This window comes from Schistocerca piceifrons, chromosome 3, assembly GCF_021461385.2.
Source record: "Schistocerca piceifrons isolate TAMUIC-IGC-003096 chromosome 3, iqSchPice1.1, whole genome shotgun sequence".
NCBI lineage: Eukaryota > Metazoa > Arthropoda > Insecta > Orthoptera > Acrididae > Schistocerca > Schistocerca piceifrons.
In genome coordinates this window covers 748,899,342-750,052,774 of record NC_060140.1, presented here as the reverse complement: position 1 = coordinate 750,052,774, position 1,153,433 = coordinate 748,899,342, and the positions used below count along the sequence as shown (strand labels likewise).

Below are 1,153,433 nucleotides of genomic sequence, written 5' to 3'. Positions count from 1 at the left end.
TTTCAAGACACTGTCCATTCCGTTCAACTGCTCTTCCAGGTCCTTTGCTGTCTCTGACAGAATTACAATGTCATCGACGAACCTCAAAGTTTTTATTTCTTCCCCATGGATTTTAATTCCTACTCCGAATTTTTCTTTTGTTTCCTTTACTGGTTGCTCAATATACAGATCGAATAACATCGGGGATAGGCTACAACCCTGTCTCACTCCCTTCCCAGCCACTGCTTCCCTTTCATGTCCCACGACTCTTATAACTGCCATCTGGTTTCTGTACAAATTGTAAATAGCCTTTCGTTCCCCGTATTTTACCCCTGCCACCTTCAGAATTTGAAAGAGAGTATTGTTAAAATGTTCAAATGTGTGTGAAATCTTATGGGACTTAACTGCTAAGGTCATCAGTCCCTAAGCTTACACACTAGTTAACCTAAATTATCCTAAGGACAAACACACACACCCATGCCCGAGGGAGGACTCGAACCTCCGCCGGGACCAGCCGCACAGTTCATGACTGCAGCGCCCTAGACCGCTCGGCTAATCCCGCGCGGCAAAGAGAGTATTCCAGTCAACATTGTCAAAAGCTTTCTCTAAGTCTACAAATGCTACAAACGTAGGTTTGCCTTTCCTTAATATATTTTCTAAGATAAGTCGTAGCATCAGTGTTGATTCACATGTTCCAAACGTTGTCAACTTGGCAGAGATCCGGCGACCCTGCTGGCCAATGTGGGGTTTGAGAAGCACGAAGGCAAACTGTAGGAACTTCTCGCCGTGTACGGGCGTGTGTTATCTTGCTGAGACTTGTGCCCAGGGTGGCTTACCATAAGGGCAACAAAATGAGGCGTAGAATATCGTCGACGTGCCGCTGTGCTGTAACGGTAACGTGGATGACAACCGACCGAAGGGCTCCTGCTGTGAAGTGAAGTGGCACCCCAGACCATCACTCCTCGTTGTCAGGCCGTACAGCGGGCGACAGTCAGACACGTCTTCACTGGTTACCACGGCTCAGTTCAATGCGGGACTCACCACTGAAGACAATTCTGCTACAGTCAGTGAGATTCCAGGACAAGGCCCTCCAGCCAGCTCCGGATTTTGACGATCTAACGCACCAATTTGATGGAATTTGGCACGATATCTCTCAGGAAGACATCCAATAACTCTGTCCATCAGTGTCAAACCGAATAACTGCTTCCATATGGGCCAGATGTGAACCAACGCTTTACTGGCTGCTCAATTTGTGAGATTCTTTAGTTTGAAAAAATCAACCAGTTTTTTTGGAAATTGTAATGATTTGTTTGTCTGTACAGATGCATCACATTTCAGATTTCCGTCTCATTCGGATAATTTCTCCCCCACCCCCTTTCCCCCTTAAAGTGTGACCAGCGTCCGGCCATCCTGATTTAGGTTTCCCGTGATTTCCCCAAATCGCTTCAGGCAAATGCCGGGATGGTTCCTTTGAAAGGGCACGGCCGACTTCCTTCCCTAGCCCTCCCTAATCCGATGGAACAGATGACCTTGCTGTTTGATCCCCTCCCCCAAATTGACCAACCCCCTTAGAGTGCGTATACGAGAAAGCAGGAAATATTTTAACGAAATTCACACTTAAGTGCCCGTCAGAGGGTTCATCGAACCATTTTCATACTGCTTTTCTACCATTCCACTCTCGAATGGCGCGTGGGAAAAAGGAACACCTAAATCTTTCCGTACGAGCTCCGATATCTCTTATTTAATATGATGAACGTTTCTTCCTACGTAGATGGGTGTCAAGAAAATATTTTCGCATTCGGAAGAGAAAGTTGGTGATTGAAATTTCGTAAATAGATCTCGCCGCCAAGAAAACCGCCTTTGTTTCAGTTAAACTGCCACTCCAATTCGTGTATCATATCAGTGACATTCTCGCCCCAATTGCGCTATAACACGAAACTAGCTGCCCTTCTTTGCACTTTTTCCATGTCCTCCGTCAATCCTACGTGGTAAGGATCCCATACCACGCAGCAATATTCCAGCAGAGGAGGGGCAAGTGTAATTTAGGCCGTCTCTTTAGTGGGTTTTTCGCATCATTTAAGCGTTCTGCTAACAAAGCGCAGTCTTTGTTTCCCCTTCCCTACAATATTATCTATGTGGTCTTTCCAATTTAAGTTGCTCGTAATTGTAATTCCTAGGCATTTAGTCGAACTGACAGCCCTTAGATTTCTGCGATTTATCGTATACCCAAAATTTATCGGATTTCTTTTAGTAGTAATGTGTATACCGTTGCACTTTTCTTTGTTTGGTGCCAATTGCCACTTTTCGCACCATATAGAAATTCTCACTAGATCATTTTGTAATTGGAATTGATTGTCTGATGATTTTATTAGACGGTAAATTACAGCGTCATCTGCAAACAATCTAAGGGGGCTGTTGTTGAAATCACAAGGATAATAGTAAATTGACGAGTTTATTCCAATAAAGTGAAAAAAATAACTTTCTCTCGCAGGTCTAAAATTTTACAAACCTTTTATATGTGCATAAACGCCGTGAACATTCGGTGTAGCATATCCCAAGCCATTTACGTAAGAAGCATGTCATTTGATGAGAGCGTTGATGTAACATTGCAGGCCGTGGCTGAAGAATGGATTATTACCGAGAGATGGCTGCATTGAAGAGGTGCTCCCGCGAAAGATATAAGCACGCGATTTGATGAGGGTGTTGTTATTATTACCGAGAGATGGATGCATTGAAGAGATGCTCCCGCGAAAGATATAAGCACGCGATTTGATGAGGGTGTTGTTATACTGCAAGTATTGCTTAAAAAGGAACTTTTAGTGAAAGCTAGAAGCATGATATTTGTAGAGGGTGTTGAGCTTATACTGCAGGCGTCGTTTAAGAAGAAATTTTTCGAAATAGGGAATGAAAAGTTTTTTGTACCTCTATGAAGGCAATTTTGAACTTCTACAAAAACTGGTATTTAGTTCCTCGGTTCAGAAATAGCATTTCTGGAAATTTAACCCCTATGGGGATACAATAGTGCATCAAGGTTTTTACGGAAATTTTTTAATATGCAAGCATTTTTGAAACCAAACCTAAGAAAATTTTATTCGGCTTCTCTGACAGAAATAAAATATAGGCGTTCCACGTTTTTGCATGTTTAACCCCTAAGGGGGTGAAACGGGGACTCCACATTTATGAGAACTGAAATGAGGGCTTCAACATTCATGAAATTATTTCATTGTGAGTTTTGAAAACTGGTATTTGGCTTCTTGGTTAGAAACGAAAAATAAGTGTTTCACTGCTTTTGGAAATTCAATCTATAAGGGTTTGAAATATGGCCACACTGATTCATTGACTCATTATCGCCCAGCGCAAAGCGTTAAGAATAGAAACTTGAAATTTTGCAGGCGTTGTTTAAGTAGGGATTGTTTGAAATTCCACTCTTAAGGGGTGAAACAGGAGAGGAAAGGCTTATTTGAAAAGATGTCGCTAATAATGTAATACTGGAGTTAGAACTATGAAATTGGTTTCTGGTTTCTCTGTCGCCGGCCGCAGTGGCCAAGCGATTCTAGGCGCTACAGTCTGGAACTGCGCGATCGCTACGGTCGCAGGTTCGAATCCTGCCTCGGGCATGGATGTTCGTGATGTCCTTAGGTTAGTTAGGTTTAAGTAGTTCTAAGTTCTAGGGGACTGATGACCTCAGATGTTAAGTCCATAGTGCTCAAAGCCATTTTTGAACCATTTTTTTTTTTTTGTTTCTCTGTCTGAAAAAATATGTTTCATCGTTTTTGGAAATTCAACCACTAAAGAGGTAAAATAGTGGGTGATTTCTTTTTAAATATATCATGATTAAAGAATTACTAAAGGATTTTTAAAGCTACATCTATGAAAACTGGTATTTGATTTCTCGGTTAGAAATAAAAAAAAAATACGTGTTTCCATGTTTTAAGAAATTCACACTCATAAGGGAGTGAAATAGGGAATGAAAAGTTTTATAAAATTATTGCATTATGAAAGCATTTTCAAAACTAAATCTGTAAAAGTTTGTATTTGGCTTCTCGGGTGGAAATAAAAAAATATGTTAATCAAAATATCCACGGGTGTACTGTCAGTCTACAGTGTCCAACGGGCACAATATTTCGGCGATCGTACACGTCGCCATCATCAGGTGAACTGACGGACTGAGCTCCTGTGAACGCGCCGATACGGAGATCCGTACGCTATGACTGCTCAGAGGGAACTGGCTTCGGTCGCGGCAGCGGCCGATTTAAACACCCTCCGCCCGCGGCGCACTCCCTCCACCGTCCGCGCCCCGCGCCACAGTCACGCGGTGGAACAGATTGCGACGGCGTCTGAGGTGACGTCGGTGTGATGGCTCTGTCCGCCGTGGTCGTCACAACTATACGTTTGCTCGATTTACTCTTGATTAACCCAATCGCTGGTTCTCAAGCCTTGCTAAGATTATAGCCACAGTCACGGTTTATGAGGTCGTCATTGGTGCGAATTTCGATGGCCTCTCTAACAACGCTGTCCCAGTATCTCGACGTCTGTACCAGATTCCTCGTGCGTTCATACTCCATAGCGTGATTTTCCGGCAAACAATGTTCAGCGACCGCCGACTTGCTCGGCTACATCAGTCGAGTGTGCCTCTGGTGTTCACGGCATCGATCCTCGACGTTACGCATCGTCTGACCAATATACGACTTGCCACATTGACACGGAATCTGCTACACGCCGGCCTTTCTCAGACCGAGGTCACTTTTGGCGCTCCCCACCAGTGCACGAGTTTTATTCGGAGGACAAAACACAGTTCCGACCCGGTGCTTCTTCAAAATGCGGGCAATTTTCCCCGAGAGTGCGCCTGTATGTGAAATAAACGCAGTGCCTACCTTCTCCCTCGTGATTTCATCCATCTCCACAGGTTGTGCTGTAGTGGTTTTCCGATACAACCCATGAAAACAACGCACACTGACCTGTATTTGCACGCAGACAGCTGCCACCACCCTTCACAGAGGAATGCGGTACTTAAAACTCTAGTACATAGGGCGCGCACTATCTCTGACGCGGAGAGTCTACCCCAGGAATTGGAACATCTGAGAACTGTATTTCGAAAAAATGGGTACTCAGAGTGGCAGATTCAACGTGCTCTCCGCCCAACCACTACAGCACAACCTGTGGAGATGGATGAAATCACGAGGGAGGAGGTAGGCACTGCGTTTATTCCATATACAGGTGCACTCTCGGGGAAAATCGCCCGCATTTTGAAGAAACACCGGGTCGGAACTGTGTTTTGTCCTCCGAATAAAACTCGTGCACTGGTGGGGAGCGCCAAAGATGACCTCGGTCTGAGAAAGGCCGGCGTGTAGCAGATTCCGTGTCAATGTGGCAAGTCGTATATTGGTCAGACGATGCGTACCGTTGCATGGGGGCTTAATTAAATATGATTGAAAATATTTTTTATTTTTCGTAGCTGTAAGTCCGATTACGCTGTTTCGTAAACGGTTGGCCCTGACTAGTATTATTACGCTATCTGACTGCAAAGAACAACAACAAAGAATGAAATGAAAATTTTCATAAACACAGTTAATTAATTAAGTCCTCAGCAACTATAAAACCTACTAAACCAAGCACAAGTATCACTGTTCTGTATGTGGAAGTATGACTCAACGCACATCTGGCACGGTTCTTCTTCAACAAGACAAGAATTTTTAAATACCAATTTTACTGACGTGATAAAAGAAAATTACAAATACTATAATCGCGTAATGAAAGCAGAATTACACTCTAATACAAGAACACAAGCCAGATGCGTTGTTGACTGAACCTGTAATGACGCATTATTTAGGATACTGAAATAAAAAGAAACGGAGTTAATTACCTCATTTATATTGATGAAAATCACTCTAATCCTTACATTATATCTCACACTAACTCTCTACTATCACATCTCAGCAAGCACTGACTAATAACACATCTCAACGAACACTCTCTGCTACAACATCTCACCACAGACTACCACGAGACCTCGACAGGCACTGACTGCTACGAGTTCTTAACAGGCACTGACTACTACGAGCTCTGGACAAGCACTCACTACTACGAGTTCTCTCCAAGCACTGTGGAGGCGGCTTAATAATATACTCTTTGGCGCAATCTCTGGCGCAGTGGCTCAGTGTAGCCACCTTTCATATGCCCCTCCTCCACAGGCCAGAATTTGATGGTATTTTTGCCAGCATTGGTGGTGAAAATACCATCAAATTCGTCCAGAAAATACAGACAAAAATAAAAGATAATATTAATACCTAAATATCACATAATTAGTTAAAATTTTGGCTTTGCACTGACCTTTCAATAACCTAATATATGAAATACAGTAAGCAATACAACTTCTTTTCATACATGTGACTTTACATAAGAGTTCACACAATACACAAAAAATCAGTTTATACAAATGTTCACATAAAATGCTTTCAATGATTAGTTTATACAAAAAAAAAAGACACCAACAGGTGACATCTTTTCAGTAGAAGCAGTCCATCAGTGGCACCCAGTAAAGTTTAGCAGGTACACCCAGCAACAAGTCACATTAGTTCAGTATAAGCAATCCATCAGAGGCACCCAGCAATGTTGAGTAGGTGCAGACAGCAACAAGTGACTTCATTTCAGTAGAAACAGTTCATCAGTTGCACCCAGCAATGTTGAGCAGGTGCAGACACCAACAAGTGACATCATTTCAGTAGAAGCAGTCCATCAGTTGCACCCAGCAATGTTGAGCAGGTGCAGACACCAACAAGTGACATCATTTCAGTAGAAGCAGTTCCATCTGTGGCACCCAGTAAAGTTGAAGAGGTACACACAGCAACAAGTCACATTAGTTCAGTAGAAGCAGTCCATCAGTGGCACCCAGCAATGTTGAGTAGGTGCAGACACCGGCAAGTGACATCATTTCCATAGAAGTAGCTTCATCTGTGCACCCAGTAATGTTGAGCAGGTGCAGACACCAACAAGTGACTTCATTTCAGTAGAAGCAGTTCCATTAGTGGCACCCAGCAATGCTGAGTAGGTGCAGACAGCAACAAGTGACATTATTTCAGTAGAAGCAGTTCCATCTGTGGCACCCAGTAAAGTTGAGCAGGTGCACACAGCAACAAGTCACATTAGTTCAGCAGAATCAGTTCATCAGTGGCACCCAGCAATGTTGAGTAGGTGCAGACAGCAAGAAGTGACTTCATTTCCATACAAGTAGTCCATCAGTTGCACCTAGCAATGATGAGCAGGTCCAGAGAGCAGTCCATGATATTCACTATCACCGATCACACTGTTCATCAGAGTATATAAGCACAAATTAAACATGTCCTAGTGGCACCAATCATGTAGAAAAAGTACAAGTAACAGTCCATAATATTCACTATCACTGATCACACAGTTCAAGCATGAACAATAGTTTGAATACACATACTAATCACACTGTTCATCAGCAGAAATTAAACATGTCCTAGTGGCACCAGTCATGTAGGAAAAGTACAAGTAACAGTCCATAATATTCACTATCACTGATCACACAGTTCATCAGCAGAAATTAATCATTCCTAAGTGTCACACATTACGTTGAAAAAGTGCAGGTAACAGTTCATAATATTTACCATCACTAATCAGACAGTTCAGGCATGAACAATAGTTTGAATACACATACAAATGCTTTTACAATGCTCTTACACTAAACATACGAATTCTAATACACACACAAATGATGTCAGATAATTGTCATATTAACTATTACAAATACTCAAATATCAGTAAACCTATAATATTCATGGGTGTCAGTGCAAGCCACAACAAACAAATAAAATAATATTTAGGAGATAGGTGGGTAGGATTAGGAAAGGAAAACACACAAAACACACTCATTCATCTTTCATTCACATTAAGTACTACTGTGTAATTGAATAGTGTTAACTGTGTAAATGCAATTCTGTCAAAATCTGATGTTCATCATGTGTATCAAGTAATAGTGGCAGCAATGTATAACAGTCAATAATAGTTAGGTCAACGTCATAGTCATCATGTCAAGACCAATGTTTGCCAAGCCAGATCAAATGAACTGTTGTTGAACAACTGTCAGTGAGCCAAGATGTGCAAATACTTCCTCTCTTCAAAAAAAAGTATATACTGCTTAGTGATTTAACAAAGTGTGTATAGACTATCTTCCTTCTACTTTAGTGTTCTAGTCTGCTATCTTCATCCTCCTTGTTCCATAAGACCAACAAAAAAAATATGCTCCTCACTTACTTTACCTCTTATCCACCAAAACTCCAATAATCATCAGCATCACATAATCTCTATACCTCAATAATACCTCTTACGTCGATACATATAAATCTTATCATCAATATCATTTACCTTACCTCTTGTCCACAAAAACTCCAATAATCATCAACTTCATATAATCTCTATACCTCAATAATACCTCTTCAATACGTCGATACATATGAACCTTATTGCCAATATCATCTCAGTTCCATAACAACTCTTTCCTCTAGTCAGTCTCCTCGAACAAGTCCAGATAAAATCCTAGTGCAAACTTCAGTTCATCATCCCATACAATCCGAAGACACATTGTCAACACACAACCTCTGTGTAATCCATCTGACCCAAATCTTCTACTCATTATGAATTATAAACAAAAGAAATGCATACATGACCTCTAACAGACTTAGTTCGAATAACTCTCAATAATTAAGTACGATTACGGAGTGTGAATGATCATAATATTTCACAGTGTGTACACCACTTCAAGAATTATGGCAGAAGCAAACATGTGGAGTATTTTTTGGGTCAAGTGTCACTTCCTATTTCAATTGCTCACGAAAAATGCAGTGTAATAATTGTCAATGGTCTAAACCTAGTTTCGGTATGTCATGTCGTTAGCTTCCTTCCTATTAGCATAAATTTATACAGCTTCCATAAAACCTCAGCTCATGTGACTTCTATGAAGTTTCTTGTACCAATGTCGTTCGTCGAATTATAGCAGTTCATTTTCTTATCTTAAAAATATAAGGCACTGAGCGTAAGCGAAACAAGCAATAGCGAGTAAATATACCAGTAAAGAACAGAATGTCAACAAGTGGATGCAGCACGATTCTTACAACGAGGCTCTGCCAAGCGAACAATCTGTAACCTATACCATAGTGTAGCCTAAACTCTATGTTCGTACACTGTACATCAGCATTGCTATATACCAAATTAAAGAGTAGTTATGACAACAAAACAGAAATGTGTAAATATGCAATCCATACGCATAGTAGTAAACATATATCTTACGTAATAAACAGGTCATTAGTATCATATCAGCATAAGCAATTAAATGTTCATATGTAATCTTAATAAGTAAACATGAAGGCGCAAGCAGATAAATCACAAAGTATAACTTACATACATATCAGCACAACTAATCAGGTGACAATTATAATTTAAATAAATAAGCACAGCAGGCACATAATTAAAAAATATGACATCAGTGAAAAAGCAGTGCAGCCAAGCGATGCATAATATACACAAGTTACAACCCAGTTCATTAATAATCATTGTCAAAATCAGTTAACGTACGCAAGCACGTCGCTTCACAAGTAATTTCATAGAACATGAAATTTAGCACAAAGTATGAATCACGTAATCGCGAGCAGCAAATTACGTCTAAAGTACGTACCTAAGTGGAAATATGTTACCTGAAAAATGAACTCAATTAATAGTTACCTTTTTAGTTTATTAGTTTCTTCTTGGAAATTACATTCTTTCTGAAAATTTCTCGACAGCAAGTCCTCTTAACGTCGGAGACACACAGAATTTACCTGAAGTTCTTAAATATATTATAGAACCGTATCCTGAAAAATACTGAATGTTAATAACATAATTCATCAAGTCACTATAGCTGAATTTAATCGGAGAAATTAAACTGTGTATTTGTTTACAGCTGTCAGTGCATTCGCACTGAGCGCTCGATCAACTGTAGGCGCGTGACGTAGGAAGCAATTGTTCGCGGTCAACGACTGCCTTGTGCGGCACGCAGACTTGACTGTTGCTTTGAGTATATGCCGCCGCCAAAACACAGCGCGGTATCCTTGTACTCTCTGCATGTTTACATGTAGCTGTGAGTTTCTCTAAAGTATGTCATTCCACAAAAATTTTTACGTTAGATATATGATGTATTCCTTTAGAGCGTCGAGATTTAAGAGTTTCTACTTCGACAGTGTTATCATGTATAATTTTGCGAATTCTATATGGACCGTTACAAAGCAGAAAAAATTTGCGACACAAGCCTTTTCCTTTGTGCGACAAACGATGAGACATAATTAACACTTTTTGACCAACTGACAAGATTTTTGAACGACCAGGACGCTTAGCTGATTTCTCTCTTCTAGCAGCCGCAGATGCAATATTTTGCAGAGCCAGGTTGACAACTTCAGAATGCCGCAGTTTCCGTGAAGGCGGAAAAGGAACGATTTCAGATATGCGATTTGTCGGTGCTTTATTTTTTAATACCAGTATAGGCGGTAAAGAAGTTGAATCATTAGAGAGTTCATTCAGAATGTTTTGAAAAATATGAAGATACTGATCCCACGTTCTGTGATTCTGATGACAATAAAGACGACACAATTTATTGATTTCCTTCATCCATCTCTCTGAGGCGTTAGATTGAGGGTGAAAAAGTGAAATGAAAATTGTTTTAATTTTACGACGCTGTAGAGTACGAAGCCAAATTTTAGAACGAAACTGTGATCCATTATCTGATATAACCTTATCAACATGACCAACTTCTTTAAGAAAATGTTTGATGAAAGCATTCGATACTGAACGAGCTGTTGCTTTGCGTAACGGTGTAAAACACACATATTTTGACGTCAGTTCCACTGCTACGAAAATGTACGCAAAACCATTAGTAGATCGAACCACTGGACCGAACAAATCGACTGCAGCCATCTCCTTTAATTTCGCTGGAATGATAGGAAACAACGGTGCTCTGTGAGAAACTGTTGGCGGCTTAGCCTTTTGACATAATTTGCATTTGGCAAGAACAGATCGAATACGTTTTTCCATATTATTGAAGTAGCAATTTTCCCGTAATTTATGAAAGCATTTTCTGGGACCTGTGCATAACTGAAATGCGTATACCAAATCAGCTTATTAACCCACTCATCAGGAATACAAACTAACCAAACAGAGTTGTCGACCGATTTTCGTTTAAAAAGAACTTTCCAGATAGTTCGCAAAAACGAGTTGTGGCCAAATTGTCCAATCTAACAAAGCGTCTAAGAAAATTACGGACACCAAGGAAACTACGAACATCACGTTTTGTGGTAGGAACAGCATAATTACGAATAGCGTCTAATTTTTCTGGATCAGGAAGAATACCTTCTGTAGAAATAATGTGGCCGAGAAATTTCACCTGTGAACGACCAAATTCAGATTTTTCCAAGTTCACAGTAATGCCAACTCTTGCAAAAATACGTAACAATGAATCCAAAATTTTGTTGTGCTCACCCCAAGAATGTTTAGCAATAAGAATATCGTCAACATATGAAGTAATGTTGTCACGAAGATAAACAGGTAAAATTTCATTTAAACTACGAATGAATGCTGCTGAAGATACAGTAAGTCCAAACGGTAATTTCCGAAACTGGTAACAGTTACCAAAGGCTAAAAAGGCAGTATATTTTCTACAATCAGGGTGGAGTTCTATTTGCCAAAAACTTGCGCGCATATCAATCGTGGATAAAACTTTAATTCCATGGAAATGTTGAAGAAGTTCATCTAAATTTTGTGGGCGGTCAGTTTCAGGAATGATGATATTATTTATCTGCCTGGAATCCAGAACCAAACGAATTGGCCCATCCTTTTTAAGAACAACGTGTAATGGACTGGTATAAGGACTGACTGCAGGCTCAATAATGCCCTGATCTAACATGTACTGAAGTTCATTCTTAACCTTGTCTCTGTAAGCCAAAGGAATAGCGTACGTTTTCCCCCGAAATGGTGTGTGTTCTTTTACTTTAAATAAATATTGTAGGCCTTGTATAGTTCCTGTATGATGACTAAATACTGTAGCATGTGAAGTCAAAATGTGGTGCAGCTCTTCTCTTGCAACGTCATCTGGCACTTCAGCTTTCTTAACCTTTTCATTAATTAATTCTTCGCTATTAATTATATCATCCATCGCGTCTCTGTATCTATTGTCATTGTCATGAATAAACACACTGTCGTCATAATGCTCAACGAAAACATCAGAAGTAAGAAACCTTAAACATTTTGTATCTGATTCAGATCTTGTTAAACACTCGAAAAATTTCAAACTTTTCGGCATTCCGGCAACAGTCAAATTCACACTTCCTTCTTTAAAGTTCAAAATTGCCTTGTGTGTGTTAAGAAACTCCATACCTAATATGATTTGGGTACTGAGTAATGGAACAATAATAAAATTAGCAGAAAATTCGTATCCTTGACAAATGAAATTTAAATTGGTCTGTTGTTTGACTTCCACACTTTTTCCAGAAATCGCTCCTCGAATTGTAGTTTTAGAAATAGGTAACACAGGACAGGCAATAGTTCTTTCACATATACGAAAAACTGATTCACTAATGACATTCAGTGGGCTCCCGGAATCTAAAACTGCAGTGAACTTATTCTTACCGACACATACTTCAATAACAGGATGTAAAAACGCGTCTACATTATTTTCCTTTTCGTCTAGCAAAATGTCTCTCATGTCTTCCAGGCGTACGTAGTGTAAAGTCGTAGTGTCATTACTTTCTGAACCGTCTATATTGCTGCCAGAAGCCGAAGCTACAAGTCATTGTCGATTGTTTGCGTCACGTCTTTGATTATTCGCGTCATTTCGCGGATCAATTTCTACGATTTGCACTTGTCTCTCTGAAGTTCTGTCACGTGGCGGATGCCAATTAGGTCCTTCCTGTCTGTTAGATGCAAATTCTTGGCTGTGTCTGTTATTAAAATTTCTGTTTTCCTGTCTGTCTGCATAACTACTTCTTGTGTAATTTCGACTGTCACTTCTGAAATTATTGTTGTATCTACTACCCTGATTATTTCTGTAGTAAGAATTTCTATTACTGTTTGAATAATTTCTGTCTTGATGATACCGATTACTGTTTCCGTATGATTGATCATTCCGGTACGAATTACCGTTATTATAATTGTCTGTGTAATTTCTGTTAGAACGTCTGTTATTGTCATAAGGCTGGTATCTATTGTCCTGTCTGTTACGTCTGTCATTCTCAAAATTACCCATATAACGCCCGTTCCGATCACTATCTCTTTTCTCTGAAAATCTATTGTAATTACTGTTACTGAAAAAGTTACAAGAAGTCCCGTCGTCGTTGTCATACTCAAGTTCTTGCAACAAAGTCTTAAAAATCTCAATGTCGTCTTTACATCTTCCGGCTAAAGCAATTTGTCTTATGGATTGTGGCAGCTTAGTTAAACAAATGCGAATTAATTCAGTCGGGCTGTAAGGGTTGGACAGGAACTGATTCTTTCGAATCATGTCTTCAAAATATTCTGCTGGCGTGCGGAACTCAGACTGTTTGAAATTACGCTGCATAATAAGACTGTGTTTGACTCTGTCTTGCGTGTTTTCGGACCAATATGCCGATAGAAATGCATGATAAAAATCATTTAGATTATTACAATCTCTAATGAGTGCGCGCATCCGCGTCGCCGGTTCGTTTTCTAAATATCCACACATAAATTCCAGTTTGTGACTTAGTGGCCAATTTGGTGGAAGTGCGTACATAAATTGATCTAACCATGCACATGGATGTATGTCATTCTTAGAATTGCGGAAGATCTTAAATTTCCGAACAGTCAAAAAGTGTTTATAGTCAAAGTTTTCGCCTCGTGGCGACAAAGACCTACCGCGTCTGTCCCAGTCCGAATGTCGATTATTGTCAAGTTCGCGCGCCTGGCGCTCTCTTGTTGCTTCTCGTAAATGAAATAAATTACTTTCTTCATACCCCTCTGCTATCTGTGATTCTAAGTTCCTTCTACTGTCCTTTCCTACTATTTCGCCTTCAATTTGTTTGACTTGCTTTCGTAATGCCTCAAATTCCCTTTTCACGCGTTCATTAAATTTTCCCTGATTTTCAACATGTTTATTTATGTTCTGGTACTCTTCGGTTTCTGCGAATGGTAATGGAGCTGTATCATCCGAATCTCTGTCCCCATGTAAACTAAGATTTGTCAATTTAGCTGATATCTCCTCAACTCTTTCCGCTAAATCACCTATTTTTTCCTTCTGTTTATTTACGTCTTCCGTAAGTGTCGCGACCCGGGTTTCAGTATTGACACATTTGGTAGTTAACTGTTCATATTGTTGTGTTAGATTATTTATTCTGTCATTTGGTACGGATTCCTCGATTCTTTCAAATATTTCTTTCTTATCGTGTGCACGTTGTAAATTTAACTCTGAAAATTTTTGTACTATCACGCGATCTCTTTCTTCCTGTTCTCTATCCTGTTCCCTTCGTCTAATCTCTACTGCAATTAATCTGTTATTGTGAGAATTCAAAATCGGTTGTACTTCTTCTCTGATTTCTTTCTTTAACTCATCTTTCATATTTTTGAAACATGTCCCTATTCGTGAGTCTAACCGTGTTTCCATTGTTTCCATCTGTGTTTTTAATTCAGATCGAAACTGGGTTTCCATTGTTCCCATATCAGTTTTTAATTCAGATCCCAAAGTTCCCATCTCGGTTTTAATTGTTCCTATTTGTGATCCCATTGAGTCTAACCGTGTTTCCATCGTTCCCATACCAGTTGTAATTGTTCCTATTTGTGTTTTAAATTCAGATCGAAAATTTAATATTGCACTCATCAACTGCTCCATATTAACTTGTTCGAAATTCCTTTCGCCCCTAACATTTCCCACAAAACCAGCTTCCATCGTCATAGCTGTAAAGCTATCTGTGTTCGATACTATTCCAGAATCTTCTATCGTTAATCTCGTATTCTGTGAATTTTCTGATTGAGAAAAATTTTGAAATGGTTCCGGACTGTCTTCCCGACTTATTAAATTGTTTTCCACTTCATTATTCATCACACTGTTCTCCTGTGTTGGCGAGTTCGCCATGTTAACAATTTCGTCATTCTCACTATTCATCATTTTTGCCTTTTTCATTGATCGCGTAATCATTTACAAAATATACAAAACTCGTCACTATATGAAAATTGCACACAATGACACTTTATCTCCAACAATACCTTTCACACGAAATGTTTCCTTCAAACACGATTAACGAACAATTGAAATAATTGCACTAAATTGTCAAACGCGTATACAAGACAACAAATCAAATTCTGAGAAAAAAAATACCATTAGAAGAATGACAATTACCAAATCTACACATGCAAAATAGACTACAATTACTAACTACAAATTACTACAACAATACTACTGTTTACTACTTTTACAATCAGAAGAATTCCAAGGGACGATCCGAAGCAGCGGTCGCCACGTGCATGGGGGCTTAATTAAATATGATTGAAAATATTTTTTATTTTTCGTAGCTGTAAGTCCGATTACGCTGTTTCGTAAACGGTTGGCCCTGACTAGTATTATTACGCTATCTGACTGCAAAGACCAACAACAAAGAATGAAATGAAAATTTTCATAAACACAGTTAATTAATTAAGTCCCCAGCAACTATAAAACCTACTAAACCAAGCACAAGGATCACTGTTCTGTATGTGGAAGTATGACTCAACGCACATCTGGCACGGTTCTTCTTCAACAAGACAAGAATTTTTAAATACCAATTTTACTGACGTGATAAAAGAAAATTACAAATACTATAATCGCGTAATGAAAGCAGAATTACACTCTAATACAAGAACACAAGCCAGATGCGTTGTTGACTGAACCTGTAATGACGCATTATTTAGGATACTGAAATAAAAAGAAACGGAGTTAATTACCTCATTTATATTGATGAAAATCACTCTAATCCTTACATTATATCTCACACTAACTCTCTACTATCACATCTCAGCAAGCACTGACTAATAACACATCTCAACAAACACTCTCTGCTACAACATCTCACCACAGACTACCACGAGACCTCGACAGGTACTGACTGCTACGAGTTCTTAACAGGCACTGACTACTACGAGCTCTGGACAAGCACTCACTACTACGAGTTCTCTCCAAGCACTGTGGAGGCGGCTTAATAATACTCTTTGGCGCAATCTCTGGCGCAGTGGCTCAGTGTAGCCACCTTTCACCGTCGAGGATCGATGCCGTGAACACCAGAGGCACACTCGACTGATGTAGCCGAGCAAGTCGGCGGTCGCTGAACATTGTTTGTCGGAAAATCACGCTATGGAGTATGAACGCACGAGGAATCTGGTACAGACGTCGAGATACTGGGACAGCGTTGTTAGAGAGGCCATCGAAATTCGCACCAATGACGACCTCATAAAACCGTGACTGTGGCTATAATCTTAGCAAGGCTTGGGAACCAGCGATTGGGTTAATCAAGAGTAAATCGAGCAAACGTATAGTTGTGACGACCACGGCGGACAGAGCCATCACACCGACGTCACCTCAGACGCCGTCGCAATCTGTTCCACCGCGTGACTGTGGCGCGGGGCGCGGACGGCGGAGGGAGTGCGCCGCGGGCGGAGGGTATTTAAATCGGCCGCCGCCGCGACCGAAGCCAGTTCCCTCTGAGCAGCCATAGCGTACGGATCTCCGAACCGGCACGTTCACAGGAGCTCAGTCCGTCAGTTCACCTGATGATGGCGACATGTATGATCGCCGAAATATTGTGCCCGTTGGACACTGTAGACCGGCAGTACACCCGTGGATATTTTGATTATCAACTACGCAGGGAGAAACTCAAGAATCACAACAAAAAAATATGTGTTTCACTGTTTTTGGAAATGCAACCCCTAAGGAGGTGAAATAGTGGATGAAAGTTTTAAGAAAATATTTCTATTAAAAATTTTTAAAGCTAAATATCCAAAAATTCGAGTTACACTTCTCGGCCAGATATAAGGAAATATGTGTTAGTGGATGAAAGTTTCCATGAAAATATCACCACAAGAGCGCAAAAGACATGATTAACAACCTTGAACTTCGGCTACCAGAATCGCTATTTGGTCAGAAGTACGTTCGGAAAAGACCATGTTTCTATGGTCTTAATTAGCGCGAAATGTTAAGAAGGTGTTGCAGATTCTGGATAACATAAAAATTCAATTAACAAATATAAAAGGAACTATGCAGACAATATAGTTTATGCCAGCGAAGCAGTACTGTACAAGTGAATTCCGTGTTTCTATTTTATAATGTTTCTTCAGTATCTAGTTGCACAAGAAAAAGACATAACTTATTGCTTTTTTCCTTAAGTTTCTTTTTAAGAGTGTATTAAACTCAATCAAAACTTAGAATGAGATTTTCACTCTGCAGCGGAGTGTGCTGATATGAAGAAGTAAAGCTGTGAGTACCGAGCGTGAGTCGTGCTTCGGTAGCTCAGATGGTGGAGCACTTGCCCGCGAAAAGCAAAGGTCCCGAGTTCGAGCCTCGGTCGGGCACACAGTTTTAATCTGCCAGGAAGTTTCAATCAAAACTTGTTTACACTCTCATCTGATAAACGAGCATCATGAGCCATTTCAAGAACTTACAGTTAACATTAAAACACACTTTTAAATTCTGATTTCTGCATAAGTCCGCAGCTCATGACATACTTATATCAATTGTTGATTTTTCGAAATAGATTTGTCTAATGTTCTTACGGTGATGAAATGTATGTGTGCATGTATGTGTTCAAATGGTTCAAATGGCTCTGAGCACTATGGGACTTAACATCTGAGGTCATCAGTCCCCTAGAACTTAGAACTACTTAAACCTAAATAACCTAAGGACATCACACACATCCATCCCGAGGCAGGATTTGAACCTGCGACCGTAGCAGTCGCGCTGTTCCAGACTATAGCGCCTAGAACCGCTCGGCCACCTCGGCCGGCCATGTATTTGTGTTCACAGCCTCTTTACTGAAAAGAAGAACCAATCGCTGATAGGACAGCTAATGCATGTTGGTTTTAGCTAGCACTCTTTGTGTTGAGGGGTGGCTGAATTTTGTCATCAGCAGACTGAATTCTGAGCAGACACTCAAGAAGCGGCATAAGCGAGTAACCATACACCAGTTTAATAAAGTCAATGGTAACTGATCAGCAAAAAAACTGTAAATGTTAATTGTTATTATCATTTATTCGTTTTATCCGCTGACATTTCATTTGGCGGTGTCATGTGGTACTGCAGAAGATGACCAGTTAACACTGTAACGGCATCAGAGGACAGTACACAATTAAACAAATACAGGAAGCTATCTAGACAACAATATTATTAAAGCGTAAACACTCATCGCTATATTTAGCACGCTAGAGTTAGCAGTTGGCACAGCCCATTACATGCGAATCGTTCCTGCCACCTAGAGTATGTGTTCATGAGGTGGGAGGTTTGTGCTCAAGCATTGTCATCTTGAAAGAAGACATCGTCTTCAAGCATTGACTCTGAGGCTGGGCTTTAGATTGGCGGATCCTATCTCCATGTTTTATAGAACTCAGATTACCTTCGACTGCAATGAGAGGCAACAGACATCTGTTCATCACACTGTCTCAAAGCATAACTGAATTTTCCCCTTGCTGAGCATTTGGAACGACCTCCACACTGCTCTACGATGATCGTTAGATAAATCCTGTACTCTTTGATAAAAAAACCTAACACCATTGATTCATATTCCATTCTGTGCATTCCCTCACCAGCACTCGAGTACCACCACAATGCTAGGGGTTTGCACTTTTGCTCGTTAAAGCCACCAGAAGGCAAATTAATGGTGTGGAGAAGCAGCCCTCAGATGTCTCCAAAAGGCAGTGTGCTGTTCTGTTGCGTTCTGATCAGGAAACTCATGAGCCATAATTTGTAATAAATCGTCATCAGCTGGTGTTGTTGACTGAAGGCCATTACAAGGCTGATCTTCAATGTTTTTATTTCTCATGATAATGCATGAATGTTCCAATGATGCCTCTGTGGAGTACTCCAATTTAACAACAAGGAAATCTGTCAATGAGACCTAAGATAATCATGGATGTAGCTGTCTGCAAGATTGTAACCAGCAGTTTGTTTAAAAATGCGTTTAGGTTTAAGTTTGAAATTGGACATAGCATTATTCTGTATATATGTATCAAATGTCTATTACTGTGTATATGTATCAAATGTCTTTGTTAGTTCGTAATAAATTTTGTGAATGTTAACTCACGTTAGCTTGTTTTACATTTTGTTTTATATTCTGCTTCAGAAGCCAAGTCCCTTGTCACATGTATGCAGTAGCAGCTTATCACCAGATGATAAATAGCAATGACAAGACACAAACCTTAATTTGTTAAATTTTCACTCTCAAAATAAACGGTGTTATATCTTCTTCCTTCTTTCAGTAAAACCTGTCTGCAAACAAAAACCCATGGATATGACCACTTTTAAATTTAAGTAATTATACACATCTTGTAAACAAACTGCTTGTGAGAAACTTCTTCAGTTTTATTACCACTTACATGAGCTGTTACTTTGCACTTTAAAATCGAGGACCCAGTCGAAGACTCCTCTTCTAAGCTCGAAATGTCATTACAGGACGCCTTCATAGATTTATCAGTGTACACAAACTGCATTATTAGTTGACCACAGCTGATCTGGGACCAGTGGATCCATTGTCCTCCTTATGTAAACAAACTGGCTACGTTGCCTAGCATTCTTATGGAAATAAACTACTCAGTTGCACTGTTAACTTATGTTTATGCAAGCGTAATTTATGATCTAATAAAAAAACAGACATATATGTTCTAAAGATATGGTTACATAAGTCCAAATTATGACCAGGTTCTTTTAGCTTAATCTTAATGGCTACAATTTCGACCCCAAATGGCGGCCTCCTCCATCCTCACCCCCCTCCCACATCCCCCAGTGCTCTTGTCGAAACCGACAAGCTGAATTACTATGCTTTATGACCCCAATAACGACATCAGACATTCGGACACCACACAGTACATAGTAAATTGAAAAATATCCTTCCACCACTGCTCCAGGCCAACTGGGTGACGGTAGCATTATCCTATACGCTAAAGTACTGAAATTTATGACATCATGATGCCAAGTGTCATGTTCTGCAAGCACTTCAACGAAACACCATCTTCCTTTGCTATTTAAGTTTTAGGGTAATTTTTTACAATTTTAGGGTAGTGTGTTACAATTTTTGTGACAACGTCGCCGATTTTCTCCTAGTACTCCAAATACCATCCTTCAATTATTCTTCAAGGCGTTTATCCAACGACACACATGGATTATCGTAAATATGAAACTTTTAATATTGAACAATTTCCACTGTGCGTTCTTCAAACAAGTACACTCCTGCTATCTAAAAGTTACGTTGATGTCCTCCAATTTCATATTCAACAATTACTGCAGTGCATTATTTAAACTAATACACTGCTGCTACATCCAAGCTTCTTTGAAATCCCGTAGTTTAACATTTAACAGTTGCCAACAGTGCATTATTGACACAATTGCTCCCTGTTACTGCACGCTTCCTATTACAAATTACGCTGACATCCCATATTTAACAGTTTCCCATACTTGTGCTGCTACCACCACTACAGGCATAGGAGAGGATTACATTTTTATTTAAAAGAAGTATAACATTCAGGATGGCCTCTCCAGCTATCTGGATTGCATCACGTTGAAGAGTTAGTCGGTGGGCAAGCAGGTTACGGGAGGCACGGTAATATGGAGGATTGTCCTCGCAGCGGCAGGCCTCGTACTGCGCACACTCCAGACAGTGTGCAGAGAGTTAACGAATTGGTGACTGCTGACAGACGCATCACAGTGAACGAATTGTCACTCTCCATTTGGGATCACTGCCACTGACACAGCCAGTAGCTGCCGTAATCACTGACCGACTACTGCTGCGTCAGAGTCAGCATCATAGCTGCACCTGGTCACTACCACTGTTGCTTCGCAACTGAGGGGTGAAGCCAGCATCCACCACCTTGGAGATGAAGTGTGGAATAATTTTACTGGCGTGGTAAGGATTGGGGGGGGGGGGGGATGCTCGCGTTGGTCGAGATCCAATGACTGTTAGCAGAATATGGAATCGGTGGGTTCACGAGGGTAATACGGAACGCCGTGCTAGATCCCAACGGCCTCGTATCACTTAGCAGTCGAGATGACAGGCATTTTATCCGCCTGGCTGTAACGGATTGTGCAGCGACGTCTCGATCCCTGAGTCACAAGATGGGGACGTTTGCAACACAACAATCATCTGCACGAAAAGTTCGACGACGTTTGCAGCAGCATGGACTAGCAGCTCGGAGGCCACGGCTGCGGTTACCCTTGACGCTGCATCAGTGACAGGAGCGCCTGCGATGGTGTACTCGACGACGAATCTGGATGCACGAATGGCAAAACGTCATTTTTCCGGATGAATCCAGGTTCTGTTTACAGCATCATGATGGTCGCATCCGTGTTTGGCAACATCGCGGTGAACGCACATTGGAAGCGTGTATTCGTCATCGGCATACTGGCGTATCACTCGGCGTGATGGTATGGGGTTCCATTGGCTACACGTCTCGATCACATCTTGTCCACATTGACGACACTTTGAACAGTGGACCCGTGGCTCTACCCTTCATTCGATCCCTGCGAAGCCCTACATTTCAGCAAGATAATGCACGACCGCATGTTGCAAGTCCTGTACGGGCCTTTCTGGATACAGAAAATGTTCGACTGCTACCCTGGCCAGCACACTCTCCAGATCTCTCACCAATTGAAGACGTCTGTTCAATGGTGGCCGAGCAACTGGCTCGTCACAATACGCCAGTCACTACTCTTGATGAACTGCAGTATCGTGTTGAAGCTGCATGGGCAGCTGTACCTGTACACGCCATCCAAGCTCTGTTTGACTCAATGCCCAGGCGTATCAAGGCCGTAATTACGGTCAGAGGTGGTTGTTCTGGGTACTGATTTCTCAGGATCTATTCACCAAAATTGCGTGAAAATGTAATCACATGTCAGTTCTAGTATAATACATGTGTCCAATGAATACCAGTTTATCATCTGCATTTATTCCTGGTGTAGCAATTGTAATGGCCAGTAGTGTAAATCAATGCTCACTAGACGCTAAATGTCTTTAATTCCTTTGTGTCTTGATTCATGATGGCTGCGGGATCAAATTGGCATCTGTTGTGTCGGGCATATACTCATTTTCAGATTGGCCATTTCCACTTCATATTTTATAGCTTGAAATATTCATGTTTCCTTGAAATGGTTTCCAGTGTCTCCTTTCCAATTTTTTTCCAATTTGCCTCTTGCTCCTGCAGTATTACTTTCACGTTTTGACACTATGTGTCTACAGTGCATCATCTTTCATCCACTAAAGTGTAGATATACGGTGTCATCCCTCTTACATCTAGTGCTCACAGTTTCTTCTACGAATTCCTATTACTTCCGCTATATAACAGTTTTTCTAAGTGTATCTATAAAATTAATGTAATCTTGTATATGCATATGGTGGAATTTTCGATGTGTGTCTTGTATTCCACAGATCTTATAAAAAAAGCATCATAAACTACTACTATTCCCACAAATACTGTTATTACACAGATCTTAAGAAAATAAGGCAATGTAGCAAACAGAGGAAGGTTGATTCCTATTAACGAAATTTGTGCATTACGAGCAGGTAGTGAGGGAAATTTTACTATTAAGTAAAACTAGAAACTGACATTCAAAAAAAGAACACGTCATTGCCGATGTGTAAGCAAGTCGTACATGTTACCTTAAACAGATTATGTGGAAAAAATGTGGATTTGAAGGCGATATAACATATTTATATTTACCGTAAATACTAACGGAAAAGTGATGAAATATTGGAGTACTTCCGAAATAATGGGTTTGCACAATAGTTTACATCATACTTTGGGTGTGAGAGACCGAGCAGATAAGGAGACATTTTGGAAATTCTGTATAGTTTACATTGCGCTAGAGATACACAATCACAGATTCTACGGTGGGATTTGCATAAAATGGTGTACAATAATTTATATCCAAAGGATGTTGCTATTTTTCTTAAAGTGTGACACCACACATCATCATTCTACATACAGACAGATAATGTTTAGATATGTCAATTCTTCGTATGGTAGCTAAGGTTACATCCTGATCTCAAACATTTTCTTCGAGAAATCTGGAAACGTTGAGGTACAATGATGTTAGTATTAGAACGTATAACTCACGGACAGTATCAGAGGCATAATGTCAAGATGTAACTGCCATTTCTCCTGCATGAGAGCATCACTGCAGCAGCTGGAGGCCAACTGGAAAAAATTGGCAAGGATGCAATGGAAACCATTTTGGGGAACTACAAAAATCTTGTGCCTGCAATATATAAAGTAGCATTGGCCAACGTTAAAGACGATGTGCTAATGAACTAGCTGCCTGGACTACTGCACCATCTTCATGAGGACTATCAGTTTATGGATCTGGATATAACGCAAGATTTTCCTAGGATTATTAACTAAATAGAAGTGTGTGACTACCTAACATCGAACCATGACTTCTATGTGCAAGAAGAAGACTACCAGAGGGTTGGTATTGTTATTGTAAACTGTGATAAGACTTTTTAATGTGGCCGAGCTCCAATAGTAGAGTAAAGATATATAACAAATTTGTACCTCAAAGCACAAGCCCACGAGTGAATTTTATTAATTTTATAAAGTGCTCTGGTATGCATCTACTATTATTTACGTCTTCCCTGGCTAAAGAACATTGTAATTTCAGATTACAAGCTGTGATTTATAATCGTGGAATGGTTTGTGCGTGTTCGATCCTCGCTTATATAACAGCTGCTGTACTGTATTTAACATTTTGTGCACTGGAGCCATAAAAATACTGACGTGCAAGTGAAACGTCCAGAAAATCAAGACTGAGGAAAAGATTATGAACTGTGTTCTATCTGTTTATAGTTTTAATTAACCATCCCTGCCCCCCCTTCTCCTTCTCTCTCTCTCTCTCTCTCTCTCTCTCTATTTGTTTTGTTTAGCCGATTTCGACTCTCTGCAACCCTGTTAACTTAAGCCCACTAAATTCTTCTGTCTTCCACTTTCGCTCGCAGGCTTTCCGGGTTGTTATCCATTACTTCGGCGATGCAATGGATCTTTTGCTACACTCATCTGCTTGGGCCTTCGACTTTTTCCAGCGAATCATTTCTTCTCATTATCTGCCCAAAGTAGGTCAGTTTTTGTTACATCACACCTTCCAAGGAGCTATCTGATTTTATTTGCTGTAATACTGACACGGTTTTTTTTTCTTTGCGGGTCCCTGAAATTGTAAGGATTTTCCGCCAACACCACCATTCAAGTGCATCTATTCTACGCCGTTTAGCCTTTCTTATGATCCAGGTTTCACACCTGCACATCACAACTGGAAACACCATAGCTCTTACTATAAGGACCTTTGACGTTAAAGTTGTGTCTCCACTCCTTAAAACATTGTCAAGGTTGGGCATTGTCTTTCTCAAGTAAGAAGCGTCTCTTGATTTCGTGGCTGCAGTCACCATTTACCTACAAACTACGTGGAGATTCTTAATAAAGCCTCCAGCACAGGTGACGTAAGTATAATATGGAAGTGTTGTGTTAGAGCAGGAGCAATAGATCATTATTCACCACAAAGCCGTCAAATATAGATACTACCAAATTAGGACTGGCTCCTACAAATGATGTTATTCTGCATGTCTTAAGAAAATGAACTAATGTGTCGAACTGATTTAAATCATAGGTAGCGCTACTGTTGTAACTTAACTATTCTACAGCAGTAGGAAAAAATGGCTCATTTAATGGTACCACGAAGGTAACAAAACACAATACAATGGCAAGCGTAGTGTATGCTGTCTCTCTTTAGCAGATTTGTCACATCTTCTAAGTGTTCTGGTAATAAAACCAAATGGATTAGTTAGGTACATTATACGCAAACCATGGGATAGAATACACCACAGCCGACCAAATCCAAGAGACCAGAGCCGAAAACGACAGAGCAAGGATGTTGCAGAGAAGTGCAATGCAAACGAGAAACTTTGGGGTAAGAAAAGACTCATGAATTGTTTCCACCAATGCATCAGTCCATGAACGGGACGTGACGAAATCAGCTTGCCTAGTCCCGTAGCAACAAGCTCTAATCGTATAAGACTGTTTCAGAAGCAGTGTGCGTAGTAACAGACACAGGCTGTTTAAGACTGTTGTGGAAGGAAAGAAGAACACAGGAACGGTACCCAATAATCAACAGAAAATTGCGTTACAGACCGAAGTCACCCTTCATGGATGATGTTGGTAAAATTTGTGATATTGGTAGCAACAGGATTCAAATAAAACTGAAATCAGCGTATGGCAAATTAATAAATAAATAACGTTTATATTCAGGTGATTCACGGTCACAAAACGTCATAAAAATCGATTTTTAGTATAACTGTAGAGGAAATCTGTTGTACAATTGGTTGGGCCTTGTGTTAGCGTCAAATAATTTACGAAGAAGTATATAAACTCACGTTACTGAACTGAAAAAACACTTACAACCAATCAAAAATAATCGCCAACTTACCTAAACGTTATCTGTGTTGCCTGAAAAAAAAAATGGAGGACACTTTCGCGTTTGTAATGGAATATTTGGCAATTAACACAAGTTTTAAAGTGGGGAAATTATGAAAATCAGTGAATCAGTCAGAGAATAATAAAATGTGCTACTACATTGCGTATCTTAAGTTTACTATGCGGCCTATAGGGCCAAGACGCGCATGTTCACGGGAAAAAAAAAAGATCCATGTTGAAGGGGAAGCACTACGTTAATTCACAGCCCTCTTATAAATACTTTTAAGTAGGGATATTAAACCACACTAGCATAGCCATTTTTTGGATATGTCTGCTATAATCACTCCTTCCGTTTAAAGGGTTAATATTGGTTCTATTGAATATGAAAGGCAAAAGAGATAAAGGGCGATTACAATGCTGAGATGAACGACGAAAATCGGCGAAGCCTGTGTTGTAGGCCCGTCTTTAACACGATGGTGCGTGACCGTGGTAAGATGATAATCAATTTTGTGCATCAGAATTGGCTTTGCCATAAAATGACGCTCATACATCGGCATCGGACTTCAGTATCATGCAGTTGAATGAAGACGTGTTCGTTTTCTGGAACGTACTGCGAGCACTTCAAACTGCGACAATATTTGCTGAAGAATATTAAAAATTATCAGATGACGACAAGGAGTAAATTAAAATAATACAGATGAATAACATAAATATTCACACTAGTGTAATTCAGCTTATTGAAAATAACACCATAAGACACCACATTTTATTCCATCCGTTTACTAAGACGGCTACGGCGGAAGAGTGTAAGATAGTATTGAGACAGTAGCATTTGTCCTAAAAGCAAATTCGGAACGAAAAAAAGGTCATAGGAAATATCTGCGAGATTCTGAAGGGTGATTCCACGTTTGTGTGAAAGGAGCTAAAACAAAGTAGCAGAAGTACAACAATCTAAGTCAACCAAAACTGTATTGTGGATGGTGTCATAAGCGAAACACATTCAGAAAGAATAGTGAGTAGATTCTGAAAGAATAGTGAGTAGTATCTCCTGCCTTGAAGGCGAGGACTCAGAGGAGTACAGGGTGTTCGGAAATTCCCGTTACAAACTTCTAGGACTTGCACAGGGGAGTGAGTACATAATATTATGAATAGGAACCCATGTCAGGAAACGTATCGTTTCCGTTCTGCGATGGTTTCAATTTCTACGATGGTTTCAATTCAGATGTTTTAGTCATCAATCTCTGCTTGAGGAATTGAATTAGGCGTGACAATCATCAGGTAAAACTTCGAAAGGATACATATCAAAATATCTATTTATCACTTATTCACATTTGTTTGCCTTAACACTTGAACACTGGGTGTTTACATTATTCCTAAATAACAAAGGACCCAGCATACTGTACATGCAGAACAGTACTGATGCATTACAACTGCGGCTCGAAGTGGCGACCACCAACGTTGTTACAGACGTTGAACCTACGATGCAAGTTCTGGTACACACTTTCTATCCCATCTGCTGGCTCTTCAACTGCTATTGGAGCGGCCAGAACTCGTGCCAGCAGGTTTCCTCTGTCTCTACATGTCTCGTAAATTAGACTTTACACACGATCTCACAAGAAGTACCCCATAGGAGCTAAATTAGGCGATCACGGCGGCCACACGGTTGGACCACATCGGCCCATATCGTCACCATATCGTCAGTTGAGGTGTCTCCAAACGGTACGTGTGAAGTGGGATGTTGCACCGACATGCTGAAACCACATTTCCTGATGGACGTTCAGTACACGTCATCCTGTCTGCCCTACTGAATGCCAAGACAAGCAGCTCTGGGACTTTTCTCTTTCCCTCAGCAGGCGTGGACGCATTACACATCTGAACTGAAACCGTCGTCAGGACATGGGCTCCTGTTCGGAATATTTTGTAATCACTCATCTCTAGAAGTCGTCGAATTTTGTAGCGGGATTTTCGAAACACCTTGTATATCAACACATTTGTATTTTGCTCTGTAATATGTTTGTTTTTATTGATGATGATGAGGTCCCATACTCCGAGGAGCGCAGGGGACGATGCGGGAGACCCGCACCGCTGTACTAGGCAGTGGAGCTGATTTCCCATTGCCTTCCTCCGACCGTAATGGGGATGAATGACGATGATGAAGACGACACAACAACACCCAGTCATCTCGAGGCAGGAAAAATCCCTGACCCCGCCGGGAATCGAACCCGGGACCCCGTGCGCGGGAAGCGAGAACGCTACCACAAGACCACGAGCTGCGGACTTGTTTTTATTGACTCAGCCTAATATTTATAACTATTAATATCATTTATAAGTTACTGCCTTAGTTACAATAATGAACCTTTTTCGAAAGTTGTAATTTTTTACCAGTAGACTATTTTAATACCTGTGGGTTCACCGAATCCTCCCTTCCGCATCCATGATACAATAAAAAAGGCTTACATATTCTAGGGTTATGACTGTGGGCTTGCACTTGTTCGCTGCAGCAGTTGCCGTGGAGGACTGGGCTTTCTGTTGCTGCTGACATTGTGTGGGGAAATTTACTTATGCACGCGGCCGGTGGTAGCCACATCCGGACCCCACCCTTGCCACACTACTAGAATCAGTCCATATTTCATTTCCAAGGCGGTGTCTGCTGGCTGCATCCCTCAGATGCAAATCAGCAGTAATAGTGACCAGATGTTCTTGCCAGGCGCTACGATGATAAATTGTGGGGTTACACTGTTGCTTCTGAAGAGCTCACGAAAATGTAAGTACAGTTTAGTATACTGTCGTAAAAGACATCAGAAGCGTAAAAACAGGAACACTCTCATGTTTTTCATTTGATTCTTTCTCTACAAAGGGAAAAATTCGCAAAAACTCGCGTCGACGTTTTTCAAACGAATTTAAACAAACTTTCGGTGTGTGAACATCGTTTTAGATCTATAAACATGCTGCACAGAGTGTAATTACTTCACCAGCAAAGAAACTGGGTTAACAGGACTAAATGAAGTTGTAGTCCAGACTGATTTGTTCAACACAATCATTTCGCCAAGAATTCCGATTTCAGTTCTACGAGCACTTCAAGCAAGAAACACTGCTTTGTGGTTAACAAATAATTACAATGGATTAGAAGGGGACCAACCGGGCCTGGGCTTTCGAATAATGTCAAGCATTGTGATAAGGTTGTACAATGACTGATATTGTAATGTTTTTGTCGAAGGGCACCAGAAAGAGAGCTAGACTATTTCATTAAGCTACTGCCTACAATATTAAGGGAGAGAAGGAAACATAGTAGGTGAATATGGATTGGGTGTAAGAAACGAAAGAGGAAGCCGCCTAGTGGAATTTTGCACAGAGCTAACACTTGGTTCAAGAATCATAAAAGAAGATTGTATACATGGAGGAATCCTGGAGATACTAGAGGGTGTCAGATAGATTATATTATGGTAAGACAGAGATTTAAGAACCAGGTTTTAGATTGTAAGACATTTCCAGGAGCAGACGTGGACTCTGACCACAAGTTATTGGTTATGAACTGTAGATTAAAACTGAAGAAACTGCAAAAAGGTGGGAATTTAAGGAGATGGGACCTGGATAAACTGACTAAACCAGAGGTTGTACAGAGTTTCAGGGAGAGCATAAGGGAACAATTGGCAAGAATGGGGGAAAGAAATACAGTAGAAGAAGAATGGGTAGTTTTGAGGGATGAAGTGGTGAAGGCAGCAGAGGATCAAGTAGGTAAAAAGACGAGGGCTAGTAGAAATCCTTGGGTAACGGAAGAAATATTGAATTTAATTGATGAAAGGAGAAAATTTAAAAATGCAGTAAATGAAGCAGGCAAAAAGGAATACAAACGTCTCAAAAATGAGATCGACAGGAAGTACAAAATGGCTAAGCAGGGATGGCTAGAGGACAAATGTAAGGATGTAGAGGCTTATCTCAGTAGGGGTAAGATAGATACTGCCTACAGGAAAATTAAAGAGACCTTTGGAGAAAAGAGAACAACTTGTATGAATATCAAGAGCTCAGATGGAAACCCAGTTCTAAGCAAAGAAGGGAAAGCAGAAAGGTGGAAGGAGTATATAGAGGGTTTATACAAGGGCGATGTACTTGAGGACAATATTATGGAAATGGAAGAGGATGTAGATGAAGACGAAATGGGAGATAAGATACTGCGTGAAGAGTTTGACAGAGCACTGAAAGACCTGAGTCGAAACAAGGCCCCGGGAGTAGACAACATTCCATTAGAACTACTGACAGCCCTGGGAGAGCCAGTCCTGACAAAACTCTACCATCTGGTGAGCAAGATGTATGAGACAGGCGAAATACCCTCAGACTTCAAGAAGAATATAATAATTCCAATCCCAAAGAAAGCAGGTGTTGACAGATGTGAAAATTACCGAACTATCAGTTTAATAAGTCACGGCTGCAAAATACTAACACGAATTCCTTACAGACGAATGGAAAAACTGGTAGAAGCCGACATCGGGGAAGATCAATTTGGATTCCGTAGAAGTATCGGAACACGTCAGGCAATACTGACCCTACGACTTATCTTAGAAGCCAGATTAAGGAAAGGCAAACCTACGTTCCTAGCATTTGTAGACTTAGAGAAAGCTTTTGACAATGTTGACTGGAATACGCTCTTTCAAATTCTGAAAGTGGCAGGGGTAAAATACAGGGAGCGAAAGGCTATTTACAATTTGTACAGAAACCAGATGGCAGTTATAAGAGTCGAGAGACATGAAAGGGAAACAGTGGTTGGGAAGGGAGTGAGACAGTTGTAGCCTCTATCCGATGTTATTCAATCTTTGTATTGAGCAAGAAGTAAAGGAAACAAAAGAAAAATTCGGAGTAGGTATTAAAATCCATGGAGGAGAAATAAAAACTTTGAGGTTCGCCGATGACATTGTAATTCTGTCAGAGACAGCAAAGGACTTGGAAGAGCAGTTGAACGGAATGGATAGTGTCTTGAAAGGAGGATATAAAATGAACAGCAACAAAAGCAAAACAAGGATAATGGAATGTAGTCGAATTAAGTCGGGTGATGCTGAGGGAATTAGATTAAGAAACGAGACACTTAAAGTAGTAAAGGAGTTTTGCTATTTGGGGAGCAAAATAACTGATGATGGTCGAAGTAGAGAGATATAAAATGTAGACTGCCAATGGCAAGGAAAGCGTTTCTGAAGAAGAGAAATTTGTTAACATCGAGTAAAGATTTAAGTGTCAGGAAGTCATTTCTGAAAGTATTTGTATGGAGTGTAGCCATTTATGGAAGTGAAACATGGACGATAATTAGTTTGGACAAGAAGAGAATAGAAGCTTTCGAAATGTGGTGCTACTGAAGAATGCTAAAGATTAGATGGGTAGATCACATAACTAATGAGGAAGTATTGAATAGAATTGGGGAGGAGTTTGTGGCACAAATTAACTAGAAGAAGGGATCGGTTGGTAGGACATGTTCTGAGGCATCAAGGGATCACCAGTTTAGTATTGGGGGGGCAGCGTGGATGGTAAAAATCGTAGAGGGAGACCAAGAGATGAATGCACTAAACAGATTCAGAAGGATGTAGGTTGCAGTAGGTACTGGGAAATGAAGAAGCTTGCACAGGATAGAGTAGCATAGAGAGCTGCATCAAACCAGTCTCAGGACTGAAGACCACAACAACAACAACAATATTAAGGAGTATGATCGTCCATTAGTAGATAAATCATGATCAGACAATGTAAAAAAAAAATAGCTTCTGCAACGCACACGAAACAAAGATATGTTCCGTTGAAAATGTAATTTTAATTGTGATTTGCTTAAATAAACAGATACTGTTTGAAACTTAAAAGAATGTGCACAATTTTGTGACCATGTCTTCCCATATCCTTACAAACTCGTTTTGATAGGAGTATGAAGTTTATGAAAACATGTGGTCGTTATCGCTCAGTCAGTAAGTAATTATTTTTAAGCAAATATATTGGTACAGGTTTACTAAAAACAAGCTATCCCCATTACTATCCCGCAAACTGACTAAGGCGTAATAACCGCACATTTTGTTTTATCTAACAATAAAGTGAAGTTTGAAGCAAAATATGAGACAGTTCTTGAATTAATAGCGTGGGATTCTGCCTATTGTGCCACACATATTGGTCCTTGGGTGCAGATGGCGTCTGATTGTAGTCGCTTCCATAGACATATTGAAAATATATGCAAAATTTTGTCTCCTGGACTGGATGCGCATCACAGAAGTCATACGTGCGAGAAATTTCATTAAAAATAATTAAATGTTAAAAAGTTGTTAGTTGTGTCTTTTTTCTCTTTGTGTATTGAGAGCCTATATCATAGGTATTATCTTAGTTTTTTGGTTAGTTTTCCTTACTCCTGTTCAGATAAACTATTTATCGATTTTTATTATTATTTCACACATATTTCTGCTAATATTTTTTAACCTGATTTAATATGCTTAAATACTGTTGTTTCGTTATTACATTGTGACACTATTGAAGAGAAAAAGAAAATAAAAATGAGTACATTTATTTGATTTCATACAAATGCTTGATCAACATCGTGTTAGTACAAGTATTTTGTGCATATTATAACATTTAAAAAGAGTATGACAAGCGTACCACTACACTGTGCTATTTACGGTCTGTATTTAATATTCCTTGTATGTACATATAATCAGATGTAATTGGCAGTGGCAAAGACACAGTGTGTAGACCTTGCATTTGGTTCATTTAGGTAATAAATCGCTGTATATCAAGTGTACTTAAAGTATCGAAATTGTATTTAAAGTTGAGAGCATAACAACATCTATCTCCGTTTGCAAGCTATTCATATATGTGTGTTGCATAAGGGTGGTAAGCAATGACCCAATTCCTTCCGTGCACTTCATGAACTACTCGCTACAACACTTGTGTTTCATAAGTGATTGAAGATATGAAAACAAGATTGTTTTAAAACGATGGCACGCAAAGAGGTACATATTTAGTCAAATGAGTAAAATTTACAACCTTTTTATCTGTTAAGATATGAAAGTAATTTAGTTTTCTTATGTACTTTTTAAGAGCATTTAATAGGTCATGAAAGAAGAATTACTATGATGTGGAACTCATCAATAATTTTACGATAATCTGTATACACGTTCTCAGCTTAAACTGAAACCAGTTTCTGATATTTCACCCGATGTAACTGCTAAGTAACTACAAGTTTTATTTAATTCAGTATGTATTGAGACCTTTTGTTTATTTTGTGGCTACATACAATAACACCAGCTTCCTAATTAATATTTCCAGCATTACCATTGAAATAGTCTTTATAGGCAGGACGTACAGCCTCTCATAGGTTCAGTTTCTTTTACTGAAAGATTGTGCATCCGCGATCGCATTCACGTATGAAATAAGCCACCAAGTACCACATATCTTCTACGTCGTCTTCAATATTCATAATCTTTGGACGACATTACAGCACATTCAATGAGTGTATTCACTGATTGCAGCCTTTCAAGTAGTTATGTACGGCCACAGGTGACGTAATAATTAGCTTCATCGTTTGCAATTCAACTCTAATCATACAACGGTAGATTCCCCAAAATACCGAATTTATCTATCGATTAACCTACGATACGCAAAGCAGTATTACTTATATATGTTGAAGTGTTCTGGTTCCAAGTGTAAGTGCGAATAATCCTATATTATCATTTTACTTTACAGTCACTGCATATTTCTGTGGTTGTTGTCTGGTTTTTGTTTCGGCATACGGCGTGTCATCTGCAAAGAAATGAGCAATCTCTTTTTACCCTCTACAAGTACCTCTAGTAACATGAAGGTTATTCCCTGATGTCTTAACAGATGTCGTGCGGTTTTCCCACATTCCATGTCTCACTACCAAACAATGCTGTGCTCCAAACGTACATTCTCAGAAATTTCTTCCTCTAGTTAAGAGCTATATTTGACACTAGCAGACCTCTCTTAGCCAGCGATGCCTTCTTGGCCTGTGACAGTCAGCTTTTTATGTCCTCTTTGCTCCGTCCACCATTAGTTATTTAGCTGCCTAGGCAGCAGGATTTGTTAACTTCGTCCACTTCGTGATCGCAATTCTGAAATCAAGTTTTTCGTTTTCCTTATTTCTGATACTTCTCATTACTTTCGTCTTTCTTCGATTTAGTCTCAAACTATGTTCTGTGCTCATTAGACTCTTCATTCAACAAGTCGTGTAATTCTTCTTCACTTTCACCTTGAATTTTAATCCCACTCTTGAACCATTCTTTTATTTCCGTTTTTTGCTTCTTCGACATACAAATTGGGCAACAGGAATGGAAGACTACATCCCCATCTTACGCCCTTTTAATCCGTGCTCTTCGTTCTTAGACATCCAGTCTTATTGTTCTCCGTTCATTCTTGTTCATATTGTATATTACCCGTCCCATGACTTACCCCAAATTTCCTCAGAATTTCGAATATCTTACACCATTTTACTTAACGCTTTTTCTAGGTCGACAGTTCCTTTGAAATTGTCTCGATTTTTCTTCAGTCTTTCATCCATTATCACCGCAACGTCACAGCTGCCCCTCTGCTGCCTTTGCCTCTCCTAAAGCCAAATTGATCGTCGTCTGAAAGATACTCAGTTTTTTTCAGTCTTCTGTATGTTGCTCCTGTCAGCAACTTTGATGGATGAGCTATTAAGCAAAATTGTCCGTCAGTTCATGCACTTATCAGTACTTTCAGTCTTAGGAATTGTGTGAATGATATTTTTCTGGAAGTCTGAAATGTACACCGAGAACCTCAAACATTCTAGACACCAACGTAAATAATCGTTACGTTGTCATTTCCTTCAATGATTTTGGAAATTCCGTTGGAATGTTATCTGTTCCATCTGGCTTATTTGATGTTAAGTTTAGCTCATCTAAATTCTGATAGTGGATCCCTTATGTCTTCCCTATCAGCTCCTGTTCCTTCTTCTATCAGACAAGTCCTCTCCCTCAAAGAGGTCCTCAACGTACTCTTTCCACCTACCCTTGTATCCTCTGCATTTAAAAATGGAATTCCCATTACACTCTTAATGTTAATGCCTTGCCCTTATCTCCACCCAAGGTTACTTTGACTTTTCTATATGCTGAGTCAATCCTTACGGCGATGATTTCTTTCTTGGTTTGTTCACATTTTTCATTTAGCCATTTCGCCTTAGCGTCCCTGCACTTCCTATTTCTTTAATTCCTAAGTGACTTGTATTCCTATACTTCCAACTTTCATCGATCGGGCTGACGTATTTCATCTGTTAGCCATGGTAAAAATCATGAAAACATGAACTTAAAAACATCTGTGATATGTAAATGAAGTTTTTGGCTATATTGTGAGACAGTTTTTGTACGCAATAGGTTTTGACGGGGACTCGCGTCAGCTGGTCAACTTACATCGCACTGAAAGTCACGGAATAAAGCACAACTCTCACTTTGACAATAGTTCAAATATTATGCCATCTTGCTTTTGACATGTTTCGCAAGACGTAATGCATATTGCGAGAATTTCGAAAGCTGCAGCAAGAATTCTGACGAGCCTTGCTCATTAGATAATGGTCACTGGACGAGTGGGTGAGAGGGGGGAAGGGGGAGGGGGAGACAGGACCGATGGTACATCTGTTTGTGGGGTGGCGAATAATTTATTGAAAAATATGGTTGCTGTATAAATGCTTGCATGTTGAATCTGTTTCTGGCTTTTAGAATGTTGTTAACGCTGTCTTTCGCCGTTCTCAACACTGGCTCTCTATTTACTTTTTAGCACCCAGAAAGTGATTTAACAAAACGTGAAGCCTGTAATTAGAGTTCCTAGTGCCCACTTCATCTGAGAATACAATTATAGCTACAGCTTATAGCTCTGGGGAATTAGGAGATTGTCCGGGATTTCTAATCAAAAACGATTTTCCAAAATAGTTGAATATATTCTGAAGTTCACTGATAAAAAACACAAGTATCCTTTCAACCTAACTAACATAGCAGTTCAGAGTCTAATGCGCTGATGCAACTATAAATGTCCGAATTAAATGTTGAAATGAATGCTCGCCATAATTTGATGAGAGCGTTTCATCAAACGCCACGCTAAATAATTGGTAGAATGTCTCTCCCGCGACGGCACGTGAAAATACGACAATACGCAAACTGAAGCTGGATAATGAAAACATCCCAGAATTAACCCTTCACTTGAAATGATTTCATGGTTCCGCGTATCTCTAGTAACTTAATACGGCACCCGAGGCTGTTTGTAGCAGTGATACCGATGCGACGCGACTCCCGACACAGATGGCGTGTTATTCAGCGTCTGGAGAGAACTGGGGCCTTGCTTCCTCGCGCAGCGTTCTTATATATATAGCCGCGGTGCGGACGGCTAAGGGAACGCCTGATCAAATCGGCTCTCCCGACTAGCCGTTGGGCTAGTAACGCACCACTTCAAGTTACATAATAATTTATAGCTTCTTTTGCTGATGGCCGATGAAGCTCTTAATTTAAACGTACATTCAGCACGCAGGTAAGTATTGATAATAAAATTTTGACGTGGCTAAGTTAAATATTTTGGGCGAGAGAATTAATTTAATTACACTGCACGCAGTAGATGAGCTCTGAACTGGCCCTTTTGAGATCCGCTATCGATATAATTTTATAGGTATTCAAAAGAAACTTTTCACATCTTCATAGTCATAGCGGACCTCCAACCTATTTAAATCTAAACATCCTAGCCTTATTTATTAGCCTACTTAATCTATCTTGCTTCCTTCAGTTTTGAGACGAAAACCAGAAAATCATGAATTTCCACTAAAGTCTTAATTTGTGAAATCCAAAGTACTGTTTTTATTAAATCATTATGAAAGATGAATCTAAATATAAATTTTGAAGTCTCTAGCTCTTTTCTGTTACGCCAATGATTTTTTTAGAAAAACGTCCAAATTTCGAAAATGGCTGAAGTTATCGAACTGATATTTAACACACATTAATTTAGTATTATTCCTGACATGCTAGAAAAGTTTTAGGTTATTTGCTTGATTTTTAAGGTATTGCGCAACATTTATGACGTCAGAGCTAGTTACAGCAGACTGGCTGGCACACAATGGAAACTGATGTGAATTTACTACAGCGTGAGTAGGCTGCTTCCCTACATGTTCCATGTCATATGTCAATTCATTTAGAGAGTGTTATTCCAAAATGTAGTTTGTTTATTTATTACGGCTTTTATTTTTGTCATTCCACTTGTGGTGCAGGGGACTTTGGAAACGGAAAGTCACTGGGTGTCAGCTTCGATATTATTCAAGACTGGAAGTGGGAAACATTCTAAATGCCAGATATCACATTTGTCAGGAGGATGAAGAAACAACGTAGGTGTCTTGTGTTGTACATAGCCTATTTGTATCCAAAATATTGGAAAGGCATTCTGATACCACAAAATTACAGTGCCCACTTATTCAAGGCAAAAAATGACGTAAGCCAGAAAATAAATAATTTATTAACAATGTTCTAGGTACCCTACCAGGAAACCAAGTGGTTTTAAGTGCCAATAAGACAGTTTTTTAATCCAAATACTGTAACTACAGAGGTATTACTTTTTATTTGTGATAATACAAGTATAGAAATATAGCAGAATTATTTTAACTAGTGAAATTGCAGCTAACGAAAATCATTTTACATTTCTTTCACTTTTTTTTTTGACAACAACAAAATTATGTTTATGCAACAAATCTGTCAATATTGACATCTGTGTCTTAAGGAAGTCCATTCTTAGCAGCAGAGTTGCGAAGTTGACGGTAAAACTCTCTGTGCAGTTGAGGATGAATGGCAACATCGTCAACAGGTCTTAACGTTTTGCAACTTATAGTCATAGTTGGCTTTCATCTGTCATGATCTTTCCTCTCTTGAATACATTGACATGTGTCCATAGTTTTTTTCCAGAGTAAAAATTTTTAATAGTTATTTGGGCTAGACGAGTGTGAGACACTTTCAGTATACTGCGTTAGCAACAATGTTTCAACAGCATCGTTAAAATCAAAAAACTCAGTTGTGTGTATCGGAATTGCACTTCGAACTCCATTGGGAAGGTTTACTTGGCACAAAGATCAGGCACGTTCTAGTAATGGATGTTTGCACCAGTTTCTGCGTGATTTAACACTTGGATCAAGTCTTGGAACCTGCAACAGACTACTGGGAACACAAGAGCACTGAAAACATCTTTTTGAACAAAATAGCACTTATAATGTTTCCATTTGCACTCAATTTATTTATAACATTAACGACGTCACGTACTTGGGATGTCTCTGGACAATCTGTAGAGAGGTAACTATGGAGGTGGATGGCATGACGATAGGCCATTACCCATGCTACTCTGGTCGCTGAGTGGAAGGCAATTGTAGTAGGTATTGGTAGGAAATAACTTTTTTTTTTGTGTCATCAGTCTTCTAACTGGTTTGATGCGGCCCGTCACAAATTCCTCTTCTGTGCCTACCTCTCCATCTCAGAGTAGCACTTCCAACCTTCGTCCTCAATTATTTGCATGATGTATTCCAATCTCTGTCTTCCTCTACAATTTTGCCCTCTACAACTTCCTCTAATACTATGGAAGTCATTCCCTCGTGTCTTAACAGATATCCTATCACCCTGTCCCTTCTCCTTGTCAGTGCTTTCCACATATTCCTTTCCTCTCTGATTCTGCACAGAACATCCTCATTCCCTACCTTATCAATCCACCTAATTTTCAACATTCGTCTGTAGCACCACATCTCAAATTCTTCGATTCTCTTCTGTTGCGGTATTTCAACAGTTCATGTTTCACCACCATTCAATCCTGTGCTCCAAACGTACTTTCTCAGAAATTTCTTCCTCAAATTAAGGCCTATGTTTGATACTATCTGACTTATCTTGGCTAATAATGCTCTTTTTGCCAGTGCTAGTCTGCTTTTGATGTCCTCCTTGCTCCGTCCGTCATCTTTTATTTTCCTGCCTAGTTAGCAGAATTTCTTTACTTCGTCTACTTCGTGACCATCAATCTAGATGCTACGTTTCTTGCTATTCTCATTTATACTACTTCTCATTACTTTCGTGTTTCTTCTATTTACTCTCAAACGATATTCTGTACTCATTACACTATTCATTCCATTCAGCAGATCACGTAATTTTTCTTCACTTTCACTCAGGAGAGCTATGTCATCAGTGAATCGTATCATTGATATCCTTTTACCTTGAATTTTAATTCCACTCCTGAACCTTTCTTTTATTTCCATCCTTGCTTCTTCGATGTACAGATTGAACAGTAGGGCGAACGGCTACATCCCTGTCTTACACCCTTTTCTATCCGTTCTTGGTCGTCTTCTCTTATAATTACCTCTTGGCTCTTGTACGTACTGTGTATTACCCGTCTCTCTCCCTAAGATTACCCCTATTTTTCTCAGAATTTCGAACATCTTGCACCATTTTTCTTTATCGAACGCTTTTTCAAGGTCGATAATTCCTATGAAAGGGTCTTGATTTTTCTTTAGTCTTGCTTCCGTTATCAACCGCAACGTCTGTACTGCTTCTCTGGTGCCTTTACCTTACCCAAAGCCAGATTGATCATCATCTAACACATCCTCAGTATTCTTTTCTATTCTTCTGTATGTTATTCTTGTCAGCATCTTGGATGCAAGTGTTTTTAAGCTCTTGCAGTTTTCGGAATTGTGTGGATGATATTTTTCCGAAAGTCTGACGGTATGTCGCCAGACTCACACACTCTACACACCAAAGTGAATAGTTGTTTTGTTGCCACTTCCCGCAATGATTTTAGAAATTCTGATGGAATGTTATCAATCCCTCCTGCTTTATTTGATCTTAAGTCCTTCAAAGCTCTCTTAAATTCTGATTGTAATACTGGATCCCCTATCTCTTCTAAATCGACTCCTGTTTCTTCTTCTTCACATCAGACAAATCTTCTGCTTCTTAGAGGCCTTCAGTGTACTTTTTCCATCCATCCGATCTCTCCTCTGCATTAAACAGTGGAATTCCCGTTGCACTCTTAATGTTACGAACCTTGCTTTTAATTTGACCGAAGGTTGTTTTGATTTTCCTATGTGGTGAGTCAGTCCTTCCGACAATCATTTCTTTTTCGATTTCTTCAGATCTTTCATGCAGTCATTTCGTCTTAGCTTCCCTGCGCTTCCTGTTTATTTCATTCCTCAGCGACTTGTATTTCTGTATTCCTGAATTTCCCTGAACATTTTTGTACTTCCTTCTCTCATCGATCAACTGAAGTATTTCTTCTGTGACCCATGGCTCCTTCTCAGTTACCTTCTTTGTACTTATGTTTTTGTTTACAACTTCCGTGATTGCCCTTTATAGAGATTTCCATTCCTCTTCAACCGAACTGCCTACTGAGCTATTCCTTACTGCTCCATCTATAGCCTTAGAGAACTTTAAGCGTATCTCGTCATTCCTTAACACTTCCGAACCCCCTTCTTTGCGTACTGATTCTTCCTGGCTAATTTCTTAAACATCAGCCTGTTCTTCATCGCTACTTCATTGTGATGTGAGTCTATATCTGTTCCTGGGTACGCCTTATTATCCAATATCTGATTTCGGAATCTCTATCTGACCATGATGTATTCTAACGCCGGCCGGAGTGGCCGTGCGGTTCTAGGCGCTACAGTCTGGAAACGAGCGACATCAACGGTCGCAGGTTCGAATCCTGCCTCGAGCATGGATGTGTGTAATGTCCTTAGGTTAGTTAGGTTTAAGTAGTTCTAAGTTCTAGGCGACTGATGACCTCAGAAGTTAAGTCGCATAGTGTTCAGAGCCATTTTTGTAATCTAACTAAAATCTTCCCGTATTACTCGGCCTTTTCCAAGTGTACCGCCTCTTCTTGTGATTCTTGAAGAGAGTATTCGCTATTATTAGCTGAAATTTATTAAAGAACTCAATTAGTCTTTCTCCTGTCACATTCCTTAAAGCTTATAGAATTAGCTTATTGATGGTCTATTGCTTGTGCCACTCCAATAAGTGACTGGTCGGCAAGTGTCGTTGGTGATTAGTAGGCAACAGCAAGTCGGCAGCTTGTACCCAGGGGTAGTGTTTCGCTGCAGCGAAGGGTTAAGGGCGCACAGCAGTCTGTCGTATACATGAATATTTGGGGTGAAAGGAATGGATGGGAACCGGGATGGGAAAGAGATAGAAAGGAAATAATGATTTGCAGGGCACTGCGGCAATGCCAAAGCAAGAGTTGAACATTTGTGTCGGACGGAGGCTCGAACTCGGATACGCCGCTCCTCTAGGACGATTACCCTTACCGCTTCGGCCATCCGGACACGCTTTCTGTCAGCTCCAAATTCCTAAATTCCCGATCACCGCAATGCAACGACCCCCGTCTAATAACCTCCTAATCGAAGATTTCTGATTCCTGCAGAAGTTGTTACGTTGGTTGTGCATACGCACTGAAACTTTTTCATAGAATAGCTCTCGCGCGCATTGAATTCTAGACAAAGACGAGCGGTGTCTATCGGACATGACCCATATCTATATTCCTCTCGTGGCCGCTGTTTATGTTGTTAAACACGGATCAAGTGGGATTCTGCATAGAGCACACACGTGGTCTACCAGGCAGGAATTGCTGGCAGTCAGGCCGTAGGTAATTTGCAGCCATCCTCGCTGTTCGTGCTGTTAGGGTGTTTGATTATTTCAATGGCCTGTGTTATTTTTCGCTGCTGCACCCACGGCTGCCGAGCAAGCGAGCGAAGTTCCAGAAAACTGATGGAACGGCCACATTCCTGGTGGTGTTCAGCTTTAGTTTTCCTGTTCGGTTCCAGTGTTTTATAATGACGAGGCCTATTACCCAAAATACTTTTATTCATTCTGGAGAATGTCTTGAACTCTTGATTTAGAACTGCTACTACAGTACGAGCCGGCCGGTGTGGCCGAGCGGTTCTAGGCGCTTCAGTCTGGAACCGCGCGACCGCTACGATCGCAGGTTCGAATCCTGCCTCGGGCATGGATGTGTGTGATGTCCTTAGGTTAGTTAGTTTTAAGTAGTTCTAAGTTCTAGGGGACTGCTGAGCTCAGATGTCAAGTCCCATAGTGCTCAGAGCCATTTGAACCTTTTGTTTGTTACAGTACGGTTTGTGACACAACAGCGTTGCCACTCTTATGTTCGCACGTCCACTGTATAACACTATCTGCTCACAGCGGACTGGTGGATTGCACGTGTGTTGTTTACATTTGTTAGTTCAAGCTACCACCGCAGTTACTGCGCTGACGTCGCTTCTATGCCAGGAATAAAGTCAGTCCTAGCATTGTTTGCATGATCGGCGTTCCAAAGTGACCAGTGAGTTCTTTTAAAAGGATAACCGACAATTACATAGTTGAGGTTACTTAGCTGCGATGGATAGTGATTACCGCCATTGATAACAAGGAAAATATGTCCAATCGACTTAAGAATTCATTGTTTGTCAAGATATTTCGACGACAGAAGCAGCTAAGGTTATCGTCCGCAGGACGTAATGAGAACTATGAGATCAGTCACCGAAAGTTTTTTTTTATTTCAATTTATTGTCTTACAGTTCGTTGTCGTTGATTCACCTCGGTAATGGAAAGACGATACGACAGTGTATTGGAGATGATTTTCTTGTAAGTCACGACGATACAACACCGAGGCACCGATACCTAATGATTTAGCGACGCTTACGGTACTTTTTTGTGTTACTGCAATGATGGTGATTTGAAACTTATAACGGTGAAACGCATATCATTAGCTCAGACTGAAAGGAGGAAAACATTTGCTTCCTCTCTTTGACTCAGTGCGAATCATATCTTCGGGGAGATGCGCCAGCCCCGGATAGAATCCGGACTGCGTATTAACGGCGACGGCCGATGTTGTGGCCAGCCTCGCTGTGGTTTTTAGGCGGTTTCCCACAACCGACTAGGAGAGTAGCGGGATGGTATCCACGTCCCACCCAGTACATGTTTCGCAAACATTTCGAAAACGTTCACAAGGTTTCACACGGGATACCACTGCATGCGAACTAACACTGACAAATTCTGATGAACTGATTCAGTGCGAATAAAAGCACCCCAAGTCTCGTGTGGTGCAGAAAGGTGCTGGCATAACACGTTACCTTTGCGACGGACGACCTGTGTAAGTCCCGATGTGCATAGTGCAATGAACTTAACAATGGACAGCTCCCGTAGCGTTTCTCGGACAATAGCGCAGCAGTGCAATACCGTTGATCAGCATAAAGAACTATCACTGGGAATATTTGGAATGCGGTCGCGAAGTCTCTTAGCGGGTCCGGTGAACACCGAGGCTTTGCCAGACGGAGATGAAACAAAGTAGCCCGAGGCGTTTTTCGGCGCCGTTTGCGGGCCAGCCGTCTGGTAATTTGTCGTATCGGGACAATGGCCTTTCCCTAGCCGTGGCAAATCAGCCGCTCTCAACTTTTACTTCCTCCTCGCCAGGCAATCTCGGTAGTGGCATGACTCTCTGAAGGAAAAAAAAAACGCCCGAGGCGCTCATGTTCAATAGAGCATTTCGCCCGTTTCTTCCACTGCTTTCGGTTTGCTTTATTTTGTGATTTCTTCGAACGCCCAGCTTAGATTCCAAAGGTCCGTTCGAGGCCACTGTTCGATGCAGCAGCTTTCCCGTCGACTCATCGACTCGGAGTCGGCCGCCTAGCTGACTATATCGCTCGCGACAGAACGGCCGAGCTCGCTGCGATAGCCGCTTCCTGTCTCAGGGGTGAGCGAACTGCCGTTTCCAAACTTAACGTATCTAAGTCACGTCACCCATACATTTTCACGGCAGAAACTTGCAAAGTATTGTGAAAGGAGGCGTTCTGCCCAAAGGCACTTGCATTCTCCTACAGTTGCTGTAGCGCTCGTACTGACCGGGGTAGCCTCTACAAGGAAGTGCTGCTAGCCTCTCAAGTAGCTGATGCCACAGAGGCAGAGCTAGGAGGACTCAATCTAAAACCTGCCGACGTCACGGCGCCTGCCTACACGGAGTTGCCGCCCACGTATCAAGCATTACTCAACAATTCCCTGCGTTCAGATCGCGCCACGAGTGTCGCTGTTAAAGGACAGTGTTACGCAACTACTAAGAATGTAACCAAGGTACAGCTTTTCAAGACCGAGTTTTTTAAATTCCCTCGTAACAGACCAATCTTTAAACATGGAAACGGAAAAGATTGTAACAACTACAGAGGTATCTCTTTAATCAGCGTTGTGGGTAAAATCTTCTCAGGTATTGTTGAAAGGAAAGTGCGAGTATTAGTTGAGGACAAACTGGATGAAAATCAGTGTGGGTTTAGGCCTCTTAGGGGTTGTCAGGACCAGATCTTCAGCTTAAGGCAAATAATGGAGAAGTTTTACGAGTGGAACAGGGAATTGTATCTATGCTTTATAGATCTAGAAAAGGCATATGACCGTGTTCGTAGGAGGAAGTTATTGTCTGTTCTACGAGATTATGGAAAAGGAGGCAAACTTTTGCAAGCAATTAAAGGTCTTTATATGGATAGTCAGGCAGCAATTAGAGTTGACGGTAAGTTGAGTTCATGGTTCAGAGCAGTTTCAGAGCTAAGACAAGGCTGCAACATGACTCCACTGTTGTTCATATTATTTGTGGATCATATGTTGAAAACAATAGACTGGCTGGGTGAGATATGTGAACACAAAATAAGCAGTCTTGCATAAGCGGATGAATTAGTTGTGATGGCAGATTCGATTGAAAGTTTGCAAAGTAATATTTCAGAGCTAGATCAGAAATGTAAGGACTATGGTATGAAGATTAGCATCTCCAAAACGGAAGTAATGTCAGTGGGAAAGAAATATAAATGGATTGAGTGCCAAATAGGAGGAACAAAGTTAGAACAGGTGGACGGTTTTAAGTACTTAGGATGCATATTCTCACAGGATGGCAACATAGTGAAAGAACTGGAAGCGAGGTGTAGCAAAGCTAATGCAGTGAGCGCTCACCTACCATCTACTCTCTTCTGCAAGAAGGAAGTCAGTACCAGGACTAAGTTATCTGTGCACCGTTCAATCTTTCGACCAACTTTGTTGTATGGGAGCGAAAGCTGGGTGGATTCAGGTTACCTTAACAACAAGGTTGAGGTTACGGATATGAAAGTAGCTAGGATGATTGCAGGTACTAGTAGATGGAAACAATGGCAGGAGGGTGTCCACAATGAGGAAATCAAAGAAAAACTGGGAATGAACTCTATAGATGCAGCAGTCAGGGCGAACAGGCTTAGATGGTGGGGTCATGTTACACGCATGGGAGAAGCAAGGTTACCCAAGAGACTCATGGGTTCAGCAGCAGAGGGTAGGAGGAGTCGGGGCAGACCAAGGAGAAGGTACCTGGATTCGGTTAAGAATGATTTTGAAGTAATAGGTTTAACATCAGAAGAGACACCAATGTTAGCACTGAATAGGGGATCATGGAGGAATTTTATAAGGGGGCTATGCTCCAGACTGAACGCTGAAAGGCATAATCAGTCTTAAATGATGATGATGATGATGTAACAGACAAAGAAATTCCCCAAGATGATACCATTTCGGCACCTTTTCCCCAAATATCTTGAACCTACCCATTCCTTTAAATTATTATTTGTTATCAGAGTTTGCAGCTTGAAGAGGAGAAATTACGTGTTCAGGGCCGGAAACTAACGTATATATATATATATAAAAAAATCTTGTACATGGCTGTACACGGTTCAGAGACCGTGAATAGTTACAATTGAAAGAAAATCACCCTCGGTCACTATTTTTAACAAATTAATCTGGTTTCGACACTGCTAGGAGTGTCTTCTTCAGAATTTAAAACAAAGATATTTAAGATAAGGAAAACTGTGATGGTGAGCCACTTAGTGGCTTTGTGACTAATGCCCTTTTGGCATATTTATTATTTTATAAGTGACATATAAGTACTGCCAGTCTTTCACGACGATTCCGTACTTATACTCTATCATACGTTTTTAGTCGTAATTCTGTGACCATGTTATAGAATATAGACCATTCTTTGTTTTAAATTCTGAGGAAGACACTCCTAGCAGTGTCGAAACCAGGTTATTTTGTTAAAAATAGTGACCGAGGGCTGATTTTCTTTCAATTGTAACGTATATATGAAAAATTGTAGCACATAAACTAAATTTTTTAACTTGTAAATAAAAACAACAGTCTAAAGGAGCAGCACTTGCTTTCTTCACGCGCTTCTCATTGTTCTATTGATTTATTATTAGGGCACCAACTACATCTCACTTCGCGACTCGACACATTTACCCACTACGCTACGGGGAACACTTAAAATCGATGCCTGTGGTTTTTACTTACACCTCATGGTGGCTCTTAACCGCCGATCTGTCATTACTTTACAGTGAGTTGTAACCAATAATACCAAAACAGCCGTCGGTGTGGCCGAGCGGTTATAGGCGCTTCAATCTGGAACGGCGCGACTGCGACGGTCGCTAGTTCAAATCCTGCCTCGGGCATGGATGTGTGTGATGGCCATAAGTTGGTTACGTTTAAGTAGTTCGAAGTTCTAGGGGACTGATAACCTCAGATGTTAAGTCCTGTAGTGCTCAGAGCCATTTGAACCAATACCAAAACGGAGACGTTTCCGAGAGATCCTGAACAATAGAGACAATATAATTATCTTTATAGGACATATGTTATAGCATAAAACCCTTCAAATAAAGCTTCAACTAAAACGATGAAATCCAATATGGCGTCTCCTCAGAACTCGATGTGATCACGAAAGTGGATAGACATCCCAAATGGTCGAAACTGGGCACGTACACGTCACAGTGACGTCACAGAGAGGTACCACCCTGGTGAGCCTAGCGTGTCCTACGAAAGGAAAGGTGTATCAAAAGATGGCTCTGAGCACTATGGGGCTCAACATCTGAGGTCATCGATCCCCGAGAACTTAGAACTACTTAAACCTGACTAACCTAAGGACATCACACACATCCATGCCCGAGGCAGGATTAGAACCTGCGACCGTAGCGGCCGCGCGGTTCCAGACTGTAGCGCCTAGAATTGCCTAGGTAGAGGACGACGTAGTAAACAATCGTCGCAACACTGTTCAAACTTTAGTCAGATCACATTTTATGATGAAAGTTTTTCGTGTACTTGGTATTCAGCACAATGTGATACTCCTTGAGACTAGTTTTTCTCCAGTTCAAGTATTCCATTTTTGCTTCTTTTTTATATGTTACGCAACTAAAAATATGAGAACAGGAAGGAAAGACTGAATGAATGGAGCCGAAACACTAAGCAACAAAAGAGGGGAAAATAAACTTAATCTTACACTGAGCACCTGCCTAATAGCTGTATGTCCACCTTTGGCACGGATAACAACGGCATGGAAGCAAAGAGGCCTTGGTGGGTCGCTGGAGGGAGCTAGCATACCTGCAGACACAAGTCACCTAATTCCCGTAAATTACAAGGAGGAGGACGATGAGCTCTGACTCCAATCACATCGCAGGTGACTTCTATTGGGTTCATATCTGGAGAGTTGGGGCGCCAGCACATCAACTGGAACTCGCCACTGTGTTCCTCAAACCACTCCATAACATTCCTGACCTTGTGACATGGCGCATTATCTTGTTGAAAAATGCCACTGCCATCGGGAAACATGATCATCATGAAGGGGTGTACGCGGCCTGTAAAAAGTGTACGATACTCCTTGGCCATCATGGCCCTTGCACGAGCTCAGCTGGAGCCACGGGCGCACAGGTGAGTGTTCCCCAGAGCGTAATGGAGCCGTTGCCAGCTTGTGTCCGTCCCGCAGTTCATATGTCAAAGAGCTGTTCCCCCGGAAAACGACGGATTAGCGCCCTTCCATTGGCATGATGAAGAAGGTATCGAGATTCATCAGACCACGCCACGCTCTGCCACAGCGCCAACGTTCGGTGCCGATGATCACCTGCCCATTTCAGTCATAGTTGTCGATGTCGGGCGTTTACATTGGCACATGCAATGGTCGTCGACTGTGGAGGCTCATCATTAGGAGTGTTCGGTGCACTGTGGGTTCAGACATACTTAAACTCTGCCCAGCATTTAAGTCTGATGTCAGTTCCGCCACAGTTCGCAGCCTGTCCAACCTTACCAGTCTGCCCAGCCTACAACGTCCGCCATTTGAAACGAGGGGTGGCCGGCCAAATCCACTAATCTGGATCTGGCTTCACCTTGGCTTAGCTATGTGCTGAAGACACCACAGCAGTCCTCGGACACCCGGCCTACCGTGCAGTTTCCGAAATGCCTCAGGACCATCACAATCTGCCCTCGGTCAAACTCAGACAGACCGGGCGTCTTCCCCATTCTACACACGGACAGCGCGCCCACTGATACTACATGCACCGTACGTGTGTCTGACTAGCAGTCATTCCTTGCTAGCGACGCTGCTATCGCGTGGACGGGTTTACATCGGCAGTAGTTTTTTGGGAGGTCAGTGGATACTGAACTGGACGTTTATAGGGACTCATTACGATTCAGATGACGCACTATGCTTCATATTTCATAAATGCAAAGAATAGATGACCCTAAATGTACTGCAGTTAAAGTCCCACTCTACATCTTTTTTAAAAATATAATTACGTAATTTTTCCCACGACCTTCAAAACAGCCCAGCTATTTAATCAAACTACAGTTTTATTTAATATGGTTACAAATTACATAATTATGTGATATGTTTACTGTGAGTTTCCCTTACGTAGATTCTTTGCTCTTAATTACGTATTGTCATTCCAAATAACACAAACACATAAACTTTCGTATTTTTTTTTTTCTTTAACAGGGGCTATGACAATCTTTCTGAGAATGTTGACTGTCCATTGTATAGCAATCGTAGTGAGTTTTATAGGGCTCATTACTAGATACAAGTAAATAACAGAGACCAGGGATTAACACTGTGAACCAACAAGAAACTGATTAATAACGGATAGAGACTGTTCTTTCTCCTGGCACCAGCTGACCGGTCTGCAACTGCAGAGGCAATCAAGTAACGCCGTTACTATGGGTCGGTGTCTTCCTATCTTACAATAAAGATGAATGTCCATTTCTTCAATATATAATGTTATGTGGACACTGGTTTTCGGCTATATTGTTCACATGACAGTGGCGTAATTACAGTGATTCCTCGGCGCGTCCGTGGGATTCGGTAAATACAACTGACACTAGAAGCGATATGAATATGACAATTACACGTTACATGTAACATTGTATATCTGCCGTTGCATACAACTACAAAAATTAAAAGAAGTAAGACAATGAAATCCGAAGCCTGAACATGCAGAACAAGGGAGCCACAGACCTGAAAGACTCGACATCAATATCATCCTTTGAGAGAGATTTTGAATGTAATGCACTACATCGCCATCGTACCTACATGAGTTCAGTATATAATGGCGAAATTTTTTTATGAATAATTCCATGATCTAGTTTCTCATGGTGCAGCTTGCAGTTGTTTCTTGAATGTTATTTCTTTGTTTACTTAATGCTCTCATTTTCCCGGGTTTTCCTGAACAGTATTCCAGCCTAAGTTGTTTTATAGTGTTGTAATTTTTCACAAGTTATCAAATGACGCATGTCCATAATAGTGTCTTTTTTTATGACATGTTACACGTTTCGATAACGAGTACAGACTACTTCGATGCAAGGATTCAGCTGTCGCTCTTTCCTACTGAAAGTATACTGCAATGACTTACCAAGTCCTTCCACTTCTTATTTTCCTTCTGCAGCGTTAATACATTCGCTACAATCTTTCCGAAAATTTTCATTATAGAGCAGTATGACACTGCTGATGGCTTTTTGTACTATACTGAAGTATCTTTGAGACTAGTTTGTCTGTCGCCTAAATGCGAGGAATTTCAACATCGGACAATAGTCATTAAAAATTACTTCTTTTCCGTCTTTCGTTAATAGTTATGAAGTAGATATAATTTTGGCGACGCCCAGGGTATTTAGGTGATAGCAAGAAGACATAGCTTGAGAAGCTGACAGTAAATCACTCAGTATCATTAATTTCCGAAACGCGTTTCTCCAAACACGAAGTTGGTGTAGGGGAACATTTATGACCAAAGCGTCATCAAAGTTGCTGTAATAACTTTCAAATTATAGTAAGGGTGAAAGAGTTGGCTGTCTACTCCTGTACCTGCAGTTCCGCCTGCCGTTACAGATCCTTTTGTGCGTAGAAAGTCTGTCATCTGACGGGTATCAGGTTGTAATTGTGTATATGGAGAAGGCTGTTAACATATTCATATTGACATCGTCTTTCCTTGTGGGTGTTTCCGTTCAGTTTAAAGTGGTGGTATCAAGTTTTCCTTTGCTTCGGTTGCATAACTTATTTTTCGTACAAACTGAGAACAGCCAATACAGTTTAACTCATTAACTTCGGAGAAACATCAGTACTTTTACACCAGTACTCGTTAATACCACGTGATGTGGTGCCCATTCAAAGGGGTATAGTCCTCTTGGAGAGTGACACCGTTCAAGTCCAGGTTCGGTCACCCAAATACAGAAGTCACTCACTAAAATCAGTCATTGCAGAGATTGCTAATTTGATTTCTTTAGTAAGGGCACGTTCACTTAGTCACGTTCTCCACCTGTAACGTCCACGATTTCGAAAGCACGTTTTTAATGCACTTGGCCCGCATTGGTGGGGGAGTGGGTTTCTAATGACCATCCGACCATCTGTACTGAAGTTTTTGTAATTTTCGCAAATTATTTTGAACTGATTACGAATAGTTTTTTAAAAAAGGCGACTGTCGACTTCTACCATACCTTGTCCAATCAACAATCCTTTTCCGTCTCTAATGATGTACGGAACGTGAAACCCTAATGTTACTTCTGCTTACTTTCTGAAATTACGCGTATGCCTTGCAACATTAAAAAATCCTTCGCAACAATTTTATTTTATTTTTTAACTCTTATTCGAGGTGCAATTGTCAGCTTCGAAATATTGTCCTTATATGACGACAGTCTTGTGCCGAGACTACCACTTTGGTAACATAACAGACCTACGTTAATCAACCATTCTCATGATTATAAGTGGATATTGTCTAAATTCCTTTTTAATTTTGATATCAACACTCAAATGACATTTCGTCTGTATTTCCTGTCAACGTGTGTCCTCACATCCACAGCTGCGACGCCAGAGGCGAAGCAGTACCTCAGGTTATCCAGTACGGTCTGAAAGAACCATCCCAATATTCGAATTACTAATTTCTCGAAATCACGGGAAACTGTGGCGTAAATTGCGAAACTACTTAATAATTTATTTGGTACCACGTACAGACCACCGCTCTTCTATTTGGCACTCCATGGTAGCAAATCTTTCGTATCATATGTCACCATCGTCCTCTTGTGTACATCACCACTTCATACTGAATCTCCCTAACTTACCACAGATTTCCGGTCTCCGTATACTTCTTGTATTTAGTAGACCTACTCACAATGCACTTACACCTCTAAAATTGGGTGGTTGACCTAAGATATGGAGTACTTCAGTTACGCATCAAGAAAAAACTTGTAGTTTCTACGCAACCAATTAGTTCATGTCAGCGAAAAAAACGTTGTTTTACCTGGGCGTTCTTTTCTATGGAAGAATGACACTGATCTACGTTAGATTAATAACGTGCCACGAACAACATCTTTGCAATCCGTGAACAATGACATAATGGCTTTTAGAGACAAACCTCAATCGGTGTTTAAGTTTTCTAAAACGGTTCAAATGGATCTAAGCACTATAGGACTTCACATCTGACGTCATAGGTCCCCTAGACTTAGAACTACTTAAACCTAACTAACCTAAGGACATCACACACATCCATGCCCGAGGCAGAATTCTAACCTGCGACTACAGTAGCAGCACGGTTCCGGACTCAAGCGCCTAGAACCGCTCGGCCACAGCGGCCGACTTTTAAGTTTTGGCGCTACCATTATTCGCTGCGTTGATCGCTAACCAGTACCATATGATTGTCGGTTTTGGCTAGATATAGCCGTATTCAGATCTGTATTTCCGTAAGTTACAAAAGTAACGTGTCACTGACTACGAAAACTAGACACAAACTTAGGTGGCACATTTTTATAAACTTGAATAGGTGTGTAGTTCTTGAGGCAGTCTTCGAAGTTGTAACCCGGGAATACGATGGCACTAATTTTCCTTTTAAATATTCCTAATAGATGGCAGCAATTTGTGATTTGAGCGTTCAGCTTGTGTTTGAGGAGGTAGAGACCTATCCAGTAGAAGGTACAAGAGATTGTGTTTTACAATATCAGCATTGTTGCGACACCACCTGCGACAGTATAATGTTACTAGATTTCTTTCCACATTTCCGTTTTTATGAAGTTTTATAGAAATATAAAACCGTGCTCGAGTTCCAATAATAATAATAATAACAATAATATCAGTATACTAAATTTAGAGGGCTTAGAAGCAGAAAAAATAAGAAATGGAGAACAACATGGGCAGAAGAAAATAAAAAATAACTTGGGGAGAAAAGGGGGACCACTGGTAAAGCAGAAAACAACAACAAAGAAAACAGAAGAACTGAAGTTATTACGTGATCCCAGTTGCTCACTACGAAAATAAAAAAATGTCACGAATAATAGGTCTAATAATTATAAATTATACAGGTCTAAAAGGTGAGTAATAGGTTCTCTGTATTTTATCGAACTAATTTGTTGACATGGAACCATTTATTTCAATAATTAAACAAGTTGTGGGTCTATTTTCCACCTGGAGTGTGCTACGAGATCGTAAATTTGTTGAAAATCATAAGGAAAAATTATGAGACAAGGAGAACCTCAGACTACGTTACTTTGAAGATGAAAGTGATAATTAAGGAGGAGAGGAATATGGACACAATAAAGAAAATGAAGACGAGTGCCTTGATGATAATCATGTTGAAAAGGATGTAATAGTTGATAAAAACAACCTCAAGTTACAACCCAGACAAGTCATCCAAAATGAAAGTACTGTTAGTGCAGGACGCTTTTTTGTTAGTCTGAGGAAGAACTACAAAAACGTAACAGATTCAAGTACAGTGCATGTGAAGTGTCTTTATGCCCTAATTGTACGTGAATCATGTGAAAACTTATTTCACTATTCTTTGGATTGTCAACAATAATTTCATAGCAATAAAACATGAATTTCGACCATTGGAGTAATGATTTTAATTATTTTGACAATTGGAGTATACAGCTCCCCAGTATAGTTTTCACAGGTAGTGTGCGTAGGCGTAGTATTTCAGGGTTAATATATAGAACTTACTGTATTGTAGGTCTGAAGAGGCTTGTATCTAGTTGAAACATGTTATGTAACTACGTACTGCCATCTGCACGTGTAACAAAATAACGAGGAAAGAAAAGTTTATGGTGAGAATGAGGTTTTCGACATCTTGATGTCTGCCTTCACACTGTGATTCTAAGGTGTGTGGGTATCGACTGTTTTTACAGGAGCACATTGTCGCCGTAGTGCACGGCGACAATTCCTTCCGCCGGCCCGGGTCGGCGATGTGGGTCTGCGGCAGATGCGTGACCGCGATGCGCGGCCCCGGCCCCGGCCGCGAGGCGCGGCGCTGGCGCTGCGGCGCGGCCTGCGCCTGCAGAGGCGAGCGCCGCTGCTCGCCTCGGCTCGCCGGGGTCGACGGCCGCCCGGTTCAATGGCAAATCTTGACCCACATCGGCTGCGGCCGCGGGGTCAACGTCCGCTGACGTCAGCGGGCCGCAGCTGCGGTGACCCAGTTCCAAAGGACGCGAGCGCGCCGGGGTCGACGACCCCGACTGGCTTCTCCCCTCCGCCCCCGCCGAGAGCGCGCCGTATCCCCACCAGCGGGCGGCGTGCGACGTCACGCGCATGCGCAGAGCGCCGCGGATGCCGGTCCCGAGCCGCCGGCAGCTGGCGCGCGCTTCGACTGTTGTCGGGCAGCCGGCGCAGTAGGCGGCGGGTCGCTTCCGACTGCTGCGCGTAACCTCCCGTAACACGACGCTATGCATACCAGAGCGCATCCACGGGATTAGTAATCACCGCTCACCGACGAAAGCAAATTGAGCTTCACCATAATTTACTGATGACAATTTTCCTGAGTTGTAGCTGTCAAGAGTCCATGTTCCCTCTGTAAAAATGTGGAAATGCTCCTTCAACGACGTATTTTTTCAGAATGCAGGATCTTACTGGCTAACATTTGTGAATTCAAGAGGCAAAGGTGAACTTAACTCATTTACAAAGTTGAAATCTAGAACCCATTCAAAGTGTTCAGAGCGTAATATTTTTTGTTTGTTATGGAAAAAAAGAACAGTTTTTACAGGTATCGCCAGAAGCAATAATCCTAGCCATATAATTTGTTTGAGACTTCTCAGTCCGTTAATGTACTTCGCCTGTAATGATCCTGTCGCCGCTGAACAAGTCCTCTGAGCATTTTATGCATTTTAATGACTTTGTATCGTTTTTAAATGGAAAAATTTGCTATTCATTCAATAATAGTTAATCAAGTTTTAAAGTAAAAATTTTGAACCCTGATTTTATACTTTTTACAATTACAGTAAATAAGGGATCAATTTAAGGAAAGAGACGTCCAGACGTCCTTTACGGAACCTTTCAGCCACGTCTCATTCTGCGCCTGTGCTTTTTTCTGCGTTTAAATGTGTGTGTGTGTGTGTGTGTGTGTGTGTGTGTGTGTGTGTGTGTGTGTTTCCAGCTGAGCTGATAAACAATTCGGCCCTCAGCGAGGTATCCGGGCGATGATTGTTAATCCGGCGTCTGGATGTCTACACGTTCGGGCACTATGGGCAGGTTTCTAAGCCCTCTAGTTTTATTATTAGTGGATAATGTCGAGCGTGGCCTCGAGCACGGCGCGAAGTGAGAAGGTCGCGCTGTAACTAGGAGACGCATTCTCTCTAATTCTTAAAATTATTATCGTGGTTGGACGTACCGAGGATACGATTATTATTCGAACTGTTAGTGTTATCATTACTCAAGGGCACACTCATTTTTACCCGGTACTGGTGTAACGATAACGGCCTAAGCAGCAAGTTTTCGCTAAGTTAACTACGTTCCCAGAGAACCCGACCAACTGATTTGCAGGCGTTCAACACACCTGCATTCTGCAGTTGTCAACGGGGAGAAGGCTATCTTAGGTCCTGAAGCCTCGTCATAGTACGTTTTGGTAAAATACTGGTAAACGATACTGTCACTGGAACGATTTGTGCAGACTTGTGTTTCCCTGTGACTTTTACCTCATCTTCCAGATCCCTGCATATGGCCATCTTCTTATGCAAAGTTGTGTTGGTTACAGTGATGGCTTTCAGATAGATGACTTGCTCAGATTACTGATCCACGTTATGCCAGGTCCATTATAGCGGATTGTTTTATCGGTATTACGCAACGATTACAGTAAATTTTGTTTTCTTTTCCTACAACAGTTAGGGAATCGAATTATTTTGACGGGCGCATCGTATCTTTTCAAACTAATCTGTGGTTTTCAGAGTTTTGCATCCACTTGTAAAGATTGCTGCCATATATTTTTCGATCAGCACGCTTCCTGGATCCTCGTCGCAGTGACTTGATCTTGTAACACTGTCAGCAATCCCCCATTTTCTGCATTCATACTTGCGTGCGTCGATCTGTTCTTCGATGCTTGCGAGTCGTCATAATCCAGGTTGAAATCGTTCGCTTATTTCGATTTCAGTTCTTTTATGATCCGCCCTATTATCGTACTGTCAATTATTTTGTCTGAGACTTGTGGACCCTTGCAGATCTGCCTGCCAGCGAGAGTGGTATGTAATTAATGTCTGCGGCTACTATCCCTTCAGAGAGTAATCTGTTGCTGTTGGGAAAATTCCACTTCAGATTAAATAGTTGATTTTCGTGCCGGTGCTCAATATCTGTTGGCCCATTGACTCAATTTTCAAGTTGCAATCTATGTTTCAACAACTAACTTAGGATGAGGAATACCATATCGGTTCAGTTCTTCCCGTTGTATTTCTTCCAGGTCTGTTCTTGTCGGCATTGCACTCGGATATGTGTTAATGGCGCTGAAGTCCTTTTTTAGCCATTCGGTTTCGATTTCAAAACTGAGGAAATTGTGTTGTACGCGCTCGTGGTGCGTTGTTTTATGGCTTTAAGTCAGTCGTCTTCTTAGGATGAGCCCTAAATACGTGTAGAAGAAAAAGATAGACTGGTGAATACCGGGAAGATCTAAAAGGAATTCGTACGGGAGTTAAATGGCGGCAAAATTTTGGGTGGGGAAAGGTATACGAAGAGTAGATAACCTTGCAGAGGACATCGGTTGTAGTACATTTCTTACTTATATATTTATTTAATATTCTCCATTTCACTGCATTACGTGTGCGAATGCTAACTCAAAATGCAATCCGTAGAATTTTAGATTAACAAAGATAATAGGACTGATACGTTTACATCAGATATAAAATGGTTCAAATGGCTCTGAGCACTATGGGACTTAACTGCTGAGGTCATCAGTCCCCTAGAACTTAGAACTACTTAAACCTAACTAGCCTAAGGACACCACACACATCCATGCCCGAGGCAGGATTCGACCCTGCAACCGTAGCGGTCGCGCGGTTCCAGACTGTAGCGCCTAGAACCGCTCGGCCACACTGGCCGGCTTACATCAGATATAATTCTTTGCCAACATTAAATAAGAATGTACCAAGACTTAAGAATTTACCGAAATGTCACGTTCATATTTACATGTACATACCTTTGTCTTGAATTATGATTACAAATATATTGGCCTTCTAGCATGCACCTAGGTTTTTCGAGGTGTGTGATACCAAAAATTTGTAATAAAACATTTAAACTTATTGAGTTATGAAAGTTGTAAAAATCTGTTGTGAATTTATGAACTAAGATTTATTGATGAGCTATCGTCCTTTTTCAATCATTTCCTTTCTGAGAAAACCCTCTTCCTTAACTTACTGCAGGCTCAAAGCAAGTGGTCAGTTATTTAATCTCCTATATTACATGTCCACAGGGCGTTTTCAGTAGTTTTGAACCTTTTATATTGGGCTTTCGGTTTTCCATGGCCTGTTAAGGTGGCTGTAAAGTTGGATGATAGTGATAGCTTCAACGTTAAGTGCTGGCGGATCGCAGGAAAATTCGGTTTAGTATTTCCCTCGTTTTTATTTCGTTACCATTCAATCTCCTGCCTTACTGTTTTCCGTAAGGTGATCTCTTAGCTAAGTTATCAGCAAGTTCACTGCTGTACACCCTTGTGTGAGCTTTTAGCCATCCAAAATCTACCTGCCAGTTTTGCTTCGTCTTTCTTCAATCAGTAGTTTATGATTCTTCGGATTTTTTGCTCTTGTCACTGCCGATTGCTGCAACTCTGTCACCATTCGTTAGATTGTTCATTGAATCAAGCGCATTTAGAATGGCAAATGGTTCTATTTAGTTATTTGAGCATTTTTATGCAATCTGAGCTGTAATTGATGAGCAAGCTTCTTTTTGATTGTTAATGCTAATCCAGTACCCATCCTGCAGCCTGATTTGTTTCCGTGTGTGTGTACTTCAATACAGTGGTTCTCATTTTCATCCTTCTCAGTTGTTCTTGAAAAGTCTGCTGCGTGTGACTCCAGGGCGGTATCTATCGTCTGTCTGAAGTTTTTAAATTTGACTGTAGCCACTTCATGTGCCTTAGTAGTAGTGGATGTGAGGCTCATTAAAACACATAGCCCTTCATTTGATGTCCTACTGTAAGCTTTTATAGTCTTTAAATTGCTTAACGTTGTACACTGTTAATTTTAGTGCGGTTGTATCGTCGTTCCAGTGGTTCTTCCAAACCGGTGAGGCTTATGATAATAAAGAAGATACTACTCACTTATAAATAGTTTGTAGTGCGTCAGTGCGCACACCGCAGACGAGTCTAGCTGATCTCGAGAGAGCTTCAATTAAAGCCGTACATCTATCTGTCGTGTGTTGATGCGTTTGTTGAATGTTAACTTACTGTCGATTATGACACCCAGAGACATTTTAGATTATCTGTCTGTACAGGTTATTTGTTCCTAAGGTAAATGCTAATTCTTCATGAGTAGTATCGCCTGTTCCTTGTCATGGGCGTAACTTTTTTATTTCTGTTGAATTTGAGTTTGTTCTTAGCGTCCCTAGTCGCGATGCATTTCTTTCTATTTTGCAGATGTTCTCAGTTTCAAGAGTGTTTTTTCCCTTTAGTTAGAAGAATTAAATCGTCCGCAAAAGCAGTTACGAGAGAATTCCCCGAGTAAGGTAAGTAAAGTAATGACTTATATAACATATTCCACAAACCGGGACCGCAACAAGATCGCTGTGAACATTCTTTGGTTGCTATTCTCCATTTTAGAAGGTGGTTGACGTTTAACGTTGTGGTTCTGTAGCTAAAATAGCTGCGTACTAAGTCGTATAGATTTCCAGGTTTGCAATTTTTTTTACATACTGAACCACGAAGTTGCGTCGAGGTTCCTTGTACATCGAAACTCACCGTGCTTACATATATTTTGGTTGTGAGACTGCTATCTGCAAATTTTTTAACTGGCAGTAACGTATCAGTCGTTCAGGTTTGTGTGGCGAAATGGCATTGATTTTTATGTACTAAATCTCTGGAGTAGATGAAATGCATTATTCGATTTATTAAACTTTTTTGCAGTACCTTCGCTTGTATGTATAAAAGACTTGCTGGGCGGAACTTGGTGATTTCTGTGCTGTACAGTATTCTTTTCCAGGCTCAACTGTGGATACGTAAAATTTAGGATATGGGATTGGGAGGATGACAGAAACAAAAGAAAGAAATTGTGCCGTACTTTAGGTGAATTAGAAAATGTAGTGAGCTTTCTTGTCTTATTGTCAAAAACACAATCAAAAGAATGTTTCCGCCTCAATGACTGTAACTCCCAAATAACAAACAAATAAATATCTCAAAATGTGTAGTAAATAACAGACTAACAGCGAATAATCAACAATCTATCCGAATTTATAGTCAACAGGTAAGTCAGTTTCACAACACTACTTTTCTCACCTCCTCTTAGAGAGATAATTCTCTCTTTGTTGGCGATCACTATAAAAACCTATGCAACGACCACCAGTCACTCTTCTTTACCCAGTGGTATCTACAGTTAGCTAAAAATAATCGTGTTAATTACGACCTAACTGCTCTCTTACTGCACAAGGGACAGATCTTCATCAGTGGTTTAGCCGTTGAGCTTCCGAATTGACCGCGCAGTGTTCTGGTACATCCCTGTAACTGCTTATTGTGGTCTGCAGGTGCGCTCAAAGGCAGCCATTAAAGGTAGGACCACGTAACAAGCTAGGCCTGATGGCGCGAGGCGGCCGGGCTAAAAGCCAACCCAAATCATAAACTATACTCAGGCCCTCTGTACGCGACCGTATGGTTTTTGTCCAACGCGTAATTATAGGTCTACTGTACTGCTCCTGTTCCCGAATTTTCAGGACCTGCGGTTGCGGGAAGGTGTCCTATCGCAACGCGACTTTACAGTGGCAGTTATGTGACGAGGCCCATTCAGTGGGAACGAAAGAAAATAAATTAGCGAAAACAGAAGCAGTGCATTAATAAATAAAACTAAAAATGTAAGCTGCATGCTACTGGTTTGCGCGTGGATAACCTCCACTAACAACAAAAAAAGGTATAAAATGCAGGGTATTTTTGCCGACACATATCTGTATAAATAATCTACAAAGCCATTATGAAGTGCACAACAGACGGTACTTAACAGTGTTTGTGGGAGTGTAAATTATTTATTATTTCCGTTGTTTTTTTAAATGTTTATAACTCTCTCTCAGTTACTTTACATCTACCCCATAAACGCGCGAGGTATTCTGCCTAACTAACAACAAGGCCACAGGAAGAATCGGCAAAACACGTGCATTAAAACTTGTTCAAGCTGCGGATAGTATCGCAATGCTGTAATTGCACATGAAGTTTATGATCAATAGCTGATATATTCTTATAGTAAAACAACCCAATAGAAATCTACGAAAATCCTAACATCCCACCTGCTGAAGAAAGAAAACTAGTAAAATTTTATAAAATATTTGTTCGACTTAAAACACCAGCGACAATGAACTGCCCGGAATGCGTTAGTGCTGCCATGCGGTTTTTATAGCACGGATCAGAATGCGTACGAAAATTGAATACAGTGCTTAAGTTCTAGGTGCCGAAACGCACCTCCCCAAATATACAACCCCCCTCCGCCCCCCCCCTTTCCCCAGCCATAAATATCACAAGATGAATTTTTGACAACTTGGGATAAGACTTGCAAGGATAAGTCTTCTTTTTTACAAAATATTGCTCTGAAATTCAATTTTTTTATATATAATTTCTTACAATAAAAACAATAAAACCACAAGAGCTAATACAAAAAATAGGAGCTAATGTCTGTCCCGGGGTGTACGTGTTACTTTTGCTCCGTGATTCTGCTCGATACATACACAAGTCGGTAGCTTTCGTGACGTCATGTCTTCAGCTGTTATCAACCGCAACGTTGAAACAGTTGCACTGTAGCTGCACGGTGAAGCAAACGTTTCGGGTTGTATACTTGTATTCCTAGGCTTTTGGAAAGCTCACCATGAATTTTCTGGAAATTTAAATTTTCTGACTGAAATTTTATTCTACTTAAAAAGAACGTCGCTCCATACCCCTGCCCATTGCGTCACGCTGTTCGCACATTGGCACGTTCACAGATGCCGGCGCAGCGGCAAATTAGTGTAGTCATGTCACGATTGAATAAAAGTGTACTATTTTAAATCTCCGACGCCGACTTGTTTCCCTAAGTATCGAAGTCCAGCACACTCGTGAAAGTATAGTTTGCCAGTAAAGTACACACAAAAATGTTACTGAATGCCTACACCAATCGACCGCTCACCACCAGTGGTCCGTAGGAGTTAAAATATGGTCCGCGGAAGATTTGAAATTTCAACGTTTTATCCGATTTAAATTCGTAATCCATTGTTAACGAGAACAGTGCTCCACTGCTCACCCGGTAAATTACCAACGAGCTGTGGTGCAGTTACAGTACCTTATCCTCTATTCCTGTTTATCCCCCCCCCTCCTTCCTTCGTGCCCCACGTGTCCTACTCCTCACACATTTTTTACCCCCTATTCAGTACTCCCCCCCCCCCCCTCCCTCCTCTAATACCTGCCTGCCGGTGTGGCCATGCGGTTCTAGGCGCTAAAGTCTGGAACCGCGTGACCACTACGGTCGCAGGTTCGAATCCTGCCTCAGGCATGGATGTGTGTGATGTCCTTAGGTTAGTTAGGTTTAAGTAGTTCTAAGTTCTAGGGGACTGATGACCTCAGAAGTTAAGTCCCATAGTGCTCAGAGCCATTTGAACCTCTAATACCTGCTTCTAATATTACGTTTCCTAGCCCTCTAATTCACTATAATTCTTACATCCACAACCCAAACATGCAACAGGTTTTACATAAATAGTCTCTAAGTCAAATCAAGCTTTACTGAACATGTTGGAAACCCTGTCTCCTCTGGTGCTTAGTTAACATCCTTGTAATAAATAAGATCTGTATCTATTGTGATAAGCTGAGTTCTACACATACACTAATCTATTTATGATGTGTAACACCAAAGCGACTTTCACTAGTGCTTTTTCCTACTGAGGGGCAACTACTATATTTTATACAAGTATACCACATTTTCACATTTCCAGAAGCATATTATGATTACTATATATCTTCCTACTTTTACTATATTTCATAAATGTTTGATTGTGACTGCAGTCTCATTTTTTCTATCCACCTTGGACCCCCGCTCATCCCACACCCTTATCCCTCCATAATTCCCCTCCCCCCACTCCGGGTTTCTGGTCTTTTTCCCATTCTCTCATTCCCTGTTCTCCTCCCTGCCAGCATTACTATACCAACCTAATCTAATGGATCACTATCCTTCCCCATCTAGCAGCCCCCCCCCTCCCCCATGTTCCTCAATTCTTTGTTTGTCCTTATATATCACAGTCTCTTGTCACCCTCCCCCCATCCCTCCCCTCACCACCCAACTATGAGCCTTCAGCCACTCGTCTATGGGTAGGTCTGTTGAAGTTTTCTGCTCCCCTACCCCCCCCTACCCCTATCGAGCATCCCAACTTTCTTCTAATGCTGCTTTTCCCACTTCTCCATTTCGCTGTTGTCCTTTGAAATTGCCGCCTCCCCCCTCCCTCTATTTGAGTCCAAGCCTATCTCTCTCTCTCTATTACACCGTTAACCGTCTTAATTATCTTAATTTCATAAGTCTTGGCTTAACAATGTATATTCCTGTATCTCTCCCTTCCCTCTTCAGCCAGCATGCATTTATCCCTCCACCCAGATGTTTTCAACTCCTATTGTCAACTTTCGTATTTTGTATTATCAATGGCACTTACTATATTCTTATATGTGATTCTCTGTCTTTGAATTTAATTTGGTTTTGTTCCTTTTAGACTTTAGTTCCTCATGCAACTTAATGTAGGTTCACTTGTAGTTGTTGACGATCTGACGTATACATGTTTCTTGCAGAGATGATGGTGCACAGTGCCGCCCCAAAGATAATTATATATAGTCCGATGATATTTAACATTAACAGTCATATATCTATGACACTTCGTCATTTTAATATTCAGCTGTTCTATTACTCATACTCTTTGATTTCATTATCATTACGTTTTAAGAGCATATGTTCATCTTTCGTTTACCAACACAAGCCTGTTTTTACTAAAAAAGTGTTCCCACGATTGTTTACTGATTGTGATCTACGTCTGGCATTTCGTGGGCAGCCAACTTTCAGCTTGACAACATGTTAAGTGTTCTGCAATATACGTTAAAGACAAAAAATGTAAGTACATATTTCGTAATTATATAACAATTTTCATTTATTATTTGAGACATTTTACATCTTTTAAAATTTTACCTGGTCTTACTGTACGGAACTTTTGCTTTTACCAAATGCTTGAAAAAGGCATAAAAGGCCGAAATCTATGTTACAAACAATAGAATAGTCAAATGGCGGTGTGTTTCTTAAAAATAAATTAGAAGACGTTACAAATATACACTAGAGAGCCAAAGAAACTGATACACCTGCCTAATATCGTTAGGGGCCCCGCGAGCACGTAGAAGTGCCGCAGGACGACGTGGCATGGACTTGACTGTTGTCCGAAGTAATACTGGAGGGAATTGACACCACGAGTCCTGTAGTGCTGTCCATAAATCCGTAAGAGTAAGAGGTGGTGGAGATCTCTTCTAAACAGCACGTTGCAAGGCATGTCAGATATGCTCAATAATGTTCATGTCCGGGGAGTTTAGTGACCAGTGGAAGTGTTTAAACTTAGAAGAGCGTTCCTGGAGCCACTCTGTGGCAATTCTGGACGTGTGGGGTGTTGCATTGTCCTGCTTGATTTGTCCTAGTCCGACGGAATGCACAATGGACATGAATTGATGCACGTTATCAGACACGATGCGTACGTACGTGTCACCCGTCAGAGTCGTATCTCAGCGACTCAGGGGTCCCATATCACTCCAACTGCACACGCCCCATACCATTACAGAACATCCACCAGCTTGAACAGTCCCCTGCTGGCACTTCCAACCGCTCGATACAATTCGAAACGAGACTAGTCCGACCAGGCAACATGTTTCCAGTCATCAACAGACCAATGTCGGTGTCGATGGGCCCAGGCGAGGTGTAAAACTTTGTGTCGTGCAGTCTTCAAGGATCACGAGTGGGTCTTTGGTTCCGAAAGCCCTTATCGATGATGTTTCGTTGAATGGTTCGCACGCTAACACTTGTTGATGGCCCAGCATTGAAATCTGCGGAAATTTGTGGAAGGGTTGCACTTTTGCCACGTTTGAACGATTCTCTTCAGTCGTCGTTGGTCCCGTCCTTGCGGTATCTTTTTCCGGCCGCAGCGATGTCGCAGTATTGATGTTTTACCGGATTCCTGATAGTCACGGTATACTCGTGAAATGGTCGTACCTTGGAGATGCTGTGTGGCATCGGTCGTGCGCCAAGTATAACACCACGTTCAAATTCACTTAAATCTTGATAACCTGCCATTGTAGCAGCATTAACCAATCTAACAACTGCGTCAGACAATTGTTGTCTTATATAGGCGTTGCCGACGGCAGCGCCGTATTCTGCCTGTTTACTTTGTATTTGAGTACGCATGCTTATATAAGTTTCTTTGGCGCTTCAGTGTATTCGCCTTGCTAACTTCAACAATAGTTAGGGAAAATTGGCGAAAACAATTATTCCGCTTTGGGAACGTTAAACGCAAAAAAATTGCTCTGAGCACTATGGGACTTAACTTCTGAGGTCATCAGTTCCCTAGAACTTAGAAATACTTAAACCTAACTAACCAAAGGACATCACACACATCCATGCCCGATGCAGGATTCGAACCTGCGACCGTAGCGGTCGCGCGGTACCAGACTATAGCGCCTAGAACCGCTCGTCCACCCCGGCCGGCCGTTAAAAGCACTCACTGATGATACAAATATGACACTATTAGGGCAAACATACATGAAAATAGCAACAGTCATCTGCGAACGTTCACTGCATGAATTTAATCATCCTTCCAGGATAAAGCAAAACAGAATCTGAAATTTGCCAGACACTGATTCACAACCCATTTAGCACTACTGCTGGAGAAGTTGTACAAGAAATCCAGGAAGAGGTCATTGAATTCCTATAGGACATGAACCGTAAGGACGCATTTGAATTTGATTCCCTTGACCTGTTTTGGTATAAAAAAACCAATTTCATATATTAAATTCGAGCAACCGCCTTGCGCTTTCTTATGTTCTTCTCCATGACTTATTTAAGTGAGCAAGGGTGTTCTGCTTTTCTGATAATTTAAAGCAAATCTAGGAATCGATTGATAGTGAATGGTGATATGTGTGCAGCTTTGAGCAATAATATTGGCCTCAGGACGATATATGAACGTATTGATGCAACCAGAATTTATTTTTATAATAATATTTTTATGTTTTATATTACAATAGTACTGTTAATGCACGTTACTTTTGTCATCAAGAGTTTTGATTAAAGTTTGTTTTCAGATTGACAGTTTATTTTTCTTGAACATTGCGGTCCACGCTAACAACAAAGAAACCAATGTGTCCCTGGTAAAAAAAAAAAGAAAAGGACTTTAGGAACCACTGCACTATACGCTGGGGTTATGAGGATGACAGAAAGGGAGATATTGAAGCTCGGTACCGATCCATAGTATACGCTAGTCTTGCAGGGGCCGTGGTACTTTAAAAGTCGCCATCCGAAGTACAAGTCACGATCAACAGTGTCACGTGCTCTCACACTACGATATACTGCGGAGAATTTTGTAATTAGGACAGAAACTTGGCACAAGGCGGGATGACAGGAAAGTTTACGGCCTCACTTCCGCTGGGTTAATAAGTAGGGATACAGTTACTTCCTTCTCCAAGAATCAAACCGGCCAACCACGTGCCATATCTTTAGATTGCAATATCGTCATTAGACATCGTGAGAGAGCAGAATGGGGCGCTCCGCGGAAATCACGGACTTCGAACGTGGTCAGGTGATGGGTGTCACTTGCGTCATACGTCTGTACGCGAGATTTCCACACTCCTAAACATCGCTAAGTCAACTGTTTCCGATGGGATAGTGAAGTGAAAACGTGAAGGGACACGTACAGCACAAAGGCGTACAGGCCGACCTCGTTTGATGGCTGAGAGAAAATGCTGACAGTTGAAGAGGGTCGTAATGTGTACTACGCAGTCATCTATCCAGACCATCACACAGGAATTCCAAACTGCACCAGGATCCACTGCAAGTACTATGACAATTAGGCGGGAGGTGAGAAAACTTAGATTTCATGGTCGAGCGGCTGCTCATAAGCCACACATCACGCCGGTAAATGCCAAACGACGCCTCGCTTGGTGTAAGGAGCGTAAACATTGGACGATTGAAAAATGGAAAAATGTTGTATGGAGTGACAAATCACGATACACAATGTGGCGATCCGACGGCAGGATGTGGGTATGGCGAATACCCGGTGAACGTCATCTGCCACCCTGTGTAGTGCCAACAGTAAAATTCGGAGCCGGTGGTCGTGTTTTTCGTGGAGGGGGCTTGTACCCATTGTTATTTTGCGTGGCACTATCACAGAACAGGCCTAAATTGATGTTTTAAGCACCTTCGTGCTTCCCAGTGTTGATGGCGATTTCATCTCTCAACATGATCGAGTACCTGTTCATAATGCACGATATGTGGTGGAGTGGTTACACGACAGTAACATCCCTGTAATGGACAGCCCTGCACGGAGTCGTGACCTGAATCCTATGGAACACCTTTGGGATGTTTTGGAACGCCAACTTCACGCCAGGCCTCACCGACCGACGTCGATACCTCTCCTCAGTGCAGCACTCCGTGAAGAATGGGTTGCCATTCCTCAAGAAACCTTCCAGAACCTAACTGAACGTATGCCTGCTCGAGTGGAAGCTGTCATCAAGGCTAAGGGTGGGCCAACACCATATTGGATTCCAGCATTACAGATGGAGGGCGCCACGAACTTGTAAGTCATTTTCAGCCAGGTGTCCGGATACTTTTGATCACATAGTGTAGGTAGTCGTTAAAATGTCAGTAAAAATCGGCTTTTTCTTCTATTTGCATATAACACTGAGAGACGTCAGACCGTCTTCGGCATGACACACCTCAGTTTTATTATGCTTCGACCGATCCATTTAATTTTGATACTAAATACAGTAATGATATCAGGGATTGTAAGAGTGAAGCCATAGTTTCCTATTTATAAATCTTACCTGTTCTGAATGGGACACTGTGCAATTTTTGTGAGCTGCGGTCTAGAAAGCCAACAGTTACACTCCCTAGGCACACAGGGCAGAGTCGTGAGACCGCTGCGACAAGGTGATTGGGGAGGGGGGCAATGGTTTGAGCCGTCCATTCTAGCTAAGCTGCATATGCTAATTATTTTGTTCGATGCCCGTCTGAAGGCCACACTGCAAACGTTTCCCATGAGATGTAGGAATTATGAAGATACTCTTCCATTGAAAATAAATGGCCTCTTTTACGCTAGCGTTTGGAACGCATATTGTGTTCGAACATTATACCTCGAAGAAAACGATTTACTGAAAAATAGCCAGCATGGATTCAGAAAGTATCATTCTTGTGAAACACAACTAGCTCTTTATTCTCACGAAACAATGAGTGCTATCCACAGGGGATTCATATTTTTAGATTTCCAGAAGTCTTTCGGCATCGTTCCTCACAAGCGTCTTCTAATCAAAATGCGTGCCTATGGAGTATCGCTTGATTTGTGCGACAAGATTCGCGATTTCTTGTCGGAAAGGTAATAGCTTGCAGCAACTGGCGGATAGTCATCTAGCAAAACACAAGCAATATCTGGTTCTCCGCAAGGAAGTGTTGTAGATACTCTGCCGTTCCTCATCTAGATAAATTATTTAAGAGACAATCTGAGGTGTCGTCTTAGATTGTTTGCCAATTATGCTCTCATTTACTGTCGTATCAAGTCATTGAGTGTTGGATGATTTAGACAACATATCTGTGAAAAGTAGAAATTGACTATAAATAATCAAAAGTGTGAAGTCATCCACATTAATACCGAAAGGAATGCGCTAAATTTCGGTTACAAAATAAATCACACGAATCTACTTACTTCCGATTTACAGTTATGAAAAACTTAAATTGCATCGACCCTGTAGTTAATCTTGTGAGGAAAGCAATTCGAAGACTGCGATTAATTTGCAGAACACTCAGAAATGCAAGACTGCTCGCACCATGCTTCTCCGCCCGCTTGAATGTGTGGGACCTGCATCAGATAGGACTGACGGAGGAGTTCAAAGAACAGCAGCTTGTTTCGTAATATCGCGAAACAGGGGAGAGAGTACCACGGATATGACAAGCGAACTAAGGTGGCAATCATTAAAACAAAGGTGTTTCTCGTTTCATCTGATGGAATTTCAGTCACCTACTTTCTCCTCAGAGCGTGAAAATATTTTGTTGGCACCCATCTACATAAGGATAAATGGTCATCATAATGAAATAAGAGAAATCAGAGCTGGCACGGAAAGATTTAAGTGATATTTTCTTTTATGCACATTGATTGTAATTGCGCTGGTTACTTTTACCGCAGTGAATTTATTTCTGTAATTTGACTTTGGATTTCTTATCAGTACAACTCGAAAAGCACTCCTGTTGGAACCCGCGAGAAGGAAATATTGCAAACCGTTCATACGTAGTAAAATATGTTCACGGTATTTTCGGGAAGAGGACATACACACATAAAAAAAAAGTTTTGTATCACCCCGGTTCCTGAAGAAAGACGTTGACTGTGGATATTGCATCACAGACACAGTCCCTTCGACTGTTCAGGGATGTCACTAAACACTCCCAAAGATGTAAACAACCATGCATGAGCAGCGCCTATTAGACGGCCCTAGTCCGACAGCCGATCAGTTCCAGTCATTCGACCAGGAAGGAGGTACAGGGATCGTGTTGTCTGCAGTTCAACCATGCCTAGACGGTCAATGCCGGGATCGATCGCGTCCGAATTGTTACTTTGTGCCAGGAAGGGCTCTCGACAAGGGAAGTGTCCAGGCGTCGCGGAGTGAAGCAAAGCAATGTTGTTCGGACGTGGAAGGGATACAGATAGTCAGGAACAGAACATGCCTCGCCGAGGCCGCCCAAGGGCTACTAGTGCAGTGGATGACCGCTACCTAAAGATTATAGGTCGAAGGAATCCCGACAGCATCGCCACCCTGTTGAATAATGCTTTTCGTGCAGCCACAGGACGTCGTCTTACGTTTCAAACTGTGCGCAGTGGATTGCGTGATGCGCAACTTCACTCCGACGTCCACGGCGAGGTCCATTTTTGCAACCACGACACCATGCAGCGCGGTACAGATGAGCCCAACAACATGCCAGGCGCTCAGGATTGGCACCAAGTTCTCTTCCCGACGTCGCACATCAACCAGAGAATTGTCGGAGACGTGTTTGGAGGCAACCCGGCGAGGCTGAACGCCTTAGACACACTGTCCAGCGAGTGCAACAAGGTGGATGTTCCCTGATGTTTTGGGGTTTCAGTATGTGAGGCCGACGCACACCGCTGGTGGTCATGGAAGGCGCCGTAACGGCTGTACGATACGTGAATGCCATCCTCCGACCGATAGTGCAACCACATCGGCAGCATATTGGCAAGGCATTCGTCTTCATGGACGACAATTCGCGCCCCCGTCGTGCACATCTTGTGAATGTCTTCCCTCAGGATAACGACATCGCTCGACTAGTGTGGCCAGCATGCTCTCCCGACATGAACCCTATCGAACATGCCTGGGATAGACTGAAAAAGGGCTGTTTAGTGACGACGTGACCCACCAACCACTCTGAGGGATCTACGCCGAGTCGCCGTTGAGGAGTGGGACACTGGACTGACAGTGCCTTGATGAACTTGTGGATAGTATGCCACAACGAACACAGGCAAGCATCAATGCAAGAGGACGTTCTACTGGCTATTAGAGGTACCGATGTGTACAGCTGTCTGGACAACCACCTCTGAAGGTGTCGGTGTATGGTGGTACAACATGCAATGTGTGGTTTCCATTAGCAGTAGAAAGGGCGGTAATGATGTTTATGTTTATCTCTATTCCAATTTTCTGTACAGGTTCCGGAACTCTCGAAACCGATGTGAAGCAAAACTTTTTTGGATGTGTGTTGATGGAACATCAATTTAGTCATTCTGTAGTGAGGAAAATGCTGGATTACGGAAGCAGCCTTTTCACATAACATTTTTCGCTTCTTGACTGCCCGAATCGTGTAAGAAAAAGGAAGTTACATTAGCGAAGCCAGATGCGTCTTATTACTGAATCAAATAAGCCTGTAAGACCAGAAAGTCCGAAAATGCCTTCCTGACACTGTGTTATTCAGGAAGACGCTGTAATATTTGCTATTTTAAAGAACTAGTGCTTGGACACGACAGAAGTTAAGAACAAGAAGCAATTGTAAACAGTAGTCCGCTAATGCTTATGGGCTATTAACAGGCCTCGCCGGCTCAAAGCCACGTACGGTCCGAAGTCCGTAGCGCCACCTTCCCTTATAGTACCTTTCCATGACCAAAGCGGTTAGAAAAAGATGATGGCTCTGACGACAGCTTCAGATAACCACCATATAACTCTTCCAACAGCAATCAATAATCCTACAACTGTCCGCACATTGTGCAGAAGCGACGAGAAATTAAGAAGAAACGTCACATGTAATTCACATGAAGACAGCCCAGGATCCCACACTAGTAGCAGAAAACGGGGAGAGTTATAGTACAATAGCAGTTCCACTGCTGCCCTGCGTAATGTCCTAACAGAGGTAGCCTTCGTATGGATCGTAAAGAAGGTGCACTACTACACTTTCCCATTCCCCAAGAGACCAAACGCAGGTGGTAAGGAAATCTGCTATTCGGCCAGAAGAATAGTTGATGTCGCCCGAAGTAGTCAGGCTATAACATGTAGACTGGTAATAACAAAAAAAGGCTTCTTAAAAGGAGAAATACGTTAACGTCTATACATATTACGAAGTCCCCGTTCCTCTCTCTATATGTGAAGGCTAATCACGAGAGCTAAGATTTTGGTACAGTTCTCACTAACAGACGGATATGGAAGGTTTGTGTATATAATTAATTGCCGCTACGCCAGACAAGTCATTCGACCGCAGATAATTAATGTTGCCCTTGTGAATCCGGGGAGGTTCGCTAGTTAAACATTAATTTAAGTGATAGGAAGTTTTTCTGAATGTATTTCGAGTATAGCCTCGTAGAGAAGTAAAGCGCGCACGATAAACAATTCAGACAAGAAGAGAAGGCTCTTAGATAACAAAATTCATGGGTAGCTCCTGATTCCTTGTCGCTTGTCGGACCTCCTTTGCCAGGCGTACGCAGCAACGCGACTTGGCATGGATTCAACAAGTCTTTGGTAGCCGCTTCAGATATATTGAGCCATGTAGTCCCTATTGCCATCCATAACTGCGAAAGTGTTGCCGGTGCAGGATCTGGTGCACGAACTGTCCTTTCGATTATGTCCCATAAATGTTCGACGGAATTCATGTCGGGCGATCTGAGTGGCTAAATCATTTGCTCGAATCGTCCGGAATGTTCTTCAAACCGGTCGCGAACAGTTATGGCCCAATGAGATGGTGCATTGTCATCCATAAAAATGCCATCGCTGTTTGCGAACACGAAGTCCATGAATGGCTGCAAATCGTCTCCAATTAGCCGAACATAACCATTCTGAGTCAATGATCTGTTCAGTTGGACCAGACACCGCTATGGAGCCACCACGAGCTTGCACAGTGCCTGGTTGACAACCTGGGTTTATGGCTTCATTGCGTTTGCACCACACTCGAACCCTACTGTCAGCTCCTACCAAATGAAATCGTGACTTATCTGACCAGGTCGGAGTCTTTCATTCATCTAGGATCTAACCGACATGGTCATGAGCCGAGATAGGCGCTGTAGGCGATGTCGTGCTATTAAAAAAGGCACTAGAAGCGGTCGTCTGCTGCCATAGCCCATTACCGCCAGATTTCGCCGCACTGTCCTAAACGATACGTCATCATACGTCCCACATTGATTTCTGCGGTTATTTTACGCAGTGTTGTTTATCAGTTAACACTGACAACTCTACGCAAACCCGTTGCTCTCGGTCATTAAGTGAAGGCTGTCAGCCACTTCGCTGTCCATGGTTAGAACTAATACATGAAATATGGTATTCTTGGCACATTCTTGACACCATGGTTAGTCGCGCGGGGTAGCCGCGCGGTCTGGGGCGCCTTGTCACGGTCAGCGCTGGTCCCCCGTCGGAGGTTCGAGTCCTCCCTCGGGCATGGTTGTGAGTGTCGTCCTTGGCGTAAGTTAGTTTAAGAAAGAGTAAGTAGTGTGTAAGCTTAGGGACCGATGACCCCAGCAATTTGGCCCCATAACACGTTACCAAAAATTTCCAAATTCCTCTATGGTTATGGGAATATTGAATTCACTAACCATTCCCGAAATGGAGTGTCCCATGCGTCCAGCTCGAACTACCACTCGGCGTTCAAAGTCTGTCAATTCCCGTCTTGCCGCCATAATCATGTTCGAAAACCTGAGTACAAATGGCCTGCGCCAATGCACTGCCCTTTTATACCTTGTGTACGCGATATTACTGCCATTTGTATACGTGCATATCGCTATCCCTTGACTTTCGTTCCCTCAACAAAAAAAAAAAAAAAAAAAAAAAAAAAAAAAAAAATGGCTCAGAGCACTATGGGACTTAACATCTGAGGTCATCAGTCCCCTTGAACTTAGAACTACTTAAACCTAACTAAGCTAAGGACATGACACACATCCAAGCCCGAGGCAGGATTCGAACCTGCGACCGTCGTGGTCGCGCGGTTCCAGACTGAAGCGCCTAGAACCGCTCGGCCACACCGGCCGGCTTCGTTCCCTCAGTGTATAAGCTTTTGATATGTGGTGCTACAGAACATTGATGAGGATTAGATGGATAATCGGATAACTAATGAGGAGCTACTGGGTCGAGCAGTGGAGAAACAAATTACGGCATAACATGAATAAAAAAGAGATCGGTTGGTAGAAGACACCCTAAGACCAAGTGTCAGTGTGATAATGGGAGGAAATGGGGGGAGAAAAATTGTAGAGTGTGAGTAAGGCTTGAATATAGTAATCAGGCTCAAATAGATGTAGGTTGCAGTATTTATGCAGTGATGAAATGGCTTGCATAGGATAGAGTACCGTAAAAAGCTACATGAGACCAATCTTCGGACTGAAGAACAGACAACAACGATAGGAATGCTTTTCTTAAGTAACCAGCAAAACTTGTGATTGACAGAATGTAACAATACGTAGAATATTTAATGGGCCGCATTTTACGTTCTGAAGAGATACCCGGTAAATTAGAAACTCGCACGAAAACAAATCTCAAGTTAGTAGAGCTGCGTCCCTGCAGTACGTTTGGACGACGGGCCAATGAAATTCCTTACGAGAAGCGCGCCCGGTCGCTGCTGAGAGTACGCGCCGTTATCACTTCCGTGTGTGCCCCGCGTCGCTCCCAATAGAGATGGACACGCTCCGGCGATAATCAGGTCCCAGCGGCGGCCACGCTGGCGGTCGGCCCGCCTTCCGAGCTGTGTTTACAAACTGGGAACCAGTTTAGCCTTACCGTAACAAAGCACGCGAGCGCAGCCTGGAATCCCAACTCCGCCCAGGCTGCCGTTCCACGCCGCACCTCTTCCAGACTCTACGTGGAGCCGACAAGTGTCAGGCAAACGGAGCATTTGCCTTATCGTATTCAGCTGACTGGTGATCCGAACAGTGCAGTAATGTAGTTAATTACCTCGTTAAATAAATTAGGCGGGACAGTCAAAACTGGAAGTCTTTTAGGGCCTCCTGTCCAGTCGCATTACTGTGAGCACCTGTCAGAAGCCTGGATAACCTCCTTTTGCAGCGCTGACCGCTGCGAGATGTGCAGCAGGAGAGTCAGTGATGTTCTGGAAGGTACCGACAGGAAAGTGGAGCCATGCTAACTCTAGCGCCATGGGCAGTTCCTCAGTTAAGGACCCATGGCGCGAACACCCTGATCGAGGTGGTCCTACAGATTCTCGATTGAGTTTTAATGTGGGGAGTTCGGTGGCTAGGAGAGTACGGTAAACTCATCCACATGCTCTTCAAACCAAGCACATATACTGTGAGCTGTGTGACACGTTGCTTTCTCCTGCTGGCAGATGCCATCTGCCGAGGAAAAGCAAAATGCGTGTAGGACTGGATATGGTCCACAAAGATCGATGCACACGTGTGTCGACTCATTGTGCCTTGCATTACCACTAGATCACCAAGGGAATGCCACAAAAACATTCCTATAATGCTTCCTCCTACGGCCTGAGTCCTTGCGGCGATTGTTGCAGGGTGTTTGCTTTCTGACGTTTCACATCGACATCGTCAATGGCCATCTGTCCGATCGAGCATAAAACATGACTCATCTGAAAAGGCCACCTCTCACCTCTCAGTGGACGTCCAATTTTGGTACTGGCGTGCAAATTCCAGCCTTCGTCGTTGATGAATAGCAGTCAGCACGGGAGCATAATCCGGGCACCAGCCGTTCGCTAAACGGTCGTTGGGGAGACACTGGTGGTAGCCTCTTGGTCCATCTAGGCGGTTATTTGCGTAACGGTTGCATGTCTATTCGCCTGTGCACATCTCCGCAGCCGTCTTCCACTCCTGCTGTCCATGGCCCATGGTGCAACACAACTGCATCGGCGATAGTCTTGGATAACGCCATTTTGCAACAGACAGTTTACTTTGGCCACGGCTGCACGCGAGCAGTTTACAAACTTAGCTTCCACCCTTGGCCCGACAGCCATTGGTCCTGTCCTTTTAGACGTCAGATAAATTTTCGCATTACGACTGCATTGTTTTCCGCGTCTCCCCAAGGCGCCTTCTACACCCTGTACTGCCAGTAACGCCATCAACTGTCTGTGATTGGTTTTTCCACGTTGACGTCGAACTTACACGGTGGTCACATTAAAATGAATGGATTATATGTTATATACTGCAACACGTGAGGCAATACTGACCCTACGACTTATCTTAGACTTATCTTAGAAAATAGATTAAGAAAAGGCAAACCTACGTTTCTAGCATTTGTAGAAAGCTTTTGACAATGTTGACTGGAATACTCTCTTTCAAATTCTGAAGGTGGCAGGGGTCAAATATAGGGAGCGAAAGGCTCTTTTCAATTTGTACAGAAACCAGATGGCAGTTATAAGAGTCGAGGAGCATGAAAGGGAAGCAGTGGTTGGGAAGGGAGTGAGACAGGTTTGTAGCCTATCCCCGATGTTATTCAATCTGTATATCGAGCAAGCAGTAAAGGAAACAAGAGAAAAATTCGGAGTAGGAATTAAAATCCATGGAGAAGGAATGAAAACTTTGAGCTTTGCCGATGACATTGTAATTCTGTCAGAGACAGCAAAGGACCTGGAAGAGCAGCTGAACGGGATGGACAGTGTCTTGAAAGGAGGATATAAGATGAACATCAACAAAAGCAAAACGAGGATAATGGAATGTAGTCGAATTAAATCGGGTGATGCTGAGGAATTAGATTAGGAAATGAGACGCTTAAAGCAGTAAATGAGTTTTGCTGTTTGGGGAGCAAAATAACTTATGATGGTCGAAGTAGAGAGGATATAAAATGTAGACTGGCAATGACAAGGAAAGCGTTTCTGAAGAAAAATTTATTAACATCGAGAATAGATTTAAGTGTCAGGAAGTCGTTTCTGACAGTATTTGTATAGAGTGTAGCCATGTATGGAAGTGAAACGTGGACAATAAATAGTTTAGACAAGAAGAGGATAGAAGCTTTCGAAATGTGGTACTATAGAAGAATGCTGAATATTAGATGGGTAGATCACATAACTAATGAGGAGGTATTGAATAGAATTGAGGAGAAGAGAAATTTGTGGCACAACTTGACTAGAAGAAGGGATCGGTTGGTAGGGCATATTCTGAGGCATCAAGGGATCACCAATTTAGTATTGAAGGGCAGCGTGGAGGGTAAAAATCGTAGAGGGAGACCAAGAGATGAATACACTAAACAGATTCAGAAGGATGTAGGTTGCAGTGGGTACTGGGAGATGATGAAGCTTGCACAGGATAGAGTAGCATGGAGAGCTGCATCAAATCAGTCTCTGGACTGAAGACCACAACAAGAACAATTGCTGGCCATCCAAAATGCAACTCCAAGAAGTACCGGAGATATCACAGCCGAACTGATAAGGGGATAACACGTTGTATAAAGATCACATGATTGAAAATGCAGACCTTTGTGAAATGAGGAAGACGATGAAATCAATAGTGAATGTTTCCGCCATTGCTGGGTATAACGGCTGCTAGACACCTCGTAATTGAATCAAAGAGGTTCTGGATACGTTGCTGGGTTATAGCAGTCCATGCTGCTTCCACGTATTGCCAAATTTGATCGGTTGTATCAGCGAGTGTGTATCCTGGGCCAGTCGTTCCGTAATCATTGACCGGACGTTTCCGACATGCGAGAGATTGGCAGAACAGGGAGGCGAAGGCAGCAATGCAATTCGATGGGCGACGAAGAAGGATACTGCGTACCACGTGCGGACGCGCATTATCCCGTTGCAATGTGGCCGTCAGCAGGCTCCGAAGATACGGGAGGACAACAGGCTTCAACACTTCAGAAATGTGACGCTGGCTGGTTAGTATACCGACAACGCGTACTAGTGAGGATGCAAAAGGGGAATCCAATACTACCCCAAATCATAATACCAGGTGCAGGACCACTATGGCGATGTATGAGGCAACAGTTCAACAGTCCCTCAACACGGTGTCCCCAGATCCTAACCCGATCATCGTCGCGGTGCATGAGGAATCGGGATTCGTCGGTAAAAACAATTTCGTTCCATTTGCTTGTCCATGTCCGTCGTTCATCACACCATTGCCGGTGCGAACGCCTATGGCGCTGACTCGGCGGTTACAACAACGGACGCCTTGCAGACGGTCTACTCTTCCGGTAAGCGCGGACACTACTTGTTGAGCAACAGGCCGAATTTGTTGTGATATGGGTTGTGATTTGGCAGAGCGATCCATTACTGCCATGCGCACAATATGCCCATCGTCACTTGTGGTGATACAACGAGGTAGTGCAGTCGGTGCCGTTGGTCATCTTTCCCTCCTGCATCCAGCGATTAAAGATCCGCATAACAGTCGTTTGATGCCGTCCGACACGATCACCAGTTTTCTCCGAAGGAAATTCCGCAATCCCTATAGGCAACCACTCTTCCTCGGTCTAACTCTGAAACGTGCTCGAAAGACGCTCGCTAGCTTCTACGAGGCGTACTGAAGCTGCTTACGGGAAACAACCGCACGAAAGAACAATTCAAGTACGCCCACACGGCCTCCGTTCCTCCCTCATAGAGCGCTTGTAAATGGCGCTGTTGGCGCCCGTATGTGTGCCTACGCTGAAATGCTAATCAGACGCATCTCTCGTCGCAGCAAATGCATGCTGAAACTTGTACCGATTTGGATGCCTCCTCCAGGGTGTCGCATTTTGGGCGGCCAGCAGTGTACATCTTAGTAGTTATGGAGTCCATGTTAAGTTGTAGGTCCTCTTGTAACAGGCCACGTTGAAAACCAGTTCAGAAAGCGAAGCTTGGGGGAAAGCAGCGGCGTAGCACCTCCTACTGGACATTAATTAATAAGGCTCTGTGGTGTTCAAACCTAAATTCGAGTTGTCGCAGTCAATAAAATTCTTCTGGGTATGCGACCTCACTGCCAATATGTAAATTCTCCACTGTTGCAAATAACCTTCGCCGCGGTGTCTTTGCTAACTGCTGAATGACAGAAACTTTCGTTCTTATGCCGAGTGAATCACCTAAAACTTGCACCGCAATTGATGCAGAAATGAAAGTACTATTGATGTGCATTTTTTACAGAATAGACTGGTAGTTTGGGACTCGTACTGTTACCCAATAAACAGACTGTAATAATACTTAGAAAGTATATTTTCTGTGCAAGCATCCACTTTTTTAAATGGAACAATACCTATTGACATTAACAAACGAAAAGTATGGCAAATTAGAAAGTCAGTGGTGTGTTGCTGAATTCTAGTGCGAGTCGTTTACGAGCTACCGTATTCTGAAAAGTTTCCACACCGCCACTTGTACAGTACCTGTTGTAACATAAACTAAATAACACTAGTTATGTGGATTCTGACCGTTAACGAGTCGGTTGACCATCACAGGTTGCGTTCAAATTAACCACCGGCAACGGCAATACATGCTTCAAGCCTGGTATGGAACGATTGCTACACGCGTACTAGCATTTCAACGGAGATATCCGCACAGCTGCTGTAATACGTTGTTGAATATCATTGGGTGTACTTCGTATGTCCATGAAGACAGCGTCTTTCAGCTTTACCCACAGAAAAAATTCTACAGGAGTCAAATCCGGGGAAAGCGTTCGGCCAAGGTACAGGCCCTCTGCGTTCAGTGCTACGATTTGCAAACAATTCGTGAAGACATGCACCATGGAGTAGACAGCAATCATATAGGTACCACAGGTTCCTCTTAGACTGAAAAGGAATTTCTTGTAGTTTGCGTGGAAGATGGTCTGTTAGGAGGCTGCGCCACTTGCGCGCGGCCGGCTTCTGGTGGCCGAGCGGTTCTAGGCGCTTCAGTCTGGAACCGCGCGACCGCTACGGTCGCAGGTTCGAATCCTGCCTCGGGCATGGATGTGTGTGATGTCCTTAGGTTAGTTAGGTTTAAGTAGTTCTAAGTTCTAGGGGACTGATGACCTCAGAAGTTGAGTCCCATAGTGCTCAGAGCCATTTTTGAACTTGTGCGGGTTCAGTGTTCCTTCTGTGAAAAATGGGCCTATGAACTGATGGTTCTCTATCCCACACCAAACGTTTACACTCCTTGAACGCTGACGTTCCACCCGATGAAGCCGAAGGGGATCGTCAACAGACCAACAGTTGTATGTTTCGGCTGCTTATCTGGCCGTGATTGGAAAATGTGGTTTCATTACTAAACAAGATACATGATACATCTGCAGCATCCTGTCTTAATGCCCATGTGCAGAAGTTAACACGATTCCCATAATCGTTTCCACGTAGCTGTTGATGGAAAGAGATATGATAAGGATGGAACCTATATCGATCGAGAATGCGTGGGACGCTTGCCTGACTCATGCCACTTCCTTTTGCAATTGCGTGGGCGCTCATGTGCGGATGAACTGCAACAGTTGCAATGACATTGTTTTCCTCCTCTTCTGTAGACACTTGTTTCCTTCTGATACGTTGTCTAGGTGGTACACCACCACTTTCAGGCAACTGGTTGAAGACGTTGATAAACAATTGCCGATATGGTTGACGCATATCTTGCCACATACGTCGTACAAGAACGAACTGCGTCCCTCCTACACTCTCCCTGCACCATGAGCATGTCGGCTTTTTCTGCACTGGTAAAATCCCTCGTTTACTCACAACCTACTGCTTGGACTGTCACACACCAACTGACTAGCAAGTCGCAATGCACTCAAGGAACGCACAATCACACTGTAAGCAAACACAACAACATCGTATCTAACAACTACGCAGGTTGATTAGCGTAAACAACTGTCGATGTGGAAACGTTTCAAAATGCCATATCTCGTAAACGACTCGCACTAGAATAATGCAACAAACGTCACTGACATTCTAATTTACCATAGTTCTAATTTGTGAATGTCAATAGGCATTGCTCTGTTTAAAAAAGGGAAGTGTACATTTGCACAAAAAATACACCTTCCAAGTATTATCACAATCTGTCTATTGGCTAACAGTACGAGCCTCTGACTACCGAACCATTCTGTGAAAACCGCACATCCGCAGCACTACCCATTTCCGCAATGTCTGCGGTGCAAGATTTAGGTGATTCACCCTATGCACTGGAGGAAGAGGCTGTTGTTGTAACCTGATAGGGTATTGACGAGGGGTGTTAGACGTCCTTTGTTGCTGTTTGCATTATTTCTTTTCATTGGTGGAAACAAACGTTTTTGATTGGTGTTTTCTTAATTACTTGCCACTGGTGGAAATAGGTGGATGAGAAACGTGCGGCAGTTGCGACGTAGCGCTGTTTACTTGCTGCCTAGTGCCGGCTGAGGCGTGCCGGTGCTCTGTGTACGTGCGGCCGCTGTGGTCTCCCGAGTGCCTATGTGTCTTGCATCGCACGAGTTGCAGTTTAGTAGTGGTGTTACTCCTGGCAGCCAGAAGTGTGTACCCGTCCTCTCTGTTCATGTTGGCGGGCCGCCTGGCTATTTCTATCGCGTCTCTAATCTTCCTCCTGAAGGTAAAAGGCTGTTCCGCCAGTACGCTGACTTCTCGTGTTCTGCCACCGCTGACTCGGTGTGTTGTCTTAGTCAGATACACCTTTCATGTACAGATAGCCGTGTGCTGACCGGTCGCACCATCTCGTCAACACACACACTAGACCACAAAAGCACCCGGTTTCCTAATCTCCGGCAACATGTAGCTTGTCAACTGTATCTTTCGTTGAGCCAAGAGCATCTTTTATTCTACAGCTGCTTCGAAAAATAGGCTTGACACCTGTCCGTGTTGTTGGGTGTTCTACGTATGCAGGCAAGTTCACCATCAGGCTGGAAGTTTACGAAAGTGTGACGATGGTTAACAACATCTACATCTATATATATACTCCGCTAGCCACCAAGCGGTGTGTGGCGGAGGGCACAATTCGCGCCAAAGTCATATTTCCCGCCCCTCTGTTCCACTCGCCGATCGCGCGAGGGAAAAACGACTGTCTGGACGCCTCAGTACAAGCTCTTATTTCCCTTATCTTTGAATGATGATCATTACGCGATTTGAAAGTTGGTGGTAATAATATATGCTCTACATCCTCGGCGAAGATTGGATTTCGGAATTTAGTGAGCAGCCCCTTCTGTTTAGCGCGTCGTCTATCTGCAAGTGTGTCCCACTTCAAACTTTCTATGAGATTTGTAACGCTCTCGCGATGGCTAAATGTACCAGTCACGAATCTTGTCGCTCTTCTTTGGACCTTCTCAATCTCTTGAATCAGATCCAACTGGTAAGGGTCCCATACAGACGAACAATACTCTAAGACTGGACGAACTAACGTATTGTAAGCTATTTCCTTTGTTGAAGGACTGCATCGCTTCAGGATTCCACCAATAAACCGAAATCTACAGTTCGCCTTACCCGTTACTTGTGCAATCTGATCATTCTATTTGAGATCATTTCGAATAGTCACACCCAGATACTTGATTGATGTTGCCGCTTCCAAAGACTGGTCATTTATTTTGTACTCATATATTAATGGGGACTTTCGTCTTGTTATACGCAGTAGGTAACACTAATATTGAGAGATAACTGCCAGTCATTACACCACGCATTTATTTTCTGCAAATCCTTGTTGATTTGTTCACAACTTTCGTGTGATACTACTTTCCTGTAGACTACAGACAGCATCATCGGCAAACAGTCTAAGGCCGCTGTCAATACCATCAACCAGATCGTTTATGTAAATCGTAAAAAGCAGAGGACCTATTACGCTGCCCTGGGGCACACCTGAAAAGTTGAAGTTACCCCGTTCAGGACGACATACTGCTCCCTGTCTGTTAAACAGAAACAGTAGTAATGATAAAGAACATAAATAGAGCTGCGTGTCATGAATTTTGTAAAACACTTCACATCTGCTGGCAGTCGCCTTAAAACTACACTCCTGGAAATTGAAATAAGAACACCGTGAATTCATTGTCCCAGGAAGGGGAAACTTTATTGACACATTCCTGGGGTCAGATACATCACATGATCACACTGACAGAACCACAGGCACATAGACACAGGCAACAGAGCATGCACAATGTCGGCACTAGTACAGTGTATATCCACCTTTCGCAGCAATGCAGGCTGCTATTCTCCCATGGAGACGATCGTAGAGATGCTGGATGTAGTCCTGTGGAACGGCTTGCCATGCCATTTTCACCTGGTGCCTCAGTTGGACCAGCGTTCGTGCTGGACGTGCAGACCGCGTGAGACGACGCTTCATCCAGTCCCAAACATGCTCAATGGGGGACAGATCCGGAGATCTTGCTGGCCAGGGTAGTTGACTTACACCTTCTAGAGCACGTTGGGTGGCACAGGATACATGCGGACGTGCATTGTCCTGTTGGAACAGCAAGTTCCCTTGCCGGTCTAGGAATGGTAGAACGATGGGTTCGATGACGGTTTGGATGTACCGTGCACTATTCAGTGTCCCCTCGACGATCACCAGTGGTGTACGGCCAGTGTAGGAGATCGCTCCCCACACCATGATGCCGGGTGTTGGCCCTGTGTGCCTCGGTCGTATGCAGTCCTGATTGTAGCGCTCACCTGCACGGCGCCAAACACGCATACGACCGTCATTGGCACCAAGGCAGAAGCGACTCTCATCGCTGAAGACGACACGTCTCCATTCGTCCCTCCATTCACGCCTGTCGCGACACCACTGGAGGCGGGCTGCACGATGTTGGGGCGTGAGCGGAAGACGGCCTAACGGTGTGCGGGACCGTAGCCCAGCTTCATGGAGACGGTTGCGAATGGTCCTCGCCGATACCCCAGGAGCAACAGTGTCCCTAATTTGCTGGGAAGTGGCGGTGCGGTCCCCTACGGCACTGCGTAGGATCCTACGGTCTTGGCGTGCATCCGTGCGTCGCTGCGGTCCGGTCCCAGGTCGACGGGCACGTGCACCTTCCGCCGACCACTGGCGACAACATCGATGTACTGTGGAGACCTCACGCCCCACGTGTTGAGCAATTCGGCGGTACGTCCACCCGGCCTCCCGCATGCCCACTATACGCCCTCGCTCAAAGTCCGTCAACTGCACATACGGTTCACGTCCACGCTGTCGCGGCATGCTACCAGTGTTAAAGACTGCGATGGAGCTCCGTATGCTACGGCAAACTGGCTGACACTGACGGCGGCGGTGCACAAATGCTGCGCAGCTAGCGCCATTCGACGGCCAACACCGCGGTTCCTGGTGTGTCCGCTGTGCCGTGCGTGTGATCATTGCTTGTACAGCCCTCTCGCAGTGTCCGGAGCAAGTATGGTGGGTCTGACACACCGGTGTCAATGTGTTCTTTTTTCCATTTCCAGGAGTGTATTTCATTGATTCATTATTCTCTCGTAAATTTAAGGTTCCTGGATATACAGAGACACGAAATATTTGTCCAATTAATTTAACAGAAAGATCAGTAGCTTCCATCCTCTGATCTTATTTGTAGCTATTTTTGAAATACAAAAGAATCCAGTTATATGTTACCGCTGATGTTGATTGAGGATAGTGCAAGAAAAATTTATTTCTGTTACTTCTACAGATAGGACAGTGGAAGACTCGAGTGAACCAAGAATGGCTGAATAGCTGCCAAGTGGTCCTGTTTTCTTGTAAACGCACACGGAACAGCAGAACTACAAGCGACGTGTTGGCGCCATCAGTCGGTGGGAAGGTTAGGATAGACGCTGGGGAGCGGCGTGGATCGCCGCGGCGCGCGTGTCTGGCATCACGCAACGCGGCCACCGCCAACCCACGTGCTCGGCCGCTGCTGGAGGCGAAGGGGGCGTGGCGGGGAAGGAGTGGCGGGGCAAGGCGCTGCGCAATCCGTTCGCGGGAAGATGCGTGAGTCACCGACCGGCAAAAAGCAGGCAGTCTGGGCCAGCAGCCGCTCTGCGGCAGCGCCCGCGTCCATCTACTGATACCTGGGGTCTTCCGACGTCCCATTCAGACACGCACTACAGAACTACCCTGAGGAGACTAAAGTCATGGGAGAGCGATATGCACATATACACTAATGGCCATTAAAATTGCTACGCCAAGAAAAATGCAGATGATAAACGGGTATTCATTGGACAAATATATTATACTGGATCTGACATGTGATTACATTTTCACGCAATTTGGGTGCATAGATCCTGAGAAATCAGTACCCAGAACAACTACCTGTGGCCGAAATAACGGCCTTGATACGCCTGGGCATTGAGTCAAACAGAGCTTGGATGGCGTGTACAGGAACAGCTGCCCATGCAGCTTCAACACGATACCATAATTCATCAAGGGTAGTGACTGGCGTATTGTGAGAGCCAGTTGCTCCGCGACCATTGGCCAGACGTTTTCAATTGGCGAGAGATCTGGATAATATGCTGGCCAGAGCAGCAGTCGAACATTTTCTGTATCCAGAAAGGCCCGTACAGGACTTGCAACATGCGGTCGTGCATTATCCTGCTGACATGTAGTGTTTCGCAGGGATCGAATGAAGGGTAGAGGCACGGGTCGTAACACATCTGAAATGTAACGTCTACTGTTCAACGTGCCGTCAATGCGAACAAGAGGTGACCGAGGCGTGTTACCAATGGCACACCATACCATCACGCCGGGTGACACGCCAGTATGGCGATGTCGAATACACGCTTCCAATGTGCGTTCACCGCGGTGTCGCCAAACACGGATGCGACCATCATGATGCTGTAAACAGAACCTGGATTCATCCGAACTTTAGTAGTCTTCAACCGGTGTTCTTGGTGTTTTCTGGTGAAATAATTTCAGAAGAACCTTTTGGGAACTGTTTACAGCTTCGTTACTGTGTCATTAGACGTTTGATTCTCTTTCTGTATTAGTCTTTTGTTATATTCACATTTGTTGTTTATTAATACTGTTAATAATAGTAGTTACTTCCCTTGTAGAGTAAGTTTGTGATTATTGTAGTCAGGTTTTTAACATCTTCTTATTGTAGTAGCGGAACTTAGAAAAAGTAAAATTTTACCATGAGTGAGAAGTGTGGGCTTTGCCGTAGGTTCGTGAGTAGTGGATTGCGGTGTGAGACTTGTTCGAAGTATTTTCACGGGGGGGAATGCAGTGGGGAAGCTAGTGGGCATTCTGGTGAGATCCTCCCCTGGAACTGCAGGTTATGTAGCAAGAGTAAGTTGATAGAGGAGCAGGAGCGTAAGATGTGTGCCCTTCGGGTGCAGTTGAAAAACGCACAGGAGGAGCTAGATAGGATGAGGAGGGAGAAGGGGGTTGGGGAATGGGAGCTGGCTGTTGGCAAGGGATCTGCTAGGAGAAGAAGATTTTCAGATAGTTTTACTATTGGTGTTTATAATAGATATGACCAACTGTCAGAGTCTAGTGGAGAGGAATCTCTAGTAGCTGTAGATGTAGGAAGTATGCAGCAGACCTCAGTAGTTACTGTGCCTAGAACAGTTGCAAAGTCGAAGGGGAAGAAGAAGGTTCTGCTGTTAGGTAGTTTTCATGGCAGAGGTGTAGGCCAGCAGTTGCAGGAAGTGCTGGGGAGTGAGTACCAGGTCACCAGCATTGTGAAGCCTAATGCAGGGTTGGCTCAGGTGATTGTTAACATAGGGGGGTTATGTAGGGATTTTACTAAAGAGGATCAGGTAGTGATTGTGGGTGGGGCTGGTAATAGTATTGATAGGGATGGGGTGTATAACATAGATGGTGACCTGGAAAAGATAGCCACTCAAACTGACAACACGAATGTGCATTTCGTGGAACTGTTTCAGCGTCACGATCGGCCTCATCTTAATATAGCCGTCAGGCGTAATAACATGAGACTTGGGGGTGCGCTGATGACAGAAAGCATGGGTCACATTTCAGTGGTGTCAGTGGAGTCTATCAGCAGGACGGGTTTCACTAGACATGGCCTGCACCTCAACAGGTATGGGAAGGGGAGGTTGGCAAAGCTTATAGGTGACAGCATAGGTGGGGTTGGTGGGATCACTCATGGGAAAATTCCTGCAGTAGTGGGTGTTAGAGCTGCACCTTTTTTAGATTGAAGTCAGCTGATAGGTATTCCTGCTTAAGGGAAGTCTCTCTAACAAGGGAATCACTTTTGACAAAGCTTAGGTATCCGAGTAATGAGGGAATTAGTATATTTCATCAAAATATACAAGGTATTAGAGATATAGTTAGTGAACTGCTTATAGATGTTGAGTCTGAAATTATTGGTATATCTGAACACTTCTTAAATAAGGAGATAATTCAGAGGCTTCCTTTACCAGGATACAGGTTGGCTGGCAGCTTTTCGAGGAGCTCTTTGCGGTGTGGGGGAGTAGCCATGTATGTGAAAAACGGCATCCCATTTGAGTCAATTGATGTTTCAAAGTACTGCACAGAAAAGGTGTTTGAATTTTGTGCAGGTGTGGTTAAATTTAACGGAGCTAAACTTCTAACTGTTGTTATTTATAGATCCCCAGACTCCGATTTCACAACATTTTTGCTAAAGCTAGAGGAGGTTCTTGGTTCACTTTATAGGAAATACAAAAAGTTAGTTATATGTGGTGGCTTCAATATTAACTGTATAAGTGACTGTACAAGGAAGAGGATGCTGGTAGACCTCTTTAATTCATATAATCTTATGCAAACCGTATTATTTCCAACGAGAGTGCAAGGGAACAGTAGAACAACCATAGACAACATTTTTGTTCATTCCTCATTACTAGAAGGGCATTCTGTTAGCAAAAAGATGAATGGCCATTCAGATCATGATACACAAATTTTAACTTTAAAAGATTTTTGTGCTGCAACACGTGTTAAATATAGTCATCAGCTGTTCAGGAAAACTGATCCAGTTGCTGTAGAGACCTTTGTAAACCTTATAAAGAAACAAGAGTGGCAAGATGTTTATAGCGCTGATACAGTAGACGATAAATATAATGCTTTTCTCAAGACTTTTCTCATGCTCTTTGAAAGTTGCTTTCCGTTAGAACGTTTAAAACAGGGTACTAGCACAAACAGGCAGCCTGGGTTGCTGACTAGAGGGATAAGAATATCTTGTAGAACAAGGTGGCAATTATATCAAAACGTTAGAAACAGTCAAAATCTAAATGCAGCAGCCCATTACAAACAGTATTGTAACGTGCTTAAAAATGTTATTAGGAAGGCAAAAAGTATGTGGTATGCAGATAGAATAGCTAAGTCTCAGGATAAAATTAAAACCATATGGTCAATCGTAAAGGAAGTTGAAGGTCTGCAGAGACAGGTCGAGGATATAGAATCAGTAAGTAGTGGGAATGGAATCAGTGCGTAGTGGGAATGTCCGTGTTACTGATAAGTCGCATATATGTACAGTATTTAATAATCACTTTCTGAATATAGCAGGTGAACTAAATAGAAACCTAGTCCCAACAGGGACTGCTGCTCTTAGAAAAAAGTGTTCCGAGACTGTTACCTGAAATGCTCCTCCATGATACTGACAAGAGGGAGATTGAGTTAATAATTAAATCACTAAAGACCAAGAACTCTCATGGATATGACGGGGTATCTAGCAGAGTACTGAAGTATTGTTCTATGTATCTTAGCCCAGTTCTCAGCCATATCTGTAACTTTTCCTTTAGGAGTGGTCGGTTTCCTGACCGATTAAAGTATTCGGTAGTGAAGCCACTTTATAAAAAGGGAGACATTGATAATGTTGACAATTTTAGACCTATTTCTATGCCATCGGTGTTTGCTAAAGTTATCCAGAAGGTTGTATATACAAGGTTACTGGAGCATTTAAATTCACATAATTTGCTGTCAAATGTTCAGTTTGGTTTTAGAAATGGTTTAACAACTGAAAATGCTATATTCTCTTTTCTCTGTGAGGTTTTGGACGGATTAAATAAAAGGTTGCGAACGCTAGGTGTTTTATTTGATTTAAAGAAGGCTTTTGACTGTGTTGGCCACAAAATATTACTGCAGAAGTTGGACCATTATGGAGTAACGGGAGTAGCTTACAATTGGTTCGCCTCTTACTTTAAGAACAGAAAGCAGAAGGTAATTCTCCGCAATATTGAAAGTGGTAGTGATGTTCAACCCCAATGGAGCACTGTTAAGTGGGGCGTTCCCCAAGGGTCGGTGCTGGGGCCACTGCTGTTTCTTATTTATATAAATGATATACCTTCTATTATTACAGGTGATTCAAAAATATTTCTGTTTGCTGATGACACCAGCTTGGTAGTAAGGATCTTGTGTGTAATATTGAAACATTATCAAATAATGTAGTTCATGAAATAAGTTCGTGGCTTGTGGAAAATAATTTGATGCTAAATCACAGTAAGACTCAGTTTTTACAGTTTCTAACTCACAATTCAACAAGCACTGATATTTTGATCAGACAGAATAAGCATATTATAAGTGAGACGGAACAGTTCAAGTTCCTAGGCGTTCGCATAGATAGTAAGCTGTTGTGGAAAGCCCATGTCCAGGACCTTGTTCAGAAACTAAATGCTGCTTTATTTACCATTAGAACAGTATCTGAAATAAGTGACATTTCAACACGAAAAGTAGTCTACTTCGCATATTTTCATACGCTTATGTCATATGGTATTATATTTTGGGGCAATTCTTCTGATTCAAAAAGGGTATTTTTGGCTCAAAAACGGGCTGTTTGAGCTATGTGTGGTGTAAGTTCGAGAACCTCTTGTCGACGCCTATTCAATAGTCTGGGAATTTTGTCATTGCCCTCACAGTATACATTTTCTTTAATGTCGTTTGTTGTTAGCAATGTTATCTTATTCCCAAGAGTTAGCAGCTTTCACTCAGTTAATACTAGGCAGAAATCAAATCTGAATGTGGAATGCACTTCCTTGACTCTTGTGCACAAAGGAGTGCAATATTCTGCTGCACCTATTTTCAATAAGCTACCACAAGAACTCAAAAACCTTAGCAGTAGCCCAAACTCTTTTAAGTCTAAACTCAAGAGTTTCCTCATGGCTCACTCCTTCTATTCTGTCGAGGAGCTCCTGGAAGAGCTAAAAATTAAGCAAATTTCAGTCCTACATTGTTGACTTTCTTCATTTAAACTTAAGACTTGTCACCTGAATATGTTTTTTTATATTTCATTTTATCTGTTTCTAACATCGTGTTATAATTTCATGTACTGACTCGTTCCATGACCATCGAGACTTCTCCTTAATTTGGTCCCACGGAACAATAAATAAATAAATAAATAAAAATGACGTTTTGCCATTCGTGCACCCAGGTTCGTCATTGAGTACACCATCGCAGGCGCTCCTGTTTGTGATGCAGCGTCAAGGGTAACCGCAACCATGGTCTCCGAGCTGATAGTCCATGCTACTGCAAGCGTCGTCGAACTATTCGTGCAGATGGTTGTTGTCATGCAAACGTCCCCATCTGTTGACTCAGGGATCGAGACCTGGCTGCACGATCCGTTACAGCCATGCGGATAAGATGCCGGTCATCTCGACTGCTAGTGATACGAGGCCGTTGAGATCCAGCACGGCGTTCCGTATTGCCCTCCTGAACCCACCGATTCCATATTCTGCTAACAGTCATTGGATCTCGACCAATGCGACCAGCAATGTCGCGATACGATAAACCGCAATCGCGATAGGCTACAATCCGACCTTTATCGAAGTCGGAAACGTGATGGTACGTATTTCTCCTCCTTACACGAGGCATCACAACAACGTTTCACCAGGCAATGCCGGTCAACTGCTGTTTGTGTATGAGAATTCGGTTGGAAACTTTGCTCATGTCAGCACGTTGTAGGTGTCGCCACCGGCGCCTACCTTGTGTGAATGCTCTGAAAAGCTAATCAGTTGCATATCACAGCATCTTCTTCCTGTAGGTTAAATTTCGCGTCTGTAGCATGTCATCTTAGTGGTGTAACAATTTTAATGGCCAGTAGTGTACAAATGACGGTAGTGTCGCTTACAGAAAATATAAGAGGGAACTCCACTGTTGGAGCTGTCATTTGTAGCCAGGTCACTCATATAAAAAGATATCCGACGTGTTTACGGGCGCACGATGTGAATTAACAAAGTTTGGAGACGGAATACTAGTTGGAGCTAGACGCTTGAGATATTCTATTTCGGAAATTGTCTGCCAATTCAAATTTCCGGTATCTTTAGCATCACCTCTCACCGCGACGACGAAGTGGATGACGGACTTCACTTATGACCGAGAGCAGCGCCGTTTGCGTAGAGTTCTCAGTGCTAACTGCATAAAATACCCGCAGAAATCAATGTGGGACGTACGACGATCGTATCCCTTTGCACGATGCGGCGAAATTTGGCCTTAATGGGCCATGGCAGCGGACGACATCGCCTGCAGCGCCTCTCCTGGGCTCTTGACCATACCGATTAGACCCTAGATGGCTGGAAAACTGGGGCCCGGTCAGATGACTATCAATTTCATTTTCTAAGAGCCAATGGTACGGTTAGAGATAGCGAAGCCATGGACCCAAGCTATCGACAACATACTGTGTAAGCGACATTCCATTAGAACTACTGATGGCCTTGGGAGAGCCAGCCCTGACAAAACTCTCCCATCTGGTGAGCAAGATGTATGAGACAGGCGAAATACCTTCAGACTTCAAGAAGAATATAATAATTCCAATCCCAAAGGAAGCAGGTGTTGACAGATGCGAAAATTACCGAACTATCAGTTTAATAAGTCACGGTTGCAAAATACTAACGCGAATTCTTTACAGACGAATGGAAAAACTGGTAGAAGCCGACCTCGGCGAGGATCAGTTTGGATTCCGCAGAAATATTGGAACACGTGAAGCAATACTGACCCTACGACTTATCGTAGAAAATACATTAAGGAAAGGCAAACCTACATTTCTAGCATTTGTAGACTTAGAGAAAGCTCTTGACAATGTTGACTGGAATACTCTCTTTCAAATTCTGAAGGTGGCAGGGGTCAAATATAGGGAGCGAAAGGCTCTTTTCAATTTGTACAGAAACCAGATGGCAGTCATAAGAGTCGAGGGGCATGAAAGGGAAGGGAGTGAGACAGGGTTGTAGCCTCTCCCCGATGTTATTCAATCTGTATATTGAGCAAGCAGTAAATGAAACAAAAGAAAAATTCGGAATAGGAATTAAAATCCATGGAGAAGAAATAAAAACTTTGAGGTTCGCCGATGAGATTGTAATTCTGTCAGGGACAGCAAAGGACCCGGAAGAGCAGCTGCAACGGAATGGACAGTGTCTTGAAAGGAGGATATAAGATGAACATCAACAAAAGCAAAACGAGTATAATGGAATGTGGTCGAATTAAATCGGGTGATGCTGAGGGTATTAGATTAGGAAATGAGACGCTTAAAGTAGTAAATGAGTTTTTCTATTTGGGGAACAAAATAACTGATGATGGTCGAAGCAGACCAGATATAAAATGTAGACTGGCAATGGCAAGGAAAGCGTTTCTGAAGAAGAGAACTTTGTTAACAGCGAGTATACATTTAAGTGCCAGGAAGTCATTTCTGAAAGTATTTGTATGGAGTGTAGCCGTGTATGGAAGTGAAACATGGACGGTAAATAGTTTGGACAAGAAGAGAATAGAAGCTTTCGAAATGTGGTGCTACAGAAGAATGCTGAAGATTAGATGGGTAGATCACATAACTAATGAGGAGGTATTGAATAGAGTTGGGGAGAAGAGAAATTAATGGCACACCTTGACTAGAAGAAGGGATCGGTTGGTAGGACATGTTCTGAGGCATCAAAGGATCACCATTTTAGTATTGGAGTGCAGCGTGGAGGGTAAGAATCGTAGAGGGAGATCAAGAGATGAATACACTAACCAGATTCAGAAGGATGTAGGCTGCAGTAGGTACTGGGAGATGAAGAGCTCTGCACAGGATAGCTAGCATGGAGAGCCGCATCAAACCAGTCTCTGGACTGAAGACCACAACAGCAACAACTGTGAAAGCTGGTGGTAGGTCCATAATTGTGTGGGCTACGTTTACACGAAATGCGCTGGGTCCTCTACTCCAACTGGACCGATTATTGACTGGAAATGGTTATGTTTGGATACGTGGACACCTTTTGCAGCCATTGATGGACTTCATGTTCCCAAACAACGACGGAATTTTTTTGGATGACAGTGTGCCATGTCACAGGGCCACAATTGTCCTCGACTGGTTTTGTGGTATCAAAGTACGATACCACACTTGTTAAGGGTTGCAGATATCGACCGTGGCCCGTAATAGATATCGTTGGATCCGCTAGTCGCGATTACCGCCGCTAGCGCCGCTCCGTGGCTTGTAACAAGTATTTAGCGAGTCTCGTCCACTTTTGCTCGGGACTTCAACTAGAAATGTAGCATAGCCTTCAGCTAATAGGAAGCAACCTCTAACAAGGCGCTTAGTCAAGTATGGCATAAGTGGTACCTCTCTAGATATCAGTTTGTATTTATGTGTATGCAGCATATGAAGAAGCCCGTAACACAAGCTAAGTACAATATATATTATTTTTTACCAACGGTTACTAATTATTTCAGTAGTTGCAGATACCGACTGTGCAGCCAGCTCCTTACCGACTTCACTGCCAAACCTGCCATATGTGTTTCTGTGCTTGCTGTGCCCAAGCCACGTCGAGTTGCTTCACAACGCCTCGCAAAACGACGTCCGACACGATATTAGGAGGTATCCCATGACTTTTGTCGCTTCAGCGCATTTTAAACAGTCCACCAGAATACTGTACATTAAATCCTTTGGTTCAACAACAGTAGTTTATTATATTGACTAGACGTGCCAATTAACTTATAAAAGGACAAAAAATTGGCCACTAGTATGGAAAATCACTTTAATACCGTAAAACACAGCCTAGAGTCTCGATGATTCGGGGAGAAATTCAACGAGTTTCTTCAGGTGTGCCATACCCAACTGAAGCCACTCAGTGACTATATATCCCGTACAACTACGAGATAGCGGAGTACTTTTCATCGGCTGTTCCAGAATGTTCCAGACATTTTCCGTGGGATTTAGACACCGAGTGATTTAACGTACCGGCTGAGGTCCGACAGGGTGCTCCGGGTGTTAGTTTAGCGAGAAAGGCATGCGTGGAACCCCGTGAACAAGGAGCTTAACGTCTTTGGAAGATGGGAGTGTCTACAGCATACTCACCATGGAAATGTAGAAGAGACGCTTGGTCAGCAACAATGTTGAAACAAATACAGTATAAGGTCACATTTACACTAATGGCCATTAAAATTGCTACACCAAAAATATGACGTGCTACAGACGCGAAATTTAACCGACAGGAAGAAAATGCTGTGATATGCAAATGATTAGCTTCTCAGAGCATTCACACAAGGTTGGCGCCGGTGGCGACACCTACAACGTGCTGACATAAGGCAATTTTCCAACCGATTTCTCATACACAAACAGCAGTTGACCGCCGTTGTTTGGTGATACGTTGTTGTGATGCCTCGTGTAAGGAGAAGAAATGCGTACCATCACGTTTCCGACTTCGATAAAGGTCGGATTGTAGCCTATCGCGATTGCGGTTTATCGTATCGCGACATTCCTGCTCGCGTTGGTCGAGATCCAATGACTGTTAGCAGAATATGGAATCGATGGGTTCAGGAGGGTAATACGGAACGCCGTGCTGGATCCCAACGACCTCGTATCACTAGCAGTCGAGATGACAGGCATCTTATCCGCATGGCTGTAACAGATCGTGCAGCCATGTCTCGATCCCTGAGTCAACAGATGGGGACGTTTGCAAGACAACAACCACCTGCACGAACAGATCGACTACGTTTGCAGCAGCATGGACTATCAGCTCGGAGGCCGTGGCTGCGGTTACCGTTGACGCTGCATCACAGACAGGAGCGCCTGCGATGGTGTACTCAACGACAAACCTAGGTGCACGAATGGCAAAACATCATTTTTCGGATGAATCCAGGTTCTGTTTACAGAATCATGATGGTCGCATCCGTGTTTGGCGACATCGCCATGAACGCACATTGGAAGCGTGTATTCTTCATCGCCATACTGGCGTATCACCCGGCGTGAAGGTATGGGGTGCTATTGGTTACACGTCTCGGTCACCTATTGTTCGCACTGAAGGCACTTTGAGCAGTGGACGTTACATTTCATATGTGTTACGACCCATGGCTCTACCCTTCATTCAATTCCTGCAAAATCCCACATTTCAGCAGGATAATGCACGACCGCATGTTTCAGGTCCTGTATGGACCTTTTTGGATACAGAAAATGTTCGACTGCTGCCCTGGCCAGCACATTCTTCAGATCTCTCACCAACTGAAAATGTCTGGTCAATGGTGGCCGTGCAACTGGCTCGTCACAATACGCTTGTCACTACTCTTGATGAACTGTGGTATCGTGTTGAAGCTGCATGGGCAGCTGTACCTGTACACGGCATCCAAGCTCTATTTGACTCAATGTCCAAGCGTATCAAGGCCATTATTACGGCCAGAGGTGGTTGTTGTGGTTACTGATTTCTCAGGACCTATGCACCGAAATTGCGTGAAAATGTAATCACATGTCAAATCTAGTATAATATATTTGTCCAGTAAACACCCGTTTATCATCTGCATTTCTTCTTGGTGTAGCAATTTTAATTGCCAAATGTATATTTCGTCCATATACTTGCTCCGGACACTGCGAGAGGGCTGTACAAGCAATGATCACACGCACGGCACAGCGGACACACCAGGAACCGTGGTGTTGGCCGTCGAATGGCGCTAGCTGCGCAGCATTTGTGCACCGCCGCCGTCAGTGTCAGCCAGTTTGCCGTGGCATACGGAGCTCCATCGCAGTCTATAACACTGGTAGCATGCCGCGACAGCGTGGACGTGAACCGTATGTGCAGTTGACGGACTTTGAGCGAGGGCGTATAGTGGGCATGCGGGAGGCCGGGTGGACGTACCGCCGAATTGCTCAACACGTGGGGCGTGAGGTCTCCACAGTACATCGATGTTGTCGCCAGTGGTCGGCGGAAGGTGCACGTGCCCGTCGACCTGGGACCGGACCGCAGCGACGCACGGATGCACGCCAAGACCGTAGGATCCTACGCAGTGCCGTAGGGGACCGCACCGCCACTTCCCAGCAAATTAGGGACACTGTTGCTCCTGGGGTATCGGCGAGGACCATTCGCAACCGTCTCCATGAAGCTGGGCTACGGTCCCGCACACCGTTAGGCCGTCTTCCGCTCACGCCCCAACATCGTGCAGCCCGCCTCCAGTGGCGTCGCGACAGGCGTGAATGGAGGGCCGAATGGAGACGTGTCGTCTTCAGCGATGAGAGTCGCTTCTGCCTTGGTGCCAATGATAGTCGTACGCGTGTTTGGCGCCGTGCAGGTGTGCGCCACAATCAGGACTGCATACGACCGAGGCACACAGGGCCAACACCCGGCATCATGGTGCGGGGAGCGATCTCCTACACTGGCCGTACACCACTGGTGATCGTCGAGGGGACACTGAATAGTGCACGGTACATCCAAACCGTCATCGAACCCATCGTTCTACCATTCCTAGACCGGCAAGGGAACTTGCTGTTCCAACAGGACAATGCACGTCCGCATGTATCCCGTGCCACCCAACGTGCTGTCCCCCATTGAGCATGTTTGGGACTGGATGAAGCGTCGTCTCACGCGGTCTGCACGTCCAGCACGAACGCTGGTCCAACTGAGGCGCCAGGTGGAAATGGCATGGCAAGCCGTTCCACAGGACTACATCCAGCATCTCTACGATCGTCTCCATGGGAGAATAGCAGCCTGCATTGCTGCGAAAGGTGGATATACACTGTACTAGTGCCGACATTGTGCATGCTCTGTTGCCTGTGTCTATGTGCCTGTGGTTCTGTCAGTGTGATCATGTGATGTATCTGACCCCAGGAATGCGTCAATAAAGTTTCCCCTTCCTGGGACAATGAATTCACGGTGTTCTTATTTCAATTTCCAGGAGTGTACATTAAATGAAAGTTAAACAGCCAAAGAGAAAATTAACACTTACATTTAAATCTAGATGCTGCCTTTACCTAACTTACGAAAGATATGCCTCAGCAGAGCCCTTTACAATGTCATGAATATACTGTATTATCATTTAGAGCATACACTTTCAAAAGAACGTGTTCGAGTCGTGAGCGCGGTCTGTCATTCTTCTCGTTAATCGTGCACATAATCCTTTACTCGTATGTTACAAAGAGACAGTATGTTTAAGAAACGGGCAATAATTCTATCAGAGCGATGTAATATACATAGAAACGCATTATACAGAAATCAGCTGTTTCCAACATTGATTTTTAATATACTGCTTCAGGACACGCGACTTGCCTCATACACCCCGGAGAGTTTCCAACGAACTCCTCAGTTTCCAGCTCTCCTTGATTCCTAATTCCTGAAAGTCTCAAGTAATTCAGCCCATCTAGTCTCTGGAAAAGGCTTCTGGCATTTTCGTTTGTCATTTCCTGCTCCCATTAATACGCTACTTCTTGCCATGACTTTTCACAAGTGTATTTGAATAGGTGCTGGAAAATATTTGCTTAGGCTCCGATCATTAACCACTTTAGACATATTAGGAAAAGACACCTATCAGCTCCAGGTTGACCAGTCTATTTTCACAGCAGCCAAGAGGACGACCACACGGCGAGTCCGAGTTTATGTTTTACAAAATTTCTCTTGTTTTACCTAAACAGATAAGGCAAATGCGGGATGATTCATTTGAAAAAGACACGATTTATTTCCTTCCACATTCTTACCCAACCCAAGTTTGCGCGCAGCCTCTAATTACTTCATCTATACAGGACATTAACGCCTAATCTTGCTTCCTCATTCTTTACTGTCACCTTTCCTTGTTTCCGTACTCCCTTACATCCATCCTTCCTTACTTCCTCCTTCCTTACTTCCTCCTTCCTTACTTCCGTCCTTCTTTATATGCCCATGAATCATCCTGTTCAAAATAGGTGCACTTTCTGAACTAACTCTGTCATTGCCCCATACAGCGCTACGGTCGGACACAAATGGTCTGACACACACCCTGAGACACTCTGTCGAAATTTAGCACACACTCGAACCAGGAACTCCAGATAGTCCAGGATTTAATTTACTTGGCCCCTTTCCGCCAAGTTTTTCTTCTAAGGTCCTCCATAAAAGAAGCAGTAGTGCTTAGTTCTGAAATGTTGCAAAATAGTTAACTATTCTACCTCAGATACGTGTTAGAACAGCAAAGCTTGGCATTAACCATGAATTTATTTAATTCCCAAATGATTTCTGGTGCTCTAAGTAGTAGGTGGGCAGGTTGACTGAGCACACTGAAGGCCTCTAGGAGGGGAAGGACTTGTCTTAAGATATGACAGTAGAAGTAATAGTAGTCGATGTGGAACATGTGGGAGATTCGGAATTACAGTGTTTAACGGAACTTTGGAAAGCTTGAGAACAAAGAAGGCAGAAGGGCTACATAACATTCCTTCGGATTTTCTAAAGTTTTTGGGAAAGGTGGAAGCCAAACGACTATTTTGAGTTGAATCTATGATAATGGACACACACCATCAGACTTCCGGAGAAAAGCATCCGCACAGTACTGAAGGTCGCAACGGGAGGTCAGTACTGTCGCACAGTCGGCTTAATAGCTCGCTCATCAACGTTGTTAGTAAGGAAAGAATACAGAAGAAAGTGAAAGATAATTGAGGGTCAGTTAAATGACGATTGATTTGGCTAGGGGAAAGGTAACGGCACCAGAGGGGCAGTTCTGATGTTGCGACTCACAATGGAAGCAATACTTTAAAAAAATTAGTATTGGTTCATAACAGCATTCGTTCCTAACAGCATTCGACTGTGTAAAATGATATACGATGTTTCAAATTCTGAGAAAAACAGGACTAAGTTATAGAGAAAGAGGGGTAATATACAATATGTACCAGAACGAACAGGGAACACTAGGAACGGAAGACCAAGAACGGATTACTGGGATTAAAAAGGGTGTAAGACAGGCGTATAGTCTTTAACCCCCTTCTGTTCGAACCAAACATCGAAGAAGAAACGACGGAAATGAAAGGAAAACTCAACAGTGGGATTAAAATTAAGTGTGAAATGATATCAATGATAAAATTCGCTGAAGACATTGCTATCCATAGTGCAAGTGGACAAGAATGGAATGATAAGTTTAGTGATCACATATTATGGTTTTAGTGTAAACCGAAGAAAGACAGAAATAACGAGTATAGCATAGCCTCCGGAAAAAAGACTATAAATTAAATTATGGATACTCAACAATGGAAGCGCTATATGCACTCTCAGAATAGTAATTTGTAGTATCTTTGTCATTTGCTACAAAAGGGGTGAACTTTTCTGTTTCCTTGTTTTCTTGGTTCTGATGTTCTAGCTAACGGACCCTTATTGTTCACGGTCTGTAACTAATACAATCATCTGTAGTAGTACTAGTAATATTTTGAATATATATGAAACTACTGCTTATAAAAATTGTGTTTTTGTCAGTAGCAAGTACCTCTCCTGCCGATGATTTAGTTACGTAATTTGTATAGGCTCATTGTCGTAGCGCCGCCATTAATGATAAAAATAATGCAAGCTATTTTAATAGTCATTTAATGCTAAAGGTATTAAAATTAATAATCTCAATAAATACAAAATGGCGTCTTGTAATATTTTCCAATTCATTTTTGGCCAGAGGTACAATTTTATTAAGAGTAATTTCTATAAATGTGTACGCTGCCATTGCGCATAGGCAGCTATCCTGGAGCATCAAGCCTCACAGAAAAAATAATTAAGCATTGTGTTTAACTGGCTTAGCACGTAATATTAAAGATAGATTTTTTTAATCTATCGTGATTAAGACGATTGTCTTCACGTTGGAACACGTATGATATTTCTGGCGATAGCGCCCTGAGAAAATTTAGCGGTGGCTTAAAACAAACATAAAAGAGAATTTTTAACAAAACATTTCAATGAATTATCAGAATATTCTGTTTCAAACAAAAAAAAAAAAAAAAAAAAAAAAAAGGATACGCGATACGAGAACAGCAGAAATGAGGAGGTTAGCGATAAGCGTAACATCAAAATTAGTGAAGACAGGGTAGGCAGTGTTACTTTGGCAGTAAAATAGCACATGACGGACTAAGCAAGGAGGACGAAAGCAGACTAGCCCAGGCAAAGAGGGCATCCGTGACCAAAATAAGTCTGCTATTATCTAACATATACCTTATATACATATACATTATCTAACATATATCTTAATTTAGTATTGGAGGGCAGCGTGGAGGGAAAAAATCATAGGGGGAGACCAAGAGATGAATACACTAAGCAGATTCAGAAGGATGTAGGTTGCAGTAGGTACTGGGAGATGAAGAAGCTTGCACAGGATAGAGTAGCATGGAGAGCTGCATCAAACCAGTCTCAGGACTGAAGACCACAACAACAACAACAACAACCTTAATCTGAGGAAGAAATTTCTGAGAGTATGTGTTTGGGGTACCGCATTATACGTAGGAATCATGGACTGTTGGAAAACCGAAAAAGAAGAGACTCGGAGTGTTTGAGATGTAGAACGAGGAGGCTGCCCGCAGAATTGGCAAACAAAGGAACATCTGGGGAACAACCAAAAGAATAAGACGCAGGATGATAGGACACGTATCAAGACATCAGGAAATAACTTCCTTGTTGCTAGAGAAAACTGTAGAGGGTAGACGACAGAGGAAGGATCACATCAAACAAATAATTGAGGATGTAGGGTTCAGGTGCTATTCTAATACAAAGAAACGGGCACAGAAGGGGAAGCCGTGGCAGGCTGCACCCAACGATGCCTCAGAACAAAAAATTCCACTGCTGCGGTCAACTGCTCTTCTGGGTTTACACTGTTCAGAAGAATTAGGTGAACATAACTTTGGGCGTCTGCCATATTCCACTGAGCAATAATTGAAGACTGTGTACGTTGCCAAATTGTCACAAATTAAGTACACAATAAAACATCATTACATCCTCGAGCGTTTGCGTAAGAAGGACGTAAATGTCCGACAAGTGTCGAAATGGAAACAACCTTTCATCCCGTCATCATGGGTGCTTTTCACTGGTCTCTGAGAGCTTCAATAACGTGTATGCCCTCCGTGAGCGTTTATCAGTGCCTGACACCCACGCGCAGTCTTCGTAAAAGTCTACGGAGGTCTCCCTGTGGTGTCCGTTCCTATTCTTCCATGAAAGCGCATAGGAGTTTTTGGAGAGTCTGTGGCGGAACAGGATGACCACGAACATGTCTGTTAAGCATGTACCATAAACGCACGATGGGATTTAGTCGGGACTCACTGCTGCTCTTTTCATTACTTCAATCTCCAGTCTTCGCAAAAAATCTCTACCGACGCTAACCACATAGGCCTTGGCATTAGAAGGAATTCAGGGCCACCACCGCATGCAGCAGCCACCACATGGTCCATCAGGGTCTGTTCGATGTCTTGACTAGCGGTAAGACGACTGTGGACAACGACAACATCCATATGGCTGTCAACACTGAAGCCTCCCCAGAACGTCACAGAACCTCAGGAATCTGTCGATTTTCTGGACATCATTTGGCAGGTACGCTCACCACTGGTTTTCGGATATGAACACGGCCATCAACTTGCGTCAGACGATATATGGACTCGTTTGTGAACAACACGTTACGCCAGTGGCAAAGTTGCCAGTTGACATGGGAACGGCACAACTGAAGACGAGTTGCAAGATGCTGCGGCGTCAAGACGGGTACTCGAACCTGTTCATTGTGTTCCGATCGGACATAGCGGCTCCAGTGGCCCTTCTGAGATTTTCTTTCAGTGCTCTGGTGGTATCCGTATGACGCCGCAACGCAGAGAGGGCCATATATCGGTCTTCACATTGGGTTGTAATGCGTCGTCGACCTTGTTCAACTCCCCTTCAGTAGTGGCCTGCCTCCTTATAGCGCGTCCACAACCGACGGATGACACATGGAGAATCATTGGCACCTGCAGCAACACGACTAAAACTCAATCCTTTTTTGATCAAACAAATCATCCTTGCAACCTGCACTGTATTAAGATGTCGCATTGCATGTGCTTGATTGAATACAACGCCCACAAATGACATCTGCCATTTGTCTATCTCATTAGAAAAACTTGGACGTTAGTAATCACTTCCTTCTGGAGGGTCACCTGACACTGTAATGCATAACACAGCTAATATGTGGCAAATGATTTCAGTTGTTACATACACTGAAAGCGAAGATCTCAAGCCATGTAATAAGACCAGAGGTACCGCCTCTATCAAAATAGATTTAATGTACTGGACAGTAATACACGTGTTCCCCTAAATCTTTTGAACAGTGTATTAAGACATGGCGACCTTCGTAATGTACCGGCATGTATAAAATTTTCTTACCTATGTTGTAACATTGATTGCAAATGAGACAGATAGAAATGAAAATTATTAGGCTATATAGTGCCATTTCAATATTTATAAAACTTTGTGGAGATGTTCATCACATAGCAGTCATTAAATTATTTAACTTTCTTTACACTGGGAACTGATATCCATCGCCAACACCAGTGTGAGATATGACTCTCAAAGGCTCGAATAAACTTGTATTCGGTAAGGAGTGGAAGCAGACTGCTTCCCAGTATCATCAAGAGAAATTTTTGGACATGCCTGAAATCGCACTCCGTCAGTTCATACAGATCTTAAAGATTTCTGGCTGGACGATGGTATAAAATGATATGTCTATCCATCGCATCCTATACATGCTCTTTGGGCTACGAATCAGGGGACTGAGAAGGTCAGTCAGGGATCCGTACATTCCTCAAGGCGGTAGCGATGTGACGTGCAGTGTAGGGCGTTGCATTATCTTGTTAGAATATCTCAAATGGTGCTCTGAAAGAAATGGCAATAGTGTTACCATTGTTCCCATATACTGGCGGGTGTTTAACCTCTCTTCATCTGCCAAATCAGTCCTGTTGCCACATCTAGAATCTCAACAGCTCTCCACAGGCATTGGAGAGATATGAGGCTGGATGTTAGCTGCTCTCTGTGAGCGTTCACCAGATCATCTACGCTGTATGAACACGTCGGTGAAGATTTGATCGCCACAAATATAAACCAGTCTCTTCGCTGGACACCACAGAATGGCACTCTATGTCCCAAATATCTCTGGCTCCACCCCATATGTAACATGGGATCAGCGGTAAACTCGATTTTCCTGCGAGATTCAGTAACGTTTTTCCGATAGTTTGAGCCTGTAAGATCTGTTCGGATCTCGGCTGTTGTCATCCGTCTATCCGTCTGAGCCAATCGCACAATCTTAGGATCATCTAGTGGTGTGGCCCTTCTAGAATCATCCAACGATCTCTTCTCGCCATGTTCTTGCCACGGTCGATTCCCTTCCCTGGTACTCCGTCTCTAGTGACCTCGCTGTCGACGTTCAACTCTAATCTTCCTTCCTTCTTCCTTTTTCTTGCCACACTATTGTCTTGAGTCCATCTCGGGACCATTTGTCTCTAGTCATTGCGTTACAGGGAACTATTAGTGTGATTTGTTAGTGCGATGCTCCATGTCACTCATGTAAACGGTTCAATCTTTCTTAAAATACGAGAGATGGCGATAAGTTGCACGTGCATGACATGTTCCGATCTCCTCCCGAAAACTTCCAGTAGCCTTAGACACACCCAATAGCCATATGAGTTCACACCATTCTTCACATGAAGCAAGGGCTTCTTTTCGTATTGAAAATAAACTGTCATAGCCACGAATATATTCGAGCATCAATTTCGTAGCATTCGGCCAAGATGTTAATTTCCGTCGTTTTATTAAGCATCTTAACTTTCTGGCTGGTTTATGGAACCTGCCAGTAATTTTGCTTGATCATTTGCAAGCTGCAAGCCGGCCGGTTGGCCGAGCGGTTCTAGGCGCTACAGTTTGGATCCGCGCGACCGCTACGGTCGCAGGTTCGAATCCTGCCTCGGGCATGGATGTGTGTGATGTCCTTAGGTTAGTTACGTTTAAGTAGTTCTAAGTTCTAGGGGACTGATAACCTCAGATGTTGAGTCCCATAGTGCTCAGAGCCATTTGAACCATTTTTGTAAGCTGCAAGCTTAGAGAAACATACGGAGAGGTGACAAAAGTCGTAATGCACTGGAGCATCTGTCATTTGTACTTAGGTGACTCACGTAAAAAGGTTTTCCAATGTGATTATGGCCGCACGACGTGAATTAACAGACTTTGAACGCGGTATGGGAGTTGGAGCTAGACTCATTGGACAGTCCATTTCGGAAGTCGTTAGTGAATTCAATATTCCGAGATCCACAGTGTTGATAGTTTGCCGAGAATACCAAATTTCATGTTTTACCTCTCACCTCGGGTAACCCAATGGCCGACGTCCTTCACTTGACCGAGAGCAGCAGCGTATGCGTAGAGTTCTCAGTGCTAACAGGCAAGCAACAATGTGTGAAAAAACGACAGAAATCGATGTAGGACGTACGATGAACGTATCAGTTAGAATAGTGCGGCGAAATTTGGCTTTAATGGGCTGTGGCAACACGAAACCGACGCGAGTGCCTTTGCTAACAGCACGACATCGCCTGCAATGCCTCTCCTCGGCTCATGACCATATGGGCTGTGTCCCTTACTGGGTGAACTGGTCAGATGAATCCCGACTTCAGTTGGTAAGGCCTGATGGCAGGCCCATGTGTGCTGCAGACTCCACAAAGCCATACACCCGAGATGTCAACAAGGCACTGTGCAAACTGATGATGGCTCATAATGGTGTGGGCTGTGTTTGTATGGAATGGACTGGGTCCTCTGCTCCAACTGAATCGATCATTAACCGAATATGACTACTTGGAGACCATTTGCAGCCATTCATGGAACTTCACGTTCCCAAACAACGAAAATTTTCAGTTAGAGGTGAAGCCCCTCCACGCTCACACCGGCATGATGGCAAACTCAGAAGGTCTACTGCCATCTCTGCAAAAGGGTTAGTTTTCACTAAAGTGAGGTTTCGCAGGATGTGGGTACTGCATTGTCTGCGTATGTCTGGTTAAGGTAAACCATTTATACGCTCTCATCTGGAGATAGATTGGGTCGAAAGTCGATTGAAGGGTAGTGGTTTGAGGGGCACAGGGTCAAAAGTGCCAAGACAAGCGCCAAGGGGAAAAATCCTCTATAAGTTCGGGTAGTAAGAGCAGTTGCGGATGTCTTGCTGACTGCGACAGTTCATGCAAGGGTAGGTCCTTCTTGGCGCAGGTCGTCATCAAGTCACTGTCCACCCGCCTCTGCACTTGACGTAAAAAAGGGGTCACAGACTGCGACTCATCTTCGCGGGTCTTCCTTGCTTGGTCGGTAGTTTGTCGTACAGCCGAATGCCCCCATGTGGCAGCTGGTATCTCCTGCGAGTTCTACTGTGGGGCGCAGAACGCGACAATTTGCTGGCGTTGTGAAAACAACACACGACAATTTGATTCTCGCGTCACACACAGCACAGAAGTTGTTCTAGCTCTCCTCGGCCGAGAAAGCGTAGCGCGAGGCGGCAGCGATGCGCGCACCTCGCAGGCTCAGGCCGAGCTCTGGACCCAAACAACGATGTCACCGGGCCGCAGTTGTTCGCTATTGGTTTAATGATCATTCTGGACAATGCGAGCAAATGATTTCGCCACCCATGCAACAGTTATGGACATAATCGAGAGGTCAGTTCGTGCAGGAAACCCTGCACCGGAAACTCTTTCGCAATTATGGACCGCTGTAGTGGCAGCATGGCTGAATATTTCTGCAGGGGACTTCCAACGGTTTGTTGAGTCCATGGCACGTCAAGTTGCTGCACTGCACCGGGCGAAAAGAGGTCCGACATAATATTACGAGATCTCCCACGACTCCTGTAACCTCGGTGTAGTAGCCCAGTGTCAGCTTGGAAATTACAACATGAGAAGTGTGTGTATGACTCGTGTGGTGTCACCGACAGACACCACACTTGCTAGGTGGTAGCCTTTAAATCGGCCGCGGTCCGTTAGTATACGTCGGACCCGCGTGTCGCCACTATCAGTGATTGCAGACCGAGCGCCGCCACACGGCAGGTCTAGTCTAGAGAGACTTCCTAGCACTCGCCCAGTTGTACAGCCGACTTTGCTAGCGATGGTTCACTGCCTACATACCCTCTTATTTGCAGAGACGACAGTTTAGCATAGCCTTCAGGTACGTCATTTGCTACGACCTAGCAAGGCGCCAAATTCAGTTACTATAATTACTATCTTCCAGAATGTATTCTGAACAGATAATATTATGAATCATGTACCGTCAAGAGTGACGTTCATCATTAATGGATTAAAGTTAAGTATAAAACTAATTACGTCCGCATTCTGAATTCTCATTCCTTGTCATGTTCCAGACCTCACGTCAGTCTAGTTCTTCCCTCCTCACGCCAGCCTGCCTGAGCTAGAACGCGTACATTTCGGCCTCCACTCGTAACACGGTGTTGGCTCTTCTGCCAACACAAAAACTCGCACGCAGAAATCTAGCTGGCGGCGTGACGGTCCATGGTCTCGCCACTAAGCAGCCGTACCTCGGGGTCGGTGGACAGGCGGGAACACCCAACACTTTCCGTCTCGTCGGGGAGTCGCCCGTTGACCCCCTGAGTTAGCAGCGAGGCTAAACTGAGTCACGGCGAGGCGCCACGCCGGCTGTAGGCAGATGAGAGCAAAAACGGTGCGGCGCGGCGAGGGGAGGGAGGCAGGAGCAGGCTGGCGTTACGCAACACACGTGAGCGTGAGTCTGCACTTGCGACTCGGCGTGTTTGTGTCCGCAGGCCGCTGACCCGCCTCGCTCTCTCCTCTGACCGCCTAGTGTGCCTGCCCTCCACACCGCCACAAATATAGCGAGAGGCGACATTGTAACCTACCCACAGTAAAATAATATAAATAATATTCACATTTAGTGTAACCTCCCAAAAAAATTGCGGAACCTATCAATAAAAAAATGTGACTAATTTGTCAATAAAAAATTGTTGCTCACTTATAACCTTTCATGAATTGACTGTGAATTTAACCTGGTAAATTTTGGACGTCAGCAGTGCAGCGTCATGGCCCTCAATAAGGTCGCCGGATAACGCGTATATATTTGCTCCTATAAGAAATTTTTCTGGCACAGCTCAGTGCAATGCTGGCCGATAGATTTGTCATGTATAAAAAGAAACAACTGATTTTTCTTTACAATAATCAGGATGAACAGGGATTGGAGAAATTAGTGAATTCTTTAAATTGAGATGAATTATTGTCAAAAGTTACTTTTTATGAGAAAGGTTATTATTAACAGATTTTTTAAAACATTTACATGGGACTTGATATAACCATACTACATATGCGCGAGGCTGCTTTTACCTTGTACTACAACGTTCAGGCTCCGCCATCGCTCCACCACGACCGGCCCAGCCAACTCCACACACACGACTGCTAGCTACTACTTACTGCTACTAACACACAGTTCCTACTGCATACAACACTGCTCTTTGGTCTGAGATTCTCTTATAGCTTACATATCGCAGGCAGCGCATGAGCAATCCATCGAAATTACATCTGCTCGAGTGCACTAGAAACAAATTCCTTAATCATGGACCTCTTACAACATCTCGGAAGAAGAACGAGGGGCGTTCAATAAGTAATGCAACACAATTTTTTCCTCGGCGAATTTCTGTTGAGGTATTTGTTGGGGGACACAGTGGGGTATTGCCGCTTCAGCCGCTATAGTTTCATGAAGTTCCGATAGGCGACGGCGATATACGTAGGCTTCAAAATGGAGTCTGTAAAGGAAGTGCGCACCGAAGTCGACAGCTGTCATTCAGTTTCTTTGGCGGAAAACCACAGCATCGCAGATATTCGTAGGCGTTTGCACAATGTCTACAGAGATCTGAGGAAAAGCACAGTGATTCGTTGGGCGAGACGTCTGCCATCATCGTAACAACTTCGCACAAACCATTCCAATCTTCCGCTCGAGACTGGCCGCACACAGCTGTGACTCGTGCAATGTTGAAACGTGCCGACACTCTTATTCGAGGTGATCGACACATTACAATCAAATATGTCGCTGCTCAACTGGACGTCTACATCTGCATCTACATCTACATCTACATCCATACTCCGCAAGCCATCTGACGGTGTGTGGTGGAGAGTACCTTGAGTACCTCTACGGTTCTCCCTTCTATTCCAGTCTCGTATTGTTCGCGGAAAGAAAGATTGTCGGTATGCCTCAGTGTGGGCTCTAATCTCTCTGATTTTACCCCCATGGTCTCTTCGCGAGATATACGTAGGAGGGAGCAATATGCTGCTTGACTCCTCGGTGAAGGTATGTTCTCGAAACTTCAACAAAAGCCAGTACCGAGCTACTGAGCGTCTCTCTTGCAGAGTCTTCCACTGGAGTTTATCTATCATCTCCGTAACGCTTTCGCCATTACTAAATGATCCTGTAACGAAGCGCGCTGCTCTCCGTTGGATCTTCTCTATCTCTTCTATCAACCCTATCTGGTACGGATCCCACACCGGTGAGCATTATTCAACCAGTGGGCGAACAAGTGTACTGTAACCTACGTCCTTTGTTTTTGGACTGCATTTCCTTAGGATTCTTCCAATGAATCTGTCTGGCATCTGCTTTACCGACGATTAATTTTATATGGTCATTCCATTTTAAATCACTCCTAATGCCTACGCCCAGATAATTTATGGAATTAACTGCTTCCAGTTGCTGACCTGCTATATTGTAGCTAAATGATAAAGGATCTTTCTTTCTATGTATTCGCAGCACATTGCGCTTGTCCACATTGAGATTCAATTGCCATTCCCTGCACCATGCGTCAATTCGTTGCAAATCCTCCCACATTTCAGTACAATTTTCCATTGTTACAACCCCTCGATATACTACGGCATCACCCGCAAAAAGCCTCGCTGAACTTCCGATGTTATCCACAGGGTCATTTATATATATTGTGAATAGCAACGGTCCTACGACACTCCTCTGCGGCACACCTGAAATCACTCTTACTTCGGAAGACTTCTCTCCATTGAGAATGACATGCTGCGTTCTGTTATCTAGGAACTCTTCAATCCAATCACACAATTGGTCTGATAGTGCATATGCTCTTACTTTGTCCATTAAACGACTGTGGGAAACTGTATCAAACGCCTTGCGGAAGTCAAGAAACACGGCATCTACCTGGGAACCCGTCTCTGTGGCCTTCTGAGTATCGTGCACTAATAGCGCGAACTGGGTTTCTCACGATCGTCTTTTGAAACCCATGCTGATTCCTACAGAGTAGATTTCTAGTCTCCAGAAAAGTCATTATACTCGAACATAATACGTGTTTCAAAATTCTACAGCTGATCGACGTTAGAGATGTAGGTCTGTAGTTCTGCACATCTGTTCGACGTCCCTTCTTGAAAACGGGGATGACCTGTGCCCTTTTCCAATCTTTTGGAACGCTACGCTCTTCTAGAGACCTACGGTACACCGCTGCAAGAAGGGAGGCGGGCAAGTTCCTTCTCTTTTGGTAGTGCTGACACACTTGTCCACCAATTGGGGTACTCAAAGGTGTGTGCCCGCTGAGCTTCTCGCGGCCTAACACAAGGCCACAAAGAACAACGAACGACCGTCTGTGCGGAATTGCTAGCGCGTTCAGCTGATCGTGACAATTTTTTGCCGACTGTCGTCACATGCGACGAAACATAGGTTCGTCACTTCGAACTGGAAACAGAACGGCAATCCATGCTGTGGTGTCACACCACCTTTCCTCCGAAAGTTCAAAGCAACCGCCTCAACCGGTGAAGTCGTGGAGGCGGCCTTCTGGCACTCTGAAGGGGTTATTCAGTGTGATGTCCTTCCTCGTGGTGCAACGATCAAATCTGAAGTTTATTGAGCTACCCTCAGTAAATTGAAGAAACGACTTCAATGTGTTCGTTGCCACAAAAATGCCAATGAACTTCTCCTCCTCCATGCCTCAACCAAGTCTGTACACCCGAGAGGAGCTCGCGAAATTTCACTGGACTGTTCTTCCTCATCCGCCCTACAGCCCAAATCTCTCACCTTCCGACTTCCATCTGTTCGGCCCAATGAAGGGTGCACTCCACGGGAAGCATTACATGGATGATGAAGAGGTTATTGATGCAGCAAAACTTTGGCTCCTACGTCACCCTCTGGAGTGGTACCACGTGGGCATCAGGCCCTCCCAGTAAGATGGTGTAAGGCCGTCGCATTGAACGAAGACTATGTTGAAAAACGGGGTTTTTTAGCGTGAAGAGTGGAGAATAATACGGTGTAATGGAATCCTGAATAAAAGGAATCAGCTTTCAGAAAAAAAGTATTGCATTACCTATTGAACGCTCCTCGTAGTGCAACGTGACAACTAATCGTGGAGACATATTGTGGACCTCTCGTTTAAGTGTGGGTGGTACAACTGGACCTGTTAGGAGGGTAGTTGTCGTTTCTTTTCCGTCCTACAGCTCCTGTTAACTACGGTCCGTAGTAAATGGATTCTCAAGTTCGTGTGGTCCACGAAATTACTGGCCCCTTAAATTTATTGCCGGGTATTAATAATTTCTAGTGGAAGGTTTTGAAAAACCAGTAAAAATTAGGACGCAACAGATAACCCAATATTTATTTTTTTGAACGACTACAGAAGTACCTGTACAGGGCTTACTAGGCAATACATATAGCTTTCATTTTCTTAATTTCGTGACCCAGGATTCGACAGAGGTACTGATTTTGAGCTATTCCCTACGATGAGGGAGCAAATAAATAGCAAAGGACATAGCTTAAAAGATATTTATTTAGCACCAATGACGTTTAAACAACTGAACTTATTTCTGTTGCAATGAACATGATCACAATTGGTCTCGCTAATTAACATCGTTCAGTTCCGCCGTAATTATGGAATGGGAGACTGGAGTGCAGACCTGGCTTCAACGTAATTTCCTAAAAACACACAACTACACCGAAACCCATGCTTATTGTATTAAATTGCTATTGGCCACGCAAAACAAGTCGGCGTCAACAAAATATTTTCGCATTCGAAGGAGAAAGTTGGTGATTAGAATTTCGTGAGAAGATTCCGTCGCAACGAAAAACGCCTTTCTTTTAACGATTTCCAGCCCCAATCCTATATCATTTCTGTGACACTCTCTTCCATATTTCGCGATAATACAAAACGTGCTGCCTTTCTTTGAACTTTTTCGATGTACTCCGTCAGTCCTATCTGGTAAGGATCCCACAGCGCAGCAGTATTGTAAAAGAGGACGGACAAGCGTAGTGCAGGCAGTCTCCTTAGTAGATCTGTTAAATTTTCTAAGTGTCCTGCCAATAAAACGCAGTCTTTGGTTAACTTTCCCCACAACTTTTTCTATGTGTTCCTTCCAGTTTAAGTTGTTCATGGATATCTCAATCACACAAACCAGGTCGCATAAAGGAATGACAACAAGGAAATGTGGCACACATAAAATGAATGAATGACTGAATAAATAAATAAATAAACACTTCTGTATGTTACCCTAGTAATTACTTCTGCTGAATAAAAAAGCACTCGCAATAGTTCTCATGTGCCAGGATTTATTCAAGAAAATATGGAACGGGACAACAAGTTCCGTTTCAGTAGTAGCGCCCCTCCACGCCCCTAGTTGCATTGTAACCATCTCGAAAAGTATCTACTACTGCCTCTGCGGCAGGGTTAGTTCGATATCGAGGATTCGCAGTAGGCGGATCGGTGATGTTGATCGTAAGTCTGCGTGCGATCGCCCATTAAGAAGGGCGGATTTGAGAGATACTAGTGTGACATGCACTTTCATTAAGGGTATTTCCAGTAACGTATCAGCTTTACAGATATCAGCCACTGTATGTAAAGCTGAAGGTAGCCGTCCTCGCTTTGACAAATTATGAAATTTCCTACTAAGCTAGTTTGGACTGGCTTCGTCGTCTTCTTCACGGTATGACTGCTGGCACAGGCTTTGTCGGTTCGAAGAAATTACCTTGAAAGTTTGATTTAGATTATTAACGTAGGTCCTGTTCTTAAATAGTAAGATTTCGCAGAAATTTTTGTCTTCTGTAAAATATCATAGCAAACAAGCAAACTGTTTCACAATGATAAGCCAATTTTCACAGAGCTACAACTCCTTACGACTGCACAAACTTTTTTTCTCTTGCAACAGGCTCCATAAGAGTCACTAATAATACTGCAATTATAAGCAAATGGTCTAAGTTCTCAATTAGCTGATGACGACAGTATCTAGATATACGTTTTGTAAATAAACAAAGCCATTTATTGCTGAATGTAGTTTATTACATCCAGACTTGTTTTCACTTTAAGACATCTGTAGTGGAATCTAGAACGATAGTTTTGTTTTGATATGCGATATTCGCACATCCTATTTTTTACGTGAATAAGAGGTTACTTACAGTTATTCGAGTTTTTGGCTGGCTTGCTCTCAACAGGTCACCTGCTGGAGATAGCACTATAATTTCACTTATGAAACAGAGGCACGTTTACATGTTACGAATCTCTTTCTTCTTAATTTTCCTACCATTTGCGCTAACTGCTGTGGAGCACCATTTGTCTCTGTCACTAGTCGCAGATATTTTACAGAAAATAGTAATTTAAGATCGTAACTACTGTGTGTTCATTTCTCTTTCGGTTTGGTTTGCTCGCGGACATGTTGCCAACCTAACGATGTATATGCTGAAAAGTAACGCATGTACATTTTCGTTCTCTTTATATATATATATATATATATATATATATATATATATATATATATATATATATATATATGTGTGTGTGTGTGTGTGTGTGTGTGTGTGTAAGAGAGAGAGAAATAATATGTATATGGATGTACGTATGGATTATTATTTGTGTGTGTGAATGTGTGCGTATGCAAGAGAGAGAGAGAAAAAGAATGTGTGTACTATTTTGTGTATATTTGGATGCAAGAGAGAGTGAGAGAGAGATGGAGGGAGAGAGATGGAGAGAGAGAGAGAGAGAGAGAGAGAGAGAGACAGTATATGTACGTCTTTTGTGTGTGGGGGGGGGGGGGGGTGAGTGGGTGGTTGGGTGTCTCGGTAGTTATTCAGGGTGAGTTACAGAAAGTTAAATATGAATTTAATAGCGGTCAGAGGGCGACTGAAAATTTTGGTGCTCAGCTGTTTCGAGTTTTGCTTGAAATATTTTGTGGAGGGGTCCATGGACGAGTTAGTGAAAAGGGGTTGGATCTTATTATTTTTATGGTAATAACCCTCTGTTGGCATGCTATCTATCATTTATCTATTAATGAAACAGTGGGTTGTTTGTCATGTACACTTAATTATTCAACAGAGTTTTCTTTTCTACATTGGTTTTTTGGAGGGTTAGGATGTGTAGTTTATTGTTGATTCTAATTATTTTCATGTTTTCTTCTCTAGAGATTGGTTTTTGATTGCGTTCTCTTCGGTATTCTGCAAATGTGGAATGGTTTGTCCCATACTTCTAGGACCTCATGTGTTCTTTGTATGTGACATCATATATTCTGCCTGTTTCTCCTGAGTATCTTCCATCGCAAATGTTATATTACAATTGATATATACGTGCTTTCTGATATATGTCTAGGTCTTTTGTCAGTTTTGGAGTGTGTTTTTGGATAGAACTGTCTGTTGTGTATGCTATGTTTATGCCCAGTCTTTTGAAAATGTTGGTGATTTTATGTGTTATCTTGTGTTTGTATGTCATCGTGTACCACTTAGTGTTTTCTCTTATATTTTCCTGATTATTCTGTGAAGCTGCTATGATACTGAGTAGTTGTGATTCTGTTTGGTTCCGTTGTGTTGTTGTCTGTGATTTAGTGTTTTCTGTTTAAGTTTTATTTTTAATATTCTTTTTTAGCTTTGTGATTATTTTACTAATGTAAGCGTAGTTTTTCGCTATTTGCATTATTATGTCAAGTTCTTTTTGGTAGTTTTCTTTGTTGAGTGGCTATGTGTTATGCCTATGGAGCATGTGTCTAAGAGCTGCTTGCTTTTGCGAGTGTGGATGGTTTGAGGATTGGAGAGTGATAATATCAGTCGCAGTGGATTTATGGTAAATTTCAAACATATGCTCATTTTTTGTTTTTCGATTGTTACATCCAGAAAGTTAATTTAGTTATTCTGTTCTCTTTCGAGTTCTAATTTTATATTTCTATGTACCTTGTCGATATTTTGGATAATTTCATTAATCTGAGAGTTGGCTGTGTGTTTTCAGGTTATTATCTATGATATCTATTCTCGTACTGTAATGTTGGACTACGTGCTTTCTGTATCAAATGTCAGGAGTGTTGCTGTGTCTGGGATTTTTGTATCTCATTCGTTGCATTAGCTATGTTTTTAATGGTATTGTCTCCTTGGACTTTGAAATTTTCAGACAGTAGCGAAAGAATACAACATATTATGTTGGTTCAGGCATATGGATGACATCCGCTACTGAATAGACGAACCACATATGAACATTGGAAAACTGCATACTCACATCAACAAGGTACATAAAAATATAAAATTCACAATTGATAGAGAACAGAATAATCAAACTATCTTAGCTGATGTAATAATAATAATAATAATAATAATAATAATAAAACAGGACAATAAGTATACTTCTGAAATTTATCGCAAACCCGCACCAACTGACACTATTATTCCCCAAGCCTCTAACCACCTACACTCACAATAGCAAGCAGCACTTCGGCACGTTCTCCATAGACTCAACACTGTGCCACTCAACAAAGAAAACTACCAAAAAGAACTCGACACAATAAGGCTGATAGCCAAAAAAATGGCTACGACAGAAATATAGTCGCAAAACTAAACAACAAAATTAAAAGTAAAATAAAAGCAGAAAACCCAAAACCATAGGCAACAACACAACTGAAACAAACACAATCACAAACAGTATCATAGCAGCTACACAGAATACTCAGGAAAAAATTAGATAAAACACAAGATGGTACACCATCACGTACAAACACAAACTCACACATAAAATCGCCAACTGGGCGTAAACATAGCATACACAACAGACATTTCTATCCAAAAATACACCCCAAAACTGATAAAAGACATAGACATATAACAGAAACGAGGTATATATCAATGACAGTGTGACATTTGTGATGGAAGGTACATAGAAGAAACAGGCAGAATATTCTATGTCACATACAAAGAACACATGAGGTCCTGGAAGTTTTTGCAGGACACCCAAGAGAAGACAATCACAAACCAGTCCCAACAAAATAAATAGAATCAACAGTAAAATACATGTCCTAACCCGGCAATAAAATTACCACATACAAAAACCGATGCAGAATAGGAAACCCTGTTGAATGATCAAGTACACATGACAAACGACTCACTGTTTACATTAACAGAAAAAGTAACAGAGTGACACTCCGACAGAGGATTATTATCATAATAATAAAACGACCCAAACGCTTTCCACTCACTCGTCCATGAACTTCTCCACAAAACATTTAAACCAAAACTCAAAATCAGTTGAGCACCAAAACTTTCAGCCACTCTCTGACAGCTATCACATTCATATTGAGCTTTCTATAACCCTCCCTGAATAACAAGCAACACACACACACACACACACACACACACACACACACACAAATAATGACATACATATACTCTCTCTCTCTCTCTCTCTCTCTCTCTCTCTCTCTCTCTCGCACACACACACACACACACACACACACACACACAAAGACACACAAAATAAGAATGCATACATATACATACTCTTTTCTCTCTCTCTCTGTCACGGGCACACATACAAACACACACACACACACCCATACACATACACACACACACACACACACACACACTCACACACACACACACACACACACACACACACACACACACAACGGATATAAAGAGAACAGAAATGTTTAGACGTTACTTTCAGCATATACTTCGTCAGATTGGCAACATGTACGTAAATAACCCAAACAGGAAGAGGCGTAAAGTGAACACACAGAAGTCACGACCTTAAACCACTGGTTTCGGCAAAAGATCTACAACTAGTGACAGGGACTAATAGTGCTCCACAGCAATTAGCACTAAACAATGTGAAAACTGAGAATAAAAAAGTTCGTAACATGAAAACGTGCTTGTGTTTCGTAAGTGAAGTTATAGTGCGATCTCCAGCATGTGGCCTGATGAGAGGAAACGCAGATGCCAGCCAAAAACTGTAAGTAATCACTTATTTACGTAAAAAACAAGACGTGAACTGTTTTACAATCTGCAAATATCGCATATCAAAACAAAACTATACCTTCTAGAGACCACTGAAAATACCTTAAAGTAAAAGTCGATACGATATGGAACAAATAAAATACATAGCAGCAAGAAAAGACGTCTTTTATTTACAAAACGAATATTTCTGTGCTTGCTGCTGTTGGTGGCCACCCAAAGAAATTTGTTCCAAGTAGCTATGTTTACACTGGGTTCAAAGATGATTATATTGGTAAGGTACTGAAGAAAAACACAGCTATTATTATACTTAAATTCCACTAACACAACTACTGGCACAGAATGTATGTTTTCTTACACAAATCACTGAAACTCTTAACTGTGTTAAAATACATTTAATTTTACAATTCCACATGAACCATCTTCAGATCTGACTTATCGGTTAGCCTCCCAGACCACCAGCAATCATCCTATGGGGCAACATGTAAATTTTGCTGATGAGCTGGACAGGTTGTTCTTGTATCCGATGCAGTGATAATTCTACATCTGTATCTTCATGAATACTCTGCAACTCACACTGAAGTGCCTGGCAAAGAAGTCATCGAACACCTTCACAATAATTCTCTATTATTCCACTCTCGAACAGCGCGCGGAAAAAACGAACAGCTACATTCTTCCGTGCACATTCAGATTTCTCTTACTTTACTATTATGATGGTGATCGTTTCTCCCTGTGTAACTCGACTTTAACAAAGAATTTTCGCATTCGGAGGAGAAAGTTGGGTATTGAAATTCCGTGAGAAGATCCAGCCGCAATGAGAAATGACTTTGTTTTAGTGATGCCCACCCTAAATCCTGTATCATGTCCGTGACACTCTCACCACTATTTCTCAATAGTACAAAACGTGATGCTCGTCTTTGAACTTTCTCGGTGTAGTTCGTTAATCCTATCTGGTATGGATTCCATATCGCGTAGCAGTACTCCAAAAGAGGACAGACAAGCGTAGTGTAGGCAGTCTATTTAGTAGAACTTTTATATCTTCTAAGTGTTCTGCCAAAGAAATGTAGTCTTTGGTTCGTCTTCCACACAACATCTCTATGAGTTCTTTCTAATTTAAGTTCATTGTAATTGTAATTTCTAGGTGCGGTGTGCGTACTGTAAGACCTTCGATACACACACCATCAGATTATTTGACTTGTCGCTCTAACGAAGTAGGCGAGTGTCAGCAATATGTCTCGTGGTCTTATCGTGGCGTGTTTATCTTCTGCCATTAGGTCAGACGATACAAATGCCACTTGCACACTTAGAGTAGCAGATTGACGGTGACCAACTTTAAACAGAACTTGATTAATTTTCACACACATTTATTAAAATAATAACAAGCATAAACATTACGTAACTTGATTATGGATGCTATTTACAATTGACAATCTGAAGTTCCTTTGGTCTTGGTACGTTAACCTTATTCTCACATATCTCTGATACTTGACAAAGTGTCTATACATTTATCTTCATGGCTATGTACAGGAATATGATAATCTTCTTAGGTGCAGACTTAAACTTGACTATAGACTAGTACAGACTAATGCAGACTGGTACATACTGGTGCAGACAAATGCAGACTGACTAATCGGAGGTCTGTACACTCGTTATAATACCTTGCGCGTTAAGGTATCACTGTGCGAATGTGATCCGCGAGGAGAAAAGGTTCTACGTTAGCAGCAATCTCATTGGTTGCGATACATGTTAATACGCGGATCGGCGGAAGCAGAATTTGGTCCGTCTCTAAGGCAGCGCCATCTCGTAGTGCGGAGACGGACGAGCGCTGCTCCTACGCTGTTGTGCATAGCGGGGCGCGCTCTAGTGGGAAAGTTGTGTATGTGCTGACTACGTGGAACTATGTACACAACACTAAGTATTCAGTGGAATTTACAGCCTTTAGATTTGAATGATTAGCGCGTAAACGAAGTTTAATGAATTCCTTTTAGCACTCATGTGGATGACCTTACGCTTTTCATTCTTTAGTGTCAACTGCCAATTTTCGCACCATACTGATATCCTTTCTAAATCGTTTCTCAATTTGTTTTGATCTGTGATGACTTTATTAGGCGGTAAACGAAAGCATCAACTGCAAACAACGTGAGACTCATAACACTACCTTTGGGAACGCCAGAAATCACCACTGTTTTACTCGATGACATTCTGTCAATTACTACGAGCTGTCACCTCTCTGACAGGAAATCATGAAATGGCTCTGAGCACTATGGGACTTAACTTCTATGGTCATTAGTCCCCTAGAACTTAGAACTACTTAAACCTAACTAACCTAAGGACATCACACACATCCATGCACGAGGCAGGATTCGAACCTGCGACCGTAGCGGTCGCGCGGTTCCAGACTGCAGCGCCTAAAACCGCTCGGCCACTCCGGCCGGCAGGAAATCATGAATCCAGTCGCACAATTGAGACGATATTCCATAAGCAGGCAATCTGATTACAAGCCACTTGTGAGGCACGGTGTCGAAAGCGTTCTGGAAATTTAGAAATCCGGAATCAATTTGAAGTCCCTTATCGATAGCACTCTATACTTCGTGTGAGCAAAGAGCTAGAATGATATTTTCTAGATCCGTGTTGACTGTGTGTCATTCTCTTCGGGATAATTCATAATGTTCGAACACAGTACGTGTTCCAACATCCTACTGCGTATCGACGTTAATGATATGGGCCTATTGATTAATGGTTTACTGCTGTTGCCTTTCTTGAATACTAGTGTGATCTCTGCAACTTTCTTTCCCATCCTTGGGTACTTACCTTTCGTCGAGCGAACGGTTGTATAAGATTTTGAGGTATGGAGCTATTTAGCGTACTCTGAAAAGAATCTAACTGGTGTACAGTCTGGACCAGAATTACACTGCTTCATCACTCCGAGGATATCTACTTCTAAGTTACTCATGTTGGCAGCTCTTCCTGATTCGAATTCTGGAATATTTACTTCGTCTTCTTTGGTGAAGGAATTTCGGTGGGCTGTGTTTTGTAGCCCTACTTTGGCAGAAGGGAAGTCGATAGTACGAGTATTTCCTGTGCTAACGTGCGAAGACGGCATTTATTGTGTCGCGCCGTTAGCACATTTTACATACGACTAGAATCTCCTAGGATTTTCTGCCAGGTTTCCAGGGAAGATTAGGCTGTGAAAACTATTATAAGCATCTCGCATTGAAGCCTGCAATAAATTTCGAGCCTCGGTAAAAGATCGCAACTCTCGGGGATTTTGCGTTCGTTTAAATTGACATGGTTTTTCGATTGTTTCTGCAACGGTATTCTGACCTGTTTTGTGTACCGTGGGGGATCAGCTCATTTGTTAATTTATTTGGTATAAATCTCTCGATTGCTGCCGATAATATTTCTTTGAACTTAGGCCACGTCTGGTCCAGAATTACATTGTTGATTTGGAAGGCATGTCTCTCAGGAAGGCATCAAGTGAAACTTTATTTACTCTTCTGAATGGACATATTTTTCGTTTATTTTTGGAGGATTTGGGAGTTACGGTATTGAGTCTCGCTACGACAACCCTGTGTTCACTAATCCATGTATCGATTTCGGTACTCGCTATTAGTTCAGGATTATTTGTTGCTAAAAGTTCAAGTGTGTTTTCACAACCGTTTACTATTCGAGTGCGCTCATGAACTAATTGCGCGACATAATTTTCAGAGAATGCGTTTAGCACAATTTCGGATGATGTTTTATGCGTACCTCCGAAATTAAACATGTATTTTCGCCAAGATATCGAGGGTAAATTAAAGTCACCACCAACTATAATTGTATCAGTCGGGTACGTGTTTGAAACAGAACTCAAGTTTTCTTTAAACTTTTCAGCAACTGTATCATCTGCATTGGAAAGTCGGTAAAAGGATCCAATTATTATTTTATTCCTGTTGTCAAGAATGACCCCTGCGGCCTTAGCCTGCTTTCAGCGTCGATTTGAGCATTAGTGCGTTCAAATGTTCAAATGTGTGTGAATTCCTATGGGAGAAAACTGCTAAGGTCATCGGTCCCTAGACTTGTTGTTGTTGTCTTCAGTCCTGAGACTGGTTTGATGCAACTCTCCATGCTACTCTATCTTGTGCAAGCTTCTTTATCTCCCAGTACTTACTGCAACCTACATCCATCTGAATCTGCTTAGTGTACTCGTCTCTTGATCTCCCTCTACGATTTTTACCCTCCACGCTGCCCTCCAATGCTAAATTTGTGATCCCTTGATGCCTCACAACATGTCCTACCAAACCAATCCCTTCTTCTTGTCAAGTTGTGCCACAAACTCCTCTTCTCCCCAATTCTATTCAATACCTCCTCATTATTTATGTGATCTACCCATCTAATCTTCAGCATTCTTCTGTAGCACCACATTTCGAAAGCTTCTCTTCTCTTCTTGTCCAAACTATTTATCGTCTATGTTTCACTTCCATACATGGCTACACTCCATACAAATACTTTCACAAACGACTTCCTGACATTTAAATCTATGCTCGATGTTAACAAATTTCTCTTCTTCAGAAACGCTTTCCTTGGCATTGCCAGTCTACATTTTATATCGTCTCTACTTCGACCATCATCAGTTATTTTACTCCCCAAATAGCAAAACTCCTTTACTACTTTAAGTGTCTCATTTCCTAATCTAATTCCCTCAGCATCACCCGACTTAATTCGACTACATTCCATTATCCTCGTTTTTCTTTTGTTGATGTTCATCTTGTATCCTCCTTTCAAGACACTGTCCATTCCGTTCAACTGCTCTTCCAAGTCCTTTGCTGTCTCTGACAGAATTACAATGTCATCGGCGAACCTCAACGTTTTTATTTCTTCTCCATGGACTTTAATACCTACTCCGAGTTTTTCTTTTGTTTCCTTTACTGCTTGCTCAATATACAGATTGAATAACATCGGCGAGAGGCTACAACCCTGTCTCACTCCCTTCCCAACCGCTGCTTCCCTTTCATGCCCCTCGACTCTTATAACTGCCATCTGGTTTCTGCACAAATTGTAAATAGCCTTTCGCTCCCTATATTTTACCCCTGCCACCTTTAGAATTTGAAAGAGAGTATTCCAGTCAACATTGTCAAAAGCTTTCTCTAAGTCTACAAATGCTAGAAATGTAGGTTTGCCTTTCCTTAATGTATTTTCTACGATAAGTCGTAGGGTCAGTATTGCCTCACGTGTTCCAATATTTCTGCGGAATCCAAACTAATCTTCGCCGTGGTCGGCTTCTACCAGTTTTTCCATTCGTCTGTAAAGAATTCGCGTTAGTATTTTGCAACCGTGACTTATTAAACTGATAGTTCGGTAATTTTCGCGTCTGTCAACACCTGCTTTCTTTGGGATTGGAATTATTATATTCTTCTTGAAGTCAGGGTATTTCGCCTGTCTCATGCATCTTGCTCACCAGATGGTACAGTTTTGTCAGGACTGGCTCTCCCAAGGCCGTCAGTAGTTCCAATGGAATGTTGTGTAGTCCCGGGGCCCTAGACTTACAAGCTACTTAAACAAACTTATGCTAAGAACTGCACACACACCCATGCCCAAGGGAGGAGGACTCGAACCTCCGGCGGGAGGGGCCTCGCAATCATGACATGGCGTTCTATTAGCGCTTGGAGCTCTGATACTTTCCCAGCACAGATACCAAAATTTACAACTCTTACACCGATGATTCCTAGATCTACGTTCTTCCTGCGGTCGACCTGCACCCTATGAGATAGAAGCCCTTTTTGTGTTTCCCCAAAGCCCTCAACCTGAAAAGAACCGCCCTGTCCACACACACAGGCCCCACTACCCATGTAGTCGCCTCCTGCGTGTAACGGACTTGTAATCTATCCAGCAGGACCCGAAACCCCATCACCCTACGGTGCAAGTGAAGAACTCTGCAGCCTGCATGGTCACAGAATCGTCTGAACCTCTGGCTGAGACCCTCTACTCAGCTCTGTAGCCGATGTCCGCAGTCGGTGCTGTTGACTTTGCTGCAAATGGTGAACTCTGCGTTCGTCTCGCAAGCAGGAGTGGCAGCTCTTACCACTTCTGACAGCAGCTAAAAACCAGAGAGAATGTCTTCCGATCCAAAGCAACACACATCATTGGCACCTACGTGAACCACCCCCTGCAGTTGGCATCTGGAAGGAACCTTTCCACGTCTGGAATGACTCCACCTGATATCCAAGCGGAGTGCGCGCTGGCTTTATTTTCCTCCTAAGAGGGCCCATAACGCGTCTTACATGAAACTCCCAACTACCAATAATTCCGCCCTATGTGACTGGCCAGATCTTGCAGGCTCAGAGGTTTCCTCTACAACAGCACAAGCGACTGCATGTGGCTGAGGCGCAATGTCGGCCACAGACATAACCTGCAAGCTGTTTGTCAGACTAACCGGGAGGCCTTACTTCTGGCCGCCATGGAGGTCTTTCGCCGCATGCCACGCCCCGAGGCGAACTCCCACTCGGCCACAGGTGAGGGGTCTGCCTCAATGCGACCAGTAACTGTGCTGGCCACAGGTGCGGACCGATCGGCGGACTAGAGGGCTATGCTGGACGTCCGTTGTGACCCCACTACCGGTTCATAGCAGTGCAGCGTCAAACTGCGTAACCGAAGCCAACACAGCCTTGAGCTGAGAGTCAAGCGTCACCGACAGGGCTGTCCGCCCCGATAGCTGAGTGGTCAGCGTGACCGATTGCCGTCCTGTGGGCCTGGGTTCGATTCCCGGCTAGGTCGGGAATTTTCTCCGCTCACGGACTGGGTGTTGTGCTGCCTTCATCATTATTTCATCCCTATCCGGCGCGCAGGTCGCTCAATGTGGCGTCGAATGTAATAAGGCCTGCACCAAGGCGGCCGGACCTGCCCCGCCACGGGCCTCCCGGTCAATGACGCCAAACGCTCATTTCCATTTTACCGACTCGGCTCGCATCCACACACAGCAACTCAGTCCGTACCCTTACTAAACCCCGTGGAAAAGTACACTACACAGACAAGCAAACGACTATCGACATGCGCTATGAAACTCTACTATAGACAGTGACAAAAACACATGAACTGCATGTAATAAATTAGATTAACACCAGAAATTCAAAAACTAAACTACCAAAGCAAACAGGAGGTACTAAATAATTCGCTGCTGGTTAGGAACTTGTAAAGTGTCACAAAATCGATTTAACTTTTGACACAAACGGAAACGTGAGAAATGTGTCAAGTAAATATAACATTAAAATGCAAAAACTAAATTACGAAAGCCCACAGATGAAACTATATATAATCCGCTCCTGCTTAGGAACTCATAAAGTGCCACAAAATCGGTTATTGGTGGACGACTTCTGCCTCACTGAGTGAATTAATTGTTGTTAAAAGAAGACTCAGGAATTATAAAAGTGTCTATGTTGATAGCGGAACAGGCAGCCAAATGTGGAAAAGTTTTTGAAAAAATTCACATTATTACAATTTTAAACATGGCTGAGAGCAGTAACCGTAAGTAAACTTTCAATAAATGGTGTATACAGCCAATCGATTGTCAAAAGTTTATTGTAATAAGCCTTTACCAAGTTTCAGTAGCACTAGAGGTATATTCTTCGGAAGGTATAAAGTCATCTATAATGTTTTAAGCATAATACAAAACAAACCTAAAATAATCAAGACATTACCACAGTGAAGTGAAGTACATGGAATAATAGAGGTACTTGTGTAACTTACATTACGTTAAAAATACAAGTATACTACACGAGCTAAAATACTCAATTCCAATAGCAGTAATCGTTGATTAAGTTCTCCATGAAAAAAAGCAAGAGTTATTCTTCTTTCCTTTATTGTTATTTCATCCCCCTCACCACATAGGCGTGGAGGATGGGCTGTCAGCATTACAACATTCTACTCTTCAGTCAAATAATATTAAAAAATTATAATGACAACTGGAAACAAAATATGGGGCTGTTTTACTATTTTCAATTAAAAATCTGAGACGGACATTTAAAAAAGGAAAATATATACATTTTAAAAACATCGCAGGATGGTGAAATTCTTCTGATAATAAAAAAAAAGCATAGAAGCACTACACTCCCACTGAAAATCTGAAGGACTTGCAGACGTTGAGAAGTATTATCCATAGGGTGAACGAGAATGGGTAAAAATATAGGGGTCTGTTAGGTAGAAAAATTAGGGAGATAACAGATAGTAGTTGAATTGGACAGTGGAACAAGAGTTGTTCCACAAGTGGAGCTTTTTATAAGAACACACACTGAACGAAGTGTGCGGCAAATAGTTAAGATATCAAGTAAAAGTAGGGCACAGCGCACCACCTACTCGGCGATGTCAGCATGATAAACGCCAACCGAACGAAAAAAAATCAGTGAATGATGTATTACTGCCCCAATGGCGTATTTCATACCGCTGAGCGATTGTTACGCTACTAGAGCCCAGCAGGTGGCGCTCTCTACGCTACTTTTACTTGGCGTCGTAACTAGTTGCCGCACGTTTAGTTCAGTGTCCGTTCTCATAAAACCTGCGCCTGTGGAGTAATTCTTGCTGTTTTTCATAGAGAATTTAATCTATGATTCTGCTATTTGACTTGAGCAATTTAGTTCATAATTTGTGGTTAATATTTTTAACGTACTGTAAGTTTTGTGAGTTATCATTTTCTTCCAAGTATTTCAATTCACTTTTGTAATGTATTGGTTGTTTTACATGTTTATTTAGCAATATGTACAAAACATTATAGGTTACTTTATTCCTTTTGAGAAAGGTACCCCCAGAGGCACTGAAACCTGATCAAAGCTTATTACGATAAACTATATGCAGCCGACTGAGTGCATACATCATGTAAACTTCTCATTCTTGGATAGTAACGTATTGTAAATTTCTCAATAGAACTTAGCCACCTAATGTCACTGGCACCCACAAAAATAGGCACCGTAGCTGTGGGAAATGTAATCATACAAAAAAGGACACAATTAATAGGCGGTGCCTGATTATGGCAGCATGCTGCTGAAATGGGTCGTGCTGCAGTAAATATTACGATTAAATGTCACTGAAGTAACAAACTATGTTGTTTTTAAAGTTACGTGTCTTAGTGCATGCTCCAGACACGAACGTGAGGAGAAAAGGGTCTGAAATCAGGAGGCAACACAGGCTACGCTTACAACCCTTCGAGGGTTTTCAACTGCACAGCAGGTACCGACGGAGGACGGCCTGCCCCTATGGCTTTCTGAATGGAGTGAACAACCCCGCTGACAGGGCCGAAGCGGTCAATAACCTCGCGCTACAAACGTGACCCATTTCTTTGCTTTGTTACGTACAAAGGGTCTACCGGAAGGGATTTTGAAATAACGGAATGTTAACCAACCTAAGCGGAAATGCTTCGGCTAACACCAGTCCGTGCGCATAAAATGAGACATAATTCCTAACACCGGTAACGGCATGTTGTTCATATGCGTGTCTGAGAGCTCCTGCCAGATAATGCCGATCAATTGTATTGCAACGGAACATCCAAACACTGTTATGTAAACGCAAACGCCTAATACAAGGCAAGCATAATTGGTAAAGGCAGAATGATACCAAAACATATTGGGCGAAATTAAGTAGCAGAGTAATACAAGCAGCAAATAGTGTTTACATTTTAGCTTACGTTTCTATTATCTACGATGGAGTGCTGCAAAGTAATACTTCCGAATTTTTTATTCTGTTTTCAATATCAGTTGAGATATTACATGTCATGCTTATTACTTGGTCGACTTCCCGCTTAACTGACGCTCAGAAATGTCATAGCTGTCTCCTGACAAAAAGAATTCCCCAATAGTTATTACTTTAAGAATGCTGGAGGATTTTGAACCGGCCGGGGTGGCCGAGCGGTTCTAGGCGCTACAGTTTGGAACCGCGCGACTTTTAAGGTCGCAGGTTCGAACCCTGCCTCGGGCATGGATGTGTGTGATGTCCTTAGGTTAGTTAGGTTTAAGTAGTTTTAAGTTCTAGGGGAGTGATGACCTCAGAAGTCCCATAGTGCTCAGAGCCATTTGAATCATTTTGAAGATTTTGATGTAATCTTTCGTGAACGATGAGGTAATTGGGGACGCAGCACACAGGTGGGAAAAGATATTGATTGCCTCCTTTTCGAAGGAACCATCCCGGCATTCGTCTTAAGTAGAACAGGGATATGGGCATCGCTTCTCCCGAAGACCAGTTTAGTATGCTAGATAATCAGGCAGACAACTAAATTTTCTTCACTCAGAGCACTCCACATTTTGTCTCCAAAGTGTCCGTTTATTTCTATGCTCGAGGTGCCGTAGGAGAGTTCGAAAAAAAGATTTTCGTTTGAGTTGGAAACGCATATCGGCCACGGCTGCGTACTAGCTACACTGCATCACGTGTCTACATCTGCGACACAACTCTGACATCCAAGTGATTGGCAGAGGCTTCAGTGACCCGCCTTCACACCATTTCTCTCAAATACCACGTGGTAAAAATGAACATCTAAATCTTTCCGTGCGACCTCTGATTTCTCTTATTTTACAACGAAGGTTGTTTCTCCCTAAGTAGGTGAGAGTCAATAAAATATTTTCCCATTCGAAGGAGAAAGACGGTGATGGAAATTTTGTGAAAATATATCACCGCAACGAAAAATACCTTTGTTTTACGAGGCCACCCTGGCTCTCATATCAGTAGACTCTCTCCCCTATTTCGCGTCGCTGATAACCTCGGGTTGAGCGCCTTCTCATTCCCCTACTTCGAGGTCCTCCGTTACTACCATCCGGTTAGGATCCCTTACTGCACAGTAATACTCTCACAGTGGACGGACAACCACAGTGTAGCCAGTGTCTTTAGCGAATTACTTACCTCTTCCAAATGTTCTGCCAATAAAACGCAGCATTTGTTTCGCCTACCGTAGGGCAAGTCATCGCGTTTACTCTTTTATAGTACAAATGAGTCACATACCTTCATTTTTTATTTTATTTATTCATTTTTTATTTATTTTTATTTATTTTTTATTTGGACCTATTGTTCCAGAAACTAATTAAAGGTAGCACCAATACCCTGGTCCCGACAAAGATTTTCGGGTAATGTAGCCATATTCCAAGGCAAACTATGTCTTAGAAATGGGTTTCAATCGTAGCAAGCAAATTATGTGTAATCTTGGTTGGTTCTGATGTTTTGGATGGCAACATTGAGTTGATGGCTATTGAGCAATACAAAGCAATAAATTTGGTTGTAATTTTTAAAGAAAGATTGTACATTTGCACGTATGCGTTAATCACTTATTTGCTGATTAACTGTTCCAAAGCCGGCAAGCATAAATGATATAAAGTGATATACTCATCTCGTTTAGTTGTAGTCTTGTAGTTCATCACGAAATCTCTTCTTCTTGGTTTCGGGAGAAGATAGTAACTGCAAGTAATCGGGTTGCCATTATCGTGTCCAAAATAGAATTTCCAATTGTATACGGCTTCCATCTGTTACAGTCTTCCACTTCGCTGTCCTTCATTTAGAGACATTTGATCACAATAGCTCGTATACTGTCATCTCTCAACGAGCTCTGCCTAAGAACTGCCCGCTATGAGATGCCAATAATCACACCTCTCTCTGAGAACGACTACTTTATAGACTTGTGCAGGGAATGTTTACACCAGTCTTTCCTGATAGCCATAGCTACAGCGGCTCCAAGGAGGAACTCGCCTCGACTCCGGGGCACACTGTTGGTGCTATGTACTCTTTAATTACTCTCTTTTATGTATTTGACAAGCCAATATGGTTTATAGGTGGCGAGTCCTCTCGTCATGATTGTTTTACTCGTACACGGACTATTATTTCCAGAAGGTACAAAAATATTTTCATCTGGTTATTATATTGATGTTTCAGCTTGTATACTGGTGTAGGGCTATGCATATTGTCATACGTAAGTTGTCCGCCCCCGGTAGCTGAGTGGTAGCGCGACAGCATGTCAATCCTAAGGGCCCGGGGTCGATTCCTCGATTTCCTCCGCTCAGGGACTGGGTGTTGTGTTGTCCTAATCATCATCATTTCATGCCCATCGACGCGCAAGTCGCCGATGTGGCGTCGAATCGAAAGACTTGCACCCGGCGAACGGCCTACACGACATTCACATTTATACACTCCTGGAAATTGAAATAAGAACACCGTGAATTCATTGTCCCAGGAAGGGGAAACTTTATTGACACATTCCTGGGGTCAGATACATCACATGATCACACTGACAGAACCACAGGCACATAGACACAGGCAACAGAGCATGCACAATGTCGGCACTAGTACAGTGTATATCCACCTTTCGCAGCAATGCAGGCTGCTATTCTCCCATGGAGACGATCGTAGAGATGCTGGATGTAGTCCTGTGGAACGGCTTGCCATGCCATTTCCACCTGGCGCCTCAGTTGGACCAGCGTTCGTGCTGGACGTGCAGACCGCGTGAGACGACGCTTCATCCAGTCCCAAACATGCTCAATGGGGGACAGATCCGGAGATCTTGCTGGCCAGGGTAGTTGACTTACACCTTCTAGAGCACGTTGGGTGGCACGGGATACATGCGGACGTGCATTGTCCTGTTGGAACAGCAAGTTCCCTTGCCGGTCTAGGAATGGTAGAACGATGGGTTCGATGACGGTTTGGATGTACCGTGCACTATTCAGTGTCCCCTCAACGATCACCAGTAGTGTACGGCCAGTGTAGGAGATCGCTCCCCACACCATGATGCCGGGTGTTGGCCCTGTGTGCCTCGGTCGTATGCAGTCCTGATTGTGGCGCTCACCTGCACGGCGCCAAACACGCATACGACCATCATTGGCACCAAGACAGAAGCGACTCTCATCGCTGAAGACGACACGTCTCCATTCGTCCCTCCATTCACGCCTGTCGCGACACCACTGGAGGCGGGCTGCACGATGTTGGGGCGTGAGCGGAAGACGGCCTAACGGTGTGCGGGACCGTAGCCCAGCTTCATGGAGACGGTTGCGAATGGTCCTCGCCGATACCCCAGGAGCCTAATTTGCTGGGAAGTGGCGGTGCGGTCCCCTACGGCACTGCGTAGGATCCTGCGGTCTTGGCGTGCATCCGTGCGTCGCTGCGGTCCGGTCCCAGGTCGACGGGCACGTGCACCTTCCGCCGACCACTGGCGACAACATCGATGCACTGTGGAGACCTCACGCCCCACGTGTTGAGCAATTCGGCGGTACGTCCACCCGGCCTCCCGCATGCCCACTATACGCCCTCGCTCAAAGTCCGTCAACTGCACATACGGTTCACGTCCACGCTGTCACGGCATGCTACCAGTGTTAAAGACTGCGATGGAGCTCCGTATGCCACGGCAAACAGGCTGACACTGACGGCGGCGGTGCACAAATGCTGCGCAGCTAGCGCCATTCGACGGCCAACACCGCGGTTCCTGGTGTGTCCGCTGTGCCGTGCGTGTGATCATTGCTTGTACAGCCCTCTCGCAGTGTCCGGAGCAAGTATGGTGGGTCTGACACACCGGTGTCAATGTGTCCTTTTTTCCATTTCCAGGAGTGTAGTTATGTTTTCTCCTGGTGTACTGTCGATCCGAAGATTACAGCTAGACCTGTCGAAACTGATCATTGAGGAAATAAAAATATTTCAACATGCGATCTAATCTGCTAAAATTCTTATTTATTACTAAAGGTCGCACCTAGTAACAATGTGCAACTTTTGTTTTAAAACAATTTTCAGTTAATTGATTTACATTAAATATGTACACTAAGATAATTAGTATGCGTCACCTATTGTCCCAAATTTCGATTAATAACAATTGAATTTCGAAATAATTTTTGTTGTTACAAAGTAAATTAGTCCATTCCTAGTGATTAACAAATAGCAAAATTAATAATATTCCTCAATCTGATTTATTTACAGCACATTATTTCATTTACGAAACAAGTATTTGGGATTTCATAAAAGTTAATTTCATTAAACTATCTTAGACATACGGTGGAGGGCCTGTCTTAAATATAAGTTACATTTCCGCCGAGTATAGCAAATCTCCCGTATAAGTCGTCAGAACATCAGTAGCGTTTGGTTGTTTATATAACACCCTACGTCTCGACAACGTTAGGGTTCCCTTCATCATTTGGTTTCGTAACTCTAACAGCAGCCGCGCCTGCAGACTAAACTGTGGGTTTTGTTGTCGGCCTATTATGCAAAAAACCTAATCATTTTTATACTCAAATATGTTTCAACGCATCTGCGTTGTCATCAGTGGTGACTTTTATTTGGATCTGTAAAATCTAAAACATTTTGAATAATGATTCTAGGAAATGAAAATAAGATCGAAAAAGATTTAATGTCTGTTTTGAATACTCCTTAGTCTTTAAAAAGATTCTTTAAGGTGTTTTTTACGTTATTATATAACTTGCCATCAGTGACGAAATGATTTACTTTGGAGCTGAAGAATTAACACATTACTTTATCGGTAAACGTAATTTTTATTGTGCGAGAGTATTCGCGACTGTATTTTACGATTACTTACAGTTATTTTTGTGACACTTGATGTCATCGGCACGTCCAGCTGTTGCAAGAATACGCGCAGAAGCCCGGTAAATGGTTCGCCACAAACATCCGGTTTTCTGTCTGTTTTCTTAAAAGAGACGAGCATTATTATAATGACCGTTGCCAGGACAGACGGCAGGGTGTGCGGGGTGTTTCACATAGGTACAAACGAAAAGGGTGAGTAGACAATGAAACAAGCAAATAATCCCAGTAAAAATAGGTGCGGAGACCAATGGTTTCGCCGAACAGACACATTTTCTCAAAAAAATGTTCAAATGTGTGTGAAATCTTATGGGACTTATCTGCTAAGGTCATCAGCCCCTAAGCTTACGCACTACTTAACCGAAATCAGCCTAAGGACAAACACACACACCCATGCCCGAGGGAGGACTCGAACCTCCGCCGGGACCAGCCGCACAGTCTATGACTGCAGCGCCTAAGACCGCTCGGCTAATCCCGCGCTGCTACATTTTCTCCCTGGGCGGCTTATTGGTCGTGTGTACCTTCATCTCCCACGACAAAAGCTAACGGTGAAAGGGTGCGTGTGTGGTGCATGCATGATGATGCAAGGCACACCTTCATGTTGTTCGACAATACGTAGTGCGAATCTTCGTCAATAAGTTTGTCGGTGGGTTTGTTCACAAATAGCTTCTCTGCTACCACTCACGATTTTCTTTTATTCGTATTTTACACTACGTGTTTCGCGAAAGGATTCCCATTTTAAAATGTGCTTTCTTTTTGTACTACGTGTTTTTTATGTAATATTTTCGATGCGTGAGGTTCTGCTTTGTTTTGTTGACTATACTGCAACATAAAAAATTGGGCAATTTTTAGTTACTTATCGATTTTTATTTGTAGTTAGTGGCAAAATTTGAAAGAACTTGTACTTAAAGTCGTGTAAAATATGAATAAAAATAAATCGTGACTGGTATCAGACAAGTTATTTATGAACAAAGCCATTGTTTTCACAGTCACAAGCTTTCACAGAATGATTTACAGTGGACAAAATCAGAAGTGTGTCGGTCGTGGCTCAGTAATACCATGACCTGTCAGGTTACCAACTTGGATTTTTTTACTGTAGGGATGTTTACAAGCACTGGTGATGGACTCCTGGAACGCGTTGTTAATGGTTGTCACTGCGTTCGGAACACACCTGAGATTTTTGAACGTGTACGACGAGGAGGCATTGTCTTCACAAGAACGGTGGCCACCTGGAACGATGGTAACGTGTTTGTCTTCATATCTGCAGTTTGTATTTTCTGAGAGTGTTATAAGGTTTTCATGTACTCAGTCATAATAGCTGGTGAAACCACTCGTTTGCAGACCTATGTTTATGAGTGCTGGTGCGTTTTACGTTGTCGTCTTTCGTTCGTATGTACAGCAGTCAAACGCCTAGTATAATGAACTATACAATACCTTTAATTAAATTACTACGTATAAATTTTTCTGTGAAGCATTCATTGTCGGAGCGAACGAAACAGCCGATGTAAGTGATATCGCAACAGGTGCTCGCTGCTTGAGAGCAGACCGACATGGGCGGAGCTAGCGTGGCGTGGCTTCTATGCCGTCTCTGCCCCGCGCCAGTGTCGGACGCTGAGCGGCAGTGATCACGTGCCGGCCGCCCCGGGGTAACGTATCTCGCCCCAGGGCCCGTTACGACTTCGTGTTTGTTTCCTGCGCTTTTTCTGCCCGCCGTGCGGTTACCGTTATGGGAATCTGACCCGCCAGTGGGAGCGAGGGTTCGCGGCCCTGGCAGTTTCCGAAAGCTGTTCAACACTGTGCCACATCGGCAATTACTATAACCAAGATACTATAGGGGAGAGTTGTTGTGGTCTTCGGTCCGAAGACTGGTTTGATGAGCTCCCCATAGCAGTCTATCTCTGCATAAAATACACTCATTTGAACCTATTTGAACTTAATTAAGAATTGATTCCCTCTCCGCTCCTCCCCCCATCCTCGCTCCCCCCCACATCCACCCACACACGCGCTTCATTCCATTACCGAATTAACTGCCCCTTGCTGTCTCAGAACTTGTCGTATTTGCCCTACCAACCGACCACTTCTTTCACTTAGCTGAGGTTTTGAGACAAAATTTTCTCCCCAATTCGACTCATTACCTCCTGACTAGTTATCTGATCTGCCCGACTAATCTTCAGCATTCTTCAGTAGCACAACAGTTGAAAAGTTTCTATTTTCTTGTTGCCTGAATTTGAAACCTGATTACTCAAGGGAAGGCAGGATTCGGTTACGATTATGGACGGGGCCGTAATCAGTTACTGTTGGTTGCCTTTTACAGTTACACACATTTATTTTTAAACCAGTAATTCCAGATTCAACAATAAATAAAAAATACCACACGTTATTAATGAAGGAATAAACAACTGTGTAAATAATAGTGTTTTCAGTGCGTTACAATTTAGCAAATCACCATAAAATACAGATACAAATAATGTTAAAAAAAAATAAGCTACTGTGATCACGGTTGAAGGCCTTACACGGCAAGAATGGCAATAAATTAAGAATGCTTAAGAACTCGCTGCAATTTGCCACTTGCACGTACTGAAATATTAAAATGTAAGTGGCCACAAACACAGCAGAAGGTATCAGACCCCAGAAGTGGCAGTAAATAAGGTTTTAAGGCTTAGTGCTAAAATACAAATACGAAATTATTTTTTCAGAGCAAATCACCACAATCACGGCTGATGGCCTTACATGCCAGAAAAGGCAATTATATAAAAAATTTAGAAACCTGCTGTAAAACAGCAAATACAAGCAAAGTTAATTAAAAGAAACAAGCAACTGATCACCAAACGTGTGAAATAAGATGATGGTAAATCTTGTAACAGAACCCTTACACTGCTAGATTTGTTCCAGAAGACGACCAGAACTATTAACTAGACATACATAATCTTTAATATAGGCATTACAAGGTATGGTAACAAATAATACAATACTAAAACACAAGGACCTGTCACAGACGGTACTCCAGGAATCGACCTCTGAGAAAGTCCAGCAACAAAGACTTTCGCGAGTGATGAGATAGCAGCCAAGAGTTGCATTCACTTCACAAGATGGTAACTCCGACTACTGGCAGTCTAACAAATGACTAATGATAATCTTGCTAAATCTACCTGACGTCCTATAAACCAAATGCAACGATGGAACATTACGCCAAAGCCGGAACCGGTGCCTGCACTACATCCACAGAATACTGTATTTAGAGCGCCCAGAACGAGAGAAGAACCACTACCACCAGAGTAGGAGATTCACCAACCGGCCTTCAGTCAAGAAAGCTGTCAAAACTACACTCTTTACCAGGCAGCAGCGGCAAGGCGAGGAAACGTACACTGCCGTTACAAACACTAACCCCCAGGGCAGGTAACTGGGGCGTTAGCAGTTACCAGACTAGAAAAATTAGGCTGGTTGAACTTAACGAATTGTAACAAGTTGAACGCAGTAAATAGTAATAAGAAGTCGAGGAAAGCTAATCAGATCCGCCTTCCCCAAGCACTCCACTCGCTGCTCTTCTTCTCGGCGACACTACGAGCAGCAACACGAACCCAAGTCACTGGAGAATCGCGAGATATCGTGGAGGTTTCTCTACTTGGATCGAAATGCACTCATCTTAAGGCTTGCTGGATCCGGTTTACGACGAGATCATACACTCTCGTAACCCAGCCACTCCATCCGGCAGTCCATGCGTGCCGCCAGTGGTCCCAGCGTGTTCTCGCACTGTGAGGACCTGGCTCCTCCTGAGTCCCCAGCCGAACTGGCACGCTCACACGACCCAGAAAAACAATGACGTCGCCCCAAAGATAGGGCATCAGTTACTACATATCGATAACCGCCGCTGCTGCCACTAACGGACAGGCAACGCTTGCAAAACCGAATGGCGCCAGTCAACACGAGAAGAAGACAAACAACCCCAACCATGCCAACTAAACGATACCGTCTGGCCTGCAACAGAGGGTGGAAACCTACAAACAGCACCAACATGAGCTGCAACATGGCTCAGAATTGTTTATGATTCATGATTCACTTCCTCCAAGTCCACACTCCAGATAACATGTCATCAAACACAGCAACCTAACATTTGGTTTTACACTACTGTCCAAACTTAAACGACAAAAGTGGGTTTCGTATGATGTGTCAGTGCCAAATAATACAGATCGATGAAAACTGGGCCATACATAGGAACAAATGTTAGACTGGAAGAAATATGCACTAACACGAATAGAAATGATACATTTATACAAAGATAGTAATCACATTGACGTCACCGCAATTCAAGAGGTCCCTGGACATTACAAAGGACAGGACATTGTTTTTAATAGTGAGCGTGATCACCATGGATAGCACTGCATGTTCTGCAATGTGCTTCCATGTTTGCCACAAGTTTGGTAAGGGGTCTTATGGCAGGGCGTTCCTCTTCTGCACCAGCACGGTTGACAGCTACTGAATGGTCCTTGGTGCATGAAGGCATGCTGTAATACACCTCCACAATACATCCTATACGAACTCGATAGGATTTAAGTCGGCAGGACAGGCAGGCCATTCCATTCGCTGAATATCCGCTTGTTCCAAGAGCTGCTCCACCTGTGCAGATCGATACAGTTGCGCTCTGTCGTCCTTAAAAATGAAGCCAGAGGTTGTAAGGTGGCGTCGTCTACTGACCTATATATTCCATTCTCACAATCGTATTCTACACATCATGGCGCTTCATTCGAAAGAGTCAATTTTGTATGAATTCATGTAAGCGATATGCAGATCTAATAAGTAAATCGCAAGTGCGCACCAGAGTCGAAAAAGTCGAGGCTGGCGTACACAACATGACGGCCACAGGAATTCTCGTTCTAAAGAGGAAACCAGCCCGCTGGGAAGACTGTCCCTTCAGAGGGCTGGGTCAACAACATACCTACTTCGGCCGAAGCGACCGCCCAGAGAGAAGACAGCTTTTGCCAGAGCGAAGGGATAACGACCTCCGTGTTCGACTTAAAAGCAAATTCCGCTACATTGTGTGGGAGCACCCAGAAGACGCATTTTTCCACCGACCGACTGCATAGTTACGGAGTTCTTACAGGAGTACAGTATATGCCTAATGGAGATGCTACAGATTTCCGCATTGGTCGAATTAAGCGAAACGTCATTCTCCCGTTTAAAAAAGCAACGCTGATTGGCGGAATATTTCTGTCGCAAGGAGTCAGAGGAGTGAGTGAATACAGCGAATGATATATGTTTGCAACTTTTCCGTTGTCGCTCTGCAGTATACGCAGTACGATCCTTTGTCCACATTTCTCTTGTTCAATACATGCAAAGAGCATGCTCGAATTTTCGTGTTAACCAGTAGGGCGTATCTTTAGCTTAGTTGGAGAATGGCTTCCACCTTCCATTTGAAGTACATGAGCCTCCTTAATCGACCAAGAATGAGAATTCCAAGATGCAAATGGAACCTTGTTAAAAAGTGGTATCATATTGAGGATGAAAGATGTGGTTGCAGAACTGTCACCTACTAATTTCCTATTGTGCCGTGACTGACATACAAGCTGTACCAGCCGTGCCTCCGAATTCTTTACGCGAAAACTTTCAAAGCCTTTTAAATAAGACAGACATTATTAACATTGTACAGCTTCTCTCTTCATGTCTACATATTTGTTTCTGAACATAGTACCCTGGCGACGAACACGTTTCTCCTAACGAGAGACCAGTTTGTTGATACCGTCACGATAGAATGTTTGACTTTGCAGCGCTTCATCACTATCATGGTGAAGTCCTCGAACGTGTTCTTCAAGTTTTGGTAACAGATGAAAATGGAATTGGCCCAAGTCGGGACTGTATGGAAGATGAAGGATGGCAGTGAACCCAAGGCGTCGGATTGTTGCAGATGTCACAGCCCTCGTGTGTGGTCTGGCATTGTTATGCTGCAGGAAAAGGTGCTCCACGTGTCGACGAACTTCTCGAATTCCAAATTCGATATCAGCACGCTGTTACTCACGTACCGATATAGTTCTCTTCTTTTCTTTGCTGCAGCATAGCATGTAAGTCACACGAAAAGCAATGTAATGGTCAGCAACATTTAAATAGTTTAAAATTTAGATAGTTTGCTTATGTGAAACTAAAAATTAACTTTATACTTCAGACCGGATTTTAAGTGCAAGAAAATTTTGCATATGCTTCCGTACTACAACATAGTGTTCCCGGATGGTAACGGACAGACTTTCCAGCGTATTTCTCAGTACTGCGTCAGTTTATAAACTACCTTTTCTTCTAACATCTGATTTTACGTGCGCATTTCATGTGTACAATTTCGGTAACTTAGAACCTTTTTATTTCGAAAACGGATAAAGATATGAAGGAAATTTTCAAGATTGTTCGAGATCGGGATCTTAGGAGTGCACCGTAAAAATTACAGCCATTTGACGTACATAGCCGTCTCTGAATCCGCGGCTGGCTTTTGGTACCCAAAAAAAACGAGGTTTTAAGTTGTTTCTCCATAAGGGATGAAGATTTTTGAAAACTGGGATGTGGTTCTTCTACATAAACTCCTATAGAACACACCGCGAAAATTTGAGCAATTTTCTGCGGTTATTTATTATTTAGATTTCGCTTCATGCCGGATTTTACGTGTAGAAGTAGGGTAAACTTGAACCTCTTTATTGTGGAAACAGATAAAGATAACAAGAAAATTTTCAAGTCTATCCGAAATCGGGATCGTAGGAATATATCGTAAAAATTTCAGCCGTTTGCTGTGCATAGCCGTCTTCGGATCAAAAAATGGCTCTGAGCACTATGGGACTTAACTTCTGAGGTCATCAGTCCCCCAGAACTTAGAACTACTTAAACCTAACCAACCTAAGGACAACACACACGTCCTTGCGCGAGGCAGGATTCGAACCTGCGACCGTAGCGGCAGCGCGGTTCCCTACTGTAGCGCCTAGAACCGCTCGGCCAGTCCGGCCGGCGTCTTGGGATCCTCGACTGTGTTTTGGTCCGCTGGCGACGGCGAAAATATAGTAAAAATCCCTTTTTGTGGCGTTTTCCAAAGAAACGCCCATGAAATAATGGTAACTCAAGCCCATCGTTGACCACATGAAATGCTAAAAAAACCATCCGATTTGCTGCTTTTGTCTAAGCAGGAGAAAGCGCGAAGTATTCTTATTTTGATCCTTTACTATAGGATATTGACTCTAAGATGATCCTCTCTGTTGGCTATAGAAATTGTCCCTAGCCCAAGGCCATCCAGAACACTTCGCCCTACCTTTTTACTTATCAAAAATAGAACCCGAGGTATGAACACCGGAAAATTGCGTTTTTATGCGTACGAGTAGCAAACTTGGTAGCATTAATGGCCAGAATATGGGGTGCATGAGTTCCTTGCGTCGCAGCGCCACCGTCCAGTTCCAACTATGCCTATCAGGTGCTGTAATCAGTCATTGTGATTCAGAGTCTCACAAATCTGATCAGACGCAGTGCACTTATTGACGTGTTAACATGAGCTTCTACAAAAGGAGCAGGGCGTTATTGATGAAGCTCTATGATCGATGCAACGGTAATGCCGCAGCTGCACTTCGGGAATACCGCCGGCTGAAAGGATTACGGAAGGGTCGTATTTCTCCACCTGCTGTGCGGAACATTATGAAGAAGTTCGATTCAACTGGAGAGCTGGGCGTAGCTCCGGGAAGAGCCCGACGACCGGTTGCACCACAGGCGGCTGATGAAATCGCTGTTACTGTGGCAGACAACGCTGCGAGCAGTTTACGATCGTCAGGCAGTGCGCATGCTGCGACACGACAGTTGAACATCCCGTGGTCCACCGTACAGAAGGTGCTTCGAACCATTCTGAAATGCTATTCGAACAACATTCATATCGTACAGCAGCTTGCACCACGGGACGGACGACGACGTGTTGACTTCGCCCTTCACTTTCCCACAAGGACCATCTTCTGGACAGACGAAGCTCATTTTTCTCTGACGATTGAGTTGAACACACAGAACTGCAGAGTGTGAGAATATTCACCTCCAGTCACTGTGCATTAAGTTCCTCTGTAAAGTGAACGTGTCACCGTATGGTGTAGCTTCATTGCTACGTTCTTCATTGACCCATTCTTTTTTGAAAAGGTTGGCACTCATGGACCAAAGACATGCAGTGTGACTGGCCAGCTTTACTGCGATATGCTTCGCCAGCATGACATACCCGCCCTACGGGAGAGAGACACATTGAACTCAACAGTTTTCATGCAAGATGGGGCCCCACCGGACATCGCTCGTGAAGTTCCTTGCTTCTCTGAGCCGCGCGAAGGGGCCGTGGGGTTAGAGTCTCCATGTCACGGACTGCGCGGCCCTCTCGCCGAGGTTCAAATGTGTGTGAAATCTTGTGGGACTTAATTGCTAAGGTCATCAGTCCCTAAGCTTACACACTACTTAACCTAAATTATCCTAAGGACAAACACACACACCCATGCCCGAGGGAGGACTCGAACCTCCGCCGTAATCAGCCGCACAGTCTATAACTGCAGCGCGTTAGACCGCTCGACTAATCCCGCTTGGCCGCCGAAGTTCGAGTGCTCCCTCGGGCATGGGTGTGTGGGTTGCGTTATGTATGAGGCGGAACTATGGGCCTCATGAAAAAAAAGGGTGATCCGGCTGAGTCACGCAGTTTGACTCTTAGTCTGATCATGAGGTGTGGTCATTAATTGCACGCGTTGATCACGCAAGTTGACGTGAGGATCAATGAACTATACTTGACGGGATGTATCTGGAACATCTTAGGTGATTAGAAAGTTAGTAGACAGGAATACAAATAAATACTTAGCTTAAATTCAGCATCAGCGGTGAACGTCGATTTTGACTTTGCACAATAATATTTACAAGTGCAGTTATAGACTGAACTGCGAATACTTCTTTACACTTCTGATTGCTTCAGACATATAGATCAATTGTCAATGCATAAACAGTTTTGGCGCGTGGCGCGGTCGTAGCTACTGACTTAGCTGAAAGCTATGCTAACTAGCGTCTCTGCAAATGAGATCTCTGAAGCTATAACAACTGAACCATTCCTATTAAAGTCAGCTGTATAAGTGGCCAGTGCGCTAGCTTGTCTCGTTAAGGCCAGCCGAGTGGCGGCGCTCGGTCTGCTAGCGTCGACAGTGGCGACTCGCGGGTCCGATGTGTACTCCGGACCGCGGCCGATTTGAAGCCAACAACCTAGCAAGTGTAGTGCCTTGCGGTGACACCACAGGTTGTTCTTAGCATAAGTTAGTTTAAATTAGATTAAGTAGTGTATAAGTCTAGAGACCGATGACCTCAGCAGTTTGGTCCCATAGGAATTCACACACATTTGAACATTTTTTTCCTTCTCCGAAACACATTTGCAAAAGATAGAATTATCAGCCGATCGTTTCCAAATGATTTGCCGGTACGATCACTTGATCTCACTCCCTGGGATTTCTGGTTGTAGGGCTAAATGAAGAACAGGTTTTACCAGGGCATCATTCACACATGTGCTGATATGAAGCGCATCATGTAAAGAGACGAGGCCAGAATATCTACGGACATGTTTTGTTCTGCTGTGCAGAATGCAATCCTGCGCTTTCAGATTATTCTGGACAGTTATGGGCGCCATATTGAGCTCGTTTCGTAGCAGTAATGGTACTGGATATAATGGTATGATGTACCGTAGCAGCACATTAAAACTGTTTCCGCTGAATTGATTCTGCATTATTTCTCTTCCCCATGTCTTCGACATTAATGCTACCAAATTTGGTCCTCGTACGGTAATTAGTTTTCGTGTTATAATTTGTTAAATAGGGAAAGATTAGTCATAACCACCCGGTACTTGCTACACTACAGGCAATTAAAGTTGCTACACCAAGAAGAAATGCAGATGATAAACGGGTATTCATTGGATAGATATATTATACTAGAACTGAAATGTGATTACATTTTCACGCAATTTGGGTGCACAGATCCTGAGAAATCAGTACTCACAACAAGCACCTCTGGCCGTAATAACGGCGTTGATACGCCTGGGCGTTGAGTCAAACGGAGCTTGGATGGCGTGTACAGGTACAGCTGCCCATGCAGCTTCAACACGATACCACAGTTAATCAAGAGTAGTGACTGGCGTATTGTGACGAGCCAGTTGCTCGGCCACCATTGACCAGACGTTTTCAATTGGTGAGAGATCTGGAGAATGTGCTGGCCAGGGCAGCAGTCGAACATTTTCTGTATCCAGAAAGGCCCGTACAGGACCTGCAACATGCGGTCGTGTATTATCCTGCTGAAATGTAGGGTTTCACAGGGATCGAATGAAGGGTAGAGCCACGGGTCGTAACACATCTCAAATGTAACGCCCACTGTTCAAAGTGCCGTCAATGCGAACAAGAGGTGACCGAGACGTGTAACCAATGGCGCCCCATACCATCACGCCGGGTGATACGCCAGTATGGCGATGACGAATACACGCTTCCAATCTGCGTTCACCGCGATGTCGCCAAACACGGATGCGACCGTCATGATACTATAAACAGCACCTGGATTCATCCGAAAAAAATGACGTTTTGCCATTCATCCACCCAGGTTCGTCGCTGAGTATACCATCGCAGGCGCTCCTGTCTGTGAGGCAGCGTAAAGGGTAACCGCAGCCATGGTCTCCGCACTGATAGTCCCTGCTGCTGCAAACGTCGTCGAACTGTTCGTGCAGATGGTTGTAGTCTTGCAAACGTCCCCATCTGTTGACTCAGGGATCGAGACGTGGCTGCACGATCCGTTACAGCCATGCGGATAAGATGCCTGTCATCTCGACTGCTAGTGATACGAGACCGTTGGGATCCAGCACGTCGTTCCATATTGCCCTCCTGAACCCATCGATTCCATATTCTGCTAACAGTCATTGGATCTCGACCAACGCGAGCAGTAATGTCGCGATACGATAAACCGCAATCGCGACAGGCTACAATCCGACCTTTATCAAAGTCGGAAACGTGATGGTACGCATTTCTCCTCCTTACACGAGGCATCACAGCAACGTTTCACCAGGCAACGCCGGTTAACTGCTGTTTGTGTATGACAAATCGGTTGGAAACTTTCCTCGTGTCAGCACGTTGTAGGTGTCGCCACCGGCGCCAACCTTGCGTTAATGCTCTGAGTAGCTAATCATTTGCATATCACAGCATCTTCTTCCTGCCGGTTAAATTTCGCTTCTGTAGGACGTCATCTTCGTGGTGTAGCAATTTTAATGGCCAGTAGTGTAAAAAATATTCGGCAGCCTAGATCGCGACGTCTGGCGAAACCGGTTGTTTTGAACAAAGGAATATTTATGCGATGTAGTTTGTTGAAAGTTTGTTAGAAAGTAAAACATATCGCGCCTTCAGTACTCTCAAAATGAGAAACTTCAGTCAACTTCTTTGTGTTTCCTTTCATTCTTTCCGTAGGTACAAGTTAACAGCAATAGTCACGGGCTTCATTTGTGTCTTCCAGTTCTTTAGCCTCGCCATGCTGGCAAAAAGTCCCCGCGTTAAACCTTCATTGCTGGAGGAGAGAACGGGGACAATTCCCACGGTGAGGGCTAGCCACGAGCGGGGGTCTCTCGATAGCTGCTCGTCATGTCAAGGGTCATAACGGTGATGCCCAGCGGTGCAGGGCACGGCGGAGCGACGCTCCAGCCGCCGGCGGGCCCTTCTCGGGTGAGGAGGCCACGGCGCTGGACTGGAGGGGTCCCGTTGTCCACCCGCGGCCGTGTCCAGGCGACGGGGATCCGCACCGCGCCGCGCCGGCCGCAGCAGCCGACCCACATCCCCGCGGAGGCGGTCCCGTTCCGGCGCCCCGCGAACGAGACCAGGAGGATACGGGAGGAGAGCAAGCAGGGCAGAGGAAAAAACCACAGCTCGGAGGCCGCCACTACTTGTCTTCCGGGCTGCGAGTCAGGTTTCTGCTTTGTTTTGGTAAAGTAATTACGGTTACTGCTTTCTAGAGATGGGTAGTTCGCGAACGAACGGGTGCAAAGGAACGGTTCACCAAGATGAACGAAAGGACCGAGTAACGAATTCCAAGGAACGATCGGTTCATAGTTCACTTCGGTTGCGGCAGTCTACTTATAGTTCCCGGGAACGAGGAACGATATCGGTTCATAGTTCACTTCGGTCGCGGGGGTCTACTTATAGTTCCCGGGAACGAGGAACGATCGGTTCATAGTTCACTTCGGTCGCGGCGGTCACTTCGGCACTTCTCGTTCCATCGTCGGTCGCGTGCTCGTCTCAGTCTCGGTCTCCCTCGGCCGCACTCGTCGTTCTTCGCATGACCACCTGTCTCAGTTCCACTGCCGACTGCTCCTAGTTGTTCAGTATCCAGTTGTTTGTTTCGTTCACTGCGCTAGCCCATTTTACGTGTGTTCCAAACTGTTCTTGCACTTGGTTCTGGCTATTCGGCGTCCACGAATGGTAATCAAAAAGTATTTTATAGTTACGTAAATTACATAAAAATTACGTTGTATCTAATAGGTACGTCTTTTCAGGTAACAAAAGGGCATATCAGCTCACTTCATTATATCGATGAACAGCAGAAGACATACTTATAACTTGGCAAGTTTTTTTTTTTTTTATTCATATATTTTTTGGTTTCATCGACTTGATTTAGCAACTAACTTCCAATAATTTGCTTAATTTTTAGTGTAAGAAAATTCACATAAAACGATTTTCGTGTATCTTTCATATACAAAACATTACATTTAAAAAGGCTCTAATTATTTTTAAATTTGGTTGTTTCCAATTTGCATTACCTGCTAGTTAGGTTTCTTTGAAAAAAAAAAAAGTGGGTTGTGGGTCATTTTGGCTCAGTAGGAAAAGCGGTGCCTCTCCATTTGAAAAGACACAGATTGCCATAAAATCGTATTTACTTATTATCTCAAAAACATTTGTTCAGAAGGAGCTTCCAAACCAAAAACTTTATTACTGCGGACTTCATTATTATTATTATTATTATTATTATTGCATTAACTTTAACAATGCAACATAAAAACCTAATTTTTACTAACCGTGTGACGCAAGTATGATGAGAAAACCACATTTTGTTTTATGCTTCCGTAAAGTCTCTACTTCGCCTACGAACCCAGAGACAACGTGAAGTATATATGGGGTGTAAACGATTATTGTTTACAACGTAGCATAGCTATGTAGTGGAAGTCGAAACGAAGAATTTTATACAAGACACTTGTGGTCTATTAAGTTGGGAAACAGCCACCAACAGGTTTACAGGACTACATGAGCTATAGCCCATGCGCGTCGCGTGAGATTTTCATGTTCTCTTCTCCAGCTGTCTACACATCGTCATCGATTGTTTCGCAGTTGTTGCTTGCATTAGCTTGTTCTTTCTTCACTGCCTAATTATTACATGTTTGTCTGTTTGTTGTGTCTGCTCGTAACGGGCAACACATTGTCCGTAACTGGCGAGCAGTCTGTACTCGGGGCCGGTTTTCCGTGCGCTACCCTATATTATTTCCCTGCGATCAGCCACACAACGCTACAGTTGGCTAAACGCGAGGTTCTGCAGAATAACAAAAATTACTTCTAAAAGTGTGTAAGAATTATGTAATGATTAAAAACTCTATACTCCTTCAGTCACCTACACGACTAGTTTTCAGTTTTTCATAAGAACCATATACCAAGAACAAATGAACGGTGAACGAGTAAAAATGAACGGTTCCCAAAAAAGAACGATCAGCAGTGAACTAGTTCCCAAGGATGAACGAGTTTGCCCATCTCTACTGCTTTCCTCGAAACAGTGACTTCTAGGTGCTTGGTGCAGAAACGGGTATTTCTAGGTCATTTGTCTGCTGTGTATATGACTTACATCCCACAAGCCACCATCACCATCTGCGTCTACTTCTGTACTCCGCAAGCCACCTCATGGTGTGTGACATAGGGTACTTTGTGACCAGTGTCACTTCCGCTTTTTCCTGTTCCAGCGATGCACAGTTCGCGTGAAATGCAGTTGCTGTTAAGCCTCCGTGTGGGCTCAGGTCTCTCTGACTTTATCTTCATGGTCTTTTCGCGATATATACGTCATCATCATCAGTGTTCTGCCAAAAGGCAGGTTTTCACATGGTAGTTCTCCAGGCTGTCCGGTCTTCTGCTATCCTCTTCAGGTCTGCACAATTTCCTCTTCCCTTCGTTTATCATCTTGTATCTCCTTCTTTCTTTCAGTCTTCTCCCACAAACCAATCCTTCCAAAAGCATCTGCTAGCAAGCACTCCCTTCTCAATGAATGTCCCAACCAGTTCTTTTTCCTTTCTCTTACAACCTTCAGCAGACATCATCTCTCACCAATCTTTCCAGTACTCTTTCATTACTCATTCTTTCCATCCAGCTTATTCTCTCCATTCTCCTCCAAATCCACATCTCAAATACTTCTAACCTTTTTTCATCCTCTTGTCTTAGCGTCCATGTTTCTGCCCCATATAGTGCCACACTCCAGGCAAAACATTTGCCAAGCCTTTTCCTTAGTCCTTTATCTAATTTGCCACATAAGAGTCTCCTCTTTCTGTTGAATTCCTGTTTCGCTATGGCAATTCGAGTTTTCACCTACTGGTGACATCTCAAGTCTTCAGTTATTGTGCCTCCAAGGTATTTAATTGCACTTACTTGGCTGATGGTAGATTGTCCTATTTTAATATTGGACAGTCTGCGTCTTGTACTGATGACCATACTCTTTGTTTTTGCTGTGTTTATTTCCATCCCACATTCCACACAAGCTTCATTCAAATCTTTCAGCATGTTATTCACTGTCCGCTCACTTTCTGCCACTAATAACATGTCATCAGCAAATCTTATACATTCTGTTCTCTTTCCACCAATACATATTCCTCTTTTCCCATCTAAGCTTTTCGCAATAATCTCTTGAAGGTATACGTTAAACAACAGCGGGGAAAGGCAACAATCTTGTCTAACACCTCGTCCAATGCTGCTTCCTTCTGACATTTCATTTCCAATCCTTATCTTTACTTTCTGGTGTAAATATAGATTCTGTATCAGTCGTCTCTCTTTCCAATCTACTCCTTTCCTCTTCAAAATATCCATCAGCTTGTTCCACTGGACTCTGTCAAAAGCCTTTTCTAAATCTATAAAACTAGCAAAGATTACCTTTTTTCATATATCTTTCCCCTATAGTTCGTAACAGGCCAATAGCATCTCTTGTTTCTTTTCCTCTTCTAAATCCGATCTGCTCCTCTGCAATCCCTCTATCCAGCTTACCATACAGCCTTCTATTCAGCACTCTCAGCAAGACTTTAGCTGCTTGAGAAATTAGACTGATGATCCGGTGCTCTTCACATTTTTTAGTGTTTCTCTTTTTCTCTATTGGTACCATAACTGTTGCAAGCAAGTCCTCAGGCCATTCCCCTTTGTCATATATCTCGCTACAGAGAAACGTCGTCAACTTTTATAGTCCTGTCTTGCGTGTAATATTGCGGTATACTGATAATTTTTACTTTTGGACCGTTTAACTACAACTGAATGAAACACAATTTTTGTACCATACGCGTTTCGCCTTTGTTCTCTGCGAGGCATCTTCAGTGGCCTGGAAGATGTACATATTTTTACTATTTAGTTTACATTTTGGGGACAATGTATTGTAACCAGATCTGGTGGTTGGTTTTTCTATGACGTAGTAATATTTTAAATTCTACATGCAGGTCGGGTGGACGATTTGCCACATGCTACGTTTAAGTTCCATTTTTTGCACTGACAATTATAAGACGAAGAACAGCGCAACAAATGGAATATAAACATAACATGTAGAAAATCGTCCACGTAACCTGTAAGTAGTATTTAAAATATTATTGCGTCATAGAAAACTGACCACCAGAACTGTTTATAGCCTATAGATACATTGCCCCAAAATGTAAACTAAATAGTAAAAATATGTACAATTTCAGGGCCACTGAAGATTCCTCGCAGAGAACAAAGGCGAAACGCGTATGGCACAAAAATTGTGGTTCATTCAGTTGTAGTTAGACCGTCCAGAAGTAAAAATTATGAAAATACCGTAAGAAGTATTATACTGGTTGACTCTTCTAGGAATGTACGTCCTCGCCACTACAGCAGTAGATCATATAGTGATTCAGAACGCCTCTCTTGCAGTGCGTGCCACTGGAGTTGGAGAGCATCTCCGTCAGGCTTTCGTGCTTACAAAATGAACCTGTAACAAAATGTAGTGCTCTTCTTCGCACCTTCTCTATTGCCACCACCAGTACTATCTGACACGGATCTCGTATTACACTGACAAGCAATATTCAAGTACTTGCCGAAGGAAAGTTTTGTAAGCTACTTTCTTTGTTAATGGACTAAATTTCGCCGGTCGCTGTGACCGAGCGGTTCTAGGCGCTTCAGTCCGGAACCGCGCGGGTGCTGCGGTTGCAGGTTCGAATCCTGCCTCGGGCATGGATGTGTGTGATGTCCTTAGGTTAGTTAGGTTTAAGTAGTTCTAATTCTAGGAGACTGATGACCTCAGATGTTAAGTCCCACAGTACTTTGAGCCATTTGAAACATTTCCTACATTTCCTGAGAAATATCCCAACGAATCCCAGTCTGGCGTCTAAGACACTCGCGATTAACTTTACGTGTTTATTTGAAATGGAGAATAGACAGAAAAAGGGAAGGGGTGGGTGGGCATTCGTGACTTTCAGCAGTGCAGGGCAGTGTGGAAAGCAATGGCGAAAGCTGAAAATTTGTGGCGGCCCGGGACTAGAACTCGGATTTACGGCGTCTCATGAGCGTAATGCTGCAATGCAACGTCCCACGTCCGTTGAACCCCTGTTCGCAAATTATTGATTCCCGTAGGAGTTCGGACGATATTAGTGCATGTCCATTGAATCAAACGTCAAGGAGCCGTCGCACTCTTACAGAAATGTTTATATTTGAGTGGTGTCTGATCTGTCGGTCATTTCTAACAGAAAAGACGCCACTCAAATATGTAATTTTCTGTGATCGTTGCACTTCAAATCAGTCCTTAAGTATACGCCTACATATCTTATAGAAGTAACTGCTTCCAGTGTTTGTCCTGAAATTTTGTAATCTTACAGTAAAGGGTCTTTCTGGTTGTGTATTCGCAATATGTTAAATTTGTTTATATTGACAGTCAACTGCCAATCCCTGCACCATGCGTCGATCCTCTGCAGGTCTTCCTGCATTCCGCTGCAGTTTTCTAACGTCGGGAGTCGAAAAATCTAAGGGAATTTCCGACGTTATCCACTAGGTCAATTGTATATATTGTGAAAAATAATGGCCGAAAGCACTCTCCTGCGGCAAATCGATGTTACTTTTACGTCTGAAGATTTCTCTCCATTGAGAATGACTTGCTGTGTTCTGTTTCCTAAAAACTTTTCGTTACAGTTATGCAGCTGGTCTAATCCTCCGCACGCTCGTATTTTGTTCATCTGGCGACAGTGCGGAACTGTATCGAATGTCTTCCGGAACTCAGGCAATACCGCATCTACCTTGACGCTTGTATCTACTGCTTTCTGGGTTTCGTGGAAGAACAGAGCTAGCTGGGTTTCATATAATCGTTGTTTTCGAATCCCATGTTGATTCCTATAGAGGATTTTATGCCTCCAGCAATGTGATAATACGTGAGCATAAAATATGTTCCCAAATTCTACAAGGCGACGTCAGGGATGCAGCCTACAGTTTTGTGCGTCTGTTTGGTGACCCATCTTGAAAACGGGAATCATTAGGATCGCTTCGCTGCCTTAGAGAGCTAGCGTATACAATTGCTAGAAGAGGGGAAAGTTATTTCGCGCACTTTGTGTAGAATCGAAATGATATTTCCTCAGGTCCAGTGGCCTTTCCGCTTTGAGCGATTTCAGTGTTTTCCTATAGCCTTGCTCACTTATTTCGATATCTGTAATTTTGTCGTTCGTGCGACAAAAATGGTCCAAATGGCTCTGAGCACTATGGGACTTAACTTCTGAGGTCATCAGTCCCCTAGAACTTAGAACTACTTAAACCAAACTAACCTAAGGACATCACACACATCCATTCCTGAGGCAGGATTGGAACTTGCGACCTTAGCGGTAGCGCGGTTCCAAACTGTAGCGCCTAGAACCGCTCTGCCACTCCGGCCGGCTCGTTCGTGCGACAATTTAAAGGAGGAAATACAGTTCGATTTTCTTCTGTGAATCAGTTTAGGAAAACGATGTTCATTATTTCGGCCTTTTCTATTAGATTCTCTGCTTCACTTGTCATTATGGTCACGGAGAGACGGTACAGATGGTTTCGATCCGTATACTTATTTAAAATAAGACCAGAACTTCTTAGGATTTTCTGTCAAGTTGGTAGATAGAGTTTCACTTTCGTGTTCTCTGAACGCTTCACTCATAGTCCTCCATATGCTAATTTTGGCTTCGTTAAATTTTTGTTTGTCTGCGAGGCTTTAGCTACATTTAAATTTGCATGTGAAGCTGTCTCTGCTTTCGTAGCAGCTTCCTAACACGTGATGTGTGTAGTGGAGGATACTTCAAGTCCAATAATCCTACACCCTTCTTCCTGCTCCATTCACGGGGGGAGAATGACTTTTCCAAAAGACGGCATTACACTTTCGTCGAGACACAACTGTGGTTTGTGTATATTAACTGTCCAACACAATCTAGATCGCAGTATTGATTATATCTTCGATAACTGGTTTTTGCCAGTACAGGCCATCTTCACGCCTAAAAATGAATGTTACAACATTAAAATTTGTTACATGTTACACACAATAAACGTATTGGCCTATAAAAAAAGTAAATACTGCTGTACAACACAACAGTAATTAAGTGTTGGGACAAAATTTTGTTAGAGCCGGGTGGGACGATTTTAAGTGGAACACATTCTCCTGGTATGCAACAGTAGTGTAGCCAACGTCAACAATCGGAAGAAATGAAGTATAAACAGACAGGGAGCTTATTCCCTCATATCGTGCGAAAGTGAACGTCAGGACCATCTGATTCAGTACTTACAGAACAGGAGCGGAGGAAATGTTCTTCTGTAACGGGGCTACATGTAGTTCCTTCACCTAGGAATGACACAAGATCGCCTTTCAGACTGCAAGTTTTGGATAAAGAAATTCTCTCAAGCCAAGACTGCTGATAGGCTCAGTAAACGGGAGCGCATTCAGTATCGGGAAATCACGTCATCGACTGATACACAACACTCGCCTTCGTTCCGCTCACTCTCAGAGTTAGGCCACTCCATGTGCATCATTGATATCGATTGAAGGTCAGCTCTGCTGTAGTCCGATCCACGAGCGATGGCAGTTCGCGCACCTCGAAGCACGGTCGGGGACTGCATTGTTGCTGATTCCAAGCGAGGTTGCGGTAAGCGCATACATATGCTCTGGTCTTGAAGAAAGCGTATGTACTGCAAATAATGTATCAGTTGCTTGCGCAGAATTTGTCGCTTACCACCACAAGCCGTGACAACACGCAACAAATGGAGTAAAAAATTCACTGAATAACTGGCTACGATCACGTTTAATACTCGCATTGGCTACGTCGTTCACAGCAGAGCGCTCAGAACACTATTGAATGCTTATTGGTTGTCGGAGCATGCGTGACGTAGATGAGCGCAACAAGCCTAAACTCGACCGCCATCGTTCGTGACTCCAGCTGTAGTTGTAGGATGCCCTGGAGAATATAACGAAGTGTCTACAGCCGCTACAGACTTGGAGTCTGTAACAGCAACGACAAGTAATTCTTTTCATCTGATTTTACGATAAACTTGTGTAATTGATGTTCCGATTTCATTTCTTTTTGTTTCATGCCATTATTTTAAGAAAACTGTAAATAAGTGTCAATGTGAATATTAATGTTTATGTCAAATGTCAAGTAATATTGTAATAGAATTGAAATGTAACAAATGTTGAAACTGTTGAAAGATGTTTAAAATTGTAACTGTGCGTCTGGTCCATACGTAGGCAATGTGTTAGGATATGTAGAATGCAAAACCTCGGGTGAATAGCCGCATCGATACTAGCAGGTTGAAACATTTACTACTGTATTCGTATGGATCAGAGAGCGAACTGTGTTTGTTTTTACCAGAACTTTTCCATCATTTAATTATCCTCACAACTAACCTAGACGGGGTCCTTTCCAAACGTTGTGCAATCCGAGTGTCCCGAAATGAAAATTAAAATTTGTGTTAATAATAATTATTTGCAGAACTAGCTATGTCAGAATGATGTTTAAAGAAATGTTTTGTTAATGAACCAGTAAATGAATAGCGAAGGTCTAACGAAGTCGAAAGATAACTTTAGTATTGATATAGTAATGAAGTTTATTATTTCGAGACACATTTAAAGGCATTTAAATGAGCAGTAAATAAGATGAAAAGAGTAGTAACTTACATATTGGAAATCTTGAATGAAAAATAAATTCAGTAATCATTTTTTTAAAAACAGCGATCATAACAGTTTCAGGGTCCCCCCCTCATTCATTTGAATTCTGAAGTGTTCTTTGGTTTGACTAGCAAAATCAATATAAATTATCAGTGTTTTATCTTTATTAAAATGACACTTTGTGTGTGGCACGAAAGTACAATATCTAGGGTAACCAATGCCCGATTTTTATTAGATTAATAGACAGTATAAAGCTTTGTAGTAAACATTATAGTGTAGTGTTATGTATTCATGATTTTCCATATCAGCACAGAATGTGAAACTATCAGTTCAATAGATTTTCTGGTTCTAAAATTCTACTGTATTATGCAGTGTTACAACTTGTTGTTTTGCATGAACATATACCAACTTGTACAGGGAAGAAACTCAGTTAATGCCTAATTATGCTGGCGACCGTATTATTATCACATTAGTAGCATCTTCTGGGTTGTTTTTGATCCATCCTGACGTGTAATTGCATTTCGAACTTACTTGACGGGTCATTGTTATTACAGAGTGGATGTATGATATGCCACCATTCAGGTACACACGGACGATATCTATGCGAAAATGCTTTCTCATAAGGTGAATCCCGCTCACTTACCATAGCATAGGCTTTAACGAGTATACTGTGTCACGAGGGTTACAAGCTCACTGCTGTAATTTCGCGGCTGTCTAGCTGCGGAGGGAATTCTGCGAGCTGCACTCCTGCTGGTCACAACTGTGATTGACTTAAGGTGAGGGTCGGTCTGATCTTCCGTGAATGAAGAGCCGATCTGCCCGTATACGAGTTGTCCAACTTGGGAGCAGGAATCCTCTGCCACCACACCTGGACAGTACAAGTACCGCCTTACCGACTGTACTCTGAGACCGCCTCCCGGCCTGTCCTCCTTGCCGCTGTTGAGTCTTCCACCTACCCGTCGTCTCGACAACCAACAACAAGGGCGTGCAGATTTCTGGGGCTGACCCTAAAACGCAGCTACACTCATCGAGAACGTTGAGGTTCCAACAGACGTCCACGGTCATGCCATGGGCGCCAGACCTTCCTACTTCTGTAAATTCCTCAACTGGCGCTGACGCGTTACCCGCGCCTTTGAGCAACTCGGGTTCAGGAAGGCCGCTGCTATGCAGCACTGAGAAGAAGACTAAGTGATTGTAAAACTCTCGGAAATAAATGTCTGCTGCTTGAATGATGTTTCATTAGCGCCTCGGCGATCGACAGGACTCCACCAATGCACCGCCACTCGACTAGTAGCTCACACGTAACAGGCTGCATCTGGCGGGCTCCTACATTACAGTACATTATAAGTGAACCTTCACTACTGGCCATTAAAATTGCTACACCATAAATATGACGTGCTACAGACGCGAAATTTAACCGGCAGGAAGAAGATGCTGTGATATGCAAATTATTAGCATTTCAGAGCATTCACCCAAGGTTGGCGCCGGTGGCGACACCTACAACGTGCTGACACGAGGAATGTTTCCAACCGATTTCTCATACACAAACAGCAGTTAACCGGCGTTGCCTGGTGAAACGTTGTTGTGATGCTTCGTGTAAGGACAAGAAATGCGTACCATCACGTTTCCGACTTTGATAAAGGTCGGATTGTAGCCTGTCGCGATTGCGGTTTATCGTATAGCGACATTACTGCTCGCGTTGGTCGAGATCCAATGACTGTTAGCGTAATATGGAATCGGTGGATTCAGGAGGATAATACGGAACGCCGTGCTGCATCCCAACGGCCTGGTATCACCAGCAGTCGAGATGACAGGCATCTTATCCGCATGGCTGTAACGGGTCGTACAGCCATGTCTCGATCCCTGAGTCAACAGATGGGGACGTTTGCAAGACAACAACCATCTGCACGAACAGTTCGACGACGTTTGCAGCAGCACGGACTATCAGCTCGGAGACCTAGGCTGCGGTTACCCTTGACGCTGCATCACAGACAGGAGCGGCTGCGACGGTGTACTCAACGACGAACCTGGGTGCACGAATGGCAAAACGTCATTTTTTCGGATGAATCCAGGTTCTGTTTACAGTATCATGATGGTCGCATCCGTGTTGAGCGACATTTCGATGAACGCACATTGGAAGCGTGTATTCGTCATCGCCATACTGGCGTATCACCCGGCGTGATGGTATGGGGTGCCATTGATTACGCGTCTCGGTCACCTCATGTTCGCATTGACGGCAATTTGAACAGTGGACGTTACATTGCAGATGTATTATGACCCGTGGCTCTACCCTTCATTCGATCCCTGCGAAACCCTACATTTCAGCAGAGTAATGCACGACCGAATGTTACAAGTCCTGTACGGGCCTTTCTGGATACAGGAAATGTTCGACTGCTGCTCTGGCCAGCACATTCTCCAGATCTCTCACCAACTGAAAACGTCTGGTCAATGGTGGCCGAGCAACTGGCTCGTCACAATACCCCAGTCACTACTCTTGATGAACTGTGGTGTCGTGTTGAAGCTGCATGGACTGCTGTACCTGTACAAGCCATCCAAGCTTCGTTTGACTCAATGCCCAGGCGTATCAAGGCCGTTATTACGGCCAGAGGTGGTTGTTCTGGGTACTGATTTCCCAGGACCTATGCACCCAAATTGCGTGAAAATGTAATCACATATCAGTTCTAGTACAACATATCTATCCAATGAATATCCGTTTATCATCTGCATTTCTTCTTGGTGTAGCAAATTTAATGGCTAGTAGTGTACATAGTTGCGTAAAAACTCACCGCTGCAACTTTGGTGCTTGGTCAAGTGAACAATTGGCAGTAGTTGATTGACTACAAAAATTTGAAAGTGCCGCAGAGTTGATCTTGCGTAGCTAAAAACGTGAAATGAGAAACTAATACTACATAAATATAATTCTTTTGTGCAAGATACACTCATTTCTATGTGGGAAATAAGACAAATATAGTTTAAAATGTTAAAATTTTTATACATGCAAAAGAAGTTACCATTCTTTTATTACGGGTAGCACGTATTAAAAGCTCAATTGCAGGAAATACTATAAAAATTGTGATCTGAACTTATGTTATTCAGGGAAGATACTGAGTTTCTCATATTTCACGTCATGATCATTTCGAGAGATGTACTGTATATCGGAGGACATTTTCAGGAGTTGATGTGGACTCTGACCACCATTTATTAGTTATGAACTGTAGATTAAAACTCGCGAATTTGCAAGAAGGTAGTAAATTAAAGAGATGGGACCTGGATAAGTTGAAAGAATCAGAGGGTGTTGGTAGTTTCATTAGGCAACGATTGACTGAAACAATGGAAAGGAATACAGTAGAAGAGGAATGGGTAAGTTCGAGAGATGAAGTAGTGAAGGCAGCTGAAGATCAAATAGGTAAAACGGAAAGGCCTGGTGCAAGTTCTTGAATAACACAGGGCATACTGAATTTGATTGATGAAAGGAGAACATATAAAAATTCATAAAATAAAGCTGGCAAAAAGGAATCCAAACGTCTAGAAAATAATATTGATAGGAAGTGTAAAATGCGTAACCAGGAAAATACAAGGCTATAAAAACATGTTTGACGAGGTAAAAAATAGATAACGCCTATAGGAAAGTTAAAAAGACGTGGAGAAAGAAGAAGCAGCTGTATGAACGTAAAAAGCTCAGAAGGAAAACCAGTATTAAGTAAAGAAGGGAAAGCTGAAAAGTGGAAGCAATACGTAGAGAGGCTACAAAAAGGAAATGAAGAAAATATTATGGAAACGGAAGAGGAAGTGGATGAAAACGAGATGGGAGACACAATAGAGTACGAGATGAATTTGACAGAGCACTGAAAGATCTGGTTAGAAACAAGGATCATGGAGTAGACAACATTGCCCCAGAATTTAATTTTTGAAATTCTCGGGAGAGACAGTAATGATAAAACTGTTCCATCTGGTGTGAAAGATGTATGGGACTGGCGAAATACCCTCAGAATGTAATAAGTCCAATTACAAAGAAGCCAGGTACTGACAAGTGTGAATACTACACAACCATTAGTTCCGATTTCCAAATACTGACACGAATTATTTACAGAGGAATGGAAAAAGTAGTATAAGCCGACCTCGGAGAAGCTCAGTTTTGGTTCCGAAGAAATGTAGGAACAAGTGAGGCAAACGTTCTTTAATAGCGTTTGTAAATTTAGAGAACGCTTTTGACACTGTTGACTGGACTGCACTCTTCCAAATTCTGAACATATGGGGAATTAAATACAGGGAGCAAAAGCTTATTCGTAACTTGTACAAAAACCGACTGCAGTCACATGAGTCAACGGCATGAAAGGCAAGTAGTGGTTCAGAAGCACGTGAGAGGGGCTTGTAGCTTATTACCAATGTTATTCAATCTGTGCACTGAGCAAGCAATAAAGGAAACCAAGGAGAAATAACAAAAACTTGAAGTTTGCTGGTAGGTCAGAGACGGAAAGGGTCCTTGAACGGAATGAAGAAAGCCATGAAAAAAGATTGTAAGATGAACGCCAACAAGAGGAAAACAAGAGTAATATAATGTAATTGAATTAAATCAGGTGATGCTGAGAGAATTAGATTAGAGAAGAGATACTTAAGGCAGTAGAAGAGTTTAGGTATTTGTGCATCAAAATAACATGATAGCCTAAGTAGAGACGATGTAAAATGCAAACTGGCTGTATCATGGAAAGAACTTATAAAAAAAGGAATTTGTGAACATCTAATACAAATTTCCGTGTCAGTAGGTACTTTCTGAAGGCATTTGTATGAAGTTTAGCCTTGTACAGAAGTAAAACGTGAAATCTTTTCAGTGGCGTTGCCTGGGCAGAGTCATTGACTTGGTACAAATGACATCATCAAGCCATGGCCACTCTCCCCCACTCCTCCTCCCCTCCAACTCTCCACGCCTTGCTCCCCCCCCCCCCCCCACCTCTCCCCTCCACCCTATCTTCCACTAATCACACCACGGTATTAAAAATGGAACAACCAAAAAATCCAAGATAATCCATTTGGTTATTGAGAAAAATTTAAAAACCTCTCCCCCCTGTCTCCGACCAACCACATAGTGCAGTACTCCTTATCTCCAGCCAGTAACAGTGCAATATAAAAAATCCAAATTGTTGAAAACAGACCAATTGTGTGCTTTATACCCAACATCCCCTCCTCTTTTCAACCAGCCACGGAGTAGTATTAAAAATAGCATCAATTATCCATTAAAAATTATGTAAACCTCAGATGAAAGTCAAATGTATTCACTATTTCCGGAAGACATTTACGTCCGCCTAAAAGTACTGAAAAATTTACATGATTTATGTATATATACATATTTATCTGACGTAATATTTAAATGTCTCCAAGGTCAAAGATACGTATTATATATATGGCACACATACACTGCATAGTGTTCCACCTCCTTCTCTTTCCTACTGTCAGAGAATAGTATCGCTATTACAATGTAGTCCCAGCTGTGCTGTATAACGGTACTTTGCGGGCAGGCGTGTCAATTAGCATCATATTAATTAAAATCGGGGATACATAGACTTTATTTTGGAAGAATTAAAAAGGGGAAAGTAATACGAAACTTTAATAACTGCACAGTATTACTAAGAAGCAATACAATGAAAAGTAATAAAAAAGCAAAGTAACGAAGACCAAGCGGGACAGAAAGATATAGGGGCGCGTTTGTTTTTTAATACATATAAAATAACATGTTACACATTATTGAGCTCTCTACCTTCAGTTATCGCGATCGGGCTAGTCGATGAAAAAGTGGTGCGCGACTGCGAAATTCGTTAAGGAAATTATTTAAAGACTCTTCAAGCACGTTTAAAATACATTACGTGTGACGAAGTGAAATGGTTCAAATGGCTCTGAGCACTATGGGACTTAACATCTCAGGTCATCAGTCCCCTAGAACTTAGAACTACTTGAACCTAACTAACCTAAGGACATCACACACATCCATGCCCGAGGCAGGATTCGAACCTTCGACTTTAGCGGTCGCACGGTTCCAGACTGAAGCTCCTAGAACCGCTCGGCCACCAGCGGCCGGCGTGATGAAGTGATCAGAGACGTTAATTGTCGGGTGAAGTGAAAATGATTCCGACAACATAATTCGAACTTTGTGTTAGCTGGAAAAAATACGCTTGGGAAACTATTATGGTTGTGGAACCCACGAAAGCTGTACGCAACGGAAAGCTATAGTTTACGTAATTCTGCATTTTATAAAACTGCCGAAACGCGTGTGCGCGGAACATTAAGAGAATCTTATCCTTGGACGGTTGCGCGGGTAACTGATACAAACAACGCGCCAGCATAAAAATAGTTCGCTTATTAACTACCAGATATTAATTAACGGGGACCTAAAATACTAAAAACAGTGCATAAATCGTTAAACTGAACCCTGCGTGTGAAAGACAATCACATCGAACATTTCGAGAGCGAAGAGTAGACATTTAAGTGCCGAATTGAGAGCCTGGGTCGTGTCGATATTTGGACATTATATGACACGCGTTATTCAGAACACGATAGCGAACACGATACTGAAAAGAAGGATGGGATCATCACCTCCATTCATATTTCATATTTAGTTAGTTAAAAGAAAAGTGTTAATAAACAAACTACATTTCAATTTATCCACAATTTTGGCTACATTACGTAGTCTTCACTACATGATAAACAATATCTGTGGAAGTTGGATACAACGTATCGTCATAATATTTAGCCAACCAATATTGTGGGACACCAAAAATGTAAATGCATGAAATTTTTCTTACAGCGGATGTATAATGTGTGAGTGCGACGAACTATATTGAGAAACTGAACATCCATTACGTACTTGCATGTTTATCTGCGAAAATGGTCCTTGTCGGTACATCAGCATACAGTTCGAATACAATCGCTGGAACATTGCAAACCATTCAGATTAATCGAACATCTAAATATGCATAATGCTGGTATCACCAGGATGTGTTCTTTCTCCTCACCCCCGTGGCAGTAATTGAATTAAGAGTCAGCCGGATATAACATTTAAATCAATTGACGACCATTGAGCTAGCGTCACGAATTTTCAAACGTCCACAGCCATATGTGAGGGCGAGTGACACCACGAGTGCTAACGTCAATCGAGGGGAGTCGTCGTGATCGTATTGAATGACATTAAGCGGTCACAGCTGCACTCAAAACAATCCAAAATTATTCATCAAAAATATGCTGAATTATCTGAATTGTCTAATATACCGAAAATGACGTCAACTAAGTTTGCATTACTGACTTCCAAAAAATCGTGTAGGGACTGGCTTACCAGTCACATCAGTAAATTTCATTCGAAGCTATATAAAATTCACTATGAAAAATTGGCACGAGTATACACCATATCCTCCACAAATAATTAAAACCCAACATTTGCTTATAAAATATAAATAATTACTTAGGAATATGTAGTTGTCCAATAAGTGTTTTACCTTAAATACTATTCCGTAAACCGTAGAAAGGTGAAATAAAATCAGCTGCTGTTTCACATTCTGGTTGCTTATTGTCACCAACAGACACCTTCACTGTTACAATGCGACACAAATTAGACCTCTAAACCACGAGCTGTCCTCACTGTCACCAATTGGGTAAAAAGTTTAATGTTCGATCTATGGATCATATTTGCTTTAAGCCACATCAGAGGCTTACACTAATTATTTTCTGCATCTATGATGTTACAATAGTCTAAAATGTCTGAAAAATATGTTGGGAAGTCCTCTGTTCACATCGATCATCTGGGACCTAATTGATATTAAGCGCAAAAAAGCGTTGTACGGCTCAAATTAATAATTTTACTTTAGCTGTGACGTCACAGTATTTTGAAATGTACCAGACAATTTAGAGTTTATGTTGCAACAGTATCCGAAAACCTAAAGTGTGTTCAATCTGCGAAAGAAGTGCTATGTTTATGTGGATTATCACATTGGGTTATATCAAGTTATTTTCCAGACATGTATCTGTCATAATTACGAACTATAAAGTATGTGTCAGAGGAAAGAGGTGACTCAAAATAATGTATCACTGGAAAAAGGCAATTGATAACAATTACAGCAAAAATAATTGGGACATAGTTGTGCTTAAGCACAAAAGAAGCTCTGTAAGGCTCAAATTAGTTATTTTACCTCACCCATGATGCCACAATATTCTAAAATGGGTCATAAAATATAATTTTTACATTGCAACAGTATCTATATATGTAAAATGTATTCATCTGATACTTTGTGTACTGTCATCGCATAATGTTTTTTTTTTTTTTTTCTTTTGTCAGCAGTTTAGGAAGGGAGCGAAGATAATGCGTCACAAGAAAAAAATAAACTCAATGACAAGCATGAAAAACAAACTAACAAACTGCTGCTGTGTTTGGAACTACAGCTCACTAAAAACATAGTTACAACAACGTGGAATAAAAGTAGGGTTTCCATGAATAAATGAATAATTGCCTAAGGGCAAGACGGGGGGGGGGGGGGGCGGGGGAGGGAGTCCATCGACTAACATTTTGCAAATTATGCTATGATTACATTATTTTTATAGTGTCAAAGCATCTTACCTACCCATCTTTTTAAATTCTGCTTCTCATTACAGCACCTGACCATCTCATTATGTCAAAGCAATGCATGATGATATTGACGTAACGAGACGACGATGTGGCTCCAGAGTTAACTCCAGTTTTACACCAGTGTGTTCATCGTGAATACGGTGGTGTGACCCCATTTGATTATGCAGATAGTTTCGGGCACATGTTTTTTCTCTGGATTTGGTATCACTTCACTATCATTTTGCAAACTTTGCTGTGACATCATTATTTTATACTGTGTGCTTCTCATTTCAGTATCGCCTAATTGGTGTAACAATAAAAAAGTATTTCTTATGAAAAATACCCACACAGTAGCTGTCTCACTACAATGCACTGAGCCAGAATGGAGAGCATTGGGGAGCTTTTGTGACGAAAGAAATAACTAAAAATTGTGGTAAATATCTTAAAAAAGGTAGGTAAACACCGAACAACAGAGGTAGCGACATGTCTGTTATCACACCTCTGACGCAATATATGCACGTCGTGAAGGAGGCGTTAACAAATGATACAAGCCCCAATGTTTTTACTGTAGTGCCATACTAAACTATTGCAATGTACCAAGTCTACGTTAGACTGTAAGGAAATTTTCTGCATTATTATTAACGTGTGACGTCATAGTGTGTAAAAATGGCATTTTCTATAAGGACTCCAATGTATGAACACAATCAAATGATATTCACAATTTTGGGGGAATCTGTTTGTTACATTTTTTGACCGTTTTCTCATATTTTTCGAGAATATAAGGTAATCTAGCACCTTTTCAGATTCCACACATCTTTATTGCCCTTATGGTTGCGTTTTATCTCACCGCAGGTGGGTAGTGACCTAAGAGTAAAGTGGTTATCTACGTCAAGTTTCATTATTCTCTCATCAACAATATTTTCATTATTTTTTTATGTTTTCCATGTTTTTCTGTATTTTCCATATTCTTCCATATTCCATGTGTGAATGTACCAGACTAGTTCTCCTCTTATTTCTTGCCCTACCAATTTTTCTTAGCAACCAACAGTGATTCGATTCCGCCACCGAGTCAGAGAGACTATACAAAGAGCCCGCAAGATCACTTGTTCCCCTTCTTCTTGCAAATATCAACCCCGAAAAAACACTTCTGCACTTCTGTCAAAACACACTGTGGTAACTGCCAAACTCTATCCTTGTATACGCTAAAACAGAAAAGGATTGCGATGGAGATGGAGAGCTGGTGTTAGGTATCTTAAATATAGCTTTATGTTTCCTGTTTCCTACATAATTCACCTCCATCCAGCATGATGACATCCATTTGTACTTTCTCATATGTTGATTGCACATAATACCATCCAGCTATGGCTGTTGAATCGTCAAATAGATGCTAAAGATATTGGTTACTTAACAAATCAAACTGAATTTCAAAATCAAGAAGAAGGAAGTTTGGTGTGTATATCCCATAGAAGACTGTAGTTTCAATGGAATATTTGTTAGTGGCGGGAGACAGTACCACACATCAGTACTCTGCTACAGAAGAGGACTGACAGGTATATTATAGACCATTTCTTCGTGAAAAACTATTTAATGTATCTTATTCCATTGCTCTGCTCTGATGGAATACTGGTTATTTGTTGTAATGCGCATTTCAAAGTCAGGAGGATGGAAGTAGGGGTGTATGTGCCTTACAACGCAGTAGTTTTAATGGAGTATTTACTAGTGGTCGGAGGCAGTACCACACAGCATTACTCAACTAAAATAAGGGAGGGAGGGGGGGGGGGGGGGCACTGACAGCCATACAAATGCAACTTGGGGATTACTCTACTAAAAGAAAGGGAGCTGACAGACATACTGTAGACCATCTTTGTTAACAAAGACTCCAACACAGACTACATAGTTACTATATATAAGTTCTATATAAAAACTACATAGGTAAGCTAAGCAACGACAGAAAACAAAAAATGTAGACATTTTTCTCGTTTCAGGACTTTGGTAAAGTGATACACCATGCATCTAAATTCTACATCAAGAAAGACAATACATAAAGGAACCATTGTACTGAGCGGACTTAAACCAGTCCCTATTAAAAATTTCATTCTGCAGTTTGTCTGAAGGGGTAATGAGGACACACAAAAGTTGACTGCCGTAGAGGTACACCTTTCAGGCAATCAATACCGAAAAAAGGTTATAAACTGTATTGTGTCTACTATAGTTTCAATTAACTACTTGTAAACTACATGGAGAACGTTAACAAAGACGATACAAATATTATACAGTACTAGTGCGATGTATTCTTCATATTAGCAGGTTTGCAGTCTTTGCTTTGCACATGCGTACCCACTCTCGTTTAGGACGTGATGGCACTCCTTGTAGTATATGGCTGATATTATTTACACACACACACACACACACACACACACACACACACACTATGTCTTTGATGTCTTTGTTGGGAATATCAAATGACAGTGCGACTTACAATCACCAAAAACGTTGCAGATAAACAGACCTTTGCTGTAAGTATCGTTATACTTCACAAGGACGTAATGTGTCACTTTAACACTTGAGTATGTAATGGAATAAGCTTGGAAAAAGTTGCGGTATTTCTCTTGAAACACTATTGAGAGAAAATGCATTCAACAAGGACTGTGATACCATTGTGTTGTCACCATTGTAAGCGGTGCAGCGATCATAAGAGGGTTTGGGGCATGAACGTCAGCTTCCAGATTCTAATTTCCTTCCTACATCAGTATATCACCCTGGAATAGGAAATAAAACCGACAACACTATAACAATATACGCTCCACCATGCTCTACATGGCGGCAGCGATGGGATGGTGCCGTTCTCTTCACCGATGAGTGTCATATATGCCTTCAACCAGACAATCATCGGAGACGTGTTTCGAGGCAGCATGTGAAGGTTGCTGTGTGTGGACGGGTTACTCCATTAACCGAAATTGCAGATCTGAAGATGGTTCTAGAGGAACCGAAACCGGTCATGTGAATAAACATTTTTGCAATCAAGACGGATTATAAGTAACATTGTATAACCAGTGATTGCGGTTATCCCATCAGACATTATGTCTGTTTTTGCAGAATCCACCCATCAGTTGAAGTTCAGATGCAATGTCGTATACTCTGACTTTAAAAGAACGATCTTCAGCATTATACGCAAGTTACTACTCACGGACTGATCTAAGCAATGAAGAATGGAGTATTGCTCTGATCGGACTAGAGATTTACAAACAGCAGTCAGAATACCACAGAGGCTAACAATACACTTAAACTGGCAATTAATGATGGAAAAGAAAGAGAACCTGGTGCATACGATATTGACGATATAAACGAAGTTTTAAAATGGTCATGAAAAGGTGTTTCACTCAAATCTGTGCAACGACTGACTTAAACCAGAAAGGTTCAATAGGACGGCTACTGGATTTCGCAGAAGGACAGGTTTTGAGTAAGGATACTAATAAATTCTACAGATCTGACCAGTCAGTGGATATACTTCCTGTCAGTGCAATCCATGTCGAGTGTCGAATGCAACATTGCAATAAACTCTTATCTCAATTACATATTGATTGATACAATTTACGGATTCTTGCTATCAGTGGGAACAGGGTATAAGATCGTTGAGATCTCTACCGACGCTATTTACCTCCCAGTAACAGTTCAGGAACTAGACTATCTAGAACTATGTATTGTGGAACAGGATAATCAACTTGTCGATTTTCGTGGCGAGGAAATCATTGTACGGCTACATCTAAAGTGAAACCGGCAGTAACCTTGATCGTGCAGAAACCCAGAAGCCTTCAACCAGCCGGGACATGTTGGAGGCAGAATCGACAGTCTTTGACTGGCAGCAAGCTTCACCCAGTTAGGATCGCAGCGTCCCCGTTTTGTCAACGAGGACAGGATGGGCGTAAGGTATAACACAAAAGTGCCCAACGCACAGTGCAGCATTTCACAATAGAACAGCAAGCTGATAACACGTGCAAACTACGAGTTTCTTAAATCAGTAGGTCTGAAGGCGCACAATGACGTCGTTCGATATAACTAGCCCAGTGGTATATGATGAGTGTACTATATGCTACAAATACATCCCAAATAAACCTTATGCATCTACCACATTTAACAAGAACGATAAAATTAGGATTGTCACCCAACAACAAGATACTTTAACCTGCCCGTGCAAGAGTTTCATATATCTTGATGGCTCATTTGCGAAAAGGGACGGTACTGGTACACTGGCATCGAACCTTATACGCTATGCCATCAAAAGTATCTGGACACCTGGCTGAAAATGACTTACAAGTTCATGGCGCCCTCCATCGGTAATGCTGGAATTCAGTATGGTGTTGCCCACCCTTAGCCTTGGTGACAACTTCCACTCTCGCAGGATACATTCAATCAGGTGCTGGAAGGTATCTTCGGGAATGGCAGCCCATTCTTTACGGATTGCAGCACGAGGAGAGGTATCGATGTCGGTCGGTGAGGCCTGGCACGAAGTCGGCGTTTCAAAACAACCCAGGTCAGGACTCCGTGCAGGCCAGTCCATTACAGGGATGTTATTGTTGTGTAACCACACCGTCATAGGCCTTTCATTATGAACAGGCGCTCGATCAAGATGCAATCGCCACCCCCGAATTGCTCTTCAACCATCGGAAGGAAGAAGGTACTTAAAACATCAATGTAGGCCTGTGCTGTGATAGTACCACGCAAAACAACAGGAGTGCAAGCCCCCTCCATGAAAAACACGACCACACCATAACACCAGCGCCTCCGAATTTTGCTATTGGCTCTACATACGCTGGCAGATAAGACGTTCACCGGGCATTCACCATACCCACGCCCTACCATCGGATGATCGACACGTTGTGTACCGTGACTCTTCAATCCAGACAACGTTTCTCCACTGCTCAATCGTCCAATGTTTACGCTCCTTACACCCAGCGAGGAGTCGTTTGGCATTTACCGGCGTGATATGTGGCTTATGAGCAGCTGCTTGACCATGAAATCCAAGTTTTCTCACCTCCCGCCTAACTGTCATAGTATTTGCAGTGGTTCCTGATGCAGTATAGAATTCCTGTGTGATGGTCTGAATAGATGTCGGGCTATTACGCATTACGACCCTCTTCAACTGTCGGCGTTCTGTATCAGTCAACAGACGAGGTCGGCCTGTCCGCTTTTGTGCAGTGCGTGTCCGTTCACGTTTCCACTTATCTATCACATCAGAAACAGTGGACCTAGGGATGTTTATGAGTGTGGAAATCTCACCTACAGATATCTGACAAAAGTGACGCCCAATCACCTGACCACGTTCGAAGTCCGCGAGTTTCGCAGAGCGCCCCATTCTGCTCTCTCACGATGTCTAATGACTACTGAGGTCGCTGATATGGAGTACCCGGCAGTAGGTGGCAGCACAATGTACCTAATATGAAAAAGTATGTTTTTGGGGTGTCCGGATACTTTTGATCACATAGTGTACGTAATCACATAATGCTTCAGTATTCCTGTTTCATGATATACAATATGAACATAATGGGGTCGAGACTCATCATACACACAATATAGGCATAACATAAACTCTTGAAACTTATGTCTCTGCTTCCCCCTCGGATTAGAATGATATAGAAAATGCTTGATGGTTCATAGACGAGCTTGTGGATAGGACAGTGGAAGAGTACAAGAGATTTACTGCATGTATGACTTTAAAACTGATTGTTGGATACTTTGAGGAATGTTAAACAGCGGCGTATTCTGGCATGGAGTGCAACAGGTAACAATTCACACATTCAAGGACTCAAGAGAAGAACGAGATCACCATCAATAAAACACACTACTGGCCATTAAAATTGCTACACCACGAAGATGACGTGTTACAGACGCGAAATTTAACCGACAGGAAGAAGATGCTGTGATATGCAAATGATTGGCTTTTCAGAGCATTCACACAAGGCTGGCACCGGTGGCGACACCTACAACGTGCTGACAAGAGGAAAGTTTCCAAATGATTTCTCATACACAAACAGCACAGTTGACCGTCATTGTCTAGTGGTAGTGAAACGTTGTTGTGATGCATCGTGTAAGGAAGAGAAATGCGTACCATCACGTTTCCGATTTTGATAAAGATCGGATTGTAGCCTATCGCGATTGCGGTTTATCGTATCGCGACATTGCTGCTCGCGTTGGTCGAGATCCAATGACTGTTAGCGTAATATGGAATCGGTGGATTCAGGAGGATAATACGGAACGCCGTGCTGCATCCCAACGGCCTGGTATCACCAGCAGTCGAGATGACAGGCATCTTATCCGCATGGCTGTAACGGGTCGTACAGCCATGTCTCGATCCCTGAGTCAACAGATGGGGACGTTTGCAAGACAACAACCATCTGCACGAACAGTTCGACGACGTTTGCAGCAGCATGGACTATCAGCTCGGAGACCTAGGCTGCGGTTACCCTTGACGCTACATCACAGACAGGAGCGCCTGCGGTGGTGTACTCAACGACGAGCCTGGGTGCACGAATGGCAAAACATCATTTTTTCGGATGAATCCAGGTTCTGTTTACAGCATCAAGATGGTCGCATCCGTGTTTGGCGACATCGCGGTGAACGCACATTGGAAGCGTGTATTCGTCATCGCCATACTGGCGTATCACCCGACGTGATGGTATGGGGTGCCACTGCTTACACGTCTCGGTCACCACTTGTTTGCATTGACGAGACTTTGAACAGTGGACGTTACATTTCAGATGTGTTATGACTCGTGGCCCTACCCTTCATTTTGATCCCTGCGAAACCCTACATTTCAGCAGAGTAATGCACGACCGAATGTTACAAGTCCTGTACGGGCCTTTCTGGATACAGAAAATGTTCGACTGCTGCCCTGGCCGGCACATTCTCCAGATATCTCACCAACTGAAAACGTCTGGTCAATGGTGGCCGAGCAACTGGCTCGTCACAATACGCCAGTCACTACTCTTGATGAACTGTGGTATCGTGTTGAAGCTGCATGGACAGCTGTACCTGTACACGTCATCCAAGCTTTGTTTGACCCAATGCCCAGGCGTATCAAGGCCGTTATTACGGCCAGAGGTGGTTGTTCTGGGTACTGATTTCTCAGGATCTGTTGTTGTTGTTGTGGTCTTCAGTCCTGAGACTGGTTTGATGCAGCTCTCCATGCTACTCTATCCTGTGCAAGCTTTTTCATCTCCCAGTACCTACTGCAACCTACATCCTTCTGAATCTGCTTAGCGTATTCATCTCTTGGTCTTCCTCTACGATTTTTACCCTCCACGCTGCCCTCCAATACTAAATTGGTGATCCCTTGATGCCTCAGAACATGTCCTACCAACCGATCCCTTCTTCTGGTCAAGTTGTGCCACAAACGTCTCTTCTCCCCAATCCTATTCAATACTTCCTCATTAGTTATGTGATCTACCCATCTAATCTTCAGCATTCTTCTGTAGCACCACATTTCGAAAGCTTCTATTCTCTTCTTGTCCAAACTACTTATCGTCCATGTTTCACTTCCATACATGGCTACACTCCATACGAATACTTTCAGAAATGACTTCCTGACACTTAAATCAATACTGGATGTTAACAAATTTCTCTTCTTCAGAAACGCTTTCCTTGCCATTACCAGCCTACATTTTATATCCTCTCTACTTCGACCATCATCAGTTATTTTGCTCCCCAAATAGCAAAACTCCTTTACTACTTTAAGTGCCTCATTTCCTAATCTAATTCCCTCAGCATCACCCGACTTAATTAGACTACATTCCATTATCCTTGTTTTGCTTTTGTTGATGTTCATCTTATATCCTCCTTTCAAGACACTGTCCATTCCATTCAACTGCTCTTCCAAGTCCTTTGCTGTCTCTGACAGAATTACAATGTCATCGGCGAACCTCACAGTTTTTATTTCTTCTCCATGAATTTTAATACCTACTCCGAATTTTTCTTTTGTTTCCTTTACTGCTTGCTCAATATACAGATTGAACAACATCGGGGAGAGGCTACAACTCTGTCTCACTCCCTTCCCAACCACTGCTTCCCTTTCATGTCCCTCGACTCTTATAACTGCCATCTGGTTTCTGTACAAATTGTAAATAGCCTTTCGCTCTCTGTATTTTACCCCTGCCACCTTTAGAATTTGAAAGAGAGTATTCCAGTCAACATTGTCAAAAGCTTTCTCTAAGTCTACAAATGCTAGAAACGTAGGTTTGCCTTTCTTTAATCTTTCTTCTAAGATAAGTCGTAAGGTCAGTATTGCCTCACGCGTTCCAGTGTTTCTACGGAATCCAAACTGATCTTCCCCGAGGTTGGCTTCTACTAGTTTTTCCATTCGTCTGTAAAGAATTCGTGTTAGTATTTTGCAGCTGTGACTTATTAAGCTGATAGTTCGGTAATTCTCACATCTGTCAACACCTGCTTTCTTTGGGATTGGAATTATTATATTCTTCTTGAAGTCTGAGGGTATTTCGCCTGTTTCATACATCTTGCTCACCAGATGGTAGAGTTTTGTCAGGACTGGCTCTCCCACGGCCGTCAGTAGTTCCAATGGAATATTGTCTACTCCGGGGGCCTTGTTTCGACTCAGGTCTTTCAGTGCTCTGTCAAACTCTTCACGCAGTATCATATCTCCCATTTCATCTTCATCTACATCCTCTTCCATTTCCATAATATTGTCCTCAAGTACATCGCCCTTGTATAGACCCTCTATATACTCCTTCCACCTTTCTGCTTTCCCTTCTTTGCTTAGAACTGGGTTTCCATCTGAGCTCTTGATATTCATACAAGTCGTTCTCTTATCTCCAAAGGTCTCTTTAATTTTCCTGTAGGCGATATCTATCTTACCCCTAGTGAGATAGGCCTCTACATCCTTACTTTGTCCTCTAGCCATCCCTGCTTAGCCATTTTGCACTTCCTGTCGATCTCATTTTTGAGACGTTTGTATTCCTTTTTGCCTGTTTCACTTACTGCATTTTTATATTTTCTCCTTTCATCAATTAAATTCAGTATTTCTTCCGTTACCCAAGGATTTCTACTAGCCCTCGTCTTTTTACCTACTTGATCCTCTCTTGCCTTCACTACTTCATCCCTCAAAGCTACCCATTCTTCTTCTACTGTATTTATTTCCCCCATTCCTGTCAATTGCTCCCTTATGCTCTCCCTGAATCTCTGTACAACCTCTGGTTCTTTTAGTTTATCCAGGTCCTATCTCCTTAAATTCCCACCTTTTTGCAGTTTCTTCAGTTTTAATCTACAGGTCATAACCAATAGACTGTGGTCAGAGTCCACATCTGCCCCTGGAAATGTCTTACAATTTAAAACCTGGTTCCTAAATCTCTGTCTTACCATTATATAATCTATCTGATACCTTTTAGTATCTCCAGGGTTCTTCCATGTGTACAACCTCAGGATCTATGCACCCATATTGCGTGAAAATGTAATCTCATTTCAGTTCTAGTATAATATATTTGTCCCGTTTATCATCTGTATTTCTTCTTGGTGTAACAATTTTAATGGCCAGTAGTGTAATATGTAAAATACCATACGTCGCAGTCGGATGAGTCAAAATTTCTGAATGCCAGTGTACTTTTACCGATATCTTTCCATTCATGTGAGGTTTTTGAGTACCCAGTGCTACTGACAGCAAGTAGACGAACGTGGTCTAATAAAACCTCCGCACAACTGGAGATGGCCATTTTCATCATACTTGCGTTGCAGACCATTAGAAGAGGTAATGTAGCAAAAGAAAACCACTAAAATTGATAACTAAAGGTTAACTAATGGCATGGTCTACCTCAACTCTGAATTCTACCCATATGATAATTTACACCTGCATTAGGATGAAAATGTATGCAGTCTAGCACACGACGGGCACTGATAATCTCGTTGTTGTGCGCCCTAAAACACTAATCATCATCATCTAGCATACGACATGTACACAGGGTTCTGTGCTTCATAGTAGGAAGAGGAAGGATATCTATTCAGCCTACAGAAATACAAGGAGCTGGAGGCAGTCATCGTAATACTTTGCCTAAAGCAGAACAAGATAATTAAGTCTGTACCCATGTTGTTGTTGTTGTGGTCTTCAGTCCTGAGACTGGTTTGATGCAGCTCTCCATGCTACTCTATCCTGTGCAAGCTTCTTCATCTCCCAGTCCTTACTGCAACCTACATCCTTCTGAATCTGTTTAGTGTATTCATCTCTTGGTCTCCCTCTACGATTTTTACCCTCCACGCTGCCCTCCAATGCTAAATTTGTGATCCCTTGATGCCTCAAAACATGTCCTACCAACCGATCCCTTCTTCTAGTCAAGTTGTGCCAAAAACTTCTCTTCTCCCCAATCCTATTCAATACCTCCTCATTAGTTACGTGAGCTACCCACCTTATCTTCAGCATTCTTCTGTAGCACCACATTTCGAAAGCTTCTATTCTCTTCTTGTCCAAACTAGTTATCGTCCATGTTTCACTTCCATACATGGCTACACTCCATACAAATACTGTCAAAAACGACTTCCTGACACTTAAATCTATACTCGTTGTCACAAATTTCTCTCTTGCCAGTCTACATTTTATATCCTCTCTACTTCGACCATCATCAGTTATTTTACTCCCCAAATAGCAAAACTCCTTTACTACTTTAAGTGTCTCATTTCCTAATCTTATTCCCTCAGGATCACCCGATTTAATTTGACTACATTCCATTATCCTCGTTTTGCTTTTGTTGATGTTCATCTTATATCCTCCTTTCAAGACACTGTCCATTCCGTTCAACTGCTCTTCCAAGTCCTTTGCTGTCTCTGACAGAATTACAATGTCATCGACGAACCTCAAAGTTTTTACTTCTTCTCCATGAATTTTAATACCTACTCCGAATTTTTCTTTTGTTTCCTTTACTGTTTGCTCAATATACAGATTGAATAACATCGGGGAGAGGCTACAACCCTGTCTCACTCCTTTCCCAACCACTGCTTCCCTTTCATGCCCCTCCACTCTTATAACTGCCATCTGGTTTCTGTACAAATTGTAAATAGCCTTTCGCTCTCTGTATTTTACCCCTGCCACCTTCAGAATTTGAAAGAGAGTATTCCAGTTAACATTGTCAAAAGCTTTCTCTAAGTCTACAAATGCTAGAAACGTAGGTTTGCCTTTTCTTAATCTTTCTTCTAAGATAAGTCGTAAGGTTAGTGTTGCCTCACGTGTTCCAACATTTCTACGGAATCCAAACTGATCTTCCCCGAGGTCCGCTTCTACCAGTTTTTCCATTCGTCTGTAAAGAATTCGCGTTAGTATTTTGCAGCTGTGACTTATTAAACTGATAGTTCGGTAATTTTCACATCTGTCAACACCTGCTTTCTTTGGGATTGGAATTATTATATTCTTCTTTAAGTCTGAGGGTATTTCGCCTGTCTCATACATCTTGCTCACCAGATGGTAGAGTTTTGTCATGACTGGCTCTCCCAAGGCCATCAGTAGTTCTAATGGAATGTTGTCTACTCCCGGGGCCTTGTTTCGACTCAAATCTTTCAGTGCTCTGTCAAACTCTTCACGCAATATCTTATCTCCCATTTCGTCTTCATCTACATCCTCTTCCATTTCCATAATATTGTCCTCAAGTACATCGCCCTTGTATAAACCCTCTATATACTCCTTCCACCTCTCTGCCTTCCCTTCTTTGCTTAGAACTGGGTTGCCATCTGAGCTCTTGATATTCATACAAGTGGTTCTCTTCTCTCAAAAGGTCTCTTTAATTTTCCTGTAGGCAGTATCTATCTGTACCCATAGATGTACAAATTGAATATGAATCTTCAGCAAACTTCCCAGAACACCCTCCAACGTATGTTCTAGTTTTACAAGATCGTGTGAGTAACTACTGCACCTTCACAGATGTTGTGCAACGAGCTGTATAAAGAACAGGTACTACACCATACCCAGAGCATTCCACAGTGGCATCTCAAGGTGTGGACATAATTGCAGACGCTCAGGTTTTCTGTGATGATGAGCATAGACAGTTCATATTTGGAAAGACATTGCATTCACAGCCTACGCAGAAGGTGCTTGAATGTTAGAGACATTCTTAGAAAACGTAGCATTTCTGAGGTCTTTCAAGAATTTGAAGTGTGCTAAAACATGAAGGAGTGCAAAGTGGTAAACAAGTTTCTACCATGGAGTTCACTGGGGTGATCCTGGTATACCCCATAAAGATATGCTGACGTCGCTTCGCTTATTCGACCACACGGATACCATCATCTACGTGAAAGGGAAGGAAAAGTTGGCATGCATATGTCGAATCTTCAAGTTTGCTCAAGACGAAGATGAAGATGTGTGAAACTATTGTTGCCACGTCTGCTTATGAAAATGTAAAATTACTTTTAAGTTGGATGAAAAATAAATGATTTCTTTTGCTACCTCACAATCTGTGTATCATTTCTCTTCACCGTCTTCCCACTTCGACAGTGTACAGTTTTATCCAAATACTATGTCTATGGTTTTCTCCAAGCACCAGTGACAAAATTTTAGACATGCTTGCTATATGTCTTTGGAAGTGGGCATGATCATGTGCCACCTGCTCCCATAACCTAGTACATGCACTATGATAGGCATAATCCCATGCAACCATTCTATACATTACGTTATTTTCCATGTTAATCTTCACCTTCGTGTTCGAAACTAATGTTTTTTTTTTGTTTTCTGCACGTCCTTTATGTACACAATGCAATAGGGAATAGGTACATTGTAAATAACAACAACATAGATATATAGTAACAATTTTTTCATTTGTTGCATTAACACATATACAATTTGACTTTTCAGATATAATTAAGTTGCTGAAATACAATTCAGTTCTTGAGGTAAAGTTCAGTTCTTGGGGTAAAATATAGTTCTTGATATTACAATTTAGTTCTTGAGGTACAGTTCGGTTCTTGAGATACAATTTGACTGATATTTCATTGCAGAGATACTTTTAACTTACACACTCTTACTAATAACTAAAAAAAGAACCTGCCAACAGAAGCAATGATTGAGATTATTTTTACAATTTTTCCAGTAGCACTGAATGAGAATATTTTACAATTTTTATAAAACTACGCTAAAAGCTAATGCAGAAATACTTTTTACTCCAATAAATTCCACAGTCCCAATACCCTACGCTTTACAGTAATTCTGATGGACTGTGAACTATATACACTTAAAAAATAATCAGTCTTGGAAAACTAGGGACAGGCGAAACTTAAATGGTATTCTATTTACATGATGTACATGCTGTATAGATATATTCTCATGTGTGTACACAGTACACATAGCTGTGTATAATACACAAATATTTTGATCACACATTTGTTTATGCTTTTTTACATTTTTAAAGCTTATATATGTTGTATCTTAAATAGTGGCAACTATTCATTCACAACCGATAAAAAAGAGTTACATGTTTGCACCTGTTACTGTCCTTAAAAGTAGCCACCAGCGTTGTGTAGAACCCGTTGCCAGAGATGTGGAAGGCGTAGTATACCGTTAGCAGAGCCTGTTCTGTTGATGGTGCGAATGGAGCGGTCTACTGCCTATCGAATCTCTGGAACAGTCCTGAAGCGAATGCCACGAAGTGGTTCCTTCATCTTCGGAATCAAATCAAAGCCATAAGGACTTACGTCCGGGGAGTATGGTGGATGGTACAGTACTTCCCAGTCCCATCGACCGAACAGAGCAGCCACAGCTTGCGCCGTATGCTGTACCATTGTGCCCGCGTATTGTCGTGCAAAATGATGGGTGAGTTGCGCAGAAAGTGTAGCCGCTTCTTTCGCAAAGCTGGTCGCAGGTGATGCTCTAAAAACGAACAGTAATACAGTGCATTGACGATCTGCCGTGGAGGAACGTAACGCGTAAGGACAATATCATCACCATAACTTTAGACCGCTCCATTCGCACCACCAACAGAACAGGCTCTGCTAACGGTATACTACGCCTTCCTCATCGCTGGCAATGGTTTCTACACAACTCTGGTGACTACTTTGAACGAGAGTAACAGGTGCAAACATGTAACTCTTTTGCATCGGTTGTGAATAAATAGTGGCCACTTTTTAAGTTCCAACCTAGTCTTCACATACATAAATAAATATTTACATCACACACACACACATACACACTCACACACACATACGCATTCTCTGTCTCTCACTCAATCAGAGCCACCCTCCCTCTCTCTCACAAGTGAGTAGTGTGAGTACAGGCGAGTTTCAATCACAAATTGCCCTTTCATCGAGTTTAGACTGCAGTAAAGTGTACAACTCGTGTTTTCTCGATCGAATACCAGTTTGCCACACCATATGTGGCTGCTGCGGTGCAGCACTGCGAACACCGCTGTACAGACACTGCAAATACTCTTCAACTGTGAGTGTCCCCGACGTCATACGGTGCACGGCCTTAGCCTGCCTCTCGGTGGTATCTTCGAATGGGTGATATGCTTGCATTTTTTATCGCAGACCTACCAACTCTGCGATCGGCAATCCACTCGCCTCATATTTCATAAGACCAACAACCTTCTCATGCCGTGGACCAATACCATAAGGATTATCTGCCACGTCTCCAGAAAGGTCAAATTCATTACCATGGTACATCATTACTCCATATGGATCGCAGTTCTTCACCCAGAAGATAAAGCTACCTGTATCCACATAAAATAATTTAGGATCTGCAAAATGAGTTTTCACAAACTCATAATGAAAGCGCTAAATTTGGAGTTTGGATAAGTCTAGAATGCACATCCCAGCATAAATAGTTTCGTGAACTCTACTGCAGCTTTCGCCATTTCCACAGCAACAAAGTTCTCGTTCAGTACTGTGACCCGTTTAAAATTTGGTCTGGCGATGCATTTTCTTATCCCCCATTGTCCATCCCATTCGGTTCTAATCAAAATTTCCCTCACATTCTCCGTTGTTTTGTCGAAAATTGAATTATTCATTTATTTATAAAAAATCTTTCTAGAATTCACACGTCACGGAAGTGCTCTGTCTTGTATTCAAATCAGTATACCTCTTCAACCAGAGCGACTGCTTGAAGGGGATAGCTCAGGTGATTCTAACCAGCTTCATCCTCAAGCTGAGGCTTTGCTAGAGATTACGATAATGAATAATGTATCTCCGCTTATTCCCCAGCGTTGTCATCAGTTTTGGGATGAAGCCTTCTCCAGACCCAGCGGCAAATTGCCGTGCACATCATGCAAACTAACAGAGTATGTAGGTTCTGTCTCCTCCACGTGATCCACATCAGAATCAGCCGCCATACCCTTGATTTTTCTATCTAATCCCTTACATTCGTCTTCGGGCACTCATCAAAACTCCCCCATAGCTAGTGATTGTTGCATGGCGTGCCCGTATAAGTTATTCACATTCAGGTACATGCTGTAACTAGAATCAAGGGATGCGCTGAACCTGGCGCCCATCCGTGGATTGTTCACTTTGGTGTGCCTATGTATACCTTGGAGAAGTCCCACAGGGCTCCCTCGCTCAAAGAAAAGAATCGGTAAATGACTCGATGCTGCACTTCGTTTTCTTGTGCATTGCATTCTAAGAAAACCCAGAGAATATGCGCTCAAGCATAGACTCCGGAACTTATCGAAAACATGCGCTAACATGTTTATGTCCATGTAAAGCTGTGCGTATTCTCCTAAAGTGGAGATACTAAATTTCCGCCAGACACTCATAGCATGCCCTTACTCTGCACCCGTAGTGGCATCGCCTGAAAGGTCGCTGGAGAATGGAGTTATGTTGGGTAGTCTTGTTTCGTGAGTTTCGCCATACTATGCACATAACCGCATGTAGAAATTCCCTTTCTAGTCACAAGCTGGAACTTTTTCTCGTCGGGAAATGCAACTCGAGTGATGTGGGTCTGCAGCCGAGGTAGATTTCCAACGAGTTTCTGGAGTGGTGTCTGCATAAAATGTTACGAGTCAAGCACGTGGAGCATAATTCTTGGCGTCATTCGTTTGGAGAATGAACTGTATTTCTCGACACTTTCAGGCAAGACACTGACCTGATCTTTCTTCATGCTGAAATTAACCAAGTGCTCAACAAGAATGTATCACGCCCATTAAATTATGGAAGAAAACGGATACGTGCTTTGGTAACTGGAATTTCTATTCGAGCATACTGTGAGCTGCGCCATGGTACTTCCCCATAGAATGACAGTGGCCCCAACGAGATTTCTGATTTTCTAATAGCAGCCGTCAAATTTGACGTTCGACCAAGTCATTGTACAGATCTTCATTCTCCTTCGATTCGGTAATGGGAACGTTGTCGCTGAATAGCTTATCAACTTCCCATGAAAGTTTTTCAAGATCAGTGAGAAGTCAAACCGCAGGATTATCCACGACGTAAGATTTATTACAGTTAGTCTGGACGATACAGTTTGGAATGCAGCTTCACAGGATACGTGTTTTTCTTTGGAGGTAGTATGTGAGGTCATAGGATCGCCTTTACAAGCGGGTGACAGACGCAAGGAGGCGTTCAAAGTTGGTGTACACCACAAACAGGCATCGCTCCTGACGGTGAGCAGTTTTAAACTTTATGAGTTTGTTTTCCTCAGTAGGCATAATAACATGTACTATTTCCTTGCAAGCAAAATCTGTTAGATGCTTTGCTAGTAGCTTGTCTGAGCGAAAAGGAATTGAAACATCTGAGACAAATATGCTTTTTATGTCCATGTTGAGTCACTTGAGAGAATAGGAGTCGGGACATTTCTGATCCAAACATAATAACTGCCTTTCTCATTTTTCTCATCGGAGAATAAGAGTATGTTCACATGCATCTTACTTTCACCGGCATATTTTGAGAAATGGAGGGGTCCAATGACCACATGCTTGTTCTGGTCAACAGACTTGCATTTCTCTGAACCATAGACACGAACCGATATTTCGGTTTTCTGAGCCACAAATTTACGTATATCTTGAAGTTTAATGTCAAAAATGCAACCGACCAGGCTTGTTTTACGTGGTAAATCCTGGTTTGTGAAAGAAATAACGAGAAAAATCTGTACCGCACTGCATGGTGTCGTGGTTGCAAAGATGGACCTCGCCATGGACGTCGGGAGTGAAGTTGCGCATCACGCACCCTATTGCCATCAGTTTGAGTCGCAACACGACGTCCTGTGGCAGCACGAAAAGCATTATTCAACATGGTGGCATTGCTGTCAGGTTCCTCCCAGTCATAATCCGTGAGTAGCGGTCATCCACTGCAGTAGTAGTACTTGGGCAGCCTGTGCGAGGCATGTCATCGACAGTTCCTGTTTCTTTGTATCTCCTCCATGTCCGAACAACATCGCTTTGGTTCACTCCGATACGCCGCGACACTTTCCTTGTTGACAGCCCTTCCTGGCACGAAGTAACAATACGGACGCGACAGAACCGCGGTATTGGCCGTTGAACTACAGACAACACGAGTCGTGTACCATCTTCTTGGTGGAATGACTGGAACTGATGAGCTATCGGACCCCCTCCGTCTAATAGGCACTGCTCATGCATGGTTGTTTACATCTTTGGACGGGTTTAGTGACATCTCTGAACAGTCAAAGGGACCGTGTCTGTGATACAATATCCACAGTCAACGTCTGTCTTCAGGAGTTCTGGGAACCAGGGTGATGCAAAAGTTTTTTTGATGTGTGAACACATAGTGATTTGATACTACAAAACATTTTTTAAGAGAACATACTGCGAAATCTGAACACACAGTGATCTGATACTGCAAAACATTTTTACGAAAACATGCACTACGAAATCCGATCTCATGCTGCAAAATTAAATATGTGCTTACGTGGTATTTCCCATTCCTGTGACAGTCTGGGGCGTTTCCGGCCACTGTCTCTCCCGTTGCTGCTACTTGGAAGAAAAATTCTTTATGTTCGAACAGAGATGAACCAAGCAGACTATTAACGTACGAGCGAGAACAAGACAGTTGAGCAGATCCCCTTATGGACGATGGCAGAATGAGGAAGGGAGTGGAGGGGGTATTTTTTATATAGCTTCACTGATTCTGCATTAGCCAATAGGAATGCAGTATTCTGAGGAGGGATGAAAACCTCCATCTGCATGTTTAGACACGTTGGTTCACACAAACAGGAAGCTGAGGGAGAGAGCAAAGCTGCTTTCCCGGGTATCAAATATCAAAGAGCTACCACCGCCTATACTTTGTTCGTGGATTAGCGCGACCTGCGGTCAGCGCACTGTATAAGCCGGCCCTGTATGCCGGCCTCTCTCCCCACCCACATGCACGGGAATCCGCAAGGCGGTGGCACGTCTCGCCTGCGGTCCGTTCTAAAACGTGATTGGAATATTTTTAACAGTGTAACTACGTGCCGTGAGCTATGTTGAGGTTGATTTTGTGACGGTATTCTTGTGTGATGGGAGAAAATAGCGATATATTTAATTACTTCTTTTCAATGTATTTTACAAGACCTGCATCTTCCAAAACAGTACAGAATGATGAGCTTTACCCGCCTAATTAAAGATATATCCAACCCCCGCAAACTGCATTTTATAAATAAACACTATGTCCTTTCGTATGTAACTGACATAGATTTCAATTTCGTATAGTGAGATCCTTCCTCTTCAACACGTATTGAATCGTTTTCCAACCAAGTTCCATGTGGGGTGGGGGGAGAGGCTGAGCTTTTCCCTCAGATTTACAACCGGATAGCACCGAAAATGAAAAAAAATTAACTACCCTATGTCCTTGCCTTCCAGCACAGACCAAGTCTTTTTCCCACCAATTTTTTATTTATTTATTTATTTATTGTTCCGTGGGACCAAATTAAGGAGAAGTCTCCATGGTCATGGAACGAGTCAATACATGAAATTATAACACGATATTAGAAACAGATAAAATGAAATATAAAAAAACATATTCAGGTGACAAGTCGTAAGTTTAAATGAAGAAAATTAACAATGTAACACTGGAATTTGCTTAATTTTTTAGCTCTTCCAGGTGCTCCTCGACAGAATAGAAGGAGTGAGCCATGAAGAAACTCTTCAGTTTAGACTTAAAAGTGTTTGGGCTACTGCTAAGATTTTTGAGTTCTTGTGGTAGCTTATTGAAAATGGATGCAGCAGAATACTGCACTCCTTTCTGCACAAGAGTCAAGGAAGTGCATTCTACATGCAGATTTGATTTCTGCCTAGTATTAACTGAGTGAAAGCTGCTAACTCTTGGGAATAGGCTAATATTGCTAACAACAAACGACATTAAAGAAAATATATACTGTGAGGGCAATGTCAGAATTCCCAGATTTTTGAATAGGAGTCGACAAGAGGGTCTCGAACTTACACCACATATAGCTCGAACAGCCCGTTTTTGAGCCAAAAATACCCTTTTTGAATCAGAAGAATTACCCCAAAAAATAATACCATACGACATAAGCGTATGAAAATATGCGAAGTAGACTACTTTTCGTGTTGAAGTGTCACTTATTTCAGATACTGTTCTAATGGTATATAAAGCAGCATTTAGCTTCTGAACAAGATCCTGGACATGGGCTTTCCACAACAGCTTACCATCTATCCGAACGCCTAGGAAGTTGAACTGTTCCGTCTCGCTTATAATATGCCCATTCTGTCTGATCAAAATATCGGTTCTTGTTGAATTGTGAGTTAGAAACTGTAAAAACTGAGTCTTACTGTGATTTAGCATCAAATTATTTTCCACAAGCCACGAACTTATTTCATGAACTACATTATTTGTTACTGTTTCAATATTACACACAAGATCCTTCACTATCAAGCTGGTGTCATCAGCAAACAGAAATATTTTTGAAGCACCTGTAATACTAGAAGGCATATCATTTATATAAATAAGAAACAGCAGTGGCCCCAGCACCGACCCTTGGGGAACGCCCCACTTAACACTGCCCCATTGGGACTGAACATCACTACCACTGTCAATATTGCGGAGAATTACCCTCTGCTTTATGTTCTTAAAGTAAGAGGCGAACCAATTGTAAGCTACTCCCCTTACTCCATAATGGTCCAACTTCTGCAGTAATATTTTGTGGTCAACACAGTCAAAAGCCTTCGTTAAATCAAATAAAACACCTAGCGTTCGCAACCTTTTATTTAATCCTCCAAAACCTCGCAGAGAAAAGAGAATATAGCATTTTCAGTTGTTAAACCATTTCTAAAACCAAACTGAACATTTGACAGCAAATTATGTGAATTTAAATGCTCCAGTAACCTTGTATATACAACCTTCTCGATAACTTTAGCAAACACCGATGGCATAGAAATAGGTCTAAAATTGTCAACATTATCAATGTCTCCCTTTTTATAAAGTGGCTTCACTACCGAGTACTTTAATCGGTCAGGAAACCGACCACTCCTAAAGGAAAAGTTACAGATATGGCTGAGAACTGGGCTAAGATAGATAGAACAATACTTCAGTATTCTGCTAGATACCCCGTCATATCCATGAGAGTTCTTGGTCTTTAGTGATTTAATTATTAACTCAACCTCCTTTTGTCAGTATCATGGAGGAGCATTTCAGGTAACAGTCTCGGAACACTTTTTTCTAAGAGCGCTATATGATTCCCTGTTGGCACTAGGTTTCTATTTAGTTCACCTGCTATATTCAGAAAGTGATTATTAAATACTGTACATATATGCGACTTATCAGTAACACGGACATTCCCACTACGCACTGATTCTATATCCTCGACCTGTCTCTGCAGACCAGCAACTTCCTCTACGACTGACCATATGGTTTTAATTTTATCCTGAGACTTAGCTATTCTATCTGCATACCAAATACTTTTTGCCTTCCTAATAACATTTTTAAGCACCTTACAATACTGTTTGTAATGGGATGCTGCATTTAGATTTTGACTGTATCTAACGTTTTGATATAATTGCCACTTTCCAAAATGAGATTTTTCACTCTGCAGCGGAGTGTGCGCTGATATGAAACTTCCTGGCAGATTAAAACTGTGTGCCCGACCGAGACTCGAACTCGGGACCTTTGCCTTTCGCGGGCAAGTGCTCTACTATCTGAGCTACCGAAGCACGACTCACGCCCGGTACTCACAGATACTGGTAGAAGTACAGCTGTGAGTACCGGGCGTGAGTCGTGCTTCGGTAGCTCAGATGGTAGAGCACTTGCCCGCTAAAGGCAAAGGTCCCGAGTTCGAGTCTCGGTCGGGCACAAGGTTTTAATCTGCCAAGAGGTTTCAATTGCCACTTTGTTCTACAAGATATTCTTATCCCTCTAGTCAGCCACCCAGGCTGCCTGTTTGTGCTAGTAGCCTGTTTTAAACGTTCTAACCGAAAGCAACTTTTAAAGAGCATGAGAAAAGTCTTGAGAAAAGCATCATATTTATCGTCTATTGTACCAGCGCTATAAACATCTTGCCACTCTTGTTCCTTTATAAGGTTTACTAACGTCTCTACAGCAACTGGATCAGATTTCCTGAACAGCTGATGACTATATTTAACACGTGTTGCAGCACAAAAATCTTTTAAAGTTAAAATTTGTGCATCATGATCTGAAAGGCCATTCACCTTTTTGCTAACAGAATGCCCTTCTAGTAATGAGGAATGAACAAAAATGTTGTCTATGCTTGTTCTACTGTTCCCTTGCACTCTCATTGGAAAAAATACGGTTTGCATAAGATTATATGAATTAAAGAGGTCTACCAGCATCCTCTTCCTTGCACAATCACTTATACAATTAATATTGAAGTCACCACATATAACTAACTTTTTGTATTTCCTATAAAGTGAACCAAGAACCTCCTCTAGCTTTAGCAAAAATGTTGTGAAATCGGAGTCTGGGGATCTATAAATAACAACAGTTACAAGTTTAGCTCCGTTAAATTTAACCACACCTGCACAACATTCCAACACCTTTTCAGTGCAGTACTTTGAAACATCAATTGACTCAAATGGGATGCCGTTTTTCACATACATGGCTACTCCCCCACACCGTAAAGAGCTCCTCGAAAAGCTGCCAGCCAACCTGTATCCTGGTAAAGGAAGCCTCTGAATTATCTCCTTATTTAAGAAGTGTTCAGATATACCAATAATTTCAGAGTCAACATCTATAAGCAGTTCACTAACTTTATCTCTAATACCTTGTATATTTTGATGAAATATACTAATTCCCTCATTACTCGGATACCTAAGCTTTGTCAAAAGTGATTCCCTTGTTATAGGGACTTCCCGTAAGCAGGAATACCTATCAGCTGACTTCAATCTAAAAAAGGTGCAGCTCTAACACCCACTACTGCAGGAATTTTCCCATGAGTGATCCCACCAACCCCACCTATGCTGTCACCTATAAGCTTTGCCAACCTCCCCTTCCCATACCTGTTGAGGTGCAGGCCATGTCTAGTGAAATCCGTCCTGCTGATAGACTCCGCCGACACCACTGAAATGTGACCCATGCTTTCTGTCATCAGCGCACCCCCAAGTCTCATGTTATTACGCCTGACGGCTGTATTAAGATGAGGCCGATCGTGACGCTGAAACAGTTCCACGAAATGCACATTCGTGTTGCCAGTCTGAGTGGCTATCTTTTCCAGGTCACCATCTATGTTATACTCCCCATCCCTATCAATACTATTACCAGCCCCACCCACAATCACTACCTGATCCTCTTTAGTAAAATCCCTACATAACCCCCCTATGTTAACAGTCACCTGAGCCAACCCTGCATTAGGCTTCACAATGCTGGTGATCTGGTACTCACTCCCCAGCACTTCCTGCAACTGCTGGCCTACACCTCTGCCATGAGAACTACCTAACAGCAGAACCTTCTTCTTCCTCTTCGACTTTGCAACTGTTCTAGGCACAGTAACTACTGAGGTCTGCTGCATACTTCCTACATCTACAGCTACTAGAGATTCCTCTCCACTAGACTCTGACAGTTGGTCATATCTATTGTAAACACCAATAGTAAAACTATCTGAAAATCTTCTTCTCCTAGCAGATCTCTTGCCAACAGCCAGCTCCCATTCCCCAACCCCCTTCTCCCTCCTCATCCTATCTAGCTCCTCCTGTGCGTTTTTCAACTGCACCTGAAGGGCACAGATCTTACGCTCCTGCTCCTCTATCAACTTACTCTTGCTACATAACCTGCAGTTCCAGGAGAGGATCTCACCAGAATGCCCACTGGCTTCCCCACTGCATTCCCCCCAATGAAAATACTTCGAACAAGTCTCACACCGCAATCCACTACTCACGAATCTACGGCAAAGCCCACACTTCTCACGCATGGTAAAATTTTACTTTTTCTTTGTTCCGCTACTACAATAAGAAGATGTTAAAAACCTGACTACAATAATCACAAACTTACTCTACAAGGGAAGTAATTACTATTATTAACAGTATTAATAAACAACAAATGTGAATATAACAAAAGACTAATACAGAAAGAGAATCAAACGTCTAATGACACAGTGACGAAGCTGAAAACAGTTCCCAAAAGGTTCTTCTGAAATTATTTCGCCAGAAAACACCAAGAACACCGGTTGAAGACTACTAAAGTTCCTAAATAAACCACTATACACAAACAATTAATTAGTACTTAGCTTTCGATGCGCCGCTACAGCTGCAACTGGTCAGCGCGGAATGTAAACACAGGCAAGAGGTTATGTTGCTCAATACGAAACACTCACAAATATCAGATCACAACACAAGAAAGGCAGAGGTGAATGAAGAAACCACTGGGGGGTGTGGAGGAGAGGAGTGCTGGGGGATTTCCCACAGGGTAGGGGGTAATTAATTGATCAGTTTAATTAATTAGTCACTTAATTTGAAATAAAAGGTGTGCTTCTATTGCCATTGGTATTTCCCAGAGGGTTGGGGGAGGAAGTGGGGAAGAGGGAGGTGTGGGCAATTTCTCACAAGGATGGATTATTCCCAGGGGCTCATAGCTCAATTAACAGGACAATAGGTCATAGGGAGGGAGTGGGGTTACATGAAAAACCACTTAGCAGAACTACAGGACAAGGTCATAAATCAATCAGCTGTCACAATTTAATTAATTTGCATATCAGATTCATATCAAAAGTGCGCTCACAATGCCATCATCCCACTACTGGTGGCTCATAGCATAGTGTTTAGATGCAGTTGTAGATGATGCTATACAAAAGTTGCAACATCAGGTGGCTGCGGCGAAATGCGCAAATAAGAACTACATAGGATTGATGTAGGGATGGTTGTAAATAAATGTGACTTACTGTGTATAGATGGAAGGGAAGAGGCCCATTACTGTTCGATTAAACTAGTGGTAGTAAGAAGCATATAATACCTCAATGAAAAATGATGATGTAATATTACTTGTAGGAGAATCAGATACCATGCCGATGTTCATTCGCAGTATATTAAGGAAATGTGATTCATCATCATCCATGGAATAAGCGGCATACAAAACACACATCTCGAAAAATTACATTTTCGATGAAGGCTCAGCCTAAGAATCCTGTGTACACTTGGATTACGAACGCTGTAATTCGATTATTCCATGTAACGTTGTCAATCATTGCAAACTTTGATGTACTGAATACACCCCACCAAATCTACATACATATCGTATCAGCATGTGGCAGACTACTTATTGCTGTTATTTCATGGGCCTTATGGGAAAAAAGCACGTTATACTGCTACTGTTATTACAAATATTATTATTCCGCTGGTCTTATGAAAACGATGCAGCGTGTCGAATAAACTTGGGCAGATACCTATTAAAGAATTTAAGTTCCTGCAACAGATGGATGGGATACACTTTATCGTAAATCTGATGTCCCATTCGGATGTTGACTGATTTCCGATTCGTCATCAATGAAAGTGTCACAGACGACTCGTTAACCTACAGTCTTCCTTAATTTGTTTACGTCTTCCTCAAAATAGTGTCCAATGTCAGTCGCCATTCCCTCGCTCGAGTGAAACGATCGCTGCGAATCTTCAAAACGCTGACTTTTATAAAATAGAATGACTTTCTGTAGTCTTCTGACACCTGATTTCAGGGGCTGTCGCCAAATATGACTGTGTCTATTCGTTTGTTGCACAAAACACTATGCAAATACGTAGTGACACTGAATAAGAAGTCCTTCTCGTCCACTTCTAGCTTTCGACACCTTTTAAGTTTCTTGTCCACTATAGTAAATTTCGTTAATGCCTTAAAATCTCAGTATGTGATCCGTAGACGAACAACTTGGGTTCTTGACTTATGTTGGGGTTCAGGTGATGTGACCCCCCGCGACGTTTCAGGACTTACGAATGGAGAGGTTCTGGAGAGGACCTGGGTCATGCCCAGGGCGTCCATGAGACAGCATTAAATGAACACCCATCTATTGCTGGTAGTTTAACACTGCTACAGTCTCCTCCTTGGCGCAACCTGGTAGCAGCCGTGCTGCGTCACCGGTGCAGGGACGCAGCGACTGGCATCGGATCTGTGTGTAGTCGTAAACCCTGGTGTCGCCAGTTGTCAGTTCTGAGGCCTCGTGTAGGCTGGAGAGGAGTGGCAGCTGTTGTGTCCCCACAACCTAGCGTGACTGTGGACATCCACCGAAACCCCAGCGATCTCCTTGACTGTTGGCTCTGAGCACTATGGGACTTAACATCTGTGATCATCAGTCCCCTAGAACTTAGAACTACTTAAACCTAACTAACCTAAGGACATCACACACATCCATGCCCGAGGCAGGATTCGAACCTGCGACCGTAGCAGTCGCACGGTTCCGGACTGAGCGCCTAGAACCGCTAGACCACCGCGGCCGGCCCTTGACTGTTGTTGTGCCTAGTGTTCACATGTTCAAATGTGTGTGAAATATTATGGGACTTAACTGCTAAGGTCATCAGTCCCTACGCTTACACACTACTTAATCTAAATTATCCTAAGGACAAACACACACACCCATGCCCGAGGGAGGACTCGAACCTCCGCCGTGACAAGCCACTCACTCCATGACTGCAGCGCCCGATACCGCTCGGCTAATCCTGCGCGACTGTGCTTAGTGTTTCCTGCATAAATCTGCTTACGTCTGATGACGATTGTCTTGGCGATCAGGAGACGCAAGTCCCAACAGTAATGCAGAGGACAGCTTGGGAGGCGGTTCCGAGGTACAGCTGGTAAGTCAGTACACACACTGCCAAGTAATGGCTACACCAGAATCTGCCCGGCCCTTATCTACATCTATATCTACGTGATTACTTTGCTATTCACAATAAAGTGCCTGGCAGAGGGTTCATTGAACCACCTTCAAGCTATCTCTCTATCTTTCCACTCTCGAACGCCGCGTGAGAAAAACGAGCACTTACATTTTTCTGTTCAAATGGTTCAAGGAGCTCTGAGCACTATGGGACTTAACTTCTGATGTCATCAGTTCCCTATAACTTAGAACTACTTAAACCTAACTAACCTAAGGACATCACACACATCCATGCCCGAGGTCTGATTCGAACCTGCGGTCGTAGCGGTCGCGCAGTTCCAGACTGTAGCGCCTAGAACCGCTCGGCCACAACGGTCGGCAGGAAAACTCTCGAAAGGCACACGGGAAAAACGAGCACTTAAATTTTTACAGTGCGAGCCCTGATTTCTCTTATTTTATCGTGATGATCATTTCTCTCTATGTAGGTGGGTGCCAACAAAATGTTTTCGCAATCGGAGGAGAAAACTGGTGACTGAAATTTCATGAGAAGATCCCGTCGCAACGAAAAACGCCTTGTTTTAATGATTGCCACCCCAATTCATGTATCATGTATGTGGTACCATCTCCCCTATTTCGCGATAGTACAAAACGAGCTGCCCTTCTTTGAACTTTTTCGATGTGATCCGTCAGTCCCATCTGATGAGAATCCCACACCGCACAGCAGTACTCCAGAACAGGGCGGACAAGCGTGGTGTAACAGTCTCTTTAGTAGACCTCTTGCACCTTCTAGGTGTTCTGCCAATAAATCGAAGTCTTTGGTTTGCTCTACCCACAACATTATCTATGTGATCGTTACAATTTAGGTTATTTGTAATTGTAATCCGTAAGTATTTAGTTGAATTTACAGCCTTCAGATCTGTGTGACTTACCGCGTAATCGAAATTTAGTGGATTTCTTTTAGTACTCATGTGAATAACTTCACACTTTGCCTTATTCAGGGTCAATTGTCACTTTCCGCACCATACAGATATCTTATCTAAATCATTTTGCAAGTCATTTTCATCATCTAATGACTTTGCAAGACGGTAAATGACAGCATCACCTGCAAAAAGTCTAAGACGGCTACTCACATTGTGTCCTATGTCGTTAACATAGATCAGGGACAATATAGGGCCTATAACACTCTCGTGGGGAATGCCGGATATTACATCTGTTTCACTCGATGACTTTCCGCCTATTACTACGAACTGTGACCTTTCCGGCAGGATATCACGAATCTAGTCTCACTACTGACGCGATATTCCATAGGCCCGCAGTTTGGTTAGAAGACGCTTGTGAGGAACGGTGTCGAATGCCTTCTGGAAATCTAAAAATATGGAACCAATTGGACTCATTACTTTATGAGTATACAGAGCTAGTTGTGCTTCACAAGAACGTGCTATGTGTCAATAAATCGTTTTTTTTTTTTGAGGTACTTCATAATGGTCGAACACAGTATATGTTCCAAAACCCTACTGCTAGTCGAGGTTAGTGATATGGGCCTGTAATTCATCGGATTAATCCTACTTCAGTTTTTGGGTATTGGTGTGACTTGAGCAATTTTCCAGTCTTTAGGTACGGATCTTTCTGTGATCGAGCGGTTGTATATAATTGCTAAATGTGGAGCTATTGTATCAGCATACTCTGAAAGGAATCTGACTGGTATAGAATCTGGACCGGAGGCCTTGCCTTTATTAAGTGATTTAAGTTGCTTTGATACACCGAGAATATCTACTTCTATGTTTCCCATTTTGGCAGTTGTTCTTGACTGGAATTCGGGAATATTTACTTCGTCTTCTTTGGTGAAGGAGTTTCGGAAAACCGTGTTTAAAAACTTTGCTTTAGTGGCACTGTCATCAGTGACTTCACCGTTGTTGTCACGCAGTAAAGGTATTGATTGCGTCTTGTCACTAGTGAGCTTTATGTATGACCAGAATCTCTTTGAGTTTTCGCCAGATTCAGAGACAGAGTTTCGTTGTGGAAATTATTAAAAGCGTCTCGCATTGAAGTACGCGCTATATTTCGAATTTCTGCAAAACTTTGCCAATCTTGGGGATTTTGCGTTCTTTTAAATTTGGCATGCCTTTTTCGTTGCTTCTGCTCCGTTTTGTGTACCATGGGGGATCAGTACCATCACTTATTAATTTGTGTTGTATATATCTCTCAATTGCCGTCGATACTATCTCTTTGAAATAATTCCATACCTTTTCTATGACTATGATCGAAAGGAGTGGAGACTGTCTCTTAAAAAGGCGTTAAGAGCATATTTTTCAGCTTTTTTAAATATACGTAATTTGCGTTTCTTTTTGATGGTTGTAGGAGTTATGGTATTCATCCTAGCAGCTACTGCCTTGTGGTCGCTAATCCCTGTATTCGTCACCATACTCCCCATTTGTCCAGGATTATTTGTTGCTAAGAGGTCAAGTATGCTTTCGCAACCATTTATGCTTCGAGTGGGCTCATGAACTATTTGTTCAAAATAATTTTCCGAGAAAAAATTCAGTACAATTTCGGATGACGTTTTATGCCTGCCGCCGGCTTGAAACATATATTTGTTCCAGCATATCGAGGGTAGATTGAAGTCACCACCGACTATAATTGTATGGGACTCAAGTTTTCTTTGAACTGTTCAGCAACTATATCTTCTGAGTCAGGGGGTCGATAAAACGATCCAGTTAATAGTTTAGTCCGATTGTCAAGTATAGCCCCAACCCATACTATTTCGCAGGAACCATCCACTTCAATTTCACTACAAGGCGAATTATTTCTGATAGTAATAAATACTCCACCACCAACTTTATTTAATCTTTCCTTTGTGAACACTGTTAGATCGTTTGAAAAAATTTCGGATGAAGTTATTTCAGACTTTAGCCATCTTTCTGTACCTATAACTATTTGAGCTTCAGTGCTTTCTATTAGGGCTTGGAGCCCTGGTTCTTTCCCAACACAGCTACGACAATTTACAACTACAATACCGATCGTTTCTACAACTACCTCACTGTGTTTTACCTGCCCCCTTTTAGATGGACCCCGTTTCGGTGATTTCCTGATACCCTCTAACCTAAAAAACCGCCCAGTCCCTTCCACCCAGCCCCTGCTACAGGTTCATTGTCGTGACCAGCAGGAATGGCAGCTCGCAGAGTTGAGGTTGTCCACCACAGCCATATGGCTGTAGACTTGTAGAAGCAGCCTACAACCTGGCAGTAGCTGGCAACATTTCATCGTATATCAAAAGGTTATCCTACAACTATGGATCTGTACTTCCATCGATATCAGTGATGTAGATGGAATGGTCAGACTCTAACCACTGGGTAGAGGGAACCGGAAGGTTTTGTAGTGGTTAATGATACGATTCCCCCAATCAGGTGACCGAATGCACTCCAGGTTTTTCATCCTGATATCGTTCTCTGGTGGACTAATGTTTAATTTCAGAACGTTCTTTTATACAAGGCTTGCAGCCTGAAAGAAGTTCTTGTATAGTTTTTAGATGTAGTTACTCCACAGTGCCCCGTAATAAAATATTGTTAGGCCTCCTTTGCAACTATATAATGGTCGTGAATAAGGCATTCCTACCGCTCTCTCTAGCACAGTCTGTGGCAATGGGCTCATTGTTTGTTTGTGTTCCAGCACGTCCAAGTGTTTGTACTCGATATACAACCATTGCTTACTGGGCAAATGTGGTGCACCTGGACATTGTTCCAGACGGCATAAAAATTTTATTCTTCGCTCTGATATTATTTTACTGCGCAACATTTGATTCGTCACAGTGTGCTGTCAGTGATAGTAAAATGGAAATTGTCGGTGTAATCCGAGGGAGACAGGAAGTTACCATGCCAGTTAGAGCTACTCAGGTAGACAACACAATTTCAAACACCTCTTAGTGTGAGATGATTTTGTTAAATTATTTCTCTGATTACGGAAAAATACAGCAGTTTAAGAGAACTTATGAAAAAGTAAGCACACTCGAAATTATTGGTAAAATATACCACGCAGTTGGAGACGTCAGCTTACCATAACAAACAAAGATATGTGTGCATCAGGTATTTCCTTCGCGCCCAATTGGGAACCACTTTACGCGCTTTCAAACTCACCGAGAATGGCCTGTAACGAAAGAGTTTCACTATGGTCTGTCCACTCCATTCGCATGGTAAATAAGAGCTGGGAAGAAGTTACACAAGGAAGCACATTATTATTGTAGGATCACAAAAAATTATTATTTATTTCAGCTTTCGTTTTCTTCCCTTTTTTCTTGGTACAAAACTATTGTAGGAAATAGATAACAAGCTGTGACAATACCTTCCAGGAATCAATGTGAAGACATGTCTTCCACAATGATGTGTGACACGCGATTAGAGGCATTGTGATTAGACATATTATTAGATACTGCGATATACACTGAAGAGCCAAAGAAACTGGTACGCGTGCCTAATATCATGTAGCGCCCTCGCGAGCGTGCAGAAGTGCCACAACATGACGTGGCATGGACTCGATTAATGTCTGAAGTAGTGCTGGAGGGAATTGATACCGAGGGGATGGGGATCCCTTCTGAACAGGAAGTTGCAAGGCATCCCAGATTTGCTCATGTTCAGTGTCTGGGGACTTTGGTGGCCAGTGGAAGTGTTTAAACTCAGAAGAATATTCCTGGAGCCACTCTGCTGCAACTCTGCACGTGTATTGTGTCACATTATCCTGCTTGCATGGCCCAAGTCCGTCGGAATGCACAATGAACATGAATGGATCCAAGTGACCAGACAGGTTGCTTACGTACATGTTACCTGTCAAAGTCGTATCTAGACGTATCAGGGGTCCCACATCACTCCAATTGCACATGCCCCACACCATTACAGAGCCTACACCAGCTTGAACAGTCCCCTGCTGAGATGCAGGGTCCATGGATTCATGAGGTTGTCTCCATACCCGTACATGTCTTCATGGACGACAATTCGCTCCCCCAACGTGCAAATCTTGTGAATGACTTCCTTCGGGATAACGACATCGCTCGACTAGAGTGGCCAGCATGTTCTCCAGACATTAACCCTATCGAACATGCCTGGGATAGGCATGGAGGATGGACGACGTGACCACTCTGAAGGTTCTACGCCGAATCGCCGTTGAGGAGTGGGACAAATTGGACCAACAGTGCCTTGATGAACTTGTGTATAGTATTCCACGACAAATACAGGCATGCATCAGTGCAAGACGACGTGCTACTGTGTATTAGTGATACCGGTGAGTACAGCAGTCTGGACGACCACGTCTGAAGGTCTCGCTGTATGGTGGTACAATATGCAATGTGTGGTTTTCATGAGCAATAAAAAGCGCGGAAATTATGTTTATTTTGATCTCTATTCCAATTTCGGAACCGAGGTGATGCATTTTTTTATGTGTGTATTTACCAACTTTTTTAAGTAGGGTAACTCTTCAGCTGATCTGTGTGATAATCCTTTCACTACAGAGCACAGACCTGGAATGACGAGATTTACACTATTAGCCAAGACAGAGAAGGGGAGAAGGAGAGCGGGGTATTGTTTTCTTGCCATTTTAGTTATCCCATTGGCCTAAAGAGTGAAGGAGAAGGGAAACCTTGTTATCCCGCCATTTCTAGTGGAACAATTACCCCAGAGGCATGGGCGACGGAATGGGGAGAGGGGGGGGGGGGAGGAGGCTTATATCGACGTGTGACTGGTATCAGGTTATACAGAGCCCTACAATTTACCGCACATAGTTGCGTGAGATGCGTGGGCGGGCACCTTGGGATGAGATCGTTATCTGAACCAGAGTCAGTGCATAACCACTACCCTCATCTTCAAGCTGTTTCAGCAGAACATCAGTGCATATTCACAAACCACTTTCTGAAGGCTCCAAGATACGCCTTTCGTGCCAATGAAACCCGAAAAATCTTCGTAGGCACCCTTAAAACGGTCTCAATGATCTGATGCCTATACTGAAAACTGACATGGACTTTGACTGCAGCCAAACTGAATCGGGCCCACAAGCATTGTTGACTGGGACGTTAACTAATAATTTAGCCCCCTGTGTTGGAAAGGGTTAGTTTATGACGCACCCAGTGGGCAGCTTTCGAATGTCGATTATGTTCTCGTAAGTATATTTCATACAGACGATTGAGCGCGGTTGTGTTGAGTATGTCAGAGAATCGCGCCATTTTGGGTTAGAGAAAGAGAGAGAGTAAGGAAAGCATACACTTCTGTGGTGGAACGTCAACTACGGTACTCACCTTGAACAGCACTAAAGTGTCGCCGGGCTTAACGTCCGCAAATGAGGGTCTGATCACTATTAATACAGCAATAAGCCGTCCGTCGATGTGACACCATAAGACGTTTGAGGCAGAAGGTGCAACAAATCTACTAAAGGGACAGTTTAAACTGTGCATATCATACTCTTCTTGTCTACTGCTGCGCGGTAATTGATCCTTACCAAATAGTATTGACGAAGGAGATCGAAAAACTTCAAAGCAAGGCAGCGCGTGTTATATATCCCGAAATAGGGAGAGTGTGTCAAGGATGTGAGGTGGTAATCATTAAAACAAAGGTTGCAGTAGGGTGGAAATCATTAAAATAAAGGCGGTTTTCGTTGTGGCGAGACCTCTTCAGTCACCGACTTTTTCCACCGAAGGTGAAAATATTTGTTGACTCCTACCTACGTAGGGAGAAATACCATCGTAACAAAATAAGAAAAATCAGAACTCATATGGAAAGATTCAGGTGTTCATTTTTTCCGCGTGCTATTCGAGAGCGGAACGTTCGAGAAATATTCTGCGTGTTGTTCTATGAACCCTCTCCCATGCATTTAAACGTAGAGTAGTCGTGTAGCTGCAGACGTAGAATGAAATCACTACATTGGCGAGTAGTCCCGTGATGTGAAACTATAGCTATCTGAAATGTTCCATCCGTCTAGATTAAGACGGCAAATTAGCCATACGCTCCACCATCACTCTACCTCCGATTCGAGTGCCACCGTTCTAGCGTGTGTCAGAAATTATAAAGGCCAGGGAATAGAGCACAGTTTGCTTCTGTGCACCTCCACTAGGCTGGTCTCATAACCACTTGACTAGTGGTTACCATAAATTCCGTCTGACAAACCGGGACATTTCACCCAAACTGACTAAAAAGTGACAATTTGGGAAGCAGAAACAAGGACATCTCTCTTAAACTTAAAAAAGTATGTTAATTAATGGAAATATTCTCTCGGCTTTGTCATTACTACCGACTATAGCTATACCAAAATATCGGACCTTGAAGGGGCATCGCATATTTGTTTCACAGTGTCGCGCAGTAGCACTGATTTCACAATTGCTGTTGATTTTGTTCTGTCTAATGTCACATTTTTTTTTCTGCTTCGGCTGCTTAGGCTGGAATTAGACTACACCGATTTCAAAGATATATGATGTTTAATGATATGATACTATATTGCAAATTCCGCTTCTGTTACCAATTTTTGCTGTTTACATGAATTTGAAAGAAAATAATTGCCCATTTTTAAGTTTTGCAGAGTACACCTTTGATTTATGCTTTACGGTAGCTAAAAGATCCTTAATACCAGGTTAACATAATTAAAGTGCAGCAACTCACAGACGCTACAGGGGGCTCTAATTATCGTATGACAGCGAAACTTGGTGGATATTCTAATGCAGTGGTTCCCAAGCTGGGGATAATTACCCCCTGAGGGGTCAAATGAAATTTTATGAGGGGTAAAAGCTAACGATTCGATTGTGTTTCAGTCAGGAAACTAAATTATTTTCAAAAGATTATTATTATCGTCACAATTTTGTCAGACTAATAATAATTATATAAGTTATTAATAATTACTTTTTCTCAATTAGTAGCATTAATGCGATGGAGGTTAGTGATATAGGTCTGTAAGACGGATGATAACTCCCATTTCCTTCCTTGAGTATTGGTGTTAGCTGTGCAGCTTTGCAACCTTTAGGTACGGATCATTCGACGAGCGAGTGGTTGTATATGATTGCTAAGATGGGGCTATTGCATCAGCATACCTTACTGCTATGTTATCTGGACCAAAGACCAGCCTTTATTAAGTGCTTTAAGCTGCTTCGCTACACCGAGGACATCTACATCTAAGTTACTCGTGTTGGCGTTTGTTCTCGATTCGTCGGCCGGGGTGGCCGAGCAGTTCTAGGAGCTACAGACTGGAACCGCGCGACCTCTACGGTCGCAGGTTCGAATCCTGCCTCGGACATGGATGTGTGTGATGTCCTTGGGTTAGTTAGGTTTAAGTAGTTCTAAGTTCTAGGGGACTGATGACCTTAGAAGTTAATTCCCATAGTGCTCAGAACCATTTGAACCATTTTCTTTTTTTTTTCTTTTTTTTTTTTTTTTGTTCTCGATTCGAATTCCGGAATATTTACTGACTGTGTATACAATAGCTATAGGTTCAACAGCTTTATCCCGAGGCACCAGGTTCGACACCAAGTGGCGGAAAAAAATATTGTCAAAGTAATCCGATGAGTGACTGGAAGAAATTTCACCTCATTTATGGCCATCAGTGATCAGAATCCACATGCCCGGGTAGCAAACAAATGGGGAGGTACGAACAGCGGGGCACGCCGCCGCAGCGGCAGGTACGGTAGAGATAACGGCCGGCGCAGCGGCCGGTCTGTTTGTGAGAGTGATCGCGTTACTCGTCGCACCGGCAGTCCTTCGCTCGGGCGGCTGATTTCGTCAAGCTTGTCTCGCCTCGCCCAGCCTCTGCTACCCGTGAGCGCTGCATCGCCCTGGCGAAACACGCCAAGGCCGCTGCACCCAACAGCAGCAGGCGGCCGAGAGTCACAGCAAACTGCCAGTCACCCGACAGCACGCGCTGCAGTTGCGCTTAGCGCCAGTTCACTCTGCTCTCACGGCGACGCCCCATTGGGAACTACAATTCTGGCCATTGAATACACCGAGGGAAAAAAAATCGCCTCACCAAAAAATAATTACTGTAGAGTAATGAAATTTCGGGAATACATTTTTCTAGGTAACGTATTTGTTGCTGTTGTTGTTGTGGTCTTCAGTCCTGAGACTGGTTTGATGCAGCTCTCCATGCTACTCCATCCTGTGCAAGCTTCTTCATCTCCCAGTACCTACTGCAACCTACATCCTTCTGAATTTGCTTAGTGTATTCATCTCTTGGTCTCACTCTACGGTTTTTACCCTCCACACTGCCCTCCAATACTAAATTGGTGATCCCTTGATGCCTGAACACATGTCCTACCAACCGATCCCTTCTTCTAGTCAAGTTGTGCCACAAACTTCTCTTCTCCCCAATCCTATTCAATACTTCCTCATTAGTTATGTGATCTACCCATCTAATCTTCAGCATTCTTCTGTAGCACCACATTTCAAAAGCTTCTATTCTCTTCTTGTCCAAACTATTTACCGTCCACGTTTCACTTCCATACATGGCTACACTCCATACAAATAATTTTGAGAAATGACTTCCTGACACTTAAATCTATACTCGATGTTAACAAATTTCTCTTCTTCAGAAACGCTTTCCTTGCCATTGCCAGCCTACATTTTATATCCTCTCTACTTCGACCATCATCAGTTATTTTGCTCCCCAAATAGCAAAACTCCTTTACTACTTTAAGTGCCTCATTTCCTAATCTAATTCCCTCAGCATCACCCGACTTAATTCGACTACAGTCCATTCTCCTCGGTTTTGTTTCGTTGATGTTCATCTTATACCCTCCTTTCAAGACACTATCCATTCCATTCAACTGCTCTTCCAAGTCCTTTGCTGTCTCTGACAGAATTACAATGTCATCGGCGAATCTCAAATTTTTAATTCTTCTCCATGGATGATAATTCCTACACCGAATTTTTCTTTTGTTTCCTTTACTGCTTGCTCAATATACAGATTGAATAACATCGGGGAGAGGCTACAACCCTGTCTCACTCCCTTCCCAACTACTGCTTCTCTTTCATGTCCCTCGACTCTTATAACTGCCATCTGGTTTCTGTACAAATGGTAAATAGCCTTTCGCTCCCTGTATTTCACCCCTGCCACCTTCAGAACTTGAAAGAGAGTATTCCAGTCAAGATTGTCAAAAGCTTTATCTAAGTCTAGAAACGTACGTTTGCCTTTTCTTAATCTACCTTCTAAGATAAGTCGTATGGTCAGTATTGCCTCACTCGTTCCAACATTTCTAAGGAATCCAAACTGATCTTCCCCGAGGTCGGCTTCTACCAGCTTTTCCATTCGTCTGTAAAGTATTGCGTTAGTATTTTCCTGCCGTGACTTATTAAACTGATAGTTCGGTAATTTTCACGTCTCTCAACACCTGATTTCTTTGGGATTGGAATTATTATATTCTTCTTGAAGTGTGAGGGTATTAATTTAAGTGATTAAAATTGCAAGATCACTGGTTAATGTAAGATTGAGATAAGCCGTTGAAAGTGTGAAATCCTGGAACATTAATAACCGGTGTAACTGCAAGGATATCGAATGCAAGCATGCGCACGTCCGCGCATTGTGTTGTGCAGGTGCCGGATGTCGGTTTAAGGGATGTACTTCGATGCCTGTTGCACTTGGCCGGTCCAGACAGGGACGGTTAATGCTTGTTATGCATGACGCTGGAGTTGTCGTCTGATGATGTCCCATATACCCTCGATTGGAGAGAGATCTAGTGATAGACGAAGCCAAGGAAGCATGTCGACACACTGCAGAGTATGTCGTGTTGCAACAGCGGCGTGTGGGCGACCGCTGTCATGTTGGGAAACAACCCTTGGAATTCTGTTCATGAATGGCCGTACAAAAGATCGAATCAGTAGACTGACGAACAGATTTGTAGTCGGGGTGTGCTGGATAACCACGAACGTGCACTTGCTGTCATACGAAATCACACTCCAGACCATAAATCCAGATGTAGGTCCATGAAGACAGGTTGTTTGCAGGCTGTCAACTGGCCTCATCCTAATAAAGACACGGCGGTCACTGGCACCGAGGCAGAAGCAGCCTTCATCAGAAAACACGACAGGCCTCCACTTTGCCCAGCAATAAGCTCTCACTTGACACCACTGAAGCAGCACATCGCGACGGTTTGGGGTCTGTGCGATGCACGCTACAGGGCTTCTGGCTCGGAGCTGTCCTAGAAGTAACTGATTGTAAGCCGTCGGCACACGGACCGTACATCCGAACGTTGAGCGTGCCGACTTTCTGACGTCATAGCGTGTAATAGCACGTTCGGGAGTCTTTCCGAACGTGCAGAGCAATATCTGGCATGTCAGATATTCTGAGCGTGCGTCTTAGCTTTGACCAATGAGATGGCACAACGCCAACTACGTCACACGCACGCCGTCTCCCTTCAGTACAGAGTTGTGAGGCGCCGTATTGGCATTCATTTCAAGCCTATATGTATATATGCCGTTTCTGAGCACCAGCAAATTGAGAATCACTGGAAAACCCGTTGTTAACTGTGTGATTCGTTCCAATAAAATAATGAGAAACATCATATTCGTGGCAAAAGAATTATTGTAACTTGCTTATTATGAGAGTAGGCTGTTTGAAGGCAGCGACACACTGAAGATCCACCCAAAACGCATTGTTCTTGGTACAATTTGTTATAATTAAATTTCAATTAATAACATAATTATCTACGATTAACGTTTTTTAGCAAGGGTTAAAATAATATAATTAGATAAAAAGACTGTGTTGTTGGATTAGCGTAATGAGTAGCGTCACTGTCCCCTGTAGAAATCTCAATCAGGGCGGTGGTTCGCATCCGAACACTACCAATTTTTTTTCCTAACATCGCGTTTTTATTAGGTTCTGACACTTTATTGTTAGTTTAATATAAGTATATGCTATAATATTTGATGTTATGTAAATGTAAGTTCACCTTTTTTGAGGAGTGACTTTGTTCGATTGTCTTAATTTACAGAATAGCTTGCGCTACTTGTATAAAAATATTTTGCTCCTTTTTCTTTTACTTTTCGTAATTCACATGTTGCAAAGATTCTGCTACTGGGTAGGAACAATGATCAAGTAAGACTGAACTTGGGGTTTTACTAAAATGTGCGAATGATGAAATAATGTTTATCTTATGCGGAGAAGTATTCCGAATTTGTACCGCAACGTTTGTAATGGAACTTTGATAAGCCTGTGTCCTTATTGATTGGACATGGTACTTTCCTTTTCGTGGACGATGGCGGAAATGTGCGTTTTAATAGAGCTAACGTGGGAATTTTACGCGCACCCATTGAGTAAACAGTGTGATTTACGAACTAGAAATATCTCTCAACTGCCGCTGGAGTGCGTTGCGATCGCGTATACGACGTTGGGGCCCACGTACCGTATGCACAAGTCGTATCGTTCCTGAGCGTTCAGCAGCACGTTGAACTTGGCACGCTTAACGTTAACGTTCGACAGCACGGTCCGTGTGCCGACGGCTTAACAGTGCACTGTGTCACTGCGGTGCCAACTGCTGCTCAGATTGCTGTTGCAGTTGCAGTACGATCCTCCAGAGCCATATGGCGAACACGATGGTCTTACCTCCGCTAGTGACACGTGGCCGTCCGGAGACCGGTCTTCTTTCGACCGTACATTCTCGTAACCACCGCTGCAAGCAATCATACACAGTGGCTGCATTCTTGCCAAGGCTTTCTGCAGTATGGCAGAAGGAACATCCAGTTTCCCGTACCCCTATTACACGACCTAGTTCTAACTCAGTGAGTTGTTGATAATGGTGTCTTTGTCGCCTTCAAAGTCACTCTTGACAAACATTCAACTCAGCACGTCCGCTCTCAAAGGTAAATAATGCTCACAGCCGTAAACAGCGTGTGTTTCAGGCAAAAACGATTTGCATCGTCACACTGGCGGTCCTAGCGCCACTCTTATGCGACTGCCGCGAAATGTGCACAGACATCTTTCAGATGTAGAAACACGCCTACCAGTTTTCATTTATATGAAGATGGTATCTGTTCTTTCGAACATGTAATACACGGGGAGCGTGCAAGGGATAAATTCCTGCAGACGCAGCATCCTCTGTGCCCTCGGTGGCTCAGATGCCGGCACGGTAGCTCAGCGTGTTCGGTCAGAGAGCTGGCTGGCCCCCGTAATAAAAAAAACTGAGTGGAAGGATGAAGGATCAACAAACGAACCGGAACGGTCGCCGGCACGGTAGCTCAGCGTGTTCGGTCAGAGAGGTGGTTGGCCTCTGTAATAAAAGAACTGAGTGAAAGGATCAACAACGAACTTAAACGGATGTCATATAACGCCCGCATCTGTAAGTGCTTTGGAGAAAATTTAACAGCCAACGATTAAAAAAAAAAAAAAAAAGAAACGGATGTCATGTGACGTCCGCAACGACCAAACACAAGGATCAACAACGAACAATTATATATATATATGGATAGAGTCTCTGCCATGTAATTAGGAGATCCCGTGTTCGAGTCCCGGTCGGGGCACATATTTTCAACTGTCCCCGTTGATGTATATCAACGCCTGTCGACAGCTTAGGGTCTTGATTTAATTATAACTTCATAGTTCTCTTTTATGTCGCACAACTCCTTGTTGGTGTTACGATTTCTTTTTCGTCTGTTTGTGAATCACCATGTAATGAATAGAAAACGGGCATTGAAATCTCTCATAATTAGAGGTAACTAGGAGCAATCTGTAATTGCTTTGGAGAAAATTTAACAGCCAAGGTCGCATTTAGAACTATTTATTCCTGATTACCGGTTTCAACACACAAGACAGTCATCTTCTGATCTTAAAAAATCTTCTCGTTTTACGTCCTGTTCCATTATGACTATCACAAATACCATTTTGACATTCTAATGGATATTATGTAGCACATTCCATAAAAGTTTTTTTTAATAAAAATAAAAACCGATGCGTCGCAAATAGAAACAATACAGTTACAAAGCACCTTGCGTAACAAGGTATTTCTACACTCATACCATTCCCCTAATGCTTGCTAAGTGTTAAATTACGTAACAATCGACTTTTCTACACTTGTTTACATTATTATTTAAATACATCATGTATGCTTATTCTTTGGGTACACATTTCATCTGAATAGGGGATCTGTGATCTGTGATCACGGATTTTCTTCAAACTTTGTACATCTTTAGTAGGCCGTTAAAACAACGTAGTGTGCAAGTAGCAAGGTACACTACTCTGGCAATACCGAGAAAATCGCAAGAGAGGTTTTACACGCCTGTTATGTAGGTCATGCATCTGTGCCTAGGTAACGGCCGTTTGAGTTCATAGTGGTCAACTTGTTCAGACGAATGCGTATGTGGCGACGGTTCGACTCCCGCTCAACCCTTTATTTTTATAATGGAAATGGAAATGTCGTGTGGCTAGGGCCTCCCGTCGGGTAGACCGTTCGCCTGGTGCAGGTCTTTCGATTTGACGCCACTTCGGCGACCTGCGCGTCGATGAGGATGAAATGATGATGATTAGGACAACACAACACCCAGTCCCTGAGCGGAGAAAATTTCCGACCCAGCCGGGAATCGAATCCAAGTGTGATATTCAGAAATTTTGCACCTGTAGTATTTTTTTTTTTTTCTTGCTACATTAGCAACGTCTGACCGCTACGCAGGTTAACTGCCAAATGTGACCTGCCTCTGTGTCTGCAGCTCGAAGCGTCGAGGTGCAAACTAGTTCTGGGTACCTTACCAGACTGCATGTATAAGGGAGTTCGCAAATTACGACAGGCATACATTTTCAGGGAAACTGTATGCGTTTCTTCATTTACTCGACGATAGTTATAAACATGTTTGTTCTAATAACTAAACTTAATTAAAAATAGTAAGTAGTCGAATGACATGAAATTTTCAAATAACTTACGGGTTTGCGGCCGGGTGACGTCGTCGACCACCGTCGATATTTCGACAGGAGCACACCCTGCCATTCTCAAGGCACAACTGCAAGGAGGAAGCAATGTGCAAGGGAATTTAATACCTCGATTCACAGAGGAGAAACAAGGAAGATACCACACACAGAACAAGTAACCGCAGAGTCAACACACAACCAAAGATAACCAACATCAGAAATATCGATATCAACAGGTGAAGTAGCACTAATTCTGTCCCTCTGCTTTTTGATGAGAGACAGAGCCGGATTCCAAGCAGCATTTAAACAAACTCCACCATCTCTGTTTATAAGGTTGCTTGACAGTTTGATTTCAACAGCTTCCTTAATAACACTATCCCAATGGTTGGACGTGCAAGCCAGAATCTCCGTGTTGTTGTATTCCATAGGATTATCGGTGTCAAGGCAATGTGAAAGGTGGCTACACTGTGCCACTGCGCCAGAGATTGCGCCAAAGAGTACTATTAAGCCGCCTCCACAGTGCGTGTTTAGAGTTCGTAGCAGTCAGTGGTTGTCGAGAGTTCATAGCAGTCAGTGCTACCAGAGAGCTCGTAGAGGACAGTGTGTGTTAAGAGTTCGTACTGAGATGTACTAGTGGGCACTGCTTGTCGTGAAGTCGGAGTAAGATGTTGTAGTAAAGAGTGTTGTTCCTTGTCTTATGCAGTGATTTGATGGGAGAGATAGCAGATGTTATTGTAATGAGTGCATTTCGTCAATATATGAAGGTAAAATTTATTATGTTCCTTTATTAGTTGTGTATCTGAAATAATGTGTCACTACAGGTTCAGTCAACAAAGCATCTGGCTTGTGTTCTTGGATTAGAGTGTAATTGTGATTTTTTTTGCGTAATTATAGTTTTCTAATTTTCTTTTGTCACGTCTGTATAGTTGGTATTTAAAAATTCTTGTCTTGTTGGAAAAGAACCGTGCCAGATGCATACGTTGAGTCACACTCCCACATACAGAACAGTTACATTTGTGCTTGGATTCTGTAGGTTTTTTAGTTGCTGGGGACTTAATTAATTAACTGTGTTTACTGAAATTTTCTTACATTGTTCTTTGCAGTCAGATAGCGTAACAATTCTAGTCAGGGCCAACCGATTACGAGACTTGCGTAATCGTACATACAAAAAAAAAAAAAAAAAAAAATCATTTTCAATCTTAAATATTTAATTAAGCCCCCATGCACGTGGCGACCGCTGCTTCGGATCGTCCCTTGGAATTGTTCTGATTGTGAAAATTGTAGACTGTAGTATTGTTGTAGTAATTTGTAGTTTATTAATTGTAGTCTATTTTGCATGTGTAGATTTGGTAATTGGCATTCTTCTAATGGTATTTTTCAAAATTTAATTTTTATTGCCTTGTATACGCGTTTGACAAATTAGTGCAATTATTTCAATTGTTCGATTGATCGTGTCTGAAGGAAACATCTAGTGTGAATAGTATTGTTGGAGATAAGGAGTCATTGTGTGTGATTTTCGAACAGTGACGAATTTTTTGTGTATTTTGTAAATGGTTACGCGATCTATGAGAAAGGCAAAAATGATGACTAGTGAGAATAACGAAATTGTTGATATGGCGAACTCGCCAACAGAGGAAAACAGTATGGTGGATAATGGAGTTGAAAACAATGTAATAAGTCGGGAAAATAGTCCGGAACCATTTCAAAATTTTTCTCAATCAGAAAATTTACAGAATCTGAGACTAACGACAGAAGATTCTGGAATAGCATCGAACACAGATAGCCTTACGGCTATGACGAAGGAAACTGGTTTTGCGGGAAATGTTAGGGGCGAAAAGAATTCTGAACAATTTAATATGGAGCAGTTGATGGGTGCAATATTAAATCTGGGATCACAAATGGAAACAATTAAAACTGAGATGGGAACTTTACGGGCTGAATTAAAAACTGATATGGGAACAATGGAAACTCGGTTAGGATCTGAATTTAAAACAGAGATGGGAACTTTGGAAACGCGGATAGATTCACGAATAGGGACATGTTTCAAAAATATGAAAGATGAATTAAAGAAAGAAATCAGGGAAGAAGTACAACCGATTCTGAATTCTCACAATAATAGATTAATTGCAGTAGAAATCAGACAAAGGGAACAGGATAGAGAACAGGAAGAAAGAGATCGCGTGATAGTACAGAATTTTTCAGAGTTAAATTTACAACGTGCAAAGGATAAGGAAGAAATATTTGAAAGAATCGAGGAATCCGTACCAAATGACAGAATAAATAATCTAACGCGACAATATGAACAGTTAACTACCAAATGTGTCAATACTGAAACCCGAGTCGCGACACTTACGGAAGATGTAAACAAACAGAAAGAAAAAATAGGTGACTTATCGGAAAGAGTTGAGGAAATTTCAGATAAATTGACAAATCTTAGTTTACATGGGGACAGAGATTCGGATGATACAGCCCCATTACCATTTGCAGAAACCGAAGAGTATCAGAACATAAATAAGCATGTTGAGAATCAGGGAAAATTTAATGAACGCGTGAAAAGGGAATTTGAGGCATTACGGAAGCAAGTCAAGCAGATCGAAGGCGAAATTGTAGGAAAAGATAGCAGAAGAAATTTAGAATCACAGGTAGCAGAGGGGTTTGAAGAAAATAATTTGTTTCATTTACGGGATGCAACAAGAGAGCGCCAGGCGCGCGAACTTTACAATAATCGACATTCGGACCGGGACAGACGCGGTAGGTCTTTGTCGCCACGAGGCGAAAACTTTGATTATAAACACTTTTTGACTGTTCGGAAATTTAAGATCTTCCGCAATTCTAAGAATGACATACATCCATGTGCATGGCTAGATCAATTTATGTACGCACTTCCACCAAATTGGCCACTAAGTCACAAACTAGAATTCATGTGTGGATATTTAGAAAACGAACCGGCGACGCGGATGCGCGCACTCATTAGAGATTGTAATAATCTAAATGATTTTTATCATGCATTTCTATCGGCATATTGGTCCGAAAACACACAAGACAGAGTCAAACACAGTCTTATTATGCAGCGTAATTTCAAACAGTCTGAGTTCCGCACGCCGGCAGAGTACTTTGAAGATATGATTCGAAAGAATCAGTTCCTGTCCAACCCGTATAGCCCGACTGAATTAATTCGCATTTGTTTAACTAAGCTGCCACAATCAATAAGACAAATTGCTTTGGCCGGAAGATGTAAAGACGACATTGAGACTTTTAAGACTTTGTTGCAAGAACTTGAGTATGACAACGATGACGGGACCTCTTGTAACTTTTTCAGTAACAGTAATTACATTAGATTTTCAGAGAAAAGTGATAGTGGTCGGAACGGGCGTTATATGGGTAATTTTGAGAATGATAGACGTAACAGACAGGACAATAGATACCAGCCCTATGACAATAACAGACGTTCTAACAGAAATTACACAGACAACAACGGTAATTCGTATCGGAATGATCAATCATACGGAAACAGTAATCGGTATTATCAGGACAGAAATTATTCATACAGTAATAGAAATTCTTACTACAGAAATAACCAGGGTAGTAGGTACAACAATAATTTCAGAAATGACAGTCGAAATTACACAAGAAGTAGTTATGCAGACAGACAGGAAAACAGAAATTTTAATAACAGACACAGCCAAGAATTTGCATCTAACAGACAGGAAGGACCTAATTGGCATCCTTCACGTGACAGAACTTCTGAGAGACAAGTGCAAATCGTAGAAATGGATCCGCGAAATGACGCGAATACTCAAAGACGTGACGCAAACAATCGACAATGACTTGTAGCTTCGGCTTCTGGCAGCAATATAGACGGTTCAGAAAGTAATGACACTACGACTTTACACTACGTACGCCTGGAAGACATGAGAGACATTTTATTAGACGAAAAGGAAAATAATGTAGACGCATTTTTACACCCTGTTATTGAAGTATGTGTGGGTAAGAATAAGTTCACTGCAGTATTAGATTCTGGGAGCCCACTGAATGTCATTAGTGAATCAGTTTTTCGTATATGTGAAAGAACTATTGCCTGTCCTGTGTTACCTATTTCTAAAACTACAATTCGAGGTGCGATTTCTGGAAAAAGTGTGGAGGTCAGACAACAGACCAATTTAAATTTCATTTGTCAAGGATACGAATTTTCTGCTAATTTTATTATTGTTCCATTACTCAGTACACAAATTATTTTAGGTATGGAGTTTCTTAACGCACATAAGGCAATTTTGAACTTTAAAGAAGGAAGTGTAAATTTGACTGTTGCCGGAATGCCGAAATGTTTAAAATTTTTCGAGTGTTTAACAAGATCTGAGTCAGATACAAAATGTTTAAGGTTTCTTTCTTCTGATGTTTTCGTTGAGCATTATGACGACAATGTGTTTATTCATGATAATGACAATAGATACAGAGACGCGATGGATGATATAATTAATAGCGAAGAATTAATTAATGAAAAGGTTAAGAAAGCTGAAGTGCCAGATGACGTTGCAAGAGAAGAGCTGCACTACATTTTGACTTCACATGCTACAGTGTTTAGTCGTCACACAGGAACTATACAAGGCTTACAATATTTATTTAAAGTAAAAGAACACACACCATTTCGCGGAAAAACGTACGCTATTCCTTTGGCTTACAGAGACAAGGTTAAGAATGAACTTCAGTACATGTTAGATCAGGGCATTATTGAGCCTGCAGTCAGTCCTTATACTAGCCCATTACACGTTGTTCTTAAAAAGGATGGGTCAATTCGTTTGGTTCTGGATTCCAGACAGATAAATAATATCATCATTCCTGAAACTGACCGCCCACAAAATTTAGATGAACTTCTTCAACATTTTCATGGAATTAAAGTTTTATCCACGATTGATATGCGCGCAAGTTTTTGGCAAATAGAACTCCACCCTGATTGTAGAAAATATGCTGCCTTTTTAGCCTTTGGTAACTGTTACCAATTTCGAAAATTACCGTTTGGACTTACTGTATCTTCAGCAGCATTCATTCGTAGCTTAAATGAAATTTTACCTGTTTATCTTCGTGACAACATTACTTCTTATGTTGACGACATTCTTATTGCTAAATGTTCTTGGAGTGAGCACAACAAAATTTTGGACTCATTATTACGTATCTTTGCACGAGTTGGCATGACAGTGAACTTGGAAAAATCTGAATTTGGTCGTTCTCAGGTGAAATTTCTCGGTCACATTATTTCTACAGAAGGTATTCTTCCTGATCCAGAAAAATTAGACGCTATTCGTAATTATGCTGTTCCTACCACAAAACGTGATGTTCGTAGTTTTCTTGGTGTCTGTAATTTTCTTCGACGCTTTGTTAGATTGGACGATTTGGCCACACCTCGTTTCTGTGAACTATCCGGAAAGAAATCTAATTGGTGTTGGGATGAGGAAGCTCAGTCAGAATTTGAACAGCTACGTGATGCTTTAGTTGCTGCTCCACTTCTTTCACATCCGGATTTATCAAAAGAATTTTGTTTGGCGACGGACTCATCATACAAGGGCCTAGGTGCACATTTATTTCAAGAGATAGAAGAAAACGGCGTTGTAGTACAGAAGACTATTGCATTTGGAAGTCGTGTTCTTTCTAGATCCGAAAAGAATTATTCGATTACGGAACTTGAAGCTTTGGCTGTTGTTTGGGCTTTTACAAAATTTCGCACATTTTTGTTTGGCAGACATACTAAGGTTTACACCGATCATCGAGCTCTGGAATTTCTTATGTCAACAAAATTAACTAATGGCAGATTGTCACGATGGGCGTTGTACCTACAGGAATTTGACTTTAGTATTGTTTACATACAGGGTTCTTCTAATATTGTTGCCGATGCTTTATCACGTGCACCTATGGGTTTGAAACAAAGTGCTGAAGAGGACTGCAAGGAAAACAATTATTGTTTGATGTATATTCAAGGTGTTGCTTTTGAGAACTTTATTTCGTCTTCGCATCCAGGACATCGCTAAGGAGCAAAATAAGGATCCAATCTGGAAGGACATTAAGGAGAAGTGGAGGAGAAAGGAAAGCGTGGCGATTAGACAGCATTATTTAGTTCGCAATGACATTCTTTTTAAACGAAAATCGGTCGACAACTCCGTTTGGTTAGTTTGTATTCCTGATGAGTGGGTCAATAAATTGATTTGGTATACGCATCTCAGTTATGCACACTTTGGTCCCAGAAAACGCTTTCACAAATTACGAGAAAATTGTTACTTCAGTAATATGGAAAAACGCATTCGATCTGTTCTTGCCAAATGCAAATTATGTCAAATGGCTAAGCCTCCAACGATTTCTCACAGAGCACCGTTGTTTCCCATCATTCCAGCGAAATTAAAGGAGATGGCTGCAGTCGATTTGTTTGGTCCAGTGGTTCGTTCTATTAATGGTTTTGCGTACATTTTCGTAGCAGTGGAGTTGACGTCAAAATATGTGTGTTTTACACCGTTACGCAAAGCAACAGCTCGTTCAGTATCTAACGCTTTTATCAAACATTTTCTTAAAGAAGTTGGTCACGTTGATAAGGTTATATCAGATAATGGATCACAGTTTCGTTCTAAAATTTGGCTTCGTACTCTACACCGTCGTAAAATTAAACCAATCTTCATTTCACTTTTTCACCCTCAATCTAACGCTTCAGAGAGATGGATGAAAGAAATCAATAAATTGTGCCGTCTTTATTGTCATCAGAATCACAGAACTTGGGATCAGTATCTTCATATTTTTCAAAATATTCTGAATGAACTCCCTAATGATTCAACTTCTTTACCGCCTCTATTGATATTAAAAAATAAAGCACCGACAAATCGCATATCTGAAATCATTCCTTTTCCGCCTTCACGGAAACTGCGGCATTCTGAAGTTGTTAACCTGGCTCTACGAAATATTGCATCTGCGGCTGCTAGAAGAGAGAAATCAGCTAGACGTCCTGGTCGTTCAAAATTCTTGTCGGTTGGTCAAAAGGTATTAATTAAGTCCCACCGTTTGTCTCACAAAGGAAAAGGCTTATGTCGCAAATTTTTTCTGCTTTATAACGGTCCATACAGAATTCGCAAAATTATACATGATAACACTGTTGAAGTAGAAACTCTTAAATCTCGACGCTCTAAGGGAATACATCACATATCAAACGTTAAAATTTTTGTGGAATGACATACTTTAGAGAACTAACAGCTACATGTAAACACGCGGAGAGTACAAGGATACCGCGCTGTGTTTTGGCGGCGGCACATACTCAAAGCAACAGTGAAGTCTGCGCGCCGCACAAGGCAGTCGTTGACCGCAAACAATTGCTTCCTACGTCACGCGCCTACAGCTGATCGAGCGCTCAGTGCGAATGCACTGACAGCCGTAAACAAACACACAGTTTAATTTCTCCGACTAAATTCAGTATAAAGCTATAGTGACTTGATGAATTCTGTTATTAACATTCAGTATTTTGCAGGATACGGTTCTATAAAATATTTAAGAACTTCAGGTAAACTCTGTGTGTCTCCGACGTTAAGACGACCTGCTATCGAGAAATTTTCAGGAAGAATGTAATTTCCAAGAAGAAACTAATAAACTAAAAAAGGTAACTATTAATTGAGTTTATTTTTCAGGTAACAAATTTCCACTTAGGTACGTACTTTAGACGTAATTTGCTGCTCGCGATTACGTGATTCATACTTTGTGCTAATTTTATGTTCTATGAATTTACTTGTGAAGCGACGTGCTTGCGTACGTTAACTGATTTTGACAATGATTATTAATGAACTGGGTTGTAACTTGTGTATATTATGCATCGCTTGGCTGCTATGCTTTTTCACTGACTGATTTTGACAATTATTGATTAATGAACTGGGTTGTGACTTGTATAGATTATGCATCGCTTGGGTGCTATGCTTTTGCACTGATGTCATATTTTTTTATTATGTGCCTGCTGTGCTTATTTATTTGAATTATAATTGTAACCTGATTTATTGTGCTGATGTGTTTAGTTATGTAAGTTATACTTTGTGATTTATCTGCTTGTGCCTTCATGTTTGCTTATTAAGATGACATATGAATATTTATTTGCTTATGCTGATATGATGCTAATGACCTGTTTATTACGTAAGATATATGTTTACTGCTATGCGTATGGATTACATATTTACACATTTCTGTTTTGTTGCCATAACTGCTCTTTAATTTGGTGTATAGAAATGCTGATATACTGTGTATAAACATAGAGTTTAGGTTACACTGTGGTATTAATTATAGATTGTTCGGTTGGCAGAGCCTCGTTGTAGGAATTGTGCTGCATCCACTTGTTGACATTTTGTTCTCTACTGGTATATTTACTCGCTATTGCTTGTTTTGCTTACGCTCAGTGCCTTATATTTTTAAGATAAGAAAATTCACTGCTATAATTCGACGAACCACATTAGTACAAGAAAGTCATAGAAGTCACATGAGCTGAGGTTTTATGGAAGCTGTATAAATTTATGCTAATAGGAAGGAAGCTAACGACATGACATACCAATACTAGGTTTAGACCATTAACAGTTATTACACTGCATTTTTCGTGAGCAATTGAAATAGGAAGTGACACTTGACACAAAAAATACTCCACATGTTTGCTTCTGCTATAATTCTTGAAGTGGTGTACATACTGTGAAATATTATGATCATTCACACTCCGTAATCGTACTTAATTACTGAGAGTTATTCGAACTAAGTCTGTTAGAGGTCAGGTATGCATTTCTTTTATTTAATGATGGACAAGGAACCAAAATGTGTCTTATAATTGATAATGAGTAGAAAATTTGGGTCAGATGGATTACACAGAGGTTGTGTGTGGACACTGTGTCTTCGGATTGTATGGGATGCTGAATTGAAGTTGCATTAGGATTTTATCTGTACTTGTTCGAGGAGACTGACTAGAGGAAAGAGTTGTGATGGAAGTGAGATGATATTGGCAATGAGGTTTATATTTATCGATGTATTATTATAGGTATTGAGAGTATATGAAGTTGTTTGTGGACAAGAGGTAAGGTGATATTGGTGCTGAGGTTTACATTTATCGACGTATTATTGAGGTATTATTGAGATTATGTGATGCTGATAATTATTGGAGTTTTGGTGGATAAGAGGTAAAGTTAGTGAGGAGCATATTTTTTTTTTGTTGGTCTTATGGAACAAGAGGATGAAGAGAGCAGACTAGAACACTAAAATAGAAGGAAGATTGTCTATACACACTTTGTTAAATCAATAAGCAGTATGTACTTTTTTTTGAAGAGAGGAAGTAATTGCATATCGTGGTTCACTGACAGTTGTTCAACAACAGTACATTTTGATCTGGCTTGGCAAACATTCGTCTTGACATGATGACTATGACGTTGACTAACTATTATTGACTATTATACATTGCTGCCAGTACTACTTGATACACATGATGAACATCAGATTTAGACAGAATTTCATTTACACAATTAACACTATTCAGTTACACAGTAGTACTTAATGTGGATGAGAGATGAGTGAGTGTGTTCTGTGTGTTTTCCTTTACTAATCCTAACCACCTATCTCCTAAATATTATTTTATTTGTTTGTAGTGGCTTGCACTGACACCCATAAATATTATAGGTTTACTGGTATTTGTGTATTGTAATAGTTAATAGGACAATTATCTGATATCATTTGTGTGTTTGTTATGATTTGTATGCTACTGTAAAAGCATTTGTATGTGCATTCAAACTATTGTTCATGCCTGAACTGTCTGATTAGTGAAGATAAATATTCTGAGCTGTTACCTGCACTTTTCAATATGATGTGTGACACTAGGACATGTTTAATTTGTGCTCATAAACTCTGATGAACTGTGTGATCAGTGCTAGTGAATTTTATGGAACTGCTTCTGCTAAGAAATGTGACTTTTTGGTGTCTGCACCTACTCAACATTGCTGGGTGCAACTGATGAACTGTTTTTACTGAAATGATGTCACTTGTTGGTGTCTGCACCTGCACTCAACATTGCTGGGTGCAACTGATGAACTGTTTTACTGAAAAGATGTCCCTTGTTGCTGTCTGCACCTGCTCAACATTGCTGGGTGCAACTGATTGACTGCTTCTACTGAAACGAAGTCACTTGTTGGTGTCTGCACCTGCTCTCAACATTGCTGGGTGCAACTGATGAACTGTTTTTACTGAAATGATGTCACTTGTTGGTGTCTGCACCTACTCAACATTGCTGGGTGCAACTGATGAACTGCTTCTACTGAAATGATGTCACTTGTTGGTGTCTGCACCTGCTCAACATTGCTGGGTGCAACTGATGAACTGTTTTTACTGAAATGAAGTCACTTGTTGCTGCTTGCACTTACTCAACATTGCTGGGTGCAACTGATGGACTGCTTCTACTGAACTAATGTGACTTGTGCTGGGTGTACCTGCTAAACTTTACTGGGTGCAACTGATGGACTGCTTTTACTGAAAAGATGTTACCTGTTGGTGTTCTTTTTTTTGTATAAACTAATTATTGAAAGCATTTTATGTGAACATTTGTATAAACTGATTTTTTTGTATATTGTGTAAACTATTATGTAAAGTCACATGTATGAAAAGAAGTTGTATTGCTTACTGTCTTTCATACATTAGGTTAGTGAAAGGTCAGTGCAAAGCCAAAATTTTTAACTAATTATGTGATGTTTAGGTATTAATATTATCTTTTATTTTTGTCTGTATTTTTGTGGACGAATTTGGTGGTATTTTCACCACCAATGCTGGCAAAAATACCATCAAATTCTGGCCTGTGGAGGAGGGGCATATGAAAGGTGGCTACACTGTGCCACTGCGCCAGAGATTGCGCCAAAGAGTACTATTAAGCCGCCTCCACAGTGCGTGTTTAGAGTTCGTAGCAGTCAGTGGTTGTCGAGAGTTCATAGCAGTCAGTGCTACCAGAGAGCTCGTAGAGGACAGTGTGTGTTAAGAGTTCGTACTGAGATGTACTAGTGGGCACTGCTTGTCGTGAAGTCGGAGTAAGATGTTGTAGTAAAGAGTGTTGTTCCTTGTCTTATGCAGTGATTTGATGGGAGAGATAGCAGATGTTATTGTAATGAGTGCATTTCGTCAATATATGAAGGTAAAATTTATTATGTTCCTTTATTAGTTGTGTATCTGAAATAATGTGTCACTACAGGTTCAGTCAACAAAGCATCTGGCTTGTGTTCTTGGATTAGAGTGTAATTGTGATTTTTTTTGCGTAATTATAGTTTTCTAATTTTCTTTTGTCACGTCTGTATAGTTGGTATTTAAAAATTCTTGTCTTGTTGGAAAAGAACCGTGCCAGATGCATACGTTGAGTCACACTCCCACATACAGAACAGTTACATTTGTGCTTGGATTTTGTAGGTTTTTTAGTTGCTGGGGACTTAATTAATTAACTGTGTTTACTGAAATTTTCTTACATTGTTCTTTGCAGTCAGATAGCGTAACAATTCTAGTCAGGGCCAACCGATTACGAGACTTGCGTAATCGTACATACAAAAAAAAAAAAAAAAAAAAAAAAAAAAATCATTTTCAATCTTAAATATTTAATTAAGCCCCCATGCAAATGTTTTGCAATAGCGGATTTGCTCGGCTGTTGTAAGCGTGTGTGACGCTTATGTTCAATACACCAGTCTTCCATAGTCCTGATTGTCTCACCAATGTATGACATGCCACAATTGCAAGGAATACGATAGACACCAGCCTTACGCAAACCAAGATCATCTTTTACGGTCTCCAACAGGGCCTTAATCTTAGAAAGTGGTCGAAAAACACATTTCACATCATATTTCCGCAAAATATGAAATTCACTAAAACTTTATGCAGATACGCTTGGTTTTTTTAAAAAATTATACTACCTCAAAAATGCCATACGAATTAAATAACATAACCAGTTACGAAGAAAAATATAGAATGAAAATTATGTTAGAGCGGGAGTCGAACTGTCGCCTCTTACAACTCCGTCTTACGTAGCTTCAAACGCTAACCACTTTTTTATAGTTTAATTTGACGCTACCCCTTTTTTATATCAGAGTGACTTGGTACTATCATGAAACATCAGTAGAACATAGTAAAATCAACATTTAATATAAGGTGCAAATGGGAGAAAAAATTAATTACGATAACAATATAATAACAGAAGGAGAAAAGAAAAAACTAGAACATAGCCGAGAAACCACCACCAAGCTCTCATGATATATATAAACAATTTTTTTAGTTTTTTATATTTTTTAGTTTTTTTGTCGAATTGCATGTATTAGTTTTTATATAGAGTCTAAAAGCAGAAACACAAACGAATCATATTACATTCTAAAGAGCAAAATAAAAAAAAAAATTCCAATATGATTTCAAGGAGTGTATACGCTCATGTTTATATACAGGGTGGTCCATTGATCGTGACCGGGCCAAATATCTCACGAAATAAGCGTCAAACGAAAAAACTACAAGGAACGAAACTTGTCTAGCTTGAAGGGGGAAACCAGATGGCGCTATGGTTGGACCGCTTGATGGCGCTGCCATAGGTAAAACGGATATCAACTGCATTTTTCACAATAGGAACCCCGATTTTATATTACATATTCGTGTAGTACGTAAAGAGATGTGAATGTTTTAGTTGGACTACTTTTTTCGCTTTGTGATAGATGGCGCTGTAATAGTCCAAACGTATAAGTACGTGGTATCACGTAACATTCCGGCAGTGCGGACGGTATTTGCTTCGCGAAACATTACCCGTGTTAAAACGGACCTTTTACCAATAGCGGAAAAGGTCGATATCGTGTTGATGTATGGCTATTGTGATCAAAATGCCCAACGGGCGTGTGCTATGTATGCTGCTCGGTAACCTGGACGACATCATCCAAGTGTCCGGACCGTTCGCCGGATAGTTACGTTATTTAAGGAAACAGGAAGTGTTCAGCCACATTTGAAACCTCAACCACGACCTGCAACAAATGATGTTGCCGAAGTAGCTGTTTTAGCTGCTGTCGCGGCTAATCCGTACATCAGTAGCAGACAAACTGGGCGAGATTCGGGAATCTCAAAAACGTCGGTGTTGAGAATGCTAGATCAACATCGATTGCACCCGTACCATATTTCTATGCATCAGGAATTGCATGGCGACGACTTTGAGCGTCGTGTACAGTTCTGCCACTGGACACAAGAAAAATTACGGGACGATGAAAGATTTTTTGCACGCGTTCTATTTAGCGACGAAGCGTCATTCACTAACAGCGGTAACGTAAACCGGCATAATATGCACTATTGGGCAACGGAAAATCCACGATGGCTGCGACAAGTGGAACATCAGCGACCTTGGCGGGTTAATGTATGGTGCGGCATTATGGGAGGAGGGATAATTGGCCCCCATTTTCTCGATGGCTATCTAAATGGTGCAATGTATGCTGATTTCCTGCGTAATGTTCTACCGATGTTACTACACGACGTTTCAATGCATGACAGAATGGCTATGTACTTCCAGCATGATGGATGTACGGCACATAGCTCGCGTGCGGTTGAAGCGGTATTGAATAGCATATTTCATGAAAGGGGGATTGGTAGTGGAAGCACCATACCATGGCCCGCACGTTCACCGGATCTGACGTCCCCGGATTTCTTTTTCTGGGGAAAGTTGAAAGATATTTCCTATCGTGATCCACCGACAACGCCTGACAACATGCGTCAGCGCATTGCCAATGCATGTGCGAACATTACGGAAGGCGAACTACGCGCTGTTAAGAGGAATTTCGTTACAGGTATTTCCAAATGCATTGAGGTTGACGGACATCATTTTGAGCATTTATTGCATTAATGTGGTATTTACAGGTAATCACACTAACAGCATGCGTTCTCAGGAATGATAAGTACACAAAGGTACATGTATCACATTGGAATAACCGAAATAAAATGTTCAAACGTACCTACGTTCTGTATTTTAATTTAAAAAACCTACCTGTTACTAACTGTTCGTCTAAAATTATGAGCCATATTATTTGTGACTATTACAGCGCCGTCTATCACAAAGTGAAGAAAGTGGTACAACTAAAACATTCATATTTCTTTATGTTCTACACGAATATGTAAAAAAATGGGGGTTCCTATTTTAAAAAACACAGTTGATATCCGTTTGATCTATGGCAGCACCATCTAGCGGGCCAACCATAGCGCCATCTGGTTTCCCCCTTCAAGCTAGACAAGTTTCGTTCTTTGTAGTTTTTTTCGTTTGACGCTTATTTCGTGAGATATTTGGCCCGGTCACGATCAATGGACCACCCTGTATATACTGCATCTACTCATTTTACAATACGCAGAACTGGAACGACATTGAGTCAAAACACTAAACAAAACGAGCAGGTGAACTAGGAGAGAAAAAGCCGCAGCAAATCAGCTCTCGTACAAACTAGGTACCAGGGCGAATAGGTCTCGCTGACATCCTTAGCCTTTCGCTCCTCCCATGGTGTGACCAGGGAGGGGAACGATTTGGCGTCATACTTCTGCGCATTGAATTGAGCCCTCGAACGCTTAGAGACTGTTGGTGGTTGGCTACCGGCAAGAGCAGATGTGCCACACTTTGTTGTGTATCATCCGCGCTGATGCCACCCACTCCGACCAAGGGCCCTCCCCACGGGCGCCACCCAGCCTCAGAAAGAGCTACCTGGCAGGGTGGCCATTGCTGGGAGTCCCGATGCCCCAGGGAGATAGGCATCTACTCCTTGGCATACGTGGGGAGCTAACGGTACAGGCATCAGCAGAGCGATCCCTGTGTTATCATGGGGCTACAACCAACAGGATACATGGCTGCCCCACCACGATGGACTGACTACCGTGCTGGATATCAGGAGCAAAGACCTCCATGGTCGTCGTCGGCGCACAAAAGCGACACTGCATAGTGCATGGTGGAAACCGCACCCAGGAATCTCTCCTCGCCTAAGAGTTGGAGAATGAGTGGGACTGCAAAGCGACGACGAGAAAGGGGGCTAAAGATCTCAAAGCACTATGGACACGGTGCATTATGCAAGGTCCCCAATTGGCTCGCTCTTCGGAAAAATTTTGAAGAATGGTGAGTCAAACCCTACAGGGGACAAACACATAAAGCCCGAAACGTGTAAGACTCCTTTTAGTCGCCTCTTACGACAGGCAGGAATACCGCGGTCCTATTCTTACCCCCGGACCCGCAGGTAGGGAAGGGGGGGGGGGATGTGCTTTAACTTACAATTTATATGAGCAACATCAATAGGGGGATCAAGACTAGCAGGACAGACACAGAGAAATAAACGAGATGTGAATGTGTGAGTTTCTTGAGATATCAAAACAGTACGTCGCACATGTAGCATCTGCGTCTTCCTTCGTATGTCAGCCAGGCTTTTCCGTAAGACACAATCAGACAGTTCAAAAAATGGCTCTGAGCACTATACGACTTAACTTCTGAGGTCATCAGTCGCTTAGAACTTAGAACTAATTAAACCTAACTAACCTAAGGACATCACACACATCCATGCCCGGGGCAGGATTCGAACCTGCGACCGTAGCGGTCGCTCGGCTCCAGACTGTAGCGCCTAGAACCGCACGATCAGACAGCTGTAGTTTCTTCGCCATCATCGAGGGAAGCGGATAAACTTGGGTCACGTAATAAGCTTTGCATAAGACATATGTATCCAGTATTCGGACTTTCTGGAGCAGAGTAAGAGAACGTCTTTCATATTCTAGTATCGCACCCTGTATTTTTTCCTTAACAGACCACCAGTTGAGCATCGCAATTTTGACTGGACAACGATCAATGATGATACCGAGAGACGTGTGCCGATCCACCACAATAGCCCATGGAACAACGGCGTCATCAAAACCTCGCAAAGTAAGGAGCCTGCATTTACCTTTATTAAGTAGTGCACCTGAACTCCGACTGTAATCGTCGATTACGGCCTTCAGTCGAGGTATCTCCGCACAATTTAGGAGTAGAACCATTGTGTCATCTGCGTACGCACGAACAGCTATAGTCCCTCCGAAAAGCGTCCAACCTTTCAGCTGGGATGCTAGCATCCGAAGTAGGGGCTCCAGAGACAACACGAAGTTATTGACAGCGGGTTTCCTTCAGGCACTCCCCGACGGATATTTGCCGGGGACGTCAGCTGGCCATTTACAACCACCGAAGCTGAAATACCCGTAAACAGATTTAAGAGCACTCGCCATGTTTCAACAGTAAAACCAACTGACTCCAGAATCCGAAGCAAAAAGTCGTGATTAACATGATCAAGTGCCTTATCAGAATCTAGGAAAGCAAGAGCTCAAGGGACGGACTTGACAGCAGCAACCGAATCCACGTCACTATACTCGACTACAGGAGTAAGAATGGTATGACCAGGTACGCAGCTTTGATGTTTAGCAACAATCATCTCCATCAGAGCCGACATCCTACTATTAACTGTCCTCGCCACAGTCTTATAATCAAAGTTTAACAAAGTAATTCGGCGAAAGCTATCAGGAGAAGCTGGTCCAGGGCGTTTCGGGATTGGAACAATTTTTCCCACTTTGAACGAGTTTGGTACCACTCTACCCTGTAATACTTCGTTCAAAAGAGTCGTAAAGGTAGCACCCAACAGCGGCCAAAAGCGCACGAAAAATTCCTTGGGAAGTCCATCCAGACTAGGAGCTTTTTGAGAAGGCGATCCCACAATAAGTTTGTAAACGTCCTCAGGCTGAAAGGCAGCTAATAGCGATTCATTATGCTCAGGTGCAATTGTTGTATCCAAGATGTTGGCTAGTGAGTCGCAAGGGGTTGCACTGAACTCGTCGACGTCGTAGATGTCTACATAGAATTCGTGTAAGACGCGCACTATATATGCTTGCTCCGATACGATACGTCCATTATGTGTCGTGAGAGAATGTATACAAGCGTGTCGGCGACGGGTCCGATGCCGAAGCAAATGATGAAGTCAAAAAAATTGTTCAAATGGCTCTGAGCACTATGGGACTTAACATCTGAGGTCATCAGTCCCCTAGAACTTAGAACTGCGCAAACCTAACTAACCTAAGGACATCACACACATCCATGCCCGAGGCAGGATTCGAACCTGCGACCGTAGCAGTCGCGCGGTTCCGGACTGAAGCGCCTAGAACCGCTCGTCCACCGCGGCCGGCTGATGAAGTCAGTTCTTGCGTCACCAATGATCGTGGTTTGGATCGCATTTTCAGCCCTTCCACTTGTATTCTTTTGAAAGAAAACGATTTTGCCTTTACACGCCTAGCATCCGCTATTCGCAGAGGGGCGCGATCCGCAGCGTCATAGAGTTCACGCAGAATGGAATAGTAATATTCGTAAGTTCTCCGAAAGTCTTGCGCTTTAGCAGCACAAAAAAGCATCAAAGTTTGCCTGAGCCTCGGTTTTGTCAGCTGTGTCCACTAGTCAAGGATAGAAGAGTACTTCCCAGTGGACCGTAGAGTACGCTCCCACACTGCGCGTACCACGTCATCGAGAGAGGGGTCAGCTAAGTGAGCGACGTTTAACATCCAAGGAGTGCGAAACAATTTAACTGGTTGCCGTTGTAGATTGAGGGTTGTAGTCACAGCACAGTGATACATAAAGGAAGCTGGGATGACTTCAACATTAAGAATGCAATCACGCAGGCAATCTGGTAAGTAAAACCTAACTAACCGGCTACTAGAAGTCGCAATAAATTGAGTAAATTTAACTAACGTCGGGTCACCAGACGTATTTGAGCGGACGTAATCAGCGGACCAATTCATGTAATTCATGACAGAAATTAAAATTTGGAGACTTATCTGCAGGACGCAACACACAGTTAAAATCACCACTCTACAGAATACCCGGAGGACTCTTGTGCAAAAAATAAACAATATCCTCTTTATAAAAAAGCGAACGATCCACTGCGTGACCAGTGCCAGAAGGCGCATATAAAAAATCAAGGTAATATTAAAAAGTTGATAAACTAAGCCCGTGCCAGAATCCAACATTTCCACCTCAGCGATAAAAATGTCTTCGCGAAAGAATAAGGCAGTCCCCGTAGAATATTCGGGTGCTACATTAAAGATCACACGAAAACCAGGTAAGGAGGAATGCCTAAATAACACCTCCTGTGATAAGACTATGTCCGCACATGAATCATAAACGAACGGACGCAGCGAAACCAATCGCAATTCTGATTCCACACGATTAACGTTTAAGGAAAGGAACGTGTAGGCTTGGGTCATTGATCAAAGCTGTACAGGTATGAACGGAACGTCCGAGCAGAATAAGGTAGACAGCTGAGAGTCAAGGTCCACTGCGGAATCCACAGAGGAATCAGACATCGGGGGACCAGAACCCCCGTCATCGCAACCTCGTTTTTTAAATTTCTTACGTGCCACCGCACGGTCAGGTAGTATACCCTGTTTCTGTGGACTACGTGGCATGGCGGCCTCTGCAGTCGGAGGTGTGGAAGGGGTCATAGGCACAGCCTCTTGCCCCTCAGAATTAGGGACATGTAATGCAGTTCCTGTCACTAAGGCGGAAGTATTCTGTGGAACTGCCAATGCAACAGGTGATACTTGGTCGCTAATTTTATTCTCCTCGGGAGTTACTGTAGTCGACAAATTCAGGAAACCGTCGACGGCTGAAGACTAAGGAGCAGGAGGACATTGCATCGGCTCAGACTGTAACGGAGGACACGAAGAAGAAGGGGGGGGGGGGGGGGGGCGGGAGACTCCGCTCCCTGTCCACGCTTCCACACACACAGGCAGCTCAGAAGAATTCACTTCGTGAGCAGGAGGGATTCTCGCGATAACTTCTTCTCCACTCACCTTACCGGAGGTATCGTAGCATCGAGAGGAGCAGGGGACACAGTCGATGCGGAGGAGGTTGGCACAGAAGGCACAGCCAGATCCTCACCATCACCATACTGAGTGCGAAGTCTCTTGTTTGTCACTGTTACAGATTCTATCCTGGGGGCAATAGGATTCTGAACCTGTCGCGGAAGTGAAGGTGGAAAGTCATTGACACGATAATCAGAACTGACTGCATGTTCATTATGATCTCAAGCAGAAGTAGATCCGACGGCGGTAGGGAAGGAACAATTGTCAAATTGCGACGCTGCACTAATCACGGCTTTAATACAAAGACCCTCCGTGGGCAATTAGACCGAACGTGTCCACTTTCATTACATAGGAAGTAGGTTCCCTCTTGACCAGTATACATGACACGAACGCGATAACCACACACTTGGAAATGTGATGGAATATTGAATTTGACATGCATTTCCACGAAACGAATCCCACTATAACACTGTAATCTGTGTTGAGTAAACCACGGTTCATAACGGACGTTTTTTACCTAGCCGTAAGGAGTTAATATGTCCTTTAGAAAGTTGTCATCAGCTTGCGGCGGGAGGTTGAACAATCGAACATTGGTACATGTACATGGAACACTGCAAATCACATTTAAGTGCCTGGCAGAGGGTTCATCGAACCACCTTCACAAATCTCTGTTATTCCAATCTCGTATAGTGCGCGGAACGAGTGAACACCTATAATTTTCCGTACGAGCTCTGATATCCCTTATTTTATCGTGGTGATCGTTTCTCCCTATGCAGGTCGGTGTCAACAAAATATTTTCGCATTCGGAGAAGAAAGTTGGTGATTGGAATTTCGCGAGAAGATTCCGAATCAACGAAAAACGCCTTTCTTTTAATGATGTCCAGCCCAAATCCTGTATCATTTCTGCGACACTCTGTCCCATATTTCCCGATAATACAAAAAGTGCTGCCCTTCTTTGAACTTTTTCGATGTACTCCGTCAGTCCTATCTGGTAAGGGACCCACACCGCGCAGCAGTATTCTAAGAGAGGACGGACAAGCGTAGTGTAGGCAGTCTCCTTAGTAGGTCTGTTACATTTTCTCTGTGTCCTGCCAATAAAACGCAGTCTTTGGTTAGCCTTCTCCACAACGTTTTCAATGTGTTCCTTCCAATTTAAGTGGTTCGTAATTGTAATACCTAGGTATTTAGTTGAATTTACGGCTTTTAGATTAGACCGATTTATCGTGTAACCGAAGTTTAACGAATTCCTTTTAGCACTCATGACCTCACACTTTTCGTTATTTAGGGTCAACTGCCACTTTTCGCACCATTCAGATATCTTTTATAAATCGTTTTGCAATTTGTTTTCATCTTCTGATGACTTTATTAGTCGATAAATGACAGCATCATCTGCAAACAACCTAACACGGCTGCTCAGATTGTCTTCCAAATCGTTTATGTAGATAAGGAAAGGCAAAGGGCCTATAACAGTACCTTGGGGAACGCCAGAAATCACTTCTGTTTTACTCAGTGACATCCCGTCAGTTACTACGAACTGTGACCACTCTGACAGGAAATCACGAATCCAGTCACATCACTGAGACTCTATTCCATAATGACGCAATTTCACTACAAGCCGCTTGTGTGGCACAGTGCCAAAAGCCTTCCGGAAATCCAAAAATATGGAATCGATCTGAAATACCTTGTCAACAGCACTTCATGTGAATAAAGAGCCAGTTGTGTTTCACAGGAACGATGTTTTCCAAACCCATGTTGACTATGTGTCAATAGACCGATTTCTTCGAGGTAATTCATACTGTTTTAACACAATATATGTTCCAAAATCCTGCTGCAAATCGACGTTAACGATATGGGCCTGTAATTTAGTGGATCACTCCCACTGCCTTTCTTGAATATTGGTGTGACCTGTGCAACTTTCGAATCCTTGGGTACGGATCTTTCGTCGAGCGAACGATTGTGTATGATTGTTAAGTATGGAGCTAATGCATCAGCATACTCCGAAAGGAACCTAATTGGGATACAGTCTGGACCAGAAGACTTGCTTTTATTAAGTGATTTAAGTTGCTTCACTACAGCGAGGGTATTTATTTCTACGTTACTCACGTTGGCAGCTGTTCTCGATTCTAATTCCGGAATATTTACTTCGTCTTCTTTTGTGAAGGCATTTCGGAAGGCTGTGTTTAGTAACTCTACTTTGGCAGCACTGTCTTCGATAGTATCTCCATTGCTATCGCGCTGAAAAGGCAATGATTGTTTCTTGTCGATAACATACTTCACATACGACCATAATCTCTTTGGATTTTCTGCCGGGTTTCGAGACAAAGTTTCGTTGTGGAAACTGTTATAAGCATCTCGCATTGAGGTCCGCGCTAAATTTCGAGCTTCTGTAAAAGATCTCCAATCTTGGGGATTTTGCGTCTGTTTACATTTGGCATGTCTGTTTCGATGTTTCTGCAACCATGTTCTAACCCGTTTTGTGTACCAAGGAGGATCAACTCCGTCGATTGTTAATTTATTTGGTATAAATCTCTCAATTACTGCCGATACCATTTCTTTGAATTCAAGCCACATCTGGTCTACACTTATATTATTAATTTGGAATGAGTGGAGATTGTCTCTCAGGAAGGCGTGAAGTGAATTTTTATCTGCTTTTTTGAGTAGGTACATTTTTCGCTTATTTTTGGAGGATTTTGGGATTACAATGTACAGTCTCGCTGCGACAACCCTGTCTTCACTTATCCCTGAATCGGTGTTGATGCTTGTTATTAATTCAGAATTATTTGTTGCTAAGAGAGGATGATGTGTGTTTTCACAACCGTTTACTATTCGGCTGGGCTCATGAACTAACTGCTCGAAATAAATTTCTGAGAATGCGTTTAGCACGATTTCGGATGATATTCTATGCGTACCTCCGGAAGTAAACATGTATTTTCGCCAACATATCGAGGGTAAATTAAAGTCACCACCAACTATTATCGTATGAGTCGATTACGTGTTTGAATTCAAACTCGAGTTGTCTTTGAACCTTTCAGCTACTGTATCATCTGAACTGCTAGGTCGGTACAAGGATCCTATTATTATTTTATTCCGGTTGCCAAAAATGACCTCTGCCCATACTATTTCGATTTCAGCATGTGCGAGTGACACCATACTAATGGAATTATCGCGATGCTTGAACTGGACTTGAGAACCATGTCGCGATAGCAATGGCTGGTTCAAATGGCTCTAAGCACTATGGGACTTAACTTCTGAGGTCATCAGTCCCCTAGAACTTAGAATTATTTAAACCTAACTAACCTAAGAATATCACAAACATCCACGCCCGAGGCAGGATTCGAACCTGCGACCGTGCACACATCCTAATATTTACCATAAATATTGACAGCCGCCAAGAGTACAAGAGATTGACCTCATTCACAGATAATTCATCACACCAACAGCTTGTACCCCTTGTCAATTTAAAACTGTATGTACATCAACTACTGGCACAAATGTATATCTAGCTGCATATTTTATAGCATTAACCTATGTATTACCCCAACCTTTAGGCAGCTAATATATGCAACATGTAATCTTAAGACTCCTTGCCATGTAAATGTTTGCTCTCATACAATCACTCTTTCCTCTCTCTCTCTCTCTCTCTCTCTCTCTCTCTCTCTCTCTCCCTCCCTCTCTCTCACACACACACTTTCTCTCCCTCTTCCTCTCCTTCTGCCTCCAGCCCCTCACATCTGTTTATTAATCCCAATCAAAGAGTGTCCTCTATGTATGATTTTACTGCTGTAGCCAATACGATCTGTACCATTTCACCTAATTGTTATTAACAAGTATGAAGTTTAAGCCATTTTAACATTTCACCTGATTGTATAAACGCGTACGAATGTTTAGCTGTTTTAACTTGTCAAAATTGGATTTATATACCACGTGAAGTACATGCGCATCTATTCGACACCTCAAAACAAACACCTCCAAATGCTTTAAACAATTATTCTGTAATAATGTTGTTACGATGTATATTCTTTGCACTTTGCGATTATGTCTTCTTTCCTGCTATACGAACGTTGCACCCAGTTGATTCCAGACGTCATATTTGTTTACAAATGTGGCAGTATACATGTGATGTGTTACGACAGCAAAAGGAACCTGCGACCACTGGAGGTACTCTAGTTTACTTATTTAATGTTTACCATTAGACATCAGTTTAATTTTTTGTCAAAAGTAATCCTAAACCATATTCTGAAATAGTGTCTTGTTTCCCCACTAGGCAGTGCCACAAGTTCCTCCAAAAATCGTAACACAACACACACACACAAATGTCATATTAAACAATGTAAATCCACCCGATGATGGAGGTTTAAACCTTCGAAACGCGTCGTGGACTGGTAACAGTAAACTTGTTGTTTCATTTAATTGTATCGACAAGCCAATCGTACATTTCTAGAGATCCGGGCAGCACGTGTTGCGTTGTTTTATCTAAAGTAAAGCTCACAATACGTTTTCGTTGAATACACGAGGAAACCATGAAAGCTATTGCGGAGCGGCCGACGCCGCTGCAAGCAGACGAACACAAACAGACAGTAAGGCGGAGCGGGGGCGCTACGTCTCACTCGGCAGACCGAACAACATTGACGACGAAAACTTCACACAAGCGACGCTGCGGCAAAGAGTCCTCCCGCTCGGCGCTCGAAGCGGAACTACCACCTGACCATCAACTCTTAACATCCAGCACCTACGCACAGATACATCCGTTAAATAACAGACGCGTAAAACTTCTTTTGCAATTTTTTTGGAATTGCCAGAGTAGTGCACCTTACTAATTGCACATAATGTTCTTTCAATGGCCTACTAAAGGTGTGCAAAGTCTGAAGTAAATCTGTGATCCCAATGTTGTGGCCTCCCGTGTGAGTTCATTCAACGATACTCCAATCCGAAGATGTGTCTGGAGACGTCCCAGACAGTGGTGGGATATCAACCACATTGCCACCCTCCACAAGGCCTACAACTAGGATTGTCATCCGCGTCACCGTTAGAGCACAACGGTACGTCGATCATATTCTACGGCCCGTTTTGTTGACCTTCAAGGCAAGCCATCCTGGGCTCACATTTCAACACGATAATGCCTGCCTTCATATGGCGAGAGTTTCTCCTCCTTGTCTTCGTGCTTGCCAAAACCTACCTTAGCCAGTAAAGTCGACGGATCTCTCCCCAATTGAGAACGTTTGGAGCATTATGGAAAGAGCCCTCCAACCAGCTCGGATTTTGACGACGTAACGCTTCAGATGGTCATAATTTGGCCCTATATACTTCAGGGAGAGGTACAACTCTACTAATCAATGACAAGCTATAGCCGGACCAACGCGTTACGTCTATGAAATTCCGTCCTATTCGGGTAATTCCTTCGTGGCGCGTCATTCCTTCCCCTTACAGAGTACTTATGGAATTATGTGTTCCTTTGTTCATTGCTTATTCTGAGCGTAAGTTTTTTAAAATTGTGTGTCTGTAGCCATCGAAGGAATTCGTAGAAATGGAGTTTTCTGTAACTTCAATTACTTGTTAGGTGACATGTACCGAGAGACGTGACCAATTAGGTAAGTTACCATCCATTTGGGAGAAGAGTATTGAAATCCCTATCTGATCATCCAGATTTATTTTTGCTGTGGATTACTTAGACTGAAATAATAAAAAACAAAATCACAATGACTGCTCTGGAAAAGAACGTGGCCGATCTGCTTCCCTATTGTCGACCTATCCGAGCAGTAGTACTGTATCTAATGACTTCCTCGTTAGAGGGGCTCTCCTTTTCCAGTAATGTCATGCACCAAACTTCCTGCCCACAGAGCAGGCTGGCAGCACAATGACCTCGCAGATCAAAATCGTATGTTTTGTTATCAAACAACTGCGCTTCAGGTAAAGCATTTTCCTACCATCTTTCTAATCGTGTCTTTTATGGTACATGAAGTGTTTGTATCAAGTGGGATGGCCTGCATATTTCGAAAAGTTCAGCCAAAGGACGTTTGCAATGTTTCACTTGGTCCCATTCTTGGGTCGAAAAGTATGAAGTCACCCATATGAATACTAAAAGGAATCCGATAAATTTCGGTTACACGAAAAATCACACAAATCTAAAGACAGTAAATTCAGCTAAATACTTAGTGATTACAATTACGAATAAATTGAACTGGAATAATCACATAGTTAATGTTGTGGGAAAATCAAACCAAGTCTGCGAACACTACAAAATGCAACAGACGTACTAAAGAGACTGCTTACACTAACTTGGTCCGCTCTCTTCTGGAGTACTTCTGTGCGGTGTGGGTCCGCATCAGATGGGACTGACGGATGACATCGAAAACGTACAAAGAAGGGCAAACCGTTTTGTAATATCGCGAAATAGGGGAGAGGGTGTCACAGATATGATACGTGGATTTCGGCTCCAATCATTAAAACAATGCGTTTTTCGTTCAGGCAGGATCTTCTCATGAAATTTCAATCACCGACTTTCTTCGGAGTGCAAAAATGTTTTGTTGGCACCCACCTACACAGGGAGAAATAAACATCACGATAAAACAAGAGCAATCAGAGCTCGCACGGAAAGATTTAAGCGTTCGTTTTTGCTGAGCGCTGTTCGAGAGTGGAACGTTAGAGAAGTAACTTAAAGTTGGCTCGATTAACCCTCTGCCAAACACTTAGTCGTGAATTGCAGAGTAACAAAGTAGATGTAAGTGTTGGTCTTTTGGACAACTTAATGGACATAAGTTCTTCTTTTACAACAGTCGCACTTTTGCAGCATTTTTCTCAGTAATATGAAGAGGAACTTTGGTAGATTTCAGTAGCATCTTCGTAAGAAGCAGTCTCATTTGTGTTTTGGGGTCTCCTATGACTATTGCAGCCTTTTCAGTAGTTGCAGGGGCAACAGTCTGGATGATTGACTGATCTGGCTTTGTAACACTAACCAAAACGGTCTTGCTGCGCTGGTACTGCAAACGACTGAAAGAAAGGGGAAACTAAAGCCGTAATTTTTCCCGAGGGCATGTAGCTTTACTGAAACTTTGAGGTTCGCCGATGATATTGTAATTCTGACAGAGACAGCAAAGGACCTGGAAGAGCAGTTGAACGGAATGGACAGTGCCTTGAAAGGAGGATGTAAGATGAACATCAACAAAAGCAAAACGAGGGTAATGGAATGTAATCGAATTAAATCTGGTGATGCTGCGGGAATTAGATTAGGAAATTAGACGCTTAAAGTAGTAAATGAGTTTTGCTATTTTGGGAGCAAAACAACTGATGATGGTCGAAGTAGAAAGGATATAAAATGTAGAGTGACAATGGCAAGGAAAGCGTTTCCGAAGAAGAGGAATTTGTTAACATCGAGTGTAGATTTAAGTGTCAGGAAGTCGTTTCTGAGAGTATTTGTATGGAGTGTAGCCATGTATGGAAGTGAAACCTTTACGATAAATAGTTTGGACAAGAAGAGAATAGAAGCTTTCGAAATGTGGTGCTACAGAAGAATGCTGAAGATTGGATTGGTAGATCACATAACTAATGAGGAGGTATTGAATAGAATTGGTGAGAAGAGGAGTTTGTGGCAGAACTTGACAAGAAGAAGGGACCGATTGGTAGGACATGTTCTGAGGCATTAAGGGATCACAAATTTAGCATTGGAGGGCAGTGTGGAGGGTACAAATCGTAGAGGGAGACCAAGAGATGAATACACTAAGCAGATTGAGAAGGATGTCGGCTGTAGTAGGTACTGGGAGATGAAGAAGCTTGCACAGGATAGAGTAGCATGGAGAGCTGCATCAAATCAGTCTCTGGACTGAAGACCACAACAACAACATGAGTATTCCAAGTACAGAATCACGTGCTATGCTACACTCACAGCTGTGGAGTACCCACTGCTGCTGACGACATTGGACCGGTAAGAGTAACAGGAAAAAGTGCAACGTTTTTAATTGTATACGAGACCTGTGAGCTCGAGGAGAGGCATGGCCTTCTCAGTGATCGGGTGAAGTATATAGTCTTACCCCACAGAGATCTTTTACACTACTGGCCATTAAAATTGCTACATCAAGAACAAATGCAGATGATAAACGGGTATTCATTGGATAAATATATTGAACTGACATCTGATTACATTTTCACGCAATTTGGGTGCATAGAACCAGAGAAATCAGTACCCAGAACAACCACCTCTGGCCGTAATAACGAACCTAATGCGTCTGGGCGTTGAGTCAAACAGAGCCTGGATGGCGTGAACAGGTGCAGCTGCCCATGCAGCTTCTACACGATACCACAGTTCATCAAGAGTAGTGACTGGCGTATTGTGACGATCCAGTTGCTCGGCCACCATTGACCAGACGTTTTCAGTTGGTGAGAGATCTGGAGAATGTGTTGGCCAGGGCAGCAGTCGAACATTTTCTGTATCCAGAAACGCCCGTACAGGACCTGCAACATTCGGTCGTGCATTATTCTGCTGAAATGTAGGGTTTCGCAGGGATCAAAATGAAGGGTAGAGCCACGGGTCGTAACACATCTGAAATGTAACGTCTACTATTCAAAGTGCCGTCAATGCGAACAAGAGGTGACCGAGACGTGTAACCAGTGGCACCCCATACCATCACGTCTGATGATACGCCAGTATGGCGATGACTAATACACGCTTCCAATGTGCGTTCACCGCGATGTCGCCAAACACAGATGCGACCATCATGATGCTGTAAACAGAACCTGGATTCATCCGAAAAAATGACGTTTTCCCATTCGTGCACGCAGGTTCGTCGTTGAGTACACCATCGCAGGCGCTCCTGTCTGTGACGCAGCGTCAAGGGTAACTGCAGCTATGTTCTCCGAGCTGATAGTCCACTCTGCTGCAAACGTCGTCGAACTGTTCGTGCAGATAGTTGTTGTATTTGCAAACGTCCCTATCTTTTGACTCAGGGATCGAGACGTGGCTGCACGATCCGTTACAGCCATGCGGATAAGATGCCTGTCATCTCGACTGCTAGTGATACGAGGCCTTTGGGATCCAGCACGGCGTTCCCTATTACCCCCCTGAACCCACCGATTCCATATTCTGCTCACAATCATTGGATCTCGACCAACGCGAGCAGCAATGTCGCGATACGATAAACCGCAATCGCGATAGGCTACAATCCGACCTTTATCAAAGTTGGAAACTTGATGGTACTCATTTCTCCTCCTTACACGAGGCATCACAAAAACGTTTCACCAGGCAACGCCGGTCAACTGCTGTTTGTGTATGAGAAATCGGTTGCAAACTTTCCTCATGTCAGCCCGTTGTAGGTGTCGCCACCGGCGCCAACCTTGTGTGAATGCTCAGAAAAGCGAATCATTTGCATATCACAGTATCTTCTTCCTGACGGTTAAATTTCGCGTCTGTAGCACGTCATCTTCGTGGTCTAGCAATTTTAATGGCCAGTAGTGTGTGTAGTGTGTGCTATGACCGGCAGAAACAGAACTGCTGAAGAACCAGTCAGTTACAGTTGTCAAAGCAACTAGGCTCTTTTTCGGGATACCATTACACTTCCTGGAGAGAATACAGTGCTTGTGACAGGTTTTACCGTAACAGTAGGGCCCGAAAGCTTTATCATGGCTAACCAGACTTCAAATACAGTTAACTTTAGTATTATTTAACCAAGGCTGCGTCACTCGTTCCACTTAGGTCTTGTGAGTAGCTACTGGTCGTGTGAAGATCTTAATGACGAATGGTATGTTCACAATCGTTTCTGTAACCAATTTGGATTCAAAAGTTATCATCATCTTTTATCCATGGTCCTGTTTGGGATGTCATGCCAAGACCGCCATTGTTTAGGCCATTCCCCGTACTCCTGTCCAAGGTTACCTGGGACTCGGGGCTGCATGGGCTTTTCGACGGTGATACTTGCGACCCTTGTTGGTACTACAGATACGTTGAGAGATCGAACAAAGCAGTTTCTCATAGTGAGGTTTTCGGCCAAAACCTCGCCCACTGCTTATTTACTATCGGCGGCCGTGATGTCACCCTCAGTCAGGCAGTGCCCTCTCCGACAGCCTTCTTTTCTGTACAATTTAGTAGGCCTAACTACTTGCATTCCATACACTGTTAGTATATGAATGGAAAAACTGGTAGAAGCCGACATCGGGGAAGATCAGTTTGGATTCCGTAGAAATATTGGAACACGTGAGGCAATACTGACCTTACGACTTATCTTAGAAGAAAGATTAAGGAAAGGCAAACCAAAGTTTCTAGCATTTGTAGACTTAGAGAAAGCTTTTGACAATGTTGACTGGAATACTCTCTTCCAAATTCTAAAGGTGGCAGGGGTAAAATACAGGGAGCGAAAGGCTATTTACAATTTGTACAGAAACCAGATGGCAGTTATAAGAGTCGAGAAACATGAAAGGGAAGCAGTGGTTGGGAAGGGAGTGAGGCAGAGTTGTAGCCTCTCCCCAATGTTATTCAATCTGTATATTGAGCAAGCAGTAAAGGAAACAAAAGAAAAATTCGGAGTACGTATTAAAATCCATGGAGAAGAAATAAAAACTTTGAGGTTCGCCGATGACATTGTAATTCTGTCAGAGACAGCAAAGGATTTGGAAGAGCAGTTGAACGGAATGGACAGTGTCTTGAAGGGAGGATATAAGATGAACATCAACAAAAGCAAAACGAGGATAATGGAATGTAGTCGAATTAAGTCGGATGATGCTGAGGGAATTAGATTAGGAAATGGGACACTTAAAGTAGTAAAGGAATTTTGCTATTTGGGGAGCAAAATAACTGATGATGGTCGAAGTAGAGAGGATATAAAATGTAGACTGGCAATGGCAAGGAAAGCGTTTCTGAAGAAGAGGAATTTGTTAACATCGAGTATAGATTTAAGCGTCAGGAAGTCGTTTCTGAAAGTATTTGTATGGAGTGTAGCCATGTATGGAAGTGAAACATGGACGATAAATAGTTTGGACAGGAAGAGAATAGAAGCTTTCGAAATGTGGTGCTACAGAAGAATGCTGAAGATTAGATGGGTAGATCACATAACTAATGAGGAAGTATTGAATAGAATTGGGGAGGAGTCTGTGGCACAACTTGACGAGAAGAAGGGACCGGTTGGTAGGACATGTTCTGAGGCATCAAGGGATCACAAATTTAGCATTGTAGGGCAGCGTGCAGGTAAAAATCGTAGAGGGAGACCAAGAGATGAATACACTAAGCAGATTCAGAAGGATGTAGGTTGCGGTACGTACTGGGAGACGAAGCGACTTGCACAGGATAGAGTAGCATGGAGAGCTGCATCAAACCAGTCTCTGGACTGAAGACCACAACAACAACAACAACACTATTAGTATGGAAATAAGTACAACTTCGAACGGAAAGCCATGTCTTCTCAACGATGCTCATAGGTGCCGGGTGGAAGGAAGCTGTGATGAGTATAGGAACTGGTTGTACGTCAATTTCCAAAGGAGTAAGCATCAAGGCTGCAGAAACATGTCTGAACAGCTTCATTCCTGCCCATTTGAGGAAACAGATGTACCCTTTAACAAACAAATGTAGAACTCAGGAAAAGAGAGTCCACGAAGAAAAGACTGTTCCTGTTTCTAAATTTTTAAAGTGCAGTTTCCAGATATGCAAGATAAAGGTCTAGAATTTAGTTGCAAAAATGTCAAATTATGAGAATTCCAAGACTGCATTGACAAAGCAAAAGGGGAAGCTGTTGGGATGACTCTGAGCTCTGGTGCTAGTTCGGAGATTCAGTTTTTTGAAAACTGATAAGGGGTCTGGTGTTTGATTGTGAAGAAAATCCTGTATGAAAATTAAACTGCTCTTAGGGGCGGGACATTTGACAGTTGCTCGAAACAATTCAAATAGCTGTCCACCACACACACTGACAGCGGAAACACAGAAGAAGAGACGAAGGTATTTCCTGTTTTATTTGCTTTCCTCGGAGACAAAAGTAAAAACACATAGGAAAGCCTTTTTTGTGGTTTGAAAAGTAGGACACCTGGATGGTCACAGAAACGTGCAGTACTAAAATTAAAGCTATGAAAACAGTGTTCGCCGGAACATCCCTCTCTGGTTGAAGTTTCCACTTCTGCCAATGTCTATGAAAGAAAATATAAGGACAGACAAGAAGTTCAGTTATTCTGACGCATGTGTGCTGCAATGGCGCATCTTCCACCAAACAGTGTTAGTGAAGTATGGATGGTAATATGGAGGTTAAAATGGCTCTGAGCGCTAAGGCACTTAACAGCTGAGGTCATCAGTCCCATAGAACTTAGAACTACTTAAACCTAGCTAACCTAAGGACATCACACACATCCATGCCCGAGGCAGGATTCGAACCTGCGACAGTAGCGGTCGCACGGTTCAAGACTGTAGCGCCTAGAACCGCCCGACCACACCGGCAGGCTCACGTGGAGGAAAACGCCCAGTGCATAAAAGGTATTGAAATTCGCATACTTATTGTCAGATTAGGAAATGAGACGCTTAAAGTAGTAAATGAGTTTTGCTATTTGGGGAGCAAAATAACTGATGATGGTCGAAGTAGAGACAATGTAAAATGTAGACTGGAAGTGGCGAGGAAAGCATTTCTGAAGAAGAGAAATTTGTTAACATCGAGTATAGATTTAAGTGTCACGAAGTCGTTTCTGAAAGTATTTGTATGGAGTGTAGCCATGTATGGAAGTGAAATGTGGACGATAAATAGTTTGGACAAGAAGAGAACACAAGCTTTCGAAATGTGGTGCTACAGAAGAATGCTGAAGATTAGATGGGTAGATGACATAACTAATGGGGAGGTATTGAATAGAATTGGAGAGAAGAGAAATTTGTGGCACAAGTTGACTAGAAGAAGGGATCGGTTGGTAGGGCGTATTCTGAGGCATCAAGAGATCACCAATTTAGCATTGGAGGGCATCGTCGAGGGTAAAAATCGCAGAGGGAGACCAAGAGATGAATACACTAAACAGATTCAGAAGGATATAGGTTGCAGTAGGTACTGAGAGATGACGAACCTTGCACACGATAGAGTAGCATGGAGAGCTGCATCAAACCAGTCTCTGGACTGAAGACCACAACAACAACATTGTCAGTCAAGAGATGGAAATTCCAACTGAAATGTGCAATGTTCTTAACCAGCGGTAGAGGACCACAAATGCTGTCGAACGTTGGCGTAGAAAAGTGAAATCCACAATAAATCAAAAACATCCGAGCGTATGCTTCCTGACAAATAAGCTGAAGGAGAACACAGTAAATGCTATATTTGAAATTAAAACAGCTACCGTTGGGCTGCCTTTTCATAAAACAACAAAAAGGTACAAATATCATGACAAAAGAGTAAAAGAAATTAGAAGACTACAGGGCTATTACAAATGATTGAAGCGATTTCATAAATTCACTGTAGCTCCATTCATTGACATATGGTCACGACACACTACAGATACGTAGAAAAACTCATAAAGTTTTGTTCGGCTGAAGCCGCACTTCAGGTTTCTGCCGCCAAAGCGCTCAAGAGCGCAGTGAGACAAAATGGCGACAGGAGCCAAGAAAGCGTATGTCGTGCTTGAAATGCACTCACATCAGTCAGTCATAACAGTACAACGACACTTCAGGACGAAGTTCAACAAAGATCCACTAACTGCTAACTCCATTCGGCGTTGGTATGCGCAGTTTAAAGCTTCTGGATGCCTCTGTAAGGGGAAATCAACGGGTCGGCCTGCAGTGAGCGAAGAAACGGTTGAACGCGTGCGGGCAAGTTTCACGCGTAGCCTGCGGAAGTCGACGAATAAAGCAAGCAGGGAGCTAAACATACCACAGCCGACGGTTTGGAAAATCTTACGGAAAAGGCTAGAGCAGAAGCCTTACCGTTTACAATTGCTACAAGCCCTGACACCCGATGACAAAGTCAAACGCTTTGAATTTTCGGCGCGGTTGCAACAGCTCATGGAAGAGGATGCGTTCAGTGCGAAACTTGTTTTCAGTGATGAAGCAATATTTTTTCTTAATGGTGAAGTGAACAGACACAATGTGCGAATCTGGGCGGTAGAGAACCCTCACGCATTCGTGCAGTAAATTCGCAATTCACCAAAAGTTAACGTGTTTTGTGCAATCTCACGGTTTAAAGTTTACGGCCCCTTTTTCTTCTGCGAAGAAAAACGTTACAGGACACGTGTATCTGGACATGCTGGAAAATTGGCTCATGCCACAACTGGAGACCGACAGCGCCGACTTCATCTTTCAACAGGATGGTGCTCCACCGCACTTCCATCATGATGTTCGGCATTTCTTAAACAGGAGATTGGAAAACCGATGGATCGGTCGTGGTGGAGATCATGATCAGCAATTCATGTCATGGCCTCCACGCTCTCCGGACTTAACCCCTTGCGATTTCTTTCTGTGGGGTTATGTGAAAGATTCAGTGTTTAAAGCTCCTCTACCAAGAAACGTGCCAGAACTGCGAGCTCGCATCAACGATGTTTTCGAACTCATTGATGGGGACATGCTGCGCCGAGTGTGGGAGGAACTTGATTATCGGCTTGATGTCTGCCGAATCACTAGAGGGGCACATATCGAACGTTTGTGAATGCCTAAAAAACTTTTTGAGTTTTTGTATGTGTGTGCAAAGCATTGTGAAAATATCTCAAATAATAAAGTTATTGTAGAGCTGCGAAATCGCTTCAATCACTTGTAATAACCCTGTATATGACGACTTGGGGAATTTAAGAAGATGTTTAAGATTTCTCGCCTTTTACAAGAAACTGAGTGAGAAGTTTAATCACATGCTGTAGCATTATTACAGAAAGAAAAAAGTTGAAAATAAAAAAGTAAATGTAAAAATAAAAAATGGATAAATAAAAAAACACCTTAACATGCCTATGTACTATGTGCACAGCCAGTACTAAACCTGAACAAAATGTGAAATAAGTTCTTATTAGAAACCGGTTAGCGCAGCTTCCCCCAATGTTGCGGATTTCTTTGACACTTGGCTAAGACATTTGTGGTCGTAAACACCAAGTTGAAGCCACGGATCACAAAACCCATGGCCGGAAAGCCCACGACACCGTTTTATGTCCTTTGGCTCACATCCCAGATGGCTGTCCGTTTCTATAGAGGGGCGACAGCCTGGCATCCACGACTTGTTTGCTGTGTAACTCCTACCTTCACGCAGTCGACAGTGACTGACCAAATAATTGGTTAGTACCTGTAGCCAATACGAACCACACTGTGCAACAAATTCTGGATTAAATTATGGTTTTTCGCTTGTAACGGTTATGGGGAATAAGGATTTGAAAATAAAAATTTCCTATCACAAAACGCTTTCCAAAAGCAGAAGTTTTATTACTTGTGATATTACGTAATTTTCAAACCTTGGAAAGACGTAGATAAGTGCAGATTATTATTGGACATTTACTTTTGTATTCTTGCTCTACAGTGTCTCTAACTAACAAACAACAATATCCCACGAGTATGCCGCTGTTCCACCGTCCCACAATTCACTTTTCCATTATTACAAAGTCTTGCTGAAACCTTCCCCGTATTCGTTACTTGTATCCTTCAAGCTCTGAGGCAAAAAGTCAGGATGGCAGTCAAGGAAATGTAACTTTGGTGACATCCGACACTTCATACGCTGAAAATATCATGTTATCCACAATCTCTTTATAGTCGTCAGACTGTGATTTCGAAGATGGTGCGTACACGCTAACCTGAAGACATTTGTGGTGGGTCGAAGAGAGATTTGGTATGTTATACCTGTCATCACATTAGTTTCGTCGTCTTAACATATTGTCACAGCAGCCGGACGTATTATGACATGTGTTAAGTACTCATCGTCTGTTATTATAAGCTTTTGCTTCAGTGTGATTGCTTAAAATGTGTTGCAGAATGTCAAAGCAGACGCAATGACCTATGTCAATAGGGAAGCGAGCGGCAATGATCATACCAGAATCGGTGGCCCACGGTAATAGCAGTTCGAGCGGTAAAGATCCTATAGAATGCGGAAACTAGCCACGAGAATAAAATACGATGGTCATCTGAAACAACGATTTAATTCTTAAAAGCAATGGTAACGCAGTATATTTGTTTGTGTAAGTGGTTCCAAAATGGTTTAACATGGGTTTTACGGTCAGTTCTCAGTGGAGGTGGCAAGCATACAGTCACAGTTACCAGCTGGTCGGACAGTCACAGCGGACTGGTGGAATTTGCAGTAGCAACAGGGTTTGGGGTACTTAAGGGTCAGAGTGCTGACTAGTCTGACATAGTCATAATTATATTTGTGGGTTTCGTTAAGTCGACTACAAAGAGTGACTACGATTCGCTGTGTTTAACTCTGCGTCTTACTGCCTATGAATTACTGTCTAGTTGGTTCTCGTTATTAATAACTGAACTGCTAGAGAAGGAGATCTTGTGAAGTAACGATATAAACATTTTCGTTGGAAGATAGCAACATTTTATTGAGACAACGACACTGAGGCCAAGCATTTATTGTTGGTACATGATTCGTGTTATGGTCAGTTACTGTTCGGAACTGTTCCGTTTATTTTGTCTGGTGTTCCTGTTTGGCATACTCTAAGATAATTGAGTGTTTGCTGGTTTGTTTTATATATATGGAACTAGCACATTATGAGAGAACAGTGTGTTTGCTGTACTTATTTGGAGAAATAGTACACACTAAGGTGATAGTTTGGTACCCTGTCTGTGTAGAGAAATAACTGGTGGTTTGCATTGAGCGATAGTGACTCAATATGGAAAATATTTTATTGGACGGGCACCAGAGAGTTTCGGAACGGATCTATACTTGGTCGCACAGTGTGGATTGTCAACAGACTTTCAAGATATTTTCCATAACTGTAAACATTAATCCATTGGAAACATTTATGCAAGCACGTCACACTGTTATCATTACTTTCAAGGCTTAATTTTTTAACTTCATGGGCCAAAGTGATCGTGATACTCTTTTTTTTGTTTTCATATTTTTAATTTTAGTCATTGTTCTTGGGGATTTTTAACTGCAGCACTCGTCCATTATCGCCGATTCTAATGTAAACGTAAAAAGCAAACAAAGCTTCGGTACATCAAAAGGAGAAAAGAGCTCCCGAATATTATTTGAAGGAAAATAGAGTTATCATCAACACAATTTAAGTCCCAAAAGAAGAGAAATAATAAAATTAAATTAAAGAAACGAAACACTAAAAACTTCAGGAAAGAAAGATATAGATACAAAGATATTATTAGCTTGCCGTTATTTACTTGAATGACAGAAACAAAGATCAGAGATGTAGTATGTTAATAATATTAATACGTCTAGCTTGACGATATTATTTGAGCATAATTTGGTGAATTACAAAACGAATAGAAAAAGCCCACATAAACATTTCACAGTAAACGTTTTGGATAAAAAGAAATGAAAGAAAGAGATCTATTTTGTTTGTTGAAAGAAAACAGGAACAGTTCGATGTGGACTGATATTATATCGCTGACTCGGTGTTCAATTGGCCCTTTGGTTTTAGTTAGCAACATTAACTCACAAATTACTGGGAGGCTACCGTAATTACATATTGCAAAAGACTGTAAGGAGAACAAGTTCCATGAACGGTAAGTTTCTCCGAAATAATTAGTCTTGTTTGCATAAAGACGGTAGCTAAAATATACAGGGCGAATCACCTAAAACTTGCACTGCAAATATTGCGGAAACGAGAAGTGCTATTCACGAGCGGTTTTCACGGGATGGATTGGTAGTCCGGGGCTCGTATTGGTAGCCAATAAACAGGTTGTAATAAAATATAGTGTATTTTTTGTGCAAACATACACTTTTTTATTAGAAAAGTAGTTATTGACAGAAACAAACAAAGTACGGTGAATTACAATTTCAGTGAAGTTCGTTGCAGAATTCTAGCGCGAGTTGTTTACGAGATATCGTATTTTTAAAAGTTTCGACACCGACACTTGTTTGTACCATTCAACCTGCATAGCTGCTAGGTACGATGTGGTTATATTTGCTTTCAGTGTGCTTGTGCGTTCCTTGAGTGTACTGCGACACACTAGTCAGTTAGTTTGTGACAGTCTGAGCAATAGGTCGCGAGTGAACGTTGGACTTACGAACGCAAAGAAAGCCAACATACTCATGGTGTACAGATAGTGTAGGAAGAATGTAGTTCGCTCTTGTACGGTCTGTGTGGCAAGATACCCCAATAGACATCAACCATCTCGGGAGTTATTCATCAGTGTCTTCAGCCAGTCACCAGAAAGTGGTAGTGTGACACCTAGACAACATAAGAGAAGGAAGCAAGTGACGACAGAAGAGGGGGAATTACTGTTCTTGTTGCTGTTGCAGTTGATCCGCACATTAGCTACCGTGCAATCGCACGAGCAAGTGGCATGAGTCAGGAAAGTGTTCTCAAAAAGAAAGAAAGATATTACTGTTATCATAATATTATCAGATAAAAAAATGGCTCTGAGCACTATGGGACTTAACTGCTGAGGTCATCAGTCCCCTAGAAGGTAGAACTACTTAAACCTAACTAACATAAGGACATCACACACATCCATGCCCGAGGCAGGAGTCGAACCTGCGACCGTAGCGGTCGCGCGGTTCCAGACTGTAGCGCCTAGAACCGCTCAGCCACTCTGGCCGGCTATTATCAGATACGCCGAAAAAATATCGAATGAAAAAGAAGCCACGGCCAAGAATTTGGCAGTCTAATTCCTTGACCGCTCGACAGCCGACCTCGCTCTGCTACACACCTTTTAATGACGGGTACCGAAGTTAAAACATGAAAACATAAAAACTTTAACAACACAAACAATATTAACGTTGAACCCCATATTATACCTACAAAAATGTTTGATTTTAGATTATCTTTCAGTGTACTGCACAGGAAACACGATTTTCCTATTACGTTTGACCACGATTTTTTCAAAAACTATTGAGTGTCTAGCAGAATGCCAAAACACGTGTCCTTTACTTTCTATATAGAACGACGTTACAAAACTTAATCAAAATCGGTGATCCACATGTCAGACCATTCACTTGTAAGCATTATTAACCAGTAACTGAAAAAGTCCTCGCGAACGACACTTGGTACTAATGATGCAATCCAGATGCGGTCTTGTGCACAATTGCTTGTGAGTATTAAAAACAGTAACTTTTAGTCTTGTTCTGGAAGGATAATATCGGTTCTATGAGCAGGGCACATAGTTATTTCCTCATACATGTATGCACGTCTTGCGCATTGTCTCCCTATTAAGTTCATGAAGTATTGGTGTCCTCTAGGATTAACTGTCTACCAATACATGAAGTAACTGATGGTCGCTGTTAGGATATTATCTCGTCTACTCAGTGCATAAAGTGGTTCAAAATGGTTCAAATGGTTGTGAGCACTATGGGACTTAACATCTGTGGTCATCAGTCCCCTAGACTTCACACACATCCATGCCCAAGGCAGGATTCGAACCTGCGACCGTAGTGGTCGCGCGGTTCCGGACAGAAGCGCCTAGAACCGCTCGGCCACCGTGGCCGGCCATAAAGTGGTCCCCATAGCCCTAGATAAATTTTAGACCAAATTAAGTGGGTATTATTCGGACACAGTGCACATTCCATAGTGCGTTGGTGAAATCTGGATCTAGTGTAAGCTGTCGTATTTGGCGCCAATAATATTTGCACCGCTGGTACTGGGAAACTTTGTCATCGACGTGCAAAAGCTTCTACTTCTCTATCCAGTGATTTTACAAATATTTTCATTACTACAATTTCAACATGCAGAGGTGGAAAATATACATCTTCAGGGTTTACTAATGGCTCATACGACACACTTATTTTAGCTAGAATTATGACGTCAATTTCATTTGTATACCTTTTAGCAAAATTTTGTATACCAAAACATAAACGCTGCAATCGTTCTGTTATTTATGGTCTATAAGAACGGAATTCCCTTAGTTCTAAGAAAATTATCTAAGTATCTGTCACCCTAGTAGGCTACGTAACGTTGTTATTGACCGAGTTGCGTCTTTCTGTTGCAAGTTCTGAAGCGAAGAAATACCAAAACGAAGAAGCATTAAAAGATTTACGGGAAATGCCATCAGCTGCATCACATGATGACACTTCCAGAATCATAGATATATAGATCACTGACGTATATAAGTGCACTCATTTGTCGCGTTGATAGAAGCTGGTGTGAATTCAGAGGAATTCTTCACAGCTGCAGAATCTTGTCGGGAAGTTTAATAGTTGGAGGATCGGATGCATGGTTCGATCGTCCAAATTTGTGAGTAAAATCAACACAAAGTAATTTTTCATCTCTGTCACTCTGTATGATCACTTTCCTGTATTACTTTAAGTTTCTATTCTTCCTGTTATTTTTTAGAATAGTTTAAAGAGACTACTTGGTTTAATTTCAATCGAATTAAAATCGAATCAAACTTATATTCTCCAGTCACTTGTTCAACAAACATACCATTTGTTATCAGAGTAGTCAGTTGTGCTGTAATAAATATATTTCTGCTTATCTTTTCTTTAATTAGGAGTAATCTTATCTCTGTGTTATTGTGTCCACTAATTTTAAAGGTTAAAGCTATTGTTTAAACTGAGAAAATACCATTACGAATCTATAATATTTACATAAAATTGTGCCTTTATTAAGGAACATCGCAATATTGCCTATGAATATTATCTTTGGTGGTATTTACTACGATGTGAATTTCACACGTCCATAATCCAGCAAAAAAAAAAAAAGTCGAAGCTCATATATTGCAAGTTTCAACATCTGGAATAAGATTGGGACTGAACAGCTGATATTCGTCACGCTGTTTCTGACAATGTGAGTACGTTCCTATTCACGATTACGGGGGCAACGGTGGTATCGATGTAAATGACACGTGCATTCACTACGATTAGAACTACGAGTGAGACGTAACAAAATACACGATTTGGGGCTAGTTCATTCTGGTTGCTACCAAAGATACGCATACGCATAAAACAGTACCGATAAAATAAATAATATTATTTTCTTATTTGCCTGGCATTTCCCAATGTATGCACTTCGCTTGGACCACTCTTTACGCAGGTAATATTCTTTCCTCCCACTTGCACAGAAAGCAGCAGTAATTCGTGTAACCTGGTTGCATACTAGTCAGTAGCCGAATTACTTTCAGATCTGCGCTCAGTTACTGGTTAAACTCATCATAGTCAAGTGAATGAGCAAATCTCGCGTAATTACTAAAGTCTCTATCTTGTTAATTGAATATTCGATTGGAACTGAGGGATATTTATTGCCATTATGAAAGAGGATTGCCTTTAAACTTCATTTCGAAAACTCAATAAAGAGTCTCCATTCCTCACGGTTGTCATAATGACGCATTGCTCCAAACAAATAATTGAAGTCACTACGGTACACCAACTCATTGGAGGCTGTGCCTCCTACATGAAGTCACTTTAACGCCCTGAGCGAGCAAATTCCATCCTGGCCGTCGCGAAGCCAGTAACTCAGATTGTGCCTGCGACAGACTCTATTCCCGAAAGAGGTCGTTAAGTTCACCCTGCGTAATGCATTGATGTATGTTGATTACAGTGACAAATACTCCGGCTCCGGGCCAACATGTGCTGTGCTGGTTGCTGCTGTTTTGTTGCCACTGCTGTTGGATAGCATCACTAAATGTTTTTCGCCAATTCTCCAGTCACTTGGTGGTTTAGTAAGTGAAGAAGCATCATGAAGAACCAGCTCCATGGCTAAGGGCGGGTTTGGATATTGAACAGCATGTTTTGATTTTGCAGAATATCCTTTCAATTCGGTCAAGTTTGAGTCATGTCAAGTATGCACCCGACTTTCGAGAAATTTTTTTTAGAGTTCTTGACAGCATGGATATAGTTCTAAAGTTCTCTGTACAAAATTTGATAAGTTCTGCGGAATTTCGTGAGAAAAACAATAGTACTCAAGAAAAATGTAATCGTGTACAAAATAACTGACAAATTTGCAAAACAACATAATGAACACAGTTCTGAACACATGAGTTCTACAGAAAACAATAGTGACATTTTTTCTGTAGATGATAGTGTATGAGACAATAGCAGTAATGAGAGACCTATTGTCACTGCTTGAGAAGTTGGCACTGACTTTCGAGAAGTATACATTTTCCAGAGTGTTTGGTAGGTTTAATACAGTTCTAGAGTTCTCTACACAAAATTTGAATAGTTACGTCGAATTTCGCCAAACAACAAATGATCACTATTGTGAATAGGTGAGTAGCTGTGATGTTGGCATCCAAATTTCGAGAAGCATGCACTATTTCAGAGCTTTTGAGAGATATGCTACAGTTCTAGAGTTTCCGTACAATATTTAAAGAGTTCTGTAGAATTTAGCGGAAAAAATTATGATCACAATTCTGAATTGCTAAATAGCTGTTATTAGAAATCGGTAAATTCATTATTTTTGGGAACTAGTTCACTGGTTGTCGTTCATTTTTGGAAACAAATCATTTTTACTCGTACCCCGTTCCTTTTTGATCTATTTCTAAGCTGTATGGATTTAAAATAAATTTGCAGACAAAATATCAAGTACGCACAAGTACTACATCTGCATGATAAATTCATTGATTACCTAATGCAGACAGTTAGTTTACTTCTATTTCGTCAGCTGAATGTGTTCTCAGAGAGCATTAGCTGGGAGATATGACAGGCCAGTGACCGCAAACCAGGTATTGGCCAGGACAAGTTGAACGGAAGTACGGATTATGGAACCTGTTTACGACCCAGCGCGGGCAACCTCAATCGCCATCCACTTCCAGGGAAGTTCGTAGTCGTAGAAAATGCAAAGCCTTGGTTGGCAGCTCGTTTACAGAAAATGCAGAGAGAGAGAGAGAGAGGAGGGGGTGGGGCGTTTGCTTTTACAATTTTCAGGCGTGTAAATTCACTACGCATCAAAGTGTCATATCCCTGTGGGAAGTTAAATTTGTCTGGAACATTAACGTTTTCCGACACAAGAACTTAGAAACTACAACTGAAATTAGAAGGTTTGTATCAGGAACGGCGGCAGCTGCGTAAGTATGCTGGGAGATCGTCGAAACTTAACAAGTGAAAAGAACCAATACAAGTCTTCTTTTCAAAAGTTCGACGACGTAGTACACCATTGATTGGACGATCTTTACAGTCGAAAAAGATTAGTTTTTTATCAGTCAGTAGCTTGTGTTTACCTTGCCGGCGTAAGGTATGTGAGACGGATTATATGGATAGTTCTTCAATTAAGTGCGAATTCTCTTTTCGAAGAATGATCTCTTGCGTAAGATGGATGAAGATGGATGACGAAAACTGTTTATGTTTTGAAAAAGTTTATGTTCCTTGATGAAGTTGAATTACGGCCACAAAAACGACTGTATTTTGTTCTGTTCGCATTTTTCTTTCCACTGTTTACGTCCATGCGTGAGCCTGTGCAGCTTCACAAGCCAAAGCTCTGTATTAGGATGTCAGAATTGCGACAAAAATTTATATATATATATATATATATATATATATATATATATATATATATATATATATATATATATGATTGCCGATAGTGATACTCAGTGTGAGGCTTTACAAAAACTGAAATAGGTCTATCATTTATGGATCCAGTCCCCTGTTCTGTTACCTAAATCATCTGAAGCAAAATTTAAAATAGTAAGTACACTGAATCGTCAAGCAGAACCAAGACACTAAGGCACATAAGGATCCAAGTAGGAATTGATCAGACCCGAAAAATTACTACTGTTCGTTTCTAATAAGATAAGAGTATATACAAACAATTTGATTTGAGTGACAAGTTCTTTAAGACAGATTCTTCAGTGGGATGTGAATGAAGATTGTAAGACCTCTTTTCCGTATTTTTTTGTGTAAAATATTTTTTTATGTGTGCAGCTAGGAAACGCCTGGCTGTTCGCTTTTGTCTTTTACCACCCTGATCTCGTCATCCACACATCGTTTGTTTATAGCTCCGAATAATTACTAACATATAAAGCTAATTTTCATTCACAGTGTGTTTGAATACTTTATTGGAATACCAGTCCACATATTTATGGTAATAGTTATTGTGCTACTGGTTCCATTTTCAGCCTTTTTCTCTTTTGGTGGAAGATACGCAACACTTCGACGCGGCACCGATGCGCCACTGTGTAATCACACAGCAAAGAGCAGTTATCAGATTGCGATATATAATTTGCATTTTCAAAAATTCCGTGGGTCCACATCTTTAGCTGATCTGCTCCCGACACCAATCTGTCACAATTACAACTCTTAAGTGGCTTCGGTGTCCCTTTAGTGAGCGCAGGTGGCAACCAACTCGCAAGATGTCAACGCTCTGCGCCTGGTTGCTAAACTAAACGTTCTACATTATCCGACTGATATAGACGTCAAGCTCATGTAATGCTGTAATAAATAATGTAGAAAAATCAAACCAAAAACAGAAGCAATCTTTACCTCAGGTTGTGTCTGAGTATCCTCATAAGGTTCCAGGAAAACAAAAAGACGGAAAAACTATCATCGAGTAAGTATGTTTAAAAGAGAACGTATCTTTCTCGTCATTTCTGCCTCTCAGACCTAGTAAATGGTAGGTTTATATGCCATATTACTAAAGTTAACGCAGCAGCACGGTATTAATAATCAAATTGAAATTAATAACATTTTTCGCTGAAAAGATGCTTCTTTATGAATAACCAATAAAAGACATATCGTTCAAATCTTCGCCTTTTATTTTAGCAGAATTCTCGTACATAATAAATATTTTGGAGGTGGTGTGTGGTCACGACTGTCCTCCAAACTTAAAAATAAGTTGCCGCTGCCTCCCGTAAATAAAAGAATTCTTATTGGAGCATCTCCATAGTACTTCAGATTTTAGACCACTTCCCATTGCAAATTAAATGCACGTTATCACGATCATTTTAACTGGTGAAAAATTTACCTCTGCCCCAGTTTTACTTTAAATGGATAACTTAAATTAAACAACAAATCACTACGTAATCTTGTGAAGATTGCTAACCAGTTGGGGATTGGACTGTGCTGCTACGTGAGGGCAAAGTTTTTTGAGCTTGAGTAAGGGTTCAACTGACAGTTTTCTAGAACTCTTGGGGGTGTTATCCGGGACTGTGATGAGAGCTATTGCACGAATTTGTTGTTTTGTCTTGTGAAAATGTGTCCTTCATTACTGCAATCATCTCTTTGAACTGCATCTGCACAAAAATATCATTAATGTTTTCTGTATTTTCCCGAAATTCTGCCGAACGCTTTGTACAGAGAGCTCCAGAAATATGGCATATCTATCAAAAACTCTGAAAAAAATGTATGTTTCTCGAAATTTGAGGCGCGCGGTGTAGCCGCACGGTCTGAGGCGTTTTGTCACTGTCCGCGCGACTCCCCCCGTCGGAGGTTCGAGTCCTCCCTCGGGCATGGGTGTGTGTGTTGTCCATAGCGTAAGTTAGTTTAAGTTAGATTAAGTAGTGTGTAAGCTTAGTGACCGATGAACTAAGCAGTTTGGTCCCATAAGATCTTACCACAAATTTACAATTTAAAAAAAAAATTCGAAATTTGAGTGCCAGCTTCACAGCTACTCAAAAAAGTGATCATATTGTTGTTTCGCGAAATTCTACAGAACTGGTCAAAATCTGTACAGAGAAGTCTAGAACTATGGCATATTTACCAATAACTACGAAAAAAGTATGTTTCTCTAAAGTCGGGTGCCTCATTATTGTAGTTATCTCATAAACTATTGTTTTGCACCAAAAAAATATTGTTCGGGTTTTTTGTAGAACTTTTTCTCAAATTGGAACTTTTCTTATAAGATTAAAATTTTCCTGAATACAGATGATTTTTTCGCGTAATTCTGCAGAAATATTCAAATTTAGTACAGTGAAGTCTAGAACTATAACATATCTATCAAGAACTCTGAAAAAAGGTATACATTTCGAAAATCGGGTGCCAATTTCACAAGACTCAGTCACTGGCATAATCCTTCTGCACACACCACACTATTGGCACCAAAATGACATTAATGCTCGAGTACCCTCCAGTCAGTTACGCAAATTACTTGTATATGTGCCACAACAAAGATAAGGAGCAAAAGGCTTACTTCGGTCCCCAACTCTGCAACCAAAGTAAAACTCATGTATCTTCTTAACTACAACAGTAAGATATTCCTCACATATGTAACAAAATATATTGGCTTTATTTACACACTTACTAGACATTTTGTACAGAATTTTTTGAAATAATGTTCTTGTGTATCCCTAACTTCACATTAAACAACACACAGTAGAGTAGTAACTGCCATTACAGTGTAGCAACAACGTCTTTCTTCGAAATTACATGAAAGCTCACTAGGTGGCAGCACATGGCAGAATTGTGACTTCTGTTTATGATAGCTAACATTACATGGATAAAGAAAGGGATCAACATACACATAGAGAGGAAAGCTTCCATTTTGCATGTGAAGTGAAACTTATTTCATTTAAATTAAAGCGTATTTCAGTAACAAAGAAAAACTAATATCCAGAAGAAACCGTACTTGATGGAATAAAACTAAAATCAAATATGAATTCAGCATACGAAAATTATCCATAATCACCTATTTTCAGCGCACAGGGCAATAGGTGCGTTGTGCAGTGTTGGTCAATCGTAGTTAATGGAATAGCATTGGCACCGTTGTCCTCCAAACAGTTCGATTTGACTGGATCCGTAACACCCCCGACAGCAGCAACGACGAAAGACAGTCTCTGGACTTGAAAAAAACTGAAACGACATACATGCACACAAACAGAGAAAAATCTAACTGCTAAGCTAAAAAAATTGAGAAAGACTGCAGTGGTCAGGCTATTTGAAAAAGCAGCGGTTAAGGTAATTATTTTAGTTAGTGAGAGAGTTTTGTTCAAACCAGGTTTTTTAAGTCAGTTACGTAGTATTATCTGAATAGCTGATGCACTAAACATTGATTCACTGGTCACTATTTCTGACAGATGTTACTCACTGCTTGGTGATCTTGACGGCGCAGCATCCTTGGCAACAGCAACTACTGCACACTGGATCCCTATGTGTCCCCATCAACCCCTTGCCTTTCGACGTCTGTATAACTTGCGTTCTAGAAAGACTCTTCAAACTGAATTTCAAGGCAGATAAGCAAATGAGATAACCGCGAGTAGATAGGTAATCCTTTTTGAAATCATCCAAAACTGTAGTCGATGTCCAATCAGTAGACGTATTGAAACGTCCCCTTAGAACAATTATACATGACTGTCCTTAAACTGACACACAATATTTTTAGCGCAACGCAATCTGACTTTCAAAACTCCCTACTAAAGAATGGCCCTGACAAACATTAAACTATACCTTTCACAAATCACTTACCTCACAAAAATCTTCGCTGCTCAAGCTACTGCAATACAGCGAGCGCCACTACTGCCAGCTAAATAAAAGATTCAAACTACTGAAGGCACTAACTACTGATAGGGGTAGTTAGCAAATGAAAGATATTAATAGAGAGCAAACAATGTATTTACCTTAATATCATCACAAATCATAATATATATATATCAGTTCATGACAAACTGCAAACCTCCGCCATCTCTCTCCCCACATCCACCACTGCTGGCGGCTCACCTCCAACTGCGCAACGTTACGCGCTGTTCACAGCCAGCTGCCGCTGCCCAACACTACAATGGCAGACAACAATGCAACAGCTGCCGCTGCCCAACACTACAATGGCAGACAACAATGCAAACTAGCCACAGACTGCACACAGCACAGCCAGTGATTTTCATATTGAGCGCTACGTAACGTTGCCAATAAGAAAACATAAACAGCCTACTTACATAGAGAAAACATAAACAGCCTACTTACATAGAGAAAACATAAACAGCCTACTTACATACAGAAAACATAAACAGCCTACTTACATAGCCCCCATGCTCCCCACAAAAAATTTTTACAAATGGTGTTGGGCACTGGCCAATACAGATTTGACAAAAATTTTTCACAATTACAGTAACAAAGATATAAAATGCACACACTTATTGATACAATGTTGGTCAAAAGCTAAAATTTTCTCACAGTCTATAAAGACAGTCTTGATCATTCATCACAGTGAAACTGCCGTTTCTTTTCTCAAAGTCTGAGCAGTAAAAGACAATGCGCACAGAAGTAGTGGATTTCCATGCAGTCTTGAAGAAGTAGTGTTGTCCTTCCAACGGAAAGACAGTGCTGACTCTTGACATGCTGACAGGTAATGGGCCACAACAGAGCAAACCCACAGCAGAGTTCATTCGACGTTTTGAAGAATATTGTTAGGTAGGTCATCACAGAGCAGACCCACTGGAGTCCTGGTAGAGATTGTGGTATTGGTGGGCCACCAGAGGTGCAGATCCACTGCAGTCCTTGTAGAAATAATGGCGTTGGTAGGTCATCATAGATGCAGACCCACTGTAGTCCTTGTAGAGATAATGGTATTGGTGGGCCACCAGAGGTGCAGACCCACTGTAGTCCTGGTAGAGACGGCCAGCAGCCATCCGTTGCGACTGTGCAGGTGCACAATCACCATCGAAGATTCTTGCAGAGAATATAGCAAGTCCATAAACCACCACTTGTGCACTCAGAAAGTTTTTCTTTTAATTGTCCTTAGAACCAGCAATGCTGTTATCCAGTCCCTTGCTGAATTACCAACACACGTGCAAACACTAACAGTCCCTACTTCTCATATATTGTCCACATACTATGACCAACAGAAACGTGTGCAGTGAAATGTAACTAACAAGTTAATAATGTCATGAACTGGTGACAATTACAATTTTATAACATAAGAATACAATTACAAAGGTACAAAATACATCATTAAAAACATAATAATACAGATAACATTTGTAGTACAGGCTTTACAAAAGAATAGAAATAAACATATACATGAGTGTTACAAAAATAGTGACATAAGTACATACATAAAATAATGAGAATAGTTTTCGAAACATTAATTTCACACATGAACATTGAAACAGAACACAATTGTAAACAACTTTACAAAGAAAATAACATATTATTAATGCAACTTATATTTGAGGATAACAGTATTCCTCCTCATAGTGAATATAGCTTAGTATTAGAAGAGAAAAAAATTCTATGAAACAGTACACAGAGACAGGAAGAAAACAAATACTCAAGGGTACACAAACACATAGTGGGATAACACCAATAGGAAAGGACAGGGTTCGTTTTCAGTGTAACATTTGGTACTGCAGTCCAACCCAAAACTTCATATATCTTTCCTCTTATTTCATCCTTTGTTTCCACCAAAAAAATTCTATCTAAGCATGCTTTCTGTATTTATATGTTCACACATTTCTTACCTCAACATTTATTTCCAAGAAAATCCTACCTAAACCTGTTTTCTCAATGCATTTCTTCCAATTCATCGCAACTCATTCTCTTAGAGGCTACCCCCTCTTAAGCTAACTTAAATCTACTGAGCTCAGATGCTAAACTAAGGGACGAGGCAATGCAGCATCACATAACAATTAATATAAACAGCAATTACCAAAAAATTGGAAAATTGCAAAGCAAGCTACCGTAAATCTAAATTAACAGATAAAATGCAAAATTACAACTAATATGAGCCAATGTGCAGCAACATGAAAAATCAATGAGTGGTAAAATTGGCTTAGCAGAGTAACACAAATTAAAGTTCAGTAGCACTATGCCTGGCAAACAGCAGCTTATATCTAAACATGACATAGCTCAAGAAGAAAAAATATTGCAGTAAAAACAACAATGCAGATAAGGGAAATGTATATTCACATCTTAATGTCTATGTAATTAAAGTGGTGCACCACAACAACTTATTGTAAAAGAAATATTACCATGTACTTGAAAAGAATATTATGTATGCAGTTACTAGTTCCTTCTTATTGTTCTTTCCTTTCCAAGTGCTCCTTTTTTAAAGAATGTGGATCATAAAATAATTATTTAATAGATCTGTTGACAGAAAGTGTTCACATTAGCAAATGCATTTTATTTTATAAAAGCAATGCTGCAACACAGCTGGAAACCAGATATCAAGTGAAATAAGCAATTACGCAAACCAAAGCATAAAAACATCATTCAATAGTCATGTGGCATTTCGTAAGTCAGTAGCTCTCAACTCTTATAGAAAGACACTTGTCATAATCAGGTGTGCAGATGTACGAATATTTCCCATCAATTCATAAGCATTTCAGCAATTAGCACAAAGTGCGAGTAATCATATGTTTTCAAGTAACGAGGGTGTCACATTAGCGATGAAAGGCACACCCTAATGGCTTGTTCTCCAGGTGTTTTCCTGTGCTCTGAAAGGCACGCGCTAATGGCTTTTTCTCCAGGCGTCTGACACAGCTGGGTGCCCACGACGCATTATGTGTAGGTGGTCCGTTAACTTTCTTACGGAAATATTTACGACAGCAGTTTCCGCTACAGAGACAGTCGCACATAAAAATATTTCACAGGTCAAGAATTTGCGTTACAAATCTGTAGAAACAAAATGCTATTGATATAACAGTGTCCAAAAAAAAATTTTCGTCTGCATTGTAATACGTTCACGAATATACACACACATTTCATAACTCTTAAAGTACGTTTCTTGGTTTCCAACATCCTTTTCATAAATCAGAGTCCCTAAACACTACTCATTATTCCTTACCTCATTATACATATACATATTCGTCGACACTTCTTCAATATTTCATCATGAGAAATACGTAGCATAATAAACATTCCTCAACAACATAATACACATCGTCGTCGTAATAATAACATCATAACACCTCAGTCAAATCTCAAAATCGTCGTAACTTCCTCCAATAATTTCTAAGCCTAAAAAAATTCTCTGCTCATGTCAAAAGTGTCAGCTGCCTCAAACGTACTTTAAAAATCATGATCTCATACCAAATACATCATTCAAAGCTCTCATAGTATCACAATGATTCCGAAAAAATATGAACAGTTTACAAAGTACAGACAAAATACAGTTTCATAAGTGTGAAGTTATCCAACTGTATAATTGCGTAAACATGTGTCACTGATGTAGTAAAATAAATGTTTGTCTCTCTCAGTTAAATAATCAGATAGCTGTATAATTTGTGTGTTAGAGAAATATGGTACCGATGTGTAAAGTTGTATAAGCAAATACCATATTAGCTAGGGTTCCTTGTGGTTGCCACACACATGGTACACAAAGTAAGCGTGTACCCCCCTGAGGATAAACGTAATTATACCCTCAGGTGTTACAAATTACAGCAATGGAATGAAATGTATCACGGAAAACTTTCTTTGTAATTAAAAAATCTTTGAAAATAAGTGTTTTAAGTATAAGATTAATCACTCAAATGCGTGTCCTGTAGCGCTAAATGCGCGTCTTGCTGTAAGATAATTCTGTGGAACTGTCGTAGTTATCGTCCTCTGTAAGCAAAGTTCTGCTAAAGTCAATGTACTTACCTCATGATACACAAAAGTGAAATGCTTTACGTATAGATATCTTAGTTATTACGCTTATTGCCGTGATGAGGAAAGTACTGTACAGTAACGTATTGTTATGCCACGAAAAAGGCTGTCTCATTGTTGCTATACCACAAAAGTTACTACTAAAACATGTTTTTCTTCCTAGAAGAATTCAGAAAACTGTGCAGATATAAAACAGATACACTGCAAAAGCAACATTGTAAATTGTCACTCATTAGTAGCGTCGTGATAAAAATCGTGTAGCTGTCACATAAACTAACCTCTGTGTCATCTGGTATCTCTCAGAAAGTACTTTAAATCCGGAATGTATTTTCAAGTAAACCAAAATGTTGCATTAAAATCTCATTAGCAGTACTGGTAAATGTTCTAATCGTACAATTAACAAGCAAGAATGTATACACACAATTACACTGTGTCGTCTGTTCGCAATAACAATGCATTCGTAATTTCTGTTTAAATAATTTCTCTTGGTTCTTGGCTGGATATTGAACTTCAAACATTGTTGCATGGTAACAGTTTCTAAAGCATACTAGTAACGTGAAGTGAAACGTTTTATGGCAAAGACAAAGTTAAAAGGCAGATTATCTGTCAATAAATGGTTTTACATGAGAAATGTGGTGTAAACCTTTACTCTTCCTAGTACGCAGAGTTTCAACTTCAACGCAATTATCATGTGGTATACGTCGGATTCTGTAAGGTCCATTGTAAACTAGAAAGAATTTGTGACTCAAGTGTTTCTTCTTATGTGACAATGAATGAGCTTTAATGAGAACTTTCTGACCAATATACAACTTCTTTGCATTTGCTTTACCGTGTAGTTTTCTCCTTTTGTCTGCTGCAGATTTTATATTTTTAAGAGCCAAATCAATTATGTCTTTGTGTCGAAGTTTACGTGTATTCGGGAAAGGTACAAGCTCTCTGATTCTGTTCGGTGGTTCTTCATTCTTCAGTACAAGAGTAGGTGGTAAAGCAGTGGAGTCGTGAGGCATTTCATTCAGCACGTTTTGAAATAAGTGTAAATATCTGTCCCAATGCTGATGCTTTCTGTGACAATAAAGTCTACAAAGCTTATTGATTTCTTTCATAATCCGTTCAGACGGGTTACAATGTGGTGAGTACAATGAAATAAAAACAGGTTTGATTTTATGGTTGCGAAGCATGCGTGACCAAACAGCAGATCTGAATTGCGGTCCGTTATCTGAAATGACTTTACTAACGTGTCCAACTTCACGTAAGAAATTTTTAACAAAGGCGTTGGATACAGACCGTCCAGTGGCTTTACGTAACGGTGTGAAAGAAACAAATTTTGAAGTAAGTTCAACAGCGACTAGAACGTACGAAAATCCATTAGATGTTCTGACAAGCGGTCCCAAGAGATCAACAGCAGCAAATTCTTTTAATTTAGAAGGAATGATAGGAAACAACGGAGCACGATGTGAGACAGTAGATGGTTTCGCCTTTTGACAAAGTTTACAAATAGACAAGACTCTTCGAATTCTCTTTTCCATATTGTTAAAATAACAAGTCGTTCGAAGAATATGATAACATTTTCGTGGACCAAAATGTGCGTAGCTGAAATGAATGTACCAAATGAGCTTATTAACAAAATCGTCAGGAATGCAAAGTACCCATAGCTTGTCATCAACAGTGCAGCGTTTGAACAGTATGTTGTTTCTAACCAGATAATAATGCCGAATCTGTGTGTGTGTGTCCTTTCATGCCATTTCTCTTGATGTCTTTCCAAATCGGATCTTTATCTTGTTCATGAGCAATGTCCTTTAAAGATGTGGTGATGAAGTTTTCAAAGGCGACTTTCTGAATGTAAAGAATACTGAAATTTTTCTCGAGGTTGCCTTCTGTGGTACTTTTCTCAAGCCCAGCCGGTGCGCGTGACAGTGCGTCCGCAACAATGTTCTCCTTGCCGGGAATGTAGACTATTGTGAAGCGGAATTCTTGCAGAAACAATGCCCAACGTTTTAACCTGTCATGATTTAATTTTGAAGACATAAGAAATTGTAATGCACGATGATCACTGTATACTTTTACGTGCTTACCAGAAAGAAAGAAACGGAATTTGTTAAATGCCCAAACGATAGCTAAAGCTTCTAATTCAGTAACGGAATAATTTTTTTCAGATTTTGTTAGCACTCGGCTAGCAAAAGCAATGGTTTTCTGAATGGTAGTGTCATTTTCTATGGCTTCTTGAAATAAATGGGCACCAAGACCGACTTTAGAAGAATCCGTGCTAAGGCAGAAATCTTGTGACAGATCTGGATGAGCTAAGATTGGCGCGTGAAGTAACGCTTCTTTCAAAGAATTGAATTCCAACTGTGCTTGTTCGTCCCAGTTCCAAATAGTATTTTTTCCAGTGAGAGAACAAAGTTTTGGTGTAGCTAGAATTTGCATATTCAGAAAACGACGGTAAAAATTTACGAGACCTAGAAAACTGCGGACTTGTCTTTTTGTGGATGGCACTGGAATGGCTCTGATTGCTTCTAACTTTTCAGGATCCGGCTGAATGCCTTCAGAAGAAATAATATGTCCCAAAAACTTCACCTTTGTCCTACCGAATTCAGACTTTTCCAAGTTAACTGTAATTCCAGATTCTGCAAAAATACGTAACAAACTGTTGATGATGCGATTATGTTGTTCCCATGAAGCTTCTGCTATCAGAATATCGTCCACATACAAGGTGATGTGACGTTTTAAGAACTCAGGTAATATGGAATTTAACCCACGAATGAATGCTGCCGAAGAAATGTTCAAACCAAAAGGAAGTTTCCGAAACTGATAACAAACGCCGAAACAAAGGAAAGCTGTGTATTTTCTACATTCTGGATGAAGTTCGATCTGATAAAAGCTGGATCTGAGATCAATGGAAGACAACACTTTTACACCATTAAAATTTTGAAGAAGTTCTTCTATCGTCTGCGGCCTGTCTGTTTCAGGAATAATGATAGTATTGATTTGTCTCGAATCTAAGACAAGTCTGATCGATCCATTTTTCTTTTCAACAACATGTAATGGATTGTTGTATGAGCTTACTGCAGGCTCAATAATGCCCTCGTCAAGCATAGATTGTATTTCTGTTCTAACACGGTCCCTATAATGTGCTGGAATTACATATGGTCTAACACAAAATTTAGTATGCTCACGAACACGAAATTGGTATTGAAATCCCTTGATTGTTCCTGTTTTGTGAGTAAAAACTGTGGAATGTGCTTGTAAAATCTCAAAAAGGTCTTGCCTATCATTGTCATTACAATTCTCAATTGTTTGAATTTTATTCTGAATTAACTTATTAGTGTCAAATGCGCCGTCGATATCATCCCTGTCAGTACTTGCAGAGTGATTGTTAGTGTCTAGTTCCGTAGAAAAGTCCGAACTGTTGTCTAACAGAAGGTAAAGCCGATTAATTTCCTCGTCATGGTTTGAGAGCCAATCTTCAAATTTCAAAGCTATTGACTTACCTTCTTTTTCTAAACTTATTTCAGCATCGTGAAAGTTTAAGATTGCTTTGTATTCATTCAAAAAGTCTACTCCCAATATAATTTCCGTCGACAATAATGGAACAATGAGAAAGTTCATAGAGAAGCTGTGGCTTTGACAAAAGAATTCTAAATTGGTTTGTTGGCGTACATCTACACTTTTTCCAAAGATTGCACCTTGTAATTTAATCTTACGTAACGGAAGTGTGGGGCAATCGTTCGATTTGTTGCATTTGCTAAAGGCTGTTTCACTGATTACTGAAATGGGACTGCCAGAGTCAAGTACTGCCGTAAATTTTACGTCATTTACTGTAATGTGAATCACAGGATATGCAATGTTGTTATGTTTTACGTCGTGTTCTTGGAGTAAAATGTCCCTAATGTCTTCCATTTTTACGTAATTACTAGCTACGGCAGCTGCGTCGTTAGTTTCATACGTGCGTTTTGTGGCTGCCTGCGGTATGAGTCATTGCCTATTGTCTCTTTGTTGGCGCGCGTCGTTATTGGGATTTGGAGACCTAACTTCTACAAATTCACCGTGACGAGAGGGCCCTGCTCTGTTTGAATCCCGCCAGTTCTGATGCAATTCAGGTCTGTCGTTACGATCATATCGTCTGTCGTCATGTCGGTAGATTCCATAGTTTCTTTCTTGTCGGTCACATGGTGGAGAATTTCTCCCTGAATCGTAACTGCGCGCTGGTCCGTTGCGTCTAAAGTTAATCTGTCTCCCTTGATAGTATTTATTTTGGTTCCCATATTGTCTGTTTCTCTTATTGTCTCTGTGATAGTCATTACCACGGAGAGGTGATCTTTCCCTGTAGTTATTACTACTCTGCCAACGGTTGTCATACGGGTGGTGTCTGTTTTGGTCACGATTTGTGTTGTGAGAATAGCCTTGTCGTGTAAAGTTATTACTTCTTTCATCGCGGAATTGCGACGGATGTGACCTGTAACTGCTGTGTTCCTGGTTTCGCGTTCCGCGATTGTCAGTGTCAATTTCTAATTCTTGTAACAGTCCCTGAAATGCTTCAATGTCGTCTTTGCAACGCCCTGCCAAAATAATGTGTCGTAAATGTTCAGGTAATTTGATTAAGCAAATGCGGATGAGTTCTGAGGGGCTGTATGGGTTTGACAGGTACTGATTCTTGTGCAACATGTCTTCAAAATATTTCACAAGACTGGAAAATTCAGATTGTTCGAAATGTTTCATCATTATGATGCCATGTTTTACGCGGTCTTGTGTGGCTTGAGACCAATATGCTGAGAGGAAGGCATGGTAAAATTCTCCTTCACTGTGGCAATCGTGAATGACCGATCGCATTCTTACAGCTGGTTCATTCTCCAAGTAGCCACACATAAATTCTAATCTGTGTTCTAACGACCAGTTGGGAGGAAAACAATGAGAGAATTGATGGAGCCATGCTTGTGGATGAATGTCGTTGCCAGAATTCTTAAATGTTTTGAATTTACGTGTAGTAATGAACAGCTTATAGTCAAAATCATCATGACGGCGAGTCGCATATCGGTCATTGTTAGGTCGTGTCGGCCGTTCCATCTCAAAATTCGGTGCACATTCCCAATTTCTTTCATTACTTCCGAAATGCCCTGTGTTATTATTTTGCAGCTTTTCCGTGTTTCTAAGTCCCTCTTCCCGTGTTGGAGCGCCAGTGTCCTCTGAAATACGTAATTCTTGTATTACCTGTGTCAGCTGATCTTGTACTTCCCGGATTTCTCTTTGGTGTTGTGTATTAATTTGATTCTGATTTTGTTTGAATTTTCTTATTTGTTCATACTCTTCTGTGTCAGTGAAGGCTACGGGTCTTGTGTCATTCAGATCATCATCTACCTTTGTAGATAAGTTAGTGAATTGATCCGAAAGTTCGGCTACTTTCTCTGATAGTGTACTTATTTCCTCAGCGTGTTTTTCTGAACCAAGTTTCAGAGTATCTACTTTGTCCTTTAAGTTTTCCTGAGCTTTTGCAAGTTGCGTAACCGAATCGGTAGATGCAACTGAGTCAAATTTAGCCCACAAGGTCTCAAGATTTTCATGAACAATGGTTTGCAGCTCTTTTATGGCTGCTTCGTGATTCTGTAATGCATTTTCATGCCGCGAAAAAATAGGTTGAAAATGCTCACAAATTTGTGTTTTTACGTCATTACAGACTTTTTGACATTTCGATTCGATGTTATGTAACTCAGTGGTTAAATCTTCACGTGTTTGTTCAAGTGTAGTGTCTAACTTTTTGAGATTTTGTTCCACTGTGTCTAACTTTTTGAGATTTTGTTCCACTGTGTCTAACTGTTGCTGTGTTTGTCTCTGGTGTTGTTCCATTGTGTCTAACTTTTCAAGCTTTTGTCCCATTTGTTGCATTAATTGCAATAATAATGTATTAGTGTCTGGAATCTGTTTCTCTACGCTTTTCGGCAGTGCATTTGCACCGACAACATTCACATTTTGACAAGCAGAAAATGTGTCTTGACTTATTTGAGAAAACGGTGATGACCCAAAACCTGAATCTACAGTATTTGCGAAATTGTGTCCTGTCATTTCGGATTCCTGAGGCGAGCTGTTGCCGACCGATCGATCGATAATGCTTCCCTGTTCACTACCTGTTTCAATGTCTACACCATTGTTTGCAGCCCGCTCCATTTCCCTATGCACAATTACCAAATTACTACTTTGAACATCAGTTAATTCATAACTCGGTGGCGCTAACACACTGCTCTCATTTTCACTGTCATTTCTCAGTTTACTTTGGTGCCTAGTATTACGTTTTTCACACGCCATTATTGTCACAGTATTTCACACGACAACACAGAAAAACACAATTTGAAGAGCAAAAATAAGAGAACACATTAACATAACACTGAAAATAATATCTTGTTAATTACAGCTGCGAAATACTTGGTGCAAATCTATATGCATGCCACAACTGTTTTACTGTACAACAATGAAAGGCTACAACTACAAAGGAGATTCTCTCTACAATTACGCGCTAGCAATAAACAAAAGCTACACTAAATACACAAACTACAAGAAAAATCAGAAGATTCCAGTGAGGTATCCTAGGCTAAGGGTCGACATATGAAACGTCCCCTTAGAACAATTATACATGACTGTCCTTAAACTGACACACAATATTTTTAGCGCAACGCAATCTGACTTTCAAAACTCCCTACTAAAGAATGGCCCTGACAAACATTAAACTATACCTTTCACAAATCACTTACCTCACAAAAATCTTCGCTGCTCAAGCTACTGCAATACAGCGAGCGCCACTACTGCCAGCTAAATAAAAGATTCAAACTACTGAAGGCACTAACTACTGATAGGGGTAGTTAGCAAATGAAAGATATTAATAGAGAGCAAACAATGTATTTACCTTAATATCATCACAAATCATAATATATATATATATCAGTTCATGACAAACTGCAAACCTCCGCCATCTCTCTCCCCACATCCACCACTGCTGGCGGCTCACCTCCAACTGCGCAACGTTACGCGCTGTTCACAGCCAGCTGCCGCTGCCCAACACTACAATGGCAGACAACAATGCAACAGCTGCCGCTGCCCAACACTACAATGGCAGACAACAATGCAAACTAGCCACAGATTGCACACAGCACAGCCAGTGATTTTCATATTGAGCGCTACGTAACGTTGCCAATAAGAAAACATAAACAGCCTACTTACATAGAGAAAACATAAACAGCCTACTTACATAGAGAAAACATAAACAGCCTACTTACATACAGAAAACATAAACAGCCTACTTACAGTATTAACTCATTTGACCAATCCATACATAAAACACTACGACTGAACGGAGTGCAGAAGAAAATCTCTCATGAGTCCCAGCGAGTTTTGTCGTATTACAGGCTCCAATACTATTGGAACGAGTTAGTTCCTAGTTTTGCTCAACAAGTACGTAAACAATATTATTGCTGTGGACGTTCTTTATTCGATTTGCACTCAGGAATCTAGTTTCGAAAGCGCGCAATTATACGAGATTTTTTCTTGGTTCAGTAATGTATCGTGCCATTTGAACCCCGTCCTTATTCGCCTGGTTTGTCTCCGTGCTACTTTTAGTTGTTTCCAAAACTGAAAATGGAAATGAAAGGAAAGTGTTTCGACACGATTTCAGATATCCAGAAAGCTACTGAAAATTTGAAAGGCTGAGTATCAAAATGTTTCGAACAATTTTCCCATCGCTTCCAGTTGTGTGGAGACCCAGAAAGAGACGATTTTGAATAAAAAGTCATGTAAACTAAAAGTAAACATTAGTCACTCAACGTGCGGGACGTACTGTGCAGACGCTTAGTGACATTCATTGCCTTTAACAACGTACAAGAGGCTCGTTGCGTCACGTACATGTCAAGAGAGATAGTCCTGTGTATCTGGCCCTGTCAGGTGATGAGTAAGTACCTATTGTATGTCTATCACGTACTTATTTGTGACTCTCCTCAACAGATGTAGACATAACGCCCACACTCGGAAAACTGCCCGAAGAATCTCTAGCTATCTAAGTGCAGCAAACATTGACAGCTCAATTACTTTTTAGATGATTACGACCAAAATAGGCTGGGGCATTACTCAAAAGTTTTGAAATGCGTGTGATGTTCCAAACAAATAAATTATTAGTAATAATTAGTGGCACATGACTTCCGTCATTGCAACAACTTTAAATGCGAATACCCATCAGATAAAGAAAGAATTACAAAATGTTATGGGAAAGTCAGGAATACATAATATAAGTCACTTAACGACGAAATAAATGGGAGAGAGCAGCAAAGGCAGGTGAAATGGCTTCAGGAAAACGCGAAGAAATCGAAAAAGATATCTTCCTCGGAAGGACTGATCCAGCATACCGAAAAGTCGAAACGACCTTCGGTGAATTTAAAAGCGAAGGTCTGATCATTAAGGGAGTGATAGGACTCCACTGTTAAATGCAGAGGAGAGAGGAGATAGGTGGAAAGAATATATTGAAGGCCTCTATGACGGCGAGACCTGTATGGTGATATGATAGAACTACAAGTGGGAGACGATATGGAAGACATGGATGACCCAGTATTAAACTCAGACCTTAACAGAATTTTGGAAGACTTCCGATCAAATAAGGCAGAGGAGGTAGATAATATTCTTTCGGAATTTCGGAAATCATTGGGAGAAATGGCAAAAAAACCAAGTTGTGTAGAATGTATGACATTGGAGATACACTGAGCAAAAAAGTGTAACTTTCTCGAAACTCCATAGTTGCCTCCCACTGCGAAGCAGAAACTTGAAATTTGTTTCAAACATGCCTACAGCTTTCCTCTGAAATGGTGCAAAAGCGTGGCGTTCTATGGCGTCGCCTTCGGCCTATGGCGTCGCCTTCGGCCTTCAGGACGCTTCAAACAACAAGATGTGGACGCACGCGGAAAAAGGCAACATCTCAGAAGTTCGTGTAAGGTGCGTTAATGATGTCACATTGACACCATATTTCACAAAAATTGTGCCCAGCGCCATCGGTTCACACTATGGGAAGGTCGTCTTCCCCCACCTTACCCACATTTCACCCTTTATTTCGAGGTCGTCCGCAGCTCCTGGTCTAGTGGCTAGCGTTGCTGCTTCCGATCATGGAGTCCCGGCCGGGTTGGGGATTTTCTCCGCCCGGGGACTGGGTGTTTGTGTTGTTCTCATCATTTCATCATCATCATCATTCCTGAAAGTGGCGAGATTGGACTGATTAAAGATTGAGAATTTGCACGGGCGCTGATAACCGCGCAGTTGAACGCCCCACAAATCAAACATCATCATCTTTCAAGGCCTCATTGAAGGTCGGAACTGCGACACCCAGGGGTTTTAGATGGACCCTTTGTCGTTTCATTTACGCAAATGTCAATGTTGCTCCGTAATCATGCCACAAAAGGGCGCGAAACAGGAGGGCTGAAATAGCACAAATACGCTTTGCTGCTTCCGATCAAATTTCGTCGAATGGTTTTCAAAAATGGTTCAAATGGCTCTGGGCACTATGGGACTTAGCATCTGAGGTCATCAGTACCCTAGAACTTAGAACTACTTAAACCTAACTAACCTAAGGACATCACACACACCCATGCCCGAGGCACTTGCGACCGTAGCAGTCGCGCGGTTCCGGACTGAAGCGCCTAGAACCGCTCTGCCACCACGACCGGTGAATGGTTTTCAACCGTCCCTTGTGGTCCCACCTTGTATACTAGAACAAAACTTGCAGTCGAACTACACTTCAAAAGCGTTAGATCACGTTTAGTGGGGTTGCAGCCCCATGATGTCCTAAGAGTAGGGGTGAGGCGTTCAGTGGGTGTCAGTGTCGAATCTTGTCAGGGACGTTATCCTGCTGTTCATCAGACTGCGAACGTCGTTTCCGGCCGCAAAATGTATGGGAATCGATGCTCAAGGGACGATGTGGATTCACTGACGGCCTTCATGCCACAGTCTGCAGCTCGTGGTCGTGCGGTAGCGTTCTCGCTTCCCACGCCCGGGTTCCCGGGTTCGATTCCCAGCGGGGTCAGGGATTTTCTCTGTCTCGTGATGACTGGGTGTTGTGTGATGTCCTTAGGTTAGTTAGGTTTAAGTAGTTCTAAGTTCTAGGGGACTGATGACCATAGATGTTAAGTCCCATAGTGCTCAGAGCCATTTGAACCTTCATGCCACCTGCTGAGGGCTTTTCGTGGCGATTCTGAGCGGCTGTGTGTCTGAAATGTTTGCCACAGCCACCCACGATAAAATCTCGTGATTTTAACACTCAGTGGCACGGTTCTGACCTCCAATGCAGAGGAGTCAAAAGGAGGGGTGAAATGTGGGTAAGATGGGTTGTGACGACCTTTCCAGAGTGTGACACTTCTACTACGGCGTTGGGATGAATAGTGGTGAAATTTTCTGCCAGTGTGATATCATTAACTCACCTTACACCTCACATGAACCTCTGTACTGTGACCTTTCTTCGCATGTGTCGACACATTGTTGTTCGAAGCATCGCCGAGCCCGAGGGTGACTTTGCAGGGAGCCATACTTTTGCACCATTGCAGGAGAAGGCTGTAGGCACCTTCGTGCCAAATTTGGAACTTATACGTCGCAATGGGAGGCATTACGGCGTTTCGAAAAAGTGATTTTTTGGTGCGGTGTATATCATCAGAATTTCGGAAAAATATCATCCACACAATCTCTAAGACAGCAAGGGCACATAAGAGAGGGAAGTGTTGTACAGCCAGCTTAACTTTAGATGCATCCAAGTTGCTGACGAGAATAATGTAAAGAAGAACGGAAAAAATTGTGGACCTGTTAGATGACGATCGTTTGGCTTTAAGGAAGTTAAAGGCAATCCTGTTGCGACTGATAAAGAAAACAAGAATTATGAGAATAGGAGACACGTTCATAGACCTGTCTACCAAGAAACAGCATTCGATGCTGCAGAACAGTGCAAGAGTTGAAAATTTTCAGACAAATGGATGTACACTATAGGAAAAGACGGATAATACACAAGGCCCCGGGAGTAGACAACATTCCATTAGACCTACTGTTGGCCTTGGGAGAGCCAGCCATGACAAAACTCTTCCATCTGGTGAGCAAAATATATGAGACAGGCGAAATACCTTCAGAATTAAAGAAGAATATAATAATTCCAATCCCAAAGAAACTATCAGTTTAATAAGTCACGGCTGCAAAATACTAACACGAATTCTTTACAGACGAATGGAAAAATTGGTAGAAGCCGACCTCGGGGAAGACCAGTTTGGATCCCACAGAAATGTTGGAACACGTGAGACAATACTGACCCTACGACTTATCTTAGAAGCTAGATTAAGGAAAGGCAACCTACGTTTCTGACACTTGTAGACTTAGAGAAAGCTTTTGACAACGTTGACTGGAATACTCTCTTTGAAGTTCTGAACGTGGAAGGGGTCAAATACAGGGAGCGAAAGGCTATTTATAATTTGTACAGCAACTAGATGGCAGTTATAAGAGTTGAGAGGCAGTGGTTGAGAAGGGAGTGAGACAGGGTTGTTATTCAATCTGTATATTGAGAAAGCAGTAAAGGAAACAAAGGAAAAATCAGGAGCAGGAATTAAGATCCATGGAGAAGAAATAAAAACTTTGAGATTTGCCGATGACATTGTAATTCTGTCAGAGACAGAAAAGGACCTGGAAGAGCAGCTGTATGGAATGGATAGTGTCTTGAAAGGAGTATATAGGATGAACATCAACAAAAGCATAACGAGGATAATGGAATGTAGTCGAATTAAATCAGGTGATGCGGAGGGAAGTAAATTAGGCAATGAGACACTTTAAGCAGTATATGAGCTTTGCTATTTGGGGAGTAAAATAAATGATGATGGTAGAAGTAGAGAGGATGTAAAATGTAGACTGGCGATGGCTAGGAAACCCTTTCTGAAGAAGCGAAAAAAGTTAACATCGATTATAGATTTAAGTATCTTTTCTGAAAGTTTTTGTATGGTGTAGCCATGTATGGAAGTGAAACGTGGACGATAAACACAGTAGATAGAAAGAGAATTGAAGCTTTCGAAATGTGGTGCAACAGAAGAATGCTGAAGATTATATGGGTAGATCACGTAACTGATTTGGAGGTACTGAATAGAACTGGGGAGAAGAGGAATTGCCGGCCGCTGTGGCCGAGCGGTTCTAGGCGCTTCCGTCCAGAACCGCGCTGCTGCTACAGTCGCAGGTTCGAATCCTGCCTCAGGCATGGATGTGTTTGATGTCCTTAGGTTAGTTAGGTTTAAGTAGTTCTAAGTTCTGTGGGACTGATGACCTCAGATGTTAAGTCCCATAGTGCTCAGAGCCATTTGAACCAATTTAGAAGAGGAATTTGTGGCACAATCCAACTAAAAGAAGGGATCGGTTGGTAGGTCACATTCTGTGGCATCAAGGTATCGCCAGTTTAGTATTGAAGAGAAGCGTGGGGAAGGGGGGGGGGGGGGGTAAAAGTCGTAGAGGGAGACCAAGAGATGAATACATTAAGCAGATTCAGAATGATGTAGGTTGCAGTAGTTATTCGGAGATGAAGAGGATTGCACAGGATAGAGGAGCATCAAAGTTGCATCAAACTAGTCTCTGGACTGAAGACCACAACAATAACAAATTGAAAATATTAACAGAATCTTCCGTCGGTTCTTGGTAGAACAACATTATAATAATAAATGAAAAGCACCAGTTTGCTTTTGTTCTACAATATTATTTTTATTGCTAACCGGTTTTCGGCTTACAAAGCCATCTTCAGGCATTTACTGAGTATTATCACCAAAGAAGTTAAATGTTAGCAGACAACACTGGAAGAGAAGTAACACATCTAGAGTGAAGTAGAAACATACAGTGAGTAACATCTTTGCAATGAAATAGTAAAAACTGAACAGTACATAAATAACAATGGAGTTGACAGGAAAACATTTAGCACAATATAAGAATAACATGCCTACATAACGGTATCTATTGATAAACAAAACTATTGAAATAAGATAAACTTAGTACTAGGCAAGGCTGCATCAAGAGGTATGAAACATGGAGAGTGATACACAACCAATTAAAAAAAGAAGAGACAGTTGTCAATGTAAATACAGAATACACGAAGAACTTAAGCTATATCAATACGATAAACAGAAATTAATAAATGCAGGAAAATTGAGGTGTTTGAGGGAACCTACAGTTTGAGAGTGTGGCGGTACTGCATTTTAACATTAACTTTATAATCAAAGCAGTGGCTGTATACCAGTTTACATTAAATAAATGAGCAAAGTAAAATATGAACAGTATTTGATGAGACAACTACAAGGGGAGTTAAACATGGACAGTAATACAAGGGTTTGCTTTTAACTTGTACTTGTATTACTGTCCATGTTTAACTCCCCTTGTAGTTGTCTCATCAAATACTGTTCATATTTTACTTTGCTCATTTATTTAATGTAAACTGGTATACAGCCACTGCTTTGATTATAAAGTTAATGTTAAAATGCAGTACCACCACACTCTCAAACTGTAGGTTCCCTCAAACACCTCAATTTTCCTGCATTTATTAATTTCTGTTTATCGTATTGATATAGCTTAAGTTCTTCGTGTATTCTGTATTTACATTGACAACTGTCTCTTCTTTTTTTAATTGGTTGTGTATCACTCTCCATGTTTCATACCTCTTGATGCAGCCTTGCCTAGTACTAAGTTTATCTTATTTCAATAGTTTTGTTTATCAATAGATACCGTTATGTAGGCATGTTATTCTTATATTGTGCTAAATGTTTTCCTGTCAACTCCATTGTTATTTATGTACTGTTCAGTTTTTACTATTTCATTGCAAAGATGTTACTCACTGTATGTTTCTACTTCACTCTAGATGTGTTACTTCTCTTCCAGTGTTGTCTGCTAACATTTAACTTCTTTGGTGATAATACTCAGTAAATGTCTGAAGATGGCCTTGTAAGCCGAAAACCGGTTAGCAATAAAAATAATATTGTAGAACAAAAGCAAACTGGTGCTTTTCATTTAAATTGAAAATACATATCTTTAACATTTTCATCTCTGTTCTTATTTTTTAGAATTATTTTCTTAAACTCTCCATCATTGACGGAATTGCAGGAATGCAGTCGTGTGATAACTGAGAGCAACTGTTTGCCTTAGATTGTAATTAAAGTGTCTTAAATTTTATTGCAATATCATCGATCTTGAGGCTTTGAGATGAAGCTAGCGACTTAGAAATAGACCATATTTCAGTTAACTTCAGTGTGAAGCAAGTTCATCCTCACTCTCAGAGGAATAATCATTATAAAGAATGTCCTTTTGTCAAAGCGGAACATCGTCAGTGAGCGGCAAGCAGGTTTTCCAATCCACTGGCCGGTACACGTGGGGAACCACACAGGGGAGATGCAGAAGAAGCGATCTCAAGTTACAAATCAGACGACCCATTATCCGCCCAGTGAGTTCGACTCCTATTGCACTATGTGGCGTCGATAGTTACGATGCCACAACGTAGGTGCACGCTCTCGTTAAGTTGACACTACGCGAGAAGACTCTATCTACGCCGACCACAGCGCCCTCTGTCCGACGCCGTGGGGCTCAGCGAGTGCCGTCTTGATTTCGCCCCATTTGATCAAGAACAGAAGGCCTGGAAACATCGCTTCGACTACCGAGCGGATGTATGCACTCGAACGAGATTTACAGCTTTCGAACACGAGCACCACACCTGCACCAATGCTTGCTGACTTCCGCCGACGAGGTCAGTCACCAGAGCAGTCGGAGACTGCCGAGAGAGACGCGAACCCGCAGAGAAAGTGAAGAGTGTCTGTGTGCGGCAGTCACGCAGCAGGAAGAGACAGCTTGCGCGTTTTCTGCCGCCCGCGCCAGTCCTCGCGCTCAGCCAAGGCCACCACACTGCGGCAGCACTTGCGCCAGACGCCATCAGCTGGATGGAGGCAGCACCTGGTGGAAACGCGCACACTTCTAGTAGCCCCTGCCGAGGCGTTGCCTGATCATTGCTGCCATATCACGCGGTCGACTTGGTGGTAGCTGGTTTGAATCCTTGCTGTAGAACTAATTTTCATTGCCACTGTCAGGTGGGCAAGGGAGTGAGCGGCTGGGGATGAAGTTTCTGGTCATCACACTTTTGCACCATTATCCCAGTTGAATTTGAAACATTGCTGTGCCGAAAAACTTAATAATGAAGTCCATTTATTGCAGTGGCCTCTGACGTAGAAATAACTATCCAGTGAGGATAAAATGAAATTATCTGAGGATTAAAACAAAGGGGTTCCATTGTGTTTCGGACACGTAACTAAATTATTTTTGAGGGATCATTACTATTATCGCTCTTTTCGTAAGATTACATAAGTTACCAAAAACTACTTTTTTTAAAAAATACTAGCATTCACGCGGTGGAGGTCACAGTTTGTGAAACGAATATATGAACATCTGCCTCACACAGTCCACCTACTGCGCACATACTTTTTACTCTGTGCCATGTGTCTATGAAAGTGAAACTGAGACATATATCTGAACACGTTCCTGATATGGTTCAAAACTCCGCACACAAAACAGGATTTTCCCGGAGCAAACTTCGGAAAGGTAGAGTCTACTGTTTTAGACAGTTCTTGGGCTGGGGATCATATGAGGGGCTTATTTCAATAGTGGTACAAGTCCATTACCTCCACTTTTCTGCCTATAATGCTTCTGAAACTAATGATTCAAACAAACAGAACGAAAGGTTCATCTCCCACAAGAAGCCATATGCTTGAATATTTCTGGTATCTCAACTGCAGATTTTTCAGCGCACATTTAACTTTAGGGCTCTGTACTCACAAAAATGGACTTGTACTACTATTGAAATAAGCCCTTCATATGTACACCACACGGAAGGATCACCTTACTGTATAGATCGCCCCAAGGGGCTTCTGGAGGCACCATATAGTTCACGGGCGGTTCCTCTGAAAACTTGTGAGACATGGTTTTTGGGAACCAAACTCGAGCCGCGGATTCCAAGACCGTTACGCACAGAAAATGGCAGAAATGTTTGCGATATATTCCTAAGATCTCGTTCTCGAAGATCCTTGAAAACTTCCTTGATAACTGTATCCGTTTCTGATATACAGAGGTTCAAAGTTATGCTACTTGTACAAGTAAAATACCCACGTAAAATCCGGTGCGAGGCGGAAACGTAGTTTTAAAGCGACGCAGGACGGAGAAATAGCTCTTAAAGTGTCTCTGTTATCATCAGAAGAGTTGTAGTACTGAAGCACACGCAAAATTTTTGTGTGCATAAACTCCTGTCTGAGGTGTAAAATTATTTAGTTTTTCGTTATTTCAGTTTCACGTAATCTGCTGTAGCAGGGAAAAGACGGGAACCAACGGAAAAAATGCTCATACTGGGGCACAAACAAAGCGAATATGCTCATTTTTAAAAGAAGATGACTGAAAAGTATGGCACCAATTGCTCGTTCTGTCTTCATCAGCACCTTTAAACACATCTCAAACATTTTGGTATTCTAACATATTCGCACTTGTTTATGCTGAGAAATAAGGAGACAGTGGCAGCGGGAAGGAAACGCAATAATAATAAATAAAGGAAAACAGTAGGTAGTGATGGTGGCATAGAGAGAGCGACGGGGACAGTGGCCGTGTGACAGAAAGAGAGGGACACAGTGGCAATGGAACACAGCTGACTGTGACAGTACTGTTCGGAGAAGAGTGAAGGATACAGTGTCGGTGGGAGTGGAATAAAGAGAAGGACAAAGTGGGAGTTGATGAGCTCCAGTGATAATGAGAGACAGAATCTATGACAATGACAACGGGGAAGAGAGATAGTGACTGTGAGAAGAGAGCAGCAGCAATGGGAAGGAATGAATGAGACGCTAGCTGTAAGAGAGAGCTAGAGGAAGACAGTAAATGTAAGAGGAGACAGTAGTAGTAGCACAGAACAAAGGAGGCTGTGGCTGTGAGACAGGGGACAGTGACAGACGCAAAGAGAAAATGATAATGAGTTGGGCTGAATGAGTGAAAGAGAATGGGTAAATGGGAGTGGATGGGAACGGGCGACTTACAGCCGTGGACCAATGGATGAGGGCGAGTTATAGTTAGGGGAGCTCGTGGGAGTGAGAGGTGAGTAGCGTGTTAAAAAGAGCGTGAATATGTTCACAAAGCAAAATTTTTGGGAAAACTTTTAAAGGCACTGAGGAATGTAGAAAGAAATAACTGGTACCCCACTCTTCAGAGTCATATTTGCCTTTTTTCTGCTCCGATTGGAGCATTCTCCCGTTGGTATCGTATACGCCTAAACATCTCATGAAAATGCCTTCTTAGAGTTGCAGGTAAATCCCGCAACAGACCAAAAATTGCTTCATTATTAACTGCGTAACAATAAACGCACTAACTGACAGCACAACACAACAGTAACTGCATAATGGCTGCTACTGCGGGACGTACACAGTATTGCATTGTATTTCTATTTGTGGTAGTGGTCAGACACAAAGCATTCTCAGCCTAAGGCCTTCCTATTCCTGCCAGTTCAGAAGTAAGGAATCCAGCAGACAAGTGATTTGTAAATAGTAAGTGTAGCGTACACATTTTAAGTTGGTTGCTTTTAAATGAGGGTGCAGGGTATGGGGGAAGCAAGTCTCGCTAGCAAGAGTAGTGGTGCGCGGGATGCATCTATTGTAACAAGTTTCTGCTCTCAACGTTGATTATTAGCTCTCTGTTCTGTGGAAGAGCTGAAAGTAGCAGTCTCTATACACTGAGAATTAGTTAATGATTCTAAACGAAAGGTTGTTACATATAAGCACTGCGAATTGTTTCATTGGTTCATTAGTTCGTGATTTAATAAAAGACCTACAAAAACTAAATATAATCCATCTTTCGTCATTTTAAACGTAAAAGTGTTCAAAGAAAATTCTTTTTCTCTTTAAAGTTTAGTTAGGCGTAATATTGATAAGATAAGGGCCAAAAGGGATGGTGGGGGTGGGGTGGGTGGGGGAGATACTAGCTAATATTTGATTGCACTTTTGTATGAAGTCTCCAAAAAGATTGGCAACCACTTGCCTACTTTATTTTCCGTAGCATTTTTAATTCACCAATATATTACAAACTGATCCCAGATATATTTATGACTAGATGACCGTGCGCTACACTGAGTAGCACAATGATTGATGTATGTAGATGCTATATAATTCGCGTATTTGGAAAAATATTTATCGTTGTAACATAGATTATTAGATGTTTAAATATTTTGAAAAAATTGTACCACTCTTTCAGATGTGAAGATGGTTGTTTAAACTGCCGAAACCAGTTGCCCGTTTATGTATACTACTGGCCATTAAAATTGCTACACCACGAAGATGACGTGCTACGGACTCGAAATTTAACCGACAGGAAGAAGATGCTGTGATACGCAAATGATTAGCTTTTCAGAGCATTCGCACAAGGTTGGCGCCGGTGGCAACGTACAGACATGAGGAAATTTTCCAACCGATTTCTCATACACAAACAGCAGTTGACCAGCGTTGCCTGGTGAAACGTTGTTGCCTCGTGTATGGAGGGGAAATGCGTACCATCACGTTTCCTACTTCGATAAAGGTCAGATTGTAGCCTATCGCGATTGCGGTTTATCGTATCGCGACATTGCTGCTCGCGTTGATCGAGATCCAATGACTGTTAGCAGAATATAGAATCGGTGGGTTCAGGAGGGTAATACGGAACGCCGTGCTGGATCCCAACGTCCTCGTATCATTAGCAGTTGAGATGACAAGCATCTTATTGGCATGGCTGAAACGGATCGTGCAGCTGCGTCTCGATCCCTGAGTCAACAGATGGGGACGTTTGCAATACAACAACCATCTGCACGAACAGTTCGACGACGTTTGCAGCAGCATGGACTATCAGCTCTGAGACCATGGCTTCGGTTACCCTTGTCGCTGCATCACAGACTGGAGCGCCTGCGACGGTGTACTCAACGACGAAACTGGGTGCACGAATGTCAAAACGTCATTTTTTCGGACGAATCCAGGTTCTGTTTACAGCATCATGATGGTCGCATCCGTGTTTGGCGACATCGCGGTGAACACACATTGGAAGCGTGTATTCGTCGTCGTCATACTGGCGTATCACCCGGCGTTATTCGGACGAATCCAGGTTCTGTTTACAGCATCATGATGGTCGCATCCGTGTTTGGCGACATCGCGGTGAACACACATTGGAAGCGTGTATTCGTCGTCGTCATACTGGCGTATCACCCGGCGTTATGGTATGGGGTGCCACTGGTTACACGTCTCGGTCACCTCTTGTTCGCATTGACGGCACTTTGAACAGTGGACGTTACATATCAGATGTGTTACGACGCGTGGCTCTACCCTTCATTCGATCCCTGTGAAACCCGGCATTTCAGCAGGATAATGCACCACCGCCTATTGCAGATCCTGTACGGGCCTTTCTGGATGCAGAAAATGTTCGACTGCTGCCCTGGCCAGCACATTCTCCAGATCTCTCACCAATTGGAAACGTCTGGCCAATGGTGGCCGAGCAACTGGCTCGTCACCATACGCCAGTCACTACTCTTGATGAACTGTGGTGTCGTGTTGAAGCTGCATGGGCAGCTGTACCTGTACACGCCATCCAAGCTCTGTTTGACTGAATGCGCAGGCGTATCAAGGCCGTTATTACGGCCAGAGGTGGTTGTTCTGGGTACTGATTTCTCAGGATCTAGGCACCCAAATTGCGTGAAAATGTAATCACATGTCAGTTCTAGTATATTTGTCCAATGAATACCCGTTTATCATCTTAGTGTAGCAATTTTAATGGACAGTAGTGTATTTACTGCGATCTGGGCATATAAAACGTCTCTACTAAGAAAACTAAATTTTTCACATTCAGAAAACGCTCTCCTCTGACAGTGTCAAGATTGTTCTTCACAAAGATACGTGATTTTATAGATATACAGTCATAAAATTGTCACATATCTTTCGACTACTCTGCGGAGAACCTCCGCATTTCTTAACAGTCCACCTAATTTTCAGCATCCTATTACAGCAACTCTTGGTTCTTGTACACGTTGTGTATTACCTGTCCTTCCCTGTAGCTTACAACCATCTGTCTGAAAATTTTGATTTTGCACCATTTTACATTGTCGAACGCTTTTACTATGTCGACAGATCCGAAGAACGTGTCTGTTACGAAGTGCTATGGTAGAAATTCTTCTCTGGTGCCTTTACCTTCCCTAAAGCCAACCTGACCATCATCAAACAGTTTCTCGCGCATTTTTCCATTCTTCTGTGTAATATTGCGATCAGCAGCTTTGATGCGGAGCCATTAGGCTTATTATACTATAGTTTTCGGACTGATCTGTCCTAGCTTACTTTGGGACTGTGTGGATATTATCTTTCCGAAAGTCTGATGGCATATCTCCAACGTCACAGTTCCTACACACCAACTTGAATGGGTATTTGGTTGCCACTTCCCCCAATAATTTCAGATATTCCGCGGGAATGTTTGGCTTCTCTTTTATTTATTTGACTCTGACATTGGATCACCTAAGTCATCCATATTGACTCCCATTTCTTCTTCTATCACGTCATCAGACAGTTCCTCCCTCTCGCAGAGGCCTTCAATGTACTCTTTCCGCCTACCCGATCTTTCCTCTGCGTTTCATAGTCGAGTTCCGCATGTACTCTTAATGTTGATGCCGTTGTATTTAATTTCACCTAAGGTTGTTTAGATTTTCTACATTAGTTCTTCCAAAAACCATTTCTTATTCGATTCATTCACATTTGCTCCCGTAGCAATTTCGCTTTATCTTCCCCGCATTTCTTTTTTATTTCACTAAGTGACATATATTGCAGTAATTCTGTATTTTCCTGAATATTTCTGTATTTCCTTCGTTTACTGCTCCTCCGCAGTTGCCTTCCTTGCACCTATATTCGTCTGTACAAATTCTATGATTGCCATTTTTAGAAATATTCATTTCTCTTCAGCTGAAGTACAGCAGTACCTGAAGCCTTAGAGAATTTTAGACTCACCTCATCATTTGTTAGGCGTTCGTAAATCACGTTTCCATTCTGACTCGTATGGACGGTTTTCTTAAACTTAACTTCACAATTACTAAACTGAGATCTGAACTTGTATCTGCTACTGAGTACGCCTTATAGGCCAGTATGGTGCATTCTAGTAACACATTAAAAAGTTCTTTTTATGATTTTTTTAAAGAGTAAACCGTCATTTGACTGAGTGTTGCCATATTTACCTTCTGTACTATCTACTTTTCGGCTTCTATACCCTTATCAAGTACAATGCTAGAAATTGTTAGACGATTATTATCTCTAACAACTTTTAGCACTATACTTGATAATGGCATAAAAGCCGATATCTAGATAGTATAAAAGATAAATATAGTAATAAACTGTCAAACGTCCGCCCCTGGTAGCTGAGTGGTCAGCGCGACAGCATGTCATACCTAACGGCCCGGGTTCGATACCCGGCTGGGTCGGAGATTTTCTCCGCTCAAGGACTGTGTGCTGTGTTGTCCTTATCATCATCATTTCCTCCCCATCGACACCCAAGACGCCGACGTGGCGTCAACTCGAAAGACTTGCACCAGGCGAACGGTCTACCCGACGGGAGACCCTAGCCACACGGCATTTCCAACAGTCAAATGGCGGTTTACTCTTTTAAAAAATTGTAGCACATTGATGTAATTCACCTGGAATCTTCTCGTATTTCCAGCCCTTGTCCATGCCTTCTCATTCTTCTGGTGGTTTTTTAAAATTTTATTCGATATTAATAGCAGAAATTTATTGAAGAACTCCATTAATCTTTCTCTGGTTAATTCTGTCTTCTGTCTCCTCCCTCACCCCTACCACATCGTTCCAGTCCTCCGTGATCATTAGATTATAATTTCGCTTTACAAACTGAATTATCCGTTCAGTTTCCTCTTATACTTTCTCTATCCCTTCATCTTCTACTTATGACGTCGGCATTTATACATAAACTATTTTTGCTGACGTTGGTTTGCTGTCGTTTCTAATGAGAAAAATCCTATAGCTGCGTTGTTCTCGGTTACTCATACCCTCCTCTGCCTTCCTTTTCATGACGAATCTTACTCCCGTTACACCATCATCTGGTATTGTTGATATTATCCTACATTCGTCCAAACAGATATCATTACTTTCTTTCTGTCTCATTGACACCCACTGACCCTATGGATTTCCCGTTTCAGTATTTCTAGCTTTTACCACACTCAGACTTCTGGTATTTCACACACTGATCGGAAGAAGCTTAATTCACTATTTTTCCCATGTCCACCTTCCAACTGACAGTCCTCTCCTGAATATTCAAGAGGGGGCAAATCCAGAATAAGGAGAGATCATCATGATATTTTTTTTCAATTACAGGCCACACGTCCCACGGATATATATTATCCATTGGTTCCTGTTGTCTTCCTCATTCTCATGCCGTTGATCATCGCTGCTACTTCTGCCTTTTAGTGCCAGTTTTCCTACCCCAAGGATGAGAGATTGCCCCGAAACTGTATCGGGTGTTCTGCAGAATGAAATGGTCATGAGTTTTACTCAAAGGGTATGCAAAAACGTAAGTTGAAAATGTACCAGAATTGAGGCGATAAACTTATCATCAAAAATGGTGACCACCAAGTAGCCGAAGTTAAAGATTCCTACCACCTAGGAAACAAAATGACACACAACAAACGAATCAAAGATGACATAAAAAACATACCATCGCAGACGAAGAGGGCGTTCCCGGCTAAAAGAAGTGTACTCGCACCACATTTCAGGAAGAAAAGTCTGAGAATGTAATTTTGGTGCACGGCATTGTATGGTAGTGAACCATAGACTTTGAGAAAACCAGAAAAGAAGAGAATCTAAGCGTTTGCGAGGTGATGGAATAGAATAATGTTGAAAATTAGGAGGAATGATATTGTACGGAATTAAGAGGTTCTCTGCAGAATCGGCGAGGAATGGAAAGCGTTGACAGAAAGAAGCGACACGTCGATAGGACATCTGTTAAGACATGAGGGAATAGCTTTCGTAATACTAGAGGGAGTTGTAGACGGTAAAAACTGTAAGAGAAAACTCACACTGGAATGTTGTTGTTGTTATGGTCTTCAGTCCAGAGACTGGTTTGATGCAGCTCTCGATGCTACTCAATCCTGTGCAAGCTTCTTCATCTACCAGTACCTACTGCAACCTACATCCTTCTGAATCTGCTTAGTGTATTCATCTCTTGGTCTCCCTCTACAACTTTTACCCTCCAATACTAAATTGGTGATCCCTTGATGCCTCAGAACAGGTCCTACCAACCGATCCCTTCTTCTCCCCAATTCTATTCAATACCTCCTCATTAGTTATGTGATCTACCCACCTAATCTTCAGCATTCTTCTGTAGCACCACATTTCGAGAGCTTCTATTCTCTTCTTGTTTAAACTATTTATCGTCCACGTTTCACTTCCATACATGGCTACAGTCCATACAAATACTTTCCGAAACTCCTTCCTGACACTTAAATCTATACTCGATGTTAACAAATTTCTCTTCTTCAGAAACGCTTTCCTTGCCATTGCCATTCTACATTTTATATCCTCTCTACTACGACCATCGTGAGTTATTTTGCTCCCCAAATAGCAAAACTCATCTACTACTTTAAGTGTCTCATTTCCTGATCTAATTCCCTCAGCATCACCCGATTTAATTCGACTACATTCCATTATCCTCGTTTTGCTTTTGTTAATGTTCATCCTTCTTTCAAGACACTGTCCATTCCATTCAACTGCTCTTCCTGGTCCTTTGCTGTCTCTAACAGAATTACAATGTCATCGGCGAACCTCAAAGTCTTTGTTTCTTCTCCATGGTATTTTATTCCTAATCCGAATTTTTCTTTTGTTTCCTTTACTGCTTGCTCAATACACAGATTGAATAACATAGGGGATAGGCTACAAACCTGTCTCACGTCCTTCCCAACCACTGCTTCCCTTTCATGCCCCTCGACTCTTGTAACTGCCATCTGGTTTCTGTACAAATTGTAAATAGCCTTTCGCTCGCTGTATTTTATCCCTGCCACCTTCATAATTTGAAAGAGAGTGTTCGAGACAACATTGTCAAAAGCTTTCTCGAAATCTACAAATGCTAGAAACGTATGTTTGCCTTTCCTTAATCTATCTTCTAAGATAAGTCGTAGGGTCAGTATTGCCTTACGTGTTCCTACATTTCTACGGAATTCAAATTGATCTTCCCCGAGGTCGGCTTCTACCAGTTTTTCCATTCGTCTGTAAAGAATTCGTGTTAGTATTTTGCAGCCGTGGCTTATTAAACTGATGGTGCGATAATTTTCGCACCTGTCAACACCTGCTTTCCTTGGAACTGGAATTGTTATATTCTTCTTGAAGTCTGAGAGTATTTCGCCTGTCTCATACATCTTGCTCACCAGATGGTAGGCTATCAGTAGTTCTAATGGAATGTTGCCTACTCCCTGGGCCTTGTTTCGACTTTGGTCTTTCAGTGCTCTGTCAGACTCTGGAATACATTCAACAAATAATTGAGAACGTGTGCTGCAATTGCTACTATGAGATGAAGAGGTTGGCATAAGAGAGAAATTCGTGGCGAGCCGCATCGACCACTTGGAAGACTGATACAAAATCTGTGACTGAGATCAAATCCGGGCCCAAGAACGTTTGATTACTAGGCAAAGACCCAAATCCTAGAAAACGGGACCTCTGAAAACACAACAGACCGACTTTCTTTTTTTTTTTTTTTTTTAGTTTTTCCATTCACTTCACCATCTCAGTTTTGCCAAGAATAGGCACTGTAGAACCTGAGGGAAGCAGGCGGTAGAGTTATTGTTTCATACTGCAGATCTGAACATTTAGATTGATGGACATGTTGACGTAATAGAGAGGAGTTGGCTTTGTGCTGGAGCATTCTTTACCATCCCCCTGCTATGACGCGATCAACAAAAAGACGGGACACTAAACTCTACAAGCATCCATTATATTCATCGATATTGTGCAGTTACGTAGTTGTCGCGTTAGCACATAGCCTCCAAAATGGTCTACGTGGAAGTCTAGTCATCTCCTTTTTACTACTTACTTCGATCCAGAGCTGCTGTAGGTTACAGTGGGCAGGGTCGAACGCGTCATTGGGATCTCACTGGTACCTGGAGCCGTGCTGATCTCAGACCTCTCGCGGTTGTAGAAGAGTGCGTGGAAAGAAATCGCTAAATCTACACGGCAGTCGACAGTTGAGCTTGTACCAATGAAATTAAAGGATCGTGATTGTGCTTGGAAGCCTCCAGTACATTTTCCAACCTCTGTAGAATTTGTTGACATAGTCACTCCTCCGAACCTCATCAGAGTGTATGCTTTGACTTTCTGCAGAAACTTAATTTTTGCTGCCCGTGTATGCGATTTTTCTTCTTGAGAGGGAACATTATCGAAAGCGTTGTCATCTCTTACGGAAGTACAGTAATACGTCCTTGCCGAACTTTGGGTCTATTCGGTGGCTGACCTATACACACAATATCCAACAAAAAATGTGAAACACCCTGAACACATGGTCTGCTGTCTATGTAACACAGTACATGTAAACATCATCGACGTGTATGTGAATGATAAGTTTGAAAAGGACCTCATTGCGGGTTTCTATGTGTCCAGCTGGTCGAATCCTGCAATATCCATATTTGTGGGGCATTCGGATGTGGCAGTTACCCGATATTAGACTGTATGGAAACGTGAGAGCAAATATACTCGTCGTCAAGGATCTGGTCGACCACGTCTGATAACCACAAGAGAGGGTCACTGTACAGTGCGCCAACCACACCGTAACCCCTTCACATCTTCTTCTGCCATCCGACAAGTAATGGATTTCGTGCAACATTTTGTGCCCACCCAGCACCGTTGGCCATTGATTAGCAGCGGCAAGACTAAGAAATTACTGCCTAATGCGTACGCTGCCTATAACGCCACAAGACACACGGCTGCGGCTGGAGTGGTACCGTGGCTGGGATGCTTGGAATGCTGATGAATGGTATCGAATAATGTGCAGCGATAAATCGGGGTTCTGCACTATCCCTAATGGCCATCGTCGGCGATTATACCGCCGACTTGGGGAGAGGTCCCATTCTTCCAACGTTTTGGAGAAGTAGAGCGGTCATGGGGTGGGGAGCCATCGCTTATGACTTCGGGTAGTAGTGACCGAGCCTACTCTGACGGCACAACGGTACGGCATAGACATCTTGCGTCCTCACGTGTTACCTCTCATGTGACAGTACTGTGGTGCCGTATTTTAGCAGGGCAATGCTCCTCCACATATGGCGCGTGTGTCTATGAATCGACTGTGTGGTACTGTGATATTCCCGTACCGCGGAAGTTCGCCAGATGTGTCCCCTATATAACATTGTAAGATGTCGTGGTCTCCCGACCTTCATTGCTTACATATTCCGCCCTCACAAAAAATGGTTCAAATGGTTCTGAGAACTATGCGACTTAACTTATGAGGTCATCAGTCGCCTAGAACTTAGAACTACTTAAACCTAACTAACCTAAGGACATCACACACATCCATGCCTGTAGCGGTCGCCCGGCTCCAGACTGTAGCGCCTAGAACCGCACGGCCACCTCGGCCGGCCCGCCCTCACAATCATATTCCACACATCAAGACGCTTCATTCGAACCCAAACTCGATAAGATAAAGTCAATATTGTATGAATTCATGTAAACGATATGCAATTAACAAGTAAGCACACCATGGTTGAAATACTCGAGGCTGGCGTACACACATACATTCCAGACATGACGGTCACAAAAGCTTTTAGTTTGGAAGAGAAACCGCACAACGGGACGCCAGTCCCTTCAGAGGACGAACCAGCCTATGTCGGCCGGTGACCGCCCGTGTAGCGGACAGCGTGGGCCCGAGTGAAAGGGGGGAACAACCCCGTGTTCGACTTAAAAGCAAATTCCGCTACATTGTGTGGGAGCGGCCAGCCTACGCATTCTTTACACATAGCACGCAGTTTCAGAGAATTTCACAGGGAGACAGCAAACGCCAAACGCCAATGCTACAGGTTTCCGGATTGGTCGCCTTAAACGAAACGTCATTCTCCCGTTTTAGAAGAGCAATGCTGATTGGCAGACGATATTTCTGACGCCTTGAGCTAAAGGAATAATGGAAGAGACCGAAAGATATACCCCTTCACGTCTGGCATGGAGAGGCGCCGTTCCCTTGCCGCTCTTGGAGCGAGGAACAAGTCTCTCGTCAGTACTTCACTGGGAGAGCACCTCTGTCGAGAGCGAATCGATATCCTACTCTATATTGAGTCCTTGTGATTAAGCGTTGTTCACTGTGTTGGCCGACACACTTATTGTGCGGTGTGAATGGACAGAGTTATAGTTAAACGCCTGCAAGCGAATTTTGAGTGGCATCGCGGTGGACTGGTTATCTGACCGGTGTACCACGCCAATAGTTAGACTAGGAGCGAATAGGAATTCTTGACTTCATCAAGGCATAGGGAGAGTTTGATTGGCGAAGGTCAAACCAGATAGAACGAGAGTTATCTTATTTGTAAACAGCGAGCGGCGCAAACAGCAGTCATCGCAGCTTACGGTATTGTGCGCTACAGCTATTGCGAGCCCCATATGTCCTCCACAACAGTACACTTCACTGCATTTCGTACGCGACAGCCTCGACCGTACCTAGCAACATTCTAAAGGATAATTGAGTAGGCACGCCTCTCAGCCATTCTGTCAAGTCAACAACCATCTTAAACTTCGTATAGAAATTTCATTAGCGAATCCTATCCTTGAGAGGTAACTTCACATTCCGAAAAGTACCAGGATATAACTTGTTCAATTCATAACTAAAAGTGCCATTGTGATTTCTCAGAATTTTTGCAAAATAAATAATAACTTTCGTTAGTTTCATGTTTTTCTTACCATAAATAGCACTACTCCAGTACCCAAGTATCCCACTACTTACGTAAGAAATTTTGTGAATTTTTGTATCATTTCCTTACAGCGGACGACTCCAGAAGATATTTATTGCTGAAAGTTTTTCAGGCATTTCTCTTTAGATCGTTAGGAGCATCTGTCTGACTTCTGTAGTAGCGTGGGGGTGGAAATTGCATCTTGCAGGAGCCACAGGGTAAAGGGTACATCTCCGATTAATCCGTTGTGCAGAATAACAGAATGACAGATCAACCCCACACACCTCAGAACATGTGTGCGTGTACCTTGGACGTCAATTCCGTCCCATTACCAATATCCAGGATATCAAGGCCTTTTACAACAGTTATGGGCCAGCTTGCCTCACAAGAAGAGTCAAGACCTCACGACACCCTTCCGAAACGAATCAGTGCATCCAGGCCTATCCATATTGATAGGGGGCTAATACTGCCAAGTTCTTCATAAATTCCATTCGATTTTGTAATCACTGAAATAACATTGCATACCCTCTCACCTCGTGAAATTTCGTTCCCTCTTCCCATTCTGGGTGCTGCACTTTTTTTTCAAATAGTGTATGCTGAAATCAGTGCGATTGTTTCTATGCCGCAATTTCGGTCGTGCACTGAAGTGACAAAAGTCATGGAATTGCGATGCGTACATCTACAGATGGTAGTGATATCGCTTACACAAGGTATAAAAGGGCAGTGCATTGCAGGAGCTGTCATTTATACTCAGGGGATTCACGTGAAAAGATTTCCGACTCGATTATGGCTGCGCGACGGGAATTAACAGACTTTGAAGGCGGAATGGTAGTTAGAACCAGACGCACGGGATATTCCATTTTGGAAATCGTTATGGAATTCAATATTCCGAGATCCACAGTGTCAAGAGTGCGCCGAGGATATCAAAGTTCAGACGTTACCTCTCACCACGGTCAACGCAGTGGCCAACTGATTCACGTAACGACCGACAGCAGCGACGTTTGCGCTAACAGAGAAGCAACACTGCGTGAAATAGCGGCAGAAATCAATGTGGTACGCACGACGAACGTAACCGCTAGGACAGCGAGGCGAAACATGGCGTTAATGGGCTATGGTAGCAGACGACTGACAAGACTTCCTTTGCTAACACCACGATATCGCCTGCAGCGCCTCTCCTGGAGTCGTGACCATATCTGTTGAAACTTAGACCACTGGAAAACAGTAACGTGGTCAATTTTGCAGCTTTTTAACTATTGTAGTCAATTAGGGGTAGATTACATCTTACTTTATGTATTTTTGCGAATATGCCTGATAACTTTCAGCAATTGTTTTGGAAAACATCTCACATCCGTGATAACTTCCATCTACGAAATTTAGGGCACTGGAAAACTATAACGTGGTCAATATGCAGTTTTTTCTATTGTCAATCAGGAGTAGATTTTTCCGCGATTTGAAATTGAATTTAAAAGTGGGGCTGTTGCCTATAACCCATCCAAATACGAGCCCTGTCTGATTATTAATTATAGATAAATTTACAATGTAGCTAAAACAGAACCTGCGGGTTTTAATCCACAAACTGCGATGAAGTCCCGCATTGCCGGTTTCTGTCCCATACGATATAAATATTGATAAAAATTAATGACTGCATAATAAAATCGTTGAAATAACCCTTTGTAATATCGTTTATTGTGTCAAAGTTACTCTACACAATATTGATTAAAATTTGTCGTAAATTTGAAGGTAGCTACTAAAAATAGTAGTACACAAGTAACAGTTTCTTCTCCACTGAAGGATTATTAGCTGGATAACCTGAAAGAGTTGAAGTACTGAAACTAAGCTATCTAGTATATTTTGTTAGGTCGTTTGATTCTTCCTTTGTGTCCTAGGCTATTCTTCATCTTACTATTCTTCGGATACTTCCTCGCCAAATAGTAAATCCATATCTGTATCTGAGATGCTGTCTAGATGTGAGAAGTCTGAATCTGATTCTGAGAAATAATCAGCTGGCCGTTTGATCTGTTTTTTTTTTCTTTTTTGACATACATGTAATGAAATGAAGCTTACGTCGTCTTGTTTTTGTAGCACGCTCTTTTCTTTATTTAGCACGTTTTTCCTTCTCCATAGCAAGCTTATCTTTTCCCCTGCATTCTTCTTCCACACATTCTTTATTCGGTTCGACGTTGGGAGGACAGATTTCAGTGCTTTACCATAAAGTAGTAGAAATCACGCTTACCTCTTTTTCTCACCTCTAGAGCTACCTGCCGGGACAAACTTTTATTGGACAATAACTTACAATAAGACAAACCTGCCAGCTAGTTGTCAACACCTGAGTCGATGGCAGTCAATTCAAAAACTCGGTTCGGGTTTTACCCCACGCAGTGTTTTATTCCCACCTGTTCTATACATTCAACAAATATTTTTGACAGCGAATTTCAGCGAATTTTATCTTCGTTGTATTGCACTTGGTTTCTGTTCAACAGTTGCAGTAGTACAGGATCAGTTTGCATGCGCCACCGTCGAAGGATGTTTCCGTTAACTTGGTCTGCCTCCTACTCCGCTCCCTTGATGTGATCCTCCTTCGCGAAATGGTGACCACTAAAGAATTTCTTTGTGGAAAGTAATTAAATCACATGGCGCCAAGTAAAAGCTGTAGAAGAATGCATAAATTTGTCCTACCCAAATGAGTTTACCAAATTCCTTCGTTTCGAACTGTAGATTAGTATACTTCGTGACCCACTTCCCGACCCCTGTAACTCTCATTACATGATCTTCACGGACATCATACAGTTCATGGCAGACAACTTTTTACAGCAGGCAAGGCGCCTATATTTCTTAGTCATTTTGAAACCGCCCAACAATCCTGTGTCAATCGCCTAGCAATAGCTTAGTAACTAACGAAGAAGTCAGCTACAGTAGACTCTCATGTGTGACCTGAATTTACTGATCCATAGCATCTTTGCTAAAGAATATCTACCACATAGATTAATGCCTCTATAAAATGCTACAGCCGGCCGGTATGGCCGAGCAGTTCTAGGCGCTACAGTCTGGAACCGCGCGACCGCTACTGTCGCAGGTTCGAACCCTGCCTCGGGCATGGATGTGTGTAATGTCCTTAGGTTAGTTAGGTTTAAATAGTTCTAAGTTCTAGGGGACTGATGACCTCAGCAGTTAAGTCCCATAGTGCTCAGAGCCATAAAATGCCACAGAAACGTTCTCTACACGACAATAATAGTACCGTCGGTTTATAAACCTTCGCCAATATATGCAGTTTCTTTTCTGGTCTTTCTCGACCGGTACGTCAATGAGCATCTTTTTGACAATATAAAGGGAGCCTATTTGAAGAATGCCACTCTTTATCAGTTGGTAGAGTTACAGTTTCGATACTGCATTCAGACTGTAGCCTCTTCCGGAGATACACCATCGTTAGCGTAAGTGTTTCGTCGCTTCGTTTGAAGTATGATTATTTGACGTGGCATTTCAGAGAACACGTCGGTGATTTGAGTACTGGACTCGCATTCGGAAGTACTGGGGTTCAAATTCGAGATAATCCGCATAATTAGGCGGGAAAATCTGGTAGCTTTTGAATACGTTAACGTAGTCTAGGGCTGGAGTGTGCCTTCGGCAGTGCTATGGTGCGGACACGTGCCTCTGTTCCATGCGCAAGATGACGCTCGCCTGTGTTACACGAGCTGCACCACGTGGCGAACCAATACCGTAAAGCAACGCTACGATTCACATTTTGCCACGACCTGGAGCACTCGAGGTGGAATGGTTCATAAGAGACGAGGTCAAAATACCAGTTTAGACATCACAGGCATAGACTTTTCCATCGTCGGCAGCACAGTGTACGTGAAGCTTATCAGTTACACCACGTGTGACAAGACCATGAGGGAGGCAAGTCACACAGATGGTAACGTAGGCACTGTGACGGTCGATTACGCGGGTTTGGGCATCCGAACATCTAGAGTCTTCCAATTGCCTTTTAAACTACCTACTAAAGCTGTAATAACCACCCTCTGCCCCTACAGCTACGGTTCTCCAACACATGGCGGAGAAGTGGGCACAGTTCAGGACGTATCCTGTCTTGAAGGATGTCCAATGAGAGCGTATTGATCTCCATACCTATGTGCCCTCCAACCTCCATATCAAGGGCCGCAGAATAATTACCACGTATGCTTGGGATGCAGCACCACATCGCTCAATTACCGCCTATGGACGTGACGCCCCCACCTAACGTGAACCACTCTGCCAGTGACTTATGCAATGGAGCTTACTGCAGCCACGACTTCACGAAGCCTGCGACTTAGACACTCCAGTCCACAACTGCCACCACAAAACGACTCTTTGGACGATGTAAAGGGACCAATAGACAGCGAGGCCACGACGAGACTGCCTCCTGCATAACCCATGTCAGGGGCTTGAAGATGGCGTAATATATCGCCGAAACTGGTTGCTCAATAACATAACAACTGGAAATTTAGATAGCTGAAAGGTGTTTTGATTCGAAATTATGAAGAAGATACGTCGGTGATCCCACTGGAGCTGACACACCCAGTTAGCACCACCAGCCAATGACTTACAAGTGTGCCCCTGCCCCTGTTCGAGGTGATGTCACACTTTAACTACACCCATGTCCTCTCTCAGCGATGATGGGTCAACATTCAACGACCCTGCAACAAGTGGAAAGAGTAGTTACAGTCAACATCAATATGATTCACAGTATAGTGAGGATACAATTACCCCGAGAAATGATTCACGTGTCAGACATCGACATTGGCTTATTAAAAGAGGTGCATATTGCAACAATTCTGGATATTTATGGATACAGCTTGTACCACTGGAGACCAGGCTGTATGTAGGGTAGCCATCTGCATCCGAGACGGACTACTGGTCATGGATATGATTATGCACCCATTCGCATGGGGCATAGCCCTACCATATTTGTAAAGTATGTCATCAATCTATACGCCCCTTCGGGCACGTCAAACCGACATCAACATTCTGTTTTTTACTCCAAAGACATCTCCCCCATTCTTTGGTCGCTTCGACCATACTATTGCTGGAGGCAACATTAACTGCGTATTGCATCGAAAAGACCTATGTCCTGGCTCCTTACCATGTCCAGTTGTACATACGAGGGCAGTTCAATAAGTAATGCAACACATTTTTTTCTGAAACAGGGGTTGTTTTATTCAGCATTGAAATACACCAGGTTATTCCCCAATCTTTTAGCTACACAACACTATTTTTCAACGTAATCTCCATTCAATGCTACGGCCTTACGCCACCTTGAAATGAGGGCATGTATGCCTGCACGGTACCATTCCACTGGTCGATGTCGGAGCCAACGTCGTACTGCACCAATAACTTCTTCATCATCCGCGTAGTGCGTCCCACGGATTGCGTCCTTCATTGGGCCAAACATATGGAAATCCGACGGTGCGAGATCGGGGCTGTAGGGTGCATGAGGAAGAACAGTCCACTGAAGTTTTGTGAGCTCCTCTCGGGTGCGAAGACTTGTGTGAGGTCTTGCGTTGTCATGAAGAAGGAGAAGTTCGTTCTGATTTTCGTGCCTACGAAGACGCTGAAGTCGTTTCTTCAATTTCTGAAGAGTAGCACAATACACTTCAGAGTTGATCGTTTGACCATGGGGAAGGACATCGAACAGAATAACCCCTTCAGCGTCCCAGAAGACTGTAACCATGACTTTACCGGCTGAGGGTATGGCTTTAAACTTTTTCTTGGTAGGGGAGTGGGTGTGGCGCCACTCCATTGATTGCCGTTTTGTTTCAGGTTCGAAGTGATGAACCCATGTTTCATCGCCTGTAACAATCTCTGACAAGAAATTGTCACCCTCAGCCACATGACGAGCAAGCAATTCCGCACAGATGGTTCTCCTTTGCTCTTTATGGTGTTCGGTTAGACAACGAGGGACCCAGCGGGAACAAACCTTTGAATATCCCAACTGGTGAACAATTGTGACAGCACTACCAACAGAGATGTCAAGTTGAGCACTGAGTTGTTTGATGGTGATCCGTCGATCATCTCGAACGAGTGTGTTCGCACGCTCCGCCATTGCAGGAGTCACAGCTGTGCTCGGCCGGCCCGCACGCGGGAGATCAGACAGTCTTTCTTGACCTTGCGGCGATGATGACACACGCTTTGCCCAACGACTCACCGTGCTTTTGTCCACTGCCAGATCACCGTAGACATTCTGCAAGCGCCTATGAATATCTGAGATGCCCTGGTTTTCCGCCAAAAGAAACTCGATCACTGCCCGTTGTTTGCAACGCACATCTGTTACAGACGCCATTTTAACAGCTCCGTACAGCGCTGCCACCTGTCGGAAGTCAATGAAACTATACGAGACGAAGCGGGAATGTTTGAAAATATTCCACAAGAAATTTCCGGTTTTTTCAACCAAAATTGGCCGAGAAAAAAAATTTGTTGCATTACTTATTGAACTGCCCTCGTACAATGGTGGAGGATCTACACTTTGTTGATGCATGGCTGAAGGTCCCGGCGACGCCTCCAGCCATTCGCATCTTACAAGCCATTCTGCAAGAAGAACAGATGGCATCTCTGTCTCCAACACCCTCCAGTCCAGAGTGACTGCTGCAGAAAAGTGACAGCTTGCCTTTCCCGACCATTCCGCGCTCGTCAGCTCCTCCTACTTCCACCAAAATGAGTCTGGTGCAGCCGTGGGACATGGAAGCTTAACATGTCCCTCCTCTGTGACCCAATTTGTCGACAGCGCGTCACAGTGGTGTGGACTTACTGTGAACGCTGCCTTTCCAGGCACCCCTCTACACTGATGTGGTGGCTCACCTTCACCAAACCAAAGATCACGAAGGAGTTTGTCCAACGCAGGAAAGAATCAGTCATGTGACACTAAGACACCATGAACTATTACTACACCATGCTACGAGAAGTCGACGAACAACCCTCGTCACCTGAAACGCACAGGGAAAGACAACGAATTAAGGCCGACCTACTTTCGTTGATGTGCAATAAAGTACAGGGTATGGTGGCGATATCGCACAGGCAGGACATCGCGCCCGACGAACCACCATCTATGCCCCATAGGACGTCTGATCAGCAGAGTCATCGTCACCAGCTTGTCTCCACCCTCCTCAAACAAGATTGTAGACGGGTCATTACACTTGTAAGTAGGCTGTTTAGGTTTTTTATTGGTAACGCCACCTCTGTATGAAAATCACTGGCTGTGCTGTGTGCAGTCTGTGGCTGCTTTGCATTGTTGTAATACTCGCCATTGTAGTGTTAGGCAGCTGGCTGTGAACAGCGCGTAGCGTTGCGCAGTTGGAGGTGAGCCGCCAGCAGTGGTGGATGTGGGGAGAGAGATGGCGGAGATTTGTAATTTGTCATGAACTGCTATATTTATATATGATGATATCGAGGTAAATACATTGTTTGTTCTCTATTAATATCTTTCATTTGCTAACTATCCCTATCAGTAGTTAGTGCCTTCCATAGTTTGAATCTTTTATTTAGCTGGCAGTAGTGGCGCTCGCTGTATTGCAGTAGCTTGAGCAGCGAAGATTTTTGTGAGGTAAGTGATTTGTGAAAGGCATAGTTTAATGTTAGTCAGGGCCATTCTTTTGTAGGGAATTTTGAAAGTCAGATTGCGTTGCGCTAAAAAAAACATTGTGTGTCAGTATAAGCACAGTCTTGTATAAATTGTTCAAAGGTGACGTTTCACACTGGCAACTATCGCCTCCACCTTTGCTGACCGTTATCGATTATTTTACGGCAACGTACCGCGGACGATGTGACATCTGACGATGTTCTCCAACATGTCGCAAATATTCTCAACGCTACAAAAATGGTTCAAATGGCTCTGAGCACTATGGGACTTAACAGCTGAGGCCATCAGTCCCATAGAACCTAGAACTACTTAAACCTAACTAACCTAAGGACATTACACTCATCCATGCCTGAGGCAGGATTCAAACCTGCGACCGTAGCAGTCGCGCGATTCCGAACTGAAGCGCCTAGAACCGCTCGGCCACCGCGGCTGGCCTCAACGCTACAAAAGCTACATTCTTGGTGGCAGTCGCTATGGAAGAAGTGGCGGACGTTATCGCCAAAGGTACGAGAAAAACGCCAGGCCCAGACGGCCTAGCCGGCCCTTGTGGCCGAGCGGTTCTAGGCGCTTCAGTCTCGAACCGCACGACCGCTACGGTCGCAGGTTCGAATCCTGCCTCGGGCATGGATGTGTGTGATGTCCTTAGGTTAGTTCGGTTTAAGTAGTTCTAAGTTCTAGGGGACTGATGACCTCGGATGTTAAGTCCCATAGTGCTCAGAGGCATTTGAACCAGACAGCCTTTCGGTTGAATTCTACCAGGTATTCCATCATCTGATGATGCATCGGCGAACTAAAATGTTTCAAGAGCTGCTCCGTCCCAACCTCCACGTGCCTAGAGCTTTTGTCGTCAGCATTTTAATTCCGGTGCATAAGGCATCCAGAGGTCTGGAGATCACCAGATTTTGCATGCGTACTCTTCTCAATGAAGATTATAAGATCTACCTGTGCCTAGAGGCGGCGCGCATACACACGGTATTGCCTTCAATCCTTTCATCAGAGCAGACGTCGCACGACCTTGATGCCAATATACAAACTGTCACAGGTGAATGCTGGGATCTCATCTTGCTCGCTCTCTCCTGCTGTCTCCATGCAGCAATGGTATCAGTCGACTTCGATACTGCCTTTGATAGTGTCCTCCGCCAGTTTCTTTTACCACTGGTGATACTTATGGGTTCCCTCTGTCATTCGTCAAAGGCCTGTGATGATTGTACGCCAGTGTCACATCAAGTACTGAAGTCAACAGGTGACTGATCCTGATATGGTGTTCCATCAGAGAGGGCTGTCCCATATCAGAAGCCTCCTACCCCACCTTACTGGACTCACTCCTTGCAGCCATACCTTCCATTGCCGGGGTATGGGAACGACCTCGTTCTCCAGGTATGGACAGCAACAGAAATACATAATGTCATCACATCGATCGGACAGTATGGTAGAACCACAAAAAACATCCTCGCTGTGGCCAAGTCAGCGGCTACGAGCATCGGTCATGGCCTCCAAGATGAAGTGCCTCAATGGACGAACTCTGTTACTTACGCATCATGCACACACCAAAAAAGTTTTGCATCACCTCGGTTCTGGGAGTTCCGGAACCAGTACAGAAAACTGGAATAGAGATAAACATAAACATCATTTCCGCCCTTTTTGTTGCTCGTGAAAACCACACATTGCATGTTTACCACCATACAGCAAGACCTTCAGGGTGCCTGTATTCGTCGAGGCATACTATCCACAAGTTCATCAAAGCACTATTGGTTCAGATTGTCCCACCTGTCAACGACGATTCGGAGTAGATCCCTCAGAGTGGTCGGTGGGTCACGTCGTCCGTAAACAGCCCTTTTCAATCTATCACTTGCATGTTCGACAGGGTCCGTGTCTGGAGAACATGCTGGCCACTCGATTCGAGCGATGTCGTTATCCTGAAGACAGTCATTCATAAGATGTGCACGATGGGGACGGGAATTGTCGTCCATGAAGACGAATGCCTCCCCAATATGCTGCCGGTATGGTTGCACCATCGGTCGAAGGACGGCTCACACGTATCGTACAGCCGTTAAGGCGCATTCCATGACCACCAGCGGTGTACGTCGGCCTCACATAATGCCACCCCAAAACATCAGGGAACCTCCACCTTGCTGCAGTCGCTGGACAGTGTGTCTAAGGCGTTCAACCTGACCGGGTTGCCTCCAAACACATCTCCGACGATTGTGTGGTTGAAGGCATATGCGACACTCATCGGCGAAGAGAACGTGATGCCAATCCTGAGCGGTCCATTCGACATGTTGTTGGGCCCATCTGTATCGCCCTGCATGGTGTCGTGGTTGCAAAGATGGACCAGGCCATGGACATCGGTAGTGAAGTAGCGTATCATGCAGCCCATTGCGCACAGTTTGAGTCGTAACACGACGTTCTGTGCCTGCACGAAAAGCATTATTCAACATGGTGGCGTTGCTGACAGGGTTCCTCCCAGCCATAATACATAGATAGCGGCCATCCACTGCAGTAGTAGTCCTTGGGCGGCCTGAGCGATGCATTTCATCGACAGTTCCTGTCTCTCTGTATCTCCTCCATGTCCGAACAATATCGCTTTGGTTCACTCCGAGACGCCCGGACACTTCCCTTGTTGAGAGACTTTCCTGTCACAAAGTAACAATTCGGACGCGATCGAACCGCGGTATTGATCGTCTAGGAATGGTTGAACTACAGACAACATGAGCCTTGTACCTCCTTCCTGGTGGAATGACTGGTACTGATCGGCTGTCGGACCCCCTCCGTCTAATAGGCGCTGCTCATGAATGGTTGTTTACATCTTTGGGCGGGTTTAGTAACATCTCTGAACAGTCAAAGGGACTGTGTCTGTGATACAATATCCACAGTCAACGTCGATCTTCAGAAATTCTGGGAACTTGGGTGATGCAAAACTTTTTTTGATGTGTGGTTTTACTGGACACACCTACCATAGAGCGGCGTACGTCTAATGCCATTTGGTTCAGATGAAAGGACCCCACATCCAACACAACCTCCACGGCAGCTATAATCTGATCCAGCAAGTAGTCTACATCGGTACCTATGTAATGGCCAAGTTGGTACACGTTGCCAAAGCTCTTGGGACGACAATTCTGTCGGCCTTTGGGTATTTCATATCGACGGAAACCATCTTTAAGATCCACTACGATACCCTCACCCTTCCCACTTCAGAGGAGAACTCGCTCTCGTCCATTAGAGCCAGGACATCCGCTTTATGCTTAACTACTGTGACAAGGAGTTGGCCATCCTTTATACGCAGCTTGTTGAAGGTTTTTATGCCGGCCTTCTCTGTCTCGCCAGTCTGTGTGTCCTAAATTGCCCCAACACGTTGCCACGTATCAACATACTTTGAGAACTCAGCTATGAAGCTCTTCCGACCACGTGCACACCATGAGCAAAAGATTTTTACAAGTTGCTATGTACCCTCCACAATAAGTTTCGGAACTTCTGCCCAGATATCAGTTGGACAACCATGTGGAGCAACATCCATGTGCCCTTCTTCACAACCAAAGCACGAGCACCATGATACCGTGTCTTTAACAGCAAATACCCGACAAACCAGTGACTTCACCATATTGCACTGGCTGAATAACCATTATGTACTCGCTGTCGTAGTAAGGATACTGAAGAGCACCGTCTTGAATGTCTGCCAATACACAATGTCCGGCAACTCGCTCAGTGGATAAGCCCCGCCAATGACGGTCAGTCTGTAATTCCTTCTTCTTCCGGAGGACACGCATTTTCCTCTCACCGAACACCATGCCGTCACATGGTTCAATGGCCTGACGACTGCCTACTTTTCCAGCGACGGGCGGCACTCCAAGTTCGACTTTTGGTACTACGTTTCAGGTGCTCACCCCCTCAATTTGGGAGTACCCGACATTCGACGTGCCTGACATCTCACGATACCCTTTTCAAACGTTATGGTGTACCAACTTATTCCCGGCCAGTGAGCGGGAGACGCGCTTGCAGAGTTGTGCACTACGCGTCCCAACTCACCTTTCTTAGTTTTATCCTTTATCCTTCCTCTTTGTTTCCGTTTCTTGGCATGTTTCTCGTGTTTTTGGGCCTTGAGTCGTTAGGGAAGTCTACCCATATTGAGCAAAGCCAGGTAAAAAATAATTTTAAAAAATGGTTAATATCTTTTACTAGTAAAGAAAACGTCGTCGTCCAGGGTCCAAATCCCACCACTTCTTAATTTTTGGATAAAAATCATCATCAATGGCGATCAAAGACTTCTGCCTCAAGAAGGCACACTCATTCTGCCAACAGCCCTGTGAAAGAGGACAAAGGAGTGAGCAGAGATTCAGGGCACTCTCTTGCCTTTGTGGTGGGGAACTGCCCCTAAAAGGCGGAACAGTTACCTATGATCAACGGCATGAGGATACAGCAGGCAATGGAAGCCACTGCATTTAAGACACATAATATGAATTCATAGGACATGTGACCTGTAATTGAAATACAGTCGTAATAGCTCTCCATTGGCAAAAGATTCCAGACTAGTCCCCCATACGGATCTATGGGAGGGGACTGCCAAGGGGGAGATGACCGCGGGAAAACTTCGAATAACCAAGGAAAGTATAATGTTCTACGAGTCGGGGTTTGGGATATAAGAATTTCGAACGTGGTAGCGAAGCTGGAAAATCTGAAAAAGGAAATACTAAGGCTCAATGTAGATATAGTTGGGCTCATTGAAGTGGAATGAAAAAAAAAATCGGCTGAGTATAGGGTAGTATTATCAACAGCAGTGAATACTATAACGGGAGTAGTATTCGTTACGAATAGGAAGGTAGGGCAGACAGATATCTTTGAATTTGTCATTGTGTGTGTGTGTGTGTGTGTGTGTGTGTGTGTGTGTGTGTGTGTGTGTGTGTGTGTGTTCGCGCGCGTGCGCGTGCGATTGATTACTTTTTAGCTCTTTATAATAGCTTTCTCGATGTATTAATATTCTTCTGTTGTTAAAAGCTGGTACATGTGGTTATTGTGTTTATGGATCTAGAGGTCTATATTTATGCCACTGGGGTGGTGGTCGGTTTTGTCATGAGGTGATCTACAAATGTGGAATGTGTTCTGCCATTTTTCAGTGCCTTTAAATACTCTAAGTATTTTATCCCGGAATTTCTAAATGTGTGTCCGACATATACTGAATCAAAGTCTTTGCATTTAGTTGCTATATACCTGCTTTCTTGAATTTATGTATGGTGGCATTAGGTATTTTTAAACTTCTCTGCAAGAGTTTTGTTTGTTTTATATGCCACATTTATACCGTGTTTCTTCATGAAGTTTCCTATTCTGTGTGTTATTTTCTTGTCGAACGTCAGGGTGTGTCATGTTTTCTTTGGTAAACTTCTGAGTGTGGGTGCCCTGGGGTTCTTCAGACAAATCATAAGAAAGAACAAAAATTCTATCAGCGATAAAAAGATATTCAAAGAGGAGAATACACCCAAAGCCAAATACAGAAAACTGAAATCACACAATGCAATGGTCTCAAAGGCAGACAAGGGCTATACCGAGAAAACACTACGTTTCGTAATAGAAAACCATATAACAAAGGTAGAGAATGACTACTAAAAAACATAAAATCTACATTCTCACCAAGTCAAATAAAGAGAACAACACAAAAAAACCCAGGGCACACAGACTCTCAAGCCCGGTACTCCAATCAGGTCAGTGACCGATTTCACAACTCCATCAGCATACTATGTAAGCCAGAGACATGCACACATTTCTACAAAAACACTACACTTACGCAAACAACAGGAGCGTTGAAAACAGTAATGACCTAATCAATAAAATCAAAGATATGAATGTATTCAACACAGCTACACTACTCTCATTCGACATAACATTAGTGTACACCCACACAACGTAAAATAAAAGGTAAAGTGCACGTACAGTTGAAATGACAACAAAATATGATATATCATATTCCTCAACCTAAAAACATCCTCTATGTATGTATTTCACGAAAATAATAAAAATCCCACTGAGGATGCCACAACCGTGGTGAAACATGGATGAGTGATAAATCAAACAATAATTTGTGTACATGCAAAAAGGTGGACGCACCCTGGTGTGTTTCGAACCACGCTGTGTTGTCCTGCTGGTAGATGCCATCGTGCCGAGGAAAACCAAGCTGCATATAGGGGTGGACAGATGCACACTTGTGTTGATCCAGTGTGCCTTCCAGAATGGCAAAATCACCGATGGAATACCCTCCGGCCTGAGCCCTTCTCGATTGTTGGAGGTTTTTGCTTTCAGACGTTTCACGCCATACACGCCAGCGGCATCTGTTCTACAGAGTATAAAACGTTATTCTGTAAGTAGGCTGTTTAGGTTTTTATGTTGGTAACGCCATGTAGCGCTCTATATGAAAATCACTGACTGTGCTGTGTGCAGTCTGTGGCTGGTTTGCATTGTTGGAATTTGCTATTGTAGTGTTGGGCAGCTGGATGTTAACAGCGCGTAGCGTTGCGCAGTTGGAGGTGAGCCGCCAGCAGTGGTGGATGTGGGGAGTGAGATGGCGGAGTTTTGAGAGCGGATGATCTGGATGTGTGTCCATCAGAGAGAGTAAATTTGTAAGACTGGATGTCATGAACTGAACACTATTAAGGTAAATACATTGTTTGTTCTCTATCAAAATCTTTCATTTGCTAACTATTCCTATTAGTAGTTAGTGCCTTCAGTAGTTTGAATCTTTTATTCGGCGGGCAGTATTGGCGCACGCTGTATTGCAGTCGTTTGAGTAACGAAGATTTTTGTGAGGTAAGTGATTCATGAAATGTATAGGTTATTGTTAGTCAGGGCCATTCTTTTGTACGGATTTTTGAAAGTCAGATTGCGGTGCGCTAAATATATCGTGTGTCAGTTTGTGCACAGTCATGTATAATTTCTCTAAGGGGACGTTTCAATTCAATTGAAAAGGCATCTGCCGCCAATCAGTGGACGTCCAGTGGCCTTCGTTGGCGATGAACAGTAGTCATCATAGGTGCATGAGCCAGGTGCCTGCTGCAGAGATACATACGCAGCAGCGTTCGCTGAACGGTAGTTGAGGAGACACTGTCGCGCCGTAGTTCATGCGGGCCGTCAGTTGCTCAACAGCTGCATGTCTATTCGCCGATACACGTCTCCATGGCCGTCTTTCACCGCTGCCACTGCAGTTGCCTCGGCTCAGGAACAGCTTACAAACATAGCCGTTTCGGAAGCTCTTCTACCTTTCGCTCGAAAGCCAACGGTCAAGCCCTTTTGGACTTCAAATAAATCTTCCTGTTTCTACATTACAACAACGACTGCACTGTTTCCCGCGTCTCCCCGTCACGCATTTTATACCATCCAGTGCTAGTGGTGCCACCTGCGATCTGTGAGTGGTTATTGCACCTTGACTTCGAACGTAGGTGGGAGTCGCTTTTAGTAACTGGATCGTGAATAATTGACTGTTACGTTCATCTGAGATCAGTCTGTGGTGAAGTTTTCACTTATGATGTTGCCGTTAGTTACGTGCGAAGAGTTCCTGCTAACCGTGGCAGGATATTCGTTTCGTGAGCAAATATGGTTTTTACTCACGGCTGCGGGGTTATTGAAATGCGTTTCCTAACACAATACAGCAGAATAGTATCCGTCCCCGGTAGCTGAGTGGTTCGCCGTGACGGCAGCTCAGCGTGTTCTGTCAGAGGGTTAGCTGTCCTCTGTAATAAAAAACAAAGACTGAGTCAACAGCTCAACACTGAACTTGAACGGGAGTCATGGGACATCCGCACCGAACAAATGCAACGAACAAAATCGAACAAAAATGAGAACAATAAAAAAAAAAGTGGTCAGCGCGACAGAATCTCAATCCTAAGTGCCCGCGTTCGATTCCCGGCTGGGTCGGAGATTTTTCTCCACTCAGGGACTGGGTGTTGTGTTGTCCTAATCATCATCTACATCTACATCTACATGATTACTCTGCGATTCACATTTAAGTGCTTGGCAGAGCGTTCATCGAACCACAATCATACTATCTCTCTACCATTCCACTCCCGAAAAGCACGCGGGAAAAACGAACACCTAAACCTTTCTGTTCGAGCTCTGATTTCTCTTATTTTATTTTGATGATCATTCCTACCTATGTAGGTTGGGCTCAACAAAATATTTTCGCATTCGGAAGAGAAAGTTGGTGATTGAAATTTCGTAAATAGATCTCGCCGCGACGAAAAACGTCTTTGCTTTAATGACTTCCATCCCAACTCGCATATCATATCTGTCACACTCTCTTCCCTATTACGTGATAATACAAAACGAGCTGCCCTTTTTTGCACCCTTTCGATGTCCTCCGTCAATCCCACCTGGTAAGGATCCCACACCGCGCAGCAATATTCTAACAGAGGACGAACGAGTGTAGTGTAAGCTGTCTCTTCAGTGGACTTGTTGCATCTTCTAAGTGTCCTGCCAATGAAACGCAACCTTTGGCTCGCCTTCCCCACAATATTATCTATGTAGTCTTTCCAACTGAAGTTGTTCGTAATTTTAACACCAAGGTACTTAGTTGAATTGACAGCCTTGAGAATTGTACTATTTATCGAGTAATCGAATTCCAACGGATTTCTTTTGGAACTCATGTGGATCACCTAACACTTTTCGTTATTTAGCGTCAGCTGCCACCTACCACACCATACAGCAATCTTTTCTAAATCACTTTGCAACTGATACTGGTCTTCGGATCTTACTAGACGGTAAATTACAGCATCATCTGCGAACAACCTAAGAGAACGGCTCAGATTGTCACCCAGGTCATTTATATAGGTCAGGAACAGCAGAGGTCCCAGGATGCTTCCCTGGGGAACACCTGATATCACTTCAGTTTTACTCGATAATTTGCCGTCTATTACTACGAACTGCGACCTTCCTGACAGGAAATCACGAATCCAGTCGCACAACTGAGACGATACCCCACAGGTCCGCAGCTTGATTAGAAGTCGCTTGGGAGGAACGGTGTCAAAAGCTTTCCGTTAATCTAGAAATACGGAATCAACTTGAGATCCCCTGTCGATAGCGGCCATTACTTCGTGCGAATTAAGAGCTAGCTGCGTTGCACAAGAACGATGTTTTCTGAAACCATGCTGATTACGTATCAATAGATCGTTCCCTTCGAGGTGATTCATAATGTTTGAATACAGTATATGCTCCAACACCCTACTGCAAACCGACATCAATGATATAGGTCTGTTGTTAGATGGATTACTCCTACTACCCTTCTTAAACACTGGTGCGACCTGCGCAATTTTCCAATCTGCAGGTACAGATCTATCGGTGAGCGAGCGGTTGTATATGATTGCTAAGTAGGGAGCTATTGTATCAGCGTAATCTGAAAGGAACCTAATCGGAATACAATCTGGACCTGAATACTTGCCCGTATCAAGCGATTTGAGTTGCTTCGCAATCTCTAAGGTATCTACTTCTAAGAAACTCATGCTAGCAGCTGTTCGTGTTTCAAATTCTGTAATATTCCATTCGTCTTCCCTGGTGAAGGAATTTCGGAAAACTGCGTTCAATAACTCCGCTTTAGCGGCACAGTCGTCTGTAACAGTACCGTTGGCACTGCGCAGCGAAGGTATTGACTGCGTCTTGCCGCTTGTGTACTTTACATACGACCAGAATTTCTTCGGATTTTCTACCAAATTTCGAGACAGTGTTTCGTTGTGGAACCTATTAAAGGCATCTCGCATTGAAGTCCGTGCCAAATTTCGCGCGTCTGTAAATTTTAGCCAATCTTCAGGATTTCGCGTTATTCTTAACTTCGCATGCTTTTTCCGTTCCCTCTGCAAGAGCGTTCGGACCTGTTTTGTGTACCATGGGGGATCAGTTCCATCTCTTACCACTTTATTAGGTATGAATCTCTCAATTGCTGTTACTACTATATTTTTGAATTTGAGCCACATCTCGTCTACATTTGCATAGTCAGTTCGGAAGGAATGGAGATTGTCTCTTAGGAAGGCTTCTAGTGACACTTTATCCGCTTTTTTAAATAAAATTATTTTGCGTTTGTTTCTGGTGGATTTGGAAGAAACGGTATTGAGCCTAGCTATAACGACCTTGTGATCACTAATTCCTGTATCAGTCATGATGCTCTCTATTAGCTCGTGATTGTTTGTGGCTAAGAGGTCAATTATGTTTTCGCAACCATTTACAATTCGCGTGGGTTCGTGGACTAACTGCTCGAAATAATTTTCGGAGAAACCATTTAGGACAATCTCGGAAGATGTTTTCTGCCTACCACCGGCACTGAACAAGTATTTTTGCCAACTTATCGAGGGAAGGTTGAAGTCCCCACCAACTGTATGAGTGGGGTATTTATTTGTTACGAGACTCAAATTTTCTCTGAACTGTTCAGCAACTATATCATCGGAGTCTGGAGGTCGGTAGAAGGAGCCAATTATTAACTTAGTTCGGCTGTTAAGTATAACCTCCACCCACAACAATTCGCACGGAGTATCTACTTCGACTTCACTTCAAGATAAACCACTACTGACAGACACAAACACTCCACCACCAATTCTACCTAATCTATCTTTCCTTAACACCGTCTGAGACTTTGTAAAAATTTCCGCAGAACTTATTTCAGGCTTTAGCCAGCTTTCTGTGCCTATAACGATTTCAGCTTCTGTGCTTTCTATTAGCTCTTGAAGCTCAGGGACTTTCCCAGCACAAGTACAACAATTTACAACTACAATTCCGACTGTTCCTTGATCCAAGCACGTCCTCTATTTGCCATGCACCCTTTGAGATTGCAGCCCACCCCGTACTTTCCCGAGGCCTTCTAACCTAAAAAGCCGCCCAGTCCACGCCACACAGCCTCCGCTACCCGTGTAGCCGCCAGCTGAGTGTAGTGAACTCCTGACCTATTCAGCGGATCCCGAAAACCCACCACCCTATGGCGCAAGTCAAGAAATCTGCAGCCAACACGGTCGCAAAACCGTATGAGCCTCTGATTCAGACCCTCCACCCGGCTTTGCACCAAAGGTCCGCAGTCGGTTCTGTCAACGATGCTGCAGATGGTGAGCTCTGCCTTCATCTCGTAAGCAAGACCGGCAGCCTTCACCAAATCAGATAGCCGCTGGAATCCAGAGAGAATTTCCTCAGATCCAAAGCGACACACGTCATTAGTGCCGACATGTGCCACCACCTGCAGCTGGCTGCACCCTGTGCTCTTCATGGCATCCAGAAAGACCCTTTCCACATCAGGACTCCACCCGGAATGCACACTGGATTTCTTCCCCTCCTTAGCCGCCATATCCCTAAGGGGCCCCATTACGCGCCTGACATTGGAGCTCCCAATTACCAATAAGCCCACCCTCTGTGATTGCCCGGACCTTGAAGGCTGAGAATCATCCTCTGAAACAGGGCAGGCTGCTGCATCTGGTCAGCCAGAGACAGCACCTGAAACCTGTTTGTCAGACGCACAGTGGAAGCTTTGTGATCAGCCTCCGGGGACGTCTTTCGCTGCCTGCCACGCTTTGGAACAACCTCCCAATCAACCACAGGCGAGGGCTCAGCCCCACTGCGGGCAGCAACCGGGGAAACCACAGTGGCAGACCGATCTGGGGACAGACAGGACAAGGTTGACATCCCCGTGATACCCAAGTCCGGCTTCCCACAGTGGTGCCCATTGGCAACAGCCTCAAGCTGCACGACTGAAGTCAGCACCGCCTGCAGCTGTGAGCGAAGGGATGCCAACTCAGACCTCATCTGAACACAGCAATCACAGTCCCTGTCCATTCTAATCGCTGTTGAACAACAGCTACTGAAACACGAGTCCGTGCCTAGATAACGATCATCATCATCATTTCATCCCCATCGACGCTCAAGTAGCCGAAGTGGCGTCAAATCGAAAGACTTGCACCCAGCGAACGGTCTACCCGACGGGAGGCCCTAGCCACACGACATTTACTTCTTTTTTTTTTCAGTATAGTCCAAGGTTTTCTCGACTGTATCGCCACGAGTCATAAATCTTCCATTTCGATGGATCTAGCGAAATGAAAACACCAAGGTGACTATGTAGAAAAACGGTCTTATTGTACATTTTTCATATTTGTTAGAGTAAATTACAAATATTGAGTGTAGATACTCACTGGTATACTTCCGTACTTAGTGTCAAACTCGAGGCCAATCTATGCCGTTCTTCCATCAGCATTCCGGTTTTCTAATATTTTCATCCTGTAATTGTTACGACATTATTGCCTCTTGTTTAGATACAAGAAGGGACTGTAGATGCGCTAAATATTGCTACTGTTATACAAATATGATCTGTATTCTACTTTAAATACTTTGCACGTTAATTGTGACTTGGCACGCCGCTATAAGGGACGAGATAGCTACCTCCGGACACCATCCTACTTGGGACACGGAAGACTTGTCCACGGCCCACCATCAGACTGGCGCAGGCTAGACACGCAAAGAACGCCAGCGGTTGCCAGCTTTCCATTAGTATGCTCCGGCAATCAATGCTAATGAACCGCAGACACGGGTCGAGCGAGATATCTGGCTGGCTGTACCTCCGGAGTTTATCCAACTCCTGTTCGACACGGCGCCTCGACGTTACTGATGCCAGCACAGCTGAAACCTTTCTCAGTAACATCTTTCGTACTGCCGATATTCGCAAAGAATAGAATTCTGAGTTGAGGTTAGAAATGAAACTTTGGCGGAACAGATACGTTAAGACAATTGCTCAATGTCAAATCACAATGAATCAAAATAAAGAAGAACTACAATTGCCGCAGCAACAACTGGAATGGAGCAAGGATCTAGGTTGAGCGGTAAGTGTCCAGGCCACGAAAATATTAAACAATACTAAACAGTCCCCGTATCGATACTTGAGAATATTTAGTAACCCCATCACAAGTGAATCAATGAACAAAGGGGGAAAAATCTAATTACCAAATTTAGCATTTCTTAACAGGAAGAATACTTCAAATTTAAGTTCACAATAATGCAATTCCGAGCCACAGGTAACGGATTCTCAGATTGGCCTCTTGGACGGTTGAGGCAAACTAAAACAGAGAGAAGGTACATTGTAAAAGATGTAAAACATACAGACTTAAGGCTAGCCAGAATCGACCACAAATAATTTAGTTAACGAAATTCTGAAGATTCCTTTTAACAGCTGAGCAACTGGACCTTAAATACTGTATTGAAATCATTAGGTTTAGCTCCAGATACAAAAAGAAATCTTTAAAACAAGGAACCCTAAAAAAACTAAGTGATAAGAAAAGTTTAAGACTTCTGATCTTAACTGTAGGTAACGAACTCATTAAGAACATTTAAACAACACTGAGCTACTGGAAAACTTCAATTTCGTGAATTTAACTAAGCTGAACTTTACAGCACACCTCATAACTCTGTTGCTGCACAACAGCAGATAAGTGATTTATAGCAAACACGTTACGTGCTTGTGATACTGCGCATCAGTTCACAATGAGGTAAACAAGAAATCCGACGTCCACAACTTACACTTCGTTATAAGATTAGTTCAAATGGTTCAAATGGCTCTGAGCACTATGGGACTCAACTGCTGAGGTCATTAGTCCCCTAGAACTTAGAACTAGTTAAACCTAACTAACCTAAGGACATCACAAACATCCATGCCCGAGGCAGGATTCGAACCTGCGACCGTAGCGGTCTTGCGGTTCCAGACTGCAGCGCCTTTAACCGCACGGCCACTTCGGCCGGCTGTAAGATTAGTATTCAGCAACTTAGAAGTTAAGTAGAGAACAAATGACCATCAGAAGCTGATAATTAAAACCAAAATCAAATATACAAATGGTATTCAGGCTGAATCTTAGGACAATAACGCGCGGAGAAAGTGGCCCAGGCAAACAGCTCGTTTTCACGGGAACAGCTGACGCATCGAACACACGTGATGCTCACCTTTTATTGCACTCTGCCAAACGATGCGTCAAGCGGTTGGGGTCAACAGTTTCCGCAAATGTCCTCCTCACCTCAGGCCATCTTACTGCAGAGTGTACCAGGTCACACCTCGTCCCAAAGTAACCAAGTACGTTCGACATCCAACAAATCACTCAGCTCTGGCACCATCGCGTCACGTAAATCACAAGTGATGCTGGGCACAACAACACAAAGGCTATCCATAGCACATCGTCAGTGAGACCCTAAGTCTGTTACAGCAACTGGAGATATACCTCGACAAAATCAAAAATCCAGAATCTATGTTAAATGAACAAACAGATTTCGCAAAGTTATTTCAGTAATTTTAAAGGCCTATTCTAAAGTTATTTCTTGCATATGTCAATTGTTTACTAGTTATATCTCTAGCACTACGAATAAATTCATCTTTAACAACACCATGTACAAATACATCTGTGAAGTGTTTGTAAACATGTTTGCGCAAATGTACATCTTGAATCAAGTGACATGTACTAAACCGACAGAGAAAAGAATGTTTGCCGGTGCTAAAACGTCAATGCTTTCCTTGGATGATGTGGTAAGTTTACACTGTTCATTTTCCACTATTTTGCACATATTTTTCTCGTTCGACTTACTAAATTCATAATCTAACAGTAAACCTTTTCGTGACAGGAATATGCATTTCACCTCATTCAGGAGAAGAAATAAAACATGTATTAAGACAAATTGCACCTGACGATGGACCGACAGTGTCCGAAATGTATCGTTTAGTTAATAAAACACGAAAAAGTTGTGGCTGAAGGCGTTGTTTAATTCATACCTCCAATGATAGTCCATTGCTTTTAAACAAGACGAAGAGGTCGCTGAACTCAACTTTTCACCTCGGCAGACGTTATTGCAACAGTGTCCTTCATTGCGAAACTCTGCGAGAAGAGTTGCACAAAGATGAATGGTGCTCAGTTCCCTAATCTTCACGACAGGCGTTACACGTCGTCTGAATTGAGGCGATGCAAGGCCTAACCACTGCGTGTCTAGGCGCCACCACGTGCCTCCATATAGCGACGCAGGCCACGGAGGCGGACCAGTACAATGCGACGAGTGTTACAACACGGCAGAGGCCAGTAGCCTCTGGAAGCGGCGGTGGCGGCAGCACGTGGCAGGGGGCGGTACTGCACTTGCCCCACTTGAGGCGTGCCGCTGCAGTCAAGGACTGCTAAATGAGCGCAGCGTCGCCACAGCACGCACTTCCTGCACGCTGCTCCAGATCGTCGCTCCACACCTTCCCCGTCGAACACTGTACCGCGACATAACAGCGTTATCGATTCGATTCTCGGTCGCATTCGGTGTGACCTCTACCTCTGCTTAAGCCTAACAAGAAGAAGGAAACACGCAGATGTTTGCATATGAAGACAACGGTCGATTCGTTTCCGCGCCACTGCGCATGCGCGCCGCACGTTTGCGCAACTCGTTGGTGAAACTAAACACTTTCGGTGTGTTCCAACTTTGGCGACACTAGCTGCATGAGTTTTGCGGCTATGTGTGTTCGTAGAGTGTAGACAAATTGAAATATGAAGTGGGGAACGGAGAATAATGTTCGCTTTTTGGATACCTATGCTTTGCATAGGTGTTTGTGGGATTTCAGTGATAGTGATTACAAAAATAAGCAACATATTGCTGCCGCTGAGACTGTCATCATACTTGGATGGTTTGACAATACCGGTGCTGCAGGGCAAAATTTATTGACTCAGGGACACATATACAACAGTATTAAGAAAAATACAAGCAAGTGTAATTCTAGCTGTGGCAATGCTCTCGTCTACAATACTAAAATCCCATCGTTCGAGTTAGCCAACTCTTTGTTAAGGAATATTGTTGACAGGAGGGAAGGCTATACAAATTCAAGAAGCTGCATTCTTTATACAATATTCATCTATTTAAAACGTCGCTGCAGTGTTCCCCATTCACATATGATAGAATTTTGAAATATTGCCAGTACACAGCTCTGTCTTCAAGAGAGTAAGTAGTTTGAAAACCATTCTCTTCTTAATGTGGCCTGCTTCGAATAATTATTATTGTTGCTAATGTTAATAATTATTACTGTTAATGTTAATAATTATTGGTGTTAATGAAATAGCGTCATCACCAACTAAAACCGTATCTTATAGCATGCCGAGTGTTAACGATTGTAAAGCAGGCAATATGATATATAATTTCAGTTCTGGTGACAGTGTTTCATGCATTACAGTACCTTTATTCCTTATCGCATAATTAACTCTATTTAGAAGAAACGTGAACAGTTCTGGTGGAATTCTAAGATAATTAAAAGAACTTCTGGGATCTTCCGTTATAAATTATTTCAGCAAGGATGCTGAGCAACCGAGCTGACGTCTTTTCTTAATCCAGTCACGAATCGAAACACGTTTCTTATTTTTTTCTTAAGCACCGATTCCACGCAACAAACTTTAACCCCATCACATCTCGTGCGACGTGCAGTTGCCAAAACTTTTATTTCAGACACAACTCAGGGAACCACAAAACGACGAAACTGAAGAACACACTGGTTACGCCGTGTCTAGTCAAATATGAAACCATATGCGTGCAACTCATTCGACGCAACGAGTGGCGCAACCCAATGTCGTCGTGTAAACTAGGCTTTAGCTACTGTCCCGTCTCTGAATGGGCGTCAGACTCTAGCCGTCATTCCCCATATAACGTACATCTACGGTGAACAATTTTTTTTAAAACAAAATAACGGAGATACATCCTTGACAAAAAGTAAGGCAGATTAAAAGCAAGGCGAAATTTCACCGAAAATCAAAGCAGTATTTGAAAAGGATAACGATTTAATTACACATCGCAAATACTTACACATATTTTGCAACAGATTTTGCCTCAGTCAGTAGTTTTATATCATTTTTAGCAAATTCAAAGAATTCACTGCATAAGGAAAATTCATGCAAATCGCAGTTCAGATTTAATTAGGTTTGTACTACTTCTATTCCTTACATCTGTCCACTTATTATTCATAAGAGAAAATACTCTCTGGGTGTGAGCATTACTTCCTGGTGTACTCATAACGTAACCCACAGCTTACCCAAGTTTTCAGAATTCACATTATTTGATTTAAAAGCTGTTAAAACTTTTATTCGTTCCCGGCCAACGCAACCCTCTAAAGAGACAACTCATTTAATTGCATCATTCGAACTATAAAATTCATCTTCACTCACATAATCCAGCTCGACACATTCCACAACTACACGCATGTCATTGAATGACAACTGTCATCAAGTTTGCTAACTAAATAACAATTTAAGGAATCATCGAATTCAATGAAGTTGTTCTTACTGGTAGATTTCAAATTTAAATCAATAACAGTGGCTAACAATTTATGAGTACCACTTCTAAAAAAATCTATCTTCCTTTTTCTAACCTTTCTAACTAATAACAGTACAGCGTCACGAAATTCCATAATACTATCGTCGGAATTCCCCAAATACTTTGCTTTTTGAATGAAAACATTTCCAATATTAACAAAGAAACTAACACAAGCCTGAAAAATTGTCTACTTCTGTGTTTTCATTGCAAAAACTCTTTTTCAAAACTTTAGGACACTCTGAATCATCTATGCTTTTAAAACAGCTTTTTGTAGGGTCCCATTTTTTTTAAAAGCCAGCCTTTCTACAGCAGGTATGAGAGATAACCATCTAGTATTCACATTTCGCCGGATGTCTCATCATTCAACATCAACAAATTAAAAAAAAGAAAATGATTTTAACGTTTCCCTTCGTTTGGAAGACGTCGAAAAGTAACTATACCAACACTTTAACATCTACACATTGTAAACATTTGCATGCACGTTTCATAGCAATATGAAGCACATGGTTAATACAACTGACTTTGAGGAATTTTTCATTCTCATTACTTAATAGTCTCATGACTGAACGGTGCTTGCTATAATTTATATTGGCACCATCAGCGCTGTATGATGATATAATATGGTCACTCAGATTATTTGACTTCAGTAAGTTTTTAACAACCTATAGACATTCATTGCAATTTCATCTGCCTGTTCTATGAAATCCAACGATTTGTTTTAAATTACTCTGAAGTAGTCAAAGAATCGTATTATAACTGGAAACAGTTTCCTGTTTAGGTGATTGGAGGCTTCTGTTGCAAAAGAAAAGAATATGCTACACTTTTCGGGGTCATTTAAAACTTCAAAAAAAAAAAAAAAAATCTTTCACACTTCTTGGGGCCTATACGTTCATTATGATCATTTCAGTTTTAGTCCGCCCGCAAGATGCTTTCTTTGACACATTAGACTCACTGAATACGTTTTTTGAAAGTTTGATCATACAGTCCAAACTCCTATAGCTTAGACTGTGTTGTACTGTGTGGTAGACTAATGAAAGTTCACCAGCAATGGTTTTGACGTCGTCGTTTGTTAGCTCGTCACTCAGATGAGGAGAGCTGAAGGAAGTAGTTATCTTGGATGAAGTAGTAGTGAAATCATTTGTTTTGCTTTTGTGACCTACAAGCAAATACAAAAAGTTAACACAGAAAACTGCCAATTACTAATTACTTCGTGCTGAACAGTACAAGGTGCGTTCCATAAGTAATGCGATCAAATTAAAAAGAAAATCATTTATTGAATATATTCGTACAAATAATCAAAAATTTTCAAAATGGCGCCCTCTTGCGTCGATACACTTCTGGAGGCGGTGTTTCCATGCCTGGAAGGCATCCTGGAATGCCTTTTCCGGAATGTCCTTTAGAGCTGATGTAGCATGCGCCTGGATGCTTTCAATCGTGTCCCAGTGTTTTCCTTTCATGACTCCTTTTAACTGAGGAAACAAAAAAAAGTCAGCGGGAGCCAGGTCGGGACTGTAGGGAGGCTGGGGAACCAATGGGGTCTTGGTCCTGGCTAGGAGGTCGTTGACAATGAAGACGCTGTGACTCGGCGCGTTGTCGTGGTGAAGTTTCCACGTGTCCTTGATGTCGCTTCGGCAGTGCGAGACCCTCCTTTTCAGTCTTTTGAACACTTCCAAGTAGAAATCTGAGTTCAGTGTAGTCCCGCTAGGTACGAATTCGTGGTGGACAATGCCTATGACGTCAAAGAAGACAGTGAGCATGGTTTTGATCCTGGACTTGCTCATGCGTGCCTTCTTGGCACGGGGCGACGATGGGATGTGCCACTCTGAATTCTGCTTTTTTTCTCAGGGTCGTACTCAAATATCCACGACGCGTCACCAGTGATAACTGAGTTTATAAATTGAGGATCATTTTCACACACTTCCAACATTTCTCGGCACCGAAGCACTCGCATGTGCTTGTGTTCGTCGGTCAACACTTTTGACGAGTTTGGCACACACCTTTCTCATGTTCAAGTCTTCGCTCACAATGCAGAAAACGGTTGTTTTTGACATGTTTAGAGTTTGTGCTACCAATTGAAGGCTCAGCCGTCTGTCAGAGTTCAAACAATCGCGCACACGCGTCGCTCGTGCGGTTGATGGCCGTCCACTGTGAGGTTCGCAGGTGATCTCCTCTCGGCCCTCTATGAACGACTTGCGCCATCGGAAAACTTGTGATTTGGACAAGAAATCAGTCCCAGAGGCATGCTGAAGTAATGGAAACGTTTCGGTGGCGGACTTCCCAAGTTTAAAGCAAAATTTGATAGCGTACTGTTGCTCTACAGAACGATCCATTGTACCGTGTTACATAAACTCAAAACGGGGATGACGGAAACGCAAGTCCTGACTCTCCAGCAGCTCGCAGCCGAATGAGACAAAGAGCGTTTGAAGCTAACACCTTAGCCCAGCCGGTTACAACACGCTGTGGTGTACCGTTGCGTCAGAAAAAAATTGGTCGCATTACATATGGAACGCACTCTGTAAGATACACTACTGGCCATTAAAATTGCTACACCAAGAAGAAATGCAGATGATAAACGGATGTTCATTGGACAAATACATTATACTAGAACTGACATGTGATTACATTTTCACGCAATTTGGGTGCATAGATCCTGAGAAATTAGTACCCAGAACAACCACCTCTGGCCGTAATAACGGCCTTGATACGCCTGGGCATTGAGTCAAACAGAGCTTGGATGGCGTGTACAGGTACAGCTGTCCATGCAGCTTCAACACGACACCACAGTTCATCAAGAGTAGTGACTGGCGTATTGTGTCGAGCCAGTTGTTCGGCCACCATTGACCAGACGTTTTCAATCGGTGAGAGATCTGGAGAATGTACTGTCCAGGGCAGCAGTCGAACATTTTCTGTATCCAGAAAGGCCCGTACAGGACCTGCAACATGCGGTTTTGCATTATCCTGCTGAAATGTAGGGTAGAGCCAGGGGTCGTAACACATCTGAAATGTAACGTCCACTGTTCAAAGTGCCGTCAATGCGAACAAGAGGTGACCGACACGTGTAACCAATGGCACCCCATACCATACTGGGTGATACGCCAGTATGGCGATGACGAATACACGCTTCCAATGTGTGTTCACCGCGATGTCGCCAAACACGGATGCGACCATCATGATGCTGTAAACAGAACCTGGATTCATCCGAAAAAATGACGTTTTGCCATTCGTGCAGCCAGGTTCGTCGTTGAGTACACCATCGCAGGCGCTCCGGTCTCTGATGCAGCGTCTAGGGTAACCGCAGCCATGGTCTCCAAGCTGATAGTCCATGCTGCTGCAAACGTCGTTGAACTGTTCGTGCAGATGGTTGTTGTCTTGCAAACGTCCCCATCTGTTGACTTAGGGATCGAGACGTGGCTGCACGATCTGTTACAGTCATGCGGGTAAGATGCCTGTCATCTCAACTGCTAGTGATACGAGGCCGTTGGGATCCAGCACGGCGTTCCGTATTACCCTCCCGAACCCACCGGATCCATATTCTGCTAACAGTCATTGGATCTCGACCAACGGTAGCTGCAATGTCGCGATACGATAAACCGCAATCGCGATAGGCTACAATCCGACCTTTATCAAATTCGGAAACGTGATGGTACGCATTTCTCCTCCTTACACGAGGCATCACAACAACGTTTCACCAGCCAACGCCGGTCAACTACTGTTTGTATATGAGAAATCGGTTGGAAACTTTCCTCATGCCAGCACGTTGTAGGTGTCGGCACCGGCGCCAACCTTGTGTGAATGCTCTGAAAAGCTGCTCATTTGCATATCACAGCATCTTCTTCCTGTCTGTTAAATTTCGCGTCTGTAGCACGTCATTCTTGTGGTGTAGCAATGTTAATGGCCAGTAGTGTATTTCAGACGAGTTTAATAATTCTTGACTGCGTCTTTAAAGGCATGGAAGCACATGAAAAATTTAAGACCTTTAGTGGGTGCGTTTGTATTGACATATTGATTTCCCGTGTGCCTCCTACAAAGCCGACCGTTGGCGATGTATGTCGAGCAAGGCAACTAGTTTGATGTCACAAGTTCGTTGTAGGGCCTGTATTTTTCGTGACCCCCGAACTGAATTGTGGGTCGTACGATAACACAATTTTGCACGTACGTTTAGTGGTAAATGTGGATACTGTCTGCAAAATGCCTTGCGACTGGAGTTAGTAGTATAGAATTAACAAATTAAAACGTCATAACCGATGTCGAAGTTTCACTGTGTCAACAGCAAAATATAGTAAGAAGTTTCGAAAGTATTTTAAATTGCGTGTAAAGTTTGTTGGAAGTCAACAAGTACTCTCATTCTCTGATAGTCTACTGGATGAGTATAGTCCAATAATTTCGTGCCATGAGTTACGCTGTCTCAAAACGTATACATAGTTTCTATTTGTAACGTTTGACTTGTTTTATACCATTAACATGAAACTGTACTTCTTAAAGAGTAGACTATGACCGCCTTTTGAAATTTCATATTCGGCCAATAATTACATGAAGTTAGGAAAAAAACTTTTGTTGCTCCTGCAAATCGTTGGACAGGCAATCTGCAAATGGGACCGAGTGACGGTTTTATCTGTTTAGTAAGTGAGGAGTACTTGAACAGGGGCGTGTTCATTGTGTCATGGATGCTTATCATGATAACGTAAATGAGAGAAAGGTGGAGGGGGAACCCTAGTGTCGGGACGTAGCCAATGACTCACGAATAGCAATGACCTAACAAGGGAACTCTCGAATCCGACATGTCGAAACCCGCCCTGAAATTTTTTATACCGGAAGAATACACCGAAAGGAACAGAACGTAATAATTTTACCTGCAGGACAAGCTGTAAGTATTTTTTTTTCTAAAATGTTGAAATTTTCCAAATTCTTAGTTTTACAGGCGGCTTGAGAAATATACATCTCTGCCGTAGCTTAGCATCAATACATGCTGCTCAACACAGCACATCGGTGAACAGATAACACGGCATGACATGACTGTAATTTGTAGAGTGAATTTCGGTTTCCCTTGATAATTTCTCTGACAGTTATTCACGGTTACTATCTGCTCGAATCTGCGATTCGTTTAATACCCATAATAATCAGCAATTGCCTTTGCGTTATCCCCAAGTGTTAACAATGGAGATAAAACTACATAAATTTTCTTTGTGTTTTCTTCGTATATGTTTGCTAATAGCATCTGTCTTTGTACACGTTCTAGAGTTTCGCAGTAACGTGGAATCTAAGTAATGTTTTCAACCTTTCAAAGATGAAATATGAAGAACGTGGTATGCAATCAAAATCACTCGCTTCTCCTGAAGACCTATATATGTTTTATTTATTAGTTAATTTCTTGGACATTCATTCCAGTGATTTCGACATTTTGTTAGAGATTGTGGAAACGTTAGAAGAAATAGGAAATAACGATTCTGAGAATTGTATTTCGAAAGATCATAGTTGTGCTAGTTACAATCTACGACAAAAACAATGTACCTACCAAGAAGAAAGAAAACATGTGCACTAATAGCTTTCAGTGAGAAAGGAACGACTGTAAGTTTTTTGGTTAAGCAAAGGAGGGAGAAAACGCTTAACCTTAAGCAGTGTACGAAGTCAGTTTCGTTCCGTAAAATCTGAACATGAATTGTGTAAATGGAAGAAAGCTTTACGCAAAGTATGAAATATGCGCCGCAATTAAAGTCGCGTAAAGCGTGAAAGGAAAACAATTCGAAAGATTTAGATCTGCTCACGAGAGTCAGTTCACCGTTACCGCGGGACATCTATGAGTCTGGGCGCCCTGAATTGCAAGTGTGATGAACATAACTGATTTCCAGACTTCTTCGACCTGGTTAAACTGATTCGGGAAATTATTCGAAAAAAGAAGTCTCAAAATTACAAAATTTACTTTAAGTTAACATGTAGAGATGTCATCAATAGATAATACTGTTTACAAATTCGTAGCTGACGTGAACATGAAGCGTCTTATTATAACTAAAACCTATGTCTGAACCCAATAGTGAAGCCAGCACTTTACCATTTTGAGCGGAAAAACGACAGAGTCGCTTGCGCAGTCGATGAGTACTATTGCCGTTCATGTACAACAAAGCCAGTGGTGTTTGCAAAAGTCTCGCATCGACGTAGTAAAAATTGGAAATGTGGTAAAGTATAATTTTCGATGTTCAGTGGATTACTGTTCGCACAGCTTGGTCTCTGTCTTCAGGAACATCAACGCTAATTAGAACCAAAAATTTTAAAAAAAGGACTCTGCTTGCAAAAGTCTCGCAATCAACATAGTAAAAATTGGAAATGTGGTAGAGTATAATTTTCGATGTTCATCCGAAATGTCTTCTCACCGTTTGCAGAAAGTTATTTACTGCTTTTGTTTGACTTACTGTACAATTGAAAATATAGATGAAGCAGAGAGGGTAATAAAAGAAACGATCAACAACAAATAGCTTCACTGATGACATTGTTATCCTCTGTGCAACTAAGGAAGATTACAGGATCTGATCATCTTAGTACAGACAATGGACTGAGAATAACCCAAGGAAAGACAAAAGTGTTGAGGAGTAGTGGAAATGAGGTGAATGACAAACTTGATGTCAAAATTGGATCATATAGTATACGAAGTGAATGAATTCTGCTACCTCGTAAACAAAATAACGCATGGCGTGCGAAGCAAACAGGGCGTAAGAAGCAGACTATTACACTCACAGTGCGCATTCCTCGCCATAAAAAAAGACTACTAATATCAAACACAGGCTTTAATTTAATGTACATCTGGAGAACATTTTTACAAAGATGAATAATGAACTGTGGGAATAGCGGAAAAGGAAGAGAATCGTAGAGTTTAAGATGTGGCGTTCCAAAACTCTGCAGAAAATTGGTAAACTGATATAATGAGGAGGGCTCCGCAGAACCAACAAGGACATAAATGTGTGCAAATCACTAATACAAAAAATTGAGAGGATGGTAAGACTTGTGTTACGACGTCAGATATTCCATGCTATTATAGGTGGCTGCAGAGAATAGAAAAAAATGAAGAGAGAGAAACACATGAGGTCACCTTCAACGATTAATTACTGAGGACGCTGGATGGAAATGCTACCCTTAGATGAGGAGACAGGCACGGAAGAGGGAAACATGGTGGCTCGCATCAAATCTCTCACAAGATCGACGTACCACAAAAAAGGTGTAAAGTTTATCAGTGTGTCCCTGTAGCAATATACTCGCTCATTTGCCAGTTATCATTTGCTGGAAACTTGTTTCGATTTCTTCATTGGTTCCGAACATATTTGACGCTAATATAGGTGACTCAATTTTATGCTGATTTGCTTGTATGATTTTGTCATTGATATTAGTAGTAACCTAGTCGCAGCTTTGTGAATGTATCATTCAGAATATCCTCTTCCGGGAAGCTGTTAATAATTTCTTTCTCTCATTGGGGTCAAGAAAACATCGCAGGGCTTCACATTGGCGTCCTCGGCTGGCTAGGATCAAGGAGCTGTAATTCATTGGTTCCTGCCGACGCGACGCAGAGTGGCGGTAGCAATCCATTCGGGGAGCAGCTCCTCAGGATCACTGGTCACTTCATTGGAAGTGTGTAATCTTTGTGGTAACTCTTCGTAACAGAACTAAATAATACTAAACTAAGCTAAGTCTGAACAGGTCTCCGAAGGCTCAACGGTACCGACCGATCGCCGTGTTATCCTGAGTCAATAGGCGTCACCGGATGTGGATGTGGAGGGGCATGTGGTCAGCACACTGCTCTCCTAGCTGTTGTCAGTTTTCGTGACCTGCACTGCTATAATCTGCTTATCATAAGAATAAACCTGATGTAAACATTGCACTATATATTCTTCCGCGCTTGCTGGAACCTCATTGGATTTCCGTTTCACGTGGGACTCCAGCCAAGCTGTCTCGAGTAAGGTCAAGTACGATAATAAGGGTGCGTTTTGTGCTGTGCGTTATGCGCACATCGACTTAGCGATAATACAGGACAACAGCTTTACCGGCGCATTTGACTTGGGCAGCACTGGCGGGTCAGCTGTTACAGCTAGCCTGCAATGACGTAGCCAGCTGCAGTTCACACGTAAAAAGAGACGAGCAGAGGAGCAATACAGCTTTGAATGTCATTTAATTTTTAAGCAGAATGAAATGATACACTGCAAATCTCCCACAATACGCTCCAAGCCTATTAGCGCCTTGCGTTGCCATATGGCAACGCTTGTAACACTTTTTAAAAATCGTTGATTCCACGTCATCAACGAAGTGAGGGTGTTGGCAGCACTGGATTCCGTTCCGCAAGACTGTAAAGATAACTACAATGCAACAGTTTTAACAATACATTTTAATTCTGCGGCGTAAGCAGTGTTGGAAGTCGTTGTTTGCTGAATGACGAAGGAAAATGTATAAGTTCCAGTATGTTTTACACAGTAACTTACGATATATAACTTCCTTTTTAGTATGATTGTGCTTTAAATACTCAAATATATATTCTTTGGAGGTTACTGCTTGCTGTGAAATAAATTACGTTCATTTAGGCCATTTGAACGTCAGTGTTGCCATATGGCAGCGCTAGGTGCTTGTACTCAGTAAAAGGACGAATTTTCTCTTTTTTGTTTTAGATGAGGTTTCTCGCTTGCTGAGGCGCTGGAGATTCTTTATAATGACGATATTGAAGGTGATGTGTTTGTTGAGCCCCCAGATCCTAATAGAGAAGATGATGGATTATCGTATGTGCAGTGGCTGGGCAACGCAGTTGTCGTAATGATCTCTTCTTCATTTGGTGCACAAGAAGTTGGCAAAGTCAAGAGATTCTCGCAACTAAAAAAGCGAAATATAATGATTCCCAGACCAAAACTGGTAGCCAAATATAATACATATATGGGAGGTACTGAACAGATGGATCAAAATCTAGCATGTTATCGCATTGCAATAAGAAGCAAGAAATGGTACTGATGTCTCTTCGCATGGATGTTAGATGTCGCCATACAAAACAGTTGGATTTTGTATACTAAAGCAAGAAACCAAACTATTCCTCAGGTTGATTTTACGAGAGAAGTAGCAACAGTATACTTGCAAAGACACCAACCTTTACCAAATGGAGCCAAGAGACCATCTGCATCAAGGGCATGTTCCGACAGCCGCATATCAGATTCAATTAGGTTTGTTAAGACTGACCACCTCGTCCAGCACACAGAAGGAAAGAAGAAGAAAAGGTGTGCACACAAGGACTGTAAATCTAATGTGAGAACAATGTGTTCAAAGTGTAATGTGGGATACTGTATTGATTGTTTTATTCGATTTCATGTAAAATAGTGCTGAGTTCAAGGTTTGATTTTTGATTATTAATTGTACTGTGTAATAAAGTATCAACTGTATGATGAAGACTGAATAATAAATTTGCACAAAACTTGTATATGTAATAAGAAATTTCAATAACCTACTTAATTTAGTTGAAGTTGTAAGCCATATAAATATAGGTAGTGAAAGCGCCTAGCATTGTCATATGGCAACATCATACATCTCGCTAATGGCGGTAATCACTTTCGTCGAACAACTCTGTTGTGTAATGTATGCCTTTTACAGACATAATAACGCAATATTTTTAAAAAAAAATCACGAAAATATTAATTCCGGCTCTAATGGGTTAGACGACTAGACTAAAACCACAACACGTTATCGTATTAGATAACGTACTGTGACTCTCCCCCCCCCCCCCCCCCCACACACACACACACATTAACCATGGACCTTGCCGTTGGTGGGGAGGCTTGCGTGCCTCAGCGATACAGATGGCCGTACCGTAGGTGCAACCACAACGGAGGGGTATCTGTTGAGAGGCCAGACAAACGTGTGGTTCCTGAAGAGAGGCAGCAGCTTTTTCCGTAGTTGCAGGGGCAACAGTCTGGATGATTGACTGATCTGGCCTTGTAACAGTAACCAAAATGGCCTTGCTGTTCTGGTACTGCGAACGGCTGAAAGCAAGGGGAAACTACAGCCGTAATTTTTCGTGAGGGCATGCAGCTATACTGTATGACTAAATGATGATGGCGTCCTCTTGGGTAAAATATTCCAAAGGTAAAATAGTCCCCCATTTGGATCTCCGGGCGGGGACTACTCAAGAGGACGTCGTTATCAGGAGAAAAAAAACTGCCGTTCTACGGATCGGAGCGTGGAATGTCAGATCCCTTAATCGGGCAGGTACGTTAGAAAATTTAAAAAGGGAAATGAATATGTTACAGTTAGGTATAGTGGGAACTAGTGAAGTTCGGTGGCAGAAGGGACAAGACTTTTGGTCAGGTGAATACAGGATTATAAATACAAAATCAAATAGGGGTAATGCAGGAGTAGGTTTAATAATGAACAAAAAAAAAAATAGGAGTGCGGGTAAGCTACTACAAACAGCATAGTGAACGCAGTATTGTGGCCAAGATAGACACGAAGCCCACGCCAAGTAGAGTAGTACACGTTTATATGCCAACTAGCTCTGCAGATGATGAAGAAATTGATGAAATGTATGATGAGATAAAAGAAATTATCCAGGTAGTGAAGGGAGACGAAAATTTAATAGTCATGGGTGACTGGAGTTCGAGAGTAGGAAAAGGGAGAGAAGGAAACATAGTAGGTGAATATGGATTGGGGGTAAGAAATGAAAGAGGAAGCCGCCTGGTAGAATTTTGCACAGAGCATAACTTAATCATAGCTAACACTTGGTTCAATAATCATAAAAGAAGGTTGGATACATGGAAGAATCCTGGAGATACTAGAAGGTATCAGATAGATTATATAATGGTAAGACAGAGATTTAGGAACCAGGTTTTAAATTGTAAGACATTTCCAGGGGCACATGTGGACTCTGACCACAATCTATTGGTTATGAACTGTAGATTAAAACTGAAGAAATTGCAAAAAGGTGGGATTTTAAGGAGATGGGACCTGGATAAACTGACTAAACAAGAGGTTGTACAGAGTTTCAGGGAGAGCATAAGGGAACAATTGGCAGGAACGGGGGAAAGAAATACAGTAGGAGAAGAATGGGTAGCTCTGAGGGATGAAGTAGTGAAGGCAGCAGACGATCAAGTAGGTAAAAAGACGGGGGCTAGTAGAAATCCATGGTAACAGAAGAAATATTGAATTTAATTGATGAAAGGAGAAAATATAAAAATGCAGTAAATGAAGCAGGCAAAAAGGAATACAAACGTCTCAAAAATGAGATCGATAGGAAGTGCAAAACTGCTAAGCAGGGATGGCTAGAGGACAAATGTAAGGATGTAGAGGGTTATCTCACTAGGGGCAAGATAGATACTGCCTACAGGAAAATTAAAGAGACCTTTGAAGAAAAGAGAGCCACTTGTGTGAATATTAAGAGCTCAGACGGAAACCCAGTTCTAAGCAAAGAAGGGAAAGCAGAACGGTGGAAGGAGTATATAGATGGTCTATACAAGGGTGATGTACTTGAGGACAATATTATGGAAATGGAAGAGGATGTAAATGAAGATGAAATAGGAGATACGATACTGCGTGAAGAGTTTGACAGAGCTCTGAAACACCTGAGTCGAAACAATACCCCGGTAGTAGACAACTTTCCATTAGAACTACTGGCGGCCTTGGGAGAGCCAGTCATGACAAAACTCTACCATCTGGTGAGCAAGATGTATGAGACAGGCGAAATACCCTCAGATTTCAAGAAGAATATAATAATTCCAATCCCAAAGAAAGCACGTGTTGACAGATGTGAAGATTATCGAACTATCACTTTAATAAGTCACAGCTGCAAAATACTAACACGAATTCTTTACAGACGAATGGAAAAACTGGTTGAAGCCGACCTCGGGGAAGATCAGTTTGGATTCCGCAGAAATGTTGGAACATGTGAGGCAATACTGGCCTTACGACTTTTCTTAGAAGAACGATTAAGGAAAGGCAAAGCTGCGTTTCTAGCATTTGTAGACTTAGAGAAAGCTTTTGACAATGTTGACTGGAATACTCTCTTTCAAATTCTAAAGGTGGCAGTGGTAAAATACAGGGAGCGAAAGGCTATTTACAATTTGTACAGAAACAAGATAGCAATTATAAGAGTCGAGGGGCATGAAAGGGAAGCAATGGTTGGGAAGGGAGTGAGACAGGGTTGTAGCGTCTCCCCGACGTTATTCAATCTGTATATTGAGCAAGCAGTAAAGGAAACAAAAGAAAAATTTGGAGTAGGTACTAATATCCATGGAGAAGATATAAAAACTTTGAGGTTCACCGATGACATTGTAATTCTGTCAGAGACAGCAAAGGACTTGGAACAACAGCTGAACGGAATGGACAGTGTCTTGAAAGGAGGGTATAAGATGAACATCAACAAAAGCAAAACGAGCATAATGGAATGTAGTCGAATTAAGTCGGGTGATGCTAAGGGAATTAGATTAGGAAATGAGACACTTAAAGTAGTAAAGGAGTTTTGCTATTTGGGGAGGAAAATAACTGATGATGGTCGAAGTAGAGAGGATATAAAATGTAGACTGGCAATGGCAAGGAAAGCGTTTCTGAAGAAGAGAAATTTGTTAAAATCGAGTATTGATTTAAGTGTCAGGAAGTTGTTTCTGAAAGTATTTGTATGGAGTGTAGCCACGTATGGAAGTGAAACATGGACGATAAATAGTTTGGACAGGAAGAGAATAGAAGCTTTCGAAATGTGGTGCTACAGAAGAATGCTGAAGATTAGTTGGGTTGATCACATAACTAATGAGATGGTATTGAATAGAATTGGGGAGAAGAGGAGTTTGTGGCACAACTTGACAAGAAGAAGAGACCGGTTGGTAGGACATGTTCTGAGGCATCAGGGTATCACAAATTTGGCATTGGAGGGCAGCGTGGGGGCTAAAAATCGTAGAGGGAGACCAAGAGATGAATACACTAAGCAAATTCAGAAGGATGTAGGTTGCAGTAAGTACTGGGAGATGAAGAAGCTTGCACAGGATAGAGTAGCATGGAGAGCTGCATCCAACCAGTCTCAGGACTGAAGACCACAACAACAACTATTGTAATTAAAAACAAGAATGATGAAATTCCTTACTTAACCACAGCGTAATTTGTCTGTATAAGCTGTGTGTAGCGTAAGAGAGTATTGAAGGATTTCACCGTGTAGATAAATATTGCAGCCATTGAAGGTATTACTTACAGTCAATCGTCTGGTAATCTCTTAACTCCTACCTTATCCGAATCTGAGAAATATGTTTCAGTTTTGGAAGTGTTACTTACTACGTTGATAACGAGCCTATCAACAACAGAATCCACGAAGATAACCAGGCGCAGCATTTTCTTTTCTTCTTTTATGACGAGCCGTTCTATGTGCAGCCAGCATTCGGCAATGACGAGAAAAAGCTGCGTGCGTTAGTTCCAGTACGTCGGGCAGCCTAACGGTCTTGTTACTTCTTTGGCCAATTCCCGCATCCTGGCTCCAGATCAGTTCTGTTTGGTTCATATCGTAATGGTACAGAAGCCAATGCAGCATTTGTATTATGTGCTCGATGCTGTGAAAATTTTTGTTTTTCATGTTTCTACGACACTTATCCACCAATGTGGTATGAAACTATGGACATAGTCCAAATAAAGAGGATTTGGTTTTTCATTTTTGCCTTAAAAATTAAATTGTTATGTTTTCTTAATTTAAAAAACTTTTATGAACTGTCTTTCATAAATCATCGATAGTAAAGTATCTGTATTTGAAATGGAAACAGGAATTTCGCGTCCAATATGTAATTATAAACAAGAATATGTCCATTATTCATAAAAAATGATATTGAGTTTTATAATTACGAGATGTAGATATTTCAAATTGAACGAGAAAAAAAATGCTTGCAAGATTTAAACCATCGAACGAATTACTGCATTTGGTTTACATTCCAATTCGCTTCCAACTCTGCTATACGTTCAATGTGAGTATGATTATCAACTGCATTACGCACAATCGCTGCGGAAACTTCAAAGCCGATTATCTCCGTAAATTTATGAAAAACATTAAGAATAACCTATTTCTCGGCACTTTTTAACCGTGTTCCACGCGCGTGTTTCACTGCAGAAGAGAAAGCAGCCTCAGCCATTTTTATAATGCGCATTAGAGTACAAAGCTGCAGAGGATGTGACTGTACACGGTTTTTGAAATAAAAACTACGTAGCTAGAGCGTGATTAAGAAAAACGTTGATGACTGTTAATACATTTGAATATCCTGAAATTTCATTTAACGTAACTTAGCAATAAGATACCTACTACGTACGTAGGACCTAATTCCAAGAGCGTAACAACACCAGTGAACGTGTGATAGGCTTCTGACCAACCATCGCGTTTGTGTTTGTTTACATCAGGTTTATTCTTATGATGAACGGATTATGAGCTGAGTGCACCTCGCTTGCCAACGGCGCCAGCAGACTCAGACAGACATCCATCCAAGTGCTGGCCAAGCCCGACAGCGCTTAACTTCGGTGATCTGACGGGGACCGGTGTTACCACTTCGGCAAGGCCGTCGGCAACTAAAAATGGTTTCTCTGATTTCAGGTCATACTGCCATGCTCGATCCGTAGACCTTTCCAGTTTTCTGGATGAGATTATACAGGTATCTAGAATGCTGTTCGTCTGTTAAACTGTCATTGGATGGATCGATTCTTCGTAGTATTTCATTCATAAAGGAAAGATGCATTTCATGTGGCTTACAGCGTGGTTGCAAATTGAACGTACAGTATCAGATAACTTGTATAGGTGCTGTATAGCCCTAGTAATTCGAGACATGCATTGTAGATTCGGGTCGGCCGGGGTGGACGAGCGGTTCTAGGCGCTACAGTCTGGAACCACGCGACCGCTACGGTCGCAGGTTCGAATCCTGCCTCGGGCATGGATGTGTGTGATGTCCTTAGCTTAGATAGGTTTAAGTAGTTCTAAGTTCTAGGGGACTGATGACCTTAGAAGTTAAGTCCCATAGTGCTCAGAGCCATTTGAACCTTAGGTTAGTTAGGTTTAAGTAGTTATAAGTTCTAGGGGACTGATGACCTTAGAAGTTAAGTTGGGGTTGTTTTGGGGGAAGAGATCAAACAGCGAGGTCATCGGTCTCATCGGGTTAGGGAAGGAAGTCGGCCGTGCCCCTTGAAAGGAGGCATCTCAGCATTTGCCTGGAGCGATTTAGGGAAATCAAGGAAAATCTAAATCAGGATGGCCGGACGCGGGATTGAACCGTCGTCTTCCCGAGAAGTTAAGTCCCATAGTGCTCAGATCCATTTGAACCATTGTACATTCGGTACATGAATGTCACATGCGCACTGGATCGTTTGGCATTGACAGATCCAAGGTTCTGCGACTGGAATTTGCCGCCGTGTTGCTGGAAAGCAGATAAGCAGAAATATTTCGTGGTCCTCGTGCCTTTAATTTTTTCTGTCTCTCTAACATTTTTATAACGTGATCGCATGAAACCTGTAATGAGTGAGACTTTGTCCCTCGTAGATACTGACCAGTTATACTTTCTTCCCTCCAAGTATTACTTGCACTTAATACTGTAGCGTCACCTTACATGAAATTCTTGACCTGAAATTAATATGTAACGGTACGAATCTTTACTGAAGAATGATTGTGTGTCTAATTTCTGACGTACAGCTTATTTCGGCATTTCCTTCATGACACTGTGCTGTCTTTCCTTTTTGTTTTTTGTAGTGATTTATTTTAAAGCTCGTCGAAAAAATTTTTAAAGCCTCAAAACATAGATCTGAAATCTGTCATTATTAAACTCTCTCGGAATGTTTCCTCCAGATTACGAGGCCAACATTTTATCTCTCGCATAACGTAAGATCTAAGCATTATAGAAGCACTGATGTTGAACATTTTTGGATAAGTCAATATTGTATTCCAGTGTGCACCCACGCCAATCAGTTCTTGGAGATACTTCGTTGATGTAAAACATAGAATGGCAAAAATAAAAGTGTTCTCGAATTGCACACAAAAAACAGCTATAACTTTTTGCTACGGCTTTTCAACGTACGTATTCCGCTACATAATGGTTCATTTTTTGTGCGTTGAAATACACGAGGTGGCTGAAATAAACCTCATATGAAGAAATGGAGAACTAAGAATCCAAATACAACTTCATTCAGAAATTATCGGTATAATCGGACATATGCACGTTGGTCTACAAGTTTTATCTCAGGGATACCAGAAAATTGTTGAGAATGAAGATACCGGCCATGTTTTAACAAGACCGTCTCTTAACTTTCATTTGTACAGCTAGCCGGCGTCGTGACTTTGTCGAGCTTTTTCAGGAACTACTTTTCACATCAACAATATTTTACGATTTTCGAAGTTGTTTCGGATAGTTCGCTAACTGGCTACTTACTTCTTTTATATTGGGTTGTCTCTAAACATCGATAAAACTCTTTGAACCACTTTTCTTTTGGCTAACTTGTATATTATGTGAAACTAGACAGTAACCCTCGCTCCTCTAACGTCTGCCGATCGGTAGGAGTCTATGGAGTGTCGTACCAAATATTCTCAGATTCTAAGCCATAGTTAAAATCAACTTCGTCCAATCTGTCTCTTTTGCTGTTGTGGCCTCCTCGAGATGTTATTTTCTGTATGCAACTGTTTCTAATTCACAGTCCACTATTTAACTTAGTTCCTAGCATCTGCACTGATTTAACGCCATACTACAACTCATGATCATCATCAAAATTCAACTGTGCTTTATACGGTTCTTTTTGCTGGCTTTTCCAGTGATAAGTGTATACCTTGGAACATGCAGCACAAAGCTACTCTTTCTTCTGATAAGGGTTTACTAATTACATCTTTTAACTGTCATTTCCAACATTTGTTTCTCCTTTGCTTCGTAGACAGGAGACATGCTTCGTTTCTTCTCTACTTTCTATCCCAGATCTCTCTCTCTCTCTCTCTCTCTCTCTCTCTCTGTTTCTCTCTTTTTCAAGTTCAGTAGCCCAAACAGGATGGCGCAGTGGTAACTGGACTCCCATTCGGGAGGACAGAAGTTGAAATCCTCGCCCGGCCATCGACTATACGTTTCCTGCAGTTTCTGTAAATCGCTTTTTTTTATTTTTATGGTTATGAACTTTAAAAGGTAAATCAACGTTTTAGATTGGAAATGATTTGATTCTTGACACAATAATTAAAAAAAGACAACAAAAAAAACTTCTGGGAACTCTTTCGATTTTCCATATTTATGATCCTTTTATATTGCAGCTGGAGGTTCATAGTGGCTGAATGTTTCCGGGAGGCCGACTTCGTTAAGAAGGAGAACTCGATCATCAGACTGATGCTGCTCCCTTCCTAGATCTCGACGTACAGTTTTGCTGCATCCTGGGGCTGATACGGGACCATCGGTTTTTTGATGTTGTTGCTGTTGGCCGGCTGACATGTACAAAAGATTTTTGAAGGCTGTGTGTAATGCAGAGATTAAGCAGTTCATAAAGATTCCTTTATTTTTCCGTGTTATTCGTGTTTTCTTATGACCATGCCATATATAATTTAGAATTTTTAATTTCTCAGTTTATCGCAGGTAGAAGATGAAGTGCGCTGCGTGGGCGACTATCCATGTGGTGGCTGATCTCTTGCTTCTGCATCTACATCTACGGACATTCTCCACTGGCCACTGTACAGTGCGTGTCGGATATTACCCTGTACCGCTACTGTAAGTGGGCTGTTTCTGTGTTGGCAGCGCAGTGTAGCGCTTTGCATTGGATCTCTGACTGCGCTTTCTTCGTAAGAGACTCTGGCTGGTTGGACTCGTTGGAAGTTAATCGCCAGTAGTATAGGGCAGTTGGAAGTTAGTCGCCAGCAGTGATGGAAGTACTGTTGGGCAGTTGGCGGTGAACAGTCAGCAGTGATGGATGTTAGATGTGAGAAGTTAGCATTGATGGAGGGTAGAGTTCTGAAGTGTTATCGTAGGCTAACGATATGTACATGTTCGACTTGGAGATTGAATATTATTCATGATTATATACCTTTGTACTAGATGTCAATGACGACTTATATTAGTGTCTGAACTGGATGTCACATTATTAAGGTTAAAAAATTCATATTTGGTTTGCAACAAAATCTTTCGTTTGCTAATCACATGCCTATTAGTAGATAGTCTCTTCAGTAGTTAGAATCTTTTATTTAGCTGGCAGTATTTACGCTCGCTGTATTGCAGTAGTTCGCGTAATGAAGATTTTTGTGAGGTAAGTGCTTAATGAAACGTATAGGTTATTGTTAGAATTTCTTTTTAGTCAGGGCCATTCTTTTGAATTAATTGTTTGAAGTCACATTATCTTTTTTTCTTGAGCAGTCAGATTGCGTTGCGCTAGGATATTGTGGGTCTCAGTGATTCAGCAATTTAAGTACAGCCACACTCATTTAAATAAAGAAGTTTCACTACTAGTCATTTCCTTTCCTGTTCCACTCTCAAACAGAGCGATGTAAAAACGACTGTCTATACGTTTCCAATGGGTCCTTATTTCTCGTATCTTATCTTCCTGGTCCTTAAGCGAAATGTATGCTGGCGGCAGTAGAAACGTTATGCAATCAGCTTCAAATCCTGGTTCTCTAAATTTTCTTGACAGTGTTCCTCGAGAAGAACGCCACCTTCCCTCCAGTGATTCGCATTTCAGTTCTCGAAGTATCTCCGTAATGCTTGGGTGTTTTTCGAACCTTCGATAAGAAATATAGCAGCCCACCTCTAAAATGCTTGCATGTCTTTCTTTAGTCCGACACCGATGAGAATCCAGTATCCAAGAATAAGTCACACTAGCGCTCTATATGTGGTCTGTTTTACAGATGAAACACACTTTCCTACAATTCTCCCAGTAAACCTAAGGCGACTATTTGCCTCCACCACAATCCACACATGCTCGTTCCATCTCACATAGCTTTGAAACATTACGCCAAGATATTTAACCGATGTGACTGTGTCGAGCAGAGCACAACTAATGCAGTATTCGAACATTACGGGTTTTTTCTCCTACTCATCTGTATTAACTTACATTTTTCTACATTTAGAACTGTCTGCTATTCATCACATGAACTAGAAATTTGATCTAGATCACATTGTATCCTCCTACAGTGACTCAACTTCGACACTTCCCTGTACACTACAGTATCGTCAGCAAACAACGGCAGATTGCTGGCTAGTCTGTATGTCAAGTCATTTATGTATACAGAAAATAACAGCGGTCCTGTCACACTTCCCTGGGACACTCCTGATGATATCCATGCCTCTGACGAACACTCGTCGTCGAGGACACCATACTGGCTTCTATTATTTAAGAAATCTTCGAGCCACTCATATATATCGGAGCCTATTCCATATGCTTCTACATTCGTTAACCGTCTGCAGTAAGACACCCTGTCAAATGCTATCCGAAGATCTAGGAATATGGAATCTGCCTGTTACCCTTGGTCCACACTCCGCAACATATCATGTGAGCAAAGGTCAAGCTGAATTTCGCACTAGCGATGCTTTCTACAATCGTGCAGATTCGTGGACAGAAGCTTTTCCGTCTCGACCAAATTTATTATATTTCTAACCCAGAATATGTTCAAGAATCTGCAGCAAACCACTATTTGTGTGTCCGTTCAAATGGTTCAAATGGCTCTGAGCACTATGGGACTTAACATCTGAGGACAACGGTCCCCTAGACTTAGAACTATTTGAACCTAACACATCAATGCCCGAGGCAGAATTCGAACCTGCGACCGTAGCAGCAGCGCGGTTCCGGACTGAAGCGCCTAGAACCGCTCGTCTACAACGGCCGGCGTGCGTCCGTTCCTTTACGCTTCTTAGGGTATATACCAGTCACTTTGGTCTTTGCGCTGGGCGAGAGATTCGTGGTAAATGCAAGCTAAGTAAGGGGCCAATGCCGAAGAGTAATCTTTGTAAAAGCGAATTGGGATTCCATCCGGACCTGGCGACTTATTTGTTTTCAACTCTTTCAGTTGTTTCTCTGCGCCAGCGATGCCTGTTAGTAAGTCGTCCATACGAGAATCTGTGCGATTGTTAAACAACGGTATGTTTGTAAGATTCTCCTCCGTGAACGATTTCTCAAACGCGAAATTTAGATCTTCGGCTTTCGTTTTGCTACATTCTACTACCACACGAGGCTGGTCAATGAATGACTGGGTGGAAGTCCCCGACCCGCTTAACGATTTTACATAGGACCAGAATTTTCTCGTGTTCTCGGCAACATGTTTTGCTAAGGTGTGACGGCGGCAGTTCTCACATATAGCTTTTCAGAAACGCACGAATCTCAGCTAACCATTTTGCCTGTCGTTATTTGCGCAATTTCTTTTGAACAGAGAGTGCAACAGCCTTTGCTTCCTCAGCATAGTCTTCTTAACTGATTTATTAACTTTCTAACCACATTCGCTACGATGACATCATGATCACTGATCCCCGACTCTACACTGACGCTATCGACAAGGTCCGACCTTCTTGTAGGTACGAGGTATAAGATATTTCCATTGCGTGTGGACTGCCGAATTAGTTGCTGAAGACAGTTTTCGTAAAACGTGTTCAAAATTACTTCACAGGATCATCCTTCTCTACCCCTTGCAATGAATCCATAAACGTCTCAGTCTATACTCCGTGTCCGCCCCTCGTGGTCTCGCGGTAGCGTTCTCGCTTCCCGCGCACGGGGTCCCGGGTTCGATTCCCGGCGGGGTCAGGGATTTTTCCTGCCTTGAGATCAATGGGTGTTGTTGTGTCGTCTTCATCATCATCATTACGGTCGGAGGAAGGCAACGGCAAACCACCTCCATTAGAACCCGCATCGTTCCCCTACGCTCTGTAAAGAAGCATGGGACTTCATTTCCATTTTCTATACTCGGTAGGTTAAAGTCGTCTCCAAGAATTATTGAGTGATCTTGGTATTTAGTGCTTCTGGCTATAGATTGTCTTTGAATGACTGTGTAACTCTCGAAGCGAAATCGGGAAGCCGGTAAAAGCAACCAACAATTAACTTGGTTTCACCTAGATTTGTTATGCGATTACATAGCGCCGACCGTGTGGTCGAGCGGTTCTGGCGCTTCAGTCTGGAAACCCGCGACCGCTACGGTCGCTGGTTCGAATTCTGCCTCGGGCATGGATGTGTGTGATGTCCATAGGTTAGTTAGATTTAAGTAGTTCTAAGTTCTAGGGGACTGATGGCCTCAGATGTCAAGTCCCATACTGCTCAGAGCCATTTGAACCATTTGATTACATAGCTTCACTGTCACACTCAATTTCGACCTCAATAGAGACAATATTTTGGTAAACTGTTATAAAGATTCTCTCTCCGTCTAATCTGTCTTACCGACATATGTTCCATGACTCGCTAGCTATCTTTCTACTTCGGGTTTCAGCCAGCTCTCCGCCCCCAAAAATAATATGAACGCGAGAACTTCCCTGGAAGGCAGTAAATTCGAGAATTCTATTATAATGCTTTAAAAATATACTGATAAAATTTTGACTGTCGAAGTGTCTTTGCTCTGAAAGCGGTCTGGTTTCGCTATCTGCCTATTAACTGGCGAGTGTTCATTAGAGTGGCTCAAACTACCGTCTAGCCTAGAGAAAACTTCCACAAGTACTCTGCTAGCAGAGTATCTGCTTCTTTTGTGTAGTGCACCCCCGACCTATCAAGAGGAATCCTAAAATCCCCCACCCGATAACAGGTTCAGAATTATGCTGCAAAGACCGTCACAGAGTCCACGAAGCCTTTGGTTTACACCCTCCACTTGACACCAAACCAAAAGACCCCGAAAACTCTGGGAATAATGCTGCAAATCGCGAGCTCTGCTTGCACCTCGCACGCTAGACAAGCAGCCTTCACCACCTCCGCCAGCCGCCTGTATAAACTAAGGATAGCCTCAGAAGCGATGCGACAGGCGTCGTTGGTGCCGACGTGAGCCACAACGTGTATATGACTGCACCCTGTACGCTCGATAGCCGCAAGCAAGGCCGCCTCCACATCACGTACGTGGCCCCCGACAGACATGCCGAGCACACATTCGCTTTCTTTCCGATCCTGAACGCTACTACTCCTATGACCTCGCCATCGATGGGACGTTACAGCTCAATCTTCCTTCCTTTATGTTCACAAAATCTTTTTTCTCCTCCCTATAGCTCTCCGTCGCTTTTCTCTCTGGTTTGTTAATCCTCTACACAAATTTCTACTAAGTAGTCTGTTCCATTAGGCACTTCAGAGACTTTCTCTCTTTCAGTCATGAGAACAGTCTCTTTTGAGAACTTTAAGATTGGTATCTTTTCCCCTCCAAATTTTAGCCTTAATGTGAAAATTTAATTTTATTTATTGCTTATTCGATATTCTTGTTACTTAAGTAAGTATTGCAGAAAGAATTACACTACTGGCCATTAAAATTGCTACGCCACGAAGATGACGTGCTACAGACGCGAAATTTAACCGACAGGAAGAAGATGCTGTGATATGCAAATGATTAGCTTTTCAGAGCATTCACACAAGTTTGGCGCCGGTCGCGACACCTACAACGTGCTGACATGACGAAAGTTCCCAACCGATTTCTCATACACAAACAGCAATTGACCGGCGTTGCCTGGTCAAACGTTGTTGTGATGCCTCGTGTAAGGAGGAGAAACGCGTACCATCACGTTTTTCCGACTTTGATAAAGGTCGGGTTGTAGCCTATCGCTATTGCGGTTTATCGTATCGCGACATTGCTGCTCGCGTTGGTAGAGATCCAGGCTGTTAGCAGAATATGGAATCGGTGGGTTCAGGAGGGTAATACGGAACGCCGTGCTGGATCCCAACAGCCTCGTCTCACTAGCAGTTGAGATGACAGACATCTTATCCGCATGGCTGTAACGGATCGTGCAGTCACGTCTCGATCCCTGAGTCAACAGATGGGGACGTTTGCAAGACGACAACCATCTGCACGAACAGTTCGACGACGTTTGCAGCAGCATGGACTATCAGCTCGGAGACCATGGCTGCGGTTACCCTTGACGCTGCATCACAGACAGGAGCGCCTGCGACGGTGTACTCAACGACGAACCTGGGTGCACGAATGGCAAAACGTCATTTTTTCGGATGAATCCAGGTTCTGTTTACAGTATCATGATGGTCGCATCCGTGTTTGGCGACATCTCGATGAACGCACATTGGAAGCGTGTATTCGTCATCGCCATACTGGCGTATCACCCGGCGTGATGGTATGGGGTGCCATTGGTTACTCGTCTCGGTCCCCTCTTGTTCGCAATGACGGTACTTTGAACAGTGGCCGTTACATTTCAGATGTGTTACGACCCATGGCTGTACCCTTCATTCGATCCCTGCAAAACTCTACATTTCAGCAAGATAATGCACAACCGCATGTTGCAAGTTCTGTACGGGCCTTTCTGGATACAGAAAATGTTCGACTGCTGCCCTGGTCAGCACATTCTCCAGATCTCTCACCAATTGAAAACTCTGGTCAATGGTGGCCGAGCAACTGTCTCGTCACAATACGCCAGTCACTACTCGTGATGTTCATCGCTTATCATGTTGAAGCTGCATGGTCAGATGTATCTGTACACGCCATCCAAACTCTGTTTGACTCAGTGCCAAGGCGTATCAAGGCCGTTATTACGGCCAGAGGTGGTTGGTTTGGGTACTGATTTCTCAGGATCTATGCACCCAAATTGCGTGAAAATGTAATCACATGTCAGTTCTAGTATAATATGTTTGTGCAATGAATACCCATTTATCATCTGCATTTCTTCTTGGTGTAGCAATTTTAATGGCCAGTAGCGTAATTATTGTTTTATTTTCTATAATATTCCTCCTGTGGTCTTTACACTACACATAACTGTCACGTTAAATGATTAAGTTGCAAATAATTCCGATTTGAACTTGTGCAATTATCCATACTATGTTACCTCCGTTTCATACCATTTACTTTAGTCGGAATGTTTGTTCTCATACTGGTGGAACTCTGGCTCTTGTGGCCAGCTTCATGTTAATCTACACCTACAATGTTGACAAGAGCAATACCTGCAAAAGTGCAATTCATTATACACTTCCAGTCGTACTACAGGTTCAGTAGTATTTAGTTTGGAACTGACCTGACACTGTCATAAATACTTGCCAATTTCCACCTTCTCATACCTATTAGATTTCTTACACCAATTTTCTAAGATAATCTTCTCTGGTTTGCTAAAATCTGCTATAGTTTCGTTGTGGAAACGTTAACAGTGTTGTTTCAATTAAGGGGAAAATTGTGCGAAACAGAATCGTTCTAGTGAGGTAGAGCATCAGGTAAGACAATGGCCGCATACTCAGGATGAGCGAGTTTCAAATCCACATTTAGTCATCAAAATTTAGGTATTGTGGCTTCCCAAAAATCGTTTTAGGTAAATCCCGGGCGTAAACATTTAACAAAATACATTCTCTCATCCATGCGAGCCATAGACAAATGAAAGTGACTTGTTAACCGATTGGCCTTAGAAGCCGATTCCTGCACCCAGAGCTCTCAACCCGCTATTGCGCCACTGTAAAGCTCCAGTCACTGACAGTTTTCAGTGAGTTGAGGTATCGTGTGAGATTCATTATCAGCATGTTTAACCTACGCGGGAGCGCTATCTGCCCGAATTGGGAGCCTACTCACAGTTCATGTAATGGTTGTACGGCATGGTTCATTGTTCGTTATACAGAACAATATCCACAAAATCCCACTTACCCTCAGAATCGACAGTAAACACTTCTTCACCAGAGCGCTAAGACTTTTAATTATACAGGTTGGTCAGAAGGAGTCTGAAAGGCTTGTAAGCTTGTTGCAGGGTAGTTATGTTAAAAAAGAACCATTTAGAAAAAATTCGATATGTTGCGCAAAAAAAAATGGTTCAAATGGCTCTGAGCACTATGGGACTTAACTTCTGAGGTCATCAGTCCCCTAGAACTTAGAACTACTTAAACCTAACTAACCTAAGGATATCACACCATCCATGCCCGAGGCAGGATTCGAACCTGCGACCGTAGTGGGCGCGCGGTTCCAAACTGTAGCTCTTAGAATCGCTCGGCCACCCCGGCCGGCGATATGTTGCGCAGTTTTCGTGTTAATTAACATTGAAAATTTGGCCATTGAGCGCGCAAATTCAGGCTGCCCACCAGAGATGGTGTCGCTAAACGTGTTCTTCGTTTGACTTCCTAAAACCAAACAACAGAGTGATATAAAAACTGGGAATGTGACGCTAGAACGGATCGAACCCGACACTAATATTGCATGTGGCAGGCTGCTTGAATTTTCACGCGCAACGATGTGATCGGCTAACTTCATTGCTAATTAAATCGGAAATGGCGCTATGTATCTAATTTTTTCTTAACATTATTTCTCAGCACAACCTACTCTGTAACACCCTTACAAGGTTTCCAGACTGTTGCTGACCACCCTCTATATCCTGACATTCTTTAAACACGCAGAGCAATAAATATCCTTCTACAAACGCATAGTTCCGCATCTTTAGCAAACCACGCATGCACGCAACGTCTCCCTCTCATCGTAGCTACCCGACCCATTGTGTGTTTCCGCACGCAATCGTTGCGTTCGAAGTTCCGATAATCGGTATGTAAAGCAGCGATCTGCCTACAAATAGAAACACGTAATCCAGTGCATTTGTCACAGTTAGGCAGAAACTGCTAGAAATCGCTCTGCGATACTGTATATAAAATGACATTTAATGGCACAAATAGAGATTTAAATATTGTGAAAATGGTTGTTCATACTGAATGACTTTCAGTGTACAGGGCCGTGCTGGCTACATAGATAATGGCCACTGATACAGACCTGTAGTTTTTACGATTATCTGACATTAAATTACGAAATGCTTCTACAAGCATAAGTACCAATTACACTGAAGAGCCAAGGAATCTGGTACACCTGCCTAATATCGTGTAGAACCCCCGCGAGCACGCAGAAGTGTCGCAACACGACGTGGCATGGACTCGACTAACGTCTGAAGTAGTGCTGGAAGGAATTGACACCAGAATCCTGCAGGGCTGTACAAAAATCCGTAAGAGTACGCCGGGGTGGAGATCTTTTCTGAACAGCACGTTGCAAGGCATCCCAAATATGCTCAATAATGTTCATGTCTGGGGAGTTTAGTGGCCAGCGGAAATTATTAAACTCAGAAGAGAATCCTGGAGCCACTCTGTAGCAATCCTGGACGTGTGCGGTGTCGCTTTCTCCTGCTTGAATTGCCCAAGTCCGTCGGAATGCACAATTGATATGGATGGATGCAGGTGATCATGTAGGATGCTTACGTACGTGTCACCTGTCAGAGTCGTATCTAGACGTATCAGGGGTCCCATATCACTCCAACTGCACACGCCCCACACTATTACAGAGCCTTCACCAGCTTGAACAGTCCCCTGCTGATGTGCAGGATCTATGGATTCATGAGGTTGTCTCCGATATCCGTACACGTCCATCTACTCGATACAATTTGAAATGTGACTCGTCCGACGAGGCAATATGTTTCCAGTCATCAACAGTCCAACGTCGGTGTCGACGAGACGTAAAGCTTTGTGTCGTGCAGTCAGCAAGGGTACACGAGTGGGCCTTCGGCTCCGAAAGCCTATATCAATGATGTTTCGTTGAATGGTTCGCGCGCTGACACTTGTTGATGGCCTGGCATTGAAGTCTGCAGCAATTTGCGGAAGGGTTGCATTCCTGTGACGTTGAACTATTCTCTTCAGTCGTCTTTGGTCCCGTTCTTGCAAGATCTTTTTCCGGCCACAGCGACGTCTGAGATTTGATGTTTTACCGGATTCCTGATATTCACGGTACACTCGTTGTAATGTAATAAAATAAAATATGAGCCGTGTATTATATAAAAAGAAACACACATTAATGCAATGGCTCAGCACAAAAGAGAAATAACTAATATAGGAATATTATTAACAGTGTAATATGTTGTTTAATTTAGCCAGACGTATATAAGCACTCAGTAAACTAGATCAGTTCTCAGGGTAGTTACGTAATCATCGATACTTAATTGTTCTTTTCTTATTTATTCAACACTAGAGAATATTTGCCAAGTCTGTTCGATGTACACTACTGTAATACGTAACTTAATGTCGTGGTTTCGTCTCGATTCCCCAATATAAGATAACAAGAGTAGCATCTACAAATGACATCCTATAATGGAACTGGAATCCTGTGACCAGACCTTTTCTGCCTGGGATGTTATCTCGTTATATAAAGAAAATCTGTAAGTAAAATTGTTAAATTATTAGTAGCTGCCTCCGGTCTCGTGGGATCTGAAATAAAATTAATTGTCCTAACCGACGGCACGTCTCGTAGATGAGCTAAAAGAAAAATGTTAAAGATTTTCTAAGATGGCGCCTAACAATGAAAATTCTTTGTTAAGGCCCATATCTACTTAAGACAATAAAGGTATCAGATTTACAATAGATTGACCACATACACAAATTCTTTTGAGAAAATAACCATTATATTTTTCGAGTTTTAAGTACAACTTACATTATCAGCTGGTAGAGCAAGATGAGCTTTACACAAGAACCCTCTTAGGTCCGAATCCAAGCAGATAAGATAAGTGAATGACAAAGGAAAGATATTTCATGCATAGAAGCGCAAGAGTCGATGGAATAACGTGTCCATTGTAGTTCTATCTCTTCTTCTTTGGCGTACTTGTCGATTATTTATAAAATTTGTCGTAATATTTTGTTTACTTTTTTTTTAACCGAAGTCCACGCAGGAGAAACAGTACATCGTGAAATGATTGTACGGGAAAATCCCCACTTCATCGCTATCTCGGAGATGCTGTGTCCCATCGCTCGTGCGCCGACTGTAACACCACATTCAGACTCACTTAAGTCTTGATAACCTGCCATTGTAACAGCAGTAATCGATCTACCAACTGCGCCAGACACTTGTTATCTTGTATAGGCGTTGCCGACCGCAGCGCCGTATTCTGCCTCTTTACATATTTCTGTATTTCAATACGCATGCCTGTACAGTTACTTTGACGCTTCAGTGTATTATTCTGTAGAATCATTAATTATCAAAGAGCAGACGAAATATAACGTTACTGAATCTTAACAACTAAATCAGAAATGTGAGGTGTCAGACTTCGAGTGTATAATACAAGTCACCAGCATTTTAATTACGTGTTGGTTTGCAGAACAACATGAAACTGTGCATGTGGCCTTGCTCCCGATGGAGGTAGTGGTCATAATATTCAATGGATATGCCGTTTTCAAGAAAGACTTTTGTTGGTGTTTGTTTACCTCTGAACGTCGATATCATTTAGAAGCACGCTGAAACGACACTGTGAAGCAAAATTACATAACAACGGGAAGAGTTCTAGGAACTAATGAACCGTAACTTCGATTATAGAAACACTGTGGCATTCGCCTACAATAGTTCACGGAAACGTTGCAGAGGTTGGATTAAAACGGCAGTACTGGGAACCGAATCCGGAGCTTCTCATATAACAATAAGGCATGTAATTGTCCCTCCGCCCTTGAGTTTCCGAGAACCAACAGACTAGCTTTTAGAGTGGCGGCAGCTTTGTGGGGAATGGCCATGGTGGAGGGGGGGGGAAGGGGGGGGGCGGTGCAGCACGTGCAAGTATAGAAGAGGACAACAGATGAGCAGAAGGCTGTTGTAAAACGGTTGCTAGGTCCATCGCTTGTCTGTGGAAGTGTGTTTTGCCAGTAACAAGAATGCTCTCGCAAATAGTGACGATGAAATTTCGTAGGCTTCTACGGCCGGTGGCATTTTGAATAAAGTAATTTTTCTTGTTGTTTGAGCGGTTTATAATGACGCAGAGCAGCACTCAAAATTATTTTATTCAAAAAGTACCGATGGAACTTCGAGTATGAATGAACATGTATTCAAAACTGAGTGCTTAAAAAAAAGTGTAAAAACGGTTACATTTAGTGCATGAAAAAGAGCTTCTACATTACTTGACTGTTTGTATGTCTGTCTGCGAGAGCAGTCTTAAGTCCAGACTACACGTTACGTTTTGTCGCTAGTCTTGCACGATCATACAAGACTGACACCAATCTCGCAGCTACACTATTCAAACTTGCGCTTAGTCTTTTGACCAGTCTTTCGCTCAGTCGTTCCGAAATCGTCTTGGACCAAGAGCTTTTTTAGTGACGATGACTGCACAATGTGCTCTTTGATTGAGGGAAAAAGGTCCCGGGATTGGTTAATGAAGAAAGGGACGTTCTCCCATATAAATCTCCTCCGAGAGCTACAGCAGAAACTAGGAAGATTGGCACGATTATGTATGGACACAGAAACGTACTGTGAACTGTCTGCGTTTGTAACCCGAGAAACTCAAAAAGAAGATGTGTATTGGGGGCAGCTGTCAGCCCTCGCGACAGACTCTTTGCAGTGTTGACGTTTTATCGACTGGTAGGAGCTATAACGAAATTGAATTGCCTAATTCCGTATGAGGGCTGCAATAAATAATCCGATATTTCATTGTCTGTTTTATTTTGATTACGATGTAAAGTTCCTTTGGTCATGCACACTTTCAAGAGCAACATCTGACCTGTACGGGAATATACATAATGGATGTACGAGCACTGGTCCTAGACGCATGGTTGACGACGCTTGGGAGTTTAGGTGTGGCCGTGAGTCGTGCACGGATAACCAAATGGTACGCCGGCACGGTAGCTCAGCGTGTTCGGTCAGAGAGCTGGTTGGCCTCTGTAATAAAAAACAGAGTGGAAGGATCAACAAAACGAACTTGAACGGATGTCATGTGACGTCCGCAACGATCAAACGCAACGAACGAGATGAAAAAAAATGGTAAGGCGACCGCTCGCGATAAGTAGAAAATCCGGTTTCGAGTCGCGGTCCGGCACAAATTTTTCATTGTTGTCATTCCATTCTACAGTTGACGGTTGTACTTATTCGCAATTGCGAATGCATTTAATGCAATAAATCATCGTTTTTGGCCACGAAATTTTAATTGATTTATGTTACTTAGCGTATTGTCAGAGTCTTCTATGTCTGACCGTGATCTTCGACATTCAAGAAGGAAAATAAAACAAAATAACACAAAGAAGTTTTATAAATTTCTCCCGTTCCAGCTCCAGATCTCGTGGACGCTTTTACTTTCGTACTCGCTTTGCTGTAAATTGGTCTAAATGAGTTGATCTTTAAGGTGACCAACTTTTTCGTTGCTTCACGATTCACTAAAACTAAATTCCTCCCGAACAGGCCATGAAGGCCCAACGGTACCGACCGGCCGCCGCGTCATCCTCACCCATAGGCGTCACTGGATGCGGATATGGAGGGGCATGTGGTCAGGACATCGCTCTCCTGGCCGTATGTCAGTTTCCGAGGCCGGAGCCGCTACTTCTCAGTCAAGTAGCTCCTCAGTTTGCCTCACAAGGGCTGAGTGCACCCCGCTTGCCAACAGCGCTCGGCAGACAGGATGGTCACCCATCCAAGTGCTAGCCCAGCCCGACAGCACTTAACTTCGGTGATCTGACGGAAACCGGTCTTACCACTGCGGCGAGGCCGTTGGCTTTCACGATCCACTGCCCTGTATTTATTAACCAAAGCGGCGTGCGTGTGGTTTTTCTTGTCTGGATTGCTGTGATCGTTAGATTTTACTGACAGAGGCAAGGAAAACTTCGCTCCAGCTCTATGAACTCCGTGAGTCCAGTGTCGTAAGTCTACCATTGTCTTTCACTACTACACGCACTAAAACGACAGCTGCAGGTTCCAGTGTCACGGAGAGTTGACTGGTAGCGGAGCCAACTGTGAGAGATAAGACTGGCGCGCGTCTACATGCACAGGCTTGTCAGCAGTCTTGCTTCTACACAAAGCTCCAGTCCATTAGTCTTTTACGACTTCGAAAACCTTCATTCTGTTCGTGCAAGACTGATAAACTTCCATGCCCACGTACAGTTTCATTTGAAAAATCTGGCATGGTTATGCAAGACTGACGACAAAACGTTACATGTATACCAGGCTTTAGTCTGTGCGCCGGGTGGTATATTGAGTCAAACTATACTGTGTCCTTTTCCTATTTTATTCATGGATGATATGCAGGGATGCTGACTATCAGTACTTCTCCATGTAGTAATGAGTTTCTCAGACCTTCAGTAACGTTCTTTTCGAGAGGTGTCTGTAACAGGAAGTACGTACGGACTTCAGAAAATAAGTTAGTCATGACGTCCCGCGCTAATACCAACGCGCAAGTAGAGTGCCGCATTGTCAGAAGAAAATACCCATTCTGGGCTCCCTGCAGACTTAGTTTCTGCGATGCGGGGAATAGGTGCATCAAAGTGGGAGAGTGAAATGGCGCAGCAACTGGAAACGTACACCGAAGGCGCTGAACCAAATATGTTAGTAATCTGGCGTCCTGCCGTAATGAAATAATGCCAATAATTTGATCAATGCCACACCAGCGTGTGATTCTGGACGCGAAGTCCAGATCTGGCACCATGTGGTTTCCATCTTTTCGGCAAGCTGGAAGAACATCTGAGGTGGAAAGAGATTTTCCAACGATGAGTGCACTCACACAGCGGTTCTCGAAAGGCTCTGTGACAAAGAAGCGGACTTCAACATTCGAAGAAGTGAACGATCGGTAAAATGTTCGCTCGTTGTTTGGTGACGTTTAATGACTAGGTCGAAAAATGGTCTCATACACTGGACTGACTAAAGTCATGAGACAGTAATACGCACTTATATAAATGTAGCTAACATGGCGCACACGAATTGCAAAACGGAAGGGCATTGACGGAGCTGTCTTTTGTGCTCATGTGATTCATCTGAAAACATTTCCGGCGTAATTGTGGCCGCACGACGGGAATTAAGAGACTTTGAATGCGGAATGGTAGTTGGAGCTGCATATATGGGACATTTCATTTCGGAAATCGTTAGGGAATTCAGTATTCCGAGATCCACAGTGTGAAGAGTGGGACGAGAATACCAGGTTTCAGGCATTTCCTCTCACCAAGGACAACGCAGTGACCGATGGCCTTCACTTAACGACTGAGAGCAACGTTGTTTGCGTAGAGTTGTCAGTGCTAACAGACAAGCAATATTGCGTGAAATAACCACAGAAATAAATGTGGGACGTGCGACGAACGTATGCTGTAGGACAGTGCGGCGAAATTTGACGTTGATGGGCTATGGCAGCAGCGCCTACAGCGCCTCTCCTGCGCTCTTAACCATTATCGGTTGGACGCTAGATGACTGGAAAACCGTGTCCTGGCCAGATGAGTCCCGATTGGTCCCGAAATGGTGTTTGGAGCTAGAAGCGTGGGACATTATTTCGGATATCGTTAGGAAACTGAATATTCAGTGAGCCACAGTGTCAAGGGTGCCCCGAGATATCAAATGGTTCAAATAGCTCTGAGGACTATGGGACTCAACTGCTAAGGTCATAAGTCCCCTAGAACTTAGAACTAGTTAAACCTAACTATCCTAAGGACATCACAAACATCCATGCCCGAGGCAGGATTCGAACCTGCGACCGTAGCGGTCTTGCGGTTCCAGACTGCAGCGCTTTTAACCGCACGGCCATTTCGGCCGGCCCGAGATATCAAATTTCAGGCATTGCCTCTCACCACGGACAACTCAGTGGCCTTCACTTAATGGCCAGGAGCAGCGGCGTTGGTCAGTGGTGATAGACAACCAACGCTGCGCGAATAACCGCAGAAACAATGTGGGACGTACTACGAATGTATCCGTTAGGATAGTGCGGCGAAATTTGGCGTTAATGGGCTATGGCAGCAGACGACCGAAGCGAGTGTCTTTGTTAACAGCAGCACATCCCTTTATCGACTCTCATGGGTTTGTGACCATATCGGTCTGATCCTAGATGCCTCGAAAACTGTCGGTGGCTCGGTTAGATGAGTCCCGATTTCAGTTGGTAAGAGCTGACGGTAGAGTTCGAGAGTGACGCAGAGCCGACGAAGCCAAGGACTCAGTATGTCAACAAGGTACTGTGCAAGCTGGTGTTGACTCCGTAATGGTGTGGGCTGTGGTTACATGGAATCTCTGGCCCACCTGAGCCGAACATTGAGTCATTCATAGACTTCACATTACCAAATAACGATGGGATTTTTATGGAGGACAATGCGCCATGTCACAGGACCAAAATTGTTCGCAAATGGTTTGAAGAACATTCTGGACAAGTCGAACGAATGATTTGGCCATCCAGATAGCCCAACATGAATCCCATGGAACATTTATGGCACATAATCGAGAGGTCAGTTCGTACAAAAAATCCTGTACCGACGACACTTGCGCAGTTATGGACGGCTATAGAGGCTGTAGGACTCAATATTTCTGTAGGAGACTTCCAGTGACTTGTTGAGTCCATGCCACGTCGAGTTGCTGTAGTATACCGAGCAAAATGAAGTCCGGCACGATTTTAGAAGATATCCCATTACTTTCTTCACCTCAGTGTTCTTTCTGAGGTCCTCTCTTAATTCATTGCCTGACTGTTCTTGCAATGTACGCTCTCAAGAATTTTAACTTCTCCGTGATGGCCAATATCTCTCTTATAGTGTCTGGCACCAGAATTGGATGTCTTTGTGACGCTCTCATGCTTACGAAATGTAGTGGTGAAAAAAACAGCCGCTCTGGATGCAGGATTCTTGCTTTTCAAGGTAACACTCTTACAAACTGGAATATCTGGGGTATCTCACGATCCACTCGAGGCTTCCATCTGTCAGTATTTCTCTATTACCTTTCAAGTTCTGAAGAACTTCTCCTGCATACGTTACGGACAGTATTTCTATGAGGAGGGGTACACGTGAACTACAGCTTAGCATTTGTTTGCGGAACGCAACTTTCACTCTGTTGCAGAGTGTGCGACGTTGTAAGGTAAGAGCAATGCACCTAAAAGGCGTTGTCCGCATTCTAGTCCAGAAACAACAAAGAATAATGTCAGGAAGTTTCGGTTCACTGTAGATTGCACAGTGAAAGTTTCATTCTGAAGGCAATGGCTCTGGCATGCCACGTACCCGCTACGACACACTCCACGGTGGTTTGCAGAACACAGCTTTGCACATGCATGTACTACAAGGGCTAGGCATAAAGTAGCCTCCGTTTGGGTATACTTAATATACTGGAATAGTTAGAGTACATCTTTAGAAAAACGTTAATATTAATCCTTATTATTATTTTCTTGGATAATCACCACACAACTTAATGTATTCATTATCTCCATGTCTAAGGTTTAAGTGCCAGAATGCAGAGTAAGTCAGTTCAAAGGTCTGAGGAAGAGAAAGACATATCACTTCCAATACTACCGCGCCTAATAAAGTACTGTGGTGCTCACCTAACGTTCGGATTGATGACAGCCTAAACATTTTTGTCATATCTCTTAACGAGTCGACAAATTCCCTCCGTACAAAATTCTATCGCCTGAGACTGCAGCCAGTGTAAGATCACGTCTTGAAGCTCTTCGAGTCACAGCGTTGGGAGCCAAGCTAATTTTTCATGTCCGTGAAGTCGTGGATATGACTTGGGCTGTTGCACAGAAGTTCAGTGAATGTTCAAAAATGTTCCATTTTAAAGTACGCAAACATTCTAATGGTTGCTGGAAAGAGTGTGGCTGACTATTGTGCAAAAATACGACACGGATAGTAAAGAGATCGTATTGCTTATTTTGAATAACTCTTCTCAGCTGACCGAGCGAGGTGGCGCAGTGGTTAGACACTGGACTCGCATTCGGGAGGACGACGGTTCAATCCCGCGTCCGGCCATCCTGATTTAGGTTTTCCGTGATTTCCCTAAATCGCTCCAGGCAAACGCCGGGATGGTTCCTTTCAGAGGGCACGGCCGACTTCCTTCCCCGTCCTTCCCTAATCCGAAGAGACCGATGACCTCGCTGTCTGGTCTTCTTCCCCAAAACCAATCAATCTTCTCAGTTTTATTGATGTCTCAGTAGGTTTCAGAAATGACTGGCGTTCCAAGTTCCATAAAATTCCCAAACAAGATACCTTCAGAATGTCGAGAAACGATACCCATAACCGTTTTGTCTGACAGAATTTGGTGTGCTTTTCAGGATTATTTGGCGAAGCGATATGTTCCCACAGGAAACCCATGACACCGGTCGGAATTGATGTCAAGAGACCACTTTCCACATTGTAACGAAAAATAAACGCCAGAGAAGCAGTCATGGGTCGAAATTTGTGGTTCTCAGAAACGAGTTTAGAAACATCTAGGCACAGTATTTGTGGTGAATCTCATTCAAAAGATGCTGAAAAATCTGTAGAAAGTAGAGTGAGAGTTGACATATAGTGAAGGATTACACGGAAACCTCACAGAACCATTTTTCAAAAATATTGATTACTTGTAATGTCATGTAAATTTTCTGTGCATTAATGAAAATACCAATTCCATCGTGTAACAGGAAAAAAAGTTTATCATTCATACAAGTAAAGACATTTTACACAACACACAAGATAAACAAAGGTAACGCGATGGAATTGGTGCCTTCAACAGTTCACGAAAAATTTAGATGACTTTGCAAATAATAAGAATTTTTTAAAAAAATAGTCTTATGATGTTTCCATCCAATGTTTCACTATGTCTCAACTGCCGGTCAACTTTCCGCAGATTTCTAGGAGAGTTTTGTACCAGTTAGTAACTAAAAAATTAGGCTACTATTGGGCCGTTGCTTTTCGAGAATTTTTTCACCAGTCTTATTCACCAATTTTCGGTTGAATGCAAACAGACCGTTACTTTTATCATTATAAATATTCATCCTTGCAATTTTAAACAAATAACAGAATAGGTGCATAATACCTCCATTCATGACATTCGGTTCGTAACAGGCATTGCCAGGCATCTCGATTTAAGTGAGACTGGGCTGATTTTCCTGTTGAAAGCCCGATCCCCGATTAAAGCTTGTCGGGACACGGAAAAATCTCGATGACACTAAACTTGCTAATATATCAAAAGCATAATGCGTTCATTATGCAGGTATTTAAATTAAGTGGTAGTCTCGCAATTAATAATTCTGTTTTTAGTCCGAAGAGAACTAAGTTGGCAAACCTGTACTCAACATCCGTTACCTCGAAATTCCTCGTATTCGACAGCAAGTCAGAAGTCGATCAAAACAGTTGGTGCTTGTTACTCTGCATTTTAAAGTTCATGTAGCAGTTTTACAAATGAATTCGTCCTCAAACAGTGAAGCTAATGAATTTCCAGCGCTGAAAAAGGACCAAAAGGTGAAACTGAAAGCAATGTTTAATAAACATGGCGTAAGGTCGACTTAATGCTTAAAAACGGTAAAGATAATCGTAACGCTCACTGTATTGCGTGCACCTCACGTTTTAATGTGTCTCATCTAGGCAAAAAGGACATTAAAAAAACATTCAACGACAGGAGCACACAAAAACCATTAGTTCAGTTTAGAAGTTGAAGTTTCGTAAAAAATATTCCTGAGATCGCTCAGAAAAAAACCTGGCAATCTGGTCCATAAAGAGCACAGATTTAGAGTGGGATATCAACAGCTTTGAGTTTTTTTTTTGTTTTTTTTTTCTAAAACTGATATGACTGGATTCATTTCACCTTTGGCGAGATTTTCAGTTGCAGTGCTCGTTTGGAAGGCCTATTGCCATCAGTATCATTATGATAATATATTCTGCTTATTGGCAAGTTTCTCATGCCACTGCTGTCTCCATCTGACCCTGTTTCAGGCTAACTGCTTTGTAGTCTGGTATCTTTCTCTTTTCGCTTTCATCCGCCTTCCTTCTTCACCTCCCTGTCTTCTTCCGTTCTTCCACAGTGCCTTCGATAGCTGTTCTCAGAATTTATTTTCTTCACGGTATATGTCCCACCCAGTTTGCTTGCTCTTAAATATGTTTATCAGAGTTCTTTGGTCTCTTACGCTTTACATTATTTCTCTGTTCTTCAGTTTATCCACACACTTCATTTTATCCATTCTCCTCCAGATGCACACCTACGATGTTTCAATCTCGTCTCTTTCTTTCTTCTAAAATCTGCAGCTTTCACACCAGTACAGAAGGGCACTCAACACGAAACACTTAACCAACCTTTTTTTTTTTTTTTAAACTCCAATCCATTTTTGCTGCATTGTATGCATTTCTTTTGATGGAAATCTTGTTTTGCCATTATAGGTCCTCATTTTAATTTCTTTGTCGCTCATCCAGTTATGAGTTAGGAAGGTCCACAAATATCTGCACTATGCAGAGATGAAATAGAAGCAAGGAAAATGGAACTTCAGTCCTGACATGTAAAACAGGAAAAAGGGATAAACGAAATGACTACACATAAATTTACTGGACTGGCTAGTGTTCATATTAAATTATTACATTTTATAGATGAAAAAGACTTAGCAGAATTGACAAGTTTGTGCAATGCTATGTACGAAAATGATACATGGTTAGAAGACATTTTCAATAGTGTGCTGGTTCCAGGACCCAAAAAATCGGGTGCTAGAAAGGCACAGAATACAGAACAATAAGAACAAGTCTGCCAAAATTATGCTGAGGAAATTGAATCATAGATTGGTACGTATGATGGAACGGAATGTAAGATACTAGAGAAGAACAATTTGGTTTGAAGATCTTATTTTATAACATCTCCCTCCCTAGTATATTTGTTCACAAAGCATGTTTAATCATTACGACCACTCCCCTTAGCACGATGCTTCACAGCCGGATGACCAAATTTCCCCTTCATCCACCCCCAAGCCTTCCCTTCCCAATTTGCTTTTGTCTTTCAATATGTGCAGTTTCTGTGTCACAAAGTGTCCTTTGATTGTTTCCAGCATAACAGGGGCAATTGGATACGTCTGCTGTTGGGCCTCTTATACAGTGTTAACGTTCCTTGAAGTGGTTTTGCTTTGATACTCATGCTTTTTATGCACGTATATTCCCGCACAAGTGCTTCTCAAACATTTCGTAAAGAATCGACTCTGTTTATTACCTGAGCCTGTGGGCTCTTTGTAAGCTTACTTTAATGACACTCATTTTATCGCCCCCTCTTTCCTCTACCTCTTTTCAACTGTTTAGTTAACATGTTAAATCTGTTAATGATATGTACACTAGTGAAATTAATGCAGCTACGAGCATATGGGACGCGCAGGAACGCTACCTACCAGAGGTAAGTTAAGGCTAGTGTCTTTACCCTTTAGCTAGTCGGCACGAGTCATTAGCTGTGAGCGTGACACGTTTACGCTCTAAAGGATCTGTAGCCACGTTTTATATTTAAATGTCAGTTTTATACAAATCTTTCAAGTGGCATACTATATGTTGTTGTATCCAGCTTCAAATATCTGATATTTTAAAAAATTTCTTAAAATGTTTTAAGATAAAGACCTGCAGTAGACAGCTACTTCTTTTATATGTACTTTAAATGGTGAAAGTGGATGACATGTACTAGACAGAGTCAACGACTCCCACAACGACACACTGACTACATATAATGTAACTTTACGTGAGTATGCTTCACTAAAAAAAATTGTAAACATTTTCTGTAATTTTGCTTATTTTAATGTTACTATCCGTGTTCCATACACAATGTCGTACTCTTGTTAACAGGTACTAAATCTTCTGAAGAGGACGGTTTTTAAACCATCGAAACCATGGTCAAGGTTCAATAAACCTGTATTTTGCAAGTGATTTACAATCTATTGAATTCGTTTTCGGAAAAGGGGGAGCTATTAGGAGATGCTGCTGCACTAAGTAGAACGATGAACGATTAGTGAAAGATATACCGGACATCTCTCCTATGGGTCGTCAGGCGTATTTTCTCTGATGTTTCGGCGGATACTTGTGATTTGATTTTTGCAGCGTGATGCTGGAGTCATCCCAAACAAATTTTTTCATACGACGTCCAGCACCCACGGGAAGTATCGGTTTGTTTCCCTTTACAAACAAAATTATTTTTAAAGTGGAATTTTGTGTGCCCATTCGATTGAATGATCGCACATTAATCTAGAGCTGCGTTATTCTTTTTATTGGTATGTATCAACAGGAAAAAGAAAACAAGAATAATAATTGGTACTACAGCAGCGACTGATCAGCACTTCTGCATGGCGGTAGCAGTCAGAGGGGACAGGGCGATGTTGTCGCTGCCGGCGTACTGGTTATTCCTCGTGTTTTACTGTTCCTGTTAATACACCACATAGATAATATTGTGAGGAAGGCGAAACAAAGACTGCGCTTTGCTGGCAGAACACTTAGAAGATGCGACAAACCCACTAAAGAGACAGCCTCCATTACACTTGTCTGTCCTCTGTTGGAATACTGCTGCGCGGTGTGGGATTCTTACCAGGTAGGATTGACGGATGACATCGAAAAAGTGCAAAGAAGGGCAGCTCGTTTCGTGTTATCGCGCAGTAGGGGTCAGAGTGTCACTGGTATGATACGCGAGTTGGGGTGGCAGTCACTGAAACAAAGGCGGTCTTCTTTGCGGCGAGATCTATTTACGAAATTTCAATCACCAACTTTCTCTTCCGAATGCGAAAATATTTTGTTGACACCCACCTACGTAGGGAGAAATGATCATTATAATAAAATAAGAGAAATCAGAGCTCGAACGGAAAGATTTAGGTGTTCCTTTTTCCCACGCGCCATTCGAGAATGGAATGGTAAAGAACTAGTATGAAAATGGTTCGATGAACCCTCTGCCAGGCACTTAAGTGTGAGTTGCAGAGTAACTATGAAGATGTAGGCAGATGTAGTCATACCGATAAAATGAAAAACGCAGCACTAGACTAATGTGGAATTGCTCTATCGAATAGCCCACTTTAAAATCATTTTCTTTGTAACGGGAAACAAACAGACGATTGACATGCACGCTGGGTGCACTAAGAAGGTTGTGATGAGGACTATTTGTTTGACTGACTCTAACTACACGTTACAAGCAATAAAACGCAGATAAGTGCCGAAATACCGGAGGAAATACGCCTAATGTCTTTTAGGAGAGACGTCTTGTTTAGAAAGAGGAAAAGGAATGAGTCTGTGCTATATACACCTCGAAAAGGCTGTAGACCAAGTGAAATGGGACAAGATGACCTAAATTCCAAAACTGCAGAAGGTGAAACGGAAGATGAATGAAAGAGCTATAAATAAGAAAGAAAGTAACTATGGAGTTAAGATGTGGTACGACTGACTGGTTTGAAATAGGAAGAGGAATAAGAAAGGTTTGTTGTCTTTCACGAAACCTGTTTACGATACATAACAAAGACTTGATAACGAAGACACTGCAAGTAGAGAAGGAAGGCTTGAGCATACGTGGACAGAAGACTTGAACATAGGTGGCTAAGCCATGTCTCCGCAATATCTTTCTTTCAGGAGTGCTAGTTCTGCAAGGTTCGCAGGAGAGCTTCTGTAAAGTTTGGAAGGTAGGAGGCGAGGTACTGGCGGAAGTAAAGCTGTGAGGACGGGGCGTGAGTCGTACTTGGGTAGCTCAGTTGGTAAAGCACTTGCCCGCAAAAGGCAAAGGTCCCGAGTTCGAGTCTCGGTCCGGCACACAGTTTTAATCTGCCAGGAAGTTTCATGACAGCGCACACTCCGCTGCAGAGTGAAAATCTCATTCTAGAACACCAATTGCTTCAAATAACATTATCAGACTTTAAGAAGGAATGCAAGAGTGCGGAATGAAAACTGACAAAAAGAAAACTAAGGTGACGAGAGTGCATGACAAGGAAGCGGTAACATCCGTCAAGTATCTGGGTGTGACTATACGAATTGATCTCAAATGGTGTGATCAGGCCGGCTGGTGTGGCCGAGCGGTTCTAGGCGCTTCAGTCTGGAACCGCGCGACCGCTACGGTCGCAGGTTCGAATCTGGCCTCGGGCATGGATGTGTATGATGTCCTTAGGTTAGTTAGGTTTAAGTAGTTCTAAGTTATAGGGGACTGATGACCTCAGATGTTAAGTCCCATAGTGCTCAGAGCCATTTGAACCATTTTTGGAATGATCAGATTACACAGGTAACGGGTAATGCGAACTCTAGATTGCGGTTTATTGGTAGAATCCTGAAGCGATGTAGTCCTTCAACAAAGAAAATTGCTTACAATACGTTTGTTCATCCAGTTTTATAGTATTGTTCGTCTGTATGGGACCCTTACCAGTTGGGTCTCATTCAAGAGATTGAGAAGGTCCAAAGAAGAGCAGAAAGATTCGTGACTCGTATATTTAGCCATCGCGAGAGCATTACAAATCTCATAAACGCGCTAAACAGAATGGGCTGCTCACTAAATTCCGAAATCCGATGTTCAGCGAGGATGTAGAGCATATACCCGGTGATCAAAAAGTCAGTATAAATTTGAAAAGTTAATAAACCACGGAATAATGTAGATACAGATGTAAAAATTGACACACGTGCTTGGAAAGACATGGGGTTTTATTAGTACCAAAAAAAATAATTGCTAGATGCGTGTAAGATCTCTTGCGCGCGTCGTTTGGTGATGATCGTGTGTTCAGCCGCCACTTTCGTCATGCTTGGCCTCCCAGGTCCCCAGACTTCAGTCCGTGCGATTATTGGCTTTGGGGTTACCTCAAGTCGCAAGTGTATCGTGATCGACCGACATCTGTTGGGATGCTGAAAGACAACATCCGACGCCAGTGCCTCACCATAACTCCGGACATGCTTTACAGTGCTGTTCACAACATTATTCCTCGACTACAGCTATTGTTAAGGAATGATGGTGGCCATATTGAGCATTTCCTCTAAAGAACATCATCTTTGCTTTCTCTTACTTTGTTATGCTAATTATTGCTTGATCAGATGGAGCGCCATCTGTCAGACATTTTGTGAACTTTTGTATTTTTTTGGTTCTAATAAAACCCCATATCATTCCAAGCATGTGTGTCCATTTGTACCTCTCTATCGACATTATTCCGTGATTTATTCAGTTTCCAAATTTATACTTAATTTTTTATCACCCGGTATTATTACCACCAACTTTCAATTCGCGCAATGATCAGCATTCGAAGATAAGGGAAATTAGAGCTCGTACTGGGGCGTTCAGACAGTCGCGATCCGCGAGTGAAAAAGAGGAGGGGAAATATGACTTTGGTGCGAATTGTGCCCTCCGCCACACACCGCTTGGTGGCTAGCGGAGTATTATGTAGAGCCGGCCGCGGTGGTCTAGCGGTTCTAGGCGCGCAGTCCGGAACCGCGCGACTGCTACGGTCGCAGGTTCGAATCCTGCCTCGGGCATGGATGTGTGTGATGTCCTTAGGTTAGTTAGGTTTAAGTAGTTCTAAGTTCTAGGGGACTGATGACCTCAGAAGTTAAGTCCCATAGTGCTCAGAGCCATTAGAACCATTTATTATGTAGATGTAGATGTAGAAGATATGAAAGTGAACACAACAGAAAGTCTACTGTAAGTCGCTTTCTCACTGTGAGAGCTTTAAGCATACTGACGTGCTGTATGAGTCACTGCAGCGATTTACGTGAAAACGGGAGCTATTTTGCAGGTAGCAGTCGTACAGAAGGTACGCTGTTGCAGAGACCATTTGTCTGAGCTGCGATGCTGCCATAGCAAATAAGAAGCCATTTGCCGCCACCGACGCGGGAGGAACTTCACCTGGCAGCAGCAGCGGCGACGGCCAGTGGGGCGGCCGGGTCCTGCGTGTCCTTGGCGCGCCGCGTCTTTTCGCGATGGAAATCGCAACCGGAACAGTGGGGCAGCGGGCCGCTGCCGGCTGCCACCTGCAGGGTTTCCCTAATTTACAGCGCCGCACCACGCCGCATATGAATAATGATCGGCGCTCTTCCCTGGGCAAGCCCGCACATTCCGCGGCTGTGCGCGGCGCGGCGCTGCGAGCGTGAAATCCGCCTGTGGGGCCCCGGCCCCACCCCGCCGCCAGCGCCGGTGAGCGGGCCCGGGTTTCCCTGCTCTCCCACTCGGGCACGGCACGGCACACGGCGCGGCACGCACGCCACCGCTCGTTCCCCCCGTCCGGCCGCAGCCGCAGACGCTAATGTCACTGCGCGTCACTAGCCAGTATCCTGCTCCGACACGCGGCGTCTTTATGTCCGCCGTGGGCTTCCTGTGTTACTGTTATTGCTGCTACTCGTGAAGGCCGCCCAGTTCTCGACCAGAGGCTCTCAACCTGTCCGGAGCAGCAGCAGTAAGTCAATACTTTGCAAGTCCGAAGGTATCGAACGGATTAATACACAGCAAGCGAAAGGTTATCTGCAACTTGTAAGGTAACGGGTCCTAACGTCCTAGGCTCTAATTTCGTCCCACTAGAAGTTTTCGGTTTCCACAATTGGTAAGATTTGTTTAACTGCAGGTGCGCTCGTGGACCTCAGTTCATAGTTTTGTTAAGAGAGTCAACAATGCAATGTATTGCGAATACATAGAAAGGAGGATCCTTTATTGTATGATTATATGATAGCGGAAGAAACACTGGTAGCAGTTACTTCTGTAAAACATCTGGGAGTATGCGTACGGAACAGTTTGAAGTGGAATGATCATGTAAAATTAATCGTTGGTAGGGCGGGTGCCAGGCTGAGATTCATGGAGAGAGTCCTTAGAAAATGTAGTTCATCAACAAAGGAGCTGGCTTACAAAACACTCGTTCGACCTATACTTGAGTATTGCTCATCAGTGTGGGATCCATTCCCGGTCGCCGGCCGGGTGGCCGAGCGGTTCTAGGCGCTACAGTCTGGAACCGCGCGACCGCTACGGTCGCAGGTTCGAATCCTGCCTCGCGCATGGATGTGTGTGATGTCCTTAGGTCAGTTAGGTTTAAGTAGTTCAAAGTTCTATGGGAGTGATGACCTCAGATGTTAAGTCCCATAGTGCTCAGAGCCATTTGAACCATTCCCGGCCGGGCTGACAGAGGAATAGAGAAGATCCAAAGAAGGGCGGCGCGTTTCGTCACAGAGTTATTTGGTAAGCATGATAGCGTTACGGAGATGTTTAGCAAACTCTAGTGGCAGACTCTGCAAGAGAGGGTGCGTTTCTGGATGAGGTATCGAATATATTGCTTCCCCCTACTCATACCTCCCGAGGAGATCACGAATGTAAAATTAGAGAGATTCGAGCGCGCACGGAGGCTTTCCGGCAGTTGTTCTTCCCGCGACTGGAACAGGAAAGGGAGGTAATGATAGTGGCACGTAAAGTGCCCTCCGCCACACGCCGTTGGCTGGCTTGCGGAGTGTAAATGTAGATGTAGATGAACAAAAGCAAAACGAGAATAATGGAATGTAGTTGTGATGCTGCAGGAATTAGGTTACGAAATGAGACGCTTAAAGTAGCAAATGAGTTTTGCTATTTGGGGAGCAAAATAACTGATGATGGTCGAAGTAGAGAGGTTATAAAATGTAGACTGGCAAAGGCAAGGAAAGCGTTTCTGAAGAAGAGAAATTTGTTAACATCGAGTATAGATTCAAGTGTCAAGAAGTCGTTTCTGAAAGTATTTGTATGGAGTGTAGCCATGTGTGGAAGCGAAACGTGGACGATGAATAGTTTGGACAAGAAGAGAATAGAAGTTTTCGAAATGTGATGATACAGAAGAATGCTGAAGATTAGATGGGTAGATCACATAACTAATGAGTAAGTATTGAATAGAATTGGGGAGAAGAGGAGTTTGTAGCACAACTTGACTAGAAGAGGGGATCGGTTGGTAGGACATGTTCTGAGGCATCAAGGGATCACCAATTTACTATTGGAGGGCAGCGTGGAGGGTAAAAATTGTAGAGGGAGACCAAGAGATGAATACACTAAGCAGATTCAGAAGGATGTAGGCTTCAGTACGTACTGGGAGATGAAGCAGCTTGCAGAGTATAGAGTAGCATGGAGAGCTGCATCAAACCAGTCTCAGGACTGAAGACCACAACAACAAAGGAGTCTGCCGGGTGCAGCACGTTTAGCTTCCTTTCACGACGGGATTGATCTTTTTGCACTGAGTTGAGTTAGTGTATTAGTCAAAATAACAGTCTGCTATTCCTAGTGTTCGCAACGGTTTGCGTTCAAATATTGGGCTTTATTTCAGTCGTATGTTGTAGTTTTTGGCGCGTAATCGCTGTTGTTAACACTTCGGCCTATGTTGCTCTAGCGGCCATTATAAAAAATCTGAGGCTGCTCGTAATTTCGTCCCCTTCAATTCCTATTTTCACTCCAGGGAAAACATTTGGAACTGTTTTTAGAAATTCTTTTTATTTGTTTTTTACAGAGATTTGCTACTTCTCCCTACCGAAAATGGCAGAAGAATGACTCCGTTGCAGATAGTGCTTGGTTTTGTTATCACGCAAGATGCTCTTCGTCTACCCAGACATACAAACTTAATGTCACATGTTTAGAAGGCTGAAAATCACTCGAAAACATTGTTCATTTAGGGCCATCAAACGATTCATAATAGTGGAAGGTTTGGCAATGTTATAATGATAAAAATATTTAAATTGTGAATGTAGGCTTTCCCGGTGTATACTGCTGATGAAATCTTCTCGGGCTTCCATCCGGGTAGCTGCGTCGAAAATCGGAGAAGTTTTGATGAGTTTCATTCTCATCATCTTCGCCAGGAAATCTTCTCGCGAAGATGATGAAAATGATTCTCATCGAAACGTCGTGGATTTTCGATGCAGCTACCCGGATGGAAGCCCGAGAAGATTTCATCAATATTTAAATTAATTGTATTTTTGAGGATTTTTATGGGAGACGAAACTGAAAACGCTTTTTTAAATTCTGTTTTTGCAGTGTTAGCTTTTCTTTCAAATAGTGGCTTTAATACGTTATAACAATTTGACTGTAAGTTGCCTACAAGTGTCAGGAATGTATATACAAATTGGTCGTCTTTTCCATAACCTATGAGGACTTATACAGGTCTTAACCTACTCAGGTGACGAAGTTTGGTCCCCCTACGTTACAGAAAACAGACTGCAGCTATAAGAGTCGAACGACTTGGAAGGGAGGCGGCAGCAGCAGAGAAGTGAGTGAGACAGGCTTATTTAGTTTGTACATGGAGCAAGCAGTAAATGAAAGCAAGGAGACAGAGAAAAAAGAAATCCTTCGCACCACGAAGGAATCATCCGAATAGAACGGAAATCGGTAGATGTGGTGTACAATTTCAGAAACACTGGATGGTTTATTCAAGAGAAAGAGGTTCACAAATTGTGAAAGTCAACAACGCGTTGGTCCACATCTGGCCTTTATCCAATCAATTATTCGGCTAGGCATTGTTTGATAGAATTGTTGGGCGTCTTCCTGAGGGATATCGTGACAGATTCTGTCCAACTGGCGTGCTAGATGGTCAAAATCCCCACCTGGTTGGAGGGCCCTGCCGTAGTGCTCCAAACGTTCTAAACTGGGGAGAGATCTAGCGCCCCTGGCTGGACAAGGCAGAGTTTGGCAAGCACGAAAACAAACAGTGGAAAGTCTCGCCGTTTGCAGGCGGGCATTACATTACTGTAATGTAAGTCCAGGATGGCTTGTCATGAAGGCCAACTAAACGTGGCAGAATATCGTCGACGTACCACTGTGCTATAAGGATGCCGTGGATGACAACTAGTCCTGCTGTGAAATGACATGCCACCCCAGACCATCACTACTGGATATGGGGCCGTATGGCGGGCGTCAGGTTCGTATCCCACCACTGTCCGGGGCGTCACCAGACACGTCTTCGGTGGTCACTGGGATTCAATACGACGCGGGGTTCATCGATGAAGACAACTCTACTCCAGTCAATGAGAATGCAGGCCGTATGTGTCTGCACTACTGCAAAAGGACTTGTTGGTTTACAGAGGTCAATGGTAGTCGGCGCAAGGGGCATCGCGAGTTCAGCCTCTTTCAGTGAGCCACGTATTAATGGTCCTTGTGGCCATTCGAGCACAATTTGCACGTCTAATCGATGATAATGATGAATCCGGAGCTCTAAGTGCCTCTCTAACGATTGCTCGGTCCTCGCGTTCTGTCGTCTCTCTAGGTAGACAGCTTCCTTCTTGACGCTGTGCTCAGCCATGGTGCACCCATTCCTGACAACACTGTCGAACAACGGCATCGCTCCCATTCAAATGTCAAGCGATTCGTCGATTACTCCAACAGCCTTCTTTGAGCCCAACTACGTGTCCTCTCTCAAGCGCTGCCATTTCCGTATATTGTTCACGCGCCTGACTGCGAGACGTAGTTACTGTCCAGCTGAGTACGTCGAATGAAATTCGCAAAGGATTTGTGCTCTGGTGTCGACGTCCCCTGTTTAGCATCCCAGCCAGCTGCGTGGTGAAATTGTGCTGCAGCGTCACACTTTCATCCATCGGCCGCCAGTGTATACACTTCTGCATTTTCCATCGATAACTGTGTGAATATCGATTTGCATAACTCCTTCATGAAAAAAAGGGGAGACTTAAGACTGAGATCTTACGTGGCAAGAAACCAGTGAAGATTTTATTGCACTTCCACGCCGCGGCAACCGTAATAGTCACAGTCATCATCTTTACAGAAAGAATACCTTCCGCTATGTGCATCAGCTGGCCAGAAGATGGAACAGAGTGTTTTGTTGTCGTCCTTGTCGTGTTCTTCAGTCCGAAGACTGGTTCAATGCAGCTCTCAACCCTGCTCTATCCCGTCTAAGCTTCTTCCTCTTCGAATAGCTACTGCAACCTACTTCCATTTGAACTCGCTTCTACATTCATACGTTGGTCTCCCCCTAAAATTTGTATACCCTCATCCATACACCTCCCTTCAGCATCAAACTGACGTGATATGTCCCATCAAGCAATCCCTTCTTTTAATCAAGGTGTGCCATAAATTTCTTTTTTCACCATGTCGATGGGGTACACGAAAAGACCCTGTCAGAAGATGGCGATGATTTGTGATCAGGGCAATAAAAGCAATCAGGTGTACCATGGGAAACATCAGGGAATGACGGCTAAGTCTTTCACACCAGAAACATCCACATCTGAGCCATTTTTAGGGGCACATTTAACTATTACTTCTATTATCATAGAAGGCATAATACCAGCCATAGAAAAACTGATGCAAGAACTATGCAGTCATCACCAGTGCCATATACTGTGCAACAGGAGACACACAGAAGTTGTGACACGCGTAGACCGAAAATAGATTCAATGGATTCAGTTCTCTGAATGTTATCTGCGAAAAGTGCAAAGTCAGGCAATAACGTTCTGTTCGAGACGGCAAAGACCTTGAACGTAATGAAAAGTGTTTTGAAAAGCAGTTACAACATGAAGGTCAATAAAAGCTAAACAAAAGTGATAGAGTGTAGCTAAGGTTATTAGAGTAGGGAGTGAAACACTTAAGTGAAATGACAACATTTTCTGCCTTCGACTACAATTGTTACTTGCTTTTCGCTGTTAGCCAGTTTCTATTGTTGAGCAGTTTTCACGCGGTAGTGGACGAGCAGTGACACAAGCCACTAAGTTGTCCAGCCACCAGCGTATGGTACGCAAAGTGAAAATACTTATTGCTACAATCAATATCTCGCATGAGTACTTGTCACCATCGAAGTCTAGGGGTACCGGGTTCGATTCTAGACACGCTAAGGTTTTGAATAAAAATAATCTCCAATGAAGGCTGAAGACTTAGAATATAAGAAAGAAGTCATCCTCATTCTGCCAACAGCCTTGCCAAAGAGAGGAACAGTATGTAAAAGTTTCAAGGCGTGTTCTTGCCCTTGGGGTTGGAAACTGCCCACACACGTCAAATACCACTTTAAAATGTCAGTCTCAATTGGTCAAACGGGGAAAATTAATCTAATAGTTATAGTTGAGAGCAGAAAATCACGTTTTGCACGTTTTTTATGGTTTTGCTACATGCCCGAAGAAAAAGAATACGACAAGTAGAAGACGAACCTTACTATTTGGAAAGCGTTATAGCGAGACTGAAAATCGTAACACCCAAATTCACCACAAACAAGCCCAAAATACACCCATTTAAAAAAGCAGATACAAATTAGCTTGATGCCTTCCTAGGAGACAGTGTCCCTTCGTTCCAATCTGACTATGCAAGAGTACACAAGACGTGGTTTCAATTCAAAGAAACGGTATCGACGGCAACTGAGAAATATACACCAAATAAATTAATAAGAGATGGTACTGATTCCCCATGATACACAAACCAGGTAAGAATACTGTTGCAGAAGTATGCCAAATTAAAAAAAAGGCAAAATCTCCAAGATCGATGAAATTTTGTAGAAGCTCGAAAATTTAAATGGTTCAAATGGCTCTGAGCACTATGCGACTTAACTTCTGAGGTCATCAGTCGCCTAGAACTTAGAACTAATTAAACCTAACTAACCTAAGGACATCACACACATCCATGCCCGAGGCAGGATTCGAACCTGCGACCGTAGCGGTCGCTCGGCTCCAGACTGTAGCGCCTAGAACCGCACGGCCACTCCGGCCGGCTCGAAAATTTATTTCGAACTTCAATGCGAGATGCTTTTAATAGTTCCCACAACGAAACTGTCTCGAAATCCGGCAGAAAACCCAAGAAGAAACTGGTCGTACGTAAAGTACATCAGTGGCAAGACGCAATCAATACATTCACTGCGCGATAACAGTGGTGATGTTATCGAAGTGAGCACCACTAAAACAGAGTTACTAAACACGGTTTTCCAAAATTCCTTCACAAAAGAAGGCGAAGTAAATGTATCAGAATTTGAATCAGGAACAATGCTCGCTATAGTGAAGCGGCTTAGAATACTTAAGAAAGGCAATGCCTCCAGTCTACATTGTATATCAGTCAGGTTTCTTTCAGAGTATGCTGATACAATAGCCCCGTACTTAGCAATCATACACTACCACTCGATCGTAGAAAGATCCGTACACTAAGACTGGAAAGATGCACAAGTCACGCCAATACCCCAAAAAAAGAAATAAGAGTAATCCGCTGAATTACAGATCCACAACACTAACGTTGATTTGCAGTAGGGTTTTGAAACATATACTGTGGTCGAACATTATAAATCATTTCAAAGAAAACGATTCATTGGCAAATTATCAAAACGGATTCAGAAAATATCGTTCTTATGAAACACAACTAGCTCTTTATTCTCAGTAATGAGTGCCATTAACAGGGCATGTCAAATTGGTTCCCTGTCTTTAGATTTACAGAAGGCTGTCGACACAGCTTATAACAAACAACTTCTAATTAAACTGTGTGCCTATGTAGTGTCGTCTCAGTTCTGTAACTGCATTCGTGATTTCCTGTCAGAAAGGTCACAGTTCGAAATAACTGACGCAAAGTCATCGAGTAAAACAGAAGAAATATCTGGCGTTCCGCAACGAAGTGTTATAGGCCCTCTGTCATTTCTGATCTACATCAACGATTTAGGAGACGATCTGAGCAGCCCTCTTAGATTGTTTGCAGATGATGTTGTCATTTACCCTCTTGTAAAGTCATCAGATAATCAAAAAGAATTGCAAAATGATTTAGACAATACATCTGTCTGGTTAAAATGTGACAACTGACTATAAATCATTAACAGTGTGAAGTCATCCACTTGAGTACTAAAAGGAATCCATTAAATTTCAGTTACACGATAAATACACAAATATAAAGGCTATAACCTCACCTAATTACTTAGGGACTACAATTACGAATAACTTAAACTGGAATAATCACACAGGTAATGTTGTCGGGAAGATAGACCAAGGACTGCGATTTGTTGGTAGAACGCTTAGAAAATGTGACAGGTATACCAACGAGACAGCTTACACTACACTTATCTGTTCTCTTCTGGAGTATTGTTGTGGGGTGTGGGATCCGCATCAGATAGGATTGATGGAGGACATCAAAAAAGTTCGAAGAAGGGCAGCACGTTTTGTACTATCGCGAAATAAGGGAGAGAGTGCCACGGATATGATACACGAATTGGGGTGGCAGTGATTCAAAAAAGGCGTATTCGCAGGGCCTTCTCGTGAAATTGCAATCATCAGATTTCTCCTCAGAGGGTGAAAATATTTTGTTAGCGCCTACCTACAGAGGGAGAAATGATCATCGTAATAAAATAAGAGAAATCAGAGCTCACTTGGATAGATTTAAGCGTTCGTTTTTTCCACGCGCCGTTCGAGAGTGGAACGGTAGATAAAGAGATTAAAGGTGGTTCGATTAACCCCCTGCTAGGTCCTTAAGTATAATCTGCAGGGGAATCATGCTGATGATTTTGGTTTGTGGGGCGCTCAACGGCATAGTTATGAGCGCTCGTACAAATTCCTAATCTTTTCACTTTCCCATCTCGCCATTTTTCTGAATGATGATGAAATGATGAGAACGACACAAACACCTAGTCTCCGGGCGGAGAAAATCCTTAATTCATCCAAGAATCGAACCCAGGACCCCGTGCGAGAGGCAGCAACGCTAACCACAAGACCATGAGCTGCGGACGCAGAGTAATCGTGTGGATGTAGATGTAAATGAAGAAATGGCTGGCTACGATTTATTAATATCCACGGAAATTTCATGAACTGTTCTTTCTAAAATTACATAGTAAGAGCTGCGTCCGGCCAGAGTGGCCGAGCGGTTCTAGGCGCTTCAGTCCGGAACCGCGCGATCGCTACGGTCGCAGGTTCGAATCCTGCCTCGGGCATGGATGTGTGTGACGTCCATAGGTTTAAGTAGTTCTAAGTTCTAGGGGACAGATGACGTCAGATGTTAAGTCCCATAGCGCTCAGAGCCATTTTAAGAGCTGCGGACGGCGAGAAAACCTCTATGTAGAAAATGGGAAAGCAGCTGAAATGCAGCAGGCAGTATTGCATGATTTTTTTTTTTCATGTACTTTGCGAGTGGTTGTGTAATTAGAGGACGATAACGATGGGAACTGCAGTGAGAATATTTTTATTGAAAATTTTAGACCATAGGGAGTGGCAGTAAATTGCTCTATGGAGCTTCATTTCACTTCCTTAGCACTGTGACGGACTCACTGGTTTCTGAATGCTTTTTGCATACGTGAGAAGACAGGGGATTGGAGTTAAGACGGAACGAAGAGAGAATGCTAGAGAAAAGAGCGCTTTCCTAGTAGCGGAGACCGGAGCCTCAGGTGGACTTCAAGGAACCGAGGCTGCCGAGGCTCCCATGTCTAGCTTAAAAATCTCACCCAGCCTAGTGTCTGCCCGGAGGGTGAAGAGCCGCCACGAGCAGTCGATGGGGGTCGTTGCCTCATGTTTTGCGGATAGCCTTTGTGGATAAAAATGGTTCAAATGGCTCTGAGCACTATGGGATTTAACTTCTGAGGTCATCAGTCCCCTAGAACTTAGAACTACTTAAACCTAACTAACCTAAGGACATCACACACATCCATGCCCGAGGCAGGATTCGAACCTGCGACAGTAGCGGTCGCGCGGTTCCAGACTGTAGCGCCTAGAACCGCTCGGCCACCCCGGCCGGCCTTTGTGGATAGCCATGGGCCGCTTTAGAAACCACGGGCTGTAGAAAATAATATACTAGCCCCGTGAGGTATCATTCATAATTTCAGAGGCCCTCCGATGCGAGGGTAGGGAAATTGGCACGAAAACGCGCGATTGGTGTGTTAGGATGTGACGTCACGAGCACAGAGCCGAGGCCCACGAGAAATAAAGGCCGTGGCGTGTACGTCACAGCACGTGAAACTGCTGGGCTTACGAGTGCCAGCAGCCGTCTGCGGCTGGAGCGAGTAACTATTTCAGATGAGTTTAATGATTCTTGACAACGCGTTTAAGTGCATGCAAGCACACGACAAAGTTACGACCTTTAGTTGGTACCTTTTCAGTTTCATTTGATTTCCCGTGGGCCCTGCATGGAGCCAAGTGTTCTCCAATTGTGACGGACAAGCCAACTAGTGTGACGTCACTAGTTCTTTGCATGGCCCGTATTCCTCGTGGGCTCAGCACAGAGGTGGAGCGGACGTTTTTTAATAGCAGAGCATGGTTATGCTATATTATTGGCACCTGATCGCGATACACCGGTTTGGCAGGATTCTCAATGGTGAAGAAACGTTGCCGTCGGGCAGCATCGTTTTATATCTTCGCTTTTGGTGACTGGCACTGTTTGGCGGAAAAAGGGGAGCAGGGCGTAAGAGAGAGCTAAAAATACTAAGGTTGCCCAGAAAGTAATGCACTTCATTTTTTTCTTCAACAATTCTTTATTGAACACAATGAGATTTACACACACGAAGGAATGGTGTTTTATCTACACACCCTATTTTTCCACGTAATCTCCATCACGTTATCTGGCCTTCCTCCAGCGCGAAACACGAGCGTGTATGCCCTGTCGGTACCGATCCTTGTCTTGATGGCTTCAAATGGCTCTGAGCACTTTGGGACTCAACTTCTGAGGTCATTAGCCCCTTAGAACTCAGAACTAGTTAAACCTAACTAACCTAAGGACATCACGAACATCCATGCCCGAGGCAGGATTCGAACCTTGTCTTGATGGCGGAGCCAGTACTTCACTGTGCGAATCACATCCTCATCGTCCTCAAAATGTCTTCCACGAATGGCATCCTTTAATGGTCCAAACAAGTACGACGTGGCTAGATCAGGACTGTAGGGTGGATGGGGTAACACTGTCCAACCCTGTTTTGCGATGTATTCAGCAGTCCTCAGACTTGTGTGGGGCGGAGCGTTATCGTGTTGCAGCAAATTATCTCTTGGGTTGCTGTGGCGCCGAAGTCGCCGGAAGCGGGTCTTGAGTTCTGTTAATATGTTGACATATGCTTCTGAATTAATGGTACCGTCTCTTGGCATCACATCAGTGAGAATCACACCTTCACTGTACCAGAACACGGCGATCATGACCTTACCGGCGGAAGCAATTGCTTTAAATATTTTCTTCTGTGGGTAGTGGGAATGGCGCCATTCCGTCGACTGTCGTTTTATTTCGGGCTGAAAATGGTGAACCCATGTTTCATCACCTGTCACAATCCGGAACAAGAGGGCCTCCCACTCAGCTTCAAAACGTTGCAACAAATCAAGACAAATGTTTTTTTTTTTTTTTCTGTGCGATTCGCAATCCACCGTTACACACCGCGGCATCCATCTTGCAGATACTTTTGAATATCCAAGAGTGCGGATAGTGGCATCCATACTTCCTTTGCTGATTGACAGATGCAACGCCAACTGCAGAGTCGTGATGCGTCTGTCCTCGCGAATGACAACATCAGCTCGCTACAGCATGTCAGGTGTGACAGCCGTGGATGGTCTCCCCCACAGCTACAAATCGTGGAGCTCAGTCGAACCGCCTTCTGATTGACCTCACCCTCCGTGTTCAGCGACTAACTGTACTTCTGCCGGCGTCAGATGGTCTATAGACCTTGCACATGAGTTTGTGAATATTCCCCACATTTTCTTTCTCTGCAGTGAGAAATTCAATGACGGCACATTGCTTGTAACGTACATCACCTTCAGACGCCATTTTGAAACTGTCTTGCAGCTACGCTATCTGTGGGAAGTGACGGAAATTTGGCGCGCGCACTCATGTGACTTCAGATAATACATACGTAACGTTTGGCATTCGGAGCACTGTTTTCGGCTGAGAAAAAAAATGCGGTGCAATACTATCTGAGCAACCCTCGTATAATACTCGGAGTTTAGACATGGTGGAGGTAGCTTAGACTCTGCATCGAGGCCAGGCGGAAGAGGCATCTACTACGGGTGGGACACGGTCTAGACAGCATCGACTCGGAGTTGAGACGACGTTCGGAGTGCATGGATTTCGAGCAGAGACGTGGAGCTGAGCACTGTGACTTTAGGAGACGTCCAGGGAATGGTGTTGCAGTTGTAGCGAAGGGCCGTCGTCTTCTCGAGCGTGACTGCACGACAGCTTCAACGTACCTGCGTCGAATATATGAACCGTTAAATCAGTCAACAACCCTTCAGCCACTGTTTTACGTCAGGAAACAGCGAGTTTTTAAATTGAGTTTCAGACCTTCAGTTTTCAGTTAACAGGGTGTAATTTCTCATGCGGTCGAGCCATACTGATAATAATAATCACTAATCAAAAAAATGCCTCTGAGCACTATGGGATTTAACTTCTGAGGTCATCAGTCGCCTAGAACTTAGAACTACTTAAACCTAATTAACCTAAGGACAACACACACATCCATGCCCGAGGCAGGATTCGAACCTACCGGCCGGTGTGACCGTGCGGCTCTAGGCGCTTCAGTCTGAAACCGCGTGACCGCTACGGTCGCAGGTTCGAATCCTGCCTCGGGCATGGATGTGTGTGATGTCCTTAGGTTAGTTAGGTTTCAGTAGTTCTAAGTTCTAGGGGACTGATTACCACAGATGTTAAGTCCCATAGTGCTCAGAGCCATTTGAACCATTTGATTCGAACCTGCGACCGCAGCAATCGCGCGATTGCAGACTGTAGCGCCTAGAACCGCTCGGACACCTCGGCCGGCAATCACTAATCATATCACTAATACAATCACTAATCAAAATTTTCATATAGATGAGATTAGTCACCTTTTGATTGTCTCCCATTCATGAGTTCTGATCATCTAAATTTTAATGAATAAATTACAGTGTTTAAATGAAAGTTTTCTATGTCAAACACTTCCCTGTCACTTTGAATTATTGTGTAAATCAACCACTACGTCTGGGGCCTAAAAATCATGTTATTAAATATAAGTTTTGCACATTAAATTCATAGGATAAGTCTCAAAGGTGTGTAATGCCCACAGTTAGTCTTCTGTGTTAGGGAAATTTCGACGAAGAGGGGATTTTACACAGCTAATTTAAGCGGCAAGGACAAGTACACTACTGCCCATGACGTGCTACAGAAGCGAAATTTAACCGACAGGAAGAAGATGCTGTGATATGCAAATGATTAGCTTTTCACGGCATTCACACAAGGTTGGCGCCGGTGGCGACACCTAAAACGTGCTGACATGACGAAAGTTTCCAACCGATTTCTCATACACAAACAGCAGTTGACCGGCGTTGCCTGGTCAAACGTTGTTGTGATACCTCGTGTAAGGAGAAATTCGTACCATCACGTTTACGACTTTGATAAAGGTCGGATTGTAGCCTATCGCGATTGCGGTTCATCGTATAGCGACATTGCTGCTCGCGTTGGTCGAGATCCAATGATTGTGAGCAGTATATGGGATCAGTGGGTTCAGGAGGGTAATACGGAACGCCGTGCTGGATCCCGGCGGCCTCGTGTCACTAGCAGTCGAGATGACAGGTATCTTATCCGCATGGCTGAAACGGATCGTGCAGCCACGCCTCGATCCTTGAGTCAACAAATGGGGACGTTTGCAAGACAACAACTATCTGCACGAACAGTTCGACGACGTTTACAGCAGCATGGACTATCAGCTCGGAGACCATGGCTGCGGTTACCCTTGACGCTGCATCACGGACAGGAGCGCCTGCGATGGTGTACTCAACGACGAACCTGGGTGCACGAATGGCAAAACGTCATTTTTTCGGATGAATCCAGGTTCTGTTTTCAGCATCATGATGGTCGCATCCGTGTTTGGCGACATCTCGGTGAACGCACATTGGAAGCGTGTATTCGTCATCGCCATACTGGCGTATCACCCGGCGCGATGGTATGGGGTGCCACTGGTTACGCGTCTCGGTCACCTCTTGTTCGCATTGACGGCACTTTGAACAGTGGACGTTACATTTCAGATGTGTTACGACCTGTGGCTCTACCCTTCATTCGATCCCTGCGAAACCCTACATTTCAGCAGGATAATGCACGACCGCATGTTGCACGTCCTGTACGGCCTTTTCTGCATACAGAAAATGGTCGACTGCTGCCCTGGCCAACACATTCTCCAGATCTCTCACCAACTGGAAACGTCTGGTCTACGGTGTCCGAGCAACTGGCTCGTCACAATACGCCAGTCACTACTCTTGATGAACTATGGTATAGTGTTGAAGCTGCATGGGCAGCTGTACCTGTACACGCCATCCAAGCCCTGTTTGACTCAATGTCCAGGCGTATCAAGGCCGTTATTACGGCCAGAGGTGGTTGTTCTGGGTACTGATTTCTCAGGATCTATGCACCCAAATTGCGTGAAAATGTAATCACATGTCAGTCCTATTATAATATATTTGTGCAATGAATACCCGTTTATCATCTGCATTTCTTCTTGGTGTAACAATTTTAATGGCCAGTAGTGTATTATGGATACGGCTGAATTTGTCGGACGTATACGTGCTGCCGTCATTACTAACTTATTTATCTGAAGTGAACGAATGGTGAAAAGCACGAGTCCAAGTTGTTGGGTGCCCATACCTCTTCCAATAATGTAAATGTTGGAAACTTCTCGTCCTGTCAATCAGAATATGTGGCAGTTTGCACCGCAAATAGCAGATAAGTATGAGGCTGGTGTAGATTGGAGTTTTTCACTCAGAGCACATTGCTGCAAAAGCACGTCGCTGCTAATGACTCGCACGTGTTATGTTAACAGGAAGCCATCGCATCTTAAGATTGCAGTTGGCACAGCACCGTCGTGATTAGTCCATAGAATAACTGAAACGCTTTTTCTGATCTAATGGGTCGTGCTTCGTGTTACCCCGCAAGGAGGAAAAAAAGATAACGAAGGAAGTAACAAAAGAAGAATGTAAGACAAATGATTACTTCACAAGGATATCGTAATTTCCACTCATTTTCTACATTTTAAAGCACTATGGCTTTATGTTTCACAAATAAGACTCTTTTGTTCTTTATCAACGCCATAATGATACATGGAGAAATAATGTGGCAGTTAAGCTGAAAATACAGCATGTTAAGGAAATTTTCGAATTAGAAGTCTCTAATGATACATTTCAGTTCGTGCACAAAATCATGCATTGATAACACTTTCGAAATTTTGGACGACTATAAAGCCGGCGATATGGTTTAATATTTCTCCAGAGGACTTCCAACGACTTGTTGAGAGCGCGCCACGACGAGTTTCTGTACTACACCGGACAAAAGGGTATCCGACACGATATTAGGAAATATCCCATAACTATTGTCGTCGAACATCGCCGATGTGGATACATTTACGATTCAGTTGTGCACATCACAAATAACGGTGATAATTATTTCAGAAATAGCTCTGTCTAAGAGCATGGGACAATCTAGACTAAGACGAACTTTGATAATGACCGAAGTGAATAAATGAATTAAGATTCGTGTCATGACTGAGACTTGAACCCTGGTCACGTTCTTACTAGGCAGATGTGTTAGCCAACTTAGCAGTATAACTAACACAGCTACACAGAGCACCCAAGTCCAGTGCCCTAGTCTGTCAGTTGTGTTAGCCATACTGCTACGGTGGTGTAACGGCTAACACATCTGCCTAGTAAGCACGTGACCAGGGTTCGAGTCTCAGCCATGACACGAATCTTAATTCATTTATTCAGCTTCGGTCATTATCGAAGATAAAGCTAAGACTCATATGTCTCAAGGAAAATTTAATTCCACTAGATAAATAAAAAGAACTTGTTTAAGAAGGATGTAAAAAGCACCTATTAAGTACCGCATTCTATAGAGTGAAGAATTAGTCAGATAAAACAGAGCAGGGGTATGATTAAAAATATAACACAGGTCAAGAATAATAACGACAATAATAACAAAACATCTACCATTTGTCACAATACTTTCACACTATTCTTTTTCTTCTTTTTTTCTTTTTGGGAAACCTTACTCTCAAAGCTACGCACTGTATAGTGCTAACATCTAATCTTCTTTCTGCACTCAGCATCTCACTCATTACAGAGAGAAGCTGACTCAAATTTTCAGGCTAGCAAATGGGAAATTGTGCTACATAAAATTGCAACATCGTCGCCATGGTCTTGATGTCAGCTGATAATGTGCGTAGTGTTACGTTATGGAATAGTGTGTATACAGGGTGTTTCCGCAAGGGCGTGCAAGAACTTAACAGGACATAGATAATGCTCCACTGAACTATTTGAGGTAGAGAACCTGGGGTCGGAGAAGCAAGCTTAAGGACATAATAGGAATAAAATCAAATTAGTGTGTACTTTTTTATTTACATTAGTTACAGTTAACTGCAAATACCATCATTGACACAATGAACTTACCATTTGTACTGTATCTTACAAAATGTGCTGAAACTGACGGCCATCAACCTCAATGCAAGCATGGACATCGGTTAACAAGATTCTGACGCACCCTGACAAATATCCCTAGTGTGTTACGAATGATATCATAGACAGCTAAAATTCTGGCAGCTAATTCCATCAGCGTATCCACTGGGGTCTCATAGACAAGTGACTTCAGATATCCCCATAAGAAATAATCAAGAGGTTTCATGTCAGGTGACCTCGCAGGTCATGCAATAAGACCTCCCCTTCCAATCCAATGATCACGAAATACAGCACTGAGCAATAGCTGAATGGTCATTTCATCCCCATCCGGCGCCCAAGTCGCCCAATGTGGCGTCGAATGTAATAAGACCTGTACCAAGGCGGCGGGACCTGCCCCGTAAGAGGCCTCCTGGCCAATGACGCCAAACGCTCATTTCATTTCCATAGCACTGAGTTTGTTGCAGACATCCACTCTGAAGTGAGGCGGTGCACCGTCATGTTGAATCCACAACTTCTCACGAACAGCCAAGGGGACAAAGTAAATACGAAACAATCTTAAAAGCAAAGTAAACAAAACCTGCATCATGACTTTCCTATAATCAGGCTCGTCCTCCTTGTTTCCTTGCAGAAAATAAAGAATGTACATGTAAATGAACATCAGTGTACGTGTGAACTTGTACGCATGTTAGTTGTAATAAAGCTGGAAAGCAGTAATGCTAGACAAAGCGGTAGACAAGCTTGCTTCCATATCACCTTAAGCTGGCTTCTCTGACCCCAGGTTCCCTGCTTCAAATTGTTCAGTGAAGCATTCTCTATGTCTTGTTACGTTTTTGTATGCTCTTACGGGAACACACTGTTTAGTCGTATAGTGTGTGCTACGGCCAACTACCTGTCCCATGCTTAGGAAATTAGATCTGTAAGTATGTAAATTCCTGTGTATATGAATTACGTTATTTTTGTTGTTCTTAAAATTGCAGTACCATAACATGTCCAATAGCCTTTTAATTACGATTTATGGATGAATGAAGAACAACAACTACTACTACTACTACTACTACTGTAGACGGCATTACTTCGAAACACGAGGTGGATTCTACTTCGCGGGCAATGTTCTTGCAGAGAAACTACCCAGTATGGTTTCCTCCAGCTGTGTCCCTCTGTCTGGAATCTTTAGAAATGGTTAGAAAGCAAGCATTGCCTGCAGGGGAAACAGCGACTGTTGAAATTGAATTTTTCAGGACAGCTACAAGTCGCATCCGGTATGCTTTATTGACTGGTTTCGCTCCTTAATTCAACAAGAGCAGCATCAGAAACTCTGAAATTTACGCTCCAAAACACAGTAGTTGCCTGTGACACGCTTGTTAAATTAAAGAGCGAAACTGGCCAATAAAACATACTGAGTGCGACTTCTGGCTGCCCTCAAAAACTTACCTTCAGGAAAAGATTTCAGGGCGCTAAACTCGCCATGTTGTCAGTCTTTCCCCTCGATCTGTCTGTCCATATTGGAAAGTAACACTTTCAGTTAAACCACTTGTAAACAGAACATTTTTAAAAGTTTGATCAACAGTAATAATTGTTAGGCTTCATTAGTAATGCTGGTTTGGCACACTGTTTTTCGTGTAATGAATTCAGACTATCGGCTTCATTTCACTCAAACAAGAATGCCGAAGCTTAACAATCACTACAGGACAACTTTCCGAAATCCAGTACGAGGCATCCGTTTGGCCCTTTTCTTTTCTAACATGGCAATAGCCTCATACATTAAGCAAAGACGATAATCTACTATTTTAAAACGTAGGTACTATCCTTGGATCCACAATTGCTGCGCTGCGTCACCGGCAGTTAATTATGCTGCTTCGATCTGGAAAGCCGGTAACCTACTTAGGTTTCCCTGCCAGCCACTAACAAAAGATGTAATCACACCGCACAGAGGCAAACGAGTCCATTGCATCGCCGCTGCCAAACGTGTCGCTATAGTGGCCGCACGCTTCACGGATCGACTGCTGGCTGCTCCCAAACAAGATCTGCGGCCTTGGTGGATGTATCATAAGAGAAGGTGCTATTTGAAAAAGACGTGAGAATCGTTATGCAATCTTGATCCAGCACTTCGCTAACTCGCTTACGAGCGTACACCAGCTCTCCGCTTCGTCCACTTGACGGCTACTGTGTAGGAGAGACACTTGAACGCATACCGGTTGCAACATGTTCCGAACTCGGTGCTACAGCTGAATACTGGAATATTATCCGGAAATAGCCGAGTTAAGATCCCTGTGTTACTATCTTCGTTCATAGCGTTTATTGAATATTCCGTTGGTACACGGAAGAACACAGACATATTAAAAACTGAAACATACAGTGTCAATTTTCCACAATAATAAAACTTCCTGGCAGATTAAGACTGTGTGATGGACCAAGACTCGAACCCGCGACCCTTACCTTTCCCAAGCAAGTGGTCTACTAACTTTTTTAAAAAAATCTTCTTCCGGGGACATCCACAGCAGCCAGATGGAGGGGTGTCCAGGTCGCTTCTCGTTCAGCGAAGATTAAACACCCTATAATTACCATTGCTGTATCTCCTCAGTGGCCGCGCGGAGTGGCCGTGCGGTTTGAGGCGCCATGCATGGATTGCGAGACCCCTCCCGCCGGAGCTTCGAGTCCTCCCTCGGGCATGGGTGTGTGTTGTTCTTAGCATAAGTTAGTTTAAGTAGTGTGTAAGTCTAGGGACCGATGACCTCAGCAGTTTGGTCCCGTAGGAATTCACACACACATTCTCTCCTCAGTCCATCCTGTGCTATATCTTCAACTTCTTCCCACACGCGGCACACCCCAATGTTGTGGAGGGTGCGTAAACAACGACCCCAAGTAATTTGCGAACCATAAGACACCATGCGACGTAAAACCGTGTACTTGCTCGTTAAATAGTGACAAAAATCTAGGAACACAGTTTTAACGCAGCAGGAAGTTTCATAGCGGCTTACACTCCGCTGCACAGAGAAAATTCATTCCACAATAGTTTTTGTTTTACATTTTGTTGTGTATCAGCTTTCTGCATTCTAGGCAACCATCAGATAAATTAAAACTGAACAGCGAGAGCTTCTGGCTGTACATAAATTGTTATTTCCAATTATGTGTGACTGTTTGAAGATACGCATCGATGCGAAAACAAAAAATGCAGTGTTTCAATCTGGCATGGGTACAAAACAAGAAATATTATTTAATAACGTGCTCAAAGTCTTAAAACTCTATAGATATGAGTGTAAAACTATATGACATTACAGCTAAACTCATGTCATTTTGCGGAGCAAATGCCAGATTACTTGTTTGTCCGTTATAACTATTGTAGCCAACCCAAAATAACCCTTGGCTCACAGCACTCCAGACTAGTTGCCGTAGGTTAACTATTACTGACATCGCCAGACTGTACATTTACGCGTTATAATTAGTATATTCAAAGTAAAACTACCCAAAATTGACGGCATTCGACGCTATATCTGTAGTTTACAAGTGAGTGTGAAGTGGCCGAGGACATTGGAGGGTCGCCGTAAATTTATCTTCTGTTCCATGCACACGCATGGACGGATGGCTTGAGCCGTCCCTTATTTACTGTAATTGTAAATGTCCTATCTCACCTTTACTGATGTGTCTGCTGCCTTCACTCAAGCGTTTATCAGCTTAGGAACGATATTACTTCAATTTCTGTCGCCCTCTAAAATGACCTCTTCGAAATATTTATATTCAGTGTCTTTCATAATGTGTAAAACATTTTGCCTTCAGCTTAATTTCCCCTTCATACCGGAATTTTTTAATCCGCAGTGCCTTAGAAGATACTGCAGAAAACATTCCGTTTTGTAAAAATTCAGCACAGACATCATTCCTCGCCACTTTAGAAACTGTTTAGGTAGTGTTCAACCTGTCCACTTACTTCTCGACATTCTTCCGTATCATTCCTCACTTATTTATTCTCCAATACTTGCGGAGTCCAGGCTTCACTTCCAAGCAGTGCTTTCCACCAAAGGTACAACCTGAAATTTCTTCTTCAATTGCAGGCTAATTCTCTTCTCCAACATATTACCTATTTATACGAAAGTTTTCTTCATCTGTATCACTGAGTTTCACCTCTTCACATCTTCCTACCACCATTAATTTTGTCTCATTTCGCTTCCTTAATTAATGAATTCTTTCACAGTATTTCTCCTCTAATTCTAATGCCTACCAGTCTTACTTAGTTATTCGTTTTCTTTTTCGTTAACCTTAAGCTGAGCAATAACTCCCATTTAATAGCACCTATTAGTTGCCCTTACTTTCAGGCAGAAGAACTTAGCATTAGTACCGGTTGTCCTAAAAATCTTGCACATGTTCTGAAATTTTCCTCCTTTTCTTTCACTTCTTCTCCTACATACTAGTTAGCTTGCAGCGGTAACAAACTGCAAGCCTTTGTCACACTCTATATTATTACACTAGCGTGTGTGGACCCGGAGTCTTCTTCAGTGCTCCCTGTGTTTTTGTAGTTATTGTGAAAAACTCGCCAGTCCCAGTATTTTCCAAGTCTTACTCCAACATTTTCTCTAATTCACAATGGTTATCTCTGTGCACATAAATGTCCAAAAAGAAACATATCTCCCGTCCTCTCTTAATCATACGAAAAAAACCAAGGTACTTTCCAGCAACAGCATTAGTCATGGACCAATACTATTCACCAATTACGGTGTCATCTTCTGTATATTTTTAGCAAGAACTCAGGTTGAAAGAATGTGGCCACTCCGGCATTTTCCTGAAATTATTGTAGAGGAAAACAGTATCTGACTTATCGAAAAGCGACGTGTATCACTCCTAATCAAGTGTCACCTCTGCCAATATGTATTACTCAAGTTACCAGTTTAAAAACATGGGATCTAATAGCCACAGTCCGGTAAGTCAGAGTTACCGTTTGTTGGGAAAATGTTTTATTTCACAGACATTAGGTACTAGTTTCAATTACTCATAGGTCTAATATTTCCTACTGTATTTTGTTAGGCTTAAGGTAGTCCAGTGACATTAACTGTGGTAGAAAACTAACCTTACACTGCTCTCTTTAGAACAGACTGCAGCAATGTAACATTTATGTCTTTATCTTTCTCTCCGCTTATAATTCTGCGAGATGATTCGTGTCCGTAAAACATGAAAATGAAAGCATTTCACTTCTATCTCTCTGGGCATTCCATGTGAATTTCTGATGTCAATATCTTCCTTCCCATCTTCCCCACACTGTGTTAAATTGTCTTGCTCGTGGCTTAGGATCTTCAAACATCCCCTATTACGTTTTTTCACTTATTACTCATTCCGTTTCTAAGCAATATTTTTCTACTTTCTGTGCATTCCTATATTTCATTCTTTTATCATTTATGGTCTTCCTTACACTTACAGTATTCACCTCCACCTTTACATATTTCCTTTTTCAATACATTTCTTTACATAGTTGTCAGTGTCCAATTCACCCCGTAAAATCATAATTTGTCAGTGCTCGAATTACTGTGATGGCGTTTCTTTTTTGTTTATCATTTTGAAAGGCAACCTACTTCAGCGTAATCCATTTGATCAGATACACAAATATTTCATTATCAGACTTCAGTACTAAACATAAAACTCAACTTATTACATAAAACCAAATTATATAAAGATAATCTAACAATTATGCTAGATATATAGTGACTGCATCATTACAATAAAAACCGCAATTTGTTACACATGACTACTCTGCTATTCACAGATACGTGCTTGACAAAGGGTTCGTCGAACCACCTTCAAACTGTCCCTCTACCGTTTCGTTCTCGAATAGCACGAGGGAAAAACGAACACTTAAATCTTTTCTGTGCGACCACTGATTTCTCTTATTTTATCACAATAAGTATTTCTCCCTAAATAAGTGGGTGTCAACAAAACATTTTCTCATTCGGGGGAGAAAGTTGGTAACTGAAATTTCGTGGAAAGATCTCGCCGCTGCGAATAAAGCCTTTGCTTGAATGACTGCCACACCAACTCGGGTATCATACCCGTCACACTCTCTCCCCTCTCTCTGTGTTCTATCACACTTGCCCTATTTTTAATACACTAAGTTCATTTTCTTTTAAATTGAGAGCATTTCGCGTGATAGCATTTAAGAAACCTAGGGAGCTATCTATGAGTGATAGTGGCATCTGTAATAAAGAGAAGACCAGTTTGATCAATATTGGATCCATAATTTCAGTTTAAGAAAGTTGCATGCTTCCATTAATAATATTCTTGTAATGCAAAACCAAAGTGCTTCGCGTACAATACTTACATAATGAAATGCATTTTTTGTGAAAATTCGAGAATTCATTAGGGAAACGTTAATTTCCAAAAATGGAGTCATTCTCATGCAGAAGGAAGGACACTTGCTTTATGTTTTGTATTTGTATGTCATGTTCCGTAGGACCAAATTGAGGAGCGAATATCCATGATCATGCATCGAGTGCGTATATGAAATTGTGACAGAAAAGTAATAATGGATAGAATGAAAGTACATCAATCTTATACCGACGATAAGCCATCAGTTTGAATAAACATCATCAGCACGTGACGTAAGAATTGGCTTATTTTTTAAAATGTTTCTAGGAGTTCCTAAATAGAACAGGAGGAGTGGACCATGAGGAAATTCTTCAGTTTAGTCTTGAAAGTTCGCAGATTGCTGCTAAGATTTTTAATTGTTGTGGCAGCTTATTGAAAATGGATGCAGCAGAATATTGCACGCCTTTCTGCACAAGAGTCAAGGAGGTGCGTTCCAAATGCAGATAGGTTTTCTGCCTAGTATTAACTGAGTGAAAGCTGCTAACTTGTGAGATTAAGCTGATACCGTTGACAACAAGCGACATTAAAGGAACCTATTGAGACGCCACTGCCAGAATTCACAGACTGCTGAGTAGGGGTCGATAAGAATACCACAACTTACGCCACATATTGCTCTAAGCGCCCGTTTCTGAGCCAAAAATATCTTTTCTGAATCGGAAGAGTTATCCCAAAAAATAATACCACATGACATAAGCGAATGAAAATAAGCAAAGTAGCCTACATTCCGTGTTGAACTCTCATTTCCTTCAGATACTGTTGTAATGGTAAATAAAGCAGTATTTAGTTTTTGAACAAGATCCTGAACATGGGCTTACTATCTACGTGGATGCTAAGAAATTTGAACGGCTCAGTCTCACTAGCCATATGCCAATTCTGTGTAATCAAAATGTTAGTTTTTGTTGACTTGTGTGCTAAAAAACCTTAAAAATTGAGTCCTACCGTGATTTAGCATCTATTTATTTTCTACAAGCCATGAACATGACTTGAATTGCCTTACTTGATACTATGTCTATATTGCACACAACATCCTTCACTACCTAGTTAGTGTCCACAATAATCACAAATATTTTACAACCAACTGTAATAGTAGCAGACATATCACTTGTATAAATAAGAAAACAGTAGCGGTCCCAGCACCAATCCCTGGCGCATCCTCCACTTCATTATGCCCCATAGGGACTGCACGTCGTAGACACACTCAATTCTGGGGAGAATGACCGTCTGCTGTCCGTTCATAAAGTAAGAGGTGAACCAGTTGTGAGCTACTCCCCTTATTCCATAATGGCCCAACTTCAGCAGAGATATTTTATGACCAGCACAATCAATGGCCTAAATCAAAGAGGACGGCTAGATTTCGCAACCTTTTATTTAATTCATCTAAAGCCTCACAGAGAAAAGAGTATAGGATTTTCAGTTGTTAAACCACTTGTGAAACTAAATTGTATACCTGACAGCGAATTACGTGAACTGAAATGATAAATTGCCCTTGTATATACACGTCTTTTAAATAACTTTAGCATAGAAAGAGATCATAAATTGTCTATACTAAAGTGTCTTCACTCCTGAGTACTTTAATCGGTCATGGAACTAACCATTCCGAAAGGAAAATTACAGATATGGCCAAGTACTGGGCTATCATCAATAGAACAGTACTTCAGTATTCTGCTAGATACGCCGTCATATCCATGAGAGTCATTAGTCTTTCGTGATATAATTATTGACTCAATTTCCCCTCTTCAGGATCACAGAGGAGTATTTCAGACAACAGTCTTGGAAAGCTATTTCCTAAGAGAGTTATGTGATTCCCTGTAGGAACTAAGCTTCTATTTAGTTCACCTGCTATATTCTGAAACTGGTTATTAAATACAGTACATAAAGCCGACTTGTCATTAACTCAAACATTTTTGTTACCCACTGACTTTATATTCTCAACCTGATGCTGCCGACTATACGCTTCATGACTGGCCATATGGTTTTAATTTTATCGTAATAACTAGCTACTCTATTTGCGTACCACACACTTTCTGCCTTCCTAATAACATTTTTAAGCACCTTACAATACCGTTCGTAGTGGTGCTACAGCTCAATTGTGACTGCTTCAAAAATTTGCTATAATTTCCATTTTGCCCTACATAATGTTCTTATCCCCCTAGCCAGCCACCCAGACTGCCTATTAGTGATAGTAATTTGTTTTGAACATTCTACTGGTTCGTAACTTTCAAAGAGCATGAGAGTTGTGTTGAGGAATGCTTTATATTTTTCGTCTAGGTTGTCAACACTATAAACATCCTGCCATTTTTATTCCTTAATGACGTTTAAAATTGTATCTATTGCTACTAGATTAGCTTTTCTAAATAGTTTATATTTAACATGTGACTGAATACAAAAACCTTTAAGCGTTAAAATTTGTGCTGCATGGTCTGAAAGACCATCCACGTTTTTGCTAACCGAATGCCCCTCTAGTAATAAAGGGGAGAGAATGTTGAAATAAATACCCTGGTTCAAGTTCTCGGTAACAAGTTATGACTGGGTTCAAGTCATGGCACAAAAAAGACCCACAAACATCATAGAAACTACTCCGACACCCACTACACCCTACAAACACTGCCCAGGACGTCCTCTTCCCAGCCAACCTTTCATCTCGCAGTAGCACTTGAAATCTACCTCCTCAATTATTCGCTGGATGTATTCCAAGCTCTGTCTTCCTCTATAGATTTTGCCCTCTACAGCTCCCTCTAGTACCATGGAAGTTATTCCCTGATGTTTTAACAGATGTCTTGTCAACCTGTCCCTTCTTCTTGGCGGTGTTTTCCACATATTCCTTTCCTCTCCGATTCTTCGGAGAACCACCTCATTCCTCACCTTATCAGTCTGTGTAATTTTCAAAGTTCTTCTGCAGCACCACATCTCAAATGCTTCGATTCTCTTCTGTTCCGGTTTTCCCACAGTCCATGTCTAACATTGTCAGAAATTTCTTCCTTAAATAAAGACTTTCCAGTAGACTTCTCTCGGACAGGAATGCCCTTTTTGCCTGTGCTAGTCTGCTTCTTATGCTGTCCTCGCTTCGTCCGTCATGGGTTATTTTGCAGCCTAGGTAGCAGAATTTCTTAACTTTATCTACTGTATGATCACCAATCCTGACGTCAAGTTTCTCATTGTTCTTATTTCTTTTACTTCCCATTTCTTCAGTCTTTCTTCGAATTACTCTCAGTCCATATTCCGTACTCACTAGGCTCTACGTTCCATTCAACCGACCCTGTAATTCTTCCTCACTTTCACTGATGAAGACAATGTCATCAGCGAATCTTATCATTGATATCTTTCACCTTGAACTTTAATCCTACCCTTCAAGCTATCTTTTATTTCAGTCATTGCTTCTTCGATTTATACATTGAACACTAGGGGGCGAAAGTCTACATTCCTGTCTTTCATTCTTATTGTTCCCTCTTGGTTCATGTATATACTGGATATCACTCTTCTTTCCCTGTAGCTTAACCCTATTTTTCTCAGACTTTTGAACATCTTGCACAATTTTAAATTTCCGAAAGCGTTTTCCTGGTCGACCCCATGAACATGTCTTTATTTTTCTTCAGTCTTGCTTCCATTATCAACCGCAACGTCAGAACGGTCTCTCTGGTGCCTTTGCCTTTCATGAAACCAAATTGATCGTCATCTAGAAGATGTCAGTTTTCTTTCACATTCTTCTGTATACTATAACTGTCAGCAACTTGTGCGCGTGAGCTGTTAAACTAATTGTGCGATAGTTCCTGACTTGTCGTCCCTTGCAGTCTTCGGGATTGTGTGGATGATGTTTTTCCGAAAGTCTGACGGTATATCGTCCGTCTCATATACTCTACACGCCAACATGAATAATCGTTTTGTTGCCACTTCTCGCAATGATTTTAAAATTCGGCCAGAATGCCACCTATACCTTCCGCTTTACTTGAACTTACGTAATCCAAAGCCCTTTGAAATTCTGATTATAATACTGAATCCTCGATCTCTGCCCTGTCGACTCCTGTTTCTTCTTCTCTAACGCCATCAGTTATGTTCTAAAGCTCAATAAAGGCCTTCAGTCTAGTTTTTCCACCTATCTGCTCTCTCTCCTACGATTACCAGTGGAATTCTCACTGCACTCTTAATGTTACAGCCATTGCTTTGAATTTCACCTCAGGTTGTTGCGAATTTTATATTTTCTGAGTCAATGCTTCCAATAATCATTTCATTTACGATTTCTTCACATTTTCCATGCAGCTATTCGACTTGGTTTCCCTGCACTTCCTATTTAATTCATTCCTAAGTGACCTGTATTTCTATATCCCAGAGTTTCCCTGGACATGTTTGTACTTAATTCTTTCATCGACGTCGGAGGTTCGAGTCCTCCCTTTGGCATGGGTGTGTATGTTGTCCTTAGTGTGAGTTAGTTTAAGTTAGATTAAGCAGGGACCGATGACATCAGCAGTTTGGTCCCATAGTACTTACCACAAAGTTCCAATCAGCTGAAGTATTTTTTTTTCTGTTACCCATGGTTTCTTCGCAGTTATCTTCTTTGTACCTATGTTTTTCTTTCCATCATTTGCGACTACCCCTTTTAGAGATGTCCATTCCTATTCATCTGAACTGCCCAATTAGCTATTCCTTATCACATTATCTATAGCCTTAGATATCTTCAAGTGTATCTCTTCATTCTCTAGTACTTCGTTATCTTATTCCTTTGCACATTGATTCTTCCTGCCTAGTCTCTTAAAATGTAGACTACACTTCATCATTACTAAATTGGGATCTGAGTCAATATCTGCTCCTGGGTACACCTTACAATTCAGTTCCGATATTGGAATCTCTGCCTGAAATGACGTAATCTAAGTGAAATTTTCCCGTATGTCCCGGGCTTTTCCAACGATACCTCCTCGTCTTGTGATTATTGACCAGAATATTCGCTATTAGCCCACTAGCCGAGATTTATTGTAGAGCCCAATTATCTTTCCCACCTCTCTCTCCAAGTACAAAGCCCATATTCTGGGACGTATCCGGCTCCAAATGTCCACTGCATCCAGACTACTTCGCGAAGTTGGCTCAGTAACTTACTGAGTTGGTCTGCAATTGCTGTCGGGTTGAAGGCGTCACACTCGTCTCTGGTCCCTATTAGTTTGGGTCCTTTTACGATTACTGTTCTTAACCTGTGTTACATGGTTGCGAGTGGTACACCATTCCTTGTAGGCAGACTGGACAATCCGCTAGGGTACACCAACGAGTCGGGCGACATTGTTCACGGTGCGGTCATGGACACGTCCAAACACGACAGCTCGTTTCTGCCATTCGGCCACGTCTCCACATCGGCCATCTAAAGCGCCTACAGCGACCGAAAGTGATCAGTGCGCTCTTTCAAGGGCGTGACTAACTTTGTCTGATGATCTTATTTCTGGGTGAGCGAATCAGTGGTATTCGGGGAATGTGATGGCCTTACCCCGGAACGATCGTTCCCATTTAGGTATTCAGTGGAGTCTAAGAACGTCTGGTGAAAGTTGAGGCCAGGGCCCTTGAAGCTCTCAAGCCGCTAATTGGCGTGCTTTCACGGGATGTTACGCACAAACAAACCAATGAAAAAAAAAAAGGTCACTAGTTACTGTTAACACAGCGGAACCGCTGAGTTGTGAACGAGACATCGGTCAAGGATTTGCGTTCGCCAGCGGTCACTGGCGCAGTCACCCTCCGGTGGCCTTGAACGTCGGTTAACCGCAAACTGCGCCTGCAGCCCACGCACCAGTGCACCAGCCGTCAGTGCGAGGCTCGATGCAGGCGCCCACTCGTTGGCTCGCGGCTGCGACTGATCGAAGGGCAGGACCGGGGAAGAAGGCGACGCCCAGCCGCGAGCGAAACAGGACGGCAGGCGGGTCTGTCCCGTACCCCTGTAATGCGCTCTACCTGAGCACCAGAAGCGTTTCCACAACTCGTCCACGATTTGCACTGTAAGCAAAGCCCGTAGTAAAGGCATGTGTTTCGAAACTGCTGTGTAAAAGGCCAGTGTTTTGATGTGCACAATTAACACAATCTGATGATCTTTTTAAGTTGTGACATAGCATTTGTGGACGGGCAGTCCTCATAAATCGTAACTGATTTTCCACCATTTAAATCATGAAGGTTGTTTCTCTTCATTAAGTCTGGTTGCAGTGCTCTTCGAAAACCGACATCAGATCGAAGCGGAAAAACTGAGCACAAACTCAGAGAATTTTACATGACTCAAATGTAGCATACAGCACAGCATACATATACATATAATACAGGACATAACACCATAAGAACAGAGTAAATTACAATTATCAGTCATGGAAACAATGTCTATTGCCATCCTTGTAGTACTCATTAAGCTGGCAACAGGTCTACTTTGAATCGCAGAGTAATCACTTTGCTGTAGGCACAGATGTAGATGTAGACAATGCGGTCCGTGCATCATGCGCAGTACTTCGATTTGTGGTCAACAGGGGAAAGCAAAATCACGTGATTTATTGTCTATGAGCTTGACAGCGCATTGTTGTACTCAATACATGAAACAAAATCATAAAATTAGATAGGGAAATATCATTCGATTGTCTTCTTCTACATCTGTGCCAATAACAAAACCATAAAACAGTTACCTGTTTGAACACGCTAATCTCGCAAACCACTTGGCAAATTTTCATGGGCTTTCCACATGTAACTTGGGCAACATATAGAATTTATTTCTTCAGAATCGGATCACGGGAAAAAAAGATATCCTGCTTTAAATTGTTATCTAAAACTGTCCTGTCTGTTTGAACACGTTAATATCCAAAACTACAATATGAATTTTCACGGGGTTTTCAAAGGTAACGTCAGCGTAGCTTGAGGCAACATAAAGGCTTCTTTTGATCAAAATCGGATCATGGGAAAAAATATATCATAATTTAAATTTTTAAGAGTTTGCTCATCTTATTAGTTAGGATGCTTAACTTAGTGACAGCATAATACACCACAGAAGCAATAAATGGCGCTGTTAGTTTTGTAGAACACCTAAGAACCAGTAGATGGCTAGTTTCCTTCTTGTTTTTTCTTTTTTTTTTTTTGGCTTAGTGATGGAAGTATTTTCAGAAGTTTACGTCAGTGACAGAATTAAGCGCCGCAATCTTATGTTTACGAATACAAACTAACATTAAATTTACTTGTCTAGGATATGCGGATTCGCTGATTTCGCTTTGTGTATTACAAACTTAACGAAATTGCTTAGCTTCTTTCGACAGGTTTCATTTATATATCACTTCTTGGTTCGGAAAAACGAATTTATTGGCAAACTGATCCTATAATGGTTCGTGCTTTTACCGTCTGAGGTACTTACTTAACTTTTGTGTTCTGCCTTATGGCAGGTCTTGTCATGAGGGAAGCCTCGTCAGAGAGGTCCACGCATGAGCGTCTAGGGAAGTGATTCCAGTGGTGGTTTCCCGTTTCCTGCCACTGATGATGATGAAATGACAATGAGGACAACACAACACCCAGTTCCTGAGCGGAGAAAATCTCCGACCCAGCCGGGAATTGAACCGGGACCCGTCGCCGTGGCAGACCGATTCGCTGACCACTCAGCTATCGGGGCGGACGACTGAGGTACAGAACCCTAAAAACCGACGGTACGTGATGGCCCTTCTTTAACTTCCGTTACGAAGCACGGCGTATAGCTATTTTTGTACATAAAATACATTACCTTAGTTTTTGGCACCTTATCCAAGTCTTGCAAAAAAAAGTTTGGCTTACGATTCGTGCGAGACTATCCCGGACAGTCTTGGTTTTTTAGTGCTGACCGGGATAATATCCAAGGTTCCGAGTATGCCTGGGGTTTGAGAATTTTAGATAATCAACCCCCACGATAGTCAGTCATGCTTGGTAGTTGCCCGTTCGTCCTTGTCATCTCTCTAGTGAACGCTGTAAACAGTATCCATAACTCCAGCCACCAATATAAAGTGCTTTATCAGAGTGACTAAACTTTTCTTCCATCTTGAATAAAGGGGGAAGAAGCACTTGCGGGATTCTTTTTCAATGCCACCAAATATCCAAATATGCTCAACTTCATTTTTCAACGTTCGTCCTCTCTGATATTTCCTAGTAGCTATATGCGATTCGTCTATTTCGACAACCTTTTTTGTCCGCCGATTGGGACACTCTCATTCGTGACTGTGACGTAACAGACTTCTGTAGTAGTCGCACACGATTTTCGTTGACAATTGTGTTCCAGAAGCTGTCGATTGTAGCGTATAGTCTTCTGTCCCACAAGAAATTAAAATGGTGCTATTCTCGACGGATAACTTGAACTGTAAAACCATGTACCCTTTCTTATAGATGTTCTCTCCTGACAAGGCGCAAATTTACACGTACCAATGCTTTTGCTTACAATCATCAGCACGTTTATTCAGATGGTTCAAATGGCTCTGAGCACTATGGGACTCAACTGCTGAGGTCATTAGTCTCCTAGAACTTAGAACTAGTTAAACCTAACTAACCTAAGGACATTACAAACATCCATGCCCGAGGCAGGATTCGAACCTGCGACCGTAGCGGTCTTGCGGTTCCAGATTGCAGCGCCTTTAACCGCACGTTTATTGCTATGTTTTACGTAGTTGAGTCCATGGCATTCTACACAATTCCTGCAAGCCTCACTTGGAAGTAATCCCAAGTCTCAACAAATTTTCAAATAACTTTCTGCACTACATACCCGAGGAATTAAATTTCGGCATGTGAGATTATCGGCACTCGAAACAGCAACGCTTTGGCTCATTGCTTTCACAACCGAAAACAATAAACTATGTTCCCCTGGCAACGTACCAAACATTACCATAATGTGCGCCACCAGAGTCTTGTCGTCGAAGCGAGTCGCACGTTCGATGTATATCATTGGAGCCTGCGCGTTCGATGGGCGATCATTCTTGGAAATTACCGAATTTTGCGACTGGCGAGCATTATTTCTTTTTTTTAATTTTAGAGCTATATGTTCGATATCGCGTTTTTAAACATTGTTTTACGGCCATAGTTCTCTCAGTCTACCGTGGGGCAAGCGCTGACCTCGATGGGAAGGCATAGCCACCAGTTCTGTCACGCCTTTTCATTTAGTCATTTGATTATACAACAGGGGAATGTGTTTATGCTGTTTTCATGTTTGACGTAAATCTTCTACACGTTTTGATCGTTTACTTCTTTTCATTTTTTGCATCATCGTTTAGCGAGGGGCAAACGAAAGTGTGTCTCGAATGTTAGCCTGAAGCAGGAATACAAATTTTTGAAATTTTATCATTAATTCAGAGCTTTCTTGTCGTGAATTTTATGATGTAATTATAACAAAACATTTCTGAAAGTAAGTCATGTCTAGTGACAAATACAACTGAATAAATAAAGTTCAATGATTCAGTAAACTTTTAAAAAAATTCAAAAAGATATCCTGGGTTGGACCCAAAAATATGGTAAATGTGCTGTATTGAACCCAAAAACAGTATAGTAAGCCGACCAATGGCTCAAAGGTCTTTAGATAAGCGACAAACGTTTACACACGTCGACCTGTAATAAAACGTGGTCTCAAAGTAAAGCGAACTGTGAATAAAACCACATTGTTCTGTACAATCATTGTGTTTTGCTATACATTCAACGTATTTTCACTGGCTGATGAAATTGAAGCGCCTATCTTAACAGGATAGGAAGAGAGTGCAACTTTTTATGCCGAATTCCCTTCATTGCGACGAATCTCCATTTCATCTTTAAGCAGATAGTAATTTCCAGACAAGCAGGGACCAATAAAACTAACATCAGAAACACAGAACGTGTGAGGAAGAGCGCTTGCGAACAGATTAAAAAAGGTAACAAAATATTATTTTACCAGCTATTTAGTCGCTCTAGGTGTAATTCATACTGTTAAAATTCCAGGGGAGGTATACAAAGATCTCAAGAAAGACCTGCATCTTGTGTTTATTGATTTGAAAAAATCTTTTGAAAAAGTGCCACGAAAGCTTATAATATATAGCGCGTAGTGTCTCTCAGAGTACTACATCTATCTTCTCGAGGAGACATGAAAATTCAAGCAAAAAGTTCTAGTTCTCACAGGTGTCAAAACAGAATTCGAGGTATAAGATGTTGTCCGTTAAAAATCTACTTTAAGTCCACTGCTGTTGTCTGGTAATGAACTATGTCACAGAAACAACTTTTATTTGCTGACGAAATAGCTCTAGTAGTAGAATCAATACCAGAAACTCAAAACGACTTTAATGCTTGGTGCACTTGATGAATTTTAATACTCATTACTGATTACTTATAAATTGCTTTAAAATTTTTGAGGCCTTGGAGTAAGTAAGAACAAAACAGAGCATATACACAAACGGGAAAAAATCGCAGCAGCAAAAAATAGTTAATGTAGAGTAAAGAAACTTTGGAAATATGTACGTCTAGGTAATATATTTAAGTGATTAACATTGCAAGACCACAGGTCAATGTAAGAGCGAGATAAGCCATGTTGTGTTGTTGTGGTCTTCAGTCCTGAGACTGGTTTGATGCAGCTCTCCATGGTACTCTATCCTGTGCAAGCTTCTTGATCTCCCAGTACTTCCTGCAACCTACATCCTTCTCAATCTGCTTAATGTATTCATCTCTTGGGCTTCCTCTACGATTTTTACCCTCCACGCTGCCCTCCAATGCTAAATTTGTGATCCCTTGATGCCTCAGAACATGTCCCACCAATCGGTCCCTTCTTCTTGTCAAGTTGTGCCACAAACTCCTCTTCTCCCCAATTCTGTTCACTAACTTCACATCAGTTATGTGATCTACCCATCTAATCTTCAGCATTCTTCTGTAGCACCACATTTCGAAAGCTTCTATTCTCTTCTTGTCCAAACTATTTATCATCCATGTTTCACTTCCATACATGGCTACACTCCATACAAATACTTTCAGAAATGACTTCTTAACACTTAAATCTATACTCGATGTTAACAAAACTCTCTTCTTCAGAAACGCTTTCCTTGCCATTGCCAGTCTACATTTTATATCCTCTCTACTTCGACCACCATCATTTATTGTGCTCCCCAAATAGCAAAACTCCTTTACTACTTTAAGTACCTCATTTCCTAATCTAATTCCCTCAGCATCACCCTACTAAATTCGAATACATTAAATTATTCTCGTTTTGCTTCTGTTGATGTTCATCTTATAACCTCCGTTGAAGACACTGTCCATTTCGTTCAACTGCTCTTCCAAGTCCTTTGCTGTCTCTGACAGAATTACAATGTCATCGGCGAACCTCAAAGTTTTTATTTCGTCCTCGTGGATTTTAATACCTACTCCGATTTTTTCTTTTGTTTCCCTTACGGCTTGCTCAATACACAGATTGAATAACATCGGGGAGAGGCTACAATCCCGTCTCACTCCCCAACCACTGCTTCCCTTTGGTGCCCCTCTACTCTTATAACTGCCACCTGGTTTCTGTACAAATTGTAAATAGCCTTTCGCTCCCTGTATTTTACCCCTGCTACCTTCAGAATTTGAAAGAGAGTATTCCAGTCAACATTGTCAAAAGCTTTCTCTAAGTCTACAAATGCTAGAAACGCAGGTTTGCCTTTTCTTAATCTTTCTTCTAAGATAAGTCGTAAGGTCAGTATTGCCTCACGTGTTCCAACATTTCTATGGAACCCAAACTGATCTTCCCCGAGGTCGGCTTCTACCAGTTTTTCCATTCGTCTGTAAAGAATTCGCGTTAGTATTTTGCAGCTGTGACTTATTAAACTGATAGTTCGGTAATTTTCACATCTGTCAACACGTGCTTTCTTTGGGATTGGAATTATTATATTCTTCTTGAAGTCTGAGGGTATTTCACCTGTCTCATACATCTTGCTCACCAGATGGTAGAGTTTTGTCAGGACTGGCTCTCCCAAGGCCGTCAGTAGTTGTAATGGATTGTTGTCTACTACCGGGGCCTTGTTTCGACTCAGGTCTTAAAGTGCTCTGTCAAACTCTTCACGCAGTATCGTATCTCCTACACTCCTGGAAATGGAAAAAAGAACACATTGAAACCGGTGTGTCAGATCCACCATACTTGCTCCGGACACTGCGAGAGGGCTGTACAAGCAATGATCACACGCACGGCACAGCGGAGACACCAGGAACCGCGGTGTTGGCCGTCGAATGGCGCTAGCTGCGCAGCATTTGTGCACCGCCGCCGTCAGTGTCAGCCAGTTTGCCGTGGCATACGGAGCTCCATCGCAGTCTTTAACACTGGTAGCATGCCGCGACAGCGTGGACGTAAACCGTATGTGCAGTTGACGGACTTTGAGCGAGGGCGTATAGTGGCCATGCGGGAGGCCGGGTGGACGTACCGCCGAATTGCTCAACACGTGGGGCGTGAGGTCTCCACAGTACATCGATGTTGTCGCCAGTGGTCGGCGGAAGGTGCACGTGCCCGTCGACCTGGGACCGGACCGCAGCGACGCACGGATGCACGCCAAGACCGTAGGATACTACGCAGTGCCGTAGGGGACCGCACCGCCACTTCCCAGCAAATTAGGGACACTGTTGCTCCTGGGGTATCGGCGAGGACCATTCGCAACCGTCTCCATGAAGCTGGGCTACGGTCCCGCACACCGTTAGGCCGTCTTCCGCTCAGGCCCCAACATCGTGCAGCCCGCCTCCAGTGGTGTCGCGACAGGCGTGAATGGAGGGACGAATGGAGACGTGTCGTCTTCAGCGATGAGAGTCGCTTCTGCCTTGGTGCCAATGATGGTCGTATGCGTGTTTGGCGCCGTGCAGGTGAGCACCACAATCAGGACTGCATACGACCGAGGCACACAGGGCCAACACCCGGCATCATGGTGTGGGGAGCGATCTCCTACACTGGCCGTACACCACTGGTGATCGTCGAGGGGACACTGAATAGTGCACGGTACATCCAAACCGTCATCGAACCCATCGTTCTACCATTCCTAGACCGGCAAGGGAACTTGCTGTTCCAACAGGACAATGCGCGTCCGCATGTATCCCGTGCCACCCAACGTGCTCTAGAAGGTGTAAGTCAACTACCCTGGCCAGCAAGATCTCCGGATCTGTCCCCCATTGAGCATGTTTGGGACTGGATGAAGCGTCGTCTCACGCGGTCTGCACGTCCAGCACGAACGCTGGTCCAACTGAGGCGCCAGGTGGAAATGGCATGGCAAGCCGTTCCACAGGACTGCATCCAACATCTCTACGATCGTCTCCATGGGAGAATAGCAGCCTGCATTGCTGCGAAAGGTGGATATACACTGTACTAGTGCCGACATTGTGCATGCTCTGTTGCCTGTGTCTATGTGCCTGTGGTTCTGTCAGTGTGATCATGTGATGTATCTGACACCAGGAAAGTGTCAATAAAGTTTCCCCTTCCTGGGACAATGAATTCACGGTGTTCTTATTTCAATTTCCAGGAGTGTATTTCATATTCATCTACATCTCTTCCATTTCCATAATATTGTCCTCAAGTACATCCCCCTTGTATAGACCCTCTATATACTCCTTCCACCTTTCTGCTTTACCTTCTTTGCTTAGAACTGGGTTTCTATCTGAGCTCTTGATATTCATGCAAGTGGCTCTCTTTTCTCCAAATGTCTCTTTAATTTTCCTGTAGGCAGTATCTGTCTTGTCCCTAGTGAGATAAGCGTCTACATCCTTACATTTGGGTTCTAGCCATCACTGCTTAGCCATATTGCACTTCCTTTCGATCTCATTTTTGAGACGTTTGTATTCCTTTTCGCCTGCTTCACTTACTGCATTTTTATACTTTCTCCTTTCATCAATTAAATTCAGTGTCTCTTCAGTTACCCAAGGATTTCTACTAGCCCTCGTCTTTTTACCTACTTGATCCTGTGCTCCTTCACTCTTTCATTCCTCAAAGCTACCCATTCTTCTTCTACTGTATTTCTTTCCCCCATTCCTGTCAATTGTTCCCTTATGCTCTCCCTGAAACTCTGAACAACCTCTGGTTTAGTCAGTTTATCCAGGTCCCATCTCCTTAAATTCCCACCTTTGTGCAGTTTCTTCAGTTTGAATCTACATTTCATAACCAATAGATTGTGGTCAGAGTCCACATCTGCCCCTGGAAATGTCTTCCAATTTAAAACCTGGTTCCTAAATCTCTCTCTTACCATTATATAATCTATCTGATACCTTTTAGTATCCCCAGGGTTCTTCCATGTATACAACCTTCTTTCACGATTCTTGAACCAAGTGTTGGCTATGATTAAGTTATGCTCTGTGCAAAATTCTACCAGACGGCTTCCTCTTTCATTTCTTACCCCCAATCCATATTCACCTACTATGTTTCCTTCTCTTCTTATTCCTACTCTCGAATTCCAGTCACCCATGACTATTAAATTTTCGTCTCCCTTCACTACCTGAATAATTTCTTTCACCTGACCAAAAGTCTTGTTCCTCCTGCCACCGAACTTCAATAATTCCCACTATATCTAACTTTAACCTATACATTTCCCTTTTTAAATTTTCTAACCTACCTGCCCGATTAAGGGATCTGACTTTCCACGTTCAGTTCCGTAGAACGCCAGTTTTCTTTCTCCTGATAACGACGTCCTCCTGAGTAGTCCCCGCCCGGAGATCCGAATGGGGGACTATTTTACCTCCGGAATATTTAACCCAAGAGGACGTCATCATCATTTAACCATACAGTAAAGCTGCATGCCCTCAGGAAAAATTACGGCTGTAATTTCCCCTTGCTTTCAGCCGTTCACAGAACCAGCACAGCAAGGCCGTTTTGGTTAGTGTTACAAGGCCAGATCAGTCAATCATCCAGACTGTTGGCCCTGCAACTACTGAAAAGGCTGCTGCCCCTCTTCAGGAACCACACGTTTGTCTGGCCTCTCGACAGATACCCCTCCGTTGTGGTTGCACCTACGGTACGGCCATCTGTATCGCTGAGGCACGAAAGCCTCTCCCACCAACGGCAAAGTCCATGGTACATGGGGGTGGGAGATAAGCCATAGTAAACGTGAAATGCTGGTACGTTAATAACCGGTGTAACCGTCAGAATATTGGATGCAAGAATACAAAAGTGCATGCGTTGTGCGAGATGTCAGTTTTTGGGAAGGAGTTTCATACCTGTTGTCTTGGTCGGCCAATATATGGACGGTTAATGTTGGTTGTAGATGACGCTGGTGTTGATGTCCGATGATGACTGGAGACAGATCTGGCGATCCGGTTGGCCAAGGCAACATGTCGACGCACTGGATATCATACTGGGTTACAACAGCGGTACGTGGCCGAGCGTTATCCTTTTGGAAAACACCCCCTGGAATACTCTTTATGAATGGCAGCACAACAGGTCGAATCTCGAGAGTGGCGTACAAATTTGCAGTCAGGGTGCGTGGGATAACCACGAGAGTGCTCCTGCTGTCATACTAAATCGCACTCCAGAACATAACTCCAGGTGTAGGTATAGCGTGCTTTAGCATGCCAACAAGTTGGGTGCAGATTTATAACACAAAACTCAGCCATCACTCGCACCGAGGCAGAACCAGCGTTTATCATGAAATACAACAGACCCCCATTACACCCTTTGCTCAGCGCTCTCTTGACACCGCTGAAGTCAGAAACAGCAGTGGTTTGGAGTCCGTGGAATTCACGCCATTGGGCATCTAGTTCGGAGCTGTCCTTGAAGTAACCGATTTGTAACAGTTAGTTGTGTCACTATGGAGCCAACTGCTGCTCAGATTTCTGTCGCAGGTGCAGTAGGATGCGCCGAAGCCCCACGCAGAACAAGATGGTCATCCCTCTCTGTAGAGCCACGTGGCCGCCCGGAGACCGGTCTTCTTGTGACCGTACATTGTCGTGACCACCGCTGCCAGCAATCAGTTACAGAGGCTACATTGCTGCCAAGTCTTTTGCGATACCGCAGAAGGGGCATCCAGTTCCTCGTAGCCATATTACACCACCTCATCCAAACTCAGTGAGGCATCTTTGTCGCCTTAAACGCATTCTTGAATCACAGCAACTCACTCAGTGGTAACTAACGCTCACGACCCTTACAGCGTGTGTTTAAAACAAACCTGATTGGCATCCTCGTAGTGGCGCTACTAACGCCTTTCTCACGCCACAGGCGTGAAATTCAAATAGACATCGTCTTGCAGATGTATAAACACACCTACCAACTTTAATTTGTGTCCTTGGTGTTGACATTTTTTTCCGCAATGTTTGGATGCACTTGTAACACCAACCGATTTGTTCGAACCGGTAATAAAATCTATAGTTAAAAAAAAGATACAGAGAGTGATAAGATCAACTCTAACGTATGGTTCAGAATTTTGGAGCATGCTCAAATCAGACGAAAGGAAGATGAAGGTAAAAAAAAAAATGCTGAGAAAAAATGCTGTTCTGGTCTTATGAGCGTAACAGCCAGTAAGAAACGACCATATTCGAGGCTCGTTTGAAGCAGGAAGCATAGCGAGAAAGCTTCAAGAGAATCGCGAACGCTGGAAAGAGGATATCATACGGCGTGAACATAACCGTTATTTGACCTAAATGAACCCAAGAAGGCCCTCGACGTCCATCGAACACTTACTGTATATTAGGATCCTAAAGAATAGCCTGAAAACGATGAGACTGCGGCCCGAAAAGACACTAAGACGTTCATAATGGATTAATACGTCTAGAGGAGCCGACCTCAAGAGATAGGAGATATGAGAAACTGAAGCAGAGGGTGGATGCTCATTTCTTATGTGCCAGGATACCTACATATTTCCACAAACATTCCTCACGCACTGTCGACGGACGGCACCTACTGCGTACAGGTGAGTAACCTGCTGCCTTTTTGGCAGTGTATTAGCAGCTATGAAATGAAACTATAAGGTTCCAGATACCTTTTCAAGTCTCAAACGTACATATGTACGTAGACTGAAGCGACGAATGAGAAATTATACCAAGGAAAGGATTCGAACCCAGTCTCCTGGGCACTAGGCAGATACGCTAACCACTAAGCCATCCTGTCACAGTGGCTTCGTACAACTGCACGGACTACCCTAGCACGGCTCCTTCCTCGGTCCAAATTCCCATTCACGCCTCAGCCAACTTTGTATTCTCGATAACTCAAATAGCATTGCAGAGCCTCTCCAATTGTAATGGAATAGCATCTAAGCTGGAGGGCAGCCAGGATCCCCGGTTTCATTCGATACTAAGGTGCTATTCCAGTGCAATTGGAGAATCTCTGCAAATTCTATGTGAGTTTAGGGGTAATACCAAGTGAGCTGAGGCGAGAATGGGGATTTGGATTGAGGAAGGAGGTGTGTTAGAGTAGTGCAATCAGTTGTGAGAAGCGACTCTGCCAGTAGTGATGTAGTGGCCAGCGCATGTTCCTAATGAGCAGCAGACCTGGGTTCGAATCCTGGTCTTGCTACACAGCGAAGATGACGTGCTACAGACGCTAAATTTAGCCAACGGGGAGAAGATACTGTGGTGTGCAAATTATTAGCTTTTCAGAGCATTCACACAAGGTTGGCGCCGGTGGCGACACCTACAACGTCCTGACATTAGGAAAGTTTCCAACTGATTTCTCAGACACAAACAGCAGTTGACCGGCGTTGCCTGGTGAAATGTTGTTGTGATGCCTCGTGTAAGGAGGAGAAATGCGTACCATCACGTTTCCGACTTTGGTAAAGGTCGGATTGAAGCCTATCGCGATTGCGGTTTATCGTATCGCGACATTGCTGTTCGTGTTGGTCGAGATCCAATGACTGTTAGCTTCTGTGGGTTCAAGAGGGTAATACGGAACGCCGTCTCGATCCCAACCTCGTATAACTAGCAGTCGAGATGACTGGCATCTTATCCGCATGGCTGTAACGGATCGTGCACCCACGTCTCCATCCCTGAGTCAAAAGATAGGGACGTTTGCAATACAACAACTATCTGCACGAACAGTTCGACGACGTTTGCAGCAGCGCGGACTATCGGCTCGGAGACCATGGCTGCGGTTACCCTTGACGCTGCATCACAGACAGGAGCGCCTGCGATGGTGTACTCAACGACGAACCTGGGTCCACGAATGGCAAAACGTCATTTTGTCGGATGAATCCAGGTTCTGTTTACAGCATCATGATGGTCGCATCCGTGTTTGGCGACATCTCGGTGAACGCACATTGGAAGAGTGTATTCGTCATCGCCATACTGGCGTATCACCCGGCGTGATGGTATGGGGTGCCATTGGTTACACGTCTCGGTCACCTCTTGTTCGCATTGACGGCACTTTGAACAGTGGACGTTACATTTCAGATGTGTTACGACCCGTGGCTCTACCCTTCATTCGATCCCTGCGGAACCGTACATTTCAGCAGGATAATGCACGACCGCATATTGAAGGTCTTGTACGGGCCTTTCTGGATACAGAAAACGTTGGACTGCTGCCCTGGCCAGCACATTCTCCAGATCTCTCACCAACTGAATACGTCCGGTCAATGGTGGCCGAGCAACTGTCTCGTCACAATACGCCAGTCACTACTCTTGATGAACCGTGGTATCGTGTTGAAGCTGCATGGGCAGCTGTACCTGTACACGCCATCCAAGCTCTTTTTTACTCAATGCCCAAGCGTATCAAGGCCGTTATTACGGCCAGAGGTGGTTGTTCTGGGTACTGATTTCTCGGGATCTATGCACCCAAATTGCGTGAAAATGTAATCACATGTCAGTTCTAGTATAATATATTTGTCCCATGAATACCCGTTTATCATCCGCATTTCTTGTTGGTATAGCAATTTTACTGGCCAGTAGCGTAGCATTGCAGAGGCTCTCCAGTTGTACTGGAATAGCATCTGAGCAGGAGGGCAGCCAGAATCCTCGGTTTCGTTCGATACTAAGGTGCTACTCCAATGCAATTGGAGAGTCTATGCAATTCTGTTTGAGTTTAGGAGGGTTACCAAGTGAACTGAGGTGTGAATTGTGATTTGGATTGAGGAGGGACGTGTGTTAGACCAGTGCAATCAGTTGTGCGAAGCGACTCTGCCAGGGCGGTGTAGTGGCCAGCGCATGTTCCTAATGAGCCGCTGACCTGGGTTTGAATCCTGGCCTTCCTACAAATTTTCATTTGTCTCTTCAGTCTGCGTATACACATCATAGCAGCAGCTTGCTCTTCCTGAAGCCAACATTCCCCCTGGGAATTCGTGTATCTGCGGCGGGACGACGAGGTAGCCAGCCTGGTATTTAGCCATTTGAATGTGGGAAATGCTGCATGGGGGCTTAATTATATTAATGAAAATAATTTTTATTTTTCGTAGCTGTATGTTCGGTTACACTGTCTCGTGAACGGTTGGCCCTGACTAGTTTTAGTACGCACTCTGACTGCATAGAATAACAACAAAGAATGAAAGAAAATTTCCGTTAACACAATTAATTAATTAAGTCCCCAGCAACTATAAAACGTACGAAACCAAAGCACAAGTGTAACTGTTCTGTGTGTGGAAGTGTGATTCAACGTACACATCTGGCACGGTTCTTCTTCAATTAGACAATAAATTTTAAATACCATTTATACTGAAGTAATTAAAAAAATAAAAATACTATAATTGAGTAAGGAAACCAGAATTACACTCTAATACAAGAACACAAACCAGATGCTTTGTTGACTGAACCTGTAATGACGCATTATTTAAGACATTGAAATAATAAAAAAAGGGATTTTTTTTACCTTCATATATATTGACGAAAAGCACTCTGATCATTACAATATCTCCATTCGAACAACATCTGCTGTCTAGCCCATCAAACAACTGCATAAAACATGCCCTCAAATAGTACAGCTATCAATATCCTCTCAGGAAAATCTGCACAACCACTCACTATGACGACATCTCAACAACGACTTGACTCCTACTACTTCTCAACAAGCACTGACTACTGCCACATCTCGACAAGCACTGCCAGTGGAGGCGGCGTAATAAAACTTTTTGGCGCAATCTCTGGCGCTGTGGCTCAGTGCAGCCACCTTTCAATGCCTAAAAGCCGATTCAGCGGTCGTCGTCGTTAATCCGCGAGACGAATTCGATCCGGGACAGGCCCTTTAACGCGTTTGGCCGTCCGAGCAGGTAATAGCGTGTTTTTACCTGTGAGAATAATTTCTTATGCGGTGTGAATGGAGAGTTTCGCAGGTTTTCCCTGCCCTCTTAGAATCACAGTACCCGTAATGACGTCGCTAGTGTGACGATACAGTTGTCACTTTGACGACGATGGGATAGGAGCGCGGGTGGTCGGCCTCGTCTCTGTCTTTCTGCCCGCCCACTTGCACTCAACCTTGATATTTCGCGCGTTCAACCTTTCAGTTTCGCGGAAGGTGGTTCGTCGGTATTGCGGTCAGTACAGTGTACCCTTCACCGGCGCGGAGCATTCGCAAGGAGACGAGATGCTATCTGAGGCGGGAGGGCACATTTTCGCCGATACGTCCGTGACCTTTCGCAGGAGCCACCCCGACCGCCGATCATCCCCGAAGCGGGCGGTTCTTCCCGCAGCGCTCTGGCCGCCCGGCGGTTCGCGGAAGCGCGCGCGTCCGCAGCCGGACGCGTGGTTTCGGCTCGCGGGTGAGCGGACGGCCTTGTCGGGAGGAACGGGTTCGACTCCCGGCAGCGGCAGCCCGGAAATCCTGGCCGTTTACCTCGCGGTGCCTTTGCCGGCGGCCTCGGCCGCCTTTCCGCGGAAACGCCTTCACATTTTCAGCTAACAGCGGCCGCGCTCCCTGAAAGCGGCGGCGGCGGCGGCGGCTGCCGCTATCGCGTTGTGCGATCAGTCCTTCGCGTCGCGCTGTTCTGCGCCAGTCGCGTGTGTAAACGTCGGGTCCGCAACGGCGTGCTCGTCTGGCCAGCCGGTATGATCATGTAATCTGTCTCCATGTGCGGCGCTCCGTCTCAATTCGCGTATCTCCTACTGCGTGTCTAGCCACCAACAACACAACGCTGTGTGTAAAGCATCTTGTAATATGCTCCACAGATATTACTCTCTTATTTCCGTCGACGGTGCCCCGTTTGTCAGCCGTACTGTACTGTGTCGGATGGGGTAACGGGCGGAATCTCTCATAGAGTAGAAATATCTCTGAAGTGAGCAGTCAGATGCACAAAAGTGATTTTTGTTGTCAACATGATAACATGGTCTCGAGATGGCGTAGGTTTGTCCGTAATGCGTCGTATGAATTTCGAATGTCATTATATCGCTTGTACAGGCAAGAATCTCTTCGTATCTGGTATATGCGTTTTGAAGACACCATAAAAATTTGCATTTGATGCCTGGAATAAAGTGGGCTCTTAGCTTTGAAGAGCAAAAGGAGCGGCCATCTCATCACAGCACCGTCGCGTCAGCGTGCGTTTAACCTATCCGTCACGTCGTGTCACGTCATATCAATTTGCTTAGCCCAGGACCGAACGGCGAAAGTGAGGTTATGAATCACCATCCCTGATAAAAAAAAAAGTTAGATTATATTACGTGAATCGAGGAGCTAACAACGAAAAGTTTATTAATGACCAAAGCAAATTTGGTAACGTATGTTCATCAGTTTTGTTTGTTAAAGTATGAGATATGAAACATTTCAAAACATCAGCATTTATTTGACACGGAAACTATATCCACTGAAGAGCCGAAGAAACTGGTACACCTGCCTAATATCGCGTAGGCCCCCCGCGAGCACGCAGAGGTGCCGCAACACGACGTTGCATGGGCTTGACCAATGGCTGAAGGAGTGCTGGAGGGACCTGACACCATGAATCCTGCAAGGCTCTCCATAAATCCCTAAGAGTACGAGGGGGTGGAGATCTCTTCTGAACAGCACGTTGCAAGCCATCCCAGATATGCTCAATAATGTTCATGTCTGGAGAGTATGGCTGCCACCGGAAGTGTTTAAACTCAGAAGAGTGTTCCTGGAGCCACTCTCTAGCAATTCAGGACGTGTGAACTGTCGCATTGTCCTGCTGGAATTGCCCAAGTCCATCGAAATGCACAATGGACATGAAGGGATGCAGATGATGAGATAGGATGCTTACGTACGCATCATCCGTCAGAGTCGTATCCAGACGTATCAGGAGTCCCATATCACTCCGACTGCACTCGCGCCACACCATTACAGAGCCTCCACCAGCTTGAACGGTCCCCTGCTGACATGCAGGGTCCATGGATTCATGAGGTTGTCTCCATACCCGTACACGTCCATCGGCTAGATAAAATTTGCAACGAGACCCGTCCTACCAGGCAACTTGTTCCCAGTCATCAACAGTCCAATTTCGGTGTTGACGGACCCAGGCGAGGCGTAAAGCTTTATGTCGAGCAGTCATAAAGGGTACACGAGTGGGCCTTCGGCTCCGAAAGCCCATATCGATCGTTGAATGGTTCGCACGCTGACACTTGTTGATGGCCCAGCATTGATATCTGCCGCAATTTGCGGAAGGGTTGCACTTCCGTCGCGTTGAACGATTCTCTTCAGTAGTCATCGGTCCCGTTCTCGAAGGATCTCTTTCAAACTCACTGATTTGACGGTACGGTTGGCGCGTACATCTGCGAGGCATCCTGCACGTCTGCTCAAGTCGCACTGACCCATTAACTTCTGTTTATAGCGACAACAAGAGCCACAGGCACATGTTACCGGTAGGTAGTGTTGCACCGCGATATCGATGCTGACCTTGAACCTGCAGGCCAACATGTTTCAAATGCGAATCATTTCTGCAGAACATACTAATGCACAAGTCCTGTCAGTATGAACGTTCTGTCTCTAGTCGTTCGAGATATTCTATTTTTTCTGAAAGTGAGTGTATATCAGGAAAGAGGAGCGGCGAACCGTGCTCAGCCTGTCCTGCACATGACTGCTGCCTTTTAATCATCCTCATCAATTGAGTTCACTTTGACAGAAATGGGGCAATCCTGTAAGAGCGATCCCATAACTGGAAGTTAGAACTAGCGCGTCGTCTATGTCGTCAACTTCGTGGAGCAGCGGAATACATTTCCTGGCGGCAGCGTCATTGCCTTCTGGCACAGATAAAATGCCTCTGAGATTCTATAGAGAATCTTCAACCGAGGTAGACCTTCTCTTAGCCATAACATACCGCAGATTCCAAAAACAGAAAACTGTGCCCAGTGGTTGGGAGAGAGCACAGCTCACACGCGTCTACAAGAAGGCTGACGGAAGTATCCCATAAAATTACTCATTAGTATCTTTGACATTTAATTGTTACAGAATCTGAACAAATATTTTGAGATAAAATAAATGTGATAAGCTGTCTGCAACAAAGTGACCCTCCCAATGCCAACCAACATGGATTCCGAAAACATCCATCATGCTAAAAGCAACTCGCATTTTTCTCACATTAATCCTGAAAGCCATCCATCAAATCAATCCTTGATTTCCAAACGAATAACACTCAGTATATAGCAACTTTTATTGACTTAAATACGGCCATACAGGGAACCAAAGCGACTGGAATGATGGTTCTCACGACGAAGGACGCCACATATGATCTTGAATGGAAGGTGGTCAACAGATGTAAAATTAACTTCAGGCGTACTGCATGAAAGTGTACTGCGACCCTTGCTGTTCATGTTATATATTAATAACCAGTCAGCCAGTATTATGAGTAACTTCAGACTTTTGTCAGATAATGTAGTGTTTCATAATAAAATATTATCTGAAAAAGACGCACAAATATCCAGATATATAGCGTTCAAAGTTCATAGTGATTCAAAGATTCGTAGCTTTCTTTAAACGTCAGGAAATGTGAAATTGTGCGCTTCACGAAACAAAGAAACGTAATACGCGATATCTGCCATACCGATAAGTCACAGCCGGAATCAGTCAAGACATATAAAAACATATATGTAACAATTATTGTATATAAAGTCGATGGATTCATAGACTGCATAGTAGATGAAACAGGTCAGTTTCATTTCGTTAGTACGATATGGGGAAAATTCTGTCCACTGGAGGAGAGCTGGGAACACGTAACGCACCCAGGACTACTGCCGAAAACCATCATTTTTGTACCCCAGGTATTATACTGTTGGCTGGCCTAATGTTGCAAAGGCATTCTGACCTCCAAATCTTTGAATACGGTACACTCAGCGGCCAACTACGATATTAACCATACTGTGATGATGTACTTCTTACCCGTGCGCATCTTTTCTGGGTCGCATTCGGTCCCGACTTCAATTTTTGGGATGGCAGTGTGCGACCACATCGAACAGCGCACATGGAGCAACTCTTGGAACGAGAGGATATGCGGTGAATGGACTGGCCTGCCTGCTTGCAGCATTTAAATCCTATCGAGCAAAAGTGTGTAATGATCTTTGATTGGTGACAGCAGGAATTTATGGAAGAGGCAAGCCCCAGGTTCAACATGACTCGTGATTGACAACATCTAGATTTATTTCGTGAAAACATTTAGTATTTTCCTTTGCAGGGGAATCAAGCGGAAAGCCAGTTAACAACAATAAATAATCAGAGCCCCAGAAGCGCTTAAAAATCTTCTTTGAAATTTATCCCAATTTCTTTTTTAAAAATAATTACACCAAAATCAGCATCAAGAATCACATAGGGCCAGAAGGCTTAGAATTTACTTTAAAATTCTGTCTTAGCAAAAATTACAACAAGATCAAAACGAATCATCACCAAGCGCCAGAAGGCTTAGAAATTGTCTTGAAATTTCTTAGTATTACACTACTGGCCAGTAAAATTGCTATACCAACAAGAAATGCAGATGATAAACGGGTATTCATTGGACAAATATATTATACTAGAACTGACATGTGATTACATTTTCTCGCAATTTGGGTGCATAGATCCTGAGAAATCAGTAACCAGAACAACCACCTCTGGCCGTAATAACGGCCTTGATACGCCTGGGCATTGAGTCAAACAGAGCTTGGATGGCGTGTAACCAACGGCACCCCGTACCATCACGCCGGATGATACGGCAGTATGGCGATAACGAATACACGCTTCCAATGTGCGTTCACCGCAATGTCGCCAAACACAGATGCGACCATCATGATGCTGTAAACAGAACCTGGATTCATGCGCAAAAATGATGTTTTGCCATTCGTGCACCCAGGTTCGTCGTTGAGTACACCATCGCAGGCGCTCCTGTCTGTGATGCAGCGTCAAGGGTAACCGCAGCCATGGTCTCCGAGCTGATAGTCCATGCTGCTGCAAACGTCGTCGAACTGTTCGTGCAGATGGTTGTTGCCTTGCAAACGTCCCCATCTGTTGACTCAGGGATCGAGACGCGGCTGCACGATCCGTTACAGCCATGCGGGTAACATGCCTGTCATCTCGATTGCTAGTGATACGAGGCCGCTGGGATCCATCACGGCGTTCCGTATTACCCTCCTGAACCCACCGATTCCATATTCTGCTAACAGTCATTGATCTCGACCAACGCGAGCAGCAATGTCGCGATACGATAAACCGCAATCGCGGTAGTCTACAAACCGACCCTTATCAAAGTGGGAAACGTGATGGTACGCATTTCTCCTCCTTACACGAGGCATCACAACAACGTTTGGCCAGGCAACGTCGGTCACCTTCTGTTTGTGTATGAGAAATCGGTTGGAAACTTTCATCATGTCAGCACGTTGGAGGTGTCGCCACCGGCGCCAAGCTTGTGTGAATGCTCTGAAAAGCTAATCACTTGCATACCACAGCATCTTCTTCCTGTCTGTTAAATTTCGCGTCTGTAGCACTTCATCTTCGTGGTGTAGCAATTTTAATGGCCAGTAGTGTACAACAAGGTTAAAATCAATACAGAGCCCCAGAAGGCTTATAAATATTCCCTTTTAAAAAATTTAAAAAAAGGAACATTTTAATCGAAATAGATCAAGATATTGTTCAATTCTTCCAAAACAATTTAAGAGAATAAATGACACACTTCATAACAACAAGGCGACGGTAGTGGCTGCCAGGAATACAACAAATGTAAAAACAGTGACAGCAAGCCGACCTGTAGGGAGTTAAACGTTTGGTAAATTAGCAAAAATTGGTGAATTTAACTTACAATCGAGTTTCTGGAATTTAGTAACCGTCTGATGGCTTGAAGCTTTCCAGTTTGCACAAGTTTGAGGCTCAGTCCCGGGAAGAAAAAGCAGGCAAGGGTAAATTTAACGACGAACGAAAAACTAAGATCCCCGGGACAGAGCGTCGCAGTAAGTATAACAACTTACGTGACTGACGACCCGCAACGACAACTTGACACGGAACAGCGGTTCCGAAGAGGTTCTAGGACCAGACTCCTCCCACAACCGCCCCCGTTTCCTTTCCTGTCATCAAGTCGGCCGGTTGGTGAGGCACTACGGAACAATTTGTTGGCCGGTCGGACAACCAGGAGCTGGGACAGCATACGATATGGATAACTAGCGCAGCCTGCAAAACTGACAACCTGATATTACTGTTAGATCAGCTTAGACAGTAACTACGTAAAGCACGAGAATAATTCACCACTTGGATCTTTTCCAAATTTGTTCCCTCTCTTTAAAGAAAATGCGAAACACTTATATAAGATTATAATACTTAAGCCCAAGAAATAATCAAAGTAACTGCAATAGAACTATTATTTGTCCCCAGAACCATTATATATATATATATATATATATATATATATATATATATATATATACACATTTATATATATATATATATATATATATATATATATATATAAGTGTGTGTGTGTGTGTGTGTATGTGTGTGTTTCTGGGGACAAATAATAGTTCTATTGCAGTTACTTTGATTATTTTTTGGGCTTAAGTGTTATAATCTTATATAAGTGTTTGGCATTTTTTTTAAAGAGAGGGAACAAATTTGTAGAAGATTCAAGTGGTGAATTATTCTTATGTTTTACGTGGTTACTGTCAGAGCTGATCTAACACTAATATCAGTTAAACAAGAGGGTAATATTTAAACGTAAGATTAGTCCGAGGTAATTGCAACAAATTGCCTCCACAGATCCAGTACTCTGACAGCGTTAAGACTGACTGCTCATTAAAAAATTTCACTGGATACAGATACTGCACCATACCAATATAGGGCATTCATCTACAGTCCACAGGCATCTCCCTGTGTGGCTAAGGCTAGTGGACACCCCACTGGCTGGCCAATGTAATTCTAAAATACAATTTTTCAAAAAAGTAAAAGATTTTAACAGCTCGGCATATTAATTGTCCTGTCTTTCCCAGTAGAACTATTAATTGGACCCCTTCACAGACCTACCCAGAGAACAATACCACAACCAATTCAAACAACACTAAAACCAGTCTCTGTGGAGCTACGGCGACGAACTGCAAGTAAACAGGGGCACACAGAACCCAGAAGTGGGCAAAAATCCAATACACATCGTCCGCTGCGACGACTGATCAACCAACCCCACTCGCCAATAGCGCTCGCCACACGGGCAGACCAGCCGCCGTGTCATCCTCATCCCACAGGCTTCACTGGATGCGGATATGGAGGGTCATGTGGTCATCACACCACTCTCTTGGCCGTACGTCAGTTTACGAGAGCGGAGCCGCTACTCCTCTATCAAGCACCTCCTCAGTTTACCTCACAAGGGCTGAGTGCACCCCGCTTGTCAACAGCGCTCGGCAGATCGCATGGCCACCCGTCCCAGTGCTAGCCCAGTCCGATAGCGCTTAACTTCGGTGATCTGACGCAAACCGGTGTTACCGCTGTGGCAAGAACGTTGGCCATTCAGTCTGAAAAATGGTTCAAATGGCTCTGAGCACTATAGGACTTAACAGCTGTGGTCATCAGTCCCCTAGAACTTAGAACTACTTAAAACTAACTAACCTAAGGACATCACACACATCCACATTCAGTCTGAGAACGTCTTGATAATTACTTTGTGATACACACATTTTTGACACGTTATCAGGTTTGTGACGACAGTACAAGAAAACAGGACATGAAGATTAAGCGTATTCTCTAAATTGCGATTAAATATTAAAATAAATTTACAGTAGTCTTCTAAAAAACTTAAAGAACTGAATGTAATTACCGTATAAACACAAGTAGCCATCACCAAAACAGTACCCAAAAAGCGTGTTTTTTGGTCGCATGGACTTAACAGAGACGTTGCTTTGTGCCCAGTTTTCGTTTGACGGAGCACATATGTTTTCTCACTTGAGAGATGGAATAAACGAGAATACGACGACTTCATTTGCAGTGCGCGTAATTTGTATCTTTTTTTCTGAAGCTTGGACTATAGCACCGAACTTATTCCAGACATCACTCTTCCTGTATTGGAGCAAATTATTGTAATTGTACTCATCGCATCATTTAATTTTCGTCTGACACCCTCCACAGGCACACAAAACACAGTTTTGTTACAGGCCATCTGATCCCGCTACTTCACAACAGCAAGATCGTGCACTCAACTTCCGCACTAAATCACGACTCACCTGACACTCCTGCACGCTTCAGTAAGAGAGAACGAGTAAGAAGCGACCGCAAACGTCACCGTCCTCAGACAAAACAAAAGTTATGCGAACGTGCTGGAAGCTACAACCAAAGAACGTATGTATAAAGTCAGAGGCACATTTTTACATAATTTTTGTTGTGCCGAATCATTACAACTCCCCATCGTGAGACTTATTCCTGCCTGGTGTCGTTGCAGGCACGTGACACGGTCAGGAAAGCCTGTAAGCGCAGCAGAGACGAATGATGAATCATTCTAGCGACCATGCTGGATACAAACGGAGAAATCGACTGACATGAGCGATTTTGACAAAGGGTTGATTGTTATGTCACGGAGTCTGGGAACGAGCATCTCGGAGTCGGCGAAGCTGGTCGGCTATTCGCGCACTACTGCCGTGACCATCTATAGTAAGGAAATGAAGCACACTAAAGCCACGAGCACCGTAAGCGACAAGATGATGGATGTCTACGTTTCATGCCCGCATCTCGTGGTCGTGCGGTAGCGTTCTCGCTTCCCACGCCCGGGTTCCCGGGTTCGATTCCCGGCGGGGTCAGGGATTTTCTCTGCCTCGTGATGGTTGGGTGTTGTGTGCTCTCCTTAGGTTAGTTAGGTTTAAGTAGTTCTCAGTTCTAGGGGACTGATGACCATAGATGTTAAGTCCCATAGTGCTCAGAGCCAGCCGCAGTCTACGTTTCATCAGCGAACATGGAAGACAGAGGCTTTCCAGCTCCGTAAAGTAGGATGGGTGGCGATATGTAGCAGACTTGACCAAAGAAAACATTGCTGGTGTGGCCACAATTGTTTCGGAGAAAATCATTCAGCGCACATTGTTGAATATGGCCCACAGCAGATGACTCTTACGTATTCCTATGTTGAGCCAACGACATCAGTTACAACTGCAGTGGGCACGACATCATCGAGGTTGGATCGTCGATTAATGGAAACACATCACCTGGTCGGATGAACCACTTTTCTTGTCACACCATATTGATGGTCGCTTCCAGACACGCCCTCATCCAGGCGAATGGCGACTGGAAACATGCACCACGCCGAAGACGCAGGCCGGTGGTTCAGTATTGTGCTGTGGGGAACTGTAACCTATGACTCCATGAGACATGTGGTAGTGATGGAAGGCACCTTGGCAGCTGTGGACTCCAAGAACCTATTGAGGACCACACGCAGCCCTTCATGCTTGAATTCTTCCCTGAGAACGATGGCTTGTTCCAGCAGATTAACTCTCTGTATTACAAGACCAGAATCGTGCTGCAGTGGTTTGATGTGCATGACAGTTAATTCACATTTAATGTATTGGTCTGCAAATTTGCCTGATCTGAACTCGATGGAACACATCTAGCGTGCTATTTGGCGACAACTTGATGCCCAGTGGCCCATCATTTGCAAGAACTGCGTGACCACATATGCCCAGAAACCTACCGAGGACGTGCCGAATCCATGGCACACAGATTCGCAGCTTTATTGCGATCTGATGATGGTCGAAGTAGAGAGGATATAAAATTTAGACTGGCAATGGGAAGGAAAGCTATTTGAAGAAGAAGAGAATTTTGTTAACATCGAGGATAGATTTATGTGTCACGAAGTCGTTTCTGAGAGTATTTGTATGGAGTGTAGCCATGGATGGAAGTGAAATGTGGACGATAAATAGTTTAGACAAGAAGAGAATAGATGCTTTCTAAATGTGGTGCTACAGAAGAATGCTGAAGATTAGATGGGTAGATTACATAACTAATGAGGAGGTATTGGATAGAATTGGAGAGAAGAGAAATTTGTGGCACAACTTGACTAGAAGAAGGGATCGGTTGGTAGGACATATTCTGAGGCATCAAGGGATCGCCAATTTAGCATTGGAGGGCAGCGTGGAGGGTAAAAATCGTAGAGGGAGACCAAGAATGAATACACTAAACAGATTCAGAAGGATGTAGTGTGCAGTAGGTACTGGGAGATGAAGAACCTGTAACACCTCCGTTTTTATCCCGACCTGATCTGATCGAATAGCAGCCCAATATTTATTATTAACATGACCGTCAACCTAATGGAGCTGGTAATCGGGTATGACTGCTACGGAAGTTTGGTTCTTTCCAGTTCGTCCTGTTCAATACTATAATACTGAATGTATGGTAATAAGGAACACCAACACAGTTTTACTAATTATTATATTCTTCTCAAAACACAAAAAGGAGACAGCCACTGCCTTCGTCATACATATCTAATTACGGCCAATCTCAGCACAGGCTTTCTTCATTTGCCATTATCGTCATACGCTAATCCATCACTGCATCCAACACTGCAATCCAAGGTTAGGCCGGCGCGGTAGACGCGAAACTAAATATCGGCACTGATCACTTTTATAAAGATACTTCATCACTTTCCCGGTATTTATTTATTATTTAGGGGTCTAACCACGGCGATGGTGACACCCTTCTCGCTTAAAAAACCCTGTATTCTAATAATGGCCTCCACGTACACACCATTCCCGCCAACCACTCTGGCGCATCTCGATACTCGCTCTCGCAACACGTCACAATCGATTGTTCGCCCTATCGACCTGTGCCGAGTGAAAAGTTATAGTAAGGGCCTACGGACCCCTTACAAACCTTGCACAGGATAGAGTATCATGGAGAGCTGCATCAAACCAGTCTCTAGACTGAAGACCACAACAAAAACAACAATTGCGATCTAAAGGTGGACCAATAAGCTATATAAGCAAGTGGTCATAGTGTTTTGGCTCATCAGTTTGTGTCATTTAAAAGCTTACAATTTCTTTAAAACTGTCTTAATTCTAAAAGGGAGGAGCTAGAGGATCATTATTTATCACGAAACACAAATTGCATTAAACTAATGCCACTCATATGCTAACAAAATCATTCGTATATATATTTTTGTATTCAGTATGGATTCGATTCTTGTTCATGACATTACATCTCAACAATATTATCAATCTTAAAAAGAACCAGTTACACATATAGACTAGTCGTTATTAAATAAAATCTCATATAGCAGCAAAAATCTTTTTTAATACAATAAAAGAAAATTTTGTATAAGATGTATGCACATCGTACACTGTTTACACTATCAGTTCTTTGACAGCTTATCTAAACAATATGACCACTGTCCATCGTTATGTTGGATGCCACCTGGCGGCGTTGCGCGCATGTGACACGATAACAAGAGTATATAAGCAAAGCAGACATGGCCAGAGGATCACACTAGCTATGATATAGACCACGAATGGAGAAATGCATTGGATAAGCGACTTTAACAAAGGACAGATTATTATTGCCTAGGATCTATGAACGAGTATCTCAAAAATGGCGAAGCTGGTCGAATGCTAACGTGCTACTGTCGTGAGCATCTACGGAAAGAAGTAGAAGGGCAGTGAAACAGCCACCTAGGCGCTAAATATTTGGACGTCCGCGACTCTTTACAGAACGCGGGGTTCGAAGGCTTGTTTGCTCTGTAAAGTAGGATAGATGGTGATCTGTGGTATCTCTTCCGAAAGAACACAATGCTGGTGCACGCACAAGTGTTTCGCAGAACACCGTTCACCGTACGTTGTCGAACTTGCAGCTCCGCAGCAGACCGCCCATACGTGTTCACATGTTGACCCAATGACATGGTCAAATACGACTGCAGTGGGCACGTGACCATCGGGGTTCGACCGTCGATCAATGAAAACGTGTCAGTCCTTCGGGTGAATCACATTTTTGTTACGCTAGCTCGATGGTCGTCTCCATTCGAGGTGGACGGCGCTTCTAATTGTGCAGCGCGCCACAGACGCACGCAGGTGGGAGCAGTATTATTCTACGGTAGACACTCTGCTGCGCTTGTATGGGACCTGTAGTGCCAATCGAAGACACAGTTACGGCTGTGAACTACCTGCATCTCTTCATGCTTGATCTTTTCCCCTACGGCGATGTCATTTTTCAGCAGTATCATTGTCCGTGTCGCGGAGCCAGAACCGTGCTACAGTGGTTTGGGGAGCATTATAGTGAACTCACATTGATGTCTAGGCGACCAAATTCATCTGATGCAAATCTTATGGAACCCATCTGGGTCGCTACCGGCCGCCATAATCACGTACGCAAATCAGCGACCCGTTGTTTACGCGAATTACATGACCTGTGAGTAGACATCTAATGCCACATACCTCCACAAAACTGCCAACAAACTGTTGGATCTTGATACGAAGATTCGGTGATTTATTTCGTTCCAAAGACGGACAGACAAGCTATTAAGCGGGTGGGCATTACGGTTTGGCTCATCATCGTGTGTCCGGCTTCGAGCCGGTAATTTAATTGATTTATTCTAGCTAAAGTATTATTTTTGCCATGAGTGAGAAGTGCCTGACTTGCCGTAGAATTGTTAGTTCCGGGGTTTGGTGTGATGGATGCAGTAGTTTTTTTCATTGGTGGGACTGCAGTGGCGTGGGTGTCGGGAATGTGGATTAGGCTCATCAGTGGTTATGTAGGATTTGCAGCAGAGATAGGAAGATAGTGGAACAGGAGGGAAAAATTGCTGCCCTTCAGGCTGAGCTAGATCAGGCTAGGGAAGATCTGGATGAGTTAAGGAGGGAGAAGGGCAAAGAGAGGTGGGAAGTGGCAACAGGTAACAGAAGGAACAGACCTAGAACTAAGTCTGACCGTTTTGTGGTGAATGTCAAAAATAAGTTTGACCTGTTGCTTCAGTTAGAAACTGATGAGCCTCAAGCAGAGGTAGGTGTAGACAGGACACAACAAACTTTCAATACGAAATTGAAAAAGAACGTAGGAAAGTTATCGAAAAGGAACAAAGTTTTGTTGTTACGCAGTTCTCATGCCAGAGGTGTAGGCCAACTTCTGCAGGAGGAATTAGGACCAGAATACCAGGTCACAAATTTTTTCAAACCAAGTGACAGTCTGGATCAGGTGACAGAGGATTTAGGTTCACTCTGTAAAGGATTTACCAGGGAAGACACCGTGGTTATTGTGCGAGGGCCAGGGAACAGTATCGACAGAGATCCTGGATACAGTATAGAGTGTGACCTGGTAAAGACTGCGTCGGCATCGAGACACACCAATGATGAATTTGTATCTGTCCTGAGACGCCATGAGCAGCCTCATTTGAACTCTTCTGTTGGGAGAGTTAATTTGGAGTTGGAACGGCTGCTTGGGTCGGGTGCGGGGGCTCATATTGGTGTGGTTCCTGTTGATTCTTTCAGTAGGTGGGACTATACCAGGCACGGCCTACATCTCAACAGGAAAGCGAAGGGTAAACTGGCTGGGGTAATAGCAGGAAATTTAAGGGGGGAGGCACTGCCATGAATGGTAAAATACCAGTGGTTACAAGTGTTGGAGCAGCACCTTTTTTAGGATAGGTAAGACAGAAAGATGTCAAGTTCTACAAGAGGTCAGGATTGAAACAGATCTTCAGTTTAGGAAAGAAATTAAACAGCACAATTCTAGCACTTTGGATCACCAATCACAGCTGTCAATTATAAATTTTCACCAATCACCAGAAATTTTATCTCAGTCCTAGGTAATTGCATTGATGAATTAAAATCACCCAACCCAGTTGACATAATCTGCCTCTCTGAACACCATGTGACCACTGCTATAGGAACTAGGCCTAAGCACAATGAGAAATTCAGACAGAAGAGTACTGCAAATGTTAGAATAAGGAAAGGTTCTCATAAAAGTATAATTAAAAATAATGTAAGTATATTTCATAAAAATATTGGGAGTATAAAGAATAAAATAGATGAGCTTCTGGTTTGTTTTGAAGATTTAGAAGCTGAGGATGAAATAGATATACTATGCCTGTCTGAGCATCACATTGTTACTGATATGGATAAGGTAAATGTAAGTGGATATAAGCTTTCTGCACATGTAATTAGTGACAATATGGAGAAAGGAGGAGTTGCCATACATGTCAAAAGTTATCATTGTGCAAAAAGTATAGAAACAAAAAAGTTTTGTGTAGAGAAACATATAGAAGCATGTGCCTGTGAGCTTAAATTAAATAAAGGCACATTTATAATTGTAACTGTATATAGGTCCCCATCAGGAAATTTTCATCTATTTCTGAAAAATTTGGACTCCTTGTTGTGCTATCTGTCAGACAGGGGGAAGCAAATTATTATTTGTGGGGACTTCAATGTAGATTCTCTGAAAGAGGGTAATAGGAAAAATGACCTTGAAGTATTACTCGGTTCTTTCAGTTTGACACCCGTTATTGATTTTCCCACTCAAGTGGTAAAGGATAGCAGCTCACTGATAGATAACTTCTTTATAGACCAAGATAAGTTTAACCAGATAAATACTCAGCCTGTTGAGAATGGTCTTTCTGATCATGGTGCACAGCTAGTTACAATATATGACATAGCTCCATTCAGCAGTACTAAACAGTCCTCCAAAGTAGTACGTTCAGTCAACGATTTAACAATTGCAAATTTCAGGGAAAGCCTACAGCAGTTAGACTGGGATGAGGTGTACCGTGAACCTGATGCCAATTTAAAATATAATTTATTTCATGACACTTTTGTAAATGCATTTGAAAACTGCTTCCCCAAGAAAATAGTTAAATATACTCGTAAGAAACCATGTAACAAACCTTGGCTTACTAAGGGTATTAAAATATCTTGTAAACGGAAAAGGGAAATTATCTGACAGCAAGAAAGAGTAGTGACCCAGAAACTATCAAACATTATAAAAACTACTGTGCTATATCAAGAAAAGTTGTTAAAAAATCCAGAAGTATGTGTATCATGTCTGAAATCAGCAACTCTGATAATAAAATTAAAACAATTTGGAATATTATTAAAAGAGAAACAGGTCAACCAAGAGCACAGGAAGACAGTATTACCATCAAATTTAATCAAAACTTTATGAACAAAAAGTCAGAAGTTGAAAATATTTTTAATAATCATTTTCTAAATGTTGTGGATATAGTAGGATCCAGGTGTTCATTAGAAGATGCTAGGCAGTTAATGGAAGAGGCCATACCTATGCAATTTGATACAATTGAAATCTCACCCACTTCTCCCTCTGAAATTAGGAAAATAATAAACTTGCTTAAAAGCAAAAACTCACATGGAATTGATGGCATTTCCAGCAAAATACTAAAAGCTTGTTCTCAACAAATAAGTAAGATTCTCAGCCACCTGTGTACCAGCTCTCTGGAACAGCGCATTTTCCCTGATAGACCGAAATATGCTATCGTTATACCTTTGCATAAAAAAGGGGATGGATCTGATGTCAACAATTACCGTCCAATCTCCCTTCCAACAGCTTTATCCAAATTTTTTGAGAAAGTAATGTATTCAAGAGTAGCTTCACATATCTGTAAAAATGAAGTACTAACAAAATGTCAGTTTGGTTTCCAGAAAGGTTTTTCAACAGAAAATGCCATATATGCTTTCACCAATCAAATTTTGAATGATATGAATAACCGAACACCACCCATTGGGATTTTGTGTGATCTCTCAAAGGCTTTTGATTGTGTAAATCATGAAATTCTGCTAGACATGCTCAAGTATTGTGGCATGAGTGGGACAGTGCACAAATGGTTTAATTTGTACCTAACTGGAAGAGTGCAGAAAGTTGAAATAAGCAGTTCTCATAATATGCAAAGATCAACACATTCCTCAAACTGGGGAACTATCAAGAATGAGGTTCCACAAGGGTCGGTCTTGGGTCCTTTGTTGTTCTTAATATGTATTAATGACTTGCCATTCTATATTCATGAAGAGGCAAAGTTAGTTTTTCTTTGCTGATGATACAAGTATAGTAATCACACCTGACAAACAAGAATTAACTGATAAAATTGTCAATAATGTCTTTCAGAAAATTACTAAGTGGTTCCTTGTAAACGGACTCTCACTGAATTTTGATTAGACACAGTACTTACAGTTCCGTACAGTAAATGGTATGATGCCATTAATAAATATATACTTTAATCAGAAGCATATAGCTAAGGTAGAATATTCAAAATTTTTAGGTGTGTCCATTGATAAGAGATTAAATTGGAAGAAGCACATTGATGATCTGCTGAAACGTTTGAGTTCAGCTACTTATGCAATAAGGGTCATTGCAAATTTTGGTGATAAACATCTTAGTAAATTAGCTTACTACGGCTATTTTCACTCATTGCTTGCATATGGCATCATATTTTGGGGTAATTCATCACTGAGGAATAAAGTATTTATTGCACAAAAGCGTGTAATCAGAATAATAGCTGGAGTCCACCCAAGATCATCCTGCAGACGTTTATTTAAGGATATAGGGATATTCACAGTAGATTCTCAGTATATATACTCTCTTATGAAATTTGTTATTAACAACCAAACCCAACTCAAAAGTAATAGCAATGTACATAACTACAATACTAGGAGAAAGGATGATCTTCACTATTCAAGATTAAATCTAACTTTGGCACAGAAAAGGGTGAATTATACTGCCACTAAAGTCTTTGGTCACTTACCAAATAGTATCAAAAGTCTGATAGATAACCAACAAGTATTTAAGAAGAAATTAAAAGAATTTCTGAATGACAACTCCTTCTACTCCATAGAGGAATTTTTAGATATAAATTAAGAAAAAAGAAAAAAACAAACAAAAATTATTAAAAAATTAAAATAAAATAAAATAAAAAAGTTGTTATATCAACTTAATTATTGTTAAACTAACTTAATTATGTCATGTACTGGAAAATTTGACTCGTTCCACATCATTACGAAATATCGTATTCATGATCCATGGAACTAGTGTTAATCTAATCATAAAGCAACCTCCCTGTTCAACGGCAACAGACGATGGCTGAGTTCTGATGTTGTCCTACTACCCCTAAGCTGAAAATCAGCTTCAAATCATCGAAATTTAGATGTCTGGGGGTGTGATGTCACCCATTGTAAACCCTTGTTGCTGATATGTCACCTTGAGTCGTCAGTGACGTATAACCTTGGTGAGACGCGCTCTCGATACATATGACACCCAAGTCGCCTTTCATTCAGAGGCTCCAAAGCTAAATATGCTCCAGTCTCCCTCCAAAACTCATAATTTACCTCATGCCTCTGCGAACACGTAACGCTCTGAAGATTAATTTTCCTCTCTGCTGTAATGTACCTCAGTATCATAAGAATGTTTAGTCTTTCTAACTCTCAAAGTGTTAAAATTCGTATTCGTGTTAGTAGCAATAGTTTTGTTTATCCATGGATCACTATTACAAGCATATTGGACATGCCATGGTATTAAAGATTAGGAACAAAAACTAGAAGTTGTTCATACTTACAGGCCTAGCTTGCCAAGGACAGCACAGATAGTCGGCTGTGGCCTTACATGAGGGTCAGTCAAATGAAAACCGAACACTCGCCACAATGAGACCATAGAATGGTGCCATTATATCGACCATTGAAGGAAACACAATCGCACCACTGCTGCAATTCCTCGTCCGATTGAAACCGACGACCACACACGTCTTTCTTCACGTGACCAAAGATGTGAAAATCACATGGTGAAAGATCCTGGCTGGAGGCAGTGTGTTGCAGTGTTTCCCAACCAAATCGCTGAAATGTAGCCTTCGTATGATTGGGAGTGTGGGGGTGGGCGTTATAGTGCACCGGGAGGATTCCATCCGACCTCATTTCTGGGCGTTTTGAATTTATGGTGCGTCGCAGTTTCGGCAAAGTGCCTTCGTGGCGCTGCAGATTGATTTTGATTCCACGCTCGAGAACTCGACGAGAAGAGGAAGCATCGTGTTGCACGATAACGCCCGCTCGCACACTTCCAATCAGACGAAGGACATGCTTCAGCTATTTGGTTGGGGAACAGTGAACATCCTCCATGCAGCCAAGATCTTTCACAATGTAATTTTCACATCTTTGGCGACCTGAAGAAATACATGTGTAGACATTGGTTTCACATGGATGAGGAAGTGCAAGTGTACATGCGGTTATTGATCCGTCACCTACCGATTGTTTTCTGCGAAACAGGAATTGAACGTCACGTCTCCCAGTGATACAAATGTCTCAACGCGTGTGGTGATTACTTTTGAATGGAACTATTCCATGGTCCCACTGTGTCACGTGTTCGGTTTCCATATGACTGTCCCTAGCAGTAGATTCTATCCTATCATTTGCCTCATGTAAACTTAAATCAAGATTGCCTGATGGGGAAGAGCCTCCATGTTCTCAAATACAGTTGTAGTTTCTTAACAACGGTGTAACGCCATTCGTCTTATGTCTAGTGTTAAATGCTATTTTGTTTAAATTTTCTTGCATAGAAATTATTTCACAATGAAAAAAAAACAGTGCTATCTTTTCATTCATTGTTCAACATCGTTCACTAGTCACACTTCACACCATATAAATACTCATCCAGTTGTCAACAGTCAAACAATGATTATGTTTGGTTTGCATTTTGTGTACCATAATTTCCCAATAGCTTGCTTGAAAAACTGCATTAGGAACCCCGCTCCCCCCCTCCCCCCCAACAAAAAAAAACACTTAATAGGAGCCTATCTGCCATTAATATGGACTTACAACCCACCAAAAAACACTTATCGTCCCTTGCCCTGTCACCCTAAAAAACTACAAAATGAATCATTAGTCATTGTTGAACACATTAACCAATTATTCTCCACAGTTTTTGAAAGTATTTCATTCCCATCCGGCACGCAGGTCGCCCAATATGGCGTCGAATGTAATAAGACCTGCACCAAGGCGGCCGGACCTGCCTCGTAAGGGGCCTTCCGGCCAATGTCGCCAAACGCTCATTTCCATACCAGTTTGAGGAAGTTATCTGTGGAAATTCCGCTGTGACAGTATAGGCAATGGCTATTTTGAAGGATTGAGAGTACAGGAAATTGTATTGAGGGCAAAACTATCTTTTTAACAGATCTCAGGCTGCAGTCATGACCCTGAAAAAAAAACAGTTTGCACAGAATCCAACAACCCTGTGGTCTTTGAAATTATGGAAAAGACTAGTATTTGCAAAATCAGCACAAAGAAGTCACATTAATCTGAGTTAAAGGCAAATGTGAGATTCCTAGCAAAGAACAGGCTGACCAACCGGCTAAACAATGTGTAACGTCAGGCACACCATGTCACCCAAAGGAACCACACATTGATTTTCAACGTCTTAAAATGATGATGTGAGTGATGTGGAATTCTGAATGGGAAAGGAGAACTAACACAATGGGAAACCTTATGGAAAAATACGCCCTTTGATCCCAACAACTCATTGGTATTCAGGTATTGCAACACATTTTGCCCAGGCATAGTGAACAGCTCTTGCAACCAAATCAACAAAATAATGTCATAAGGAGGGTGTCAAGGGCATCTCAGCAACTAGACATCCTGGCCCAAGGACACACATTCAATGTGCAAGAACAAGTATTCAGTAAGCTGACATTGCCGCCCGAGTCAAGAAAAATCTACATCGGTTGCCAAACTATGGCAGTCTAATTTCAAAATTATGGTAGAGTAAAAGGTGGAAACCAGAATGGAATATACTGTTATCGTAGCACAAAAAAGTAGAATATGTCCTGGTCAGAGTTAGGGATATAAAAGAAGGCTTATCTGGTAGCTTCAGAGACATTTAAATCAAATCGTCTTGACATATTCGTGTTTCGTTTACAAGTTAATTCTACTTTTCACCGCAATGAGCTCTCTTAGCTGCAAGGTGTTGGCACACATGCATCTGTAATTTACAGGCTAAGGTCCCTGATCCTGTGCCCAGAATACTCGCCAGTCTTAATAAAGAATATATAGGTACAGTATCATATGGCTGAAGGGCACACATATAATGACTAAAATGGTTATTTTTTTGGGGGGGGGGATAAAATTTCTGGGAAAGGGTTTGTTTCTGGAGGTGACATCACATATACTAACAAGTTAAAAAGCGCGAATACGTCAAGATGTTTTGATTGAAATGTCTAAAGCTGCCATATATGTCGAAAAGCTAGTCCCCATCTTTTACGCCCCTAACTCTGCCCAGGACATATCTACCTTTTTGTTGTATGATAGGAACATTTTTCATTCTGGTTAACATGTAAAAATATGGATTTTTTTATGATCGTGAAAACGACGGCCAAAACAAATAAGAAAAAGTCTCTATTCTGTGTTTCACAACAGCCAAGGCGACAGATAGTAAGACGCACATCAAAACCGCAAGGTATTTTTATACTTCTAAGGCGTAAAGAAATTTGGCACCTAATTCCTCTCAAGGTTAGCAAGCGTCTTTTATCTGCTGAAATAGTCTGAAGTAGTATCATTTATGCACTTTAGAATTAACGATCCAGCAGAGGTCCAAAAATATCTAAGCTAATATCGATGTCAGTTACTGAGACAATACCTGTTTCACCAAGAAAGTAAACTTTTCTTTTCCTCCACGGCAATCATAAGCGTCACACATTTTGTAACAGACTGCTTGAGCGGTTTATTGCAATCAGTAACTGGTCGTAGCTTTTTTCGCCTCTTTTTTTTCACTCCCTAAATACCATTGCGGCTGGTAACAACACATTTAGATTATATCCAACCTATAATAATAGGCTGACGTTTTAACGAGATTGCAAATGATAGAATGTTGAGATACGAGCGGAGAAAAATCCACAGTACGGCAGCAACGGAACAAAATTGAAACGCCACCCATTGTCTGCGATGGCAGCGCGCATTACAGTGAGCCACCTTGGCTTTCCAAAAAAGGACTCACCAATCCGGTTACGAAGATGGATATCTCTAAATGAAGCGGGTGTGCGCAGGAAATCATTTACTATCCACGTGTTATCCAACTATTGCCAATTTATGCGTAAGATGTATGTTTGCATTACGCTCATTCGAAGCTGTTGTTATACAAGAATCATTATTTTCTTCTCGTATTAAGTGACTGCTGTTTAATAGTGTTTCACACCAGACACGTGACGCTTTTATTTACAAAGCTTCACCAGCGGTCCTACTGTAAATATGGCACACATAATACGTTCTACATTTTGTTGTTGTGGGGTAAATAGTTTTCTTAGTAAAATTTGAGTTGAATTTACTTACGGTGTTTACTCCTCTTTTTTCTTTTTTTTTTTTTTTTTCTTTCAAAGCCGACAGGTTTTTCCCTCGTCGTTAGCAAAAGGTTAAAATGGAGAAAATTTTGTTGCAGTTTCAACATTTGCGACTTTTAGAAACGCGCTTTTAGAAACTGCTTTTTTGCTGCATTTGCGTTTTCTGCACTTCACTTTTGTAAAACTTCACATAAGGTTTCTTCGTAGAAATATTACTATGATTTTTCTGCTTTGCACTTTGACGCTGTGTGTTTGGTATTCATTTGTTTCTCGTGTAGGTTGTGCAAAACAGTTGGAATCACTGTAATATATTTATGAAGACAACTTATGTGAAGTGTTAATAAAAGTCAACTACAAACAACGAAAATGCAGCAATGAAAAGCGGGTTCTAAAAGCTGAAAATCGCGAAAGGTGAAAATGCCATTAAGTTTAAATTGTTGATGGTGCGCAGCAACCGGCCACAAATTGATTTCAGGTCTCTTTATTCCAAAAGTAACGTTACCGATTTCAAATTTTTTTACAGTTCATCACCCGACTTTTTTCATGCTTTCATCAATACATATTACACAATGTTTTCCGGTTAGTTTCCCTAAGATTAACAATAATTTAAAATACAAACGTGTAACCAAAATGGTTGCACTACGTATTTGTGTTGTAACGCAACGTGCTTGAAATGTCCTACTGGCGCTTTTGTATTAGCAGTTTTCTTGCATTACAACACAAATACGTAGCGCAACCATTTTGGTTACACGTTTGTAATTTGTAAATTATTATTTATCCTAAGGCAGCTAACAGGAAACCAATGTGTAATACGAATTGATGAAAGCATGAAAAAGCCGTCTGATGATGAATTGTAAAAAATTCGAAACCGGTAACGGTACTTTTAGAATAAACTAACCTGAAACCAATTTGTGGCTGGTTGCTGTGCGCCGTCAACAATTTATTTACATGACAGACACAGTCTACGACCATGTCTACATATGAGAAAATTACATTCAGTTTACCTCGCCAGGAAGTGAGAAATACGCATGCTTTCAAGAAACACAAAATTAACCCAATGAAAACGTCTGTTGACATCAAATTCAACAAGTAATGTGTCTCTCTAAACGTAGTTCCGAAGTATATGAAAGTCAAAGTCAAGTGCGATCCTATAGCTGCCAGGTTAGCGAAACAAAAATTTAAAATTATTTGGCGAAAACTGAGATAAAAATGCAACACAAGAAGAAAAAAAAACCTTAAGCAATCTCATGTACAAACTGCATCTGCAGAGAGGAAACAGCCTCTCGCCTTTACAACTGTCACACATCCTCCAGCCCACAGATGGTAAAGCACACAAAGAACAACAAATAATCTCGTGTAAACAGAAGAAGAAATAAGAAGCATTAAGATCTTTTAATAATTCTGATTGGGATAAAAATAAACAAGCAGGCCAACACAAATTCTTTGACATGGTAGTTAACTCCACTGACATTCAGTGAACTTAATCTACTAAATAAGAGTCTGAAACATAATCTTGCAACAAAACTCAACAGTCACAGTGTCAAATATCTCATATTCTCTACAAAACTTGCATATGACACAGCTAAAGTAGATGCATGTGAGAAAAATGCAATAGCTTTTAAGTCAAATAAACTGATAATGAAACAGCTAAAAGTAAATAATACCCACAGAAACACTGAACTAAAAGACTTGATAAATATCAATATCAGATTATCTGAAAGCAAAGCACTCTAGTAAAGGCTGTTAAAGGAAGCTCCATTGTCATATTGCACAGAAAGGAACATATACACAAAACATTACAGTTTTTCCACTCTAACAACATTACTGGAGTAAAGTCTGATCCCACAATGAAATTCCAAACCAAAGTCCATAAGCTTTTAAATAACTGTAAATTTTTATTGAACACATGTGAAATGCATAGGCTTTACAAACAATGAATCCCTCAGCAGCAAAACTACGAGCACAGCCAAAGATACACAAAGAACGATGTCCTATTTACCCAATAGTGAACTCCAGAAACACTCCTTCATATTTTTTAAACCATGGGCTTTAAGATCTCATTGTCAAATATTATATACCCTCTACTGAAGAGATCCACATCCCATCCCCAGCTAAATTTGTATCACCTGACATGGTCAATCTCTACACAGATATCCCTGTTAAAGAAACTATAAACAGTATAAGAAAAAAATCTGCATAGGTATAAGGAAATTAGTACTGCAGATACCAATGAACTCATAAAAATACTCACACTCATCCTAGAGCACAATTATTTTAGCTTCAACAATAAGTTTTACCAACAACATGATGGTTTGGCAGTGGGAAGTGGCTTAGCTGGGATATTAGCAGCCATCTACGTCAACCACATAGAACAAAAATACTTCTCAACTAATCATCAAATCAGAAACAAAATAATATACTACAAAAGGTGTGTTGATGATAAAATCCTGATTTGTGATGATACAAACAGTGAAACTGATAAATTGATACACTGGCAACAGACTTCAGCAAAATGTATAAAAACATTAAATTCACGGTTCAGCATGAAACAAATAAGAACATAAATTTTCTTTATTTTAAAATCTGTGGCGTTAACCATAAACACCAGTTTAGTATCTACAGGAAACCCACCACAACATATGTCAGCTTTGACAACACCTCATATTATCCCAGCCAACACAAAATATCATATTTCAGAGTCATGGTACACTTAATGCTAAAGGTACCTATGAATCACACAGATCAACAAAATGAAATCAATTTAATTAAAACAATTGCCGACAATAATTCCTATGATCCCATGACGCCAGACAAACTCCACAAAAAACAACAAGAAAGCAACAGCTCCGCAGAACAGCATTTCACAAAAATTAAATAAAAAACAAAGCAGCCTCCTGCAGAAGCCAACCATAAATATACTGTTATCCCATGTGTAGGCCCAACATCATACAAAACTGCAAACTTATTTAATAAGAAGAATATTAATATCAGCTTTCTACTAGCAATAAATTACAGCAAAAAGTGGTCTATGATGTAAATCTTTCCAAAGCCCCCTCCAGTAAATCAGCTCCAATGTGATTCATGGCCAAAATTTTACATTGGTCAGACAGGCAGAAGGTCTGAGGTTAGGTACAAGGTACACCTCAATCCCTTAAGGCTTGGAAACTTGAATAAATCTACATTTGTAGCCCACATTGTGGAGGAAAACCATTCAGTGACAAACATTGAAAGCAATATGAAAATGTTACATTCAGCAGAAAAAGGGTCCACTATGAACATATTAGAGGAAATAGAAATAGATACACACAAAAACGCTTCCCCTGTTAACATCCTTAATTAGCAATCAGACTTGCCTAAAGCACCTTTCCTGTAAAACTTCCTAAAAGTACTTTCTGTTTGTACACCTATCTGCAGATCAGATAATATTTTATGTACCTACAATAGTCAGTATTTTTATGACACTAAATACTGATAAGTTCTAATATATTTTCATCATTGATGTTCAAATAGCACATAAGTATTCACACACTTCTTGCCCACATGTGTGTCTCTATTGTTGTATAAATAAGTTTGTAGTGCTGCAATTCATAAAATCCCATGTGTTTGTCGTTTCTGTCTGCATTTAACATCCTAAATTTAATGTAAAACACTATTTCAATATAACATACAATTACGTTTCCTTCCACCTAAAGAAAATGTGTGATGTCTTTGTATGATTGCATTGTAGCATCTTTGATACTCATGTACTTTGCAAACTGTCTATTTGTGTTCGGGCGCTATAAAGCAAAACATATGGTGCACAGTGAAAATACGTTTTGTGACCAAACGAAATGGTTTACAACGCAGAGCCACGTTTTTTATTGTGAAAATACAAACATCCGTCAGAATGTGCTTCATTGCAAGAAAACTGCTAATACAAAAGCGCCAGTAGGACATTTCAAGTAAGTTGCATTACAACACAAATATGTTGCGCAACCATTCTGGTTACACGTTGTAATTTGTAGATCATTGTTTATTCAAGACCAACTAACAGGAAACCAACGTGTAATATATATTAATGAACGCATGAAAAAACAGTCTGATGATGAATTTAAAAAAATACGAAACCAGTAACGGCAGTTTTTGAATAAAATAACCTGAAACCAATGTGGTTGTTTGCTGTGCACCATCAACAATTTATTTATGTAACAGCCATGGTTTCCAACCATGTCTAGACATGACAAAACAGCAGTTAAGTTTTCTTCGACTTCAGCCTGTGCTAACAATTGAAAGATCTGTCGATATCAGAACATCCAAGAAGAAGGTATAAACACTTAAGTAAATTGTACACCAAATTTATGAAGGAAACACAAAACATAGGAAATCAATATGACACTACCTGATCTGAAGCAGCTGGCCATTAAAATTGTTACACCAAGAAGAAATGCAGATGATGAACGGGTATTCATTGGACAAATATATTATACTAGAACTGACATGTGATTACATTTTCACGCAATTTGGGTGCATAGATCCTGAGAAATCTATACCCAGAACAACCTCTGGCCGTAATAACGGCCTTGATACGCCTAGGCATTGACTCAAACAGAGCTTGGATGGCGTGTACAGAGAAAGCTGCCCATGGAGCTTCAACACGATACCACAGTTCATCACGAGTAGTGACTGGTGTATTGTGACGAGCCAGTTGTTCGGCCACCATTGACCAGACGTTTTCAATTGGTGAGAGATCTGGAGAATGTGCTGGCCAGGGCAGCAGTCGAACATTTTCTGTATCCAGAAAGGCCCGTACAGGACCTGCAACATGCGGTCGTGCATTATCCTGCTGAAATGTAGGGTTTTCCAGGTATCGAATGAAGGGTAGAGCCACGGGTCGTAACACATCTGAAATGTAACGTCCACTGTTCAAAGTGCCGTCAGTGCGAACAAGAGGTGACCGAGACGTGTAACCAATGGCACCCCATGCCATCACGCCGGGTGATACGCCAGTATGGCGATGACGAATACACGCTTCCAGTGTGCGTTCACCGCGATGTCGCCAAACACGGATACGGCAATCATGATGCTGTAAACAGAACCTGGATTCATCCGAAAAAATGACGTTTTGCCTCAGGTTCGTCGTTGAGGACCCCATCGCTGGCGCTCCCGTCTGTGATGCAGCGTCAAGGGCAACCGCAGCCATGGTCTCCAAGCTGATAGTCCATGCTGTTGCAAACGTCGTTGAACTGCTCGTGCGGATGGTTGTTGTCTTGCTAACGTCCCCATCTGTTGACTCAGGGATGGAGACGTGGCTGCACGATCCGTTACAGCCATGCGTATAAGATGCCTGTCATCTCGACTGCTAGTGATACGAGGCCGGCGTTCTGTATTACCCTCCTGAACCCACCGATTCTATATTCTGCTAACAGTCATTGGATCTCGACCAACGCGAGCAGCAATGTCGCGATACGATAAATCGCAATCCGACCTTTATCAAAGTCGGAAACGTGATGCTACGCATTTCTCCTCTTTACGCGAGGCATCACAACAACATTTCTTTCACCAGGCAACGCCGGTCAACTGCTGTTTGTGTATGAGAAATCGGTTGGAAACTTTCCTCATATCAGCACGTTGTAGGTGTCGTCACCGACGCCAAACTTGTGTGAATGCTCTGAAAGCTAATCATTTGCATATGACAGAATCTTCGTCCTGTCGGTTAAATTTCACGTCTGTAGCACTTCATCTTCGTGGTGTAGCAATTTTAATGGCCAGTAGTGTATTTATGGGTCTTAATATGTAGTGTGTTCACCTTTCGCCTTTAAGATGGTTTGAACTCTGCTGGGAACATTTCCAGTGACGTGTCTGAGTGTCTGTAGAGGAATGGCCGCCCAATCTCCTTAAGAGTCGAAATCACAGATGGTAGTGGTGCTGGATGCTGGGGTCTGGAACGAAGTCCACGTTGCAAGTCATCCCAAAAGTGTTCCATGGTTTCAGGTCGAGGCTCTGGGCAGGCCAGTAGATTTCAGGTAAGTTACTGTTTGCAGACCACTGCTTCGCAAATGCTGCTTTATGACAGGATTCGCTGTGATGCAGATAACAAACAACCATCGTCTCTGAACTGTTCTCTACTGTACACAGTACACAATGCAGTAAAATTTGTTCATTTCCTTTTGCATTTTATTAAGTGCAATAAGTGGACCACGCCCTAACCTCCATCTCCTCTGTACTTCACTGTTGGCACTTCACATGATAAGAGGTGAAGTTCTCCAGGCATTCACCAAACCCAAGCCCTACGCTCGGATTGCCGCACTGTATAGTGTGTTTACCACCCAAATCACTTCAGTGACGTACCTCTTTACACCTCCTCAAGCGTCGTTTAGCATTGACTGCAGAAACATGTGGCTAATGAGCAGATTCTCGACCACTGCACACCAACCTTTTCAACTCCCTACTCACACTGTGGACTGCTTTGGAACTCACGAGTGAGTCCTTCTGGTGATTTCATGCGATCTTTTACAGCCTCCCTCAGTAATACTGGACTGTCCCTGTCCGTCAGTACACGAGGTCTGCCAGGTCTTGTTTTAGCTGTGTTAGCGCTTTCGCGTTTTCGCTTCAGAATCACATCATCGACACACGATTTGGGCAACTTTAGAAGGGTAAAATGTCCCTGATGGATCTGTTACTCAGTTGACATCCAATGACTAGTTCACGTTTGAAGTGTCTGAGCTCTCCTGACCGATCCATTCTGCTATTACTGCTTCCATATTGAGAACACAATGCTCCCCACCCCCTTTTATACTGGTAGGTCCATCTCTCATCACATCTAGTGGCGCCGGCCGCGGTGGTCTAGCGGTTCTACGCGGTCAGTCCGGAACCGCGCGACCGCTACGGTCGCAGGTTCGAATCCTGCCTCGGGCATGGATGTGTGTGATGTCCTTAGGTTAGTTACGTTTAAGTAGTTCTAAGTTCTAGGGGACTGATGACCACAGATGTTAAGTCCCATAGTGCTCAGAGTCATTTGAACCATTTTGAACATCTAGTGGTCAGTTCCAAACTACATAGGGGTATCAGGATATTTTGATCTGACAATGTATACCATACACTGCTGTCCAAAACTAAAGCAACAAACCGTTATTGCCCCCTCTTGTGTCTAATTCACGATATAATCATAAAAATTGTCAACCAGATGTCCATACGATTCCGTTCTGCATGCAAGATGGCATACCAGTCAATACACAACCATGCCTACGATGACGTCAGGGCACATATGAAACGAGGTAGTGTTTTCTGGGTAGTCCCACATCCACAATTGCTGTGTACACAGTCACAGACGGTGCAGTATGGCACAGAGGAGATGCGTACCAGACTCTCAGCCGTGGTGGGCCATAGAAAGAACGGAAGCAGGACAGTCGTAAACTGCTATGGCACGATGGCTTCGGCCAGCCGCGGTGGCCGAGCGGTTCTAGGCGCTTCAGTCCGGAACCGCGCAACTGCTACTGTCGCAGGTTCGAATCCTGCCTCAGGCATGGATGTCTGTGATGTCCTTGGGTTAGTTAAGTTTAAGTAGTTCTAAGTTCTAGGGGACTGATGACCTCAGATGTTAAGTCCCATCGTGGTCAGAGACATTTTGAACGGTGGCTTCGTGTGAATCGTTCTGTTGTTTCTCGGATGTGCCGACGGTTTATAGAGACCGAAACTGTATCCCGAAGACCAGGACAGGGCCGACCACATGTGACTTCAGAAGAGAGGACCGTCATTTGGGTGTAAGGGCAGGACATTACCGCCTCAGTACTGCACGGCAACTGGCTTGCGAGGTCGCAGCATCCACTGGACGTGTCGTATCGAGGCAAACGCTGTGCAGAAGGCTTCGACAGTCTGGAGAGTGGTTCTCGATGGATTCGCATCTGGAGGGAACGTGTATCACGACTTCGGGACCGAAACATTGTGGAAAGAGACTGGTATCGAGGAGGATCCCTGGTGGAGCGGGTAGGGATTATGCTTACACTCGAACCCCTATTCATAAAATTGTACGGGTGAATCGGCAAGGTTTAACTGTTGTCAGGTATCGTCATGAGATCTTGGGACCTCATTTGATGGTTGCGAGGTGCTGTGGGCCCAGACTTCGTATTGATGGACGATAATGCCCGACCTTATAGAGCACATAGAGACCTAAACTGCATCCCGAAGACCAGGGCAGGGCCGACCAAATGTGACTTCAGAAGAGAGGACCGTCATTTGGGTGTAAGTAAATACTTTATATTATACACCGATGGACAGTATACAGCAACAGCATGATATATGTGTATCAACAGGGAGGGCGGTTTAGGGGGATGGGTTGGTGGGTCATTCCCGGACAGCGCGCATACCTAGTAAGATTAGGTATCGTGATGAGATCTTGGGACCTCATTTGGTGGTTGCGAGGTGCTGTGGGCCCAGACTTGGTATTGATGGACGATAATGCTCGACCTTATAGAGCACATGTGGTTGATGCTTTCTTGGAAACGGTAGATACTGCACGCTTGGCGTGGATTCCTCGCTCTCCCGATTTGAATGCCATAGAGTATGTCTGGGAAACACTAGAGAGATGGCTTGCATCACTTCAGCCTCCACCAACCACTCACTAAGACTGCGAGCAGCTCTGCAGGAAGGATGGGCGTTATTGCCTCAACATGAGACTGATGACATCATTCACAGCATGCTCTATCGTTGTCAGGCCTGTATTGATGGCAAAAGGGTTCACTCCCCCCTCCTTCCCCCCCCCCCCCCCCCCCCCCTGCTGAGCACATTAACTAGTTGCCGGAATATGTGTGCAAATCCCTTAAGTTGGAAAAACTGATAACATTTTTGGCTACCCTTATGCGTGTTGCAGTTGTTTACGTTCTGAATTCTTTGCATTGTTTCTACTTTATTACCACATGTTTATACTGTTTTGTGGCAAAAAAAGCAACCTTGCAAAATTTCCGTTTTTTGCTTTAATTTTGGAAGCCAGTGTATTTACAGAACGACTATTAAGAATTCATTGTAAATAAAACCGAAGCAGTGCAAAACATTCTTAAACTGCAGTACGCTTAAGATGAAAAATAAATAACAATTTGCACATTGGCAATTTGTTTCTTCCTAGGGAGAAACATACTGTAAGTTGTAACTACAAGTCTGCGCATATAGGAAAAATACTGTCCGCATCAGTACCGCATCCGTACGTCCCTTGTTCGCAGCCGCACCAAGAAGTATTTTCCCACATCTGTTCGCTATCTCGGAGTTCTCGACGGTGGGCTTGCGCCCGGATTGAATTTTCGTCCGCTGAAGTCGAACCTCGTAATTCTAATTCCACACTGCTGCCAGTGCTTTCAATGGTTTTCGGGAAACAGAGAAGTGGCAAATCTCAGTACACATAATTTTCTGTCAAACTCGCAGGTTAGCCGGAAGAAAGGAGTATCCACAGAAAATGCGATTTACTTTTTTATGTGAGGCACTAACAGGGCTGAATAAAAGGTTGACAGCAGTAGATAACGGAATTTTCATTGATTTAACAAATCTATTTGTACGGACCATGTAATACTTTTCTACAAGCTAAAACATTACGAGATTTGGAAATAGAGTCAACAATGGTCCGTTTCCTATCTGGAAAATAGGAAGGAAAAGGTGTGAGGTGCCTGGGTTGAGAGGTGGATATGTCAACCAAATTCATTAAAGAAGTCCGTGTTAGTTGGCTAATATACTCAACTACCTCTTTAACTACCACAGTTTCTATCACACATAAGAGATTTTGTACAGGAAATTAAGATGTGGCCCTGTTTGGACTCGTATCTGGTAAAGGGCCCTGATGATAAATTCAACTACCAAATAATACAAAGATTTTGGTATCACACACTTAATTGCGAGACTTCCTAAAATATTTTTTTTCTACTTTTGTGATCAGCCTTCTGACTGGTTTGATCCGGCCCGCCACGAATTCCTTTCCTGTGCCAACCTCTTCATCTCAGAGTAGCACTTGCAACCTACGTCCTCAATTATTTGCTGGATGTATTTCAATCTCTGTCTTCGTCTACAGTTTTTGCCTCTACAGCTCCCTCTAGTACCATGGAAGTCATTTCCTCATGTCCTAACAGGTGTCCTATCATCCAGTCCCTTCTCCTTACCAGTGTTTTCCACATATTCCTTTCCTCTCCGATTGTCCGTAGAACCTCCTCATTCCTTACCTTATCAGTCCACCTGATTTTCAACATTCGTCTGTAGCACCACACCTAAAATGCTTGTCCCTGTTTCACTACCATACAATGCTGTACTCCAGACGTACATTCTCTAAAATTTCTTCCTCAAATTAAGGCCGATATTTGATATTAGTTGACTTATCTTGGCCAGGAATGCCTTATTTGCCATAGCTAGTCTGCTTTTGATGTCCTCCTTGCTCCGTCCGTCATTGGTTATTTTACTTTCTAGATAGCCTAATTCCTTAACTTCATCTACTTCGTGACCATCACTCCTGATGTTAAGTTTCTCGATATTTTCATTTCTACTACTTCTCATTACCTTCGTCTTTCTTCGATTTACTCTCAACCCATACAGTGTACTAATTAGACTGTTCATTCCGTTCAGCAGGTCATGTAATTCTTCTTCACTTTCATTCAGGATAGCAATGTCGTCAGCGAATCGTATCATTGATATTCTTTCACCTCGAATTTTAATTCGGCTCCTGAACCTTTCTTTTATTTCCATCATTGCTTCTTCGATGTACAGATTGAACAGTAGGCGCGAAAGGCTACATCCCTGTCTTACACCCTTTGTAATCCTAGCACTTCGTTCTTTGTCGTCGACTCCTATTATTCCCTCTTGGCTGTTGTACATATTGTATATGACCCGTCTCTCCCTGTAGCTTACCCCTACTTTTTTCAGAATTTCGAACATATTGTACCATTTTATACTGTCGAACGCTTTTTCCATGTCGACAAATCCTATGAAGGTGTCTTGATATTTTCTTTAGTCTTGGTTCCATTATTAATCGCAACGTCAAAATTACCTCTCTCGTATCTTTACTTTTCCTAAAGCCAAACTGATCGTCATCTAGCGCATCCTCAATTTTCTTTTCCATTCTTCTCTATATTATTTCTGTGAGTAACTTAGATGCATGAGCAGTTAAGCTGACTGTGCGATAATTTTCGCACTTGTCAGTTCTTGCCGGCTTCGGAATTGTGTGGATGATGCTTTTCCGAAAGTCAGATGGTATGTCGCCAGACTCATACATTCTACACACCAACGTGAGTAGTCGTTTTGTTGCCACTTTCCCCAATGATTTTAGAAATTCTGATGGAATGTTATCTATCCCTTCTTCCTTATTTGACCTTAATTCTTCCAAAGCTCTTTTAAATTCTGATTCTAATACTGGATCCCCCATCTCTTCTAAATCGACTCCTGTTTCTTCTTCTATCACATAAGACAAATCTTCCCCCTCTTTCCACATATCCGCTCTCTCCTCTGCATTTAACAGTGGAACTCCCATTGCACTCTCAATGTTACTACCCTTGCTTTTAATGTCACCGAAGGTTGTTTTGACTTTCTTGTATGTCTGACCTTCGAACAATCATTTCTTTTTCGATGTCTTCACATTTTTCCTGCAGCCATTTCCTCTTAGCTCCCTTGCACTTCCTAATTATTTCACTCCTCAGCGACTTGTATTTTTGTATTCCTGAGTTTCCTGGAACATTTTTGTACTTCCTCCATTCATCAATCAACTGAAGTATTTCTTATAAATTATAGAGTGCAGCAATCAGTCGTTCTTCTTTAGATTTTATTACGTAAATTCAGATTTCAGCTAGTAGCTAGCCATTCTCAATGCACTATTTTCAATTCTCAATGCATGTAAGTCCCTGTTGTTCGGGCGTCAGTCACAGATTCAAAGAACTGAGACTAACGCCCTAACAACAGGGACTTACATGCATTGAGAATAGAAAATAGTGCATTGAGAATGACTAGCTACTAGCCGAAATCTGAATTTACGTAATAAAATCTAAAAATGGACGACTGATTGCTGCACTCTATAAGTCACATAACAGTCGCTGAGGGCACCCACTTTCCGGATGGAAGGTAACCTGATGAAGTGTTTCTTCTGTTACCTATGGTTTCTTCGCAGTTACCCTCTTTGTACCTATGTTTTCCTCCCCGACTTCTGTGATGGCCCTTTTTAGATATGTCCATTCTTCTTCACCTGTACTGCCTTCAAAAATGGTTCAAATGACACTGAGCACTATCGGACTTAACATCTGAGGTCATCAGTCCCCCAGAACTAAGAACTACTTAAACCTAACTAACCTACGGACATCACACACAGCCATGCCTGAGGCTGGATTTGAACCTGCGACCGTAACAGCAGGGCGGTTCCGAACTGTTACGTACATAGTTCCGCGTAGCCACCGCGTACACAACTTTCCCACTAGAGCGCGCCCCGCTAATTACAACAGCACAGGCGCAGCGCTCGTTTGTCTCCGCACTACAAGATGGCGCTGCCTAAGAGACGGACCAAATTCTGCTTCCTCTGATCCACGTATTAATATGTAATGCAGCCAACGAGATTGCTGCTAACGTAGAACCTTTTCTCCTCGCGGATCACACTCGCGCAGTGATACCTGAACGCGCGAGGTATTATAACGAGTGTACAGACCTCCGATTAGTCAGTCTGCATTAGTCTGCACCAGTCTATAGTCAAGTTTCAGTCTGCGCCTAATAAGATTATCATATCCCTGTACATAGCCATGAAGAGCAATGTATAGACACTTTGTCAAGTATCAGAGATATGTGAGAATAAGATTAACGTACCAATACCAAAGGAACTTCCGATTGTCAATTGTAAATAGCATCCAGAATCAAGTTAAGTAATTTTATGTTATTATTATTTTAATAAATGTGAATGAAAATTAATCAAGTTCTGTTTAAAATTGGTCACCATCAGTCTGCTACTCTAAGCGTGCAAGTGGTATTTCTATTGTCTGACCTAACGGCAGAAGATAAACACGCCACGATAAGACCATGAGACATATTGCTGACACTCGCCTACTTCGTTACAACGACAAGTCAAATAATCTGATGGTGTGTGTACCGAAGGTCTTACAGTACGCACACCACACAACTGTAGTGCCTAGAACCGCTCGGCCACAGCGGCCGGCTTGTCTTTTCCGATGAATGACGTTTTATGCTGCATTGAACAGATAGCCATTGGTTAGTATGGTCCTGCAACAATCGTCGGAAGGATCCTGCCTGGAGGAGGGACTGTCATGGTCTGGGGAAGTTTCATTTGCATTTACTGGATGATCTCTTCATTGTGCATGCTTCAGGACGAAGTCCACCCTTACCTGAAGTTTGTTTTCCCTTCAGGACGTTGGCGTCTACCAGCAGGACAATCTAATGTGGCACAAAGCTCTCAGGGTATGTGTAGGGTTGGAAGAACACCAGGATTTTACCGTACTCCCTGACCACCAAACTCCCTGAAACCCAATCAAGAATCTGTGGGACCATCTTTGATAGGGGTGTTTGCGCCATAGATCCTCAAACGAGAAACCTACCGCAGCTGGCCATGGCACTGGAGTCAGCATGGCTCCACACCCCTCTTGGTACCTTCCAGAATCTCAATGACTTTCTTTTTCCGTGTCTCGCAGCCGCCTGTGCTTTTGACAGGTGGTCATATTAATGTGACTGTACCATGTATTAAGAATACAGATAGATGGAAAACTATCTTGTAAGTATAATGTTCAAAATATTGAACAGAAACCGAATGCTGCTACCTTCATTCTAAGAACAATCTCCACTGTCTGCCACTAAAATGCGAAGGTTCAAATGGCTCTGAGCACTATGGGACCCAACATCTGAGGTCATCAGTCCCCAAGAACTTAGAACTACTTAAACCTAACTAACCTAAGGACATCACACACATACATGCCCAAGGCAGGATTCGAACCTGTGACCGTAGCAGTCGCGCGGTTCCAGACTGTAGCGCCTAGAACCGCTCGGTCACTCCGGCCGGCGAAATGCGAAGGCTTATTTGCTTTGCTTACTTCCTCTCTGTTACCTCGTATGATGTTAAGTTTTGGGGCTAGTCTGTGTACTCACAAACAATATTCTTAGCCCAGAACAGGGCGGCAAGACTGACAAACGATGTCAGATCACGAACTGACCGCTGTTCAGGGGTCTCCAATGTCTAACAATCATCCCTGTACATACACTGATCAGCCAGAATATAATCATTGGGCACAGATAACAGCAGTGACACATCGTGGCATGGCAGCAACGAGGCCTTGGTAGGTCGCTGGAGGAATTGGCATCACCTCTGCACACACAAGTCACCTAACTCCCGTAAATTCCGGGGAGGGAGGCAAAGAGCTCTGATGCCATGTTCAGTCACAATGCGTTCGTTCAGGTTTAGATCTGGTGAGTTGGGGGACCAGCACATCAACTGAAACTCACCACTGTGTTTCTCGAACCACTACATCACACTCCAGGCCTTGTGACATAGCGCATTATCTTCTTGAAAATCGTCACTGCTCTCGGGAAACATGACCGTCATGAAGGTTCAAATGGCTCTGAGCACTATGGGACTTAACATCTGAGGTCATCAGTCCCCTAGAACTTAGAACTACTTAAACCTAACTAACTTAAGGACATCACACACATCCAAGCCCAAGGCAGGATCCGAACCTGCGACCGTAGCAGTCGCGCGGTTCCGGACTGAAGCGCCTAGAACCGCTCGGCCACCGCGGCCGGCGTCATGAAGGGGTGTACATGGTCTGCAACCAGTTTACGATACACCTTGGCCGTCATGTGCCTTGCACCATCTCCACTGGACCCATGGATATCCACATGAATGTTTACCAGAGCGTAATGGATTCACCGGACCATGCAGTGCTCTGCCACTGCGCCAATATCCGATGGCGATGGTCATGTGCCCATTTCAGTTGTAATTGCGATGTCGTGATGTTAACATTGGAACATGCAAAGGTCGTCGGCTGCGAAGACTCGTCGTTAGGTGTGTTTCGTGCACTTTGTGTTCAGACTCACTTGTCCTCTGCCCAGTATAAAAGTCTGATGTTAGTTCCGCCACAGTTCGCCTCTTGTCCTGTTTTCCCAGACTGCCCAGCCTACGACGTCCAACATCTGTAATGAGGGGGTGGCTGCCCAACCCCACGACGTATGGACCAGGTTTACCTTGGTTTCACCATGTGTTGAAGATGCTTACCACAGAACTTCTTGAACACCTGACAAGTCATGCAGTTTCTGAAATGCCCGTGCCGAGCCATCACAATCTGCTCTCGGTCAAATTCAGACAGATTGCGTGCCTTCTCCAGTGTACTCCCGGACCTCTCACTGATACTACACGCAACATGTGTGTGTCTAACTAGTAGTCATGGTTGCAAGGTTTCCCTTTGGTACACTCCTATTCTGTGTAGGATAATTCTCAGTATTTAGAGACTCTTCTGACTAACGAGTGATTTATTAACATAATAACTCACAATTTTCTTTAATCATTTAGTTTATAAAATTTCTCATTAGCATTCTGTAAACATGGCCAGGCATACTAGCATTTGGTTGGCATGGTCCGACGTAGCCTGACAAAGAATTGAAAAACATTAAAAGTATAGACACCGATCATGACCACATTTTAATACGCGTCCCTCTGCCTTCCTGTGCCAACCAGTTCATCTCAAAATAGCGCTTGCTTCAGCGTTCTCAGTTATTTGCTGGATATTATATTCTTCTTCCCCACAGTGTTAACCCCTATATATGCCTCTGGTGCCATGGAAGTTATCCTCTACAATCCTGCCGCTTCTTCTCGTCAGTGGTCTCCGTATGTTACTCCCCTCGTCGATTCCGCAGAGAACCTTGCGACCGAACCGCCGAATCTTTCCATCAGTAAATGGGGTATGTTCTCAACTGACTCGGTTGTTTTAACCCCCTCCACTGACAGAATGACCCGCTTCCTACTTCCGTATGTATAAAGCCAATACGGACTTGTAGCTGTCACGCCTTTGCGCTTACTGCTACGTATTTTAACTGTAAATAGCTCAGCCCTAATGGTAAGAGGTAGTAGTGAGTTCACGTTATTAATCTTTGAAAACAGCACAGCTGCCACAAGCTCAGCTCACTTTTACTCCACTCCTACCCTCGCCATTGCACCACATTAACTAGGTGCTACATGGACCTTGCTAAATTCACTTGCGTATACATTTTTGACCGTTACTCGCCAGTATTTACCTAATGATTAATACACTCCTAACCGGACTATTTCCCAAAGAGCTGTGATGATTGAATGGGTTCGATCCACGGCCTACAGTGCCCTACAGTTCACACGGTAACACTGCCTGCCTGACCCACTTAACTTGGTAGTGAGCTTATGTATCCAATCACCACTGCTAGCAGCAGTGGATAATCCTATCAGCACGACGAGAGCAGCAGACTTACCGTCGAATCCTCCCGAAAATACTTATAACTACGGTCGCCAGCTCTGAAGGAGCAAAAGAATAAATCAATTTTTTGGCTCGTTTCAAAGTGAAACGGCTTGAGTTGAATTTAAACTTAATTCTGAATATTACTATTTCTGATCATTCTAGGTGATTCTACAAAGCAAATACTCTCTCAATTTCTGTGAGTTGGCTTGGTAATTACCACCAAGACAATTTATGCAACTTAGGTTAACAAAATTCTATCCTTCAACTTATTTAATGATTTTGGATATTACTCTTTGGACAATTGATATCGAATTAGTTAAGTGACTTTACTTGAAAGGTTACTCAGAAAAATTTAAGTAACTATAAATAGGCGACTCATTCTGGTGTGACCATTGCTCTTTTCAACATTCTTATATGCTAAAGTATTCTACACCCAAAAGAATTGTAAATGAAAGAGGCGATCGTGGCCTCAGTCTGATTTCACTACACTATGTTTCAGGTTACTACACTTTACAATGAACAACATGCGTCGTAATTTTACTCATTACTATATTCTGTCTTCTGCACTTGCACAAAAGAAAACTGGTATTCTCCTTTTACATGTATACAAAGTTCGACTTAACAATTGCAAGCAGTCTTGCCTTGGGTAGACGTGTCAGTGCTGGTGGTGAGATGCATGTGGCTAACGCAGCTCTTCACGCCTCATGCCCTTAATGGCGGTTGGAACTACAAGCTGTAGCACTCGTATAAGCTACTGCACGTCCGCCATAAAATCTGGGCGCAGGAACTCTTACAATCAGCCCCAGTGGCATAGAGACGGCTTCGACAACCATTCGCCGTGTTCTACTCCACAAACGGCGACGATATTCGCCTCTTCGCTGTTGCACAATCACTTTTGCGTGAGCACAGTTACGCACGTCCGGTCACGTCAACACTCCCCAGGCCATTTCATTGTTCAGTCCCTGTGTCTCCAGCTACCTCTAGCTACGCTCGTATCACCAAGAGTGGGGGCGTTCCCCTACCACCTTTTCACCGAAATCATTTAGTATTTAAGAATATTTATATTTATTACCCTGGAGTTCATACCAGTCATAATAATTTACTACTAGCGCTTTATAACATTAAATCATACAGTAATAACTTATAATTACCAAGAAAAAGAATACATTTGACTCCGAGAGCTTAGTACATTGTCTGACAGGCAGCGCTAATTCCCAGTTTCGCCAATAGATGGCATCAGGGTGCACTCCCTGGCAGTCTCACCCGCGCGCCCGTTTCCGACGCGCGGGCTCCAAATTACTGTCAGCCCACCATCATTTCAGTTCCGTTACACATGCCCCACTTCTTATTGAAGTATCTAACAGTGATAATTCCATAAGAAGTCTCTCCTATAATGAATCTGAAATTTTCGTTAAGCTTTTTACCAAGGGTTTTCTCTTTCTTACTGATACACCTCGGTACTTATATTACTTATTTAAAATTAAACACCAATTCTTTCTATCTTTCCTGCTAAACATTACATAAATGATTTACATATATTCTTTCCAATTTTCTTACTTCTAAACACAGTACACTTTAAACATCTTTTTTTACAAAATTTTTAAATACACTTCTTTTATCTCAGGCAAGTAAAACACACGTTATGCGCCTATTGCTTTATAGCCCGTCCTTTTCACTTTACCTCCTCACTTTTCTACCTCTTCCACAACACTTATTTACACATCTATTAAGGCTTTCTTAGAAGCTCAGTCTTTCCCAGTCTGTTTAGTCTCTACTTAAACTAGAAGTTTCATTAGAATACTGCAACATATTTTAGTGAACATTTACCTTTCACATAGAACAAAAGAAACAAAACTATTTACATATTGGTTTACTTTAATATTTATTTATATATTTATTTTCAATCTGGTAGAATTCGTGGTTCATACCTTTTGAGATCCACTATGTTTCTTACTCCCAGGCGTTTGCCTGTTAATGGGTACTCTAAATAATAAGCATTCACATTGGGTATGGACACTATTTTAAATGGTCCATTATATATATATTTAAATTTGCTGATCTCGTTATTAATTTCACTTGACTTTTCATGTGTTTTTACAAGAACGAGATCACCTATTTTGAATTTAGGATTCCTTACTTTTTCGTCATGACGACGAATTCTCGCATCTGCTTGTTTTCTCATCTTGTCTTTTACTAAGTTCTTTTTACTATCATAATCTAATTCAACTCTATCTGGAAATTCTAGTAGGTCTTCTACTAGACTTTTACTTCTCATCTTTTTCAGGATTTCTTCTGGAGTAAATCCAGTGCTCTCGTTTGTTAATGAATTCATGATTTCTTCGAATTCACTCACATACATGCCCCACTTCTTGTGGTTGCTATGGCAGTACGTCCTAAATAACCGACCTATCTCACGCATATATCTTTCTGCCGGATTGCTTGATGGGTGATAAGCTGAGATATGTACCACTTCTACCTGTTTCTCAGTTATCCCATCCTTCCACATTATCTGATAGTATTCTCTTTGGCTTCCCTACTTTCACAAAATAATCACACACCATTTTATCATACACAGCTCTGGCAGTAGCTTTTCTCAAGGGATATAGCTTTATATACTTTGAGAAAAGTTCAACTGCTACAAATATGTACACAAAACCCCCCATGGTTTTCGGTAATGGTCCAAAGATATGTACTGCTACTATTTCTAATACTTCATCAGGTTTTATTGATTGCATGGGCCCTTGATCAGTTGCATTTGTTACTTTCGCCTTTTGGCATAGATCACAAGATCTTATCCTCTGTGCTACCCTTTGTGCCATGTTGTTAAAGGTAATGCATTCATCTAACTTATCGGTACACTTCCGTGCACCACAATGGCCATATGCCAAGTGAACATAATCTATCAGCACTTCAGTGTGTTGTTTCGGCCAACATACTCTCCACTTCCCTGGATTACTTAATCTTTGAAGATACAGTACACCTTTATGTATTTTATATGAAGCCCTTACGTTAGTTGCGTCCGGATTGTCAAACTTGACCTTTACCGACTTGAGTGCATCATCATCACTTTGGTATCTTCGCATATTCCGACATATTTCCCTAATTTTTTCTCTTCCTTCCGCTTTTTTGAAGTAATTCACCTCAAAACCATCTTCCCTATTCTTTACACTTTCTAGTGTCTCACATCCTTCCGGTAATCTCGACAAAGCATCCGGTACTGCATGTTCTTTCCCTTTAACATACTTGATCTCTATATCAAATTGTTGTAAAAACAGCGCCCATCTGGTCAACCTGTTATGTAACAATCTGCAGTCCTTCAAAAATATTAAAGCTTTGTGGTCTGTATGGACCACAGTCTTATGTCCCCATAAGAAAAGTTGAAATTTCCTAAAACCCCATACTATAGCTAAAGCCTCCTTCTCTGAAACCGTATAGTTTCTTTCGTACTTAGACATGGTTCTACTCGCAAATGCTATTTGTTTATGAGTTTTTTCCCCATCTATCATTACCTCCTGAAATATGGATACTCCCAATCCATAATCTGAACTATCTGTTGCCATGTGGAATGGTTCACACAGGTCAGGGTGCCATAACTTTATGTTTTTAGCCAAATTGTCTTTTAGCCGGTTGAATGCTGTTTCACATTCCTCAGTCCATATATACACACTGTTCTTCTTAAGTAGGTTGTTCAGATGTGGGCTATTGAACACCTGATCATCCACATACTTACGATAAAAGGAACAAAGTCCTATAAACGACTTTAGTTGTTTTTTATTCTTGGGAGCCGGACAATTTCTTATTGCTTTGACTTTATCGGGATCCTTTTCAATTCCCTCTGGTGTTACTATGTGACCTAAAAACTTTATTTCTTTCTTCACAAACTCGCATTTTTTCAGGTTCAGGGTCATTCCTCCTTCAATTAAAGCTTTGAACACCCTGTCGCATAACTCCATGTGCTCTTCCCATGTCCTTGTAGCAATTAGCAGATCATCTACATAAACCGTGATTAGCGAACTAAGTTCACTCCCTAAAATTTTGTCTAAAGCCCGAATGAACACTGAAATGGAAGTATTTAGGCCAAATGGTACCACTGTGAAATTGTAGCACTTGCCATTGAATAAAAATGCTGTGTACTTCCTAGACTCCTCATTTAATGGGATTTACCAGTATCCTGCAGTTAGGTCTAAACTAGTCATGTACTTTACACCATTAAACTTCTGCAATAAATTATCTATGTTCTCTGGACGATCCAACTCCCTCTTCACTACTTTATTCAGAGTACGAGCATCTATCACTATTCGTACACTTCCATCCTTCTTACCTACTATCACCAGTGGGTTATTATATGGGCTAGAACTCCGTTCAATGACCCCACATGAAACCATTTTATCTATTTCTTTTTGAACTGCTTCTTTCTTAGACAAGGGTACATTATATGGTAGTTTAAAGAAAGGTTCATGCTCCTCTACCTCCATGCAGTACTCATAATTTATCACTCGTCCCGGTTTGTCCGAAAATACCTCCTGATTTTCTTTCAGAATTTGCCATAGATCCTCCCTTTGGGCATCAGATAGTCCTTCCGTTTTATCCACTACATTTCGAAGGAGTGTCTCCTTACTTCCATCTTCAACTATCTGCCTCACCAGAAACCAATCGAATTTTTGACCTATTCCTGAATCATGATCATCTCTAAATTCTACCCATCTCAGCTGGTTCTCTTTCATTACTCAAGATGATTCAAATGGTATTTCTAATACCGCACTATCAACTTTACAAACTATTATTCCTTTGTCACAATCTATAATTACTTTCTGTTTTATTAACCAGTCAATGCCTAAAATGATCTCGGCACTGAGCTCTGGAACTACTAAAAATGCATTCGAAAATTGCTTGTTTTTTATCTTAAATTCCATCATCACTTGATGTTTAACAGGTTTACTACATTTCTGTGTCGCCCCTATCACTTTAACACCTGTTACTGGCATCATGACTACTCCTCGTTGCTCTTTGATCATCTCAAAAAATGCGTGCGAAATAGCACTTATTTGAGCACCCGTATCCAACAATACATATAAATCATACCCACATACATTAATGGGCAGGATTGTTTGCATCCTATTGTCCTCTTTCATACTTTCTTTATCTTCCCATAATAAATTCTTTTCCACCGCCAAGTCTTGCCATATTATTTTTCCGGTTTTTATACTGACCATTCCATCTGGAGGTTTCTTTGTCCTTTTCATCCTAAATTCTTTCACCACTTTTTCCAATAGTCCTTCGTCTATGCTCTTTAATGCCATCTCATTCTCATTCGAATCTGTCATGCCTGAACTCTCGGTTGCGGAATCGGAAACTTCCTCTACTTCTTTTTCTCCCTGGATGCTTTCTGATGATTCTGACGATAATTCCTCCTCCTTAGAAATATGACCTTCTTCGGATTCAAATAATTCTTGCAAATTATAATCCATTTCTCTACTTTCCCTTTGTTGGATAGTGCATTCGCCACTCTTACTTTCATTATTTTCCCCTACTAATGGAATTCCAGTCTCACTCAACTCATTTGCTTCAGTACTACAGGGATCACAACACTCTTTCTCTTGGTTAGATTCACTTTCTCTAATTTCTCTAAAAGAATCTTCATCACAGTCATGTACTCTTGCTGTCACTAGGTACACATCATAATCGGTATGGCTCTCTGACACCGTCATATTCGGGTCCAAACTAATCACTTGAGTGGAAGATCTTTCTAATTGTGCTGGCTGGCTTTTGAGCTGATGTACATATTCTGCATATGAGGTAATTTCTGAATCGGCATGTGTCTCTGCACTATGCCCCTTTTTCTTATCCACCCTTTACTCTTTAATTACTTCTCGATGCGATTCGTCGACTATTCGTACGAACCTTTTACCATCAGTCACATCACTCCTACCTTGCCCCTGCCTCTCTGCACAGTTGCCATCCCTACCGACAAACAACGCCTTCTCTGACTCTTCCTTCATCAATTCGTCACTCTGACCTCGAATTGTACTTATTTCATTCACGTGAGCCTTCACATCCGACCGATATTCTTTTCCTACTTCAATTCCCTTAATAATTCCTCCCTGCTCTCTCTCCTCTGTTTGTATCCCTGCATTATACTTCGCAAAGTTTCGTTTATGTAACTGCTCTTCAGGCGAACGACGCACTATCCTACTATAGTACTGACTACTCCGATCTTCCCTATATTTGGGCCATTTCTTTCTTTCCGCGCGCGTTAGGCCCTTGACCTGCGCGGTATTTAGTTTTCCTGATTTTGATAATGCATCCCGTTTCCCTGATAGTGTCCTCTCCCTCGCTGAGAGTTACCTCCTCGACCTCTTCCTCTCATCACGTTAATTTGCGGTTCATTCCTACCACCTTTTACTATTCCATTCTGATTTCTGAAACCTCGAAACTCTCTAGTTTCACGCCACCTATCTTCATTCTCGATTTTTTCTAAAAATTCATCGAATGTTCGATGAGTGCCTCCTACATAACGCTTTGAATCGTCAGGTAGCTTTTTCCACAACTGCCACACTATCTCCGATTCTGATCTACGATCTTTAAGATACTCCAAACGCTTGAACCATCCTTCACAGTATTCTTTCATGATCCCACGCCCATGTTCTGGCATTCTGGCGACAACGAATTCTCTCCACAACCTATCTCTCTGTTGTGTGCTCCAGAATTCCTCAAGGAACTTTTCTTTGAAGTCTCTAAACTTCAAATTGTCGATATCCAAATTCAATCCCCAACGTTTAGCATGACCTGCTAAAGCGTCTATTACTAAATTAATTTTTTCTTTATCCGACATGTCTGTTGGTAAGACACGTTCACAATTTTTTGTAAAATCCATTGGATGCCATCCACCTTGTCTCTTTTGAGGATCGTATTTTTCCTCCCTACTCAGTATTTCAGATTTTTGCATTACCAATGGGATACCACTACAGTTAAGAAACGTCTGATTCTGAACTTGCTGACTTAACAATTTTATCTCATTACGCAGTGTATTTTCCTGCTCCTGCACACATGCATCAAAACTCAACATGGTATTGCGCAGTGTTTCAGTATCAGCTGCCGTTTCTTTAACAATCTCTTTCTTTACAACTGGTACTATCACCTGTAATTTACTTTCAATTATCGGTTCTAATTTTTCACTAACCAAAGGTTCCACTGATTTCTCTATTCTCTGAATTTCGGTATCAAATCTTTTCTCTATTTCTGTGACTTTTCTCTGAACATTCGTTATTTCAGCCCTAATGCTATTTACTGATTTGTTTACCTCTGTGATACGTTGGCTTTGCGTATTCAAAATATCTAAATTGGCTTTTATTTTACCAGATAGGTTTTCCTCCAATTGGGATATATGACTAGCCATTTCTGCTTTCAAACTAGCATTCCCTTCTCGAATTTGTGCCATCATCCTATTTAACAAACTTGTTAATTCCATATCCTCTCCCTTGTGACTTGCATCCACAGATACATTGGGTTCACTTTTCACTACCTTTGGTTTCACTTCCCGTACCTCCTGTCTTGTGGGTGTGGATTCATCTATAAGATTTTCCAACCCTACAACAGTATCTATGGTCCCTAATTCTGGGTCTGACCTTGTAATGTTTTCGTCTTGCTTGTTACTATTCGACTCCATCTTATGCTGCTGTATTTCGTGCCTAATAGAAATGTTTATTAAACCAAGTATTACTTGTTTAACTCCTACTAGTGGACTTTCTTTTGCTGCTTTGCAGGTTGTCGTCTTGAAATTACCAATTGTGGTATATTTGTCTACAACAGAATTTTAAATTTAAAATTTTCTTGAAACTACAAGTTTATATAAAACACTTTTATTGCAGCTATTATTCTACAAACTAGGTAAGTCCTGTCACGGTCGCCACATGCGACCGAACCGCCGAATCTTTCCATCAGTAAATGGGGTATGTTCTCAACTGACTCGGTTGTTTTAACCCCCTCCACTGACAGAATGACCCGCTTCCTACTTCCGTATGTATAAAGCCAATACGGACTTGTAGCTGTCACGCCTTTGCGCTTACTGCTACGTATTTTAACTGTAAATAGCTCAGCCCTAATGGTAAGAGGTAGTAGTGAGTTCACGTTATTAATCTTTGAAAACAGCACAGCTGCCACAAGCTCAGCTCACTTTTACTCCACTCCTACCCTCGCCATTGCACCACATTAACTAGGTGCTACATGGACCTTGCTAAATTCACTTGCGTATACATTTTTGACCGTTACTCGCCAGTAATTACCTAATGATTAGTACACTCCTAACCGGACTATTTCCCAAAGAGCTGTGATGATTGAACGGGTTCGATCCACGGCCTACAGTGCCCTACAGTTCACACGGTAACACTGCCTACCTGACCCACTTAACTTGGTAGTGAGCTTATGTATCCAATCACCACTGCTAGCAGCAGTGGATAATCCTATCAGCACGACGAGAGCAGCAGACTTACCGTCGAATCCTCCCGAAAATACTTATAACTACGGTCGCCAGCTCTGAAGGAGCAAAAGAATAAATCAATTTTTTGGCTCGTTTCAAAGTGAAACGGCTTGAGTTGAATTTAAACTTAATTCTGAATATTACTATTTCTGATCATTCTAGGTGATTCTACAAAGCAAATACTCTCTCAATTTCTGTGAGTTGGCTTGGTAATTACCACCAAGACAATTTATGCAACTTAGGTTAACAAAATTCTATCCTTCAACTTATTTAATGATTTTGGATATTACTCTTTGGACAATTGATATCGAATTAGTTAAGTGACTTTACTTGAAAGGTTACTCAGAAAAATTTAAGTAACTATAAATAGGCGACTCATTCTGGTGTGACCATTGCTCTTTTCAACATTCTTATATGCTAAAGTATTCTACACCCAAAAGAATTGTAAATGAAAGAGGCGATGGTGGCCTCAGTCTGATTTCACTACACTATGTTTCAGGTTACTACACTTTACAATGAACAACATGCGTCGTAATTTTACTCATTACTATATTCTGTCTTCTGCACTTGCACAAAAGAAAACTGGTATTCTCCTTTTACATGTATACAAAGTTCGACTTAACAATTGCAAGCAGTCTTGCCTTGGGTAGACGTGTCGGTGCTGGTGGTGAGATGCATGTGGCTAACGCAGCTCTTCACGCCTCATGCCCTTAATGGCGGCTGGAACTACGAGCTGTAGCACTCGTATAAGCTACTGCACGTCCGCCATAAAATCTGGGCGCAGGAACTCTTACAATCAGCCCCAGTGGCATAGAGACGGCTTCGACAACCATTCGTCGCGTTCTACTCCACAAACGGCGACGATATTCGCCTCTTCGCTGTTGCACAATCACTTTTGCGTGAGCACAGTTACGCACGTCCGGTCACGTCAACACTCCCCAGGCCATTTCATTGTTCAGTCCCTGTGTCTCCAGCTACCTCTAGCTACGCTCATATCACCAAGAGTGGGGGCGTTCCCCTACCACCTTTTCACCGAAATCATTTAGTATTTAAGAATATTTATATTTATTACCCTGGAGTTCATACCAGTCATAATAATTTACTACTAGCGCTTTATAACATTAAATCATACAGTAATAACTTATAATTACCAAGAAAAAGAATACATTTGACTCCGAGAGCTTAGTGCATTGTCTGACAGGCAGCGCTAATTCCCAGTTTCGCCAATAGATGGCATCAGGGTGCACTCCCTGGCAGTCTCAACCGCGCACCCGTTTCCGACGCGCGGGCTCCAAATTACTGTCAGCCCACCATCATTTCAGTTCCGTTACAACCTCCTCATTTCTTACCTTATGAGTCTACTTAATTTTCAGGATCCTTTTAAAGCAACACATTTCAAACGCTTCGATTCCCTTCTTTTCTGGTTTTCCCACAGTTCACGTTTCACTGACTCACCAAGCGTGCTCCAAATCACATTCTCAGAAATTTCTTCCTCAAGTAAAGGCTGATGTTCCATATTAGCAGATTTTCTTTGTTAGGAATGTCCTGCTAGCCTATTCTAAGTCTGTCTTTTACGACCTATTTGCTTCGTCCATCATGTATTATTTTGCTTCCAAGGTATTCCAAGGTTGCAGAATTTCTTTACATAATTTACTTCTTGGTCACCAATTTTTGTCTTATGTTTATTGCTAATATCATTTCTGCTACTTTTCATTAAATTATTCTTGGGTTTACCCTAAACCCATATTCTGTACTCACTACACTGTTCATTCCATTCACCATGTCCAGTAATTCTCATTTACTTTCACTGAGGATAATATGTCATCAGAGAATCTTACCATTGACTTCCTACCACCACGAATTTTTTCACTCCTGAACTTTTGTTTCCTTTGCATCATTGCTTCTTCGATGTACTGACCGAACAGCAGGGGCAAAAGGCTGCATCCTTGTCTTACGCCCTTTTTAATCTGAATACTTCGTTCTTGAGCTTCCATTCTTATTGTTCTCAGTTGCTTAACATACTCTATATTACCTGTCTTTCCCTATAGCTTACATTCATTTTTACGAGAATTTCGAACATCTTTCACCATATCACACGGCCGAACGATTTTTCCACGTCGACAAATTCTTGGAACGTACCTTGATTTTTCTTCAGTCTTGGTTCCGTCATCAACTGCAACGTCAGAATTGCTTCAGTGGTGCGTGTACCTTTCCTAAAGCATGTGCATTTTTGTAAGGCGTTTTGGTGCGTGAACTGTGAAGATGATTTTACGGTAGTTGGCCACACTTACCTGCCATTTCTTCGGGACTGTAGACGATTTTCTTCCAAAAAGCTGGCGGTGTATCTCCTGTCTCATAGATTTCACAAACCAACTTGAATAGTCGTTGGTTGCCACTTCCATTAATGATTGTAGAAACTTAAGAGTGTGTTATCAGTGCCTTCTGCCTTTTTTGTCGCAAGTCTTCCAAAACACTGCTACGCTCTGGATATTTGATTCCTTATGCCTTCCATACCGACGCCCTTTTCTTCTTCTATCTTGTCATCAGAGAGCTCCACCATTCGCAGAGCCTTCGGTATACCCTTTCCACCCATCCGCTCTTTTCTTTGCGTTTAATAATGGAATTTCTTTCTCACTCTTAATGTTGTCGCCTTTGCTTTCATTTCACAGGAAGTTGTTTTGACTTTTCGGTATGCTGAATCAGTCTATCCATCGACCTGATTTCTTCACATTTTTTCTGCAATCACTTCACTCTAGCTGCCCTGCATTTCCTAGTTATTTCATTCCTAAGTGATTTGTATTTCTGTTTTCTTGTCTTTCCCTGAACATTTTTGTCTTTCCTTCTTTCGTTGCTGTTACCCAATATTTCTTCGCAGTTACTTTCTTTGTGCCTATGTGTGTCTACCCAGCTTCTCTGATTGCTCTTTACAGGCATATCCATTCCTCTTCAACTAAACCAACAACTGTGGCATTCATTCTCGCAGTATCTACAGGCTTAGACAATGTCAAACATGCCCCAGCATTCCACAGTATTTCAGTGTCCTACTTCTCTCCAGTTTGATTCTTCGGACGATTCTCTTAAACTTCAATCTACTTTTCATCATTACTAAATTGAGATCTGATTGTATATCTGCTACCGGGTATGCACTTAAATCCAGTGTCTGATTTCGAGATCTCTGACTCGCCGTGCTGCAATCCAGCTAAAATCTCCCTGTATCCCCAGGCCATTGTCAAGTACACCTCCTTCTCTGATGACTTTTGAACAGGATTTTCGCTACTATCAGTCTAAATTTATTGCATAAATCAATTATTCTTCCTCTTCTCTTATTCCTTTCACCGAGCCCTTATTCTACTGTAACTCATATTCCTTCCACCACTACCGCCTACAAATTATCTTCTTTACATAATGTATTACCCGTTCAATGTCCTCACATTGTTTCTCTATCCCCTAGTGTTCTGCTTGTGACATCGCCATACACGCATGAACCGTTGGTTTTCTGTCGATTCTTCGGACAATAACACTACCAAGCGAACTGTCCAGAGTAACTCGCTCTCTCCCATTAATTACGAATCTTACTACTATTACACTATTTTCTGCTACTATTGATAGCGCTCTGTACTCGGCTGACTTCACTGAACCCCTAATGATCTAGACTGGGTCTTTGCATTTCCCTTTTCAGATTTCCTAGCTTCCCTACATTTACACGTCCGACATTCCACGCTCCCACTAGTAGAATATTACAAATTCGTTAGTTATTCCATCTTTTTGTCATGCTCACCTCCTCCTTGACAGTCTCCTCATGGAAGGATTAATCTGTATCTTTTGCCAATGGAAAGATCAAACAAAACTTTACCAATTATAGGCAGGTGTCCTGCAGATGTGTATTGTGCGTATTTAATTCACTGATTTCCATTGCCTTCTGCGTCTTAATGCCGTTGATCGTTGCTGATTCTTCCGCCTTTTAGGGACAGTTTCCCATCCCAAAGGCAATAGAGTGCCCTGAGCCTCTGTCCGCTCCCCCGCCCTCTTTGACAAGGCCGTTGGCAGAAAGATAGAAAGACTTTGGAATCTATTGCCCAAGATTTCATTCAAAATGTCGTCACTGGCTGGGACTGAATTCGACACATAGATCGTTCAGTTTATTACTCAAAAGTGCTAACCCCTTCAATCGTCTTCATAGGCATTGGCTCTTTGGCCTTACTCGTACGCATTCATTAGTGTTAACAATACTGCCTTCTATCTTGTGTGTCTTCTTGAATGTTGGATACAGAAACATTACTAAAACGAAATTTTCCTCACGATATTTTGTTACCTCCCGAAACAATAAGTTGTCCGTAAAAGATGAAGCAAAGGATATAGATAAACTGAAATCTTTCTTTACGATTTTAACATTTCTGTAATTGAATCTCCAAATTATAGCATTACCAAATAACGGGAACTAAAACCATTGAGGACATTTGAGCATTTTGAGGATACGTTCCCCTGTTTGTTCGATGCTTTTGAATAATCTACAATTCTGTGGTTTGGTAACAGATTAAATTGCTAATAATGATTTATTATTATTATTATTATAAAACATAGTAATAGTAAGTTTGTTTCTGTAGTTTCATAAACTTAAACTCTTCCTTGATACAGTGCTATTGTTAGGAAATTTCAATTCCAAGCTACATGTCCTGTGGATAAAGATTATCCATCTTTAACGCAGTGGTTTCCAAGGCCTTCATTATCCTCAAGCTGATTCTTGCGCAGGTTAGAGAGTGTTCCCTGCCGCAAGAGCATGAGGGTATCCCTAACCTCTATTCACTCCTCTGGCCTCTTTGAGAAGGCTGCTGGCAGGAGGAGGAAGACTCCTTATCCAAAGTTCTTCAGTCTCCATTGTTGACAGTTTTTATTCAAATTTAAACAGTGGCTGGGATCAAACCGGTGATTCAGATTGTTCTGAATACTAAGACATTATCCCTAAACCACAGAGTCTTTGTACCACATGTTACGTCATGATCTCGATACAATTCCTTATTACACAATGTCTATCGTAATAACCAAAGGCGGTTTTGCGAAAGTTTCTACAGAATATTTCCTCGGCATTGGGAAGTCAAATGAAGTACAATTACAGGTTGTCATCAAATCCTACATACCGTTAAATGTTAGCCCTATAATTTGTTTATTAAAAGTAGTTTAATTCACGATAATGTTCAGTCATATTAACATGCCACATTCCTCAATGTACTTGAAACTATTTTTAAGACAAACGTTGATATAATCACTGATTTTATACCGAACATTATTTACATCGTATGTGACACACTCAGCGAAGCCAAGATTCTAGTGGCTAGAGTGTCCTAGAACATTTCGATTTACATAGGCTTTTTTCTGTCTGGTTTGAGAATATCGAAGAACAAACAAATAATAGTAAGTAATGATACTAATATGTGATCAGTTTTTACAAACTTTGCGCGCTTGACAATGGCTTTTTGCGTAAGGTCCGTTCGTTGTAAGTTTGACCGTGAGTGATTTTTCTGAAAATATTTCTTTGCCGGACTTCGTAGATTGAATAATACCAAACCTTTGGTTCGTATTGGACCTTTGATATACTTTGAAACACGGAACCGTTAGCCTTGGGAAGACGCAGTTTAATTGGAACAATAGCATGCTACATAAATGGAACACTGGATTAAATAATATCATTGTATTCACAAAATATTATACTAAATTAAATTACACAGACACTTACATTAACTCGGTTGCTGTGTGCACTATGAGTACGCCTAGTGAGATTGCATCTCATAGAATAATGGCGGTGTGGCAAATAATTATCTGCAGAGATGGCTTCCAGAACAAAAAAGGTGCCGTCTTCTCGACAAGGCAACTGAACAACGTAACTATTCTAATGTTTTAGCGGTTGCACGCCACAGTCGATATAACTGCTTATACTAATTAATATCTCAAGTAATTATTTATTTATATTCTTAACTTATATCTACGATTTTTCTGTATATCCTCGCCCATCCTGCAAATGTGCCTTTAAAACGTCCTTCGATTTGTTTTTCTAATGGCTTTCGGTAATTACTAAGTGACTTCTGTTAACGTAAACAAAACAGGAGGGACTCAGCTGTAAGACAGCTTGTAATACGACGGAAGCAGCACCTACCTGTAATTGTAGGAAAAATAGGAAAGATCGCCATACTGTCTGTGGCTCTTGCACATGTCAACAAGGATACTAAACATTCAAATCAGTATAAAGGCATTGCGACGAGAATGGTGATAATAACGATTTTATTGTCCATCATTTGTAATGCAAAAATAGACTGAAATTTTATCATTGGCGCCGCCATTTAACTTTTATCCAGGAAGTAATTATTACTGCGAATATCCGCGCGCGCGCGCCCACGCACACGCACACACACACACACACACACACACACACACACACACACACGTGGATATCCGCATCGGTATAGGCTTCTATCCGCAATGTCAGTATCACTGTGAATTTCCTCGGATATATCAGAAGAAATAGTCAAGAATGCTGGCACAGGGCTGAAGGAACTTAGGCTTTCTAGGACAATATTTTACTTCAGGCAAAGCAAGGCCCGTTCGTCATTTTTCTGAGAAATCATCAGCTTATTAGTAGGGCGCAAAACAGAATTGGAAAAGTCGTGACGACGAAGTCTAAGGGCAAAGTACGATGATATAATTCCGGAGCGGGAAGGAGCGCCTGGTCCCCGGCACGAATCCGCCCGGCGGACTTGTGTCGAGGTCCGGTGAGTGGCCAGTCTGTATATGATTTTAGGCGTTTTTCCATCTGCCTCGGCGAATGCGGGCTGGTTCCCCTTATTCCGCCTCAGCTGCGCTATGTCGGCGATTGCTGCGCAAGCAAGTTCTCCACGTACGCGTACACCACCATTACTCCATTACTCTACCACGCAAACATAGGGGCTACACTCGTCTGGTGTGTGACGTTCCCGGGGGGGGGGGGGGGGGGGGCGGGGTGTCCATTGGGGGCCGAACGGCCCACAATAACCCTGGGTTCGGTGTAGGGCGGCGGAGGGGTGAAGTGGACTGCGGTAGTCTTCGTGGAGCACTGCGGCTGCGGCGGGGACGGAGCCTCTCCGTCGTTTCTAGGTCCCCAGTTAACATACATACATAAATAAATAAATAAATACATACATACGATGATAAAATTGTCATAAATGACATATGGAACCATATATAGTCTATAACTGAGATATGGAAAACACAACCCTCCCAGAGGGCCGCGCTTGTTAGCGCGCCTCTTCCGGGGCAGGGAGATGCGCTGGTCTCGTATCGAATCCGCCCGGCGGATTATGACAAGGACCGGTGTTCCAGCCGGCCTGAATGTGGTTTTTAGGTGGTTTCCCACATCCCACGAGATGAATACAGGGCTGGAAGCCAAATCCCTCTCAGATACACGATTCGCAAACATTTAGAAAACTTTCGCTCATTTACACGTGAGTAACACTACAAGCAAACAGTTGGGTATACATACTCCGTCACTGGGAGTAGCTGGGTGGTGATAGGGAGGGCAACAGACCACCCTTTAAACTAACCACGCCAAATCCGTTAACGAACATGCCGATCCTGCACCTATGCAGGGCAATGCAAAAGAAGGAGGGACATGGGAAACAGCCTTCCGTATAATTTTTTCTCACTTCATTACTTTTCGTATAGATTCTTCCCAGAAACGATGCCCATACTTCTACCCTGTCAATTTGATGGAGTTTCATAGGTAGGAGGAGTTTTATTATTATTTCTCAGCTTCGAGATTCTAAGCACGTATTCTCTGAATGTTTGCCCTGCGAGTAACGACTAGTATTATGATCCGTCAGACTGCTGTTATTTCATTTATAGAACATTAATTTTATAGGTACGAATCGTGCGGAGTTCTGGTGTATTTTGTGCCACACGATCATAGAGCAGGAATATCTATGGCGCAAAACAGATATTTGTGGCTAACGCGTATTGCCTCCAAAGTCACGCGACTCTGTACCATTTACTTACTAAAAGTAGTTCTTACTCCTTTCGCGTATTTCGGTTTGCATTCGCATCCCTCCTGTAGGGATCGTGATCACAAGATTAGATTAACTACAGCACGTACGGAGGCATTAAAGAATCATTCTTGCCGCGCTCCATACGTGAATGGAGCGGGGAAAAAAAAACAAACACTGATAACTTGTACAGAGAGTAGTGCACAAGACAGTGACTTGCAGAGTAGAGATGACACTTATTTGCCTTTGCTGTTGCTTATAAATAAGTATGTAAAACAGTACATATATTTGTAATAATAAAGTTTCGGTCTTTCATTCATAATGTAAACGACAGCCAATTACCAAACGTCACATGACATACTCGTATACCGCTTATTTTGGCGTCATCTGCAGTACGCTCCACAAATATTCCTCCTCTCTGCACACAAATAGACACACACAATATCTTTCAGACAGTCATCTGTATCCAAGGCTTTCTCTCTACATTCGAAGTCTCCCACTCTCTCTCTGAACTTACAGGTACTTGGCGTAGGTGCGACAGTGACTAAATACAAAGCATGAGTATTCTTCGAAGTATGACCCTTTAAAATTGCAAACCAGCAAGTAGACAAAACATTTGAAAACCCTACGAACGTTCCAACCGCCGACCTTCAAGCGTTGTCATCAGATTAAAGGCATTTATTTTCATAGCACACATTCCTAGTTCTCTACAACATCTTCGAGCACTTGTTTGGAGAACAACTGAATAAAATCGGATATAGTCAGCTCCTTTTCAAACAACTGTTTACACAGAAAGGCTCCCATAAATTGAACTTAAGATTTTGTATGGATTTTTTTTTTTCGTACTGACCAACTAGGATCACGTAACAACTTCAATTTCTTTTCTTGTTGTTTTCTATTTTTCGAGTACTCCATCAACTTCTCCACATGTTGTCTTTTCCTTTCTTCTTTCCGTGTTGTTCCGATTTCCTATGTCGTCTGCACTGAAAGCCTTCTAATATTAATATTTTATTCTTAAAAAAAATTTGTCTGTTATTTCCGATTCAATAATGATGTTTCTTTCTAGAACTTTCCTTATTTCTGTAATCCATGATATTGTCGATTTCTGTTCTCATTCATTTGTTAGAGGTGTTCAAATAAAATTAATCTTGTTTTAGCCATTACTTCTGATATTTTCATATTTTCGCTACATTTTTGTAGATATCCTCATTACTTCATACTTTTGTATGTGCTACTTCTTGTTGCTTTTCTTCTTTTTATATCAACGCCAAAGTGTCTCAGTATTTTAAAATGAGGTTTTTTTTTCAGAGAAGCAGAAGTCCTCAAAGATTACAACGTAAGACACTGATCTTGCTGGCCGCAACTTGTACCTGCATCTACCGATTACTCTGCCGGTCCCTGGCACGAATCCGCCCGGCGGATTAGTGTCGAGGTCCGGTGTGCCGGCCCACCTGTGGATGGTTTTTAAGGCATCTGCCTCGGCGAATGCGGGCTGGATCCCCTTATTCCGCCTCAGTTACACTATGTCGGCGATTGCTGCGCACACACTGTCTCCACGTACGCTTAACCATAATTACACCACGCAAACATTTGAGTTACACTCGTCTGGTATGAGACGTTCCCGCGGAGGGTCCACTGGGAGCCGAACCGCTCAATAACCCAGGGTTGAGTGTGGGGTGAAATCATTAAAAACTGTTACTTGTTCAGTTCGTTCAGGCGTAAATGAGAATTAAAAAGTTACTTTCATCATATACCATGTGATCAAAAAGTCAGTATAAATTTGAAAACTGAATAAATCACGGAATACTGTACATAGATGGGTACAAATTGACACACACGCTTGGAATGACATGAGGTTTTATTAGAACCAAAAAAATACAAACGTTCATAAAATGTCCGACAGGTGGCGCTTCATCTGATCAGAATAGCAATAATTAGCATAACAAAGTTAGACAAAGCAAAGATGATGTTCTTTACACGAAATGCTCAGTATGTCCACCATCATTCCTCAACAATAGCTGTAGTCGAGGAATAATGTTGTGAACAGCACTGTAAAGCATGTCCGGAGTTATGGTGAGGCACTGGCGTCGGATGTTGTCTTTCAGCATCCCAACAGATGTCGGTCGATCACGATACCTTGCGACTTGAGGTAACCCCAAAGCCAATAATCGCACGGACTGAGGTCTGTGGACCTGGGAGGCCAAGCATGACGAAAGTGTCGGCTGAGCACACGATCACCACCAAACGACGCGCGCAAGAGATCTTTCACGCATCTTGCAATATGGTTTTTTTTTGTTCTAATAAAACCCCATGTCATTCCAAGCATGTGTGTCAATTGTTACCTCTCCATCTACATTATTCCGTGGTTTATTAAGTTTTCAAATTTATACTGAATTTTTGATCACCCGGTACTATGAATGAATTGTTAAGTTTTAATTTATTGCTGTTACCACAATTTCCTTCCTTTTTTTACTATTTCATAGAAATGATAAACAGCTCTTTAATCTTGTAAAGCAAATGAAGCGATGTATTTCATTGCAACGTCAGTTCGTAAAAATATTTCCAGGCTACGATTCGTGCCATTCTGCAACCCAGCGGATGTCCGGCCTCGACAGTGAGAACCTACCGTATAGACCAGGTGGGGGCAAGTCTTGCACACCACACGTACACGCGTACCTTATGCCTCGACACACGACAACATAGCTATACCAATTCTTACGTCATGTGTTTGTTGTTCGTTTCCGTTGGCATTGTTATTAAAGTAGCACCGATCGCTTTTCCCGTATTCTATAATAACGCATTATTTTAAACCAATGCCAATTTCTTTTTAAAAAGGTTTATTTAAAAAACGAAAACGTTTTGCACTGCTGCAATGGCTAATTCATATTTCGGTTTCTTTATTCGGTTATTAGTAAAAATATCTGTTATAACCGAGACTAAACAACTACCGAAAAATAAGTTATTCAGAACTAAAATACCGAATCGGTTTTGACTGGTCGTTTTTTTCTCATGCCTAGTGTGGGGGGGGACTCGGCAAGTTGCCGTGGTCCCGCGCTGGGCAGTAGCGCGACTACTGTTCAACAGCGGCCTAGCGACAGCATGCGGCGCGCAGCTCGGCGCTGAGCACTGCTGGCGGTACAGGAAGTGTGAGAGGTGGCGGAAGCGGTCGGTGCGGTTCACTGGGGCAAACAGTCAACGACCGGCCCGGGATGCTGGCCAGCGACACCGTGCACCGCCGCACGACACGCCGCTTCCTGGTTACCGCCGCGCCTCCGTCACTTGGTGTCCCTATCACCTCCCCTGCCTACGCAGGTACACAGCTGACTTGACATCAACCTAAAACTAGCATCTATTAAAAAGAAAGAAAAAAAAAATGAAGGGAGGATATAATTAGGATTTAACACTCCGTTAGAGACGGATTGGGAAAAGAAGTCAGTGGTGTCCCCACTGCAGAAGAAACTGTAATACTTTCGAGAAAAAAAAACCCTAACAGAGACAACGTAACTAAATTCGGCACAGTTGTTAAGAAATGTTATATGCATACACTCACAAGTTTTCGTGCTTATTGACTTCGTACATTTTTAATTATAAAAAAATTGGATTTTTTTTCAACAAGGTGGGTACAAATCTTCATTGATCTACCACAACGAAATTAATGCATTTTTGTACAAAATATACCATTATTACAAATATTTGCGGAACAGAATTTTGACATCTTCTTTTGCTGGATTTTTACAGCTGTCTTAAATATCTGAGGAAAAATGCAACAATTTTTAGGGTTTTTCTCTTACATGCCTTACTATAGTATTAAATGAAAATTTCATGCACACACATGTGACTATAATATTCACTAGTTGCATGCTAAATTTCAGTACAGCCGGCCGCTGTGGTCGAGCGGTTCTAGGCGCTTCAGTCCGGAACCACGCGGCTGCTATGGTCGCAGGTTCGAATCCTGCCTCGGGCAAAGATGTGTGTGATGTCCTTAGGTTTAAGTAGTTCTAAGTCTAGGGGACTGACGACCTCAGATGCTAAGTCCCATAGTGCTTAGAGCCATTTGAACCATTTGATTTAAGTACACTAACGTCAGTGGTTTGCCAGGCAAAGGCACATAAACTTTCCTAAACGTAAGTTATGGGAAACCTGAATTACAGATGTGATGGTGTTTGTGTGAGGCCTTACCTTTACGTAGGATGAACTAGTGCAAACCATATACATATTCCTCTTCATTCTCAGGCAGTTTCTTCTTTGCTCGTCTTCCTCGGTTATTCTGATTTTCAAACTAACTAGCAACAATGCCAGTTGCAGCAATTCTTACGTTACCGATTTCCTTCAATATCGACAATGTGAAAGCTCCTGAATCCGATCCCAGCCACTGTAGGGTTCGTAATATGCCACGATTATTAAATTGTAGTAATTACTCGTTACCGGAACGAGGCATGCTGAAAATTGTGACAACACATCTACACACGACTTTCGCAGAGTTTACGCTACTCCTTTGCAACCACTTGTAAACAAACACCATAATAGAAAATCAGTGGCAGTGATACTATTCCCAAGCCTTGTTGATATACCACACTATATTTCCTGCGTGGTAATTGCGTAAACTGGAGGAAAATGCCGCAACAATAAGTAGTATGGGGAAATACAGAACAAGAAAGGGGTAGCGCTCCGTGCAAAATTTTGTCAGTTACTGTTATTATCTTGTTCAGGAGTGGAATTGGAAACCAATGTTCAGAAACTGAAATTTCAATTCCATGTAGTAAATGAAGAGGAAATAAAAAAATTACAATTTTGATTGCTTTTACGTACGTGCTCTCCTAAGCTATTTACGGAATCCATGGAAAACCTAAATCAGCGTGGCGGGATGGGGACTTGATCCGTTGTCTACATTTATATTCCATTAGCCACGTTACGGCGAGTTGTGGAGAGTACTTCTGGTACTACTACTCCCGCCCCCTCACCCTTTCCCCCCGTTTCATTCCTAAATTGTAGGTGGGAAGAACGACTGTCGTAGAACTACCGTATGAGTTCCAAGTTCCCCGATTTTCTCTGCGTGATCATTTCGCCCGACTCTTCTTGGAAAGTTCGCTTTCGGAATTTCAACATATACCTCTCCGCGAAACACAAGGCCTATTATGTAGCTTCTGTCACGAGAATTTGTTAAGCATAACCGTAGTGCTCTCGTGCCGAAAACACAAACGTGCGACGCTCTTCGTCAAATCTTCTCTATCTCTTCTTTTAATCATACTTGATAAGGGTATCAAGCTTATGAACGCCGCTCAAGAATTTGGTTTTGTGAGCCATTTCTTTCGTGGATGAATTGTATTTCCTAAAAAATTCTCCTAGTGGACCTCAGCGTGGCATCTATTTCTTCTACTATTGGTTTTATGTGATCACTCCACTTTAGGTAGCTCCGGAAGGTCACTCTTACGTATTTTACTGTTGTTACTGTTTCCACCAATTTGTTGACAACAGTGTTATCGAACAGTAACGGATCCCTTCGTGTTTTTACGCGAACTACGTTTTTTTTTCGTTCAGGATCAACTGCCAGTCTCTGCAACAATCATCGATCCTCTGCAGGTCTTCCAGAATTTTACCAGTGTTCAGGCGTTGCAACTACAGACAACGCCGTTGTCTGCAAATAGCCTCATGGAGCCTCCGGCGTAATCCATTACTTCATTAATATAAATGATAATTCTCCCTTGGGGTACTCCCGAGATTAACTTTCTAATCTGATACTCGGCAAGCACGTAGTTTGTTCGCTGTCCTCCCAAATCGCGTCCATTGTTGTAAGCACAGCGCCACCTCCCTCGGCAGGAGCGTCTAGGCTAGCCCATAGGTTCGACGGAGCGTCAGATCTACGCAATGTGTCACTGGTTACTGCAAGGCTCGGTCAACATAAGCGCATGTACAGGGCGGCACGCATCTAGAGGTAGCATTTTTTTAAAGTAAAAGTAGTTGCAGGAAAAATAGGCCTAAGAGAACCTACCAGGTGATGTGCCATATTGCTGATGTCAAACGTGCCGTGAACCAAGGGGTATATAGTACAGTCACGAGAGCCCTCCCCACTCCATTTTGATCTCAACGAAACGTCGCCAACACATCGTCCTCTACAGCCAGGCCCACGCCATGTCCCCTCATACACACACAAACTACATTTTCCATTATTCCGGTTACTCTCCTACCTGAGTGAAAATGCTAACAGGTAAGAACAAATGAAAAAAAAAACAGTTTATTTTATTTTAAATATTTTTGCAAATCTTAACAATTTTTTCCCCACTTACGCATGAAACAGATATTTGTCCCCACACATTACCCAAGGCACATTTTGATTAAATACAAAACAAAATTCTTTCTTATGAGAATCTTCTCAGGTTCAGGATAAAAATAAAATATAAATTGTAAGGTGGGCATGTTCTTTAGATTTTTTTGTAAGTTATCGATGTACACTACAGAGAGAGGGTAAGATGTGTTACTGCCTAACAATCTTTGGTCTTGTTGTGGCACAGTCCTTGCCTCTGCGCCGTCTGATACATTTGCAGGTAGTGGGGAGCGGGCGTGGTAATTACGACGATAGGTAATCACTCGCACTCCCGTCACTTAACAATGAATACCTTTATTCTCGCAGCGTATACACAACAAGTGTAGCATAGAACGCTTACTGTAGAGGACTGATGTGGCAAAGATACGGTTGTTCTTTCTGCGATAGGACAGCGATATTATTGAGGGTAGAGCCATAGAGTATAAATATCAATGGAGCGAACATAGACTACTGCGAATGAACTCAACATCAAACTGGGCTAGTCACGTGGTAATAGGACGTCGCTGCATGTGTGCAATTTGTGGTAACAGCGAAACTTTAATATTACACGTACTCACCTGTTTTTAGATACGTTTCTACACGTTTTAGTAGTAATAACAACCGGCCGCAGTGGACGAGCGGTTCTAGGCGCTTCAGTCCGGAACCGCGCGACTGCTACGGTCGCAGGTTCGAATCCTGCCTCGGGCATGGATGTGTGTGATGTCCTTAGATTAGTTGGGTTTAAGTAGTTCTAAGTTCTAGGGGACTGATAACCTCAGATGTTAAGTCCCATAGTGCTCAGAGCCATTTGAACCATTTCATTAGTAATAACAGCGATGGTGCAGTATTGTTGTTGTTACAGATATAAAGAGGCGTACGAGAAAGGGGGACCGGTTACTTTTCAAGGTACGTACAACAAATCTCTAATAGTGAATATCATATTGATGCGAGGCACTTTATATCTTTAAAAATATCGAGACGCAGTATTGTAATTATCTTGTACTGTGAGCAAATTTCTGCGATATTTGACAATATGAATAAGTGCAATAGAAAACAAACAAAAAAAATGTTGGCTGTCAAATAAATAAAGCAGATGGTGTAAATTGCTTATTTACAGTAACGATTTCATTGCTACAAATGAGTTTCCACCCCCCCCCCCCCTCCCTGTGATGCGCCGACGCCCGATATAGTGTCACCGTGACGTACTTAATTAGAATGGAGATTCGAAAACACGAATAAGTGCAATAGAAAACCTAAAAAGGGATTGTTGGCTGTCTCTTCTTTTCCACACCCGAAAAAACGCGAGTGGAACTGAGCTCTGACACAGTGGCGAAAAAGCACAATACCCTTGCTCTTCACAGCTTTAAAACTATTTCAGTTCCAGGTATAAAATTGTTAAGATGTCTATAAAACGCATATACAAAGTTTCAGGACACTTCTGAAGGTGATCTATCTGTTCTAGGGAAGTAATAACAGTAAAAATACGCTAAGCTCTACACGGGCTAACATGCGCCGTCCCAGTACCACGTGACTTGGGCAGCAGGAGACGTCGCGGACAGATTTCTCGTGCTGCGCATCCGAATGCTCACTCCATAAATATTTTATACTCTATGGGTAGAGCCAGTGGTTCTACGTCCCCACACATTCTTAGCTGAAGTGTGGTAGGTGATGGACATGTTCAGTAGTGCTGTGTTGACTTGCTGTTGTATCTGTTAGATGATGAAAGATATATTGTACAGGGCAGCAAATACGAATATGATGTATATACTGAAAGGCGAAAAGAAATTTTGAATAATGTTATTATTTTTGAAGAGAAGAAGTTTGAGGTAAGACTGGAAAACTGCACAGTTAGTTTGTCGGACTGATTATTGTGAGCTAGTTAACTTGCTCAAGCTGAAAGGCCACCCTACTTCCCTGAGTCATGCTTAAGATATCAACTGATTAAGCAGTTTGGTTTTTATAGAAGTTCTCTGTTAACATTAGACCTTTTTAAATCATTGTCAATCAGTTAAGCACAGTATTGCTCAGACCACTGTTATGTGCGAAGATCCAAGAATGTAAAATTCGAAATTTTCCCGGCGACTCAACTGTTCAAAAAGATTTCGGAGCTTGCAGCCGCTCGTCGTAAACTTCATTGCACGATATTTCGGCTGGACAACTGCCAGCCATCTTTAGGTGAGCGAACGAGGATTGACGAAGACTTTTTTCCTTTATTGAGTTTCGATTACCCCCGAAGGGGCCGGGCTGGCAGCAGCTTGTACGCCGCTCTTCAGCCTATAGAATTTTTAAAACACAAGAAGAAGATAATAAACAATAAAAGCAGGCGATAAAAACGGTGACTTAAATTGAAAAATGGCGGAAAATTGTGGAGTTAAGACATAAAACAAAGGGTTGGCGATGTTAATAAGACACACAGGAAGCAGACAGGTGAAACAGAAGACAGACAACTAAAAAACACAGCGACAGTCTGGTTTCTGTTCGCAAGACACACAAAAAAAATCACACCCAGTGACAATACGATTTCTGTTCACAACACTTTGGAAAAGATGCACAACACTTAACATTCACTTAAAACACTGCACTAAAAAGTCGGCACGACGATGACACACCACAGCCAAGGGCATATCAGGGGGACCTTGACAGATGAGGGGAAAATATGGGGGGGGGGGGGGGAGGAGAGGAAAAACGAAGTGGGGGGGGGGGGGGAACTGACAGAGGGAGTGGGGAAAGGCAGAGGAGGGGAATGCAAAAGGACTCAGGGGAGAGAAGGGAGGCAGAGAAAGGGTAGATGGGGAAAAAAAACAGGATGGAAGGGGGTAAAGGGAGCCCGGGAAAAGGACACAGGACGGGAGGGGGAGGTGAGGATTAGAGTTGGTAGGAGGGATAAATGGAGGGAGAGAGGGCATCATCCGGGAGGGGGAGTCTACGGAAGCCACCTTGGGAAATGAGATGAAGGGTGTAGATGTGGAGGGTAGGGGGGACACAACAGTGAAGGCACAGCAGAGGTTGGCTCTGAGCACTATGGGACTTAACATCTGAGGTCCCCTAGAACTTAGAACTACTTAAACCTAACTAACCTAAGGACATCACACACATCCACTCCTGTGGCAGGATTCGAACCTGTGACCGTAGCAGTCTCGCGGTTCCAGGTTCCAGACTGAAGCGCCTAGAACCACTCAGCCACCACAGCTGGGCATGGCAGAGAGTGGGGGTTGGAGAGGAGAGGAGCAACCAGGGGATGAGGGGGATCAAGGCAGTGGGAGGTGTAGAGTATGCAGATATGTCTGAGGAAAAGGAGCTGATGGGAGAAAGGAATCAGGTCATAGAGGATCTGCATGGGGGACGGGAGGCGTATAAGGATACGGAAGGTGAGGCGGAGTGCATGTCGCTCGAAGATCTGGAGGGACTGATAGAATTTTTGGGGGCAGATATCCAGGCGGGACTGGCATAGCAGAGGATGGGACAGATTAAGGATTTGTAGGTGTGGAGAATGGTAGAGGGGAGTTTGAGGAGTTGGACGTGGTTGTGGGCTTTAGAGTGGATAGAACGGAGATGAGAGATCCAGGTGAGGTGACGGTCAATGGTGAGGCCAAGGTAGGGTGAGGGTGGGGGAGAGGTGGGACATTCTGTTTGTCGTAAGCCCACTCACACTGATTTGTACTTGCATTCTTCAAGTTGCCGTCACCCATCCCAGGCCATAAGTGTACTTAAAACCCTTGTGCACAGGGCACATACAGTGTCGGATGCAGAGAATTTACCTAAGGAGCATGCACATGTAAGGACGGTGTTCAGAAACAATGGATACTCGACCCGGCAAATTAACAGGGCCTTCTCAACTAGAGCCAGGAACCAGGAAGTGGATAAAGAGGAGAGTGCACACCAGCCGGGTCCCCAGCTTTCTTCCCTTCGTGGGAAATATCTTCTTCAAAATAGCGAGGATTCTTAATAATTTTCATGCGAAAGTGGTTTTTCGTCCGCCTTCTAAGATTTCGGATTTGCTGGGGTCGGTGAAGGATGATTTGTTACTGCGGAAGGCGGGAATTTACAAAATACCGTGTCAATGTGGTATGGTCTATATAGGACAGACAACACGTACAGTGAAAGAGCGTTTTACAGAGCATCAACATTGCACTTGCCTACTGCAACCCAATAAGTCTGCAGTTGCGGAACATTGTATTTCTAACGGACATTCAGTGGGGTACGACAAAACTTCGATTTCGGCCACAGCAACAACTTTTTGGGACTCCATTATCAAAGACTCCATTGAAATACGCACTGCGGGAAATCTAATGAACCGTTTTTTGTTTTCCCAGTTTTAGTCATGTCATGTTCCGTAGATCATTTTCCAGATTATTTTATCGATATGACGTGGAACAGTCAGATTACAAGATGTATATACACATATGAATAGTGCGAATATTAATATTACTGAAATTTTTAGTTCTACACATGAAACTACATTCAGAGGTACAATTTTTTTTCTTTTTTTTTTTTACCGTTTCTGAAACAGAAACTCGTCCATGGAGTAGAAGGAGTCGTCCAAAAGATATGATTTTAAGTTAGATTTGAAACTTGATCTGCTGCCTGCCAGACACTTTATGTTGTTGGGCAAATGATCAAACATTTTTGTTGCTGATTAATGTACTCCTTTTTGAGCAACTGAACAGCTTCAGTAACGAATAGGAAAGGTCATTTTCCCCTCTAGTGTTGTACGTACGACCATCACTGTTCTTCACGAATTGAGATGGATTATTTGTAACGAATTTCATTAGCGAATATATGTATTCTGATAGTGCAGTTAAAATACCTAACTCATTGAAAAGGATGACGTCCTTGGGTGAACACCACTAATTATTCTCACTGCTCTCTTTTGTGCAATCAATACTTTTGTCTAAGTGGTGAGTTACCCCAGAAAACTATTCCATAGGACATTACTGAGTGGAAATATGCAAAGTACGTTAAGAGGCTGATCTGTTTATTACCAATACTAGCGATTATACGAAGAGCGAAACAAGCTGAACTTAGTTGTTTGAGAAGCCCAATAATACGCTTCTTCCAGTTCGAGTTGTCATCAATATGAAAACAAAAATTTGGAGAAATCTACCCTGTTTATATGCTACATCAATTGTCGGTATGACTCTATTCGGTGTACAGAACTGGATATAGTGAGAGTTTTTAAAATTAAGGGAGAGTCCATTTTCTGAGAAACACTTAATAATTCTTTGAAAGACATCCTTAACAATATCTTCAGCTGCTTTTTCTGGAATAGGATTTATTATAACACTCGTGTCATCTGCAGAAAGTACTAGTACCGCTTGCTGAACGTTAAATGGGAGGTCATTCACATGAATAATGAACAGCAGAGGACCTAAAATTGAACCCTGTGGGACTCCCTTTGTGATAACTCCCCATTCACTAGAATTTACCACATTCCTTGTGCTATTCAGCACAACTTTTTGCTTTCTGTTCATTAAGTATTATTCAAACCAGCTGTGTGTATAGCCTTCAATTCCATAAAACCTGAGTTTTTCTAAGAGTGTGGTCCACACAGTCAAATGCCTTGGAGAGATCACAAAAAATACCAACTGGCGATAATTTGTTATTTAGGGCTTGTACTATTTGATGAGTAAATGTGTAGATACCATTCTCAGTCGAGTAACCCTTCCAGAATCCGAACTGTGACATGCTGAGTAAGTTATTTTCAATTAAATGTGAGACTACTCTTGAATACAGAACTTTTTCGAATATTTTAGAAAATAGAAGTCAGCAACGAGATTGGTCTATGATTATTTAAGTCACTCTTGTCCCCTTCCTTACGAAGAGGTTTCACAATTGTATATTTCAATCTGTCTGGAAAAATTCCCCGTGCCAGCGAAGCATTACATATATCGCTAAGGACTCCACTTATTAAATTAGAACAACACTTCAAAATTCTGTTAGAGGCTCCATCAACACCACATGAGCTCTTGTTTTTCAGTATATTTATAATCCCCTTAATTTCAGTGGGGGATGTTGGTGCTATTTCTAAAGGCCTAAAGTCCTGGGGAATGACATTTTTAACATATTTTTTTACTTCTTCAACTGAACCTTTTAACCCTATTTTTGCTGCTACAATCATAAAGTGATTGTTAAAAGTACTTGCAACTTGTGAATTATCACTCACAACATCATTTAGCTTTATTGCTATGGTATGCTGTACACTGTCAGGCTGCTCCATCTCCCGTTTGACAATATTCCATATAGTTTTAATCTTACTATCCGCATTATTAATTTCTGTCAGAACACACAAGCTTCTCACCTTCTTAATGACTTTCCTTAAAATATTACAGTATCTTTTGTAGTAAGCAAGTAACATCAGATCCTGACTTATTCTGGCCTATATTTCCCTCTTCCTCTTACACGATATCTTAATTCCCTTAGTAATCCATGGCGTACTTGACTTTGTAATGGCTTTTTTGGGTAACATTTCTGGAAAGCAACTTTCAAATGCTGAGACAAATTTCCGGTGGAATAAATTGAATTTGGCACCAGCATCATTTTCTGTGTATACTTCATCCCATTCTACCTCTTCTAGGCTTTATCTAGCTCTGTATCCTGTTCGTATTAATAAGCCTCCCCGCCTTGTATGAACCTGCCTGAATCATGTAAGGTGCTATATGTGTTATTTCCATTAACTGTGCATCATGATCAGATAGCCCAATAACAACTGGGTACACATTAATTGTTTCTGCCAGAGCACTGTCTATGAAAATGTTATCAGTAAGTGACCTACTATCCTGCTGCACATGAGTTGGAAAATGAACAACAGATTACTAGATTGTAACAACCAAACAAAGATTCTAGCTCATTTTTCCTATCTGTGACAGTGGTTACCAATTGAATAACGCATTGAATCCCGTGATCTCCGAAATGTATTCGTGAAAATCATGAAAAGGTTGTACACAAAGAAATGTGCATAATATGCAAATGTATAAGTACAGTATCCACATTAAGAAACATGATACCAGGCAGTTTCTGTACACTGGACACAGCAGTTTCACGTATCTAAAATGCAATATTGTAAACATCTCTTAGCTCTATAGATGGCAATCATTCTTGCCTACAGCCATTTGCACTCTGAAGTTTAAAGCTATCAAAAGCGCTGCAAGTTGTCATTTATTTCCTTAAGTTGACTTGACTGTAGGAGTGTCTTAACAGTAAATATATTACAACTTCATGTATGAATGTGGAAGTTTTTCACGCATCTCATTGTTTATGAAATTATCCCTCCAGAACTATGTGTGGTACCATGATATACTTTCGTAGGTGCATTTAGCGACACATGTGGATACTAGTTGCGAAATTTAATACATTTAAATGTCATGGATGATGCAATAGTTTTTGATGCGTCTCATTGTATATGGCGTCATCTCTCCTGAACTGTCACAGGCAGGTGGTTCTTACCACCACAGCATCTGCTGCGTCACAGTAAGGGATATGTGTACCAAGTTAGGTTGAAATCAGTCCATGGTGTAGGAGGAGAAGTGGAACAACCACCCACCCACACCCACAATCACCCTCCCCCCCCCCCCCCCCCCCCACACACACACACACACAAGCATTTTTATAATATGTATGGATATCTTCACCTTCACTCTGTGTCTTGTTATAAACTGCGTGGCAGAGTTGTTTTTACTTAACCTTACATTGAAGCCTATTCTATTTTCGGATGGAATCCCTCTGTGGAAAATGTTATGTCCATAATTTTATCTGCACGATATCTATGAGATAGATACATAGGAGGCAGATGTACATACATGGTTTCAGCACGGAGAGATTAGTCTTGGAGATTTTTAAGCATGCATGCATTAAATACAGTCCTTATCAATATTAGATGTGATGGAAAAAGAAGGAGAAAATGAGATACTGTCACCAAAAACTTAAGCGTGTTATTTTTAATATATTCACAGATGGTAAAAATGAAGAAAGGTTAGACTATCTGATCCAAATTATCTGGACATCTTTGTGTAATGTGAATTGGCCACTAGATAACATGAGGGTCGGAGCCCCCATTATAAAAAGAGGTGGGAGGAGGGTATTGTGTTATCAGCAGATATGCTGTAGCAGCAGAATGCGTTGGCCAGGTGAGCCCAGTGGCTTCGAAGAGGATTAGCCAAGTGATGTCATCCGAAGTAGTAAGTGGGCAGGCTGAGTGCACTAGGAGATAAATTATTGAGCAAACCCAAGTCACCCACAAAATAAGATATAAAAAATTAAATCAATAAAAATTTATTCAAACAATGAACTCTAGAGCATGAAATTTGTTAACATTATTTTTGGTTCTCTTCATTCCTTTATACTATGGTTTAATAATACCATCTTCAAAAAATTGAAAGTCCCAGTCACTTATTATTTTATTAAACCTGTCTGGCAAAATAATTTTAAGTTTAGTATCAGGCTCCATACAAATTTTCTCCCCATATCTAGTTTTTAAATGTCCACAGCCTGTAATGTAGTAGAATTCCTTTACTTCTAGTTCACTAATCTTTTTAAACAAATTAGAATTGCTTGCATTATTTAGCTTCTTCAGTAGAGTATCCATTTATATATAATGAAATATAACAATATTAAAAATTTTCACTCAAAATTCTATGCTGAGCATCATATGTTAAATTTTTCTTACCATACGTGATTACGTAGGCAACTGTATCTCCTGGAATTTTATCATTAAAAGTGGCAACTAATTTCATTGTAGTTTTCTGTGTGTCTAACACATTCATTCTCCTAGACATACCTATGACAAAAATTGGATAATTTTCAACAAAACTGAATGGAATTACATTGACATCCTCATTCAATTGAGTGACTCTTAAAATCAAGGAAAGCATCATATGCTTTCAGATAATTATTTGGTGGATCAGGATTCCAAAATTCTTGAGGAAAAACTCCATTTCTTCCATTTTTCTCATAGATATTTTGTAATTTAACATGATCGAATAAAGAAGAATCAGTTAGGTGATTATTTTTTCGATTAGTTTGGAAAAAAACGAAAATAAAGTAAGGTATATCAAAATTTCTTTTTCCTTTTAATCTGGCTATTTCAACTGTTTGTGACTCAAAGGAAGAAATTGGAATTTTTTAATCTTTCTTCTTCTAGTTCTAATGAATATTCCAGTTCATACTTTTATTACACATTTTAATTATTATTAGAGAATACAACAACTCACTTAGGAACAAGTACTGACGGATACTGTAGTTTCGAAATTGACTTTGGGAAATAATTCACTTAGAGCTTTTTGCAAGGGCATAATACAGTATCTTCTCACTCTATCTGAGGGTTCTGAATGGTGCCCTCCTGTTTTGCCTTCTTCTCATTGGGCTCTCTGATTTCTGCATCAACAATCTTCATTTTAATCAGATCATCCTTTGTTCTGGACTCCACATCTTTTAGCTTTTTGAGATTTTCAATATACCCATCTCTTGAGTTTCTTGAGGAGTGAATAAGGGTCTTTGTTGTAGGCACATCTTCAATCCTGTCGTAAGTCATTACTGCATCATAGACCATTCTTTGACTGCCTCGAAGACGCTCTTTGTTGACCAAAAATGTTTGCTCCACAGCTGCTTGCCCATGTGACAAAGTGAGTGCAATTTCTATTGCTGTCTGCAGTTCATGGCACACTGCATTCTAGTTCTTGAGACAGTTCAGACAGCTGGTCCTCCTTTTTGTTGAATGTCTCGAATTTTATCTTGCCATTCCTGTTTACAACAGAAATGTATCATCCATCCAATTGCTCTCTACCAAAATCTGTAGAATGGAATGGAATTGTTTGGGACCAAGCTACCTGCAAGCTAAGACAGGATTAGAGTAGCTAACAGTTTCTTAAATGTAGGGGAGATTTCTTCATCAACTCTGACACAAGCTTGATTGTTGTTCTTCTGCAGTCATTCTGGAACTTCATGATTTCAAGTGGGGTTGGAGACTTGCACTATCTAAACTCATTTTTGATGGTGAACCAAAACTTAATGTGGTTTTCCCTCAAAAGACTGGATTCTTTTCCAAATTAACTGATGATTAGATCTTCATTGGCTAGACAAATTGTGTCACCGTTGTCTCCATTACCTCCGTCAAAAAATAATGTAGGTACGGTGGTAGCGGCCAATCGGATTGGAAATTGTTTAGAAAAAGTGTCAAGTCTTCAGAAAGGGTCTTGAAAAGGGGGATTTTTGGACCAAGCAGCTTGTCCTAGAGGTGATCTTTAACTACCATGTAGCTAGCACATTTTGATTTGTTTTTGTCTTCTGACTATGCAACAAATATTTGCAGAAACAGAAGCATTACTAGAGCTCGCTCAGCCACTTCTACCTTCTCCAGCCATTGGATCACCCAAACTTTCAGGGAAATAGTTCACATTCCCTTGTTGAAATACACAGATCTCTTCCGGCAGGGAGTCCTTAGAAAGGTTGCATAACACATGTAAAAACTTGATCATTAGTCAGTATGTTTCTGTATTGCAGACTTGAAGACACTGTGAATGATGTGAAGCCCACACATTCCAATCCAATAAAATAGTGTCTGATCCTTCACTTTCTTTCAGAAACTTTTCATGCTCCCTTAAGAATGTGAGGTTGATGTTAGGGCCATCCATCAATATTTGGAAAAGTTTTTTCACTGCTTCACTGGGAATTTTTTCCCTTGAAGGCCTCAAGTAGCTTAGCTGCTGTCTAACTGCGTAGGACAGCCAATGCATAATAAAGGGTGCACACTAGATTTTTTTAATGACCCAAAACCACACTAAAATGTCCATCTGTATTCTTTTGCACACCCTGGTCAAGGATTCAGGAAGCAACAACCCATGACACATTTAGGAGGTCAGCTTTAACTTCAGTCTCAAACAAAGGGAGCTAATCCTTATTGCACTACATAACTAATTTTGTCCTATAAACGCATACTTTTGGCCACTGCACTATCAGAGAACATGCCAGGGAAAACAACATAATTCGCAGCACTACATGCTGACTTACGTGGAGCGATGTGCTCAACACGGCACTGTATTTCCATTTTTGAAACTTCAGGTTTATCATCATTCACTGGAGTCCTCTCAATTTATTCCTGGGTTTTGATGTTGCAGTGATGTGCAACAATTGGAGTGGCCAACATCACTGTTGGTTGCATACAGACATAATTTGCTGTGCTTCTCATTGTAGCTGCTTTCACTGTGTTTCTTGCATTTTCTCGTGTGACTTGGAAGAGCTGATCTTCCCATAGTATGGATGTTGATGAGGGTCCTTGGACATGACCATATTTAGCATTATGGAAGTCTGTAGATATTTTCACCAACCAGTCCTTGAGTGCTAGGTCTGAAAGCCAGCTGTCTTGAAAATAATTCAACATGGTGCTGTTGGTCAGCAACCTGTTTTGGAGAGAGAGGAAAAATATAAATAAGGTTGCACTTCATCATTATGCATGACAAAATATAACACAAATGAGCAATACCTGCCATGTAAATTAATAAAACTTTGCTCCGCCTGAGCACAACTGAACTCATCGGATTAACCCAGGGCACTGACTGACTACTGAGTAACTGGGTGATTATAGAAATGAGAGAGGGCAGTTTGGCAACCCTGTACCTGCCAAGCAACAATCAGCACAAGCTGATGACTTATTAGTAGTTCTGCATTTCCTTGATCCTTTAACACATTGACTGCCACGTGAGTCAATGTTCGCTTACAGTTACAAGGGTTGTGACGCCACGTGAGCCATATTTGGTTCACGTATACATTGTACTGTGGACCGTGTGAGCCTTAACTGGCTCACATGCAGAGTTGTGTTTAGAGGCTTCGTGAGCCTCATAGGGCTCACAGATAATGCGTTTCAACTATGGATTTAAAAGTGGTGGCTCCACTGAACACACTCATGTTCGTAGCACTCAATATTTTTTACAATTGGTAGCCACGGTGATTCCTAACTTCGGCATACAGTTAAATGGTACAGAAAGATCACTTTTGAAATCCTTTTTGGAACATCTGTTATAAATGCTCAAGTGCTGTACAACTTTGCGAACAAGGGATCAAAGTCTTGCATACAAATAATTCCTTCCAGGGAGCACTTGCCTCTACTGCTATTGAATGCCAAAGATCCAAAACACCACGAGTGACACTACAGACGTTCCACAAAGATAACAGCCATCGCCTTGTGACACGAGAGGGACCAAGCAGAGCAGTGGAAGATGATGTTTGGGCTGTTATAAGTGCCTGCGACGAATAGAAGAAAGAAAGGATGCTGCTAAGAAGTGAAGAGGGTGTGCACTAAATGCAATAAATGTGACAAGTTTTATGTGCAAAGAGTGTTTAAGTGACATTGACAATGCTGTGTTGAAGAAGTAGAATATTCTAAATGTTTATTCATGAACATTGTCAGACCAAGTAAAAAACATTGTAAATAATATCATATATAGCTAAGATAATCAAATAAGCTAAGTGTTTGAATCATATCTTGAAAAACAATGTTTTTATACCTATTGAGGAAGGAATTATTTGTATGCCAGACTTCGATCCCTTGCTTGCAAAGTTGTACAGCACTTGAGCATTTACATGATTTTAGATCATGTGAGCCACATGTGGCTCATGTGGCCACAGATTCTAATTGTGTTAAAATGTTTGTTGTTGGCTATGTGAGCCATATATGGCTCACGCCTATTGTCAGTCCAGATCAGTCATAAATTGACACTTTATCAAATAACTTAATTCTACATGTTCAGAAGAAGACATCTGATGCAAAAAATCAATTGGCTTCAGGAGTAATATTTGTGATTTAAATGTGGCATAGCAAACGCATGGTCCAAATTTCACATGGTCAGTCAATGTGTTAAGAAACTATCAGTGGCAAGACTTACCAACCAAACTTAATCAGAAGACTGGTACATGTGCAGTACAATAGAGATGAAAGATATGCTCTCCGACCAAAGTTGTGAAGGCTGTGCGGGATATCCATTCCCCACCCTCTCATCCTCTCTCACTCCTACTCACCATGAAATTCCCCCCCCCCTCCCCCTCCTCTTTACTTCCCTCCTCTCCCCTCTACAATTCTCCTCCCTTTTGACCTGCCTCATTCCTTCTCTCTCTCTCTCTCTCTCTCTCTCATCTCTCTCTCTCTCTCTCTCTCTCTCTCCATTGGTCGCTACTTGCCACTTTCCCTCTTCTCCATGCATGATCTCAAAGTTATGAAGTCTACTGATTATGAAAGACTTTGCCTCCCTGTTACCTCAAAACTGAGGCTCCGAAGTGCTTTAGGGCATGTTAGACCCTTTTTTGTACATATACTGATTTTAATTTAATGCCTAGATTTTATGCCAGTGTACATAATGGTTTACTTGTAGAAGTATGATTTACCCACCTTACATTTGAAATATGGTGTTACTTCACATCCACCATATTGATCATCTCACTTTTTTTGTGTAGCCATCCATACTTGAAAACATAACAAACACTATTAAGGTATGATTGTGTTCACATTATGTTTGCCTGCTGTTCTTTGATGTACTTGCTCTCCAACCTCCTCTATATATATTCCTACCTAAAATAAAATGTGTGGGCTTAACTTGTTAAAGCTCCTTCAAGTCTGCAATAAAGGGAAACAGTCTGGATAATAATTCAGTTCTTACATGCCTCATACAACATTTTTAAGGATTTCCATGCCAGAAGAGCCCTGTTTATTCAGACTACCGATGCTGAACTGTGTCCCTTTAAGTTTTGCATGATCCGATGGCTGGAGAACATTTTTGCAAATATTTGTTGCAAAGGTAGAGGACATGAACAAACATAAATGTGCTAACTACACGGTAGTCACAGACATCTCAAGAACAAGCTACTCATCCTAGAGAGAGAGAGAGAGAGAGAGAGAGAGAGAGAGAGAGAGAGAGAGAGAGAGAGAGAGAGAGCTATACTTTTTGTAGTGGATGGAAAATGGCATTTCACTATTGGGATTTTGAGGAGGCATGTAACAAAGTTAGCTGCTAAAAGTGACACCTCAATCTCACTTGAGACCGATTGTTGGCTCACTTACCTCTCCAGCTTGCTGCCATCTTCCTTCTCACTTCATCCAGTCACTACATTGCTTTGCATCGAATAGCCGATGGCGTAGAGACTGCACCTATTCCGCACCATTCTTCATTGCCACTCCCATAACAGTCAGGCAGAATGCTGAATTCTCACACAGATCCTTAGATCTTGCAGTGGGTGCTCACAGTCTCATGTCACTGGACATTCACATATTGTACAGTATATTTGGAGATTTGAATAAAAACAGTGTAAAAGTTATTGCATCGCTCTTCATGACACCAAATAAATCTAAGTGTAAATATTTATCATAAAGGTTATCCTAAATCGCTGCTGCTACAGAGAAGGGGGGGGGGGGAGGGGGAGGAGGGGGGGAGGAGGAGGGGGGGAGGAGGAGGGGGACGAGAAGGGGGGAGGAGGGGGGACGAGGAGGGGGGAGGAGGAGGGGGGACGAGGAGGTGGGGACGAGGAGGGGGGACGAGGAGGGGGGAGGAGGAGGGGGGAGGAGAGGGGGGAGGAGGAGGGGGGAGGAGGAGGGGGGAGGAGGAGGGGGGGGAGGAGGAGGGGGGAGGAGGAGGGGGGAGGAGGAGGGGGGGAGGAGGAGGGGGGGGAGGAGGAGGGGGGGAGGAGGATGGGGGGAGGAGGAGGAGGGGGGGAGGAGGATGGGGGGAGGAGGAGGAGGGGGGAGGAGGAGGGGGGGGAGGAGGAGGGAGGAGGGGGGGGAGGAGGAGGGGGAGGAGGAGGGGGGGAGGAGGAGGGGGAGGAGGGGGGAGGAGGAGGGGGTGGAAACCCGGAAAAAAAACCACGACCATTTTGGAAAGATCTTTCATGTGCAGTAGAATGTGAACTGCATATTTAAGTAATGTGAAAGTAGAAATTTGAATTGCACCAAATATGGCACGTTAGCTTCCAAGCACTGAATCGAGATTTTAATGCACTCAGGTTATGTGATTTCGCTAGCCTACGACAGCCCATGCCATCAGATAGTCATTAAATTGCAAAATCACTATTTCCTCTGCGCTAACACACCCAAATGCCTTGGAAAACAGTAACTTATTTTCAGGAGGTACTCATCCAACACAGCTGACACAAACACTCCTCACATGCATAAATGTTAAGTATGCGGTGTTAAATTGTTAATAATCATCAAATGAGTAACATAACTGATAAAGAGCATGTTGTCAGCAATGCATCTTCAGTATTTTATTAGTATAGTATATTTAAAAAATTAACCTGTAAGAAAATGGCTTTAGCATGGTTGTGTACACTGCCACTAAGAAGATGTTTTAATGAAACTTATCACAGCACAAGGACTTAGTTCAAGGCTCGCAAAGAAGTCCCACACTAATATAGTATTACAAACTGTGTCTTAATATTAGGAACCTAGTTTACTTTCATGTCAAGTTAGTACAACTAATCAACATCACTAGTTGTTAGTGTAGAGTGTAAACACAGTACACAATAGCTCCTTTCTCTACTCATGTATTCTCTCACCACTTTCAATCCTTAAGATCTTTCTCATTCATCAAAGGGATATGATATATGCATGCATTCATTCAATTGTAGATACTCTTACCAAACAAACAATGACCATGATACAACACTCCCCCCCCCCCCCCCCCAAAAAAAAAAAAACACTCGTCATTACCAAAAAAGAAGCAAAAGGGAAAAAGAAACCTGTCATCTCTCAATTGGTGTGACAAAAAGTTTAATTCAACACATGCAGGTATTCAAATTATATAACTGAAAAGTCAGTAAAAAATCTCAGTTTCTAGTGCAAGACTTACCAGTAGTTTTCACAAAATATCTAAGTTCATAAAGAACATAATATTATGGCAACTCTCTTTCAAAGAGACCACATGTCTTAGCCATGCATAATGTAACAGGAAAGCATCACACACAGGGTTAGAGCAAAGTCTACAAAGAAGCCATGGATTACTCAAGAAATAGGGGTATCTTGTAAAACAAAAAGAAAACTGTATCTGTCAATCCGAAACAGTTCCTATGTTGATGCTATAGCACATTACAAGAAATACTGCAAAATATTAAAGACTATTATACAGACGTCAAAGCAAATATATTACAAGGAAAAGATAGACATATCAGTTAACAAAATGAGGAGACCGGTAGAACCAGGCATGAAGAGGAACAAACAGAATTAAGAGTAAATGATACATTGGTGACAGATGTGTATAGTGTTGCAGAACGTTTTAAAAAACATTTTATAACTGTTACTGAAAAGGTGGGGTTTTCAGGTTAGGTAGATGCTGCTATGGAATACCTCAGGCCAGACATTTCAAGTAACTTCCATAATATGAATTTGACCCTCACTACCCCAGCAGAAATAATGTCCATCATAAAATCTTTAAAATCAAAAACATCTAGTGGGTATGATGAAATATCAACAAAGTTAATTATAGAATGTGATTCTGAGCTAAGTAACATTTTAAGCTATCTGTGTAACCAGTCATTTATCAGTGGAACATTTCCTGAATGGTTGAAATATGCTGAAGTTACCGTATTTACTCGAATCTAAGCCGCACTCGAATCTAAGCCGCACCTGAAAAATGAGACTCGAAATCAAGGAAAAAACAATTTCCCGAATCTAAGCCGCACCTGAAATTTGAGACTCGAAATTCAAGGGGAGAGAAAAGTTTTAGGCCGCACCTCCAGATCGAAACAAAGTTGGTCCATTGTAATATGAGAGACAATTTAGGTCGAATGAATGACGATACAGCTACAGTAGTTTGGTTCGAGTCGTAAGCTTAGCAGTTAAGCTTTACCAGGTAGCCATTGCAATGCGTCAGGCGCTACGTCCGTATTTATATGGGTACCCTTCCTTTTTCACGTGCTTCGTTTGGTTTGAATTGATTGCTTATTTTTCTTTGATCTGATAAGTGCCGTTCTCTTTGTTATAGATCTTTACGTGTCACTTTAAGCTGAAAATGCATTACTGTACTGTGTCATGCATTGTTTGTTGCATTCTGATAATGAGTGTTTACGACCAGTCGACGCTAGCGGCATGCCTTGCTTTTGTGCGCGCTACCGCTGCTTACAATAAAAAAAAAGAGAGGAATCGTCTCATTAGCGAAACAATGGCAAGAGACTGCTATTTGTTGTTACTTACACTAAGGCTTTCTTTGATAATGATCAACAAGAACCAAATAATAGACTGCATATGATAGAAGATGTTCTGAACGAGAAATCAGCGAAAATTTTTCTCTGAAAATCTTTGTAGACGCCTCTGTAGTACGTTACATTCTGCACAGAAATTAGAGTCATCTTAGATTTAAAAATCTAGTCAATTGCCGTGCTTCATTTCTGACTGTATCACTATTAGGCATAAGAATAATACGAATATAAACGTGACATGATATGATATGTATATTCTTCCGTGTTTGCTGTTGTCTCACTCTAGTTTCGTAGTTTATTAGGCAGCAAACACGAAAGAATACAAGGCAAAATGTTTATATTAGTATTATTATTATGGTGAAGAGAATACTGCATATGATTCACAATTCATAAAAATTCCTATTAGCAACCATCTCTTCTCACAGGTAGGAAAAAATTCAGAAGGTAGAGTTGGCCAGATTCACAAACATCCCAAACAGTCCTGCCAGTCGGATTTTCGTAGTACATTGAAATGCTGCTACTTTCGAAGATGAATAATACGGAATTTGTATCTACTTCGTTAGGTAATGTATGAAAATGTAGTGGTCGGAACTCCGGGTGGATAAAAAATCTCGTCTTCCACTTTTTTTTTTAATTTATTTACTGGCGCAGAGGTTTTGGCGCCAGTATTTATCTTTGTGCCTGCAAAGCGTGCCTGTGTAGCACTACATATATTCGACAGTAGAAGTTAGTTGTGGCGGCACCTACAAACATTTTTCAGAACTTCCGCTTACTTTGCACTTGATTCTAAGCCGCAGGCAGTTTTTTGGATTACAAAAATCGGAAAAAAAGTGTGGCTTAGATTCGAGTAAATACGGTAAGCCACTGTTTAAGAAGGGAGATAAAGAAATAGCATCAAATTTCCATCCAATTTCACTGTTGCCAGCATTCTCAAAAATTGTAGAAAAAGTAATGTACAATTGGCTTTATAACCATCTTATCTCAAATAACATACTGTCAAAGTCACAGTTTGGATTTCTAAAGGGTTCTGATATTGAGAAGGCTATCTACACTTACAGTGAAAATGTGTTGTTGTTGTTGTGGTCTTCAGTCCTGAGACTGGTTTGATGCAGCTCTCCATGCCACTCTATCCTGTGCAAGCTTTTTCATCTCCCAGTACCTACTGCAACCTACATCCTTCTGAATCTGCTTAGTGTATTCATCTCTTGGTCTCCCTCTACGATTTTTACCCTCCACGCTGCCCTCCAATACTAAATTGGTGATCCCTTGATGCCTCAGGACATGTCCTACCAACCGATCCCTTCTTCTGGTCAAGTTGTGCCACAAACTTCTCTTCTCCGCAATCCTATTCAATACTTCCTCATTAGTTATGTGATCTACCCATCTAATCTTCAGCATTCTTCTGTAGCACCACATTTCGAAAGCTTCTATTCTCTTCTTGTCCAAACTATTTATCGTCCATGTTTCACTTCCATACATGGCTACACTCCATACAAATACTTTCAGAAATGACTTCCTGACACTTAAATCAATACTGGATGTTAACAAATTTCTCTTCTTCAGAAACGCTTTCCTTGCCATTGCCAGCCTACATTTTATATCCTCTCTACTTCGACCATCATCAGTTATTTTGCTCCCCAAATAGCAAAACTCCTTTACTACTTTAAGTGCCTCATTTCCTAATCTAATTCCCTCAGCATCACCCGACTTAATTAGACTACATTCCATTATCCTTGTTTTGCTTTTGTTGATGTTCATCCTATATCCTCCTTTCAAGACACTGTCCATTCCATTCAACTGCTCTTCCAAGTCCTTTGCTGTCTCTGACAGAATTACAATGTCATCGGCGAACCTCAAAGTTTTTATTTCTTCTCCATGAATTTTAATACCTACCCCGAATTTTTCTTTTGTTTCCTTTACTGCTTGCTCAATATACAGATTGAACAACATCGGGGAGAGGCTACAACCCTGTCTTACTCCCTTCCCAACCACTGTTTCCCTTTCATGTCCCTCGACTCTTATAACTGCCATCTGGTTTCTGTACAAATTGTAAATAGCCTTTCGCTCCCTGTATTTTACCCTTGCCACATTTAGAATTTGAAAGAGAGTATTCCAGTCAACATTGTCAAAAGCTTTCTCTAAGTCTACAAATGCTAGAAACGTAGGTTTGCCTTTCCTTAATCTTTCTTCTAAGATAAGTCGTAAGGTCAGTATTGCCTCACGTGTTCCAGTGTTTCTACGGAATCCAAACTGATCTTCCCCGAGGTTGGCTTCTACTAGTTTTTCCATTCGTCTGTAAAGAATTCGTGTTAGTATTTTGCAGCTGTGACTTATTAAGCTGATAGTTCGGTAATTTTCACATCTGTCAACACCTGCTTTCTTTGGGATTGGAATTATTATATTCTTCTTGAAGTCTGAGGGTATTTCGCCTGTTTCATACATCTTGCTCACCAGATGGTAGAGTTTTGTTAGGACTGGCTCTCCCACGGCCTTCAGTACTTCCAATGGAATATTGTCTACTCCGGGGGCCTTGTTTCGACTCAGGTCTTTCAGTGCTCTGTCAAACTCTTCACGCAGTATCATATCTCCCATTTCATCTTCATCTACATCCTCTTCCATTTCCATAATATTGTCCTCAAGTACATCGCCCTTGTATAGACCCTCTATATACTCCTTCCACCTTTCTGCTTTCCCTTCTTTGCTTAGAACTGGGTTTCCATCTGAGCTCTTGATATTCATACAAGTGGTTCTCCTTTATCCAAAGGTCTCTTTAATTTTCCTGTAGGCAGTATCTATCTTACCCGTAGTGAGATAAGCCTCTACATCCTTACATTTGTCCTCTAGCCATCCCTGCTTAGCCATTTTGCACTTCCTGTCGATCTCATTTTTGAGACGTTTGTATTCCTTTTTGCCTGTTTCACTTACTGCATTTTTATATTTTCTCCTTTCATCAATTAAATTCAATATTTCTTCTGTTACCCAAGGATTTCTACTAGCCCTCGTCTTTTTACCTACTTGATCCTCTGCTGCCTTCACTACTTCATCCCTCAAAGCTACCCATTCTTCTTCTACTGTATTTATTTCCCCCATTCCTGTCAATTGCTCCCTTATGCTCTCCCTGAATCTCTGTACAACCTCTGGTTCTTTCAGTTTATCCAGGTCCCATCTCCTTAAATTCCCACCTTTTTGCAGTTTCTTCAGTTTCAATCTGCAGTTCATAACCAATAGATTGTGGTCAGAATCCACATCTGCCCCTGGAAATGTCTTACAATTTAAAACCTGGTTCCTAAATCTCTGTCTTACCATTATATAATCTATCTGATACCTTTTAGTATCTCCAGGGTTCTTCCATGTATACAACCTTCTTTCATGATTCTTAAACCAAGTGTTAGTTATGATTATGTTGTGCTCTGTGCAAAATTCTACCAGACGGCTTCCTCTTTCATTTCTGTCCCCCAATCCATATTCACCTACTATGTTTCCTTCTCTCCCTTTTCCTACACTCGAATTCCAGTCACCCATGACTATTAAATTTTCGTCTCCCTTCACAATCTGATAATTTCTTTTATTTCATCATACATTTCTTCAATTTCTTCGTCATCTGCAGAGCTAGTTGGCATATAAACTTGTACTACTGTAGTAGGTGTGGGCTTCGTATCTATCTTGGCCACAATAATGCGTTCATTATGCTGTTTGTAGTAGCTTACCCGCATTCCTATTTTCCTATTCATTATTAAACCTACTCCTGCATTACCCCTATTTGATTTTGTGTTTATAACCCTGTAGTCACCTGACCAGAAGTCTTGTTCCTCCTGCCACCGAACTTCACTAATTCCCACTATATCTAACTTCAACCTATCCATTCCCCTTTTTAAATTTTCTAACCTACCTGCCCGATTAAGGGATCTGACATTCCACGCTCCGATCCGTAGAACGCCAGTTTTCTTTCTCCTGATAACGACATCCTCTTGAGTAGTCCCCGCCCGGAGATCCGAATGGGGGACTATTTTACCTCCGGAATATTTTACCCAAGAGGACGCCATCATCATGTAATCATACAGTAAAGCTGCATGCCCTCGGGAAAAATTACGGCTGTAGTTTCCCCTTGCTTTCAGCCGTTCGCAGTACCAGCACAGCAAGGCCGTTTTGGTTATTGTTACAAGGCCAGATCAGTCAATCATCCAGACTGTTGCCCTTGCAACTACTGAAAAGGCTGCTGCCCCTCTTCAGGAACCACACGTTTGTCTGGCCTCTCAACAGATACCCCTCCGTTGTGGTTGCACCTACGGTACGGCTATCTGTATCGCTGAGGCACGCAAGCCTCCCCACCAACGGCAAGGTCCATGGTTCATGGGGGGAGAGTGAAAATGTACTTAATTCATTAGACAAAAAATTGCTGGCAACTGGTATATTTTGTGATCTGTCAAAGGCATTTGACTGTGTAAGTCACAATATCCTTTTAAATAAATTAGTATATTATAGTGTAACAGGAAATGCTGCAAAATGGTTCAAATCTTATATCTCTGGCAGGAAACAAAGGGTGTTATTAGGAATGAGACATGTATCAAGCTATCAGGCATCATCCAACTGGGAACTAATTACATGTGGGATCCCACAAGGTTCCATTTTGGGGCCCTTACTTTTTCTTGTGTAGATTAATTACCTTTCATCAGTAACATTACCAGATGCCAAGTTCATTTTGTTTGCCGATGATACAAACATTGCAATAAATAGAAAATCAAGTGTAGTCTTAGAAAGATCAGCTAATAAAATATTTGTGGACATTAATCACTGGTTCCTAGCCAATTTTTTGCCACTAAACTTTGAAAAAACACACTACATGCAGTTCAGAACTTGTAAGGGGTGTCCCACAAGTATATGCCTAACATACGATGACAAGCAGATAGAAGAAGTGGACAGTGTTAAATTCTTGGGATTACAGCTTGATAATAAATTCAACTGGGAGGAGCACACCACAGAACTGCTGAAGCGTCTTAACAAATCTCTATTTCCGATGCGAATTGTGTCAGACATAGGGAATATAAAAATGAAAAAGCTGGCATACTATGCTTACTTTCATTCCATAATGTCGTATGGGATTATTTTTTGGGGTAATTCATCAAGCCAAGCTAAAGTTTTCCAGGCACAAAAATGTGCAGTAAGAGTTATATGTGGTGTGAACTCAAGAACATCCTGCAGAAGACTGTTTAGGGAACTAGGGATACTAACTGCTGCTTCCCAATATATTTATTCCTTAATGAAATTTGTCATTAAAAATATATCACTTTTTCAAACCAACAGCTCAATTCATGGAATCAATACTAGATATAAGAATAATCTTCACAAGGATTTAAAGTCACTTAGTCTTGTACAAAAAGGTGTGTGTGCAGTGTGTGTGTGTGTGTGTGTGTGTGTGTGTGTGTGTGTATTACACGTTTATTACCTTATAAATAAATAAAAAACTTTTTTATTTTAAATTCAGTGCATTAGTATTTGTGAAATGACTCTTTCATATAGCTCTGCGCATCAGCCCCGGATCTACGACATTTGCGAACCGGGTCAGTACTAAAAAAAAAAAATCAAATTTTCAAAAATATGTTCATCTTGTAGCGCACATCTTTCTGAAAAGTCTGAAACATAAAACATAGGTCTTTGAGGAAATGTAAGACATATTATTTGGTCTTAAGTGTGCCAAAGTGCTGTGCCACGCCTCTTCATAAAGCGTTCTTCTACCGCACATCACTGTATTTCGCTTTGTGGAATTGAAACCTGTATATTTTGTAATGGATGCCATCAAACTATATTCAGGACAGTGGAAATTGAAATGTCCTGTGGTGCTTCTCCTGTTCCCGGTTGGCCAGTTTGACAGCCTGACCCTCTTAAAAAAAATCTCGCAATTAACAGCGAATGGGATTATTTGTAATCGAGAGAACAAGAACGCTTCAAAAAATCTGCACTCTTTATTGCCTATTAGCTAATAACTTGCTGTTTTGTGTGACATAAAATTAAATACAGGATACATAAAACCAATAAAGACACGAGATTGGCAAGAAAGTACACATTTATTCAATCCTTAGCTCTTAGAGTTTATTTCTCTCTAATCTTGCTACAGCTTTACAAGGTGTGCTTTCCTTTCTGCGAAAGAATCTATTACCTCATCAAAGTTCGTCGAACGTTTTGCTACAAGAAAAATCTAAATGTCGCTATGTAACACTGAATGTGCTGTTAACACAAATAATACTGAAGACTGGTGTGGTTTCTCGATCTGATTACGTCTATTTTGTCACTGTCTGCTAGATAAAACAAAATAGGCCTTTCTAATATTGCAGCAATTTTGTAATACACACCAAATAAACGAGACTGTTTGGTACAAATGGCCATTTTTATAACATGACAGAATATAATTTGTGAAGTACCAATATCAAATGCCTATTAGGCCTACTACAAGCAAAAAGCTTTATGTTAGGAAATAGTTTCACATTTCATTTACATGCACCAGTTTTTCAAGCATGAGATCGAAAGAAGTATTACGAAATTTTTACATAAATTTGGAATTGTCTTATTCTTGCATAATTTGTGTAATGTCCCTGTTTCTTCTCCTTCCTCGTTCTAACAAACAATCTTGTCATCACCAATTCTGCAGCTATCCTGCCATTGTCAAAATTTGTTCGCCGTTAACTTCACTAACCCTGCCAGAATCACAGGTTTAGTTATCCCACAATTATTTTCCGGTTAGGCACTATTACGTGTTCGTACAACATGTTTTCCACGTTACTTCCAGAATAGAACTTAAGCGGGTGCTAGCCGGGGACTGTACAACTGGTCCTTGCTAGTGTAGCGATCTGGCCAAAAATTTTCTGGCAAAATTTCATTTTCTCGGATACACCGAGAAGATAATACATAATCTTTCTCACCTGTTATTTCTGTCAGTCATTTATTTCCATTCTGGTAGTCTGAATCTATGGATTTCGCTAGTAATTATAACAATGCTGATCATTCGCAAACCCAACCAACCACATAATCAGACAGCAATTGGCATTCATGCGTTTGGCTTTACTCCGCTCAGCTCGTATAGCCCCATCCCCTTTTGTCTGCGGAGAGAGTATTTCTAGATGCGACGTGGATTCTCCTGACAGAGACATCACGTACACCATGCACGCATTCAAAAATCAACTTATGATTCACTCAGAAATCAAGTTAAAATGTGTACAAAAGTGTTCAAAAACCAACAGGGAATCATTTCAAAATCATACGAATAATCGATAGATAAACATACACTGGATGCTAAGCACTTTGTGAAACAAGTTTTTTTCCTCAAGAATACAAATTTGGCACCCCCTTTCCCCGGTAGCATCTAGCTGCTTGCTCCGACTGCTTGCACAGCCAACAGCCACATTCCTGTAGCCAGAAGTGGGAGAATCTACTACTCAAACGCGACTCAACTGCACATGCACACGAGCCCACTCATAACTGCTAAAACGAATCTAATGTAAACAGTAATGACTTCACACTCATCGGAGGCAATTTGTTGTTATGAAGCATTACATAGTCTTCCTAAAGCTTTTGACACATTTTGCTGTTGGCAGACGCTTGCATGAGCACTGTGTGTCATTGCTGTATATGGCGCATTTCCTTTGCAATTTAAGTTATTTCCAGTTTTTTCTCTCATTTATGTTTTATTGTTGAAGTATTATTCTGCAATAGCAGGATACAGTAATATACTTAGTTAAAGTATTGGTTCTTAACAGTCAAAATTACAAAAATTTAACTGAAAACTAAAACAATGAAAAATTCCTGGAATTCTAAAAATTCCTGGGGTTTCCCCGGTTTTTTCCTGGATGAAAAAATTCCCGGGTTTTTCCCAGGTCTCCCGGTTGTCCTGGGTCATATACACCCTATTATATTAAATTAATATTATATTGAATCTTTAAAATGTCTCAATTTATAATTTGTATGCCGTACTTATATTTTTAAACATGGAAATAAAATTACTTCTGTTTTTCACTATAGGCAGATTTGATTCCTTTTCCTCTCTAATGGAAGATAAGGATAAATAAGTAACTAGGAAATGTCAGGCAATCAGCTAGTGAGGAAGTCTAGGAAATGTCAGGCAATCAGCTAGTGAGGAAGTCAAGAAAATGTCAGGCAATCAGCTAGTGAGGAAGTCCAGGAGATTGCAGACTGTAAATGTGGGTTAGGAGGGATATTTCCATCATGTGTAATTCAGAGAAGCTGGTGGTGGTGGCACAGTGGAGAAAAATGGGACAAGTTGTGAGGCAACCATATTCTAGCACTGTTTTATGCCATTGATTGGTTGTTCTTGTACTTGACCACAGTCTGGCAATGACTGGAAATGTGGGTGGACAGCTGGCTGATGATCATACTTACAGAGAACTATGTTGTTATGAAGTACAGTTGATATATATGATATCGCTACTTTCACACACAGACCTGCCTCTAACAGGTCAGGATGTGTGGTTACTTACATCTTGCAGTTTTTCTGTATAATGTCCATTTATTACATTACAACTGATCAACACATAAATTAAAAATTTTCAAAATAGCAGAATGATAACCATTGCTATTTCAACAAGAAAACATATATCCTTTGACTCGAAACTGAGACTCAGAAATTTTTCTGTTATGCCTTAATAAGTAACAAAACTAACATATCCACATAAGCTATTTCTCAGCTTACAAAATAGCTTATTTATGTTAAAACCTTTTGTTTGCTTGTACCAAATACAACAACATATTTCCGCTCTCATGGAAACTGCACTAACAAAGTTTGTATTCAGCCTCAATTAATAATTCTTACAAAAACCTCATATTGGGCCTCCTGATCCATACTGTTTATCCCATGTCACGTATTGTATCAGGTCTGTCTGCGAAACACTAGCTCTTACCCTCCTTAAGGCAGTCTTGAAATCCTCTACAGTCACGGGCCGAACCTTTAACAATAAAAGAGAAATGTGTGAACATAACAAAATTAAAAATTTTAAGTGTAGCAGGGAAAAAAATGTATTTGGTATTTTCATTACTTCATTACAACAGTATGTAATGAAACTTGAGTTTAATGACATCGCTACATTACCAATTCGTGTTCAAGTGTCATTTGATAAGAAATATCTACCACTTCCAAATCTGCAAAATATTCTTTTGGGTTGATCCCTAATAGCCTAGCCACATTTTGATGACTTTTATGCAAGTGATCAACCAATTACTGAACTGACATCAGAGGCGCCACTGCCGCCGCCGCCACCGCCACCACCACCACCACCACTGCCTTCAACTTTTTCAGCAATATAGGAGCACACTCCACATGAATGTCTTGACAATTTGCTTTTGCTTTCCTATACTAAATGACTTATTCACTACTGCTTACCTTTGTTCATTGAAAGTATGTTTAACTGCTACAGTATATTGAGTTCCATGCTGTATCTAGTATATCCTGTAATGCCTAAATAACAAACTTTATTAACATTCTCTATCTTATTCCTTCCAATAATGATGTCAGGTGGTCTTTTCATTTTTTATTAGATTACTACAAAATTTTTTAGTTTTTCATAATTGCTGAAAAATTACAAAGCAAATTCTGCATGTTTACCACTATCAGTTATTACGGTATCATCATCTGCAAATCTTCTGTTCACTTTAACTTCAAACAATTTTCCTTCTTATCTGAAACATTTTCTAATTCTTCAGACTATGCAAGAAAGTTCACTTTGCATGCTGCTTGCTCAATGGAAAACAGTCACCAGAAAATGTGTGTTAGCTCAGTTCTCCAGATTAGCATGCATGCTGCCGTTCTTAGGTTTCAAAAGAAAGTGTAATGTGTTCGTAGTGCACTGTACCAGAAATCTCGGTGGAAAAAGATAATCTTGTTTCATATATGTAACAGCTACCGTAGAAGCAGTAAAAAGGCTTCATAAAACTATAACAACTGGGACCAGCTACATCCCACATTTTGCCCTGAATTATTTATGTACGTGAACTGACTCAAGCACTTTCCTTTTAATGTCCTTCCAATATCACAGCCATCCGAGTATCAATATCTACAATCTGTTTCTCCTCATACACATGACAGATGGTTCTGTATCATCCTGGGATCTTGGTAGCCTGCCACCATTTCTTCCCTTACCCAGTTACCTTTCTTCCTGTAGTGCCCCCAGAATTTTTTACGAAAGTCTGGAGACACTTGCGTTCCAGCCATTTCGAACACGCGTTATTTTAAAGCAGGGCGTAAGGTTGAGCATGGGATACTGCACCCATTTATTGTTTGTGCAGGCGGAGCTGGAAGGGAGATAATTCATCGGTGCTGGCAAGTGTTCAGTGTGACCTGACAAGAATAAATAACTATGGCCCGGAAGCTCCGTGGCCGGCTGCAAAGAGTAATGTAGCTTTGTATTGTTGAAAAACAAATGGAGTGACTCGAGATAGAGACTGTTTAGTAAATGTTGAACTGCTGTTGAGAGTACGTGGACTGGAAGTGGATAGTCATCCATGATAAAAGCTTATGTATTAATTGTGTTCAAAAATGTGTAATTAACTGATCTTGGGTGCCCGGTAATGTGTGGGCTTACGTCATAAAGTTTAGTTATTTTTTGTACAAAATGGAAATAAATATGTTCTGGTGCATTGAATGATATTCCACGAGTAGCATATTTTTAAATAAGAAGAGAGAGAGAGAGAGAGAGAGAGAGAGAGAGAGAGAGAGAGAGAGAGAGAGTGAGAGAGTGAAAATTTCCCCTTCCTAGCAGTTCCGGAGAAGCGTCCGGTGCTAGCAGAAGACATCGGCACTGCAAGAAAGTAGAACCAGCATTCTTCAACAAATAAGTCCACGAAAAGGCTTAAGCTGTATAGAGGGAACTTAACATTACAGCGGGCCACCACAAGAACGTGGCGACCGTAAAGAAAGGACCTGAGAAAGAAGGAGAAATAGTAAGGAAGATATAAAAAAAAAAAAAATAAAAAAAATAATAATTAAAAAAAAAAAAAAAAACAGTTGGGAGTTGCCACAGCACCGATAAAAGCGAGGCTGAGGAGCGATTCCACAATACTTATCCAGAAATATCGTGTTGATAAATGGTGAAATGATGAAGGGAATCAAGAAAATCGCACAATGCTGCAGTTAGGCTCAAATCGCTGACACCGCCGTCTACAAACGCTGACGCTGCCGCACACCAACACCGACGCCGCATTACACCAACGCCGCCGCCGCCGTCCACCTACGCCGACATCCATCGATGCTGACACTGATGCTGCCATACACCGGTGCCGACGCCGCCTTCCACTGGTGCCGGGTGAGCTACTACTGACCTTTGATTGTTTGTGAAGTGTGTGGTGTTGTGGAAATAAGCGAGTATACTTTTAATGATAACTAGATTAAAGGCAAAACAAAACACAATGAAAAAGGAACATCAATCCGTAGAGTCTGTTGGGGTAATGGGAATTGAAAAACAGGGGGCAGATTTAGGCGAATTAATGAGGTTTATCAAAGTGCAGTTTGAATCACAACAGGACGAACTGAAGGCAGAATTAAACTCTAAGTTAGTTTTGAAAAACACGAAACTAGAGGCTCAAGTTAATATCCTAAGTAATCAGATGCAAGAATGGAAAAAAGAATTGAAAAAAGAATTGTCCGTTTCCCTGAGTGAACAGACAAATATTTTATTTAAGGATTTAGAACAAAGAAATGAAGCTAATATAAAAGGATTAATTCAAAAATTAGAATATGATGTAGATTGTAGATGTAGTAATTTGGAAACACAATTTAACGAAAAATACGACTCTTTGAAAAATGTATGTAATGTTACATTTGATGTGGTCGAACAAGAATTAACTACACTAAAAACCAATGTCCAGAAACAAGATAAGTTGCTCCCCCTAGTACAGGCGCAAATTTCAGGGATCAAATCACGGGTGGAAACCGTAGAACAGAACTTCAAAGAAAAGTTAATGACTGCACAGCTTATGAATTTGAATGGCTTAGAAGAAAAAGGATGAAAGGTTGAAGAGAAACTAAGTGTTGATATCTCTTCGCCTATAGTAACTTCTGATTTAGGTAACACCAAGAAAGACTTAGAAACGTTGAGGAAAGAATTCAAGCTTATGCAGGAGAAACTAGAGAAAGGCACAGTTCCCCAAAATATTATATTAAATAAGGACACGATAACTAATTTTCAATGGGGATCAAATTCAAGCTTGTCGAGACAGTTTCCTAAATTCAAACCAGACGGGGAGGTACTCCCCACCCATTTCTTAAAACGGTTTAACCAAGCCATACCTAAAAGTTGGGAGGATGCTAAGAAAATAGAGTTTGTGGTAGGTTATTTGGAGGGTGAAGCTTAAGAATGGGGCACAGTAAATATTGAAAACTTCACATCCTGGGAAGATTTTCAGAGAAAGTTTAAGGAAAAATATTGGTCGGCAAGTGCACAAGAGAAGTTGATCTCGCATTTGAGGGATCCTAAATACTTTAGTAATGTCTGGGGTAAAATGTGCAAGTATTTTGACTGGCATTTGACAAGGGCAAAATATTTAGTAGATCCTGTGATGGGAGAGGAAAAGGGAATGTATAATGTTAAGGATATAAAATGATATGTACAAAACCCCCAGGGACGTTGACGTTCTGTGCCAACGGGCGGAGTGACGTCCGCCGGTTCCTGAGTTGGGTTCGGTGTTACTTCCACATTAGTTTTCCTACACCGAACTCTCTTCAAATCTTTGACTATCCTGTAATCTATTTATAGCCCTTAAGCTATCCTATCACATTAGTATTAAAAGAGACCAATTATGACTACATGATTATGATTAATTTAAGGAGTCACAATAAACAGTAACCTCTAAGCATGAGATAAAACTAACAGGGTAACATTCTAACAGGAGATATAATATGATGGTACTGTTTAGGAAGAATGATACCTAGATGACATAAACTGAACATGTGTATGAAATATAAAGTGAAGTGACTAACTGAATAACTATTTGATTATAGTGTATATATTTTTCTATTTTTATAGAATGTTTTATATTTTTTGTAAAGTGTTATGTGATTGGGGAGGATTTATATCTAATTTTGAAAGGGGTGGGTAGCATAGGCACAGACACGACCTACACACCATGCCCTTCATACAACCCTTGCAAACGAGTGTGACTGGTTCTTCATCATTTGCCATTCCATAGGGGTTGCTAAGATCTTTTCTTCGGGGACTTCAAAGAGAATGTTCGTTCTGCAGGAGACGCCGAACATCATACCTCCTCCAGCTTCTCACTTAAGTACCAGCTAAGTGGGGATCCTGGGGATGGGGGGTGGGAAGGGTTTCCTGTCTTTGGGGCTGTATTCTTTCTTTCTTCGATCTTAGCAGCCAATTCTTTTATTTCCTTTCTTACTTCTCTTAAGAGTACCAATCTATCTTTCCCTCTGTCCACATTCATATACTTCTAGTGCTGCAGTCCTCCTCTTTTCTGCGATTTCTAAAAATCTTCAACTAAGAACCTTAGTGGGCCGAAGAATCAGGATGCACGATCACACTTCCACACTCAAACAATTAAATAAAAGACACAGACAGGTAATACACAGGGAGATGTAACAACCGTCACAGATAAGGGGGGAGGTAGTGCTCAGGAAGGGCTCGAGCACATGTGCTAAGTAATGACGGTTGCACATCTCAAGTGAAATGGTACAGTAAGCTTAAGCTAAAGGAACAAGGGGGGACAAAGTGTATATCCACCTGTGTTCATAGCTATAGTAGTACAGATATTAAGCTGGAGGTATCTAGTCAAATAAGTTTCTGATGAATAATAGGATTGTGCAGACCAAATAGCCTGATGAAAAGAAATAAAGTTACAACCATGGACGAAACACATTTAGTTATTAAGGCTATATAAGTGAGCTGTAAGCAATGAACAAGCAAAGAATTTAAGTGGGTAGGCTGAAGGACTCAGGAGGAGAAAAGGAGAGGTAGATACAAATTTTACCAGGAAATTTTAAATAAAGTAGTGTGCAGAGGAGTACGAAAGAGGCAAGATTAGGAATCATTGTTAGAGAAGATAGGGAGGGCGCATCAGATGTAGATGAAATGAGAGAAAGAGAGGCAGGTAGGCAGACCCAGAGGAGGCTGACCTATACTGTGTGAGCAGGGGCACCAAAAAGGGGATTGACCTGTACCATAGTTTAGTATAAATGGAAAGGGCGTACCTACCCAAGGATGAAAAAGAAGATGTTTTCATAGGATCAACCCTTACGTAGATTGGAACCCAAAGGGAGAGGGTGGTATAGTGACCTGAGATTGTAGTGGAAAGTTTCTCCGGGTAAATTTGAATTCTAAATTTTTTTAAATAGAAAAGACGAGTCCTGCACGAGGAGACAGAAACAAGAGAAAACTCCCCAGTACAACTATTTTTTTTTTTCTGACCCGGAAAACCGGTGATTATCATTGCATAAATCTATTGGAAATAGCTAATACTTGTTGTACTATTCGTTTACCATACTACTATGTCTATGAAAGATATTACCAACAGCTTAATGAAATACCGGAGATGGAAGAGAGATTTTGTACCTAATGTTTCTATGTAGTACAAAGTGACAAGATAAGTGTTAAAAAATTATTAAAATACATGTTTTGTGCAAAATAATAAGTGTTCAAGCTAAGGGGAGGGATATGTAGTGCCCCCAGAATTTTACGAACGTCTGGAGACACTTGTGTTCCAGCCGTTTCGAACACGCATTATTTTAAAGCAGGGTGTAAGGATGAGTATGGGATACTGCACCCATTTATTGTTTGTGCAGGCGAAACTGGAAGGGAGATAATTCGTCGGCGCTGGCAAGTGTTCAGCGCGACCTGACAAGAATAAATAACTATGGCCCGGAAGCTCCGTGGCCGGCTGCAAAGAGTAATGTAGCATTGTATTGTTGAAAAACAAATGGAGTGACTCGAGATAGTGACTGTTTAGTAGATGTTGAACTGCTGTTGAGAGTACGTGGACTGGACGTGGATAGTCAGCCATGATAAAAGCTTATGTATTAAATGTGTTCAAAAATTTGTAATTAACTGAACTTGGGTGCCCGGTAATGTGTGGGCTTATGTCATAAAGTTTCGATGTTTTTTTGTACAAAGTGGAAATAAATATGTTGTGGTGCATTTAATGATATTCCACGAGTAGCGTATTTTTAAATAAGAAAATAAGAAGAGAGAGCGAGAGAGAGAGAGAGAGAGAGAGAGAGAGAGAGAGAGAGAGAGAGAGGGAGGGAGGGGGGGGGGGGGGAGACAGAGAGAGAGAGAGAGAGAGAGAGAGAGAGAGAGAGAGAGAGAGAGAGAGAGAGAGACAGAGAGAGAGAGAGAGAGAGTGAAAATTTCCCTTTCCTAGCAGTGAAATCTTTGGAGAAGCATCCGGTGCTAGCAAAAGACATCGGCGCTACAAGAAAGCAGAACCAGCATTCTTCAACAAGTAACTCCCCGAAAAGGCTTAAGCTGTATAGAGGGAGCTTAACATTACACCGGGCCACGGCACTCCCTCAGGAAAGAATTTGACATTCCAAAAGCAATGATACTTCTTTGTACTTTCATGTGTGTGTAATTCTCTGTACTTTCATGTGTGTGTAATTATCTCGTGTGAATTTTCCTTTTGAAACACCAAATACCCATAAAATATCTTCACCTCCAAATGAGATTACAAGCTGTCAGTATCCTGACAAAAACACCAATTGGGCGATGTCTGTTTAGGAAACCTCACTCCACGACTTCTTCCATTAGAGCTATGTTACTGAGGGCAGAATGGTACATCCTGAAAACACTCTAGTTCATACTTAACAGACATTGAAGAGTTTTCCCCCCGTGAAATTAGGGAATCATCTGCGAAGAGTACAAGGCCCTCATCAGATTTATTAGGGTACTGCCACAATTGTGTCAGGATACAATACAACTAATCAAACAGAACAAGGGCTTTTTTAAATATGAAATTAAATTTCAATATATATTGTATTACTTGTCATCTGCACTGGATGCTGTATCACTAGCCATAGACACTGCACTCTAAATGAAGATGCCTCCTCCTCCTCCACCTTCTCCCCCCCCCCCCCCCCACCACCACCACCACCACCACCACCTCCACCTCCACCTCCACCTCCACCAAATACAGGAACTACCTACTACTCATGATGATGATGCTGCTGCTGCCGGTGGTGGTGGTGGTGGTGGTGGTGGCAGCAGCAGCTTGCATCAGTTTAGACATTGAAATATCATTAAGTTTCTGCAGATGCTTACCTGTAAACCTGCACAGTTTCCCCTTTCTTTCCATTACAGGCATATATTTCTCATTCCCCCAATGAGCAGTGTAACAGATTTTGATACTGCTACAGTAGCAACTTCACGGGTAATGCAGTGAACTATCTCTTTAGCAGGCATCTTTTTTTTGTGTCAATTATTCACCTTTCTTCACCCTGCCTCCATGGCCAAGATCGTGCTTGTGCAGTGGTGCTTGACTCTGAGGTAAGCCAGTTTGAATCCTGGTAGTGACAGAAATTGTCATTGCCAGCATTTGGCTGTAAAAGGGACGAGAGGCAGTAGCAATAAGTTCATGATCAGCAGTCTTTGCGCCAATGTCCAGGATTACATTCCAAACCTCTCCACAATGTCTCATGAAGTGAATGCCTGTTACATTGTTGATAGTGATCCATCCATCAGATGGGGATGTTAAGCTCGGTCGCCGCTTTGGTGTTTTTGTGAGAAGTAGGCTACCTTCCTTTCATCCATACCAACACGAATCCAGCACTATACTGTACAAACACTCATCACAATCACCCACATGACACAGATACACACTTAACAGTTTGTAAAAGAATGAAGAAAGGCAACAGCAAATCACCTCCACTGAGACCTTGTCATGAGCGGTAGTGCAGGATTCCTGCATTCACTCCCCTACACTCATATCCTGAGTGTGGGACTACTTATTATTAATCCTTCTGGTAGATGAACATAAAACTGGAAAGTGACAACTGGAAGTCATCTGTAACACCTAATAAAATGGTACCTGCTCAAGAAAGAAGAGGAAAAATCTTTGCTCTCTAAGAGAAAGAACCACCATCATGAAGGAAATTATGATTGTATCCTGTTATTACATACAGATTTGTTGAAAGTTGATGAAGAAGGCTACTGTAATTAAAGAAAACATCTGCCTGGATTGTTATGTGTAACATTCTACTGCCAAGTCAAGTCAACAATGATCAGTGAAATATGCCCAGAACTTAAAGTAACAAAACTCTGGCAGTTTTGACCAGTCTGCAGTGAGTTTAAAAAACATATGAACACTGCCATCATTCCTTGAGGTTCAACTTATTTGTCAGCATACAACCTGCTAAGTATGGTTCTCCCCCACTTGGGCGCATAAGCACAACTACAACAACATGCACAAGCAAGCACGCATGTGTGCGCAATCTCCTGCCACCTCCCGTCCCCGCCCTCCCCCCCCAAACTATCTGGATCTTTTGTTTCCAAACACTTTGTTGTACAGACAAGTGATGAAAATGAGAAAGATTGTGTCAGATTATAAATCTTGTCAATAAAATTTAATGTCTAAATAAGCATTTGATAATTAATTTTAAATTATTCTACACCAGAAATTTTAGACTGTAACACAAACAAATGTAGCAGAATATTTCTACAGAAAAGAACACTGATAATACCTGGTCTGAAGTAATGTTTTCAATATGTAGGAAATTCATTGACCTAATAGGTCCAAGAGAGGCTTCCTGACAAAGATTTTTCATGTCTGCTCCTGAGTACCCCTCTGTTAGTGATGAAATTTCATTTACTTCAGCGGGTGATAAGCAATGTTTCTCATTTGACATAAGACGTTCCACAATTTGCTTCCTTGCCTAATTGAAACAAAAGAGAACAAAAAAAAATTAAAATAATTTTGAAGAGCTCATTACAAACTAGACATAGAACAGCATGAACTTGATGAAGATATTTTTATATTAAAGAAGAGTTGCAAAGTCTATTCACAACTTTAGATTTTTGCATTGTAACAGCAACAAACTAAATCACTACACTGACATAAAACCAAGAAAACAATGGCTAAAATTGTAAAAGTAACAGATAGGGCTTGTTTTGTGAATATACTTTCAAATGTTGCATACTGAATGTAATTAATGAAAATTTTATCATTCATCAAACACACAGCACTGGCTGATAAAATAAACTACGTCACCCAAACTCTCCAAATTCCCATTCTACATCCACATCTACATAGATACTCTACAAGCCACCATGGTGGAGGGTACCCTGTACCACTACTTGTCATTTCCTTTCCTGTTCCATTTGCAAATAGAGCGAGGGAAGAACAACTGTCTGCATGCCTCCATATGAACCCTAATTTCTCCTATCTTATCTTTGTGATCCTTATGCACAATGTATGTTGGCAGCAGCAGTAGAATCATTTGGTAGTTAGCTTCAAATGCTGGTTCTCTAAATTTTCTCAGAAGTTTTCTTGAAAAGAACGTCGCCTTCCCTCCGGGGATTCCCATTTGAGTTCCCAAAGAGTCTCTGTAACACTTGTGTGTTGCTCAAACCTACTGGTAATAAATTTAACAGCCCACCTCTGGTCCCAAACATTCAAGCAGTACTGAAGAATAGTTTCCATCAGCATCCTATATGCACTCTTCTTTACAGGTGAACCACTCTTTCCTAAAATTCTCCCAATAAACCAAAGTCATTCATTTGCCTTCCCTATCACAGTTCTCACATGCTCGTTCCATCATCAAGGACGACATACTGGGTTCTATTATTTAAGATGTCTTCGAACCACTCACATATCTGTTAATTTAACCCGTATGCTCATGTCATCGTTAACAGCCTGCAATGGGGCACTGTGTCAAATGCTTTCCGGAAATCTAAAAATATGGAACCTGCCTGTTGCCTTTCATCCGTAGTTCTCAGTATATCATGTGAGGAAGGGACAAGCTGAGTTTCGCATGAGCAATGCTTTCTAAAACCAGGCTGATTCATGCACATACACTTCCTAGTTTCAAGAATTTTTAATATATTCAAACTAAGAATGTGTTCAAGGACTCAGCAGCAAACCGAAGTTAGGGATATTGCTCTGTAATTTTGCAGGTCCGTTCTTTCACCATTCTTATACAATGGAATCACTTGTGCTTTTTTCCAGTCGCTCAGTACTTAGCACTGGACGAGAGATTTGCGATAAATGCAAGCTAGGTAATGGGCCAATACTGCAGAGTACTATTTGTAAAATTGAACTTGGATTCCACCCAGATCTGGTGATTTATTTGCTTTCAAATCTTTCAGTTGTTTCTCTATGCTAGGCATGCTTATTACTATGTTGTCCCTATGGGAGTCTGTCCGATGGTGAAATGACTGTACGTTCGTGCTATTCTCCTGTGTGAATGATTTCTTGAATGTGAAATTTAAAATGTCAGCTTTCATTTTGCTATCTTCAACTGCCACACCAGACTAGTTAACAAGAAACTAAATGGAAGCCTTAGACTCACTTAGCAATTTTACATATGACCAGAATTTTCTTGTGTTCTCTGCCAGACCTCTTGCTAAGGTGTGACGGTGGTAGCAGTTGCATGCTTCACGCATATATATCTTTTCATAGATGCACGTATCTCTACTAACCTTCGCCTGTCGTCAATTATGTGTTCCCTTTTGAACCAAGAGTGCAACAGCCTCTGCTTCTTCAGCATCTGCCAAATTTCGTTATTAAACCATGGTGGATCTTTTCCATCCTTTATCCACTTATTAAGCACATAATTCTCCAGGCCACAATTTTCAATACTTTGCTCATAGTTCATCTACATTCATCTTACTGCAACTAAGTGATGCCAATTCACTGTCTAATTGAGATGTTAATAACTGCTTATCTCCTCTATCTAACAGAAACACTCTCCTAGTCGTCTTGACTGATTTATTAATTCTTGAATCATAGTTGCTATAATGAAATCATGATCACTAATCCCCATTTCGATACCCGACACTGTCGATAAGGTCCGGCCTATTTGTAGCTACAAGGTCCAAGATATTTCCACTACATGTGGGCTGCCAAGCTAGCTGCTCACGACAATTTTCAGAAAATGTGTTTAAAAGTATTTTGCATGACTGTCTGTCTATAACCCCCCCCCCCCCCCCCCCCGCCCTCCTTGCAGTGAAGCTATACTCGGCAGTCGCCTCCAACTAGTATTGCATGATCTGGGTATTTACACGCTACTGACTGTAGACTTTCTTTGAATGACTCAAACTGTCACAGCAGAACTGGTGTCTGGTAAAAACATCCAACAATTAATTTGGGTTCACCTACACCTGTTATACGTGACCAGATGACTTCACTGTCACACTCCATTTCGACCTCAATAGAAAGAATATTTTTGTCAACTGCAATGAATACTCCCCCTCCTAAGGCCTCTAAGCTGCCTTTCTGATAGATGCTCCACGACTTGCTGAATATCTCAGGGCTTTCCACTTTGGGTTTCAGTCAGCTCTCAGTCCCAGGAATAATCTCAGTGCAGAACTTCGAGAACTTTCCTGGAGGGCAGAGATTCAGGAACTTTAATATGAATACTTCGACAGTTTACTGATAAAATTGTGACAGTCTAAGTATCCTTATTCTGAGCGCTATTTGACTCCATTGCTGCATATCAACTGATAAAATAAACTACGTCACCCAAACTCTCCAAATTCCCATTCTACATCCACATCTACATAGATACTCTACAAGCCACCATGGTGGCTACCCCGATCAACTCTGGGAACAGTTCTGCAAACTGCGAGCTCTGCTTGTACCCTGCGCATGAGGCCAGCAATCTTCACAACCTCTGCCAGCCACCTGTAAGAACTAAGGATCGCCTCAGAACCCACGCAGAAAGTGTCATTGGTGCCAGTGTGAGCCACAACATGCACACGACTGCACTCTGCATGCTGGATAACCACAGGTGAGGCTGCCTCCACTCCTCGGTTAAGGCCTCCCAGCACACACACCGAGCGCACATCGGCTTTCTTTCCAGCCCTGAATTCTACCTGTCAAAGAGGCTCCATAATACACCTAACACTGGAGCTTCCACTAACTAGTTAATTCCTTCCCCCATGTGCCTGCTCACTCATAGGGTGCATGGGCGAGGCCAGCGACCAGTCTCCACATTGGCCCTCCGCCTTGTGCGATGCATACAGCCTTACCTGTGGTTATCCAGCATGCAGAGTGCAGTCGTGTGCATGTTGTGGCTCACACTGGCACCAATGACACTTTTTGCGTGGGTTCTGAGGCGATCCTTAGTTCTTACAGGTGGCTGGCAGAGGTTGTGAAGATTGCTGGCCTCATGCGCAGGGTACAAGCAGAGCTCGCAGTTTGCAGAACTGTTCCCAGAGTTGATCGGGGTACTTTGGTTTGGAGTCGAATTGAGGGTCCCAAACAGAGGCTTTGTCGACTATGTCACAGTCTTGGCTGCAGATTTCTAGACATGCATTATCGTGTGGAGATTTGTAGGACTCCCCGTGATAGGCCAGGGATGCAGTTCACAAATGAGGCAGCTACTCGGGTAACAGAGTACTTGTGAACTGCACATAAGGGTTTTTTATGCTAGGCAGTAGTCCGAGGTGCTCTGAATTCTACCTGTCAAAGAGGCTCCATAATACACCTAACACTGGAGCTTCCACTAACAAGTTAATTCCTTCCCCCATGAGCCTGCTCACTCATAGGGTGCATGGGCGAGGCCAGCGACCAGTCTCCACATTGGCCCTCCGCCTTGTGCGATGCATACACGTTACAACCCGCCACTCACCTGCTGTGAGGGTGGATCCAATGCGTCGGGTGCACTTGGAGGTGCCTCAGAAGCAGAGCCCATGGGCAAAATAAATGACACATGATGTGTCCCATGTGACGTGCCAGATTCTCTGCCACCTTGCTCAGAGGCAGCAGCCTGAAGGTGACCGTAGCCAGAGGCACATTCAGCTGTTCGCGAACTGCGGCCAGCTCCTCCAGTGCCCACACACAACATGCATACATCCTAGCAACACTAACTGAAGAAGTGAACTATGCAAGCAGACAATCCTAGATACGTAACTTGCTGCCCTCCTGGTGTGTCACCAATGAATGCTGATACGATGTGTTAATGAGCTAGGTAGCTGGCTGTTCAGTGACCAACTACTGCGCTACAGACTGATTGAATTTACACTTTCAAAAATACGAGATTAACCTCTTACACAAAATTCAATAAGTATACTATGATGAAAACACAGAAAAAGATAATGTTTAACTTGCCACTCTACAGATGTGTATCAGCTGAGAGCTTGAGCCTTACTGAGGTTCGCTCCAAATACATTTGCCATATGTGATAACTATTTTGTTATTTATATACCAAAGCAGCCAACAATGGTTTGTCCCTAAGATGTTTGATAGAGGTTTGGCTTCGAGTGGGTTAATCCAGCAAATTCTTTAGAACATGATACTAAATTCTCTTCTTTCTGAACAGAAACACCATGTTCATACAGAAAAGGTCTGATACCAAACTACTGTCGGACTTATTTATTGTTTGGAGGTCCTAATCAGATAAATTCTTATGCCAACTTGGGCAACAACTTATTTAGTGCTTTCCTTAAATTTCCGCTTGACAATAACATTGCTCTAACAGTAGGTATGCTCACATGTAACACAAGTGAAATTTCAGCTCGAAGTCTTGAGATTGTTGGTCCCTGTAATCATCTCCCATTAGAATTCATTCAGTTCTCCCCTTTGACATATTCTAACAGGAAATATGCCTATGTTAACAAAGTATTGTGTCAGAACTTGCAAGCCCCCTAAAAACAAAGTCTGATGCTACTGTACATAGAGGATATTCAGTGGGGTATCTGGAGACTTTTAACCATATTGTGTAGTTGATACAGTTACAGGATTTCTTCATGCTTTTACAAGCAATGACAAGAGTTTCTGCTAGTGTTTGAAAGCTAATTAACACATTTTTTTATAATATTATAAAAAATGGGGCATTTCAGTAACATACTTGTAAACATACAAAACAGCAGTTCCAACAGTGTACAGAGCAGTGATAAAAATATCACCATCAAAAGTAGATCCATTAGCTTTACTTAGACAGGCATTGCATACTCAACCACAAGAAATCAGTTTTGCCAAATCATCTGTCAGAGAGATTATAAAATTATTACATCAATGGAAAGAAGTAACTCTTCTGGCAATGGTGGTATTTCAACAAAAGTACTAAAATCTTTTCTTTGCTATCAGTCAATGAGTAATACTGTATTTTCTGAAAGATTGAAATCTGTGCTATTAATACCCTTTTATGAAAGCTGCTTCTGATTATATACCCATCTCCCTCCTTCTCATATTCTAAAATTTTTAAATTTTTATTTTGAGAAGGATGCATACAATGGAATATTGAACCACCTTCCTGGAAATATTTTAACACCAGCTCAGATTAGTTTCTGAAAAGGCTGCCTGCTGAGAAACAATATGTGATCCCGCAAATTCCATTTCAGTAGGACTAAACAAGAAATCTTAATCTGCTGGAATTTTTTGTGATCTTACCAAAGCCTCTGATGAGTTGATCAAAGTTATACTAGAAAAACTAAAATGGTATGGCGTTAAAAGTATTTCCTTTTCACGGATGGAGTCTTATCTTGACAACAGAAAATGAAGGATCAAATTAATAAATTATACAGTTGAGATAAGACTAAATTTGATGTGGGGACACACTGAATGTGGCATTCCACAGAGTTTTTGATGCTTAGCTCACTCTCGTTCTTAGCTTACATGAACACATTACCTATGATATTGAAGGATTGTTCAAATACCGTGATGTTTGCTGTTGACATTAATATACTGATAAATATTACACACACATCCATACCAGGCACAAGTAAATGGAAAACCTAACAAGCTTACAACTGGTTCATAACAAACGGTTTAACCCTTAATCTTAAACAGACCTTTGTTATGTTGTTCCAAACAAATTAAATTGGGTTCCAGAAGTATAGACCAATGGGCACATACTGGATGAGGTTCCATGTTTGAAGTTCCTGGATGTCCAGATGGATAATAAACAAAGCTGGCACCAGCACACAGATAAACTAACCAAAACAACCAATTCTGCCTGCTTTGCACTTACAAATCTCTCTCATTGTGATGAACTGCAGACGAGTTTGCTAGCAATTTTGCATACTTTGGCTCACAAGAGGAACCTCCCACAGATCCCTCTTTGACATAGTTGAGTCTTGGCAGGATGATCAAAGGATGAGAATAAGGGGACATCTATTTTTGGCTTAATTGCCAACACACAATAGCATCTGAGAAAATGATGGTCAAAGTTTAAACATGACTTCATCAGGCTACTCGTGTGGCGTGTAACGAAGTGCATTAGTATCACAGGGGCTGAGAGCACAATTCTGAAATTTTGTACTCCATGTCCAAATCCAAACTTAGTTTTTTTTTTCGTTTGATTTTTGAGGAAATATGTGACATTCTATTTTTTTATGATTTCGTAAGATACAATGGAATTAATGGCAAAAGAAAGATTTCAAATCTCATTAAAAACAGATTTTATCATCACAACTTATACAAATTAACACCTTCCAGATAACTGCTACCAACAGTTTTCATTTGTCTCCAAGAAATTAGTGAAAAATTTGATCCTCAAATCCATCGAGATGTAAACCAATTAGTGAAACAATATCAAAATGTGCATGGAACAGTCACAAAATGTGGAAAGCTCACACAACACACCATTTTTAAACTATGGAAAAACTTGGTGCCATGCACTCCAATTGGCCGTGGGATTGTCCTGTTGCCATTCGTTGGTTGACAGGCAGTACCATGGTTACCAGTTCACACAAACAAACATCCTTTGCTCCATCGCTGCCCCAATATGATACGCACACATGTTGAATAGAACTTGCTGTTTGTTTCCGCCTCACGTCAGAGGCATTCACATGCAAGGTTCGCTTCAGAGCACACAGACACGTCACCTGCAATTTCGTCATACAGTAAGCATGGCAGCACAGTGTTCATTTGAAGAACAACAAGATACGTTTTTTTGTTTATGGGCTAGCCAATGGTAATGTGCATGAAGCTCAACAGTTGTATGAGGAACGGTATGAAGCAAGATGCCACCCACACCCGCAAACCTTTACAGCAATTGTAAGGTAACGGGTGAGTTGTGGCACCCTGAAAATATTCTAAGTTCGGAGTTGGCATGGCCGCACGGGCCGCTCAGCAAGCCAGGGCTCGTCAGCAACCGTGTGGTGCTGAACATTAGCCAGAGAGAGGGGTAGCCCCAGCACGTGGTCCAGGCCAACCATGTGGCTCAGAATTCCATGCTGACGTAGTGTCGAGGACTGTGCTTTGTGTCTTTGAAGGAGATTTGTATACCGAGAGTGCCAAAGATGGTGGACTTTGTGAAACCATAATGGCAGACATTTCACAGTTCATGTAGAAATTAATAATAGCCAGAGATATCATGATACCTTAAAAAGAAACATGTACATTACCATTATTTGCACGCCGATGCTGATGGTGTAATCAGATTTTCAATATCTTTATTAGTTTAAAGTTTCGTATCTGACTGTAAATTATACAAGTAACATCCCAGCAATGAATTTCCAAAATCTAAACGGCTCATCCAATTTTGTCGAATGATGTGTCTTTAGAAAGCCATTAGTGTAACCCTAAATTGGTATGAATTACATCCATGTAACTTGAATAGTACCTGAGTTATTGGAGTTCACAGTGGCCAATTACTATTGATCGCGTCAGGCCATAAGTATTCCACAGTTACACGAAAAAATGGTAGCAGCATGATTATACATGTATTTATTCGTCTATGTCATTGTTTATACCCATACATACTATTCACGAAGAAATTGATCAAATATTTACTGTGTTTTAGAAAGCACAGAGACATTAGCCTACTGGCCTACTCCTGTTTCTATTCGTTTGATATATGTTTATTTCATTTGTTTATGTCCGCCCCTGGTACCTGAATGGTCAGCGCGACAGACTGTCAATCCTAAGGGCCCGGGTTCGATTCCCGGCTGGGTTGGAGATTTTCTCCGCTCAGGGACTGCTTGTTGTGTTGTCCTCATCATCATCATTTTATCCCCATCGACACGCAAGTCGCCGAAGTGGCGTCAAATCGAAAGACTTGCACCAGGCGAGCGGTCTACCCGACGGGAGGCCCTCGTCACACGACATTTCATTTCATTTTTCATTTGTTTATGTATTTAATTTGTGTGTTAGACCATGTTTATGGTCCAGCCGTAGGAATATTTATCTAATTTCAAGTTATTTAAATATAAATCCAGTATTTCATATGTGTTCCAATATGTCTGTGAGTGTGCGTTGGCTTGGAGACATGGCGGGAGCGCGCTAGCCAATCACAGCGCTCATTACTGCTGTAGGTGACTACCGAAGTCAATGGAGAAACTGTATGGAAGTTGGGGAGGAGCATTGGGTCGCACAGGGCACAGGGACTGCTGGACGGGAAGGCGCAACAGACGGTCACAGGAAATACTTGGAGAGTGCTGAGCAGTTTGTGCGTGGTCGCAGGAGATGGAAATATTTCATAGTGCCGACTTGTGCACTTGTGAGATTTCCGTAGCTTCTGCAGTGAAGACATAGTATGCATTTAGAAGTGAATATCTTGCAAGCTATGTTGTTGTTCATAACTAATTACATGAAGTAGGAATCTATAGTTTCTCTGTTATTCAACTTATATTTTATTTAATTGCTGGATCATCAACACCAATAAGTGTTTTGCAGTAATAAATGGCATTCTTAAAGCTACTTCTCCTATTGTACTCATCATCTAAAGTCGTTAAAAATAGTACCTGCAGCTTTATTTAATTGCAATCTTTTATTTATAAATTTCTATGTTACATTCAAAATTCGCAATTGCCGAGTGATAGGAACCTCCGACCATTCAATTCATGTCTATATTCATGTTGTATATTGTAGACACAGCAGTATTTGGCTTGTAATGCAGCAACTACGTATCCCAGCCTCTAGACAATGAAACCAGCCAAAGATTTTAACATTTCAACCCTTGAGTCTGAGGGTACACAGTTGAGGGCCACCACTATTATTTTTAAATCCCGCAATTGTGGGCTCATCTGGGATTTGTGTCCTTCAAAGTCAACTTCCACTACAACCGACGGCATCACCATGGCAGAGGGAACCATCTCAGATCAGGTAAGTGCCTGCGCAAATAGTGAGATAGTGTTTAACTCTGAAGTTCAAGCTCCACTTATAGATCTCATGAACATAAAACAGTCACCTAGTATGTGTAATTCTGAAAACAGAAGTGAGCCAGTTAGTCCGAAATCAGAGCACGGAAGTGTAACTAGTAGGAATTCAGGCAAGGGGAATGAATGTGGGGGATATATGATGTCTCAGCTAATGTAAATGATGCAGGGATTGGGAAATAATATGAATACAATGGCAAATAATATCAGTACAATTTGAACAGATATGGGTACATTGCGAACAGATGTGGGCACATTGCAAACAGTTACAGATACAATTCAGACTGATATGGGTACAATGCACACTGAAATAGTTTCCGTTATGAAAACACACTGAAATAGGTTCCATTATGAAAACACATTGAAATAGGCTTAGCTATGAAAAAGGAAGTTGAAAAAATTATGGGTAACCTTGAAAACGCAATTGATGATAAACTAAAATGTGTCGGAGTGGATATGGGGAAAATTACAGATGAAGTTGTAATAGAAAAATCTAAACTTGAATCAGTGGAAAAAAATCTAGGGGAAAAAATGGATAAGATACAGACGGAACTTGGGGGCAAGATAAGCGACTGTATAAAAGTGCAAGATGCTCATAAAAGCGATATAAGTTTAGCAACTAGTGACATTGCCAATCATGTAGATGAGGGGGGAGAAACAAGTAGGCGAAATTAAAGATAAAACAGAGTCCAGTATCACTCGTGAAAACGAATTTAAAAAACAAAGGCAACAGATAAAAAGTGATTTAAATTTGTTAGCCTCCCAACAGGCTACGCCAATTATAAATACCCCGTGGGCAAATACCGGATCTGTGAAATGTTACACAGATGACGGAAGATATCGCCGAGTAAATTTCTTGGGTCCGTGTAGGAAAGCTTTTGTTCACAGCATGACGGACGAAGCGAAAATAAAATACGTTAAACGACATTTGGAGGGAGACTCACAGTTTTGGGCAAATGTTAAGTGTAGTTCATACGAATTGTACAAAGAGTTCAAAAAGTGTTTTTTGAATAAATTTTGGAGTGAGGCAAAACAGACGCAGATCCAAAATGAATTTTTAAACAGGCCAAGTTACAGGTACGGTAATGGGACGATGAGAGATTTTTGCAAGCTCGAATTTGGCAAGCTTATTCAGGTGAAACATCCGTTGGGGGTTTTAACGGATATCACCATGTTTAAAAGGCGATTACCCAAAAATTTGCAGTGGGATCTTGTCCATAGTCCAAGTAATTCCATGGACGAATTTCTAGAACTTGTAGAAAAATCAGAGAGGGCTTTGAAGTTCAAACCTCAGAGCAAACCGGGTGGTAGTTATCAAAATGGGAATCCAAATAATCATCACCAAAATAATAATCATGAGAGAAATCAAAGGAATGCTCAGGAGATAGTAGCTAGAATGAGCAAAATGGTCAGAGAACGAACGGAAGTGATAACTTCTGTGAACAGGACCCAAATAAAGAACGCAGTGACGTGGGAAATTAGCGCAAAGTGCAATCTATAACAACCGGTCGGGAAACTGATGTTCACCACATCTCAGGTCCGGGGATGGCGATCTGAACAGGTGATGAAAAGAACTGGAGATAATGGTAATGGTAGAAATGTTGATAGGTTTGGCGAAAGGCAACAAATAAGTAATATGGAGTATGTTAAAGAGGAAGACTATATAGGTGGCTCTTTCCATAAAAGCAGGTGCGAATGGCAGAAGCATAGATTTGTGAATGATTTAAGTAAAAGTAATGGGAATAAATTTGTGGGGAATGATGTAAGTCATGAATATGTAATGAATAAGTGTGTGAATGGTGATGAACGGAATGATTCAGTGGTTCAAAAAGGAGTTAGTGAGGAGATGAATTTTGTGAAAGCAAATTGTGTGGACACTTCTGAAGAGGTATTAGCAAATAATAGCAGCAATTACAGTAAGGAAGGTGTTGTAGTAGCAAGTATTTGTGAGTCGACAGAAAGCATTGATGTTAGTAAAGGCGGCATAGCTTTGGTCTCGCGAGCTGCAAGTGAGGGTGATTTTGTTTCGGTGGAAAGCATCAATGTTACTAAGGGAGGCTTAGCATTGGTCTCGCCAGCAGTTGAAGTTAAAAATGGACCGGCGGGGGTAGATGATTTCTGTTTAAAGGAACAGAGTAATGGTAATTTATGTAATGATGTAAAAGCTACTGGTATTGATAATTCGGAGGAAGGAATTTACGCATTTCTAGTCACAAATGAAGGCAAAACGAAACTTATTGATGAATGTGTGGCTCTAAAACATTCGTCAGAGTGTGAATGTGACAATGTATATAAAGTAGGATCGGGGATTAATCTGGATGAAAAATGTGTAGAAATGGCAGCGTGTGCTGATTTTTGTCCGATCACAGCGGAATGTAGCAAGTCTGGAAGTCCCGAAATTGTACGAAAAGGTAGCAGGAATTTGTGTAATGTAGCGGTGGAGGATAAAGTTGTGTACGATTCAAGTAAAGTTAATTTGTCAATGGAGGAAAGTAAGGTTTCTGGTGTGAATTTATGTAGTAATTTAAATGGTGTATCAGCATTTCGCAAACTTTCGCTGAGATGAATATTTATGGTGATGATGGCTTAGGCATTGATGTATTATTTCAGGAAGGTAAAGTGTTTAACAGTGAATTGATGTAGCTGCAAGTGTCAATATTTTGGAGGGGAAAAAACAGTAAAGTTGTGCATGCTGTGGGTAGTGAATCGTTGAAATGTGTGGAAGAACTAACAGAAAATTTTGAGAGGGCTGAAGTAAATAGTGTGGATGGAGATGGTTTGTGTAATGAAATTCGTACGAATTGGTATATGAAGGAGTGTGATTTTAGTGTGACTGATTGGCACTGGTATGGTAGAATGTTACGGCCATTACTGTCGCATGTGTGGAAATGAGAGAAGTTTAAAATTTCTAGAGGTTTAGAAAAAGGAAGGAATGAATTTGGGACAAAGGAAATATTTAATGAATTATTTTGGGATAAACATGAGATTGAGGGATGGATAGAACAGGATGTGTGTACACTAGAAATGGAAGAGAAGGGACGAGACATAGAAAATGATTAATTAAGGGAGAAATATTTAGAACGAAAGGAAATGGTAACTGTACAGCCAATTATTGAAACTGAAGCTGGCAAAGAAATGGTAGATGCACTTCTAGATTCAGGCAGTAATGTGTCAACGGTGTCAGAAAGTTTTATGAACATGATCAAAAATAGGAAACTAGTAATCTTCCCAGTCACTTGTGTTCAGATTAAAACGGCAGTTGGTGGTATGAGTAAGCCAATAAGACGACAAATACTTTTAGAATTAAAATGTGGAGAAAATAAATTCGAGATAGAATGTTTTGTAGTGAGTGGTCTGGTAAAGGAGGTAATTTTAGGAACTGATTTCCTGTGCAAATACAATGCTTTGCGTAATGGTGTACGGAAATGCCAAGAATTTGAATGTCAGAATGAAAAAAGGCAAGTAAAATTTAAAAGACTTAACAGGTGAAAACCAGATTGCTCATGTCATAGTTACTGAGGGTTGGAGTGAGGAAGTTGATATGCATAACAGAATTAAGGAAGTGATTGATGCAGTCAAGGGTATATCAGAAGGGGAAAAGAAAGAGTTGTGTGGGTTGTTGTACCGCTATGAGGACGTATTCTCGGATCGACCTGGTAAAGTCACCGATTTCGAGTACTCTATAAAAGTGATACCTCACGAAGCAATTAAGTGCAAAATGTATATAATACCTATAGCTGATCAGGATGCAGTCAGATTTTGATTAAAACAAATGTTGGATTAGGGTATAGGCAAACAATGTAGGAGCGATTATTGCAATCTTATCGTTATTCTTAAAAAAACGTGATAACTCGGTCAGAACTGCATTAGATGTGAGAAAAATAAATGAAGTAATTGTAAGGGAATTAGTCCAGCCTGGCAATGTGGAGGAACTGCTGCAGAATTTTAATAATATCAATTTAATGTCCAGTGTTGATCTGACCTTGGGATTTTGGCAGATCCCATTGGCAGAGGAAAGCAGACGGTACACTTTTCCTTTTTGGAAGGGCGAAGCTACCTGTTTAGGGTAGTACCATTCAGACTTACAATTTCTGTGGCAGTTTTTGTAAGAGCACTGAGTCATGTCCTGGGGGAGCATCTAATACATAGATGATATATTGATTGCTACAGGAACATGGAATGAGCATTGTCGAGTTTTGGAGGAGGTACTCATGGCTCTGAGATGAGGTGGAATGACTTTAAAGCTCGAAAAATGTGAATTTGTTCCAGCAGAAATTCAGTTCCCGGGGCATATCCTTACTTCGGAAGCAATTTTACCTAGTTCCGGAAAATTAAAGTCCATTGCCAAATGTAATAGACCTAATAGTCGGAAACAATTTAAGTCATACTAGGGCTTGTGCAGTTTCTACAGAAAATTCTTGGGGGAGGGAGGAATGAATATTTTGAATTTAGGCAAATTGTTGACGAAAAATGCAGCTTGGAGGTGGACCGAGGAATGTGAAATGGAATTCCAGGGTAGAAAGAATAAATTGTGCTGTAGAAAGACGCTTTACTACCCACACATGAATCTCCCTTTCTGTTTCGCATTGGACAGTTTGGACTATGGAATAGGTTGTGAGCTATTTTAGGAAAAGCTAGTCGATGGAAAAATTGAACACCTTAGTGTGGTATTCTCCAGCTGCATGCTAAATAAGCATGAGTGGGGATACAGCATATCGGAGAAGGAGATGCTCATGATCGTGCTCGGATTTAAGAAATTCCGCATATATTTAGAGGGCAAAAAAGTGACAGTGTTCTCAGACCACAAGGCGCTGAGTTATCATCTGCAGGACTGCACGATACTGAATGACCGCTTAATGCATTGGTAAATGTTCATGCAGCAACTCGAATGCGAAATCCGCTACATCAAGGGTACAGAAAACTGTGTTGCCGATGCTCTGTCCAGATTATCAGTGGGGGTGGAAGACAATGGAAGAGAGGAGACGAACGAATTTAAGCTACTGTATATGAAGGGGGTAGCGGGGGAGAAAGAAATTTGTGCGGTGTGCAATGGTACGCGGTGAGCACAAAATGACAATTCTGAACTGAAACACATTAAGGTGAATTTCGACAGCAAGAGATACGAGAAAGTACCAAAATATTTTACGATACACAAGGGAGTGTTACTCCAGCGGAAAGACAAAGAGACGGACAAATAGAGACTGTGTTTTCCCAACAGGTATGTGGAACAGTTAATAGACTATGTCCATGCAAGTCACGGACATTGTTGTTGTTGTTGTTGTTGTTGTGGTCTTCAGTCCTGAGACTGGTGTGATGCAGCTCTCCATGCTAATCTATCCAGTGCAAGCTCCTTCATCTCCCAGTACCTACTGCAACCTACATCCTTCTGAATCTGCTTAGTGTATTCATCTCTTGGTCTCCCTCTACGATTTTTACCCTCCATGCTGCCCTCCAGTACTAAATTGGTGAGCCCTTGATGCCTCAGAACATGTCCTACCAACCGATCCCTTCTTCTAGTCAAGTTGTGCCACAAACTTCTCTTCTTCCCAATCCTATTCAACACCTCCCCATTAGTTACGTGATCTACCCAACTAATCTTCAGCATTCTTCTGTAGCACCACATTTCAAAAGCTTCTATTCTCTTCTTGTCCAAACTATTTATCGTCCATGTTTCACTTCCATACATGGCTACACTCGATACAAATACTTTCAGAAACGACTTCCTCACACTTAAACCTATACTCGATGTTAACAAATCTCTCTTCTTCAGAAACGCTTTCCTTGCCATTGCCAGTCTACATTTTAAATCCTCTTTACTTTGACCATCATCAGTTATTTTGCTCCCCAAATAGCAAAACTCCTTTACTACTTTAAGTGTCTCATTTCCTAATCTAATTCCCTCAGCATCACCCAACTTAATTCGACTACATTCCATTACCCTCGTTTTGCTTTTGTTTATGTTCATCTTATATCCTCACTTCAAGACACTATCCATTCCCTTCAACTGCTCTTCCAAGTCCTTTGCTGTCTCTGACAGAATTACAATGTCATCGGTGAACCTCAAAGTTTTTATTTCTTCTCCATGGGTTTTAATACCTACTCCAAATTTTTCTTTTGTTTCCTTCACTGCTTGCTCAATATACAGATAGAATAACATCGGGGAGAGGCTACAACCCTGTCTCACTCCCTTCCCAACCACTGCTTCCCTTTCATGCCCCTCAACTCTTATAACTGCCATCTGGTTTCTGTACAAATTGTAAATAGCCTTTCACTCCCTGTATTTTACCCCTGCCACCTTCAGAATTTGAAAGAGAGTAGTCCAGTCAACATTGTCAAAAGCTTTCTCTAAGTCTACAAATGCTAGAAACGTAGGTTTGCCTTTCCTTAATCTAGCTTCTAAGATAAGCCGTAGGGTCAGTATTGCCTCACGTGTTCCAATATTTCTACGGAATCCAAACTGATCTTCCCCAAGGTCAGCTTCTACTAGTTTTTCCATTAGTCTGTAAAGAATTCGCGTTAGTATTTTGCAGCCGTGACTTATTAAACTGATAGTTCGGTCATTTTCACATGTGTCAACACCTGCTTTCTTTGGGATTGGAATTATTATATTCTTCTTGAAGTCTGAGGGTATTTCGCCTGTCTCGTACATCTTGCTCACCAGATGGTAGAGTTTTGTCAGGACTGGCTCTCCCAAGGCCGTCAGTAGTTCTAATGGAATGTTGTCTACTCCCGGGGCCTTGTTTCAACTCGGGTATTTCAGTGCTCTGTCAAACTCATCACACAGTATCGTATCTCCCATTTCATCTTCATCTACATCCTCTTCCATTTCCATAATATTGTCCTCAAGTACATCGCCCTTGTATAGACCCTCTATACACTCCTTCCACCTTTCTGCTTTCCGTTCTTTGCTTAGAACTGGGTTTCCATCTGAGCTCTTGATATTCATACAAGTGGTTCTCCTTTATCCAAAGGTCTCTTTAATTTTCCTGTAGGCAGTATCTATCTTACCCGTAGTGAGATAAGCCTCTACATCCTTACATTTGTCCTCTAGCCATCCCTGCTTAGCCATTTTGCACTTCCTGTCGATCTCATTTTTGAGACATTTGTATTCCTTTTTGCCTGCTTCATTTACTGCGTTTTTATATTTTCTCCTTTCATCAATTAAATTCAATATTTCTTCTGTTACCCAAGGATTTCTACTAGCCCTCGTCTTTTTACCTACTTGATCCTCTGCTGCCTTCACTACTTCATCCCTCAAAGCTACCCATTCTTCTTCTACTGTATTTCTTTCCCCCATTCCTGCAATTTGCTCCTTTACACTCTCCCTGAAACTCTGTACAACCTCTGGTTTAGTCAGTTTATGCAGGTCCCATCTCCTTACATTCCCACCTTTTTGCAGTTTCTTCAGTTTCAATCTACAGTTCATAACCAGTAAATTGTGGTCAGAGTCCACATCTGCCCCTGGAAATGTCTTACAATTTAAAACCTGGTTCCTAAATCTCTGTCTTACCATTATATAATCTATCTGAAATCTGTCAGTATCTCCAGGCTTCTTCCATGTATACAACCTTCTTTCATGATTCTTGAACCAAGTGTTAGCTATGATTAAGTTGTGCTCTGTGCAAAATTCTACCAGGCGGCTTCCTCTTTCATTTCTTAGCCCCACCATATTCACCTAATACATTTCCTTCTCTCACTTTTCCTACTACCGAATTCCAGTCACCCATGACTATTAAATTTTCGTCTCCCTTCACTATCTGAATAATTTCTTTTATTTCATCATACATTTCTTCAATTTCTTCTTTATCTGCAGAGCTAGTTGGCATATAAACTTGTACTTTTGTAGTAGGCATGGGCTTCGTGTCTATCTTGGCCACAATAATGCGTTCACTATGCTGTTTGTAGTAGCTTACCCGCATTCCTATTTTTTTACTCATTATTAAACCTACTCCTGCATTATCCCTATTTGACTTTGTATTTATAACCCTGTTTTCACCTGACCAAAACTCTTGTTCCTCCTGACACCGAACGTCACTAATTCCCACTATAATTTTAATCTATCCATTACCATTTTTAAATTTTCTAACCTACTTGCCCGATTAAGGGATCTGACATTCCACGCTCCGATCCGTAGAACGCCAGTTTTCTTTCTCCTGATAACGACGTCCTCTTAAGTAGTTCCCGCCCGGAGATCCGAATGGGGGACTATTTTACCTCCGGAATATTGTACCCAAGAGGACGCCATCATCATTAACCATACAGTAAAGCTGCATGCCCTCGGGAAAAATTACGGCTGTAGTTTCCCCTTGCTTTCAACCGTTGCAGTACCAGCACAGCAAGGCCATTTTGGTTATTGTTACAGGGCCAGATCAGTCAATCATCCAGACTGTTGCCCCTGCAACTACTGAAAAGGCTGCTGCCCCTCTTCAGGAACCATGCGTTTGTCTGGCTTCTCAACAGATACCCCTCCGTTGTGGTTGCACCTACGGTTCGGCTATCTGTATCGCTGAGGCACGCAAGCCTCCCCACCAACGGCAAGGTCCATGGTTCATGGGGCGGGGGAAGATTAATAGAAGAAAACCGATAAAAATAACTTTATTGTTCTGCATGGCAATTAATGCTTTACTGTCAGAAAGGTGGAAATAAAATCAAATCTGAAACTAATAATGTATTTTAGTCTTCCATAATTACATGAATGTATTTTAATTCGCATGATAGTTCCCGGCCACAGAAATCAATTTTGTTTTCATTTGATGTGGTACAGTAGACAAAGAGGAAACAGCAAAATCACTAAATGTAAACACAGGTCACATGGAGACTACCCGCTTCCCTATTATAACTGAGGCTGCTCTGCGCATCAGCCCGTATCTACAATATTTCTGAACCAGGGCAATAGTAGATAGTGGCGTCCCTCAAGCATTTGAGATAGGACATCAAAAATTTAAAAAAAAATCGAACTTTCAAAAACATGTTCATTTTGTAGTGCACATCTTTCTGATGAGTCTGATACATAAAACATATGAGTCCGAGGAATTGTAGGACATGTTATTTGATCTTAAGTGAGCCAAAGTGCAGTGCCACACCTCTCCACACAACATTCTTCTATCGCACGTCACTGTATTTCGGTCTGTGGAATTGAAATGTGTATATTTTGTAATGGATGCCATCAAACTATATTCAGGACAATGGAAATTAAAATGCCCTATAGTGCCTCTCCTGCTTCCAGTCAGCTGGTTTGACATCCTGCCCCCCCCCCCCACCCCCCCATTTTCTTTTTTTGAAGGAAAAATAAAAATAAAAAACTCCTCAGAAAATTTGCACTCTTTATCCCTAATTAGCTAACAACTTGCTGCTTTGTGTGACATAAAATTAAGTATAGGATATATAAAACCATTAAAGATTAGAGACAAGCAAGACAGTACACATTTCTTCAATCCTTAGCTCCTAGAATTTTTTTCTCTCTAATCTTGCTATAGCTTTACATGGCGTGCTTTCCTTTCTGCGAAAGAATCGGTTACGTCATCAAACTTCGTCAAACGTTTTGCTACATGAAAAATCGAAATGTATTGTCCAATACTGAAAAAGCTGTTAATACAAATAGGATGCAAGACTGGTGTGGTTTCTCAACCTGATTACGTGTATTTTGTCACTGTCTGCAAGATAAAACAAAACAGGCCTTTCTAATACTGCAGCAATTGTAACACACGCCAAATATACGAGACTGTTTTGGCACAAATGGTCATTTTTATAACACGGCAGAGTATAATTAACAAAGTACCAATATCAAATGCCTATTAGGCCTACTACAAGCAGAAAGCTTTAAGTTAGTAAATAGCTCCAGTTTCTGAAGCACGAGATTGAAAGTAGAAGTGCAAAATTTTTATATAAATTTGGAATCATCATATTCTTCCATAATTTAAGTGATGTCCCCGTTTCTTTTCCTTCCTCAGCCAGAAGCGGAAGAAGATACTACTCAATCACGCATGCGCATGATCCCACACGTAACTGCTAAAACAAATCTAATGTTAACAGTTGTGACGTCATGCTCATCGGAGGCAATTTGTTGTTACAAAGCATTGCATAGTTTTCCTAAGGCCTTTGACACACTTTGCTGTTGGCAGACGCTTGTATGAGGACTGTGTTTTGTTGTTGTATATGGCACATTTCCTTTGCAATTTAAGTTTTATTTTTGTTTTCTCTCTCGTTCATGTTTTATTGCTGCAGGATTATTCTGCAGTAGCAGGATACAGTAATATCCTTTGTTAGAGTATTGGTTCTTAACAGTCAAAATTACAAAAATTTAACTGAGAACAAAAACAATGAAAAATTCCCAAAATTCAAAAAAAATTCCCAGGTTTTCCCTGGTTTTCTCTCGGATGAAATAATTCCTGAGTTTTTCCTGGATCTCCTGGTTGTCCCAGGTCATAGACACCCTGCTTACACACCGAACTTTTTCCTGTGGGGATTCTTCAAGGTTCTAGTTCACCCAACCAGATGCAAAAGACCTAGAAACGAAGAGGAATAAATGGATCGCATTCAACACGCCGCCAATCACATCAGGGCAATGATAGGAATCTTTGAAAGAGTTCGGCAAAATACCGTTCGATGTTACCAAGCTTGTGTTGTATCAGAGGGTCGCCAGTTCGAGCACCTGCTTTAACTAAACAATGTCCTAGCTACAGAAAAGGCCCTTTTCAGGGCCGACACAATTTGTAAAAGACTTTCTGTACACAAATTAACAGCTGTTGATGAGTTTTTCCCCAGTACGTCTCATCATGAAACTACTATGGACGTGTCGGGACCCCAGCAGAGTGGTCCCCAGAGTGGAAGGTTGGCGTGCTGCCACTTAGCATGGATACATCATGATCTCCAGCAGGCAAAGCATTTGCAGTCATGAGTTGTCCAGAGCATCCGGCAACAGGGCAATCCCACGACCAATCGGAGTGCATGGCATCAAGTTTCTGTAGTTTAAAAATTGTGCATTGTCAACCTACACAATATTAGTAACTTTGTTTCCCACTGGCATCAGCTGTCCAGGGTTAAAATTTCATGACACATTTTTTCTCCACCCTGAGTGTGTGCGCAACACACACACACACACACACACACACACACACACACACACACACACACACCTCCGAAGTTTTGATAGGTTGGTGTTGCCCTTCAATATATTCTCTCTTCCTGTTACCCACCAGGCCTCAACCTCAGTTGGTTTCAAGTTGCTGCCGCTCGTACCTCACCTGTCATTCAACAACATCTTTGCCTCCGTACTTCCACCTTGACTGACATCTCTGCCCAACCTCTTTGCATTTGCATATGTCTGCCTGTGTCTGTATATGTGCGGATGGATATGTGTGCGCGTGCGAGTGTACACCTGTCCTTTTTTCCCCCCTAAGGTAAGTCTTTCCGGGCCCGGGATTGGAATGACTCCTTACCCTCTCCCTTAAAATCCACACCCTTTCGTCTTTCCCTCTCCTTCCCTCTTTCCTGATGAAGCAACCTTGGGTTGTGAAAGCTTGAAATTTGTGTGTGTGTTTGTGTGTTTTTCATTGTCTCTATCAACATACCAATGCTTTCTCATTTGATAAGTTACAGGATCTTTGTTTTTATATATATTTTTCCCATGTGGAATTTTTCCCTCTATTATTTTGAGATATTCACACAAAAAATGTGACTGGTATGTGTGGCTTTGCACGTTCCTCATCGTGCTCCAGATTTTTATATTTTTAATATTTTTACGAATGAATTGGTTCTCTTGAAGCACAAAAGTAAAATACACCCAAAACTGAAATACTAGACTAGTTATATTTTTAATTTTCAGTTATATTTAATTATATAAGATCTGAGATGATTCAATCTACTTTCAATAAGATTAGAAATAGCTATTTGTTTTCTCATCAATTAAATTGTAATTTACAATATCACAAGAAATATTTATATGACACATTTCTGCAACAACAAAAGAACAACAAAACATGAGATTGGATTTGAAATGGGGCATGAAATTTTAAAACTGCGCTCTTAGCCTTTGTGCTACCAACTCACTTGGTTTTACAAGGCACAAGTGGAGTGATTATGTCACACTGAAAGTCTGACTGTCATTTTCTTGAAAGCTATCGAGTGTTGGGGGCTAACCCAAAATAGGTGTCCCTGTATTTTCACCTTTTTTCCATTGTTCCAAGATTCAGCTGTATCAGAGAGTCACCTACAACAGATTCCCATTGTCAGTACTTTCCTATAGCATAATATTCTGAAATTCGGGAGGACGACGGTTCAATCCCGCGTCCGGCCATCCAGATTTAGGTTTTCCGTGATTTCCCTAAAATCACTCCAGGCAAATGCCGGGATGGTTCCTCTGAAAGGGCACGGCCGACTTCCTTCCCTAATCCGATGAGACTGATGACCACGCTGTCTGGTCTCCTTCCCCAAACCAACCAACCAACCACAATATTCTGAAGCACTGAATCTAAGTAAAAAATGCATTTGGTTTCAAAAAGCAAGCAGTACAAATATTGCATAAAATTCGTAACCAAATATCTTAAACAGGTCTCTTAAGGGTTCTAGGGATCCTTACAATTATGTGTCAATGCGTATATTCCTAATGGTAAAATGGTGTTTGTTGTCAATAACAAGTAATTCATACCTACAACACAAGAAGAAGGAATAATTTCCATTAAGTTTTATAATCTGGTGCAAAAGTCTGTAACAAGTTGCTGTCAGATATGAGACAGGAAAACTGATAATCATCAGATACATAAAATTATAGTAAAAAAGTGAGTCATTAGGAACTTTTATCATTTCTACCTGAATATTTGGACTCAGTGATGTTTATTCTGCAGAACTCTACTGTTTGCTTTGTCAATATACAGTCAGCTGTGATGTGTTCTGTGCAAAGTTACAGGACAAGGTAGATGTCAACTTTGTAAATATAAAACAAAATGAAAGCCTCAAAACATTCACAAAAATTATCAGAAAAATGTAAAAGATGCTGTAGTGTCTTTAAAAAGCAAGAATTCAGCCAGGCGGAATGAAATTCCAACCACTGTAGTCAAGATTGTTTATAACATTATTTCTCATCCATTGGCTAAAATTATTAATCACTCATTTGAGGAAGGATATTTCCCGGATGTGTTAAAATATGCTGAAATAAGACCACTGTTCAAGAAAGGCTCACCAGATGACATGGGAAATTAGTGCCCTATTTCCCTGCTGCCAGTTTTTGCTAAGGTGGTAGAAAGGATCTTTGTAAAACATCTTGAAAACTTTCTTATAGAGAATAACGTTATAGTTAAAAATTAATTTGGATTTCAAAAGAGGAAATTTACAATAAATGTTATCAGGGAATTCACTGTAAAGATAAGCTCTGATTTTGAAATTGCAATTCTGTGGTAAGTTCTATGGGACCTAACTGCTGAGGTCATCGGTTCCTAGGCTTACACACTATTTAATCTACCTTAAACTTATGCTAAGGACAACATACACACACACACCCATGCCCAAGAGAGGACTCGAACCTCCAAGGGTGGAAGCAGCACGAACCATGGCAAGGAGCTGTAGACTGCACGGCTACCCCAAGCAGGTCTCCGCTTTAGACATGGGTAAAAGGGTCATAGGTATTTTTTGTGATTTGACCAAAGCTTTTGACTCTGTCAATCGCTTACTACTTCTTCACAAGCTAGAGAGATATGGGATTATGGACAGGGCATTACAGTGGTTAAAGTCTTATTTGTTAGAAAGAAAACAGTGTTATTCTAAACCCAAAAGGAAAAAAATCATTCTCGGGCTGGAAAAAGATTTGTGCAGGCGTCCCACAGGGCTCAATTTTAGGGCCTTATCTTTTTCTGCTGTGCAAAAATTATTTATCTGTAAGCACTGATGTTCACTCCATTTTATTCGCAGGTAACACCTCCGTTTTAATTGAAAGTGACAGTTAAAAAAAAATAAAAAATCATGATACTGTAGAGAATATAATGGGAAACCTCGAATTATGGTTTCAGCAAAATGGATTAAAACTCAATGTCACAAAAATCACAATTAATGCAGTTCAGTGCTAGATCATCAGCAGCATTTCCCATAAAAATAGTGTGCGGCGATCAGGAAATGACTGAAGCAAGTTATGTGAAATTTCTAGGTCTAAATTGTGACAAAAATATAAGTTGGAAGGCACATGCAGACTTCTTAGCAAACAAACAGTCTAGCTTATGCGATGAATGTCTTATCTGCTCCACACTCATGGACATCAGGAAGACAGTCTACCACATCTACTTTGAAGCTACAACTCATATACCAAATAATTTTCTGGGAAACTCTACGAACTGCCGAAGATTACTTACACTTCAAAAGAGAATCATAAGAAACGTGTTTAGACCAAAAAAGATCATCATGTCGATCCTTATATAAAAAATTAAAAATACTAACTATTCCTTCTCTGTACATCTACAAAATTTTATTTTCATATATAAAAATCAAAACTTGCTTGAAAATTTTCAATTCAACCACAATTACAGTACTCGTCACAGACACAGTTTCAAACTTCTCTCTCATAATTTAAAACTTTATGCTCAAACACTATTGTATAAGGGATTAAAAATTTACAATAAATAAAATAACACAAATCTGTTATTTAACAAATGGAGTTTGACACGCTAAAAGGATTGTTATTTAATACACTAGTGGAAAAATGTTATTATTCAACTGAAGAATTCATGCAGGACAGTTTGGCAACTTGAAAAGAAAAGAAACAATGAAGATTATGCACTGTATAATAAATTGTTAATACACTGTATAAATTGTATTGCAAGCTGCAAAATTACCACAAGTGTTACATATGTTCTCATTAAATCGTTCATGTCTAAAAATTCAGAAATGCCTGCTTAAATATGTTAATTATTATAACCTTATTTTTTTAGAAGTAATTTGATGTGTCTACAGTACAAAAATCTTTGATTTTTAACTGCACGTTATGAGACGAATAAACTACATTCTACATAAACAGCTGTTTTTCTCTGAATCGACATATCCTTTCTTTTTGGTGCTCTGTATCCAGCCAATGTTGGGTCAGAACTGATATGACCAACTTTCATGCAGAATTAACCCCCCTTCTCATCAAGGTATCCATGAACACTTTCTGCCTGCATTTGGTGTACAGTCGATTCCTGATAATTTGTGACTCAAGGTACCAACGAAAAACGTCAAATTACCGCGAGTTCACATAATTAAGAGGGCAACAGGAAACTCCAATAAATGAGAGTCTGACTGAAAGTAAGGTGTAGTACATACATATTATGTAATGTCTACATTCATCTTTATTTTAACAATGTGCATACACACACATAAGGTATATGTACACAGCATACAGAGTGTCCCAGAAATGTTGTGACATACTTCAAAGGGTCGTCAAGACTGTCTTCAACAAATCACAGGTACGAACCCATGATTGGAAATGTCATCCAACGATGTTACAGAGTGTCGAAGTTGTAGACACCGGTGCCTTCTGCTAGGCTTCCTCTTCGGCAACAGAAGTGTTTTTGTACATTGACAGCCTGTAGAAGGAACATCTCGCGATGTTGTTGATTATTCAGTGATTGCAACTGATTGCCGTGATCAACAGTGGACAATAGCTAGATCCTGTCTCCTATTGGTGTGTGTGTGTCTCCTATTGGTGTGTGTGTGTGTCTCCTATTGGTGTGTGTGTGTGTCTCCTATTGGTGTGTGTGTGTGTCTCCTATTGGTGTGTGTGTGTGTCTCCTATTGGTGTGTGTGTGTGTGTCTCCTATTGGTGTGTGTGTGTGTGTCTCCTATTGGTGTGTGTGTGTGTGTGTGTGTGTCTCCTATTGGTGTGTGTGTGTGTGTGTGTGTGTGTGTGTGTGTGTGTGTGTGTGTGTGTGTGTGTGTGTCTCCTATTGGTGTGTGTGTGTGTGTGTGTGTGTGTGTGTGTGTGTGTGTGTGTGTGTCTCCTATTGGTGTGTGTGTGTGTGTGTGTGTGTGTGTGTGTCTCCTATTGGTGTGTGTGTGTGTGTGTGTGTGTGTCTCCTATTGGTGTGTGTGTGTGTGTGTGTGTGTGTGTCTCCTATTGGTGTGTGTGTGTGTGTGTGTGTGTGTGTGTGTGTGTGTGTGTGTGTGTCTCCTATTGGTGTGTGTGTGTGTGTGTGTGTGTGTGTGTGTCTCCTATTGGTGTGTGTGTGTGTGTGTGTGTGTGTGTGTGTGTGTGTGTCTCCTATTGGTGTGTGTGTGTCTCCTATTGGTGTGTGTGTCTCCTATTGGTGTGTGTGTCTCCTATTGGTGTGTGTGTCTCCTATTGATGTGTGTGTCTCCTATTGGTGTGTGTGTCTCCTATTGATGTGTGTGTCTCCTATTGATGTGTGTGTCTCCTATTGATGTGTGTGTCTCCTATTGATGTGTGTGTCTCCTATTGATGTGTGTGTCTGTTGCCTTGTTGTATGACACTTTATGACACAGGTTTCCCTCCGCAGTTTATTTTTCTCCTGCAACCCGCTAAATACAGGAGAAAAATAAAGTGCAGATTAAAACCCATCTCTAAAACTGTCATCCAATGAAGCAACTGACCATCGCACTCTTAGGAGATAAGGCTGTCCATGCAGCAGCTAGCTCCATCTTCTCCACTAGCGATCCTGGCAATCCTTCACTGGCAATCCTGGCAATCAGTCGCGATCAATGAATAATAAGCAACGTTACAAGGTATTCCGCCTATGGGCTGTCAGCATACAAAGTCACATTTGCTGCTGAAAGGGTGGCCTAGAGGCAGGCACTAGCGCTCATTATTTCAATTCTCTGTAGTATTGTTGGATGATGGTTCCAGAAACAGGTTCCTATCCTCTATTTGCTAGACAACACACCCTCTACGACCACTCGTAGTTTGTCGCACCATTTCCAGGCCATCCTGTATGTGGGAAGCTTACCAATAAAAATGTTACATGTCATTCTGAAAAATAGTTGACAATTTTCTTTTGAGAGAGCAACTACCATCAAGCATCGTTCAACGACTTTTCAATGGTGGTGAAGGCTGAGAAGAAATTATCAATCATTATCATTGTGAGGGTTGTGGACAGACGACCTTGCCTCACTCAATGCAACTGGAGTTGGTCGTTATTCTTCAGTATCTTCCTTGACCGCATCCTGACAGGTCAACAGTTCAGCATCAGTTAGAACACCAAGTACACCGATATCATCATCAACATGAATGAAACCATTACAGATTAAATCATCTCAGCAGAGTAGAAGTTACAAATCTGAACATGTAAGGATCCAGTTCATTAATTCTCATGACTCTGATGGTTGTTCTGCATTTCTTCTTTGAATTAAAAACCCACTTTCAGAAGTAGTTATAAAGAGCAGTAGGGCTGATACTTTTTCAGGCCTTATCACTAGTGATTATACAATTCAAAACTGATACACTCGCCTTCTCACCTTTTAGTGTTATCCAGCACAATTGAAATAACTTTTCCATGGTAGAGAGTTTTAAAATGCATTATGCCCTACTCCAATATTTCCAATGTTGATGTCATGTTGAATGGAGAAAATCAGTTTTACATTACTTATGATGGGCTGTTACATACAACGCTGTCGTCCAAACAGTAAAATTTTGCATTTTGCCTTTTCACATCATTGTTAACTGAGGCCAGTCATTCATTAAACAATTCTGACATCATCCATAATTTTTTATTCGTGTGTCACAAGTTGTGGAAAGCAATATTAATACCTTGAAATAGAATGGATTCACTGATTTCCCTACTGTAATTGGATTCAGTTTCTGAGATCTGTCCATGATCCAAGCTAGGACAGTTGTTCTGTCCTTGTTCAGTTTTCCTCCACGACAGTCAATCTTTCAATGATAGGGAGTGATCAGGAAGACATTTATTTCAAAAAATAATAATAAATAAATAAAAAAATATAAAAAATTAAAAAAGGTTAATTTTCATCTGTGTGGAATGTAGATGGTGAAATATCGAACTGTTTTGTAAATTCTTTTTCGAAATTACACTCTCCACAGCATCAGTAACAAGCTTTCTTCATTAACTGAAAGTCACTCGTTCCTTCTAGCACTTGTGGCACTTCACAGTTTCGAGAAACAAGGATTGACTACAAAACAGTATGAAAGCAGAATGCAGAAGAGTGGGCAGAAAGTAACTAGGTATCATTAAATGGCTGTTACTTTTTTAATATTAATGGAATAATATTGGAAATAGCACAGACATACAGAACAGTAAACAGGATAGTGATTTTTCCATGCCAGTTAGTACAGACGGTGGCCACGACAGGCAGTACACTCAGAGAATGAGCACAGATTGCTTCACGGTACAATGTGTGGAATTTGATCGTTCTTATGCAAACATGGTGGTATACAGTAAAGAGAAGGAATGCCACAATTCGCCCAGAGACAATAAAGAATGGTCACATGAAGCTGATGACCACAGGTTTGGTAAAGGATGCAGCAAAACAGGTCATCCATCCACGTCTCGGTGTCCCGAAAATGTGGCAATTGTGCAGAACATGTTCAGTCGTAGCCTAGGGAAATCAACATGCCAGGTAGTTCGTGAGAAAGGACTCACAAGGCACGCTATGCAACAGGTGTTCAAATATAATTAAACTTTCAATCAAGGACACCCCGTTATGTGCAGAGCTGACACCATAAAACAGTGATTGCAGAATGGAGCATGGAGGATTGGCCTCAACTGTTTCACAACATCCTCTGAAGCGATGAGGCCGTATTCCATGTAGGAAGTTTTGTCAATCAGCACAATTGCCAGGATCCTGGAGTTACTGTGGAGAAGATGCATTCTTGTCCAAAAGTGATCAAGTGGTGTGGAATAACAGCTGAAAATTTCATCAGCCCATATCTCATGTATGACACAATGAACATGGATTGCTACCTTCAAATTCTTCAGGATTATGTTTGCCCCACGCTATCTGGATGGGAAAATACTGATGACATTATCTTCATGCAAGATGGCACACTGTCTCAATTTTCAAATGTCATGTAGAACTTGTCAGATGATAAGTTCCCAGGACATCACCTGGGGAGACATGGACCTCATGAATGGCATACAAGAAGTCCAGAGCAAATACTCTTAACTCCTTTTTTTTCCTTTCCTTCAGAGAGCTGGGAAAAAGAGGGGGCGTACTGAATGAAATATCACACACTGGACAAATTGGAAGCAGGGATTCGAAATGTTCTTACCAACATCCCAGACAACTTCCTCCAGGAAGCTGTGGATTCAATTCCAGGTAATTGGAGGAGATTGGTCGATGCCCCAGGTGCCTACATCGAAATGTAATGGACATATGCAATCATATTTGCATATAATAGAGTACGTACTGTCTCAGTTTCAAATAAGTAATTCTGCGAAGATAAAAGTTGTGTGTCAATTTGAATATCTAGTTACTTCCCGCCCACTCTGCAGGTTGGAGAAACAGATGAGAGGTGGTGTGAGCCTGTACTGAGAATAACAAAAATATGGGACTTCAAATTATAAAGAATACAGAATTCCTGACTTAAAATTAGAAAGTGTTGGCGAGATGCCCTCACTACTATTACTTCCAATTATTGAAAGGACCAATACACAACTAACCCCCCTCCCTCAAGGAACCAGAAAAAAGTACTTTGCAAGTTCAACTGTGAAAACATTTTTCAAAGTGTTTGTATGAGACGTATTTGAGGCAGGATGTGATAACCAGCCTGGTATTTACTTAGAAAGATGCAGGATGCCTCTCTACACACCACCACCACCCGTGGCAGGCACTACCTGCATTGTCAGCCCTCCTGTTGGTGGCCCAGTCAATGCTGTCACAATTTTGACCAGCTCTGTCATTGCTGAAGCTCATCCATCTGCCATCAGCCTGATCACCACCAGCCCTACTGTGACTGGCCTCGGCATCAATGCCACCCATTTTGCTGCCACAAATCTTCACCACCGCCAGCCCTGTGGCCGATCCCACCACTAAAGCTGTCGCTGCGGCTTGCCCCACTGTAGCCGAACTGGCAGCCAGTCTCTCAGACCCTGTCAGGTTGCCCATTCCTCAGGCACTCTCGGCTTCATTCTGCATCTTCTTCTTTGTGCCTCTTGGGCTTAATCTGCATACATGCTCTGGGGCTTCTCCCTTTCCTTCCATGCTGCTCCATTCTTTGGCTGTGATGATTGCAAGTTGTTCCTCTCTGCCGTCACACTTGGTTTTGTCACGTGTGAAATTTTGCCACAAACCTTGGATGGTGCCGTGCTCTGCCATGTCGCATACCCGCCTTCCCCCACAACTGGATGGTCCTTCTCTATGCTGCTGACCCTGTCTGTCTATGGTTTCTGACGTTCCTAGTCAATACAGCCTTTTCTTGGCAATATTAGATGCCTCAACAGCCTGTTGGTGTCTGCACAGTCTGCCCAGCCACTGCTGATGGAGCATCAGACACCGATACCTCTCAATGCTGTCGGCAGCTCTCCATCCCCAAGGTGCTTACTCCTGGCAGCAGGTACTTTGCCCTCAAGCTGGCGGGACCCTGCAGCTCTGCCACCTCTACACAGGAGGCCCTATGTAAACAGCTCACATCAACTAAACTTATTGATCTATTTACAAGTGCAGTCTTGCATGGCTCACGCTGTTTTCACTCATAACTTCACACAGCTACATGGTGTTCGGCAGTGCTAATCTCACCAATAAGCAGCAAGCTGTGCCTATCGTGTCAGAGCACTGTAGTCTGGGCACCACATTCTTATGCTTCATCAGGTGCTCATTCAGCACCACGCTGGTGTCCCTCCATTGCAGAGTATTTAGGCTGCTGCCAAACTGTGCTTCAGCCAGTACCATTCTAGGCTTCATGCTGGTCACACCAACAGCTGACCAATCAAAATTATCACCCATGCCATGAGCACTTTCCACCACTGCTACGCTGGACTGCGGTCCGCCACTACCAGATGCCACACCTCGCTGCACATTGCCCCTGTTTAGCATTGTCATCACGCCATCGTCTCCGATGTCTTTCGACACCCATTGTCCCAGAAGCCCATTGTCCTTGAGGGCACACTCCAAGTGGCAGGTTGTAGTCTACCATCCATCATCCTCAGCTCCTTCTGCTCTGCTGCTTACTACGACACCTGGACTCAATGTGTAGGCATGTCTCACATCTCAGGCAATGTCCAGGAGTGACATTTCTATTTGTAATTTAGAAGTGTGGACATTCATCCATGGTCACTGTGTTTGAGTTCTGTTTCTTATATTGATAACAAACTGTTATTCTGGCACTTGCACATTTTGTTGGCAGACCTTAGCACTCCTCACCCACCAACATAGAAGAGATAAAAGTCAACTTTACTTTATGCAAAAGTTACACTGCATCACCAATATACAATCTCAAGTTTGATACATTTCTTTCTTTTTTCAGAAACTCACAGTGTCATTACAATAATGTGATATATCATTGTTCTTGATAAGCTCTCTAACACCATTAAATATAGTAAATGAGGTAATTCCAGTAAATAAGAAATAACATTTGCTTCAATATCCCAACTCAGTAAGTTACGAATATTAACTGAAGAGCTAAGTACTGGTCCCCTTGGGTACTAAAATTTGTTGTAAAACTGGATTCATTACCTTGAATCATTTGTGAAAAATTACAGTGGTGTACGACACCCTAATGTAAGTCATGCACATAGAAACACATAATGAAGTTCAATATACTGTAAGTTTAGCAAATGTTACCTATCGAGGTTACCTGAAACTCGGGCAGCGGAATGTACAGACGTTTCACAAGTCTGCGGCGCGCTGCCTCGTCCAGTTCCTGAGGCCTATTTGTTGCCCCTATAACTAATATACGATCTTCTTCTCCAGTTGCAGCACCATCCTGTTAAAATTAATTTTTGACATTGGTTTTTTTTCTGCTTTAGGAGTGATAAGTTACATCTTGCATGGATTCAGTCACAAATTACATATAGTTGTAGGTTAGGACATGAGATTAAAGATACATGAAACTTAGGAGGGATCAAACAAATAAACAATTATGAAAAGAGATGTATCTATGCAAGAAGATACTTGCTCAAAATTTTACAATGACGCCATGAAATGTGAACAACAACATAGTCTTTGTATCAAAAGCCTCTCATTTGTTGCCTCTGAAATCTGTCATTTGTCATAAGTGCCTCATGCTGTTGCTTCAAATGGACATCTGGTGTTCAGAATGAAGTTTTATAATCTGTTACCAATGTTATCAAAGTCTAACAGGTTGTCAGTAGAATCAGGCATCAAATTTGAATCCCCCCCCCCCCCTTCTTTAAGCCTAAATAATACCTTATCAGCCACTTCCCTTATAATTTATCAGAATAACTGGACTCCGGTAAGTAATTTCCAGTGAACATTAATGTTCTTTGAAGTTAGTATAGTTATGTAAATGCTTGGTGTGAAGTAGCAGAAGGAATTCATATAATTATATAACAGTCACACTGTCCTCTGATTGAAAAAAACAAAAAAACACCCTCCCTAGCTTTTGCATGTTGCTTCTCTAAAATAGAGTTGTTAAATATTTATTTGCAACTCACATTTGATGAAATAACCAAAGACATATTGGCAATAAACACACCAGTACTACTATAAGCTTCTGTGTTATGGCACAGTGAGCATACCTGTAATTTTACAACAGTATTTAAAACACACTGCAATCCAATTAAAGTTTCTTGATGTTTGACACCTGTCACTTGCCACTGCAGTGTTACCACATCACCTGCTGCTCGGCTATAGGTGACACACAAACATAGCAGTTCACTTCACAAATGCTGCTAATGTGTAACGCGAACAAATGTTGAAAGTGCCCACCGTGAGGTGTATCGGGAATGTGAGACGCTCTGTCAACGGACGATTTTAAGTAACAGATGACTGAGCTCCCAGTTGGTGCACATCGACAGCACAGGAAGATACGTATATAGCTTCTTTTCTGTGTTTACTTTGTAGATTATTACTTAAATTGCATGCGAGTTTCGTATAGGAGGTGTAATTTCGAGTTTTAGTTACTGTAATTGTAAATTCAGGCAGATGGTAGCGCAGTCGTTAGGCATTTGTACAGGTTAGTTCATACATTCTTTGCGTGTTTCCCTTGCGTTATCTAGGCACGGACTCACGTTTCAGTAACTGTTGTTCAACATCGATTAGAATGGAAAGGGACTGTGATTGCTGTGTTTGGATGAGGGCTCAGTTGGCATCCCTTCGCTCACAGCTGCAGGCAGTGCTGACTTCGGTCGCGCAGCTTGAGGCTGTTGCCAATGGGCACCACTGTGGGGAGCCGGACTTGAGTATCACGGGGATGTCAACCTCGTCCCGTCTGTCCCCAGAATGGTCTGCCGCTGTGGTTGCCCTGGTTGCTGCTCACAGTGGGGCTGAGTCCTCGCCTGTGGTTGATTTGGAGGCCATTCCAAGGCGTGGCAGGCAGCGAAAGACGTCCCCGGAGGCTGATCAGAAAGCCTCCCCGGTGCGTCTGACAAACAGGTTTCAGGTACTGTCTCTGGCTGAGACAGATGCAGCTGTCTGCCCTGTTTCAGAGGATGATTCTCAGCCTTCAAGGTCCGGGCAATCGCAGAGGGTAGGCTTATTGGTAGTTGGGAGCTCCAATGTTAGGTGCGTAATGGGGCCCCTTAGGGATATGGCGGCTACGGAGGGGAAGAAATCCAGTGCGCACTCCATGTGCATTCCGGATGGAGTCATTCCAAATGTGGAAAGGGTCCTTTCGGATGCCATGAAGAGCACAGGGTGCAGCCAGCTGCAGGTGGTGGTACATGTCGGCACTAATGACGTGTGTCACTTTGGATCTGGCGAAATTCTCTCTGGATTCCAGCGGCTATCTGATTTGGTGAAGGCTGCCGGTCTTGCTTACGAGATGAAGGCAGAGCTCACCATCTGCAGCATCGTTGACAGAACCGACTGCGGACCTTTGGTGCAGAGCCGGGTGGAGGGTCTGAATCAGAGGCTCAGACGGTTTTGCGAACGTGTTGGCTGCAGATTCCTTGACTTGCGCTATAGGGTAGTGGGGTTTCGGGTTCTGCTGAATAGGTCAGAAGTTCACTACACTCAGCTGGCGGCTACACGGGTAGCGGGGGCTGTGTAGCGTGGACTGAGCGGTTTTTTAGGTTAGAAGGCCTCGGGAAAGTATGGGGTGGGCTGCAAGCTCAAAGGGTGCATGGCAAATACAGGACGTGCTTGGATCAAGGAACAGTCAGAATTGTAGTTGTAAATTGTTGTAGCTGTGCTGGGAAAGTCCCTGAGCTTCAAGCGCTAACAGAAAGCACAGAAGCTGAAATCATTATAGGTACAGAAAGCTGGCTAAAGCCTGAAATAAGTTCTGCAGAAATTTTTCCGAAGTCTCAGATGGTGTTCAGGAAAGATAGATTAGGCAGAATTGGTGGTGGAGTGTTTGTCTCTGTCAGTAGTGGTTTATCTTGTGGTGAAGTCGAAGTAGATACTCCGTGCGAATTGTTATGGGTGGAGGTTATACTTAACAGCCGAACTAAGTTAATAATTGGCTCCTTCTACTGACCTCCAGACTCTGATGATATAGTTGCTGAACAGTTCAGAGAAAATTTGATCTCGTAACAAATAAATACCCCACTCATACGGTTATAGTTGGTGGGGACTTCAACCTTCCCTCGATATGTTGGCAAAAATACTTGTTCAAAACCGGTGATAGGCAGAAAACATCTTCTGAGATTGTCCTAAATGCTTTCTCCGAAAATTATTTCGAGCAGTTAGTCCACGAACCCACGCGAATTGTAAATGGTTGCGAAAACACACTTGACCTCTTAGCCACAAACAATCCAGAGCTAATAGAGAGCATCATGACTGATACAGGGATTAGTGATCACATCTACATCTACATCATTACTCTGCAATTCACATTTAAATGCTTGGCAGAGGGTTCATCGAACCACAATCATACTATCTCTCTACCATTCCACTCCCGAAGAGCGCGCGGGAAAAATGAACACCTAAACCTTTCTGTTCGAGCTCTGATTTCTCTTATTTTATTTTTATGATCATTCTTACCTATGTAGGTTGGGCTCAACAAAATATTTTCGCATTCGGAAGAGAAAGTTGGTGACTGAAATTTCATAAATAGATCCCGCCGCGAAGAAAAACGTTTTTGCTGTAATGACTTCCATCCCAATTCGCGTATCATATCTGCCACACTCTCTCCCCTATTACATGATAATACAAAACGAGCTGCCCTTTTTTGCACCCTTTCGATGCCCTCCGTCAATCCCACCTGGTAAGGATCCCACACCACGCAGCAATATTCTAACAGAGGATGAACGAGTGTAGTGTAAGCTGTCTCTTTAGTGGACTTGTTGCATCTTCTAAGTGTCCTGCCAATGAAACGCAACCTTTGGCTCGCCTTCCCCAAAATATTATCTATGTGGTCTTTCCAACTGAAGTTGTTCATAATTTTAACACCCAGGAACTCAGCTGAATTGACAGCCTTGAGAATTGTACTATTTATCGAGTAATCGAATTCCAACGGATTTCTTTTGGAACTCATGTGGATCACCTCACACTTTTTGTTATTTAGCGTCAACTGCCACCTGCCACACCATACAGCAATCTTTTCTGCATCGCTTTGCAACTGATACTGGTCTTCGGATGACCTTACCAGACAGTAAATTACAGCATCATCTGCAAACAACCTAAGAGAACTGCTCAGATTGTCACCCAGGTCATTTATATAGATCAGGAACTGCAGAGGTCCCAGGACGCTTCCCTGGGGAACACCTGATTTCACTTCAGTTTTACTCGATGATTGCTGTCTATTGTTACGAACTGCGATCTTCCTGACAGCAAATCACGAATCCAGTCGCACAACTGAGACAATACCCCATAGGCCCGCAGCTTGATTAGAAGTCGCTTGTGAGGAACAGTGTCAAAAGCTTTCCGGAAATCTAGAAATATGGACTCAACTTGAGATCCCCTGTCAATAGCGGCCATTACTTTGTGCGAATAAAGAGCTAGCTGCGTTGCACAAGAACAATGTTTCCTGAAACCATGCTGATTACATATCAATAGATCATTCCTTTCGAGGTGATTCATAATGTTTGAATACAGTATATGCTCCAACACCCTACTGTAAACCGACGTAAATGATATAGGTCTGTAGTTAGACGGATTACTCCTACTACACTTCTTAAACACTGGTGCGACCTGCGCAATTTTCCAATCTGTAGGTACAGATCTATCGGTGGGCGAGCGGTTGTATATGACTGCTACGTAGGGAGCTATTGTATCAGCGTAATCTGCAAGGAACCTAATCGGTATACAATCTGGACCTGAAGACTTGCCTGTATCAAGCGATTTGAGTTGCTTCGCAACCCCTAAGGTATCTACTTCTAAGAAACTCATACTAGCAGCTGTTCGTGTTTCAAATTTTGGAATATTCCATTTGTCTTCCCTGGTGAAAGAATTTCGGAAAACTGTGTTCAATAACTCCGCTTTAGCGGCACAGTCGTCGGTAACAGTACCATCGGCACTGCGCAGCGAAGGTATTGACTGCGTCTTGCCACTTGCGTACTTTACATACAACCAGAATTTCTTCAGATTTTCTACCAAATTTCGAGACAATGTTTCGTTGTGGAACCTATTAAAGGCATCTCGCACTGAATTCCGAGCCAAATTTCGCGCGTCTGTAAATTTTAGCCAATCTTTGGGATTTCGCGTTCTTCTGAACTTCGCATGCTTTTTCCGTTGCCTCTGCAACAGCGTTCGGACCTGTTTTGTGTACCACGGCGGGATCAGTTCCATCTCTTACCAATTTATGAGGTATGAATCTCTCAATTGCTGTTGCTACTATATCTTTGAATTTGAATCACATCTCGTCTACATTTGCATAGTCAGTTCGGAAGGAATGGAGATTGTCTCTTGCAAGGTCGTTGTTGCTAGGCTCAATACCGTTTCTTCCAAATCCACCAGAAACAAACGCAAAATAATTTTATTTAAAAAAGTGGATAAAGTGTCACTAGAAGCATTCCTAAGAGACAATCTCCATTCCTTCCGAACTGACTATGCAAATGTAGACGAGATGTGGCTCAAATTCAAAGATATAGTAGCAACAGCAATTACATCCCAAAGATTGGCTAAAATTTACAGACACGTGAAATTTGGCATCGACTTCAATGCGAGATGCCTTTAATAGGTTCCACAACGAAACATTGTCTCGAAATTTTGTAGAAAATCTGAAGAAATTCAGGTTGTAAGTAAAGTACACAAGTGGCAAGACGCAGTCAATACCTTCGCTGCGCAGTGCCGATGGTACTGTTACCGACGACTGTGCTACTAAAGCGGAGTTATTGAACGCAGTTTTCCGAAATTTCTTCACCAGGGAAGATGAATGGAATATTCCAGAATTTGAAACACGAACAGCTGCTAGCATGAGTTTCTTAGAAGTAGATACCTTAGGGGTTGCGAAGCAACTCAAATTGCTTGATACGGGCGAGTCTTCAGGTCCAGATTGTACACCGATTAGGTTCCTTTCAGATTACGCTGATACAATAGCTCCCTACTTAGGAATCATATACAACCGCTCGCTCACCGATGCATCTGTACCTACAGATTGGAAAATTGCACGGGTCGCACCAGTGTTTAAGAAGGGTAGTAGGAGTAATCCATCTAACTACAGACCTATATCATTGACGTCGGTTTGCAGTAGGGTTTTGGAGCATATACTGTATTCAAACATTATGAAGCACCTCGAAGGGAACGATCTATTGATACGTAATCAGCATGGTTTCAGAAAACATCGTTCTTGTGCAACGCAGCTAGCTCTTTATTCGCACGAAGTAATGGCCGCTATCGACAGGGGATCTCAAGTTGATTCCGTATTTCTATATTTCCGGAAAGCTTTTGACACCGTTTCTCACAAGCGACTTCTAATCAAGCTGCGGGCCTATGGGGTATCGTCTCAGTTGTGCGACTGGATTCGTGATTTCCTGTCAGGAAGGTCGCAGTTCGTAGTAATATACGGCAATCATCGAGTAAAACTGAAGTGATATCAGGTGTTCCCCAAGGAAGCGTCCTGGGACCTCTGCTGTTCCTGATCTATATAAACGACCTGGGTGACAATCTGAGCAGTTCTCATAGGTTGTACGCAGTTGACGCTAAATAACGAAAAGTGTGAGGTGATCCACATGAGTTCCAAAAGAAATCCATGGAATTCGATTACTCGATAAATAGTACAATTCTCAAGGCTGTCAATTCAACTAAGTACCTGGGTGTTAAAATTATGAACAACTTCAGTTGGAAAGACCACATAGATAATATTGTGGGGAAGGCGAGCCAAAGGTTGTGTTTCATTGGCAGGACACTTAGAAGATGCAACAAGTCCACTAAAGAGACAGCTTACACTACACTTGTTCGTCCTCTGTTAGAATATTGCTGCGCGGTGTGGGATCCTTACCAGGTGGTATTGACGGAGGACATTGAAAGGGTGCAAAAAAGGGCAGCTCGTTTTGTATTATCACGTAATAGGGGAGAGAGTGTGGCAGATATGATACGCGAGTTGGGATGGAAGTCATTAAAGCAAAGACTTTTTCGTCGCGGCGAAATCTATTTACGAAATTTCAGTCACCAACTTTCTCTTCCGAATGCGAAAATATTTTGTTGAGCCCAACCAACATAGGTAGGAATGATCTTCAAAATAAAATAAGAGAAATCAGAGCTCGAACAGAAAGGTTTAGGTGTTTGTTTTCCCCGTGCGCTGTTCGGGAGTGGAATGGTAGAGAGATAGTGTGATTGTGGTTCGATGGACCCTCTGCCAAGCACTTAAATGTGAATTGCAGAGTAATCATGTAGATGTAGATGTAGAGCTGTGGCAGATGATGCGTTTTGTTGTCCTGAATTTAAACTCGTGTCCTAATCCAACCACAACCTCAGGATGTGCAATGTACCCAAGAAAATGACGGTCAACAATCTGCAGCAGAACTAAAATCATGATTGCTTTGTTCATGCTGATTGAAGCTAATCTCTAGGAGCAAACTCAAGACAGAAAAAAAAATCAGTTAAGGCACCAATATAAAACTGAAATTCCTCGCTGTCATTGCTTACCTGAAACTGTCTTCACACTGGCTGCACAAGCAGCTGCCTTACCAACCAATCAGCAGTCCTTGTTGATAATTGGCTGCAGATTATAGGTGACACAGGCAGATTGCATGGGGGGTGGGGGGGGTGGGGGGGGGGGGGTGGGGGGAGAAAGGAAGGAAGAAAGATAAGAGCAAGAAAAAGAGTAAATATGACAATAAAAAATATGTGGCAAGGAATTAGAAATAAAAAAAATTGCATTTAATCAAATTAATTGGAAAAAATAATAGTAAAATAATAATCAAACTCTTTTGGTTGGATTCAGAAATAAAAAAATTTGTTAGATCTGACGAGATTCGAACCTATGACTTTATAGATGGAAGGTTTCTACGCTATCCATTGCACTACACTGCAACACATAATTCAGTAGTTTGATTTATGACTATCATGAGCCAGTCACAATGATGAATTGCAACCTACAAAAATTCGGCTTCATGCAATTTCGCATGAAGCTTATCTAATGTAAACTGATATCTGTGATTATGATAACTGTATATGTGGTGCTGAATCGCATCTTGTGCAGAAGTACCCAATAGCGTTTCGTTAGAGCTTTGTACGGAACTTGTGTATTTCATTAGCATCGTTGTGTGTGTTGTTTTGGGTGTGGTTATCATGTGTAACGAATATGAAATAGAAGTGCCAGACCCATGATTCAGGATCCAAACACATCAAGAATGAATGCTGGAGAAGAAATTGGAAATGAACTGACCTATTGTGGCAGTCTGACAACGGTGAAGGGCTCAATCACGATGTTGGGTGCTCTGGTTGGAGAAAACCAGCTCCAACACACGAAGTGTCGACCATCAACTAATTTTAATCAGACTATACTCAACAGTTCTAATACACAAATTATTTTGAAAATGTTATCTCAACAGGTGCCTCCCTAAAGGAACACTTAGTGCCTCATTTGTGAAGTGTTCTACATTGCAGGCCATTAAAATTGTAACACCACGAAGGACCGTAAATAAACTAATTTTACTTACTTTGCATACACAGTATAATGGAAAGAATATGTGATCAGATTAGTAGGTGATTTAAGGGTATATAGGGCACAAAATTTAGCACACAGAATCACTACCTCTGGCAGCAACAACCTGGCAGTATGCTGAGTCAATCTGAGCTTGAGTGATAGATATGGTTACCATCATTCCATGTTGTTTCGCCTCTATGCCAGAGTCCATCAGTTGTAGAGGCTGGCGAGTGGTGGCATGCAGGTCTCTTGGCCACATCACCAGACGTTTTCAATAGGTGAGAGATCAGGGGAACATGCTGGCCAGAACAACAGTCAAACACACTTCATATTGAGGTAGATCAAAACAGCATAAGCAACATGTGTGAACCTAGTGTCACAAACACCTTGAAGATAAGACAAAGCCACAAGCTTGAACATGTCAAAAATATAGTGCCCGCTGTCCAAATTATCAGCTATGTGAACCAGAGATGATCATGTTTTTTACCCAATGACATTCCATATGGTAGCGATAGCTCCTGGCCCCATATGACAACTACTAATGCAATCTGACAACATTCTTTCCCCTAAAAGCCTCCACATATACATACATGTCCATCATGATGCAGTACACAGAACTGTAACCTGTCTTAAAAGACGAAATGGTGTCACTCCTGTCTCAAGTGGTGTCATTGGGTGTACCACTGTCTGAGAACCCCTCTCTGCTGCCGCGTCAAGGGAAGCCATAACTATTGTAGACATGCCGACAGTGTGTGGCGTGCGAGACATTGCACTGTCTTTGTCATTACCTGTCTTGCTGTAAACAAGGCCTGACTCAACCTGTGTGAGGTACCTGTGCGATCCTGCTGACTGAACCAACAATCCTCTGAGGTGATAGTCACGTGGCACCATTGAGATACTGTATGGTGTTGTGTGTGGCCCTCCTGAACCTGTTGATTCCATTTTCGCATGACAGTTGTGGAATTCTGATTAACAAAAAGTATAAAGTGTAGTTATGATAGAACACAACTCTGCTGCTCCCAAATACCAACACAGGCTGGTAGACAGTTCTCTTTCTCACATAAAGCATAACAGTATATTCTTGCAACAACTAACATTCAAATGCAATTTCTGAATGAGAAACCTGCTGTGTAATCTTGTATATAGAATGTAGATGGCGTTACTCCTGCTTGCTTTGTATAGATGTCCTGAAATGCTCATTATCTGCATATCCAATCATGTAGTATACTTCGTGCCAATTCATTGTTTGTTCCAATTTTAATGGCCAGCAGTGTATTAGCCAATCAGGCTTCACTATGTATCCAAATTGTATTTTACTAATAATGCTATTTTTACCATTTTTATACCTGACTCAGACTTATTTTGCGTACTGTTGTGCTGTGCTATTGCTGATCTTCGTTTGTATCTACATTTTATCAGGTTCGGTCTGCTATATCAATCGTATATGCACACTGCACAAGTAGGAACTGTTTCATAAAAGTTTACCTCCAACAGAAGAAATATATACAATATGAAAGGACAAGGGTGTATAAGGGGAATAAAAAAGGATTGGTAATCAGAGGGAGAATAGAATGACCACACTGATCCTGCTTCAAGGTCACAGCATGCTCAACAACAAAATATTCAATATTTATGATGCATGCAGCTTGTCTGTGCTCATTCATTCTGAAAGATAACTTGTTAGTGCTCTTATATCAGCATAATCTCTTGATTAAGTAAATTATGCAAGTAGTGTGACCAGAGTATGTGATATTAATGGGCTGTGTAGAACAGCTCTTACCAAAATGATCATTCATGTGAGCAAGAGGCACTTAATAAGAAGATGTGATTAGGAATGTATTGGTTCATTACTAAGAATGATTGAAGTTTGGTGCATCACTCTCAGCATAGAGGGAAAATTTTGGGATGATGTTACCACCAATCTTATTTCACAGTACTCATGAATGTAGAATAGCTGCCAAGAGTAGATTTTGGTCCAAATTGGTAGTCACCGAGTTCAGCTCCCGTCTTTGATCTACTGATAACTAGCAGTTAATAATAGTAACCTGAAATTTGAATCTTCATTATTAGTTGACTGCTATTATCAAACTGTCTCCTGCAGCTTCTCTCTTTCCAGACCGAGGTTTGGATAAGCACCTGTCAGTTTTATCTCTTCTTTATATCATTATTTCCATCAAAATTTTAAATGTGGTGTGTATCATTCATGTGTCATTTATTGAACTTTCAGCAATTGTTACACATACATACATCTTTTGCGACAAATACTCTTAGCTTGTAAAGGTTCTAGAACAGATGTACCACGAGTTTCACTTGTTGTAAACTTGCCTACAGCTTTCTACCAGGCACAACCTGTTTTCGTCTCCCTCTTTCAGAGTGGTTCTTCTGAAGATGTATTTTAACGCTACCATACCAAGTCAAAATTAAGTTCTCTGAGAAGGAATTCTACACTATATTTCCCCCAATGTTGCCAAAATGACTACTATTATGACATTTGTCTCTACAATGCTAGGAAGAACAAGCAAAGACAAAAATCTACTGAGAATTCTTACCATAAGAAGGTACAAAGCTAAAGCATCCATGCAGTATTTAATTCGATACTCAAGGAGTAGTAGTATGGGAAGACAGTATAGGCAGACACAAATTTGAGTTTTTAAGCACGGATGAAACCGAAATAAGTGTGGAACACTTGCAAATGGGTGTATAACCATAATTATTCAGGTAACATAAGAGCACAGTATTTTTTTAACTCAAAAAATATAAGTGGAGTATTCTTACCAGCTGAACAAGGAATTCAGTTTTTATGCGCCGAGAGCTTTCATGTTCAGTCTCACTTCTTTGACTTAACAGAGAGTCAATTTCATCTATGAAGACAACAGATGGTTGATGACACCTACGAATATTACACATGATAATTTAAAAAATTCCTTATTTAATAGTAAATCAAGATATTCATAGAGCTCTTGTGAACAATAAACATACCTCGCCACAGCAAACAAAGCTCTAACCATTTTTTCTCCTTCACCAATCCACTTTGATGTCAGGGAAGATGCACTTATACTGAAGAATGTTGAACGTGATTGTGAAGCAATACATTTACCAATAAGTGTTTTGCCTGTACCAGGTGGTCCAAACAGAAGAATCCCTTTTGGTGGCCTACGCAGACCAGTGAAGATATCAGGTCTGAGCATAGGCCAGACAACAATTTCCTGTCGATATCAGAGCCAGATGAGAAAGCATATGATAACACATTATTCAGATATAATATTTAGACAAAAATGTGTTAATCTTAGCGCTATTAAATATACACTAGGAACTTTGAAAATAAGTTACATGTGTTGCCTCATGCTAAGATCACTGTGCAATATGAGTGGCTCATAGTCTGATGTGTGTATATGTTAACATTTCCTGCAGAGACATTTCTGTTGTGGTGCAGATGTCAGATGCATCACAGCGTGGGAGTGAAATGGTGCAACAACAGAAAATGTACTCGAAAGTTAAAGAAAACTTAACAGTATGATTCTTGTGGGCAAAATGTCTAAATTGCATACACATTCACCATGAAATTCTGGCATTATATGAACCAAATGCATCATCTCATTCAGTTGTAGTGAAATGATGTCAGCACTTTGACCACTGCTGCATAAACGTGGGAGGTGGTGGTGATCAGGATGGAAGGCCATCAACGTTGACCACAGAGGACAATGTCCAGGGATCGAGGGATGAACATCTGAGAGGAAACATTTTCCATGACCAAGTAGCAGATTTCTATTGCCAAAGAAATGAATGATTTGTAGAACTTTTCAACTGCTGTTTAGGGACTTGGTGACTATGTTGAAAAATAGTGTCATTCAACTGTGTCACTTTTGAAGTGTTTTGCAGCATTCAATAAAAGTTATCTGACCTCACGCAATAATCTGTAACTTACTTTCTGAAGTCCCCTCAGTGTTCTATAGGTAAGTGAAATTCTACCTGGATTGTAGACTTTGCAAATTCAAGTCCAGCTATGTCATCCCATGTGATAGGGGCTCCACAGTCCATAATTTCATTTCGTATTAACTCAATCATTTTCGGGTCAATGTTTTTCAGTCTTTCATCCTCTTCTTGTACCATTCCCTGGTTATAATCATTTCTTGGATGCCTTTCCAGCATATCTCCTCTGTAACAAAAAATTGTCAGATTCTTTTCTGCAGTTATTTGTCTGTTATCTGCTCAGAAATAGTATAGGTGTCCCACATACAACGGGTATGCCTCATGTACTGGTTAATCATCCCTAATCGAATCGCTTGTGAAGTGGCACACTGCCTCAACAGTTGGTTATACTGCATTTTATCAGAAAGTTGAGTGCAGCTGTGTGTTCGTGTGTCAAGTGTTGTGAGAAGCATGTATTGTTGATTTGTTACAGAAATGGGGCAGTTTAAATTAGAACAGCAAATTGATATTGTGGAGTGTTACATAAAGGCAGGTTCCATCCAGAAATGTAAAGAAATGTTTCAAGTAAAGTATCCTGGCAGGGAACACCCCATGACCAGCACTATTCAACCTACTGTCAGGATCCCTGAAACTATAAACAGAATTCACACTGACATTACAAGAAGTTCCCGCAAGTCGGTAAGGAGGTTGTTGTACAGGTTGGTTTACATTTTGTCATCATGTACTAAAAAATATCAAATTAAATGCCTATCATGTGAGTGTGAGTTGAAATTTGAGGATCAGGAAAAAAAGAGAGTTCATTATTGTAACTGGCTGTTAACATTGATTGCAAACTGTTACCTGGGTCCATTGTTTTACTTATGTTCTCGTCAGGTTATGCAAACTCCCAGAACTGCACATACTGATTAAAGGACAATGCTCATATGCTACATAAAGAACATCTCCACCCAGAGAAAATAGGTGTTTGGTGTGCATTGCCCAGTGTGCACATTATTGGCACCACATTTTTCAATTACACCTTACACAACACTAGATAACTAGAGATCTTTAACTCTTTCTATTCACGATTAACAGATGTAGAGAAGCTTTATGCAGTTTTCCAACAAGATGGAGCAAGTGCTCAAACATCCAAGACAGACTCTGGCCCCCAAGGTCCCCCAGACATAACATTGTGTGATTTTTATTTCTGGGGCGCACTAAAAAGCAAAGTGTATGCTGACATTCCTTGCACAGTAGATGATCTTAAACGAAACATTACTAGAGAAATTAACAACACCAGCCCGCAGAATTACAACGTGTTGCTGGTAACGTCATCACACAAAGTCAACAATGTCTGGAAGCCCACTGTCACCACTTACAGCATCTCTTACAATCAGGTAACTAAATGTTTTTTTCACTTTTACTATTATCTACTATTTTTTAGTTAGTTCTCTGTTACTTCAATCTTGGGCAGAAGGCATAATAGTTTTATGTGGGGAAACCCTGTATAAGAATGTACATATTAGAAAAAAAAAGAAAGTAAGTTGCTAGTCACCACATTGCACTAGAGGCAGCCTACATTACAGAACATATGGGAATGGCACATTAAATGAGCAAACGATTCAGATACGATTATAATATCCTAGTACAGCTGCTGGAAGCAAACAGTGTGACATGTATTAACAGCTCAAAAAAGCTCTAAATGTTTGTTGAAGATAGCTCTAATCAAACAATAAAGGATGCAGCACTGACACGGATTGCATGTCCTTTTACAATTTTCATTTTGTTTAGTTAGATACATTTAGGTCATTTGTATATTTTAATGATGTGGAATGAGTTACGTAACAAATATTTAAATTATGCAATTTTGTCAGATGTAGATATGGTTGGAGACTGTGGCTGTTATATAAATAAATTGTTGATGATGTACAGCAACCATCCACAAACTGGTTTCAGGTTACTTTACTCAAAAAGTACCATTATCAGTTTTGAATTTCTTTTTTACATTTCATCATCAGACAGTTTTTCATGCTTTCATCAATACATATTACACATTGGTTTCCTGTTAGCTGCCCTACGATAAACAATAATTTACAAATTATAAATGTGTAATCAAAATGGTTGCAGCACATTTTTGTTGTAATGCAATTTACTTGAAATGCCCATCTGGCACATCTGCTAATACAAATGCACGAGACGAACATTTCCCATAAGCTGCATTTCAACACAAATATGTAGTGCAACCATTTCGGTTACACATTAGTAATCTGTAAATTATTGTTTATCCTACAGCAACTAACAGGAAACCAATGTGTAATACGTATTGATGAATATATGAAAAAAAGTCTGATGATGAATTGTAAACATTTCCTAAACGGTGACAGTACTTTTTGAGTAAAGTAACCTGAAACCAATTTGCAGCTGGTTGCTGTACACCATCAACAATTCATTACGATATTTAGTTTTATAACAAATTTGGCTTGGAATCCATTTGCACAGTATAAGCTGCAAGGGACTGAATGTAATTCTTCCAAATGCCTGGATATACATTTTCAGCTTTGCTATTTGTCTTGCATCATCAGGTGATCTCAAAGATTGTGGTAATGACATAATTCACCCCTTTCTCAGCCAGATGTTTTTAATGAGGTAACGATGTTCATTTTTCTTTACACCACTTGTGCACCTAATGATCTAACCATCGCCATGCAACAGATGCAAATGAGTTAATTATTTCATTATCTAACATCCCCCCAAACTGGAACAACTTAACATCATTTGCCTGGATGTTGACTACCTATCACTGTGCCTGGCAATTGGGAACATGCTTTCCACAATTCTTCCCACATCTCTCAAAGTGGTAATCTCTTGCTCATCCAACCAACAAAATATCCTGATTTATCCTTATGCAATACCTCAGATTTGAGAGGACGAAGGTTCAAGCTCTGTCCAGCCATCCTAATTTAAGTTTTCCGTGATCTTCCTAAATCACGTCAGGCAAATGCAGTATGTTCATATGACTGTATAGACGAATCATGTTTTTCTTGCATTAACTCTTAACATCCCAGATGCAGGTTCACAGAGTGCATTTATTGTTACTCTGTCGCTAATGTGTGTGGGTGGGATAGGAGATTACAGCCTTGGCCAGTTGTTCTTCCCTGAAGCTGCCATAGTTTCCTTTGTCAGTAGTCATTTGAATGTGACATGGACTAGTGCTATCACTGCTTCTTTTGTGCTAACAGTCTCTGATATTGCACCTGGGGCTTTGCATTATGGATTAAGTAGGCAGGTCTTTGACTGCTTACTTCAAGGATACTGTTTTGAAATGGTCTGAGGACAGTTTAGGAAATGATGTTGGGTTAGAGAGTGACAATGAAATTTAAAGTGAACATAATTCAGAACAGAAACAATGTGAAAGTAAGGACAAATTTGTTTTGCCATCTGTGAATTCTTTGAAAGACACAGGTGATCAGAGTGATGAAGACAGAAGTATAGAGACTGAATCTTTACCTAAAGCTTCCACTACAAATATATTTTGTGGAAACAGATAACGCTGGTCGTCAAAGCCTCTTCCAATGATGGCCAATGACATTATTTTTCCGCATGTAGGGTAAATGTGTTTGTCCTTCACAATTCCTACAAAGATGATAACTTAGGTGAGACACTTCAATTTTCTGAAGAAGCTTGCAAACTCATTGGTGATACCACAGATGAAAAGCAAGACAACAACTATCTCATAACCTGTGAACTTCGTGCAACACTTATCATGTTTTGGGTGTGGCCGAACCAAGAGCAAAAGTCATTGCAGAAAGAGAGTAAAAACGCAGAATATGCACCACCAGTGACCCAAAAAAGAAGAGAGAAGTGGCTTATATTTGTCATTGTTCCAGGAGCCAATCTAAATTTATTCCTCTACAAAAATGTCCAGCGAGTGCAAAGAAAACCTCTGAGAAGAAAACTGAAAACCTGAAAAGTACTAGCATAATTTTCATTTTTTGAATGTTTTATGGAAATTTTTATGATTTTACTGTTACATGTATAATGAACAATAAAAATATAACAAAAAGTAAAATTTATAGTGCAAGGTATTTGAGTTTCCACACTATTACAATTATCATGTAACATTAAGTCCATTTTGTGCAGTTTCTTGTTTAAATGCATTTTGTTGTAAAAATAAACTTTAAAACTTATTTGGATACATTTTTGTGTGGTATTAATGTAACCATTCACATAAAAAACTGAACTGTTTTGCTGAATGCAATTTTTATGGCTATTTAAATATAGCAGTCTGTCAGACCACACGTGGGACAAAGGGCAACAAAAAACTGACCTGGGAAACTACGGGTTAACCTGAGAGATTCTGTATCATTGTAAAATGATCCCTGGACAAATGCATCACTGATACTATAAGAGCTGGAACAACCAAGAATTCAGCACACAAGTAGGTTTTCTTGTGCCGTAACTCTCTCGCCTGATTGCACACTTCCCTCACTGCTCTGCCACGCTGTCTGAGATTCAGGAAGTGGAAGAGAGGGAAACTGGAAAGTGTCACATTTAAATGGCAGTGCAATCAGGCTGCATAAGACTGTTTCATATTTTATATTTCTCAACATAGATCACAAACAAAACAGATTTTCAATATTATTTATTTATTTTTGGGGCAATGAAGATATAATATGTTGATCGACATATTTTCTTACATTTCCAACCTAATTATGGAGACGTGGAAACTCTTTCTTAAAAATCAACATAGACATCCCGGGCAGTTTTAACATCAATGAATTTATCTTTCAAAAGGAATTACACTGCAGATCAATCAGTTACAGCCGCACATGACAGGTGTGCTTTACACTTGCACATGTACTGCTGTGCTTTCAACTGAAATGCAAATGGTTTCAAAAACAGATGTAAGACTGGCAGTGTCCTCAAAGGTTTACAAAACTATCCTTGTAATTTTTTCAAGGCCAAAATGAATTTTTCAGACCTCGGGTATGCTTTAATGCCATTGAGTTTAGGAAAACAGATGGTGATTTTTTATAAGAATTTGTGCCTTCTTTAAATGCACCCCATATTGGAAATAACTTGTTTCTCACCTTGCAATATCTTACTGTGGACAGTGTGCAGTCAAGCTGCAATCCATTCCAAATGTTCTAGTCTTCTCATTCTGCTCTCCTCCTCCCTTCATAAATTCAAAGGTGGTGGTTGTTGTGGTCTTCAGTCCAGAGACTGGTTTGGTGTGGCTCTCCATGCCACTCTATCCTGTGCAAGCTTCTTCAACTCCAAGTAACTACTGCAACCTACATCCTTCTGAATCTCCTTAGTGTATTCATCTCTTGGTCTCTCTCTATGATTTTTACTCTCCATGCAGCCCTCCAACACTAAATTGGTGATTTCTTGATGCCTCAGAACATGTCCTACCAACCGATACCTTCTTCCAGTCAAGCTGTGCCACAAACTCCTCTTCTCCCCAATTCTATTCAATACCTCATCATTAGTTATGTGATCTACCCATCCAATCTTCAGCATTCTTCTGTAGCACCACATTTTGAAAGCTTCTATTCTCTTCTTGTCCAAACTATTTATCGTCCATGTTTCACTTCCATACATGGCTACACTCCATACGAATACTTTCAGAAATGACTTCCTGACACTTAAATCAATACTGGATGTTAACAAATTTCTCTTCTTCAGAAATGCTTTCCTTGCCACTGCCAGCCTACATTTTATATCCCCTCTACTTCGACCATCATCAGTTATTTTGCTCCCCAAATAGCAAAACTCCTTTACTACTTTAAGTGCCTCATTTCCTAATCTAATTCCCTCAGCATCACCCGACTTAATTAGACTACATTCCATTATCCTTGTTTTGCTTTTGTTGATGTTCATCTTATATCCTCCTTTCAAGACACTGTCCATTCCATTCAACTGCTCTTCCAAGTCCTTTGCTGTCTCTGACAGAATTACAATGTCATCGGCAAACCTCAAAGTTTTTATTTCTTCTCCATGAATTTTAATACCTACTCCGAATTTTTCTTTTGTTTCCTTTACTGCTTGCTCAATATACAGATTGAACAACATCGGGGAGAGGCTACAACCCTGTCTTACTCCCTTCCCAACCACTGCTTCCCTTTCATGTCCCTCGACTCATATAACTGCCATCTGGTTTCTGTACAAATTGTAAATAGCCTTTCACTCCCTGTATTTTACCCCTGCCACCTTTAGAATTTGAAAGAGAGTATTCCAGTCAACATTGTCAAAAGCTTTCTCTAAGTCTACAAATGCTAGAAACGTAGGTTTGCCTTTCCTTAATCTTTCTTCTAAGATAAGTTGTAAGGTCAGTATTGCCTCACGTGTTCCAGTGTTTCTACGGAATCCAAACTGATCTTCCCTGAGGTTGGCCTCTACCAGTTTTTCCATTCGTCTGTAAAGAATTCGTGTTAGTATTTTGCAGCTGTGACTTATTAAGCTGATAGTTCGGTAATTTTCACATCTGTCAACACCTGCTTTCTTTGGGATTGGAATTATTATATTCTTCTTGAAGTCTGAGGGTATTTCGCCTGTTTCATACATCTTGCTCACCAGATGGTAGACTTCTGTCAGGACTGGCTCTCCCACGGCCGTCAGTAGTTCCAATGGAATATTGTCTACTCTGGGGGCCTTGTTTCGACTCAGGTCTTTCAGTGCTCTGTCAAACTCTTCACGCAGTATCATATCTCCCATTTCATCTTCATCTACATCCTCTTCCATTTCCATAATATTGTCCTCAAGTACATCGCCCTTGTATAGACCCTCTATATACTCCTTCCACCTTTCTGCTTTCCCTTCTTTGCTTAGAACTGGGTTTCCATCTGAGCTCTTGATATTCATACAAGTCGTTCTCTTATCTCCAAAGGTCTCTTTAATTTTCCTGTAGGCGGTATCTATCTTACCCCTAGTGAGATAGGCCTCTACATCCTTACATTTGTCCTCTAGCCATCCCTGCTTAGCTATTTTGCACTTCCTGTCGATCTCATTTTTGAGACGTTTGTATTCCTTTTTGCCTGTTTCACTTACTGCATTTTTATATTTTCTCCTTTCATCAATTAAATTCAATATTTCTTCTGTTACCCAAGGATTTCTACTAGCCCTCGTCTTTTTACCTACTTGATCCTCTGCTGCCTTCACTACTTCATCCCTCAAAGCTACCCATTCTTCTTCTACTGTATTTATTTCCCCCATTCCTGTCAATTGCTCCCTTATGCTCTTCCTGAATCTCTGTACAACCTCCGGTTCTTTTAGTTTATCCAGGTCCCATCTCCTTAAATTCCCACCTTTTTGCAGTTTCTTCAGTTTTAATCTACAGGTCATAACCAATAGATTGTGGTCAGAGTCCACATCTGCCCCTGCAAATGTCTTACAATTTAAAACCTGGTTCCTAAATCTCTGTCTTACCATTATATAATCTATCTGATACCTTTTAGTATCTCCAGGGTTCTTCCATGTATACAACCTTCTTTCATGATTCTTAAACCAAGTGTTAGTTATGATTATGTTGTGCTCTGTGCAAAATTCTACCAGGCAGCTTCCTCTTTCATTTCTGTCCCCCAATCCATATTCACCTACTATGTTTCCTTCTCTCCCTTTTCCTACACTCGAATTCCAGTCACACATGACTATTAAATTTTCGTCTCCCTTCACAATCTGAATAATTTCTTTTATTTCATCATACATTTCTTCAATTTCTTCGTCATCTGCAGAGCTAGTTGGCATATAAACTTGTACTACTGTAGTAGGTGTGGGCTTCGTATCTATCTTGGCCACAATAATGCGTTCACTATGCTGTTTGTAGTAGCTTACCCGCATTCCTATTTTCCTATTCATTATTAAACCTACTCCTGCATTACCCCTATTTGATTTTGTGTTTATAACCCTGTAGTCACCTGACCAGAAGTCTTGTTCCTCCTGCCACCGAACTTCACTAATTCCCACTATATCTAACTTCAACCTATCCATTTCCCTTTTTAAATTTTCTAACCTACCTGCCCGATTAAGGGATCTGACATTCCACGCTCCGATCCGTAGAACGCCAGTTTTCTTTCTCCTGATAACGACATCCTCTTGAGTAGTCCCCGCCTGGAGATCCGAATGGGGGACTATTTTACCTCCGGAATATTTTACCCAAGAGGACGCCATCATCATGTAATCATACAGTAAAGCTGCATGCCCTCGGGAAAAATTACGGCTGTAGTTTCCCCTTGCTTTCAGCCGTTCGCAGTACCAGCCCAGCAAGGCAGTTTTGGTTATTGTTACAAGGCCAGATCAGTCAATCATCCAGACTGTTGCCCTTGCAACTACTGAAAAGGCTGCTGCCCCTCTTCAGGAACCACACGTTTGTCTGGCCTCTCAACAGATACCCCTCCGTTGTGGTTGCACCTACGGTACGGCTATCTGTATCGCTGAGGCACGCAAGCCTCCCCACCAATGGCAAGGTCCATGGTTCATGGGGGGGATATGGTGCATATCATAGGAAAAAGAAGTCATTATATATTTGAAAACATTATCCATATGTTACAATATATTCGACCTGTCTACATGACATGTCATTGTTGAAGAAACAAATTTCGGGTCTAACAGATTTGTTATCGTATTATACAATACAATAACATATTGAAGATACATAAGACAGCTAACATTATTGCACAGTGAATAACCACTAACACACAGTATGACGTATTTAATAGCCAATACATTGCTGTTACCTGCATTCATCATATCCATGCATTAACTGACAACTGACATTAACATTTGTGAAAACAGGGTGCAGGACCCTGCTAGCAAAGAAATTCAGTGTACATCATTTGCAGAAGACAGTAGGAAGAAAAGTTTGGCTGCTAGATAGACGCCATGGGAAGGGTGTAGGCCAAAAGTTATGAGACGAATCAGGAACAGGGTACCAGGTCACAAGTATTGCGAAGAGAAGTGCTAGCCTTAGCCAGGTGACAGAGGACATAGCAAATTTGTGCAAAGATTTTAGCAGAGAGGATCAGGTTATTGTAGAAGGTGGAATGGGGAACAACCTGGCTAAGGAAAGGAATTACAGCATTAGGGGTGATCTAGATGAAATGGGAGTAGCATCTACACACACACACACACACACACACACACACACACACACACACACACACACACACACACACACACACAAAATGTAATTTTTCTAGAGGTCTTACAATACCATGACCACCCCTGGTTAACAGTTCCGTGAGCCACGTGAACACTGAGTTGAGCAGGCTGCTGCTGATTCAAATGGAATCTCACATGAATGCAATGCCTGTTGCCAACGTTAGGAGATGAGGATATACTAGATACAGATTGCAACTGAATAGAAGAGGGAAACAGGGAAACATAGGCTGGCTGACATTCTTGCAGAATATTTATGGAGTGGGGGTTGGGGGCTGCAAGGGAGATTCACGCAAGCTGTTTTGAAAGAAGTCAAAATAACAGAAGAGTCCCCCTAAATGCTTACGAATGCACAGAAAAAGTAAGGTTACCATATTTCATCAAAATATTAGAGTACTGAGTAATAAGATAGAAGAGCTTCTTGTCTATTTTGAAAATTTTGAGACCTCTGAAAAGATAGACATACTGTGCATATCTGAGCACCACATAATCACAGTGTTACGTAAGGACACACAAACAATGGATGAGATATAGGTAGGTTTGAACTTGTCTCATGATCGAGAATGTTGACGTGATACAATGTATCTAATGAACAATTTTACATGACTGACATAACACTGCCTTTGAAAATGACACAGCAGAAACACGTAAGTTTGTTGGAAAAATAAAAATGTGGTCAAGACATAACAAAAATTATTAAAAGTGCATCCAAATGACTGTGTCATCTCTCAGCACTTTCATGCAAATTGCAGCTGATATTTAATAATCATTTTATAGTAGAAAGTATAGGGGCAAACAGTTCAAGAGAAAAATCAAAGCAGTATGTTGAAAAATCTCATAAAATTCAGTCATAGGAATGTATCACCAACATCTCCTTCTGAAATTAAGAATATTATACTAAAGATCTGAACCCATATAAAAAGCCCTGTCTTTCTGAAATATGTAACATCACTAACTCAAGGCATTTTTCCAGACATACTGAAACAGACCATTGTCAAACCACTGCTAAGAAAGATAATAGAAGAAGTCCATAACTACTGAGCTGTTTGTCTCGGTACCTGTGTGGTCAGTGCAGTGGACTGCTAACCAAAGGGGCCCGAGTTCGATTCATGGTTTTCCAGTTATTAAATAATAAAAGGGTGCCGCTTGATATTTTCTGTGATCTATCTACGAATCACAGTACTCTCCTAGATAAATTGAAGTTTTATAGAATTGATGGTATAGCCAACCATCATATAATGTTATACCTAACAAAAGACTGCAGAAAGTTGTACTTAGTACTTCAACCACTGTTGTGTGGAGACATTATTCTGATTCTCATTTCATCTTTGCATAATGACAGTGCCACTGACACCAATACTGCAGAGGAAAGGAAGCCAGAAATTATAACAATGTACAATAAGACCAAAACAGGTATGGACACAATAGATGAAATGTGTGCTACTTATTCAACCTCAAGAAAAACTAGACACTGGCCACTTGCCCTACTTTTGACACTGCTTGCATTAATGCCTTCATCATATACACAAATAATAATGAGATGCTGACTCACGATAGGCACAACAAAAAGATTCACACAATTAAAGCTTTCGGCCATTAAGGCCTTTGTCAGCAGTAGACACACACACACACACACACACACACACACACACACACACACACACACACACACCCGCGCGCGCGCGCGCCACACACACACACACACACACACACACACACACACACACACGCGCGCACGCGCGCACGCGCGCACGCGCGCGCCCACACACACACACACACACACACACACACGCGCGCGCGTAAAAGCAACTTGCACACACGTCTGTAGTCTCAGAGAGCTGAAACCACACTGCGAACAGCAGCACCAGTGTATGATGGGAGTGGTGACTGGGTGGGGGAGGGGGAGGGATAGTATGGTGGGAGTGGCAGACAGTGAAGTGCTGCAGTTTAGACGGAGGGCAGGAGAGAAGGTGCAGAGGGGGTAAGTAGTGGAAAGGAGAGAAATAAAAGAAATTAAAAGACTGGGTGTGGCGGTGAAATGACGGCTGTGTAGTGCTGGAATGGGAACAGGAAGGAGGCCGGATGGGTGAGGACAGTGACTAACGAAGGCTGAGGCCAGGAGGGTTACCGGAACGTAGGATGTATTGCAGGGAAAGTTCCCACCTGCGCAATTCACAAAAGCTGGTGTTGGTGGGAAGGATCCATATGGCACAGGCTGTGAAGCAGTCATTGACATGAGGGATATCATGTTTGGCAGCGTGTTCAGCAACAGGGTGGTCCACTTGTTTTTTGGCCACAGTTTGTCGGTGGCCGTACATGCTGACAGACCACCTGTTGGGTGTCATGCCTACTTAGAATGCAACTCAATGGTTTCAGTTTAGCTTGTAGACCACATGACTGCTTTCACAGGTAGCCATGCCTTTGATGGGATCCCCCACCACTGTCTACTACAGTCCGGTCACTGACATCACCTATCCCAAACTGCTGTTGTATGCTTCTGTCACTGAGTGCACTATAAACTTCATTTTGAAATGAACTGATCTTCCTTTTTTAAAGCCATACTGAAGGGCTCAATTAAAAACTGCTTTCCAGGAACTTAACAATGCATACATATATTGCTTTTACAAGGACCTTGAATATATTTGATATGATTGCGATGGGCCTGTAGTTATTAATATCATTTCTTTTGCCTTTTATAAATAGGGGAACCCTGCTTTGAAAATTATAAGGAATTGGCCCGACAGCAAGGAGCAACATAGATAATAGGTTCTTCTTACATTTTCAGAGATGGTACATCAATATACTATATTAAACAATAGAAAATCCAGGATGGAGTGTAACAGTATTATGAAAAGGGTAGTTGTCACTCACCGTAAAGCAGAGATGCTGAGATGCAGATAGGCACAACAAAAAGACTGTCATGAAATGAGCTTTTGGCCAACAAGGCCTGTGTTGAGAATACACACCCACACCCACACCCACGCCCACACCCACACGCGCACGCGCGCGCACGCGCACGCCCACGCACGCGCACGCACGCCCACACCCACGCCCACGCCCACACGCCCACCCGCACGCCCACCCGCACGCCCACCCGCACACGCACACGCACACGCACACGCACACGCACACGCACACGCACACGCACACGCACACGCACACGCACACGCACACGCACACGCACACGCACACGCACACCCACACGCACACCCACACCCACACCCACACCCACACCCACACCCACACCCACACCCACACCCACACCCACACCCACACCCACACCCACACCCACACCCACACGCACACGCACACGCACACGCACACGCACACGCACACGCACACGCACACCCACACCCACACCCACACGCACACGCACACGCACACGCACACGCACACGCACACGCACACGCACACCCACACGCACACCCACACGCACACCCACACGCACACCCACACGCACACCCACACGCACACCCACACGCACACCCACACGCACACCCACACGCACACCCACACGCACACCCACACGCACACCCACACGCACACCCACACGCACACCCACACGCACACCCACACGCACACCCACACGCACACGCACACCCACACGCACACGCACACCCACACGCACACCCACACGCACACCCACACGCACACCCACACGCACACCCACACGCACACCCACACGCACACCCACACGCACACGCACACCCACACCCACACGCACACCCACACGCACACGCACACCCACACCCACACGCACACCCACACGCACACCCACACGCACACCCACACGCACACCCACACGCACACCCACACGCACACCCACACGCACACCCACACGCACACCCACACGCACACCCACACGCACACCCACACGCACACCCACACGCACACCCACACGCACACCCACACGCACACCCACACGCACACCCACACGCACACCCACACGCACACCCACACGCACACCCACACGCACACCCACACGCACACCCACACGCACACCCACACGCACACCCACACGCACACCCACACGCACACCCACACGCACACCCACACGCACACCCACACGCACACCCACACCCACACCCACACGCACACCCACACCCACACCCACACCCACACCCACACCCACACGCACACGCACACGCACACGCACACGCACACGCACACGCACACGCACACGCACACGCACACGCACACGCACACGCACACGCACACGCACACGCACACGCACACGCACACGCACACGCACACGCACACGCACACGCACACGCACACGCACTCTACAGTCTCATGAGAGCATGGAGAGGGACGAGGTGGGGAGAGCAGCTAGTTGCAGTTGGGAGGTTAGATGGAGAGTGGGTGTGAAGGGGCCAAAAAGGATGGACTAAAAAGACTGTGGCTCAAGCTGTGCCATATGGATCCTTCCCACCTACACCAGCTTTTGTGAATGGCAGGTGGGAACTTTCCCTGCAATACACCCTACGTTCCCGTAACCCTCCTGGCCTCAATCTTCGTTAGTCACTGTCCTCACCCATCCGGCCTCCTCCCTGTTCCTATTCCAGCACTACACAGCCGTCATTTCACCGCCACACCCAGTCTTTTAATTTCTTTTATTTCTCTCCTTTCCACTACTTACCCCCTCTGCACCTTCTCTCCTACCCTCCGTCTAAACTGCAGCACTTCACTGTCTGCCACTCCCACCATACTATACCTCCCCACCACAGCCTCCTCCTTACCCCCACCCAGTCACCACTCCCATCATGCACAGGTGCTGCTGTCCGCAGTGTGGTTTCAGCTCTCTGAGACTGCAGACGTGTGGGCAAGTTGCGTTTACGTACGTATGTGTGTGTGTGTGTGTGTGTGTGTGTGTGTGTGTGTACTGCTGACAAAGGCCTTAATGGCCGAAAGCTTTAATTGAGTGAATCTTTTTGTTGTGCCTATTGTGACTCAGCATCTCCGCTATACGGTGAGTAGCAACTTTCCTTCTCTGGTATTGTTACAGTCCATCGTGAATTTTCCATTGTTCAAATAATAATGAGAGGATTTCCCAAAGAATGTTTTTACGTGACGTCAGAAGGTCATTAGTAAATCCCATAGTGTGGGAGAGAGCAGCCATTCACTCCTTGCCTAAACAACTTAGACAGAAAGCCACTAAAATGGTGGGAATTGAAGACACCAACAATGCACCACCTTCTGAACAAAGAATACTTAAGCCCAGGTGCTGCACGGTTTCTCCTCAGAGTAAAGATATAAAAGTTAAATCGCACTGTGCTCGATGTTTGAAAGTTATGTGTAAAACACATGAGAAACGTGTGTGAAAAGTGTCACGATAATGCAACCCTTGCAGCCAGTGATAGTGACTGGTTTCATAAAATGTTCATCTGAGCTGACTGGACAAATGTTTAATTACATGTATAATGTCTTATACCTGTAATACAGTATGAACAATAACAGAAAAAAAACTAAACAAAATGTTGTAAGAAAATGGGAATTATTGCATTTGTTTCAAATAATCCAATTTAATATTAAAGTAATATTAAACAAAATGATAATGTACCGGGAAATAACATTCAAAATAGCCACTTGTGAAGTAAAGATATTCATATCAGTGATATGCTGCACAACAATGTCATTGTAGCCACTTTTATTTGGGGTCTTAGCAACACCCCGTGCGGCTATTAACGTTACGAAAAGCTGCCCGACCGAATAAGGGTTAAGGAGCTGGGCATTCTGATTACTACTTCACAGTATATTTACTCCCTAATGAAGTTTTCTGTAAATAATCCACTGCAGTTCAAAGAATTATAATACCAGAAGGAAAAATGACGTTCATTAATTCACATTAATGCTGTCTTGAGCACAAAAAAGGGTATACAATGTTGCAGGTAAAATTTTTGATAACTTACTCAGTGATAAAATATCTGACAAATACGAAAGTAAAATTCGAAAATGAACTGAAAAAGTTTCTCCTTCACAACATCTTTTCCTTCATAAAAGGGGACACACACACACACACACACACACACACACACACACACACACACACACACACACACACACACAGAGAGAGAGAGAGAGAGAGAGAGAGAGAGAGAGAGAGAGAGAGAGAGAGACCGACCCTCTAGTTCGCCTTGGCTAGTTTGCCACCCCAGTTGATCCAACCACCACACTCGAGCCGAACTTGCCTTAACTCATGGCAGTGACTCACTACTCTGTACTGTTTATGTCATTGTCGTGTTTTTTGTACAATACTGCACTGTGAAGTTTTTAGCACTTACTGTTCAGTCATTTTATGACACTGCTCTTCCGTTTTTGTTACAGTACTGTAATATTTGTTTCACATTGTATGTACTGTACAGTTTTGTTTGTGTGTTTTCCAACATGTCAGGAGTGAAACATAAACACGTTACTCTTTCATTAAATGAAAAATTATTAATGCTACAAAAACTGGACAAAGGGGAATCGCTCCAAAAGTTTTCAAGAAACTCAATGTAGATGTGGTAACAATACAAGATTGGAGAAGAAATCAGAAAGACACTGACTCATGTACAGTGACAACAGATGGTGAAAGCAATCTTACGATTCGTAAAACATTGAAAAAGCCTAAACTTGAACTGTTTGACAACGCATTGTGAATGTGGTTCCACCCAGAAAGAAGGAAAGGAATCCCACTATCTGCAGCCATTATAAACGACAAGTAACAGCTCTCCACAAAAAATTAGAAGCCGAAAGTAAGTTCGCAGCTAGTGAAGGCTGGATTTATCACTGGAAAATCCATCATGGTGTTTGGTTTGTTTCAACTCCTCATGAAAAATTATCTGCTGATACCGAGGTGGCTGAGGAGTTTTCTGTGAATCTTCAAGAAATTGTTATCTTGCCAAGTCTATAACACTGACAAGGCAGGACTAAACTATAAAATGCTGCCAAATAAAATGCATGCTGCATAAAATGAAACCTTAGCAGGAACAAAACTTAAAAAAGATAAGCAAACCATTTCTTCCTGCAGCAATGCTGATGGGATACACAAGATTTCTCTGTTCATTATTAGGCATTCAAAAACATTACTAACTTATCTTAGTTACCAGGTCTATTACCACAATCAAAAATCTGCTTAGATGCACTGTAATCTTTTTAAATCTTGGTTTTTTGATGAGTTTATTCCATCTGTTGAAAAGGACTTGAAACCAAGAAAGGTCCCTACTCACACTCGATTGCTGTTGGGTAAAGCACCACCACATATCTCCGAGGAGGATTTAGCAAAAGGAGACATGAAAGCTATCGTCCTTTCACCCAAATGTCACATCACTTATCCAATAAATGGAGCAGGCAGTGATAGAGTGGTTAAAGAGGCAATGCCTCAGAAAGTACATCAGCTCAGTTTTTGAAAAGTCTCAAGAAGGTTGTAACATACCTGTCCCTTATGTCAAAGATGTTGTTGTTGTTGTGGTCTTCAGTCCTGAGACTGGTTTGATGCAGCTCTCCATGCCACTCTATCCTGTGCAAGCTTTTTCATCTCCCAGTACCTACTGCAACCTACATCCTTCTGAATCTGCTTAGTGTATTCATCTCTTGGTCTCCCTCTACGATTTTTACCCTCCACGCTGCCCTCCAATACTAAATTGGTGATCCCTTGATGCCTCAGAACATGTCCTACCAACCGATCCCTTCTTCTGGTCAAGTTGTGCCACAAACTTCTCTTCTCCCCAATCCTATTCAATACTTCCTCATTAGTTATGTGATCTACCCATCTAATCTTCAGCATTCTTCTGTAGCACCACATTTCGAAAGCTTCTATTCTCTTCTTGTCCAAACTATTTATCGTCCATGTTTCACTTCCATACATGGCTACACTCCATACGAATACTTTCAGAAATGACTTCCTGACACTTAAATCAATACTGGATGTTAACAAATTTCTCTTCTTCAGAAACGCTTTCCTTGCCATTGCCAGCCTACATTTTATATCCTCTCTACTTCGACCATCATCAGTTATTTTGCTCCCCAAATAGCAAAACTCCTTTACTACTTTAAGTGCCTCATTTCCTAATCTAATTTCCTCAGCATCACCCGACTTAATTAGACTACATTCCATTATCCTTGTTTTGCTTTTGTTGATGTTCATCTTATATCCTCCTTTCAAGACACTGTCCATTCCATTCAACTGCTCTTCCAAGTCCTTTGCTGTCTCTGACAGAATTACAATGTCATCGGCGAACCTCAAAGTTTTTATTTCTTCTCCATGAATTTTAATACCTACCCCGAATTTTTCTTTTGTTTCCTTTACTGCTTGCTCAATATACAGATTGAACAACATCGGGGAGAGGCTACAACCCTGTCTTACTCCCTTCCCAACCACTGCTTCCCTTTCATGTCCCTCGACTCTTATAACTGCCATCTGGTTTCTGTACAAATTGTAAATAGCCTTTCGCTCCCTGTATTTTACCCTTGCCACCTTTTGAATTTGAAAGAGAGTATTCCAGTCAACATTGTCAAAAGCTTTCTCTAAGTCTACAAATGCTAGAAACGTGGGTTTGCCTTTCCTTAATCTTTCTTCTAAGATAAGTCGTAAGGTCAGTATTGCCTCACGTGTTCCAGTGTTTCTACGGAATCCAAACTGATCTTCCCCGAGGTTGGCTTCTACTAGTTTTTCCATTCGTCTGTAAAGAATTCGTGTTAGTATTTTGCAGCTGTGACTTATTAAGCTGATAGTTCGGTAATTTTCACATCTGTCAACACCTGCTTTCTTTGGGATTGGAATTATTATATTCTTCTTGAAGTCTGAGGGTATTTCGCCTGTTTCATACATCTTGCTCACCAGATGGTAGAGTTTTGTCAGGACTGGCTCTCCCACGGCCTTCAGTAGTTCCAATGGAATATTGTCTACTCCGGGGGCCTTGTTTCGACTCAGGTCTTTCAGTGCTCTGTCAAACTCTTCACGCAGTATCGTATCTCCCATTTCATCTTCATCTACATCCTCTTCCATTTCCATAATATTGTCCTCAAGTACATCGCCCTTGTATAGACCCTCTATATACTCCTTCCACCTTTCTGCTTTCCCTTCTTTGCTTAGAACTGGGTTTCCATCTGAGCTCTTGATATTCATACCAGTCGTTCTCTTATCTCCAAAGGTCTCTTTAATTTTCCTGTAGGCGGTATCTACCTTACCCCTAGTGAGATAGGCGTCTACATCCTTACATTTGTCCTCTAGCCATCCCTGCTTAGCCATTTTGCACTTCCTGTCGATCTCATTTTTGAGACGTTTGTATTCCTTTTTGCCTGTTTCACTTACTGCATTTTTATATTTTCTCCTTTCATCAATTAAATTCAATATTTCTTCTGTTACCCAAGGATTTCTACTAGCCCTCGTCTTTTTACCTACTTGATCCTCTGCTGCCTTCACTACTTCATCCCTCAAAGCTACCCATTCTTCTTCTACTGTATTTATTTCCCCCATTCCTGTCAATTGCTCCCTTATGCTCTCCCTGAATCTCTGTACAACCTCTGGTTCTTTCAGTTTATCCAGGTCCCATCTCCTTAAATTCCCACCTTTTTGCAGTTTCTTCAGTTTCAATCTGCAGTTCATAACCAATAGATTGTGGTCAGAATCCACATCTGCCCCTGGAAATATCTTACAATTTAAAACCTGGTTCCTAAATCTCTGTCTTACCATTATATAATCTATCTGATACCTTTTAGTATCTCCAGGGTTCTTCCATGTATACAACCTTCTTTCATGATTCTTAAACCAAGTGTTAGTTATGGTTATGTTGTGCTCTGTGCAAAATTCTACCAGGCGGCTTCCTCTTTCATTTCTGTCCCCCAATCCATATTCACCTACTATGTTTCCTTCTCTCCCTTTTCCTACACTCGAATTCCAGTCACCCATGACTATTAAATTTTCGTCTCCCTTCACAATCTGAATAATTTCTTTTATTTCATCATACATTTCTTCAATTTCTTCGTCATCTGCAGAGCTAGTTGGCATATAAACTTGTACTACTGTAGTAGGTGTGGGCTTCGTATCTATCTTGGCCACAATAATGCGTTCACTATGCTGTTTGTAGTAGCTTACCCGCATTCCTATTTTCCTATTCATTATTAAACCTACTCCTGCATTACCCCTATTTGATTTTGTGTTTATAACCCTGTAGTCACCTGACCAGAAGTCTTGTTCCTCCTGCCACCGAACTTCACTAATTCCCACTATATCTAACTTCAACCTATCCATTTCCCTTTTTAAATTTTCTAACCTACCTGCCCGATTAAGGGATCTGACATTCCACGCTCCGATCCGTAGAACGCCAGTTTTCTTTCTCCTGATAACGACATCCTCTTGAGTAGTCCCCGCCCGGAGATCCGAATGGGGGACTATTTTACCTCCGGAATATTTTACCCAAGAGGACGCCATCATCATGTAATCATACAGTAAAGCTGCATGCCCTCGGGAAAAATTACGGCTGTAGTTTCCCCTTGCTTTCAGCCGTTCGCAGTACCAGCACAGCAAGGCCGTTTTTGTTATTGTTACCAGGCCAGATCAGTCAATCATCCAGACTGTTGCCCTTGCAACTACTGAAAAGGCTGCTGCCCCTCTTCAGGAACCACACGTTTGTCTGGCCTCTCAACAGATACCCCTCCGTTGTGGTTGCACCTACGGTACGGCTATCTGTATCGCTGAGGCACGCAAGCCTCCCCACCAACGGCAAGGTCCATGGTTCATGGGGGGGATGTCAAAGATGCTATTTATAAAATGTATGAAAAAGACAGACTGCTGCTCATCATATAGTGGAGAAGTAGTGTCACAGACAGGTACAACAAAACAAAAACAACAAAAAGACTGCTACACACGTAATCTTTTGACCAGAAGGTCATTAATACACACACACACACACACACACACACACACACACACACACACGACCACTGTATCTGGCTACTGAGGCCAGACTACAAGCAACTGTGCATGATGGCAGAAGCAATCTGGGTGGTGAGGGTAAGGAGGAGGCTGGGGCAGGGAGGGGAAGGGAGAGAAAGATAGTGGTGAAGAGTGGTAAGGTGCTGTTTGTGGGAGCATACAGGGATGAGCTGAAGAGAAGAGAGAGCAGCTTGGAGCAGTCGGAAAGTTAGACGGAGGGTGAGAGGGGGCAAGAGCGGAAAAGGAGAGAAGTAGAAAACTGAGAGAGTGCTTGTGAAATAGAGGCTGTGGAATGTGAACAGCAGAGAGGAAAGGTGGGTAAAGAACAATGACTATAGTGGCCGGCACTAAAGTAGATTCCTCAAGGTCACCGCCACTGCCTGCCGCCAGCATGGGCTCAATTACCATGTAAGTACCATTGGCGCTGTGATAGGTCAGAGCAGCTGATAGCTAAGTGTTACCACCATATATTGAGTGTTCACATCTGATCTCAGTGTCTTACTGTCTTTAGAAAGGTGCTCTGATGTGTGTTCGGTGGTGAACAACAATGCAGGAGCAATGGGCTACTTGTAGTACTCCTCTGGTCGGCGTGCGTAAAGACATTTGTAAACAATCAAAAATTATCATACTCAAGTTTTTTTTACTGATCTGGCCAACAATGAAGAAGCGAGCAATAACTAAAATTTTTATTTATTTATTTATTTATTTATTTATTTATTGTTCCGTGGGACCACATTTAGGAGAAGTCTCCATGGTCATGGAACGAGTCAATACATGAAATTATAACACGATTGTAGAAACAGATAAAATGAAATATAAGAAACATATTCAGGCGACAAGTCGTTAGTTTAAATAAAGAAAATCAAGAATGTAACACTGGAATTTGCTTAATTTTTTAGCTCTTCCAGGAGCTCCTCGACAGAATAGAAGGAGTGAGCCATGAGGAAACTCTTCAGTTTAGACTTAAAAGTGTTTGGGCTACTGCTAAGATTTTTGAGTTCTTGTGGTAGCTTATTGAAAATGGATGCAGCAGAATACTGCACTCCTTTCAGCACAAGAGTCAAGGAAGTGCATTCCACATGCAGATTTGATTTCTGCCTAGTATTAACTGAGTGAAAGCTGCTAACTCATGGGAATAAGCTAATATTGCTAACAACAAACGACATTAAAGAAAATACATACTGTGAGGGCAATGTCAAAATTCCCAGACTATTGAATAGGGGTCGACAAGAGGTTTTCGAACTTACACCATACATAGCTCGAACAGCCCGTTTTTGAGCCAAAAATACCCTTTTTGAATCAGAAGAATTACCCCAAAAAATAATACCATATGACATAAGCGTATGAAAATATGCGAAGTATACCACTTTTCGTGTTGAAATGTCACTTATTTCAGATACTGTTCTAATGGTAAATAAAGCGGCATTTAGTTTCTGAACAAGATCCTGAACATGGGCTTTCCACAACAGCTTACTATCTATCCGTACGCCTAGGAACTTGAACTGTTCCGTCTTGCTTATAACATGCCCATTCTGTCTGATTAAAATGTCAGTTCTTGTTGAATTGTGGGTTAGAAACTGTAAAAACTGAGTCTTACTGTGATTTAGCATCAAATTATTTTCCACAAGCCACGAACTTATATCATGAACTACATTATTTGATAATGTTTCAATATTACACACAAGATCCTTCACTACCAAGGTGGTGTCATCAGCAAACAGAAATATTTTTGAATCACCTGTAATACTAGAAGGCGTATCATTTACATAAATAAGAAACAGCAGTGGCCCCAGCACCGACCCTTGGGGAACGCCCCATTTAACAGTGCCCCATTGGGACTGAACATCATTACCACTCTCAATATTGCGGAGGATTACCTTCTGCTTTCTGTTCTTAAAGTAGGAGGCGAACCAATTGTAAGCTACTCCCCTTACTCCATAATGTTCCAACTTCTGCAGTAATATTTTGTGGTCAACACAGTCAAAAGCCTTTGTTAAATCAAAGAAAACACCTAACGTTCGCAACCTTTTATTTAATCCGTCCAAAACCTCACAGAGAAAAGAGACTATAGCATTTTCAGTTGTTAAGCCATTTCTAAAACCAAACTGTACATTTGACAGCAAATTATGTGAATTTAAATGCTGCAGTAACCTTGTATATACAACCCTCTCGATAACTTTAGCAAACACCGATGGCATAGAAACAGGTCTATAATTGTCAACATTATCCCTGTCTCCCTTTTTATAAAGTGGCTTCACTACCGAGTACTTTAATCGGTCAGGAAACCGACCATTCCTAAAGGAAAAGTTACAGATATGGCTAAGTACTGAGCTAACATACGTGGAACAATACTTCAGTATTCTGCTAGATACCCCGTCATATCCATGAGAGTTCTTGGTCTTTAGTGATTTAATTATTAACTCAATCTCCATCTTGTCAGTATCATGGAGGAGCATTTCAGGTAACAGTCTCGGAGCACTTTTTTCTAAGAGCGCTATATGATTCCCTGTTGGGACTAGGTTTCTATTTAGTTCACCTGCTATATTCAGAAAGTGATTATTAAGTACTGTACATATTTGCGACTTATCAGTAACACAGACATCCCCACTACGCACTGATTCTATATTCTCGACCTGTCTCTGCAGACCAGCCACTTCCTTTACGACTGACCATATGGTTTTAATTTTATCCTGAGACTTAGCTATTCTATCTGCATACCACATACTTTTTGCCTTCCTAATAACTTTTTTAAACACCTTACAATACTCTTTGTAATGGGCTGCTGCATTTAGATTTTGACTGTTTCTAACGTTTTGATATAATTGCCACTTTGTTCTACAAGATATTCTTATCCCTTTAGTCAGCCACCCAGGCTGCCTGTTTGTGCTAGTACCCTGCTTTGAACATTCTAACGGAAAGCAACTTTCAAAGAGCACGAGAAAAGTCTTTAGGAAAGCGTTATATTTATCGTCTACTGTATCAGCACTATAAACATCTTGCCACTCTTGTTCCTTGATAAGGTTTACAAAAGTCTGTACAGCAACTGGATCAGCTTTCCTAAAAAGTTGGTAACTATATTTAACGTGTTGCAGCACAAAAATCTTTTAGACTTAAAATTTGTGCATCATGATCTGAAAGGCCATTCACCTTTTTGCTAACAGAATGCCCTTCTAATAATGACGAATGAACAAAAATATTGTCTATGGTTGTTCTACTGTTCCCTTGCACTCTCGTTGGAAAGAATACGGTTTGCATAAGATTATATGAATTAAGGAGGTCTACCAGCATCCTTTTCCTTGCACAATCACTTATACAATTAATATTGAAGTCACCACATATAACTAACTTTTTGTATTTCCTATAAAGTGAACCAAGAACCTCCTCTAGCTTTAGCAAAAATGTTGTGAAATCGGAGTCTGGGGATCTATAAATAACAACAGTAAGAAGTTTAGCTCCACTAAATTTAACCACACCTGCACAACATTCGAACACCTTTTCAGTGCAGTACTTTGAAACATCAATTGACTCAAATGGGATACCGTTTTTCACATACATGACTACTCCCCCACACCGCAAAGAGCTCCTAGAAAAGCTGCCAGCCAACCTGTATCCTGGTAAAGAAAGCTTCTGAATTATCTCCTTATTTAAGAAGTGTTCAGATATATTTTGCGCAAATTCATAAACTTACTGCTAAAGCATGTGGTGACTCCAAGTCAACTGTAGGCCGCATTAGCAAGTCTGTATCATTGGCAGAATCTCCATGCATGAATGAGTGTTTCGATTCTCCAAGAAAGGAATATGAATGTGAATGGAAATCAACCGACTTTGACAATTTTAACAAAGAGCTCGTGTGTAGAACTGTACTTGGATATTACAACAGAGGAGAGTATCCAATGGCTAAAAAAACACAGGCTGACTTCCATGAAAAAATTAATTACTCAGGTTCAGAGACCTCCATTCTTTGTCTTCTTTGCACCCTTGGTTTGTGATTCAAGAAGTGTAATGACAGATGGGAATTCTTAATGGAACACAGAGACATTGCACCAGCAAGAGCGAAGTTTTTGCGTACAATGCACTTCTTGTGTGCTGAAGACAGCAGGCCTTTAGTGTACTTGGATGAAACTTAGGTTTCACAGAACCACACCAATAAGTATATATGGCATGATTCCAAAGGGAAGTGCCTACTGGTAGAGGTGGCCGATTTAATCATCGCCCACACTGGTTCATTAACCACAGGCTTCATACCAGAGGCCAAACTTGTTTTTCGTTGTGGGAAAAGTTATTGCCAATCTAATTACCATTCAGAAATGAATGGAGAAGTTTTTAAGAATTGGTTTATTCGACTGTTGTCTGCGCTGGAAGAAGGGTCAATTATCAAGATGGATAACGTCAGCTACCATTCCATTCAGATAGAAAAGCTGCCAAGTTCAAACTGGTGCAAGGCAAATATTATGGAGTGGTTAAAGAGACAGAATGTTTCATTTTCAGTCAATGAAACTCCTGTCCAAGGAAGAAATCGTAGGTGCCAAAAAGTCTTACGAATTAGATCAACTGGCAAATGAAATGGGACACCAAATGGTACATCTATCACCCTATCACTGCCAGTATAGTCCTACTGAATTGATATGGGCCCACGTAAAGTGAGAAGTAGTGAAAAGAAATACTACTTTCAAACTTGCTGATGTCAAGAAGCTAACACACAAAGCTCTTGACAATGTTACTCAGCAGGACTGGGAGAGGTGTATAAAACATGCAGAAGCATTGCAAGAAACTGATTTCTTGAACCAGAGCTTAAGAGACGCCATAGTGGAATCTGTGATGATACACCTGGCTGAAACAAGCAACAGTGAATCTGAAGACATGGAACCAGAAGACCCTTCAGTTTAGGTGAGTACTGTCTATGTAAAAAGCTGACTTGATTTAAATGTTTGTCTATTCATTTCAGTTTTAGAGGACATACTGCAAATGTTTTTCCCTTACAGTAGACGTCTGATAAATTTATCACAAGTGGTGGTGATTAGTTTACTCGACAGTAACTGTCAATTAAAATAAGATTGTCAATCCTGCGTTAATTAACAACAGTTTTTCCTAAAAACCTGTATTGAATGTCTTTACATTTGGATATAATCTTACTGCATTCGGTTTACTTGTACATTCGAAATTTAAATCCTTTTTTCATAGAAGGATTTACTGGCTGTTTCATAGTAAAGGTAACGCAGTTCATAAAACGACAAAACATTGTGTTGCTTCTGTGTCAACTGTATATATAAACAGTGCAGTAACATCAGAACAGTCCCAGCACCTATTCTGATTCTCCAAGAACAGCATAGAAATCTATGATATATGATGACTTTATACTTTAGTATGGCAGAGGGTAGTATCCGTTGGTCAGAGAAATATAGGGTAATGTCCATGATACAATTGATTATTCTGGCCAGTCACTTCAATGCACTGTCTTCTCCACCCACTTGGTTTTTAATTCAGAAACTGTAATGATGGACAAAATTTGAAACACAAGACGGGGACATTGAAGTAGTAAGAATGAAGTTTTTGTGTACCAAGCACGTATAGTGTTCTGAGAATAATAGGCTTACAGCAAATTTAGATAAAACTTGGGTTTCACAAAACCTTTCGAATAAATACTTCTCTCGACTTCAGTGAAAATATTGGCTTCAAAATAACTACAATTACTTTTGCGCAGCGTATATTGGCGTTTTGAGTGATGAATGCAATGATTGAGGATATGTATTTGCTGCCAGTAAAATATTTTCGGGAAGTAGGGAATATTCTCGATCATATTAAAGTGAGCTGTCTGAACAAAACTATTGGCGACGGCCTACAACGACTCGCGTGCTGCTCCGCATGGAATATCGCAGAAGTAATTTTCCTCTGTATGTGATACGATACAATAACGATGTCTGAAATGGCACCAAAAATTAAAAAAATAATTTTGTTGTTTTCTTAACAACTTTCTTGTGGGAAGTTTCTTCGCATTTCTACAGAACAAAAATTTATCAATGACTACATATTTCACTATGCATTTGGCACAGTTTCACACCTCTTATAATATTTTATTTTTTTTATCTGAGAATACTTTTACGTTTCCGAAATAAAAGACGCAGCATATGCATCTGTAAACTTTGAGGATGTTCTTTTTTTTTCAGTCCAATTACTTTAGTGATTCTTTTACTACCACGGGTTGAAGTAAAAAATTATTTTCGTCCAAAATTTCTTGTAATGTTAGTTTTCATTTTTTTCTCTAGCAGCTAGTGAGAATTTTCTTTTGGAAAGTACTCCATCATATTCTAGACTAAAAATAGAGTTGCCTCCCCCCCACCCCCTTTTTTACGAACATTTGAAATTATCATTGTAAAACCGCATCCCGGTCGCTGATACCAGTTTCCATGTGGACATTCTTAAAGAGTTCAGGTCTATTTCTTGCCATTAGATCCTATATTTTCATCATGAGTGGGGTTCCTATCTATTCTAGGTAGGCTTCAGAGAAGGCATTTAGCAATGTTTCACAGAATGTCTTATGTCCACACACCAACAAAACTGTAATTATTTCAATTAATTGTTGGATGATTAAAGTCTCTACCAATAATTACAGTGTCAGTGGGGAATATACATTACAAGAGAAATGAGGTTTTCTCTAAAGTTTTCGGTCATATCAGGAGATGAGTACGGTGGGCAACAGAAGAAGAATCCAATTATTTTATGTCCACCCCTGATTCTGAGTCTTGCCCAAACAGTCTCACTTGCAATTCAATTTCCTCTCACTGGATTTGAGTTTCTTGTCTACTGCGACAAGTACACCACCTCCATTTCCCATTTGCCTATCCTTTTGATATACACCAAAATTTTCCACAAAAATCTCACTGCTATCAATTTCAGGTTTCAACTAGCTTTCCATATCTAGTACCATGTGAATTTCACCGCTTTTCACGAGCACTTCAAACTCTGGTGCCTTGTTGTGAATGCTTCGGCAGTTAACCTTTAGGATTTTAATACTCGCACCTGTGGGAGGCATTTCTTTTGACCGTAGGTGACACTTCTGAGTTTCCTACAGCTATCATTTTCTGGATTGGATGAAGAGTTCCCTAATCCAAAAAACCCTTGTGTGTGCCCCATACACAGTCTGCTACCTAGGTAGCAGCCTCTGATGTGTAGGGCACACTTGGACCATTTAGGGGGATCCTACTGTTCTCAACCTACGGCCCAAGTCCAGGACGCTGCAGCCCTATGACCCAAGTCCAGAATATTGCAGTCTAGCTTGTCACAGAATGTTCAAAACCTCTCTTTCATTCCTTCCATTCAACTCACAACCAAACAGACATGGTCAGTTCTGGGGACACTGTTGCAAACTGTGAACTTCGCTAATACTCCATGCACAAGGCTGTTCTCCTCAACCTTCTCTGCCTGTCAGTGGAATGACCCAAGTAAGACCTTGGAGGCCAGGCAACAGGCATCATTTATTCCATGGTGCGCCACAATCTGCAGTTGGTTGCACCTTGTTCCCTCAATGGCTGCTGGAATAACCTCTTCAACATGTTGAATGAGGCCCACAGGCATACACGCTGAGTGCACCTAGTGTCCTTTCCTGTCCCTTGCTGCCAATTCCTTAAGTGTTATGATTGTTCACTGTATGTTTGAAATGCCGACAGTTAAGAGACCCCTACTCTTTTGTGTTTCCTCCTCTTGACACCAGACAAAATACGTTTCCTCAAAACAAGTGAAGTGAGTCCCACTGGCTCAGTTTCAGTTTCAGTGAAAGCCAGCACCTCAAAACTGTTTCTTATGGGGATCGGTACAACTTCCTAAGTCCTCTCTGGTCCCTGTCCACCCTGTACAGGACACATAGATCTACCATTGAGATGTCACTTGCAGTCAAGTTGAGAGTAATGACACATCCACAGGAGGGGCTAGTACTTGAGGTATCTCTCATACCGATATCACAGACACACGATTCTCGAGAGCTCTTCCAACACAACGATTGGCAGTAGCTGCCAGACGTTTGATGCAAGTCTGGGCGATTTGCAGCTGCTGACGAACATCAATTGGCTCATCCTATGTTTAAGAACAGCATTCACAGCCGGTTGCAATTTGGTGGTGCAGTGTATTACAAGGCAGTGAACAAATGTAGTGTGAGGAGGGCTATGCGAGAGGCGTTCAATGAATTCGAAAGTAAAGTTCTATGTACTGACTTGGCAGAAAATCCTAAGAAATTTTGGTCTTATGTCAAAGCAGTAGGTGGATCAAAACAAAATGTCCAGACACACTGTGACCAAAATGGTACTGAAACAGAGGATGACAGACTAAAGGCCGAAATACTAAATGTCTTTTTCCAAAGCTGTTTCACAGAGGAAGACTGCACTGTAGTTCCTTTTTTAGATTGTCGTACAGATGACAAAATGGTAGATATTGAAATAGATGACAGAGGGATAGAGAAACAATTAAAATCGCTCAAAAGAGGAAAGGCAGCTGGACCAGATGGGATACCAGTTCGATTTTACGCAGAGTACGCGAACGAACTTGCCCCCCTTCTTGCAGCGGTGTACCATAGGTCTCTAGAAGAGTGGGTCCAAAGGATTGGAAAAGGGCACAGGTCATCCCCGTTTTCAAGAAGGGACATCGAACAGATGTGCAGAACTATAGACCTATATCTCTAATGTCGATCAGTTGTAGAATTTTGGAACACGTATTATGTTCGAGTATAATGACTTTTCTGGAGACTAGAAATCTACTCTGTAGGATTCAGCACAGGTTTCGAAAAAGACAGTCGTGTGAAACCCAGCTCGCGCTATTCATCCACGAGACTCAGAGGGCCATAGACACGGGTTCACAGGTAGATGCCGTGTTTCTTGACATGCGCAAGGCGTTCGATACAGTTCCCCACAGTCATTTAATGAACAAAATAATAGCATATGGACTATCAGACCAATTGTGTGATTGGATTGAAGAGTTCCTAGATAAAAAATGCAGCATATCGTTCTCAATGGAGAGAAGTCTTCTGAAGTAAGAGTGATTTCAGGTGTGCCGCAGGGGAGTGTCATAGGACTGTTGCTATTCACAATATACATAAATGACCTTGTGGATGACATCGGAAGTTCACTGAGGCTTTTTGCAGATGATGCTGTGGTGTATTGAGAGGTTGTAATAATGGAAAATTGTACTGAAATGCAGGAGGATCTGCAGCGAATTGACGCATGGTGCAGGGAATGGCAATTGAATCTCAATGTAGACAAGTGTAATGTGCTGCAAATACATAGAAAGAAAGATCCTTTATCATTTAGCTACAATATAGCAGGTCAGCAACTGGAAGCAGTTAATTCCATAAATTATCTGGGAGTAGGCATTAAGAGTGATTTAAAATGGAATGATCATATAAAGTTGATCGTCGGTAAAGCAGATGCCAGACTGAGATTCATTGGAAGAATCCTAAGGAAATGCAATCCGAAAACAAAGGAAGTAGGTTACAGTACGCTTGTTCGCTCACTGCTTGAATACTGCTCAGCAGTGTGGGATCCGTACCAGATAGGGTTGATAGAAGAGATAGAGAAAATCCAACGGAGAGCAGTGCACTTCGTTACAGGATCATTTAGTAATCGTGAAAGCGTTACCGAGATGATAGATAAACTCCAGTGGAAGACTCTGCAGGAGAGATGCTCAGTAGCTCGGTACAGGCTTTTGTTAAAGTTTCGAGAACATACCTTCACCGAAGAGTCAAGCAGTATATTGCTCCCTCCTATGTATATCTCGCGAAGAAACCATGAGGATAAAATCAGAGAGATTAGAGCCCACACAGAAGCATACCGACAATCCTTCTTTCCATGAACAATACAAGACTGGAATAGAAGGGAGAACCGATAGAGGTACTCAAGGAACCCTCCACCACACACCGTCAGGTGGCTTGTGGAGTATGGATGTAGATGTAGATGAAATAATTTTATATTAAGCCCGCTGGTTTTCTTTTAATCTGTTGAGCTAAAAAGTTTTCCCTATAAGAATATAAGCAAATACACAAAACAAGATTTCTATTAACGTAACACAAAAACCTGTGGTAAAAATTACTAGTTTTATAAAAAGTTTTGAGGTTAATTGAAGTTGTTAGCAAACTCGAAAACAGAGTTAATTTACAGTAAATGTAGATAATATAGAGGACTACTCCTTTTCAAGAGATAACTAGATTTAACATAATTTGTTAAGCAGAATATCTGCTACAGTAACTAAATCACAAATTCCCATTTACTACAGATTGCTTGTAGATTATGCAGGTAGATTTTTTGATTTCCAAAATCAATTTGACTCTGTACCGCACCTACAATTATTGTCAAATGTACGATCATACGGAGTATCAAATGAAATTTGTGACTGGACTGAGGACTTTTTAGCAGGGAGGACACAGCATGTTATCTTGGATGGGAAGTCATCATCAGATGTAGAAATAACTTCAGGTGTGCCCCAGGGAAGTGTCTTGGGACCCTTGCTGTACATGTCGTATATTACTAACCCTGCAGACAATATTAATAGTAACTTCAGACCTTTTGCAGATGATGTAGTCATCTATAATGAAGAACTACTTAAAAGAAGCTGCATAAGTATTCAGTCAGATCTTTATAAGATTTAAAAATGGTGCAAATATTGGCAACTTGCTTTAAATGTTTACAAATGTCAAATTGTGCACTTCACAAAAAACATAGTATCCTATGCCTATAACACCAATGAATCACTGCTGAAATCCGCCAACTTGTACAAATACCTGGGTATAACACGTTGTAGGGACACAAAGTGGAATGATCACATAGGCTCAGTTGTGGGTAAAGCTGGTGGTAGACTCCAGTTTATTGGTAGAATAATGGGGAAGTGCATTCAGTTTACAAAGGAGATTGGCTACAAATCAGTTGTGTGTCCAGTTCTAGAATAATGCTCAAGTGTGTACGAACCGTACCAAATAGGACTAACAGGGCATACTGTACATATACACAGATGGGTAGCACAAATGGTCACAGGTTTGTTAGATCCGTATGAGAGTGTCACAGAGATACTGAACTGGAAGGCTCTTGAATATAGATGTAAACTATCCCGAGAAAGTCTATTAACAAAGTTTCAACAATCGGCTTCAAATGATAACTGTAGGAATTTACTAAAATCCACTATGTGTCACTCACATAGCGATTTTGAGGATATGATTATAATAATTACAGCATGCACAGAGCTATTCAAACAATCATTCTTCTCGCACTCTATGTGAATGGAATGACAAGAAACCCTAGTAACTGGTATAATGGGTTGTAACCTCTGCCACAAACTTCACAGTGGTTTGTAGAGTATAGATGCAGATGTAGATGTGGATTTGCTTGCAGATGATTCTTCAAAGGAGAAGTAATTGTGTATGAGGATGTAGTTGGTCATAGTGACGAAGAAGAAGGCTACAGGTTTGGAATCCATTGGTCCTTGGGGCAGATAGTGTATAATTGTGGTTAGACCATGGACATTAAAAGGAGTGGCATCACTACTGATGAGCATGGGACTGTGTGGTACAGGAACAGGAACTGTGGAGGTCTGGTGGAGGAAATGGTAGGTACCTTTTATATATGAGGGTAGGATGCGGGTAATAGATTCTCTCAGCAGGGTCACAGTAACCGGCCGTAATAGGGCGTCTGGTTGGTTGGGTTTATGGACTTTAGGAAGCATTTAGGTGGCAGGACTGCAGGGAGTATTAGGAGTGAGGAGAGGGAGAGAGTCTCTTGGGGAGGTTTTGGGATGGGAATAAGGATTTAAAGAGAGACTGGAGATCCTGCTGGATTTCTGGAATGGGATCGCTGGGGGCAGGGTTTGTACGTGGTCAAATGTGACAGCTGGTGGAGTCCTTCTGCTCATGCAATCCATGTGGTTCAAAACAACAGTGGTGGAGCCTTTATCAGCAGATGGGGTAATAAGGTCAGGGTCAGATTTTAGGTGATAGATTGCAGCTCTTTATGCAGATGTAAGGTTAGCTTGTATGTTGAGGGATTTGGGGAATGATGGAGAGGCAAGGGCATTTGATTTTGCCTAATGGCTTTTCTTCCATCCCATAACCCAGTTGTGTTTACCTTCATTACTATGTTCTAATGCTACTATACTCAGTGTCTGTTCTTTTATTTCTCTTCTTTCCTGTGTTCTACTTGACAGGTTCCAAACTGCACTGCGTGCTCTTTCTTACAAGGCTACAGGACTGCGCTCACTGTTGGTGCAGCATCTCACATCCATCATTACTCCTGTCAACATCATTAATTCAAGACTTTCCAGTTGATCATTCTTCCTGCATCACTCACACATATTTTCACACATTTTTCTTACTGTCCTGTGCCACGAGAACTTGTACCTCTTCCTACCAATCTCTCCCAGCCCCCACTCTTTCTCCTTTCCTATTCCAGGTTGCACATACTAATCTCACTTCCACATACATATGCCCGCACATGACAATCTTTGTATTTCTTTTTGTCTTTGATATCATTGTGTTTTTCAGTTCATTTCACCTTTCCCTCACAGTCTACTCCCTAGGTTTCATCTTGTTTCCCCATACTTTGCCTGTTTCATCCTTTTTGTGATTTTCCCAAATATTTTGGTGTAACTTCTGAATTTTTTCAGATGTATTTCTATGTTATTTAAATATTTTTGCATGTTTTTTCCCTCTGTCATGAAACCTTGCTCCCTCCATCTGCATCAATACAGAAAAGTTTCCTTACCTTAGCCACAACCCAGCCCACACTCTGTTCCTGTCCTGTTGCGTGGCTCATGGAATCCCCCAAATGGCCTTACCATTAAATTACCCATCGCCAGCTGCAACCCTTCCTTCCACAATCACCACCATTTGTTCAGATTGTACCAATTCTTAACTCTCACCAACATAGCCATGCAAATATCCTTGCAGTACCTCATCTCCATCCGAAAAACTCTTCTGCGTGCAATCCCAAATTCCTGGACCCCATCTCACACACAAACTCTTGCCCTCAAGGAATTAGAGCAGCTTGCACAAAGCCACCTTAAACTTGTTCACTTCCTACTCCTGCCTTGGACTACCACTATTCATCACCTCTACATGAGCCTCCAAACCACCTCCACATCCCCTCATAGCTAACAAACCTGTCTCGCAGACACACTACATTTACCCCACCCTCATAAACTCCCTCCCACCACCATACAGAATTCAGAACCTAAACAGACCCTAAACACACTCATGAACCTTTCCTCCTAAAGCCTTAGCCCCACAGAAGTATCAGTCCTCTCCAAAGGCCTTACCTTTTGCCCACTCCAAAATTCAATCACACTGGACTTTTTTCAGATCTTTTGTCGTTCTCTCGGTCCCTACAGTTGAAACACCTTTTTCCCACCAACCCTACCAATCAGACTCAAGCCAAGACCAATGCTGAACTGTGCCTGATTCAGTTCACTCCTCCTTCCAACTGCAGTTGACCTCAATTGCCCCCAAATCAACCCCTATTAACTTTCCAGAATTTCTTAACCTCGAACCTTGCCTCACCATCATTCCCAAAATTCCTCAACATGCAAGCTAACCTTACATCCACACAAAGAACCAAAATCCATCACCTAAAATCTGATCCTGACCTTATTATCCTACCTGCTGATGAAGGTTTCACCGTTGTTGTTTTGACCTGCAAGGATTACCTGGCAGAAGGACTCTGCAAGCTGCCAGATTCATCCATCTACCAACCCTGCCACAATGAACTCATTCCAGAAATCCAGCGGGTCCTCCAGTCTCTTCTTAAATCCTTTGGTCCATTACAGAACCTCGCCCCAGAGGCTCTCTCTCCCCCCACCCCTACCACTCCCTACACTCCTACTTTCTACTGACTTCCTAAAGTCCATAAACCCAATCATCCATGACACCCCATTGGGGCCACTTACCATGCTCCCAGTGAGGGAATATTTGCCCTTATAGACCAACACTTTCAGCCTATTACCCACAACCTACCCTCTTATATGAAAGATACCAAACATTTCCTCCCTCAACTTTCAACATTTCCTGTTCCTTTGCCACATGGTGCCTTGCTCGTCACTATTGATGCCACCTCCCTTTATGCTAAGATCCCTAATGTCCATGGACTAGCCACTATTGAACAGTACCATTCCCAATAAGCAACGGGTTCCAAACCTACAACATCCTCGCCCAAAATTACTTCCCCTTTGAAGGCATCACCTACAAACAAATTTGGGGTTTGGCAATGGGCACCCACATGGCATCATCCTATGTCAACCTATTCATGGGCCATTTAGAGGGATCCTTCATAACCAGCCAGAATCCCAACTCCCTCACATGGTTCAGGTTCCCCGCTGACTTCTTTGTGATCTGGATTGATGGCGAGGACCTCCTATGCACATTCTTCCAGAACCTCAACACCTTCTGCCCAGTTCACTTCACCTGGTCCTCCTCAACCCGACAAGTCACCTTCCTTGATGTTGACCTCTGCCTCAAAATGAAATCAGTACTTCTCCCCATATCAAACCTACCAACTACCAGCATTACCTCCACATTGACAGCTGCCACCTATTTCACACCAAGAAGTTCCTTCCAGACAGCCTAGCCACCTGTGGCTGTCACATCTTAGTGACAAGCAATCCCTCTCAAAATATGCCAAGGATCTGACTGAGGCCTTCTCAGACTGTAATTACCCTCCCACCTTGTACAGAAACAGATCTCCCATGACATATCTTTCCAGTCATACACAACATCCCAAAGTCCCACTGCCCAGCCACAGAGGAGCATTTCCCTCATGACTCAGTTCCACCCAGGACATGAGCAACTGAATCACATTCTCCGCCAGGGTTTTGACTATCTTTCATTGTACTCTGAAATGAGGAATGTTCTACCTTCTATCATCCCCACCCCTCCAACAGTGGTATTCCACTGCTCACTGAACCTAGATAATATCCTCATCCATTCCTATGCAACATCCACTCCCAACCCTTTGCCTCATGGCTCATTCCTGTAATAGAGCTAAACACAAGAGCTGTCCCATACATTCTCCCACCACCACCACCACCACCACCAGGTGGGAACACTTCCAACAATATATCCTACATTCCTGTGATACTCCTGCTCTCGCCCTTTATTAAATAGTCATAGTCCTTCACCCACCTATCCACTTCCGCTGTTCACACTCCACAGCCTTCTATTCCACAAGTGCACCCACAGTCTTTTTACTTCTTTTTTTTCTTATCCCATCCCTTCTCGACTTCCGACTAACCTCCCAATTGCACCCAGCTACCCTACCTTCTCTCCACCTCGTCCCTGTATGCTCCACAAACAGCGCATTACCATTCCCTACCCCTACACCTCTCTCCCACCCCTCTCTACCCCGGCCTCCTCCTTACCCCCACCATCCAGATTGCTTCTCCCACCAGTGCAGTTACTCGCTGTCTGGCCTCAGAAGTCTGTGTGTGTGTGTGTGTGTGTGTGTGTGTGTGTGTGTTTTGTCTATTTCAGAAGAAGACCTTCTAGCTGAAAGCTTACTAGTTTAGTAGCCTTTTTGTTACGCCTGTCTGTGAATCAATTTCTCCGCTATATGATATGTAGCAATCTATCCGTTTAATAATATTATCTGTATGACTGATGAGTCACTGGAGGAAATAAAACTTGTCATGCTGCAAAAAACTTGGTGCATCTTTTGGCTGTAAGTTACAACCAAAAGTGACCAGATCTAAGGCAATCAAAAAGATGACACGTAGTAAAAACTTTATAACCAAACTTCTATGCCAGTGAAGTGGAGGAAAGGACTGCTCAATGTGAAACCAATGAAGAGCTCAATGACAACAAGATTTAATCCCACTGTTTTGGAAAAACATGGTGAAGGAACTGTGAACGAAGACTCTGATGGTGATGGTGATGGTGAACCCCCTACCCGGATTTCAAGCACTGATGCCAAGACCACTTTTGAAATTTCCCCTCAGTACGCTGAGCAGAGCTAAATCACAACATCTTATCAAGAAATGGGGGAACATTGCAGCTAAGTCTAGAATTTCTATAACTGACTTTCCATTTGGGAGGATGACGGTTCAATCCCGTCTCCGGCCATCTTGATTTAGGTTTTCCGTGATTTCCCTAAATCGCTTCTGGCAAATGCCGGGATGGTTCCTTTGAAAGGGCACGGCCGATTTCCTTCCCCATCCTTCCCTCACCCGAGCTTGCGCTCCGTCTCTAATGACCTCGTTGTCAATGGGACGTTAAACACTAATCTCCTCCTCCTCCTATAACTGACTTTCATCCTAAGTAATTTTATTAGTGTATAGGCTACTTTCAATGTTTTACAGTACTATACATGTGTACTGTATAGACAGTACATTAATTACATACAGTACAATATTGCTCTTTTCAATATGTAATGATAGCTGCTTTTGCGCAGTTTATTGCAATGTTTTTACTGTAGACATATACATACATGCAGTAGTCATTTTTGAGTTCATATATTATTTATTTTGATGTAAATATGTATTTTTATCTCCTTTCTCATAATCCAAACTATTCTGCATTCTGACTAATAACCCAGCCCCAATGAGACGTGACTTATAAATGTTCATCATGCAATGTGAATGTAAAATGACTAGTTCCACATCATTATGATGTATCATGCAATTGCTCCACGGAATATGATACTAACTAACCTACACCCTAATATTCAATTTACCAAAGACATTAAAGAAAAGTTCATTAATTTCCTTGACCTGTTTACACGTGACGTAGAGGTTATTTTATATATTTTTGTGGTGTACCAGAAGTGGAGTCCAAGCCAGTGAGTCACTAAACTTCCACTGGTTTTGTGTAACATAGGTACTTGGCGTATTACTACACTGAAGTGCCAAAGAAACTGGTATTGGCATGCGTATTCAAATACAGAGACATGTAAATAGGCAGAATACGGCGCTGTGGTCGGCAATACCTATATAACTGTTGTGACTTGACGATCTTTCAAAGTGCCGCCGCACAGTTACGCGCGTCCTCTATATGCGGTGCTGTCTGCCAGCCATGCAGCAGCAGCGCCACCTAAGCGGCCAGCCAGCCAGCCAGCGGCCGCTAGACTCAGACTTAGTTATGATTTGACTGTTAAAGTGTACACATGTCTTACTCTGTTTACTTGATCTGTGACTTTCATGTATTGTGTCTTCCTTGAAATATATTTGTTCAACTTGAAGTTATAACAATTGGCCATGAGGTATGATTTTTCTTTTCCATCGTTGACCCACATGTTTCCATGGCTACTTTAGAGCAACGATTGGAAGGTCTCATAGAACAGCAAACGCTTCTCACAAATGCGATTCGTGATTTCGGCGCGGCATCAAATGCGGGGCGTCTCTTGTCGTTGTCTCTACCTCCTTTTCCTCCTTTCGACGAGACGGTGGAAGACTGGTCTGATTACAAAAAACGTCTTCGACAGCACTTCTTGGCATTTCATGTTGCGGATGAATAAACATGTAAGTCTCTGTTCCTTTCATCGATTTCACCTCAAATGTATCGGTTGTTGTTGCAGTTGGCTCCTTTGAAAGATCCTGCGTCTTTGTCCTTTGCTGAAATGTGCTCACTTCTGTCCATCTATTTTCAAAAGCAAACGCATGTGGTAGCCTCTCGTGTTGCCTTTTATAGTTGTCAGAAACAACCGAATCAATCCTATCGCGCTTGGGCTGCTGAACTTCACGGCGTCAGTAGAAAGTGTCAATTTGTTACTGAAGTTCACAAAGAATCCTACACCGATTCCATGGTATGGAACGCAATTATCCGATCGGAACACGGCAAAGAAGTTAGGCAACGTGCCCTTCAGTTGGCAAATCCGACTCTAGATGAAGTCCTATCCATCGCTCAGTCTTTTGAAATTTCTCACACCACTGGAGCACAAATAGAGGCATGGGGCGACGTCGGGGAAATACAACCTCTGTGCGATGGTGACGAATCATGTGGCGTGTCCCCGCTGGCCGATGTGGCCGCAGTACGCTCCCTAGTGCAGCCTCGGCCTAACCGTAAACAAACCTCTAAGAAACTGCAGCAAAACCCACGGCAACTTCCTTCATGTCCGCAGTGTTTTACGAAGCATTCACGAGAAGATTGTCCACAATGTTGGGCCCTGTGTCACAAATGCAAAAAAAAGGGTCATGTGTCATCCGTTTGCAAATCTGACTGCATACATGATGTTCATGAACATGATGCTGATTCTGTGTTGTCTGTCAATTGTACTTCTTCCCTTTCAGGGAAGTTATTCCTCACCGTCCAAATACTTGGTCGAGATGTTTGTATGCAGGTGGATACAGGTTCTGCTGCCATTATCATCAATTCTCAGACATATCTTCAGTTGGGTTCTCCAACCCAGTCACCTGTCACTAGGCAATTACGGACTTACAATAAACAGAAGATTTCTCTCTTGGGACAATTTGATGCTGAGGCATTTTACAAATCTGTCATTCGCACTGTTCCCATATTTGTGGTCAACCATAGTAATGTGGAGAATCTCTTTGGTTTTGAGGCCTTTCGCGTTTTTGGGTTCTCCATAGATGACTGTCAATATCGTCTCTGATGCTATTCCTTATGCTCAATTGGATTCCTTGTGGACGACATTTTCGTTCCTTTTTTCTCCTTGGTTAGGCCGTGCAAACAACTTTGAAGCTCATATCACGCTCAAACCCACTGCTCGGCCTAAGTTTTTTCGGGCTCGGCCCATTCCTGTGGCCCTTCGTGATCAGGTCAAATGGGAGCTGGATAGTCTCACTGCTTCAGGGGTCTTGCTTCCTGTCACTTCCAGTGAGTGGTCCTCTCCTGTCGTTGTCGTTGCTAAGCCAAATGGTGATATTCATGTCTGTGACGATTTCAAAGCCACTGTAAATGCTCAATGCCTTATCGACACTTACCTATGCTTCGACCTGAAGAATTGTTCAATAAACTTGCTGGAGGCCAGTATTTTTCTAAACTTGACCTGTCAGAAGCTTATTATCAACTTCCTCTCGGCACTGCTTCCTGTTAGTTTCTGGTCCTTAACACGCCTTTCGGCCTCTATCAATACCAACGATTGCCATTCGGGGTTGCCTGCACCCCTGCTCTCTTTCAGCGATTCTTGGAACAATTATTGCTCACTGTCCCTAGGTGTATAAATTACCAGGACGACATTGTTGTCAGTGGCTCCACCACTGACGAACGTCTTCAAAATCTCCGCACACTTTTTCATGTCTTACAGACTGCCGGTCTTAAATGTAATCTTCAGAAATCAAATTTTTTTCAGGCATCTATCATGTACTTGGGGTTTCAACTCTCTCGGGATGGTATTCGTCCACTTCAGTAAACTGTCGTTGCGATCGATGCCTGAATTTGAAAATATACCAAAGAAGAATAAAGTAACACTAAAAGTTGGTGTGCAGGTTTCTCACTACACTCTGAGATTGCAAGCTATTAAACAGAAATAAATTTCTCTACACGAAAAATTTACACTAGGAAGCCGCCCTACACAAGGATATTCACAAGACTTATGCAACAACAAAAACTATGATTAAATTTCTAACCATTAGTCTACACCAGGGCTTCCCATCGTGTGGTCCGCGGACCCCTTAGGGGTCCGCTGGCTCTTTCTATGGGGTCCGCAGCCACCTTTCACCAAATCATGTAAAATAATGAGTAAAATTATTGAATAAAAATGTGAAAATCAAATTCATCACTTTTTTTCATGTGAAAAACGTGTACTTTTACTTCAGGTCATATTCCCAAGCAGCCTTTGCGGTTCCTAAGTGAAAATGCATACACAGTTTAGTGCCGGAGAATGTGGCTTCTCTGATCAACTGTTCTGTAACAATATGGGGGTCGTTTGTGCGCCGGCTGAAACCTTTTAGACATGCGCGGAGTGAGCTCTGTAGACCAATCACAGCGATCGCTGGCAAGTATGCGGACCAGGCATCATTAAATGTGAAACTTGCTTTGTCTATGCACTACCTATTTCATAAATCGATTTTTGACCAGTTTATTACTTCTAACATGGATCGGTGGCTGAAGTCAGGATCATTGAAGAAGGGTGCAGTTTCTCCATCGCCTTCACAACAAAGGAAGTTTCCAGTTGAAATGAATGAGGAGGGAGGGCAACCAAAGGAAGAACAATCACAAGAAGCTCCACAGCCCGATTTATTATGTGAAAACGCTGCAAGTACTACATTGGTTGCAATATCCTGTGGAAGTGGAATAACCAAGAAGCGTAAGTACAACGAAAGCTATTTAGAAATGGGCTTTATGGAGACAAAGGAGGGTAAAGCTCAGTGTGTAATTTGTGCGCGAGTCCTTCTGAACAGTTCAATGGTTCCAGTTGAATTGCGCTGTCATTTTGAAGGTACTCACCCGGATTTCCGGGCTAAAGACATCGATTTTTTCAAAAGGAAGAGTGTTGAATTAGCTGCTTCTCAGCATTGCGTGAAAACTCATGCAAAAACAATTAATGAAAATTCATTAAAAGCTTCTTTCTTGGTTAGTTATCGAGTGGCAAAAACAGGCAAAGCTCATACCACTGCAGAAAATCTCAAAGCCGTGTGTTAATGATATCGTTTCTTGCATGCTAGACGAAAAGGCAGTAAAGCTTGTATCTTCGGTACCATTATCAAACAATACTGTCAAGAGATGCATTGTTGACATGTCAAATGATGTGAAAGACACTCTTGTGTCTCGAATCCAACACAATTCATTTTCTCTGAAGATAGATGAATCCACTGATGTTGCAGGATTAGTGATTTTATTGGCTTTTGTCCGTTATGAATATTCTGGATGTTTTGAGGAGGACCTCTTATTGTGTAGACCCACTACCTGCCAACACAACAGGTGCTGAAATATTCTGTCTATTGGATAATTTTTTAAGGACTAATGACGTTTCATGGTCTAATTGCATAGATGTGTGCATAGATGGTGTAAAATCTATGACGGGTCCTACAGTCGGAGCAATAACAAAAATAAAAGAAAACACCATTAATTGCAGCAGTAGGCATTGTGCTCTCCACAGATAAGTTTTAGCTACAAAACAAATTCCTGTTACATTCAAGAAAGTTTTAGACGAATCCACTCAAATCATTAACTACATAAAATCAAGGCCGTTGAAGTCAAGACTTCCCACAATACTGTGTGAAGATATGGGAAGCTTTCAGCATTCCCTGCTTCTCCACACAGAAGTGAGGTGGCTCTCTCACGCAAATGCACTCTCTCGGTTGTACGAATTAAGATTGGAAGTCTTAGCTTTCCTTTTGGAGCATAACACTAAATTAGCAGACCTTATTAATGACGAAAATTGGCAGCGTATACTTGCCTATTTGTCAGATATTTTCTCCAAAATAAACGAAATGAATATTTCCCTCTAAGGGCAAAGTGAAACACAGGTCACTGCTATCGACAAAGTTCGAGCATTCAAGAGGAAAATCAATTTTTGGGCAGAGAGTGTCGAGGAGGGGGAGATCGAGTGTTTTCCTCTTCTCAAGGAGTTTTTGAAAAACAAAACATTGGCGCTTGGGAAGAATTTGTTTCATCAAATCCTGGAACATCTCCGGAGCTTGATGTCATTGTTGGAGCTGAAGATGAGAAACTGCAGAAATGCGAATGGGTGGTCAACCCATTCACTGTATCCAAAAAGCCGAACACTCTATCATCAAATGAATATGAGTTGTTGATAGAAATTGCCACAGACCGTAATTTGAAATCAAGTTTTGACATTGAAGGTTACTCACACTTTTGGATCTGTTTGGATAACAAGAAGTACTACCCCCTTGTTGAAAAGGTAAAACGTGTACTTCTTCCGTTTGCCACAACATACATGTGTGAATCTGGATTCTCGATCTATGCTGCCCACAAAACTAAGTACCGAAGCTGTCTAGATGTGAAACCAGACATCTCCAGTTGTCAAGAATTGAACCCAAGTTTTCAAAATTGTGTCAGAAGACGCACCCTCAACCATCACATCAGGATTCCATTATTACTCCTAGACCCTTATCTTTAGTAAAGAAGAAAGCATTTTTCTTTGTAGATGTTCAGTGAACGTACCTGATCTATAACTCTGTAGGAATTTTGTTTCTGTCTTCTATCATTTACAAAATAATTATTAATTGAATTCTGTTGGCATTGATATTTTTGTTACGAAAATTACAATGATCTCTAAAGGTAATTTCTTTTCTTTATAAGATATTCCGTCCTCTCAGTTAAAAATATGGCCTGCCTATACTTCAATTACAATTACTTGCTATTACTCTGACACTATATTGTGGCAACTGGCTGCGAGCGTAAACAAATGAGGACTTTTCATGTGCCACATTGTAAAAGGTAAACCTTCTCTGCCAGAATTGTTTCCTTTGAGAAAAAAAAAAAGTCTTATGTTCTGTCAAATGCTTTGTCTTCTTATATAGAAATAAGAGTGTCTGTTTGTTTTCCTAATTTGTTTACAGTCGAGGCTGACTGCCACGATATAGTGTCCAAGTAGTAGTTGAAGTTGTCAGCTGTTGCTAGACTGTTGCCATGCCGCCTGCCAATTGCCAGCTGCCAACAGGCAGTATACTGTTGCAACGTCACCTGCTAGCTGCCACCTGTGGACTGACAGCTGCCGTTCAGTAGATACGCAAGGATGTAAAAATAAGTAGACTTTCCGAGCTGTTTACATGGGCACGAAAATCGATTGTGGAACTGGAAAACGCTTTATAAAAGCAAATTTCCAGAACCGATTCTGAAGTGTTTACCTGATCAACCAAAAGTGAAACTGGCACATCGGCTTAGGAAATCCAGTTTTGGAAACCCATGTAAACTGGGTGAATGTATTCCCACACATTGCACAACAGATGTCACAATAGTCCTTTAAAGGCAAGTCCTTGGCCTCTTCTCTTTCGTGATGAATTTGTATCCCGAATCATGGGTCTGCATCTTTTCTTCACAGCCGTACGGAATGGCCGCACAGTCTAAGGTGCCATGTCGTCGTGGATTGCGCGGCCGCTCCCGCCAGAGGTTCGAGTCCTCCCTTGTGTGTGTGTGTGTGTGTGTGTGTGTGTGTGTGTGTGTGTGTGTTTTGTCCTTAGCGGAAGTTAAACTTAGGTTAATAGTGTGTAAGACTAGGGACTGATGACCTTAACAGTTAAGTCCCATAGACTTAACATACATTTGAACAATTTTCTTCGGGTTTCATGAAAAACCACACACACACACACACACACACACACACACACACACACACACGACTGTTATGAAATATGCATGCTCTTTACACAACAGTAGACAAACAGTGGAAGTGAACAGACCACAAGCAGCAGCTTGTCAACAGCGAACAGTCTGGACGTGATGTTGATTGTTCTTGGAGGAAGCAAGCTCCAACGTGTGAAACGTCAATTACCAAGTTATTTTAATCAGGCTGTAGTGTGTTGAACAAAGGGAGTAAATCCACTAGTAAGTGTCTGGACACAGTGGGAATTCAAATTGGATCGTTAATTTCAAGTTGTTTTCATTCATCTCTAAGCCAAAGACTATAAATACTTCGGGGCAGAGGGGAGGGGGGGGGGGGGGGTTATTGGGAACATGGCACTTGCATTAAGAAGCTTTCAGTTCCCATGGGTTTCACTCTGAAATTTAAAGTTACTGTGCTCTTGACTGACTGGGGTCTGCCATGGATTTTCGACTGAAGAAGGGGTCCGCCAGCTGAAAAGGTTGGGAAGCCCTGGTCTACACAGTAAAATACACACACACAGTTCACTTCTTTGCAGAAGCACGTGAACAAAAAACAAAGACTAAATTAAGCTACAGTTTATCCTAGATGCAGTGCATAAATTTATTGAAAAGATAGGCAAATCATTGGATCAGAAGAATAAAGTTGCACATATCTTCTGCGATCTCACAAAAGCATTTGACTCTGTGAACCATGACTTGCCAATCTATAAATTAGACCAATACAGGATTAAGGATAATGCTCTAAATTGGCTATCGTATATACGCAACAGAAAACAAAGGGTAACTATCACCTCAAGTGCACTGAATTATTGTTCTAAATGGAATACAGTATCACAAGATGTGCCACAAGGCTCCATTTTGGGGCCAATCCTCTTCCTTTTCTATGTAAATGACTTACCCATAAATATAAATTCCCCAGCAGTTCAGTTTGCATGATACTTCTGTTTTAATTAAAGATGACAATGCAGAAAAAAATTCCGAGGTCCATTGTAAGCACACTGGATACCTTAGAAAACTGTTTCCAGTTAAATGGGTTGAAACTGAACATGCAAAAACACATATGGTACATTTCAAAACCAAACATTCAAAAAGTGTGAAACTTAAAACACAAAATAACAATGAAGTTATAAAAGAAGTTGATACGGTCAAATTCCTGGGACTATATGTGGACAAGAGCTTAAGCGGAAATACACATATTTAATTTCTATCAAATAAACAAAGCAGTTTTGCACCTGCAATGCAAATACTAGCAAATTCCACTGACTTGAGACCACGAAAAATCGCTTATCATAGTTATTTCGAATCTGTCATTAGATAAGGGATAACTTTCTGGGGAAGTTCAAGTAGTATATCTCGAATACTGAAACTGCAAAAGAAAATTGTCCAATACATGCGTACTGCACAGCAATCAGAATTTTGTCGCCCAATATTTCAGAAACTACAAATCCTAACTGTTCCCTCCATAGACATCTATGAAATTGTAATCCTCCTACACAGCAGACAAAAATTATTTGAGGAGAATAATCTTAACCGTACATATAATACAAGAAATAAAAATTATTTTATGCTACCCACACACCAGTTGAAATTATATGCACAGACTTCAGAGTATGTGGGGACGACAACATACAAAAAGTTAATGAGCAAAAATATATTTAATATGAAGCCACAAATTTTAAAACCGAGGTTACAGCACGTTTTGTGGGAGAAATGCTACTATTCAATAGAATAATTCACAGAGGATGACATGATAATTTGAGCAAGGGGTAATTAAGTGTTAGATTTCATTTTGTGTGTGTGTGTGTGTGTGTGTGTGTGTGTGTGTGTGTGTGTGTGTGTGTAAACAATAAAACTGTATTATTATTATTAGTATTATTATTATGCTGTTTGTTAACATAAGCTGTTCTATGTTTGTGGTGAAATTTTACCGCAGTTTGATGTGTCTCCTGTATCTGAATCAAACAATTCAGATTATGTACAGGGTGATTATAATTAAAGTTAAACTTCCAAAACACTGTATAAATAACACCACTGGCCAGAATGAAGTCAAATTGCAACAGAATATTATCGGAGAACAGAGAAAACGTATGGAAAAAAAGTGTGAAAATAGATCAATAGATGGCACTGTATGTGTCGAATATGTAAATGAAAATACCTGTCATACGCACAACCCATTGAAGTTGCTACAAACATGTCAGGTACACGGCTTTCCCTCCTTTAGTGTCTGCGATGATCGCCATGACTGTCTCAATGCAGAATTAAGTTCTGCTTGAAAAGCTGTATCAAAAGATTGATGAGTGTGCACACATCATTCAGCAGAAGTTCCAGACATTGAAGAGTTTGGATAAAGGTGTTGGTCCGATGACTGCCATGGGTCTGGAGAAAATGATTCTGAAATTCAAAAAGACACGTTCTTTTGGTGTGGCACCTGTTAAAGGGAGGAAATGAATTGATTCGACATCAGTGGAAGCAGTGGCCACAGCAATGCAGGAGGAGGAGACAAGTGGTGGTATGCAAATGTGTAGTGCACGGAGAAGTGTCCAAACATTGGACATACCTGTGAGCAAGACGTGTAAAATCCTACAAAACATCTTTCTTTGCTATCCATTCAACATTACTCATGTGCACGAGTTGCTGCCTGTTGAACTGCCAGCAACAGAGACCTTTGCTTTAGAATTTATTGCTCACATGGAAGTGAACAATGATTGGCCGTGGAAGATTTTGTGACAGACAAAGCCCAATCCCATCTGACAGAATATGTCAATACACAGAATTGTCGAATATGGGCAATGGAAAATTCACACCTAAATCAACTACTACCACTTCATCCTGGAAACGTCACTGTTCGGTGTGGGTTTATGGCCTCTTTTATCATAGGGCCATATTTTTTCAAAGAGACAGACGTGCTTCCAGTCCTGTTACCTGTACGGTCACTGGTTAGCGCTATGAGTGGCTTTTGCCCAACCGCGTCATTCCAGCTCTCCAAAAGTGTCGATGTGTGGATGGGGTCATTTTTATGCAAGACGGCGCACCTCTGCACAAGGCAAATCCAGTTAAGCAGCTGCTGAAGCACCATTTTGGAAATTCTAGATTTATCAGCCGCCATTTCCCTACAGCCCGGCTGTCCCAATCACCTGATCTTAATCCATGTGACTTCTGGCTATTGGGTTATCTGAAAGATGATGTGTTCAGTGTTCAGACTGCAAACTTAGCTGTTTATCACTGTTAGCATTCAACCGCGATTCTTATACATATATTTTAACAACATGTTTCAAGAGACAATGCTCTCATCATCAGGTTGTAAAGTCGATGTCATGAAATTAAACGGACTAAAAAGACAAAATACCATCACAAATAGTTGGGAAGTCCATAGAGTAAAACAGAATTAAAAGTATATTGGATTGTGGGTCCTCGTCTTACATCGAAGTTGTTGACACAAGTCAATGGCCGTCCCATAGCTACCAAGTATGCCGTCGCACTGTGTCGGCTTGGGAGCTGTTGTGGACTGATGTGCCTAGGTGTTGTGGCGTGGTTACAGCCATGTGCTTGATGGTAACGCTATGCTATTGGGTGCCTTATTTCCTTATTGCATTGGTCTGCCATCGTTAGCCTCTCGCAACTCCGTCAGTGACATGCTTCAAGTTTAAAGTCGCATACCTACCCTAAAATAATTCTAAAAACCCGCTAAAAAATCTCATTTCTTTAAAATTATCTTGTGCATTTAGAATATTGCATTGTTTCTTTTCATGGATAGCTATCTCGAATTCCTCTAGTAAATCAAATTTCCTCCCTTTCTTTTCTGCATGCAATATTTCTACGTTATCTTCTATGCTATTAAGGGGATGGCCTGTTTCATATATATGGTTCGGAACAGCTGATTTGTCAGTTTCCTAACCTGAACGCATCTTTATGTTCTTTATACCAGATCGCGAATGATCTTCCTGTCTGCCCTATATATTTTGCATCACAAGTTCTGCACTGTATCTTATAAACTACTGATCTTTCAAACTTATTTCTCTTCTCGCCAATAACGTAGAAATATTGCATGTAAAAAAGAAAGGGAGGAAACTTGATTTACTAGAGGAATTCGAGATAGCTATCCATGAAAAGAAACAAAGCAATATTCTAAATGAACAAGATAATTTTAAAGAAATGAGATTTTTTAGCGGGTTTTTAGAATTATTTTAGGGTAGGTATGCGACTTTAAACTTGTAGCATGTCACTGACGGAGTTGCGAGAGGCTAACGATGGCAGACCAATGCAATAAGGAAATAAGGTGCCCAATAGCATAGCGTTACCGTCAAGCACACGGCTGTAACCACGCCACAACACCTAGGCACGTCAGTCCACAACAGGCTCCCAAGCCAACACAGTGCGACAGCATACTTGGTAGCTATGGGACAGCCATCGACTTGTGTCAACAACTTCAATGTAAGACGAGGACCCACAGTCCAATATACTTTTAATTCTGTTTTACTCTATGGACTTCCCAAATATTTGTGATGGTATTTTGTCTTTTTAGTCCGTTTAATTTCATGACAGACTTTACAACCTGATGATGAGAGCACTGTCTCTTGAAACGCGTTGTTAAAATATATGTACAAGAATCACAGTTGAATGCTAACAGTGATAACCAGTATAACGACAACTGCTACCTCGACTCCATAATGGATTATATTAAAACTTAGCTGTACTGAAAGCACGTATTGCGCAACACATTCTGAACATGACCACAGAAACACATCGATCAGTTGTGGAACATGCTGTTTCTTGATTTCAACTTGTTGCAGAAAATGGGTGGCAGCATATTGAACATGTTTTGCACCAGTCACACGGAAATTAGTAATTCGATTTGATTTTGATTGGTGCTTTTTATGCACTTTTTGGCCTCAGGACAATTAAAAACTGAAGTGAGTGATGCTTTTTATGCAGTTTTTGGCCTCGGGACAAGGAAAAACCAATTTTTCCGATCCGATGGGATATGACCTAGCCACGGTGGATGGGCTCACATAACTAACAGTATCACACCTGTACACTCATGTACATTGAGAAGCATAGTTTAACATCAAATGAACACCTTAGCCATTGTTGTATGAATTATGATGCTTACAGTGTTATCTAATGTTACATTTTGTAACTATTTATTTTTCTTCTCCCATACGTTTTCCCCCTTCTCTGATAATATTCCATTGCAATTTGACATCATTCTGACCAGTGGTGTTATTTCTATAGCAGTTTGAAAATTTAACTTTAATTATAATCAGCCTGTACATTATGAGAAAAGTAAACCACAATTCAAAATACATAGTACAAATGTACAAAGATCCAGTACAAATACGATTAAATGTAATACATGTGACAAGTACTACACTGGGCAAATGGGGCACACTTTTCTTGAGAGGTTTAAACTGCACATTGAGAAACAGAGATCTGCACTTTACCTTTCAGTAAGTATCTACGAGAGAATTTTCACCAAGTAAAAGCGATTGATGTAGCTTTGCACATTATTTATATACTTCTCCAAAATCAAGAAAATGAATGTATTAGAGGTTAATGGAGATATATAGCTGTGTGATTAACTCTTGAAACAATCCACTGATGATCAACTAGAACTGCACAATACAAAGTTCTTAGATAATTTCAGGTGCAATTGTTTAACCCTTTTGCAGTCAACCATTTTCAGTAGTGAATGCTAAAAATGTAATACTTTTTTTACACTGTCACACAGTGTTCTATTTAAACCGCCATATATCATAGAGCATTCACTTTAAAAATATGAAAAATACCACTTACCTAGTTTATTGTCACACTTCTTCACTTTAAACTATTTACAAGTGGAAAAAGAAGCTTTTTTTTAATGAAATTAAAATAAATCTGATTTTGTTGCTGTCTTATTAACATTACAATTGATTTAAGGAAAGCTCACTATCATCAGAAAATCTATACAAATTTCTGAGTAAAATTATGTAAGAAAAGTAAAATTTTTAATATTATTTACATAAATAATAACTATGATAATTGAACAGCACATTATAGGCTGCCCGATGTATGCAGTTCTGCAACACCTAAAAATTATGTTTCGAGCAGAATACTTTTTGATAAACCATGGAAATGCCTTAGCTGTTTTTGCTGTCCAGTATTAGAACAATGTAGCTCTTTTGTTGAGTCCCATATTCAGTAAGTATCCCATAAAACCTTACTTCAACTACTGCGACATTCTTCCATTCTTTTATATGGGCTGGACAAAGTAGCAGCATGTTTGGTTATACATTGCTTAGTTGATGCTGTAGCCACCAGAAAGATCGCAGGAGGCGCACATTGGCACGGCGCGTCACGGACGGTAGTTGCTGCAAGTAGAGTCCCGTCCACCAGAGGGCACGCGAGAATTCGGACGCGACCTCTGCCGGCATAACAACAACAACAACAACAACAACTCCGGCAGCACGGGCCGGGCCCAGTCAGTTCACATCGGGCAGGTCTAGCAGACAGTTCCCGGTCTACACTAGGTGAAGTGCGATGGAAACGTGAATCGTGTTTCTACACAATTGGCGACGAGTAGGGTCGTTCTTTCACGTGTTGCGTCGTTGTTCCGGTTTCGCAGCTTCTCCACGGCATGGAGGATTTGGTGCGGGTTTCGGTTGCGCAGCAGACGGAGCTCATGGCCACCATGAAACAAGTGCTTCCGGCGTTGCTCTCCACACCGTCTGCTCCGGCGCAGTTCCCTCCTCCCTTTCCCCCGTATGACGAGACGGCGGAGGATTGGGACGCATATGAACATCGCCTTCGGCAGTATTTCCAGGCGTTTCATGTTGCCGATGCGGAGGTATGTCGTGCTCTCTTCTTGTCTTGGATATCTCCCTCGCTGTATCACGTTTTGTGGCAGCTAGCGCCGTTGCAGGAACCCTCATCCTTGTCTTTTGACGCATTGTGTTCCTTGCTGTCCTCATATTATTGCCGCCGCACGCATGTTGTGGCGGCTAGGGTCGAGATCTATCAATGCAAGAAACAGCCCCATCAGTCTTACCGGGCGTGGGCAGCTACCCTGCACGGTCTTAGTCGCAAGTGTCATTTTGTCACGGAGCAGTCGCGAGAGTCGTATGCCCACGTTATGGTCCACAACGTCATTGTTCGTTCGGCCCCGGATAGGGAGGTCTGGCAATGGGCCCTGCAGTTAGAAGACCCTTCCCTCGAGGAAGTCCTGTCCATTGCTCAATCGTATGAAGTCTCTCACGCAGCAGGTCAACAGCTGGAAGTGTGGTGCGACGGCGCGGAGGTTCAGGGCGGCGCGGCCGCGTCCACTGTGTCCGGGGTAGACGACGTGCGAATGGTACAATCCAGCCGTTACGGCCGCTCCCGCACGGCGCGTAAACAGAATTCCGGCCTCCGGCCCCTGTTGCTGTCCTGTGCGTCGTGCTATATACGTCATGATCGGTCAGAGTGCCCCCAGCGTTGGGCCGTTTGTCGCAAATGTAATAAAAAAGGTCACATTGCTAAAGTTTGCCGCTCAGCCTCAAAAGAATCGAAGGAAGCAGGTACAGAGGACATGGACGTTGACATTCAGGAAGTTTCATCGGGTCAGGCTCCCGACGCATCGGCACGCAAACTCTTTATCGAGGTGTCGGTTCGGTCGCGCCAGTTACAACTGCAAGTAGATACGGGCGCGGCAGCTTCGTTGTTGAATGCACAAACTTATTCCGACCTTGGATCACCCCCGTTGGCGCCAGTTTACCAGCGTCTACGCGGTTATGGTAAACAGTTCATTCCCCTGTTGGGTCAATTCACTACTGACGTGACTTACAAATCAGTCACTCGGCCTATTACTTTTATCGTTGTCAGTGATGCGAGCTTCGCTAACCTTTTTGGCCTGGATGCCTTTCAAGCTTTCGGTTTTTCTATCGCTGACACCATACAGTTGGTCTCCGAAGACGTTCCCTATCAATCATTGGAATCTTTGATCTCAGACTTTCCAGATATTTTTGAGGAGGGCCTGGGGCGTGTTTCAGATTTTGAAGCTCACTTAACGTTGAAGGCGTCGGCTCGCCCGCGTTTTCTACGCGCGAGGCAGATCCCCTTGGCTCTCCGCCCTCAAGTAAAGGAAGAGCTAGACCGGCTGACAGCCCTAGGGGCCGTTCTTCCCATTTCTTCCAGTGAGTGGGCTTTGCCCCTCGTTATTGTAAGGAAGCCCTCGGGAAAATTACGTCTTTGTGGCGATTTCAAGGCCACCATTAATTCACAATTGGTGGTGGACACCTATCCTTTGCCTCGTGCTGATGAATTGTTCTCCGCTGTGGCGGGAGGCCAATATTTTTCGAAAATCGATCTGTCGGAGGCTTATCATCAGATACCACTTGATGAGGACTCCAAACGGCTGGCGGTCGTCAACGCTCCGTTTGGCCTTTACCAATACCAGCGGTTGGCCTTTGGAATATCCAGTGCCCCGGCGATATTCCAGCGTTATCTTGAGCATGTCACGTCGACAATCCCTCATTGTATTAATTACCTGGATGACATAATTGTCACAGGCCGCAGCACGAAGGAACACTTGCACAACCTTCGCACCCTCTTTCTCAAATTCAGGTCTGTGGGTTTGTGTTGCAACCTGCATAAGTCAACCTTCTTCCAACCGTCCATTGAGTATGTGGGCTACACCATATCTCGGCACGGCATCCAGCCACTACGAAGTTTGGTCCAAGGTATCGTCAACCTTCCTCGGCCCGCTTCGCTGAAAGAGTTACAAGCTTTTTTAGGCAAGATAGCCTATTACCACCGGTTCATTCCCAGGGCTTCCACTATAGCCCACCCCCTGTACTGCCTTCTGCACAAGGGTGTTCCTTTTGATTGGTCGCCTGCATGCGAGCGAGCGTTCACCTCGTTGGAGGGCCTCCTCACGTCAGCCCCTTGTTTGGCTACTTTTGATCCCCATAAGCCGTTGGTCTTGGCTACCGACGCTTCGCAGTATGGGGTGGGGGTGGTCCCGGCACATCGCAACGCAGATGGTTCTGAGCAATCACTGGCGTTTGCGTCTAAAACGCTTAGTCCTGCGCAGGCCCATTACTCCCAGGTGGAAAAAGAGGCTTTGGCCATTGTCTACGCTGTTACCAAGTTTCACCCTTTCTTGTATGGCACAAAGTTTCAGTTAATCACTGACCATAAGCCGTTAATATCGTTATTTGGCCCCGCCTCGCAGATTCCGGATCGGGCAGCCCACAGACTACAGCGCTGGGCCTTGTTGCTCTCTAAGTACCATTATGACATTCATTTTCGCCCTACAGGCCAGCATGCCAACGCCGATGCTCTTTCCCGTCTTCCAGTGGGCCTGGATCCTACGTTCGATCGAGAGGAGATTATGTGTTTTCAATTGGATGTGGCGTCCCGCCACGCAGTTGATGGCTTCCCGATCACTAGTTCTCAAGTCGCCAGGGAAACGGCGGCTGACCCGGTTCTCCGGCAAGTAGTTCGTCTCATTCAGCAAGGGTGGTCTTCCCGCCCTCCGGGCCGGGCCTCAGACCCTCTTTGTAATTATTTTCTTCTATGAGACCGCCTCTCAGTCTTGAAAGGAGTTCTCCTTCTGGCTACCGATGATACAGCTCCTCGCGTGGTTGTTCCTGCAGGTTTACGAAGGGAGGTCCTCACGTTATTACATGCGGGGCACTGGGGTGTTTCCCGTACTAAAACCTTGGCTTGCAGACATGTGTACTGGCCCGGTATTGACAGAGAAATTGAGCACTTGGTGGCCGCCTGTTCCCAGTGTGCGAGCCAACAAGCATCTCCCAGGGCAGTGTTCTCTTCATGGCCGCCTGCAACCCAAGCATGGGAACGTGTTCACATAGATTTTGCGGGCCCATTTCTCAATGGCTTTTGGCTCATTGTCATTGATGCTTATTCCCGATTCCCATATGTGGTTCGCTGCTCCTCAACCACTTCAGAAGTTGCAATCCAGGCACTTGCAAAAATCTTTTCTGTGGAAGGTCTGCCAATCACCCTGGTCTCGGACAATGGACCGCAGTTTATTTCGCAGACCTTCCAGGATTTTTGTAGGCGCTTCGGTATTCGGCACGTTTGCTCTCCCCCCTTCCATCCACAATCGAATGGGGAAGCCGAGCGCATGGTGTGCACATTTAAGACGCAGATGAAAAAGTATGTGCACGAATTTCCTGCGGAGGAAGCATTGACGTTTTTCTTGACGGCATACCGGACCACACCAATGGGAGAACGCAGCCCCGCAGAGCTCCTCCATGGGCGTCAACCTAGGACTCTGCTGCACCTCCTCCGGCCTGGTCCTCGCCAGTCTTCACAAAACGGAGTGCCTGGCTTTCCACTGGGTATGTCAGTCTGGGCCCGTGGGTTTGGTCGCAATCCACGTTGGATACCGGCGGTGGTCCTGTGCCGACATGGCAGCCGTCTCTATACCTTGCAGGCAGGGGACCGGGTGGTACGTCGTCACCAAAATCAGCTACATCCACGTTCGGGCACCCACCCTCCGACCTCTCGGACACCGACTTCCCCATTGCCGGCACCTGTGCTGGTTTCACAGGGGACGTTACCTCCTCTCCCCGCTGTGACTCTGCCGCACTGCGATGGTTCCCAGCCTTGGCAGCCTCCAGTAGCTCCAGCACCGGCATCACCATCGTTCGAGATGACACAGAGAGAGTCGGCCCCCCTAGCAGGCCCGGTTTCTCAGGAGGCTGGTTCACCTGGGGTCGTCCCTGCCCCTTTGTCCCCGCCACTGGGTCTTGCCCCTCCCGAGGTGGAACAGGATCCGGCGTTCGACAGCTTGTCGCCCGTTCTGTCCCGGGCTCCGGTTGTGGGACGACGGGGGCCTCTTCGTGTGGGTCACTTCCAGCCGTATTCGAAGGTTCCGGCTCGAGGGTTGGCAGATCCCCTCGACTCCGGCCATCCAATGGATGTGGAGGTCATCGCTTCGGCCCGACGCTCCACCTTCCGACGCAGTGGATCACAGCAGTGGATCACAGTGGCTGCACCCCCCGAAGGAGGAGGAGTGCTGTAGCTACCAGAAAGATCGCGGGAGGCGCACATTGGCATGGCGCGTCACGGACGGTAGTTGCTGCAAGTAGAGTCCTGTCCACCAGAGGGCACGCGAGAATTCGGACGCAACCTCTGCCGGCATAACAACAACAACAACAACAACTCCGGCAGAACAGGCCGGGCCCAGTCAGTTCACATCGGGTAGGTCTAGCAGACAGTTCCCGGTCTACACTAGGTGAAGTGCGACGGAAACGTGAATCGTGTTTCTACAGTTGAACCATTTGTTTTAGAGACCATTAGTTGAAGTAACATTTCAGTGTAAAATAAATTGAAAAATTCAGTTGCAGTAGATCCCACTGGTGGCATATGCTATGGTCCAGGCACCTTCTGGAATGGATGTGGCAGCAGCTGTAGAGTTTCAAGTGCAACCATTTCAGTGTACTGTGTACTTTCCATTCTCTCTTCACTTTCAATCAATACACCAGCAAGAACATCACTATCATATTCTGAACCGCTGTTATTTTCATTAAAATGCTCTGTATTGCTAGTATTTTCCAGTGACTCGCGAATTTCATTGTTGGAGATATTTTTATTTTAAAAGATCGCAAAAGTGAGTGCAATAAACAAACTGGAAACATTAACTCAAAGAAAAATAGCACAGAAACAATATTAAACAACAATACTGCACAAAACAATAGATGAAATAACAAAATGTGAACACACTATCAACAAATGAACACTGCAGTAGCAGCGTTATCGATCGTCGATGTTTCACTACAGCGGACACTCAGAATTTTGTAACTGTTGACATGCACGTAAGTCGAAATGTTGAGCATCAATATTGAGCAAGCACTACATCTAGTGGCAAATTTTAAAAGCTGAGCAAAAGTAAACAGTGTACAAATAAATTCGCATTCTGACAATACTGTCATCAGTAGGGTGTATTGATTGACTGAAAACTTGACAATCAAAGGGTTACATAAAGACATCAGTAAACCAATGAATGTTGTTCTTGATTGCACCTGAGCAACACTTCACAAGTCAGTATTAAGGTCTCATATGTCATGTCAGCCATATTTAGGCCTCGTACGTCATGACAGAAATATATCTTTTAGGTCACTACAATGATTTTCCACCAACCATAAGGTTTTTTTTTTAAAAAAAAGAGAGAGAAGAAAGAAAGAAAGAAAGAAAACAGAAGACTGAGGTTATCTGTATGATATTTGATGAAAGTATGTAAAAGCTGACCATTCATCTTCCCGACCACAATCCTCACATGCTCGTCCATTTCATATGCTCTGCAATGTTACCCCCAGATATTTAAGTGACGTGACTGTGTTCAAACAGGGCAGTACTAATGATTTGTTTTTCCTAATCCTCTACATGAACTTACATTTTTCTACATTGAGCGCTAGCTATCATTCACTGCTCCAACTAGAAATTTTATCTAAGACATCTTGTATCCTCCTACAAACACCTAAGTTCGACACCATTCCATATACCAAAGCATCATCAGCAAACAACTGCTGATTGCTGTCCACCCTGTCTGTCAGATCATTTATGTATATAGAAAATAATATCAGACCTCTCACATTTCCCTGGGGCACTCCTTATGATACCCTTGTCTCTGATGAACACTCGCCATCAAGGACAACATAGCAGGTTCTATTATTTAAGAAGTCTTCGAGCAACTCACGTATGTGGAAACCTATTCCATATGCTTGTACGTTCATTAACTGTCTGCAACGGGGCACCATGTTAATTACTTTGGGGAATCTAGAAATATGGAAGCTGCCTGTTGCCCTTCATCAATAGTTCACAGTATATCATGTAAGAAGAGGGCAAGCTGAGTTTTGTACGAGCGATGCTTCCATAAACCATGCTGATTTGCGGACATAAGTTTATCATCCTCACAGAAATTGATTACACAGATGGGACCAGAAAACTGTAGACACACTTTCATAGTTAATATCTTTGGAACAAAATGACACACTATTGTAATTTTGTGTGGAAGCTTAGACCATTGTTTTCTCAACAGATCTTGGTGTGCATTTTCCAAGATATGACAGTGCACAACTGAATGAAATAAGATTGTCATTTGAGCAATCCAAGGCCACATTGAAGTGGTACTGGAAGTATGAAAATATGATGGAGGTACAATGGCAATGTACATAGCATGTACTGAACTCAGCCACTAACATGTACAATAATTTATTGTATTCGGGATAAATCTGAAGCCGACGGTACTGTTCTGTATGTGCATAAGGAAAGGTCTGGCCGACCAAAAACATCAACACTTCCAGCATCCAGCACTGCTGTGTTGCAACATTTTACTAGGACACCTCAAAAATCTGTGAAGAAGGGTGCATGTGAAAGCGGGGTAAGTCACTTAAGTGTACGATGAATTCTGAAGGCTGCAAAATGGAAAGTTTAAATTCCAAGACAAGGATGACCCAGATTGAAGGATGGAGTACTGTGAGTAGTTTGAAGGCATGCTTCATGAGGATGAACAGTTTGCAGGGATGGTTGTCTGGTCCGACGAGGCACAATTTAAACTGAATGGTACTGAAAAGTGCCACAACTGCATGTATCAAGCTCCTGAATATCCTCACATTCTTGAAGACAAACATGTTACTGTACTGGGTTTAATGTGTGGTGTGGTCTGTCACTGCGCAGTTTGATTGCCTGTTCTTCTTTGAAGGTACAGTAACTGGTGAGGTGCATTTCATATGCAGCAAACATCGATTTTACCTGCCATCTGAAAGATGTTTGGAAATGAAAGATTTTACCTAAAGCAAGATGACACTCCACCTCACTACCATAGTGATGTCAGAGCATACTTGGACGAAGATCTACCTGGACAATGGATTGGTCAAAGAGGAGCTATTGAATACCCACCACGGTCTCTAGACCTTACACCACTTGGCTTCTACATAAGGGAGATCTTGAAAAATGAGATTTATCAACAGAAGCCTGCTACACAGAATGTGTGCTATGTGAATGAGAAACCATCGGTGTCCTGTGTGCTATCACAGCAGCAACACTTACAGCCATAGTTCGGTCAACAGTTCAGCAACACTGACATTGTTTAGCTGCTTATGGGGGTCACTTTGAACACAAAATTACCTCCCCCCATGTAAGAATTGTAGAGGAGGTGTCATTTTGTTCCATTAATACTGACCATCAAAAAATGTTTGCATTTTTCTGGACCCCTCTGCAATCAGACTCAGAATTTGTTCAAGAATTGTGCAGCAAAACAATGTTAAGGACGCCAGTTTGTAATTTTGCGGACCCATTCTTTTAACCTTCTTATTATACAGGAGTCACCTGTGCTTTTTCTCAGCCACCTAAGATTTTACAATAGGCAAGAGATTCACAATAAATCAAAACTAAGTAAGAAGCCAAAGTCATAGAGTACATTTTGTGAAACCAAATTGAGATTCCACCCCAGACCTGGCGACTTATTGTTTTCAGCTCTTTCAGTTGTTTCTCTATGCAAGGGATGCTTATTGTTACTATTTAATACCTTCCATACAGGACTCTTGTGATGGTAAATGACAATATATTTGTACATTTTTCCGGTGTAAACAATTTTTTAAATGCAAAATTTAAAGCTTTGGCTTTTGTTTTGCTGTCTTCTACTGCCACACCAGACTAGTCAATGAGTGGTTGGTGAAAGCCTTAGACCCACTTAGTGATTTTACATAGTACTAGAATTTTCTCGGGTTCTCGGCCAGATCTTTTGATAAGGTGTGATGGTGGTTGCAGTTGTATGTTTTGTGCATATATCTTTTCACAGATGAATATCTACTAACCATTGCCTGTTGTCGTTTGCACACTCTCTTTTGAACTGTAAGTACAACTGTCTTTGTTTCCTCAGCATTTTCTGTATTTTGCCGTTAAACCAGGGTGGGTCTTTTCCATCCTTAATCCACTTACTAGGCACATACTTTCCAGAGCAGCATTTACAAGATGTTTAAACTTTGCCAATAATCCCTCTACAGCCATCACACTGGAACTAAATGATGTCAATTCATTGTCTAAGTGAGATGCTTAACAGTTGCTTATCTTCTCTTTCAAGCAGAAAGACTACCCTAGTCTTCTTGACTGATTTACCAACTTTTGTAATCATAGTCAATATGTGGACATCATAATCACTCATTCCAGTCACCTGTACTGACACCTTTGATGAGGTCTAGTCTGTCTGAAGCTACAAATATTTCCATTGCTGTGGGCTGCCGAACTAGCTTCTCAAGACAGTTTTCGGAAGACTGTGTTCAAAAATATTTCACAAGACTGTCTGTTCCCCCTACAATGAATCCATAGACATCCCAGTCTATACTCAATAGGTTAAAGACACCACCAACAGTATTGCATGAGCTGGGTATTTATGTGTGATTGACATTCTTGAATGACTTGAGAACTGTCACAGCAGAAATGGGTGGCCTTTAAAAAAATCCAACACCACTTAAACCTGTTATATGTAACAATATAACTTCAATTTCACACTCAATTTTGACCTCAATAGAAATAACATTTTTCTCACTGCAGTGAACACTCCCTTCCTATGGCATCTAATATGCTTTTCCGATATAAGTTCCATGACTCGCTATATATTTTAGAGATTTCAGTCAGCTCTCAGTCCCAAGAATAATTTGGGGGGGGGGGGGGGGGGGGGGCAGTAAATTCAGGAACTTTTTTTACGAATACTTTGACATATTACTGATAAAATTTTAACAGTTGAAGTTCAAATGGCTCTGAGCACTATGGGACTTAACTTCTGAGATCATCAGTCCCCTAGAACTTAGAACTACTTAAACCTAACTAACCTAAGGACAACACACACATCCATGCCCGAGGCAGGATTCGAACCTGCGACCGTAGCGGTCGCGCGGTTCCAGACTGAAGCGCCTAGAACCGCTCGGCCACTCCGGCCGGCTAACAGTTGAAGTGTCTTTACTCTGAATGTGGTCTGGTTTTACTACTTGCAAATCGACTGGCGAGTGTTCACCAGAGTATCTCAAATTACTACCTAGCCTAATAAAAACCTCCAATGTTCACTCCACAAGTACTCTGCTACCCAAGTAGCTGCTCCCTTTGAGTAGTCCACGCTTGACCTATCAAGGGAAGTCTTACATTTCCCGTCCGATAACACAGGTCCAGAAACCAGGAGCCAAGACCATCACAGAGACGACAGAGCATTCAGTTGAGACCCCTCCACTTGGCTCCAAACCAAAAGACCCTGATCAACCCTGTGGACAATGCTCAAAACTGCAGGCTTTACTTTCTCCCCATGTGCAAGGCCAGCAGTCTTCACCATCTTCACCAGCCATCAGTGTGAACTGAGGATGGCTCAGAAGACATGCGACAGGTGTCGGGGCCGAAATTAGCCACAACTTGCAGACAACTCCACTCTGTAAGCTCAATAGCTGCAGACAAAGCCTGCTCCACGCCCCAGATGAGGACACCCAGCAGACATAGTCCGTGCACATTGGTTTTCTTTCCAGCCCTGAATGCTATCATCCTAAGAGACTCCATAATCTGCCAAACACTGAAGCTTCTGGTAACTAGCAAATCCTTGCCCATGTGTGCCTAATTCCAAGAATTTAAAATGTTTATGCAATTTCAAATTATGTAAGCTTCAGATCTCCACACAAAGGAATTATTAATACCACATCAATATGAAACAGAACATATATTAATGGATATTTGTGCAACACTGCAATGTATGGTCAGGCACACTGTGTATATACTATTGCGCAGTCTTTTTTATGGAATAAATTATGTATGCTTTACATTCATCTTGATGTAATTAGTAAGACCACATCACTACGAAACTAAATGGATGTTTACATAACACTGTAATGTATGGTTAATTATATAGTGTAGTATACCAATGTACCATCTTTCACCCAATCCTTCCCCCTGCCCACCTCTTTTCTCTTCCAAACCTTATCCCCCCCCCCCCCCCCTTCTCCAAACCCCTCAATGCAACTGTGTTGTATACACTACTTAGTTGTAATTTCTGGTCCACACTGCTTAATACTGAGACCACTGAACTGTGACTATATGTTTTTAACAGATCCACACAGGTTGAGTTCTTCTAATGCACTACACCTTTATCACATAAATATATGACTTACAGGACCGTTCAACAACAGATAGTAACTTTGGAATTTTCAATAACTTCTAATAGTCTTTATAGTCTTTGATTAACTCCATTTTTCAATATTTGTAAAGTGAACATATTGATACGTCACTTTGAAAATATATATTATGTTTGGTTTATCCTTCACACACTTTAAGCAGTAACACTACAGTAATATGTAATTAATTATGTTCATGCAATGTGGCAGTATATGGTTTAGGTACATAATAGAGCATGTTATGAAAAGTATAGTTGCTACTCATCATATAGTGGAGATGCTGAGTCGCAGAGAAGCACAACAAAAAGACTGTCTCAAAATGAGCTTTTGGCCAACAATGTCTTTTTTGATAATAGACAACACACACACACACACACACACACACACACACACACACACACACACACACACGACCACAGTCTCTGGCAGCTGAAGCCAGACTACAAGCAGCAGTGCATGATGGGAGCAGCAACTGGGTGGGAGTAAGGAGGAGACTGGGTTGGGGAGGGGGGAGAAGGTATAGTAGGGTAGGAGTGGGGGTCAATAAAGTGCTGCTAGTGGGAGTGTCCAGGGACGAGGTGGAAAGAGGGTAGGGCAGCTAGGTGCAGTTGGATGGTTAAGACGGAAGGTGGGGGAGAGAGGTGGGTAGTGGTAAAGGAGAGAAGTAAAAAGACTGGGTGTGTTTGTGGAATAGAGGGCTGTGTAGTGCTGGAATGGGAACAGGGAAGGGGTAGATGGGTAAGGACAATGACCAATCAAGGTTAAGGCCAGGAGGGTTACAGAAACATATGATGTATTGCAGGGACAGTTCCCACCTGAGCAACTCGGGAAAGCTGGTGTTGGTGGGAAGCATCCATATGGCACAGCTTGAGCCACAGTCTCTTTAGTCCACCCTTTTTGCCCCCCTCACCCCTGCTCTCCATCTAACCTCCCAACTGCAACTAGCTGTCCTACCCTCTCCCCACCTCGTCCCTCTGCATGCTCTCATGAGACTGTAGTGTGTGTGTGTGTGTGTGTGTGTGTGTGTGTGTGTGTGTGTGTGTATTCTCAACACAGGCCTTGTTGGCCAAAAGCTCATTTCATGACAGTCTTTTTGTTGTGCCTATCTGCGTCTCAGCATCTCTGCTTTACGGTGAATGACAACTATCCTTTTCATAATACTGTTACACTCCATCCTGCATTTTCTATTGTTTAATATAGTATATTGATGTACCATCTCTGAAAATGTAAGAAGAACCTATTATCTATGTTTCAAATCTTCACATGCTCTAAGTAGTGGGATTATAATAACATGAATTTAATGAATATTCATGTAACACCCAAAGTATATGGTCAATTATATAATATAGCTCACTAATGTACCATCTTCTATCCATCCCCTCCCCCTCTATCTCTACCTCTATCTCTCCCTCTCCCACTCCCTCTCCACCCCCTCCCAGGCCCACCTCTAAATCTGCTCCACCCCCATCCATCCCCACATCTTCCACTCCCCATCAACTGTTCTCTAAATTCACCTCCCAATCATTCCTTCCACTGTCACCTGCACCCCTCCCCACTGCCACCCTCTTTAACTGTTTCCTCACCTCCCTCCCTTTCAATCTTCCTCTCCTGAAGAGTCCTGTGGGCACTGTCTTATTGTAGGAGTGTCTAGTGAACATCATTGAGCAGGTTTTGGCTCAGGATCTTTCAGTTTCTCTATTTTGTGGCATTTCTGTCATTTAATACACATTACACATGTTGTTGGACATCTGTGATTTCTTTTATGAAAGTCTCCAGGAATCAGTGAATTATGATTTTATAACATTGCATCTACACAATCACCTCTGAGATCACATTTTGTTGTTCATCAAAGTGGGAGTATTTATTGCATTATCTCTCTTTAAGAGAGTGTTATGGTTGTGTACTGCAAGGTACACTTAGCCAAATAAATACCCACCTTCCCTTTACTGGTAATCCAAGGATTATGTGGGTACTACAGTGTTGCTATGTTGTTAATATCTGTGGCACTATTCTGACAAACATTAACACCAGGTGATGCTTGGATGTGATGAATGTAGGTCACAGCAATGTATTAGCTGTTAAATATGCCATACTGTGTCTTAATGGTTATTCACAGTGCTCGCTGCCAATCATATTTTGTATCTTCGATGTTACTTATATTCTGTAATATGACAACTGGTTTATAAGACCAGAAATGTGTTTTTTCAAGAATGTCATGCCACGTAGACTGGTCAGACACATTGTAGCATGTAAGCAATGTTTTCAAATACACAATAATTCTTGTTACTATGCCATGTACTGTATGAAATGTATGCTTTATTAATTTTCAGTTCAACATGCAATTGAGAATGGCTAGAGAGCCTAAATCATGATTGTGAACAGAAAGTTACAATATCGCAGGACCCAATGGCAAGTTTAAAGCAAGTACACAGTCCCCATTTCTGATTTCTACCATACTCTCTGTCTCTGGCTTGGATCAATTCTCTGATGATGCAGGCTGACCTCTGCTTTCCTTTGGTACATTGGAGAACAAAGCCTGCCAGGAAAATTTCAGCTGAAAGATACAATGAGCTGAGCACAATCTGACTTTCAGCTGGTGTGTATTCACAACCAGTACCTAAGTAAACAGGAAATAGGCACAGTGTCAGCATAGTTGTATTGAGGACAAGCTACTCTTCCCATCTGGTCAAACAAAAGGCTACCACAACTGCGTGCACTCTACAATACCTACACTGTCTGCAAACTTATCAGTGAAGTACCTGCAAGGGTGAGATTGTGTTATGGATGGGAAATGAACGCCTAGTGCTAGAAAAACTGCATACTCGGCAAACCACAGTGACGACCACGGCAAAGAGTACACCCATTGTACTAGTTATTAGGGTTTCTTCCTGTTCCATTCACGTATGGAGCATGGGAAGAATGACTGAATGCCTCTGTGCATGCAGTAACGATTCTAGTCTTATCCTCATGATCAATGTGTGAGCGATACATAGGGGGCTGTATTATATCCTTAGAGTAATCGTTTAAAGCTGGTTCTTGAAACTTTGTTCAGGGTGTCTACATGGACAAGGAAAAATAATTCCCAGATTTTTCTCGGATTTCCTGGTTGAAAATACACTTTCTCCCAGGTGAAAATACACTTTTTCCATGTTAAGTGACAGTATACTTTTTCTCGGCATTTATCAATCCTTTTATGGTTTATGGTTTTATACACTGGCATAGAATTTCCCGGCACTTTAGAAAATGAAGCTCAGGGGGAAGAAAAACACGTTTTGGAAAGATCTTTGATGTGCAGCAACATATACACTGCATATTTCCGTGTTACGAAGGTATAAATTCGAATTGCACCAAACACCGCATGTTACTTTCCAAAGCATTAAAATCGAGATTGTGACGCGCTTTTGTAAGCCAGTCACAGCTCATGTCACCTGATCTCGCCAGCTGATGACAGCATTTGACACGTGATGTAGTCAGCCAATAGCAAGATCACTCTTAAGTAGCGCGAACACACAAATAAGAAAAATTAATGGCTTAAATTAATGTACAATTGTTGCTACAAGAAAAGCAAAGCTATCACATATAATATTGGTCTCTAAGATTAATAAGCTGCAAGAGAAGCTAAGCTTCCACACATATTGTTGATCTTTTTTGCGCGTCAAACATCACATAAATGTGCTAGTAAATGTTTTTAATAACGACGTAAATGTCTGATCTTCTGGGATCAAAATTCTTCATATGGTCATCCCCAAAAAAGTTGATTTTTAAATGAGAGTCAAACGCTCTGTGATTTCAGAAATTCATCGTACACTCTCTCACATTGTTTATCTTACATAAAAGGAAATTTACTTTGAAAGTAACTCTTTTCAAAGCAATATTCACAATATTTTTTCATGACCTATTATAAAGGTATGTTTCAGCAGTTGCCAGGGAGCGCCAGATAACAGGCGTCACTACACTTGAGCAGCTACGATGGCGCAGGAAGCCCGCATGCTTGTACGTGTGAAACATTAAAAGATCTTGCATTAAAACGAATCTAATGTAAAAAACTGTCACGGCAATTTGTTGTTAAGAAGCACTGCACAGTCTTCCTAAAGCTTTTGACACACTTTGCTGTTGGCAGACGCTTGTATGAGCACTGTGTTTTGTTGTTGTATATGGCGCATTTTCTTTGCGACTTAAGTTTAATTTTCATTTTTTTCTCTCGTTCCTGTTTTGTTGCTGCAGTATTATTCTGCAGAAGCGGGATACAGTAAATTCTTTTGTTAGATTATTGGTTCTTACCAGTCAAAATCACAAAAATTTAACTGAAAACTAAAACAATCAAAAATGCCCGGAACTCAAAAAGATTCCTGGGTTTTTCCCGGTTTTCTCCTGGATGAAAAAATTCCCGGGTTTTTCCTGGATCTCCCAGTTGTCCCCGGTCGTAGACACCCTGTTGTCAATAGACGAACTTCCAGCATGCTGGAGTAACTCACGTCAGTAACTTCTGATAATCAATAAAATGAAAAACCAGTCTGATTCATTCAATGACTAGTTTCACACTGAGACACATTTTCAAATCAACATAACAAAGTCAAAAATGGCATTTCTGAAGATTTCAAAAAATATGTAATGTACACTCACAGTGCATACAGATAACAATATGCACTGTATGTACATCACACATTTTTTGTCTACCGCGACAAATACACCGCCTCAATTTCCCCATTTGCTTATCCTTTCAATTTACACTCAAATTTTCCACAAAAATCTCATTGCTATGAATTTCAGCCTGCCCCCATGAACCATGGACCTTGCCGTTGGTGGGGAGGCTCGCGTGCCTCAGCGATACAGATGGTCGTACCATAGGTGCAACCACAACGGAGGGGTATCTGTTGAGAGGAAATACAAATGTGTGGTTCCTGAAGAGGGGCAGCAGCCTTTTCAGTAGTTGCAGGGGCAACAGTCTGGATGATTGACTGATCTGGCCTTGCAACACTAACCAAAACGGCCTTGCTGTGCTAGTACTGCGAATGGCTGAAAGCAAGGGGAAACTACAGCCGTAATTTTTCCCAAGGGCATGCAGCTTTACTGTATGGTTAAATGATGATGGCGTCCTCTCGGGTAAAATATTCCGAAGGTAAAATAGTCCCCCATTCGGATCTCCGGGCGGGGACTACTCAAGAGGATGTCGTTATCAGGAGAAAGAAAACTGGCGTTCTACGGATCGGAGCGTCGAATGTCAGATCCCTTAATCGGGCAGGTAGGATAGAAAATTTAAAAAGGGGAATGGATAGGTTGAAGTTAGATATAGTGGGAATTAGTGAAGTTAGGTGGCAGGAGGAACAAGACTTTTGGTCAGGTGAATACAGGGTGATAAATACAAAATCAAATGGGGTAATGCAGGAGTAGGTTTAATAACAAAAAAAAAAAAAGGAGTGCGGGTAAGCTACTACCAACAGCATAGTGAACACATTATTGTGGCCAAGATAGATACGAAGCCCATGCCTACTACAGTAGTACAAGTTTATATGCCAACTAGCTCTGCAGATGATGAAGAAACTGATGAAATGTATGATGAGATAAAAGAAATTATTCAGGTAGTGAAGGGAGACGAAAATTTAATAGTCATGGGTGACTGGAATTCGAGAGTAGGAAAAGGGAGAGAAGGAAACATATTGGGTGAATATGGATTGGGGGAGAGAAATGAAAGAGGAAGCTGTTTGGTAGAATTTTGCACAGAGCATAACTTAATCATAGCCAACACTTGGTTCAAGAATCGTGAAAGAAGGTTGTATACATGGAAGAATCCTGGAGATACTAGAAGGTATCAGATAGATTATATAATAGTAAGACAGAAATTTAGGAACCAGATTTTAAATTGTAAGACATTTCCAGGGGCAGATGTGGACTCTGACCACAATCTATTGGTTATGAACTGTAGATTAAAACTGAAGAAACTGCAAAAAGGTGGGAATTTAAGGAGATGGGACCTGGATAAACTGACTAAACCAGAGGTTGTACAGAGTTTCAGGGAGAGCATAAGGCAACAATTGACAGGAATGGGGGAAAGAAATACAGTAGAAGAGGAATGGGTAGCTCTGAGGGATGAAGTAGTGAAGGCAGAAGAGGATCAAGTAGGTAAAAAGACGAGGGTTAGTAGAAATTCTAGGGTAACAGAAGAAATATTGAATTTAATTGATGAAAGGAGAAAATATAAAAATGCAGTAAACGAAGCAGGCGAAAAGAAATACAAACGTCTCATAAACGAGATCGACAGGAAGTGCAAAATGGCTAAGCAGGGATGGCTAGAGGGCAAATGTAAGGATGTAGAGGCTTATCTCACTACGGGTAAGATAGATACTGCCTACAGGAAAATTAAAGAGACCTTTGGAGAAAAGAGAGCCACTTGTATGAATATCAAGAGTGTTGATGGAAACCCAGTTCTAAGCAAAGAAGAAAGGTGGAAAGAGTATATAGAGGGTATATACAAGGGCAATGTACTTGAGGACAATATTATGGAAATGGAAGAGGATGTAGATGAAGATGAAATGGGAGATACGATACTGCGTGATGAGCTTGACACAGCACTGAAAGACCTGAGTCAAAACAAGGCCCCGGGAGTAGACAACATTCCATTGGAACTACTGACGGCCTTGGGAGAGCCAGTCCTGACAAAAGGAGCAAGATGTATGAGACAGGCGAAATACCCTCAGACTTCAAGAAGAATATAATAATTCCAATCCCAAAGAAAGCAGGTGTTGACACATGTGAAAATTACCGAACTATCAGTTTAATAAGTCACGGCTGCAAAATACTAACGCGAATTCTTTACAAACGAATGGAAAAACTGGTAGAAGCCGACCTTGGCGAAGATCTGTTTGGATTTCGCAGAAATATTGGAAAATGTGAGGCAATACTGACCCTACGACTTATCTTATAAAATAGATTAAGGAAAAGCAAACCTACGTTTCTAGCATTTGTAGACTTAGAGAAAGCTTTTGACAATGTAGACTGGAATACTCTCTTTCCAATTCTAAAGGTGGCAGGGGTAAAATACAGGGAGTGAAAGGCTATTTACAATTTGTACAGAGACCAGATGGCAGTTATAAGACTCGAGGGGCATGAAAGGGAAGCAGCGGTTGGGAAGGGAGTGAGACAGGGTTGTAGCCTCTCCCCAATGTCATTCAATCTGTATATTGAGCAAGCAGTAAAGGAAACAAAAGAAAAATTCGGAATAGGTATTAAAGTTCATGTAGAAGAAATAAAAATGTTGAGGTTTGCCGACGACATTGTAATTCCGTCAGAGACAGCAAAGGACTTGGAAGAGCAGTTGAACGGAATGGACAGTGTCTTGAAAGGAGGATATAAGATGAACATCAACAAAAGCAAAATGAGGATAATGGAACGTAGTCGAATTAAGTCGGGTGATGCTGAGGGAATTAGATCAGGAAATGAGACACTTAAAGTAGTAAAGGAGTTTTGCTATTTGGGGAGCACAATAGCTGATGATGGTTGAAGTAGAGAGGATTTAAAATGTAGACTGGCAATGGCAAGGAAAGCGTTTCTGAAGAAGAGAGATTTGTTAACATCGAGTATAGGTTTAAGTGTGAGGAAGTCGTTTCTGAAAGTACACTCCTGGAAATGGAAAAAAGAACACATTGACACCGGTGTGTCAGACCCACCATATTTGCTCCGGACACTGCGAGAGGGCTGTACAAGCAATGATCACACGCACGGCATAGCGGACACACCAGGAACCGCGGTGTTGGCCGTCGAATGGCGCTAGCTGCGCAGCATTTGTGCACCGCCGCCGTCAGTGTCAGCCAGTTTGCCGTGGCATACGGAGCTCCATCACAGTCTTTAACACTGGTAGCATGCCGCGACAGCGTGGACGTGAACCGTATGTGCAGTTGACGGACTTTGAGCGAGGGCGTATAGTGGGCATGCGGGAGGCCGGGTGGACGTACCGCCAAATTGCTCAACATGTGGGGCGTGAGGTCTCCACAGTACATCGATGTTGTCGCCAGTGGTTGGCGGAAGGTGCACGTGCCCGTCGACCTGGGACCAGACCGCAGCGACGCACTGATGCACGCCAAGACCGTAGGATCCTACGCAGTGCCGTAGGGGACCGCACCGCCACTTCCCAGCAAATTAGGGACACTGTTGCTCCTGGGGTATCGGCGAGGACCATTCGTAACCGTCTCCATGAAGCTGGGCTACGGTCCCGCACACCGTTAGGCCGTCTTCCGCTCACGCCCCAACATCGTGCAGCCCGCCTCCAGTGGTGTCGCGACAGGCGTGAATGGAGGGCCGAATGGAGACGTGTCGTCTTCAGCGATGAGAGTCGCTTCTGCCTTGGTGCCAATGATGGTCGTATGCGTGTTTGGCGCCGTGCAGGTGAGCGCCACAATCAGGACTGCATACGACCGAGGCACACAGGGCCAACACTCGGCATCATGGTGTGGGGAGCGATCTCCTACACTGGCCGTACACCACTGGTGATCGTCGAGGGGACACTGAATAGTACACGGTACATCCAAACCGTCATCGAACCCATCGTTCTACCATTCCTAGACCGGCAAGGGAACTTGCTGTTCCAACAGGGCAATGCACGTCCGCATGTATCCCGTGCCACCCAACGTGCTCTAGAAGGTGTAAGTCAACTACCCTGGCCAGCAAGATCTCCGGATCTGTCCCCCATTGAGCATGTTTGGGACTGGATGAAGCGTCGTCTCACGCGGTCTTCACGTCCAGCACGAACGCTGATCCAACTGAGGCGCCAGGTGGAAATGGCATGGCAAGCCGTTCCACAGGACTACATCCAGCATCTCTACGATCGTCTCCATGGGAGAATAGCAGCCTGCATTGCTGCGAAAGGTGGATATACACTGTACTAGTGCCGACATTGTGCATGCTCTGTTGCCTGTGTCTATGTGCTTGTGGTTCTGTCAGTGTGATCATGTGATGTATCTGACCCCAGGAATGTGTCAATAAAGTTTCCCCTTCCTGGGACAATGAATTCACGGTGTTCTTATTTCAATTTCCAGGAGTGTATTTGTATGGAGTGTAGTCATGTATGGAAGTGAAACATGGGCGATAAATAGTTTGGACAAGAAGAGAATAGAAGCTTTCGAAATGTGGTGCTACAGAAGAATGCTGAAGATTAGATGGGTAGATCACATAACTAATGATGAGGTATTGAAGAGAATTGGGGAGAAGAGGAGTTTGTGGCACATCAGGGGATCACAAATTTAGCATTGGAGGGCAGCGTGGAGGGTAAAAATCGTAGAGGGAGACCAAGAGATGAATACACCAAGCAGATTCAGAAGGATGTAGGTTGCAGTAAGTACTGGGAGATGAAGAAGCTTGCACAGGATAGAGTAGCATGGAGAGCTGCATCAAACCAGTCTCAGTACTGAAGACAACAACAACAACACATGAATTTGAGGTTTCAACCAGCTTTCTGTACGTAGTAATATGTGAGCTTCACTGCTTTTCATGAGCACTTCAAACTCTGGTACTTTGTTACAAATGCTTTGGCAGTTTACTATTAGGATTTTAATATTCTCACATGTGGGAGGCATTTCTGTCAATCTTGTACTGATACTTCTGCGTTTCCTGTGGCCATCATTATCTGGACTGGATGGAGAGTTACCTAATGTAAAAGACCCTTGCGTGCACCCCACACAAAGTCAGCTCCCTGAGTAGCAGCCTCTGAGTGTAGCCACACTTGAGCTATTTAGAGGAACCCTACAGTTCTCAACCCTATGGTGCAAGTCCAGGAAGTCACAGTGTAGCTTGTCACAAAACTTTCGAAGTCTCTGGTTCAGTCCTTCCACTCGACTCAGAACCAAAGATCCACTATCAGTTCTGGTGACAATGCTGAAACTCCAGGCGCAAGACTGGTCTCCTCAACCTTCTCTGCCACTCACTGGAATGACCCAAGAATGACTTTGGAGTCCAGACAACAGGCATAATTTGTTCCCATGTGCGTCACAATCTGCAGTTGGTTGCGCCCTGTTCCCTGAATGACTGCTGGAATGGCCTCTTCAACATGTTGAATAAGGCCCCAAGGCGTACACGATCAGTGCATATGGTGTGAATCACCACAGTGTTATGGTCAATTATGTGATCAGGGACATCTCTCACTGGGGCTTTGCTGTGCTGATCACTCAACATCTCTAGGTAATTAAGGGGCCAGATTTTGTGATATTGTGGCAGTTCAAGGCAGCACAGATTATGTCATTGTGTTAGGGATACCTACAATGCTGGCGCACATCTGGACCTGGACTCGTGTTACAATGCTGAAACTGCCTGTTGTGATACAGCACTTTTCCATTAAGCCACAAGAAATGTGTACTGAGATTGCCACTAATTTCCTATATATTGCCTTCACAACAGCTTTTGAAAACACTAGTAGCAAATAAATTGTTTGATAATTGCCCACATTATCTCTTTCACCTATTTCAGTCTGTCAGGAAATTGGCTGCACCTGAAAGACACATTACACAGATGACTGAATATAGAACTAATGAATGGTGCACTGATCTTGATAATCCTATTTGAAATATCACCAAACTCATGGGACATTTTACTCTTGAATGATGCAATAACCGATTCGGTTTCATCATTTGCTTGTTTCATGTAGCTACATGTCAAGTAGTTGTCTTGGAACACCAGATTTCAAAAGTGCTGCATATTTATTTGTACCAATTACATTTGTACTTAACTTGTTGACTAATGATTATTAAATTTTTTCACAGCTCTGGTGAAACTAACAGTTTCTGTCTCATATAAAAAAGGTGTAAGTAATATTGTTGATCACTCACATTCTGCCTTGTACCGCTTTCACAATTAACCATATAGTTCTAGTTTTGTTCTGAGAGGTTTTTATTCTCTTGGTGTAATACATTGCTTTATCCTGGGTGATGACATTCCTCAGCATTGACTGTCCTCCTCCTTTTGATACAGCTCTTGTTTCCTCCTAAATGATATTCTAATGTTAAAGAGTTATCCAGCATTGCTGGTTCCAAGTGACAGGTGCTGTATGCATTTCCGGAGCTTGTGTTTTGGGCGTTGGGCATGATTACCATAGGGAGATGACCGGTGCAGGAGCAACACGAAACACAATGTTGGCTTACACTGCGTATGTGTTTTGCGTTTTGCCCTCAGAAGCTGCATAACCAAGCATTTACATACACATAAGTATGAATATTTGTGCCAATGGGCAGACTAAAAGTTTACAGATAATAATTTTCATACAGTATTGAAAGACCAGTTATCTGTAATGCTCTGATAATGCAACAGTTGGCTGCCCCCCTGGACTACATGTTTCATTACCACCTGTTTGTTAACCACATCTTATAAGCTTCTGTGCTTCACGTATGCTGCACTGTCCATGTGCAGTGTACAACTATTTTCAACTTGAATGCAGTCTACCAAAGATTATGCATTACATAACATTCTGAAGCAAACAATTTAAATGCTGCAAAAATATTGTATATAATATGGTGATATATGCCAACTTTTATTACAAAGTGTTACTTATACCAGATGGGCTTTATTTTATTTATAAATCCACAATTCACTTTTGTGCCATTTGTCAACTTTGTTCTGTTCAAAATACACGCAAATGAATTGTGGAATTATAAAAATATGATAACTAAAATATATCTGTTAATGAAGTTACGGGTGCTAAAAATTAACTTACGTATGTAGAAGAAAGTACGAAATTGGTGTAGGAGCCAAAAAACTGTCCACTGAAGATGCTTTAAAATAATGTGAACTGTGTGGGGTTCAAACAAGACTTTTATTACAGTGGCAAGAGATGGCATATATATTACTTGTAAAGCAGTGACTGCAGGAGAGGCACCACAAAAAATAAAAATGACATCATAAATATTGTATGTGTGCCTTACCTTTCACTGTTTTTAGCCACTCCCATTGACATAATTTACATCACTGCAGTCTGTGTCGGTATCTGGTTCATCCCGTGTTAGATTGATGATGATGGGATCAAGCAGGTTGTCGGTTAAATTTTCCCTCTACATGTCCTCTTCCTGTAGCCAGTCTGCATACTGAACACTATCAGCCCACACTGAAGAAGTTATGTAGTCAAGTGCTTTATCTAAAAGCCTGTCTGTATTGGTAGTTTTAATTAAAGGTCACCGTTCATTTTGCGACATACTCTTTCACTTGTGCCCATAGGAGCTCTATTGGATTGCACTGGCGAGATATGGTGGCAAACTTAAAATAGCACATCCATGTTCCTGTGGAATACAATCGATCTCATAAATTTTTAAATGAGACTTGTGAAGTGCTACAAGATTCAACAAATCAGCACAAGTTTGGTTGGCAGCATGCAGTATCTTTTTACTTTGTGGGTGCCTTGTCATCAACAGATGAGTGATAACTCACACTTTCTATAACAATCACTGTGTTTTCAGGCACTAAATCATAATTTAAATGTCTTTGATTTAATATCAGCATGATAATCTCCTGAACTGCTCTTTTTGCCAGGAACACAAATTTGCTTTCTGGAAAGAATCCGGAAGCAGAACCAGCATGAAGCACAATTATTATTCCACCTCTACCAACTGGTACTTTAAAACTATCTGAAACATCACTCATATTACAATGCTTTCCTAGTATGATTCTGGTTTACATACTTTTCATTCAAGCAAAAACATGTTTGGATTTCCAGATTTTCTTATTTCAAGAATACTTCTTAAAAACTGTGCCCATGAAACAATGATATCACAATGTTTCATTAAAATTTTTCTTCCTACGTTTGTATGTGCATATCTGAATCCAATTTTTTTTACGTATTCTTTGCATTGAGTTTCGCTCATTTGCAACAGAAATATTTTGACAGTAAGAAATTGAGCACAACACACCTTAGAACATCTTTGACACAATCATCTAAACTTGTGACAGGTTTCTTACAAATGTGATGTATTCCTGGTGATCTGAAAACTGGGCTTCACAGATCTGGACAGATAAATTACCTTCACTGTCAATCCACTGAAGGGTTCACAAGCTGACGCACTTGCTTGTGAAGCCTGTTTCTCAAATCTGGCAATATCTGTGATAGGTCCACCATTTTCTGCTTTGCTCATGAAGAAAGTGTGTTTATGTGGAATTTGTCACTTTCTACCACCATTAAATATGACAGCTCACACTAAGTAAGTCACAACAACCAAGTTTAACACTTGTAGTGGCGATGATGTTCACAGCAGAGAATTCAGAAAACTACTGAATGTGCACTGGCTGTCGGAGAATGTATGATGTCAGATGCACAGAACAAGCCTAAACTCTACAGTCTTCCTTCATCACTCCAACTAAGATACTGCATATGCGCCTACACTTTTTAATGGGAAAGAGCTCAATGTCACACTGGACTGGAACAACTGAAACACTTCCTTTGCCAGGGCTTGAATTACCTCTCACTTCGCCCTGAAATGAGAGAGAACACACTCAAGACCCTTCCCACCCCTTCTAATGTGGTGGTTGCAATGCCCACCCAACCTACACAACATTCTAGTCCATCCCTATGCCTCTCTCACTCCACACCCCAACCCTTTGTCACACGGACCATATCCCTCTGAAAGACCAAGCTGCAAGACCTGTCCAATCCACAAACCTAGCACCTCTCACTCCAGTCCTATCACAGGCTTATCCTACACCATCAGAAGCCAAGCCACTTGTGAACCTAGCCATGTCATATACCAAATCTGCTGCAAATACTGCACAGCCTTTTATCTCAGTATGACTACCAACCAGCTGTCTACCAGGATGAACAGCCACTGCCAAACTATTGCCAAGAAAAAAGTTGACTACCCAGTGGCAAAACGTGTAGCTGAGCACAACATGCTCAGTTTCAATGGCTGCTACACAACCTGGATCATTTGGATTCTGTCCGCCACCGTAGCTGAGTGGACAGCTCGCTGGCTTGTCATGCTGGGGGGGGGGCCCGGGTTTGATTCCCGACTGGGTTGGAGATTTTCTCTGCTCAGGAACTGAATGTTGTGCAGTCTTCATCATCATCATTTCAGCCTCACAGATGGGCAAGTCAGTCAGCGAAGTGGCGCCACCTCAAAAGACTTGCACCAGGTGAGTGGGTCTACCTATTGGGAGGGCCTCACCACACAACATTTCATTTCACCTGGATCTTTCCCTCCACCACCAGCTTCTCTGAAGTATGTAAATGGGCGTCCTCCTTGCAACACATCCTACAGATCCCACACCCTCTATCCACCTCACCTAACACTACTCCCACCACAAATCATCCACCTGCCAAGAAATAAAGCACTGGCAATATTAGTCCAGCCAGCACCATGTAGATGCAGAAGTGTGTGTGTGTGTGTGTGTGTGTGTGTGTGTGTGTGTGTGTGTGTGTGTGTGTGTGTGTGAGAGAGAGAGAGAGAGAGAGAGAGAGAGAGAGAGAGAGAGAGTTAATTCCAAAAGCTAGTAAGTTTTCTTTTTCTCTCTAACAACAACTCAACTCTTCTGTTTTTCGGTGAATGGTCTCCTTTAATCCAAAAGTATTTACAATAACACTAGTCTGCATTGTATCAGAGAACTGAAAACTAATACGTGATACTACCTCAACTTTTTATGCTGATTCCAAATCTGATTTCAGTTTTTTGCAATCACGTATAGTTTTGCCGCACTTTGACTTCAAAGATATATAGCTGCACCAGTAGGTCATGTGTATTATTGGAGGGAAGTTTTTCAATATGCCTTTGTATACTTTTAGGTTGTTACTCCTATTGATGATTGTTGTTGTTATGTGACCCTGAGTGTCTCACAGGATTGGGTTACTAGTGCTATATTGTGATTATTTTGTATATTTAAGACAGTATTAAGAAAACACTTCACCTACTATTGACAGTTGCTATAATGCTAACGCAGAAGTCTGTGTAGGACTTAAATCTTTTCTGAAATATTTTTGGGAATTATTCAGTAACTAAGCAGACTGTGCAAAAAGCTTACCATGCTTATTTTAAAGAGAAACTCTGTGACCAGGACAAGGGACGGGTGCTAGAAACAGTTTGCCACTATTGTATGGAATGGTTAAGATTGGGGACAAAAGGAAAGAAAATATGCACGCCATTTGTGATCCCAATGGTGTGGAGGGAGCCTAAAAGTCACCTTAATGACTGTTACTTCTGCTTTGTTAATGTTCAGGGGTGCAGCTCGAAAAATAAGAGAGAAATTGTGTATCCAAGCACTGATTCAGTCATTAGGCCAGTTTTCACACGGAGAAGATCCAATTGTTACTCTTCCTCCAACTATTGTAGAGAACGTGGCAGAAGATGATGATGAAAATGAAGTTGATGGAATTACCGAAGACAATAGTGATGTCCACGATTCTGAATGCGACTTTACTCCACAGCTGTTCTCTCAGAGTGAACTTAATGATCTCATACGAAATTCGAAGTTGCCTAAGGAATCTGTGGAACCACTTGGCTCCTGGTTAAAAAGTAAGAATCTTCTGTAACCAGGAACACATTACTCATGGTGCAGACAGAGAGAAATAATTAGTTCATTTATTCTCTTAGATCAAGTCCTTGGTTTACTGTAATAATGAGTTATTGCACTTCTATGGCATTGAACATGATCCTACACAGTGGAGAATTTTCTAGACTCATCAGTGAGGAGCCTGCAAGGGGTGTTACTGCATAATGGAAATGCATATAGGTACATTCTTGTGGCCCATTCAGCTCAAATAACAGCAATGTATCAGAACATGAAAACACTTAACGAGTATACAGTATGAAGAACGCACGTAGCTTATCTGCAGTGACTTTAAAGTTGTAGGGGTACTATTCAGACAACAAGTTGGGTTCACATAAGTGCCTTGCTTTCTATGCAAGTTGGACAGTTGGTTAAAGCACAGACATTTGAGTGTGGGAATTTGGTCAGAGCAGAGAAATTTTGTGCCCTTAACTAATAATATCCTGCACTAACCACTTGTAGAAAAAAGAATAAAAAATAGAAGTGTCTTGCTCCAACCTCTACAAATAAAATTGGGCTTGATGATGTAATTTTTAAAGACTCTACCACAGGATGGACCCTGCGTCAAGTACCTTTCCATGAAATTTTCCTTCCTCCCACGAGACAAACTGAAAGTTGGATTTTTTTTTTTTAAGTCCTCAAATAATGAAATTGATGAGGATGTAGATTCTGAGAAGATGACGAATAAAAGAGAAAAAGGGGCATGACCGCCTTCCGATCAGTTAGAGAACTTTCTGTGGAATAAGAAAGTTGTTCTCTACAAGGCCATTGTTGAAAATGATTGGTCGGTGGGATGATTCAGCGGAGGGGACCAAACAGTGAGGTTATCAGTCCCATCGATTAGGGAAGGATGGGGGAGGAAATCTGCCGTGTCCTTTCAAAGGAACCATCCTGGCATTTGCCTGAAGATATTTAGGGAAAGGGAAAACCTAAATCTGGGTGGCCAGATGTGGGTTTGAACTGTCATCCTCCCAAATGCAAGTCCAGTGTGCTAACCACTGCACCACCTCGCTTGGTGAAAATAGTTGCAAAATTGTTAAATCAGTGAGAAAGTCCACTTTCTGCACTCACAGATCAACTACTTCCTGGAAAATTTAGGACATTACATTGAAGAGATATTAAGGAGATGGAGAGGAGGTACCAGTGGCAATGGACTGCAGCTATGATGGCCGACTACTGTTGGATATTGAAGAGGGACAGTCATCATATACCAGGATCTGGAAGGAAATCAAGGAAGGAAAAGTTTAAAAATTAATGGAACACTGCTGACTTCTTGTTTTTATACAATGTAGTCATGAAACAAGTTAGGGGAGTACTGAGGAGTATTTTTAAATTTAGTTTATTTTTTAAATGTGTTTTGATTAAAAACTTACCTCCTGTGAAATTGTGTTAGAATATATTTGTGGACTCAGAAAAGAAAATCATCAAATATTACTTCTTATTTTGTGTAAAAACCTGATGTGATAGACAAAAATGGTAGTTATTTCTAGACTCAGCATAAAAATTGATTCAAGAACACCTACTTTCAACAAATCATCTGACAAAATGTTTTAAAATGCAGGTTAGTGTAATTTATCTAAATCTGCATTTACTAATTCAAAAGAAAATTTCATTCAGGTAATGTCATACCAAACAAACAACGATAGACTCCACTCCACTGGCATGTGGAGTGTTCTCTAGATGGGTGTCATGTCATCTTCAGTTGTATAATTAAGATTACATTCAAAATCGTTAGCTGCTGCACTATTACATATTATTTAATTATTTTTTAGCATTATTCTTTAGTGTGTGTGTGTCTTTTATTGCCTTCTTAACCCCTGTATGCCTTCTAAACTCTTGTATATCACTTATGCTTGATTGAGGTCCCTGTGTATTGCTAAAATGATTCAGTAGCTTGCTATAGAATATACACCACAGAAAAACAAATGTACATAAAAATTCCTGTTTTTTTTTTATCACATATTTATCTACCGTTAGATATATTTAAATTACATTATTTCCACAGTGCTGTTTCATCAGAATATGTTCTCATCACACCTATTTGATCAATGTAAGTTTCTAATTAAATAAAACGTCATATTTGAAATGTAAATAAGTAACTACAGATTTAAAGCAGAAGAATACTCACTCTTCATTTCTTATTGGAGGAATAAATTTGTTCATAACACCACGTCGAGTACCAAGGGACCGTTTCTGAGCACCATAGGCATAGGATGGCTGCTGTTCCATTGATGAGGCACCGCCACATCTGCCAGAACCCCACTTCTTCTGATTCTGAAGGTTCTGCAAAAAGAGCAACATTGTAACTGCTACAAAAAATATAATTCAGTAATAGAAGGAAAAAAAACTCTCAATTTCACATCTACTAAAATATATGTATATCGATTAATAAGATTCTTAAAGGATATTTTCTTACAAACAAGAAAATAAAAGACTTCACAAAATGTGTATCAAAAGAAGAACAAAATTAATTAATGATGTAGATCTGAAGAAAGTAAAGCTACAGAACTATCCTGCCATGCTTGCAAATCAAAAGGGTCAAATGAAATACATGAAGAGTCAGAAAGCTCTATCTAATGTAATTTGCACAATAAAACAGTATTCTTCTCAATGCAATTACTTTTGTACACTGGTAAATGCTGCCTATTTACAGATGGTTATATGTGACTTCTGCTTCTATGTTCTGCAAATCGCCATAAAGTGTACGGCATTCCATTCACATACACAGTACTGAAAGAATGATTGTTTGAATGCCTTTGTGCATGATATGCAAATAGCTACAGTATATTCCTAGATTCTAAGGCTGATACTGGATTCCAAAAATTTTGCAAGTAGATTTTTGCAGGGTGATTGGTGTATCTTCAAGATTTGCCATTTCAGGTTTATCAGCATCTCCTGACGCTCACCACAAGGTCAAACAAATCTGCGACCACAAGTGCCACCATTCTTTGTACACATTCAAATATCCATTGTTGAACCTATCTGGGTTCCTTGTTAGACCAATTTGGGTCCCATAAACATTGTGTAAGCAGTCTCCTCTGTAGTCTGACTGTATTTTCCCAATATAGTACCAATGAATTGAAGGCTATCACCTTCTTTACTTACAATGAGCCTATATCGTCAGGCCATTTCATATCCCTATAAATTATTGCAACCAGGTATTTGTATGCATAGATCAGTTCCAACTGTGACTCACTGTAATTGTAGGTAACATTTAAGGCCAATTGTCAGTCATTGAAACACTTGGAAATTTTATCACACTCTGACTAATAACTTAGAAGTAAAGGACACACACACAAAACCTACACTCCTACATTGTGCCGGCTGCAGGTGTGCAGGAGGGGGGGAGGGAGGGGTGGCAGCTGCACAGTCTAGGCATGTGGCACACTGGCACCAGAGCTGACGAGATGCAGTGCACAATGAAGATGACATGCAGGCACGGATTTGGAGGGGGTGAGAGAACAGAGTAAGGGGAAACTGTTGGGTAGAAGGTGTGGGTGTAATGGATTAACAGAAATTGAGACCAGGAGGATTACGGCAGCAAAGGATGTGCTTCAACTGTAACTCCCTTCTACGTGGTTCAGAAAAACTGGAGCTGGGAGATAGGATCTAGATGGCACAGAATGTGAAGCAGCCATTGAAGTCAAGTGTATTGTGCTCAGCCTGTTGTGTCACTTGCTCTTAACTTTGTTCTTGGCCAGAGTTTGGCAGTGACCATTCATTCTGGTGGACAGCTGGCGGGTCATCACACTCACATAAAATGCTGTGCAGTGACTGTGGCAGAGCTTGTATATGACTTGGCTGCTTACACAAATGGCCCTGCCTATGATGGGAAAGCTTGTGTATCAGAAGTGTTATTAAGTTATGTTTCTCAGCCAAGTTATACCACTGACAAAACGAACTTCACTGGTTCAGAATTTCTGCACGATTGGGAAAATCTTTTCCGATCTGCTCGCAGGAGGGAAACAGTAATTGATGAACACAGGGCTTCATTTCTCTACAGTGCTAATGAGAAACTTCAAATAATAATGAAACAACAGAAATGCATTTTCAAGTTTCAGCCAACTAATCAGACAGACAAAATTTGTTTTCAGTGACTTCCACACAGCACATGTGATACTCACGTACAACTAAGAATGCTGTAGAAACAGAAATGACAGGCCAATAATGCAATACTAACTGTTTGCACATCATCTTCAGCTGGGGGAGACAACAGTAACCCTAATTATGTACTTTGTACTGACATTACGCTGTGTTGCCCTGTTCTAGTAGGGAAGCTCAATTAGCCTTGTGTAGAGGCACACACGAACAGCAATTAACTAAAACCTGTCCTGCTGGAAACATTAGTGAAAACAACAGCATTGGTGATGACAGAGAGAGAGGCTACATGCAAATCTTACATAGCACTCACTAATGTGTCTGGAAGAATAGACACAACTAAAGAACATAAAATGGTAAGAAGCCAGGTACTGATGAACTCAATGTAGAGATGATAAAAGCTAAGAAATATATTCAAAGCACTCTTCAGAGAATAACAATGGAGATTCAGGAAGAACAGAAGCACTACAAATCTTTCTTTTTGTTGCAAGTATTTTAATGGAGTAGTACTGGAAACTGGGGAGGAATGTCGCCACAGTATTTCTAGATACAGAAAATGCATGTCACTGTCCCAAGACAGGAGATTAGGAAATGCCCAGGATATAGAAACATATCAAGCTTTCTTATTAAAAACCTGAAAATGTGCAAGTTACAGCTGTGTTTAAATAGAAGTCAGAAGATCCTAGTGCTTTGAAACACACAAAGGAGTGCAACAAGGCAGTGTCTTATCGTAACTAATATTTATCTTGGTTTGTTGGAATAACCAGTTCAGAAAGTTCAAACTTAAAATAAGCAGCACAAATGAAAGTCACTGAGGAAGAAACTATTTCAAATGCTTGGAATATACCATACCCCAGCAAGATAAGAAATACCCAACAGACGTAAAAGACCTCATAGCTATACAGCCAAACGAGAAACCGAATACAAGAGAGCAAAATGCTCAAAAAATATAAACTAACCATGTCACACACTCACTTTGTACCAATTCTGATCTATGGACTGGAAATAGATACTCTCCTTGATAAGAACAACAGAAAACTTTATAAGCTAAAGACATGTAATTCATGAAAATTATATATCAGAAGACTAAGAATAACAATGAGAAAAACAAAATAAACAGAAGTTATGCTGGCACCAAACTGCCCATTATTGTTGGCATATGTAAGTGCAGCCTGCAGTGGTATGGTCACTTGATGAGAATGGAGAAATGTAAAAAAATGCAAGAAGATACTTTGATGTGAGATACTGGGGAAACAACCAACAGGAAGGTCATTATTGTTGGCATATGTAAGTGCAGCCTGCAGTGGTATGGTCACTTGATGAGAATGGAGAAATGTAAAAAAATGCAAGAAGATACTTTGATGTGAGATACTGGGGAAACAACCAACAGGAAGGTCACAGAAACATTTGTTAGAGACAGTGAAATCATATTCAATGACGATAAGGTGAAAGCAGGACATTTTACAGCTATTCATTCACTTGTCAAAATAAACCTAAAAGTCCAAATGTATTCATTACAACCAGTTTGTAGAATAAATTTGGCTTACATATACTGCACTGCACCACACACACACACACACACACACACACACACACACACACACACACGTCATTTTCTTACCAGTTCTTCTCTAGCAGTATGAAAAGCTGTGTTTTGATGTTGGTTCCCTTCATCAAAATTACTGTAACCTTTCTTCTCTTGCCTGAAGATATTTGATTGATTAGTAGATGATGTGGATGAAGGAAGTGCATCCCTCTGATGCACTGATGGACCCCAAACCACATCTTTCTGCGGATTAAATTTTGGTACTGCTGCTGACATTCTGCTCTGCATAGTTTTTTTGACATCAACAGTGTCTGGGAAACCTACACCTGGCAGATTTTGCCTGCCTGGCATCCACACACCTGAGGGAAAAAAAAAAAAAAAAAAAAAGTGGCAACTCTTAAATTGAACCTATTATTATTAACTGTTTATAGGGTCTCATCACAGTTTAAATTGTAATCCTTGATGATTATGTATGTTTATACTAGTGTCAGCACAAAAGCAATTTCCACAAATCTGGTTGACACAAAGAATTCAATAAAGTTTCAAAAATTATAAAACTAAATGCGTGCTTGACTTATGCAGCAGTTACCATCATGCCCACTTCGATTCTCCAGAAAACACACCCACCTCAGACTGGGTTTGAAACACCACAGCATGCATGCAGAGTGGTGTTTTCAGATGCATCCCTTTCCAACATGATTTACAGTTTGATCGCGTACATGTTAGACGCTACTGTGGTGACTACAATCTGCAAGCCAACATTGTTGAGTGTCATGGCGAACACCAAATGTGATATCTGATTATGCCACTGGGTACAAAATTTGAACATTAGCCACTACTTTAGAAATATTTCAGAGTCTGAAGTACTACCACTCTTCGGTACTCAAATATCGTATTTCAGTCAACTCCCAGCAAGCAATATGTGAATCACAGCATACGCAGACAATGGGATGATTTGGGAAGCCAAAGATCAGAAATTGGAGGAACAACTATATACCTGGCAGAGGGTTCTGAAGGTCCAAAACAAACTTAATTACTTATGTAGATTGATCATCTATACCTTTTGATGAGCGAGATTGCAAATATCAAAATACAACGCATAAATGGTTTTTGACTGCAGTGACTTAGAAGCTCAACTTTTTAATATTGCCAAGGGACTGTAGACCTTAGTATTTCAACTCAATACCTCTACCCCTTTCTGAAGGGGGGGGGGGGGGGACTGTTCTTAAGAGACGGGCAACAAAGTGATCCTTTAAGGTTCTATCTTTACCAACTGATGTACTAGAACCCTAAAAAATGAAGGATGCAAGCTGCTATGGAAAAAATTATTACAGTATAAGCTTTCAAATATCCAGATAGTAAGCTAACCCAGAAATGAAACACCTAAGATGAAATTTTGGAGATGACAGGAAATTGCTCAAAATTTTATTATTGTTTAGTGGATATAATTAGGAAACAGAAAATACCTGTTAAAACATAGATCATCACGTACAAGTCATATTTTCTACCAATTTTGACCTACAGATCAGAATGTTGAACTTTGACAAAGAAAGATCTGAGCAGAATACAAATGACAAAGATGGGCTTTCTATGATGGATCATGGGTAAGACGAGAAGAACCAGGATAAGGAATAAAACAATACGAAACACGCTTCATATCAGTCCCATAAAAGAAACTATGGAGAGAAACTGGATGAAATGGTTTGGCCACACTAAAAGAAAGGGATAAAAAAGACTTCCAAGAAGAGCTTTGGAATGGACAGAATCTGAGAGAAGACCAATCACAAGACCATGAACAAGATGGAGAGACCAGGTGAAGGATGATGTGAACCGAAGAGGCCTACAATGAGAGGAAATTGTGAATGATAGACAGTGGGAGAAAGAGAAGACTGGAAGAGGCTCTGTGAATGACCCACATAACCAGAAATGTTTCAGGAAGAAGAATTCTCTACTGTATTTGGTGAGGAATGTGCAAGCCTGATCTCTGATTACATATCACAACATTAAGAGACACTTGTGCAATATTTGATGGCTTCATATCATACTAAATTTTCATGCCACAGATCACGTATAGTTTCTCTGTTGTAATCACTCGTGTGTTGTCTTGTACTTAATCTGTGGAAGTCATATGTATCCTGCTTGGTGTTCCAGTTTTAATTTGTTAATGTCCATATGGTAGTTAAAACAGCTAATGATGTTTGACTAGCTGAATATCAAAGACAGAGACACGTTTCCCTCGTCAAGGTAGAGAAAGTTGTCAATATTTTCCCTTACTCTCTTCATTGATGAAATCCATTCCTTCCAACAAATATCCAAACATACACGCTTTTAGCAACTGAACGTTTGTGTGAATTCCAAAAATGGACTCCTATCAATGCATTTCACTTCAGACTGTGGCATCTATTGGACAAGCCAATAACAGCACAAAATCAGAATCACATAATCCAGAAAACAATAGGGCTGCAGCTATTATTTACTAGTGCACAGGACATAAATCTGTTAACTGTTTTTGCATTTTTTGGGACTTTTTTTAATAAATGTTAAGAAGTGCTACATAACAAAGAAGAAAATCACTACAGTAACTGAAGGAAACCCTAGAAGAGACAAGGCCAATTAGAAAAATGGAAGAGAGCCTTTCTTCCTATTATTTACAAAACAAACCAACAGTGTGTTTCCACATATAATATGACAATCAAAAGAACTTCATCATCTCAAAGGCACAGAATTCGATTGTCTACTATTCAAGGAAGTTTTACTGCAGCAATTTTTTTCATTAGTTAAAGAGTTATCAACAGCTTTTATGAAACCCTAAAATTGTTCCACAGTAATGCTGCTCTGAAGAGCAAGCTAGAAAACTGTTGAATGAAGCTGCTTTCTCGAAAACTGCTAATTTTTTAGAATACAAGTCAGTAATTGTTACTGCTATTGGCTGTGATGGATTTAAAAAACATGTCAATTTTTTAAACAATGTGCTGCATGTTCCTGGCAATTTGTGTACTTTAGAGTGTACCTTACATTGAAATAATCATCTTGGTAATGGGTCACTGATACCTACTATCCGTATCTCTGAAAGGGACCTTAGCAAAAAAGACAGCATCATACAGAAAGACTACCACAAAACATTTCAGAGAGCAAAAATACAGACATGCACATTTAAGAAGAGGTTTCAAAACTGTTCAAATGGCTCTGAGCACTATGGGACTTAACAGCTGAGGTCATCAGTCCCCTAGAACTTAGAACTACTTAAATCTAATTAACCTAAGGACATCACACACATCCATGCCCAAGACAAGATTTGAACCGGCGACAGTAGCGGTCACGTAGTTCCAGACTGAAGCGCCTATAACTGCACGGCCACTCCGGCCGGCAAGACGTTTCCTTGACCTCCCACTACTGTCAATCACTCCCAGGCCACCACACACAAAGTTGTTACCAGAAATGACCCACAGTAACATCATCAGAACTGAGCCCACAGTGATATGTGCCAACAGCAGCGCAAACGCTGCTTCCAGCTCACAAGTGGACAGCACCTACTCACCATCAATTTTGTCCATATTTATTTATAGACTTGGTCAGAAATGAAAGTATCAGCAGTGGGAGCTCGAGATAGCCAAGTACTTAGAAAAAATAACTTTTGGTGCAGGTCGGGTGAGGCATGAGACACTTACATTAGCGTAGTTTCCAGGCAGCAGTTGGTGCAACAGAAAAATAACAGAATGGGAATCTGGTGGCCATGGGGTTGAGAATGTACACATTAACTTTTTTCCTTTTCAATTTTTATGTTACTCACATTGTAAATAAAACTGAAATAACATTCAGTACAATGTTTTTTTCAGAAAGCAAAGTGTCACCATCTTTATTTTGTCAGAGTGATTTCCATACATCATAAGCTTTCTGGAACTCCTCAGTTAGGATGCTCTTCAGGAAAGCCATCGAAGTAGCTTGCACAGTGTACAGCGACTCAAGATACTTTCCTATGAGGTCCCTTTTCTGCTGAGGGGGGGAAAAAATCTGCTGGGACCGGGATGGGGCTGCACAGTGGCAGGGCACCGTTTTTACACCAATCTGGGTCAGTTACGCCATGACAAGAAAGGCGGTGTGAGCCGGCGTGTTGCTGTGGTGCAGTTTCCACTACGCACAGAACTCCTTTCAGATACGGGCAACCCTGTGATTCAGTCTCTGGAGCACTTCCTCATAAAACTGAGCACTGACAGCCTGGCCAGTGGGTATAAACTCGTAGCGCACTCTCCCTTGAGTATAAAAGAATATGAACATGGACTTCGCATGGGACTTGCTTATGCGAGCACACTTCTGGCAAGGTGACGAAATCGTGCACCATTCCGCACTCAGTCCCTTTGAGTCCAGATCATACCATGAACAACTGTTTGTTTTGGCAAGTTCAATAATTTTGACATCAAGAGAACAATCATATGACGGTCTGAATTCAACAACTGGCAATAAAAATCTATGGTCATCCGTTTGCGTTATTGACACGCGTTTGTAGCATTTCCACGTGCTTTATTTATTTCGTTTGTTGTCCTCGGTGTTGATGTACCGTGCTGCTACACTGGCTGAAAAAGGGGTTGTGGATTCCGACACTGACTACTGTAAATAATGTAGCCAACAGGCGAACAGTTGCATTTCAAAGTGCTTTCATTTCACTTTTCACAACCCCCCAATAATACACATTTATATGTGGCCAGTGCCCTATTGTTCTAACTTCCTATAAGCCTCATTAATAGTTAGCAGGCAAACCATCCACATACTGCTACCATAGTTTACTGTTGAACATCTACGAGCAGTAAAACCATAACCACATAATTCATAGTTCTTGAAGAATACGTATGGAGCAGACACTATCATTGTTTTAACACACGGCCTATTGGTGTAACACTTATTTGACAGTTTAGTTGAAGCATTGTTGTTGTTCTAACCAACATGGGTTCCCTGTCTGAAACTCGGCTGTGGATTGACTGTCTCTTGACCAAAAATCGGGCTTTTATGTATCATCACAATAATAGGTACTGAAACTACATATTGTTCAAAATTAAATTTACAGAAATTACAATTAAAACTTAACACATAACATTAACTGAATACATAAAAAAAATCCGCCTTTTTAACAGTTTCTTCTACTGCAAGGGTTAAGCCGAATTATTTGTTTAAATCATGAAATTAACAAATCTAAGTATGCAAACAATACTTTTGACAAAACTGTTAATTACTTTGGAATTAATTAAGGGCTGGCTCTGCTAAATGTTTTCGAACAGAGCCAAATAAATACTTTAAGATTACTAGGATTTCGTCTTCCAAATGTTTACAATTACTATGTCAATCTTCTTCTTTTATGAAAATGTAGATTATACTCATGTATGTTAATGGTAATTAGCTCAAAGTGAAAAAGCGAATTTAAGGAGGCAGATGGCAAAACAAGAGGGGAATTAAAATTATCCCAGCTTACTTCATCACATGTTCTGCGCGGGTCTCGTCCGTAACCTTCTCCTGACCATATCTAAGTATCTTGCACCATCTGTTCGACTGTGGCCTGGACAGGAAATCAGCCATGAAGGCTTTTTTTAAGCATTTCAAAAGCTTCCAGCAGTGTTTTGTTGAGTTTCACACAAAACTTTATGAAACAGTGTTGGTCTAAAATTTTCTCCATCATAAGTTCAACGCTTGGAACAGCAGTTGAATGGAATGGACAGTGTCTTGAAAGGAGGATGTAAGATGAACATCAACAAGAGTAAAATGAGAATAATGAAATGTAGTTGAATTAAATCAGGTGATGCTGATGAAATTAGACCAGTAAATGAGAGACTTAAAGTAGTAGATGAGTTTTGCTATTTGGGAAGCAAAATAACTGATGATGGTCAAAGTAGAGAGGATATAAAACATAGACTGGCTGTGGCAAGGAAAGCTTTTCTGAAGAAGAGAAATTTGTTAACATTGAGTATAGATTTAAGTGTCAGGAAGTCTTTTCTGAAAGTATTTGTATGGAGTGTAGGCATGTATGGAAGTGAAACATGGACAATAAATAGTTAAGAGAAGAAGAGAATAGAAGCTTTCGAAATGTGGTGCTACAGAAGAATGCTGAAGATTAGATGGGTAGATCACATAACTAATGAGGAGGTACTGAGTAGAATTGGGGAGAAAAGGAATTTGTGAGACAACTTGACTAGAAGAAGGGATCAGCTGATAGGACACGTTCTGAGGCATCAAGGGATCACCAATTTAGTATTGGAGGGAAGCATGGGGGGTAAAAATCATGGAGGGAGACCAAGAGATGAATATACTAAGCAGATTCAAAAGGATGTAGGTTGCAGTAGTTACTCGGAGATGAAGAAGCTTGCACAGGATAGAGTAGCATGGAGAGCTGCATCAAACCAGTCTCTGTACTGAAAACAACAACAACAACAACAACAACAACAAGTTCAATGCGACCACTACATAGAGGTTAATGGAAGAAGCAGTCCTAACCCTCCAAGAGTGCAGAAACAATTGAGCAACCTACCACTGAAAAGCAAGGTCCCCCCCACCCCCCACTACTCTCCCCAGCCCGAATGCACTGTGACATACAGTCCATCACAAAAAAAAATGAGATGCATTACTTTCTGGATTCAAACTGTGGATTTGGGACTTATTAACATTTTCATACAGGCATGAAAAGGAAAGGCAAAGGAAAATGTGGGATTGCAAATAACTTTCAATGAAGGGATTGTAAAGTGTACACAAGAACTTTGTATGTAAAATTAGATACTTTTAATTAGTTCACATTTGATGATATCCAAATGCTGCAATGATAATCCTCACAAAAATAGAGACAGTAGTAATTTTCTTGGCACCTTGCACACATTATAGACATGATACCTTTACAATTAAATGGTTGTTTTAAAGCTTCTATAGAAAAATAAACCTGGCTTACATTCATAAAAAGTTCTCTCTTATTGTGCATTTGGTCAGCAAGCCACAACATGAGAGAGTTGTAGGAGTCACTCTTGGATGTAAAGTATTTGCCTAACCCTGGGGGAAGGGATTTAGTGTCTCCTAGTGCTGTTGGTATGAAACATGCAGAGTACAATTGGTGGTGTTACCCATCAGGCAGCAGCATTTCACACTGTATGGCTCAACTCCACATCTGTATACAACAAATCCAGTAAAATAGGCATGACTAATAGCAGTCCACTGCAAAAATACGTGATTGAAGTGGAGCACATGGTTACTTCTAGTTGTCACCTAACTAACTGTTCACCTCCACTAATCAAAAGATGGATTCATCTATGATACAATTTTGGCTACATGGACATCCCCAGAATTCTTAATGCTCATGTTAACGACAGACTGGCTATATACTGATTTCTGAGTGGTAAGAGGATGGTTCCAACTACTGTTAGGCTAATTATCTCTAGACTGTGCCTTGTGACAGGACTGTTTTTCGATTGTGACTTCAACAAAGAGCAGGCCAGTGCCATCATAAAAGATTTAATATCCACACCTTTCTGTTGTTTATCTCATCATTTACCATTTTAAGTAAATATGATGCTTGTCATGAATAACTAGAAGACATCTGTCTGAGAAGTTCACTGACCACAGTAGTACTCAACTCTTTAATGACAGACTTGAAATGACAAAACAACAGCCCTTTCAGTTTGCAAACCTACTATGTGATACATATGCAAGGAAATCCTCTATTATATGGAATCATAATTATAGATGGACAAATAAAATAAATAGCAACAGCTCAAAATCTTAAAAAGGCAAAAACCACAGCCTATGTTCCATTACTAATCATGTAGGAAAGAATAAGATTGCTACTCACCATAAAGAAGACACATTAAGCTGCAGACAGGCACAATTAAAAGACATTACACAACCTTTCGGCTACAGGCTCCATCAGCAAAAGAGAAACACACATCATTCACTCACACAAGCAAGCACACCTCATGCACACATGATTACCAACTCCGGTAGCTCAGGCCAGAACGCAGCAATCACATGGGATGGAAGCAGCAATCTGGAAATGGCATGGAAGGGTTAATGTCCGAATGGGGGAGAAAAGAACGCTGTCTGGCGGAGTGTGCTAGGACTAGTTTCTACATTTCATTATTTATTCATAACCAAGGAAAATGACCAATGTCGGTCATATTTGCTGGGGTAGTGTGATGAATGCTTACAACCTTTTTTTTTTCAGAAATAATCCATATCATCATTTACTGACACCAGCTCTCTTATTCCTATCCTTTTAAAAGAAAAAGTCCCTTAATTGATAGCTGTTCAGTAACAAAGATGTGCTTCATGAAGGCATCATTTAATGACAAATATTAGCCTCTCCAAAGTCAGTTTTCAAAATGAAGAACTAGAAAAAAGTTGGATAGCAGAAAGTTTTAAAGATAGAAGGGGACAAGGTAGTTCATACAGTTTGGCTATTGTGAACATCTATATGTGAACCAACTGTTCTGTTGTTGAAAAATCATCTTTTACTTTACAAACTTTTCACCCACAGGCCTTTGAGGAGATCGTTGTGATGAGATGCATAATAAGCATGTGTTACCATGTTATACCTTCTTTCAGAAAACTGACAAAAATCTTGTGTGTCACGAGAACTGTAGCTCCCAAGACCACCAATCTGAACTAAACAGGAACTTTGTGAGAGTGATTTTGATTCACAACAAAAATTAGAGGCGTTACAGAACCAAATTGTTCCACCCAACATCTCTTCTAAAACAACAATAAAGACTGCACCGAATGGACTTCATTCCCCTTGACACATAAGGAAGACCACAAGCAGGATCCATATTGGATACGGAAGAGATACAAATATGCTCCATAAATGTGAATAAGTTGTTTTTAGCAGAATTTGAGCATTGATATGTTAAGCAGAATATAAATCAAATAGTACATCATTGAAAAATTAGGTCAGATCCAGGAGCTGAGTTGTCTATTTCACTTTGCCACTTACCATTTTCAAGTGAATCGAGAAGCTGGATTCAGTATATAATGCTTTCTAATTACTGCATACAGTTTTTTACTGGCTTTTAGAGTAGTGTGATATTCAGTTTAATGACATGTGTCAATATTGACAGTAGAATATGAAGAATAACCACAGCAATTGACAAGGGGAACCCACCCTCAATAGGTCACACTCTGACACAGACAAAGCTTTTCAAGTTGAAGGAAGGGTGAACATAAAATTACACCTATTTTGGCACTGGTGCCAACACTCAATAGTTTCTGAGAAAATGATTGTTGATGTTGACACCATTTCATCAGTGTGCTTGCACAATACAAAAACGGGTTGGTCGGTAGGGCATTGGGTATAAGCACTGTTTTGAATTTTTGAATCCTGTGTTCAAATCTAATTTACTGCTTTTCTTTTCCCTTTTTTGTCATGGAAGTATGTGACAAACATATTTTGTGACAGAACAGAATCACTGACAAAAGAAATACGCATTTCAAATCTCATTTATCATGAATATTATCATTCCAAATCTTATATAAGTAACAATAAATGAAAACAAAAAGCATACAAATTCTAGTCTTTTAGGTTTTTCTTTGATTTTTACTTTCACATTTCAGGAGAACCAGTGCATTCTCTGGCATGATATCTACCACAAAAACATTAAAAGCATAAAAATTCAGAGCACCTCAAGCAATGTGATAATTTTGTGGCAAACCACAAATCTCAAAGCATTTTCCAAAAGCTGGAGCCTGCAATTTGTTATAGATCAAGCCAAAGTAGGTTTCCCTTTATTTTACAACTTCTTTCAACTTGCAAAGTTTCAACTGTGTCAGAGTGACCTATGGGTGGTTCCCCTTGTGAGCAGTGTCACTTTACAGCATTATCAGGCAGACAGTGTGCTGCAGGGAAGAGGAAAAGATGGGGAAGAATATGTGAGAAACAAGATGTTTGTTGATATGATGTGTGCTAGAAGATACTGGATCTGGCTGACCCTCTCTCCCTTCCCCTTCCCACTTTCTCTGGACATTTGCAAGTACAGTTAATTATTGAGTAATTAAGCTCCAGAAAATTTATAGTATTTTAAAACTGACTACACTGATCTAAATACCCAAATCAAGATTCACAAACAACTAATTTAAAATAAACTAGTGACTTGAGACTTCGACACAAGGTAAATAATGTAAAAGCAAACACTTTGCTGAAGCTGTTATGCTTAAAAGCAATAATGCATATTCACTGTTTGTAGATCCAACTGAACTTTATAGTAGCCATCCATGATTCTTGCCCTCCACGTTTGACAGTCAGAATCTAAGAACTAGCAAGCTCTAAGGTCTGAAGGGTGAAAATACATATTTGAATTCATGTATTAACAGTTTTTATGAAAATTCAAAGTTACAGTTATTTGGAAAATGAGAAAAGAAGCAATTTAACAATTCAGGAAACTTTACCACTGGAGATCTAAATGATAGAATGGAAATCAATTTTTACTCACCTTTAAGGTTTGTATTTCTTTCAGTGGTGATATCGAAAATCTAATAAGCAATAGTAGTGGTTCTTTTTATAACAATGAACCAAACATGATATGTCCATAATAAGAAAAAATACATAAAACATAGACTGTGTTTATGCAGAGATAGGACAAGTTCTATCGAGTGGAAACAAAGTTTAATTCAGTCACTACCCAAGAATGAAAACCCAAATTCACTGAGCAACTATAGGCCGATTAGTGTATTGTCTTGTTGTATCCATAACATTGAAGTACATTGTTCATAGGAAGATGTCAGACTACATTCAGACTCACAAAATTCATTACATGCGTTGAGCAGGTTTTTGTAAAATGGTACCAAAGGAACTGCATTAACAAAGTGACTGGTGACATCAAACATGCCGTGGACATTTGTGAAGTGACGATGCATGCAGCACTTTCAGTATATATTACTTATGAAAGTAGAACAACTGAATTCTAAAATAATGCAATGCTGTGCTTTGACAGCTGCCTTAAAAACAGCCATCAAAGTGTTGCATGTGGGTCGAGGAAGTCATTATGGAAATATCCACTCTAAGGAGTCCCTAAGAGTTCAGTCATTGGTCTTTTGCTGATATATGATATGTCAATTATATTTCATATTTGGTACAGGCTAACAACACTAGTTGTATTAACTGCCAGCCCTAAGAATATTACTGTTGCCATATCTGGTGTGAATGGCTTTATTCAGTGTCATGATGGTAACAAAACCTGAGTCACACTAAACCCTAAAAATGCAACAATGAAAACAATCAATTATTGATAAAATTATTTAATTGGATAGATAAAACAATCTACTTACCAAGCGGCAGCAGAACACACACATAAAAGACTGTTGTGACTGGCAGGCTTAAGGAGCCAGTAGCTCCTTCTTCAGACAGAAGGGCTGAAGGGGAAGGAAGAAAGGTAAACGAAAAGGAGTGGATAGGTCTAGGAAGAGAGGTAGATTTTGGGGAAGTCACCCAGAACCGCAGGTCAGGGGAGACTTACCTTACGGGATGAGTCTTTCCTTCTCATCCTGTACAGTAAATCTCATCTGACCTGCAGTTCTGGATGACTTTCCCAAAATCTACCCCTTTTCCTAGACCTCTCCAGTCTCTTTCCTTCACCCTTCTTCTTTCCCCTTCAACCCTTCTGGCTGAAGAAAGAGCTACTGGCTCCAACAGCTTGCCAATCACAACAGTCTTATGTGTGTGTTCTGCTGTCACTTGGTGAATAGATTTTTTATAAACCCTAAGAATGGATATCGTCATATCATAATGCAAGTTGATCATTGAACATTTTTGTGTAACAGTTCCTTCTATGCTCCTTGATGGTACTCAACTACCTTATCATAAAAAACACACTAACAGATCTCAGCATAATCTGGGATGAGCATCTAAACTAGAAAGAACACTATAACAGCATGCAGGAAATCTCTTTTTTGTCTACATGCAATTCACAAATTTAGAAAAATATCAGGGCAGTCAAATGAAAATAAGACATATAAAAATGTATGTAAACTTTTTATTATTTCAAAATAATCAGCATAACTTCATGTGCATTTATCCCACTGTGGCACAAGATGGTTGATGCTTTCATGGAAAAATGTTTGCAGTTGCCTACAAAGCCATGATTGTTCCTAGGCATGCACTTCTTTATTCAAAGGAAATCACAGGCAACAAATGTATATTATTCAGGTTTCAAAGAATTGAAAAACATGCGAGGAGGGTTCAGGATTGTATGGAGGATACGTAAGGGCTTCCCAGCAAAACTTCTGTAGTGTAGTTGAAAAAACCTTGGAAATATGTGGGACCACCCACCAGTCCAAAATCTAGTTCTGGAGAATCTTTACTTATGTGAGGTAGTTCAAGATGGCACATCCTGCAAAAACTCCAGATGATTCAAGCCAGCCATGAATGCTTCCTAAATATGTGCGTATAACTGTCAGTCGGTTGACCACAGTCCTTCCTGTGCTCAGGACGGAGGCAACTGGATAGGCAACATGACTTTCCCATGCTATCATTTCCTGACTGATTTCTTAGTTGCTGGTTTTCTCAATATTTCTCCTTGCACATCAATCATGAGCCTTCTACTCATAACCGCAACTAATGCACCCAGCATCTTGGCTGTACCTACATCTACATACATACTCTGCAATCCACCATATGGTGCGTGGCGGAGGGTACCTTGTACCACAAGTAGCATCTTCTCTCCCTGTTCCACTCCCAAACAGAACGAGGGAAAAATGACTGCCTATGTGCCTCTGTACAAGCCCTAATCTCTCTTATCTTATCTTTGTGGTCTTTCCGCGAAATGTAAGTTGGCAGCAGTAAAATTGTACTGCAGTCAGCCTCAAATGCTGGATCTCTAAATTTCCTCAGTAGCGATTCATGAAAAGAATGCCTCCTTTCCTCTAGAGCAGGGCTTCACAACATACGTGCTCGCGGAGCAAGCTGTGAGCAGCAAGGCGCGAGCACGGAGCAGCGCGAGCACGTTACCCCCACTACCGGACCAGAGCGGAGAGTGGGGAAAGTCACATGGGGCACACAACAGCTGCCGCCAGTCAATGTAAATCCGCGGCCACCTGCAGGGATATCACTCACGAATTATTACTGCGGCAAATGAAACAAATAAAGGAGAATGTACACATGCCACATAACTTTATTAGCTTAGTGTATGCCTCTACATTCACATTAATTTGTGAACAGTTACACAATAAAAGGTGTCACTGAAGTGTGGGATTCTCGGTTATCTTGTACTTTTTGCCCTTTACAATTGCGTCTATGTTCGGAGTAATTGTTCTTGTCCATTTTAGGTGCAGCGTGCAGTTTAAATTTCGATCGGACAATGCGTTTCTCAGGTGCGTCTTGTTACATTTCACTGCAGAGAACAGTTGTTCACAAACATACGTGGAACCGAACATTGATATTATTGTAGCTGCCAGTTTGTGCAAACGAGGAAATCTATCCTGAGGGAAGTGTCTGTAGAATTCCAAAATGTTTTTCTTGTTCTTAAATTTGTCTCTGTATTCTCTGTCACACTGCAGGTCAATAATTTCTTGCTGCAGCTCAGGACGAATCTCTTAAATATTCGCTGAATATGGAGAGAACAGATCAAAATCACTGTCTAGTGCTGTCAGATCTTGAAAGCGCTGATCAACTAAACTATGTGAATAACGTTCACAGTCTTTGTGTACATCCTGCATGGATGATAATTTAGGAAAATGAGCTAGGTTTCCTGTTTCCAGCTGACTCACCCAAAGTGTCAATTTCATTTTAAAAGCTCGTATTCGATCTATGAAATGAGTAATTAGCATATCTTTACCTTGTAGTAAAATGTTCAAAGCATTCAGATGGCTAGTTAAATCTGCTAAGAACGCGAGATCACATTGAAATGTGCGCGCGCATTTCCCCTCCCACCCCTCCCTCACTTCTCCGCGACCTTGCACCTGCTCGCGAGCACGTGCCTCAGCAGACGCGAGTACTCGCGCTCAAAGCCGGCCAGTTGTTAAGCCCTGCTCTAGAGACTCCCACTCGAGCTCCTGAAGCATTTCCGTAACACTCATGTGATGATTAAACCTACCAGTAACAAATCTAGCAGCCCGCCTCTGAATTGCTTCTATGTCCTCCCTCAATCCGACCTGATAGGGATCCCAAACGCTCAAGCGATACTCAAGAATAGGTCGTATTAGTGTTTTATAAGCGGTCTCCTTTACAGATGAACCACATCTTCCCAAAATTCTACCAATGAACCGAAGAGGACTATCCGCCTTCCCCACAACTGCCATTACATACTTGTCCCACTACATATCGCTCTGCAATGATGCGCCCAAATATTTAATCGAGATGACTGTGTCAAGTGCTACACTACTAATGGAGTATTCAAACATTACAGGATTCTTTTTCCTATTCATCTGCATTAATTAACATTTATCTATATTTAGAGTTAGCTGCCATTCTTTACACGAATCACAAAGCCTGTCCAAGTCATCTTGTATCCTCCTACAGTCACTCAACGGCAACACCTTCCCGTACACCACAGCATCATCAGCAAACAGCCCGCACATTGCTACCCACCCTATCCAAAAGATCATTTATGTAGATAGAAAACAACAGCGGATGTACCACACTTCCCTGGGGCACTCCAGATGATACCCTCACCTCCGATGAACACCCGCCATCGAGGATAACGTACTGGGTTCTATTACTTAAGAAGTCTTCGAGCCACTCACATACTTGGGAACCAATCCCATATGCTCGTACCTTAGTTAGGAGTCTGCAGTGGGGCACCAAGTCAAATGCTTTCCGGAAGTCAAGGAATAAGGCATCCGTCTGATACCCTTCATCCATGGTTCGCAAGATATCATGTGAAAAAAGGGCGAGTTGCGTTTCGCAGGAGCGATTCTTTCTAAAGCCGTGCTGATGCATGGACAGCAACATCTCTGTCTGAAGGAAATTCATTATATTCTAACTGAGAATATGTTCGAGAATCCTGCAACAAACCGATGTTAAGGATATTGGTCTGTAATTTTGAGGATCCGTCCTTCTACCCTTCTTATATACAGGCATCACCTGCGCTTTTTTCCAGACATTCGGGACTTTACGTTGGGCAAGAGATTCGCGATAAATGCAAGCTAAGTAAGGAGACAATGCAGTACAGTACTCTCTGTAAAACTGAATTGGAATCCCATCAGGACCTGGCAATTTATTTACTTTCAACCCATTCAGCTGCTTCAAAACCCCAGGTATGTCTATCACTATGTCCTCCATACGGGAATCTGTACGAGACTCAAATGTCGGTATGTTTGCACGATCCTCCTGCGTGAAAGATTTCTAAAATGCTAAATTTAAAATTTCAGCTTTGGTTTTACTGTCTTCCATTGCCAGGCCAGACTGATCAGTGAGTGACTGGATGGAAGCCTTCGACCCGCTTACCGATTTTACGTAAGACCAGAATTTCCTTGGGTTTTCAGCAAGATCTTTTGCTAAGGTATGACGGTGGTAGTGGTTGAATGCTTCGCGCATCGCTCTTTTTACAGCAGCACGAATCTCTGCTAGCTTTTGCCTGTCCTCATTCTCCCAATCTTTCTTGTACCACGAGTGCAACTGCCTTTGCTTCCTGAGCTTTCTCCGAATTCCGCTGTTAAACCACGGTGGGTCTTTTCTGTCTGTAACCCACTTTTTCAGCACATACTTGCCCAATGCATGATTTACAGTGTGTTTAAAAAAAACTGCTGAAATGCAACAAACTATCCAGAAGCCCGTCTCTTATCCTAAACCACTCTGCATTCAAGAGGGGTTTAAGGCTTCATCTGTTAACACAGGTGGTGGTGTGATCATACTGCCATTCTACCTTATGCAATACTAGCTGTTACCTGCGACTGCACTCGCATACCAGTACTTTTGTTACAATGAATGTTGGTGAGCAAGTTTTTGTACATGTAAAAACATCAGCTGCCCTCATGTGTGTACCTATTTAGGTACACACAGCTTGTGAAATGCGTGACTGCACTGCCAAACAACTTCCCACATGCCACAGTGGAGGGCACGACATGCTGCCGAGCAAGGAAGGAAGGAAGGAAGATTGGACTGAACATTTCATTGACTCAGAAGTCATAAGAGATGGAGCACAAGCTCATATTTTGTCTAGGATTGGGAAGGAAATCAGCCGTGCCCTTTCAGAGAAACCATCCCAGCATCTGCCTGGAGTGATTTAGGGAAATCACGGAAAACCTAAATCAGGATGGCTGGACACAGATTTGAACAGTCACTGTCCTGAATCGAGTCCAGTCTTCTAACCACTGTGCCATCTCGCTCAGTACACTGTCGAGCAATGCGTGAGGAAGGGGGACATGGGCACGAGTGTGCACCTATTCATCAGACTACTGTAGTAGCTGTACATTATGCAACAAATATAATAATTATTTAACTTGGTTTATGTTCACTGAAGTTAAAGTCCCTACTTCATACTCTTAGGGTCCTTTTTTTAATATCCACACCATATTTCATAAAAATTGATTTGGCAATTTAGTCATGAAAAGGTAACAGACAAAGTTACTCTCACATTTAAAAGCTTAGTATGGATTTGGACGTTTTGGTAGTGTTGCAGTGCTTGTAATTTGAGGCACTACACTGGAGGCAGTCATAGTCACCAGCATGGACATGAGGCAGTCAGCCTGTGTCAGGAATTGCGTGAGCAGCTAGACATGCCCTATCGTAACATAAATTGCATTACACAGAAACTGGTGATATTTAGACTTATGCTTCAACGCACTGTGGTTTGAATGTTATGAAGAACTGGATGAAAATATTTTTATAGGAGTGTACTGTAAAGGAAATGCAATACTAACTAGCGAGACTGAAGAATCAATGAAGGAGACGAAAAACGGAAAGGCAATGGGAATTGATGAGATTCCTGTGGAAATGTTAAAAGTCATTGAAGAAAGAAGGGAAAAGGGAGTCGAATGAATTGTGTAATCAAATTACATGACAGGAAAATGGCCAAAGGACTTCACAGAAAGTATCTTAATACCTATGGAAAAGCAAAGCAAAAAGCGGGAGGAACATAGAACAGTGAGCCTGGTATCGCATGCAGCCAATCTTGCTGAGGACGCTCAACAGAAGGCTATATGGAAAGCTGAATTGTGTAATAGGAGATGAACAATTTGGTTTCAGGCAAGAAGTGGGAACTAGAGATGACATTGGGCTACTGAGAGTGATAGAGGAGAGGTACACGGAGAAGAAAAGGAAGGTGTATGTTGTGTTCACTGATCTTGAGAAGGCTTTTGACTGTATCAGATGGGACAAACTGATGGAAATCCTAAGGAAACATGGAGTTGACTGGAGAGAAAGACGGCTAATTGGAAATTTACATTTGAACCAGAGAGCAAGAGTAAGAATAGGAGGTGTGATGAGTGAAGAAATTGAACTGGGAAGAGGTGTAAGACAAGGTTATTGTTTATCACCAACACTGTTCAATATATATCTAGAGGAAATTATCAGTGAAAAATTTGATGGAAGGAGAGGAGTTTGTACAGGGGGTCGGAGAGTGGAGTGTATAAGATTTGCAGACGACATGGTTGTGATGGCAGAGTGTGCAAGAGAGCTGGAACAAATGTTAGACGATCCAAACACAAAATTAGAACAATATGGAATGAAGGTTAACAAGTAGAAAACAAAAAAGGATGGTAATTGGAGGAAAGGGGAGAAAATGCTGTATGAAAATAGGGGGAGAGGAAATAGAGCAAGTGGATAACTTCAATTACTTAGGAAGTGTAATAATGGATGATACGTATTGCTCTACAGAAATTAGGAAAAGAATTGCAATGGCAAAAGAAGGATTCAAGAGGAAACAGAAATTACTTTGTGGGCCACTAAATAAAGATCTGAGGAAAAGACTTGCCAAATGTTACATCTGGAGTGTTGCACTATCTGGTGCAGAGACCTGGACATTGAGGAAGGAAGATGAAAGAAGATTGGAGGCACTAGAGATGTGGATATGGAGAAGAATGGAAAAAGTGAAATGGGAAGACCGAGTAAGGAATGAATAAGTATTAAGAAGAGTTGGAGAAGAAAGAAACATGCTGAAAGTCATCAGAAAGAGAAAACGGATATGGGTTGGACATTGTTTGAGGAAGGACTATTTATTGAAGGAAGGAAGGAATAGAAGGAATGGTGGAGGGAAAAAGGGGAAGAGGAAAAAGAAGATATCAAATGCTGGACAATATCAAAGGAGGCAAATTTTCAGAAATGAAAAGACTGGCTATGGACAGACAAAAGTGGAAGGAGCTTAACCCATGACAAGACCTGCCGTAAGGCAGAATAGCACACATACACTGTATCCATTAACAAATGGAAAATGCTGTTTGCTTATTGTGTTTATGTACATGTGAACATAAACTTCAATAACATAACTAAAATTATGTGGTGCTTTTAGTTAACAGATGCGCTTAACAACAATATGAAGCCAGTATTCATCAACTTTATTGCAGTACTAGGTCACAAAAATATTAGTTGCACAACAATGAATTAGTTCTGAACACAGATGTAGAATTAACAGTTATCAAATGCAAAGTGCAACAGGTAATTTTTATGTGAGGATTTCCACAGTATATGTAAGTGTATTTTCAAGTCTGAAGTATGTTATTCAAAACTTGCCTCACTGCCTACATAGTTGATGCCTTCAGGTACGATCTGTGGATAGTGAACAGTTGCAGCCTATGTACTGTTGAAAAGCGAGTGATTGATACAAACTGTGTAATAACATTAATAAATCTACAAATGCAATATAAGTTTCATAACTTGCCATGTACAGGTAGAGACACTGCAATCAAACAACATAATCAAAACAATACCAATACGCAGATAAAAATACCTTTCCAGGATAGTCCAAATGTCTTCATTCTGCCCAACAATGAACCAATTAATTTCTGTCACAGTGTAAATGCTACCAATGATTTCCTCACCCTCATTTGTCTCTGTTTATTTTCTTTCACTTATTTTTCACTCTTTCCTGGACTATCCAAGTTGTTCTCCAGGTTGCCTTCTGTACTGCCCCCAAATTAGACATTAATGTAATGAAGGAGTTATTTACCACTTACACACACACACACACACACACACACACACACACACACACACACAGAGAGAGAGAGAGAGAGAGAGAGAGAGAGAGAGAGAGAGAGAGAGAGAGAGAGAGAGAGATTAGTAGTACTGCAAAAATATTAGCTGAAAGCAGGTGTTATCTCAATGATATTCTTCTCACGCCTGCAGACGGATCATGGATCATGCAATCATCTGAATATAATATATCCTTGGTCCAGCTGACTGCCATCTCCAGGCGAGAACACTGTACGTTAATCTCACCAGAACCGATTGATACTGTAGATGGTCCTTTTACACACCACGGAAGGCCAACAGCGCATGCATCAGAAACCATTGCTGCTGCTCCCTAGAGCAAGTGAACATACAGCACCCTGATGACTAAAGCTGGCAAAAAACTGATGAATTGCTATTGATTAGCACTGACATTATATTCTGCTGGCTGAGTCAATGACCATTATCTTTTTAATGTCAGGTTAAAAGGGGTTCCACATCTTGCTTAAAGGGTAACACTTACCTCTATTTATAATTTTGTCCGCCGGTCTAATTTTTATAGCTTCCTTTAACACACAGTCCCAATAGCAAGATGCATGGGCAACCATTTGCATCTTATCATAGAATATTTTCTGTCCCTTGGTAAGACAGTACTCTGCAATCCCAGATTTTTCACGCTGCATTAAACATGTGTGGCAATGATGCTCAGCACACAGACTGAATGGTGTGCATTGTCTGGCCAATATTGACTTCCCAAAATGGCAAGGGGTTTTATAAACACTGGGCTTCATAAGTCTGAGGGCATCTTTTGCCAAGCCAAAGAACACACTATTCTTGGCTGGCAGATGAAATACACTTCTGATATTACATATTTTTAAAACCCTTCCTATTTTTGAAGATATGCCCACAGTATACGGCAGAGAAGCCACCAATCTATGTGCATCTTCTTGTGGTTCAGGCACAGATCCAAACTCGAAGGCACGATAGATCTGTTGGTCTGTGTAGCCAATCTGCTCTTGAACACAAGCTTCAGGTGATCCAACTCTTGGGTCGAGCTCTCTGCATTTGAGATGGCACAAGTGCTCTTTCACAAGATCCACATAACCCCCATGGGGATTGGTACAATGGATGGCAACTTGTTGTGCGCAGATACTGGTCTGTGTGTGCCCATTGTTGGTAAACACTATGTCTCGCAGTCATGTCATCCTTCCTACAGACCCTTCAATTAAAATGATTCAGGAAATGCCTCAGACCCTTTTCCATGAACATATCATCAACATACCTCAAAAAATGGGCAAGTTTTAAAAACACTGTTCTCAGTAGCCCTTCTTCTAAATCTGTCATAAATAAATTGGTGATTCTGGGGGATAATGGGCTCCCCATAGCCACTCTAATCAGTTTGTTCCAAATAATTGCCACTGAATAATAAATATGTCAATGTCAGCACATGATGGTAAAGACTCCTCATTTCCATATCCATTTTTTCACTAATTACCATCGAGGATTCTTCAAGAGGAACCAGGTAAAAAGAGAACCTACATTAAAGCTCACAAGTAAGTCTGGGGGGACCAAGACACAAAGACTTCACTCGCTGGATAAAGATCATAGAACTGGAAATATGATGTTCACATTTTCCGAAGTCAGGGATAAGAATAGACATTTAATAATTACCAAATTCATATGCAGACACACCTAAGTTAGGCACAATATGATGTAGTGGAATCCCTTGTTTGTGAACTTCTGGCAAACTGTATAATCTTGGTAGAACGACAGCACCAGGACAATGCTTTTTAACACTTCTTCAGAACTGACAGACTCTTCTGTTTTATTTATTCAGTGGGTCATTCTGCAATCTTCGGCATGGTGAATCCTTAAGTAAAAGATCCATTTTGCCCACATAATCATCCTGTGAAAGAAGAACCATGGCATTACCTCTGTCCGCTGGTGGATTAATAAATCTGGATCTTCTCTAATGGATGAGATTGCTGGCCACCTGCCATCTGTTGGGACAGAGCCCAGCGCAACATTTGTGAAAACTCTTGTCTGATTTTTTCTGCTCAGTTCTCAGGAAAGCTGGATACCGCTTGCTGCACTGAGCAAATACATTGTGGGAAATTTTATACAGGACAGGTAATTCACACCATTTGACAAAGATGAACTCTGTGCCACTGCTCTACACGTTTGATGCAGCCTGAGAAATCTGTGGTGGTGGAATACTGTATTACCGAAGGACACAGAACATTATATGATAACACACAAACGGTTGCCCCTGCATCTCTTTATTGGATCTGTGTATTAAAGGAAGCAATCAAAATTACACTGGAAGGTAACATTATAAATCAAGACAAGGGTTACCCTATAAGCAAGATTTGGAATCCTGTTTTTTCTGGCAAAAAAAGCCAGTGGTAATTAACTCAGCCAGAAGAATGTATTGACAGTGGTACTTGATAACAACTCAACCTTTATTACCTGCTTTCACCGCTGGGGCACTGTTAAGTTCACATGCGCTATGGGACAGCAACTAAGATTTGTAGCGCACGTGATGTTGGCCTTCTGTGGCATATAAAAGGGCTGTCATTCACGCAACCAATAAGTTCCGGCAAGATTAGCATACAGTGTTCTCAACTGAAGATGGCAGCCAGGTGGACCACAGAAATATTTTCATATGACTGTATGACTCAACTGCAGATCTGAAACAAACATCGTTAGTTGATGTGCTGGGAAAGTTTACATAGCCACAGGTATTACCTCAGTTACCACTTTTATGTCAGCAGGGCTGACTCCATACTACACTGATCCCATACAGTTACCAACAAGTATAATAATTAATCATATTACCAACAGAGAACCTCCAGTCATTAATGTCTGCTGTAAACAGTGATGAACTGAATTCTATATTTACTTCTATTATTGTTAATGAGTTGCTTTTTATCACCTTCCATATCAAAAATATTTCAGTGATTCAAAGAAAACAACAAATTTACACAAATACAGTGATCGGGTGCTCTTCAGCAAACAGAAGTTACTTTGCCTTATATAATGAAACAGGCTGTATTGGGTCATGTGGAGTACCCGATGCAGCAGGTTTTGTAGTATGCGATACACGCTAAAACAGATGTGGGTAGTGTATAAAGACACTTAGTGAATAAGGTCACTTAGTGCAACAGTGTGAAATAGTTGTAACGAAAATGTTAAACTGTGTCACAGACCAATTAATGTATGTTCTTAATCAGGTAAAGTAATGTACAGTTAGAATAAGTCATTATCACTTTGATATGAATTTAGGGATGTTTTGAAGAGAAAGAACAAGTTCTGGAATCAGTGTTAACAATGTATAAATGATAGTAACCTTTTTCATTCAGTTTTGTAATTATAATTCAATTAGTATAATTCATTGTTTACCATAATGCAAATTAACTGTGTAAACCATTAATTTTGGAAAAGCTCAACATTTATGTATCTTTGCAAGTCAAGACAATATATTCTTATGGAAATCACTAACTAAAACTCTGTAATTAAACTCGTAATTAATGTTTCTGGAACATTATATACAGAAATTCAATGCAATGTCCACATATTACGAAAACTAGAGAAGATTCGTTTAAACTGGAGAAATAATGTTACAAGAATGATTCATTAGTGTTTTTTTTAACACAATTTAAACATTTTGTGATGTACATAATTATTATGCATTTTAGCTTTCAAATGTTGAAAATATCATTTTGAACGTTTGAATTGTAATTCTGAAGTTGTAGAAATATTACCAGCTCAAAATTGTTTCATACAACTGCATAATTAATTAAATTAGATAAAGATATTTGAGAATGTTCTGGACTGAATAATAAGAACTTTATTGCTAACTGTATGTATGTTTCAAAATTGCACTTGTAAAAGATCGTTAATTTTAGAAACGTGCATTATCATTGTACTTTTTTTAATTTCTACTAAAACTGTGCAATGTCAGTTTTTGCTGGATTAACTTATTGCAACTGCAACATCAAACATGAAATAACATAATAATGTCAAAGATCATAATTGTTAAAAGGTGTATAAATACACCTTGTTGAAAGACTTTGAGGTGCATGTGGAGTGCAGCTGGAGTACTATCTGGTGTGCACTGGTTCCTGTAAAGTAGTGACAAATAAACAAGTGTCGCCAATAGATTAATTGGTGAACATTTGATAGTGACCCAAGACTTTCTGCAGCAAAGTTATCACCTCCAAAAATGTAAAACATGGTATGAGTACTATGTTAAACCAGAATTGACAGGATTGCTACGTTAGATTTGGTGAATGGAGTTGGTATGAGAAGTTACGTTAGATTTGACGTTGGAGCTGGGCTTCTGGACCTTTTTATGTTTCACTTACCAGTAGCAGATTACTTATTGTCACACGCTGACAGTCAATTATTTATTCTCTTTTGAAGCCAGCATGTTCACTTCTGGAGGCCAATATGTCTTACCCATAAGCCACTTCCATAGTGGCAGAAAATGTCTTAGTTATCTAATCACCATGTTTTACTAGAGACCCAGCAGAAAGTAAACTGTACTGTTCTCATAACAGCCAGAAAACAATTTTTACAGTCCCTCAGTTTATTACTTTCTTACAAAATAAGTTTCTCCAAGAATGCACTCATTTAGCAGTGTACTTAAAAAAACTAAGGAAATTGATTGTAATAAAAAATGAGATAGTTCATATTACCTGTTTCTTGTTTTTGGAACAAAGGGTGGTTGGGGATTGGTGCTTGCTTCAAGTTAGAATGTAATAATGAGTTGCCACGATTAGCATTAAAGCTATCTTCTACCTCTACGGGTAAATCAGACCCCAAATATTGCTGATTATTATTCCGCAAACCAGTTGCCGATCCATTGTGGGATGACGTACTGGGCACTGAAAAGGTGATAATGTTTAGAAGATAATCCTAATTAAAATAATAAAGTAATTAAAAACTACTACTGCCCAACAAACTCTGTCCTTCCCGTAAACTCTGTGGTAGCTGTAAAGCAAAGGCATGTTTCTATATGATACTATCATGTCGTAACAATACAATAGCACAATGAACAGCTTAACCCAAGAATGAAACAAAAAAGTACTACACCAGCAGGTAAAGGCCATGACATTCACAACACACATGCAAGAGTCTAAAAAGGCTGCTGAAATATTAGCAAAACTGTAAAATAAACAAAAAAGTAAAAGAAATTGGGGTGTTTGAAATATTAATGTGTTTGGACCTCAACATTATCATAGAAAATGTCTTAGCCGTTGTTAGGAATTTTGTATAGAATTAGACTTATCAGATCTTCTTTTTCAACTTGCAGTCTCTATAATGCACTCTAAGTGTAGGCATCCAAAAAGGGGGAGGGTGGAAGGGCAAAGGGGAGAGAGGGAGGGGGGGAGGGAGCCCAGGTATACAAATATTTTATTTATTACAGAGTTCTAGGTACAATAGTCTATAATGGTATTCAGTACATAGAAAGGTAAAAACAACCATCAGCAAAATTAAAAGCTCAGGTATCACCATCAAGAGTGCAAGAGATATTCTACTGTTACAAACAGAGCATCTCTCTGGTGTGATTAAGTGCTAGAAGATGACATTGGACTCATTGTGGAAGACATAAGGGTTCCAGTTTTAGATCAAGAGTTTAAAACAATTTCAAAAGACTTTCAAGCAAAAAAGGCAGAACTTTCAAGCAAATAAGGTGGAAGGTATAGACAACATTCCTTCAGAATTTCTAAAATCATTGGGGGGAGTGGCAGCCAAATGACTGTTCAACTTTGCAGAGTCTATGAGGCTGGAGACATACCAATAAACTTTCAGAAAAACATCATCCACAGAATTCCAAAAATACCAAGGGCACATAAATGTGGGAACTATCCTCAATCTGGTTAACAGTTCAAGCACAAAAGTTGCTGACAAGAATAAGAGGCTCTGTTAGATGACAATCAGTTTTGGTTTTAGGTAAGATAAAAGCACCGGAGAGAGAGTTATGATACTGCACTTGATAATGGAAGCAACACTTAAGAAAAACCAGGATACATTCATTGCACTTTTTATTCTAGATAAAGTGTTTGGCAGTGAAAAATGTTGGAAGACGTTAGACATTCTCTGGAAAAAGAGTGTAATGTATAGGGAAATATGGATGATATGCATGAAAACCAACAGTGAACAATAAGAATGAAAGACCAAGAACAAAGCGCACAGATTAAAAAAGGTGTATAATAAAGATGTAGTCTTTCATTCCATACTGTACATTAAAGAAGCAACGAGAGTAACAAAAGAAATGTTCCAGAGTAGGATTAAAACTCAGGGTGAAAGGAAATCAATGATAGGATTTGTTGATGGCATTGCTATTCTCAGTGAACGTAAAGATGAAAATAAAGAAGTTATCTCCGAGAAGGTGTGCACTGTAGATATTCTGGTCCCACCTGTCTGCCATGTGCATCCATCCAATGTCTAGGGCTTTGTGGGAATTTGAGTAAATGTGGAATTTTTAACCACAATGCCTCCTCAACCATTACAGTGTCCTCAGCATACTAAACAATTCCGTGTAGCAGGCAGAAAATAGTTCTGGGGGCACAGCGAGCCATTTAAAACCACATAAAATTTGCTTGATTGGTTCCCGGGAATTACGCCGGATAATATTGTAAAAACCGCATAATATTTCAGCGGGACAACTGCCCGCCATCTTCAGGTGCTACAGTCGTGTCGCTGAGAAGCTCGCCAATTTGTGTGTTGGCTTTCTAGAACAGCGCAGGCGCCAGCAGGGGCATAACGTCATCGAAGACCAACCGTAGACGGTGTCAAATACCAGAGCCCTCTGCTGGAGAAATAGGTCGAGGTCTGCGGAAGTGCGCCGCGGGAAAATGTGGCCGGAAGCGACTGACCCCGTTCGCGCGCGCGCGAGGTGTTAGCGCGCGATTTAAGCATCTGCGTTAAGGTTTCCCATCTGTGCTGACTCAGTGCAGTTATTAATCTGCAGCTGACGATTCCTTAGTGCCGCCAAGGCTGGCTCCCAGGCATTGCTCAGGTGAAACCTCGTGTCTCTGTTTATTAATTAACTGCCTATACATATTTTGACTGCCTCTTTGATGATGGAGTCCTAGTACGTGGAAGCATACGAGAGGATCTTGGTTTCTCCATAGTTCATGCCGTGTCCCGTGTCAAGGCTGTGTTCAGCAACCACAGATTTCTATGGCTGACTCAACCTCGTGTGACGTTTATGTTCGTTGCATCTGTCTTTAACTGTACGACACGTCTGGCCAATATAAGACTTCCCACAGTGACATGAGATTTTATATATTCCTGGTCTCCTCAGGCCAAGGTTGTCTTTAACACAGCCCAGCACTGATTGCTCTCGTGCTGGAGGCCGGAAAGCACATTTAATCCGATATTTCTTGAAAATTCTGCTCATCATCTGTGTTTAATATCACAGATAAACCACTGAGTGAAGCTGCAATGTCAATGTTAGAAAAAGGACTTAATTTTGCACCTACTCCCAAGACCTTGCCCATCAAGGAGTTCATCAGTGCTTTGAACAAGGCATTTTAAAACTATCGAATGATGCTGCTGAAGAAATAAGGCAAGAGGCTTGCAGATCAATAACCAGGATGCCTGCACCCAAGCAGAATGTCACCACTGAAGATAGAAGAGCGTTCCGTTCTTTAAAAGAAGACAATTATATCGTAATTTTACCAGCTGACAAGGGTAACGCCATTGTTCTTCTGCCTGCTACATCTTATTTTGGCAAGATGATGGACTTATTACAGGATACAGTGTATCGTCATCTTCAGAAAGATCCGACAGATGCTGTACAATGGAAGACATCCGTTCTCCTCAAATCCAGCCAACTTCCTCACCATCTGAAGAAGAGTTTAAGGGAATGAGCACCAGTTCCGCCACAACTTTATGGCCTGCCAAAGATACATAAGGAGAATGTTCCGTTCGCCCTATTGTCAGTAATATAGGTGCCCGAACATACCACCTAGCTAAACGTCTGGCTTCTCTTCTGAGTCCCATGGAGGGTAGATGTGAACACCATATATGAAATTCAGAAGATTTTATATGGTGACTGAAGAACCTGCGCCTTGAATCTACAGACTTACTAGTGAGTTTTGATGTGTTTTCTTTGTTCACATGAGTGCCTCTGATGGACTCATTACAACTCATAGGAGCTGAGTTGGAAGAGGACAGCTTACACCTTTTCAAACACGTGCTTACTTCGACTTACTTCTTATTCAACAACCAGTATTTTGAGCAGACTGATGGGTAGCCCTCTGTCTCCAATAGTAGCTAATCTTTTTATGGAAGATTTCGAGGACAAAGCACTTCAGATGGCAGTTTTGAAACACAAATGTTTTTGGAGATATGTAGATGATGCGTTTGTGGTATGACCGCATGGGACAGCAACGCTTCCTTCTTTTCTGGAACATCTGAACTCCCTCCATCCAAGCATCTGTTTCACCATGGAGATAGAGAAAGATGGTGAGCTCCCGTTTCTGGATGTTTTGGTTCGTAGAAAGAGACAGCTCCTTGGGTCACAGTGTGTTCCGGAAGCCTACGCACACAGATTTGTATTTACAAGCTATGAACTGTCATCATCCCTCACAGCGCAGCAGTGTGTTACGGATGCTAGTGCATAGGGCTAGAGCCATCTCTGATCAGGACAGCTTACTGGCAGAGCTTAGCCATCTCTGCTCTGTGTTTGCCCAGTACAGGTACTCGGAGAAGCAGATCCGGAATGCATTTCGACCAGCACGCTCCAAACCTCAAGAACAGCCTGAAGAAGCAGAGAACACCTTGGGGTTGGTTTTTCTACCACATGTCGGTGGCATGTCTTTTAAGATGGGCAGATTTTCAAGAAATATCGGATTAAATGTGTTTTCCAGCATCCAGCACGAGTGCAATCAATGCTGGGCTATTAAAGACAACCTCGGCCTGAGGAGACCAGGATTATATAAAATCCCATGCCAGTGTCTTATATTGGCCAGATGTGTCGTACGGTTAAAGACAGATGTGACGAACATAAACGTCACATGAGGTTGGGTCAGCCAGAGAAATCTGCGGGTGCTAAACACTGCCTTGACACGGGACACGGCATGAACTATGAAGAAACCAAGATCCTCTGGTATGCTTCCACATACTGGGACTCCATCATCAAAGAGGCGATCGAAATACGTATAAGCAGTGACCTAATAAACAGAGACATGAGGTTTCACCTGAGCAAAGCCTGGGAGCCAGCCTTGGCGGCACTAAGGAATCGTCAGCCGGAGATCAGCAACTGCACCGAGTCAACACAGATGGGAAACCTTAGTGCAGATGCTTAAATCGCGCGCCAACACCTTGCACACGAACGGGGTCCGTCACTCCCGGCCGCATTTTCCCACAGCGCGGCGCGCTTCCGCAGATCTCGACCCATTTCTCCAGCAACGGGCTCTGGTATTCGACGCCATCTATGATTGGCCTTCGATGATGTTATGCTCCTGCTGGCACCTGCGCTGTTCTAGAAAGCCAACATATAAATTGGCGAGCTTCTCAGCAACGTGACAGTAGCACCTGAAGGTGCCGGGCAGTTGTCTCACTGAAATATTATGCGGTTTTTCCATTATTATCCGGCGTAATTCCCGGGAACCTATCAAGCAGATGCAATGCCGGGAAAGCCTCAAACAGCACACATAATATTTATTTTTAAATATTTAATCTGGAGTACTGATTTTCCTGCAATACAATTCTAAGTTTTCTGCAGTTGCTAGCAACAACCATTCCACAGAAGTTCACTCTTCAGGTTTTAACCTATTTTGAGTTAGTCCTGAACACTGACAAAGACCACATGGATGAATCCAACAGTGAAATTAACTTTGCTGACAGCCAAAAAAACACCTTTCATCAACCCACCTACGAAACTGCAATGTGGGGAGAAACCACAGCTGTTCAACATGGCTGATAAACTTCCACATGTAACATTGTCCTGAGGCAGTTTCACAACAATCAGCAAGCAGCAAGCACAGTGACAGTTATATCGACCACCGATAATCAACATAACCAGCAAAAGGTAGGAAACAATACTGAAAATTTCTATGAACAATATGATGATGGTCCTTGCACTGCATTCACTGAAAGTGCGCATAAAGAGAGAAGCTTTTGGAGGTTACATCCAACAGCTGTAGGTTGGGTGATATAAGTTGGGTCTGCAGATCTCAAACAGTGCTACACAAATCAAATCATCAAGCCATAACCACGTCAAAATCGAATTAGAGACAGCAGCAGCTGCTATGGTTGAAAATGCTGCTTTCACTCAGGAGGGTCTTGCAATATATACGTCCACTTTCCTTACAAGACAACAGGAAAAATGAAAGATGTAATGACTGGTGAGTTGCCAGAAGAAGAAATAATGGATGTTATCAGTGTCAATGTCCAGTACTCCAAGTCAAGCAGTATGTTAACAAACTCATGGAAAATGAACAGATTAAGGGATCAGCGTAACCAATATCTCTTGTAACCTTCAAAGTGCAGAAAGGATCCAACTGTTTATGTACACAGTGTGCACTATTCTGTCACACTGTGTGTGGGAACTATTCTACAATGGTATGCTCACTACAGTAAAAAATGTCATAGTACGAAATGCTGCAGTTGCTGCTCCACACTGCACAACACAAGTGTGTCAAACAAACACCTTGCTTTTGTTCCACTCAGGAGGACATCTGTCTAATTATAGTGTGTCCAGAGTACGTTTGACTTAGGAGAATTAACCAGCACATGGCTATAGAAGGCATAACATACCAACAAACAGTCTCAAGGAAATTTAGTAATGTAAGCAGATGTAGTCACAGGAAACTTGGCACCCTCCCAGACAATTGTATTTTCTCAGTCCAATATAGTTGGTCACCTGATACATCAGGCATCACAAAACCTTTAAATGAAAGTAACTAATCTTTGCAAGTCAACCACTTGAACACACATCACATGTTTTACCAATGTCGACTACATATTTCTGGGAAAGGCTTCATATGTTTAACAATTCAAGAGGCAATGATGAAGCAAATAGGGCAGAGACAGCAGTGGCACAACAGAGAACTGTACAGGAAAGAGTACATTCGGTACCGGATAATATGTATGAAAGCTTATGGATGCCAGAGTTCACATCACTCCACACACTTTCACAGGCTTCAGGAGGGTCCAGTTGTTAGAACTGTTGAATAGGTAAAACTGATAATGGGTAGCCCACATGCAGGACTGGACAACAGTAACATAAGAGAATTCATTGCAGAATTGCTACCAAGTCTGTATCTCAACAATGGCAAGATATGTTAACAAAATGGTCCACCAGAAAGCTCATTCCAATAAAAATAACAAACACAACCTCCTACATTTTTTACACTCGACCAGATACCAATATGTGCAATGTTTGAAACCTGGTTGCTTCTTGGATTTAATGTAATTCAAGCCAAAAGAGATTATGGATATGAGGGGAGTACACTCTGCATAAGAAAAAGGAATCTCATATAAAATTCAAGGACACTCCAAGCTTCTGAACAAAGAGGAATAAACACACATAACTTCCATTTACAGATTGCAAAGGATGACCGTAATGAAACAATAGCTGAGCATGCTGGTTAGTTTGGTAAGGCATCTGAAGATAACATTGAGAGATTTTAAGGCACCATCACCTTACTAAGGGCTCAGACCAAGAAGGCAACATCCGCAAAATGACAGCGGAGATTGTCAATGTACATAACTTAATCATTTTAAACGATCGTTCCCTGACAAGGATAACTGTATCAAGTGACCATGTAGATATATGACTGGCATCAATGAGTTCTTTAATATTAGACTTCACATGGAAGGGAGTTACATAACCTCTTAGATCTGATCAGCTAACCACCATTCGCAGATGTGATGCAGGGATGATACATGGTGTCATATGGCTAGCCTACAGGTGGAACATTCTGAAAATGGAGTGTAAGAAGTACAATACTGTGCTTTCAGAAAAGATACAGACTTTTCCAGCATGTGGACAAACAATAATGAGCCACGCTAATTTTATTGCTTGTATTAAAGAACCACCAGGGGCAAGTACAGCAACTATTCAAATACGAAATGAAATCTGCAAGGATAAATTTCTGTAACAACCTTAAAGATGAACCCAGCTCAAGCATCTGACAACAAATATACTTTATTTGTGGAGCCTGAAACAAAAATAGTACAACAGTGCTTCAGAAAAAAATTAGTGAATGACTTCTTTGAACACTTGGCACCAGACTCATTTGAACAAGACACCGATGAGGAAGGAGATCATTTCCTGACAAACACTTTACTGTTCCAGAGCTCAACAGCCTTCTTATCTGGGAGAACTATGTCCCAGGAACTGATAGTACACATTACCACATGCTCTCTTCCTTAATGCAGAAAGGGAGGTCTGGAAAGGAAGGAACCATCTATGTTGTACTTGTAATAATATTTGAAACAAAAGAAATAATATCCCCAAATAGAAGTCATCATGAATAGTGCTGACAGGAAAACATAGTGAACCACCTCATTTTCAATTAAGTTCACTGACCCCATACACTGCAATGACGCATCATGGGCTAGACAGTGTTCTGGGTTTGTGATGGTGGGTTGGGAAGGAGACAGTGTTTGCAAGCTTGTGAATCCCCACAACTCACGTTAGCTGCATTGGTGCAGTGCTGCTGTCAATTGAATCCAATGTTGCCAGAAGAGAGAGGTTTCCTGAGGCATCAAATATATGGCCATTTTAAAGACTGGTGGGAATCTGAAATCAAACACTGGACATTTTTAGATTAATTTTGAGTATAAGATGTACCTGAATTATGGAGGTAATTTTCTGAAGAAAAAAGTACATCTTATAGTCCATAAAATATGGAAATAACCTACATCCATGAATGTTTCAGGTGTTTACCTTATTGATGTTGGTCGACAAAGTGTGGAGGCAGAATATTTCTGACAGCATCATCAGAAAACTTATCCACTTACTTTCACATCGATCACTGGTTGTAAGAAGTGGAAATAATTATGCGGGACTGAGAATGACAAGCAATGGGCTACCACAGGGATCTATTATCTCTCCCCTGATTTTCGATATATTTACACTGGTTCTATATAACAGTTAGTCACAAAAAGTAACAATTTTACAATATGCTGATGACTTATTCAGCAAGTTACACCCTTCCTGGTGAACTGCAGGAGATTGATCAAGCTATGTCTAGACTTCACATGTACACAGTGAAGACTAGTTTGATATATCACCTAGGAAGTCTTAGGTTCTACTCTCTACCAGACACAGGGTTCCTCCTATGGAGGCACTAAAGCTTGGGCAATAAGAATCACCAGTCAAAACAGCAGTCAAATATCTTGTACTCTATACTGACCACAAACATCAGTGGAAGACGCATCTTACCAAAGCTGTCATATATTGCAGAAAGTCCACTGATATATTTATGAGCGATCATGGGTGTAAGACAAGAAGCAGATACAAACACTGGATGAGGACTGCATCGGGCTTTGGGACGTCCATACAGGGATTATGCAAGTCTTTGTTTTGAGTTGGCTCACAACACATACCTAACATAATCAGATAATTGCCAGTGAAAGGCACTCAGTGTATGCCTGGAAGCAATGCAATCTACACCAACTTACACTCAGTTGAAGCAAATGAGTCTCCCTAAATCTAAACCAGGAATACCCGAGTACAAAATTTTTACCTAAACAGTCACAGTGTGCACAAGACCAGATATCACAAACTTAGGCTGGAATTACCCAAATAATTGAATTTTGATGGAGTACTTTTCTCCAAACAACAATGCAAGATTCATCTACATCTACGATTCAAAGAAAGAAGGCAAATATTGTTGTGCTTACTGGGACAGGAACTGTCAAAATGCAATGAAAATTAAGTTCCCAAAGGAACTTGCACTTGAATTATTGACACACCTGAACATTACATGATCCAACCATCTAATAACATACGACATCATGAATCTGACCAAACAGATGACAAATAAGAATCAGGAAGTTACCATGTGCTGGGTAGAAGTGCACTTTGGTATAACGGGCAATGCAATAGTAGACAAGCTAGCCAAAGCAACTGTCTACGAAAGAGCAAGAATACACATGGAATTACCAGTTACATATCTTTCAAACATTATTAAATCAACAATCAGAGAGAACTGGAGCATAGAATGGCAAGAGACCTCCAAATACAAAGGTGAAGATTATGTCAAAGTGAATTCTGTGTCGACTGCTAACTTCTGGTACGAGAAAAAAATCTTCGCACCAGAAAACTCATGAACACTATAAGTCACCACACATTCTATGACAGCTGTTACAGGAAGCACCTACATCATATTGGTCTGGTCGCATCCCAAATGTGCAAATGAGGTGATGAAGAGGATGTCACTCATCTTATTTGGCTGCTTGAACAGATACAACACTACAAGCTGCCACCTACATCTGCTCACCATCCATTAGTGTTTGCCGACCATATCACTGTACTGCTCTCTTTGAAGGAGTTGAGATTATATCACCATTTAGATGCCTTTATGCAGGAAGAGTAGGTAACCTTCTACATGATATTGTGTTTATTTCTATGAAAAATGTATTAAATCCAATGCACATGTTTAAACTTACATGCATTATGATAGCTGTACAAGTCTGATATCTCTTTCTCTGGGCCTCCTCAGTATTCAATGGGATCCACTACGCCATCCCTGGCTTTGGACATAAATTTCATCAATCTGTACCGCAATGAGGCTGTTCCTCATCTAAATCCAAAATTGCCTCTTTGCCTTCAAATGACTGTTGAATAAACAGTCCAGTGACAGAATAAATATTCTAGTGCTGGTCCGTTAACAGTGATTGATGCTGGCTATTCTGGAACAGGCAATGCCCCATATGCTAAGCTCACAACGAAGAGAAGCCATCCTGTGGATAGTGATGGCTGCTCAACCTCCGTACATGAGTTAGGAACTGAGCTTTTGTAATAAGCCCCTGTTGATAATGTAATTTCCTCATAGTGTACTGTGTTCATATGGAGATCTTGCTGACCCATACATCTGGCAGCCATATTCAATCTGGGAGCACAAGGGCCTTATATAATCAAGGCAGCCATTATCTGCATAAATTTGATAAAGTATGTAATTTCTGTGAAGATTCAGAAGAAACATACCTGAATTTTTGTTCCAGTTCTTCTTCAGGGCTGATCCCAGCATCTTTATGTCACTATCTGTTACTCTTGCAGCCTGACACTCTAATGTACCACTGCAGTCAAGTGGAACAAGCATCCTATTCAAGATTGATTGTGCATCCTTTAGGTCACTTTTCCACTGGAAGCTTTCTATATGATACAGAAGTTCAAATATTTTATAAGAATTTTTTTTTGCTTTGAGAATTAATCAAAGATGAAAATTACTGAAATTACAATTACTAATAGGAATAACAATGTCATTAAAAATAAAAGTCACTCTTCGAGAAACAGTGATGATAATAGAAGAAGTAAAGTTAAACTTCTGAATATAACTGTTCCATCTTTAAGAGTATATGTTACAAAAGAAAGAGAACACGCTTTTGCACTATCAAAATTAAGGTCCCGCATTCTGTTTCTTGAAACCAGCTTGTCCCTTGGAGTTACTCCCAACGGCCTAACACTGAAAGTCCCTGTTTCTGGATGTAATCCTACTCTACACCAGCCTCTTTTACAGTTTTAAGTACAGGAATCTCCTGCACTTACCCAACTAATCTGTGACCTATATGCCTCATCTGCCTGTTTCCACTCCTGAACGATCAGTCTTTCTTTCTCATCCCATCCAGTAAGTCTCCCCTGACCCGGGGTTCAGGATGACTTTTCTGAACTATTTCCCCTTTCCCTAAACATCTCCAGTCTTTTCCCCTTACCCCTCTTTCTTCCCCTACAACTCTTTTGCCAGAAGGAGCCACTGGCTCTGAAAGCTTGTAAAGTTAAATCCTTTCATGTGTATGTTCCCCTGCTGCCAGGTGGTGAGTAGACTTTTTATCTATCCATTTACATTAAAAGAAAGAGAGGGGAAGACATATCTCAACGGAATGACTATGACAAGGTTTGATCTGTAGCATTAGCGAGGATTTTTTTCCTTAGTGGGAGGAATGAGGTGATGTCCATGAGAACAACTGAAGAGTTCCATCCTAAGTTAGCACAAAAATCTAGTAGATAAATGTTTTGCCCTTTGGTTCACATTACCATAAGCAACACTGTCACTGGGTTCATATGTATCGTTGACTACTGAATAACTAGCTCACCACAGTGTCAGCATTTGTAACAGGCAGAATCAAAATATGTTTGTTACAGCAGAGGCATTTGTGCAAAACATTTGAAAACACACCCTTCCTGACCACAAAAAGGAAGTTGTCAGCTACGGAACCATTCCAGGAAGGTCCCACAATCTCTTTCACTTATTAACAGTAATGAGATGCGCACACAATCCTTGGAACAGAAATCTAAATGAAACCAAAAATAAAAAGCACTAACATTTTAAAAAGTAAATGGAATACATACCAAAAATACAGTTGATTTTCTGTCATATTCTATTTTCTTATCGAGTGTAGGAGTAAAATTACTGTCTACAGGCCTCTGTACATGCATTAATCTTTCTTAAATAAACATTTTAGAATTAAAGTAAGTGTGTGTGTGTGTGTGGGGGGGGGGGGGGGGGGGGCACGCGCGCGCTCACTAGCGAGTTTTACTGTAGCTCATCAAAAGATAACTCCGAAAGCTAGCAAGTATTCTTTCTTTTGTATGTACCTATCGACAACTCAACACTTGTACTTTTCAGTAAGTGGTTTCCTTTAATCCTGAAGTATTTACATTCTACACTTTTCCTACAACATTAATTTCTGTTATAGTATTCTCATGATACCTAAGCAAGACACTGATTATGGCAATATAATGTTCATACAGTCTTCTTCGGATACAGGTTCACTAAATTTTCCTAGAAAATTTCACAAGAAATATATCATCTTCCTTCAAGGATTCCGATTTAAGGCCTCTGAGCAACACTCACAGTGAATTTTAGGGAGAAAAATAATTCCAAACTGGTCTTCAACAAATCTAGGTGTCCTCAATCAGTACTATCTGATAGAAAATCACCATTAGAATCCCCACAAACAATGATTCTCCACTGAAGTCTGCAAAACTTTATTAAAAGTCTCTAGCCACTGGAGGGAAATTAAGATATTTCCTGCTAGTGGCCTGTAAACTAAAAGCTTGTGTATTTCCAAACTCACAATTGTGGCACAGCATTCATGGAGCTGTTCAACAGCTGTTCATGAATGTGAAGAGTCTAGGACTTGACTTCTTATACAGCCACTAGCCATTTCTCACTGACATCATCTTGTGCCTTTGCATGCCTGTGCATGTTTTTATACACAAGCCATCTTATTTCTCACATAAAGTGGAGAGGTTTTTATAACTCAAATTATTTCAAAAGCCTTAAAAAAATGTCACAGTGTGAGAGTTACAAATTCTTAAGCACCTTAGTTTTGCAGTTTTCAGAAACTGCATATGTAACAAGGTTTGGAGAAAATAACTTACCAATTTTAGCACGTGCTGTGAGAGCCTCAATGGGCTTTGCATAGTTATTAACGTCATCATCATCCTGATTGTCAACCAATTTTGCATATTCTTGCAATTGCTCTTCTAGTATGGTGCATGTTGTTTCATTGGAAGACCTGAAAAATAAAAAATAAGTGTTACCAACTGTAGTGGAGAGCCCATATTCCTGGCATTTTAACCAGTGTACCAGATTTGGCAAAAACAAAAAGTTTCTCCTTCAATTAAATGAATTGAACCCTGATGTGTTCAGGAAGTTATGAGAACCAAATGTTAGAAAGAAGGTGGCACCCTGCAGCTCACTTCCTTCATTATCCATTTTACAACTCAGCAGTATGCATATCAATGATTCATCTACAACTCAGGAGCCTCTTGCTGAAATTATGTTGTGCTGTGTTTTTCCACTCTTACAGGATACTCTGATTATTCCATCAAGATAATTTCTTGAGATGTATGAGTGAGGAAGTAATATTTTTTGCCTGAAACTTTTTGGAAGGTTAGGTCTCTGGAAGTTAACAGTAAACCTCCCTGTGAAGCCCCTCTTATCTTATCTGCCACTGATGTATGATGAGCATCTCCACAATGCTCTCGCATTGCCCAAATGAACCTGTTTGGTGTACTGGCCTGGCACATTCGAAGATCTGCCAGATGGTATGGATATCAGTGACTGCCACTAGGTAGCACTGCTACAACTGCAGGCGCTGTGAAGTAAGGGCCACCATAAGCCATGATGTCCGGCCCACTTACAAGGCATCACAACCAACCTTTAAAGACAGCAGTGCAACTGGTCCATCTCTTAGTTGTGATTTCTCTGTATTACCATATTGATCTTGCTGCACATTGTTGTCTTGGTTCTGAATTCACTATGTCTCAGTATTCAATCTCAGATTTCCCCTGGGACATGTTATTCTGCCATGCCATCTCCGTTGTCTGTCATTCTCTCGTATTGTCCATCTTTTGTTCTCTGGTGACTCACTGTCCACCAGTCACTGCTAGTTCTGAAATTGTTCCCAAACTTGTCTGATTTCTGTCGCTGTAACTGGCAATGAGGTAAAAGGTTAGAGGTGTTCCATGGACGCCAAAGCTCTTCCAGCTTGTGGAAAAGCAACAGCTGTTCCTGCAGCAGCAGTTTCTACATCAGTTCCAATAACAATTTCAACCTGTACTGGATTGCTTACAAGTTCAAGATTCCCAACCCATCCAGGCTGCACTCACTCCCCATACCGAGTGCTGCTCACCTACATTTCTGCCATTTAACAATGCAAAAGAGGATTGTGACACACATTTGCAGTGAATGAAACAGCATTTCACAACTTTTCTGGTTTTGGATGACAATCTCCAATGATCGCTCTTCCTTCCTTGGGCTTCCCCAAAGAAGTTGGCTTCACTGTCAAATCTGGTTGCAATCACATTTGAGGAGATGTATTCATTCTTGTCCAATTATTATTCACAACAATTTCATGTGTCACATTGTGCCTCAAGTTCTGTCAATACGATAAGCAGTCCGATCAGTCACATGGGTGACAGACCTGCAAGGGTTGATCGATATTGGAATATCACTTTTACAAACCCGGCTTGCAAATTTTCATATGCAGATTCACTGATCTGAGGTGACGTGGTGCAATTGGTTCCCAGTCCAGAAGTTAATACTGCAACCCTAAAACTGGACAACCCTTAGATGAAATTTTGAAAATCATACACTCATTTGAGATTGCACAGGCTGCTAACGAACACCTCATGGCTCGACCTCAAGTAGCAATGTTCCAGTTGCCACCTCGGGGGTGGAAGTCTCATAAGTCTTCCTCCAACCAGCATTGTCATGATTCATTGATTTCACATGTCTCTATGGCCTCTGAACAACCTATTATGTCCCACTGACATAAGCAGCAGGGTCTTCCATCATGTCCCGACTGCTTCAAAGCAAATCCACTTGCGGACTGTCCAGATCACTGGGCACACTACACCCATTGTGGGAAAGATGGGCATCTCTGCACTGTTTGACGTCAACTGTCAACACAGTCAAATGCCACCAGTCACATGCCTTATGTGATTGTGAATGAGCTTCAGGCAATTGTTTCTTCAACCTCCAAGTTATTTCTCACCCTTACAATTGCAACCTATGATGCCTTCTTATAGGTGGACACAATAGCTACTATTTCTTTGATCAATTTCCACAGATATTTTCATCTTGGTTCCCCGACCTGGCCCTGCCCTCCGGTACACTGGTCACCATTGGAGACAGTTCAGTTCCTCTACAGGGTTAATTTACAGTCAACAGTACATACTAATAGGTAATCTCACTGATAGCTCTATTTGTTGTCGGTAGACTCTCAGGTGGCAATAATTCCGGTCTTGATGTCTTCTGGCTGTTTGGGCTCTCCATCACTGGCAAGGTTCAGGTCGTCTCCATCATGGTTCCTTTCCAGAAAGTCAGTTACCTCTGTACCACCATCCGCATCTCTGTTTGAACCTGGCCTAAGGTGCATCACGGATTTTCAGGCCCATATATTCTTATGTTCAGATGCTGCGGCCTGTGTGTGCTGAGCACGACCTCTCTTTAACTCTACACAGACTGAAGAGAGAGATCTTGCTGAGACAATTTGCAGATTCCCTTGGATGAGGAATGACAATCCATTATGATCATCAACAGCCCTTTTGGCTTATAAAAATACAGGTGTGTGCCATTTGGGATCTCTTCCACTCCAGCGGTTTTCCAGAGATCCCTGAGACAGTTACCAATGTCCCTTTCTGGTTGTACTAACAATCTAGATGGTCTAATTGTCATGGGCACTATGCGTCAGGACCTTCTGCACAACATTCATATCCTGTTTAATATGTTGCCTGATGCAGGGCTCAAGTGCCAGTTATACAAATGTCAGTTTTTTTCAGGAGCAAGTGGAATAACATAGCCACCTGCTCAACAAAGATGGATTCATCCCACCGACCACAATGTTTCTACCATTGACTTTCTATCCCAAAATCTCCAGGAGGTGCAGGCGTTTTTGGGGAAGGCAAATCATTATTCTAAGTTCCTTCCACAGAAGGCCCACAGCTCAACCAGCTGCAAAAGAAAGGTGGTCAATAAAGGTAGACAGCTGTCTGTGAACATACAATCACACAGCTGACGCACATGTTGCACTCGGCACCCTGCATTACAATGTTTATTCCATCACATTCACTGGTTTTGTCCACAGATGATCTCCCTATGGCATCGGTGCAGTGCTGGCACAAAGGAACAATGACAGTACAGAGAAGCTGACTGCCTATGCATCAAAGATGCTGAAACCCATTCAAAAGAATTACTCACAGATTGAGAAAGAGGCTTTTGCAATCACCTTTGTTATCAAGCAGTTCCACGTTTGTCTTTTCGGGACCAAGTCTACCCTCATTACAGAAAACAAGCTGCTAGTGATTCTCTTTGGACCCCATCTCAGCTTCCAGAGTGGGCTGCACAACGCCTCTAGCGTTGGGTGCTCTTCCTCATCTCCTGCATTTATACCATTAAACACAAACCCACAGCACAACGGACAAATATGGACAACCTTTCTCGTCTTTCCTCACGGCCTGACCTGGCATTTGACCAACAGGATATCCCCTGTTTTCACATCAGTGAGGAATGACAATAAACAATGGATGAGTTTCCCATTACAACTACTCACATTGCTGCAGATACCCACCGCGACACCATCTTGCGGTGTGTCATGCACTATGTGCTCTATGGGTGGCTCACTTCTTTTTCAAAGTCTGCCAAGCCTGAGCTCCAGGCACGGGCTTGTCTCTCCCACATTCTATCAATCATCTCCAGCGTTCCACTTGAAGCAGAGACGGATACTCACCATGTTGTCATCCAACCTACCTTGTGCCCACATGTTCTGCACCTCCTCCATCATGAGCACTGGGTATGTCATGGATGAAGGTCCTTGCGAGGTGCCATGCCAACTGGCCGGAACTGAACAAAGATGTGGAGGAAACATCGTGCAGCTGTTCCATTTGTGCCTGACACAAGGTAGTTCTGCCTTAGTCTTTTGCCCCCTGGCTCGCACCCCATTGCCCCTGGGATGGATATTCATCTGAACTTTGCTGGCCCCTTTCTGAGATCTATGTGGCTCATTGTCGTGGATGCTTATTCTAACTATCCATATGTGGCCAGCGTGGCATCCACCATCACAGATGCCACTGTCACTGATTTTGTCCAGATTCTTGCCATCAAAGGCCTACCTCACACCATAGTGTCAGATAATGAGCCCTAATTCATGGTGGCAGCTCTTGAACAGTTCTGCACCTCCACTGGCATCAAACACTGGTTTAGTCTGCCATTTCACCACTCCTCCTATGAAGTGGAGTGTATGGTGCATACGTTTAAGTAACAAATGTTGAAAGCCGTGGGTACTTCCACTTCAACAGCTGTGCTCATGCTGTTTCTCAGCACCTACTGGTCCACCCCTGACCATGATCTTAACCCCAGCGGAGATCCTCCATGCATGGCAGTCACATACTCTCCTCCAACTCCTAGCCCCACAGCCCATGGAATCCTGGACCTGACCCACCAGACGCTTTATGCCAGGCATAGCAGTGTGGGCAAGTTCATTTGGAGTGAAATCCTATTGGGTGCCAGCCACAGTGGTTGCACACATGTGAAGCATCTTAGGATGGTGGATACTTTGAGGTGTTTGGAACGCAGTATACCACCAGTTCCATCTGCATCTGCCAAGTGTCCTGCCTGCTGCTGCCCCAGTCTGTCCTGGAATGCCCATCCTTGATGCTCCCACACCTGCCAAGTTACTACTTATGCTCTCATCCACCAGCAGCAGTTCCAGATGATGCGAGCATGAAACTGGAGGTCTCAGGGCAACCTCCACCCTTTCAACCATTGCCATCCACACTGTCCTTGCTCACACCGCTGGGCACCCCAGAGTTTTCTTCCCTGCTGGCAAGTTTCTATGCCAGGCTTCAAGCCATGCCATCTGTTCACCTTCCCCAGCACTGTTCAGGGCACTTCCAATCCTATGCACCCATTTCAGAGAGGAGGGATCTGGTACCTTCATGTTTGAAGACCTGCTGGGTAGTATGGACACCAATTACAGCTGCTAGGCATCACTGCTGCAATTCTGGTACGCAGGTGCTGATGGAAGTGCACTGTAAGACACGCCTGTCCAACCGGCCTAACAAGGCTCACAGCCGCCCTTTGAAACCAGCAGCATGGCAGCTCTGTCCATTAGATTTGATTTCTCTGCATTACTGTACTGATCTCACTACATATCTTGTCTTGGTTCTGTAATCGCTATGTCTTAGTATTCGATTTCAGTTTGCCCTTGGGACTTGTTATTATGCTGTACCATCTCCATTGTCTGTCATTCCCTTTTGATGTCCAGCTGTTGGTCTCTGGCGACACACTGTCGGCCAGTTGGCCAGCCACAACAGGATCTGAAGTTGTTTCTGGACTTGTCCAACTGCAATCACTATACCAGTGTCACAATGCTCTGTTCAACTCGGAATCTCTCTATCTACACTATTAATTATATCTGCGAAAGGTCCCACATTGATGAGCAATCATGAAGAGTAAGATGAATGGAGATTTTGCAAGCTACTTCACTTCTTTGGTTTCTTCTAATGCATTTCAGTCTAACATCCGCTTTACCTACATTTAATTTTATGTGATTTTCACATTAAGCTGATCTAGATGGTTTCTCCTAGATATTTTACAATTTTTAATGTTTCCACTAACTGGTGGCCAATTATCTAATTACACAATAGATCTTTCCACTTATTTATGCACAACAAACTAAATTTATTTGCGTTCAGATTGAAGTATCGTCCCTAAATCAAGCTATATACTCTCCATTTGTATCATATACAAGGTCATTATGAATGACTGAAATGATTTCACAAAATCACTGTAGCTGCATTAACCGACATATTATCACAAAAGTCAACACTCAAATGGAAAAACTCAGAGTTTTACACTGTTGCAGCTGCATTTCAGACTTCTGCCACTAAGAGTACAGCAGTAACACAGTTAGGCACGATAGTGAAAAGTGCTGAGAAAGCATATGTTATGCTTGAAATGCATTCACATCAGTTTGCCTAACAGTGCAATGAAACTTCGGAGAAAAGTTCAACAATGATTTACCAACTGCCAACTCCATTCAGAAATGGTAAGCGAAGTTTAAAACTTCAGAAAGCCTATGAAAAGGGTAAACAATGGAGACCAGCCCCTAGTGAGTGAAGAAGTGATTGATTGCGTGCAGGCAAGTTTTGCACGTAGCCCACAGAATTCAACAAACAGAGCAAGCAGAGAGCTGAACATACTGTAACTGACTGTTTGGAAGATCTTACGGAAACAACTGAGGCTGAAGCCTTACTGTTTGCAATGGGTACAAGCCCTGACTCTTGATCACAAAGTCAGACACTTTGAATATTTGGCACAGCTACAACAGCTTACGGATGAGATGAGTCTTTTGAGAAATTTCTCTTCAGTCATGAAGCAACACTTCTTGTGAGCGGTACAGTGATCTGTGCAGTCTCTTAGTTCAAAGTTTTCCATCAATTTATCCTCTGCAGAAAAACTGTTACTGGAAACAGTGTATCTGTACATGTTGGAAAATTGGCTTATCTACATCATAGTCCGCATGCCACCTAATGGTGTGTGGCGGAAGGTACTTTCAGTATCACTATCTGATCCCTCAAACCCTGTTCCTCTCGCAAATAGTGCATGGGAAGAATGATTATCGGTAAGACTCTGTATTGGCCGTAATTTCTCATTTTCTCCTCGTGGTCAATACACAAGGTGTACGTGGGGATGGGGGTGAGTAATATGTTGACCGACTCCTGAAAAGTGCTGTTCCGAAATTTCAATAGTAAATCTGTCTGTGATGCACAACGCGTCTCTTGTAACATCTGCCAGTGGAGTTCGTTTAGCATCTCCGTAATACTCTCTCACCAGCTAAATGACCCCATGACGAAATGCGCCGCTTTTCATTGGATCTTCTCTATCTCCTTTATCAGTCCTACCTGATAGAGGTCCCAGATAGATGACCAAAACTCAAGAATAGGACGAACAAGTGCCTTATAAGCTGCTTCTTTCATGGATGAGTTACATTTTCTTAAGATTCTTCCGATGAATCTGAGTCTGGTATCTGCTTTTCCCACTATCTGTTTTATATGATCATTCCACTTAAGGTCGGTCTGGATAGTTACACCTAGATATTTTACGGCAGACGCTGTCTCCAGCTGTTGGTCATCAATAGTGTAGCTGTATAGTAGTGGATTTCTTTTCCTATGTATGTGCAATACGTTACATTTATTTACATTCAGGGTCAACTGCCAGAGCCTGCACCATTATCGAAACCCCAGTGTGCCCCTGCCTCCTAGTTCCGGGCCTGTTGCGCATACGTGAATCTGGCAGCTTAGGCGCACCAGTAAAATTTTTCCAGATAGCATCTCGCTGCTTGCTGCTATTGCTTATACAGCTAACTGCCACACTTCTGTAGCCAGAAGCGGGAGAAGGTGCTACACATACGCGACTCATCTGCACATGCACATAAGCTAACTCGCAACCGCTCCAATGAATTTAATGTGAACAGTTGTGACGTAATGCTCATCGGAGGAAATTTGTTGTTATGAAATATTGCATAGTCTTCCTAAAGACTTTGACACATTTTGCTGTTGGCAGACGCTTGTATGAGCACTGTGTTTTGTTCTTGTATATGGTGCATTTCCTTTGCAACTTAAGTATTATTTTTGTATTTTTTTTCTTCTCATTCGTGTTTTATTGCTGCAGTATTATTCTGCAATAGCGAGATACAGTAATATTCTTTGTTAGAGTATTGGTTTTTACCAGTAAAAGTTACAAAAATTTAACTGAAAACTAAAAAATGAAAAATTCCCGGGTTTTTCCCAGACCTCCTAGTTGTCCTGGGTCGTATACACTCTGTCAATATATCCTCCATGAACATATGTGAAGCCTACGTGACCATCAGCCATTGAGCCGTCAGTGCATACTGCTTCAGAGCCCCAGAACATGTCAAGAATCAAGAGGAAGTGACAGCGGAGAGTGGCAGGGTTAACGGAGTCTTTAGGGCCATGCAAAAGGTCCAGACAAAGTTGCGGCCGAGGTGTACACCATGGAGGTGTACGTGAACAGACCGCAAGTAGAGGTGATAAAGGGAAGGACTCCAGTTCGGAGAGAAGGGACCGCACACAAACCGCACTCGTTAGCCCCAATCTGGGCCGCCGATGCGGGAGATGGACTGCCAAGGGCAGGAAAAGGAGACGGTAATTCAATGCTGAGGGGAACTATGAATGTGTGCTGCGTAGCTGGCGAGCAGTTGCGCACGTCTGATCTGCAGTGGAAGGACACCAGCCTCGTCCTAAAAGATCCTGTCGCTAATCGAACCCAACAGTGGTGCACAGGGCTGAGTAAATGCAATGCTGAAGGCGCTGCCGAACCATAAACCACACTCCCATAGTCAATTCGGAATTGGACAAGGGCTCTGTAGAGCTACAGCAGCGTACAGCGATCTGCACCCCAATTGGTGTTGCTCAGGCAACCGAGGGCATTGAGGTGTTGCCAGCACTTCTGCTCAAGCTGACGATGACGAAGGAGCCAAGTCAATCGAGTGTCGAAAACCAGTCCTAGGAACTGATGTGTCTCCACTACAGTGAGTGGATCGTCATTAAGGTAAAGTGCAGGTTCCGGATGAACGGTACAACGCTGACAGAACTGCATGACACTCGACTTAGCGGCTGAAAACTGGAAGCCGTGGGCTACAGTCCATGACTGTGCCTTGTGGATGGCTCAATGGAGGCGCCGCTCAGCAACAACAGTACTGGAGGAAGAGTACGAAATGCAGAAGTCGTCTGCATACAGAGAAGGTGAAATGGAGGCTTTGACAGCTGCTGCTAGACAGTTAATGTCCACTAACAATAGAGAGACATTCAATACAGAGCTCTTCGGAACTCCATTCTCCTGGATATGGATGGAACTATGGGAGTCACCAACTTGGACACGGAAAGTATGGAGCAGAGGAAGTTTTGGATAAAAATTGGGAGTGGTCCCCGGAGACCCCACTCATACAATGTGGCAAGGATATGATGTCACCAAGTCGTGTCGTATGCTTTAAATAAGTCAAAAAAGACAGCAATCAGGTGCTACCGTCAGGAAAAGGCTGTTCGGATGGCAGACTCGATGGACACAAGGTTATTAGTGGTAGAGTGACCCTGGCGGAAGTCGCCCTGACATGAAGCCAGCAAGCCACATGACTCTAGGACCCAACCCAACCGCCAACATACCATATGTTCCAGCACTTACAAAGAACGTTGGTGAGACTGATGGGCTGATAGCTAACTGCATCAAGCGGGTTTTTACCGGGTTTGAGCACCGGAATGATGGTGCTCTCTCGCCATTGCAATGGAAAGACGCCATCACACCAGAGCCGGTTGAAGATGACAAGAAGATGTCACTTGTAGTCAGATAAGAGATGATTAATCATCTGGCTGTGGATGCGATCAGGAGCTGTGTCAGGGCAATTTGCAAGGGCACTGAGGAGCTTCCACTCTGTAAATGGGGCATTATAGGATTCACTGCAGCATGTAGTGAATGAGAGGACATTCCCTTGCAGCCGCTGTTTGAGTGTGAGAAAGGCTGGGGGGTAATTCTCCGATGCAGAGGCTCAAACAAAGTGCTCGGCAATCGTGTTTGCGTCAGTACATAGCTCGCCATTTATTGTAACACCAGGGACAGCTATTGGGGCCTGGTACCTGAAAAGATGTTTGATCTTTGCCCAGACTAGGGAAGGTGATGTGTGGCACCCAATGGTGGAGAAGTATCTCTCCCAACACTCCCTCTTCCATTGTTGGATACGGTAGCGAACACTGGCACGGAGCCGTTTAAAGGCTATGACGTGCTCCAGGGAAGGGTGCCGCTTATGCCTCTGCAGGGCTCGCCGACGCTTCTTAATTGCTTCAGCGACTTCCGGCGACCACCAACGGACTGCCTTATGCCTCGGGCACCCTAAAGAGCGAGGGATCGCGTTTCCTGCCACAGAAACAATTGTGCTAGTCACCTGCTCAGCCATCACATCGATGTTACCGTGTGGGGGAGATTCAGAGGTGACAGCAGAGATGAAAGATCCCCATTCCACCTTGTTCAAAGCCCATCTGGGCAGGTGTCCGTGTGCCTGATGCTGGGGCAGTGACAGGAAGATGGGGAAGTGGTCACTATCACAAAGGCTCGTCATGTGCTCTCCAGAGAATAGATGGGAGAAGTCCTGAGCTGCAAATTGATAAATCAATGGCTGAGTAACTACCATGAGCCACAATGAAATGTGTGGCGGCCCCAGTATTTAAGCGGCAGAGGTCAAATAGCGACAGTAAAGTTTTGATATCTCTGCCTCGGCCAGTAAGCATGGTACCACCTCACAAGGGGTTATGGGCATTAAAATCTCCTGGAAGTAGGAAAGGTTTAGGGAGTTGATCAATCAGTGCAGTTAATACATCCAGGGGTACTGCACCACCTGGAGGAAGATATACATTGCAGACAGTTATTCCCTGCATCGTCCTTATTCTGACAGCCACTGCTTCAAGGGGGGCTTGAAGGGTCACATGTTCACTACAGACCGAGTTTCGGACATAAACGCAAACTCCACCTGACACTCGATTATAGTTGCTACGGTTCCTGTAATATCCCTTATATCCGTGGAGGGCAGGAAGTCTGCATTGCTGGGAACCAGGTTTCCTGGAGGACAATGCAGATAGCAGGTGTAAAGCTTAATAGTTGCCATAGCTCAGCCAGGCAGAGTAAAAAACTGCCGCAGTTCCACTGGAGGACGATATTGTGAGACTGGGAAGACATGGAACATTCAATGAGGCAGTTTACGCCTCAGAGTCACCTGCTGCCACCGATTTATTGCCTGAGCAGTCTATATCCATTGTGTCTGAGGTTCTGGCGAGATCTAGGGCCTCAGCGGACGCCAAAATCTCCACCCCACCTTCAGCCACAGAGCTTGTAGGTAGCGGTGGTGTGGGTGTCACCATAATTTCCTTGGTTTAAGGGGTTTTCTTTCTGGATTTCTCTCGCTGCTCCTTGGGTTTCCCTGGCTGGGAGGACTTCACTGCCTCAGTCTCCGGGACTGAGGATGAGCATGAAGCCCTACGACCAGCTGCTTTTGGGCTCTTCAACCACTAGCGGGTGTCATCTTTCCCATTAGAAGAAACCTGGGAAGGGAGTGACCCAAGGGACCCCTTCTTAGCGAGAGAAGCCAAAGAAGACTTATGCTTCTCTGGCTTAGAAGTGGGGACGGACATCTCTGATGGTTGGGGGGGGGGGGGAGGGGGGGGGTAGGGTGTTGCTCCTGAAGTAGGTGGTGCAGGAGCAACAAGGAGGGAAATGCCCCCCATCATCAAGGGGGCAGGTGTAGTCTTCCGGCTCTGAGAGGTGACCTGGGTTGGCAGAGCTGATGGTGCCAGAACTCTTGTAGTGGCGGCGTAAGACGATTTCATATGCACAGGATGCAGGCGTTCAAATTTTCTCTTAGCCTCAGTGTAGGTCAGTCGGTCCAAGGTCTTGTACTCCATGATTTTCCTTTCTTTCTGGAGAATCCTGCAGTCAGGCGAGCAAGGCAAATGGTGTTCTTTGCAATTAACACAGATGGGAGGCGGATCACATGGAGTATTGCGATGTGATGGGTGTCCGCAATCTCGGCATGTGACGCTGGAAGTACAGTGGGAAGACATGTGGCTGAACTTCCAGCACTTAAAGCACCGCATCGGGGGAGAGATATAGGGCTTTACATCACACCGGCAGACCACCTTGACTTTCTCGGGCTATATATCACCCTCAAAGACCAAGATGAAGGCACCGGTGGCAACCTGATTATCCTTCGGACCCCTGTGGACACGCCGGACGAAACGTACACCTCGCTGCTCTACATTGACACGCAGCTCATCATCGGACTGCGAAAGAAGGTCTCTGTGAAATATGATACCCTGGGCCATATTTCAGCTCTTATGGGGCTTGATGGTTACAGAAACATCCCCCGGCTTGACACAAGCGAGTAACTCCCGTGACTGGGCATAGGATGTGGTTTTGATCCAGACTGACCCAGATCTCATTTTGGACAAGCCCTCCACCTCCCCGAACTTGTCCTCTAAATGCTCAGCAGAAAACTGAGGCCTCATCATCATGACGGATTCCCCATCAGCTCTCGAACATACAAGGTACCGGGGCAAATAAGATCCACTGCCATCCTTAGCCTGACGTTCCTCCCATGGTGCGGCCAGGGAAGGGAATGATTTGGGGTCGTACTTCTGTGCATTGAATTGAACTCATGATCGCTTAGAGACTGCTGGTGTTTCACCACCAGCAAGAGATGATGGGCAACACTTCATTGTGTGTCATCTGCCTTGATGCCACCCACTCCGACCAGGGGCCCTACCCACGGGCACCACCCAGCCGCAGCAAAGGCCACCTGGCAGGATGGCCATTGCCGGGAGTCCCGATGACCCAGGGTGATGGGCATCTACCCCTTGGCATACATGGGGAGTTAACGGCGCAGGCATCAGCAGAGCAATCCCTGTGTGGTCAGGGGGCTACAACCAACAGGGTACATGGCGGCCCCTCCACAACAGACTGGCTACCGTGTTGGATATCAGGTGCAAAGAAGTCCATGGTCATTGTCGATGCAGAAATCGACACTGCATAGTGCATGGTGGAAAATTCACCCAGGAAGGTGTCCTTGCCCAAGAGAAGGAGAATGGGCAGGACTGCAATGCGACAATGAGAAAGTGGGCTAAAGATCTCAATGCATGATGGACACAATGCACCTTATAAGGCACCCTTCCCCAGTTGGTTCGCTCTTCGGGAATATTTTGAAGTATGGAGGTCAAACCCTACACAGGACCCTCACATAAAGGCCGAAATGTGTGAAACTCATTTTAGTCGCCTCGTACGACAGGCAGGAATACCTCGGGCCTATTCTAAGCCCCAGACCCGCAGGGGTAAATTGGGTGGAGGTTATAGGACAGAGGGGGCAGAAACTATCGGGCAGAGGGTGTGCGGACAGTAGATTATCATATGTTGATGCTGGGATATTTATGGAAGTGGAGAACATGTTGTAAGGATAACTCCCACCTGTGCAGTTCAGAAAGGCTGGTGGTGAAGGAGAGGATCCAGATGGCTCGGATTGTGATGAAGCCACTAACATCAAGCATGTTATTTTCAGCTGCATGTTGTGTTATAGGATAGTCCACTTTTCTCTTGGCCACAGTTTGACAGTGGCCTTTCATCCTGATGGACAGCTGATTGGTAGTCATACCGATCTAAAGAGTGGTGCATGATTGCAGCAGAGCTGGTATAAAACATGGGTGCTTTCACACGTGCCCAGTCCCTGATGCAGTAGGGTAAGCCTATGACATGCTGGAATAAGAAGTGCTGTGTGGGTGAAGGAGAAGTAGTTGTTTGTTAGGATAATTTAGTAAGGCATATGAGGAATGAGACAGCGTGTTTGGAGTCTGAATGACGTTTGGAGACCATGGGCATGGGGGATGTTGAAGTATAGGGAAGTGGCATCAACAGTGACAAGTAGGGGTCTAGGAGATAAAGGGATGGGGATGAGTCGATGAAGGAAGTGGTTATTGGTTGGAGGAGTTAGTCAATCAGGGCCAAAATTCTTTCAGTTGGGAGCACAATAACCAGTTACAATAGGGCATCCAGGGTTGTTGGGTTTGTGGATTTTGGGGAGCATGTGGGTGGGAGTGTAGGGTGTCATGGGGGTAAGGAGAGAAACAGATTCAGAGAAGAGGTTCCTCGAAGGGCCTATGGCTTTAAGCAGGGATTGGATGTTATGTTGGTCTCCTGGGATAGGATAATTCTGGCAGTTTCTGGGTGGATGAGTCAGACAATTGGCGAAGGCCTTCCACCAGGTAGTCATTGCAGTTCATAACTACAGTGGTGGAACATCTGAAAAATGCAATATAAAGGCATTTTGCATCTATAGTACATATGTACAGAATTAACACTTCCTTAGTTTTAGTCTAAGCAAGCCTACTCACTTATGAGCAGCTACGCCATGCACTTTTTTTTCCAGGACAAATATCTGATAATGGTGACTTTCATCTTGAGCTTCAAGCCATCACAAGGCAGTATCTAAATATGTAAATGCTTCAGAAGCAGCCAGTATGATGACCCGGTGAGACTCTGTTTTCAGGCTGTTTATGGCTGTCCTTTCTTCTGGTGAAAGGTTGGTGTTCTTAGGAAGGGACTTGGGGAAGGATGGTGAGGCCAAGCTGGAGGTAAGAAATTTCTGGAAGCTGATCACAGGGTGGTTGGTTATGAACTAGGGATGGGGGGTGGGGGTTGGGGGGGGGGGGGGGGGGGAAGGACCATGGTTGGATGGTAGTGTGAACTGGTAGAGCCAGGATTTAACAGGGATCGGGAGAAGGTAAGTACATCTTCGATCAATATAACATGGAGGTAGTGACTGAAATGTCCCTGCATAGATAGTGAGAGATTCAACTTCAAAGATCCTATGGGACCAAAGTGCTGAGGTCATTGGTCCCTAAGCTTACGCACAACTTGGTCTAACTCAAATGCTAAGGACAACGCACACACCCCTGCCCGAGGGAGGACTTGAACCTCCGACGAAGGAAGCTAGGCGAACCATGACAAGACACTTCAGACCGCGTGGCTCAACTTCAGAGATGTGTTGTATGTAGCAGAGATTGCACAGCAGCAGTATCTTGCAGGGAGAGCAGGGGTGGTTCTAGGATGCTTGTGCCATGGAGATGTGTTTTTGCAGTGCCAGGCTTGTGAGGGTTAGGGATTGGCAGAATCTGGAAAGGTGAAGATCTTTGTGAAAGGAGGGGTGAGGTCCACAGAAAGGAAATTTTACATTTAGGCCATTGGGGGTGGGGATGAGTGATTCCATCGTTTCGGTAGCATTTAAAGAATAGGATGTCGGACTGGTTTTTAGCCAGGGAAAGCGATACATTTCTGAACTGGTGCAGAGATTTGAAGCATGGGCCCACTGTGGCAGGGATGGCATTGGGGAAACAGGAAATGGTGTAGGAAATGGTTAAGCAAAAGCGTTAGGTGGTTGAGAAGGGAGCTGGATAACAGAAAAGGAAGTGCAAAAATAGAAACAAATACATGAATATACGCACCAATAAGTGAAAAAACACACCAATATGTGAAAATATGTAAAGAAAAGAAAAGAAAAGAAAAGAAAAGAAAGGAAAAAATTGCAAAAACATGCAGAAAAAGGAAGGAATGGATGAGGTCTTGCACGACGACGGTATCTTCTGTAAGGCATCTTGGCAGCGTTCAATGCAGTTGCCTGTGCAGTAGCAGCAGCGCGAATGATCCGCTGCGCAGGCTGCGCTCGCTTTTATAGACGCGCGAGAGCGCGTGACCTTGATTCGGACTTAGAATATTTCACAGTGCCAGCCGCGCGTTATCCCGGACGGGAGCCCTAGACTCACTAGGTGCTCCCGTCTGCTGTGCGCTAAGTCCGCGGCTGGCGCGCCGCCAAGATGACGTAGCACCGCCTTATCGGCGGGGTCAAAGGTAATGCGCTCAGAGAGCTAGTAGCATTTAAAGAATAGGATGTCGGACTGGTTTTTAGCCAGGGAAAGCGATACATTTCTGAACTGGTGCAGAGATTTGAAGCATGGGCCCACTGTGTACAATCTCCAACGAATTTAACATATTCACAAGTACCTTTACCTTTAATCCAAATAAATACAGTTTCATTAACAGATATCTTACGTCTACTACGTGTATACAAGGAGAAGGGTGAGGGTGACATATATGATGATTTGCCAAAGTCTTTATTTGCATTTTCAACAACATGATATGTGCGGTAGGCTATAATATCTCTGTCAACGAAACTTTCCAATCCTGATACATTGGGTACGCCTGTACCACCTCGTACAACAGCAACAGTTAACCAGCCATTACCATGCGAAAATGTATCATTCAGATCGATACTAAAATTCAGTCTACATCCACAGAAGACAGCGGGTCCATCTAGTAGAGTGCAGCGACAGATTTTATGGTATTCTTCTTCTTGTCGGCAGCAGACGTTGTCATTTCGACGTCTTCAATTGTTTTATATATTGTCTGTCTTGCAGGACGATGGTATCTACTGTAAGGCACACCTTGGGATAAGAGAGAAGAGAAGGGTCCTTGGTTAGGTCAAAATACACAAGTTTGTATGGCACAGGTAGTATGGAAAACATGCGAAAATATGAGAGGATGAGATACGAAATGGGATCGACAGGAACAATTTAATTAGCAGCGAGAAAAATTTGGGCATGAGAATCTGCACTAACAATTTGTGCGGTTACGCAACCATGTATTGTGTGAGGAGAAGAACTCTGATATAGTGTGTCTCAGATGTCAGAGCGTGTGCAGTTTGGAATGTGATGAAAAAAGAACAGACAATGAGTAGAGTAATGTTTTGGGGATAGTAACATCTACACATATACTCCAAAAGCCACTGTATGGTGTGTGGCGGAGCATATCCATTACTACTATTAGTCTTTTCTTTGCTGTTCCTCTTGCAAGTATTGTGAGGGAGAAATGACTATATGCTTCCGCATTGACTCTAATTTCGAGTATCTTATCTTTCAGGTCGTTATGGAAATGTATGTTGGTGGAAGTAGAATTGTTTTGCAGGCAGCTTCGAGTGATGGTTCTCTAAATTTTCTCTAGCGTTACTCAAAAATGATGTCACCTTCCCTCCAGGGATTCCAATTTCAACTATCGAAGCACCTCCGGAACACTTGCCTGTTCTTCAAATCTTCTGGTAACGAATCTAAGAGCCTGCCTCAAATCTGATACAATGTCTTCCTTTAATCCGACCTGTTACAGGTCCCAAACACTCGAGCAGTACTCAAAACAGGTCACACTAGTGTCCTACAAGCAGTCTCCTTTACAGATGAACCACACTTCCCCAAAATTCCCCTAATAAACCGAAATTGACCATTCGCCTACCCTACTACAATCCTCACATTCTCATTCCATTTCATATCGCTTTGCAGTGTTACACATAGATACTTATACAATGTGACTGTGTCAAGTAGGATACTACTAATGCTGTATCCAAATATTACAGGTTCGTTTTTACCACTCATCTGGATTAATTTACATGTTTCTACATTTAGAGATAGTTGCCATTGCTCACAACGACCACAAATTTTGTCTAAGTCATCCTCCTAGTCACTCAACTTCAACACCTTACCGTACACCACATCATCATCAGCAAACAAACTGCAGACTGCTGGCAAACCTGTTGATTGGTTTGGGGTATAAAGGGACCAAACTACAGGGTCATCAGTCCCTTTTTCCTGATGCAAGCAAGGCTCAAGGTAAAAAAACACCCAACACCACACCTAAAAAGAAAACGAATGGAACAAACAAAAAAGGAGGAAAACATACACCACAAGGAAGAGTGGGAAAAGGTATTAAAACCAAAGAGCATATGGTCTGGGCTGGCTGATCACAATAATAGAAGAGGATAAGCCAGCCACTCTGCAAAACATTAAAATGTCCACCCCAGAAAGACAAGGCAAGATGAACACAAGTAGAGAAAAGATGACCACCAAGACAAACAAATGCAAAGAAAGTGTGACAGAGTTAAAATGGAGGAAGGGTGGCAGTCTCAGAGAGAAGGCTAAATGCCCACCCTTAGATGGTACAATAAAAACCCTCCCTCATGAATAAAATATAAAACTAAATCTGATGTTGAGGCATTGTCACTCTACACCAAAGGTAGGGTGCTACAAAGGTTAAAGATCTGCCACACAGCAGCTAAAAGTGGGTAGTCCAGCAAGATGTGGATGACAGTCATATGTGAACCACAGTGACACCGAGATGGTTCCTTGCAACGGAGGAGGTAGTCATGTGTTAGCGACATGGCCAATGCAAAGCCGGCAGAGTCCCTGCGAGAGGTCCACATGGAGATCTTCCACACATTCGTAGTCTCCTTAAGGGCACGCAGTTTGTAGTGCGCACTGAGATTATGCCATTCTGTCTCCCAAAGCTGAAAAATTTTGTGGCGTAATAATGATTCCAGGTCAGTTACAGGGATGTCGATCCAGAGAAGCAGTTTCCATGTAGCCTGTATGGCCAGTCTGTTGGCACGTTCATTTCCTGGGATTCCAATGTGGCCTGGGCACCACAGAATGACTGGACCATTCCAGGGCATAGATGGACTCCTGGATGGTCACTACCAAAGGATGGCGGGGGTAGCACTGGTCGATAGCTTGTAGGCAGCTCAAGGAGTCAGTACAGAGACTAAATGAGAATGAGAAATGGCCGCCAGCTCTGCAGTGAAAACACTGCAGCAATGTGGCAACAAGTGCTGTTCAATATGTCCTCCAGGAACACAAGTGAAGCCAATGTGACCATCAGCCATCGCGCCGTCAGTGTAAACCACTTCATGGTCCCGGCACATGTCAAGAATCGAGAGGAAGTGACAGCAGAGAGCTGTGGGGTAAACTGAGTCCTTAGGACCATGTGAAAGGTCCAGGTGAAGCTTCGGGCTGGGTGTACACCATGGAGGTGTACGTGAATGGACATCATGGACCTCGAGTATAGGTGGTAAAGGCAATGACTCCACTTCCGATAGACGAGAGAGGACGCGAACTCCAATATTAAGCCCTGCCCTGGGCCTCCGATGCGGGAGATGAACCGCCATGGATGGGAAAAAGAGACAGTAATTCGGATGCTTAGAAGAACTATGAATGTGTGCAATGTAACTGGCGAGCAGTTGTGCACGCCTAACCTTCAATGGAGGGACTGTGGCCTCCACCAGGATGCTGGTCACCGGACTCACCCTAAAAGCTCCTGTTACCTATTGAACACTACTGTCATGCACTGGTTCGAGTAAACACAATGCCGAGGGCGCCGTCGAACCCTAAACCAGACTCCCATAGTCAAGGCAGGATTGAACAAGGGCACTGTAGAGCCGCAGCAGCGTAGAGCGAGCTGCACGCCAGTTGGTGTTGCTCAAGCAGCGGAGGGCATTGAGGTGCTGCCAGCACTTCTGCTTCAGCTGACGAAGATGAGGAAACCATATCAATCGCACGACAAAAACCAGTCCTAAGAATCGATATGTCTCCACTACAGTGAGTGCATCGTCATTAATGTAAAGTTCTGGTTCCGGATGAACGGTATAACGCTGACAGAAGTGCATGACACATGACTTCATAGCTGAAAACTGGAAGCCTATGACTGCGCCTTGTGGATGGCTCCTTGTAGGTACTGCTCAGCAACACCAGTACTGGAGGAGCAGTACGAAATGCAGAAATCATCTGCATACAGAGAAGGTGAGACAGACAGCCCAACAGCTGCTGCTAGACCATTAATGGCCACTAAAAATAGAGATAAACTCAATATAGAGCCCTGCGGGACCCCATTTTCCTGGATGTGGGGGGAACTATGGGAGGCACCAACTTGGACACAGAAAGTACGGAGCGATAGGAAATTTTGGGTGCCAAACCATTAAAATCAAGCATGTTATGTGATACGGTAGTTCACTCTGCTCTTGACCACACTTTCGGAGTTGTCATTCATTCTGGTAGACAGCTTACTGGTAGACATACCAATATAAAAAGCTGTCCAATGATTGCAGCAGAGCTGGTGTACGACATGGCTGCTTTCATATGTGGCCTGGTCTCTAATGGGGTACGACAAGCCTGTGAAAGGACAAACAGGATGTGCTGGTGGGTGGATTGGGCCGATTTTGCACCTGGCTCTTCTGCAGGGATATGTTGCCCGTGGCAAGGGTCTGGGCTCAGGAAAGGTGTAGAGATGGACTAGAATATTGTGGAGGTTGGGTAGATGATAGAACATCACTTTAGGAGGGGTGGGAAAGATCTTTGGAAGGTTGTCCCTCATTTCAAGGCATGACAATAGGTAATCAAAGCCCTGAGGAAGGACGTAGTTCAGTTGTGCAAGTCCAGGGTTATATTGGGCGATGAAGGGGACACTCCTTTGTAGCTGGTTCTTGGGTGGTGGTGGTGGAAAGATTTGAGGGGGTGGGGGTGAATGTGATATGGACAGGAAATCTGTGCCCACTCTCTGCCAACCCACACATCGCTTTGTTCCCATCTTTGGTCCCCTCCTTTTCCACTTTCCATTCTTCCCTCCCCCGGAGCCCACCAACACTGCCCCTGGCTGCGTTCTAGAAAAAAGTGCACCTTTTACAGTGACCCCACCACCTCCAAGAACCAGCTATCATGATCTGAAATGAGGGATATCCTTTCAAAGGTCCTTTCCATGCCTTCTAAAGTGGAGCTCTATCGCCCGCCCAACCTCCACAACATCCTAGTCCATCTCTATGCCACGCTCAATACAAACCCCATGCAGGTGCACGGCCTGCCCAATCCACCCATCAAGTAATACCCATCTCAGCTTGTCACTGGCTTATCCTACCCCATGGAGGCCAGGTTACCTGTGAAAGCAGCCATGTCATATACCAGCTCTGCTGCAATCACTGCACAGATTTATACATTGGTATGACTACCAAATAGTTGTCCAGCAGGTTGTACGGTCATCACCAAACTGTGGCCAAGAGTAGACCACCCTGTGGCACAACATGCAGCTAAATATTACATGCTTGATTTCAATGGCTGCCATACAACCCTGGCCATCTGGATCTTCCCCTCACCACCAGCTTTTCTGAACTGCACAGATGGGAGTTATCAAGACATTCTCCGCTCCTGAAGTTATCCCAGCCCCAAGCTCTACTGTCCCCACACAAGAGTTTCCACCCAACAGTTTCTGCCCCACGGCCTCTTGACACTGCTCTCGGTGGCAGTCTTATCATGCCTCCATCTAGTCCCTACACACTCAGCCAGACAACACTCTATCTCTCCCCCAACCGTAACCTTCCCATTCCCCAACCCTTTCAGATTGCCACTTTCATTCCATGTGACAGCCGCATTCCAGTTTGAGCTGGCAGAGATGGCGGCCATGTGTGCCTGAGGTGTGCTTGCTTGTGTGAATGAATAAGTGTGTGTTGTGTTTTCTAAACAAGGCTTTGGCAGAAATCTAAATGTGCAACAGCCTTTTTGTTGTGTCTGTCTGCAGCTCAACGTGTCATCTTTATGAAGAGTAGCATTCTAAGAATGAGAATTGGAAGAGGGGGGTTAGAAGTGATTGAGGAATTTACCTATCTGGGAAGCAGGATCACAACATATGGTAGAAGCTGGAAAGAAATTGTGTGCAAAATACAGCAGGTTCAAAATTGCTTTTAATTTCAGAAAGAACTTTGTGATGAGCGTGAACGTACATCAGGCAAAATTAAATGGATAATGGAAGCATTTATTTGGAGTGTGATTCTATACAATTTGACAGTAAGAAAACAAGAGAGAAGACTGCTAGACTCCCTGGAGGTATGGTGCTACAGAAGGATGACAAGATAAACTGGAGGGATAAAATTACCAGTAAAGAGCTGTTCAGAAGAGGACAGGAAGCCAGATTTCTCTGGGGGCACATCCAGACAAGAAGGAGCAAACTTGTAGGACACAACAACATCATAAGAACAATAACAAAAGGAACTGTCAAGGGATGGAACACAGGGGAAGACCAAAGATGTCATAAAGACAGCAATTATGAGTCTGTGGGATGTGCTGTCTATGCAACAATGAAGAGGGAGACAGACGGAAGAGTTTATTTGCATACTGCTGCAAACCAAACTCAGATTTAAACACTAAAGAAGAAGAAGTAGAAGAATAGGGATGAGAGAGCAGTAAAATTGAGTTATGCATAAATTTTGGTGACTAATAGTGAATACACTGTCCAAAAAGTCACAAGAGGATGTATACTTTGAAAAGGCCAGGAGACTGGTAGATTCCAGCCCAGTTACACCATCATCAGACACAGGTTCCAAAATCATATCAGACTGTAAGGCTTACCAAAGATCAGGTACAGATCAAGATCACAATTCAGTAAAGATGAAGAGGAAACTGAAGGTTAAGAGAATCACCCTGAACAATCAATTTGGAGAGAAGAGGGTACTGAAGTACTGAGGAATGATGAGGTGTCTGAAATTCTCTGAGGCTGTTTGGGCATCTCTAAATAGGGCAATCACAGATATTGGACAGACAAACATAGGTGCAAGCTAGGTAAGAGGGAACAAACCTTGAGTAAGAGAAGAAATATCATAACTGATCAACAGAAGAAGAAAGTGCACACACCTTCAGGGAAAGATGCGACTATGACAATATAAATCACTTAGGAATAAAATAAACAGCAAGTCATGTTAACTGATTCTTCCATTGCTTCATGGTAGGAGAGTACAGGCAAGCTAAGTGAAATGGCTGCAGGAAAAGTGTGACAAAATTGAAAAAGAAATGACTGTCCGAAGGACTGTTTCAGCATATAGAAAAGTTAAAACAGCCTTCGATGAAATTAAAAGGAAGGGTGACAACATTAAGAGGGAAATGGGGATTCCATTGTTAAATGCAGAAGAGAGAGCGAATAGCTGGAAAGAGTACACTGAAAGCCTCCATGACAGGGGATGGCTTCTCTGATGAGGGTGACAGAAGATTAAATTGCAACCAATATGGGAAAGAGAGGGTATCCAATATTAGAGACAGAATTTAAAAGCACTCCAAGACACTTGGGATAAAGTCAGGCAGAAGGTATAGCAGACAGCGCAGATAACATTCTATCAGAATTTCGAAAAGCATTAGGGAAAGTGGCAACCAAGTGACTGTTCAAGTGGATGTGAAGAATCTACGAGACTGAAGACACAATATCAGAAAAATATCATCCATACAATTCCAAAAATGGCAAGGGCAGATAAGTGTGAGAACAATTGCACACTTGGCTTAACAGCTCACACACACACAAGTTGTTGACTAGAATAATATTCAGAAGACTAGGGAAAAATAAAAATTGAAGATCTGTCAGATGACAATCGGCTTGGTTTAAGGAAGGTAAAGGCACCAGAGGGGCAATTCTAACATTGTACTTGATAAGGGAAGCAAGACTTAAGAAGATCCACATCACAATCATAGGATTTTTCAACCTAGCTAGAAGAAAAATACAACAGTATAAAATTGAGCAAGAAGTTGTAAATTTTCAGAAACATAGGTGAAAGCTAAAAGGAATGGTGGGTAATGTTGTACAAAAACCAAGAGGGAGTATTACAAATGAAAAATCAAGAATGAGGAGCTTGTATTATAAAGAATGTAAGACAGTGAAGCAATCTTTCACCCCCATTGTTCAGTCTATACATCATTGAAGCAATGATACAAAAAAAGGATTAAAATTCACGATGATAGAATTTCAGTAATAAGATTCACTCATGACATTGCTATCCACAGTGAACAAAAACTACCGGACCTGTTGAATGGAATGAATAGCCTAGTGAGTACAGATTACAGATTAAGAGTAAATCGAAGAAAGACAAAAGTAATGGGGCGTAGCAGGAGTGAGATTAGTAATAACCTTATCAAAACTGGAGACTTCGAAATAGGTGAACTTAAGTAATACTGTTACCTTGAAAGCAAAATAAAATGGACAATGCAAGGATAAAATAAAAAGCAGAATAGTGCAGGCAAAGAGGACATTCCACAGCAAAAGAATTCAACTAGCAAGTAGTAACAAATTGAGGAAGAACTTTCCGGGTATTTGTGTATGGAGCACAGCACTGTATGTTAGTGTATCATGGAGTGTGGGGAAAACCGGAAAAGAAGAGTATAAAAGTGTTTGAAATTTGATGCTAAAGGCAGATAATGAAAAATAGGCAGGCTGATATGGCACAGAAAGAGAAAGTTCTCCACAGAATCTGCGAAGCAAGGAACGTATAGAAAACATTGATAAGGTGGGCCATGATGATAAGCCATATGTTGAGACATAAGGGAATAACTTCCATTATACTAGAGGGATCTATAGAAGGTAAAAACTGTAGAAGACAGAGATTGGAATATATACAACAAATAATGGAGGAAATTTGGCAACATTGCTACGATGAGATAAAGAGATTTCCACTAGAGAGATATTCATGGTGGCTACTTCAAACAAGTCAGAAGACAGGTGACTCAAGGGAGAGAGAAAAAATGGGGATGAATACATACCTCTGTTCACTATACCTCAATATGTTTGAGCTCAGAATATGTTCTAAGAGTGATAAGTTTGTTATTTACCTCTTACCGAAACATTGCCGAGGTTGTGAAATGAGGAAATCATTAGAATTATACTTACATGGTGACGGATGTTTTGAAACTTTGCGCAAGACATTTTCTTTTAATGCTGCATTTTTCAAAAGAATCTACCTCATCAAACTGAAACGAGAGGGACTGATAATAATGCATATATTCGTCTGTCAAGTCCGACATCATTTCTTCAATTATTCTCAATCAAATCATCATAATTTGGCGCGGCGTTCAAAGCACTTCCACAGCGAAGAAACACTCCTTGTGTTACTGAATACTGTGTGACTTGGTCATGAAGCTCTGTAAACATTTGAAAGGCGTATTGTCAGGCCAACAACACTCGACCTACGTTTTGACAATACTGAGAATATTTTTTGCATTATCAATACTGCTCGTCGGTATATCTATTATAGACAATACGTCAATACAATCTCTCAAACGGTCAATATATTAATAGTTTGATAATATTATTTAACGTGTGAGGGCGCGTTCGCAAATACAGATGTGATGCTGCATAGCACGGAAAGGTCTTTGGCAATGAATATATGTAGTCTGTGGCGGTTTTTGTTTATCTGTTGTAGGCACGTGTTGTTGTGTTTGTGAGTTTCAGTTGAAAAGTGGGAATAAACAAATGTGCAGTGTATTGTAACTCTTAGCCGGTACTGTTTATTTATTTAGAAAATTTTGTTGAAGAAATGGGCAAAACTAAAAAGATCAAGCAAGAGCCTGGTGCGGAAAATGAACCAGCAGCTGAGGAGCAAGAAACAGCAGAAATTCTCGATGTTTCCACAATTAAGAAGGAAGACTTAAGTTATGACGAGAAGTGTGCATTTGCTACGTCGATTGCAAAACCAATGGCCTCAAGGAAGCTTGCAAAGAAACTGTATAAATTAATTAAGAAAGGTCAGAAGTTGTATCCGTTTGTGTTAAAAATGTTTGTGTTCCTTGTTGTTGTTATGATTTGGGCTTTGTTTTACAGCGGCAGCCCACAAAACATACCTGCGGAATGGTCTTAAGGATGTACAGAGGAGGATAAGGAAGGGAGAATCAGGGTAAGAAAACACTATTTTATTAACTTTCTGGAGTAACGATTGCATCTTATATCGTTGCCACTGTATAAATAAATCTCAGATATTAATATATACTAGAAAAATCAAAAAGGTTATACAGAGTGTCGTTGTAGTTTATGCAGATTAACGCAAATAAATGACAGGTAACAACTATTTAAGGGACAAAATAAACTTATGCTTTATTCGCACAATACATATTAATACATTTGACTACCAAATTATATTGTTGTTGTTGTTGTTGTCTTCAGTCCTGAGACTGGTTTGATGCAGCTCTCCATGCTACTCTATCCTGTGCAAGCTTTTTCATCTCCCAGTACCTACTGCAACCTACATCCTTCTGAATCTGCTTAGTGTATTCATCTCTTGGTCTCCCTCTACGATTTTTACCCTCCACGCTGCCCTCCAATACTAAATTGGTGATCCCTTGATGCCTCAGAACATGTCCTACCAACCGATCCCTTCTTCTGGTCAAGTTGTGCCACAAACTTCTCTTCTCCCCAATCCTATTCAATACTTCCTCATTAGTTATGTGATCTACCCATCTAATCTTCAGCATTCTTCTGTAGCACCACATTTCGAAAGCTTCTATTCTCTTCTTGTCCAAACTATTTATCGTCCATGTTTCACTTCCATACATGGCTACACTCCATACGAATACTTTCAGAAATGACTTCCTGACACTGAAATCAATACTGGATGTTAACAAATTTCTCTTCTTCAGAAACGCTTTCCTTGCCATTGCCAGCCTACATTTTATATCCTCTCTACTTCGACCATCATCAGTTATTTTGCTCCCCAAATAGCAAAACTCCTTTACTACTTTAAGTGCCTCATTTCCTAATCTAATTCCCTCAGCATCACCCGACTTAATTAGACTACATTCCATTATCCTTGTTTTGCTTTTGTTGATGTTAATCTTATATCCTCCTTTCAAGACACTGTCCATTCCATTCAACTGCTCTTGCAAGTCCTTTGCTGTCTCTGACAGAATTACAATGTCATCGGCGAACCTCAAAGTTTTTATTTCTTCTCCATGAATTTTAATACCTACTCCGAATTTTTCTTTTGTTTCCTTTACTGCTTGCTCAATATACAGATTGAACAACATCGGGGAGAGGCTACAACCCTGTCTTACTCCCTTCCCGACCACTGCTTCCCTTTCATGTCCCTCGACTCTTATAACTGCCATCTGGCTTCTGTACAAATTGTAAATAGCCTTTCGCTCCCTGTATTTTACCCCTGCCACCTTTAGAATGTGAAAGAGAGTATTCCAGTCAACATTGTCAAAAGCTTTCTCTAAGTCTACAAATGCTAGAAACGTAGGTTTGCCTTTCCTTAATCTTTCCTCTAAGATAAGTCGTAAGGTCAGTATTGCCTCACGTGTTCCAGTGTTTCTACGGAATCCAAACTGATCTTCCCCGAGGTTGGCTTCTACTAGTTTTTCCATTCGTCTGTAAAGAATTCGTGTTAGTATTTTGCAGCTGTGACTTATTAAGCTGATAGTTCGGTAATTTTCACATCTGTCAACACCTGCTTTCTTTGGGATTGGAATTATTATATTCTTCTTGAAGTCTGAGGGTATTTCGCCTGTTTCATACATCTTGCTCACCAGATGGTAGAGTTTTGTCAGGACTGGCTCTCCCACGGCCGTCAGTAGTTCCAATGGAATATTGTCTACTCCGGGGGCCTTGTTTCGACTCAGGTCTTTCAGTGCTCTGTCAAACTCTTCACGCAGTATCATATCTCCCATTTAATCTTCATCTACATCCTCTTCCATTTCCATAATATTGTCCTCAAGTACATCGCCCTTGTATAGACCCTCTATATACTCCTTCCACCTTTCTGCTTTCCCTTCTTTGCTTAGAACTGGGTTTCCATCTGAGCTCTTGATATTCATACAAGTTGTTCTCTTATCTCCAAAGGTCTCTTTAATTTTCCTGTAGGCGGTATTTATCTTACCTCTAGTGAGATAGGCCTCTACATCCTTACATTTGTCCTCTGGCCATCCCTGCTTAGCCATTTTGCGCTTCCTGTTGATCTCATTTTTGAGACGTTTGTATTCCTTTTTGCCTGTTTCACTTACTGCATTTTTATATTTTCTCCTTTCATCAATTAAATTCAATATTTCTTCTGTTACCCAAGGATTTCTACTAGCCCTCGTCTTTTTACCTACTTGATCCTCTGCTGCCTTCACTACTTCATCCCTCAAAGCTACCCATTCTTCTTCTACTGTATTTATTTCCCCCATTCCTGTCAATTGCTCCCTTATGCTCTCCCTGAATCTCTGTACAACCTCTGGTTCTTTTAGTTTACCAAGGTCCCATCTCCTTAAATTCCCACCTTTTTGCAGTTTCTTCAGTTTTAATCTACAGGTCATAACCAATAGATTGTGGTCAGAGTCCACATCTGCCCCTGGAAATGTCTTACAATTTAAAACCTGGTTCCTAAATCTCTGTCTTACCATTATATAATCTATCTGAAACCTTTTAGTATCTCCAGGGTTCTTCCATGTATACAACCTTCTTTCATGATTCTTAAACCAAGTGTTAGTTATGATTATGTTGTGCTCTATGCAAAATTCGACCAGGCGGCTTCCTCTTTCATTTCTGTCCCCCAATCCATATTCACCTACTATGTTTCCTTCTCTCCCTTTTCCTACACTCGAACTCCAGTCACCCATGACTATTAAATTTTCGTCTCTCTTCACAATCTGAATAATTTCTTTTATTTCATCATACATTTCTTCAATTTCTTCGTCATCTGCAGAGCTAGTTGACATATAAACTTGTACTACTGTAGTAGGCGTGGGCTTCGTATCTATCTTGGCCACAATAATGCGTTCACTATGCTGTTTGTAGTAGCTTACCCGCATTCCTATTTTCCTATTCATTATTAAACCTACTCCTGCATTACCCCTATTTGATTTTGTGTTTATAACCCTGTAGTCACCTGACCAGAAGTCTTGTTCCTCCTGCCACCGAACTTCACTAATTCCCACTATATCTAACTTCAACCTATCCATTTCCCTTTTTAAATTTTCTAACCTACCTGCCCGATTAAGGGATCTTACATTCCACGCTCCGATCCGTAGAACGCCAGTTTTCTTTCTCCTGATAACGACATCCTCTTGAGTAGTCCCCGCCCGGAGATCCGAATGGGGGACTATTTTACCTTCGGAATATTTTACCCAAGAGGACGCCATCATCATGTAATCATACAGTAAAGCTGCATGCCCTCGGGAAAAATTACGGCTGTAGTTTCCCCTTGCTTTCAGCCGTTCGCAGTACCAGCCCAGCAAAGCCGTTTTGGTTATTGTTACAAGGCCAGATCAGTCAATCATCCAGACTGTTGCCCTTGCAACTACTGAAAAGGCTGCTGCCCCTCTTCAGGAACCACATGTTTGTCTGGCCTCTCAACAGATACCCCTCCGTTGTGGTTGCACCTACGGTACGGCTATCTGTATCGCTGAGGCACGCAAGCCTCCCCACCAACGCCAAGGTCCATGGTTCATGGGGGGGGGGGGCAAATTATATTACGTTGCCTTATCAACAAACACGGAACATGTATATTTATATTCCACAGAGTCTAATGCACTCTGCACATCATATCTTGTGCGCCACTATGCACTCTGGAAAATGTTTGTTCACATATCCCCAACACTCCCCCTTGAACAAATATTTTTCAGATACTCAACACTATACATTCGAGGTTAAACCATAATGTTTAGCCAGGTTCTGAAATTTATCCTTACTGTGGGGCTTGGTTAGGAGATCATTTGACATTTCTTCTGTGCATATATAACTGAAGTTTATATATTCCCTGTTCCACATTATGTCTTGTAAAGTGATGCCTTATGTCAATATGTTTGGATCTTACACTGGTGACATTATTTTCTGCAAGTTTAATAGCTCCCATTTGTCACAATACCAAAGTTGGCTTTAATGTTGGAGGAGATTCAATTTCACTTATCAGTGTACGGATCCAAAGAGCTTCTTGGATAGTGGAGGACAAGGACATATATTCAGCTTCTACAGTACTCAAAGCAACAGTTATTTGTCTCTTATATGGCCATGATATCAATCCTCCCATTAGTCTAAAACAACTTCTAGTGATGGAGTGTCTGTTTTCCAGCTTATTTCCCCAGTCTGCATCACTGTATCCTTCCAAATTCTCTTGATTGCCATCCAGCGCTTTTCTCTCGGATCACTGCGAAACTTGCTTTATGCATTTGTGGCAAATGCGAAGTCTGGTCTGGAAGTCTGTGCTAAGTACAGTAGACGTCCTACAGCTTCCAAATATGGTACACTTTCCTTACATTTCTTGTCATCATCAGTTACTAGCAGTTCTGCATTGTTTTCCATAGGAGTAGAAATATGTTTACAGTTTTCCATATCGAACTTTTTAAATATCTACCTTGTCTACAGAGATTGATCAATCCATAATTCATTTCTTTTGGCACTTCTTAGAATCTTCATGCCTAAGTATTGATTAATTTCCCCTAAATCATGCATATTAAATTCTTGCCATAACTGCTTTTTAAAAAATTCCATCTGGCCTTTACTATTGGTTAAAATAAAAAAAATCATCTACCCATACGGCCATGATTGCAATTTCTTCATTGTTCCTTTTATGATATATACTGGGATCTGCCTTTGACTGTAACATGCCTAGTTTTACCAAACTTTTATGCAAACATTTATTCCAGCAATGGCCACTTTGCTTTAATCCATATATGCCTTTCTTCAAATGCCAAATGGGTCATTCCATGTCAATTCAACCAATTTGAGAAAATGTTCCAGCTGATAGTCTCAGATTTGGCTGAAATTTAGCGCACCAATGCTACCAAGTGTGGAACACTTACGTACAAAATTTTAAGTTCTCTTGCCAATTAGTTCCAGAATAAAGGCTTGTAAAAGAAGGTGGCATGACCTGCATCTGGCAATCTTATCTTCAGACCCAACTTCAGGTCTTAATAACTTTGGAACTATTTCGCACAGCCAGTGAAATTTTTACAACCCAGTAACATCCACTTAGAGAACACACTCTAGGAATCAAAATACCAACAACATATTTCTGACAAGGGAACCTCCCCATCGCACCCCCCTCAGATTTAGTTATAAGTTCGCACAGCGGATAGGCCTTGAAAAACTGAACTCAGATCAGTCGAGAAAACAGGAAGAAGTTGTGTGGAACTATGAAAAAATAAGCAAAATATATAAACTGAGTAGTCCAAGTGCAACATAGGGATCATCCATGAGCATGAGAGCTCAGGAGCGTCGTGGTCCCGTGGTTAGAGTGAGCAGCTGCGGAAGGAGAGGTCCTTCGTTCAAGTTTTCCCTCGAGTGAAAATTTTAACTTTTTTATTTTCGTAAAGTTATGATCTGTCCGTTCGTTCATTGACGTCTCTGTTCACTGTAATAAGTTTAGTGTCTGTGTTTTGCGACCGCACCACAAAACTGTGCGATTAGTAGACGAAAGGACGTGCCTCTCCAATGGGAACCGAAAACATTTGATCGCAAGGTCGTAGGTCAACCGATTCCTCCACGGGAAAACACGTCTGATATATTCTATACGACACTCGTGACGGAATGTGCGTCACATGAGAGGAATATGTTGTCGACCCACCTAACTTGTACACTTGACGAATGGGTAAAAAGAATCTTCTACCTTGCCCGATTTAGGTTTTCTTGTAGATGTGATAATCACTCCCAAAAAAGTGATGAAAACATAAGAGTTTGTCACATAAACTGCAACAATTGAATGCAACAGTTTCACAGTCGCACAGTTTTCCCTGCGCTCTGTCAAAACATATGTTTTTAACGTTTTCAAATTTTTCCGTGTGTAGACCGTCAAATCCTGCATATGTCCAAGCAAATGTGAACATGTCCTGGAATTTTGGAGAGCAAAGTTGATTATGTGTGAGTGCCTGAACTTTGATAATTGTCTGAAAATAAAAAATTAAAATTTTCACTCGAGGGAGGACTTGAAGCAAGGACCTCACATTTCACAGTTGCTCACGCTAACCACGGAACCACTGCGCTTCAAAGCTAAGACACTCCTCGATGTTGCATATCTTGCCCATGGACTACTCAGTTTGTGTATTTTGCTTATTTTTTTCATAGTTCCACACAACTTCTTCCTGTTTTCTCGATTGATCTGAGTTCAGTTTTTCAAGGCCTATCCACTGTGCCAACTTATAACTAAATCTGAGGGGGGTGCGATGGGGAGGTTCCCTTGTGAGGGAAAATGATAAATTCCAAAATGTGATTAAAAAAATGTAATATGTTAAAAGGCACATATTGTAGGTGCCCTTTATGCCAAATATAATTCACTCAAAAAGGGTATAAATTTTTTTGTGGTAAGCTTAATGTGCCCTAAACACACACAGAACTCATCTTGCCCATATTAGTCACACAGAGTTAAATGCACACGAAAATACAAAAATTTGAAAATTTACCTGAAAAACATGGATTTTCTAAGTGTGGTAGCACAAAAAAGGGACAAGTGATATTCAAGCCAAATTTCAAACACTGCATAAGTAGACCATAATATAATATGTGACAAAATTTCAACTTGTTATTGCAAGGCATTTGTGTACAATAAAAGTTGACAGAGATGTATTTGGTTATGTTTCTTTTAACATGATTTAGCAAGTAATAGTGATGATGCAGACCGCTTGTTTCAGATAAAGCTGCAGCAATTGTTGGGAACCATTAGGCAACAGAAAGTTAAACAATGGTAGATTTCAGAGACAGAATGAGTCATTGTTAGGCGGGAACAACAAAGGATACAAGCAACAATTACACAGGTTACTCATGTTTTTAAGATTCTAGTTCAGACTGATCAGTAGTGTTGTGGAAAGTCAGTATGGAGACAGAAGAGTGTTCTAGTGGTGCCTTTGTTCAAACAAGTTGCAGTATTGGTAGAGCAGAAGCATTGAATTTCATAAAACAACATATGGAACAAAATGTGGCATTTGCTTTGTACTGTATGATCTGGATGAATCAGACCAAGATTTGTTGCTATTGAGATCTGCGATGCACCCAGTGGGCACAAGAAGTACAGTTCCAGGAAACTTTAGTGTTTCTGGATAAGTATTCTTTCCTACAAAGAAGTTGTTTTGATCCATTTCGGATTCATAAGAAGACAGTGAAGTGTAGCCTCAGAGAAATTGGTATAAAATCAGTATTGAAAGTGAATCAGTGCATGGGACTTAACATGAAACCAGGACAAAAGCTATGTTCCAGGTGTGTTACACTGCTAAAAAATGAAGAATATTCTGATAATTTATGTGACAGTGACGAAGAGTATCAGCCACCTACAACCACAGTGGATGAGCAATTAAATACTTCAGTGACTGCTCTTGGTTTGTCTCCCATGAAGACACACAAAGTTGGGAAAAGAGACAAGCCCAGCTATGGTAGAAGGAAACTACAAGAAGCTCAAATGGAATTAAAACACTAAATAGCTGACACACTAATGGTGGAAGAGGAAGAACTATCTGCTCCAAAGGAACAGGAATCATGCCACAAATGCTCTGATTTGGACAAAATTGTGCATGATTTGAAAGAAAAATGTGCCATATCCACACGCCAGAAAAAAGTAGCTATTCTTACCCTTGCACCTTCCAGCTGGTCTATTGACTACACTGCAAAGGAATTCAATGTTCCTACATATGTGGTAAGGCAAGCTAGGAAAATAAAAGCAACGCAAGGAGTGCTTCCACAACTTCAGCAAGCTCAGGGTAAGCAATTGAGTTCAGAAATAAAGGTGCTAGTGTTGGAGTTCTGTGAAATAATGACTACAGCCAAATAATGCCTGGAAAAAAATACTATGTAACAGTGAAAATGGGAAACGTACGTGTACAGATGCAAAAAAGACTATTGCTATGCAACATATCAGAACTAGGCCTATATGTAGAATTCAAGGAAAAGTAACCCAATACCAAAGTAGGCTTATCATCTTTTTTCAATCTTCGGCCAAAATGGGTTGTGCCTGTAAGTGCAAGGGGCACACACAATGTTTGTGTATGTGAGACCCATCAAAATGCTAAGCAGATGTTTGCTGCTATAAAGGATTCTGGTCTGGATTACGAAGGTGCAATGAAGCTGCTAGTGTGTGACATCAGTTCCTACCAGTGCATGATACACAGGTGTGAAAAGTGTCGTGGTAAGGCAAATCTTGCAGAACACATGAATAACAAACTATGGTGAACTCCTTATGGATGATGATGAACTTGTTTCTTATAAACAATGGACACACATGGATTGCACAAGTCTTGAAACAAAGCAAAGTACAGTGGAAGATTTTGTTGAAATGTGTTGTCCAAAAATGGACAAACTGACCCCACACAGCTTCACAGCAACAGCACAATCAGTTTATCTCCAGTTTTGTAAGGATAATTTGAAACAAGATGAAATTATAGTAATACTAGACTTTTCTGAAAAGTATGCATTTATAGTTCAAGATGCCATCCAAGGATATCATTGAGACAACAGTCAAGCAACTCTCCAGCCATTTGCGATTTACTATAGAGGTGAATCAGGTGATGTGTCTGTCATGAACCTGTGCGTTTTTAGTGACTGTTTAATTCATGATGCCATTGCAGTTCATGCCCACATTTGCACTGTCATGGCATATGTGAAAAACAAGCTGCCTCACAAACATTTTGCGAAATACTTCAGTGATGGGGCAGCTAATCAGTACAAAAACAGTAAAAATCTCAAAAATTTATGCATTCTGTACCATGATTTTCAGATTCACGCAGAATGGAATTTTTTTCGCAAAAAGTCATGGTAAAAATGTATGTGATGGTATTGGTGCTACCATTAAGCGCATGGCATCACGAGCTAGTCTGCAGCACCTTATAGAAGGTCACATTCTAACACCTCTTAAATTATTTACCTGGGTACAGAAAAATATCTCTGGCATACAATCATTCTATGTTTCAAAAGATGAGGTGAAATCAGTTGAAGAGTTGCTAAAAAGCAGACTAGAACACATTAAAACTGTTGCAGGCACAAGGAGCCATCATCACTTCTCTCCAGCGGACTCTGACAATGTGCAGATGAGCAGACTGTCTGGTTATAACTGTAGGTTCATGCACAACATGTGTCTTCACAGTGTGTTATTCAGGATTCAGAAGCAAAAGCAGCAACATACAACCAGATTGCTATGTTATTGCTGTTTATGATGACAAATGGTACTTAGGATGTGTTGGAGAGTGCTGTGAAGCAGAAGGTGATGTCTTTGGGAAATTCATGGCACCAGCAGGACCAGCAAGATCATTTCATTGGCCACGTTTGGCAGACAGGTGTTGGATTGCTTTTGAACGTATTCTTATGACAGTTCCAGTTCCTACCACAGTGTCAGGAAGACAGTACAATTTGCCACTCAATGTACAGAGTACAGTAGCTAAAGTGTGGAGAACTTCTGTTCGAAGCACAATCGACTGGTTTTTAGCAGTTAAGGTGCAGTAAACATTAATGATAGGTTGTGGTAATCTGTCTGTATGTTGTTGCTTGGTGATTAAAAAGTTGTGGGAGAGGATAAGAAGATGCAGAACAGTTTACGATATGTTTTTACAAAATAGTGTTGTGGAACAATGGCCACATCACCAAATACGTCTGTCAACTTCCATTGTACACAAATGTCTTGCAATAACATGCTGAAATTTTGAGATATGTATCATTATGGTCTACTTATGCAGTGTGTGAAATTTGGCTTGGATACCACTTGCCCCTTTTGTGCTACCACACTTCGAAAATCCATGTTTTTCAGGTAATTTTTCAAATTTTTGTATTTTCGTGTGCATGTAACTCAGTTTTTGTGACTGATATGGGCATGATGAGTTCTGTGTGTGTTTAGGTCACATTAAGCTTACCGCAAAAAAAAATTATACCCTTTTTGAGTGAATTATATTTGGCATAGAGGGCACCTACAATATGTACCTTTTAATGTATTACATTTTTTAAATCACATTTTGGAATTTTTTATTTTCCCTCAGAGATATGTTGTTGGTGTTTTGATTCATGGAGTGTGTTCTTTCTGTAAATGGATGTTACTGGGTTGTAAAAATTTCACTGGACTGTGCAGAATAGTTCCAAAGTTATTAAGACCTGAAGTTGGGTCTGAAGATAGATTGCCAGATGCAGGTTGCAATTTCCGGGTCACGCCACCTTCTTTCACAAGTCATAATTCTGGAACTAATTGGCAGGGTAAACTAATATTTTGTACACGAGTGTTCCACACGTGGTAGAATTAGTGTACTGAATTTCAGTCAAATCTGAGACTTATGAGCTGGAGCCCCTGGTTGAACTGACATGGAATGACCCAAATTCTCCTTTTCCCTTGATAAGGTCGCTTAACTTCATCAGGTGGAATCATATATATTTCCTCTTCCAGTCTTCCATTCTGGTAGGCTGTTTTCACATCCATTTGATGAATTAATAAGTCTTCTTTACTGCAAGAGCTAAAAGGTATCTTAATGATGAATACGTCACCACTGTGAGAAAGTTTCATTGTAATCTATTCCTTCTTTTTTGGGAATATCCTTTAATTACCAAACTGGCTTTGAATTCCCATTAAAAAGAATTAAAGTCAGTAAGAAGACAAACACATGGGTAACACAAGGGACTAAAAAATCAGCAACCATCCTTAGAAACCTAAGCAAACATACTAAAATAAATACAACAATAAAACCATACTATAGGAAATATAGAAGGGTCTGTAGGAAAGTTTTACAGGCAGCAGAAAGGCTAAGCAATGATTCATGTGTTAATAATGGAAGCAATAAATCAAAATCGATTTGGAAGATTATAAGCAATAGCATAGGAAAATATAAAACCAAGACCTATAATTTCAAAATTAAAAGTGAGGGTAAAGTGATAGAAGATGCTCAACAGGTAGCCAATATATTCAATGAACATTATGTGAACATAGCACCGAATCTAATTAAAAGTCTGTGCAATTCAAACAACAAAAACATGTAAGAGTCAACTTGTGAAAAGACAATGTTTCTGTACCCAGTAACAGAATGTGAAGTCACAAATGTGATTAATAATCTAAAAAACTAAATGTCTTGTGGTACTGGCGGAATTCCAGACAAGGTAATCAAACATAGTTCTACCAGTATAGATACTCACCTAACTGACTTTATTAATAATTCTTTCAGGACGGGGGTGGTCCCGTCAAAACTAAAACTCTCCATAGTGAAGCTACTTCACAAAAAGGATAGTACAGATGACGTAAATAATTATAGGCCAGTGTCATTATTGTCAGGTTTCTCTAAAGTAATTGAAAGAGTAATGTATGAAAGGGTAGCTAACTTCCTGAATAAAAATAAAATACTGACGAAAGAACAGATCCACAGAAACGGCAGTCTTCCAATTCATGAAAATGGTTGTAAATGCCTTGGACAAGAATGAATTAAGCTGTGGAATATTCTTAGATTTATCTAAAGCATTTGATTTAATCAGCCTTGACTTATTGCTTATGAAACTAGAATGTTGTGGGGTCTGTGGACTTTCCTTCAAATGGTTCAAGTCTTATCTCTCTGATAGACAACAGAAAGTACAAATATGTCATGAAGGCAAAGAGTATCTTTCAGATTTTAGAAAAAAAATCTAGCTATGGAGTGCCCCAGGGTTCCGTGTTAGGCCCTCTGTTGTTCTTGGTGTACATAAACAATTTGCCAAACCATCTGACAGTTCCAGAAACAGTGATGTTCGCTGATGACACTAGCATTTTTATAAAAGGATACACTGCGGATGATCTACAGCAGAGTGTCTCTAGGACAATAAATGAGACAGGAAAATGGTTTAGTGATAATGCTTTGATCGTAAATAAGGATAAAACAGTATTGATGAATTTCAGTAATATTAAAATTAAAGCTAGAAGAAGAGTAAAAGCTGAGTTAGGGAACTATGTTATTGCACAAGCTCCATACACAAAATTCCTCAGTATATGGGTGGATGAGCACTTGAGATGGAAAAAGTATCTACAAGTTTTGAGTATAAAATTAAGTAAATGCTGCTATGTGCTAAGAATGCTTCGGGAATGCTGTAACACTGAATCATTTCTGTGTGCCTATATGCTTACATGAACAGTTTGCTTAGATTTGGTATGATCTTCTGGGGAAATACAGGTATGGCAAAACAAGCTTTCAAACTTCAAAAAAGGGCTATTGGAATAATGAAAGGGGTTCCCTGCAGAGTGTCATGTTGGGAAATATTTAAAGAATTGAAAATAATGACTCTTCCTAGCTTATACATGTATGAATATGTATGCTTTCTGAAAACTCGCCAGAAATTTTCAACATTCAATAATCAGGTTCATAACCATGAAATAAGGAACTGAGATGATTTTCACAGAGACACCCATAAAGGAGCACTCTACCAAAAAAGTGTAAACTACCAGCGCAAAATACTCTTTTAGTGCATTGCCTTCTACAATAATGAAAATTAAAGAATTTCATAAATTCAAGGTAGATCTTAAACGATTGTTACTAACACATAGTTTTTATAGCATTGTAGAATATCTGAATATGGAAAAGTAATATTATTTATATATACTGATATAAAATATTTGTATTTATTATCCAAGTTTTTGAAACAAATTAAAGATAAGAAACTATATTGTAATTGACTACTCCATACAATGTATATTGTTAACGGATGAATAAAGAGATTGATTGATTGAATTGAATTGAATTTTGGTATTGCACTCTCAGGATTTTTAATACTGAACACCCATCTTGTTCTTAGTGGCTTTTTATTTTCAGGCCTGTCAACCCATTCATATGTATCATTATCCATAAAAGATTGGAGCTCCTTTTCAATAGCCTTTTTCCAATCTTGAGCATTTGAACTTGCTAAAGCTTCATCAACTATGATTGGTTCATTGTTGATTGTTGGGCAGCATACATGTCATAATCTGGATATTCTTTTGTTTTGCTATACGTGAAGACCACTGTAAACTGACTTCCTTTGTTGAATCTCCTTCCTCAATTCGATTCTCAGGTAGCACATCAGCTTCCTTTTTATTCTCGTCTTCCTCTGTTTTAGTTTCCATCTCTGTTTCAGCACTAACACACATTATGCTTGGTTGCATTACTGTATCATTTTGACTACTTTCCTTTATTCTAGGCCTATAATCCTCCAAAAAATACATCTCTACTACTTATTATCTTCTTATTCACAGGATTATAAAATCTGTAGTCTTTTGAATTCCCACAGTAGCCAACAAAAATATATTTTTGAGATTTTGCATCCCACTTTTCTCTTAATGGTTTTGGAATATGAACCATTGCTTCATATCCAAAGACTTTTAAGTACTTCAGATCCGGTTTCTTCCCAATCCATACTTCGTAAGGTATATTGTCTCTCACAGCTTTGGCAGGTGTTCTGTTAATTAAATACACTGCTGTTGATGCAGCCTCTGCCCAAAAACACTTAGGTAGCTCAACATCACTTAACATACTTCTTGCCTTTTCTACAATGGTTCTGTTGGCTCGTTCTGCAACTCCATTCTGAGAAGGACTGTAGCAAATGATAGTCTGATGCCTAATACCATTCCATTCAACTGTTCCTTAAACCGCCTGTTTACATACTCTGATCCATTGTCTGATCTAATAATTTTAATTTTCTTCCCAGTCTGTCTTTCAACCATTTTCAATAAACAACAAATATATCATTCACTTGATCCTTGCTACTTATAAAATAAACATGCATGTATCTAGAAAAATAATCTATGAATGTCAGGAAATAGAAGCTACCTTCTAAGGATTTATTCTCCTTAGGTCCACAGAGATCTAAGTGTATGAGTTGCAAGACTTCGATAGATCTGCTCTGACTCGTTTTAAATGGCAATCTAGCCTGCTTCCCTTGCTTCATTAAAAGAGTAAAAAACAGAAAATGCGTTACCTTTATCGGTAGTCTTTCTCTCAGGACTACTAGAATTAACATGCTTCTTTTCTTTTATACTTAACTTTTCGTTACACTTTGAAGCAATGTGTCCAATTTTCTGGCATCTGAAACATCTTATTGGCTTCTTCTTCTTGTAATTAGAGTATAAAGCCGATGCTGTTTCTTTTTCTGAAGCATTAGAATCTGGTTTATTCTTCACGTCATGTAGAACCTTTACTTTTAACACTATCCACTGTAATGGTTATTCCCGAACTTTCCAAACCCATAATCAATGGCGAATATTTATCTGATAGTCCAGGTAACAATAAAGTTCCAATCCATTCATCTGCAATTTCAAAACCAATATTCCTCAGATGATTGGAGATTGAAATTATTTTATTCACATATTCATCCACACTTTTACACTTATTCAATCTTGTGGTTATCAGCTCACGAAGTAATCCTACTTTTCTGGTTAAACCACCATCTTCAAATCTTTTTCAGTTTGCCCCATACTTTCTTTGCTGACATAGCCTTTTCTATGTGAGGATAAGTCACTGGATCAACCAAAAGGATTTGTTTTGATTTTGCCTTCCGATCCTTAGTAGCAAAACTTGATTCTGTAGGTACCAATTTACCATTTACGACATCCCATAAGTCATCCAAGTGCAAATACACTTCTACGGAAAATGGTCATGTAATTTTCAAAACCTACAAGCCGCTCTATTTGTGGTATCTGTGTTGTACTCATTTTACAGTTATTTTCTTCTTCATATAGCATACACAATCCAACTTTATACAAACTTCCGCGCACTTTTTGCGCAAATACACGTCACCTTAAAGCTTGTTATTTCACTTTAATCCAGTAGCTCTGCCCATAACCTGCTGTAGTTTATGCAGATTAACGCAGCTAAATGACAGGTAAAAACCATTTGAGGGACAAAATAAACTTATGCTTTATTCGCTCAACATGTATTAATACATTTGACTACCAAATTATATTACGTTGCCCCTTCAACAAACCCAGAACATGTATATTCCACAGAGTCAAATGCACTCTGCACATCATATCTTGTGTTCCATTATGCACACTAGAAAATGTTTGTTCACATACCCCCAACAAATGTACTTAGGAGGATTATAATTTCTGCGATAGCTGCGAGTGTGCATTCCCAATGAATTGTGTGTACATAAAGGTGCCAGAATTTAGAGCAGAATAACTGTCAGTTGTATGGTTGGCAGATGCGGTCCCTTGAAGCTGCATATTTTTAATTTCCATCACTAATTTCCTTTCATGGTGTGTGATGTAATTGGGCAGATAAATAATCTAGTCACTAAGTGGTGGCAGGAGAAAACACGAATAAAAGGCATTACCCATGCAAGCTTTTGAAATCACTGGCTCCTCCTTCTGGCAGAAGGGTTGAAGGGGAAGAAAGAGGGATGAAAAAAGATTTGTGAGGTTTAGGAAAAGGGGTAGGAGTTCAGAAAAAGGACTGATAACTCTTTCGTTCTCGTCCTGTCCGGTAACTCTCCCCTGACCTGAGTTTGTGGATGATTTTTCCATGAATCTTTCATCCTCTTCTTCCCATCTGGTAAGCCCCCCTGAGCTGGAGTTCTATGTAATTTTTGTGAACTCTGCCCCATTTCCTAAACCTCAGCAGTCCTTTTTCTTCCTCTCTCTCCCTTCCCCTTCAACTATTGTAAGAAAGAACAACTGGCTCTGGAAGCTTGTAATACCTTTTATATATGTGGTCTACTGCTGGCACTTGGTGAGTGATTTTTTTTATCTGTCCAATGACAGTGTATTTTCAAAAATTGATCATTTTCTTCAATGGCATCTGTTTAACAGGTATTCACATTTACTCTTCAGTAGTAGCCATATAGGCTACTTGTTAGATAAGTACATGAAAAAACGACGACGACTTAGTTCTCTCATAAATACAGTGTAAGCACTTTAGGCTGGCTTCCCTGGATTTCATTAATGACATTCTCTTCCACTGCCTGCCTATCTTTTTGTGAAACTTTGTTGTATAATGTAAGTGTGGCAAAGTAAATGGTAAAAGGTTGTCCTACAGCTACACCAGCATATTTTATTATGTCAGTTTGTATTTCAAAACACTGCTTCAACTTGTTGGTGTCACCTGACTGTGATGTGGCTAAACTTGACATTGTGATATCATGCAAAGAATTTTTATTTTATTTTTATTTTTTATTTTTATTTTTTTTAATGATGATATAATGGATTTCCAGTGTTAAATGTGCAAAAAAGAGTTGTGTATTTGCAATATGAGGTCTGCTGTCCAGTGGCAATGGCCGACATTGTGAAATGATATAGAAAGAGTATGATGGAGACCCTACAATAACATTACTGTATAATCTTTTTTGTTACTTGAACTCTATCACAGTGTTCAGAACTGACATTAGAATATATAAGGAATTTTTAAATGTTTCATGTACCAGTAGCCTACTTAGTTATAGACGTTGCTGCTGCTTATGTGTTGAAATATCAGCCGCCTCTAATTGTACTCTCTTCTCACACCTCTAAATTTTTCCGTAAGTTTTAAAGAAAGAAAACTATAGATAGATTCATACATTTTTATTAAAATTTCTTTTTGTGTCATAAGTGGTTTGAAGTGAAAAAATCTATTTTTTTTTTTTGTCTCAAGTCATTTTGTGGTAGTTAAATAAGGAATATAATTACAGCATTTGCTGTGAACTGGCCAAGATTGTGTAGTTCATAAATTTTTGCTTGGGATCCTAAGATGTCATGGTATCAGTGGCACACCAGCTACGCGACTGTAGTAGCATTACCAAGAGGAGACGGAAAAATTTTAATACTGTTGTGTATGATGTCATGTATGAGCCATGTGACAGAAGTGCTTTGAAGCAGGTGTGATGCTTCAGTGAGACCTCTGTTGTGCTAAATATATCCAGATTAGGAAAGTTGTTAGTTGTTGTTATTTGTAAATGTCTTTGTATCTGTTGGTTGTGCGATTGATCTGACTGTGAAGTTCAACAAATACGAGACAGGACTGCTGGCTAGTACTGTCCTTGCCTTCTGGAGGTGGTAAGTGTAGTACTTCTGATGAATGCACATAAAAGAAAAGTCATAGTGATGACAGTATCCTAGTTTTCAGAAATATTTTTTCTGTCCTTTGGGATGAGGGTAGTGTAGAGAGGGGAAGGTCCAAATTGAAAGGCTGATCGCTCCAAAGCCAGGATGAGAGGGACCCATCGGTCGTGAGGATAAGGATATTATCTCCCTTACTGCTGGTGGGTCATTCTCATTCTGGTGACTGAGTGACCTGCCTTTCTTCTTTAACTTTCCCCAGTCTGTCGCTCTCTCCTCCCCGGCCAGCCGGTGTGGCCGTGCAGTTCTAGGTGCTTCAGTCTGGAACCGCGTGACCACTACAGTTGCAGGTTCGAATCCTGCCTCGGGCATGGATGTGTGTGATGTCCTTAGGTTAGTTAGGTTTAAGTAGTTCTAAGTTCTAGGGGACTGATGACCACAGATGTTAAGTCCCATAGTGCTCAGAGCCATTAGCCATCTCTCCTCCCCAAGGAAGGAACTAATAGTTGTTAAAGCTTCACTTACACTTTTATGCGTGTCTGTTGGCAGTATTAATCTTTTCACCCCCTGAGGTATAGCCAGAAATTCCATTTCGTTTATTAATTTTCTGGATTGATTTTTCCTTTAACACAATTGAGAGTGAACTTTATCAGCCCTATTATGTTGACAGAGGAGATCCACAACATGCCAAACACCATAACTTTACTACATAAGTAGGGTGCGTTGATGGAATTTTGAAATCTCAGAAATGGCTAAAGTTGGTCCTCCCCATAGCAGCAATGGTTTTATCTACATCTGCCTGAGTACTCTGCAATTCACAATTAAGTACATGACCGAGGGTTCATCAAATCACATTTAAGCTGATTCTCTTCTGTTCCACTCCTGAATAGTGCACAGGAAAAACGAACACTTAAATGCTTCCGTCCAGGCTCTGATTTCTATTTTGGTATGATGATCATTTCCCCATTTGTAGATGGGCACCAACAAAATATCTTCACACTCTGAGCAGAAAGTTGATGATTGAAGTTTCACGGAAGGTCCTGTCACAGAGAAAAACACATTTGTTTTAATGACTGCCACCCCAATTTATTATATCATCTCCATGGTACTCACTCTTGTATTTCGCAATAATACAAAACGATGAACTTTTCGATGTACTCCTCCAATCCTATTCGAAGTGGATCCCACACCACACAGCCATACTCCAGAAGATGGCAGACAAGCATAATGTAAGCAGTCTCTTTAGTAGGCCTGTTACATTTTCTAAGTGTTCTGTCAGTAGATCATAGACTTTGGTTTGCTGACTCCATGTCATTCTCTGTGTGATCTGTCCAATTTAAGTTATTCATAGTTGTTATCCCTAAGTATTTAGTTGTGTTTACAGCCTTTAGATTTGATAATATTATGAAATGCTAGATTGTTACTCACCATATAGCGGATATGTTAATTCGCATATGAGAACAACAAAAAGACAGACAGACAAGTTAGTTTTTAGATTTCTGTGATTTATTGTGTAACTGAAATTTAGTGGATTGTTTTTAGTGTTGATGTGGATGATTTAGAGCTGATTGCCACTTTTTACACCATACAGATATCTAGCGTAAATGATCTTTCAATTATTTTTGATTATCTGATAACTTTACATGGCGGTAAATGATAGAATCATGTGCAAACAATGTAAGAAGAATGCTCAGATTGTCTCCTAAATGGTTTATGTAGATCAGGAACAACAGATAGCCTATAACACTTTCTTTGGGAATGGCAGATATTACTTCTTTGTTACTCAGTGACTTTCCATCAGTTATTATGAACTGTGATCTTTCTGTCAGGAAATCATGAATCCAGTCACACACCTTAGTCAATACTCCATAGACAAACAATTTAATTAGAATCCGTGTCAGCTACTTCTCAATAAATCATTTTCTGTAAGGTATTCATTCAGTTCAGGTACAGTATATGTTCCAAAAGCCTACTGTAGATTGATGTTTGTGATATGAGTCTGTAATTCAGCAGATTACTCATATTTCAATTCTTGGATATTGGTATAACGTGTGCAACCTTTCAGCATTTGGGTACTGTTGTGACACTGGCACTATTGAGAGGAAAATTTGTGTAAATTGCAGGGGGATCGCTGCTGTCAGCTATAGTGGGACATCAAGTGGAACCGGCGGCAGCGAATGAAAATATGTACCAGACCGGGATTCACACCTGCTTACTAGGCAGGTGCAGTAACCGCTGCACCATTCGGGACACAGTGTTATCGCAACTGCATGGACTACGTCAGCATGCCTCATGGCTGATCCACATACCCACTGAGCCCATCTAGCCACAGCCCCTGTCCATTATACTCCCATTTGCTACTCAGAGATTCCCACATGAGGACAGACGTATTTGTGTGTCCCCACTGAAGAAGATGGATCCATTGCCCAGCTAGGCTTATCAATTACATGAATGCATTCTGTTCTTTTGACTTGCAGATGCACAAATACGTCCAGCCTCCTGTGGGAATCTTTGAGTGCCGAACAGGAGTATAATAGACTGAGATAGTGTATAGATGGTGCTTTATGGGAATGTGGAGTGGCCGTGAGGCATTCCGAAATAGTCCATTCAGTTGCAATAATGCTGTGTCCTGGATGGCATGGTAGTTATTGCACCTGCCTAGTTAGCAGGAGGTCCCAGGTTTGGATCCCAGTCCGGTAAACATTTTTGCGCAGTGCCGCTGATTCTGCTACTGTATTTACTTGAATCTAAGCCGCACCTGAAAAATGAGACTCGAAATAATGGGGAAAAAAAAAATCCCGAATCTAAGCCGCACCTGAAATTTGAGACTCGAAATTCAAGGGGAGAGAAGTTTTGGGCCGCACCTCCAAATCGAAACAAAGTTGGCCCATTGTAATATGAGACACAATTTAGGTCGAATGAATGACGATACAGCTACAGTAGTTTGGTTCGAGTCGTACGCTTAGCAGTTAAGCTTTACCAGGTAGCCATTGCTATGCGTCAGGTGCTCCGTCCGCATTTATACGGGTACCCTTCCTTTTTGACGTGCTTCGTCTGGTTTCAATTGATTGCTTATTTTGCTTTGATCTGATAAGTGTCGTTTTCTTTGCTATGGGTGTTTACGTCACTCTAAGCTGAAAATGCATTACTGTACTGTGTCATGCATTGTTTGCCGCATTCTGATGGTGCGTGTTTACGGCCTGTCGCCGCTCACGGCATGGCTTGCTTTTGTGCGCGCTACTGCCGCTTACAATTAAAAAGAGGAATCGTCTCATTAGCGAAACAATGGCAAAAGACTGCTATTTGTTGTTACTTACACTGCTGCTTTCTTTGATAATGATCACCAAGAACCAAATAATAGACTGCGTATGATAGAACATGTTCTGAACAAGAGTTAGGCGAAAATTTTTCTCCGTTTGAAAATCTTTGCGGCCACTTCTTTAGTACATCAAATTCTGCACAGAAATTAGAGTCATCGTAGATTTAAAAATCTAGTCGGTTGCCGTGCTTCATTTCTGACTGTATCACTATTAGGCAAGAATAATATGAATATAAACATATATTATTCCGCGTTTGCTGTTGTCTCACTCTAGTTTCGTAGTTTATTAGGCATACAGGATTTAAATGAGATAGCAGCAAACACGAAAGAATACATGGCAAAATGTTTATATTCGTATTATTCTTGTGGTGAAGAGAATACTGCATGTGATTCACATTTCATCAGGTTCCTATTAGCAACCATCTCTTCTCACAGGTAGGAAACAGTCTTGCCAGTCGGATTTTCGTAGTACATTGAAATGCTGCTACATTCGAAGATGAACAATATGGAATTTGTATTTACTTCGTTGGATAATGTATGTAAATGCAGTGGTCGAAACTCGGGGCGGAGAAAAAAAAGCTCGTCTTCCACCTGACGCAGAGGTTTTGGCGCCAGTATTTATCTTTGTGCCTACAAAGCATGCCTATGTAGCGCTACATATATTCGATGGCAGAAGTTAGTTGTGGCGGCACCTACCAACATTTTTCAGAACTTCCGCTTGCTTTGCACTCTATTCTAAGCCGCAGGCGGTTTTTTGGACTACAAAAACCGGAAAAAAAGTGCGGCTTAGATTCGAGTAAATACGGTAAATGTCCTGCTACAGCTGATAGCAGTGATCCCTTTTCAATTTACATATAATGTTTCACAGCTTCAGATTCTGTGTGGTGTCTCTATTTTTTCGGACATGTCCGAAAGAACAGACACCATGCGTTCATATAAAAGAAAATCTGTGTGTTTGATTTGGGGGGGAAAATGAGTGCTTTTTAATTTTTTTCACTTAATTTTAGCTTTTATTTTGTGTAGAAAAATGGGTATTGGTTCATGTGAGGGAGAGTTTCTTGTTTTTAGCTGAAGGAAGATAAGTAAAATGCATGCACTATGTTGTGGCATTTGGTCAAAGTGTATACAAACTACTAGAACTTAGACTGCCCAAGGGGACAGGAGAGGAGTAAGGGAACAAGACCTGCCCCTTGCTCTCAGGACTGGCAGCTTATGTCCAAGTTCTGTGTTCCTGTGAAAGCAGAACACATAATGGTCATAGGGATTGTTGATCTATTCTGATGTTGTGAGATTCATACTTGAAGCTGGACATGGGCCAAGTTTATCTCTGCAATCATTGCAAAATGAAAAATAAAAAAAAGAACAAGCAATTCACAACACAAAGCAAAGCAGTTACACAAACCAGTCACTAATGGCTACATCACAGTTGTTTGCAGTGGTAAATGTGGAAGTTAAGGCTTGACATCTGCCAGTATTTTAAGTAAGTGTTGTCCATTCCCTCCTCCCAACTAAAACTGCCACGATAAAGTGTCAGCACAATAGACACATTTGTTTTGGAGAAGGTAGGTGGGTTAGGTACATTACTTGGATTTATTCATTCTTTATGTTGTTTGGTTTGTTTATTGAAGTGTTTTGTTTATGTTAGGTGTTTTTTTAGGTAATTATGTTGCTAAGACGTGTTTTTTGTAAGATATTCTGCATCTATATACATCTGATTGTTCTGCAAATCACAATTGAATGCCTGACACAGGGTTCATCTAACCACCTTTATGCTACTTCTCTACCATGCCGTGTCCCCTCAGCACACAGGAAAAACGAACACCTAAATCTTTCCATGTGATCTCTGAGTTCTCTTATTTTATTAGTGTGATCATGTCTCACTATATAGGTGCACGCCAATAAAATATTTTCACAATCTGAAGAGAAAGTTGGTGATTGAAATTTCATGAGAAGATCCTTTCACAATGAAAAAGCATTTGTTTTAATGATTGCCACCACAGTTCCTGGAAACACAAAATGAGGTGCCCTTCTTTCAACTTTCTTGACGTCCCGCATCAAACCTATCTGATGTGGATCCCATACTGCACAGCAGTACTCCAGAAGAGTCCAGACAAGCGTAGTGTAAGCAGTTTCTTTAGTAGACTTGTCGCATTTTCTAAGTGTATTGACAGTAAATCACAGTCTCTGGTTTGCTTTCCCACAACATTATCTATGTGGTATTTACAACTTACATTATCCGTAAATGTAACTTAATCCCTAAGTATTTAGTTGAATTTACAGCCTTTAGATATTTGTGATACTAAAATTTAGCAGATTATTTTTAGTTTTCATGTGGATGACTTCACACCTTTCATAATTTAGAAACAGTTGCCTCTTTTCGCACCATACAGACATTCAGTTTGTTTTGATCATCTGATGACTTTACAGGATGCTAAATGACAGCATCATGAGCAAACAATCTAAGAGAGCTGCTCATGTTGTCTCGTAAATCATTTATGTAGATCAGGAACAGTAGAAGGCCTATACAATTTCATTAGGGAACGCCAGACATTACTTCTGTATTACTCTGTGACTTTCCATCAGTTACTACAAATTGTGACCATTCTGACAGAAAATAACAAATCCAGTCACACAACTGAGACAATACTCCACACACACACACACACACACACACACACACACAATTGGGTTAGGAGTTGCTTGTGAGGAATGGTGTCAAAAGTCTTCTGGAATGCTAAAACTATGGAATCAGTTTGACATCCCTCGTCAATAGCACTGATTACTTCGTGAGAATAAAGAGCTAGTTGTGTTTCACAGGAATGTTATTGTCTGGATCCTTGTTGACTGTTTGTCCGCAAATCATTTTCGTCAAGGTAATTCATAATATTCAAACACAGTAAATGTTCAGAAATCGTAGTGCAAATTGACATCAGTGATATTGGTCTGTAATTCTTCATCTTTAGGTACAGATCTTTCGATGAGAAAGTTGTTGTGTATGATTGCTAAGTATGGAACTGTTGTATCAGCTTACTCTGAAAGGAACCTGGCTGATATACAGTCTAGATCAGAGGAGCCTTACCTTTATTAAGTGATCAAAGTCGCTTCACTACACCAAGAATATCTACTTTAAGTTCCTGAAGTTGGCTCTTGTTCTTGATTCGAGTTCTGGAAAATTTACTTTGTCTTCTTTGGTGTAGGGATTTTGGAAAACTGTTTCAGTAACTGCTTTAGTGGCATTGTCATCAGTAACATACGATTATTATTGTGCAGCACAGGTGTTGATTGCATTTTGTACTTTACATATGACCAGAATCTTTTCAGTTTTTTGTCAGACTTTGAGACAGTCTTCCTTGTGGAAACTATTAAAAGCATGTCGCATTGAAGTTTGCACTAAATTTCGAGCTTCTGTAGAACTTCATCAATCTTGGGGATTTTGCACTCTTTTAAATTGGCTTGCTTTTCTCTCGTTTTCTGCAACAGAGTTCTGACCTGTTTTATGTATGATGGGAGATCAGTACCATCTCTTGTTAATTTATATGGTATACTGTGTATCTCTTAGTTGCTGTCGATACTGTTTCTTTGAATTTAAACGATGTCTGGTCTATGCTTATAATCAGGTGGGAAAGAGTGGACTCTCTGTTAGGAAGTTGTCAAGCCAAATTTTATCTGCTTTTTTAAATAGATGTATTTCACAATTATTTGTGGTGGGTTTGAATGTTACAGTATTCAGATTCATTACAACAACCTTGCGATCACTAATCGCTGTATCTGCCATGAGCTCCCTATTTGCTCAGGATTATTTGTTGCTAAGAGGCCAAGTATGTTTTCTCAACCGCTTACGCTTCAAGTGGGCTCATGAAATAATTGTTCAAAATAGTTTTCTGAGAAAACATTCAGTATGATTTCGGATGAACTTTAATGCGTACCACCAACTTTAAACGTGTTTTCACCAGCATATCGAGGGTAGATTGATGTCACTACCACCTATAATTGTATGAGAAGGGTGCCTATTTGAAATTAGACAATTTCTCTTTGAACTGGAATGAAATTTTCACTCTGCAGCAGAATGTGTACTGACATGAAATTTCCTAGCAGATTGAAACTGTGTGCCAGACCAAGACTGAAACTTGGGACCTTTATCTGTTGCTGGCAAGTGCTTGGGTAGCTCAGTTGGTAGAGCACTTGCCAACAACAGACAAAGGTCCTGAGTTTGAATCTCAGTCTGGCACACAGTTTTAATATGCCAGGAAGTTCCTGTGAACTATTCAGTAACTGTATCATCTTAGTGGGGGGAGATCAATAAAAGGAAAGAATTATTTTTTGTATTCTGGTTGTCAAGAATAATCTCTACTCATATTAACTCACAGGCACGACTTATTTCAGTTTCACTACAAGGTAAACTACTTTTGACAGCAATTAACATTCAACCACCAACTGCATTTAATTATTCTTGTTGAGCAGGGTTAGGTCCCTAGTATAAAAATTTCAGATGAATTTATTTCTGGCTTTAGCCAGCTTTCAGTACCTGTAACACTTTGAGTTTCAGTGCTCTCTATTAGTGTATGGAGCTGCTGTTCTGTCCCAACACAGCTATGACAATTTACAACTCTAGTACTGGTTGTTGCTAGGTCTATCTTTCTCTGTTTTAGGCTGATGCCCTTTCTGTAACTTCCTGAGACTCTCTAACCTAAAAAGACAACCCTGCCCCCTCCACACAGTCCCACTATCCGTGTAGCTGCTTCCTCTGTGTAGTGAATCCCTGACCTATTAAGTGGAATCCAGAAACCCACCAGCCTATGGCACAAGTCAAGGAATCTGCAGCCTGTGTGGTCACAGAACCATGTGAGCTTCAGACAGCTGTGTACCATTGGACCACAGTCTGTTGTTGACAATGCTACAGATGGTGAGGCTCTGCCCACATCTTTCAAGCAAGACTGGCAGTATTTGCCACTGCAGCTAACACCTGAAACCAGAGAGAACCTCTGCCAATCAAAAATAGCACATATCACTAGTAGTGACCTGAGCCACCACCTGCAGTTGGCTGCTGCCTGTGCTGTTCATGACATCCGGAAGCAGCCTTTCGACATATGGAACAACTCCTCCCAGTATGCAGACTGGATTCCTTCCCCTCCTTGGCAGCCATATCCCTAAGGGCCCCCATTATGTGCCTAACATTGAAGCTACCAGTAATCTCGCCATCTGTGAATGTCTTTACATTGTGGACCGAGAGACTTCCTGACATTTGATTGACCACCTGGAAAATCTTTTGCTGCCTGGCACACCTTGGAACAACCTCCCATGCTGCCAAGGCTGAGGGGTCAACCCAGTGCAAACAGTACCCGTGGAGGTCACATTAGTGGACCGATGGATATGTTTGTAGTGAATATCGTAGCTTGATGGTTGGTGGGTATCATGGAGTGTGTTAAAGTTAATTTATCAGTATTAGTATTTATGTTTTTTCCCCCTGTGGATATCTCTAGTTCATATTCTGTATTGGAGTCTTACTTGGTGTTTTCAAATTTGCCCATTTCTTAAATAATAATTTCTACAGTAACAGTGAAAAACGGTTACATTAGGTCGTTAATATGAACAGTCGTCAGTTGGTGTTGTGGAGTTCATTGTAGCTGTCTGTATAGGTTAGGGGAAATTAAATGACCATAAGGCATTTCTGGCTGGGAAATCCCACCTGGAGTCATTCGGCTGCCAGAGCTAGTCTCTTTTATTTGGTGCCACTTAGGTGACTTGCACGCTAGTCTCTTTTATTTGGTGCCACTTCGGTGACTTGCACATCAATATAAATTAGGTGAAGTTAACAATATCAGCATTTGTGTCGCTCTCCCTGCAGATATCGGTGTTCCATGGATGGTTGGTACTGTGGAACTTAGCTTAGTTATAAAGATTACTTCAAGATAACGATACTAATTTTGTATTACTTTTTGGAAGATTTATCTAATTTGAAGTTAGTTGTTTTTGTGTTTGATTTTTGGACTTGTTTCGTATTTGGGGGAAGGAAGGGTTGTTGGTCCAGTTTGTCCCCACCAAAAACCTCTACATTCCTGCATGTGACTCGTTAGTTACAAATTTCTTTTTTAGATTATTTCAAATATTTTTTATGATGAAAAGCTTGTGTTTTCATTATGGTTTCCTGAGTGGAATCATTGTTGCCATTTGATTTTAGTTGAGTTGCGTGTATCCTCTTATTAGCAACATGCATTTCTCACCCTTTTTACTGCCACATAAACGGTTGCTCCCACAGTGCACCTACAGAGAAGCCTAACAATATGCTCTTCTTGTATCTATCTTCATATGGATTCCCACACACTGAGGAAAGCTGTGCGCCTTCAAAGGAACCATCCTGGCATTTCGTGGAACATTTTATGTAACTATGGAAAACTTAAATCTTGATGGCTGTTCATGGACCTGAACCATCATCTCCCGAATGCAAGTCCAGTATATGAATTACTGCGCTACCTTGCTCATACTTCCAGAAATTAATCAGAAGTTGTACTGAACTAACACTTAAATTTAACGTCATTAATAGAACTCCAGGGAGAGGTAGATGGCAGCCTGTTACTGTTGTAATGAGCACTGGAGTCTTCTGACCAGTGAGTGATGACCAGTGAGTGATTGCCCAGATTGTGACACAAGATTTTTCTTAAATTACAGTTACCTTCAGCTTAGATTCAGCTTTCGTTTTTTATCAAATAATTACTGACATTTGCAATCGGGCTTCAGTTGCACCAATAGTTTACAACTGCCCTTTATTTACGTGGATATGAGCTTCTGTATTACGGCACAAGACACTTCATCAGGTCATGGCAAAATCCACATTATTTTTTTGCAAATTATCAGATTGTTTCAGAAATTCATCTCAATGTTTAATAGGTTCATTGCTTTACCTGTGGAAAGAAGCTATTTTGATTTCCTTTCTTAGTCTTGAAAAGGGCCGTATGTTTCTGAGAAGTTCACAAATTGCTGGTGTTATTAACTGCATAGATGGTCAACTGTTACCTTGCCTGATTCTCAGCCTCCTTTACTATAGGTTCAGGAGAAGTTCACAATTGATTATCTGACCTTTCTGAACCTGACTTCTCTGCATGAACACATTGCAGTTGGAACTGCCAATTAAGAGGCAAGAAAAGTTTTTTTTGTAAAAGTAAATTGTGTGTGTATTTAATTGTTACCATGTTATTTTTGATAACTTAGAATGGCGGAATGCAGTGTAGAGGGAGACCAAGGCTTGACTATAGCAAGGAGGTTCAAACAGATATAGGTTACAGTAGTTATGCAAAGGTGAGAAGGCTTGCACAGGTTAGATTAGTTAGAGAGTTGCACCATACCAGTCATTGATGTGAAGACCACATGAATGTAGAATGAGTTAAAGATTAAAAAAAAAAAAATCGATATTTACCTGAGTGCTTTGCATGATAGACATGAAAGCGTAAACACTATTTTAAATGTAGTAGTTATATGTCATGGGAGTAGACAGGTGATACTTCCATCTATCCTTTTTTTTTATCCAAATTAATTGTGAATGCATGGTATTTTGATCCAAATGTCCAGCATACCTGAAGATACTAGATGGAATGTTCCAAAAGAGAAGTAAGATGGTTGTTGTGCTATTTGTCACCAGTCCTGTTTCTAGGCTCAGTGCCAAGGCTGGTGAGCAGCTACTTTGTTAGGCAACTTCCTCGTGCTACAACAACCATAGTGAACATCCTTTGTAACCCAGCTCCTGCATACCATATCATTGCTCAACCACCCCTAAACAACTTTTCAGTAACTAATTGTTAAGAATAATGCCCTTAGGGATTGTGCCAAAAAGCTGCTCTAAAAATGGGTAGGGTTAATATTAATTTTTAATGCAAACGTTGGAATAAATTTTAGTTACGTAGTGATATCGTGTGAAGCTACTTACAGATGATGTATGGATGGAAGGTGCGATGCTAGAACATTATAGGAGATTACAAGAAGACCTACACAGGATCTAACTGTGATGTAACTGGCAGCTGACTCTCACTACAAATAAATACAATATGTTGCATATAAATAGGCTAAAAGTTATATTAGCGTCCAATGTCACATCAAGCAACAGGCTTAGAATAGTTTGAAGATGTGTCCAGACTAAGTTAACATCTGTTGACCGTGCAAAACTAGTTCTAGGAACAGCAGAGGCACACTGAGATTCAGTGTATCATCCATGAAGGAAGTATGTTACAAAACCCCCATTTGATTGATTCTTGAGTACCGTTAGGTTGGTGCACAAGTTTGTAACATTTTTGTTTTGCATATTTGTATTCCAGTTGCTATGAGGTTATTTATCAATCATCATTTTTTGTTTGTAGTTCAGTGTTGCTATTGGAGTTTACATTTTGTCATTTGGGGAGAGTGAGTGCAGCTGTAGATGCTAGAAAATAGAATGCCAAGTGGAGAAATTGGAACATTTCCGACATATTCTTCTGTTTGAGTTCAGTAGAGGGATGACAGCAGTGTAGGTAGCCAGAAACATTTATGTCATATGTGGGGATAATTCCATTGGACAGAGCACAGCAAGAAAATGGTTTTCTCATTTTAAGGAGGATGATTTTGGCATTAGTGACTCCACATTCAGGAAGACTTTCAGGGTTTGATGAATATCGTTTAAACCTATTAATCCACAATGATCCATGTCAGTGTACTCAAGAACTGGCAAATGTGTGTGATGGGGAAGGTTCAAAAATTGGGTGTATGGGTACTGCATGCTCTAAGCCAAAATCACAAAAATTGATAAGTGGCCATAAGTGCATCTCTACGTGCTCGTTGTCAGTTGCTTTGTGAACAGCACCGACGGTTCCTATCCTGTATCATTACTGGTGATGAGAAATGGTGCCTTTATGCTAACATAAGGAAAAAAAAGAGAGGAATGGTTGAGCTCAAGCAAAGCAGAAAAACCTTGTATGGAGACCTGTGCACATTCACAAAGGATAATGTTATGCATCTGGCAGAGCCGCGACTGTGTGTGGTGTACTACAAATTGCTTCCTCAAAGTGTAACCATCACTGCTGAAATTTATTGTCAACAACTGAGACGTCTTTCAGATGCAATCCAAGGACAATGACCTGGAACACTGTGTGAATGAAGAGATGCTGCTTCACAACTACACCTGCCCATGTCCTACTAGATTGACAAAAAATGCTATACCGGGGTTAGTTTGGTAAGTCATTCCACAGCCATCTTATTCATCTGAACTTACATCCTCAGATTTCCTGCTATCAGTCGAACAACCTTCAATGATCTTCTTTTCTGGGTGGCAAAGTGCTCTGAACATGGGTTGATGAGTCCTTCACCTCAAAACCATGTGATCTCTACAGTCACGGAATCGAAAAGTTACCCCAGCATTTGGCAGGCTATTGTAAATAGTGAAGGGGAATATATTATTGATGATTACAGTCTTTGCTATGTTTATTAAACTCATGGAAAAATGCTACAAACTTATGCACTAAAACTGTTTTTAAATGTAGGATTCTTATGAAGTAGATGTAATGGAGAGAAAGAAAACATTTGAAAGAGAAGTTGACTGTTTTGTCACAAGCTCATTCAGTCAGAGTTTCATAGCATGATCATCTAACTGTGGTAGCAGAATAGCCTTATCCGTCACAGAGAGCCTACCTGTTAAAATTTGGAGACTGCACATTTGAAGAAGAGTCACATGACTTGTTCCTTCATCTGACATATAACTAACTGAGTGAGGTAGTGCAGTGACAGAACATTGAATTCATTTTTTTTGGGGGGGGGGGGGGGCAATGTCAGTTCAATTCTCCAACTGGCCACCCAGATTTTGGTCTTCTGTGATTTCCCGAAATCGGTTAAGGTGAATGCCATGTTGGTACCTGAGGAAGGACACTTCATATTTCCTTTCCTATCCTCCTCAAAGCTGAGGTTGGGCTCATTCTCTAATGAAGGGGTGTTAAATCCTAATCTTGTTAACTTTTTCCATTCCACATATTGCACACAATACCATCCTCCACAAACCATAAGGTATGATAATAGATGTACATATGTATTATAACAATGCATTTTATTTTTTGAGAAAAGTCTTTGTCTTTAGTGAACTCCTGAAGTCATTAAAAGGCTTTTCACCATTGGTAAAAGTATAACTAATAATAGGTCTAAATTGGTTGTAGTCTGATATGGTTAAAATGTAGTGTGCCTAGAATATTTGGCGCATCCATGGTGTCCCATAAAATACATTCTCTGTATGGTGCTAAGTGGCAAGCAGCCTCATGAACTCAGCCAGCTCATTTTTGGTGGGAGTTTCACGTCATATTTTGGAAACACTTAGAAAACTTGTTTCAAGAGACACAGATAGTTTTGCCTATCATTAATTTTTGTAATACTTTATTAAGGCCAAACAGTGACAACTCTTAGCAACTTGACCTTGTCCTGAATTCCTGTGTGAAATAAATTCAACATACCATTGTGTGATCACGTTACCTGTTCCTACAGAGATGTATTGTGGTTACATACAGTCCAATAACTCGATTACCACACACTTCATTTGCCCTCTCAATGCCTTAGTAATCATTAACCAGAATACTTATGCTTCTATACAGGGAGAAATAGAACTCTGACAAAAATTCAGAGGTTGTTTGGAGCTATTTTCGGAGTATTTTCATATGCATATGAGAGCTGTGCGATCTCTAGTGACGACATAATTAGTTGTATTTAGTTTGATTTCTCACTCCCATTTACATATGTACCTATATTACAACGAAGATATCTGCACAATAGTGCACTGACTGTTTTGTCTGCAAATAAACTTATTCAATTCATTCATGATACTTGCATTCATTACTATTCAGTTCTTTGTCTGGTTTGTGTTCCATGCAGTGTCAGTTGTACATTAGAGTCATGTATAGGTTCACTGACTGCAATGAAAGAGCGTCACAGTGAGGCTTTGCTGAGCTGAAATGAAAGTGTATATGTTTCGTCTGATGGTTGTTGCATTACTCTGTGTTTTGTATTGTATATTGTGGTATTTGCTTATTACAGGTTTTTTCACTGTTGTCAAGGTATTTTCAAGGGGGAAAAAATGTAATTGGGGGGAAAAAACCAACTAAATTGTAATCATATTATTATTCTGTAACGAGCCACCAGAGATCACTGGTCCCTTGTACCAAAATACTCAGCAAATATTCTTCCCTGAACACCCTCATATATTTTGTCATTGGGGTTCACATCCATCTTGTATACTGGCCATTTATACTAAATCTTTTGAGTTATTTCAAATGCCATATGTTTGGGTGTGCTGCAGTTACTTGTAATGTTTTGGTATTATCAATCCAAGAAACAAGATTTCTGTCTGCATTTTGTATACATCTTTCTACATCCTGGATCTGGGTATTCACGCTAAATAGAGTATAGAATATCTTGTCTGTATCAAGGATCAGATAATTCTGGAGCTGAAAGTCATCCGGAAAATATCACATGGTGACGTGAAATAAGCATTTATGGCAGTGCAACTTCCCAGCTTTTGATACTTCTTTTGCTGTGGACATGAAAAGCTTATCAGAAGGAAACACCACAGTACAGAAGCAGAGCATTAAGGCTGCTAAAAATATTTGCTCCAGCAAGTACATTGGCAGAGGAATGGTAGATGAAAAATGCATCATTTGTGATTTCCTCCCTTGGAAGAGAGTTCAGTTTCACCATGTGATTAGTAGTTTCATAAGATGTAGCAGCCATACAGACCATTGATATTGTCGTGAAGCATATATCTAGGTAAAAGTGCACGAATGGTGTCGGCGGTAGTTTTGCTGCATGTTGGTGTTAGTGATAACTCGTGTGGTGAACAATTGGAACTGTCTATGACTTATCATGAGTCGGTTCTCGGTAGTCAATCAAAATGCTCATTCTTCATTTCCTATGTTTCATAAATAAAATTAGCTGGTATTTTCTTCAATTAGATTAGGTTACAATCAACAGAATGTTTGGCAAAATCAGAAGTAAAGACATACATGTGGGTTATTACAATGACAGATGTATAGCTCGGGCTATGTTAAACGTCAGTCTATTATGAATTATATTTTTGTATTGACATTTGTTGACTTCACCAACTCGCAAGCAAATTATCACATTCCCACCTAAACTAGGCTTAGGGCTTTGCGACAGGTCAATCTATTGTCACATCAATGAAATACTAAACCCATTAACCAACTTTCAAATTCCTAGTAACCAAATCAATAAAATCTATTCTGCTACACTCCATATCAAAAACAAATGTAATCAATTTGTATCTTCTGAAAGAAATCATGAGAGTTAACGATTCTCATTGGCTACCATACACTATCACCTGATTGGCTATGACTGGTGTCAAGGAATTGCCAATATCAGCACATGGTAGAAGAGCCACAGACACCATAACTGCACATTATCCTATATCTGTATTAATGCTCCACCAAAAATTATGTGTGTCTGTTCTGCAGGATCAGCAAAAGACATACAACAAGATGACGCAATATGAGTTCCTCAGTCTGACACAAGAAAATATTATTATAGTGAAACACTTTTGTGCCCTGTCTTACTTGTTGAGAGTAAGTGTTCAAGCCTTTGTAAACAGTTTTTCATCACAGGTGGCTGCTAGATCAGAACTTTTGGACCAGTATTTGCATGTTTGTTTATTATCTAATCCTATGTAATCTGGGAAACTACTCCAGTACAAAGACTTACAATCTCCACATGCTGCTCATGTATGGATTATTATAAAATAAGTACATGGCCTGGAGATGGTTTAACCACCTGAAAACTAGCCAAAGTTTCCAGAAAATGTGTCATGGTAATTCTGTTATTCAGTTAACAGATTGACAATCAGGTTTAGATTTGGTTTCTGTTTGACCTTATTCATGACCAGCAAGATGATGCAGTGGTAAGACACTACACTTTCATTCCAGAGGATAGGAATTCATAGCCATGTCTGGTCATCCTGATTAGGTCAGTTTCCTTTCCTGATGCAAGCTAGCGCCTCCATCCTAAATGACCTCATCAACAATGGGATGTTAAACCCAAACTTGTTCGTAGCGACAAACACTTGGCTGTAGAAATGGCTTACGAAGTCACCGCCACACTTTTAATAGCGGGCTGACCGGTCCGCTGGAACAGTAAACAGAAAGATGAAACCCCAAACACTCTGATTAAATAAAAGTCGGTACTTATCTTTATTCACGAAGATACAGAAACAAGGTCGTGAACTCCGTGTCTACGGAAATCTGTCTAGTTCAAGTCGGAGCGGCTAGGTCAGCGTCGGCTGACGACAAACAACAACTCTGCTGCGATGCACACACAACTGACTAGCAAGTACACAATTCGGTGGCGAGTATACAACTGAGCGGCGAATACAGAACTGTCCTAGCGCTCGCGACTCCAGCGCTTAAGAAGCCAAAAGCCAGCGGTGCGCGCGCAGACTTGCGGCCATTTGCTGTCTCGCTGGCGCTGCTTATGCGGACGGCGTCCGGACTTTGATGCTGCCAACCTTTTGGCAGCGGGCTCGGTTGGCATTACTGCCTAGGATATAACACAAACCTTCCTTCCTGCATGGACAAAAGGTGACATTTCACCTCAATGCTTTGTGTGAAACAATATATGCTGGTTTAAGTTACATGTAAAGTGAAAAACTTCTACTGCAAAGATAGACACTGTAGTAATTAGGTGCAGTCTGCTGACATTGAGCCACAGACAGACTTTTAAGCGGTGTATAGGGCTTCTATATAAGCTCTTCCCCCCCCCCCCCCCCCCCTACACACACACACACACACACACACACACACACACACACACACACACACACACACACCTTTATGTATCTGTTTTATTTTTCTGTAATCTTTGTTTCTATATTGTGACAAATATTTGTAAGTTATGATTTTTGAAGTACATTTTTCTTTGTATATTTTCCAATAACACACTACTGGCCATTAAAATTGCTACACCAAGAAGAAATGCAGATGATAAACGGGTATTCATTGGACAAATATATTATACTAGAACTGACATGTGATTACATTTTCACGCAATTTGGGTGCATAGATCCTGAGAAATCAGTACCCAGAACAATCACCTCTGGCCGTAATAATGGCCTTGATATGCCTGGGCATTGAGTCAAACAGAGCTTGGATGGCGAGTACAGGTTCAACACGATAGCACAGTTCATCGAGAGTAGTGACTGGCGTATTGTGACGAGCCAGTTGCTCGGCCATCATTGACCAGACGTTTTTAATTAGAGAGAGATCTGGAGAATGTGCTGGCCAGGGCAGCAGTCGAACATTTTCTGCATCCAGAAAGGCCCATACAGGACCTGCAACATGTGGTTGTGTATTATCCTGCTGAAATGTAGGGTTTTGCAGGGGTTTATTGAAGGGTAGAACCACGGGTCGTAACACATCTGAAATGTAACATCCACTGTTCAAAGTGCCGTCAATGCGAACAAGAGGTGACCAAGACGTGTAACCAATGGCACCCCATGTAACCAGTGGCACCCCATACCATCACAGCGGGTGATACGCCAGTATGGCGATGACGAATACACGCTTCCAGTGTGCGTTCACCACGATGTAGCCCAAAACGGATGCGACCATCATGACGCTGTAAACAGAACCTGGATTCATCTGAAAAAATGACGTTTCGCCATTCGTGCACCCAGGTTCGTCGTTGAGTACACCATCGCAGGTGCTCCTGTCTGTGATGCAGCGTCAAGGGTAACCGCAGCCATGATCTCCGAGCTGATAGTCCATGCTGCTGCAAACATCGTCGAACTGTTCGTGCAGATGGTTGTTGTCTTGCAAACGTCCCCATCTGTTGACTCAGGGATCGAGACGCGACTGCACGATCCGTTACAGCCATACGGATAAGATGTCTGTCATCTCAACTGCTAGTGAGACGAGGCTGTTGGGATCCGTATTACCCTCCCGAACCCACCGGATCCATATTCTGCTAACAGTCATTGGATCTCGACCAATGCAAACAGCAATGTCGCGATATGAGAAACCGCAATCTCGATAGGCTACAATCCGACCTTTATCAAAGTTGGAAACGTGGTGGTACGCATTTCTCCTCCTTACACAAGGCATCACAACAACGTTTCACCAGGCAACAGCAGTCAACTGCTGTTTGTGTGAGAAATTGGCTGGAAACTTTCCTCATGTCAGCACGTTGTAGGTGTTGCCATCGGTGCCAACCTTGTGTGAATGCTCTGAAAAGCTAATCATTTTCATATCAGAGCATCTTCTTCCTGTCGGTTAAATTTCGCGTGTGTAGCACGTCATCTTCGTGGTGTAACAATTTTAATGGCCAGTAGTGTAAATGTGTAAATTTAATGGTTTTCTTTGCATTCCATCTGTCTGTAGTGATTTTTACCTCCTTGTTTTAGTCGGCCTGCTCAGCCATTGTAAAGTAATTTAGACCTGTGTTGCACATGTTTTAATCACCCTTATATCCCTGCCTGTGAGTTACACCGTTGCTTTGTACCGACGTCATTGACCATTGCAAAATGAGATTAGAAGTTTGTGGCGTAGCAGGATTTGAACCTAGGACCTTTGAGATGTTTTGGAAGATAGGAGATGAGGCTCTGGTGGAAGTAAAGTTGTGAAGGCAAGTTGTTAGTTGTTCTTTGATAGTTCAGACATTAAAACATTGTCCCACATTAGCAAAAATGCAAGGTTCAAGTCCTGGTCTGGCACAGAGTTTTAATCTGCCAGGAAGTTTCAAATCAGCACTCACTCCACTGCAGAGTGAAAAATTCAGTCTATTGCAAAAGCTGATTGCTATATTCCATTAAGCTTCACTCCACCATCTTAACTGAAGGTGCCACCCACCGTGTTAATTCCATGTACTTCTTTGAAAACCTGTTTGTTCATGTGACATCAGATTCGGTGGCAGTTGAATAAAGCAAGTTCCACCATAGCACAAAAATACAAAGTTGCAATTACTTGTCATGTTCTTTCTTATAGGATGTTTACAGACAGCTGGAAACTGATTTTAATATTGTCTCCTCAAAATCCTGTTAAAGTAAATACAAAGCACCCTTCTTGCAAGTTATCTACAAGTTTGGAAAGTCAGTAGATGGTTGTAATGATGTATTCCGAGTATTTTGTGTAGGTGGCTCAGTTCTTAGGGCAGAATTTTGGCGTAGTATACTGCTTTCCATTGTGTTCAAAAGTGCTTGTTGTTTAGATGCTTGGCAGTTTACATACAAGCATCAGTGGATAAATAGAGCTCTGTGTTCCTTATCTCTTTATGAACTGTTGATTCTCTTGGCACCAGACCATATTTGTAACTCACTCACTTGTTGAAACAATAATTTGCTTGTGGTTTCACACTGTTGAACATAAAAATATAATTTCACAAAGCATACATATGTGGAATGTGTTTTTGCCTTTGAGCTATCAGTGCTTATATATTGAGATTAATCTACATGTGAACTATGTCAGTTTTTCTGTAATATAGGTTGCTGCATTTTTTGTTTGTAAATTACTATTCTATTATAATTTTTTCCCATATTGAAATATCAGAGAAAATAGTTCTAAGATACAGCAATTTTTATCCCCCCCTCCCCTTCCCCTCCCTCCCATTTCTTTGGTAGTTTCAAGATATGTTATATTTATTTTATACTACTGTATCCTTGAATATGTTGCAGAATTGTGGTGTTGGCAGGGGATGTGACACCAATTGACATAATGTGCCACCTTCCAGTTGTCTGTGAGGATAGAAATATACCATATGTGTATACGCCATCACGTCAAGATCTTGGACAGGCTATGGGTGTGAAAAGGAGCTGTATTGTCATGATGGTGCGTGAACATCAAGAATATAAAGATACTTTTGATGAATTAGCAAAAGAACTAAAGACATTGACTTACCCAATTTAAATGCTTTTGCATTTTGTTGGTGAATAATTATTGAATAAAATCTCCGATCTCATTGGAGAGAACAAATGTGGGGGAACTGGGAACAGTTACTGTAAATGACTATGCATTTTTCAAAAAATATATATATATTGATTTTAATATGAACTATTGCACACAACTTGACTGTGACATTGCTTTGGTAAAGTGAGAAATCTTTGTTCGTGAATGTGAGTGCATTATTAATAAAAACTGACTTTGATGTCTCATTAATGCATAAGTCAATGATCAAATAAACCATTAATTTTAACGGAGGATATAAGATTCAAAACATTACAGTGTGGTGAAGAAAAATTAGGCATTGCCATTTGACTTTATTTTGTTGATTTTGAGATACCCTGCATAACATAACAGTAATGGTTACCAAACATTGTTACAATACTCATGAAATTAACACAGAAATTAATTTTCCATTTGAAAGTTTTCTAATTTAGCTAAGTTGGTTAAAAGGTTTATGCAAAATATACATTTCTTTACAGCTTTTGTACAGATTTTTTAATTCTCTCAGTGCAGCTTAACAGCTATTTTCATATCACAAAACAGCTAGTGTATCTCAGTATGTTAAATTTCATTAAGTGTTTCAAAATGAAGGTAATACTTCAGTTATTGACCAACATTATATATGGAATGTGAGCAAATGGATGGCACACTGCTTTGGCGCTTGTAATGAGATCAAAATTCAGTCCAGATGTTACCTTCTGGAAGCAACTTATTTCCAGCAAACAAAGATTATTTCAAAGTATTTATTGTAAATCTGTTTCTAGTATTAACCATTGCACTTTTCCTTTGGCTGCAAATAATTTGGTCCATCAAATTCAGAAAAAAGGCCAATTATTAGGCTTTAAAAGCAGCTATTTAACTGCCAAAGATTATTACAGAACAACTATGTGCCATGATGTTGTAAACAGACAATGCATATGTAGATGTAACTGTTTGAATTTTGTGCAGGAACTATTCTGAATAATTGCAGTAACCTTCATGGAGGATTATTTGCCGCATAAAGCCTACCTACTCCACTTGTGGAGGAATGCCAAGTATGTTAGCTGACTTTAAATTGAAAACATATTATACAAAGTGGCCATTCTTTTAAGTCACACCAGTAAACGTAAAAAATAAGTGGTGCAGTTTCCTAAGTACAAAAGCTATGGGAGATCAGTAACAGACCTGAATACGTAATTAAATATGTGGTGTTGCAGTATTTTTTTAATGGGTCTTTTTTTCTCCTTTTTCTTTCATTTCCATTATTTTGGGAATAATCAGTATAACACCATCAAACCAAAGAGAAAAGGGAAAATATTCATTAACATCTTTTATAGTAAGTGCCTAATTTATTGGTTTGTAGCCATCAGCCAAATCAGTAACCACTGATGTGAGAGAACCTAAGCTTTTGTAAAAAGGTTCATATAGCTAATAACTTATTGTGACAACATTCAGCCTTTGTTAGTTTGCTTTGAGAATACTGCCAGTAATGGATATTGACATTTCTGTAAAATGTCGATATGTACAAAAGTGCTTGTTTTCACCCCTAGTAAAATATTCTCACTTTACTTACCAGCTCTAGTAGCAATAGATTGCCTATTCCTACAAACACATATTACTGAGTACTAGTCTGTGTGTGTGTACTTGACTGGTGAAAATAGAAAAGGACAAGAAGTGAATGTTTCATATAACAGGGGCTACACATAATACCAAAATATTTAGTGTATTCTGGGAAATATATTCAATTACAACAGTGTGCATTAATTCATTTCATTATATTATTTGTGCCTGCAGAAAAGTTTAGGCATGGCAGGGTTTGCATGTGGTAGGCGTATCTGCTCTAGGTAAGCATTTACATTTGATATTCATGTGTCCTGCATACACCAGATTCAGTGATCACATACACATTATGCTACTCATGAACAGCTTCCATCTTCCATTCATTCTACGAACAATTATTAGTATAAAAAACTGTTCAGTTATGTACAATAGCAAGGAATATTTGGAAAACAGAACATGTTGATTTGAATACGTGACTAAGAAAAAGAGAGCTTTCATTCTTTAAAACTAAAATTATGCAGATTAGGGCTTTGAAATCTCCTTTTCTGTCAACTATGAACTAAACTTAAGTCTGGATTACTGCCAGTTTTCCTGAAAAATGGGAGTTAATTTGAAGAATACTACAAAATAACTCCACAATTCTTTTAAGCTCTTGAGCAGTATATAAGAACAAAGATACAACAATTTTTTTGTAGCATAAAAATATTTTACAGATTTTATCACAGTGCAAACTTTCCGTAAAAACGTAGCTTGAAAGTGATGAACATTCATGACTTACACAGTATTGGTAATCAAATGTTTATTAACTAGTGTCCATAATACAGAAAGACTGCCTGAGATGCAGAGCAAGGCATGTGTGCTATAGCATGTGAAGTGAGATTAAGAAAAACTATACAAAAGCAACATGGAAACATTATTTCAACCCTACATTTCTTCTGTCTGCTCAGAATACTGATGATATTGGTGTACCATTTCGATGCAATACAATTGCCATAAGTGCAACATTTTCAAATCAGCCAGACCTTTCCTGGATTGGTGCAGCAGAGCTACCTTTTCCCCGTTTACATATTCAAAAACATTTGTTAATGAGTGACACTAATGGGTTTGATTTTTGATTTAAAAGAATAAAATGTGAAGTTATCATAAAGTTGCTAAACAGTTATTTACAAGTGAAATGAATTTTTGTTGCAAAAAAAAAAAAGACACTGTGAAACGTATCAAATCTATGCTGTGCCATGCACATAGGAGTATAATAATGACAATGAAACATAACAAACCTTTTCATTTTTTTATGTTGTGGCCATGACAAAAATGCAGGACTGACGAAAAAAGGAGAAATAAAGTTCCTTGATTTAAAGTCATTGTTACGATGTTGATTAATGCAAAATGAAATATTTGGAATTACTATGCACTTAAAATTGAATTGTAACAACCACATCAAGACCATACCCTGCGTGATTCATCAGATTATACTGAACAGTACAGAATAGGCCTAAATTTTCAGGTAAGTAATGCTGAGAATAGTACCAGGCATTAAGGTAATGATAGAAGAGAGATTTTTTTATGATTAACAATTTTAACACTCTTGTAGGTTAGGAATTACGAGTAATCTGCACTGATCAAAGCAGACTAAAGTGAACAATGCACATAAAACATTTTCACACTCCAGCAGAAATAAAAAGTAATTTGTAATGACAGAAGTAATTACTATTTTGACTGCTATTGTAGCTACTATGAAGTTCCCTGTAAAGAACACTTTTATCATTCTTTCATTGATTTTTATTATAAAAGTTGTCACAAAATGCATCTAAATACTAAATGCACTGCTCTGTACCTGAATCACACATACACTTACTTAAGTTCGCTCTCTCTCTCTCTCTCTCTCTCTCTCTCTCTCTCTCTCTCTCACACACACACACACACACACACACACACACACACACACACACACACATTCACTCACTCACAGGATGTCACAATATTTCCAGAATTTATATTTTTCTCTTTGGTTGTCACTTTTCATCAGTCATATTAAAGTGCAAGACCACTGTGTGTGATGTATGCACTAATGCATTACAAAGCACTTGCAGTCCTTTTATTCACACTTTCAGTAAAATGTGAATCTTCGGTTTCTGTTACAGTAAGTATAGAATGATTTGCTAATTTCTTGGTCTCCACAAAATGTACTCACTGTTGTAAAAGAAAGATTACCACACAAATGTTTATGCCACTGATATTCAGTAACAACAATTTAGTCCACTGATGCAAAGAATCTACCAAAACTGCACAAGTAATGTGAATGTTGTGACCACTGCACACACAAAGGCTGAAAATCCGAGAGCAAGGGCCAGGGGGCGACCCCCACACCCGGAGCAGCACTGTCATACAGTTGCATGCCTAATATCGGATGCAGCGCCACTCCTAGATGTGTCGCGACGAGCTTTCCCCCCAGTGAAGCACAAGCAGCCACCTGAATTATGTCGGCTCCTCTTCAGAGATGGTTTTTCCTCCCTCTCACGCTCAGCCACACACTTCTGGTAGTAATCATAATCTTTCAAGTACCTGCACATAATTTCAATACAAGTAATTAAAATTTAGTCACAAGGCACTAATGTCAAACACAACACTACCAAAACTCCTGTGCAAAATTACTGCACACATACTAATGTTTAAGGTGTACAAACTTAAATATGAATAGTTTTTGATAAAGCCTGCTGTGTTATCTTGTGATTCCATACATGCAGTTGATATGACAGTATCGTGTATAATGTAACATCAGTTTGCCACAAGATAATTATGCTGCCTTCCAATGACAAAAGAAAGGAAAGGTTTGAAGGAAATGAAACTGTTAAGGAAGGAAAAGACTCAAAAGTCAAAGAGTGATCAGGCTGAGTGAAAAAAATATGATTTGAAATTCTGATTAGTTTTGTTAAGTGGCACAAAGAACAGCCCACAGGTCTCACACAGGTGGGAACTTGTTCTACATGGTACATGGCTCCATTTGACCTGGAACGCAGGGCAATTACTACTTCCTCTCCTATTGTTTTCTGCTATTCTTTCACATTTACCTGTTGTTTTTTCCCCTTGTTATCTTTTGAGTGTTTTGTATCATCTCTTGTTATGTTCTTTTCTGCTACTCCTTTTCCATTTCTGCCTGTTACTATTGTGCCCCCCCATGAACCATGGACCTAGCCGTTGGTGGGGAGGCTTGTGTGCCTCAGCAATACAGATGGCCGTACCGTAGGTGCAACCATAACGGAGGGGTATCTCTTGAGAGGCCAGACAAATGTATGGTTCCTGAAGAGGGGCAGCAGCCTTTTCAGTAGTTGCAGGGGCAACAGTCTGGATGATTGACTGATCTGGCCTTGTAACAATAACCAAAACGGCCTGGCTGTGCTGGTACTGCGAACGGCTGAAAGCAAGGGGAAACTACAGCCGTAATTTTTCCCAAGGGCATGCAGCTTTACTGTATGGTTAAATGATGATGGCGTCCTCTTGGGTAAAATATTCCGGAGGTAAAATAGTCCCCCATTCGGATCTCCGGGCGGGGACTACTCAAGAGGACGTTGTTATCAGGAGAAAGAAAACTGGCGTTCTACGGATCGGAGCGTGGAATGTCAGATCCCTTAATCGAGCAGGTAGGTTAGAAAATTTAAAAAGGGAAATGGATAGGTTACAGTTAGATATAGTGGGAATTAGTGAAGTTCGGTGGCAGGAGGAACAAGACTGTTGGTCAGGTGAATACAGGGTTATAAATACAAAATCAAATAGAGGTAATGCAGGAGCAGGTATAGTAATGAATAAAAAAATGGGCTTGCGGGTAAGCTACTACAAACAACATAGTGAACGCATTATTGTGGCCAAGATAGACCCGAAGCCCACGCCTACTACAGTAGTACAAGTTTATATGCCAACCAGCTCTGCAGATGATGAAGAAAGTGATGAAATGTATGATGAGATAAAAGAAATTATTTAGATAGTGAAGGGAGACGAAAATTTAATAGTCATGGGTGACTGGAATTCGAGTGTAGGAAAAGGGAGAGAACGAAACATGGTAGGTGAATATGGATTGGGGCTAAGAAATGAAAGAGAAAGCCGTCTGGTAGAATTTTGCACAGAGCATAACTTAATCATAGCTAACACTTTGTTCAAGAATCATAAAAGAAAGTTGTATACATGGAAGTATCCCGGAGATACTAAAAGCTATCAGATAGATTATATAATGGTAAGACAGAGATTTAGGAACCAGGTTTTAAATTGTAAGATATTTCCAGGGGCAGATGTGGACTCTGACCACAATCTATTGGTTATGAACTGCAGATTAAAATTGAAGAAACTGCAAAAAGGTGGGAATTTAAGGAGATGGGACCTGGATAATCTGATTAAACCAGAGGTTGTACAGAGTTTCAGGGAGAGCATAAGGGAACAATTGACAGCAGTGGGGGAAAGAAGTACAGTAGAAGAAGAATGGGTAGCTCTGAGGGATGAAGTAGTGAAGGCAGTAGACGATCAAGTAGGTAAAAAGACGAGGGTTAGTAGAAATCCTTGAGTAACAGAAGAAATATTGAATTTAATTGATGAAAGGAGAAAATATAAAAATGTAGTAAATGAAGCAGGCAAAAAGGAATACAAACATTTCAAAAATGAGATCGACAGGAAGTGCAAAATGGCTAAGCAGGGATGGCTAGAGAACAAATGTAAGGATGTAGAGGCTTATCTCACTAGGGGTAAGATAGATACTGCCTACGGGAAAATTAAAGAGACCTTTGGAGAAAAGAATAGGCGTGCTTGTATGAATATCAAGAGTTCAGATGGAAACCCAGTTCTAACCAAGGAAGGGAAAGCAGAAAGATGGAAGGAGTATATAGAGGGTCTATACAAGGGCGATGTACTTGAGGACAATATTATAGAAATGGAAGAGAATGTGGATGAAGATGTAATGGGAGATGCGATACTGCGTGAAGAGTTTGACAGAGCATTGAAAGACCTGAGCCGAAACAAGGCCCCGGGAGTAGACAAAATTCCATTAGAACTACTGACGGCCTTGGGAGAGCCAGTCCTGACAAAACTCTACCATCTGGTGAGGAAGATGTATGAGACAGGCGAAGTACCCTCAGACTTCAAGAAGAATATAATAATTCCAATCCCAAAGAAAGCAGGTGTTGACAGATGTGAAAATTACTGAACTATCAGTTTAATACGTCACAGCTGCAAAATACTAACGCGAATTCTGTACAGACGAATGGAAAAACTGGTAGAAGCGGACCTCGGAGAAGATCAGTTTGGATTCCGTAGAAATATTGGAACATGTGCGGCAATACTGACCTTATGACTTATCTTAGAAGAAAGATTAAGGAAAGGCAAACCTACGTTTCTAGCATTTGTAGACTTAGAGAAAGCTTTTGACAATGTTGACTGGAATACTCTCTTCCAAATTCTAAAGGTGGCAGGGGTAAAATACAGGGAGCAAAAGGCTATTTACAATTTGTACAGAAACCAGACGGCAGTTATAAGAGTCGAGGGACATGAAAGGGAAGCAGTGATTGGGAAGGGAGTGAGGCAGGGTTGTAGCCTCTCCCCAGTGTTATTCAATCTGTATATTGAGCAAGCAGTAAAGGAAACAAAAGAAAAATTCCGAGTAGGTATTAAAATCCATGGAGAAGAAATAAAAACTTTGAGGTTCGCCAATGACATTGTAATTCTGTCAGAGACAGCAAAGGACTCGGAAGAGCAGTTGAACGGAATGGACATTGTCTTGAAAGGATGATATAAGATGAACATCAACAAAAGCAAAATGAGGATAATGGAATGTAGTCGAATTTAGTCGGGTGATGCTGAGGGAATTAGATTAGGAAATGAGACACTTAAAGTAGTAAAGGAATTTTGCTATTTGGGGAGCAAAATAACTGATGATGTTCGAAGTAGAGAGGATATAAAATGTAGACTGGCAATGGCAAGGAAAGCGTTTCTGAAGAAGAGAAATTTGTTAACATCGAGTATAGATTTAAGTGTCAGGAAGTCGTTTCTGAAAGTATTTGTATGGAGTGTAGCCATGTATGGGAAGAGAATCGAAGCTTTCGAAATGCGGTGCTACAGAAGAATGCTGAAGATTAGATGGGTAGATCACATAACTAATGAGGAGGTATTGAATAGAATTGGGGAGGAGAGGAGTTTGTGGCACAACTTGACGAGAAGAAGGGACCGGTTGGTAGGACATGTTCTGAGGCATCAAGGGATCACAAATTTAGCATTGGAGGGCAGCGTGGAGGGTAAAAATCCTAGAGGGAGACCAAGAGATGAATACACTAAGCAGATTCAGAAGGATGTAGGTTGCAGTAGGTACTGGGAGATGAAGAAACTTGCACAGGGTAGGGTAGCATGGAGAGCTGCATCAAACCAGTCTCAGGACTGAAGACCACAACAACAACAACTATTGTCTTATCTTTTTTTCTATTGCTTATGTACATGGGAGTTTCTCAACTAGACTTGGAATGTACTTTCTCAGAATTTTAAGAGTTATGCCTTCACGCAACGGACAACTTATTATTTGTAGTGTCGTTCATTAGAGACTGGTCAATATCTCTGGGACACTCTCACTCTTACTAAATGTGGAAAGGAATTGTGCAGCTTCATTTTGGATTTTATTGCTATCTTCCCTTAATCCTATGACTGTGGATAATTGTAATTTGTATCCAAACGGTCTCTGTCATAGTAATTAAAGTCTAGCCAGTATTAACTTTTATTGTATTCAACAAATGAGTAAAAAGACTACTCCCAGTAAGAGTATGCTTACGATACTTGGATATCAACTTGACACATTCTTATCCTCAACAGTACAGGTAAGTATTTCATTGCAGATTGGCTGTGTTACCTCTGAAGTATATCTTGTGAGATGAAACACAATTAGAGATTCCCTGATAAGATTACAGATATCTCTACGCTATGTTGGTGGTACGTTCTCATTGAAGGATTGCAGTGTCAAGGAGCCATTAGGGTCTTGTACACTTAATAACTACACATAAGTTATTGAATCTAGTTGAAGCAGCATCCACCCAGGCATATCTCATTTTAGATTATTGTACGTGTGTTCAATTAACACTGAGGTGGTCTTAGGAGCTACTAATATTCATAAAGTCAGTGATTCAATTCAGATGTGATGGGGTAATCTACAGTTTTGCTTTCACATAGAGATCCCCAGCAATGTGCTGTTGATGGACAGATTGGTACATATAATTTACTAGTAGAATCTTGTATCATTTTCAGTAGCATGCCATCAGTAGAGAAGTTATTGTGTACAATGGTTTTTATGTCTCGGGGTCAGGAGATAGCGCTAGATGGGATGGTCACTATGTATGTATGTATGTACTACAAATGTTTATGTACATGAGAGAAGTTAATGTTTCTCAACTAGACTTGAAATGTACTTTCTCAGAATTTTGAGAGTTACACTTTCACACATTGGACAACTTACTAGTTGTAGTGTCGTTCATTTTGTTTACTCTTCAGATTTTCTGCACTGTATCCTATTGGAGTACACCAACTATATACGATCTGTCTCATCTTGTAGCTGATGCCAATGGTGACAGATTTACTCAAATCAAAGTAGATCCTTGACTTGATATGCTGTCAAATGTCCTGGGCCTGCATGATTTGACTCTGTGATGACACAATTACTATGTCTCCAACATGACAAATGTATCTCATTTTAATTCATTTACTCATATGCACAGCTGCGGAAGCTGAGCAATGCACTGGTTCCAGTTTAGTCTGGCAGCCACCAGGATCCAAGAAGTTCAACACACACAGTTTTATGTACTTTATGACTAAAAGTATGTGTTTATGATAGCTGAAAATCATCTTAAGTCATTATCATCATCATCATCATCATCATCATCATTTAAGACTGATTATGCCTTTCAGTGTTCAGTTTGGAGCATAGTCCCCCTTATAAAATTCCTCCATGATCCCCTATTCAGTGCTAACATTGATGCCTCTTCTGATGTTCAGCCTATTACTTCAAAATCATTCTTAACCGAATCCAGGTACCTTCTCCTTGGTCTGCCCTGACTCCTCTTACCCTCTACTGCTGAACCCATGAGTCTCTTGGGTAACCTTGCTTCTCCCATGCGTGTAACATGACCCCACCATCTAAGCCTGTTCGCCCTGACTGCTACATCTATAGAGTTCATTCCCAGTTTTTCTTTGATTTCCTCATTGTGGACACCCTCCTGCCATTGTTCCCATCTACTAGTACCTGCGATCATCCTAGCTACTTTCATATCCGTAACCTCAACCTTGTTGATAAGGTAACCTGAATCCACACAGCTTTCGCTCCCATACAACAAAGTTGGTCGAAAGATTGAACGGTGCACAGATAACTTAGTCTTGGTACTGACTTCCTTCTTGCAGAAGAGGGTAGATCGTAGCTGAGCGCTCACTGCGTTAGCTTTGCTACACCTCGCTTCCAGTTCTTTCACTATGTTGCCGTCCTGTGAGAATATGCATCCTAAGTACTTGAAACTGTCCACTTGTTCTAACTTTATTCCTTCTATTTGGCACTCAATCCGTTTATATCTCTTTCCCATTGATATTACTTTTGTTTTGGAGAGGCTAATCTTCATACCATAGTCCTTACATTTCTGATCTAGCTCTGAAATATTACTTTGCAAACTTTCAATCGAATCTGCCATCACAACTAAGTCATCCGCATATGCAAGACTGCTTATTTTGCGTTCACATATCTTAATCTCATCCAGCCAGTCTATTATTTTCAACATATGATCCATAAATAATATGAACAACAGTGGAGACAGGTTTTGTCTTACCCCTGAAACTACTCTGAACCATGAACTCAATTTACCGTCAACTCTAACTGCTGCCTGATTATCCATGTAAAGACCTTTAATTGCTTGCAAAAGTTTGCCTCCTATTCCATAATCTCATAGAACAGACAATAACTTCTTCCTAGGAACCCGGTCATATGCCTTTTCTAGATCTATAAAGCATAGATACAATTCCCTGTTCCACTCATAACACTTCTCCATTATTTGCCGTAAGCTAAAGATCTGGTCCTGACAACCTCTAAGAGGCCTAAACCCACACTGATTTTCATCCAATTGGTCCTCAACTAATACTCGCACTTTCCTTTCAACAATACCTGAGAAGATTTTACCCACAACGCTGATTAAAGAGATACCTCTGTAGTTGTTACAATCTTTTCTGTTTCCATGTTTAAAGATTGGTGTGATTACTGCTTTTGTCCAGTCTGATGGAACCTGTGCCGACTCCCACGCCATTTCAATTATCCTGTGTAGCCATTTAAGACCTGACATTCCACTGTATTTGATGAGTTCCGACTTAATTTCATCTACCCCAGCTGCTTTATTGCACTGCAATCTATTGACCATTTTCTCCACTTCCTCAAATGTGATCCTATTTCCATCATCATTCCTATCCCATTGTACCTCGAAATCTGAAACATTACTGATCGTATTTTCACCTACATTGAGCAACTCTTCAAAATATTCCCTCCATCTCCCCAAGGAATCTACAGTATTCACCAGCAGTTTTCCTGACCTGTCCAAAATACTTGTCATTTCCTTCTTACCTCCCTTTCGAAGACTGCTAATTACACTCCAGAATGGTTTTCCAGCAGCTTGACCCAAAGTCTCCAACCTGTTTCCAAAGTCTTCCCAAGATTTCTTCTTGGATGCTGCAATTACATGTTTGGCTTTGTTTCTTTCTTCAACATAACTTTCTCTGTCTACCTGAGTTCTAGAATGTAGCCATTTTTGATACGCCTTCTTTTTCCTTTTACGGGCTGCCTTGACTGTGTCATTCCACCAAGCTGTTTGCTTCATCCTACCTTTACACACTACTGTTTCAAGACATCCTTTAGTCACTTCTAGTACTGCGTCCCTGTACCTTCTCCATTCCTTTTCCAATGACTGTAATTGACTACATTCAGCTAACTGGTACCTTTTTCAGATCACTGTTATGTACTTGTGCCTGATTTCCTTATCCTGAAGTTTCTCCACTCTTCTCCTCCTACATATGGACCTGACCTGCTGCACTTTTGGCCTCACAATTCCAATTTCACTGCAGATTAAATAATGATCAGTGTCATCAAAGAATCCCCTGAATACACGTGTGTCCCTCACAGACTTCCTGAATTCCTGATCTGTTATTATATAGTCAATGACAGATCTGGTTCCCCTGCCTTCCCAAGTATACCGGTGAATGTTCGTATGTTTAAAAAAGCAGTTTGTGATTACTAAGCCCATACTGGCACAGAAATCCAAGAGTTGTTTCCTGTTCCTGTTGGCCTCCATGTCCTCTCCATATTTACCTATAACCTTTTCATACCCTTCTGTTTGATTTCCAATCCTGGCATTAAAATCACCCATGAGCAGAACACTGTCCTTGTCCTTTACTCTAACAACTACATCACTGAGTGCATCATAAAAACTATCCATCTTATCACCTTAAGTGCATATAATCATTATCTTAAATTTATTTGCATGTTATAATCATCTTTTGTAAAGCGTTGATTCAAGATAGGTCCAATTGCAAACTGTACGAAAGCATACCCTTGTGTGAAGTGTTTTATCTTCATTCATTTTACTATCACATCACCTTCACCACTTTTCACTGTCACCACTCTTCACTCATAGATACCATTCACCTGAGATCTTCCAGAACTACATATGCCCATCTAAGTCCCACAACATGTACCATGATTCATCACTCCATAAAAACTTCTTCCACTGCTCCACAAAAATCACTGTCGTATGTTCAACTGGAAGAAATGTTACTTTTTTCCCCTTGTGTTCAGTACCTGTTTTGCAGTGGACTGACCTCGAGGAACAAGTCCTATCACTTCTTAAAGACTTACTCTGTCAAAAACCTCTGTACGTAAATTATGATGGAAATCTTGTGCAATAACTGACAAGGACTGGATAAATGCATCATAGATTTCTTGCCTCATCAGATTTGTTTGTAATCTCAAGCTTTAGACAGCTACCTCTGTCTTCATTGTCAGAAGTTATCTATGTATGGAGTAGCATTGATAGTGATGCTGACTTCATTGGATGTTGGATAACTTGGCTCATTTCTCTGATGCCTTTCAGCATCAAGCACTCATTTACATGCACCATGTAGGGTATAGCCACTGTCCTGATTAAAATTGTTGCACATTCTGACCTCTACAGTTTTTTTGATGACAGAATCCAATATGTAGATACATGGGATAAGATTTCCATTTCATCAAACATAGTCATATGTTTACAATATAAGGAAAGGAAGATTGCTACTCACTGTAAGGATGACACATTGAGTTGAGACAGACACAACGACAAGACTTCACACATTTCAGCTTTCGGCCACAGCCTTCTTTAGAAAAGGAAACACACGAATTCATCCCATCTCACGCACACGACACCATCTCTGGCAGCTCTGGCCAGAATCAATAACCCGGCATGGAGTTTCCATTCTTTCATAATCATATATTTGTTCTGCAATAGCAGATTTGTCGAAATCGTGATATTTAATGTGGTGTTGCTGCTCTATGCAGCGTTCTGAAATCATTCATATTGACTGACCAATGTAACTGTTACCACATTCACATGGAATTTTATAAATTCCAAGAACACTGATACAAAGTCTGTTTCTATTGGGTGCAGTCGCTCTCTAATTTTCATGAGTGGTCAGAAAATGTGTTGAGTACCATGTCTGCACAGGACTCTTGTCTATTTTATTTGTAGTAGCTCTGAAGAAGGGAAGAAGTTCTATAAGCTGATCATCTTGTGATGATTGAGTATGTCTGTGTTTTCATTTCTTAAAGATTGCTAATTTAATATCTTGTTCACTACAGTAGTTATTCAAAACACCTTTTTCAGATATATGATCTCTCAGTATAGATACTCTCCAGAAATAGTTTGAGCTTTATACACTAGCGTGTTTCGGGATGGGGATGAAAGCTTTGTGCACTAATTATACACTGATCAGCCAGAACATTCTCACCACCTATGTAATAGCCAGTATATCCACCTTTGGTACAGATAACAGTAACAACCTGTCATGGTATGGAAGCATTGAGTGGCTAGTACATCGCTGGAGGGAGATGGCACCAAATCTGCATACACGAGTCACTTAATTGCCATATACTCCAGAGGGACAGGGGCTGCAATAAGCTCTGACACCATGTTACATCACATCCCAGATGTGTTAGATTGGTTCATATCTGGTGAGTTGGGGGGGGGGGGGGGGAGAGCTGCATCAAACCAGTCTCAGGACTGAAGACCACAACAACAACGGGGAGGGTGGCAGCACTTAAACTGGAACTTGCCACTGTGTTCCTCGAACCACTCCATCACAGTCCTGGCCCTGTTATGTGGTGCATTATCTTGTTGAAAAATGCCACTGCCGTCTAGAAACAGGGTTGTCATGAAGGGTTGTACGTGGTGTGGAACCAGTGTATTATACACTGCACGAGCTCCACTGGACCCTTGAATACTCACATGGTGGTTTCCCAGAGCATAATGGAGCCACCGCCTGCTTGTCTCCATCCTACAATACATATGTCAAGAAGCTGTTATCCTGGAAAACGATGAATTCACACCTTTCCATCAGCATAATGAAGAAGATATTGGGATTCATCAGACCATGCAATGCTCTGTCACTGCACCAACATCCTGTGCCATTGGTCATGTGCCCATTTCACTTGTAGTTGCTGATGTCGTGGTGTTAACTCAGGCACATAAATGGTTCATCGGCTACAGAGGCCCATCCTTAGAAGTGTTTGGTGCACTCTGTGATCACATACACTTGTACTCTGCCCAACATTAGAGTCTGATGTTAGTTCCCCACAGTTCGCTGGCTATCCTTTTTTACCAGTCTGCCTAGTCTACGACGACCATTATCTGTTACGAGGGGGTGGCCGCCCAATCCCACAATGTCTGGATGCAGTTTCACCTTGGTCTCACCACATGTTGAAGACACTCACCACAGCACTCCTTGAACACCCAACAAGTTGTGCAGTTTCCAAAATACTCATACCGTGGCCTCCGGGCTATCACAATCGGCCATCACTCAAACTCAGACAAATTGAAATGATAATTAATCGAAACCCTCAGCAGCCAACAGGTGTTGATATACCTCAATGGGGACAGCTAAAAATGTGTGCCCCGAGTGGGACTCGAACCTGGGATCTCCTGCTTACATGGTAGACGCTCTATCCATCTGAGCCACCAAGGGCACAGAGGATATCGTGAATGCAGAGACTTATCCCTTGCATGCTTCCTGTGAGACCCACATTCTCAACTGTCCACAGCCTACATTTGTAATGTTCCTAAAGGATATTTGCCTATTCACTCATTACTCGCGCCATCTAAGGTGACGATCCCCTTTAGGAACATTACGAATTTAGGTTGTGGACAGTTGGGAATGTGGGTCTCACGGGAAGTGTGCAAGGGATAAGTCCCTGCAGTCGCACTATCCTCTGTGCCCTCGGTGGCTCATATATTTAGATGGATAGAGCGTCTGCCATGTACGCAGGAGATCCCGGGTTCGAATCCCAGTCAGGGCAGACATTTTCAGCTGTCCCCATTGAGGTATATCAACACCACCTGTTGGCAGCTGAGGGTTTCTATTAATTATCATTTCTTTCTAGCAAACCTGCATGGTCATCATTGGTATCTGTTCTTTCAGAACAGTTACTATCTTCATATCAGACAAATTGCGCGCACGCCTTCTCCATTCCAAATACAGGCAGCACACTCACATATACTACATGCACCATGGATATGTCTGACTAGCAGTAATTCCTCACCAGGTGTTAGTGCTATCACCTGGACAGGTTTATATCAATAGTAGGTCGGTGGTCATAATGTTCTGGCTGATCTGTGTAGAACAGTATGTGTTGGCTTCCAGTAAACAGAGTGGCCCAGCCTGCCATCTAATTTTTATTTTTTTTTTTTTTTTTTTTTTTTTTTTTTTTTTTTTTTTTTTTTTTTTTTTTTAAGCAAAACACCTAAATATGCTTGTTTTCCTTTCCTTTCCATCTCAGCAGTGAACTTGATGTTAGTGTGCATACTATTCACATGATCAGTCAAAAGGTGAAGAAGACCTTTGATCCCATGTGACCAGATCATAAATGTGTTGTCAACGTAACAAAAGAAGTAAGATGGTTGAAAAGGTGCTAAATTTAATGTATTTTCTTTGAAATACTCCACAAAAAAAATTAGCCGCTGCTGGAGACAATGGAGAACCTTCATTTAGCTCTTTTGTCAGTCATTTCATAAAATTTAACATTTTTACAAAAAATGGGCAGTTGTCAATGTATGGTAAATCAATTTAATAGTGTCAGGAGGGAAGTGAACTGCTAATAACTGAAAAGCTACAGAGAAATGAGCCAAGTTAGTCAGCATCTAACAAAATCAAGATCAGTGCCAATGTTTCTCCACCGTAGACTTCAACATAATATCTGGTAGCATACGAAAGTTCTGTAACTCTGTGACATATCCATGATGTAGTTCAACCAACTAAATAAAGTACCACATAACCTACACATAATTCCTGACGACGACATGGTGATGACACTTCAACAATGATTAGGTCTTTGTGCTTCCTTGATGTTTCTTTCTAAAAACGCCACTAACAGTGGACCTGAACACAGGGAAGTTGTGTTCCAATGCAAGAATGTCTGAACTTTATGACCACTGCAATCATGCACTGTCTAAAGTTAATCAAGTTTCTCCAGTGAATCATGCAGACAGGCGAACATTTGGGACAACTTAAAACTATGGATCTTCAATTTGAATCCCTGGTCTTTCCCTACCAGGAAGTTAATAATGCCACGGTCAAAGCATGCCTCCTGGATCGATTAAATGCTTCGACTTGTCACTACTTCTCCACCTTGTCCTCCACACTCCAAAGAGATTCTCCCACAGCTCCATAGAGCTAGTACCTCTGGATAAAGGATGTAGAAAAGAGTTTGACTTAACCACAGACTAAGTAAACACTATGGGGCAAGCATTTGCGACAAAAATGTATGTACATTATATTTTACAGCCAGTGAAATGACTCAATCAAGATTTTCCTTGTCCTAATACAAAGCTAGATAAGAAAGCACAAAATAGAGTTTGATCTGTTTACAGTAAGTGCTTCCTTACTTATGAAGATGATATTCTGGTAAACTTTTAAAGGTCATCCACCAAGACGCACTGGAGCATTTAGTGTGCCATGTGCTAATAAACTTTCAAAACAGAATGTTCACTGCTGTAAAGTTGAGAGTGTGGAAGTCATATATAGAGTACAGTCTCAAAATTTTAAGTCTTGGAATTACAAATTTCTCGTAAATCCAAGCCTTCAATCATGTATCTATCTCCCCACCCACTCATAGCACAACAACAGTGAAACCACTCACTCCTCTTAGTTGTGTCTGTGTCAATGACAACATGCATATGCTCCCCCCACCTTTTAAATGTTTACACAAGCAAATCTTTAGTTGAAAGTGGTGTTTTAGGTTTTGCCGCTGTCAATACAGTGTACTGTTGTATTCAATTTTCTATGTTTGTCATGCAAAGCTATTTTGACATTGGAAAATGTGTCCTCACATCCAAGTGCAGAGGAACTGCATTGTGATGGGATCCACACCTTGTTTCTCCCATTAAACATAAATGATTTGATTCAGTCAATGGATAATGGCATTCTGAAATGCCTGAAAAAAAAGTATTGTTTGTAATTACTATAATCAATCTTGCATTTGGAAGACAATGAAAGCATTGCAGGAGCTTTAACCCTTGAACGGGCATCCAACTTTTTATAACATGAGCGGGCGCACAGCCTGCTTTGTACGAATGTAAAGAATACTTGTCTTTATGTAACGAAGGTAAACAGGTAAGAACAAAATCACACTTTAATCTTAGTTTAAATAAACAACAATAAAATAAACTTTCATTATATGAGCTAAATCACATTTTAATTACACAATGATGAAATAAACTTTAATTATACCCCTCTGATGCCACTTACAAGTATTACCCAACAATAATGGCACTTTTGAAGTATGAAACAGCGCTGTTGCATCAGACCACAGCCAACCGCTTATTCGATTGCTAGTTATCTCAGAGATAACTTCCACATTGTGGGATTGTGCCACTAGCTCAGAATCTAGGTAATTTTCTTGCATGGATCATACATTTTTTCTCCCCTAGTTTGCTGTTTATTATATATTATTGCTGCTCCCTTGAACATATGATAGCAGATGTTAGAAGTATGTTAGATGATGCAACAATGAAGGAATAGGTACGGGCTCACAGTTTTAAAGTAACAACAGAACTTTACCAGGTAAAGTTATTTGTGGTTGTTGCACTTTATACATGGGCATACCTGCTTGAGGGCTAAAGAAACTGACTGTGAAGTACTTTGTGTACTGTAGCAGTGAGTTTTGGAGTGAGATAAAGTTACATATAATTTATTTCTCAGTCATGGAGAAAAATTCTACGGAAAAATAGACCTAAGACAGAAACTGAAGAGTTTGATGATGAGAATGATCACCTGTTGTATTATTTAATCAGAAGGTTGGCAAGCTGTGATGCAAAAAATGTGGAAATAAGTGAGTTGTTATATTCAGACAAATGGGTGGAACTTACAGATTCTTCTATAATCGATATGGTTAACACCAACACTGTGAGGGCGAAGAGGCAGAGACTGTACCGGTGATGAGTCACACTGATGGCTACATTCACTTGAGGCCACCATGCACTACGTGGGGCAACAGTCTGAAGTGATACCACCCAATATCCCACTCTTCAGGTGGTCGGGTGATACTGCCGGGCAGAAATATTGCAGCTTCACGCAACAAGAGACACTCCACCATTATTTCATGAAGTACATTGTTATCCAGCTTACGACAAAACCTTTATTCTGACAAATGTAAATACCTATGCAAACACTTTGTTTTAATAAAATTCATATTTTGATGCCTGTATTCTTTTCAGCATCATTTTATCTCTTTTTCCCACATAAATTTCAATAGCCCGAGTCTTCAATAATTAGAGGTGGTCCTGATCCCATTCCCCTTTAAGTATCAAGACTCTCCTGAACCACATAAATGTTATGTTATCATGATACATTCATATTTCTTAGAGTGTATTCTTCAATGATTCTGTGGGCCCTCAGGAACATGTATGCATTTCATTTAGTGGCACCTTCTGCCCCCCCCCCCCCCCCCATTTTCCCTCATTACTAATTGCTATACATACTGTATATAAATCTTGCAACTGGGTGCTCATCTCAGCTTGATACTCCAAGTGGCCTTGCTAATTGTGACATGTCTTGTATAGTAACAATATAATAATACAGTTTTGGCCCTCTGGCACCCCAAGCAAAGGCTTGTGTTACTTGGGCTTCAATTGGCCATGCCTATATGGTCCTTTGCAGACCTGCTGGCCAGTGGGCAAATGAATAACCCTTCATTTGACAACAAGATAGTGGGTAACCAAACCACCTACCAAAAGTAACCAATTATAAAGGCATCAGGAATGAGTTTCCTTTTTTCCTTCAGTTTTTGGCCTGAAGACTATACAGCCATTAAGTAACAAGTTATGCAGACACTGCAGCAAATATAATAGTAGATGGGAAGTACAAGTTTCTGCAAGAAATTTAAGGAGTCAGTGAGAGTACAGGTGCACTGAGATGCACAAATGACCTGCCTGCCAAGTGGACCAAACCTAAAAAGGATACTTCCTGCAAGCTGAGACTCCCAAGTACTATATATAAACTTGGATACCAATGGCCCTTGTCAATGGAAAGCTAACATTACTATCAGCACGCAGATTATTTAAATTATTCTTGAAACAACACACTGATGCTCACCTGCTCCCTTTCCATGCAACTCACTGTGCTCACAAGATATACCTCAAAGACTTTTTTAGTGTACATGATTATCTGACTTGATCTTACTCAAGTGTTTGTGTGACACATCTAACAGGTGTACAAGTCTGTATGTGCAAACAAGTTATATACATGTGAATTAGTATGCAAAAATAGTACTAGCTAAGTACTTACACTGACCACGTAAAGATCACACACAGTTATTCGATGAGAATATATTAACTTCATATACTCCACAAATAATGTTAATACACTAAATGTCGAGCAAATTTCAAACTAAACAAGGTGCCCAACAGATATTTTTTCTCACATGGTTGTTGTGACACACACAACCCAAATTACATATGGGGAGATATTTACCAGACTGGTGGCCAGCGATGCTCGCTCAGATAGTCCTGGTTTTCTGGATGGAGAGTTTTGAGCAGTTTTGGAGACATCTTACAAAGTCTGTTGTAGTTTGTACACAAATAATTCATGCACCAGTCAGCTAATTGGTCAGCATTGTGTAACTGCAATACATAAAAGCCTCAAATAAAGAAGATTGCAAAATGTAATTTCTGGGATTTTACACAATATTCCACCAACAAAAATATTTTTTGACAACAAAGCAATAACAGTTTATACTAGTAATTAAGCAAAAGGGAATGTTGAAATAATAAGGAAAAACTTTCTTTAAATGCGAAAACCAATGACATGTGTTTTTATTAAATTTAACATTAATACTGAACAATGCCTTCAATTCCATGGAGAAATTTTTATTTAAAAACTGGTAGCCTGTAAAAAATAGCCTGGTTTTTTAGTGTAGTTGCATGAGTAGGGCTGAAGAACAAATGCTCATTAATCTTAAATCTTAGTCACTCCACATCATTTCAACTGAACAATCATACAAATGATCTCTGGAACATGCAACTAACCATCCAACACTGACATGTTCAATCACAGAGAAGATGTTTATTTCATGAATACACAAACTTACTGTTGTAATACTGTTTTCTGCTTTAAACTATACTTATTGGAGAACAAAGACTAACTGAACTTGAGATGCACTTTCAAAAAGAATTCATTACATCAGCTTATTGCAGATGAAACTTTTTGGAGAAGGCCTTGATTAAACAAAATACAGATACATTTCTCTACATGATGCCAGTGAATTAACTCCCAATGGATTAATGAAGCTTCCATTTGAAGCCAGTTTATTGGACTGAAGAGTCCTGCTTCTTTATTTATTTATTTCCTCAGTAAAATGGTTATAATGCTTAAGAAACTAATTGTCAGTCAATGAAAGAGCTAATGATTATGGTGACTGCTGAAAATTCTCTACTTTGTGTACGTCTTCCCGGCCAGGTTGGAGAATTTCTCTGCTCAGGGATGAGTGGTGTTATCCTCATCATCATTTCATCATCATCAACACAAGGCACCAAAGTAGCATCAAATAAAAAGATTTGCACCAGGTGGCTGACCTTATCAAAAGGTGACTCCCAGCCAAAATATGACACATGCATATTTCATTTCAGTGCACTGTATTTTGGTGAAAGAACAGATGTAGACTTATAAATCATATTTGTCCTATGTACGAAAGTAGGTAGTGTCCAGTTGACAATATTTTGTCTTTTAAATTTTATATAATCTCATTTGTGAACTTATAAATAATATGTGCTATGGAGAGACCCTTTCAAGATTCAAATTGAGGCTAAATATCATATTTTGAGGAGAGGAGGTAAGTAGTGAGAATAGTCAGTACTTTTTAAAATCTGTACAGGGGTCTGATAGTAGCGTATTTGGAAATATCCCTCATGATAGTGATGTTTGCATATGTGACTGAATACATTTATCTATGTGAAAACAGGGTTTTAGTAATTTACTTGAGATATTATCAATTCAGTGAGCATTTTGCTTCTTAAGTAGGTAATTACATTCTTAATTTCTTTTGCAGAGCATGGAGTAATTATGATTTGCCCGTGTATGTGCAGCATTGCTTCTTACATGTGTTCTACATCTATGTGGATACTCTGCAAATCACACTCCAGTGGCTGGCAAAGTGTTCATGGAACCACCTTCACAATAATTCTGTATTATTCCACTCATAAACAGTGTGTGGAAAAAAAGAACACCTATATCTTTCAGTGTGAGCTCTGATTTCCCTTATATTATGATTATCACAATCTGTGACATCGTCGCAAATTGAACAGTGACCCAAAAACACAATAAATTTCCTTTGCTTCACATCTATGGTCACAATTTTTTTATGTCATCAGACGTAAAAAATCTCTGACCATAGATGTGAGCAAAGGAAATTTATTATGGTGATTGTTTCTCCCTATGTAGGTCGGCATCAGCAAACTACCCTGATCAACCAGAACATTACGACCACCGACCTACTATATCAATATAAACCCATCCAAGTGATCGCAGCATCACCTGGCAAGGAATGACTGTTAGTCAGACACACACACAGTGCATGTAGTATCAGTGAGCATGCTGTCCATACGTATAATGGGAAAGGCGCACAGTCTATCTGAGTTTGACTGAGGGCAGATTGTGATGGCCTGGAGGCTCAGCATGAGCATTTTGAAAACGGCATGACTTGTGAGGTTGAGAGGCCACCCTTCATTACAGATGTTGGACACCATAGGCTGGGCAGACTGGTAAAACAGGACAGGCAGCAAACTGTGGTGCAACTAACCTCAGACTTTAATGCTGGGCAGAGTAAAAGAGTGTGTGTGAACACACAGTGCACTGAACACTACCAGTGGGCCTCTGCAGCTGGTGACCTATACATGCATTAATGTTAACACTACGATATTGGCAACTACAACTGAAATTGGCACGTGATTATTGGCAATGGACATTGGTGGAGTGGCCGAGAATTGCATGGTCTGATGAATCCCAATACCTTCTTCATCAAGCCAGTGGGAGAGCACAAATCCATCATCTTCTAATGGAACAACTCCTTGACACTTCCACTGTGGGGCAGAGACAAGCTGGTGGCGGCTCCGTTATGCACTAGGGAACACTCATGGTAGCATCCATGGGTCCAATGAGCTCGTGCAAGACACTATGTTGGCCAAGGAGTATCATACACTGATTGCAGACCACATACACTCCTTCATGGCAATCATGTTTCCCAACAGCCATGGCATTTTTCAACAAAATAATGCACCATGTCAAAAGGCTATGAGTGCGATGGAATGGTTCGAGAACACAGTGGCAAGCTCCAATTGATGTGCTTGCCTCCAACTTGATAAACCTGAACTCAATCGAACACATCTGGGATTTGATTGAACTTGGTGTCAGAGCTAATTGCCCCACTCCCCGCAATTTACAGGAATTAGTTGAATTGTGTGTGCAGATATGGTGCCAACTCTCTCCATTGACCCACCAAGGTCTCATTGCTTCCAAGCCATGATGTATCGCCGCTGTTATCCATGGTAAAGGTGAACATAAGGCTATTAAGTAGGTTGTCATAATGTTCTGATTGATCAATGTATTTTGCTTTCGGAGAAGAAAGTTGGTGATTGAAATTTCATGAAAAGATCCTGTCACAGTGAGAAATTCCTTTGTTTTGATGATGTCTACCTCAAATCCTGTATCATGTCCATGACACTCTTTCACCTATTTTTCGATAATACAATATGTGCTGCCCTTCTTTGAACTTTCTTGACATACTCTGTTCATCCTATCTGCAAGGATTCCACACCATGCAGCACTACTCCTAAAGAGGATGGACAAGCATAATGTAAGCAGTCTCTTTAGTAGAACTGCTGAATCTTCTAAGTGTTCTGCCAATAAAACACAGTCTTTGGTTCGCCTTCCCCTCAACATGTTCTACACAAGCTTTCCAATTTAAGTTGTTCGTAATTGTAATTCCTAGGTATTTAATTGAGTTTACGGCCTTTAGATTTGATTGATTTATCATGTAATCAAAGTTTAACAGATTCCTTTTAGCACTCATGTGGATAACCTCATGCTTTCCATTATTTAGGGTCAACTGCCAATTTTCGCACGATACAGATATCTTTATTAAATCATTTTGCAATTTGTTTTGATCTTCTGATGACTTAATTAGATGGTAAATGACAGCATCATCTGCAAACAATCTAAGACTGCTCTTCAGTTTGTCTCCTAAATCATTTATATCGATAAGGAACAGCAGGGGTCTTGGAGAACACCAAAAATCACTTCTGTTTTACTCTCTGACAGAAAATCATGAATGCATTTTGTGTAAATTTTATAATTAATCTATAACAAGAAAAAACAACAGTTGTAGCTGCAGAATGAAATTAATCTATTAAAAACTAATGGTCTTTAAGAAGAAGAAAAAAACTTTGTTATTTGAGATTCACAACAGTAACATCTGTAGAATGAACTATCAGCTATAAATTCATAGTACATAAGAAAACATCCAATTTGAGTAGTTTAAATGGGCATTCATAAGTCTTCAACTGTATAGATACAGTTATTTTGAAGTAACATTGCATAATTATAGATACATCATTGGAATGACAGACCTTTATTTGTTGTGAAAATATGTACATTTTCATGAATAAAACGCTGTTTTGTGGATATAAATACTAGTCACAGGCAGTATATTGAGCCCCTAAAAAGATAATTTTGTGGTGGAGGGGAGATGCACTTGTCTTGTTATGTTACTTATTCTCCTTTGGTTAATAAATATCTCTCGTATTTTTAGTGCTTTGGTGTCACAGACTTTACTTGAGGACATTAAATGCATAGCACAAACTGCCCAATCTAGTTACTAACTTTTTTATGTATGTTCCGCTGTACTGTGTCATCTACCCAACTATGAGAAATTTAGTGGTATCCTCTTGGTTTATAGGTACACTTTGAAACCTGGCATCACCTATCCTTGATGAAACTATATGTGGTGGGCAAAAGCTTATATACACAGTTTTGTCATTCAGTAACAGTTTGTATTTAATCAACTTAACAGCTTGGAATTTGTATCAGAAATTATGTTTTGTATATCATCAGCACTGTGATATGAATTAGTACATACACTGGAGTCATCAGCAAACATTACGAGGAAACCCTTTCAAATGCTTTGGGGCAGATAACTGATAAATGTGATAAACAGGAGTGGAAGAAACCTTGAGGAATGCCTTGTCTTTTGACTTGGCCCTTTGAGTGTATGCTTCCAACATTTTTTTGAATCGCAGACAAGCATAAGAAAAAGACTCACAATTAAAGCTTTCGGCAATTACCACCTTCATCAGCAATAGACAAGTGCACACACACACACACACACACACACACACACAAAACTGTAGTCTCAGGCAACTGAAACCACACTGTGAGCAGCAGCACCAGTGCACGATTAGAGTGGAGACTGGGTGGGGGTAAGGAGGAGGCTGGGATGGGGAGGGGGAGGGATAGTATGGTGGGGGTGGCAGACAGTGAAGTGCTGCAGGTTAGATGGAGGGCAGGGGAGAGTTGGGAAAGGGCAGGAAGTAGTGGAAAAGGAGAGAAATAAAAAGATTGGCTATGATGGTGGAATGACAGCTGTGTAGTGCTGGAATGGGAACAGGGAAGGGGGCTGGATGGGTGAGAACAGTGACTAATGAAGGTTGAGGCCAGGAGGGTTATGGGAAAGTAGGATGTATTGCAGGGAAGGTTCCCACCTGCACAGTTCAGAAAAGCTGGTGTTGGTGGGAAGGATCCACATGGCACAGGCAGTCACTGAAATGAAGGATATCATGTTTGGCAGCATGGTCAGCAACAGGGTGGTCCACTTGTTTCTTGGCCACAATTTGTCGGTGGCCATTCATGCTGACAGACCGCTTGTTGGTTGTCATGCCTACTTAGAATGCAGCACAATGGTTTCAGTTTAGCTTGTAGACCACATGACTGGTTTCACAGGTAGCCATGCCTTTGATGGGATCCCCCACCATTGCCTACTCCAGTCCGGTCACTGACATCACCTATCCCAAACTGCTGTTGTATGCTTTATGTCACTGAGTGCACTATAAACTTGATCTTGAAATGAATACAGTGCAGTATTTAGTGATCTTCCTTTTTGAAAGCCATACTGAAGGGCTCAATAAAATACTGCTTTCCAGGAACTTTTTTACAATGCGTATATAAATATTGCTTTTCCAAGGACCTTGAGTATATTTGATATGATTGCAATGGGCCTGTAGTTATTAATATCATTTCTTTTGCCTTTTATAAAGAGGCGAACCCTGCTTTGAAAATTGAAAGGAATTGGCCTGACAGCATGGAGCAATTTATTACATCTGACAAGGGCAGATGGCAGGTTTGTTTGAGAAGGTAATGAGATATGCCACCAAAATCACATGAGTTGAGTTTGGTTTCTGTTTTACAACACTGCAGGTATCACCTGGTGTGACTGTATCAAGAAACTATGTATAGGGGAACAACTAGGTCTGAACCCAGAAGGGCATTGGAACAGCATTTGAGAACATTTGTTGCCAGTGTTTATTAAGTGGTTATTGAAAACTTCACATATCTCTTAGGACTCAGAGATAACACTATCCTCATTCTAAATGCATTCATTGAGTAACACTTGCTTTTCTTCCAAATTGTCTCATTGATAGCTTCCCACATGCCATGAGATTTATTCCTAAAGTTGACTACAAACTGCTGATTATACTCTTTCATAGCTTCAGGACAACATTTCGGCAAAATTGGTAGTACTGTAGAGTCGTGTTTGTGTTGTTGTTTTTGTTGGTAGTGGGGTGTATGCGCTGATGATGATGCTGCTGATGATGATGATGATGAGAGAAAGCTATAGAAGATGAATATTTGCTGTTTACTTTAACTTATATTTGAATAACCTAATTTGATAACCACTTCTGTTTATGAGAATAACAGTCATCCTGTTCTTAGTTTCATATTAGCCCTTTGTGTTTCAGTTTCATAATAAGAATGACAGTGTAACTAAATAAGCTGCACTAGGACATGCACATACAGTTTAATGTACAGCAGACTAGATTTTGAGCGAAACGAGGTGAGCCAGATGAGGATCAAACCCACACGGCAGATTAATGACTGTTGGTGTGCTGCACCTGCCAGCCGAATAGCGTTTATTAAGCAGTTTTACAATTTCATTTACACAAATGCTGAGCTGGTCGCCACCTCTTAGAAAATACAATACACAAACAGTTGTGATTCATGCACAACTTCCCTCCCTTGAATTAATTAATGATTGTGGTTGCAGGAAGAGCATACAAGGGGAGGGGGGGGGGAGCAAAAATAACAAGAATTTTTCTCTAGCAGTTGATAAAACACTAGTTCTAAATTCTCCTGCTGGATGCCTTTACTAGATGCCATTTTCTACAAATTGCTCTATTGGTGTAGAAAAATTAAAGTGGTCAGAGTGACTATTTTTATGAGCACTGTTTCATGTTCAGCAATTTTTCAATGGCAGACATAACAACATGCTAACATCAGGTCTTGTATCTTGTTAGAGAAACCAGAAGCAGAAACTATCACAATGCTTCAGACAGCATATGTGGAGCAAACTTTGAGCCTGTCAATGATTCACTAGCAGTTTTCTCATTTTAAAAGTGCTTAAATGTCAACTGAAGATAAATCATGACTGGAACATGAACAAAAACATTGCAAAAACATGTTGCAATCATGTTTGACCGTAATAGAACAACTTATGAATTGGTGAAAATGACTGGAATATCCTGCAGTGCATTCCAGTTAATTTTCTCTGAAGATGAAACGTGCTGCAGCAAAATTTGTTCTGTGTGTGCTTTCTGATGATCAGGGAGCCAATTATTTGCACATTTGCTGGGAAGTGAAAGAACAGTAAGAAATTGATCCAAATTTGGGCACAAAAGTCATCTCGAGTGACAAGTTGTGGTGTTATGCATACAACCCAAGAACTAAGCAACAATCCAGCCAGTGAAGACTTGAACTTCATCACTAAGACGAAAGACAGTGAAACAGATGAGATCTCGTATGAAGGCAATGTTTGTTTTTTTCAACACCAAGAGAACTGTCTGCTGTGAACTTGTTTCTCAGGATACATCTGATAACCAACATTACTACCTTGAAGTGCTAAAACGATTATGTGAAGCAGTGAGGGAAAAACTATCTGCATTTTGGAAATCAGGAGATTTGCTTTTGCTCCACAAAAATGCCTCTCCACACACAGCACTGAATATTGGACTGCTTTTGCTTCCAAACCCAAATGACAATGATTTCTCACCCACTCTACTCACTGGACATGGTCCTCTCTAATTTTATACCTGAAAGGGAAGTGTTTTTCAAGATTAGAGGAAGTGAAAAAAAATCAATGGTAGCACTACACAGCATAATTTCAGAAGAGTTTAAAAGCTGTTTTCACCAATAGAAAAATATTGGGACAAATGTATTATGCCTGATGGATACTGTTTTGAAGGTGTTTAAGTTTTTAAATTGTTCCATCAAATACATGATTTTTTTGTAAAGCAATTCTTGTTATTTTTTGGTCCCTCCTTGTATGAACACACATTTAAAAAAAATATTTCCAAATCAGGAAAAACACTTGGCCTCATATACACATTAAATGCTACAAAAGAGAGAGAGAACTGAATAATCCACAGTACAACCTTTGCCCACAATAATCAAGGAATCCACATAATTTTTCAAAATTGATGCTGTAAAGAATATTGGGTAACTATTTCCGTTTTCAGAATGAGTTTATAAAATTACTTGCTATTAGTTTGGATCATTTTCCTTGTTAGTCGCATTAACAATGTAATTGTTTACTGCATTTTCAACAACACATATGTAACTGTTAAAAAACTGTGTAAAAAAATAATGCAACAACCTTGCATGGTTCGAGCAGGCGTAAACAGTGCTCTAGCACGGCATCAGATGGGGCACCATCAATGGAAGCTGACGCTAAATGTGACAGTTCCTCCACTACCCGTTTTTCAACTAGATTTACTAATCGTGGCAGGCATAGCCGATTTCCTAGTTCAAGCAGATCAAGGCATCTTGAAGGAGAAACTGGTGGTACATCATCTGTATACAAATACACAAGTAATTGATGAAATGTGTCTTCTCGCACTCCTGGGAACAGGATCTGTTGGCAGAACAAGAAAAGGTGCGTTAAATACTTGAAGACAAGAGACAGTCAACAAAGGGTACAGAATTCAGTCAAAAGTACAGTTACTAAATGTAATGGATATACATTTTATAATATGCGTTTTTATAAAATCTGGATAAAACATTACATTAAGTTAAAGAGTGTACACGATGCATGAATGAGCCCTACATACTTACAGCAGACTAGAAAATTGTCGATAGCAAACTCATTCATACATTCATAAGGAAGCAAAAGCTCATGGATGTGGAAATAAATTTTGAGTTGGCGGGAAACAAGAAAACATGTCTACAGGTAGCAGACCTAACAGGAAAAGAAGAAGTGAGTAGGTCTCTCAGAATCAAGAAAGATATATAATAGGGTATCACATATGAGATTCCATGTAAGTTAACAAAACTATAAGACAGTTGAGTGGCCACAGCTGATCAAATATTAATTCAGTTTGATGCAAAGAAGTAAGACATTTTATGCATTTAAATTTATAGTTCAGAGATAGATGTAAACACAGGCAAATAAGACAGGTAAGTAATAACAATAAAATGTTAAGCTGTTATTGATACAAAAAAGAAGAAACTAAATATATATATGCCCATACAGAGAGAAACAAGAGAGTAATAAGCAGAAGTGGGGTTTAAAATGGATGTGGTGCTGTCAGCAGGAATATATGTGAACATATGGGTAACGAATCATCTGTGTTTGTGTTGTACAATATGTTCTGAAAAAAGTGCTACATATCTCCATGCAAAAAATGTATCCATCATATTTCTTACAAAGGCCTCTGAATTGCTAACATTAAGATAGTACATACTGGTGGTAAAATACATGGCATTTTAGTAACCAATCTTGTAGAACAGAGTTTCCAAAGGGAGCTTTAGTATATCTTTGGATTATGCAATAGGATAGCACAGTAGTGGTCTCGCATATAATGTAAACTTACATTGAGAGATTACTTAAGTCAGATCTATCTCTCTACCCAAGCTAGTTGGAGGATACTGCCCATAATGCTCCAAACTTTCTCAATTGGGGACAGATCTGGAAATTTTGCAGCTTAAGGTAAGGTTCAGCAAGCACAAAGACAAGCAATAGAAACTCTTACCATGTGCAGCACGTCTTTACTGGTCACTGCATCACTGAAGACAATTCCGCTCCAATCAATGAGATTACAGGCTGAAGACACATCTGGAGACTTCCAGGACAGTGGTGGGATACCTACCTGACTATTGCCTGCCATACGGTCTTACAACCAGGAGTGATGATCAGGGGTGTCATTTCTTTTCATAGCTGGACCCCTTTGATTGTCATCTATGACACTCTTGCAGCACAGTGGTACATTGATAATATTCTACTCCCTATTTTGTTGCTCTCCATGGTGACCCATTCTGGGCTTATATTTCAGCATGATAGTGCCTGCCTGCATATGGCAAGAATTTCTACTGATTGTCTTACCCTTGCCAAACCCTACCTTGGCCAGCAGGGTTGCCAGATCTCTCCCCAATTGAGAATGTTTGGAGCATTATGAGGCAGGGCCCTCGAACCATCTCATGATTTTGACAATCTAACATGCAAATAGGATAGAATTTGGCAAGATATTCCTCAGTAGCTCATCCAACAACTGTATCAATCAATATCAAGCCAAACAACTGCTTGCATGATGGCCGGAGGTGGACCACCAAATTACTGACTTGTTCAATTTTTGGAGCTCTTTCTCTTGCATGAATCCTCCAATTTTTCTGAAATTGAAATCATGTGTTTGTCTGTACATGTACATCAAATCTACTGATTTCTGTCCTATCAGATAATTTCTTCATGATATTTTTTTGTCTTAGAATATACATACTGTGAGGCTGCAATTATTATTCTCAAGTATTTTAACAGATACCTGACCATGTGCATATATGAACCCCACACAGTTATGATAACTTTCTTTTACACAATGAATACTAAGGTAGGATTTATCCCAAAATATTATCCCTTACTACTTCAAAGAATGAAAATATACAAAATATGTTAACTTACTGATTTTCATATCTGCTACGATGTTTCTGTCGATAGATCAATGATTTTGGTACCGGCCACCTTAACTGCCCCCAGCCTAATACAAAATTCACAATGGAAATTAGAATAGTAGAACAGCTGTATTCCCTCAATGTATTTATTAAGAGAAGTGTAGGTAGACCCCTTGGCCATGATATGTATAGAAAATCTACAAATAATGTCCTCTGTCTCCATGCCACAATAATTTGTCGGAGATTATGAGGACTCTGGTCATAGAGATCACCTACTGTCAAACACGGAAAGCTTCACTGAAGAACTAAAACTCCTACAACCAATGTTCCAAAGGAAAGAGTAATCAAATTGATAAGAGGAACTTGTGCTGCAACTAAAACAATGTCATATTGACAAAAGGGACTTGTGTTGCAGCTAAAGCAATGTCTGTGAAGAGAACAAGATAGCTCACTCCTTGTCCAGGTGGATATTGGTACGTTAAATATGGTATAGACCTCCAAAAATCACGTAAATACCACATTACATGATTATGTGACATACTGCATGTGAAACAAGCAGTCAGAATAGTTGTGAAGAGGTGGAAAGAACATCAGTGATGTACCTGACTTCTCAGTCAAGAAAGTTATCTTATACTGACCACTGGCTGGAATATTAACATTAAATAAAGAGCAAAAATAACACTATTCTGATACTGGGCTCTGCAGAAATTGAATGCCTGCTGAAGGAAATTGACCCAGGTGGCCTATAGAGCACATGGTATCACTACAGCACTGAACTCGCATAGCGAGCATGCCACCTGCCTCACCCCATGAATATACCAGCCAACTGTGTTCCTCTTGGCTGGTATAAATTTGGCCACCCAGCAAATAGTCAGTCAATTCTGTACTCACCACTGATCTTATCAGTTACTATGATCACTGTTCTATGGACTATTCGATAACAACCCACTTGGCACTTGGCTTTTCTCACTGCTTGTGTTTCAGATTTTGTCTCTCTTTTTCTTAGCCTGCTCACATCATTGTGGAAAGATTTTTGCTTTGCATCTCATTGTTGCAGTGGCTGCTTTGGGCTTGTCTAGGCTGTGCTTTGTCCACCATCAGTCAGTTGCGTTTAGCTCGACTACCACTTGGTATTGTGTCCTCCTCGGCAAGTGGCCCTTCCACCTTGATACTTCATCCATCTCTCTTCCCGGTTCTGCTGATATTCAGCTATTCATGAAAACAGCAAGTATTATGGTTTAGGGTAAGAGTTTCTTGCATTCAGTAATTAAGGTGTCTGTTGAAATAACAGTTTCAAAAATTTTGTAGACTAGGGAGGCGTTCCAACATAAACAAGGTTTAGGTCCCCGCACTCAGTCTCACTTGTCATAAGATTCTCAAGAGCCTGAAAATAATGATGCTATGAGCATTCCATAAAATAACTGCATGGGTTAAAGAAAAATATATATTAAAGGATGCAACAGAGAAAGGGAGTTAAATTTGGCTGTAAATAGGAGCAGACATCAACAATATATTAAAAAGATAAAGCCAACTGTGTGAAAAATATGGGAAGACAAGTAAAGAGTCTATTCTGTTCTACTCTACTGTAAAGAGGTTGGTGTCCAAGCAGCAAAGAAACCTATGACTACTGGTTAGAGAACCTGATTTAGTCAGCTAGATCAGTCATTGAAATGTTGTGCGCAAAATTGTATGTTTTGGGTTTTCATTAACTAGTTCATTATTTCCATGTTCCATGAATTATAATTGTGATGTGGAATGAGCCAATTTATATTTATATTACAATTTTGCAGTGAAAAGGAAAATGGCAGAATGCTTGATTGCCATTTATCTGATTGTCTTTTACATAAGACTTGAGCTACCTGTAATTACTTGTGTTCTTATTTACAGTGATTTGTAATTAATTATGTTGAATCTTGTGTGTATGCTGCCCTCCCCCCCCCCCCCCCCCCACACACACACAGACATGACTAATGTCGAATGAAGATTCTTAGTTATCCCAAATATCTACTGAAAAGTATGAGACTCTGTAAATCTTAACAGAATTCAGTGGAACAGCTGGAACTGTTATCTGGTCTATATGTCTGTCATTAGAAGAAAAAAAGAGACATTCAACCATCCAGTAATATTATTTGTTTGTATACTGACCACTTTGGCACTACTTTCCCTGAAGTCCCCTGAAAACATTGCTTTCATCATATCACAACGAGCCATTAACATTGGACGATGGGCACTATATGAGCCATCATCCAGTTGGAAAACAATGTCAGAGAACAATCCCTGGCCAAGACACAGATCTTCCAACCGACGGCGTACTTCCTGTACAAACAAAGAAAAAAAAATGTTTTTAATATGTTTAATGAAATATTAGAAATTTCCAAGTATTGACCATAACAGGCATCCCATGATAAATGTCCACACGTGAAAATAATTCCACCTGAATACTGCAGAAGCTTTTTATTTGTTGTAATGTACATGAACTAGATACTGAGAAACAAAATTTCTGAATTTCAGTCTTGGACCATGCAGTGACCTACATATTACTATTTCGTTTAGGCTTCTGTAAGTGTTCACATGGCTACTCAGCAGCTATGTCAGCTTGATGGATATATTACCATACACAATGTGTCACTACATCTGCATGATTCATTATCAACTAAGCAATAAGTGTTTAGTTATGTTAATAATTCCTTCTAATTTCTGTGGTTACGGTTACTAAGCCTCATTCTGTCACATAAACCATGTGAGAGGTATAAATTTCATTACTCCTTTTGCACTTTGATGTCATTATGCCTGAGCTTCATGCATAACTATCCTTTAAAGGAAAGCAGACCCATTTCTCTAAACTCCACCTTTTGACAAGCACAAGAGGAATATAGACTTAAACAGTTATTATTGTGAGGTGTACTTATATTAACAATGTTGATACTGATGGTTAGCTTTGCTTTTTAAGCCTGCCAGTATTAAGTTCTTAGTTGATTTCACTTTTAAGTTGTGGCTTGTTTTTTTAGATATATCTTAAGTGAGTCATGAACATTAATTTACATTCTTCAGACAAAATTCACAAATATTACCTTCCGATATTGCTGTTTCACATCAGCATTCAGAAATTCTTCATGAGCTTGAATGTTGCTGACAAAACTGAGCAGTTCTGGTAATTCAAGGAATTCAGCTGCCTGTCTTATTTCCTGCACATAAATACATAAGGATAAATAGTTAATCAAGATTTCAGTTTTAATGAAGGTATCAGATAGTTCGCATATATGCATTGAAAGTTTAATGCTAGAGATAAATAAAATATGTGTAATATGAGACCCTGCATTTGTACTGACAAGGCAAAATTTTAATTTTCTATGTATTTAAAAGTTTCATTATAATAATTTATTAGCTGCTTTTTTAATTACCACTTGATTTTGAAAGTGACATTCAGCATTTCTCAGTGACTTCATGCAACAACAATGCATTTCTTATTATAATTTACAATTTTATGAGGGAAATGCAAGTCTATATGTGACCGCTAATTAAAATCTAAGCCCAAGCCATGCCTACGATGCACACATTGCAAGCAGAATTGTCTATGCCACTAGATTTAAAACTACCAACATATTAAAGAAACGGGATGGAAAATATGTAAACTAGTTCTTTTACCATAATGGGATTCTTATGAAATCTTCCATCGTGTCAAGTTAAAAAAATAATCTAAATATACTGAAACTTCCTGGCGCATTAAAATTATGTAGTCTTGGGCTTGAACTTCGTGCTTGCCTTTTGCAGGAAATGCTCCTAAGAAATGTGTTATCCAAGTGCATTTCACATTTCAGTCTATATTTCTGATTTGCTGATATTTTTCAAAGTCCACACAGGCTTGTGTATATCTTACTGAACTACCACTCATAGGAGAAAGGATGTTTGCAGTAAATAACATGGAGACAGTCTATATGTAGTTCAGCACAAGATTTAATAAATTTTCATCCATCAGGAAGTTTCCTTACTGTGCACATTCTGCTGTGAAGTGAAAGATTTCTACGAGAATAGGAATGCAGGTTAATGAATTCATTGCCTGTATCTCAAACGCATCTTGAAATAAACAAATCTCAGAGTGATATTTATTTTCAAGACAATACACACATGAGATAGAGTAGATTTTTACTAGTAAAAAACAGGTTTCGTCCCCAAAATCCATGAAACATGAGTTAAAAATTGGTTTTAAACATAGATCACCAGAGCTGATTTAAAACTCTTCAGTCAAAACATCAAGGATGGTCATATAGAACAGTTCACTTAAAAACAAAGACTGTAGACTTTTTGACTTTAGATATAGTTAAAATCCATTCCAGAAAGTGCAAAACGTGAAGTAGGAAAAATAAAAACTGGGACACATGAAATACGTATTGATGCATGATCCTAGATCCATCTCGCACAATAAGTATGAGGAGTGAAGCACAATTTGCGCATATGTACACCAATTAATTATCATCTAGAATACCTTAGCTGAGTTATTGTGAACAAATTGAAGGGTATTTCAAAAATTTGTGACAAATGCAGCAGAAATAAACTTGCAGCAAGGTTTATATTCTTAGCATTGAAGAAACTACTGCATGTTAACTCAGTGAACAATTTGTTACAAATTACACAATACAAAGTAAAAATGGAAAAAATGGAGAAATTAACCTATCCAAATGTATCCTTTTAGGGCACAGAAACTCAAATACGAAAATCCAACATAAACTTTAGAAAAAGTTTTGTACCTGTGAAGTGTACTTCACATTAAAAATGCATAACATACGACAGCCTAACTGAACAGAGTCTGAATCTGTAACTTAACAGTCACAATCCATCCTAAGGGAGCAGCATTCTTCTACCAAGCAGTTTTCAGGCAAAGCAGCAGCTGCTGGGAGCAAGTAGTTGGGATCCAACTTAAATTGAAGCTGGTTTCCAGAAAGAACTAGAAATGTCAGTAGTGTTTGTGGGCCTAACTGCTGCTTATAAAACAATGTGGCTGGATGGACTAATGTTAAAGCTAAAGCAAATTGTACCTTGCAAAAGGCTAACAAAACTGATATTCTATACATTGAAAATCTGGTATTTCTGAGTCTGTCTTCATGACAAAACAAGCAAGTCATATACAATAAAGAACAGTCTACCACAAGTATCTGTGCTGGCCCCACTGTTGTCAACCTGTTATAAGTGACACACCATAATCTGTATCCGGGAAGTTCTGCTATGCAAATGATACTGCCATTTCATTCCAAAGCAAACACCTAGAGAAGGGAGAAAATATGCTCACACAAGACCTGAGACTACCTTGTGGTTATTAGAGGAATTGGAGATTGTGCCCTAACCTTACAAAAACTTAAGTGATAGCTTTCCATCTAAACAACAGCTTAGCAAACAGCCACTAAAAGTCACCTTCCGCAAAAAAAAATGGTTAAGAACAACCTTCCCCTTAAGAATCTTGGAATTCAATGGATTGTTCATTATCATTCAAGACTCATTTCACATCACTTGCAGAAAAGTTAAAGAGCTGGAACAAAATTATCTGGAAACTAGCTGGAACTTCTTGGGGGGCTCAGACTGACACCCTCTACACATAGGCTTTGTCTCTTGCATAACCTGTGGTTGAATATTGCACACCAGTATGGTACAAGAGTGTGCATGTCAGTAACACTGATGTTCATTGAATAATACCATGAGCATCACAATGGGCACTTTGCAATCAAGATCAACTCCTTTACCGTGGCTGCCTGCTCTCAGTAATGTTGCCTCCCCAAATCTGAGAGGACAAGCACAGTGAGCCGTGAAGGGGAAAAGATCGCCTGCCTGGGAAATTGTTCTCAGTTCACCCAGCATGTGTCTGAAGTTAAGGAAACCATTGTGGACAGTTCCTGAGATCCAAGTGCTGAAGGCTGAAGATGTGTGAAAGGAGACATGAAAAAAACATCAGCAAACACTTTCATGGCCTTTAAGACCCCATAAGTGTATCAGATTTGCATCTGCCTAGAAGAACCTGGTGTCAGCTAAATAGGATCCAGAGTCAATATGGAAGAGCTAAATCCTTTCTGTATAAATGGGGACTGTGAGACTGTGAAACTTCAGAGCAGACCACTGAATGCATTGCACAGGAATGTCCCACGAGATGTTTCAGTGGAAACTGGATGCATGTCATCAATGCCTCTTCAAAAAACAATGGAACAGATAGACTCCTTTGACATCACCCTGTAAGGTTAATCAAGACTAGAGCTCTTGCATACTCATTTCATACTTAACTGTGTAAAAAACTGCTACGAATTGTATATGTACACCCATATGATAAATAATAATAACAGTAATAATAATAATAATAATAATAATAATAATAATAATAATAATAAGCATTCTGTTTTAAAAACTCATTGTGTGCTGAAGTGGACTGTTCCTATTCACTCAATGTCGAGCAGTTTCTGTTGTCTGTGTAGTGAAAACAGATTGCATTTCTACTATTAATCAACAGCATTCTCAATCATCATAGAAGTGGGATAAGTAAAATGCTTTTCTTGTTAATAAAAACATGGTAGCCACAATGAACAAAATATGAGCTTGTGTGGTGGGAGGGGGAGGGGGGGGGGGAGTATTAACAACTGCCACTTGTAGCGCAGATGAAATTTAGAGTGAGCAGTACTGAAGAGATTATCTCATTCCATAGGGCATATATTACATGGCCTTGAAGCAGATCTCCCTCTGAATCTATGCTGTCCCGTTACTTAAAAGTGGATATCAGAGGATACTTCCATTTGGGACTGCTTTTCATGAGACTACATATCTGTTAATTCTAATTTTTGACACTCTACAACAGCCTCTGGTAAACCAAACAAGTCTTCATCTGTTCTCTCAGTCTTATTTATATGCATTCTTTATGTCCCTGTTAGTCCAACCTCTTACAAGCACCAGTACCATTATACCTTTGTATGTTCATGACATTATGTACATTTTAGGAACCTATAGCAATGCTTGTCAAACAATAGTAAATCCAACCACAAATATTACAAGATATGTCCCAAACCTACTTTTGTTCTTAAATATGGTTAACATCTATTCACAACAGTCACCATTTCTGCAACTACCAATAAATAAATAAAAACTATTCTTAATACTGTTGACATGCACACACTTAGCATATTCAAATTAAAAACCTTTCTTCTTTCCAAATTCTATCACACGCAGTTTTAATTTTATTATTATTATCCACTGTGAGCTCCTCATCTACTGTATGAAATGCATTATATTAGTTTTCTGTTTTAGATCCTCACTTCACACACTTAAGTTTGTTAAAAAATCTTAGTTATGAATTTTAACTAACTTTCAGTGCCAAGCAATATGTGAATTATGAATTTCTTTTCTTTTTCTTGAGCATGTGCTTAGCTACAAGAAGTCTGTGACTGTAGGCTACAAATATTTTGAGACAGAGTGTTCCAGGGTGTTTGATATGTCATTTGATGCTCTTAGTGGCTCATATACATTTAACAAATCACTAGGAAAAGCATTGCAGCAGATGCTTTTTATTACATCATGTACTGTCATATCTTTTCACGGATGTCCCAGTGCAATGAAAAGGAGCATTGTCAGACCAATACAAAGTAGGAAACATAAAACTACAGATCAGTATCACTGATTCCCATGTTCACAATGATTCTTCTTCAACCAGTGATGCTATTGCAGATAGTGTCTTTTTTTTTCACTAAAACAATCTCATTGCAAAAACTCAACATGGATCTTAAAATAAGCTGTCACATAGTTTTTGCACAATGCTGTGGGCATATTTCTAGATCTTACAAAGATATATCATCTGGTCAATGATGTGCTCCTCCTACAAAAACTGAACGTATGCAGTATCAGGTACAAATCTCTTGTCAACTTACCAAAACCAAAAGAAAATGATGCACAGGTTTATATTATCAAAATGGGGTAAGAAAAATCAACATCCAGGCTATGGACAAACTGTATTGCAAAGTATGCCACGAGGGTTAATACTGAGACGAATTCCTTTTCTATTGCATATAAAAGATGTACAGTCTTTTAACTCCCATATAATTATACACGCTGATGGCACATTCCTACTATTTTATGACGACAATGAGAAACAGATAAAACATGTTTCAACCCATGGGGCATGGGAAGTGACTAAATATTTTAGTAACCAGTGCCTAAAAGACCCTAAGATAAAATCATAGTTACTGGGGTCCAAAGCAGGTGGCTCATGCCATATATATACGATATATTTGTGGGACATTGTCTACAGATAATGAAGGCCCATGGTAGGCTGCAATACTGTGACTTTGCACTTCATTTTTTGGAGTACATGGAAATGGATGACATGTGGCCAGGTAAAATTCTTTGGATGTACAAGGCACATTTTACTCTGCATGATGCCATGAATGCATAGAAGTGTTACATATGTAGTTCTACTCTTCCACATTCTGTGCAGAAACATCCACTGCACCAAGCTTATGTGACTGTGTAGTTTGGTTTCACAAGCACCTTGATTCTCAGTCCATTTCTTTAAGGAGATGACACCTTGTGGTCCTATTGGGTGTACAGTGGCATTTACATGCCTTGTGCAACACATGCTTCCAGGTTTGCAAGAATACAACTGTGTCCACACAACAAATTTCATGTAATATACGGTGGTACCACATATCACTTTCCAGGTGAAAGATTTGCTTCGAGGAACAACTGGTAATGACTGCACCACCTCTGGGCGATTTGAAGGTTTGTGGCCTTCCAGATCTCCTGACATAAATCCATATGGCTTCTGGTTGTGGTGATATCTGAAACATTGGGTCTATCAGGGATGCATCTGGAATCTTCCTGATCTGAAGGATAGCATACGATGACTTATCTCTCTGATTACACCAGATATGCTGCAAGCAACTATCAACCATGCCGTGTTATGGATCCCTCATGTTATTCAGTCATGAGACTATATTCAACACATGTTGCCATTTGTGACTATACCCTAATAAACATGCCAGATCATATGCTTGTCATTCCTCCCTCTTTACTGCACCCACATTCTAACTGTTTACAGTGCCACATTTTCACATGGTGGTAGAAAGTGGCACTATTATTTTTTTCAGCATACTCAGTGAATTCACTGATTAATGAACATATTAGTCGGCCCCAATATTATTGCACCTGAGAGTGAGGGCACTTCAGTCTGTTTATCTTGAGTTTTTATCATAGTATTTTGTGATGACATGCTGAAACACTTGATATCACATGCATAGTTGTCTTGAAATCATCCAGAGTGCAATGCGTTTTCCTTAGTTACCACTGTACTTGTTCACTGCAACATCACCTCATGTATCCAATAATGACCACAAGAGACCAAGTGCAATAATATCATGGCTGGGTAGTACCTACGATGTTTTAGCTTCCTGCAATGTACACGGCCTGTGTTGCAACTGTCAGTTTAATTATAACCATCTGGTACTTATTTAACCAGTTGTCCACAAAATTATGTAATAAAACTCTGAGAACAGTATGCTATGGGGCAGTTTTCTCATCTATAAACTGTGGGACAGAACTGTGAGGTTGCGCTGCTGAAATGTGCTTGAATGGAACATTAGTGCTACAAAAGAGAGCTGATACAAGGGCTGGGGTACAGGGAGATCTGTCATGATGCTCTTATCCAAAATAAATATTTCACTGAATACTACTCATGTGTATAAAGATTTACCAATTTTTTGCAATCATCAGGGTGAAATACTTAACAATACAAGAATTAAGCACAGTTATTAAAGAGAATGAACAATATTAAAACTAACAGAGCACAGCCCATGTATCAGTGGCTTAATGTGGTAGAATAAATTGCAGAAAACCCTAACAGCAAATTCTGGAAATGCATTTACAGCAAAATTAAAATATTTTCTTGTAAATAAGTGCCTGAATTCACAGAAAGAATTGTAAAGCCTTCTAGTCCCTTCTCGAGGCTACAAAACCAAATTGAACCTGTCAGCAAAAACTGCAAGCTATTATAGACTGTAGACTTTTGTAAAGGATGAAAGAAGCAATAAGGTAAGCTGCAGAAAGTGAAATAACTTGTGTTGGACAACGATAATTGTTAAGTTAGAAGTAGATACAAATATTTGCAAATAACCGAGGGACCTACTACCTTCCTATTCAGTCTACTCTGTTAAAACACTTACATTTATTTATTATATTATGGATTAACCTTTGAAAATAAATATGATACATAATATACCTTTTTATACAAATGTGATATTTATTATATGACATAACCTGGAAATAATGAATGTTCATAGCCAATATCTCTGATGTTCTCCCAAATGTCAAGTAAGTTGCTGATCACTTGCACTACTCTTCTATGTACATGCTCAATGTTCCTTGACAGTGAGATGTGAGACATAAACTATGAACTTCATGTACTGTTATCTGTGTAATAACTTGTATAACAAATCCTATATCGTTGTATGTTATGAAATACAAGGGTGCTAAATAAATTGAATTGAACTCAACAGAGTGCAAGCATTTGGTTTTCAGTCTTGTTTATGTGCCTATTGACCATTCAACATCTCAACTACAGCGAGCTGTTATCTTTACTCCTCCCATTATTTATGTTGTACTTAGTCATTCAGACACAGGTACAATGGATTTATGAACTGCCAACCATGGATTTGTATTTCATATTTTTTGGTTTGGATTTTGTTAAGTCATTAGAAAATATGATCTTTCATGGTTTAGCACCTGCAACCACGTTTTGAAAACTTGGGAACAGATATTCTAATACCAAGTACTTTCTCTCAGTATTTGTCAACAGCTGATGAGTATAAAAGATGAATAAACCTTAATTCAACCAGACAGACTGGCACATAGGTCAAGGTAAATAGCATTTTGTTTAATGCAGTAGGATTTATTTAGAATTACATGTGAAATGCATGTTTATTTGATTCCTTGATAATTTAATAAATTTTGTAAGTGTACCATCAGAAGTCTTAACTAATTAAACATGGCCACAGAGCTTTGGTATTACTGTTTTAGTAAGGTATTTTCATCCACCCTCAAACCAATACAAAAAATTAATAAATGAAGGAATAAGAGCTGAGCATGTGGAGAGACTAATAAATGGCAGTGACTTTATCCATTCATGTGAATTATTAGTGATGCCATACAGTGGTTTTATTCTATTTTTTAAATATTTCAGTACAGACTGGCATCAGGGAACATAGTATTTAGCTATTATATCATTCCTACCATTTTCATATGAGTGCAGAATGAAACATCTATGCAAATCTGTTGACCGTAGAATATAGTTTCCTATCTTGGCAGCAAAAATGTTTGAAAGTCATTATAAAAAATCATATTGAATCTTAGGTCATTATAATTAAGAATGATCAAGTATAGATTTTTTCTTAACATACTAATAAAATTAGTTTATAAATGTATACTGTAAGGTACTTCATACATATTTTTGTTAAATTTTAGAGCAATGTACAAAATGTGTGTACAAACAGAAAATAATTGTGTAGGAACCTACAAAAATATTAAAATTTAACAATTTTCTCTAGTATGGCATGCCACATAACTGCTACACATGGCAAAATAACAATTAGCAATACTATCATCTTTGCATATTGAAAATTAACAGAGCTGACTAAGTACAGTAAAAAGCATAAAGGGAAAACACATAAATTAAATTACTATATACGATATACAACAATTCTGGACAGTGTAGAAATAAAAACTACATCAGAAATAATATATCTGGATGGTTTCTGGGTTTTCTGCTATAAAGCCATGTAAATTTTGGCAACCAACTATTCTGTCATCATTATCTAACCAAATGGAACTCAATATATATTTGGCAATCATCTATACATTTTTGGAGAGTATATGGAAATGACTGCCTAGTTAGCTGATATGAGCAGTGCCAATGCGTTTTTGCGCTGTTTGATACATCTCAGAAATGCAAAATATGCCTAAAAATCAATGTTATATTGGGATAAAATGTAATGCAACAAGTAGGTACATATTAAAAAACTCAGTCTACCCAAAAAAAGTCTTAGTTTACCAATGACCATTCTGTCTGAGAGGCATAGGGAAACAATACTTTCCTGTCCTGCTCAGTAACATCAGTGCAGCCATATACAACCGCCAACACACTTAAGAACACTATTTGGTATTTATAGGGAATTATGAGGAAGATTTACAAAATTCTCAATAGACTTTATTGACCATTTAAAGTAGCTTCCCTTTAGCGACATTGTTTCCTAGGTATTTTAAGGAAAAGGAAGATTAGGACCTTTACATCCTGTCAACAGTAAAAAATAGGTAAAGCTGTCATCGACATGAAGGTTGGTTTGAACACTACAGTATTTCACTAATAGTGGTCCAATTAGAGATGGTATGTCTTTGCCTTCTTCCAACCTCTGAACTGATCTATCAACCCGCTTTAGATGGACCTACAGTTTAACATGGATTCCAAACAACAATGCAACTCAGAATTATTCACATTAACAGATACTGTCAAAGGTGAAGGAAGTAAAAAGTGACACATAAAAATGCTACACTCTCCAGGGATTAAACCCAAGACCTTTGGATCCATAATCTGGCACTGAGCCACCACGCCACACTGACAAATCCATTAGAGATCAAACTGGGGAAGGATGGGGAAAGAAATAGGCCACATTCTTTCCAAAGGAACCAGCCTGGTATCTGCCTTGAGTAATTTATGGAAACTGCAGAAAACATAAATCCAGATGGCTGTACAGGAATTTGAACAATTTTCCTCCTGAATGTGAGTCCAGTGTCTCATTACTGTGCTACCTCATTTGGTATAGGGAGTTTTAATGCAGTCTCAATGTTCATGTGGACTCTATTAAATGAGTTGGCATAAACAGTCACTGAAAAATTGACAGCTGTATGGTGGACTACTTCATACTTGAATTGACTTAGGAATACACTTCCTGTTCAGTGGGGGTGTACTAGAAACAGATGCTGTCAACAAAAGAAGACCTGTCTCTTTGGTTGTCAGTAATCTCTTTGTAGTGTACTCTGAAGAGAATGCTGCATTATTAACAGTACTGCAGCCAATTTTGTTTTTAAAATGTGTCTGAGATAAATTCATAGTATAGAGGCAACTTATGCTACCGATTCCCTCTGTTGTCTGGACTCTCTCAATTAAAGTAATACTTTTACTGTGGACATGGAAAAGCACCATCAGTTATTTTTCCTGGACACCAAAGGGGAAAAAACTAGTACAAACTGACATACAACAATAGTATTTGTATGCATCCAGTTCTTACCACCAATCTGGATGCAATGGCATACTGAGGTGCCTATTTACAGTGCACTAGCCAACAGTAGAAGTTTAGCACCAAATTATCCCAGCTGAGAACAGTTTTCTCCAGAAATAACCAAGTAAGAATGGCTACACAAAGTATCAAGTTCAACATATTTCATAAGAGAGTGAGTACAGAATAAGAAGGAACTGAATGTGTAGGAGAAGACAAAATTTATTGCATACTTATCCTGTGCTGTCAACATATCAGCAAACATATGTATCATACAAATGTATCTTCCGTCCTCCAACCAAGATCTGTGCCTTGCTCCAACAAATCAAAAATGATTTGGGCTTTTACAGACCAGATGCTTATCACATCCATAATCAATATGATATGACATACTTCAGCCTGCATAATCAAATAGCAGTACAAGAAACAACATGATAAGTGGCTTCTTCAGCTCAGCAAGCTCATCATTCCAGAACATCATACGCTTTTGGGCATGCCATTGACTATGACACAGTCAAACTGTCACCCAAGCAAAAACTAACTAAAAGTCTGCTTACATTGCAAAAGAGTTTTTGTGAAATTTCATTGTGAAAAATTTATTAGATCAGGATAATGATTTCAGCTGATCAAATAGAAACTTTTCTTACCTTTTCTTTAAAGTCAACAGCCAGTACTATTGCTTTGAAATGGAGATCTTGCTATCATGATATAATAATATCACAACTTTTTATTTTTATTTTCATTGATCGATATTGTGAAGATCCAGGACACATGTGCCTTCTTTTCTTTCTCTTCACTTCACACACACACACACACACACACACACACACACACACATGCTAAAGTATTCTTTGTATTCTGTAATATCATCTGGCAGAACAACCAGAAACCACCCTGCTATTGGTATTTAGTATGCCAAGAATGCTTGACACCACATAAAACAGTTTAGCTGCAAGGACAATAGAAATGATTGCTGCAAAAACAACAATAAACACAAGCAAGATAAGATGCTTATTGCTACCCACATTTCATCACAAAACAAACATTTAATACTGCTACAGTAATAACAAGGTGAGATGATTTACCAACAAGAGTCCTAGTGGCACAGTCTGAAACACAAGAGCCACAGGATACAGTGCAAGGATACAGATGAGAGAGAGAAGATAGGCAGGGGAGTTAAATGTAGCATCTTTTAGTACATTGATGATAGGATAGATGCAGCAAGCAAAAGAAAGTTATTTTATCTATATATGCTAATCACTCGCAAACTTCACCAACTGCATGGCTACATTGTGCAGATGTACATGTTTGTTATAAAGTTTATATTTTCATGATGCAACACATAGCAGTCAATAAACAGAACAATCATAATTTTAGCAATGTATATATATTTTCATCACTGTTTCTTCCCTTCAGAATGGAGAAATTTTAACAGTTTTGGGTATTTAGACAAAACATCCACATGTTCAGACTTTTTACAAGGAGAGCATAATATTTAATACTTTTGTTATTAGTACTGTCATTTTACTGGTGTTATTAATATTATTATTGTTACTATTGTTGTTGTTGTTGTTGCTGCTGCTGCTGGTAGTAAGGAATGAAAGGTTTCATTCAAATTTATATGATTGCTCAGTTACTATACCATCATCATAAAAAGAAATATTTTTATGAAATGTGACACTTTTTTTCTTTCCTTGACCTTCTTCCAGCACCTTAACTGTTTTCATGATATAGCAGCAAATAAGGCAACGGCCCCGAAAATTGAGATTTTAATGTTTTCCATATACTGTGTGAGGTGAAATAAATCATAAAGAAGAATGGATGTTTACAATATGTACACAGTAGTTCTGTTTCCAAACAGTCTGGAGGTTCCGAGTACACAGAAATCCTCATTTTGGAGTTGAGTTTGAAGACAATCACAGAATGCATTTTTTGTAAGACATAGGTATCACAAATATTCAGTTACACACCTCAGCAATACATTTCTTTAAACACATCTCCTCATCATGAACATATCTAAAATACTGAAAAAATATATTCAAGGTCTAGTTACAGCTGAAAGTGTTAAATTACCCTACATAAAATTTTCAAAATGATAATAGAAACTGCTATAGACGTTCCTGCATTGGTGTCCTAGTATGTTATTTGCTTCCTAAATCAGTCTTGTGGAGTAACAGTTCTAAGAAGTCAACACTAACTGTTTGTATCTTTCTGTATGATCAACAGAGGTTTCTGCACATTAGAAATTATTGTTTACAGAATTAGTTAATTACAAGAATTGTTCATGATGCTACAGAAGAAGCATTAAAATTTTCTTTCCTGTCCTTTTTACATGGAAAAAGTTGTTTTCCTTCACTGATGACACTTATCAGATGCTATAATCCAGTCAAACATTAGTGTGTTGGCTGACCTGATTACCACCTGTAGACTATTGGCTGGACGTATTCATCTTATGTAGATCAGAAATTAGAAGGATAAAGTATTGGAAGCCTCAAGAAACTGTAATAGGGTCCCACCTTGGTCTATTAATTTGCAAACAATGCCAAAGAGATGGAAATGAGAAAAAGATACAGTATGCAAAAGATACGTCTTTGCTGCATTTAGGCAACTATTTTGAGACATTTGAGAAAAACACTTGCATATGTTCAACAACACAGTACAGTGGCTCATGGAAAACAAACTTATTAATCTAAAAAAGACCTATATATATTGTTTGTGAGAAAAAACAACAAGAACAAGACGTGGCCCTATTTTTGGATGAGGGAGAACTGCACAAAGTAATTTGATTTAAGTACTGAGTATAACAAACAATAGTGAGCTAAAATCAAAACAAAAGTTAACAATGTTTCCAATAAGTCAATCTTAGTGATATTTGTAATTAGACAATGACCTCAGTATGAATATCAAGAGCTCTTGTGCACTGTCTATCATAGTTGTTTTGAATTACATTACCATGACTTTGACTAAAAAATCCAAAGTTCAGAAAAACATCAGTTCATTAAAATTTGCGTATTATGTTTTACTAGAGTAATGATTTTGGAATAACTGCTTGTGATGAGTTTTCAGTGAAAGTCCAAAGAAACTTTGTGCCCCATGAAATTTTGAAATACATATTTTAATGGTAAGTTATGGAATATTCAGAAACTCGCTTGATGAGCAGAAAAAGAGAGAAAATGTGACCAATTGTATTTGGAAACCTTCGCTGATATGATATTGTATCTTTGCATAAGTGAGATCATTAGATATGGAGCAATAGCTTAATTTTTACAATGATGATGGGTTGAATTAGCTGTGGACTTCTTTAAAAAACTATCTCATCATTTACCTGCAATAATATGATGAAAGTAGCATTTGGATGATTTAATAAGAATTAAGAACAAGCTTTTCCTAAATTAGAGTCCAATATTTTACTGTCACAATACTAAAAATAAAAGAGCTCATCACTTTACAAATCATGATCTGATGACAGCAGAACTAAAAGTTTACTAAACCAACACAATGCTAGTTTATAAGACAGCGAGGTAGTCCAGCAGCCAGAGAATCAACACACCTGATTAACAGTTGTTGGTCTGGCTCTCAACAGCAAAAGACAAAACACACACATTACGGCATCAAAGTCAAAATTTTTGGTAACATTCATGCACACAGTGTTTCAAACCTTGTGTTGAATTCTGCTGTAGAGATCATGAATGTGCCAGCTGTTGTTAAGCTTGGGAAGAAGTTTGGAAATGTAAACACATAAGACTCCTGGTTGTCAACAACCATGAAAATACCTTTTTCACAATGTATGGACAATACCTATACCAATCTGGTAAGAAAAAACTCACAGCAGATTCAAACAAAGTTGTTGACAAAAGAATGCACGAAAGCAGCTGTAAAAGCAAAGCCATCATCCTACATTCTCATACCCAGAAAAACTAGGGAAAGTGGCAAATTCCAACCACATTTGGTCCAATATTAAAGATCAGGAACAAGTATTCAATACACAGGTGGAAGTTTCTTTATCTTGTTTTAAAGATACTGTACCTTATAATGTACAGAGCAGTAATATCATTATGCATCTGAATACTGGAGGTCTATGACGAGCAAGCTTTATGATTTGCAAATTCTGTTAGAAAGTATGAAACAGTAGGTAAAGATAATATGTCTAAATTAACACTGGCTTAAAATTGAAAATATCAGTCTCTGCAATAAACTTACAGGCTACGAACTGGCTACAATCTCTTGTCCAGCTAATGGATATGGAGACTCTTGCATGCTAGTTTATTCCTCAGTAGATTATGAAATCAGACAGAATTTTAACCATCTCAATGAAGAACTTACAATTGAAAGTTGTTGTATAGAACTTAAAATGACATGTTAATCATCAGTATATATCACATCTGTGTGTATTCCTACACTCCTGGAAATTGAAATAAGAACACCGTGAATTCATTGTCCCAGGAAGGGGAAACTTTATTGACACATTCCTGGGGTCAGATACATCACATGATCACACTGACAGAACCACAGGCACATAGACACAGGCAACAGAGCATGCACAATGTCGGCACTAGTACAGTGTATATCCACCTTTCGCAGCAATGCAGGCTGCTATTCTCCCATGGAGACGATCGTAGAGATGCTGGATGTAGTCCTGTGGAACAGCTTGCCATGCCATTTCCACCTGGCGCCTCAGTTGGACCAGCGTTCGTGCTGGACGTGCAGACCGCGTGAGACGACGCTTCATCCAGTCCCAAACATGCTCAATGGGGGACAGATCCGGAGATCTTGCTGGCCAGGGTAGTTGACTTACACCTTCTAGAGCACGTTGGGTGGCACGGGATACATGCGGACGTGCATTGTCCTGTTGGAACAGCAAGTTCCCTTGCCGGTCTAGGAATGGTAGAACGATGGGTTCGATGACGGTTTGGATGTACCGTGCACTATTCAGTGTCCCCTCGACGATCACCAGTGGTGTACGGCCAGTGTAGGAGATCGCTCCCCACACCATGATGCCGGGTGTTGGCCCTGTGTGCCTCGGTCGTATGCAGTCCTGATTGTGGCGCTCACCTGCACGGCGCCAAACACGCATACGACCATCATTGGCACCAAGGCAGAAGCGACTCTCATCGCTGAAGACGACACGTCTCCATTCGGCCCTCCATTCACGCCTGTCGCGACACCACTGGAGGCGGGCTGCACGATGTTGGGACGTGAGCGGAAGACGGCCTAACGGTGTGCGGGACCGTAGCCCAGCTTCATGGAGACGGTTGCGAATGGTCCTCGCCGATACCCCAGGAGCAACAGTGTCCCTAATTTGCTGGGAAGTGGCGGTGCGGTCCCCTACGGCACTGCGTAGGATCCTACGCTCTTGGCGTGCATCCGTGTGTCGCTGCGGTCCGGTCCCAGGTCGACGGGCACTTGCACCTTCCGCCGACCACTGGCGACAACATCGATGTACTGTGGAGACCTCACGCCCCACGTGTTGAGCAATTCAGCGGTACGTCCACCCGGCCTCCCGCATGCCCACTATACGCCCTCGCTCAAAGTCCGTCAACTACACATACGGTTCACGTCCACGCTGTCGTGGCATGCTACCAGTGTTAAAGACTGCGATGGAGCTCCGTATGCCACGGCAAACTGGCTGACACTGACGGCGGCGGTGCACAAATGCTGCGCAGCTAGCGCCATTCGACGGCCAACACCGCGGTTCCTGGTGTGTCCGCTGTGCCGTGCGTGTGATCATTGCTTGTACAGCCCTCTCGCAGTGTCCGGAGCAAGTATGGTGGGTCTGACACACCGGTGTCAATGTGTTCTTTTTTCCATTTTCAGGAGTGTATATAAATCTGAAATATTGTTACATATATTAAAAACTGGAAAACTGTATAAGAAGCTAAATATATGTGCTGACTTCAACACAAATGTAAGAAATGATGACAAATTTGCCTCAGATTTAAAGAACCTGATAGCCACAAACAGGCTAAATCTAAATTTTGATCAATGTACAAGGGTTACAGCAACTGCTTCAACATGTATTGATGATTTGTAAGTGGTTATAACTACAGTGTAAAAGAAAAATTTAGTCCCATTTTAGTCTGCACAACAAAATATATAATAACTTCATTCTAGAAAATATGGAGCTAAGACTAAGTAAGCCTCACCATGTGGTCAGTCAGCAAGTGAACATTACAAAAAAATTTCAGCTGAACTCATGACTGTTTCCCTTGTGTAACAGTGTGGATTGAGACACATAAAATGGAAACTTTTAAAACACAAGAAAAAAATCTAAAGCTAAATATGCATAGATCTTTACTTAAGCTGGCTAGGTGACATAAAAAGTCATACAGCAGGCGAAGACTGACTTTATTGATCACAAAGTATGCATGGCATGTTTCAATATTATTTCCATCCTCAGAAATCCAAATGCAAGGGTATCACAAGGACAGAGCATTACCAGTTATGTACATAACATGAGATGTCACACAGTCTGTCATCTCATATTATGTACACAACTGGTAATGCTCTTGTCCTTGTGCTAACTTTGCACATGAATTTCTGAAGATGGAAATAATTCCAACATGCATCATGCATAACTTACTCAGAGATCAATAAAGTAAATCTTCACCTGCTGTATGACTTTTTATGAGATCTAACAAGCTTAACTACAGGTCTACACATATTTACTAGAATGGTCCTTAATCTCCTATGTGACTTTATGCCACACCATCATTAAATGTAAAGCTGTTTAGTCTGTTATAAAAAGTGATGTTGGTTGTGAAATGGAGATATAATGCCCCTCTAAATTAATGATAAGTAGTAAAGCTGTTACAGATCCCAGTGCCATATGTGGATCCATAAGTGACTTCTTCATAAATTGTAACCAAACACAGATCCAAATAAGAGAGAAAGGAACTGCTCAAATTTTCATTTCTCCAATGTTCAAGCTCTGATGTGAAACTCATGATGTCCCTAAAAAATTTAAACTCAGTGGGTTGAGTTGAGATTCCAACCAGAATAGTAAAAGTAGTCTGTGATAGTATTGCACATTATTTCATAAATGCAACAATGTCATTAACTTCTAAATTTAAACAAGAAAAACCAGAATTTTCAAAAGTTGCTTGTAGCATGGGGGTAGAGCCAACAAAAGAACATTAAGTGTTGAAAGTGATAATAAGCTTGAAACCTAAAATATTGGTAGGAGTAGATGAGGTGCCAGTGTCTATCATAACAATGATGCCTCTACAGATTGCAAGGCCCTCTGGCACACATAGCCAGCTTATCATTTAGTGAAATAGTGTTTCTGGAAAGGCTGAAAATTTCAAAGGTGATGCCATTATTTGAAAATGGTGACAAGTATAAGATAGAAAACTACTGACCAATATCACTCCTTCTGGCATTTTCCAAAATACCAGAAAAACTGTTGAAGCACAGAATCAACAAATATCTAAATCATAATAAATTGCAAAACAGTAATCAGCACAGTTTCCAGGCAGGTAAAAATACAGAAACAGCAATAATCAAAAATCTAGAAAAAGAAAATAGAGTATCAGGAGTAAATTTAGATCTCTCCAAGGTATCTGATATAGTCAATCATGGCATTCTTTTAGAATAATTGGATTTATTAGGTATTCAAGAGACAGGGAAATATGATTTGAATCATACCTGCAAAACAGTACACAGATTGTAGGACTGATGTCAGCGTGCTCCAAGCACAAAATAAATTTAGTATCAGACACAAAAATGTGGAAACAGGACTACCACAAGGCAATATTCTTGAGCCCATGTTGTTTCTACATTTTTGTAGATACTCCACTAGCCACCATATGGTTTATATTAATGATATCTACACATCAGTGGTGCAGCAATGTGCTACTATTCACAGATGATAAAAATGCGATAATACGTATACCAAAGCAACTGCTTCAAACAACCATTGATCAAGTCCTAAGGAACGTCCACTCTTGGTTCAATGCAAACAGGTGGACACTAAATGCAGTTCACAAAAATAAGCCAAAACGTAATTACGTTCATATGTTCTACATATGTGGGTCCTACATTCGGTTTATAACATGTCTTGGACGTTCATTTTATAGATATGACATAGTATATGCCCCTCATCTGTGTACAACTATGCATTTTAAACTTTGACATGACACATAGGTCATGATCCTTCTTCTTACTTGTTTGTGAGGTATTGTTTCCTTTCATTCATCACCTTCTATAGTTATTGTCTTAGAGCAGGTTATTTCAGGGTTGTGCAGATAATGTATGTCTGACTGTCCAATAAAAATCATGAATAGTATTTAAAGAAGTTTTTAATAGGTAGTATAATTGCACAATATATTGATTGGAAATTCGTGATGGTATGTTTTGGATAAATGACAATGGATGTAGCTGTTCGTTCTGCCAAATGTTTGGTGTAAATTCACTTGTAGAGTCTTGTCATTGTTTCTCATTCTGTTTTAATCTGTTTCTAAATAACTTGATTGATAAGTTGATAATGCTATTGTTACTGTTTTATGCATACAGGCCTGAAGATGACACACTGAAGCGTTGAAACTGGTTGCAACAAAATGTAATAAAATCATAAGGATGGCTGTAGGTGTTTTATTTTGTCACAATAGTAAATGGCAATTGTCCCAGAGACCTCCTGCTGAAAGGATGGACAAACAAAAACTTTATATATTTTTCTCTGTACTTTTTTATTTACATGTTTGTATGTTCCATTTCCTTGAAATGGTTTCCAATAAATTTATGTGTACACTTAGACAACATCCGTACAATATTTATTACCTATGGATGGATAGTAAAATAAAATTAAAAAATCAGTCAATCAGTCTTTTGACAAAGGGTGCGTACCAGTTTGACTAAGGTAAGCAACAGGAAATTGGAAATGGTGGACCTATCTTGTTGTTGCTAGTTTTCTCAAAAGTATTTGAAAAAACAGTATATGAACAGAAAGAAAATTATAATTCATCTCAGAGCATAATTTTACATAGCCAGTATGGTTTCAAAAAAGGTTACAGAACAACCCATACACATAATTAATTGGTAACTAAAGTCAGCAGATGTTACAACAATAGAATGTGTGTGTCAGATATCTTTTGTGGTCTTACCAAGTCTTTCAGTACTGTAAATCATAACCTGCTTCACTGAAAACTGACAATCCGATTTTCAAGGAAAGTCTCTTAGTTGGATGTCATCATACTTAGTGGACAGGAAACAAAGAGCAACTGTTAATAACAGTGACAACAAATTTCTCTCTGGTTTGGAGAGACATACGTAATTGGGTGTTGCACAAGGTTCAATATAAGGGTAACTATTTTTGTATTATATCAATGATATGCCATGCCAGGTTCAGTACAAAACCAACCTTTTATTTATTTATTTATTCCTCCTTTGATCACTGTTTAGAGTGAAAATTGGTATGTCAGTATACATACACAATTTCAATCACAAAATAATTAATGAAAACATAGGTAAAACATAATTTTTAATTCAATTTACTACATACATGCAACCAATTTCAGTGTCTTATATTTAGTTTCTCTTCATTTGTTGTTCTCTTTGCAAGTATTTCCAGGTAGGTTGTTTTCTTTTCATTTACAAATAGATTTTTTCACTTAAATATTCATTTGCCCTTTCTATTTCCATGACAGTTCTTGTTAGTTCTTGTTTCTAAGCTATTTATTGAGCTGCTATTTAGAATGAGGGATATATCATTTGCACACACGATTGCATTTTCTTTTACTGATGTTGCCGTGTCATTTACATACAATATAAACATTAGCAGACCAAGTATTGAGCCTTGTGCAACCCCATACTTTACCACGTGAAAATCAGAGGAAAAGGTCTCCATCTTATTGTGTACATGATATCCTCAATACAGATGATTCAACACTGATAGTTTACTGCAAAACCAATGAAGACTTAATCCACTGTATTGAGCACACACTTGGAAAAGGAGAGACAAGGGTCAAAAATAATAATTTAAAATTAAACTTTGCAAAAACAGAAACTATTCATTTCAACACAAAACAATCTGCACAGTGTATAAGTGAAATACACTATATGGACAAAAAATTGGACACTGCAGACTATGTCAAATTCCTTGGTGTACTAGTAAACAAAATTATGTAGTGGAGTAATCACATGGACAGTGTACCGAGTCAACTGAACAATACCATTTATGTTATCGACAGCTTACATAATGTCACTGATTTAGCTGTAAAAACTGTATATTATGCATATTTTGTTTTATTCATTAGGCATAGCATTGTTTTCTGGCATTAGAGAATAGTAAACTACTCAAAGCTTTTAGACTAAAAAAGGTTATCTGAGCCACAGTGGGCACTAAAAGAAACAATACTGCAAACCTTTATTTTGAGACTGAAATCTAATGTCCATTACTTGCATGGAGACCCTCATCTTCAATAAGAGAAATCCACAACTTTTTTAGGGCAATTGCTTCTTACATCAGAATGAGACTAAACATAGAGCAAGTTGCATGTTAACAATCCACAGACTAAAACTGCATGAAGAAACTCCATATTACATGGGCATGAATTTTTTTAATAAAATGTGAAAGGGAAAGTGTGACCCAAAGCTAAGAAATACTGAAGGAGACCAGGAAAAATCTCTGATAAGTAGCCTACGTGCTACTATAGTGGAGATTATTTCTTTAATGATGACCATAGATAATATTACCTGTCTGAAGAAGTAACACAGTATGTATTACAACCATAGGTTTTTTAATGACAATCATAAAAAATAATGGTTGCTGAAGAGGTAACAACATATGTATTATAACATAGGGTTAAAATTGATGATATGAATATAATAGAGGGAAACATTCCACGTGGGAAAAATATATCTAAAAACAAAGATGATGAGACTTACCAAACAAAAGCGCTGGCAGGTCGATAGACACACAAACAAACACAAACATACACACAAAATTCAAGCTTTCGCAACAAACGGTTGCTTCATCAGGAAAGAGGGAAGGAGAGGGAAAGACGAAAGGATGTGGGTTTTAAGGGAGAGGGTAAGGAGTCATTCCAATCCTGGGAGCGGAAAGACTTACCTTAGGGGGATAAAAGGACAGGTATACACTTGCACACACACACACACACACACACACACACACACACACACACACATACATACATCCGCAAATACACAGACACAAGCAGACATGAAATGATGAAGCAACCGTTTGTTGCGAAAGCTTGACTTTTGTGTGTATGTTTGTGTTTGTTTGTGTGTCTATCGACCTGCTAGTGTTTTTGTTTGGTAAGTCTCATCATCTTTGTTTTCAGATATAACATAGGGTTAAGTTTATTAGTCTTATTTAATGTTAGAAGTGATAAGTCACCATGTCACAATCTTTGATTGTATGAAGCATGTTACTACATATGATTATAAAATTTTGAATTAAGTTTTGAAAAGCCTGAGTGTGGTTTTAGGCAATTTCTTACAGACAACCAGATATTCTGCTCGGAAACAGAGAGTAAGAAATTGAAAACACACAGAGAAAGACTCATGATTTTCATGGAGATGATATGCAGAATTCTAAATCCCATTTTAAGATGCCACATTATAATTTTTCCTGTCACAGAAGATAACAACTGCTAAATCTAAGACAGATGTGTGTGGACCTCCTTCAGAGAAATAGGAGAATGACCTCCTCTTCTGTCACACTTCAAGACAGCAACTGATTCCTGTATAAACTGTTTTTGAAAAAAAAGGAAAAATTGAATGCAGTTGAATTAAGTCTATCAGTATTTCAATAATAATGACAGTCAAGAACATATAAACGGAAATTCAAGAATTTGGAATTAATCATTCATTTAATAAGGATTTAATAATAGAACAAAAAACAATGACAGGATGAAAAATAAACGTATGCATAGCTCCTGTTCAGAGGAGAATAAAAACTTAATTTCACTACAATCTGTGAAACTATGAGGGTATTCAATAAGTAATACAACACATTTTTTGGACAAATTCGGTTGAATAAATGCAAAATTTGCTGTTGGACATCATAGAATATTCCCACTTCAGCCACTATTGTTTCGTGAAGTTTCAATGGGTGGCAGCACTATACGCTAGCCTTCAAAATGACTTCTGTAAGTGAGGAGTGTTACAAGCAGAGAGTTCTCATTAAGCTTCTTTTGGTGGAAAACTAGAGCAATGTAAATATTCAAGAGTGCTTGCAGAACATCTATAGAGACCTGGCAGTGAACAAAAGCGTGATGAGTTATTGGGCAAGACATCTGTCATCATCACAAGAAGGTCATGCAAACCTGTCCGATCTCCCATGTGCTGGCCAGCCGCATACAGCAGTGAGTTCTAGATGTGATTAACAGACCACAATCAAACACCTCCCTTCACAGCTGGATATCTCTGTTGGTAGTGTTGACACACTCATCCAGCAGTTAGAATACTCAAAGGCATGTACCACTGGACAGATTGGTACCATGCAGGCATAGAGGCCCTACCAGGATGGTGGTATAAGGCTGTCACACTGAACAGAGATTATGTGGAAAAACAGGGTTTTGTAGCCAAAAGAGTGGGGAATAATATGGTGTGAGCAAATACTGTAAAAGTGTTGTATCCGCAACACAGACACAAAATCATTTTTACAGTATTCTATGGAAGCCAGTTCAGAGGTGTTGACCACTGATGGGATCACATATATGATTGTGGTTCACCCCCTCAGCATCAGTTAAGGCCTGAAGATGGTGTACTGAGTTGTAGAACTGATTGCAATATAATAATGTAACATGAAAATATCGGCTGCAAGTGTTTTATTTTATCATGTAAGTGAACAGCTGGAGAGAGAGAGAGAGAGAGAGAGAGAGAGAGAGAGAGAGAGGGAGGGGGGGGGGGGGTGAGGAGAGAGATAATATTTTGAGAAGGCTAGATTGATACTCATTATATAGAACAGATATTGAGTCACAGACAGCACAACAGAAAGAATGCTGTACATTTGAGCTCTCAGCCAAAAGGCCTTCTGCTAAAGTAGCAGACAGACACACATTCCGAGAACACACACATATATGACCACTGACTCTGACCACCGAGGTTGGACTTGAGCAACTATGCCTGATTAGAAAAGCGAGCTGTGGATGGTGAGCTTGCGAAGTATGTATATAGGTGTAGATGGAGGAAGGGAGGCTGATGTTGGGAGGAGAAGGTATTATAGGGTAGGGGTGGGGAATGGTAAAGTGCTGCTTGTGGGAGCATGCAGGGATGTGGTGGGGCTAGGAAATGGCAGCCAGGTACATTCAGCGGTTTTGTGAGGGGCAGAAAAGGAAAGAAGTAGAGGAGGGGAAAAAATACTAGTGGATGCATTGGTGGAACAGAAGGCTGTGTAGAGCTGCAGTGGGAGCAGAGAAGGGGATAGATAGGTGAAGGACAGGGACTAGTGAAAGGTTGAAGCCAAGGGGATTATGGAAGCATAGGTTATATTGCAAGGAGAGTTGTCAACTGCACAGTTCAGGAAAGCTGGTACTGGCAGGAAGGATCCAGATAATGAAGGCTGTGAAGCAGTCATTGGTGTGAAGCACATTGTGTTAGGCAGCATATTTGTCAACTGGCTGGTCCAGCTGTCTGTTGGCCTTCAGTGCAGTTAGACAGCTTGTTTGGTGGAATATCAATGCAGAACACAGCACCGTGGTTTCAGCTTGGTTTGTAGATCAATTGACTGCTTTCACAGGTAGCATTGCCTTTGATGGGATAGGTGATGCCTGCAACCAGACTGGATTTGATGGTGGTATGAGGATGTATGGGACAGTTCTTGAATGTGTGTCTATTACATGGATGTGAGCCATGAGGCAAGGGTTTGGAAGCAGGGGTGGAGTAGATATGGACAATGATACAGGGGTGGAGTAGATATGGACAATGATATTAAGTTGGTTCGGTGGGTAGTGGAATACAATGTGGGAGGGGAGGGAAGGATAGTGAGGGGAGGATATTTCTCATTTCAGGGCATGATCAGAAGTAGACAAAACCCTGGTGGACGATGTGATTTAGTTGTTTAGTCCTGGGTGGTACTGAGTCAAGAGGGGAGTGCTCCTTTGTGGCTGGACAGTGGGAATGTAGGAGGTGGTAGGTGACTGGAGGGACAAGACATGGAAGAACCATTTCTGTACAAGGTTGGGAGTGTAAGTTTGGTCTGTGAAGACCTCAGTGACACCCACGGTATATTTGGAGAGTGGCTGCTTGTCATTACAGATGCAAAGGCCACAGGTGGCTATATTTGAGACAGCATAAGAAAATACCTGACAGCTCCAAGTGCTGTTACCAGTTTGCAGTTGTGAAGCATCAATGGATGCAGGTAAGAACAGTAGCCATCTACAGAACTGTGACAACACTGAGGTGTCTCTATACGGACGTTTACAAAATGGTGTTAAATTATTGGTTGATTTAGGCCTGCGAAGCTACCATGCCTAGCCCACTGCAGCTGTCAGAGATCTACTTACACCGACTCAGGTATGGGCTGTGTGGAAAGGGATTCTTGATGTGGAATGGGTGGCAGCAGTATAATTGGAGGTATTGGTGGTGGCTGTAGGTCTGATATGGATAGGGGTACTCATGTAGCCATCTTTGCGATGGAGCTCAACATCGATGGAGGTGGCTTGTTGGACTGAGGAGGACCAGATTGGGGGACGAGTTTCATGAGGAATGCACATAGGGAGTCCTCATCCTCAGTCCACATCACAAATATGTCATCAATTAATCTGAACCAGGTGAGGGGGTTGGGATTCTGGAGGGTTAGGAAGGATTCCTCTAGGTGGCACACGAATAGGTGAGTATAGGATGGTCCCATTTGGGTGCCCATTACTGTACCAAGAATTTGTTTGTAGGTGATGCTCCCAAAGGTGAAATAATTGTGGATGACGATATAGTTGGTCATGGTGACCAGGAACGAATTTTTAGGTTGGAGTCTATCAGGCATTGGGAAAGGTAGTGTTCAATAACAGCAAGGCCTTGGGCATTAAGGATGTTAGTGTAAAGTTAGGTGCATCAACAATGATGAGCAGGGCACCACTGGTAACAGAACAGGAACTTTGAGAGCCAGTGGAGGGAATGGTTGGTTGGTACATTTTATAGAGCGGGGGAGGGAGGAGGGGGGGGGGGGAGTGGTAGGTCACAGGTAAAAGACACCAACCATTTCCTATATGGCACCCTGCTCATCACTACTGACGCCACCTCACTCTACACTAACTTCCCTAATGCTTATGGCCCTGCTGCTATTGAACATTACATTCCCTAACACCCAACTGACTCCAAATCTACAACCTCTTTCCTGGTCACCATGACCAACTACATCCTCATTCACAATTACTTCACCTTTGAAGGAAACATCAACAAACAAATCCATGGTACAGCAATGGGCAACTGCATGGCAACATTCTATACCAACTTATTCATGGGCCATCTAGAGGAGTCCTTCTTAACCACCCAGAATCTCAGACCCCTCACCTAGCTCAGATTCACTGATGACATCTTCCAATCTGGACTGAGGGTGAGGTCACCCTATCCACATTCCTCCAGAACCTCAACACCTTCTCCACCATCCATTTCACCAGGTCATCCTCAACTCAACAAGCTACCTTCCTCGATGTTCACCTCCTCCTCAATGATGGCTACATCAGTAACTCCATCCATATCATACTTACCAACCACCACTAATACCTTCACTTTGACAGCTTCCACCCATTCCATACCAAGTAGACCATTTCATATAGCCTCGGCATCCATGTCCATACCATCTGTAGTGATGAGCAGTCCCTCTCCAAATGTACCAAGGGTCTCATTGAGGCCTTCACAGACCAAACTTACCCTCCCATCCTTGTACAGAAATTGATCCCCCGTGCTAGTCTCTCCAGTCACCTACAACCTCCTACATTCCCACCATCTGGCTACAAAGAAACATTTCCCTCTTGACTCAGTACCACCCAGGACTGGACCAACTAAATCACATTCTCCACCAGGGTTTTTGACTACCTCTCTTCATGTCTTGAAATGAGGAATATCCTCCCCCACTATTCTTTCCAGCCCTTCCACAGTTTTATTCTACTGCCCACCAAACTTACACAATATCCTTATTCATCCCTACTTCATCTCTGCTCCCAACCTCTCGCCTCTATGCAAGAACTGTCCCATGTCCTTCCATCACCATCTATTCCAGTCCGGTCACAGGAATCACCTATCTCATCAGTCACACAGCAACCTCTCAAAGCAGTCATGTGATCTACAAACTAAGCTGCAACCACAGTACTGTGTTCTATATTGGTATTACAACCAACAAGCTGTCTATCTGCACTAATGGCTACCAACAACCTGTAGCTAACATACAGCTGGACCACCCAGCTGATGAATATGCTGCCTTTCACAATGTGTTTCACTTCAATGAATGCTTCACAACCTTCACCATCTGGATCCTTCCTATCAACACTAGTTATTCTGAACTGCACAGGTGGAAGTTTTCTTGAAGTATATCCTACAGTTCCATAACACCCTTGAAGTCAACCTTCACTAGTCCCTGTCCTTCACCTACCTTTCCCCTTCCTTGTTCCAACTCCAGCTCTACACAGCCTTCTATTCCACCAACACAGCCATCAGTCTTATTCCCCCCTCCCCTCCCTCTACTTCTCTCCTTTTCTGACCCCTCCCTTCCATCTAACCTTCAGACTGCATCTAGCCACCCCTGCACCTAGCTGCCCTACCCTGCCCCCACCACATCCCTACATGCTCCACAAGCAGCACTTTATTGTCCTCCCCTCCTCCAATCCCTCCCTCTCCCTGCCCCATCCTCCTCCTAAATCCCATCACCCACAAATTGCTTCTCCCTTCAGGCACACTTGCTTGCAGTCTGGTCTTAATGGCCAGAGACAGTGGTCACATGTGTGTGAGTTGTACTTTCTAGTTAAGAAGAAGGGCTTTTGGCCGAAGGCTCAAATGTACAACAATCTTTCTTGTGCCTATCTGGGACTCAACATCACTATGTGGTGAGTAGCAGTCTATTCTTTTCATGACATTGTTGTGATAAATACAGGGTGTCCCAGCTAACTTAGCCACCTCACATATTTCAGAAAAGAAACAAAAAAGAGAAAAATGCAATGGGTGACTATGTCAGTGGCTCACACAATGGGCAGGAATGCATTATCCAAAAAGGTCAACAAACTCCACTTTCAACAAAGAGTTAGGTGTTTTTTTAAATGACATGCATATTTTTTGTCTACAAGAATGAAAACTAGAGCTACAATTAGTTATGGTAGCCTTAGTTCCACTGTTCTAAACCTCATACAGTCTGAAATACTAGACTTTAATGGTTGGAGAAGGTGCTGTGGTTTCTCCTGTAATGCGCAGAGCAATGGTTGCCTGCAGTGTCCTGATGCCTTCTGTAAGCAGACTACTATCAGTATGCATGTTATACCTACACAGTACAGTCTACTAGTGTGTCTTGCTCAGGCCTACTGTACTGGTGTCAGTGTCAAACAGCAAAAAACACTATGATGCAGCAGTTGTCTCGTTGATAAACTGTTCTTCAATAGTGAAGAGAATCTAGGTATGTTGTTAACTTGTGGTGAATGTCACAGAAATGAAACCACAGCTGTAGCAGTCTACACTGAAGACTACTGATATCCTTCACCTCATACCATTTCCAACATCTGCATAAGTCTCATGGAAACAGGCAGCTGGGCTCACAGAAAGCATCACATACAAACACAGAACTAACAATAACAACAAAATTGCTATTCTGGCAGCTGTGGTGCACAACCTGAGGTGAGTGTATGACAGATTGCATGTAGTTCTGGAATGAGCCATTGCAGTGTCAGGAGAATTTCACATAGGAATACATTTCATCTTATTCCATGAAGAACTGTACAGGAATGACTCTCAATCCTCCACTGAATTCTGTTGTTTCGCAATTCAGCGATTGCAAGGTCATCCTGACTTCCTACGTGTTGTGTTGTTTACAAATGAAGCTTCATTTGCATTTTAAGGTCATGTGAATCTGCTGAACATGCACTACTGGTCCATGCAAAATCCACATTGGCTTTGTGCAGTTGCTCATCAACAACATTGGGGTGTCAATGTTTGGTGTGGCATCCCATTTGTGGGTTCCTATTTTCATCAGGTAACATTAACCAGATGGTGATATGCCTCATTTCTGTGAGACACTACCCCTCCTCATGGAGGACATGGCACTGGAAATGCATCTATCAATGTGGTTCCACACGATATGCAGATGTTTCTGGAAAAGTTGTGGCTGCAGTGTTTCCAAATAGGTGGATAGGACATGGAGATTCTGTGAGCTGGTCAGCCAAGTAACCTTGGACTTCATTCTCTGGGGCGTAGTAAAAGAGTGTGTGCACCATGACCCCACAACAACACCAGAGGATGTACAACAGTGTGTTACCACTGCTTGTGCAGCAGTATCTGTGGAAACACTACTATCTGTGCAACACTCAATTGTTCACCATCTCCACACATGTATTGATGCAAATGGTGGGGATGCATTTTCTGTGCTGGACGTCATGCACAAACTTGTAACTTTTTTTGGCTGTATGCCATTCATAATCGTGTCTACGACACTAGAACCACATCTTGTCACTAAATTGTACCTCTAGTATTCAATACTGCAGAAAAACACATATGTGCCATTTAAATCAACATAACTTTGTGCTGAAAGTGATGTTTGTTTGCTTTTAATGATGGTGCATTTCAGCCCAATGTGTGAGCCCATGACAGCAGGCCACAGGGCAGTACAGGCAACCCTTGCCCTATGCATTATGGCTGCAACAGCGGCACTGTTGTGATCCTTTAAAGCTTGATTTTCGGAATGTATGAGGTTAGAACAGTAAAACAAAGTCTGCCATCATAAATTGTACCTCTAGTTTTCATTTCTGTAGAAAAAACATACACAGGCCATTTATGAAAACCTAACTTTGTGTTGAAAGTGGTGTTCATTGACCTTTGTGGATTGTGAATTCCTGCCCATTGTGTGAGTCCCTGAAATAGATGCATCCCTGGCCAATTGCGTTTTTCACATTTTATTTCAGTTCAAAAATAAATGAGGTTGCACAATCAGATGGGCCCCCAGTGTGTGTGGGAGGGAGTGGGTGGAGGTTAATTTTTGTGTAATTCATTTTCCTTGTAATTAGTTTGCATGTAGATTTGGACAACATTCACATAATATGCGCTGCCCACAGACGATTAGGAAATAAAAGTTCTAAAAGCTCAAGATATTTAATTTGTTACTGCTAACTTTTTGAACTCACAGACCTTTCATTGATATTAGTACATTTAGCTGAGTATACATTAATGAATAACACGGAAGTATACTACAGATAATGTCAAAATTTCATTAGTAATAAGAACTGTTAACTACTGGAAATTACTGCACTTATTTATGTAAAGCAGGGTGCGATTTGTGCTTTTACCAGTGGGGGACTTGGACAACATTCACATGGGTTATTAGAATTATATATGTTACTAGCTTGGACCGTGGCATTACGCATGGTTAAATAGCTATTTATGAATAGATGTTAATGCCGAAACTCACTATTCACGCATATGCACTATCAGAAAAGCCATCCCTTGTTATATCTTTAAAAGTACATTATAGGTAAAGCTTATTTACAAAATCATCTACGTACAGGTATACGAGGGGAATTCAAAAAGTAGAGGCACATTTGTGAAAAGCTGTACTTATTCTGATGATAGAAAACTGAAACATATTGATAGTATTAATAGTAAGACTTATTAAAAACTTTCAGTGCTCGGCTCCACAAATTTAAATTATATGTAAAGTTTTACTCCAGTGCGTGGGAAATAAACATCACAGGATGGGACGCATAAACTAAAGCCAGAGGAGGGGATGGTCTGATGCAGAAGGGGGAAATCCCCCCCCCCCCTCCGCAAATCGCACACTGATATAAAGATATCTGACACTTGTAGTCACAAAAGTGATTTCTATGGCTATTATTATCCTATGAATGTGGAAGTGGTATTTGATAATGGTAGTAATCTTTTCATTATACCACCCACATGCACAAACTTCAAATAATAATTCACTTATATGTACTCTCATGTAGTTGTACAACAACTCTTCATCAACAAAGATGAGGAAATGAAAAGAAGGCTATATTAAATGTAATAGTGACATGACCAGAATAAAATATGTTGGAGCGCAAATGTTTTGCCATTAAATGAATAAATTGTGAGTCTGATTGACAAGACAAACTGATAGTTGACAAGAAGATTGCTTTAGCCTTAACAAGTGACTGTAACTTATTTGTAAGCACAGAAACATGCAGTTGGCGAACTCTGCTCTTGTTTAAGCTTTTGGCACTATGTATTTATTTCCATAATTTAAAATGTATATTTTGTAGCAAGATGGACTATCCATCTGTCACTGCTATTATCTCTATAATTTATAACTAAGTTTCATGTATTTTGCAGTGAAACAGACTCTAAAATTAATTCCAATCACTATTAGCATTTATTAACACTACTTTTTTAAATTTGTATTTCAGGGAGGTCTCAGTTTACTGTAAACCACCATATATTCCTTTCCTATTACTTCCTGAGTTACTAAGTTAATTGGTATATGATTCTCCTTTATAAAAAGTTATATTATAAATTTATCAGATTTCTTTCCAAATACTAAATATCACAAGAAAGGGAAAACATTGGAATTAATTTAGTATAAGTTTGTGAGTCACAGCTAAAACAAAACTCTCAGCAGCCACATAAGAATTCAAAGAAATTACATTTTTTAATGATTTATGGTTTACAAATATTCTACGGCAAACCAGAGTGAAGTACAAAATAAATCAAAAACTTATATTATAACAAATGAATAATTCCTTGAAAAACAGTGAGGAGTAAAATACACCTGGGACAGTGTTTTCCTCAGTATCAAGCTAAGCTTGTAGTCAAAACTTTCCAATTAATCATTATAGCAGGAATGAAACATTGTCATAGGATCATATTTTTGTAACAGTTACAGAATTTTGTCACTAATCTACTTCATAAATGCAATAAAATAATACTTCTGCTGTCCTTGTCTGTAGAATTCACACTGCAGTTTTCTCAGTTACATCATCTCTGGCACTTCCTGTCAATTTACACTTAGTTCTCACCATTTCATCGGAAATGATGAATCTGTGACTGTACAGTACAATGGTTGCTATCAGACATCACAAAAGTTATCAAAACATACACACCTTGACACTTCTTGAGAGGTCAGAACTGTGTGTTAGACCAAGACAAAAATCTCGATCACTATCTTCCAAAGACAAAGCTTTTGCCAGATGAGTCATCTGAGTATGCTTCAGAGACTGACACAAAATGTTAATGTGACAGTATCTTTCTCATACTGCACCAAAGGATTATTCTATAGTTTAGTTATTTTCATGTTCCATGGGTCATATCTTATACATGCCCACTTATTTTCAGATTATAGTTTGTGCTTTTCCAAATCTATCTTGTGATATTACCGGGATATAGTTTTATAATCTAGCTAGTCAGAAAGCCACCTTTTCAAATGGTTTTCACTTAAGCCAGTGTCTTATTGTGTTATGTTTGTTCCTGTCTATTTGTGTAGACATCCCCTGCTTTGTCTTGTTTGTTTGGAATATTTTCATCTGGACATTGCAAATCCAGAACACAATGAAGGAAGTAGGTCTACACAAAACAAGTAACATATAACAGTTGCTATAGATAAAAGAGCAGTTATTCAGTCAATTCCAAGTACCATAGCAGATGGAAGACTGGTGATTTATGACTCTGTCAAATGGTGGATACTGACGCCTACCTGACAATAAGTATCATTGAAATGGTGACAATATGTGACACAAATGACAGTGAAGTATCCATCAATCATCACTGAAAATGGTACTCCTCAGAGGACAAGCCAAATTTGTGTCACGGGTTAGACTTATTACCATGTGACTGAGTCAGAACACTCCAACTTCCAAGAGTACAACTTCCTGGCACAGTGGTAGCGGCAGTAGCAGCAACACAATATGAAGGCAGGCATTCACCTGAACCTGTACTGCACCTTTGTTTGGTATAAGGGGCCACAGAAAAGAGTTGTCTACTTTGTTATTATTATTGCTGAAAATTTGCACCTTCATAATAGTTGTCTCATACTCAGGAAATGGCATTTCCAGCAAGATGCAATTACGAATGTCACATGATCTCAATGATTCCCAATGCTTTGAGGAACATTATGGGAAATTACAGATCCTCATACTCACCTGATATTGTGACCAAACAGATCCAGAAAATCATTCAGCTTATCAGCTCTGAATTTGCTATCTGCCTCCTGGTGATCAAAAGGAATTACATGACCTGTGTTGGCCTCTGCTTCCAACTACTTTTCCACATGTGTCAAAAGTTTGAGGAAACTGTGCCAAGTAAAACTGTAACTGTTTTGTGGATGCATCAATACACTAATAAGTAAGTGGCCACAACATTTGGCCAATTAAATATACGAAGTGAATCACTCAAACAAGCTGCATAGACTAATTGTAAACTCCATGCCACCTAGTGTTTTGGTCTTGTATTTTCCCTTGGAGGCTCAACTTAAGGAAATCTCATTATCATTTCCTGGAATTTGCCAATGTTTTTTTAATAATACTTTTTTAATATCCACACCAAATCTTTGCCCATTAATTGCTGTAATTTTTTGATACTGTGTAAGCTGCTGAGGTATCACAAACCACTATGCAGAATCAACAGTTATGAGAATCAGAATATTAAATGGAAAAAGATGGCCTCTGTGAATGACAAAGAGTGAACTATGTTTACTATGTTAATCAGGTGAGATAAGAACAAGGGTACATAAAGAATACAAATAAACTGTTCATCATGTAATTATTCTTTTACATTTGCAACTGTTGTATTTCATTGTATTGGCCTGTTATTTTCTGCATAGTAAAGTTACACACAATATTAGCCGCAAGAATTGAATTTGAAAAAAGGAAAATATCCACTACATCTGACATCATTTACAATTTTGAAGCACAAGTTCATGAAAATATTTGTAATATTATAGCATTTTAGAGTAAACTGAATTTTTATTGAGTTTGACACGGTTACTCAAAGCAAAAACTTGTCAAGTGTGAGGAAAATATCTAGAGTGCTTGTATAATAGAGCTAGCTGTGTGTATCAGATACAGCCATGCTCTACTCAGTCATGCAGTTATATTTGTCTTGCACTTCTAGCAGCAGCAGGGGTAATAACTAAGAATAACGCATCTCATATCATTTCATCACTGGCCCTCTTAATGCATGAGAACAGAGCTAACATTAGGAAATAGCTATGTATATGAGTTCTGTCACTCTACTCAGCTCACAATACATAATTCATGGCATAGTTTCAATATCTCATCTCTGACAAACAGAACTTTCAGATTTAGACATATTTTAATGAATATTAAATCCCTATTGAAATAATATAGATGCTGTACTAATTAATTAGTGTACATTTTTTCATATACCAATATGACATAAATAAGTGGAGTGATTATAACCTGAGCAGTTTTATACGTATAACAATATACAAAAAAGTATCAAAATTTAAGTGTTTGGAATAAATAGTTTCTTCCTTGTGCGTTAAGAAACAAAACAGAGGAAGTGGCCAGTGAAACCACACTTTGTGAGTGATGTTTTAGTGAGTTGAGTGGTAGAGCCAAGCATCAGCAATTGAGTTCTGTCTCATGCTCCATTTGCTCAATGTGTTGCCTGTGTTGTCAGTGAATGCAGAGCCTTGCCAATGGTGAGTGCAGAGTCTTGCCCGTGGTGTGTACAGAGCTTTGCCAAGCAGGACATGTTACATGAGGTGGATGGGAGAATGCTAAACCACAGAGTGAACAGTATTAATCATATAAGCATCTAGCATGCTAAGTACTAGGTAGCAAAGCTCCCCCCTCCAATCCCCTCCTCCCTTCCTCTGCCCTCTGACAAAGACATCTGTCAAACTTCCTCTGCCCTCTGACACAGACATCTGTCAGTCACAAAGTTATTTTATTTGAGCTATATACACTATTACAAAGCTTTAAGAGGTAGAGCACTAAACTTTGGCTCTGGAGGTCAGGTTCAGACCTGGATAAAGTGGGGATTTTTCCCTCATTACTCTCCCTCCTAGATGACCTCAGCTCAAATGAGTACGAGGGTTCTTTCCTGGAGGGTAAAAGGCAATCAGAGTGATGGACTCGCCACCCTCCCCTTCTAGTGCCAGCAGCCAGTCATAGGCTGTGTGCCACAGACTTTACTCTATATACACTAGTTGAATTACACAGCAATGTAAACTGTGTATCACTGGGAGGAATGTACAGGGGTTAGACAATGTAGAGCAACTGAGAAATTAACTGTCAAAGACCTGAAGGTACTGTGATTAATGTTCATTAGTTAATATGTGACCATTAGTGGGCACAGATACAATGGAGATGAAAAGAATTGATGGGTCAGCAAAGTGAACAGTAAGATACACAATAGGAAGAGGAAAATAAAAATACAGATGAAAATAAAACAATGAAACAAAACAATAATCATTAATGAAAAGGATGCAGGAAAAGAGATTCAGGATGGCCAATAGCAAGTAATGTGAGAGAAAAATGAACAGTAGAAGGGCATAGTAAGGTAACTGTGGGGTCATATTAAAAAGAAAATAGTGCCCGAAAAGTAAATTATTTTTCAAACAGTAGGATCACTTGATTTAATAAATATTTTTTCAAAATTGTGTGGAAACATCCAGCCTGCTACCTTGGCTACATTTTGTTAAAAAAAATGGTGAGTTGTGAAATAATTTTTTTGAAAGTAACTGAGTTTTCCTTATTAAATTTAGTACAAAAATACTGCAAAGTGTAAGGAATAGCACCTCTAAAGTAAACTTCTGACATGATCAAGAAGGACCAATCAAAAAATAAAACATCATGGACACCAACAACAAAAATGCTGCAACACCAGGTACATCTGAAGCAGACAATATCAGTGTTAAATTACTGCCATTTTGGGTGTAGAAACCAGATATTTGGTTTTGTCAATGTAAAGTACAGTTTCATATCAGTAGCATAACAACTGACACAACGTAATTCCATGACTCATTATTGCAACTAAAGCCACAGTTCAATGAAAAATTCTGGTTTCTGGCAGTCAGCTCTGAGTCAAATAACTGTTCACTAGCTTAAAAAAAAGAAGGAATGAAAGAACAATGTTCAAGGACAGTGATGAGCACCACATAAAATATTATTCAGTGTGCTTGAGTCAGGCAGTCTAAAGGTTATGCAGGAAAAAATGTGAGCAAAAAGTCATTTAAACTTTAAGGTTAGATAACATTCCCAGTTACACTGAAAGCATTCTAACTATTTCTGAAGAATATGACTCTCATGGCAGATCAAATGGTGAAATGTGAAGTCCAGTGAACACTGACACAGAAGCTGTCATCTGCTGCAGGTTTTTTTTATGCAGTTAGATGAATTACACTTGCTAATCAGAAAACTGAAATGTTGGCTTAGAGAAAATCAAAAGTGACAACATTCCCATAGTAGGAGCAGAAGCCAATCAAGTTAGACTGAAAATGGGAAGTCCTGTTATTATAATTTTCGTTTGGTGTAGATTGTAGACTAAACATATGTCTTTGGCCTTTTGAATATCAAAATCAGGGAAATGAGAAGAGGTAGACATGATAGCAGTCAAATGTTCTGTTACAGATGATGCAGATCACCAATCTTGCTTCTTTGACAATGATTACAATTTAGGACAACTGTTTTTGGTAGACAGTGAAGCAGACATCTCTGCCTTACACGCAAGAGAAAGTGATAACTCAAAAGATGTTGAATACAAATTGTTTGCTATGTATGATTCTCAGATTACAATCTAATGTTCAAAGTTGCTGACTGTAGAACTAAAACATAATTTTCAATGGTCATTTACTGTTGCAGGCATTTTAAAAGTACATTAGGTGCTGATTTTCTTTGTCATTTTCAACTCTTCGTTGATTTCAAGAACAAGACTGAGTGATAATGACAGTCAGTTGAGAGTGAAAGGGAATGAAGCACCTAGTGAAGCATGTGAGACTGTTAATTCTTTTCATATCTCCTGTAATTTTTTTGAAAATTTTGAGTCATTTTGAGAGTTAGCAAAATCCTATGCTGTCCTAAAAGAAAATAAATACGATGTTAGGCATTATAGCTCAGCATCTAGTGGTCCAGCGGTCTTTTGCAAGCTTCATAAAATAGATCATCACAAAATACATATTGTGCTAAATCATTCTAGTATATACACTCCTGGAAATTGAAATAAGAACACCGTGAATTCATTGTCCCAGGAAGGGGAAACTTTATTGACACATTCCTGGGGTCAGATACATCACATGATCACACTGACAGAACCACAGGCACATAGACACAGGCAACAGAGCAAGCACAATGTCAGCACTAGTACAGTGTATATCCACCTTTCGCAGCAATGCAGGCTGCTATTCTCCCATGGAGACGATCGTAGAGATGCTGGATGTAGTCCTGTGGAATGGCTTGCCATGCCATTTCCACCTGGCGCCTCAGTTGGACCAGCGTTCGTGCTGGACGTGCAGACCGCGTGAGACGACGCTTCATCCAGTCCCAAACATGCTCAATGGAGGACAGATCCAGAGATCTTGCTGGCCAGGGTAGTTGACTTACACCTTCTAGAGCACGTTGGGTGGCACGGGATACATGCGGACGTGCATTGTCCTGTTGGAACAGCAAGTTCCCTTGCCGGTCTAGGAATGGTAGAACGATGGGTTCGATGACGGTTTGGATGTACCGTGCACTATTCAGTGTCCCCTCGACGATCACCAGTGGTGTACGGCCAGTGTAGGAGATCGCTCCCCACACCATGATGCCGGGTGTTGGCCCTGTGTGCCTCGGTCGTATGCAGTCCTGATTGTGGCGCTCACCTGCACGGCGCCAAACACGCATACGACCATCATTGGCACCAAGGCAGAAGCGACTCTCATCGCTGAAGACGACACGTCTCCATTCGTCCCTCCATTCACGCCTGTCGCGACACCACTGGAGGCGGGCTGCACGATGTTGGGGCATGAGCGGAAGACGGCCTAACGGTGTGCGGGACCGTAGCCCAGCTTCATGGAGACGGTTACGAATGGTCCTCGCCGATACCCCAGGAGCAACAGTGTCCCTAATTTGCTGGGAAGTGGCGGTGCGGTCCCCTACGGCACTGCGTAGGATCCTACGGTCTTGGCGTGCATCAGTGCGTCGCTGCGGTCTGGTCCCAGGTCGACGGGCACGTGCACCTTCCGCCGACCACTGGCGACAACATCGATGTACTGTGGAGACCTCACGCCCCACGTGTTGAGCAATTCGGCGGTACGTCCACCCGGCCTCCCGCATGCCCACTATAGGCCCTCGCTCAAAGTCCGTCAACTGCACATAATACGGTTCACGTCCACGCTGTCGCGGCATGCTACCAGTGTTAAAGACTGCGATGGAGCTCCGTATGCCACGGCAAACTGGCTGACACTGACGGCGGCGGTGCACAAATGCTGCGCAGCTAGCGCCATTCGACGGCCAACACCGTGGTTCCTGGTGTGTCCGCTGTGCCGTGCGTGTGATCATTGCTTGTACAGCCCTCTCGCAGTGTCCGGAGCAAGTATGGTGGGTCTGACACACCGGTGTCAATGTGTTCTTTTTTCAATTTCCAGGAGTGTATTAAACCATGGCATTATTCAACCTTCAAAATTCTAGTGAGTAAGTAATCTACATGTGGTTGTAAAACCAGATGGGCATAGGCATTTTTGTTACACTTATTGCCATCTTAATAACAATATCCTCTCAGATAGCTAGTCAACCAAATGGACAGATGATGTTTACTTAATCCTTCATATCAATAAGGTATTTTCACAGACAGACTTCTCAAAAACTTATCACCAAATCCAACTAGCAGCAGAAGATGAACCTTTAGGTTAAGGAACACATCTAGCACTTATCAAAGATTTATTAGGTGCTGCAGGGATTAGATTTTTTGTTTTGTCCAGATAGATGACATACTGACGATCTAGTTATGCATCTCAAATGGCATGGGAAGTATTTTCTGCAGATTAATATTGGAATATCTATGTTTGGTACTCAGAAAGTAAAGTTTGAGTTGTATTATTAAATCAGAAGACACCAAACCAAACACAGAGAGAATAGCAGACAATGTAAATACGCCTTATCTAGAATTTGTGAAACAATTGTGAGCATTTCTTTGCATGCTCAACTTCTATCGATACCATCTAGAAAACGCTGCACAAAAAACAAGCTCTTCTAAGTTATTGTCTGTAAGCAAGTATGAATAATGACAAAAAACGCTGACTGGAGTCCAAAAGCAACAGGAAAGTTTGAAAAATGCAAGAAAAATCTCAGCAAGTTGCACTAGTGACTTGCAGTGTTTGTGGGTGCATCAAATTTTTTCACAGGACCAGCCTTTACAAAAGAAACAGGATGGAATTTGGACTCCTACTGGTTTCTTTTCAGATAAGTTTTCTCATGCCCAGAAGAACTTCTCAGCTTATGACAGGAAACTTCTCAGTATTTACTTAGTAATAAAATTTTTGAAATATCTACTTGAAGCAAGAAGATTTCCTGTCTACTTAGATCAGACCCCATTAACTGTTCCATCCAAACAGAAGAAAGAGAAAGTTTTGACATCATAAGTCAGTTATCTCTAGTGCATTTCTCAGTTCACAACTGATTTGTGTCAAACATACAGGATAGAAAATGTAGTGGATGATTACCTGTCCAGGCTGGAAGAATTAGAGATGATGGGAAATGATGAAATAGCTGTCTCACATGAAAAAGTTGAGGAACTTTAATGATTTAAAGTCAAGGTGCAATGCTGATTAATACTGTATCAGGACATATCAATGGAAACAATTCATCCATATTTACCTAAGCCATTTTGGGATCACATTTTTCAAGCATAATCACATCTTGGTTCACCCCTGCAATAAAACTTGTACCTTCCAAATTTGTTGGACCAAATTTAAAGAAAGCTATGCAACAATGGAGTACAGCATGAGCAGCTTTACAGAAGAGTAGACTTGCAAGGCATACTAATTAATGTACTGACAAGTCCCTAAATTTGATTAATATTTTCAGATGAAGTTTTTAACCCTCCAACAGATCATTTACTCTTTAACTTGTATAGACAGATTCACCAGATGGATAGATGGTGTGCTCCTTTGAAACATTGAAGCAGAGACAGTAGCAACAGTATTTTTTAACAATAATAATATAGTTTCAGGTAACTGCTTGATTACCGGATATGGAATGTCACAACAGATAGTAACAGAACAAAGAACACAATTTCAATCTAGTATGTCTGAGCCTTGCCTAAGATTTGTGTCTGTAAGCTGATAAGAATGACTGAATACCACCTACGGGTTAATGGAAAAAAAAATTGAAAGGCTCTACCATAAGTTAAAGAGTGTCACACAAGACCATGTTATAACTACATGGTGTAACATATTACCCACAAGTATACTAGGCTTCCACAGATCCTTCCACAGTGAAAACGATCCTACAGTGGTGGAAATGTTGTATGGTACTAGACTGAAGTGATCCAGAAACTTGATCAAAGAATTTGATATTGCTACAGATGCTGACCTTTCAACTTTTGTCACTAAACTGGGAAAATGACAAATCACCTAAATCCTGTAGCATATTCCCACAAGGCCAAAAAAACTCCATTCATCCATGAGGGTCTTAAAAGTAAAAATCATGTGTTCATTAGAATCAATAAAGTAATGAAAGAAGTCACAAGATTCTATGAAAGCCTATATGAATGGATTCAACAGTTACCAAAGATTTTCACTGTAAAGATTAAAGATACAGTAAACAACATTTCTACTGACACTCAAACAGTCTATTTTCTCCCTGATGGCAAATCACATGAGGATCCACACCATTAGATCAGCTGCCAGCTAACCAGGTAACAAACTATTCCTAAGTGCCCCACAAAGATGGAAACTTAGAAAGCATGGTGAACATAGATGTCCACAGAAAAGTTTCCAGGAGGACTCATGTTTCAAAATTTGACAGTTTTTATATAACTGATTTGATAAGCCTGCAAACAAGATGTGCCCTGAGAACAAACTTTGACAACAGTGCACAAACATTTTTCTTTCTCAAATGATTGATAGTTTTCTTTTTAATATTTTTAAAGAATATTACTTTGGTACCTAATTGGTAAGTAAATGTCAATATTACATGCAAGGCACATCTTTTTACATTATTAATGATTCAATGATATGAAATACCATCATCATATGATTAAATTCAGGACATCAAATGAGTTATGATATTCACAAAAATAGTCTTTCATACTCTGATAATGTTGGGTTAAATCTGAAAATTAAATAGGGAAAAAAGTTTTGATGGTTGAGGAAATCATGCTGGATATCAACTACAATGCCATATTAATATTCCTTGAAGTGGAGAAACAGGTAACAAACTTGTAAAACAAAAATTCAACTCTAATTTCAACACACATTTGCTTGTAAAACTTAATCTATTGTTCACACTAATGGATTTTTTGCATTCCTTTTAAAATTTTCTATTTTTTAGTTTCAAGTGACATAAATGAACTTGAACAAAATGTGTTTTGAAAACTACCTTTTGTTTTTAGGCTGGTTATGTAAAAAGTGACCCAGGGCCACTATAAGACTAAATAAATGTGGTAAATGTGGAAAAATATCCTCAAACTGGCTAGCAGAGTCTGGGATTGCACCAAGGTAATCTTTGGCTCTCCAGTTTGTTAAATAATTGTGCAGCAAGCCAACTGGAATGCAGAATTTCTAGTTCTCTGACTGTGTTGTACCTACAGACTCTGAGAAGGTCTCAGTCTTGAAGAGCACATTTTTTCGACAATAAAATTTCAAACCATTTTCCTTCTCTTCTAGTGCAGAAAACTGTGTCTTCTTTTTTGACTAATATGTTTGGGATTAAGTACAGATGTACACATCTCCACCATACCTGCAGCACAGCTGCATCCTCCCAAGTGTACTCTCATGTAAAACTGAAGGCAGAATTGTTGTTGTTGTTCTGGTCTTCAGTCCTGAGACTGGTTTGATGCAGCTCTCCATGCTACTCTATCCTGTGCAAGCTTCTTTATCTCCCAGTACCTACTGCAGCCTACATCCTTCTGAATCTGCCTATTGTATTCATCTCTTGGTCTCCCTCTACAATTTTTACTCTCCACACTGCCCTCCAGTACTAAATTGGTGATTCCTTGATGCCTCAGAACATGTCCTACCAACCGATCCCTTCTTCTAGTCAAGTTGTGCCACAAACTCCTCTTCTCCCCAATTCTATTCAGTACCTCCTCATTAGTTATGTGATCTACCCATCCAATCTTCAGCATTCTTCTGCAGCACCACATTTTGAAGGCTTCTATTCTCTTCTTGTCTAAACTATTTAGCATCCATGTTTCACTTCCATACATGGCTACACACCATACAAATACTTTCAGAAACGACTTCGTGACACTTAAATCAATACTCGATGTTAACAAATTTCTCTTCTTCAGAAACACTTTCCTTGCCATTGCCAGTCTACATTTTATATCCTCTCTACTTCGACCATTATCAGTTATTTTGCTCCCCAAATAGCAAAACTCCTTCACTACTTTAAGTGTCTCATTTCCTAATCTAATTCCCTCAGCATCACCCGACTTCATTCGACTACATTCCATTATCCTTGTTTTGCTTTTGTTGATGTTCATCTTATACCCTCCTTTCAAGACACTGTCCATTCCATTCAACTGCTCATCCAAGTCCTTTGCTGTCTCTGACAGAATTACAATGTCATCGGCGAACCTCAAACTTTTTATTTCTTCTCAATGGGTTTTAATACCTGCTCCAAACTTTTCTTTTGTTTCCTTTACTGCTTGCTCAGTATACAGACTGAATAGCATCGGGGAGAGACTACAACCCTGTCTCATTCCCTTTCCAACCCCTGCTTCCCTTTCATGTCCCTCGACTCTTATAACTGTCATCTGCTTTCTGTACAAATTGTAAATAGCCTTTCGCTCACTGTATTTTACCCCTGCCACCTTCAAAATTTGAAAGAGAGTATTCCAGTCAACATTGTCAAAAGCTTTCTCTAAGTCTACAAATGCTAGAAATGTAGGTTTGCCTATCCTTAATCTTTCTTCTAAGATAAGTCGTAGGGTCAGTATTGCCTCACGTGTTCCAACATTTCTATGGAATCCAAACTGATCTTCACAAAATTTTCCTGAGACTGAAAAGCTTACCTTCACAAATCAGCATGGTTTTAGAAAGCATTGCTTGTGTGAAACTCATCTTGCCCTTTTTTCACATAATAGCTGAATTATGGATGACGAGCAACAGGCAGGTTCCACATTTCTAGATTTCCAGAAAGCATGTGATATGGTGCCCTATTGTAGATTGTTAAAAAAGGTACAAGCATATGCAATAAGTTCCCCGATATGTGAGCAGCTCAAAGGCTTCTTAAGTTATAGAACCAAGTATGTCGTTCTCAATGGCAAGTGTTCATTGGAGACAAGGGGATCATCCAGGGTGCTCCATGGAAGTGTGATACAGCTGCTATTGTTCTCTACATACATAAATGATTTGCCGATCAGGGCAGCGGTCTGTGGTTGTCTGCTGATGACGCTGTGATGTACAGCAAGTTGAGTGACCACAGGAGGGAACAAGATGACTTAGACAAAATTTCTGGTTGGTGTGATGAGTGAAAATTAACTCTAAATGTAGAAAAGAGTACATTATTGTGGACAGGTAGGAAAAACAAACTTAATGTTTGGATACAGCATTAGTAGTGTACTGCTTGGCATAATGCTGCAAAGTGATATGAAATGGAATGAGCATATGAGGATTGTGGTAGGGAAGGTGAATGGCTGATCAGTTTATTTTGAGAATTCTGGGGAAATGTGGTTCCTATGTAAAGGAGACCATATCTAGGATGTTAGTGAGACCTATTCGTGAGTACTGGTTGAGTGTTTGTGATCTATACCACATCAGATTAAAGGATGACATTGAAGCAATTCAGAGGCAGGTTATTAGATTTGTTACAGGTAGGTTCAAACAACACACAAGTTTCACGGGGATGCTTTAGGGACTCATATGGGAATCCCTGGAGGGAAGGCAACATTCTTTTCAAGGACTATTACTAAGAAAATTTAGAGAACCAGCATTTGAAGCTGACTGCAAAATGATTCTATTGCCTCCAACATACATTGTGTCCAAGGACCTTGAAGTTAAAATACGATAAATTAGGGCTCATATGAAGGTCTATTGGCAGTCGTTTTTCCCTTGTTCTGTTTGCAAGTGGAACAGGAAAGGAAATGACTAGTAGTGGTACACCACCACACCCCATACAGTGAGTAGTGGAGTATCAATGAAGGTAAAGTACTCAGAGCAGTGTGTTGAGGCAAGCTAGAGGCAAATCACAGATAAAATGTTGCATGTGTGCGGTCCTTCCATGCTACCCATTGATGTCTTCCTGTGTGTTCAGTATTCTCAGAGCAAAGGTATGGTCATAAACACATTAAATCATCTTATGTATTATTGCTATTTCTTTTCACAGGAAACTGAATTTCCTGGTTTTTGTAATGTCAATATTTTGTTCCACATGTTTAATCAATCTCCAACTTGTTACACTAAATAAGGCTGCTCTCAAGGCATGCATACAAAAATACTTTTCTAATGCATCAATGCATCATCTAACAATGACATGTTGTAAACTTTGTTAATTTCACTGATGTCAAGTTTTGTGAAAATTTGGTAAATGTAATTTTAAGTTGGTAGTTTTCTTTGAACTATGAACATAACATTCAGGAGTTGCTTAAAGGGACTAAAACAAAATGCTATTGCAAAATTTCCAAGTTTTCATCATTTTCAAGAAAAATTTATGTCATGAAAAAAATTACTTTTGTAAAGTTACAACTGATAGGAATGGATAAATGAGATGATTGTGCTTCAGAAATTTTGATACTTTCACCTTATTAACATAAATTAGGAAGTTGCAATTGCTGTTTTTGATTAACATTCTACTTCTGCAATATTTTCTAGTACCATATTTACCTGAATATAAGATGAGATTTTTCCAAAATCTGTTATTCGAAAAATATGGGGTCCTTATATTTGCAGATTAAACTAATGCCGCCAAGGTAAACATTTTTACAGTGTTCAGTGTATTAACATAGGGGTCTTTTTAAATTTACAGATGAAGCTTTAGCTATTGTGGTTTCACACAAATTTATTTCGAAGAGTTCCAAAGGGTAGAGCTTAACAAAGAATACTATCATTCAAATGGGCTCAAGATTTTCTGCTGCACAGAAGTGCTCTATACAGTATTGATCTTGCTTGGTCGTTCATGTGACACTTGATTTGCAGTGCTAGTGCAATGGATGGATATGTGAGAAACTATGAACTAGGCACTACAACAATCTAACGCTCTGCTTAAAAATCAAATCCAGGATGGAAAGCAACAATAAAAAAATTGACAATTTTCTGGAACACAGGTGGAAATACCATTAAATTTGATCAACTCATGAACTTTTGTTGTATTTGAATAAGTTTGCAGCAGAAGTTTACATACATTTATGTATACCATGTTGTTGTTGTGGTCTTCAGTCCAGAGACTGGTTTGATGCAGCTCTCCATGCCACTCTATCCTGTGCAAGCTTCTTCATCTCCCAGTAACTACTACAACCTACATCCTTCTGAATCTGCTTAGTGTACTCATCTCTTGGTCTCCCTCTATGATTTTTACCCTCCATGCTTTCCTCCAATACTAAATTGGTGATCCCTTGATGCCTCAGAATGTGTCCTCTCAACATATCCCTTCTTTTAGTCAGGTTGTGCCACAAATTTCTCTTCTCCCCAATTTTTTCAGTACCTTCTCATTAGTTACGTGATCTACCCATCTATTCATCAGCATTCTCTTGTAGCACCACATTTTGAAAGCTTCTACTCTCTTCGTGTCTAAACTATTTATCATCCATGTTTCACTTCCGTATATGGCTACACTCCATACAAATACTTTCAGAAAAGACTTCCTGACACTTAAATCTGTACTCGATGTTAACAAATTTTTCTTCTTCAGAAATGGTGTCCTTGCCATAGCCAGTCTACATTTTCTACCCTGTCTGCTTCGAGCATCATCAGTTATTTTGCTGCCCAAGTAGCAAAACTCTTCTACTATTTTAAGTATCTCATTTCCTAATCTAATTCCCTCAGCATCATCTGATTTAATTCAACTATCCTCATTTTGCTTTTGTTGATGTTCATCTTATACTCTCCTTTCAGGACACTGCCCATTCTGTTCAATTGCTCTTCCAGGTGCTTTGCTGTCTCTGACAGAATTACAACGTCATTGGCAAACATCAAAGTTTTTGTTTCTTCTCCATTGATATTAATTCCTACTCCAAAATGATACCATGTATGTATGTTTACGCTGCTTTTTAAGTAACTGTATCTTTCAATGGCGAAAATCGAAAATATTGTCCTTCAAAAAACATTACATGATTCTGAACCCAAGTCAGTATTTGATTTGGTTGTGAGAAACTATGAAGTGCATTGCAAATGAAAGCTTGGTAGCTGTTCATATATTAGAATACTGGGGGAAAACATTACCAGCTTTTAATTAGCTTTAGAACAAGATGGTGACATTCAGATGAAATGAGAAAGAAAATTAATCCAGAATTAGACATCTAATAAACAAAACAGATCACTTTAAACTGACTGCAATTGTTATTGCAAGAATAAATTATAACAGAAGGACCCATTGCGGAAATAATATCAACAGATGACACTAGATCGCAGAATGAGTGAAAGTTTGAGAACTGGACGGAATTGTGACTGCCATCTTTCATTTATGTATTAGTTGCTGTTGTTACATGTAACCTGCGAGTATTGCTCAAGCACAGAACTACAATAGGCTTGGAGGGTGGAACAGTGACATGAGCTCAGCTGGGAACTATAATGGGTATGGGGAAGGGAGTGGTGAGCAGGCAGAAAATTTCACCTTGCTGCCAGCCATGGGAATCTATACTGCATACTTTGGCTCTTTATGAACATCTGCCATGTTTAAACTGCAGTTTGTCTGAATCCATTTGTACCTGGAATTGAACTGATTTTAAAACTGGAAAGATACTCAACAACAGCATACATTTCCGCAGTAGAAGCAAAAAATCTAGACTGGGAACTGTGGCATACTTAATTTGCTTTGTGCAGCGATGTTGTCAATACTCCCCTTGAGATATTTCACTAATTTCTGGCATTTTTCTTTTATTTCAAGAAATCCTTGCTTCTCATGCATTTTGGAAACAATTAGTGGTGTACTGATATCAAACCTGTACCTGACAAACTGAATCTGCCTTTACTCATCTCTGCTCTAGTGGGATAATGCTGATGATGGAGATGCCTTGTACTACACGCAGGGTGCAGTTTGGCATCTGATGACAGCATTTCATGTGACTGAGCTAGTAACTTCAGACTGAGCTATCATAACAATTGACTTACAGGTGTGTGCAGTGTCATGAAATTGCATGTAAAAGTGTAGAATCGGATTCTTCCGAGTCTACACTTTTATATATATGTTTAGTTTCATACCTGATAAATGCATACATCATTAATGGATGACCATACAGAACAAGATGGCAATGGCATACTCTGAAGCACTTTGTAAATAAGTGATTGTGGAACAATTGTGATTAGGACATATAGAGGCACTTCACTTATGCCTCAATAAAAATAAATTCTGTTAATTTCAACTGTGTATTTTTGCAGGAATACCTATTCATCACATTTTATTATTTTGGTGTAAATTTATGGAATGAAGGAGAGAAAGATTTGGCAGGACATGTACCAGTAGGCTAATAATCAGAAACTTTAGTGAATTGGCACATGTACCTTGGGATTAAGTCTGCACTTCAGGTGCTATCATTATCTGAAGTCTGATGCTACATAACCCAGACAGCATAATAGCTCACCATTTCTTAATAGAAAAGGAGGAGGGGCTTACAAGATGCAAAATGCAGACAAATTAAGAGACAGATCTGACCAGTATTACTAATCAAAGAGTCTTTCCTATATCACTCTTCGCCATTTTATTTCAAAAAGAAGCACTCCTGATGTGATGTAACACATTTTAATAGTCATGCTCTAACATTTCAGAGCATCATAATTTAAGAATTTAGGTACTTTCATGTTTGTGCACAGTTATGCCATTCTTCATATCATAATGTACGACATACTTTAACAATTCTACTGATTTTTATTCATTCTGTCACACTCATGACTGGATGCTGAATTTAAAATATTCCCACTTTAACTCCTTTTATTTCCTACTGCTACTGTTTGTCACTTCTTACTACTCTTAGTCCCACATTTTTCTTTATCATCTGGTTTCACTTCAAACAATGGAAAGTCCAGGATGGAGTAATAACAATATGGAAAGGATACATCACTACCCATCACACGGAGGAGGCATTGAGTAGCAGACAGGTACAATGAAAAAGACACTAGAAATATTTTAGTTTTTGCGGTCCTTCTTCAGAAGTAGAAAACTCACAACATATTCAAAAAAGCACATCTCTCACATACATGGCCACTACCTCTGGATATTAAGGCTGTCATAGCCAACCCACAGTGCTCAGAGACAGTGGCCATGTGTGCATGAGTTGTGCTTGTGTGAATCATGTGTGATTTTTTTGCTTCTGAAGACGTACTGTCTGAAAACTGACAAATTTCTAGCAATACTTCTCATTGTGCCTGTCTGTGACTCAATGCTTCCTCTATATGGTGAGTAGCAATCTATCATTTTCATGTTGTTGTAATTCCATCAAGTTTCACTTATAACTTTCAATACAGGAACAATATTGTAGTTTTCCTCTCATTTAAATGATGATGCAAGTGTGGAAAAAAATACTGATCTAGTGCCATCATAGTGCCACTTTTCTGCTCCTTGAGTTTCTTAAGGTAAGAAGTTGTAAAATTGTTCTTGTATTCTTTTTGAAAACTGGTCCCTTAAAAGGGCATAATCAGTTTCTCATGCAAAATTAGCATCTCTCAGGGGTGACTGGGTGGTAAAATAACATCTTAATGGACAAGATACATGATTTGATAAGAGAGAATTTCAGATTACAGTGTCATGATAGCAATGTAGGTTTCCTGTAGGTTCAAGTTACAAGGTTCTTGTGTGAGGGTGGGGATGCAATAAAAAAGAGAAATTCCAACTCCATAAAACCAATATTGAAAATTAAATGAAGCAGTTCAGAACAATATGTAGATGAGTTCTCCTCTCTCTATTCTACTTATGACAAGCTTTCTGTATCTCTTTAGCCCTAACTCTTCTCTTTCTTCATTTTTGACCCGTCTTTCCTGTTTCTTTTCTTTAGGTTTTTTCCTAGTTTAAATCTTTCGCTGCTTTTTCATGTTCTGCACCTCTACCAATGATCTTCATAAACCACTTTTACTCAGTTCTCCAAATATGCAGCAAGTGCCAGTTATGCAATATGACATTTGTCAGTGAATTCCACCCACTGCCCCATCAGTGACTTACTGCTCTGATTTCTGCTGAATTCTTACTAATCTAATATTATTATATGTATATCTTCTTTCTCTTTTTTCATTTCTATATTTAAATCTGGTTTTGTATGGTTGATTCAGAAGATAATTCTGCATACTAGTACTTGATATGCTAATATTTCATTCATTTTGGTAAACTTCATATTTTATAGCTATTCCCTGGGTTCTGAAATTATTTTTTGTGCTATTCTATTGAATTATATTTTGATAATACTTTAAACAATATTTTTAAGTTTTTTATGTGATACATAATACAGTTAAAAGACAAAATCCATATTTCTCTTTGTTTCCATTCCTGTATATAACAGACACAACTAAGCTCTGCACAGTGTCATTTCAACATCAATGTACAGAACAAGTTGGGAACAATATATAATATACCCGGCATTTAAAGAACCTAGGGCTCCTTTAAAGAGTGTTTGTAATTTTATTAATTATTTAGTTCACAGGAAACTGATCTGATTTGCAGTAAATCACATGCAACTTTGACTTTTTTTGGCAGTAACACGTATAATAACATAATGGAAACTTACTTGCAATTCACAGTACCGTGGGTCAATGGATCCTGTGTACAAAAACTGTAGGCATTGCTGCATGGCTTGTGGTGTTACCAGTTTAGTTAATGTTATTACAGTCTGAACACTGCAGCATGGCCTGTTAGGTCTCTGGCTCCCTCCAACAGTATTGGTAGCCTCACACTGAAAATTGAAAGCAACACATGTGCTAATGAAATTGACAAGATAAGCATTAGATAATAAAAAGGAGTTTTCTGAAATTATTTGAGTGATAGATGAGTGATATCAAATTGTTTTTCAAAATTATTCAGTAGTGCAAGCTCATAAAAATTACAATAAAGGTGGCAGACAAAAGCTACATTTGAAAAGAGAAGACACTGCATGTTTCTAAATAAAGTACTTAACATCTTCATTGCATCACAGCTGCAGATAAATGTATTGTTATTAGAATACTGGAACTTCTGTATGCTCTTATTGTATGTTGTGTGGGAGACGGGAGGAGAGGAGTACGACAGAGAGGAGAGGGAGGGAGGGAGGAGAGTGAGGGTGGGAGGGAGGGAGGGATTGTCGGGGGGGGGGGGGGGGGGGTAAGACAGAGAGAGAGAGAGAGAGAGAGAGAGAGAGAGAGAGAGAGAGAGGAGAGTAGTATCATGCAACAGTTCATAGTCAATTGACTTTTTTTATGTTCTTTTTTTTAAGTGACTGAAGTTTCACATCTGTCTGTAATTACATTACGAAAACATATCTTGCTAAAACTATTACTATTTTCTGAAAAAATTCACATCAACACACAGGTGACACAATAGAGAATATTGCACAATACCTGTTCAATTCTAATTGCTTGGAGAGCTGGATGGTTGAGTTCTCGTGAAGATCCTAATCTCTTACTGCTGTCTGTGGTGAGGACCTGGCAACTGGAGCGCCGTTTCAACTGCTCCCAGACACTTGACAAATCAAAAACTTTGTAATATAATATGGGTATTAGTGCTAAGTGAATTTTTTCATGCAAGATAGCAGAGAGCATTTACTATTTTCAAACTTATTAAAGTAATATGAACAGAGCAACAATACTTATAGTTATCAGAAATATTTATGGAGCCTCCACATACAGTCTGCTAATATGCGCTTTTGTGTGGGAAGTTCTGTGTGAGTCAGTTGCTAGTTGAAAGAACTGGACACTCTCCGAATCATGAATAATCATTAGTGTATGCTGTAGGTGCTTGAATTTGCAGTACTGTGCCAATAATTGGGGAAATGAAGTTCTTGGAAGGGTATTTTTAATGAACAAATTAATAAAAGTACTCCAGGAGTAATACATTCTTTTCTTCTAAAATTAAAGTGGGATAAGTGGAAAAGAGAAAATAACTGTCAACACTATGCTATTAATTGGAAACACTATGCCATTAACTGGAAATGTAATTAGAGTGTGACAAGGGGCACTTAGATATAAATAAACACACTAGGGCCACATAGGGAGTCACAATACCTAGAACTCAATTACAAAAGGAACAAAAATAATATTCTCGACAACAAATTTCCAAAAACGCTGAAAAAAAGACAACAAGAATCTTTTAGAAATTGTTTTAAGTATCTTAATATTAAACATTTTCTATCATTAGATTTGTGGACGACCATTGAGACTGCATTACAAGATCCCCAAAACTGGAGATCGATGACCCCATTCATAGCGGTAACACTAGAAACGGAACATAACCGAGGAGCCTTTCTTTGTAAAATGACATCTGTATTCCAGTATCAAATTAATGAAAGCACTGTTAAGAAATCTTGGAAGCCCGAAACTGAGAAGAATTTCCCTGCAACACTGAAATAAACTCTGATAGAAAAACATGGGTAGTAACAGTATGCTGAAGGAGCTGAAGTAACTAATTAATTTTTTGTGTGACAGGAGCAGAATGTGAAGCAGTATTTTCATATTATGTAAGTCATGCGCAATGAATTTTTAAATCCTATGGTAACTCTGTTATGAGAGTTTACTAGTATTGCAAATTACTGTGTATTGTATATGTGTGTAAAACATTGCATATTATTGATATTATGCATATACTGTGTAGAGTATTGTATGTATATTTCCGAGTTTGCAAGCAGAATGACATCTTACTTTTCAAGTACATAGATGTAAGTACAGTGCCATCAACCTGAAGGTTGCTTTGAACACTATAGTGCTCCTCTGACTTTTGAACTGACTAACACAGCCAGTTATAGGCGAACCTATGGTTTAACATATGCTCCGAACCAAGGCGCAGCTCAGCATTTATCACATTAACGAACATACCCAAATGGTAAGTGGCAGATGAAAATCCTGGGAGTGATTAGGGATTGAACCCAAGGGCTTTGAATGTATAAAATTTAATTTACAGGCCCTACAAATTTACGCTCCAATCACAAGTAATGCCAAATTTATTAGTCCAAAGGCTACTGACTGGACCATGACTAATGAAGTGACGAGAAATAAATGATATACCAGTATGCAGTTTTGGCCATAATTATGTAACTGGAATCAATAAATTACACATACAAGGTCTGAGAACATGACAACAATAAGAGACAAAGGAAAAATATATACATTAGTTGACAGAGGATCTCTTTCAAGTTTTAAGCACTTCTCACAGATATTCATTGCACATTCCTCTTTCTGATGCAAAAATCAATATAAGTCATAACTGATACTAGTGATTGCATTACTGCTTCTTTCTGAAAGCAGTTACAAAGTTAGTTACTTGTTCCATAGATGATACTCACAACAAACATTTTGAGGTGGAACATTCAATGGAACAAGCATAGACACATACACACTTCTAAAAAATGAAAAAAAATGTTTTTCTGACTACATGTACAGGTGTTTTTTAGTAAACCTTACATTATTTCTATTCAAGAATTCCTCTATAATATAGAATCTACTGTTAACGATACACATCTCTAATCTACACATGAAAATACTTCTGCTATCTGTCAGACATTTCATTTCCAAGGGTAGATTGGCAAACAGTTTTATAGCTGCCTATTTTTCCCATTTGTGTGCCAAAGCTACATTGAGTAAGCAGTAATGAAGATCATTTGTCCTTCTAGTGTTGGATGTGTGAATATGTCTGTTACTTTAAAACTCAGTTGGATTGTCGATAACAAACTTCAAAAATGAATAATATTACTGTGATGCTGGGGTTAATATGTTAAACTCTTTTTTGCACTTCACAAAATGAAGAAAAAGTGGTATTCTATGACTATAATATTTCAAAGCAAAAATCACAATGTCAACACATGCAATCTTGTATCTAATATTCCAGTGAAGCACTTTTCGGTAGATGGACCCTTACATCCCATTGATTTTATACAGTATTGTAAGGATTGTTTTTTACCTCACTCACCAGATGATATGAAAATTAAATTTGTGAAAAAATTCTTGGAAGGGGAAGCCTTGACTTTGGCAAACCAGATTGTAGCTGTGGGGATGACATTTTCAGAATCTGAATCAAAATATCTGGAAAATTTTTGGTATACTCTTAAACAAACTAGAATCAAAAGTGAATTTTTGAATGGGAGAAACTATGGAGAATCAGATGGGAGCATGAAACAATTTTGCAAAAGTGAACTTCAAAAACTCATTCATTTAACAAAACCTTTGGATGACTTGATCAAAATTGATACCTTAAAGAGAAGATTGCAATCAGCAATGCAGTTGAGTTTAGTTCATTGTCCTGATAGTAATGTTGAGCAGTTTCTCAATTATATTGAAAAGTTGGATAGGGTAACAACAAGAACACACAGTGGGTTTACTCAGAAAGGTAGTGGTCAAAATTGGGGAAATGATAACTTTCAAAAAAGGGAACAAAAAAATTATCAAGGTGTCAGTCAAAATTCAGGGGGATATAACAATGACTTTCAAAAGAAGGACCATAATTTTCATCCAAAAACTGAACAACATTTTCACGGAAATAATCAACAAAATAGAGAACACTTTATGGATCAAAATCACAGAAATTTTGCTAGAGATCAGTACAATAGTAACTACCAACAAGCAGGTAATGTTTGGCATAGGAATGGGAACAGAAATGTTGATCAGAGACATTGGCAGAACCACAAACAGCAGTCTAAACAGGAACCAGTTGTTATTCAGGAAATAAAAAGTGAGTAGACACCCCCTTGGAGGTCCACAAGGTTGAGGCAGAAGGTGAGCGTGATGAAAGGACCAATGGATGTGACTATCATAAACCCAAACATGACAGATCCAAACCTAAGCTATAACATGAGGTCATTAGTTGTTACTCATTGAAGAAATTTCAGGAGGAAAATAATGATGATATTGATAAAGATAAAATTTTCAGTACACAAGAACATACAGTCGATAAAAGTAATTGTGATTTATTTGATTTAACAGAGTTTTACACTTGGGCAGAAAAGAACAACACTTTGTCAGATGATGTAATTTGTAGTCAGATTTGTAGTAGTTCAGAGACATGTGTGAATGAAAGAGAGAGTGCATGCTGTGAGAATAAATGTATTGGTGAAAGGGATCTGGTAACTTTAGAAAGGGGAAATAATATTTTGGGGGATAATTTGAATGTGTATGACCTGAATATGTGTAATGATGATGATGTTGATGATAGTGTTGATGATAAAGTTGATAATGATGGTAATGATATTGATGATGATGTTGAGGAAAGGTGTTTCACTAGTTTAAATAGGGAGTTGGGGATAAGCATGGTTGAAAATGGATTAAATAGTGAGAATATTATAAAAATTCCCAGGGATGTTACCAGGATGAATAAGACTCGCAAGCAGGGTGTATGTAAATGTGTGAATTTTGATGTTGTTGGTAAAGAATCTGACTACACAAATAATGATGACACATGTATAACTTATAGCCTAAGTGAAACATTTCCAGATACTAATGACACACACACATTTCTTATGAATCTATAGCTGAACAATGAAAATATTTCTTTTGACAACTCACATTAATGTCTGCATATAACTCTTTGTAGGGATGTGAACTGGAACAATCACATACACAGAGGTGACAAAAGTCATAGGATAGTGATATGCACATATACAGATGGCAGTAGTATTCCATACATAAGGTACAAAAGGGCAGTTGATTGTCAGAGCTGTCATTTGTACCCAGGTGATTCACTTGAAAAGTTTTCTGACATGATTATAGCCGCACAACAGACATTAATGGTCTTTGGATGCAGAATAGCAGTTGAAGCCAGATGCATGGAACATTCCATTTGAGAAATTCTTAGGGAATCCAATATTTCAAGTTGCACAGTGTCAAGAGTGTGCCAAGAGCACCAAATTTCAGGCATTACGTCTCACCACAGACAATACAACAGTGAATGGCCATAACTTAACGACTGAGAGTAGCAGGTTTGTGTAGAGTTGTCAGTGCTAACAGATAAGCAACAGTGTGTGAAATAGATGCAGAAACCAATGTGGAACATTCAGCAGACATCTCCATTAGGACAGTGTGACAAAATCTGGTGTTAATGGGCCATGGCAGCAGATGACCGACACAAGTGTTTTTGATAACAGGATTAAATCATCTGCAGTGCCTCTCATTGGCTTGTGACCATATTAGTTGGACCCTAGATGACTGGCAAACCTTGGCTTCATCAAATGGGTCACAATTTCAGTTGATAAGAGGTTTGAGTGTGGTGTAGACCCTACAAAGCCTTGGACCTAAGTTGTCCACAAGGCACTGTGCAAGCTGGTAGTGGCCCCATAATGGTGTGGGCTCTGTTTTCATGGGATAGACTGGGTCCTGTGGTCCATCTGAACAAATCATTGACTGGAAATGGTTATGTTCAGCTAGCTGGAGACCATTTGCAGTCATTGATAGACTTCATGTTCCCAAACAACAGTAGAATTTTTATGGATGACAATGCACCATGTCACCAGGCCACAGTTGTTTGCAATTGGTTTGAAGAACAATAAGGATAATTCGAACAAATGATTTGGCCACCCAGATCAGCTGACATTAATCCCATTGAACATTTATGGGACATAATCAAGAGGTCAATTCATGCACTATATACTGTACCACCAATACTTTAGCAATTATGGTTGGCTACAGAGGCAGCATGGTTCAATATTTATGCAGGGGACTTCCAATGATTTGTTGAATTCTTACCACATTGAGCTCCTGCACTATGCTGGGCAAAAGGAGGTCCAATGTGATATTAGGAGGTATCTCATGACTTCTGCCACCTCAGTGCAGTCTCAGGCACAGATAAAGCAAGTTGGGGGGGGGGGGGGGGGACTTCAGTTTATTGGTAGAATAGTAAGGAAATGCAATCAGTCTACAAAGGAGATTGCTTATAAATCAGTTGTGCGATCCATTCTAGAATATTGCTTAAGTGTGTAGGAGGCAGACCAAATACCACTAACAGGGGATATTGAATGTATACAGAGAAATGAAATGAAATGATTGTATAGCATTGATGGCTGGGAGTCTCCACCCAGAGAAGTTTGGCCACTGAATTGCAAGTCTTTTCAGTTGATACCACAATGAGCAACTTGTGTTTTGATGATTATGATAATGACAACACATCACCCAATCCCTGAGCAGAGAAAATCTCCAACCTGGCCAGGACTCAAATCCAGGCCCACCGCATGGCAGTTAGATGCACTGACCAGGGGGAGGATGTATACAGAGAAAGGCTGCACAAATGGTCAGGGGTTTGTTTGACCCGTGACTGAGTGTTACAGAGATGCTGAAGAAAGTGAGGTGTCACATTCTTGAAGACAGAGGTAAACTATTCCTAGAAAGCCTAATTGCAAAGTTTCACGAATCAGCTTTAAATGATCAACTTAGGAATATATACATATCACTCCTGCAGGGGTCTTGATGATAAAATTATATTAATTACAGTGCACACAAGGATATTTAACAGTAATTATTCCTGTACTTCATACAAGAATGGAGCGGGAAAAGATCCTAACAAATGCTACAATTGGACACACACTCTGCTGTAATAATGCTAATCGACTTACGAGATGAGAAATGTGAGATGGATTCTGTATGTCAGATGTTGACAGGGTTTAATGGCACAACTCTACTTCAACAAACTCCACACTACATGCACTTGAGAATTAACACATTTGTGGCAGTGAAAGAAAGTGACTGCCAGAATATACTCTGTGTAGCTGATGCTACTGTTTGCTGACATAGCATTCTTGACACTGAATTAATAATACTTTTTACATTGGCCTGAGATACTGGAATAAAAAGATGTGTTGTCGGAGCAGTTCTAATTGTATTGTGCACAGCAGCCATTATTGAATTAGTTAGGGAATTAAGTTTATTTAAATGCTGAGATATAATATCTCGTGAAAATAAATACAAATGTGGCTGTTTTGTTGAAGAGAACTGTTGTATAAATAAATATGTATTCAAAAGTTACAAATTTAATCATTTTAACAACTTTGGAAATCTGAGTTTCACATTTACATACATGCATGATTAGACATTCATCTCTGCTGCTTTATGAGTGTTAGTTCGAGTCTGCATGTGGTCCAGTTCTATACCAACAGTCCATCTTTGCATTGGAACTGTAATTTATTAATATTTTGTCCCCCCAAAACTGAGACAACTACATTCATACATCCCAGAGTGTGCTATGAATGTAGGTAGCCACACATGTCTAACGTGAGAACTAAACTTAACTAAGCTTTTCAAGAGAGTGGAGTGCAACAGCAGCGGTGTAGAGTGCGGTGACTATGGCTTCATATAAATACCAACTGATCATTTAAACAACTGTACGAACCTACATTATACAGGTAAACTTATTAAACATACATATAGCTGGACAGCCCTGAAAGCTTAGATCCATTTAGGGGGAAAAGCTTCAATGTGAAGCACATCAACATTTAACTTAACATTCAAGAAACATTTATTCCAGCTTGAACATTTCAGGTTTAATATACACTGAAGTAAATCACAATTTAAATGTCTCTCCTTTTATATTTCTGTCACCATATAAAACTGCCATGCACAACACAGTGATTTGCAAAGTGTAGATGTAGATTCTCAGTTGCATAAAGAGATGCCTGCAAGATGTATGTGAATGAAACCTACACATAATTCTTATAACTTACTTTTGCTAAAGTATGGAGCTACCCCAGAATATTGCCCCTCAAGACATCAGTGAAAGTGGAGTGTCATTTGAGGCATGAACATGATTATCTGATATAATCCCACAACTCGAAAAGAAAAAAAGAAAAAATGGAATTACGTCAGGTGACTATTCTGAACACTAAAGAAGACACTCATAATGAGATGCTTATGATCCCAAGGTGGCAGTGTATACAACAAAAGTGCCTTCAACAACTGTGAAAACACTACATTATTGGCCATGTAACTACACCTAATGGCTCACACAATTTTTTCACTGGCATTCTTGGTGAATGATTCTTGCACATAATGCAACTTCTCTGACGATAATTCTGGCTAACATATGTGTTTTTTTTTCTTTTTTTCCCCCCTACTCACAAGCTGTGATACTGAATTTCTTGTACCATTATTAATTGTTCTCTCTGTTGGAAGTTCTGATATGAAATCTCCATGGAGTCATGTTAATTGACTCACTGACTTCAGTGAATTTCAGGATGGAAAATGCTTTACCAGTTCCATGTCAGCTATGGTCTCACACTATTAGCCCTTTATGAAACACCCTGTAACTGTATCACATATGAATTGCATGTCATGATTTGGGTAGATTTTCTATCAACTCATGTATGTCTTATTTCAGTGTATTATACAGCTGTCATGTAGTATTCTTCTGAAACCACAGCAATTCTTGTGAATAACTCAATGGCTGCACATCAAAAAAGTTTTATTTTGATTCTTCATTATCCACAATTAGCATACTAAGAACTAATACCTCAGAACTTCAGAGGCATGAGCTTTCTATAGAGACTGCTATCACTGCTTGCCTTCTTTGTCCCATTCTTCTCCTTGTACTTCCATTATTCTCTGTTTCCCCAACAACCTGTTATTCATTTTTTCATATCTTTATGTGATGAATCCTCAATTTTTTCTATTCCTCCCCATTTTAATCACATCTGTCCTTTCTGCACCACTGACTTGTTTATTCTTTTAAATTCTAACTTGTTGGAGTTTCATATAACATCTGTTACTATTATTTTATAGATGTTTCCTCTTGTCCTGGATAGTTTTCCCATTTCATCCTTCAATAGAATTTTTTCTCCAGTGACTTCCTATCTTTTCCAAATAAAGTAACTGCTAGCTTAAAAGGTTTTCCCTTCTGTGTACTTTTTGGTGAATATAATTTTTAATTTCAAATATCTTACAGAAAACAACGCTACACAATAACATTTGTGATATCACCAACAGATTACAAAAAATGTGACACTATGTCAAAATCACAGATTGTATTTTTACTGGGGCAGTAGCATGAGGAACTTGGTGATATGTTCAAAGAAGCAATTCTGTGACAATGTATGCAATGTAAAAAATAAAAAACCAGACAAGTGCAAGCAGAATTTTCACTCTAAGGGTTTCATAAAAACTTAATTATTTACATAGACAAATCATCTATAAGTTTTGAGGAATGAATTTGCGAGTATCAAAGTATATAGCATACATGGATTTTGTATTTTGATTGTATCGACTTAGAAGCTTAATTTTTTTACACTGACAAGGGATTGTAGACCTTACTATTTGACATCAATTTCAACTTGATACCTCTACCCATTCCTGAGAAGATAGAAAACAAGGTTATCCAAGCCACCCAAAATGCAATGCCCTGAAGGAAGAATCCAACTCAAGCTAAATATGCAGTATGTACATGACTAGCGTTTCAGCACAGGTGCACACCATAGGTGCCAGTAGCACCACTTCTTTTGTGCGACTGTTTTGTGTGAGCAGCTCCAGTATGCCTCATAGAAGTCAGCAAGTGTCTTTTGAGCATGTTTCAGTGTTCAACTGAGGAAGAGTAGTTGCCTGTAGGGATTGTGGATTAGCAGATTATCCTTCATAGAAATTGGTGATTGTTTCAGACGGAACCAAGCAACTGTGATGGGGAACTATAATCACTGGATGCAGGAAGGAATAACAGACTGATGGGACTGATTGTGACCCCCTTTGTCCTTGTGTATTATTTGACATCATTTGCAGCAGAATGGACTGTGCCCAAAGCATCCCATTGCTGCATTTACCACTGAGTCAATGGCACAGTTGTTTGTGCTGGCAATGGTGTGATGAATGAAGGACATTGGCAATGGAATGGAATGACATTGTTTGTACTAATGAATCCTGTTTCTGCCCACAACACCATGATGGTTGGAGTACAGTCTGGAGACATTGTGGTGAGACACTGTTGGACTGTATGCCTCACCATGCTGATCTTGCACCCCGTATTATGGTTTACAGTGGTATTGGCTTCCACTCCTGCACTCCTCTAGTATGCATTGCCGGTACACTAACCAGCCAGCATTACATCTCTGAAGTGTTTGAGCCTGTTGTCCTCCCACACCTTCAAAATTTGATGACAGCCACATTGCAACAGGATAATGCTTCAACACACGTGGCATGCAATGTTAAAGACTTCTCTGTTGTCCCTTGGATTGCATTGCTGCCTTGGCCTCCCTGTTCTCCCAATGTCTCGCCTATTGAAAACATCTGGTTGATGATTGTGGACTGACTGTCCAGGATCCACCATCCACTGCTATGCCAGATCACTTTTGCCAATATGTGGAAGCAGCATCAACTGCTATACCCCAACAACACATCCAGAACCTTTCTGCTTCAATGCCCAAGAATGTAGCAGCGGTTATAGCCAGCAATTGTGGCAACACTCAATACTGATTTCATCATATTTCTCACTTTACATGAGGTTGTATTTTCTGTCATGTGATCTTTGTACAATGAGTTATCTCCCAAATAAATTTGGCTCTGATCAATCTCTCTGGTCATTCTTGGTGTCGCATTTTGAATGGCCAGCAGAGTAAAAGGGTTCTGTTTTTCACTGACTGAAGTATGATATCCTATAAATATACATATAAAAAAGACATTAGCTATAAAACTATAAATTAGGTCCTTTGAGAAACATAATAAAATGTGAACCACGCAAACTGAAAATACAAAAATAAAAGAGGCTATGGGAAATGTCTGACTAACAAAAACTGGAAAAGAAACAGCTTTTTAAGGTACCTAAGCTTCAGTTCATGCCAGATATGCCTTCTGATTTTGTGAATGGAAGGTGTTTCCTGTAGATTCATGGGAAAACAATAACATAACTATTAATTATGTAAATAATTTGAGAATAAACGAGACTACTCACTGAATAGGAGGAGGATTGAGTTGTTGACAGGCACATACAAAACAGAAAAAAAACTTGCTAGCTTTCAGAATAAATCTCTTGTCGAGCTACAGCACAAATACAAAAACAAGAAAAACGCACATGCGTACACGCACACACGTGCGCGCGCACGCACACACACACACACACACACACACACACACACACACACACACACACATATAAACATCTGTGCCCTGGTCTGCACAGATGACAGAATATTGTGAACTATGTGAGTGTTTTGATAAATAAGCTCAACTAATGGTTAACTAACTGAGCTGCCGAAAGTGTGAGTAAGGCATATACAGTTCTGCCATGCTTAGACCAAGGCCTGTAACACTGATAGAAACAAAATTTAATATAGTACTGTTTCAGTTAAAGCCAATTAGAAGTAGGAGTACACACTGCAAATCCTATTCCTGAATATTATGAGTTTAAATAAGTTAGCCAAGTTGGAAGCAGAAAAATACAGGAAATACTACAAATAAAAGCAGTTGGTTTGTTTAACTGGTAGAAACTGGCAACATTTTAACTTAAATTCAAATTGCTGACAGATAGTAAGTAAACAACTAGACTAGCTGAATCTCCCATCACATAAGAAGAGAGACCAAAAGAGAGTCAACTTTCTTGGCTAGAATATCAGATGAATTAAAAAATAAAGGGGGCACAAGTTGTTTGCTTCAAATATTTCATGAAGGAATCTGATATGGTTTGTCTTTCTGAACATCATTAAAACACAGGGAGCAGAAATGAGCATGCAAGTTGTTATAAGCTAACAGCAAATGTAAGATCAATAAGGAGAGTTTTCTCCAACTCAATAATGTGCACATGAATTTTAAAAAAGTAATAATAAAACAAGATTAAGTAGATTCTGTGTAGATGAGTACACTGAAGTGTGTAGTTATACATTAATTTCCAAAAATACAATATTGTATTTGAATATTTTATTTATTAACGCACTTTGGTTCCCAGCAGTTGACTACAACATATGGAAAAGAAAGCTCTCTTATCACTTAGTAGGCAGGAAAGAACCAACCTCTGCCAGTGGTTGCTCAACATACTTGACTGTCATAAGAAGACCTAAAAAAAAAAACAGCTACTACTAACAAGAATCAGAGGCTGATCTAGAGTCATTCCACTTAGCAGTGTAAGGACAAATGAAGTTCTTGAAGGACAAGTAGCAGTCCCTATTTCACAACCTGATGTTGATGACTGGTACAAAAAGCAGGTATAATGATTTGTTCAGCTAATTATGTCTATTTTGGGAACATCCAGAAAACATTTCATGGTATGGTCTTTGTTCATGCAGTTTCTCTTGGTCTGAAGCAAATACTAGAGAAAAAAATAATCTGGAACCACACTTACCGAGAAGGTTTGAAGTAACTGTCAGACTGACGAATGAGGCATTCTGTATCATCATTGAAGTCACCCACAGTTGCCTCACCAAATGTGCTTACCTGCAATATAAATATGTGATTACTCTAATATTTATCAAGACTCCATATGTGTTCCAACATAGGAAAATATTTTGACAGCAAGAAATAAATTCTATTAACACAACCAGCAAGTGCACAATATTTTATTTTATTTTTGTGGTATTCAAGCTATTCAAAGATGACAAATTCTGTATTAGCCAATTCACATCATAAAATTACTCAAATGTTTAAACAATGGAAAGTCCATGATGGAACAACAAAAATATTATGGAAAGGACAGATTTCTACTCACAACATAGAAGAGGCGTTGAGCTACAGAAAAGCACAGTGAAAAGAACTGTTAAAATATTTACTCATAAGCTTTGCAACAAAGTTCTTCTTCTGAAGTAGAACACACACATTCACACAAGCACAACTCACACATACATGGTAACTGTCTCCAGGTGCTGGGGCCTGACTGACTCAGCACACAGAGGCGGTGGCTATGTGTTTGTGAGATGTGCTTGTGTGAATTGGGGTGCATTCTACAAAGAAGGACTTCAAAAGCTTACAAGTAAATATTTTAGCAGTGTTTTCCATTGTACCTGCCTGCCACTCAACACCTGCTCTATGTAATGAGTAGCATTCTATCCTTTCCACAAATTAAATGTTTGTCATTGAAAAATTATGTGACACATTCCTGGAAGACAGGCAGCCTATCTGTAATAAAGAACAAAAGTACAAGAGAAATGGAAAAAAGAGGCAAGTAATACAGTTTTATGATGCTGTAAGAAACAAGAAACATGCATAATGTGGATCTCTTTGGTTTAGTTCAGATGTGTTCATTCTTTTAAAGGAAGGGGATGGAACACAGAATTCTGTCTGTAACCCTTGAGTGCTCTTTAGCTAAGCTTAAAGATGACCCAATTCTGAGGTATGAAATAAAATTGTCTTGGCTCTCATACACTGTAAACTCTAATCATCCCTGATGTGACAGAATATGTTATGAAACACAGCAGGTAGCACAGTTATAGTTAAGATTGTTGCAATAGGTGAGCAGTACCTTGAATGGCTGTTATGGATGTTCAGCACATTGCTGCTGAAATGAAAAGGAAACAGGACCACTGTATTAGCTATAAATTCCACAATATGGTGAGCAGTTCTACTCATGAGCCACAAAATTGCTTATTGAATTAAAGAGGTATGGAACAATGTAGTCTGGTGAGATGAGTCATTTTACCTCTTGTTTCAGTCTGACAGTCATCGTTATGGTGTAGGTCCCAAAAGAACATGGAGCTCTGCTGGCAATAGAAAAAATTGTTACACTGAAATTTGTAGATCCCAAAAGACCATGTAGCTCTGCTGCCAATAAAGCAAGTGACTATGTTTAAACCAGCTGTCTTTATGTATATTAAGTGTCTTTCTCATAATACAGGTTAGATTCAATGGACTTCATGTAGTGGCTATTTGATAGTGGCAACTAAAAATGTTATCTTGATGATAATTTGTGGCATTCTATGCTGTTGACAAAGTCCTGAAACATTGGGACATTGTTGGCTCACAAGGCACTGAAGTGTAATGTTACCAAGTTGAGAAGTCAATCCAGTCAGCAATTTTTGCCTTTTTAAATGAAATACTATTAGGAGTGGATGACAAACAACATGTGTCTGGTACATTTATTGACCTTAGTAAAACCTTCAGTGTTACTGATCATCACATTCTCCTGCAGCTATATTCAGTAACTGTGGAATTAGAGTCCAGTTTAAAAAATGGATCGAATCACACCTTGATGACTGTCAACAAATTACAGATATAATATACAAAGACTGTGAAACACACAGGATATCCTATTTTCACAGTAACAAAGAAAAAAGATAACACTACTTTCTTTGTGTCAGTCAGCGACTGTGCACTACACCTTTAATAAAGTACAAGTTACAGTATTTAAAATGAATGAAATATTTTTGTGTGTGTTGAACTTACCATACTGGACTCACTAGAACTGCGCACTCCCAGATCAAGTCCTGCAACTAGCAGCTTGTGAAAAGTAGGTGAAGCAGCTGCCAAAACAAATCGGTGTGCTGAGAAACCTATACTACCTGCCACAAAAACAACATCTGTGTAGGCTTGATGTAGCCACAGTGCTTGCATATTTTCTGCATAGCTGCTAGCTGTCACATGAAGTTCTGGTGGCAGTGGCTTGGGAGGACGGAACGGTGCCTAAAAGAAAAACATCCAAGCTTAAATAATCTTTTATACCATTTTGACTGTTAGAATATTCTCATTAGAACATAGTATTTTGATGCATTTGTAACAATAATGGAAATTTCTGGATGGAGCAATATGTAGAATAAGGGAAAGGCAACCACTCACATGTAGTGGTTTGATGCATGGAGCACAGTTAACACATAACAGGAAACAGCATTCACAATATCTTTTGAGCACTAGTTCTGTTTCCAACAATAGTACACACATTCACACACAACCACACAGACAACCAAATGCAAACTCTTATGACCAGGCCAGGGCTAGGGGATTGTACATGTATATTTGTATTTGTATGTATTTGGTCCAGTAAATCTTACAGGTACAGTACAGCACATCAGATAATGGAAAAGTTAATGTAAATATGTCATCATGTTCACAGGTGTTTTCTATGTATTAATGAGTATGTTTTTTAGCTGTGACTTTTGATTAAATCACTTCAGCTAGGAAATTACAACTGAAAATATAAATACACAAATATTAATGATTACAGTCTCTACATGCTACAAGTATGTAGTTATATTTACACAACACTTTTGCAATTGATAAAGAATGTGGGTTATAAACTTAGCATTAACTTTCTTAGGCACTCAAAGCTTTTGGAGGAACTCATCCACACTGTAGAAGTGATGTGCAAACAGATCTTCTTTTAATACTGCTTTAAATATTTTTAGATCATTTGTTACTTTAATTTCTTTTGGTAACCTATTGTAAACAGCTCTACTGTGGTATAATGTTCCTTTCTGGCACAAATTGTTTTTTATTTGGAGCACATGAAAGTCAGTTTTCTGTCTTGTGTTATGTTGATGCATATATTCATTTTTGAGGAGGACACTAGGATTGGTTATTGCATATTTCTTACTAAACATTGCGCTTTCAAAGGTGTACATACATGGAAGAGGAAGAATCCCCATCCTTTTAAATAGTGGCCTGTAGGGTTTGTTCCTTTTTATTTCAGCCATGATTCTCACTGTTCTTTTTTTCATCGTGAAGAGTTTTAGTCAGGATAGTAAGTTACCCCACAGAATGATCACATACTTCAGAATAGAATGTATATTAGAATAATTAACAGTCATCAGACAGTCTTCATGACAACAGTTTTCAAGCACTCTCATTAAATTTCACATTGTACCTAGTCTCTTGTAAATTTGCTATCAGTGTGAGATTCCCATTTGTAGTTATCATGTAGCCAGATCACCAGAAATTTTGTATTTGGGTGTTCAAGTCATTGTGTGTGTATATGTTTGTACTATTGCTGTAATAAAAGCTAGTGCTTGGAAGGTACTGTGAATGCTGTTTTCTGTTATGTTTCACTGTGCTCCATGCTTTGACCTTTTAATATGTTTTTAGTCATATATGACACTGAGGAAATCCAAAGGATTCTAATTGTCAAAACTTTTCATGCACCAGAAAAACATTTTTACACATTGAAAACACTCGTTCAAGGAACCAAGAATTTATAGTGTTTAAAATATAATGCTCCATTAAAATCTATGAAAATCCTGTGGCCCTCATCCTAATGCAATCCCTTTGATTTGACATTACTATGACACCTTTATTTTTATTATTTTAAATTTTTTATGTCCCATTGACATTAAAATTATTAGAGATGGAGTACTGTGTCAGTTCAACTAAGGTGCAGAAAATAACCACGCAAGATTTGATGGAGCTATCCACATGCTCACCTGAAATTAATTTAGTAAATCTTGGAACCCTTAAGTCAGGCTTGTCCACTACAAAACATCACTTTCTAATGACATATCAAAAAGAGGTTACACAGTCAAAAAGTTTGTGAAATCAATGGAAAGGCTGTAGCCAAAAGTCCATAAATGAAAATATTGTATTTCGTGCACTGGTAGCATTAGAAGAAAAGATGAAACAAGGGTAGGGGAATCCTACCATTGTAGAGACAGTGTTTGTATGTAATCTAATTTTTAAATGTTGTCATCCGAATAGTAAACAAACATCCATTTGATCCAAATGTATGTGTTGCCGCAGGAATCCAAGCAGAGATACTGTAATTGTTTATATAAACAAGCAAATTGAAGAATCTGCAAGTGTTTGAATGGTATAAATGGTTCATGAAGGCAACACCAGCACTGAAGATGATCCAGGTGTGCCCATCAGTTCTCTTCATAACCAAAAAAACTACTGATTATACATGTCAAGCCACGTGGGTCAGAAAGATGACTAATGATAACAAACATTAGATGTTAAGTCAATGATCATTTGATCTTGTTCACAGAATTCCGTATCATGTTTTGAACAGAAAGTAAATGCATTTTTGAGAATACTATATACTATATACTAGTCACTACTACTTACAAATCACCCCATGAGCAATAATGTTACTACACTGACACACCTACATCATTGTCCTACGTTGCATCTACCAATTACTTCATCCTCTCAAAACTTAAAATGAAAGTTAATGGACAACATTTCCAAAAGCCTAAGACAGTGGTGGAAAATGTGAGGTGGTAGCTGAAGATAGTTTCTGACAAAGGATTCCGACAATGTTGGAACGTCTGTAACAATTTTGCCACCACTGTGAAAATTCAGGAGGGGAGTATTTTGAAAAATTAATAACTTAAATTATATACAAACAACAAATACTTCCACTTCATCTAATCATGGAAATGGCTTGCTTCTGCCTACTGTTTCCTAGTAAAGCTTTCTCAAAGTCGCTCACACATAACAAGATTATGTTCACTGCTCTTAAGCTGTTCTTTCATTCATTCTAAATATAATATTTTATTATTTTTGGCACCATATTTTGCCCTCTACAACAGAGGACACATCCATCTCATTTAGAGTATTCTGAATGATGACAATTTATTTACTGCTACTGCTCAGGACAAAATTTAACATTAGCAGATGCAGAGCACCTGTCTAAAGTATAATCTGATTGCATTCAGAATCTCTAGTCTACAGGAAAAATGAGAACTTCATAGGTCTAAAATTGTAACATAATAATGATTAAGGAAGCTGTAATCTGTGATTTTCTCAACATTTTCTCAGGAACAAGGTGCCCGGTACTGAAGTGTGTATAAATAGTTCACAATGGAATACAAATTTGTTCTACATTACAAAAATGGTACCATACAGAGTGTTTTGGTGATATTAACTTAAAATTATTTACATTGTGAGTTTGGTGTGTTTACATTTAATTGTCGTCAGTCCACAACTGAAATGTTCGCCAGTGGACAAACGGAAAGTGTATTTACTTCTCTACAGTATGATGTGGAAATGTGTGAACAGTGTTCTAAAATGCTTAAAAAAACGATGCAAAGCCTTTGTAGCAAATTTAGACGGTATTACTAACAACAACAGTCATGACATGTTAGGTCAATGAAGCAAGTGCATCGCAGAAACACATCTCTTCGAGCAGAAAAGAGTCAGGAAATGATGTAAAGCCTTCGTAACAATTCAGACTGTAATACTAATGACAACAGTTGTGAATATGTCAGATCAATGAAGTTAGTGTATCGCAAAAAGTGTGAAAACATGTGTCATTCAGCAGTTAATGGTCACAGAATTGAGCAGAAATGAGTGCAGGGAAGTGTGAAGTACTTACAGAACACAGTAGGCCAACATTCAGTCATGTACTTAAAAACACAATGTTCAATACACAGAGTGTACAGAAGACAAAAGTACCTCCATGTACAGCAAACTTTACAAACAAACATGTGCAGATAAACATGAATTTCAATTTCCAGATTTAAAATAGTGCTGTACTCTGATAGCCATGGACATGGTCTCGCTGGTATCTTATATGATGATTTTCATGTAAATGCTACTTCCATTGTAAAACCTGGGGCACCTTTGGATGAAATCACAAGAAACATAAATGCTGAAAATATCTCCAGTTCATTACAATGTACAATAATTATTGGGGGCACTAATGATGTATATAAAAATGAACTATTCAAAGCCACTAACAATTTGAAATAAATGTTGAACTCCACTAGGAGAACACCTGTAACTGTCATGAGGGTTCCTCATAGACACAGCCTTGCAATCACTTCTATTATGAATGATGAAATTATCAAGGCCAATAGACAGTTTGAAAAGATTTGCAAAGCATTCCGCAATTCGCATTTCTTACTGTAGAGTTCCTTGAGAGAAAGCAGTTTACACAACATGGCCTACATCTAAATATTAAGGGCAAGATGCTACTATGTCATAAAATCCTAAACATCTTAAATTAATTAGGCAGATGCAAGGGGAATGACCCCATTATTCTCCCACATCCTTCTTCCCAGTCAACAGCACGCTCCACTGTACAGCAATCATCTTCAGAAGCAACAAGACATCTTACTACACTGACATCAACAACAAGAGTGTCAACTAAACCACTTGAAGTAAAAACCACCCGCTTGTCAAGCAAAAGAAGAGTGTGACCACCAGGTTACAACAAGGGTTTTTTTCTTGAAGACAAGTAGCAACCTAACATCGAGGCGAGCAGTGTGACAGTTCCCAAGGACAATAAATCACTAGTGATTTTCTAGCACAGTTCGGGGTGTAACTAGTAAAATTACTGAATTAGAAGTACTTTTGCTTGATCAGCTAAAGGATATTTCAGTTTTATGTTTGAGTGAACATCGGTTAAAGGAAAACCAAGCATGTACTGCTAAAATAACAGGATTTGAAATAATTAGTAGCACCAGTAGAGAGACTGCTATAGGTGGACAAACATGCATATATGTTAGGCAAGGAATTGAATACAAAGAAATTAAGTTCTGTAACATAAATAACATTGAAAAAATGTTTGGTATATTGTGTTTGAAAACTTAAAGTACACAAAATAATCATTGTTTGCATATACTGATTCCCATCAGGCAACTTTATGGCCTTCTTGGTCAGTGTAGAAAGACCCTTTAGTGAATTAAGGAATTTTAAAGAAAATATTATTGTAGTTGGAGATTTCAATGTAAATTTTAACATAACCTGTCAAAATGTGTCTAAACTGAATAATCTGCTACAATGTCATAATTTATCACCCATTGTCCATGGATGTACTAGACTTGGAAAGACCACTAAAACTACAATTGATCAAATATTTTTTTGACTTGCAAACATTTGATCATAGTGTAGAAGTGATTGGCACAGGATTCTCAGATCATGAAGCAATAAAATTCAGTGTAAATAAATTACTCAGCACAAATTCCATGAAAAGAGAGAAATACTTCTACAAAAGAGGTATAAATGACGACAACATTAGGATTTCTAATTCATTATTAAAATATTCAAACTAGGATTTGGATAAATATGACAATGCAGATATGAAGTTTGAGTCTTTTTTAGCTTGTTATAAACATAACTATGAAACTACATTCCCTCTAAAGAAAATTAAAGTAAAACTCAGAACTAACACTAACACAGGGGATATGAAAATCTTCAGAGCAATGTAGAAAGTTAAGTAAATCAGCTAGGCAAAATCCTGCTCTGAAACAGTATGTGAACTGTTACAGAGAAGTGTATGCAAAAGTCATTACAGCAGCAAAAAAATTAAGCAACGATTCATACATCAACAGAAACAATGGTAGCAAAAAAACGAAGTCAGTTTGGAATGTGATAAATACAAACACATACAGAATGAAAGCAAAAAACACCAACATTGTTCTTAAAAATGAAGGCAAAACTATAAATGATCCTTTACAAATTGCTACTATATTCAATAGCCACTATACAAGTTTAGTACAAAATCTTATAAAAAATCAAAGCCACATTAAAGCCAATCATAATGTCTCTCTAAATCCTAAAACTATGTTTTTGTATCCTGTAACAGTACAAGAGGCAGAGAATACAATCAGCAAAATAAAAAATAAATTTTCCTGTGGTAAAGATGACATTCCTGACAAAGTAATTCAATACAGCAAAAATATTGTTCCTCAGCTTGTTGATATAATTAATGTTTCTTTCAGCCCTGGTACTTTCCCTAGAGAACTTAAGCTGTCAATAATAAAAACAGTACATAAAAACAGTGACCCTTGTGACGTAAAAAACTACAGACCCTTATCAAAGTTCTCATGTTTCTAAAAAAATTTTTGAAAGAATAATGTGTGATAAAGACTCTCTGCTTTTTTTGAACAAATGTGGAATATTTGCCAATGAATAAAATGATTTTAGAAAAAATAGATCAACTGAAACTGCTATACATAATTTTCTAAAACTTGTTCTAAATTCCATTGATCACTATGAAATAAACTGTGGATTGTTTTTAGACTTATCTAAGGCATTTGATGTTACTGATTATGAAATTTTGCTTGAAAAGCTATACTGTTATGGAGTCTGTGGCACTGCTAATATGCGGTTTAAATCATACTTATCTGATAGATACCAGAAAGTGGAGATAGTTCATAGCCAGATTTCTATAGCTTATAATGAAGTACTTGTGCTGACAGAATTTTCAGCAATGGCCAACATCCAAAACAAGAAATATATGGCTCTGTTATGAAAGGCCTTATTGGCGTGGGACTGTATAAAACTAAATGAATCTATATTTTTTCAGTGATTTATAAAAAAAAATATTAATTTTGAATTTTAATATCTTTATTATTTCAGTTTGCTATGTAATTGTTGTTGGCACAAGTTCAGTTAAAATTTTTAAGTACCACCTAGGCTAATTACCTGCAGCAAAGGACGCTGAACTTTCTTCAGATTTGTCATCCAAAATCTCTGCTGTCTCCGAGCAATAAGAGCAGCACGAATTGCATTTTCAAACACTTCATTCACACCATAATAAGTGAGAACACTGGTCTCATAGTAGGGTATACCCAGTTCCTTAGCAATTGTGCGGGCCTGGTCAGGCATCACCAGATCACTTTTTCTAGTTGGCCTGAAAGCAAGGCATATACTCAGATTTTCATTTATTCATTCATTCATTCAAAAAATCTTTCCAGATTGTGGGACACAGAACAAACATGAAACAAAACAATAAAATACAGTATTATTTCAGTAAATACATAAATTTTAGCTTTATCCACAGAAGAGCCTGCACTACTTGCAGTAGCTGTATTGTCTTGTTTAAAATCTATTGTACAGTATCTCAGATATTCTAAAAATTCTGCTAATGCATAGAAGCAATGATCGAATAAGAATGCCCTTAGCGTTTTACAAATGAGTGTGAATGATGATATGATTTTTACCTTGTGTGGCAGACTGTTGTAAATTTGTATACCACTGTTTATTGTGGAAGTTTTGTACAGTGATGTCCTTACTGACTGGACATGAAGCTTATCCTTTTGTCTTGTATCATGCTCATGGATATTAAAATTTTTATTTATGTCTTTTAAATTCTTTCTAACACACTTCCAGATTTCTAGTATGTACATGCAGGGAAGTGGGAGGATTGATGACTTGAAAGAGGGGTTTGCAAGAGTCTGTTTGTCAAGCATGTTGCTCTGCTCTAACAGCTATTTTCTGGGTTAGGAAAGTGAGTGAACTAGGTGGTGTACTACATCAGAATATAATTCCTTACAGTAGGATGCTATGGAATTGAGCAAAGTAGGCATTTCAACAGTGCCTAAAACTTGCTTTAACAGAGAGAAACCATAGACTATATCATATTTTATTTAGTGTTCCATTCATTTTGTTTATATGTGTATGCTGCATGAAGTTATTTTGAAGCCATATGCCTAAAAACTATTTTCAAAGAATATGAAATTTTGTTGGAATTTATTGTCACACAGGAGTTGCATGCACCACCTTTTAAACAAAAGTTTAGAATTTTTTTTGTGTGTTTATCAGTAGTTTATTTCCTTCAAACCATCTGTTTAGATATGCTGTAGTTTTATTTACAGCTGCATGTAGCTGACTTGGGATGTTTCTGCATATGTTTGTGACTTAGAGTTTAGGTCTACATTGTTTATGTAAAGGAGAAAGAGGGTTGGCCCAAGACTGGAACTTGTGCTCCAGTATGTCAAAGGTTTTACTTAAGTCTGCCAATGTCAGTGGCAGTGCCAGTGGCATTTCTGTTTTTTGTCCATTGTTTGCAGAGCATTGTGTATAAAATCATAGATGGCACTAGTTATTGATTTATTTTTCCTAAATCCAAGATGAATATCAGTGAGAATTTTGTTTTTCTCTAAAAATTTCTTTAACCTATTATACATACTTTTTCTATGATTTTACTAGATCTTGATAACAAGGCAATTGGTCTATAGTTTCCTGTATTTGATGTGTCTCCTTTCTCATGAATACGGACCACCTTTGTCATTTTTAAACATTATGGAAACATGCCCGTCAGAAAAGATGAATTGACTATATCTGCAGGAGGCAGTGAAATGTTTGTAATACATTTCTTTATGACACACTCAGGAACCGATGTTTATAAACCAAGTGCATTTTGAAACTAATATGTATCACATCATGAAGTTTATTATGAACACAATCCACTGAAACATATAAATAAACAATTATTTTAGCGTACCGCTGAGCAGTTCAACACAGACATTACGGTGACTGTTTTGGTATTATATTACATTTCATTTGCAATTATGTTTCTTCTGCTCACTACCATTACAAAAAGAGCAAGAGTAGAACATTTCATCTGTTTAATATAGATACATGTATTTGAACTGAAAGAAAATTCATAAATAGCTCTGCACTATATTTCTATCTTGCAAAATTGTATATCAATATTTATTTTATTTTCATTACATATACTACTCTTCTATACAGTTTATTTATATGATTATATGGATCTTTAATAAATAAAAATCACTGTGGTTAACGATAATCTATGCACAGCATAATACTGACAAGCAACGTGAAGTTTGAAAAATAGTTATTATATAAGGGCATTCAAAAAAGAAATGAGCCGGAGGCATAATCATAGAAACCAGTACCTGTTGTTAGAAGTATCGACCCTGGCTGTTGAGACACTTGTCCCACTGTCATACGAGGTGGTGAACAGCTGTCTCATAACCAGTTCTGCATGTTCAGCTGGATGTTGTTGTCTGAGGTAGATCATTTGCCCCTCAGAGCCTTTTTAAGGGGACCAAAAATGGTGAAATCAGAGGGAGAGAGGTCTGGACTGTATGGAGGGTGACCGAGAACCTCCCATTTGAATTTCCGCAGGAGTGCCATGACTGTGTTGGCCGTATGAGGCTTTGCATTGTTATGGAGCAGAATGACCCAACGGGTGAGATTGCCTGGTCGTTCTGATTTGATCGCTTGGCGAAGGGTGGTCAAGGTTTGCAAGTAATGCCGGGCATTCACTGTTGTCCTGTGCTGCAGGAAGTGAATCAGAAGGAGGCCATCTTGGTTAAAGAAGAACGTCAGCATAACCTTTCCTGCACTCATGTGGATGACAACATCCAGCTGTACGTGTGGAACTGGTTAACATCACAGCTGCAGGAATTTTATGAGACAGCCATTCACTGCCTTGTGTCACAGTGGGACAAGTGTCTCCACAGCCAGGGTCAATACTTCTACCATACAGGTACTGCTTTCTGTAATTATGCCTCTAGCTTGGTTCTTTTTGAACGCCCCTTATAGATCATTAATATCAAAATGTTTAAATAAATAAATGTACTTGTTTAAACCTATTAGTTTCTGATAGTGAGCTACCATGAAAAACTGCTGTCTCAGTGGAACCTATGATGTAATATTATTCTTAACCAACACACAGATTTTAATATTATTTCATACCATTTATATGCAAGAGTCTATGCTGGTCATACTGCTGTTCTTTCAACAATAATAACAAAACCATTATTTTTTCAAGCTACCAAATGTGAATCTTTTGCAGCAGGTGTCATTCTCATTAACATCTTTATAGGTGTACTGCCATGACATCTTATAAAATACTTACAAGGTAAAATAATCAAGGTTTTGACCATTCTGCAGTGGCCTTCCTCAAGGCATAAAGGAATTAGCTGAAGAGCAGGTGCTTCAATACAAGGTATGATAAAAAAGTAACAGGACTTTTTTAATTTCATAGGCTTTTTACATTTGATTTCCAATTTTTTCCAGCTGCTTTGAGTATTTAGTTTATTGTTAACAGTCAAAAAGGTTATACAAGTTTTTGAGTGCTCAATGAATTTTTACTTTCAAAAAAGATGGATCAAAGAATTTTCATCAAATTTTGCATGAAAAATGGAATCAAGTACAGCACTCCATCGAAATGTTGACTGTGGGTTTTGGTGAATTTACTATGAGTAAGACAAGAGTTTATGAGTGATATAAATATTTTAAAGAGATTTGAGAAGACATTGAAGATGAGAACCACCCTGGATGCCATAGCACATCAGTTACTGACAACAACGAGGAAGAAGTAAAGAAAATGGAACTAGGTAATCACTGACTCACTATCAGAGGGTTTGCTGATGATATCAGCATATCCTCTGGCTCATGCCAAACAATTTTTTTAATGTTTTGGGCATGAAATGAGTAGTGTCAAAGTTTGTTCAGAAATTGTTATTTTCGACCATAGACATCAGTCATGATTTGCTGAGTGAAGGCAACAATGATGCACAACTTCTAACGAAAGGTTACAACAGCTGATGAAACATGAATATACATGTATGACATCTAAACCAAGGGGCAATCATTCCAATGAAAACTGCATGAAGAGCCAAAACCAAAAAATAAAAAATAAAAAAATAAAAATAAAAAAATCAACAAGGTTGATCACATGTGGAAGTTCTTCTCACAGTTTCCTTTGATTTCAATGCAACAGTGCATCAAGAATTCCTGCCTTATGATCATACAGTCAATAAGGAATACTGCATAGAAGTTATGTGCTGTCTGTGTGAAACAATATGAAGAAAAAATGGTGGCAAAATCACTTGTGGAAATTGCATCATAATAATGCTCCTATTTACATCTCAATGACTGTCCATGATTTTTTGGCAAAAAACAAAATCGTTAAGTTGGCTCAGCCACCATATTTGCCAGACATGGCCCCCTGTGACTCCCTTCTATTCCCATGGCTGAAGAGAACCATGAAAGGACTTAGTTTTGCCACCACCTATGAGATAAAAACAGAATAACTGAAGGAGCTGAACACCATAATGAAAAGTGAGTTCCAGAAGTGCTTCCAAGATAGAAACAAGTGCTGGAACATGTGTACTGTATGTGAGGGGCATTAATCTGATGTTGATGAATAAATAAAGATCCTTTAAGGAAAATTAAAATTTTTGTTACTTTTTGAGCACAAATTGTATATTACATTTCTAACAGGTCATAAGACCACCAGCAACACATTTCTTATATTTTACTGATCCTAAAACACCAACAGTCACTTTTTGGAATGGGGGAGGGGATGCATGGGTTATATTACTTGCTAGTAACAGGCAGGCCACTATAAATTGGTGACAGCTTAACACTCCATGTTTTCCTGTTAGTTGTAGAGAAATGGTGCCATTTGCATTGTGCTATTCAGCTACAACAGTACTAACACCAAGGTTCTACCACACAACTGTTTGCTCACAAAGGTTGACAAAGCCTCTAGTGTGAACACTGCCTGATGGCTTTTCACCTGCGAATTATGACCTAGGCAGATAAGAGATAAAGAGATAGTAGAAAGTTGCCATAAACAAAAGGGTAGGCCTATTACCACTTCTGATTGAGCATTTGAATCATGCTGCACATTTTCATAGTAGTTAATACTTTGCTTGTAAAGAGCTTTCAGTAGAGCTTGAAAGATCAGCTGTCTGCGTGCATGTTATTCTATTGCCCAAATGGTGCAATAATAGATTTTATGCTTAGGTTCTCCTGATAACAAAAATCAGTTTATGCTGAACTAAGATTTACAGACACAATACAAGACACAAAAATAATTTGGTGTATAGACTTGTCAAATTTGTATATTGTTCAAAGAGGAGTTATGTACTTTGATGGCAAAATATTTAGCAAGCTTCAATGTAGCTTAAAGCAAGAAACTAGGAATTACAACAAATTCAGAAGAATATTAAAAACATTTCACTAGCCACTCTTCCTACAAATTACCTGTATATTTAGATTAAGGGCTGAAAATTAATGCTAGCTACATGGCAAGAAGAGTGTTCACTGTAAACCTGCATGACAAGTAGCAATGTGATATGACCAGGACATAATATGTATGTAAATATTTTCTTTGAAAAATACCAATGGAATCAAATGAACATTAGACTAGCAATATCAGATAAACAGCAGCTACATAGTAATACTGGGGTGGTAGTAGCTTTTTCAAAGTACCAACTTTCTTTCTAATTTTCCTTATTAAATTCAGCTGTCATAAGCATGAATGGAATTCAGCTGCTTAATGATACTTTGTGCTTAATAAAGTTAACATTTGTCTTTTATTAATCCACACCTTGACTCATTCCACATCAACATATACACTTCACAAACCACTGTATATTGTGTGGCACAGGATACCACATATCACTGCTAGTCATTTCCTTTCCAATACCACTCACAAGTAAAGTGAGGGCAAAATGACTGTTTAAAAGCTTCCATACAAGCACTAATTTCTCACATCTTATCTTTGTGATTCTTACATGAAATGCACACTGGCGGCAACAGAATCATTCTTCAGTTGGCCTCAAATGCTGGTTCTCTAAATTCCTGCAATAGTGCCTCACAAAAAGAGCATAATCTATCCTACAGGAATTCCTATTTGAGTTCATGAAGTATCTTCATAATACTTGCATGCTGATCGAACCTACCCGTTAAAAAGTCTAGTAACGTCTTTAAAGGTCTGCCTTTTTTGGTGTATCTATGGAACACTGACTGAATGAATGAGACTACATACACTAAATAATGTTTCTATTTGTTTATTCTGATGAAAATGCACCTGTTACATAGTAAATTAATTTAACTGTAAGTTACTTCCACTGTTAACAAAATACATGTTGGTTAATTACCTGTTCTACTTCTGATCTGATTCTAGTATCTGTTTTCAGTGAATAAAGAGCAATTTAGGTGAGAATGGGAAGTCATTTTATTTGGTTTACTGGAAAAAGTTATCATAATTCCTGAAGTCCCGCTTGATGACAAGACTTCTAGATCATAGTGGGTAAATGAGTGAATAGAAATGAACAAACTAAGTACATTTTAATCTTAAATTATCGACTTAGAAACATAGTTCACAGCATGAAATTACACTGAGAAACTGCAAAATCTATACGCTAGTATAAACATATACTTGTTTATAAAACAGATAATATAATACTTAAAATGTTAATCAACAGCTGTCTAAAATTACTAATAATATTTCTAGAAATAGAATACTTATGAATAAAAATTTCATTTAGTAAATATTAAACACAAATAATTACCAAGACTAATAATTAAACAATGGAAACACCAGGTACAAATTTCAACAATGAAGGAAAATACAGATTGCTACTTACCATACAGAAGACATATTCAGTTGCAGACAGGCACAATTAAAAGACATTTACACAAAGTTTCAGCCACAGCCTTCATCAGCAAAACAGAAACACATGCCATTAACACACACAAGCAAGCAGACCTCATGCACACACGACTGCCAACTCCAACAGCTCAGGCCAGAATTGTGAGCATGAAGTATGTTACCTGTGTGCTTCTCTTTTGGTGATGAAGGCTGTGGCCAAAAGCTTTATGTAAATGTCTTTTAATTGTGCCTGTCTACAACTTAACATGTCTTCTTTATGGTAAGTAGCAATATATCTTTTCCTATAAGACTAATAATTACATGTTGCACTTCTTAGAACTTGCCTTTATTATATTTTTAGCTACTTGTTCGCTATTATCTGTTGCATGAGACATATTGCCAACCTCTTTATGATGTATTCCTTCGAAAAATATGCAGGCAAGATATACAAAAACTCTCTGTAAACAGATACAATTTTCCAAGATGTGCCAGTCCAAAGATGGACACGAAATTTATAATCAATGGTATCTAGTATCTTACTACACTACACAGGCCAATTGCATCTTCACACCCAGTACTAGTATCCTCAAACCTTATCTCCAGAGTATCCCCTCATGTGACTATTCACATACCCCGTTTCCAAAAGGTGCAATATTTCACCAAGCAATGATACTGTCATCAGCAGGTGTGCTGAAGAATTGACAACCAATGGGTGAGAGCAGGACTTCTACCTCCATGCTCCCCTCTTCCCTCAGTCACCTTCAGTTATCTGTGACTTGTTTGTGACCCCTCTAAACAAGTTTTATGCCCAGGAACAAATCCAATATGTAATATATTTGTTAGAACTCTGCTGATATTAGAAGCCTCTCTGACATTGCTGTACGTAGTGGTTGCCCATTGCTGAAATATATTTACTCTCTTATGAGGTGGTCCCATTGTTTAGCAAACAGTGCCAGACTATAAATCCAAAAAGGTCTGTCATTTATCACTTCTTTCATCTCTGGAAATGATTTGTTAGTGCAAAGAAAGTCAAACAATACTGTGGTGGTTTGGAGTCCACACTAAACTAAATCCTGTAGGACCAAGCTAATAGTCTCTATGGTGAAAGTAGTTCACTTGCAGTTAAAATGGGCTTGGCATGACTGCTTCACACACCTACAACAATCTATCACACAACATATTTTAGAGGGAAACATTCCACATGGGAAAAATATATCTAAAAACAAAGATGATGAGACTTACCAAACAAAAGCGCTGGCAGGTCGATAGACACACAAACAAACACAAACATACACACAAAATTCAAGCTTTCACAACAAATGGTTGCTTCATCAGGAAAGAGGGAAGGAGAGGGAAAGACGAAAGGATGTGGGTTTTAAGGGAGAGGGTAAGGAGCCATTCCAATCCCGGGAGCAGAAAGACTTACCTTAGGGGGAAAAAAGGACAGGTATACACTCACACACACACACACACACACACACATATCCATCCGCACATACACAGACACAAGCAGACATTTGTAAAGGATTTTTGTTTATGTTTCTATGGCAAGAACTCTATGTTGCCAAAGTAGTAGGTGACTATGGCTTTCAGGTGGTATTGTCAACAGCCTTTTGCAGCTCACAACTGAAAGCCAGAAACTGCATTGGCCGCTGTCACTCTCTTCTTTCATCATACGGAGAGTAGTGTGTAGTGTTCAAACTTATCTCCAGGCTGTGTCTACCTTCACATTTTCTCTGATCTCCTACCCTCTACTACCGACACCCCTTTTTTATGCAAGGAAGAAATCATAATTTACTCACTCACTTCTTTATTTTCATTTTCTCCTGCCTCCCCTTCCCTCCAGTCACACTCTCTCTAACTTAAAATGATTCTTTTTGCCCTGTGTTATTTTCTCCTGCCTTCCTAGTCTTTAATTGCATCATTACTTCCACATCTCACTCTCCTTCCTCTTTAATTCATCATTACTTCTCATCCTGTCCTTCTGATTATCTTAGGCTGGAAATGACACAGTACTTCCCAAAGTACTATTTGAGGCCTACTACACTCTCTGATGACTTCTCTTTTATCTTCAGCTCTCTTTATCCCAGCAATGGGTGAGTCCCTCTCAATCTAGGATCTGAAGTCATGTCACCACTCTTTTACCAAACCTCTTTCTTTTCCAAAGAAGAATGTTCGCATGATTGTTTTCTAATTTAAATGTTTCTGTTGGCAGTACTAGAAATTACACCTCCTGAAGAAGAGTACTGAGTAGCCAATTTATGTCTCTTTAATCTTGTCAATCCCCTCAGTTACAAAATTACTACGAGATGACATGGGTGGACAGTACTTGCCCTCAGGAGATGAAATTACAAGACATCTAATAGACACATATAAAAGAAAAAAAACTGTTCTAGCTTGTTGACCTGTTAGTTCCTTCCTCAGGGAGGAAAGAGAAACAGCTCAAGGAAGGTTAGAAAAGAAGAGCAGATCACTAAAACCCCAGGTTGAGAGTAACCCAAACATTATTTCTCAGCTGAATACAGTTGTCATTTAGTGTTTTTCATTTCCACAGTTCACAGTTCTGTAATTAACTCCACTTACCATCTATGAACTACAACTCAGTAAACATGCTTTAGGTCTGTTCACATATTAGAAGCACAGTTTAAATATCTTCAGGTCCTTTCATGAAAGAAAGGTGAAGATAAGTAGGGTGAAGGTAAATATTTAATGGACTCCTTGTTACTGATATCTGTACACTAGCAGAAAGCATAATGACTTGATGCATTTTAAACCTAATGCTTTTATCTGTGAAACTACCATAATACAAATGGTTTTTATGACAGATGCCTAAAATGGGACTGTGAATCATGTAGCTCTAAAAATTATTATAAGAAGGGTGTTGTCCTGAAATACAGTATAACTAACTAGTTACATACATAAATGGCGTCTGATTAAACAGACATCAGCATAAATGATGTAACACTATAAGCATCACAAATAATTACATATGCTAACAATACATATAACAGTGTTGTAACACTCCTTACAGTACCTCTGTCATTCATTCTTTAAGACCTTTATGGATTTTTTGGTCAAAATTCTTGCTTTTAATTGAAGCATGTCCTCAATTTGCACAATAATGATGATTAAGTCATCAAAAAAAAAAAAAAAAAAAAAAAATACCGAGAGTTATTAGAAACTGAACAGCACTAACCACAGGAGGCAATAAACCTTTTAAAAGTACTTCCAAAAGTACTGTCAATGTTCCATAAAATGGAACGTGGTAAAAAGAAAATGAGAAGAAGGTGGTTGTGTTTTTAGTAAATACATACCTCACAAAAGGACTACGATCCCTGAAGAAGCTAAGATATGTCTCATCTCTGTACATGTAACGCAGATCACTCTTGCACCCAACAAGCAGAACTGGTGTTTGAGGACAAAATCGCCTTATCTCAGGGTACCACATAATCTTACAGTTTCTCAGTGAAACTGGATTTGTAATGGAAAAACACAACAGCACCACATCTGACCTGCATAAAACATTAATTAAATCAAGTTAAATAAATGTGCTATTCTTATAAGTAATTATCTAAATATATGCGTGTGCACACACACAAACACACACACACACACACACACACACACACACACACATACACACACACAGAGAAAGAGAGAGAGAGAGAGAGAGAGAGAGAGAGAGAGAGAGAGAGAGAGAGAGAGGATCTTTCATAAAGTTAATTTCAGAAAGAAAGTTGTGTTTCTTGCAAGTACATTTAAACAACTCAGCCAAAATGTGTCTGGGCTGTAGAACATAGAAAGTAATACATCGAACAAAAATTAATGATTATCCAACAGAAAGCACTGATCACTTGAAGTGTAACCGTCAGTGACCTGAAACATAATAGAACTAATCACACAGAATACAGGAAACTGATCACCAGTATCCACATAGGAATTATTAACATGAAATCAGATGAAACTCAACATAGCAAGCATAGGCATTTTTGTTCCTAATGAGTTTATGTCCACTATGAACTAACTTGAGACTGATACACACGCACATGTCACCTTGTGCTGAGTGCAGGCACTGGGGACCACTGTGTATTAATACTGGGAAAGGGATGTTGAGGAGGGTCTGGAGGCCTCTTTAGGCTTCCTTACAGGCAGTCTTGACCAGTGTGGCATGTCGACCAGTGCTGGGCAAGCTCCTGATGTTAACAAAGGATTTCACACTGTGAACTATGCTGCAATTGTCTCTCGTCAAGATTGTTGTGAATGCTTGCTTCTGTCAATTTTATTGTTGTATTGTATTTTTTATTGGTCTTTTGTACAGCAAGCAAAAACCTATAAAAATTTTGCACTGTCATTATATATTTACAATAAAAATGTACACATATAGGTTACTGTAAAATGTAATGTTATTAAAAGATATCTATATATTGTTACACACTCTCAACATCTATTGGCTCTACACAGCAACTTGGTATTATCAAAATAAGGACAGTATAACAAGTGAACCAATAGAAGTAAGGATTCATGACAATATTGTAAGTAGAGAAACGGGATACAGCTTACTTAGTGTCAAATCCCACAATAGCAGCCATATATCACAAGCATGCTTATCAATTGTTGACATGCCAGGCAGGAGAAATTGACTGCATCTCATAGCCCACATTCCCATCACCCCCTGCTCCAACACCAGTGTAGTTTGGATCCTTGCACATTCACCCAGGAGGATGGGGCAGCTACCCCTAATACATAAATCGAGGAACATATGTGACATCCCAACAGTTCACCAGAAGATGATAAGTGTGATATTCATTGAATTATTGTGCGTTTGCATCATAGATATTCAGCTGTAATTCTGAGAGCTTTTCATCAGCAGTGTAGATTGGTAAAGTCTACATTCAAATATTGAGACCAATACTTGTTGCAGTAGTTCTTATTTCCCTGTATGCTGAACTTTCACAAAAGCATGCATCAGGTTCATAAAATTAGTGATTAATATCACTTTCTTCTTACAACTGAAACCAAGGAAGTAAATTCTTTCACATAAGTTATCAAATACAGCTTGTAAAGAGAAATAAGTGACTATTCTGCCATTTAAATTTTTTACTTATAACCATTTAAGAAAATGTTGAGTATAGCCAATGACTTAGCAATATCATAATCCAACCACATTAATAATCTTGTGATGTTGTAACAACATCAAAGATTGTTGTTCAGCCCATGCATATCCATCCTCATAATGAGATCCATGAATCATGATATCATGATGTGGGAGTAAAGATGTAGATATATGTGTGGTGAGATTAAGTGTAAATATGTACAATTTGTGCAACATTTTCCCTCATTACTGTAGTGTACCATTGCTGTATTACTGTATATGGAACACTAATGGGTGAAGTTCAATAAAGTTAAGTAATATATGAGCAGATAAGGATGTTATCATCACTCTGAAAGACAGAGATTACAAATTTTGTGTCTTTGAGCAATAAGATTCTATGTTCAGCCTTGGTTTACATGTGTTGCTCACTGACGTTTCTTGAAATTTACTCATACCATTGTTTCTATTCTTCTCATTATTTTTCCATCATATTAATGTGTGGAACTTGGAGTTTACTGATCACTGATACAAACAAATAAAGAACATTCAATGGAAATAAATTGTTTTGCACTATGATAAAAATGGAACTGATGTGGAATCACTGTAACAGTTTTGAAAAATTAATCTAAATTCATGTGTTTCCAAAATGTATCTTTGTATCCTCTCAGTGTGGTATCCTTCACTTCGTATGAATTAGTGTGGTATCCAACAGGTAACACCTGCTGAGGGAGATAAGGCAAGATAATTATATGAAGGACAGCTGTTTCAAGAGACACAGAATGATGCCTATAGATGGTATCTTCTACATTGTTGAAAACAAATAAGATCTGGAGAATAAGGTGGATGCAGAACTGTCTGCATTCACAGATTCCAAAAAATATTGCTTTGGCTGCCTCTGAGATCCCACCCACATTACTGAGGAAGAACATCGTTCAGAGGCCAATGTTGTTTCATTTATCTGAGATTAATTTGGAAAACTCGCCAGTTCCTGAACAAAAAAAGTATTTTATATGGCTGTTTCTATGTTTGATTTTCAAAAGACTTTATCTCATGTCTAAATCTATCATATTATTAAATGAACACAGGTATCAGTAATTGCTAAAAAGTTACAATAATAATTAATACTTTCACTCTGAACAAAATTATTGCACAGCAGTATCCAATTGGCTGAAGGCAAATGAACAGCATGGAGAGAATGACTAAAGCCCTTCTAGTGGTTCTATTAGTTGCACATTGTTGAAACTTGTAACAATAGAACATCATTGCTTTTTTTGTTTTGTTTTGAAAGTGCATTAATGGACACAAACTTCCTCCAAACATTTTTCAGAGTGCTCTTAGGAAATGTGCATATTTCATTTTAAGATGCAAAGAGCATCTCAGAATTTTCATATACATTAAATGTTCTGATTAGTTGCACACAATTTCAATTTTCTTTCAGTACATCACTAACAATTACAAAGAAAATATCAATCAACATAAATGTGATGAGCTAATAGGGTACTTTACATAAGTGAAATCACAAAATTGAATAAACATGTTTCTTAATTCAACAATATGTCATAAGTCATGATGAGGTGGTATGTCTCCAAATGTTTACACTATTAGCTGGAAACAAAATATTGATTAATCTCTGTGATTAAGAATATGGAATGAGGTACACTTTGCCATATTTGTTAACATGAACAGTTACGGAATATTAGAAAATATTGAACATGTGTTAAAAGTACCTTCCATATGCAAATCTCCGATCCTTCTCATGATCACCAAATGTATCCCACAATCGAAGAGACACATTGACTCCATCAACCACCTCCCAGGACCGTTCCAACACCTACAAATAATGAGTGGGATTAGTATACAGTATGTCATCAACTGTAGATTACAAGAATTCATTTAAGAATAGGGAGCTATCCCAGATTAAATTACACAATACATTCAGCATCTTATAAAATGAAAGCTGTACAGACATACACCAAAGAGATAATTGTATGAACAATGTTATACCAGAGACAGAAAAAATGTGTTAGGCACAAAGAAAGCTCAGGAAAGGAAATATCAAGATGAACAAGACCACTATTAAAGAGAAAATGAGAGTTCCATACAAATGATAGCAGGACAAGACTGAATATAGTGTATTGAACCTAACTGTTTGGAAATGTCTTTGGAAAAATATAAGAACACATAAAGAAAATTTTACTAGAAAAATAATTCTAAACAATAATGTTATGACTCACATGATCCAGTGAGATATTGTACACCAGATAAAATGTTCTCCATTTTAAGATGTTGCAGATCTGATCATGGATTTGGCTGCCTGGGAGCAGTTCATGCTTTGTGTCTGTTGCATCAACATTGAGACATTCAAAATAAACCAGGAGAAGTTCAGGTCTTGTGTAAGTTGCATCAACATGGTGACTCTCAAAATAAAATAACTTTTCTCCATTTATATAGTTTGCTGTACTCCAGAGTAGAATTTCTAGCAACTACCAAAAGAAGCATCGTTCTAAGACACATACTACAAATGAAGTTGCGACGTGATCACAGTTTTGGTGGTGCAGGTAATATGGTCAGTTACAACAAGGATGTAAAGTAAATTGTCCTTCAAGACAACCCAGAGCTGTTACATCCACAGCAGTAATCAGTGTTTGTATCTCTACAGCAAATTTCAAACAGTTGTGATCCAGAATGAAATTTTCACTCTGCAGCAGAATGTGCGCTGATTTGAAGCTTCCTAGCAGATTAAAACTGTGTGCTGGACCAAGACTCGAACTCGGGACCTTTGCTTTTCGCGGGCAAGTGCTCTACCAACTGATCTACCCAAGCACACTCACGGCCCGTCCTCACAATTTTACTTCCGCCAGTACCTTGTCTCCTACCTTCCAAACTTCTCAGAAGTACTCCTGTGAAACTTGCAGGACTAGCACTACTGGAAGGAAGGATATTGCAGAGATATGGCTTAGCCACAGCCTTGGGGGATGTTTCCAGAATGAAATTTTCACTCTGCAACCAAGTCTGCATTGATTTGAAACTTCCTGGCAGATTAAAACTATGTGCCAGACCAAGACTCGAACTCGGGACCTTTGCCTTTTGCGGGCAAGTGCTCTACCCAAGCACAACTCACATCTGGTTGTGAGTTGTGCTTGGGTAGCTCAGTCGGTAGAGCACTTGCCCACAAAAGGCAAAGGTCCCGAGTTCGAGTCTCGGTCTGGCACACAGCTTTAATCTGCCAGAAAGTTTCAGTTGTGATCCATTGTGTAATGTCTTGGTAATAGTAAAACATATCTCCAATATGCTAATGTTGTCAAATGATTTGGTGCCGACAACATGAATCCAAAGTTTCAATGTCTAGTCCAAATTTTTCTGGCATGATGGACTGCAAGAGAAAAATCTATGACCTACTTTGGGGGAAGCCATGCTCATATCAGAAAACTGTGACTGAAGTATGCACTGAGTTCAGCTGGAGATGAATCAGTAAACCAGCAGTTCTTTAAAGAATCAAACTCCCATGTATAAAACAGCTGCAATCTTCTGATTACTTTAAAATAAGTCACTGTGTTAAATATTTGATGTTCATCATCTAAACAAGAAAAAGTTGAAAAAGTCAAAATTTATGTTTGAAATTTGTTGGTAACTGCTAAGGGCTCTCATTGTCAAACACTGGATGAACATAGTCTCTGTTATTTGCACTACACTTTAAACAAAACCATGTTTTCATGCATCTCTGTGATAACCCCAGTATGTATAACTGTACCCTGCAGTACTAGAGTTTCACTAACTACATTTTCCACATGGAAGACCTACACCCTGAAAGAAAATTTTGTTACATCCAAAGGAGAAGCTATGTTAGTGCTCTTCATCAGTTCTTCCAACTGGAGTGTGAAAGCTGCTAGCTCAGCTGTATCGACATTTCTTCCATACTTGGCACTAGCATCTGCTGAACATTTTTCAAAGTAAGATATAGAACTCCCATCTAAGGCGGTCCTGACAGAAAATTATAGGTAGTGTGTTACTCATGTATGAGAGATCTGTTTCCCATATTATTCTATTAAATAATGTGAGGAAGTCTAGCTTAAACGTTTGCATGGCTTCGGTTAACCCCTCCCCCCCCCCCCCCCCCTTCGCGGTCGCACTGGTATGTAAAGTACGCCAAAATGCAAATTAATTATAATTTTTGCGAGTTTAGATCCTTTGTTGGGTCTGGGCAAAGAGCTACTCCTTCATTATTGCTTCGGCTACCTTGCCGACAGGTTGCATCCATTGTCAAATCCCTGTAGTGCGAGTGCCCGGAAAGATGGGGGACACGAAAACTTGTGGACACGAGAGATTTCAGGATGTGTAAGGCTATGTACCAATACGCAATGCGGTAGCGGCTGCAAATAATATTGTTTGAGCTATACACACCACAGTGATTTGCGAGTTACTTCCTGCATGATTAATATGGTTACATATGTATGCACTTGTCAAGTGTTGCACAGCTGCACATTTAATATATAATCTTCTGAAAGTAAAACTTCTTATCAGTTTCGAGAACGGGCCCTGGTCACTATCGTGTAGTGTTACCACTGGCATCGATTAACATCTTGATTTATTTATTCTTTACATGGCGCCACAAACATTCACAGATATTTAAAACAAATAACATTTAGACTATTTTCTATCATATGGACTAACAATTAATGAAATGGCTCTGCCATTTTTTAACATCGCTAATACACTTGATAGGCGTACGATTCCGTATTAATCAGGCTGGAGCGACCTTACGTCACTGTGCTGTGTGTAGCTTAAACAATACTGTCCTACCGCGAGGCATATTGTTGCGCAACCTAACATATCTTCGTCGGTGTCTGCAATTTTCCGTATGCCCTTCTTTTCCGGAAACCCGCACTACAGCGGTTCGACGATGGAGACAACTTATCAAGACTGCAGCCGAAGCAATTATGAAGGAGTAGTTGCTTGCTCAGACGCAACAAAGGATCTAAACTCGCAAGAGTTGCACTTAATTTGCGTTTGGCGTGCTTTATACGCGCGCACACTGAATTGTTAAGCGAGGCCTTGCAAATTTTTTCGCTAGACTTTGTCAAATTATTTCATAGGATAATATGGGAAACAGATCTCACACAATAACACTGTCATTTTACCTCGCTGTAACTTTCTTGTCAGACACACCTTCAATGAGAGCTCTGTATCTAATTTTGGGAAATATGCAGCAGATGCTCGCAAGTCACTGCTGTGTGTAGTTGAAACTACTATTAGCTACTGTTGTGATGCATGCTGTTACGTAACCTTACGCCTCTCCCCCACTATATGAACATGCTCACGCATACTAGAATACACTGTAGGGATCACGAGATATTTGCGCATTAGATAGCCGTGGCGGTGACGTCACAATGAACGCAACCAGCGGTCAGTACCCAGCATTTGTCTGTTGCCAAAAGTATTGTGTTCTAATTGCGTTCCGAGCGAAACCTAGGTGGTTGAATGGTTCAAATGGTTCTGAGCACTGTGGGACTTAACATCTGAGGTCATCAGTCCCCTAGAACTTAGAACTACTTAAACCTAACTAACCTAAGGACATCACACACATCCATGGCCGAGGCAGGATTCGAACCTGCGACCGTAGCGGTCGCGCGGTTCCAGACTGAAGCGCCTAGAACCACTCGGCCACATCGGCCGGCCCATAGGTGGTTGAAGTCGGAGTGAATTTTTATTAGTGACTGGCGATGGAGTACAGTATACTCCGTAATTATCAATATATTGCGAGATTACACTGTTCTACAAACAAAATTCTTTTTCGATTTCTGAAAAAAATACATTGTGATCCTAGTTGTACTTCGAGCGCTGAATTCAAAACTGTGTTTAATTTTTTTTCTGTCAGGGATAGTTTATGATTAATCGCAATTTTATTTCTTTTTTCTGTTTCTGATACAGTACAGCAAACATGAGGTGAAATTCGATAAACAAATTCAAGTTTTTATGATGTTATAAGTTCATCACATTAATGGAGGATGAAATCTAGCATATAACACAGTAATCTCTGTGTATATGCTTTGTAGCATTTATTTGACGTGAGAAATTATAGAAAATTGACCAAAAATGAGCCACTGTATTGTAATGCACATCACTTCTTCCACAAATCTCCTTCCTTTGCTTATGCAGCTGAAAGACGAAGGAATCTGGTAGCTAGATATGCAAACCAACTGCCTATTGGAACAATGGCCTTTACGAATTGTTTCATTTGGCCAAGTTTAATGTTAAGCGGTGGGAGTAGTACATCTTCAGGAGCTACCAGACTTGCACGTTGTACCTTCTTATCGCCCACTTTCCATCTCCGCCTAGGCCATTTCTTTTTCAAATAATGAGAATTTCTGTCTCGACTATCCTACTCGCAAAGAAAACAGGCAAATTTCGTGTAGCCTTGTTGCATTCCCAGTGCCATAGCAATTACTGTGAAATCTGCATATTTTCCATTTGTATTCATTGTATTGTAATGAATTTAGTATTCTTTGTACGAATTCGTAACTCTCTTTGGTCAAGCTGGCGTAAGCTACTGGAACAGAGGGTGTTTCATTTCCGTTATGGAGCAAAACACCTTTAAGACTTGTTTTTGGCCCATCTATGAAAAGTCTCCACTCCTGTGAAATGTAGGTGAAGTTCTGCACTTTCGTTAGGCCAGCAACGTCACTGCAAAATGTCAGTGCTCCGTCAGTTGCAAAATGGAAATAAAGGCATGCTCTCTGTGCCTGAACACACTGATTTTAGTACTTAAACAATCGGCTGCGCCTTTTGTTTACTTAGCCCTAGATCATGTACTAAATCATTTAAATCTGCTTATGTTAACAAATGTGGCGATGACTCACTTGTGCAATGATAAAAAGGATCATCATCTCTGATTTCTTCAGTACTACTTATTTCACTGTCACTCCGAATTTGACCTGGAGCTATTGAAGTTACTGGAAGGCTGTTAGAGTGCTACGCTGGCATTCTCGCTAAAGGCAGAGATGGGTAAACAATGTGCCCGAATCCGCCCGGCGGATTTGTGTCGAGGTCCGGTGAACCGGCCAGTCTGTGGATGGTTTTTAAGCGGTTTTCCATCTGCCTCGGCGAATGCGGGCTGGTTCCCCTTATTCCGCCTCAGTTACACTATGTCGGCGATTTCTGTGCAAACAAGTTCTCCACGTACGCGTACACCACCATTACTTTACCACGCAAACATAGGGGTTACATTCATCTGGTGTGAGACGTTCCCTGGGGGGTCCACCGGGGGCCGAACCGAGCAATAACCATGGGTTTGGTGTGGGGCGGCGGAGGGGTGAAGTGGACTGCGGTGGTCGTCGTGGGGTTGTGGACCACTGCGGCTGCGGTGGGGACAGAGCCTCTCCGTCGTTTCTAGGTCCCCGGTTAATATACAATATAATACAATACAAACAATGTGCCTCTTCGATTTTTTGTTTGTAAAACCTTGAATTTTTGTTAGACAGAAATAACAATCAGTAATGTGGTCTTTGGGCTCTTTCCACACCATGGGCACAGCGAACAACGCCATATTCTCTTTACCTCTCCACCACTGAATTAGTTTGCAGTAACATGTAGCACAACAGAAATGTGGTACCCATTTTTTATCTTGGTCTCCTATCTCTACTCCTAAGTAATGTTTATATTCTTTCTTTATGACTGTTGAAATTTTCTTTCTATTTCTGGCAAAAGTGAACTTCCCAAAGATATAGCAGAAGCTGTCTGGCTTATATCGACATCCATGACAACGTGGCATTCCTGGAAATTTAAAAATACCTCTTCAGTAATACACCTGCACTACATTAATACTAGACAATTAGAGAAAAGTTGATATATAAAAACAAGCAGTCAATTTACCTCCAGCACCAGGCTAAACCAGTTTAAACACAGGAACTTATAAGTTCAGCTGTGCTCGAAAATATAACAGAGACGGTTACTTGTCAGTCAAAACACCCACTCGTTAAGATTGACACAAATTACGGCTAACACCACTTTTGTAAACTCGGTGCACCTGCCCCAGGGAAGCGTGAAGGTTTACTGCCGAGGCAGCGACCGGCTGTCGCCGATCGACTTAATGAGCTATTGCAGGTGGTCTTAATGACATACGTGCGCGGGGGATAACCCAGTGACGGCTAATTCTTCCCACCTGCTGCTGAACAAGACATTGTCACGTTCCATCACTACTGGATGCGACAACACACCCATATTTCTCTATAACGCCTGTGTTTGCCGTGAATTGTGGATATACATACCTGTATATATCTATACATATTACATAAAAAGTATTCCTGACAACGATGTTTTGTTTACATATTTGAATTCCCCATGGTAAACTCGTTTAGAAGTACACACTTTAATATCAGAAATTGAACCCTTGTTCAACAGTGTTATTTGAGAGTACGTTTTTAAGTGAAAAATAATTGCTTGCTGCGCGATCGCCAGTTGTACTAACCACCGCAGACAAGTAACTATCTTAGGAATTAAATTTTTTGTATTTTCTAAAAACAGTGACACAAAACGAATATGGTTAAACGCTACTGAACATGCAGATTCGTTTTCAGTTGAAAATGTTCGTGTCTGCTCAGAGTATTTTACTGACTGGGAGTATGGCAGGGATTTGACAAGTGAACTGTTGAATATTCCTTCGAAACGTAAGCTGAAGTCTGAATGCTGTCCAACTATAGATCTACCATCCCCAGGTGCCGATTAAGGTCATATTAATAAGCCTCATAACAAGAGAAATATTTGGGTGCAGAGCGAACCCACCATGAAGGAGTAGATGATATTTTACAGATAAATATATTATCAACTAGTGAAGAAATCACTACTAGACAAAACGTTAACTGTGAAAACAAATATTGCTGTGAATGAGACAATGCTTGATTATATCAAGAATTAGAAATTATGGAAAGAGAAATAAAAGACATAAGGTAAAAGAATGTAGATTTAAGCACCGTCTCTCCCGTTATAGTGCTAAGTTACTGAAACTAAAATTTGTTTCGGGGCTCTTTTTCAGTCAACAGCAAGTGGCTATGGAAGTACAATGTACTAACTGGTCATCTGAAGATACTGCAAAGGCTGCGACTTTACGTTCCCTATCTTATAAAGTGTTGTCTTTTGTCAGGAATTTGCTGTAATGTGTTTTGTAAGGACACGCACTTTCATCATAATGTAAGCTATCAACAATGCAAAAGAATGCAGAAATAATAAGCGAACTGAGAGTGCACAAAAAACTGAAAAAAGTTGTAACATAACTTTCCAGAAGAGATAAAAATTGTTAATACAGTTAAAGAGTTCAAAATGCTTCTCCCCACTACAGATCTATAAGGCCTAAGCCTATATGAGAAAAAAAGCAGTGCCCACTGAGCACTGAGATGGTGAAAGAGGTTGACGTCAGTAGTGGGACAAAGTTCGTTTCAGCGTATTTTGTTAGTGCACGTTGCCTACATCAGGGGCAGGTATGTACTCAGGGGCAAACCTATTGTTCTCCTTTGATTGATAGGTCATTAACTTAGTGTTCTGCTAAAAGGATCCTTCTCTTTGATTGACAGGTCCTTAACCTATTGTTCCCCTACCTTCCCCTCCTTGCCCCCCCCCTCCCCCCACCACTCAGGAAACCTCCAACCCACTCCACTTCCCCACACTGCTACAGAGACAATCTCAGGTTTGACTTTATTGGAACAGCCCTCCCTCACTCTTATAAATTTCGTTGACTACTTAATTTAATTGATGAATTACTTAATCTCTCCCCCTCTGGTAAACCCCAACCCCACCCTCCCACCCTCCCTCCCAGAAACTGGCGGGAAAAACACGTAGTTGATCGGTCATTTGGAGGGAGTTCAGTTGCAGTGTATGGAAGACTGTTTAGACAATTTAATCACTATATGGAATACTGCTTAATTAATTATGGTAGTATATGGAATTTAGTTTATTTATTTAGTTAAAGAATTTGTCTGGAAATCGATTTCAGTGTACGGAATATTATTTAAACAATTTAGACAATTTGTGGAATATTGTTTATTTAAACAATTTATGGGATTCAAGGCAGTGTATGGCATATAGTACATTTATTATTTATTTAAGGAATTTTTCAGGAAATCGATTCCCCCCTCCCCACTACCCCATTCCCACCCCCTCTTCCCCTCCTCTCTCCACCTCCCTTCCACTACCTGGAAACTGGCAGTTCTGTATTGGAGAGGAAGGACCTCACGATGGAAAATTCAAGGGAATATTGTTAATTTATTAAAACAAATCAGTTTGTGGGGGGCGGATTTTTCTCACTCATCATTCTCTGCTGTTTGGAAAGATGCATGTCTCCTAAGAAGTAATTAAATCAGTCGCATTTCTTTTTATTCCAATCGTGCAAGGAATACCATCATGAAACACGCATCACACGTAATTGCAAAGTTTAAAATCTTTCAATCGTGAAGCACACACTGCCTGCCATCCCCTGTCCACTGGACTGCACAGTATAATGCTGCACCGCTCACACTCCCAGGAGTCGGAATGCACCAGCGGCCCCTGCAAAGCGACGACGCAGCCCTCAGATGCCAAACCACGTGCAGGTGTTCATTCGGGTCCCGCGAGCATGAGACAGCGGCATCACTTTCATACTTGACACCTTAGAAATACCTGTCGAAACACGTGTCTATCTAAGCACTATTGCTGACACAATGACGCTTGCCATTTGTACCTGCTGTCCAGCGAGATGTTCACATCGCGGATCACTCTTAGTGAAATGTTTGCATAGTGGCTCGCCCTCGCAGAAGCAGTTCCCTCTAATTATGGGGTCACTTTCAAAGGATGTCATGTTTCCAAGTAGAGAAGGAATTAGCATATTTCATCAAAACATAAGAGGTATTACAGATGAAGTTAGTGAACTGCTTACAGATGTTGTCTCTGAAATTTTTGGTATGTCAGAGCATCTCTTAAATAATTTGACAATTCAGAGGCTTCCTTTACCAGGATACAGATTAGCTGGCTGTTTTTCAAGGAGTTCCTTGCAGTGTGGGGAAGTGGCTATGTACGTAAAAAAACAGTATTCCATCTGAGTCCATAGACCTATCACAGAACTGCACTGAACAAATATTTGAATATTGTGCAGAGGCAGTTGAATTTAATGAAACTAAATTTCTAATTGTTGTTGTTTATAGGACCCCTAACTCTGACTTCAGAGCATTTCTGCTCAAGCTAAAGAGGGCTCTAGAAATTAGTTATATGTGGTGACCTCAATATAAATTTTGTGAACGATGGTGCAAGAAAAAGGATGTTGGTAGATCTAAATTCATATGATCTGATGCAGACTGTGTTTTTCCAACGAGGGTCCAAGGGAATAGTAGCACAGCCATAGACAATATTTTTATTCATTCTTCATTACTAGATGGGCATTCTGTTAGTAAAAGAGTGAACGGCCTTTCAGACCATGATGCACAAATTTTAACACTAAAAGACTTTCATACTCAAACAAATGTCACATGTAATTACGAACTATATAGGAAAGTTAATCCAACAGCAATAGAGAGTTTTTAAACCTTGTCAGTGAACAAGAGTGGCAGAATGAAACTTTCTGGCAGATTAAAACTGTGTGCCGGACCGAGACTCGAACTCGGGACCTTTGCCTTTCGCAGGCAAGTGCTCTACCAACTAAACTACGCAAGCACGACTCACGCCCTGTCCTCACAGCTTTACTTCTGCCAGTACCTCGTCTCCTACCTTCCAAACCTTACAGAAGCTCTCCTGCGAACCTTGCAGAACTAGCACTCCTGAAAGAAAGGATATTGTGGATACATGGCTTAGCCACAGCCTGGGGGATGTTTCCAGAATGATATTTTCACTCTGCAGCGGAGTGTGCGCTGATATGAAACTTCCTGGCAAATTAAAACTGTGTGCTGGACAGAGACTCGAACTCGGGACCTTGGCGCTTCGCAGTCAAGTGCTCTACCAACTGAGCTACGCAAGCACGACTCACGCCCCGTCCTCACAGCTTTACTTCTGCCAGTACCTCGTCTCCTACCTTCCAAACTTTACAGAAGCTCTCCTGGCAGAAGTAAAGCTGTGAGGATGGGGCGTGAGTCGTGCTTGGGTAGCTCAGTTGGTAGAGCACTTGCCCACGAAAGGCAAGGTCCCGAGTTCGAGTCTCGGTCTGGCACACAGTATTACTCTGCCAGGAAGTTCATATCAGCGCACACTCTGCTGCAGAGTGAAAATCTCATTCTAGAAGAGTGGCAGGATGTTTATAGTACAGATAACATAGATGATAAATATAATGCTTTCCTTAACACATTTCTCATGCTCTATGAGAGTTACTTTCCATTAGAACGTTCTAAACGGGTTATTAGTAGTAATAGGCAGCCCAGGTGGCTGATAAGAAAATCATCTAGAACAAAGCGGAAATTACATCAAAATGTTAGATGTAGTCACAATCAAGCTGCAGTAGCCCATTACAAACAGTACTGTAAGGTGCTTAAAAATGTTATTATGAAGGCAAAGAGTATGTGGTATGCAAATATAATAGCTAATTCACAGGATAGAATTAAAACCATATGATCAGTTGTGAAGGAAGTGTCTGGCCAGCAGCACAAGGTCGACGATATAAAGTCAGTTCGCAGTAAAAATATTTCTGTTACTGATAAATCAGATATATGTACAGTATTTACCAATCATTTTCTGAGCGTTGCTGGTGAATTAAATAAAAAATTAGCTTCTACAGGGAATCATGTAACTCTCTTGGCAAATGGCTTTCCGAGACTGATGTCTGAAATACTCCTTTGTGATACGTACAAGTGGGAGATTGAGGCAATAATTAAATCACTGATGACTAAGGACTCTTATGGTTAAGATGGAGTGCCTAGCAGAATATTAAAGTACTGTGATGCACATGTTAGCCCTGTATTTAGCCATATTCGTAATTTTTTCTTAGGGATGGTCAGTTTCCTGAACGATTAAAGTACTCAGTAGTAAAGCCGCTTTATAAAAAGGGAAAAAGGGATAATGTAGACAATTTTAGACCTGTTTCCTTGCCATCAGTGTTTGCTAAAGTTAATGAAAAGGCTGTGTATGTAAGGATAATTGATCATTTTATATCACACGATTTGCCATCAGATGTACAGTTCGGCTTTAGAAGTAGTTTAACAACTGAAAATGCTATATTATCTTTTCTCTGTGAGATACTGGATGGGTTAAACAAAAGGTTTCTAACTCTAGGCATATTTTTTTAAATTTAACTAAGGCGTTTGATTGTGTTGATCACAAAATACTGCTCCAGAAGTTGGACAATTACGGAATACGAGGAGTAGCTCACAACTGGTTCACCTCTTACTTTAGCAACAGACAGCAAAAGGACATTATTCTCAATGTTGAGAATGGCTGTGATGTGGGGTATGAGTGGGATACAGTCAGGTGGAGGTGCCCCAGGGATCAGTGTTGGGGCAACTTCTGTTCCTTATTTATATAAATAATATGCCCTCTAGTATTACGGGTAACTCTAAAATATTTCTGTTTGCTGATGACACTAGCTTGGCAGTAAACGATGTTGTGTGCAACTTGATCTAAGTTCATGGCTTGGAGAAAATAAACTAACGCTAAATCACAGTAAGACTCAGTTTTTACAGTTTCTAACACACAATTCAACAAAACCTGACGTTTTAATTTCACAGAATATTTACATGGCTAGTGAAATGAACAGTTCAAATTTCTAGGTGTTCAGATAGATAGTAAACTGTTGTGGAAAGCCCACGTTCAGGATGTTGTTCAAAGACTTAATGCTGCCATTTTTGCTATTCGAACGGTACCTGAAGTGACTGATCGTTCGACACGAAAAGTAATCTACTTTACTTATTTTCATTCGCTTTTGTCGTATGGTATTATATTTTGAGGTAACTCATCCCATTCTAAAAAGATATTTTTGGCTCAGGAACAGGTGGTTCCGGCAAAAAGTGGTGTAAGTCCACGAACCTCTTGTTGACCCCTGTTCACGAGTCTGGGTATTTTGACATTTGCCTCTCAGTATATGTGTTCCTTACTGTCATTTCTTGTTAACAATATTAGCTTATTTCACTCAATTAATACTCGGCAGAAATCAAACCTGCTTTTGGATCAGACTTCCTTAACTCTTGTGCAGAAAGGTGTGCAGTATACTGCTGCATCCATTTTCAATAAGCTATCACTCGAATACAAAAATCTTAGCAGTAGTCCACGCACTTTCAAATAGAAACTGAAGAGTTTTTTAATTGGTCACTCCTTCTATTCCTCTCAAGGAGTTCCTTGAAAAAGTTGTATTTTGATTGCGTTTACTTAAACTTATCAACTGACTTTTTTCCAGTTCATAAACATTTTATTTTTATCTGTTATTAGTTTTATGTTGCAATTTCATGTACTGACACTTTCCATGACCTTGGAGATTTGCTCCTCAATTTGGTCCTACGGAACTTGACGTGTAAATAAATAAATAACATGGTAACCATCACCTTTCCAGCAGATGCCTGGGTAATGAACTTCTGGGGACGGGGGACAATGGATGACACCAATGCCCCTTTCATCTTTCATTCTCCAATTACTGTCTGCTGGCGTTTGTCCTTCAGCAGTCAAGAAAAGAGTAACAGCATGTTCGTCCTATTTTGACGCATTTGATAATAATGTTGCCATAGTTTGCGGTTCTGCATTTACCATACGCACACTGGAAAAACACAAATGTCACACTAATCCTTTGTCTGTATGTTGATGCTTATATACCCACACTGGAGTCAAGCTTCGTTGCATTACTGTGCAGCAATCCTCTCAAACAGAAACATTATGATCGTCCTTTATATATTACTTGTGAATAGATTTTACTCCAGTTTCTGAATGTGGGCAATGGCTTTCAAGCAGGCCCTAAAGTTACTAGTTTCTTCATAACTTCTTACAGTTCTCTTTATCCTGTCGTCCAGCTGCAAGTACTTTTTTCTTCCTCTCAGGATTCATCTTCAACTTCATGCACATGCAGTTTGTGAACTCCACTTCCTTCTTCAGGCATTCCACCAAATAGATGATTCTAGTTCAAATGGCTCTGAGCACTACGAGACTTAACATCTGAGGTCATCAGTCCCCTAGAACTTAGAACTACTTAAACCTAACTAACCTAGGACATCACACACATCCATGCCCCAGGCAGGATTCGAACCTGCGACCGTAGCGGTCGCGCGGTTCCAGACTGAAGCGCCTAGAACCGCTCGGCCACACCGGCCGGCGTTGATTCTAGTGTGAGGGTTTCCAATACTATTATTTATTTTGTTGTGCCACCCTTCAACAGCATTCGTCGCCCAATGTCTTTTTCTGTAGCATCCACAGTATGATTGGGATTTCATCACTCTGTAGCCAGGTATCCCACAACATAGTAAAAAAACTGACAGAGTCTTTCATTATCAGGAGCTTACGCATGAATCTCAACACCTCCATTACTTACGTTCTACAAATGCCAGCGCTGCACGCATGCAGGCATAAAGTCATAAAACTTCGTCCTGATGGTACTCGTCAGTTAGACTGAGGTCGTGAACTTTTCTCCATAAACTCTTCGTCATATGGAAATAATACCCACTTTTTTCACTTGATATTAGGGTTCCCTCAAAATCAACAGTCATTTTTCTTGGATACCACTGAGGAACTGCTTGTTTAACCAGATGAAACAGGTGAGCATAGGTGTCGTTATTCTTACTAGGAAGTAGGGCAAATATAACAGTAACAACATATGTTTCATCGTGTGTATGATGTAGATTTATGCAAACTGTTTGCTGGAGCTCTTCAACATTCCATCCATATAGGCATGGGGAGAAATTTTTAAGCTTTCTTTTGCTTTTCTTCTTCCACTAAAAATGACTCTCCTCTAATACATTGTCTCCTAGCAGAAAATTAGTGCAATGAATCATATTAAGAGGTCCACATGAAGATCAATTTCGAAACAGATCTTGGGCTCTTGATTTGACTTCAGTGATAATGCAAGGTCCTCTTCATGTTTTCTGAGTGAGGCATTATCATAACAAAATCATGACTTTTATTACGAAGATTCTCCAGATAACCGGATAGTTTCTTCTCAAGACCGCTTCTTCGTCCTCTCCATTTGCTTCATCACTTCCAGGGGGCCACAGCGATCTTTGGACATATAGAACACTTCTCCATTCTGCGAAGGCATCTTCCCCTTGCAGTGATCATACTTTTTGTGTAAGCACACCCATGGAACAACACTTTCTTTAGATTCCCTAAATTTACAACATTCATTTCCACTGTTATGACCCTTGATCGTTGTAACAACTTCCACACTGACTGCCATGCTAGGAATTTCGCGAGTAAAGTAAGCACAGGGACTTGAGTTCGTACCAGCATGACCACAGGTACTAGAATATAAGGTAGAATATATGGGGGTCACGTGCAGGTATGGAGTGAGCTGTGACATCACAGTAAACACACTCGCCACACGACACTGCACTGGAACTTATTGGCACACATGTTTAACTCATACACATCTGTGACTGTAATCGAGATTTTCCATTTCTCAATGTATTTACTGTTATTATTATGAACCTTTATGTCAGTTGGACTACTTTTTCTGCAGTAGGTGAAATGCTGGTGTATCGCCTCTGAAGGATGTCAGTAGTGGGACAAAGTTCGTTTCAGTGCATTTTATTAGTGCGGATTGCCTACATCAGGGGCAGGTTGCGCTCAGGGACAAAACCTATTGTTCCCCATTGATTGATAGGTCATTAACCTATTGTTCTGCTAAGAGGATCTCACCTTTTGGTTAACAGAACATTAACCTATTGTTCTGCTAAAAGGATCCTTCCTTTTGATTGACATGTCCTTACCTATTGTTCCCCCACCTCCCCCTCCCCACCACTCAGGAAACATCTAACCCACCCCCCTTCCCCATGCTGCTACAGGCACACTTTCAAGTCTGAGTTATTGGAATAGCCCTCACTCACTCTTATCAATTTCATTGATTACTTTATTAAATTTGATTACGAAGCAGAGCCCTCGATATGTAGCTCTTTTATTAGTATCAGTCACGGTGGGCGTTCTGACATAGTTGATTCCATCAAGACAAAGAAACACATTAACTGATGTAGTGCATCGAGCTATAGTAAAACTGTCCAAAATTATTTCGTAAAACCTCAATCAAATGAAGACAAGAAAGTTCGAGAGCTGAGCTTACATTAACTTACCACACGGTAAAATTTCAGTAGCCTTTTAGATCTAGTGCTTGATGCAGATATTAGTCCACTCCCAAGTTCAAAGAAAAATCCAAATATTGGCTGCATTTGCCGGGTGGGGGAAATGAAAGTGCCACGGACGAGTGGATTCGATTGGACGTGAATGTGTGCATGTAACCACAACCCGTGGCGCGCACAACACGTGTACGCGCGTCACGTGATCTGCACGAGCTCAGAGCATAGTACGGACTGAGTCAGTGTGAGTGGAGCAGTGCAAAGGGGGCGATGATACTGACAGTGGAGCAGCGGGTGTTCGTTGTGGAGACGGTGTGGTCAGTTGTTTGCTGATAAGTTTAATGGTGTCATAGTACCAGCGAAGAACAAGTCAAAAACCATTCTGAAACGTGCCCGCACTCCAGAAAATGTGGTTGCAGTTCACCAGAAAATGCTTCAGAGTCCTGCCAAATCAACCCGATGCCTGTCGATAATGTGGATGAATATTCCACCTGGACCTGCACATGCATCCATACCGAGCGTCTGCATAGAGTAAGAATCTCTGGAGTGAGCATTCACACGCGCAGAACAGATTTTGTGTTGTCAACATACATTGCCGGCCTGGTCACGTGTTCTCGGGACGGCGTGTGTTTGTCCGTATAGCGACCTGTATATTTAGAATGTCACTACATCCCTAGTACAGGCGGGTTCTTTTCGTACGTGTCGTGGATTAATGATATATGTTGCGCAGACATTTTAACAGTATCCATTTGATACCGAGAATACACCAGCTACGCAACTTTTAAGGGCAAGTGATATTGCATTCTGCTTCTTTGCAATAGGTGTCACAGTTCAGATGGACTCGAGTTTTGGTAGTTTTCGGTATGATACGGCACTTTATAGTATTACAGAGCCTGACGTACGTTTTTGTAGTGATAGTCTTGCAAAACGACTTGACAGTACGCTAGTACTTTTGCAAGTGTCCGAAAAACACCGAATTTTCCACACATTAGCGATTATATCCCTGCTAATTCGTCCTTTTTTTCTGCTATTTCTGCGTATTTATTTTCTCGTTTTTGCGACCTACAGCACAATTTTTCTTACTGGTGACGCTTGGAAGTATTTATTTAACGCATTTTACGTACTTGCTTCCAGTTTATTAAATAAATAGTAGACTGAGTAATCTATATACATAATCGACAAGTCACTGATAAATGCATAGAGGATAGTATTTGCTGAAACAACTAACCATTCCCTTTCCTGGATGGTTTTTAGGCGGTTTTCCATCTGCCTCGGCGAATGCGGGATGACTCCCCTTACTCCGCCACAGCTACACTATGTCGGCGATTGCTGCGCAAACAAGTTCTCCACGTACGCGTACACCACCATTATTCTACCACGCAAACATAGGGGTTACACACGTCTGGTGTGAGACGTTCCCTGTGGGGTCCACCGGGGGCCGAACCGCACAATAACCTTGGGTTCGCTGTGGGGAGGCGGAGGGGTGAAGTGGACTGCGGTAGACGTCGTGGGGTTGCGGACCACTGCGGTTGCGGCGGGGACGGAGCCTCTCCGTCGTTTCTAGGCCCCCGGTTAACATAACATAATAGTCCAGTCACATTCGCCTTCAGCAACTTGCTGAACGGGGCCCAAAAGTGTCAAGAGGTTAGTACTGTATTTCCTTTCCTCTCGTGTGTTCCTTTGTACCTTGGAACTCTGTTCTCCAGGCCACTTTTATTTGCCCCAAACTGTATGTGGTCTAATATGCGCCAGGCACAAATTCATAGCGACTCCATTTTTCACTGGAAAGTTTTCTAATCTCGCGCAGTTTGTTGCTTATATGCGAAATATCGCAATACTTGTGATCATTAACGATATCTACATCTACATTTGCATACGCGACCGGTTGCGGATCCCAACCAGTGGAGCAGTACTCAAGAATGGGTCGCCCCAGCTTCATATACAGGGTGAGTCACCTAACGTTACCGCTGGATATATTTCGTAAACCGCATCAAATACTGACGAACCGATTCCACAGACCGAACGTGAGGAGAGGGGTTAGTGTAATTGTTTAATACAAACCATACAAAAATGTACGAAAGTATGTTTTTTAACACAAACCTACGTTTTTTTGAATGGAACCACGTTAGTTTTATTAGCACATCTGAACATATAAACAAATACGTAATCAGTGCCGTTTGTTGCATTGTAAAATTTTAATTACATCCGGAGATATTGTAACCTAAATTTGACGCTTGACACATTGTCCTCACTTCATTGCAGGGGCCCAAACAGCTGAAACATACATCGCGTTTCTACAGAATGATTTGCCAACGTTGCTCGAAAATGTCCCACTGGAAACGCGTCACGAATCAGCATGATGGTGCACCTGTACATTCCGCAATTAACACTAGGCTGACACTTGACAGGATGTTCGACGGGCGTTTCATAGGACGCGGAGGACGCATAAATTGGCCAGCCCGTTCTCCTGATCTTACACCTCTGGACTTCTTTCTGTGGGGTACGTCAAAGGAGAATGTGTACCGTGATGTGCCTACAGCCCCAGAGGATATGAAACAACGTATTGTGGTAGCCTGCGGAGACATTACACCACATGTACTGCGGCGTGTACGACATTCATTACGCCAGAGATTGCAATTGTGTGCAGCAAATGATGGCCACCACATTGAACATCTATTGGCCTGACATGTCGGGACACACTCTACTCCACTCCGTAATTGAAAACGGAAACCACGTGTGTACGTGTACCTCACCCCTCATGGTAATGTACATGTGCGTCAGTGAAAAAGACCAATAAAAAGGTGTTAGCATGTGGACGTAATGTGCTGTTCCAGTCTCTTCTGTACCTAAGGTCCATCACTGTTCCCTCTGAATCCCTACGTAATTCGGTGCTCTCCGATACACACGATCGAACAGCGGAGGAGTGGTACTCAAGCGTCAACTTTAGGTTACAATATCTCCGGATGTAATTAACATTTTACAATGCAACAAACGGCACAGATTACGTATTTGTTTATATGTTCAGATGTGCTAACAAAACTAACGGGGTTCCAGTTAAAAAAACCTAGTTTTGTGTTAAAAAACATACTTCCGTGCATTTTTGTATGGTTTGTAGTAACCAATTACACTAGCTCCTCTCCTCACGTTCGGTCTGTGGAATCCATTCGTCAGTATTTGATGTGGTTTACGAAATATATCCAGCGGTAATGTTAGGTGACTCACCCTGTATATGCAGTCTCCTTTACAGATGAACCTCACTTTCCTAAAACTCTCCCAATAAACTGAAGTCGACCATTCGTCTTCCCTACCACAATCCTCATATGCTCGTTCTATTTCGTATCGCTTACTATGTGACTGTGTCAGGCGAGGCACCACTAATGGTATATACGAACATTACGGGTAAGTTTTTCCTATTCATCCACATTAACTTACTTTTTTCTAAATTTAGAGTTAGCTGCCATTCATCACACCAACAATGGGACCCTCCACACTGTAAATCACGGATTTTGATGCGCTTCAAATATGTTGTAGAGGCACTTACCCTGAGTACCTGGTTTTCCGGTTTTTTTAGCGACGGGCCTTGGTTTTTGAGAAAAGCGATTTTGAAGTTCATTGCGTACTTTGTATACCCGTAATGTTACATATATTTCTAGCAAGTCAGCCAAGCGCAGTGGTAAGGATTTACAGCTACCGCATTGGAGGTACCATGTTCGAATCCTGCTCGTATACTTTTTTCTTTCAAAATCGACCGAATTTTTCAATTTTATTTCAAAGAATATCAACAAACAGTGTAAGGTGTACGAAATTATAAAGATATATTCAGTTATTAATTTTTTCAAATATTCATTCCGTTTGTGGTTCGCAGTTGGAGTTCCAAATGTTCGTACAACGGTCGCTTCTAGTATGACCTGAAATCGATCTCCGCCCATTATTGTCCCCTCTCCCGTGAATACTGTTGGCCCTAACCGGAACCCCAGGTCCTATTGCGACCAATGAGCATGCGAGTTGCATTCCTTTACGTTCGCATCTAACTACAGCGTCAGTTGCTCGCAAAGCGTCTCTAGGGCCGTGTCTTAGAAAAATTCTGTGAAATGGAAGAACCAAGTGTTTCTACAGTAGTGCAGCCAGAAGAAGATCCACAAGTAGAGGAGTTGAACGAAGAATCAAAAGGCGAAATCACAAATGCTAATAAATACGCCGAAAATATACTCCGCGAGCAGGGTTCGAACACGGTACCTCCAGCGCGGTAGCTTCGAACCTTTACCGCTGCGCTACGCTGACTTGCTCAGTATATACGTAATGTTATGGGTATACAAAGTGCACAATGAACTTCAAAATCGATTTTGTCAAAAACCAAGGCCCGTCGCTAAAAAACCAGATATCCAGGTACCAAGGGAAAGTGCCTCTACAACGTATTTGAAGCACATCAAAATCCGTGATTTACAGTCTGGAGGGTCCCCTTGTAAGTCATCTTGTACCATCTTACAGTCACTCATCCTCGCGTACACCACAGCATCATTAGCAAACAACCAATGATTGCTGCCCACTCTGTCCGCCAAATCATTTATGTATATAGAACATAACAGCGGTCCTATCACACTTCCCTGGGGCACTTACGGCGATACCCTTGTCTCTGATGAACACTTGCTGTCAGGGCAACATACTGGGTTCTATTACTGGGCACTTCACGATAAAGCTGACTACAAAGCCATAAGCAACGTAAAACTCGATTTATTTTTGCGGCTAGTTTCTCTGAAATCGTGTAAGAACCGCAGAGCCACCGAAGCGCGTGCGATGTTCTGCTCGTAATGGCACCGTTGAGCGCCCGTAAGCGCGAATAACAGCGCTGGATAACGCGGCGAGTCGACACGCAGACTACTCGCTTTCTTTCTGTTCTTAACATTTCGAAGAATGCACGCGCCTGCTCGCGGGTTAAAAAGCATATCGTCGGTGCAGAAACAATACCGCGTAAGTAGCAAAGCACGAATTTTACAGGAGAGGCAAATACTGTATGGAATACCTGATACCGTTCCTAGGGACGCTAGCCGGCCGTAGTGGCCGAGTGGTTCTAGGCGCTACAGTCTGGAACCGCGCGACCGCTACGGTCGCAGGTTCGTATCCTGCCTCGGGCATGGGTGTGTGTGATGTCTTTAGGTTAGTTAGTTTTAAGTAGTTCTGAGTTCTAACGGACTGATGACCTTAGAAGTTAAGTCCCATAGTGCTCGGAGCCATTTTTTTAGGGACGATAAATTTGTATGGGATTATATCAAAAAGTGAAACAAAGAAAACACTATTTAGGAAGTTTAATAGCGGTAGATGCGCTGAACTATCTCGGCATTTATGGCAGGATATATTACTTGTTTGTCGGTCTCCTGCACGACTTAGTGCTTTTACGTCGCTAGTAACAACACCGTTTTCAAACATTAATTACCTTTTTATGTAAAGACTTCACGGATACAACTTCAACTAGATACGCCATTCCCACAGTCCTGATACTGTCCCTACATTTCTTCAATCTACACTACTGGCCATTAAAGTTGCTACACAAAGAAGAAATGCAGATCATAAACGGGTATTCATTGGAGAAATATATTATACTACAACTGACATGTGATTACACTTTCACGCAATTTGGGTGCATAGATCCTGAGAAATCAGTACCCAGAACAACCACCTCTGGCCATAATAACGGCCATGATACGCCTGGGCATTGAGTCAAACAGAACTTGGATGGCGTGTGCAGGTACAGCTGCCCATGCAGCTTCAACACGATGCCATAGTTCATCAAGAGTAGTGACTGGCATATTGTGACGAGCCAGTTGCTCGGCCACCACTAACCAGACGTTTTCAGTTGGTGAGAGATCTGGAGAATGTGCTGGCCAGGGCAGCAGTCGAACATTTTCTGTATCCAGAACGGCCCGTACAGGACCTGCAAACCGAGCGAGGTGGCGCAGTGGTTAGCACACTGGACTCGCATTCGGGAGGACGACGGTTCAATCCCGTCTCCGGCCATCCTGATTTAGGTTTTCCGTGATTTCCCTAAATCGTTTCAGGCAAATGCCGGGATGGTTCCTTTGCAAGGGCACGGCCGATTTCCTTCCCAATCCTTCCCTAACCCGAGCTTGCGCTCCGTCTCTAATGACCTCGTTGTCGACGGGACGTTAAACACTAACCACCACCACCACAGGACCTGCAACATACGGTCGTGCATTATCCTGCTGAAATGTAGGTTTCGCAGGGATCGAATGAGTGGTAGAGGCACGGGTCGTAACACATCTGAAATGTAACGTCCACTGTTCAAAGTGCCGTCAATGTGAGCAAGAGGTGACCGAGACGTGTAACCAATGGCACCCCATACCATCACGCCGGGTGATACACCAGTATGTACGAATACACGCTTCCAATGTGCGCTCACCGCCATGTCGCCAAACACGGATGCGACCATCATGATGCTGTAAATGGATTCATCCGAAAAAATGACGTTTTGCCATTCGTGCACCCAGGTTCGTCGTTGAGTACACCATCGCAGGCGCTCCTGTTCTGTGATGCAGCGTCAAGGGTAACCGCAGCCATGATCTCAGAACTGATAGTCCATGCTGCCGCAAACGTCGTCGAACTGTTCGTGCAGATGGTTGTTGTCTTGCAAATGTCCCATCTGTTGACTCAGGGATCGAGACGTGGCTGCGCGATCCGTTACAGCCATGCGGATAAGATGCCTGTCATCTCGACTGCTAGTGATACGAGGCCGTTGGGATCCAGCAAGGGGTTCCATATTACCCTCCTGAAGCTACCGATTCCATATTCTGCTAACAGTCACTGGATCTCGACCAACGCGAGCAGCAATGTCGCGATATGATAAACCGCAATCGCGACAGGCTACAATCCGACCTTTATCAAAGTCGGAAACGTGATGGTACGCATTTCTCCTCCTTACACGAGGCATCACAACAACGTTTCACCAGGCAACGCCGGTCAACTGCTGTTTGTGTATGAGAAATCGGTTGCAAACTTTCCTCATATCAGCACGTTGTAGGTGTCGCCAGCGGCACCAACCTTGTGTGAATTTTCTGAAAAGCTGATCATTTGCATATCATAGCATTTTCTTCCTGTCGGTTAAATTTCGCGTCTATAGCACGTCATCTTCGTGGTGTAGCAATTTTAATGGCCAGTAGTGTAGTTCTACAGTATTTGGACGAAATGATACAGTGACAACAGAGTACGTTTACAGCCTCTCGCCGACGGACAGGTTCGTGTCGTAGACAGTAGATAGGAGTGCGAAGGGTAGTAAAACTCATATACTTCTCCCGATTGATTCTTAAATTATCTTTCTTGGTTTTTATTCCGGTCAGTTTCTGCGGCCTTTCTGTGCCTGCGCCGTTGGCGGGAGCCTATCTCGCCATGGCCTCGGTATTGCCCTGAAACCAGCTGATGAGATTTCGTATTAAGGGCAGGTGAAGAAGACAAATGAATGCACAAGGATTGTCATGGAGAGGTCAGTGGCGGGGTTTAAATGTCAACTGCCGGCACTGACTATACAGGACGAATCACCTAAAACTAGCACTGCAAATATTGTGGAAATGGAGAGTGTTACTGATGTGCGGTTTTCACAGAATGGTTTGGTAGTCAGGGTTTCGTATTGTTACCCGATAAACAGATTGTAAAAATACTTAGGAAGTGTATTTTTGTGCTGACATACATTTTTTAATTGAAACAATGCATATTGACACTAACAAGTTAAAAGTAAGGTAAATTAGAATGTCAATGGTGTTTGTTGCAGAATTCTAGTACGAGTCGTTTACGACACATCGTAACACATCAAAAATAGTTTTGCATCACCTCGGTTCCGAGAGTCCCAGAATCTGTACAGAAAATTGGAACAGAGACCAACGTAAACACCATTTCCGCCCTTTTTATCGCTCATGAAAACTACACATTGCATATTGCACCACCATACAGCGAGACCTTCAGACGTGGTGGTCCAGATTGCTGTACATACCGGTACCTCTAATACCCAGTAGCACGTCGACTTGCATTGATGCATGCCTGTATTCATCGTGACATACTATCCACAAGTTCATCAAGGCACTGTTGCTCCAGACTGTCCACTCCTGAACGGCGATCCGGCGTAGATCCCTCAGAGAGGTTGGCGGGTGACGTCGTCCGTTAACAGCCCTTTTCAATCTATCCCAGGCATGTTCGATATCGTTAATGTATGGAGTACATGCTGGCCATTCTAGTCGAGCGATGTCGTTATCCTGAAGGAAGTCATTCACAAGATGTGCACGATGGGGGCGCGAATTGTCGTCCATGAAGACGAATGCCTCGCCAATATGCTGCCGATATGGTTGCACTATCGGTCGGAGGATGGCATTCAGGTATGGTACAGCCGTTACGGCGCCTTCCATGACCACCAGCTGCGGACGTCAGCCCCACATAAATGCCACCCCGAAACAGCAGAGAACCTCCACCTTGCTGCACTCGCTGGACAGTGTGTCTAAGGCGTTCAGCTTGACCGGGTTGCCTCTAGACACGTCTCCGGAGATTGTCTGGTTGAAGGCATCGGTAAAGAGATCGTGATGCCAATCCTGATCGGTCCATTCGGCATGTTGTTGGGCCCATCTGTACCGCGCTGCATGGTGTCGTGGTTGCAAAGATGGACCTCGCCATGTACGTCGGGAGTGAAGTTGCGCGTCATGCAGCCTATTGCGCACAGTTTGAGTCGTAACACGATGTCCTGTGGCTACAAGAAAAGCATAATTCAACATGGTGGCGTTGCTGTCAGGGTTCCTCCGAGTCATGATGTTCATCGTAACAACAGGGGTAGTAGTAATTTTCTTGGCGTGTTGCACACGTTATAAACGCCACATTTTTACAATTACTTGATAATTTTAAACGTTCTGTAGAAAAACAGACTTGGTTTACATTCATAAAAGAGTCAAATCAGACGCAACACATATTTCAATAAATATTGCTAATGGAATGTATCCAGTCTTGTCATCATGTGATTTACGTGAAGTTAAAAAAAAAAAAAGAAGGAGACGACATCGCAGGGTTGCACCGGCGAGTGCATTTGCGGGGTGGGAGGGGGATGGGGGTAGGAGGAAATCACTTTAATGCTGCATAATGACAGTCATTCATCTTGCAGAATCTCGTCACGGATGTTTATCTCCTCCGCACGAGTCAATTAACAGAAGAAATTATTTCTCCTACATGTAAAGCTTCATAATGTCAATGAATTTTTTTTGTGTGTGTGAGGTCATCCTCCAAATTTTCCTTTGCCTTTCCATTTAATGCCTCTTATGAAAATATTAATACTTACAGTACACTGAGATTTATTTCGATGTATTTGCACTGTAAGTAACGTGAAAACTGAAAAAAATTTTTAAGAAATCCGCAGAAGGACTTGAACCAGGTTTACACTCTTTCCCCAGCAGCAACTCCTGCCTCTTTGTTACGTTAAAATAAAAGGTTCATGTCTCACCCAACCCTCGCCAGAAATCCTGTTTTTCCTAAACGCCTGGTCATCTGGAGCTCCCACTACTGTCACTTTCACCTATGGCTAAGCCCTGCAAATGCCACGAATCTGTTCGCAATCGATGATGTTGAGCAGACGCCGTCCCCTTGTTAGTCAACTTGTATCGCAGATTCACGCAGTATCTGTTAATAAACGTGTCTGCTGCCCTCTTTTCTTCACTCGTGAAGTCTCACTCCCACTGTGTGTGTGTGTGTGTGTGTGTGTGTGTGTGCCCACGTCCAAGCAGCAACTCCTTGCTTCGCCAAGGCAAGCAACGCATAGGACGTGAAAGACGGCTGCGGTCGCGAGTGGGACACCAAGTTCCTCGTGCACTCTCCTGCCCCCCCCCCCCCCCCCCCTCCGTGGTGACCTTTCCCCTCCACCACCGGCTACATGCTGCGGGCGATGGCCAGAAAGCGAGAACGGAAACGGCAGAGAGCTTTGCAGTAAAAAGTCAGAACAGAAAAGGCAATCGGAAAGTGCTATGTTTCACCCGCGTGCAGGTTTATATTCGTCTTGTTGCTAAAGTTGTTTTTGCCACATTGAAGATGTATCACACACATATCATCATCGTCAGGATTTCTTATACTTATATATCAGATAACGACGTATCGACGAAAAACGCATCAGCTGATCCCAACGTGAACTATAACATTGACACTTACACGTGCAACGTTCAGTGTGGCCTCGTGGTTAAAAGCATTTGTATTAATGGGGGAATGGACGTAGGTTCGCCGCTCGTTGTATGTAAACCCTTTTTTTTTCATGTTCGCGTTTTTAATGGATTCTGAAACCAACACTGATAGTTGTATTCTTACTTGTCACAAATATTCGACGGTCTTTTTCGAATATGTCGCTATTTCCATGGGTGTGGTTAGGCAGGAACCTAAGACTACAGCTTAAATTGCTGAGTGTGAACGAGCAGCAATGACATTTAGGAAAGGAAGTGCTTAAAAGCGGACCTCCATTTCGTTTTTATTTAACAAATATAAAGGAGTAAAAAATTATGTTTTAAAAGCATGTAATATTTGCTTTATAATCTTGTGCAACATTTAAATTTTACTAAAAGGAAATAAACGAAAAGTTATTATGAAAAACATTTTTAAAAACTTAACACTTAACTAGTTCCAAAAATAGCTGCCAAAATCGGATCCAAGTGCAAATAATCAAAACAGCACTAAACAAAATTAGAAGACGATATTAACTCGGAGAAAACATAATCTACTTGCAAAGTAGGTAGAATACAACATATTCCAGAAAGTTATAAAATTTCTGTGTGTTTCCTTTGTTGAACTAAAAAGCGCTGTTATAGGATATTCCTGTAGAATTTATTTATGAGAGCCTGGTTTTATGTCGTTTAAGAACTACACACATTTTCCTAGCAATTTTGTCTTTAAAATGGTGTTCAATGTTATTTCTCTCTGCCAGTTGTATAGCCGTTCTTCACAAGTCATTGGGAGTAAGCAAGACTGTACAAAGTCGACTCTTCTTCGGCATTTTTGCCGAAAAGTGTACGTGTGGCTCTTTTTGTTTTTGCAACTTCCTCAGGTGTAGTGTACATCTTGTTCGACGCAATCATAAGACTTGTTTCTGGAACATTAAACTGCTCACTGACCTTCTTCCAACTCACCTGCTTTTGAACTACGTCAATGGCTCTAGTCATTTTAGGCAGATTCCACTTTCTTTGATCAACCCCATTATTCCCTCGGAATCAGCAAGATTGTGTACTAACACAGGAAGACTTTAAACCTAAAAAAGTAACGAGATCCAGTTTACGTGACTAAAGCCTAGGCTTGGTAGCGGAATAATTTTTAACACAATATTTAAATCAAAATGTAACAAGATTTGATACAACAACGTCGAAGTACAATAGATGACCCGTCTGTGAATACCGTACCAAACGTGGCGACGAAAATTATCAATTTTTCATGTAATGCTGTGCGTTTACACTCTGTGTAAAATAAATGAACTTCATATAATTTATTTGGTGCTCGTTTAATAGCATTCACGATACATTGCTTCTTTTCACCATTGCACTGTAAAGTACACCAAACATTTCTGGTAGAAACTATTCAGCAAGCTTCAGATTTCATTTCATACTGACATAAGTTCAAGAAGCAGCAGTGCATTAGATGGTCAACAAAAGTTTATCGTTTAAAGTCTGGAAATTAACTCAGATAGCATGCACGCTGGTGAAACATAGCGCTTTCCCATTGGCTTTCCAATTCTGATTTTTCACTGGTCGCTTGGTTAGAGCTCGGACGACGTGGTGGGGATAGAGCAAAACCCTGTGTCGTTTTCGTTCTCACTGGCCAGAGCTTTCCTAGGCACGGGCAAGCAAAATCACAAACTGCGCTGCACCAGGACAAGGCGAAAATTTTTAATGTCGCCTCATAGACGGCGTTGATGTCAGTGCTTTTTTATTTTGTTTGTTTGTACATACTGTGCAATAGGTCTTGCGTCAACTTCGTGTGCGTTATAGTTTCTCTTACAGATTTTTTAAACTGATGAATTAGAATGACGTGGCGTTAAATTTTCTTGTTTATGGCGCTTTATTGGAGATTTGTTGACTATTGTAATGTCAGAAGTGGCGATGGACTTGTAAGATTAACTGAACGGAGTAAATATGCCTGAAAATGAGGTTTTAAGATGAAGATCAACAAAAAGTAAAACCGAGGACAGGAATGTGGCTGAATTAAATTAGGTGATCTTGAAGGAATTTGATTAGTAAGTGAGACATTAAAAGTAGTACCTCACTTACGCTGTCCGTGTGGCAAAATAACTGATGAAGTCCGAAGCAGAGAGGATATAAAATGCAGATTGGGCTACCGTACGAACAGCTTTTTCTGAAGAAGATATATTTGTTAAAATCTATTATACATTTAAATGTTTTCTGAAGATATTTGCTTGGAATGTAGCCGTCTACGGAAGTGAAACTTGGAAAACAAGAAGATGAAAATAGTAGCTTTTAAAATGTTGTGCAACAGAAGAAAGCTGAAGATTCGATGGGATGATTGAATAACTAATGAGGAAATGTTGAACCGAATAGAGGAAAAAGTAATTTACAGCACAATCTGATAGGACGCACCTTGAGGCGTCAAGGACTCGTCAATTTGGTAACGAAGTGAATTTTCGGGGCTAAAAATTGTAGAGTGTGTTCGAGGTTCGAATACAGTAAGCAAGTTAAAATGGATTTATGTTGCGGGCAAGGGCGCCCATACGATAGTTTTTACCGTGAAGGAGGAGGGGGAGGGAACAGGGGTGGTATGAATTCTTTTTAAAATCTTAAACATGGCTGCGAAACAGCACTTGTGTAAATCTGAAGAGGTTGAAAAAATCAGCCAACCAGTTGCTAAACAAAGGTTTATTAGCCCTTGACCTAGTTGGCGGTATTTCTAAAAAAATCTTCTTCAGGCGTGGGCCCTTAAAAATGTATATGATGACGATGTCCCACACTCCGAGGACCGTAGGGGACGATGCGGGAGACCCGCACCGCCGATTAGGCAAGGTCTTAGCGGAGGCGGTTTGCCATTGCCTTCCTCCGACCATAATGGGGATGAATGACGATGACACAACAACACCCACTCATCTCGAGGCAGGGAAAATCCCTGACGCCGCAGGGAATCGAACCCGTGACCTCGTGCGCGGGAAGCGAGAATGCTACCGCGAGACCACAAGCTGCATAATGTATACAATCAGTTACAAAATTATTTTTACAAATACAAAAAATATTTGCGAGGTAAGCGTACTCACTTGTTACAACACATGATGGTACATTAGATTAGCCGAAGCCGCCGGCCGAAGTGGCCGTGCGGTTAAAGGCGCTGCAGTCTGGAACCGCAAGACCGCTACGGTCGCAGGTTCGAATCCTGCCTCGGGCATGGATGTTTGTGATGTCCTTAGGTTAGTTAGGTTTAACTAGTTCTAAGTTCTAGGGAACTAATGACCTCAGCAGTTGAGTCCCATAGTGCTCAGAGCCCTTTGAACCATTAGCCGAAGCCGAGCGGCTCTTGTCATATATAAAATTGACAAGAATTATCCCAAGTCATGGCTTTTGATAGCAGCCAGATTACATTTAGCGTTCTTCAGAATGAATGCCCACTAGTAAATGCCCACAGGTGAGGCTCTTGGCAACATAAAATTGTAACGGGAGTCACAGGGTAAGATATTTGCGCAAGTTACGTGTACATCATGCCAGGGACTAAAACCAACTGTTACGAATATACAAGCTCAAAACCAAACTCCGCACGAACAGGCCATGAAGGCCTAACGATACCGACCGGCCGCCGTATCATCGTCAGCACATAGGCGTCGCTGGAGGTGGATATGGAGGGGCATGTGGTCAGTACACCGCTCTCCCGGCTATATGTCACTTTACGAGACCGCAGCCGCTACTTCACAATCAAGTAGGTTTTCAGTTTGCCTCACAAGGGAGGCTCAAGCGGCAAGGAAAAATTAGACTGCAGCGGGCGATAAATACATGCGCGTAAAAACTGCCCCTTGCTTGTGTTAAATAACAGCATTTTACATTAAAGTAAACATGAAGCTTCCTCTACAAGGCTACTAAAAATGTAATAGATTTACTGATATATATAACGTATAAAATTACTAATACATTTGCTGACAGAGTAATACCGTACATAAATTCAGCGTGCAGAAGGTAGAGTTCTGTTTGCAAAATTAATTGTTACAAATGCATAGGGAAAGAAGGGCAAATATAAGCTAAAACAATGTCACTAAAAAGAAGAAGCTTCAGCTTAACACTGAGGAAGCTTAAGCGATAAGGAAAATGATAAAGCAGTGGGCGCTATATACATGCGCGTAAGCACGGCATCTTGTTGGTTTCAAGTAGCATAACTTTAAATTAAAGCAATATGACAATTTCTTATGGAAGGGCACTAAAATGCAGTAATTTTAGAGGTATACATTAAATATAAAAATTATCTGTAAAACATTTATAGCGCCGCGCGCGGGATTAGCCGAGCGGTCTTAGGCGCAGCCGCCATGGACTGTGCGGCTGATCCCGGCGGAGGTTCGAGTCCTCCCTCAGGCATGGGTGTGTGTGTTTGTCCTTAGGATAATTTAGGTTAAGTAGTGTGTAAGCTTAGGGACTGATGACCTTAGCAGTTAAGTCCCATTAGATTTCACATACATTGAAACATTTTTTAAAAAATTATGTAGCTTTAGTGTGCAGAAGATAACTGTTACAAAAAAATTACTTCTGTTACCTAAAAGGGCGGAGGACATAATAAATGGATAGAGTTATATCTCAACATAAAAAGAGAACCTTCTGCTTAGCTGTACTAATACCATTTTTGGATTATCAACAGTAGAAGGCCACGGAAAATGAAACCTAGTGATATGAAATGTTAGTAGCTCAACAGTAGAGTAAAAATAATTTTAGGAAAACTGCACATTCACTGATATTAGCGGAAATCAGTAAAAGACGTATTACGTGACCGTGAGCAGCGGTTTAAATCCACCGAGGAAATGCTTACGCACGAGTTGCAACTGATCGTTCTAAATGTTACGGTCTCTCTTAGCAAGAAGTTCATAAATTTCATGTTTTTCTAATAAATCCAATTTCCAACTTTTTATTTCCTTACATGAAACTACGGTTTCTTCTAATTCCCTTGGGGACTGGTCTGAAATAAGTAGATGTTCAGCAAATGGAGAATCATGCACGTTTTCCCCTTTCTTATCCAATAGGTGCTCCTTATATCTGGCTTTAATAGCTCTATTGGTCTGCCCTATCTAATAGCTAGAGCAATCTTTACAGACTATTTTATAGACACCTGAATTTGTGAAATGATCTTGTTCAGTTTTCTGTGTATGTACTAAATTTTTCTTTAAACTATTGTTCGTAGAGAAGGTAACTTTGCAACCGTATTTTCTAGTCAGAAGGCGGCCAATCCTGTAGGACACATTACCTACAAATGGTATCGAAATAAACTTACCATTTCCTTCTTCATTATTCTTCAGTTTGTGGTCACCTAGTGTTGAAAATTTTTTTGCCCTTTTGTTGCTAAGTATATGGTCGACTGCGTCGTTTATGACCATTATTGCTAGCAATAGTGTTAATGAAATTAATTTATTTCTGAAAATCGTATGGGGAAAGTGGCGTTTTTAAAGCACGATTTATTGTTGAATAATTTTTAATATTTTGGAACACGAATGGTGTTTTTCCTTTCTCAGAGATCTACTGGGGGGGGGGGGGGGGGCGTGGTGTCTCCCACCACCGCCACACTCCTTGTCCACCGGTACGGACGCCCTTGGTTGCGCATGTTATGCAGAGATGAAGAGGGTTACACATAACAGACTAGCGTGAAGTATAAAACGAGTGTTGGGACTGAGGAAAACAACAAACTCGGTGACGAAAATTCAGATTTCGCAACAGATACGACAGTTCGACGAGAGTGCACTCACCAAGAGAGGATCAACAAAAACACATCCATTATGATTATAGAAACGTCCCAGTTGCGAATTGTTCGGCATCAAAATGAAGACCAAGTGACGCAGTCGAGACAATACGGTTTTTTTTTTTTTCTGTTAAGAAGTGGGCATTTGCTGTGCCACAACTGTAGAATATGGTAACCAGGCTTAGTTGCCAGCGTTCGGTTTTTTACCGAACTGTTCGGTATTTCAACCCCGCGTTCGGTACCGAAATATGAGTGGCTCGGTAATTTTAGAATACCATTTAGATCTCTGATTTAGCTAGTTTGTACGAAGAGATCGCTATACTAAATAAAACTTTGAACAATTACAAACTCAGACTTCTATGTCCACAAACTGGTTTCCCTGGTTAGCGTTTTTAAACCGAGAAGAAACACCGAATACAAAAAAAAAAAAAAAATCCAAAGGATAACGGTGGCTTCATTAAGCAAGGCCTATGTGGAAAGACTCTTCAGTCACATTAATCATTTATGGTCCGACGCCAGAAAAAATTTAGTGCCAACACAGTAAATGTAGAATTATGCATCTGGTGTAATTTGAAGTTTGCAACATGCAACAACTTTACCAAAAAATTAAGGGTAACAGAAATTGTTGAAAACGTAACTAGCAAAATGAATAAAATTTTTAATGTTTACTAAATTTTTTTATCGTGTTAACCCTCAGCTCAGCAAATCGTTTCGTCAGGAAGTGTTTGGTAGTTTTGTCAATTTGCGAGTAATCTGGCAACCCTGTAGCCAAACTGCGTGCCAGGGTGCCATTCCGCAGAGTGCGCACTTCTGTGACGGGTGAAAATATTAGGAACGACGAAACAAAAGGGGCAGAGACCTTTGGAAAGAACAGGGAAAAGATGAAGAAGGTCACTGAAAAGGAAAAGGGCTAAGAGCTAGGATGTATGAAAGCAAATAACCGGCCGTGGTGGCCGAGCGGTTCTAGGCGCTTCAGTCCGGAACGGCGCGACCGCTACGGTCGCAGGTTCGAATCCTTCCTCGGGCATGGATGTGTGTGATGTCCTTAGGTTAGTTAGGTTTAAGTAGTTCTAAGTTCTAGGGGACTGATGACCCCAGATGTTAAGTCCCATAGTGCTGAAATGATGAGGACAACACAAACACCCATTCATCTCGAGGCAGGTGAAAATCCCTGACCCCGCCGGGAATCGAACCCGGGACCCAGTGCTCGGGAAGCGAGAATGCGACCGCGAGACCACGGGCTGCGGACGACTTCGATGATACCGACCACAACCGGTGCGCGAGCTTATCGTTGATTATAAAGAGCAGCCTTTTTTTGTCCCGCTTGTTACATATGAGGCTAATGAATGGTGTATTCAACTCCGCAATTATACCTAGTGCAAGCTGAATAAATGTTATTCGTTGTTAACTGTACATTTATTTATGAGGAAATTACCTCTACTACTGAATTTCCCATAGTGGTGACCCCGCAAAAATGAGAAGAAAAATATTGCGAACGTTTGAAGTCAGTGCAACGTTCATCATTGCAAATAATGGATTCCCTATCTCAGGCACCTGAAACTGTAATCGTGAAGTAGCTGAACTTACCAATCAACTCAGGATCATCTCGTAAAGCTATTAATTCGCCACAGAATGGAACACTAGATGACAACATATAAGACGTGAGCAACCACAACTTTGGTTCATACAGGCTGGATGCATATTTCAGCAGCATAGGGTATCCAGTAACATTCATAAATTTAATGTAGTGGTTTCTCATCTCGGCTTGGAAGTGACAGAAGAAACTACGTCACAACAGAGCTGCGCTACTCTAAGGTGAGCCCTTGTACAGTGTTCCACACTGTCACCAGAGCTGCGATTACAAAAAGATTATACATGAACATAAGCGTGACAAGTTTCAGTAATAAGACTTTAAATTCTTACGTATATTAACAGGCTCTGACTCTACTTCTGCCGGAGCAATTTTCACGTGTGTTACAGTTTCATACACTTCCAGCCAACATCTGCACTTTTACTGCAGCAAAAGCAGACTTAGCAAAAGAAAACAGACGCCGATGCAACAGTTTTAGTGAAATTTCCGTGTGTGCAAAAATTAACAACAGCCAATACAGTGGCACTAGAATGAGCATGGTTATGGAAGATGGCGTCACTGACTACTTCTACATCTACATACGGTGCGTGGCGGAGGGCACCTCGTACCACAACTAGCATCTTCTCTCCCTGTTCCACTCCCAAACAGAACGAGGGAAAAATGACTGCCTATATGCCTCTGTACGAGCCCTAATCTCTCATATCTTATCTTTGTGGTCTTTCCGCGAAATATAAGTTGGCGGCAGTAAAACAGTACTGCAGTCAGCCTCAAATGCTGGTTCTCTAAATTTCCTCAGTAGCGATTCACGAAAAGAACGCCTCCTTTCCTCCAGAGACTCCCACCCGAGTTCCTGAAGCATTTCCGTAACACTCGCGTGATGATCAAACCTACCAGTAACAAATCTAGCAGCCCGCCTCTGAATTGCTTCTATGTCCTACCTCAAACCGACCTGATAGTGATCCCAAACGCTCGAGCAGTACTCAAGAATAGGTCGTATTAGTGTTTTATAAGCTGTCTCCTTTACACATGAACCACATCTTTCCAAAATTCTACCAGTGAACCGAATACGACTATCCGCCTTCCACACAACTGCCATTACATGCTTGTCCCACTTCATATCGCTCTGCAATGTTACGCCCAAATATTTAATCGACGTGACTGTGTCAAGCGCTACACTACTAATGGAGTATTCAAACATTACGGAAATTTACATTTATCTATATTTAGAGTTAGCTGCCATTCTTTACACCAATCACAAATCCTGTCCAAGTCATCTTGTATCTTCCTACAGTCACTCAACGACGACACCTTCCCGTACACCACAGCACCATCAGCAAACAGCCGCACTTTGCTATCCACCCTATCCAAAAGACTCTAGAACGCGTATGAATGATTCCCACCGGAAGCACTAATCCACTGAACCAACCACTCAAGCAGCCGGCGGTACAAGTGGTAAAACTCATAGTACAATTAGCTACACACCAAAAGCAGCTAAAAAGTCGCAGCTGGAGAAAACAAAACAATGCCCCCCCCCCCCCCACAAGACTCAAGACGCAGGAATGGTTTTACACATATTAATGAAGATGGCTCGAACAATGGGCTGATACCACACACACTTCAGCAGCTCTGTTTGTCAGAGTACAGTGAGGTGACAAAAGTCATGTGACAGCGCTGTGCACATATACAGATGGCCATAGTGTCGCGTACACAAGGTATAAAAGGGCGGGGCATTGGCGGAGCTGTCGTTTGCACTCAGGTGATTCATGTGAAAAAGTTTCTGAATTGATTATGGCCGCATGACGGAAATTAACAGGCGTTGAAGGACGAATGGTAGTTGGAGCTAGACGCATGGACTATTCCATTTCCAAAATCATTAGTGAATTAAATATTCCGACATCCACATTGTCAACAGTGCGCCGAGAATACCAAATTTCAGCTATTACCGCTCGCCAAGGACAACGCAGTGGCCGATGGCCTTCACTTAACCACCGAAATCAGCCGCGTTTGTGTCTAGTTGTCAGTGCTAACAGACAAGTAATACTGCGTGAAATAACTGCAGAAATTAAAAGACGTAAATGGGCTACGCATTATCAATAGTTAAGAAGCTCATCGATCAGTTTAGTTCTTACTTGCAATTGAATTTAATGTAAGATGTGCTGGCGTTTATTCTTTTTGTACTGTGTGCTGTTGTGATAATGTATAATTATCGACGAGTTTGTAACAAACAACAAGAAGAGAATCGATTTTGACTCGTACACCAGTGAAAAATTTGTACGCACTACTATAACAGCCTAATTACGTATCTATAGCAGTGTAATGCTAGCACTGGCCTCTTTACTTGGAAACTGGTAGAACGTTGGGCTTCCAATATTTTAGTATTTCACAAGGCAGTGGAGCCCTAAATATCATAAGGAATAACATTAAATTAAAATCAGTGGGTCAAAATGAATTTGGATTTGCCTGTGCTGCCCAAAAATCGCGTCGATCAACAAATGACCGCCCAACGGCGATGGTTGCGTTTCTTAAACAAAAAAAAAGTGCTCAAAATAGTATTATTACTAGCCCAAATGACAAAATTTCGCCTAGTGTGGTCACATGGGTGGTGCTTAATTATGATATTCGGTTCCGATACGGAACGATGGGGAGGGGTTTGTGCAGAGCGAAAGGGGTATGTGATGACAGCACACTATATACTTCGTTCCTTTCTAAAAGATCTTTTTCAGCAGGTTGCCTGAATTCGTCAAAGTCGACTGCGCCATGTATCTACCTCCTCCTCCCCCCCCCCCCCTTCTCCAAAATCTAATTACGTCTTTGTAGTACTATAATAACTGAGCTTGGAATTCCAAGCACTCATTAAATGTTAAAATATGCATGCATTATCTGCAATCAAACGGTTAAACAAGCACAATTAAAGGAAAAACATGGAATGTCAGAATTCCATCTTTCGATGTGATGCGTTTTATTTGGAAAAAGTCTACACTTTTACCAAATTTTCCACCCATCGGGGTATTTCTGAGCCATGAGGCGCTGAACTGAGTTGAGGCGAATGCGTGAATTCGAGAGGCGAGTTGGTTCGAATCTATCCTCTGACAACCTTGACAATAGTTTTCTGTGGTTTCTTCCACATTTTCAGTTTAGGCATATTCTGGGATTGGTCCCTTACTATGGGCCACAGCCATTTCCTTCAGAGTTCCTTTCTTCCCCGACAGAATCAAATTTCCCTTGAAGATGCAACGTCTCTGTTTAAATGAAAAGAGCTGTATCAAAGGTGAGCCGAACATCTCTTTGGAGACTACCGACACTAAAAGCCTTACGATAACTAAATAATGATCCACATTTTCCTTATTTAGGCTTATGCGTTTATCTGCCGGGATACTCTGTAATGCAGGAAATGATCTTTCTACTTTGCAAGAAGTAACAGATGCATACTTAAATGAGGAAATATTGGATAGTATAATACTGTATAATTGCAGATTCCTTACATTTTCGCAGTCAGCTTAGCTTCAGTATAGCCCAGAACAATATCAGATTTATTTATTCCAACAGGCCTGTAAGAACGTCGGCGTCCTAAACAATTCACGCTCATGCATTCCTGGTTACTTTCTCTCTCAAATCCAGATTGAAAGAAGACCAGTGGAAAATGGCCTTAGAGGGTGAAGGGAGATTGGAGCGTGGCTGCTTTCTAGTTGTTTGCCAAAATACAGTACTCCTAAGTAATGAGATCCAGTCACAGTTTGGTGAAAACTCGGAGATCATTGACGAATAAAATGGTTTATCCATCTTTATGGAAATGCCATATTTTATGGAGTCTCCAGACACGTCTTCGGCCTGGAATCTCATTAACTGGAGTAGAATTGTCTTCAGAGATGAGTCCCGCTTCGAAGTGTGCCGCGATGACCATCGAAGACATGTCTGGAAACACCCTGGACAGTAGTGTGATTCCAGTCTGACTGTCGCTGGCCATACGACCCGACAACCTGGGGTGATGGTCTGGAGTGCCATTTCTTTTCGTAGTAGAGATCCATTTCGTTGTCATTCGCGCAACCCTTACAGCACGAGTAAGCCACCCTGGTCTTAAATTTCAGCAAGATAATGCCAGACCGCACATGACGAGAGTTTTTACTGCTTGTCATCGCGCTTGACAAATCCTACCTTGATCACCGGATCTATCCCAATTGAGAGCGTCTGGAGCATTGTGGGCGGGGCCCTCCAACTAGCTCGGGATTTTGACGTTTGACATTCTAAAGCGCCAATTGGACAGAATTTGGCACGATATTCGCCAGGAGGACGTCCAGCAATTCTGTAAATTAATGCGAAGCCGAATAATTGCTTGCACAAGGGTTATAGGTGGACCAACGCATTACTGACTTGCTCAATTTCTGAAGCACTTTCTCTCGAATAAGACAGATAGATAGATATTCAGCGATCACAGGCCCTGCAGACCACGCGCTGCTTCGACAAACTGCCTCCATTCCTTCCTGTTTTGTGCCCGGTTCCTCCAGGTGTCTTCAATTCCCAAGGCTGCTAGGTCCTTCGCCAGGTCGTCCATCCAGCGCTGTCTTGGTCGTCCAATGGGGCGTTTGGTATTTGGTTTCCCCGCTAGTCCCATCTTCGCCTGTCTTCCATCTGGCATACGGGTTACATGGCCCACCCATTGTATTCTTTTGCTCTTTATCTTCTGTAGAATAGTCGGTTGTCGCATCAGAAGGTAGATTTCCTCGTTTTTCCTCCTCCACCATTCTCCGTTAACTAAAACTGGTCCCCATATCTTCCTCATTACTCTTCTTTCAAATATTGATAGTTTGACCCTTTCTCGCTTAGTCATGCTCCATGTTTCTGAACTGCCGGCCGGAGTGGCCGAGCGGTTCTAGACGCTTCAGTCTGGAACCTCGCGACCACTACGGTCGCAGGTTCGAATCCTGTCTCGTGCATGGATGTGTGTGCTGTCCTTAGGTTAGTTAGGTTTAAGTAGTTCTAAATTCTAGGGGACTGATGACCTCAGATGTTAAGTCCCATAGTGCTCAGAGCCATTTGAACCATTTGTTCCTGAACCGTACATTACTGCTGGGCATATCACTGTGCTGTAAATTTTCATCTTAGTGTTCTCTGAGATCGATTTAGAACCAAGCGCCTCTCGAATAAATCATCCAGTTTTTCTGAAAATATAATAATTTGTTTGTCTGTACATGTACATCAAATCTAGCGATTTCCGTCCCATTCAGCTAATTCCTTCGTGGTATGTCGTCCTTTTTTTTGGTCTTAAGTGAATTTTTAGCTGAACTGGTTAACGCAGTTTATAGCTTGCTTGTTGCTATCATGCAAAGCTAACTGAAAACTGAAATACGAGACAGGTACACAATGATTTGAGTGACTGAACTATGTAGTAAATATTTTTAATCCATTTAAAAACATTCAGAATAATTGTTTTTACTCAGACTTTTGTTTAGTAGTTTAAATTGTTTTTCAGATGCTGTGTTATCATCATCAAACTGCAATGGTTTTCAGTTGTAGAAACGCTGATATAAAATTATTTTTTCGTTACTTTTGTAGCAGTACATACCTTGATTTAGGGAAAAGTTATTTACTTCTCGAGCAGACACTATTTAATTTTAATGTTATCTTGCGCAAGATTTGGACGATATGGGTAGCTCAGCGATATTTACAGTGGAAGGCGGTTACCGACCGTCATTTGGTACTATGTATCTTTGCATACAATGGTTCACTTGTGGAACGGCGGTATATAATGTCTTCAGTTTGACTACAAGAATGATGTTCTACTGTCTTCAGTTTTACTACAAGAATGACGTTCTACTGTGAAATGTCTTATTCGTAAGATCCTTGGAACAGTGAGTCCAACCGTCACAACTCTAATGTATCTGTAAATAAACGTCGTATAAACGACATCGGATGTTGTATATCGTAGAGGAATTTCTTAGCATCGAAGATTGTATATTAATTCTTTTGGTAATAGACTGAATTTATCGTATTGCCAAATAAAGAAATATACCAGCCTTTCTAAGGTCCTGTTCACCAAATCGCCCTCCCCTTTTACAAAATCCTGGCTACGTCTTCGCCTCTCAGAACTGACCATTGGCTGGAAATGATTATGTTCCGCTACTTGGAAACCATTTGTAGCCATTCCCACACAGCCGGCCGAAGTGGCCGTGCGGTTAAAGGCGCTGCAGTCTGGAACCGCAAGACCGCTACGGTCGCAGGTTCGAATCCTGCCTCGGGCACGGATGTTTGTGATGTCCTTAGGGTAGTTAGGTTTAACTAGCTCTAAGTTCTAGGGGACTAATGACCTCAGCAGTTGAGTCCCATAGTTCGCAGAGCCATTTGAACCATTTGAACCATTCCCACACAACGATGTCAAGTCACTGGGCCACAATTGTTCGCGATTGGTTTGAAGAACATCTGGACAGTTTCAGCGAATGATTTAGCCACCCAGACCACCTGACGTGAATTCAGTCGAACATTTATGGGACATAATCGAGAGGTCAGTTCGTGCTCAACATCCTCCATCGGCAACATTTTTGCAATTACGGACGGCTATATAGGCAGCATGGATTAATATTTCTACAGGAGACTCCAGCAACTTGTTGAGACCATACCACGTCGAACTGCTGCACTTTGCTGGGGAAAAGAGGTGTGAAACGATATGGCTTTTGTCACCTCGGTGTATTAAGGTCTGCAACTACCCAAACTTAGACCGGCATCAACAGGAGCTAATGTCTGTCAGGGACAGCACAAGTACCCGCGTCAGCACTTGGTGCGAAGATGTGGAAACGCCATGCTGCCTGCAATCAACCAATCACACGTTATTTTCTTGCAGGAGTGGAGAGTCGAGGACTCACTGATGACAGCGACACAACACGTACTTTCTGCGGCTATCAACTGCAGAATCCCTACCTACAGTGAAAAGCAGTTAATGTTCCACTTGGATTCCAATTTCCACCTGACATGTACCTTTTTGATTGCAGACGTGCTGGTCCTATGACCAACCCTTGCCATGACTTGCGTCAGCAATGGAAGGCCACAAGGTACCGATTCTACACCATGTGCTACGCTCCAAAGCGACTGTTGTGCTTCTTTAAGGGGGAGGGGGTGGGGGTTTGGCGTTCATGAAAAACACACATTATTTAAAAGATGACCAAATCCACAATTTTGAAGATAAAGGAATGAAATTTTGTACGAAGCTTTACATGAAATTAACACATTTACTATTACATACCTTGGATTATAGATATTTAAATTTTTGGAATTTAAAAATTTTGTTTTCGAAAATTAATGTACCTTTTTTTCAGAAACTATTCAAGATGGCTCAAATGACTCTGAGCACTATGGGACTCAACTGCTGAGGTCATCAGTCCCCTAGAACTTAGAACTACTTCAACCTGACTAACCTAAGGACATCACACTATTGAAGAGTTTCTACAAAATTTTGATTTATTCTCTTTGCATATAGTAAGCTTCTCTCAAGAGTTTTTTTTAAAGTATCGAATAGGGTAATTTTAATAATTTTTAATTATAGTTCTAAGTATAATGTAAGATTCGTGCAAAGTACCATGCACTTTACCCAATATCTCAGATTACGCTCATAATTTCAAAATTTACTCTTGAGGCAACATTTGTCGGGTTTATAGAAATAAGTGTACAAAATTTCATAATTCTAGCCTTCATAGAACCTGAGAAAAAGGTACATAAACTTTAAAAAACGTAATTTTCAGGAAATGCAATTTAAAGTTAAATCTAATGTTTTTTCTTATACCCCCCTTCAGAAGGCCCTAGATTTGTACTCAGGGTCCTCTTACGCGTGAAGACTTCTCTGGTTTCTTGTTTTCTGCCTTCTTTCCTTTACCATTTCTTCAATTGAACCTTCAGCTGCAGAGACACGCTGTAAATACATTTTTTCAAGATATCTTGAGTGAAATTTCCTATGTTAAATCCAATTCTCTCTTAATACCGTCATCCTCCCTACGTTACCGTAATTAAATACAAGGTCTGCATCATAAGTTTCAATTCTGCCAACTGTAGCAGATGAAAAAAGTGGTTTCAGACCATCGTTTCCAAATGAGTGAATTTAGAGGCTCATTTTAATTCTGAATTTTACCATTAGCATACTTTTTTATAAAATGAATACCCCTAGCAGCATACAGGCGTTGATATAAATCAACGGGGACAGTTGAAAATGTGTACCCCGACCGGGACTCGAACCCTATCCATCTTTTTTTGTTTTTAATCTCATTTTGTTCGAAATTCATGGTTGTATTTGTTCGGGGCGGGCGTCCTATGACACTTGTCGAAGTTCATCGTTGATACATTAATTCAGTTTTTTTATTACAGAGGGCAGCTAACCCTCTGACCGAACACGGTGAGCTACCGTGCCGGCATCCATCTGAGCCATCGGGGACACAGAGGATAGTGCGACTGCAGGGACTGATCTCTGGCACGCCTCCCGTGAGACCCACATTAGCTACTCATTGTCCCGCACTATATTCATAGTGCCCATGCCCATCAAATGCCCCTGTAAGCAGCTAGGGTTATTCATTTCATTGTAATTTCATTCTAACGAGCTGCATGCTCACCGATGGTATCTGTTCTTTCGGACATGTCCGAAAGAACAGGTATCATTATATAAGATTCACCGGCCATTTGACCATCTTCTTCTGTGCGGATGCACAAACAGTGCCTGGACTCTTACGGGAATCAGCAGCAAAGCCGCGAGTAATGAGTATGATGGGCAGGGGCACTATGAATATAGTGCGGGACAATGAGTTGCTAATGTGGGTCTCACGGGAGGCGTGCCAGAGATAAGTCCCTGCAGTCGCACTATCCTCTGTGTCCTCGGTGGCTCACATAGGTAGAGCGTCTGCCACGTAAGCAGGAGATCCCAGGTGCGAGTCCCGGTTGGGGAACACATTTTCAGCTGTCCCCGTTGACTTATATCAACGCCTGTATGCAGCTAGGGGTATTCATTTCATTGTAATTTCATTCTAACGAGCTGCATGGTTTCAGCGAGTGATTTGGCCACCCACATTACGAGTGTACCTAAGTCATCGGGGATCTGTAGAATGTGCCTGGAGTGTAGTTCTAAATTTATGGGACATAATCGAGAGGTCAATTCGTGTGCGACTGCAGTTCTCGGATCGGGCAGAAACCTGTAAGAGGGCTTCACAACATCCAGGATAATATCTGGAAGCTTCTCCTTGTTGATGTAGGGGTTGCTATTCATCTGAGCCTGTATATTGAATTGTTGCTTCAGAAAGTGGGCGTGGCAGGAAGCTCACGTCAAACGTTTAATTATTCTTCAGGCACTTGGGATGTGACTTCATTATTGAGACTTCGGGAAATTATTGTCCTTGACTTCTACTATAAATAAAAAACAAATTGAAAATTGACGTTTTCGGTCAGTTTGATGGACGTCCCGCCCTAAGGGAGCGACTAAATTTCGTGCGGTGAGCTTAGCAGTCCAGCCACCTGCTCGTATAGCGCGCTAGCTTGCGGGACAGGAAGGCCAGCCGGGCCAGGGACGCATCCGCGTGGCTGATTATTGACCGTGACTGGTGCACCGACTAAGTGAGCATGTAGTATTTAGGAGGTTCCCCACGCACGTTTCCGCAAATGCTGGACTGGTGTCCACTTTTTTCCTAAAAAAATACGATGTGCAAACAGTTAAAATACGTACGCACAAAGAACAGGATTTCACAATTCACAGATATTTGGCGCACACAACCTTCCTCCCTTAAGCGCGCTTCACACGAGTGACTTTCTGGTCAAAATCGACTGCCCAAAGTGCGTGCGGCCTTCGTCCTGCGTGTAAATCAGCAGTCATCCACATTACGAGTGTACCTAAGTCATCGGGGATCTGTAGAATGTGCCTGGAGTGTAGTTCTAAATTTCCGAGTGTGTTGCACATTGCACATGCGAAGAAAAGGGGACTGGCGGCGTCTGCTAACATGGGTTGTGAACCTATTCTGGCCGAACTCACTCCTGCTATCAAATCGGTTACTTCAAGGACAGCTCCGAGCCGGGCGCCCTGTAGCGTGCGCTCCACTGAACCCAAACCACCGGCTTTTGCGACGTCAGCGGTGTCAAGTGAGAGTTCATTGGAGGACAGTGTTGATTTTTCTGATGAAAGCTGGTTCTACCTTGCTGCCAGTGATTGGTTAAGAGGAGGCCAATTGAGCGCCTACAACCAACCTGTATGTATGCTGGACCCACTGGACCTACACCTGGAGTTATGGTCTGGGGTGCGATTTCGTATGGCAGCACGAGCACTCTCACGGTTATCGCACGCACCCTAACTGCAAATCTGTGTGCTATTCACGAACAGTGTTCCAGGGTGGAGGGGTTCCCAACTGGATAACGCTAGCTCACATACCTCTGCTGTAATCCAATACATGCTCTACAGATTGTCGGCACTTTGCCCTGGCCTAATCGATCACCAGATCTGTCTCCAAACTGGCACATATGGAACATCACTGGACAACTCCAGCATCGTCCACAACCAACATTAACCGTCCCTGTTATTGATCGACCAAGTGCAACAGGCATGGAACTCCATTCCACAACATGACATCCACCACCTCTACATTTGCATTTTCATTCAACATTCTGGCGGTTACACCGGTTTTTAATGTACCAGCATTTCATATTCACAGAGGCTTATCTAGCGCTTGCGTTAGCCTATCATCTAGCAATGTTAATCACTTACATATGTTACCTATACAAACGTATTTCCGAAATTTCATTGTTGTTGTTGTTGTTGTGGTCTTCAGTCCTGAGACTGGTTTGATGCAGCTCTCTATGCTACCCTATCCTTTGCAAGCTTCTTCATCTCCCAGTACCTACTGCAACCCACATCCTTCTGAATCTATTTAGTGTATTCATCTCTTGGTCTCCCTCTACGATTTTTAACCTCCACGCTGCCCTCCAATACTAAATTTATGATCCCTTGATGTCTCAGAACATGTCCTACTAACCGGTCCCTTCTTTTTGTCAAGTTGTGCCACATACTCCTCTTCTCCCCAATTCTATTCAATACTTCATTATTAGTTATGTGATCTACCCATCTAATCATCAGCATTCTTCTGTAGCACCACATTTCGAAAGCTTCTATTCTCTTCTTGTCCAAACTATTTATCGTCCATGTTTCACTTCCATACATGGCTACACTCCATACAAATACTTTCAGAAACGACTTCCTGACACTTAAATCTATATTGGATGTTAACAAATATCTCTTCTTCAGAAACGCTTTCCTTGCCATTGCCAGTCTACATTTTATATCTTCTCTACTTCTACCATCATCAGTTATTTTGCTCCCCAAATAGCAAAACTCCTTTACTACTTTAAGTGTCTCATTTCCTAATCTAATTCCCTCAGCATCACCCAACTTAATTCGACCACATTCCATTATCCTCGTTTTGCTTTTGTTGATGTTCATCTTGTATCCTCCTTTCAAGACACTGTCAATTCCGTTCAACTGCTCTTCCAAGTCCTTTGCTGTCTCTGATAGAATTACAATGTCATCGGCGAACCTCAAAGTTTTTATTTCTTCTCCATGGATTTTAATACCTACATTAATTAATTTTTGGTGCAGCGATTTTTTTCCGTCAGTACATATATATCACTGGTGTTGGGGTGAAAAAGAAGTGTAGACTACCACGCGCAAATGCTAGTACTTTATTCACCCAGTATTTGAGAATGAGAGCTCTTAGTGACTTGCAACAAACTTTAGAGATAACATTAAACCTTTACGAAACTTTTCTCGCTGACAACTCCAAAACTGCCTCATGAAGCATGACGTTTTAATTTATTACTTCTTTAATACTAACTCTATTTGTAACACACTTCGTAGAAAGTAGTCACATATATCGCTGGATGTACCTGCAAAATATGTCATCGTACTACACGTTGTTCAGGAGACAGGACGTTATAGATATTGAGCTACGTGAAAATGAAATTGCAGCGCGAAATTCGCTTGAAATACAGGTAAATACGGGTGAAATATGCTAAATACATGTGAAATAGATTTTCCCTGTGCGTACGCGGGCAGTGACATGGGTAGGAAGTTCGTCCTAAGCCCCTAGAACGATTCAACCAAATTTGGTGGATATATTAGTTACGATATGAAATGAAATACTGTGTGGTTAAGAGCCACCAGCCTCCTATTGGGGTGAGTTTGATAATGTGGTCAGAGAGGGGGGAAGGAGGAGATGGACAGACAATGAGGAGGGAAGGAGGAAATGAGTACAGATAGGGAGAGGAGGAAATGGACAGAGAGAGGGGAGGGAAACAGACAGGCAGAGAGAGGGTAGAGGAGTAGATGGATATGAAGAGGGGGAGGAACAGATGGACAGAGAGAGAGAGAGAGCCAAGAGGAGATCGACAGAGAGTGGGAAGTGGAGGAGGTGGACAGATAGAAGGGGGGAGGAGGAAATAGACTAATAGAAGAATGGCATAAATACGTACCCAGGCAATGACGGATACACAGCTATGTCTACATATCTGTCTGCAGAGAACAAGAACTCTCGGAACTTGGTTAACAAAGACTTATTGCAGTGATTTCTGGCTATCCATACATACAAAGGCAATTACGATCATTGATGTGCTAAGTATGTCGCAAACAGTCGTAATATTATTTACACCCTTTTCCGACACATTCTGTAATCCGTCACTCGATCGCCGTAAAAATGTTTCCTGTGAAGTAAATGAGTGAGTTGCGAGCAGTATCAGTTCTGTCAACTTTTCGCATTGTGTCAAAATTTGGTGCCTTTTTCCCGAAGTCGCACAGTTTGCTGGTCCGGAAGTGACTCGCGCCGCGAATCTTCCAAGAGATAACTTTTGTGATGGCGCATACGCGTGGGTATTGAGTTCTGGGATTAACTTTTTTTTTTACAGCTCATTGTTTAACCGAGGGTAGCTCCGCGGGACGCATCTACAGGGTGGCGCACGACATGTGTTACCAATTGTTTCTTTCACAATTTACGACGCACATTAGATATTCCGTTGGGATCTCTACAGCAGTACCAGCAGAGCTTGGAAAAACAAATGAGTTACGAAATGACGTGTAATTCACGATACTGCCGCTAGGAGACTAGTAAGCAGCAATGGCTGACAATGGAAGACTGACGACACAGCAACGATCGGCAGTTGTGTTACTTTTTCATGAAAAGCCTTGTTGTGACTCAGAGGCGTTTTCGACAACAGTTTAATACTCGATGGGTCCCTTGCAAGAAGACCCTCTACAGGTTGTACGATAAATTTGTACAGGAAGGAACAGTATTGGAAGCGAAGCGACCTCGGCCTAAGCCTATTTGTTCGCCGGAGAATATTGACGCGGTACGAGTTGGTGTACAGAGAAGTCCTAGGAAATCGTGTAGAAAGGCAGCAGTGCAACTGGGACCATGCAGACGCTCCTTTCAACGCATTGTTAAAAGTGACCTCCATATGTACCCATACAAGATGACCTGTGCACAGAAGCTCACTGAAGAACGCAAGCAGCAGAGACTACTGTTTGCTCAGTGGGCGGAGGATAGGGAAGAATCAACAACGTTTGGTTTTCAGACGAGGCGCATTTTCATTGAGACGGTGTGGTTAACAAACAAAATGTATGCTTTTGGGCCACTGAAAACCCACAAGTGCTTCATGAATGACAACATTATGCTCCGAGGATTACAGCGTGGGCAGCAATTTCCAGTCACGGACTTATTGGACCCTTTTTCTTTGAAGAAACTGTGAACAGCGAGCGTTATTTGAGCATGCTTCGCAATAGCTTAATTCCACAGCTTCTTGCTACTGCCTTACCCTTCAACACGCAGTGGTTCATGCAAGATGGAGCAAGGCCACATACTGCAAACACTGTGTTGGAGTTTTTACACGAGCATTTCGACATGCGGATCATTTTACTCAGGTTTCCAGGTCGCTTCAATGACGGACAAAATTGGCCCCCCAATAGTCCAGACCTCAATCCATGTGACTTTTTTCTTTGAGGGTACCTAAAGGAAAAAATTTTCCCGAAACGTTCACGTGATTTAATGGAGCTCAGAAGATTTATTCTTCAAGCTTGCAGTGAAATTGCGGGAGACATGTGCCGTAGGGTAATCACTAACTTCAGTGTTCGTTTGAAGGAAGTTAGGAAACGAAATGGTGGACATATTGAGCATGTGCTGAGTTAGAACAAATCTCCATGGACGGCTCTTCATTGTAGTATATGTTCCTCTCAGATTGTATTGACAATAAAGTTTATATTCAAAAACAAAATGGTAACACATTTCATGCGCCATCCTGTAGTAAACTACGTTTTCATTGCTTGTTCCTAGATTTTGTTACTACATTTCGAACTTTTAGTACAAAGGATAATCACTCATAACCTCATTTTCACTGTTGGGGTGCCTAGCTGCACAGCAGACAGCCCTCGCACCACACGCAGTTTTGGAGCTGACGAGTAAAGGAAAATGACCACTCGACATAGACGAGACTTACAAGGGAACCTCCCCATCGCACCCTCCCCTCAGATGTAGTTATAAGTTGGCGCAGCTGATAGGCCTTGAAAAACTGAACACAGATCAATCGAGAAAACAGGAAGAAGTTGTGTGGAACTATGAAAAAAAATAAGCAAAATATACGAACTGAGTAGTTCACGCATAACATAGGCAATTTCAAGGAGGAAGTGATCTCACGAGTGCTGTGGTGCCGTGGTTAGCGTGAGCAGCTGCAGAATGAGAGGTCTTTGGTTCAAGTCTCCCTCAAGTGGAAATTTTAATTTTTTATTTTCAGACAATTATTATCTGTCTGCCCTATGCGAGGTAACTGCGCCGTAGTATGGGGACGCTACACCTAAACAAACTTCGAAGCACACGACGCCAGTCGACTACAACGCACGGAAGAGAGAGTATTCCTCCTAACGAGGCTCCCTGGCTGGCAGTTGACTGTTCGCTACTTTGGACGAGAGTGCATTAAATACGTGAGATGTATTCCGTGGGCAATATGAATCCAGCAAATATAGCGGACGGACGGACAGATAATAATTGCCTGAAAATAAAAAAATTAAAATTTTCACCCGAGGGAAGACTCGAACCACGTACCTCTTACTCCGCAGCTGCTCACGCTAACCTTCTTTTTTTTTTTTTTTTTTTTATTAATCTCATTTTGCTCGCTTCTGTTCGTTGCCTCTGTTCGGGGCGGACGTCGTAAGACATCCTTTTATGTTCGTTGTTGGTCGATTGACTCAGTTTTCTTATTACAGAGGGCAGCTAACCCTCTGACCGAACACGCTGAGCTACCGTGCCGGCTACCTCGGGACCACGGTGCTCCTGAGCTTAAATTCTCCTTGATGTTGTCTATCTTGCCCATGGACTACTCAGTTTGTATATTTTGCTTATTTTTTTTCATAGTTCCACATAACTTTTTCCTGTATTCTCGATTGATCTGTGTTCAGTTTTTCAAGGCCTATCCACTTTGCCAACTTATAACTAAATCTGAGGGGGGTGCGATGGTGAGGTTCCCTTGTCAGTACAGGAACGAAACGCCAGGGGCGCTGGCGTAAACTCACTTGTCTCGACTAGTAAGCTGGAACAATAAGCCTATCGTTTTAGGTAACTGAAAACAGCAACGCGCAGGAAGGACATCTGGCCACAAAGTTAAATAAAATAAATTTGCAAAGCTCGAGAACAGCAGAGGCAGTAACTAAATGGGGTAAATAGCTAAATATATCTATTTAGACGCCTTTCGGGTTGCGGCCTTGGAACATCTGTGGTTCGGCTGAAAGTAAAAGTCTGTGACGGACACAGAAATTAGCGGTCACAAAACGCACAAGAGCAGGACGCGCACTGAGTGGTACTCACATCTTTGTAGATGCGGTACTGGTCGATGGCCCAGACGGTGGGGACGTGCGTCGTCAGCAGCTGCGACAGGGAGACGTGCTTGTTGCAGGCCCGCGCGCAGATGAGCCGCGTCTTGCCCACGGCGGTGTCGCCCACAACCACGCATTTCACCAGCTCCTGATGGGGTTGTTCATTATCCATTATCGACAGCCATTACCTAGGCAGCACCTGCAACAAGTCGAGAAACTACAGTCACTTATACTGTACTATATACTTAGTAAATCACAGTTCGGATTTCAGAAATGCTGTTCAACTGAGACAGCAATATACAGTTTCACTGTCCACATAATAGAGTCTTTAAATAGTAAAATGTCACCAGTAGGAATATTCTGTGACATCCAAAGCATTTGATAGCGTGAACCATGACATTATGTTAGACAAATTACAACGCCACGGTACTCGTATAAATGGAACAGCATATGACTGGTTTAAGTCATATCTACAGAACAGGAAGCAAAAAGCCTCTTTATATGCTTCAAGTGATTCAAAGGAGTTTGCCACTTCATCTAACTGGGGTGAAATTACATTAGGGGTTCCACAAGGTTCGACCATGGGTCCCCTCCTGTTCTTGATATATGTGAATGACCTCCCTTCTTATGTGAAACAATATGCTGATCTGACACTGTTTGCTGATGATACAAGCATAATTATTAATCCAGTAAAAGAAAGTCTGATAGAAAATGATACAAATAAGGTCTTTGGAAAAGTTATTAATGGGTTTTCTGCGTATGGGCTTGCTCTGAACTTTGAAGAAAAAAAAAAAAAAAAAAACACAGTACATCCAATTTTCTGCCGCAAAAATATAATTACTTCAATAAACATAACACATCAATAGAAGTCAGTAGTAGCCAGGTTAGAGCATACTAAATTTTTTGGCGTACATATAGACGAGAATCTCAATTGGAAAAAGTCATATTTTGGATCTCCTAAAGCGACTAGGTTCAGCAACTTTTGCAATCAGAATAATTGCCAATTTTGAGGATGTAGGAATTAGTAAGCAAACATACTTTGCATACTTCCACTCTCTGATGTCATACGGAATAATATTCTGGGACAACTCAACACTTGGGCAACAGGTATTCACTGCTCAAAAGAAAGTAGTTAGAATGATGTGTGGGGTTCATAGTCGCACATCTTGTAGGCATCTCTTTAAAAGGTTAGGAATTCTTACAACTGCTTCACAGTACATTTACTCAGTAATGACATTTTTTCTCAACATCATGGACCAGTTTAAAATCAACAGCGACATTCATGATTACAATACCAGAAAAAAGAAAGACCTACACTATCCTTTACATAACCTATCTTTGGCACAGAAAGGGGTAAAATATTCTGATATAAAACTTTTTGATAAATTGCCAGATGAAATAAAATGTCAGACAGACAGCAGTAATAGTTTCAAAAACAAATCGAAATCATACCTCCTTGACAACTTCTTCTATACCATAGACGAATTCTTGAATATGAGTAAATAAATCTGGAGATATAATATATGCATTTTGTGCCATTTAAGGGAATGGGAAAGGTAACAGAAATATTTAGGTATAACACTGTAATGTAAAAAAAAAAAAAAACCCTTGTTTCCTGTGTGCATTTCTTGTGCATTTGACACGTTCCACATCATAACGGTTTTTCAGTGCTATTGTTCAATGAAACAGGTAACTAACTAACTATCCGTTAGTGTCTTGTTTGTGTTATTATTAATCATTGTTAATACTCCACTGGAAAATGAAAAAAGACCACCAAGAAGTCGTTGACCCAGGAGAGGGAAATTTTATTGACACACTCTTGAGGACGTACACAACAAATGATCTCAGAGACAGTGCCATAAGCATATGAGCACACTCAGCAGGGCGTGCGAAATATCAGCGGTAGTACGCTGTATACTCTCCTTTTGCAGCTTTGCAGTCTGCTACTCTCCCATGGAGACGATCGTCGTGATGACGAATGTAGTCTTGCGAAATGACTTGCCATGCAGTTTCCACCTGGCCAGATTTTCTGCAAGACTTGCATACCGCGCAAGGTGACGTTTCATTCAGTCCCAAACATGCTCAATGGGAGATAGATCTGGGTATCGTGCTGGCCAGGGTAGTTCATACACACCTTGCGCATTGTTGTGTTGGAAAAGGACATTGCCTTGTTGGTGCACGAACGGTAGCACAACGGGTTAGAGACGTTCTAAATGTACCATGCACTGTTCGATGTTCCCTCTACAGTCGCCAGAGTATGGTTCCCCACACCACGATGCCAGGTGTTGTCTCTGAGTGCCTCTGTAGTATACACTCCAGACATTGGCGCTCACCTGCGCGACGCCGTACACGCATACGACCGTCATTGACACCAAGGAAGAAGCGAGTCTCGTCACTGAAGAAACAAATCTCCATTCGTCCTTGCATAAGCGCATGGCAACCGGCTGCACGATGTTGAGACGTGGGCGGATGACGTCCTAACGTCACGAAGTATTGTAGTCCTATTTCACGCAGACGATCGCGAATGGTCTTCGCTGATACCCCACAGAGCAACAGTGTACCTAATTTGTTATGAAATCGCGGTGCGGTCTGATACGGCATCTCATTAAGACGCGACAATCTTGGCGTGCATCAATGCGTCCCCGCTGTCCGGACCAATGTTGGCAGGTAAATCCACCTTCTGCTAAACACTGTTGACAAAATCCACGCACTTGGAGGCCTCTCGTCCTGCGTGTAGCTCAATTCTGAGGTACGACCGCGCACCCGCCAGCAAACCTTTTGTACATCTCGCTCAGACTCCGTCAGTCGCACAAACGGATCACATCCACACTGTCATCGCGTACTTACAATGTTGCAGTTACAGACGCGAGCTCCGGATGCTATGGCAAACCGGCTGCTACTAGCTCTGGAGGTGAACGACTGCTGTGAAGCTTGCAACATTCCGTGGCTGATAACGCAGTTCCTGGTTAGTCCGGAGCGCAGCGCGTTTGATCTTCGCATTAACTGCCTTCTCGTAATGTCCCGGGCAAGTATGGCATGCATTACTCCTTCCGTCAAGGTGTTTTTTTTTTTCATTTTCCAATAATGTACCTTTACTGGGATTCGAGCCGAAGTTTATTTCTCATGGCGCCTTTCGTAACACATATAGAGATTAGTCATAAAGTTTAGGTACACTACTGGCCATTAAAATTGCTACACCACGAAGAAATGCAGATGATAAACGGATATTCATTGGACAAATATATTATACTAGAACTGACATGTGATTACATTTTCACGCAATTTGGGTGGATAGATCCTGAGAAATCAGTACCCAGAACAACCACCTCTGGCCGTAATAACGGTCTTGATACGCCTGGGCATTGAGTCAAACAGAGCTTGGATGGCGTGTACAGGTACAGCTGACCATGCAGCTTCAACACGATACCACAGTTCATCAAGAGTAGTGACTGGCGTATTGTGACGAGCCAGTTGCTCGGCCACCATTGACCAGATGTTTTAAATTGGTGAGAGATCTAGAGAATGTGCTGGCCAGGGCAGCAGTCGAACATTTTCTGTACCCAGAAAGGCCCGTACAGGACCTGCAATATGCGCTCGTTCATTATCCTGCTGAAATGTAGGGTTTCGCAGGTATCGAATGAAGGGTAGAGCCACGGGTCGTAACAAATCAGAAATGTAACGTCTGCTGTTCAAAGTGCCGTCAGTGAGAACAAGAGGTGACCGAGACGTGTAACCAATGGCACCCCATACCATCACGCCGGGTGATACGCCAGTATGTCGATGACGAATACACAAGTGCGATCACCGTATGTCGTCAAACACGGATGCGACCATCATGATGCTGTAAACAGAACCTGGATTCATCCGAAAAAATGGCGTTTTGCCATTCGTGCACCCAGGTTCGTCGTTGAGTACACCATCGTAGGCGCTCCTGTTTGTGATGCAGCGTCAAGGGTAACCGCAGCCACGGTCTCCGAGCTGATAGTCCATGCTGCTGCAAACGTCGTCGAACTGTTCGTGCAGATGGTTGTTGTCTTGCAAACGTCCCCATGTGTTGACTCAGGGATCGAGACATGGCTGCACGACCCGTTACAGCCATGCGGATAAGATGCCTGTCATCTCGACTGCTAGTGATACGAGGCCGTTGGGATCCAGCACGGGGTTCCGTATTACCCTCCTGAAGCCACCGATTCCATATTCTGCTAACAGTCATTGGATCTCGACCAACGCGAGCAGCAATGTCGCGATACGATAAACTGCAATCGTGATAGGCTACAATCCGACCTTTATTAAAGTCGGAAACGTGATGGTACGCATTTCTCCTCCTGACACGAGGCATCACAACAATGTTTCACTAGGCAACGCCGATCAACTGCTGTTTTTGTAAGTGAAATCAGTCGGAAACTTTCCTCATATCAACACGTTGTAGGTGTCGCCACCGGCGCCAACCTTGTGTGAATGCTCTGAAGAGCTAATCATTTGCATATCACAGCATCTTCTTCCTGTCAGTTAAATTTCGCGTCTGTAGCACGTCATCTTCGTTGTTTAGCAATTTTAATGGTCAGTAGTTTAATTGCCTCGAAAATATACAGTTACATAATTTTTTGTTTGTTTGTAGGCACTTGTCTGCAACAATCGCACACATTCAGATTGTCGCGCCACAGTAACGTACCACACCGCTAGAGACCCAAAACAAAATGTTACAGCTCATTATTAAAGCGGAGTATCGTGCGCTTGTTAGTGTTTATATACTGAGAGGGCAACGATCCATGTTGTGCTGGTGGAAATGTACATCAACAATGCACCACAGTGGTCGGGTGGCTCAGACGCTGCCAACGTGGTCAATCAGGTCAGGCACACTATAACGGGGAATCGCAAGGGAAATGGAGACCCTGCTGGGGTTATACGTTCGAGGCGATAGCGGAAAAGTAAAAACAGTGATGGATCAGTTTTCAGTATCTTACACGACATTTTGAGCTGTCACTGTCTGCTCACCCTAATCCAAAGAGACCGCCGAACCGAAGCATCAGCGGATAGATTGCGGCTGTCAGGCCAATCTACGAGGGCTATCTATAAAGTTCTCGGCCTCAAACAGAGATCGCTGCACTACTCGTGTGATTTTTTCCCTCTCACGTTGGTACACGTGTTAATAGACGCCACACAAAATTGCAAGTCATTCCAGGCAGCAGTTCGAAGTAGTTGCGATGCGCGTGGCGTTGAAAATAGAAAAATCAAATATCGTCCAGCGATTAAATTCTTAGCAAAAGAAGATTTAACACCGACTGAAATTCATTTGCGGCTTGTAAATGTGGTTGATGGTTCTTCACCTTCAGTTTCCACCATGAAGAAACGGACGGCCGAATTTAAACGTGGTCGTGAAAGCGTCCAAGATGATCCACGCGAAGGACATCCAAAAAGTGCACGTTCACCGGAAATCATCGACAAAGTGCATGATATGATTTTGGAAGGTCGGCGTATAGAATTGCATGGAATTGATAATGCTCTAGGGATATCAGAGGGCTTCCCGCGCCCGGGTTCGATTCCCAGCGGGGTCAGGGATTTTCTCTGCCTCGTGATGACTGGGTGTTGTGTGATGTCCTTAGGTTAGTTAGGTTTAAGTGGTTCTAAGTTCTAGGGGACTGATGACCATAGATGTTAAGTCCCATAGTGCTCAGAGCCATTTGAGCCATATCAGAGGAACGGACAACATTGTTAGCAACAAATCAATAGAGACAGTAACAATCGTAATAAATATCTTGAGTAAGTCGCTGAAACGAGCTAAAGTGGACTGCCCACATAAAACCGACTACAGGAAAAGCAGATATCAGGCTGAGAGTCATTGGAAAATACTGATGAAATATACGAGGACGTGCTGAAAAGTAATACCTCCAATTTTTTATGTGGAAACTCTTAAAGCCTTCTTAATAAAACAAACGTAATTAGCAATCTAAATGATCACCTGTGATCACACGATTGAACCATTCGTGGTCATTGGCAATCCTCTCAAGAAGATCAACGCACATATTTCTTCGACAGTTCTGCTCAGTTGTGAAGTTTTTCGGCACCATCTTTCGCATGTGCAAATCTTCAGACAAAATTAGAGGTACGGTGGAAGTGTGTAACAGGTCACCCATCATCCTTATTTCAAACGTCGATGTGATTTCATAACAGCACAAACGTGTTCGACGTTTTCGTCACTTTTTGAAGATGGTCGCCCTGAGTCAGGGTCATCTGCAACATGTTCTCGGCCTTCCAAAAATGATTTGTGCCAGCGAGGAACTTGATCTCTTGATAAGAAATATTCCTCCTAGGCCTACTTCAGCTTCTTAAAGGTCCCACTTGCGGATTCCTCAAGTGTAACAAAAAAATTGATGGCATAATGTTGCTCTAAATTCCGCTGTCCCATTTTCGCAACACACAACAAAAACACATTTTCAGCGATGGCGCTCTCAGAAACCACGTGATGGATGTACAGAGCTGAAACTCGGACTGAGCATCTGGAATGGATGAACACATCGGTCTACACAAGCAGAAGAACACAGTGGTGCCATATTACTCGTTGTGTTGTCAGTCTCATTGGTTTTCTCATACACCTCGTAGTTACGTTACATGCCACAATTCTTCATCGGTCTCATCGGATTAGGGAAGGACGGGGAAGGAAGTCGGCCGTGCCCTTTCAAAGCAACCATCCCGGAATTTGCCTGGAGCGATTTAGGGAAATCACGGAAAACCTAAATCAGGATGGCCGAACGCGGGATTGAACCGTCGTCCTCCCGAATGCGAGTCCAGCGTCTAACCACTGCGCCACCTCGCTTGGTCACAATTCTTAGCCCTCTAGTGGCACAGGGCTGAAAATGTGTAGACATGGAGAATAAACATGTAGCTGATTAATAACACTTGTTTTATTTAAAAAGCTTTAAGATTTTTCGCACAAAAAATTCGGAAGCATCACCTTTCAACACGTCCTTGTACTATATTCATGTAAGAACCGGGTTACAAAATATCCATTCGACCGATTTTTGAGTAGTTTTCGTCACTCTGGGACTTTTATCAGGTACGATTAATCGAAGATATTCAGATATACCAAAGAAGAACGAGTTCATTTAGCAAGCGCGAGAGAGTTACCAAGGGGCTTACCAAACTCCGGTGGCAGTCTATACAGGAGATGCATTGCCAAAAATCACAAAGAGATTTACGGTTAAAATTCCGAAAGACTATGTCCTAGGAAGAGTCTGGTAACGTTCTCCCAGGACGGGAAAATTGGAGAAACTAGAGCTCCTACCGAAATTTACCGACAGTTATTTTTCCAATGCACCGCTTTCGAATAGAACAGAATAAAAGAGGGGAGTAGGATACTAGTACCGGAAGCACTCTCCAACACACACTGGAAGCTGACTTGTGGAGTATACATGTACATTTAGGAGGCAAAGTATGAAGTCACGTAAATATACAAATTCGGAAATTTTTAATTAATACTGAAACTCCATTGTGGAGAGGCACATAACCTGTTTAAGTTGTCAACTCAATGACATTTTTCCACGATATAATCAACCTATATAAATGTTACAGTTGTTGTCTTGGTGTCATATACGCATGAACGTATCGCATCATCGACTGCTGCACTACTTTCTTCCACAGGACACCTGAGACGCTGCTTGAAAGAGACGTGGTGGCTCCAGTTACGAAACACAACTCTAAAGACTGGAAGAGTGTTATGCTATCGACGAGGGTGGTTTGAAAGTTTCTCGGAATCACCACGAGAGGTCAGCGGTAGCGCAACGAGTTGTTCACGTGATATTTGTTGGACTGTTGCCTGTAAACATGTGCCACGTCAGTGCTCTTGGAAGAGAGCTGTGGCGGTGGTTTGGCTGTGCTGTTGTTCCCGCGAAGTGATTTGTAAAGATCGAAAAAATCGAGATTCGAGCAGTGGTTAAGTACTTCGTAAAGAAAGGTATGAAAGCAAAGGACATTCAAGCCGATTTCCAGGATGTACTGGGGGACTCTGCTCCTTCATATTCAACTGTTCCCAAGCGGATAAACGAATTTAAATTTGGTCGGGAGAGCTTAGATGATGATCCGCGAAGTGGTCGGCCAAGATGTCACTACTCCAGAAATCATGCAAAAGTGCACAAAATGTCATGGCGGAGCGCCGATTGAAAGCGCATGAAATTGCTCACGCTTGCCAGATGTCATCCGAAAGGGTATATCACTTTTTAAATGAAGAATTAGAAATGAAAAAATTATCTGCTAGACGAGTGCCGCAACTATTGACGCTGCATCAAAAACATGAGCTGTCGCCATGGCAAAATTACACGAACTAAGGTGTGAATTGTTGCCACATGCCGGCCGGTGTGGCCGTGCGGTTCTAGGCGCTTCAGTCTGGAACTGCGTGACCGCTACGTCGCAGGTTCGAATCCTGCCTCGGGCATGGATGTGTGTGATGTCCTTAGGTTAGTTAGGTTTAAGTAGTTCTAAGTTCTAGGGGACTGATGACCAAAGATGTTAAGTCCCATAGTGCTCAGAGCCATTTGAACCATTTTTGTTGGCACACCCGTCTTATTCGACTGATATGGCTTCGTCAGACTTCCATCTCTTCCCAAAACTGAAAATTTTTCTTGGTGGGTGAAGATTCACTTCAAAGGAAGAGTTGATAGCCGGAGTCGACAACTATTTTGCAGGCCTGGAGGCAAATCATTTTCGAGATGGGATCAAGGCACTGTAACATCGTTGGACCAAGTGCATTGATCTACAAGGAGGCTACACTGAAAAACAAAAAAAGTTTCTGTGATGTAAATACTTTTTTTTTCAATTCCGTTCCGAGAACTTTTGAAATCACCCTCGTACAAGGCACTGCAGGTTATGCTCTCGATTGACGCCTTTGGCACAGAATGAAACTTCAATCTCGGAAGACTAGAGTCTTACATGAATGAATGACATTAGTTTGTTGTAGAATTGCGGAACATATTTTGTGCTTGCATAAACAGATTTTGGAGAGCAAAAATCTCTTCTGTAGTAATCAGTACTGATGATAATAATCAATACTGATGACGCAAGCATAGTGTGAAACTTAGTTTCCTCGCTCTGTTCAGTCAGTAGGTGCTTGAGGCTGTGGATAGTGGGACTCAAGTTTAAGCCGCATTTGACCACTTCCGAAGTCTTGTATACAGTTCCGAATCGCCGCTTAGTAATCAAAATACAGTACTGTTCACGATATACAGTATAAATAACCTGGCAGAAAACGTTTTTACCATGCTGGGGCTTGTGTCAATTATTCATTGAAATCAGTTCGTTACACACGCAGATATACATGAAGATGGTCGTTTCTTAGTTTAAAGGTTGAAAGATGATTCTCAACATAAATAATCAGACAAAAACATAGAGTAGGAATATCTGTACCAAGTTATTCAATAAATTGCAAAAAATCGTCGAAGTTGCAATATTAATTTTCCTTATTGATAACTAGATTCGAGCCCTAATCTCTTTATCAAATCATCCACTAAGCCATGCAGTTCCACCTATTATGACAGCCACATGACTGTTCATTTTAGTCCACCGGGGGCCGAACCGCACAATAACCCTGGGTTCGGTGTGGGGCGGCGGAGGGGTGAAGTGGACTGCCGTAGTCGTCGTGGGGTTGTGGACCACTGCGGCTGCGGCGGGGACGGAGCCTCTCCGTCGTTTCTAGGTCCCCGGTTAACATACAATACTGTCAATGATAGGTACCGAAAACGTCTAATTATAGTTATCACGTTGGTGAAAGTGACTTAATATATTGAGAAATGTCTAAACAAATTATAATAAAATAAAAATAATGTCGGGCTAATTTATGTGGCTGTAAGACCATATACACTCTGATCAAAAGTATCCAGACACTCCTATGTAATGCGGAAGTGATCCTAGATGTGAGAAGTGGCAGATCCGCCAGTATAAAAGGAGGCGGGGAGTACTGTGTTGTCAGTAGAGAAGCAGTAACAGCAAAATGAGTTAGTTAGGAGAGCTCAGTGGCGGTACATGGACTTGTCATTGGTTGTCACCTGAGTAACAGATCCACCAGGGACATTTCAATCCTTCTAAAGTCGACTGTTGGTGATGTGACTGTGGAATGTAAATGCGAAGCAACAATCACAGTAACACCAAGGCCAGCCAGACTTCACGTATTGACAAACAGGGACAGTCAAGCACTGCAGAGGGTGGTTGTAAAAAATCGCAAGAAATCGGCCGAAGGAATTACTTGTGAGTTTCAAACGGCTACCAGCCGTCCAGTTAGCACAATGACTGACCGTAGATTGGAGTACAATGGTCGCCACCTTCTTATAAGCAACACATTTCTGTAGGTAACGCTCAGCGACGCTTGAAGTGCTGAAGAGTGACATCACTGGACAGTGAATGACTGGAAGAGTGATTCGGATTGGTGCATCACGCTGTACGCTGCGGCAATGCGATGGAATGGTTTGGGTTTGGCGAATGCCTGGAGAATGTTACCTGCCAACATGTGCAATGCAAATACTGCAGTACGGAGGACATGGTTTCCGGTAAGGGTTTCTTTTTGTGATTAGGATGTGCTCCCCAAATTGCTCTTAAGAAAACGCTGAATGTGGAAGGATGTGAACACAGTTTCCATCATTGCATCACTATGTACTACGTACAGCAGAGGAACAGTTCGGAGACGATGACTGTAAAGGAATGACAATGCGCCATGTCATAAAACAGCACATTTGAGACACTGGTTTGTGAGCAATAACATTGCTGAAACGGACTGGCCTTCTCAGAGTCCCGACCTGTGGCCAATGGAACAACGTTGGGATGAGTTAGAACGTCGACCTCGCTCCAGACCTCAGGGTCCAACATCACTACCTTCTTTGGTTTCGGCTCGCGAGGAAGAATGGTCATTCCTCCGCAGACATTCAGGAACTTCACTGAAAAATCTCTGTTGATTCAAAATGGACAGGGGACATCGACTGGTTAAGTGATTGTAAACATCAGTGACTCTCCAACAGCCGTCTAACTGAGCTGTTATTTTATTTTATTTTGAAGGCTACCAGTTTCGGCATTCCACTACGCCATCTTCAGGCCCCCAATGCATTTCTCCGAATAAACGATGCCATGATGATGATGATGAAGTCCCATACTCCGAGGAGCGTAGGGGACGATGCGGGAGACTCGCACCGCCGACTAGGCAAGGTCCTAGCGGAGGTGGTTTGCTATTGCTGTCCTCCGACCGTAATGGGCATGAATAATGATGATGAAGACGACACAACAACACCAACTCATCTCGAGGCAGGGAAAATCCCTGACCCCGCCGGAGCCATGAGCTGCGGATGACATATACTGCCATAAATATCTGGATGTTGTGAACTGAATCGTTTCACTAGCACTATATGACATTATCGTTTATTTGGAGAGACGCATATGGGACCTGAAAATGGCATAGTGGAATGCTGGAACTTGTAGCCTTCAAAATAAAACAAAATAATAGCTCAGTTATACGGCTGTTAGAGAGTTTAATTGATATTGATAATCACTGAAAAATGTCCCCAGCAAAGTCCAAGCCGTCGTAAAAGCAACATGTGGACACAGGCCACACGAAGTCCACTAATAAGAGTCTGGCTACTCTAAATTCGGTAGTGTACTGTCAGTAAATCCATTAAATGTATATACATTTCGAGCAACTTTCAGCTGCGACCTAACGGCATTCAGAAGCTTCGGAGCAAACCTTACGTCCTACAGAAGTCATGCGACCTGGGAGACAAGAATCCTGCTCTTGTGCATCTCAGTACTCGCTCCAAAGGAATTCCTACTCTTTGCCTAAGACGATCGGCGATCAGTCTTTAGAATCATTTGTAATAGCGCAGTATCTAAGAGCTTAAGGCGAAACAAATGTAACTATGGATGCCAGACGGGATTTATCGAAAAAATCCCGAGGAGTTCACCCATGAAAGAGATAGCTTACGAAACCAATCCTTATGTATTATTCTATTCGTCGGTCTGGGGCCATTATCGCATTGCGTTAACGGAAAAGAGAAAGAGAGAGATAGAGATAGATAGATAGATAGATAGATAGATAGATAGATAGATAGATAGATAGAGAGAGAGAGAGAGAGAGAGAGAGAGAGAGAGTTCAGAGAACCCACGTTCCAAGTCAGGGATATGTTCCTTCTTCTAGGAATACCCCGCGTAATGGCCACGAGGCATAAGTTCTAGAAATTATTGCGTATATGGGTGGATGCCGATAGCCTTTTATTCCGCGAGCTGAACGAGAAAGAAGGGGAAGACGAGCGATGTTGCATCAGGTACCCTCCGCCAAACACTGTACGGTGGTTTGTGAAACACGTATGTAGGTCTACATTTGATATTCAAGAAACTCATACGTATGACGATAGTGCTAGTGTGGTGTTTAGAGCAAAGCAAAGCTTCTTCTTGTCCATAGCTAAGTTTCTTGTGTCTATCACTGCGTTTATTACTGACAGAATATGTCTCCACACAAGTTACAACGGTGACAAAACCTATTTCAAAAAATAGAAGGTACTAAATTAAGATTGACCTTGAATACATTTTTTCGTAGTTTTATGGACATGAAATGCTGAAAAGGATTTATACCGGCAACTTCCCTGAGAGGTGTAGCTGTTTTCTTATATGGCTCCAGATGGCTAGGCTTATCGTAAGCCGTAAGTAATGTTAACAACAGAGTTTAGAATAGCGTTTTCAGCCTCGCAGTTACGATAGCGACTATTAAAAAAATATTACTATGTGAACTTGTTTATTAGTAAGTACGATGTATTTGACTCACTCCCGTAATTTTACTTTCAATTTATTCTATTTTGAAGTAGCTTTTCTTATAAATACCAGTTGGTGTGGAAAGGGCTCCGTTTCAATGAATAAAGCATGCAGTATACAACTTGTTTGCCAGGTAAGATGATTTGTTGTTGGTGATCTATGCATACTGGATACATAATGCTTCTTATGTTTTAAGAGATACAGTTGGAGAAAATCACTTAATTATTGCTTTCGAATAATTATTTATCGCTTTCACCGGTATTGTATGACCTTGAAGATTGATTATAACATCTCTAGATCGAATGAAAGGACTATTTCTGATTACGCGATACTAAATGAAATATCATTTGCAAATATGAAGTATGATACGAACGCACCATCCTGCTTGACACAGTCAAGTCGTTTCAGTATCTGCGTGTAACGATGCAAAGCGATACGAAATGGAACGAGCATGAGAGGATTGTGGTAGGGCAGGCAATGGTCGACTTTGGTTGACTGAAGGAAATTTGGGAAAGTGTGGTTCATATATAAGGGAGAGACTGCATATGGGACGCTGGTGCAGACGAGCGGAGTGTGCAGCCCTTCCTGAAGAAGATCGCGGCGTCGCTGAAGGACGGGACGTACCCTCACGGGAACAACCCGCACCCCTTCACGCCGGCGCACGCGAAACCACCACTCCCTCACGTACCGTGCGACCTCCGCCACACGCGTGGCATGTTGCGCCAGGCGGTGACGAGGAAGGAGCTCATACTGCTGAATAGCCGCCCCATCTTCACCCCTTCGGACTGGGACCACATCTATGAGGTCACAGAGAAGTGGGTGAAGGAAGAGTGGCGCTCCGGCAGGCGTCAGCCTGCCCCAGAAGACCAAGCAGCAATCGACTACTTCGCTAGACTAAACTCAGCGAGGTAGCCAGAGGCCCATTCCAACGAGAGGCCACACTGATGACAACAGAGCTGACAAAGGAGGAATAGCAGCACTGCTGCTTAGCCTCCACCATCTCCGGACAGATGACGACCGTGATTTAGACGACTGCGACTGCGACTGGGACGCTGGTGCGACCTATTCTTGATTACTTCTAGAGTGCCTGGGATCCGCACCAGGTCTGATGAAACAATTGACAGGCGGTTGTTACCGGTAGGTTCGAATAACACGCAGATACTGCAGAGATACTTTGTGAACTCAGATGGGAATCCCTTGAGTGACGGCGACGTTCTTTTCAAGGAATACTACTGAGAAAATTTAGAGAACTGGAATTTGAAACTGACTGCAGAATGATTTTACTGTCGCCAACATATATTTCGCGTAAGGACCACGAAGATAAGATATGAGGAATTAGGATTCATACAGAGGCATATAGACAGTCGTTTTTCCCTCGGTCTGTTTGCGAATGGAACAGGAAAGGAAATGAGTACTAGTATACAGGGTACCTTCTGCCAAGCACCATACTGTGGCTTTCGGTGTATGAATGTAGATGCAGATGTAGATGTAGAATGTGTAGGTTCCATGCTCCATTGAGCGCCCCTTCTGAAACGGAACTGTGATTTACTAATTATTCCACTACAGTCATCATCTAGTTGAGACAATACTTCACAGTAGATAAGCTTCTAAGAAATTATATTCGGCGATGTTAACAACGACAATAGTTGATAATCCTGTCACCTTTGAAGGAAATGGGTTCGGTAATAGTCTATATTTTGCCTTCCATATTTCAGTTATCATGTTATTTTGTACGTGAGAACAAAAGTTGCGTGTTCTGCAGGAAATACCAACGTTCTGTGGAATTCCATTTTAGATATAATCTGGTATTTTTAATTTCAGAAGAGACTTCCAGTTGATTAAATCTTTTTAAAAGTTCTTTTTAAAGACACTTTCTTTTGCCTCTGAGATGATTTGAAGCGAAGGGTAGTCGCTTCAGTGGAGAGTTCCTCCGACAGGGAATTTCCTGACACAAGTAAAATCAATATAACAAATTAGAGAAAATCCAGATTAACGGTCCATATTCAAACGAAGTTCTTGGAGGCTCATTTAAATTTCAAAAGCTTTTAATCCATAGAAAGTCCTTGAATAAAATCTTAAGACATTATGATGAGCGACAATGATAAAATTCTGAATATATGTTTATAAATAAGGACTAGTGGAAAACTTCAACCGCAGATAGTGCTCTACCAGAAAGCAACTGCCTTTAGGATAGTCATTACGTTGAACCGTTAATAGTTGTCATCTCAACGCACTGAAAGTGAGCATACTAAGAGAAGCAGTATATCAGCACCATCCAGCCAACGATGAAAAAGAAGCATCTCGCCATTATATTGCTTTGACTCACGACATAATACTGACATGAGGTGAACAAATCTATAGGCTACGACACGTGTTTGTTTCGTGATTGCCACTTTCAGCTGAAATAATTTTTTATTTCATCGCTTGATTTATGAAACATTCTTTCTTATAGTAGCTGGTACTAGGATTGGAGTATTACTTTGTGTCAAGAGAGTGGGGAACATCCTAATTGTATAAAATGCATATTTGAACCATCAGATGTTTTTGTATTTTAAACCCAAATTATACCGCTTTCGGTCTTGGACCATATTCACGGATGAGGGGTTAAAATGGTTTAAGCCACCATACTGCATTAGTCATGACGTAAAATGTGTAGTGAATGCCATGAATGTAAATATATGAGACAGGACTTTAAAAGCAAGCATCCGAATTCTAAATGTGTACAGAGCAGTACTGCTCTGTATACATTTAGAATTCGGATGTTTGCTTTTAAGGTCCTGTCTCATGGTGTGCACTACACATTTTAAGTGATGACTAATGCAGTCTTCATCAGTGAAGATGGTCCAAGACCGAAACCGGTAGAATTTGGGTTTAAAATATAAAAACATCTGATGGTTCAAATATGCATTTTATACATTACTTAACGGCTGTTGGCGGTCATCTTCCAAAATGTTTATAACATCCTAATTGTCTGTAAGTATTATGAGGAATGTTTATGCTGTTGAGCTGATATTGTAGAGTTTTATTAGTTTATTACGGGACATCTGTGACGCTAATGGGTTGGATCTTCCGGCGTTAATGCTGTGGTGCAAGGGGAAATTTTACAGTCTGTAATTCATAAGATGTGGCTATTATGCTTATGCTTAAATGTCATAAATAGCTTTTCCCCAGTGTGTTTTAGGCGTGAGTGGTGAGTGTGTAAAAATATGTGAGCACAGAGCTTGAGTATATCTTGAGGTAATCTCACATGTTATATATATATATATATATATATATATATATATATATATACGTGTGCTATAAAAAAAGTGTGTGCACCTGTCGTCATTTCATCTCTGTCAAGTCCCCGTAATATTTGTGATTGTTTCTTAACAGCACGGTGCCGGTGTACGACACTTTGTAGGAGAACGCAAAGTACAAGAAGTCGTAGGATTCAAAGGTTAAACAAGATGGCTGTTGCAAGGACGACATCAGAAGCTGATTGGTGTTGGAGCACGTTGATCGCGTTCTATAGTCACTTGCGTCACATTAAGTGTAAGGGTCTTTGCAGCGACCTTCTTTAATATTTGACGATAAGATAACTCAGGAACGGGTTTCGTCCTCTATTACTCATTGCTGATGACGTCTTCTTCGAGTCTTGTATCACACTCTCTTTTTGAAACACTGTAAGACTTTTTAATCCAATAGTGTCCAAAAGTTAAGAAAATTCTTCAAAAAGAGGAAAATGACGATAAACTCTGAGCAGTAAGCCGTGATAAACCTCAAACTTGTTTGCTGTTTCATAGGGAGCAAAGGGAGTCTCTTAGGTCAAGTTGGGTTGTTTATGACATTACATTTTAAAACTTAGTGGGTAGCTGATAGAAAGCTCGGACGCTCCGAAGTAACGGAGGAAGTATTAACAGAAACTTGAATATCTGATTTTTCGATCCCAGACAGGACAGAAACGCGCCAGAACTTAGTTTCCGAAACTGGGGTCGTGGTCGTAAATTTAGCAACAACATAATTATGTTTTGCTATGTAGACACATAATTCAATTATGTTGAAGTAAATAAAGTATTTTTGTAATTCCTGTTCTGTACATGTACTTCTTCCATTGCAGTTAGCCTATTCTTTTGGTTTTCGTAATGTTTTGTACCCCGTCCCTCCATAAAATTTCAGACTGGATTAGTAAAAAATAGAGAAATATTAAGATGATCGTTTTAATGCTTCAGCTGTTCTACATAGTCTCCTCCACGTGAGTACAACGCACTGAAGGGTCATCAACCCAGGAAAGTCCTTCCGTGGGTTGTTGTTCACCTCGTGCATCACATTCACACCTTCTTCGGCCCTGATGAACCATCGAAGACCCTTTATGCACATCGTCGTTTTACGGTAGATTAGTTTTCCAGAAAAGGACTGACCGTATTTTTCATTTCAGTCAAGCCGCGGCAGACGTCCACGCGTCGTAATTATTGTTCGGGAGTCAAGTTGTGCAGAGCAAACTTTGCATACAGTGTTGTCTTCTTGAAAACATTCTGGACAATGTCTTGAATACTTGATTTAGTCATCCAGTTGCACCGTGCACTTCTTCTAAGGTGGATCCAAGGTGTATGTAACATGTCACGCAAGCATAAATAGATGTACAAATGCGTACTTTACGGTGTATAGTGCGTTTTAAGAATTAACAAGCCTCTGTGAGAGCTACGTATGCGAACATGCCCATGTCCACAAGCTGCTTTTAACTGTAAGTGGTCTCACTGTCGACAAACCTTTGTATAATGTACTGTATTTTATTCACCATAATGACAACATGGTATGAGATACTAAATCACAATGGAACACTTTTTATAACAAACATTTTTTGAAGACCAGAAGATCACAGTTACAGCTGACGAAACAGATTAATAACATTCAAGACTAATTTATGCAATCTCGGCGACTGAAAGTTTTTTTCCAGCATAGATCGCTCGTTGTAAGTTCTCAATATAAGAAAATTCTGACTGATTTAGAAGTGTTGCACCATTGTGATTTGTGACACAACAACGTTGACACTCTACGGTCGCACGTCCACTATTTAACACCTCGCGCTCACAGCATACTGGTCAAATGCACATCTTTCGTTGGGTGTTATTTCAAGCTACCACCCGTAGATACTGAGCTGACGTTGCTTATAAGCCCGAAATCAAAAAGCTTGGGTATTTTGGACGGACGGTGTGTATGTTTTATTGTGGTTGAGCATATCCTATTGATAACTTCCGGTGTATTTCTCAGGTAAAATTAATGAGCCACAGACCTCCGAGGCTGAAGTAGCACAGGACTCAAGAAAATCCAGTACACTGACAACCATCGTTTCACTAGTTTGTGAAAGTAGAGCCTGGCTGGCAACCCAGTAACTAAATTTCTAGCACAGTAGCCAACAAAAATAGTTAGAGTGACAGCAATATTTCAAGATGTGCTTAATTTTAATTGACGTTGGTGAATTCGTCCGCGGGCTAAGTAAAGTTTTCCGCTTACACCAGAAGCAGAGCATTACGTAGCACGCCCGCTACAGGCTTAATACTCACATCAAAAAAAGTTTTGCATCACCTCGGTTCCGAGATTTCCGGAACCTGTACAGAAAATTGGAACACAGATCAACATAATCATCATTTCTGCCCTTTTTATTGCTCATGAACATCACACATTGCATGTTGTACCACCATATAGCGAGACCTTCAGCGGTGGTGGTCCAGACTGCTGTACACAACGGTACCTCTAATACCCAGTAGCACGTCCTTTTGCATTGACGCATGCCTGTATTCGTCGTGGCATAATATCTACAAGTTCATCGAGGCACTGTTAATCCAGATTGTCCCATTCCACAACGGCGATTCGACGTAGATCCCTCAGAGTGGTTGGTGGGCCACGTCGGCCATAAACAGCCCTTTTGAATCTATCCCAGGCATGTTCAATATGGTTTATGTCTGAAGAACATGATGGCCACTCTAGTCTAGTGATGTCGTTAACCTGAAGGAAGTCATTCACAAGATGTGCACGATGAGGATGCGAATTGTCCATGAAGACGAGTTGCCTCGCCAAAATGCTGCCGATATGGTTGCACTATCGGTCGGAGGATGCCATTCACGTATCGTACAGCCATTACGACGACTTCCATGACCACCAGCAGCATACGTCGGCCCCACATAATGCCACCCCAAAACAGCAGGGAAACTCCACCTTGCTGCACTCGCTGGACAGTGTGTCTAAGGCGTTCAGCCTGACGGGGTTGCCTCCAGACACGTCTCCGACGATTGTCTGGTTGAAGGCATATGCGACACTCATCGGCGAATAGAACGTGATGCCAATCCTGAGCGGTCTATTCCGCATGTTGTTGGGCCCATCTGTACCGCGCTGCATGTCGTGGTTGCAACGATGGGCTTCGCCATGGACGTTGGGAGTGAAGTTACGCATCATGCAGCCTATTGCGCACAGTTTGAGTCATAACGCGACGTCCTGTGGCTGCACGAAAAGCATTATTCAACATGGTGGCGTTGCTCTCAGGGTTCCTCCGAGCCATAATCAGTAGGTAGCAGCCATCCACTGCAGTAGTAGCCCTTGGGCAGCCTGAGCGAGGCATGTCATCGACAGCTCCTGTCTCTCTGTATCTCCTCCATGTCCGAACAACACCGGTTTGGTTCACACCGAGACGCCTGGGCTCTTCCCTTGTTGAGAACCCTTCCTGGCACAAAGTAACAATGCGGACGCGATCGAACCGCGGTATTGACCGTCTAGGCATGGTTGAACTACAGACAACACGAGCCGTGTACCTCCTCCCTGGTGGATTGATTGGAACTGATCGACTGTCGGACGCCCTCCGTCTAATAGGCGGTGCTCATGCATGCTTGTTTACATCTTTGAGCGCGTTTAGTGACATCTCTGAACAGTCAAAGGGACTGTGTCTGTGATACAATATCGACAGTTAACGTATATCTTCAGGAGTTCTGGGAAACTGGGTGATGCAAAACTGTTCTTGATGTGTGTATAAGTGAGAAGGGGAATGTTCTATTGTTTGTTTTCCAATGCTGACAACTCACGAGCTGTGGTATAAATGTCAAACGAAAGTAACATGGTTTCGTGAATGCGGATTATCGAGGTGGTAATCTTCGAATATGGTACAAATTTGTAGCAAGTAACATGCAATCAAATTAAGGCTGTTGCAACGCAGTGCAATGAGTAAAAGAAAAAGGAATATGACATTCAAAACATGTAATAAACATTTGCTGTCGTGTCTCACATTGAAATTACTGTTATTAATTGATATAACATCCTAATTTGTGATGGTTACCAGTTAATAGTGTAAGATCGATACGGGAAGGTGTGGCAAAGTGGCGAGGACGGGAAAAGTGGCCTTCGCATATTTTTTGCCGTATAAAGTGCTGCTGTCTGCCGAGAAATGGTCACACTAGTTTCGACATACAACACCATCGTTGGCAAAGAGGTTGACAGAGGAATCTTGTTCCGTTATTTTTTTGGTAAAAACTTTTTTGTTTTTTGTCATCTAATGTAAGGTAATTCGTTTGCTGCATATTACCCTTGTTACCTTACTTGTATGAAAGTAATATTTTCTACAATATCGATGTTTAAACAACATCTTTTGGTCTAAAAATGTAGCTTCTTGTTACGTATTTTAGTTTGATGGTTTCTTCTATGGATCAATTGTGCCGACATGGTGCCCGATCGGGAACTGTGGCCGCACTTCTCGTCGCGGAAATAGGGCTAGGTGTTGACCCCAATAAGGGTTAGTTACTTCTAAAACACTTACGTAATACAACAGACAAAACTGACTTCTAAACCCTTTTACATACAAAGAAACCATCCCCAATCCTGTCCCATTGTGACAGTTGTGAATTAATTAAATCATATTATTTAAAACCGTCTCTGTTCTGTTATGTTTCGTCTAAGACAAAAGTCCGGTTGAAAACGGTCTCTGCAGTCGTTTGGTATTCATTCACATGCTACGGCGTGAAGACGCACAGAAAATGTGCCGCAAACCAGAAAAACAAACATGGAGTCCTGTTACAATGGTACTGGCCACAGTACCCGTTCACGTACCGAAAACTGGTCACTATATGAGCCTTCAAAAAATGCATGTAATTCCAATAGATTATTTACTTTTTCACTTAAAATATTTGATGTCATACCCTGTAACATAGTGTTTCAAAATGTGTAAATGGTAAGTTTCTCTCACTAATCATGGTTTGGTGAAAATTAGCCTGAGGTGTCGTCCTGAAATATCAGTACTGGCTCTGAAGGAAAAAAAAAAGACGCCCACTGGTACAGAGAATGTCGGGAAAGCATTGAGGAGATGCATCGCACCCCGTCAGCTATGACCAAGAGCTTCTGTATACCTCTGCACGTTTCATTATACGTTATAGAGCTACAGAACCTCCTAATAGCGAGTCATTGTGAAGCAAACGTGTCAGACAGCTGTTTTGTCATTTTGGAAGAGATTTTTTTCGGATTTGTTACCTATTCTTGAAATGGATACAAGTATGTTCATTTTCAGAGCTAGTGTAATGATGTATTTTAGACACTTGTAAGGCTAATACCCGATAGTTAACACTTACTTCGTTCTCAAGCTTCTGACATCCTGTTCAGGAATTATGGCTCCATTTTTATTTTATGATACCGACTTGTGGACACTGGTACACGTATAGATCTTTCACAAAGTGGGAATCATGCGAAGTGTATCGCCAACAGAGAGTTGAACGCTTCTGTCCAAGCAAAGCAACGAGAGTAAGAATTGCTATGTAAAGAAAATCGTATTTATAAACCACTAAGAGCTGATGCTGAGATAAACCTTTATTCACGCCTTCAAAATTAAAATGCATTAAAACAGTTAGTACACGTTTATATTCATATTCTGTTCTCCTATGTGGAGTGTGTGCTGCATATGCAGAGTGCGCTAAACACAAGAGCATGGAAACTAAACTTACACAGTGTACTAAGATTATCTAACTATATTAATGCGTTTTACTGTTGGCGGCAGTTTCATTGATGCATGATGATGTTCTGTTTTACTTTACAGACGGCACGTTGCGAATGGTATCGTACACGCTGATGCAAATGATTTTATCTTAGCTGATAATGCCCGGGTGGGTAAACTGGTTGTGAATAAAGCTTCATTTCATCAGCAGCTCGTGTAGGATCATAGCTGCGACTATCTTCAGACATTTTCGAGCGTGAAACAGCAGCTGCACAAACGAATTGCGAACACAATCCGCAGTCAGTCAGTGCGAAGGGACATAACGAGGCTGTAGACTGTGGGAACTGAAAGAAAACGCCACCGGCGCATTGCGGCGAAACCAGCGCACGGCGTTAGTGCCGTATTGTTCGCCGGCTTTGTACCCTGCAAGACGTCAGAAGAGCCTGCAAACGGTTGCTGCCGAAAGCACTCCGGAAGTATCGGGTTTTATTATTGCGGTAATATTTGCCACGAGTACCTATTGTGCGCGCCGCTTTAAAGTCAGACTCTACCAGGTACGGTTTATATTCGCGGCAGATATTCTTTCCCGACTTCTCTACGTTTAAGCTTGTCTTTCCATAAATCGTTCTTCGCTTCGTTCGACGAACACTGTACAAAACGCATCTATGAGGATAGCCTTAATGAAATTCGAATTTTCAGTTTTGAATCGAAACCATACATATTATGAAAACCGATGTACTTATATATGTATGTATATTCCACATTTCCTCCTGAACTAATGGACAGATTTCATCCAAACTTGTACACATGTTGTTTGCTGTCAGGAAAGATTCGTTGTGGGAGCAAGAACCACCTACGTATGAAAGGGGTGGGCGTGAAAAGCAGTGCAGATCACGACGAGCGAATACCCTTTATTTTATTCATCCAGTGTTCGAAAATGAGAGCACTTAAGTGACGGCCGGCCGGAGTGGCCGTGCGGTTCTGGGCGCTACAGTCTGGAACCGAGCAACCGCTACGGTCGCAGGTTCGAATCCTGCCTCGGGCATGGATGTGTGTGCTGTCCTTTGGTTCGTTAGGTTTAATTAGTTCTAAGTTCTAGGCGACTGATGACCTCAGAAGTTAAGTCGCATAGTGCTCAGAGCCATTTTTGAACTTAAGTGACTTGCAACAAACATTACACATGATTTCAAACCTTTACGAAACTTTTTCTCGCTAACAACCCCCACAAAATGCTTGTGCGCTAAAACTGCCGCATGGAGCATGACGTTTTAATTGACTGCATTTTACTGCTAACTATATTCGCAACACATTTAGCAGACACTCGTCACATGTATCACTGAATATACCAATAAAAATATATCACTGTACGAGACACAAGTTAGGAGATACGACTCCAAATATGGAGATACGTCAAAAACTGCAACATCGTATGTGAGGTTTTGATTCATTAATTCTTCACGACGAACCAGTCACAAAGCATTTCGCAGACAGAAGTCACATGTACCACCGGATATACTTGCAAAATTATATCATTATACGATACATAGTTCGCGAGATACGACATCATAAATATTGAGCTGTGTAAAAACGAAACTGCAGGGCGAAATTCGCTAGAGATACAGATGAAATACGTGTACAAATATGTAGGTTGGTTGATTGGGGGAGGGGACCAAACAGCGATGACACCGGTCCCGTCGAATTAGCAAAGGAAGTCGGCCGTACCCTTTCAAAAGAACCATCCTGGCATTTGCCTGAAGTGATTTAGGGAAATCATGGATAACCTAGATCAGGATGGCCGGACGCGGGTTTGAACCGTCGTCCTCCCGAATGCGAATCCAGTGTGCTAACCACTGCGCCATCTCGCACGGTACAAATGTTTGTGAAATATATACGAAAAATATTTGACACGTGCGTACGGGTAAAGTCACGTGTAAAATGCTCATCCTAAACCCCTGCAACAATTTCATCGAAATTTGGTACATATTAGTTACGATCTGGAAAGAAATGGTGTACACTAGGGGTAAGAACTACCACCTTCCACAAACAATCCTGTTGGAGGACATCTCTTGCTGTTTTCAGTACGACACCTGGAGATGGGCTTATAACAGCCCAGAACCGGTAGAGTGATAATAAAAGAACTATACAACTGAAGCGGTATTTTCAACCTCTGGTACCACCTTCCAATTGGGGTGGGGGTGACATCGTGGAGAGAGAAGGAGAGAGGACGAGATGGATACAGGTATGCGGAGGGTGGAGGAAATAGATAAATGGAAGAGGAGGACATGGAGAGAGAGCGGGGAGAGAGGGAGATGGACAGAGAAAGGACAGAGAAGAAGATGGACAAACAGAGGAGGGAGGAGGAGATGAACAGAGAGAGGGGGAGGAGGAGATGGACAGAGAGAAGGGGAATGAGGATATGGACAAAGAGTGGGAGGAGGAGGGCTTGGACCAAGAGAGGTGGAATAGGAGATGGACTGAGAGAGGGGGAGAGGAAGAGATGGACAAAGAGAGAGGCAAAGGGAAGAGGAGATGGACAGAGAGTGGGTGGTGGTGGAGATGGGCAGAGGGGGGAGGGAAGGAGGAGTTGGACAGAGAGGGGAGCGAGGAGGAGAAGAACAGCGAGAGGAGGGGGGGGGGGGAGAGATGCACTTATAGAAGATCGGGATAAATACATACACAGGCAACGCTGGGTGCTAAGTTAGTTGCTTATAACGTGTGTGCGTGTGTGTGTGTGTGTGTGTGTGTGTGTGTGTGTGAGAGAGAGGGAGAGAGAGAGAGAGAGAGAGAGAGAGAGAGAGAGAGAAAACGCAGGAAATTGGCCATCTGGAATACGAGGACCGAGTACATACATCTCTAGGACCACTCACATGGACTAGTAACATTTAAATCATTAATAACAACAAATGATAATTTAACTTCATGAAAACAAGAGTAAAACGTGAGAAAACGTACCGAAGTAACATACTTGCAACTACTACATTACGGATTTATTGTAAAAAAAAAAACAAAAAAAAACAAAAACAAATGGTTCAAATGACTCTGGGCACTATGGGGCTTAACATCTGAGGTCATCAGTCCCCTAGAACTTAGAACACACACATCCATGCCCGAGGCAGGACTCGAACCTGCGACAGTAGCAGCAGCGCGGCTCCAGAATGAAGCGCCTAGAACCGCTCGGCCACAACGGCCGGCGTACATATAAAAACACACATGTATTAGAGGCCACTGAAGATGCTTCATAACATAACAGAAGCGAAACGCGTATGGCAAAAACAAAGTACCTTCCGTTTTGTTGCAAAGACGGAACAAACCTCCAAGTAACTTTAATTATTTGATAAATTTTGAACTTATTGTGTCAACATCAAAGTCATAGTTTATGTATATGTTGAGTTAATTTTAACCATGACGTGGGGTAAATTTTCAAAAAATGAGTTTAATTTGGTGGTCGGCGTCAGGGCTAAGACGCCAAGCTTCCGTGTGTTTGATGGTTCATAATGACCTGTTCTACAGCACTTGCATTACATCTGATTTCATTAGATATGATTAAAACATGTTATTTACGCAGCAGACGATGAGTATCATTACTCGTGTCTTTTTGTGTCATGTCTTCACCTTTGACCTTTATGATCGTTCGTCATTTTGGGCTCAGACCTCGACGTAGAAAACAGCAGTCATCTTGTCCGTGCTCGTCCATCGCGACGACGCATAAAAAAGGAAGTGCCATGGTGCACACAACGAAGCGCAACAAACTTACCAGAAACTTTCAAAGAACAGAGGCAAGTGTCAGACCATAATACCTGAGAGAGGAGGCAATCTGCAGCCGGCAGAGACGCGATAGCGGTGCTACTGACGATGGCCAAACGTCAGCTGTAGCGTGAAAACAAAAATTAAGTGCTGCGAATGAACGTTAAGTCTGCCCCCGCGATAAAGACCTTATCTCTGCGATAAAGCGCACGTGTTATATGGCGGCAAACAGCGAACGAGTTTAAAAAGCTTCCTCTCTCGGCCAGCGTAGAGGTTCGGCCTTTGGAAGGCCCTCAAAAAGGAAAACGTAAATAAGAAGAGAAAGGTGAAATAAAACAAGCACAGTAAGCGTAATTGGAAGATTTAGAAAGAATGTATTTTCAGCAAAAGTGGACGTAAACACATGATCTTAGCGCCATCTCAGAGAGAGAGAGCGAGAGAGAGAGAGAGAGAGAGAGAGAGAGAGAGAGAGAAAGAGAGATCTGAAGTAACATCGTACAAAACAGAAGTAATGGAATTTAGCAGCACATCCTGTAGAGAACTATAGAAGGTGATGAATGTTAGTCGAATTAAATTAGGTGGCGCTGGAGGAATTAGATTAGGAAAGTAGACACAAAAAGTAGTAGATGAGTTTTGGTATTTGGACAACAAGATAACTGACGACGCCTGGAAACGGTATAAAATGCAGATCGGGAATAACAAGAAAAGTGCTCCTGAAAAACATAAATTTATTAATATCGCAAGTCTTTTCTGAAAGTATTTATCTGGAGTGTAACTGCGTACGGAAGTGAAACATGAATGACAAAGTAATTAGAGGAAAGAAGCTTTTGAAATGTGGTGCTGAAGAGTAAACTAATGACAACGTACTGAATAGAACTGCGGAGAAAAGAAATATTTATGGCACAACTTGGCCAAAAGAAGTGATCGGTACGTAGCACACGTACTGAGAGCTCAAGAATTCTTAATTTTGTAATGAAGGAAAGTGTAAAGTTGAATTTGTAGAGGAAGACCGAGGCTTGAAAACAGTGAGGAGGTTCGAATGGATATTGCTGTAGTTATGCAGAGATGAAGAGGCTTGCGCTGGATAGACTAGCATGGTGAGCTGCATACAACCAGTCTTCGGGATGAAGAGCACAACAACAACAACAACAACAACACTGGATACATTTCGTTGGGCATGACTTAGCTGTCTCGCCATGTATCAGGACGAGGACAATCGGATGAAAGCTCGTGGATGTATAGTCACTAGACGTGCCCGGAAAAGGAGAGTATTTTATTCGGTTACATCGCCGCGAGACTGTGCATTCACAAACTCTCTGAACCTATTTTCTTTTTCCTACGAGTCTTTCGAATGAATGTTCTAGTCACTGACTGTCAGTAGTAACTGACTGAGACTAAGTTTCAAAAGTGTGATTGTGATTACCTAAGAGACAACTTTGAAACAATATACACACGTCAAATAAATGGTGCATATTGCCGAAACTTTTCAACTGCGCGTTGTGATCCAGCAACACGTTATAGTATCAATACAGTGGTTTGTTGTCATTCTAGCGGAAAGAGTACATGCTTCTACCGTGGGGGAGGGGGGGAGGGGGGCACTCTGTGCAGTCTGTGGCAACCGTGTCACAAGTTAACACTGCAGTACTGGTGTTGTGTATCACCACGAGAGTCGTCTTGCTTCAGGATGGTTTGGACAACAACAATGTACGATCAGAAGCTCTGCGTATCATTCCAATGGGGGAGCGGATGAGACAGGTGGACGTCGCAGTGAATGTGGCTGTGAGTCAAAGTCACATCTCTAGAATATGGAAAAAGTTTCTATCGACAGGATCAGTTGAGGATCGTCACAGTAGTGGCAGCGGAAGAAAAACAAGAGGTGTGCGGGACCGATACCAGAGCATATCAGCAAGTAGACACCTTCAAGACAAAGCGACACCTCTACGACGGCAGTTCAGGACAGCTACAGCAGTGCACGTGTCAGCACAGACGATACGAAATAAGCTCCATGAAAAGTGATTACGTGTCAGAAGATCTCTCAAGACTCCTTCTTCAAGTAGAGTTCGGAGAAGGACTAGTGTCGCGTGGAAACGAAACCACTCTTTGAGGGCAGGGCAGCGGTGGGACACAACGCTCTTTTCTCGAGAGACCCTTATCTTCTCCACCCTGAAAATACTGATATTAGTGTGTGGAGGCAACGAGAGCAACTATTAGTATCATAGACCACCACCATATTCAGTCATGTTTTGTGGTGGAATCACGTACGACCGCGGGACAGCGTTTTTGCCAATACGTGGGAAGACGATTGGTGTGAAGTGTCGGGATGAATCCTTGCACGCATTGTGGCTCCGTTTGGTGAACATACTGGAACGGGTTTCACGGTGATCGCTGATGGACGACAAAGCACGCGCCCATGGTCACAATCTTGTGAGCACCTTTGTAGTGGACTATACAAACAGTCGGATGGAACGGCCCCCATATTCTCCAGATCTCAGCTGCATTGAAGATATGCGGGCGACGATGACACAAGCGGTTGGCAATCGTCTTGTCTCACCAGAGGCCACATAGAGGCTTATCTGGACAATCTGGTAAGGGGTACGCCTCGCTGCATGCAAAAGTGTCTTCAATTACTAAAAGGGCTAGCTGATCCACGAACAGTGTGATATGCAAGATGACTGAGAAGAAAGTGTAGTGTCTGCAGAGGAAACTTGTTTACATCTACATCTAAACCTACATCTACACGGATACCCTACGAATCACATTTAAGTGCCTCGCAAGGGGTTCATCTAACCATCTTCACAATAATTCTCTATTATTCCAATCTCGTACAGCGCGCCGAAAAAACTAACACCTATATCTTTCTGTGCGAGCTCGGATTTCCCTTATTTTATTATGATGATCGTTACCCCCTATGTAGGTAAGTTCAAAAAACAATTCCGCATTCGGAGGAGAAAATTGTTGATTGAAATTTCGCGGGAAGATTGCGCCGCAAAAAAAAACGCCTTTATTTTAATGATGTCCACCCCAAATCCTGTATCATGTCATTGACACTCTCTCTCCTGTTCCGAAATAATACAAAACGTGCTGTCCTTCTTTGAACTTTCCTTATATACTCCGTCAATCTTATGTGGTAAGTATCCCACACCGCGCAGCAGTATTCTAAAGGAGGACGGACAAGCGTAGTGTAGGCAATCTCCTTAGGAGATCTGTTGCATCTTGTAAGTGTCCTGCCAATGAAACGAAGTCTTTGGTTCGCCTACCCCACAACATTTTCTAAGTGTCCCGTCCAATTCCTAGGTATTTAATTGAATTTGCGGCCTTTATATTTGACTGATTTATCGTGTAATCGAAGTTTAACGGATTCCTTTTAGCACTCATGTGGACGACCTCACACTTTTCATTATTTAGAAGTAATTGCCATTTCTTGCGCCATACAGATATCTTTTCTAAATCGCTTTGCAATTTGTTTTGATCTTCTGATGACTTTATTAGTCGATAAACGACAGCGTCATCTGCAAACAACATAAAGACGGTTGCTCAAATTGTCTCCCAAATCGTTTATATACGAGTAGATAAGGAACAGCAAAGGGCCTATAACAATACCTTGCGGAACGCCAGAAATCACTTCTGTTTTACTCGATGACTTTCCGTCAGTTACTATGAACTGTGACCTCTCTGACAGCAAATAACGAATCCAGTCGCATATCTGAGGTGATATTCCATAAGCACGCAATTTCACTACAAGCCGTTTGTGTTGTACAGTGTCAAAAGCCTCCCGGTAATCCAGAAATAAGGAATCAAACTGAAATCCCTTGTCAATAGCACTCAACACTACATGTGATAAAGAACTAGTTGTGTTTCACAAGAACGACGTTTTCTAATTCCGTGTTGACTGTGTGTCAATAGACCGTTCTCTTCGACGTAATTCATAATTTTCGAGCGCAGTATACGTTCCAAAATTCTACTGCTTACCGACGTTAATGATACGGGCCTGTAATTTAGTGGGTTATTCCTGCTACGCTTCTTGAGTACTGGTGTGACGTGTGCAACTTTCCAGTCTTTGGGTACTGATATTTCGTCGAGCGACACGTTTAGGAAGGTTCTTTTTTGTTTTCCTTTTTTGTTTGTTTTTATCAAGCGGAAATGTGTCTCTATTCTTTATTTTCGTTTTATTGTGACTGTATCTGACATAACAAAACCTGTTTTGTTTCCCATTATGTCTAGTACTGACAATAAAGCAATGTGCAACATTTGTTCAATGGTTCAAATGGCTCTGAGCACTATGGGACTTAACTTCTGAGGTCATCAGTCCCCTAGAGCTTAGAACTACTTAAACCTAACTAACCTAAGGACATCACACACATCCATGCCCGAGGCAGGATTCGAACCTGCGACCGTAGCGGTCGCACGGTTCCAGACTGTAGCGCCTAGAACCGCTCGGCCACCCTGGCCGGCGCAACATTTGTTTTGACCACTCTATAAATAAAAAAAGTGGGTTGTGCACATAAGCTTCTAACCTCTGTGGCCGGCAGAAGGAATGTGAGCTGTGGCCTGAGGCTAACGTTAGCTCAGTGTGGCCTTTCGTCACGTAAGGTGCGCCCGGAAAACAAATGTCCGCCTACAGTAGGTTGTTTGTCGCAGCTAATACTGCCGAGTTAATACTCAAAAGAGCTGCGCAATTCTAGAGCGTCCTTGTGGCCCGGGAAACGTGATGTTAAACGCGTTTTAATTTTCAGCTTCGTATCTCGCAGAGCATCAGAGGACTACATTCTCCATGCACGTGCCCATACTATTGTGAATGGAGCTGTGCTAGCCGTGAAAACATCAATGTGACACGGATTGAGAGAGTGGATATACACAGGTCGCGTGTCGCAGTGGTTGACCCGAGTTCCACACTCAGCATATTGTATAGCAGGCACAGAAAATGGACTAAAACTTTCCGAAATGGAAATTGCAAAGAAATAAAAGCCGAAACATCATGCATTTGCGTGGAACGGCTTAATAGCGTCAAAGAAACTTTTGTTTCTCAACTGTAGTTTTTTATTTCAGACGAGTCCATCTTTACTGATCGTATCGCACCCGGCAAGAAAAGTGACACATTTCAGAAAACGGCAAATTTACGCCACTGAAAAATACGTGGGAATGCTCCAAAGTGCACGAAAAGCGTCACATTTCTACCTCGCAGTTTGTCCACTTCAGGGCCGTTCAGCCAGTTCTGTTGCAGACTACTTCGTGATTCGCCATGGGAGCGGGAGGGTGGGGGGGAGGGGGGCAGTGTCGCTTTATCGTTGCTATTGGCAGGTGTGCATTGGTCATTCTAGAAGAGCAGCACATTCTGAGTTGAGGCACTTCTCATGTCTACGGTAAGCTGTACGTAATTTTTAATATTATTGGTTTATTGGTTATTACAATGTTTGTGTTTACAAAAAGTCTATATCTTACATCACAATGTCCTTCAGCCATGCATGTCTGTTGGAACACATAATGTTTTGACGATTACAGCTGTTGTAAATATTACGAAATTTCGTACGTTGCAGCGTACAAGGGAAAAAAATTAAAATTTCTGCTATAAAAAATGTTCATTTTGAATCCCTTTTCTAGGCGAAAAATGTTTCTGCGTTATATAAGCTCATTTATGGTTTTATGTTTTCGTAACCCGTGTTCCTTAAATTGTAGATACCTAATTGGTGTTCCTTACTCAATGATATTAATTTCAACAAATTATAATTTTACACTTTGTGTTTTTCTAATAGAACAAGTTCAACCTTTTTCCCATCTTTTATTCTAACTGACGTACTAATTTTGCTGATTGAGGTTCGATGTCGTATTGGGCTACAGTAAGCAAAAAAATATTATTTGAGGTGGAACCCGCGCGGGATTAGCCGAGCGGTCTGGGGCGCTGCAATCATGGACTGTGCGGTTAGTCCCGGCGGAGGTTCGAGTCCTCCCTCGGGCGCTGGTGTGTGTGTTTGTTCTTAGGATAATTTAGGTTCAGTAGTGTGTAAGCTTAGGGACTGATGACCTTAGCAGTTAAGTCCCATTAGATTTCACACACATTTGAACAGGCCGGCCGCGGTGGTCTCGCGGTTCTAGGCGCGCAGTCCGGAACCGCGCGAGTGCTACGGTCGCAGGTTCGATTCCTGCCTCGGGCATGGATGTGTGTGATGTCCTTTGGTTAGTTAGGTTTAAGTAGTTCTAAGTTCTAGGGGACTGATGACCACAGCTGTTAAGTCCCATAGTGCTCAGAGCCATTTCAACCATTTTTCACATTTGAACACTTTTTTTTTTTTTTTTGAGGTGGAAAAGTGGCAAAACTACTACATCACGAGTCATAACAAAAACAAAGAAATAAATAGAAAAACAAGAAAAATAATAGAATTGAAAAAGTAATTAATTATTAGCTGATAACACTTCACATTCGACAAGAACAGAACTGCATATTCATATTACTGTTGTGTAGAACGTAATGGAATTTACCGCCAAATATAGTTGCTTGAAACATAAAGGAAACTTGTACTACTGCAGTATAAGTTTTAGTTCAATTTTTCTCAAGTATTGCAATTTTGAATCGTGTCACCGTTCTTGCCAGGGTGTGATCTACATCTACATCTACATCTACATTTATACTCCGCAAGCCACCCAACGGTGTGTGGCGGAGGGCACTTTACGCGCCACTGTCATTACCTCTCTTTTCTGTTCCAGTCGCATATGGTTCGCGGGAAGAACGACTGCCGGAAAGCCTCCGTGCGCGCTCGAATCTCTCTAATTTTACATTCGTGATCTCCTCGGGAGGTATAAGTAGGGGGAAGCAATATATTCGATACCTCATCCAGAAACGCACCCTCTCGAAACCTGGCGATGCAGAGCGCCCCTCTTGCAGAGTCTGCCACTTGAGTTTGCTAAAGATCTCCGTAACGCTATCACGGTTACCAAATAACCCTGTGACGAAACGCGCCGCTCTTCTTTGGATCTTCTCTATCTCCTCCGTAAACTCGACCTGGTACGGATCCCACACTGATGAGCAATACTCAAGTATAGGTCGAACGAGTGTTTTGTAAGCCACCTCCTTTGTTGATGGACTACATTTTCTAAGGACTCTCCCAATGAATCTCAACCTGGTACCCGCCTTACCAACAATTAATTTTATATGATCATTCCACTTCAAATCGTTCCGCACGCATACTCCCAGATATTTTACAGAAGTAACTACTACCAGTGTTTGTTCCGCTATCATATAATCATACAATAAAGGATATGTGTCACGATCTCAAATTCTTCCAAGACATTAAGGTTCCATCCTCTCCGCGCCTGTACAACACAATACATGCTCGTTTGTATGCTTGCATTTAACATTCCGGCGGTTACAGTGGTTATTAATGCACCAGCATTTCACATTTGCATTGGCTTATCTCGCGCTTACATTAATCTGTGATTTGCTATGCTAATCACTTAAATATGTTACCCAGAAAAAGGAATTCGGAAATTTCATTAGTCTACAGTAATTATTTTTTTGGAGTTGCGAATTCTTTCCCCATCAGTGTCTGCTTGTCCAGGGCAGGCAACAGTGGCCAGTGTGGAAGGGACAGGGGTGGGGGTCGGCATTCCAGCAGCCGATGAGCCAACGCTCCCTTTCTTCTATGCCGATAATTGGAGTGTCGCGGCGCAGCGGTTCGGGGCTTCGGCGGCGGCAGGCAGCCACCTTCTGTCCACCGTCCACCGCCTCATGTTGTTTGTTCGCGTGCTGTTCTTCCACGTGTGCAGAGCCACTGATGACAAATGTATATGCTACTAATCTTTGCTTTATGTCCAACAATATCTGACTGCGGTAGGGGAAGAAAACAAGAGGGCAAGGGGAGAAAACAAGGGCTGAGAGAGATGTGAGACGTGTGCGCTTCTACGTAAAGGGGGTCCAGTGACCATACTGTGAATGGATAAACAAAGAAATAAACGAAGGTGCGTGTGTGGCGAGGGGGAAAGAGATAGACGTAGAGCTAGAGGTAGAGAGAGAGAGAAATGTGTGTGGAATCTTATGGGACTTAACTGCTAAGGTCATTAGTCCCTAAGCTTACACCCTACTTAACCTAAATTATCCTAAGGACAAACACACACACCCATACCCGAGGGAGGACTCGAACCTCCGCCGGGACCAGCCGCACAGTCCATGACTGCAGCGCCTAGACCGCTCGGCTAATCCCGCGCGGCGTAGAGAGAGAGAGAGAGAGAGAGAGAGAGAGAGAGAGAGAGAGAGAGAGAGTAGTGGGGGGACAGACATTAATACTGTGTGGCGTATATGGGCCGTAATTTTATGTAAAGATTGAGTTTATGCTTATTACAGTACCAATAACTGAATAGTAATTGAACACGCCTGATTTTGAGTGCAAGGGTTGAGATTATTTCGGAATATTCGCACAGCGTTATTAAGTCACTCAAATTGCATTTGATAAAAATGGTTCAAATGGCTCTGAGCACTATGGGAATTAACTGCTGAGGTCATCAGTCCTCTAGAACTTAGAACTACTTAAACCTAACTAACCGAAGGACATCACACACAACCATGCTCGAGGCAGGATTCGAACCTGCGACGTAGCGGTCGCGCGGTTCCAGACTGTAGCGCCTAGAACCGCTCGGCCACTCCGACCGGCTGCATTTGTTATTAGTGATGCTTGTACACCTGAGTCATAAAATTGTTTTGGGGTAAATCTGGCTTAGTGATAACTCTGATTTCTTGTCGTTCTGTAATTTGGCAGCTCCTGCAGACACGAGTAACTAGATCAATTTTCATGTGTATTTTGTGTCTCTTGTGTAGTGGGATTTTATATGGACTGTTGTTTCATTTGCTTTGAGCTTATTAAGAATCTTGTTTACTTTTTTCTGAATTGCTTTGCTCCCGTGTCTTTACCCAGTGCAAATTAATTGTCCAATTTTTAACTTTGTGGTTTTCATCCCCTTTATTTTTGTCGCTTTTTGTACGACCTTCGAGTTTAATAGCTTTTGTAATCTCTTCCGCAATCTGTCTTCACTGAGCAAGCCTTGCTCTGATACTAAATATTTGTTTTTCTGGCCACTTTGGTGGGTGACTTAAAGATGTTTTTAGGATGATTCTGAATTTACGGTAAAATGAAAGTTGATGCGTGTTGTTAAATAAACTATTGAAAGCCATATTCAGTCACAGCTCAATCCAACGCTACGACTTCCCCGTATCGCTATTAAATTAACGTGATGAATGTCGGTGCAGTTTCCCGATCTCTGACGGAAATAAGCCCTACGCGTAGTGCTCAGAGCCATTAGAGCCCTACGCGGGCAGGTGAGAAACTGTTATTCACGGACATTAAGCAGGGTAGCTCGGTGCTTGGTGACTTCAACGACTAACTCGTTATCGAACGAACAAGTTAAAAGTTTTGTAGTTAAAAGTGATTGCTTGGTTGGTTGACTTAGAGGAGGGAACCAAACAGCGAGGTCATCGGCGCCATCGGATTAGGGAAGGAAGCCGTGCCCTTTCAAAAGATTCATCCAGGCAATTGCCTGAAACGATTTAGGGAAATCACAGAAAACCTATATCAGGATAGCCGGACGCGGATTTGAACAGTAGTTAAAAGTGAAATAAATTTTGTAAGTGTTTCGGACAAAGTCTGTTGCGATATTAAAAGACACTCAAGAAATGGCAGTGATATTGGGTGTAATATGGTGATTAGACATCTCTTTCGTGCTTTTACTGGCACTCATACAGATTTCATTTTACGTTACTGCCAGATATGTTCCCTTATTTCATATAGTGGAACAAATAAATAAGGCGGCATCCGTATTTCTTATATCAAAAACTTTGAAAATTATTGTAATGACAATAGTAGCGATCCCAATGACCACACTTACATTCACTGTTGAAAATAGCTGTGTTGGAAGCCGCGACCTACGGAGAAGAATGACAGCAGGGACAACGACGTATCTTTACAAGACGTGAGGCAACCAAGCCTCTCAAAATGAGCGAACCACCGAGAGAAGGCAGGATTTACTCTCGCACGTTATCCAACGTAACACGCCATATGCAACTTCACGTGGGGAACAAATTACGGAGTCAGCATATTCATATGCACTGGTACACTGTCCAGCCACATTAATGTGACGACCTGTCAAAGACCTGAGTAACCACCTTTTGCAGCGCGGACGGCTGCGAGATGTACAGGAAAAGTGTCACTGAACTTCTGGAAGGTACCGACAGGTGTGTGCAGCCATGCCGACTCCTGTGCCGTGGCCAGCTACGCTAGATTTCTCGGTTAAGGATCCACGGCGGGTGCATCCCGATCGAGGTGTTCACACAAATTCTAGATTGGGTTTAAATTTTGGGAGTTTGGTGCCAGGGGAATGGGGCAAAATCACCCTGGTGCTCTCCGAACCACGCACGTACACTGCGAGCTGTGTGACATGTTGCATTATCTTGCTGGCAGACATTATCGTAGCGAACGGTCTTGCCGCAGTGGTAACACCGCTTCCCGTCAGATCACCGAAGTTAAGCGCTGTCGGGCTAGGCTAGCACTTGGATGGGTTACCACCCGGTCTGCCGAGCGCTGTTGGCAAGCGGGGTGCACTCAGTCATTGTGAGGCACACTGAGGAGCTACTTGATTGAGAAGTAGCGGCTCCGGTCTCGGAAACTGACATACGGCCGGGAAAGCGGTGTGGACCACATGCTCCTCCACATCCGCATTCAGTGACGCCTGTGGTCTGAGGATGACACGGCGGCCAGTCGGTACCTTTGGGCCTTCATGGCGTGTGCGAGAGGAGAGACATCATCGTACCGAGGAAAAACAAACCGTATATAGGAGTGGACATGGTATCCAGGGATAGACTTGGTTTGATCCAGTGGATCTTGCAGGATGAAGAGGTTACTCAGGGAATGCTACGAAAACATTCCCCGGACCATAAAGCTCCATCCTCCGGCCTGGATCCTTTGCTTTTAGACCTTTCACGCCGTACACGGCAGTCGCCATCTATCCGAAGCAGCAAAAAACATGATTCATCTGAAATGGTTACCTGTGCCCGCTCACCGGACGTTCAGTTGCACTACTGGCGTGCAAACTGCAGCCTTCGTCGCCGATGAACAGCAGTAAGTGTGGCTGCGTGAAGTAGGCGCCTGCTGCGGAAGCCCATACGCAGCGAAGTTCACTGAAAGTTCCTTGAGGACTCATTGTTGGTAGCCCCTTGGTCCATCTGGCCGAGCAGTTTCTCCAAAGTTGCTCATCTATTCGCCCCTACACATCTCCGCAGCCGTCATTCACTCCTGTAATCTGTGGCTCGTGGTGCATCACATTTGCCTCGGGGTTGGTTTTGGATAGTGCCATTTTGGCATGTACGGGATACTTTAACTACGACGGAACGGGAAAAATTGACAAACTTAGCTGTTTTGGAAATGCTTCCAGCCTTGGCGCGAAAGCCAATGATCATGTCCTTTTGGACGTCTGATAAATCGCTCAGTTTCCGCAGTACGACGACAACTCTTAGGCAGCGGGCACATTAATAAATGACGACCGTGTATATCGCGACAGGAAGACTCTTATAAGTCCGGGAATCGCTACAAGAGGTCTGACAATGGTCAGCGCACCGATACCAGTAACTTATTAATGAAAAAGAGATGCGATTTGCACTTCACTTTTATTTACGTAAGCACCTGTCCATGTTAAGGGAGCAAATCTTTCCTTAGAATAATGGCTATTTATTGAGGGGGTTTAACAGCGTACTTGGCTTCCCCCATTTTGTGGCAATGAAAGTCGGATCCATGGTGCGGGGGAAGTGTCGGGGCATTTAATGCTCAATCTCCAAGGAGCAGCGCCGTAAATGGCCGCGTCCCGTGAGTGCAGTACGGAACTCGTAAAAGCGTGAGCCGAGCCGAGCTGAGCTGAGGGGCAGCACGACGCAGCCTCCCGCCCACGAGCTGTTAACTCGCCTGCCCCTGCCAACAGCGCTAGTTTTCTTTCCACCTCATGTGGTTGTTAAGGCATTTAAAACTTTATCATATTTTATCAGTCTTCCCATTTTGGAGTGAGGAAAGCGACGTGTGAATGTCTGTTCTCATACGTCGTTCTGTATTGTACAGGGTGTGTATGAATGAATGTCGGGGTTTTAACGCTTTATAGTATTTTTATCATTAAACTTACAGTTATCATTGATATGTCAAAAGAAAGAGCAACTCAAACAGTTGTGTTGGACACCAATGCGCATGCGCAGCGCGCAGTGTTTCCGCCGCAGTTGGTTGAACTTCACTGTATCCAAGCGCTGGATAGGCCGCAAGGGGCCCAATGACAGGGCTTGCTTTGCATGGCCTCCACAGTCACCCGACCTAACGCCATGCGATTTTTTCCTTTGGGGCTTCATCATGGACTGGGTGTACGCGCCTACGCTACCAGTAGACCTCCCTGAAGTAAGAAACCGGATTGAAGCAGCTGTTGCTACAATCACTGAAGACACACTTGTCAATGTTTGGGAAGAACTCAGCTATAGACTGGATGTGTGCCGTGTGACAAATGGCGCTCACATTGAACATTTATATGGTTCTTGGTAAAACTGTTTGAGTTGCTCTTTCATTTGACATATCATTTATAGCTCTAAGTTTAATATAATAAATATTATAAAGCGTTAAAACCCCGATATTCATTTATAAACACACTGTATTTTTCCACAGACCACTGGTATACGGACATCACGAAATAGAGGTTTCGTGATAACTCTAGGTAATGGGCTGGTTGCTTGTTTTTAGCGAGATTGTTACCGAGTATACCTTTTTCTTTTTTTTGGGAAAGCCGATCTTAGTTTACTATCAATACGTTCAATTACACCACAAAGGTGATCAAGTGAACGCACAAACACACACACACACACACACACACACACACACACACACACACACACACACACACGCGTGTAATGGTGCGACATTTCAGAAGCCTTACACACAAGGGGCGTTCGATAACTAATGCAAGACATCCTTTTTTCTGGACCAGTTTCGGTTGAAAAACAAGTCGAAGTTGTTTTCTAACATCGTGGAATATTCCCCTTCAGCCCCTATAGTTTCACGAAACCTCACTGTCAGCGACGCTATACGTAGCCTTCAAAATGGCCTCCGTAACTAAGGTGCGATCCAAGAAGAGAACTGTCATTGAGTTTGTTTTCACGGTAAACCAGAACTATGCATATATTCATAAACGCTTACAGAATGTCTACGGAGACCTAGCAGTGCACAAAATGACAGTGAGCTTTTGCGGGAAGCTTCTGTCACCATCCCAATAAAGTCGCGCAGACCTGTTCGATCTCCCGCGTGCCAACCTGCCTGCCGCACACAGCCGTGACTCCTGCAAAACTGGAACGTGCGGACACTCTCATTCGAGCGTGTTCGTCGCCACAAAAATGCAAACGAAGTTCTTTTTATCCATGACAACGAAAGGCCTCACACAAGTCTGCGCACGCGAGAGGAATTCACAAAACGTCATTGGACCCTCTACGGACCGGATCTCACACCTTCCGATTTCCTTTGTTTAGCCCTAAGATAGGTACACTCCGTGGGAAACTGTACGTGGTCGATTGCGAAATTATACTACTGGCCATTAAAATTGCTACACCACGAAGATGACGTGCTACAGACGCGAAATTTAACCGAAAGGAAGAAGATGCTGTGATATGCAAATGATTAGCTTTTCAGAGTATTCACACAAGGTTGGCGCCGGTGGATACACCTACAACGTCCTGACATGAGGAAAGTTTCCAACCGATTTCTCATACACAAACAGCAGTTGACCGGCGTTGCCTGGTGAAACGTTGTTGTGATGCCTCGTGTAAGGAGGAGAAATGCTTACCATCACGTTTCCGACTTTGATAAAGGTCGGATTGCAGCAAATTGCGATTGCGGTTTATCGTATCGCGACATTGCTGCTCGCGTTGGTCGAGATCCAATGGCTGTTAGCAGAATATGGAATCGGTGGGTTCAGGAGGGTAATACGGAACGCCGTGCTCGATCCCAACGACCTCGTATCACTAGCAGTCGAGATGATAGGCATCTTATCCGCGTGGCTGTAGAGGATCATGCAGCCACGTCCCCATCCCTGAGTCAACAGATGGGGACGTTTGCAAGACAACAACCATCTGCGCGATAAGTTCGACGGCGTTTGCAGCAGCATGGACTATCAGCTCGGAGACCATGGCTGCGGTTACAGACAGGAGCGCCTGCGATGGTGTACTCAACGACGAACCTGGGTGCACGAATGGCAAAACGTTATTTTTTCGGATGAATCCAGGTTCTGTCTACAGCATCATGATGGTCGCATCCGTGTTTGGCGACATGCAGTGAACGCACATTGGAAGCGTGTATTCGTCATCGCCACACTGGCGTATCACCCGGCGTGATGGTACAGTGTGCCATTGGTTACACGTCTCGGTCACCTCTTGTTCGCATTGACGGCACTTTGAACAGTGTTCGTTACATTTCAGATGTGTTACGACCCGTGGCTCTACCCTTCATTCGATCCCTGCAAAACCCTACATTTCAGCAGGATAATGCACGACTACCTGATGCAGGTCCTGTACGGGCCTTTCTGGATACAGACAATGTTCGACTGCTGCCTGGCCAGCACATTCTCCAGATTTCTCACCAATTGAAATCGTCTGGTCAATGGTGGCCGAGCAACTGGCTCGTTACAATACGCCAGTCACTACTCTTGATGAACTGTGGTATCGTGTTGAAGCTGCGTGGGCAGCTGTACCTGTACACGCCATCCAAGCTCTGTTTGACTCAATGCCCAGGCGTATCAAGGCCAGAGGTGGTTGTTCTGGGTACTGATTAGTGACATTTTACTATTTAAAGACACTACTATGTGGAAGTGAAATTGTGTATTGCTGTCTCAGTGGAACAGCATTTTTGAAATCCGAACTGTGATTTACTAAGTATCCCATTACTGTTGAGATGGCTAACCACTCTTGAGTACATTACTTTCTCGAAGATTTTTGAAAATGGTGTAAGTAAGGATACTGGCCGATAATTATTGACATCTGTGGTGTCCCCCTTTTTGTAGAGAGGCCTGAGAATGGCATATTTTAACCTGCCTGGGAAAATACCCTGAGTTAGTGATGCATTACATATGTGACTCAGAACATCAGTTGTAATTGCTCCACATCGTTTTAATATCTTATTAGAGATGTCATCTACTCCAATAGAACATTTATTTTACAAAGATTTAATAATTTTACTTATTTCACAAGAGGTTGTAAGGTGAAACTTAATCTGCCTAAATTGTTTCAAAGCGGAGTCTTCTATGTACTACCAGGCTTTTTCTTTTGAACTGTTCTCACCAATTTTTTCTCCTACACTTAAGAAATGATTGTTAAATCCATTAGGTACTTGTATACTCTTGGTTAGGATAGTCTCGATCTCTTTAATAGTAATACTACCTACCCCAGTGGTTACTTTTCCTGTCTCCCTTCTAACAACATTCCATATTGAGAGAAACTGTCATTCAGAGCGCCATCTACCGTGGCTATGATGTGTTTCCGGACACATGTTCAGAGGACCTTTTGTCCTCCATTTCCTGTCAGGAATCCGTCCTTGCAGTTTGTCTGTTTTATAATGTTCACCCTGTATTATTAACCTTAGTTGTGTTTCCATCAGATTTTATGCAACAGTGATTTAAAGCAGCAGTGAAAGATATTGACAAGTTTCTTAATGTAACTATTCTATCTGACCTGCCGATAACTTCAGCAGGAAGAGAGAATATCTAAAAACAAATGATACTTGAGTGAGGCCGGTACAATATCTGTGTACAGTTCCGCAGCTCCGGCCCGGTGGATGTACTCCGGATTAACGGATTAAGGGAACGTTCTGGTTGAGACCGCGAAAAATTGTTTTTTTTTTTGCATAATTTGCATCACTGAAGTATATAGATTACGCCTGCAAAAGTATTTTTTGATTGTGAAAGTATTTTAGAAGTTATAGTGTTGAATGGATCCGTGGGCGGACCGAAATCAGGCAGCTGTAGGCGCTCTGTGAATTAGTTCAAGAAAAGAATCGACCATTATACGAATTTCTGGCCAATGAAGGTGCACCAGTGACAATATGCAAAATGACAACGAGAGCTTCAACGCGCGCATTTGGAACTGTTACTGAAACATCTTCATTGTGGGGTTGCTGAAATAGTAGCAGGTATATTCAACGAAGGTTATTAATCTATTCTGAAAACCATGAACGTTATAGGAATCGTCACAGGGACGAACAGCAAAAACTTCACGGGGTTATCTGACAAAAAACGCATGGCTTCTGTAGGGCAAGGAATGCCTCAGTGTGTTAAAAGAGACCGGACTGAAGAAATACAGCACAAAATTGAGAATCAGAGCATATTTGAGAGAGAGAGTAATGATGCCTCCGCGGTCTTGGGACCGCAGATTAAACGTAAGTGATGAAACAACGTATTTTTTCTACACTAAAAACTTTAAACGCGTTTTTCTCGAAACAACATTTTTCAGTGCGCGAAACGTTCCACAGCCTCAACAGATTAACCATTTAATTTCGTTTTTTAAAATGACGGGCAGTTAAATTTAGGGAGCCTTAGCGACACACTTTTTATTTGAATTTTAAATATTTCTTTTTAACATTTAACCTCAGAAGGACGTGCCGAGAAACTGAATTGTTTTTCAAATAGTATTCATTTTTTTCGAGATGTTTTCCTAATCCCTATCGTGATTCTACTTTAAGAATGTTCTATTTTTATGGGTTTCAGAAATAGCCACGAGTCAGTACAACGTTTCGTGCGAACCAAGACAAGAGCTGCAGCCGCTATTGTGAATTTGCTATGAGATAAAAATTTTTCACAGACAAATGCATGTACAATATAGTGGTGAAATCCCAATTTTAATTAAAATAATCCTTGTGAGAAAAAAATTCTAAGCTTCGCCCATTTTTGTGTCTCTCGACTGGAATCCCCTCTTATGTCGCAAACCCCTCTGCAGTGTTACTGTCGTTGCCGCATCGTGTATCGGATGGGAACGTTAAGTGGTCGGCTCTTTCGGTGCTATCGATAGTGTGTCAGTCCTTGCCTCGTCTCATATATCATCTTTTTCCTTTCCGCTCGGCTGCGCCTTATTGATGACAGGTAATGTACAGTGTGATCGATTTCGGTGTACTGCAGTTTCATCTGCTCTAATAGTCCGACGTCTGCGTAATATAACTGTAATATACTGATATCGATCGCCTTGTAAATCACCTGTTATCAATAAGCTGCAGCTGAGTGGAAAGGAACTTGATGCTATACGAAACAGTTCGGAGCTACTACTGCCTTTATCAGTTCCTGACTGGAAAGCTATTGCTTTTCAGTGGGTAGCGTAAAGTAGAGTCGTATGGCATTATGAAAGTCTGAAGGCTTTCGTGGCATTTGTTCTTGAAGGCAAAGTCTTCTACGATGTTAGGCAGCGTTATTTTCTTCCTCAGTTTCTTCTACTCGATCGTCGTTTCCACCCTTCTGGTGAGATAAACTTTAAGTTGTGGTGTTCGGCTAACCGTGAGTACGACAAGATCCTGAGGAAGATTCCAGCAGTCGGGCCGAAACGCCGATCGAGTATGTGACGCGGCCTAACATTCTAGAATATTTTACCATCATATTACATTGCTAGTTGAGAGACCCTAAGGAGTAAGTTGAGCAACCTAGTCGGAAAGGGTTTTCTTCCGCGGCGTACAATGACCCTTTTCCTTGTGGATACGTGAGGATTGTGTCTTACTTGTGTAAGTTGAGTGTAGGTGAATGTAACGGATGTTTGTGTAGTGTGGTCTAAAACTTCATAGATACTCTGCAAATCACACTTAAATGCTTGGCAGAGGGTTCATCGAATCGCCTTCACAATAATTCTTTATTATTCCACTCTCGAACAGCCCGCGGAAAAACCGAACATCTATATTTCCGCGTGAGCTCCAATTGCTCTTATTTTATTATTATGATGATCGTTTCTTTCTACGTAGGTCGGCGTCAACAAAATATTTTCGCATTCGGAGGAGAAAGATGATGATTGAAATTTCGTCAGAAGATTCCGCCGCAACGAGAAATGCCTTTAGTTTAACGATGTCCACCCCAAATCCTGTCATATCAGTGACAATCAATCCCATATTTCTCTATAAAACAAAACGTAATGCTCTTCTTCTTTGAACTTTCTCGATGTAATCCGCTGATCCTACCTGGTAAGGACCCCACAGCGCGCAGCAATACTACACAAGAGGACGGACGAGCATAGTGTAGGCAGTCTCTTTAGTAGATCTGATCCCTATTGTAAGTGTTATGCCAATAAAACGCAGTCTTTGGTTCACTTTCTCCACAACGTTTTCTATGTGTTTTCTCCAGTTTAAGTTGCTCGTAATTGTAATTCCTAGGTATTTAGTTGAATTTACGACCTTTAAATTAGACTGATTCGTAGTATAACCGAAGTTTAACGGATTCCCTTTAGCACTCATGCGGATGACCTCATACTTTTCATTATGTACGGTCAATTGGACCATAGAGATGTCTTTTATGAATCGTTTTGCAATTTGTTTTGATCATCTGATGACTTTAGTAGACAATAAACGAAAGAATCATCTATAAACAACCTAAGATGACTACACAGATTCTGTGCAAAATCGTTTATATACAGGGTGGTCCATATGAAGTTTCGGATGAGATTATCTCGAAAAGTATACGTCAAGTAAAAATAGTGGGTAAGACAAGTTCGTAAGCTGAAAGGGGGACATCAAATGATACTACACGTGACCCCCATCCCCCGCCCCCTAGGGTGGGGCGGGGGGCAACTTTTAAATCTTAAATCGAAACACCCATTTTTATTGCAGAGTCGGATTCTCCATAAAAAAGTAGTCAAGTTTTGTCTGAAACATTTTCTAAACCATAGACATATGGCGCTGAAACCGAGAAAAATTAAAATTGGAGAGGAACTCCGATTTATTTAGAATGATCCGAGAATGACGCATCAAATCGATACAAAATGTTCACCAATTCTTTCATTAAGCCAAATTAAGCTTTTTTTTTTAAAAAAATGTATCCTGCCCACCACAGTTTTTGATGGAGGGAGGCGGAATGGTAATAAAATCTCGTTAGGGAACTCTTCACAATTGCATTACTCAACCGACTGTGGCGCTACCGTGGTCAAACTGCGAACTATGGCTCAGTGTAAAAGTCAGTGCAATGCGATCAGACGTCACTTCACTTTCAGATTGCCGACAGTAAAAATCAACTGACGAAGGTAAGTCATTCTTTAGCGAATCATGGCTCAATATCCTCCTACAGAGGTTGTTGATGTGATGTTAATTTTAGGTGAGTGCCATAACAATTGCGCTGCAGCTGCTCAATTGTATGCAGATCGTTTCCCAAACAAAAGACATCCAAGCGAAAACATTATTCGAAATTGCACCTCGTCATCTCGTATAGAATGAAAACGATTTCGGACCCTTACCGTTCTCGCCTGTTTTCAACTGGATCCCGAAATTAGTAGTCGTGCGTTTCGGAGACAAACTGGAATACCGAAATCAACTGTTTTGAGTATTTTGAACGCACATAAATATCAAGCGTATCACATCACACTGACAGGCATTAACGCTAAAACATATGCAAATATGTGTGCATTTCTGCCAATGAGCTTTGGAAACGATAATAGGTGACAATGATTTTTTTTAGGTATGTTATGTTCACCGATGAAGGCACATTGCCGACCGCTGTGGCCGAGCGGCTCTAGGCGCTTCAGTTCGAAACCGCGCTGCTGCTACGGTCGCAGGTTCGAATCCTGCCTTGGGCATAGATGTGTGTGATGTCCTTAGGTTAGTTAGGTTTAAGCAGTTCTAAGTCTAGGGGACTGATGACCTCAGATGTTAAGTCCATGGTGCTAAGAGCCATTTGAACCATTTTTTTTTTGAAGCCACATTCAAAAACAATGGCGAATTAAATCGTCATGATTGTCATTATTCGTCCCCTGTCAGTCTACACTGGCACAGACCCGTTGACGATTAACACAAACGGTCGTTAATGGTCTGGTGTAGAATTTTAAACGCTTACTTGACGGACCGTATTTTTTTGACCGAAATGTTACTGGGGAATCTTATTTACAACTTCCCTGTGATGATTTGTTGGAACTAATGGAAGATGTTGATTTAGAAACTAGGCAACGAATGTTGTTCCAACAGGATGTTGCAGCTCCCCATTATGCTAAAATGTGCAGAATGTTTTAAATTTACGATACCCTGGTCGGTGGATAGAACGCGGTGGACCAATTCAGTGGCCTCCACGTTGATAAGACGTAACATCTCCTGATTTTTTCTTGTGGGGTTATTTAAAAAATATTGTTTTTGAAAGACAGCCCACAACCAGAAACGATATGGAGCAACGCATTCGAAGTGTGTGTGCAGCCATACCACGGGATGTGCTGCTCAAAACTGTGGAAAACTTTCGCAGATAGATTGACTTTAGGCATTGGAGCAAATGGGGATAGTTTTGAACAATTTATTCATGGATAATTTCATTAATTAAGCAAATAAAATTGTGAGAGGCAAGGGGACTCACACTAATGAAGGATCCCAACATGTGAGAGGCAAGGGGACTCACACTAATGAAGCACTCCATGGGAACATCATTCTACTGCGTGCATGTCGTTGTTCCTGGGTAACGATAAAAGCAGGATACAGTACATTTTGTACAAAAATAGCTTAATTTGGAGTAACGAAAGAATCAGTGCACATTTTTTATCGTTCTGATGCGTCTTTCTCGGATAATTCTAAATAAATCAGAGTTCTTCAGCAATTTTACTTTTTTCTCGATTTCAGCGCCGTCTGTCAATGGTTTGAAAACATGTTTCAGACAAAACTTGATTACTATTTTATGGAGAATCCGAATCTGCAATAAAAATGGGGGTTTCCATTTAATATTTAAAAGTTGCCCCCACCCCACTCAAGGGGACAGGGGTTGGAGGTCACGTGTTGTATCATTTGATGTCCCTCTTTGAGGTTAAAAACTTGTCTTACCCACTATTTTTACCCAATGTATAGTTTTCGAGATAATCTCATCCGAAACTCCAGATGGACCACCCTGTAGATAAGAAACAGCAGAGGTCCTACAATACTACCTTGGAGAACGCCAGAAATCACATCTATTTTACTCGATGACTTTCCGTCAGTTGCTACGATCTATGATCTTTCTGACAGGAAATCACGAGTCCAGTTATATACTGTAACGATATTACGTAGGAACGCAATCTGACTACAAGCCGCTGGTGGGCTACAGTGTCAAAAGGCTTCCGGAAATCCAGAAATACGGAATAAGTTTGAAATCGCTTGTTACGAACTCAACACTTCGTAAAGAGCTAGTTGTGTTTCACAAGAATGATGTTTTCTAAACCCGTGTTGACTGTGTGTATCTTGATCGTTCTCTTCGAGATAATTCATAATGTTCGAGCACAATACATGTTCCGAAATCATGCTGCAAATCGAAGTTAATGATATGGGCCTGTAATTCAGTGGATTACTCGTACTGCAATTCTTGTGTGGTGTCGAGTTTGTGTTGTGTGAGAAGGATGATGCTAATAATAATAGTGATATGAGAGAAGAGAGATGGTGAAACCTTGGGGTGGGACGTAAACTACTCCCCTCGAATAGCACCAAGGGGGCTGTCGGGCTTAACTTTCCATCCGACCGACGGATCACCATCAACAGTGCCACATGCCTCCATTCCATGACACAAAGAGGAGAGATTTCGAACTTAACTCAGGACACCGGTACAAAGAACACTGCTGTTTCGAAATTTTACGCCATGACCTCTCCTCACCTGGCTGGCCAAATATTGGCAATGAAAATTTCGTCCATCACCAGGATTCGATCCGACTTAACTCCGAGTCGAGCACCACAGGACAGGCGTGGATTAGCGAACGCAGATACGGAGGCGGATTTCGTTTAGGTGATCATCCGCAATAACACAGAAACTGTACACTCATTCACCACAGGCCTGTTCATCGCACTGGTTGTCGATGGTTTTTGCACCGGAACGTTTGAAAGAGTGCGCGGCATCCCATGGAGGCCACATTGAACATCTGTTGTGATGCGGATGCCATTCAGTTCTGTACTGTGTTCCGGGACGATTTGTTGTCGTTGCACACACATTTAGACACTGCGAAAAACCCTCGTTTGGCAAATCTGTAATAACAGCAGTTCGCCGTTGCCATCTTCTGCTGTTCTGTGAAGTATCAAGTGTATTTCTCTATTGTCCAGATCTGACATTATCAGGGGGCGGTTAGACGAGTACGAGCGCTCACGGCCGTTCACCGCGTGGGTAGTGAGCACTCGCAATGAAATGTGGCTGTCAGACGTCATTATATAGCACAAAAGTTCAACCTGTGCAATGTTTTCAGAGGATTGACAATACATGGTAAACGCTAATAAAACCGACAAACTGCAGGAGGCGTGAGGTTCAAAACATAACAAAAAGATTTTTTAAGTCCTGAAGATGACAGCAAAGACTGTCGAAAGCGGTTGTTGTGAATAAAGAAATATTAATGCGGTCTTGGCTGTTGAATGTTTTTAGCAAGCAAAACAGATCGCTCCTTCGGTCTTTTCAAAATGAGAAAATTCTATTTATGGATTCTTTCGTTGGTTTTTGATAGAACAATTCCATACTGAGGGTTGAATAACACTTAGACAGTTTTTTTATTCTACTGATTTTTATTTGTATGAACTAGTTTTCTGCTTACTAGACCATCTTCACGTAAGCACTGGCTATTATTTACAAGGAACTTGTGTTCCTACGAACACAACATTCTGGACTAAGATACAACGCTAGCCCTAAATCCCCAGCTGGTCCTAAATGACCAGTTGCAACTGAGCACATCACCACTCTTTACCCAATAAAGTAAACCTGCTACTAACCACAAAGTGTCCCAATAGTAAACAGATTCACACCCCAATATAATGTAATTCCCTTATGTGTTTATATTCCTAACTGTAACTCAACTGTAACAATGTAATATTTGGTATATATTAATGCACAGTTTTCTAATAACAAAATGTAACCCCCAAAGAAAACATCGCTGTTGTACAACCAACAATTAATGTCCAGTGCAGCTGTTCACAAAAAATACCAAAAAACTGTAAATTTGTAATAATGTGTATTCTAAATAATTCTAATTGTTGTCATACTGACAAACCATAAAATGTGATTTTTTTATGTTAAAGAACAGTTTTACAGAACAAAAAGTCAAAAGACCCGTTTGACAATTCCAAAGACGATGCCACAAATAAAGATCGTATGTAAGTGCGTTGTATCTCAGTCCAGAATGGTTCGTAAGACCACAAGCTCCTTGTAAACAATAGCCAGTACTTATCTGAAGATGGCCTAATAAGCCGAAAACTAATTCATGCAAATAAAAATCAGTAGAACAAAAAACCGCCTAAGTGTTTTCCAACCCTCAATGAGAAACTTCTAATCTAAAGAAGCTCTTAAGTCTTAACGGGTATTGGTTGCTGTTATAAAATGGGATGATAACCGCGGGCCGCATGACTGCTTGATTCGGGTCGTAGTTTAACGACCACTGGCCTAGAAAATAATGGACAATAATTTGCGGTTAGTAAAACCGACTATTAGAGAGCGACGTACCTCCTTCTGTCTACCGAGGCGACATGAAGCCTTCTGTTGCCCTCTTATGTCCTATGAAGCGTGGCTTCCTGTTCTGGCGGAAGAAGCATCCCGTTCTGTCCGGAAACGGACGTTCATGGGAGCTGTTTTTCCTCCATTTCTAGTCATCAGCTGGTTGCTCTCTGCGACCGCAACGGTCGCAGGTTCGAATCCTGCCTCGGGCATGGATGTGTGTGATGTCCTTAGGTTAGTTAGGTTTAAGTAGTTCTAAGTCTAGGGGACTGATGACCTCAGATGTTAATTCTCATAGTGCTCAGAGCCATTTGAACCATTTGCTGCTGAGCGGTAGCGCGACTTAACTCGCACGACCAGAGCGATGAACAGGCCTCTGGGTTGGGTATGTTTGGGGGAAAAGACCAAACAGCGAGGTCATCGGTCTCATCGGATTAGGGAAGGACGGGGAAGAAAGTCGGCCGTGCCCACTCAAAAGAACCATCCCGGCATTTGCCTGGAGCGATTTAGGGAAATCACGGAAAACCTAAATCAGGATGGCCGGGCGCGGGATTGAACCGTCGTCCTCCCGATTGCGAGTCCAGTGTGCTAACCACCGGTGTCGCTGTTTCTTTCGAATATCTGTTAACCATGGACCTTGCCGTTGGTGGGGAGGCTTGCGTGCCTCAGCGATACAGATAGCCGTACCGTAGGTGCAACCACAACGGAGGGGTATCTGTTGAGAGGCCAGACAAACGTGTGGTTCCTGAAGAGGGGCAGCAGCCTTTTCAGTAGTTGCAAGGGCAACAGTCTGGATGATTGACTGATCTGGCCTTGTAACAATAACCAAAACGGCCTTGCCGTGCCGGTACTGCGAACGGCTGAAAGCAAGGGGAAACTACAGCCGTAATTTTTCCCGAGGGCATGCAGCTTTACTGTATGATTACACATCTGTTAACTTTCGCCACCCGCCCCCGTTGCATACGAGGCACTCGGTCTAATGTTTCACTGTAAGTGCAGACCCCACTTGCCTACATTACTGTCTGCGTCCTGTATATTTCAATCCTATTGAGCTTATCGTGGACACCACTGAACGTCAAGTGCACCCCTTGGACACCACTCACTGTGACTTCTGGGCGGTATAAGGTATAAGGAACCCCCTCCCCTCCAACTCCACAACCGCAAGAGGCTACAAGGTAAATATGTCTATCTGGTTGTTTACGAATGTGGGCTCGCAAATGCAGTTCAGTGGAATTTATACGGAGGGCGTGATTGGCCTTGTTTCACGATACCGAAAGTGGCCGAGTCGAAACCATCACTACATAGAAAAAAATGTATGGAAATTCGTGGTAAGTTCCTATGGGACCAAACGGCTGAGGTCATCGGTCTCTAGGCTTACACACTACTTAATCTGACTTAAACTAACTTACTCTAGGGACAACACACGCAGCCATGCCCGAGGGAGGACTCGAACCTCCGAACGGGGGGGGGGGGGGGGGGGGGGGAAGCCGCGCGAACCGTTGCAAGGTGCCACAGACCGCACGGCTACCCCGCGCGGCCACTGCGTAGAAAAAGGATGTTTGACGACGTATGTAATTTGAACAATTATCACAATTCTCATTTCTCATATGTTCGTGCTTTGTTAGCAGTCGGCTATCACTATTGGGAAATGATTCATTTAAACTTAAGCGATGTCATCAGTTACAAAAAGCGGCGACAAATTAATCGTCATCAAGATAAACATAGCAGGCAAAACAGAACGTAAAAACTTTGAAGCAGTAACGAGACTAATTTAAATGCGCTTTACGACTGCCAGGAATGTTTCGCGAGGAGCCCCGGAGACGTGACGAGCACGATAAAAGTGACATTTTTTATGGTTCAGTAGAGGCCAGTCCTGTTAAAGTGATGCATTTTTTTAAAAATTAAACTCAAAATTTAGGTTTTCTTTGTTTTAACGAGGCAATGAAGCAACTAAATTGTGCAGATGGTACCTTTTACCTGTACTGACCTCCGGCAAGGAAGATTAACATCGCTTTTCTCTAACCTACCGTCTTCCATTTACAAAACCCTGTTTCTTATTCCCTAGTAGAAATGCAAATGTTATAATTTCGCTAACGAGTTTGCTGCGTCACGACAGAAAAAAAGGTGCAAACTCCTCTCCCGCGCTTAAGGCGTCTTTTCGCGAAATACACTCAGCGGTGTGGACATAACCTGTAAAAAAAAAGGATAGCATGGCGAGCGAGGATTTATTTAAATAATTTCGTTTTGACGGTGAAGCAAATACACGCCTGCGAACATAATTTAAGGGGTTTGCAGCGCGACTGGAATGTGATCTGTGTCACTCGATTCTTAAGAATGGAGAAGGGTATTTTCCAGAGATAAAAGAGATTTATCGAAGGAAAAGAGAACTGCGGCTCAGATATAGACAACGTTATTTCGTCAATGCATTTCCAGCTCAGATGTATAAACTACAAAATTTTGAGTAAGAAATAATTACTTTATATGGTCAGTAACGGTGTAGTATGTTCTAGGTTCTAGGTAGCCCATTTATCCGTGGATAAAGAACTAATGTGTGCTGAGAGCTTCGTAAAGTCTCTGAATTATGGAAGAGGAACTGGAAGAATTGAAACTGCCAGGGGGGTGGGGGGAAGGAGGAGTGTGGTGAGTCGTCTCAGGATCTCGGGATAGATCAGTCAGCAAGAGGATTCCACGTGAATGGTAAGGTTCTCGATTCGAGAATGTATTCGGACACTTATTACTGGACATTAGTAAAGGGAGTGTTCAGCCTTCGCCTTTATTTCAGCTTGAACTCTACTGGGGACACTTTCAAAGACGTGATCGGGTGATCGACTTGGGGGAGGGGACCAGACAGCGAGGGCTTCGGTCACACCGGATTAGGGAAGGATGGGGAAGGAAGTCGGCCGTGCCCTTTCAAAGGAACCATCCCGGCATTTGCCTGAATTTAGGGAAATCACGGAAAACCTCCATCAGGACGGACGGACGCGTTTTTGAACCGTCGTCCTCCCGAATGCCGGTCCAGCGTGCTCAACGATGTGTTTGAATGTCTTTGTCAAGAGGCCAAACCAAAGACGACGATGATGATGATGATGTTTGGTTCGTTGAGCGCTCAACTGCGCGGTTATCAGCGCCTGTACAAATTCCCAACCTTTCCTCAGTCCAATCTCGCCAGTTTCATGAAAGATGATGAAATGATGAGGACAACACAAACACCCAGTCATCTCGGGGCAGGGAAAATCCCTGACCCCGCCGGGAATCGAACCCGGGACCCCGTACTCGGGAAGCGAGAATGCGATCGTGAGACTACGAGCTGCGGACCCAAACTAAAGAAGATAGTGGTGTTGAACGATAGAGTCTGGAGAGAAGTAGACGATCTAACTTATCCCAGGTTAGGACTCCAGGCAGGCCAGTCCATTTCAGGAATATTATTGTCCACTGACAACTGCCTCACAGATACTGCTTTATGAACGAGTACACTGCGGTGATGGTACAAACCATCATCTTCTCCGAACTGTTCTTCTACTGTAAGCAGTACACAATACTGTACAGTGTGTTGATATCTTTCCAAATTTAGCGTTTTCTTAAGCGCAATAAGGGAACCACACTCTAACCATGAAAAACAGCCATCTCTACTTCACTTTTGGCACTGGGTATGATGGCAGGTAACGTTCTACAGCCATTCGTCGAAACTGAACTCTTCCAGAGGATTGACACAGATTATAGCGTACTTCATCACTCCAAACCACTCATTTCCAGCTATCGAATGAGCTGTGGCGACGCTCTTTACGTCACCTCAAGCGTCAGTTGGTACTCACTACAGAAATGTGTGCTTTGTGGGGAGTTGCTCGACCACTGTACCCCTTCTTTTTAACTCCCTACGTGCAGTCATTGTGTTAGCTGTTTGCTGGCAGCGCTTTGAAACTCACGAGTGATTTATTCACAACCACCGTCTGCAGTGCTCAACGGTCCCTGTCCTTCAGTACATGAGCTGCTTGGTCTTGGTTTACCTGTGGATGTCCCTCGCGTTTCCACTTCGAATTCACGTCACCACCAATCGTCTGGGGTAGACTCAGAACGGCTAAAATGTCCTTGATGGATTTGTTACTTAAGTGACATTCAATGGTTAGTCGTGCTCGAAATCTCTGAGCCCTCCTGAGTCACTGCTTCTCTACTGGTAACACTGTACTCTCTGCCTCCTTTTATACTGGTGGATCTATCTCTCGTGACATCTGATGGTCAATTCCGCGTTATGCAGGGCTGGCCGGATATATTTGACTGAACACTGCACTCTTAAGGTGTCAAGAAGTTTCGAAACAGAGCGCATTCCGCTGCAGGGTGTAAGATTCACTATACCGCAGATTGTTCGTCCTGCCACTTATCTGTCTCACTGACGTTTCTTTTTTTCCTTATAAACCAGAAACTTTACCTCATTTGCTTGTATTGGTTTTTCAGCTGCTGATTCCTTCTGAAAAGAAAGGAAATCATATTTTCTCTGACATATGACTCTTTCTAGGCTGAAATTATAATTAAATCAAGACCCTAAGCTGCCGACAGGCGTTGATGTACATCAACGGGGACAGGTGAAAATATATGCCCCGACCGGGACTCGAACCCGGGATCTCCTGCTTACATGGCAGACGCTCTATCCATCTGAGCCACCGATGGCAGAGAGGATAGTGCGACTGCAGGGATTTATCCCTTGCACGCTCCCCGTGAGACCCACGTTCCCAACTTGATGTCCACACACTACATTCGTAGTGCCCCTGCCCATTACACTCATTACTCGCGGCAGACAATCTTACCGAGTCCCGTATGAGTTCGGGCAATGCGTGTGCATCCAGCACAGAAGAGGAAGGTCAATGGCCGGTTAGCCTTAACTATATGAAGATGGTATGTGTTCTTTCGGACATATTCGAAAGAATAGATACCATCTTCATATATCTTCCTAGTCTAGCTAGACAGTGCAGTCAAAAACTGATCGTAATAGTCAAGTGGCAGTAATTTACGGTTAGGTCAACGGTGATACATGCTTGCCATGTGTTTTTCATGTCTGATTGTTATGATGGCGTTAAAAATGAAGATGGAATCTCGACACAAGTTGCTGACACAGGGCCTGTCCCTCTCTTATAGTACCCAGGGAGCCGTCGAGTGTTATATATCTGTTCGTTAGACGGAACGTCGTAGACAGTGTCGCATATTCTCACTTCACATGTGGAAAGGTTTGGAACTAAATGCTCTACACTCTGGCGAATTGTTGTATTACAAAACTGTACGACGCTTGCTCTTACCGGGAAACTTGATATGACAACAACTTGTTCCGTTGCATCCGCCAGCAGGCTTCGAACATATCTATGGAAGTGTGGAGAAGGCATATCGTGTACCACTACCAATTATCCCCACCCGCTTTTCTGTCCTATTCGCGAATAGCCAGGGAAGTATGACTCTCGCTAAGCCTGACACTCACTTGAATTCCATAATTTTATTCGTAGTATGTGAGGTAACGGGCGAGTTGTGGTGCCCTGAAAATATTACATGTTCGGAATTAGACCGGCCGCACAGGACGCTCGTCAAAGCCGGGGCCCGGCAGCAGACACGTGGTGGCAAACGTTAGCCGGACGAGAGGGGTGGCCCCAGCGCATGGTCCAGCCGGGTGGCTGGGAATTCAGCTGTGACGAGGACGGTGCTTCGTGTCGATGAAGGAGATGTCTATGCCGGGAGTGCCAAAGGTGGCGGACTTTGTGAAACCTTAATGGCAGATATTTCATAGTCCGTATAGAAATTAATAGCAGCCAGATGAATCGTGATACCTCAAAAGAAACATGTACATTACTATTATTTGCACGACGATTTTAATGGTGTAATCAGATTTCCAATATCTTTATTAGTTTAAAGTTTAGTATCTGACGATAATTTATACAAGTAACACCCAGAAACCAATTTCCAAAATCTAAACGCTTCATCCGATTTCGTCAATAGTTGTGTCTTTAGAAAGCTACTAGTGTAAACCTAAATTGGTATGAATTACAGGCATATAACTGAAATAGTGCAGGAGTTATTGGAGGTCAAAGTGGTCGATTACTATCGATCGCGTCAGGCCATAAGTAACCCACAGTTACACGAAAAAACAGTAGCAGCATGCTTATAAATATATTGATTCATCTGTGTCTTTGTTAATATCCGATATATGCTATTGATGAAGAAACTGAGCAATTATTTACTGTGTTATAGAAAGCACAAAGACATTAGGCTACTGACCTACATTTTGTTGCCAGTCCTTTGATATAAGTTTATTTAATTTGTTTATGTATCTAATAATGTGTGTTAGAGCGTGTTTATGGTCCAGTCGTAGGAATATTCATTTAATTTAAAGTTATTTAAATGTAACTCCAGTATTTCGAATATGTTTCATTATGTTTGTGAGTGTATGTTGGCATGGAGACATAGAAGGAGCGCTCTAGCCAATCACAGCGCTCGTTACTAAGAGAGACGTATGGAGGACAGGGGGGTTCTGGCAGTGCGGCAGTTCTGGAGAGTACGGCAGAGGACACGGGGGGAGTGCTGGACGTGACGGTCGCGGCAGAGACTTGGAGTGGCGCAGTTTGCGCGTGGTTGCTGCAGATAGAAATACTTTGGAGTGCCGACTTGTGCACTTGTGAGATTTCCGTGGCTTCTGCAGTGAAGAAGTAGTGTGCGTTTAGAAGTGAATATCTCGCGAGCTGTGTTGTAGTTCGTAACTAATTACGTGCTGTAGGAATCTATTGTTTCCCTGTTATTCAACTTATATTTTATTTAATTGCTGGACCATCGACACCAATAAGTGTTTTGCAGAAATATACCGCATTCTAAAAAGTACTTCTACTATCGTACTCATCATTTAAAGTCGTTAAGATAGCACCTGCAGATTTAATTGCAACCTTTCATTTATAAATTAATATGTTACATTCATAATTCGCAATTGCCGAGTGATAGAAAGCTTCGACCATTCGATTCATGTGTGAATTCTTATCGTATACTGATTTTGAAAGCCCGCAAGTATATGGGTGAAGATATGTGGGACCAAATACGGTGAAATGAGAGAATGTCACATTTTTATGAGGTGCGAAAGCAAGGCCAAAACAATGAAGTTATTTTCTTTTTCCTCTGCATATTTTCAGCTATAAATTATTATAATCCAAATATAGATGAGCGAAACACTTAGGCACGCTGAAAATAGTAAATCAGTATGATAATATTGTTTACATAATTCAGTATTGCATCAGTATTAAGTTCTGTTATAATCTTGTAGTACAGGGCGGTTATAATTAAACTCTTGCTTCCTGAGCCAGTGTAGACGGGAAACTATTTACCACATGGGTACCCAGCTTTATAGAAATGGTGTTAAGACTGTGCGCTGCAGGATTTGCGTCGTTAGTGGTGTTAGTGTAATGTGTTGCTGTTAGGCGTTGGCACTGATAAGGCGTCGTAAGACTGAATCAGTGTGCATTATAGTTGCAGACTGTCAACACGGGTCTGGGCATGTGAGCTGGGCTTTTACTCGTAAAATAATTTTATGAAAACAACAGCAACAGTACTGCTGCTCTTCGCCAGTATCGACACATCAAAGGAATACGATGAGGTCCTCTCTCCGCACCGGGATTGAAGAACATGATTTGAAACTTTGAATTAACTGGCGATTTGGGAACTGTTCATGGGAGAGGCCGACGCCCAATTGCGCCAAAAATTGTTGAAGAAGTTACTGTTACAATGGCTGAGAATGCTAGGCGCGAAGTGCGATCCACGCAGTGCATGGGATGTGCCACGACCGCTGAACGTTCCATCGTCCACCATTGTTTTGCGCAGCAGTAGAGCAAACTCTAGTGCGGCTCCAGGCTGTCGTGGTCGTCACATTGAGCAACGTTTGTGACCTGGAGCGAAATATGATACGAAATTAACAGATGTTACCCTCTCATGTGGAGATTAAAATGTGTTCCTTACAGTGGTTTATTCGTTATATCTCTTCCGCATGTCTTTAAAAATGTTTACATAGACTTTTATTGCCTCACGATTATTTGCTTTTCGTAGGGGCCCTTTTAAGTGGCGAAAGTTGTATTACAATAACACTGGGTTATTAACATGAGACAGCTGAAAAGTCAAACAAATTAAAGTACAAATATTAAAAAAAACATTAGAAATTACTGCACATGTCACAAGTAAAATTTAATCATGCACCTAAGAAACAGACAAAAACGCAGAAGAGCAACTTAGCATAACAGCTATGAATAAAAAGAATAAAGTAACTAGTGCTTACCTGATTTATCGCAGGGCCGCCCAGCAAAATACTAAAATACACATTATGGACGTGGATTACTTATTTATCAACAAGACAAGCAAAAGTGAAGACCACATTGCCATAAGTGACGAAAAATTATGTTAGCGAAGCGACAATGCTCCATAAGAGGCCAGACAAAGCAACTAACATCAGTAGCAGTTGGCATCGGCATTGCACGCCATGAATACTGCGAGAGATACGCGAAGTAGCCGTGTGTTCTGAGGCGCCTTGTCATGGTCCGCGCGGCTTCCCCCCCCCCCCCCTCCCACCCCCCCCCCCCTACCGTCGAAGGTTCGAGACCTTCCTCGGGCATGGGTGTGTAAATACTACGAGAGATAAGGACATTCCTAGTTCCTTCAGTTGGACGTAGTGTGTTGAAAGATGAGCGCCACGGGTGAAGATTCTATAGTTCACACAAATTCTTTGATAAATCTATAAATGAAATGAGCGTATGGTATTGCTGGCCGGGAGGCCTCAAGCGGGAAGTTCGGCCGCCGATTGCGAGTCTTATTACATTGGGCGACTCGCCTGTCGGTGATGAGGATGAAATGATGAGGACAACACAACACCCAGTTCACGAGCGTAATGTTTCAAGCGTAAGTGACTGAATTACAACCGTAAAAACAAAAGTATTAGATCCCGCACGTACTTGTCAAAATAATATCGTTCACTTATTTCCCTGTATTACTATGGCCCCTTTACATTTCGAGTGACTACACCCGCTCAGCAGATGTGTTCAGCAAGATGCAGCTGTCGTGCTCTGCAGGGGCAAACGGCAAAGTAGGCAGGACTCTTTGTGCACCCATCAAAAGAGTTGCGGAACTATTTTATTTCACACAATCATCAATGGGAATTTAATACTTTAACGACTAGGAAAACTACAAAGCGTTGTCTATATTCGAACAAAAAGTAAAATATATGAAGCCAAACAAATATAAATTACGTAGCGCTACTACAGCTACTACTACTACTACTACTACTACCACCACCATAATCTTTCTCTGATCTACTTCCTTTCGACCACATGCTATTGCTAATATGCAGTTAGCTGAATGAATAAAAATTACTATTTGTGCCGAAGTTATACATAATGAGGACGTAAAACTGTATCAGTAATTTTAAGTTTATTTGTGACGAAATAGCCTTTATAGCCTAATTCTATATTTTTTCATTGTAAAAGATGCATTAGAATTTAATATTCATAGTGTAACAAATAAGGTTTTCTTCTTTCGCCCCTGCTGTTCAATCTGTACATCGAAGAAGCAATGATGGTAATAAAAGAAAGATTCGGAAGTGGAAATAAAATTCAAGGTGCAAGGATATCAGTGATAAGATTCACTGATGACATTGCTATCTCAGTGAAAGTGAAGAAGAATTACATGATCTGCTGAATGGAACGAACAGTCTAATGAGTACAGAACATGGATTGAGAGTAAATCGAAAAAAGACGAAAGTAATGAGAAGCAGCAGAAATGAGAACAACGAGAAACTTAACATCAAGATTGATGATCACGAAGTAGATGAGGTTACGGAATTCTGCTACCCAGGCAGTAAAATAACCAATGACGGACGGAGCGAGGAGGACATCAAAAGCAGACTAATACTGGCAAAGAGGGTATTCCTGGCCAAGAGAAGTCTATTAGTATTAAACATAGGCCTTATTGGAGGAAGAAATTTCTGGAGCACAGCATTATACGGTAATGAAACAGGGACCGTGGGAAAACGGGAACTAAAGAGAATCGAAGCATTTGATATGTGGTGCTACATCCGAATGTTGAAAATTGGGTGGACTAATAACGTAAGGAATGAGGTGGTTCTGAGCAGAATCGGAGAGGAAAGGAATATGTCGAAAACACTGACAAGGAGAAGGGACAGGATGATAGGACATTTGATAAGACACGAGGAAATGACTTCTATGGTACTAGAGGGAGCCATAGAGGGCAGAAACTGTAGAGCAAGACAGAGATTGGAATACAACCAGCAAACAGATGAGGACGTAGATTGCAAGTGCTTCTCCGAGATGAGGTTGGCGCAGGAGAGGAATTCGTGGCGGCAGCTTGAAACCAGTCAGAAAGCTGATGATTAAAAAAAAAAAAAAATCTGATTTTGAAAGGGTAAAGAATAATATTTATTATACAGTTTTAATCCGTGCTAAAGGTGGTTTACGTACGGAGATGGAGTCCGAGTGCCGATCGTCGATAGAGAGAACAGAGGAGACTCAAGGGGTGTAGCGGGACATGTTATGTGTGTTTGGGCGCGCCGGTCGTAAGTGTGTATGCAGTACAGTGTGTGCAAACAAGATTTTAATGACTACTGAATTTGCATACGCCAAGTGACGTGTATATGGTTTGTGGATCAATACAACATTACGGTAGCGCTTTTCAGGTCTTCCAGCTGATCACTGGGTGTTGTGTGATGTCCTTAGGTTAGTTAGGTTTAGGTAGTTCTGAGTTCTAGGGGACTGATGACCTCAGATGTTAAGTCCCATAGTGCTCAGAGCCATTTGAACCATTTGTCTTCCAGCTGCGCGCTCTTGCAGACGCCAACAAACGGCGTGACGTTACAGCGCTGACGACCAAAGGAGGCAAGTTGCTCATTTGCCTTGTGGGTAAGGACCAACAGAATGGGTTTCCATCCGCATCCTGTCACCCACCAAAATCTCCAATGCTGTTCGGTATACGGAAGAAAAATACACTGCAGGTGGAAACCCTCGTCCGAAACCGTTATCCAGCGAGGCATCAGAGCATCGCATTCATAGGAGACAAGCTAGCTCCATCTTCTCCGCTGGCGATAGTGGCAGTCAGTCGCGGTCACTGAATAACAACCAACATTGCGAGACGTTCTGCCTATCAGTCAACGTAGACAGGTCTGCTGACCTAGTGGCAGGCGCCGGCACCTTAACTCTGTACCGTAGTTGGATGACGTTTTCGGACACAGATTCCTTTCCTCGATTTGTTCCTCAAGACACTGTGTAGCATCTCAGATTGTCGCAACACTTCTGGGACACCCAGTGCACACTTTCACTAAGTTTCGGCACATGTTTGCCTTTTCGTTTTTGCATTTTGTAGCTGGGGTCAATCCAAACAAATACAGCTAATCACGTGCGACGCCCAGCGCCTAAAAAGAGCGGTTACAAACAAAATTACACTACTGGCCATTAAAATTGCTACACCAAGAAGAAATGCAGATGATAAACGGGTATTCATTGGACAAATATATTATACTAGAGCTGACATGTGATTACATTTTAACGCAATCTGGGAGCATAGATCCTGAGAAATCAGTACCCAGAACAACCAACTCTGGCCGTAATAACGGCCTTGATATGCCTGGACATTGAGTCAAACATAGCTCGGATGGCGTGTACAGGTACAGCTGCCCATGCAACTTCAACATGATAACACAGTTCATCAAGAGTAGTGACTGGCGTATTGTGACGGGCCAGTTGCTCGGCCACCGTTGACCAGACGTGTTCAATTGGTAAGAGATCTGGAGAATGTGCTGGCCAGGGCAGCAGTCGAACATTTTGTATCCAGAAAGGTCCGTACAGGACCTGCAACATGCGGTCGTGCATTATCCTGCTGAAATGTAGGGTTTTGCAGGGATCGAATGAAGGGTAGAGCCACGAGTCGTAACACATCTGAAATGTAACGTCCACAATTCAAAGTGCCGTCAGTGCGAACAAGAGGTGACCGAGACGTGTAACCAATGGCACCCCATACCATCACCCCGGGTGATATGCAAGTATGGCGATGACGAATATACGCTTCCAATGTGTGTTCACCGCGATGTCGCCAAACACTGATGCGACCATCATGATGCTGTAAACAGAACCTGGATTCATCCGAAAAAATGACGTTTTGCCGTTCGTGCACCCAGGTTCGTCGTTGAGTATACCGTCGCAGGCGCTCCTGTCTGTGAAGCAGCGTCAAGGGTAACCGCAGCCATGATCTCCGAGCTGATAGTCCACGTTGCTGCAAACGTCGTCGAACTGTTCGTGCAGATGGTTGTTGTCTTGCAAACGTCCCTATTTGTTGACTCAGGGATCGAGACGTGGCTATACGGTCCGTTACAGCCATGCGGATAAGATGTCTGTCATCTCGACTGCTAGTGATACGAGGCCGTTGAGATCCAGCACGGCGTTCCGTATTACCCTCCTGAACCCACCGATTCCATATTCTGCTAACAGTCGTTGGATCTCGACCAACGCGAGCAGCAATGTCGCGATACGATAAACTGCAATCGCGATAGGCTACAATCCGACCTTTATAAAAGTCTGAATCGTGATGGTACGCATTTCTCATCTTTACACGAGGCATCTCAACAACGTTTCACCATGCAGCGCCGGTCAACTGCTGTTTGTGTATGAGAGAATCGTTTGGAAACTTTCCTCATGTCAGCACGTTGTAGGTGTCGTCACCAGCTCCTACCTTGTGTGAATGCTCTGAAAAGCTAATCATTTGCATATCACAGCATCTTCTTCCTGTCGGTTAAAGTTCGCGTCTGTAGCACGTCATCTTCATGGTGTAGCAATTTTAATGGTAGTGCATTTTTGTAGCGGAATTTTACGTGCCCATTCGATAGCGGGGCCCCAGATTAGTCTGGTGTGAGATTTCTTTTATCAGTATGTTTTAAGAGGGACATCAAACCCAAGTAATAAACCGTACTCCAACTGCGACTGAGTAGCAGCGCTGCTGCGCGGCGGTAGCGGTTACCACGGTCCTGGCGCCGCCATCGCTGGGAGTTCCTGGGCTAACGTAACGTAAGGTAACGGAAAAGAGCAGTTGAAATACTATGGTCCAGGGATTGTCAACGCAAAAATAAGAAAAGAGAAAATAACTTCTCCGGTGTAATTAATTAGAGGAGGAGCAGGTGCTCTTGTAAACTACAGTGGGAGCGGATTCAATCGTAGTACTAGGGAAAAGACTGCAGCAAAGTTCCCGGAGCGTTCTCAACATCATACTTCTCCTGTTTAAACGTGCAGCGTTGCAACTGCAGCTACTTGTACAGTGTTCCCTGTTTACGGTGGACAGCGCAGTAGGTTCGGTCCAACTTTCTGCGGCAACGGCTTTTCATCTCCGGAGAGTGCTCCGGCCACACGAATTCCTGCGGGCTGAAATATTCCGGCGACCCTCTCGAGCCAGGTACGGGGCACGCTCCAGCAGCGGTGCTAAATCTAGAAAACTGCCGCTTCCATCCACCTGCCGGCCGACATCACACGAAATAGCCCGCGCGTATCAATATTTCGCTGCGCCTCGTCTGCCACAGCCGAGCCGGGCAGCTCGCCCTTAACGTTATAATATTCCAGCGAACGTACGGTCCAGGCGAGTAGTACAGCCAGCGTCCGCGAGCATCGACGCGTTTACATGCGAAATGCCGACGGCAGAGCTCGCGTCTACTCAGCGACGCGTAAATGTATAGGATGTTTCAGAAAGATTAATCCTGTTTCACATGACTGCATGGGGTAGTAATCAAGTTTTAACTATCACACCGAAAAGATAAAGTTATGTAATTAATGTTTTAATCGTTGTTAGCTGTTTTCAGTCTAAATTATGGGAATGCAGGTCCTCCTTTTATGCAAACAATTGTTATTTATAAATGGCCAAACTTGTTTCCGTCCTAATCTGCATGTTCTCTGTTGTCTTAATGCTCGCAAAAACACGACACACACACACACACACACACACACACACACACACACACACACAGAGACAGAGATGATATCTAGGCGTAAAAACACACACACACACACACACACACACACACACATACACACACAGTCAGAGATTATATCAAGGCGACCCCAAAAAACAACGACGGTGTTTAGGGGGAAGTTCCTTATACATAAATAAGTAAAAAAGTTTAGTAAACGTGGACTCTAAAATGCATGTCTTAAGACGTATGAGCACTTGTTCATCTTCGATGCTGTGAAAGAGATCTCTTCCACAGCAAAGTCTTTCCACGCTTTCGGACGAGGAACTACTGATCAAAACAAGAAAAAATGATTAGTAAACATACTTTAAGAGTTATGAGCGCTTGTTCATCTTCGCTAGAGTGAAACACATGTCTTCTACTGAATTAGCGCTCAAAGCTTTTAAGGTATACATTTTAGAGCCCATGTTTATTACACTTTTTTTCTTGTTTTGGTCCATACTACATTCTCCAAAAATTTGAAGAGCAAAGAGCTTGCAATACAAAAGATGTGTTTCATGGTACAGAAGATGAAGAAGTGCTTGTATCTCATAACGTATGCGTTTTAGAGACCTTGTTTACCAACCTTTTTTTCATGTTTTGGTGTAAGGAACCCATTTCTCAAGTCTGTCGGTGTTTTTTTGGGACACCCTTTATGTAAATGAGAGAGAAAATGAAGAGAGTTCAGATTTGTAGCCAGATACATGAAAAGACGTGAACGTCAACAGGGAGTGTATGATGCAGCAACATAAACAAGGCGTAACTTGCGAGTTGCTCAAAAACATGTGTCGTGCATTTCAACAACAGAAGAGCATGCAGATCAAGACGGTTACTACGCTGCTTCGAAAGTAACTGCCGAGGCAGGATTCGAACCTGCGACAGTAGCGGTCACGCGGTTCCAGACTGTAGCGCCTAGAACCGCTCGGCCACTCCAGCCGGCTTCTGGCCCTAGACAAGCCACTCGGTCCCGACCGGTCCCCGTGTCATCAATTGCTAATGGTATCATTGGATGCATTATGCATGCAGCATGTGGTCACCCCACCACTCTCCCAGTCATTGTCGGATTTCTTGACCTTGGGACCGTTGTTCATAGGTCGAGTAGCTTCTCAGATGACCTCACGATACTGAGTACAGCCCACATAGTACTCTCACCAATGAAAAACACCTGGCCATACCGGGAATCGAATATGGGAGCGCCGGCCGGGGTGGCCGAGCGGTTCTAGGCGCTACAGTCTGAAACCGCGCGACCGCTACGGTCGCAGGTTCGAATCCTGCCTCGGGCATGGATGTGTGTGGTGTCCTTAGGTTAGTTAGGTTTAATTAGTTCTAAGCTCTAGGGGACTGATGACCTCAGAAGTTAAGTCCCATAGTGCTCAGAACCATTTTTGAACCATTTTGAATATGGGAGCCGCGCATGGCAGTCAGCTAAGGAGGCAGACAATCTATACAGTGTAAATTATTCTGTAAACGTCCAAAGATGCATGTAACAATGAATTTTTGCAATTACTACGATATGCTGAAGTGTACCGGAAATTTTTTATTACCAGCCTTTACCTGGTACTTCTGAGAACAGTAAAGGGTGTATCAAACAGAATCATCCTGTTTGGCGCATCTATACTTCTGAAACTAATAAACATACAGAATGAATTTTGTTTTTTGATGAACGGGAAACTTAAAAAGTTTTTTCATACCTTTTCATAGATGTTCGGTATGCCCCTCCCCCCCCCCCCCCCCCCTTCAGATGCACGGCATACGTCAGTGCAGCGAGAATGTCTTGAATTACAGCTTCCACAGCTGCTGTTACCCGATATCTCAGTTTATTCATTGTAGTTGGTAACAGAGGCACATAAACAGAGTCTTTTATAAACTCCCACAAGAAATAATCACATACTGTCAGGTCCGGTGACCTTGGAGGCCAGTAATGTAAGGCTGAATCATTTGGTCCAGTGTGACCGATCCATCGTTCAGTAATACTTTGATTTAAAAATACCCGCACTTCCAGATGCAGCCGGCCGATGTGGCCGAGCGGTTCTAGGCTCTGAGCACTATGGGACTTAACATCTGTGGTCATCAGTCCCCTAGAACTTAGAACTACTTAAACCTACCTAACCTAAGGACATCACACACATCCATGCCCGAGGCAGGATTCGAACCTGCGACCGTAGCAGTCGCGCGGTTCCGGACTGAGCGCCTAGAACCGCTAGACCACCGCGGCCGGCGGTTCTAGGCGCTTCAGTCCGGAACCGCGCTGCTGCTACGGTCGCACGTTCGAATCCTGCCTCGAGCATGGACGTGTGTGATGCCCTTAGGTTAGTTAGATTTAAGTAGTTCTAAATCTAGGGGACCGATGACCTCACATGTTAAGTCCCACTGTGCTTAGAGACATTTGAACCATTTTTGAACTTCAAGATGCCAGTGTGACGGTGCCCCATGCTGTTGGTAGGACCGAGCGAGGTGGCGCAGTGGTAGGACACTGGACTCGCATTCGGGAGGACGACGTTTCAATCCCGCGTCCGGCCATCCTGATTTAGGTTTTCCGTGATTTCCCTAAATCGCTCCAGGCAAATGCTGGGATGGTTCCTTTGAAAGGGCACGGCCGATTTCCTTCCCCATCCTTCCATAATCCGATGAGACCGATGACCTCGCTGTTTGGTCTGTTCCCCCAAACAACTTCAAGCCTGTTGGTAGATGAAGTCCGTCGAATCAGTCTCCAACTGTGGGGAAAGAAAGTTCTCAAGCGTATCGAGATATTTGCTTCCTGCAACAGTGTTTTCGGCAAAGAAAAATGGACCATATGCTTTTTCCCGTGAAACTGCATAAAACACATTAAATTTTGGAGAGTCCCTCTCACGTTGTACAACTTCACGTGGTTGTTCCGTACACCATATTCTCACATTATGACGGTTAACCTTTCCATTTAAATGGAATGTTGCCTCGTCACTGAACACTAAGGGTGAAAGAAAACTGTCATCCTCCATCTTGCCAGGAACGAAATTACAGAACGCCACACGTCGTTGTTTGTCATCTTCACGAAGAGCTTGCCGTATCTGAATTTTGTTTGTTTTCATGTGTACACGTCGACGCAACACAGCCCAGACAGACATCGTGGTCATGTTGAGCTGTCGAGCTGCACGGCGAACGGATTTCTGCACACTCCTTGTGAAACATTCACGTACATATACACTGCTGCTCCCTAGCGGGAACCTTGTAAAACTCGAGAGTTTGTTCTATCCAACAGTACGTTGTTCACGCACATATCTCACAATTTTTTTTTGATACCCCCTGTAGTTATGAGTACATTTGTAGCAGTGCACCAAAACTGTTCATGACATATTACAAGGGAATGTTTATCCAAAGGTTGAAAGTCCTTTAATTCCAAGTGCTTGTTCTGCCGATTTTACGCAAATGGGATCTGGCAAGCCTAAACCTGCCCCTATCAACTCAGCTGTAAGCAGCTTCTGCTTTCTGAGATCAGACTTCGGCAGAGGAGCGTCTCGCCGGAGGTTCAGTGCCCGCTACACTTGGCTGCCAGTGCCACGCGGGCGAGTTCAGTGGACGCCCCGCCGCCTGCAAAGGCCCTGGGCAGCGCGTCCGTCGCGCTGACTGTGATGAGAGAGTCGAGCTTTAATGACGGGCCGCCTGATTCGCTCCGTCTCAGCCGAGCCGCGACACCAAAGTCCGGTACTTTTCCCGCTTAGCTGGCGCCCGGTTGCTCCAAGTGAACGGGAAGTTTCCGACGGGGCAGGGGTGATCTGCTGCGACCAACGAGGGCACAAAATTTGCCGGGAACTGGGCGGAGTAAGGCGCATATGCATACAGGGTGTTACAAAAAGGTACGGCCAAACTTTCAGGAAACATTCCTCACACACAAAGAAAGAAAATATGTTATGTGGACATGTGTCCGGAAACGCTTACTTTCCATGTTAGAGCTCATTTTATTAATTCTCTTCAAATCACATTAATGGGAGCCGGAGGTGCCTATGCTGCCCATGTTAAAATCACTAAGTTTGAGGAGCATTTATGAATAAACTACCAAATAGAAAAATTTGAATTTTTTTTCATATAGAGTGGTTTAGTATTGCAGTTATGACAGAGGGATTTTGGAGTATCTTTTCTAGTTTCCTTCCAATTACTTTTTTTATTAATGACCCAAATTTTTTTACAAATGATTGCTTTATAATTAAACTGAAATGAAACTACTGAACATATCGCCAAATGACTACGTTACAATGTAAGTTTGACCACTAGGAGTGCTGTATAAAAATTTCATCTCTCTAGCTCGAGTGGATTTTGAGAAAATGTTCCTTATATTCAAAAAATTCTAATTTACGGGAAATGGCTGTCAAAGTTTCTCAATACATTCCTGCACTATAGGATGGATTATCAGGGTCTTCTTCTTCATCCTCCAAAAGCTTCCTCTTCTGTCTTCTTTTCTGGCCTGTTGTTCCATCATACTTCATATGCCTTTCTCTTCTTTCTGCTTCTCTTATCCTTCCTCTGTCAAAATTTCTTAGTGCTCGTACAGTGTTCACCCCAGCTGTAAATCCTAATGCCTTCAGAACTTCACACTTCACACTGTTGCCTTGGTTGTAGGTCGCTATTGCATCATAAATGCCAAAGTGCAGTGTTTTTATGCTTACAAACACCCTTTTAGGAATCACTTTCCAAATCAAATTGTTTACGCTCTCATTAGGATTCTGTGTCTTTCCGTGTAGACATTTGTGTAACAATTCTGGCTATGCTAAGTCATGAAAAATTGGTTTTATTGCATTCATCACAGCTGCTGGCAAACCATGTTTGTGATCATAGTCCTTTTTTGCATTATATTTGCACCAGGAATCTTTTGGGCACAGGCTGTGTTGAGGGTATTCATTGGAAGAGGCAGTATGAAGGAACAATGCCCACACTGCTTTTCGCATGTCACTAACATTACTAGTATTTTGCCTTATAGCATATCCATAGTATCTCTGTAGACGTTCAATCACCTCATCAGTAAGCCCGCCTTTCCCTCCTATTGTCTTTCCATCACTGAGCTTACTTGAACCCAAAGTTTGTTTGAGCCTTTGAAGCCGTGCACCCATACGCTTTTGCACATGCCCAATGCATTCCAACTTTTCAACTACAAATTCATTTACATATGGTTTCAGTTCCTCTATAGTCTTGAAACCTTTGGAGTCACCATCCCAAAGGTAGTATTTGTTCCTTTTGTATCTGGGAACTGAACATTCAAAAATTTGTTTCACTCAATCCACTTCCATTGCTCCACTTGATCCACTAAAATTTGCCTCACGGGTTCCACTGTGCTCTCCTTTGATTTTATTTTTGCACCTACAATGTTTTGATAATATTGCAACATCTATCACTTTTGCAGTATCACCACAAGTAGCAGTTACAACCCCATTCAGGGATTTATGACCCCTCTTTTGCCAGGAACCATCTAATGCCACTACCAAATTCCTAGAACTACCGTTCATTTATACAGATTCCTCCACTGCTTCCTTCATGGTTTTCAAAGCCACATCTTCAACAGAGGATCCTACCAGTTCACAGTAGTACCCAAATTTGCTTGGAGGCGATGGCAAGTTCATAATACCACAAAACAGTTTACGAGCAGCAGACCCTTTTCCAATGGATCGAAGACCATACACAAGTCGAACATTCACATCAAACACTCTAGATCGTCCATTTTCACCAAAGAGACTGGCATGTGAATTGTAGAAAGTCACTTGATACTTGCAACATGCACAGATTATCTTCATCTCACAAGCTAAACTAAAGTGCTTTGTTAACTCTAGTCCCACTCCTACACTTGAACACATTTTGCACAGAACACTTTCTTTCAGCACAGAAGATAATAATCCAATATTCAGTACTTCGTTAATATCATCACTGTCAGTAACATATTCACGAAATCTGTCACTTCCACCAGTCAGCTTCTTGCTAGAAGATGTCACAGGGCTATGGCCGGCCAAGTGTTGCTTAGCAGAAGAACGCACTGTTTCAGTAATTGTAGTATCGCAACTTGGTATTAGTGTTAATTTTCTTTTCCCTACGTTCTTCCTCTTCTTATATACACGGTTACTAAAACGTGGCATCGTAACCAGAACAACGCTTTACACAAGAAGTATAATACTACCAACAACAGGCGCAACACTGAACTAATTCGAAACGGTAAACAGCAAAGAGACGATGTTCCGCGCTCTTAGCGCTTTATTTGTCACAGAAAACAATGTAGCCAACCCTTGCACACTCGCTGTATGCGTAACATAAGGCGCTGTATGCGTAACAGGCCGAGAAAATCCCAAGCAGTTCGCCAGGAAGTCACGAGAGGGTTTTAGATGCATTCAGCGGCCGCCCATTTCCTCTGCAGGCGTGGAGGAAAATGGTAATAACTCCACTTCTAGGGCGAGTAGAACAATAATTCAAAGTTTACATTAAAGAGGAATGTTCCAATTAATTTTCGGTAGCAAAACAAAAAATCGTAATTTTTTGGATTTGACCACCTCTGGCTCCCCTTAATCATGGAATGGAAACACACAGCAACAGAACGTACCAGCGTGATTTCAAACACTTTGTTACAGGAAATGTTCCACCGTTAGCAACGATACATGCATCCACCCTCCGGCGCATGGAATCTCTGATGCGCTGACGCAGCCCTGGAGAATGGCGTATTGTATCACAGTCGTCCACAATACGAGCACGAAGAGTCTCTACATTTGGTACCGGGGTTGCGTAGACAAGAGCTTTCAAATGCCCCCATAAAGTCAAGAGGGTTGAGGTCAGGAGAGCGTGGAGGCCATGGAATTGGTCCGCCTCTACCAATCCATCGGTCACCCAACCTGTTGATGAGAAGCGTACGAACACTTCGACTGAAATGTGCAGGAGCTCCATCGTGCATGAACCACATGTTGTGTCGTACTTGTAAAGGCACATGTTCTACCAGCACAGGTAGAGTATCCCGTATGAAATCATGATAACGTGCTCCATTGAGCGTAGGTGGAAGAACATGGGGCCCAATCAAGACATCACCAACAATGCCTGCCCAATCGTGCACAGAAAATCTGTGTTGATGACGTGATTGCACAATTGCGTGCGGATTCTCGTCAGCCCACACATGTTGATTGTGAAAATTTACAATTTGATCACGTTGGAATGAAGCCTCATCCGTAAAGAGAACATTTGCACTGAAATGAAGATTGACACATTGTTGGTTGAACCATTCGCAGAAGTGTACCCGTGGAGGTCGATCAGCTGCTGATAGTGCCTGCACACGCTGTAAATGGTACAGAAACAACTGGTTCTCCCGTAGCACTCTCCATACAGTGACGTGGTCAACGTTACTTTGTACAGCGGCAACTTCTCTGACGCTGACATTAGGGTTATCGTCAACTGCACGAAGAATGGCTTCGTCCATTGCAGGTGTCCTCGTCGTTCTAGGTCTTCCCCAGTCGCGAGGCATAGGCTGGAATGTTCCGTGCTCCATAAGACGCCGATCAGTTGCTTCGAACGTCTTCCTGTGGGGACATCTTCGTTCTGGAAATCTGTCTCGATATAAACGTACCGCGCCACGGCTATTGCCCCGTGCTAATCCATGAAGGCCGGAGTGGCCGAGCGGTTCTAGGCGCTACAGTCTGGAACCGCGCGACCGCTACGGTCGCAGGTTCGAATCCTGCCTCGGGCATGGATGTGTGTGATGTCCTTAGGTTAGTTAGGTTTAATTAGTTCTATGTTCTAGGGGACTGATGACCACAGCAGTTAAGTCCCATAGTGCTCAGAGCCATTTGAACCATTCTTTTTGCTAATCCATACATCAAATGGGCATCTGCCAACTCCGCATTTGTAAACATTGCACTGATCCAGCAAGGATAAAATAAGTTTCTAATTATCTTATCAGATCAACTTATTTAGAGAAAATTCTCTTACACAATAATGAAGCTACGAAGTCATCGAGGGTACACGAGAGAGCCTTCGGCTCCGAAAGCCCATATCGATGATGTTTCGTTGAATGTGTCGCACGCTGACACTTGTTGACGGCCCAGCATTGAAACCTGCAGCAATTTACGAAAGGCTTGCACTTCTGTCGCGTTGAACGATTCTCTTCTGTCGTCATCGGTCCCGTTGTTGAAGGATCTTTTTCCGGCCGCAGCGATGTAGGAGAGTTGATGTTTCACCGGATTCCTGATATTCATGGTACCCTCGTGAAATGGTCGTATGGGAAAATTCCCACTTCATCGCTACCTGCGTCCCATCTCTCGTGCGGCGGCTATAACACCACGTTCAATCTCACTTAAATCTTGATAAACTGCGATTGTAACTGCGATAACCGATCTAACAACTACGGCAGATACTTGTTGTCTTATGTACTGTTTGCATATCTCTGTATTTGAATACGTCTGCATATACCAGTTTCTTTGGCGTTTCAGTGTAATAAGACACTCATCACATACGCAAACAAAATGATCGAAATGAGGAAACACCCGATAAGTATGCAACACACCTAACGTGCAGGAGCCGGTTACGGTCTTGAGTATGGTCTATAGAAATAATATCGTATTCTACGCTTACTTATGGCGGTCTACGGTAGCTGTGGAATTCTGTAACTCATTTGCAACTCCAAGTGCCGTCTAGGGGCATTTTACAAACTAGACAGGTGAGTCTGTCCGGGAAATACTGTAACTCTGTGTGTGCAGAACTGGACTTCCCTGGTCTTTTGTTCAGGTAGGTACTAACAAGGATCCGTTGAGAGCGAATACCTCAGGTAGCCTGGAGACACTGAAGCCAGTATGCCTCGACCAGCCAAGGGCCGCAGCTCACGGGCATCTTGTACTGTATTACTATCACTTTGTGCACTTGTAAGGTAGTACAGAATAAAGAGTTTTCACGTTAAGGTTGTGTTCCGTCTCATGACTGGGGAATGGAAATAATGGGAGGGCAGTGATTCCTCTCGTATTACATACTCCAAACTCCACTGCAGGACCAGAGGTGTGCAGCAGCTACAGTGGTTTTACAACTCTAGTCATGCCCGATGCTGCAGATCTACTGCATGGACGATGAAAATGTAATAAGCGATAAACTTTTCTCTTTTAATTAGTTTTTGTGGGAGTGTGAGCGACGAAAAGTTTCTTAAAGGTTTGCGATTGTGGGTGAAGTTTTTTGGAAGTCGCTAAGTGCTTTCATTCTCGGGTAATTGACGAATACAGTCTGGACAATTTCGCGCCGTGGGTTATGCTGCCTGAAGACATGTGCCCGTTTCTAATCGTAATACCTTTAACATAAGATTATGGGCTCGTAAAGATCAGATTATGACAGCGCCTTAAATTTTTAAATTCGATCAGTAACTGGATGAAATCAATCTTTTTGCCCATGGAAGGAGCAACCGGCAACTGGGACTGAGCCCTGTTTAGCCGTTTAGACATATGGATGACAAGACAGTCGGAACCGATGTAGCCACTACGCAGTTTATGTAATGCAGGATTGAAACAAGGATTATAGTCGAAGGTGTTGCAATTTTAATTGGCGGCAGTGTACAACGGCACATGTGGCGGGCAGCTGGCGGCGGAGGCTCGCGCGAGTCCCGTGTCGGGCCGTCACGTGAGGACGGCGTTATCTGGCGCCAAACACAGCAGTGCGCTGCTATGCCTCCCCTCTTCCCCACTCTGTGGCACGCTACCACTACCTCCTCTCCTCTCCCTCGCCGCTTCCAATGCCCCGACACTCGGAAGCCGTCCCCCGATAACGCAATCTGCGGAGGACGACCTCAGCCGCGCGAGTTCACCGCCCGTCGATTGCTTGCTGCGCGGTTGCCCGGGCAAGAAGTTCCGCCGGCTGCTCGAGTAATTTGCTCTCTGGCGCTGAGTCGGGCACGCTGATGTGGCAGGGGCCAATGCACCTGATACACCGCCTTCTATTGTCTGTAATTACTTAACAACTTTAATTGTAAGAGGAGAGCAAAGGAAAATTTATTTGGCGGGACTGTACAGTACGACTCTTCAAAATTAAAGAGTTCCTCTAATTGCACACTTTAACTTCGCCCCTCTCTGATCGGTGAAAGCCCACTGATTTCGGAATGTTTACACTCGTTGCCAACGTTAAGGCCATTTTACACGAACGACTTCGTGGGCAGAATCGAGGACTCTAAATGCGTGGGCCTTTCGAGCCTTTGCGTAAATCAGCAGCCAACCATGTCGCAAGTACGTCTGTGACGTCAATGGTCTATAGATTGTGCCAAGTGAACAGTTCACAATTTTCGAGTACGTCCAAAACTGAGTATGCGCAGAAAGAAATGCTGTGGTGGCATCTGCAAACACTGGGAGATAACCAATTCTGACCAAACTCATTCCTACTACAGGTATCAACTTTGTGCTTTCGTGTCTTCTTAACCTTTATTGTGTTGGTCGCTTTGTTTTCGTGACGTACTTAAAAGGAGCAGACAAGTCCTTTACTGGCACCCGAAAGTCCCTCATGATCACTCGTCAGTCCCTAATCCCCACCCCCTAGTCTCATATCCTCATCTGCAAGTCCGTTATCCAGAGTCTCTAGTCCCGTGGTTCCGAACCTTTCTTAGATCATTACCCCCTCCTTACCATCTGTTGTCCCCATTCGGGAGACGTGGGGGTGGGGCGGGGGGTGGAGAAGGAATCCCGCTATATTGGCTTAAATCTGCAGCATCCTGGAGACGACAGATGCCTGTTGACGTCTACAAAGGCTGAGAATGACAAGAAATTTTCCGTATGAGTCATTTGAGTTTAGATTACATTAACAGTGTTCATTTACGTAATTACCGATATCTGCTACAAGGTGACACGAAGATTGTTCAAGGACGCTCCACCGAGCGAGGTGGCGCAGTGGTTAGCACACTGGACTCGCATTCGGGAGGACGACGGTTCAATCCCGTCTCCGGCCATTCTGATTTAGGTTTTCCGTGATTTCCCTAAATCGTTTCAGGCAAATGCCGGGATGGTTCCTTTGAAAGGGCACGGCCGATTTCCTTCCCAATCCTTCCCTAATCTGAGCTTGCGCTCCGTCTCTAATGACCTCGTTGTCGACGGGACGTTAAACACTAACCACCACCACCACCAAGGACGCTCCATTCATTGAAATCTTCAAAAATGGTTCAAATGGCTCTGAGCACTATGGGACTTAACTTCTGAGGTCATCAGTCCCCTAGAACTTAAAACTACTTAAACCTAACTAACCTATGGACATCACACATATCCATGACCGAGGCAGGATTCGAACCTGCGACCGTAGCGGTCACGCGGTTCCAGACTGTAGCGTCTAGAACCGCTCGGCCACACCGGCTGGCTTGAAATCTTCGCTTCATGGCATGACTCCTGTATCACATACGACACAAATAATTTTCGGCGAAAAAATCAGTTCCTCTTACATGTATTTACTATTACTCATTGCAGTGCTTCTTAAATTGAGAAGTTTGGCAAGTTAACATGATTTTACATTAGGGTGAATTAATGTACGGCTTTTAAACATACCACATGATTGCCACTATGCAAGATAACGCCGGAAGTTCCTTGAAGCTTTCGCGGATGATGCTGTTGTATACAGAGCATTCGCAACGCTAGAAAATTGTAGCGTAATGCAGACGATCGACGTTTGATGCAGGGACTGACAGTTGACCGTCAACGTAAACAAATTAAACGTGCTGCGCATAAATAGCCAGAAGACTCATTAATGTATGACTACACGTTTGCAAACAGTCACTAGAATACGTCACATTCATTACATACCTGAAGCATGCGTATGGAACGATCACATGAAAGTAACTGCAGGTAAGGCAGATGCCAGACTGATATTCAGTGGAAGGTTCTTAAGAAAGTGCAGTCAAACCGTCATTCTACCAATACTTCAATAAAAGCTCGTCAGTCTAGGATCTCCAGCAGACAGGCTTTATAGAGGAAACAGAGTAGTTAAAAAAAGAGCAGCGCATTTCGCTGTAATTTTACTTAATAAGCCGAAAGCATTACGGAGACGCCCGTTCAACTCCAGATGCTACAAGAGAGGCGTTGTGCATCATGATGTGGTTTACAGCTAAAATTCTGAGAGTGTAGGTTCCTACATGAGTCAACCAATATTTTGCTTCCGCCTACATATATGTCGCAAAAGGACCATGAAAGTAAAATTACAGAGATTCGATCACACACAGAGTAGTAGGAAAAATCGTTATTCCTGAAGCCCAGTCGCTACTGGAAGAGGAAGGGAGGTTAAGTGACAATGGTACACAAATGATCCTCCGTCACGCACCATAAGATGGTTCGCGGAGTACAGCTGTAGATGTAGATGTGAAGGTCACTTATAACAGGAGTTCATTCCACTTTCAGAAAGTGTGGAAATGATCCAAAATAAATTTCACAAAACCCGTTTCACTAATTACGAAAGAAATTGTGGCTTACGTAACGTATCAACTACGTCATAGGATATGCTATGTTACAGTGTGCTCATATATAGGCCCTACTTTCTTAGTTTACACACTGAAAGTTACGAGGTCTGACTTCGGCAGATGAAAACTCCGATCAGGCGCTAGCCTGCTGTCAATGCTCTGGCGTCCTAAGCGGTTTATAGTGGTTTGAAAAGTTGTAACATATGTGGATGCAAATAAAAGACGTGCAGCTGAAAATATTGGACTAGAGGATGTGGATAAGGGAATTACAGGTGCCAGTAATGGACTAGAGGTTGTGCATAAGGGACTGGCGAGTGAGGATATGGGACTACAGCTGTGGTTCCCGAACTGGGGGTAAAATGAAATTTTCTGAGGGGCAAAATTTAAACGATTCGATTCTGTTTCCGTCACGACACTAAATCATTTTTAAATATCATTACTATTTTCACAATTTCGTAAGACTCTAATACTGATTATAAATAAATACTAATTATAAACAAATAATGATTATAAATAATTATTTTTACTCAATTAGCAGCATTGATGCAATGAAGGTAACAGGTTCTCACATTATCCACCCACTACTCATATGTCTTGTGCTTTGTGCTGTACATCACTGATGATAAAGTGAGACATATACATAACAAATGCTGAATATCTCAAGAAAATACGGATTATACATAATTATTTTTTCTCAATTAGCATCATGCTAAATATCATTCATCTTTCATCATTTTAAAAAATAAAAGTGTTCCAAATAAAGTCTTTCATTCTACAGTTTAGTTAGGAGCTGAAGTTGGTGATAAAGTAAGGGAGGGGCAATAATAATCATTATTATCGACAGACTGTCACTAAAAAAAAACAATAATCGTAAAACTGGCATTGCCATTTAACGTTTAATAACAAATTAATTTTTATTGCATACGCGGATATTCAGCACAAGATTTTATCCGCAAAGTAAGTTTTACTGCGGATATTCGCATCCACGCAGGCTTGTTTGCACAGTTTAACTTGGACCCTGTGCCGAGGACGCTGTGAAAGCTTCTAATCGGCTTGCAGCACAGTGGCTGCTGGGATAAACCCTTCCTGCTCCTCCCCCACCCTCCTCCCCCCAGGGGAGCTAAATGAATTTCTTATTTGTTTTAGAAAAAAAAAAAAAAATGTTCAAATGTGTGTGAAATCTTATGGGACTTAACTGCTAAGGTCATCAGTCCCTAAGCTTACACACTACTTAACCTAAATTATCCTAAGGAGGGAGGACTCGAACCTCCGCCGGAACGAGCCGCACAGTCCATGACTGCAGCGCCCCAGATCGCTCAGCTAATCCCGCGCTTTGTTTTAGAACTCCCGAAACATATTTTTTTAATTTATGTCTACGATACATAGAAATTTTTATTCCACAAAAATTTAAACAAATTTGACAGTAACGCACTTTGAACAATTTTGTGCTACAGGAAGTTCTGTTATATTATGTGAAAAGTCTGTAGAAAATTTCACCTTTTTATCTGAAATGGTTCAGCAGAAAATGTTCCTTATACATTGAAAACTGAAAGTTGCAGAAAAATTGGAAAAAAGACTTTTACTAGCATTTGGTATTTTTTGTCCTCATGTAGCTCTTTCCCTCCAGTCTAATCCGTTTGGCATGGCTATTTAGCAATATCCTTCACTGACATTTCATAACTACCAATACACACATCATCATTCTCCTTCAGTAGGTTTTCAGTGAAGCAACCTGCATAAAATCCTATTCTCAGAATGGTCCTGATTCTTCCAGACAAGCATCATATGAGGAAATTTTCACAATAGTAGGTGAGTAAAATGTTGTTTTTGGGGGTCTGTTCTAAATGAGGTTACTAAAGCTTTCTTTTGGGTTTTGTGTACCACCGTGTGACGACCCTTCTACGCTCTCAAGATGCCTTCTGTGACAGCAGGAAATAATAAAATATCGAAAAGAAGGACAGAGGCTACTATGAAAACTAGAGGCAATATTTCCAAAATGCTACAGATTGGTGGAAAAAAAATCAACATTTTTGAGCAATTTAACATATATCCCCCCCTCAATGCATGAGTAATCGAAAACGGAAACTTATTGCTACGAAATAACTATTACTAATGAATATTATAAGCTGTTAATAGGAAGAAGGCAAAAATTTACGAAAAGACGAATTGCTTCCAACGCTATCGTCTGTGGTCGTGGTTGTATCCGTGCTGAAGCCCCTTTTACACGATCAATTTTCCTGTCTCAGTTGCCTGCTGGAGACAATAGAGTCTACTGCAGCCCCCCTGGCGTTTAATTCCCGTACAGTCTTGTCTGTTTTGAGCGGTCACTTTCGTTTACACGTCAGCGCCGAAACTGTGTGTCTTGTGAGAGCTGTCTGCTGTGCAGTTTGGCACCTGAACAGTGAAAGTGAGGTAAGGAGGGACTATCCTTTTTATGAATAATGTAAATTTAGTAACAAAATGTAGGAAAAGCCTTCGAAATCCGTTCATTGGTTTGACTGTCTACAGGTGCGAAATTTTCGATGCGACAATACGGAGCTAGAACTGCCACATTTCTAAATGAAAAAACTGGGAGACATTACAAACAATCTTTATGTGAACCACAATCAAAAATAAACATTTTTTTTTACAAAAGCATGTTTCTCACTTCCCTTTTTTTTACAAAGGCATGTTTCTCCCTTCCTCGAACCTTCTTAACTCTTTCTTGGATTTTATACATCATAATGCTGAGAACAAATGAGATCTTTGTAGTTATAACTGGCGATCAACATACAGGGTGTACATAAAGTCCGGGAACACTTTCAATTATTTATTGGGCAAGAACTAAATATTGTACAGATGTCATACATATTGCATTTTGAAAAGAAACTCTGAAAATTTTCTTTACAAACATTCGATATGCGAACCATGAGTGACCCGGCAGACGTCAATACGGGAAAAGAATTGTTGCCATACTCGTCCCAGCATGGCATCGTCGACTGTGGCAGTCAGTGGTACAGGCGGTAGATACACCAGGACTTTAATGTGCCCCCACAGAAAAAAGTCACACGGAGTGAGATCTGGTGTTCTGGGAACTCCAACAAACAGAAAACTCATTCCGCACCTGAACTCACCATGTTTGCGACTAGCGCTGACTATCGGCAAATTACTAAACTACGCTGTGGCGGTATACATGAAAAAAAAACTTTTGGGTTTCTCTTCAAAATGACATATGTATGATATCTGTACAAGGTTTGATTCCTGTGCAATAAATAATTGAAAGTGTTACCGGACTTTATGTACACCCTGTACTCCTTACACACTGTACAGAAAGTCTTTTTTTGTTTCATCAGTCAAATGTATACTTAATAAGGAAAATATCCTTTCAACATCTGCATTGTAGGCAGAGATTGGAAAAGACTATTGTACAGTTTTCAAAAGTTGTGTTTACTTATATCCAGAGCGATCGTTCTTCGGATCACACCGTCTATCAGATAGTTTTCCCTATTAATGCTGAACGGGTTTCCACCATTTACTTCATCAGTCTTCTGCATATTGGAAACATTCCCTACATTCTTAACAGCAAATGTCAATTAGGACGTCAGGACCACAGCCGACTCGATGCGCGTTATGCCCCTCTAGAGGAGCAAAGCTGAGAATCACGTCGCCGCGCCGTGACAGTCGACGATCACTTGAGGGGTTGCCAACCTGCTTTTATCTCTCACAGTTTATGCTCAGTTCCAATTTCAGTCAGGCAAGTGGTATATCTACATCTACGTGATTACTCTGCTATTCACAATAAAGTGCTTGGCAGAGGGTTCAATGAACCACCTTCAAGATGTCTCTCTACCGTTCCACTGTCAAACGGCACGCGAGAAAAACGAGCACTTAAATTTTTCTGTGCGAGCCCTGATTTCTCTTATTTTATCGTGATGATCATTTCCCCCTATGCAGATGGGCGCCAACAGAATGTTTTCGCAATGACATCACAGAACAACAAGTTGATATGGAAGTTGTTGATGTTTTATAAATTTGCAATTGAGGGCTGAAACAGAACATTAAAAACCGGGTAGAATCTGGATTAACCTGGCGATCTGGTAACCCTGTAGGAAGCGGACGTTTTGTCTACATGTACTCACATGCAACTACGGCACATCGCCTATCTTAACTTGGAGAGCTGCTCTCTCCACTGTTGTGAGTGACTTTTCTGTATGTCCAGTAAGATTTGTAGCTGAAGAGATTAATTAAAATTTGTGCCGTGGTCAGGACTTGAACCTGCGTCTCCTGCTTACTAGGCAGATGTGCCTCGGCGATACTGACGATTTAAGAAGCGGAAAATGGGCTGAGAGCGTGAACTGAGGTTCATGGAATGGAGGGCATTAGTGTACGGTAGTTCGTGCAGCTGTGGGTGCCACAGTGTTGCAGTGGTAAGCAAATTTGCCTCGAAAGCAGGAGGCCCAGGTTCAAGTCGTGGGCGTGGCACAAATTTTAAATACATTTCTTCAGCTTCTGACCTTATCGAAGATACATCTACATCTACATGATTACTCTGCAATTCACATTTAAGTGTTTGGCAGAGGGTTCATCGAACCACAATCATACTATCTCTCTACCATTCCACTCCCGAACATCACGCGGAAAAAACGAACACATAAACCTTTCGGTTCGAGCTCTGATTTCTCTTATTTTATTTTGATGATCATTCCTACCTATGTAGGTTGGGATCAACAAAATATTTTCGCATTCGGAAGAGTAGGTTGGTGACTGAAATTTCGTAAATAGATCTCGCCTCGACGAAAAACGTCTTTGCTTTAATGACTTCCATCCCAACTCGCATATCATATCTGCCACACTCTCTCCCCTATTAGGTGATAATACAAAACGAGCTGCCCTTTTTTGCACCCTTTCGATGTCCTCCGTCAATCCCACCTGGTAAGGATCCCACATCGCGCAGCATTATTCTAACAGAGGACGAACGAGTGTAGTGTAAGCTGTCTCTTTAGTGGACTTGTTGCACCTTCTAAGTGTCCTGCCAATGAAACACAACCTTTGGCTCGCCTTCCCCACAATATTATCTATGTGGTCTTTCCAACTGAAGTTGTTCGTAATTTTAACACCGAGGTACTTAGTTGAATTGACAGCCTTGAGAATTGTACTATTTATCGAGTAATCGAATCCCAACGGATTTCTTTTGGAACTCATGTGGATCACCTCACACTTTTCGTTATTTAGCGTCAACTGCCACCTGCCACACCATACAGCAATATTTTCTAAATCGCTTTGCAACTGATACTGGTCTTCGGATGACCTTACTAGACGGTAAATTGCAGCATCATCTGCGAACAACCTAAGAGAACTGCTCAGATTGTCACCCAGGTCATTTATATAGATCAGGAACAGCAGAGGTCCCAGGACGCTTCCCTGGCGAACACCTGATATCACTTCAGTTTTACTCGATGATTTGCCGTCTATTACTACGAACTGTGACCTTCCTGACAGGAAATCACGAATCCAGTCGCACAACTGAGACGATACCCCATAGGCCCGCAGCTTGATTAGAAGTCGGTTGTGAGGAACGGTGTCAAAAGCTTTCCGGAAATCTAGAAATACGGAATCAACTTGAGATCCCCTGTCGATAGCGGCCATTACTTCGTGCGAATAAAGAGCTAGCTGCGTTGCACAAGAATGATGTTTTCTGAAACCATGCTGAATGCGTATCAATAGATCGTTCCCTTCGAGGTGATTCATAATGTTTGAATACAGTATATGCTCCAAAACCCTACTGCGAACCGACGTCAATGATATAGGCCTGTAGTTCGATGGATTACTCCTACTACCCTTCTTAAACACTGGTGCGACCTGCGCAATTTTCCAATCTGTAGGTACAGATCTATCGGTGAGCGAGCGGTTGTATATGATTGCTAAGTAGGGAGCTATTGTATCAGCGTAATCTTAAAGGAACCTAATCGGTAAAAAATCTGGACCTGAAGACTTGCCCGTATCAAGCGATTTGAGTTGCTTCGCAACCCCTAAGGTATCTACTTCTAAGAAACTCATGCTAGCAGCTGTTCGTGTTTCAAATTCTGGACTATTCCATTCGTCTTCCCTGGTAAATGAATTTCGGAAAAATGCGTTCAAGAACTCCGCTTTAGCGGCACAGTCGTCGGTAACAGTACCATCGGCACTGCGCAGCGAAGGTATTGACTGCGTCTTGCCGCTTGTGTAAAAGTTGAGACTCAGTGCTCTCCGGGAAATATAATTTTTTGTATGTGTTGTAGTATTGTCGTCTTCTGAAGCCAAGGGGTACTTGCGAATAACGCCGTATGTATCTCCCCAAAGTAAAAAATAATGTCTCCAAATTTTACGTGGTGTTGCTCGTTGTGTGCAGGCTAGGGCAGTGCGGTGGAAATGCGGGAACAGGTGCATTCGTTTATTTCTTCCGCGCGGAGACCCGGCTGGGGCGGTAAGCGGTGGTGGAGGCGAGCCGTCTCATTACCGCGAGAGCTCTGCACAGCAGACGGGAGGAGCAGGTGTGCGCATCCAGTCGTGTGCAGCAGGGGACGACACGCCCGGGTACCGCACGGTCACAGGGAGGCCCGGAGAGCCCACTCCAGGAATTACACCGGCCCGCGCGTTACGAAACCATTACGCCACCACGTGCTACAGCGTGCTTTCACCTAACGAGTGCTCGTTAAAGCCTGCAGGAAGGAAAGACTACTCGTGTGACACACTGCTTGGTTTATACATACACGACGTCTTACGAACAATACACGGAGATAACAAAAGGCATGGGACAGCGATATGTACATATACAGGTGACAACAGCATCGAGTACGCAAGGTCAGGAATGGTCAGTTTCCTGAACGATTAAAGTACTCAGTAGTAAAGCCGCTTTATAAAAAGGGAGAAGGGGATAATGTAGGTAATTTTAGACCTATTTCTATGCCATCAGTGTTTGCAAAAGTTATCGAAAAGGCTGTGTATGTAAGGTTAATTGATCATTTTATATCACACGATTTGCTATCAAATGTACAGTTCGGCTTTAGAAGTCGTTTGACAGCTGAAAATGCTATATTCTCTTTTCTCTGTGAGGTACTGGATGGGCTAAACAAAAAGTTTCGAACGCTTGGCGTATTTTTTGATTTAACAAAGGCATTTGACTGTGTTGATCTCACAATATTGCTCCAGAAGTTGGACCATTACGGAATAAGGGGAGTAGCTCACAACTGGTTCACCTCTTACTTTAGCAACAGGCAGCAAAAGGTCATTATTCACAATGTTGATAACGGCTACGAAGTGGGATCTGAGTGGGGTATTGTCAAGTGGGGGGTGCCCCAGGGATCAGTGTTGGGGCCGCTTCTGTTCCTTATTTATTTAAATGATATGCCCTCTAGTATTATGGGTAACTCTAAAATATTTCTGTTTGCTGATGACACTAGCTTGGTAGTAAAGAATGTTGTATGACCTCAGTTCATGGCTTGTAGAAAATAGTCTAATGTTAAATCACAGTAAGACTCAGTTTTTACAGTTTCTAACACACAATTCAACAAAACCTGACGTTTTAATCTCACAGAATGGGCATATGATTAGTGAAACTGAACAGTTCAAATTCCTGGGTGTTCAGATAGATAGTAAGCTGTCGTGGAAAGCCCACGTTCAGGATCTTGTTCAAAGACTTAATACTGCCATTTTCACTATTCGAACGGTATCGAAAGTGAGTTATAATTCGACACGTAAATTAGTCTACTTTGCTTATTCCCATTCACTTATGTCGTATGGTATTATGTTTTGGGGTAACTCTTCCCATTCTGGAAGGATATTTTTGGCTCAGGAACGGGCGGTTCGGGCAATAAGTGGTGTGAGTTCACGAACCTCTTGTCGACCTCTGTTCACGAGTCTGGGTATTTTGACATTGGCCTCTCAATATGTATATTCCTTATTGTCGTTTCTTGTTACCAATATTAGTTTATTTCCAACAACACTAGGTCAATACTCGGCAGAAATCAAACCTCCATTTGGATCGGACTTCCTTAACTCTTGTGCAAAAAGGTGTGCAGTATACTGCTGCATCCATTTTCAATAAGCTGCCACTCGAATTCTTAGCAGTAATCCACGCGCTTTCAAAATGAAACTGAAGAGTTTCCTCATGGGTCACTCCTTCTATTCTGTCGAGGAGTTCCTTGAAAAATTAAGCTGATTCTCATTGTATTGCTGATAGCGTTTGCTTAAACTTATGGACTGATTTTCTTTCAGGTTCATGAACATTTATTTTTATCTGTTATTACTTTTATGTTGTAAGTTCATGTACTGACACGTTCCATGACCTTGGAGATTTGCTCCTCAATTTGGTCCTACGGAACTTGACATGTAAATAAATAAATGAATAAATAAAGGTATAAAACGGCATTGCATTGGCGGTGCACTAATTTATACTCAAGTGAGTCATGTGAAAAAGTTCCCGACATGATTATGGTCGCACAAGGGGAATCAACAGAATACGAATACGGAATGGTAGTGGAGCTGCATGCATGTTACAATCTACCGGGTGATCAAAAAGTCAGTATAAATTTGAAAACTGAATAAATCACGTAATAATGTAGATAGAAAGGTTCAAATTGACACACATGCTTGGAATGACATGGGGTTTTATTAGAACAAAAAAAAAAAAAAAATAGAAAAGTTCAAAAATGTCCGACAGATGGCACTTCATCTGATCAGAATAGCAATAGTTAGCGTAACAAAGTAAGACAAAGCAAAGATGATGTTCTTTACAGGAAATGCTCAATATGTCCACCATCATTCCTCAACAATAGCTGTAGTCGAGGAATAATGTTGTGAACAGCACTGTAAAGCATGTCCGAAGTTATGGTGAGGCATTGGCGTCGGATGTTGTCTTTCAACATCCCTAGAGATGTCGGTCGATCACGATACACTTGCGACTTTAGGTAACCCCAAAGCCAATAATCGCACGGCCTGAGGTCTGGCTGGGGACTTGGGAGGCCAAGCATGACGAAAGTGGCGACTGAGCACACGTTCATCACCAAACGACGCGCGCAAGAGATCTTTCACGTGTCTAGCAATATGGGGTGGTTCTAATAAAACCCCATGTCATTCCATGCATGTGTGTCAATTTTTACCTCTCTATCTACATTATTCCGTGGTTTATTAAGTTTTCAAATTTATATTGACTTTTTGATCACCCGGTATTTCGGAATAGTGTGCCGAGAACACCGCATTTCAGGCATTACCTCTCAACGCTGACAACGCAGTGGCGAGGCCTTCACTTAACGACCGAGAGCATCGGCTTTTGCGTAGAGTTGTCAGTGCTAACATACAAGCAACACTGCGTGAAATAACCACATGAATCAAAGCGGGTCGTGCGTCTAATGTTTCCGTTAGGACAATGCGGCGAAATTTGGCGTTAATAGGCAATGGCAACAAACGACAGACGCGAATGCCTTCGGCTTTGCCCACAGCGCCTCTCCTGAGCTAGTGACAACATCGGTCGGATCCTAGGCAACGCGGTCTGGTCAGAGGTGTCCCGATTTCAGTTGGTAAGAGCTGATGGTAGGCTTCGAATGTGATGCAGACCCCACGAAGCCATTGACCCCGATGGCCAACAAGGCACTGTGCAAGCTAGTGGTGGCACCATAGTGGTGCGGGTGTGTTTACTGGGTCCTCTTGTCCAACTGAACAGGTAATTGACAAGGAATGGTTGTGTTCGGCTACTTGGAGACCATTTGCAGCAAACAGTGATAGAATTTTTATGGATGACAAATCGCTATGTCACCGGGCCACAATCGTCTGCAGCTGGTTTGCAGAATATTCTGGACAGTTCGAGCGACCGATTTGGTTACCCATCGAGCATTTATGGGATGTAATCGAGAGGTCAGTCGGTGCACAAAATCCTGCACCATTTCCAACGACTTGTTCACGTCACGTCGAGTTGCTGCACTACGCCGGGCAAAAGGAGTTCCAACACGATATTAGGAGGTATCCCGTGACATTTGTCACCTCGGTGTAGACGCAGGTCAACAGGTAGATTCTGGCTCGCTAGATTTCCTAAAGGCGTTCGACACTGTAATCACATCGTCGTTTACTAACCAAGATGTGATGACTCAGAGTATCTTCGCAAATATGCCATTATTTCGACGTGTATTTGAAAATTAGAACCCACTGCAGGGCAAATATTAAACACAAACGAAAGTTAAAATCGACTGTTCTCCAAGGTATCGTAATAAAACCTCAATTAAAATCGCTCAAAAGAGGAAAGGCTGCTGGACCAGATGGGATACCAGTTCGATTTTACACATAGTACGCCAAGGAACTTGCCCCCCTTCTTGCAGCGGTGTACCGTAGGCCTCTAGAAGAGCGTAGCGTTCCAAATGATTGGGAAAGGGCACAGGTCATCCCCGTTTTCAAGACGGGACGTCGAACAGATGTGCAGAACTATAGACCTATACCTCTAACGTCGATCAGTTGTAGAATTTTGGAACACGTATTATGTTCGAGTATAATGACTTTTCTGGAGGCTAGAAATCTACTCTGTAGGAATCAGCATGGGTTTCGAAAAAGACGATCGTGTGAAACCCAGCTCGCGCTATTCGTCCACGAGACTCAGAGGGCCATAGAAACGGGTTCCCAGGTAGATGCCGTGTTTCTTGACTTCCGCAAGGCGTTCGATACAGTTCCCCACAGCCGTTTAATGAACAAAGTAAGAGCATATCGACTATCAGACCGATTGTGTGATTGGATTGAAGAGTTCCTAGATAACAGAACGCAGCATGTGATTCTCAATGGAGAGAAGTTTTCCGAAGTAACATTGATTTCAGGCGTGCCGCAGGGGAGTGTCGTAGGACCGTTGCTATTCACAATATACATAAATGACCTTGTGGATGACATCGGAAGTTCACTGAGGCGTTTTGCGGATGATGCTGTGGTATATCGAGAGGTTGTAACAATGGAAAATTGTTCTGTAATGCAGGAGGATCTGCAGCGAATTGACGCATGGTGCAAGGAATGGCAATTGAATCTCAATGTGGACAAGTTTAATGAGCTGTGAATACATAGAAAGAAAGATCCCTTATCATTTAGCTACAATATAGCAGTTCAGCAACGGGAAGCAGTTAATTCCATAAATTATCTGGGAGTACGCATTAGGAGTGATTTAAAATGGAATGATCATATAAAGTTGATCGTCGGTAAAACAGATGCCAGACTGAGATTCACTGGAAGAATCCTAAGGAAATGCAATCCGAAAACAAAGGAAGTCGGTTACAGTACACTTGTTCGCCCACTGCTTGAATACTGCTCACCCGTCTGGGATCCGTACCAGATAGGGTTGATAGAAGAGAGAGAGAAAATCCAACGGAGAGCAGCGCGCTTCGTTACAGGATCATTTAGTAATCGTGAAAGCGTTACGGAGATGATAGATAAACTCCAGTGGAAGACTCTGCAGGAGAGACGCTCAGTAGCTCGGTACGGGCTTTTTTGAAGTTTAGAGAACATACCTTCACCGAGGAGTCAAGCAGTATATTGCTCCCTCCTACATATATCTCGCGAAGAGACCATGAGGATAAAATCAGAGAGATTAGAGCCCACGCAGAGGCATACCGACAACCCTTCTTTCCACGAACAATACGAGACTGGAATAGAAGGGAGAACCGATAGAGGTACTCAAGGTACCCTCCGCCACACACCGTCAGGTGGCTTGCGGAGTATGGATGTAGATGTAGATATTTGCAGTGCACATAAATCATTTGTGAGACAGAGTCAGCAGTATTATAAGATGCCGATGCTACCTTAAGCAGGAAAGTACCGTCGTTGGATGGTCGTAAGGTATTACAGAAAGAACTGGAGAAAAAATGCAGTATTCTTTTTAAACGTGGGTAAATTTCTGTAAGAAATAGAAGAACCGGTTGATACAGGGTTGTCATAATTTAGCTTTCACTACTTGAGAAGATCCTCGTGAAAAGAGCGATCGTAACGAAGTGAAACTATGTGCAAACATTTATAAGAACATGCGGAAGAGCAATAACGAATAAGCCATTTTAATTTCCACATTAGAGGCCTAACATTTGTTAGCTGCGTACCAAGTTTACGTTCCAGGTTACAAACATCGCTCAATTTGACGAGCATCTGAATCTACGGCAGCCTGGAACCGCACCAGGAATTGCTCTACTGCTGTCTGAAACAACAGTGGAGCATGGAACGGTCAGCTGCTGTGGCACAGCTCGTACACTGCTTGAACATCACATTGCGTCCAGCATTCTCAGGCATGGCAACAGTAGCTTCTTTAACAATTTGTGGTTCCATTGGCCCTCCCATGAGCTATTTCCAATTCGCCAGTTAGTTCGGATTTCCGAATCACATTCTTGGACTCCGGTGCGGAAAGAGGACCTCTCCGTATTTCTCTAACAAGTCGATATTTGTGAAGAGCAGCAGCACTGTAGCTTTATTTTGATTAAACAGCTTTACGACTAAAACCCTGCCCACCTTGTCCAGACCCATGTTGCCTGTCTGCAACTGTAATGCAAACTCATTATCGCGTTTCAACCCTATGTTGCCGTAACAGTACTGGTGTCTAACGGCAAGTCATGACACTAACCCTAATAACAACGCAAATACCGCAGCGCACAGCCTGGACATCAATCGTGCAAAGTTGGGTTCCCATACGCTAAATACTCGTAGTGCTCATTCTTCGCTGGCGCATGAAGCAAAAGTCTGATTTTTTAAGCACCCTGTGTCTGACTACTAGATTAGTGGTCTGGTGGTTAGCGGCGCTGCTCTAGGTTGCGTGGTCCCGGTTTCGATTCCTAGCTGTGTCGGAGATTTTCTTCGGTCGGGGACTAGGTGTTTGTGTCATCCTAATCGTTTCTTGTCACCTTCATCACAAACACGTGGAAGTCGCCGAGTTGCGTCAAACAGAAACACTCGCACCAAGCAGCCGAACAATCCCAGACGAGGTTCCCGGCCAACAATACCATATCACTTCATTTTCGTTTGCTAGATAATGGTGAATATCTTGAACATGTCACATGATGTAAGTATTTTAGAGATGATACAAAGAAGTGATCACGTAAAATTAGTATTACATGGGAGAAGATTTAGATTTCTTGGAAAGGTTCTCGGAAGGGTCCTCGGAAAATGCAATTCTTCTGTGAAGAAAGTGACATACGTAATGCTACGGATACCAATTCTAGTGTATTGGCCCAGTATTTGGAGTCGTTATCAAGTAGATGCATCAGCAGACTACGAACGAAATGCTCGGAGAACTTAAATGGGAATCCGTGGCGAAAATTGACAAAGTTCTCGCCAAACCTTGTTGGGGTCATTTAGAGAACTTTTCTTGGGCGAAGACTGTGCAAACATTACGTGCCATCATTGTATGAGTAACGTAGTGATCGTGAGAATAAGACACTTAATGATCATGAGAATCAGATGTGAGAGATTAGGACGTGTACACACGCATCCAGTAATTTATCCGTGTTCAATAATCGAAAGGAATTGGAAAGAAAATCGTTGGATGTAGCCTCCGCCATTTATTTTATAAGGGATTGTGGAGTATATACGTAGATGCAGATGCATAAAGTGGGGGAACGGGGGCGGAAGGAATTGTATATCTCGGAGAACCAAGCTGCAGGGCTCATCCAACCATTTTCATACTAGTTCTCTTCCATTCCACTCTCGAATGGCGTGTGAGAAAAAGGAACACCTAAATCTTTCCGTTCGAGCTCTGATTTCTCTTATTTTATTATGATGATCATTTCTCCATACGAAGGAGCGTGTCAAGAAAATATTATCGCATTCGGAAGAGAAAGTTGGTGATTGAAATTTCGTAAACCACCTTTGTTTCAGTGACTGCCACCCCAACTCATGTATCATATCAGTGACACTCTCACCCATATTGCGTGATAACACGAAACGAGCTGCCCTTCTTGCAATTTTTCGATGTCCTCCGTCAATCGTACCTGGTAAGGATCCCATACCGCGCAGCAATATTCCAGCAGAGGGGGGACAAGTGTAATGTAGCCTGCCGGTTTAGTGGGTTTGTCGCATATTCTAAGTGTTGTGCCAACAAAGCCCAGTCTTTGTTTCGCCTTCCCCACAATATTATCTATGTGATCTTTCCAATTTAAGTTGCTCATAATTGTAATTCCTAGGTACTTATTCGAAATGACAGCCCTTAGATTTGTGCAATTTATCGTATACGAAAAACTTATCGGATTTCTTTTAGCGCCCATGTGAATGACCTCGCACTTTTCTTTATTTAGTGCCAATTGCCGGTTTTCGCACCATACAGTAATTATCTCTAGATCATTATGTAATTGCAATTGATCATCTGATGATTTTACTAGACGGTAAATCACAGCGTCATCTGCAAACAATCTAAGGGGCTGCTCAGATTATCACTTAGATAATTTATGTAAATCAAGAACAGCAGAGGGCCTATGACACTACCTTGCGGAACGCTAGATATCGCTTCTTTTCTACGCGATGATTTACCGTCTATCACTACGAACTGTGGCTTCTCTGAGAGGAAATCACGGATCCAGTCACACAACTGAGACGATACTCCATATACAAGCAATTTGATTAATAGTCGCTTGTGAGGAACGGTATCAAAAGCGTTCTGGAAATCTAGGAATATGGAATCGACCTGAGATCTCTTGTCGACATGGGAATAAAGAGCTATCTGTGTTGCACAAGAATAATATTTTCTGAATCCGTGTTGGTTATGTATCAATAAGTAATTTTCTTCAAGGCGATTCATAATGTTCGAGTACAGTACATGCTCCAAAATCCTACTGCAAATTGACATCACTGATATGGGTCTGTAATTCAGTGGGTTACTCCTATTGGTTTGACCTGTGCTACTTTCCAGTATTTAGGAACAGACCTTTCGTCACGCGAGCGGTTGTATATGATTGCTAAGAAAGGCGCTATTGTGTCTGCACACTCTGAAAATAACCTGATTGGTATACCATCTGGACGGGAAGACTTGCCTTTCTTAAGTGATTTGAATTGTTTCGCAATACCTAAGGTAACTACTTTTATGTAACTCATGCTAACAGCTGTTCTGGTTTCTAATTCTGGAATATTTACTTCGTCTTCTTTCGTGAAGGAATTACGGAAAGCTGTATTTAGTAACTCCACTTTAGTGACACCATCATCGGTAACATTTCCATCGCTATCGCGCAGTGACGCTGCTGACTGTATTTTGCCACTGATGTAGTTCACATACGACCAGAATATCTTTGGGTTTTCTACCATATTTTGAGACAATGTTTCACTGTGGAAACTATTAAAAGCATCTAGCATTGACGTCCGCACTAAATTTCGAGCTTCCGTGAAACTTAGCCAGTCTTGGGGGTAACTGGTCGAAAGACGGGCGGCTGCTTTCTATGACTAGGATCTTGGAAAGATGATACAACACTACGACAGCACTCGAAGTTGGAGCGGCGACTATGTAGAGAAGTAGGTGGAAGGTGTACCTAACTGTTGCAAATAAAACGTTTCTGTTTTTCAGTGTGGTTTCCATTTCGCGGCCGATCGGAACTTACTTTCTGGACAACCTTCGTATCATGAGTTTCCCCTAGAACCTCCAGCGGCCTGCTCTCCGATGACAGCCTATCAACCGACTCATCGACGTTTCGGCTCCGACGCTACATAGAACCGCCAGCGGACATCGTCGTACTACACCGAGACTTGGTCTCTACCACAGTGGAACTTCCTGACTCTGATAAAATGGCGCGTCGTAATGTTCGTGCAATCAGACACAATTTGTGCATTGTGTGAGACATAAGCTGTGACTTACGAGAACACAAGTGCCATAACCCAATTTTCCAGAAACTTTGCTCAGTGGAAGAGCAGTCAAAATAAATGAAAATGTGTCTCGACTGTTCCTGAGTAATTTAGATGCCTTTTAGCGCACGACAGTCGTAACTGAAATGGTTGCGACCTTTCCCTTTTGGTCCCGTGTTCGAACTTCAATTACTGTTTTTATTTTATTTTACTTTAATTTTTTTTTATTTCTCTAGGGTATTACTAACCGCTTCAGCTGTATTTAGTCCTCTACTACTGGATCACTACCGGTTTCGTGGCACTAAAAGCCACATCTTCAGCTGAACATATGATTAAAACATTAGAGAAGAAAACCTTCGAATCTTTTTACCCAAAATTCGTTGTCCATAAAAAAAACTGCCAGCTTTCAATATCTGTGACATAACGTCTTTTAGCGGTGTTTGTTTTGACGGACAACAAATGCTGGGTAAGAAGATTCCGAGCTTTTCCGCTCTAATGTTTTCATTATATGATCACCTGAAGATGTGGCTTTCAGTGACACGAAACCGATAGTGATCCAGTAATAAAAAACTAAATACAGCTGAAGCGGTAATTAAAACCCTAGATGAATACTCATAGCTGTGGTTGTTCCACCTACAAGGTTGTCTGCAGTTTTGTTCATTTATCTACCCCTGTCCGTAGAAGGTTATTAAACTAACGTTCCTTATGAAGTTTGGGGATACAAAAGCGCTATACTAATTGTAAAATTACAACTGGGTTGCACAATAAGCATCATACATTTATTATATAATATATGTGCATATGGTATTTTCAGGGATTACATTTTTAAAAAAAATTCTCAAATTCTTATACTAATTTTTATATAAATTCTTACATTAATTCTTATATTTTACTCTTATTTTTATCTTTCAGGGAGATTTGCTGCCATTTATTTGGGTGATACACTCGTATAAACATTCCAAACATAGAAATTCGGAACACCACGACCATCGCGCGAAGAAGATTTGGCACAGTGACATTTCTTCGTACGAATTTCACTTGGGAGAAAGACGTCGTTATCTTTGCTGAAGATTTCACGCGTTGGCAGTAATTTCGTGGCAAACCATGCATAATGGACCACTTCACCGAAGATACACTACAGGAATCTCAGCGAAAACAATCTCAAATAATTTTCTCATTTATTTATTTATTTATTTATTAAATGCATTCACTAGACATACAATTAGTAGACGAATGAGGTTAACATTATTTCAATATACACTGGTACACATCGTGGAAAACAAAAACGAAAATAACAATCAGGTTTCGAAAACGGGGCGCAAAAGTGTGAAGCCGCTACGCTAGCCACAGTGCCTCCGCTTCGGATGAACTATTTACTCGCTAAAAGAGCACTATGATCGTCATTTTCTCTGAAGCGGTCGAGTATCTACGGAAAATCCGTGATATATGTTCGCTTGTTTTTACCTCTCTTCAACTGAGCGAAGTTTCTGGGATATCGGGTTATGGCTCTTGCCGTGTTCTCCTCGTTAGTAATTGTGATTCAATTTCCCGTAGCTGATAGTCCACCGCACTTACCGTCTCTCATATAGTTCAAGACAGACACTTGATCGAAAACTATATCATGTGTCTGTATAATTAAGATCCCATGAGGCAGAAGATAAGATTTTATGTTTCCTTCGAAAAACCTGTTTTTCAAAGGTACCTGCCTATAAATTTTCTCACGTCGAACACGACGCTGGGCTACAACAGAACTGTGAGTCACATCGTCTGTTACGGTGGAAAAACAAAGGTTGAAAACAAAAAGTAGTTACGGATTAACGTCCCGTAGACGCTAAAGTCATTAGAGAGCTGGAATTAGACAAGCATGGGGAAAAAATCGGATAGCGTCACCTTTCCAGAGGAGCAAGTTTTAAGCGTTATAGAGAAATGACGAAAAATCCAAATCTGTATGGACGGACGGTTAACTTAAATCCCAATCATACTTAATACAGTGCAGTGTCTTAACTCTGTAAAGGAAGGTCGGAATTTGATTTAGCGTTGACGCGAAAGTCCCGAAAGCCGAGGGAATGGCTCAGTCGGAGGTAGACTTGAGAAAGAAGCAGATGCCGTCAGTTCTAAGGAGCGATCCAGTATTACCTGAAGTGATTTAGGGAAACTTAGATCGAGACGGTGCAGTGGAGAACCCGAACTGGCTTAACGTTTCTAGGTACGCATGAAGTTTTACTTGTCGACATGCTGATGAAGTTGGCACCCGTTACCCGAAGAACCACCTTCCTGAACTGTTTTTACGAATCTCGCACCACTTTTCTTGAAATACCATCTCTCTGTGAACAAAATCATTTCGTTCTACATGGTGCAAACAAAAATTTACAATACGCCCGAAAATGACATCAAATATACGAAGTCACTAGTAATTTATCTCAGCTAAAAGTGTTCGAAACTAATGTTATACTGCTGAGAGCCATAATTTAGAGACAAAGAATTGAATCGTGTATGGTTTAAATCATGTATGGTTTGAAACGAAACGTCATCGCAAAACACGCCAAACAGACACATGAGCAATGACTAACTCGGTTGGCATGACAGGTTGATTACTGTGGACTGATTACAAAACAGTGTTGACTTTACCCAAAACTTTTTCCTCCGTCCATGTATACGATACAGTCTTGTGGAGTCGGATGAATCTGTTTGAAACTCCATGCATTATACACACACCGCCCGACAAAAAACTGAATCATCCGGAAGACATGGCCGAATGTCAATATAAATTCGTTCACGTATACACAATCGGCGGGTAGGTAGCATATCGGAGCTGCTATTCTTTATGACAAGTCGAATAGCCACCAGAGTGCATTAGTGTTGCTCGTATTCAGTGTTGCTAACAGGCCTCGTTCGTTATATAAGGGCCGTCAACAACATCAAATGTTGAGTATCTCTGTGAAGGACACGGAGATGCCACGTACTCGTGCGAGACAGCATTATCAGCACCTAACAGAGTTTGAGACGGGCCTCATTATGGGTTTCCATTTGGCCGCTGGTCGAATCATGCAACATTCAGATTTCTGGGGCATTCGGATGTGAGAGCGCCCGGTGTTGGACTACATGGGAACGTAAGGAAAGGTATACTCGTTATAAAGTTGTAACACGTCTGACGACAGGGAAGTACAGTCGTACTGTGCACCAACGACGTCATAAACCATTTCAGCACCTATCATCCGAAAGCAAGTAGCGGACTCCCTGCAACAGTCTCTATCATCCTGTACCACTGGTCGGAGTCCAGCATCAGCTGGTCTAGGGAATTACCTTCATTTGCGTAGGCTGCCGTTAACACCACAACACAGAAAGCTGTGTTTGGAAAGGTGCCGTGGCCGGGAAGCATTCACTGACTAGTAGTTTCACAGTGTGTTCGCGGTTGTGCACTACCGCAGGTGATCTTTATTGGCGGGTATGGCGGCAAGCTGGGAAGAGGTCTCATTCTTCCAATATTTTTCAGAGGTACAGCGGTGTTAACTCCTGATGTCATGGTGTGGGGAGCCAACGGATATGACTTCAGGTCATGGCTATTAGTGACTGAGGTAACTCTGACGACACAACAGAACATTGTGCACATGCTGCATCGTCATGTGTTATGTTTCATGCGACAGTATCGTGGTGCCCTTTTTCAACAGGACAGTGCTCGACCACACGTAGCACGTGTTTCTATGATCTGTATGCATGATGTAGAGGTACTCCATGTCTCCAATAGAATATCCTTGGAACCAACTCGGACATAAACTCCATTCCAGTACAAATATCTAGGATATCAAGGACGAATTACAGCAGCTGTTCTCCATCTTGGTACAGGAAAGGGTACAAAGGCTTTATGAAATCCTTGCTAACCGATTCAGTGGCTGTATCCAGGCCGGAGGGGGTACAACATCAAATTGATAACTGGATTCGAAATACCAAGTTCTTTGTAATCACTGAAACGACGTCACGTACCCTCTCAAACTGTGAAGTTTCAATTCGTTTTCTCATCCCCTTGCGAGTGTTTCACGTTTTTGTCAAGCAGTGTATAGTTACAATATTTTCAGGAATATGGGGACGATTTCTTTGGTCACTTATTGTTACGCAGCCACGCTGATATGCCGAAACAAGCTCTGTTTCCAGGAACCGCGCTTCGCGAAGCACGCAGTAGCGCTATCCTGTTAAAACCGGTCTCAGACACTCAGCGCGTCCCCACGGACGAGTTTGTAAACAAACGGAAGTTGACGGTAACCGAATCTCTTCGTAACGACGCCGTCGTCGCATTTAAGTAGGTCAGCTGTCCTTGTCCGTCAGCTTGTAGACCTCCTACGCCGTTGGAAGAAGAACGGTGCCTGTAAACACCACATTCGAGAATATTCTTTCTGAAAAATGGTAATCTAAGTTCCAGTTCTGAAGGCATTCGTACGCTAAAAGCTAGACGTAAGGGTCCGACATTTGCAATAGTGCACAGCGGAAGCATAGATATGCATCCGAGAAACATTGTAGGACTGTGAACATAATTGAGTTACGAAACACAGTTAATCTGCGAGATCGCCACAATAGGAAGAATTTTACTTCTACGAAAGTTGTACAATGGACTACACAGTTCAACGACTCCTGCATTTAATTCTCTTTATCCGTGCATCCTGTATGTCCGCCTCTGCAACCGAGCCGTTAGCGTGGCCGAAAGCTACCTGGAGATCAAGGTTTGATACCTCGTCCTGACAAGGTTTTTTCACAGGTTGGAGGACGGTAAAGATGTCCAATGAGCTTCTCGAGAACCACAGAGGTACTATAAGTACTTCAAAGAGAAGTGTCAGTTCTGGTTTCGAACACTAACAGTAACGACCGGGTGAGTGGTGTGCCCACTGTAGTCGCGCAACGACGGCCTGGCCATAGAACGAAGCAGCATGGTGATGTCTCCTGATCCTTGTTCATATTTTTTTGGCTTGAGTTCAGTACCTCATCGTCGCCGATATTGTAAGTCACGGATAAGACCGGGCACACCTCAACACAAATCACAAAATTCAAGCAAAGGAGCGTTTTTGTCAAGAATCTTCTGACTGGTTTTGTGCGGCCCGTTACGAATTCCTCTCCTGCACCAACCTCTTCATTTCAGAGTAATACATTCACGCAACTTCCTCACTTTTTTTAAAAAAATCTTATGGGATTTAACTGCTAAGGTCATCAGTCCCTAAGCTTACACACTACTTAACCTAAATTATCCTAAGGACAAACACACACACCCATGCCCGAGTGAGGACTCGAACCTCCGCCGGGACCAGCCGCACAGTCCATGACTGCAGCACCGTAGACCGCTCTGCTAATCCCGCGCGGCAGCTTCCTCAGTTATTTGTTGGATATATTCCAATCAAGTAATGTAATGGAACACTTACAGCCGTCCTTACGCCGTTATTTATTATACGGCTACCAGTTTCGGTGCTTCAGTACACCACCTTCAGCCCTTAATTGACACTGACAGGGATAACCCCAATCGTATACACGATTCATAAGTGGCCAGCATTTATGAACTGGGTTTCGTAGACCACCTGTGACAATGATGTGTAACGTTGTTGCTTTAATTTGGTATGAAAGCGGTGCTGATAGACAATAAAAGCGGGTTAAAAGCTGTGAGCTGTCTGGGGCAGTTAACCTTGCATTACTGAGCAACTGTTTCACCAGGTATCCAGTCTAGCTTTTTAAATAAAAAGAAATAAATCAGTTTATATTTGGAAATTTATTTTAACATTGATCATTGAAATTTCAGCATATTAAACTTGAGTCATAACTAAGCTGGTGCCTTATTTAGGACTATGTAAGTTTGTAATCTTACGGAACACATCAAATAGGGAGCCAAGATTGGGAGGCTACATACAACACTGCATTCATAAAATAACACACGAAGAACGTTGAAACGTATGCAAGAGGAAATTAACCACAAGCAACCGATTCAATTTTCACCCAAAGAAGTTACATTCGTAGCGCAATCCTGTCCGTCATGTAATTACCACACACTGGTATACTAAATTCATGCTAACTCTCTGTGAAATCTTCCAGAAAAGAATAGCTGATGGCTACTTTGATGATTACACCACATGCTTCACGTGGTCAACTTGGTTTACACAAAGAGTGTAACTCCACAACAATTTTGATAATTAATATAAATTAGATCGAAAAGCAATTTACAAAAGAAAAACCTCGAACTGGTTACTATCGTCTTACTATTAAACTGATGGGTCAAACAATTGTATAAGCACGTGGTACTGGTCTCACAAAGTACACCCCACGTGGGTTGAACATAAAGAAAAGTTACTATATTGAAAAATATTGTCAAGACGAGACGTTATAATCTCACGCACATTCGCATTGAAGATTGATGATGCTAGTTAGAGTGATCAACACGTGGTTCCACTTTACTCACAAAGTAGTGACAAAGCAACTACCGGAATATATTCTGAACTTCACACTCGAATTACACTGCGTTGCAATTTAAGATAACATTAGATATTTTAGAGCTAAACCTGAAATAAAGATGATTAAATTTTCAGTTAGGCTGAACTTAAGAAATCCATTGTCCTACGGACTTTGCAGACACGCACTTAGCCGGAGATCTTACCACTTCAGACGCTCGCCACGGACAGACTGACCTGGTCCCTTTCTGAGGGTGGCTCACAAATACAAACGGAAGTGACCAGAGGGGCAGCTTCCTATACCAACATGACAAGGGACGGACAGGACCATACTAAGAATAGAAACCTCTCTGCTTTTAGAAAGCATAGTTACCTGTTCCGACGTTGGTCCTACTGTTCTCTAGCAGACAGGCTTGTCTGCTACCCTCAAGCATGCAACTAGAAATACATTTGCTCATTCATCCTCTCACACAGAAGGGAAGGGGGATGACAGTATCTTATCATATACAGTATATAAAAGAAAGCGGATGTAGGTTCCGTATGAGACTGTGTGACATGAATTACATATAAACTGTGTTTTAAAGTGTAGTAGTGTGTCAGATCGTTCTTTTTTATGTGTAAAAGTAACATGTTCCACTACTCAGTCTCCTTCAAGATAGTCAGAAACGCCACAGTAAATTTAGAAGAGGAATTTATGCCGTAAATGACAACAGATTTAAGAAATTAACATGAAAGGAATCCAGCAGAGACCTTTCAGATGTTGTATCCGCAACATCAACTACCCCCGCAGCGTTAAGACCTGAAGATGGTGTACTGAAGCACGCCCAAACTGGTAGCCATATAATAAATAACATCATAAGAACGGCTGTAGACGTTTCATTTTACTACAAAATTGAACGTCCGAAGCTCCTCAGAGCTCCAATAAGAAGGTTGGATATACAAAAATATGCCAATCATTTTCTCTTCTACAGTTTTTACCTTCTACGGCCCCATCCAATAACACGGAAGTTGTTCTCTGATACCTTAACATATGTCCTATTATCCCGTCCCTTCCTCTTGTCAATGTTTACCGTATATTCCGTTTTTTGCCAATTCTGTGGAGACCCTCTTCATTTCTTATCAACGCTGCTAATTTTCAGCTTCGATTATCTTCTTTTCCGGTTTTTCCCACACAGCGTGTTTCACCACCATCCAGTGCTGTTCTCCAAATGTACAGTCTCAGAAATTTCTTCCTCGAACCAAGCACGATGTTTGATACTAGGAGGCTTCCTTTGGCCGGGAATGCCTTCTTTCCTCGTGTAAGTCTGCTTTTTGTATCCTCCTTGCTTCTGCCGCCTTGTGTTACTTTGCTTTAATGGTAGCAGAATTCATTAACTTCGTTTTCTTCGTTGTCCTCTAGTTTGATTGTAGGTTTCCCACTAATTTCAATTCTTCAGATCCTCATTGCGTTTCTCATTCCTCTGTATACTCTCAATCCACATACTGTGCGGAGTAGTCTGTTCTTTCCATTCAGTATATGCCGTTACTCTTCCTCCATTCGACTAGGGATAGCAGTATCATCAACGAGTCTTATGATTGATACCCCTTTCACGCCGAATCTTAATCCCACTCCTGAACATTTCTTTTATTTTCGTCATTTCTTCTTCGATATATAGATTGAAAATTTGGGACGAGAGACTGCATCTCTGAATTACACCGTTTTTAAAGGAAGTACTTAGACACTAGGCGACCTTTACCTTCCTCATCGTGTCGGGCGGAGAGGGTGGATAAGGCAACAGCTGGACGGAGCCTGAACCAACGGTGTCGGGTCCTCTTCTACCGACTAGATTTGTGTGACACCTGAAGATCGTCACAGAAGAGCGCAGACGTGGCTAGGTACCAATGCTTGGCTTTAATGTGGATTTCTACTGGTTCGTCAAGAGGATTGTTTGGAGGGGGGGGAGGGGTTAGTCGCAATTTATGCCGGTAAACTTACGTCTGATTGACTACTGACATCGCTGTCTAGCGTCTTTGAAGGTTGTGCAGTATCGCAAGCCTCAAAGCTATTGTTCAGTAGACAATTCGGGAGTGTGTTCGTCTTTCAAGGCGATAACGGACGAGTACAGCGCGCCGATCTACAGGGGGGATGAGTCAATCGAGTCGAATGGCCTGCGGCACCTGCTGACACGAAAGCACGCATGACATCGGTTAAAACTTGCAGCGCAATCGCAAAACTGCTCCTCACACCCTAGATGACCCCAGAAAGGCCGCTATCGAATAGCGGAATAGGCTGACAAGGAGATCGTACAAACTTCCTCTCACCGATTTGATTCATATAGACAGGCTGTGTGGGGAACGACTAGGTCTTCCAACATACGGTTTATAAGGAAGACGCAACTCTCACCGCTTTCGAGAAAATCGAGTTTGGAAATTTTACGCGTGCCTATATTCTTTGTACGGTAGCTGGTACTCAAGGGGCCTCCAGCCGAGCGACTAGTCTGACGTCACTGCATCGAATCTAACTGTCAGTCTTTTCCTTAGTACGTAATTCTTATAACAGTTTTATTATGAGTGTGCGGAACAGAAAAGATTGCATAAAAATTCAATCAATCGTACACCATCAGTTGTCTGCACCATTATCCAGTGGTACGCTGCGATGACCGAGAAACGTTTATGTTTATAAACCAAGTTTGTTTTGCAATAGACACACTGAAAAAAACCACGCACGTTCAAAAATTCGGCGTTCTTTATATCTGCTGCATGTGAGTAGTTACACGTTCCGTGGATCATTTTGCATAATAGGCCGTAATGATGTTGAACGATTCATTTTATATTCACATCGCAAATTAATTTATGCATATGGTTACATTCTGAACACATCTAAGGATTTTTTTCCCAAGAAATACAGATGTGAGTCAGTAATTCCCACCCTCCACCTTCTACACATTTTAGTAATAGAAACTCTTCCACAGAATATAAGGAGTTGGCAAGGAGAAACATTCGAAGTTTGTTTTCAAATTATATGCAGCTGTCTGTCAGACATTTTATATCAATGAGATTTTTCGAAGCTATTTTGTCGAAAACTGACATTCTGAGACCGTGACTCTGTACAAAATATAGGCTGACTCTTACAGAGAAAATAACAGCAACCAGCCCCTTTTCACAATGCTATTTATTTATTTAAATAGCACCGTAACGTGAACGACCCGTGTGAAGATGAACATGTCGGTTCGAAACTGGTAACGGCGCTATTTAAATAAATAAATACCATTGTAAAAAGTGGCTGGTTGCTGTTATCTTCTCTGTAAGAGTCAACCTATACAGGGTGATTCAAAAAGAATACCACAACTTTAAAAATGTGTATTTAATGAAAGAAACATAATATAACCTTCTGTTATACATCATTACAAAGAGTATTTAAAAAGGTTTTTTTTTCACTCAAAAACAAGTTCAGAGATGTTCAATACGGCCCCCTCCAGACACACGAGCAATATCAACCCGATACACCAACTCGTTCCACACTCTCTGTAGCATATCAGGTGTAACAGTTTGGATAGCTGCTGTTATTTCTCGTTTCAAATCATCAATGGTGGCTGGGAGAGGTGGCCAAACACCATATCCTTAACATACCCCCATAAGAAAAAATCGCAGGGGGTAAGATCAGGGCTTCTTGGAGGCCAGTGATGAAGTGCTCTGTCACGGGCTGCCTGGCGGCCGATCCATCGCCTCGGGTAGTTGACGTTCAGGTAGTTACGGACAGATAAGTGCCAATGTGGTGGCGCTCCATCCTGCTGAAATATGAATTGTTGTGTTTCTTGTTCGAGCTGAGGGAACAGCCAATTCTCTAACATCTCCAGATACTGTAGTCCAGTTACAGTAGCACCTTCGAAGAAAAAGGAACCAAAAACTTTATTGGCTGAAATGGCGAACAAATGTACAACTAAATGAAACTTTATAGCTCCCTTAATTCGCCGACAGATAGTGCTTAGCTCTGCCTTTTGTCGTTGCAGAGTTTTAAATTCCTAAAGTTGTGGTATTCTTTTTGAATCACCCTGTATATTGTTTTCCATGTTTCTACGATCAGTATCATCGTGATACGTGCAGTCCCCCACTAATTACACATTAAATTGTCAAAAATGTGGAGGCAATATTATGAATAAAATACCTAATAGATTTGATTGGAAGTTCTCACGCAGCCTTTATTTCTTTCCAATCCCCTTACGAAAAAATAAATTTGTTCTCCTTTTATGACAAATGTCTTTAAAGTAATAAATGAATAATTAAATGTTGTTAATTTGCGTAGTCTGTTACGTGGAAATGCAAAAAGTACCAGTAGCGGAATTCGATCCAGAGACCTCGGGCTTATGAAACTAAGCACCTACTTTCTCGGCTGCGGACTCTAGTCAGTACTAGCGACCATACAAAGTGTATAAACACGCGTTATTTTTTCAAACTCGATTTTCTCGAAACCGTTTGAGAATTGCATCTTCGTGTTTACAAACCGTAGTCGTTCCCTACACCCCCCACCCTCCCCCCATCCACACCTTTTACCTTCCCCATGTTGCCATTCTTTATTTTAATTCCCTTCTGTCCTAACAGCTACTGTCACAGTCGTTTCAATTTTATCCTCTCAATCTCATCCTCTTTTATTATCCCTTCCGCTTCTATATACAAAACATGTATTCGAATGTGCTAAAGTCATCTGTATCGCTCTTAATGCCTTTTACTGTTATTATCGTTACCACTATTAGTGAAGCTACTATTTTCATTATTATTATTATTTTCAATTATAAATATCATTATTAGTGTCACTTATCATTACTTATTTATTATTATTATTAATCCTGTCAATGTTTTTGTGATATACTTGGTATGCGTTGTTCCCAGTTAGACGTAAGAGAGGACCTTAAGGCCCTAATCTGATCAGGCTAAATAAGTAACAAATAAATAAATATTGTGTACCATGTGTTATGGTAGCACTGAAACGCTGCTCTGATTTGTTGCGAAACTGTGCGAAGTTCCTAGTAGTTCTGCTGTTCCGGACTTTGTGGTTTTCTGGCGGTCCATCTGATTCAGGAACTTACGTCACCGCGTCCCACGTAAACGGCCAGTTTGTTTTAACTACAGCTGTTCGCCTCGAAAACTGCCGCCTAACCTTTTACATGGCCGGGCAGTCAGCAGAACAGAAACAACCGCCCAACGATCAGCGCCGCCTGAGTAAATGTTTGTGTGAATCACTAACAAACGTTAAGTTCGCAAGGCGCAACACTGCCTTCCGCCCTTTGAACTATACTGGCTAATTAAAGCCAACTGCAGTTTTCGCAGTGCACTACCACTCATTTAGAAGTGCAACCGTCGACGTGTTATTTTAATGTGTTTACAGACGTTTCTAAGGCACGGAGAATTGTCTAGCTGTGGGCGAGGCGGATGCCGCGATTGCTCACAGTCGATCAGAAACGCATCCGGCAATTTTCAGCACAACGCTGGGGATGTTTAATTGCAATCTGCTAGACTTTTTGACTAGGTTTATGGCCGTTGATGAAACCTGGATCCATCGGTACACACCAGAGTCAAAACGGCGGTTAAAACAATGGACAAAGGCTGATGAAAATGTACCTAAGATGGCAAGCACCATTTTGTCAGCTGGTATGGTGATGGCCACTGGTTTTTTGGGATTCCCATGGAATAATCCTCTTAGATTAGTTGGAAAAAATCAGAACCATAAATAGGCTCTATTTTGCTTCATTGTTGGATCATTTGAAACTTGTGTTGGCAGAATAAAGACCAAGGTTGGTTTAGAAAAGAGTTCTCTTTCACCACGACGTTTCACCATCCCACACACCAGTGATAGCAAAGTCGAAAATGTATGAAATGGGCTTTCAAATGGTTCCTCATTCGGCCTATTCACCAGACTTAGCCCCAAGTGACTTCTTCCTGTTCCATAACTTGAAACTTTGGCGTGTTGGCAAGAAATTTTTATCAAATGAGGAATTGATAGTTGCAGTCAACGAGTATTATGGAGAGTTTGACAGAACTTATTTTCCGATGCTATGAAAAATCTGGAGGATCGTTGGACCAAGTGGATATCCCTCGGAGAAGACTATATCGGCAAGTAAGGGGAGTTGTTTACGAAGCAAAATTTTATCCTGCTTTTTTACAAGGGTTAACAAACCACCCTCATACAATTATTGGACGAAGAAACTGTCTACATCTGCACAAAATTGTATGTAACAGCGTAAATACATAATCATTGGAAAAGTTAGTTCTATTGAAGAACTAAAATGCACTCCTGGAAATGGAAAAAAGAACACATTGACACCGGTGTGTCAGACCAACCATACTTGCTCCGGACACTGCGAGAGGGCTGTACAAGCAATGATCACACGCACGGCACAGCGGACACACCAGGAACCGCGGTGTCGGCCGTCGAATGGCGCTAGCTGCGCAGCATTTGTGCACCGCCGCCGTCAGTGTCAGCCAGTTTGCCGTGGCATACGGAGCTCCATCGCAGTCTTTAACACTGGTAGCATGCCGCGACAGCGTGGACGTGAACCGTATGTGCAGTTGACGGACTTTGAGCGAGGGCGTATAGTGGGCATGCGGGAGGCCGGGTGGACGTACCACCGAATTGCTCAACACGTGAGGCGTGAGGTCTCCACAGTACATCGATGTTGTCGCCAGTGGTCGGCGGAAGGTGCACGTGCCCGTCGACCTGGGACCGGACCGCAGCGACGCACGGATGCACGCCAAGACCGTAGGATCCTACGCAGTGCCGTAGGGGACCGCACCGCCACTTCCCAGCAAGTTAGGGACACTGTTGCTCCTGGGGTATCGGCGAGGACCATTCGCAACCGTCTCCATGAAGCTGGGCTACGGTCCCGCACACCGTTAGGCCGTCTTCCGCTCACGCCCCAACATCGTGCAGCCCGCCTCCAGTGGTGTCGCGACAGGCGTGAATGGAGGGACGAATGGAGACGTGTCGTCTTCAGCGATGAGAGTCGCTTCTGCCTTGGTGCCAATGATGGTCGTATGCGTGTTTGGCGCCGTGCAGGTGAGCGCCACAATCAGGACTGCATACGACCGAGGCACACAGGGCCAACACCCGGCATCATGGTGTGGGGAGCGATCTCCTACACTGGCCGTACACCACTGGTGATCGTCGAGGGGACACTGAATAGTGCACGGTACATCCAAACCGTCATCGAACCCATCGTTCTACCATTCCTAGACCGGCAAGGGAACTTGCTGTTCCAACAGGACAATGCACGTCCGCATGTATCCCGTGCCACCCAGCGTGCTCTAGAAGGTGTAAGTCAACTACCCTGGCCAGCAAGATCTCCGGATCTGTCCCCCATTGAGCATGTTTGGGACTGGATGAAGCGTCGTCTCACGCGGTCTGCACGTCCAGCACGAACGCTGGTCCAACTGAGGCGCCAGGTGGAAATGGCATGGCAAGCCGTTCCACAGGACTACATTCAGCATCTCTACGATCGTCTCCATGGGAGAATAGCAGCCTGCATTGCTGCGAAAGGTGGATATACACTGTACTAGTGCCGACATTGTGCATGCTCTGTTGCCTGTGTCTATGTGCCTGTGGTTCTGTCAGTGTGATCATGTGATGTATCTGACCCCAGGAATGTGTCAATAAAGTTTCCCCTTCCTGGGACAATGAATTCACGGTGTTCTTATTTCTATTTCCAGGAGTGTAGTTTTGTGTATTATATGACATTTAAAAAGGATGCAACAGACTAAGGGAAATATGATTTTCATGTGTTTGTATGTATATACTATTTGAGGTACTAAACGTTGTTGTTTCTGAAATTTTTGGACAACAGTTCAGCTATTTCTCACAAGTGTGGACATTTTTCAATAACATCCACTATGAACTTGACTTAGGTGGTTAATAAACTCTACTATCATTACTAGTTTCGTAATGCTGCTGCTTATCTGGAAGAAGGATGGTTCCTAATAACTCACTTTCACAGCAGACAGCAGCCAGAACACACACACTTTTACGCCGACGTGTAAATACAAACCAGCACGTGTAACACGCGAGACTTAGCACGTGAATAATGCGCCAAGGGCTACAAGCTGACTCACTTGCCATGAGTAGTCGATTAAGAAAAGAAAATCGCTCAGGTGAAAGTGGCTTTAGAGATAGAGCACAGACGCTATTGGGAAAGAATGAGAAAGAATAGTGGCAGTGTTCTTTTCCAAGAAAAGACCCAGACATTTGCCTTAAGTGCAGAAGATACATTGAAAATGACATTTCTTTTTATTGGTGGTTATGCTTTGTGCGAATATAAAAGTACTTTAGATCGAATCCTTTTTTTAATGGTTCTAAATAGTTTAGATGGCAACTTGCAGACTCAGATATGCCCTCTTGTTGCTCTGTGACTTCTCTTCTTTGAATTCATAAGTCTACAGAAATTTTTAAAGTTGATTTGAGCTTTCAGTTACTGGATAAACTTATTTTTCTTGCATTCAGTTGTATCCTACAGTAACATCATAAGACGCGTGTTTTTTGTTTCTGAGCAAAGAAATGCCTAGATCGACTTCCAAAGTTGTCATAATTTAACAGGAGGGAAAACTGTATGTGCCACTAATAACGTACTAAGTTTTCCTCCAAAATTTCTGATGTATATTCTTTATTGCGTGCTGCTTTCAAATCAGTGACAGATTAAGAGATGCATTAAAGACACTGTAAGTGCAATAAAACTTTAGACGCTATTTCCTGTAACTTTTTTTTCGAGCCTAATGTACCTTTTTTCTGAAACAATTTATCTCAGAGCAATGTAATTCTAACAGTCAATTGTCTTAGTACACGTGCATGTAGTGACATTTTTTTGGCTTTCTAACTATTTTATAAAGGAACCTATCACCTTTTTATTTTAGAAATTTTTCCGGAAAACGGGTCATTATTAAAACATTTATCAAAATTACAGTTTTAATATGCGATCCTTAAAAACTGTCAGCTTGTTAGCAAATAGTGTAAACGTATGTGAAAAAGTTTGTGTTCTACTGTTAATAGTTCCTGAGAAAAGATACATTGAAAACGTTCAGTTTAACATGGCGGAACTAGACAGTACCTTATCCCCTTAAGAAATTTAGCGAAACCACAGAAGCCGTAAGCCTGGATGGCAGGACACGGATTCGAACGGCCGTGCTTCCGAAGGCTTAATCACGGTGCAAGCTCGGTCGGTAATAAAGTTTTAAAGTTTCACATTTAATCGGCGTCAGTATCATGAAGAGACAGAGGGCTTTCTCGGTTGGACAAAGAAAAGAGACGGAAGCAGTCGACCTTCTAGACGCATGCGCAGAACGAAGGAATCCACAAAAATCCAAATTAGAGTGCCCTCTCAGAACACGAGCCCAGTTCTCCAACTGCACCACCTTTCTCGTTCAAAATACAAACCATATTGTCACACATTTCTAAGTCGTGGCTGAGTGCAGTGGGTCCGCATGTGAGAAATTAATTTTGTAGAGAAAGCTACAGTTTTTATGAGATCTCTGTAGAAGGCGTTGAAGTTGTCTTCGAAGTTAATATAAAAGACACTGATATAAAACCCCAAACACGTAAAAGCAATTTGTTTCATGTTGCAGCTTCGATGGCGTGTACAGGTACAGCTGCCAATGCAGCTTCAACACGATACCACAGTTCATCCTACTGTGTTTTCCTCTAGTTCGCAAGCCACCTTATGATCTTACGATGTGTGGCAGAGAGTACTTTCTGTAAGACTGTCACGTGTCATTTTTCCTGTTCCACTCGCGAGGTGTGTGCGGGAAGAATTTAATGCTGGAAGGCCTCCGTGTGAGCTCGAATATCTGTGTATTTACCTCATGGCTTTTTCGCGAAGGATACTTTGAAGGAAGCAACATATTGTTTGCCTCTTTTGGGACTGTACGCTCTCGGAATTTTAACGGCAACCCACACAACTGGTTGTCATGGTAACAATGTCAAGGGGATATATAAAAGCAAAAAGTACTGTACTGAACTGAAGAATAAAATTAATAGAAACACCTTCGAGAAATTTGTATTTTCCATTACTAACGATCTACATTTCATGTGTTTCAGAATTTAAAAAAGCACTGATTCTGGAAATTTATCATTTAAATTTGTTTGGGGAGAATGAATACAGTGTTTGCGTCAGGATGGACCCCCAAAAAGCCAGTGTAATTTTTTATTGACGCAGATGTATCAGGAGAACAGATCAAATGTATAATGATTGGCCAGCAACCTGTTCTAATAACTCCTGTCGAGTGTTCGCAGGACGTCTACTTTGTCTTAAGCCACGAGTATCAATTAAAATTTGAATCAATACCAAAGTACACGACCACAAGCTTATGGGTTTTGAGAACTGTATGTGGCCTGTGCCAGCGATACCTGAATGCTACAAAGGATATTTAGGATGCACTGGGGAGACGAACTGCAGCTCGACAGCTATCAGCACAGAGACTCTCAAACGTGTGAAATGTATTCGCAGATGCGAATATAAACCACTTTCGGCTGTATGATGAACTGACGACAGTGAAAATTTGTGCCGGATTGGGACTCTAGCCCTGATTTCCCTCTTCACGTGAGTCGTCGCCTTAACCGCCTTGGCTACGTGATTGCCACTAACGGCCAGACCCAAACTTCCATATGTCGTCTTCCATGCGTCATCCCTGTAATCGTACATCTCATTAATGTCATTCCAGTACAGGGGAGACATTTTATTTATAGGTCGCAGGACCGGTATCAGCCAACAAATACGAAATTGCAGTGCCTGTGATTGGAAGAAGTACGATGCAATATTACATCCGATTTGCATGCGAGTATCGAAATATGTGACATAAAGAGCCGTATCTTTTGAGTGCATTGACTTAAAAACTTCAATTTCTACACCACGAAGGGAGGGTACACCTCAGTATGTAACACAAATATCAGCTTGTTAAGTTTACCAGTTCTTGAGAAAAATCGGTCTTAACTGTCGGACAAACGACGGACAAACGGGCACAGATGAACAAGAACAAAGTGCTCCTACGACGGTTTCGTTTTTACCGAGTGAGGTACGGAAACCTAAAATTACCGAGACTCTAACGCGGAGCGGGCAGACTACTAGATTGCTGCCTTAGCCTTAGCTGACTGCGCGCTAACACCCCTGCTCGACGATTAGCACTTTCGTGTGTTACTCAACATGCTCGCAAAATTATACTGGAGCACCATCTGCTACATGTAAGTACACTACTGGCCATTGAAACTGCTTCACCAAGAAGAAATGCAGATGATAAACGGGTATTCATTGGACAAATATACTGTACTGAACTGACATGTGATTACATTTTCACGCAATTTGGGTGCATAGATCCTCAGTACACAGAACAACCACCTCTGGCCGTAATAACGACATTGATACGCCTGGGCATTGAGTCAAATAGAGCTTCGATGGCGTGTACAGGTACAGCTGCCAATGCAGCTTCAACACGATACCACAGTTCATCAACAGTAGAGACTGGCGTATTGTGACGAGCCAGTTGCTCAGCCACCACTGACCAGGCGTTTTCAGTTGGTGAGAGATCTTGAGAATGTGCTGGCCGGGGCAGCAGTCGAACATTTTCTGTATCCAGAAAGACCTGTACAGGACCTGCAACATGCGGTCGTGCATTATCCTGCTGAAATGTAGGGTTCTGCAGGGATGGAATGAAGGGTAGAGCCACGGGTCGTAACACATCTGAAATGTACCGTCAACTGTTCAAAGTGCCGTCAATGCGAACAAGAGGTAACCGAGACGTGTAACAAATGGCACCCCATACCATCATGCCGGGTGATACCCCAATATGGCGATGACGAATACACGCTTCCAATATGCGTTCACCGCGATGTCGCCAAACACGGATGCCACCATCATGATCCTGTAAACAGAACCTGGATTAATGCGAAAAAATGACGTTTTGCCATTTGTGCACCCAGGTTCGTCGTTGAGTACACCGTCGCAGGCGCTCCTGTCTGTGAAGCATCGCCGAGGGTAGACGCAGCCATGGTCTCCGAGCTGATAGTCCATGCTGCTGCAAACGTCGTCGAACTGTGGGTGCAGATGGTTGTTGTCTTGCAAACGTCCCCATCTGTTGACTCAAGGATCGAGACGTGGCTGCACGATCCGTTACAGCCATTCGGATGAGATGCCTGTCATCTCGACTGCTAGTGATACGAGGCCGTTGGGATCCAGCACGGCGTTCCGTATTACCCTCCTGAACCCACCGATTCCATTTTCTGCTAACAGTCATTGGAACTCGACCAACGCGAGCAGCAATGTCGCGATACGATAAACCGCAATCGCGATAGGCTACAATCCGACCTTTATCAAAGTCGGAAACGTAATGGTACGCATTTATCCTCCTTACACGAGGCATCACAACAACTTTTCACCAGGCAACGCCGGTCAACTGCTGTTTGTGTATGAGAAATCGGTTGGAAACTTTCCTCATGTCAGCACGTTGTAGGTGTCGCTACCGGCGCCAACCTTGTGTGAATGCTCTGAAAAGCTAATCATTTGCATATCACTGCATCTTCTTCCTGTCGGTTAAATTTCGCGTCTGTAGCACGTCTTCTTCGTGGTGTAGCAATTTTAATGGCCAATGGTGTATTTACTACAATCGCGGTAAAGATGAGTATAACAAGTGATACTTTTGGTGTGTGCTTCCCTTGTATTACAACCACTAGATTCACTCATTCCACCTATCAGGGTCCAGGGTAGCTTCTGACCACGGGAAACACTTTGCCACTAGCGTAAGTTTGTGTTAGATGCGAAGTGGTGATTAGCTAACTGAGTTGGACATTCGACTGTGGTTATAGCTTTATGACTACAAGACAGGATGTGCTCTATAAATGGGAGAGTCCTTCACTTTACGAGCGCATGACAGCCGACACAAGATGCATTGGTCGCACGCATGGCAGGAAGTCCGATCCGACGGCGTGCTGTGCTGGCCGGGGGACACGTGGCTCCCAGGGCCGGATCTGCCCACTCACGACGCACGCTGCGTTGCCACCAGCACGAGCAACGCTGTGCAGCGGCTCCTCCATCACCAGAGGTCCGACGGCCAGCCGACGCGGCAATAGCGGACAGTGCACCGGACAGGAATTTGGGAAGAGAAGGGTTCGACCCCGGTCCCCTCACCTAGTTTTAGTTTCCCTAAGGTTATTCTAAATGACTGTAGACACACAGACTTTGCAACCATCAATAATCTTCAAATAGCGCAGTTCAAAAGGACCCATTAGACTGGACCTGATGCTTTGACGGGGCATTGTATCTCATCTTCCGGAACTTCCTGGCAGATTAAAACTGTGTGCTGGACCGAGACTCGAACTCGGGACCTTTGCCTTTCGCGGGCAAGTGCTCTACCATCTCAGCTACCCAAGTACGACTCACGCCCTGTCCTCATTGCCTTACTTCTGCCAGTATCACGACTCGTACCTTCCCAACTTTACAGAAGCTCTCCTGCGAACCTTGCAGAACTAGCACTCCTGAAAGAAAGGATATTTCGGAGATCTGGCTTAGCCACAGCCTGGGGGATGTTTCCAGAATGAGATTTTCGCTCTGCTTTTGTAAAGTTTGGAAGGTAGGAGACGAGATACTGGCAGAAGCTGTGAGGACAGGGCGTGAGTCGTGCTTGGGCAGCTCAGATGGTAGAGCACTTGCTCGCGAAAGGCAAAGGTCCCGAGTTCGAGTCTCGGTCCGGCACATAGTTTTAATCTGCCAGGAAGTTTCATATCAGCGCACACTCCGCTGCAGAGTGAAAATCTCATTCTGGACCCCATCTTCCATTCATACCCACACCGTGCTGCTCGTATAAAGCGTAAGAGTTTCCATGCTTGGAAACTGGTGAGTACTTTGTAGTTGGTTGCAACAGCTAGAGAAATGAATCGGAATTATTCAATTCACCACAGGAAGGAAACAGGAAGATACAAACATCAAAAAAGTTTTCCATCACCTCGGTTCCGGGAGTTCCGGAACCTGTACAGAAAATCGGAACAGAGATCAACATAAACATTGCATGCTGTACCACCATACATCGAGACCTTCAGAAGTGGTGGTCCAGGTTGCTGCACACACACTCTAATACCTAGTAGCACGTCATCTTGCACTGATGCATGCCTGTATTCGTTGTGGTATACTTTCCACAGGTTCATCAAGGCACTGTTGGTCCAGATTGTCCCACTCCTCAACGGCGATGCTGCGTAGATCCCTCAGAGTGACTGATGGGCCCCGTCGTCCATAAACAGCACTTTTCAATCTATCGCAGACATGTTCCATAGAGTTCATGTATGGAGAACATGCTGGCCACTGTAATCGAGCGATGTCGTTATCCTGAAGGAAGTCATTCACAAGATGTGCACGATGGGGGCGCGAATTGTCGTCCGTGAAGACGAATGCCTCGCGAATATTCTGCCAGTATGGTTGCACTATCGGTCGGAGGATGGCATTCACGTATCGTACAGCCGTTACGGCGCCTTCCATGACCACCAGCGGCGTACGTCGGCCCCACATAGTGCCACCCCAAAACAGCAGGGAATCTCCACATTTCTGCAGTCGCTGGACAGTGTGTCTAAGGCGTACAGCCTGACCGGGTTGCCTCCAAACACGCCTCCGACGATTCTCTGGTTGAAGCCATATGCGACACTCATCGGTGAAGAGAACGTTATGCCAACCTTGAGCGGTCCATTCGGCATGTTGTTGGAACCATCTGTACCACGCTGCATGGTGACGTGGTTGCAAAGATGGACCTCGTCATGGACGTCGGGAGTAAAGTTGCGCGTCAGGCAGCCTATTGCGCACAGTTTGAGTCGTAACACGACGTCCTGTGGCAACACGAAAAGCATTATTCAAAATGGTGTTGCTGTCAGGGTTCCTCCGAGCGGTCATTCGCTGCAGTAGTAGCCCTTGGGCGGCCTGAGCGAGGCATGTCATCGACAGTTGCTGACTCGCTGTATCTCCTCCATATCCGAACGACATTGCTTTGATTCACTCCGAGATGCCTGGACACTCCCCTTGTTGAGAGCCCTTCCTGGAACAAAGTAACAATGCGGACGCGACCGAACCGCGGTATTGACCGTCTAGGCATAGTTAAACTACAGACAACACGAGCCTTGTACCTCCTTCCTGGTGGAACGACTGAAACTGATTGGCTGTCGGACCCCCTCCGTCTAACAGGCGGTGCTCATGTATGGTCGTTTATATCTTTGGGCGGGTTTAGTGACATCTCTGAACAGTCAAAGGGACTGTGTCTGTGATGCGATATAAACAGTCAACGTGTATCTTCAGGAATTCTGGGAACCGGGGTGATGCACAACTGCCGACCTCTGTGGACGAGCGGTTCTAGGCGTTTCAGTCTGGAACCACGCTGCTGCTAAGGTCGCAGGTTCGATTCCTGCCTTGAGCATGGATGTGTGTGATGTCCTTAGGTTAGTTAGGTTTAAGTAGTTCTAAGTGTAGGAGACTTATGACTTCAGATGTTAAGTCCTATAGTGCTTAGAGCCATTTGAACCATTTTTTATGCACAATTTTTTTTTATGTGTGTATACAAATATGCCAGCCATAAGAGCAGATCGTTTCTCGTTGAATGTAGACGACAAATTCTGCTGTCTCGGTTTGCTAGTGTCAGAAGATATTTTCTAGACAACGAAATAAACGAGAGGATTGGCAAAACGATGAACACTTTCAGAAAGCTACGCGCAAGAATAGGGGACAACAAACACCACGAAAATGCTAGTCTATGAACCGTGCGTGCTGAGCGCACTCTCGTATGATGCTGAGACCTGGACATAACACGCCAAGAACGCAAGCTCAACACCTTTTATCTGCAGTGATTACGAAACATTGGAGGCATAACACGGAGGCGCCAAGTGACGAATCAGACAGTCCTAAATGCTGTGAATCTACCTAGTGTCACCATCACTCTCAAGGAACGTCGTCTGCGGTGGCCTTGCCACTTACATCGTATGAAGGGACCCCTTCCGTCTTCCACGACGGACACTACATAGCGAGGTAGCACGTACCAACAGATCCCCTGGAAGACCTGCTTTGCATTTTCAAGACTGCGTCAAGCGCGGTGTAAATGCATGAAATACTACATGTGGGACGAATGGGAGGAACTCGCCAAAGACCGCAGCAGGTGGAGGAAACTCATCCAGAACCGGCCTTGGCGGCCGAGCGGTTCTAGGTGCTTCAGTCTGGAACCGCGCGACCGCTACGGTCGCAGGTTCGAATCCTGCCTCGGGCATGGATGTGTGTAATGTCCTTAGGTTAATTAGGTTTAAGTAGGTCTAAGTTCTAGGGGACTGATGACCTCAGCTGTTACGTCCCATAGTTCTCAGAGCCATTCGAACCAAATATATACATACACAATGTGCATGAAGAAACAACTCTTCTTCAGATCTAAGGTCAAATTGAACAGCTGAGGTCATCAGTCCCCTAGAACTTAGACCTACCTAATTAACCTAAGGACATCACACACATCCATGCCCGAGGCAGGATTCGAACCTGCGACCGTAGCGGTCGCGCGGTTCCAGACTGAAGCGCCTAGAACCGCTCAGCCACTCCGGCCGGCGCCGCAATCGAGCACTGAAACAAATCCAGTGTCGACAAGTGAGAATTTATGCCGGACCAAGACTCGAACACGGATTTCCCGCTATACGGGAGCGGTCTGTTTAACCATTCGCCTATCCCAGTACGTTTTCTATTAGACTGAAATTCCCAACTTGTCACACACATATCTACACTGAGATGACAAAAAGTCATGGGATAGCGATACGCACATGTACAGATGGCGGTAGTACCGCGCACACAAGGTATAAGAGGGCAGTGCACTAGCGGAGTTGTCATCTGTACTCAGGTGAAAAGGTTTCCGACTTGATTTCGGCCGCACGACCGGAATCAACAAACTTTGAACGCGGAATGATAACTGGAGCTAGACGCATGGGATATTCCATTTCGGAAATCGTTTGCGAATTCAGTATTCCGAAATCCACAGTGCCAAGAGTGTTCCAAGAGCAGCGGCGTCTGAGTAGAGTTGTCAGTGGTAATAGACAATCAATAATTCGCTAAATAGCCGCAAAAATCAATGTGGGACGTACGACGAACGTATCCGTTAGGAGAGTGCAGCGAAATTTGGCGTTGATGGGCTATGGTAGCAGACGACCGTTGCGAGTGCCTTTTGCTAACAGCATGCCATCGCGTGCAGCACCTACCATATCGGTTGGATCTTAGACGACTGGAAAACTTTGGCTCGGTCAGATGTGTCCCGATTTCAGTTGGTAAGCGCTCATGGTAGGATTCGAGTGTAGCGCAGAGCTGAGCTCACGAAACCTTGGACCCAAATTGTCAAGTTGGTGGTAGCTCCATAATGGCTTGGACTGTGTTTACATTGAATCCTCTGGTCCAACTGAACCGATCATTGACTAGAAATGGTTATTTTCGGCTACTTGGAAACCTTTTACAACAAACAATGATGGAATTTTTATGGATGACAATGCGCCATGTCATTGACCCACAATTTTTCGCGATTGGTTTGCGGAATATTCTGGACAATTCGAGCGAATGATTTGGATAACCAAATCACCCGACATGAATGATCAAAAAAAAAAAAAAAGAAAATGTCTGTGAAATCTTATGGGACTTAATTGCTAAGGTCATCAGTCCTTAAGCTTACACATTACTTAACCTAAATTATCTAAGCCCAAACACACACACCCATGCCCGAGGGAGGATTTGAACCTCCGCCGGGACCAGCCGCACAGTCCATGACTGCAGCGCCTAAGACCGCTCGGCTAATCCCGCGCCGACAGGAATGCCATCGAACTTTTACGGGACATAACAGAGAGGCCGTTTCGTGCACAAACTCCTCCACCGGCAATACTTTCGCATTTACGGACGGCTGTATAGGCAGCATCGCCCAGTATTTCTGCAGGGGACTTAGATTTGTTGAGTCCATGCCACGTAGAGTTGGTGCACTACGCCGGGGAAAAGGATGTCCGACACGATATTAGGAGGTATCCGAAGACTTTAGTCACGTCAGTTTGATTATATAAGGTGCGGATGGACTCTCTCTCCTGAACTCCTGCAGGAATCCATCGCGCTGCGGCTATCAGTGAGTGTGATGGACCGGGGGCGCTACGTAGGTAGTGAGCGACAAGACTGGAATTTGTGTCGGAGGGAAAGCGTGCTCGAATAGCCGAAGCGGTTAAGGCGACCGCTCGCGTAAAGTGAAAATCTGGGTAAGAGTTCCTGTCGGGCATAAAGTTTCAGCTGTTGCATCTGCATTCATTTCAGTGCTCAACTGCGGCCGATGTCAGAATTCGTTTCATTTCATCATGTAAAACAATAACAGACAACACAAACAGAACACAGACCTGTTGTATAATTACATCATCCCCTGAACACTTGTACATCAATGAAATGAGTACGTCTTGCCAGAGGATATAGGACACAATTGTGGACAGGGTTCGCCAGCATTCCAAGTAATTGAAGTGGTTCTGTCAGCTTCCGAAGGACAGCAGCGATGTCAAGCAACCGAACAGATGCCAGATGGTAATACCAGAATGAAGGAAGCGGCGATGGAAGTATGATTTCAACGAGTCTAATGGAAGCCCCCTTAATTACTTCCCTGGAATTGGACTCAAGGACGGCATTCGGCCCACCGGTGACCTCGGTCTTTCATCACGCTGAAAGACCTTCCGCAAGGCGCCGCCGGGCCGTCGGATCGAACTCGCTGCGGGAAAGTCGCTCCGCGAAATCATACCAGGCCAGGGGCTCTTTGTCCAAATGAGCTCAGCCAGATGCTCCTGGCCCGGCCGCACTGCTTGTAAAGGATGTATACTACGGAATTTTATATAACAGCATGTGAAGCCGAAAAGGTTTTCGTCATCTTTTTCCACTGTCTACGCAGAGCGAACTATTCGAGATACTATCCATTTTATTCGGGGACTTTTCAGACACATACCAGGAGAGCTGATAGGGCGGAGGGGGCCCTAATAGGGAAATTTTGGGAAGGAGTTTCAAATTCCGACATTTTCCTTATAACGAAGGAAACTCTGAGACAAGATGAACCAGAGAAAAAAAAATGAAAAACTAACGTGTGACTGTACAGAAAAACGTCGATGAACTGTTTGACTTGTCCAGATTATGAGTCGCAATTAATTCGCGCTATTTAGCGTTTTGGAAGGCCAGACACTTCATCCGCCTGTCTACGAAAGTTAAAGAGTTAATACAGAATACAAATGAGAGTCTAGTGAAAACATTCTCTTCAGGAAGCTATTAACAGCGTCATTACATTTGGAAAAATGCGTGATGTCTTGTAAATTATTTATTCACTAACGGTCTTGGTCATAGACCTGCACACTTAAATGAAACAAAATGAAAATAGTCAAGTCCGAAATCAAAATCCATTCCATACAATTACGTTCCCCAGGCGTTCATTCTCAGACATTCATTCTTTCCTCAAAGTAAGATCCAAGTGAACTTCTTCTCATGAGGAATGCTCTCTTTGTATGTGACAGCCTGCTTCTTATAGCTTCAAATCCAGTAATTACGAATTACTGCCAAGCGCGGGACTTCAGTTGGAAATGATTCAGTTAATACGACTTTAAACTGAATCTTTGCAAACTGACGACCTGCGCCTCGCAATAATTTGTAATTAACGACTGTGAAGGCTAAAGAAAAAAAAAGAAAAAAAAAAAGAAAGAAAAGGTGGCCTAGACTGTTTGTCTTTCTGTACGAGGGTTGAAACTTTAATAGCCGGCCGAAGTGGCCGTGCGGTTAAAGGCGCTGCAGTCTGGAACCGCAAGACCGCTACGGTCGCAGGTTCGAATCCTGCCTCGGGCATGGATGTTTGTGATGTCCTTAGGTTAGTTAGGTTTAACTAGTTCTAAGTTCTAGGAGACTAATAACCTCAGCAGTTGAGTCCCATAGTGCTCAGAGCCATTTGAACCAGCCACTTTAATAGTGGCAACTATTTATTTACAACTCGTACGAAATAGATACGAGTTTCAAAGTTTTACTGACCCTCAAAGTAATCACCAGCATTCTGTATAACCGAGCGGTGTGGAAGTCGTAGGATACTCTTAGCCGTGCCAATTGTGTTGACAGTTCGAACGGCGCGGTCTATTGCCCGACGAATTTGTAGCAGTTCTGAAGCGAATGCCGTGAAATGTTTCCTTCAGTTTAGACATCGAACTCACGAGTGCTTAAGTCAAACAAATAAGTAACAGCTTGCATTGTACGTGCTTGAGCATTGTCCTGGAAAATGATGGTCAGGTCCTGCAGAAAGTGTCATCAATTCTGTTTCTAAGCTGTTCATTTTTGGAACACAACCTACGACCAGCTTAGAGACAGAAGTGATGACACTTTCTGCAGGACCTGATCACCATTTTTCAGGAAAATGCTCAAGCACGTACAGTGCAAGCTGTTACTGATCTTTTTGACTGATGGGGCTGCTAAGTGCTGTACCACATACTTCACTCCCCTGTCTAAGGCCCTCGTGAGTTCAACTCAAACTGAAGGAAACACTTCACGGCATTCGCTTCAGAACTGCTACAAATTCGTCGGGCAATAGACCGCGCCGTTCGAACTGTCAACACAACTTGCACGGCTAAGAGTATCCTTCGACTTCAACATCGCTGGCAACGAGTTATACACGGTGCTGGTGACTACTTTGAAGGTCAGTAAAACTTTGAAATACTTATCTATTTTTTATGAGTTGTAAATAAATAGTTGCCACTATTAAAGTTCCAATCCTCGTACATTGTAAGTGATCATGGTGCTCTATGAACGTTGAACGTTATGTCTCGCTTTGTCCGTCTGCCTTATTTTCCTTGCAGGGTAGCACAATTCGTTTGCTACATGATGTCCAATTTTGATGTTAAATTTATCACTAACTGTATTTCTGCTGCTGCTCAGTACTGTGTTCGGTAGGCTGTTCGTACCATGCAAAAATCCTGTAATTCTTCCTCACTTCAACAGAGGATAGAATACAATAGAAGCATTTCTTCAGTTTATAGTTACCTCATGATCTTTTCCATTAGTTTCGAACGGAAATTCTGTTAGTGTGTTGCTGGTGAAGTATTTTTCTGGAAATAGTTTCACAACTCATATTCGTTGTTTTTATTTTATTTGTTCTTATTTATCCTATGCGACTAGTTTAGTGATACAGCCCCGGTGTAAAGACCCTCATGTACAAAAGTAATCCATAAAAACCGAGTCCCAGCATAAAGACACAAATTTTGGTAAACTGCATTATAACAGGATTATGCTATTAATAATTCATGTTGATCTCAAACTTTCCCTTCCTTCATTCTGCATGATCACATAGTTTTGACCGATCTTTGCATGTGTATCAGTGTTTGGTAGTATTGTTCCGTATAGGCACCTCAGTCTTACTACAGCAGAATACTACACTACATAACGTGCTGACGACACTGCTTTCATGCCATCGCCTCTTATACTTTATGTTACGTGTTGATATAATGAGCAATGTGCATTATAGGAATAGATGTCCAGGAGAAAAGTTCTGCTCTGAACAACAATTGTTGATCATGTGCTGCCTTAAAAACAAATAAATAAATAAATAAAATAAAAAAAGTAAATGAAAGATTCGGACAGGCATGGTCGGATGTCGATGTAACTTCGTACCGTAGACACCATCGGTGGGTATGAAAATGGTCGGACGTCGATATAACTTCGTACCGTAGACACCATCGGCGGATATGTAAATGATACATGTACAATTTCTAAATGATATGATTAAGAGTTGCAAGATTCTGTGGCAGGCAGAACGGCCACAAGCGTTCATTAGTGTTGTCGCCGGCCTGGAAGGTAATATAAGGGACGCGAACGGCGTCAGACGTTAAGTGATCATGGTCAATGACACGGAGATGCCACATACTCGTGTAAGACACCATTAGCAGCATCTCACAGAGTTTGAAAGGGGACGCATTGCGGATCTCAATTTGGACGGTTGCTCGAATCGTGCACTATCCATATTTGTGGAGCATTCAGAAGTGACAGCTCCTGCTGTTGGATCGTATGGAATTTTGAGGGCAGGCAAACTCGTCGTCAAGGTTCTGGTAAACCAAATTTGATAACAATGAGGGAGGACCGTCGTATCGTGTGCGAAGAACATCGTAATCCCTTCACATCTGCGCTTGCAGCCCGAGAACAAGTAATGGGTTTCCTGCACCATTCTACGTTACAGACACCGCTGGTCGCAGGCATACTAGGGAATTCCTTTTCCATATGTAGGCTGCCGTTTACACCACAACACAAACGGCTACATTTGGAAGGGTGCCGCGAACGGAAAGCATGAACCGGATGATGAATGACGTCACGCTGTGTTAAGCGATGGATCGTGGTTATGCACTACCCAGGTTGACCATCGTCGGTGTGTATGGCGGCGGGCTGGGGAGAGGCCCCATTCTTTCAATGTCTTGGAGAGGCACAGCGGTGTTATGGCGTCATGACATGGGGAACCATCGGGTCACGGCTGGTAGTGATTAAGGCAACCATGACGGCCCGGTGATATGAGGGACATCATGCGTTACTTCTCATGTCACAGTATTGTGGTACCATTTTTCAACAGGACAATGCTCGTCCACACGTGCACCTGTCTCTGTGAACTGCCTGCGTGATGCAGATGTACTCCCGAGGCCTACAAAACACATATCCGACTATTTGGAACATCAACTCCGTCCCAAGAACGGCATGAAACACACCAAGGATAAATTACAAAAGCTGTGGACTAGATTGTCTCATGGCTGAGCGGTTCTAGGCGCTCCAGTCTGGAACCGCGCGACGGCTCCGATCGCAGGTTCGAATCCTGCCTCGGGCATGGATGTGTGTGATGTCCTTAGGTTAGTTAGGTTTAAGTAGTTCTAAGTTCTAGGGGACAGATGACCTCAGAAGTTAAGTCCCATAGTGCTCAGAGCCACTTAGATTGTCTCAGGAGAGGATACTGAATCAGTGTTTGCATTCCGGCCAGAGGGGGTGCAACGACACACTGATAAGTTCTTCATAAATTTGATACGATTTTGCAATCAGTGAAATAACTTACCTTGTCATCTCGACCAGTAAGATTCATTTCGTTTCCTTATCCTCTTCGGGGTACTTCACATTTTTCGTCAGGCAGTGTATACTAATTTGTTATAACGTAATTTACCGATTTTTTTTGCATTCTCCTCTCCTATGAGTGGAGTGGGCTGTTCGCCATACGGTCCATAAAGGGTCGCGTTTCTATTCAGGAAAATATCAGGCGAGTCGATAGCGCGGCGAATGGGTGATCCCATTTTAGAATACGTCCTACAATCAAGGGAAACGTCCCAAAAACCTTGGTCGGAACTGGCGGGATTGGAACCATGTCAGCCGCGCCTGATTAGCCGAGCGGTCTTAGGCGCTGCAGTCATGGACTGTGCGGCTGGTCCCGGTGGAGGTTCAAGTCCTCCCTCGGGCATGAGTGTGTGTGTTTGTCCTTAGGATAATTTAGGTTACGTAGTGTGTAAGCTTAGGGACTGAAGACCTTAGCAGTTAAGTCCCATAAGATTTCACACACATTTGAACATTTTTTTGGAACCATGTCAAGTTACCTATGAGACACCGTCCTTCTTTGAGGACATTACCCCAGTACAAAATTAAAATGTTGTGTGTGCGTAAAGTGTGCACATATTATGTGTGTATATGCCTGCGGTACTGAAAGATTGCGGTGTTGTGATGTGATGTGCCGAAATTTGTATCTTTGCGCTTTGTTTTTATACAGGACCATTTGAAAAGGCGGCTCCAAGCTCGATCTGTCCGCAAAGAATGAAATCGAAAGCAATGAAATGAAAACAATATGGCGTAGCTATGGAACTGTCATTTATAGAAACAATACTCGTTACCTGCGTGAATTACGAAATCGCTTCGGTGCCACCTGTTTGCCTTTTATTAAGCGTGCGGAACTATAAGATAAATTTACATCCCGCAAACAGGGGAACAGATATTCTCTCCATTCCGCCGCGAAGCGACATTCGCGTCTGAGGAGGAGAGAGGAGCGAAGCGTAAGTATAAGGAGGAGATAGCCAACTACACTAAGAGTGACGTGGCAAAGCGGCGGGAGAGCCTAGCTGGCAGACAGCGGGGGAGGTTTCTGAGCAGAGTCCGTGTGCGGCGAACAAGTAGCCGCCGAGCCGGAAGGTGGCGCTCTAGAGAAAGGAAAGCAAAGGGCGTGGGGCGGTGGTGGGGGAAGGGGTGGGGGTGGGAAGGGTCGCGGCGGCGGGCCAATTAGGACGGGGCCTGCAGCTGTGGAGGACGCAGTCGGCGTCGGCGCAAATTAGCCCGCCTCTGGCGACGCCGGCCGCAAGCGTCTCCCTCCCTCGCCCCCCCCCCCCCCCCATAGCGGCCTTTCTTCCATTCCACCGTCCTTCCTCGGCGGCGTGCTTTTGTTTCGTTTCGTGCGTACGGCCCAGTTCCCACACCGAGGCCGGGCGCCAGCTAGAGGAGACCCGCACGAGCAAGAGTGGTACGCCGCTGTGCCGATTCCGCCCGAATGGGAAGCAGCCGACGTGTAAAGCTGCCACAGAAAGACTTCATTGTTCTCGCTCCTACACCCTCATTGTGTGCGATCCGCGTTCTGAGCTACGACATTCATGTTTAGTTACGGGCGCAAAATGAAATAACAGGCATATTCTAATTGTGTTCCAGTGAGCGTTCACCAGTAGCTATTCCTAAACATCAGTCTGCCAGTGTTGTTAGCCAACGAACTTACAATTTTTTGCCTGTCTTTAGAGGATGAACAGAATAATAGTTCGGGATGCTCTTAAGAAAGCAATATCATTTAATGGACGACCTCACTACTTAGTTGTTTCCTTGAACTATGTAATCCCATCGTAAACGAATTCAGATATTTAGCGTGCGAGAAGAATTAATACTCTAGGTACCACTGTTAAAAAATGGTTCAAATGCCTCTGAGCACTATGGGACTTAACTTCTGAGGTCATCAGTCACTAGAACTAACAACTACTTAAACCTAACTAACCTAAGGACATCACACACATACATGCCCGAGGCAGGATTCGAACCTGCGACCGTAGCAGTCCGGGACTGAAGTGCCTAGTTCGGGACTGAACCACACGGCCACCGAGGCCGGCCGGTACCACTGTGTCGCAGGAAAAGTCAGTGACTTTGATTTATTATTTCATGAACAAAAAAGTTCAGACCACATTTCTATTTACTTGCTGAGACCGGTTTCGGCCGAATTAGGCCATTTTCAGATTTAAAACTAGACTAAAGACATCTACGGGGTCCAGTCACATTGATGTAGTCACCAGTCAAAAGCCTAAATAATCACCTTTTGCAGCGTGAGACGTAGGGGATGAGAATCAATGAACGTCTGGAAGTTACCGACAGGAATATAGAGCCGTGCCGTGGCCAGCTTCGCATGGTTTCACGGATACAGGGGCGAACAGTGCTATCAAAGTGGTTCCATAGATTCTCGGTTGGGTTTAAATCCGCCGAGTTTGGTGGCCAGGGGAGTACGGCAAACTCTCCTTGATGCTGAATAAAATGTGCTCGGGTTTCCAACCGCATCAGTTGCTTAAAACTACACGAGCTTTCGGCCAAGCACTCCTTGGCCATTGTCAAGTGTTATGACTGCCAGTGGGCTGTTGGTGCGCCCTTATATACGCAAGCTGCCGGCTGTGTCGTCACTGGTGCCCGTGACACTGCCATATATGGGCATGTTTCGAGTTGGCGTTCGATGTGCCGTCTTCAACCGCGCGATTGCTGGATCCCACGCAGCTCTGAGCTGCGAGCCACCGTCTCTATTCAAGGTGTTTGCGGTAATTTTTATTTCAATAGCTTCCTTTATTAAACTGTCCCAGAAGCCGTTAGTGCGAGCCACGACAGAGGTATGTGGTGACCGTTTTCTAACGCATGCTCAGCTAACGCAGATTTCTCTGGATAGCGTAGGCGATAATACCTCTCATGTTCTTTCCTGCGTTGTTCCACAGTGCGCACTGTTTGTCCGATATACTTCTGGCCACACTCACAAGGTATTTCGTAGACTCCAGGTGTTCTGAGACCTACTGCGTCTTTAACTGGTCTCAGTAATTGACGGATTTTCATTGGAGGACTGAAGATGGATTTGATCTTGTGTCTTTTCAACAGGCGGCTAATCTTACCCGACACAGAGCCACAGAATGGCAGCAAAGCAAGTTCTTCTCCTGCTCTTCGTCTGTGGTCTTATTCTGATATTTCCCAGAAATCATTTCTTTCACTTGATGGACGCTGTAGTCGTTATTCCTGAAAACCTTGCGTAGGTGGCTCAGTTCGTGGGGCAGGATGTCGTCGTCTGATATTACTCTTGCACGATGCACCAATGTTTGTAATACTGCGCGCTTCTGTGCTGGATGATGATGCCTGGTGGCGTGCAGGTACAGGTCTGTGTGGGTGGGTTTCTGAAGACGAAAGCACCCTGAATAGAGATGGTGGCTTGCAGCTCAGCGCTGCGTGGGGTCTGGCAATCGCGCGGTTGAAGAGGGCACATCGAACGCCAACTCAAAACATGCCCATATATGGCAGTGTCACGGGCACCAGTGACGTCACAGCCGGCAGCTAAGGTATATAAGGGCGCACCAACAGCCCACTGGCAGTCATAACACTTGACAATAGCCAAGGAGTGCCTGGCCGAAAGCTCGTGTAGTATTAAGCAATTGACGCGGTTGGAAACCCGAGAACATTTTATTCAATGTTATCGCCGCGAGACCCTGCATTCGTTCATCTTGATGCTCTTTGATCCAAGCAAGTACACTGCGAGCTGTACAATTAGTTGCATTGTTCTCTTGGCAGATGTCATCCTGAGGAAAAAACGAACAACATGAAGGGTGGACATAGTCTCAAGGATAGGTGCATACTTGTGTCGATCCGCTGGGCCTTCCAGAATAACGAGATCACCCAAGGAATTCGACAACAGCCCCAGATCATAACGCTCCCTGTTGCGGCCTAGATGCTTCCGCTATTTATTCCAGGGTCGTACACGCAAACGGCCATCTGCCCGATGGAGCATAAAACGTGCTTCATCTGAAAAGGCCAGCTGTCGCCATTCCAGTTGCGGCACTGGCGTGTAAATTGCGGCCTTCAGCCGATGAACAGCAGTCAACACGGATGCATGAACCAGGCACCAGTAGCGGAGGACTGTCCGTAGGCAGCACCGCACACTGAATGGTCGTTGAGGAGACACTGTTGGTTGCCCTTGGTTCACCTGGCCTCAACATTTGCACGTCTACTCGTCCAAACACATCCTGCAGCCGTCGTTCACCCCTATCATCAATGGCTCGTGGTGCACCACAGTTGCCTCAGGTCTGGTTCTGGAGAGTGTCAGTGTGCCATGCACAGCATACTTGAGCCACGGCGTCATGCGAACAGTGTACAAACTTAGCCATTTCGGAAATGCTTCGACCCTTTGTCCAAAAGCCAATGATCATGGCCCTTTTGGACGTCAGATAAATCATTCTGTATCCACAGTACAACGACAACTGCTCTGTTTTCCGAGTCCCCGTGACACACTGTATATATACTCTCCACTGCTAGTGCTGCCATCTGCTATCTGTGAGTCGTTATTGCACATTGACGTCGAACCTTATTGTGTGTGGACCATATAGAAACATTACCAATTCTGTATCATCTACATAACATATAAAAGAAATAAGTATGTAAATGGAACTAGTTTACCTAAAACACAGACTTTTGCTACCAATATCACTGACATACTTACAAATGCCTCTGTTTCATATTATGTATGTTACTAAACGGCTAAAATGGTCACTCAGACCCATTTACGGGTTGCCTATCTAACGGCTCTGAGGTGCAACAAAAATGTGATTTTCAATATTTTGTGATTCTTGATCGAATTTAAAAACTGAAAATGCTGTCATAATCTAGTCATTAACAGGTATACTCTTAACGTCAAAAGTGTAACACAATAAATCTCGTATAAGAATTAGTAACCATGTATACATTTCAGACAGCGTTAACTGGCAGCACACAAATTACTCAGATTATATGAAGGGCATATTTCAATAGCGGTACAAGTCAATTTTTATTCATTCTGAGATACAGAGTCCTAAAGTTATAAAAGCGCAGAAAAATACTTGAATATTTGTGGTAACTCAACTGCAGATTTTTCAGCGCTCTTATAACTTTAGGACTCTGTATCTCAGAATGAACAAAAATGGACTTATACCACTATTGAAATAAGCCCTTCATTCATTCAGTATTTGAGAAAGAGAGGACTTAGCTATTAACAACAAACTTTCCACATACTTTCGAATATTTTTGAGACTTTGCTGGTACCTATCACAAAATAATGGAGGCGCAAAAGTTTGCCACTTATATCTTATGTGTAGAAACGCAGCGAGTACAAGTCAAATGTTGAGGATTGCATACCATAGTAGTCAAGGCGGGACTTAACATCTCAGGTCATCAGTCCCCTAGACTTAGAGCTACTTAAACCTAACTAACCTAAGGACATCACACACACCCATGCCCGAGGCAGGATTCGAACCTGCGACCGTAGCGGTTGCGCGGTTCCAGACTGAAGCGCCTAGAACCGCTCGGCCACACCGGCTGGCAAAGGCGTCTGTGTTACATCAGTGCTGAACCTCCCCTGTTAATAGTTCCGCGAGTACAAGTATGACGGGTCTGAGGATGGTGGCGCTACGCTCGCTTCCTACTCGTCAACTCGTTTCATTACTAAAGCGTGCGGAAGTAAGTCATCAGTGCCGAGACTTGAGTAACGTGTATAACATGTACACTTCTCTTGTTATCATGTCGAAAATTGCGTATTTTTCCAAAGAATGCTAAGCTCAATTTACATAGATTCATCTCGCTATCATGCTAATACGGTTGTAACTGCGAAGGAATCATGAAACTTTTTTTTTTTTTTTTTTTTAACAAGCAACAGAGGACACGGCAGGTATATGGTTTATGAAATGTTTTCACTTACATTGTTGCAAGCCTACAGCGATTTCTGTTTCATCGCTGGCCCTTAAAATTACATTATTCCATTGAAAAACGTCTGTATTAACTTTGATTTGGGTAAATAATGGAGTATCGCATATTAAAAGCGCGCTGTTTGTGATTCAGTGGCACCCAACTGCTGCGAGGAACTTGGGTCATTCAGTATGGTTCATGACTTGGTTTTGTAAAAGGCATCTCAAGCACCCATTCCTGTAGAATCTGAATTGGGTTGTGAAGTTGGTGTGGAGGCTATACTACCCCATCCGACTGTGGTTAACAATCGAGTAAAATCCATTGCAGACGCTCGTAAGAACGTGCTGGTTCCGCGCGTTACTGCTGTTATTACCGAGCAAAGAGCTTCTTCCCCAACTGATATGTGGGTAGATGATGCACGTAAAATAACCTACACTACAGTGACTGTCTCCACTATCAGTAGCGTTTATCGCACCATTACCAGATGAGCAAAAAACAGCAGTTAATGTTTTATACGAGCTTGTTAGCGGTTTAGAGTCCTTGAAAATATCTGAGGATTTAATGAAGACAGCATCTTTCGTAACAGATCAAGGTTCTAATATAACGGAGATCTGAAAGACTTCTCTAGACTTCTGTGCGCCTGTCATTGTCTTAGCGCTTTCCTCAGACATATTTTGAAGTCGGACTTCTTCGCATCGCAACCAAAACTAGCTCGTGTAGGAGAGACAATAATCTTGTGTGAAGCACTGGTGGTGTATTGTAAGAAAGTCGGTGTTTCATAGAGATTCACAAATCAGTCAAAGAAGTCACAAGTCCGATGGAACAGTTCTTTAGACGCTATGGTTTCAGTACATGATACTCTGATCGAGCTTAAGTAGTTTCTCCCGCAAAAATAGTTGAGCAGACTTCGAAATATAGATGAACACACCCTAAACGAGCTTGTCAAGTTCTTCAAGCCATTCAAAGATGCAAGTAGTAATCTAGAACATACAACTGTCCAACCCTCCGGTACTTCTCTAGCGGTGTAAACTTACGGACGATCACTTGAATCATAAAGAATTAGTGATGCTATGGCAATATTTAAATTAGGATGCAAAAATTACATGGACGGAAGAAATGATAAGATCAGACCGCACGTGTACCATAAGATCCTAACATTTTGTCTGTCCCATGTTGTTATTTTTCGGTACTGAGCCACGAAGACAGATAAAATGTTCCCAAAAGGGTTTGTGAAATCTGTGTAAAAATTTCAGATAAGTGAACAATTATATAGGCTGATTTTTTCCACCGTGTCAAACTCTAGTGAGCGATCTATGAGAGGATAATGAACAAGAAATATCTAATAAAATTGCGTCCGGAAATGGATGGTCTTCATCCTAGAGACCATTTAATCAATCATACATAGTTGCAGAACTGCGTTCTAATATGCGCTGTACCATGCAGCCACAGTTACAGTATGTAAGGTTTCTTCCTAGAGGGTGCTACTGTTCCTCATACGTCATCCCCTAGCGCCCTCTCCTGCCATAGTAACTGGTAATGTTGTATCCGATTCAGTTCTCTTGTTGACTCACCTTGTAATGGATGTGATACAGCGTTATACACAACGGTTCCGTATTCGAACCGAGAGCTTGCCAACATGAGTTTACTCACGGAAAGGCAAATGGCAAGGGGCGGCAAACAGCGATGTTGTATCAGGAGACCTACCCCCGCCAATAACAACCACAGCACACAATGTTTGAAACAGTGTTTCGCCGTTTATCTGAGACAGGATCGTTTCAGGAAGCACGAAATCATGAAAGACCTTCTTGAAATGTTCGGACACCAGATTTGGAGGAAAATGTTATTAACACTCTGGAAGGCGACCACCATGTCAGTACCAGGCAGTTGGCCCGCCAGCACAGGATAAGCCAGACGACCGTGTGGAACATTCCACCTGATAATTATTACTACCCTTATCACTTACAGCGCGTTCAGGGCTTAATAACGACGACTTTCCACATCGAGAGCAGTTTTCTCATTGGTTTCTTCACCAGGCAACCACGGTTTCGGAATTTGTGTCACCCATCCTATTCACAGATGAGGCCACCTTTACGCGGAATGGTATCTTTAACTTTCATAACAGTCATCTGTGGGATAGTACGCAGAACCCCCATGGTATGGTGACAGCGAATTATCAGCATCGGTGCAGCCGGAATGTGTGGGCCGGGATAACTGGCGACCGTATTCTGGGACCAGTCTTCCTTCCATTTCGCATAACAGGCCGGAACTTTCGGCGTGTCTTGCGGGTGGCTTTGCCCCCCCTACTGGAAAAAGTGCCATTGACGATCCGAACGGTTATGTGACTGTTACATGATGGTGCTCCAGCCCACTTCGCCGTTAACGTCCGGACGCATCTCAATCGTGTCTTTTCTGGTCGATGGATCGGACGAAGGGATCTAGTTACATGGTCTGCTCGTTCACCGGATTTCAACCCGAGCGATTACTGGTTATGTGGCCATCTCGAAAGTATCATGTATGCAGAGTCCATTCCAGATGAGGAGATACTTGAGCAGCGAATTCAAGCTGCCTTTGACATTGTTCGAATGGAACCTGGCCGATGTAAACGTGCAAGACAGAACATGCTATGGCGCGTACACGCATGCTATGAGACACTTGGAAATCATTTTCAGCGCGTACTGAAACTGTGGCTGCAAGGTACAGCGCTTATTAGACCGCAGTCACTGTAACAATGTATGATTGAATAAATGGTCTCTAGCAAGGAAAACATGCATTTCCCTACGTAAGTACATGTTCCGTGTCATCTCATCGAGCAGTCTGTAGAGTTTGTACACGATGGAAAAATTCACCCTGTATACGCCTATTTTTCTCTGGTCCTGAAACATGGTTATGCTGTTAAAAATAACGATTCTGCTGTTTTTAGGTACTCGTGGTTCACACGAAAGTATTTCAGGCTCATCGAAGATGTCGTAGACGTTGAAATTCCAGGGGTATGCGATAAGTCCGGACCATGTGGACAAGCTCTGCGAAGTACTGCTGTAACTCTCAATGGGTGGTACCGAAAAGGCTGCAGTGAATCAGTCCGTCTATTAGTAAAAACAGTATCAAAATCCCGGCAGTTGTTCCTGAGATTAGCCTTCTCATGCAGGGGGGACTTGAATTTATAATATCGTTATGCCCAACCGTTGTCTGTGTCGCGTCAACGTCGCGAGACCGCGGCTATACTTGCACACTCGTGTACTACTCTTTTTTCTATGCTGGTAGAGTCCACTTGTAGCAGAGAAGACTGAAGCGAGATATTTACGACTATGTACGGGCAGCGCGTAGAGTGGCGAGTCGATTCAACTGAGCACACGGAGAAAGCGATTTCGGAGACGACGTCATAGGAACCGTTGGAGAGTTTATATTTTGAGACAATGTTTCATTATGGAAACTATTAAAAGCATCTCGCATTGACGTCCGCACTTAATTTCGAGCTTCCGTGAAACTTAGTCTTGGGGATTTTGCGTTCATCTGAATTTGGTATGCTTTTTTCGTTGCTTCCGCAACAGTGTTCTGACGTGTTTTGTGTACCATGGTGGATCAGTCCCCTCTCTTATTAACTTATGCGGTATGAATATATCTATTGCTGTCGATACCGTATCTTTGAATTTGAGCCCTATCTGGTCTACACTTACATAATTAGCTTGGAAGGAATAGGAATTCTCTCTTAGGGAGGCATCAAGCGAATTTTTATCTGATGTTTTAAATAGATATATTTTGCGTTTATTTTTAGTGGTTTTGTTTGATATGGTTTTGAGCCTCGCTACAATGATCTAGTGTTCACTAATCCCGGTATCCGTCATTATTTGTGCCTAAGAGGCATGAGTGATACCAGGCTTGCCCGACAAATCCTTTATGGCAAGCTCTGCTCTGGCAGTAGATCGCAAGGAGCCGCTCTTAAGAGCTTCAAGCACCTGCTGAAACACATCATGAATAGGACTGGTATAAATACACAAACCCGAGAAGAATGTGCGTGTATCTGCTAGACGTTCGGTCGAGTGCTACGGCGAACGAGAAGTGGCATCCTGCCAGAGCGGATTAGAGTCTGATATCCAAAGAACAAGCTCCTTCTTTTCCTGATGATGTCAGAGATTTTCTTTAGCTTGGTACCCAGTTCTTGGTTCGCTCGCTCGTAAACTGACCATCTTCCGTTCTTCTACGTCTAAAATCCTGCTGAGACTTTTCCGTTCCACCAGTTCTAGTCTCTTAAGTACTCCTGTTCCTACTAGGTTAAGAATTTCTGCTGTGTGCAAGGCTTCATGACGGATCACTGTCTGGTAATGTCTCTATTTGGCACTGATCGAAATATTCTTCTTTTTGTAGATGCTCATAATTAGTTTGTATGCTGAATTCATTTTGTTTATTCGTGCTTCCATTTTCAATGTTTGCAACCTGCACTGTATCGCATGAAAATACTGTAACTTTATCTTGGTACCCAGTTCTTGGTTCGCTCGCTCGTAAACTGACCATCTTCCGTTCTTCTACGTCTAAAATCCTGCTGAGACTTTTCCGTTCCACCAGTTCTAGTCTCTTAAGTACTCCTGTTCCTACTAGGTTAAGAATTTCTGCTGTGTGCAAGGCTTCATGACGGATCACTGTCTGGTAATGTCTCTATTTGGCACTGATCGAAATATTCTTGTTTTTGTAGATGCTCATAATTAGTTTGTATGCTGAATTCATTTTGTTTATTCGTGCTTCCATTTTCAATGTTTGCAACCTGCACTGTATCGCATGAAAATACTGTAACAGAGGCTGAAGATTAGATGAGTAGATCGAATCAAAAAGAGGTAGTAAGTCATGTGACGAGCAAAGAACTTTATGGTACAGCTTGAGGAAAAGAAGGAATCAGTTCATGTGACATATCCCGAGGAATCAAGCAATAGTCAATTTGGTTATGGAAGAAACTATGGAAGGTAAAAGCGGTAGAGGTAGACAGAGGGTTAAATACAGGCTCAAGTAAATGAAGATGTAGGGTACGCAGAGATGAAGAGCCTTGGGCATGATAGACTAGCTTGAAGGGCTGCATCAAACCAGACTGAAAAAGACGACGATGACGACAACGACAACAACAACAACAACATGCGAAATTCAGAATCGTGTACTAATCGACCACAATACTGGTTGGCTGATTTGGGGGAGGTGACCAAAGAGTCAAGTCATTAGTCCCATCGGATTAGGAAAGGATGGAGGAGGAAGTCGGCCGTGCCCTTTCAAAGGAACCGTCCCGGCGTTTGCCTGAAGCGATATAGGGAAATCACCGAAAACCTGAATCAGGATTTCCGGACGCGGGTTTGAACCATCGTCCTCCCGAATGCGACCACAATATTATTGCACCTGTGAGTAGGGGTGCTTCGGTCCGCTTATCGTGAGTTTTAATCGTGATATTTACGAGGACACGCTGAACCACTGGATGGCATATGCACATCTGTCTTGAAATAATTCACAGCAGGATACATTTTCCTTACAAGGGAACCTCCCCATCGCACCCTCCCCCCCCCCCCTTCGGATTTAGTTATAAGTTGGCACAGTGGATAGGCCTTGAAAAACTGAACACAGATCAATCGAGAAAACAGGAAGAAGTTGTGTAGAACTATGAAAAAAAATAAGCAAAATATACAAACTGAGTAGTCCATGCGCGAGACAGGCAACATCAAGGAGGGTGTTAGCTCAGCAGTGCCGTGGTCCCGTGGTTAGCGTGAGCCGCTGTGGAACGAGAGGTCCGTGTTCAAGTCTTCCCTCGCGTGAAAAGTTTAATTTTTTATTTTCAGACAATTATCAAAGTTCAGCTTCTCTCTCCAAAATTCCAGGACATGTTCAGATTTGCTTGGACATATACAGGATTTGACGGTCTACACACAGAAAAATTTGAAAACGTTAAAAACATATGTTTTGACAGAGCGCAGGGAACACTGTGCGACTGTGAAACTGTTGCATTCATTTGTTGCAGTTTATGTGACAAACTCTTATGTTTCACTTTTTTGGGAGTGATTATCACATCCATATGAAAACCTCAATCGGACAAGGTAGAAGAATCTTTTTACCCATTCGCCAAGTGTTCAAGTTAGGTGGGTCGACAACATATTCCTGTCATGTGACGCATATGCCGTCACCATTGTCGTATAGAATATATCAGACGTGTTCTCCTGTGGAGGAATCGGTTGACCTATGACCTTGAGATCAAATGATTTGGTTCCCATTGGAGAGGCACGTCCTTTCGTCTACTAATCGCACGGTTTTGCGGTGCGGTCGCAAAACACAGACACTAAACTTACAGTGAACAGAGACGTCAATGAACGAACGGACAGATCATAACTTAGCGAAAATAAAGAATGTGAACTTTTCACTCGAGGGAAGACTAGCACCAAGAACCTCTCGTTCCGCAGCTGCTCACGCTAACCACGGGACCACGGCACTGCTGAGCTCAGACTCTCCTTGATGTTGTCTATCTTGCCCATGGACTACTCAGTTTGTATATTTTGCTTATTTTTTTCATAGTTCCACACAACGTCTTCCTGTTTTCTCGATTGATCTGTGTCCAGTTTTTCAAGGCCTATCCACTGTGCCAACTTATAACTAAATCTGAGGGGGGTGCGATGGGGAGGTTCCCTTGTTAGTCACTACTGTAGTTGTTTATTGTAAGGCCATAGCGTCTTTCCGATAACGGCCACGCGAGACGAAGTGGAATAATATTGTGGTCGACTAGTATTTCACCTGGCCTAGGGAAAGCAAAGGGAAAATAAGGCTATGCATTTTTCGTGAGGTGCAGGAAAATACGGCGTGAAGCATGAATGAAGACGCGGAAGTGTGAATGACGGTCAGACAGCAGCGGCCTTAGGCTTCTTCTACTGGGCGGGCGCCCGCTTGCCCCGGCTATCGCCGTGTAAACACGCCCGTCCTGATATAGACGGACGCGGCCGCGCCGCTGCCAACATTCCGACAAGTGCAAACACATTTAAACTTAGCTACCGCAGCGAGGCGCCCCAGGAGCACCCACAGGAAGCGGAAGGCGGGGGCAGACACTTTGCGCGCCCCAAGCCAACTCCTGCTCGCTCCCCGCATCAACAAACACGATCATCTCCGTATATACTCCTCATGTCTCTGTGCAGTGCATGACGGACAAGGCAGGCCGGGACATGTTTTAGCGGATTTATTTTCGCCCCGTTAGCTGAGTGGTCAGCGTGACGGATTGCCGTCCTACGGGCCCGGGTTCGATTCCCGGTTGGGTCGGGGATTTTCTCCGCTCAGGGACTGGGTGTTCTGTTGAAACTTCCTGGCAGATTAAAACTGTGTGCCGGACCGAGACTCGAACTCGGGACCTTTGCCTTTCGACGGCAAGTTCTCTACCATCTGAGCTAAGTTTGGAAGGTAGGAGACGAAGTACTGGCAGAAGTAAAGGTCGTGAGTCGTGCTTGGGTTGCTCAGATGGTAGAGTCTCGGTCTGGCACGCAGTTTAAATCTGCCAGGAAGTTTCGCGTCAGCGCACACTCCGCTGCAGAGTGAAAATCTCATTCTGGGTGTTGTGTTGTCTTCATCATCATTTCATCCCCATCTGGCGTGCAGGTCGCCCAATGTGGCGTCGAATGTAATGAGACCTGCACCAAGGCGGCGGGACCTGCCCCCTAAGGGGCCTCCCGGCCAATGACGCCAAACGCTCATTTCCATTTTCGGGATTCTCAAAACATATGTGCATAAAAATTCTACGTCAAGATCGCAAATTTTCGTACCGATTACCGGTTTCGGCTCACTACCGAGCCATCTGCAGTTCTATCTAAAATGTTGTTCAGTGTGTGAGACTCATTACACAGAGTCGTATTTTTTGGAGCTAAGTCGCCCTAGTTAAATAAAAAAATCGTAAAGTGAAAATCTTAGTAATGTAAATTGACAACTTTAAGCGCTAATCAAATGATGTTAGTGATTGGGGTTGTTAGTTTACATAAACGACAAATATTTTCACTTTTGGACCTTTTCTTTAACTGGGGGGGCATAGCTCTAAAAAACATTTTAGATTGATCTGAAGATGCCTCGGTAATGAACCGAAACCTTAATGAGTACAGAAAATTTGCGATCTTGACGTAACATTTGCATCCACACGTGTTTTAAATCAGCACATCGCATTTCTCCCCCCCCCCCCCCCCCCCGCCCATTGACAATGTCAAAGAATAACAGGAGTTTTGAAATTCTTTTGTTTGGTTTCATTGTGTTTAAATGATTTGGTCTTATAACATCGTTATTAAAGTATAACTTGGTATATTTACTTTTATCTGAACATTACATTTAAGAGCGTAGGATTATTTTATATAGGCTCAATTCGACTGCACCCGGGGCAAGTTTACGCACCTATGGGAGCACGCTTACGCATATCCTAGAACAAAATAATAAATAAACAAAGCACGCTACTAAAATTTTCAAAATTATTTTAATAGGCAATAAACAAAATTACAGTCTTACTTACACCAATTAACATAGTAAAATCCAAAATTTTACTGCCAGTAAACAATTTTCTTGTCGGACTTCCGTGTGTTAGCATAATATGGTCTACAAATAAGTCTGAATGTTTCCAGAATGAGATTTTCACTCTGCAGCGGAGTGTGCGCTGATATGATACTTTCTGGCAGATTAAAACTGTGTACCGGACCGAGACTCGAACGCGGGACCTTTGCCTTTCGAGGGCAAGTGCTCTACCAACCTTTTCTTTTTTTGCATTTTGTTCGTTGTTGATCGTTGTGTTTGGTCGTTGCGGACGTCACATGACATCCGGTCAAGTTCTTGATCCACTAAGTTTTTTATTACGGAGGCCAACCAGCTGTCTAACCGAACACGCTGAGCTACAGTGCCGACCCAACTGAGCTACCCAAGCACGACTCACGCACCATCCTCACAGCTTTACTTCTGCCAGTGGCTCGTCTCCTACCCGCCAAACTTCACAGAAGGTCTATTCATCATAATTGTTCAAGTTTATGCGCACAAAAGATAGTGTGTTTCCCGTGGCACTATTGTCCTGGCCCCACCTTTTACATCGAGGCACTGGACGCATTCTTCGCTTCTTTTTGATCGGTTGCATTATTTCAAGCAGTAAATACAGGGTGTTTCAAAAATGACCGGTATATTTGAAACGGCAATAAAAACTAAACGAGCAGCGATAGAAATACACCGTTTGTTGCAATATGCTTGGGACAACAGTACATTTTCAGGCGGACAAACTTTCGAAATTACAGTAGTTACAATTTTCAACAACAGATGGCGCTGCAAGTGATGTGAAAGATATAGAAGACAACGCAGTCTGTGGGTGCGCCATTCTGTACGTCGTCTTTCTGCTGTAAGCGTGTGCTGTTCACAACGTGCAAGTGTGCTGTAGACAACATGGTTTATTCCTTAGAACAGAGGATTTTTCTGGTGTTGGAATTCCACCGCCTAGAACACAGTGTTGTTGCAACAAGACGAAGTTTTCAACGGAGGTTTAATGTAACCAAAGGACCGAAAAGCGATACAATAAAGGATCTGTTCGAAAAATTTCAACGGACTGGGAACGTGACGGATGAACGTGCTGGAAAGGTAGGGCGACCGCGTACGGCAACCACAGAGGGCAACGCGCAGCTAGTGCAGCAGGTCATCCAACAGCGGCCTCGGGCTTCCGTTCACCGTGTTGAAGCTGCGGTCCAAATGACGCCAACGTCCACGTATCGTCTCATGCGCCAGAGTTTACACCTCTATCCATACAAAATTCAAACGCGGCAACCCCTCAGCGCCGCTACCATTGCTGCACGAGAGACATTCGCTAACGATATAGTGCACAGGATTGATGGCCGCGATATGCATGTGGGCAGCATTTGGTTTACTGACGAAGGTTATTTTTACCTGGACGGCTTCGTCAATAAACAGAACTGGCGCATATGGGGAACCGAAAAGCCCCATGTTGCAGTCCCATCGTCCCTGCATCCTCAAAAAGTACTGGTCTGGGCCGCCATTTCTTCCAAAGGAATCATTGGCCCATTTTTCGGATCCGAAACGATTACTGCATCACGCTATCTGGACATTCTTCGTGAATTTGTGGCGGTACAAACTGCCTTAGACGACACTGCGAACACCTCGTGGTTTATGCAAGATGGTGCCCGGCCACATCGCACGGCCGACGTCTTTAATTTCCTGAATGAATATGATCGTGTGATTGCTTTGGGCTATCCGAAACATACAGGAGGTGGCGTGGATTGGACTCCCTATTCGCCAGACATGAACCCCTGTGATTTCTTTCTGCGGGGACACTTGAAAGACCAGGTGTACCGCCAGAATCCAGAAACAATTGAACAGCTGAAGCAGTACATCTCATCTGCATGTGAAGCCATTCCGCCAGACACGTTGTCAAAGGTTTCGGGTAATTTCATTCAGAGACTACGCCATATTATTGCTACGCATGGTGAATATGTGGAAAATATCGTACTATAGAGTTTCCCAGACCGCAGCGCCATCTGTTGTTGAAAATTGTAACTACTGTATTTTCGAAAGTTTGTCTGCCTGAAAATGTATTGTTGTCCCAAGCATATTGCAACAAACGGTGTATTTCTATCGCTGTTCGTTTAGTTTTTATTGCCGTTTCAAATATACCGGTCATTTTTGAAACACCATGTACAAAAGCAATTTTCATCCCCTTCATCAAACTGCCGCACGTTATAAGAGAAAAGAAGAACTGGATGGGACATTCGTAGAGATGGGAGTGGTTCGATAACAGACACTTTGGAAGGATTAGTTTGTAAGGGAGACTGACAAGAAGGAGAAGATACAAGATGACAGACGACATAAATGGAAGCGAAAATTACGCGGACCTGAAGAAAACTGAAGAACAGAGGGGAGTTACCGTGTGAAAATCTGTCCTTGGGTAGAACACTAATGATGACATCAGTAGTAGGCATATTCACATTTCACGTTGTTCTTGCTTTTACAATTTCTTGTCCTTATCAGTTCTTGGTCTCTCAGAATTAATTCTTTCTGCTTGAGATTTATTAGGTACAGATAGCAATTTCTGTCTGTTATTCTGCTGTGCCTTCACAATTTTTAGATTGTGATTCAAACTGCTGTTATCTTAAAGTTTGTTTGATTGCGGCATCAGTTAGGATGGTAATGCAAAATAGTGCTTGAACGTGATCCAACAGAACTGCGTATACGTGCCCCGTAGCGACGTTTGAATGAGTAGTAACTTTCAGGGTTTCAAATTATACACGTGTACCTTGCAACGTAAAATAATCTCCTGCAAACTAACATATACACTCCTGGAAATGGAAAAAAGAACACATTGACACCGGTGTGTCAGACCCACCATACTTGCTCCGGACACTGCGAGAGGGCTGTACAAGCAATGATCACACGCACGGCACAGCGGACACACCAGGAACCGCGGTGTTGGTCGTCGAATGGCGCTAGCTGCGCAGCATTTGTGCACCGCCGCCGTCAGTGTCAGCCAGTTTGCCGTGGCATACGGAGCTCCATCGCAGTCTTTAACACTGGTAGCATGCCGAGACAGCGTGGACGTGAACCGTATGTGCAGTTGACGGACTTTGAGCGAGAGCGTATAGTGGGCATGCGGGAGGCTGGGTGGACGTACCGCCGAATTGCTCAACACGTGGGGCGTGAGGTCTCCACAGTACATCGATGTTGTCGCCAGTGATCGGCGGAAGGTGCACGTGCCCGTCGACCTGGGACCGGACCGCAGCGACGCACGGATGCACGCCAAGACCGTAGGATCCTACGCAGTGCCGTAGGGGACCGCACCGCCACTTCCCAGCAAATTAGGGACACTGTTGCTCCTGGGGTATCGGCGAGGACCATTCGCAACCGTCTCCATGAAGCTGGGCTACGGTCCCACACACCGTTAGGCCGTCTTCCGCTCACGCCCCAACATCGTGCAGCCCGCCTTCAGTGGTGTCGCGACAGGCGTGAATGGAGGGACGAATGGAGACGGGTCGTCTTCAGCGATGAGAGTCGCTTCTGCCTTGGTGCCAATGATGGTCGTATGCGTGTTTGGCGCTGTGCAGGTGAGCGCCACAATCAGGACTGCATACGACCGAGGCACACAGGGCCAACACCCGGCATCATGGTGTGGGGAGCGATCTCCTACACTGGCCGTACACCACTGGTGATCGTCGAGGGGACACTGAATAGTGCACGGTACATCCAAACCGTCATCGAACCCATCGTTCTACCATTCCTAGACCGGCAAGGGAACTTGCTGTTCCAACAGGACAATGCACGTCCGCATGTATCCCGTGCCACCCAACGTGCTCTAGAAGGTGTAAGTCAACTACCCTGGCCAGCAAGATCTCCGGATCTGTCCCCCATTGAGCATGTTTGGGACTGGATGAAGCGTCGTCTCACGCGGTCTGCACGTCCAGCACGAACGCTGGTCCAACTGAGGCGCCAGGTGGAAATGGCATGGCAAGCCGTTCCACAGGACTACATCCAGCATCTCTACGATCGTCTCCATGGGAGAATAGCAGCCTGCATTGCTGCGAAAGGTGGATATACACTGTACTAGTGCCGACATTGTGCATGCTCTGTTGCCTGTGTCTATGTGCCTGTGGTTCTGTCAGTGTGATCATGTGATGTATCTGACCCCAGGAATGTGTCAATAAAGTTTCCCCTTCCTGGGACAATGAATTCACGGTGTTCTTATTTCAATTTCCAGGAGTGTATTTATCCATACTCAGTTCTAAGAGGTGTGCTCCCTAGCGGCTTCGATATTCCTGTAACAAAGCTTACTCATCTTGCACAAAAACAAAAGTATTTTCTTCGAGCTATGACGTTCACTCAACTGGTGCCGTGAAGTTTGTGAGAGCCCTCAGTAGATGGCTGTACTAATCTTCCACTGAGGGTAGCGGTCTGGTAAGATTGGTTGTCGAGGAAACGGCTCAGCATAAACATGTCTTGTGCGTAAAATGCCCCGCTCTCCACAACTTCTTACCAATGTTATCAAGTTTCCGTTCTATTCCATTTGCGTATTAAGGGAGGGAAAAAAATGCTGCCTGAACGCTTCTTACGCTCTTTAATCTCTTACCTAATTCTCATCAGCCGTACGCGCACTACACGTTGGTGGCAGCGCAACGGTTGCATAGCCTTCTTCAATACCGGTTCTCTGAAGTTACTCAACAGGGTTTCGCGAGAACTATAACGTCTGTCTTCCAAGCTATTCTGTGAACCACCACTGCGAATGCAACTTCCTGAACGGTGCTGTGGCGCCTTGGTTTGACAGACCGCAAGACAACTGACACCATCAAGGCATGGTCCAAAGATAAATATACCACACGTCGATTAGATGTATAATGTATGTATCAGGTACATCTGAAGATGAGGCTGGAAGCCTAGAAATAGATTATGTTACAATAAACCCTAAATAGCAGAGAAATAATTTTTCCTTCTCCTGCAAAGAATTTGAGAATAATACCGAACCATTACTTAGACTGGACTGAACACACAACTGTAGTCTGTAAGAAGCATCACTCCATTCACTAAAGAAATATAAAAAAGTATTTCTTTTCTAACTTTATTTCGACCATATCACTCTTGCCTATGAACAGTTACCATGGCTATGTACCGATAAGCGTAGAGATTGTCATACCTAGCGTTTGCTGTGTCGTCTTCTCGATCATTGCAGTTCTTCCTATTAATCTTCAAAACTTCCATCTGAACAACACAGCAGAAATGTTCTCAACAAAGGAAATCCTCTCTATACCACTGCACAACACTGCCACGTTCTCTAAATCATTTTCTGTAACAGGAAACTGACTTGCTAATACCAAACACGGCTACACCATCAATGGCATTCTTAATGCCTCCTTTTATTCATCGTAATAATAATAATAAATAATAATAATAATAATAAAGTAATTATTAGTAGTGGTAATAATAATAATAATAATTATTATTATTATTATTACGACTACCAAAAATTACTTTTCGTTAGTAATACAAATTATTATTATTATTATTATTGACGCTATAAGCGAAATAATCGTCTAGAGATTCAGCAACTGTTTAGATATTTAAGATAATTCTCATTCACAGCTCCGTCTCAGTTGCAAATTTTAATTAGATACATGTTTCTGCCACTCTGGACCATCTTCAGATCTAAAACAAAGTAAAACTAATAAGTACCATCTAATATTTTACAATAACTAAAACAGAAAAGAACTGTACATAAACGTAGGATTTACCTAAGTAATAGCGTCAGCACTCAGAACCACATATCACAATACTATATTTTGGAACTGCGTTCAGTGTTTTAAATAGGTTTATCTTGGAGATAGGGGGAGGGGTGTTCGTGCTAAAATTATAGAACTCATAATTAAGTAAAAATTCTCGTTGAAACACTAATGGTGCAGGACAATGGGTATGTAAAATTACTCAGGTAAAATCTACGTTTATGTACAATTGGTATCTGTTCTACTTATTGTAAAATGTTAGATGGTGTACATTTAGTTTTACTTAGTTTTAGATGTGAAGATGATCCAGAGTGATAGAAACAAGTAACCTAATTAAACATGTGTAACTGAAGCAGAACAATAAATTAGAATTATCTTATTATTACTGAATTTGAGGTATAATAACTAATCATCATTCTTAATTACTCCATTATTTTATCTTCATTATTAGTGTTACTACTACCACTACTTTTATTATTGTTATTATTTCCAAATATTATTTTATTAATAATGCAAATTATTATTATTGTGATTATTATGTAATAGTTTTAGATGTTTTGTTACGGTTCAAATGCAAGAGAGGGCCTTAAGGTCCTAATCTGGTCAGGTTAAATAAGTAATAAATAAATAAATGAAACTGACGATAATTTAATTACGGCAAGAGAAATTCATTCTCACTCCAAGAATTCCGAGTTAAGTTCCCCAAGGATCTCTGTTACACTGTCGTGTGGACTATACCGACCTCTCACGTCCCTAACAGCGCGTCTCATTGTCTGTTCTGGATGACGACTCCAAATATGGGAACAACACTCTTGATTTGTTCGCTCTAGGTCTTGTATGCGGTCTCCTGTACAGATGCGGTGGAACTTTCCTATAAGCTCTCCAAGAAATTTAAGTCTTCCATTCTCCATGCCTAATAATAATTTTACTTCATCGTCCCATTTCATAATTTTCTGCATTATCTTTAAATACTGGGTGTCCAGATGGGAACTATCAAAAATAAACTGTAACTTTCAAAATTATTTGTTATCTGCATTTGTGGCTTACAATGTTGCAAAAGTGAATGTCACATCCTCTGTAAATTCCAGTATGGGACTCCCTGGAGGCGCTACAGTTATCCAGACGACATTCCACCTCTTAGCCTGGAGTATGTTTGGTGTAACTGTTGCCATAGCATCCCTTATGGTTTGTTCCAAGTCCTGAAAACTATTGATATTAATCTGGTAGACCATGTTCTTCACATAACTCCATAAGAAAAAAATCCCTTGGGGTTAAGTCCGAAGACCTAACAGGCGAAGCAGTTGTCCCATCTCTGCTATTCCACCTCCAGCGCATTTGTCTACTCAGAAATTCCTTAACGATGAGGCTTAAATGTGACGAAGCTCCGTCCTGCTGTAAGACAGTTTCATGTAGGAATTATGGAAGTGTATAGTGTCCCAGTGCATCCAGTCTGAAATTCCAGTCACTGTCAGTTCTAAGAAGAAGAACGGTCCGGTCACCGTGCTCCCCTTTAAGCCGGCTCACGCGTTGATTTTCGAGGTGTCTCTCTCCAATTCACAGGTGACAACTGGATTTTCATTGCACCATTTCTACTGTTGTGTCTGTTTTACACACTAACATGAAACATCGCTTCGTCAGAGACCCCTAGATGTTGGAAGTAACCGTGTGACTGATCACTCCTTTGTAGCATTTCTGGTGCGAAATTCATACGTACAGCTTAGTCTTTAGGTTTCAAAGCGTAAATGATTTGAATGTTGTAGGCTCTTAGACGGAGCCGTTTCTGCAACACATCATCCACTACTGAACGTGGAATCTGTAACTGCAAACTAGCAGCACGAACAGATCTGCGTGGGCTTTGTTGAAATGTTTTTCTGACGCGATCGACGTCTTCTTCGGAGGTCCGTAACAGACTGCCTGTGGTTTTCAGTTTATTGTTCCAGAACAGAATCCATTTCCTCGTAGGCTGCTAACGTCAACATCGGGTCCTTCTAAGCTCGTTGTACAGATGTAGTAGAATACAACTCTGCCAGCTACATAACATGCTAAACCTGCTCTTTCACTGTAGCAATTTCAACTGTGCGTAACACAAACAAACGATACGCGTAACCTTGCCAAGCACGCGAAACGAAACTTCTAGAGATTCTCTTTGTAGTGCTGAAACTGTCCGCGTGTATATAAATTACGATATGCGTTCAATAAGTAATGAAATATATTTTTAATATCATCATAACCTGAAATCAGGTTAGTTTTATTCATATTCCAACACACTCTATTATTCCCCACTTTTTTGGCTACAAAACCCTATTTTTCAGCATAATCTCCGTTCAGTGCAACGGCCTTGCGTCACCTTAGCGGGAGGGCCAGTACCATGGTACCATTCTACTACTTAGCGTCAGTCAACTTCTCGCTCCAGCAATAACCTCCCCGTCATCCACGTACAGCTTCCAGCAGAGTGCATCCCCCATTGGGCCAAACATGAGGAAGATGCGAGATCCGAGCTGTAGGGTGGATGAGGAAGAAAAATGAAGTTTTGTGAGCTGCTCTCGGGTTCGCAGACCTTTGTGAGGTCTTGCGTTGTCATCGAGAATGAGAAGTTCGTTTGCATTTTCGTGGCGACGAACATGCTGATGTTGTTTTTTCAGTTTCCTGAGGGTTGCGCAGTGGGCTTCGTTTCAACATTAGGGAGGACATCAAACAGAATAATCCCTCAAAATCCCAGAAAAACGTCACCATGACTTTACTGGCTAAGAGTGAGCTTTTGAACTTTCATTCGGAGGACGGATAATGTGGCTCCACTCCATAGATTGCCGATTTTTTCTTTTTGTTTGGAAGTTTGTGGGAAGGACTATGGGACCAAACTGCTGAGGTCATCGCTCCCTAGGCTTACGCACTACTTAATCTAACTTAAACTAACTTACGCTTAGGACAACACACACACCCATGGCGAGGGACGACCCGAACTTCCGACGGGGGGGAGCCACGCGAACCGTGACAAGAAGCCCTAGACCGCACGGCTACCCTGCGCGGCGTTGCCGGTTTGTTTCTGGTTAGAAGTGATGAACCCACGTTTCATCACCTGCGACGGTGTTCGACAAAAAAGTTATCACGATCAGCCTTGTAATGCGCAAGCAATTCCGCACACGTGATCCTTTTGTTGTTCTTATGGTGTTCTGTTAGGCAGGGACTAAACCAGCGGGCACATACATTTGAGTACCCCAAATGGTGGAACAGTTACAAGGAGGAGATTATAGATTAACATCTCGTCGACAACCAGGTAACTAGAGACGGAGCACAGGCTCAGATCACGGAAAGGTTAAGAAAGAAAATTGGCCGTGTCCTTTTCAAAGGAAACCATCTCGACATTTGTCAGAAGCGATTTGGGAAATCACGGAAAAACTAAATCTGGTAGCCGGTCGCGGATCTGAACCGTCGTCCTCTCGAATGCGAGTCCTGTGGGCTAATTACCCTAATTATACCAAAAGTTACATTTCTATCTGAAAATTACCCACAGCCTACCCTGTAATATTTTAATAACCGCCGATACGGATAAGACACTTTCGGATGTGGATAAGAGATTTGCAGATGACTTGCGTAGTTCTCTACAGCCTGACCAAGAAGATGAACTAATATAACTAAGCACGACGGTTACTCTTTATAAGATCGAGCATCGTTTCAAGTGGACATAAGGAGCGAAGTTATGTAATAGGACTGCAGTTGCAGCTTCGCATTGTTATAGTTACATCGTATGCAATTGTCTGGACTGGACTCCATTTCGGTGCCGTGCATGAATCGGCCAGTTGCGGAGTATTATTGCATGGCATTCAGGATTATCCGTGATGTGTTCCCCCTCCTTCATACCGTTCTTTATATTCAGATGTGCAATTTTATGGTGTCAGGTATATTCGGAATTAGTACCGCTGTGAAGTCGGCCCTAGAGCGCCCGCTTACGGGTTGTTAACGCTGAACGAATACGCGATATTGGCACCTGCAGGGTGTAATGCTAGGACTTGTGGATTCAGTCAGCTGCTATTACTACATCAGAACTACCGTCAATATTTGTTATTAGATGGCCTAACTGGAACGGAAAATTTGATTTTAGAAACGTATTTTAATGCTATTCCCATCTTTCACATTAGACCGGCAGTAATGAGCACCTAAGATTTGACAAAGTTAGAGGTCTAACCAAACGAGACACTTAAAGTAGTAAATGTGTTTTGTTATCTGGGCAGCGAAACAAATGTTCGAATGTGTGTGAAATCTTATGGGACTTAACTGCTAAGGTCATCAGTCCCTAAGCTTACACACTACTTAACCTAAATTATCCTAAGGACAAACACACACACCCATGCCCGAGGGAGGACTCGAACCTCCGCCGGGACCAGCCGCACAGTCCATGACTGCAGCGCAGCGAAACGACTGATGATGACCGAGGTAGAGAAGATATAAAATGTAGACTGGCAATGGAAAGAAAAGCTTTTCTGAAGAAGAGAAATTTGTTAACACCGAATACAGGTTTAAACGTTATGAAGTATTTTCTGAAAGTATTTATATGGAGTGCAGCCATGTATGGAAGTGGAACATTGAAGATAAACAGTTTAGAGGAGAAGAGACTGGAAGCTTTTGAAATGTGGTGCTACAAAAAAAAGCTGAAGATGAGATGGGTAGCTCACGTAACTAATGAGGAGGTACTAAATAGAACTGGGGAGACAAGAAATTTGTGGCACAACTTGACTAAAGAAAGGGATCGGTTGATAGGACCCATTCTGAAAATCGAGGAATCACCAGTTTTATATTGGAGAGACGTGTGTGTGTGTTGGGGTGAGGGGTAAAAATGATAGAGGGAGACCAAGGGATGAATGCAGTAAGTAGGTTCAGAAGTTGCAATAGTCACTCGGAGATGAAGAGGCTTACAGAGGATTAGCATTAAGACCACAACAGAAACATCGACTGTCTTGATTGGACAAAAAAAAGAATCCTTTTGTAACAACTACAGTTTCTTTATTCAATGGCCACCAATATCTATCATCTCCTAACCACTGTAAAAACCTCAACTTCCATCAGATCTTTCTTTTGTTTTCGATGGGTATATGCTGAAACTGGTCTCGTTAAGACTGAAAATACATTCTGGATCATCTTTTACACCAAGTCGATACATTTTGTCTTTGACCAAATCATAAAAGTTGTAAATTAGAAATGGACCATGTCTGACATCCGTTCCAGCTTACGTTTCTTCAATGCCAAATCATGGCGTATCTTAAAGTTTTGCACCAATCTTCTCCTCGTTTGTTATTAGTAAAAGGAGTGTGAAAGGTGTACTCAATCACATACATTTTTGTAGCATCTTTCACTTCTTCTTTTGTTAGTCTAAATTTCCGTTTGGACATACATTTCAGCGACTTTGCTAGATCCACTTCATATTCTGGAATAACTGGCTTCCATTCATATGTGCTACGTTCTTGCTCTTTGAGATGAAAAAATACTAAGTTGTATTTTCAATCAGTTCTGTAGTCGACCTTAGTAACTGTTCCTTTGAACAGTACGATTTGCCTTTCTTGCATATAGAGCGTTTGTAGGTTCGGCACCTCAATCGATAAAAACGCAATCCTTATAGGATTACTTTGTTGTTCTTCTGCCGCGCGGGATTAGCCGAGCGGTAGCTGGCACGGTAACTCAGCGTGTTTGGTCAGAGGGCTAGCTGCTCTCTGTAATAAAAAAATCTTAGTTAATGGATCAACAACGAACTGAAATGGGTGTCTTTCGACGTCCGCCCCGAGCAGATAAAACGAACAAAATGAGATCGCCTGCACGGTAGCTCAGCGTGTTCGGTCAGAGGGTTTAGCTACCCTCTGTAATAAAATAACTGAGTGAACGGATCAACGAACAACCTGAACTTGTGTCATAGAACGTCCGCCATGAACAAAGTCAACGAACAATATATAACAAAATGAGATTTAAGAAAAAACAGCGGTCTAAGGCGCTGCAGTCATGGACTGAGCGGCTGGTCCCGGCGGAGGTTCGAGTCCTCCCTCGGGCATGGGTGTGTGTGTTTGTCCTTAGGATAATTTAGGTTAAGTAGTGCGTAAGCTTAAGGACTGATGACCCTAGCAGTTAAGTCCCATAAGATTTCACACACATTTGAAACATTTTTTTGTTGTTCTTCTATCCGTCTGTCTGTCTGACTATTGAAAATCCTTCTTCTCAGGAACGGATACACGTATTAGTTTGAAATTTATGCCATATACTAAGGTCTACAGTCTCTTGGTAGTGTAAAAAATTAAAGCTTCTGAATCAATGAAATCAAAAGATATAACAAAAGTACAACAAATATCTTAATACACACAAACTCACTCGTCAAAACGTATAGGCTACTTCCGTTGACATAGAATCATGGAATTTTCCAATAAACAAAGTTTCACAGTACGGCTAAAGGAAAAAATCCTAATATTGTTAATTTGCAATTACAGAACACGAAAAAAATATTTCTTGTCATCTGTTGTCCCACAGTTTGTCTGTCCGTCTATTAAGACGCCTTTTTGGAAATTTTTGTCACATACTAAGGTCTATCGTCCCTTGGTTGCACACAGAAACTAAGCTTCTAAGTCAGTGCAATGAAAAGATTCGGCGATTTATTTCACATATTTTAACACTCGCAGACTCACTAATTGAAAGCTACAGAGTACTTCAAGTTGACCTAGAATCACGAAAAGCGCTAAGACGCAAAGTTTCACAGTACCGTACAAGGGGAAAAAAATCAGAAAATTGTTAATTTATAATCTTATCACATGAAAGATATTTCTTTTATCATCTGCCGTCCGACTTCAAAAATCATTTTCGAACGTCTTAGAATTCTCGGAACCGACGTATTGCCGGTATCAATGTCGATAACAGGCAAAAATCGTCGATATTTGCGATTCTTCAATGGGCGAAGTGTCTATACACGCAATTAAGTTTGTACGGAAACCTCAGAGCGCGAGCCCTACTCGCAAGCGGCCAATTCTTTTTTATAACAACTGTCAATCTTTGCTTGAGATAAAGTTATCTTGTAGGACCACTCGCAATATCATACGTGAAAATTAAATTAAAGCATCTGAAAATCAGCCAGTGTTTTCAAAATTCGCTTTTTATGTCCAAACATCTTATTTCCTGCTTAAATAACGTTAGGTGTAGGCTGATAACTCTGCAAAAAATTTAGAAAAATTAAATTAAAAATGATATGTTTAAGACTTTTTTTTGCTAAATTTTCTATAAGAAGCTGCTGTGAACATAAGAGGAAAATAATTTGATTCAAAATACGTGTAACTGCATGAAAATGATCGCTTTAACAAAAAATAACAAACATTCACATTCATATGCGTGTGGTGAGACTGTCTATTGGCCGGCCGCTGTGGTCGAGCGGTTCTAGGCTGTTCAGTCCGGAATCACGTGGCTGCTACGATCGCAGGTTCGAATCCCGCCTCGGGCATGGATGTCTTTGGTCTCCTTAGATTAGTTAGGTTTAAGTAGTTCTAAGTCTAGGGGACTGATGACCTCAGATGTTAAGTCCCATAGTGCTTAGAGCCATTTGAACTGCCTACCCCACGTTTACCTGTCTAAAAATTACAGTAGTATACCCGAAACCACTTCAGCCCGTACGGTATTCTCGAGCTCTAACGGTATGCTTCCACCTGGCCTGAATTCCTATGGGACGCCGCAATTTATATTCCGTAGACTGGGAACGTAGAGGCCGATTATGGCGACATTTTGGTACACAGTAGACAGTCACATTCTTGTTACATTCTTGAGTTACGGCTCTCTGTCGTAATTACCGAAACAGACTTGGTGAAATTCTACAGAATGTGTCCTCAATCTTGGCAAGTCAAATGAAGTACTGTTACACATTGTTTTCACACCTTATACAGCTAATGTTGCTAGTATAGTTCATTTACTAATTGTAGATTAATTCATCAGTCTCAATATAGTAAGAGCTGAAAGTGCAATTGTAAATATATTTGAGCGAAAGGGGAAATTTACTGAATTTATATCAAACTTTATTTACGTCAAACAGGAATCAGACCATGAAATGAAGATACTGATGAATGGTATCTCTTAGAATAGCCTTCATGCCGCTTTTGGCAGCTGTTAATAAATGATCTATGCTAATGCAAACTGAACTATTGCATCAACACACTTTGTTGGAGAATAAAATCCCGGTACGACTACGTACAGTAGATCACATCAGCAAAATGTATGGATATAGCCCAAGACAGTAATGCATAGGAGAATCTAGAAGAGGCGTTTATCCAGCAGTAGATGTCGGTTGACTGTCGAGGATTATGCTCAACTATACTCTGGTCGTAATTACTTTAGAATTAAATTTCGGCAGGACCATGTGGAGACGCGGAACAGAGTTGTCATATCCCGTAGAGGACACTTTGGCAATCTTACATTTTAGTAAAGTTGGTCAAAATCGCCAACGAGTCAGTTAACTAATGTGATGTTGACATCAGAGTATTCTGGAGAGCTGAACTATGTTTTTATTTCAGTTTTACTTACATCCACAAATTATTAAGACGATATACAGACAGTACACGAAACTAGATTTCCTGTCTGCGTTTTGTAATTTTCGACGTGCGCGAAACTTGCTTGTTACTGACTTCAAGTGCACACATTATGCAAACGAAATCTTAAGTATGTGTCATGTTCTGACTTGCTCCAAATCAGAACTCTGTCACAGATTTCCAACACGAGATAATTTGAATAAAAAATGACCCATAATGCTCCGGTCGTGCGTCGAAAGCTGAACGGTCATGGCCGGTCGCTGTGGCCGAGCGGTTCGAGGCGCCTCAGTCCGGAACTGCGCTGCTGCTACGGTCGCAGGTTCGAATCCTGCCTCGGGCATGGATGTGAGTGATGTCCTTAGGTTAGTTAGGTTTAAGTAGTGCTAAGTCTAGGGGACTGATGACCTCAGATGTTAAGTCCCATAGCGCTTACAAGGGAACCTCCCCATCGCACCCCCCTCAGATTTAGCTATAAGTTGGCACAGTGGATAGGCCCTGAAAAACTGAACACAGATCAATCGAGAAAACAGGAAGAAGTTGTGTGGAACTATGAAAAAAATAAGCAAAATATACAAACTGAGTAGTCCATGTCCAAGATAGGCAATATCAAGGATAATGTGAGCTCAGGTGCGCCGTGGTCCCGTGGTTAGCGTGAGCAGCTGCGTGACGAGAAGTCCTTGGTTCAAGTCTATCCTCGAGTGAAAGGTTTAATTTTTTATTTTCAGACAATTATAATCTGTCCGTCCGTTATGTTTTCATCACTTTTTTTGGGAGTGATTATCGCATTCACAAGAAAACCTAAATCGGGCAATGTAGAAGAATCTTTTTACCCATTCGGCAAGTGTACAAGTTAGGTGGGTCGACAACATATTCCTGTCATGTGACGCACATACCGTGACCAGTGCCGTATAGAATATATCAGACGTGTTTTCCTGTGGAGCAATCGGTTGACCTGTGACCTTGCAATCAAATGTTTTCGGTTCCCATTGGAGAGGCACGTCCTTTCACAGACACTAAACGTATTACAGTGAACAGAGACGTCAATGAACGAACGGACAGATCATAACTTTGCGAAAATAAAGAAAGTAAAATTTTCACGTAAGGGAAGACTTGAACCAGGGACCTCTCGTTCCGCAGCTGCCCGCGCTAACCACGGGACCACGGCGCTCCTTAGCGCACCTTATCCTTGATGTTGCCTATCTTGCTCATGCACTACTCAGTGTATATTTTGCTTATTTTTTTTCATACTTCCACACAACTTCTTCCTGTTTTCTCGATTGATCTGTGTTCCGTTTTTTAAGGCCTATCCACTGTGCCAACTTATAACTAAATCTGAGGGGGGTGCGATGGGGAGGTTCCCTTATTAGAACCATTTGAACGGTCATCCGTTTGGTTTCGTTAGTAGAAAGAACTATGTCCCCAATGTTGGCGATTGAAGCATTGTCCTGCAGCCAGCTTCAAATGCCGCTTCTCTAAATTTTCTCAGTAATATTCCTCGAAGAGAATATCACATTCCCTCCAGAGATTTCCATTTGAGTTCCCGAAGCGTCTCAGTTACACTCGTCTGTTGTTCGAACCTACCAGTAACAAATCTAACAGACCGCTTCTGAATTGCTTCGATGTCTTCCCTTAATCTGACGTGGTATCGATCCCGAACACTCGAGAAGTACTCAAGCATAGGTCGCACTAGCGTCCTATATGAGTTCTCCTTTACGGATGAACCACACTTTCCTAGAATTCTCATAATAAACCGAAGTCGACCATCCGGTTTGCTTTTCCTGCTCATTCGCATTAACTTGCATTTTTATACATTTAGAGCTAGCTGCCATTCATCACATCAATTAGAAATTTTGTCTAAATCATCTTGTATCCTCATACACACACTAAATTCTACATGCTACCGTACATCAAAGTATCATCAGCAAACAGCCGCAAAATCAAATGTTCAAAAGTGTGTGAATTACTAAAGGACTAAACTTCTGAGGTCACCGGTCCCTAGACTTACTCACTACTTAAACTAACTTATGCTAAGAACAATACACACACCCATTACCCGAGGGAGGACTCAGACCTCCAGCAAGAGCCGAAAATTGCTGCCCACCCTGTCTGCCGAATCATTTGTGTACACTACTGGGCATTAAAATTGCTACACCATGAAGATGACGTGCTACAGACGCGAAATTTAACCGACAGGAAGGGGATGCTGTGATATGCAAATGATTAGCTTTTCAGAGCATTCACACAAGGTTGGCGCCGGTGGCGACACCTACAACGTGCTGACATGAGGAAAGTTTCCAACCGATTTCTCATACACATACAGCAGTTGACCGGCGTTGCCTGATGAAAGTTGTTGTGATGCCTCCTGTAAGGAAGATAAATGCGTACCATCACGTTTCCGACTTTGATAAAGGACGGATTGTAGCCTATCGCGATTGCGGTTTATCGTATCACGACATTGCTGCTTGCGTTGGTCGAGATCCAAAGACTGTTAGCAGAATATGGATTCGGTGGGTTCAGGAGGGTAATACGGAACGCCGTGCTGGATCCCAACGGCCTCGAGATGAGAGGTATCTTATCCGCATGGCTGTAACGGATCGTGCAGCCACGTCTCGATCCCTGAGTCAACAGATGGGGACGTTTGCAAGACAACAACCATCTGCACGAACAGTTCGACGACGTTTGCAGTAGCATGGACTATGAGATCGGAGACCATAGCTGCGGTTACCCTTGACGCTGCATCACAGACAGGAGCGCCTGCGATGGTGTACTCACCGACGAACCTGGGTGCACGAATGGCAAAACATAATTTTTTCGGATGAATCCAGGTTCTGTTTACAGTATCATGATGGTCGCATCGGTGCTTGGCGACATCGCGGTGAACGCATATTGGAAGCGTGTATTCGTCATCGACATACTGGCGTATCACCCGGCGTGATGGTATGGGGTGCCATTGGTTACACGTCTCGGTCACCTCTTGTTTGCATTGACGGCACGTTGAATAGTGGACGTTACATTTCAGATGTGTTACGATCCGTGAATCTACCCTTCATTCGATCCCTGTGAAACCCTTCATTTCAGCAGGATAATGCAGTATCGCATGTTGCACGTCGTGTACGGGCCTTTCTGGATACAGAAAATATTCGACTGCTGCTCTGGCCAGCACATTCTCCAGATCTGTCACCAATTGAAAACGTCTGGTCAATGGTGGCCGAGCAGCTAGCTTGTCACAATACGCCACTCACTGCTCTTGATGAACTGTGGTATCGTGTTGAAGCTGCATGGGCAACTGTACATGTACACGCCATCCAAGCTCTGTTTGACTCAAAGCCCAGGCGTACTAAGGCCGTTATTACGGCCAGAGGTGGTTGCTCTGGGTACTGATTTATCGGGATCTATGCACCCAAATTGCGTGAAAATGTAAACATGTCAGTTCTAGTATAATATATTTGTCCAATGAATACCCGTTTATCATCAGCATTTCTTCTTGGTGTAGCAATTTTAATGGCGAGTAGTGTACATAGAAAATAACAGCGGTATTATCACACTTCCCTAGGGCACTCCTGACGATACCATTATCTCTGAAGAGCACTCGCCGCCGAGGAAAACATATTAGGGTCTGTTTCTTAAGAATTCCTTGCGCCACTCACATATCTGTGAACCTACTCAATATGTTCGTACCTTCTTAACAGCTTGCAGTGGTGCACCGTCTCAAACGCATTCCGGAAATCTAAAAATATGGAATCTGCCTGTTTCCCTTCATCCATAGTTCACAACATATCATGTGAGAAAAGGGCGATGCTTTCTAAACCAGGGCTGATTAGCGGACGTAAGTTTCTCGGTCTCAAGAAAATTTACGATATTCGAACTGATGTGAAGGTTATCGGTCTATGATTTAGCGGGCCCGTTCTTGTCCATCTGATATACGAGTACAGTAGTCACCTCCGCTTTTTTTCCAGTCGCTTGGGCGAGAGATTCACGATAAATGCAAGTAAGGGGCTAGTGCCGCAGTGTTCTCTCTGAAAATATGGGAGATTCTGGGGAATACGGGAGAGGTGGCCGCCCAAGATGAGCCATGTACGGGTTTGTGCAGGCTTTGCCCGGGCACGGATGGCACCTGGCACAAGCTAGAGGGAGTCCCCGGCGCAGCTACTACCGCAGCTGCACAGGGCGCATGCGCTTAGCTCGCCCTGCTGTAGCGGCAGCGACTGGGCCGACCGGCCGCACACGTGTGGCCGGCAAGCAGGAAGCGCGTGACCTCGCTCGCCTGCGGCGGCCCACGTGCGACAAGGTCACCCGCTGCCGGCCTAAATATAGCGCGCCCGGATGGTGGTGGGGGCAGCCGGGACCGTGGTGGGGGCGCAGCGGGGGCGGGCGCGAGAGGGGGCGATGACCGCCGACGCCCCAATACACAGCAGCCGAGCTAAGCCACTGCTACTGCTAGCCCAGTGCCCGCCGTCAACTATTTCTATGCGCTGGTGCCGGCAGGCGGCTCCTACAGTACTCCATGTTACCAGGTGTATACTGGGAGAGTCATGGTATTGAAACTATTACCAGAGACAATAATTAGTGTGACATCATTCTGAATGTCTCGTTAGAAAATTACTTTGCGCATATAATTAGGGAACCAACTTGAGAAGGAAACCTCTTACAACTCCTAGCAACAAACAGACCTGACCTTATCGAATCATTTAATGTAGAGGAAGATATTAGTGCCCATAAGGCTGTGACATCAACTGTGACTAAGGATATTACAAGGAATGTTAAGAAAGGTAGGAAAATATTTTTGCTTAGCAACAGTGAAAGGATACAAATTGCAGAGTAGTCAGCATCAAATTTTCAGTGCTGAGGAGGAAGGTGAGGAGCACAAATTGAAAAGACCAAAAGCATCGTTCAATATGCCTTAGAAAAGTATGTTCCAAACAAGGTCTTAAGGGATGCGAGAGACCCGCTGTGGTTTAATACTGTTAAATAACTACTACAAAATTTTCAAATTGCTCTGAGCACTATGGGACTTAACTTCTGAGGTCATCAGTCCCCTAGAACTTAGAACTACTTGAACCTAACTAACCTAAGGACATCACACACATCCATGCCTGAGGTAGGATTCGAACCTGCGACCGTAGCGGTCGTGCGGTTCCAGACTGTAGCGCCTAGAACCGCTTGGCCACCTCGGCCGGCTACTGCTACAAACTACAGCGTGCACACACTTTATTCAACATGTAAACGTCACTACAGATATTCGGATTTAGGGTATGACGTGTTCGATTGCCGGCCATCATTGGCGATGATGTGCCGCAGATAAATAGCGAAATTTCGCATAACCCGCTGAAATATCGGAATATCGACGCTGTCGATGACCTCCTGAATCGCTGTTTTCAGCTCAGCAATGATTTTGGTGTTATTGCTGTACACCTTGTCTTTAATACGGCCCCACAACAAGGAGTCGCTTGTGTTCACACATTGAGGCCCATGCCATTGGCCTCTGGATACCCCACAGCCAGAATGTGGTCCGCAGAGTGCTTCTCCAGGACATCAAACACTCTCCTGCTTCGATGGGATCGAGTTCTGTCTTGCATGAACCACATCTTGTCGAAATCAGAGTCACTTTGGATAAGGGGTATGAAATCATCTTCCAAAACCTTCACGTACCGTTTGGTAGTCACCATTCCATCAAGGAATATCGCACCGACTTTTTCCGTGACTGGACATGGCACACCACGCCGTCATCCGCTAGCGTGAAGAAACTTCTCGATCGCGATATGCGGTTGCTCAGCCCCCCCACCCTCAAACTCGCCAATTTTTCTTACTGAAGAACCCATCCAAATGGATGTGAGCTTCGTCGTTAAACCAAACCATACAGTGCATACTAATTCCTGTCATGCCCCGCGGCCAACATGCAGTTTGAACTTCCTAACACAAACCGTTCTGAAGTTATGACGATATTTTTGATATAGTTCAATAATTGTCACCCTGTACATAAACAAAGCGAGCCTCGTCACAACAGAGAAAAAGAAATATGCGACACTAGACGGTCCGACCTCTCGCAGCATAACATCGTTGTACCACTGCATTCAGTTAAGCGATAAAGGAGCAGAATCTCGCCCAACTCTTCTTCAGTAAATCCCTCGGTTCTACCTGCGCAGTTAAGCGCCTCACAAACCAAATATCATCATCATCTCTGTACTGCTATGTATCACTGATAACGTAAAATAAACACTGAAGGGAATACAAAGCCAAGGAATACCTGAGTTGTGTATGGAATGCAAGCTTGAGGGGAAGTGTGACGCGGGTATGACTGTAGCCAACAGCCGTGAGTGACTGGAGCAAGTCTGTCGCATACCGTCAACATTTGCACGGTTGTACATATACTTTCTTTGCAAAAGATAAATGTGGTACAAAATCAAGAACTCCATTTACTCTGCAATAAACCGCCAGTTATCACGGGCACCTAATGGCAAAATATTCAGAAAAATCCCCGAACAATCTCCAAAATTTTGTCGGTGAATTTGGGTCCACTCTGTATTCGAAGGTATACCTAGTCATTAGTTCTGATGCAACAGTTATATTCTTTTTCCAAGGATGTTCTTGGAACATACTGAAACAATGCAATGTGAGGTATCTCTCATTTTCCCGGTGTCGTACACTCATGGTCATAAATTAAGGATATTTGCAGAATGCGGTGCCACACAACGCGGCACTACACGAAACTGGCGCTAGTAAAATAGGCTCATAGAGAACGCACACGACACAGATCTGTAAGTCCACGCCGGCCATTGTGACGGAGCGGTTGTAGGCGCTACAGTCGGGAACCGCGCGACCGCTCCGGTCGCAGATTCGAATCCTGCCCCGGGTACGAATGTGCGTGATGTCCTTAGGTTAGTTAGGTTTAAGTAGTTCTAAGTTCTAGGGGACTGATGACCTCAGAAGTTAAGTCCCATAGTGATCACAGCCATTCGAACCATTTTTGTAAGTCCACGGTATTGGTGATGTTGAGAAAACCGTCCCGAAACACATGTGCTACAAAACGCCACTGTTTCCTGCGCATGTACCCCTACATCAATATGGGATATGATCACCATGCACATGTACACAGGCCGCACAACGAGTTGCCATACTCTGGATCAGGTGGCCGAGCAGCTGCTGGGGTATAGCCTCCCATTCTTGCACCAGTGCTCCTGAAGTGTCCTAGGGATTTGAAGACGTGCAGCGATACGTCGACCGAGAGCGTATCAGACGTGCTCGATGGGGTTTATGTCTGGAGAACAGGCAGGCCACTCCATTCGCCTGATATCTTTTGTTTCAAGGTACTCCTCCACGATGGCAGCTCGGTGGGGCCGTGCGTTATCATCCATCAGGAGGAAGGTGGGACACACTGCACCCCTGAAAAGGCGGACATACTGCTGCAAAATGACGTCCCGGTACACCTGACCTGTTACAGTTCCTCTGTCAAAGGCATGCAGGGGAGTACGAGGACCAATCATAAACCCACCCCACACCATCAAACCACGACCTCCAAACAGGTCCCTTTCATGGACGTTAAGGGGTTGGTATCTGGTCCCTGGTTCACGCCAGATGAAAACCCAGCTAGAATCACTGTTCAGACTATACCTGGACTCGTCCGTGAACATAACCTGGGACCACTGTTCCAATGACCATGTACTGTGTTCTTGACACCAGGCTTTACGGGCTCTCCTGTGACCAGGGGCCAGTGGAATGTATCTTGCAGTTCACCGGGCGAATATATCATGTCTGTTCAGTCGTCTGTAGACTGTGTGTCTGGAGACAACTGTTCCAGTGGCTGCGGTAAGGTCCCGAGCAAGACTACCTGCAATACTCCGTGGTCGTCTGCGGGCACTGATGCTGAGATATCGATATTCTTGTGGTGTTGTACACTGTGGACGTCCCCTACTGTAGCGCCTCGACACGTTTCATGTCTGCTGGAATCGTTGCCATAATCTTGAGATCACACTTTGTGGCACACAGAGGGCCCGTGCTACGACCTGCTGTGTTTGGCCAGCCTCCAGTTGCCCTAGTATTCTACCCCTCATAACGTCATCAATATGTGTTCTTTGAGCCACTTTCAACACACAGTCACCATTAGCACGTCTGAAAATGTCTGCACACTGGATCGCTGCCCCGTGCTCTGACATGCACCAACACACCTCTGCGTATGTGGACTGCTGCCAGCGCCACCTTACGACGACCGCAGGTCAAATGCACCGCATGGTCATACCTCGAGGTGATTTAAACCAGCAAACCACCCACCAGAGCGTTGTTTCACCATGTATCAGCATTATCCTTAATTTACGAGCATGAGTGTATGTTAAGTCTGTATCAACATTCTGAGGACGACTTGTAATCATGGCATGTACGAATTAAATGTAGTGGCACGTTTCTATTATTATGGGCGTTTGGGGACTCAGTGGAAGAAATAGAACGAAACCGAATGCTGTTACACAACTAATACTGTAGAACAGCAAAGAGAGAGCCGCCAAACTTAGCTTGTCCAGCTGACGAATGGATAATCAAACTCGACGCAGTTCAGCGTAGGTCGTTGGCATAAGGCTGACAATGAGGAAATAGATTGTGCTTGAGTGTTGGACACGGCCGTTAAGTATAATGAATAATTAATTTAAATACATTCAACTTTCTTTCGCCAAAAGCACCACGACATTCTTTAGAATCATCGCTGTAAAATACCAAGGTGTTCATAAATAACCAGCGTGAGAGTAATTAATGTGATATTAGCAGTTGCGCATATGCTTGCCCTGTCTGCAGCTGCTTTTGTGTTTGCTTTACACTCCGTATCACCTCTCTGTGTTATCCCAACGGCGGTGGCGCCGGTAGGCCGACACAACGTCAACCTCAAGGGCATCTTTATGTAATTAGTTGCTGCGCAGTGCAAACATACACAGTAAATGGAACTCCGGTAAGTTTGCTGGTAAAACAGTAGCTCTCTGTCCTAGTCGTAGATAACAATACTATTCTTGCTTATCCACTTCTAATCACCTAGAGGTCAACGTCTAAATGTGCATTTTGATCTTGTTTACTAGATCGTACAATGCAGCGATTGGGAGGTAATATTCAGCGTTCCACTGTCTGTCATGCACTTTCAGGTAGCACTTCACGAAGCGAGGAGCCGGCCGGTGTGGCCGTGCGGTTCTAGGCGCTTCAGTCTGGAACCGCGTGACCGCTACGGTCGCAGGTTCGAATCCTGCCTCGGGCATGGATGTGTATGATGTCCTTAGGTTAGTTAGGTTTAAGTAGTTCTAAGTTCTAGGGGACTGATGACCACAGACGTTAAGTCCCATAGTGCTCAGAGCCATTTGAACCATTTTGAACGAAGCGAGGTGCTGCACCAATACATCGCGTAACTACAGGTGTTTTTAGCATCACAGATAGTTGCACAGTTGTAGTGCTGCTGTATTTATCGCAATTGTCAATCCAGTCTATGATGTAGATCAGGAAGAATCATGACTTACGTACTCGTACCAGAATGTTCTTAACAAAATATCAACAGATAGATACTGTGTTCGTCGTTACACAAGTGATCACAAGTTTCAACCAGTGCAGTTATTCTACTAGACATTAATACTGCACTCTACCCCATATATCATTGTTTGTACGGTATTACTAACAAAAAGAGAAGGAACTATGTTTAGGGTTTAACATAGCATATCGCGTCGAAGATGATGTCATTAGAGGTAGAGCCAGATTGGGATTGGGGGAGGATGGGAAATGAAATCGATTGTACCCTCCTAAGAGGAACCATCCCGACATTTGCTCCAAGTGATTTTGGGAAGTCACGAAAGCCTATATCTGCATGGTCGTGGGGGTTGCGGGGTGGGGATTTGATCTGCTGTCCTCTACAATACCAGTCCTGATAGCGAGTTGATGCGCCTGTCCTTTCACCTAACCCACAACGCACTCTAACTGTTCGTTTGTGAGGTAAATGTCAAACACTGAACGTGCTACAAGAAACAATGGAAAAAAATTGGTTCAAACGGCTCTGAGCACTATGGGACTTAACTTCTGAAGTCATCAGTCCCCTAGAACTTAGAACTACTTAAACCTAACTAGCCTAAGGACATCACACACATACATGCATGCCCGAGGCAGGATTCGAACCTGCGACCGTAGTGGTCGAGCGGTTCCCAGACAATAGCGCCTAGAACCGCTCGGTCACTCCGGCCGGCAAACAATGGAAAATCCAGGATGGAATGTAAAAATATTGAAACACACACACACACACACACACACACACACACACACACACAAAATCGCAGCTCACTCACACATCTGACCAAAGTCTCTGGCTGGCCTCATATTACTGAATGTGTTACGTATCTTCGTGAAATGTCAGTGTCAAGACGCTCCCGTTCATTCAACTGAGCGCGGAAGCTTCCTATAATAAAATATATTTTCAATCTGACACGTTTTGCCACCTTATCGTGGTCATGGCATCGTTTGTCGTCGACTGTTCAGTCTTGGACGTACAGAATACCCATTGTTTCTGTTGTGTAGTGGATACGCTGCTTGGGATAAAATGCCACTACTGTCTGTCATATAAGCTAGCGAGCCCATGAGTTTTGACCAGTTTCCCCTGGGACATCAAAAAATGTTCAAATGTGTGTGAAATCTTATGGGACGTAACTGCTAAGGTCATCAGTCCCTAAGCTTACACACTACTTAACCTAAATTATCCTAAGGACAAACACACACACCCATGCCCGAGGGAGGACTCGAACCTCCTTCGGGACCAACCGCACAGTCCATGACTGCAGCGCCTTAAACCATTCGACTTATCCCGCGCGGCCCTGGGATATCCCTAGGCGCCATTCGGAACGTACAACTAATGAATTCAGGCAAAGAAAAAGTTGATAGTTTTGAGTCAAGTTCCACTCTTTTCCCCGAAAAGGATACCAATTTCTAGAAATATCATGCAAAGAACATGTAATAGAACAGCTGTTGTGACGAATCTGTACACTGAAAATCGACCAAACAGAGTGTTATGTAGGAACCAGCCGGCGAAATCAGGCGAATAATTGAAAGCGATCATATTTTGTATAATCCGAACACTGTGTTGGCATTAAGGACAAGCAACAATATTTTAAAACTTCCTGGCAGATTAAAACTGTGTGCCGGACAGGGACTGTGACTGTGTACCATTGCCTTTCACGAGCAAACACAGCTTTACTTCCGCCAGTATCGCATCTCCTACCTTCCAAACGTCACAGACGTTATCCTGCAAAACTTTTGGAGCTTGAACTCATGGAAGAAAGAATATTGCTGATACATGGCTTAGCCACAGCCTGGGGTATGTTTCCAGGATGAATTCATTCTGGAACATTTTATTATATACTAGCTAGAAAGACCCGCACCGCATAGTCCTTATTTTCATTTGTTTCCTGAGAACATTCGCAGGACGTAGTAAAAATGAACATTAAGGAAACCATAAAAAATAATTCAGATTGAAAAGTAGCCTCGAATTCTCAAAAATATTTTAAAGTACTTTTAAATCCAACTGAGAACTCAATTTAGTGATCGCGGTTCGATATAAGACGCCGGTTGATGTGGGAGAGATCAGAATTACGCCAATTCAAGTGGTAGGTACTTGAGCACCCGTACTGTAGTCCTGATATCTCTCCATGCGTTAATCAAGCCTTCGGTCCCTCAAAAGAGGCCTCGAAGGCTCGACGATTTCTTTCGGTGGAGGATGTGGAGCGGGCGGTTACGGACTTCTTCACGCAGCAGGACACAGTATTTTACCAAACGGATATCTTCAACCTTGTGAACCGGTTTGATGATTGCCTCAGCGCTCACGGCGATTTTGCCTGGCTGGGAAACCGATTCTGGACTGTACTGCCGTCGTATGGAAACGTCTTGATCTCCCCTTCTACATCTTCGTATTAAAAAAACGGTACTGCTTCAATATTTCGAATGACAGAAGAAATGGCTCTGAGCACTATGGGACTTAGCTTCTGAGGTCATCAGTCCCCTATAACTTAGAACTACTTAAACCTAACTAAACTAAGGACATCACACACATCCATGCATGAGGCAGGATTCGAACCTGCGACCGTAGCGGTCGGGCGGTTCCAGACTGTAGAGGCTAGAACCGCTCGGCCACTCTGGCCGACAATGATAGAAGACTTAAGAGTAATACGCACACAACAAAATTACATGTCCCTCTGCCTGCTAACATTTGGCGAAAAATTCATTACGATATCTAGAGCCGTTCATGAAATAATAGCAGTGCAAGTATTAGGTGATTCACCCTCTAGTCTAGATAGAGGTAACTAAGAGCAGCACTGTTCTCCGCCACCTACGTATCAACTGCATGTTATGCTATTCACTGCGGTAGCAAGAGACAATGACTCAAGATAGCGGCCAAGAATCCCAGATAAACAGAAAGCAATTGTTTGTGTGTAATTCCGCCAGATCCGCGAGGCGTCGCACGCTTTTTCAAGGTCCGCGAGAAGGAAAAAAAAAAAAAAAAGTTATCGCCCATCGGGCAAACATGACGCGCTGATCGTGACGGAGAGGCAAACACGCGATGCCGGCGGGAGCACGTCTATTAATGTAAGCCGCGAGATTAATGCGAACAATTAAGTCCGCGGTCTGCAGGCCGGTTCGCCGTGCTGTTACGTAACGACCCGCCGCGCCGTTTACCTGCGTCTGCCCCATGGCCCTAAGGCACCAAAGCCGCTGGTAGTTTCTCACTCCAGGCGGGAGAGCGCTGGAATCATCAAACGACCTTGTGCTGTACGCCCGGAAGTAGCGAAACGAGCAGGTCACCTAAGCAGGGGCGAGGCGGCCCCCTGGTGGAGCCCTCCTCAACACTTTATTGAAGTTCAATTGAATTGTCTGGAAGCGTCATGTGGCAGTGCCTGTTCAATGTAGTACTGATTTCCTGTTAATGTTACTGAACCCTTTGCTTTCATTTGTTTTTATTTTATTTTTTTAAGAGGATTTCTTAGGCTGAGATGTAGACAATGTGCCTACCTCATTCGTATTATACAATGAAGAACCAAAGAAACTGGCACACCTGCCAAATATCGTGTAGGGCCCCCGCGACCACGCAAAAGTACCGCAATAAGACTCGGCATTGACTCGATTAATGACTGAAATAGTGCTGGAGGGGACTGACAGCATGAATCCTTCAGGGCTGCCCATAAATCCGTAAGAGTGAAGATCTCTTCTGAACAGCATGTTGCAAGGCATCCCACATATACTCAATAATTTTGATGTCTGGGGAGTTTCGTGGCCAGCGGCAGTGTTCAAACTCAGAAGAGTGTTCCAGGAGCCACTCTGTAACAATTCTGGACGTGTGCGGTGTCGCACTATCCTGCTGGAATTGCCCAAGTACGTCGGAATGCACAATGGACATGAATGGATGCAGATGATCAGACAGGATGCTTACATACGTGTCACCTGTCAGAGTCGCATCGAGACGTATCAGGGATCCCATATCACTCCAACTGCATACGCCCCACACCTTTACAGAGCCTCCACCAGCTTGAACACTCCCCTGTTGACATGCAGGATCCATGGATTCATGAGGTTGCCTCCACACCCGTACACGCCCATCCGCTCGATACATTTTGAAACGAGACTCGTCCGACCAGGCAATATGTTTCCAGTCATCAACAATCCAATGTCGATGTTGACGGGCCCAGTCGAGGCGCAAAGCTTTGTGTCGAGCTGTTATCAAGGGTACATGAGTGGAACTTCAGCTTCGAAAGCCCATATAGATGATGTTTCGTTGAATGGTTCACACGCTGACACTTGTTGATAGCCCAGTATTGAATCTGCAGCAATTTGCGGAATGGTTGCACTTCTGACACGTTGAACGATTCTCCTCAGTCGTTGGTTCCGTTCTTGCAGGATCTTTTCCCGGCCGCAGCGATGTCGGAATTTGATGTTTTACCGGATTCCTGATATTCACGGTACACTCCAGAAATGGTCGTACAGGAAAATCCCCACTTCATCGCTAACCCTAAGATGCTCTGTCCCATCGCTCGTGCACCGACTGTAACACCACGTTCAAACTCAAATCTTGATGACCTGCCATTGTAGCAGCAGTAACCAAGCTAACAACTGCGCCAGACACTTGTCTGCCGACAGCAGCGCCGTATTCAACCTGTTTACGCACCTTTGTATTTGAATACTCAAGCCTATACCAGTTTCTTTGCCGCTTCATTGTGTTATTGTTTCCTTATAGAATTTCTTGTATACAAGACCTTGAGCGTAATTTTATTTTTATTTTATTATTCTTTTTTGGCGCTAGGTATACTTATTGTTTATAAGCCAGTTCTGTTTATTATTTTATCTTAGGGTAATATATATTCAGAATACATACTAGTGAACCTGACAATGCTTTGCAATTGCTACATATGTATGTGATTTGGATATACGTTTTCTTCTCTCCCGTCTCTCTGTCCGTCTCTTCCTTCTCCCCCTCTCTTCGTCCATCTCCTCTTCCTCCTCCTCTCCTCTCCTCTCTGTGTCCATCACCTCCTCTTCCCTCCTCTTTCTTCATCTTCTCTTTCCTTTATCTTTCTCCTCCCTCCTCTCTGTATCTGTCTCCGCCTCCCCCTCTCTGTGCCCATTTCGTCGCTCTTCCCCCCTCCCCCCCAAAGTCCATCTCCTCTCCCCCCCCCTCTCTGACCTTGAGCACTGTTTATTGTTATTGCGAGCGAAACCTCAATTGGGAACTGAAGTCACTTAAAATGGATGGGTGAATTGGTTGAGATCATTTGTGTATAGGGGTATGAGAGAACTTTCCTGCTGCTGGATCTGTGAAGACAGTAGCTTAAATCAAAGTATTCGGCATAGTTTTAATCTGAAAATGGGTAGGACTACAAAATTTTGGACGATTCAGATTCCATAGTAGTATTCTAATCATAAGCCAATAAGTCACAAATACGTCTTTCCTGTTTTGCGTCAAAGGAAGAAAAACAAAGGCACATAGTTGTGTATACAATTTTGTTTAAAATTGTACAGTGTGTCCCAGCAACGTTGCGACAAACTTCGAAGGAGTGTAGATGGTGTCTTGAGGAACAAATCGAGGACAGGAAGCCGTGTTCAGAAACGTCATCAAACGACACTTCAAAGTGTCGAAGTTATAGGCGCCAGCCCCTGACACTAGGCCACCCCTTCGGCAGCAAACGTGACTGTACAGTAATCGACTGTCTCGCAACGGTGTTCGTTATTCAGTAAGTGCGACTGATTGCCACGATCGCCAGTGGAGAAGATAGCCCTAGCTGCTGCGCAGAACGGTCTTCTATGAGTGCAATGCTCTGTTGCCTTGCTACCGTCAGGTGGCTTGCGGAGTGCAGGTGTAAATGTAGATTTAGGCGTGACAATTGAAGAAATGCATGCTATAGTCTGTAGCTGCTGCGGGGCGTTCTTATGAGCAACTGAATTACGCGATGTATATACGCAAATTCAAGCGACGAATTATTTTACCAAGGTCCGCGCTCACGAATACGCCACCCTGGAGCAGCGGTTCTGCACAGCTACACGGGACACCTCTCTCCTCAATGCAGAAGCCCATTCACCCCTCAGCCCACCTGGTTGGGCCGTGTATCGACTCGTGCTACACCTGGTGTTTAAATTGCATTGGTTTTCCTTTTCTTCCCCTGACATGTTTGTTCGATATGTTGTCTGTCATTAAGTGGCTGCTTGGTTGTCTTTTCCCTCTGCTATCGATAATTGCGTTTTGCTTCCGGGAAACTGCTATGGAGGAAGTGAGATCTTTGACAGGTGGGAACTTCGTGCGGTGGCGCGGAAGTAAGGGGGTGCGCTCAGAGAGTCTGGTGGACACGGGAGGGCATTGTGGCTCTCCAGCGCGGACCAGAGGTGATCGGTTGTACCGAGTCGCCACGTGATGTATGTCGGTTGTGAATAACCAGCGAGTCGAGTTGACGGAAGAGCTCCCCACGTGTTGGTTGTATACACAATCGCCCCACGAGAAGTTGCTGTTCATTTCACCTTGGTGGGACGTTAACAAGCTTCTTTAAGTACTTCGTTTCAACACTGGAGTTTAAAAAGTAGACACCTAACAGGAAGGAGCGGTCACTACCCGTCAACGTTGCAGAGAAGACGTGAACTCCGGTGACAGAGCGAGTTGTCGCGTGACCGTGGCCTGTTGGGTACACTGGCGACGCGTGCGCGGTCGGATGTGTGGATCCTTGCCATCGGAGGTCGTGTAGTAACTGTTCGAGCATAATTGCAAGTTAAGTTAGTGGAAGGTTTGATCATTAAGTAATAAGTTTGCGTAACCAGTGTCTCTTCTGCCTTGTGGCCTCCGGCGATCGAGTTTTCTGTCCCCGGCACCGGTGTAATTGAAGACAGTGATCTTTCCTGCTCCTCTCGTTACTTCCCGATGGGAGGTGTAGTTTTGGCAGTTTAATTGTTTCGCTATTCTGGCGTGTGTTATGAGTAAATACATGCTTCTTGTTGGTTGATCGTGTGGTCGGTCATTCAGGACTGTGTGGTGTAATGTTTCCTTGCACGAGGTTAGCTCTAATTCTGTCAGCAAGTTAAGCCATCTTATTACAAGTTTTCGCTGGCTAAAAGTCGGTGCAGTGACCAGCCTGAGAGTGGCAATTGTGTTTACGGGCGTATTTAAATTGGTGAGTATTCTGCCTAGCCTGAGCATCCCTGAACGGGTGATTCGTGGTCGCCTTACACGGGTCGGTCATATCTGTTGTGTTCTAATGATATTTCAGGACACTTCTGTTTAAAAACTTTTTTAAATTCCTCCATTCCTTTATTGCCATTAATCGTGTATTTGCTGAGACCTTTGATTTTTTTTAATGGCGGTGTTGGTAGCTTCACTACCTCACCGTACTTTAATAACAAAGTTCTGTATTTACTTTAGGAGCCTGTTTACTAATGTTCTTTAAATTTTTTAAACTGTTGTATTGCTATAAATTATTTGATTGCCGTTAGCGGCGTGTTTTGAAAGGTTGTTTATTGCCGTACTGCTAGGTTCTGTGTTTTTTTAAAAAAGAAAAGTTTTTAAATTGTGGTATTGCTATAAATTACTGGATTGCCGTTAGCGGCGTTTTTAAAAGGCTGTTTATTGCCGTACTGCTAGTTTCTGTAAGAAATGAATAAAACATTTGTGTGTGTGAAAATCTCAGCCGGCCGAGGTGACCGAGCAGTTCTAGGCGCTACAGTCTGGAACCGCGCGACCGCTACGGTCGCAGGTTCGAATCCTGCCTTGGGCATGGATGTGTGTGATGTCCTTAGGTTAGTTAGGTTTAAGTAGTTCTAAGTTCTAGGGGACTGATGACCTCAGATGTTAAGTCCCATAGTGTTCAGAGACATTTGAACCATTTTTTTAAAACTCAATTCGACAGTAAACTACTAGAAATTTGGCACCGTTTCCCAACTTGTGGTGTGGCTTGTAGTAACCGTAACCACTGTGTGTGTCACTGGTGTTTCCCCTGTTCATTCGTCGCTTCAGTCTGCATATATACATAACGGATGTTTGAGACCTGAAAAGGTCACTGGAACCATGAAGTTTCATTTGGTTAAAGCACCTGGTTTTCAGTCAGGATCCCTCGTATCGTTCGATGCTGAGGTGCTATTCCGATTGAGTTAGAAAGACTCTGCAATGTTATTCGAGTTTATAGGGGAATACCAAGTGGGTTGAGGGGTAGATTGGAATGTGGATTGAGTGGGGAGGCGTGGTAACACAGACAGTGTAAGAGTGCAAAGTCACTGTGCGAGGATGGGGCAGTGGTTAGCGCATCTGCTTAGTGAGCAGAAGACGCAGGTTCGAATCCTGGCCTTGTAACAAAATTTCCTTCGTCACTTCATTCTCCATTATTCATCATAGATGTCTGAGATTTGGAAAGGTCTCTGGAACCATGTAGTTTGATTTAATTACACAGTGCTACTGTGTTGGGGACAGAGCGTTCCTGTAGCCGGGTCGAGCCAGAGTTGAGCGTTTCTCACAGACCGACCGCCTGACTGTTCGGCTTGTCAGGGTGCCGACCGAGCAGCCAGATATCCGCAGTGAGGCCACGCAGCGTGGCCGCGTCGTGGCGAGCACGCGCGCCCGGGATTTATCTGCGGCCGGCGTCTGAGTTCATTAGCAGTCGGCTGCAGGCCGCCTCTAATTGAGACGGATGACACGGCCGGGACCGCGGACGGCTTCACTGGTGGATGCGAGGCCCCAAAAAGTTCGGCGAAACAGCAGCGCCGCCTGCTCGTCCGTGACTCATTCACCAGCCTTCTCTTACTCCAGAACAGCCTCTAACTACAATGAAAGAAAAAAAAAATCGCAACACCAAAAATTAATTAATGTAGAGTAGAGGAAAACTGCTGGTGAATCCTGTTGATACCTTGGGCAGATGGAGGGAATATTTTCAAGAGTTGCTCAATGTAGGTGAAAATACGATCAGTAATGTTTCAGATTTCCATGTACAATGGGATAGGAATGATGATGGAAATACGATCACATTTGAGGAAGTGGAGAAAACGGTCAATAGATTGCAGTGCAATAAAGCGGTTGGAGTGGATGAAATTAAGTCGGAACTCATCAAATAGAGTGGAATGTCAGGTCTTAAATGGCTACACAGGATAATTGAAATGGCCTGGGAGTCGGTACAGGTTCCATCAGACTGGACAAAAGCAGTAATCACACCAATCTTTAAACATGGAAACAGAAAAGATTGTAACAACTACAGAGGTATCTCTTTAACCAGCGTTGTGGGTAAAATCTTCTCAGGTATTGTTGAAAGGAAAGTGCGAGTATTAGTCGAGGACAAAGTGGATGAAAATCAGTGTGGGTTTAGGCCTCTTAGAGGTTGTCAAGACCAGATCTTTAGCTTACGGCAAATAATGGAGAAGCGTTACGAGTGGAACAGGGAATTGTATCTAAGCTTTATAGATCTAGAAAAGGCATATGACCGGGTTCCTAGGAGGAAGTTACTGTTCTACGAGATTATGGAATAGGAGGCAAACTTTTGCAAGCAATTAAAGGTCTTTACATAGATAGTCAGGCAGCATTTAGAGTTGACGGTAAATTGAGTTCATGGTTCAGAGTAGTTTCAGGGGTAAGACAAGGCTGCAACCTGTCTCCACTGTTGTTCATATTATTTACGGATCATATGTTGAAAACAATAGACTAGCGCCGGCCGCGGTGGCCGTGCGGCTCTAGGCGCTGCAGTCCGAAACCGCGGGACTGCTACGGTCGCAGGTTCGAATCCTGCCCCGGGCATGGATGTGTGTGATGTCCTTAGGTTAGTTAGGTTTAAGTAGTTCTAAGTTCTAGGGGACTGATGACCTAAGATGTTAAGTCCCATACTGCTCAGAGCCATTTGAACCATTTTTTGAATAGACTGGCTCGGTGAGATTAAGATATGTGAACACAAAATAAACAGTCTCGCATATGCGAATGACTTAGTTGTGATGGCAGATTCGATTGAAAGTTTGCAAAGTAATATTTCAGAGCTATATCAGAAATGTAAGGACTATGGTATGAAGATTAGCATCTTCAAAACGAAAGTAATGTCAGTGGGAAAGAGATATAAACGGATTGAGTGCCAAATAGGAGGAATAAAGTTAGAACAGGCGGACGGTTTCAAGTACTTAGGATGCATATTCTCACAGGATGGCCACATAGTGAAAGAACTGGAAGCGAGGTGTAGCAAAGCTAATGCAGTGAGCGCTCAGCTACGATCTACTCTCTTCTGCAGGAAGGAAGTCAGTACCAAGACTAAGTTATCTGTGCACCGTTCAATCTTTCGACCAACTTTGTTGTATGGGAGCGAAAGCTGGGTGGATTCGGGTTACCTTATCAATAAGGTTCAGGTTACGGATATGAAAATAGCTAGGTACTAGTAGATGGGAACAATGGCAGGAGGGTGTCCACAATGAGGAAATCAACTGGGAATGAACTCTATAGATGTAGCAGTCAGGGCGAACAGGCTTAGATGGTGGGGTCATGTTACACGCCTGTGAGAAGCAAGGTTACCCAAGAGGCTGATGGGTTCAGCAGTAGAGGGTAGGAGGAGTCGGGATAGACCAAGGAGAAGGTCCCTGGATTCGGTTAAGAATGATTTTGAAGTAATAGGCTTAACATCAGAAGAGGCACCAATGTTAGCACTGAATAGGGGATCATGGAGGAATTTTATAAAGGGGACTATGCTCCAGACTGAACGCTGAAAGGCATAATCAGTCTTAATTCATGATGATGATGATGATGATGATGATATGGAGTAATCAAATTTCGGGAATACATTTGTCTAGCTGACATATCTCAGTGATTGACATTGCAGGACCACAGGGCCGGCCGGAGTGGCCGAGCGGCTCTAGGCGCTACAGTTTGGAACCGTGCGACCGCTACGGTCGCAGGTGCGAATCCTGCCTTGGGCATGGATGTTTGTGATGTCCTTAGGTTAGTTAGGTATGACCTCAGCAGTTAAGTCCCATAGTGCTCAGAGCCATCTGAACCAGGACCACAGGCTAATGTAAGCATGAGATGAGCCATTGCAACTGTGAAATGATGGTACATTGAAGACGGGTGTAACCTCCAGGACATTGGGTACAAGGATGCAAACGTCCAGGTGCCGGATGTCAGTTTGGGAGTCGGAGTTATGCCTGTTTCACTTCGTCGGTCAGTTCAGGGACGGTTAATGCTATTTGGGGCTAACGCTGGATTTGTCGCCCGATGATGTCCCATACCTGCTTGACTGGAAACAGATCTGGGGATCGATCAGGCCAAAGAAACATGACGTCACTCTTTATAGCACGCTGGGTTACAGCAGCCGTGCGTGTGGTAGCCTTGTCCACTTGGAAAACACCCCCTAGGATACATATTAATTTGTGTTCAGGGTGCGTGGGATAACCACGAGAGTGCTCCCGCTGTCATGCGAAATCGCACCCCAAACCGTAACTCTAGCTGTAGGTCCAGTGTGCCAGACTGGGTGGTTGCAGGCACTCACCTGGCCTCCTCCTAACCAGCATACGGCCGTAATTGGCACCGAGGCGGAACTTTCATCAGAAAACACAACGTATCTCCATCCTGCCCTTCAATGAGCTTTCGTTTGACACCACTGACGATGGTATTGTCGGTAGTTTGGGGTCAGTGGAATGCACGCTACAGGGCGTCTAGCTCGGAGCTGTACATGACGTAATGGATTTGTAACAGTTCGTTGTGTCACTGAGGTGCGAAGTGCCGTTGAGATTGCTGCTGCAGATGCAGTACGATGCGCCAGAGCCATACGCCGAACACGATGGTCTTCCCTCTCGGTAGTGCCACGTGGCCGTCTGGAGCCCAGTCATCTTGCGACCGTACATTCCCATGACCACCGCTGACAGCAGTTATATACAGTGACTATAAATTCGTGCCAAATCGTCCTGCAATATCGCAGAAGGAGCATCTAGATTCTCATAGCACTTTTGCACGAGAAACTCAGTGAGGTGTTGATAATGGCGTCTTTCTCCCCTTAAAGATATTCTCGAGTAACATCAGCTCGCCATGTCCAATCTCAAAGGTACTATCGCTCATGACTGGCGCGAAATCTGAATAGACATCATCTTTCAGATGTAGAAACAAGCCTAACATCTATCGTTTATGTCGCACAACTCTGCATTGGTGCTGCGATTTTTTCCCACTAGTATATATTGGATATTTCCTGATAAAAAAATAATTTTTGTTGTGTTGCTCTTATGGCAGTCTTCAGTTCGAAGACTGGTTTCATGCAACTCTCCATGGTTGTCTATCTCGTGCAAGGCTCTTCATCACGGTATAACTACTGCAGTCTACACCCATTTGAACGTCCATACTACACTGGTGTGAAAAAATTGAGGACGAAAGGAAGTTTCGCATGATGTATCAGTGCCAATTAACATAGCTTGATTAAACTTGGATCATACGTATGAAGAACTGCTACAGTATAGCACAGAAGGTAACTGAAAGAAATACGCAACACAGAAAGTAACTGAAAGAAATACGCAACGAGATGAGCAGAAATGATATTTTTAGAATGAGATTTTCACTCTGCAGCGGAGTGTGCGCTGATATGAAACTTCCTGGCAGATTAAAACTGTGTGCCCGACCGAGACTCGAACTCGGGACCTTTGCCTTTCGCGGGCAAGTGCTCTACCATCCTTTTTTTTTTTTTTTTTTTTTTTTTTTTTTTTTTTTTTTTTTTTTTTTTTTTTAAAGAAGGTGGGGGAGGGCGCGGAAGGCAGAGCGATCAGGGGTCGTAACCCGAGGCCTGGTCGCAGTGTCCCCCTCGTCCGTCAAGGAATAAGGGATGGGAAGGGGAAATCTTTTGTGGGAATTATTGTTTATTTATTTATTTTTATTTACTGTTTTAATACATTCTTAATGTGGTTTTACTTTATACCACAACAAATATAAATGTATCTAGCACCGCATCGTGCTCTGAGAAAAAGAAAACAATATCTCGGCACGTTCCTACACCGAGGTAATGTATATGGGGAAAACGAAAAAAAAAAGTGCTTCATACAGGATAGAGAAGGGTGTGTCGCTACTCTCCTTACGCTTCATCATCCAGGTACGTCTTCACGTATATCATGTTGTTCCACCGAGAATCGAACGTAGTCATGTCAGCTCACTCAATGGGTATCTTCTCCTACCTGTTGATGATCCAGCTGCGCGGAGGGTCGCGTAGGGCACTCCCTGAGTAATTAGAAAAATAGTGTCTGTATTTTGGGTTCCGTACGATCTTGCAATGACGTTCTTGTAGGTAGTTCCAAAAGTCTAATACATCTTTAGGTCCATCGTGAAATAAGTAGTGTACCGCATGCGCACGGATCCACGTGACAGCGTTGGTCTTGGCGCGCGGGAAATACTGTTGATCCGGAAATAGTAGAAACCGAGGTGTAATGTGTTCCGGAGTCACTCGTAGAAAATACGACAAAATTTGTCGCACCAAGCGCCATACCTCTTCTGCCGCGCCACATGTGAGACGGTGTTCGTCCGTGTCTGGTATCCCGCAGTCTACGCAGAGAGGCGATTCCGCCATGTTTATCTTGTGGAGGCGTGATCGGGTGATCTGTTTACCATTGACTGTGATGTACCATGTGGATCGGACGGCTGTGTCCAGTGGAATCGCGTGAATCGTCTTCCACACCACCTTCCAATTAACCTGAGGGCTTTTCGTCTCCACGATGTTTGGTGGACGCCTCTGCTGTAGGACATGATATATATCCCGCGCCGACGCCTGTTTCGTCGGTGGTACTGCGATACGGAAATAGCTGTGTTCAATGTAAAAGTTCCCGAAGTAGTAGAAGGGTGGGGGTATGTCTTGCGTCGTCAGTGGGGGCATAATGGACGGCGGAGCTAAGGACTCCAACAGCAAACCTGTCAAACTTTCCGGGTGGTGGCGCCACAGCTTGATGTGTGAGCTGACATACAGGGACACAGCTCTGTCGTGGACATGGACTAGGCCAAGACCTCCCCTTTCTGGGGGAAGGGTCAGTGACTCATAACTGACTTTGAAGAGCATGCCTGTACTGACGTAGGCTCCGAATGCCGCTAATAGACGTCGAGCCATCAGTAACGGTATTGGGAGAACACGCTCTATGTGTGGAAGGCGCGATGCGAGGTAAACATTAACGAAGTGTGTCCTTTGGAGAATGTCGAGGGTCCGCAGACGAAGGTTGAAGATCTGGACCCGAATTTGTTGTAATAAGAGGCGGTAGTTAAGAGCCGCGGTGCGCCGTATGTCGTCGTGAAACTCTATTCCGAGACATTTGATAGTGCCACGAAGCTGTAGGGGTTCGACACACGATGGGGTCAACCCGTCTCCTATGGCCATGACGACCGATTTGGCGACGTTGAGACAGCTGCCGGAAGCCACACCGTACGTGGTAATCCATTCTAGTGCTCTGTTGACATCATCGCGATTGCGGAACACGAGAACCAGGTCGTCTGCATATGCTGTACAGCGAAATGTGACGTCACGTAGGGTAAGACCGGTGAGGCGTTGACGGAGACCACAGAGGAGCGGTTCCAGTGCCAGAGCATATAGTAACGTCGACAAGGGGCAGCCTTGACGGACGGAGCGGAAAATCGGGAGGGACTGCGAGAGACGCCCGTTAACGAGCACTTTGGAAGTCGCTCCTCGGAGTAGGCGCATCACGACGGCTGTGAATTGCTGTGGGTGCTGCATGTGCTGGAGAACGGACGTTAGGTATGCGTGATCCACTCGATCAAACGCTTGGCTAAAATCTAGTGATGCCAGCGCTCCCGGGACGCGGCGTGCCCTGGCTAGGGCTATTAAGTCACGGTATCGACACAGTGCTGTGTGGATGTTGTTGATACCCCCTAGGGAAGTCTGATCTGGCGAGATGACGTAAGGTAGGGTCGGTCGTAGACGGTTTGCTAATAGTCTGGTGAATATCTTCATGTCGCAGTTGACGAGTGTTAGCGGGCGGTAATCTTGTATTCGAGCCCCACCTTTAGGCTTGTGAACCGGTATAATTATTCCTTCTACGAAGGTCGCAGGGAGCGGCACCGCGGGGGACATAAGCTCCCGACAGATGTCTGTTAACTTGGGAGCCAGTAAATACTGAAAAGTTCTATAAAACTCCACAGGGAGCCCGTCGGGGCCAGGAGACTTATTTGCCGCTCCTTTACCGATGGCATCGATAACTTCGTCTTCCGTAATGTCGTTCAATAATTCAGTTTGTAAATCCTGTGGGACAATGCCGTAAACCAGTTGTGAGACTGCTGTCACCGTCATCGGGTCGGAACATTGAGCAGAATAAAGTCGTGCGTAATGGTCGAAGAAGGCTGCAGCAATATCGCGTTGTGTGGTGTGATGAAGGCCGTCCTCAGTGGTGATGGCATGTATCAGCGCCCGTCTTCGCAGTGTACGTTCTCGGATGACGTGGTACATGGTGGGTCGTTCCGTTGCGAGTCTGTCTTGTGTCCGCGCTCGGACGATCGTCCCTTCGAGGTGTCGGCGCATATGGGCTACGATCTGTGCTTTCGCACGCTGAACTGTTAGCTGTCGTTCCGGTGTGGGTGGCAAGGAGGCGCATTCGCGAAGGACGGTGAAATAAAAATCAAGGGTCTGCCGCCTCCAAGCAGCAGTCTCACGACCATACGTAATAAAGGTTCGCCGTAGGGCCGGCTTGGCGCGGGTTAACCACCAACTAATCGACGTAGGATACGTTGGGAGGCGGCGGACGCACAAACTCCACGTGTCTTCGATGGCGCGCCGACAATCCGGAGAAGCGAGGTGAGCAAGGTTTAATTTCCAGGGATGGCGGCTGCGCCACACCCGTTGGCGACGAAGGGTGACGGCACATATATAGGCCTCGTGATCAGAGAAGGCTACTGGCAACACCTCCGCGTCACTCACCGTTGCCGCGAGAGAACGGGAGACGTAAATCCTATCGATGCGACTAGACGAGTGACTCGTGAAATGGGTGTATCCCGGTCTATTTCCTCGGACATGTTCCCATGTATCTACTAGCTGGAGATCGCCGATGAGTGTCCCAAGTTCGGGGCACGGTGAATGGCGTGGCAGCTGATCTTTAGGTGCTTGGGTGCAATTGAAATCGCCCCCTAATATCAAGTCATCGTGCCTGCCCTGAAAAAGCGGTGCTATTCCTTCTGCGAAGAAGAGTGATCGGTCACGACGGCGATTCGTTCCGGAAGGGGCGTACACGTTGATAAACCGGACGCCTTGCACCGTTACGGCCATTCCTCTAGCGTCGGGGAGATATCGGACTTCGTCCGCCTCGAGGCCCTCTCTGAGGAGAATGGCGACTCCACTGTTAGTTGGCGAGGCGTGGGACACATGAGCCGTATAACCATACATACCCGGGAAATCTTCGACGAAGACTTCTTGGAGAAAGACAATGTCAATGTCTGCTGCATTGAGCATGTCTTGGAGTAGCGACAACTTCGTACGTGTCCGAATGGTGTTAATGTTGATGGTCGTTAAGCGATAGGTTTGTAGATCGTCTCCTGCGGTGGGGGTTGCCGTCAGTGTCGCCGTAAAAGGTGGGGCCTGTGATCTGCTGGCCGCGTCCGCGCCGTCATCTGTTGCTACTCGGGAGGGGCCGAGGTGTGGGAGGAGAGACCCCTCTCCTCATCCACCACAGCGGCCGTAGAATCGTCTTCAATGTCATCCGCCCAAGGTCCGCAAGTTAACGGTGGCTGCGGCAGAACACTTGTGGGCTGAGTGACTAAGGGTGAATCCGCAGTTGTTTCCGGTTGTGTACCAACGGCGGGCGCTGTGCTGGCCATCCGTTTGTCCGAGGGAGCGGAAACGGATTTGTCAAAATCAGACAAAGTGACAGGTGAGGGCGATCTCGTGTCATCCATTCTTCTCGTCGTTTCGTCGGCCGTCCGGTCGTCAACTGTAGAAGACGTCCGCTGGAGGCAATCGTCTGAGGGTGTGCGACGTCGCTTTTTATGTTTTCTCGGTGACCTTTGTTTGCGGACGTGGGTTTCTGAGTCCGAAAGAGTTTGTGGTTCCCGTATAGCATCCCCCTCAGGGAGAAAGGTAGAGGTCGGTACAACCCTAGCGTCGAGTTCCATTCTCTCGTTCGAATCTTCTTGTGGAGTCGATGGGCGGTGTTCTTCAACCCCTGCAGACACCGTAATGGTGTTGGTCAATCCAGGACCGGCGACAGGTGCGCATTCTAACGCTTCCTGTCTTCCGGGGGGGTTGTCGTCTGTCATGACGGTCGATCGTGTCACCTCTGCGTAATTGAGGGGGAGGGCCGTGAGCGTAGGAGGTGGTGTCGTGTCATGCAATGGAAGTTGTGTAACCCGACGGTGAATACACGCCGAGCGGACATGACCCTCCTGGCCGCAACCAGAACAAGTACGAGGTTGGCCGTCGTACATTATTATTGCTCGACAGCCACCTATGACTAAGTAGGACGGCACATGTTTCTTTAATTCAATTTTCACTTGTCGGACGCCGTTGAGGACTTGGTACGTCTCGAAGGTGTTCCATTTTTCGGCCACGTGGCTAATTACCGTCCCATAAGGGCGGAAAGCTGAGGTAACGACGTCCGGTGGTACTTCGAAAGGGAGTTCGAAGACTCTTAGAGTGCGTAATCCTAGTCCAGCATGGTCAACAGTAATCTCTCCGATGTGACCATCGGAGTGTTTGAACTTGAGAGTGTTCGCGCATCTGTTCACAACTGCGTGACATAACTCGTCATCGACCATCTTGACGTAAACGACGCTGCTTGTGATGGATAGGTGGATACCGATGATGTGCTGTGTTGGTATTTGAACTTCGTCACGGATAAATCGTTCGACTTCAAAGGCTCGTGGTCGTGCGTAGTCGGGCTGGAAGCTGATCTTGATGGTAGCTTTTCTGTACGAATGAGCCATGGCGACTCAGTGTTAACGGACGCGAGTATTAGCTGCGGCGAGGAAGTAAACAAACTACGCGCGCTCGCGACTCTGCCGACGGGACCGCGACACTGCGGACGGGACGTAAACAAGACGTCCTCGCCGCTCACCGGCCGAAAGCAGACTGACCATCTGAGCTACCGAAGCACGACTCACGCCCGATACTCACAGCTTTACTTCTGCCAGTATCTCGTCTCCTACCTTCCAAACTTTACAGAAGCTCTCCTGCGAACCTGGAGAACTAGCACTCCTGAAAGAAAGGATATAGCGGAGACATGGCTTAGCCACAGCCTGGAGGATGTTTCCAGAATGAGAGCTTCTGTAAAGTTTGGAAGGTAGGAGACGAGATACTGGCAGAAGTAAAGCTGTGAGTATCGGGCGTGAGTCGTGCTTCGGTAGCTCAGATGGTAGAGCACTTGCCCGCGAAAGGCAAAGGTCCCGAGTTCGAGTCTCGGTCGGGCACACAGTTTTAATCTGCCAGGCCGGCCGAAGTGGCCGTGCGGTTAAAGGCGCTGCAGTCTGGAACCGCAAGACCGCTCCGGTCGCAGGTTCGAATCCTGCCTCGGGCATGGATGTTTGTGATGTCCTTAGGTTAGTTAGGTTTAACTAGTTCTAAGTTCTAGGGGACTAATGACCTCAGCAGTTGAGTCCCATAGTGCTCAGAGCCATTTGAACCATTTTTTTTTAATCTGCCAGGAAGTTTCAATGATATTTTTGTTCAAATACAGTTATTACACTGACGTCACCAAGATTCATGACGGTCCCCTGGAGACTGCAAAAGATAAAACATGGTCCTTAAGAGGGTCTGTGGCCACCACGGACGCCAATGCTTGTTCCACAAGGTTGGTAGGGTGATCTTGCGGCAGTTCCTTCCATTTCTCCACCCGTGCGGCTGACAGTCGTTGGATTGTCGTTGGTGCGCTGCAGTACGTCTCAGTAATGCATCCCACAGATGCTCGATTGGGCTTAAGTCGGTGGAACGGGAAGGACAGCCTATTCGTTCAATATCCTCCTCTTCCAAGAGGTCTTCCACCTGCGTTGTTTGGAGCGGTCACGCATTGTCACTGGTCAGAATGAAGACAGCGCCGAACGCACAACTGAAAAGACGCATGTGGTGAAGAAGAATGGTTCAAATGGCCCTGAGCACTATGGGACTCAACATCTGAGGTCATCAGTCCCCTACAACTTAGAACTACTTAAACCAACTAACCTAAGGACATCACACACATCCATGCCCGAGGCAGGATTCGAACCTGCGACCGTAGCGGTCGCGCGGTTCCAGACTGAAGCGCCTAGAACCGCGGCCGGCTGTGGGGAAGGACTACAATGTCACAATAACGTTGGCTAGTGAGTATACCATGTTAAAAGATTTGGACTTCTGTACGCCTACGCAATATTATGCCTTCCCACATCATAAAACCTGGGCTACCAAAACGATCATGGTCGACAATGTTCCGGGGTGCAATGCGTGTTACCTCTTCTCGCACTGTCGAAAATGGTCAGTTTGGTGCTGCAGGTGTTTGCCGTGGAGAGGCACAACGTTGCATAGGCGTACGAACTGCCAAATCCTTCAACACGGCACACTCATTGGTCAACGATACTGTGACAACGTACTCTTATCCCACGTGTGTCTTTTCAGGGTTGCGTTCGGTCATGACTTCATTTTTATGGACGACAATGCGCGACCGTATCGAACTGCACAGATGGAGGACACGGTACTACGGTACTATAGGTTTTAATTTTAACGTTGATTGAGCTTTACTCTGGCATGTTATAGTAATTTTATGCTTCTGAAGAAGGCTAGATTAATTTAGCCGAAACCTAGTAAAGACCAGAAAATTTGTACAACTGAGGCTGATTCCTGAGAATATTAGTCTATCACAGTTGCTGACGGGGCTGCAATATGCTAAAAATTATTCAGCATAATTATTGTCTTTGAATAAAAGTGTAATTTTTATTCGTGTCATTGTGTATGTATTTCAGTTTCTTCTGTTCTATACTGGGTAGCAGTTCGTTCTATGTATGGTCCAAGATGATCGAGCTATCTTACTTCGCAGTGACACTTCGTGCGAAAGCTATTTTCGTTCTTAAATTTTGCACGGCGTTACCCTATACTTCCTTCAATTACTCAACAGACGATCCCACGACGTCTCAAAATGTGTCCTCTCAAATGATCCCTTCTTTTAGTCAAGCTGAGCCTTAAATTACTTTTTTCCTTAATTAGATTCAGTACCTCATCATTAGTAATTCGATCTACCCATCAAATTATTGCAGTACAGTTTCAAAAAGGAAAAATGTTAGTAGTTGATGTTAGCTTCAGTAAGCTTTCTCCGTTGTTTTGTTATTTTTATACTTTCTTTTCTTGTGTGTCATATGTGCAACTGTGTGGCTCAGAGGCGGACTATAAATGTACAAGAGTTTCGAGTTCTAATTTCGTTTCGTCAAAGGATTTTTTTCTGTCATTTGTAGCTGCTTTCACCTCTGGCAGTCATTCGTAGCTTCTTTCACCTCTGGCAGTCGTTTGTGTATCTGAAAAATCTACATCCACATCTACATGGATACTCTGCTAATCACATTTAAGTGCCTGGCAGAGGGTTCATCGAACCACCTTCACAATTCTCTATTATTCCAATCTTGTATAGCGCGAGGAAAGGACGAACACCTATGTCTTTCCGTACGAGCTCTGATTTCCCCTATTTTATCGTGGTGATCGTTTCTTCCTATGTAGGTCGGTGTCAACGAAATATTTTCCCATTCGGTGGAGAAAGTTGGTGATTGAAATTTCGTGAGAAGATTCCGTCGCAACGAAAAACGCCTTTCTTTTAATGATGTCCAGCCCAAATCCTGTATCATTTCAATGACACTCTCTCCCATATTTCGCGATAATACAAAACGTGCTGCCCTTCTTTGAACTTTGCCAAGTTGCGTCGTAAAATACCGAAACACGTGAGTATACTGATTGTAATTCGGACGCTATCCAAGGAAAACCTCGCAGGAGAGCTTCTGTGAAGTTTGGAAGGTAGGAGACGAGATACTGGTAGAAGTAAAGCTGTGAGGACGGGGCGTGAGTCGTGTTTGGGTAGCTCAGATGATAGAGCACTAGCCCGCGAAAGTCAAAGGTCCCGAGTTCGAGTCTCGGTCCGGCACACTTTGTCAGAAAGTTTCAGATACAGGACTACTGCACATGAAATAATATCTATATGGAAACCACGTGCAAGCACAAAATAACTGAGTGTAAAATTAGAACGAGTCGCTCAGCATAAGGACAGCGAACATGTTTAGGTGAAAGTAATAGATGAGGAACGAATCTATGAAGTCGTTACGAGAAAAAGAGCGAGTATCATCACCTTTCGGTATTGTGATTGGATTAAGTAATTCACAGTCATATGTTGTTGTTGATTGATGTTGGAGAGGGGACCAAGCAGCAAGGTCATCCGTCCTAGCGGATTAGGGAAGGAAGTGGAAATAAGTCGGCCGTGTCCTTTCAGAGGAACGATCCTGGTGTTTGCCTCAAGCGATTTAGGGAAATCACGGAAAACCTAAATCAGGATGGCCGGACGCGGGGTTGAACCGTCGTGCTCCCTAGCGCGAGTCGGGTGTGCTAACCACTGCGCCACCTCGCCCTATGTTGTTGTGGTTGTGATCTTCAGTCGAAAGACTGGTTTGATGCAGCTATCCAGGTTACTTTGTCCTGGGCAAGTCTGTTCATTTCCCAATAACTACTGGAACCTATATCCTTCTGAATCTGCTTACCGTATTCATCTCTTGGTTACCCTCTAACATTCCGATAGTGCGGTGTTATGCGATTTGCAGTGAACTGAGCAGCACTCACAAAGCGCACATCCACAAATTTGTTGATTTTAAAGTTCATAACGAAACTAATATTTCATCACATAGAATCACAGCACTTAAGTCTTCACCATATTTCACGATTTAATAATTTTAAAATTCTTTACGAAATATGGCTTCTCAAGGTTCTCTACTGGAGAGAGATACCGTCATGTGACGTAGATGGTGTTATTCCATCTCACTAATCTACGCTCAGACGCACATTCAGAATATCTGATGGGCTAGATGTTACTCTGCACTTTCGGAAAGACTCAACAACGCGCTTTATCCACACTTTGACGTCAGAAGCTCGGCAGGCTCAAGTTGACGTTCTCTGTGCCGACGGCTTAAGGAAAGTCGCTACAGTTTCTCAGGTGACTGGCCGATAAGAATATAATACGGTATTCCGAGTAACGGGACAGAAACTTGTGGCGATAGCGTTCTTTACAAGAGGAACCATGTATCTATGGTAACGGGCTGGTCACAATACATTCCGTAAAAGCCCGCGGAAAAAAGCTTCAAGTTACCACAAACGTATGACTGTTTCTTCTAAAGCAATATCCACGGCAAGCTATAGCACACACAGTAATGTTAAATATTTACAACAAGGTGCAGTTGCTACTCTTATGATATTAGATATTTAAGAACTTTCTTCTGAAGAAAGAAGGTGGACCCGTTTTGCAGTCTACAGGTTTCCATCCCTCTCAAATAGTGAAGAGCAGAATATGACAATTTCAAAAGTAATTTTTTTAGACTGGTCGCGTTATTTTTTATTTATCAGTTTTCATTTCGCAATAAGCCAAGAAATCTCTCAAGATAGAAATGACATTCTGACAACATCAGGCTGCCGTCAACAAGCAATCTTATGCTGCGGTAGCTGTATTTACAATGCAATTTCTACAACGCTGTAATCATCGTCATAGTATCTCTTCCGAAGTATTGCTGCGAGTTATGGGATCGTTAATAGATAGGACTGATTGAGGGCATCGAAAAAGAAAGACATTGAAAAGGTTCAAAGGAGGGCAGCTCGTTTTGCATTTATCGCGAAGCAGAGGAGAGAGTGTCACAGATATGGTTAACGAGCTGAGGTAGCAGTCATTAAAACAAAGGTATTTTCTCGAAATTTCAGTCAAGAATTTTCTCCTCTGAATTGCCAAAATTTTAATGGCTCCCACCTACATACCGAGAATTTCGAGTAAAAGTACAAGTTTTCCTTTTCTTTTTATTTTACAAAACACAGCCAGTTTCAGCTTCCATGGCCATTGGCCAGTGGCTATGGGTCAGAAGTCCTGAGAGAGACAGAAACTGTATCAGAATGCTGGGCTGAAAACAAGAGAAATCAAAGCTCGAATGGAGAGACTTAGCTGTTCATTTTGCCCACATGTTATTCAAGAAAAGACTGGTCGAGAAATTAAAGTAGTTCTATGAACTGTGTTCCAGACGCGCAAATGCAAATTGCAGAGTAATTGTATAGATTTAGATCGCGCAGTGGCTGAAGAACGTATTGGTGTGTAGAAGGGTCGTTGCTAAGTGCTCTCATTTTGATCGGTGTCAAGAGCGTAATCGATATTCACTTATTCATGGAAATGAAACGTTACAGGCGGCTGAAATACACACACCCACACCCACCCACACCAACACACACACACACACACACACACACACACACACACACACACACACATATATATATATATATATATATATATATATATATATATATATATATATATATATATATATACAGGGAGGGTGGGAAGGAGGGAGTGAGTGAGGGAGAGATATGATCTTGCACGATAAAAGAGGTATTAGCCGATAATTAGTATTAGCTTAACCCCGACAGCGTCCGTTTTACGTGAGTGATGTGGCGCATTAGTTACGGCGCTTGAGTTCAAGATAAGCAGGGTGTAAATCTGCATGTGGTCTCACTAAATTAGAAAATTAGATGTCTCGTTGTTTCCCTAAATAATATCATATAGATTAAAGAACAGATTCCTTAACTAGCTCAGTACCGATTTGCTTTTACATATTTGCCAAACTGAGACATAAGAGCGTCCCTAACGACACCGTTACCGCCCCGACGTTACGTCAACCTGATTGCAGCCTCCCCCCCCCCCCCCGCCCCAAATGGTTCAAATGGCTCTGAGCACTATGGGGCTCAACTGCTGTGGTCATAAGTCCCCTAGAACTTAGAACTACTTAAACCTAACTAACCTAAGGACATCACACACATCCATGCCCGAGGCAGGATTCGAACCTGCGACCGTAGCAGTCGCACGGTTCCGGACTGCGCGCCTAGAACCGCGAGACCACCGCGGCCGGCTCCCCCCGCCCCAACCCTACAGCTCGCAAACCATTTAATGCTGAAGCCGTATCACACCGAATACCACTGACAAGTGGACAACGCGGATGTTGTGTTACAGACAACGTCACGAGAACACACAGCTCTGAACAGACAGTTCATCATCGGTAGCGAATGAACGTGGTTGAATCACTATTAATTTTCTTCGAATCAGATCTCTATCCTACCGTAAATATCGTGAATATAGTCGCTAGTCCCCTAAAGCAAGATTACGAAACAAACTCGTGGAAAGAGAACTTTCCTGCTGGACACAAGCAAGTCATCGTGAAGGACTACGGGATGATTTCTTTTGTAAGCGGGAATGTAAGCACTTTAAGGTCGAATAAATTTACTCTATTAACAAGCAAGTAAATTAGGTAAATGCTGAAAAAAAATTAAGATCCACAGGTAGCCTGCGCAATAAAGAAAAAAAAAAAACTGACCGAGTGCGAGTACGAATCGCGCACTGAGGGTGCCGTAGAAACGTAATTATGTATATACGGAGTTCATCCATCCCGTGAACCGAGAATCTCGCTGATTTTTGGCTATTATCGATACGGACACTGGCAAGATATCGATCCTGGGAATTCCAACAAGTTACAAAAATCTCTACAGTGGTTCCTGAGACTAGCCCGGACGTACAAATAGAAGCCAGCAGGGAACTTAATTCTATACGTGTAGAGAGAGAATATTTAATAAAATACTTTTTATTTACTTACTAAAATATGATTAAAGCTTCCATTTTATGTTTGCATGCAGCAATATTTGTCTATCATGCTTTTGACAGGTGGCAAAAAGATATTTTTATGTGATATAATTACAGCTTAACAATTTTCGGATTCTTTTTACAATTACGTGCACTGTGAAACCTTGCTTCTTGCCAAATTTCATGAATCTGAGTCTACGGGAAGTACCCTATACGTTCTGATGAATGAGTTTGTGGATATCAAAATATGTGACATGGATGGCCGTATCTCTCTATTGCATTGACCTAGAGGCTTACATCTTTTACACCGCCAAGGGATCGTTGACCTTAGTACGTGACATCAGTTTCAACGTGATATGCTTATCAGTTATCGAGACAAGGGTTCTTAACAGTCGCACAGACAGACATACAGGCGGACGGACGGACAACAAAGCCTTTCTTTAAGGGTTCCGTTTTTACCGGCTGAGGCACGGCACTCTAAGGAGATTAGAAGAATGGGAATTAAGCTTGAATTAGAAAAATCTGTAAGAAGGATTGAAAGTTAAATGCTCAGTTGCTTCTGGTCTTGGAGCACTAGTTAAGTCGGAGAAATAACACAAAAGATTTGTTCATAGACTGTGTAAGGGACCATCCTAGCATTCACCTTGGGAACCCTGAAAAACGAAATCGGTTTGGTTGGACTCAGACGTGATCATCTTCTGTGAAAACCAAGTGTTTTCTCCACTGAACAAACTTCATTCGATTGCAGAATCTTTATAGAGTCATTTTTTAATCGGTTCCTTCCGTCGTATGTAAGCCATCGGCCGAATTTTGTGCAAGAAAACGATCTCTACATTAAGAGTTTTAGTCACTGTCAGCTAGGCCACCTCCAACAGCACTCGTTTTCACGGAGTAAAGCTGAATTACATCTCACGACAGATTTTCATACCATGCAATGTTTATGTTCAGATGGGATTTAAATAAGTTTTATTTGGAGACTCACTTGATAAACATGTTTAGAAAACATAATTTAAACTTGTGTGTAGTGTGGCGTGGTTTTTTTATCTGAACTTCGTGTGTAAGAACGAATCTGGTTGTGCATTAAAAGCAATTCATTTGGCAGCTGGCGGCGTGCCTGTAAATTATGAGCTTCATACAGAACTTACCAGCTGCAGACTACCACTTTAGCAAAAATACTTCATATTCTGTAAACATTGCAGTTGGCGTTGGGAAAAAGTGACGACAAATATGCTCACGTCACAAGACAGTTTTTTTGCAGACCTTGAGTGGAGAAGTTCTTACTTGCCTTCGCACAGTCCAGAGCTCGAGAATGACTCACACTTGTTTACTACACGGGATAAATATTTCCTGGCAACAGACTGCGCCATGAGAACGGGTCACAGCGATGAACTCACTGACAACTTTCTCGCTCACGGCGTTCATTACAATTGTAGCGGCACTGATTTACTACATTATTTTCTTTTGGTTCTGGTTTCTATTTCTACCTCGAAGAATACCAGACAAGGACTTGTAGCTAAAAGTGACAGGCAAAGCCCGCACGGGATTAGCCGAACGGTATAAGGCGCTACAGTCATGGACTGTGCGGCTGGTCCCGGCGGAGGTTCGAGTCCTCCCTCGGGCATGGGTGTGTGTGTTTGTCCTTGGGATAATTTAAGTTAAGTAGTGTGTAAGCTTAGGGACTGATGACCTTAGCCGTTAAGTCCCATAAGATTTCACACACATTTGAACATTTTTGAACAGGCAAAGCGGCTAAATAATCATTGGAAAGCAGTTATCACAGAAAGTACTGACTGGGGATTGACTTAAATTTGTGTTCTGCCTTACGGCAGACCTTGTCAGGGGGGAAGCCTCGTCATAGAGGTCCTCCGCATGAGTGTATAGGGAAGTGATTCAGGTGGTGGTTTCCCGTTGCCTTCCACTAATGATGGTGATAAAATGATAATGAGAACAACACAACACCCAGTCCCTGCGCGGAGAAAATCTCCGACCCACCCCGGAATCGAACCCGGGCCCCTTGGCGTGGGTTGGGTTGTTTGGGGGAGAAGATGAGACAGCGAGGTCATCGGTCTCATCGGATTAGGAAAGGACGGGGAAGGAAGTCGGCCGTGCCCTTTCAAAGGACCATCCCGGCATTTGCCTATAGCGATTTAGGGAAATCACCGAAAATCTAAATCAGGATGGCCGGACACGGGATTGAACCGTCGTCCTCCCGAATGCGAGTCCAGTGTTCTAGCCACTGCGCCACCTCGCTCGATCCCTTGGCGCGACAGACCGCCGCGCTGATCACTCAGCTATCGGGGCGAACACTGGGGACTCAAATGTGTAAGAAAAATGTAGTAGTGTGCATTAGAAAAACTTCTACGTGTAGAAGAGGTTTAACATGACCATCTCGCCAGTCCATGTAATTAAACTCCAGTACTAGACGTCTATCTTACTTACTGGTCGACGCTACTATCGTAGAACATTGGCCTCCTTCGTCACCTGCCTCATTCTTCCCTGACCATCGCTTTCCTACTCCAATACCTGACTCCCATTCTTTTGAGATCCTCCTCCATATGTTTCATCTAATTTGAGATAATTTTCAGCGTGCAAAGAGATCTGTCTGTGAGTGTACTATACACACTGCTTAGAACTACTTATAGCCGTACTCTACAAAGCCGATTACAAGTCACTTGATAATGGTTTACTGCGAAATAAAAAATTTAAGTGTCAATCTCTGCTTGGAAGACTTCATGACAAATACAACCTCTGTCATTTTTTTATCGTTTTCCCGATTTCAGAGTATTTTTGTAGCCTTCCACAAGACTCACGATTTGTTATAATCAGATACGGCAGAAACGTATCTTGTCTTGAGTTATTTCAGCTTACAAAATTTGATCGTTCTACAAAAACTGCCTTTGTCAAAATAATTTCTGACAGAAACCCAAGTGTTCATTGTCACCTTCGTAGTACTCGTTGGATTATTTCAATCTTCTCAGTGTCTGCGGTTCTGTAATAAAATCCGTAGACAGTTTCCAATGGTCTAAACAGCAGAAACGTCAAGAAACAAAGGAAATGTAAAAAGGAGAGAAAGCTGATGGACGAGGAACACATGGAAGCACTGTTTACTTTTTTATTTTTCTCGACGAGTAGGTACGCAGGTGACCTGACCTTCGCTCTCTTTGGCTGCAGATGCAAAAGACTGCTGTGCTTTTAAAGGACAAGAACTGAACTAAGGCAGAGACTGCGCTCCGCTTGTGCTAAACTACCGTCAACACTTCTACCTATCCTATTGATACTTACCCAGGATGAGTTTATAAGCATGTGATTTACATTTCTTCTGAATATCAACAAGTCACTTGATAATGGTTTACTGCGAAATAAAAAATTTAAGTGTCAATCTCTGAATGGAAGACTTCATGACAAATACAACCCCTGTCATTTTTTTTTATCGTTTTCCCGATTTCAGAGTATTTTTGTAGCCTTTCATAAGACTTACAGTTCTATGGAATGAAATCAAGAAATACACAAGGCTCCTTTTTGGATGGTCTTATCACTATTGATAATGTGAAACAAAGAAGGTCGAGCAAAGTATTGCGTGAAGAGGGAACATGTGATGATGATGATGGCACCGGTTCACAGTCCTGTAACCGTTATGCGTACAACATTTCTTTTTAATAAAAGTCCAAATGACTGCTGATCCACTGCAAAAGAGGTACCTGTTTATAGAAAGGCGTTCATGGCTTCTTCACGCAATCTCTCGAGGTCGACTACGCATTGTGCAACAGCATCCGATCTCACACAACGGTTTTCCAAAGGATATGAGCAGCAAGCACAATAACAGACATCGTGCAGTTCCCCGGCCACTCAGAGACCTTGCTGAACAGCACATACATTTATATAAACTAAGAGTTTGTCCAGTACATTACGTTTCACCTGACATTCATTTAGTGCGAAATACAAAATGTATGTCGTCAGCTCTTCATGGATTGCTAGCGATTTTTAAACTCGTGGAAAATTTGAAACAAAAGTACGAGTAGTTGCAATGTTGGAGAGGACGGAACTCCTGGGGCCACTGGGTGGGATGTCGTCAGGCCTTCACCATGACGGTTGAAAATGTAAACAAGACACACGAAAGCAGTGTATTCAGCCGCAAGCAAATAAGAAAAAAAATTAATCATAGTTGGTATTCCTGAGACATATTGAGTCTCGCGTTTATCTGCGATAATGTTGGAGGCCAAAGTAATGAATTAAAATTTGTACCACCACCAAGATTCGAACCCGAGCCTCCTGCTTCCTTTTTTTTTTTAAAAATCTAATTTTGTTCTATATTGTTCGTTGAATTTGTTCGTGGCGGACGTCCGATGACACTCATTCTGGTTGTTCGTTGATCCGTTCACTCAGTTCTTTGTTGCAGAGGGTAGCTAAACCCTCTGACCAAACACGCTGAGCTACCGTGCCGGCTTTCCTAGGCAGATGCGCTATCTATTATGCTATACTGGCTCTACAGATACTGCAGCTGCATGGATTATCTAGTATATCACCCTCACTGATACAAATTCCAACTCACGCCTCAGCCCTTTGCTATTCCCCTTCTGAACTTGCATCAGTATTGGCAAGGCTGTCTGATATTCGAGTAGCACCTTAGCAATGAGCGAAATGGAGTTAATCGTTATCACAGATAAAGGCGAGACTCAATATGTCTCAGGAATACCAACTATATATGATAAATATATCACGTACGCCCAAGACACAGGCAGAATTAAACCCATTTCGCTCATTGCCAATATGCCATCCCAATAGGGGAGAGCCTTGGCAATATTGACACGAATTAAAAGCGTAACAGCAATGGGCTGAGGCACGAACTGGAATTTGTATCGGTGAGTGAGACATACGAGGATAGTTCATGCAGCTGTGGTATCTGTAGTTGCAGTAGGGCGTAAAGGATAGTGCACCTGCCTACTAAGGAAGAGACCTGGGTTCTGATCCTAGTGCTGGTACAAATTTTAGATCATTGCTTGACATCCATCATCGTCAAAGAAAAAAGAAGAAAGATAGAGGGTTTAGCGACTCGTCGGCAATGAGGTCTTTAGCGACAGAGCACGAGCTGATTAGGGAAGAATGGGGAAGAAAATCAGTTATGGCCTTTCAAAGGATGCTGGTATTGGCTTTAAGCAGTTTAGGGAAATCGCAGGAAATCTAAACCTTTATGGTCGGATGGAGATTTGGACTGTCGACCTCCTGAATTGAGTCCAGTCTGGGAACCACTGCGCACTTCACTCTGTCGGCCACACTGAGAAGGCCCGTAGAATGCGACACTCGAACTCAAAGGTCGTTCAGCTATAAGGATATTCACGTACCGCCGAGTCAAGTGCGCACTATGAGTACTTCCGTTTCAGAACGAATCTTGGAAAGTCAATGTCAGCCTAGTAGCGTGAAGTTATTTGGTTAATCGATTAAAGAAGAATACATTCAAGAAATAAATGAATTGCACTAAAATACGCCACACTGGTTTTACTGTCGCCTTCTGCTTTCAGTATCAGGACAGGCCAAAATGTACGTTTATAGGCAGTTTGGTTACTGGTTGGAAACAACTGTATGGGTTTTTGGGTAATGTTTAATTCAATAGCTTAGTGGTTTGGCGACACTGTGTCCACCTTTTAGCCAGACATCCTACCAGCCACTGCATTCGATGTACAAGTGCAGTTTTCATGCACTTCCTGTCTCTACCCTAGGCACACTAGTACGGTAGTGAAACACTGAAAGAATTGTGTCACTAATACACGAAGCCATGCTTTCCTGGTCTGCTGCAGAAACTGCTTATGCAGACTGTTAAAACAACGCGTTCAATGAGGTCTCCGACATTTGAAATGCAGATTCGCCAGAGCGCTGTGACACACATCAGCAACACAAAGGCCTCTACACTACGTGTCTTCTTTTTCTACAGGACTTTTGTGCTAGGAACCAGATACTGGACTGCCATGTACGTCCATATGTGCGTATGGATTCGGATCTAAAACAAGACGGACGAACTCCTTTCTCTCCGTCAGAACAGGCCTCGGAAGGCCCCAATCGTACCGACCGACCGCCGTGTCATCCTCAATGACTGGTGTCACTGGATACTCATATGGAAGAGCAGGTGGTCAGCACACTTCTCTCCCAGCCGCTGTCAGTATACGAGACCGAAATTGCTACTTCTCAGTCACGTAGCTCCCCAGTTTGCCTCAGAAATGTTGCGTACACCCCACTCTCCAACAGCGGTCGGAAGACCCGTGTCGTCACCCATGCAAGTGATAGGCTAGCCAGACACTTAACTTTGGTGTTCTGATGGGAATTGGAGTTACAACTGAGGAAAGGCCTTTGGTTAGCTGTGATTAACAGTAGGTTGATATTGAGAATAAATGTAAATCACATGCTTATGAACTCACCTAGGGTAGGTATGAATAGGACAGGTAGAAGTGGTGAGGGTAATTCACCACAAGTGGAGCGCAATCGAGACAGTCTAGTCACATTAATGTGACCACCGCCTATGTTCAACATCAACGTGCAATAATTATTCACAGACGGCAGGCCCAGCACTAGCAGAGGAGGGTATATACGATTTAAGCGTGTCGGGGGATGGGGAAAACAGTGAAGTCACTGTCGCTATTTGACGTCCAAAAGGACATGATCGTTGGCTTTCGGGCCAAGGATGGAAGCATTTTCGAAACGGCAAAGTCCGTAAACTGTTCGCGTGCCAAGGTGGTTAAAGTACACCGTGCATGACAATTTGGCGCTATACAAAAACCGTGGTGCATTATGGGCCACAGATCACAGGCGTGAGTGACGCCTGCGGAGATGTGTACGGGCGAGTAGAGGTGCAGCTGTTGAGTAACTGACCACCGAGATGAACCAAGGAGCTACTAACGATGCCTCCTCAAGCAACGCTCAGCGAACGTTGCTACATATGGGCCTTCGTAACAGGTGCCTGGTTAATGTACCCATGCTGACTGCTGTTCATCAGCGACGAAGGATGGAATTTGCACGCTACTACAACGAATGGACGCCCGCTGAATGGTGACAGTTTGCTTTTTAGGAATGGCTTTTTGTGCTCCATCTAACAGATGACCGATGGTGTGTATGGCATGAAACGTCTGAAAGCAAACATCCTACAGTAACTTATGGTCTGGGGAAGGTTTTCACGGCACCCCTACGATATTATTCTGAAAAGTACAATGGATCAACACAAGTACGCATGTATCCATGTCCACCTGTACATGCAGTATGTTTTACTCGGCATGATGGGATCTACCAGAAGGACAATGCAATGTGTCACACAGCACAGAATCAGAATGATTTTACCATAGCCCCAGATTTAAATTCATTAAGGCATCTGTGCGTCCACCTCGATCGCCATGGGTCCTAAATCCAGAAACCTAGCGCATCTGATCACAAAACTGGGGTTGTCATGTCTCTACATCCCTGTTGGTATCTTCCGGAACCTCTCTCTCTCTCTTCCTGCTCGTCTCTCAGCTGTCCGCGCTGTACAAGATGGTTGTTCAGGCTTTTATCAATTGGCCACAGTAACGTGACTGGACAGTATAACAAAGGAAACGAATGAAGCTTGCGGCGCGACTATGGATATCTCTAACACACACTTGGAAAAGTTTAGAATAACCAATGAAATTTTGCAGACTTCCATAAAGATCTTAATGTAAATGTTAACCTCCAGTCGTCTTTTTCTCATCGTACACACCGGACCGGGTAGCCGTGGGCAATGAAGTGCCCGCTTCCGGGACCGGGATCTGCGACGGCTGTAGTTGGAATTCGCCCGGTGGATTAACGACGATGGCCGGTGTGCCAGCCAGCCTGGATTTGGTTTTTAGGTGGTTTCCCACATCTCACTAGGTGAATACCAGGCTGACACAGTCGTTCCACTTCAAGTACACTCTACGCTAACGTAGGTGTATACCAGACTGATACCCTCGTCCCACTCTACGCTAACGTTTAGAAAATTTTCTCACACTTGCGCAATAGTACACTACATGCAGACAGACGGTATACGCAGCTTGCGTTCAGAGGGGTGTGATTGGGGTAGAGGTAGGGGTGTGAACAGAAGACTGATAACTTCAGATGTCTCTTTAAACCGATAATCAGCAGTAGCAGCTCATCGTACACTTGAATGTGAGTAATATTTTCTATCTTCCCCCCTTTTCTTCGTTTTCCGGTCGATAAATAAGTTATGAATAGAATATATGATTTTCAGCGTACTGTGACCTATTGAAAACATAGTTTTGATACATTGAACCGTTTATACAACGTTATGAACGCCAACGTTACGTGAAAAATCCTTCACACTAGATCTAGTTGTGAACTCAGTGTCGAACTGAGGGAAACACTATTAATAAATTCTCGGTAGTCATAAAATTATAAATAAAACAATTTTGTGGGTTAATCACTTGCTTATTGTACCACTACGTGTTTCGATGTCTCACACCATCATCTTCAGGTACAGCACTGTATGGTTACGTTCTTGGTGGTATTGTAGAAGATAGATAGATGCCTTTTCATACCTGCAGGCGAGAATAAGAGTGAAGGGCACAGATAATTGTTTTATTTATACGATAGTGTCGGTCACAGTTCTTAGAGTCCGTCCTTTATGGACGAAATAATTATTAGTCATAACATTAGTCCTGCTGTCAACGGTAGTTCAGTTGAAACGTCCTGGTAAATTAAAACTGTGTGCCGGTCGGCTACTCGAAGCAGGAAACTTTCCTTCCGAGAGTAATACTCTTAATGCCTAGTATACCCAGGCACACTTCGCTGAAGTGTCACGGATTCATTGTGGTAGTAGTTCAGTTATGTAACACCAATTCTTTTTCTTAAATCTTTATCTGCAAAATCTCCTCTTTTGTAAAGGAGTGTCACGATTTACACAGTCAAATCCTTTGCACAGACAACAGAAAATACGACTGGCGACATTTTTGTGATTTAAGCCTTTTATTGTTCGGTCGGTGAATACGTAAACACGTGCATAAGAAGGCAAAAGCTCTTTCGCAACTAAACGTAAGAGTGTACCTGCTACAGCAGCACAAAGCTAGGTTCTGAATAGAAGGGATTGTCGTCGTTCTCGTTCCTTTTGGAGAAGGCGGGTGGGAGAGGTAGCAACGCACGACGGGACGCGTGCAACGGGCGGCATACGAATGGCGGTGCGTTTGTACTGCATCGGTGTCCTGAACGGCGGGGGCGACGTCTCGCTGACGCAGGAGATTACGGATGCAAACAAGGTTATTTCCACTGGGGAGGCAAACACAGCGGTGCAATGCTCCCGCCCTGAGTCCGGCTCTTTGTAAGGAAGCGAGAGCAGTTTAAGTCCGTGGCTCTAAACTACGTAAATACCACTGCAAACAGCTAGCTACCGTTCTGAGCGCTTAAGCGTTTGCGACGCACCACCAACAGTCGCATACGTCAATTACGAGAATCGCTTCTCGCTCTGATGGTGGAAGGAATGGTCAAGTAAGGGAAAGCAATTCAGGAGAGTTCGGTTGATCGGATCGTGTGACGTGCTGAATCTGTCCATACTGTCTTACAGAATGGTGAGTTTATTATGCTCGTAAAAATAAAAAAAGACAGGTTGGAAATTGACGTCTTGTCTATAGTGGCACCATAGAACACAGTTACACGCAGAGCTCACTACTGTGTCAGTAGTTACAGCTTCCTGACAAACTGTATATCAGAGACCGATAGCTTTCAGTCTATATGCCGGAAGACCTGCAGCGTAAATCGCTCGCACGGTCGTACAAGGAAGGGCCCGTTTGTACATCTACGTCTACAGGTTCTCCCAGAAATGTTGTGATACTCTTTTGAAGGAGGGGGGCACATCGTAAGGATTGAGAGTTGCATAGCAATCCATGGCGGCAAACATCGTCGTACGCCGCTAGGAGGTGTACGAATACACGAGGGGACTGGAGGGGAACGTGAGAATTTTCTCATTCGGGCGATAGCCAGCATACGAGGAGCATGAAACGGTGAGCTTGCAGATATGCACTTAATGTACGGAGTAGCTGAGTGCAATGGACGAACCGCTGGACACATTTATCGAGGACGCTTCCCGGACAGACATCAACCGAACCACAGTTTGTTTGCACCTTTGCATAGAAATTTGTGCGACTACGGCTCGTTAAGAGGTGGCGAAGCTAATGAGAGCAGGCCGCTATCGGTGCGTTCGGTTGTTATGGGAAAAAGTGAGTTGGATGCCGTGGAGACTAATCCAAGCACCACCATAGGTGCCATTGCGCCAGACTTAGGTATGTCTCATAACTACGTCCAGCGTGTTTCGAGCGCCGAGTTCTTATACGTCTTTCATCTCCACCACCATCCTGCCAGTGTGCGTTTCAAACAGTGGTTTCTGCATCGAAGTGGCCGAGATGTGCGTTTCCTAGCTAATGTGTTGTTCGCTGACGAGGTCGCATTCACTAGCGATGCCGCATTCCGTCACCACAATGAGCAGTTGACAGCATCTGAAAACCCCAAGGTGTGCACAACATCGCTTCACAGTTATTGTGTGTGTGAGTGTGACCGGCGACTGCTTAGTCTGGCCGTACCTTTTACCGCCGCGAATTACAAGACCTTTCTGTAATAGGTTCTCCTCGGCTTGCTTGAAGATGTTCCCGAAAATGTCAGGCGCAGCATGTGGTACCAACATGATGGGGCACGCGCTCATTTTGGAATGGCTGTTCGTAAGTATATGAACAGGTCGTTTCCACATCGATTGACGGCGTGGTGGACTGGTTCCGTGGCCCCTTGATTGCCGGGCTTATCGATCGTTGATTTCTTTCTGCGGGAAGCCATATCCTATGGAGTCTGAAATGGATCTCACGTGCAAGAATCATCTGCACTGCTGCTACAAGGAAAGAATCTCCTGGAGTGTTCGAGCGTTTGCCGGCCGGAGTGGCCGAGCGGTTCTTGGAGCTACAGTCTCGAACAGCACGACCGCTACGGTCGCAGGTTCGAATCCTGCCTCGGGCATGGATGTGCGATGTCCTTAGGTTAGTTAGGCTTAAGTAGTTCTAAGTTCTAGGGGATTGATGACCTCAGATTTTAAGTCCCATAGTTCCCCATGAACCATGGACCTTGCCGTTGGTGGGGAGGCTTGCGTGCCTCAGCGATACAGATGGCCGTACTGTAGGTGCAACCACAACGGAGGGGTATCTGTTGAGAGGCCAGACAAACATGTGGTTCCTGAAGAGGGGCAGCAGCCTTTTCAGTAGTTGCAGGGGCAACAGTCTGGATGATTGACTGATCTGGCCTTGTAACATTAACCAAAACGGCCTTGCTGTGCTGGTACTGCGAACGGCTGAAAGCAAGGGGAAACTACAGCCGTAATTTTTCCCGAGGACATGCAGCTTTACTGTATGATTAAATGATGATGGCGTCCTCTTGGGTAAAATATTCCGGAGGTAAAATAGTCCCCCATTCGGATCTCCGGGCGGGGACTACTCAAGAGGACGTCGTTATCAGGAGAAAGAAAACTGGCATTCTACGGATCGGAGCGTGGAATGTCAGATCCCTTAATCGGGCAGGTAGGTTAGAAAATTTAAAAAGGGAAATGGATAGGTTAAAGTTAGATATAGTGGGAATTAGTGAAGTTCGGTGGCAGGAGGAGCAAGACTTTTGGTCAGGTGGTTACAGGGTTATAAATACAAAATCAAATAGGGGTAATGCAGGAGTAGGGTTAATAATGAATAAAAAAATAGGAGGGCGGGTTAGCTACTACAAACAGCATAGTGAACGCATTATTGTGGCCAAGATAGACACAAAGCCCATGCCTACTACAGTAGTACAAGTTTATATGCCAACTAGCTCTGCAGATGATGAAGAAATTGGTGAAATGTATGACGAGATAAAAGAAATTATTCAGGTAGTGAAGGGAGACGAAAATTTAATAGTCATGGGTGACTGGAATTCGTCAGTAGGAAAAGGGAGAGAAGGAAACATAGTAGGTGAATATGGATTGGGGGGAAGAAATGAAAGAGGAAGCCGCCGTGTAGAATTTTGCACAGAGCATAACTTAATCATAGCTAACACTTGGTTCAAGAATCATAAAAGAAGGTTGTATACCTGGAAGAATCCTGGAGATACTAATAGGTATCAGATAGATTATATAATGGTAAGACAGGAACCAGATTTTAAATTGTAGGACATTTCCAGGGGCAGATGTGGATTCTGACCACAATCTATTGGTTATGAACTGCAGATTGAAACTGAAGAAACTGCAAAAAGGTGGGAATTTAAGGAGATGGGACCTGGATAAACTGAAAGAACCAGAGGTTGTAGAGAGTTTCAGGGAGAGCATAAGGGAACAATTGACAGGAATGGGGGAAAGAAATACAGTAGAAGAAGAATGGGTAGCTCTGAGGGATGAAGTAGTGAAGGCAGCAGACGATCAAGTAGGTAAAAAGACGAGGGCTAATAGAAATCCTTGGGTAACAGAAGAAATATTGAATTTAATTGATGAAAGGAGAAAATATAAAAATGCAGTAAATGAAGCAGCCAAAAGGGAATACAAACGTCTCAAAAATGAGATCGACAGAAAGTGCAAAATGGCTAAGCAGGGATGGCTAGAGGACAAATGTAAGGATGTAGAGGCTTGTCTCACTAGGGGTAAGATAGATACTGCCTACAGGAAAATTAAAGAGACCTTTGGAGAGAAGAGAACCACTTGTATGAATATCAAGAGCTCAGATGGCAACCCAGTTCTAAGCAAAGAAGGGAAGGCAGAAAGGTGGAAGGAGTATATAGAGGGTTTATACAAGGGCAATGTACTTGAGGACAGTATTATGGAAATGGAAGAGGATGTAGATGAAGATGAAATGGGAGATAAGATACTGCGTGAAGAGTTTGACAGAGCACTGAAAGACCTGAGTCGAAACAAGGCCCCGGGAGTAGACAACATTCCATTAGAACTACTGATGGCCTTGGGAGAGCCAGTCATGACAAAACTCTACCATCTGGTGAGCAAGATGTATGAGACAGGCGAAATACCCACAGACTTCAAGAAGAATATAATAATTCCAATACCAAAGAAAGCAGGTGTTGACAGATGTGAAAATTACCGAACTATCAGTTTAATAAGTCACAGCTGCAAAATACTAACGCGAATTCTTTACAGACGAATGGAAAAACTGGTAGAAGCGGACCTCGGGGAAGATCAGTTTGGATTCCGTAGAAATGTTGGAACACGTGAGGCAATACTAACCTTACGACTTATCTTAGAAGAAAGATTAAGAAAAGGCAAACCTACGTTTCTAGCATTTGTAGACTTAGAGAAAGCTTTTGACAATGTTAACTGGAATACTCTCTTTCAAATTCTGAAGGTGGCAGGTATAAAATACAGGGAGCGAAAGGCTATTTATAATTTGTACAGAAATCAGATGGCAGTTATAAGAGTCGAGGGGCATGAAAGGGAAGCAGTGGTTGGGAAAGGAGTGAGACAGGGTTGTAGGCTCTCCCCGATGTTATTCAATCTGTATATTGAGCAAGCAGTAAAGGAAACAAAAGAAAAATTCGGAGTAGGTATTAAAATTTATGGAGAAGAAGTAAAAACTTTGAGGTTCGCCGATGACATTGTAATTCTGTCAGAGACAGCAAAGGACTTGGAAGAGTAGTTGAACGGAGTGGACAGTGTCTTGAAAGGAGGAAATAAGATGAACATCAACAAAAGCAAAACGAGGATAATGGAATGTAGTCAAATTAAATCGGGTGATACTGAGGGAATTAGATTAGGAAATGAGACACTGAAAGTAGTAAAGGAGTTTTGCTATTTGGGGAGTAAAATAACTGATGATGGTCGAAGTAGAGAGGATATAAAATGTAGACTGGCAATGGCAAGGAAATCGTTTCTGAAGAAGAGAAATTTGTTAACATCGAGTATAGATTTAAGTGTCAGGAAGTTGTTTCTGAAAATATTTGTATGGAGTGTAGCCATGTATGGAAGTGAAACATGGACGATAAGTAGTTTGGACAAGAAGAGAAGAGAAGCTTTCGAAATGTGGTGCTACAGAAGAATGCTGAAGATAAGGTGGGTAGATCACGTAACTAATGAGGAGGTATTGAGTAGGATTGGGGAGAAGAGAAGTTTGTGGCACAACTTGACTAGAAGAAGGGACCGATTGGTAGGATATGTTCTGAGGCATCAAGGGATCACCAATTTAGCATTGGAGGGCAGCGTGGAGGGTAAAAATCGTAGAGGGAGACCGAGAGATGAATACACTAAACAGATTCAGAAGGATGTAGGTTGCAGTAGGTACTGGGAGATGAAGAAGCTTGCACAGGATAGAGTAGCATGGAGAGCTGCATCAAACCAGTCTCGGGACTGAAGACCACAACAACAACAGTGCTCAGAGCCATTTGAGCTTTTTGTTCGAACGTTTCCGGCATGCCTTGGGTAACAGGCATGCGTGGCGCCTGATGGTACAAACTTCGAGCATCTATCGTAGCGTCACTATTCACTTGGTACAACATGTGTATTCATTATGTCTAGTAAACTCTTTCTGATCTTCTAACTGTTCTACCACTTACTCCTGACGTTTGCATCCATGGGTTGCTATGCAATTCTCCTTCCTTATGAAGCGCCCGAAGTCCCCTAGAAGTTCGTCGCAACATTTCTGGGACACCCTGAATACTCCACAAGACGCCTTATGGTGTGTGGTGGAGAGTAGTTTGCATATCATTATCACTCATCCTCCTTCCTGTTCCAGTTGCGAATGGAGCGCGACCTCAATGATAGTTGGAAGGCCTCCGTGTAAGCTGGAATATCTCGAATCTTACCTTCATGGGGTTTTGCGAGGTATATGTTGAAGGAAGCAAAATGTCGATTCTCTCTCCTAGGAACGTGTGCACATTCGGAATTTTAACGATAAACCATAGGGTGATGCTCAGCGCCTCTACAATCTACCTCAGTTACGCTTTCGCACTTCCTAACAGAACCTGTGACGAAAGACGATGATTTTCTTTGCATCTTCTATCCTTCTCCTAACAGTTCTAACTCACAAAGGTGCCAGACTGACGTGCTCTAGTCGGAGCTTTTGTAGCGTATCTCTCTCCTGGGTCGCCAGTAATTATTGAGGATTCTTCCAGTGTCTATGTCTGGCGTTTGCCTTTGCTACGATTAGTTTTATGTAATTATTCCACTTTAAATCGTTCCGTATCCATATTCCCTGATATTTAATGGCTGTGACTGCTTCCAGTGACTGTTCGGCAATTGTGTAAATAAACACTATTGGAGATTTTCGGCTATTTACGCTTTGTATATGTCCATGGTCAACTACCACTCCCTGGTCGTTGTGGTAGGATCAGCGAAGTACAGAATTAACGAATTGAGGAAAATATGTAGTGGCGGTTGTGGAGTCTAGACACGAGGAATCAACATGTTGTCTGCCCATTCGGAGCTTCTCATCTTTATTATTGGTTGGAGCAATTCTGATATCACCGACAGGTAAAGAAATGAATCACTGCAACCACATGTGCGACTTTTTAGACACACAGTTATTTCAAAATTCTTCACGAACGACAATATCGATCGATTCTGGTGGATAAACTATGTATGTTTATGTAGATGTACTGTACGGCCTGATCAGCGAGACCTTGGTGTTACAGATCATAAGTTCACCACATCTACATGACAACTCAGCAGTTCATACTTATGTGCTTGGTGTTGCTCGAATAATAACATTCTTAGAGAACAGTAGCTGTTATGTGACACAAAATGTTCTTACTGTACAGCAACTACCAGCCGCAAGTTTTGTTTATCAAAAAAGCAAATCCTTTTTTAATGAAGGTAACCAAGATCAAATGATAGATGTTTGCTGCTGTATACTATCAACATCCCGCTACTCAAGCTGTTTCGGATGCACTTGGGAATTAAACTGCATTACGATAGTCGTTACCAAGGGTATATTCAGATCTCCGCACAGCTCGTCCTCAGGAATGGGTATCGGCTGCCAATGGACGTCTTAAGCTACAGTGTAAAGAATATTACACATCACTGTTAAAGGTATGTGGACTACCAGGCAATCATGATCATTGTTGTTTTGTTGTGGACGAAGAACTGTGGGGCTTTCTTCTTATACTTTCTTTTTCTAGCCCATTTAAAAAGCGCGACAAATGTTGTTAGTTAGATAATTTTCGTCCACTGTTTCGGTTTCATGAACTTTTTATTTTTACTTTTTGCCTTCGCTTTCTGAGCTTTTCTATACCGTTTGGCTACAAAATGTCTATCGATGAAGCTTTACCTTGTTCTTTAAGTGATCTAACATCTTAGTTGCGTTTAATTTTTGGACACGATTGTATAACAAATATGAAACAATAAACATTGAGCTTTCTTCTGAAGGTTGAAAAACTACATGCAAACGAAGGGCCAATTTCTCGAATTTACCCTAGGTCTCTGATGAGCTCCATGTCGACAGGACGTTGAACACTTCCTTTAACCAATTTCTATTTTTCATTCAGAGTCAACTAAAGCCGAGCAGCTGCTCGAACATTGAAGTATCACAGAATAAGTGGACAAAGATTAATTTTTCGTGGCTCGACTTCACAGTCATGTAATTTTTTTTGAAAGACACCGTGGTCACCTATGGCCATTTTCAGATGGAGTACTGCCAAAATTTTGAGCATTAGCTCATCTCAAAATTTAAAAAATATCTAACTTGTACATATATCGTTGTCACGTCCGTACTCTGTGAATTTAATGCTGTTGCCTTCATTTGATAAATAACATTAAATCACTAGATGCGTTCTCTATATTGGCAGCAAATCAACAATTATTTAAACATGTAGTTAAAGTGCGTCAAGGCATAATACCTGCCATCATGGCAAATACTACTCCACTGGATAACAAGTGGAGGAAGTGTTCGTTAACATAATAAGTGTCATGGAAAATCAAGTGCAACAGAAGATTGTGTGAATAAATAGTTTTTAAACTCGAAGGTAACCATGATGACCTTAAAAAAAGTTGACAAAGCGTTCTATGAGTGCGAGCTTAGCAATCTCATACAGTACCACTCAAAAGTATTTCGTAGTCGCAGTGTTGTGTTGTCGGTACTGTTTGCATGCAGTCACAACAGAGCAATTCGTGTAACTGCCACTCCATGAAGATCTTGAAACCGCTGTGGTTACACACCTAATAAACAAGCAACGTCACACAGTAACAACATAGGTACATACACCTTTAGTTTAATAGTACGCTCAATAGTATTTTGTAATTTGCTTTGGTGGTACGGTATTCAGCAACTATTGTTACTGAGGAATTCAGACAGTATGTTTACTTGTGTAGACAACTAGAAGCATCCAAAAACATGAACACTCGGTTGACGTGAGACAAGTTGTTTTGCATACTTTGAAGATGGGAAAGTCGTAGTTGTCGTTGCCAGAGACTGTGGCACACCACAACAACTAATAAGTGTGTGGAGCCGAAGGCAAAAAACAGGAGCAGTAGCTAATAAACCAAGATCAGGTTGTTCTCGAAAAAAAAAAGGAGGGAGGACAGAATGAGTTGCTGATGCAAGAAAATCGCCTCGACGAATTAGGGAAGATTAGGAGCAGGATCATGGACTGAACTTACATATCTCTACTGTAAAAGGTCGCTCAGTAGCAGGTGATGATAGCGACTGTCAAGCAAACTACTCGTCAATTCAAAAAAAGAAAAGGAAGAGGTCAGGATAGAGTTTCCAACGAAGAATCATATTTGTGCTGCTGCAGATTAGTCTAAGGGTTTATGGAGTGATGAAAGTAAATTCAATGTATTGTCTTCTGATGGTGTGGAGTATATACGGTGGCCAAAAAATCAGAGGAGTAACAAAATTACCAGATACTGATCATTAAGCATGTTAGTGGCAACATCGTGGCGTGGGGAGGCTTTTCGAGACGTGGCGTTGATCCTCTAGTCCAATTACGAGGGTTGGAACTTAAATAGTGGCAACTATTTATTCACAACCGATACAAAAGAGTTACATGTTTGCACCTGTTACTGTCCTTCAAAGTAGTCTTTTGTATCGGTTGTGAATAAATAGTTGCCACTATTTAAGTTCCAACCGTCGTAGTAGGCAAAATGGATTGTTTCCTGTACAGTGACATTTTAGAAAAGAATATGATTCCACTTGGGAAAAAGAATGATTCAAAAAACTCTTCCGGTCATTTAAAAACATTATTTTCAGATAGAAAAATCAAACAGTTAGAGTGTCTAGCCGGAACAAGGATCTATATCCAACAGAACACCTCTCTGATGTATTAACTCAAACAAGGACCAATTTATCGCTGCTTTACTGGACGAATGGTCAAAACTCCCACTTGATGTATCACAAAAAAATGGTTCAAATGGCTCTGAGCACTATGGGAGTTAACATCGGAGGTCGTCAGTCCCCTAGAACTTTAGAACTACTTAAACCTAACTAACCTAAGGACATCACACACATCCATGCCCGAGGCAGGATTCGATCCTGCGACCATAGCAGTCGCGTGGTTCCGGACTGAAGCGCCTGGAACCGCTCGGCCGACGATCACAAAAGCCTATGGATTCAGTACCAAACAGATATGCAGCTGTGATCAAAGTCCACGGACATGCAAATAAATCCTGATCCGTTGTTCGAATTTCAAAATAGTTTTGTTTTATTCTTCCCTACTTAGACCTGTGGTATCGATAGTTCCGATGCCACAGCGTGGGTTGGCACTACGAAGGTGGAAGATCTTCGCCGACCACAGCGGCCTCTAGCCGACGCTGTGTATCTCTACGAGCGCCGCTCCATTTTCACGCAGTTCATGAAGAGCAGACGGCCGAGAACCATCGCATTAGCTTAACTTGCTATTGAGACTTTCTTATCTGGACTTTGGCTGCACACCTACGTGCTCATCACCTAAAGTTATGTAATAATATTTTTGCATTGCAGTACCGAAAGCTTTACCTCACCTGCTCCTACTCGCTCCCTTTCATTCGGCCCCTTTGTCAGATTTCGGGAGCAGACCCACGCGGGATACAAAAAGAGCTACAAATTACTTTTGAGCCAGAAGAACTGTTCGGTTCGGTTGTTTGAGGGAGGAGGCCAAACAGCGAGGTCATCGGCCTCACCGGATTGGGGGGGGGGGGGGGGGGAAGTCGGCCGTGCCCTTTCAAAAGAACTATCCCAGCATTTACCCCGGAGCGATTTAGGGAAATCACGGAATACCTAAATCAGGATTGCCGGACGCGGGATTGAACCGTCGTCCTCCTGAACGCGAATCCAGTGTGCTAGCCACTGCGCCAGAGGAACTGTTATTTCTCTTTTGGTGTAAGATAATTTTTTTTAACTACGAGAGGCATTCAATAACTAATGCAACATATTTTCTTCTGAAAGCAGGTTCGTTTTATTGAGGATTCCAATAAACGATATTATTCGCCAGTCTGTTGGTTACAGAACGTTATTTTTCAACGTAATCTCCGTTCCATGCCACAGCATTACACCACCTTATTGGGAGGAGGTCCTGTATGTCCGCGTGGTACCACTCTACTGGTGGACGTGGGAGCCAACGTCGCACTGCATCAGTAACCACCCCGTCATCCACCTACTGCTTCCCGCGGAGTGCATTCTTCAATGGGCCAGACAGATAGGAGAAGCGAGATCCGGGCTCTAGGGTGGATGAGGAAGAACGGTCCAATAAGCTTAATGAACTCCTCTCGGGTGTGCAGGCCTGTGTGAAGCCTTGCGTTGTTACGCAGAAGGAGAAGGTCGTTTGCATTCTTGTGGTGACGGACACGCTGAAGTCGTTTCTTGAATTTCCTGTGGGCAACACGATACACTTCATAGTTGATCGTTGCACCATGGGGGAGGACATCAACCAGGACGGTCGGAGTGGCCGCGTGGTTCTAGGCGGTACAGTCTGGAGCCGAGCGACCGCTACGGTCGCCGGTTCGAATCCTGCCTCGGGCATGGATGTGTGTGATGTCCTTAGGTTAGGTAGGTTTAAGTAGTTCTAGGTTCTAGGGGACTGATGATCCCAGAAGTTAAGTCCCATAGTGCTCAGAGCCACATCAACCAGAACAACCTCTTCAGAATCCTAGAAGACCATCGCCTTGACTTTAATTGCTTTGAACGTTTTCTTCTGAGGAGAGGTGGTGTGCCGTCTTTCTGTGGATTGCCGTTTTGTTTCCGGTTCGAAGTGGAGAATCCGTGTTTCACTGCCTGTGACGATGTTCGACAAAAAATCGTCACGGTGAGCCTCGTAACGCGCAAGCAACTCCGCACAGATGGTCTTTCGTTGCTCTTTACGATCTTCTGTTAGTCAGCGAGGAACACAACTGGCACACACGTCTGTGTACGCCAGCTAGTGGACGAGTGAGTCAGCACTACCAATAGAGACGTCCAGTTGAGCAGCGAGGTGTTCGGTTGTGATTCGTCGATCACCTGAGAGAGTCCGCATGTTCTAAGATTTGAGGAGTCACAGCTATGTGCGGCCGGCCCGATGGGACAGATTTGCTCGATCTTGTTGCGAGGATGACAGACGCCTCGTTCAACAACTCACCGTGCTTTTGTTCACAGCCAGGTCTCCGTAGACGTTCTGCAACCTCCTATGAATATCTGCGACTCTCTGGTTTTCCGCCAAAAGAAACCTCTCTGCTCGGAACGCGCTTCCGTTACAGATGCCATTTTCGAAGCTATGTATAGTGCTGCCTCCTATCGGAACTTCATGTAATTATAGCGGCGGATGCGGGAATATTCCACGATGTCCCACAACAAAGCATTTTTTCAATCGAAATTGGACAAGAGAAAAAATTATGTTGCATTATTTTGGGATGCTCGTCGTAAACGTAGCTCTGCACTAAATGGATTATAATTACATAGTTATAAATTATTCACTGGCAGTTTTTTCTGTTACACACTTGTGTTTCTGTAGTTGTAACTATTGCTTTTTACAAAATACCTTTGATCGCTATTGTAGCAGGCAGCAGGATGCAAGGACTTGTGGTTCCTCTGTAGCGGGGGATCCACGCACAGCGTCAGTGCAATGCACAACGCTTTGGCGAGTGCAGTACTCTGTTTAAGGAAAGTCCCTGGCGCACCACGGTGCTATTGTAAGTCACGTTGCGCATGCGCAGTGTCCGTGTTATAGCTGGCGCTTCCTGCTCCCTCTGCGACTCAGCGACTCCCAGCAAGCCACTCCACGTCTGCGGGGAGATGATGTTCCGAGGCACTCGCACCAGAGGTCTACTGCTGCAACGTTCCGAACGATTTAGCACACTTACCACCTTCTCCCCGCTGCACTCCTCGTTAGACGGTATGAACTGGCACGCCTCTTTCCGACTCGTCCTCGACGCGGCCGTGTCGGCCGCGGCCGGTTCAAAAATTGGCTCTGAGCACTATGGGACTTAACATCTGAGGTCATCAGTCTCCTAGAACTTAGAACTACTTAAACCTAACTAACCTAAGGACATCACACACATCCATGCCCGAGGCAGGATTCGAACCTGCGACCGTAGCAGTCGCGCGGTTCCGGACTACAGCGCCTAGAACCGCATGGCCACCGAGCCACGGCCGGAATCGCATCAGAGGCACATCCTCCAGTATAAAATGAAGTATGCTGTCAATAGAGAAGTTCCAACAGCAGACTGAGTTAGTGACGAGAGCTCAGTGAGTTCGAACTTGGACGAGTCACTGGATGTCACCCGAGCGCTAAATGCATGAGGGATATTTCAGCTCTTGCCCTCCTGGTGTTTTAATGATGTGATTGCGAAGTGGAGACGCGAAGTAACAACCACATCTAAGCCGAGTCCAGGTAGATGCCATATACTGACGGACAGGGACCGTCGAGTATTACGGAGGGCGACTGTAAAACATCGGATGAAACCAGCAAAAGGAATCAGACGTAGTTCCAAAGCGCTACCAGCTGTCCAGCTATCGCAATGAGCGTGCGCAGGAAATTAAATAGAATGGGGTACATTGCTAGAGTAGCTCGTCATAAGCCACACATATGTGTAGTCCAAGTTAAGCGATGCTTGAGGTGGTGTAGAAAGAGACGCCACTGGACAGTGGACCACTAAGGAACAATTCGAGAATGTTGAACCACGGTTTTCCTCTGTGGCAATACGAGGAAATGGTTTGGATCTGACGAATGCCTGGAGACTGCTACCTGCCATCAGAGATACTGTATGGGCATCTTTTTCGTTGTTAGAGTGTGATCCCCTTTTTGCGAATCTGGAAACGCCAAATGCCGAAGAACAAGAATACATTTTACTGTATTGTACACTGCGTAGAGTAGAGGAACATTTCGGAGACGATGACTCTATCAGCACGACAATGCACCTTGTCATAAAGCAGCATGTGTAAGGCAGTGGTTTGTGAAGAAAAACTTTTTTGAAGTGGACTGGCCTGTCCAGAATCCAGACCTGATTCCAAAGGAACACCTTTGGCATGAATTCGTCGACTTCGCTTCAGACTCCAGCATCAAACATTACTATCTTCGCTGGGTTGGGCTCTTCAATAACAATAGGCTGCCTTTTCTCCACAGACACTCAGACACTTCATTGAAAGTGTCCCCTGCAGATTTCAAGCTGTCATAAAGGCGATAGGTGAACACAGACCATGTTATCGTCCACGAATAGCTGTCCAGATACTTTTGGTCAGACAGTATATACACTCATGCTCATATATTAAGGATAATTGCAGAATGTGGTGCCACACAACGTGGCACTACACAAAACTGACGCTAATAGCATAGGCACATAGGGAACACACACGACACAGACCTGTAAGTCCAAGGTATTGGTGATAAGTTGAGAAAACTGTCCCGAAACACATGTGCTACAAAACGCCACTGCTCCCTGCGCATGTACCCCGACATCAATATGACATATGATCACCATGCATACTCTGGATCATGTGGTCGAGCAGCTGCTGCGGTATAGCCTCCCATTCTTGCACCAGTGCCTTTCGGAGCTCCTGAAGTTCCAGGTATTTCTCCACGATGGCAGCTCGGTGGGGCCGTGCGTTATCATCCATCAGGAGGAAGGTGGGACCCACTGCACCACCGAAATGGCGGAAAGGCAAAATGACGTCCCGATACACCTGACCTGTTACAGTTCCTCTGTCAAAGACATGCAGGGGTGTACGTGCACTGTCCGCAGCTCGTGGTCGTGCGGTAGCGTTCTCGCTTCCCACGCCCGGGTTTCCGGGTTCGATTCCCGGCGGGGTCAGGGATTTTCTCTGCCTCGTGATGACTGGGTGTTGCGTGATGTCCTTAGGTTAGTTAGGTTTAAGTAGTTCTAAGTTCTAGGGGACTGATGACCATAGATGTTAAGTCCCGTAGTGCTCAGAGCCATTTCAACCATTTTGTACGTCCACCAATCATAATCCCACCCCACATCATCAAACCACGACCTTCGTACTGGTCCCTTTCAAGGACATTAAGGGGTTGGTATATGGTTTCTGGTTCACGCCAGATGAAAACCCGGCTAGAGTCACTCGTCCGTGAACATAACCTGGGACCACTGTTCCAAGGATCATGTACTGTGTTCTTTATACCAGGCTTTACGTGCTCTCCTGTGACCAGGAGTCAGTGGAATGCAACTTGCAGGTCACCGGGTGAATAAACCATGTCTGTTCAGCCGTCTGTAGACTGTATGTCTGGAGACAACTGTTCCAGTGGCTGCGGTAAGGACCCGAGCAAGGTTACCTGCAGTACTCCGTGGCAGTCTGGCAGTCTGCGGGCACTGATGGTGAGATATCGGCCTTCTTGTGGTGTTGTACACTGTGGACGTCCCGTACTGTAGCGCCTGGACACGTTTCCTGTCTGCTGGAATCGTTGCCATAATCTTGAGATCACACTTTGTGGCACACGGAGGGCCTGTGCTACGACCTGCTGTGTTTGACCAGCCTCCTGTCGCCCTGGTATTCTACCCTTTATAACGTCATCAATAAGTGTTCTTTGAGCCATTTTCAACACACAGTCACCATTAGCACGTCCGAAAACGTCTGCACACTTACTCGCTGTACCGTACTCTGACATGCACCAACACACCTCTGCGTATGTGGACTGCTGCCAGCGCCACCGTGTGACGACCGCAGGTCAGATGCACCGTATGGTCATACCCCGAGGTGATTTAAACCCGAAAACCACCCACCAGAGCGTTATTTCACCATGTACCAGCATTATCCTTAATTTATGAGCATGAGTGTATTTTACATTTCTAGGACAACTGTGGACAGAAGGGCCCTCGAAGCATAATCCATCCCTTCTGCTGGCAGCGTTCTATCTACTGCATCATCCGAGTATGCCAGAAAGACAGAAAGACTCGAAGATTCATCTTACGACGAGTTCTTCTCATTACCTTCCAAGCACCGTAGGGGCTCTTCCGCAACGATCAGGATGAGCGTCCTCGGACTGTGGTTTACTCGGACTCTCCACTAACCCGATACACGGTATCCATCATATGCAACAAGCTGGATCTGTGCACTTGAACGCCGACACGTGCAGACAGTGATTCACTAATTGAGCTCCCCATCGTGCCTCACAGACTGACTCAAACCAGACTAATGCAAACGAGACCGTTCGCATTACTGAGGAACTGTTTTTAGTAGCGTCTTATTGCTTGGTTGGTTTCCCGAGGTCGAACTTTGTTATGTGTGTATACCCCAGCCTACCGAAATGAATTCTTGTTATGAAACTTACGATATTTATTTATTTACGATCCGTCCTGTGTTAGCAGCGCTATTACACACTCAGAAAAGCATACAAAAACACTTAAAATAATTTACGTTACTAAGACTATTAACTAAAATATCTGTAGTTGTCGAGTCGCCAGGGGTTTCATTAGGTCCACATCGTATGCCTTCTGTTTCGCTGTGATGATATTGCATCTGTTATCGTTTTGTGGCACATCTCAACACTATTTTGCACTATGTTATTAAAGTTAATATGAAGTACAGCGTATGCTATACGGAATGATGCAGCTGCCACTGATGCTGGGTTTTATACAGCCCACGATGTCTTCAAATACCACATGTAAGATTTCATATTCTCTCGCTCGCTACGTGCAAACTGTTAGTCCTACAGAAAAAAAAATGAAAAAGTCCTTTCTGAAGGAAATTTAATGTAATTACATTTTGTGATGGACTGTGTTTTTCGATAGAGGCAGCAGTTTTCGAATTATTCGAGCAAAACCTACAACAGTGAAATTCAAATGCATTTATCTTGAATAACTCGGAAAATCTTGGCCTCCAGCGAAAATTATTCCAATACAAAATTTAACTACATTAAATTTCCTACAGAAGGTGCTACTCATTTTTTCTGTAGAAATAATAGTTTCTGCACAGCGAGCGAGAGAACATAAAAATCCTGCGTGTGGTATTTGAAGATACTGTAGGCTGCGTAAAACTCAGAGGTAGGGGCAGCTGTATCACTTCGTATGTAACATCTCTTTGTATATGTGATCGTTACTGAAAGTTAAGACATTCGACAGTAGCGAGCATCACAACATGCCCACCGCACAACTTATTTATTAAAGGCATAACACTGTGACGAAAACACAATGCCGCCAATATGGTAAATCATCGTCTTGAATTGTGTCTGTACGCTGTGAAAAATTTCATCTTGCTCCATCACTAAGGGGGAAACCACATTTCCAGTTCTTTGATTAATGGCTACAATCGGACAAAGAAAATGTATTCACCAGTGAACGAGCATCAGCACAAAAATGGCTCTGAGCACTATGGGACTCCCCTAGAACTTAGAACTACTTAAACCTAACTAACGTAAGGACATCACACACAGTGTCCTCAGTCTCAACATCAACTGAGACATCACCGTAGCGGTCGCGCGGTTCCAGACTGAAGCGTCTAGAACCGCTCGGCCAACCCCGGCTGTAGCATCAGCACACTACAATATATTAGTGAAGTCTGCTATGGCGGTGGGTTGCAATAAATTACACAAACATTAACTGTACATCTATTCTGTAGCCAAATTCACACCTCGGTTCATACGAGTGCTTGTTTTAATGTATTAGGCCTTGCATTCGTTTATAGGTCATCGCTGCGTTGAGAAAGTCAGTTGCAAGAGACCAGCAGCGCAGGTGAGGAATGAAACATCCATAGAATTCCTTTGCCTTCTGCCGGCGCGCTTCTACCCTGGATTCCGTCCAAGGTCGCTCAGCCGTTTCCAGTCAAAGAAGCTCGTTTGCTGGAGACGCCGTGTTTACTGATCCTCGGCGTTCAGGAAAACGTGGGAAGTGCGGAGTTTCTAGATTCACCAAAGACGAAGCACTACTGATGCAAATGTCTGAAATTTGTTACTTACTGTAAGGTGGACTTTCGCAATTTCTTGCAATTTTTTTCAAGTAAAATTTACTTCCTGCACTCACACGCAAATCTCTACATCAGATAGACGGTCGACGGTTTACATATGTGGATTAAATGTTATTCATCTTGTTTGTGGTTCCGTATTCCATTTCTTCTCAGCTTTTCAGATCCTTCTATGGTGGAACAGTGTCCTCAGTCTTTTAACATCAACTGAGACACTGCTTTACACTGTAGAACACTCTAATACTACTGAAACTGAAATACGAAATCTTGTTTACATTGCTTATTACTGTCGTGTTACATCCTTTTTACTGATTTTCTACCTCTTTTAGTTTCCTTTTATTTCAGAAAAGAGCTGTCAAAAACATCTGTGGTCTTCGGAACTGTATAATTGTAGCAGTACGAACACACAAATTTTATCGTTGTGAGGGAACAAGTTGGAAAGAAACGCATTTAATCGCCCATTCAGTGCAAGATACAGGAAATGATCTGCACTTCGATAATATTTACTTAGCCGCTGCGATTCACACTCTTTTATAGGTCCCATTTTAACCAAACTTTCATCAGAGGGATTCAACTACCGTGGAGAAATTTACGCTAATCTGTAGGTTTCATTTTGGAACTATACACTTCGAATATTTAGGCATAAGTCGGAACTTTTTCATGCGTAAATGAGTTTAGTCTGTACACCAATTCCTACTGATGTACCTACGCTACGTTAAAAGTCTTGTTTTTCGTGTTTTTTCCTCTCTATAACTAATTTGACGATAAATGCACGCAAGTCAATTTGTAATTCCACAATTTATCGTCATCATCAGAGATTCCCGATCTCAGTGATACGTCTTATGACTTGTTTTCGCTCCGAATTTGTTTTTAGGACGAATGATAATTTCTCAATACTGTCTTGCATTCCCTTCCGCCGTAGAAGTCTCAGTGAACGAATGGAATGAAATGTGGTGTCTTGTGATGTTATTTTAAACAAGCTGAATTACATTAAAATAAATATTTACTTGATTGATTTTTATTATTTAATCAATTCCTTGTCCTCATCTCATAATTTTTAATATTTTCAGCCAATAGTCGTAGTTTGCCGTCTTAACACGATGACGCGATGGATCGGCCGCCACTGTCACAGTCTTAAGTGCTCCAAACACGTTGCAGAAAACGAACCTATCTTCATTCAGCTGCAGGCTAACGAAGTCCGATGCCGATTTATAAGCATCATTTTACTGCAAAGTTAATTCTGACGCACAAAACGGATTACTCATCTTTCCACGATCACGCATTATAGAGTTAAAGATATGCTTATAACACAGGTTTCGCCGATTTCAGTCGTTCATCTCCTCATCATACTCTTTCTCTCTTTTGCCTTTGATATTCACTACAACCAATATAAAAAACTTAATAAATGGAAAGAGCGATTCTAACATGCAATTCGCATTACATTTCTATGACGCTAAATGCTTATCCTGCTTTTATTCTTCGATCTGCATGATAGGACGCGTTTCATGGATTTAAGCTTTGAGTTGCGTAGTCCATCGCAACATGAATAAGCACGTCAGGAGACAGGCGATGTAGTCAAAGAAAAATGTGAGCGATATTATTCCTATTTTTCGTATTCAAAACTTCCAGTTTGCTGGAACGTTAACCGCAGGTACCGTGAATTGTATATTCCTGTTGGAAGAAGAGACTGAGGCCAGACTCAGTGTCGCGCTGCATTCTCTTCGCAATCTCTTATCACCGGTTCCTTGCGTGTCGCTATCACCATAACATTCGCCAAAAGGCTGAAATATTCGTGGCGAATGGAACAGTATATAAATTGATGTGTGTCGTAAGTAACGAAAAATTCGTCTTCTTTACTTCGTGAACAGCAACATCGCGCTTTACATAGATCTAAATATATCATACAACAGTTCTCGCAGCACGCATTCCAGGCGAATCGAAATAAAGAAAAACAGCTTCCTGCAGGATCTAAAAATATAAAAAGAGAAAACTATATTTGTCGACACGTGCTGACGAAAGTGAAGGTACGCAGCCAACAGGTTTTACAGGTTCCGGGATTGGTTCTGTCCTCTGGTCCACAGCTAGGACCTGCTTTCTCCAGCCTCTATCTCTGACACGTGTTTGTCTGGCTTCTTGTGCTTAAAACAGATTAGTAGCATTATAGAGGCAGCTTGCGGTTAGTAAATGCTGTGAAGCCTAGAGCGCAGAGCTAAAGACGTTACGCAATGCGAAAGCAAGAGCTAGTTTGCAAAATACCACGCCCAAAGGGATCAGAGCAAGCACTACGCGGAAGATGGAAACTTTATCTCACTGCAGTCATTACTCTGTGTTGGTTAAAAGTATCACACACAACGGCTTCAGACGATAATGTCTGAGTAAAATTTCACTGTTTTGTGGTTGGTACTTGAACTCCGTTCGTTTAGGTTTCTTCTTAATCGGATAATTAAGGACCCTTGCCCTTCTGTAGATTACGTGACTCAGTTCCGTCTCATCTGCTCGATTCTTTTCCTCCAGTATTTATTTCATCTTTCCAACATGGCAAATTTTTATTTCTTTTGATCACTTTACATTTATTCTGTTACAACTTCCACCTTTCTCTTTCTCTCACCCTTTCTTTGAGTATTTCTAAGTGTTTTTAACTTCTCTGATCCAGTTTGTTAATTTCTATTCCCATAGATACTTGAAAATCTGATTTGTCATCTTACTGTCTTTCGTCCTTTATATATGCTCAAATAATCTCAGGCTTCTTTCCTTGTCATTTCTGCTATTTTATTCTATAATTTGGCACAAAAGATGCGTCTGTAGAGTTTGGTGAATGGTCTCAGAAAATAAAGGAAAAAAGAGTTAGAAACAAAATACCTTTACTGACCTTCAAGGTAATCTTTATTAGCCACAACACACTTCTGATACCGGCTGTAAGGCCGTTGCAAACTGTCAGGAAACACTTGTTGAGGAATCGATCGAAGCACTGTAGTCACTAGTTGTTGGTTATCCGCAGCGTCTGCGAATGTTCGTTAACAACAGAGCTTCGACTGTCTGTGCTTGTCTTTAACTCTTCCTCTCTCTTTCTCAAAGACAACAGCCGATCATCCGCAAGCATCTGTCGCATTAGTGGCATTGAAAAATGGAGCAACGCGTTAACATATAATGCTTCATAATGTAGGAAACAACACCGGATACTCAAGGAAAGTTAGTGTAAGTGTACAGTATTGAAGCAGAGATTAAAAAGTGTTCGTTTGAGTGGTTTAAACACTTTAGAAACGGAAAGGACGAGTAGAGGATGAGCCGCGTTCAGGTCAACATACACAATCCAGACAACGTCGAACGAGTGCGACAGATGCTTGCGCGTGATCGGCGGGAGTCTTTGAGAATGAGAGCGGAACAGGTGGAGATAAACAAAGACAGTGTAAGCACAGTTGTTCATAAAAATTCGCAGATGTTGTGGACCACGATGCTTTGAGCGATTCCAAAATAAGTGCTTGCTGACCGTTTCCCGTAGCTTTACAGCCGATGTCATAAGTGTGTTCTTTCTAATGGTGATTACTTTGAGGCCCATTAAAGTAATTTTGTTTGTAACTCTTGTTTCTTTTGTTTCCTGAGACCATTCAGCGAACTTTTCACCTGTATCTTCTAATTTCATCACTGCTTCGTCATTTCCAGACTTCTTTGCTTCATACACTCCTGGAAATGGAAAAAAGAACACATTGACACCGGTGTGTCAGACCCACCATACTTGCTCCGGACACTGCGAGAGGGCTGTACAAGCAATGATCACACGCACGGCACAGCGGACACACCAGGAACCGCGGTGTTGGCCGTCGAATGGCGCTAGCTGCGCAGCATTTGTGCACCGCCGCTGTCAGTGTCAGCCAGTTTGCCGTGGCATACGGAGCTCCATCGCAGTCTTTAACACTGGTAGCATGCCGCGACAGCGTGGACGTGAACCGTATGTGCAGTTGACCATTCGCAACCGTCTCCATGAAGCTGGGCTACGGTCCCGCACACCGTTAGGCCGTCTTCCGCTCACGCCCCAACATCGTGCAGCCCGCCTCCAGTGGTGTCGCGACAGGCGTGAATGGAGGGACGAATGGAGACGTGTCGTCTTCAGCGATGAGAGTCGCTTCTGCCTTGGTGCCAATGATGGTCGTATGCGTGTTTGGCGCCGTGCAGGTGAGCGCCACAATCAGGACTGCATACGACCGAGGCACACAGGGCCAACACCCGGCATCATGGTGTGGGGAGCGATCTCCTACACTGGCCGTACACCACTGGTGATCGTCGAGGGGACACTGAATAGTGCACGGTACATCCAAACCGTCATCGAACCCATCGTTCTACCATTCCTAGACCGGCAAGGGAACTTGCTGTTCCGACAGGACAATGCACGTCCGCATGTATCCCGTGCCACCCATCGTGCTCTAGAAGGTGTAAGTCAACTACCCTGGCCAGCAAGATCTCCGGATCTGTCCCCCATTGAGCATGTTTGGGACTGGATGAAGCGTCGTCTCACGCGGTCTGCACGTCCAACACGAACGCTGGTCCAACTGAGGCGCCAGGTGGAAATGGCATGGCAAGCCGTTCCACAGGACTACATCCAGCATCTCTACGATCGTCTCCATGGGAGAATAGCAGCCTGCATTGCTGCGAAAGGTGGATATACACTGTACTAGTGCCGACATTGTGCATGCTCTGTTGCCTGTGTCTATGTGCCTGTGGTTCTGTCAGTGTGATGTATCTGACCCCAGGAATGTGTCAATAAAGTTTCCCCTTCCTGGGACAATGAATTCACGGTGTTCTTATTTCAATTTCCAGGAGTGTATTAGAAAATTAATTTTCTTCATAATTCTTCTTTCTAGTATTTCTAGTTAGCTTAATTTATAGTTAAATGCAAGGCAATGACTTGCTTAGAGGCGTCCTAATTCCACTACTATCTTGTAATGTCCTGTTTTCGCTTATCTTGACCCTATGCCCTTTCCATTTTGTATATCCTTCCGCTTATAGCAGATTTTTCTCAAATTGCCTTTTATAGATATTTTAACTTAACGAATATTTCTATTTAACATTTTGGTGGAAGTTTTATGCAGTGGCAAATTTGTTTTTCTCTGCAGAGAATCTTAAAGCTACACCTCTAGCTGTTCCAAGAGGCAGAGTTGTTAGGACCTCCAATAAATAGACTATAGCTGTACTAGCTATTTTATTTTTAAGTGCCGATTTCGGTCAATTTCAGATCTTACACGGGACATATAACATATTGAGCCGTATATTCCACAACTGCAATGATGGCTCATTCTGAAGTATTCTATTAAAGTGTACCAGGTTCTCTGTCTTGCAGCTAACATTGAAGTGTTTTACTGTTTACATTGTAAGGCAGAAAATAAGCTGTTTATACCACGTGGTATACTACGAGGGACAGACAATAACTGAAGAGACCACTGATGTAGAAGTGACAGAGTTTTCCGAAGCGTTTCATACTTTCATGACTTTCGGTTAGCATCACTGGGATGAGCTAAGAATATCGGATGGATAAAAATAGTTTTATTTACAATCGCAATATTGCATTTAACAATCGAGCGTCCGCTTGAAGTTTCCACATTATTTTAACAACGTTCAGTGATCTGATTTTTGGAACCACGAAAAATTTTAGAAGTGGGTAGATTTTTATAAGTGGGTCGAACTTCCGTGACTGACGATCAACCTCCTGGCCGGCCAGCTGGAGTGTCAACTCCTTCGGTTGGATCCCGCATTGACGACAAGATCAGCGTGCAATAAACGATGCCTGCTACTCAGATATTCGGATGAACAAAGTGATGCCACCAGCAAAAGAAAGTCGTCACGAGTCTAAATCGAAAAGGCGCGAAATTGCTGCACGACAATGCTTGCCCTCACACCGCCCAGCTGACCCAACAAACCGTTGAAGAAATGGTTAGGGAGCAGTCGAGAATCGCGACTGGTAGGGAAGGGGGGGGGGAGGAGAGGGCGGTTACAGTGCTGAAGGCGCCCCCCCCTCCCCCAGATATTCTCGTGTTCCTCAAACACAGAGGAGAAGATTCTTTACAGCACAGGTATCAGACTTAATAGCCTCGACAATTTTCTGACTGTTTGGTATGATACCAGATTAACAAAACCTCTTTGTTTTCTGTAGAAAATTTGGAGAGTGCACGATCATACAAATTTTCCCCCCTCTAAAAAAAAGTCTTCATTTCGACTGTGGTTGGGAAATACGACCTCATCCTCCCTACGCTCCAGATTTGGATTCCTCCGATTTTGACTTGTCTGGTGAAAGAATTTGTAGGAAAGTGGCTCAAACAAAAGACGAATACTTCTTTGCATTCGGTATACAAAAAACTTTGTTCATAGTTGAAACAAGTGTATGCATAGTGGTGCGGATTATTTTGAGAAATATTAAAAGTCTCATTTTGTAAAATTACACTTACTTTTTTACAACAATTTGTCTCTTCAGTTGTTGAATGCGCATCCTATAATAGATCATTTCACAACGAGTAGTCATTGCAAATATGGAAATGCACTGTTGAAAATGTCCTGTGGATGGTCTAAAATTGAACTTCGGACAGTTGCTGCATAGGTTTTACTGATACTGACATTCCACCTTGTTTACAAGTTCTGTGTTTTGATCTGATGTTGGCAATAGCGGAAAGAACGCTGCAAGTGAAGGTATGTGTGAAGGGATCTAGACTGTTTTATTCATAAAATATTCACAATGATCGCTGATTCAACAGGATATTTATTTCCATCTTTAATTTTTTGTGGTCACGGACTAAAATTAAAGGAAGAAATTGTATCGGCTGGTTGTAATTGAAGTGAAGCTACTTACACGGATTCTGCGTGGGCTACAATTATCGAATGATAGCAAAACTTGGTAGTTATTCTCATGCGTTACTGCTGAACCGACTTACGCCGGGAAAAATTAGTTCCAATTTTTGGCCATAAGGTGCAAAACTGGGGCTGTGAATCAAGAAAAACGTATAGAAATGTTTCCATATGTCACGGAATAGGAACGGGACGTGGGCAGAAAAGGTGACACTAGTGAGAAAGGCATAATTTCGATTTTAGTATTAACAGCCGCGTACACAGTTTGTTTAGTATGACAACCGGACACGTCCATGAGATGCAGCCTCTGTAAAACCTCGTGATCAACAGTTACTCGAAGCAATTCCCATGGAATGTGAGCAACGTGTTCCTATGTACTGGCCTTCAGATCAGGTAGAGAACGAACTTGTCCCGATATTCCCACTGCCAAAAGTCCCTTGGATTCAGAACTTGTGACCTTGCGGGCCATGCATCTGCGAAACCTCTGGAAATAACATATTCGTGGAAGGTTGCACTAAGCAGATCTTTCACTAAACGAGCGACATGCGGTACTGCCCCATCTAGCATAAAACAGTGGTTTCCCCACAGTCGCGCTCTTCCAAAGCAGGGATCACATGCCTAGATTTCGTGCAAAATCGCTTGGCACGCCCTCTGATTGTATTCTCGTCAAAGACGAGCGAACTGAGAATAAGAGAATAAAGGTGTTTGTGAATCCACACCACACAGTCACATACGGCGAGCGCAGTGGCTCCTTGTGGACAAAGCTCAGTTTAACAGCACCCAAAATTCAGCAATTCTGTGGCATTCACCGCATCCTGTACTGTTAAATGCGCCTCGTCAGTTTTCAGAATACCGCCCGACCACACGCCATCAAATTCGATCCGTGCCAGAAACCGAAGAGCAAACTCAGAATGTTGCTGTGGTTCATGAGGTTTCAGTTGCTGCACTGTCTTGATCTTGTACAGGTACCATTGTAATATAGACCGCAAAACTATCCGCACTGTTGACCATGGTATGGACATGCCTCGTGACACTGCACTACTACTAGCACTAACCGGGGCACGTGCTGCATGATCACTTACAGCAGAAGCAACCTTGTCCTCGCCCATGTGCCACACCACTCTCACATTATCATCACCTTTAAACTATTTAATTACATCGGGCCTCTCCTCGGACACCTTTCAGTCGGCGATACAATCTCAGTGCAGCACTGTAATTGCTGCCTTTTACGTAAAAGAGTTTCACGAACAGCGCACTGCCTCTCTTCTCGATAGCCATACTGTTCACTTACGTTACGCCGCATCAAACGATACAGTGTACAGCGCCAGATTTGCACATGGTGGCTAAAATTGGAACTTTTTTTTCAGCGTAAATCGGCTCCCCATTAAAGCATTGGGAAACCGACGAAGTTTCGCTACCGTACTATAATTACAACCCACACCGGTTCTCCATGAGTAGCTGCACAGTAATTACAATCACACGCTGTATGAACACCGAATGAATTCTCAACTGCCAAGATCGCTAAAATTATTCATTTTTATAGATGAACGTTTTCGGGAATTCTGCGTTGCCATCTTCGGATCTACACTACTGGCCATTAAAATTGCTACACCACGAAGATGACGTGCTACAGACGCGAAATTTAACCGACAGGAAGAAGATGCTCTGATATGCAAATGATTAGCTTTTCAGAGTATTCACACAAGGTTGCCGCCGGTGGCGACACCTACAACGTGCTGACATGAGGAAAGTTTCCAACCGATTTCTCATACACAAACAGCAGTTGACCGGCGTTGCCTGATGAAACGTTGTTGTGATGCCTCGTGTAAGGAGGAGAAATACGTACCATCACGTTTCCCACTTTGATAAAGGTCGAATTGTAGGCTATCGCTATTGCAGTTTATCGTTTCGCGACCATGCTGCTCGCGTTGGTCGAGATCCAATGACTGTTAGCAGACTATCGAATCGGTGGGTTCAAGAGGGTAATATGGAACGCCGTGCTCGATCCCAACGGCCTCGTATCAGAAGCAGTGGAGATGACAGGCATCTTATCCGCATGGCTGTAACGGACCGTGCAGCCACGTCTCGATCCCTTTTGCAAGACAACAACCATCTGCACGAACAGTTCGACGACGTTTGCAGCAGCATGGACTATCAGTTCGGAGACCATGGCTGCGGTTACCCTTGACGCAGCATCACAGACAGGAGCGCCTGCGATGTTGTACTCAACGACGAACCTGGGTGCACGAATGGCAAAAACGTCATTTTTTCGGATGAATCCAGGTTCTGTTTACAGCATCATGATGGTCGCATCCGTGTTTGGCGACATCGCGGTGAATGCACATTGGTGTATTCGTCATCGCCATACTGGCGTATGACCCGACGTGATGGTATGGGGTGCCATTGGTTACACGTCTCGGTCACCTCTTGTTCGCATTGACGGCACTTAAGAACACTGGACATTACATTTCAGATGTGTTACGACCCGTGGCTCTACCCTTCATTCGACGCCTGTGAAACTCTACATTTCAGCAGGATAATGCACTATCGCAGGTCCTGTACGGGCCTTTCTGGATACAGAAAATGTTCGACTGCTGCCTGCCAGCACATTCTCCAGATCTCTCACCAACTGAAAACGTCTGGTCAATGGTGGCCGAGCAACTGGCTTGTCACAATACGCCAGTCACTACTCTTGATGAACTGTGGTATCGTGTTGAAGCTGCATGGGCAGCTGTACCTGTACACGCCATCCAAGCTCTGTTTAACTCAATGCCTAGGCCTATCAAGGCCGTTACTACGGCCAGAAGTGGTTGTTCTGGGTACTGATTTATCAGGATCTATGCACCCAAATTGCGTGTAAGTGTAATCACATGTCAGTTATAGTAAAATATATTTGTCCAATGAATACCCGTTTATCATCTGAATTTCTTCTTGGTGTATCAATTTTAATGGCCAGTAGTGTACGTTTACATCATAGATCACAGAGAATCACCGAAACCGGTCATCTACAGGAATGAATGGTTTTTGCGATCTTGGCAGTTGGGAATTTATTCAGTGTTCATAATACTACATGTCGCCCGCACGCTGACGATGTCAGAAGTGTACACGCCCTGTGTATTTCCAGGGTCACTGTCTGTAATTGCGACACTATCGGAGCTTCTTAAAAACAGAAAGGCCTGTTCCCGCCTTGCAGTGGTCAGTTTCCACCTTCCGCGGCGTGCGCTGAGCCGGTGCATACTCTTCTCTTGGGGGTGTTGTCCTTCATGGCGGGACAGCGCCGGGCGGCCCCGCCCCCGTGCAGACGCTGGGCTCAGGAGCGGCCCCCGGCATTCACCCACGCCGCCTCCGCCTCCGCCGCCGCCTCCGCCCTGCAGACCGTGGACCGCCGTTTCCCGGCCTCGCCACGCACCGCGCGCCACGCACCGCTCAACGCGCGTCGCAGGAACGCCGAACCGCACGCCGCCCGCGTCCCTTGCCCCCGTGCCTGCTCCTGCCGGGCACACGGCCAACAATCTCGTCACGCCGCGCTGCTTGCAAACAAGCGACGGCAACAAACACTTGGCGCTGCTGCTGCTGCCGCTGCCGGAACCTCTGCTGCTGCGCTGACGCCGCCACTCTTCGTTACGCTGATGGCTTGTTTGGCAACGCTGCTCAGGGTCAGACTGTTAACGAAGGTGCGACCACATAGGACAGTTTCCCGGCCATGTGACGTCCATTAATTTACGTGAGCTCAAAATCTGCGGGGGGGTGGGGGGAGGGTCCACCTAAATCTCACCAAATCTCACTTAAAGGGAGGGGAGACAATGAAAATCTCAAGTCAACTTTTAATTGGGAGAATATACATTATTCAAATGGACAATATTTTATCTTATGTAATTAATCCTGAGCAGATAATACTAAAGTGCTCACCAATATTTACAATTACAACCTCCTCTTTCTCTCTTTCTTTCGCTTACGCCTTTTCCCGCAGGGTCGGTAGGGTTACAACAGATGGGGCATGTTGTTGCGTACATAGTTCCGCGTAGTCAGTGCGTACACAACTTTCCACTAGAGCGCGCCCCACTAAGCACAACAGCGCAGGCGCAGCGCTCATCCGTCTCCGCACTACGAGATGGCGCTGCCTTAGAGACGGACCAAATTCTGCTTCCGCCGATCCGCGTATTAATATGTAACACAGCCAATGAGATTGCTGCTAACGTAGAACCTTTTCTCCTCGCGGATCACACTCGCACAATGATACATGAACGCGCGAGGTATTGTAACGAGTGTAAAGACCTCCGATTAGTCAGTCTGCATTTGTCTGCACCAGTCTGTACCAATCTGCATTAGTCTGTACCAGTCTATAGTCAAGTTTCAGTCTGTGCCTAATAACATTATCATATTCCTGTACTTAGCCATGAAGATAAATGTATAGACACTTTGTCAAGTGTCAGAGATATGTGAGAATAAGATTAACGTACCAAGACCAAAGGAACTTCAGATTGTCAATTGCAAATAGCATCCAGAATCAAGTTAAGTAAGGTTTATACTTGTTATTATTTTAATAAATGTGTGTGAAAATAAATCAAGTTCTGTTTAAAGTTGGTCACCGTCAATCTGCTACTCTAAGAGTGCAAGTGGCATTTCTATCGTCTGACCTAACAGCAGAAGATAAACACGCCACGATAAGACCATAAGACATATTGCTGACACTCGCCTACTTCGTTAGAGCGACGAGTCAAATAATCTGATGGTGTGTGTACCAAAGGTCTTACAGTACGTACACCACACAAGGTTAACGGAAATGGGTGGCTGGATGCCCCTCCTGCCGCCACCCCATACCCCCCAGGACGGAATCACTGTACCCCAGCTGTCTGTGTTTAGTTTAAGTCAGGAAAGAGTGGTAACGTTTTCAAATGTCTTTGAGTCGTGTAACTGAGGCGGAACGTGGGGACCAGCCCGGTATTCACCTAGCAGGATGTAGAAAACCGCCTAAAAACCACATCCAGGCTGGCCGGCATACCGGCCCATGTCGTTAATCCGCTGGGCGGATTCGATCCGGGCCGGCGCGCCTACCTGTGTCCAGGAAGCAGCGCATTAGCGCTCTCGGCTACCCTGGCGGGTCAATATTTACAACCTCTCTGTCACATGATTTATGTGTGTTCATACCGGGATTCCCTGATTTGAGACAAGTGTTGCTCAAGTGTCAGAATTCATTCGGGCAGTTTTCTGCCGCACTGGTCGAAATCACTACGTTTCAGTTAGTGAGTCAGTCGTGATATACTGCAACGCACATAAAGCCGAAATTATTGTGTTCAACATGAATTTGCAACAAAACTTTTACAAAGTGTCTGTTGAGCGGTATGCTGACAAGTCGAAACATATGTGCGAGCATGGAATTAATAATTTTTGGAAGGAAACTAAGCCAAGTTCGCTGACCAGGATTCTCTTGTGAACTATATAAATAAAGACATTGAAAAGTTACGTAATCGTACAGTTCAAAGGAAGATACAAACAAAGTTGTCTTTCATCTCCAAACTAAGTAAAGGTTCAATGACATTTAAAAAAGTGGAAATTTGTGGTAAGGACTATGGGACCAGACTGCTGAGGACATCGGTCCCTAGGCTTACACACTAATTAAACTAAGGACAACACACACACCCATGCCCGAGGGAGGATTCGAACCTCCGACGGGGGCAGCCGCGCGAACCATGACAAGACGCCTCTTTTTTTTTTCGATGTAGGTCGTTGCGTTATGTCTGGGAGGATGTCACAATACATCCGTTCAAGTTGATCGTTGATTCCTTGACTCAGTTTTTTTATTACAGAGAGCACGCAGCCCTCTGACCGAACAAGCTGAGCTACCATGTCGGCACTCAGACCGCACGGCTACCCCAAGCGCCTCAGTGACTTTTAAAGTTTATGTTATACACCAATAAAAGCTTAGTGTTCTAGGGATCCGTCAAAATGGTTAATACTGCTTTCGTAGCGCCTTTTTGTCCTCTTCTCTCTGTCTGTCCGTCCGTCCTTGTCATGTTTAAAATAGTGCTTTTAATCACGTATTAAAAAGGCTATTTAACACACTTTATAAATAGCACATGGTTCTATTTAAGTGTTTAAAACAAATAAATAATTCATTTTTACGTATTTTTCCCCACTAGGGGGTAAATCTCACTTGAGGGGGGCGTCTCACCAATATCACCAATGGGGGAGAGGTTCAAATTTTAAAGAAGGCTCCTCACCTAGTTAATTAACGTCCCATTCTATAACAGAACCGAGTACGTTGTCATCGACGGTGAGTGTTCATCAGAGACAAGGGTACAGTTCGGAGTGCCCCAGGATCGCTGTTATTTTCTACACACATAAATGATCCGCCGGACAGGATGGGCAGCGATATACGGTTGTTTGCGGTCGATGCTGTTATGTGCGGGAAGGCGTCGTCGTCGAGAGACTATAGAAGGATACAAAATGACCTAAATTTCTAGTTGGTGTGACGAATAGCGGCTAGTTCTGTAGAAAAATGGAAGTTAATGCTGATGAGTAGGAGAAACAATCCCATAACTTTCAAATACAGCATTAGTAGTGTGCTGCTTGACACAGTTACATTGTTTAAATATCTGGACGTAACGCTGCAAAGCGACATGAAATGGAACGAGCATGTAGTACGATTGTAGTACGGAAGGCGAATGGTCGACTTCGTTTTACAGAGCCATATTTGCACCTGGTGGCTAAAATTTGAACTTTTTTCAGCGTAAATCAGCTCCCCATTAACGCACTGGCATATCTACGAAGTTTTGCTACCGTACGATAATTACAGCCAACAGTGGACCTCCGCGGTAGCTGCACTCTATTACTGGGAAAGTGTGCGTCAACCGTAAAGGGGACCGCAAATGGAACTCCAGTGCAATCCGTTCTCGAGTATTGGCCGAATGTTTCCGATTCACTATGTCGGAATAAAGGAAGACATCGAAGCGGTTCAGAGGCGGGCTGCTAGATTTGTTATAGCTAAGTTCAAAAAACAGACAAGTATTACGGAGATGCTTCGGGAACTCAAATGAGAACCCCTGGAGGGAAAGCGACTTTCTTTTCGAGGAACACTGTTGAGGAAACTTAGAGAACCGGCAAATGAAGCTGACTGCAGAATGATTCTACTGCCACAAACGAACATCTCTTGTACGGACCACGAAGATAACTCATACGGAAGCATTTATACAGTTGTTTTTCCCTCCCTCTACTTGCAAGTGGAACCGTAAAGGAAATGACAAGTGCTGGAATTGTTGCTTTTGGAGTATCTATGTAGACGTAGATGAGACTACGGTTGCCGACCGTCCTATATAGTAGGGGATACTTCATACTGAGCGTTAAAAAATTATCCCCAGTGGACCTTTTCTGAAACACTAATATTGCCCATTCAATATGTTTCTGGTAATTCATCTTAGGTGTTTAATTCATTTATCGAAATTACATCAATTTTAGGCCTATATATCTCTCATCAGTATACTGAAATATGAATTTGTCTTACAGCACGTTTGTGAGAATTACGATACAGTACGTAGCATTACTTATCTGTTATCAGACAATGCATTTAAGTATGAATGTGTTTTATTTAAACTGTAGCCTACATCACCATTTAAAGTAACGTTGAGTACTACGGTCTAGGTACTACCAAACAATGCTCTGAAGGTACACTGTAGGAAATACTGCAACCAGCCACAAGTTTTTTTAGAAATAATTTTATTGTACCGATACTAGTTTCGGGCGTCAGGTCATTGTCAGACGCTAGCGTTTATCTCTTGGCAAATTCATTGTTTCTGTCTTCATGAAAAGTCTCCTATGTAAAACTTAACAAGACAATAAAATTGTTTCTAAAAAAACTTTTGGCTGGTTGCAGTATTTCCTACAGTATAATTTACGAAAACAGCTGCGGTGTTCTCTAATAATAATAGGTAAAACAATACTTTGAAGTTTGAAAAGTAGCGACAGCAATGGACGATGTTTTATTTAAACGCGCTAATAATAACTCAGCTCCACTTTCGCGTAGAAAATAGATGTCAGTCGTCAGCTGTTGACATCCGATATCAATCGCTCATAATATTAACGTCTGATTCACCTCCTAAGCGAGTTAAACGGTTATGCGTTTACCTAGAAAAACGAGAAAAGAAATATCCACGCCTAGTAGGAGTCAGTAACAGTTCTTCCAAGTGGGAATGCGTAAGTTGTAACTTAGTTATATTTCTCAGGAATTTTTTTTTAAATTGTTAACGACAACAACGAAATGTTGACCACAGGAAAAGAACTAGGTAAATAAGATTTCGTCAGTGATTAGCCTCATGCTGGGCGAAATATGTTAATATTCAATGTCTAATATTTAGAATGATTTGTAAGTGCTTAAATAAGCTCTAGTACTTACATTCAATGTAAACACAGTATTTTACAATAAACTGATAAATATAAGTTTACTGATTACAAGGGGCAGTCAAATGAAAACGAGACAGATGGAAAAACAGTAGGTAAATTGTTTATTATTTCAAAAGTAATCTCCGTAACTGTTAATTCATTAATCCCACTGTGAGTCAGGACGGTCAATGTGTTCATTGAAAATGTTTGGGGTTGCCTACAGAGCCGGGGTTGTAGCCATGGCGTGCAACTGTTAGTCCGAAGCAAATCGACGGCGACTATGACTTTCTTCATAGCTCTGAAAATATGGAAGTCGCATGGGCAGAAACCGAGACTGTATGGAGGATATGTGGGGCTTCCAAGCCAAACTTCTGCGACCTATTCGACACAGACTTAGCAATATGCTGGCCATTATTTTTTGGCAGGTTGTTTCAACTACGCTTGAAATGTTTTGCTGGGAAGCGTCCACAGTGAGTAATTTCCTGGCGAGAGCCGCTTGTTCCCGATGCAGAAAAAGTTCTCTTCTTCCAGAAGGCAGCACGTTATGGGAGCGAGGAAATGGCCAATGCGGAAGCACAAAAAAAAAAAAAAAATGGTTCAAATGGCTCTGAGCACTATGGGACTCAACTGCTGAGGTCATTAGTCCCCTAGAACTTAGAACTAGTTAAACCTAACTAACCTAAGGATATCACACACATCCATGCCCGAGGCAGGATTCGAACCTGCGACCGTAGTGGTCTCGCGGTTCCAGACTGCAGCGCCTATAACCGCACGGCCACTTCGGCCGGCCGGAAGCACAAATTCTGTTCCTGATTCTGACTGGCTGAAACACCTACATGTTAAATAATTTTGTGTAGCGGTTTTGAAGCTCGAGAAATTGAGAAGTCGGCCTCGTGGAGTGTAGAAGTAGTATACCTTCTCGGGTGGCGCCAGACTTAAAAAGAATAAAATAACATCTCCTAGCCCTATACAGATTTCTAGCCCCATACAAATAGTACCGAAAATTTGTGTTTGTGAACTTTTAATAGCTACGAAAAAGCCTGTACAATTTAAAACAAAGAACGTGGGGTGCATGCAATACATAATGGATGCACCTCCTTGCTATTCTCTATTGCATGCGCGTCAGGTTTTCGTTTTAAATAATTCTAAAATTATTCAACTTCTATTTTCATACACTACTGGCCATTAAAATTGCTACACCAAGAAGAAATTCAGATGATAAACGGGTATTCATTGGACAAATATACACTCCTGGAAACTGAAATAAGAACACCGTGAATTCATTGTCCCAGGAAGGGGAAACTTTATTGACACATTCCTGGGGTCAGATACATCACACTGACAGAACCACAGGCACATAGACACAGGCAACAGAGCATGCACAATGTCGGCACTAGTACAGTGTATATCCACCTTTCGCAGCAATGCAGGCTGCTATTCTCCCATGGAGACGATCGTAGAGATGCTGGATGTAGTCCTGTGGAACGGCTTGCCATGCCATTTCCACCTGGCGCCTCAGTTGGACCAGCGTTCGTGCTGGACGTGCAGACCGCGTGAGACGACGCTTCATCCAGTCCCAAACATGCTCAATGGGGGACAGATCCGGAGATCTTGTTGGCCAGGGTAGTTGACTTACACCTTCTAGAGCACGTTGGGTGGCACAGGATACATGCGGACGTGCATTGTCCTGTTGGAACAGCAAGTTCCCTTGCCGGTCTAGGAATGGTAGAACGATGGGTTCGATGACGGTTTGGATGTACCGTGCACTATTCAGTGTCCCCTCGACGATCACCAGTGGTGTACGGCCAGTGTAGGAGATCGCTCCCCACACCATGATGCCGGGTGTTGGCCCTGTGTGCCTCGGTCGTATGCAGTCCTGATTGTGGCGCTCACCTGCACGGCGCCAAACACGCATACGACCATCATTGGCACCAAGGCAGAAGCGACTCTCATCGCTGAAGACGACACGTCTCCATTCGTCCCTCCATTCACGCCTGTCGCGACACCACTGGAGGCGGGCTGCACGATGTTGGGGCGTGAGCGGAAGACGGCCTAACGGTGTGCGGGACCGTAGCCCAGCTTCATGGAGACGGTTGCGAATGGTCCTCGCCGATACCCCAGGAGCAACAGTGTCCCTAATTTGCTGGGAAGTGGCGGTGCGGTCCCCTACGGCACTGCGTAGGATCCTACGGTCTTGGCGTGCATCCGTGCGTCGCTGCGGTCCGGTCCCAGGTCGACGGGCACGTGCACCTTCCGCCGACCACTGGCGACAACATCGATGTACTGTGGAGACCTCACGCCCCACGTGTTGAGCAATTCGGCGGTACGTCCACCCGGCCTCCCGCATGCCCACTATACGCCCTCGCTCAAAGTCCGTCAAATGCACATACGGTTCACGTCCACGCTGTCGCGGCATGCTACCAGTGTTAAAGACTGCGATGGAGCTCCGTATGCCACGGCAAACTGGCTGACACTGACGGAGGCGGTGCACAAATGCTGCGCAGCTAGCGCCATTCGACGGCCAACACCGCGGTTCCTGGTGTGTCCGCTGTGCCGTGCGTGTGATTATTGCTTGTACAGCCCTCTCGCAGTGTCCGGAGCATGTATGGTGGGTCTGACACACCGGTGTCAATGTGTTCTTTTTTCCATTTCCAGGAGTGTATTATACTAGAACTGACATGTGATTACATTTTCACGCATTTTGGGTGCATAGATCCTGAGACATCAGTACCCACAAACCAACTCTGGCCGTAATAACGGCCTTGATACGCCTGGGCATTGAGTCAAACAGAGCTTGAATGGCGTGCACAGGTACAGCTGCCCATGCTGCTTCAACACGATACCACAGTTCATCAAGAGTAGTGACTGGCGTATAGTCACGAGCCAGTAGCTCGGCCACCATTGACCAGACGTTTTCAATTGGTGAGAGATCTGGAGAATGTGCTGGCCAGGGCAGGAGTCGAACATTTTCTGTATCCAGAAAGGCCCGTACAGGACTTGCAACATGCGGTCCTGCATTATCCTGCTGAAATGTAGGGTTTCGCAGGGATCGAATGAAGGGTAGAGCCACGGGTCATAACACATCTGAAACGTAACGTCCACTGTCCGTCAATGCGAACAAGAGGTTACCGAGACGTGTAACCAATGGCACGCCATACCATCACGCCGGCTGATACGCCAGTATGGCGATGACGAATACACGCTTCCTATGTGTTTTCACCGCGATGTTGTCAAACACGGATGTGACCATGATGGTGCTATAAACAGAACCTGGATTCATCCGAAAAAAAAGATGTTTTGCCATTCGTGCACCCAGGTTCGTCGTTGAGTACACCATCGCAGGCGCTCCTGTCGGTGATGCAGCGTCAAGGGTAACCGCAGCCATGGCCTCGGAGCTGATAGTCCATGCTGCTGCAAACGTCGTCGAACTGTTCGTGCAGATGGTTGTTGTCTTGCAAACGTCCCCATCTGTTGACTCAGGGATCAAGACGTGGCTGCATGGTCCGTTACAGTCACGCGGATAAGATGCCTGTCATCTCGACTGCTAGTGATACGAGGCCGTTGGGATCCAGCACGGCGTTCCGTATTACCCTCCTGAACCCACCGATTCCATATTCTGCTAACAGTCATTGGATCTCGACCAACGCGAGCAGCAATGTCGCGATACGACAAACCGCAATTGCGATAGGCTACAATCCGACCTTTATCAAAGTCGGAAACGTGATGGTACGTATTTCTCCTCCTTACACGAGGCATCACAACAACGTTTCACCAGGCAACGACAGTCAACTGCTGTTTGTGTATGAGAAATCGGTTGGCAACTTTCCTCGTGTCAGCACATTGTAGGTGTCGCCACCGGCGGCAACCTTGTGTGAATGCTCTGAAAAGCTAATCATTTGCATATCAGAGCATCTTCTTCCTGTCGGTTAAATTTCGCGTCTGTAGCACGTCATCTTCGTAGTGTAGCAATTTTAATGGCCAGTAGTGTGGTACCGAAAATTTGTGCTTGTGAACTTTTAATAGCTACGAAAAAACGTGTACAATTTAAAACAAAGAACGTGGGGCGCATGCAACACATAATGGATGCACCTCCTTGCCAATATCTATTACATACGCCCCAGGTTTTCGTTTTAAACAATTCTAAAATTACTCTACTACTTCTTTCATAGCTATTAAAACTTCACAAGCACAAATTTTTTCAGGACTATCTGTGTGGGATTAGCAATCTGTATGGGGCTAGGAGAAATTATTTTATACTTTTTAGTCTGCTTTGAAAACGCTTTATATTTAAAATGTTGGTTTAATTTAAATAACTTTTTCTTTTCGCCAGACGACAACAATATTTCGTCCGGTGAGCTTTCTTCTGTCGTTGCAAAAGTACCAAAGTAATAAACACATATTTTGACTGACGTATATTAACCGACTGGTACCTAGGCAACCCCTTGGTCAGACTGAGGACCGGCCTGCTCGCCTCGCAGCTAGCGCCCGGAGAGAGGCACTTAATTGGCGCTGTCTGCGCGGCGGCCCGTGGCAGTGGCCATCGATCTCAACTAGCGCGTCGCCCGGTGCCGCTTAGATGCGGCGCCGCGCACGGCGAGGCGTGCTCGAGAGGCGTCCCTGGGTTCTCCACTTGCCGAGCTGGCCGGACACCGACCAGCCAGCGTTGCTGCACCGCACCGACACGCCGTGCACACGGCTACGGCGGCCACTTCGTTTGTGGCAGCGCGGATCGACCATTCCTCATCCACGACGTGTCGACACGACAGGTCCAATAACGAATCCCATCTCTTCGTAAGCTCGAAGTTCGGTTTGTTTTAAGTTGGTAGCAAAGCTTTCCACAGATCATCTTCAGATATTTCTTGGCATGCATTACACGTAGACTGCCAGCTGATGGGTGGCACGAAAGTTCCCATCACGTATGCCAGACATGTTCTGCGTGTGACACATCGGGGACCCTTGCAGGTCAGTCAAGCATCTGTACATTCCTCAAGACTGCAGTGAAGTTTTGCGTTATCGTGTTGGAAAATGCCGTGTGGTACCTTGGTCATGAAGGACACGATAAGAGGTTTGCCATTCTTGCCACAAATACTGGCGACAATTCATTTTCTGCAACTTCCTGGCAGACTAAAACTGTGTGCTGGACCGAGACTCGAACTCGGGACCTTTGCCTCTCGCGGGAAAGTGCTCTACCAACTGAGCTACCCAAGCACGACTCACGCCCCGTCCTCAAAGCTTTACTTCTGCTAGTACCTCGTCTCCTACCTTCCAAACTTTACAGAAGCTCTCCTGCGAACCTTGCACAAATAGCACTCCTGAAAGAAAGAATATTGCGGAGCCATGGCTTAGCCACAGCCTGGGGGATGTTTCCAGAATGAGATTTTTACTCTGGAAACATCCCCTAGGCTGTGGCTAAGCCATGTCTCTGCAATATCCTTTCTTTCAGAAGTACTAGTTCTGCAAGGTTCGCAGAAGAGCTTCTGTAAAGATTGGAGGGTAGGAGACGAGGTACTGGCAGAAGTAATTCTGTGAGGACGGGGCGTGAGTCGTGCTTGGGTAGCTCACTTGGTAGAGCACTTGCCCGCGAAAGGCAAAGGTCCCGAGTTCGAGTCTCGGTTCGGCACACAGTTTTAATCTGCCAGGAAGTTTCATATCAGCGCACACTCCGCTGCAGAGTGAAAATCTCATTCTGTAATTCATTTTCTATTCGACTATTACCAAACCATGCCTGTTATCACATCTAGTACTGCCTCGCACAGCAGTTTAAGACGTACGCGTTCGAGAATCGCTGCTTCTTGTGACATTTCACCAGGTTACGTAAACATAGCGATGTCGTTGGTGTGACCGCTACAAACAGAGTCGTCGCCGAGCGAGGCACTACTCAAGCTGTAAGATGACTCTGGCTCTGCACCAGGCAATTCTGTGTTTACCGTTGAACGTGTCAGGCTTCTCGAGGTTTCAAGCCGGCTTCCAGATATCTGTTTCGGATGGTTCGTGGTGACACTCCGCCTGTAACCTCTTCTCGGATTTCAGCTATCTTTTTGGGCCGTCTGAACAATCGTACGATTCTCTTGTGGCATAGGCCTTTTGGAATAATCCATGCCTATTGTGCTTGCCACGGTGTTGTCTTAACTCCATCTCTCCTCCATGTATTCTACAGCAATTGCACTACAAGCTGCCACATCTACATTTACATCTACATGGCTACTCTGCGATTCACACTTAAGTGCCAAGCAGAGCGCTCTTCGAATGACATTCAGCCTATGTCTCTACTATTCCTCTCTTAAACACTGCATGGGAAAATATAACACTTAAATCTTTATGAAGTTCCAACATGGAGGATAGGGCCAGCGACTTGGGTTCTTTATTTTCGTTCAGTTCCATCACAGTTGCGATAATTTTAGTTTCTTTGTGGTGACTAGTCTCGTGCAATCACGTCTATTTTCATACCATGGTCCTATATGTGCGTGTAATCAAACATTTCCGACCAGTGTACATGTGAGTAACAAATACACATTATTTCTCACTATAAACAGTTACATAGATACGACGTGGTAAACCTCGAATGAGCATATAAATTGAATTCTTTCCACTCGAACGCTACGCTGTGCTGCGCTGAACAACTCACGAGGACAACAAATTGAAGCACAGCTGCCATCTGATCAAGTTATGCCTGCTAAACCATTTGCTGTAACGGTGACAGATTTTGCTGGACCACTATTCATCAAAATGGGAAGAGAAATGCACAAGTCACATATCCCTCTTTTCACGTGTGCTTCCACGCGAGCAGTGCACCTCTAACACTGTACACACTTGTCAACAGACAAGTTTCGTATGGGACATCAGCGATTCGCCAGAAGGCGTGAACTACCCCATACGATTTACACAGACAACACGAAACCATTCCAGTCCGCAAACGTGGATCTAACACAACTTTGGAAGGCGTGAACCACACGAAGACTTACCAATTCCTTGCCCACGACGGTACTGCATGGAAATCATCACCTCACGAGCGGCTTGTTGGGTCACGTGGAGGGACGGTTTGGAGGGCACTATATAGCTTTACCTGTGTGATGAACAACTCAACTCTATCTTAATTACTTCTGAATCCGCTGTGATCTCTAGGGCCATCACACAAGGAGCCAATGAGGATGAACTGACTCTTTCCCGTTTTCTGACTGGAGAGAAACTCGTAACAATTCCAACAGGACCAGAACCTTCGTCGAACACGAACCAAGCAATGGAACTCCGACTGACACGGCAACTCCGCCAGCTTTCGGAAAAGAGGACATGCGCCCACAACACATGTGGAGGAAGGCAAGAAAACACTACCCAGGAGAGAAGAAATCGACAATAATCCTCCGCACACCACAGGGTCACACTATCAGTCGTCCTGTGCCGACGGTCATACTCTTAGAGATCGACCAGAGTGGGAAGGATGTCGCTGAATTAGATACCTGCTACGACTGAGAGACTATCTGATTATTCTTTAGAGAAGTATCTCTGACTTGCTTGTATACGTAGTACTGTGACGAGAAACAAAGTTTGTTGCGGGTCTACTACACTGTTGCTACGATACTTTCATGACACAACAAACCAATTGAAAGCTGAGTGAAAGACGCAGGACTTGCTTGTCAGTACCCTATTACTAAAAATTTGCAACCCAGTAGACGGGGTAGCAGCAATAAAACTCTTACCACTACACCATTGACAGCCACAAGGACTGACGAGTGAGTGTTTCATGGTATAGTCTGTATGACCATCAATCTCCGCTCAATTAATTGTTTTGAGTACGCTGCCCCTTCCGCCGGAGGTTCGAGTTCTCCCTCACATATGGGTGTGTGTGTTGTTCTTACAAGGGAACCTCCCCATCGCACCCCCCTCAGATATAAATTGACACAGTGGATAGACCTTGAAAAACTGAACACAGATCAATCGAGAAAACAGGAAGAAGTTGTGTGGAACTATGAAAAAATAAGCAAAATATACAAACTGAGTAGTCCTTGTGCAAGATATGCTACATTAAGGACAATACAAGCTGGTGAGCACCGTGGTCCCGTGGTTAAAGTGAGCAACTACGGCACGAGAGGTCTTTGATTCGAGTCCTCCCGTAAGTGAAAATTTTACTTTCTTTATTTTCGCAAAGTGACGATCTGACCGTTCATTCATTGACGTCTCTGTTCACTGTCATAAGTTTAGTGTCTGTGTTTTGCGACCGCACCCCAAAACCGTGCGATTAGTAGACGAAAGGACGTGCCTCTCCAATGGGAACCGAAAACATTTGATCGCAAGTTCATAGGTCAACCGATTCCTCCACAGGAAAACACGTCTGATACATTCTACACGACAATGGTGACGGCATGTGCGTCACATGACAGGAATATGTTGTCGACCCACCTAACTTGCACACTAGGCGAATGGGTAAAAAGATTCTTCTACCTTGCCCGATTTAGGTTTTCTTGTGGATGTGATAATCACTCCCAAAAAAGTGATGAAAACACAAGAGTTTGTCACATAAACTGCAACAAATGAATGCAACAGTTTCACAGTCGCACAGTTTTCTCTGTGCTCTGTCAAAACATATGTCGTTTTCAAATGTTTCGTGTGTAGACCGCAAAATTGTGCATATGTCCAAGCAAATCTGAACATGCCCTGGAATTTTGGAGAGAGAAGTTGATTATGTGTGAGAGCCTGAACTTTGATAATTGTCTGAAAATAAAAAATTAAACTTTTCCTTCGAGAGAAGATTTGAACCGTGGACCTCTCGTTCCGCAGCTGCTCACGCTAACCACGGGACCACGGCGCTCGCAAGTTGGCACTCTCCTTGGTGTTGCCTACGTTGCGCATGGACTACTCAGTTTGTATATTTTGCTTATTTTTTCATAGTTCCACACAACTTCTACCTGTTTTCTCGATTGATCTGTGTTCGGTTTTTCATGGCCTATCCCTGTGCCAACTTATAACTAAATCTGAGGGGGGTGCGATGGGGAGGTTCCCTTGTTAGCATAAGTTAGTTTCAGTTACAGCTCGCTGTGTAAGTCTGGGGACGGACGACCTAAGCAGTTTGGTCCCTTAGGTATTCACACACATTTGAACATTTTTGAATTAATTGTTTACGTTAAGTTTCAACACGATTATTTGTTAAGATTTCAGTGCATTTTAAGGTGCAATTTTACTGTCTACCTTTCGATACCGAGAGAAGAAAGTGTATTCCCCCTTTTACCTGACGATCGACTCAAATAGTTTATTTCACTTTATTTATTTTAATTTAGGATTTCGTTAGTTTTGGTACGATGTTACAAAGCAGGCTCTGAATGGCTCCTTCCCGCTAGAGTGGACAGATGAACTTTCTTAGGAGGCTCTTAGCGGTTGGGAAAAACAAAGAGTGGTAACCTTGCACGTATCTCCAGTTCGTAAAGATGGCTTGGGGATTTCCACAATAGGGTGGTAAAAAAAAAAAAATCGTCCACTGGATGGTCTGCGATTTTCTTACGGCACTATGGAGGTAAGAAGAGACCTGCAAAGTCTCTTTCTCATTCTCAGTGATGGCTGATTATCATGTGATAATGAGCTACAGCATACTAAATTTATGTCGTTTCACTTCGAGTTCGCGCCGGAAATGGGGCCCAAATTACACTATTTCTCTTCTAATGCATGCTGGTATTCAAATATAATGGATGGAAACATATTTTGTAGCGCTCCCTCCCCTATGTGTCGAGTACTGAAATGAAGGTTAGCCACACCACGATCAGCTCAAAGAACGGACGCATTTGTCTGTTTTCGACTGTGCGTGCTCTGATGTGACGTCATCTCTTCCGGGTCGAGGCCCACGAGAAAGACAGGCCGCGGCGCTACGTTTAGCTTCCGTGTGTGAGGGAATTCATCTTTTTACGCTGAAGTAAATTAGTGCAGCAGTCAGATTAACAGCCTGCTATTCCTATTGTGAGCACTGAATTGTGTTCAAATATTGGGCTGTGTTTCAATCGTTTGTTGGAGCTTCTGGCATGTGATCGCTGTTCTGAAGGATTTGGCCAATCTTGCTGTAGCGGCCTTTATAATAAATACGAAGATGCTCGTAACTTCGTTCCCGTTGCAGTTCCTATTTTCGCCCCTGGGTCGAAATTTGTAACTGTGATTGAAAATTCATAGTATTTGCCATGAAAAACGCAATCGGAGAGAAACACGCTCTGCGTCTACATAGATACGCAGATCCATAAGTGACACTCATTTTGGAGGCTGAAAATAATTGGAAAACAGTGTTTATTCATGGCCTTTAAGTGGTTTATAATAGTGAAAGCGTTTGGCAATGTAAGAATGGAAAAATTCAATTAAATTAATTGTATTATTGAGTTTGTGGGGGACGAATTTGGGAACACTTTTTTATTTCTGTTTTTGCAGTGTTAACATTTATGTCAAATACTGGTTTTAGTGTATTGCAACTATTTAATTGCAACCTGTCTAGTATTGGAGAACACATTCAGGAATATATACACCAATTCTTAGCCTTTTCCATAACCTTTCAGACAGGTTTTGACCTATTACGGTGCCGAAATTTGCCCCCCCCCCCTCCCGCCCTCCCCCCTCCTCGACGGTAATCTTCACTCTGCCCTAGAGTCCCTAGGCAGACCGCTCATTTCGACTGTGTTTCCAGTAGACGACCACGATGTGGCGTAAATGCACTCTCCTAAATGCACTTGTGTTTTTTATGGCATCGTACTGTCTTGTTTGATGTGATCTTGCGACATGCTTCGATAGTTGCTGTAATAGGTCAAATGAACAATCAAGTGATATTTCGGATTAAAAGTTTCCGTTAAACTAGCTGCGTCAAATTCAGATACAACCCAAAGCTTTCGACGATTGTCCCCATTATCGTCAGTGGCTAAGTCATACGCAGCCTCTGATGATGATGGGGGCAGTAATCGAAAGCTTAGCATTTTATCAAACTATGACACGGCAAGTTAACCGAGAAGTTTTCATGCAAGGATTCCGTAGCTAAGGATGAGCTTCAGGTTGTTTTGTTTTTTTAAATAAGCCCAGTCGACGGAAGGAAAGCGGGCTAAGAGCAAGGACTTCCTCGTGCAGAAAGGTCCACAAAACACGCTGCAGAGACAGAGGTGGTCCCGAACCCAAGATTAAATTCCTTCGCCGTGTTGCTGCGACGGATGAAAAGTAAAACACTGCCGACAGCCCGCGAGTCGTTCACTAAAACAGCCGATAAATCAGACGGAAAGCATACGTGAGAACGTAAGTGGATAAAAAAAAGTACATTCGGTCACGAAGTGATGAACCGTCAAAGGTGGCGGGGGATCGCCACTTAACAAATGGCGATGGCTAAAACGACAATACCCAATCAGCAACCTAGAAAAATGATCTCTTCGCGGCGCGAGGGCCGAGACCAGGTCGGTCAAGCCGCTGAAAGAGGTTTAATTCCCCAGTGCTGGTTCCCGTGAAGGGAAGACCAGTGGTGATGCCAAAGTGACACCATATGCCGACAGACGGCAACACGGGAATCATCCGAAAGGATGGGAGAGCGAGCGGACCGATGTGGGAGGACTACTGCCGTGGCAGAAGCGTCAGCATCTTCGTTTCCGGTCAGACCGACGTGACCAGGGACCCACATGAACACCACAGTGGCTCCCTCAACAGCGAGAAAATGGAAGCTTTCTTGGTCCCGTTGCACTAAGGGATACACTGTGTACAGCACACAGAAGCTCTGCAAGGCACTGAGGGAATCGGAGCATATGAAACAATTAAAAAAGCCTGTGTCGCCGGATGTACTGGGTGGCCTGGTAGGGAGCGTAGAGCTCTGCTGTAAATATTGAGCAGTGTTCTGGAAGCCGATACTGAAAATGGCCGGTGTGTTATACTTTGCATATTCTATAATCGTCAATATGCAGTTCTTTAACATAAAACCTTCTTTTAAGGAATTAATTTGGTTTTTGCCTCAAGACCACCTCTAGTCCATCAAACTAACGGTCATAAACTGAGGAGAAAATACGTATGCAAGTAAGTTGTACTTCCATCTCACTCCCATCTGCTAAAACCAGACGTTATCGGATTTCCGTAGCAGAAGGCCATAGGAAGGATATTACTGCCGATGAGAAGGAAAAAAAAAAGAACATCCGTAATGTTCGAAAACAGCGTTAGTAGGATACTGCTTGACACAGTCGCGTCGATTGAATTTCTAGGCGTAATGTTTGCAAATCGATATGAAATAGAAGGAGCATGTAAAGATTGTAGTAGAGAAGGCTTACTGGGAGAATTTTAGAAAAGTATGGTTCATCTATAAAGGAGACGGCATATAGGACGTTGTGCGACCCATTCTTGAGTACTGCTAGAATTTTTGGCATCTGTACCAGGTCGGATAAAAGAAGACATCGAAGCAGTTCATGGGCGGGCTGCTAGATATTTTACCGGCAGCTTTGACTAATATGCAGGTCTTACGAGATGCTTCGGAAACTCAAATGGAGATCCCTGAAGGGAAGGCGACGTTCTTTTCGAGGAACACTATTGAGAAAATTTAGAGGACCGGCATCTGAAGCTGACTGAAAAACGTAGATTTTGCGTAAGGACCACGAAGATAAGAGCTCGTACTGACGCATATAGATATCTTCTTTCCCTCGTTCTGTTTGCGAGTGAAGCAGGAAAGGGAATGACAGTAGTGGTACAGGGTACCCTCCGCTACGCACCTTTCGGAGCCTTGCGGAGTATGTATGTAGTAGTACTTGTAGAGGGATCCTGACAGTGCAGGTCCCCTCACTGCTAGGCAACAAGCTGAGTGCATTAACACATGGAGAAAATTATATTTGTCTCAGTGCAGATGAGCAAAATGAAAATGAGTACTACCAAAGTATGAGATAACCAGTAAAAACTTTGTACCTGTTACAGCCAGAGTTCACTGAACTTCAGCAAGCCGTATTTTACCAGTTCTGGTTCTTTTTAAACTGCCGTATCAGTTTCTAATATTAACCGGCGCGGTCGACGAGCCCCATTAATAATATCTGAAAGCGACCTTTTCAGAGGCCTAAGCTACATTAAGATTCAGCGAAAGCGGTTCTCTGGCACTGCAGAAATTTAGACTGGAATTTTCTGACGGAGGCGCATTAAAGGAAAATGTGCGTCTGGCACTCTGTGTCCTGAGAATCTGCAGTGGACCTTTCAGTGGCTTCACTTGAGTTACGACAACAGTTCCGTACACCACCATTCGGGGACCGCCAGACACCAACATGTCCTAGTGAAGTTATAGACGAATAATGATTACACTCATATGGTAACCCATCTAACTTTTCCACAGACGCAGAGCAATAATTACGCGCTTTGATGTTTCTAATCTCCCATACTGCAGCGGAAACCACACTATTTTTTTTCCGTTATAACAGACTACTTTGATATTTACTATACATGTATGAGAAACGCTGTCATACAGATTAAGATATACATTTCCCGCGCCCGGGTTCGATTCCCGGCGGGGTCAGGGATTTTCTCTGCCTCGTGATGACTGGGTGTTGTGTGATGTTCTTAGGTTAGTTAGGTTTAAGTAGTTCTAAATTCTAGGCGACTGATGACCATAGATGTTAAGTCCCATAGTGCTCAGAGCCATTTTTTTAATATACATTTCCTTTCTTAGTATTTTTGTTCGTGCTGTACAGGGTGTCCTGAAATTCCCGTTACAAACTTCTAGCACTTGTAGAGGGGAGTGAGTACATGATATTTTGAACAGGAACCCGTTCCAGAAACGTACCATTTTCGTTCCACGGCGGCTTCAGTTCAGAAGTTTAACTCATCCACTTCTGCTCGAGGAATTGAATTACAGTGCAATTATTAGGTAACAATTCGAAAGGAAACATAATTATCACTGAAGCACATTTCTTTGTATTAACACTTTACGTTACCTGTTTACATTATACCAAAACAAAAGAGAACCCAGCATACTGTACGCACAGACAGTAATGTTTAAGTGTTATTATAAAAAAAAGTGCTTTGATGATAAATCGATGTTTCGCCTTGTTTTCTTTCGAATTGTTGCCTAATAATTGTACTGCTTCACGGGTAATTCAATTCCTCAAGCAAGAATGGATGAGTTAAACGTCTGAATTGAAACCGTCGTAGAACGGAAGCGGTACGTTTCCAGACATGGATCCACTTTCAACCTATTGTGTACTCACTCCCCTCTACAAGTCCTAGAAATCTGTAAGAATTTCCGAACATCCTGTATAATGTTCTCCCTTTACCGACAGCATTATAGATTTTACTCTGTTTCCGATATGTATACCAATTTCGCGTTACGTTCATAAAGTTTATATGTTTGGTCCACAAGAGACGGAGTACTTGAACACACCACGATGCCACGGATACGCTGTGAAAACCTCCCTCGTTCGTCCATTTGTTTGCCAATTTATTCGCATAGCTGCAGTTTAAAACGGATACAGTGTCAAATAATGTCGAAACGTGACTTGTGATTCAGTTTCTAAATGAAAATTGCCTTCGATAGTCATTCATAAAGCTCTCAGTAGTTCAGAAAGGAGTTCAATATGCAGACAGAACAATGAACGCTTATTTTCCTAATAACGTAAAATATCTGACAGGAGGTTCGAGTCCTCCCTCGGGCATGGGTGTGTGTGTTTGTCCTTAGGATAATTTAGGTTAAGTAGTGTGTAAGCTTAGCGACTGATGACCTTAGCAGTTAAGTCCCATATGATTTCACACACATTTGAACATTTAATCTGACAGGTAGCAGAATAAATTTCAAACATACTTTGAAAACATTTCTTCCGGACAACTTCTTGTACTCCATAATCGAATGTTAAATTAATCATGGTAGACTGTGTAGTATAATGGAAAATATATACTTACTTAGACGATAAATGTAACATGTAAAGACAAAGATTAATTTGTTCATTTCTACCAAGAATCGATGGAACAGTCAATCAGTTACATCGTTCACTGTTATTTAATTCAAGCCACTATGCTGGTGAATGCGGCTACACGCACACACACACACACACACACACACACACACACACAGAGAGAGAGAGAGAGAGAGAGAGAGAGAGAGAGAGAGAGAGAGATCATGTATACATGACCTCCAAAGTGATACGTTCCGCGGAGTGTCGATAGAAATCATGCGAACGATTTATGGAACATGCAACTAACTAAGCATATGAAAGAGAATATAGGGAGTGATATTACTGATGAAATGGTTAGATTCGAAAATAGTTCAGGAACATGTGAGATTGTAAAGAAGTGACAAGCACTACCGCACTGCGACCATATATAACTGAACGAAGACGTTCGAGTGAGTTGCAAATCGCTTTCGGCTGTGTTAATTCTTTCGTTTTTCCTCATAAGGACGTAGCAAACTGTCCGCCGGTGTGGCCGTGCGGTTCTAGGCGCTTCAGTCTGGAACCGCGTGACCGCTACGGTCGCAGGTTCGAATCCTGCCTCGAGCATGGATGTGTGTGATGTCCTTAGGTTAGTTAGGTTTAAGTAGTTCTAAGTTCTGGGGGACTGATGACCACTGATGTTAAGTCCCATAGTGCTCAGAGCCATTTTTTTTGAAGTAGCAAACTAAATAATTAGTCGCAGATCACCGTGCAAAACTTCAGAAAGACGGTTCCTCATCAAGGAAAATGATGTTTTGGATTTATAGGCCCCTCAGGATGCAGGGCTGTAAAAGGACAGATTATATCCACGTATTATTATTAAGAATAACTGAGGAAGCCGCAATAACAAATCAAATGCAAGATGCCAGGGATATTAGCAAACGCTTTTAGCATTCTCTGTAACAATGCTTCTCAGATCATTGTGTGTTGTACACACTATCTGATCAAAAGTATCCGGACACCGATGAGTAGTACGTTACCGTGGATTGTGTTCACGCTCCACCTTCTTGGCGGCTTCAGCCCTGTTGTGGATACTTTCAATAAGAAGCTCGAATATCTATAGAGGAAATTTGTGGTAATGACCATGGGACCAAACTGCTGAGGTCATCGCTCCCTAGGCTTACGCACTACTTAATCTAACTTAAAGTAACTTACGATAAGGACAACACACACACCCATGGCCGAGGGAGGACTCGAACCTCTAACCTGTGGCAAGATGCCTGAGACCGGACGGCTACCCCGCACGGCTATCTATGGCGGAATAACAGGCCATTCTTCCTCAGAAGCGAAACCAGAAAAAGCAGTGATGGTCTGGGGTCTAGAGAGAAGTTCAAATGGCTCTGAGCACTCTGGGACTTAACATCTGAGGTCATCAGTCCCCTAGAACTTAAAACTACTTAAACCAAACTAATCTAAAGACATCACACACATCCATGCCCGAGGCAGGATTCTAACCTGTGACCGTAGCGGTCGCGCGGTTCCAGACTGAAGCGCCTAGAACGGCTCGGCCACACCTGCCGGCCCTAGAGCGAAGTACGTTCTCACTCATCCCAAACGTATTCCGGAAGGTTCAGGTCGGGACTATGGACAGCCCAGACCATTTCAGGAATTTTACTGGTCACAAACCAATGCCTCACAAACAATCACCGTCCTCGAACTGTTCCTTTACTGTACGCAGTACACAATGCTCTAAAATGTATTCATATCCTTCAGCATTTAGCGTTTTCTTTAGCGCAATAACGGGACCATACCATAACTACGAAAATGGCCCCCATACCGTAACAGCACTTGCTCTGCACTTCACTGTTGGCACTAGAAAAGATGGTAGGTAACATTCTCCAGGTGTTGGGCAAACCCAGACCCTTCTACCGGATTGGCACAAGCTACATCGTGATTAACCAATCCGTATCACTCGTTAGTCATCCACTTTCAAGCATCGCTTAGCATTGAGTATAGAAATGTGTGACTTGTGAGGAGCAGCTCAACCACTGTACCCCATACTTTTTAACTCTTTACGCGGATCATTGTGCTAGCAAGACTATTGTAGCACTGCCGAAGTCACGGGTGATTCCTTCCAATGATTTCTAACGATTTGGTTTTTACAACTACCCCGGACTAGGTCCGTCAATACATGAAATCTGCTAGGTCGTGGATTGGCTGTTGTTGTTCCTTCGAATGTACACTTCAAAATCACATTTCCAACAGAATGACATTTTCACTCTGCAGCAGAGTGTGCGCTGATATGAAACTTCCTGGCAGATTAAAACTGTGTGCCGGACCGAGACTCGAACTCGCGACCTTTGCCTTTCGCGAGCAAGTGCTCTACCAGGTTTGGAAGGTAGGAGACAAGGTACTGGCAGAAGTAAAGCTGTGAGGACGGCGCGTGATTCGTGCTTGGGTAGCTCAGTTGGTAGAGCACTTGCCCGCGAAAGGCAAAGGTCCTGAGTTCGAGTCTCGGTCCGGCACACAGTTTTAATCTGCCAGGAAGTTTCACATTGCCAACAGTCTACTTGGACAGCCTTGTAAGGGCTGAAATGTGCTTGCAGGATTTGTTACCCAATCAGTGACTAGTCCACGTTCGAGGTCAGTGTGCTCTCCTGACTCACCCACACTGCAAGTACTGCCTCACTACTGACAACTCAAGTCTCCCCGCCACCCTTTATATTGCTGCTCCCGACAGAAGACATTTAGTGTAATGCCATGAAGTAGGTCGTGCTTGAAATCATCATACAGCAGAGAGGAAAGGTTAAATAAGAAGTACTTAACAGTGGTACATGTTGTCTATAACAGCACCTCCAGGGCTTGCCTTTGGTCTGTTATCTGACTGAAGGAAAATTCATTGTAGTTCCCTACTCACAACAAACACAGGGCAACTGATATACAGAAAGCATTAATGAGTGATTGGAAGCTGCAGTATTCGTAACCGCGATTAATCTGTCATTTGTGTAAACTATGAACCTTTATACCACCACTGCTCTTACCACAAGACAGTGATTTTTCATTTTTCTACTCATTTACTGTACACACTGAGCTGACGAATGTCATGTGATGGCAACTTGTAGATATCGCGGTAGTATCGCGTATACAAGGTGCAAAAGGGCAATGCACTTTCGGAGCTGTCATGTGTACTCAGGTGATTCATGTGTAAAAGTTTCCTACGACTGCACGACGGGAATTGATAGACTTTCAATGCAGAATGGTAGTTTCAGGTAGACGCTTCTGACACCCCATTACGGAAATCGTTGGGGAATTGAGTATTCCGAGATTGCCAAGAGCGTGCCGAGAGTACCAAATTTCAGGCTTTACCTCTCACTAAGGGCAACGCGATGGCTGACTGCCTTCACTTAACGACCGAGAGCAGCGGCGTTGTGTAGAGTTTTCAGCACTAACAGACAGGCAACAATGCGCGAAATAACCGCAGAAATTAATGTGGGGCGTACGACGAACGTATCCGTTAGGACAGTCCTCCAAAATTTAGCGTTAATGGGCGGTGGTAGCAGACGGCCGATGAAAGCGTCTTTGGTAACAGCACGACAGCACCTGCAGCACATCTCCGGGACTCGTCACCACATGGGTTGGATACTAGACGACCGGAAAACCATGGTTGGTCAGATGACTCCCGATTTCAGTTGGGAAGTGTTGATGGCAGGGTTCGAGTGTGGTGCAGACCCAACGAAGCTATGGACCCAAGTAGTCAACAAGGCACTGTGCAAGCTGTTGGTGGCACCATAATGGCGTGGGCTGCGTTTACGTAATGGACTGGGTCCTCTGGTCCAACTGTACCGATAATTGACTGGAAATGGTTTTGTTCGGCTATTTGGAGACCATTTGCAGGCACCCACGGACTTTGTTAAACAACGATGTCATGTCACTGGGCCAGAATCGTCCGCGATTGGTTTGAAGAACATGCTGGACAGATCGAGGGAATGTTTTGGCTACCGAGATCGGCCGACATGAATCCCATCGAACATTTATGGGACATAATAGAGAGATCAGTTCGTGCATAAAATCCTGCTGATGCTACACTTTCGCAAATATGGACGGCTGTCCATGTCTCATGGGTCAGTATTTCTGCAGGGGACTTCCAACGACTTGTTCAGTTCATGCCACGTCTAGTTGCTGCAGTAGTACGGGCAGGTAAGGGTCCGTCACGATATTGGGAGGTATCTCATGACTTTTTTCACCTCGAAGTACGACAGGTGGCTCAGTGGTCGAGTTCCACACGACAGACCAAAAGAAAAGTCTGTTCGGTTCGAAGTCTAAATTAAACAACAGGCTCTCCTCTAATTGATTGGATAAGTTAGTTCAAAGATGGGAAGACGGCAAGAGTATATCAACAGGATGATCAAAGCGTTCCTATACCGATTTAGAAATGTAGCAAGACCAACACTGAAAGAAACTACACTCGTAACTTTTTCTTTTTCTTTTACTTCCGACATGCGAAGACACCAATTTTTGGTCAGAAGACGCGTTGCGAAGTTAAGCACTGCCACGCGGCAGAAAGCAGATAACGACTTATGGCTGTAGCTATGACTGAAAGGAACGTGGGGCAGTCTGGGCACGCATGAATCTGTCGATGAATGTCTGAAGACTAGAAGCATTCCAACACTCTACGCGCCGCGGCTGTAAGCCTCGTGTGCGGCGGAGCTCATGCATAATTCAGACGATCACCGGAGTGTTTCAAGGCCTTCCTCGCGCCCCGTGCACAAGAAATATATGCAACTCACTGTTTACGCACAGACCAGAATGAAGAATAATCAGATACAGAAACGTTCGATGCCGAAGGTCTGCGTGTTACCGTGTCGCAGATTTTACAGGCAGCAGACACCTAAGACATTTTCGCTAGAAAGATTTTTCAGAAAATGCTATAGCAGTAAGTAAGGACATGGTTGACAGATGTTTCGAAGACAGACTAAAAGAATACTGGGAAGTAAACCTAAATTTCTCGAGAGATTAGGACTAATCTGCAGTGACAACAAAACGAATGATTTCCTCTTCAGCGCAGTATTTGCTCGTTCTAAACGTACAACAACGTCAAAGTGGCCCCTCGGCCGTAGCAGTGAGCAGTGTGACCTGATGCGGAGCGTTGGTAGTACGAAATCATATCTGCTTGTTAACTTCTTTTACTTCACAGAAGATTTTTTTCTTTTTTAAATTTGAGTAAGTGTATGTATGTTGAGAAACACTGAGATTTTTCGTCATATTTTTCGCTCATAAAGTGTACTGTAATTGTAAAACTAACTCCTTCTGCACGATAGTGATAGGTTATAATTATGATCCACGTAACATGCAACTAACTAGTTAACACGTAGTTGTTGTAAGCACCATCCCATCTGTGCCCTGTAAACAGAAACTAAGAAACTTTCTGGCAGATTAAAACTATGTGCCGGACTGAGACTCGAACTCGGGTCCCGAGTTCGAGTCTCTGCCTGGCACACAGTTTTAATCTGCCAGAAAGTTTCATATCAGCGCACACTCCGCTGTAGAGTGAAAATTTCATTCTAGAAACTAAGAAGTAAACGCAAGCTGTCATCGATACATGTTATAACTCTGTTCCCGTAGCTTGCTCTCGTTGGAAATCAGGGAAGTCTCTTATTCGTAATAATCTTCAACTAGCATACTGTGCGGCCAAATACGCACAGTGCAAGTCACCTACAAACACAGCGTACGAATGATCAGTGTAACCACCTGAAAATAGCTGCAGTGTTCAAATGTGTCATTGTAACCATTGACGAACGTCTCACTGTTGAAAATGTTCCTCATGCTACCAAGCACAGGGTTTCCTTACTTCGGAAAGGGCTGCGGATGTTCTGAAAGTTTCCGATAAGTAATGCCAAGCAGAGGAAATATGTGAGTGTGTATATGTGTGTGTGTCTAGGGCGGGCTGCTTCACTGTTCCCGGAAACGCCACAGTCAAGGTAGCATGCCAGCGAACGACTCACAGAGGGATATATTGGCGCGCGTGCGGCCTGCCACGACTGCCAGACAATCATAGGACTCCTTAAGAACCCATTCACATTCCGCTCTGGTTCCTGGAAACGTAGCCACTAACACCGAGGATCTTGGCAGTGCCACTATGACACGTCACAAGCTATCTGTAGTGTCTGCTGTCGACTAACTGAGGAGGAAGAGGAGGAGGAGTTTAGTGTTCAACGACACGTCGACAACGGAGTAGACGGAGCACAAGCTCGGATTAGCGAAGGATGGGGAAGGAAATCGCCATGACCTTTTAAAGGAACCGTCCCGGCATATGCCTTAACCGATTCATGGAAATTACGGAAAACCTAAATCAGGATGGCCGGTCACGTGTTTGAACCGTCGTCGTCCCGTATGCGAGCCCAAAAGTCGCTGTTTCTTCATAACTTCAGGCAATCTGCTTTCGTTGGCAGAGCCATTCGAATGATGTATCTCTTGAAAAACCCAAGGAATGCTTTTATTGAAATTTATTGGAACATAATTGATTGTCAATGCCGTCTGAGTCACTAAGAATTTTAACAATAGTGACCAGGAATCATCGAAACCGCCGACGTGCTTTCACACAAAAAATGATGAACTCTAGTGCATATTTCCAAAGTACTCAGTCATGGTAAATAGACGCGAATGTTCAGTATACAATGCGCAGGTTATACTGGACCCGAGGCGACGAATAATCGAAACTAATTTTGCTGTACTCCAATTTAAATTATTTCGCGTCCCTCGTGCGCGACGGATATTGTCTGCAGCCGGCCATCACAGCGTCCGCGTTATATCTCCAACAAAAACACACAAAAATTCTTGATGCACTTGTGGTATAGAGACCCACGGCGTCTCCAACATTTCAAAAGTAAAATTTCTTCCACTCCATTAGGCCGTCTCGTACAGCAACCGCATGTAAAATATTTGAATTAAAAACAGTCTTGGTTGCAGCTTACTCTTTTAGTAACTGCACGTTTCGCTTTCGTGGGGTATCTTCAGATTATCTTATGATTTTCCTTTCACAGCATATTAAAATAATCAAACGGCTCTGTGCTAGACTGAAGCACACGTCGAATCAGATGAACTCGCCGACACTTGCTGGTACGACTTTATTAAAATCTCTGGCGTTAGTTAATAAAAGAATAAGCTGCAACAAGGGCTGTTTTTAATTCAGATTTCAAAAATCGCTTCTTAATTTTAATTAGGGATAGAATTAGGTGCATTTTCTTGAATCGGGTAAAAATTTCCCATCTTGGGAACAGTTTCAAACTTATCACGACGTAACTCGTAATGTACTGAACTCGCCAAAATACTTTTTTTTTAATTACGAAAGTACCCCGGTTGAAAATGGTTCTTTCCTAAATCTCGTAACGGATTACGTTTGCTACGCGTGGCCTTCGGAAAATGACTTTTTTTTTTTCTTTTGCAAATTTGTCGCTATCTCTTACTAAATACCAAATTTAAAATTTCTATCAGCCACATACAATTACGTAAAAATTCTTAAATTCACTTATAAATCTGCATAGACTCTCGAAGCATGTGAAAAAGCTGCCGGCCGATGTGGCTGAGCATTTCTAGGCGCTACAGTCTGGAACCGCGCGACCGCTACAGTCGCAGGTTCGAATCCTGCCTCGGGCATGGATGTATGTGATGTCCTTAGGTTAGTTAGGTTTAAGTAGTTCTACGTTCTAGGGGACTGATGACCTCAGATGTTAAGTCCCATAGTGCTCAGAGTAGTGTTCAGAGCTATTTGAACCATTTTTTGTGAAAAAGCTGTTTTTCATTTTAGTTAGAGCTGTAGTTTTTTTTCGCTGAAAAGGCGAAATTTCGCGTTCAGAAAAGTTTCGTAGTTGAGAAATGGTGGCAGGCAGAATGCTTTGCGGAGTTTAAGCCGATAGACATTGGGAGCCGACTGTGCTAGGATCCCATAGGTGTGTAATGGTGGTGGGGATAGTCCAGCCCGCTACCTGTCACATGCCATCTGCTTTAAATCGAGCTAAACGTTATGCTGATTTTCACAGAATTACGAATACAACTATAAACGAAATGAGTGGATTATTATTTAACATTTATGGGAAAAACTGTGAGATCCCTTGTTCTGCGCCGACCGTTGTGGCCGAGCGGTTCTAGGCGCTTCAGTTTTGAACCGCGCGACCGCTACGGTCGCAGGTTCGAATTCTGCCTCGGGCATGGATGTGTGTGATGTTCTTAGGTTAGTTAGGTTTAAGTAGTTCTGAGTTCTGGGGGACTGATGACTTCAGATGTTTAGTCCCTCAGTGCTCAGAGCATTTGAACCAACCTTGTTCTGCGTGAACAGATGTGGGTACGACGGAATGGCCGTTTCAGCGGTTAATTGTTGCTGTGAACAAAGAAGTGCTAAATCAGGCGCTGTCTGGTTCTGTCCCGTTAAGTTGAATGTAATCTGTGCACTCTTGACTGATAAGCTACTTTCTATCAAGAAAAAGATAACATTACAATGTCTTCTTATCGCACTTTAACCGTCTACACAGATTTCGGCGTCGGGCGAGAAAGCTCACAGCAAATAAAAAGCACCGGATTTCAGAGATCAGTTTTGAACGAATTGTGCCCTCGTTGTACGCTATTAACGTAAAATGTAATCATAAACATTTTTACATAAGCTGTTCGATTGAGATAAATACTTTACTGAACGGCACTGGTCAATTTTCCACTTGTCATTGATCTAAGGTCAGTTGGACAGTAGAGCTGTTCAACCGAACATCTCGTGCACCAATGGTTGCGTCTTCCATACAATTCATGAAGGCTGCAGTGCCCGAAAGGAAAATTCTATTGTTAGTAACATCGGCAGCGTGATTATTAGAGAAGGAAAAAGGGCTGAAGCACAACGACCTAGTGATTTGTTATTTGTTAAATTCAGCAGTCTGTTAAATCGGAGGTAGCACGGGATCCCGAACCAGAATGTCAAATCCGTATTTTTGCTAGTATTTCGTATACAGCCCGTATAGCATCTATCAGACAGCCATTCGTGCGACATAGCCGCCTGCCTACAATAATCGTTAATGGCCCGCTATCGATACAATGCGGAGCTATAAGACAAAAAAAAAGAGATCTATCATCTGATGCTACTCGTGGTTCTACAAAGTTACGTCAAAATGCAAAATAGGTGATAATTATAAACAAAACTATTCTCATTGCTTTCTTGACCTATAGTGAAACACTCCCTTTGAAAAAAATCTAATGATATTTTATGATACTTCATTTATTGTTTCTCAATACATTCATAATTTATAAGAGGTTTTGCCTTACGTTACGATAATCCTTCCTCTGTGATCTGGTAGAACAAGATATTCATTTAGAATGGTTTTGGTAAACTACTAAGAAATTCAGCACTGTTAAAATATATTTTCTTTCCGACTGTGACATTCAGTTCAACAGGTATCCATCCCTGAACAATATTTCTACATGTTTTCTGAAACAGTGTTCGTTAGTGTATTCAGATTATACACTGCCGGAAAAAATTTGTACATCATTTTCCAAGTTTCCAATTCACTCAACATTTATTGTTGCAACCGTACACATGCACTCCGTATTCAAGCCACACGTGGCTCTTCGGGACCACCCGACAGCCGTGCCATCCTCAGGTGAGTACGCGGATAGGAGGGGTGTGTGGTCAGCACACCGCTCTCCCGGAAGTTATGATCGTTTTCTTAGACCGGAGCCGCTACTATACGGTCGAGTAGCTCCTCAATTGGCATCACGAAGCTGAGTGCACCCCGGAAAACGGCAACAGCGGATGGCGGCCTGGATGGTCACCCATCCAAGTGCCGGCCACTCCCGAACAGCGCTTAACTTCGGTGATCTCAGGAGAACCGATGTATCCACTGCGGCAAGACCGTTGCCAACAGTACACATGGACGACATGAAATGATTACATTTATAGGTGAATAGCACAGGCAGTTCTGGGGTATCAGGAACCGACCCATGCTGAAACACCCATATTAGAACATAGTGTAGCCTCCACGGGCGGTAATGTATGCACTAACTCTGTTATCTAGTCAATCGTATAAACAGCGAATATAGTCTAGGGATATGTTATGCCACGCCTGCTCGACCTGTTCACCTAGTTCTGTAGAATTGTTGGTTGACAGGTCGCACAATTCACTCCTCTTCCAATCATATCCAATACGAATTCAATTGGAGACAAGTCCGGAGATCATAATGGCCAGGGAGGTTTCTGCACGTCTTGCAGGGCACTTTCAGTTTCACGGGCAGTGTGTGGGCGAGCGTTATCCTGTTGGAACAACGCGTCACCTTCATGTTGCAAGAACGGCAAAAGAACAGGTCTAACAAGAAATGGCTCTGAGCACTATGGGGCTCAACACCTGAGGTCATTAGTCCCCTAGAACTTAGAACTAGTTAAACTTAACTAACCTAAGGACATCACACACATACATGCCCGAGGCAGGATTCGTACCTGCGATCGTAGCGGTCTCGCGGTGGTCTAACAACATTCTGCACGTACCGAGCGCTGGTTCGCGTCCATTCCAGAGACACCAAAGGTGAACGAGAGTTGTAGCTTATCGCATCCTGGGGTGGGGACAGTGTATCTAGCACGAATAAACTCTAAGAGACAGCGCTCATCAGGTCAACGTAGTACGCGCGAATGACTATCACTTCCGTGCAGACAGAATCTGCTTTCATCGCTGAAGACCACGGCGCGCCATTCCATCTCCCAAGTGATCCTCTGACGGCACTAGTAGAGCCACTCAGTTCGATGGTGTGGCGTGAGTGGAGGGGGATTTGGGGGGTGGGGTTGGGTTGTTTGGGGGAAGAAACCAAACAGCGAGGTCGTCGGTCTCATCGGATTAGGGGAGTATGGGGAAGTAAGTCGGCTGTGCCCTTTCAAAGGAACTATCGCGGCAATTGCCTGGAGCGATTTAAGGAAATCACGGAAAACCTAAATCAGTATGGCCGGACGCGGGATTGAACCGTCGTCCTACCGAATGCGAGCGCGAGTGGAAGACGGACTATAGGTGCGCGCGTCCGTAGTCACGCTGCCGATAATCGGTTCGTGTTGTCACGTCTTGGCTCACAAGCCCTCTCATCAGTGGTAGCTGTACGATTTGCCACTGCTGACCTTACAATACGACGATTCTGGACGGCGTCCGCGCTGCGTAGGCGTCCAGAACCTCGTCTACGTGTGTGAGAATGTTCACTTGATCACTGATACCAGCATCGTTGTACGATTGACGCGGCACGTCCATCTTGTGTGGCAGTTCTCCGAAAGGACCATCCCGCCAGTCGTAAGGCCACAATTTGACCCATTTCAAATTTGCTCAATTGGCTGTAGGAAGTACGAGTGTGTCTGCGTGGTGTGGTTGCCTACTTGCTTCACACGTTTGCACCACACTGAGCCTCTTGATTGTGAGCATCCACAGTTACGGGGCAGACACAGATGGCGCTCTGGTAGCTATGGTGGACGATGTTGAAACTATTATTAGTATATGTATTGATCTCCAGGGCAACGGCCTGGCCGCAGCGGCTACACCGGTTCCTGTGAGATCACCGAAGTTAAGCGCTGTCGGGCGTGGTCGGCACTTGGATGGGTGACCATCCAGCCGCCATGCGATGTTGCCGTTTTTCGGGGTGCACTCAGCATCAGGATGCAAACTGAGGAGCTACTCGACCGAATAGTAGCGGCTTCGATCAAGAATACCACCATAACGACCGGGAGAGTGGTGTGCTGCCCCCAAGTCCCTCCTCTCCGCATCCTCCACTGAGGATGACACGGCGGTCGGATGGTCCCGGTAGGCCACTCGTCGTCTGAAGACGGAGTGCTTTTATTAATCTCCAGGTGGCCTATGCCGTCATCTGAGTAAAACCGACGCCATCTTCCCAGGTGTACTATTTTTTTCTGGCAGTGTATTTCTCCTTTGAGCATAATTATGGGAAGACTCCAACCTCTGGATATGTGAGACTGTTTTTTGCGCTATATGTCCGCCAATGACGTTGGTTCTTTCTTTTAAAATGTTTATATTCTGCATCTGCTTCTATATACATCCTCCGCAAATCACCGTAGGGTGCATGGCGGAGGGTGCCCTGTACCCTGTTAGCCATTTCCTTTCCTGTTCTACTCGCAAATAGAGCGTGCGAGAAACGACTGTCTAAAGACCTGATTTCTCGCATCTTATTTTCGTGTTCCTTGTATGTATTGTATTGTATTGTATGATAACCGGGGGCCTAGAAACGACAGAGAGGCTCCATCCCCGCCGCAGCCGCAGTGGTCCACAACCCCACGACGGCTACCGCAGTCCACTTCTCCCCTCCGCCGCCACACACCTAACCACTCTTTTTTTCAGTGCTATTGTGCGGTTCGGCCACCGGTGGATCCCCCCAGGGAACGTCTCTCACCAGACGAGTGTAACCCCTATGTTTGCGTGGTAGAGTAATGGTGGTGTACGCGTACGTGGATAACTTGTTTGCGCAGCAATCGCCGACATAGTGCATCTGAGGCGGAATAAAGGGAACCAGCCCGCATTCGCCGAGGCAGATGAAAAACCGCCTAAAAACCATCCACAGGCTAGCCGGCTCACCAGACCTCAACACAAGTCCACCGGGCGGGTTCGTGCCGGGGACCAGGCGCTCCTTCTCACTCCGGAAAGCCGTGCGTTTGACCGTGGCGGCAGTAGAATCGTTCTGCAGTCGGCCTCAAATGCCAGGTCTCTAAATTTCCGCAATAGTGCTTTGCTAAAAGAACTTCGCTTTCCCTCCAGGGATTCCCACGGCGTTGGTGGGGATCCCAAACATTGGAGAATGCATCGCACTAGCATGGTATGCGCTGTCTCCTTTATGAATGGGCTTTTCCTACACGCCCGCATTAACTTACATTGTGCAAGGCTGTGCGATTTCGTTCTGCACAGAGTCACACTCCGTCTTAATCTCTCAGCCTTTTTCAGCCGGGGCAGCGGCGCGTTTCGCTGATACCGAGCTTCATCTAGAAAAGGAAGATAGCCAGAGCAGTACTAAACGTGTCATGCCCAGTTCTCAACCTCGGCAGACAAATGCTGCAAGAATAAAAAAATTGAATCTCGGAGCTCGTTCTCGCGAAACATGTGCGATGCATCTTTTTGATACGAAAACAAGCTGCGTCTTTACCAGATATCCGCTATAGCTGTAAAAGTAAAGCTGCTGACGGATATTAATCTCTGACACAGCTTCGTTGAACTATTTCGACTGCTACAGCGCACAACCGAAAGGAGAACAATGAAGTGTCCCTCAGTCCTCCCTTCTCTGTAACGTAGAAATTCATAATGGATTAACTGACATTCACATCGCACACGACGCTACTTTGTTTTCGGTTCCCACGGCAACTTCCTGGTGGCCTTCGACGAAGCTGAGGTCGACAGGACGTACTTCGAGGACGCCGAGACTATAGATCTTTGTCCTTGAGGCCTGCGTCCCGATTCTATTACTATCACATCGCTACTAAACAGGAAATTGCCTTGAGATGAGCTACTTGAAAAACAGAGAAATATTTTCGAACACCTATGATTAGACACTCGAAGAGATAAAGAGGTCGTTTTTTATATACAAGAGGCGATCAAACATTTTGAGTTTGAGTGCGGTTGCTGCAGCGTATATGCAACCTAGCGCGACCTCGATGCAGGTGTAGAAGCATCGACATGTAGGTAATGATTCAGTGTTCCATTAGCGTATTTCCAACGTGGGTAGGTAAATGCGGAAACGTGAACTATGGCGACGTTATTACCAAATGCGTCCAAACAGTACCAACATGTTGTTATTTTTTCTTCTCTCCTTGAGGATAAACACTGTTAGACATCCATCGGAGACTGAAGAACGTGTATGTGGTAACAAGTCTGTCGAAAGTCACAGTTATGGAATGGTGCGCCAAGTGATGATAACCTATGTCGCCATATCGCAAATGTCGTAACTCAGAAATTAAACCAACTCAAGTGGGAGACAATCGAGTACTTGCTCTGTAGTTCTCATCTCTCCCCATACGATTACAGTGCCTTCGATAGCTCAAAAAAGTATTGAAGAGTCGACGATTCCTGCTGGACAATGATGTGCAGCAGGGCACAGTGTTTTACCTTATGCGTATCTTCAGACTGGTGTACCTATGGGGTGATTGCCTCAATGCTCACGGCGATTTTGTCTGATTGTCTTGCAGTTTCTGGACTGTACTGCCTTTGAACGGAAACTTTTTGATCGCTCCTTATAATTATATCGACTGAAGCTGCTTGACATGGATATTTATATACAGTCGTTCCGAGCTAGTATCTGAAGTTACGTGTTAACATGAGACAGGATCAACAATCAGAAATATGTAGGCTGCATAAGATGCATTATACGTACGTATTTCATCGTATTCCACGAAAAAAATCGCGGGAGTGTACACAATGGCTAATGCAGTCGCGGCTGTCTGCAATTAGAATATTTCTGCAGATGGGAGTAATGCTCAATGCTAGTTGGGCAACACTGTAAATAAACGTTCATATTAAGCATTTTCATTCGATATTCTTATACCAAAAATGACGTTCATTCGACAGGAAATCGTCATGATCTTTTTTATACAGCACAAACGCGATAAAAGTAGTCCTACTTTATAATCTGAAACTTCATTTCTTTTTTCCCCAGTTTCTTTTGATTGCTTATGGCCTCTATGTTCATTTGAGAGATCCGCAGGTTTTGTCCTATTTCCGATGTTAGGTGATTATGAAAAGAACCTTTCTCTTCGTCTGTTGTGCTTTGTATGAGTTTTAAAGCCAGCAGTGAAATAAATGCAACGACTTTCTTTTCCTATGGTAAAAAGTGCGCAAGTCTTCTCACAGTTGTGGCGAGACACCCAGACCATCAGACTCTGTAACATGCAGAAGACTTCCTGGCTGTGACTAGGCGTGCAAGTTATTGGATAGAGAAATTGAATTTGATATTATATACTATTGTACCCCACAGTAAGTTATTTACATTGTATGTTTTATCTATTTTTCATTAGTACCATTGTTTCACATCTCTAACATTATGTGTAATAATACTGCTTTCTGCCACACGATAAATAAATAATAGGTAAACAAATCAATTTCTGTTCCCGACGGTGTCTCATAGATCCGTATATACAATTCGAATTACCTAAAAACGAGTATCGAGAGGCAGTAATCCCCGAGAAAATACAGCCATCTTTCCAAGCTCATTAACCTACAGAGCTACTCTGCACCTCCAATTCCGCATTGTATATGAATGTTTCACATATCAATACAAAAAAACACTTCCTCACGGAATCTCACATTATATATACGACAACCGCTTAATTTCGTAAACTAAAAATAGTAGTTGGAATTTGATGGTATATTTTAGTTTAAAACCGGGCTTCGCAATAAGACGCCTGGATTAGACGGTAAATAATGGTAATTTTTTCATAATTTCAATCACTATCCAATGCCCTGTTGCACCTGCCCTCTTCCGTAGCGCAGCGGTAGCGTTACCGCCTACCACGCAAGGAGGACCGGGTTCGGTACCCGGGAGGGGACAGGGTGTTGTGTGTCCATCATCATTTTTATGATCATTGACACGCAAGTCGCCGAAGTGGCGTCAAATAAAAAGACTTGCAATACGGCGGCCGAACCCCAAAGGGGATAACCCGCTCAATAAATGCCATACGATTATTTCATTGTTGTACCAAACGCCAGAAACATTCTGGCGCATTTATAAAGAGCCTTAATGCAAACAGAAAGTGTAAATGAGTAACATGGCTTATATAAGTGTCTTCTAAACTTGTATGACGACCTAAGACTTACGGGCAGGGGTCTTAGATACTGTCATGGAGGCCATACGTACTGGGAATTTAGCACATATTTGAAAAGTAAATGATTTGGATACTTTTACTGATCTACAGGAACGCGCTTAAGAGAAAATAAATACACCATTTCACTAAAACATCTCCAGAGTCGAATATAATAAATGAACGAAACCTATGTGATATTGTGATATGTTAGCCTACGCTAAAACACTGTGTCCCATTCTCAAGGGTGTTCGAGGGATACATTGAAATAAAGTAGGGTGCACATTCTATCCAAGTTGCAGGGTTTAAGCATTATGCATTCTTATACAATCAGAAGGATGCAGAAATTTGTAATATGTTGTTGACACATAAATATATATCTATCAGCTACAGACTTAAGTGAGTGAAGAAATAAGTTTCACTGGATTCGCCGGTTTTCTTACTCAATTAATTGACGAGGTTGTATTCACAACGCACTAGATTGCGCTCCCACAATAGCATAAATTATTGTCTTCGTGGCGTATTAAACAGAAATTACTACGATAAATAGAAGCAAAACTGACACAGGATCCTTAAGCGAAGATAAAATGTCGGCGATCGGTAACAACTACATACGGTATATTCATTGATGAATAACCGTATTCAGTGTTAAGTAGCTTGTCGCAGACAGAGAAATGTGATAGTACTAATAAAAAATTATTTCTCTTCCACGTTTACATGTCAGTCATACGTACTAAGGTTTTTCCTTAAAAAAATACCCTTTCCTTGAGTAGTGTGTACTTGATTAGTTCGTCCAAGAGCACTCTGAACTATTCTCATGAGTGCAACGATAATTAAATCAAGAACCTAAGCTGTCGACAGGTGTTGATATACATCAACGGGGACAGGTGAAAATGTGTGCCCCGACCGGGATCCCGAAACCGGGATCTCCTGCTGACATGGCAGACGCTGTATCCATCTGAGCCACAGAGGTCACAGAGGATAGTGCGACTGCAGGGATTTATCCCTTGCACGTTTCCCGTGAGACCCACATTCCCAACTTAATGTCCACACACTACATTCGTGGTGCCCCTGCCCATTACACTCATTACTCGTGGCAGACAATCTTACCAAGTCCCGTAAGAGTTCGGGCAATGCGTGTGCATCCAGCACAGAAGGAGAGGTCAACGGCCGGTTAGCCTTAACTATATGAAGATGGTATCTGTTTTGTCCGAAAGAACAGATACCATCTTCATATATTCTCAAGAGGGCTCGCGAGACGTAGCGAGATACATTGTCCACTCAGATTAATGTGACCAACTGTTAAAAGCCTGAAAAACCGCTGCGAGATTAGCAGGTTTTAGAAAGTACCAAAAGGCATGTGGAGCCGTGTACGCTCCACTCCCGTGGACAACTGCGCTAGGTTTCTCGGTTGAGGTTTCATGGCACAAACAGCCCGATCGAGGTGGTCCCACAGATCCTGGGTAGTGTTTAAATCCGGGCAGTTTGGTGGCCAGGGTAGTACGTTAAACGCATTTTGCTCCTCTTCGAACCACGCATGTACTCTGAGAGTTGTCTGACACGTTGCATCGTTCTGCTGGTAGACGCCATCGAGCCGAGGAACAACGAAATGCGTTTTAGGGGTACACATGATCCCCAAGGATTGATGTATTCCTTTGGTCTATCCTGTCGCCATTCGGTGGACGTCCAGTTGCGATACCGGCGTGCAGATTCCATTCTTTGTCGATGATGAACAGGAGTCAACATGGGCCCATTAATCAGGCGCTTGCTGCGGAGGCCCATACGCAGCAACGTTCGCTGAACGGTCGTTGAGGAGACAATGATTTGCATGTACACATCTCCGCAGCCATCGCTCACCCCTCTCGTCTATGGATCAAATGGCTCTGAGCACTATGGGACTTAACATCTGAGGTCATCAAAAAATGGTTCAAGTGGCTCTGAGCACTATGGAACTTAACATCTGAGGTCATCAGTCCCCTAGACTAAGAACTACTTAAACCTAACTAACCTAAGGACAGCACACACAACCATGCCCGAGGCAGGATTCGAACCTGCGAACGTAGCAGCAGCGCGGTTCCGGACTGACCTGTCGTCTATGGCTCATGGTTGTACCACAGGTGCCTCGGCGCCGGGTCTGGATACCGCCATTTTGCCATGCACGATATACTTTAACCACGGCAGCACACGAAAAGTTTAGAAACTCAGCCGTTTTGGAAACGCGTCCACCCTTGGCGAAAAGGCCAATGATCATTCCCCTGTAGACGTCGGAAAAATCGCCCCGCATTACGACATTATTTTGTTTAAAGGACTCCACAATCGCTGTTGACTGTAGAAACTATGTATTTCACTACTTCATTTTCAGCTTTTGGTCCATTTTAAACTGGTGTTCCAAAAGATATTGTTTCAGCACATGTCAGACTTTAAAATCTTCCGACATCTATACATGTCATTTGTCAAAAATAGGCCTCTTCGCCGTAGATATACAGTAACATCAGGCGAGTGTAAAACGTCGTGAAGTGGTGTAAATTACGTGAAATGTTACATCATTTCACGACATACAGAGCTTCATACTCGTCTGACGTTACTGTATATCTACCGTAAAAAAGACCTATTTTAGACGATGATATGTGTACATGTCGGAGGATTTTAAAGCTTGACGTGTCCTGAAGCAAATCTTTTGCAGTAGCACTTGAAAATGGCCCAAAGAGCGAAATTGCGATAGTGAAATAAATAAATGACGTATCCTGAAGCAAATCTTTTGCAGTAGCACTTGAAAATGGCCCAAAGACCGAAATTGCGATAGCGAAATAAATAATTTCTACAGTCAACGGCGAATATGATATCTCTTAGAAAAATTTAAATGACTGTGAATCCCGATTATCAGAAATTAACGACTGCACTTTTTCCCGTAGCCTCCGGACGCGCTTTATATACCCTTCACTGCTAGTGCTGCCATCTGCCGTCTATGAGTGGTTATTTTGCTCGATGACGTCGAACATAGGCGGTGACCACATTAATGTGATTGAACCGTCTATTTTCTGGAGTTTGCTGGACTTAGCGAAGTACTTCGTCTTTCCTCACGGTAGAGTGTCGCACGTGCTTTTTGTGTTGTGTGGATGACTGGCGAGTGTTTGTGTAGTGTAGCGTTGTTCCCTTTATAAGTGTGCTGGCGGGTACCGCCCACCTTAACGACTCCGTTCAGTGGATACATCACTGTCAATACGTTGCATTCTTTTAATCAACAAGACTTAATTTAACATTGGGGATCGTGTACATCAGTATCTCTTTTAGTCTTGCTGCCCAAATACATCTCTACCACTTCGAGGATTCCGACCGGCTAGCTCTGTGTCAGGCTCCGGTCCTCTTAAGAGTCCGTTAGTGACCTCGGTTGCGAAGGTCTTAGTAAAGAACTGTCCGTTAGTAAGTCGACAGAGGCTCATGCTTTTCGCAATCACATGATGGTACACTCTCTTTCTGTTGTCTACTAGATCATTTATGCACTACGCAAAACGGACGAACAGTACAGTCGAAATGTCTATTTCCTTACTCAGAATTGTGTATCTACGAATAAACAACGGTTTCAACTAAGAGAGTTCACAATGATTTTGTTGTGTCAGTCGCACTCGGGGTGATCTTTGAATAGACCGTAAGCATCTAGGAATCTTTTCCCAAAAAGACAGTTAACGAAATTCCTTTTCAGTCGTTTGTCATTCAGAACGGGTTGGAGCTATCAGAGGACTGCATTACATCGAAGCACTTGCTACTATAATGCCAGTCGTAGCTATATAATGTAATCCAGCAATTAAAGTGAAAAAAATTTTCTCTTTATAAATGACGCAAGAGTTATTGTGAAAGTAGAACGCAATATAAATACTGCAGCTAATGAAGTAGTCAGTAACATCAACAAGTGGCTTTCAGAGAATATACAGTTTCTGCCGCGGAAATCTTGTATAAGCGAAATTTTATTATCCCACGGTGGTCAAAATGTAAGTGAAGTCGACCATTTTAGAATCTTAAGCCTAGGGGCAGATGGAAGATTTTCATGGAAGTATTAAGTTCAAGATCTTGTGCAGATACTAAATGTTGCTATCTGCAAGATTAGAATGATTTCCACAGTCTGTGACACTGAATCGCGAAAATATGTTTCTTTTGTTTACTTTCGCTCTGTTATCTCGTATGGGGTTGTACTGTGGGGCAACTCTGTGCATTGATCAAGAGTATTCACAGTCCAGAAAAGGGCGATCAGACTGATTTGCGGTGAATTTCGTGTAGACCGTTGTTCAGGTATCTCTAACTGTGCCATATTTCTGCATAAATTCCATCATGAAATTTATTGCTGACAGTATTAACTCATTAAGAAGTAACTAAAATATTCATAAGTAAACGCTAAATGGAAAAACGATTTACACTTTGAGAACGTTATCTTCGATAAGTAGAAAAACTGAAATAATGAATTAAAATCTGTGACAAGGCTGGTCCTTGAACTCAGTTCTCCTCCTTCCTACGCAGATGTGCTGTCCACTACACCAACCTGTCATTGTAGCTCTGAGCGCTGCAGGAAATACTGTAAACCAAAGTTCTCCCTATCACAAACTTCACACTTCAGTCCATCTTCATTTTTCCGTTCTTAAATCGTCAGTAAGGTGTGCGCCGCTCAGCAGGTTTCATTTTCTGTAGGCCTCCAGGAGGACCGTAAAAAGATAGACCCCCAAGTAGTCGAATTCAAGTTGAGGGTTATCCTTCTATTCTACACAGTAGTTCCTCACAATTGCTGAGACGTTTCTCAGTAATGTTATTTATTCGTAGAATTTCTCACAATCGGATTAGCGTTTTTTGAAGGATATCATATTCGCCATTGACTGTAGAAATAATTTATTTCACAATTACAGTTTCGACCTTTCAAGTGGTACTGCAAAAGATTTTGCTTCAGCACATGTCAGACTTTAAAAACTTCTGACTTGTCTCCTTTTTTGTAACTGACACGAGCTGAAACAAAATCGTGCGGAGTAACACTTGAAAATGGTCCAAAGCCTGAAACTGCAGCTGTGAAATAAATAATTTCTACAGTCTACGGCGAATTTGATGTCCTTTAAAAAGTTATACATCACTGTCAACTCCGACCACAAGAAGTTAATTTATTTAGTTTACAAATCTTCCATCAGCATTCCGTAACTATGTACTGATTGTTCCAACACCGACTAGCACTTGTTCCGGTGGTCCCACAGAACATGATAGATAAATAAACGACGAAATAAATATATACATACACAATGTGCATGAACTAACAACTCTTCATCGGCCGGTGTGGCCGAGCGGTTCTAGGCGCTACAGTCTGGAACCGCGCGACCGCTACGGTCGCAGGTTCGAATCCTGCCTCGGGCATGGATGTGTGTGATGTGCTTAGGTTAGTTGGGTTTAAGTAGTTCTAAGTTCTAGGGGACTGGTGTCATCAGCAGTTAAGTCCCATAGTGCTCAGAGCCATTTGAACCATTTTTAACAACTCTTCTTCAGTTCTAAGGTCAAATTGACAATTCCATTCTACGGCCAGCCTCGGCGTGTTCGGAAACGGTACGGTTCCCTTCGACTTAAAAACCATTTCACTAATGTAAGTCATCGCACTACTGAATACTTTTCGCTCAAATACATGGTGAATCACCTAACACTTGCACCGCAAATATTTCGGACATCCACGGCTCTATCGATACGCGATTTTCACATAACTGAATTGCAGGCAAGAGGGCGTATTGGCAGCCGACACGTAGATTTTGAGACATTCACGAAAAGTGCAGTGTTTTACAATATTTACAAATTTTTAAATGGATCAGTGCCTATTGACAGTAAACTCCTACATGTAGCGCAAATGAGAATAACAGTGGCGTTTTCTGCAGGAAGCTGATGCAAGCAGTTGACGAATTATCGCATTGTGAACATTGTGGCCGGCCGGGGTGGCCGAGCGGTTCTAGGCGTTACAGTCTGGAACCGCGCGACCGCTCCGGTCGCAGGTTCGAATCCAGCCTCGGGCATGGATGTGTGCGATGTCCTTAGGTTAGTTAGGTTTAAGTATTTCTAAGTTCTAGGGGACTGATGACCTTAGAAGTTAAGTCCCATAATGCTCAGAGCCATTTGAACCATTTTTTTGTGAACATTATAAACAGCGACAACTGCTTGTTTCATCCTATTATTTAGATGATAGACGACGACCTTATGTTTATTTACACGGTATCGTGTGTACAATGCGCTTTCATTGCGACTGTTCTGTCACTTATTATGTGATAGAGGAGGACGCGGAGGGGATTAGCGTTTAACGTCCGATCGGCAAGGAGGTCGTTAGAAACGGAGCACAAACTAGGATTAAGGATGGATGGGGAAGGAAATCGGCCGTGTCCTTTCGAAGGAACCATCCCGGCATTTCCCTTAAGCAATTTAGGGATGGTCGCACGCGTGTTTTTACCGTCGTCCTCCCGAATGCGAGTCCACTGTGCTAAACGCTGCGCCACCTCGCTCGGTTACTGTGTGAGAGTAGACGTAGTAGGACGTGCGAAAAAAAGACGACATGCTTGTTGTTTATGGTGAATGTAGGAAATACACACCGAAAGATAATTCGATGGACGTCAATCCCTTGAACGTCTTACAGATGATATGAAACGACGTACTACTGCTGCCTACGCTGCAGTTTCCGGTGAAATGCTAGGACGTGTGGAACAATCGTTACATGGCAGACTGCAAGCTTCTATTGACGCTTGTGGTGGTTACTTTGACCACAGGCTTCGAGGATACATTGGTTCTTTAGGTGCCGGACTCCACCGGGTACTGCGGTCATCTTTGTCTTTTGTTTGTCCTAGGGAATGTCCCATTTAGGAACACGACGTCTCCGGAGACTTGAAGCATCTGTGTGGTGTCGCACAGACGCACGCAAGTGAAATTCACATTCGTTTGTGCCACAACATGGAACAAACAAGTGTCGGTGTTTACAATGTTCAGACTAAGATACCTCGTAAACTGCTTGTGCTGGCCGCTGTGGCCTAGCGGTTCTGGGCGCTTCAGTCTGGAACCGCGCTGCTGCTACGGTCGCAGGTTCGCATCCTGCCTCGAGCATGGATGTGTGTAATGTCCTTATGTTAGTTAGGTTAAGGAAGTTCTAAGTCTAGGGGACTGATGACTTCAGATGTTAAGTCCCATGGTGCTTAGAGCCATAAACTGCTTGTGCTAGACTCCCGCAACGAACACCACTGACGTTCTAATTTAGTCTACTTTGATTGTTGCACTGACAGTGGGCATTGTTCCACTGAAATATTTGTACCTTTTTAAAATAAATACACATTTGAAACTCGTAACACTGTGTATGGGCTGCAGAAATGGGCATCCGTCCTTCATTCCAATCTGTGAAATCCGCGTAACAATGGTGCCTTCCATTATTGAAATATTTGCGTTGCAAGTTCCAGATGATTCAACTTTTACGCTGGGCATAATATGAAGGCCAGGCTACATCCTGTAATACAAAAACAAATTCTAGAAAGAACGAGGGATTCAGTCCTAAAGTTTAGGTTGCAACTCAAATATTTAATCAGATGAACTAGTAAGCCTAACAGTATGTTAACCTTTGCAGCCAGCTCAATGATCGCCTTGACTATAGGGCAAAACAGCTTCGTATGTAAGCTGTCTTAGTTGACTACTTGTGGCATTTACTACAACGACCTCCGGTTTGTCTTTCGGCGGTGCTTTCGAACGAACCAGAATCGCTTTTAATGAGGCGGCCTTACAGTCACCAGCGCGCCTAACTGGTTTGTCGCGGAGCTGTCGGCTGCCCAAACGGCAGGTGGGAGGCGTGTCTCGATGCCGAGGAAGGCCACTTAGTAGCCGAGCGCCGGCGCAACCCGGACGCCGTTGGGGAAGGTCAGTGTGTGCGGCCTGCCACGGCAAAGAAACCGCTCGCGCTCACCGCTACATCCAGTCCGCAAAAAGAAGGTAACGGAATATTGGGCCTTGTGTAGCCTCATAGGGGATACTCATAATGCTAAAACGCATAGAAAAGGAAGATTTTCTTGACGCTGTCATGTTCATTTCTTATACAAGTAACACACATCAGAAACTTTAAATAAAATACATCAGACAAAAAAATCAGTGAATTGTCGCTTTTTTTAGTGCGGCATAAAACATTCGGACCTTTGTAAAATCCTTGTAAAACATTTTCAAACTATTACCAAAGGGATCTGGAAGAACTTGAACTCTTAGTAAAACGCATTTGCACTTTTGTGGAGAGATATACGAGTTGCATTCAATTTCTAAGGCCTCCGATTTTTTTTCTAATTAACTACTCACCCGAAATCGATGAAACTGGCGTTACTTCTCGACGTAATCGCCCTGCAGACGTACACATTTTTCACAACGCTGACGCCATGATTCCATGGCAGCGGCGAAGGCTTCTTTAGGAGTCTGTTTTGACCACTGGAAAATCGCTGAGGCAATAGCAGCACGGCTGGTGAATGTGCGGCCAAAAGCGAAAAGTCGCTAGGAGCCACGTCAGGTGAGTAGGGAGCATGAGGAATCACTTCAAAGTTGTTATCACGACGAAACTGTTGCGTAACATTAGCTCGATGTGCGGGTGCGTTGTCTTGGTGAAACAGCACACGCGCAGCCCTTCCCGGACGTTTTTGTTGCAGTGCAGGAAGGAATTTGTTCTTCAAAACATTTTCGTAGGATTCACCTGTTACCGTAGTGCCCTTTGGAACGCAATGGGTAAGGATTACGCCCTCGCTGTCCCAGAACATGGACACCATCATTTTTTCAGCACTGGCAGTTACCCGAAATTTTGTTGGTGGCGGTGAATCTGTGTGCTTCCATTGAGCTGACTGGCGCTTTGTTTCTAGATTGAAAAATGGCATCCACGTCTCATCCATTGTCACAACCGACGAAAAGAAAGTCCCATTCATGCTGTCGTTGCGTGTCAACATTACTTGGCAACATGCCACATGGGCAGCCGTGTGGTCGTCCGTCAGCATTCGTGGCACCCACCTGGATGACACTTTTCGCATTTTCAGGTCGTCATGCAGGATTGTGTGCACAGAACCCACAGAAATGCCAACTCTGGAGGCGATGTGTTCAACACTCATTCGGCGATCCCCCAAAACAATTCTCTCCACTTTCTCGATCATGTCGTCAGACCGGCTTGTGCGAGCCCGAGGTTGTTTCGGTTTGTTGTCACACGATGTTCTGCCTTCATTAAACTGTCGCACCCACGAATGCACTTTCGACACATTCATAACTCCATCACCACATGGCTCATTCAACTGTCAATGAATTTCAATTGGTTTCACACCACGCAGATTCAGAAAACGAATGATTGCCCGCTCTTCAGGTAAGGAAAACGTCGCCATTTTAAGTATTTAAAACAGTTCTCATTCTCGCCGCTGGCGGTAAAATTCCATCTGCCGTACGGTGCTGCCATCTCTGGAACGTATTGACAATGGACGCGACCTCATTTTAAAACAATGCGCATGTTTCTATCTCTTTCCAGTCCGGAGTAAAAAAAATCGGAAGCCTTAGAACTTGAACGCACCTCGTACAGACACTTCAGAAAAGCATCCAGATCGTTAGAAAACATGTGTAGACGGTTTACAAACAGGATTTCCACTTACTTTCGAGAGAGGTATCTACGCGCTCACGCACACACACACACACACACACACACACACACACACACACACTCAAAAGAGTAGTATCCATGCACACACCCTCGGAATAGCGGTATCCACACACACTAGAGACAGGTATCGAGACACCCGAAACAGATACCGTAATCTCGAGATACACTATGTGATCAAAAGTATTCCGACACATGGCTGAAAATGACTCACAAGTTCGTGGCGCCCTACATCGGATGCTTTCAATATGAGGTTGGCCCACCCTTAGCATTGATGACAGCTTCCACTCTCGCAAGCATACGTTGAATCAAGTGCTGGAAGGTTTCTTGGGGAATGGCAGCCCATTCACAGAGTGAAACTTCCTGGCAGATTAAAACTGTGTGCCGGTCCGGCACACAGTTTTAATCTGCCAGGAAGTTTCATGTCAGTGCACACTCCGCTGTAGAGTGAAAATCTCATTCTGCATTCGCAGAGTGCTTCACTGAGGAGAGCTGAGACGTTCCAAAACGTCCCAAAGGTCTTTTATAGCCCGCATCTCGTGGTCGTGCGGTAGCGTTCTCGCTTCCCACGCCCGGGTTCCTGGGTTCGATTCCCGGCGGGGTCAGGGATTTTCTCTGCCTCGTGATGGCTGGGTGTTGTGTGCTGTCCTTAGGTTAGTTAGGTTTAAGTAGTTCTAAGTTCTAGGGGACTTATGACCACAGCAGTTGAGTCCCATAGTGCTCAGAGCCATTGTAAATGCCGGTCTTTTATAGGATTCAGTCTGGACCCCGTGCAGACCAGTCCATTACAGGGATGTTATTGCCGTGTAACCTATCCACCACAGGCCGTGCATTATGAACAGGTGCTCGATCGTGTAGAAAGATGCAATCGCTATTCCCGAATTGCTCTTCAACCGTAGGAAGCAAGATCGTGCTTAAAACATCAATTTAAGTCTGTGCTGTGATCGTGCCACGCCAAGCAACAAAGGTTGCAAGCCCCCTCCATGAAAATCACGACCACACCATAACACCTCCGCCTCCAAATTTCCTTGTTGGCACTACACACGCTGGCAAATAACGTTCACCGGGCATTCGCCATACCAACACCCTGCCATCGGATCGCCACATTGCGTACTGTGATTCGTCAGTCCACATAAAGTTTTCCCACCGTTCAATCGTCCAATATTTACGCTGGTTACACCAAACGAGGCGTCGTTTGTCATTTGGTTCAAACGGCTCCGAGCACTATGGGACTTAACTTCTGAGGTCATCAGTCCCCTAGAACTTAGAACTACTTAAACCTAACTAACCTAAGGACATCACATACATCCATGCCCGAGGCAGGATTCGAACCTGCGACCGTAGCGGTCGCGCGGTTCCTAGCGCGGTTCCTAGAACCGCTCGGTCACCCCAGCCGGCGTTTGTCATTTAACGGCGTGATGTGTGGCTTATGAGCAGCCGCTCAACCATAAAATCCAAGTTTTCTCACTTCCCACCTAATTGTCATAATACTTGCAGTGGATCCTGATGCAGTTTGGAATTCCTGTGTGATGGTCTAGATAGTTATCTGCCTATTACACGTTACGACCCTCTTCAGCTGTTCGTCGTCTCTGTCAGATCGGCCGATAATCTCCGTAAATTTACGAAAAACAGTTAGAGCAGCCTGTTTCACGGCACTTTTTAACCGTGTTCCACGCTCTTGTTTCATTACGGAACAGAAAGTATCCTCAGCCATTTTCATACTGTGCCTTAACAGCGGGACAATCAGAGCACAACGCTGCAGAGGCTGTGACTGTACATGATTTTTGAAATAAAAACTACGTACTTAAAGAGTGATTAAGAAAAAACGTTGATGGCTGTTAATACATTTCAATATCTTCAAATTTCATTTAACGTAACTTGGTAATAAGATATCTAATACGTAAGTAGGACCTACTTCCAAGAGTGTAACAAAACCAGCGAACGTGTGCTGCGGCTTGTGACCAATCATGGCGTTTGTGTTTGTCTACATCAGGTTTATTCTTATGATGAACGGTTTTAGTTCTGACTGCAACTGCCCAGAAAGAATGGTTCAAATGGCTCTGAGCACTATGGGACTTAACGTCTGAGGTCATCAGTCCCCTAGAACTTAGAACTACTTAAACCTAACTAACTTAAGGACATCACACACATCCATGCCCGCGGCAGGATTCGAACCTGCGACCGTAGCGGTCGCGCGTTTCTAGACTGAGGCGCCTAGAACCGCTCGGTCACACCGGCCGGAACAGAAAGAATGCATGTGGCTTCTGTTCAGTGGGTTTGTTTGGATGACAGTTATCGACGAGTAGCAGATTATGTTGTCTTTTGCTTCCAGGAATGACGAATGGCTCCTTGTTTGAAGTGTGATCTGTCACGTCGTCTGTAGCTGAGGGATATTTACTGACTTATAACAGTCTAACGCACATTTAGAATGTCAGTGGCACTTGTCGTTGTGTCGGTGTCAATCATGAGTGTCTGGAGAACTTTCTTCATGTTAAAGGAAGCAAAATTCCAGTTCACCTCTATCAATTTAGTGAAATCTGTTGGCTGGATATGGACAGGCGCAGGTATACTGTAGGACTAGATTGTTTGTGTGTGTGCGGGGGGGGGGGGGGAGGCTGCAGTTTGTTACTGCCTCTCCCTCCCCCTTACCCAAATGGGTGTACTTTTCTAATAATCAAGCGAAAATGGTCCAATGCTCATTTTGAAATGAGCGCAAGGGAAGCAAGTGCAGGAATCTCGCATCGTCGCCCTTGCCAAGGTCCTAGTGGAAGTGATTTGCCGTTGCCTCCCTCCTACCTGTTATGAAGTTTCAAGCGTGTATCTATGTCGTGTATGACTGTGATAAGTGCGTGTACGGGGTAGTGTTGGATCTGGGTTATTATGGATCAAGAGAACGGAGAGGGATGAAACTAACCTCCCCGTCAGCAGTGTCACGCGCTCTCACTTCATGAAACACTGCGTAGAAGTTTGTACTATAGTCCAGGACGTAGACACAAAATCTGGCCACCACCTCTCCACCGCTTGCCATACAAATACTGGTAGTGAGAATTCCATCCATCACTAGTATTCGAACCGGCTCGCCTCAGAGTCGAGCGCCACCGCACATGCGTGCTATGGCGACCTCGGGTATGGAGGTGGGTGATTTTAATAATAACAACAACAATATTTTACTGCAATAAAAGTAATGATTTATTTGCATATATGAGTTGTATATGGCTTTAGCGTAGCGTCCATGAGACTGCAGTTCAGAAAAATACAATCTTTGAAAAGCGTACACCCGAAAATTTGAGAAGTGGTTCCGTCACGCAATTAATTTAAGAACTATAATGGCAACAAACTCTCACAATTTCGGTCCTTTACAGTATAAAACCGAAGTAAAATCACAAATAATATCAGTATTTCACTAATCACTACCATAGTGAATATTGGTTGGCAGGCTATGGCTAGGCTATATGAGCGTGTAAGTGATGGGAATGTTGTTTCTTTTAGTAATTTCTACCTATGTTCGGAAAGTCAGCCTTCCTATGTCCCTGCATTCGCACCTTAATGGAGACCTGAACCTCATTGTCTCAGTTTGCTCAGTGAAGGTGTGAAGGTGTCAGGTTATATACAGACTAGCCGAGGACCCAGCATTACCCAGATACGTATTTATTGCAGTCTTCTATTAATCCATCTCTTCCTTTCCCTCGCTCTGTCCTTTTTCTCCTTCACTCCATCTCCATGCACCTCCTCCAACCCACCCACTCCCTGTCCATCTCCTCCTGCCCCTCTCTCTCTCCACCTTCCCATCCCCTTCTCAGTGTCCATCTGCTCCTCCCTCCTTCTATCCACTGCACTGTAGTTCCTTCTCTAGAGTGACGCACAGATGACAAAATGGTAGATATCGTAATAGACGACAGAGGGATAGAGAAACAATTAAAATCGCTCAAAAGAGGAAAGGCCGCTGGACCTGATGAGATACCAGTTCGATTTTACACAGAGTACACGAAGGAACTTGCCCCCCTTCTTGCAGCGGTGTACCGTAGGTCTCTAGAAGAGTGTAGCGTTCCAAAGGATTGGAAAAGGGCACAGGTCATCTCAGTTTCCAAGAAGGGAAGTCGAACAGATGTGCAGAACTATAGACTTATATCTCTAACGTCGATCAGTTGTAGAATTTTGGAACACGTATTATGTTCGAGTATAATGACTTTTCTGGAGACTAGAAATCTACTCTGTAGGAATCAGCATGGGTTTCGAAAAAGACGGTCGTGTGAAACCCAGCTCGCGCTATTCGTCCACGAGACTCAGAGGGCCATAGACACGGGTTCACAGGTAATGCCGTGTTTCTCGACTTCCGCAAGGCGTTCTATATAGTTCACCACAGTCGTTTAATGAGCAAAGTAAGAGCATATGGACTATCAGACCAATTGTGTGATTGGATTGAAGAGTTCCTAGATAACAGAACGCAGCATGGCATTCTCAATGGAGAGAAGTCTTCCGAAGTAAGATTGATTTCAGGTGTGCCGCAGGGGAGTGTCGTAGCACCGTTGCTATTCACAATATACATAAATGACCTTGTGGATGACATCGGAAGTTCACTGAGGTTTTTTGCGGATGATGCTGTGGTATATCGAGAGGTTGTAACAATGGAAAATTGTACTGAAATGCAGGAGGATCTGCAGCGAATTGACGCATGATGCAGGGAATGGCAATTGAATCTCAATGTAGGCAAGTGTAATGTGCTGCGAATACATAGAAAGGAAGATCCCTTATAATTTAGCTACAATATAGCAGTTCAGCAACGGGAAGCAGTTAATTCCATAAATTATCTGGGAGTACGCATTAGGAGTGATTTAAAATGGAATGATCATATAAAGTTGATCGTCGGTAAAGCAGATGCCAGACTGAGATTCATTGGAAGAATCCTAAGGAAATGCAATCCGAAAACAATGGAAGTATGTTACAGTACGCTTGTTCGCTCACTGCTTGAATACTGCTCAGCAGTGTGGGATCCGTACCAGATAGGGTTGATAGAAGAGATAGAGAAGATCCAACGGAGAGCAGCACGCTTCGTTACAGGATCATTTAGTAATCGCGAAAGCGTTACGGAGATAATAGATAAACTCCAGCGGAAGACTCTGCAGCGGAGACGTTCAGTAGCTCGGTACGGGCTTTTGTTGAAGTTTCGAGAACATACCTTCACCGAAGAGTCAAGCAGTATATTGCTCCCTCCTACGTATATCTTGCGAAGAGACCATGAGGATAAAATCAGAGAGATTAGAGCTCACACAGAGGCATACCGACAATCCTTCTTCCCACGAACAATACGAGACTGGAATAGAAGGGAGAACCGGTAGAGGTACTCAAGGTACCCTCCGCCACACACCGTCAGGTGGCTTGCAGGGTATGGATGTAGAGGTACATGTAGATGTAGATCCATGTGCTTCTCCTCCCTTTTTCCATCTCCTCCTCCCTTTGATCATCTCCTCCTAGTTCCTTTCTCTGTTCATCTCCTCCTCCTCCTCTCCTCTCCCTTCCTTTGTCTCTGCACTTTATCACGCTCACCTCATTGGGAAGTGGGTCTTACCACCACTCTTCCCTTCCCCCCCCCCTCCCAGTGTTTATTTCTAGACCCTGACTAACCTGTGTACCACATTTGGTTGAAATCATTCAAGAGGTTTAGGGTGAACCTTTTACCCGTTACTTTGCTCGCGTGTACATACGTCAAATATATGTAATAAATATTTAACATATTTCATCCACATCTCTACACAGATTTCACCTATATCTCTAGCGAATTTCGTTCAGCAGTTTCACTTCCACGCAGCTCAATGTGTTTGATGTCCGGTCCCGGTAGCTGAGTGGTTAGCGTGACAGAATGTCAATCCTCCGGGCCCAGATTCGATTCCCGGGGATTTTCTCCGGTCACGGAATGGGTTTTGTGTTGTCCTAATCATCATCATTTCATCCCTATGGACGCGCAAGTCGCCGAAGTGTCGTCACATCAAAAGACTTGCATCCGGCGAACGGTCTACGACGGGAGGCTCTAGTCACACGACATTTACTTTTATTTATTGCGTTTGATGTCGTATCTGCTAAAATATGTGCTGTACGATGATGAAATTTTCCACGTACATCCAGTTTCATATCTGGCTACGCTCTGCGAAATGTGCTGTGAATAGAGTTAGCAGTAAAGAAGTAAAACGTCTTGCTCCATGCGGCAGTTTTACTGCACGACAAGCGAAAAATGTAGTGGGTGATAAACGTTTTGTCTCGGGTTATCAGCGAGATAAAGTTTCGTAAAGCTTTGAAATTATGTGTAAAGTTTGTTCCAAGTCACTAAGTGCCGCCATTCTAAAAGTATGGGTATTCGCGTGACATGTGCTACACTGCATTATCAATCATGATCCAAACACCTTCGGTAAGTATGTAGTTCTTAACTCCACCGCCATACTTTCCAGACAGTAAGTGACATGTGTACTAAATTTGACTGAAATCGGTGGAGTTGTTTAGGAGGCGATGTAGAGAGGCCTTCAATAAGTACTGCAGTAAATTTATTTCTGAAAGCAAGTTGGTTTTATTCAGGATTCCAACACACCGTACTATTCTTCAAGCTGTTGGCTACAAAACTCTTTTTTCCATATAATCTTCGTTAAATGCGACGGCCTTACGCCACCTTAATGGAAGGGCCTGTATGCTCTCGTAGTAACCACTGCAGATGGACGTCGGAACCAACGTCTTGTTGCTGTAATAACCTCCCGATAATCCACGTACTGCTTGCCGCGGAGTGCAGCCTTCACTGGAGGAAACTCGTTACTCCATATTGTCTTCTGTTAGGCGACGAGGAACCCGGCGGCCACACATCTTTTGAGTTCTGTTATACAGCCATGTATTTGATTGTGATCCGTCGACCACTTCAAATGAGAGTGTCCGCACGTTCCAACACTGCAGGAGTCTCAGCTGGGTGCGGCTCCCGGCACGCGAGTGATCGGACAGCTTTGCGCGGCCTTGTTGCGATGATGACCGGCGCCTCGGCCGACTCACCGTGCTTTTGTTCACTGCTAGGCCTCGTAGATATTCTAGAATTCGTTATGGACATCTGCGGTGCACTGGTTTTCCACCAAAAGAAACTCAATGACAGTTCTCTGCTTGGATGGCACTGCCGTTACAGACGTCATTTTTAAGGCTACGTATAGCGCTGCCACCTACCGGAACGTCATGAAACAATAGGGGCTGAGGCGAGAATATTCCACGATGTCCTACAGCAAATTCCACATTTTTTAACCGTAATTGGCCGAAAAAAGTGTTGCATTACTTAATGAACGCCCCCCGTATGTATGTACATCAATATTTATACACTACTGGCCATTAACATTGCTACACTAAGAAGAAATGCAGATGATAAACGGCTATTCATTGGACAGATATATTATACTAGAACTGACACGTGATTACATTTTCACGCAATTTGGGTGCATAGATCCTGAGAAATCAGCACCCAGGACAACCACCTCTGGCCGTAATAATGGCCTTGATACGCCTGGGCATTGAGTCAAACAGAGCTTGGATGGCGTGTACAGGTACAGCTGCCCATGCAGCTTCAACACGATACCACAGTTCATCGAGAGTAGTGACTGGCGTATTGTGACGAGCCAGTTGCTTGACCACCATTGACCAGACGTTTTCAATTGGTGAGAGATCTAGAGAATGTACTGGCCAGGGCAGCAGTCGAACATTTTATGTATGCAGAAAGTCCCGTGCGGTCGTGCATTATCCTGCTGAAATGTAGGGTTTCGCAGGGATCGAATGAAGGGTAGAACCACAGGTCGTAACACATCTGAAATGTAACGTCCACTGTTCAAAGTGCCGTCAATGCGAACAAGAGGTGACCGAGACGTGTAACCAATGGCACCCCATACCATCACGCCGGGTGATACGCCAGTATGACGATGACGAATACAGCTTCCAATGTGCGTTCACCGTGATGTCGACAAACACGTATGTGACCATAAGGATGCTGTAAACAGAACCTGGATTCATATGAAAAAATCACGTTTTGCCATTCGTGCAGTTAGGTTCGTCGTTGAGTACACCATCGCAGGCGCTCCTGTCTGTGATGCAGCGTCAAGGGTAACCGCAGCCACGGTCTCCGAGCTGATAGTCATTGCTGCTGCAAACGTCACGAACTGTTCGTGCAGATGGTTGTCGTCTTGCAAACGTCCCCATCTGTTGACTCAGGGATCGAGACGCGGCTGCACGATCTTACAGCCATGCGGATAAGATGCCTGTCATCTCAACTGCTAGTGATACGAGGCCGTTGGGATCTAGCACGGCGTTCCGTATTACCCTCCTGAACCTACCGATTCCATATTCTGCCAACAGTCATTGGATCTCGACCAACGCAAGCAGCAATGTCGCGATACGATAAGCCGCAATCGCGATAGGCTACAATCCGACCTTTATCAAAGTCGTAAACGTGATGGTACGCATGTCTCCTCCTTATACGAGGCATCACAACAACGTTTCACCAGGCAACGCCGGTCAACTGCTGTTTGTGTATGAGAAATAGGTTGGAAACTTTCCTAGTGCCAGGACGTTGTAGGTGTCGCCACCGGCGCCAACCTAGTGTGAATGCTCTGAAAAGCTAATCATTTGCATATCACAGCATCTTCTTCCTGTCGGTTAAATTTCGCGTCTGTAGCACGTCATCTTCGTGGTGTAGCAATTTTAATGGGTAGTAGTGTAATTTACATGGGTACATCTGAAGCAGCACGTAAGTGCTAGGAAAACTTGTCCACCTGGTACTTCAGTCTGCAAGGTTTCCCCTACAGCCATCGTACTCTCCGAGCAGAGAGCGTAGACGACGTGGGCGGCAGCACGTCCTCCAGCGCAGTCCACCTGCGGTTGCAGCGCGTCAAGTCAGCGACGAAATCGGTACGTGAGCAGCGGCGCGCACCGGGGGCCCGCTCGTTGCTTAGTCAGCCTCCAAACATAGTGGCTGCCACCGCCGCGCTGCGTCACCCGCCTCCCGCCTCCCGGCCTGTTCCGCCTTTTTGCCGCGCCTCGTTTCAACCCGTCCAGAAGCTCTCGGCTCTCCCGGGACCTGTGCGAGGTGCTTAGCATCACTGCTGGCACTCAGCCACTTGCTCGCTCACTCTGCCTTCCACAGCGGCCGCACTCACACATACGCTGCGTCCGCTGCTCTCCGTCGAATAGAAAAACGCTTCTTGCAGTCACGCGCAGGGAGATGCGGATGATCTCGTAATTCTAGTGGAAGGTGACACTCGCAATGTGATCGAAGATCGATCACGACTGGCTATTGGTCTGTTAACAAATTGGTGTGAGAAGACTAAAATGTCTATTGCACCACAAAAATCGCTATATATGCTCTTAAAAGGCAGGTTAAATAGGGAACCAATAGTCAGAATTAATGGCCAGGCAGTGTCGCGACAGAGATATGCCCGTTACTTAGGGGTATATCTAGATGAGGATTGGAGTTTCATTCCGCATATTGAGCAAATAACGACAAAGTCCTTAGCTCTGTTCAATAAGATAATATCAATTGGACAAAGAAGATTTCATTTGCCGTCAAAAGCAATAAATATCTACCATAACAGTATACTGGCTCCAATAGTAGGGCACGCATCCAGTGTGTGAGCCCACAGGTTAGCTCTGGTGCGGCCTGCCGCTGCTGTCAGGCGAATACAGAGGAACGTTCTGTTGAGATGCATTGGAGCATTCAACACAAGTCCAACACATGCACTGTTGGTAATCATGGGTCTATGTCCACTAGACCTGATAATAAGGTGTAAGTAGGCTGTTTATGTTTTCTTATTGGTAACGTTACGTAGCAGTCTGTGGCTGCTTTGCATTGTTGTAATACTCGCCATTGTAGTGTTAGGCAGCTGGCTGTGAACAGCGCGTAGCGTTGCGCAATTGGAGGTGAGCCGCCAGCAGTGGTGGATGTGGGGAGAGAGATGGCGGAGTTTGAAATTTGTCATGAACTGCTATATTTATATATGATGATATCAAGGTAAATACATTGTTTGTTCTCTATTAATATCTTTCATTTGCTAACTATCCCAATCAGTAGTTAGTGCCTTCCATAGTTTGAATCTTTTATTTAGCTGGCAGTAGTGGCGCTTGCTGTATTGCAGTAGTGGGAGAAACGAAGATTATTGTGAGGTAAGTGATTTAGTGATTTGTGAAAGGTATAGTTTAATGTTAGTCAGGGCCATTCTTTTGTAGGGATTTTTGAAAGTCAGATTGCGTTGCGCTAAAAATATTGTGTGTCAGTTTAAGCACAGTCGTGTATAATTGTTGAAAGGGGACGTTTCATATGTCGACCCTTAGCCTAGGATACCTCACTGGAATCTTCTGATTTTTCTTGTAGTTTGTGTAATTAGTGTAGATTTTGTTTATTGCTAGCGCGTAACTGTAGAGAGAATCTCCTTTGTAGTTGCAGTCTTTCATTGTTGTACAGTAAAACAGGTGTGGCATGCATGTAGATTTGCACCAAGTATTTCGCAGCTGCAATTAACTAGATATTATTTTCAGTGCTATGTTAATGTGTTCCCCTATTTTTGCTCTTCAAATTGTGTTCTTCTGTGTTGTCGTGTGAAATACTGTGACAATAATGGCGTGTGAAAAACGTAATACTAGGCTCCAATGTAAACTGAGAAATGACAGTGAAAACGAAAGCAGTGTGTTAGCGCCACCGAGTAATGAATTAACTGATGTTCAAAGTAGTAATTTGGTAATTGTGCATAGGGAAATGGAGCGGGCGGCAAACAATGGCGTGGACAGTGAAACAATTAGTGAAGAGGGAAGCATTATCGATCGATCGGTCGGCAATAGCTCGCCTCAGGAAGCCGAAATGACACGACACGATCTCGCAAATACTGTAGATTCAGGTTTTGGATCCTCACCGTTTTCTCAAATAAGTCAAGACACATTTTCTGCTTGTCAAAATGTGAATGTTTCCGGTGTAAATTCACTGCCGAAAAGCACTGAGGAACATGTTTCAGACACCAATGCATTGTTATTACAATTAATACAACAAATGGGACAAACACAGCAAAAGCTTCAAAAGTTAGACACAATGGAACAAAATCTTAAAAAGTTAGACGCAATGGAACAAAATCTTCAAAAGTTAGACTCATTGGAGCAAACTCTTGAACAAACATGTGAGGATTTAACTACTGAGTTACATCACACTGAATCGAAATGTCAAAAAGTCTGTAATGACGTAAAAACACAAATTTGTGAGCATTTCCAACCTATTTTTTCGCGTCATGAAAATGCACTACAGAATCACGAAGCAGCCATAAAAGAACTGCAAACTACTGTTCATGAAAATCATGAGACCTTGCAAGCTAAATTTGACTCAGTTGCATCTACCGATTCGGTTACGCAACTTGCAAAAACTCAGGAAAACTTGAAGGACACAGTAGATTCGATTTCAACACAAATGGACACTCTGAAACTTGGTTCAGAAAAACACACTGAGGATATGTGTTCACTATCGGAGAAAGTAGCCGAACTTTCGGATCAGGTCACTAACTTATCTACAAAGGTAGATGATGATCTGAATGACACAAGACCTGTAGCCTTCACAGACACAGAAGAGTATGAACAAATTAGAAAATTCAAACAAAATCAAAATCAAATCAATACACAGTACAAAAGAGAAATCCGGGAAGTGCAAGATCAGTTGGCACAAGTAGTACAAGAATTACGTATTTCAGAGGACACTCGCGCCCCAATACGGGAAGAGAGACATAGAAATACGGAACAGACACAAAATAACAACACAGGGCACTTCGGAAATTGTGAAAGAAGTTGGCAAGGTACGCCGAATTTTGAGATGGAACCGCCGAAACGACGTAACAATGACCGACATGCGACTTGCCGACATGATGATTTTGACTATAAGCTGTTCATTACTACACGTAAATTCAAAACATTTAAGAATTCTGGCAACGACATTCATCCACAAGCATGGCTCCATCAATTCTCTCATTGTTTTCCTCCCAACTGGTCGTTAGAACACAGATTAGAATTCATGTGTGGCTATTTAGAGAATGAACCAGCTGTAAGAATGCGATCGGTCATTCACGATTGCCACAGTGAAGGAGAATTTTACCATGCCTTCCTCTCAGCATATTGCTCTCAAGCCACACAAGACCGAGTAAAACATGGCATCATAATGATGAAACATTTCGAACAATCTGAATTCTCCAGTCTTGTGAAATATTTTGAAGACATGTTGCACAAGAATCAGTACCTGTCAAACCCATACAGCCCCTCAGAACTCATCCGCATTTGCTTAATCAAATTACCTGAACATTTACGACATATTATTTTAGCAGGACGTTGCAAAGAAGACATTGAGGCTTTTCAGGGACTGTTACAAGAACTGGAAATTGACACTGACAATCGGGGAACGTGGGAACAGGAGCACAACAATTACAGGTCACATCTGTCACAATTCCGCGATGACAGAAATAATACACGACAAGGCTATTCTTATAACGTAAATCGTGACCAAAACAGACACCACCCGTATGACAACCGTTGGCAGAGTAGTAATAATTACAGGGAAAGATCACCTCTCCGCGGTAATGACTATTACAGAGACAATCAGAGAAACAAACAATATGGGAACCAAAATAATTATTATTACGGGAGACAGAACAACTTTAGACGCAACGGTCCAGCGCGCAGTTACGATTCAGGGAGAAATTCTCCACCACTTAACCGACAAGAAAGAAACTACAGGAACTACCAACATGACGACAGACGATGTGATCGTAACGACGGACCTGAATTGAATCAGAACTGGCGGGATTTAAACAGGGCAGGGCCCTCTCGTCATGGTGAATTTGTAGAAGTTAGGTCTCCAAATCTCAATAACGACGCGCGCCAACAAAGAGACAATAGGCAATGACTCATACCGCAGGCAGCCACAAAACGCACGTATGAAACTAACGACGCAGCTGCCGTAGCTAGTAATTACGTAAAAATGGAAGACATTAGGGACATCTTACTCCAAGAACACGACGTAAAACATAACAACATTGCATATCCTGTGATTCACATTACAGTAAATGACGTAAAATTTACGGCAGTACTTGACTCTGGCAGTCCCATTTCAGTAATCAGTGAAACAGCCTTTAGCAAATGCAACAAATCGAACGATTGCCCCACACTTCCATTACGTAAGATTAAATTACAAGGTGCAATCTTAGGAAAAAGTGTAGATGTACGCCAACAAACCAACTTAGAATTCTTTTGTCAAAGCCACAGCTTCTCTATGAACTTTCTTATTGTTCCATTATTGTCGACGGAAATTATACTGGGAGTAGACTTTTTGAATGAATACAAAGCAATCTTAAACTTTCACGATGCTGAAATAACTTTAGAAAAAGAAGGTAAGTCAGTAGCTTTGAAATTTGAAGATTGGCTCTCAAACCATGACGAAAAAATTAATCGGCTTTACCTCCTGTTAGACAACAGTTCGGAATTTTCGACGGAACTTGACACTAACAATCACTCTGCAAGTACTGACAGGGGTGATATCGACGGCGCATTTGATACTAATGAGTTAATTCAGAATAAAATTCAAACAATTGAGAATTGTAAAGACAATGATAGGCAAGACCTTTTTGAGATTTTACAAGCACATTATACAGTTTTTACTCACAAAACAGGAACAATCAAGGGATTTCAATACCAATTTCGTGTTCGTGAGCATACTAAATTTTGTGTTAGACCATACGTAATTCCGGCGCATTATAGAACAGAAATACAATCTATGCTTGACGAGGGCATTATTGAGCCTGCAGTAAGCTCATACAACAATCCGTTACATGCTGTTGAGAAGAAAAATGGATCGATCAGGCTTGTCTTAGATTCGAGACAAATCAATACTATCATTATTCCTGAAACAGACAGGCCGCAGACGATGGAAGAACTTCTTCAAAATTTTAATGGTGTAAAAGTGTTGTCTTCCATTGATCTCAGATCCAGCTTTTATCAGATCGAACTTCATCCAGAATGTAGAAAATACACAGCTTTCCTTTGTTTCGGCGTTTGTTATCAGTTTCGGAAACTTCCTTTTGGTTTGAACATTTCTTCAGCAGCATTCATTTGCGGGCTAAATTCCATATTACCTGAATTCTTAAAACGTCACATCACCTTATATGTAGACGATAT

The 1,153,433-nt window shown here is 42.1% G+C and overlaps 3 protein-coding genes and 1 non-coding gene across 5 annotated transcripts; 1 reads left to right on the top strand and 3 right to left on the bottom strand.

Moving 5' to 3' along the window:
• Positions 1-472,666: 472,666 nt before the first annotated feature.
• LOC124789603 (fidgetin-like protein 1) lies at positions 472,667-668,832 on the bottom strand. Its single transcript, XM_047257012.1, has 12 exons — positions 668,604-668,832; positions 644,369-644,505; positions 641,972-642,139; positions 631,494-631,682; positions 607,812-608,095; positions 604,221-604,375; positions 526,252-526,438; positions 525,262-525,488; positions 525,058-525,172; positions 513,925-514,053; positions 482,621-482,812; positions 472,667-473,888 (listed from the first exon to the last, which is right to left on the bottom strand). The coding sequence occupies exons 1-12, from the start codon at positions 668,738-668,740 to the stop codon at positions 473,763-473,765; spliced, it is 2,046 nt and encodes a 681-aa protein (XP_047112968.1). The 5' UTR covers positions 668,741-668,832; the 3' UTR covers positions 472,667-473,762.
• Positions 668,833-668,853: 21 nt separating this feature from the next.
• On the top strand, positions 668,854-708,049 carry LOC124789604 (H/ACA ribonucleoprotein complex subunit 2-like protein). Of its 2 annotated transcripts, XM_047257014.1 has the most exons (4): positions 668,854-669,153; positions 669,248-669,457; positions 669,534-669,606; positions 706,584-708,049. In XM_047257014.1, the coding sequence occupies exons 2-4, from the start codon at positions 669,250-669,252 to the stop codon at positions 706,813-706,815; spliced, it is 513 nt and encodes a 170-aa protein (XP_047112970.1). In that variant the 5' UTR covers positions 668,854-669,153; positions 669,248-669,249; the 3' UTR covers positions 706,816-708,049. The 2 variants fall into 2 exon arrangements, with proteins under 2 accessions (XP_047112970.1, XP_047112969.1); XM_047257013.1 differs by having other exon boundaries at positions 668,861-669,457.
• Positions 708,050-708,580: 531 nt separating this feature from the next.
• LOC124789602 (rho-related BTB domain-containing protein 1) lies at positions 708,581-1,093,986 on the bottom strand. The gene is made up of 14 exons (XM_047257011.1): positions 1,093,848-1,093,986; positions 873,833-873,988; positions 824,984-825,087; positions 821,479-821,676; positions 811,447-811,654; positions 804,532-804,768; positions 802,499-802,590; positions 790,618-790,738; positions 789,813-789,977; positions 740,445-740,558; positions 739,519-739,689; positions 735,089-735,346; positions 726,646-726,794; positions 708,581-710,952 (listed from the first exon to the last, which is right to left on the bottom strand). The coding sequence occupies exons 1-14, from the start codon at positions 1,093,872-1,093,874 to the stop codon at positions 710,772-710,774; spliced, it is 2,181 nt and encodes a 726-aa protein (XP_047112967.1). The 5' UTR covers positions 1,093,875-1,093,986; the 3' UTR covers positions 708,581-710,771.
• Trnat-ugu lies at positions 927,516-927,590 on the bottom strand. The gene has a single exon. It is a non-coding gene; the product is annotated as a tRNA-Thr (tRNA).
• Positions 1,093,987-1,153,433: the final 59,447 nt, after the last annotated feature.

Coding starts and splice junctions, on each gene's coding strand:
- LOC124789603 (XM_047257012.1), bottom strand. CDS start 668,740: ATGATGTCGGACTTGACAGACGAATATATGCATTATTATCAGTCCCTC. Junction 642,140..644,368: donor CACAGCACGTGCTAAAATTG/GTAAGTTATTTT, acceptor TGTATCATATAG/AAAGCTTCCAGTGGAAAAGT. Junction 631,683..641,971: donor GAACTGGAACAAAAATTCAG/GTATGTTTCTTC, acceptor TCACCTTTTCAG/TGCCCAGTACGTCATCCCAC.
- LOC124789604 (XM_047257014.1), top strand. CDS start 669,250: ATGGGCAAAACTAAAAAGATCAAGCAAGAGCCTGGTGCGGAAAATGAA. Junction 669,458..669,533: donor GTATAAATTAATTAAGAAAG/GTCAGAAGTTGT, acceptor TTTGTTTTACAG/CGGCAGCCCACAAAACATAC. Junction 669,607..706,583: donor ATAAGGAAGGGAGAATCAGG/GTAAGAAAACAC, acceptor AATATGTTGCAG/AATTGTGGTGTTGGCAGGGG.
- LOC124789602 (XM_047257011.1), bottom strand. CDS start 1,093,874: ATGAAGGACAACACCCCCAAGAGAAGA. Junction 740,559..789,812: donor CACGGTACTGTGAATTGCAA/GTAAGTTTCCAT, acceptor ATTTATGTGCAG/GAAATAAGACAGGCAGCTGA. Junction 726,795..735,088: donor GCCTGCTCGAACCATGCAAG/GTTGTTGCATTA, acceptor TATGTATTGCAG/TTACACAATGCTGACCAATT.